Source organism: Hemitrygon akajei, chromosome 2 (assembly GCF_048418815.1).
Source record: "Hemitrygon akajei chromosome 2, sHemAka1.3, whole genome shotgun sequence".
NCBI lineage: Eukaryota > Metazoa > Chordata > Chondrichthyes > Myliobatiformes > Dasyatidae > Hemitrygon > Hemitrygon akajei.
In genome coordinates, this window is record NC_133125.1 from 54,906,441 (window position 1) to 56,059,873 (window position 1,153,433).

A 1,153,433-nucleotide genomic window follows, 5' to 3' on the forward strand; every position below is an offset into this window, starting at 1 on the left:
GGAGGAAGGTGAGGGGGTGGGGTGGGGGGAGACAGGGAGGAGGGAGGGGTGGCGGGGAGTATTAGGGAAAGGAGGCCAGGGGAGTGGTAACTGGAAAGAGGGAGGGTGGGTAGATGGGAAGGTCGGTAGAAGGAGAAGTAGTGGAAGGAAGAGGTAGGAAGACTTTTCTTCGACAGCCATCTGGCATTGAATTCCACATATTCTCCACTCTCTGGCTAAAGAAATGCCTCCTCCTTGTATTCTGTGGTTGTTCCCTCTGTTCCTACACTCACCCACAATAGGAATCATCCTGTCCAGGTCCACTCTATCTAGGCCTTTCAAAATTTGATAGGTTTCAACAAGATTAATTCTCTTTTTCTAAACTCCAAGAGTACAGGCTCAGAGCACAACACAACTTTGATTTCTTGGATTATTCTTGTGAACCTCCACTGGGCCATCTCCAATGCCAGCACATTCTTTCTCAGATAAGGGACCCTACACTGCTCACAATACAAGAGCAGTTTGCCCAATGCCTCATCAAGCCTCAGCATTACCTCCTTGCTTTTGTATTCTATTCCTCTTGAGATGAATGCTAACATTACATTTGCTTTCCTAACCACTGACTCAAGTTGCATGTTAACCTACACGAGGATTCCAAAGCACCTTTGCACCTCTGATTTCTGAATTTGGTCCCCATTTTGAAAATTCTCTATGCCTTTACTCTGTTGTGACTGTGATCAAAGTTATCAGAGAGACACTAAAGCATGTGGAAAAGAAGTCTTTATTCATCACATTCTTCTGGAGTCTCATAAACCAAAAGTACATTGTACTTTTATGCCCTTAAACTGAAAAGTAACAGCAGGTGATTCAATAAAAATTTCAAGAGTTACAAAGACATTGTCAACTTAAAATATTGAATTAAACAATGCTTCCTTTGATGAATTTCTTATTTGCAGTGACAAGCACCTCTGAATCTTAAAATATCTGCCACAAAATTATTCATATAGATAGGCTGAAAGCTTCTGGGGACAGGAATCCCAGACACCCAAAATGAATGTTGTTGGTGCTGTCTCTGAGTAGATAAATATATTGAGTATACAATAAGTTATTATTGCCGATACCTGTGACCATGTTTGCTCAGTACTTTATTGAGCCCAAAAGTAATTAGTGTCACAGTATCATTAGAAGTACACAGATATAAATATTAGAGGAGAACCAGAAAGAATAAAAAAAAGTTACCCCAAACGGTCTAACAAGAGGGAGTCATCACCTACCCAGCTGTAGGTTGACTCATTATAAAGCCTAATGGCTGATGTTAAGAATGGCCTCATATAGCACTCTGGAGCAGCGCAGTTGTCTTAGTCTATTACTAAAAGTGCTCCTCCGCTTAGCCAAGGTGGCATGCAGAGGGTGAGAAGCATTAACCAGAATTGCCAGGATTTTCCGTAGGGTCCTTTGTACTACCGTAGGCTTCGGTGTGTCCAGTTTGATTCCTATAACAGAGCCAGACTTTCTAATTAGTTTATTGAGCCTGTTGACATCACTCATGTTGATGCCATTGCCCCAGCACACCACTGCACAGAAGATTGTACTGGCGACAACAGACTGGTAGAACATGTGAAGGAGAGTCCTGCATACCCCAAAGGAGCTCAGTTTCCTCAGGAAGTAAAGGTGACTCTGGCCCTTCTTGTACACAGCCCTTGTGTCAGTAGTCCACTCACATCTGTCATCCAGGTGCACTCCCAGGTACTTGTTGACAACATCAGTCTGCCAGCTTGAACTCAAGTCACAAAAGTGCAAATAACTTGGCCCATGTTATCTAGTTCGATATAGGCCAATTAACACAATTTTGAATTAATGCACATGTAAATGTCTCATGGTCACCATTTTTCAAACGATATCTTAGCCTGTGCTTTTAACTTCAACTTTTTGCTTGCAAATTACAATTTACATTAAGAACTGAAGACTGGTTGTTGTTTGAATTAATATCCACTATGCTCATATAACTCCAGAATACTGCCGAACAATTCCTATCAAAGTGCATGGCCATAGAATTCCATACATGGTATTCCATCTGCCACTTCTTTGCCCTTTTTCTTAATCTGTGTAAGTCATCCTGCAGACTCCCTTTTCCTCAACACTACCTGCCCCTCCACCTACCTTTGTGTCATTCACAAACATGGACACAACGCCATCAATTGTGTGAACCAAATCATCGACATATAACATGAAAAGAACCAGTCCCAGCACCAACCCATGTCGAACAACACTAGTCACCCATGAAAGGACCCCTTTATTCCAACTCTTCGCCTCCTGCCAGTCAGCTAATCTTCTATCTTTTAGTATCTTTCCAGTAATACCTTGAGCTTTTATCTTGTTTAGCAGCCTCATGTACGGCACCATATTAAAGGTCTTCTGAAAATCCAAATAACCAACCATTGACTCTCCTTTGTTTATCCTGCCTGTTATTTCCTCAATGAATTCCAAAGGATTTGTCAGGCAAGATTTCCCCTTAAGAAAACTGTGCTAACTTTAGCCTATTTTGTCATGTGTCTCCAAGTACCTCAAAACCTCATCTTTAATAATAGACTCCAACATCTGAAGTCAGGCTAACTAACCTATAATTTCTTTTTCACTGCCTCCCTCCCTTAAAGAATGGAGTGACATTTTCCAGTCCTCCAGATCATTCCAGAATCTAGTGATTCATGAAAGATCACTAATCGTGCCTCCACAGTTTTGTTTGCTACCTCTTTCAGAATTCTTGGGTGTAGTCCATCAGGTTCAGGTAACTTATCTACCTTCAAATCTTTAAGCTTCCCAAACACCATCTTAGCCACTCACTTAATTCACCATTTCTTTGTCCCCTCTCACTACGTCTCCAGTGTCAATCTCCAACAGTCTGATACCAACTCTCGTCTCTCATTTACTCTTTATGTATCTGAAAGAAACTTCTGGTATCCTTTTTTTTATACATATTGTTGACTAGCTTTCCTTGATATTTTCATCTTTTCTCTCCTTATTGCTTTTCTAGTTGTCTTCTGTTAACTTTTAAAAGCTTCCCACTAATTTTTGTTGTATATATGCCCTCTCTTTTGATTTTATGCTGGATTTGACTTCCTTTGCTAGGCATGGCTGCCTTATCCACACTTTGGAATACTTCTTTGGGGTGAATCTACCCTGCACCTTCTGAATTGTTCCCAAAAGCTCCAGCCATTGCTGTTCTGCCATCAGCCCTGCCTGTTCCAATCAACTTTGACCGCTCCTCTCTGATGCCACTGTAGTTCCTTTTACTCCACTGTAATACTGATACATCTGATTTTAGTTTTCTCCCTCTCAAGCTGCTGGGTGAATTCTATGATCACTGCTGACTTAGGGTTCCTTTACCTTAAGGTCCCTAATCAAATCTGGTTCATTACACAACACCTAATCCAAAATAGTTTGACCACAAGCTGCTCTAAAAAGCCATCTTGTAGGCATACTAGATTCCAGAAGGAATTTGTACTACCAACCAGATTTTCCCAATCTACTAGCACATTGAAACCCCCCATTATTGTATCATTACACTTTTGTCTTGCATTTTCTACCTCCCATTGTAATTTGTACCCCACATTCTGACTACTCTGGAGGCCTGTATATAATTTGCATCAGGGCCTTTTTACCCCTGCAGTTTCTTAACTTTACCCACAAGGCTTCTACATTTTCCAATCCTATATCACCTCTTTTTAAGAATTTGATTTCACTTTTTACCAGTAGAGCCACCCAAACCCTCTGCCTTTCAATACAACATGTAACCTTGGCTCCCAACAGTGATCATCTTTCAGCCACAACTTAAAGGTGCCCATAGTGTCATACCTTCCAATTTCTAACTGTGTTACAAGATCATCTGCCTTATTCTGTATAACTATGTGCATTCAAGTAAAAGACCTTCAATCCTGCATTCATCACTCTCTTCAAAGTTGTCTCCATGAAATTAAATTCCTTTCCCTTTCTAAACTTTGTCTTTTTACTTATTCTTGAGACTTTTGTAACCTCTCCCAAGCTCTCCTTCCCTTTTACTTTATCCTCACTTTTTCAATCTTCTGAACACACTCCTCTGCAATTTAGTTTAAAGACACTCCAAGCTATCCCAGTGACTACAGTGTTGCTCTATGAACTGCCTGTCCTTCCTCATAGTCTTTCTATGTGCTGCGTCTACTTGCATTCTACCTTTCTCATCCTCTTCCCTATCACTCCGGTTCCAATCTCCCTGCCAAACTAAACCCCTACCATCCAGGCCATGCCATCTTTTCGCTACTACATCGGGCAGAAGGTACAGAAGTCTTGGGTCCCAAGATACCACATTCAGGAACAGATATTAACCTATAGCCATTGGGCTACTGAACCTGTGTACGTGACTTCAATAACCACTACTCTGGATTAATTTTATGACCTATAGACTCACCTTCAAGAACTCATGCTCTCAATATTATTTCTATTTGTACAGTTTATCTCATTTAAAATATTTGTTGTCTGTTAGTCTTTGTTAATGTAAAAACAAGAGATTCTGCAGATGCTAGAAATCTGAGCAACACACACAAAATGCTGGAGGAGCTCAGCAGGCCAGGCCAAAACGTCGACTACTTTTTTCCATAGATACCGCCTGGCCTGCTGAGTTCCTCCAGCATTTTGTGTGTGTTGCTTTGTTTATGTATAGTTTTTTTGTAAAAAGTGATGTTATTTCCTTTTCCCTGTAAATACCTTGAAAAAAAATGGATCTTATTTACTTACTTTATTGTCACCAAACAATTGATACTAGAGCGTACAATCATCACAGTGATATTTGATTCTGCGCTTCGCGCTCCCTGGGGTACAAATCAAAGTAAATATAATAAAAATCTAAATTATAAAATCATAATTAGAAAATAGAAAAGGGAAAGTAAGGTAGTGCAAGTCAGGTCTGGATATTTGGAAGGTATGGCCCGGATCTGGGTCAGGATCTGTTCAGCAGTCTTATCACAGTTGGAAAGAAGCTGTTCCCAAATCTGGCCATACGAATCTTCAAGCTCTTGAACATTCTCCCAGAGGGAAGAGGGACAAAAAGTGCGTTGACTGGGTGGGTTGTGTCCTTGATTATCCTGGCAGTACTGCTCCGACAGCGTGCAGTGTAAAGTGAGTCCAAGGATGGAAGACTGGTTTGTGTGATGTGCTGGGCTATGTTCACGATCTTGGGCAGCTTCTTCTGGTCTTGGACAGGACAACTTACATACCAGGTTGTGATGCACCCTAGAAGAATGCTTTCTACGGTGCATCTATCTTACGGTAGTATATGGTAACACACATACTTTGATAACAAATTTATTTTATTTGAACTTTGAAATGACAAAATGTAATGAGTGGTATGCTCCAGCTCAATTTTTATAGTATATGCGGTGGATTCCAGTTAATTGGGACACATTAGGACAAATACATTTTGGCCAACTAACCCAATTAGCCCAATCTTCATGGAAATAATTAAAAAGGTATATAAAAAAAGACAAACTGGATAAAAAAAATGTATTTAAATGAAATACAGAACAAATTAGAACAGTACCAATACTACTGCAGTACTACAAAACTGTGCACTAGTTTCTAATACTTATCAATGTTCATCCATGTTGCATACTTTTGACTAAATGAACCAAGTCAGTGCAGACATCTAGTTGTCTTACTAATTTCTTGGTGACTATCAGTGACAAAAATCAGTGCTTTTTGAACACAAACACAATTGACACTTTTGCATGATGCTAGTGTGTAATGGTCAAGCAAGTATTCGCTACCGACATTAGAAACTGTTCGGCAACAGTCTACTGCCCCAATTAAGTGGCTTAATGTCCCAATTAAATGAAGGGAATTCGGACTATTTTCTTGATTAGCTTTTGTTCTTTAAGAGTTGCCCCAAATAAGCAGCTTCCCCGATTAACGGATAGCCCAATTAACTGGAATCCAATTGATTATGAATTTGATGAAGATACTGAAGTATCTGCAGTAACTTTGCTAACTTTTTTGGTGATGCAAAGATAGGTAGAAAAATTGGAATCGGCCATGAACTACACAGGGCTGTAGATTGCTTGAATGGGTAAATGCCTAGCAAAAGGAGTAAAGTATGGCAAAATTTCCATTTTGGGAGCAATGGAAGAGGAAAAAAAATAGAACATAGAATAGTACGGTTTTTTAGTGCACAATGTTGTGCTGACCTATATCAATCTACCAGATGATCAATCTAACCCTCCTTTCTGTGCAGCCCATACCTCTCCATTTTTCTTGTATCAGCCTCTACCATCACCCCAATAGTGTGTTCTAGGCACATAACACATTGTAAAAAAAAACTGCCTCAGACATCTCCCCTAAACTTTACTACACTCACTTTAAAAGGATGTCCTCCGGTATTAGCTATTGCTGCCCTGCGGAAAAAGCTGCTAGCTGTCTACTCTGTCACTACCTCTCATAATCTTATAACCTCTATCAAGTCGTCTCTCATCTACCTTCACTCCAAAATGTAAAGCCCTAACTTGCTCAGCCTTTCCGGATAAGATATATTCTCTAACCCAAGCAGCATCCTAACATAAGACCATATGAGCAGAATTAGGCTATTTGTCACATCAAGTATGCTCCATCATTTAATCATGGCTGATTTATTAATCCCTTCAACTTCATTCTCCTGCTTTCTCCTCATAACTTTTGGCACCTTACTAATTAAGAACCTGTCCACATACACTTTAAAATTACCTGAAGACTTGTCCTCCACAACCATCTGTAGCAGTGATTTCCACAGATTCATCACCCTCTAGGTAAAGAAATTCCTCCTCTTCTCTATTCTAAATGGATGTCCTTGTATTCTGAGGCTGTGTCCTCTGATCCTAGACTCCCCCACTATTGGAAACACCCTCTAACATCCTGGCAAATCTCTGCACCCTCTCTAAACCTTTTAAATGCTTCCTATAATAATGTAACCAGAAATGAACACAATAGTCTAAGTGTGGTCTAGCCAGAGATTTATATCTATAAATATCTTGACTAATGAAAGCCAGTACTCCATTCACCTTCTCAACCACCCCATCAATTTGCACCGTAACTTTGAGGAATTTATAGACTTGGACCCCAAATCCCCATCTTCCACCACACAGCTAAGTTTCCTGCCATTAACCTTGTATTCTGCCTTCAGTTTTGATCTTCCAAAGTGTATCACATCACATTTTTCCTGCATGAATTGCAATCACTATTTCTCTGCCCAGCTCTGCATTCTGTATCTATCCCATTGAAACCAATGACAAACTCCTACACTACCATCCACCAACCTTTATGTCACCTGCAAGCTTACTAACCCATCCTTCTACTTCCTCATCCAAGTCATTCATAGAAATAAAGAGGGGGGGGGGGTCCAAGAACAGATCTCTGCAGAATACCACTAACCCAGACAGAATGTGTTCCATCCATTACCACCTTCTGCCTTCCATAGGCAAGCCAATTCTAAAACCAGTTTGTCAAGTTTCATTGTAACTTTATGGATGTGCCTACTATTGGGAACCTTGTCAGCTGCCTTGCTAGAATCCGTATACACCATATCCATTGTTCTACCTTCATCAATTTGTTTTGTTACCTCTTTAAAAGGCTCGGGCTCAAAATTTTCCCTCACAAAGCCATGTTGACTATTCCTAATAAGACTATGCATCCCCAAAAGCTCATAAGTCATGTCCCTAGCAACTGTCTCCAATAGTTTTTACACCACTGACGTTGGACTCACTAGACTATAATTCCCAGCATTATTCCTATTAACTTTCCTGAACAAATGGGCATGTGTTACTCTGATTCTCTGGTACTACTCCTGTGGCCAGAGAGGATACAAATATCATCATCAACAACCAAGCAATCTCTTCTCTTGCTTCACATTGTATCCTACAGTATATCCTGTCTAGCTCTGTGGATTTATCTATCCTAATAGCTTTCAAAAGCCAAAACACTACCTCTTTCTTAACCTCAGCATGCTCCAATATATTAGGCTCTTCTATGCTGACATCACATTTGGCAAAGTGGCTCTTGCTAGTGAACACTGAAGCAAAATATTCATTAAGGGCCTCCCATACTCATCTGCCTCCAGGCATGTTTCCCCTTTATCCCTGAGTCTTCTTTACCCCCTTCCTAAGCCTGTTGCTAGCTATCCTATAACTCTGAAGGGCCGCACCTGATTTTTGCTTCCTAAACCTAAAATATGCTTCCTCCTTCCTCTTAACATAAATGTACCACTTCTCTTATGATCTATGGTTCCTTCCCTAACCACTGTTTCCCTATCTCAGTGGAACAAATCTATCCAGAACCCCATACAAGTGGTGCCTAAACAAATGAGAACATCTGTTCCTAATTCATGCTTCCAAGTTCCTACCTAATGTCATATCTCCTCTGCCTTTGTTTCAAACTCCCATCCACACTGACTTAATAGACAATCCCTCTGTGTCCTTCAGAGTCTTCCTGAACCAGAATCCCCGGATGAACCAAGAAACACACACAATCTGCTCAGGGCTAGGACAGTGACTTTCAGGTCTGGTGACTAAATAATCAGAATCAGGTTTATTATCACTGGCATGTGTTGTGAAATGTGTTAACTTAGCAGCAATAGTTCAATGCAATACATAATATAGAAAAATAATAAATTAATTACAGTATATATTTTGAATAGATAAAAATTGTGCAAACACAGATAAAATCTATATTAAAAGTGAGGTAGTGTCCAAGGATTCAATGTCCATTTAGGAATCAGATGGCAGAGGGGAAGAAGCTGTCCTTGAATTGCTGAGTGTGTGCCTTCAGGCTTCTGTATCTCCTACTCAATGGTAACAGTGAGAAAAGGGCATGCCCTGGGTGCTGGAGGTCAATAATGGACAGTGCCTTTCTGAGGCACTGCTCCTTGAAGATGTCCTGGGTACTTTGTAGGCTAGTACCCAAGATGGAGCCGACTGAATTTACAACCCTCTGCAGCTTCTTTCAGTCCTGTGCTGTAGCTCGCACCCCCCCCCCCCATACCAGACAGTGATGCAGCCTGTCAGAATGTTCTCCATGGTACATGATAGAAGTTTCTGAATGTATTTGTTGACATACCAAATCTCTTCAAACTCCTAATAAAGTATAGTCGCTGTCTTGCCTTCTTTATAACTGCATCGATATGTTGGGACCAGGTTAGGTCCTCAGAGATCTTGACACCCAGGAACTTGAAACTGCTCACTCTCTCCACTGATCCCGCTATGAGGATTGGTATGTGTTCCTTCGTCTTACCCTTCCAGAAATCCACAATTAGCTCTTTCATCTTACTGATGTTGCGTGCCAGGTTGTTGCTGTGACACCACTCCACTAGTTGGCATATCTCACTCCTGTACGCCCTCTCATCATTATCTAAGATTCTACCAACAATGGTTGTATCATCAGCAGATTTATAGATGGTATTTGAGCTATGCCTATCCACACAGTCATGGTTATATAGAGAGGAGAGCAGTGGGCTAAGCACAGACCCCTGAGGTATGCCAGTGTTGATCATCAGCGAGGTGATATTATCACCAATCCACACAGCTCGTTGTCTTCCAGTTAGGAAGTCAAAGATCCAATTGCAGAGGGAGGTACAGAGGCCCAGGTTTTACAACTTCTCAATCAGGATTGTGGGAATGATGGTATTAAATGCTGAGCTATAGTCAATGAACAGCAAACACGAGGAAATCTGCAGATGCTGGAAATTCAAACAACAACACACACAAAATGCTGGTGGAACACAGCAGGCCAGGCAGCATCTAGAGGGAGAAGCGCTGTCGACATTTCGGGCCGCGACCCTTCGTCAGGACTAACCGAAAGGAAAGATAGTAAGAGATTTGAAAGTAGTGAGGCCTCCCGTCACATGATCCTTTTCCTTCTCCAGCTCTGTATCACTTTCACCAATCACCTTTCCAGCTCTTAGCTTTATCCCACCCCCTCCAGTCTTCATCTATCATTTCGTGTTTCCCCCTCGCTCCACTACTTTCAAATCTCTTACTATCATTCCTTTCGGTTAGTCCTGACGAAGGGTCTCAGCCCGAAATGTCAACAGCGCTTCTCCCTATAGATGTTGCCTGGCCTGCTGTGTTCCACCAGCATGTTGTGTGTGTTGTCAATGAACAGCATCCTGACATAGGTGTTTGTGTTGACCAGATGATCGAAAGCCGTGTGAAGAGCCATTGAGATTGCATCTGCTGTTGATCTATCGTGGCGATAGACAAATTGCAATGGGTTCAGGCCCTTACTAAGGCAGGAGTTCAGTTTAGTAATGACCAAAGCATTTCATCACTGTAGATGTGAGTGCTGCCAGGTGATAGTCATTAAGGCAGCTCACATTATTCTTCTTAAGCACTGGTATAATTGTTGCCTTTTTGAAGCAAGTGAAAAAGCCCTTGAATACTCCTATCAGTTGGTTGGCACAGGTTTTCAGAGCCTTACCAAGTACTCCCTCGGTACCTTCCACCTTGCAAGGGTTCACACTCTTTAAAGACAGCCTAACGTTGGCCTTTGAGACAGAGATCACAGGGTCATCAGGCGCAGCAGGGATCTTCACAGCTGTAGTTATATTCTCCCTTTCAAAGCAGGCATAGAAGGCGCTGAGTTCATCTGGTAGTGAAGAATCACTGCCATTCATGCTATTGGGTTTCACTTTGTAGGAAGTAAAGTCTTGTAAACCCTGCCAGAGTTGTCATACATCCAATGTCGCCTCCAACCTCATTCCAAATTGTCTCTTCGCCCTAGAAATAGCAAATCATTCCTGGTTTTCTGGTACAGGCCTGGGTCACCAGACTTGAATGCCACAGATCTAGCCTTCAGCAAACGACGTACCCCCTGGTTCATCCACTGCTTTTGGTTTGGGAATGTACAGTAAGTCTTTGTAGGCACACACTCATCCACACAGATTTTAATGAAGTTAATAACAACTACAGCATACTCATCCAGGTTCAAAGATAAATCCCTGAATACAGTCCAGTCCACCATTTCAAAGCAGTCCTGTAAGTGCCCATGTGCTTCCCTTGTCCAAACCTTCTTGGTCCTCACTACTGGTGCTGCAGTCTTCAGTCTCTGCCTACACGCAGGGAGTAGAAGTACAGCCAGGTGATCAGACCTCCTGAAGTGAGGGCGTGGAATAGCAAGGTAGGCATTCTTGATGGTGGTGTAACAATGGTCCAGTGTGTTGTTTCCTCTGGTGTTGCAAGTAATCTGTTGATGGTAATTGCTTAATGATTTTTTTCAGACCAGCCTGGTTAAAATCCCCCAAAATGATGGTGAAGGTGTGAGGGTGCGCTGTTTCGTGCATGTTGATCCCATTGCTCAGATCGTCTAAAGCCTGATTGACATCGGCCTGAGGTGGAATGCTACCAAAATGATCCCAGAGATCTCCCACAGAAGGTAAAAAGGATGTACTTAACTGTTAGATATTCCAGGTCTGGTGAACAGAATTGGGACAGCATTAGTATGTTTGTGCACCAAGAGTTGATCATGAGGCATACTCCTCCACCTCTGCTTTTGAGAGACACTATAGATCTATCCTGATGGTGTATAGTAAACCCATCGATCTGAATCACTGCATCCAATATGGAAGGGATTAACCAGGATTCCGTGAAACAAAGGACACACATGGTCCTAATGACCCTCTGATTCAGCACCCTAACTCTGAGATCATTGATTTCATTCACTGGGGACTGCACGTTTGCCAGCAAGATAGTTAGTATTGGGAGTTTAAAACTCCATTTCTTTAAACACAATAAAATAGAAGAGGTTCAGGTACAACTGCCAGGAAGCCATCTCGTATGTAAAGTGGCAATTTCTGACCAATCTTGAATCACGGAAGGATGCTTAACAGCTGTGACAGGGCTTGAATACTATCACCTCCTACCAAAGTAAAAACAAGCGATTGTGATAACAGGGTTTCACACCCAGATCAGATCAATGCCTTTTATACACGCTTTGACCATCAAAACATAGAAGCACCTTCATGAACTCCCACAGCCCCAACAGTCTGTGATTTCAGTCTCTGAGGCTGAAAGGAGACTATCCTTCAAGTGGGTAAACCCATGCAAACCATCTGGTTCAGACGAGGTACCTGGTTGAGGACTGAAACCCTGTACTAATCAAATGGCTGGAGTGTTCACTGATATGGGACATGAAATTAAAATGTGTAGTCACTGGGAGATTGGCCACACATTTTAATCCCATGTCCCATTCCCATTCTGATATGTCAATCCATGGCCTCCTCTACTGTCGAGATGAAGCCACACCCAGGTTGGAGGAACAACACCTTATATTCCGTCTAGGTAGCATCCAACCTGATGGCATGAACACTGATTTCTCTAACTTCTGTTAATGCCCCTCCTCCACTTCTTACCCCAGCCCTTATTTATTACTCCCCCTTTTTTTCTCTCTGTCCCTCTCACAATCACTCCTTGCCTGCTCTCCATCTCCCTCTGGTGCTCCCCTCCCCCTTTCTTTCTCCCTGGGCCTCCCGTCCCATGATCCTCCCCTTCTCCAGCTTTGTATCCCTTCTGCCAATCAACTTTCCAGCTCTTAACTTCAACCCTCCCCCTCCTGTCTTCTCCTATCATTTCAGATCTCCCCCTCCCTCTCCCACTTTCAAATCTCTTACTATTTCTTCTTTCAGTTAGTCCTGACAAAGGGTCTCGGCCCGAAACATCGACTGTACTTCTTCCTATAGGTGTTGCCTGGCCTGCTGCATTCCACCAGCATTTTGTGTGTGTTGCTTGAATTTCCACCATCTGCAGATTTTCTTGTGTTTGCGTTTTTATATCAACTACAGGAGGAGGAAATCAGAGGTCTGAAAACCAATCCTCTTCAGGAGATCTGAGATAGAGATTGCCAGTAACTTTAAATTCCTTGGCGTTAATATTTCATAGGATCTCTCCTGGATCCAGCATGTAACTGCCAATACAAAGAAGGCACAGTGGTGCCTCTACTTTCTTAGAAGTTTGCGAAGATTCAGCATGAGCTCTAAACTTTGACATACTTCTATAGATGCACAATTGAGAGTATATTAATAAGTTGCATCATGGCCTTATATGGAAACACCAATGCCCTTGAACAGAAAAGCCAACAAAAAGTAATGGTTACTGTCCAGTCCATTGCGGGTAAAGCCCGCCCCACCACTGAGCACATCTACTTGAAATGTTATCGCAAGAAAGTAGCATCCATCATCAAGGACACCCACCTCTAGTCCATGATCTCTTCTCACTGCAGTCATCAGGAGAGAGGTACAAGTGTATCCAGTACCCTACTAGAAGGGACAGGAACAGTTATTTCCCCTCAGCCACCAGGCTTTTGAATGAGAGGGGATAACTTTACCCATTCCAACACTGAACTGATTCCACAACCTATGGAGTCACTTTAAAGGATTCTACAACTCATGTTCTTGATACCCATTGCTTATTTATTTATTAGTATTACTTTCTCCTCTTTTTGTATTTGCACAGTTGTCTTTTGCACGTTGTTTGTCCAAGGGTTTGAGATGTGTCTATTTTAATGCAAGGAGTATCATAAACAAAGTGGATGAACTTAGAGTGTAGATCCATACGTGGAACTATGACGTTGTGGCTATTACAGAGACTTGGGTGTCCCAGGGACAGGAATGGCTGCTGAGTGTGCCGGGCTTTAGATGTTTCTAAAAGGACAGGGAGGGAGGCAAAAGAGGTGGAGGTGTTAATTAGCCCTACTAATTAGGGCTAGTATCACAGCTGCAGAAAAGGAGGAAGTCATGGAGGGATTGTCTACAGAGTCAGTGTGGGTAGAAGTCAGAAACAGGAAGGGGATAATAACTCTACTGGGTGACCCCCCCCTCCCAAAGTAACAGAGACATCGATGAGCAGATAGGGAGGCAGATTCTGGAATGGTGAAATAATAATATGGTTGTTGTAATGGGTGATTTTAACTTTCCTAATATTGACTGGCAACTCCTTAGAGCAAGGGGTTTGGATTGGGTGGTGTTTGTTACGTGTGTTCAGGAAGGTTTCCTGACACAATATGTAGATAAGCCAATTGGAGGAGAGGCTATACTTGATCTGGTATTGGGAAATGAACCTAGATAGGTGTCAGATTTCACAGTGGGAGCGCATTTTGGAGTTAGTGATCACAACTTTATTTCCTAACCTAGTGCTGGAGAGAGATAGGAGCAGACAATTTGGAAAAACATTTAATTGGGATAGTGGGAAGTACAGTGGCATTAGGCAGAAACTTGGGAGCAGATGTTCTCAGGGAAATGCATGGCAGAAATGTGGCAAATGTCCAGTAAACATCTGCATGGTGTTCTACATAGGTATGTTTCATTAAGGCAGGGAAAGGATGGTAGGAATGATGGAAAATCTAGTTAAGAAGAAGAGAAAAGCTTACAAAAGGGTAAATAAAAACTAGGTACTGTTAGAGCTCTAGAAAATTTCAAGGTTGCTAGGAAGGAGCTTAAGAATGAGAGCTAGAAGGGCCATGAGAAGGCCTTGGTGGGCAGGATTAGGGAAAGCCCCAAGGCATTCTACAAGTATGTGAAGAGCAGGAGGATGAGACATGTGTGAATAGGATCAATCAGGTGCAATTTTGGAAATGTGTGCATGGAGTCTGAGGAGGTAACGGAAATACTTAATGAATACTTTGCTTCAGTATTCACCAGGGAAAAGGACTTTGGCAATTGTGGGAATTTCTTACAGCAGGCTGAAACGACTGAGCTTATAAACATTAAGAAAGAGGATGTGCTGGAGCTTTTGAAAAACATTAAGTTGGATAAGTCGTTGGGTCCAGATGAGATATACCCCAGGCTACTTTGGGAAGTGAGGGAGGAGATTGTGAGCCTCCGGTGATCATTGGTGATGGGAGAAGTACAGAGGATTGGAGGGTTGCAAATGTTGTTCCTTTGTTCAAGAAAGGGAGTAGAGATAACCCAGGAAATTATAGACCAGTCACTCATATTCAGTAGTGGGGCAAGTTGTTGGAGAAGATCCTGTGAGGCAGGGCTTATGAGCATTTGGAGAGATATAATCTGATTAGGGATAGTCAGCATGACTTTGTCAAGGACAGGTAATGCTTTACAAGCCTGATTGAATTCTTTGAGGATGTAACAAAACACGATGAAGGTAGAGCAGAGGATGTCGTGTATATGGAGTTCAGTAAGGCATTTGTTTAGGTTCCCTATGCAAGGCTCATTCAGAAAGTAAGGAGGCATGGGATCCAGGAAGACCTTGCTTTGTGGATCCAGAATTGGCTTGCCCACAGAAGGCAAAGGGTGGTTGCAGATGGTTTTTGTCCTGCATGGAGGTCAGTGACCTGTGGTGTTCCACAGGGATCTATTCTGGGACCCCTCCACTTAGTGATTTTTATAAATGACCTGGATGAGGAAGTAGAAGGATGTGGATACTATAGAGAGTGTGCAGGGGAGACTTACAAGGATATTGCCTGGAATGGAGAGTAGGTTGAGTGAACTTGGCCTTTTCTCCTCAGAGTGACAAAGGATAAGTGGTGACCTGATAGAAGTGTATAAGAGGCATTGATTATGTGGATAGCCAGAGGCTTTTCCCCCAGGGCTGAAATGGCTAACATGAGGGGCATAGTTTTAAGGTGCTTGGAAATAGGTATCAAGGGGATGTCAAAGGTAAATTTTTCACACAGACAGAGGTGGGTACATGGAATGCACTATCAGTGACGGTGGTGGAGGCAGATACAATGGGGTCTTTCAAGAGATAGGTACATGGAGCTTAGGAAAGTAGAGGGCTATGCAGTAGGGAAATTCTAGGCAGTTTCTAGTGTAGGTTATGTGGTCACACAGCATTGTGGGCTGAAAGGCCTGTAATGTGTTGTAGATTTTTATGTTCTATGTTGTTCTATGTATTTTTGTTGTGCATGATTTTATTTCATTGATTCTATGTGTTTTCTTGTATTTACTGTGATTGTCCACAAGAAAATGAACCTCAGGGTAGTATGTGGTGCTTTGATAATAAATTTACTTTGAACTTGATCTTTAGCTTCTTTTCTTTCTGCAGCTGTGATACCATCTCTGATTAGTAATATCTTTGCCTCTTTTAGCTCCCTCCCTATCCCTTTTGAAAAATCAAGGCCTCACAACAGACATGTCTCTGTAACAGCCACAACATTGTAATTCCATGTACTGATCTATGCTCATCACTCTGATTTGAGCAAAGTTGATGGCTTTATGGTCAAGTTTGCGGATGACACAGAAAGGTGGAGAGGCAGGTGGTTTTGAGTGAGCAGGGAGTCTACAGAAGGTCTTGGAAAGATTTGGAGAATGGGCAAACAAGTGGCAGATGGAATACAGTGTTGGGAAGTGTATGGTTACATACATTGGTAGAAAAAAGTGCAGACTTTTCTAAATAGGGAGAAAATTCAAAAATCTTGAGGTGCAAAGAGGCTCAGGAGTCTTCATGCAAGATTCTCTAAAGGTTAATTTGCAGGTTGAGATAGTGGTGAGGAAAGCAAATGCAATGTTAGCATTGATCTTGAGAGGAGTAGGATATAAAAGCAAGGATATAATGTTGAGGCTTTATGAAGCAGTGGGGAGGCCTCACTTGGAGCATTGTGAGCAGCTTTGGGCCCCTTATCTAAGAAAGGTTGTGCTGATTTTGGGAAGGGTCCAAAGGAGGTTCACAAAAATGATTCCGGGATTGGAAGACATCAAATGAGGGGTGTTTCATGGCTCTGGACCTGTGCTCACTGGAATTCTGAAGAATGAGGGAGGATCTCATTAAAACATTGAATATTGAAAGGCCTTGAATGAGTGGATGTGGAGAGATTGTTTCCTATGGGGTGGGGGGGGGGGGGGTGGAGTCCAAGACCAGAGGACACAGTCTCAGAAAAGAAAGACATCCATTTACAATGGTGATGAGGAAGAATTTCTTAGCCAGAGGGTGGTAAATCAGTGGAATTCATTGCCACAGATGGCTGTGGAGGCCAGGTCATTGGGTATGTTATAGGCAGAGGTTGATGGATTCTTAATCAGTCAGGGAAGGAAGTAATATGGGGAGAAGGCAGGAGATTGGGGCTGAGAATGAAATGGATCAATCATGATGAAATAGTGGAGCAGACTCGATTGGCCAAATGGTCTAATTCTTATGGTCTTATATTTTTTGTCTTATAGTCTTATGGTTTTATTTTTAGTATTTCATGCATTAAAGAAAATGCATGTAAACCTCTCCAACTGACTGCATTTATGCCCTATCTACTGCCTATCATTCTTTAGTCTCTGCACATTACATCCACCTTTACACCAACTTTATCATCTAATTTAATACTCCAGCCTCATTTAAATCCCAGCTGCTCTAGCAAACCTACCCACAAGGACATTGGTCCCTCGAGTTCAGGTGTAAGCCAAGTCCCTTGTACAAGTCATACCTTCTGCAGAAGAAATCCCAATGATCCACAAATCTGAATCCCTGACAGACCCTGTCTGCACCAACTCTTCAGCCACAGATATATCTGCCATAACTTCCTACTCTTCCCCTCACTCGTACATGGCCCAGGCAGCAATCTAGAAATTACTATCCTGGAGGTTCTGGTTTCTAGATTCCTCCCCAACACTTTATTGACTCTTCAGGACCTCATTCCTTACCTAGCAATGTGGTTGTACTTCTATCTGCTTCTCCTTGCTAGGACTTGACAAGGATAGCAGAACCAGGACATGGAACTGGGGACTAGGAGCCTGGGCTTGGACTCCAAGCCAGAGACTGGACAAGGACCCAGAACCTGGGTCTTGACTCAGGCTCAGACTCCAGAACCAGGGAAGGACAACACATGGCTATAGGACAAGGTGAGGCACAGGACTGGACATGAGACTCATGGACAGGACAAGGGAACCCCAGTACCAGGCTGAGCAAAGTACTCCTGGGCTGGGTGAGGCACATCAACAAGACAAGGACGCAGAGTTTTGGTCAAGGGAGAATAGGAACACAGAACAGAGCCTAGGGAGACAGGAGCACCAAACACAGAGCCAGGACCCCACCTTGGATACAGGACATAAGGCCAGAACTCATTACACTGAACACAACAAGACAGTTCCCAACACTAGGTAACAGAAAACAGCCAGACCTACCTAGCAAAGGCATAGACACAGAGAGACAGTTGCAAACAGTGCAAGACTCCAGACACAGGCAGGGCTCTAGGCACAGGCTGCAGGGCAGGGCTTCAGAGGGAAGGAAGGGAATAGTCCAGCCTCAGGGTAACAGCAAGGACAGCCTGACTTACCCCACAGAGGCAAGGACAGGATACAACAGGACAACCCCACACAGAGCCAAGGCCAAGACAAACCAGCAACTACACTTAACCTCCGGGCCACTTTAATTCCCAGCCCCCAAGATGAGAATCAGGTGTCTACAATTAAGCCCAAATGAGACAAGGGACAGCCAGAGGACCCGGAGTCTGGAGCCCATGGACCAGGCCATGAGCCGGAATGTGGACTTCATGGACCGGACCATGACAGAATCATATTTAATTGATTCAAAAGATTGAAGGTCTCTGAAATACAGAGGGATCTGGGTGTTCACATCCATGGTTCACTGAAGGCTTGTGTACCATGTAAATTGGAAAGCTAGCAAATTGTATTGTTTATTGCAAGGAGAATTGAATACAAGATTAAGGTGAGTCATAGTTTTGTAGAACATTGCTGAGACTGCATCGGAATAAGGATATTAGTCTCCTTATTTAAGCAAAGAATTTAATGATTTGGAAATGGTTCAGAGAAATTTACTAGACATACCTAGAATGTGTGGGTTGTCTCATGAAGACAGATTGGACTAGTTAGGCTGGTTGATGAGTGAGATGTTCTCAAGGAAATATATCAGATCCTCTGAGGTCTTACCATGAATCTAGAATAAGAGTCTCTATTTAAAAATAAAGGACTTTCCATTCAAGACAGAAGAGGAAAAAAATCCCAGATGCTCATGTCTTTGGAACTCCTTCCTCAAAGGGTAATGGAAATAGAGACTTTGAATACTTTCAAGGCAGAGGTAGATAGATCAGTACTTAATCTATCAAAGGGGATGAAAAGTTACAGTTGGTAGATAAAGCTGCACAGGTTGACTCTGTGTTTAAGAAGGCGTACGGTGTATTGGCCTTCATCAATCATGGAGTTGAATTTAGGAGCCAAGAGGTAATGTTGCAGCTATATAGGACCCTGTCAGACCCCACTTGGAGTACTGTGCTCAGTTCTGGTCGCCTCACTACAGGAATGATGTGGAAACCATAGAAAGGGTGCAGAGGAGATTTACAAGGATGTTGTCTGGATTGGGGAGCATGCCTTATGAGAATAAGTTGAGTGAACTCGGCCTTTCCTCCTTGGAGAGATGGAGGATGAGAGGTGACCTGATAGAGGTGTACAAGATGATGAGAGGCATTGATCGTGTGGATAGTCAGAGGCTTTTTCCCAGGGCTGAAATGGTTGCCACAAGAGGACACAGGTTTAAGGTGCTGGGGAGTAGGTAGAGAGGAGATGTCAGGGATAAGTTTTTTACTCAGAGTGGTGAGTGCGTGGAATGGGCTGCTGGCAATGGTGGTGGAGGCAGATACGATAGGGTCTTTTAAGAGGCTTTTAGATAGGTACATAGAGCTTAGTAAAATAGAGGGCTATAGGTAAACCTAGTAATTTCTAAGGTAGAGAAGTGTTCAGCACAACTTTTGTGAGCCGAAGGGCCTGTATTGTGCTGCAGGTTTTCAATGTTTCTAAGAATCTGGAGTTGAGGTTTCTATCAAATCAGCAATGAATTTACTAAATGTCAAGCAAGGTTTCAAGGACTGAATGGTCTACTCCTGCAATGAATTCATGTTTGTAAGTAACCAGAGGAAGTGGAAAAGATGGTCAACCAAGGAAAGTAAGGTAGCAGGTGATCAAGGCTAGCCAAAGGAACTGGGACCAAGTAGAGAAATGGGAATAAATGAAGTGTGCTGAGTAGAGAAAATGGAGAATGTAGTCATGGCTGAGCAGAGGAAATGGAGCAGGTACACAGGGCCAGGAAATGGAAGGGATGCAGGTAGTGAGGGCCATGCAAGAAGAGAGTGTTACTCAAACCTTATTCATTTTCAAAACCGTAATAAGAAAGGAGAAAATTATAAATTAACATCACTTTGTTTTTGCCAGCTTAAGAGATGCACAATCAGCCATAAATAATTTAAGAGATAAATTATCATTCTCAACTCTTCCTTGGAAAGCATTCAGGGAGTTGTTATGAGCTACATAGAGTAAGCTTGTAAGAGAAAGTCTATTCCAAAAAAACACACAATGAAAACTTAATTATCATCAGCACAATATTGGATTCTTATTAAGAAAAACCATAAGAATAATGGGGAAAATGACAAATAAATACAGTGGGCGATGTATCCACTGCCTTCCTGAAGCTGCCCCGTTTTCCTTTATACGCTTCTATGCTCTTAACAGAATGATAATCATGGACATCTTTGAATGTTGTAACCAATGCTGCACTAATTATGTTTTATAACTCTGGAAACTAATCGAAAGAAAAACATGGAGGCCGGGATGCGTGTGCTTTGTTTTTTTCTTTAGTGAGGAACGTGCATATGACGTGGCGGTGTAATGACGTATGCCATTCACATCCTTCTTACGTGTAACTCATAATGAATTATGTAACAAATAAAGAATGTTTAATCAAACAATATATATTACCGAAATATTTAATATATTTCAATCCTTCCTGCTTAGCTATAAACTCCAACTCAATATAGAATGCATCTCAACTCAAATATGTAACATATTGCTTTCCACTCATATATACATCATATGTTGTGAAGCAATCTCAGATATTCTGGGGCCTCCTCCTTGGTGTTTGTAGCTGTCAATTCTGGGACTGCAGGAAGTGGTTCTGAGAGCTCTGGACATCTTTCTCCTTTAACAATTGATCAATGCATTGTCTCCAGATGACATCAGATACAACCTTCATTGTGTAAGAGAGTGGTTCAGTTCTGTCCTTAATCTTTCCACGTCCCCACTTTCGATCACCTCTGTAGTCTCTCACCAAGAGTGCATGTTCAGGAGTGAGACATTGAACCTGCTTGTTTGAGGGGCTTCAATTTGTCTCAGCTGTTTGTCCTGCATAGTCCTTCTGACATTGGGTTTGAGGAGATCCAAGCGTGAGTGTGAGTGATGACCCAAGAACAACATAGGTGGTGAGTTGTTGCTTGTGGAGTATGCTGTATTGCGATATGCAAGGAAGAAATTGGTGAGCTTCTGATTCAATGTTAGTGTAGTGTGTTTTACTGGCATTGCTTGCAGCGTGTTTCTTAGGCTCTGGACAAACTTTTCTGCCAAGCCATTTGTAGCTAGGTGGTACAGGTCAAATGTAATATATCTTATTCTATTCATTTTCAGGAATGACTGAAACTGATCCATAGTAAACTGTGGTCCATTGTCACTGACTAAGTGTTCTGGAACACCTGTCCTTGAGAAGCGGCTACTTAACACACCGTCAGTGTGTGAGGCTGTAGTGGGGGCTATTGGGAACACTTCTGGCCACTTTGTAGCTGCATCCACTACTACCAAGAAATTTGTGCCTATGAATGATCTGACAAAATCCACATGAATCCTCTGTCAGGGCAATACAGACCATTCCCTGGGATGGGGAGGCACTGCTCTTGGCATCTTCTGGATGTGTTGGGATCCTGAGCAGTGCATGTTGAGATGCTCAATCTGTTTATCTATCCCAGGCCACCAGACAAAACTTCAAGCCAACACTTTTATTTTGACTATGACGAGATAATCGACATGTAGCTCCTCTAATACTTTAGTTCTCAGCTTGGATAGTACAACAACTCTCAATTCCCACAAGGCAACCTCTGTCAAGGACATGTTCATCTCGGCACTGGTAAAAATGGGGGAACTGGAGTTTCTGCTGCATATTCCAGCCATTTTGAAATGCTATGTGGACCTGAGACAGTGTGAGGAGTTTTCTGGCTTTCCTTTGGTTCATCTCTGTCATAATAGGGAGACTTTCGATTTGCATTGGCGAGAATACGTCAAGAGGAGTGTCCCCTTTTGTAAATTGTTCAGACATTTCCTTTTCCAAAGTTAAATTGGACAACCCATCAGCCTTTCCATGATTAGTCATACTCTTGGATTTGGTAATTGGGGACCTGTTCGGTAATTCGGTAATTACACAATTCGGTAATTGTAATTGTGTACTGCGATAAACAGAGCCCGTCTCTGCTTTACTGCTGCTGCTGTTAGTGGTACATCGTTCTGTGGATTGAAAATGGACACTAGTGGTTGATGATCAGTAATGAACGTAAACTGTCTCCCATAGAGGTACTGGTTGAAATTTTGTTTTCCCATACAAGACTCAAGGCCTCTCTGTCAATCTGTGCATATATTTTTTTTCTGGAGCAGTAAGGGAACATGACGCAAAGGCAACAGGTTGTTCACTTCCATCACTCATAACATGTGGCATGTACCATAATGCGAAGGTTTACAGGTAAGCTACGCAGGATGAAGTGGATCAAAATGCGTGAGTACAGTGCCTAGCAGCACCATTTCCTTTGCTTTTTGGAAAGCCACCTCAGACTGCTTTGCCCATTTCCATTTCTTTCCCATCTGTGGTAAAGAGTTCAAGGGCTGGAGCAGAGTAGCCAGGTCTGGCAGAAACCTATTCTACTGATGGACAAATCCTTAAAAGGACCACAACTGTGACACATCCTTTGGCCTTGGGGCATGAATTGACTTTATTTCTTACATCGTTCACATACATGAGGAGTAGAAATCTTTACATTACATCTCCGTCTAAATGTGCAATGTGCAATCATAGTGATTTATAATAAGTGGAACAATCAATGTAATACAGAGTACACTCAAATCAGTGTGAGTTCATCAGTCTGATGGCCTGGTGGAAGAAGCTGTCCCGGAGCTTGTCGGTCCTGGCTTTTATCCTGTGGTACCATTTCCTGGATGGTAACAGCTGGAATAGATTGTGGTTGGGGTGACTCAAGTCCCCAATGATCCTACGGGCCCTTTTCACACACCTGTCCTTGTAAATGTCCTGAATCATGGGAAGTTCACATCTACAGATGCGCTGGGCTGTCCGCACCACTCTCTGCAGACTCCTACGATTAAGGGAGATACAGTTCCCATGCCAGGCAGTGATGCAGCCAGTCAGGATGCTCTCAATTGTGCCCCTGTAGAAAGTTCTTAGGATTTAGGGGCCCATAACAAACTTACTCAACTATCTGAGGTGAAAGAGGCGCTGTTGTGCCTTTTTCACCACACAGCTGGTGTGTACAGACCACAAGAGGTTCTGAGCGATGTGGATGCCGAGGAACTTGAAGCTGCTTACCCTCTCAACCCCAGATCCATTGGTCAATAGGGGCTAGCCCAACTCTATTCCTCCTGTAATCCACAACCAGCTCCTTTGTTTTTGTGACATTGAGGAAGAGGTTGTTTTCTTGACACCACTGTGTCAGAGAGATGACTTCTTCCCTGTAGGCCACCTTGTTATTATTTGAGATAAGGCCAATCAGTGTAGTGTTGTCGGCAAATTTAATTAGAGCAGATTAGAGCTGTGGGTGGTGACACAGTCATGGGTATTGAGGGAGTAAAGGGGAGGGCTTAGTACACAGCCCTGAGGAGCTACTGTGTTGAGGGTCAGAGGGGTGGAGGTGAGGGAGCCCACTTTTACCACCTGCCGGCAATCTGGCAGGAAGTCCAGGATCCAGCTACGCAAGGTAGGGTCAAGGCCAAGGTCTCTGGGCTTCCTGTTGAGCCTGGATGAAACTATGGTGTTGAATGCTGAACTGTAGTCCAAGAACAGCATTATCACATAAGCATCCTTCTTCTCCACATGTGTAAGGACGGTATGTAGAGCAGTGGCTATTGCATTGTCAGTTGATCAGTTGTGCCGGAAGGTGAATTGTAAAGAGTTCAGTTTGGGTGACAGCATGCTGTAGATGTAATCCTTGACCAGCCTCTCAAAGCATTTGCTTATTATTGAAGTGAGTGTGACAGGACGCCAGTTGTTCAGGCATATTACCTTAGTCCAGGGACAATGGTGGATAATTTGAAGCAGGAGGGCACTCTACACTGGGAGAGGGAGAGATTAAAAATGTCTGTAAACACACCTGCCAGTTGTGCTGTGCACATCTTGAGTACTCACCCTGGGATGCTGTGCAGTCCCGTAGCCTTGCGACTGTCCACTCATTGGAAACATCTGTGTATCTCAGCCTCAGAGATGACGAGGTTGCAGGTTGTAGTGGTGCCTTTCCTCGGAGGCTCAGAGTTAGCGACATTGAACTGAGCATAAAACCGATTGAGCTCATCTGGGAGAGAGGCCGCGATGGTGACGGCATCACAATATTTGGCTTTGAAGTCTGCGATGGTATGGAACTCTCGCCACAAGTCACGTGTGCTATTTGTTGTGAATCTTGACTCAATCTTGTCCCTGTATTGTTGTTTTGCAGCCTTGATAGCTTCGCGCTGATCGTAGCTGCTTTTCTTGAGCTCTAGCTGATCACCGGCAATGTAAGCTCTATGTCACCTGATAAGTGCTGCTCGCATGGAATTATTGATCCAGGGTTTCTGGTTCAGGAAGACCCTGACCAACTTCTGGGGGACAACATCGTTGATGCACTTCTGGATGAAGCATCCACCACTGCTTGAATTTTCTGGGTACCGTTGTATAAATATTCTGTGTCATTGGTGTGACAGTGGTAAGTGATGCTTGGTTTAAAGAATTTACACATGCTTCCATAATCTGAGCCCATAATCTTCTAATCTTTTTATTACTGCCTTGGGATTTCAGAGATGTTTCTTTTCATCCACACTAGTAACAACGATGGCATCCACGTAACACCGAGTGCCAGGGCAGCCTTGAGTGCACAGCCGGAGTGCAGGTTCAGAGGCTATTACAGTGATAAAGCTTTTTGTGAGTGTTGGACTCTTCTTCCACCTCCATCTGTAGGTAGGTCTCAGCTAAATCCACTTTGCTGAAGTACTTAGCTCCAGAAAGGTTTGGAAAGATATCCTATGTCCTGGGCAGAGGGTAATGACCTACTTTTCGTATTGGATTGATGGCGTCCTTAAAATCAGCACAGATCCTGACAGATCCGTTCTTCTTGGCTACTGGGATGACTGGCATGCGCTCCACGCAGCCTTGAAAACAATTCCTTCAGCCTGTCTGCGATCTGTTGGGGATAGTATATGGAACCAGATGGGCTTTGTAAAACTTAGGTGTGGCATTTTAATTTCACACTTTTTTTTAGCACACGCAAGCCCAATGTGGCATGTTGTTTGTTGTATTTCACTGTTACAATGTCATTCCCACAGGAGTTTTCTTTCCTCCAGTATAAATTTTTAGTTGGATACCTGCACGCTTCAGTATTCTTAAATTGCCAGGTTCAAGTTTGCTGACAGCACCGCCGTCACTGGCGGAATCAAGGATGGCGATGGATCAGCATATTAAAGAGAAACTGAAAACCTGGCTGAATGTGCCATAACAACAACCTATTACTCAATGTCAGCAAGACCAAGGAGCGGACTAGTGACTTCAGGAGAAGTAAACCAGAGATCCAAGAGCCAGTCAACATCAGAGGATCAGAGGTGGAGAGGGTCAATAACTTTAAATTCCACAGTGTTATTATTTCAGAGGACCTGCCCTGGGGCTATCACATAAGCACAGTTACGAAGAAAGCACGGCAATGCCTATATTTCCTTAGGAGTTTGCAAAGTTTTGGCATGACATCGGAAACCTTGGCAAACTTCTATAGATGTGTAGTGGAGAGCAGCATCTCAACCTGGTAGGGAAACACCAATGCCCTTGAACAGAAAATGCTACAAAAAGTAGTGGATATGTCCTAGTAAAGCCCTCCCCACTGGTAAAGCCCTCCTTACCATTAAACACATCTACATGAAATGTCACAGGAAGGCAGCATCCATCATCAGGGACCTCCACCACCCAGGACATACTCTCTCCTCACTGCTGCCATTAGGAAGAAGATCAGGAAAGAGCCTAAGGTTCACACCACCAGTTTCTGGAACAGTTACTAACCCTCAACCATCAGGCTCTTAAACCAAAGTGGATTACTTCACTGAACTTCACTTTCTCCATCTTTGAAATGTTCCCCCAACCTATGGACTCACTTTCAAGTATTCTTTGTCTCATGCTCTTGATATTTATTGCTTATTTATTTATTATTATTATTTATTTCTTTTTCTATTTGCATAATTTGTTGCCTTTTGCACACTGCTTGTATGCCTAAGTAGGTGCAGTCTTTCATCAACTCTGTTATGGTTTTTATTGTTGTTGTGTGAATGAAGTTACTGGAGAAAAGTACTGGTGAGCATGAAGCAGCCTCTTTATTTGACAAAACAAGATACAACAGGCATCATATTGAGATCTTTCGGAGAGGAAAAGGTCGGCCTGTGCTCAGCACTACACACATTTTATATGCTAAAGATCAAAGAAAATTGAGGACAATTCAAACAAACATTTATCATGTAACAGTTTAAAATGTCTGTATCTTCCCACCATCACACCCAAGGTAAGTATTAATTACTGTCATGTCCATGCAATGGTATATTGTTTGGATTCATGCACACGTAGACAGTCAGTTCACTGCCTGTTTCTTGATCTGTCAGGTTTGCATTTTAATCTTCAATGTATATTTGAATCTGAAGGCTAATGGCCAAAGTCAGTTAAGTTAATTGAAACATGCACTAACCCCCAAAATCATTCTAACAGTTCCTCCTCTTGGCATTCCTGGACAAAAATCAATTTGTACCAAGAAATGCCAACCTTAAGGAGGACCTACTCAAATAGGGCAGCAAAAATGCCCTACCTCAGAATTTCCGCAATTACTTTATGTGTAGCTACATCTACCCTATCATCTCTAATAGCTACCTGCAGAACACTAAGCAGAGAGATTGTTCCAGAAATTTGTACAACAGTCTTTAAAACTGCAGCTTCGTTTATATGCCTGTTGATTCTTTCCCAGCTGGCCGATTGCAGCCTAATCACATTCTTTCTCTTCTCCCCTTCATTCTCAGGTAGCTAAAATTCTCTCTTTCCAAGGGCACCAGCAAGGTGAGGCTCACAGGCCCTCTCATCGATGTTCAGGAAGGGGTTGGGGTGGTTTCTATTTCAAGTGGAGAGGTCTCCCTTCCAAACAGTCCGGTCAATAGCTGGTCCAACTGCTGAAAGGGCCCAGCTCATCTGTATTCTCTCTCCATTCAGGAGTCTGGTTAGAGGTGACTGCCTTCAGATGCGCTGTGCAATTTTTCTTAGTCTGCAATGCCATCAAAGTTGTGGGACCTACTGTTTCTGCTTTAACTTAAATCTTCCCCCCTCCATCTATTTTCCACAATACCTTTCCTATTCTATGCTATTCAACTAATCATCTATCTTCAGCAACCACTCTTCACTACAGAGTACCGTTAGCATCACACTTTGGTATGCTAGTCACGAGTTTCTGCCATGGTCTCGCTGTCTTCTGCCCTCCCGTTTGCTGTGGGTACATTTCCATCAAATATGGTCAGGTCTGGTGTGGCTGGCTGGTGTTCCTCTCTTAGGCTCTCTGTAATTACACAGTTACTGGGTCGCCTTGCTCCCCCGCTCTGTCTGTGTTTCCACTGGCTACCTCGCTGAGTCTGCACACAGACACAAACATCACTTGTTAAAAGCACCATCTGTGGCCCTATCCATCTGGAAGCAAATCCTGCCCCTTCAGGCAGCCCCTTATCATGACGTGGTCGCCGGGCTGTAGAAGGACTATCTCCTTTCCCTCTGGCTCTGTCTGACCAGCAATGTGCTGCTGTTGTTTTTGCTCGGTCCATCAGCACTTTAAGTTGATTACAAAGGTCTTTCACATAACGTGGCATTCTATCCCTGAAAGCCCCAGGCTCCCTGCAACCTATAGTTACCCCAAAAGGGAGTCACATTGCTTGCCCCATCAGTAATTCACAGGGGCTGAGACACAGCATGTGGTTTGGAGTTGCTCGTGATCTCATTAGGGTTCCCGGTAATATGTCAACCCATGTCTCAATTATAGCTTTGGCTAAGGCCTTCTTGATTGCTTGGTTCAAACTTTCCATGTTCCTGAACTCTGAGGCTGGTAGGATTCATGGTTCTGTTGTCAAATCCCTAACAGCCGGCACATTTCCTTCATCACTTTTCCTGTGAAATCCGAGTCTGCCCAGGCTGGGGTTCACCACCTTGGAAGGATTTCCTGAAAAATAATCCATGCAGCCGTGCTGGCAGTGTAGTCCCATGTTGGGAATGACTCTACCCACGGGTGGAGTGGTGCATTATTACTAGACAGTAGCTTTCCATCCTGCATTTTGGCAGGAGCCCTGTGAATACTATTTGGATATTTTCCCAGGGTCCTCTCAGCCATGGATGGCTTGTCAGCTGTAGCTTTATACCTTTACCAGGGTTATGTTGGGCACAAATGATACAATGGCGGCAAAATTTCTCAGTATCCCTGCCCATTCCTGGCCACTACCACTTCTGCCAGAGGGTCATGATCATGCTCTACTTTCCCTGTTCCCTGATGCGTCACCCCATGATATAACTTCAGTAGAACCTGCCTAATACATGGTGGGGCCACAGCAACACTTTCCTCCCCATGGGTCCAGCTCCTACCTGGCCCCTCCTTTGCTCCCTTTCTCCTCCTCTTCTGCCTCCATATAATTCTACTTCACTGACTTCAGTCGTTTCTTCCTGTACACTTGCAATTTCAGTTGCCTCTTGTTCCACTGCTGCCCTCTTTGCAATGAAGTCTACCCACTCATTTCCTTTCTGCTCCATACTCTCCCCTTTCTGGTGAGCTTTTACTTTAATGACTGCTGCCTCTGCTGGCAGGCTCACTGCTTCCAGCAGTTCTTTTGTTAGGTGCCAGTGCTGAATACCTGCCCTGTTGAGGTTACAAATCCTCACAGGGCCCATGCCATCAGATTATCATGCACTACCCTGTCTGTATATATATTTGCTCATCTGTCTTTAACTGCTGAAGAAGTAACCCACGGACACAGTTGATGATCGGAGTGGCTGCAGTTATGCTGGCTATGTTGTGTTCACGTTGGTTGGTCGGGGACTGTACGCTGGCTCAGTGTCCAATAGTGAACACATACTTGTACCTTCCTATTGTTCTTCCTCGCCACCACTATGGGTAATGCATAGGGTCTCCTTGACTCAGTGATAATTCCAGCTTCCTTCAACTTCAGCAGATGCTGCCGAACATTTTCCACCTCCGCTGGTGCTAATCGTCGAGACCTTTCTCTGAAAGGGGTGTCTTCTGTCACTCAGATAGAGTGGCAGGTAGTCTTGGAGCAACCCACATCAAACTTGTCAGTAGAAAAGACATCTTCAAACTTCAACATCTTCTCTGTTAGTTGCATTTTCTGTCTCTTGAGTACCGGGGGTCGCCAAAGTTGAATGACTTCGCTGTTAACTTCCACGCTGCAGGAGATTGTCTCTCTCTTGGTTTTCTCACCAGAAAACTAGACATTACGGTTACCAGGAAAATATGTGCCAATGGCATCCAAAGTGTGAGGGTGACCTCTCTCTCTGAGGTGTTCTTGACAATCACTGTCATCCTGTTTGTGTGTACATGTATATATATAGCAACTACTATGTTGATATCCATAGCATAGTAAGTTTTAAATTGTCCCCATTCAGGCCTAAAGATTTAATCATTGTGAAGGATTTTTCACTCTTGTGGGATAGCATCTCTGCTGACTAGCAGGGAATGACTCCGCTTGGAAGGTGAGATTTGTGGCTGTGAAACAACCTCAGGTTCTGGGCCCTTCTCCATGGTGGTTGTAGATGTTGACCCTGGGACTGCAGGAAATAGTCCTGACAGATCTGGACTTTCTTCTCCTTTCTCCAAGATGTTCCATCAGCTGTCCTCTTGAATTCAGTCTTGAATTTGTGTCATCCAACAGACATAGCCCATTGCTGCATTCGTGCTGCTTCTGGTTTAAGATGGGGCTGGTGAAGCACAGTGACTACTTGCTAATGGAAAATATTGCAAAGAAAACAACTAAATTCTTTCTTGATCACACTTTTTCTGGTGAACAATCACTGCAGACAATAGCCTGTAACTTTGGTGTTCCCCTACCAGGCCGCACACTTTCCATCACACATCTAGAGAGGTTTGTCAAGGTTTTCGATGACATGTTGAACCTCCGCAGACTCCTGAGGAAGTAGAGGTGCTGTTGTGCTTTCTTTGCAATAATATTTATGTGATGAGTCCAGGACAGGTCCTCTGAGATAGTGACACCCAGGAATTTAAAGTTACTGATCCTCCAATGATTACTGCCTCATGAACCTCTGGTTTCCCTCTCCTGAAGTCTACACACAGTTTCTTGGTCTTACTGACATTGTGTGAGTGGTCGTTATTATTACACCACTTAGCCAAGTTTTCAGTCTCCCTCTTGTAGACTGATTCATCACCTCCTTTGATACAGCCCACAACAGTGGTGTCGTCAGTAAACTTCTATATGGTATATGGTGTTAGAGCTGCACTTAGCCACACAATTATGGGTGTAAAGTGAGGAGGGCAGGGGCTAAGTACACATCCCTATGGAGGAGATGTTTTGCCAATCTGAACTGACTAGGGTCTACGAGTGAGGAAATCCAGGATCCAGTTGCACAAGGGGGTAGTGAGACCCAGGTTTTGCAGTTTACTAATTAGTTCTGAGTGGACGATGGTGTTAAATGCCGAGTTGTAACTGATGGCATCTTTGCTGTCCAGATGTTCCAGGGTTGTGTGAAGAGCCAACGTGATAGCACCAAGTCTACAGCAGATGCCTGGGTAGGTGAATTGGAGTGGATCCAAGTCACCATTCAGACAGGAGCTGATACCTTCAACACCAGCCTCTCAAAACACAGTGGGTGTAAGTGCCACTGGGGGTAGACATTGAGGTAAGTTACCATGTTCTTCTTGGGCACTGGCATGGTTAAAGCCTGCTTGAAGCAGGTGGGTACCACACACTGCCAGAGTGAGAGGTTGAAGATATCCGTGAACACACCAGCCAGTTGGTCAGCACAGGTCTTCAGTACTCAGCCAGGTACTCCATCCAGAACGGATGCTTTCCTTGGATTCACTCTCTTGACAGCAGCCTGTATGTCATCTTCAGATACTGAGATGAAAGGATCCTCGGGAGACATAGGGCTGCACGATGGTTCTTCTCTGTTCTGGTGATCAAAGCGAGCATAGAAAGCGATGAGCTCATCTGGAAGCGACGCTCTGCTGCCCCAGTGTTGCGAGATTTAGCTTTGTAGGAGGTCATCTCATTCAAATCCTGCCACAGCTGTCAAGCATCCCTTGTTGATTCCAATCTAGTCTGGAATCTCCACGTCGCCCGAGAGATGGCTTTCCGGAGATCGTAGCTGTGTACCTCTTGCAGCATTTTTGATCTCCAGACTTGAATTCCTCTGATCTGGTTCTCAGCAGGTTCTGCATTTCATTGTTCATCCAGGGTTTCTGATTGGGCAAAACCCTGAACAATTTCATGGGGTCACACTTATCCACAGTTGTTTTAATAAAGTCTGTAACAACCCTGTTGTGGTCATTCAGGTCCTCAGATGAGTTCTTGAACAAGGCCCAGTCCATTGACTCTAGGCAATCCTGTAACCATTCCACAGCCTCCCACAACCACCTCTTTGTTGCCTTGATCTCTGGAGCCTGCTCTTTAGGCTCTGTATGCGGATAGGAGGAGTACAGCCTAAAAATCCGACTTGCAAAAATGCGGTCTCGGGAAGGAAAGATAGACATTCTTTATCTTAGTGTAGCAGTGCTCTAGAGTGTTGGGATCTCTGGTGGAACAAGTTACATGCAGGGTTTTCTTCAAAAAGGCTTGGTTAAAGTCGCTGACTATAACTTGAAATGGTTCGGGATGGACTGCTTCATGTTTACAGAGAGCATTGTGCAGTTTCATGAGTGCTTGCTTATAATCAGCTGCTGGTGGGATGTAAACTGTGGTCAGGATCACAGATGAGAATTCCCGAGGCAAATAGAATGGTCTACATTTAATCGTTAGTTGCTCTAAATCAGGGAACAAGAAGTAGACATAATCTCAACATCTGTGCACCAGTGAGAATTGAGTGAGAGCACACTCCGCCTCCTCTTTCCTTACTGGAATTAGAAGTTTGATCCATTCTGAAAATTGTAAAACCTTCTAGTTGGATAGCTGCGTCCGGTGTGTTCGCTGTTAACCAAGTCTCAATGCATCAAACAATTGAGATCTTTCTGATCTGCCTCTGATTCAGCAGGTTTGCCCTGAGATTATCAATCTTATTTTCAAGTGACCGTACATTTGCTAACAAGATGGCAGGCAGAGGAGGCCTCTCCTGCTGCATTTTTGGCATTAGCCTTGCTGATAATCCTTGAAGGCGCCGCACTTATCTGCTCCTCATTTAACCATCAAACGTGAGATTATTGATGTAATTTTGTTGTCCGTTGTTAAGAGGAAATTTACATGCAGTAGATTGCACTGAAAGTAGTTCAAAAGGAAATAATTTAAGAGGACAAAGTCCTGTAGTCTGTGGAGAGTCGCTGACGTACACCAGCGCCATCTTACATTGACCTGCCATTTTGGGGTGTGAACTGAAGCCTTGAAGGAGCAGGGTGGTTGCGGTGAAGTGTGTACAAGTCGAAGCGGGGTGGAGAGTGCGGAATGGGCCAATGTCTGGCCATTGCTGCAGTGGATTTAGAGGCAATTTGATGCAACAGAACCGAAGCAAGGAGAGCAGAGGTGAGGTAGAGTTGAGGTATTGAAGTGGCAGCACTTGGGTCTGAGAGCAAGGAAAGACCTAAGCTTTGGATGATTTAAGTACGGGCCAAAGTCTAGGAACGGGCCGGTCCAACTTGTTGTTCTGAGGGGTTTACTTGCCTCTGTATCAAACTGAGGCTGTGCCCTGCAACTAACGGGCTTTTGAATTGGCTGTGGACTCACTTTCGAGAACTTCAGTTCTGAATGCTATTTGCTTACTTTCATAGTTTGCACAATTTGATTTTTTTCTCTACACACAGGGTGTTCGATGGACTTTTGTTTTAATGGGTTCAATTTAGTTTCTTTGTTTTGTAGCTGCCTATAAGAAGACAAATCTCAAGATTGTATAAAGTATACATACTTCGATAATAAATGTACTTTGAACTTTGAACGGCTGTTAGTGGAACACCCTTCTGTGTACTGAAGATGGTGACTAGTGTTTGATGATCAGTAATAAGGGTAAGCTCTCTCCCATAAAAGTGCTTGTAACATCTGTGTAGTGCTGGTCTTATCTCGTGTGATCAGTCGCTGCACTCTTTATGAGAAAATCAAATTACATAGATGCTAGCAGGCCATCAGAAGCTCTAGGATCGGAAGAGGCAGTGAATAGAAAACACATACTTCTGGAGGTAAGTTTTGTTTATAAAAAATGTAAGATATGCAAAATATTTACATGAGTACGAACAATTCAAAATTCCAACATTCTGTTTAGGTTCTAAATCTCAGATTTCAAACAAAAACCAAATTAAAATCAATGAGATTCATTTGAATGACCTTTGTTACTCCAATTTCTTTAACTAATTAGATCTTGTGTTAATCCCTATTTAAGTGTCTTTCCTTTTAATTTTTCCCTAGTCAGTTAGAAAACTAATTGAATTCCTATTCTTAATTATTATTGTTAACATCAGTTTCAGTTCCAGTCAGTATATCTACACATTCAAGATTATATAGAGAGAGCTTAACTCCTTTCAAGACAATTCTCCAACATCACAACTTTTAAATCAAGTAAATCTCATTCAGTAATTTATCAAATTCTTAGCAAAAACAATCAGTTCTTGCAGAAAGTCAAATTCAGATCCTTTGAATGAAAATAAATGTGTACATCCAACCATATTAAGTCCTCTACATCATCAAACATTCTGTTCCTGAATTGGTTCTTTGATCTTGGGTGGCTCACCATCTTGTTTCTTGTTTCGTTGGATGAAATAGTTGATCATCCATGGAAAGCCAATTCAAAAACTTATACAAAAAAGCCCTGACCAAATCCCTTAGTATGATTTAAGAGAACTAATTCCCGATTACACCGTAGAGATATTGGACACTCATTTCTGCAATATTGTCTCATTATAACTGCTGCTTGTTATAACCGTAGGCTTCAATAGATCTTTTATCACTATGATCTCTCCTCCCTGAAGTTTTCGAGTAAATAGGGTAGAGATACTTTTGTTTCTAATATTTTGCTGTATTTCTCTTGCTTGCCTGCATCTGCGTCAGCCATGCCTTGTTCTCGCATAGCTTTTTCTCCCCCAAGTTCTCTTTTTTAAAAATTTGGTAAACCTCATTTCCATCCCTCGACAGGTGGAGTTTTCTAACATTACGTCTTTGGCTTTAATTAACCTGGGTTACACCCTCCCCCTTTGCATACGGCTACAGGTCGCACTGTAATGGATTTACGGTGTTCAACATACGTGAAATCTGGAAGCGACTTGACAATAGCTGAACTCAGACCTTGGAAAAGGAGCTGAACTATTGTCATTAAAGGATTTCCTAGCCCAAGATATGTTAGAGTTCCACGTTTTTCTCTGTGTCTAGAAGACTTTCTGAGTTCAGGCTCTTCTTCATGACAATTTTTACTTGTCGTATCTTTTCTAGTCAACACTTCATCACGTGTCTCTTTTTCTTGTTAAATCTCAGACTCATTTGGGATTGACGAAATTTCTATCAGGTAGGATACACTGATTATGCATTTCCTCATTTGTTTCTTCATCCACAGTGTTTTCTTCAGGACTGACTGTTAAGTTATTTTCTACAGGTGATTCCTCTACATCAGGTAAGTAACTTGCATTCCTTTGGGATTCCAATGCTGAGTCTGCAACCAGACTGGTTGTAAATGGCTGGTTTGGGCTTGGGTTGGAGCCCACAATTCTTCTGTGTAACTGTTCACAAGTTTTTCGACTCTTGGAATGTTCACCTACAATGTCAAGTCTTGGTCTGAGGTAATAAACTTCATCCTCATCCTCTTGAGAATCAATTGAATTTTCTCCCTCTTTAACCGACTGTTCATTCTTAGTACTCTTGCAAGTTGTGTACTTGCAAACAGGGACTGGAGCAAGTTATTCATTGTTTTCAGAAGGAAGAAATCTACAAGGGATGAATAGATCCCTATATAATCTTCATATGGGCCCAGACTGGTTCTCGGGACGTACCTGGTAGACAGGCAGATCACCAGCTTGGCTCACCACTACATGGACTATTTCTTCCCATTTATCGGGAAGTTTGTTTTTACCTTCTAGGCACACAGTCCTTACTAGCACTTGGTCTCCTTCTTTCAACTTGAAGCTGTCACGTGTTTGTCATATCTGGTCTTGTTTCTGTGAGTTCCCTGTAGCTATCTTGAAGCTTTCCTCAAGATGAGATTTCACATTTAGTACATACTGAGAGTGTGATGAACCATATCTGTCTTATACCTGCTCCAGGGCTTATTGACTTGATGATGTCAGAAGCTGGTGGAAGAATACTTTCACATATTTTCTGTGTTCTCTGAAGATCATACACACTTGGGTTTGCAAAAGCAGTTCAACACTAGCATGTCAAGTTTCATAATCTGCCTCATTAGTTGGACAAGGGGTTCTACCAGATAAAGTTTGGAGCCTTACTGGTGGATTGCCAAGAACCATCAAGTCATTACTGTACACAATGTGCTCCACTACGGCTCTATGAATATCTGGACGGTTTAGATCATTGCGAGAGAGGGATGGGTTTACTGCAACTCCATTAGTTTGTACTACAGGGATTGAGTTATTCTGTATAGCAGCTACAGCTGTTTCCGGCTGGTTAGCATCAGAGGAGTCTGCTCTGAATTGAAAGTTGTGGTCTTGTTGCATACATCTTCAGCAGCTTCAGCAGTGACTGCTTCCCTACTCTCGATAGTAAAGGGTTCATAGATCTGGGTTAACATCTCTCTCAAGATTTCATTAGAACCTTTCCCACTGCCCCTTGCTAAGGTTCTCAACTCACCAACATAAGCTTGAGTGGTGTTTTTTCCAACTGCCTGAGTGTAAACACAGGCTACAGTAGGAAACATTTTGGTCACTGCTTGCCTGTTGAGTGTATGGTGGCAAGGGCTGGAGATCTTGCATTGCAGAGCCAAAATGGTTCTATGAGGGACCTGGGAGATTCTTCACTGGGGTCAGTTAGACAAATAACTTGGGCAACTAAACCATATTCCTTTAGAAAGTCTAGTATTTCCTCATCTTGTTGTGTTCCTGTTATGCCATTGACTAAAACAGCATTTGGGGTTTTGACACCCTTTTCCTCTATGACTTCCTTTTTCCTTCACTGTAGATCTTAATTGAACAAGTAAATTTGGGCAAGAAGATTCTTTTCACAAACAAGAGGAAATCTGCAGATGCTGGAAATCTGACCAACACACACAAAATGCTGGAGGAATTCAGCAGGCCAGGTAGCATCTATGCAAAAAAGTACAGTAGACGGTCCGGGCAGAAACCCTTCGGTAGGACAGATTCTTTTGGTGCTTTATATCCTAATGAGTGTGTTACTGGTTATCTGGTACCATGTCTCCTGGCGTCAACCACGCCTTGTTCTCACATACTTTTCTCCCCAAAGTTCTTTTTCTTTTTATTCGGTAAAACCTTGTTTTCATCTCTCCACAGGTGGAGCTTTCTAACATTACACCTTTGGGCTTGAGTAACCCGGGTTACATACTGGTTGATGCACTTTACATCCCTAACTACACTTAAGGCCTTCCTGTCAATCTGTGTGTAATTTTTCTCTGCAGTGGTACAGTAACATAATGCAAAGGCTATGGGACGTTCACTTCCATTATTCACAGCGTGGCACGACTGCACCTACACCGGAAGGCAAGGCTTCACATATAAGCTTCACAGGATGATGTGGATCATAATTTGTGAGTGCAGTGTCAGCCTTCACCATTTCTTTTATCTTTTGGAAAGGCACTTCACACTGCTTTGTCCATTGCCATTTCTTCCTGATCTGTAGTAAGGAGTTCTAACAGTGGAGCACTGTAGTCAGGTTTGGCAGGAGGAACCTGCTATAGTAAATGATAAATCCTAAAGAGGATCACAACTGTGACATGTCCTTTCGCCTTGGGGCATCCATCACTGCTTACATTTTCTCAACAGACTTGTGTAATACTTGTGCGTCATTTTTTTTTGGTGCGAGGGGTGGGGGGTGGGGGGTTGATATTTTTCTTTGAATGGGTTCCATGGTTTGCTTTGGGGCCGTCCATGGAGAAGATAAGTCTCAGGGTAGGAAAATGCATAAATACTTTGATAATAAATATACTTTGAACTTTGAATTTTATGGAAGTGATGCATGTTTTACAGATTTCATACTTGATGTGGCATGCTCTGAGCCCATAATCTTATAATCATTTTAAGACTGTCTTGAGATTTTGGCGATGTTCCTTTGCCACCATGTAACAGCCATGCAGCACCTGCTCCACAGCTTTCTGCCAGAGTGCAGGTGCAGATGCTACTCCAAAAATAAGCCTATTATAGCAATAAATTCCTTTGTGAGTACTTATGTTGAGAAATACTCAGGATGCTTTCTCCACCTCCATCTGTAGGTAGGCCTCAGCTAAGTCCACTTTGCTGAAGTATTTTATGCCAGAGAGGTTTGCAGATAACATCTATTCTGGGCAGAGAGCATTACTCCACTTCCTGTACTGGGTTGATTGTGATCTTAAAATCACCACAGATCCTGACAGACCCATTCATCTTGGCTACTGGGACCACAGATATTGCCAATGTGCTCCACTTAAGCTTGGAAAGAATTATTTCAGCCTCCCTGTGATCTAGCTCACTGGCTAATTTCGCATGGATGATATAAGGAACCGGACAGGCTTGTAAAACTTGGGTGTGGCTTTTCACTTAACATTTCTTTCCCCTTGATATGTTTGAGTTTTCCAATTCCATTCTTGAACACTGCTGTGGCATCATCCAGTACCTTTCTTAATTTGCTTTCAGTTGACTCTACTGCAGGGGATGTGGCATTCAACTGGAGGATAGATCTTCAGTCATGTTGTAGTTGTCTCAGCCTATCACATCCCTACAATGCTGGCCCTCTAGTTTCTAGCAAATACAATGTGGCTTGTTGGTTGTTGTTACAAATGTAATTCCCACAGGAATTATCTTTTCTCCAGCTTAAGTTCTTAGTTGGATATCTTCAGTGACCTTGAAATGCCATTCATATTCATTTTGTAGAATGACTGAAACAGTCGAGCTAGTGTCCAACTCCATTTTAATGAATTTGCCATTTGCTTCTGGTGTAAGACATATTGCTTGTCTTTTATTAGTTTCACATTGTGAATCTCAAGGCTACCCAGTCCTGTGTCATTATTGATGTTTATTAACAGCATGCCGATCAGTGCTCTTTCTGAAACTCCAACTTGACTTTTTATCTTTTTCTCTTCTTTGTGTAGTCCATTTATTTTTGTGTGTCTGACATTTTCTTCATATGTGTCCTACTTTGTTGTATTTTCTGTAAGGTTCATTGTACAACCTGCATTGATCTGGTGTTTGTAAGCCCCTGCTGCAACGGTAACACAACCTGCTGATTTCTCTTTAGATGTTGCAATTTTGTTCACACTCTCTTTCATTCTTGTCTGCAATTCCATTGCATCGTTGGCTGCTGTTTCCATTGATGCAGTTATTTCCACTGCTCTTTGAAATGCAAGTTGCACTTCAGTTAGGAGCCATTTTTGAATGCTTCTTTCAATGCTCAGACAATCTCTTCAATTCGGCTACGTATGTTGAAATGGACTCCCCTTCCTTTTGATTCCACTTCTGAAACCTAAATCATTCCGTAACCAACAGTGGTTTTGGTTCTAAATGTTCCTGCACTACAAAGCTTATGTTGGAGCAGTCAACCTTCTAACCAAACTGTATGCTTTTTCATCAAATGCACTCAGCAAAACTGGTACTTCTTTCTCATTGGTTATTTCATTTCCTTTAAGATACTGTTCAGTTCACTCAATATACATATTCCAGTTAACTTTTTTGATATCAATCACATCTATCTTTCTGATGTACCCAGCCATTTCTGCTTTTTAAAAATTTGTAGTTATTATCACTGTTTATGAACCTGTGTATTTGCCCACTTTTTCCATTCTTTTTAACTCAAACATCTCGTTTTCTGAAGAAGCTCTTGCGGCAGTGCTTTTTTCTCTTATTTGACCATTTCTCACTGTGCTTTTTGAAAAATTTGAAATTCTCTGCATTTTTTTAAACTTGAATTTCTTGCTGTACTTCAACAGGTAGTCACCTCCACTTTGCTTAAAACTCCCTCGTTGCCACTGTTATATTTTGTAACTCCAAAATATAAAAGTTGATTGAAAGAAAGAGAGGGGAGTTTGGAGATAATGCATCCGGTTTTAGTGAGATGCACACGTATGGTGTGGTGATGTGATGATGTATGCCATTTCTGTACTTTTACATACAATTCGTGGTGTCAAAATGGTTGTTGTGATGCGGCTAGTGTGATAATGTAGTGGGTAGTGCTTGTCGCTTTCACTTTCGGCTTCCACTGCTGACTAGCCATCCTGTGAAAAGGAGAGCTGGATGTGTAAGTCTCTCCCTGCCAGTACGTAGCCTCTTGAACAGCAAGCCTCATGCAGTGCCTCCTCGCTGGCGACTCACAGAAACTGAACTCCTTTCAGACTCAGGCTGAGGTACAGAGGACGGGAAGAAGGTCTGGCCCCTGCACATGTAGCATGCAGGTGCATCAATGTGTGGACATGCCCTGGTGCTCATGAACCAGATCCCCAGCTATGGGTAAATAGCCCTACTGCCTTGTGGGCAACCTCAAGAGAAATGAAGGCTACGGGAGTAAACCCAGACAGCAAATTGGAGTGGAGCCCCTAAGACAACTGGACATCATTGAACATCCTTCCGGTAGCTCCTGGAGCCAAGTTGGTGCCAAGTGTATTGCTTTATAAGCTTTCATTTTAATTACACTAGTGAAATCGAGAGGGGGATCTTGACAACTGGGCGTCTCAGGATCTCCATACTTTCTGTTCAGGCTTCTGATGATGATGATCATCACCCATTGTTCTTCGAGATAGATGGATGCCAACTACCACTATATAATGAATTACTTAATGAATTATTTAAATGAACAATGCTTAATCTAATAATATATTTGCAAAATTATTTGAATATTACTGATATATTAAATACACAATACTTACAGTAAATGCCACTCAGTCTGGATCAGATGTATTCAAGGTTGCTGAGGGAAGTTTTAGTAGAGCCAATAGACGGACTTAACATACACCCTATTGCTCCAGAAGGGGTGCAGGTTCTGTTCTTCAAAAGCTTGCCTTAATAACAGTGACAATTAGAATTGACATATTATCATGGTCATCTGGTTTTCATGGAAGGGAATCTGCAGCCTTAACCAGTACAGTTGAAATGATGTAATTGACTCTGAATTGCTCTCTGAAATGGAATATCATACCCATAAGTAAAACTAAGAATTGCTACATTGAAACACAATTAGAAAGAATTATAAAATCATCATTGAAACACAGTGTCTGTGAACAAGGCAAAATCACTAACTCCCAGTTCAGTCATTCTCATTGTCTCCTTCAAAAACAGCTGAATAATTTAACCTACATAGTGTATCTAATAGAGTAACCAAATAATAGCTTGACAAAGCCATACTCACAGTCAAAGCTCCATATTCATCCATTGTATTCTCTGCTGTTCCTCCACCACAAGGTGGCAACACAGTCAGGGATGTATAATAAAATACATTTGTAAACATTTGTAAAGAGTCTCATGTGAATCTTAATATTATATAGCAAACACATTAAATCAACAATGAGGGACCATCAAGCCATATCCAATTTTACTGACAACACTACTGTCGTAGGCCAAACCAAAGGTGGTACTGAATCGGCATATAAGAGGGAGACTGAAATCCTGGCTGAGTTTTGCCATAACAACAACCAGCAGTACAGTATGAAGCATCGAAAATTACTAAGTTGCAAAAACTAACCAATCACTTAATCATTCAGTAGTGCAAGAGAGAAATAATGAGATAGTATCATGGACCATTCAGAAATCTGATGACAAAAGAGAAAAAGCTGTTCTTAAAACATTGACTGTGGGTCTTCAGGCTCCTGTAACTCCTCCTGAAGGTAGTAATGAGACAATGGCATATCCCAGATGGTGAAGAAGGATGCATCCTTATTGAGGTATTGCCTTTGATGGGGAGAGTGTGCCTGGGATGAAGTAGGCAGAGTTTACATTTTATATTTCCCTCTCAACGCTCTATCCGCATCTCATTTTTATTTGCATTAATTTGAATGTTTGATTTATGACATCACTGTTTTGCTAATTCACACAAAACCTTGCCGTTCTAGGCTTTAGCTTAGGCTGGGGCCAGGGCCTATTTGTTAGCCAAGCCTGTCATTGGCAAAAAGGTTGTTTTTCCTATGAAACAATATTAAGATAGAGCTATTCTCACCAGATTTTATTCGACAGAGAAGTGACCTTACCGAGGGACACTGATAGTGCAATTGCTGACAAGTTACTGCTTCGTCTTTGGGAATCCAGAAATATAGGTCAGGTTTCAGCATAATGGGTCAGCCACTTAGAAAATATCTGGTGAAAATTTTCTTTCAGCGGAGTATGGTAAAATGTTTGGAATCCTCTACCTCTATTTCTTCAGCAGTTTGATTGGGGCATGACTGCGCAAGCGCGTGGACGTCAGCCAGTGAGAACAGCGAGAAGAGTTTAAAAGGAGACACCTTATAGAGCGGGCGACAGAGTAGAGGGAGACAGAGTAGAAAGGCTTTGGCTCAACAGGGCTTCAGCGATAACGGATCGAGGCAAGGTAGGTTGCCTGTGTAGAATACAGACAGAAAGAATGTGTGTGAGGCCAGTGTTCTGTGCTTGGTGTCAGATGTGGGAAGTCCTGGAGACTCCCAGCCTCCTGGACAGCCACACCTGCACCAGGTGTGTCGAGCTGCAGCTTCTTAGGGACTGGATCAGGGAAATGGAGATAGTCATCTGGGGATTACTGCCTGTGACACGTGACAGTGAGTATAGGAATAGAGTGAGGTGGAGGATATATGCGTGGTGAGGGATTGGAGCAGGGGACAGGGATTTAGATTTCTGGATTATTGGGACCTCTTTTGGGGCAGGAGTGACCTATACAAAAAGGACGGGTTGCACTTGAATCCCAGGGGGACCAATAACCTGGCGGGGAGGTTTGCTAAGGCTATTGGGGGGAGTTTAGACTAGGATTGCTAGAGGGTGGAAACTAAACTGAAGAGGCAGTTGGCTCACAAATAGAGAAAGCTTGGAGACAGTGTGAGAGGGAGGATAGGCAGCTGATAGAGAAGGAACATGCTCAGACTGATGGTTTGAGATGTGTCTATTTTAATGCAAAGAGTATTATGAACTAAGCGGATGAGCTTAGAGTGTGGATCGGTACTTGGAGCTATGATGTTGTGGCCATTACAGAGACTTGGATGGCTCAGGGGCAGGAATGGTTACTTTGAATGTCAGGATTTAGATGTTTCAGAAAGGTCAAGGAGTGAGGCAAAAAAGGTGGGGGCGTGGCACTGTTGATCAGAGATAGTGTCACAGCTGCAGAAAAGGAGAAAGACATGGAAGTATTGTCTATGGAGTCTCTGTGGGCGGAAGTTAGGAATAGGAAGGGCTCAATAACTACTTGGTGTTTTTTTATAGACCACCCAGTAGTAACAGGGACATCGAGGAGCAGATTGGAAGATAGATTCTGGAAAGATGTAATAATAACAGGATTGATGTGGTGAGAGATTTTAATTTCCCAAATATCGATTGGCATGTCCCTAGAGCGAAAGGTTTAGATGGGGTGGAGTTTGTTAGGCAATGATCAAGAAGGTTTCCTGACACAGTATGTAGATAAGCCTACAAGAGGAGAGGCTGTACTTGATCTGGTATTGGGAAATGAACCTGGTCAGGTGTCAGATCTCTCAGTGGGAGAGCATTTTGGAGATACTGATCACAATTCTATCTCCTTTACCATAGCATTGGAGAGCGATAGGAACAGACAAGTTAGGAAAGTGTTTAATTGGAGTAAGGGGAAATATGAGGCTATCAGGCAAGAACTCAGATGCATAAATTGGGAACAGATGTTCTCAGGGAAATGTATGGAAGAAATGTGGCAAATGTTCAGGGGATATTTGCGTGGAGTTCTGCATAGGTACATTCCAATGAGACAGGGAAAGGATGGTAGGGTACAGGAACCGTGGTGTACATAGGCTGTTGTAAATCTGGTCAAGAAGAAAAGAAGAGCTTACAAAAGGTTCAAATAAACTAGGTAATGATAGAGATCTAGAAGATTATAAGACTAGCAGGAAGGAGCTTAAGAAATAAATTAGAAGAGACAGAAGGGGCCATGAGAAGGCTTTGGCGGACAGGATTAAGGAAAACCCCAAGGCATTCGACAAGTATGTGATGAGCAAGAGGAAAAGATGTGAGACCAATCAAGTGTGACAGTGGAAAAGTATGTATGGAACTGGAGAGATGGCAGAGGTACATAATGTGTACTTTAACTGTGCCAACACTTAAACCCTGCCTCCCATATATGCCCCCACCTTAAATTCCTCCATATATCTGTCTAGTAGTCTCTTAAATTTGCTTCAGTATTCACTATGGAAAAGGATCTTGGCGATTGTAGGGTTGACTTGCAGCGGACTGAAATCTTGAACATGTAGATATTAAGAAAAAGGATCTGTTAGAGCTTTTGGAAAGCATTAAGTTGGATAAATCACTGGGACCGGACGAAATGTACCCCAGGCTACTGTGGGAAGTGAGGGAGGAGATTGCTGAGCCACTGGCAATGATCTTTGCATCATCAATGGGGACTGGAGAGGTTCCGGAGGATTGGAGGGTTGTGGAGGTTGTTCCATTATTCAAGAAAGAGAGTAGAGATAGCCCAGGAAATTATAGACCAGTGAGTCTTACTTCAGTGGTTGGTAAATTGATGGAGAAGATCCTGAAAGGCAGGATTTATGAACATTTGGAGAAACATAGTATGATTAGGAGTAGTCAGCAAGGCTTTGTGAAAAGTGAGGTCATGCCTTACAAGCCTGATTGAATTTTTTGAGGATGTGACTAAACACATTGATGAAGGTAGAGCAGTAGATGTAGTGTATATGGATTTCAGCAAGGTATTTGATAAGGTACCCCATGCAAGGCTTATTGAGAAAGTAAGGAGGCATGGGATCCAAGGGGACATTGCTTTGTGGATCCAGAACAGGCTTGCCCACAGAAGGCAAAAAGTAGTTGCAGACGGGTCATACTCTGCATGGAGGTCAGTGACCAGTGGAGTGCCTCAGGGATCTGTTCTGGGACCCCTACTCTTTGTGATTTTTATAAATGATCTGTAAGAGGAAGTGGAGGGGTGGGTTAGTAAATTTGCTGATGACACAAAGATTGGGGTGTTGTGGATAGTGTGGAGGGCTGTCAGAGGCTACAGCGGGACATTGATAGGGCAAAACTGGGCTGAGAAGTGGAAGATGGAGTTCAACCCAGTTAAGTGTGAAGTGGTTCATTTTGGTAGGTCAAATATGATGACAGAATATAGTATTAATGGTAAGACTCTTGAGGATCAGAGGGATCTTGGGGTCCGAGTCCATGAGACACTCAAAGCTGCTGCGCAGGTTGACTCTGTGGTTAAGAAGGCATACGGTGCATTGGCCTTCATCAACCGTGGGACTGAGTTTAGGAGCTGGGAGTTAATGTTGCAGCTATATAGGACCCTGGTCAGACCCCACTTGGAGTACTGTGCTCAGTTCTGGTCACCTCACTATAGGAAGGATGTGGAAACCATAGAAAGAGTACAGAGGACATTTACAAGGATGTTGCCTGGATTGAGGAGCATGCCTTATGAGAATAGGTTGAGTGAACTTGGCCTTTTCTCCTTGGAGAGATGGAGGATGAGAGGTGACCTGGTAGAGGTGTATAAGATGGTGAGAGGCATTGATCGTGTGGATAGTCAGAGGCTTTTTCCCAGGGCTGAAATGGCTAGCATGAGAGGGCACAAGTTTAATGTGCTGGGGAGTATGTACAGAGGAGATGGCAGGGGTGAGTTTTTTACACGGAGAGTAGTGAGTGCATGGAATGGGCTGCCAGCGACGGTGGTGGAGGCGGATACGATAGGGTCTTTTTTTAAAATATATTTTTATTGAAGGAATAACGCAATACAGAATACATAATGGATTACATTTTCCTCCATTTTGCTTTTATATCTTACCCCTAAACAAACCTCCTCTCACTTGCCCTCTCCGAACATACCATGGCAGCTAATGTATTTACAATACAACAATTCACAAATACAAGTACGGACATTTCCATGGACAGGTACATGGAGCTCAGAAAAATAGAGGGCTCTGGGAACCCTAGGTAATTTCTAAGGTAAGGAAATGTTCAACACACCTTTGTGGGCCGAAGGGCCTGTATTGTGCTGTAGATTTTCTATGTTTTTATGTTCTAAGAAATAATTTTTGGAAACTGGGGTATGGAGAGTGGGTAGCTAAGTGTTGATGAGGCACATGATCATATATTAAATGTTGCAGATGTTTTCCTTTTGTGCAAAATGTTTGTAACCTCACTCTTAACTTCTCTGGTTAACTATAAATGGATTATACTTCCAGTGGAGTTTTTCTTCAAGGGATTGTGCATCCATTAAGAACTATCAGCTTATCATTTTAATAACCAGGTTGAAAAAGACATACAAAATGAAGACTTATTGACAATTGCTGACAATAATCTAATATGACTTTCTTTGTGATTCTCTAGAAGTGTACTGGCCGATTGGCTTCTATATCTATTTGATAGCAATCTATACATCTGGTTACTTCATGAAACATGAGTCTCAATTCTTTTGTGTGACTTTTCCATGTCAATGAATAGCATCCCTTTCTTCTGACACTTCAGTTCACCTACAGCATATAAACATTTCCAGATATTTAATGCTGAAAAACCTGTTTTATAAGTAGATATTACAGGAACATTATTCACTTTCCCCACATAATTCAGACCTTTTATTTAAGGCCAGGAGTGCTGGCTGCCTAAATCTCTATTTATGCAGTCCATTAAATCTTGGGAGCATTGCAGGACTTTGCCCTAAATTAATGTGAATGACAGTGAACTTAAAGAAAATGATCATAAGTGGAATTTAAGAACATAGAACATTACAGTACAGAACAGGTCCATCAATCCATGATGTTGTGCTGACCTTTGAATCTACTCTAACGTCAATCTAACCCTTCCCTTGTGATGATATTGGGTTTGCTAACCGCAAAGTTCTAAACACAAAGACATTAAGCCCTCTCAGATATAAATAGCCGTGAGTGCTCTCACTAAAGGGAGATTATATTGTAACTACCCAATCTCCAAACACTAGTTTATTTCTGTTTACTCTCCACAGTGAGTTTAGTTACCAATACCCACTATTCAAGTGGTGGGTCCCCTTTCCCTACCAAGGAGATGATACTACCAGCTAACAAAGTAGTTTAAAATACATGTGACCTACTCACCAGGCTTTTATACGAACTCGGCTTGTTAGCTAACTCTGCTTACAGTCACGTGACCCAGCAGTGAGAAAGCCACCTTTCAAAAACATGTGTGTCTAGGGTTGGAATGATTTGGGGTTCAGCCAAACAGGAATGTCATGATATTCTGATTTAAGAAACCTTGATTTGAGCGAATGGTGTGTAAATACTGCCCATAACCAATGGTTGATCGGCAAGAAAAAACAGACTATATACTGCATAAACTTATAAAGAAAATATATTTACTAATTTCAGGTTTGCCAAAAGGTTATTAAGAGAAAGAAAAGAGACAAAAATAAAAGCACCCATTGCAGTTAAACCAATTTAAATTGTGCAATGACTCTTGGAGCTCGTCTCTTCCAAAAGCTGCATAGAACTGTTACATCAGCGCTGAATTCTCATCACTAATCAGTGGTATAGCTTTCCATCTTGGACTCCTTCATCTCGCGATTCCTTGCAATCGCATCTTCCCATCAGATCGAATCCCATGGGCATCCCTCCTAATATTCTCCTTACCGCATTTCCACCAAAAGACCAATAACCCCACCAGTGCCCACAACAAATCCCTATCTGCCCAGCTCTCTCTAGAACCTTCTCCCATTCTGGTTGGCTGACACAAGATTCCTAAGTTGAACAACATAGCCCCTTATCTTTAGCCAAAACCAAAACATTCCACCAGCAGGACACACTGCTTTTACAGAAAATAACTAAAATTAAATACCTTACATCACAGCAGTAAAAATCTTAACCTGGGCATTACACACTTTCTTTCAGTGATATACTACATTCTTAAACCAAATTTAAGATTCACAGAGGATCTCTATCTCATACATTTCCAAATTACAAATCATTTCTAAAACACAAAGCATTTATTAAACATAAACCAATTCTAAAATGCACAGGTACAATTCCTATAAACTTTTAAAAAAACACAAATACAAAAAATTCTGCAGATATTGGAAATCCAAAGCAACACACAGAAAATGCTAGAGGAACTCAGCAGGTCAGGCAATGAATAAACAGTCAATGTTTCAGCCAAAGACCCTTCTTCAAGGAAAGGAAGAGGGAAGACGCCAGAATAAAATGGTACGGGGAGGGGAAGGAGGATAGTTAGAAGCATGATAGGGAAAGCCAGGTGGGTAGGAAAGGTAAAGGGGTGGCGAGAAAGGAATCTTGGAAAAGAGGAGAGTGGACCACAGGAAAACAAGAAGGAGGAGGGAACCCAGGTGGAGTGATAAACAGGTGAGAAGAGGTAAAAGGTCAGAGAAAGGAACAGAAGAAGAGGGGAATGGGCAGGGAAAGTCTTTTTACCAGAAGGAGAAATTGATATTCATGTCATCAACTTGGAAGCTAGCCAGATGGAATATAATGTGTTGCTCCTCTACCCTAAGGGTTGCTTCATTGTGGTATTCACCAACGTAGAGGAGACCGCAGTGGGAGCTCTGGACACAATAGATGATTCCAGCAGATTTCCAGGTGAAGTGTTGCCTCACCTGAAAGGACTGCTTGGTGTTCTGAATGGAGGTGAATGGGAAGATGTAGCACCTTGGTTGTTTGCAGGGGTATGTGTTGGGAGGGAGATTAGTGGAGAAGAATGGCCAAACAAATCATGGAGGGAATGATCCCAATGGAAAGCAGGGGAGGTAAAGATATGCCTGTTGTAAAGATCGCTTTTGAGGTAATGGAAGTTGCAGAGAATGATGTGTTGGAAATGGAGAAATGGACACTCATGGGGTGGTAGCTAATGATAAGAGAAACTCTATCACTGTTAAGGTGGCAGGAAGATGGAGTGAGTGTGGATGCTTGGGAAGTGGAGGAGATGCAGGTGAGGGCAACATCATTGGTGGTACATACCCATAAGTTGTAGACAAATGAATAGTCTGTCACAGAAAGTGAAGCTGGAGGAATGAATTCCAATTCTTTTTTTTTGTTTCCTCTTGATGTTCCTTGTCCCATTTCTAATAAGCCTGAACTGCTCTCTACATTTATACTCTTTTCCTACCACTTGGGTGACTTCCCATGTATATGATGTTTTCTTAGATATCCTTCTATCACAAATGGTTTAAAAACATATTTTGGAGACATAGACCTCAGCTTAATGCTCACAGTTCACAATTAATGCTGTAAAGTTAACTTCCTTGAGGCAACAAAATTCCCAACTATAAACACGTCAGTTATCGATATGATAAATGACACTATCCATCTGGTCAGCAAACTTCCTTGAACTTAGTAATTTATGAGTCAGCTTATCTGTTTGAAACAGCCCAAGTTAAACAGCCCATTGTTTTACACAGCTTCTCCAGCAGCAATAAAGCAGGTGCAATGAGCTAGCATCTGCTTTTCACAGACAGAGCATCTTCTAAATACAGAGCTTGTTTGAAAAGGTGGTCTATAGAAAGTGCTTTAACTTCACGCTGATTATTGCTTTCCATTTACCTTTTGAGAACTGATGACTGATTTCCATTTATGACCAGAAACTAAACACACTTTTAGCTGGAAGTTTACTTATCTCATTTTTTTTTATCTTACAAAAGGTAACTGTGTTTAGAAAGCAAAACTTAGCAAAAAGAAACAGCAACAGTGAATATTGATCACTCCATCCAACAGAGCTCTCCATTTTTCTATCATCCATGTTCCAATTTTGCTTGCTTTTTTTTCCTCAGCAGCACTTTTTTTTGCCAATGGTAGTATCCTCACAATGATGTTAATTGAAATAGACCAACGCTATCTAAATTCTGGGTGCTACCCATATTTTCCCAATATATATCCTTTAAAATCAATGGGAACACCAAAGAATTTCCCTGAAATGTGCCTGAATTTTACAAGTTTGTTTACTAAATCCAATACACATTGTTTACTAAATACAAATGAATTCCTAGAAAGCTTTCCATTTTGAGATTTTCTGCAATGTCGGCCCTTGATAAAAACTGACAAAGTTTCTTTAACATTTTGCATTTATTTAGTTAATTTTTCTCACAGATTCTATAGGAGTAATTTTTTAATTTGTATCTCTTTTTTTGGCAGTGATTTGTGAATCAAGTAAGGATTAATTTCTGTTACCTGTACTGCTGTAACATGGGGCACCTTGTATTCTATTTTTTCTCCGACAACAGTCAAATCCACTTCTAGAATTTTTTTCAGTGATGTTTCCTCCTCAGATTTGATGAAATTGCTTGTTATCATTTCTTCTCAAGCTTATTGATCTTTGTGGATTAATTCCAAAAGATGCTTGAAAATTTTCGTGCAAAATATATAAAGTCGTGTCCAATGTCATGTCAGCATCTGTTACAATTTCTGTCTTTACCACAACATCTCTCATGTAATAATATCAGTCATGGTAGTTACCATGAAATACTTTTATATCATAGCATTTTAAATCAAATATCAAATATTAAGTCTCAAACACAAGATGTCAAACACAGTAGTTACTACTACATACTAGAGACAGATAGCACTGTTAAGTATTGCATTTTGAGCAGTACTCCATATCCTTCAATAGGTGTCACTGAAGTTCTATTTCTTTTTGACTTTGACTGCTCATTAACATTAAAAAGTAGTCTAGGAAACACTGCTCCTTTCAGGAGATTGGCGTTACTCTATAACGTTTGCTGTGACAGCTAGTTTGACAGCTGGGATTAACCAGGCAATGTATCTCCTGGCTTCAATTGCAATTGTTCACTAAGCTACCCCATTAGCTGATTACAATCTTCAGCATATGAGGCAGTGATTAATCTGTAGAGTTAAAATTGCTTTGTTTGTTCATTGTGAAACAGTGAAATACAGAGATTCTCTCTGACGGGATTTATTTCAATGTCTTTCACATATGTATAGTTGTTCAGTTTTCCTGCGCAGAAACCACATCCACGCTGATCATTAAGCACCAATTTATACTAATCCTATTTTCCAACACTCGGTTCATGGCCTCCATGCCCTTAGTGGTATAAATGCTCATCAAATACTTCTTCCATGTGAGGGTGCCTCACAAAATGCATTTGAGATTCTATCTAAAGTATTGGTGAAACATTGTTCTTTTCTCAAATCCTCCTGAAGCATTCTGTCACTCCCCTAAAAACTATAAACTCTAGTTTTAGTCACCACTGCAGTTGGGTAACGTTTGTTACCATCTACTGACCTGTGCCCCGCTTGCAGGGAAGCTGCTCTTTCTGACATTTTCTGGGAAGTGTATCCATGTAGTTATTATTATAATACTTCCAGATTACACCTGAATTTGCAAGGCAACATGACAATAAAGATGCACTAGGTTGTTGGCATGCTAACCTGACTTTTGAGGAGGTTACTGCTGCATTGAAGGTCAAGTCTCAAAATTCTATAGATTCTCACAGTTTGAATGATAGCAAAATTTAACCCTCCTCATTCCGCCACCAATCTAAGAAAGGAGGACGAGAAAAAAAACAAGGAAGCTGTTGTTGCGTGAATGAAGTCAACAGAGAAATGAATGGAGTCAACAGAGAAAAGTACTGGTAACTCTAAAGCAGTCTCTTTATTTGACAAAATAAGATACAACAGGCATCATATTCAGACCTTTTGGGGGAGGAAAAGGTCGGCTTGTGCTCAGCACTACACACGTTTTATATGCTAAAGATCAAAGAAAATTCAGGACAATTCAAACAAATCCATATTGACAATGTCCTCTTGAACTATACATGCAAAAGTTTAAAATGCCTGGATCTTCCCACCGTCACATGCAAAACATATTAATCTCTGTCGCATGCATGCAATGGGATGTTGATTGGACTCAGGCATATGCAGGCATTCAGCTAAGTGTCTGTTTCCTGCTTTGTTTGGTCTGTGATTCAAGGCTCTTAGGAACCTATTGTTCAGAGCTGCATTTTAAATCAAATCCACAATCCATATTCAGATCTGAAGAATGGTGCCCGAAGTTACCTACTAAATGTGCTAAACCTAAAAATTGCTCTAACAAAAGGAGAGTTAGCCTGACATCAGTCACATCAGTAGCATGGAAAATGCAATGATAATTTATTAATAAGGAAGTGGTAGCGGCACTCAGAAAATATTAATAGGATTTGCAGAATTCATGTGAATTTATGAAAGGGATATCATGCAATACAAATCTGTTTTAATGCTGTAGGAGGTAAATTTCTTCGTAGTTTCCATTCTTCATTTTTTGCTTCAAGATGTGATGAACAAGGCCAGAATTTATTGTTCATGGAAAGCTGATTATGAGCCATCTTGAATTGTTCCAGTCCCTCTGCTGAAAGAACTGTTGGGAGAGAATACCAGGATCTCAACCCAGCAATGAAGGACCAGTGATATTTTTCCAAGTCAACATGATGTATAATTGGGTGGGGAATCCGCAGGTGGCGGCGCAGGTGTCAGGTTTGTGAGGTGCTGATGTTTCCTTTTTAGATAGTACACATTGCATCCTCTGGTGGATGGAATGGATATTTAGGCTTTGTCCTAAATAATGTCATGCTTATTGAAATTTATTGGAGACGTACTCACAGAGACAAACAGAGCACATTCTCCAATGTTCTTAGCTTGGGCCTTATAGATAGTGGAAAGGCTTTGGGTATCAGGAAGAAAGTAACTCACAGTAAAATAACAGTCTCTGGCCTGTTCTTGTAACCAGGTATTGAAATTCAAAATTCTAAGTAAACTTTAGTATCGAAGTACATACAATATATGTCACCATCTATAATCCTGAGATTCATTTTCCTGTTAGCATACTCAGCAAATCCATAGAATAGTAATTATAACAGGATCAATGAAATATCAACCAGAATGCAGAAGACAACAGTCTGTGCAAATGCAAATATAGTTAAATAACAATGAATAATGAGATATTAAGATAAAGAGTCCTTAAAGTGAGATCATTGGTTGAGGGAACATCTCAATGATGGGGCAAATGAGTGTAGTTATCCTCTTTTATTCAAGAGCCTGATGGTTGTGGAATTGTAACTATTCTTGAACCTGGTGGTGTGAGTCTTGAGGCTCTCGTACCTTCCATTTGATGGCAGCAGCGAGAAGAGAGCATGGCCTGGGTGGTGGGGATCTCCGATGATGGATGCTGCTTTCCTATGACAGAGTTTCATGTAGATGTGCTCAGTGGGCTTTACATGCGATGTACTGGGCTACATCCACTAACTTTTGTAGGATTTTTCATTCAAGAGCATTGGTGTTTTCACACCAGGCCATGATGCAGCCAATCAATACACACTGCACTACACATCTATAGAAGTCTGTCAAAGTTTTATTTGTCATGCCGAATCTCCGTAGATTCCCAAAGAAGTAGAGGCACTGCCATGTTTTCTTTGCAATTGCGCTCATGTGGTGGGTCCAGGACAGATCCTCTGAAATAATAACACTGAGAAATTTAAAGTTACTGACCTTCTCCACCTCTGATCCTCTGATGAGGATTTCATGGACCTCTGGTTTCCCTCTCCTGAAGTCTATAATCAGCTCCTTGTTCTTGCTGACATTGAGTGAGAGGTGGCTGTTATGACACCACTCAGCCAGATTTTCAGTCTCTCTCCTGTATGCTGATTCATCACCACCTTTGATTTGGCCCACAATAGTGGTGTCATCAGCAAACTTAAACATGACATTGGAGCTGTGCTTAGCCATACAGTCACAGGTGTAAAGCACCTAAAGTAGTTGATGTAGCAACGTTTCAGGTCTGTGGTGATCCCAGAATGTTGAGAGTGCCATTGTAATTCAAGGGTATGGTTAGACTCTCTCTTGTTGGAGCTGGTAATTTTCTGGCACTGCTGTTACTTGGCACATCACCCTTGCCTGAATGTTGTCTATGTTTTGCTTAATAAGCTAGTTCATTTGCTTAGTAGTTGCAAATGATATTGATGAATCAAGAGCAAGTATCCCCACTTCTGATCTTATCACAGAAGGAAGGCATTGTGAAGCAACTAAAGATGGTTGTGTCCTGAACACAACTTTGTGGAACTCCTACAATGATATCCTGGGGTTGGGGTGATGAACATACTTTTCACAATTTTATATACTGATATTTAACACCTATTTTTATGTGTAAAGTGGGACTGCAACCCTTGAAATGCTTCTCCTTTCATCCACATTGACAAGTTTACAAGAGAGCCGTGATGTTAAACTTGGTCGGTACTGACTTGATGTCAAGAATATCCACTCAAATCGCATCTTTTGGTCTAAATTTGTGTGAAGGTTCTGATAGAGGTCTGGAGTTTAGTGATGTCAGAAAATCCCAAGGTGCCACTTGGGAACACTTTAGATAAATCAGTTGACGAGGTCATGAACAATAATTTCTTAAAGAAGATTAGACTGCGGGGTATTAGGGTGAAACATGCTCAAGAGGACAGAAGATTAGTTAATGGACAGTAAACAATGGAGGCTGCCTCTGGTATGCATGCTGGTCTCCTAGCTATTGAATATATCAGTGATTGAGTTGAGAAGCCTCCAAGAGGATCACGACCTTGTCGTGGTTTGGAAGCCATGACCCAGAGAGCTATGTTGGCTGGAGTCGGGGCCTTATGGCCCTTGGTAGGGTCACCCATGCCAAACACGTCAAAAGGTAGAGACCAGACTAAGAATGGTCTTCAGTCCTCCAGGTTCAGGAGTTCAGCTCAGGGCTAACGGCCCAGACTGATAAAACAAAACTTACAGGAATGGCAATGAAGAATCCTTCTACATCTGAGTGCGATGATATTCCTGAGTCTCCATCTAGGACTTGAATGACTGACAATAGTGAAAACTGAGACGAAGGTACTGTCACGATGAAGGAAGCCCGGACCACTGCCAGAGATGGAGGATCTCCATTGCTGCCCTGAATGCCAGTGGTGTAAAGGGCAGTAAGTGGCTTGAGAAGATAAACTACTAATGTATTTAAGTTTGTTGATGATAGTAGGATGGGTGGCAGTGTAGGGGGGGGGGGGGGAGATGACAAATTAACTTTGCGGATATGGACAAGTTAAGAAAATGAGAAAAAATGACAGATGGAATAGAATTGTGGAAGAGTGTGTGATGTTTTCTAGCAGTTTTTTGCCTTCTGTTGCAGGAAGATTTGAGTCTGTTTCTGTTATATGGGGCCTGGCAATACCACATCTAAGAGAGTGTGCACAGATCTGGTCTCCATATTTGTAGAGAAGCATCTAATTGCAATCGAGGGAATGCATTAAAAAATTCAGCAGATTGATTCCTGGAATTACATGCTTGTTGAATGAAGAGGAATTAAACGGGATGGCATTATAATCTGTGTTTAGAAGAATGAGAAGTGATCATCAGAACATGCAAATTCTTACGGGCCTTCACAGAGTAGCAGTAGGGGAATCTATTCAGTAGTGGTTAACTGTTCAGCATAGGCTATCGGAAGAAATTTCTTCATTTAAAGGACTATGAATCTCTAGAATTCACTGTTCAAGAGGGATGTGCAAACATGTTTAACAACTACATTTCTGAGGGAACTCAGTTGATATTTTAGATTCTGAGTGAATGAAGGGATATTGTGTAAGTGCAAGAAAGCGTGCTGCTCTATAGATCAGCCATGATATTATGGAATGACACAGCAACTGTAAGCTAAATCCTGCTCTATTCCTTAAGAGAAAATTTGCAAGCAGTGTAAAACAGGTGATAAGCATGTGAAGTTTCAACTTTTAAATAAAAGTATTTAGTAAATAGATTTAATTGGAACAAAGGAGTTTAAAATAATATGGGATTATGTTAAAATAACATAAGATCAAATGAATTGATTGGTCGATACTGCTACTTTCCTCACATAAATGACTGTTAAACATATTGTTAGTTGAAGAAAAAAATACATAACTGTCAGTTTATTTATTTAAAGAGCTTTATGTTAAGTTGAAAATCCAACTTTTTCTTGCTGGAATGGATTGATTGCAAAATATGAAAGTGGTACCTTGTATGATTCAATGCAAAGCAATCTTTTATGAATTAATAAGCCAATTATAATCCAAGGACACCAATTATCATGGGATCTGCATATCTGGTCAATGCCCGAAGATGAATACCACTTAACAAATAGATTTAGAATTAAACAGAAGAACATTATGAAGATTAAACAGGGATGGTTAATACTCTTCCTTCCTGGCCTCTGTCAGTGAATGCCTACTGTTTAGTTCAAGTTTGCATCCCCCTGTTAGGAAGTGCCCGTTTCACTTGATCATACAACATTTATCATATTTAAGCAACAAAATAAAGCACAGTTTACAAGATTATCTGAAATTTTGTGATTAGTCCTGACTTTCCAAGTCCCTTAACCAGTAATCATGCAGTTTGTACAGAATCCCCAAGCTTACTTTTTTATTGTATTTTATTTAGAGATACAATGCAAAACAGGACCTTTCGGCCCAACGAGCCTCATCGCCCGAGACCCCACCTCTTTAACATAAGCCTAATCACAGGACAACTCACGCCAAGCAAATAACCTACCAATCGGTAGTCTTCAGGCTGTGGGAGGAAACCGAGGTGCCCAGAAGAAACCCACGCAACTCACGGGAGAACGTACTCCTTACAAATAGCCTCGGAACTGAACGCCGAACTCAGGAATGTCCCGAGCTATAATTGTGGCATGCTAACCGCTGCACTACTGTGGTAAGTAAATGTGCATAAATAGTGCTAGATGTGTATCTTTTATATACATTAATACTGCTTTGAGAATCTAACAACTGTGTTTACTAACCCATCAGTGTTAGGAGAGACCATACAGGCCTTTCCAAAAGAGTAGGGGGTGAAAGGTATTGGCTACCCGAACCTGTGATACATGAAAACAGTTGATCATTATTCACGGAAATCTTTTTTATCACATTAAACGTCAATAGCTAAACCCCGCACAACAAAAACTGTACTCCACAAGTAAATGCTAATCATCAGTTACAGCATAAACTTCGCAAAGTTAATGGAGAATATAATGGTTTAGCCTGGTTTCAAATCACAGCTTAACAAAATAACAAAACTATAAAATTCTTGCTTAGTGGTTAAGTGGTTGAGTTAATGTTGAAGAGTGCAAAACCCAAATGAAATCTAAAGTGATTATGTTCAATTGACACTTTTGGACCGTAACGAAATCATTACAAGGAAGCAGACCACAATCAATATACAGCGATTCCACTGGAATCATACAACAAGGAAGTGTCGAGCAAGGAAATAAAGGACTCTCCCACATGCAGAGGCCTAGTTTGTTTTGACCGATTGAGTTGTCTCTATGTGTGTGTCGTGCCCTGGTTCATGTATTTTACTGTCATGCTGTGTGTGTTTCATTTTGCGCTATTCTGTGAGATCTGCTTCTTTTCAGCTTGTGTTTGGGTTACTGTTGAAGATAAGAGAGAGGAGAAATGCATACCATCCAATTAGGATGGTTGGATTAGGAGTAAGTTTCTCTGGTGAGGGACAATAAGGTTGGGCTTGGAGCTGTTGTTCGAGAGGAGATGAAGAGGGAAGACGCTGGGGAGAACCGGTCGTAGCATATGATCCGGCAGAAGACCCGTTAGTTTGAGATGGATTGGTAGTGATGTTCGGAAGGTGGTGGGTGCTTTCATGTTGACTGTAGGTTCAGTGTGTGACTGACAGAGAAGTTCAGGATGAACTCCAACTTGTGCACATTTGACTGTTTAATTAGAATGGGCCCTTTTCTTTCTGTTATTCTTTACTAACCCTTCAGTTAAGATTCATAAATATAATTCCTTTAATCGTATGCAGTGTACTGTCTGTTATTTTGTGCTATTAATTTGCAGCAGGGTAGCAAATTATACAGCATCGACACAAACCGGGGTCTGGGGTGAGTTCGAGCACGCCTCATCTCACGAGTTTGGTGGGGCCAGAGGTTGCCTTCCCTAGATGTACGCAGCCAAAGAAACCAGGGTGTTTCATGAATTCAAAGTATATTATCAGAGTGCACACATATCACCACATACACCCCTGGGTTTCTCTTTCCGCCGGCATACTTAGCAAATCTTTAGAACCGTAATTGTAAACAAGATCTGTGAACTGCAAACATCAGGAACTGTAAACAAACTGTGAAATGCAGATATAAATAAATAGCAATAAATAACGAGCATGAAATAACAAGATAACATCCATCAATATAACAGATTCCTTAAATGAGTGTAGCTACCCCCTATTGTTCATAAGCCTGATGGTTGAGGGGTAGTAACTGTTCTTGAGCCTGGTGGGGCAGGACCTGAGACGGTTGTACCTTCTACCTGATGACAGCAGAGAGAAAAGAACATGGTCTGGGTGGTGAGGATCTTTGATGATGGACGCTGCTTTTCTACAGTATGGTTTCATGTAGATGTGCTCAATGATTGGGAGGGTTTTACCTGTGATGTACTGGGCCAAATCCACTACCGTTTGTAGGATTTCCTGCTCAGAAGCATTGGTGTTCTCATACCAGGCTGTAATGCAGCCAGTCAGCACACTCTCCACCTCACATCTATAGAAGTTTGCCAAGGTTTTCGATGATGTGCGGAACCTCCATAGACTCCTGAGGAAGTAGAGGCGCTGTTGAGCTTTCTTCACAATTATATTTATATGATGGGTCCAGGACAGGTCCTCTGAGATTGTGACCCTCTCCACCTCAGATCCTTCCAAGACCAAGGTTATACTGTTCCTCTAAACCACAGAAGTTTATGGAAAATACAAATTGAACAGTTAGAGTGTTCCTTCCGAAAGTGCTGATTAATGAATTGACAGAGTTATGAAAGGGATATCATATTTGATTAATCTATTGACATTCAATAAAGATGCATCTAGTAAAACAGATGAGGAGAAAACTGTGGATGTTGGGTTTTCAGAAGCTTTTGGCAAGGCAGCATACAGGCAATTTCACAACCTATGTCAATGATTTGACTGTGTGGACCGAATATAATATTCCTAAGTGTGTTGATGAAACGGAATGGATTGTGATCAATGTCAAGGATGGAAAGAGGTTTCAAAGCTGATAGAGATGAGGTAAGTGAATAAGTAACAATATGATAGATGGAAATACAATGTAGAAAAAAGTGGTAGTCAACCACAAATACAGAGTAGTTTTGAAAATGATGAAAGACGGGATATCTCGATGTTTACAGGGATCATGGGGTCGTTGGACACATGTTACTGAACACAGGCTATTAGGCAAGTAAATGGTATGCTGGCCCTTGTTATAGAGGGAGTACAGAAAAGATTCAGTGTATCCTGGAATGATGGGTCTGTTATTTGAGGAGTGGTTGAATAAGGTAGGCCGCTGTTCATTAGCGTTTAGAAGAATAAGAAGGGGCACCTTTTCAGGATGCAGAGCTCTTATAAGGCAGGGGAGAGGGAAAGTGATTCCTCAGGTTAAGGAATCTAGATCTGTGGACCAGGCTCAAAATAAATAGCCCATTTAGAACTGAAATGAGAAGGCATTTCTTCAGAGAGCAGTGAACCTCCACCCTGGAAGAGTCTGGAGTATCAATCAGTCACAATAATTGAAACAGAGATGTATATGTTAATGGATATTTGAGAAACCAAAATATAAGGTTCTGCATGTGAGGCTCATTCAGAAAGTAAGGAGGCATGGGGTCTAAGGAGACCTTGCTTTGTGGATCCAGAACTGGCTTGCCCACAGAAGGCAGAGAGTGGTTGTAGATGGGTCATATTCTGCATGGAGGTCAGTGACCAGTGGTGTTCCACAGGGATCTGTTCTGGAACCCCTCCTCTTTGTGATTTTTATACATGACCTGAATGAAGAAGTAGATGGGTGGGTTTGTAAGGTTGCTGTTGGTTGGGGGTGTTGTGGATAGTGTGGAGGGTTGTCAGAGGTTACAGTGGGACAGTGATAGGATGCAAAACTGGGCTGAGAAGTGGCTGATGGACTTCAACCAGATAAGTGTGAAGTGGTTAACTTTGATAGATCAAATTTGAAAACAGAATATAATATTACTGGTAAGTCTTTTGGCAGTGTGGAGGAGCTAAGAGATCTTGGTGTCTGTGTCCATAGGACACTCAAAGCTGCTGTGCAGGTTGACAGTGTTGTTAAGAATGCGTATGGTGTGTTGGCATTCATCAGCCGTGGGACTGAGTTCAAGAGCTATGAGCTATTGTTACAGCTATATAAGACCTTTGTCAGACCCTACTTAGAGTACTGTGTTCAGTTCTGGTCAGCTCATTATAGGAAGGATGTGGATACTATAGAAAGAGGCAGAGGAGATTTACAAGGATGTTGCCTGGATTGGAGGGTGTACCTTATGAGAATAGGTTGAGTGAACTTGGTCTTTTCTCCTTGCAGTGACAGAGGATTAGAGGTGACCTGATAGAGGTGTTTAAGATGATGAGGGACATTGATCATGTGGATAGCTAAAGGCTTTTTCCCAGGGCTGAAATAGCTAACATGAGGGGAAATAGTTTTAAGGTACTTGGAAACAGGTACCAAGGGGATGTCAGGGGTAAATTTTTCACACAGAGAGTGGTGGGTGCGTAGAATGCACTACCAGTTTGCAGCGGTGGAGGCGGATGCAAAAGGGTCTTTTAAGAGCCTCTTAGAATAGTAACTTTTTTAGATTTGTTCTTGGGCGATTGTCTAATGTCTTTCACTCAGTTAGCGGATAAATATGACTTATATAATGCACACTTCTTTAGATATATTTATAAATGGTTATTGAACTTGCATATGTTATCTAATGATAAAATTAAAGCTGCTTGGGAACTGGAGTTTCGAAAGTCGCTTTCAGATAATCAATGGAATAAAATTTTTCATTTGGTAAATATTTCTTCTATTTGTGCCCGTCACTCCTTTGATACAGTTCAAGGTAGTACATTGGGCGCATATGTCAAAGGACAAATTGGCCCGTATTTTTTCTAACATTAATGCTATTTGCGATAGATGTAATATTAAGGTGGCTACTTTAACACATATGTTCTCATCTTGTATCAAGTTAGTTAATTTTTGGAAAGAAGTCTTCAAAACTTTGTCAAAGGTTCTGAATTTGGATCTACAACCGAATTTACTTACAGCAATTTTTGGGATCATTCCTTCGGAAGCAGGAGATATTCCTGTTTCCGCTCAACGGATGATAGGTTTTACATCTTTATTGGCTAGGAGAGCCATTTCGCTTAAATGGAAGGATTCTAATCCACCTACTGTTATTTATTGGCTTACCTCCTTTATGTCCTGTTTAAGTTTAGAGAAAATAAGAAGTTGGACATTTGATACATCCTCTAAACTTGAGGAAACTTGGCGACCTTTTATTCAATATTTTCATATGCTCCAACTTTAAGACTGTGTTCGAATTTACCACTTTAAGAACTATTCCAGAGTTTGGCTGTTTGTTAAATTACTGTATAGCAGTTAACTTCCAGTTAAGTTAGTCATTTGTTTACTTTTCACTTTTGTTGATCAGAGTTTAATAAGTGTTTATGTTTGTTTATAAAACCTGACTCAATTTTATATTCATTGCTGCCGGCCACATAACAACAGTAATTGATGATTTTAAAAATTTATGATTGATAAATTGAGTGTATGAAAAGTACAAGATCCAAGTTATTGTACCTCCAAATTACTATCATTCAAAAAAGATTTTAACATGGCAATAGTCCCTGGAATGTTTTTAACATTCAAGAATGTTATTCAAATCAGAACTGAAAAAAAAACTTAAACTGACAAATATATATTGCAGGTGACTGCTGCGTTACAGCCATTTGGGTACAGGAATTTGCCTTTACAGAATACACAAATCACCACACAAAATTTGAGGTACAGAATAAAATTTGATCTCATGGAATTCGTCGAAAAGTAGTAAATAAGTCAACAAAGCTTATTTTTCCAACCCACATGAACAGATGGATATGGCTTCACTTTTCGGCCTGTTTGCTTGGAAGTCAACAACCCCCTCCTCCTCTAACGTTATTGCCTGCCATAAATTGAGATGGAACAGTTAGAATCTAAACAATTTAACAAATTGTACAGCAAACTTAATCTTATGAGCATCATTGTGGAAGATTGTTCTGCTGATATCGAAGTAATGAAAGGTGCGATTGAGATTAGAAACAGCATAATACTGATTAAAAGGAGGGACCGGAAGCCCATCTTAAAGTCAATAAATTACTAGGCCCAGATGGCATATATCATAGATTACTAAAGGAAGCTGAGAAGGAAAATGAGAGGAACGGAGTTTAATGTTCCAAACAAGATTTATAAATGATGCCTAGGATTGGAAAATTGCAAATTTTAAACCCATGCTCAATATAAGGAGTTCAGGGATAAATGCAGAAATTGTAGATCATTTGTGGGGAGAATTCTAGAAACATTAATTAGGAATAGAACCAACTTGACTATATCTAAATCACTTAGGAAAAGTCAGCATGGACTTCTTAGAAGCGAGTAATGTTTAATTAGCTTGATCGAATTTTTGATGACAGAAAGTTGATGAGGAAAATGTGGTCAGACTGGTATGTATGCACACACTTACAAAAGGCATTTGGTAACGTGTCACACAATAGGCTTGTCATCAGGAATGAAATCAGTGGAATAACATTGACAGAAAAATGGCTAAGTAACAGAAAAAAAATACTGGTCCGAGTGAAAGGGTGTTTTTGAACTTCAGCCCACAATGTAACAGACTTTGGGAAGATGCAGACAGGCTGATAGAATGGGTGCATAGATAGCAGGTGCAACTTAATGCTGAGAAATGTGAAATGCCACATTTCAGTGGTGAAAATAGAGAAAATAGTAAGTAGAGGACACAATTGTACAATCATTGGAAGAAGAGAGTGAGTTGGGAGTATACTTACATAGTTCCTTGAAAGAGGCAGTACCGGCTGACAAAATTTCTTCCTCCCTCCCCCTCCACCTCCCCATCTGCACCCACAATGTGGGCCTGGGGTACATGGAGATGGATTTAATTGTAATAATTACATGGAATGGGACAAGAATATGGGTGAAAGACTGGAGGAACTGGACAAATTCAATTGTCCCTACAGAGAGCCGATGGGATTCAACCAGTTGATAGCCTTTACCTCTACTTTTCCGTTCTGTGATTCCTTGATTCTGGTTGCAGATTGAGCTGCTTTTTCTCTTTACGTCAGCCTTCTGCTGATTCCACGTGTATATTTTAAGCACTTTTACCTTGCATTAGTGAGGTTGATACAAACCCAACCCAGGGTCTTCTTCTTACCATTCAGCTAAAAGAACGTTGTAGCTGGTCTCAGTTTTAACAAGGGCTTACTGCTGGGCAACGTCCTCGTTCTATTTTTGTGCCCTTTAAATATGAAGATCAGGGTTCCAAACCAGGTAAAATAAAACTTCAATAAACTCATTGACCATATGCAGAGCAAATGGTGGACCAGAATTATACCCTTTCAGCTTCCTCCCGTGCTTCCTGCTTGTTTACCTACAGCTCACTTGATAAATATACTTGAGATTGAAAAATTACCCCCTTTTTCTGCTGCCACGGGTGATTCCCCAGCATGCTCCGTTAATGGTGACTTGAAGCTCAAAATTTTTTGCCACAATCAACAGACAGTCTGAGCTTGCTCATCAACGTAGCATTTTGCAAGTGCGTATCAGAACATCAGTTATTGACCGCTGGTGCCTTTTTCAATTGTCAGGTTCTGAGATTTGCTCCCATACGCGTTTGGGAGAGGTCCACTGTATATAGTGACAGTGGTCAGGAGCAAAATCACTGCTGCATTTTCATAGCCACACTCCTCAGGCATATTATTTTCCAAGTGAAGCCAGAGTTATGATATGTTAGTAAGTTTCCTTTTTGGGGGCCAACATTTCAGCTGTTGCAATGATGGTGCAAACAAGCAGTCTAGCTCAGCAAACAGCAGAAATAAAGTGGGCAGTGGACCAGCACAACCAATCCAATCATAATAAATGGTTTTCTTTGTTGAGAATGCAATAATAAACAATAATGATGGTATTCTATTGGAAGTGAGTGGCAATTCATTTGTGTGAGACAGGTTATATCAGAGAGTGATGCACCATCAATAACTCTCGGAGACGTGAGGTGAGATATAGGCTTTTATTGGCTGGAAGAAAGAACAAGCAACAATTGACCACCACACTACATCCTGGAGACTGAGGCCGGGGCTGTGTCTCCAATCGCCTTTATACCGGGGTCCGTGGGAGGAGCCACAGTCAGTGGGAGGAGCCACAAGAGCAGTCAGCGGGGGGAGGGGGGGCGTGTCCAGACAGGTATATGTAGTTCACCACAGAGAGCTTTCAAAAGAAGGATATGATGGGTCCAAATGTGTGCAGTACTGCTAATTAAATTCAATACGTTGGAGTTTGTGATCCAAGCTGTGCTCAAACTGTGTTCTTCATGGAATGTGGGTTAACGTTCCCCAGAACTCGCCAAGCTGCCTGCGTTTGGGTATCTCAAGGAGAAGCTTGGAAGACATGTAACTTCGGGGAGCGGCCCTCAGGGTAACCTGATTCCTTGCCGATGTTGCCAACTGAAGCATTGTGGGAGATTAAAACATTGAGGCCGTGGCTGAGGTCAGAGGCCTCTGAACTCACACTCTCTCTCTCTCTCTCTCTCTCTCTCTCTCTCAATGGAGAGGGTTTGCTTATTCTCAAGTCACGGGAACTCGAAATAAGCAACGCTGTAGATTGTAGCATCGAAACTGCAAGTTATTGGCCTCCCCTCTCGGTGTGGCAATAGTGATATTTCCATCTCCCTCGTTACTGACAGAGAGGGCCTGTGGAGGAGTCGAGGTGCTGGAAGGGACAGTAGTTTTTGATGGACTGTAGATCCATGGTCATTGGGGGCATGCTATTGTTTGCATGGTGAGGGGAGGGTTGATAGACAATAGACAATAGGTGCAGAAGTAGACCATTCGGCCCTTCGAGCCTGCACCGCCATTTTGAGATCATGGCTGATCATCTACTATCAATACCCGGTTCCTGCCTTGTCCCCATATCCCTTGATTCCCCTATCCATAAGATACCTATCTAGCTCCTTCTTGAAAGCATCCAGAGAATTGGCCTCCACTACCTTCCGAGGCAGTGCATTCCAGACCCCCACAACTCTCTGGGAGAAGAAGTTTTTCCTTAACTCTGTCCTAAATGACCTACCCCTTATTCTCAAACCATGCCCTCTGGTACTGGACTCTCCCAGCATCTGGAACATATTTCCTGCCTCTATCTTATCCAATCCCTTAATAATCTTATATGTTTCAATCAGATCCCCTCTCAGTCTCCTTAATTCCAGCGTGTACAAGCCCAGTCTCTCTAACCTCTCTGCGTAAGACAGTCCAGACATCCCAGGAATTAACCTCGTGAATCTACGCTGCACTTCCTCTACAGCCAGGATGTCCTTCCTTAACCCTGGAGACCAAAACTGTACACAATACTCCAGGTGTGGTCTCACCAGGGCTCTGTACAAATGCAAGAGGATTTCCTTGCTCTTGTACTCAATTCCCTTTGTAATAAAGGCCTACATTCCATTAGCCTTCTCCACTGCCTGCTGCACTTGCTCATTCACCTTCAGTGACTGATGAACAAGGACTCCTAGATCTCTTTGTATTTCTCCCTTACCTAACTCTACACCATTCAGATAATAATCAGCCTTCCTGTTCTTACTCCCAAAGTGGATAACCTCACACTTATTCACATTAAACGTCATCTGCCAAGTATCTGCCCACTCACCCAGCCTATCCAAGTCACCCTGAATTCTCCTAACATCCTCATCACATGTCACACTGCCACCCAGCTTAGTATCATCAGCAAATTTGCTGATGTTATTCTCAATGCCTTCATCTAAATCATTGACGTAAATTGTAAACAGCTGTGGTCCCAATACCGAGCCCTGTGGCACCCCACTAGTCACCACCTGCCATTCCGAGAAACACCCATTCACCGCTACCCTTTGCTGTCTATCTGCCAACCAGTTTTCTATCCATGTCAATGTCTTCCCCCCCGATGCCCTGAGCTTTGATTTTACCCACCAATCTCCTATGTGGGACCTTATCAAATGCCTTCTGAAAATCGAGGTACACTACATCCACTGGATCTCCCCCGTCTAACTCCCTGGTTACATCCTCGAAAAACTCCAACAGATTAGTCAAGCATGATTTACCCTTGGTAAATCCATGTTGGCTCGGCCCAATCCTATCACTGTGTGGTGAACTACATATACCTGTCTGGACTGCTCCTGTGGCTCCTCCCACAGACCCCTGCTGACTGCTTCTGTGGCTCCTCCCACAGACCCCTGTATAAAGGCGATTGAGGCCTGATGCCCGGCCTCATTGTCCAGGATGTAGTGTTGTTCATTCTTCCAGTCAATAAAAGCCGATACCTCGCTTCTTACGTCTCAGAGTGAGTTATTGATGGTGCATCACACTGCTATCTAGATATGCCACTATTTCATCCTTAATAATGAACTCTAGCATCTTCCCCACCACCGATGTCAGGCTGACAGGTCGATAGTTCTCTGTTTTCTCCCTCCCTCCTTTCTTAAAAAGTGGGATAACATTAGCCATTCTCCAATCCTCAGGAACTGATCCTGAATCTAAGGAATATTGGAAAATGATTACCAATGCATCTGCAATTTTCAGGGCCACCTCCTTTAGTACCCTAGGATGCAGACCATCTCGACCTGGGGATTTGTCAGCCTTCAGTCCCATCAGTCTTCTCATCACCGTTTCCTTCCTAATGTCAATCTGTTTCATTTCCTCTGTTACCCTATGTCCTTGGCCCATCCATACACCTGGGAGATTGCTTGTGTCTTCCTTAGTGAAAACAGATCTAAAGTACTCATTAAATTCTTCTGCCATTTCTCTGTTTCCCATAACAATTTCACCCAATTCATTCTTCAAGGGCCCAACATTGTTCTTAACTATCTTATTTCTCTTCACATACCTAAAAAAGCTTTTGCTATCTTCCTTTATATTCCTGGCTAGCTTGCGTTCGTACCTCATTTTTTCTCCCCGTATTGCCTTTTTAGTTAAGTTCTGTTGTTCCTTAAAAACTTCCCAATCATCTGTCCTCCCACTCACCTTAGCTCTGTCATACTTGCTTTTTTTTAATGCTATGCAATCTCTGACTTCCTTTGTCAACCACTGTGGCCCCTTTCCCCCCTTTGAATCCTTCCTTCTCTGGGTGATGAACTGATTCTGCACCTTGTGCATTATTCCCAAGAATACCTGCCATTGCTGTTCCACTGTCTTTTCTGCTAGGCTATCCGTCCAGTCAACTTTGGCCAGCTCCTCCCTCATGGCTCCATAGTTTCCCCTGTTCAACTGCAACACTGACACCTCCGAGCTGCCCTTATCCTTCTCAAATTGCAGATAAAAACTTATTATATTATGATCACTACCTCCTAATGGCTCCTTTACTGCAAGATCGCTTATCAAATCCTGTTCATTACATAACACTAAATCCAGAATAGTCTTGTCACTTAATATTCCGGAACCGTGGAGTCCCCACCTGTCCTTTATTCTTCCTCTTGCTATCCTCTCTCACATTCTGGATCCCTGCTTTACTGCTGCTTGTGTGTGGGAGGGGGAGGGGGATTTGGGGTTCTAACATTTTTCTGTTGTTCATTCTTTGGGTTTGCTTCCTTTCTGTTTTGTGGATGTCTGTGAAAAGAAAAGATTTCAAGCTGTATGCTATATACTTTATCTGACATTGAATTCAACCATTCAACCACAGATGTGACTGATTATTGAAATCTGATACACTTTTATTGTTCTGATACGTGATTAATTCTGTACAGAATCAGATAACAAAATTAATTAACATCCATTGAAATATATCCAGTGAAGAACTGTATTAATATATTGCACAGCTCATTTTATCCTAAAATTGAATAAATGGTATTGAATAAATTTATATAGAATAAATCTACAGTGATTATACATGTTTTTACAAAATAGCTACAAACAATTTCAGGGAGTTCTCCAAATAAACATAACTGCCTGAAAATTCTAGTGCACTCATAGCAGTGTGGTCCCAACAACTGTTTAGGTCCAATCAAGCACAGGTGTGAAGACCTTGGGTATACCGAACGAAGATCATTCTTGGGACTATTTAGTGGAACTTTTCCATAGTGCTACAAAAGAAACGTTGCACAGGAATTTTGCAGTTTGATGAGTGACTTCATGGACCACAAGGGTTAGTCACTCTCTGAAAGGCCCAGTAGATATTTCAGAGTGGAGCAAAATGTCCCAGAAATGCTCCTCGTCATCTTCAGTCTGATAATATTGACGGTCAGAATCATTCAATTGATTTTTCCCCAAATTTCTATGAAAATATTCTTTTACCTATACAAATTAGCTTCACAATCAAACCAAATTAAAAATTAAAATTCTTTCTGTATACTTTAGATCCCAGATGTAATAGTTTGAATTGTTTGAATCTATTGGTAATTTAAAAAAACCCAGTTAATCTTTTGTTTCCTATTGTCAACCAATAAGAAATCAAGACAATTTGCCTGGGACTGGCAGATGTCATTGTCAACATTTTGGGTCAAAAGACCTTGCTTCAAGTCTCAGTGAAAATGTGGACAATTCCTTTCCTACTCCCAGCGGTAGGCGGCAGTCATCATTAACGACCCTCACCATCCAGGACATCTCCTCTTCTTATTATTATCGTCAGGATGGAGGTACAAGAGCCTGAAAACCCACACTCAGTGATTTCGGACCAACTTTGTCTTCTCTACCATACTAAACAGTCCATGAACACTACATCATTACTTTTTATTTGCACTATTTATTGTCATAATTTATTGATTAAAAGATGTTTAAAAGTGTAAACTAAACATCTATGAGAAAAGTGACCAATGATGAAAACCATGACAAGTGAAAGGGGATTTTAGGAGCCTTACAGTGTACAGCAGTTATCTCTGCTTATCAAAGACGTGCAAAATCAATTATTAACATTTCACTTGTCAGGTGTCCTTCGTCATACCTCCTCTCCCCTCTCCCCTCTCCAATAATTGGTTGCTACTCAATAATGCTGCCTTTGTTAAATTCATGACGAGTGAGGTAACTACAGGACAGTTGCCAGAATTTCTAAATTCACTCATTAGCAGCAAATTGAAAATGTTTAGCCAGACCTTTAGCAGTATGTGTATTTTCTTTAATCTGCAACAAGTCAACTTTTCTCCTTGTTATTAATAGAGAAAAACACATTTTGTTAATCCAAGCAATTCCTTTATTTCCAGGCTGCTTGTGTTATTAGGTCTAGACTAATCTGTCAAGAAAAATTATCATGTTAATTTTAAATGTATTCATGCATGCTGTCGGTATTTTTTTAGCCACTTTATGAGTAAGATCATGTGCTTTAAAAATTCAGACTCTTTGTCATACTTCAACATGCTGGTCATCAATTTTGTGAATTATTAATTATTTACATTGCTGGATCAAAGTTGCAGTACTTAACTGAAAAATTAAACAGTGGCAGAGTTTCAAGGTTACGTTTAAGATAGCTTTTGTTAATTCCTGTTGGCACATATTTAATTAAAGGGCAGTTATAGAGCAGCCTGCTCCCATTTTGGTGCTCTGGACATAAAACTATTGTCACTAAGGATGTAAGAAATGGAGGCAGGAGTCAACCAAATGAGCCTTTAGCTCCTTTCCATCATCCAGTAAAGTCAAGGCTGATCCTAAGTCTCAGGTTCCCTCTACCATTCCCTAGCTTCTGACAATAATCATATCAGTGCCCAAGAAGAGCAGGGTGAGCTGCCTTAATGACTATCATCTGGTAGTACTCTTATCTACGGTGATGAAGTACTTTGAGAGGTCGGTTATGGCTAGAATTATCTCCTGTCTCAGCAAGAATCTGGACCTGCTGCAATCTCCCTATTGGCACAATAGGTCTACAGTGGATACAATCCAACTGGCTCTTCACTCGGCCTTGGATCACCTGGACAACACTAATACCTATGTCAGGATGCTGTTAATTGACTACAGCTCAGCGTTTAACACAATAATTCCTACAGTTCTAATTGAAAACCTCCAAAATCTGGACCTCTGTACCTCCATCTGCAACTGGATCCTTGATTTCATAACTGGAAGACCACAATTTGTGTGGATCAGTAATAACATCACTACCTCTCTGATGATAACACAGGCGTACCTCAGGGATGTGTGCTTAGCGTGTTGCTCGACTCTTTCTATACCCATGACTGCGTGGCAAGGTACAGCTCAAATACCATCTATAAATTTGCTGAAGACGTAACTAATGTTGGCAGAATTTCAGATGGTGATGAGAGAGCATACATGAGTGAGATACATCAGCTAGTTAAGTGATATTGCAGCAGTAACCTTGCACTCAACATCACTAAGGCTAAAGAACTGATTGTGAACTTCAGGAAGGTAAGACGAGGGAAACACACCAGTCCTCACAGAGGGATCAGAAGTGGAAAGAGTGAGATATGTCAAGTTTCTGTGTGTCAACATCTCTGAAGACCTATCCTGGGCTCAACATCTAGGTGGTCGGTGGAAGCAGGCTGTTTAAATGGTTTTTGTATAGACTAGATGGGTCAAAGGGCCCGTTTCTGTGCTGTACTTTTCTATGACATTCCTATGACTCCATATGCAGCACAATAGTGGCTATATTTCATTAAGAGTTTGAGGAGATTTTGTATGTCACCAAAGACTCCAGCAAATTTCTACTGATGTACCGTGGAGAGCATTCCAAATGGCTGCAAGACCGTCTGGTATGGGAGGGCTACTGCACAGGATTGAAATAATCTGCAGAGAATTGTAAACTTAGTCACCTCCACCATGGGCACTAACCTCCGTAGTATTTTGAACATCCAGTGATACTTGACGATGACCATGAAACCTCTGAGGTGGTAGGCAGGACGGAGAACCCCCCAGGACGGTCTCTAATCCTAAATCATAACAAGGAAATAGTAATAGCAGGGGACTCAATTATTGGGGGGGGGGTGTTGAGAATCAGGTGTGTACTGATAAGGAGTCTTGTATGGTGTGTTGCCTACCCAGACCACAAGTAGAAGATCTCCCTGGACAAGTAGATAAGCTCCTGGCCAAAGCTGGGGTGGATCCAGTAGTCATTGCCCACACTGGATCACATGAAATAGGTAAGGGCAGGCTGTCAGTTCTGCAGGACAAATTTAAGTAGTTAGGTGGGAAGCTTATGGACTGATGCACCATCAATAACTCTCGGAGACGGGAGGTGAACGATAGGCTTTTATTAGCTGTAAGAGACCACGATTAGCAGCAAGAGACCACCACACAACATCCTGGAGACTGAGGGAGGAGCAGTGCCTCCAACCGCCTTTATACAGGGGTCTGTGGGAGGAGCCACAGGAGCAGTCAGCAGAGGGGCGTGTCCAGACAGGTATATGTAGTTCACCACACGGACAGAACTGACAAAGTGGTTCTGCCTGTGCCCCGTGCTAGTCCAGGTAAGATGGAGGAGATTAGAACATTTAACACATAGATCAAATCATGGTGTAGGTAGAGGAGCATAGGATCATGGGAAATTGGGGCGCCCTCTGGGGCAGATGGAACCTTACTGCCAGGACAGGTTGCATTTGGACCAGACAAGCACTGATGTACTGGGTAGGCCTATGCTTCAGGTAATTGAGGGCTGTTTAAACTAAAGAATGGATGGGGGGGCAGGGAGGCAGGGAACTTAGAACAGGCCAGGCTCAACTATTTAAAAACTCTTAGTGGAGAATAACATATTAGGACATAAACCGATTATAGGCTTCAAATGTATAAAAATGGGTTGGAATAGGATGAAAAACATCAATAATAGACTAAGGATGGCCTGTATAAATGCAAGTATTGAGAATAAAGTAAATGAGCTGGAATTACACACAAGTCGTATAAGTATGATCTAATAGCAATAATTGAAAACCTGGCTGACCTCAAACATTGGTGATGAATATAGTTTTAAAGGATGTACTTAGGAATGATAGGCAAGATTGTAAAGGCAGAGGAGTAGCCTTACATATGAGAGAAAATTTAAACATGATGATGAATCAAGACTTAGTGAAGATATCTGGGTAAGAATTGAAAGCTGAAGGATAAAGGAATAACATTGGGTGTATGTTATAGACCCTGTAATGCTGAGAGTGATTTTAATAAACAACTCTATCAGAATATTAGAAAAGCAAGTTCTGAGGGTGATGTTATAGTTATGGGAGATTCTCATTTTCCAAATAATGAGCGGGAGAACCCAGTGACTAAAGGATTACAGGAAAGTGAATTCATTGAGTTATTAAATGATTGTTTTTTGACCCAGTATATAAATGTAAATGTACCAACAAGAGGGGAATATTTGATATTCCATAACAATCAGGATAGAATTTTGAATATAGAAGTTGTTGAGCCTTTAGGAACAAGCAATCATAACACTGTTAGTTTTGAAGTTTTTTTGGGAGAGTATATCAGTAAAAACCAAAGCCATTAAATTGAATTTCAGAAAGGTAATGTTTGTGCAGATGTGACAAACACTTCAGAAGGTAAAGTGGATGGAACCACTTGACGTTGAGTCAGTTGGGGAACAATGGGGTCGATTTAAAGAGGTAATACATACAGGGCAGTAATACCCCAAGGTTCATACCCCAAGGTTGGGAGAAGTAATAAAAACAATAGATCAACTACATGGATGAATGAAGGTTTACATAAAAATTATTGAAGACAGCTATGTAAGGAATAGAGAAAAATATTAATGATGTTAACTGTAGGGCATTTGAAAATATGAGAGTTATAGTCAAGAGGGAAATTCAGATTGCCAAAAGGTAGGTTAAGAAGGATATTGCTGACAATGCTAGGATTGACCCCAAGATATTTTCCAATACTTTAGAAAAAGGAAGTCAAGCAGGAAGTTGTGTATTAGGAGTGATAGTGAGGTGATAAATTATGCAGAGCAGGACATAGCAGATACTCTTAACTCATATTTTGCTGAAGTATTCACCTTTGAAGATGTTAGCAATATGCCAGCAAGTGTAGAGAAAAATAAGTCCCCAACTACTGACTTAAGGAAACGGTATGGTTTGTCGATATGAAACGAATTGAGTCAGCTGCACCTTTCCTCATTCCCTGTCACGACCACTGTTGAACTTGAACGCACGCGAAGTCATCAGCCGCCTAAACGCAGGGACACCCTCGTCCCAGGGAGGCGGCCGCCTTGCGCAGCCGGCGGGAAGTGCCGTTGCTACCGGCCTGGAGCGCGGACAGATGGGCGCCGCCTCTAAACCTGTTTAGCACATCGAATGTTCGTGGGGAACATATTGGCAGACGCCCTAATTCGGGCTCAGGGTTTTGTAAGTAGCAGAGCAGCTACCTCGCTGCGATCTACTGGAAGTCATCCCTCGAGACAAACTTCAATCGGCCAATAGGTCCTACGGGGGGCGGGGGGCAGGCACGGGTCCTGTCTCACACCTCCTCGCTCTCCGGACTGCGACTGCCGCGGCCCCGGCACGGGGACCTCCGGCCCTTACCTTGTCCTCTCACCGGTGTGTTGCAATGATTTTATATGTTCATACGAGGAAAATATGCGCTGTGTGTTTAATATCCAAACGTTACTTAAAATGTTATGATGCTATAAGTGAGTTATAATTGACTTATCACTATATTCATGCAAGGAGAATATGTGCTGTGTGTTTAATATTAAATTCATTAGATAAACCTTTTAGAAATGAAATTGAATGTATTAGCCACCTATAAGTGACTTATAGTTGACTTATCACCTATATTCCGGTCGTGATTAACACCCTCCTCCCCCCGTCGGCCGGTTCGCAAGAATATTGTCAATATTAAACCGGTCCACGGTGCAAAAAAGGCTGGTGACCCCTGGTTTAAGTGACTTAGAAAGTGAGGTCCCGCTTCAACTGAAAAGCTGAAAGTTAATAAATCTCCAGGGCCAAACAACATATACCCAACAGGAGGAAATCTGCAGATGCTGGAAATTCAAGCAACACACACAAAATGCTGGTGGAATGCAGCAGGCCAGGCAGCATCTATAGAAAGAAGCACGTTTTGGGCCGAGACCCTTTGTCAGGACTAACTGAAAGGAAAGATAGTAAGAGATTTGAAAGTAGTGGGGGGAAGGGGAAATGTGAAATGATAGGAGAAGACCGGAGGGAGTGGGATGAAGCTAAGAGCTGGAAAGGTGATTGGAGAAAGTGATACAGAGCTGGAGAAGGGAAAGGATCATGGGTCGGGAGGCCTAGGGAGAAAGAAAGGGGGAGGGGAGCACCAGAGGGAGATGGAGAATAGGCAGACTGATGGGCAGAGAGAGAGAAAAAAAGAGGAGGGGGGAAAAATCTAAATATATCAGGGATGGGGTAAGAAGGGGAGGAGGGGCAAGGATAACTTAAAGAGGTCTCTGATTATATATACAAACCCCCAGCATGTGTTTTTTTAAAAGTCGGTGAAGACTGGTGAAATCCCTAAGGATTGGAAATGGGCTAACATTGTCCTGGTATATAAGAAGTGTGATGACTGATTGGTGAAAAATGAATTAATTTGTAGCTGATGTGCCAACCATCCAGTACAAAGCAAAGGTACTATTTAACTATAACCAAGGTCAGAGTGAGCTCTTGAAGAAGTTTTGATCAACTAAGATAGCCATATGAAGAGAATTTTTCAACATTTTATTTCCTCAGTTAGCCCAATTTGTTCTGATTTTCACTTTTTCCCATATTTGCACTTGTTGATATGCATGTAAATACCTGCACAGGGGGTTGCAATTGAGTGAGACAGACTGGATGAACAGTGGGGTATTGCCTTCTCCATCTGTAATCCTTAGATTTGTACATTATTGTCAAATAGGCCAGATGGTTTACCCAGCATGAAAAGGTGGGGGGGGGGGGGGGGGGGAACAAATGATGAAGGCAGAGTTTCATCTTATACTTTTAGAAAAACATAATGATGCAGAATAATTAAGTGAAAAAGGAACCTACTGAAATGCTGAAACAGTTCAATGAAGTTTCTCGCAACTTTTTGGCTTCCCTGCAAATGGCCAAGATCTTAATCCACAACAAGTAAGTTGGATTGGGTAAACATTTCCATATTTAGGAAGATGTGCGTCCCATGTTGTTTAAACCATGAATTAATTTAGCCACCACCAGTTTGCCAATCACAGCAAGGCTTCAGCCAAAAAGGCATATTTCACATGGCAACTGAGGAACCAACAGAAGCACACTGCAAAGCCAGAGTTAATGTGCTGGAACACTGAGATTTGGATAAATGTAATTTACATCAGGAGTGAGGTATGGTGTGGAAGGAAGTCATCACCCATTAGGGCAGCCATTTGCTGTAGCTGATAGGAAGCTTCAAGCTCTGACCCTTGGAAGTCAAACCGGGGAACACGGAGCAATGTGGTAACCATTGCTTGTGAGAGGTGTTAAGCTGTGATCTGCAATATTCTCGCTGCCACTCATTTAGTCTGTCTCCGTCAGTTGAACAGCTATGCACCCACAGCCTTCAACGTATGCACTGTTTCAAAATCAGGTTTGCCACAGCTGTGCATAACATGCCAGATAGGCTACTCAGTTCCAAAAGACAGTGGGCACAAGAATCTCTAGGAATCTGCCCAGTGTGAACACCTGATCCATCAGGAAGGGGGTACAGAAGCCTGAAGGCACTCACTCAGCAATTCAGGAACAGCTTCTTCCTCTCTGCCATCTGACTTCTGAATGGACATTGAACCTATGAACATTACCTCGATACATTTTGAAAGATTTCTGTTTTTGCACTACTTATCTTAATTTAACCATTTAATAGACATATTACTGAACTACTATAGTCAGTTTTTTTGGCTCGGTTTATCATGTATTGCATTGTACTGCTGCTGCAAAGTTAACAAATTTCAAGACATATGTCGGTGATAGTAAACCTGTTTCTGATTCAGCATCAGGTAGGTATAATTTATATGTGTGTTGTTTGTATCTACATGCCTGTGATGCTGCTGCAAGGTTTTCATTGTACCTATACTTTACCATACAATAAATTTGAGTTGAGACTTGATTGAATCACTTTCGATTTCCCTGTAGATTATCTTAACATGTAAGGTCCTTCCACCAAAGGCCCACTAGACATAATTTGTTTATGCACCTCTCCTATACTTTGCTCTTGTGAGTAACAAACAGAGATTGCCTCTTTCCCCCGTCTCCCCCTCAGCACGCCCATAGCATCTCAACCACCAGCACTGAAGCAAAGATGCTGGAGGAAGCATTAGATGCTGACAGGATCGTGAAGAACAGCTCACTTTGTTATTGCTTTTGCCGTCACCTCAGATCTAGCACCGTGATAGAAGAAGAAAATAAGTTACCAGGGCAATGCAGCTTGTGAAAAGATGTGTGGCACTAATGGCCAGTGGTCATTTAGGAGAAAAGACCGATGTCAGGACTTGCCAGAGAAGTTCACACAGCAACATTACTCTGGAGGATACTGATGAGGAAGCTGAAAAGGGACCTTATCTGGAGGATGGCTGGTGTATTCTCCTGACTAACTGACTATATGCAAGATATGGCAAGGAGCAGGGAGGAGTCCATCTCACATCTTATGGAATACATCATTTCTAATCTGGAGGCAACACACACTCCCCTTCGCAGCAGCAAATAATTGGACATTAGCTGCAATAGAATAACAGACAGAACCCAAAGGAAAGCTTGGCTCCTCAATGCAGTTTCACTAACCCAGCTCTGACCCCTGTCACAGGGGTCCAGGTTGTTGCTGTTCAGCAGCTGTAAAATGCCATAGACATGAGAAAATCTGCAGATGCACTTTGTGTGTGTAGCATGAGATGCCACAGGACAGCTTGCAGTCCTCGCTGAACAGAGGTTCGATCCATGAACGGTATGCAGTTCTCCGAAGGCAGATGGGAGTAACTAATGAATATCTTGTTGTTTTGCAAAAGCAGAGATAGGCATCCTGTGACCAAGATCTCCGGCAGCAGCTTTTCCAGCTTGTTGGATTTTGTAATTCACCTTAGAAATGGTCATATTTGGAATGTCCTCCACCACAATTATACTGGGATATTTTTCCCATCACATAATTCTGATGAAAACAGCTCTATCAAGCTTTTTTGAGAAATTGCAGTGTATTACCATGGGACCAAATATACACAATTAAATGAAGCTTGAAAACTAACTTTAATTCCCATCATTTATTTATTTATTTATTTATTTAACCTGAATTAAAATTTGGGGGTAAGGAAATCATACTTTTGATTCAAATTTGAAAAATAATATGAAAAACCAAAGAGAACACATCTACAAGTCTCTCATATGTGTATGGACCGTCCCAGCTTATGAAAGGTTTCTGTTCCTGTCTCCGTACATCTGAAACACACAGTATCATCTCCTGTGTTGCTTCTCACATCATATTGTTCAACATGGACTTGCTATAATTGTTTTATTTTATTGAATAATCACCTTACCGTGACCCATAATTAAACTCATGGAATATACAGTACAGTATCAACTTATCAATGAATAGTATGAAAAATTATTATTATTACTAGCTTGAAAAATGCTTTAAAATCTTTGGGGAAATTTGTATGTTGGATTTCCATAAATCAGTTCATTCATAACCTGGGGAGCCCCTGCATCCTCACTTAAGGTCCTAAAGAGAACACTGCCAATTAAAAAAAACAGAAAATGTTGGAAACACACAGCAGGTCGATTAGTATCCATGGAAAGCTAAGCAGTTTGTGTTTCAGGTCAGAGGATCATTGTCAGATGGAGGGTCTCCAACATGAATCATTACCATTATTTCTTTCGACAGATGCCTGTTATTGTACTTCTTGGTACCTGAGTTTGGTACTTTGATGATACGTTAAATCTACACTTCAAAGGCCATTAAAATATGACAAGATCCAGGTCTTTAAGCATTGAGAGCCGAGTCATCTAACTTACACTCTGATATTGTCTTCTCCAAGGGGATAGGTATTAAAAGTTTGTACTTAGTTTTTGCAGAATATCAACTGAATCACCTTTTCTATTTCATTGCTTAGAAACATGGAAACATAAAACAAACCTACAGCACCATACAGGCCCTTTGGCCCACCAAGCTGTGCTGGAACATGTCCTTACCTCAGAAATTACCTAGGGTTACCCTTAGCCCTCTGTTTCTCTGAGCTCCATATTCCATGCTTAGCTTGGAATAGATATGGATGTTTTTTATTTGAAAACATCTGCTCTAGTTTTCCATTTTATGTCTGGCATATGTTTCATTTAACATTTCTTTCCTGATAATTAGGCCATTCTTAGCACTTTACAAGTATTTGGAAGTGAAATTCAGTTCTTGAAAATTGAAGAAATGCCATGGATTCACCAGCAAAATAGAATCTTGCATATTGTTTAAAAAGAAACCTTTATTACTGTAAGTTAAAATCCCATCCATATTATTTGGGGAATTTAAATTCAAACAACTGAATAAAATCGAGAGTAAAACAAAACTAATATCAATAATGACAGCCATGATCACTTGGAGTTGCTTAAAAAAAATGTTTGGTCCAAAAACCTGCTGGCCTTGGTATTTATGTGATTCCAGCTTCTTCAAATTGGTTAAACCTTGTCTGAATAGTTGAGACGAACTGTTCAGTACAGATGCATTTAGGTGGAGACAATAAAAGCTAGGTTAGTGTGAAATATCCTCAATGAATTAATAAAATTAAATTATTCATGGCTAAGGTACATGCAGAAAATTTGTGAAAACTTTTAGGTGATTCTTATGGATTTTGGGCTGCTGATTGCGAAAATCACCATGAAATTTCCCTATCATGCACCATTTTATGAAGTCGCTTATGTTTGTTATTTCAATTGATAATTCAAGTCAGAGTAACTGATGCCAAGATTAAGTAATGTATTTTTGTTGGTCCAGAAATCAAACAGGTCATCAATGTCAGGCAATTTGAAGAACTTCAAGTGGGACTGGAGAAAATCACATAGAAGGCATTCAAGGATGTTGTTGATTTTTTTCTTGGCATTATATTCAATAAAAGTTAATTTCTTGTTTCTCCAAATTCCTATGTGATACAAGTAGACTGAAATTATATTTGAATTCAGCATCAAGTGGTCTATTATAAACAAAGAAATTTCTGAGGAAGCACCAATTTCAACAAAATTTGTTGTCTAGTGAAATACATTCATACAGTCATAAAAGATAGCACAGAAGAGTGATCCCTTTGGTCCAATTCGTCCATGTCAACTGCAATGCCTCTTTCCTATGCATGTACAGTACCTAATCAAATGTCTTATAAAGTTTGTAACTGTACCTGCCTCTACCACCCATTTCATATAATTACTACCTGCTGAGTGAAATCTTGCCACTCTGGTCCTCTTTTAATTTTTTCTCCTACCACCTTACACCAATGAATTTCTCATTTTAAACTTCCCCATCAAGGAAAAAGACAGTGACTATTTGCCCTATCTGTAACTTTATAAGCCCCTTTAAGGTCATGCTTCAGTCTCCGATGTGCCAATGCAAACAGTCCCAGCTAATTCATTCTATCCCTATAAGTGAAGCTTTCCATTCTTTTCAACATTCTGATTGATCTACTCTGAACTCTTTCAAAGTTCAAAGTGAACTTAATATCAAGGTATTCTAATGGTACATATCCACCCTGTAGAGCAGTGATCAGAATTGAACACAATACTCCAAGTGTGGTCCGATCAATGTTTTGTGCAGCTGAAATACGTCATTCCAACTCTTATTGGCTATGTGCCGGCTTATGAAGGTAAGCATGCCGAATGTATTCTTCACTGCCCTATTTATCTTTATTTTCATTTTCAAGAAGCTACAATCTTGGTTCCCAAGTCCCCTTTGTACATCGACGTTCCTCAGGTCGCTAGACATTTACTGGACATGTCCTGTTAGTATTTGGCATCTCAAAATGCATCAAATTGCATTTGTCTGAATTGAATTCCTCCCGCTACTGCTCAGCCAAATGTTCTAATAGATTTCCAAACCTCAGCATCCTCTCACAGATTTGCTGATCTGACCTCGTACATTCTCATCCAAGTCATTTTTATGTGCAAAAATATGAGGTCCCAGCACCAATCCTTGTGCTACTTCACTGGTTCCAGACTCACAGTCCGAAAAGCAATTCTCGACCGCTGCCTCTTATTACAAAGCCAATCTTGGACTCATGTGTGCCAAACCTTTTGGACCAGCCTACCATTCAGGATTTTGTCAAAAACATTTTTGTCCAAACTTATTAAAACTCTTTCTCACTCTCCTGTAATATGTTTTTAAAAAATTAAAATGGCACAGATGTTTCTGAATTAAACAGTGCAAACTAACATCGCCGCAGAATTCAAAAGGCCATTTGAGTTTTGCTTGAAAGCAGTTTAAAATAATGGTAGTAAAATAATGAAAGCTCATTTTAATGATGAAATTGTTCCTATAGCAAATGTGCAGTTTTACTTAATCCTGATTTAAAAAAAAAATGTACTTCACTTCATCTCCTGCCAGGGTGTCAAACGTACAATGAAAGTTTGCATGTAACCTTCAAACTTATTTTATCTGGCTCTTGAAGCCCGAGCAAACCAGACCATTTCCCTTATTATTTGCTTGTCGCTTTGTTCTGTTCTAAATTTTGGTGGCCCTGAACACTTGGAAAAACTTGCTTTATGTTATTACCTCACTGACAGATGAATCCCAAGTGAAAACACAAGGATCTGTTTGCTCAAATAACAGGGAACACTGACTTAAACTTTTCTAAAGCCCTCAGGATCTCAATACAATTTCAGTTTTTAAAGATAAAAGCTTGCATGACTAACTAGAAGGTAGATAAATATTCCTTGCAAATGTTGAATATTTATTTATTTGTTGAGATACTGTGTGGAATTGGCCCTTTGAGCTGCGCCGCCCAGCAAACCCTCTATTTAACTCTAGCCTAAACAGTTTACGATGATCAATTAACCTATCAACTGGTTTGTCTTTGGACTGTAGGAAGAGACCAGAGCACCCGGAGGAAACTGATGTGGTCACTAGCCCTGAAAGTGGATGTCGCTGGGTGTGGGCCCGTACCTGGCCGTGACGAGAGTAGGCCCATGGGGGCTATACCGCGATGAGGAGCAGGGGTTCGGCGGTGAGCATGGAAGCCCAGGGCGTGGGCCTGGGAGGAGCTGTCACAGGTGCAGATCTTGGTGGTAGTAGCAAATATTCAACCAAAATCTCTGAAGGCCGCAGTGGAGAAGGGTTCCAAGTGACCCACAGTTGAGCCTAGGTCAGTCAGTCCGAGGAGATGAGCGAACGCCGTTCTGAAGGGGTGGGTGATAGGCCGATAGAAAGAGAATCGAGAATCTGGGCCACACCAAATCTGGAGTGGCGGAGATGGGCGCCTCACTGCGTCCAGTGTGGTAATCCCAGAGAAGCCGGCAGGAGCCCCAGGAAAAGTTCTCTTTTCTTCATACAAACTCCTTGCAGGCAGCAGCATTTTAGGCACTGTTTCATTTAAGTACATATTGGAGATAATTTAATTCTCAATTGCCTCTGATCAAATCTTCAATAAATGTTTTGGCATTAAAATATCATGCAGATACAATGCCAGTATAAGGCAAACATCATCTATCAGCAAATTGCCAGCTGGGTATTTAGGATTACAATGTTCACATAATACATATTAAATCATGATTCAAATGAAGAAAGCAGTATTAAATAAGAAAAGCCTAACGAGTTATTCATCTATTTCAAAAGTTTTATTTGGAGCAATTCCCATAGGACAAAATTTGCAAACAGTCCATTCCAGGTGCCACAGTTTTATGACAGTTATTTTCACAGCAATATAATCTACATTTCAAATCAATTCCAGTCCTAGAACTTGTGCCAGGAATTAAAATAAAAGCCTCATTAGCAAAGACCTTAAAGGATAATTCTGTTTCTGATTATAAAAAGAAAATTGTATGAGTCCTCGGTATTAATAGTAAAACAAGTGAAAAGACTACTTTATTTTTCTGTATATCCTTCATTGGTGCATTACTGTTGTTTAAGTGCCGACAGAGATCCAGTTTCAATCTTGTACCACTTTCAGGGAAATCATTCTGAGATTTATTTTGTGCCCAAAATAGTGAACAACTTAAAGAAAAAGAATAATACGAACATGAAAAAAATAATTTATCAAAGTTATAACAAACCACAAGACTACATTATATGTTAATGAAGATGTAGCGATTAACCGTCTTAAGCTTCAAGCTGTAGCAACATAATTTACAACATATTGTAAATGTAGTATTGGACAAGAAAATCAACCAAATATACAATTAAATTTGCAATTAAAAATCTACAAGCGAAGGTATATGAAATATATACAAGCTCTATAAAACCATGCAAAAAAAACATTATACATTTCCACATCATTTTCTATTTAAAAGTGCTCCCAGAACCATATTATGTAGAATGCTCCAATTTATGTACAGATTGTTTTATTTAAGCATGTTTTAACATGGAGAATTGTGTTTTGTTATATGATTAATAGTCTCATTGGGGAAAATAGCATTGTTATGCTTTTGAGCACAATCTAATGCCGTCCAGAGGAAACAGCTTTGTATCATGAACTTCATAGAACAATAGGAATGAAGACTAAAAAAAAATTGAAAACAGCATCTGAACTGATCTGAATCAAGACAGCAGCATATAAAAGGGACATAAATTTCTTCTGAGGAGGATAAGTTGCATTATTGAGGCAAGATTAGACTTACTATAATTTTGGATTTCTAACATGTCTCAATTTTGATACTCTATAATTCTCCTATCACAGTAGGTGTAAGAAACTTAACTTTCTGAACTCGGTTTTAAAGCAAACATCCTTACGGAAGGACATAAGGAAGGCTAAACACAGTGGAAAATATGATAAAGTACATTAATGTGATTAAATGACACCTGGTTGCATTTCAAAAGGCTGCACATTACAGAAACGTGACGTGTGGAATTCTGTTATTTGCGGTCTTATGAGGGGTATAGATAGGGAAAATGCAAGCAGGCTTTTACCACGGAGGTTGGGTGGGAATACAACCAGAGGTCATTGGTTAAGGGTGAAAGTTGAAAAGTTTAAGGGGAACATGAGGGAAAGCTTCTTCACTTGGGTTCATGAGAATGTGGAATGAGCTGCCAGAACATGCAAACTCTATTTCAACATTTTGGATAGGTACTTGAATGATGGGGTATGGAGGGATTAGTGGACTGCTTTATGCTGTAGCTTTCTATGACAATCAAATAATGAAAGAGTAAGTAATAAACTTGATTTTAAAAAAACAATGACTTTAGCCAATGCATGTATGCTGATTTTTAGGGGAATAATGTTCTGTGACACCAGTGAGGGATCCTGGTTTGTACAGTGCCTGATTCAGTTGAAAGATGATAAATTAGCATGGTCAGTGATATATAGGAATACTCGAATACTGGCAAGGATGTTGTGCTCTGGCAGAAGTGTTATGAAGTTCATCTGGACCAGGACAAGGAAAACATAGCAAGTCTTAAAAGCAAAGCTAAGGAAATACTACATGAAGAATAATTTTTAAAGTTATAGAATTGTTTATTCTGCATAATGGACAGCATGTTGTGTGCAAGAAGAAATATTAAGAACATTTTATTCTTACGTTTGAGCTATCATCTTGTCTAGTGACCATGATACCATTGGCTTCTTTCTTCCACAAAATGTGTCCTCCATTACTTAAACTAAGACTACATTAATAAAAGACACGTTTTTAAGTTGATATGTTGCACACTGAAGCAGCAGCATCACCAGATACCAAAAGGTTTTCACTATGTTATTTCTGGGTGTTGGCTTCAGCCAACTTTGGTGTTCAAATTGTTTATTGAGTTTCTAAAGCAATTCAGATCATCAAACACTAAATTATATCCAGTGAAGTTACTATGATTCATCGTATAAAAGGGCTTCTTCTTTACGAATCTACATCCTGTGTGTAAACGTCCTAATATTTTAAAATGTAAAATACGGCACATCATGCACAAATTATAAAACAATGGCACTTGTGAAATTAAAAATCTTTTCATTCTTCCCCAATTACACTTCGCACATAAAAATGTATACTATGTAAACTATTTAAGATTGCACACATTATCCAATTTATCAATTTTCTGAAAATTAGACATTTATCTCATAGGTTATTTTTTCTTTGTTTGGAAAAGATGAATATTTTATGAGATCAGCATAGAATAACATATGTTATAAAGGGCAATATATTTGCACTCTGTTTCTTCTAAATGAGCCTTCAGGCCCCAGTTCATGCTCAGTAAGCCGGCAACCGTTTGAAGTAAATCTTCCCCTGATGTGACATCACAAAATTTTGCCCAATTATAAAAGTGATTGTGTATTCTAAAGAATACATTCTTTGAATTTCATTTAACTACAAACTGATTTTTTTCTCTAGACGTCTTAAACAAATATAATGATTAGGTTCAACAGAGACTTTGCTACGTGTTACAGAGTTTGAGAAGAATACTGCTACCCGAAGGTAGAGGAGAATAGTATTATCATTTGTATGAGTAACTAATCATACTAGGAACTCATTATTGCTCTGCTTTTCAAGACATGGTGATGTTCTGATGCAGAGTCGATAGTGCCAGTTTGAGTGCAGGATATGTTTAAAGGGTGCAGCAAAGAATATTGTTTAGGTATTACTTGGAGTTATCTTATTCCTGTGCAATTCTTCTCCATTTCTAGAAGAACAGGTAAGATGCTTGATTATTTCTTATACCTTTTTATTTTTGTTTCAATGATAAGCAATGAAACTGAATTTGAAAATAAACAATTGCAAATTTTTCCACTCTGTTATAGACTGTGGGCTACACCTTGCTGGAATAGAACATCATGTAGCAGTTGAGCTGCACCATTTTCTTTATCTAATTGAAAAGGTTTCCATTTTAACTTTTTGGAATTGAAAGCTGATAATTGGTGGAGAGGGTATCTGGGAAAGCTGTCATTTGTAACTAATGAGATCACTTATCTATCGGAGGCCAAGAAAGAAAATGAAGGATGAGGAATAAAATGCAGAAAGAAATCCAAAGAAAAAGAATATATTTGGTTGGGAATGAAAAAGTTAAAAAAGAACAAAAGCCCCTCTTAATATAAAAAAAATCCAACAATTCCTTTGCACACGAATGAGAAGGGTGGTTTGCCAAACTGTTCTAGGCAAAGAAGTTGAGAATAAAAGGAAGGTTAGAAGGTATCAATTGACCAGCAATGTACTGGAGATTGACCAGTTACAGGGTGTTTCCTGATCTGCTAAACCATCTAGCCGAATTATGTATTAATAATAACATGCATTGTTCAAATATTTATTTTCCAGTAAGATGCAGCCTCAGGTAGGGACAGTGTTGATTAATACATCAATAATGGATCAATAAGGATATTAAGTTTTACTTATTTCTATGTCCATATAGTAGAATGCTCACAACTCACATTGTGAGAATTATGAATTTCTCTTATTTTCTTCTGTTTTTAAATGAAACAAACTTGTAAAAACATTTTGTGACAGAGCTTTGAATTCAGGGAACAAGTTGTTTAACCTTTTCTTGATCATTCAGTGCCAAATTTTGTAAAGAAAAAAAACTCTTGATCTTTTAAATTTTGTGCAAGACACTTGGAAAAATAGTCTAGCCTGGAAAATATAAATTTATACACTTATGATTTGAATAGTGAAGAAATAAAAAATAGATGTTTTAGAAAATATGTATAAAAATAGTGAACTTAGTAATACATACAGTATGTAAATAGGAGATAGCGTAAAACAAAAATAACCTTAACAAAACTGATCTGTTCTGGAAGCTTCTCTTCACAAACAATGATACTTGTTTCAGTAGTATGCTCCAATATTTTGTTTAAAAAAGTGAAGATTATGTTTGTATCATCTTTAGTTGGAGCTTTCACCCAAGTACCAGCACCCATTGTAAAAAGGAATGAGTGACAGCTACACTGTGCTAATTGCAGTTTCCTTAGTGTGGAAGCACAATTTCTATTCAATTGTGAAAATAGTGAAAACGCATTTTCTTTGCTGTATTTGTGTTTAAGGGAAAAAAAACATAACAGATTAGTTACAAAAGCAAGATCACATCAAAATAAACAACATACAACCCTTCATATAAATTGTGAATTCCCTTTTCTTTTTCAGAAGCAGTTTGTAATATTGGATTAACAGGTGTTGCTTCCTTTGCTATTTCACTTTTGTGAAGTACTTCCACTTTTCTCCTCTCAGCTGCAGGTTTATGTGAATAGCACACTTTCTTTGAGAGAGGTAGAGGTGTAGAGTCTGAATTCACCAGAATAATGTCTTGAGTACCAAACAGTTTAAGAATTTGTTTAAAATGAAAGAATAAAATGTGAAGGATTGTCTCTTTGTAGTTCGTTTTGTTCTTGTTTTCAACTCTCAGTGTAAATGGAAGACAGCTGACTAGGGCAGCGATCAATTGCATTAATTTGGAGGAAACCGTTGTCTTCAGGACAGTTCCGTACTGAGTCACTGAAAATCCCAGGGGACGTTGTTTGAAAATCATAAGCTGCAAAGTTAAAGAAAATGTTAATCTGGCGCACAGAATAACGATAAACTAACCTCATATTTAAGAGTTATGCAGGCCCAAGAACCTCAGCTGCAAGTATAATAGTTACATTATAGGACCAAAGAAGTCCAAAATGTCATTGTGTCTAAAATACCACTCCTGTTCCTTTCAAAACTGTACAAATTAACACCACAAGGATAGAGCACCAAAAAAAAGGACAAAAACAACCACTAGTTTGATTCTTCTCGACAGCTGTAAGTTTTCAGTTCCAGCACTAGGCTCATTAATCTTTTTTGCACTTTCTCCAGTCCTTTCATTTGCTTAAGGGGACCAGAATTCTGAACAATACTCTAATTGTAGCCTTACTAAGGTCATGTACAAGTTAAACAGAACCATTTTTGAATCCTATACCTCAAGAAATAAATCCCATGGCTTTGATTGATTTGTAATGGCTTTACAATGCTGTTTTTATTGTTTTGCTCACTTACGTCCCCATATCCCATTGCTCTGAGACTCCATTCATGTTTTCCAAAATTGCTCAAGTTGATCACCTCACATTTACATCAGTTTATTGTCACTTAACTGCTTAGACTGTGATTTTGTCAATATAGTTATGTCAAATGCAGTTTCTGATTTTGTCCAGATTCCCATTGTAATAGGTCAACTTAAAGATTAATGCATGAAGATTTAAGATGAAATTTCACTACTGTGGCAGGACAGTGCTTCACCATTAGAAATAACTTCAAATGAAAGGCTAAATGAGATTGATGATACATCTGCCTTCTCAGGTGGACACCAAAGATCATTTTAAGCTATAGTAAAACATGAAATGATGTACACATACATCCATATCTGTGTTTGTTCTGTGCACTTCCTTCATTATAACTGTTGACTGCATTTTAAAATCAGACTGCTGAATAAAGAGTTGATGTTTTGGGCAGAGGCCTTTCGTTAGGATGCTGCCCAAAACGTTGACTCTTTATTCCTTTTCATAGATGATGCCTGATCTGCTGAGTTCCTCCAGCATTTTGTGTGTGCTACTCTGATATAATCAAGGCATCTTATACTCATGAAATTTTTTTTTAAAACCTGCAGATGCTAGAAATATGAATATTTCCCTTTTCTTGTAAGAGTGTTTGGTCCTCCTTTGCTTACTTCTGAAATTTTCCAAATCTGCAAGTTTACATACATATCTTGCAATTCAAAAGCCATTTTTAAAATTTAATTCTGTCAACCTTTCCTGATAGACACAACTAAATCACTTCCCCTGTTGCTATTTTTTTGCCTCATCACATCGAATCCATGTATTAATCCTCTCATTGATAACCATTGTTTATTATCACAAGCAACGATTTTTGGTGGCTTTCCAATACAAGAGACAATTTTGCTTGAATCAGATTTAACATCCCAACTTCAGGATTGACCCAAATTACTTAAAGGTTTTATATAAAATTATCACTAGTGCCTAAAAGTACCTTGGCTGTCAGATCAATTAATTCTTAGACATTACACAATACTTATCAAAAATAACCTGTTTTCTCATTGTTTCCTCAATATACTGATCTAGACATTTATCCATATTTATTATATGAATACACCCTTTATCACATTACTGCTGTTCTGGCCTGCCCAGATTAAATGTAAGTTAAGGTATACTATAATTACATTGACTTGGTTATATGCCCCTCTAATTCCCAGACTTTTCTTAGTGCTCTAAATTACTCCAACTCTTTGGGGTATACTGATGATTCCCACCATTTTTTAAGCACCTTGGTGTCTCTTAACTCCATGCAAACTGATTCTACCTCTTGGTTTCTCAACCTAATAACCTTTATCCCATTTTTGAATTAGACAGATACTTCACTGACTGTTTCATTTTGCCTTTCTCTTCCAAAAGTAATCTGGTATATTTAATTCCCAGCGCAGGTCACTCTGCAATCAATGATCTCTTTAATAGCTAAAAGATTCTATTCTTTTCCACATACTAACTCCACATTTCTTTATAACAAAGGAGGAAATTCATTGTACCAATTTAATTTTAGATATGCTACTATTTCACTTGTCTTGTTATGAGTACCATACTTAATCAAAGATTTTTGTTTTGTCTCCTTGCCATGACTCTAGTTAGAGACATACTTTCCTTCCTGACAGACTCCTGTTAACATTACCCACTTTGCTATTCTGCACACTTGCTCTGTTCTTGCTTTATAACTGTTAAAATATCACTACTATTTTGTTTAATTCCTATAGCCTTGATTATGTGCTTCACTCAGAAACTGGTCCTACCTTGATTCACCAGAGGTGAAGCTCAACCTAGTGGAACAGCTTCTTCCCCTCCCCCCCCCCCCCAATACTGGTGCCGATGACCCATGAATGAAACCCAGTCCTAATAATGTTGAGCCATACATTCAATTATCTGATCTTATTTACCCCAATGCAAGTATTTGTGTTGCTATGGTTGCAATTGCTCTTTATAGTTCATTTTATTTAAGAATTCGGACCTTCACTGCTCACATTCCAGCATGGATTTTTTTCCCCTTGTCTATGTCATTGACTCCACAACAACAGGATCTTTCCTCTCCCACTGCACAATCCTTTCCTGTTCTAAAAAGATTGCTTAATGCAGGCACCAGGTAGGTACTTACACCTGTTACTGCAGAGAAGATTATTTATCCTCTTAACTCTACCATCCCCTCTTCACATGGAGCTACCTTTTGTCTGCTTATCTGCTCAGCAATTTCTACTGTCGTTCACAGAGACTACAGAAACCTCATGTCTATTGGGCAGGTGCAAGGGGGATGAGTCTCCTTCAAAATTCTGGTCCCATATGCCTGCCTCATTCAGCCACACCCTTCTGGCACTCTTTGCTGACTAATCCTATTGACTTCATCTAAAAGATAGGACTTCTTCCTGTGAGAAAGTGAGAAATTTGCTTCATCATTCACCCACACTGAAAGCATCCGTGAACCTCCCCTCATTCTCAATGCACCATAACACATAGATCTTGAATTTCTCATTAATATTGAGCCACACTTCCCTGAGCTGCAGACATGCTTTACAAAGTTTCTAATCATTCACCCTTTACATCAATCCCCACAAAAACCAGCTCTAACATATCACCTGACTTGTTGTACTCACCTTACGCATCTAATTAATTTACTTAATTTGATCACAATCACACTTCACTAAAGTCCTTTCCTCATACAAGTTTACACTTAATGGACGCTACATGAGGGAGTAAGCAGTCACAATCAGTAGAAATAGTGTAGCTGCTTTTAATACAAAACCAAATGCAACCAACAAGCAAGTAAGGGCAACTGTATAACAGCATCTGTGAAGAGAACAAATTACCAACTCACATTGAGAGTCCTCTTGAAAGGCAGAGTTTGGAAATTGACACGACCATGAAATAGACTACTTTGCACTAGCTACATGTACAGACAATGAGCTGTCTTAACTGACTACTGTACATTGAATCAAATCTCTGGGCACTAATATTACAAAGATTAAGGAAGATTTCACACATGCTATTTTGCCATTTTGTGCATCAGGTCATCATAGTTGCACATGTTCATTAATACTCACAGAGTGTGTGCCCATTCCTGTGCATATGTCTGTACTGAATAAAGATTATATCTAGAGATCCAGTTTTCATGTTCATCATTCAAAGCAATGACTTGCCCACCCAAGATGTTGCACTTAATACCCACTGTGCTTTTAGCTGGGCTCACTGATTTCTCAGCTATCAATATCTTTATGTAACCTGACTTCAATTAGGTACTTTTAGTTGGTTCGCCAATTACCAGACAGACTTAAAAGCTGCTTACTTATCACTTTATGTCATTGTAACTAACAGTACCAGATTAAAAGAATTTAACTGTAATATTAAATATATTAAAAAATTGAAGTAAAATTACAAACGTCCATCAGATCATGGGCCTCCAACTCCCATTCTAATTTTAATATTAGTGAATTTAATATTAATATTTAATATTAATGAGGAAATGTTCCTCTAAAATTCACGGGCCACTGACCCTATGCTTTCCCCAAATTCACAGTTATCTCAACAGCTTGCTTCAGAAATATATCTAGCTTCTTTCTTGGTGTTTACTTTCCATTCATCCATTCGTGAAATAACATGCACAGTTTTCTTTCCAAAGACAATATGATTCTAATACCTATTTGGTGTACTTGAGAGTGATCTGATCAGTGTCCATTGATGTACTCCAAGACAAATATCAGATCAGAATCAGGTTTAAAATCACCGGCATTTGTGGTGAAAATTGTATTTGCAGCAGCAGTACAATACAATACATAATAATAGAGGGAAAATTGTGAGTTATAGTAAGTATATATTAAATAGTTAAATTATATAAATAGTGGAGAAATACAAATAAAAAAAGTAGTGAGGTGGTGTTCCTGGGTTCAATGTGCAATCAGAAATCAAATGGCAGAGGGGAAGAGGCTGTTCCTGAATCATTGAATGCGTGCCTTCAGGCTTCTGTACCTCCTTCCTGATGGTAGCAATGAGAACAGGGCAAGTCCTGGGTGATGATGGGTCCTTAATGATGGACGCTCCCTTTTTTGAGGCATCACTCCAAGAATGATGTCCTGGATACTATGGAGGCTAGTGCCCATGCCAGAGCTGACTGAGTTTACAAGTTTATAAACTGGAGCTCTCCCTCCACCAGATTCCACTTTCTCTCCCCTCTAGGAGGCCTTCACTTCCATCTCCCAACCTTACCCGTAACCCTAACATCCACACCCCTCCCACACACACCCAAAAACCGAAGCTTTCCCCCTGCCAGGTTGACCTCTCTCTCTGCCAGATTCCCCCCTTCCTCTCTACCTGCCAGGAGTCCTTCACCTCCATAATGTTCTTGAGAAACAACCTTCCACGTGGGCTTTGTGTCATCTTAAAAAGCAGGCAAGCTGCTTGGCTAAGCTTCACAGAGGCTCTTCTGTGGTCAGCTGACCATGCTGCAGTGACCTAACCAATTGCTTTTTATTGCCCACTCCCTAACTTTGGCTACAACTCTTAAGTTTAACAAAAAATACATTATAACATTTAGCCATCTCATCTGGACAAATAGATATCTAAGAGTCCTTGGAATTAGTGTTTGTAGAGAAGATGAGAATTGTAAAGGATTGTGGGACTTAGCTTATGTGGAGAGATTAGATACATTGTGATTGTTCACATTCAATCAATGAAAGATAAGGCAGATTTAATGAAGTTACTCAATAGAAAGGATAAATTGCAGGGCTACAGGGAGAGAGCAAATTAGACTAAGTGTTTGCTCTTGCGAGGTGCCATCAGTCTGATGGGTTGAATGGCCTAATTTGTGTCACCATTAGTTAGAGAACTTGTGTAGCAAAGAAATTGTATGGATACAATCAGAGGTGGAAGAGGGTTGTGGAAACTGTTAAAATTTTGCAAATGAAAGGAACAATTCTAAGGTTCTTGGATGCCCCAAAACTATATTGAAGCATTGATATAAAGATGTGGCCATACTGATGGGCTACATAACCTGGCCCTGGAACCACAGAAGGTTTGGCCACTTGACTAGTGTGGTGAAGTCAAGTGTAGATCGTTGTACCTCCTATCTGGTGGTGTTGGCAACGATACTTAATCACTTGCACAATATCCCTTACACCTTATGCAGACCTGCTGCTACTCAACCATGGTGGCAATTTCACAACACAGAAACCAAACATTCCTAATTTTTTCTTGCAAGAAAGTGTTTCTGGTGTACAGCCACTGCAAGAACAAGTTGAACTGACCTCCTTTCATGCCTTAATTCTCAGTTAATTGGAGGAGAATCTGCTGGTAACCATGGACTTAGCTTCTACAGAACCATTGGGAAATTGTTAAATTGTATTATTCTTATCATTTCTACTGAGGTATTTTGAAAACTTTGTTTTGCACACTGTGCATTTATGTCCCTTCATCGCAACAATACATTGAGGTAGTAACTGTATATGGGAATATTGATAACAATAAGAATAAAGTGTTTCAGTTTTAGTGAAAGTGCAGTGCAGGCAGACAATAAATTGCAACACATAAAAAATGCTGGAGGGACTCAGCATGTCAGGCAGTATTAATAAACAGTCAACATATCAGGCCATGACCATTCATCAGGACACTCAGCTCAAAATGTCAACTGTTTATTCCTTTCCGTAGACACTGTCTGACCTGCTGAGTTTCCCCAGCATATTATTGGTGTTGCTTTGGATTTCCAGCATCTGCAGAATCTCTTGTATTTATCATAAGCTGCAAAGTCATGATAAGGTACATCATGAGGCCAAATATCCACCTTACTGTTCAGAAGGGCCATTCAATAATCTTATAACAGAGCGATAGAACCTGCCCTTGAGCCTGGTGGTACACATTTACAGCCTTTTGTATCAATCACCAGTGGTATATTGGAAATCAGTATCGCAACAGAATAAAGGGAATTACAGAGGCATGACAGAGGGGCTCACCCAGGTGGGCTAGAGGATACTGACCAGGAGGACGGCAGAGCAGAGGTGGCTGAAGTTTCTGGAAATAGTTCACAAGGTGCAGGATAGATGTGTCCCGCAGAGGAAGAAGTTTTCAAATGGCAGCGATAGGCAACTGTGGCCGACAAAGGATGTTAAGGACTGTATAAAAGCCAAGAAAAGGGCATATAAAGTAGCAAAAGTGAGTGGGTAGTTGGATGATTGGGAAGCTTTTAAAATCCAACAAAAGGCAACTAAAAAAAGCTGTAAGAAGGGAAAAGATGAAATATGAGGGCAGACTAGCCAATAATATAAAGCAAGATTCTAAAAGTTTTTTCATTTAAATAGAGTAAGAGGGAGGTGAGAGTTGATATTGGATCACTGGAAAATTATGCTGGTGAGTTAATAATGGTGGGCAAAGAAATGGCAGATGAACTTAATGGGTACTTTATTTGTCTTCACTGTGGAAGACACTAGCAGTGTGTCAGTGGTCTGTGAGTGACAGGGAGCAGGACAGAGTGCCATTGCTATTACAAAGGAAATAGTGCTAGGCAGACTCAAACTGGTAGATGGAATACAGTGCTGGGAAATGTATGATAATGCATTTTGGTAAAAGGAACAATAGAGCAGACTATTAACTAAATGGTGAGAAGATTCAAACATCAGAGGTGCAGAGGGACTTAGGAGTCCTTGTGCAGGACTCCAGTAGGTCGATCTACAAGTTGAGTTCGTGGTAAAGAAGGCAAATGCAATGTTGGCATTTATTTCAAGGGAAATAGAATATAAAAGCAAGGATTTAATGCTGAACCTTTATAAGACACTAGTCAGGCCATACTTAAAGTATTCTCAACAGTTTTGGGCCCCATATCTCAGAAAGGATGTGATGTCTTTGGAGAGGGTCCAGAGGGGGTTCATGAGGATGATTCTGGGAATGAAGGGTTTAACATATGAGGAGTGTTTAGGCCTGTTCTCACTGCAATTTAAAAGAATGTGGGGGGATCTCATTTAAACCTACTGAATGCTGAAAGGACTAGATAAGGTGCATGTGGAGAGGATGTTTCCATTGGTGGGGGTATCCAGAATTAGAGGGCACAACCTCAAAATTGAGGGATGACCCTTTAGAACAGAGGTAAGGAGGAATATTTTTAGCCAGAGAGTAGTAAATCTATAGAATGCTCTGCCACAGACTGCGGAGGAGGCCAGGCCCATGTGTATATTTAAGGCAGAAGTTGATCGTTTCCTGATCGGTCAGGGCATCAAGGGATATGGCAAGAGGGCAGGTATATGGAGTACAGTGGGATATGGGATCAGCCATGATGGAATGGCAGATCAGACTCGGTGGGCTGAATGGCCTAATTCTGCTGCTATGTTTTATGGTCTTATGGAAATTATTGGTACATTTAAATCAAATCATCCCTCTCATGGCATATCTTCTGTCTTTCCACAGCTATGACCCTCCTTTCACCATGATCATATCCTTGTACCTTTCTCATTTTGGATATGGAGGATGTCCTATTTAGATTGGCCCTGGTGAACTGCGGCTATCAAGGAAACATTCCACTTTCATCCACCTGCCCAGATTCTGTTGCTGTAAATACTGTCGAGGGTAGTTTAGGAGTAAGTTTTGTATGAACTGAGTTTCCAGACTGCAGTGGCCAGCAGCTCAGCCAAATGCACATGGTTTTTAGCTTAACAGTATCCTAGAGGGTGAGGTGGGACACTTTTGCTCTACAAGACTCAGATGAGAGATAGGATGAAAAGTCCTTGGAAAGATGTTGAACAGGCTCAGAGCAATGTCTGCCTTGCCCACATGTTTGCATGAAATGTCAAGGATCAAAGTCTATTTTGGCAAAGGTATTTACTGAAAACCTAGAGAGCATCCACTTCAGCATGGAGTGCTGTTGATGATATTACCAGAGTACAACTTCTGAAGGAAAGGATTTCAGCTTTCATTAGCATAAGGAGAGGCCACAAAATGCTTCATCATTTTGGGAAGTTTCAGCGCATTGACACTGAAGCACTACCATTGAGACTCAGATGGCTGGTCATCCAAAAAAGTTGAGTTTATTGCTTATTGTCATATGCACAAGTACATGTATACACACGTGCAATTAAAAGTTTATTTTCAGCAGCATCACAAGCAAATAGTATCATATAAGCAGCATTTACAAGAAAAACATAAAACCAACATATACACATTTTTTTACAAGAACCACAATCAGAACTAACAGGGATTAGACTAGAAGGCTGCGTTATCTTGAGCAATTGATATTCAGCTGCAGCACTGGATCCAGATGATGACAGTTTGTTGCACATACACTAATGAGTACAAACATTTATGGCAGAATTTAAAAATAGAAAACTGAAATGATATAGAGATGCTGAATTAAACCTAGTCCGTTCTAATTTAACGTAATTACATAGATTTTGTTCATTCTGTAGTTTATGTTGTATTTCTCCTCTCTATTTCTCTCTCCCCCTCCCTTCTCCCTCTCTTTTTCCTCTTTCTCCCCTCTCGCTCTCTCCCATTCTCCCTCTTCCCCATTCTCCCTCTTCCTCGCTCTCTCCTTTTTTTCTCTCTCCCCTTCTCCATCTCTCTCCTCGCTCTCTCACTCTCTCTTCTCTCTCTCACCCTCTCTCTCCCCCCATCTTCCTCTTCCTCACCCTTTCTCTCACTTTTTCCTCTCTGTCTGGGTCCATTTAAGTTAGATTTCTTCCCAGCTGATAGCTAAATCAAAAATCTGTTTTTAGAATTGTGTGATCCCCAGATCCAGATGTTACATGCTTGGGGTCGATCAGAACAACTCAGGTTTTCCACAGCTTTGCTGAGTAAATAGAAGGGTTTATGGCATCTGTGACAAGCATAGAACAAAAGTTCTCTTTTGTTTTGGCCTGATTATTTTCCATCTGCGATTCGGCACAGAGAAAAAAATAACAACTTTAAAAAGCCACCTGCACACCCTCGAGCTACTTTGCTGCCCACACTGCAAAAGTTGCTAAGGTCTTTTGGCAGCAAGCTTCAGAGGTGCCCATCATATACACGCAGACCTTGCAATTGATTCACATAGGAATCCATTTTCTAAATATAAGTGGGATTTATGAATTAACAATATTTTTTGGCAATTAGCTGAGATTTAGAAAAGTAAAGTTCTTCAAGAATAAAACAAACTGAAGGTTCATAGACAGGCAGGTAAATGACATTTAACACAGAAATACATAGAAAGAGAGGAGTTGTGTACGTAGTAGGGGCTTCTAGTGATTTCATTTATCATTGGTTTCAACTACTTTTGTTACTTTCACCTTTTTGAATGTGGATGATAACATTTCTATTGTTATTAAAATCAGATATCTGACATGTTGTCCTATCATTCAGAAAAGCATAAAGTTGGATCTTGTGATATTCAATAATCCTAAATATAGGTGTTAAGCTAGAATGTTTTGCTGTTTCACGTGTATTATTGGTGTTAATCCGTATTTTAAATATACAGAGCTTGAAAGAAAGTTACATTGGGCGGTTAAGGAAAGTCATGAGTAGTTTTGGGCTTCGATGGCCTGACTTCAGATTATTACACTATCTCATCGTGAGTGGTAGCAGTCTGGGCTGAAGAGCACCAGTGAGGACATTGTCAAAGTGCTGTGTGTTGTAGTGTTGTATTGTTGATGTGGTGAGAGAAAGCAGCTGATTCATTCTCCAGAGGGTAGGGCACCCACAACCTTAGTGGCTTGTTTGATTTCTGTGGCCCATTGCAACAGTGTAACTCAAAGCCATAAAGGCAACAATCAATGCTTATGGGAATGACACTAAACAAACTTCAGCACATCGTTTTCAGCATGAATTTATTTCATTGTTACTTCTGTGACTTCATAATCCTTTTCCCTAAGGAGCTTCTTCAAGAAGAGCAGAGCCAATTCACTTGCCAAAATTTATTGCCCAAATTAACTTACAAAAAGAAATTACCTAATCATCTATTTCATTGTTGCTTCTGTCTCTCCATATCTCTCTTCCCTAAACAGCCTCTTCAAACTCTTCAGTATGATTAGCCTCTCTGTAATTTGCTCTAATGTATCCTTTGGCACAGAGTCATTAACTTGTTTCATTACACTCTCAATGGTATTTATATGGGCCAATGTTAAATGAGGAGAATAATTTATAGAGAACGATTGCAATGGGTAAAGGAACTCAATGGCTATCTTTGCCCCTCAAAAGTATGAAGATACTATGCAAGGAACATAATTCTTCTTAAGAGATTAATTTGTGGAACTACAACATATTGAATCACATAGTGCCAATGTCCATGATTCACCCAGGAATATGTGGATTATTAAATGTCAGGAAGGTTGCATTTAAATTCCAGACATGAATCATAAACATGACAACTGAAACACATTGTACCTATGCCAGACACTTGTCTATAGCCTTGCTAGAAACTCAGTAATAGAGTCCTAGAATCAGAAGGTTTTAGATTTACAGTAAATCCTGCCTCAGGAGCACACTTAAAATTGAGGCTGACTCTCCAGTGTAGTCCTGAGGAAGGGGAATTTCTGCAATATTGGAAGTATGATCCATGCACCAAGTCTAAGATCTCAATTACCCTCTCCGCTTAATATAAAAGTTCATTTACTCTTATATTTTAATTCATTTAAGAGAATTTTGGCATCACTGGCAAAGTGGACATTTATTTCTTGGACAATAGAGGAGCAGAGGAAATCCTCGAATTAATTTACAAAAATAAATTACCGGGCCATTTATTTCATTGTTACCTGTGTGGCATTGGCACATACACTTACTTTTTCGGCAGTGAATATATGTCAAAGGGACTTTAGTGACCCTTTGAGACATTCTGAAATAATGCTAGACAGCAGCTTGTTAGAAGGCACTTACTATCTTTCCACAAAGTAGTGTTACAGAATCCATTTTGTGCTTCCAGAAATGATTCCAAAGTGAAGAACAGGGAAAGATCCAAGAAAGTTTATAGAATATGGCTGAAGGAGTGTAAGAGAGTGAATGAATTTGGCAGATGTGTCAAGTAATGCAAAGGCAATTGATGTTAAGCTATTTTAATGTGTATGGTTGTTAGAAATTTTGTTACAGCTTGAAAACTATCTGTACATCTGCTATTATTCTGAGAGTGCAGAGATAGAGAGATATAGATGGGCAAAGGTCTGGCAGATGGAGTACAACACTGGTGTATGTGAGATTATGCACTCTGGAAGGACAAATAGAAGATCAGATTATTATTTAAATGGGAAAAGATTGCTGCATGCTGATGTGCAGAGGGGCTTGGGAGTGTAAACGGTTGGTTTGCAGGTGCAACAGGTTATCATGAAAGCATATGAAATGTTGGACTTCATTGGCAGAGGGATTGAAATCCATATACCTTTCAGAAATGGAGAACATGTTCTGGTATCTCTGTCATGTTACACAGTAACTAGTTGCTAGCAGTTTCATTAATAGAGAATGGCATAGAGGATGTTCTAGAAACAATATGGTTACTTCTACATGGGGCTGCACAGTTCGCATAGCAGTCAGCTTAACACTATTACAGTGACAGCAACCCGGGTTCAATCCCACCATTGTTTGCAAGGGGTTTGTATGTTCTCTCTGATACAGGAGCACAGGTTTCCTCTCACATTCTAAAGATGGTCACATGGGTGTAATGGGGGCAGTGTAGGCTCTTTGGGCTGGAAGGGCTCATTATTGTGCTCAATCTCTAAATATTTTTTAAAAAATACCTGTAATCTTCATCTGACAAACATAGAATATAGAACATAGAAATTATGCAGCACATTACAGGCCCTTTGGCCCCCAATGTAACCTACTCTAGAAACTGCCTAGGATTTCCCTAGTGTATAGCCCTCTATTTTTCTAAGCTCCATGTACCTATCTAAGAGGCTTTTAAAAGACCCTACTGTAACTGCTTCCACCACTGCAGTCATCAAAAAATTCACCAGATGAGAAATTCCTGGCAGGAACATTCCATCAGGCATGCATCAATATTCTTCAAAGTATTGATCATTAGTAATATCTTTCAATAGCAGTGAAGAAGAAATTTATTTATTAACTTTTTCCAATATTCTATCATTTTACATATCTGTGAAGTCACTACTTTTCCATACAAACAAATGCAATTTAATTAATTTAATAATCTGTCCCAGATAATATGTTTTGTCATGATTTTCTATGTTTTAAAGGGTTTCAGATGCAGCATGAGATAACTAAAATAAATGCAATACAAGAATACAAGTTGTTTTCATCTCTCAAGTAAATCAAAGATTCACTGTCACAATTTTCAGCCAAACTAGTAATGCAAAATATAACTCACAAAAGAAAATATTACTGTAATTGATGCAAAATTTTGTAAGATCTCAGAAACACTAGTTTAAATTTCTAAGTACTTGACCATCCTCACATGGTCATTCTATGGAGCTCAAGAAGGAAAACCTTTCACTAATGTTCCATAGCAATTTCTGCTTGGGCATAATGAGGTTTGCTGTGAGAGGACCACAGTCTAAATAGTGCACTAAGGTTGGTGCACCTCAGTTTATAAGCACATATCCTTTATGACTCCACGTTCATAATTCACTTTAAGGCATTCTAGAAAGGCGAGGGCTAATTGCTTTTTTAAAAGTTTTCAACAAGATACTAAAATGATTAATCCAAGACAACTATTTTTACCTTTAAGACATACCAATGGCCAGGATTTCACTATTGTAAACTTTTAAGGTCCTGCTGCAGATTTTGCACATTCCAAATGCTCATTCATATCGAGTTTCTGAGACAGATCATGACATCTAAATATGGCCAGTCTTCAACCAAATAGATAAACTTAAAATATGTTGTTCTGGTTTCTCTCTTTTAGGGTGATTTGCAAGATTTACCATATCTGTTTTAAGCTTAGCCTTTAAATTTATAATATGAAAATAGCCTATTTATAACCTTTGTGACTGAAGCACTGCATAATTACCATTGTTTAATAAAAACAAGTATGTATTAGCTTTGGTTTATGAATAAGACTGGATGTAATAATTGAAGTATTATTGGCCAACGTTCAAAATCAAATTTTGTTCTGGTACAATTGAATTCTGACAAATGCATTACTAGTTTGCCAAGTAATGATCTCCTTGATTCAAGATTCTGCTTCATCAGATTTTTATCTAGTTCATAAATAAAATGCTTGTCAAACTTTTGTTCCCTGTTCCATTTAATTCTACAACAAACTGTACCTGTACCAATCTACAAATTAATTAATTAATTAATTCTATTTCTTACAGAACAGACTGGATCACCAAAGTATTCTGTCTTTATATTTAGACTTTTGCAGCTCTATAGGTGATTAGCATAAAGTAGGAGTTGAATGGTAATTCAGTGTTTCATATTTATGTTTTATATATCTAAGTACAGAGGAGATGTCAGGGATGTCTGTTTTTTTACGCAGAGAGCAGTGAGTGCATGGAATGGGCTGCCGGTGATGGTGGTGGAGATGGATACGATAGGGTCTTTTAAGAGACTCCTGGACAGGTACATGGAGCTCAGAAAAATATGGGTAACCCCAGGTAACTTCTAAGGTAAGGACATGTTCGGCACAGCTTTGTGGGCTGAAGGGCCTGTACTGAGCTGTAGGTTTTCTATGTTCTATGTTTTTATGTTTTGCCTGGAATTGCATAGAAATATGAATTAGCTAAATACACTAGAATTCTATGAGTGAACTGGAAATGGTTCAGCACATTGTGATTCATTGCCATGCCAATATTTTGCATTGGGCCATTGCTTTAGCCATAAGTTTGGGTTCAGTGATACTGCTTAAATACTGGTATTTATGCACGCCAATATAATAAGATCTACTCCTACGATGGCACAACCCTGAGTTGCAAAGGACACTTTTTATCTTACATGTATGAGGTTTAACTATTCTCTTAAATTTCCACCACAAATGCAAAATTCACAAAAAGGAACTATTACAAATTTAAGTAAAATATGGATTGTGAGATATGCTAGAATTGATGTCCAAATTTGCAAATGTACTGTGCTATGGAGGTAGGTATTCAGCTGTAATTTTGTTCCTGGCTCTCTGTGGAAGTTGGAACCTGTTGTTTCCAAGATGGTGGTCGTGACCAGCCCTATGCCAGCATGTCTCAGCCTGTCAGTCCAGATTACTGCAGCTCATGCTGAGGAAGTGTGATCTAACAACTGCCAATGAAAGCTCACAATGTGTGTATATTTCATCTGTGACTTCCTTGAGTGCAAGTAACTGCCCATTTACATTGTCAGCTACAGCTTCTGAGATGGTGTTAAATTGGTAGGGTAGAAAATAAGGAGATGTGGGATTAGCCAATATTTATATGGTTTAGGTCTTGATTGGCTATGTATATATGTTTGGCATGTTGATTGTTGTGTTATGATTTAAATGATTTGTAGTGAAGGGTGTCATTGAGGTGGTAAATATCAGAGAGAAGGAAAGAGTGCTAACATGATGATCAGAGTTCTTTATTCATTCTCACTCACAGCTGATAGGCTTTTATTAATCTTTGTTTATTATTATCAACACTGTAAACTGTGAAGTGGTGAACTGTAAAGTGGTAAACTGTAAAGTGGTAAACTGAGAACTGTAAAGAGCTGCTTTTCTAGACCATGAGACATATGAGCAAAATTAAGCCATTTGATTATGGCCGATTTATTATTCTCTCTCAACCCCATCCTCCTGCCTTCTTCCTGTAACCTTTGACACCGTTATTAACTGAGAACCTATCAATCTCTGTTTTAAATATAGTCAATAGCTTGGCCTCTGCAGCTTGATACACCCCAGTACTCATGAACTCCAACAACTCTAATGTTGTCAATGGGCAAGCATGTATGAAAGGGAAAATATATTTTTGTGTGACTTGGAGGGTGCCTTGCCTGTTATAATAACCAAACAATAACTACCTCACCTTTAATAGAGGTACAGGCCAAGACATCTTCTTGTGATTGGCAGGAAGTTTGAATTAATTGCTTTTACACCGGCACATGGTTACACTGTGCAGGGGTTGTCTGATTCTTGGACTTCAGGAAAAGCTTAGGGTGCTTCGCAGGAGGGGCAAGTAATTGGTTGCTTTGTCTGGAATAAGTTAAAGCTTCTCTTTGGAGTTGGATAGAATTTTCTTTCACAAGCTTGTCTTGAACTTTGTGTATAATAGAAACTCTGTTGCAGCACTTATGTGATGACTGATCTGTTCCTGCAGTTATTGAACCTAAATGGCTAGTCCTGGTTAGTTTCCAGGCAATAGTGACTCCAGGATATTGCTGATATGGAATATTGTACCATTTCAATACAAAATTGTGCTAGATTGAGAGACTCTCTAAGCAGTAACATGCTAATAGCTTGCTACTTATCATACTATGTCCAATGGTAGGAGGGCTTTTTGTATTCTTATTGAACCTTCATCAAGTGGAGTAGAATTCCTACCTGCACCTCATAGGGTGCAACCTGATGCTACATGAAGTGAAGTTCCTTCCACTTTACTGTCTCTTCTTCCACTTCCTCCTCCTCTTGCTGCTGCCGCTGTGTCACAGGCAGAGGCTGTGTGTAGTTCCCCAGCAGCAAGACTGTGACAGACAAGTGGACCAAGACGGTCTCTGGAGTTTCATGCAGAATGCCTGCTAACAGGTTCAGCCAGAGGAATCTCATCTTAAGGATCCTGATGCACTCTCCACATAGTTGTCTTTGTGAGTGTAGTTTGATTCTCCAGTACCTGCAGAGTTAAGCGAGCTATTTGTCTGACACTAGAGTTGGAATGTGTTGAGCAAGTGATTGCTTCCAGATGACTGAGTATGTGAGCTTCCCGGATGCATGGAGTTGACCATTATACTATTTTGCTAGTGTTACTGTTTCATTTGTATATTCAGAGAATGACTGCCTTTTTGATAGTCAATAGCATCACAAGCCTATGTTCTATCACTTCCACAGCCTTTGGGAAGTCCACAGTCTGGGCAAATTCAAATGCCAGTGTTTCCCAATGCGCTCTGCTCAAGGAAGAGGAAATAAATTCTTCAGTCCTTGAGCAGAGGAACTCTCATGCAGTGGCAGTCTCCAAACTGTGAGGTGTGATATGTATCAGCTGTCTCTTCAAATGACCTAGAGATAAACAAGTTCAGGGTGATAGTGGCCTTCATTTCTACAGGGAGGGAAAAACAGACACAGCTGTGTAACTGGAGCTCTTCCTGTAGAAGTTGGCAGAACCCTGTTATCACTGTCTTTGAATACCAACCTCTGGATACATTGTTCCTTGGGCAGAAGGAGTTAGGAACATTGTTTCTAGAAGCCTCCAAGCAAAATCCTTTTGGCCATTGTCCTTCTGCATGAACTGTTTCAGTTAATGAAAAAAGTCCTAACTTCAATACAGCACAAAAAAATCTCAAGTATTGCAGTGTAGCCCAGCTGCCCCAAACTACTCTCTTCCAACTGAGTTTTACAAGTAATTGAAAATATCTTTAGGTGCAGGACTTTTTCCTGCTGTTAGAGAATTATACAGCAATACTGTACAGATGCTGCCTCTTTGGCTAACGTTGACCAGGCTGTCCACTTAGATAGTCCGATTTCCTGTGGTTTGCCTAAATCCATCTGTCCCCCCCCTCCATGTACCTATCCAAGTGCTGCTTAAATTATGCTATTGAACCAAGCTCGCCCAATTCCTCTGGCAGCTCATTCCATCTACTTAGTACCCCCTACATGAAAAAGTTGCCTCTGGGTCCCTTCTAAATCTTTCCCCTCTCACCATAAATCTCTGCACCCTTGTGTTGGACTCCCCTATTCTAGGAAAATACTGTTACACTTTATCTATACCTCTCATAACTTTAAACAATTCTGTAAGATCATCCCTCATTCTTCTACATTCCAAGGATTAAGGTCTTAGCCTGGCCAACTTCTCTCTATAAATCAGGGCCTCTAACCTTACTAAAATCCTTATTTTTTTTCTGCACTCTTTCCAGCTTAACTATGTCTGTGTACCAGAACTGTACACAGTACTCCAAATGAACTGCATCTTAATGTTAAGGTCTGTCCCGAGCCTTATAGGCTCATCAGGCCAGTGCTTATGCCAGTTTTCGTGGGACGAAGCGACTGAGAGTACGAGACACCCCCCCCCCCCCCCGGCCCCCCGCCGGATAGGATGCCAGTTTATCGCGAGGTTAACAGCAATATACCGGTACCCATTTTCAGCTGGGTGGACTGGAGCAGCATGTGGTTAAGTGCCTTGCTCAACGACACAACACGCTGCCTCAGCTGGGGCTCGAACTCACGACCTTCAGATTGCTAGTCCAACGCCTTAACCACTTGGCCACGCGCCACACCCGTCTTAATGTGCCAACTCCAATGCTGATGGCAGCCAGTGTGCTATGCTCCTTTTCCACCACCCTGTCTACATATGATGCTGCTTTCAATGAACTATGCACCTGTACTTTCCTCTGTTGCAATATACACCTTAGTGCCTTAGTGCCTAATGCCATTCATAGTATAAATCCTACTCTGGTTTGGCTTTCCAAAATGCATCAACTTACACTTAATTATATTGAAATACATTTGCTATTCCACAGCTCAATTCCATAGCTGATCAAGATCTCCTTTTAATCTACAATAAACTTCTTATATTTATTTATTTAGAGATACGGGACAGAACAGGCCCTTCTGGTCCAACGAGCAGTGTTGTCCAGAAACCCACCTCTTTAACCTTTACCCAAACCACAGGATGATTTACAATAAACAATTAACCTTCTAACCTTCAGAATATGGGAAGAAACTGGAGCACCCGGAGGAAACCTACATGTTCACAGGGAGGACGTACAAACACCTTAGAGATGACATTGGAATTTAACTCCAAACTTCTTCAGTATCAGCAACACCTCCCAATTTCATGTTATTTGCAAGCTTGCTGATCAACCTGGTGCATTCACATCCAAGTCATTTATATAAGTAACAAGTGTTCCCATACCAATCCCTGCAGCATTACCAGTAGTCACTGGTCTCCATTTTGAGAAACAGCCTTTAACCACCACCCTCTGTTTCCTCCTCTTTCTTGAGCCAATTTGGAATCCACCTAACAAGCTCTCCTTGTACTCCATGGGACTTAACTTTCCAGATTAAACTGCTATTTGGCCTTGCTGAAGTCCAAATAGACAAAATCCTCTGTCATACACTCCCTTACTATTTTTGTTATCTCTTCAAACAACTCTAAAAGATTTGTCAGACATGACTTCCCATGCACAATGCAATGCTGACCCCTCCTGATCAGACCATGTCCATTCAAATTCTGGTTGATCTTGTCCCTCAGAGTTCCCTCTAGTAACTTTCTCACCATTGATGTCAGGCTAACTGTCCTGTAGTTCACTGGCTTTTACTTGCTACCCTTTTTAACAACAGAATGGCCTAACCTTAAATACACCCAATGACCTGGCCTCCATAGCAGCATGTTGCAACAAATGCCACAAGTTCACCACCCTTTGGCTAAAGAAATTTCTCCACATCTCTGTTTCGAAAGGGCACCCCTCTATCCTGAGGCTGTGCCCTCTTGTCCTAGACTCTCCCACCATGGGAAACATCCTTTCCACATCTACTCTGTCTAAACCTTTCAACATTCAAAAGGTTTCAATGAGATCCCTCCTCATCCTTCTGTATTCTAGCGAGTATAGACCCAGAGCAATCAAACGTTCATTGTATGATAACTCTTTCATTCCTGGAATTATCTTTGCGAACCTCCTCTGGACCCTCTCCAATACCAGCATATCTTTTCTAAAATGAGGGGCCCAAAACTGTTCACAATACTCAATGTGAGGCCTTACCAGTGCCTTATAAAGCGTCAGCATCACATCCTTGCTCTTGTATTCTAGACCACTTGAAATGAATGCTAACATGGCATTTGCCTTCCTCACCACCGATTCAACCTGCAAGTTAACCTTCAGTGTGTTCTGCACAAGGACTCCCAAGTCCCTCTGCATCTCAGATTTTTGGATCTTCTGAAAGTTCAAAAATACAACATCCACTGCATCCCCTTTACCTATCCTACTTGTAATCTCCTCAAAGAATTCCAACAGGTTTGTCAGGTAAGATTTTCCCTGAAGGAAACCATGCTGACTTTGTACTATCTTGTCCTGTGTCACCAAGTACTCCATCACCTCATCCTTTACAATTGACTCCAACATCTTCCCAACCACTGAGGTCAGGCAAATTGGTCCATAATTTCCTTTCTGTTGCCTTCCTCGTTTCTTGAAGAGTGACATTTGCAATTTTCCAATCCTCTGGCACCGTGCCACAGTACAGTGATTTTTTTGAAAGATCATTTCTAATGCCACCACAATCTCTAATGCTACCTCTTTCAGAATCCTAGAGTGCAGTTCATCTGGTTTGGGTGACTTGTGTGTCTTTAGGTCTTTTAGCTTTATGAGCACCTTCTCCCTTGTATTAGTAACTGCACCCATTTCACATCCTTCACACACTGCAATATTAGGCATACTGCTAGTGTCTTCCACAGTGAAGACTGATGCAAAATACTCATTTAGTTCATCAGACATCTCCTTGTCCCCTGTTATTATTTCTCCTGCCTCATTTTCTAGTGGTCCTATGTCCCGTCTCATTTCTCCTTTATTTTTAACATACTTGAAAAAACTTTTACTATCCACTTTGATATTATTTGCTAGCTTGCTTTCATATTTCACCTTTATCCTACTAATGATTTTTTTAGTTGCTCTAAAAGCTTCTAAAAGCTTCCCAATCCTTTATCTTCCCACTACTTTATGCTTTGTTGTAAAGCCTTGCTTTTGCTTTTACAATAGCTTTGACATCCCTTGTCAGCCATGGTTGTAGTATTTTACCATTTGAGTATTTCCTCCTTTTTGGAATACACATGACCTGCACCTTCCTATTTTTTCCAAGAAACCAATGTCATTGCTGCTCTGCTGACATCCCTGCCAGCAGCTTTTTCCAATTTACTTTAGACATAGAAAAACCTACAGCACAATACAGGCCCTTCGGCCCACAAAGCTATGCCAAGCATGTCCTTACCTGAGAAATTACCAGGGGTTACCCACAGCCCTCTATTTTTCCGAGCTCCATATACCTGTCCAGGAGTCTCTTAAAAGACCCTATTGTATCTGCCTCCACCACCGTTGCTGGCAGCCCATTCCACGCACTCACCACTCTCTGCGTAAAAAACTTATCCCTGATATTTCTGTACCTGCTTCCACCTAAAACTGTGTCCTCTTGTGCTAGCTATTTCAGCCCTGGGAAAAAGCCTCTGACTATTCACATGATCAATGCCTCGCATCATCTTATACACCTCTATCAAAGTCACCTGTCATCCTCCGTCACTCCAAGGAAGAAAGGCCGAGTTCACTCAACCTATTCTCATAAGGCATGCTCCCCAATCCAGGCAACATCCTTGTAAATCTTCTCTGCACCCTTTCTATGGTTTCTACATCCTTCTTATAGTGAGGTGACCAAAACTGAGCACAGTACTCCAAATAGGGTCTGACCAGGGTCCTTTATAGCTGCAACATTACCTCTTGGCTCCTAATCTCAATCCCATGATTGATGAAGGCCAATGCACTGTATGCCTTCTTAACCACACAGTCAACCTGTGCAGCAGCTTTGAGTGTCCTATGGACTTGGACCCCAGGATCCCTCTGATCCTCCACACTGCCAAGAGTCTTACCATTAATACTATATTCTGTCATCATATTTGACCTACCATAATGAACCACCTCACACTTATCTGGGTTAAACTTCATCTGCCACTTCTCAGCTCAGTTTTGCAACCTATCAATGTCCCGCTGTAACCTCTGACAGCCCTCTACACTATCCACAACACTTCCAACCTTTGTGTCATCAGCAAACTTAGTAACCCATCCCTCCACTTCTTTATCCAACTCCTCTCTCATACCACTGTAATTTCCCTTTCTCCACTGAAACACTGCTACATTAGACTTTACTTTCTCTCCATCAAATTTCAAGTTGAACTCAATCATATTATGATCACTGGTTCATACGGGTTCTTTTACCTTAAGCTCCCTAATTACCTCTGGTTCATTACATAACACCCAATCCTGTATAGCTGATCCCCTAGTAGGCTCAACAACAAACTGCTCTAAAAAGCCATCTATTAGGCATTCAACAAACTCACTCTCTTGAGATCCATTACCAGACTGATTTTCGCATTCGACCTGCATGTTCAAATCTCCCATGACTACCATAACATTGCCCTTTTGACTTGCCTTTTCTATTTCCTATTTTAATCTGTGGTCTACCTCCCAAATGGTGTTAGGAGGCCTGTATATTACTACCATCAATGTCCTTTTACCCTTGTAGTTTCTTAACTCAGCCCACAAGGATTCAACATCTTCCGGTCCTATGTCACATCTTTCTACTGATTTGATGCCATTCTTTACCAGCAGAGCCACACCACCCCCTCTGCTTACCTTCCTTGCCCTCCGATACAACATGTAACCTTGGACATTCAGCTCCCAACTACAACCATTCTTCAGCAACGATTCATTGATGGCCACATATGTTGTGAAAATAGTTGTTTTACGGCAACAATACGGTGCAATACAAAGAAATCACACTGTTAAAATAAGGAACTTACAAAAAGTAAGTAGTGCATAAAGAGAGCAAAATAATGATGTCACCTTAATGGATTCATGGACCGTTCAAAAATCTGATGGCAGAGGGGAAGAAGCTGTTTCTAAAATGTTGAGTGTGTCTCTTTAGGCTTCTGTTCCTCCTCCCTGATGAGAAGAAGACATATCCTGGATGGTCAAACAACACACACAAAATGCTGGTGGAACACAGCAGGCCAGGCAGCATGCGTTCCACCAGCATTTTGTGTGTGTTGTTTGAATTTCCAGCATCTGCACATTTCCTCCTGTTTGATATCCTGGATGGTGACGGTTATTAATGATGGAAAGTACCTTTTTGAGGCATTACCTTTTAAAGTTCTCCTCAATAGTGGTGTGGCTAGTGCCCATGAAGAGGCTGATCCTCTGTAGTTTTTTTAGATCCTGTGCATTGGCATCTGTATACCAGTCAGCAATGCAAACAGTCAGAATGCTCTCCATGATACATCTGTAGAACGCTGACAGATATATCATGGAGTCTTTGGTGGCATACCAAATCTCCTTAAGCTTTTGATAGATTATAGCCACTGGCATGCCCTCTTTGTAATTACATCAATATACTAGGCCCAAGATAGATCATCAGAGATGTTTGCACCCAGGAACTTGAAGCTGCTCATCCTTTCTATTGCTGACCCTCGATGAACACTGGTGTGTGTTCTCCCAACTTCTTCCTGAAGTCCACAATTAATTCCTTGGTCTTATTGAAGTTAACTGCAAGGTTGTTGTGACACTATTCAACCTATCTCGCTCCCGTACGTCTCCTCGTCACCATCTGAAATTCTGCCAACAACAGTTGTGTCACTGGCAAATTTATAGATGGTGTTTGAGTCACTCAGTCATGAGTGCAGAGAGAGTAGAGCAGTGGGCTAAGCATGCTTCATTGAAGTATGCCTGTGGTGATTGTCAACAAGGAGGGGATGCTTTATGAATATTCTCCTAAACATTGCCACTTGTTTCCTTATCTCTTGAGCAAGCATGCTGTGCAGTGCAATACTTGTTGAACACGTGAAAGAGAAGTATTTATCCCACTCATGTCCTGTGACACAAGACATAGGAAGTCCCACTGTTCTCTAAGAGGACCTCCTCTCTCCCTAGCCACCCTTTTTACTTTTAATATCCACTTAGAACCTCTTGGGATGTCCCTTAATCTTACCTGCAAGGTTCATCCCACTTTCTCTTTGCTTTCCTGATTTCCATCTTAAGTGTATCTTAATCTTTTTATAGTCATCAAGGGATTAACTGGTCCCTGACCTCCTAAACCCAATGTAAGCTTCCTTCTTTTTCTTGTCCAGACCCCCAGTAGTGCACCCTCCCAAGCAGTCCCTCTATATATTGACTCCACAAAAATTTCTGGACACATTTCACAAATTCCACCCGTCCAAGACCTTAACACTCTGGGTGGCCCATTTAATACCAGTGAAATTAAAATCTTCCACTAATACAACATTGTTATTCTTACAGCTTTGACTAATTTCTCTATACATCTACCCTCAGGTTCTTATAGACTATGGGTGGGGGCAGTGTCTGTAATACAGCCCCACTGGAGTGACCCTCCCAAGTTCTACCCATATATACTCACTGGATGATTTACCAAGGGTGCCATTTTGAAGCACTGAGATTACATCCTCCCTTACCAAAAAGCATTGTAACTGGTTGCATTCCTGTCTGTTATGCTGGGGCCATTGTAAAGGATCAGCAGAAAGTTGTAAACTCTGCCAGTTCCATCAGGGCACTTGGATTCCCGAATAGGGCAGCATCCTTCATTAAGAACTCCCATCACCAAGGCCATGTATTCTCCTCATTGTTACCATCAGGAAGGAGGCACAGAAGCCCGAAGGGACACACTCAGCGATTCAGGAACAGCTTTTTCCCTTTTGCCATTCAATTTCTAAATGGACATTGAACCCATGAACGCTACCTCACTTTTTTAACATGATGTCTATTTTTGCACTATTTTAAATTTAACTATGTAATATACATATATATATATACTTTCTTTCATTGACTTACTTATTTTCTTTCAATATTATTATGTATTGCATTGTAGCACTGCCGTTATATTAACATAATATATGCTGATGATACTAAACCTGATTCTGATTCTGAATGTTTAGTGTCTTTGTTTTGTAACTTGGGGAAGGGGTTGCTTGTTTGACTTAGATGTTTGCTTGATTCTTTCACTGTTTGTTTGTAAAAAAAATAGTTAACATGCTTCAATCACATTAACAAGAGAAAATCTGCAGTTGCTGGAAATCCGAGCAACACACAAAAAGTGTTGAGGAAACTCAGCAGGCCAAAGTGTCCTGCCCAAAGGTTTCGGGCTGAAACATTGACCGTACTCTTTTCCATTGATGCGGACTGGCCTGCCATGTTCCTCCAGCATTTTGTATGTGTTGCATGGTTAATGCGCTTACTAGCAATCAGTGTCTTCTCTCTACTTACCAAATCCATGAATCTGCTTCTGCGTAACACACTTGCATGTCCTGTAGAATAATTTGATCAACATGTCCCCGGCATTGTAGAAAGTTTAGTTATTATAACTTGTACATTTCTGTTATGTGCAGTTGCTCTTCAGCATGCTCGAGAGTTGCAAGTATGTGAGGTATTCTAGAATTAAATGGAAATAAACTCACCTGGAAAGCTGGGGTGAGCAGACAATGCTCTGTGGAAGGCATCAAATCCAGCTTGTCCCATAGTTGTGGGAAACAAACAGTCTTCAAGTGGTGATGCCATGTGGTGAGGACTGGCTTGCCGCATATTTCTAGAAGCCTCACTGTATTGGGGTGGGTAGAAAGTTTGCAGCTGGCCATAATAACCTATAAAGAACAGAAGAAAGGAATTACAAAAACTGGCATCACTTTAAGAATTTAGTTACCTTATACCACACAGAAGGAGCTTATATGGTCTCTTGAATCCATGCTGGCTCCCAGCTGAGCAAGCACATTAGTCCCATTCCCTTCTTCTTATTTCCTCATATCCTTCCATATTAATGCTTCTCATCTGCCAAACAACTCCCTTTTGAGTATTTTGTCACTTATTTATGCTAGGGGTAATTTCCAACAACCAATTAACTGACCAGCACATCTCCACTGATACTCACACAGTCACATTGAGAATGTGTATACTGAAGGTCAGGATCAAACATGGGCCCCTGGAGCTTTGAGACAGCATTCTAACTGCTGCACAACCATAATATTTTGTATTTTGCTACATTTATAAAATTAATTTACCAAATTCTGGGTGTTTGTAAAATGCTTCTAACAACCATGCCAAGATGAACGTTACCTCTAGTCTGAGAACATCTCAGCCATTATTTGGTAAATGTGGGGAAGATGATTATTTGGAATGCCTGTTGGTTGGACAAGATGGGGAAACCTGTGTATTAGTTTTCAATATATAAAACTGGCATATTTTACTGTGCTAGGCACCAATAAAGGAGGAAATGAATCAACATTTAACACTGGAGTAAAACAAAATTTATTTTATTATGGGCAATTTCACAATGACTATTGAAAATAGTACATTCTCTGTATAAACATTTGAACGGAAAAGTGCTGATCAACTTCAGAGACAACATATCTTTAAAATGACTAAAATCAGCTGTTCTCAATGTTCAGCACAAAATTACAATGAATTAAATGTTACACTTGCTGGAAGCAGACTGCTTTGTAAAAGGTTACAGCTGAGTCCTATTACAAGAGCAAACTATCAAATCCAAGCCAGCTGGCACAGCCCATCAGATTGGTTATTGAATACATCTTTCACATTGCCTTGCTCTCATTCCACATTTTTGCACCCTCGACAACTTCCTATTCACAATGTACAGAATCTTGAAGTATTATTTGTTGCAACCAATTGTAGCCAAATAACAAAATCTTCATCATGTGGAAGTAATAGATTAAAGACTTAAGATTAATATTGTCTAGTTCCAGATTAAGTTCAATGTGAAAAGGAGAATATGCAATATTATCAGTCCTGTTGAAGGGATTTGGCCCAAAATGACGACTGTACTCTTTTTCTAGATGCTGCCTGGCCTGCTGAGTTCCTCCAACATTTTGTGTGTTGCTCAGATTTCCAGCATCTGCAGATTTTCTCTTGTTTATATACTGTACAATATTTTCATTATTTAAACAGTAGTGTCAAATCAACAAATTTTAAAAAGTGTGTATTTTAATCTCTCCTCTTTCGGTAAAAATTACACTGATAGCATTAGTTCTTATTTCTGATACTTTATAGTTTCAGCACTCATATTTTTACATGCTGTAGGTCAAATGACAATGATAGCTTAGGCTATGAAATACACATTGCAGACATGGAAACTCAACAGCTCAGGCAGCATCTGGGCAAATGAAAGTGCCAGATGGACAAACGTACAGAATCTCCTGTTGCTTATATCAGCTTGCTCCATTAGCCTTGCAGACTGACCAACTAAGAGAGATGGCCACTTTTGGACTGCATGTAGGACCAATTTTTTTGAAAACAGCTGTAAATTCTGATATTTATATTTGATTTACTTATCTGATTATAAGATATTTCCCAACTGTGTGCCAGCATCAGGAAGCCTTGTTCACTGGCGATGTTTATTAAAATTAATAGATGGAAATTCATCGCAGAGCACTTGCAATTTTCTAATATACATAGTTGGCAGTAAATTTTTGTGCTATTAAAATATGAAAACATTTTCCCGAATCCCCACCATAATGAGTGTCAGATTAAACCACAGTCCTGTTCCTCTCAGTGATTCACTCAGCCAGAACTTTCTCTGTACTCTTGAGCTCCAAAAACATTCAATGGGAATAGATTGCTCTGCAGAGGTTGCCCACCATTACCTAATGCAAGGACAGGGGAATTCTCAAAAGCTGGAACGTAGTTGATTCAATGAGTGATGAGTGACTGGTAGCCCTGTTTTCTAACCTGCAAAAAATGTTAACTACCAGCTTTAAAAATTGTACAACATTGAAAATGGCCATTTGGTCAAACATATCTACAGTATGTTGACCTTTGGACTACATCTATACCAATTCTATTTGATCCACAGACTCCTTTGCTTGGTAACTCATGAGCTTAATCGATGCTCTGAGATGTTGTGAGAGTACTTGCCTTCACATCTTCTCAGGCAGTGTGTTCCAGATTCCAACAAATCTAAACATCTTGCCTATCACCTAATATTCAATCCCTCTTGTTTTAGATAACCTCACCAAGGGGGAAAGATTCTACCCTATCTACCTTTTTCATAATTTTGTATCCCTTTATCAAGTCACCCCTCAATCTCCTCAGTTCCAGAGAGAAATAATGACCATCCATCCAATCTCTCCCATAACTGAAATTGTTCCAATCCAGCCAACATTCTGGTGAATCTCCTCTAAATCCTCTCCAGTGGAATCATGTCCTCCTTTTAGTGAGCAGGCCAGAACTCCACACAAGACTCCTGGTGTGGCCTAACCAATTAATTTAGGAAGCTGTTACAACATCCCTGGACTCATATTCTATGGCACACCCAGTGAAGACTAGTAGCCCTTATGTTTTGATGCCTCAACACCTCTCTTAACATCTGGATCTTTGATCTCCTGATCAATAGACTGCAATCATTAAGGATTGTCAGTAACACCTCCACTGTGATTCTTCTCAACACTAGTATCCCAGAAATTTGCATCCTCAGTCCTCTACTCTACTCACTGAACTACATTCATGACTGCGTGGCCAAAGTCTTCTCCAACTACAGGGGTTCCCTTCCTGGACCCCTCGGTTAATGGTAGAGGTCCCTGGCATACAAAAGGTTGGGAACCCCTGATCTAGCAGTTTACAGATGATACTACTATAGTGGGCTGAATCTCAAATAACAATGAGTCGAGCTACAGGAAGAAGATAGTGTCTAGTGAGATGATATCATGACAACAATCTTTTCCTCAATGTTAGCAAAACAAAAGAGCTGATTATTGACTTCAGAAAGGGGTAGGGGCATATGCTACTGTTTATATTAATAGTGGTGAGGTTGAGAGGGCTGAGAACTTCAAGTTATTCAGAGTGAACATCACCAATAGCCCATCCTGTTCCAACCACATGGACGCTATGGCCAGGAAAGCTCACCATTGCTTCTAATTTCTCAAGAGGCTGAAAAAATTTGGCATGTCCCCTTTGCCCCTCTCCATAGAAACCATTCTAACTGGATGCATACATCGGCTTGGTATGGCAACTGTCCTGCCCATGATCACAAGAAAACGTAGAGAGTTGTGAAAACAACTCATGACATCGTGGCAACTAGCCGACATTCTCTCTTCAACCCCTTCCATTAAGCAGAAGATGCAAAAGGCTAAAAGCATGTATCGAGAGCCTCAAGGGCACCCGCTATTATAAGACTGTTATCTTGTATGAAAAAATGGACCTCTCCTCACTATCTATAGTGCTATAGACTTGCACCTTACTGTCGACATGCACTGCACTTTATTTTGTAACTGACTTTATTCTTCATTCTTTTGTTGGTATGCCTTGTTATACCTCCATACAACGTTGTAATGAAATGACAACAGTGTATTGAAGTAGTACAAGGTACAACAACAACAGAATAGACAGAACACTAGACATGTTTTTCTCTATATCTCGTTATGCAACAATAATAAACCAATTTACATTCTTCATCACCCTATCTGTGCTACCACTTTCAGGGATGTATGGACATTCTCAAAGGCCCTACTATTCACACTGTACATCTTACACATACAGTACCTATAAAAAGTATTCACACCATCACTATGCTTCATGGTAAGGATGGTGTATTTTTGATAATACGCGGTGTTTGGCTTATGCCAAACATTGTATTTCGTCTGATGGCCAAAAATCTCAATTTTAGTTTCACAGACCATAGAACCTTATTCCAGCTGACTTCAGAGTCTCCTACATGCCTTCTAGCAAATTCTAGCTGAGATTTTCTGAGTGTTTTTTTCACCAATGCCTTGCTCTTTGCCATTCTCCCATAAAGCTGTGACTGGGGAAGCACCCACCCGAGCAATAGCTGTTATATGCACAGTCTCTCCCATCTCAGTCACTGAAGCTTGTAACTCCTCCAGAGTTGTCATAGGTCTCTTGGTGACCTCCCTCACTAGTCCCCTTCTTGCATGGTCACTCAGTTTTTGAGGACGGCCTGCTCAAGGCAGATTTACAGCTCTGCCATATTCTTTCCATTTCTTGATGATTGACTTAAGTTTACTCCAAGGGATATTCAATGACTTGAAAATTTTCTTGCATCTGTTTCCTGACTTGTGCTTTTCAATAACCTTTTCGCAGAGTTGCTTGGAGTGTTCTTTTGTCTTTATGGTGTAGTTTTTGCCAGGATACTGACTCACTGGCAGTTGTATCTTCTAGATACAGGTGTTTTTACTGCAATCAATTGAAACACCTTGACTGCACAAAGGTCTCCAAAAACAGATCTCCATTTAACTAATTATTTGACTTCTAAAACCACTTGGCTGCACCAGTGATGTCTTATTAAAGGGGGTGAATGCTTACACAATCAATTTTTTGAGCTTTATAGTTGTAATTAATTTAGATCACTATGTGGAGATCTGTCTTCACTTTGACATGAAAGAGTCTTTTTCTGTTGATCAGTGTCAAAGAAAATCAAATTAAATCCACTGTGATCCAATGTTGTAAAACAAAAAAAAACATGAAATCTTCTAATGGGGTGAATACTTTTTATAGGCACTGTATTTGACTTTCCAAAATGTATCAGATTGAAATTGTCAGAAATAATTTCCTGCTCAGTTTTTCAGACAACAGTATCATGCAGTAGTGTGAGAACATCTTTATCGCTATCTTCAACAACACAAATTTTGTCATCTGCAAACTTACTTATCATATCTCCTACATTAACACTCAAATTATTTACCACAGATGTCAAGATCCCAGCATTAATTCTAGCATTAACACTGGTTACAGACTTCCAATCAGAAAAGCAGCCTTCCATCACCACTCTCTGCTTCCTTTATTACTGGGCCAAATTTCAATCCAATTTGGCAGCAAGCCTTAGATATGATGGGTTCTAACTTTTTGGACCAGTTACAGTCAGTCATTAGATTGGACATTCCAATCCATTATGAATGATCATAGAGATATTTAATTACATTCCTCCAGAATTATTTGAGTTTATAATAAAAATGTGATACTTCATTCTTGTCAAAGTTATTTGGTCATTTGGCTTTTAGGCTTTAATGATACAATTCAATAAAGTTTCTATTAAGTATACACCAAAGCCTTCCAAGACAGAGATATGAGGATCAACAAACAAATTATATTCCTAACAGGTGAAACTGAATGGTGGGAACATGATTCCCTAAAATATGGATGTATGTATTTTTTAAATGGATAATGTTATGCAAATCAGCTAAAAGGAAGCTGAATGTAGAATTAGTCTGAAAGTCTGTGAAAATACCTGATTAATATCAAATTAAAATGTAGAACTGCAGACTTTTTACCAACGCAAGGGATGCTGTAGATGCTGGAAATTTTGAGCAACACACCAAATGTTAGGGGAACTCAGCAGGTCAGTCAGCATCCACTGATTTTGGTGGATGGGAAGACATTGGAGCCCATTATTAATGATGAGGTTTCAGGGTACTTGGAGGCATATGATAAAATAGGCTGAAGTCAGCATAGTTTCTTAGGAGAAAATTTTGCCTGACAATTCTGTTGGATTTCTTCAAGGAAATCACAGACAGGATAGACAAAGGAGAGTCAGTGGATGTTTACTTGGATTTTCAGAAGACTTTTGACATGGTGCCACACATGAGACTGATAAACAAGATAAGTGCCCATAGTATTACAAGAAAGATGCTATCATGGATAGAAGATTAGCTGACCGGCAAGATGCCATGAGTGGGAATAAAGGGGTCCTTTTATGGTTGGCTTCTGGTGACTAGAGGCGTTCCGCAGGAGTTGGTTGGGACTGCTTCTTTTGATGCTATATGCTAATGATCTGGATGATGGAATTGATGGTTTTGTGGCCAAGTTTGCTAATGATACAAAGATGGGGGGAGGGATAATATTGTTGAGAAAGCAGGGAGTCTGCAAAAAGATTTGGATAGATTAGGAAAATAGTTCAGTAGGGAAGTGCATGGTCATGTACTTTGGTAGAAGGTACAAAGGTGTAGACTTTCTAAATGGGGAAAGAAATTCGGAAGTCAAAGGTACAAGGGTATTTGAGAGACTTTATGAAAGTTCCCTAAAGTTAACTTGCAGGTTGAGTTTGTGGTAAGGAAGGCAAATGCAATGTTAGCACTTACTTTGAGAGACATAGAATATAAAAGCAAGGACTCAATGCTAAGGCTTTATAAGGCATTGATCAGATGGTATCTGGAGTATTGTGAGCAGTTTTGGGCCCTTATCTGTGAAAGGATGTATTGACATTGGAGAGGGTCCAGAGGAGGTTCACGAGAATGATCCTGGAAATAAAAGGGTTAATATATGAGTAGGGTTTGATAGCTCTGAGTCTGTACTCACTAAAGATTAGAAGAATGTTGTGGGGGGAGGTCTCATTGAAGCCTATCAAATATTGAAAGGCCTAGAAGAGTTAACATGGAGATGATGTTTCCTGTAGTAGGGGTTGTGGTAAAGGAGTTAGGAGAGCGTTATCTAGGACCAGATGGCACATCCCTTCAGAAGAGAGATGAGGAGGAATTTATTTAGCTCAGGGTAGTGAATCTGTGGAATTCATTACCACAGATAGCTATGGAGGCCAAGACATCAGGTATATTCAAAACAGAGGCTGATAGGTTCCTTGTTAGTAAGGGTGTCAAAAGTTATGGGAGAAGGCAGGGGAATAGGGTACAGTGGATGATAAATCAGCCATGATAGAATACTGGACAGACTGAATGGCCTATTTCTGCTTCTCTGTCTTATGGTCTTATAAATCACAAAATATTTCTTTTATGTATATTCTTTCCCAATTGCTGTTTGGAGGAGAATAAAACTGGCGGATGCTGTGACAATTGCAGTAAGTGAGAAGCAAATAGAGACCGTAGTCAAATGTACAGAGTGGCAGCTACTATTGACAATTTCAGAAGCAAAAGTGTGCTTCAAGAGAATATTTTCTCTGTTTATCTTCTACTATTTTGAAGGACTTGGCAATGTTGATCTCTGGTCAGGTTTTGTTTGATATACATAATTTTTTTCATCATAGAGTTTAAAAAATTGTATTGCTATCTTAAACTCTAGATTTATCAAATGCAAGTCATTAAACTAGGTTAGGCATGATTTTACATGTTCTTCTTCTGCTGTATATATGATGAAAATATCACATCACAAATATGACACATGATGTGCCAGTCAATTTTTTTTTGAGTTAACACAGTGAACAAGTAATTGGTCTGACTACACATAGATTAGCTAGTCATCTGACTGGAGCAAACAGCTCTGTTGTGAAGGAAAGAATTTGTTTAATGGTGATTTTCAAGTCCTCAGAACATCATCAGGCATAATGCAGAGAACAAAGAAGTACTTAAATATATTCAATATCATAATGTACAGAAATAAAATAGCTAATTTACTCACACCAATATTTGTCAATGATAATTGACTGAAACAGTCATTCAGTAGGTTTAGTGTGGTTGGTTGAGGGATAATTTTCAACGTCCCATGAGATCCCTTATAAGTATTCAAGAATACAGTGATTAATATTTATTTTGCCAACTTGAAAACAATATTTTACATGAGGAAGGTAAGATTTCTTGTCTCAACTAAATGAGATGTTGTAGTTGGGTGCAGATGGGACTACAGGTAACATGCTGAAGTTGTCCAACTACAGCACTGAAGGCAAATTTGCTTATTTCCACAAAGCTGAACTGCAAGACAGTATATTGGATTCATCTCTTGTCTGGTATGTAGAACCGTAGCCCAGAAGTTCTTGATGTAGGATGTGTAGTGAACCAAGACAATTCTCCTAGAGTACCAGACCATTGACCTTGTTAAATTATTAAGATAACTGGGTGCTTTGTTCAAAGTCACAAGAAGGAACTAAGAGCAAATGAGATACTCTGTGACACTAGAACTGTTAGATAAATATAGGTACTTTGGATTTTTTAAAAATTCAAGACTGGGTCCAAGTGTAGAGTCTATGTAGATTACAATCAGATAGGTCATCTAAAGTTATTACTTTGCATTGTCCCTTTTGCAATGCACTGTTCCATGGAAGCTGTATGGCATTAATCCAGTGGGGAACAATAGTTCCATACAGAGAGCTCTTAGCAAATCTGGCACAAAGAATAATGCTTGGAGAAACACTGTGCAAGAGGAGAAATCAAGCTCAGTGAGAGATATGGTCAAAAGCAATTCATTATTAACTTTAGGACAGCAAGGTCCCAGATCACAAAACTGGGTTTGATGTAAATGGAGCACAGAAAAAAAGAATGCTTGATTTCCTCAGACAAATCAGCTACAACTGAAAGCTGCGTCTTGCACAAAGCCTCAAGACACCAAGTTTTTTAATTTATTTTTAAAAACTCGCTTATACATGGTCATTTATTTTCTCCAAACACTTTGTAAAATTTTGTATACAAAGATGGCCCAGGTTTTCAATGGCCATCCATTGCTATCAAAGCTGCAACTGTGCCAAGCCAAGCATAATTGAACCTCATGTAATGCTTTGACAGTACAAACAGTTCAAATTTACTGAAACATGCTGTTCTGTGTGTGGGTTCTCCTTCATTGCCATTTTGCACCTTTTTACTGTAACACATCAATTTCAGTTTTATGTGCCAAATAAATAATTTCCACTGTTTCAGCAATAAATGTGCATAACTTAAGCAAATATCTGACAGAAAGACAATCAGTGGGCCAGAAAATTTAGTATTAATGACTCAGTTAAATGTGTATGGAATTCCTGCCAAAGAGCTGTCTTCTGTGGTTTTTGCACCCAACAGCTCAAATATCTGTCACATATTCACGGTTCTTTATAAAAGAATATAAAACGGCTTTAGCCCTTTGCTATGAATTTAATGTATAAGTGGTCTCGAATGTGACAGATATCTTAAGATGCAATAACTGACAATCCTGATTATCATAAACTGTTGAGGGTATCTGATGTTGAAAGGCTTGAAACACCTGATGTCCCCAGATTACATAAATGATGATGTACTCCAGTACATCCTGAAATGTATCTCAGCATCACTCCGTTTAAATGTTGTTCTTCAGTGGAATGTGTATATTAGTGGTCTGCAGAGATGAATTTAGTTATTTCTGAACAGAAGCAGGGATGAGTTCTTTGTTTAATTGCTAATGAACATTCTGTCAACTGCATGAGAACTGATCATTTATTTAAAGCTATCTGGATCTGTCTTAAGTGCCTCATTGATTTAAATAAGAACACTTAGTTTTTCTACTCATTCCTGCGTTTTGTTGGATATGTACAGTTTACACATTATTATAAAAATATTAAATCCATTAAGTTATTCCCTTTTAAATTGAATTTTTCATCAGCATCAATCATATTTTACAGTAATAATTTCTAGCAGGAAAATATTTAGTAATTAAAAATTTATTGAGTGATTACTGAATGATTTTGACACGTTGATAGTTTAACCTGTTGGTCAGTGGAATTTACAGCTGCAGTGGGGCATAGGGGGTTTTAGGGAGAAGTGGTGAATTGTTAATGGGTAAGCTGTCTTCAATATATATTTAAAGCTAGAAATAACTCAATAAAACAAACTTGCAAACACACCAAAATATTCACTCTTCTGGGAAATTAGGAAAGATTGAGGTGGAGATGGAGTTAGAGATAAAACTGAACATGATTTGTCAGGGAAAGATTCCAATTTTTTCAGCCCCCAAGTTGAAGAAAACAAACAAGACGGATTGAATGGATGGCAAAAGAGTTTAGATTTAAAACTGGTTATGCTTATTTACTGTTAATATAATTTATTGGCAAAAACACAGAATTGAACCCTGTAGCTATACACAGTAATTTGAAGAAAAACTGGAAATTAAAGTGGGCATGAGATGTGTGTTGAATGGCAAAAGAGGGCAGAAAATATCTATTGTAAACCAAAATCACAGCATAAACATGAGAAAGTCTGCAGATGCAGGCAATCCGAAGAACCATACATAACAATGCTGGATGAACTCAGCAGATAAGACAGCATCTGTGGAAATGAATGAACAGTCGCTGTCTTGGGCCAAGAACCTTCTTCATGACTGAGAAGGAAGGGGAAAGATGCCAGAGGGGATGGAGGATAACTGTAAGGTGTTAGGTGAAGCCAGGTGGTTGGGAAAGTTCAAGGGCTGGAGAAGAAGGAATCTGGCAGGAGAGAAGAGTTGACCAGAGGAGAAAGGGGAGGAGGGAATGCAGGTACAGCAGGCAGTGAAGAAAGCTAATGGCATGCTGGCCTTTATAACAAGAGGAATTGAGTATAGGAGTAAAGAAGTCCTTCTGCAGCTGTACAGGGCCCTGGTGAGACCCCACCTGGAGTATTGTGTGCAGTTTTGGTCTTCAAATTTGAGGAAGGACATTCTTGCTATTGAGGGAGTGCAGCGTAGGTTCACAAGGTTAATTCCCAGAATGGCGGGACTGTCATATGTTGAAAGATTGGAACGACTAGGCTTGTATACACTGGAATTTAGAAGGATGAGAGGGGATCTGATTGAAACATATAAGATTATTAAGGGATTGGACACGCTGGAGGCAGGAAGCATGTTCTCGCTGATGAGTGAGTCCAGAACTAGAGGCCACAGTTTAAGAATAAGGGGTAGGCCATTTAGAACAGAGATGCGGAAAAACTTTTTCACCCAGAGAGTGGTGGATATGTGGAATACTCTGCCCCAGAAGGCAGTGGAGGCCAAGTCTCTGGATGCATTCAAGAGAGAGTTGGATAGAGCTCTTATAGATAGCGGGGTCAAGGGATATGGGGAGAGGGCAGGAACGGGGTATTGATTGTGTATGATCAGCCATGATCACAGTGAATGGCGGTGCTGGCTAGAAGGGCCGAATGGCCTACTCCTGCACCTACTGTCTATTGTCTATTGGAATCCAGGGGAAAGTGACAGACAGGTGAGAAGAGGTAAAAGGTCAAGAGTGTGGAATAGAGCAAAGGGGAGTGGAGAGTTTTTTGTACTGGAAGGAGAAATCGATATTCATACTATCAGGTTGGAGGCTACCCAGATGGGATATAATGTTTTGCTCCTGTGGGAATAGGAATCGGAATGAAAATGTTCAACCTCAAGGAAGTTCTGCCTGTGGTGGATGGAGCTGAGCTCTTCGACAAAGAGGTCCCCCAATTTTTCTTTCTTATTTCAATTTCTAAGTGAAGAGTACTATTCCGACTTGGCAAGGATTTCAAATAAGAACAGCTTTAGTCAAATTATGGAAGATTCATAGCATTCCCCTCAATTTTGTTCTTCTGTTAATATGACTTTTGACAGGATTCAGTATCAGCTTACAATCAATCATTAACATTTCAAGCATTTTTTATGCATAAATAAAGCTCGTGAGCTCTGACTAGTAACTACAGGAGTACTCTTTATGTAAGTGGCAGCATGCTCAGATGCACTGACCACTCCAGGTCCAATCAAAGATCTATTTGTTCGTCCTGTATGTCTCTTATGATCAAAAAACACTGCTGGATACTAAGAGCATCAAGTTCTGCAGGATTCTCCCATCAGCAAATTGTTTGATAGTACTAGAGCTGGACTTGGGCACTGTTGTTATGTTGTCGCCTGGATTTGCTATATACCATTGAGCAGAGACAATGCATGCTACAAAAAAAAGGTGCGAGTGATTGTCTTGGATGTTTTTATTGTGATCACAAAACCCTGTTGGACATTGGTAATGTAGAATACTGCAAGCTGCGTTGCCTTGGTTGTTGTGTGGATATGGCCAATGTGGCTTGGAGTTGCCTTTTGGCAGTTGCCAGTGAGGGAGATGCTGGAGCTGGCTGTTTGCTGCTGGATTTTGAACTGGGTTGGAGGCTGGCCCCTCCTTTGGTGTTTTTGTCCGGTCACTCAGTGCTGTCCTCTGGTGTTTGCTTGGTGCTGCCCTCAAGACATCTCCCAACTGTGGAATCAGCAGATCGTTGATACTTAGAAGGAATCGTTTGTTTTGGGGAAGTCTCTCCTGACTGACTGTATAAATCACATGGACTTTTGAATTTATCACTTTAAGTCTGTGCTTGGATGAGAACTCATTAAGAACAGTTTCCAGGTTTTAGTTTTTGTGCCGACTAACTGTTAACTTCCAGTTAAGTTAGTCGTTTGTTTACTTTTCTAAGTTTTGAGCAGAGGTTAATAAATCTCAGGATTTGTTTTAAATCCTGTCTCAGTTTCATATTCATTGCTGCTGCATTCGTAACAACCTGACCAAACAAGGGTCTATCAAACTCTGTCTTAACTATATCTGTGACAAAGAATTCCACAGATTAACCACTCTCTGGCTAAAGAAATTCATCTTTGTTTCCTTTCTAAAAGGATGCCCCTTTATTCTGAGGCTGTGTCCTCTGGTCTTAGACTCTCCCATCATATAATAGAATGTTATCAGGACTAGGAATGCTGGCTAATTTTTCCACTCAAATTATTGGAACAATCCATATTTTGTGCTTATTGTTACCATCATGGATGAGATCAGGCGACCAGTGCTGCAGGGGAGTTGAGCCTAGGGACTTCGTAATTTGACTCATATGGTAAATGTAGCATGTTAGGAGGTGCTAGTAACCTTTGGCCTAAGATTTGTAGAACTTTCCACTCATGGAGAATCTCTCATAGAGTTTGAATGCTGTTAGGAGTCACCAACTCATTGCCATTGCAAACTGTATTTAACATGCTAGAAAGAAAAAAAGATGGAGCTTTTCCCACTCCATCTCTTGCTCCTCACTATTCCAATGATGTCCTAATCTCTGAGGTTCTGTTTTAATCTGGGAATACATTTAATAATTGAACCATCACAGTGGCCATTTGTTTTAATTAAAATATTCAGGAAATGCAACTTTAATTTACAACAGTATTCCGAAAGAGACTTTTGAAATGTTTTTCGTGGCAAGATTATTTTGCAGAAACTAACTGATGTGTTGGAACAGGCACAACCCCAAACATCTGTAATGTTTTAATATTAGCAGAATGTACAGGAGAAAAAAATGCCATATGCAAGAGAATATTCCCCAAACTATAATAAGAAAAGTTGAAGAATTAATGTGCATTATCCTCCATGATAGAGAAATGGAAAAGAAGAAAAGAGGAGAAGGGTAGGAATGGAGAAAATATTCCATGAAATTATTTTGTCCAAATGCAACAAGTGTACGATATAATTAAAAAAAAACATTCAATTCACCAATGCCTGCATTTTAGTTGCAAATACTACTATAAATATTTAATTATTGGACAGCAATCAATGCTTATGTTTTAGAATCTGGATCAAATGTACTCATGAGAGATCCAGTGTGAAGATGAAAAATCTAGGACCATGTGTAAATTGCTAAAGTGCTTGGCACCGAAGTGGACTGTCATTGTAGATTAGTGGTCACCAACCTTTTTAAGCCCAAGATTCCCTACCTTGGACTTAGTGAAAGGCGAGATCAACCGCAGATCGATTAGTTACACGCATGCGCACCAGGGCAGAAAAGACCGGAAGTAAAACCCCACAACCCGGAAGTAGAAATAATGTATAAACACCGGGGGATACCCATCCTTTTTCGCACCGTGGACCAGTTTAATATTGACAATATTCTTGCGGACTGGCCGACTGGGGGGGGGGGGGTGGGTGTTAAATACAACTGGAATACAGCGATTCTTGAAGCAGGTTTCTTATGTCCAGTCTATTCCACAATTTAGTTTTCATGGCTCTCGGCACTTAGCTTCTGTCCCGCTGGCTCACGTTTTTTCCGCTGAAAAATCTCAGCGGGTTTGTCTTTAAGTGCGGGATGCTTGGACTCAGGGTACCGAAGCAGTTTTGAGGGCTTCGTCGCCTCATTAGACAGCCTCCCCTCTGGGCCCGAACTCCAGCCTCCTGCCCGCCACCAGCTGCCTTGGCCAGGTGCGGCTGGTCGTGGGTGGGGTGAGAGGACGAGGTCAGGGCCGGAGGTCCCTGTGCTGGGGCCGCGGTGGTTGCAGTCTGGAGAGAGCGACCGAGCAAGTGAGTGATGAGTGTGACAGGATGCGCGCCCACCCTGCTTGTAGGATCTATCGGCCGACAAAAGTTTGTTTTGGTAGATCACAGCAAGGTTCAACAGTGGTGTGACAGGGTATGAGGAAAGGTGCGGCTGACTCATATCGTTTCCTTGTGGCCCGGTGGTTAGGGACCACTGAATTACACTGTGTAGTGCGGGGGAACTACACACATGCGCACTGGGCAGAAAGAACAGAACTAAAACCCCGCAACCCGGAAACAGTATTTGTGTATTTATTTTTCATTTTTTTCGGGATCTACTGGGAAAGTCTCAAAGATCGACAGGTTGGCGACCACTATTGTAGAGAAATATGAAGATGCTGATGCCTGTGTTATGGGAAATAACAAATCAACAGGTAGCTTTGTTGTAAGGGACAGATCTACACAGGAGATTGGTATATGGAGTCAGCAAACAATCCTTATTAAACAGTATAAGGTTTTCAAAGATGTTGATGTTTAAGTGTGAGTGGGAGTACTTCCAGAAACTTGTTTCACTGTTCACTGCACAATATTTTGAAGAAAAGAGTCTAAGATAGGGTGTTTCTTGATTTCCTGAACTTCCAGTAATTGCCCTTCTCTCTCCTTTACCATTCCCCATTCCTGTTTCCCCCCTCACCTTATCTCCTTACCTGCCCATCACTTCCCTCTATTGCTCCTCCTCCTTCCCTTTCTTCCATGGCTTTCTGTCCTCTCCTATCATATTCCCCCTCCTCCAGCCCTTTATCTCTTTCACCAATCAGCTTCCCAGCTCTTTACTTCACCCCCTCCACTTTTTCCGGTTCACCGATCACCTACCACATTGTACTTCTTCCTTCCCTCCCCCACCTTCTTACTCTGACTTCCCATCTTCTTTTCCAGTCCCGATGAAGGGTCTCGCCTGAAAGGTCGACTGTTTACTTTTTTCCATAGATGCTGCCTGGCCTGATGAGTTTCTCCAGCAATTCGTGTGTGTTGCTTGTGTTTCCAGCATTTGCAGATTTTCTTGTGTTTAAGATGGGCATTGTCAAGTTAGGGATCACATTAGACCATATCATAAGACATAGGAGCAGAATTAGGCCATTCAGCCCATCGAGTCTGTTCCACCATTCCATCATGACTGATCCCAGATCCTATTCAACTTCATACACCTGTCTTCTCGCCATATCCTTTGATGCCCTGACTGATCAGGAAACTATCAACTTCTGCCTTAAATATACCTACGGACGTGGCCTCAACTGCAATCTGGGTTAAAAAAGAAAATTCTCCTTACCTGTGTTCTAAAAGGTTACCCCTTAATTTTGAAGCTGTGCTCTCTAGTTCTGGGTACCCCCACCATAGGAACCATCCTCTCTACATTTAGTCCTTTCAATATTCAGTAGGTTTCAATGAAATCCCTCAGTATTCTTCTAAATTCCAGTGAGTACAGTCCCAGAGCTGCCAAACTCTCCTCATATGTCAACCTCCTCATTCCCAGAATCATCCTTGTGAACCTCCTCTGGACTATCTCCAATGATGACACATTCATTCTGAGATAGGGGTCCCAAAACTGTTGACAAAACTCCAAGTATGACCTAACTAGTGTCTTATAAAGCCTCAGCATAATCTTTTTTTATATTCTATTCCCCTTGAAATAAATGCCAACATTGCATTTGCCTTCTTTACTATAGACTCAACCTGTAAATTAACCTTCTGGGAGTCTTGCACAAGGACTCCCAAGTCCCTCTGCAGCTCTGATGTTTGAACCTTCTCCCCATTTAGATAATAGTCCGGATTATTGTTCCTTTTACCAAAATGTATTATCATACATGTCCCAACATTGTAATCCATCTGCCACTTTTTTGCCCATTCTTTCAATTTGTCTAAGTCCTGCTGTAATCGCATTGCTTCCTTAGCACTATCTACCCCTCCACCTATCTTTGTACATCTGCAAACTTTACCACAAAGCCATCAATTCCATTATCCAAATCATTGACAAACAATGTAAAAAACAGCGGTCCCAATACTGACCCCTGAGGAACACCACTAGTCAGTGGCAGCCAACCAGAAAAGATCCCCTTTATTCCCCCTAGCTGCCTCCTGCCTGTCAGCCACTCCACTATCCATGCCAGTACCTTTCCTATAATGCCATAGGATTTTATCTTGTGAAGAAGCCTCATGTGCGGCACCTTATCAATGCATTAGATAAAATACATCCACCACCTCTCCTTTGTCCACCCTACTTGTTACTTCCTTGAAGAACTCTAACATTTGTCAGACAAGATTTCCTTTTATAGAAACCATGCTGACTTTGACTTATTTTATTGTTAGTCTCCAAGTATCCTGAAACCTCATCCTTAATAGTAGACTCCAACACTTTCTCATCCACTGAGGTTAGGCTAATTGGCCTATTTTTCCTTTCTTTTTCTTTCCTCCTTTCTTAAAGAGTGGAGTGACATTTGCAATTTTCCAGTCCTCCGGGACCATGCCAGAATCAAGAGGTTCTTGAAAGATCATGACCAGTGCATCTGTTATCTCTTCAGCAACCTCTTTCAGGACTCTGCGATGCAGTCTATCTAGTCCAGGTGACTTATCCACTTTAAGGACTTCGAGTTTGCCTTATACTTTTTCCTTTGTAATAGTAATAGCGCTCACTTCTGCTGACACTCATGGACCTCTGGCACACTGCTTGTGTCTTCCACAGTGAAGACAGATGCAAAGTACTCATTAAGTTCATCTGCCATTTCTTTGTTTCCCATTTCTACCTCACCAGCATCATTTTCTGTTGGTTCAATATCAACTCTCAACTCCCTTTTACTCTTTATATGAATGAAAAATGTTTAGTATCCTGCTTTATGTTATTGGCTAGTTTGCCCTCATTTTTCATTTTTTTCCCTTCCTACAGCTTTTTTAGTTGCCCTTTGTTGGGTTTTAAAAGCTTCCCAATCATCCAACTTCCCACTCATTTTTGCTACCTTTGCATTTATGTATGCTTAACTTTCCATTGTCAGCCACACTTGCCTACCCCCTGCCATTTGAGAACAACTTCTGTGGGACATATCTATCTTGCACTTTGTGAACATTCCCAGAAACTTCAGCCATTTCTGCTCTGCCATCATATCCACCAGTATCCTCCTCCAGTTCACTTGGGCAAGCTCCTCTCTCATGCCTCTGTAATTCCCTTTATTCCATTGCAGTACTGATATATGTGACGTATGCTACATCCTCTCAAATTGCAGTATGAATTCAATCATATTATGATCATGGTCTCCTACATTAAACCCCCTAATAAGATCTGGGTTGTTACACAACACCCAACCTAAGATAGCTTTTCCCTGAGTAGTCTCATAGACATTCAACAAATCCCCTCTCTTTTCCCAATTGCCTTACATATTGAAGTCCTCCATTATAATTGTGACATTACCTTTACTACATGCCTTTTCCAGTTCCTTTTGCAATCTCAATCCCACATCTTGACTACTATTTGGAGGTCTATATATGATTCCCATTATGTGTGTGTGTATATATATATATATATTAATTGCTTATGATTTTAAGGATCATGGTTTAATGAACTAACGTAAGAGACTAAAATCTGGTATAGACATGAAGAACACTGGTGCTCAGTCATGCACATTGAAAACCAATAGGAAGCTCTATCCTCAGGTGAACCACAGCACACTTCAAGTATTTTGAAAATACTAATATTTCTGAATGAGCTCATTATTTAAAGGAACACTTAGAAGATGAAAAAAAAAGATATTTAGGTCATTGTTCCCAAGAAACCAAATGAGTCTGTGTTTAATTTTCTGGCTTGGAAATAGTATAGAGTGAGGTCAATCATTTTAACTCATCTGCCAAATCAATGAACCCTAAAAATGAAGTTACTTTTTTTTAATCATCATTCTTGTGATGACCTTTTAGAACAGAGGTAAGGAGGAATTTTTTTTTTTAGCCAGAGTAGTGAATCTGTGAATCTCTGCCACTGACTGCAGTGGAGGCCAAGCCAGTGGGTATATTTAGGGCAGAAGCTGATAGTTTGCTGATCAGTCAGGGCATCAAAGAATATGGCAAGAAGGCAGGTTATAGGGTTGAGTGGGATCTGGGATCAGCCATGTTGGAATGGCAGAGTAGACTCAATGGGCTGAATGGCCTAATTCTGCTCCTCTGTCTTAAGGTTTTATGGGATATGGGCATCACTAGGACAGAGAGCATTAATTGTGCATCCTACTTCCCTTAAGAAACTCCTATAATGCCATGTTCATCAAAGGCACTAATCCCTATGGTGAGAGCAGCTGCCAAGTGCTGTTAATGAGAGATATCAAGGATTTTAATGTGGCGATAATGAAGTAGTATAACATATTCCCAAGTTAGTTTGCTTTGTGATTTGGATGGGGCTTACATCTGGTAGTATTCCCATATGCCTGCTATTCCAGGTTAAAAACACAAGATGCTGCAGGGTTCCTACAGATGCTGGGAATCCAGAGCAACACACACAAAATTCTGACAGAACTCAGCAGGACCCGATGAAGGGTCTCAACCCAAAACATTGACGATTTATTCATTTTCATAGGTGTTGCTAGACCTGCTGAGATCCGCCTTAAATATACCCACAGGCTTGGCCTCCACAGCAGACTGCGGCAGAGTATTCCACAGATTCACTACTCTCTGGCTTAAAAAAAATCCTCCTTACCTCTGTTCTAAAAGGTCATTTTGAGTGTGATACCAGGTTACAGTCTTGAATTTGCTTCAAGACAGAATTGTTGCAGCAGAGGCAGATCTGGACAGAATACTACTCGTGGAAGGCCTGTACAACTGAGCCATTTGGTCTCATTGATGTGATATTGTGTGGTGACCATCAGGATATGGCCCTTACTTTTACTTTACTTCATTGTCACCAAACAATTAATACTAGAGCGTACAATCATCACAGCGATATTTGATTCTGCGCTTCACACTCCCTGAAGTACAAATCAAATTAAATATAATAAAAATTTAAATTATAAATCATAATTAGAAAATAGAAAAGGGAAAGTAAGGTAGTTCAAGGCAGGTCTGGATATTTGGAAGGTACGGCCCAGATCCGGGTCAGGATCTGTTCAGCAGTCTTATCACAGTTGGAAAGAAGCTGTTCCAAATCTGGCCGTATGAATCATCAAGCTCCTGAGCCTTCTCCCGGAGGGAAGAGGGACAAAAAGTGTGTTGGCTGGGTGGGTCGTGTCCTTGATTATCCTGGTAGCACTGCTCCGACAGCGTGTGGTGTAAAGTGAGTCCAAGGATGGAAGATTGGTTTGTGTGATGTGCTGGGCTATGTTCACGATCTTCTGCAGCTTCTTCTGGTCTTGGACAGGACAACTTCCATACCAGGTTGTGATACATCCTAGAAGAATGCTTTCTATGGTGCACCTATAAAAATTAGTGAGGGTTTTAGGGGGACAGGCCAAATTTCTTCAGCTTTCTCAGGAAGTAAAGGCGCTGGTGGGCCTTCTTGGCAGTGGACTCTGCTTGGTTAGACCAAGTCAGGTTACTTGTGATATTCACCCCAAGGAACTTAAAGCTTTTGACCTGTTCCACCTGCGCACCACCGATGTAGATGGGGTTGTGCGGTCTGCTACTCCTTCTGAAGCCAACAACCAATTCCTTCGTCTTGCTGACGTTGAGGGATAGGTTATTGTCTTCGCACCATGCCACCAGGTTCTTAATTTCCTCTCTGTACTCAGACTCATCATTACCCAAGATACAGCCTACAATTGTGGTGTCATCAGCAAACTTATATATTGAGTTCGATGGAAACTTGGCTACACAATCATGGGTGTACAATGAGTACAGCAGGGGGCTGATTACACAGCCTTGTGGGGCACCGGTGCTCAGAGTGATTGTAGAGGAGAGCTTGTCCCCTATTTTTACAGCCTGGGTCCTGACTGTGAGGAATCTGAAGATCCAGCTGCAGATCTGAGTGCTAAGACCCAGGTTCCGGAGCTTAGGAATCAGTTTATTTGGAATGATGGTATTAAAGGCAGAGTTGTAGTCAATGAAAAGGAGCCTTACATATGCATCTTTATTCTCCAGGTGTTCTAAGGAGGAATGTAGTGCCAGAGAGATGGCATCTGCTGTTGACCTGTTGCTCCGGTAGGTGAATTGCAAAGTGTCGAGGTTGACCAGCAGGTTATGGTTGACATGTGCCATAACCAATCGCTCGAAGCACTTCATAGCAATTTATGTTAGAGCCACAGGTCGGTAGTCATTCAGGCATGCCACCTTGCTTTTCTTCAGCACTGGGATTATCGTTGCCTTCTTAAATCACGAGGGGATCTTAGACTGAAGCAGGGAGCAGTTGAAGATGTCAGCAAACACTCCAGCTAGCTCGCTTGCACAGTCCCAGAGAACCCGTCCCGGGACGCCATCCGGGCCCGTCACCTTCCTTGGATTTATCTTCAGGAAGGCTCTTCTAACGTCTTCCTCAGTGACGATGAATCTCGATGCCACCAGGTCCGGTTCATCCAGAGGGGGCGGGACGCTCCTCTTCTGTTCGAATCTTGCATAGAATGCGTTAAGTTCATCAGGAAGGGAAGCGCTACAGTTATTGATATTCCCAGCCTTTTCTTTGCGCCCAGTGATCTCATTTAGACCCTGCCATAGTCTACTGGCATCCCTCTGGTTAGCGTGGGCTTCCAACTTGGCTTGATATTGCCTCTTGGCGCCCTTAATGGCTTTCCGGAGTTCACACCTGGATTCCCTGTAGTGACTGGTATCCCCGGACCTAAAAGCTGCAGCTCTAGCATTCAAAAGGGACTGGACCTCATAATTCATCCAAGGTTTCCGGTTAGGGAATACCCGGATCATCTTGTGAGACACACAGTCCTCTGTGCATTTCCAGATAAAGTCAGTGACAGCTGAGGCATACTTATCGAGGTTAGCTGCCGAGTCCTTGAATACTAACCAGTCCACTGATTCAAAGCAGTCACGGAGGACCTCATCCATTTCCTCTGTCCAACGCGACACGACTTTTGACACAGTGACCTTCTGCTTTAGTTTGTTTGTAAGCCGGGAGGAGGAGTATGGCCTGATGGTCCGATTTTCTGAAGTGAGGTCATTGGACAGAACAGTAGGCATCCTTGACTGCTGTGTAGCAGTGGTCAAGTATATTCGGGCCTCTAGTGGATCAGGAGACATGTTGGTATAACTTTGGCAGCGCTTTTCTGAGGTTGGCCTGGTTAAAGTCCCCAGCTGTAATGAGCAAAGCCTCCGGATACCTGGTCTCAAGTTCAGGCATACAGTGTATTCACAGCACACTCCACGTCTGCCTGGGGGGGGGGGGGGGGGGGGGGGGGATTGTAGGCCGTTGTCAGTATGACCAAGGTGAATTCCCGTGGCAGATAATAAGGACGACACTTCACCGACAGATGTTCCAGGTCCGGACTGCAGGAGCTTGTCAGTGCCACTGTGTCCGAGCACCATGCAGTGTTGATCAGTAGGCAGACTCCACCTCCCCTCGTCTTGCCCAAAGACGCCATACGGTCCATCTGATGGATCGAAAATCCCTCTGGTCAGATGGCACAGTCGGGGGTGGCAGAGGAGAGCCAGGTCTCTGTGAAACAGAATACACAGCAGTTCTGCAACTCCCTGCAGTAGGTGAGCCTCCCTTTAAGATCATCCACCTTGTTCTCTATGGCTTGCACATTAGCTAATAGGATGGTGGGCAGAGGGATCCTAAAGCCCCTCCGCTTCAATCTGACCAGCAACCCAGCTCTTTTCCCATGCTTCCTTGGTAATTTGTGCATCTTTCCAGGTTTCCATTGATGCAGTGTGTTGTTGGCAGCTCTTTGAGGTTGGTGGATGTGTCCCGCGGGGATCGATTGGCGGGTCGCATCGTCGGGCGCTCCAGGTTGGGCCGAGTGATGGGGGAGGCTCCGCTGCCACTTCCAGCTGCCGGGGGCCCGGGCTGTCGATCGGGTCGGTACCCGAAGCCGACACTTAATTCCGGAGGGCCGGGCTGCCGGCTGAAACAAGTCCGTGAACTGTCACAGTTGCGGAGGCCTCCGCTCCAGCCGAGCCCCGGGCTCGATTTCCGAGGTTGCCAGTGGAGGTCTCACTTCCGGCAGCTGTGGATGGCCACCGACGAGGCTCTACGGTGGTCGCTCCAGGGAAGCGTCTGGGGTACCTTGAGGTCTCCGACATCACTTCTGTGTGGTCGTCTGCTTTGGAGAGGTGCTGGTTGGAATGGGCCGCGTCTCCAGGCGCTCCGACACGGTAGCAGACCGTGGGTCTCCGGGAATGTGGTGGACCTTGGACCAGGCCTCGCTGATTGGGTCCAGTTGCGGTCCGGAGTTGAAGCAATTCTGGCGTGTCGGTGATCTCCAGCTGGGTCAGTAGCTTCTCCAGGGTGTTGTTGATCTTGCTAGATGTAGCAAATTGGAGGTTTAGAAGGGTTTCTCGGGTATAGGATAGTGTAGAGGGCAGTTTGCTCGGGAGAGCACACGCAGAGTCGCCAGATACCGGCGCCATCTTAATATCTTAATGTATAAGTTTATTGGTCAGGTAAGGTCTGGAGGCAATCATAAGTGGGAAAAAAGGTAGGAAGCCTCCACAGAAGAGGTCAGGGGTATGGGGGCCCAGCAAAGGACTCATGCTCCTTGTAAACCACATGGAAATCTGCAAAACATAAAATCTCACAGTCATTGGGATTCTAGGCATGGTCCTGATTGCTGCAAGCCTTTCATTAACAGTTTTAGATTGCTGTGATCAGCAATAAAGCTGGCAATCAGGTTCAAATGTAGTCACTAGAGCCTAGTGCTTAAATATTAATGAGACCTCTTGCAGTTTATATGGGTTTGCATTAATACTGTTACGTATTAGGAAATTATGATGCCAGTAATATCAAATTAGTCAATTACAATATTTGGTATTTGCTGCCATTTTTGCTTTCTATTTATACCATTCATTTCAGGCAAACTGAGATAAAATGGGTATTTAAATATCAGCATTCCTTGTAAGCTGTAAACTTTTGGAGTCATATTTCCTGTCAAAAGGTAAGTTTGATTGGCCCTTTTATTTAAAACTGTTGGGCAAAATTTGTCCATGCATCAATTTATGATTTAAAAATCTCCAGTAACGCATTGCAACAGAATAGTTATCCAGGATACCGTCAGGATTAGAGGCCACGTGCATTAAAAAGCAGTGCTTTGCGGGAGTTTCGGCATTTGGACAGCGGCCGATCACAGATCGGGGCAAGAGGATGAAGCTTGGCAGTAAGAGGAGGGACTGCAAATGTAGAGGGATGAGGCATCTTGTTGCAAGCGTTCAGTCGCTGGGGAGCAAAATTGAGGACCTGAGGGCAAGATTGCTGTATCGGAGAGAAAAGGGAGCCTACTCTATTCATATGCTTGATCGAAACATGGTTTTCTTTGGGCAAGCAAGATATTGTGATCAGATTTGATTTGCAGAATGGACCGAGCTGCTGATTTGGAAAAGACAAAAGATGGAGGTGTGTGATTGATGACCAACTCTTGGTGGTACTCTGATGTGGCTGATTTGTTGAGCTTGTGTTCTCCCGACTTGGAGCACCTAATGGTTAAATACTGTCCATTCTATTTACCTAGGGAGTTTTCATCTGTGATCCTGACTGCAGTTTACATACCACCAGTGGCCAACTATAATCAAACGCTCGTGATACTGCATGATGCCATTTCCAAACAAGAAACAGTTCATTCTGACACAATTCAAATCATAGTCAGACACTTCAATCAAGGTTGTTGGAAGAAAACCCTGCCCAATTACCATCAGCATCTAATCTGTAGCACCAGAGGTCCCACCATACTAGACCACTGTTATACTAAGATAAGAAATGACTACCATTCCATGCCCAGAATGCATTTTGGGAAATTGGATCACTTGGCTGTCCTTCTCCTATCTGCATACAGGCAGAGGCCAAAGAGCAAAGCTCTGGATTAGAACAGCAAAGAGGTGGTTGCAGGGGCAGAGGGGTGTCTATGATATTGCCTTGAGTCAGTGGACTGTGCCACGTGGTACCAACCTGCTTCAAGCAGGTCTCAATTATATTGGTGCCCAAGCGTGGTGACCTGCGTCAGTGACTATCACCCAGTAGTGATGAAGTGTTTTGAGAGTTTGGTGATGAAACATATGAACTCCTGCTTGACAAGCAACTTAGATCCCTTCCAATTTGCCTATGGACCAACAGGTCCACAGCAGATGCCACCTCACTGGCTTTTAATTCAACATTGGAACATCTGGATAGCAAAGATGCATACATCAGGATGTTCCTTATCAACTACAACTCCACATTCAATACCGTCATCCCATCAAAACTAATCAGTAAGCTCCAAGACCTTGGCCTCGGTAACTCCTTTCGCAGTTGGATCCTGGATTTCCTCACTTGCACACCCCAGTCAGTTTGGATTGGCAACAACATCTCCGCCACGATCTCCATCAGTACAGGTACACCACAAGACTGTGTGTTTAGCCCCCTGCTCTATTCGCTTTACACTTATGACTGTGTGGCTAAGCACAGCTCCAATGCCACATTCAAGTTTACTATTGACACCACTGTCGTAAGCCAAATCAAAGGGGGTGATGAATCAGCATATGGGAGGTAGACTGAAAATCTGGCTGAGTTGTGTCATAACAACAACCTCTCACTCAATGTCAGCAAGACTAAGGAGCTGATTATAGTCTTCAGGAGAAGAAGCCAGAAGTCCATGAGCTACTTTAAATTCCTAGGTGTTATTAATTTGGAGGATCTGTCCTGGGCCCAGCATGAAAGTGCAATTATGAAGAAAGCTAAGCAGTGCCTTTGGAGTGCCTTTACTTCCTTTGGAGTTTCAGAGTTTTGGCATGACATCCACTCTTTGACAAGGTGTTCCCTTGAGCCTTGTGGGAGGCAAGTGCAGAAATTTCAGGGGCCCTAGCAGAGATATTTAATTCATCCTTAGTGACAGGTGAGGTGCTGGAAGATTGAAGAATAGCTAATATTGTTCCACTGTTTAAGAAAGGCTCTAAGAACAAACCAGGAAATCATAGGCTGGTTAGCCTGACATCAGTAGTGGGAAAGTTATTGGAATGTGTTCTAAGAGACTTGATATATGTATTTGAATAGATAGAGATTGATTATGGTTAGTCAGCATGCTTTGTGCATGATAGACCGTGTCTAACCAATCTTACAGAGTTTTTGAGAATGTTGATGATACAGAGTATGTTGATGAAAGCAAAGCAATGGATGTTGTCTACAAAGACTTCAGCAAGGTATTTGACAAGGTCCCACATGAGAGGTTGGGCAAGAAGGTTCAGTCGTTTGGCATTCAAGATGAGGAAGTAAGAAGCCAGATAGTTGCAGCAGATGGTTGCCTCTCTGAATGGAGGCCTGTGACTACTGCTGGGTCCATTGTAGTTTGTCATCTAAATCAACACTCTGGACGATAATGTGGTGAACTGGATCAGCAAATTTGTGGATGGCACCAAGATTGGGGGTGTATGGACAGCAAGGAAGACTATCAAAGTTTGCAGCAGAATCTGGACCAGCTGGAAATATTGGCTGAAAAGTGACAGATGGAATTTAATGCAGACAAGAGTGAGATGTTGCACTTCTGGAGGACCAACCAGGGGAGAGCTTACAAAGCGCTGAGGAGTGTGGCAGAACAAATAGATCTGGGAATTTAGGCCCATAATCCTTTGAATGTGGTGTCACAGGTAGATAAGGTCATAAAGAAAGCTATTGACATGTAGGCCTTCATAGATCAAAGTATTAAGTATAGGAGTTGGGATGTATGTTGAAGTTGTATAATACATTGGTGAAGCCTAATTTGGAGTACTGTGTGCAGTTTTGTTCACCTACCTATAAGAAAGATATAAATAAGGTTGAAAGAGTAGAGAGAAAATTTACAACTATGCTGCCAGGACAGGTGAACCTGGGTTACAAGGGAAAAATATTTAGGTTAGAACTTTATTTCACTGAATGTGGAGGAGTGAGGGGAGATGTGATACTGTAGGGGTATACAAATTTATGAGGGGTACAGATAGGCTAAATGCAAGCTGGCTTTTTCCACTGAGGTTGGGTGAGACTAGAACTAGAGGTCGTGTGTTAAGGGTGAAAGGTGAAATGTTTAAGGAGAACCCCAAAGGTTAACCTCCAGGTTGAGTCAGTTGTGAAGAAGACGAATGCAATGTTGACACTCATTTCTAGAGCTATAGAATATACGAGCAGGGCTGTGATGTTGAGGCTCTATAAGGCACTCGTGAGACCACACTTTGAGTATTTTGTGCAGCTTTGTGCTCCTTATTTTAGAAAGGATATACTGACATTGGAGAGGGTTCAGAGAAGATTCACAAGAATCATTCCAGGAATGAAAGGGTTACCATATGAAGAATGTCTGGCAGCTCTTGGGCTGTATTCCCTGGAGTTCAGGAGAATGAGGGGGAGTTCATTCTGAATGTTAAAAAGCCTGAACAGATTAGATATGGCAAAGTTATTTCCCATGGTAGGGGAGTTTCGGACAAGAGAGTACGACTTCAGGATTGAAGGACGTCCATTTAGAACAGAGATACGGAGAAATTACTTTAGTCAGAGAGTGGTGAATTTGTGGAATTTGTTGTCACGAGTGGCTGTGGAGGCCAAGTCATTGGGTGTATTTAAGGCAGAGACAGATAGGTTCTTGATTAGCCAGGGCATCAAAGGGTATGGGGAGAAGACGGGGGAATGGGGATGACCGGAAGAATTGGCTCAGCCCATGATTGAATGGCAGAGTAGACTTGATGGGCCGAATGGCTTCCTCTGCTCATATATCTTATGGCCTTGTTAACATGAGGGATACTTCTTCACTCCAAGGGTGGTGAGAATGTGTAAGGAACTGCAAGCGCAAGTGGTGGATGTGATTTCAATTTCAACGTTTAAGAGAAGTTGGCATAGGTATGTGGATGGTAGCAGAATGGGGGACTCTGGTCTGGGTGCAGGTCAATGGGACTAAGCAGTTTAAATGGTTTGGCATGAACTGGATGGGCTGAAAGGTCTGTTTCTGTGCTGTAGTTATTTATGATTCAATGACTCTTTGTGCTATAAGGAGAGGTTGGACAAACTTGAGTTGTTTTCTTTGGAGCACTGGAGGCTGAGGAGGGATCTGACACAGATTTGTAAGATTATGAGAGGCATAGATAGAGCAGACAGGTAGTATCTTTCCCCAGGAGCTGAAGTACTAGAGGGCAAAGGTTTAAGGTGAGAGTGGGTAAGTTCAAAAGAGATGTTAGGGGGACAAGTATTTTACACTGAGTGTGGTGGGTACCTATACTGTGCTGGCTGGGGTGGTGGAGACAAATATAACAGAGGTACTCAACAGACAGTTGGATAGGAACATAAACGTGCAGGAAATGGAAAGATATGGATATTGTGTAGGTAGAAGGGATTAATTTAACTGCATATTTAATTGTTAATTAGTTCAGCACAATCAGCCTGTTTCTGCTATACTGATCTCTGTTCTTTGTTCCATGTTCTAATCGCAATGAAGGCAGCATGTTAAAATTGTGTTGCCTGCTCAGTCTAATGATGTCAGTAACAAACCCTGAGAAGATGCACTAGAAGAGGGCAGTGCTCCTTGTAATGTAAGTCTGCACTTTTTGAAGCCAGCCAGCATAAATTAACAGTTATTTTGTAGCTGGGGCAGTTGTTTGCTGGTCATCTTCATGGACATTCAACATAGGAAGTATTAAACATGGCACAGCATGGAAGAAGGCAGGCCCCAAGGTTTTCTGACACTGATTGTTCCATGATTCTTGACACTGATCAAGGTGGAAATGGTGCATTCACATGCTTCCAGCTCAGACATTTGTAGCTTTGAAGAGTAAGATTACTCCATTCCTATCCAAGGACCTGTCCAAAAATCTCTTAAACATTGTAATAGTACGTGCCTCCACCACCTTCTTGGGCAGTTTGTTCCAAATGTTCACCACTCTCTTTGTGGAAATATTTAACCTTCAGATTTTTTTTTAAAGTTCCTCCTTTCTCACCTTAAATCTGTGCTTCTGGCTTTAGACTCCTCAGCCCTGCAAGAAAGATTCTGACCATGTATTCTATATGCGCCCCTCATAATCTTGTATGCCTCTATAAATTAATACCTTTACCTCACATTCTGTGAGAATAAACCCCCAGGTATCTAATTGTTTGTGCTTATATAGAATTGGTAAAGACAGATCCTTCACAGTTTGCTCCAGGAAAAGGAATCACCTCAAATCATTACACAGATGCTGGGACTGTGGGGTCCCTCCAGCAGAGTACATTAGTGGAAGTATATTTTCAACCTGCTCAATATCATTTGAGTGGCTGCTTCAACATTTGAAGCTGTAAAGTGAGGTGTTTTGGAAGTGGAGAATTGGTGGATATGGTGAAATTATTAAATATTTGCTGGAAATATGTTTCAAAAGTAAAAACCTGATAATAGAACCAATATTTAATTCAACACCCCAAATTATGCAGATGTTTTCGTAGCATATCAGTTAGCACTTAAACTATCAAGCAGTAAATATTCAACTCGTACAAAATAGAACACTGTTGATTGTGTAAGGTAATGTAATAGGTGACAGGTGACACATATTGTTCGTAATGGAAACATAATTTACAAACACTGTCATTGAGTTGTTGTGTTCACTTTAAAAGACCGTGTCTGACGTAATGACATTAGTGTAAGGTGACCTCTTTTGGTTTGTTGGTAATGGAAGTCAAGGATTGTGGCTTTTGTTAAACACATAAAACAATTCTCGCATGTTTTATTCACAAAATCCTACAATGGTAGCTGCAAACAAATCTCGGCTAAATAGAAGAAAACAACACTAAGTCATAGCTAGGATTGAAGAACTGTGACTAATTCTGGTAGATTTAAAGCATGAAACTATTATTGTAATTTTCAGAGTAATTCTGTATAAAGAAATGGGAAGAGGCCTACAAATCCTTAAATAATAGCTTTAGAAAAACCTTCCTTTTTTGTTTGAAGAAACCAGTTGCAAAACTTAGTAGCTTACGGGGTCCATCTTGGATCAATTTCACGACTGCTTGCTGTTTAAGCACTAACACTTGGAGATTCATGCAGGCTTCCAAGACATTCAGTCTTCAGCAGGGAAACTGTTTACTGCTCTTTGTTGGCCATGAAACTGCTCTTGCCTGGTACAGCCAATTTAAAATGAATTGACAAGTTTAAGACTGCACATTGAGATAGGTAAATGTCACTATTGTTTTGCACCAGACTGAGCTAAAAGTTCAGTGACCATGGCTACAGCTCTTTAAATCATACTAAACAAGCTCGAACAGCAAGGTAGTGAACTGCAGGAGATGGTGACTGTTAGAACTGGCTTCCCACAGCCACCTGATATTATGAAATAAACTAAAAGTGATGAGGCAGCACTATTGTCCTTTTTAATGCAATGAGATGAGACAACTAAAGATGCTTAGAATTTTTACCCATGCTTGGTTGGTGAAGTTTAACCTTAAACGAATAAATCACGGAAAGGAGTAGGTCTTTCGTTGTGTAGGAATTTATTGATGCTATAATAATAATTTTGTAGTTATTTATATTTGCAGTGGTCAAGTGGTAGGCAGGTGCCTTCAATTCAACTATTGATTGTAATGAAAGTGAATGATTTAACATTATAGACATCAGGTACTGTTATCTATAAATCTCTAGGCTTTAACTTTGGTCGTCTGTTTATAGCATTATGGAACATATATTTAAAATAGAGACCATTTGGCCCATTGTACCCGTGCAGCTGTCTGAAAGAAGCATCAATTAATTGCACTCGTGTGCATTTTCTACAGTCTTGCAGTTGTTTATTTTACAACTACAGTCTTTTAAGTTTCTATTTATTTGGCTTTCATTCCCTTTAAAATTTAAATAACTCATAATATTTCTGAGAAATTTCCCAAAGCCAGTAAAAATCTCAAATCCGTCTCTTCTGGTTAAATCCCACTTGCTGGTGGTATCAGTTTTTTTATATCAAATCCCCACTCATAATTTTAAAACTATTAAAACTCCTCTCAATTATCTTTGCTCTAGTAAGTACATAGTTCATCTGTCCTCTCAAAATTACAGTAACCCTACTTCCATGCACCCATTTTAGAAAACCTTCCTTACATCTCAATTGCCTTGATCCCTTTTCTAAGGTGTGGTGCCCAGAATTGAATGCAATTCTCCAGCTGGTCTGAATTGTGGAGATTAACTATAACTTCCTTGATAAATTGTTTCTATGGTATTAACACCTCAATCAACATTTGGCTTTAAGATTAAAAAGTCATGAAGAATGAATCCAGTTGGCCATATACATGACGGCTGCTGTTTTAAAGTTACATTGGCATCTGTGCCCCATTGTACAGATGTGGGACATACCATAAATTTCATCAAAATACTGAAATTATGGGTTTATTGCCAAGTAGGTTTCGCTGGACTTGGAACCAGGAAATAGCGGAGTGTAGAGATTATGTGCTGAAAATTGTGCCACTTGTTTGGCTAGAAAGACTGGTAATGTCCTCTCATCCTTTCAGCTCTGCCAATTAAATGATTCTCTTCCCTTCTTAATTTAACCCTATTTCCATTATTTTCTCTCATTTGAATAGACATGTTTTCACACCCTCTCCCTCTTCTCCCCTGCTTTTTCTGAACTTCTTGTGTCAGTCTTGGCAAACATTATCACTGGAAAGAAGAACAAATCAGAGAAAAATTATTTCTGTGATGCCAAGACTTGCATCTGCAGAGCTGTTTAATGAAAGATTTAGGTGGATTCAGGGCTTTGGCATTGCCTCTATATCAGCTATCTCTTTTGGGCAAGAGAAAATATCGAGGCTTCTTGCTATGCATTAGCCTAAAGATTGTGATCTGAATTGGAATTTTGAATGCCTCTGGTGAAATTGATCTCACCAGGCATTTTGACCTTGGTATTGAAATAACTCTTCTACAGCACCTGTCCACTCTCTCCTGAAATTCATCACATATCCACTGAGACCACTTTAACATCCTTACAGTGCATGTTACCTTTGCAAATTCAAGAACATATTAGATTTATTGTTAGATACGTCATGCAAATCAATGCAGGTAAGTCTATAGACCAATAGGAGATAGAGGGGCATAATATAAATAGAATAAACAGTAATCCTTTAATATTGGCAACAGCAATTTTTCACATCCATAGTTTGGGCTTTCATAGAAGTTTCTGCAGGTTTGATGTTTTGCTCATTGACTATTAGTGTATAGAAACATAACATACTGAACACAATTGAAATCAGCTTTTAATTAAACAGATAGAAGCCAATTCCATTCTTTCTATTTCAAAACCTAAAGTGACAAAACATCAAGTGGCACACCATTAACTGAGTAGGGTTGAAGGAGAGGTGGAATGAATCCAGACATTCGTAATTTGACAAGGTCATACGCAAACATAATGTTAGTTATTCAGCATAGAGAATAGACCTTCTGTCCACCATAACCATGGCAATTACTGATACACTAGCATTCCCCAAAATCCCCATGACTGCCATACCAGCACTTGGCGCATAAATTTCTACATCTTGGTGGTTCAAGTGCTCATCTAGATACTTCTTATATGTTGTGAAAGTCTTTGCCTCCCCACCTTCATCAGGCAGTGCTCTCTCTACACCATAGAAGGATGTGATTGCAATGAGAAGATGTCTGGAGTGGAACATTTTAATTATGGAGGGAGAGTGCAGGCTGGCTGAGTTTTGGATGGAGTGGAGGAGACTGAGAGGCATGTGATGGAAGTGTTCAAAATTATGAAGGGTGTAGATAAAGTAGAGCGCTTTTTGTGTAGACTATTGGTCATAGATGAAGGTAAAGGGGAACAGTTTAAAAGGTGAATGAAGGAGCTAAACTTTCATTCAGAAAGTGGTGTTTGGAATGTTAATGATGATGCATGACAATGGAGAAATTTCAGCAAGTATACTGAAAGAGGATACTTCATCTGAAGGAAATTGTAGTAAAATAAGCTACCAACAGGAGCATTACAGAAACTCCTTCGAGCACATCTGCAAAAATAGCGTAATTTCTACCTTTAATATCTCTCTTTTCTCTTTTTAAGGTGGATAGGGTTCAGTTGAAGACCCAGACCTGGAGTGCTCGTTGCCGATTCTCGAGTTCAAGAACTCAGAAAATGTAACGCAATGACGTTATCATCACAAATCAGCGAGCTGTTTTTGTTATGTTTCTCCTTTCACTGTGAAAAGGAACAGCTCTCTTCACCCTTTACTGGGATGTTGAATTGTTGGGTGAATGATTAGTTTTTGTTGTACCGCATATCATGGTCTTTATTCGCGGATTTGCTATTGCATGCTTGGTGGGTGAAGGGCGCTGATGCTTTTTTTTGCGGAAGTGGGTGGGGTGGGGAGGGTCATTGTTTTGCTGCTGCTTGTGTGTGGGAGGGAGAAATAGGGGGTCTTTGGGGTTCTAGCACTTTTACTGTCACTCATTCTTAGGGGCACTCTTCTGTTTTTGTGGATGGCTGCAAGGAACAAGAAGTTCAGGATGTATATTGCATACATTTCTCTGATAATAAATGGAACAAACTGAGAAACAGAGAAACTCAATGAATCAATGAAGAGTTGGCGAGATTAAATTGTTGGAGATTGCTCACTTGATGAAAAATTTTAGATAATAAACTATCCATTTTAACACTTTGTCAAGAGATTAGATAGTTGCAAGTGTGAATTTAGCCAAAGGTAGTTTTAAAATGTTTTGTATAAAATCAGATTACCGTATACATATAAATGTTTGATGACTAAAATCCCTTTCTTTTCAATGTCACTCCTGTGATAAACCTACTATAAGGAAAATTAACTTTGATCAGTGTAAACCTGTGCTGGGCCGAAGAAGAATTACATCCTGCAGTAGCCAGGGTTCCTTCCATTAATAACCAAATTCAAATCAATTGGACAATTAAAAGGAGTGCAAACTATTTTAATTGATGAGGGATAAGAAGGCAAAATGAAAAGGAATGTAAGTTTCTACAAAAGAATACTGGAAGCAAAGATTCGAGGCTGGATTAACTGGGGAGCTGAGCAGGCTTTAGAATGAGAGAGAGAAGGTTCTCCACTTCTAGTCTAACTCCCGTATCCTTCCTTCTAAACCTTTTTCTATTTGTCATAGTTTCTCTTGCTCTCATCTTCAGTCTTATGAGTCTCTGCATTAAATAGATAATTTTCCGCCATTTCTTCCAACTCTAAATGCACCTCTTCCTCCCTTACTTTTTCAGTATTCTGAAGGAAATCTTCCTTGTGTAAAGTGCTAACCCAATTATCAGTCACCCTGTATATTCTCTCTCTTTCTTTTGGGAGGGAATTTCTCTGCAGAGAAGATGTGCTCTTTGACCTCTTAGCTCCCAGCACAATGTCCAAAATCCCAAATATTAGTTCCAGTTGAGTCACTGAATTAATTGTACTGCTTGTGCTTGACAACATTGTACTTGCTGCTAAAAATACTCTGTGATTCTGTGATTCCACAGAATCTGATAAGCTCCATCTCAGAAAATTTCTGGGTGCAAAAATTGAACATTTAAATCAGTTTTCATCATGTAACTGCAGTAATCTTCACTCACAGCAAGATTTCTTACGTGGCTTTGACCTTATTTCTTACCTTGGACATGGATGTTGCGAGGTTGTGCTGAAGACGCTGTGACTGGTGGATAAGGTTTGAGGTGGGGTCCTGAAAATTGTTGTACTTGGGATGGCTGTGGCGTTCTCCTGTGCATCAACGGAGGAGGTGCAGCAACTCTCCTGGGACTAATATGGTGAGGAGAAGGAGCTGAGGCTGCAAACCTGTGGAAAAAACAATAAAGATGCTCATGAGATAAAATGGCACTTTAATTTTACAAAGTTGCCTTTATATATTGTACTTTGAGGGCTCCATTGGTCATGGGTGACCATGGACGTTGAGCCCATCTGTCTCGATATACAAGCTTGGGCAGTATAGTATGGAGAGCAAACTGTTGTCCATGCAGCAAGCTCCTCCTCACCATGCATCTGATGAACCTAAAGGAACAGCAGAGACCGATACAATTTGGCACCAGCAGTGTCACAGGAGTTGCCAGCCAGTGTTTAACTCAATGTAAGGCTGCCTTAGGGGCTCCAGATCTGGATTTTTCCCTTGGGATTTACTCCTGAAGCTTTCCCCATGAGTGGGTATAGCTGCAAGGCAACAGAGGTTTGAGATCAGAGTTTTCCTTCTCCTGGATGAGCTGTCAAACACAGCTGTTGGGCCCCATCTGCTGGAAGCAACTGGTCTTTAGGTACCAAAAACCCACCTTTTCCCCTTCTCCTGTCAGTAGAGATTGTTTCATCTGGGCTTAGTAGCTAAGCCACTCATAAAGGCCAGGAGCTGGACTTGGTATTTGTCAGAGGTGCTTGACAGAGCAGTCCTCCAATTTACGATGGGTCTCACCAATGTAGAGGAGGCTGCATTAGGAGCACCTTTGCTCCATCTCCTAACAGCGGAACTTCCTGGTGACCCACCATTTTAATTCCATTTCCCATTCCTGTTCTTGTTCTGGCATGATGGTCCATGGCTTCCTCTTATACCAAGATGAGGCCATGGAGGAGCAACACCTAATATTCTGTCTGTGTAGCCTCCAACCTGATGGCATGATTATCAATTTCTCCTTCTGGTAAAACATCTTTCCCTCCACCTCCCCTCTTCTTCTATTCCTTGATCTGGCCTCTTATTTCCTCTTATCTGCCCATCACCATTCCCTGGATCCCCTCCTCCTTCCTTTCACCTATGGTTCACTCTCTTCTCCTATCAGATTCCTTTCTTTCCAGTCCCTTATCTTTCTCACCTCCCTGGCTTCACCTATCACCTTCTGGCTATCCTGCTTCCCCTCTCCCCCCCCACTTTTTTATTCTGCCACCCACCCCCTTCCATTCATAGTCCTGGCCCGAAATGTCCAATGTTCATTCATGTCCATAAATGCTGCCTGACCTGCTGAGTTCCTTTAGTGTTTTGTATGTGTTACTTTTAAAAGGTATGTCATTTAGAAAATATTAATATGATTCCACGAAGACAGAACAAATTTATGAAAGGGAAATTGTGTTCAAAAAGCCTATTGATTGTTTTTGAGAACATAACTGGTAGAAATAAAAAGGGAGAACCTGAGGATGCTATGTATTTGGATTTTCTGAAAGTTTTGAATGAAGTCCCATGTAAGAGGTTAGTGTGTGTGCAAAACAAAATCACATGTTGGCAATCTCTTTGTCCTCGTACACCAGTTACAGAAAGTAAACAGACGCAGCAAGTGATTCAGGGGACAAATGATATATTGGCCTTTATTGCAAAATTATGTGCATTACTGCTTACGGTTTAGCACATTGTAGTTGCTGCTCAAATATGCTTTCTCATCCAAACAAAGACTGAGTGATTGCACTGTTCAAAGGACGTCTTACTACAGGAGCACAGGAGCAAGGATGTATTACTACAAATATATCGGGCCTTGGTGAGAGGGAGTTCAGTGAAAGTTCACTAGACTGATTCTTAGGATGACAGAGCTGTTGTAGGAGGGCAGGTTGGATTTAATAGGTTTGTATTCATGAGCATTCAAAAGAACAAAAGGAGTTCTCACTGAAGCATGTAAACTTCTGAGTACACTTGAAAAACTAGATGCAGGGATGGTACTTTACTGGCTGAGGTATTTGAACCAGGTATTACAATTCCAGGATAGGGAGTTAGACAGTTAGAAGTAAGATAAGGAGAAATTTCTTCACTCAGAGGGTATGGTGATGAGGTATTTTGAGAGTTTGGTTCTGGCTAGAATTAATTCCTCTCCTGGACCCACATCAATTTGCTTATTGCCACAATGGGTCAATGGCAGATGTGATCTCATTGGCTTTTCACGCAGCCTTGGATCACCTGGACAATACTAATATCTATGTCAGGACGCTGTTTAATGACTACAGCTCAGTGTTTAACACAATCATTCCTACCTATTGATAAGCTCCAGAACCTGGGCCTCTGTACCTCCCTCTGCAGCTGGATCCTCAATTTCCTAACCGGAAGACCATAATCTGTGCAGATTGGAAATAATATTTCCACCTCACTGACATCTTAGCCCACTGCTCTACTCTCTCTACACCCATGACTGTGTGGCTAGGCACAGCTCAAATGTCATCTATCAATTTGTGGATGATACAACCACTGCTGGCAGAATTTCAGATGGTGATGAGAGGGTGTACAGGAGCAAGCTATGTCATCTGGTTTAGTGATGTTGCAGCAACAACCTTGCAATCAACATCAGTAAGACCAAAGAACTGATTGTGGACTTCAGAAAGGGTAAGATGATGGAACACACACCAGTCGTCATGGAGGGATCAGAAGTGGAAAGAGTGAGCAATTTCAAGTTCCTGGGTGTCCATATCTTTGAGGATCTAACCTGGACCCAACATATCGATGTAGCTACAAAGAAGACATGACAGTGGCTAGATTTTATTAGGAGTTTGAGGAGATTTGGTATGTCACCTAAAACACTCACAAATTTCTACAGATCTGCAATGGAGTGTGTTCTAACTGGCTGCATCACCATCTGGTATGGGGGGAGGGGCTACTGCACAAGAATTGAAATAAGCCACAGAGAGTTGTTAGCTCCATCATGGGCTCTAGCCTCTGTAGTATCCAGCACATTTTCAAGGAGCAATGTCTCAAAAAGGTGGCATCCATCATTAAGGATCCCCATTACCAAAGTCATGCCCTCTTCTCATTGCTACCATCAGGAAGGAGGCACACACTCAGTGAATCAGGAGCATCTTCTCCCCCTCTGTCATCCGATTTCTGAATGGGCATTGAACCCATGAACACTACCTCACTACTTTTTTTATTTCATTTTTTTCACTTGCTATTTAAGTTGACTATTTAATATATAAATGTAATTCATAGGTTTTTCTATTGTTGTGCATTGTGTTGAACTGCTGCTGCAAGGTTAACAAATTTCATGACATATGCCATTGATATTAAACCTGATTCTGATTCTAAACTTGTGGAGTTCTCTATCAAAAAGGTACTGGAGACCAAATTATTGAATGTATTTAAGAAGGAGGTAATCTTTTAGGTGCAAAAGGCAACAAGGTATATGGGGAGGGAGCAGAAGTGCAATTTGAGATAAAGGATAAGATATGATCATAGTGAGTGATGAAGCAGGTCCCGAGGGCTGAATGGTTGACTGCTGCTCCTATTTTTCTTTGATTCTAATGTCTGGGTCAGGTGGTTTGTAAGGTGAGCTGTCCTTCTACATTGCTAATAGCTGATGGCAGAGCAAATCATGGGCAGGATGTTTTCCTCAAGGGATAAGACTCAAAAAGTTCAGTAGACAAACTGAAGCATTATACATCTGCTTTTGTATCTGTGAAATAGTTAAAAGTGATTTCCATTGCAAAAGAATGCTTTAGTTGGAAGTCTTCTTTTCATGAATTATTCATTGAGCATGTACTGACATTGGTGACAATAGTCATTAATAATACCCTGGTTGGTAGTATAAGAAATGTCTTCTGGACAGCTTTCAATCTACATTTCAGTTTTTGCCTTAATCAGAATTTTCTACTGGTAAACTGTAAATCTGCGGGTGTTAACACCAACTATCAATATGCACTTAAAACTGAATTCTTCAATGTAAAGATGCCACCATATACAGCAAATGCAATTTGTTTTTGCTTTTCTTTGGTTATAGTTTGTTTCCACATTTTTCAACTGCTGGAAAATTGTCTTTTAATGTCTGCAAATCGTGTGGGTTCAATCAACTGAGAATCTTGGTGAATGTTGAATTGTTTGAGTTGCCCTTTGACCTTCAATCTTGCGCAGCTTTAGAACTGCCAGATGAATTGGAAACTGCATTGAAAGAATTCCAGCCGCATTGGAAGCAGATACATTGACATTGGTCACGCTCCCTTCAGCTGGTGTTTCTGGAGAGAACTGCCAGCTAACAACATTTTGCAGGATAGTACAATCCTGATTTCTGACTGTATAGCTCAACATACAATTTGGAAAACATTAGATACTGGCACTGGACTCGGGGCCAAGTCCAGAAGTGGAGCTCAGCTGTGCCGATGAAAGAGGTGGATTAACTTTGTAACTGACCCCTCAGCTTTATAGTATATGTTCAAAGTAAATTTATTATCAAAGTACATATACGTCATCTTTTGCTACCCTGAGATTCTTTTTTGCAGGCATTTATAGGAAAAATAAATGCAATAAAATTAATGAAAAGACTCTACATAAAAGGACAAAGACTGACAAATGACTAATGATCAAAAGAAGATTTGCAGATTTGTAGTTTACCAGTAAATTCTGATTAAGGCAGAATCTGAAATGTAGATTGAAAGCTGTCCAGAAGATGTTTCTTATACTACCAACCAGGGTATTATTGACTATTGTCACCAATGTCTACATGCTCAATAAATAATTCATGGTAAAAAGACAACTAACTAAAGCATTCTTTTGCAATGGAAAAACTGAAAAATAAAAAGAAATTAATACTGAGAATATGAGTTGTAAAGAGTCCTTGAAAATGAGTCGGTCGGTTGTCGAATCAGTTCAGAGATGTGATTAGTGTAGATATCCATGTCAGCTCAAGTGCCTGATGGTTGTAGGTTAATAACTATTCCTGAACCTGGTGGTGTAGACCAAAGGCTTCTGTCCCTCCTACCTGATAGTAGCAGTGAGAAGATAGCATGGCCTTGATGGCGGGGGTGTTTGATGATGGATGAGGCTTTCTGGTGCCAGTATACCATATAAATGTTCTTAATGGTGGGGAGGGTTTTGACTGTATCAAGTACTTTCTGTAGTCTTTTCCATTCCTGGGCATTGGTGTTTCCATACCAAACTGTGAAGCAACCAGTTAGGATAATCTCCACTGTACCCATAGAAGTTTGTCAAAGCTTTTGGTGACATGCTGAATTCACGCAACTTCTAAAAAAGTAGAGGTGCTAGCATGCCTTGACTGAGGTCCTCCATAAAGCAGTTACCCAATCTGTGGATAGCTTCTTCAAGGCAGATGAGATTAAATCATGAACACCTAGCCCAGTACACTAGATTGGACGAATTGAGAATGAATCACTCCCTCACTTTGAAAGAGTGTTTAAAGGAAAAGATAGCTGACCATTTTTATGCACATGATCATTCCTCTTAGAAACACATGTCAATAAACCTAGGAAGAATAATTAACAGGATAGATGTAGTCTACTAATCCTGTGAGAATCTGGTTTGAAACAATGAAGAAGATGTCAAAATCAGGCGATCTTGTAAGATAGATACCTATGAAGTAACTGAGCCACGTGTGTAAATACCTCTTTAACCTTGTTAACTTTTCACCTATACTCACTAAAAGGTATGCCATTTGTTATGGATAAAAGTGTTCTGGATAGCATGTGGCACTTCCACTATAGCCTGAAGTATTATTGTCTTAAACACCTTGGAATTAACTCTAATGAACTGCAGAAATGTTAAAGGTCAAGAGTTACAATTACAAGGGACTCTGTTAACTGCTTTCAATATGTTGCTAGGTCAAGATGAAAGAACCTAGAAGCTGAAATTCACATATTTTACCACAACAACAAACTATTCCCTCACAGATGGAGCATGCAATAGCAAAGAAACTACTGTCTTTCAGGTCAATGCAATTTAGAACCTCTGAAACAGGTAACAACAGGTGCACCAGGAAATAACTGAAGCAGTTGGAGAGCAGACACAGGAATCAGCACAAGGAGGACTTTCTGACTCTCATGTAATCTTCAATGTTACTCAAAAACCTGTGCAGCTAAAATCACTTATTAGTTATGAGCTACCAGTTACACACTACGCCTAAGCACCAAGGGCAAATGTCATGGAATAAAGCAACATTATTGATATGAGGCACAGCTTGGGTGAAAAAAAATGGTTGCATTGTATTTTAATTTTGCCTGTAAGTAGTTTTTGCTGATTATGTGGAAAAAGGGAGCTACCCAGATCTTAGTTAAGGAAGTGAAGATGATTAAATTATTTTCTTGTTGTTTGTTGTCTTTAAAAGAATAATTTTGAGCTGAATTTCCTTTAGATCAAGCTGAATTAATCAAAGTACCTTCATTTATGGTTCACAGGACTACACGGGCTTCTCCACCATAACGAGGTGACAATCCACGGAGAAGAATGCCGTCTGGAGCTATGCTCCTGGTAGGGTCACCTATGGCGGTAAAGTCGAGGGTGAGGTCCCTGACAAAGCACAATACAACCAAGACCTCAACGGTGAAACAGGCGGACAAAGTTACTTCGAACTCAATGGCTGTGAAGGCGGATGAAAGCTGCAACAAATCCATCAGCTCCAATCGTCGTGGTTTCCATGCCACTGGAATCAGCTGGTTGATTTGTGAAGTTTCATGTGCTTCTTGGAGTGCAACATCAAGTACACATTAAACAAATACACGCACGGGCGTCTTCACTCTGTGGGCCACTTCTTCAGAACAAAGACCATCATCCTTGACCTCGAGGGATTGCCACGACGACGAATTTATGGTTGCTATATAGCAAGACAAAATGTTTAATGTTTCTGTGCTGTCTGATCTGGCTTCTGGTTCCTGCAGAGACTGGACTCCTTACAGAGTTCTTCATACTTACAGCAAATGATAATGTTCTTAGCAGGAAAGACTCTGCAGTCAAGTGTGGATGATTTGTCAAAGTATTTGAAGAACTGCTTGAAAATAGGAATGTTGTTCTCTAATAACAGTCCTATCAGCCTTTTAGACCTCTCTGCAGCAGAACTTGTTCAGTGCTGGCATATGGATATCCTTAGCCCTGACAAAAAAGCTTCACCACAACCAGCTTTTGCCTTCAAATAAACCAAATTCAGAGATAATTTGAATGTACCATAACTGCCTGATAAATGATCATTGATGTGTGTGATGTTGATGAGACTGATACCACTTCTGTATCAACAATACTCTGGCTTGAGGTTTACAAGCTAATGAATGACAGTGAAATTGTGAATGCAGAAATCACCAGAATTTAGTAACAAATTGCTGCTGGGTAGCAGGTTGAACTCCCAAAATCAACACTTGATATTGTCCACTCATCCTTTGTGTTCATGGGAGAACTAGGTCCTAGGTGCAGCCCAGGGTATTTGCCCTTGAGTTAAAAGGAAGGGAATGGCTGTGACAGTCTCAAGTATAAGTTTATTTATTTAAAAATTCTGTACACTTATAGATAGGTTATCAATTCACTATCACTTTGCAAGATTTAAAAATAAATTACTTAATTCACTTGGACTTCCTCTGAAGTATTTAAAAGTGTTTTAAGTTATTGTAAAGTGTTTGAGATTTTTCACATTTTTGAGTTATTATTAAGTGGTTTGTTTCTTCTAGTTTTGACAAGTTGGTAAAAGTTTCAGAAATATGGAAAATCCTCTGTGTAGTTTCTAAGTTCTGTAGTAAGAATTAACGGAGATAAGTTTATATATTTTTATTAAAATCAGCAGAGAAGGGGTACTATTTGGTTTTGACTGCAAAATCTAATCCATATTAGTAGAACTGCTTAATTCAATTACATAGCACAAAAGTGTTGTGGATTGAATTGTGGCATAAAATCAATAGTGAAAAACAATAGGTGTCTCATAATTCATTTTGCATATATTGAAGTTATCAACCATACCATTTTGACCCCATCACTCTTACAGACATGAAACACCTAGAGTGCACAGAAGAGATTGTAATACTTATGCAATGCACAATTGAGACCTACCCTGTGAAATTGATTCTTGTAAACAGAATTACCACACAGGAAATCAGTCTAAATAATGGGGACCAGCCCTGCACCTGTGCTCTTTGCAGAACTCATCAATTACTTACCAGTTTGTTTGGGAGTGGGAGCTCTGCTCTTTGTAGTGAGCGACCTTTGTACATAGTTGAGATCATTCAATTGTGGACTCAGTGAGCCTCTAGCAAGTCCAGGGACAGCAACAGAGGATTCAAAGGCCAAAGGTAAAGCAACTTTTTCAAAGATGTCTAAAAGAGACATGGAGAAAGGATTCTGTCCAGGTGACATATCTTGTCCCTCTTCAAAGAGTCATACTCCAAAGAATATTATGAAAAGGTTAATAGTTGTGGTGGCAGAGATTTGCACAGTCTGCTGATGAAGGTCTGGTCAGAAATCAACCACTGTTGCCTGTTGATATTAATATCTGCCATTGTGACCTTACTGGCTTTGGAGTCAATCTAGGCAGCAACAATTAATACCTGTTACATGTTCTTGTTGGGAGTACAGTACTTCATTTGAGAGTTCACAAATGCATTCACACAAATGGAGAAAGATTCATGTATTCCCCTTCAGTAGAGAGCCTCAGGAAGTTCAGTCACTGACAGTTACATTGATTGAGTGTTTTCCAGAGTAATTGATAACATCAATGTAGGCTTCATGGGGTTAAAATGATTTTCTTTTTACAAAATTAAAACACCATTGTGGCTAGGTTAGTGAAAATCAAATGGAAAACAAAAAGTTCAAATGAAGTCTCACATAGTAGCACTCAGGGTTTTCCTGAGTTTTGCAATACTCAAATTAAACATCAGGTTTGACATGGCATCCTCCATTGGTCTACTGCAGGTTTGGCTGTTATGCAAGGGACTGAGTTGCAATGCATCAGACTGACTGGCTATGCAGAGAAGATAATGGTAGAAGACAAAGAAGATACTAGTGTTCTTTCTTTTTGAGCTGGTGATGTTTATTTTAAAACCATATTTAGAGTGCTGTTAAGCAATGTGTAAAAGGATTTATTGGAATCGTGGTAGTGCTAAGTGTGTGATTTGTTGGAAGATTAGATTAATTAGAATCTCCACTGAAATTGACCATATGGGTGATGATGTTCTGCACATACAGGTTTCTAAGAACATTGATTTTAATATTGACCTTCTGTGTCACTTGCTAGTACTGAAGGGAAATTTGCTACTTACATTTTGACAATCCAGACATGCATATGAGAAGTAGGGTATCTGCTCCTGTGTCATTCCAATCTTTTAACCAGATTTCCAAACAATAGTTACCTTTTTTTCAGTGGTCCAAGGTAGTAAACACCTCACTATTCAAAGGTTCATTCAACCCCAATGCCTTTCAGCTGGTATTGGAATTCTCATTCATACCACTAAGTATGAATGAGAATATTTCATCACACAATTATTTGCATAGAATTGGACATAAATAGACTTTTCAACAGGCATTTAGCAATGGTTTTCTCGCAAGATTTAATTTCTGGCCTAAGATATTATTTTTTTTCTTGTTAATTTCCTGGTTTTTGCTATAGCCGGAATTGTATTTAATGCTACTTGTGTAACTTTTCTGATAACTTCTTATTCATTTGAATATTTCCCCCCATTTAGAAGCTCATTTTGGCTGGTATTGGATTAGTAAGGTATGAATATTTTTGTTTTAATTGTAACAACTCCAATGAACAAGTAGATTGTTTTTTGACTTGGATCTCACATCAATAGTAATATGAACTGACCTTCCAAAAAAAAAGTTTTCCCATGTCATACATGAATACCTTTCCTGTGTGCACTGTTAAGATTAGCAGGATTACACACAATGATAAATGGTTCATGCATTAGGACTATTGGAACATTTTGACCACGTATCTTACAGCTTTCAAAACAAAAGGCGGCCACAAAAATGACATTGGGAAATGTGTCATTTCCTTGATCTTTAGGTCATACAAGGTTGAGCAATGCAATGTGCTTATGACTCAACAGATCTGAACAAAACTAAGAGTTATGGTAAATGAATTGCTCTCTGATATACTATATTAAAAACAACATTTGCTGTAATAGTGATGACAGAAAGAAATTAGAAAACATTACTGAGGCTTTGAAGTGGTTTCATATTTCGATGAACTTTGAGAAAAAATAGGCAAGTCATGATGGACCAAGCATTGACAGAAAATTGCTTCATGTGTCCCTCTGATTTTGATTGATACTGCCACCAGAAATGACAACATGATTAATGGATAGGAACCAGACCCTCCAGACCATCTATGTAAACTTAAATCTTGTGTTTGTGTAGGTAAATATAGTTTGATTGTTTGCCAGCTGTGGTTTTATTACATCCAATCCAGTAATGGTGAAAATGTCCCATTGGATTATCAGTACCTGTTTTACTTTATTTTATTTAATAGTCCAGATAATAGTGCATATAACATTCTCACAACATTGCTGATAAATAGCTGGGATAATTTTTATATCAATTCATTAATGATTAGATACTAAATCAGGTATTAGCTTGAACCAATAAGCATCTTTTCCTGTGGTGAGGGTGATGGGAGTCGGGAAAGATCCCACTTCCAAGAGACATAGACATAAGAGTGAAACAGCATGGAAACAGGTTTTGTAGCTCAAATCTGCACTGGCCATCAACCATCCACCTTACATTAATTATACACTAATCCATTTTTTTATTCTCCCCATGTTCTCATCAAATCTCCCAAAATTCTATCACTTATTTTCACACTAGCGGCAATTTTATAGTAACCAAATAAATTACCGGTTGACACATCTTTGAGATGTGGGTGAAAACCTGCACACCCAGAGGAAAGCCATGCATTCTCAGGGAGACCACACAAGCTTCTCACAGTCAGAACCCAAGGTCAAAGTTGAACTCTGTCACTGTAAGGCAGTGATTCTATAAGTAAATACCAAAGGGTGTTTAGTAAATCATTGACAACCATATTATAGGACTCCCTTTTAGGTCTATTTTGACAAGATAAAATCTTGGTATGCCTTATAAACAATCATCCATTCTTTGGAAAGCAAATCTTACAGAATACAGGAAACAAAAATTTGAAAACATTTTCAATGACAGCAAACAACCCAAAGCTGAATCACCATCAATAAAATATAAAGGTAATGCAATTCTCTTTATTTGCCTGGAAGACAGCTCCATAACAATTAAGAAAGCTAAATCACACCCAATACGGAGCACATTATCAACCATGCTAAATATTCATCCATTCCTCCATCATTGCACTGCAATGAGTCAAGAAGGTTGGCACTGTTCCGGCCTTCAAGGCTAATGCATGGAAAAGGAAGGTTGTAACTTTATGACCCTAACAGTCCTCAAACTCTGCACTTGCTGCTTGCATTAAGCACAGAATAGAAAATGGTTTTCTACTCAGGAATATCGTCCAGCAGATTACTTCTATCTGGAAAAATGTTCAGGGTTTGACACCACTCCTTTTGCATTCAGGCATGTTCATTCAGCCATTCGGCCTAGTCCTGGTTCGGTCCTGTTATATTCCTCTCAGGCGGCTCCTGGCAAGTAGCATACCTAGCTCTAATAAATGGATTGATGTTCAGCAGGAATAACTGCTTATGATGGGCTTGAGTCTTAACTTGTACAACTCTTAAATTTAACAGAGGATAAACAGGGATAAAGGGATCTTACCCCAAATATAAAACTGAGGAAGGTAATGAATAACTACCTCAACTATATTTCTCCATTGCTCAAAAATCTCTTAAAATAGAAAAAATATTTAAGGCTGGAGAAAATTATGTGGAGATAATTTTGTATTAGATATCCCTAAAATGGGATATAATTGATGGTCAAAATTCTAAATCATCCTCACATAATTTTCTTGTAGCCTCTGCATTCAGTTGTATTGAGGTATCTCCCCAACGTAATGACCATAAGACATAGGAGCAGGATTAGACTATTTGGCCGATTGAGTCTGCTCTGCTGTTCATAGGTTTCAGCAGAATCACAAAAGTCATAGAACACTACAGCACAGAAACAGGCCCTTCAGCCAGTCTAGTCCATGCTGAACCATTTTTCTGCCTAGTCCCATCGACCTGCACCTGGACCATAGCCCTCTATACCTCTCCCATCCATGTACCTATCCAAATTTCTCTAAAATGTTGAAATCAAACTCCCATCCACCACTGGCACTGGCAGTTAGTTCTACACTCTCACCATCTTCTAAATGAAAATGTTTCCCTTCATGTTCCCCTTAAACATTTCACCTTCCACCCTTAACACATGACTTCTAGTTGTAGTTTTACCCAATTTCAGTGGAAAAAGCCTGCTTTCATTTACCCTGCCTATACCATAAGACCAGAAGATACAGGCGAAGAAGTAGGCCATTTGGCCCATCAAGTCTGCTCCACTATTAAATCATGGGCTGATCCAGTTCTTCCAGTCATCGCCACTCCCCTGCCTTCTCCCCATACCCTTTGATGCCCTGGCTAATCAAGAAACTATCAATCTATGCCTTAAATACACCCAATGTCGTGGCCTCCACAGCTGCTCGTGGCATCAAATTGCACAGATCTACCACCCTCTGACTAAAGTAATTTCTCCGCATCTCTGTTACAAATGGATGTCCTTCAATCCTGATGTTGTGCCCTCTTGTCCTAGATTCCCCTACCATGGGAAATAGCTTTGCCATATCTAATCTGTTTAGGCCTCTTAACATTTGAAATGTTTCTATGAGATCTCCTCTCATTTTCCTGAACTCCGAGGAATACAGCTCAAAAGCTGCTAGACATTCCTCATGCAGTAACCCTTTCAATCCTGGAATCATTCTTATGAATCTTCTCTGAATCCTCTCCAATGTCAGCACATCCCTTCCAAAATGAGGAGCCCAAAACTGCACATAATACTCTAAGTATGGTCTCACAAGAGCCTCAACATCACATCCCTGCTCTTATATTTTATACCTCTAGAAGTGAATGCCAACATTGCATTTACCACCTTCACCACCGTTGTGTTGGTTAACCTTTAGGGGATCTTGCATAAGGACTCCCAATTCCCTTTGCATCTCTGCATTTTGAATTCTCTTCCCATCTAAATAATAGTCTGCCCCTTTATTTCTTCCACCAAAATGCATGACCGGACACTTTCCAACATTGTGTTTCATTTGCCACTTCTTTGCTCATTCCCCTAAATTATCTAATCTCTGCAGGCTCTCTGTTTCCTCAACACTACCTGCTCCTCCACCTATCATTGTATCATTGGCAAATTTAGCCACAAATCCATTAATCCCATAGTCCAAATCATTGACGTATATCGTAAAAAGCAGCAGTCCCAACACTGATCCCTGTGGAATTCCACCGGTAACTGGCAGCCAGCCAGAATAGGATCCATTTATTCCCACTCTCTGCTTTTTGTTGACCAGTCAATGCTCCGCTCATGATAGTAACTTCCCTTAATTCCATGGGCTCTTATCTCACTAAGCAGCCTCGTGTGACACTTTGTCAAAGGCCTTCTGAAAATCCAAGTACACCACATCTACTGCATCTCCTTTGTTTACCCTGCTTGTAATTTCCTCAATGAATTGTAGTAGGTTAGTCAGGCAGGATTTTCCTTTCAGGTGCCTCCAGGTACTCTGTTAATCTCATCCCTAACAATCAATTCCAACATCTTCCCAACCACTGATGTCAGGCTAACAGGTCTATAGTTTCCTTTATGCTGCCTCCCACCCTTCTTAACATTTGCAATTTTCCAGTCATCTGGTACAATGCCAGAAGCTGTTGACTCTTGAAAGATCAATGTTAATGCCTCTGCAATCTCTCCAGCTGCTTCCTTCAGAACTTGAGGGTGCATTCCAACAGGTCCAGGAGATTTATCCACCCTCAGACCATTAAGCTTCCTCAGCACCTTCTCAGTCGTAATCTTCACTGCACATACTTCACCTCCCTGACACTCTTGAATGTCTGGTGTACTATAGATGTCTTCCACTGTGAAGCCTGAAGCAAAATATGCATTCAGTTCCTCTGCCATCTCTGTGTCTCTCATTACAATATCTCCAGCATCATTTTCTATTGGTCCTATATCTACCCTCAACTCTCTTTTATCCTTTATATACTTAAAAAAGCTTTTAGTATCTTCTTTGATATTAGTCACCAGCTTCCTTTCATAATTCATCTTTTCCTTCCTAATGCCCTTCTTAGTTTCCTTCTGCGAGTTTTTAAAAGCTTCCCAATCCTCTATCTTGCCACTAGCTCTGGCTTCATTGTATGCCCTCTCTTTTACTTTTACTTTGGCTCTGACTTCACTTGTCAGCCACGGTAGTGTCCTTCTTCCATTCGAAAATTTCTTCTTATCTGGAATATATCAGTCTTGCACTTCCCTCGTTTTTCCCAGAAACTCCAGTCATTGCTGCTCTGCTATCTTTCCTGCTAGTGTCCCCTTCCAGTTAACTTTGGCCAGTTCCCCTCTCATGCCATTGTAATTTCCTTTATTCCACTGAAATACCGACGCATTGGAATTTAGTTTCTACTTCTCAGCTTTCAAAGTGAACTCGATCATATTGTGATCACTGTTCCCCAAGGGTTCCTTAAGTTCAAGCTCTCTTATCATCTCCAGATCATTACACAACACCCAATCCAGCACAGCCGATCCCCTAGTGGGCTCAACAACAAGCTGTTCTAAAATGCCATCTCTTTAACATTCTACAAATTCTCTCTCGTTAGGTCCAGTACTGGCCTGGTTTTCCCAATCCATTTTCATGTTAAAATCCCCAACGATTATCATGACATTGCCCTTCTGACATACCTTTTCTAGCTCCTGCTGTAATTTGTGATCAACATCCCGGCTGCTTTTTGGGGACCTGTATACAACTGCCATTACGGTGCTTTTACCATTGCCATTTCTTAATTCAACTCATAGACACGCTACACCTTCTGATCCTATGTCATCCCTTTCTAATGATTTAATATTATTTCTTGCACACAGGGGCACATCATCCCCTCGGCATACTAACCTATCTTTCCGATACACTCTATATCCTTGGGCATTCAGCTCCCAACTGCAGCCATCCTTTAGCCAAGTTTCAGAGATGGCCACAACGTCATACTTGCCAATCTGTAGCTGAATTTCAAGATTGTCCATTTTATTTCTTATGCTGTGTGCATTCAAATATAACACTTCCACTCCAATATTTGTTGCTTTCTGTTTTAACTGCACCATGCCTCTATTGCCCTGTAACTCATCCTACTGGCTGTGATTATGCCTCATCTCCTGCCTGTCCTTTCTATCATCTCTGTTGCATGCTATCTTTGATTTATTTCTGTTTTCCCCTTCCTCAGCCCTATCACTCCAGTTCCTATCCCCCTGCCAAATTAGTTTATACCCTCCTTAACAGCTCTATTAAACCTGTCTGTTAGGATACTGGACCCCTTTGTGTTCAGGTGTAACCCATCCTTTTTGTACAGGCCTCCCCTTGAAGAGGCCCCAATGATCCAGGAATCTGAAGCCCTACACCAGTCTCTCAGCCATGCATTAATATGCCTGATCATGCTATTCTTGTACTCGTTGGCACATGGCACAGGCAGCAGTCCCGGGAATACTACCCTGGAGGTCCTGCTTTTCAGCCTTCAACCCAACTCCCCGAATTCTCTCTTCAGAACCTCCTCCCTTTTTCTACCTATGTCATTGGTACCAACATGTACCAAGACTTCTGGCTGTTCATCCTCTCCCTTCAGAATACTCTGTACCAGATTCAAGACATCACGTACTCTGGCAGCTGGGAGGCAACACACCATGTGGGTATCTCTATCAGGCTGATAGGACCTTCTGTTTGTTTCCCTCACAATGGAATCCCCTATGACTACTGCATTCCTCATCTTTATAATTTTGTATACCTCTATCAAATCTCCCCTCAATCGTCAGGAGTCCTTCAGGGCAGTGTCCTTGGCTCAGCCATCTTCAGCTGCTTCATCACTCACCTTCCTTACATCATAAAGTCAGATGTGGAGATGTCTTTTGATGATTCAATGCCATTCACAACTCCTTAGCAAGTGAATCAATTTCTGTCTGCAAGTAGCAAGACCAAGGTGATATACAGGGAGGGAGTGATATTTGGTAAGTATGACTTACAATGCAAAATCATCTCCAACAAGAGTGATTCTAATCCTCTACCCTTGGCATCCAATGGCATAGTCATCACAAAGATCTATACAAGCAACCTCCCGAGGTCCATCATTGACAAGAAACTCTCCAGGATTAGCTGAATAAATACCAGAAGAAGTCAGAGGCTGTGTCTCCTGGAATGATCTCCTGATACCTCAGAGCCGTTCAGCCATTCCCTTTTTGTCAGGTAAGTGAAGCTCCTTGGAAAGCCCAATTTCTTCCAGCAGCAAGCAGTTTACTTGTCTGGTATCCCATTAATCACTCAAAAGCTCATACCCTCTACAAGCACTGAGTGGTGACAGTTGGTATTATCTACAGATTACACTACAATTACATATTATGCCACAGATGGTCCTTTGAGCCTCCTTAGCTTTTTAATAAGACCATATCTGTCTTCCTCATCTTTCCTTTCCTATCCACTCCCTCAATTCTTGGATATCACTGTCTTTGTATTAACTGCTAACCCCAGTCTTTATATGTAGCTTTGAAAATATAGCAAATGAACTCACATACGAGTTCATGTCAAGAGAATTCCAAAGATCCACAGTTTCTTGAATGAGCTAATTCATTGTGATCTCAGTCATAAATGTATGACCTCCTTATCCTGTGGCCATGCTCTCTAGTTGCAGTTTGTACATCCAAGGAAATGAACTTTTAGCATTCATCTTGCGAAGCTCCATCATAGTATTAAGCTTCTAAATCTTAAAGAAGGTAATTTAATAAAATTCCACTGTATGCCTCCAAAACTATGAAGTCACTCTTCAGACAAATCAATCAAAATTTACAGCTTTCCTTAAATACATAAAATCAATGGGATATGGAGCATAGGAAACAATTGCTACTCAAAGAAACTGTACTGTTCTCTAAGTAAATTATTAGATTATTTTTATACAATGTTTAAAAATTGATATTTGTTAAAACTGAATTCCATGTCTGATTGTTTGGTAAGAATCTATGTTAACAGCAATGAGTCACTAGTAGACACATGACTGTGTAATACAGTATCATTTTTTTTCCTGTACCATTTAGTTCTGGTGGAAAAGTGTGACCTTAATTTGGTTGGAACAAGAATGCCAAGTAAGTTATCCTACTTCTACTGAAAATATACTTGCTTTTAATGTTTATTCTTGACTTCCTTTCATTTCTGTTGGAAGAATGGTCATGAAGGAAATTGTTATTCTGATATTATATCAGCCTTGTATCTTTGTTTATTATTTGGGTTTGTTGAAGGACAAATATCAATGAGATGATAAACTAACAATCTTGGTATCCTAGAATATTCAATTCCTAATATGTGGATGATCGTCTGAATAGCCAGTTCATCCTCTCCCATCTTATCTTGCCAGTTTTTGAACTCTATCAAACCAAACTAATTCAAGTTAGTCCTGGGACCACTATGTCTGGTGTGCACAATAGCTGCCAAAGCAAAACTATTCCTCACCATGCTTGAACGAAGAATGCATTTATCGTTGATATAATTTTTCAGGAATAAAGTCTTCATGACAGTCTCTTATCCAGAGATGGATGGCCATGGCTTGCTGGGAGCTCATCCATCTTTTGACAGGCCTCATTTCTAGTACACTTGGGCATCCACATACTCACCTTAAACAACGTAACAGCACTTAGATTGGTGAGTTATCAATCCTTACTCTTCCACTTAATGAAATACAAAAACCGTATATAAAAGCTGATATAACAAGAGTACTGATGTGAAATATAAACTGTACACTGATGAAATAGAAATAACACCAATGTGTATTTAATCTTGTCAATCAATCAATCAATCAATAAAAAGGTTGTCACTTACCTCTCATTGCTCTCTTCTACCACTGGGAGGGAGGGTAGCTGTGTCTGAGGATTGTGAGGGCTTCCTTGCATATTGTGTACAGGGGATGGATGGCTGGGAGGATGAGAAGAAGGAATGATGGCTGTAGCTGTTCCACATCGGCTAGAATGGGCACTGGGAAACATTCCTGAAGACAAGAGACATTCAGCATTGTACAACATTGCTTAATGCAGAAAGATTTTTTTTCGGTCTTGTAAGGGCATGTGAGCATCGCTGCTAACATCTGTATTTGAATACATCCCTTCACTCTCTGACCCTTCCCTGTACCCTTGAGCTGTTCTTGAATCACTGCAGAGTGGTGAACATCACCACTAAGGTTTTAATGTCAAAGTGGTTACCGTTAGACAAAATAATGCTTCTCCTCAAAGGGGAATGATACAAGTTGTCGTGGTATGACAAATGAGCAAATCCAGTAATCCAGTGTTCACAAATAGATTTAACAATGGTTTCTTCAGAAAAATGCCAGATTTGAAAGTAAAACTGTCAGTAAATAAAATGTACAATATTTTAACAAACCATTTATGTCCTTGGTTTCTACTAATCAAATGAAAGGTAATACAAAGAGCAAACTCCTAGATGAACTCAGCAGAATGAGTAATATCTGTAAATATCCAATTATCCTAAGAAAGTAAGAAAGTTCTAAGTTCACTAATCTGTATTTTATGAAATTTTGGGTTTCTGTGAAATATCTGCATGATCAGGGTTCAAAATAGACTTGCTCTTTTTCACAAGGAATTAACTATAAGATTCACGAATGTAGCACCTATTTGAAAAAGAGTTTAGTTGAAGTATATTGTAAATATACATAATTGTATGAAGAATACAATATTTGAGTGAATTACATTATTAACTTTTTTCTGTAATACATATGGGACATGGTACCAATCTATGTGGTTGCTAACATCTGTTAGCTCTAATAAACAATATGTTCACAGAACACATTGTATTTGGATACCAATGTGGGATGGATCACACTGTGTGTAGACAGCTGATTAACTCGACTTGAATTGAATATTAACCAAGATTGTGGTGGAAGGAAATGTAGATTTCAATTATTTAAATATATATGCACTCTAGTGTAGGTTACTAAACAGATTTGTATTAGAATATAAACGCATGACATTATGATACCAATATAAGATTTTGTTATATTTCATTTCAAGCCTTCTGCATTTTACTTGAATTACAGAATGCAGGTGTGGAGATTTCTGCTTGGTCACATGATAGAGCAGCTTATTGCAGGTTGCTTCTAAAAGTCAGTTTCATTGGGTTGAAGGAAAGTTGTTTCAAAGTGGAAGCAGCAGCATTCCTCTCTCTGGTTCCAACCTCCTCTCACCTGCCATACCTGTTGATTGACTCCACGTTCCAGACTAACCTGTGGACCATGGCAAAGAGTCAAACTGGTGATACACTCTCAGATGTGTGGGGCTGCTGTGAATGATTAACTCATACAGATCCGTTAATTTATTCTGTTGAGGTCTGATTGTAGGAATGACAATGAATATGTATTTTCCAGTTAATGTCACTGTATGAAATAACTACACTTGCGATACGAACCCACGTTCTCTGAATTGTTAATCAAGACCGCTAGGTTGCTACTCTGATAATTTAATCATCGCACCCAAATTTAATATTCAGTTTTAATTAGCAAAAAAGACTTTTACTGGTATTTGAAGTTCCAGCCTAAATATTCACCGGTGGCCATATTGCTATGGAAAGTCCACCTTCAAGAGACTTTGCAGCAACTCTCAAACACACAATGTACTTTTAATAATAGTAATTTGCACAAGAAATGTACTTTGTGCTGTTATCATATATCAGATTCACTTCTGACAGTAAAAGGTAAAATTATTTATAAGTAACTAAATACACTTGTAAATGCCTATGGTATGCAGCACAATAACGACATGCTTGGTGCAATACATTTACATTACATGCTGCTGGGGGGTATGCTCATTGTCTGGATCTTTTAGATTAGTAAAAGTCTCTTTTTTATTGCTGTTGCATTGCTTTTAAGTTTGTCTTCAGACACTTAAAATGATTGACAGGTGGAACAATTGATTGGGCATGGTAGAAGCATGTTATCAGTAATGATCATTGCTTGTGTGTCTCAGAGATTTTGAGATTAATCTGAAGCTGCTGCTTGTGGTATTAATTAGAATTGAAGGTTATAGGATCTGGTTGTAGATTCTGTACTCCTTTACACGAGTTTAATATAGGATTGCTTGCAGAAACTATATACATTAGTACATATTAATAGGCTGATATGAAAGAAAAACAGCTTCGCATTAAGGTCAATTACCAAGCAATGTCAGTAGAGCATTTTTCTGACTTTTACCAATACAATCTTGTTTACATTTCCTCAGTTTTTGGCTGGGAATTGGTGAATATATATAATTGCATTGCATTGCTGAACTAATACACTGGAAACAGTTTAGAGATGAAAAGTTTACAGGTGACACTTAATAATGTGCCTACAAAATGTATTTCTATATGTTTGTGGTCTTCTGCTACTGTAGCCCACCTGCTTCAAGGTTTGACATGTTATGCATTCAGAGATGCTCTTCTACACACTACAGTTGCAATGCATGGTAATTTGAGGTACTGTCACCTTCTTGAACTCTGACCTCTCTCATTAATAAGATGTTTTCGCCTATAGAACTGCCTCTCAATAGATGTATTTTTTTGTTTTTTTGTGCCATTCTCTGTAACCCCTGGAGACTGCTGTGTGTGAAAATCCCAGGAGATCAGCAGATTTAAGATACTCAAACCTCCCTGTCTTAGCACGAACAATCATTCCACGGTCAAAGTCACTTTGAACACATTCCTTCCCCATTCTGTAGTTTGGTCTGTACAACTGAACCTCTTGACCATGCTTTTATGTATCGAGTTACTGCTGCATGATTGGGTGATTAAACATTTGCATTAATGAGCAGATATACAAGTGTACCTAATAAACTGGTCACTAAGTGCATTCTCACAAGTATTGAAGGAATATAATATTGAATATTGCCATTGTCAGGCAATATTTTTGGGAATCTTAAATAATCTTTATAGTTGTTGGATGAATAGATTAGGTTAATCCCTCTCTAAAACTTGTTTTGTGATGTAAATGTTACACCCTGGAAAATATTTTACTGCTGATGTTGTAGGGTATTTCATTTAACGGCTTTTTGTAGAAACAGCGAGTTCTGCTGGTAGTGTTTGGGTTACCATTAAAGATAAGGGGTTGTGAAGTTCTTGCTTAGGAATGTCCTGTCGTCCAATCAGGATGGTGGAATTGGGAGAAGGTTCCAGAGAACGCTGGGTGGAAAGGTTTTGTGACGGACACTGAGGTGGGTTGAGGTCTTTTCAGTGGGAGATAGAGCTTGAGAGAATCAGCATAGGATTTGATCCAACAGGAATGTGTGATTTGATGGCGTCCTAGAGGGGAAATCCTACCGGTGATCAGAGAATAAGAGTTGGCGCCGTGAGTACACCAGACACATCAGCTTTTGGAAGATCTGAGTTCTAACTTGTGCACATTTGACTGCTTTAATTATGACGGGCCTTTTGTTGTTTTCTTTCTTTCTTCTTTAATAATGGTTTGGTTAGGTTAGCATTCATAAATATATTTTATTTTAAATTATATGCAATGTATGATATGTTATTTCTTGCTGATGGGCAATTGCATGAGGGCAGTAGTTACACAGTATTCACATAGATCGGGGTTCGGGTGGGCAAGGCATCTCACCTTCCCAGTTTTGGTGGGACCCAAGTCATATCAATCCTAGATGTATAGTGGATTTCTCACCACTGAGTCTGGTGGCTATTAGCGAGGGGCTAATGAGATGCATCTCTAGAGACTCTTGGTGAAATGGGGTTTCATAAACAATAACTAAACGTGGCTTTTCAACTTTAAAACAATTAAGTATCCGTGCCATAATGATTTGACAGTGTGAAATATTAAACTTACAGTATACCTAAAAATTGGAATTCATCAATTTTGGATGAGCTAAATGGTCCTTTTGTTCAGTAATAACCCTCTCAATAGAGCAAGACTTTGCAAGCATTCAAGGTACTCAATAAAACCTTAAATTCTCCTTTATATTTTGAGGAGTTAAAATCTCTGATAGGCAATATTGTCATCGTGAACTTGCTGATGGGATGGGCAAGAAAACCTGTTGGAAACATTCTTGATTCTGGAGATCAATTTCTTAAGGACCTTGAGAAATGTTATGATATTAAAGGTGCCACATAAATTTAATTCACTATTTTTGTTCAGATGAGGCAAGACAAATGGAAACTGAAGAGGTTGTTTTCTCCAGTCCCATTTGTTCCTGGTCCTATCAATTCCTGTTCTGGTGTTGCAGTCAAAGAGGAAAAAACAGAACAAATATCAATGTAAAAAGAGTGTATATATGTACAATCTGATGTATTAATTATCATAATTTACAAAACAAAAGAAACTGATACACCTTTGCTAATCATACTTCCATTTTGCCTCACTTTTCTTTTAAACAATGAATTCTGTATATTTTCTGATGCCTACAGAACAAATAAACAAAAATAGGAAAACAAAGTTGGTGAGCTTTATCTTCTGGATTGAGCAAGTAAATGAACAATTTTCTCACCAAGTATCAATTGCACAGTGAAGTCTGTTTGCTGTCCATACGAGGAGCCTGATTAACAGAAATGCAATAGGTCCATGGACAGTAATAACAAGAAATTTCACTCAAAGAAATGTTTCTGCCCCACAAGGTGATTGAACTCTTTACACTGATTATGTATGGAGTCATCAGGGTATGGACTGGGATGATTCATTTCCCTTACCTACATTTGCTCAACAAGCAAACAAAAGGATAAGTTCTGTCAACATAACTTGATCTTATCTTATTGATATTAATGTAGCCCTGTCAGTTTTACATGGCCAGAAATGAACTTCTCCAAAAAAAAGGAGGAAATCAACAGTTTATGACCTTCTGTGATGATGATCTCATTTGTTCTGTTTATGTCATATGTTTTACTCTTTATATTTTCATTATTTTATTAATTGTCTTTGCCATCCTTAGTTGGCTTGAAACATATATAAATCTGTAAATAATGGATAGTTCAATAAAATTACTGAGAATTTTAACCTGTCTTTCCTCCCTCTCAATGCTGTCCAACTTGCTGCCAAAAATAAACTGTTGATGCAGGCACTTGACTCCCATTGACAAATCCATTTTGCTTTAACAAATGCTGCCCAACTCATTGAATTATTACAGCAGTTTGTTTATTCCGCTACATCCCAGCATCTTAAATCTGTTTCTCTTGTTTGATCTGCTGATCCGCTGCAAATTTCAATGATCTGATTAAATTTTAAATTTCCAGTATTGCCTAATGTTTTTCTTTTTCCTTACTCACCAAAATTATCTATTGCCACTGATATTTTCAGGTCTCAGAAATAAAAACATTTCTTGAAAATGAATGAATTCAAAAGCTTTATTATTGCAATGTGTGCCTGTAGATGGGACACTACAGCTCATTATAAGCCCTTTGCCCCAAGATGTTGGGCCAATCTTTCACTCTGTCTATCTATCCCATCTCTCCTACATAGCCCTCCATTTTTCAATCATCTGTGTGCCTATTTAAGAGTTTCTTAAATGTCCCTAATAGAGCTGCCTCTACCACCACTCCTGGCAGTGTGTTCCACGCAGGCACCATTCACTGTGTAAAAAACTTAACTCTTATGTTCCCTCTGTACTTCCCTCCAACCACCTTAAAATTATGCCCCTTAATTTTAGTCATTTTCACCCTGGGAAATGTCTCTGGCCCTCCACTTGATCTATGTCTCTTATCAACTTGTATACCTTTTAGCATCTTGTACATCAAGTAGCCTCTTCATCCTCCATCACTTCAAAGAGATATCAGCTCCTAGCTCACTCAACCTATCCTCTGTTTGATTCTAAACAAAACCATACAATTTCTGACAAAATATTTACATTTTAATTCTGCTTTATTGGATTATTCATATCTACTTCCTCTTTTTTTGTCCTGTCATTGGAGAACTAAAGTGATGGGTGTAAAGCTCTGGTGCTTACAAATTGACTTGCCCTTGATTTATATGTGAGGGCCAGCTAAGTTTTTGATCAATTGAGGTATCCAGGATGTGTAAAAAGCTGTAGACAAGTAATGCAAAATAAAGGGAAGATTACTGCTGCTGGAAAGAATTCTTTGAGAAACAAAACCTTCTGAGTGACTGAACTTTCTTGAATAAAATACATATATTAAAGATTAAGTAAGTGTTGTGGGGTTGAGGCCAAATATGCATTTATACAGGCATTGCAAAGCTGTGAATTGCACTGTCAAGATTATTTGATGATACAAAGACCACATCACCATATTGTTAAGGTGTAAAAATGCGGCAGATGGTTCCGAATCAGAATCGGGTTTAATATCACTGGCATATGTCGTGAAATTAGTTGACTTTGTGGCAGCAGTGCAATGCAATACATAATAATAGAGAAAAATACTGCGAATTACAGTAAGTATATATGTGTTAAATTTAAATAAGTAGTGCAAAAATAGAAATAAGAAGTAGCGAGGTATTGTTCAATGTCCATTCAGAAATCAGATGGCAGAGGGGAAGAAGCTGTTCCTGAATCATTTAGTGTGTGCCTTCATGCTTCTGTACCTCCTTCCTGATGGTAGCATTGAGAACAAAGCATGATCCAGGTAATGGGGATCCCTAGTGATGGATGACGCCTTTTTGAGGCAATGCATCTTGAAGATGTCCTGGATACTATGGAGGCCGGTTTTCATGACAGAGCTGAGTTTACCACTCTCTACATCTAATTTTGATCCTGCGTAGTAGCTCAATTCCACCCCCCCCCCCATACTGATGATGATGCAGCAAGTTAGAATGCTGTCCATGGTACATCTGTCGAAATTTTTGAGTGTTTTTGGAGATATATCAAATCTTCTCAAACCCCTAATGAAATATAGCTGCTGTCATGCAACTGCATGTAATTGTATTATAACTGCATCAATATGTTGGGTCCAGGTTAGATCTTCAGAGATATTGACACCCAGGAACTTGAAGTTGCTCGCTCTTTCCACTTCTGATCCCTTAATGAGGATGGGTGTGTGTTCCCTTGTCTTATCCTTTCTGAATCCCACAATCAATTCTTTGGTTCAGCACAACTGAAGTTTAAAGTTCACTGTGGTATGGATGCAATGTGCATCTATAGAGGACTAATCTCTTTAGGTCCGAGTGCAAAAATAGACGGGACAGTGAAAACACTACAAATGCTGAAACGGAAAGTGGAGATGAGATCTCACGAAAGTTGCAGAGAAGCGGCTGAGAGGCACTGAAATCCAACAGCTGTTGTAACCTGCAATCCTTGCTACTTGAAAGGAAAGAAAATTCAGTTTGTTAGAGTAAAGGATGATGCGGATTCAATGAGGATAGCTTTGAGACAGTGAGTCAATGCTGCCGTAGGTTAAAGGTGTCAGCCCAACATGGATCTCATGATGACTTAAGGAGAGTTGTTTTGGTAACTGAGAATCTTAGATATATTTCTGTATGTGGGTAGAACCAAAATATGTATATGGAATTTCATTAAGAATTTCTAACAGAGAAGATGGAAGAACAGATACAGTGCTGTACCAATAAGAGGCATGTTCTTTATATATAGGAGTTTTGACATCAGTTGGGTAACTTTTATGTTGTAAGGAGAACAAAAATCTTACCAAAAAAAAGGGTGGAATTTCTCCAAAAACCCAGAAATGTGCATAAAATTGCACAATTCCAAGTTAAGCTGCTTTTAAATAGGACAACTGAACATATTTCAAACTCCATATCTATACATGCGATGTTCATTTTTCTTTTCCTTTGTTTTATTCACAATAAGCAGAAATCCTGAGAAAACAATTTTACTCTGTCAAGTCTATTTGGTTTTAGGTGCATTGTCTAACATTAAACACTTGTGTCTTGCAATCTTAATAGAACTTTAGTGGTTTAAAAGCCTTTATTGTCTGTCACATGCATTACTAGAATATCTTTATAAATTTATATGTTTTAAATTTGCCAGGAAGCAATAGATCAATCAATCAATCAATCAATCAATCAACAAATGTTTTTCAGCAGTGGAGTACCAGAGACATATATGATGTTTGCCATCAAATTTCGCTAGGAGTTTGGTATCAGAGGCAAATCAACTTTTGTCCTGTCACTCCAATGCAGCCAACGGGACCGGTATAGTCAGCTTGCTGGTCAATAATATGCGAGAACTATCAAAGCACTTAAAAAGAGTTCAGCTATTGTCTGAAATAACATTATTCCATTCAATATTAATGCCTTGATGATGAAGGGATTAAAATGATGAATCCACTTCCTCAACCCAGCTGGATTTTCATATGGCAGTCATTGTAAGAATGAACATCAATATCCTGCTGATTTCTTTAAAAAGGAAAATTAATATACTTTAATAACACGAGCTAAATTCTCAAAACTAGGAATTTGGCTATGTATAGCATTGTAATTGAATTTTTTTGTTACGGCTAAAAAGGATTTAGTCTAAGACATGAATCTTTGAGACAGAGACACATAATGACTAAATCTCTTGTCTCTGTTTTTTTATTTCAATATTATTGACTAATGGATATTTAATATTTGCCTATGGGTTCTTGTGTATCCCAGTGTACTACAGAACCTCACAATGAAACACTGCCCTACAACCGAGATTTTCCAGCTCTGTAAGACTCTAGGATCAGGTGCTTACTTAGATGAGTGGGTATCTATTTCTGGGATGTCTGTCAGTAATTCACTTAATTCAATCATGGAATTCTTAGTGAAATTACAAACCACAAAATCAAAACAAAAGCAGTTTATTAACATTTTTGAAATACTCTCACTGACTCACTCCCAGCTATTTTTAATTTTTTTTAAATAACCTTTATATTTAACCCTACAAATACCAAGTTGCCTCAAGGTAAACCCAATGTTCATAAAGAAAAATAATCCCAAGAAACAGGGCTTTTAAATAGATGTGATAGATTTCACTCAGCAGTTTGTGAGGAAGAGGTTAATTGTATCAGTATTACAATTGAGTAAAGGTAACTACACACATACACAGAGGCATGATTGAGGTGCTGGCCAAAGCTGATTGGAAGGGGACCCAGCAGGATGGCACTATAGCAGCAATGGCTGGAGTTTCTGGGAGTCATTCAGAAGATGATTTCATCCCAAAGTAGAAGAAGCATTCTGAGGGAAGGATGATCCAACTGTCGTGGACAAGGGAAGCCAAAAACTGCATACACTCCAAAGAGAGGGCATGCAATATTGCAAAAACTAGTGGAAAGCTACAGGGCGGAGAAGCTTAGAAAACCAACAGAAAGCAACTGTAAAAATAATGAGAGAAAAGATGAAAGATGAAAATAAGCTAGTTTATATATTAAAAAATAACAAAAGTTTCCTCACATATAGAAAGAGTAAAGGAGTCAAGAGTGGACATAAGATTGCTGGAAAAAAGAAATGTCAGAAAAACCGAATAAGTATTTTGTGTCAGTCTTCACTGTGAAAGATATCAGCAACATGCTGGAAATTCAAGAGAGTCAAGGTGAAGAAGTGAGTGTAGTAGTTATAACCAAGGAGAAGGTGCTTGGGAAGCTGAGAGGTCTGAAGGAAGATAAGTCATCTGGACTGGACAGATTACATTGCAGGATTCTGAAAGAGGTGGCTGAAGAGATTGTGGGGTCATTAGAAATGATCTATCAAGAATCACTAGAGTCAGGAATGGGTCCAGAGGACTGGAAAATTGCAAGGTCACTTCACACTTTAAGAAAGGTGGAGGGGGGGGGGGGGTAGGAAGGCAAGAAATTATAGGCCAGTTAGCCTGACTTCAATGATTGGTAAGATTTTAGCGTGAGGCTTTGGAATACTTGGAAGCACATGATAAAATAGGCTGAAGTTAGCATGGTTTCCTTAAGCTGTGATCTTGGATGACAAATTTCTTGGAAGCGTTTGAAAAAACACAACAGCCAGAATAGACAAAGGAGAGTCAGTGGATGTTGCTTATTTGGGTTTTTAGAGGGTATTGTTCAAGAAGCTGCTAAACAAGTTAAGGCCCCATAGTATTACAGGGAAGGTACTACCATGGAGAGCTAACTGCAGAGGATTAAGGGGGCTTTTCTGGTTCCCCTCCCCCCACTTTTTTTTTTTTGCCTTCTGCTCCCTTCCTTTCCAGTCTTAGTGAATGGACTCAGCCTGAAAAGTCAAATGTTTGTTCCTTTCCATAGATGCTGCCTAATCTGCCGAGTTCCTCCAGATTTTGTGTATGTTGCTTAAGAATTCTAGCACCTGAAGAATCCTTTGTTGTTATGTAGTATTGCAAGCACATTTGGGCCCCATACATAAAGCAGGATCTTTTGCCATTGGAGAGGATCCAAAGGCTTACAAGAATGATCCTGGGCATGAAAGAGTTAATGTATGAGGAGGGTTTAATGGCTCTGGCTCTGTCCATGGACATGCTGGAGTTTAGAAGGATGAGGATGGTTTTCACTGAACACCATCTAAACATTGAAAGTCCCGGATAGATGGATGCGGAAAGGATGTTTCCAGTGTTGGGAAAGTCTGGGACCAAAGGGCATAGCCTCAGAAAAAAAGGAGATCCCTTTACAGCAGAGATGAGGGGGAATTTCTTTAGTAATAGGGTGATGAATCTGTGGAATTTATTGCAACAGATAGCAGTGGAAGCCAAGTTAGTGCATGCATTTAAATAAGAGATTGATGTGTTCTTGTCTAATGAGAGTGTCAAAGGCAATGGGGAGAAGGCAAGAGAAAGGGAATGAGAGGAAAAATAAATATGCCATAATCAAAAGGTAGAGCAGACTTGAATGGCTTTATGCTCCTCAGTCTTTGTTTTTCATTCATATAGCAATGTTTTATCTTCTAACAACCTGGAATTAAAAACATAGTGGCAACAGTTCTTGTTCTAGAATGGATGGGTCCAAGGCTTGGACAACTGGACCTCAAGCCTACTTATCACAAAAACTTTTCTTTTTAAGCTGCTGCTTGGGATTTGCTTCCCTCCAGTTGTGTGTTGACTGATAGGCCAATGTAGGATCAAGAGACTCTGCCGCAGGTGAAACAAAAGTGTCTCCATAAAACAGGCTAGTGGATAGTCATTACTGCAGGGAACGTCTTTGAGCTCCTAAAGAATGGACTGGAAGTTCTCAGAGGCAGTCCAGATGTTTCTTGATCTTGATTGATTACAAGCAAGGGATTCCCATGAATTGGTGAGGGTTGTTTTTTTTTTCAAGGAAGCTTTGAATATAGTCACTTCCTCTGTCCTGGTAATGTCTTACCATAAAGGAACTCAGAGTAGTATGACTGTTCCATAAGTCTGGAGTTGGGTATGTCAGCAATGTGGCTCACTCACTGGGGCCCAATGATGGTGGTTAGCCTGAATGCTGGAATGATGTTATTGGTTTCCTTATACTGTGAATACATTTGAAGGATTTTGCAGAGGCAGCTCGAAGACAACTGTTTGAGTATTTCTTGTGTCTAAAGCAGAGGTCATTGCTGTCTACCAGAACATCAGTGTTATGTCAGGGCTTTGAACATTATTTTCTTCAGATGGCAGAAAGGAACAGTAAGATGAATTTCATCATCGATATAAAACATAGCTGATTCAGCACTTAAAACATGCAGAACAAACAATTCTATGGAAGTATACTCTTATAGGTATGAAATTCCAACATTTCAAGTGTAAAGGAAAAAGACAGCACAAAATCTAATTTTATTAATACAGCTGTTAATGTCCAGAAGCATATAATGAGCACAAGTATCCTGCCGACTTTATTGATTGGTTACATACCCATTCTTCACTTGTGAAAGAGCATGTGATATTGGGTTTCTAAGCCTCAGTTTTTAAAAGCCTGAAGGCAAAAATCTATATCTTTAATCTTGAACTTTTTATTAGGTAAATGACCTGAAAACCTACAATAGATTGAGGCATAAAAACTTTCAGACAGAAGTTGGTTTGAGATAAACTGAGTTAGTATTTTAGGTTAATGATCTTTCATTGACCTGAAATAAAAACATCATTCTTCTCTCACTGATGCTGCCTTGCCTTACTGAGTATTCCCACAATTTCTTCTTTTACTTTAGATTTGCAGCATCTGTGATTTTTCAGGTATTTAATTCTCAATCCACCTTCTGTCTCTTAGTCTTTGATAAAATTTTAATGAAATTTACTGTAGGCTTCAGGAAAAATACCTAATCTTTGGAAAAAAAACACTTACAGTTTTTAGATTGACTTTAATAATTTTAACTAATGGTTCTTCTTTTCACACTTACACCTTTACCAATCCACTGCCTCTTTTTACACTCACATCTGATTGGGCTGATCACCTCTCCTGCCTATTACTTGATCACAGACCTTCCTTTTTGTTCCATCCTCCTGTTTCCCCACTTTTCCTTGCAACATAGAAATGTGTTTCATCTTTAACATATCCTAGCTCTGATAAAAGATCAACTCCGCTTCTTCCCCTATAAAGGTTGCTTGATTGTCTGAGCATTTTAAGCATTTTCTGTATTTATTTCAGATGTCAGGCACCTGCAATATTTTACTTTTGCTTTACTCAATTCAAGAACATGAGGTTAACAGATAAATTGGAAAAAGAAACTGAAATGATATTTGATAAATTTGGTAACAAAGTAGTGGTGGTAAGTTCAATGGAAATAGAAATCAGCAGTGATGTAAAACAGGCAGCTGACTGATTCATTAATACCCATTTTATATAATCATTTGAAAACCTTCACAATGCCATTTTATTTGTGAAGCTTGGGACTTTTCAGTCCTAGAAAAAAGATTTGATCTTGAGCTAAAAATTACAGCAATACATAATTAAAATGGATTTTGCTAACGCCACAGTACTTAGAAAGGTTGCCACCACAAGAGTCTGTCAATCCACATATATCATTTCAGTTAATCTACTTCAGCAGAAGACCTATTTTATTTAATTACCTATTAAAGAAAAGCATAGGCAGAGAATGAAAACATTTAGGATAGATGTTAATCACCGAATAGACGTCAAGTCTGGCCAGTTAAGTTGAGTGATTATTATTACCATGGGATACCTTTAGGCATACATTTAACTGAAGTCATTTTAAAATTTGATTTACTTAATCTATCTAAAATTGAAGAATACTTAATGCAAAACGTAAACAGAAGAGATTCTGCAGATGTTGGAAATCAAAATCAACACAGGCAAAATACTGGAGGAGGAACTCAGCAGGTCAGGCAGCAGCTATGGAAGTGAATAACAGCTAACATTTCAGGCTGAGGCCATTTATTAGGACTGGAAAGGAAGGGAGAAGAAACCAGAATAAGAATATGGGGCTAGGTGGAGGAGTACAAGATGGAAGGTGGTAGGTGAAGGCAGGTGAATGGGGGAGGGAGCATGAAGTAAGAAACTGGGAGGTGATAGGTGGAAAAGGTAAAGAGCTGGAGATGAAGGAATCTAATAGGAGAGGACAGTGGACCATGGGAGAAAGGGAAGAATGCGGGAGGTGACAGGCAAATATGAAGAAGAAACGAGGTGGGGGGGGGGGTCAGAGGAGGAATGTCCATTCTGACATGTTGGTCCAAGTCCTCACCATGGCCTGATGAGGCCAGATTCAGGTTGGAGGAGCAGCACTTCACATTCCATCTGGGTAACATCCAACCTGATGTCACAAATCTTAATTCATCCAACTTCTGGTAATCGTGCCCCTTCCCCATTCCCTCTTTGACCTTTTCAGTCGGAGACCTGAAACATCGATTGTTTTTTCCTTTCCATTGATGCTACCTGACCTGTTGATTTCCTCCAGCATTTTCTGTGTGCTGTTAGTGCAAAAGATCTGTTTTATCACATCCATTACTCCATATGCACTGATCTTCTTTATTTGTCACATGGTAAAACAATCATTGTGCAAGTATATCTAGGTCTATGATTGCTCTAGAAAAAAAGCTATACTCAAGCAATTTATTACATATTATGTAATTTTTCATTTAGTATATTTAAAACTGCAGTTAGTTATATTAAAGCTTATTCACATTAGCTTTTTGCATTAACTAAAACAAATAAGAAGCAAAACTATCTTGAATCTACCTCTTCCCACCCTGTCTCCTATAAAAATGCTAATCCCTTTTCTCCGTTCCTTCGTCTTCACCACATCTGTTTCCAGAATAATGCTTTCCTTTCCAGGACATCAGAGATTAGCTCTTTCTTCAAAAATCGTGGGTTTCCTTCCTCCATAATTTGCACTGCCCTCACCCGCACCTCCTCCGTTTTCTGGACATCCGTGCTCACCCCATCATCCTGCTGCCTTACTTGGGTTGGAGTTCCTCTTGTTCTCGTCTACTAACCCATGGGCCTCTGCATCCAACACATCATTCTCTGCATCTTCAATGAGATCCTACCACTAAACCCATGTTTACCTACTCCCCACTCCCCGCTTTCTGTAGGGATTACTCCCTCCATAATTCCCTTGTCAATTCTTCCCTCCCCACGACTCTCCCTCCTGACACATATCCCTGCAGGTGACAGAAATGCTACACCTGCCCATTCACCTCCTCCTGTACCTCCATTCAGGAACCCAAACAATCCTTCCAGGTGAATCAGATGAGGTCATCTATTGTGTCCGGTGCTCCCACTTTCTTAACCAAAAAGAACACAGCAATCTTATTCTGTACACTATCCTGACAGTTTCCTAAAATAATTTCTCATGCATTATTTTTATTTTCCTTTAAGTATCTTCACAAGTTAAGAGCAACATACACAAAATGCTTGAGGAAGTCAGCAGCTCAGGTGGCATCTATGGAAATGAGTAAACAGTCCATGTTTCAGGCCGAGACCCTTCTTCAGGACTGGAAAGAAAGGGGGAAAATGCCAGAATAAAAAGGTGACAGGAGGGGAAGGAGGACTAGCTAGAATGTGGCCCCCTCTACATTGGTGAGACCCAACATAAACTGGGGGACTGCTTTATCAGGCACCTTCACTCCATCTGCCAAAAGCGGAATTTTTCCTGGTCGCCAACCATTTTAGTTTCTGTTCTGACATGCCAGTCCATAGTCTCCTCTTTTGTCATGATGAATCCACTCTGAGGGTGAAGGAGGAGCACCTCATATTCCATCTAGGTAGACTCCAACTCGATGGCATGAACATTGATTTCTCCTTCCTGTAATTTTTTTGTTCTCTCCCCTTTCCTTCTTCTTCTATTTCCCACACTAGCTTCTTACTTCTTCTCCTCACCCGTCAATCACCTCTACCTGGTGCCCCTCTTCCTTCCCTTCCTCCCATGGTCCACCTTCCTCTCCTGTCTGATTCCCTCTTCTTCAGCCCTTTACTTTTCTGAAACTCCTGGCTTCACCTATTACATTCTAGCTAGCCCTCCTGCCCCTCCTGTCACCTTTTTATTCTGGCATTTTCCCCCTTTCCTTCCAGTCCTGAAGAAGGGTCTTAGCCTGAAACATCAACTGTTTACTCATTTCCATAGATGCCGCCTGACCTGCTGACTTCCTCAAGCATTTTGTGTATGTTGCTCTTAACTTGTGAAGATACTTAAAGGAAAATAAAAATAATGCATGAGAAATTATTTTAGGAAACTGTCAGTAGAGTGTAAAGAATAAGATTGCTGTGTTCTTTTTGGTTAAGAAAGTGGGTTAATGTGCATTAACAAGAGTAAATCTGCAGAATCTGGAAATCCAAGCAACAGACGCAAAATGCTGGAGGACTGCCAAAGGGTCTCGGCCTAAAACGTCGACTGTACTTTTTTCCATAGATGCTGCTTGGCCTGCTGAGTTCCTCCAGCATTTTGTGCGTGTTAATGTGCACTTCGTGTTTTGGAAAAGAATTTACACTCAGTGGCCACATTATTATGTACATGGGGTACCTAATAGAGGCCAGTCAGTGTATTTCTATATTTTCATGGTTTTCTGCTACTGTAGCCTATATTCAAGGTTTGATGTGTTGTGCATTGAAAAATTATCTTCTGCACACCACTACTGTAACACATGGTTATTTGAGTTACTATTGTCTTCTTGTCAGCTTGAACCAGTCTGGCCATTCTCATTAACAAGGCCTTTTTGCATCCACAGGACTGCTGCTCACTAGATTTTTATTTCGTTTTTTGCACCATTCTATGTAAACTCTAGTGACTGTTGTCTGTGAAAATCCCAGCGGGGCAAGTTTCTGAGATACTCAAAATCTAGCACAAAGAACCATTCCACAGTAAAACTCACTTAGATTACTTTTCTTCCCCATTCTGATATTTGGTCTGAACAATTGAACCTTTTCACCATATCTGCATGCTTTTATGTATTGAGTTGCTGCCACATGACTGGCTGATTAGATATCTGAATTAACAAGCAAGTATACAGGTGTACCTAATAAAGTAGCCACTGAGTGCATATTTTCTCTTTTGGTTTGCTTGTGGTCTGTTTTAGTTGTAGTTTAAAGATAGAATGATAAGGGTCTAGGCTTTACAAAGGCTTCTCATAAAATTAGCACCGCTAAAGACAGGCTGCTCTGACTTCTACATTTGAAAGTATTTAGAAGAAAATTAATTATCTAGTAAAGCAATTGCCATTTCTCCATTGCACTTACACTTATTTTTTGTTATTGCCTTGTGCGATTGAACTATTCTGTTATTTTGAAGTTCTGAAAATATCATCCCTAAAATTTCAGTAAGTTAAAATCAATATTGATTTTGTTTTTGAAAAGGTTCTTCAATCTTTTTTTTCAGGACCTCGCAACATCTTTGTAAATTAGCTCCTGGTTCTTTGAAACTTGGCGCTGTTCTGTGACATTCTTTGTCTTTCACCTTAGAACCTCACTAAGAAAAAGCAGATTGGTAACAATGTCTCGAGTCAAAGCAGACAAATGCATGATCTGCCCAGAACACCTCACTACAACATCGTGCGGTAGATTTTACAGAGATAGTAGAATGACCATTGTGAGAAACAGTCAATTCTCTAGCCCAGATTCTTACCCTCATGATTAAACCCATTGCTATCATGATTAAACAAATATTGCTCCTCTTGCTATCAGTGTTCAGCCTCGGCCTGACTACAACTAAGCTGATCATGAAGAGAATAACATACATGACTATTGCCTTCATTAATATGGACATTCAATGTGCAAACCTGTTCTTAATATAGAAGTAACAGAACTATTGTATACTTGTATCTTCTTTGGATAAGGGGAGTCAGTAGTAATGAAAAGCATTTGACTACTTTGCAATACATATCAATTAAAGATGAATTTTCCCTATTGAAGTGACGGGTAATTCAATAAATAACACAAAGGGATAGCTACTCACCCACTTGTGGTTTATATTAGCAACCTGTTATTCCATTTTAAACCTTGGAACTGCTCAGAGTCATGCAGGAAGCTTAATTTTTTTGTTATTTCAGGAAAGGAGTAGAAGGAGAGGCAGTTTTTGCCACGCTCAGATATCATTGCTGAAGCCTTTTAGCAAAGTTGAATTGAAGAGGAAAGGTCCATTTAATTAATAACTCTGATGTAAAGTCTAACACCTTTGAATTAGTAATTACTTGAGTGCTCATTATGAAATAATGCAAGGTAGAAATTGTTGCAGACATATATTAGCTACAAATAAAGACATCTATTAAGATAATAGATTGTCAATTTTTTTGAGGCTTTGGTGTGAATTCCGAAGTACTGCCAGCTCCAAAACAACATTAAATAAAGAACTAAGTGAAGACAACCACATTGAAATTAAGCTACACAGAGTGGAAGTGGGGAAGAGCGAATTAAAGATTTAAGTAAGTGGACTCCACCTCAACAGTACACAGATGCACACATCAATGAAAGAGAGGTGGGAGATACTGGATACACAAAGAAAGCATCCTTTTCATTACTGTTTTAATCTGTTCAGCTTTCTCCAACATCCATGTTATTTCAAATTGTCAGGTTCAGATACGTGTCCTTAACCAGAATTGTTAGGGTGGATCTGAACAGAATGTTATTGACTGAGTACTTGGATGCCCTCAACCATTCTTAGCTGCGTATATTTCATGTTGCCTGTCATGTCCTGCAGGAAATTCCAGAACCATTGTAGGCAGTATGTTTTTCATTGCAACTTGCTGTATTTGTAGTGGCTGGTGATACAGTTAGATCTCATATTAGAATTAACACTATTAGAATTAACTAAATATATTTATCCAAAGGGCTGGTGTGCCTGTGTCAAATTTATGGATTTAAAACTTAATTGCATGATATTGATAACAATAATGAAATGTCTCTGTTTTTATAAGAGAGCAATGGTACCTGTGTGGTTCCAAACACCAAATTGTACCTATTTTTTTTATTCTGGATTCCTTCCATTTTCCTCAAGCCTTTTGTGGATTTTGTCTTCAACCACTTATTAAATACCTTCTTAATACATTCAGCTTCAAAAATCAGTTGAAGTATAAGGTATTCTATAAGTGCCATCACTGTCCAGTTTACAAAGAAGCTAACAGAGCAGAAATCTTGAACCTGATTTTTTGTCTTTCTGGAGCCCAAGCACAACATAATGAAATACCCAATCACTGTGCTTTGATTTTTAGGGAATGGTTTGACTTGATTTGGAAAAATGTTGATTCCCTTTTGTGGCATATGTTTACATTTCATCTAAAGCTATGAATTAGATTTAAATATTTTCTGTCACGCCTAAAATCATATACATCAGATCTCTAACATTAATCTTGCACTGAACTAATAACTAAGAAGTTACAATATTTATTGGCTGGAGTCTACGAAAGCTGATGAATACCACCATTCTGCACTATTTGAAACTTTTCTAAAGTTGGATTCAATTGAAAAGCTATTGCGGAAAATGAATAAGTTGCCTCTCTGTGCTCTATTTTACATGATCAATTTACACTTGTGCTCCTTTTTTATGAATACTGAATAGCATGGTTTCATCAGATAAATCAAACCTTTAATGTACAGGTCTTTGAGCTCATTTTATGCAGTATTCTTGGTCTTGCCATTAGGTCTCTAACAATAATGGGATGGCTGGTTGAAGTCTGACTCACTGGTTTGCTTAGAGGATGGAATGGGCTACCTAGAATGCTGGGTAAACTGCTCCAATTTGATGGTGAGTCTTTATTTTCATTTTTCTCCAGGTTACCCAGCAGGAAGCTCGAGTTTTTTTCGGTTGTGGGTTGGACAGGCAAACAAGGAGGATTTGCCATTTATGGAGGTGGCAGTGAGCATGCAATGTGAGGCTGCTGCAGGACCCTCAAAAAGAGAATACTGTTAGGCCTGCACAGGTTGCTACGTCCCAGTGTCTACCCAGCTATCAGGAGTCACCTGCCACTTATTTCCTTCTCATCACCTGCAGCCTATTTGAACCCAGCTCTCACCCACAATTCCTATTCACTCATTCAATCTAGCCAGCCTCAACCAGTTGCTCTGAGACTTCAGTTACCTTGTTGCCTGTGGTGTTTGTATCTGCTCTCTCTTGTTTCGTAACCCTCGTGGCTTGTTATTTAGCAGTTTATTATTAAAGTTATTGTTCACCACTGAATCATCTTTGCTGCTCTGCATTTGGGTCAAACCTCCTTTACATTTCCTGACAAGATGAGTGAGCCAGCAAATAAGCCAGCAGGAAGTCATCCGTTGACATATGCACACAGTCCAGAAGCAAGAGAAAACCATTGACCATCTACTCACCACTCTCAACCAGCTCTCCATCTTAATATAGCAACCCTTTGCCAGTCAGCCTCCACCCTTGGAGCTGTGGTTTTCCATGTTAATGAAAGCAATGATAGGGCAAAAGGTCATGTGTGCCATCCCTTCATGCTCAGCTTAGTTGTAGTCAACCCGAGGCCGAATACTGATGGTAAGAGGAGCAATATTTGCATCACTGCGATGGGTTTAATCAAGTGTTTAAGAATCCGGGCCCACCTGCCTGCAACCTCAGTTGACCTCACTCAATAAATCCATGGAGAGGGAGGAAACCCTTGACCTTACCAAATTTCCACAGGAGTACCACGACTTAGCCATCACCTTCAGTAAAATAGGCCTGCACCCTGCTGCCTCACAGATCACATGACTGCACAATTGACCTTCTCCCGAGCACCACCCCTCCTTGAGGTAATCTGCTCTCCCTCTGCCCTCCTGAGACGCATGAGTGACTACCTCGTTGAAGCACTACAACACAGCTTCATCCCATCATTCTAGTCCTAGCTGGTTTAGGGTTCTTCTCTGTCAAGAAGGAAGATGGGGCTCTTTAACCCGCATTGACTACCTTGGACTCAACAAAATCACCATTAGCAATAACTAACCTACATTCTTAACGGATAGCACATTTGAAGCACTATGTGAGGCCCAGATCTTCACCAAACTGGATCTACGGAGTGTGTGGATCCACCAGGGGGATTAGCGGAAGATGGTGTTCATAATACCTACTGGCTCCTATGAATACTTTCAGACTTTCTAACAGTCAACTGTTTTCCAGGCCTTTATCAATGAGATCCTCTGAGACATGCTACACAGGTATGTGTTCATCTACTGTGACGGCATCCTCATCTTTCTAAAATCACATCTGTCGTATCCGATTAGTCTTTCAGTATCTCCACGAAAACCAATTGTACTGCAAGTTAGAGAAATGCCATTCCAACACCCCACTGATTTCCTTCCTGGGTAATGTCCTTTCTCCCCAAGGCATAACCATGGACCTAGAAAAAGTGTGCTATCATGGAATGACCCAACCACACTCCCTTAAATTGCTGCAGCACTTCTTGGGCTTCTCCAACATTTACTGCCAGTTCATCAGAAATTATAGCCAAATTGCTGCTCCTTCATCTCCCTCAACAATCACTTACAGTGTGGATAACTTGGTCTGCTGATGTGAACCATGCTTCCGAGGAGTTCAAGAGATACTTTGTCACTACTCCCAATCACCGCAATGTGAGACCTTCCAGACCATTGGTGGTAGAGGTGGACACATCTGACATGGGCACAGGGGCCATCCTCTCCCAGGGAGGACTGAACAGGAAGACACACTCTTGTTCCTTCTTCTTGTGCAACCTCAGTTCTATACAGCACCGTTATGGTGTAGAAGACTCACCATCATATGGGCCTTGATTTTCAAATGAGGAATGGAAACAAGGGCTGATGGGAAACACTGTGCCCTTCCTGATCTGGATTGACCACCAAAACCTTATATCCATACAACAGACCCGATAGCTCAATCCACGTTAGGCTCACAGGACTCTCTTCTTCAAGCAGTTCAACTTCACCATCTTCTACCGATTCGGCTTCAAGAACACGAAGGTGGACGGCCTGTCACGGCATTTTGACCCAGCTGAAATTGAGATCAACCCTCATCCCATTATTCTGTCCTCCCAATTCCTTGCCCCGATCACCTGGAACCTTGAGAACTGGATCCATCAGGCCCCACAGCATGAGCTTGCTTTGGCCAACACACCTTATGTGCCACACATGTTATTATCGACGGTCATATGCTCTGAGGCACTCTAGTGGGCCCACACCCCACCCCTCTATGGACCATGCATGTCAGACCCTGTATTTTCTGTGATACTGTTTCTGTTGGCCCACCATAATCGCAGATGTATAACAGTTCCATGCCACCTGCGCTCAATGTGCCCAGTCCAATTCCTCCAACCATTGGCCCTCTGGGCTCCTGCAGCCTCTGCTGGTCTCACATGGCCATGGACTTCAGCAAGCATTTTCCCCATTCTGATGAAGCCATGATGATCATGACAGTGGTGGACTGGTACTTCAAGGTGGTCCACTTCATTGCTCTCCCCAAACTTCTGTCAGCCGCTAAAATGGCAGATTCTGGTTCTCTAACATGAAGTTCATCTCCACACCTTCACCCAGGACATTGTGTTGGACTGGGGCCCACAATTCGTTTCCCACTTCTGGCAAGCCTTTTGCTCTCTCCTCTGCACAATAGTGAGTTGTCCTTTGGCTAGCATCCACAGACCAATGGGCAGACAGAAAGAGCCTATCAGCAAGTGAAGTTTCTGCTCTGTTTCACTGCCTCTAACCCTTCCGTATGGAAGAAGCATTTGCTCTGGGCTGAGCTGCCCCACAATCTACACACCGCCTTTTCCATGGGTATGTCACCTTTTGAAGTGCTTCATAGCTATGAACCCTGTTTTTCCCCACAGAGGAGGATATCCATCCACCAGGGCCCTTGTTCACAGCTACTGTAAGGATTGGAGGAGGGCACTGAGAGCCATTCAAGCCACGAACCATGCTTACTGCCACCAGGCCAACTGTTGGCGGTGCCCAGCTGACTGCTTCAGCCTGGGGACTGTGTTTGGCTGTCCACCCGAGATCTCCCCCTGTGCACTGCCTGCCGCAAGTTCTTGTTTTGGATCGTCGGTCCCTTAGAAATTACCCACTGCATCAATCTACCTACTTTCCACATGCCCTGCCTCAAGGCCGTGGTCCATGGACCACTCAACCACCTGAGCCTGCACCTCTGCAACCTAGGATGGTGGAATGTGATCCAGTGTACACTGTTCACCACAGAGGAACCACACTGAAGGGTTCTCATTGTTGTGGACGCAGTGTGCAGTACCTGGTTGACTGAAAAGGGTATGGCCTGGAGGAGAGGTTTGGATCCATAGACAGGACCCATCTGGATTGCCCAGGGCCGTCGGCTGCCAGCAGTAGCAGGTGTGGTCCTGTGAGGCCTGCACAGCCATGCACCTCCCATTCTCAAGCCGCTATCAGGTGTCACCTGCCACGTGTTTCCAACGTATCAGCTGCAGCCTATTTAAACCCAACTCTCATCCACAATCCTTGTTCACTCATTTGAACCAGCCAGCCCCAAGCAGTTGTCTGATTCTTCAGTTAGCTTGTTTCCTGTGGTGTTAGTATTTGTTCTCTCTTGTTTTTTGGCCCCTTGTGGCCGGTTATCTTGCAGTTTATTATTATCCACCTCTGAATCGTCTCCGCTGCCCTGTGCTTGGGTCAAGCTTCCTCCACATTTCCTGATGGGTTACTGCCATGTTCTCAGGGAGACTTGCACAAGTAACAACGTTCAAATGACTTATGCTCCTTTCATCTCAAAAGCAGAGTTGGGAAACTATTTGCTGGCTGAATTTGGCTGTCCTTGCCTTGCTCCAAATGACAAGTTTCATAAATCCTGGAATACCTAGACAATCAATGTCAAACTTACTTGTATAGAAATAAGAGAACATCAGGGACAGGGATTACTTCACAGTCCTGGCTCTCAGGAGTGCATTTGTCAGATGCCATATATTGGTGATTTGCTGTTGGCGTTTACACCTTCCCAGTTAACTGCCCAATACTCCCTTCCCCAATTCCCTGGGAAAAGGAAGAGAGGCAGTGGGGGAAGTTAAAATTACCCCAACAGGGAGTCTTCAATGGAATGGGTTCTGTTCTCCAAAACAAGTGGAACATTTAACCACAGTAAAACATAAAGCTCTGTCTTACATTTCGAACTTTGTTCTGTGGGTTAACAGCCATCAAGTATTAAGATGGATTGATAATTTAACGGCTTTGCAGAAATCGATATGGTAACCTTATACTGTGTTGTGGTGTATTAAATTTTGTAAAATATTGGATGAAGTTGTAAACAGCTTCAAATGACACTTTAACTCTTGGTGAGCTCACAGTGCCAAACTGTAATGGGCTGGGTTGATAAGACCCAAAAGACCCAAACCAATTTGAGTGTCTAAGAGATGTGCAAATAAGCGTACAAGCACAGTAAAGTAACTTAAGCCTAATTTATTATCCTAAAATATAAAGCACAAGTACACCACACAAAATACCACATAGCAAGTCACCAAGATTTCCACAGAGATTTCAGGGCTCACAATTCTTAGTCTTCACTTGATTGTTGCTTTCGTCAGGTGATTTGTTTGCCACTATTGTCGGGGGAACGTTGAATTCTGACACATGAAATCACCCTGGGTCTGTCCCTTGGTCCAAGTGAATTACAAAGAACCGAGTGAAAGGTGCCTCAATAAATAGAGGTTCAATCCATAAGCATAGTGAGACATACAGAGACGGACGAACTATTTGATATTTTGTTCTCGTGTCACTAACTCAGAATGGTTTCTATTGTAACATTGCCCTTTTGGCATGCATTTTTATCTCCCAAAGTAATTTGTAGACCACATCCTTACTACTGCTTTGGGGTCTGTATATAACTCCTATTAGGGTCTTTTCCCCCTTGTATCTCTTCACAATGATTTAATACCTTCTGATCCTATGACATCTCTTTCTAACGATTTGATTTCATTTTCTTTTACCAACAGAGCAACACCACCCTTTCTGCCTTACTGCCTGTCCTTTCGATACAATGTGTATGCTTGGACATTATGGCCTCTTGTGTCTGTAAAGTTCATTATATTTTTCACTACTGGTATGCCAATCATGAATTTGTAGGTATTTGTGATTTTGCAGGCATCTGCATCTCACTTGCCAGACCCATTCAATTAAAATTACTATTCTGAATTTGTGCTTTTTGTGTGATTTCCTGTTAAAGCTTAAATGTGTTTTTCGCTAGGTTGGATCATAGAAAAATATCAAGTTGCAATCTAATTGGTCACCATTTTATCGAATGTGGAGCAGGTATGAGCGTTCAGGTGACCTTACCAAGCTCCTAGTTTATACGTTTGCCTGATAATTGTTTAACTATTGTTATTAATACTGTGGAGGAACTAACAACAGAAACCTTTTCTAAAGGTTCTCCAAAACGGAGACATTTCATAAATAATGGCATCTATTAAATGTTCTTCTGGTTTCAACATTAAGCAATTGCTGATGTGCATTTATTTTGATACAACACTGCAGAAAGTGAGAAGTTTCAAGTTCCTGGGTGTCAGGATCTCTGAGGACCTAACCTGTTCCCACCATATCGATGCAGTTATAAAGAAGGCAAGACAGCAACAATACTTCATTAGGAGTTTGAAGAGATTTGGTATGTCAACAAATACATTCAAAGACTTCTATCATGTACCATGGAGAGCATTCTGACAGGCTGCATCACTGACTGGTATGGGGCGGTGGGGGGGGAAGCTACTGCGCCGGACTGAAAGAAGCTGTAGAGGTTTGTAAATTCAGTTGGCTCCATTTGGTACTAGCCTACAAAGTAACCAGGACATCTTTAGGGAGCAGTGTCTCAGAAAGGCAGCATCCATTATTAAGGACCTCCAGCACACAGGGCATGCCCTTTTCTCACTGTTACCATCAGGTAGGAGGTATATAAGCCTGAAGGCACACACTCAGTGATTCAGGATCAGCTTCTTCCCTTCTGCCATCCAATTCTTAACTGGACATTGAACCTATGAACACTACCTCACTTTTTAAATATATATTATTTCTGGTTTTGCATGATTTTTCATCTATTCAATATACATATACTGCAATTTATTTAATTACTTATTTATTTCTTCTATATTATGTATTGCATTGAACTGCTGCTGCTAAGTTAACAAATTTCACGACACATGTCGGTGATAATAAACCTGATTCGGATTCAAACAAATTTTAACCAAAGGGGATTCTGATCAAGTTACAGGTGCCTCATTATGCAATATTCTATCATTTCCAAGTATAGTGAGAGCACATTCTACTGAACACCAACTGTTGTCACGCCTACAACACTTGTGGAACCAAACTAGTTCACCAGTATCAACCCCTTGAAGCCCAAAAGCCATGTTACTGTTGCATGGATATCTGCATCCAGACCACAGAGGATGTTGCTACTTTGAGTAGGTGTTTTAGCCTTGCCAGTCTGGCTGTTGTCCGCACTCAAGAAATTCACAAATTTCAAGAGTTAAGAACCCAAGTGTTGTCTTCTTTTTCGGAAGTGTCTAGAAGACCTGAGAAAGAAGGTACTTCCTTCCTGCCTCAGGTTACTGATCACTTTAGTTGTCTGCTTGTGATTTCATTTTTCTAATAAAATGGACTGACTGCCATCTTTCAGCTGAGGTCATGGGGGTTAGAGGTCCAGGGTCAGAAGTCTAAGTGAGTCTGGAGTTCAAGGCCCAGAATTCAAAGTCCCGTGATCGGTGAGCTTGAGGCTGATGCTGAAGCCCAAAGGTTAAAACTGAAGCTGGTAAACCTGGAAGTTGGAAGCCCGAAGTCTGCGAGTCCAGGCCAAGGACTGGAGGTTAGGGGCCCGTGTGTGTGTGAGTGGGTGGGTGGAAAAGGGCTTGTTTTGTTATTGTTGTTCTGCTCTGTCGCTGTCGTTATTGCTGTTGCTTGTTTTGTTCTGCTGAATGCTTTGAGCGTGCTATGTTGGCACCAAGGTGTGTGCTGCATTTCACTGAATGGTTTGATGGACATGTGATCAATAAATGAATCTGACTCCAGCCGTCACTTGAATTCCCCTCAACAAACTTTTACCTCTCAGGCTGTACCATTGGTTCAACTTGTAGAACCATTAGACGGGCTATTATCTTTCTCTCTCTCTCTCTCTCTCACACACACACACACACACACACACACACACACACACACACACACACACACACACACACACACACACACACACACACACACACACACACACACACACACACACACACACTCTCTCTCTCTCTCTCTCTCTCTCTCTCTCCCTCTCTTACTTGAAATATTTCTGTATCACTTTTTCCACATCTGAAGTTGGTGTACATGCTTGGAGTCAGGTTAAGGTCAAACTATGAAACAGTGGTGTCAACTAACAAAACCTCAGTTATTTTAAACAAATCTTGCAAACTAAATTTTTAAAGAAATGTTGAACTATCACAAAAAAAGTGAATTTAATACAGACAAGGGTGAGTTGTTGCACCTTGATAGGACCAATCAGGGTAGGTCTTACACGATGAAAACAATAGGACACTGAGAAGTGAGGTAGAACAAAGGGTTCTGGGAATACAGTACAGGTCCATAATTCATGGAAAGATGCATCACAGGTAAATGGGGTCATAAAGAAAGTTTTTGGTACATTGCCTTTATAAATCTAAGTTATGCTGAAGCTGTATATGATGTTGGTGAGGCCTAATTTGGAATATTTTATGCAGCTTTGGTCACCTACCCGCAGGAAAGATGCAAGTAAGGTTGAAAGAGTGAAGAGCAAATTTACAAGGATGTTGGCAGAACTGGAGATCCTGAGTTATAAGGAAAGATTGAATAGATTAGGACTTTATTCCTTGGAACGTAGAAGATTGAGGGGAGATTTGGTACAGGTACAGAGGTTGGGTGGGACTACAATAAGTGGTCATGGGCTAAGGATGAAAGGTGAAAAATTTAAGGGGAACGTGAGGGGAAATTTCTTCACTCAGCATCATGAGGGTGTGGAATGAGATGCCAGTGCAAGTGGTGCATGTGAACTTGATTTTCACGTTTAAGAGAAGTTTGGAAAGGTACATGGATGGCAAGGATATGGATGGCTATGGTGTGGATGCAGGTTGGTGGGACTAGGTGGTTTAAATGATTCGGCATGGACAGTGTGTGTAATGTGACACAACTGATAGCTATCTTTGTCAATATGCTGCTTGTGAGTCCAATTATGGTAGTAAAGACTTGTAACACAGCTGCTGCTGAAATAATGAATTATGCAGCTGAAAAATCTAATAGCTATATCCTCCATCTAATATTTTAATGGATTTAATTCTCTGAGCTCACGGAAGAACAACGTAGCAATATTAAAATGGAAACATATTTCATGCAAACTTACATTGAGGCTTTTAGAAGCTTACCTGAATACATGTCATGAGGGGGCCCTGGTGATCGACCCAGAGCACTGTCCACAGCATCTTGTGGTGACGTAGCAGGCTGCAGTGGTTGAATAGTGAGGCAGTCATTCAGCATGTCCCGATCCGGCTCGTTACTGGATCGTAACTGTGTAACAAATACAAAACGAATCGGAGAAGAGGACAACTAAAAGCATTCACAACAGATGTCAAAATCTGTTACAGATTAAAAATACATTATTAGGGAGTGCAGTGAAGCATTTACTCTTGAAATGGATTATTAAATGAAATGGGCTATAACAAATCCCTTATTGTTAACTATTCAGGAATGATTTATTATGCTCTACATAGGAACTAAAGAAGCTATGCAACGCAGTTACATATTTAAAAATGAACACTTCAGAATGGTAAAGGAGAAAATTATTCAGTTTAATTTAGCCTGTAATTTTGACCTCCCTTATGACAGACTCACACTTCAAAATGAAGTGTATGAAGCATGCAGACAGAAATGCAATTTACCCTTAGTGCAATAACCAAATCAGATATAACAGGTGCATTTCTTCCATTCAGTAATAAATCTTTCTATCAATTCATTTAGAGGCCTTTCATTAAAATAGACTACTTTGCCACTGTGCGTCGACTTTCTGTACTGTATATGATGTGCAATGTGCCTTGTGATCGCTGAGCTAGAAACTGTACAGCCCCTGAAAATGTATAGTCGATGAATGTGAGGGGTTAGCACTATTAGAAGTCATCCATCTGGAATTAACTGTGAGACAATAAATCCACCATTTGCAATAAATATGAGAATTCACAGTTGAGTCGCTCCGGGTTTTCGGCCATCCGGGAAGTGGAAGGTGGGGGGGAAAGAAGATCGGGTACGTTACCTACATCAAGGCTCACCCTCGGTGCTGGATGACAGCGTGTATTTCAAGATCCTTGCGGCAGAGTGCCACTGGAATGTTGCTCGCTCATTACCATCACGGTCTCTTAGAGCATGTGAAAGATGAGCCGTCTAACCAGGAGATGCCCACTGACCTGGACAGTCTCGTTACTTTAGCCGTTCAAAATGACAAGCGTCTTATGGAACGACCCTCCAGGTCATCATCCAGAACCCTAGATCTGTTCCCAGAATCATTTCTGGTTTCAGGACCTTGGTCTTCAATGCCTCCAGAACTCGTGCGGGTAGGAAGAGCTCCCTTAACACTCCCAGGAGCATGAGCATCAATGGAGAAACAGCTCGTGGGCTTACTGCTGAGCCTCTAATCACCAACGCATCAAATTCCCACTGTGTCCGGGAAAACGGCACCACCAAGTAGCGATGAGGGGCCACCTATCTGGTAAGTTCCATACCGGCCTCTCGTTCCAACGTCAAAGCTCGACTCACTCTCTGTCCTCCTCCACCCCCACAGGAATACCACCGCTTGGCCATCACCTTCAGTGAAAGGGAAAGCAGCAGCACCCTGATTCCTCACAGACCACATGACTGTGTGATCGACCTCTTTCTGGGCACTACCCCTCCCCGAGGTTGTCTGTCCTCCCTCTCCTCTCCTGGGATGCAAACCATGAATGACCACATTGCTGAAGTGCTCCATCAAGGCTTTATTCGATCATCCCAGTCCCCAGCCGGTGCAGGATTTTTTTTGTGTCAAAAAGAAAGATGGGGATCTTCTCCCCTGCATCGACTCCTGTGGAGTCAATAAGATCACCATTAAGAACTGCTGCCCTCTCCTCCTTGACAGATGGCACGTTCAAAACATCCTGTGAGGCCCAGACTGGATCTATGGAGCACATTCAACATGATCCGTAAGCACCAGGGGATGAGTGGAAGGCAGCATTAATAACACCCACAGGCCACTACGAATGCTCGGTGATGCCCTTCAGACTTTCCAACAGTTCAGCCAATTTCCAACCTTCATCAATGAAATCCTCCAAGGTATGCTCTACAGTATGTTCATCTACTTCAACAACATCATCATCTTCTCCAAGGACCCCCAAGACCATGTCTATCATGTCCATTCAATCCTTTAGGGTCTCCTTGAAAACCAGCTGTCCTGCAGGTTAGGAAAATGCCAGTCCCATAACTCAGTATTTCCCTGAAACAGCTACAGCATGTCTTGGGCTTCTCCAGCTTCTTCCGCCATCTTGGCAGCAACTACAGCCAAATTCATCTCACCTCCCTCACCAAGTCGCCTACCTCATGGATAACCTGGTCTGCTGCCGCGGACTATGTTTTCAAGGAGCTCAAGAGACACTTCACTACCACTTCCATTCTCCACTATCTGAGCCCTCCAGACCTTTTATGGTGAAGGTTGACACATCTTATGTGGATGCCGGACCCATCCTCTCTGAGGAAGGACAGGATGGGAAGGCACGTCCTTGTGCTGCCTGTAAAGGGGGTATCTTCTTTTTCATTGTTACTGTGTATGTTACTCAGAATGGCTTCTTTGTTTTGTTAAAAGTAGGAATGTTTTTTTGTTGCGAGAGAGTGCTGGAAGCTTGTTTGGGTTAAAATTTACTGATAAGGAGAATTGTATTCCTTTGTTAACCAATTGGGATTAATGTTGTTCTTTCTTCTGAGTCTGTAAACTATTGTTGGCAGGCTTTTGGGAGATCGGCGCGAGGGGGTGAGAGAGAGAGGACATGAGACTGTAAACTGGGCGAGGAATGGACCTCAAGGGGGGGCCGAGGCCAGGAGGTACCCCGAGGAGAGGAGACGAAGATAGATGTGTTTGGTTGACCACTTTGGATGGTCCTGAGCTGCGAGTCGAGGAGTTCGGAGGGGGTCGAATGGTGGCCAGAAGACTTCAATAATTGAGCTCCAACGGTTGTGCACGAAGTGGTTTGGACTTTGATAAGTTTGGCGCCTTTTGCTTTTTCTTTTTCTTTCATATATATTGTATTGTCTAGTACTCTTTTAGTTTTAGTAAACTCTTTAAAGTGTATTCCGTAACGGTATCTGGTGTGAGTTTGATATTGTGTGTGTACACGCGACATAACCTTGATTCCCACAGCACCTGCGTGTACGGGAGGTGGGGTTGGTGAGTGGCTGGATCTCCTTTTCCCCTAGACATATACCAGCCTGTTGGGTAAGTGTTACATGCCCTTTTGTGCAAGCTTAACTTGGCACTGCATCGTTACGGTGTAGGAGATAGGGAACTACTCACTATTAAATGGGCCTTGGAGGAATGTATAAATTGGGGAACACCAAGCCCTTCTGGATTGACCACCAGAACTTCAGCAGACCTGCCAACTCAACCCACATCAGGCTCGCAGAGTCGTCTTCTTCAAGCAATTCAACTTCAGCACCTCCTACTGACCAACCCGAGACACTAGGGCAGATGTCCTGTCACGACAGTTCAACCCAGCTGAAATAGAGGTTGTCCCTAAGTCCATTATTCCATCCTCACAGATCCTCACCCCAATTGCCTGGGATCTTGAGAACCAGATCCATCAGGCCCTGCTGCACGAGCCAGCTCCGACTGACACGCCTGATAACGGCATGTACTTGCAGAGAGCAGTGCGCTCTGAGGCACTCCAGTAGGCCCGCTCTTCACCCCTCTCTGACTGTCCAGGGGTATGATGGACTCTGCACTCTCTGCAACACCAGTTCTGGTGGCCCGCCATGATGCAAGTTCGTCACTGCCTGCTGTCAATGTGCCCAGACTAATTCTTCCAATCAGCGGCCCTCTTGGCTTCTGCAGCCTCTACCAGTCCCCAGAGACCATGGTCCCACATTGCTCTGGATTTCATCATGGGTTTTCCACCTTCCGATGGGGCCACGGTGATCATGACAGAAGTGGACCAGTTCTCCAGTATGGCCCATCTCATTGCTCTCTCAAAAGTTCCGTCAGCCGCTGAGATGATGGACTTGGTTCTCCAACATGTAGTTCACTTCCACAGTTTCCCTCCAGGCATTGTGACAGACTGGGGCCTACAATTTCTCCCCCACTTCTGGCGAGCCTTCTGCTCCCTCCTTTGCACCTTGGTGAATTTGTCCTCTGGCTTTTGTCTGTAGATCAATGGTCAAACAGAAACAGCCAATCAGCAGGTGGATAAGTTTCTGCAAAGCTTTGCTGCCTCTAAACTGTTCCAAATGGAAGAAGTATCTGCTCTGGGCTGAACTGTTACGCAGTCTACACACCTCTTCTGGCACAGGTCTGTCACCCTTTGAAATGCTTCATGGCTGCCAACCCCCTGTTGTTCCCTGTGGAGGAGCCAATGGTGGAGGTCCTTTCCGTGAGGGCCCAGGTTCACCACTGCTGGAATGCTTGAAAGAGGGCATGGAGGGCCATCCTGGCTGCCAACCGCAACTACTGCTGCCAGGGTAAACGCTATTTGTGGCCAGCCAGACTACTTCAGCCTTGGGACCATGTCTGGCTGTCCCCATGAGATCTGGCCCAGCGCATTGGCTCTTGCAGGCCCTTGCCCCGGTTCATTGGTCCCTTCAGGATTATCCGCTTCACCAATCCTACCACTTACCGTCTCCAATTGCCTCCGTGCCTCAGGATCACACCCACTGTACCTTCCACATGATCTGCCTCAAACCCGTTGTCCATGGACCACTCAACCCATCGGACCCTGCACCTCTGGAGCCAAGGATGCTGGTAGGAGGTTGATTGATTCGCGTCATCGTGGATGGGGTGTGCAGTATCTGGTCGACTGGGATGTGTACGGCCCAGATGAGAAATCTTGGGTGCCTTGCAGTTTCCTCTTGGATCTGTCACTCATTGAGGAGTTCCACAGGATCCATCTGGACCATACTGGGCCCTTGGTTGCTAGGATGGGTGGTCCTGTGAGGGCTGCACAAGCAGCCACCTCCCAGTCTCCACCCGGCTAACAGGAGTCACTTGCCGCTAGTTTCCAACTCATCACCTGCAGCCTATTTAAACTCAGTTCTCATCCACAGTCCTTGGCCACCCAAAGAACCGGCCAGCCTCAACCAGTTGCTCCTAGCCTTCAGTTACCTAGTGCCTTATTGTGTGAAATATCTGTTCTCTCTTGTTTTGTGTACTCTTGTGGCTTGTTATTTTGTAGTTTATTATTAAAGTTATCACACCCCACTGAATTGTCTCTGTTGCTCTGCATTTGGATCAGACCTCCTTTACGTTTCTTAACAGGAGCATGTAAATGACTGAAGAGCAAATGACTTTTCACAGGCTTCCCACTTCAGTGATTGTGTATTGCTCAAAATGTTTGGCAACATTCAGCACCAATCAGCTGCGCAGTTGGGACACGATTCAAAACTTAAGTAGTCTGCACATATCCATAGAGTATGTCAAATGCAACTTGTCAGCGGCATGTTTTATAATCACAAATTCGACTGCCTGAATGATGAGGGCAGCAGGCACTTTGGAACATCCCACTGTTAAATTCATCTCCAAGATACTCACTATGTAACTGAAATATTCAGCTTTACCTCCATTGTCACTAACTGCAGCTATTCTTAAGAACCTTGTTCTTAAGATAACACTGGACAACAAAGATTTTGCTTCCTGAATACCTTTAGGTGAATCTTATGAATTTTGGGCTACTGATCATGAAAATCACCATGACATTTCCCTATCACACACCAGTTTTTAATTGATTTTTTATGTATTTCTACAATTAGTACAACAAAAGCCCAACAGCAAAATAAAGATTAATACAGCGCAAGATAAACATACAATAATATAGTTCAAAACAATGAAGAAAAAGCTTTTTCACACACCATTTTTTAAATAAACCTGTTTATTATTTCAATTCATAATTCAAGTCAATTAAAATGTTGCCTACAAAGTTTCCTGGAAAGATTCCTATCTTGTCCAGGCATGCTTGGGCATGCTTAGGTGGCACGGCTGTTGCATGGCAGGACAGGTTGTAGTAATCATTATTGGGTTCAGGACTGTAAGGATGGATTTTGCTATCACTAGGCACAAAAATTTCTATGAAGGATTTTGATATTTGAGATAGATGCTTCCCAGAATAACTGATGCCAAGATTAAGGAAAGCATTCTTGTTGGTCCACAAATCAAACAGGTCATCAATGACAGGCAATTTGAAGAATTTCTAGTGGGACTGGAGAAAATCACATGGAAGGCATTCAAGGAAGTTGTTGAAATTTTTCTCAGCATCTACAGAGCACAAAACTACACGCAGCTGGTTGAAAGCATGCTTCAAGCATATAAAACCATGAAATGCAACATGTCACTAAGGATTCATTTTCTGCATTCCTGTTTAGACTTCTTCCCTGCAAATCTTGGTGCTGTTAGTGACGAGCATGGTGAAAGGCTTCACCAGGATATTGCAGTCATGGAGAAAAGATACCAGGGCAACTGGAATCCATCAATGCTGGCGAATTATTGCTGAACACTTAAGCGAGAAGCCTCAGACACTGAGTACAAATGAAAATCATTAACAAAATAGTTTTAACTAAGTTGAACTATTGCAAAACAAGAGCACCATTATGCAATTAAACACATTATATTCAATAAAAGTTAATTTGTTGTTTCTCCAAACTCCTACGTGATAAAAGTAGTCTGAAATTATATTTGTGTTCATCTTCAAGCAATCTATCATGAACAAAAATAAAATTCTGAGGAAGCATCACTTTTGAAAATATTTGTTGTCCAGTGAAGAAAAGTGCTATGTATGGTGGCCTTAGCAGTGGTTATCGGATGGAAGTAAAAGAACCATGACCATCACGATGACTTGAAAGATAAAAGACTTTAAAGTAATTGTTACGTGCACATTGAAACATACAGTGTTTGTGCTAATGACCAACAAAGTCTGAGAATTGAGCTGGGGGCAGCCTCCAAGTGTCGCCAGCATAGCACGCCCACACATTAATCCATAGGTCTTTGGCATGTGGCAGGTAACTGGAGCACCCAGAGGAAACCAATGAGGTCACAGGGAGCTTGTACAAACTCTATACTCACAGTGGTGTGAATTAAACCCCACTGGTGATCACTGGTGCTGGAAAGTGTTCCGCCAACTGCTACACCACTGTCCTATGCTACCACGTCTTTAGACAGAATGCCTTAAGTCAAACTTTTGTGATGAATTTACTTATTCTTGATGGTATCTGTGCAGGAATTGTATGCCATTTAGCATACTTGTATGTTGATAGGTGATTAGTTTGCATTTTTGGGCAGCTTTGGAGGATAACCTCTCAAAATGTATCAAGTGAACATAAACATTACATCTGGCAATCAATTGTAACTTATGCTTTGTAAAAACTGAACACATTAATAGATATTTAAAATTAAAGTGGAATAAAATGGTATGGCAAGGAATGAGAAAGTGGCATTGAGGTCAAGATCTTACTGAATATCAAAAGAAGTTTGTACAACTGACTGACCCACTCCTGCTCCTGTCTTATGTTGCTGCTTATTGTGTGCTGTTGGGTTTATGTTGGTCAGCCTGTTTCTCCCATTGGAATATTGTACTGAAATTGTATTGATTTGTCACTGAGCATCAGGTAAGAGTATTTGGAGTTGGTGGCACATTGCGTTGTTTCCTGGCTGTAGAAATGGTTCAAAATAAACCTTATAAACTTTTAGGTTATTCCAGTTTTACTTTGGAAGTACTTAGCTCATGAGAAACCCATTTATTTGGGTTTCTAGCATTAGAAATGTCATTGGCATTTTTATAACTGCCAGAAGGAATTGCGCCTGAGTTGCTTCGTATTAGAGAGAAGGCCAGGGACAGTATCACGACTCTCTGTAAGCATGTCTAAAATGTTACAAGAATATTGATGACAACAGTATAATAGTAACTTAAACAGCATTTGGTTTTATAATACGGTAGTATGCAGAATAATCCACACAAAGATTTTTGAAAAATTCCTCAATTTAACAAGGTTGCCATCGATAGCCCAATGAATCACTTTTTAATTTCATGATGGCTTGCGACAAAGGCTTTAAAACTGCTTAAACATTTGCAAACATTGTAAAAATGTGAAATGCCATAAAAAGTATGATGGATTGAAATCCAGATTGCCTGCCTTTTTATGAGTTTCTGCCAAAGTCTCATTATTTCCATGTTTAAAATGCAAAAGGCTCCTTCAGTACTCCATGAGGAAACAAGATATGGAACATGGTAGAAATCCATCAAACTGTCTCATTGGGTTATATTCATACAAGTAATACACCTCAGGAGCAAAATTAATTGTGTTAAGTATTGTAATGGTGCATTTATTCTATCCAATCAGGTAAAGTATTCATTCAAGTTAACTTCATTTCATTTTTCCTGCTGCTTAATTAAGATGATTATCGTACTATTGCTGCATATGAGTTTTTATTCTGTTTTACAGAAAAGCATGAATTCAGTTTAATTTGGCTTGGGCGGTCTTTCAGCAACTCTCATTTCCTTGATAAATAGATGTCCAGAACAAGAACAAAGCAATGAAAAAGTGCTGAACCATGGGTTCAGATGAATCAAATATTTGCAAAGGACATGAAACACACAAAAAAAAACAGCCCAGGAATGGGCCCTGTAGCCAGAAATGTATGCACTGACCATGATGCCATTTAAAACTGATTCCATCTGCCTGCTCATGGCATACATACTTTTATTCTCAGCTTATTCAGGTACCTAAGTGCCTCTTAGCTGTTGCTATTATATCTGCTTCTACCACCTCCCTTGCTGGTATGTTTCAGGCACCCTAAAAATCTTTCCTTGCAAATCTCCTTGGGATTTCCCTACTCTCACCTTAAACCTATGCACTTTAGTATCTGACATTTCCATTCAGGGTAAAAGATCTTGACTATCTACCCTGTCCACGCCTCTCAAAATTTCATATACTATGAGGTCATTTGCTCGGTATTCCGGAGAGAACAATCCATGTTTGTCCAAGCTCTCCTTACAGCTAATACTCTCCTATCCAGGCGAAGTCCAGGGAATCTAGGGAGCACTTTATCTCTGGCACGCATAGTTCTATTAGCTTTAAGATAATGACAGAGAAGGATAGGACAGGTCAACAAGTTAGGTCCTAAAATGGAGCAGGGATAATTTTGGGGGAATTAGGCAGGATCTAGCAGAAGCTAACTGAGGTAACTTGTTTGAATGAAATGGAATGAATAGCAACTGGGAGGCTTTTAAGAGTGAGATATCAAGAATCCAGGGAGAGCATGTTCCAGAAGGTGAAGGGTAAACCTAGCAAGTTCAGAGAACCTTCGCTGAAGAGGGATATTGAGGCTTCGATCAAGGAGAAGAAGGAACTATATATTTGTTTTAGGAATTTGTATTTGACTGAATCATTTGATAACTATAAAAAGATTAAGAATACTCTTAAAAGGGAAATCAGGACTGAGAGAGTATGAGATAAATTTGGCTGGTAAGGTTAAGGAAACTCCTGGGACGTTCTATAGACATATTAAGAGTAAAAGGGTGATTGGAGAGAAAGTGAGTCCTCATAGAGATCTGCAGGGCCACCTACCTCTCTTAGCTGCAGGAGATGGATGTGATTCATATTACTGGGGAAGTGGTGTTTGCTGCCTGACAAGCATTAACATGGATAAATCCCCAGCACCTGAAGGAGTGCATTCTCATACTTTGTGGGGGTGTAATAAAAGAAATTGCAGAGGCGCTTGCAAATATATTTTCATTATTGACAGGCACTGGTCAATTTCCTGATGACTAGAAGTTGGCTAATGTTGTCCTATTATTTAAGAGGGGTAACAAGGACAAACCAAGGAACTACAGGCTGGTCAGTCACTGGTGGGGTGATTTCTGTAGGGGCAGATCTTCCAGTGTTTGGATAGATAATGACTGATTAGGAGGAGTCAGAATGGCATTGTGCTTGGGATGTTGAATTTGATGAAACTTCTGGAGTTCTTTGAGGAAGTAACTAAAAGGGTAGATGAAAGTACGGTAGTAGATGTTGCCTAATTGAACTTCAACAAGCCCTTCCACAAGGTCCTGTATGGCACCAGATATGGAAGGTTTGATCCCATGGAATCCAGGGAGAGCTAGTTAGGAGGGTCAAATTTAGCTTAAAGGTCGGAAGCAGATGGTAGTGGTTGAAGGATATTTCTTAGAATGGAGACTAGTGATATTCTGCAGAGGTGGGTATTAGGAGCCTTGTTATGATTGATTTGGATGTGAATGCACAAGGCTTGATGAGCAAGTTTGCAGATGTCATAAAATTAGGAGGTGCTGTTGATAGTGAAGAAAATTATCGTAGATGATATGGGTTTCTCAATCAATCAGAAAGTGGCATGAGAAATGGTGAATGAATTTCAATACAGATAAGTGTGAGTTGATGTATTTTGGAAAGTCAAACTAGAGTACATTTATACTATGGTAGGGCTAAAGGGAATGTCATGGAACAGATGGACCCAGGAGTACTAGTGCATTGTTTGTTGAAAGCAGGTCACTGGTAGATAAGGTAGTGAAAATGGAGTTGGGTCAGTATGCTGCTGCTGTATAATTCATTGGTGAGGCCACAGTTGCAGTACCGTGTATAGTTTTGGTCACTCTGTTATAGGAAAGATGTGGTTAAACTTGAAAAAGTTCAGAAAAGATTTACCAAGTTGTTGCCAGGACTAAAGGACCTGAGTTAAATGGAGAGGTTGGCCAGGCTAGGTGTTAATCCCTTGAAAATTTGGAAAACAAGGGTGACTTTAGATAAGTAAAATTATGAGAGGCAGAGGTAAAGTGGATAGTTAGGCTTTTCACCAAGGGGATTCTAAAACTAGAGGGTATAGATTTAGGATGAGAGGGAAAGGTTTATAAGGAACCTGAGGGGCAATTTTTTCACGCAGTGGGTGATAAGTATTTGGAGTGACCAGCCTGAGGAAGTGGCTGAGGCAGATAGAATAGTATAATTTAAGATGCATGTGCAGGGGAGAGGATATGGGCTGAAAACGGAAATTAGGACAGCTAGGTGGGCACTGGTTCATATGGCTCATTAGGCCGAAGGGCCTATACTGCTGTATGACTTCATGTCCTGGTAAACTTCTCTTGCACCCTCTTCAAAGCCTCCATATCCTTTCTGTAATGTGGCAACCAGAACTGCATACAATACTCCAGATGTGACCAAACCAAAGTTTTATATGACAACATGGCTTCCCAACTTTTAAACTCAATGCAGCAAATGATGAAGGTAAGTATGACATATTCCTTTGTTACCATCCTATCCACTATGTTGCTATGGATTTGCACCTCGAGTTCCCTCTGTAACATTGCACTTATCCTGCTATTTTCTGTACATTCTCCCCTCCCATTTGATCTGTCAAAATGAATCATTTTACACATGCCCAGTTTAAATTCCATTGAGCATTCCCCACCCAACTTCCCAAATGATTTACTGTATATCCTGCTGTGTCCTTCGACAACTTCCTTACAGTGCACAACTCTATCAATTTTTTTGTCTTCTGTAAGCTTACTAATCAGCACACCTACTTTTTTGTCCAACAGAGGTCCCAGCACTGAATGTTAAATGCCATATTGACAATTTCTATTGCCCCCCATCAATTATTTCTATCACCACCAATGTTCCCTCTAACTTGTAATGATCAATGTGCGCAAAAATCTTGTGCTGTGCAACTTTTTGCTAATGACAATAACAATTTTACATATAGAGGAATTCATTTTAACAGCTAGCAAAATACTATCAATGAGAACTTCGATCTCCCCTGGGTTTGATTGTTTTCACTCGCATTCATCTGCACTTTCACAAAACATACATATCAGGCCTGTAGTGGGTCATGAAGTATTTTCTCACTGTAGCTTTTGCACAGTGTCCATATGTGATTTGCTTGCTAAGTGGCGTTTTAAAAAGTCAAGTTTCTAAATATCACTCCACTCCTTCCCACTTGCAAATTCTCCAGCAACTTTTGCATTGTGACAATACACGCAGGTAACACCAGTTTCTGTATTGAACATAAATATTTCTCGTAGCTGCATGTTCCTGACCTCATTAGCTTTCAGAGTAGCATTTCCTACTGTTTAATTAAGCCATTCCGCTTTAAACGAACTAGCAGTTCTTTTGCTCTTCACACCCTTTGGTTCTTTGGAGTTTGACATAGTGAATCAATAATTTCTTCAGTAAAAACAATATAAATAGGCCAGTTCTAAAATCTGCAGACAAAACTCCACGCTGTCAACACCATTCACATCAGAAACCGGAAAAGGAAATGTGATTGTGTACGATCGTGAAATATACTTAATACACCAATGAGGTATACTTAATACACCTTTTGTGTGCAGTTTAAAGTCCTTTGTGTGCTAATAGTAAAAGATGAGTGCGTACACACACACACACACACACACACACACACACACACACACGAACATTGGTCATCTCCTCAAGAAGGTGAAGAAGCATACTGTAGAGTCAGGCAGTGGACTATGAGCTGAAAAATGGGATTACAGCTCTTGTCAGCATAAATCAGTTGGGTTGAAAGGCCTTCTTCTGTGCTACATAACGCTATGATCTCTTTTTGACTGGAATGGACAAGATGCGCTGTCTGTCTCCTTCTGTTATAAATGTTCAAAGATTTTAAAAATCCTCTCTTTGTTAACAATACCTAAAATAGCCATAAACGAGGAAACTGCTTTAGCTGCTGCAAATCCAAACCAAAATTACAAAATGCTGAAACCACTCATCAGGGTATACAACGTTAACAGGGAGGGAAACAGAACTGATGTTTCAGGGAATCAACTTCAAAAAACTTACTTTCTCTCTTTTCCAGCTTTAATGTTAGCCCTTGAGAGTTAATACTGAATTAGTTAGGTTTAGGTAACCTCTACTTTTTTTTTCTCTTTCTCTCTCCATTTTTAGCCCTAGATGCTCAATTTAAGGTAAATGCTCTCTTGTCAATTTTGGTCTGTGCCCTATCAGAAATATCCCCTCTTGTTCTCTCCATCCTTTGGCCACTCAGCAACTTAAAGCAAAGTTGTCCTGAAATGTTGACTCTGCTCCTGTTTTTATTGTCCAAGATGAAGATGTTTTTAAAACAATATGGCATTTAAAGACTTGCTGGTAAGCCCAGCTTCTATTTCTCCATTTAAAACTTCCTCGGCTGTTGTATTGAAGAGATCTGTCATTTTATAACTTGCTCCAGTTTCAGAATAAAGTTTTTTATTATTTGTGACTGAGAACATGCCTCTTATATCAAAGATATATTAGAACATACTGCTTCATTGCTTTGCAAAACAAAATGATTTATCACAGGTTTTTCAAAAAAACTTCCATTATTATGAAAATTACAAGGAGTGCCAAATACCAGATATTAATACTGTGATATCAATTTGCCTTCATGTTGTAGGAGTACTGCCTTGGAAGACACTAATAGGTTGAATTTTTTTTTACTATCACAAGACTGTCAGCAGAAGTTTGACAAAATGATCAACAATGAATTCTGAATGGAGGACTGTGCAGTGTTGACTCTTTCATGGCTCATTTTCCTCAGGAAGATTAATGGTGTTGAGCAAAGTGATCAACATGTTGGTGTGAGAGAAATGACTGCAAAAAGGCCAGTTCATCTTTTAGGATAAATTAAATGTGAACAGTTTTACATTTCCAGAAGCTTTTACCTTCTCCTCTGACCTTTATTTATAAATTTACCCTATCAGTGATTTGAATTGGAATGCACTGAAATATAATTCAGAAACTTCGTATGATAGATCTTATTAATTAGTGTCAGCAGGAACAGAACCAGCGTCATTGTCTGCAGATATAGGTCAATAATCGGCTTATAAGCAGATACTGTCAGTGCACTCCACCACTGGACCACACGTGGTATGATACCAGCAGCGCTGTCTTTCTGGGATGCCCAGGCATTTTTACCCAGAAATAGCCACTTGGATTCTGCTTCAGGTTAGATGTGGTGCAGGACCCAAAACTCTATTAATTTCAATAAAGCTTTAGATTATGAGACAACGTGTAAGGAGAGGTAGTTTCTTAAAATTATTTTGCTTTATTTTTTTTTTAGAAACGTTTTAGGTTTTCTTCCTTTTTAATTAAAAAAGTAATGTTTAAATTTAAGTGGTTAATTTGAATTTGCATCTAACATGAAAAGCAGATTAGATTTTTATTTAGTGAAAATAATTTCCTGATGATTCTAAAGCCAACTATCGGTCTTGTTATATTATTACATTTTGCAACTTAAGTACTGGAGTTATTCATTGTGTTTTTTTTTTTGTTTTTGTTGTAAAGACCTGAGAATTATGGTATGTTACTTTATTTTAAATGATTAATAACGCAGTTAAAACTTGTGGGATATTTCGTACTATGTAGTTTCAGGGTTATGGAGATGAAATGTGCTAGTAATATTTTACCACTTAGCAATGCTCAGAGCCAAGCTTTAAGTTGTTTAAACTGAGTCCAGATACAAAAGTAGTTTACTTTATATGAAAAAGTATATATTATTTTACTGATGAATTTATATGTCAAGTCATAGCTGAGTAAACATGATTTTATCAATTAATGACACTGGTAAATTTACAGGAAAATATATTTTTCTTCAAACCAGCAAATGATATAATATAGGAAGTGGAAATTGAAGTATAATTGTTGGGAAGGAATATTTTTGTTTAACATGAAAAGAGAAAGGCAGCAGAAAGGAAATTATAGACCTGTCAGCCTAACCTCAGTGGTTGGGAAGATGGTGGAGTCAATTGTTAACGATGAGGTGATGGAGTACTTGGTGACACAGGACAAGATAGTACAAAGTCAGCATGGTTTCCTTCAGGGAAAATTCTGCCTGACAAACCTGTTGAAATTCTTTGAGGAGATTACAAGTAGGATAGATAAAGGGGATGCCATGGATGTTGTATATTTGCACATTCAGAAGGCCTTTGATAACATGCCACACATGAGGCTGCTTACCAAGTTAAGAGCCCGTGGTATTATAGGAAAGTTACTAACATGGTTAGAGCATTGGCTGATTGGTATGAGGCAGCAAGTAGGAATAAAAGGATTCTTTTCTGGTTGGCTGCCAGTGTTTTGCAGGGGTCGGTGTTGGAACCACTTTTTTTCATGCTACACATAAATGATTTAAATAATTAGGAATAGATGGCTTTGTTGCCAAGTCTGTAGATGATACAAAGGTTGGTGAAGGGGCAGGTAGTGTTGAGGAAACAGGTAGGATGCAGAAGGACTTAGACAGAATAAGAGAGTGGGCAAGAAAGTGGCAAATGAAATATAATGTTGGAAAATGCATAGTCATGCACTTTGGTAGTAGAAATAAATGTGTGGACTATTTTCTGAATGGGGAGAAAATCCATGAATCTGAGATGCAGAGGGACTTGGGAGTCCTTGTGGAGAATACCCTGAAGGTTAACTTGCAAGTAGAGTTGGTGGTGAGGAAGGCAAATGCCATGCTAGCATTCATTTTGCGAGGTTTAGAATACAAGAGCAAGGGTGAGGCCTCACTGTGAGTACTGTGAACAGTTTGGGTCCCTTAGAAAAGATGTGCTGGTATTGGAGAGGGTCCAAAGGAGGTTTACAAGGATGATTCCAGGAATGAAAGGGTTATCATAAGAGGAACCTTTGATGGCTCTGGGCCTGTACTCGCTGGAGTTCAGAAGGATGAGGGGGGGATCTCATTGAAAACTTTCGAAAGGGCACAACACAGTAGATGTGGAAAGGATGTTTCCCATGGTGGGAGAGTCTAGGACAAGAGGGCACAGCCTCAGGATAGAGAGGCACCCTTTCAAAACAGAGATGCAGAGAATTTTTTTTAGCCAAAGGGTGGTGAATTTGTGTAATTTGTTGCCACATGCAGCTGTGGAGGCCAGGTTGTTGGGTGTATTTAAGGTAGAAATTGATAGGTTCTTGATTGGACATGACATCAAAGGTTACATGGAGAAGGCCGGAAACTGGGGTTGAGGAGGAGATAGGAAAAAATGATCAACCATGATAGAATGGCAGAACAGACTCAATGGGCCAGATGGCCTAATTCTGCTCCTATGTTTTATGAAAATATTTTAATTGTAAAAGTAAAGCGGTTAAATTTAGATACATACAAATTTTACATTATGTAATAATTCAATAAAGTAGCAACATAGGGCATCGACTGCTGAATTAGACCATAGACCAAAAGACATAGGAACAGAAATAGGCCACTCGGCCCATTGAGTCCGCTCCACCATTCCATCATGGCTGATTTATTGTCCTACTCAACTCCTTTCTCTTGACTTCTCCGCATAACCTTTGACATCCTTATTAATCAGGAACTGATCAAACTTAGCTTTATATATACTCAAAGGGTTGGCCTCCACAGCCATGTGTGACAATGAATTCCACAGACTCATCACCCTCTGGCTAAAGAAATTCCTTCTTAACTCTGTTCTAAATGGATGTCCTCTACTCCAAGCCTCTAACCGCTGGTTCTAGCTCACCCAATATAGGAAACATTCTCTCCACATCCACTCTATTTAGGCCTTTCAATATTTGATAGGTTTCAATAATATCTTCCTCATTCTTCTAAACTCCAGAGAGTTCAGACCCAGAGCCATCAAATGTTGCTCTTATATTAACTCAATCCACGATAATTCTCGTGAACATCCTCTGTACGCTCTCTAATGCCAGTATATATTTCTTAGATCAGGGACCCAAAACTGCTCACAAAACCCTATGTGCAGTCTGACCAATGTCTTAAAAAGCTTCAGTGTCACATTCTTGCTCTTATCGAGTCATAGGTCATAGAGAAGTACAGCACAGAAAGAGGCCCTTCAGTCCATTTAGTTCATGCCCAAACCATTTTTAAACTGCCTACTCCCAGCGACCTGCACCAGGCCCATAGTTCTCCATATCCCTACTATCTATGTACCTATCCAAACTTCTCTTAAACGTTTAAATTGAGGTTTCATGCACCATTTGTCCTGGCAGCTTATTCCATACTCTCACGACCCTCTGAGTGAAGATGTTGCCCCTTGTGTTCCCCTTAAACTTCTCACATTTCACCCTTATCTAAAAACCTCTGGTTCTAGTCCTACCCAACCTCAGTGGAAAAAGCCCTCTCTATACCCCTCATAATTTTGTATACCTCTAGCAAATCTCCTCTCAATCTTCTATGTTCTAAAGAATACAGACCTAACCTATTCAATCCTTCCTTAAAACTCAGACACAGCAACATCCTGGTAAATGTTCTCTGTGCTCTTTCAACCTTATTTACATCATTCCTATAGGTAGGTGACCAAGACTGCACACAGTACTCCAAATTAGGTCTCTCCAACGTCTTACACAACTTCAACATAACATTCAATCTCCTGTACTCAGTACATTGATTTATGAAGGCCAACGTGCCAAAAGCTTTCTTTATGACCCTGTATACCTGTGACGCCACTTTCAATGTATTATGTACCTGTATTACCAGATCCTTTTGTTCTACCACACTCCTTGTTGCCCTACCGTTCACTTTGTAAGACCTACCCTGCTTGTTCTTACAGTGCAAAACCTCACATTTGCCTGCATTTTTGGGGCCATTTTTCCAGCTGATGCAGATTCCTTTGCAAGTCAAGATAGCCTTCTTCACTGTCCACTACACTCCCAATCTTGTTACCATCTGCAAATTTGCTGATCCAGTTAATCACCCTTATTGGATATAGATATATAGATGACAAACAACAAAGGACCCAGCACCAACCCCTGTGATGCACCACTAGTCACATGCCACCAGTCAGAGAGGCAACCCTCTACTACCACTCTTTGGCATCTCCCACAAAGACAATGTCTAATCCAGTTTACTACCTCATCCTGAATGTCGAACGACTGAACCTTCTTGACCAGCCTCCCATGTGGGACCTTGTCAAATGCCTTACTAAAGTCTATGTAGACAAGATCCATTGCCTTTCCATCATCTACTTTCTTGGCAACTTCCTCAAAAAACTCTAAAAGATTGGTTAGACATGACCTACCACCCACGAAGCCATGTTGACAATCCTTAATCAGTCCACGTCTATCCAACTGTTTATATATCCAGACCCTAAGGATACCTTCCAATAACTTTCCTGCAACTGATGTGAGACTCACCAACCTATAATTTCCTGGTTTCTGTTTAAGGCCTTTTTTAAACAGCATAACAGCATTGGCTATCCTCTGATCCTCTGGTACCTCTCCTGTTGCTAAGGATGCTTTAAATATCTCAGATAGGGCCCTGGCAGTTTCAGCACTTGCCTCCCTTAGGGTCCGAGGGAACAACTTGTCAGGCCCTAGGGATTTATCTACACTGATTTGCCTCAAGATAGCAAGCACCTCCTCCTCTGTAATCTGTACAGGGTCCATGAAGTTGATGCTGCTTTTCCTCAATTCTATAGACTCTGTATTCATCTTCTGAGTAAATACAGATGCAAAGAATACATTTAAGATCTCCCCAATTTGTTTTGGCCCTAGCAATCCTTTTCTTCTTAACATATATCTATAGAATCCCTTAGGATTCTCCTTCAGCTTGTCTCCTAGAGCAACTGCCTGCCTTCCTTTAGCCTTCCTGATTTCTTTCTTAAATGTTCTCTTGTATTTCTTGTAATCCATAAGCACCTTATTTGTTCCTACCTGCCTATACTTGTTATGCACCCCCTTTTTTCTCTTAACCAGGACCCTAATATCTCTTGAAAACCAAGGTTCCCCACATTTGTCATCTTTACCTTTTATTCTTACAGGCACATACAAGCTTTGTACTTTCAAAATTTTGTTTTTGAAGGCCTCCCACTTTCCAAGTACACCTTTGCCAGAAAACAGCCTGTCCCAATGCACACTTGCCAGATCATTTCTGATACCATCAAAACTGGCCTTTCTCCAATTTAGAATCCTAACCCATGGACCAGACCTATCTTTTTGCCTATTTTCTTTCAAACTAATGGCTACTGGATGTAAAGTGTTCCCCCACACAAACTTTTGTCACCTGCCCTGTCTCATTCCCTAATATCAGATCCAGCATTGCATGCTCTGTCATTGGGACTTCTACATACTGATGAAAGAAATTTTCTTGAACACATTTGACAAACTCGCTTAATATAACATCCTTATGTTTCTTGCAACAGTTTGTGATCTCTTTACAATTTTTTTTCTTCTAAATCCCTAGGACTGTTGGGTGGTTTGCAATATAGCCCCATTAATGTGGTCACACCTTTCTTATTTCTCATTTCCACCCATAACCTTTACTAGTCATGCTCTCCAGTCTGTCCTGATACTTTCCCTGATTAATGCCACCCTCCTCCTTTAATCCTTCCCACTCTCCTCCTTTAATCCCTCCCACTCTGTCATGTTTAAGACAATGGAACCCCGGAATTCTGAGCTGCCAGTCCTGTCTCTCCTGCAACCAAGTCTCACTAGTGGCTACAACGTCGTAATTCCGGGTGTTGATCCATGCCCTGAGCTCATCCGCCTTTCCTACGATACTTCTTACATTGAAATTATATTCTAGTCCTCTCAAAATGAATGCTAACATTGTATTTGTGTTCCTTACCATTGACTCAAGCTGCAAATTAACTTTTAGAGAATTTTGCATAAGGTCTCTTTGCACGTCTGAGTTTTGAATTTTCTCCCATGTTTAGAAAAAAGTGCATGACCATACATTTCCCTAAACTATATTCCATATGCCACTTCTTTGCCCATTCTTCCAATCTGTCAAAGTCCTTCTGTAGACTACCTGCCCCTCCACCTACTTTTATACCATCTGTAAACTTGGGCACAACGCAATAAATAGCATCATCAAAACATTGATACATAATGTGGAAAGAAGCAGTCACAATACTGACCCCTGCGGAATACCTCTGGTCACTAGCAGCCAACTAGAATAGGTCCCCTATATTCTGACTCTTTGCCTCCTGTCAGTCAGCTAATCTTCCATCCATGCTAGTATCTTCCCTGTATTACCATGGGCTCTTATTTTGGTAAGTAGCCTCATGAGCAGCACCTTGTCAAGGGCCTTTTGAAAATCCAAGTAAACAACATTCACTGACTCTCCTCTGTCTATACTACCTGTTGTTTCCACAAAGAATTCCAACAGATTTGTCTGGTAAGATTTTCTCTTAACGGAACTACTTTATCATACACCTCCAAGTACCTTGAAACCTCATCCTTAAGAATGGACTCCAACACATTCCCAACTACTGAAGTCAAGCTAACTAGCTTATAATTTTCTTTCTTCTCCCTCCCTCCCTCCCTTTTTAAAGAGTGGAGTGACATTTGCAATTTTCCAGTCCTCTAGAACTATTCTAGAATCTATTGATTCTTGAAAGATTATGACTAATGCCTCCACAATTTCTTCAACTACCTCTTTTGGATCCCTGGGGTGTAGTCCATCTGGTCCAGGTGACTTATCCACCTTCAGGTCTTTCAGCCCTCCAAGCACTTACTCTTTAGTAATAGCAATGGCACACACTTTTGCCAACTGAGTCTCGAATTTCTTGCAAACTACTGGTGTCTTCCACAGTGAATACTGATACAGAATACCTACTATGTTCATCCTCCATTCTTTGTCCCCCTTACTACCTCTCCAGAGTCATGATTTTTTTTTCACATATTGCCAAATTTATGATAAATAATAGATCGGGTGGAAGGTCAGCTTCATTACAAACAGAAGGGGGTCCTTTATTATATATGTGCCTACCATATCTAATGACAACATGCACAAAGTGCTGGAGGAACTCAGGGAATCAGGCAGCATCTACGGAGGGGAATTAACAGTAGATGTTTTGAGCCTGGGCCCCTTTATCAAGGTTCTTAGTTCCTCCAACATTTTGTGTGTGTTGCTTAAGATTTCCAGCATCTGAAGAATCTGTTGTGTCTATTCTTAATAACAAGCCTCTCTTGCAATCATGTTTCAGAAAGACCTGGATTCTGTCCTAATCATCACATTATAATTCAATTAAGACATGATCATCAATATAATGGACAATTGAGCATTAATGAAAATCGTTTTCCACATTAACTTCAGTGATTTAGAACAGCACTATTACTATGTGCTTTTGTCTTGAACTGCTCCAAATATACTGTTAAGATATAAGCCAATATTTTGTAACTATATTTTTTGGTTTTTTTAGTGTCACATTGGTTGTAAAATTATATATATTAGAAGTCTACTCAAATAACAAAGAGAACCATTTTACAGATGCTTAAAGATTTTAATAGAAACAGGAATTTCTGGATGAATCAAGTTACAATCAAGGTAACATTTCAATTTGATGACCTTTCATCAGATTGGAAAGGAACCATGTTTTAAGTTTCAGGGAAAGCATGGAGGGTGAGAAAGAACGAAAGTGAGTGAAAAGGACATTAAAGAGACCACAAACGCTGGAACAAACAATCTGCTGGAGGAGCATTAATGGAAGGAAAGGGAATTATTGAGAACTTGGGTTGAAAACTGTATTCAGATTGACTAAAAAGTGGTGAACACCCATGTTGGAGTGGAGGTCAGAGGAAGGTGAAACACACAAGTGTTGAAGCTGATGGTTTGAAAGTGTAGGTAAAGGCAGGTGAACAATAAACACTCTGTGTGGAAGGAGCAGATACATGAAAACTGAAATATCAGTATCAGCAGAGAAGGAAGTTTTTTTGGTTGAAATGTTGAATATAAAATCAGAGACGCTGAATATTTGCAATGGTTGAATTCACTGTTGAGTTCAGAAGGTTGCAACGTGCCAAGTCAGAAGCTGAGTTTCTGTCTTCCATGTTATTTTGGTCTTAATCAGAACATTATGTAATGCCATTAGGCTTTACAATTCTACCGCCAGGACTTAAGAACTTTTTAAAAGCTATTATTAATGCTTTTTGAGATAGTGATTTAGATGCATATCATATTTTTTACTGAGTTAAGTATTGTATGTAATTAGTTTTGCTACAACAAGTGTATGGGACATTGGAAAAAAGTTGAATTTCCCCATGGGGATGAATAAAGTATCTATCTATCTATCATTATAGTAGGCCATTGAGAGAAAGTTCAGAGTTAGATTGGGTGACTACTTTGCACAACTATAGTTCTGAACTTTTTTGTTTTGTTGTGACCACATATGGCATTCGGTATGATCAGAAACATAACTTGTGCAGTGGCTTAACATTGCTCAAAGTAAAACCAACTGATGACTCCAACTGTATGAACACTTAAAAAAAAAGTTGATGTTAATGATCTTCAATTACAACTGACTTAACACTAAGGTTAACTATAGAACTGTAAAAGTAAATTTGTACTTGGTATAATCCACTACATTAAGATTACAAATTATGTAAATGTAACCTTTAGTTGCTACCTTTCATGCCTCTGATATTGTGTAATGCATAAACTTTAAGACTGTTCACTATCGCGTTTACTTAATTGTCAGCTGAATCCCTTTCAATCCCTTTGTTGTTTTGTCTTGGCCTCACTAAAATAAATTGGTCACTCATGGTCTGAAAAGTTTTACAACAAATTGTGTGATTAAATTCCTTGAACACTTTTGCCTATTACTAATCCTCTTTTGCCAACATCCTTTTCAGTAAAAATTGCTGCACACCAGGGTGCCAGATTTATTTTTCATTCCTGACAGGAAGTGGGGTGGATTAAGGTTTAAGGATTAAAACACTTACTCTTCATTGCATTTTTGTACACAATGTATCCTAGATACTGTGGGCTCTGTTCAGTGACCCCCAGCCTTTTCATACACCTCTTTAGACATTTACAAAATATTTTAAATTACCTTTAGGAATGTTTAAATATCTTTTGCAGATGTGGATGCTGTACAACAAATTCATCTTGCTTCTTCATAACATGCATCATGTTTTTAAAAATTTAACACTAACAATTAATAGCTATTGTTTGAAGTGACGAACAAAAAGGTACAGAAGGCAATAAAATATAATAGGATCATTTTCTTCTTACACGTTTTTATTTTAGTGCTCATTCACTACAGGATTAAGCAGTTAACTACATTCTCCAGGAGAAAAGAACAGAGAAATTTTAACATTCTATAACAAAGGCCTGTATTGTGGGCAAACACATTTTAAACTATATTTAAACAAAAAAAAAAAGAAAATAAAATTCTACTGGAAGTAATTTAACTTGAATAATTATAGAATAAGCAACGTATGGACTGTATTCAGATTATACGCAGGCAGCCAGTTATTTATATTTCCAAAAATATTGGCATTTCCTTTCTTAACTGGAAATTATGGAAAGAACTATTGTGATGTTATAAATACTGAAGATGAAAGCTTAACAACATAGAAATTATTGTCCATTTTAAAACATAACCCATGATTATTTACCAGGCGTACAAAGAAAATTTGAATGTACTCTTTTTGTGGAAAATATATCACTGGATTCATTATTTTATGTACTATTCTGGCTAATTTGGTAAGGTGAACTCCATTCATTTTTAATGCAGTCGCTAGTGTAATTTCAATAACTGGGTTAACACCTCTGTTTAAACAACATACGGTCAAATAAGTTAATTATTATAAATAAGTTAATTATTATGTTAAAAAATAGCATACAGGAAAAAATGTTCAGAATGGGGCTATTTTTAATTTTCAATATCAGCAGTATTACATGGTGTGGAATAAGATCTGGCCATCATAAAAACAATTTTTACTCTACATTTCAAATTTATTACCCAAAAAGATATACCTAAAGATAATGGAGTGAAGACTTTTGTGCAGCTATGATCACTGGTAGTCCACCATTTCTAATGTTCTATTACATTTTATTCACAAATCCTAGATTCCCAGATTTGTTTCCACTTTCTAATATGATTGGCAAATTGTTAAACTAACAACAATGACAACTTTGCCCTGAAATTGACCCTTTCAAAATTTTGATTGTTTGCTTGTGAAAGGTTTTAAATAATTAACGCTTTTCTTGTGAATGCTGCTTATATGATGTTATATGGCTGTGATGCTGCTGCGAGTTAAGTTTCTCATTGCACCTGTGCATACTTGTATACATGACAATAAACTTGACTTTGACAATTTGCTGATGAGCAGGTTAATGTGATAATGAACTTTAAACAATTAATGTTCATTTAAAAATATAATTCCAATTCAATTTATTGTCTTTAAAGATTTTTTTACATGCCTAAAGCATTTATTTTCAAGTTTTCAGTAAACACTAAAGAAATGTTTCATATAAAGATAGTGAAATGCTATTCCCTCTAGAGTATAAAATGCTTGTCTCACACACAACTATTGACATTGGTTCACATATAGAAATGAATGTATCAACACTGATTATATCAGAATTCAGGAATAAACAAATGACATGAATTTATGCTATTCCTTCACTTATGGCTGTAGAATACTACTGTGCAGAAGTATTTCATTCTGGTTCAAAATGCTTTGGAAAACTGTAACCTGGTGGCATAGAGGAATATTTATTTCTAATTCACTTCAATGATCCTTCACAAAGAAAGGGGTGGTAGATTTTTTTGCTATATAGTGGTGATATAGAACTTGCTGGTGAAAAATTGACATTGATTGCTGTTGTGGTTCGTTGTTTATTTTATTAACATTTACACATATTCAGATTCATATAGATGCAGGTTTGAGTCAAATAGATTTCTTTCCAATGTATTTAATGATTCTTTAATTGCTGAAGAACTTTAACAGTCATTTTATATTTTCAGTAAATAATTTGCTGTTGGCAGACTATCAAAGAAAGTGGCTCATTAAAGTAAATAGCTGTTGTGGATGCTTTGTATTGTACATGTATTGGTAGGAATGTACACATCTCTATTTAATTCCTAAACTATGTTAATTTAAAGCCTTATCCAACAGTAAAACAATATGTTTACTTCATATTTACTTTGAGTGAAACCTGTTTTGTGAAATTACATTTTTGAAAGTAATTTGAAAAGTGCTTTTGTAACATAAATGCTGACTTGACTCAACAATGCAAAAGTGACAATCTAATTTTGTTGGCTCACTGCCCTACTATGTGTAATAATTCTGTGAAGGCCCAGCACGGAATGCAAACCACAAGGGTAAATAATGGTCAGTGTAATTTTTAAGCCCTCTTCTGTTGAAAAGAGGATTTGTAAACACACTAAAAGTGAATCCATGACTAACAGAGTGTGACAGGCAAGTCTTTTATCCATTACAGGAAACTGGAATCCGACTGCTACACTACTGCTTCATTGTTTCTTTATCTCCTTGGATTTTTTTATGGTTATTTTCATTTTATGAATTCCACATTTTTGTATAAGCTTTTTGACCTCATGCTGGAATTCATTTTTAATTAAAGTCATAATTCAGTTTTAAGACAATTTATTGCTTCTTCAGTTGTTTTATTATTATTGGTGGTGAATGCTTGTACATGCCAAAGTGTAACTGGAATTTTCACCTAAAACAAAGATGTCTTGGAAGCTTTGCATACTGATAAAGTCCAGTTCAGAGGGCTTAAAGTGGTCAAATCTGTCTACACTTCAGAAGATGAGCCTATTACCAAACTGTTCAGAAGTGATTTAGTTTCAAATATAGAATGTGTTACTGCCAGAATGAAAGGCAATTTGTACAATTGTCTGCATTTTGAGAGCATCCTAAAATAATGACTATCTGCTTGAATATGAAATTGTATAGATGTATATACCTATATATATTGCCCTCCCTGTATAGATGTTGCTCTCCCTGTATAGATGTACCCAACTCCAGTGAAGTTCAGGGTTTGGACCAACAAAAAATGCATTGAGAACTATCGGTATGGAAAGTTCCAACTTTTAGGAGCCAATGCAATTGTTAGAAATTTTTTGTGTTGCGGTAGCCTTGTGAACCAATATGTATAAGGACCCACATAAGTAAATGTCCATATATAGATTTAGCAGGACATTTAACTACCAGAAGAATCTGGAGAGTATCATTTGGAGGCTAGATTGTGATGCAGCTGGCATGTCCAAATTTCCCTCTATATTGAGAAATTATGAAATGGAGATACATATGTATATGTCGGGTGCAAGGAAGATTGGTTTGTGAGGAAGTGGCTTCCCCTCTCCTGTGTTTGATAGTATTTCCTCTATTTCCCAGACTTCTGTCCTTGGATTTCACCTCCCACATTTCACCCTCCAGTCTCCACATCCAGTACACCATTCTTCATTTCAGACAGACGCAATGGGATCCTATCACCACTTACACCTCTCCTTCCCCTCACCATCCCTTTCTGCTTTATGCAGGGATCACTCTGCCCCTTACTCCATGGTTCAGTCCACCCCTTCCCACCTGCCACTCCCTGACTCCTGGCACTTTTCCCTGCAAATGTCGGAGGTTTACCATTTCCTGTCCTACATCATCGCCATCCAGGGACCTAAACAGTACTTCCAGGTCAGGCAAAGGTCAGACACCTCTTCCCAACCTTGTCTATTGTATTCTATGCTCGTAGTGTGGCATCCTCTATGTCAGCGAAACTAAGTGCAGATAGTTCGACCAACTGTAGGACACCTGAACTCTGCCCACAGTAGCTATCTTGAGCTCTGATTTGCATGCCATTTCATCTCCCTTTCCCATTACCACTCTGTATTATCTGTCACTGGCTTTCTCCATTGCCAGAATGAGGTAAAATACAAACTAGAAGAGCAACACCTTATATCCTGCCTGGATAGTCTATAGCCCAATGGTAAAACCACTGAATTTTCCACTTTCAGTTAACCTATGTTCCATGTTGCTTTCTCACTACTTCTGATTCAGTCTTCTTCTGTCCCCCTCCTTTGTCCAACCCCTCATTCTCCCAGCCCCTGAGTGATCAGGTTTGGTCTCCTCCCCACCTCCCTATAACCTTGCTGGTTTCCCTAGCCCCATTCTCAACTGAGTCCATCTGCCCATCATTATTCCTTTATCTAACTCCACTTATCACCTTCCCTATGTATCGGATTCTATCTGCAGCCTTTTGTGTCTCCAGTTATCAGAATCAAGTTACTATCACTGGCATATCTCATGAGCTTTGTTATTTTGCTGCAGCATTAGACTACAGTACATTCAGAATGGCGGAGGGGAAGAAGCTATTCCTAAAATGTTGAGTGAACATTTGCAGTCTCCTGTTTTGCCTGCCTGATTGTAGAAATGAGAAGAGGGCAAGTTCTGGATGGCGAGGGCCTTTAGAAATGGATGCCACCTTCTTAAGGCACCATCTTTTGAGGGTGCTCCTGATGGTGAGGAGGCGAGTGCCCACGATGGAGCTGGCTGAGTCTACAACACCCTGCAACTTTTATTGATCCTCTGCATTGGAGCTGCTGTCCTAGGTGGTGAGGTGACCAGTCAGAATGGTCTCCATGATATTTGAAGAAATTTGCTACAGTCTTTGGTGACATAACAAATCTCCTTCTCCTCCCGCTGGCTCTATCTGCCCTTTCTTTTCTCTTCTTATCTAGTTCTAACTATGACCCACCCACCACTGTCACTCAAATATGCTTCTTTCCCTCCCCTGTCCACCTCCATCTCCCCATCATCCTCACTCTTGTTCAAGCAGAAAGGATTTACATAGTTTAACTTAGGATCATGTTTGGCTCAGACCTTGTGGACCGAAGGGTATGTTTCTGTGCTGTGCTGTTCTAAGTTCTAGCCGCTCCTGATCTCCTTCCAACTAAAGTCTGCCAGCTCCATTACAACTCTTACTCACTATACTGGCTGTCACTCTTCTTGGGTGGTGGGGTGGAGATTTGTCGCTACCAAAGGAGGTATGAGGTGCTCCTTCCCTACGCTAGCCTGCAGGTCACCCTTGGGCAATGTGTAGCACCTGCTTAGCCCCCTGACCATGGGTTACATGAAGCCATGGGAACAGGTGATGAAGGTCATACGAGCAGCTGGTGCATATCACAAGTCCCGGTTATGGGACCACCAACGCTAGGCAGACCATCTCTGAAGTGTATTGATAATGGCATATAGATAAAGACACTGCCCAGAAGATGGCAATGGCAAACTACTTCTAAAGAAATAATTGCCAAGAACAATCTTGGTCATGGAAAGACCATGATCGCCTACATCGTAGGACGTGGCACACAATGAACGAGTGATCATTCTGCTAACTTCTCAGTCTTAAAGAAGGATCTTGACCTAAAACTTTGATCTTCCGTCAGATTCCACAGATGCTGAATTCCTGGAGCAGTTTGTTTTGTCTTTTATTGCTGCAGGAATCTTGCCTTTACTGGCACTGAATTTACCTTTTCCTTAAAGAAATGAAATATTGCAAGAGTAAGCAGATGGGAAAAGAAGATCATAAGACCATAAGAGTAGAGTTAGGTCATTTGGCCCATTGAGTTTGCTTTGCCATTTCATGATGGCTGATCCATTTTTCTCCTCAGCCCCAGTCTCCTGCCTTCCCCCTCCCATATCCTTTCATGCTCTGACTAATCAAGAATCTATCAATCTCTGTCTTAAATGTACATAATACTCCACAGCTGCCGGTGGCGATGAATTTCACAGATTCACCACTCTCTGGCTAAAGAATTTCCTCCTTAGCTCCATTCTAAAAGGACCCCCTCTATTTTGAAGCTGTGTCCTCTAGTCTTAGGCTCCCACACCATAGAAAACATCCTCTCCATATCTCTGCTATCAAAGCTTTTCACCATCCAATAGGTTTCAATTAGGTCACCCCTCATTCTTCTGAATTCCAGTGAATACAAGCCCAGAGCCATCAAACACTCTTCATATGACTAGCTATCAATCCTGGAATCATTTTCATGAACCTCCTTTGAACCCTCTCCAATGTCAGCACATCCTTTCTAAGATAAGGGGCCCAAAACTGCTCACAATACTCTTAGGGCCTTACTAGTGCTTTATAAAGTCTCGACATTACACCTTTGCTTTTATATTCTTGTGTTCTTGAAATGAATGCTAACATCACATTTGCCTTCCTCACCATAGACTCAACCTGCAAATTAACCTTTAGAGAATCTTACACAAGGACTCCCAAATCCCTTTGTGCCTCAGATTTTTGTATTTTCTCTCCAGTTAGAAAATAGACAACCCTTTCATTTCTTTTACCAAAGTGCATGACCATACACTTCCTGACACTGTATTCCATCTACCATTTATTTGCCCATTCTCCAAATCTGTCTAAGTTCTCTGAAGCTTCCCTATTTCCTCAAAATTACTCCAGCTCCTCCAGCTATATTTTTATTGTCTGCAAACTTTGCAACAAAGCCACCAATTCCATCATCCAAATCATTGACAAAAGTAGCGAATAAAACAGACCTTGATAAAGCTGCGTGCATAAAAGACTTCACAAACAAGAGAAAATCTGCAGATGCTGGAAATATGAGCAACACACACAAAATGCAGGAGGAACTCAGCAGGCCAGGCAGCATCTATGAAAAAAAGTACAGTCAATGTTTTGGGCTGAAACTATAAAAGGCTTAGCTATAAGGTAAAAATGCATGGAATTGGGTGTAATGTATTAGCATGGAATAAGAGGATTGATTAACCTATAGAAGGAAGAGAGTTGGGATAAATGGATGCTTCTTTGGATGGCAGTCAGTGATGAGTGGGGAACCCCAGGAGTCATTACTGGGCCTACCTCTACACTTTGGAAGATGGGACTAAGTGTAGCAGATCTAACTTTACTGATGACACTAACTTGAATAGAAAAGCAGATTATGCAGAAGATGTGGCGAGTCTGTGGAGAGATATAGATAGATTAAGTGAGTGGGCAAGGATCTGGCAGATGGAGTATATTGTGAGTAAATCTGAGATCATCCAGTTTGGAAGGAAAATAGAAGATTAGGTTATTATATGCTGTAAATAGTGAAAGATTGCAGCATGCCATTGTACAGAGACACTTGGAAGTCCTTGTACATGAATCACAAAAGGCTGGATTGTAGGTGCAACAGGTTATCAAGAAGGTAAATGGAATGATGGTCTTCATTGCTAGAGGGATTGAATTTAAGAGGAGGGAGTAACGCTGCAACTCTACTAGTGAGGCTGCACCTGGAATACCTTCTTGTCTCATTTCTTGAGGAAAGATATACTGGATTTGAATTTGGTATAAACAAAGTTCAGTAAGTTGATTCTGGAGATGAGAGATTTAGCATATGAGGAGAGATTGAGTCACCTGGGATTATACTCAATGGAATTCAGAAGAATGAGAGGAAGTCTTACAGAAACATATAAAATTATGAAAGGGTTAGATAAGATAGAGCTTTATACAAAATGTTGAAGAATTTTGTTGATTAAGTTCTGTCATAATTCAGCTGCTCTCAGATGCAGGCAATAGTTAGCATACTTTGTTTAATTTTACTAACATGATCTTCTTAGGCTGTCTCTCAGATTGAGGATGACCCGTCTTTACTTCAGTTTTGTTGATTCTGAGGTAGCTGAAGGTGTTAACGTGGGAATCACAGACTATCCCACAGATAGGGCAGGAAGCAACACACACAAAACACTGGTGGAACGCAGCAGGCCAGGCAGCATCCATAGGAAAAAGCACTGTCGATGTTTCGGGCTGACGTTTCGTCAGGAGTCCTCTCGAAGGGTCTCGGCCCGAAACGTACTGAGGTACTGAAACTTTGTACTGAGGTCTACTGAAATTTCAAGGAATGCCCCTTCTGAAAACCTAGCTTTTATGTGACTGCACGTAATACAACATTGAGTTTCAATGCCTGAGACCTAACAACAACCATGATGCAATCATTCTGCAGCTATCTACAATCCTATCTGCATTTTCAGCCCATGTTACAAAACCATGCTAGTGACTGTGGTGAGCAACTCCCATGACCACAGTGAATTCCATGTTGTCCGATAAAATGTGGAATTTAAATTGATACAACGCAGCCGTTCACCAGGTGAAACAGGTCACAAATTGGCACAACATTGCTATGACAAAGAGCTTGCCACAAAGCTTCACAAATTTAAGTTAAGTTTATAACTTTGTATGCCTATGCATTTGAACCTTTTGTCTAATTCCATGTTTTGGTCAGTCTAAGTTTGCATCTTTTAGTGAAAGAAGCATTATAGAGCTGCTTATAGAGTTCCTGGGTGTCAACATCTCTGAGGATCTGTGCTGGGTCCAGCATTTCAATGCAGTTTTGAAGAAGACACAACAGTAGCTACATTTTATCAGGAGTCTGAGGAGATTTGGTACTTCCCCAAAGAAACTCAAGTTTCTACAGATGCACCATGAAGAGCACTCAGACTTGCTTGCATCTCCATCTGGTGTGGAGGGGCCACTGCAGTGAATCTGCCAGCTCCATCAAGGGCACTAGCCTTCACAGCATCAAGGTCATCTTCAAAAGGTAATGCTTCAAAGGGCAGCATCCATTATTAAGGACCCCATCACCCAGGACATGCCCTCTTCTCATTGCTACCATCAGTGAGGAGATACAGAAGCCTGAAGGCATACACTCAATAATTCAGGAATAGTTTCCTCCCCTCTGCCATCAGATTTCTAAATGGACCTTGGACCCATGAACACTACCTCACTATTTTTTTAATTCTTTTTGAGCAATTTCTTTAATTTTTTTTAAAGTTTTAAAAATATTTATACTTACAGTAATTTACAGTCTTTTATTATTATGTATTGCAATGTACTGCTGCCACATAACAAAAACTTTCAAGACATATGTCAGCAATATTAAACCTAATTCTGATTCTGATATGCAAGGGGGTTTGCAGCAAGTGGTTGATAAACCAGATTGTGCGGATAAAAGTTATAACCTTCAATAAAGGATGTTGAGGTTGCACCTCTATCTCTGTGTAATGGGATATGCTTGCAACACAAGGAAACTCACTACCACCACAATTTTGTCATGTTATTCTTGATCAACTTGTGTTTGGAGACTTCTACCATTAGAGTCAACAACACTGCTTGATTAGGGGATTGAATCAATTTTCTGGTACATTGCTCCATGAAGACAATAAAGTTTCAATTTCACCAATAACAATAAATGCACTAAATGACCTAATCAAAGAATCAACTACATAAAACCAGAGTGGATTCATTTGCTAATTCTTTTGTTTTCATTATTTTCCTTGAGAGGCTGAGGGGGTTGACCGAAAGTGTTACAGGAGGTAGTCACACTGAGGTTGTAGAGGCTAGTAGCTGGGTGATTGTCACGAGAGGGAGAGGGAATAGGCAGTCAGTGCAGGGTACCCAATTCCTCTCAATAACAAGAATGCCACTTTAGATAGAGGGGACAACCTACCAGGGAAAAGCCATAGCAACCAGGTCTCAGGCACTGAGACGGAAGGAAGATCGCAGAGAGGACAGCAATCATTTTGGGGATTCAATGGTTAGGGGAACAGGCAGGAAATTCTGTGAATAAGAATGCGACTTCTTGATGGTATATAGTCTCCCAGGTGCCAGGGTCAGAGACATGTCAGATAGAGTCCACAGCATACTTAAGGAGGAGGGGCAGCAACCAATTCATGGTACACATTGGTACCAACAAATAGATAGGAAAAGGACGAGGTAATGAAGAGTGAATAAGGAGAGCTATGAAGGAATCTAAAACCAAGGACTTCAAGGGTAGTTATCTCTGGATTGCTACCTGTTAGGGAGTGTTTAAACTAAGTTAGCAGGGGTATGGGAACCCGAGTGAAGGGTAAGTTGTTGGAGCAGCTGGTACAAAGGTAGAGAGACTATAAGGAAGGATAGGCAGAGGATAGGGTATAAATGCAGTCAGTTCAATGGGTTGAAATGTGTTTACTTTAATACAAGAAATATGAAGAATAAGGGCATTGAATTTAGACTATGGAGATATGCTAATACCATCACCCAGGACATGCTCTCTTCTTGCTGCTGTCATCTAGAAGAAGGTACAAGTGCCTCAGGACTCATGTCACCAGGTTCAAAAAGAGTTACTACCCCTCAACCATCAGGCTTTTGAACAAAAGGGGGCAATTTAACTCCACTTCATTTGCCCCATCATTGAAATGTTCCCACAACCAAGGGATTCACTTTCAAGGACTCTTCATCACATGTTCTCGTTATTTATGATTATTTATTTATATTTGCTTCTATACAGTTTGTTGTTTTCTGCGCTCTGGTTTAACACCACAGCTGGGCGGTCTTTCATTGATTCTCTTAAGTTATTATTCTATAGATTTGTTGAGTATGCCCACAAGAAAATGCATGTCAGGGTTGTATATGGTGACATATATGTACTTTGATATTAAATTTACTTTGAACTTTGAACCCATTAGAGATATTTACTGTGTATGCAGGGCCGTTAGCATTGTCATTGATCCCTCCAATCTGTCCAACAAACTCTTTGACATCCTACTATCAGGCAGGAGGTACCATAGCATTAGGATGAGGACTGTTAGGATGGGAAACAGCGTCATCTCTCAGACCGTGAGACTACAGAAATCCCTGCCACCACCCACATCTCATCCATATGAAGCTCCAGTAGAGTTATGCTGTTTACTTTTAAAGCTGTGTTGTAAATGCACCTTATTATTTGTTATTTTTTATGGTAATACTACTTTCTATGTTGTGTGTGAGTAATATGTTATGTGTTGTGCACCTTGGTCTGGAGGGTGGTTGTTTCATTTGTGGTATACATATGTACAGTTGAATGATAATAAATGTGAACTTGGATCAGTACATGAAATTATAATGTGGCCATTACAGAGATGGTGGCATTGCTAATCAGGGACAGTATCACAGCTGTGGAAAGGTAGAATGGTGTGGAGGGATTGTCAACTGAGTCAGTGCAGGTGGAAGTCAGAAGCAGGAAGGGAGCAATTACTCTATTGAGAGTATTCTATAGACCTCCCCCCACCCCCCAATAGGAACTGAGACACTAGGGAATAGATCAGGAGCAAATTTTGGAGAGGAGCAAAAATAACAGGATTGTTGTCATGGGTGACTTCAACTTCCCCAATATTGATAGGTACCTCCTTAATACAATAGATTTAGATGGGACATAATTTATTAGGTGTGTCCAGGAAAGATTCCTGAGATGATATGTAGACAGGCTGACTGGAGGAGAGGCCATACTGTATCTAGTACTGGGGAATTAACCTTGCAGATGAATATTTAATCAGAGAAGGCAGGGTAGAAGAATGTAAAAGGTAATGATAGAGATCTAGAAAATTATAAGACTAGCAGGAAGGAGCTTAAGAATGAAATTAGGAGAACCAGAAGGGGCCATGAGAAGGCCTTGGTGGGCAGGATTAAGGAAAACCCCAAGGCATTCCTCAAGTATGTGAAGAGCAAGAGGATAAGTTGTGAGAGAATAGGACCAATCAAGTGTGACAGTGGAAAAACGTGTATGGAACCGGAAGAGATAGCGGAGATACTTAATGAATACTTTGCTTCAGTGCTCCCTACGGAAAAGAACCTTGGCGATTGTAGGGATGACTTACAGCGGACTGAAAAACTTGAGCTTATAGACATTAAGAAAGAGGATGTGCTGGAGCTTTTGGAAAGTATCAGTTTGGATAAGTCACTGGGACCGGATGTGATGTACCCTAGGCTACTGTGGGAGGCGAGGAAGGAGATTGCCAAGCCTCTGACAATGATCTTTGCATCATCAGTGAGGACAGGAGGGTTGTGGATGTTGTTCCCTTATGCAAGAAAGGGAGTAGAGATAGCACAGGAAATTATAGACCAGTGAGTCTTACTTCAGTGGTTGGTAAATTGACGGAGAAGATCCTGAGAGGCAGGATTTATGAATATCTGGAGAGGGGTAATATGATTAGGAATAGTCAGCATGGCTTTGTCAAAGGCAGATCGTGCCTTATGAGCCTGATTGAATTTTTTGAGGATGTGACTAAACACATTGATGAAGGTAAAGCAGTAGATGTGGTGTTTATGGATTTCAGCAGGGCATTTGATAAGGCACCCCATACAAGGCTTATTGAGAAACTAAGGAGGTATGGGATCCAAGTGGTGTGCCTCAGGGGTCTTTTCTGGAGCCCCTGCTCTTAGTGATTTTTATAAATGACCTGGATGAGGAAGTGGAGGGATGAGTTACTGAACTTGCTGATGACACAAAGGTTGGGGGTGTTGTGGATAGTGTGAAGGGTTGTCAGAGGTTACAGCAGGACATCGATAGGATGCAAAACTGGGCTGAGAAGTGGCAGATGGAGTTCAACTCAGATAAATGTGAGGTGGTTCATTTTGGTAGGTCAAATATGATGGTAGAATATAGTATTAATGGTAAGACTCTCGGCAGTGTGGAGGATCAGAGGGATCTTGGGGTCCAAGTCCATAGGATACTCAAAGTTGCTGTGTAGGTTGACCCCGTGGTTAAGAAGGCATACGATGCATTGGCCTTCATCAACCGTGAGATTGAGTTCAAGAGCTGAGAGGTAATGTTACAGCTAAATAGGACCCTGGTCAGACCCCACTTGGAGTACTGTGCTCAGTTCTGGTCACCTCACTACAGTAAGGATGTGGAAACTATAGAAAGGGTGCAGAGGAGGTTTACATGGATGTTGCCTGGATTGGGGAGCATACCTTGTGAGAGCAGGTTGAGTGAACTTGGCCTTTTCCCCTTGGAGTGACAGAGGATGAGAGGTGACCTGATAGAGGTGTATAAGATGATGAGAGGCATTGATCAGGTGAGTAGTCAGAGGCTTTTTCCCAGGGCTGAAATGGCTAACATGAGAGGGCACAGTTTTAAGGTGCTTGGAAGTAAGTACAGAGGGGAAGTTTTTAATGCAGAGAGTGGTGAGTGCATAGAACGGGCTGCTGGCGACGGTGGTGGAGGTGGATACAATAGGATCTTTTAAGATAGGTACATGGAGCTTAGAAAAATAGAGGGCTATTGGTAACCCTTGGTAATTTCTAAAGTTCGGCACAACATTGTGAGCCGAAGGGCCTGTATTGTGCTGTAGGTTTTCTATGTTTCTACATGAAGGGGCCAAAAATTTAAATTCCTGGGTGTTAACATATCAGATGTCTTGTCCTGGGCCCAGCACATCAATGCAACCATAATAAAAGTGGGCCAGCATCTTTATTTTCTTAGGGTGTTTGCTTAGAAGTGTTGCTTATCACTGAATACTCTAACAAACTTCTACAGATGTATTGTTGAAAGTATCCTGACTGCTTGCATCATGGTCTGGTATAGCAATCTGAATGCACAGAAATGCAAGTAGCAGCAGAGAATTGTGGACTCTGTGGAATCTATCATGGGCATGTCCCACCCAACCACTAGGGGCACTGCCTCAAGAAGGCAAAGTCTATCATCGAGGATCTCCACCATCCAGGCATGACATCTTTTTCGCAGCAACAATTAAGCAGGAGGTACAGAAGCCTAATGTCCTGCACCACCAGGTTTTAAGGACAGCTAATGCCTTAAAACCACTTAGATCAACTGGAAAAACCTAATCGTTACAGTTATCAACACCATGGCTACTGTGGTCACTCAGCACTAAAATTGACTTTTTTTTGTTCTAATTGTGTTCTATCTTGTAAAAAATCTATATATTGTATTGTCTAGTACTCTTTTAGTTTTAGTAAACTCTTTAAAGTGTATTCCGTAACGGTATCTGGTGTGAGTTTGATATTGTGTGTGTACCCGTGGCATAACCTTGATTCCCACAGCCCCTGCGTGTACGGGAGGTGGGGTTGGTGAGTGGCTGGATCTCCTTTTCCCCTAGACATATACCAGCCTGTTGGGTAAGTGTTACATTTGTGGGCAATGGGCAGAAAAGTAAGTGGAGTCATCATATTGGACAATTGGTTCACTGTTACAACTGTACTCGCAATGATGCTACAGGGTACTCGCCCTATTATCTGATGTTCGGGCAGGAAGCGAGGTTGCCCATTGACTTGTGTTTTGGGGCTGAAGTGGGTGAATTACCCGGGAAGCCCTATCTAAAGTATGTGTCCGACATGAAGAGGGAGTTGCAGAGGGCGTACAAGTTGGCTGATAAGGCAAAACACCCGTCCATGCCTCTGTTAGAGAAGGTAGAGGTGGAGTCTAGCTGGGTGTTGGTTCGTACGAGTGCTGACGTCATGACGTTGGAACTGCCAGCGACGGTCAGTGTTCCGGGGGAGGCGGGGCTGTGGGGGCTCCACACTCTCTCCGAGGATGAGGATGAGGAGACACCGGAGGAGGAGCTGGAGCTAGAGGTGGACCCCAGAGAGGTGCCCAGCACTAGTAAGGGGAGGTAGCACTCATGATGGGGACCCTCAGATTCCCAGGAGTGCCGACGGGCGAAGCCCTGTTAGTAGACGCCCCGGACGATCTTGAAGGGGAGACACGATTTCCGGCGGCTGGCCCCAGTAGATGTTGAGGATGTGCGGCAGCACTTGTGCATGTTGAAGGAAGCCGGAATTATAGCTGAGTCCCAAAGTCCCTATGCGTCCCCAATAGTGGTGGCACGGAAGAAGAATGGGAGGGTGCGCATGTGTGTTGACTACAGGACTTTGAATCAGCAAACTGTCCCTGATCAATATACCATCCCGAGGGTCGAGGACGCGTTGGCCTGTCTGAGTGGAGCGAAGTGGTTTAGTGTGCTGGACTTAAGAAGTGGGTATTACCAGATCCCGATGAGTGAGGGCGATAAAGAGAAGACAGCCTTTATCTGCCCGCTGGGGTTCTTTCAGTTCGAACGAATGCCCCAAGGCATATCGAGGGCCCCAGCCACCTTCCAGAGGCTCATGGAGAGAACTGTGGGGGATATGAATTTGTTGGAGCATGATGACCCGGGTCTTGGCCAGTGTGGGTCTACGGATAGAGGGAGTTTACATGAAAGCCGTTCTTGATACGGGATCGCAGGTGACCTTATTGTACCGGTCGTTCTACAACCAATATCTAAAGCATTTGCCCGTAACCCCATTTGACGCCCTGCAGATTTGGGGTGTGAGCGAGGGTGATTACCCGTATGATGGGTACCTATCGGTGAGATTGGAGTTCTTGGAGGGCGATGTGGGAGTGTCTGAAGCTATTGAGATGTTGGTGTGGTGTGTCCTGACCCGGTGGAAACCGGTGGTGCTGCCCTCCTGGTGGGGACTAACTCCCCCGTTGTGCAACGGCTCCTGGGAGCTTGTAAGGAGAAATGGGGGGAACACTTTTTGGAGACCCTCTCGGTGCATCCAGTGTTTCGAGCGGTGTTCGAAGAAGGGGTTGCCTCCCAAGGGCTGGACCCGGAGTGTAAACGAGGGACGGTGTGGTGTACGCAGGCGAGGCCCAAGGTGATCCGATCAGGGGAACCCTGGCTGCTTTTAGCAGAGTCTCAATGCCTGGAACAATGGAGAGGGGAAAAGCTCTCCGAGTACATATTTTGGATGGATGGGATGCTTACGGGGTTGCGGCGCCGGGGGGTAGTGAAGGCGCCTGACGTGGCTAGCGTGAGGATGAGTCAGATACTCAGTGGCTCTTTGGAGGAGGACAAGGTGGCATGGATTATCCGGCAGGCTTATAGGAAAGGCCCCCCTCCATCGTTCGGGCAACTGATTAGAGAGGTGCGAGAGGTCCCGGGTTCAGATCCCGGACGAGCCCCCACAAATGTAACACTTACCCAACAGGCTGGTATATGTCTAGGAGAAAAGGAGATCCAGCCACTCACCAACCCCACCTCCCGTACATGCAGGGGCTGTGGGAATCAAGGTTATGCCGAGCGTACACACACAATATCAAACTCACACCAGATACCATTACGGAATACACTTTAAAGAGTTTACTAAAACTAAAAGAGTACTAGACAATACAATATATATGAAAGAAAAAGAAAAAGCAAAAGGCGCCAAACTTATCAAAGTCCAAACCACTTCGTGCACAACCGTTGGAGCTCAATTATTGAAGTCTTCTGGCCACCATTCGACACCCTCCGAACTCCTCGACTCGCAGCTCAGGACCATCCGAAGTGGTCAACCAAGCACATCTATCTTCGTCTCCTCTCCTTGGGGTACCTCCTGGCCTTGGCCCCCACTTGAGGTCCGTTCCTCGCCCAGTTTACAGTCTCACGTCCTCTCTCTCTCTCTCACCCCCTCGCGCCGATCTCCCAAAAGCCCACCAACAATAGTTTACAGACTCAGAAGAAAGAACAACATTAATCCCAATTGGTTAACAAAGGAATACAATTCTCCTTATCAGTAAATTTTAACCCAAACAAGCTTCCAGCACTCTCTCGCAACAAAAAACATTCCTACTTTTAACAGAACAAAGAAGCCATTCTGAGTAACATACACAGTAACAATGAAAAAGAAGATACCCCCTTTACAATAATTTATGTTTAATTCACGCATATCTTCAGAATTCTGCTTATTTGATGCTACATGTTTATGATGCTGTGGTAAGTTTGCTTTTCATTCACCTTTGTACACATGTACTTGTGCACATGATAATAAACTCAACACAGCTCAGCTTTGAACTTTGAGGAGTGATAGTTTCCCAGGACCACATGATTTCCACTTCAGGAATTTGAAAAGAAATAGTTGAAAATGTTGAAATGTCCCAACTTCTGAATTTCATTCATACAGTCACAAAGCAAAAACGCACAGATAAACGCCTTTCTACCAATGCCTATTAAGTCCCAATTTCTGGTAGTCAGCCCATATCACACTTAACCAAGCTCTTCAATGTAACTATCCAAGTGCCTCTTAAATGCTAGTTTTATACATTTCTCAATCAATTTCTCTGGCAGCTCGTTCCATAAGATCACCATCATCTGCATGAAAATTTTGCTGCATCTGTTTCTTTTAAATATTTCCCCTCACTCTAACCTAGGGCGCCTGATTCTGAACTTCCCTACCCTAGGGAAAAGTCTGTTCCCATACATTTTATCTGTGCTTCTCATAATTTTTAACTATTTTTATGAGGGGTTCCCTCATTCCCCCATGTTCTAAGCCTGCGTAGCCATTCCCCATAACTTAGCCCCTCTAGTCCAAGAAACATGCACTTAAAACTTTTCTGCACTCCTTCCTGTTTAACCGCATCTTTCTTTGCAACTGGATCCTGGACTTCTTAACAGAAGGCCACAGCCAGTTCATGGGGACAGCAAGATCTTTAGTCCCATTATGCTGAGCACCCCCAAGGGCTGTGTGCTCAACCCGACAAGTTCACACTGTTGACGCACGACTGTGTCACAGGATTCAGCTCAAACCATGTCATCAGTTTTACGGAAGGCACAACAGTGGTGATGAGGTGGTGTACAGAGAAGAAGTGGAGCGGCTGGTGGATTGGTGTAAGAACAACAACCTAAGTCTGAACATTGAGAAGAACAAGGAAATCATTGTGGACTTCAGGAAGATGCAATGAACCAACCCCCTCTGTGAATACATGGCTCCTCTGTAGAGAGTTAAGTGCACCAAGTTCCTGGGAGTTCACATCATGATTGACCTCACCTGGTCCCTTAGTATCACTTCCCTGAACAAGGAGGCACAGCAGGGCCTCCACTTCCTAAGGAGATCGAGGGGCAAGCAAGGCTCCCCCAACTTAACTGAATTTTATAGGAGCACCATTGAAAGCATCTGGACAAATTGACTCTCCAACTGGTATGTGAGCAGCTGAGCATTGAAATGCAAGTCGCTGCAAAGGACTGTAAGAATGGCTGAGAGGATCATAGTGGTCTCCCTAACATCCATCAAGGACATTTGTCAGGAGAGCTGTGTACACAGGGCCCATAGTATTATTAAGGATCCCACCCATCCATCCAGTATCCTCTTTGACTTTCTACCATCAGGCAGGAGGCTCTGATGCATAAAAACAAGAGCGGTCAGGATGAGAAACAATTTCTTCCCTCAGGCCGTTAGACTTCTGAACTCCCTGGCACATTGTATTCAAAGTGTCACTGGTTAATCTGTTCTGTACTTTACAATATTTAATTTATGCACTTTGTTTATTTATGCATAATTCATCTGTAGATTTTATCCTTACTTTCATATGTTATCGTGTGTTTTATGGGTGTGTTATGTGTATTAATGTGCTTTACATCCTGGTCCAGAGAAACACAGTCTCGTTTGACAGTACACATGTAGAAAGTTAAATACCAATAAACTTGACTTGATAAAAGGGTGAACACAGTACTCTAGGTGTGGCTTCAACAGTGATTTCTACAACTGAAACATAATGTCACAATTCCCGATACTTAATGCCTTGACCGATGAAGGCCCATGCGCTGAATGTCTTTTTCTCCACCCCGTCTACCTGTGATGCTACCTTCAATGAACTACACATTTGTTCTCAGTTTCCTCGGTTCTATTACTTTCCCCAGTGACCTAACATTCATACAACACATCCTAAGCTGGTTTGATTTTCCAAAATGCATTACCTTACACTTATCTGTATTGAAATCCAAATCCACATGGTCCACTTCTTTAACTGATCAAGATCCCCTAGTAATCTACAATAACATTTTTCACTACCAACACTTTGTAATTTTAAGACTGTAAGACCATAAGATATAGGAGCAGAAGTAGGCCATTTGGCCAATCAAGTCTGCTCCGCCATTCAATCATGGGCTGATACAATTCTTCCAGTCATCCCCACTCCCCTGCCTTTGCCCCATACCCTTTGATGCCCTGGTTAATCAAGAAACTATCTATCTCTGCCTTAAATACACCCAATGACTTGGCCTCCATAGCCGCTCGTGACAACAAATTCCACAGATTTACCACCCTCTGACTAAAGTAATTTCTCCGCATCTCTATTCTAAATGGATGTCCTTCAATCCTGAAGTTGTGCCCTCATGTTGTAGACTCCCATTCCCATGGGAAATAACTTTGTCATATCTAATCTGTTCAGGCCTTTTAACATTCTGAATGTTTTTATGAGATCCCCCCTCATTCATCTTAACTCCAGGGAATACAGTCCAAGAGCTGTCAGACGTTCCTAATATGGTAACCCTTTCATTCCTGGAATCATTCCCGTGAATCTTCTCTGAACCCTCTCCAATGTCAGTATATCCCTTCTAAATTAAGGAGCCCAAAACTGCACACAGTGCTCCAAGTGTGGTCTCACGAGTGCCTTATACAGCCTCAAAATCACATCCTTGCTCTGATATTCTATACATCCAGAAATGAATGCCAACATTGCATTCACCTTCTTCACAACCGACTCAACCTGGAGGTTAACCTTTCGGGTATCCTGTACAAGGACACCAAGTCCCTTTGCATCTCTGTATTTTGAATTCTCTCCCTATCTAAATAATAGTTTGCCCATTTATTTCTTCCACCAAAGTGCACGATCATACACTTTCCAACATTGTATTTCATTTGCCACTTTTTGTCCATTCCCCTAAACTATCTAAGTCTCTCTGCAGGCTCTATGTATCCACAACACTACCCGCTCCTCCACCTATCTTTGTATCATTGGCAAATTTAGCCACAAATCCATTAATCCCATAGTCCAAGTCATAGACATACATCGTAAAAAGAAGCAGTCCCAACACCGACCCCTGTGGAACGCCACTGGTAGCTGGCAGCCAGCCAGAATAGGATCCCTTTATTCCCACTCTCTGCTTTCTGCTGATCAGCTAATGCTCCACCCATGCTAGTAACCCCCCTGTAATTCCATGGGCTCTTATCTTGCTAAGCAGCCTCATGTGCAACACCTTATTAAAAGCCTTCTGAAAATCCAAGTACACCGCATCTACTGCATCTCCTTTGTCTACCCTGCTTGTAATTTCCTCAAAAAATTGCAGTAGGTTAGTCAGGCAGGATTTCCCTTTCAAGAAACCATGCTGGCTTTGGCCTTTCTTGATATGTGCCTCCAGGTATTCCATAATCTCATCCCCAATAATCGATTCTTACAACTTCCCAACCACTGATGTCAGGCTAACAGGTCTATAGTTTTTCTTTCTGCTGCCTCCTACCTTTCTTAAGTAGTGGAGTAACATTTGCAATTTTTCAGTCATCCAGTACAATGCCAGAATCTATTGATTCTTTAAAGATCATTGTTAATGCCTCTGCAATCTGTCTAGCTACTTCCTTCAGAACCCAAGGGTGCATGCCATGAGGTCTAAGAGATTTATCCACCCTCAGACCATTAAGCTTCCTCAGCACCTTCTCAGTCGTAATTTTCACTGCACATACTTCACTTCCCTGACACTCTTGAATGTCCGGTATACTGCAGATGTCTTCCACTGTGAATACTGCTGCAAAATACACATTTAGTTCCTCTGCCATCTCTGCATCACTCATTACAATATCCCCAGCATCATTTTCTATTGGTCTTATATCTACCCTCAACTCTCTTTTACCCTTTATACACTTAAAGCGTTCAGTATCCTCTTTGATATTAGTCGCCAGCTTCCTTTCATAATTCATCTTTTCCTTCCAAATGACCTTCTTTGTCTCCTTCTGCAAGTTTTTAAAAGCTTCCCAATCCTCTACCTTCCCACTATCTTTGGCTTCATTGTATGCCCTCTCTTGCTTCTACTTTGGCTCTGACTTCACTTGTCAGCCACGGTAGTGTCCTTCTTCCTTTTGAAAATTTCTTATTTGGAGTATATCCGTTTTGCACTTCCCTCATTTTTTGCAGAAACTCCAGCCATTGCTGCTCTGCTGTCCTTCCTGCTAGTGTCCCTTTCCAGTCAATCTTGGCCAGTTCCCCTCTCATGCCATTGTAATTTACTTTATTAGTTTCTCCTTCTCAAATGTCAAAGTGAATTTGAACATGTTGTGATCACTGTTCCGTAAAGGTTCCTTAACCTTAAGCGACACACACAAAATGTTGGTGGAATGCAGCAGGCCAGGCAGCATCTATAGGAAGAAGTACAGTCGACGTTTCGGGCCGAGACCCTTTGTCAGGACGAACTGAAAGAAAAGATAGTAAGAGATTTGAAAGTGGGAGGGGGAGGGGGAGATCCGAAATGATAGGAGAAGACAGGAGGGGGTGGGATGAAGCCAAGAGCTCGAAAGTTGATTGCCAAAAGGGATACAGAGCTGGAGGAGGGAAAGGATCATGGGATGGGAGACCTAGGGAGAAAGAAAGGGGGAGGGGAGCACCAGAGGGAGATAGAGAGCAGGCAAGGAGTGATTGTGAGAGGGACAGAGAGAGAAAAAAGAGAGGAGGAAAAAGAAAAAAAGTGGGGGGGTGAAAGATAGATAGATAAATAAATAGACAGATAAACAAACAAACAAACAAATAAATAAATAAGGGATGGGGTAAGAAGGGGAGGAGGGGCATTAACGAAAGTTAGAGAAATCATGTTCATGTCATCAGGTTGGAGGGTACCCAGACAGAATATAAGGTGTTGTTCCTCCAACCTGAGTGTGGCTTCATCTTGACAGTAGAGGAGGCCATGGACAGACATATCAGAATGGGAATGGGATGTGGAATTAAAATGTGTGGCCACTGGGAGGCTCTGCTTTCTTTGGCAGACAGAGTGTAGGTGTTCAGCGAAACGGTCTCCCACTCTGCGTCGGGTCTCACCAATATATAGAAGGCTGCACCGGGAGCACCGAATGCAGTATACCACACTAGCCGACTCACAGGTGAAGTGTCGCCTCACCTGGAAGGACTGTCTGGGGCCCTGAATGGTGGTGAGGGAGGAAGTGTAAAGGCAGGTGTAGCTCTTGTTCCACTTACAAGGATAAGTGCCAGGAGGGAGATCGGTGGGAAGGGATGGGGGATGGGGGGGAACGAGTGGATAAGAGAGTTGCGTAGGAAATGATCCTTAAATTCTTTTATCACCTCCAGATCATTGCACAACACCCAATCCAGCACAGCTGATACCCTAGTGGGCTTTCTATTCTAAAAAGACATCCCTTAGACATTCTACAAATTCTCTCTCTTGAGGTCCAGTACTGGCCTGGTTTTTCCAATCTATTTTCATGTTAAAATCCCCAACGATTACCATGACATTGCCCTTCTGACATGTCGTTTCTATCTCCTGCAGTAATTTGTAATCTATATCCTGGCTGCTGTTTGGAGGCCTGTATACAGCTGCCATGAGGGTCCTTTTACCCTTGCCATTTCTTAACTCAACCCATAGAGACTCTACACCTTTCGATCCTATGTCATCCCTTTCTTATGACTTAATACTATTTCTCATACACAGAGCCACACCACCCCCTCTGCCTACTAACCTATCTTTCCAATACACCGTATATCCTTGGACGATCAGCTCCCAATGACAGCCATCCTTTTTCCAAGTTTCAGAGATGGCCACAACATCATACTTGCCAATCTGTAGTTGAATTTCAAGATTGTCCATTGTATTTCTTATGCTGTGTGCATTCAAATATAACACTTTCAGTCCAGTATTTGTTGCTTTCTGTTTTAACTGCACCACGCCTCTATTGCCCTGTAACTCATCCCACTGGCTGTGATTATGCCCCATCTCCTGCCTGTTCTTTCTATCATCTCTGTTGCACGCCATCTTTGATTTATTTTGTTTTCCCCTTCCTCAGCCCTATCCCTCCAGTTCCCATCCCCCTACCAAATTAGTTTACACCCTCCTTAACAGCTCTATTAAACCTGTCTGCTAGAATATTGCATCCCTTTGGTTCAGGTTTAACCTGTCCTTTTTGTACAGGTCGTCCCTCCCCCAGAAGATGCCCCAATGATCCAGGAATCTAAAGCTCTGCCCCCTACACCAGTCTCGCAGCCATGCATTAATATAGCTGATCATGCTATTCTTGCGCTCATTAGTGCGTGGCACAGGCAGCAATCCCAAGATTACTGGGTCCTGCTTTTCAGTTTCCTACCCAACTCCCTGAATTCTCTCTTCAGGACATCCTCCCCTTTTCTAACTATGTCATTGGTACACATGTGTACCAAGACTTCTGGCTGTTCACGCCCTCCCTTCAGAATACTGTGCACCCGATCCGAGACAACCCGTACCCTGGCACCTGGGAGTCAACACACTAAGCGGGTATCTCTGTCAGGCTGCCAGCACCTCCTGTCTGTTCCCTTCACTATGGAATCCCCTATGAATACCACATTCTTCAACTTCTTCTCTCCCTTCTGCACCACAGAACCAGGCTGAGTGCCAGAGACCCGATTGCCATGGTTGTTCTCTGTCAGGTCACCTCCTCCTCAACAGCATCCAAAACGAGATAACCATTACTGAGGGGGATGGCCACAGGAGTGCTCTCTATTAACTGAGCTCTTCCCATCCCTTCCCTAATTTTGTGTCATCTGCAAATTTACTGATCAAGCCTTGTATCAAGCCTTGCAAATTTACTGATGAAGACTTATAGAAATCCACAAAATTTATATAAGTAATGAATACCAAGGGTCTCAACACCAATCCCTGGGGCAAACCACTCGTCACCAGTCCCCATTCTGAGAAAAAAAAATTACAATCACCACTCTCTGCTTCCTACCTCCAAGGCAATTCTGAATCCACCCAACTAGTTTCCCGTGAATCCATGGAATTTAGCTGACCAGACCAGCCTACCATTTGCCATTTCATGAAGGCCTTACTAAAGTCTGAGCAGACAACATTCACTGCCCTACAGTCATTGTTTTTAGTTATCTCTCAAAGAACTCTGGAAGTTTTGACAAGAATGATTTACCATACATACAGCCTTAATGACTCCTCCCAATCAGACTTGTCTATCCAAAAGCTTAAAGATTCTGTCCCTCAGAATTCACTCCAGTAAACATAGGAAAAATATTCATTAAAAGTCTTACCCATCTCTTGTGCTGAGAACATAGGCAACCTATTCTCTCTGTAGCCACCATTTGACTCTTAATATAATGAGAGAAACTTTTGGGAATTTTCTTAACCTTGCCTGTCAGATCCATCTGATACAGTCTCTTTGCCGTCCTTTTTCTCTCTTAAGTGTATTCTTAATCTTTTTATAGTCTTCATGGGATTCATTCCTTCCCAATATCCTAAACACAATGTATGCTTCCTTCTTCTTGACAGAAAACCTCAATATCTCTTGTCAGCCAAGGTTCCTTAAACTTGGCAGGTTTACTCTTCACCCTAAAGAAAACCTGCTACTCCTGGATTCTTGTTATCTCGACTTTTACAAGCTTCCCAGTTGCTTTGCATTCCTTTCCCTTCAAATAGGCCTTCTCAATCTACCCCTTCTAAATCCTGCCAAATTCCCTCAAAACTGGCCCTGCTCCAGTTTGCTCCTAACCTGTGGACATGTCCTATCCATTCCTACCATTATGTTAAAACTAATAGAATTATAATCACAAGAGCCAAAGTGCTCTCTGACTGCCAATTCAGTTACTGGCCCTGCCTCGTTGCCAAAGAAGAGGTCCAATATTGCACTCTCCTGAGCAGGGATCCTTTATATACTAATAAAGGAAACTTTCCTGGATACATTTCTCAAATTACACCCCAACCAGGCCCTTACCACTCTGAAAATTGAGCTGACAGATCTTCTTCATGATTCCCTTATTCAATTCTCCCTCCCCACTAATCTCCCTTCTGTCACCTATCCCTGCAAGTGACAGAAATGCGGCATCTGCCCATTCACCTCTTCACTCACTTCCATTCATGGCCCCAAACAGTCCTTCCAGGTGAGGCAAAACTTCACCTTCAAATCTGTTGGGGTCGTCTGTTGTATCCGGTGCTCCCGATGTGGCCTCCTCTACAGTGGTGAAACCCGATGTAAATTAGGGGACCGTTTTGTTGAACACCTCATCTCCATCTGCCAAATGCAGTATTTCCTGATGGCTAACTCTTTAAATTCCAATCCCCATTCACATTCCAACATGTCTATCCATGGCCTCCCCTTTAGCCATAATGAGGCCACTCTCAGAGTGGAGGAGTAACACCTCCTATTTCATCTGGGTAGCCCCTAACCTGATGGCATGAATATTGATTTCTCCTTCTGGTATTTTTTTCTTTTCCCTTCTCCTTCCCTCTTATTCTATTCCCCACTCTGGTCTTTTATGCCCTCTCCTCATCTGCCTGCCACCTCTCCCGGTGCCCTTCCTTCCTCGCTTTCTCCCATGGTCCACACTCCTCTCCTTTCCAATTCCATCATGTCACACCCTTGACCATTCTCTGTTATAACTATAACATCCCAAACCCCAGAGCTGATACACACACTGAGTTCTTCTGCCTTACCTGCTAAACCTCGTACATTGAAATAACTTTAGTTTAACTGAGTGTTCTTTTCTCTCCCCTTACTGTGCCCCTGGTTCTCCTGATTACAGAACTTTTTCTTGCTGGTTACTGCTTTATGCCAAGGCTTAATTCAGGAATCATTCCTTTAGACTGGAAAGTGACACATGCTACTCTGCATAAAGGTCAGAAACTGAGAATTATAACTAGATAGCCTAAACTAGAGCCAGAATGAGTGAACAGTTGACCAGTCAATCAGAGGAAGCTAGTAAGAAAGGCAAGTCTTGTCTAATGAAACAATCTTCAGAGAGGTGATAAGTAAGGGTGTTACTAAAATGGAATTCCAGAATATATTTGATAAACTATGGAAATTAAGGAAAATTGTTCATCCAGTTTAGAAACTGGTGAAGTAATAGGAGCTAGCATGTATAGATGCCAGAAAGGCACTTAAGTTGGCAAGATGTGACCAATACCCCCCTGCAAGGATCTGTGGTGTGCTGACAGCTATTCACTGAATTTATAACAAACTCAGATGAGAGGATGGAGAACTACGTGCCCAGTTGATTAAGTGAATGGGCAAAAATGTGCTTAATTGTGATCAGTGTAGGCAAAAGTGTGCACAACTGCAATCAGTGTAGGCAAATGTGAGATATCTACTGTGCGTCTTCAGTCATGAACAGAATAATGTCCAAATGATAAAATGCCAAAAGAAGTTGAAGTCTAAGAAAATTCCAAGTCCATGTACATAGACCATGAACAGGCATGGTCAGGTACTGAAAATAGACAAAAATGGTGACTTCTTCTTCCACCTTCCCTGCAGCTTAAAAGATTTGTTTTTGTCTGCATCCCAGTTCTTGTGAAGGTCTACCTGAAGCATTAATTGTGTTTCTCTTCTAACAGATGTGGTCTGACCTGTTGAGTATCTAGCATTCTCTAGTTTTCTTTTATATAGTTTGGAGTAGTACGTCATGGAGTTTAAAAGGTTAAGTAGAGTTTTGTTCAATAACATAAAGATACTGAACGGACCTGAAGTGTTAGACAAACTCAAACTATATTGTGATTTCTAGGACTGAGAGGCATAACTAAAAATTACTGTCCATACTCACAGGATGGTTCACAAAACTCACTTCTTTTACGTCATCTTTTTCTTTCAAATGTGGTTCTGTTACTGTTGGAGCCTGTTGGTTTTCCGTGAGACATTGAGCAAAGTGTGTGGCCTTGAGGCCAAGAAGCCAGGAAACAGGGCGCAAGCACATGATCGACTCATTTCTTGTCGATCTCGCGATTAAGGCATCAAGGAGTATTGAAATCATTGAGGCAAGTGTGGAAGCAAGCGGGCGTTCAGCACTGTCTACCTGCCCCTCACTTGCTGCTGCTGGAGGAAGGCCCCTGCATTTGAATGATCTCGCTCTCCCTCGATGCTGTCAGTGGATGGTGCTGGAGTTCTGGGTCTCGGCAAGGTATAATGGATGTAGTTTGTGGATTGGACTCTGTAGTTCATGTTGTGATGTGTTTCTGGTCACTCCTCTTTTTGTTGCTATTTCGGGTGAATTTGAATTGGGGCGGCCTGCAGATAACGAACACTGAGCTGAACTGAGATTACGCCAGAACTTTTTCCATTTTGTGTTTCATATTTTGTGTTTTTCGCTTGTTTTTTTGTTACAATCTGTGCAATTTGTTTTTTTTTTGTGCATGGGGGGTGTTTTAATGTTTTTTAAACATGGGGGGTTTCTTTGTTTCATGGTTGTCTGTGGGAAGATTAATCTTAGGGTTGTATGTTGTATACTGTATACTTTAATAATAAATGTACTTTGAATCTTTGGTCACAGACTTCTCTAATGATTGTTAACTTACTCTCCTCCACAGGGCAATGTTTCTGTGCCTGTACCCCTCCTAGTGCAATCTTGTATTCTTCAGATTCTAAAGATGGAACCACTCTGGTAAGGGTTGTACAATCTATTTGCATGGTACACCTTCTGTGATTGAATATCTGGTATGTGTGTGAGCTCTGAGATGCAGAATCAGATGCGAGGTTGTTTCACAGTATGTGAGAATAAGGTGAGTCATCCCAATACCTATGAAAAATACTGTACCTTACTGACTACCTGACAGTGGCTCTAATATCCACTGTTGTGAAGTGCTTTGAAAGACTGGTCATGGCACATTTCAACTCCACCTGATCAAGTCCATTGCAGATGACACCTCCACTAGTCCTACATTTCAGACTGAGACCCTTCATCAGGACTGGGAAAAAAGATGAGTCAGAATAGGAAAGTGGGGGTAGGGGAGGATGAACCACAAGATGATAGGTGAAACCGGAAAGGGGAGGGATGAAGTAAAGAGCTGAGAAGTTGATTTTATAAAGAGATAAAGGGCTGGAGAATGGGGAATCTGATAGGAGAGGGCAGAAGGCCATGGAAGAAAGAAAAGGGGGGAGGAGCACCGGAGGGAGGTGATAGGCAGATAAGGAGAAGGTAAGAGAGGGACATGGGAATGGGGAATGGTGAAGAAGAGTTTGAGATGGGGGGGTATTACCAGAAGATCAAGAAATTAATGTTCACGCCATCTGGTTGGAGGCTGCCCAGACTGAAAATAAGGTATTGCTCCTCCAACCTGAGTGTGGCCTCATCGTGACAGTAGAGGAGGCCATGGATTGACACATCGCTATGGGAATGGGAAGTGGAATTAAAGTGGGTGGCCACTGGGAGATCCTGCTTTCTCTGGTGGATGGAGCTCAGCGAAGCAGTCTCCCAATCTGCATTGGATCTCCCCAGTATACAGGAGGCCACGCCGGGAGCACCAAATACAGTAGATGACCCCAACAGACTCATAGGTGAAGTGTCACCTCTCCTAGAAAGACTGTTTGAGGTCCTGAATGGTAGTGAGGGAAGAGGCGTAGGGGCAAATGTAGCACTTGTTCTGCTTGCAAGGGTTGGTGCCAGGAGGGCGATCAGTGAGGAGGGACAAAAGGACAAGGGAGTCGCATAGGGAGCAATCCCTACAGAATGCAGAAAGCAGAGAGAGGGAAAGATGTGCTTAGTGGTGGGATCCCACTGGAGATGGCGCAAGTACCGGAGAACTATGTGCTGGACGCGGAGGGCTGGTAGGTGAAGAAAAGAGGAACTCTCTCGCTGTTGGCGGGAGGATGGGGTGAGGACAGACTTGCGCGAAAAGGAAGAGATGCGGTTGAGGGCAGTCTTGATGGTAGAGGAAAGTAAGTCTGTCTGTCTGCAGAAAGAGGACATCTCCTTAGTTCTCGAATGGAAAAACTTCATCCTAAGAGCAGATGTAGCAGAGGCAGAAGAATTGGGAGAAGGGTATTGGATTTTTACAAGTAACAGGTTGGGAAGTCCAAGTTGCTGTGAGAGTCAGTGGGCTTATAATAGTCTTCAGTAGATAAGCTGCCTCCATAGATAGAGACAGAGAGATTGAGGAAGGGGAGGGATGTGTCAGAAATGGACCAGTTAAATTTGTGGGCAGGGTGGAATTTGGAGGCAAATTTGATGAAGTTGACGAGCTCCACATGGATGCAGGGAGCAGTGCCAATGCAGTCGTTGATGTAGTGTAGGAAAAGTTGGAGAGTGATACCAGCGTAGGCTTGAAACATAGACTACACTGAAAGGTGTCCATGGTTACACCTTTTGTTTGAAGGAACTGGGAGATGCCAAAGGAGAAATTACTGAGAGTGAGGACGGAGGAGAGTGGTGGTGGAGGGGAACTGGTTGGGTCTGGTGTCCAGAAAGAATGGAGAGCTTTGAGGCCTTCCTGGTGGGGGGTGGAGGTGTATAGAAACTGGACATCCATAGTGAAAATAGGATGATCGGGCTAGGAGAACTTGAAATTTTTGAAAAGGTCAAGAGCATGCAAAGTGTCATGGTTGTAAGTAGGAAGAGACTGAATCAGGGGAGATAAAACTGAGTCAAGGTATGCTGATATAATTTCAGTGGGGCAGGAACAAGCAGAAGCAATGGGTCTACCTGGACAGACAGGTTTATGGCTCTTGGGTAGGAGGTAGAAATGCAGCATGAGGAAACTATGAGGTTAGTGGCAGTGGATGGGAAATCCCCAGTATTAATTAGGTTGGTGATGGTGTGGGAGACAATGGCCTGGTGTTTCTGTTTGAGGGGTAAGTAAGTGGAGGTGTCTAAGAGTTGTCACTGGGCCTCAACAAGGTAGAGGTCAGTACACCAGACTACTACAGCACCTCCCTTATCTGCAGGTTTGATGGTGAGGTTAGGATTAGAGTGGAGAGCAGAGTGTTCAGAAGGAGTGAGGTTGGAATAGGAGGGAGGAGTGTTGAAGTCTAGACGATTGATGTCCTGTCGGCAGTTGACAATGAAAAGGTTGAGAGCAGGCAGAAGACCAGGGCGAGGTGTCCAGGAAGAGGAGGAGGGTTGAAGATGGGAGAAGGGGTCGTTGGTGCTGAGTGGAGAGTCTTTGCCAAAGAAATAGGCTCAGTGTCATGGCGGGTGCGAAATTCACTGAGGTCTGTGCGCATGGAAAAAAGGTGAGACCCTTACTGAGGACAGAACGTTCTGCTTCAAAGAGGGGAAGGTCAGAGTGGATGGTGAAAACCCAGCATGGATGATAGCTGGGATTGGAGGGGGGGAAGGGAGGGTTTGGGGTGTTCTGGAAAGGTGGGGTGAGAGGAACATGTAGTCTCTGAGGACCCAAGAGCTGGTGGTGGGACCTGAGAGAGACAGGATTGCAGAGTGGTGGTGGTGGAAGAGGAGATGGGATTTCCAGCGGCAGCGCCTGGAGGTCAAGGCTGGAGTCAGAGTTTGAGGTTTTGCAATTTGCACCTTGGAGGTGTCCAAGGTCGTTGGAACCCTGTTTGATGGCAGTGGAGTCTGGGTTCTGAATCTGCTCAGGATCATTAGAACTGTTGAAATTACTAGCAGGGATTGCAGTCTGGAGACGTCTGGGCCTGCTGGCGTTGGAGATGACAGCTCTGCGGTCTGTTCCCCCTGGGCCCCTCCTCCTTCCCTTTCTCCTCTGATCCACTCTCCTCTCCAATCAGATTCCTTCCTCTCCAGCTCTTTATCTTTCCTACCCCCCTGGATTTAACCTATCACCTTCCATATAGCCTCCTTCCCCTCCCCCACCTTTTTATTCTTGCATCTTATTCCTTCCTTTCCAGTCTTGAAGTAGTGTCTCGACCCGAAATGTTGACTGTTTATTCATCTCCATAGATGCTGCCTGATCTGTGTTGCCTCAGATTATACAATTGAAATTGGAACTGGTTTATTATTGTCTCATGTACTGAGATGAAGTAAAATGTTTCTCTTGCAAACTATTCATACAGATCAGATCAGACCAATAACAGTGCTTTGAAGTAGAACAAAATGAAACAATAACCATGCAGAATAAAGTGTAACAGCTACAGAGAAAGTGAAGGTAAGCATCTTGCTCTCAGGTGCAAGATCATAAGGAAGGAGACTGTGAGGTCACGAATCCAACTTGTTGACCTAGGGAATTATGAAATAGTCTTATAACAGTGGGGTAGAAACTGTTCTTGAGCCTGGTGGTATGTGCTTAACTGACACAAATGCTTAGAGATGCAATATCATCTTGTGTTTGACTCTGTGTTCATTGTGATGAGGCCATTCTGCAAGCATTTTATCAGGAGGAGTTAATCTTCTGCCCTCCATCTTTGCTGGTCTGACCTTGCCAGAGGGCTGTTTTGCTCCCTATCCTGATGTCAAGCTCATCAGAGAATCAGTTCATCCCTTATTGGATTGTGAATCAGGATCATTTCTAAGTTAGAGCTGAAGTCCTCCTTGGCTTCTTCTGAACCTTCCAACAAGATGTTGCTGCGTGTTAAGAGTGAGCTGAAAATCATAATGCAATCGTTGATTCTGCTGATGAATTGCTGACTTCCTGAAGTAGGACATTCTTGATGTTGAAGCTCACTTCATGAAGCGTGCATTCATTTTTCAGTCTGTCCCTCAGAAGAAGGTGTACCCACATTGATCTTTAAATTGACCATCTCTTGCACATTGCGTCCCATTCTGAGCAGTGATGTTGATGTCAAAGTATAAGGGTTTTATAAATGCAGACCAGAACTCTTGTAATTGACTGAGGATCCTAACATTCCAAGTCCTGATCTTCAAAGTATACAGGAAATGCACTTTGAGAGGTAGTTTATAACATGAGGTAGTGGTTGCATACCAGTTACTACACAGCCCTGACAGTCTTTATGCAACAGTAGAAGAGACCAGAATGACAAGAAACCAACTTCTGCATTAATAGATGTATGTGTAGATGCTGCCTAGCACTCAGATATTTCTCATGTACACATGTGGACTCAGGCACAGAAGCCTTTCCCTTCTTAACGATACACCTGTCTACATTTTGGGAACTTATGCAGCCAGCTTGACTGTAAACCAGGCCTTAATCCAAGTCTCTGGTTCCACCTGCACACTGAGCAGGATTCTCCATCTCTGGCTCTCTCTACACACTTTATCATGCTGGTCCTTGGCTAAGACTATTCACCAAAACTTCCTGAATGCATCCACACACTTTACGGAGCCACAGCCCCCAAATCTGAATATGCAGCTAACCACAGTAGTCCCTACCTCCACTTTGTTGTTATGCATTGGGGTTATTTTCAAGGTTTACAACCTGTTATGTTTAATGAGACATCTCATTGTGCAGTTGAGCAGCAATAACAAACCCAACATTCAGGAAAATTTGGAAGAGGTTTAATATCAAGATGTTTAAATACATTTTTTAGTTCTAGTTGGGATAACATTTCCCACGCAACAATGAGTAGCATATAAAGGAAATTGAGGCCAGAGAATGCACATATATCCTACTGATTCAAAAACCAGAAAAACCTTCAAAGTGGATCAACATCTTGTTTAAGCCTTGTTATGAACCATCTAGGAGGTCACAGGGAAATCCATGCTATCACGCTGTAAATTATATATATAATTCAGATTCACCAGGATCACTGCTATCATTAACATCCAAATGGTGGCAATGACTCTGCCTCTCAGTGTCACCACAACACCATCACTTACAAAGATATGAATTAGGAGAAGATCATTTGGTTCCATGTAGCAACCTCTCACCTTCTTGTTTATCATGAATCTGTCTTAAAAAATATTTTGCTTCCACTGACATTTTAAGGAGAAAGCACAGAAAACATTACCTCATCTATGTCTTAATGGGAAAGCTCTTATTTTCAGATAGTCATCACTAGTTCCTCTTTCTTCCATAAGAAACATCCTCTCCACATTCACACCATGAAGACACCTCATAAACTTGTAGTTTGTCAAATGTCTTAATCTATTATCTTTATTTAAGATTTAATTAATAATCAAATAAAATTTTGTTATTTCAGAAACTTGTATTGGTATATTTTACATGCTTAGGATCTTCTGACTGAGATTCTGACGTCTGTATAGCGAAGAGATTTTACAACAAAACTAATGGCAAACAATTTTTATTTACAATATATGATTTAAATAAATAAATGTTAGTGTGTTTGACAGTGAGGAGGATAGTGTTGGGTTAGAGAATGATATTGATCAGCTGGCAAATTGCACAGAACAATGGCTTAATTTCAATAAGTAATGGTTCAATTACGAGAAAAGACTGGATACATTGGGCTTGTTTTTCCTGGAAAAGAGGAGGCTGAGGGAGGAACTGATGGAGATGTACAAAATTATGAGTGGCATGGACAGCCTGGATTGTAAGGAATATCTTCTCATAACGAAGATTAAATGAAATTACCGACCAACAAGTGCAGTATACACCTTTCTTTCTTGTACTTTCTAGAATTTAGCATCCTTTCAATACAAAATATTTATGATAGAGTTTAGAATTTAAAATTCTTTGTGATACTATAGCAATTTAAAAAATTGCTATTTTACTCAAATAATCACAGGTAAGCAGGTTTGAAAGATTTCTGAAGACAATTCATCTTTCGTCCTTTACTTTTTTTAAGGATTCAGTAACACTGATTTGGAAATCCAGAATTAATTCTATTCATACCATGGAATTCCTTCTGTGACCGGCAATTTTTCAATAAGGTTGTAAACTAATTTAAATAATAAAATAAGCTGACTGGACTCAATGCGGAATTTCTTATTACATAACGTTCAGTGTAGGGGTATGCATATAGTATCCAAAATGAGAACTACAACAAGAGAATCAGCAAGCTTTTTTTTATTTTACCATTCTATTATTATTCTCTTTTTCAAACTAAATTAACTCACCTTCTTTCTAGCCTGCTGTTCTTTTGTGGAGTGGGCCTTCACGTGTTTTCTGAGCGAGCTTGGATCAGTATACCGTTTAGTACAGCCAGGGATCTGACATGCATATGGTTTCTAAAACAAAAGAGAAAACAGCACTAGTATTAGTACAGCAAATGTTCGTTGGAAGCGGGGATTCAAAATGAACGTTGGCAAGGAGCATTCCGCTGTACTGTACTCTGGTCTAATTTCAGACTAATCAGCTTCACCTGGACAGGACGTGCATCAGAGTCAGACATGCAAGATCCTAAGTAGAGGTCAAAGGTTGCTGACAGACACCCATTTTCCAATTATGAATATTTTAACAATGTACCTCATATGGCTGCATGCTAATCATTAATCAGAATGATATGACTACTGAAATAAATATGTTATTAAGAATTCACTAAGTTCCGTTCTTCTGTAACTTTACCATCTTTATGACTTTAATTTTTCAATGAAAACTTGCAGACGACTTCTGTAATTATTGTAATTATATACTTACAATTATTTTAGCCCATGAGACTCTGCAGCATAGTCAGAAACGATTAGCAACAGAAAGCATTTAGGGTCTCAGTTCAAGAAACAGCAGAAAGGTCCATGTACAGTATCTGAGCAGTATGATTAAAAACAAATTAAGTCTGCTAGGAAAGAGAGAAAACAAAGGCAGAGGTAAGAAATTAGTTCTGAATCACAGAGAGTTTAGAATGTTGATGATATTCTTCCAAAAAATTTTGTTTAACTCTTCTTTACAACTAAGTTATCATCTGGTAAACAACAATTTAAGGAGGAATAACTCTGGGGAAATGGTGCATAAGGAGAATACATTGAAAGAGTCCAATTACAAATGTTTATTTAGGAGAGAGAGTAATCCTACATAGAAAATCTAAAGCACCACTTTGGTATAAGGACTTTTTAATTAGTTCAACTTTCTTCCCTACAGAACTGAAATATATCAAAGAGTCACAGAGAGATATGGCACAGGAATAGGTCTCATAGCCCAAAATGTCCATGCTGAACATTTTCCTATACCAGGTCTGCTTTGCCCTATACCTATCCTATTTAAATGTCTGTGAGTTTCAAAATCACAATCCATTCCAATTTTTGTGCTTACTCTATTTTAAATAGTGCTTTCTAAATCAGAATATATTGCTATGTCCCTTCATGGTTGTTTTGTGAATATTACAGATCCATCTTGTCTGTCTACTGACCCACCTGCTAACAGAAACAGTATCTCCTTATTTACAATTTTAAAATTCTGTGTATTTTTGAAGACCTCTATTAAATATTCTTTTAAGCATCAATACTTTGTGAGCTGTTCCAGCTTTTCTAATGTTTTCACATAACAGATCCATTATCTTTGGAATCGTTCTAGTAAATTTCCTCTTCAGCCCCTCCAAGGTCTTGACATCTTTCCCACAAGAGTGATGATTCTCCATCTGTTCATAATATTGTGCTGAACTACCATAAGTATTGGATAATTAGGGCAGCATAATTCTAAAAGTAAGACCAGAAAAATTATGTTTTTCCGGTTTGAACAATACTGATTTTGAAAGAGCTGTTTATTTTGGACATGATATCTACTTTTCTTTCCGATACACGATAGTTCTGTTACCAAGGACCACGGATGCAAAGTTAAATGGAAGATATTTGCAAAAGAGTGAAATTTCTGTGAAGCTGCAGAATTCAATTCAGAACTAGAAGTTGATGTAGAAATCGTATTTGTTTTCAAGATTGGATTGGACAGAAAGCTGAAGCAAAATGGAATAGGATGCTTAAGAATGATTTAGCAACTTGATCAAATGAAGGGGGAGCTCTGACATGAACTATTTGAGCTGTGTTGATTTAAGGTGTACCTATACAGTTAATTCTACTGACACCAGCAGCAACTGCACAGTCATGCACCTTTCTTATTCTTTGGAACTTTTATAAGTTTCTCACACACATCCCCCTCCGAAGCAAATAGTTCAAAATCTCTCGTACTTTACACAAGGGAGCTGGGAGGTGAAGGGTCATGTAGATTGTAAAGTTAGACCTGACAGAGTAAGGTGAGAGGCCGAAAATTATTTTTATGTTTCTATGTCTTACTTATTATTCGGTAATAATAATTAAGACTTAGAAACAATAAAATTAGTCTTAATTTTATCTCTTCGTTAACTTAACTGAAAAAGTTTTCATTAATGAAGAGATAAAAATTTGTGTTTGGTATTACTGCATGTAACCAAATATTAAAAGGTTTAATCACACAAAGTGCATCAATTCCATAATGAGAAACAACTTGGACTCATTTTCCTAGATCTTCAAAAAGTATCATATCTATAGTTTTATGACAAAACTGTCAGAGAACAGTTACAAATGAGCCCATGTAGGAAGAATACCTGCAGTTTCTTTCCTTTCAGATTGTCTCATTTTTGAAGACGACTATTAAGCCTGCTATCTCAGCCCCATATCACTCACAGAATAAAATATTTCTTCTTCATGTCACTTTGGTTCTTTTTCTAATGTCCCTTAGATCACACGTCCTCCAAAAAAAAAGGGAACAATTCTCTCTTTACCTATCCTTTCTACATACATTACGATTTTTAAACGTTTCCATCAAATTGTTTTGCAACCTTGCCTGTTCCAGGGAGAGCTACATGAGCTATGAAACTAAAGTCCCTGGAATTATGGCAGTAATTCCTCTGCACTTACTTAAAAGGATTCACATCTTTCTAAATGTGTGTGCCCAGAACAGATTACAATATCCCATTTTTGGCTGAAACCATTGTTTTAACAAAATTTTATCATAACATTGTCATTTCTGGACTCTAAGGCTCTATTTATAAACTCTGGGGTCCTGTATTTTTGTTTAAATCTGTTTCCATGCATTATTTCAATTTGTGCAATTACACCTTTGTTTCAAAAAACTGAGTTAAAGAATCTCATATGATCATAATAAGTACAAAGCTGTGATGACCAAATGGTTTTGATAGGATTGTATTTTTTTCAGCAAGAACTAAATGTGATAAGTCAGAATTTTTTTTACTGCATTCAGCTCTTGTTAACTTTTTAAAGGTCAAAAGATTATATTAGTTATTGATTAAAATCAGATTAGTACCAATAACAGATTAGTACCAATTATTTAATGTGCTTGTGACAGCATATGAGGCAAAAAGCTTCAATACTTAATATCACATAGGTTTAAAATAATTTCCCAAATAATATTTAAAAATTATTAAAGATCATGATCATCATTTTTCATGCACTTTTTTTGCTTAATAAGTAATAATTATAATAAATGCAAAAGTTATTCAGTGTTAGTATCACTGCACTTATAACAGATTTGTAACAACTGAAGAAGAAATAAGAAAATTAGGTTTAGGATGATATAATTATTTTTGATCTAGGTTACTACTATTGAGAATAAATTACCAAATAATTTATTTCTTAACGATGTAGGATATTAGTTTCTTAACCTAGATATGCTTACTGTGTCTAGATGTGTTCTCTGGTGTTTGGCACGGTCACTCGAGTTGCTAAAAGCTTTAAGGCAGCCTGGATGCTGACAAAGGTAAGGCTTTTCCCCTGTATGACTTCGTAGGTGAATCTTGAGATTTTCCAGTCTTGAAAATGCCTTATTACAGCCTTCAAACTATGGGAAAAGATTTGAAAAATTATTGTTAGAAAAATAACATTAGGATGCAAATTTCTGTCAGGAAATGTAGGAATTCAAATCTTCATTTCCAATAAAATTAACTTACAAGTTTCTTCCAAATGGTAAATAATCTATTGTTGATTTCCTATCTATTCATGCTTATCATTTGTACACATCTCTTAAGATTTGACCACACTGACTTAATTTGTAAAGGAATCAAGGTCATCTAGTGGCTGATAGTGTCACATACTTACTACTAACAATCAAAAGTACGTTTATCTCATTGCTTCTTTTCAATTCTAATTCATGTAAGGCTTCCTTAAACCCTGTCACAATTCCCACCATATGCATGTTTGTTTTAATTATTTGGTTTTGAATGAAATGTCTTGTAAAAATAACAGATTCATGATAAACTTGCAGAGTATACTTTTGAGTTTTTAAACCTGCTTATTTTGAATAAATGCAATCGATAGATAAGAATCCAAATAAGCCTTGTTACCTATATTACTTCCCATGGCATTCAGTAAGAAATGCTGGATTTCATTCATAGGTACTAATACACATACATTGTGAAGAAAACCTTTATGTTAGTTAGACATGCATTTTTGTTGAAATTCACTAAGCAAATTGGGGAATTAAAGAAATTCAGGTTACACAATTGGGGTGCATATATGCAACCCCCATTTGCTTCGAACAAAAAGATCTCGACCTTCATGTCTTGCTTAATTTGCACAATTGTTCTCATCACATTTTACAGCAGAATGTTAATTCTGGTCATAAATAGCTTTCCTTTGTAACGATGTGTTAGTTGTTAAAGCAATGCTAATCAATCTATTTGTAAGAGAAAGGGAATAACTGAATGGAGAGAGAATAGTTTTAACTAAAATGGTATACTGCTGATTGCTCTATTCTATCAAATCCATAATCACCACTGAAAATACTGCACTTGAACAACTATTTTCAGTGCAAAACAAGCCAAATGTCCGATTAAATATTGAGGAAAAAGAGAGCTATTAATAGAGCACGATTGTTAGGGTGAATTAAACTAATTATTACACAGTAATGTTTATAACCACTGCATATTTTTGACCAGATCTAGAAATCCCAGATGAGTTGGAAGTCAGACATTGATGAATCTTATCTCCATCCCCACTGATGGATCTGCCCATGATTCCTCAGTCTTACATGAGGAAAAATGGTGACCTCCATATATGTCATAGTGCTGCTGACCCTTTTGGAAAAAAAGTGTTCAGGAAACTACCTAGTCTTATGGGAATGTTTAAATTATGTGTTAGCGTTTTCGTATGTTTTTAATTAGGCATTTTAAATACTTTTGTTTAAATCTTTAATTAAATTTATAATTATCTGAAACATTTGACGTTTTGGGATCATGTAATCCATAAAATCCCAAGTGGAGGATCAATTTCAGATGCTCTAGTAAAAGGTACGTTAATTCCTCCTCTGCAATATCACCCATCTATGCCTGTCTCTGCTGCTGTAACCCATATCCATGTCCTTCAGACCCAATGATAATATTGCTTACCTCACTGATTTACAATATTCCATTATTCGTAAATCTCAGAAATCTATTTTCCAATTTTATTCTGTTCAACTATTAGGGTAAATTCTGCTCAGCCTTTCCATGCAGATTAAATTAAGCCTGACTGAACTTGTCCTGAAGTACTGCTCAAGTTCGCATCACTTTTAATTTAACTTTCTTATCTTTTCATTTAAGTCTCTTCATTGTTTTGTTTTTCACACTCTGAGGGACCATGACTCCCTGATCCACCTTATGTTCCCATCAATTCTTCCTGTATTTATTCTTTAACATCTTCCTTTCCAACCTCAGGGACTCAAGTGGTCTTTCCAAGTGAAATATTGATTCACTTGTACTCTTTTCAATCTCGTATATTTTCACTATGGTCTCCTCCTTATTGGACACTGACTGAATGCTTTGTGGAGCCCTTCTGTTCAGTCTCCAGAGGTGATCTTGAACGTCCTGTTGCCTGACACTTTAATTTTCCATTCCTCTCCCACTTTGACCTTCCTGCACTATGAGGCCAGATGCAAGCTTGAGGAACAGCACATCATTCTTCATCTGGACATGATGCATCCTTCTGGGCTCAATATTGAATTCAAGTAACCTGACATGTCTCTCTGAATCAACCATTTGTCTGTGAGACTTACTCAGGTTTGTTTTACTTATGTTTTCTGTTTGAAAGTGGATGATATGCCCACCTGACCTGCCAGTTGTGACTTCTTGCTCTGCATTTGGCAACTCCTACATTCATTTGTCTGTTTTTTTGCCTTTGCTCTTGCTCTCAAACTGCTCCTGCTCCTGGTCATTCAATGACCAGATTATCCTGTTATTCTCGTCGTCGCGTCCTCTCCTACCATGCCTGCAGCTTGCTGAGCTTCCATTCAATCCATCCCTGTACTGATGAAGCAATTTCAATCTGAAACTTTTTACTGTTTCTTTCCTCTGGATAAAATATTGAATGCATCCAACATTTTCTGTATTTCTTTTATTTTAAACTTCCTGTATCTGCAGTTTTTATTAAGATTTTTTAATTCAGGACTGTAACATTCAGTGAAATGAGTTGCTCCCTTCAACTGAAGTACAAATATCTAGTGTACTCTTCCTATCTAAAGTAAGATTAGGATTTTTTTCTCATAGGAACAGTGTGCCGGATATCACTTTTAACTGAGATCCTTTTCCTCTTCCTACCTGTTTTAGCAGCTAGTTTAATTCTGTATACTCTCCCTTCATTCTTCCTATCATTTAGCACAGTGAGGCACTCAATAGCTTCCTCTTGCACTTTGCCAGTCTATCAGAGTCGAAGATCAGGTCTCCATTGGTACTGAGCCATGCCTGGAAGCAACTGGTCTGTGCACAAGCTCTGACTTGTAGAATCAAAAGATTTACAACTTAGAAGAAGACCATTCATCCCATCATCTCTGTGCACTGATTGGAAAATGTGCTGACCAGTCTAATCCAACCTGAAGCATTCCACCATCTCATCACCCTCTGCACAAGACTTTTTTTCCTTCATTTCCCTTCTAATGATTCTATGCTACTTTAAATTTATGCCTTCTGGTTTGTACCTTACAGAAGAAATAGTTTCTATTAAATACAACTTGTTAAAGGAGAATGAGATGTTCTGAAGTATTATCTATTATTACTTCTTCAGCTTAAGTGATAATTAGTTAACATGTAGAGTTCATATAGTGATTAACAGAAAAGTCTGAAGTCAAAGGTTTGCTAATTTCTGCAGATTTACTTCTGCTGAACTGAAATGAGTTTACCAGAAATATGGCGAAAACTAAGATAACATAACAAAAAGGGAAGAAGTTTCCAACTAAAGATGCTATTATTGATTGCAAAAAGAAAATATATATCCAATGAAAGAACTTAGTAAGTTAGGGAGCATCCATGGAAAGAAATGGATAGTTGACATTTTGGGTCAAGACCCTTCACTTGGAGCATTGAAAGGCATGGACCTGAAATATTGGCTGTCTATTTCCCTCCACAGATGTTGTCTGGTCCACTGAGTTACTTAACAGCTCATTGTCTTTTTGCTCCAGATTCCAGCACCTACAGTCATTTGTGTCTCCACTCTCTGTTGTTATTGCAATAATCAGCTGCAAAGCTTGTTTGATACTGTCTATTCTGCACACTCCCAATGGGTGTTACGCCCTTATTGAGATGGCCTCCAATGTGACTCGAGCAATAAAAAGGCGTGCCCGCATCAGGAATTATTCTGGAAATGACACACATAAAAATCCCCAAAAACAGGCCCTGGGAAATTGAATCATATGCCCTTTACTTGAAGAATGAGAATGAGAAATGGCTTAAATGCATAAAATCCTGGCACTTGACAGAGTGGCTGTGGGCCGACCATCAACCGTCCATTACACTAACCTTCCATTAATCTATTTTTTCTTTATTCTCCCCATTTTCTCATCAATTCTCACATGATTCTATCACTCATATAGACACTAGGGGCAATGTACAGTGACCAACCTGCAATGTGGGAGGAAACCCATACAGTCACGGCAAGATGTTTAAACTCAGGACCGAACCCAGGTCTCCCGTACTGTGAGGCTGTAGCTTTACCAACTGACAAAACAGGATACTCCCAATCCTAACTCATGTATTTGATTTTTGGATGTAAACAGTGGTGTGAAAAATGCTAACTGGGTTAGCATTTCCTGTGTTCAATGTTTTTGACTAGATTTAGAGTACCTCACTGAATATGGTTATCAAGGCCCTATTTAAATCCTCAATTAAAAATTGTTATATTATTAAGCCTTCTGTGGTGAACTAGATATACCTGTCTGACTGCTCCTGTGGCTCCTCCCACAGACCCTGCTGACTGCTCCTGTGGCTCCTCCCACAGACCCCTGTATAAAGGCGACTGTGGGCTGCTGCTCTCCCTCATTTTCCCCAGGATGTAGTGCTGTTTATTCTTCCAGTCAATAAAAGCCAATAACTCGCTTCCTAAGTCTCAGCATGAGTTATTGATGGTGCATCACCTTCAGCATCCTTTCTCAGCTGACGCCAACTGGTAAGATGGTGGCACGTTTGGACACAGCGGCATCTCAGGGGCCAACCGAAGATGTTTTTGCCTTTTTTAAACATCGTTTTTAGAATTGCAGGGAAACGCTGGGCATTAACAACTTCAGGTGCTGTAAGTCCACCCCGTCAGTGAGCTGCTCATTGGTGGTGTAGCTGGAGGAGCCAGATTTGGCGCCCACCATGTTACCGCTTGCAACAGGAAGGCATCAGAGTCGGTGTGTGAAGGTGGTGTGCAGTCTAACTGCAAGTGATTGGCTCGGATGACCGCAAGATCCTGACGGACATTGGTAATGTAAAACGCTGCAAGCCTATTTCCCTTTTTTATTGGTGAGACAAACGGCGGGGGAGCTGCGCGATCTCCGTTGTAGTGAGGGCTAGGCCTCAAGCTACAATCCAGGAGAGGAGACGCCGAAAGCGGTGTAGCATGGTGTCCATGCTGGGTTGGGGCATGGCTCCTCCCGTTGGTGCTGTTCTCCAGTGTCCGAAGAGTGAAATGACTAACTGGATTGCGCGCATGTGCATGTTTGTCTGCCCACTGCTGGGAACTGCTGTTCTTGCTGATAACACCCATGCATCATCAATTTACAGGACATATCACTCAGGGACCTGTGTGACTGTGTGTTTACTAGCTATCTTATATGTGCTATATGTGCCTTGTGTTGTATATGACTGTTGGTATTGTGTTTTGCACCTTGGCCCCAGAGGAATGCTGTTTTGTTTGGCTGCATTCATGGGTTTTCATGTATGGCTGAATGATAACTAAACTTGAGCTTGAACCAACTTGTGTAAATGATTTTCACTTAGTCTCCATCCAATTGTGGACAATTGTTTTATTGTCTCCACAAAGCATTTTCTCTGCTGTTTAAACTTCCATGTTTTCTAGTTTTTGACCTGAAGAGCTAATTTTCTCCCCACAGTTGCTTCCCATTCTGCTGGGCATTTCTAGCACTTTCTAATTTTACTTCAAGTATATGGCATTAAAGTTCAAAGTCCAAAATAAGTGTATTATCAAAGTGCATATAGGTCACCATATACAACCCTGAGAATCATTTCCTTGCAGGCATGCTCAGTAAGTATATGAACCATAACAGAATCGGTGAAAGACTGTACCCAACAGGGCAGATAAACAACAAATGTGCAAAAGACAACAAACTGTGCAAATATAAAAAGAAAGAAAAAAACAAGAAATAATAATAATAAATAAGCAATAAATGTCAAGAACATGAGATGAAGAGTCCATTAAAGAGAGTCCAAAATTTGTAGGAACGGTTCAGTGACGGTGCAAGTGAAGTTATCCCCTCTGGTTCAAGAACCTGATGGTTGAGAGGTAATAACTGTTCCTGAACGTGGTAGTGTGGGTCCTGAGGCCCCTGCACATTCTTCCTGACAGTGGCAGCAAGAAGAGGGCATAACCTGGGTGTTGGAGGTCCCTGATGATGGATGCTGTTTTTCCTGTGAAAGCGCTCATATAAATGTGCTCAATTCAGATCCCCAATACTCCCTGAAGAAGGGTCTCAGCCAAAAAGTTGACGGTTTATTCGTTTCCATTGATGCTCCCTGACCTGCTGAGTTCCTCCAACATTTGTGCGTATTGCTATAATTCTAATAAGGTATCTTTACAGGTGACCTCTGTGGGGTGAGGTTGAGAGGCAGTTGGTGCTGGGGTTTGTGTTCCTAGAAAACAACCTATATCATGACATTCCATAATGTGAGTCAGTGTTATCTGAAAATTGGAAAGAAAAATAAATTTTCTGTTCATTTCCTTTTATTACAAATTCCGTAAGGCCAAACTTTATTTATTTTTTAAGTTCTTGGTCATGATTTATAAATTTCCATAACGTTATAACACGGGTGTCACCTGTATTTCTATATATCAGTTCTCTCAAACTATGTCCAACATACCATCCACTATCTTAAATAATTGCTGCACCTGCATATATTATTAGTTTTCAGAGATTGTGCTTAAGAACATCCAGGTGTCTTTGAGCATTATTTTCAAATCTGTCACTTTTTGGAAATACTCACAATTTTTGTTTGTACACTAACGTGGATTGTTGTCACATGTGTTGTGTTGTCTCCAGATGATATCGGACACAGTCTCCACTATGTAGGAGAGCGGTCCAGTTCTGTCCTTAATATTTTTGAGTGTCCACTTTTAATCACCTCCGTAGTACCCCACCAGGACTGCTTGGTGAAACATCAAATTTTCTTGTTTGAGGAGCTTTCAATTTGTCTCATATGTTTGTGCCTCATAATTCTTCTGAGATTGGGTTTGAGGAGATCCAAGTGTGAGCACAAGCGGCAATCCATGTACAGCATAGCCACTGGGTTGTCGGTTGTGGAGTGTGCTGCATTGCGATATGAAAGGAGGTCAGTGGCAAGCTTCTGATTCAATGCAGTGTAGTGCATTCTGCTGACATTACTCACAGTGCGTTCTTTAGACTCTGGCAAAACTTTCCACCAAGCCACTTGTATCTGGGTCGGATGGTGTAGATATAATATGTCTTCTTCCATTCTCTTTCAGGAATGACTGAAAATGACCTCAGTGAACTGTGGTCCATTATCACTGACTAAGCGTTCTGGAACACCAGTCCCTGAGAAGAGGTTTCTCAACATTTCAACAGTGCGCGAGGCTGTAGACCACACTGGATATACTTCCTTTGGCCTTGAGGCATCCACCACTGCTTGAATTTTCTCAGCACACTTGTGTAATCCATGTGCGTTGATGATGTGACCACAGTAAGTGATGCTTGGTTTAAAGAATTCGTACTTTCAGCTGACTCTATTGCAGGGGATGTGGCATGCAAATGGTGGATGGATCTCCAATCAAGTTGTAGTTGTCTCAGCCAATCACATCCTCACAATGCTGGCCCTCCTGTCTTTACCACATACAAGCCCAATGCGTCTTATGGGTCGTTGGATTTCACTGTTACGAATGTTATTACCACAGGAATGATCTTTTCTCCAGTATAAGTTCTCAGTTGAATATCCACAGGCTTCAGTTCAGTTTAGTGAAATGCCATTCAAACTCACTTTGTGGAATGACTGAAACAGCTGAGCCAGTATCCAATTTCATTTTAAGTAATTTGCCATTCACTTCTAGTGTAAACCATATTGCTTGTCTTTTGTTAACTTTCACTTTGTAAATCTCAAGGTTACACAGTCCCGTGTCACTCTCATCACGATCAGCTTTTTCATCAACAGCATGCAGATCAGTGCTCTTTTTCAAACTGCAACTTGACTTTCTATCTTTTCTCCTTCCCCTGTGCAGTCTATTTATTTTAGTCATGCTCTTTGCATGTGTCCTGCTTTATTGCATTTTATGCAAGTTTTGCCTTTAAGGTTGCATTGGTCTGGTGTATGTGAGCCCCTGTCACAAGAGTAATACAATTTGTTTAGCCAGGCTGGTTTCTGTTTTACCATTGCAAGTTTGTTCACATTCACTTTCATTCTTGGTTGCAACTTAATTGCATCTCTGGCTGTGGTTTCCATTGATACAGTGGTTTCAACTGCTCTTTTAAATGTAAGTTGTGCTTCAGTTAGGAGCCATTTCTGAATTATGTTTTGTATGATTCCATAAACTAAATGATCTCTCAGTGCATTACTAACCTTGTTACCAAACTGACAATGCTCATTCAACTTCTTCAATTCAGGCACACACACTGAAATAGACTCCCCTTTCCTATTGATTTAGTTTATGAAATCTAAAGGTTCCGCAATCAACAATGGTTTTGGTTCTATTATCTGTATTATTTTCATTATGTCAGCAAGACTCACTTCAGCTGATTTGGTTGGAGCAGTCAAACTTCTACATAAAATGTATGCTTTTATCCAATGCACTCTGCATAACAGGCACTCACTTCTCATTAGCTATTGCATTTGTTTCAAAGTACAGCTCAATTCACTCAGTACACATATTCCAGTTTTCTCCTGTGCATTTGAGTGTGTCTATCTTTCTGATAGAGCCAGCCATTTCTGCTTTTCTTATTTATGATTAATATCACCCAGTACTCACTGTTATGTACCTGTGAATCTGTCTGCTTTTTGCCTTTTGTTTTAGGTCTAATATCTTTCTCCTCTTGCAAAGAAAAAAAAAATGTGCTGTGGTTTTTAAAAATTCGACCGTTTCTCGCTGTACTGCTTTTTTTTTTCTTGGTCATTTCTCGCTAAAATTTTTAAAACTCTAATGCCTTGTTCATCACCACAGTTATGTTTTGTAACTCCAAAAGATAAAGGTAATTGGAAGGAAAACAAGGGAGCTGGGATAACCTGTGTACTCTTGTTTCATTTTTACTCAAGTGAGGCATGCACTTATGACATGGTAACATGATGTCATATGCAAGTCATGTATTTTTACATATAACCTGTAATGAATTAGTTAAACAAACAAGAATGCTTAATCAAACAATATATTTACAATAGTACTCAAATATTACTGAAATATTAAATACACAATATGGATGGTCTGACATTTCCCCACCAATGTATTCAATCAGCCAGGTTACCTCCATCTCTTTGAAATCTTTCAACATCTTCCTGCCTGCTCACAATCCTACCTAGTTTTGTACCATCAGGAAACCTCAAAGTATGACCTTGAGTTTTCTCAGCCAAAGATACGGAAGCAACGATGGTCAACACTTTCCAACCAGAGAATAGAATCAATGATTCCAAAGATTTTGTGGTATCTGCCTCTGCAGCTCACTGGAACGTCAACCTGAAGCACAATCTGTAGCAAGTTTCAGTCTTTGGAAACACATTTTGTTGCTTTCACCAAGTGAAAATCTATTTTTCCCCCTTGATATCTAAAATGCTGCTTAGTTGTCCAATAGCCAAAAAAAAGTGTTTCACAAAACAGTAATGCATGGAGTCATTTGCCAAACATTTCAAGTGCTAAGTTTTTGATCATCAACCTGAATTCATAGGACACAGCAAGAGGACAATTCTTTCTCCACAGCATGGGGTAGAAGTGAATAGTCTAGAATTGATTTTAAGGAAATCCTGCTAGCAAATGGCTTGTGTAATGAATGAGATAGTGGCAGGGAAATAAGGAGACAGGAAGAGAAGAATAACATTTTTCTCATTTATGTTTCTTAAAAGGCATGATTTAATCTTGGTTAAATGTGATTAATATGCAAAGTATAAATGGAGTATAAATCTTGAATAAACACCTTTATAAAGAGTGTTTTTATGATATTGATGGCTTGGGAACAGGGAGTGGCAAATCTGAAAAGATAAAATGCATTTATTTATTTATCTAGAGATACAGCATGGAATTGTCCCTCCTGACCCTTCGAGCCAGCAAACCCAATTTAACCCTAGCCTAATCATGGGATAATTTACAAAGAGCAAAAACCTTCTAAACGGTATGTCTTTGGACTGTGGGAGGAAACCAGGGCACCTGGGGAAAACCCATGTATTCCATAGGGAGGACATACAAACTGTTCATGAGGCACCATTCCTAACCTTAGTCTGTCCCAAAACATTTCACAGTCAATGAAATACTTTTGAAGTCTAGCCACTACTGTAATGGGGACACAAAACAGGCAAATGTTCACAGCAAGGTTTCTTATAGCAATAAAACAAATACCCTGATAATTAGATTTTAGTGAATCTGGTTAGAATGATGAATGTTCCTCAGAGTACTTCTGTTTCTTTTCAACTGGGTCCAGGGAAATTTTATGTACTTCTTAAGATGGCAGATGGGGCCTCTGCTTAACATTTTATCTAGACAACAGCACTTCCAATAGTAGAGCAATACCTTAGTTCTACACTGAATGGTCAGGATAGATTTACCTATTTGAGTTTCTAAAGTAGAGGTTAAATCCATACTGTTTAGAGTACTGCTGCACTTTTTGGTTAAAATGAAATATTAAACTGCAAAGATTTGTGTTTTTTTTCATGAATAGCTCTGATGTGTTATATAATCCACGTGAACTTTTTCAATAAATATTGAAAATTATCTCAAACTTTTCCATTAAGTTAAAACGATGGATACTTAGGTGACTGATGCAGAGTGGGATTCGTACCATGTGTCCAATCAACAATCACATGTGATGCCATTTCACCCTATTAATATGCTACTTTACCAGCCTTCTCTTGCATGCGTTCACATTCATAAGGGTAACAACATTGATATTCTTTGGATCACATTTCAGTAATGTCTCTGATGTCAGGGAAACTGAAACCATGAAGGATTGTGTGTCAACCAGACCTATTCTATACCATTTGACTTCAATTAAAAGCAGAAAGTACAAAGTTAAGCAATTCTATCATTCAAAATCTCTTTCAACTCTATTATTAGTCATAGGTCAATGAGAAATGCTGTCTGTAACTTGACAGGCAATTTTATACATGAAATTGTATAAAGGTCTCTGAGAACTTCACTACATAGATGAACAGACTTGGAATCATGACCTGTTTTGCAATCCTATTCAGATCAATGCTTGTAAAGCTAGAGGAATCAGTTGTAGTTTCAGAGCAGACTTCTGTTTCAGTTATTAATTCCACCAACCTAGCTGACTGCTAGTTAGATTGCAATCAGAATCAGATTTATTATCACTGGCACATGTCGTGAAATTTGCTAACTTTATTATTCTTTTTATAATTCTTTATTTTTCTTTACATTACTAAATATATTTATCTTTCTATCTATATACGTATAAAATGTTTGAGGTCATTATCAGCTATGAATGAGAGAAGCGAGTAAGGCTAGGCTCGAAGCAATACTAATTTCTTCAAGGGCAGGTTAAGTTGTTTGTTAGGCCACTAACAAACAACTTAGTTGATGGGTCTACTGTTAAAGGTTGCCAATGGTGCTCCAAGATATTTAAAATTCAAAGTAAATTTTATTATTGAAGTACATATTTGTTAGTATATACAACACTGAGATTCATTTTCTTGTGGGCAGAATAAATCAATAGAATAATAACCATAACAGAATCAATGAAAGACCACCTGAATAAGGTGTCCAACCAGAGTGCAGAGGACAACAACCTGTACAAATAAATAATAATAAATAAATAAGCAATAAATATCGAGAACATGAGATGAAGAGTACTTGAAAGTGAGTCCATCAGTTAGAATTATTGTGTCTCTCCTTACTGACTGTGTTCTGTTGCTAAAAAATCAAGGATTCAGTAGCAGAGGGAGACATTGACTCCATGACAGGGGGAATGAAGTTGAGTGAAGTTATCTCCTTTGGTTCAAGAGCCTGATGGTTGAGGGGTAGTGACTGTTCCTGAACCCAGTAGTGTGAGTCCTGAGGCTCTTATACATTCTTCCTGATGGCAGCAGTGAGAAGACAGCATGTCTTCTCAGTGGAGGGGTCCCAGGTGACGGATGCAGCCTTCCTGTGAAAGCGTTTCATGTAGATGTGTTCACGGTGTGGAAGGCTTTACCTGTGATGGACTGGGCCATATCCACTACTTTTTGTAGGATTTTCCATTCAAGGGCATTAGTGTTTCCATGCCAGGCTGTGATGCTCTTCACTACACATCCATAGAAGTTTGTCAGTTTTAGATTTCATGCCAAATTTCCACAAACTGCTGAAGAACTTGAGGCGCTGCCGTGCTTTTTTCATAATTGCACTTATGTGGTAGGCCCAGGACAGGTCCTCCAAAATAATAACACCCAGGAACTTAGCATCTCCATTGAAAGAAAAATAAGTGTTCTTTTCTCAAACTGGGTCAAGACCATTTGAAGCCAAAAATAAACACAGAATCCAAAATAATGTCCTCAGTAAAATATGAAAATAGCATTAACAAAATCAGATTCAGGCCCAAGTGTGTTATGTCTGTGAGCAATTACCAATGCAAAAGTAATGTTTCACTTTTATGGCTGTTTTGTTTTTTTGTAAAGTAGGGATTGAGTGATGGATAAATGTTTTCATTTCAATGCATTTAAAGAAAGAACCCATTTTGTAGAAGAGGGAACAGTATTTACCTTCAAATCTATGCTGGCTATATTGAACTTCAAAATTAGCAGTTAACTGTAAGTAAATATTTTTTGGATCAAATTTAATTGATATATTTTGCAGTACTTTTTGTTCAGAGTGCTTATTAACATACAGGTTTTAAAAGAGGTCAGAAATGGATGGATTATGTCACTACAAGTCAATTAGCCTGACATCAGTACTGGGTAAATGAAAATACTTAAAAAAATCTTGAGAGGCTGTAAGTTTGAAATAAAAGCAAAGTGGAATAAACATTCAACAGGTCTGATAGCATTGGTAGAAAGACATTGGTCCTGAAACGTTTATTTTGTTTTCCCTGCACTGATGCTGTCTGACTTGCTGAATATTTCCAGCATTTTCTATTTTCATCAATAGTGGGTATACTGACAGAAAGTTAAATCAGAGAAACTGTACAAATCTGCATTTTGAGGTGTAGTTAATCGGGGATCTTCAGTGTGGCAATGTTAAGGGAATGGCATGCTCAACTAAAGTAACTATTTTTTGAAGGTACATGAAATTCAGATCAAAGTAGATCATTTTGCATAGTATACAAAACTTTTAAAAAATCAATGAAGTCCCATCAGGAGATAGATCAAAAGGGTGACAGCCTTGATATTTATTTATTTACTGTTTTTATTTATTAAGCTACAGTGTGGAATTGAGACGTGCTGCCCAGCAATTCGCCCAATTTAAAACTAGCTGAATCATGGGACAACTTACAATGACCTTTTAACCTACCAACTGGTATGTCCATGGACTTTGGGAGGAAACCCACATAGTTGCAGGGAGAATGTACAAACTTCTTACAAGCAGCAGAGGGAATTGAAACTGGGCCACCTGGACTGTAAAGTGCTGTGCTAACCACTATGCCACTGTGCCGCCCCATTATTAAAGGGAAATTGGCAAGTAGGCTTACGGATGAGCTCGGTAGCAGAAAGCAGACAGAAATGGTGGATAGGAATTTAGTGAATGGACTCCTGGATGCAATAGGTTCTTTGCAAGGTTCAGTACTTTTGCTTTTCCTGGTGTATATTTGGAATTAAATGTAAAATATTAAAAGTTTGAAATGAATGTGATGAAGAGGATATGTAATTGAAGTATAAAATTATTAAAGACGGGAAAGGATGACCCTAGGTGATCTATTCCACAACTAGAGTAATCAGTAATTGAGGGGTGCAAATTCAAGTTAATTGACAAAAGGATTAGATGAGAAATAAGAAAACATAGAGTACCTCACTTATTGAGAGATGGGTGTCAGGAATTCCATACCTGAAAGATTGTTGAAAGCTAAAAAAATACAACCACATTTGGAAAGTACTTAGACAAGCACTGGAAGAGCCATAACTCACAGAGCCATGCATCAAAAACTGGAAAGAGGGCTAAATATTGTTTTGGTCCATTAAGACATTTTACAGAGTTGCGGATAGCTTCTTTCTGTGCCATAAATGTCAATGACTCTTAATATAATCATTGAAGTTGTAAAGTGAAGGGTTTGCAGATAGCATTTGAATATGTTCATCTGACTTCCCTTTGCCTGCTAGTTCAATGAAAGCATTAGTCAATTTTAACTAAATAAGCCTGTGCCTTAACTGAAATAATGAAAGCAATTTCATTCCTTTAAGATATTTTTCTGTATGTTAATTCCCAAAATGTATTTTCAGGTACTGTATGTTCTGATATAAATAATGAATGGCTACCTTGCCTATTCAAAATCTTCATTGCCTCATAACACAATGTTTACATGTTACATAGCAAGGTAATTAGTAGATTTTTAAACTCCTCTTTAACCCTCTGTTCAGGAAAAAACATTTAAAAGAGAAGAAGAGGGCAGAAATTTATCTTTCTTTTCTTCTGTGTCAGTCAGTTCCCATCCAACTTGGGAACTCCTGAGAAGCCTACCATCACTTTGACAGTTAGCCTCTAGGTGTTAAACACTTATTATTCACCATGGCCATCTAAATCCCTTAACACATCCACCCACCTCTAGGATTGCTCAAGAGACCTCTACTTCATCTAGCCACCACCCATCCACCACCTCTACTCTCAAACAGTAGCTGAACTGTCACAGACTGTCAATCATTTTCTCAAAGAAAATATTACCAAGGTCTTATCTACAGTACACCTGCCTGTGAACTTTGTACAGCAATCTTATTCTGGCTTCCTCCTCACTCATTTTACCTGATTACCCTTATCACACTGTTTTTGTTTTTGCTCAAAACTGAAAGCTACAGGACTATTCCTTCCAATTTCCAGTGACCACATAATCCAAGTGCTAATTAATCTCTTCCCTTCTTTGAGTTCAGCACCTCCATTTTCAACTGACTGTCTCAGGTGCTTTGATTACACTTCATCCTAACCCCCACTTAGTGAGAAATCCTATTTGGTTTTCTAGTTTCTGCATTTGTGTCTGATCTATTCTGCCTATACCATCGTCTACACCAGTACTTCCTACATGTTGTCTTATTTCTCAGCGGATCTCCAGTGGTTAGTCAACCTGCTAAACCTATACCATTTTCCAGACCTGCTCTCGTGTCTCTCAATATCAAAATAGTACCTGCACTTTGAGAGCCAGTTTGTTACCCTCCTCCGACATGCTGACACCACCCTTCCCCCTCCATTCTGTAATGAAGGGGAATGTCCTCCACAGCTCCTGTTGTACTCCTCATTTGAGTCAGAAGCAAAACATCACCCTTTTACTGCCTTATTTCCCCATGTCAAGGACTCCAAACATTCTTCCAGGAGACGCAGGAATTGAATTGTATTACTTTCTCATTGGTAAAATATTTCTGATCCCCATGATTCAGTTTCCTCTGCAAAAGGGAAAAAATGCAATCAGTGTGACTGCTTTTGCCAAACATTTCTGCTTTGCTCTCAAGCATAACCCTGAGGTATGGTCACTTGTCATGTCCACTCTTTCTTGCTACCACTTCAAGCTCTCCATCTTTAATCAATGTTATTCCAATGAAAGCTCAAAGTAAGGCTGACAAATAGCACCTCATCTTCCAATGGGTACTTCACAGCTTTCTGAGTCCTACAACATTCTGCTCAAAAGCTTCGGATAGACAACATTCTGCTCAAAAGCTTCAGATAGTTACCGTCCTATTTTAACCGGAAGCCAGATTTTGGTCACAATTCTGATTTTTCATTTTATATATCCTCTTGGCCCAACTTAGTTTCGGTTTCTTTTTTAAAAAAAATTGTGCTAATATCAAAGCAGCTCTTAGATCATTATCTAACTTCTGCCATCCAACATGTCAATCATCTTCCCTTTTGCTCTTTCCTTCCCTTCCCTGCCTCTGTGCTTGCTCATAACATGGACATTTCAGTCCAGATGAAGGGACTTGATCTGAAATGTTGACTATCCATTTCTCTCCACAGACGCTGCCTGATTCACTAAGTTCCTTGAGCAGTTTGTTTTTTGCTCCAGATTCCAGAATCCACAGTCTCTTATATCTCCTAAAGAGTGGTGGGGTGGAGATATGCCTCTATCAAAGGAGGTGTAAGGTACTCCTTCCTTCCTCTAGCCTGCACGTCACCTTTGGGCAAGGTGTAGTACCTGCTTAGCCCAACCGCACCCCCCCCCCCCATCCCCAAGATCAGGGTTACATGAGGCCATGGGAGCAGGTGGTGAATTGTCGTATGAGCAGTTGGTACATATCAGATGTTCTGGTGACCATTGATGTCTGGCAGACAATCTCTGAAGAGTGTTGATAATGGATGTGGTCACCCATGTTCTAAAGACACTGCCCAGAAGAAGGCAATGACAAACTACTTTGTCAAATTTGCCAAGACCAATCATGGTCATGGAGACTATGATTGCCTACATCATACAACACGGTACACAGTGATGTTGTGTCCCTTAAACAATTACTAGCTCTGGTGGCAGGCCATTTATATGAAACCTGTGGTAAACTATGTATACCTGTCTGGACACGCCCCTCTGCTGACTGCTCCTGTGGCTCCTCCCACAGACCCCTGTATAAAGGCGATTGGAGGCACTGCTCCCCCTCAGTCTCCGAGATGCTGTGCTCTGTTTTGCTGCTAATAAAAGCCTATCATTCGCCTCCCGTCTCCGAGAGTTATTGATAGTGCATCAAAACCTAAAAACAAATGATTTAAAATCAGGAGTAGGCCTTTCCCCTTCAAGCCTGCTCCACGTTAGGCAGATGACAAGTCATCTAATTTTAACCTCATCTCTACATCCTCAACTACTTGTGGTCATCATTCGTCCCTTGTTTACCTTATCTAACTTCTTTTGCCTTTGACAGAAAAATTAACTTCCATTGCTCTTTGACTAAGGGAGTTTCAAAGATTCATGATATACTGAAAGGAAAGTTTATGTTTCATCTGTCTTAAATGGCTAACCTTTTATTTTTAAACAGTGAGGCCCAGCTCCAGGGGATGTGCTCTCCACACACAAACCATGTTTCATACAAGATCATGTACACTTTAATATCTCCTCTCATTTTTCTGAACTCCAGTGAATAGAATCTGTGGAAGCTAGCCTTTCTGACCACTCTTCATGGACCCTCTGCCGTACTGGTCTGGTAAATGCTTCTTGGACATTAATATACCTCCTTAAATAGCGAGAGTCATACAGCAGGGAAAAAAGGCCTTTGGCTTAATTTGGCCATGCTGACTGTGTTGCCCAGCAAGCTAATCCCATCTACCCACATTTGGCCCATAGCCCTCTAAACCACTCTGGTGTACATTTCTGGATGACTCTTAAATGTCACTGATGTGCCCACCTCCACTACTATTTCTGGTAGCTCTTGGCAAATGTGATCACCATCAGTGTGAAGAAGCTGTTACTGATGTACCTTTTAAATCTCTCACCTCTGATCTTAAAACTTTGTTCTTTTGGTTCTCGCAACCCCTCCTTAGGAAACAGACCATGTGCTTTCAACCTGTCTATGTCCCTTACGACCTTGTATACCTCTATCAGGTCAGCCCTAATTTTCCAATGTTCCAGGGAATAAAGTACTAATCTATGTAACCGCTCCATGTAATTCAGGCCCTCCAAGTCCGGGCAACATCGTGGTAATTTCCCTCTGCAATCTTTACTTTACTTTATTGTCACCAAACAATTGATACTAGAATGTACAATCATCACAGCGATATTTGATTCTGCACTTCGCGCTCCCTGAAGTACCAATCGAAGTAAATATAATAAAAATTTAAATTATAAATCACAATTAGAAAATAGAAAAGGGAAAGTAAGGTAGTGCAAGTCAGGTCCGGATATTTGGAAGGTACGGTCCAGATCTGGGTCAGGATCTGTTCAGCAGTCTTATCTCAGTTGGAAAGAAGCTGTTCCCAAATTTGGCCGTATGAATCTTCCATCTCCTGAACCTTCTCCTGGAGGGAAGAGGGACAAAAAGTGTGTTGACTGTGTGGGTCATGTCCTTGATTATCCTGGCAGCACAGCTCCGACAGCGTGTGGTGTAAAGTGCAATCTTAGTACGTAGTTTATTAACACCTTTCCAACAGCAGGGTAAACTAAACTAAACACAATATTCTAAATGCGATCTCACCAAAGTTTGATGCAACTTTTATACCTTCCTATACTCAGTGCTTTGACTGATGAAGGTCAACATGTTAAAGACTTTCACTAGTCAGGACAGTCACCACCCTATCTACACGTGACTCCACTTTCAGCGAACTATTTGCAGTCTTAGTTCCTTCTGTTCCATTACATTCTCCAGGGCCCTCCCATTCATTGTACAATCTCTAACTTGATTTGATCTCCCAAAATGTAATATCTCACATTTACCTTCAAGGAAAGCTATTTGTCCATCCTCAGCTCATATACTTTTCTAATCAGCTCCACCTGTAATTTTTCATAACCACTTACCCTATCTACAAGACCATCTATTTTAGCATCATGCACAAAATTGCTAACTATGCCTTATATATTCACATCCAAATTGTTTATATAAATTAAAGTACAAACATCAAAGATCCCAGAACTGACCTCTGTGGCACACAACGAGACACAAGTCTCTGGATTGAGAAACAACCCTTAACCATAACCTTCTGCCTCCTCCCATTGAACCAATTATGAATCCAACCCTCTTTATCCTCCTGGAGCCCATGTGATCTAACCTTCCTCAACAGCCTTCTATAAAGGACATTTTCAAAGGCTTTGCTAAAATCCATGCAGATGATATCCACTGCCCTACCCTCATCTATGTTCCTGGTCACCTCCTTGAAGCAATGCAAATGATTTGTCAAACACAACTTTCCACACTCAAAGCTGTGCTGACTGTCGCTAATCAGACTCTGTCTCTCCAAATGTTGATAGTGTTATTATTTCCGACCCAGCACTTAAGTGCAATTATGAAGAAAGCATGGCAATGCCTTTATTTCCTTAGAAGCTTGCAGAGATTCAGCATGACATCTAAAACTTTGTCAAACTTCTATCTATAGATATGTAGTGGAGAGTATATTAAATGAGTGCATCACGGCTTGGGAGGGAAACACTAATGCCCCTGAACAGAAAATCCTACAAAAAGTGATGGATACAATCCAGTCCATTACAGGGAAAACCCTCCTAACCACTGAATAATCTACATGAAATGCTGTCGCAGGAAAGTAGGATCTATAATAGGGGACTCCACCACCCATGACATGCTCTCCTCTCACTGCCATCAGGAACAAGGTACAGGAGCCTTAGGACTCACACCACCAGGTTTAGGAATAGTTACTACTCTTCAACCATCTGGCTTTTGAACCAGTGGGTAACTTCACTCAACTTCACTTGCCCTGTAATTGAAATGTTCCCACAACCTATGGAACTCACTTTCAAGGACTCTTTATTTCATGTTCTTGATATTTATTGCATATTTATTTATTATTATTATTTCTTTATTTTTGTATTTACACAGTTTGTTGTCTGCTGCATATTGGAAGAATGCCTAAGTGATGTTTCATTGATTGTGTTATGGTTATTATTCTATTATAGATTTATTGAGTATGCCTAAGGAAATGAATCTCAGGGCTGTATACGCTGACATATATGTTCTTTGATAATAATTTTACTTTGAATATTGAATTTACTCACCACTGATATCAGACTCACTGGCCTGCAGTTTTCCTAGCTTTTTTTTCTCGACCCTTTTCAAACAATGGTACCACATCAGCCACTCTCTAGTCCTCTGAACCTCACCTCTGGCCAGAGATGAAGCAAAAATCTCTGCAAGGGATCTGGAATTTCTTCTCTAGCTTTCCCACAAGGTGCAAGGATGCACTTGGTCAGGCCCTGGGGTTTAAATTCTACAATGTTCCTCCCTGCAAATGTAGATGGTCAAAGACAACTACATTCATTTCCCCCATTTCCTTAGCTTCTATGCATTTTCTCTATAGTATAAGCTAAAGAGAAAAATTCTTTAAAAATCTCATCCATTTCCTTTGGTTCCACACATAGATAGCCATGCTGATCTTTAAGGAGACCTGTTCTCTCCCTAGCCACCATTTCACTCTTAATATACTTGAAGTATCTCTTAGGATTTTGCTTCAGTCTGCCTTCTCATATCCTTGTTTTCTTTCCTTAATCTCCCTAAAGTGCATTCCTATACTTGTAGTCATCAAAATTGTTCTCTTGTTCCCAATTGCTTATGCACAGTATATGCTTCCCTCTTTTTCTTAACCAGAACCTTAATATCTTTTGTCACTCAGGGTTCCCAAAACCTGCCGATCTTGCCCTGCATCCTAACAGGAACATATTGGCCGTAAACTCCTGACATCGCACTTTGACCTCCCACTTGGCAGGCACTCCTTCCCCTGCCAACAATCTCGTCCAATCAATCGTTGTATGATCCTGCCTATCGGCTCCAAAATTTGCCTTTCCCCAGTTTAGGAACAAACTCTGTGAATTGACCCTCTGCTTCTCTGTGACTATTTTAAATCTAAGGTCACAGGACCCAACGTGCTTGCTGAGAGAGACTTCTGCTACTTGTCTGTTCTCATTCTGCAGGAGAAGGTCCAGTGTTGTATCCTCTCTAGTAGGCTCATCTACATATCGTTCGATGAAGCTTTTTGTTCACACTTCACAAATACCTAATTCCTAATGTGGTTTCACCATTGCCCTTTAGTATAACTGCTCTACTTTAAATCTAATTATTTCTCCATCCAGAGGACTGCTTAATCTGTAACGTCTAGCAGTGTTTGTTTTTCATGTGCAGAAAAGGTCATTGTGAACATACTGGTCTTTTTCCTTTTATTGAAATTGGGATCTATCTGTACAGTTTGTTGGACTGGTAGTAGTTATGCAGAACCAATGAAGATCTGCACATTGTGCTGTTCACTTAAATTATAAGTCCTGTTAATCAACAAGACAGATCCCAACAGAATAGCTCTATTAGTACTGTAATGTTTCATTAAGATTTAATTTGTGTTATGGTGAAAAAAAATTAAATTACATGCTGAAGGTCTCATTTTATCTGAAAGCTGGTATGTGCTACCCGTACTTATGCAATTGAATACAAATTCAAACCATACAGAACCCCATTAAAATGTAATTTCCTGACTGCATTCATTTCCTGTTTTCCTGACTCTTTATTAATGAGACTCAAATAAAAGGATTATACCTATTTACATTGCACAAATTGTGCTTCCAGTTTAAAATAGAGACATTCTGAGTTTTTTAGCAAGGTAAATATTGGATGCCAAAATAAATGTACATCAAAATGAATCATAAATTGCTTCATTTAATTTCTGGAAAAGTTATGTACCCTCAACATTTCAGTCTGTCTTATTGGAGTGCCAACAATTAGCATTTTGATTGGGTTTTCATGAACAAAATACACATCTATATCTTCTATTTACTCTCTTTGGCCTTATTTTTTTTTCTCATCCACAAATGTTAAAACTAAAAATATTTGACTTTTCCCTTGGTACAAAAAGTACTCTATTTCTGAACAACAGATATTTTGATTATATTCCTCTGCATCATATAACACAAGTTTCAGCTGTGTGAAAACACTTCTCGACTGTCTATGCCTCCCTGAAAGTAAAACTTTTGGATGTATAATCATAACCTATTAGGGCAGATATATCCATTTCCATTTCATAAAGACGACACTGTTAGCAGCAATATCCCTAGTTCCATCACGCCGAACACCGGCACACCGCCACACCCTCCCCCAACAAGCCTATGTGCTTATCCCGCTGATATTTACATTGCTGACATGTAACAGCACTGCTCGATCCAATGCAACCAAATCATCAAGTTTGCTGATGACACAACAGTGGTTGGCCTCAACAACAATGACAGCGAGATGGATTACGGAGAGGACTTAGACTGGCTTGTAGAATGGTGTGAGTGCAACAAATTGGACAGAACCAAAGAGATGATCGTGGACTTTAGGAAAGTGCTAGCTGACTATGCCTCACTGCACATAAATGTCTCCTCCATGGAGAGAGCTAGGAGCACCAAGTTTCTGGGAGTGCACAAAATAAATAAATGATCTTACCTGGTCCCTCAACACTGTGCTTTATCAGTCAATAAATAAATTTATTAGTCGATTTATAATTTATTAGTCAATAAAGCACAGCAGCATCTCCACTTCCTGAGGGGATTGAGGTGAGCGAGTCTACCCCCACCCCCCCCACACCCCCAACCTCTGCCCCATTCTAAGCAATTTTTACTGGAGCATCATTGAGAGTGTCCTGACTAGCTGGTATAGGGATTACAAGGCATCTGACCTCATGTTCCTACAAAGGATTATGAGGACTGCTGAGAGGATCATCGGGATCCCAGTTCCTCCCATCCAAGATATTTACCATAAGTGTATGCAGGGCCTTAGCATTGTCAATGATAGCTCTCACCCTTTTAATTATCTCCTACCATCAGGCAGGAGGTACCGTAACATTAGGGCAAGGACTGTTAGAATGGGAAATAGCTTCTTTACCCAGGTCATGTGACTACTGAACTCCCTGCCATCACCCAGATGTCAACATGTATGAAGTGTCAGTAGTGTTAAGCTGTTTACTTTTTAAACTTGTGTCGTAAATGCACCTTATTATTTGTTAATTTATCTGTGGTAATATTACTTTGAATTGTGTGTAAATTATATGTTCTGTATTGTTCACCTTGGTCTAGAGGGACATTATCTCGTTTGTTGGCATACGTTTATACAGTTGAATGACAATAAACTTGAACTTTACTGAACTTGGAAAGGAAAATCTGCGTCATTTGAGGAGCGCACAGCAGTGAATTCTCCAGCAATGTATTTCAACTACTGTTGCTTGGATTCATAGTGAATCTATCAATCTACATCAACTTGTGCTGTAGCTTTTGTATTCATTGAGGCATTTTCCTTTGGAGGGCATTTTTAATTTTTTATATTTTGTGGTGAACTTAAACAATGCCTGATTTTGGTCACTGTTGACTTCAAGAGTAAAAATGGGTTGTCAAACCGGCTTTTAAGCTCAATCTTAAGTTTTCTGTCAGTTAGCTTAATTTAAAACTATACCTCACTGGTGTCATGTAGGGAACGTTTCTTTTGATCTTAGAAATTACCTACATTAGCATGTGTCATAATGGTGATAGGGCTCCACACATTACTGGGGGTTGTGTTGATACAAAACTGTCCATGTCGTAATTTTCTGTAACACCAAGTCATGTCATTTGCACATGTCAAGAAATGCTAGCTGGAGAAAATATTATGTTTATTTAGTCATTTTGTTGTACACTTGCAATTGACATTATTAGAGGTTAAGAACCCACTGAGCTTACATACTTTATAGTATAGATAAAGTTTAATGAAACCTGTATATGTAATTCAAGTAACATTCCATATGTTTGTATTCAATGAAATACCCCATGTGTTTCATTAATAGCACGAGTAGCCAGGACGGGAAAACTGATCAAAGCATGTTTACAAGTCCTTTCAGATTGTTACCTATGCTTGTGTCTGATTACAAAGATAAAACCAGTGTAAGTAAACTAAGGAACTGGTAAGAGATTTCTATTCTTCATTTTGCAGAAAAATGAAATAACACGATTTCTTAATAAATTCATGTCATACAGTAGATAATTCTCAAAATGGCATGTCTTCTGTATTCAGAGAAAATCATACTTAGATTTGGATAATGAAATGGACACTGCATCATGGAAATACACAAGACTGCAAATGCTGGAAACCTTGAGCAATACACAAAATACTTTAGGAACTCAGCAGTTCAGGCAGCATCTATTGAGGGACAACTTCGTTAGATGTTAAATACCCACTGGGTTTACTTGTTTTACAGTATTGATAAGGCTCAATGAATCTGTACATGTAATTCAGACAGCATCCCATATGTTGGTATTCAATGAAATGCCCCATGTGTTACCTGACCTGCTGAGTTCCTTCCAGTGTTTTTTGAGTGTTACTCATTTTAAAAGACTTTAACTCTGGGGAGAGATTGCATAGACCAGGTTTGTTTTCCCTGCAGCAAAGGAAACTATTCAGTGACCCGACGGAGGTGTATAAGAGACATAGATAGAATCTTTTTACCATGGTGTGTGTTCCCCTGCCTTACCCATCCTTACCTTTGGAAAGAGTAAGACGAGAGAACACGCACCAATCCTTATAGAGGGGGCAGAAGTGGAGAGTGTGAGCAATTACAAGTTCCTGGATGTTAATTTTTCTGAGGACCTAACCTGGTCCCAGCATATTGAAACAGCCATGAAGAAGGTAAGACAGCGATTATATTTCATTATGAGTATGAGGAGATTTGGAATATCACCTAAAACACTCCAATTTCTAAAGATGTACTGTGGAGAGCATTCTGAGAGGCTGCATCACTGTCTGGTATGGGGGAGCAGGGGTGCTATTGTACAGGATTGAAGTAAGCTGCAGGGTCTGATAAAATTAGTCAGCTCCAACATGGGCACTGTAGTATCCAAGACATCTTCAAGGAGAGTGGCCTCAAAAAGGTTGTGTCCATCACTACGGACCCCAGGTCATGCCTTCTTATCACTAAAGGAGATGTGAGGGCAGAATTTTTACACAGAGTAATTGGACTAGAACTCACTGTCAGAAAATGTGGCGGATTGGATACAGTTACTGTTTAAGAGGCATTTATACAGGCACCTAAGTAGACAAGTCATAGATAGATAGATAGATAGATAGATAGATACTTTATTCATCCCCATGGGGAAATTCAACTTTTTTTTCCAATGTCCCATACACTTGTTGTAGCAAAACTACTTACATACAATACTTAACTCAGTAAAAAAAATATGATATGCATCTAAATCACTATCTCAAAAAGCATTAATAATAGCTTTTAAAAAGTTCTTAAGTCCTGGCGGTAGAATTGTAAAGCCTAATGGCATTGGGGAGTATTGACCTCTTCATCCTGTCTGAGGAGCACTGCATCGATAGTAACCTGTCGCTGAAACTGCTTCTCTGTCTCTGGATGGTGCTATGTAGAGGATGTTCAGAGTTATCCATAATTGACCGTAGCCTACTCAGCGCCCTTCGCTCAGCTACCGATGTTAAACTCTCCAGTATTTTGCCCACGACAGAGCCCGCCTTCCTTACCAGCTTATTAAGACGTGAGGCGTCCCTCTTCTTAATGCTGCCTCCCCAACACGCCACCACAAAGAAGAGGGCGCTCTCCACAACTGACCTATAGAACATCTTCAGCATCTCACTACAGACATTGAATGATGCCAACCTTCTTAGGAAGTACAGTCGACTCTGTGCCTTCCTGCTCAAGGCATCTGTGTTGGCAGTCCAGTCTAGCTTCTCATCTAACTGTACTCCCAGATACTTGTAGGTCTTAACCTGCTCCACACATTCTCCATTAATGATCACTGGCTCCATATGAGGCCTAGATCTCCTAAAGTCCACCACCATCTCCTTGGTCTTGGTGATATTGAGACGCAGGTAGTTTGAGTTGCACCATCTCACAAAGTCCTGTATCAGTTTCCTATACTCCTCCTCCTGTCCATTCCTGACACACCCCACTATGGCCGTGTCATCAGCGAACTTCTGCACATGGCAGGACTCCGAGTTATATTGGAAGTCTGATGTGTACAGGGTGAACAGGACCGGAGAGAGTACGGTTCCCTGCGGCGCCCCTGTGCTGCTGACCACCGTGTCAGACCTACAGTCTCCCAACCGCACATACTGAGGTCTATCTGTCAAGTAGTCCACTATCCAATCCACCATGTGAGAGTCTACTCCCATCTCCGTTAGTTTGTGCCTTAAGATCTTGGGCTGGATGGTGTTAAAGGCACTAGAGAAGTCAAGGAATGTAATCCTCACAGCACAACTGACCCCCTCTAGGTGAGAGAGTGATTTGTGCAGCAAATACGTGATAGCATCCTCCACTCCCACCTTCTCCTTATACGCAAACTGAAGAGGATCCTGGGCGTGCCTGAATATTGCGTGCATATTCATAGAAGAATATGGTCCTCATATAGGCAAGTGGGACTACTGTTGCTGTGCAAAAAAGTTTAGCATGGATGTGGTAGAGCACAAGACCTGCTTCTGTGCTGTACATCTTGTAGGAGTCATTGATCATGAATTTCAATCAACTACGCACAACTCACCTATGGTGTGCCAAGCAGTCATAGGATATTGATCCACTGCCTTTAAAAGTAGAAATAGTCAACTACATCAAAGAAGATTAGTCCCATCTGCGTCATTGTGAGCAAGTAACAATGTGCAAAGTTACCAATTTGCATCAACATATAGAACATATTGAAAATATTTAGGAGAGCGCAAGATAATTATATAGTATGGTATTTTCCAGGTTATGCTGCTGGACTAAAATAATGGAAATAGTTGGAAAAAGTTTGTAATAATGAGATAAAATATGATCAACTGTGGAATTTTAAAGTCCATTATGTAAATATCTATAATTATAATGCAGATTTCAGTAACATTTGCTGTTTTAACTGAATTGTTATTATATTTTTGAGATACAACACAGTTACAGGCACTTCTGGCCTACTGAGCCCATGTCATATAAATTACACACATATGACCAATTAACCTAGTAACTTGTATGTCTTTGGAATGTGGGAGGAAACCAGAGCACCAGGAGGAAACCTATGTGGTCACAGGGGAGAATGTAAAACTCCTTATAGACAATAGCAGAATTGAATCTGGATCACTGGCCCTGGAATAGCGTTAAACTAGTCACTGCACTACTGTGCTGCCACAATCTGGAATAGATTTTGCTTCAGATCTACACCAGGATCGTTTACTCTAAAGTTCTCTCTAAAATGGTCTAGCAAGCCACTTGATTGCATTATACTGTACTTCCAAAAAAAAATCCATTAAAGATCAAGTTAAATGGGCCGCATGGCATCAGATAAGACGCAAGATCATGATTCAATCAGGGTACACAAAAACCCAGTCTACCTTGCAGGGTCTTTTTAACTGAAGAGCTAAGAATGGGAGACTGCCCAATAGATGAGTCGACAGCCTGATATTATCCTTCTTGTGTCTTACAGCCAATGTGCCAGATTCTATTGCTGCCTTTCCTATGTGCTTCTTGGCAGAGCACATTCACTGTTGCTAAGGTAGAGTGCTCTACAATCAATAGAGAGCGATGATCAGATTAACAACTATGAAATCTCATAGGACCAGGTTAAACATGAAAACATTTCTTATGTTGATTGCTACACCCCATCTTCCCTCATTTCATAAAACTGTGGTCCTCTACAGTTTCCAATATTTAGGAAAAGCATTGAGAATGAAGCAATTCCATAGTGCCACTCCCCACCATTTCACAAAAAAAAAGAGAATTCTTTCTGGGCTTTCCCACCAGCTTTTCTGGGATCATCTGCACTATCACACAGGGTGTCATAATCTGCTGGCACTTCTAATCCAGACTTGGACTTCTGAACCAGATTTTCCTTTGATCAGTTGAGAGTAAAAGAGGGCATTGATCGTCCCTTCCAAACAGCATTGACCCGTCCCTTCAGGCCAAAGTATTCATGTTCATGGGGTTCATTAATATCTGTTGTGTGTTTGTGTAATTAAAGTGTTAGTTTGAAGCTTTGTCTAGTGACCATGGATAGATTAGCAGGTTGAGCAGCTTACCATGCACAGTTCAAAATGCCAACAATTCCAGAAGATGCTAAGCGCATCTTGAAGAAGAAAGAAGAATGGAGAAGGAAGGTATCCAGAAACACTTCCTGCAGTCCCAGAGTCAATGCCTGCAAACATCATGGAGGAGGCCCCACAACATGAGATTCACAGCCACAAGTTTCACCTGCCAAGCACAGTGATACCCCTTGTCAGGAAATACATTATCCAACATGAGAGAGAAGTCCTCCTTGGCAATTAAATCTTTAGGTCTAAAATTACTATGTTGTGGATGTCTATATAGTAGTTGTATTATATGTGTTGGTGCTATTAGTGTTATATATAGTATTATATGTGTTCAGATATGTATTATATCTGAAGGTCACTAGTTCGAGCCTTGGCTGAGGCTGCATGTGTGTCCTTGAGCAAGGCACTTAACCACACATTGCTCTGCGATGACACCAGTGCCAAGCTGTATGGGTCCTAATGCTCTTCCCTTGGACAACATTGGTGGTGTGGAGAGGGGAGATTTGCAGCTTGGGATTTTACTGCTAGTCTTCCATAAAAAAAACGTTGCCCAGGCTTGTGCCCTGGAAACTTTCCAAGGCGCAAATCTATTGAGACTAACAGAGGCCTACATGTATTATATACAGTAGTATAGTCTGTGATTGTGTCTATATTGATTTGGAGTTTATAGCTAAGCATGGAGTAGTGTTGTGTATTTAATATTTCAGTAATATTTGAGTAACCATTGTAAATATATTGTTTGATTAAGCAGCCTTTAAATGAAATAATTCATTTGGGATTGTACATAAAAATACATGAATTGTATACGTCATCATGTCACAACATCATGTGTGTGCCCCTTAATAAAAGTAAAATGAAACATACATGAGTTATCCCTGGCTCTGTGTTTTTCTTTTGATTAGTTTTGTGTTTTGGAGTTACAAAGCATAATATCTGGCACCACATAGAATTTGGCAGTGCATTTCCTGACTGAATCATGAAGAAATAGTTGGCAGACCATGTCAGCAGTAGGTGGTAAGGGAATAAAGAGAATGAAGAGGGTTCTTCAATCAACTGGCAAGTCCTTACTCATTGTGGTTTAGTGGCATTATGATCCCTTTGTACTGAAGTGGACTTCTTTGTTCCAATTCAGTTCTTTCTGGTAGAAGTTTAAGGTTGTTCATTTCTGTGTTCTTCTACATATTTATTTTAGATGAGGTTATACAAGGAAACATAGTGTGAATATTGTTAAATGTCACTTTTCCTATATTTGACCAGTTAACTTAAACAATTGAAGCTCACAGGCGAGGAATGAAAAATTGGCAGGCATGAATTAAGGGGAAAAGTCAGATTCATTTGTGAATATAGCGATTCATCACCTTTAAAGCTAGATCTCTCCTGCTTTTGGTATCATAGGCAACAAATTGTCAAATTACATATGTTCAGAGCACTCACCTAAATCATACACTTTGCATTTGTGCACTAGTATCTTAACGTGAGATTCAGGACGTAGAATGAAACTGACATCAAACTGATTGAAGCTTGCATCGTGCAAGCTCGATGCAAGTCTTTAGCAATCTAATTTGGGGCCCCAGTAGGAATCACTGGAGGGTGCTGACAACATGGTAATTGAATTTTTTTACACTGTCATTTCCTAGGAGCTAGAAAGAATAAGATTGCCTCCTTCCAGGCTATGTCACAGTTTGAGGCAGAAATCCTTAAAGCGTCAATTAACAAGATGTATAGAAATCAACAATTAGATGATTTTTCGTAGATAAGATGAAGATTCTGTTATAAGCTGTCTTCTGGCTGATGGGTTGAGCACCAGAAATGACTATGGTGCCATTTAAAAATATTGATGCCACTGCTTGAATTCTTAGCCCAACACTTTTTGGAACTCTAAATGCATATCAACATATTAATAGAACTTTAAATGGTAAATAAATTACAAAGCTGAGTAAATGATCAAGGTCTATTTTTGCCAAGCATAAAATATTGTTATTGTAGAGAATTCTGGAGTGTAAGGAAGTAACTTCTGCTTCACCTATGTAAGCAAACTTGGATAGTTTTTAATCTTTACTATGGTTTGTGGAGCAAGGATGGAGCATAGGAACAAACAATACATTCTCCCTAATATTACCAGAAAATGATATTATTTTCTATAATGATCTCTTTTATTTTTTTCTGTGCCTTTGTTTCATCATATAGATTGGGCTTTGATAATGCCACCTAAGCCACCCTTGTTTTGGACCAGAGTCATGAGTGGAAAATGTGACTAGCTAAGGGCCAGAAAAGGCACATGATTAAATAATCTTACTAGTATTTTAACTTGAAGCTCAACAAGGAACAGGATTACTCCTTGCACTTCACAAGGAAAGATCAGATATTTCCTGCACTGGGTCTCTCCCCACCCATGATTGCAAGGCCCAAGGGGAACTTCTTCCCCGTGTAACGAAAAGTACCTCTACCCTTGTCTTTCTGTGGCATCCATATGTCTTTGGGCAAGAAAAAAAACTGATTATGGCTGTACAAATGAGGTTTAGGAAATAAAATCTGAGCCTTACGATGACTAGGTCATATCTTGTTCCACTCACCTTGAAGTCAACCACTCTTACCATTAAGTTGAAGTGGAGGATTATGTCATTTTTTTAGCTCCTGATAAAGTTATTTTTTTTGGTATTGTGTCTACAAAGTACAAGAACAAACATGATCCTCAGAACTCCAAATTAGACTTTTTTTGTGTAGTTTGCAAATAGAACAAATCTGATTAGGTTGGAGTCCCAGCAGATAATCCACACATCAGATGTAAATAGATAAAAGTAAACAGGAGTGCCAAATGAACAAGCTATTCCATTTAAATGCACTTCAATATATGTAAAAGATATGAACATTCTTGTGATATAAATTTGATGGCATTTGAATGCTATCTAGTCTGTTTAAATTATTTTAAGAAAATTTATTTACACACAAAGCCTCTGACATTTTTTAAAATCAGTTATTTTTACAGCTACTCCACAATGTGTGTAAATCATCCATTTATTAATAATTTTCTGCTGGTTTGATTGAGAGTGATGGTTAAGAATTTTTGACAAGGTGTGACTTGTTGTAAGTAAACTAAAAGAGCTATCAAAAATCCTTATGCTTACTGAAGTATTTAGAAATTTGAATGACAGGTTTTGGAAAATGTTTCACATAATCCATTTTTGACATAAACTATATGTAGGTTAGACCAAAATTCTTCCTGAATAACATAGGCTAATATTTCAGTTTGCTCCTGTATCAATCAATTCCATTCAAGCTCATCGCAGAAGCTTTTGCCAAACACAACTCGGTTTGCACCTGCATCTTGTTATTTTTGTGCAGTCTACAAGATTCTACATCTGTCTTTGATGGTAACTTCTAACTATAGATGAAATGAATGCAGTTCAATTCAATTAAATGAAAACTAAGTATATATATCATCTAAGGTATATGTGATTAAATTATTCAAAGAGAAAATTAAATTAAAATACAAATTCAGAACAATACCATGCCTCAAATTTGATAAACTATATCAGGGTAGTTACAGCATGTAGAAAAGGGGATTCACAGAGTGTGAATCCGTCACAAAATATTAAATTTTGCAAATCCCTGAACCTATTGTAAAAGTCACAAGGCTGCCTTACATAAACAGTCTCTAGTTAATGTAGCCTGTCAGAATGGTTGGATGCTGGTTCACAGTTATATTTGATGTTCTAGTGATCATTGAATTGTATTTCAATTGTTGGGAAACCAGGTGTATCCCCAAAGGGAAGAATGAAAACATTTGGGGGAATGTCTCCAACTTCCCCCATCTACTTTCACACACCAATAGCAGCTGGTTAGGCAATACTTTTGTTCATATATTTCTGGAGCTATTTCAACACTTGTGATTACTAAAAACAAAAATTACTTAGAATCTACCAGAAAATTAGAACAATAATGTTTCCATTTAGTTAATTTCAGAAATGTATCGCCAAACTCGGTGGTCTTCTAACAGCAGGTTTAAAATGCTTTTTTCTTACTTTTTTTTTGCTATGGTAGATGACCTGCTCAATTTATAATCAGATTAGCCTTAAAATTATTCATAGAAAAGCTTATGCACTTAAGGACTTATAATAGCAGACTAAATTATGTATCTGATTTATCAGGATTACTAAGATTATTTATTACAACTAGGTAAAAAGCAATGATATTTTTTAAATGGCCTCGACCTTTTAAAGTTGCTTTGACATTTCTTCAGGAATGTTTCACCTTTAATAATGTACTTTGTACATGTATAAGAGGTTGTTTTATGACTGTTCCTGATGGGGAGCCCTGCCTACTGAGAGCATGTATTAGAAATTCAGGCATGTGTTGTCCACGATTTTCCAGCCATTATTCTAAATGTTCAGAAAATCAAGGTGAGTGCACTCTTGAAGTTTTAATATCCTGATTTGGCGACAAGGCTGCCTGTTTGGATTGCAAAGTTAAAAAAAATATGCTTATAAAATACTATTTCTTTCATCTTCAGCTTATCATGATATACATGATGCACAAGAGCTCTTTGGGTCCAGATACAGTATTTAACAACACATAGATGGAACAATAGTACTGAATTTAAATGCTTGTTGCAAGTCAGATTTGCAGATGTGTCACCTCAAAGATGATAATACTCATCATGGTGAAACATATTTTGCATGTAGTCAAGGCAATGTCAAAATTCAGCATTCTCAGTGTAGAATTTTACACTATGACAATACAAAATGGGTCATGCAAGTTGACATCCCATCTACACCATTCCTTAGTTTCAAAAGAAACAACAAAGTAAAGGACTGCTGACATCCTTTTATGTGCTGACTGTTCATCCTTTTATAATATTACACCAAAATCAATATCCAGCCTTTGTCATGTAATATGAATTCATGGAGTTACCCAAGCCATTGTAATTCAATTACATCAGATTCCTTTTAATTTTCATTCATATGTAATTCATCTGGATTACTATGTTAGAATAATCAAAATATAAAACAGTGTTTGAACCTTACATTCATAACAATGAATCAAATATCTTATCTGTCATTCTCTTTCAGAACTATGTTGTCATACTTATAGTCCATATCTTGTTTGGATCGAGAATATACAGAAAGTGGGGATAAAGAGAAGGAAAAATCAAAATAATTGCAGAAATAGAGAAATAAAACTCAAAATTGAGAGATTGCTTATCCATTCAGGGCTTATTATTAGGAGAAATCTGGCTCAGTCCCAAAGTGGTGTAATACTGAAAGTCAGGGAATTAATGGTGGTTCAAGAAATGTTAGTGTTATAAAATGTATAAAATTAAATAATGGGAAGCAAAGCAAACAAGATATTATAACGGAACTATGCTGGAGACCACCTGGTAAAAATAAGGAACATCACTTGTTCCCAGTGATGGAAAGAGAATAAGAATGTTGTTTTATTAAATTTCAATAGCTCAAAAATTAACTCAGTCAATCTAAGCAATTTAGATTCATAACCATTAGATTCTGTGCTAGATTACTATTTCCTGATTATCCTGGAGCAACTTTCATCTTGAGAGAGGTCAAGAGGACATTAGGTTAGTTTAATCAATTGAAGACCAGTTATTTTAAGTTTATGTAAAATAAATTTAAGAAATGATGCAAGAAAATATTTGTCAATATTTGGCCCACTGACCACGTTGGCTTGGGTGTCAAGAGAGTGGGGGAGGTGCATGGAAAATCCATCTGTAAACAGTGCATACAGACACCTTCTGAGGCCTGGTCCTCCACTCTGCATTCTCTGCTCCTCTCCCTTACCCCTCCCCCTCACTACCATGCAACTCGCTCAAAATTTAAGTGTTTTGCTAGTGCTCCTCATTAATTTTGTTGGGAATTCCACTCAGAATATAATCCTCCAAGAGGACCACAACCTTGTCCTAGTGTTTGGAGACTTGTGTGCCTCAGTGTCCCAGAGAGCTATGTTAGCTAGAGTCAGGGCCTTGTACTTTGGCTCCTGGCAGGGTCACCCAAGCCAAACAGGTCAAAGGATAAAGGCCAGACTAGAGGGGTCCTGAATTCCAGGTTCAGGAATTGAGCCCTGACTGTCAAAAAAAAACTGTTACAGAAACTGCAATGAAGAATCCTTTTAGATCTGGTGTGATGGTGTTGACAGACAGAGATGGAGGACCTTCATTGCTGCCTGAAACACCAGTGGCGTACCAGACAGTAAATAAAACAATATATAATCATCTCATCGGCCAAATAAGTACAATAAGTGGTAAACTTTAATATTCTGTAGGGTTATCTTTGATTCAAGTAAATAATATCAGAACTAATAACCTACTTGAAACTTTTCACAGATTATTTCATTCAACACCATCAAAATATTATTCTATTCTATTTTCCTTTGAAACTATCTTGCATTAACTGAAGTTCATCAGTACTTAATTGCTTCCTCTACTCCACTAGGGTAAGTTCCACCACTCTAATCATCCCAGCTCTCCAGCTAAAAAAGAATTAGTCTGAACCCTCAACTAGATTTCTTGGTGAATCATATTATAGTTTTCATATGGAAACTGGGTAGCGCGGGAAAAGAAAAAAAATGCTTCTTTTGTATCAAGGGAACATTGACAACATGTTAATCATAATCTGGCATTTATAATTGTTCCAGAAGATTCATAAAAGTGGAATGTATACCCTGCATGGAAGGTGTGAGTTAGAAAGATATAGGAATAAGACTCAATTACATAACTTTAATGGACTCCATTGATAAACTGTGGGAACATCTATAGTGACTAAGTTGCTGGAGGGTTTTCATATTTCACCAGTTAAAACACAAAGACATACAATACTGCTCTACTGGTACTACAGCAATCATATGGACTCCCTGTACAAGTACACTTAAATTAAACAATCATGACGTTGATGGGTGAATGAGAGGATGTGAAAAAGTGAGTTGCACTAGTCCTGCAGTGAGTAAGGAGAAAGGCCTAAATATTTTAATGCAAGGAAAACCCCCAAAAAAACTTCAGAAGGGAATCATCAAAACAAAGAGAAACATTGAAAACAGTAGGTGAACAATCAGCTAAGTCGATGGCCTCCGTTGGTTGGGGGTCGATCACAGATGTTGGAGTCGATACATAAGCCAGGGCAGTACAATATGGAGAACAAGTTGTTGCCCATGCAGCAGGCTCCCCTTTCCATGCAGCTGATGACAAAGACTGATACAGTTTGGCACCAGCAACGTCGCAGGAGTTGCCGGTCAGAGTTGAACTCAATGTAGGACTACCTTAGGAAATCCAGCTCCGGATATTTCCTCAGGGTTTACTCCCACAGCCTTCCCCATGAGCAGGTTTCATTGCAAGGTAGCGAAGGTTTGAGATCAGAGATTTCCTTCTCCTAGGTAAGCTGCCGAATACGGCTGATGAGCCCCATCTGCCGGAAGCAACTTAAGATGCCAGTAACCAGTCTTTGCCCCTTCTGCCAGGTTCAGTAGCTAAGCCACATATGAAGGCTAGGAGCTAGACTTGGTTGTCAGAGGTTACTTGAGATGCACACCACTAGGATTATTAAATAGGTAGTGGGAGTTTATTCCCACCACCCCCTCCTCCTCAGCCAGGCCAACCTTGAACCAACATACTAAATATTCTTACAATAAGAAAACTATAAACTATTAATAATTTGTTCAAGGCTACGGTGTCTAAATGAAGATGGAAATAAAATAATAACTATTCTACATAATTATTTTGGACATGTATTAACTCCAGTCAGTATCTGCGATACATGTTCAACAAACAAAGCTATCCAAAGTAAAGTCATTGCTGTTAATATAAATGAGACAAAATCCAAAAAATGGACCACTGGTCTCAATCAAATAAATCCTCAAAGAGATTGAAGAAAGGATGACTTGATTGGTTTTAATCAATTCATGAAAAATTATGTTAATTCGAGGATTATTTTAAGACACACTATATTTGATTAGTACCTTAGACAGTTTGATTAGATGATATTGTATACACATAAGGAGATATTGTTATATTGCATACAGAATTAAATTAGTTTTATTTAAAAAAGAGAGGTGTAGAGGTAGAAGGCGCAGAAAGGGAATCCTGAAGCTAAGGATGTAGGATGTTAACAGCAATATTGAACTGAAGATCTAGGAGGAGCAAGAGGCCAGAATCAGTGGAATGCAAGTATCTTGAAGTGTTGTAAGGCTGGAGGAGAATACAGGGATGAGAAGGGGTGAAGCCAATAAAGGATGGGAAACCAATAACAAGTTATTGCTAGACCAAGGGTGAAATTGGTCAGAGATAGATTCTCTTGGATAGATTCCCTCAACAAATGGTTGATATCGTTTCTGAACAGCAAAGGTCCATTGACCAAGTCATTAATATAATTGAAGAATAGCACAGATCCAGCCAATTATTGTTGCTAAACCCAAGGTGGACTCCATTATTACTGCCAAGCCTCGAAACATCATTGGCCTAGGGACAGTTTAATTATCCAATATTTTGGATGAAAGGCAGAACAGAACTTTCAGCTCATTGGAGGGAGGGCAGAGGAAAGCTGAATCAATGAAACAAAATTTAAAAACCCATTAAAAGAAAGCAATAAAAGTAGAAAACCATGAGTTTTGGAACATTAACTGAATATGGTCCATATTTTACATTCAGTATTGAATGTTTGTGTTGGTTGAGGAACTGAGCTCCAGTGTATCCAGGATATTTATCAGAAGAATTGTGTATGCAGGGCCATTAACATTGTCAATGATCCACCCTATCCATCAACAATCTCTTTGACCCCCTACATTCAAACAAGAGGTACCACAAAGTTAAGACAAAGGACTGTTAGGATGGGAAACAGTTTCTTCCTCCAGGTGGTGAGACTTCTGAATTCCCTGCCACTACTGAAGTCTCATAACATTATACTGTTTTTTTTTAACAAGTGTAATAAATGAACCTTATTATTTGCCAATTTATTGGTGGTAATATTACTTTATGTGTTATGTGTGAGTTATATATACTGTGTGGTGCACCTTGGTCCAGAGGAACGTTGTTTCATCTGGTGGTATACATGTACACAATTGAATGGCAATAAACTTGAACTTGAACTTAGTATGAGGCATCTGAGCTAGTTCTGATAGGAACAATCAATAATATGATCTTTCAGTGACTGTGTCACTTCCAGTATGTAACTTAATTCATCCCAGAGACAGGAACCATATACAGAAGATTTTCAATTATGATTCTCTTTTCAATCTAAAATAACCATAGTAGAAACGATGGTCAGCATTCTTGTTTGTGAGCAATTCCCTTTGAGGAAGCTAACTTTTAAATTAATGCCAAGGATATTACATTGGTTGCTATGCTGTAAATTACATTTTATATTTCCTAATCTTTAATGAAATATGAAGTGGGTTGTAATGCAAGCAAAAATGAATTAGAAAATGGGTCAAGTTAGACATCTGTCTCTCTGCCAAATGACCTCTGCTGTCAGGTAGCATCACTGCAATGCTTTGACATACGTGTAGCTTTTCATATTGACCAGAATGATTCAATAGCTAATGTGATAAAAGGTGGGCATATCATACTTCAAAAGCTTCAGAAACACCATACGAAACTGGTTATGTGTAATTCAATATTTTAAAGTGCTGAAACAACAGGACAGTTTACAGATAAATGCCATTGTTCGTTAAAGCATTTGCAACTGAAGTCAACAGATGTGTTCTTTAATTATTAGGAGCTGTTTGAAAACAGTCTGAAAACCTTTATTTTGCTATGACATATTTAAACTGTGCATTGTGCTAAGAAAAAGTCCTTTGATAGTAAAGTACATCCACTGTTCTCAATTTTTCAGTTATTTTCTTAATAATTGAAAAAGTTTTCAGTGTAGTATTTTGTCTTTTTTTGTTTTGCAAATACAATTAGTTAGGGAAATCAGAATTTCATTTGCATAAATCTGACTTGCAGTTTTTATAATAAAAAGCCACATCAATATACATCAGAGTGTTTAAAATTCAACCACATCATAATCATTATTTCCTGAAATTCACAGCCAATTCATAACCTACACAGAACATTAATTCACCAGTAACAATGCATCCAATTAAAGGAGTTACCTACATCAGAACTAGCAGATACCTATTATATAGGAAAAGTGCACAACTAATTTTTAAATTGACATAAGCAAATTTAGTCTGGTGTCCAACATTCCTTTGAAGCAAAATATTGGAAAGAATAAAGGCGAGAATTGTCTTGAAAATGTACTCATTTCAAAAGTATAGTTTTGAAGATTTATTCCCAAAGATGGACGAATGAATAAGGAAGGGGAAAGGTCATTGGACTCTTCTGCTTTTCTAGCAATTTGTAGCATAGGCTTAGAGATCTTATTTAATCATAATTTTGGATGCAAGCACTGCATATCAGAACTTTTAGTAATTTGAACCCATTTTCAATGCAAACTCTTTATAACTAAATTTTCAGTGCTGTATTAGATCGAGCCTTTACAAATAACTATGGTGACAAAGGTAGGTCATTTATTGAGATTTTGTAAAAGCAGTGAATTATATAAAAATATATGTTTCATTGATCTGCACCCAGATAAAGAAAACCCCAAAGAAGAGCACAGGGAAAGTCTCTGATTTCATAACAACATACATAGAACGCAGAGATTAAGAAAGGCCGTTTGACTCAAAGGCTGATTTCATTCATAGATTAGCACAAAAGCAAACTATTGAAGATCCATAATTTCCATTTTAGTTTCCCCAATTTATCATGAAAATTTAATTAGGTGTAACGCTTACGCGACCGGCTGGTGTATGTCTAGGGGAAAATTTGTCCACCCGCCAAACCGCGCCTCCCGTATATGTGGATGCTGTTAAATACACGCTAATACAAACTCGCACACACAATATCAAGCGCACACCATGTACGTTTACAGAATACACTTTATAAATCTTACTAGAACTAAGTGATTAATAACGATACAATATATATGAAGGGAAAGAAAATAAAGAAAAGGTGCCAAAACTTATCAGAGTTCAGTCAATTAGTGCACATCGTTGGAGCTCAATCATTGAACCCTCCGACCACTCTTCGCTCTTCTCCGACCTCCAAGACCCGCGCACCTGGGACCACCCTCGGTGATCGACCATCAGTGCCGCACCCATCCACCTTCCTCGCCATCTTCTTCCCGACTGCCCAAAAAGACCGTGAAGTCCCAGCTCCCAGACCCACAAGAAAAAATCACATCCAACCCAGTTAGTTAACAAATTAATACAATCCCCGTTATCAGCAGCTTTAACCCAAACAAGCTTCGAGAATGCTCTGCAAGAAAACACTCCCTCACCAGTTAGCATAATAAAGAAGCAGTTTTACTTTTAACAAACAAAGAAACCATTTTGATTAACATATGCAGTACACTCTCCACCCATCAACAAAAGTCATGCCCTCATGACATTAACAGAGTTCCCCAATGCTTCTTGCAAAACACAAAACCCAACCCAGGTGCAGAAAGCAGTGACATAACTGTCCAGGGCGGTAGAGATCACACTCGGTTCTCCTGGCACTGCATATGTCAACCGCTCTGAGGGGTGCTTACTTCTCTGTGACCTCCGTACCCCCTCCGCTGACCCTTCCGCCTCAGACACCACAGGGGACACCCCAGATTGACCTGTCGAACCCTCACCCTCTCCCTCACTGGGATCCCTCTTCTCCTGAGAACCCTCTGACTCACGTTTGGGTTCCACTCTCTCTCCCTCCAATGCCAGCTGCATCTCAGTCTGCCCATCATCACCCTCCCTCCTCTCACCTAACTCAGTAGGGGAAGGGCCAGGAGCTCCTCTTCCAGTACTGGAGAATTAGTGAATGGAAACGGGCCACATGTCTGAATCATCGTCTTCCGAATCGGTATCCCTTTCCGGGGTGGACTGGTCCCGTCTCTTCTGCAGTGGGCTCTTCCCTCGCCCTGCGCCCTCGTAGAGTCCTCGTAGTAGGCGTAACCTCCCACTCGGGCTCCTTGTCCACCTGCACTGCTTGACCCAGGGGCAGCAGGTGGTTCCGATGGAGTACCTTGACAGGCCCATTCCCATCCTCGGGTTTCACCCGGTAAACAGGTAGATTCGACATCTGGCCCTCTACTACATGGGGGTGGCCGCCCATCGATCTGCCAACTTGTGCTTACTGGGTAGTCCTAAATTCTGTAGAAGGACCCGGTTGCCCAGCAATAATTGAGCGAACTTCACTTTCTGATCATATCTCCTCTTATTTCACTGATTCTGCATGGTGGCCGCCACCTCGGCCAACTCGTACGCCCTTTTCAACTCTCTCCTCATATCAGACACATACTTCAGATAGGGCTTCGCAGGTAATTCACCCGCTTCAGTCCCAAAACACAAGTCAATGGGCAACCTTGCTTCCTGCCCGAACATCAGATAATAAGGTGAGTACCCTGTAGTGTCATTGCGAGTACAATTATAACAGTGAACCAATTGTCCAATATGACAACTCCACTTACTTTTCTGGCCAATCTCCAGTGTCCCGAGCATATCCAACAGTGTCCTGTTAAACCTCTCGGGCTGAGGATCACTCTGAGGGTGATAGGGGGTAGTCCTGGATTTCTCAGCCCCAAGCATAGTCAGTAATTCATGGATAAGCCGGCTCTCAAGTCCCGACCCTGATCACTATGGATCCACCTGGGGAGGCCATAATGAACAAAGTACTTCTCCAATAACACCTTCGCCACTGTAGTCGCTGTCTGATCCTTAGTGGGAAATGCCTGAGCATATTGAGTGTAGTGATCTGTGATGACTAAGACATTCGCAGTGTTACTGGTGTCTGGCTCAATCGACAGGAAATCCATACACACCAGGTCCAGGGGTCCCGCACTCTGCAAGTGCGACAAAGGAGGCAGGGTCTTCCTCCTGATGCAACCACTGCACTTCTTACAGTATTCTTCAACCTCCCCCCTCATCCAGGGCCAGTAAAACCGGTCCTTGAGTGATCCATAGGTCTTTTCCACCCCCAAGTGCCCGGAATCATCATGCAGTGCCTGAGGCACAGTCTTCCGATACTCCTCAGGCATGACCAGCTGCCAACGCTGGGGTTGGTCCGGAGGTGCCGTGACCTGGTACAAGACTTGGTTCTTCAAATTTAACTGAGGCCATTCCTTCAATAACAGAGGCACAGAAGTGTGTTTCACCTTCTCTGCCCATGCCTCATTCCCCTTCTCCACTGCCCTCCACACAGTGCCAAGGCCTGGGTCATTTCGCTGAGTAGCTGCCACTTCCCCCAGACTTAGTTCCGGCAACTGTTCAGTCCGCAGTGCAGTCAGGTCACAGTGAACTTGAGGCAGGGCATCATCAAAAGCCCCCAAGCGGTCCACTGCTCAATGTGGCCTCCCCCTTCCTTCGGCTTTCACGGTGATAGCAAACTGACACATGGTTTTCACTCCAGGGGCAGGAATGCTCTCCCACTCCTCGTCCGTCTCCAATTCCCCAGGCTTCCGACGTGACAAAGCATCCGCATCGACATTCTTGCTTTTCAGGATGTATATTGTATACATTTCTCTGATATTAAGTGTACCTTTGAAACAATTCACCAGTTACCTACCACCCTATGAGCCTCCAGAACCAGTCCATCCTTCTCCATGACTTCTGCCATCTCCAACAGGATCCTACCATCTCCCCCTTTCTCTCTCTCTCTCTCTCTCTCTCTCTGCTTTCTGTACAGATCACTCCCTCCGAGATCCTCTTGCCCATTAGTTCCTCCACACTGACCTCCCTCCTCGCACTTATCCAGGCTATACCTGTCCATTCACCCCCTCCCTCACCACCATTCGTGGCCCCAAACAGATCTTTCAGATGAGGCAACGCTTCACCTGCGCGTCTTTTGGGGTCATCTCCGTGTGGCCTTCTCTACATCAGACTGCTTTAAGAAGCACCTTCGCTCCGTCCACAACAAGCAGGAGCTCCTGGTGGCAAGCCATTTTCCCATTCCCACTCCTGTTCCATGGGCTTCTCTACTGCCAAGATGAGGGCACTTTCAGGTTGGAGAAGCAACACCACACATTCCATCTGGGTGGCCTCCAGCCTGATGACATAAACATTGACTTCTAACTTCTGGTAATTTCTCCTCGCTTCCCCTTCTCTTTTCTTCCACTTTTCATTCTGGCTCCACTCTCACCTCTTCTCTTCTCCTTGCCTGCCTATCACCTCCCTTTGGTGTCCCTCTTCCTTCCCTTTCTCCTACGGTCCAATCTCCTCTCCTGTAAGATTGTTTCTTCAGCCCTTTACCTATTCTGCTTATTGCCCCCAGCTTCTCACTTCTCCCTCCCGCACCCACTGACCTTCCTCCTCTCAATGCTTCACCTATCACCTTCTAGCTTGTACTCCTTCCCCACAGCCCTCCCACCTTCTTATTCCTGCTTCTTGCCCTTTTCTTTCCAGTCCTGAAAAAGGGTCTTGGACCAAAAATGTGGACGGACTGTTTATTCCTTTCCATAAATGCTGCATGACCTGCTGAGTTTCACGAGAATTTTCTGTGGTTACTCTCGATTTCCAGCATCTGCAGAATCTCTGGTGTTTTATGATTCATCATTTAGAACCTAGTCGAGTCAAAGGTGAAGACACCAGAAGACATTTTTAAGTAGTTAGGATATCGAGAGCCGTAACAGAATCAATGGTAGAAGGTGGTAGATAAGTTTCAGAAAAGTTTAAATAGTTAGAAAAGCAAAAAACAGAATGATATGGAGAAAAGCAGAGGAATGGTACATAATGGGCAGAACTTTTAGAGAACTATGTGATTGCAATGGCTCAAATATAACATGAAATGATTCTTTTCTAAGATTGCATCACTTCACCAATTCTACAAAACCAGACTTGTAAATTTCCCAAAGGCAGCAGACTTCTGAGAAGTTCACATGTGAAGAGAGAGGTTTCAATCATCTTACGTCACTTTATTAGTGTCATATATAATTAAGTGTAATTATTGTAAGGTATTAAGCTTGTGAAAGGTCAAAGGTAGGGCAGTGGCCATCTATTATTTATTGACTTTGATCAGTACTGATTGATTGTTCTTATCCTATGTCTTGTTATAAAACAAGTATGACTTATAGATTTTCTCTAAATGCATCAGTCCATTTCTGTAAGAACCAGTTCATAATTTATTGTGCCACATTGTTAATGTTTTGCAATGTAATAAATCAAAAAGATAATTTCCTATTAACGTGTAATCAAAAATTATTAGTATTATACAGTAATTTCTATTAGATCTCTTGTTATTGTGTCTTTTGGAAAAGGAAATGAAATCAGTCTACGTAAAGGGGTCAATGGATTTTGGTTTGGATGGTACTGGAGATCTGGAGTTGGATTTTGATTTCAGGCTTTCAGAGGAACAGATAGACGCACAGACATACCTTATTGATCCCGAGGGAAATTGGGTTTCGTTACAGCCGCACCAACCAAGAATAATGAAGAAATATAGCAATATAAAACTATAAATAATTAAATAATAATAAATTAATCATGCCAAGTGGAAAGAAGTCCAGGACCAACCTATTGACTCAGGGTGTCTGGCACTCCTAGGGAGGAGTTGTAAAGTTTGATGGCCACAGGTAGGAATGACTTCCTATGACGCTCAATGTTACATCTCGGTGGAATGAGTCTCTGGCTGAATGTATTCCTGTGCCTAACCAGTACATTATGGAGTGGATGGGAGTCATTGTCCAAGATGGCATGCAACTTGTACAGCATCCTCTTTTCAGACATCACCGTCAGAGAGTCCAGTTCCACCCCCACAACATCACTGGCCTTATGAATGAGTTGGTTGATTCTGTTGGTGTCTGCTACCCTCAGCCTACTGCCCCAGCACACAACAGCAAACATGATAGCACTGGCCACCACAGCCTCGTAGAACATCCTCAGCATCATCCGGCAGATGTTAAAGGACCTCAGCCTCCTCAGGAAATAGAGACGGCTCTGACCCTTCTTGTAGACAGCCTCAGTGTTCTTTGACAAGTCCAGTTTGTCTATTCGTATCCCCAGGTATTTGTAATCCTCCACCATGTCCACACTGACCCCTTGGATGGAAACAGGGGTCTTTGGTGCCTTAGCCCTCCTCAGGTCCACCACCAGCTGCTTAGTCTTTTTCACATTAAGCTGCAGATGATTCTGCTCGCACCATGTGACAAAGATTCAGATGTGAACAAAGATTCAGATGTCCTGTTCCACACTGTTACTCGTAACTCTTCCTGGAAAATTGGTGCATACAGTGTGTGAGGCAGACAAAATCAGATCAGCCGTGGCTGTTCTCAGGAAGTTCTTTGTTCAAGATCACCTGAGTAGAAAATGCAGGATCTCTAATACTATTAGAATCTTGCACACTTCTGAGGAGCGCCAGAGAGGAAAGTAAGAGGGAAATTAATATAAAATGAAATTAATTAGTATATTTAATGAATTGGTGGCATTTAATGGTGATGGCAATGATCCAGTGTTCGATGTGTAATTGGCCTGCTAGCCAGGATCTGGAATTTTAACATATTCCTAGCATGGCCGAGTTGACCAATTATTCTGCTGTTTCTATCAACACTGGAGACTTCTCGTCTGGGGTCATTAAGTTTGTCAAAACTAATTTGTCACCACAACTGTGGGCCCACTGTGCATTTGACAGCAGCACAAGTATCCACCTGCTCTGCAAAACATTACTGGACCTAACAAAAAAAATCTAAGTGACTGATTAACTGCGGCACATTATGTTCATAGGTCAATCCAGGGAATTTTAAAACTGCTGAAGTGAAAGTAATTTCCAGTACACAGAACTGATGTGATGATAAATATATACATATATTTTATTCCTAAAATAATCACAAATGTCAACAGATAAAAGAACCATAGGAATGGAATTAGACTGCTGGAAACAATCACAGGTTCCTGACTGACTCAATTATACTTATTCTTCACTATCTGTCTAATTTACATACACTTTCAGTTTCTTACTGTAATGAAATACTGATAGAAGTTTTTTTTTGTCTGATCAAAAGCTTTTTAGGATGGGAAAAAAAGGAAATGACAAAGTTTCACCACTCTTACTCCTCCTCCGCTTTTGTAATGATGTCATTGATTCCATAATCTGTAGCATCAGCTTGTTTTTCCCTCCTTGTTTCACTTATTGCCGCTCAAAAATTGGCAGATCCAAGCTAAGCGGAATTCAGCTGGTTCTCACTGTTTTCACAGCCAAAGCTTGAGGAGATCTGAATTTTAAGTTGTTTTCCTTTGTTTCCAGTTAGCTGACGTTATTGAGGTCCAGCAATGATTAATGCTGAAGATATTTTTCTTTCATTCAATCGTGTTCCCTTTCTTTTACTATGCTCAGGGAAATCTAATTTTTCAGATTATTTGAAGATATATAAAGGTAAGGGGTTGCTACAGCACACGGCATTAATATCACTTTTCATGAGCGATTAATGATTTGAATTGAATTAAGGAGTAAAAATCTTTATGTTATGTCTCCATCTAAATGCGCAATGTACAATCATAGTAGTTTATAATAATTTATAATAAATAGAACAGGTAATATAGAGTACACTCAAGTCAGCGTGAGTTCATTGGTCTGATGGCCTGGTGGAAGAAGCTGTCCTGAAGCTTGTTGGTCCTGGCTTTTACACTGCCATACCACTTCCTAAGAATCCACTAGGAGTTAAGCGCGCGCACACACACACACACACACACACACACACACACACACACACACACACACACACACACACACACACACACACACACACACACACACACACACACACACACACACACACACACACACACACACACACACACACACACACACACTTCCCCAGATGGTAGCAGCTGGAATAGATTGTGGTTGGGATGACTCGAGTCCCCAATGATCCTAGGGTCCTTTTTACACACCTGTCTTTGTAAATGTCCTGAATCATGGGAAGTTCACAACTACAGATGCGCTGGGCTGTCTGCACTACTCTTTGAAGAGTCCTGCGATTAAGGGAGGTACCGTTCCCATACCAGGCAGTGATGCAGACAGTCAGGATGCTCTCAATTGTGCCCCTGTAGAAAGTCCTCAGGATATGGGGGGCCCATACCAAACTTCCTCAACTGTCTGAGGTGAAAGAGGCGCTGTTGTGCTTTTTCACCACACAGCTGGGTTCACCCTCTCAACCCCAGATCCATTGATGTCAATAGGGGTTAGCCTGTCTCTATTCTTCCTGTTCACCCACAACCAGCTCCTTTGTTTTTGCAACATTGAGGGAGAAGTTGTTTACTTGACACCCTGTGTCAGAGATTTAGTCTACAATTGGCAATGGAAAACAATTACATATTTTGTGGTCATTCTACAAAAATTCTTACTTTGCTCAAAAAAATGTCTACAGCTGTAGTGTGGAGAGCATTCTGACTGGCTGCATCACCATCTGATATGGGTGGGGGGGGGGGAGGGGGGGGGGGCTACTGCACCGGATCGAAATAAGCTGCAGGGAGTTGTGAACGTAGTCAGCTCCATCACGGGAACTGGCCTCCATAGTATCCAGGAAATCTTCAAGGAGCAGTGCCTCAAAAAGGCAGTGTCCACCATTAAGGACCCCCATCACCAAACGACATGCCCTCTTCTCATTGTTACCATCAGGAAGGAGGTACAGGAGCCTGAAGGCACACGCTCAATGATTCAGGAACAGCCTCTGCCCCTCTGCCATCCAAGTTCTGAATGGATGTTGAACCCATGAACACTACCTCACTACTCATTAAACACGAGGAAATCTGCAGATGCTGGAAATTCAAACAACAACACACACAAAATGCTGGTGGAACACTACTTATTAATTTCTTTTTTGTAATACACAGTCATTTTTCTCTGTTATTATGTATTGCATTGTACTGCTGCCGCAAGCTTAACAACTTTCCTGACATATGCCGGTGATATTAAACCTGAATCTGATTCTGAATGTAGACAAATCTTACATATACACTATAATAACAATGCAAATATTTAACAGAGTAGAGAAAAGTTCAGTAAAACATGAAATATAAAGAGAAAGTTAATTAATTACTATAAAACTTGTGTTCTGTACTGCTGTGCTGAATAGTCGGTGCATACAGATAAATATAAACATTCCTAAGTTTCTTCTCCACTTACATGTTTGAGGTTTTTAAATCACTACTTGATATTATGTAATATTATATTTTCATTTAACTCATCTTCCCTAATGCTCTTTTGGAGTTTCTTCAATTTCTCAACAGGAAATGTCTGTATGTAGTAGAGTGTCTCAGGAAAACTTGGAAACATCTGTGAGTTATGTAGTCCCCTTCATAACGAGATAAAAGTATATTCAGAATCAATGCAGTATCCTCTAATTATCTGGCAGAAATACAATATGCTGGAGGAGCCAACCTTAGGTGAGCTGTGCTGAACCAATAATAGTTTCTGGATATTTACCAAATTTATCGAATCTATCAAAAGTACAGAAAAAGTGAATTAAGGATAAGTTTTGATTGAAAACTGTATATTTTACTGATTAATTTAAATGGCATACATTATCATTTTGATTTCAGAAAACTGAATTCCATCTGTGAAATTAATACTATAATTATCTCTTATTGGTCTGATCCAGTAGTTCATTTATATGATCCTTTCAACAATCATCAAGATAACTATCATTGTTTCAGATATGCAGAAGACAAATTAAACATAACTGATGATTTTATAAATTTGATATGTATTATTTCATCTTTTCATAAAGGATATCTTGTGGCGTTATGCCAACTTGTACTATCTTTAAAAGTATATGATCCTTATATTTACAGGTCAACAAAGGATTAATATCTGTTAATAGACAATAAAACACAGTTGGCAAGAAACCTTAGTTTGTTTTCAGTGTTATGCAACTGGAAATCATTTATTTTTAGGAGTGAAATGTATTAATTTCCAGGTTATTTAGCACCACATAGAAAATTCATCTTGGAACTGGTATAAGATGAGCTTTATTCGTCACATGTATATTGAAACATCAAAGCATACAGTGAAATGTGTTATCTTTGCATCAATGACCAACACCATCTGAGGATTTTGCTGGGGGTAGCCTTCAAATGTTACCATGTCTCTATCGCCAGCAAGGCATGCCAACAACTCACTAACCCTTACTGTATGCCTTTAGGATTGGTGAGGAGATTGGAGCACCTGAAAGAAGCCCACACAGTCACGGGGAGAAGGTACAAACTCCTTATAGACAATGGCAGGGATCAAAGCCTGATTATGATTGCTGGCATTGTAAAGTGATTTTGCCAACCGCTATGCTACCGTGCTTAAAATGCTTAGCTTAAAAGATCATTTAATATATGGAGTATTGGCAGCTATATGGAATACAGATCAGCCACAATCTGCTTGAATGGAGTAAAGGCTCAAGCAGCAGAATGGCCTGTTTGTAAGTGCCTTGTTCCCAAGAAAGGATCTTTATCTACAGAACAATGGATGCCCAGATAACTGTTCTGACAAAAGAATCAGAATCAATTTATTGTCACTGACGGTGCAAAACAAAAATTACTACAAATTGCAAATAAATCAATAGTGCAGAAGAGGAATAGTGAGGTGGTGTTCAATACCCATTCAGATCATTGATGGCGGAGGGGAAGAAACTGTTCCTAAAATGTTGACTGTGTAGCTAAACACAGCTCCAATATCACAAAAACGTTTGCTGATGACACCACTGTTGTGGGCCAAATCAAAGGTGGCGATGAATCAGCATACAGGATCCCCACCACCCAGGCCATGCTCTTTTCTCACTGTTGCCATCAGGAAGAAGGTACGAGACTGTCTGGAGTCACAGCACCAGCTTCAAGAACAGTTACTACCCCTCAACCAACAGGCTCTTGAATAAAAGGGGACAACTACATTCACTTGCCTCGTCACTCAAGTGTTTCCACAACCAATGAACTCACTTTAAGAACTCTTTATCTCATTATCTCATGTGTTCATTATTTATTGTTATTTATTTATATATGCGTTTTCACTGTTTGTTTTTTTCTGCACTCTGGTTGATCTTTCATTGATCCTGTTATAGTTACTATTCTATAGATTTGCTGAGTATACCTACAGGACAATGAATCTCAGGGTTCTATATGGTGGCATATTTATATACTTTGAGTGTGTGTACTCTGGTTCCTGTACCAACCACCCCACCCCCATGGTAATAATAAGAAGAGGGCATTAGATTAACACTGAGCATTAAAGCAAGATGTAGAGCGTTGTGGGCATGCTATGTTGTCACAGAATGTGTGGTGATACTTGTGGGCTGCCTCCAGCAAGTTCTTAGTTTGTGCTGGTTGTTAAAGCATACGGCACATTTCATTGTATGCTTTGATGCATGTGTGATAAATAATTGATTCTGAATGTGAATGTCCAAAGCATTACACTGTTGCAGATGACTGGCTAGCCACATTCTCCATGGTACTTGGCAATCAAGTCAGCTCTCCAAGCAGCACTTCACACATACAGTCTATGGAACCCATGTCTATGCTTTTACACTCAACAGGTTGCAGAAGACCAATCAGAAACAACAAGGAGCTGAGGTGCAATGTCTGGGTACTGCAGCTATACTATGACTTAAACTAATATATTTATGTTTGCCATTGTTGATTTCTGTCATTCAGCAAGTGATGCCATGATGTTGACTAAACAGCCAATCACAATGAAGAATCCTTATGGAGGGCAAACTGGCAAGAAGGATGCACACTTTTCAACCTTCTGTAGACTTCAAAATTTAAATATTCCCTATCGACCATCAAACCTCGTGTTCTAGATGGTAAATAGTGGCTCTATCTTGAGGGGCATACAAAGGCTCTTAAACTTGCTAGCTTTCAGAATGCCACTTGTAAGCATTATCTTTATTATTTTTGGTAATCAAGCATGTCTATGATCTCAACAATTACTAGGGTAGACTTGGGGTGGGGAAAGATGTCACTGGTTTCAAGCTCTTATATGACTGGAACTTTTTCTGGGGAAGTGGTGATCTGTACCAGAGGGACAGATTGTACCTGAACTGGAGGGGAACCAGTGTCCTGGCCAGGAGTCTTGCTAATGCTATTCAGGAGGGTTTAAACTAGTTTTTCAGGAGGCAAAACTAAAGGTGATGAACTCAAAGCATGGATCAGTACGTGGGACCATGATGTTGTGGCCATTACAGAAACTTGGTTAAGAGAGGGGCAGGAATGCCTGATTCATGTAGCAGGTTTTCGAAGATTTAGAAAAGATATAGAAGGAGTTAAAAGTGTTGGGAGCGGGGGAGTAGTTGCACCACTAATCAAAGACAATATCACAGCTACACTCAGGAGAGACATAATAGAGGGTTCAGACACTGAGTCCATTTTAGTAGAACTCGGGAATAGGAAGCGAGCAATCACACTGTTGGGATTGTACTACAGATCCCCTAATAGAAACCATGAAATCGAGGAAAAGATATGTAAAGAGATTAAGGAAATGTGTAAAAATATTAAGATCATTGTCATGGGGGATTTCAACAATCCTGATATAAACTGGGACCTTCTTAGTGCAAGGGGTTTAAATGGAGCAGAATTTGCTAAGTGTATTTGCTAACCTTTTCCCAGGGCTGATATGGTTGCCACAAGAGGACACAGGTTTAAGGTGCTGGAGAGTAGGTACAGAGGAGATGTCAGGGGTAAGTTTTTTACTCAGAGAGTGTTGAGTGCATGGAATGGGCTGCCAGCAATGGTGGTGGAAGCAGATACGATAGGGTCTTTTAAGAGGCTTTTAGATAGGTACATGGAGCTTAGTAAAATAGAGGACTATAGGTAAGCCTAGTAATTTCTGAGGTGGGGACACGTTTGGCACAACTTTGTGGGCCGAAGGACCTGTATTGTGCTGTAGGTTTTCTATGTTTCTATGTATCTAGGAGGGTTTAATAAATCACTATGTGGACGGTCCAGTGAGAGGAGGGGCTGTACTGGTCCTGGTGTGGGGTAATGAACCTGGCCAAGTGACTGACCTTTCAGTGGGTGAGTAATTAGGGAACAGTAACCACAACCCTTTATCTTTCAGGAAAGCTATAGATAAGGATTCCTTGTGGGAAAGCTTTAAATTGGAGTAGGGCATTAGACAGGAACGAAAAAGAGTTAATTTGGAACACCTTTTTTTCTGGCAAGTCCATATCAGACATTGGAGGGAGCTTAAAGATCAATTGCACAGAGTACAGGAAAGGTATGTTCCTGTCAGAAGGAAGGACAGGGATGGAAAGTTAAGAGAATCTTGGATGCCCAAAGAGGTGCTGAATTTAGTCAAGAAGAAAAAGGAAAAGTGTGTAAAGCTTTGGAAGTTAGGATCAAATGAAGCAGATGAGGAGTATAAAGAAACCAGAAAAGAACAAAAGTATGGAAATAGGAAAGCCAGAAGGGGCATTGAAAAGTCATTGGCAAGTAGGATTAAGGTGAATCCCAAGGCATTCTATATAAACATCAAGAGCAAGTGGAGAACTATGGGATGGGTAGGACCACTAAAGGATAAAGAGGGGAGCATTTGCCTGAATGCGGAGAATGTGAGTGATGTATTTAATGAGTACTTTGATTTAGTATTTACCAAGGAAAAGGATATGGAGGACCGGCAGATCAATGCTGAGTGTATAAATATGTTAGGGCATTTAGAGGTCAAGGAGGAGGAAGTGTTGGGCCTCCTAATGAGTATTAAAGTGGATAATAAGATTTACCCCAGTTTATTGAGGGAGACAAGAGATGAGATTGCTGTGCCCCTGACCAGTATCTTTGTGTCCTCTTTAGGCACAGGGAAGGTCCTGGAGGACTGGCAAGTGGCTAATGCTGTGCATCTATTTAAGAAGGGAATAAGGGGAAATCCTGGGAACTAAAGACCAGTGAGATTCACGTCAGTTGTAAATTGCTGGAGAAGCTTCTTAAGGAAAGGATATACTGTATGAGCATTTGGAAGCCCATGCTCATATTAAGCCAATTAGGGAGAGCCAGCGTGGCTTTGTGTGGGGCAGGCCATGTCTTACCAACCTGATTGAGTTTTTTGACAAGGTAGAGCAATGGATGTTGTCTACGTGGATTTTAATAAGGTGTTTGACAAAGGCCCTCATGGGAGGCTAATTCAGAAGATTAGGATTCATGAGGTCCATGGTGAATTGGCTGTTTGAATTCAGAGCTGACTTGTGCATAGATGACAGAGGGTAGTGGTTGGATGGATTTATTCAAGCTGGAGGATTGTAATTAGTGATGTTCTGCAGAGATCTGTGCTGCAAACTCTGCTGTTCGTGATGTATATGAATGACTTGGATAAGAGTGTAGATGGGTGGGTTAGTAAGTTTGCAGATGATTGGTGAAGTTCTGGATAATATAGAAGACTAGCAAAGAATACAGTGTGATATAAATCAGATGCAGATATGGGCAGAGAAACGGCAGATGGAGTTTAACTCAGATAAATATAAGGTGTTGCACCTTGGTAGACAATAGACAATAGACAGTAGGTGAAGGAGTAGGCCATTCGGCCCTTCTAGCCAGCACCGCCATTCACTGTGATCATGGCTGATCATACACAATCAGTACCCCGTTCCTGCCCTCTCCCCATATCTCTTGACCCCGCTATCTATAAGAGCTCTATCTAACTCTCTCTTGAATGCATTCAGAGACTTGTCCTCCACTGCCTTCTGGGGCAGAGCATTCCACATATCCACCACTCTCTGGGTGAAAAAGTTTTTCCGCATCTCTGTTCTAAATGGCCTACCCCTTATTCTTAAACTGTGGCCTCCAGTTCTGGACTCACCCATCAGCGGGAACACGCTTCCTGCCTCCGGTGTGTCCAATCCCTTAATAATCTTATATGTTTCAATCAGATCCACTCTCATCCTTCTAAATTCCAGAGTATACAAGCCCAGTAGCTCCAATCTTTCAACATATGACAGTCCCGCCATTCCGGGAATTAACCTTGTGAACCTACGCTGCACTCCCTCAATAGCAAGAATGTCCTTCCTCAAATTTGGAGACCAAAACTGCACACAATACTCCAGGTGGGGTCTCACCAGGGCCCTGTACAGCTACAGAAGGACCTCTTTACTCCTATACTCAATTCCTCTTGTTATAAAAGCCAGCATGCCATTAGCTTTCTTCACTGACTGCTGTACTTGCATGCTTGTTTTCATTGACTCATGTACAAGAACACCTAGATCTTGTTGTACTTCCCCTTTTCCTAACTTGACTCCATTTAGATAGTAATCTGCCTTCCTGTTCTTGCCACCAAAGTGGATAACCTCACATTTATCCACATTAAACTGCATCTGCCATATATTTGTCCACTCACCCAACCTGTCCAAGTCACCCTGCATTCTCATAACATCCTCCTGACATTTCACACTGCCACCCAGCTTTGTGTCATAGGGCAAATGTAAGGAGACAGTACACTGTTAAGGGCAAGATCTGTAATAGTGTTGCTAAGTAGAGAGATCTTGGGGTCCAAGTTCATAGCTCCATAAAAGTGGCTACACAGGTCAATAAGGTGGTTAAGAAGGCTTGTGGAATGTTTGCTTTTATTATTTGGGGCATTGAGTTTAAAAGTCAAGAGGTTATTTTGCAACTTTATAAAACACTGGTTAGACCAGATCTGGAGTATTGCATACAGTTCTGGATGTCCCACTATAGGAAGTTTTGAAGAGTGTGCAGAAGAGGTTTACCAAGATGCTGCCTGGTTCAGAGGGCTTGTGTTATCATGAGAGGTTGGACAAGCTTAGGTTGTTTTCTTTGGAGCGGCAGAGGGTAAGGGGAGATCTGATATAGGTTCATCAGAGTATGAGAGGCATAGATAAATTAGATAGGGAGTATCTTTTTCCCAGGATAGAAATGTCTAATATGAGAGGACATGCATTGAAGGTGAGAGGGGAGAGGTAAGCTTTTACTCAGAGAGTGGTGGATGCCTGCAATGCATTGCCTGGTATGGTGGTAGAGGCGAATATATTAGAGACTTTTAAGAGATGTTTAGATGGGCACATGAATATGAGGAAGATGGAGGGATATGAGCATTGTGTAGGTAGGAGGGGTTAGTTTTGGGGGATTTTTGATTTACTTTTTAGTTGGTTCGACTGGCTCCTGTTCTGTACTGTTCCATGTTCCAAGAATAATACATAAATATAATTTGCTGTTGAAGACCAAGATTCTGGTACATTCATTTAGAGTTACATGTCTGAGACCAAGGTTGAATGACTAATATTTAAATTAGCTATGATAGAAGGTTTTACAGGTAACCATGCTGCTGGAGAAGGGTCCTCACAGTGATAAAGCACAATAACTTATATGTAGAAGAAAAGGGAGAACATTTGTACATCAGTGCTCCTAGCTAACAGGGAGTAACCCTGAAAACTATTTTGGGTACAAGAAGAACTTGGAAAATCTAACAGAGCCCAAGATAAAAGAATAAGGCAGTCAAGTAGACACAATCGGTAAACAAAATTATAAAACAATGCATATTGAAGCAAAATCAACCATTAAGAATGAAATTATGTAAAACACAGCAGTATATCTTTAGTAAAGGAAAGGTGAATGTAACATAACAAGACCACCCATACTGAGGAAGCAGATGAAAGTAGGTGAAGCAGATGTTGTTCTTCTTATCCAATACATATGATTTAACAGCTGTGCGATGACCAGCACCTGCAGTATTTAACACTTGTTGGTGTATAGAAAATTCAACAGTTTTTGCTTCAAATCATTAAGGTCATGGGAAACGAGGTCACTGAGTCAGTAGTTGTAGCAATGGAGCACTGGACTCCCAACTTGAGGGCTTATGTTCAAATCCCTGCCATGATTAACACTTGAACTATCTAACTCTTTAGTGAATGGATTTATTTGTTCTTGCCTCAGTGGAAGCAATGTTTTTCAGCCAAAGAGCATTCCATCTTACAGAAAGAGAAGGGAAAGAATAACAGAGAAACACTTAGTAGGAAGAGATGCAGCAGGAAGGTAGGTGGCAGCAAAGAGGAGTTAAGCTACCAGTGAATAGGGACAACAATAAAATCTTTCTTATGTTTCTATCTCTTAATAAAAGAAAAATAGTATTGAATTTTCACATTCAATTGAATATTGAATAGCTAAATTAAGCATGTTTGCAATTTTTGTAAAAGGATTTCACCTCTCTATTTAAAATATCTTTCTTAGATCCAAAAACTCATCACAATGAAATAAATAGTTGTGCATTGCTGCAAGCATTCGCTATGTACCATGACAATTAACAATTTCGAGAACTATTCCGGAGGAAGATGGCACCAGCGAACAACGCAACCAAGGGCAACATCCTCCAGTCTGTTCATGAGACTATTACTTTCACTTCTTTTACATCGTCCTTTTCTTTCATATGTGTTTCTGCTACTATCGGAGCCTGTGATCTACATTTTGGTGTGTTTTCGGGCCGATTGAGTGATCTGGTGCTCCTGGAGGCTTCGAATGAAGTGTCTCTCTCTCTCTCTCTTGCACTTGCTGCTCCTGAAGGAAGGTCCCTACATTCGAACGATCTCTCGTTTCTTTCTGTGATTTGGTCAGAGGATTGTGCAAGATTTAATTGTCATTGTCACAATTGTGGATTGAACTCTGTAGCTCACATTATGATGTTTTTCTGATTTCTGGTCACTCCTTTTTTTTGTTTCTATTTTGGACGACTTTGAATTGGGGTGGCCTGCAGATACTGAACTCTGGGCTAAACTGAATAGCCTGGACTCTTCTGTTTTGGCGTTTTATTTTCTGTGTTTCTTCACTCACTTTTTGCCGGTTGTGTGATTTATTTTTTTGCACATATGGGGAGGGAGCGAGGTTTGCTGTTTTCTTTGAATGGGTTCCATGGGTTTCTTTGTTTTGTAGCTGGCCATGGTGAAGATAAATCTCAAGATTGTAAACATCTTTTGATAATAAATATTCTTTGAATCTGTGAATTTGAAACTACTTCAGAGGAAGTCAACAGGAACAATTTAAGCAAGCAATATCAAGACCTGACCTGTACTTGGTAGCCCTAACAATTTCACTCTGAAAAGATGTCTAAACACTAAATAGATCAGTGTTTACATCTCACTTATTACAAAGGTGATCTACTTTCTGAGGATTCTGAGATTCATTTTCATTTGATTCCAAGGCTGAATTCTGCATGTGTGTCTGTGGATTTAGAAGTAAATTAATTGGTATCTAGTAGCGTTGCTGTAAATAAAGAATGGGCATCACTAGCAAATTCAACATCTATGAGCAGCAACCTTAATTCATTTGTGATTACGAACGGCCTACGTATTCACTGTCCAGAATCATATACCACTTGTTGCTTCCAAGTAGTCACTGTCGTTCAAATGATGGCAGATTTTTCTGAAGGACATTAGTGAACCTTCTGGATTATGCTGATCTAACAGTTTATTGATCACATTCGACTTTCATTGAGATTTAGTTAATTATTTGATCTCTTATTCCCTCCTGCAATGTTGGGATCTTATAAAAATCCCTATTCGAGAAGTTTGGTGATTCCTTATGGTTGTTTTAGCCAGGGGCAGTAATGGGGACAAACTCCGAATACCTATTAAATGTGCCCAATGGCATGCGCCTTTAATAGCCTCTGACAACCAAGTCCAGCTCCTGGCCTTCACATGTGGTACAAAGCACGGTGGAACCTTTTCTACTGACAGGAGAAGGGGCAAAGGTGGGTTTCTGGCATTTTAAAACTAGTTGCTTCAGGCATGAGGCTTGGCAGCTCATCTAGGAGAAGGAAAACTCTGATCTTACACCTCCGCTACCTTGGGGCTATACCCGCTCATGAGGAAGGCTTCAGAAGTAAATCATGAGGGAAAAATCCAGAGCTGGAGTCCCTAAGGTAGTACTACGTTGAGTTCAATGCTGACTGGCAACTCCTATGATGCTGCTGGTACCAAACTGTACCGGTCTCTGCTGTTCCTTTGGCTTCATCAGATGCGTGAAGAGGGGAAACTTGCTACAGCTTGCTCTCCATATAGTACTGCCCAGGCTTGTGTATCTAGACAGCCAGAATGCAATGTCCATGGTCAACTGTGACCGACTGAGGATTCAGCAGAGGTTTGGTGAACACGACTATGATAAGGGGAAATGAAAGTTTTCGGGTTCAATAACAGCTCTTAGAAGGTCCTACAAGCTGAAGATGAGTCTATTCATGACCATTTTCTGATGTCTCATGATGATAGAGCAGATTAGACCTAGTTGCCATGTCTCAGGTCAAATATTCTGCTGAAGTTACAGTTGAGTTGTGCACATAGATTTTTAGTAAGTTACCGGAAAATTGGGAAAGGAGTGGATTTGTTTTCAGTTATTTGACTCTTCTTGGCAACTTGTTTAGGTAACTGAGATTTTCAAAGCTCTGTCAATGTTGCAGCTGATCAGGCTGGTAGTAATTACACAATGATATATAGCTGGATCTCACTCCCCACTTCATGTGAAGAAATACATGATATTCTTCTCTATCACAGCATGATATACATCACAAATTCATCATATGTGAATTTGTTGGCAGGTGTCAGATCCTTCCATATGTGAGGCAGTAATTTTCATTTTGTGCTGCCATAACATTTTTCTTTGTTATGATCTACTGCCTATCTGCTGTAGTACATCCTTTTACACTGCTTCAACAAGCCAGCTAAACCAGATGGGGGTAGCTGACGGGCTGTATAGTCCGGTGAGATAGGGATGTACCTGTCCTTGCATGTGAAGTCAGCTCTGGTGGACCGGGCGGATAAGATCAACAGTGCGATCCAATAACCAGCAAGGCAATTTTGCAATGCTTTGTGGAGAGCGAAAGATGTGACAAGACACAGACGAAGTCATATTCAGCCACTGCAACCAAGGAAGTTCTCAGTAGTGACGACTACGTGTATCACTGGACCTGGATTTCTGAGGTCAAGAGAATGGAACTATGCCAGTGCAACGGCTTTTCCACTTTAAAATCTCTCCTGCCCAGGTCTCCTGTCATTGTTGGATATGAAAGACAACCAGCCTCAGCTGTAGTATTCTGAGAAAGATGTTATTATATTGGATTAACTCTCAAATATACTAATATATTTGAGAGTTAGCATATTAATTCACATAGGTAGCACATAAATTCAGAGTCAGAAATGATGCCGATCCCGAGCTATCTCATTATATATTCCAAAGCCCAGAACACTTCCAGCCCCAAGCATTTTGGATAAAGGGTACTCAGCCTGTCTTGCTGTAGATGGAGTGGTGTAGCATTCATTCAAAATCTGAACTGCGGGGAATAAAAGGGTCCTTTTCTGGTTGGCTGCCAGTGACTAGTGGGATCAGTGTTGGAGCTGCTTCTTTTTATGCTGTATATCAATAATTCAAATGATGGAATAGATGGCTTTGTTGATAAGTTTGCAGATGATACGAAGATTGGTGGAGGGGCAGGTAGGCTGCAGAAGGTTTTAGACAGATTAGAACGGCAAGAGAGTGACAAATGAAATACAATATTGGAAATTGCATGGTCATGCACTTTGGTAGTAGAAGTAAATGTGCAGACTGATTTCTAAATGGGGAGAAAATCCAAAAATCTGAGATGCAAAGGGATTTGAGAGTTCTTCTGCAGAGCATCCTAAAGGTTAACTTGCAAGTAGTCAGTGGTGAGGAAGGCAAATGCAATGTTGGCATTCATTTCAAGAGATCTAGAATACAAGAGCAGGGATGTGATGCTGTGGCTTTATAAGGCACTGATGATGCCTCACGTTGAGTATGGTGAACAATTTTGGACTCCGCATCTAAGAAGAGATGTGCTGATATTGGAGAGGGTTTAGAGGAGTTCACGATGATTCTGGGAATGAAAGGGTTATCATACAAAGTACGTTTGATAGCTCTGGGTCTGTACTTGCTGGAAGTTAGAAGGATGAGGGGGGATCTCATTGAAACCTTTCGAATGTTGAAAGGCCTAGACAGAGTAGATGTGGAAAGGATGTTTCCCATGGTGGGGGATATCAAGGACAAGAGGGCACAGCCTCAGGATAGAGGGGCATCCATTTAAAACAGAGTTGCAAAGAAATTGCCTTAGCCAGAGGGTGGTGAATTTGTGGAATTTATTATCACAGGCAGCTGTGGAGGCCAGGTCACTGGCGGTATTTAAGGCAGAGCTTGACAGGTACTTGATTGGACATGGCGTCAAAGTTTATGGGTAGAAGGCTGGGAAGTGGGGCTGAGGACAGGGAAAAAGGATAAGCTGTGATTAAATGGCAAAGCAGACTCAATGGGCCAAATGGCCTAATTCTGCTCCTATGTCTTATGGTCTTAAAATCCTAGCTTCAATTATGAAAAAGAACTGCATTGGTTAATTCTGTACTGGGCTCTGCCTGCAGAAAATCAAATGGATTTGATTTAGATGCACCTTACTTTCTCTAGTCCAGCTAATCCATATCTAATTATACACTCTATGTCAATTTGGCTGATGTTTTGAGGAAATTTGGAGATGAATGTGGGATCTCCAGATTTAAAGAGTAAATCTGAATATATTTTCAGTAACAGGGCATCTGAGTAATGAAAAAAAAATCCAAACAAAAGGCAGCTCTAAAGATGGTTAGCGGTGGTTAGCACTTAGTGACTTTTTCCAGAAACTCTGGATCGAGTATAAAAAAATGAGTGGAGAAGATGAAAAAATATAGGCATATTAAATGTTTATCTATGCAAAATTCAGTATACATCATATTGCTGTTTAGGAATTAAACAAAAATTGGTTAAAATTAATGACTTGTGAATCTAGATGCATCTAATGGGCATATATTGTAGGTAACATGATATTGAAAAGGTCATGCTGTATGTTGTTAGAGGGGTCAGGTGAAATTGGTGCTCCCAGCTCATTATCGCAATTCAGACATATAGTTAGAATTACCCATGTTGCTTATTGGCAGGATGCCTGTTTACAATGACAGGAGTTTTGGCATGATTGATGACACTTAAAGTTTGCTATACCAGCTGGACGTGAAGAGCATCTGGCTGCAGCCACAGAGACAATGCAGTTTATAGTCTACGATGATGAACAGCAACAAGAAGGGCACACAGGTTCTGTGATGCAGTTTTGGAGTCCTAGTTTGAATCAAAGCTGGTGATGAATCGGCATATAGGAGGGACATTGAAAATCTGGTTGAAAGGTGTCACAACAGCAAGCTCTCACTCAACGTCAGCAAAACCAAAGAGTTGATTACTGACTACAGAAGGAAGAAGCTGGAGGTCCATGAGCCTGTCGTCATTAGGTGATTGGAGATGGAGAGGGTCAAAAGCTTTAAAGTCCTTGGCATTATCATTTTAGAGGATCAGTCCCATAACCAGCATGTAAGTGTCACAACAAAGAAGACATGGCAGTGCCTCTACTTTCTTACAAGTTTGATTAGATTCAGTATGTTATCTAAAATTCTGACAAACTTCTGTAGCTGCACAGTGGCAAGCACCCTGACTGGTTGCATCATGGTCTGGTACCACCAATGCCCAGGAAGGGAAAAGTCCACAGAAAGTAGTGAATATAGCCCAGTCCATCACAAGAAAAAGCCATCTCCACGGTTGAGCGTAATTACAAGGAGTGTTGCCAAAAGAAAGCAGCAGCCATCATCAGGAACCCCACCATCCAGGCCATACTCTATTCTCACTACTACCACAGCAGCCTTCGGTCCCACACCACCAGATTCAGGAACATTATTACCCCAAAATCATCAGTCTCGTGAACCAGCATGGATAATTTTACTCACAACTCCAAATTGTTTCCACAACTTACAGACTCACTTTCAAAGACTCAACTTGTGCTCTCGGTATTACTTACTTATTTACACAAGTTGTCTTCTTTTGCAATTGGTTGTTTGTCAGTCTTTGCATATATATAGATTTTCATAAATTCTATTGTATTTCTTTATTTTCTTGTAAGTGCCTGCAGGAAATGTATCTCAAGGTTGTATATGGTGACATATACGTACTTTGATAATAAATTTACTTTTGACTTTGTTCAGCTATCAATAGGAGAGAAGCAATTCCAACTCTGCCAAGGAGCTGAAAGTTCTGCAGGTATCATTTTCATTGTTAACTGGGAAAGGTCACGGATAGGAAGTCAATCTCTATTCTCAAAAAAGCATCACAAATCAGTCAACAATATACAGTCTTCTTCCTTAACCAAGAATGTTGTTAATAGTGTTGGGCTCAAGGTAGTGACTAGTGGGGGAAGAATCCATCTCTACACACTTTCCCTTTTCAAAGTAAGTATGCCTGTCATTGTATGCTGCTTGTATGTAATGGCAGCAGTGAAGGACTGTCTGAATGATCACATGCTTGCTCCTTGACACCATATTTGCTCTCTTCCTTTTTAAATGCAGTCAAAGGTTTGCTGTAAAGCTTCTCTGGAGTGCCCATGCATGAGGAAGTTGTTTAGTGGGCTTCCTTGTTATCTTTGATTTTATGGGTTGATTAGAATAAAAGCAACAGAGAAGACTGTAACAGGATGGATGATTTAACGTCTCCACTGGTACACTGGGCACTGACTTGGAAACGTCTTGCTCACGTATGTCATGTTGTGCTAATGAGAACAATATATTTCAGCTGAAATATTTCAAAACTTAAATATCATGTAGGAATATTTAGTCAACACAAAGTGTGTTACTTGAGAGAAACCAATCTCTAAGCAAGAGCTATTAATGGAATGTTCCCCCTGGGTTTGTTCCCTCCTGTAGAAATGAAAGTAAGCAAGGCAGATCTGTAGCAGATCATAGTGACAGATTCAGTGCTCTGGAAATAAATGAGACTCTCCAAGACTTATTTTAATTCCTAAAAACTAGAGAAATTCAGCAGGCCAGGCAGCTTCTGTAAAGGGAAATGGACAGTTGGCATTTTGGGTTGGGTTCCTTTGTAGGGGGTAGTTATCCATATAAAAAGATGAAGGAGGGGGTGCACCAAGAGCTAGCAATGATCCAGGTGAGGAGGGATGATAGGCAGATGGAAGAGGGGAGAGTAAAAACAGTGATAAAATGGCTTCTTAATATTGAGAATAGTAGTTCAGAACTCTATTCTACAAAGCCAACTCATGTTGGTCGATTGCTATTTTAAACTCTGAAATTGATAAACTTAAAACATGCTGGGGAGTAGTCAACAAAATGAGCACCTAGGTGGTCCATGATGGAAAACAGTGAGAAGTGTCATCAGTGTAGCTGTGGGTGCATTTCAGGTCTTCCTGCATCAGGTTGCAAATTCCACCGGGCATTTCCTGGCACAAAATATGAATCAAATACAAAACACAGAGCAGTACAGTATCTCATCCCACAATATCTGTGCTGACCAATGAAACTGATCCCAACTGCCTGCTTATGGTCCCACCATCATGTTCCTGTGCACCCACCTGTTTTAATGCCCTTTAAGAGTTGTATTTGTATCTGCTTCTACCATCACCCCTGGCAGTGTGTACCTAACACTTTCTGTGTAAAAATAAACTTGCCCTGCAATCTCTTTTAAACTTCCTCCCTCATATCAAGAATTTGATATTTCCACTCTGGAAAAAGATCCTACCATATCTATGCCTCTCATAATTTTACATACTTCTGTCAGGTTGACTCTCAGCACCTGATGCTTCAGAGAAAACAATCCAAGTTTGTCTAGCCTCTCCTTATAGCCAACACTCTATAATCCATGTGACATCATGGTGAACCTCTTCTACACCCTTTCCAAAGCCAGAATATCCGGGTAGCGTAGTGGTTAGCACAACAATTTACAGTACCAGAGACTGGGTTCAATTCCCACCACTTCTGGAAGGATTTTCTACGTTCTTCCTATGACTGCATAGGTTTCCTCTGGGTGATCTGGTTTCCTCCCACAGACAAAAGAGGTAGGTTAATTGGTGTCTGTAAATTGTCCTGTGATTAGGCTACAGTAAAATCAGGGGTTGCTGGACAGTGTGGCTCAAAAAAACCAGAAGGGCCTACTCTATGCTGTATTGAAATAAAGAAATAAATATATATTTTTTGTAAAGCTGCACATAATGCTCCGATATAGTCTAACCATTTTTTATGCAGTTAAAAATTGACTTCTTTAATTTTATTTTCAATATGCATATTAATGAAGACAAGCATGCTTTATACCTTCTTTACTACCCTACCCATTTATGTTGCCACTTTAATGATGCTATGGACTTACGCTCTGTTTGTAGATCAATGCTCTTAAAAGCCTTGACATTTACTGTAAAATAACATTTCTTCTTCTTGCTATGTTTCTTTTAGGGTGTTCTGTGGAAAAGTAGACGTGGTTGGCCCATGGATTTACTGATGTTGGTAAATTTGGGGACATTTACTGTGTTGTCCTGGGATAGAACACTACTCCATCCCATCACCTTCCCAACCTTATCCTCAACTTTACTGATTACACTGACCAATCCCTTTGATAGACTCAGACCTAACTTCAATTCCACAAACCTAATTCATCACATTAAACTTCCTCTATCTGAGTTTCTGACCTCTACCCCTTCCTCTTCCCCATTGTCCATAAGAAGGTATTTATTAGCCAGTTTACATCCCCATAGACTCTGACACTATTTCAGATTCTGATGTTCATATATGTATCATCTCCAATGCCTCCCACCCATCCACAGCCACAGGCCCCAGACTCGTCAGACCTCTGCCAATTGCATTCTACTGAGACAGTATTTTCAAACACATTATTTTCCCAAAAGGTAAAATGGAAACATGATAAAACCCCAGGAGTTACTGAATCTGCCTTGTCAGCTTTGATTGGAATGCTTTATGGTGAGTTACAAAGTGGTCATTTCATTGCACACAAAAATGTCCAGCTTTAGACAACTTATTGATAAGGAGGTCTCAATTTATTTGCTCATCTCGAAAATCTGTTAAAAATGCAAATACCTTTGTTCACCACCCAAATCCTCTTACTGCTCTTAACCTTTTAATGTTTTTTGTCCTGCTATATCTTCATGGCACACTTGCACAAATCCTTTCAAACTTTGTCAACTTCTTGTTGTCTCCTATTGATTTACCTTAATTACCCAGTATGTATTACCTATTACCTAGAGTGTTGGCACGTGGCCTAGTGGATAAGGCATCGGTCTAAGGTCACTGGTTCGAGCCTCAGCTGAGGCAGCATGTTGTGTCCTTGAGCAAGGCACTTAACATCACATTGCTCTGCGACGATACCAAGTTGCTTGGGTCCTAGTGCCCTTCCCTTGGACAACATCAGTGGCATGGAGAGGGGAAGGCTTGCAGCTTGGGCAACTGCTGGTCTCCCATGCAACCCTGCCCAGGCCTGCGCCCTGGAAACCTTCCAAGGCACAAATCCACGACACTAATGGATGCCTATTTATTTATCCAAACATAAAGTGAAATGTGTTATTGCATCAATAATCTTCATATTTGGAAGATCTGCTGGGCGCAGATCTGTCCAGAAAGACCTAAACCCAGTTGCCTTTGAGAGCCATGGCACAACTTTGGATGAAAATTGAATTGAATTACTTTATTTCTTACATCCTCCATATGCATGAGTAAAAATATTTACGTTATGTCTCTGTCTAAACGTGCAATATAGTAATTTATAATAAATAGTATGTATTTATTATAGTCTCACGAGACTAACGGATGCCTATAATAACCTAGGCTCTCACCATGTCAAATGTCAGTTTGACTTAAATTTGCTGCAGCATGGATTATTCAGGTTGGAGAAGGGGAATCAGGGACTGCCACCCACACACATTTAACTTCACCTCCCTCTTTAGCAGCATTCATTATCATCCAGTGGAACTGTAACATTTCCCTCTAAGCCCCAAAGAAACCTCTATCCTATCCCTCTGCAGATCATTCACCCCTCTTTCCCATTTCCTGATTGTCAAACTCCACCCATGAAATGCTCTCTTCCACACTACTCACTCCACCTACTCCAAATTGCTAGGAACCATTCCTTATGGTTCCCAGCTGTGGCCTCTTGCTATTGGTTTGCCTTCCAGGCTATGGGCCAGCCTCTTGACACAAATGGCTGCTGGGCAAGAAAAAGATCCAAAGAATGATAATAAGATTCTCCCGTTAACTTTGGCAGGATCTCCATATGATCAGTCATATTAGGCTCTATGGCCATTTTTTCAGTTCCTTTGTGCCATCCCTAAACAATACACGAGTAAGCATTTCAGTGAGAGAGAGTACAATCTTTGGAATAGGTTCTCAACGGCTGCAAATGAATCACTTGACTGTGATTTATTTAGTGCAAGTTGATAGATTTACTTCAAGAAAATTGGGGACGTGAACAATTTAAAATATTGGGAAGAAAAAGTTAATTCTAAACCCATGGTTTCTTGTGACATTGCTGAGTCTACCTTTGCTGAATTGATAAAAGTCACTAATGTTACTAATTATTATAATTCTGCTATCGTGCAAGTACATGCACTGCAAAAGTAAAAGTATTTGTATCTGTGTGTCTTTTCTTCATTTATATTCTGAAAGGTTACCTAAATGCTTTAATAGTTCAAACATTAAAGAAAACTAAGCGATCAGTTTAGTTTTTACTCTTTTACTTACAACAGGAATAACTCAAACATTTCTTCCCGTAGATGAAAACCATAGTTAGTCCATACTAGAGTTAATGCTCTGAAATTTTGGCACTGGAGTCCCATGATTTTTAAAAGTTAAAGTTTACTCAGTTGTTATATCTATTCACGCATTATCATTTAAACAACAGCAGATTCTTGGAGTAAATATGCAAAAGCTAAACTTTTTCCATCTGGAAAACAAGAAGTCTCCTGCTGCCAAATCCTTTACAGATTGGTTACTGTGAAATCAGTACACTGGTATTGAACGCCAGAACACTTTTGGTATTGCACATTTATTTTATATTACAAATTCTTGCACTGGCTTTCATACTGAAACAATAGTAATTACCTACTACCATGGTGAATGAATGAGAGCATTAGTTTGCCATGTTCTTCCTTCCATGATTTGCTCTGCATTAAACAGCATGTGGCAACTTTATATCACCAATTTAGAAGCAGCTGCACAAATAATCAAATGCAGCGGATTTATTAGCATCTGTTTAAAAAAAGTTTTAAATGTGATTACTGAATGCAAAGTACAAAACACTTAGGAAAGTTCTTGGCTCAGGCTCTGTTTGTGAAGTCATGTTCATTTGTGCCAGTCAGTTATAACGACCTTTGTCATGCCAACTTCACTAAGTCAGCTAAACATTGCATTATGTACAGATATTATTGCCTACTGGGTCACCTTGCACTAACAGGCTACTAGAGTTTATGATATCTTCCAAAACAGTAGTAAATTTATTTAAATAATTCTTCTGTTTAAATAGAAAACTAAATCTTCCTTTCAAGGTCCAATACAGCTTCCTTGATGGAAGTAAGCAGCTTTTAATGACAATTTGTTTCACAATAATGTTAAATTTAAATGCCTCAATGAATTGAACTCACCAGTTTCAAGCAACACAAAATAGATTCAAGAGTGGAGAAAATGTTTTGTTCTCTTTTATTTTTAAAATGGCAATTATATTTAATAGTTATAGATTGTTTTTGAATGTTAGGCAATCAGAAATGTTCAAAAGTTTTGACAGTCATCAGTGTTGGATGATATACCTTAACTTTCTACCAATGTTCTTTCCATAGGTTCAAACAGGATTGTAGGCAGGGCTTCTCCATTCTCCTGCCACCACCCAACTGCCCTAACCACCACACATGCCATTCTGGCCCATCCCAAGGTGTCTTCCACAGAAAACTGGGCTGCTTTCTCAGAACAAGCTCCCACTGGGGGATTCCTAAGAGACTATCGGAACATGTCTTTCTAACTCAGAAGGAAGTGGTGCTATCTGAAAATTTCTGACCACTATATTACTCAACTGGCATACCTTGAGGATTAAGTAACTGCTGGATTGAATTCTGCTAATGTTGCTTGGAATGATCTTAAAATGTTATTCACTTTCTGTATCTAGCAACTTTAATCAGCTTCAGTGATGGACTGACTCGCAAACGGAACCATAGACAAACACTGTAATATATATTATGTTCAATGTTGAAGGCACTTACAGTTCCATGATATGGCTGATCATTTCTATTGCTGTTTAGTTCTCCTACACAGTATGTCATAATCTTTTCGATGTCTGTAAATAGTTTGGATTGATAAGAAGTTTCAAACCATTAAAGAAAAGGGACTTTCCTTGTTACCTTTGTTGCTATAGGATGTTTTTCATGTATGGTGACCAGCTTTGCCAGGATTATCCACGCAAGATGCTAAAACTTATTTTTAAAAAATTATCTCACAATACACTTACATTACTGTACAAAGTGAACATTTAATACTTATCTATATTTACTCCCAACTGAAAACCTAATGGTTATAGTATTTCCACAGTTGTATTTAGACCCAGCAGAAATGAAGGAAAAATGATTATTTTCATTATGGTGGGCAATTTGAGGGTGAAACTAAAAGTGATAGACATCATGGATGTCAAAGTGCTGTCAATGATCTAACAGCAAACCCAGGATAACAGATGTATAATACTTTGTCCTGGTCCTATTAAATTTCTAGAGTCACAGAGTTATAGAGTCATATTAGCATGGAGACAGGCTCTTTGGCGAACTGTATCAATGGTAACTATCAAGAACATATTCGCTCGGATCCCATCAGTTTCCCAATCCATCTCATCCACTGTACCCCACTTACCAATCCATGTGCCTTTAATGGAACTGGGGGAATCTACAGTAAGTAATCACAAAGGCTATGTGCAGACTATATGCAGGCTGCACCCAACATGGGTCTACTGAGCTACGACACAGCAGTACTACCTGCTATTATTGTATCTGAATACATCCAGACTAGTGGAGAGTTATCCATCACTCCTGATGTGCCCTGTGGATGATGGAAAGGTTTTATACATACTCACCAGAGGACAAATAAGCTTAACCAGCTCTAACAACAATTACATTAATCGGCTAACAGTAAACTTAATGATTCTAACGATGAATAGAAATTTTTCCTCACCTTGCCACTCAGATGTGGTCTATCCTCTTTCTTGTGTGGTGTAACTGTTAACCTGCCAAGTTTTGTCCTTACCCTGATTGCTATCTTAATTTTACTTTATGGGTGAGAAATGGTTCGTTATGCGAGAAACACTGAACAAGGATAATCATCATGAAGTAGGTGAAATTAATTGTATCTTGGAAATTAAGATTAAGAACTATGCACTGATTTCCTGGGGCTGAGATAATTGATTCTATCTAACTTTGTGCTAGTTCAATTTCAAGCCAATAAAAAGTTGCCCCCTTGATACCCCCTGACTTAAATTCTACAAATGCTCATTGTCACCATATTCAGTTAAATTCTGCTCTCACCTTGCCTCTGGAGCTATATAGTTTCTTTAACATATTTTCATTGAGGGTCCTTCAAGGGAGATCACGGCAATACACAAGCAGAGTGTCAGTGAGTAGGTTACTAATAACACTGTTCACAAAACCACCCACACTATGATGAAAATTGAGAGCATTTTGCTGGACGTATTAGTCAATTTTGATTTATTTTGTATTTTGTATCTTTGGACACTTTTTTCTACACTACCAAACAGATGCCAGAAGTGTAACCCAACTGGTGCATATTTGTGAGGAGCACAAGTTGTTTCTGAGGTACTGAAGCTGGAGTGTTATTAGGACAGACATTCAGAAATCAATGAAACAAATCAACTTCTTATGTCTTACTAATGCATACATTAACCATGAGATTATCGTTTGGCTCAGAAGAAACGTTTCTGTTTATGCATAAACTTGAAAATTGTGACATTTATTTTATTGCATATTTAAGTTTCCAGTTGATTCCTTATTAGAAATATTTCAATCTTGATGAAATTAATGTAGCTCTAGTATGTTTGTGAAAATCAAAAATATTGCAAATTTTGGAAATCTAAAATAAACAGAAAATACTGGACACACTCAGCAAGCCAGGCCACATCTGTGGGCAGACAAACAGCATAGGTCCATGTTGGTAAGAATTTATCATTTTAGCTGCTAACCCATAAGAAAACTATATATTTATTTTTGCTGGTAGAATTTATTTAATGATTATTTTTTATTGCAAGGAGCTTGCAAAACTTTGAATTTATTTAATTTAAAGACAAAGTACATGAAAGGAGGCCATTAAGTGCTTTCTCTGCACACCTTCTGAAAAGAACACAGCCAGTAACTGGGAACTGCAACTATAGTATTTACTTGTTTGTCTGTTTACTTATTTAGAGGTACAAGATGGAATAGGCCTTTCCAACAAGCCACACTGCCCAGCTTAACCGTAGCCTAATCACAGGACAATTTAGAATGACTGTGGATGTACTAACTGGTATGTCTTTGGAATTTGGAAGGAAACCGGACCACTTGGACAAAACAACACATTCATGGGGAGGCATACAAATGACAGCCGTTGCCACAACTGAATTCTGCACTCTGGTGCCCTGAGTTGTAATATCATCGCGCTAACTGCTACACGACCTTAGCACCACCTATACAGGTGAATTTCCAAAGTCAGAGTCATAAGCATAATTTTCATTATAATTTTCTGGGATATGATCTTCTAGAGTCTTTTCAATATCTTAGGCTTCTGTTACAAACTTTCAGAGGTGTTCTGTGGGCAAGACTTCTGCACTGTACCAGCCAAGGCCAAGTTGCCATCTGGATTTCAAAACCTTACTGATGGTTGCAGTAGGCCAGTGAGATTACTCTTGGCATCCAGCCCAGCTAAATCTTGCCATACAGAAACAAAAGATAACAGTCCTGTGGTAGTAAAGCGAGTTCTGCCACATCTAGCCTATATGCCAAACTTGTTTTAATCAAATTTAACACGGCAATCTGTGAAGAAATTGTGTAACAGTTTAAAGACACTATTAATATAAGGTAAAAGTTACTCTGGTCATTTTCAAGCACTTAAAATAAAAATGAAAATCGTAACATCTACCCTATACTTCATTTTTTTAAGACGTTACTACATCATTAGATTTGAATTGCTGATTGCCTATTGTTTCAAGTTATTATTGGTATTGTTTTTTTATTGCCACGTGTACTGAGATACAGTGAAAAACATTTGTTTGTGTGCCGTCCGGCAGATAAAGCCATAAATAAGTACATCAAGCCAATAAAAAAGAAAGCAGTATCCAGAATATAGTGTAGCAGCTGTGGAGAAAGTTCATTTCAGGTAATCAAATAAAGTGTAAGGGCCACAAGGATGCAGATTGTGAGATCGAGAATTTGTCTTTATTATGTGAGAAGTCCAGTGAAAGTCTGAAACAGTGAGATTGAAGCTGTCCTCCAGTATGATGTTAAATGCTTCAAACTTTTGTACCTACTATGGAGATAACTTCCCTCAGGAATTACATGAATGAATAAGTAATCTATGAACAAAATGTTGGAAGCACACAATAGGTCAGACAGCACTGATGCTCTCCAGTAGTTTGTGTTTTTATTTCTGATTTTCAGAATCCGCAGTTCTTCACGGCAAAGAACAGTTCAAAGTACTTTTATTATCAAAGTATGTATACATTGTACAACCTTGAGATTTGTCTCCTTACAAGCTGCCACAAAACAAAGGAACCTCCATGTTCTTTCATGGCAAAGAACATCAGTCTCAGCAAAATTTCTCAAATTGTAATATTGGAAGATTCTGCATCATTAACAGCCAAAAAGACTAAGTTTGCAACAGGATCTTTAACTCTGTTGAAGTAAGGTCTAACTAAAATGTAATCGTGATGTAAGAATGTTAAATGTAGTGAATTCTAAGGTTGTGGAAATGATTACAGAGCAATGATATAATCAAAGGCTTCAGATAACACAGTAAGCTGCAGCATCAAATATAGCTTAGAGAAAAATGCACTTGTTTTTGATAATAGTTTTCAGATTTCCATTGTTGGGTGACAGCTAGATAGAAAAATACTCTGCTTTCTTGGGCTCACCCAGTATTATAAGTTTCCAGCTACAAACTATACTCTGATAAAACAAAATAACAAAGTAGTAAAGGTACTAAAGTGTCATGAATAACATTATTACAGGGATATTACCCAAAACTGTGGCAGGTTTCCTACAGAAATATAATTTACTTTCCTCCTCTCATATTTCCATTCCTCTTAAAAATGCATGTTAGAAAATGAGTAATTTTATTTTGCTATTTTGTAAAAGTAGAGTTAACATCCATGTTTATTGAAATAATATGATATAAAACATTACCTATTTACTTAAAGCCTTACTTATTTTGGTTTGGGAAAGAAAGACGCCATTCCTTACGCAGACAATTTGATATGTATATGTTACCTTTAGAAACATGGCATCAAAATATTTGAAGTACAAAACCTGCATGAAAGTGTGGTGATAACATTGATTTATCCCCAGTCTAAAGAAAACAATTCATCCAAGATGATTACTAGACAGAAAATTAAAGAGAAAAATTTGACTGTTTCAAAATATGTTTGTACGTTTGTACATATTTTGTGCAGTGATACTGAAAAAAAGTATTACATTAACTTTGTTTGCATATGATTCACTGCTGCATAACACGAGTGATTAAATGAATAACATGAAAAAAAGAATTCATTTTCGTTTGTTTCCTAAAGCACAGCGGGATTTGGCTATTGATTTAAATAAGGAAAATCAGTCAATATTTAATAGGTTTCAAAATGTTTATTCACGCTGTCCAATATGTCAAGGGATTTTAGGTCAGAGTCAGCTGAGGTAACAAAAAAACAATCAAATTGGCAGAATGATTTTCTGACTTCCAAATGTATTGGAGTTCTATTGATATCATGGTACCCCATAAGCTTACGAATCTCCCACATCCTGTCTCTGTTTTCTACGCAAATAGATGTGGATCTACAATTGCTCCCTATCTATTTTTATGCAGCTAATAATACATAATATAATAATAAATATTATTCATAATATTTATTGATCAGGATTTCTCTGGGGAATGGTGTTATGAATATGGTGTAACACTGTCATTCTTATTTCAGCAATGATTACAGAAGTGTTTTAATAAAAAGTGTTAAACAATTTTGTTACGATGACTGAATATAGTGTGAATCTTTTATTTGTATTTACAAGAATAATGATTGGACAATCTTTGTTCTGCATACATGAAATATATATTTTAACTACCTAGTTACTTGGAATTGATGTTGGGAGCTAAAAGTAGAGTGTTCCTGTCACCCAGCAACATAGTTAAAAAGGTTAAAAAACAAAAAAAATTTTAAAAAGGTTAACAAAAAACAAATTTCTTGTCAAATAAGACAGTGATAATAAACCTAATTCTCATTCTAGTTTTGAAAAGTTCAATACTTGTTTCTTTTCCATTTAACAATAACTGTTTTCGAGAGTCCAGATTCTTTGTTAGCTTAGTTGGACACATTTGATAGATGGTTTCACTTTGAAGAATGCAATTAAACTTTGGAAAAATGAAATTAAACTGACTGGCCTTCCCACACCTGTGTCAAAATGGATCTCTTATCTGTCCTAAGCAGTTAAAATTCTTTTTCTTGACACAGTCGGAACCTGTAATTATCTCTATCACTGTACTTTTGACATCTGATTAAACTGTTAAATAATACTTATCAAAGGGGAACTAATAAATAGCTTAAACTGATTCTGACAGTGAATGCTCCAAAATCATCACCTTTCAGATATATAGTCTTCATGTAATGAAATTTATGTTTCAAAGATTAAGGGTGTAACTTGATCTTTTCCCTGACAGACCAACAAACCTTGATAAAAAAGATTCACTTCTTAAGTGTAGGCTGTTCTCAAGCCAGTCAGTAGTGCACAAAAGATTTTAGCAGTGTATAGGAACAAGATGTGTTATTGATGAACATTTTCTTTGTCTTTGCATCTAGAGCAATTCAGATAGAACCTATACTTTCAAATATATATATTTTGCTTTCACTATAGTCATAGAGCAAATTGAAATATAGATTTTAACTTGTTTTTAACTGACATGTGGCTGTTGTGTTTTATTATTTATTGTTATGTTTATTATTTAGTGTTGCGTTTGTTATGTTATGATTGCACTGCTCCTGGGAAACGCTGTCTCATTCTGCCCTGCAGAGCTGATGTACGGTTAGAATGACAATAAAGTTTTTGAATCTTGAATCTTGAACATAAAACTTCATGGATGGCAACTTGGCTGGCAGAAGAAAACAAAACAATGAAAGAATCTCATTTCATGTAGAATCTTTCCAAATGCCTTTATCAATACTTTGAAGTCTATTGTTGTAAAGGAAAACAAAACAGCAGCCAATTTGTATATGATTGCTTCCAAATCTAGCAAGCAATAAGATCACCATTTTGAGATGTTGGTTGAGTCAGCGAGTCACACAGCATGGAAAGAAACTGTTCAGCCCTTTGAGTCTATGTCAACTATCAAGCACCTATTTACACTGATCAAATTTAATTCCCATCAACTGTCCCCAAATTCTACCATTTACCTACATACGAGGAGGACCATGCAGTGCCAATTATCCTACCAATCTTAACCTCTTTGGGATCTGCAAGGAAACTGGAGCACCCAGAGGAAACCATGTGGTATAAGGGAGTCTGTGAAAATCCTATGCAAGTTAAGGATCGAACCTGAAGCTGTGATGCACCATTGTGTGAAATCAGGCTCCCAGGAACAGCAGACAGTAATTACAGAGCAGGACAGGCACTACACATTCTGTATACACTTCAAGTTACACTTGGTTGCAAACTTATGTAAACAGAGTACCCAAAGTGGTAGAGCAAAATGGACACTAAAGATACACACAGTGGCAAATACTTATCAAAGTGTGCACCCGGGCCTTCTTTACTGCAGCACACCTCCACTGTTTACCATTTCCATTGCACCACAGATCATTGGTGACCCAAAGAGCAAAAAGAAAGCGCGTGGTTTCCTTCTTTAAGTGCTAGATTTAAACTCTACCAATGCTGTGATGTCATTTGCTAGTGGAAGGGGCTGCAATGCTCCTTACACAAGTCAATCCCTGGCTAGCACAGGGGAACGGCTTTTGATGAACAGGTAAGATGGACTCTTACTGCAACATGTCGTAGCTCTACTAGCTGTTCAACTGTGTACAGTGAGTAAATAAGAGCCGAATAGTTGAAAGAAAATAGCCATTCTTGAACCAGGTGGTGTTTACCGTTTCGGTTTATTTTTCAACTTATTTACACACTTAGTCCAGGAGATGAGCTAATAATGTCAAACTTTCTGCATAATCACTCAGAGTTGAACTGCACGTGCATGTAATGAGAGCTGTATAACTCATCTCCTCCTACCTTAGACCACAAACTAATCAATCACCCCTGACGTGGACTACTTCTGGAGGTTCAAGATGCCAACTTCTACAAAGAAGGGATCCGTATGCTCCACGACTGCTGGTCTAAGTGTGTAAAGGTAGGAGGGGACTATGTTGAAAAATAAACATGGTAGGTTTTCTAAAATTGGCTCCTTCTACCACAAACTTATCAATTACCCCTTGTATAGATACTACTATTAGTGGGGAGGGAGCTGTGCACAATATACTGGATAGCGTCCACCCCTCTCTGCAGCTTCTTACATTGCTGTCCATTTGAATTTCTGTAACATAGCATGATGCAGCCAGTTGGGACACTTTAACAGTATACCTGTAGAAATTTGTTTCAGAGTTTTCAGTGACAAGCCAAACCACCCAAACCTCCTTAGAAAGTAAAGTTGATGTGATTGCATTTGTGTGCTGGGTACACATCTGATATGTTCACGCCCATGAATTTAAAGCTGTTTACCCTCTCCACCTCTGACTTCCCCAGTTTAGACTGGCACATTGTATTGGTATTGTTTGTTCTGACCTCATTCTGATGTGAAAAGTTACACAATTGATAGTGATGTATAATGAGATACTGTACTAATATCATTGCCGGTGTAATCAATATTACTGCATACCTGGGCCTTTGTGATTTCCAGTATTTTCTTATGGCATTACCTTCTTTTCAATCTTCACAAACCTGCCATATTCAATAAGTGATTTCCTTGGGTTACCAGAGATACAGCTTGAAACAAAGGAAAATACACTTGTCCAGAAATAAAAGTTTTATTTTGTTCTGTATGTATGTGGTGCCAACATACTTCTCATATTTTATTTGCAATATGAAGTTTAAAAAAATTGAAGTGTGTGAAAATGCATCACTCAATTTGACAAACAAAGAAACGTATTTGGATGCAATGTGAGTTTTAATTAACAAGTTTTTAGATTTCAGTCACATTCATTCTCAACACTTTTGTCATATGATTGCTACAGGTTGCAACCTATGTCCAAAATTTGGCTTCATTGATTTCAATTGGATATTTATTCTATTGTACTAATTGGGATCAAATGAAACATCAAAATCTTCATTAGAAATAAGCCTAGAACTGAAATTAGATATCTTACTTCCATTAAATGCAACCTCCATGTGGGCAATCACCCATGAATTTTGTTTGAATTGTTTTGTGAATTGACATCAATTGTTACTTTCTCCCTTTTAAAAATACCAGGTCTTTTCAACCATTCTGTATTCTCTAAAATATTATCTTCTGCAGCTCCTGAACACTAATTCCAATGTCTCCAGATCTTGTCATTGTTGCAATATTACTCCAAAGCTTCAAAAATCTCTCCTATCTACCACTGGGCGCACATTGGGTTTACACCTAAACCCTGTGCTCATTAAAATTACATCATCTTGAGATCAAAGTGATCAGCAGAATGCATTTAATTTGTACAATGTAGACCCAATTTCACCTCTCTACTTGCCATCAGGACTTTCATCCTCTCCCACTGTACATCAGATATTAGGTTCTGGCTGGGACACAATCCCTTTTCACCGAATGCCGGTAAAAGTTAAGTCACCACCCTTGAAAATGAGGAAAATTTCTTTGCCACTGTTCCAAAGTATGTTAACCTCCTTCACTCTATCCTCAAAGTACTCCCTCTTTCTTTACACTTGATCCACCTTTGACATCTTGTCTACCTTGGACTACAGTTCAGCATTCAACACCACAGTTCCATCCAGGCTCGACAAGAGCTCAGAAACTTCATCCTTAATCCTGCCTTGTGCAGCTGGATCCTGGACTTCCTGTCAGATTGCCAGCAGATGGTAAGAGTGGGCTCCCTCCCATCAACCCCTTTGACTCTCAATACAGGAGACCCTCAGGGCTGCGTACTGCGTTCCCTCCTTTGTTCCCTGTATACCCAGGACTGTATTGCCACCCACAGCTCCAATATGCTATTTAAATTTGCCAATGACACTACATTGATTGGCCTTATCTCAAACAATTTAATAAGGTGGCCTACAGGGAAGAAGTCATCTCTTTGACACAGTGGTGTCAAGAAAACAGCCTCTCCCTCAGTGTCGCATAAACAAAGGAGCTGGTTGTGGATTACAGGAGGAATGGAGATGGGCTAACTCATATTGACATCAGTGGATCTGGGGTTGAGAGGGTAAACAGCTCCTCGGCATCCACATCACTGAGGACCTCATGTGGTCTGCACGCACCAGCTGTGTGGTGAAAAAGGCACAGCAGAGCCTCTTACACCTCAGACAGTTGAGGAAGTTTGGTATGGGCCCCCAAATCCTAAGAACTTTCTGCAGGGTCACAATTGAGAGCATCCTGACTGGCTGCATCACTGCCTGGTACGGGAACTGTACTTCCCTTAATGGCAGGACTCTGCAGAGAGTGGTGCGGACAGCCCAGCTCATCTGTAGTTGTGAACTTCTCATGATTCAGGACAGGTGTGTAAAAAGGACCCGTAGGATCATTGGGGACCTAAGCCACTCAAACCACAATCTATTCCAGCTGCTACCATCCGGGAAAGGGTACTGCAGCATAAAAGCCAGGACTACCAGGCTCCGGGACAGTTTCTTCCACCAGGCCATCAGGCTGATGAACTCACGCTGATTTGAGTGTACTCTATATTACATTGACTGTTCTATTTATTATAAATTATTATAAATTACTATGAATGCACATTGCACATTTAGATGGAGACATAATGTAAAGATTTTTACTCCTCATGTATGTGAAGGAAGTAAGAAATAAAGTCAGTTCAATTCAAATCCATTCATTTTTGGTTTCAATTCATTGCCATGATTTCATCAAAGAAATAAATTATTTATTTATCCTTATAGCTAGGTTTCTGTCTTATCTGCAAAGTGAAACTCTTCCAGAAGGTTGCTATCTTATTGATAATGCAAACCCCAGTATCTTTGCAAAGATTCAACAACTTCCTGTACCTAATCGGTTGATTATAAAATTATCACTTTGAAGATCAAAATGGTTATGAACTGGCTCCACAAATGTGGCAATCTTTCTCATAGCATTACTTTCTATGATTAGATCTATTAGGTGTACTTCCATCTGAAAACTGAAGGGAAAGTTGGAGATCACAGACAAATGTTGAAATGGAATTTACATTTAATTAAGAACTACTATCACTCAATTATTTCACAAAGACTGACAATGAAGAAAATAATTTTAACTGTATTATTTTTGCATAGTTTCAAAAAAAAATCTCACACAAGACTTTCACGCAAATGGTAAACACCTGTATGCAGTTACCGGTGATTTTTGCTTACTGAATTTTTAAATAAACAGGAGGAACAATCAGAAAGATGTATTGGACGCTTGAAATTCTTTGGCATCTACTTCATTGTGTAAATCTATTGAAGTGCATGAGGCTGCGTAATGGTTAAGCATTCAATGTCTTTTTATCACTTATCTTGACAACAGTAGGGTGGTTATTATGCTCAATTAACTTTGCTATTGCTTCTAAGAAAGATTGCTTTAATTGCTGTATTCTTCTGTTAAACCATGACTAAATGGTGTGTTCACACTAATGCTACTGCAAAAGGCATTAAGGCCTATACATCAGCAAGTGTTTCTCAGGGGCAAACTGAAATATCCCAGCCAAAACTTGAAAGTTTGACAGGAAAAATATTTTAAACTGGTCCAAGAAGCGAACATGGACTACTTTTAGGCTTAGTTTTAATGACATAATTAATATATCACTGACAATGCTGCATTAATCATTCACTAGCTAATTCCAACTGTGAACAATAATTTCACAAATATGCTCTTGATGGGCAATCTTCACATTGAAAACATAAATTTAGAAAATTACTTCCGTAATTTCAAACCCAGAATCAAACTGGACATCTTTGAAAGATTCTCATTGTCAAAATTATCTGAGATCCTGAAATCGCACCATGTGAAAGGAGAAAATTAAAGCATTATGCCTTTGTCTGAAGTAGCTTTCTCTATCATTTATTTCAAATGATGACTAAACCAGCAGGTAGAGAAATTTTCCTTCTATGCTTTCAATTTCAAAGCTACAAGGTTGTACTTCTGTTTCAACTATATTATTTCATGTGAAATTGTCATGATCAGCATAAAAAATAGCCAAAAGGTTTCTGATATTTCAGTTAAGAGGTACCACAAATTGATCTTGGTTGATCTCTGCCCCAAGGATAATTAAGAATAAATTGGTGTTGCTTAATTGCTTTCCAATTGTACTGCTAAAATACATGTTTGCATACATCAAGTAAGGAGGTATTTGGCTGGTTTTGATTCTACGATACTGTTCCAAGTGCTTAATTTTCCAAGTAAACTCTACCCAGGTTGTAAATTAATATCCTGGGGAGCTAAGAGAAGAAGGTATGTGGAAACAGGAGAGGAAAACATTTTGTGTATAAAACTGTAGAACTGTGGTGTGTCTTGTGAAGTTAGATTACTGTTTATTTGTAGTACACATAATCTATTAGTATCCTAATTCATTCAATAAAACATTTTCAATGCTGCCGATGCATTTCAGATTCAGATTCAGATTCAGTTTATTGTCATTTAGAAACCACAAATGCAATGCAGTTAAAAAATGAGACAACGTTCCCCCAGAATGATATCACAAAAGCATATGACAAAACAGACTACACCAGAAAATCCATATAACATTTGGCAAACCCCAATCCAGAGTCCGGAGAGGCTGCTGCGTATTAATATTGCGCTACTGTCTAGCGCATTCCCCAGAAAGGAGCTCCAAATCCACCAAACAAAAACAAGACCAAAAACTAAAGCTACAAGACCTGCACAAAACCACATAGTTACAACAGTGCAAACAATAGCATAATTGATAAAAAAAAAACAGACCATGGGCACAGTAAAAATAGTCCAAGATGTTAAAGGACTGTAAGTTCGAAAGAAATCACCACAGTTTCCACAAGTCCCCAGGGTCCCGACAGACTCGCCATCCCACGCTGGCGGCAGAAGGGAGTACCCCTGCTATGGACCTTCCAAGGCACCGCCTGACTCAGCCTCGCAGATGCAGCACACAATGGAAGCTCCGTCGAAACCAGCCACGCAGACGTAGCACACACCGAAAGTGACCTGAGTCCGTCGAAAGGACCGAGTCCATCGAACCTCCAAGCCGACGACCATCCCCTCCGGCACAGCTTCTCCAAGCACCATCCTCTGACGAGCGTATTAAGATGGTCCCGCCAACGGCCATCGGCAACGCGACCCCGAGGACTGGGGGCCTGTTCTTCCCAGCAGAGTCCCGGACCTCACAGCAGCAGCAGCAACGAAGAAGGTCTTTCTGGAATTTCCCGATGTTTCTCCGTGCTTCAACGTCCGTTTTCAATCGATTATGATTGTGCACGGCACCCCACTTCACAAATAACAGATAATCAGTTCCGGAGTGGCAAGCTGCGTCGCAGTGCCATCTTAATTATGCCTTACGTTATTCCAAATCCTAATTACTCCACAATTCTGGACATTTTATTTTTGCTTTAAATTTAGTTTGAACAATTTCACTTGATTTTTTGTCTGCCTCTCCCAGCTTGAGCCTATCTGCTTTTGACCATTTCACATTTTACATCTGCATGAGATCTCAATTTACCTGTTGTCTTTCAAGACCTGACTTTTTTCATATATTTATCGTTGAACTCTACAGGAGATTTATACTCCATGCATGTTCTGTCTTTTTTAATATATGAAACAGTATTTGTGCAAACAACAATGGGATTGTGTTTTCTTGGCTAACAATCAGAGACATTAAACTTTGGGCTTTTAAGCTATTAACACAAGGTTTTTATAAGATATCTTAATCTGGGAAAACAGCAGCATTGCTGTTCACAAAGAGTCGGGTTGCACAGTGGTTAAAGTAGTAGACTAGTGTACAGAGCCCATACGATTGATTGTTAAATACTATTTCAAATCCTACTATGGCAAATATGAATTTACATTTTAGTAATCAAGAAAAATCGGTTCAAAAAGTTAACATGGTGGCAATAAAGCTACAAAATACTATTTATAAACTTGTCCAGCTTGTTTAATTGACTGTTCAGCCCCACAGGAGCAATTATAAATGATTTTTTTCCATTAGGTCCACACGCCATAACTGAATTTAAAAATCCAAGCAACACACACAAAATGCTGGAGGAAGCTAGCAGGTCAGTCAGCATTTATGGAGAGTATCAAACTGTTAACGTTTCAGGCCAAAGCTTTTCATTTCCCGGAGATCAGCCCTCACCCCCATCTTCCTGCTGCCGTAACAGGGATAGAATTTCCCTTGCCCTTACTTACCGCTTGATATGACTCTGCATCCAGCACATCATTCTCCGTGACTTCCACCACTAACATTTTTTCCTCTCTCCCCAACTCTCTGCTTTTTGCAGGGATTGCTATCTATGTTATTCCCTTGTCCACTCATCCCTTCCCACAGATCTCCCTACTGGCACTTATCCCTGCAAGCAGGACAAATGCTACACCTGCTCCTACACCTACTCCTTCAGCAATGTTCAGGGCCCCAAACAGTCCTTCTAGGTGAGACAACACTTCACCTGCGAGTGCTAGTGTTCCCGGTGTGGCTTCTTTATCGGTGAGACCTGACGTAGATTGGGGGATCACTTCATCAAGCACCTTCATTCCATCTGCCACATTTTCCTGGTGGCTACTCATTTTAATTCTACTTCCCACTCTGACATGTTGGTCTATGGCCTCCTCTATGGTCACGATAAGGCCACACTCAGTTTGGAGAAACAAGAGCTCATATTCCATCTGGGTAGCCTCCAGTCTGATGGCATGAACATTCATTTCTTTAACTTCCAGTAATTTCTTCCCTCCCCTTCTTTCTTTTTTCATTCTCCATTCTGGCTCCACTCTCACCTCTACTCTTCTCCTCCCCTTCCCATCACCTCATCTGGTGTCTCTCCATCCCTTTCTCACATGCTCCACTGTCCTCTCCTATCAGATTCCTCCTTCTTCAGCTTTTTACCTCTTCTACCTATAACTTCTCAGCTTCTTACTTCATCCCACCCTCCCCATCTGTCTTCCCCCTCACCTGGTTTCACCTATCACCTGCCTGCTTGTTTATTTTTTTTTATTTATTGAGATATAGGCCTTTCTGGCCTTTCAAACTGTGCCGTCCAGCAATACCCCAATTTAATCCTAGTCTAATCACGGGACAATTTGCAATGACCAATTAACCTACCACCTGGTATGCCTTTGGACTGTGGGAGTAAACCAGAGCACCCGGAGGAAACCCACGTGGTCAAAGGGAGAACATGTAAACTCCTTACAGGCAGCAGCAGGAATTGAATCTGCATCACCTGTACTGTAAAGCATTGTGCTAACTTGTACTCCTTCCTCTTCCCCTGCCTCTCATTCTGGCCTCTCTCCTGTTCCTTTCCAGTCCTGATGAAGGGTCTCGGCCCAAATTGTTTATTCTTCTCCATAGTGCTACATGACCTGCTGAATACCTCCAGCATTTTGTGTGTGTTGCTCAAGATCTTCAGCATCTGAAGAATCTCTTGTGGTTAAAAAAAACTTATGAATTCATTTTCTGGACCTGGATATCATTGGCAAGTTAGTTAAGACAAGGACAGCACAACAGGACAAATATGTAACAAAAGAAAACAGAGAATTAAAGAACACACGATGGCTTACTCTGTGTTCAATGAGTAGAATAAAACTCTACTTACTGGCACTGAATTTAACACTGAAGAACTTCACATTAATTAATTATTTGCCTCTGTGGAAATTCAGATTTTCATCTAGTCTTTAGAACAAAGTAGGGAAACTTTTTCCTAAATTGAGAACCTGAATTAATTCGAGGCATGATCTTGAAATTGCCTTTCAGCCAAGATTTCCTGATCATTCAGTTTTGGAGGATATTGTGTTGAGTATTAATACCTTGTGCTCTGTGCTCAATAGCTGAGGATTAATTCCAGATCACTGGGAAGTAATAACAGGAAAGCTATTCCCTGGTGGATGGATGAATGTGAAGGAGTGGAATAAAGCTTTTAGGCAAGTTAGGCAGTGTTACTCCTAAATTTGAACAACAATTCATTGAACTTCCAGTAACTGCCTGCCCAACCCTTCACCATTCCCATTACCTCATCTCCTTACCTGCCCATCACCTCCCTCTTGTCCTCCTTCCACTTCCCTTCCTTCCATGATCTTCCACCTTCTCCTATCAGATTCCCCATTCTCCAGCCCTTTACCTCTTTCACCTATCAGCTTCTCAGCACTTTACCTCACCCTCTCCCGGTTTCACCTATCACCTATGCCTTCCTCCCCTCCTCCCATCCACCTTTTTGATCTAACTTCTCATCTTTTTTCCGAGTCCTGATGAAGGGTCTCAGCCTGAAACATTGAATGTTAATTCTTTTCCATAGATGCTACCTATGCTACTGAGTTCCTCCAGCATTCTGAGTGTGTTGCTTTGGATTTTGAGCATCTGCAGATTTTCTTGTTTCAGTGTTACTTGTATTCATCTTTATTAGAATATAAAAGACTTCAAGCTGTAGTTAGAAAAGTCATAGGATGGGCAAAGAAAATGTATTGGATAACATACTGTGATAGGATTGGGAAGGAGATCCAGGAGGGGAAGTTTGGGGTCTGATACAGAAAATGGGGGGAGTTGGAAAACTTGATGCATTATCGGTTTTGTATGTTGGGGAGAAGTTTGCAGTTACTGACGATGAAGAAGCAGATTATTAGCAAAAACATATGTCAGTGTACGTAGTTTGGCCAATTTAAGTAAAGAAGAGAGGTCTTATGAAGAAATAGTTTTGGCAAACAATTCTCAGATTGCTGGGGAAAAAGAATGTTCCAGTTCCTGCTTGGATATTGAATTTACATTGTCTGAACTTAAAAGGGCTGTTGCTGGTGCTGGTCAGATATCACCTGGGAGAGATGATATCTTTACACGGTTATCAGATTTGAAATTTATGTTGGCTTTGATATTCTTTTAATATAATATGGATTGAAGGGTGACTTCCTGCTTCCTGGAAATTAGTGGTTGCTATCCCTGTATAGAAACCCGGTGTTGATCAATCAGATCCTTCCAATTATAGACCTATTTTGCTAACTTTACATGTATGTAAGGGAAGGAGCTGTGCAATAGCCGTACTCACTCAAGTGCAATCATACCCTTCCCACAGAGAGGTGACCGGGACTGCACACAGTACTCCAGCTGTGGCTTAAGTAATGCTTTATATACAGTAGTTTCTTTGCTCTTATATTGCATGCCCTGGCCGATTAAGACTAGTACAGTATACCAAATAAATCTTAGATAGATAGATAGATAGATACTTTATTCATCCCCATGGGGAAATTCAACTTTTTTTCCAATGTCCCATACACTTGTTGTAGCAAAACTAATTACATACAATACTTAACTCAGTAAAAAATATGATATGCATCTAAATCACTATCTCAAAAAGCATTAATAATAGCTTTTAAAAAGTTCTTAAGTCCTGGCGGTTGAATTGTAAAGCCTAATGGCATTGGGGAGTATTGACCTCTTCATCCTGTCTGAGGAGCATTGCATCGATAGTAACCTGTCGCTGAAACTGCTTCTCTGTCTCTGGATGGTGCTATGTAGAGGATGTTCAGAGTTTTCCATAATTGACCGTAGCCTACTCAGCGCCCTTCGCTCAGCTACCGATGTTAAACTCTCCAGTACTTTGCCCACGACAGAGCCCGCCTTCCTTACCAGCTTATTAAGACGTGAGGCGTCCCTCTTCTTAATGCTTCCTCCCCAACACGCCACCACAAAGAAGAGGGCGCTCTCCACAACTGACCTATAGAACATCTTCAGCATCTCACTACAGACATTGAATGACGCCAACCTTCTTAGGAAGTACATTCGACTCTGTGCCTTCCTGCACAAGGCATCTGTGTTGGCAGTCCAGTCTAGCTTCTCGTCTAACTGTACTCCCAGATACTTGTAGGTCTTAACCTGCTCCACACATTCTCCATTAATGATCACTGGCTCCATATGAGGCCTAGATCTCCTAAAGTCCACCACCATCTCCTTGGTCTTGGTGATATTGAGACGCAGGTAGTTTGAGTTGCACCATATCACAAAGTCCTGTATCAGTTTCCTATACTCCTCCTCCTGTCCATTCCTGACACACCCCACTATGGCCGTGTCATCAGCGAACTTCTGCACATGGCAGGACTAAATCTTAATCACCTTACCTACCCGCACTGCTGCTTTTTGGCATCCTGTACTAATGTCCCTTTTGTATTTCCTAGGGCTCACCATTCCATGTGTATATCATTACCTATCTCAATCCTAAGAGCTGCATTTCACTTTGAGAATATCTCTACCTTTTCACTTGTTCTGACTGAGTGTTTTAATTACTTGATCTTTGCACCTTTGGTGTAATTTTTTATATGATAGCTTCTAAGACATCTTGGGAAAATTTAACCACTTTATAAAATAAATATTAGACCATAAGACACAGGAGGAGAATTAGGCCATTTGGCCCATCGAGTCTACTCCACCATTCAGTCATGGCTGATTCTTTTTTTCCTCTCCTCAGCCCCACTCCCTGGCCTTCTTCCCGTAACCTTTGATGTCATGTCCAATCAAGAACCTATCAAACTCTGCCTTAAATACACCCAACAAACTGGCCTCCACAGCTGCCTGTAGTAATAAATTCCAAAAGTGCACCACCACACAAGTTTGCCAAAATATTTTTAATAATGATCTTGCTAGAATCTCATGCAAAACTTGGTCTTTAATACAGCATCATATGAAAATGGATTTCACACACATGTGAGCTTTTGCAAGTCTTTTCTCCCTTGGACAAAAATCTTATGCTTTTGAGTAAAATAGATACAAATCCTCCAGAATTGTACTGGTTTGGTGGATATTTCATAACCCACTGTAATGGAATATAATATTATAAACATAGTTACATCCAGTTATTGCACAGTGCTACTTCATAGCTGAAGTTTTTTGGCGTAGTGTAATTATTCAAGCAGTATGAAAATATTACAGTTCATTGGAAAGAAATGTTAAATTTCATTAAGCCTGTCACTTACATGGGACAAATCGCCCAGTAAACCTTAGAGACTATTATAGAAGAAATGATGAAGTGGTAATTCAGTGTTGATCAAAAACACATTTCTGTCCTCAGACAATATAGATTCTTGTCAAAGCTTTACCGCAAGCCATCTGATTGCTGTGTGATGCTCACTCACCAGAACAACAATCCTGTAGCTCCACAGGGCACGAGGAAGTGGCACAAGTTTGACAGTCAAGCTTTATGTAGTTTTTTTTTGTCTTTAGACAGCAATCACTACTTGAGTCAGTGAAGCCTTTGTGAGTAGATCAATCGGTATACAATGATGGCCCCATATATCACATGGTGAAATGCGCTATCCACTCAAGCATTAATTGCAACACTACCTTGTCATGCCATCTATCTCATCTGTGAATATCTTAACTACAATGAACTGGATGTAATAACTTTCCAGTCCGTCTTGTAGAGTTCTAAAATAGCTTTCTGGTGCAAAATCCTCTTTGATCTCAAATAAGCTGATGCATTGAACGAAAACCATTGTTTGTTTGACTAAGGAGTAGTCACTGTTCTTCTCAATTTACAACCTGAAAGTGGATTTGTCTCACTGGCTGTTCCAGCTCTATCAACAATCACATAGCTTGCTGTGCTGCCAGATCGTGGACTAGTCACTAACTAGTTTGCACACTTTGTCAATGCTGTTCACAAAGTCTAGTTCAAGTACTTCAATCAGATGGGATTTTATACCCGGTGATTTGATACAAAGCAGTATGGATTATTTCAAGTATATTTTTAAGACTCACAGAGAGATGCAGCATAGGAAGAGGCCTTTTGGCCCATCAAGTCTGCAATGACCATTTTACGTTGATCCTACATTAATCCCACATCCTATTCCTTGCACAGTCTCTTCAACTACTGCCAGATTCTACCATTCACTGACACACCAGGGACAGTTTAGAGTGGCCAATAAACCTATCAGCTGGCACGTCTTTGGGATGAGAAAGGAAACTGGAGCAACTGGAGGAAACGCACACAGTCACAGGGTGAACATCCAGACTCCATTCTAACAGCACCCAAGATCAAGATCAAACTCAGGTTGCAGGGGCCATTCATTCATAATTTTCATAATTCACTCTCATTCAGTCAAAAGTCCCAGATAGCCTTAAAAGTGGAAACCTTAAGCTTTGATTATTTACAACTAAGGGGGTCAAATGGCAGGCAGAGTGTGTAAAAATTGGATACTGAGAAGATATTGAAGAGGTATTTTAGTCATTACCATGTTGAATGGAGTACCAAACCTAAAGGGCCAAATGGCCAAATCATACTCCCAGGTGAAGATTTTACCTTAATAAGATTTCATGGTTTATCATGACATGTACAGAGTCTTGAAAAAGTATTCAGCCCCCAACCCTTTGGTCACATGAATGAGTATTAGAACCAGGAATGTAGATTAATTTAACTGAGCATTTTTATTTGTGAATCATATGCTCTTTTTTCACAACAAAGCCCAAACAACAGGGAAGATTGTAAAACTAAAAATTCAATAACTGAAATGTCAGCAGTTTAAAACTATTCATCTCCCTTTGCTCAGCACTTGGTTGAACCACCTCTAGCAGCTATTACAACCAGTAGTCTTATTGGATAAGTCTCTATTAGCTTTGCATAACATGATGGAGCAAGATTTGCCCATTCCTCATGGCAAAATTGCTGAAGCAATGCCATTTTAGTTGAGGAGTGGCAGTGGAAAACAATCTTGAAGCCTTGCCAGAGATGTTCGATCAGGTTAGTGTTAGGACTCTCTCTGGGCCACTCAATTTTCTTCATTTGAAGCCTCTACCTGGCTGCTTTGGCAATGTTCTTTGGGTCATTGTCCTGCTGAAAGACAAACTTCCTCTCCAGTTTAAGCTCTCTGGCAGAGGCCAGCAGGATTTTATCCATGATCGCTCTGTATTTAGCAGCATTCATCTTCCCATCAATCCTGACCAGATTTCCAGTGCTTGCTGATGAAAAGCATCCCGTAGCGTGATGCTATCTACACCATACTTTACAGTAGGGATGGTGTAACCTGGCTGATGTGCAGTAGTAGATTTACAACATATGTACCACTTAGCTTTCAGCCCAAAACTTTAATCTCATCCAACCACAAGACCTTCTTCCACATCTTTATAGTTACTTCAGAGTGACACCTTTCAAAGTTTTTATGGGCAAGGATATTTTTTTTTAATAGCCAGGGCTTCTTCCTTACCACTCTTCCATAAATACCCTTTTTGTGCAAGGCCATGGAGATTGTAGAGCCATGAACTTCACCTCCAGCTGCAGTCACTGACTTCTGCAGCTTACTCAGAGTGATGGTTGGTGTTGCAGTAGCCTCTCTTACAAGTGCCATTCTTCTCAGGAGACTACATTACAGGGACAGCCTGACCTTGGTAGTGTGGCTGTTCTTTCCACTTTCTCATGATGGACTGTACTGAGCTCCAGGATACATTCAGTATCTTTGAGATGGTCTTGCCCCTTCCCCAGATTAGTACTTTTCTCCCTGACTTGTCTTGAATGTTCCTTAGTCTTCATTTTGGGTAGTCTGTTGAAAATCTACCATACCGTTGGACCTTACAGGAAGAGGGGCTATATAATCATATGAGTTTATTGAAAATAGGTGATCCTCCAATTTTCTACAACAACAAATTGGGTAGATTGGTAGGTTAATACAATATATTGCACCTGAAGAAAGTTAGCACACTAATTACAAAGGGGATGAATATTTTTTCAGTCTCACAATTTAGGTTTTTAACTTTTAGTTAATTGCTTGACAGGTTTTGGAATTTTTCTTTTAATTTGACATGATGCACAATGTTTTGTAGACTAGCTCAAAAAATCCCAGTTCAACATATTTTAAATTTAGAAAGTGTAAAAATAGTGGTGGGGACCGAATACTTTTTCAAGGCACCGTAGATGCAATGAAACGTTAGTGCAGAGCAAGCTGAAGACCATGTTGTTCTAAGGCTGTCCACTGGGAAGCTCAGTTGAAGCCCAAGGTGTTTCCTACTGATTAGCTCTTACAAGCAGAGGATACCTGGTGGTGCTGGCGCTGAGTGATAGCAGTGCAAGTGGAGATCAGGGAATGGAAGGATGGTTGTTCATCTGGGATTGGGACAGTAGCCATCTGGCTGGATGAGAAGAGTCGCCAGACAGGGATACGGGATTTCATCTTGCATATGATTTGCCCTGAGACTGGAAAGGCAAGTTGTCTGGCTATGATGGGAAATGTAGGCTTTGGTTAAGTACAGAGAGAAAGGATCAAAACAGAGTAACAATGAAAGGAGTTGGGGGAAAAGAGGGTGAAGGTAAGAATCAACAACTTCGGACTTGTGGGGAGAATCAGATGAGTTGGTGGGCATCAAGTTGGCAAATCTATCTTGGGATAGAGAGGAGCATCTGTAGCCCTTTATTATCGATGCTATTACTGACCCCATCACTGGCAAATAAAATGAGTGTTTGTAGATTAAAATAAGATGTAAAGTATTCAGAAATCTGTTGGGAGCAAAAAGGTTGGTTCCATGCTGCCTTTGTCTCTGTGATAGGGTGGTGAGTACCTGTAAAACACAGATGGAAACAGTGGGGGAATCAGAGTCACCAACAGCACTTAAGTCGAGCTTTAAATTGCCTGAACATAGATGACTGTGGGTGAGCAGGAAGATGGATGTCCGCTGTTTGGCATGGCCTTGGTGGGTAGAATGACCTTTTTCCATGCTGGATGACTCTATGACCCTATGAGCATGTTGGTGAAGGTTAGGAGCTAGGATGAAGCGTTATCAGGGATACCGCCAAATATTCAGCTGCATTGGGGGTAAATGGGAGGTGTGTAACTGCTGAAATTAAATGGGATTTACCTCGGCTGGAATCTCAGTGCCAGCCTCCAAGTGCTGCGAACTGTGAAGGCAGATTCCCTTTAAAGTTGAAGGCTGCTTCACTAGTGCAGCAAACATCTTTTTTTTCATGAGAGGCTTGTGGAGGGCCCAGAACAAACATAGGTTGTCAAAAATCTCATAAGTACTGCCCGGAAATGTTACCATCAGACACATGAGAGGTTCTGAAAAAACAGTGAACTTGTGTAACTTCCAGTAAGTCCATGACTTTCCTTGAAGTTTAATTTTTTCATATAACTTGAACTATGTTGCCAAAAAAGTGGGCAAATGCTGGCAACTGCTGCTAGTGCAGACTCAAATCATTGTCCTATTTTACAACAACAGCATGACTTTCAAAATTAAACTTTGCTATCATTTCAGTTTCTTTAAAACGCTAATTCAAATTCAAAGAAAAAAGTAAGTAATGGAATAGCCATGCATCAGGTGTCATTATCAATAATGAATCTTCTTAACTATTGGGAAAGTTTGAACTTAGCTATTACAGTTTCAGTTCATAAAAATCTAAAGAATTGCATAATTCTTTACTCTAAACCCTTGTGTAACTTCTTTGTTATATCATGTTTTCTTTTTTCCTTGTCAGCATATATGACGTTTACATTTGGTTTTGATATCCAGATAATGAATATAGATTAGTAAACATAACTACAAAACTTATTTTTTTAGGAAATTCAGTTAAAGATTATAAGGTAGATTTTGAGACTGTCTGTCCATGATGAATATTCTTACTCCAGTATCATTATCATACTTTGGTGAACTCCTGGCTGGATTTCTACCTTGAAATGGGGATCCTGCCTCAGGGAATGAAATGGCTGTTAACAATTTGCAAAATTACAAAATGTGAGAGAATTTCAAAGCTTTTAACTTTAAAATGCTTTATTTTTGCCAGACCAAAACTGGACAGCAATGATATGCATTTCTGACCACTCCAAATCCACTCAGAACCGCTCAGAACATGTTTGGAAAATGTTGCTTGATGTAACCAAGCAGAAATCCCTGTAAACTTTCATTCTAACTCCTTCTGCTGCTCATGGGTACTTATTTTTAAGTAATTTTAATTCATTTCTGGGTTCAGCCTTGGATATCTACCTAAGTTCAATACTCCTCACATGATATTTGCCAAAAGCTTTTGGAAAATTCATATAAATTACACAGATGAAGAGTCCTGATAAAGGAACTCAGCCCAAAATGTTGACTATTTTTTTCCAAAGATACCACTGGTACACCAGCATTTTGTATGTGTATAAATCAGACTGTATATTTTTAGAAATTTATGGCCCTATTACTCAATTTGACACTAGATATTTGGGTCCCACAAGGGAATGCTATTCATTAAAATGGGATGGAAAATCCTCTGCTCTATAAAGCTTTGGTATTTAGTACTTAATATTTGCTCTTGCTCCAGAAATGCAACTTCTTTAAATTGCATACTTGTACCTCTGTAAATAGCAATCACATTACCCAACGCTTCTCAAAGAAGCCACCATTTTCTATTGGGTTTGATTTTTCTTTTCTGAAGACATTCTGGTTGTTCCTAATTGTTCCTACTCCAGACTGCAGATTTCACTTCCATAACTTCTGATTATTAATGTTAGAATGTGGTTCATTTACTAATTTAATTAATTCATCATTTCAGTATTGAATTCACATTTCTATTTCAATGTGTAGAATTCTTTCTTCATGATTGCCCTAATTCCTGTTGATATTGGAAAATAATTTCAGAGTATTGTAAAGCCTGAAGGCTAATACTGAATTCTTGGAAATAAGTTCTGTGAGAAAGTAAAATTGTAGAGGCTTGTCTCCAAATGGCCAAGTATTATCATTAAAACTGATGCATTATTATCATCATAATTAATACCTGAATATTCAATATTTATAGCCACTTTGGTTGCTCACTCTTACCTAGAAACCTGCAGATGTACGGTATAGAGAGCTTTCTGACTGGTTGCATCACTACATAGAATGGAGGCTCCAATATTCAGGACTGAAAGAAGCTGCAGAGGGCTGTAGCCTCAGCCAGCTCTATCACGGGCCTCAACACTTTTCACTATTGAGGACACCTTCAAGAGACAGTGCCTTAAGAAGGCAGCATCCATCATTACAGGTTGCGAACCATCTGGGACATGCTCTCTACTCATTGTTGCCAAAAAGTACAGTTGACGTTTTGTGCTGAAACCCTTCGGCAGGACGCTTATTCCTCTTTTGTATTATTCATTTATTTTTGGAACTTATTACAGATTTTATCTTGCACTGTACTGCTGCTGCAAAACAATAAATTTCACAACTTACATCAATGATAATAAATCCGGTTCTAATTATTTATAATTATTTCTATCATAACTTGATATAATTACCCTACTTAACTGGATATTAAAGTTTATCAGTGAGAATCAAGACAGGAAATAGTGTCACTTGTAACTAGCTTCACAGCTTTATCTTTGTCCTTCCTTAATCTGTTATACCTTACCAGTTTTGTTGAAAAATCAAGATCATTACTGTAGATTAGAACCGAATGGAGTAAAATTTTCCTTTATAAATGCAATATGTTGTATTTTAAAATGTTTTATCTCCCAACTTTGAACATAGCAAAAATTTTAAATTAGTCCTATTATTGGGGTTCAAAATAGTGACAATTTCTTGTGGAGATGCTGGTGTCTAACCCATACCCCCAACTATGTGTCAGGAATGCTGGAACAGCTACATAAGCACAATAGCATTATATTTGAAATTCTGAACTCAATCAGCATTTCCCTGGTGTATGCCAACAGTCAGTGAAGGAATATGGACTTTCAGCAATCCTCTGGCACAGGGAGGGAGCGGGCAGGTATAATTTACATTTTTCTTGGAAGGAATTGACATTGCTTTGTGTTTGCAAGTGATTTGATTATTTTATATTATTTCAAGGATATGCATAAGTATGCATAGACGTTGGCAACTGACAAACCCTACAACCATAGTTTCACTGTCTGTCAAAGCTTTCTTCATCTGACCTGTGGGTGAGGCTGATTGTGCCCTCCAGTGTTCACCACTGAAAGCATTATGCTGTGCAAAATATGCCGCCAGGCAAGACATCATCACCTTAGATCAGGACTGGCAAGTTGTTATGGGGATCTATAAAAATATAGTGTGAAGTCAGTATGTTTGTCAATCGTGAATGATCTCTGAAGGTTCAGGTAATTTTGGAAAGCCTTGTAGTTGTATCTTTCCTCCGCATGGATAAGTAAAAAGTAGAAAATTGTAAAATGAGCGAATTGCCTCAATTCGCCTACATGGGGCAAAAAAAAAATCAATGGATGTGTATATTTACTCAGTAAAACTTCAAACAGTTCTGTTAATTTCCAGCAATTTTCTAATCAGGAAGCAACTAAACTAACATTAGCAGCATTAAACTGCTGCCTTCAGCAATCCTCAGCCAAAAACTTCGTTTCGCTCAATTTTCTCCGTGATCAGACACAGAATAATTTGGATAATGTGTTGAAAAGATTACCCATTTCTTTCTCAGTTCAGACATTTTACACTCCTTGCTGAGCCGAATAATTGAATGGCCACATCACTATTTGCCTTTGGGTAAAAAATAACTGAAACTGTAACTTTTACTGAATCGGCAATTGGTACTCAGAGGAATGATTTTTGTGTGTTCTCTTCTAATAACTGCATCTGCCATACACAGATGCAGAAAGAGGCACGTTCCTGTATCCAAGGTCACAGGGATGGCAGAGCAGCTGAATGCCAGTGATTCCCTTTTGAACTGCTGTCCAAGTCCTGCAAGATTTCCCTCCACTAATCACTTAAGGTACACCTTTGTGCAGCCCTTAATTCATTGCCACAGCACTGCCAGATAATAGTTACTGCAGTTAGATCAAATTCTGTATTTCCTGACATAATCCAACTTTGGAAAGTGCTGTATCTGTAATTACAGTGCTCACTTTTTAAAAGACTTAAAATATTCACATGCTCCACATTCTGCCTAAACGTTACTGAAACAACACAGTAAGATGTAGGGCAGAACATTTGATATCCTTTTTCCTTCACTGAGTAAAATTGATGTAATAAACAGAAATATCACCAACTACATGCTGCTTTTTATCTTAACGTGCTAAACAGTAAACATAGAAGTAAAACTGGAATTAATTTTGTATTTGGTCAGTTTTTATGATTAGCTTTCTTTAGTATTCATTAAAAGGTCTGAACATATTTTAGCAAGATGTTGTCTCAGATGCATACATTTTACTGGAAAACAGCAGGTGGGGAATATAGGTTAGTTATTTAAATATAATGGAAAATATGAAATTCAAGTATGGTTTTAATAAACCAGGTTCATTAATTGATGTGGTGTATGGAATTAATTATATATTATATACACATATGTTAACAGTTCCATGGCAATAGCATGATTTTAACTAGTAAATATACTTAGTTTAGGGATTTATTACAGAAGAAATTTTTCAAAATCAGAGGCAATGGTTCAGTCCTCATGTTGAGTTATAGCGAGCTTACTATTTTAACATTGTAATTAAGTGGATTTTGTGCAAAGGAGGTTTTTATAGGTTGATATCTGGTACATTATGTGCTGGCTGAAGTCATGCCCAGTTATAATAAAGACTAAGTTCTAAGTTATTTTAATAGCTTATTTCCAGGTTCCTCAGGTTCTTGAACTCCCACACAAGATGTCACATTCATGATCAAGTACACTGAAAAACTGTGGATTCATATTTGAAAAAGCTGTCCTTGACTCACAATATCATCAATCAATTTGTGTTTATTTCCCCTCTGTTGTTGGGAAGAAGGCTCCGAACCTTTGCAGTATGGTGTCCTGTTCCCTGGATCATGAACTAACCCCACTGAATGATTTACCTTGCGTGTTTCACACTTGTGAATATTATGACTGAAAATGGGAACTTGTTGTATGGGAAAAGTACAGATGCAGACATCTCTGACAATTCTACAACAGACCTTTGGATTTTGGCATACTGCATCATCATGTACCATCTAGGTAAATTTTTAAAATAGGATTAAAATAATGACTCTAAAAAAGCATGACTGGTAAATAACATAAAATGTTAAACATTGATTACCAGTGTATTTTAAAATAAATAACATTAAAGTGAGAAATCACACTGAACTGTTTGGATTTGCAATTGAACACTTAGTAATATTTACCTGGGCCAGATGTGGACAGCTAATTAATTTGGCTTTCTGCATCCTTGAGTCCTGTGGTAAGGTCTAAATGGTGACTATAATTCTGACTGGGAGTGCAGGGAGCCTGTCTGAAGAACATCCATGGTATTTACCAACAGAAGGCAAATCAGTGGCAGAACTTTGCCTTCTGTCAAAGATACCACTAATTTAAACTCAGGTCTTAAATGATTCTGACATTCAGAGACCTTTACAAGTTATTAAAATTGAAGTAAATAACTGAATTGAAGTCAACTATAAATAAACACCTGAAAATAAAATTATTTTCTAGATATTAAAGTAATTGAATACACACTGAACATTAAAAATCCATTTAAAAATAATGCAAAGTGATTTAAAAGTGTAATCCACCATCTTCTTTGTATTCTAAATCGGTGCCTTCCAAACTCTATTGTAATCAGTAGTATCACAAGTAATCTGCCAAGTTTGAGCTGGTGGAAGCATCTAGAAATATTCCTCTAGTTTGGGGGTGGTGAGCCTATTTAGAGGATGTGCCCAAATATGTGATTATTAAAAAAAACCATTCTCACATGCTATAATTATAGACCTTCTAAAGGAAGAAGCAGAAGTTCTGTTGCTTATTTAAGTGTATTTATTGTTAAACTATTGAAAAAAATATAACAGAGGCAGATTTTAATCAATGGAGCATTTTAGAAAACCTAGTCAAAATAATTAGTATTAATCTTTTAAAAAGGACAATTGAAAAATAGCATCGTTTCAAAGTTCAAAGTAAATTTATTATCAAAGTAAGAATGTGTCACCATTTTCAACCCTATGATTAATTTTCTTGCAGGCGTAGTTAAAAATTCTATAGAATAATACCCACACAGAATCAATGAAAGACTGCATCAACTTGGGCATTCAACCAGTGTGCAAAAGACAATGAAGTGTGCAATACAAAATGAAAGAAATAATGATATTAAATAAATAAGCAATAAATATCGAGAACATGAGATGAAGAGTCCTTTAAAGTGAGTCTATAGGTTGTGGGGACATTTCAAAGATGAGGCAAGTGAAGTTGAGTGAAGGTATCCCCTTTCGTTCAAGAGCTTGATGGACGAGGGGTAATGACGGTTCCTGAACCTGATGGTGCGAGTCCTAAGGTTCTGTACCACATGAGCTTATCGATTATTTTTGAGGGGATGATAGTATTGAATGCTGAGCTGTAGTCGATTAAGAGCATCCAGATGTATGCATCTTTGCTGTCCAAATGTTCCAGGGTTGAGTGAATAACCAATGAAATGGCATCTGCTGCAGACCTGTTATGATGTTAGGCAAACTGGAGCAGATCCAAGCCGCTTCTCAGGCCGGAGTTGATATGTTTAATCACCAACCTCTCAAAGCACTTCATCACTGTGCTACTGGACGATAGTCATCGACGCAGGTCACCACATTCTTCTTAGGCACTGGTATTATTGAAGTCTGCTTTGAATAGGTGGGTAACTCAGACTGCCGAAGTGAGAGGTTAAAGATCTCAGTGATCTTCAGTTGATCAGCACAGGTCTTCAGACGTCGGCCAGGTACCCCATCTGGGCCGGATACTTTCCACGGGTTGACCCTCCTGAATTACGCTCTCACCTCAGCCTCAGGGACTGAAATCACAAGATCACTGGGGGCTGTGAGAGTTTGTGATGGTTCCTCTATGTTTTGCTAGTCCAAAGCAAGTATAGAAGGCATTGAGCTCATCTGGGAGTGAAGCCCTGTTGTCACTTATGTTGCTTGATTTCACTTTGTAAGAAGTGAAAGAATTCAAGCCCTGCCACAGCTGTTGTGCATCTTTCATTGACTCACGTTTAGTCTGGAATTGCCACTTTGCCTGTGAGATGGCTTTCAGAGATCATACCTGGATCTCTTGTAACTTTCTTGATCGTACGACTTTAATTTGGCCCTCAGCAGACTGTGGATCTCATGGTTCATCCACATCTTCTAGTTGGGGGAGATTCTAAATAATTTTGTGTGGACATACTTGTCTACAACTGTTTTTATAATGTCTCTGACAAAACAGCATTTTATTGTAACCACTTACTATTCAAATACACCAGGTCTGTCAGGATTTTAAAATGTATCATCCAATGTCATGGTGTTTTCGTAAATGTCTAACTAGTGCCAAGCCTGTGTGAGACATTTCCAGAGAAAACACTTCACTGCTCTCGAGTTGTAAAAAGCTATTTGCTGCTTCATTTGGCAGTAAAGATAATCATTATGTATCCTTTTTATTATGGATGGGGCTTAAGTAATTGAGAGATGGCACTGCATGCCAAGTGCCAAAGTTTTTGTGTGTGCCAACTTGGGCACACATGACATAGATTTGCATCACTGAATCCACGAGGAGTTTAAAGATGGGCAATCAAATATATTTACCCTTCTAAACACAGAGTCAGAAAAAAGTACGGCACAGAAACAGGCCTTTCAGCCCATCTAGTTTGTGCTGAGCTATTTAAATATGATGGCATATGACAGTAAATCTCAAGCTTACAGCTTATGGCTAGAATCCAGGACTAAACTTAAGTAGAAGTTAGTGTTAGGTTCTACTTAAGTTCTGCTTAGTCCATTTTCGTTTTAGTTAAAACTTGGTGCATTTGGTAAACTATTTCTTTAACTAGATTCAAATGTATCAACGGGCAGGAGTGAGTCATTTCTGGAACAATGCTATGTTGATAATATAAGAGGAAGTTGGTATTCAGCAGTCACATTTAATGCAAAACAAGTAGTTGTGGCTCATTGCTTTTAAATGCAGGTGATGAATACCTTCAGCTCTTTGGGGTCAACAAAACCCCAGCATGTCAGAGTACTTAAGAGCAGCCACTTTACCTTGGAAATATATACTTTCTTTCATCATTTATTTATTTCATTGAAGAGAAATTACGCAAGTTACTGGATCACTGATTGCTTAAGAATTACAAAATACAACAGAGAGTTGTATATCAAAGGACAAAGATGACAAATTTATCGGTTAATATAAAAAGTAAATCAGATCTCTGGTTAAGCGGATTTTATTGCAGCTAAGTATGCTGTCATCCATTACAGATAAAATACAAAAATTTATAGATTTTTTGAAAATTTGGGAGTAGCAGAGGCACGAAGAGAGACAGGTGAGCATATATACAGTGCTTATAAAAAGTATTCACCCTCCCCTTAGAAGTTTTCATCACAAACAAGAGAGAATCTGCAGATGCTGGAAATTGAAGAAACACACACAAAATGCTGGAGGAACTCAGCAAGCAATGGAGCATCTATGGAAAAGAGTATAGCTAACGTTTCGGATGGAGACCTGAAACGTCTTCTATGCTCTTTTCCCATAGGTGTTGCCTGGCCTGCGGAGTTCCTCCAGAATTTTGTGTGTACTTAATTTGGCTTTTTTAACACTGATCAACTAAAAAAAGACTCTTTCATGTCAAAGTGAAAACAGAACTCTGACAAAGTGATCAAAATTAATTACAAATATAAAACACAAAATAATTTCTCCCCTTTAGTATGACACATCAAAACATCACTGGTGAAGCCACAAACAAGAGAAAATCTGCAGGTGCTGGAAATCCAAGCAACAAGCACAAAATGCTGGAGGAACTCAGCAGGTCAGGCAGCATCTAAGGATAAGTGTACAGTTGATGTTTCGGGCTGAGATCCTTCAGCAGGAAGGGTGCAGCCAATTGGTTTTAGAAGTCATATAATTAGCTAAATGGAAATCTGTTTATGAGACCTGCATGAAACCAAGGTGGTTAAGTTGATTGTAGTAAAAATACACCTGTATCTGGAAGGTCCAACTGTAGGTGAGTCAGTATCCTGGCAAAAACTACACCATGAAGACAAAAGATCACTCCAAGCAACTCCACAAAAAGTTTATTGAAAAGCACAAGTAAGAAGATGGATACAAGAAAATTTCCAAGTCACTGAATATCCCTTGGAATACAGTTAAGTCAATCATCAAGAAATGGAAAGAATATGGCACAGCTGTAAATTTGCACAGATGTCCTCAAAGACTAAGTGACTGTGCAAGTAGGGGACTAGTGAGAGAGGCCACCAAGAGACCTATAATAACTCTGGAGGAGTTACAAGCTTCAGTGGCTGAGATAGGAGAGACTACACATACAACAAATGCTTCACCAGTCGCAGCTTTATGGAGGAGTGGGAAAGAAAAAGCCATTGTTGAAAAACACTCACGTGAAATCCTGGCCAGAGTTTGCCAGAAGGCATGTGGGAGACTCTGAATTCAACTGGAAGAAGGTTCTTTAGCCTGATGAAACCAAAATTGAGCTTTTTGGCCATCAGACTAAACGCTATGATTGGTGTAAGCCGAACACCACACATAATCAAAAGCACACCATCCCTGCTGTGAAGCACGGTGGTGGCTGCATCATGGGGATGCTTCACTGCAGTAGGCCCTGAAACACTTGTGTAGATAGAGGATGGAATGAATGCAACAAAATACAGAAAAGTCCTGGAGGAAAACTTGTCTGCAAGAAAACAGCAGCTTGGGAGAAGATTCTCTCCCCTCCCCACCAAAGACCCCCCACTATCCAGACCATGTTCTCCTCTTGCTACTATCATCAGGCAAGAGGTATAGAGCCTTAGGTTCAACAGCACCATGTTCATGATATCCTACAACCATCAAGCTCCTGAACCAGAGTGGATGACTTCATTCACCAATACTCTGAACTGATTCTGCAACCTCTGGTCTCACTTTCAAGGTTTCTTTACGATTAATGTCCCGGTATTTTGTTTATTTGCACAGTTTTTCTTCTTTTGCACATTGGCTGTTTGTCAGTCTTTGTCTATATATAGATTTTCATAAAATTCTATTTTATTTCTTTTATCCTGTAAATGCCTGCAAGAAAATGAATCTCAAGTTAGCATATGGTAATATACATGTACTCTGGTAATAAATTTACTTTGACCTTTGAACTGTAATATTTTCCTAATTCATTCAGTTAGTTATTTTTAAATATATTTATTTTTTTAGGTGAATCTAATCCAATTGACAATACTGAATATCAGTAACTATGTTGTTTTCCGTCTTTAAGGAATCATCACCCAAATGAACTTAACTTCTTTTCTGCCTTTAACAAAAGCCTTTAGTTTCTTCATTTTGTGCTGATGCAAATGACTCTGCTAAAAATTCTATAAACACTTGTAGTACAGTGCATTAAACAAACATTCCAATTCGCCAATTAGCTGCGTAAAAGAATTGACTATTTGATCAAAATGACAGGAAGGCCACACTTTATCCTCCAAAAATATTTGTCCAAGACAAATTCTGAGTTATTTCCATTAATGGTCTTGATTAGAAAAGAGTTATAGACAGTTCTATATGGTTTCCCACAGGTTTGTGTGTTTTTCACATGTGTCTTCTGATTGCTAGCTACTAAGATCAATATGGATCATTGAATGGAGGTGGGAAAATCTTATCAACACTTCTCTCACTTTGGAATTTATTAAAATCAATCTTTGTACCACAGCAATTACTGCTAAACAAACTTACATGACCTTGGAGAAGATCCATGATATAACTGATACGTAAATCTTTTTAGCAGGTGTACCATGATTTGTGCATGCGTAATTAGAGCAACACTATGATATTCCAAAAATAAGATGAAATTTTAATGTTATTAAATTCTAAAATACTCTATCTACGTGTCAAAAAAACTAATGTTCCACTCCTGTAACTAAAATAATTTTTCTCACAGCCATGGTGTAAAGAAGGTAATTGAAATGATGTAACCATAAAATTACTGTTGACAATAGCGGAAAGAAACCTGAATATCTGCATCCAGATTGTTGTTTGTAATATTCAAATCAAATTGTTAACATCCTTACTTTTAATGTTTTTTCCAAAATAGGAAACAATGGAATATGAAAAAAATTGCACTCGGTTGCTCAATTATTTCACCTACAAAAATGTTGATTTAGTTGATCCTCATCTGATGTGTATACAATATATACACAGTGTTGGCATTAAAGGAAAATAATGATTCTGCTACAGGTGTTTTCTCAAAGGACAATACTATTACAGTTCATGAAACAGAAGTCTACATTTATCATACAAAACTTTGCATGAAATTCTGCATGCATTGAAAGTAACACTGGAATCTGAAGGAGGGAGAAGACAAAGTAGAATTCGATAAACACACACAAAATGTTGGTGGAACACAGCAGGCAGGCTAGGGGGCAGCTTACAGTTCCACAGTAGTGACTAGCACACTAATGCACTAGATCAGGGATGGCCAACTTGTGGTGCATTGCACCCCAGCAATAAAAAAATAAGCCTATTCATGCAAAAAGTATTAACCAAAAATTGATTTGTAGAAAAAAAATCTATAAAAGTAATTCAAGTAGCTTAGAGCTAGAAATGGGTTTCACTGAGAATAAATCTAAAACTTAGCAATTATTTTTAGATATTTTATTACTTTGTGCACGTCTTTTGGCGTATGTTATCTTCTTTCACATTCATCTGTTTTCAATTAAAAAGAATGTTCAATGAGTCAAACTCGGAAAGAAGGACTTTTGTTCTGCAGTTGTTCCATAACTGTTCAATACACGTTTGATACTTGTTTGATCCTGAGGCGCCAGGCGTCTGCACCAGCGGTGCGTTGCAGGTTTTTGCCATTCAGTTTACAATTGACACTTGTGCGCTACGGAGTTGTGCTTTGTTCGTCCTTTGTGAACATTTGGAGTTTTGTACTTTTTCGAAAATTAAGCCTTGTTTTTACGTTCAGTTATCCATCACAGTGCAAAAAAAAGCAAAAGAAAAGCAGAGTGATAGTAAGCGTGAGTTTAAAGAACAGTGGGAAAATGAGTTCTTATTTATAGCAGGTCCATCAGGAAAACCGTTGTGCATTGTTTGTGAAAACACTTTCTCACATAATAGAAGACATGATCTTAATAGACACTATAAAACACAACATCAGACTGAAATAGAAGGAAAACTGAAGCTAGTGCTTGGGTCTGAGTTACGGAAAGAATATGTGATTAAGAAAAAGGAAGAAATTAAAAGACGACAAAATATATTTGTTAAAAGTCTCATTAAGGTAAGTAATGTTTACCTTGTTTTTATATCATGTAAAAATGCTAAATATGTCTATATTAACCTAGCTTTACAAGAATTAAATGGGGGTACAAGAGCTGTATGGCGCATCTCAACTCGTGTGTGAAAAAAGTGATGCATGGAATGTAAAAGGTTGGCCACCCCTGCACTAGATGGTAACTTGGTAATTAGTCTGCTGAAGGTAAGGTTACCAAACAGATCATAGTATTACTCAGAGAGTTGATTAAAGTTAACACTCACAGTTTGGAGTCCAGACCTTGGCTAACACCTTCCCTCCATTTCATGCAGCTCCTCACAGTGCTAAACAGCATGAATAACACCTTCTGTTCCCCAAGCAATTTTTGAAGGAATTATTAACCACATATTATTTCTCCTAGCAATTTCTATGTTCCACTGCTGTCTTTGATGGTTTTATCAGTTTTCAGACATGGCGTAGAATGGCAGATGTTAAAACACTTGTTGCTGAATTCTAGGCTGCTACACAGCCCAGTTAATTCCAGATCTAGGTGCACCTCTTGGAACTTACAGGGAGCACATGAAGTGAAGGTCTGCTGGAGAAATTTAATAGGAATTAGTGATAGGATAAAGAAGACGAGTGTTTAACAGAAATTCAGTATTGTCTCTTACCTGAACTTCAGCAAAGAACTAACAATAAGATCTAGTAATTCTGAGCCTTCTGGCTAATATATTGGAGATCTCTAGGTCTCCCCCTCCATAATGGAGGTGGCTAAACTCAGCTCATTCCTTAAATTGAAGTGTAAATACAATGCTGCCAAAAGAGAATTAAAAATTTTGGCACAGCACCAATGAGGGAACTAGGATATTTATCTAAGTCTAAGTCAGGATGTTGATGATGATGACGTCGACTCAGGCCCGAGAGGCCAGCGTTGGGCATTTTCATGTCTTACAAGGCGTGGAGCGAAAGACTGTGGCGCGCCACTCCTCCTACAGATGTTTCGCAGTATTTTTTCCTTTATTTTACGAGGTTGAGTTGCAAGCTCAACACTCAGCCCAGCATGGATGGAAAGTATACTTGGGAACGGCCCGACCGGATTTGAACCCGAGAACCTCTGTTCCGGAGTCCAGTGCTGATATCACTGCACCACCAGCCAACCTAAGTCAGGATGACATGTGACATATGGAAGGTATTTGAGAGGTGGCATGGTCCTTGACTTTGACTTTGACATGTACCTTGACTTTGTAGCTGCTGGATACTTCAGGTCTGAGGGGAACTTTTCAAAGAAGCATTAGCAAGTTGCTGCTTATGTAATCATTCCTTTCTCACAGAGAAAGTCCTTTTGTCTCCTGTGGATAAAGACAATCTTTCTTCATTCCTCCTCCTCAACCAAATATTCAAGTTCAACTTCTGGAAATCGTCCTTCTTCCTTTCCCATTAAATTCAGTTCCAGAATGATTCCCAGCATTCAGTCTAGTTACAGTGCACATCCTTTTAGAATTTCTATTGGTCGCAAAGTAGGAGAAGGATGCTTTGCAATCCCTCTTGATCGACAGGAGACCAAGGCTTTTTTTGGGGTCAAACTTGGCCATTCATAATGATTGGTGCTATTCCCCAAATTCATTTTGCAGTCTTCACATGGTGAGGATCATGTCTACTGTGCATCCAGATGGGTGGAATTAGGGAAGCAGCTTTTCAGCCATTGTAAGGTCTTGGATGAGGAAGGTGGATCCTGTTGAAGCCAGTGACAGCAGGAAGAGCACTCTGTAAATATTGGAATCATATCTGCTTTCATTCTTGAAAAAGATCCAATATACACTCTTCTTCACAGACATAGAAGATGAAGTTGTGAGGTCAAAGTTATACTCTGCTAAGTTTTTAAACTTCAGAAGCATTTCACTGCTCTTGCAATCTTGTTGTATTCTTATAGATATAATCATCCATGGTAATTAGTGTCTGTTTTTATTGGTAGAAAAAAGAACTACTTTGATGAAAATGACCAAGAAATCCAAGAATCAATTAACTTTAAACAATGGAAACCCCATCACACATTATGGGAACATTAACAGCTCTGCAGGACTGAAGGACAAAATTCAACAGAAATCCTGTGACCCAAAATAGATGGTGTTTGGGAAAAGGACAAGAAGTACCACAACTCACTGATAACCATGAATGGATTTTTCAGTACAGTCAACATGATCTATGTCACAGATAAGAAAGGGTTATCCTGATTCTAAACCAAGAATGGCAATGGCTTATCAAAAACACCAAGTTAGTGCCCAAGAGAAAGAAGTTTCTCATGAACTCCACCTGTGTCTCTGCCCTTGTACGAAACTCATTTTTTATTCCACTTCTTGTCAGTCAGGGGTGGCATTGAGACTGAATTACAGCTGACACAGCCTCACTGTCACCCCTGACTGACAAGTAGTTGAAAAGCTATCATGCCAGTTGAAAGACCAACTGTCTGTGATATTTTACATTTCTGGTATGATCAATGGTTTTGGCAGTTATATGCAATAATTTCAAGCTTGCTAGAGACAGAAAAAAAACAGAAACTCAGATTCAGTTTATTATTGCTATGGAAATTCAGCATTGCTTCATCTTTTTTTCACTCATGTTATATTTGTTGATGCCACTGATAATTGTCACTAATTCTAGTTTATTATTTATCTTCAAGGATACATAACCTCTGTCAAAAAAGAGGAAGTTTGACCAACGTGCTTAATATCACCTATCCATATGGAATGAATCAAAGTAATGTGGTTGAGAGAATTGAAATCATTTTTTGGAACAAACCAGATTTTCTTCAATGATGTACAGGTTTGCAGAGGAATCATAAGATGGAACAATCTCTATCTAAGGCTCTGGTTAGAAAGGCTCTGCCATAAAGTCATGGTGCCTCTACAAATGTAACCTTTAGGCTTTTTATGAAATGGACTTCATTACTTTACCTTTTAAAACAGATCAATGTGTATATTTAAAAATGGACTAAATGTCAATGTGGAAACATGGTATCAGCTAAATTGCAGATGTATGTGTGTATTTTATTAGTTATTGTCTCAAGTCAGTAAGCTGCAACTAGGGATTGTGGTAAACTGTCAGACAATTCACAAATATAAACCTTGTCATTGCTCTTCAATTTAAGAAAACCTATGGAAATTACAACCAGACATCAACTACCTTTTTGCCCAATCTAATAATGCTTTAGCAATCTACAGGAAAAACAGGAATCAATTTGGTCATTAAAAATGTAAAGCAATATGAATATTTACCCAAGTAATTGGAAATCCCATGGCCAAGCTCATTCCAATATGCAATGGAATGAAAACTCTTGTCATATCAGTGAAAATTAAAGACACTTGCACTCTAAACAATTTACCTTCTACAGCTAAATGAATATCTAACAATTTACTATTTTTTATAAATAGGGAAAGAAAATTTGCATGCAGTTCAGATCAGCCTAACAAGACAGTTTGAAATTTGACTTCACTATTTTGACTGTGCTTTGTCTTTAATTTTATTGTTTAATGGTTCAACAAGATTTCTTTGGTAGTTACTTTCTTTGGTACAGATACCAGCTCATCAGCATAATTGAACAAACCAAATGGTGTTAAGTCAGGACACCAGTAAAATCAGAATGGATTTTACAGACATACAGGAAAAAAAAGCTGGAAAAGGTGTAAGTGGTATCAATCCAAACACATTTTACCATAAGGCAAGTGAAGGTTAAAACCATTTAAGAGTTTGTTCTAGGGATTCTGACACTGTCATCATCTTTAAATGAAACTATTACCTTAAAACCACTTGTTATTGATAATTATTTCAATTTAGGATTAAGAAATATGTTTGATTTAAGTAAGTATCTGCAGATTCACAGAATATATGTTCCAGTACACTTCAACCCTCATGCAGGGTCTTAACATTTACAAGACTCAAGAAATGGATGCTATGGACATTATTTGAATAAAACAATTTCATCTCTCATTTCATGTTGCTTTTGTTGCTTTTAGCTTGAAATACGAGGTACGTTGCATCACAAAGAAATAAAACTAAAATATATATATATTGCATCACAAAGAAATTATGCATCAGCGTTTAGCACCACCTCTATTAATGGCCTTGCCCCTAGGGAGAGGGAGAAATATTGTTTTAAAACCACAAATCAACCTGTTACCAATTATTAAAAAAACTGTCAGGATCTATGTAACACAGGTGTACTAGATTTATTCAAGATGCCTTAATTTGCCACTGCTTGAGAATGAGTAACAATGCACTGCAGGTACTGCTGCATAAATTTAATATGAAAAATAAATATAACCTAATGAGGTAAGCCTTCGTTTTATTAGGTGTGTTAGAAACAAAGTTAACTCAGCAGCTGAAGAAAGGCTAAATAGTAGCTGGAACATCTGGTTTAATTTCCAGAACCTATATTTCCACTTGTACTATAAATTCAGCAAATTTAAGCTAGTGCCTCTTCATTTAACTTCAACTGGTGAATCATAACTGGGTTCATGGTTTTTGAAAGAAGCCTGTCACAGAAAAGGTAACTTACATTGCATCCAAAATGCATAAAAGCTTCTAATTGTTCCCATAGTTATTATAAATGCTCTGTTTAGAGGAAAAATACTTGAGCATCTTACGCAGTGGTACATAGACAAACTTAGAACCTGTCTACTAAATGTCCTTGCCCAAGCTAATTTCCATATGGAAAGGATATGCCAATTACCGGTAGTTGTAGAGGTTTTCTCCATGCAACACAGGAGATACTCTCAGCAATGAAGTGAGCATCCAGCAAAACATTATTTATTAAAAAGAGAAAAGAAACAAAAATTATCCTTATATTTGTCTTTAAAACAGTTGGCCAGTGAGTCCTTGCAGCCTATTTTACTGATCTGTTAAATCATCTGATCTGTATCAACTCCATTTACTCACAAACATAAGGAAATCTGCAGATGCTGGAAATCCTCACAAGATAGTGGAGGAACTCAGCAGACCAGGCAGCATCTACTTATTCACCTTTGTTTCACTTTAACATGTGATTTTCAATCAGTGCTGAACGTTTCTAATAGCCCAAATTTTACAGTCTTACAAGGGATAATTCCACTAGGATTTGTGCTTCTTGATTTTGCTCAAATTCCTGCCACTAATTTTAAGAAATTATTGTATCATACTGAACACCTAATAAGAGGAAAGTGTTTAAAACTGAAATAGCAAAAGTTCAGAAATGCAACAAGAAACAAAGATATTGGCCGCCCAGGTTATAAATACCTGACATCTCCAGGAATGAGCAAGCGCCCATAATAGTAGATCCAAAAGTATGACAAACAGAACTCGTTTTATCTCTCACCAGTTTTAGTATTTTTTTCTCTCATCAATCTTATGTGCTGTTTATGCCATACATTACAATACAATGGACGCATGGTTAACATATCAAATGAATTTATGCATTTTCCAACTATCAAACAAACTTGACTGATGGATGTCTGTAAAACCAGAACCTGTTTGTAAGCTGGGGACAGTGTGTACTAAGATCAGAAAACCTTGTTAATAAAGGAAATTCTTATAATTAGGAATTGCTATCATTGAGATCTAAAGAGAAAAGATCTTAAGAAAGTAGGAGGACAAATAGGGTACATGAAATAGTCCTGAGCAACAGAATTAAACAAATATTTAAAACCTTTTAGAGATATATTGGCATCAAGAGTGCAGCTCCTCCAAGAGGACCACAGCCTTGTTGTGGTTTGGAGACTTGTATGCCTCAATGACCTGGAGAGCTATGTTGGCTGGAGTCAGGGTATTGAGTTTTGGCTCTTGGCAAGGTCACTTATCTTTACTAAATATCATTCAGAATAGATGTCAACCTTATTTACAGCGGAAGCTTCCTGAAGTGCAAACAGGTTTCAGGAAAGGAAGGGGAATAAGAGACATTATTGCAGTTGTGAAATTGATTCTTGAGAAGACAAAAGAATCCCAGAAGGACATCTTTGTGTGCTTTATTGACTGTATGACAAACTATGGATCACATTGAGACATATGGCTGTACTGGAACATTTGATCATTCTTATGCACAATCTTCACCTCAATCAAGACGCAGCAGTTCGAACGGAATAAGGAGAAACAGAATGGTTCAGCTTCCATAAAGTGGTACGACAAGGCTGTATTCTCTCTCCCTACCAGTTTAATTTGTACGCCAAGCAGATCTTCAGAGAAGCAGGAGTGTACAAAGAGAATCGAGGGGTGAGAATTGGTGGCAGAAACATCAATAACCTTTGTTATGCTGAAAACACGACAATACTGGCTGAAAATGATGATGACCTGAAGCAACCACTATCATCAAGGAACATGGCCTCAAGATGGGTCTGCACCTTAACCTGAAGGTCTAAAATTATGACTACTGCCAGCTGAACAAATTTCAACCTCAATAGAGAGGAAACTGAAGTGGTTGACAGTTTCAACTTACGTGGATCAATGATTAACACCAAAGCAGTAAACAGTCAAGAATTTCAATGAAGAATCATCCTTGGCAGAGCAGCCATGAGGGATTTTGAGAAGATCTTTGGGAACAGGGATCTATCTCTATACACAAAGATTCGACTTGTGAGGTGATGGTGCTCTCACAGACATTATATAGATGCAAAAGTTGGACAGTAAAGAAGAATAGGAAGTGTATCGATGCCTTTGAACTGTGGTGCTGGAGAAAAATACTATGCATCTCATGGAACTCTCTCAGAATAAATGAATCAGTGCTCATTGAGATCAAACCAAGTCTCCCTCTAGAGGCTCAAATGACGAGACCCCAGCTATTATACTTTGGGCACATCATATGAAGAAACAGCTCCCTGGAAAAGGATATCATGCTCGGCAAGGTGGAAGGACAACAGAAGGGAGGAAGGCTGCCAATCAAATGTATGGACACAATAAGGACAGCTATGAGCACAACTTCATCAAAAAAGAGCTGCCTTTGTGAGGATCAAAACTCATTTACCTTTCACTCTTCCCCACACTAACTCGTATTCATTAAACTTTTGCTAACTTGCATTGAATGTTTATGTTCTGTTTGCTTGTAGTCTTTACATGGCTTATGATTGTACTAAAATATAGAGGAGATTTGACCCAAATGCAGAGCAGCAGAGTCAATTCAGTGATGAATGATTAATTTAATAATAGACTGCAAAATAACAAGCCACAAAACCAGAGAGATCAGATACTAAACACCACATGCACCAAGGTAGCTGAAGGCTTGCAGCAACTGGTTGAGCCTGTCTGGTTTGATGAGCAAACAAGGACTGCAGCTGAGATCTGGGTTTACATAGACCGCAGTTGATGTGTGGAAATGAGTGGCAGGTGACTCCTGTTAGCTGAATGAATACTGGGAGATGCCTGCTTTTGCAAGCCTGACAATAATGCTTCTTAAGACTTGTTTCTCAAATGTCTTCTCAATCCTCAAGATACTTAGAATTATCTTAGTAAGAAAAAAATGTTTCATCCTTTTATTTTATACTCATCTTTTTACATTCTTCCATTTAGTGATGGAATATTATATTTACATTAAAGCTGTACACATCACACGATGTGAATAGACATTTAAGCACATGTTCTTTGTATTGTACATCAGGGTAATTGTACCCTATATTTCCCTTGTACTACTATTCCAATGTGATCATAAATTGATTAATAGATTTTTCTTTACAAATTATATTTACTCTGTTTGTTCTAGCCATCACTTTATTCTAGGCATCTAATTTGGTTAAAATTTTTGGCTTTTTTGTAATCTCTTTCTTGACTTGTGTTTAAGGCATAGGTGGGTGCATTTTTAAGCAACATGTTTCCTTAACTAGCCATATTGTAGTTGTAAACTTCCCACTGAATTTGAATTAGGTTTGGACAATACACCACAATGGTGAGATCTTCAGTATGCCAACAATGTTTTACTAAATATATCATATAAGATGGAGAGAACATTAGGGTATGTGCTGTTTAGTGGAAACTAACATCCATGCCACAAAGCACCAGACAATGACAATTTCTAAGAAACGAGGACCTAACCCACTGCTCTTGACCTTCAAAGGCCTTATCATCACTGAGTTCACCAATGCCAATATTAAAGTGATCATCACTAACCAAAAATTCAACTTCACATTAATTCTGTAGCTGCAAGGACATGTCAGATACAGGATCCCTGACAGTGACTCAGTTTCTCACAGCCCAATACTTTCCCACTACAAGCAAAGCACTAGTCAGAAGTGTAATGGAATATCCTCCATTTGTCTGGATGAATATGATACCAACAACTCCTGACATTATCTTGAACAGATTTTCACTTCAGTGGCACACTGTCCGTGACCCTAATTCATTCCCTATACCACCGGAATGCCATGTCTGCAACATGCACTGTGTACAAAAGGCATTGCAGATATTTGTCTAAACCACTCTAATAATCTAGGTAGTTTTTCCTATGTTTATTTTTTTCAGAGTTCACTCTGAACACATCTGTGAGAAAATCAAATGAAGTTCATGGTGCAGTATCATTTAGAACTCTTTTGAATATGTTATTAAAACTACACTAAATGTCACATTGAAATAAAATATGTACAAACACCACAAATGACATTTCATGAAATTACTGAAGGTCTGATGTAAAATGTTACAATTGTATTCTTATAACATGTATACACTCAGTGACCACTTTATTAGTACACTTGTTTGTTAACCTAAATATCTAATCAAGAGGTTCAGACCAAATATCAGAATGGGGAAGAAATGTGATCTGAGTAACTTTAACCATGGAACGATTGCTGGTGCCAGAGAGGGTGGTTTGAGCATCTCAGGAACTGCTGATCCCTGGGATTTTCATACAGAAAACTCTCTACAGTTTACAGAGAGTGGGTTGAAAACAAAAAAAGAAACACATGCAGTAAATGGCAGTTCTGTGGCAAAAATGCCTTGTTAATGAGGGAGTTCAGAAGAGAATAGTCAGACCGGTTCAAGCTGACAGGAAGATGACAGTAACTCAAATAACCACACATTACAACAGTGGTATGCAGAAGAACATCTCCGAATGCACAACATGTCAAACTTTAAAGTGGATGGGCTACAGCAGCAGAAGACCATGAACGTAAACTCAGTAGTACAGGAGGTATGTAATAAAGTGGCCACAGAGTGTACATTGCTGTACCCTTTAACCCTGAATGCAGTTGTTGGCCTCTTTTCATGGAGGTGGGTAACCTTGTTTGCAGTTGCCTTACAACCTATCAATTCAACTCTAAACATGGACAGAATTCACCCTGCCAGTCTACTAGTTCATTCTGTCTCTGACTTCTTACAGAGTGTCCCTTGCAAGTCTTTAAACTTTAACTGCAGCTGCTCCTTCCTCCCTCAGCACTCGCATAACTCACAATAACACCCGTAACCAATTAATACAATCTTTTTTTCTGATTGTACCACCTCATATCCTGTTTGTTCAGTATAGAGATGTTTGATGCCCAAACATTTAGCACAGTAAGGAAACTTTGATAGAAAATTATTTTTTAAAGTTCATCAGGAGTCTAAATTTTGCTAATTAATATTTCCTTTAATATTCACACTTGCCAACATGCATTGAGGACAGAGGTAGACACGTTGTAATCTTATTTATCCAACAACTTGTTTCTTTGCTGACACAAAGCATAGACCAGACAAAATGCTTGTCCTTTCCTCTTCAACTTTTGAGGGCACCTTGGAATGGTAATGTTAGTCAACCTTTGGTCAATTATTGGTTTATCACTGAAGTAAACATTCTTGCTGTAAACATCTGAATACAACAGCAATTTCTAAACCTGCAACCTCTATCTTACCTTTATGTAGTACATCACCTCCAAATGGCATAACCCACTAACTTAGTTAATTCTGGTCATTCATCATCACTGGGTCTAATTCCCTCTTTGGTAGCATTGTGGTAGTACCTTTACAAGAAGGGCACAAGAATATCTTCTTCACTACATTTTCAAGGGCAATTAGGAATGAACAATAAAGGCTGGTCTTTCCTGTGAGGCTCAGATGATGAATTGACTGATAAAAGGAAACCTTTCCCTCTCTCCCTTTACACACAATAACACCAAAAGTAAAGTACTGGATGATTGTTGTTTCATGTAAAGAAACCACAGGACACCATGAACCAATATTTTCAAGATGGTAGAAGGAGGACGGGTGAGTAAAAATAAAGTCAAAAAGGCATCTCTATGTCTTCTGAAGTATAATATAGTGGAGGAATATCAGTCCATCACCAAATAGTCACTTCTACTTCACAGATTGCAATGTGAATCATGGACAGCAATGTTTGTGAACTGATGCTATTTTAATAATCTTCCATTCCATCATTCCTCTACTACTTTTCATATCCATTTTTGACCAAACAAGAATAATTAATATATGCTTTAATTATGTCACATAATTCTTGTAAATTTTTTAAAAATTTGATCGGACTGTGATCCTTGTCAATTTGTACCTTTTAAATCAATTAGGAAAAACCATGGGTCACAACTTTAAGCAGTATGAGAGCAGATCTATGTTAGGGGGTATCAGCGTGTATTTTGTTTACCCTCAGAGAATAGTGAACTTCTGGAACAGGCTGCCTTCTTGTGTGGTGGAACATAAATCCACTGTTCCTGTATCCATTTGGGGCAGAGGTTTACCCATGTGAATAGTAGATTTGAATTATTTCAGTTACAATGATCTCATGGAATAGTTATGATCACCTCAGGTGGTCAGAAAGAAGTTTTTCAGTCTTTTTCCAAGCTGCCTGTTTTCTTTTTGAATTTAGTTTTGTAGCTGTCCCCAGAGATGATATAGATTCTTGTGGGTTTTTTTCCCTGTTCATTATTTGGTTGTTTGCACATTTTGCATTTGTTGCAGAGGAAATCAATGGCCTACACTTTAGGAGCACTGATGTCATGTTTCCTAGAGTGCAATACTTGCAAGGAAACCAATGGTATCTACTTGCTTATAATAACATTCAATATTACAAATTACTTTCTAAGCAACATGGCAACATTTAATTCAGAACACTTGGCAGAAAATGCTGCTCATAAATAATAATGAAATAAAAAAAAGAACTTTTGGCTCAAAGAGCTCTTGCAATAGACCATATAAATTGGCACAGACATGACTTGTTTCAACTTGCATATTTATGTAAGGAACAACATTAAATAAAGATTATAAGTAAATTAGTTTCTGTGAAATCTCCCCCAAATCAAGTAAATCATTGGAAACTTCAAAATATTGAATGTACTCTTTAAATTTGTCCAGAAACTCCAAATTTGTGTTTAATTGTGGATAGCATTATCACGAAGTTCATGAACCAATTGTTAACTGAGACTGATCTTACTTTATCCAAATCTGTTGAGAAAGCAGAGTTGGATTTTCCTGTAACTACATCATGAATGGTTACATCAACCACCCTACCATATGTGTATAATTGTAGGTGGATGGGGATACGACTTTTTAACACTATCTAAAATTCATTTGGCCCACTTAGTTGGCACAGACACTAAACCATCCATTCATACTAAATCCATGTTAACTAATCCAATGTGAATCCATCTGTTATTCTCACATACTTATCCACTCCCCCCACATTCTACCACTCATCTACAACCTAGGAGCAATTCCCAGTGGCCAGTTAACCTCACTGTCAACCAGCGCACAGGTAAGTGCAGAATTCTGCAGTCCATCTGCTACATTTTAGGTAAGGAAATAAACATACCAGCAGCACTGGCCCAATTGTACTCTCATTATTGGTCATTTGTTCCTGGATTCAGGGCACCTTTCACAGGTGAGTAGATAACCCATACTTACCCTTCAAGTCATGACTGAGCAAGCCCTGAAGTGTTTGGGGGTCTGTAAATGAAGCAAGGCCTGTGCACTCTTACACCATTCACTGGAAGGTGAACATCTTTGCTGGTGTACAGTGTGCACAACTCCTATGAAGGTGTATTCAGAGTAAGTGACTTACTCTTAGTGGTAGTCTATTTGTATCTCCCAGCATGCATTTGACTCATCAGTGAAGGCCTTGTATGAATTCTGCATGTGGCTTAGCTTTTAAAACTTAATAATACATACAACATTGCTAATTAATTACATTAATTCAACACTTACAAAACTTCTTGATAAGATCATTCAGCAACAGATTTAATGTTCAAGGGATACATCTCAAGATTAGTGCGTGTTTCCTTCTCTTGCATTTCATTTCACCTGCACAAGCATCTAATATTCTAAAGACTAGATATAACTTAAATTATTGGAGAAGAACTCCTGAAAATTTATTTAAAGTATGTTTTCTTTGTAGACCTACATACAGTAGCATTTTAGTTCTTCATCCTTTTTCTTCTCCATTCTTTCCCCACAAGTTTCCTTGACCAACCTTTTAAAATCATTGATATTACAAAGTATTTTTCAATGCCAGGTGATTTTCTACATTTTGGCAATGTTTGAGCCTGAACAATGAGTTGTGCATCAAATCACTGAGACAAGTACTAGCTGTACAGCATAATGTGCTTGGAGAACTAAAGTGGATCAACACTTCAGTTAGGGAATTTGAAAATGAAAACCTTGTGAATGTTTCTTTCCTCAGTCCAGGACATTGGGTCTCAGTTTAACTTTGTTTCCATGATCAGTTACCCTTGCTCTGATCAATATTTAACTCTAATTGCTGGACTTAATTCCAGGAAATGAGCCAGGCTAAGTGACCTAGGGGAACATCAAGGAAGCTTAATCACATCATATGATTTGGAGTAAGATTTAGAACAACTGTGAAAAATTATATAAACCGCTCCAAGCAATAAATAGTCAATTGGAAAAGGTCCAAATTCAATGGGATGGGAATATATCTGGCTTTGGCAAATTGGAATCAAAGTATGGCAAGCAAAGCTGTAATTGAAGTATTGGAACTTCTTAAGATGGAGGTATTTCAGATACAGCATAGGTATATTGAGAGGAAAAAGAGCATAGGGAAGTAAGTATTTATTTAGAGATACAGCACGGTAACAGGCCCTTTCAGCCCTTGAGTCTGTGCCACCCAATTACATTAATCAACTGATTAATGCTGGAGAACATTGGATAACTAAAAGATAGAAAGGTTTACAGAAGCAGAAAATAAAGTTTATGACAAATGTCACATTGTTAACAAGTAGGCTGAACATAACAATTTGAAATGAGAAATTAAAAACAAAAAACAGAAGGGTCAAGGAACGAGCTTGTTAAAGGGAGCAAATGTGAAAAGGAATCCAAAGATACTCTCTGGGCAGAGAGAAATGGAAATGCCAACTTCTACAGATGTGTGTTTAAAGTGTATTGGCTGGTTGCATTACAGCCTGGTATGAGAACACCAATGCCTTTGAGTGGAAAATCCTACAAAAGGTAGTGGTTATTCAGCCCAGTACATCGCGGGTAAAACCCTTCCAACCATTGAGCACATCTACATGAAACATTGTCATAGAAAAGCAGCATCCATCTTCAAGGATTCTCACCACCCAGGCCATGCTCTTTTCTCGCTGCTGCCATCAGGTAGAAGGTACAGGTTCCTCAGGATTCACACCTCCAGGTTCAAGAAAAAGTTAATACCCCTCAACCAGCAGGCTCTTGAACAAAATGGGATAACAACACTAATTTGAGGACTCTCTTATCTTGTTACTTCATACTCATTATTATTATTGCTATTTATTATCTTCATTTGTACAGTTTGTTTACAGTTCCTGAGGCTTACAGTTTACAGATCCTGTTTACAGTTACTGTTCTATCGACTTGCTAAGTACACCCCACAGAAAAAAAAATTCAGGGTTGTATGTGGTGACATGTATGTACTCTGATAATAAACTTTGCTCTGAACTTTGAATTGTAATTGGAAAGGAGGTGCGAGTCAAAGAGCAAACGGGACTTTTATTTGTAGACACACTTAGCATGCCTGAGGTATTGAATGAATATTTTAGATCATTCTTTATCAAGGAAGATAGTACTTGAGCCTCGACAAAGGAAGTTTTGGTTGAGGTTCTGGATGGACAAAAACATGTAGGTACTAAAACATATGAATTGAACATGAAATAGATAACTCACCTGGTCCAGCTGGAAAACAATAATAGGTTTCTGAAAGAGGAAACTGTCTGGTCCATAACTTTTCAAGTACCAGCAGGAAGGAAAGTGATGGTTGAGAATAGAAACATTGAAAATGTTTCTGAAATGAACTCAGTAACTATAAGTAAGTCAAAGCTGTAACAAAAATCAGGAACAGAACCATTCCTTTCCTTAATATATATTATTGAATTGGACTTGACTATATAGCATTCCATTTCTAAATCTGCAAATGACAGAACAACTTGGAGGTGGAGTGAACTCTAAGGAAGAATTCTTTTTGTTTGATCAGAACTACCCTAAATAATTTTTGTCATGGTTTGAGTTTACGATTGGTATTGCTATATCCTATGTCCCCTGGTTTTAGTTTCACCTACCAGTGGAAATGACTTTCTTGCTTCTATTGTATCTATCCCTTTCAACATTTTATATTATCCCTTTCACTCTCCTGAATTCTAGTGGGTATAGACACAGGCAACTTAATCTCTCCTAATATGTTAATCTTGCTCCTCTCTGGAATCAACCTGATGAACCTATTCTGCACTATCTCCAGAGTCAGTACATCTTTTCTCAAGTAAGGAGAGCAGAAATACACACAGCAGTCCAATTATGGCCTCACCAATACCCTGTACAGTTGCAGAATAACCTCTCCACTCTTAAAATTCAATCCCTCTAGCAAAGAAGGCCAACATTCTATTTGCCTTCTTGATAATCTGTTGCACCTTTAAACCAAAATTTTGTGATTTATGCACAAGCATTCCCAGGTTCCTCTGCACCGCAGTGTCCTGTAATCTTACACTATTTAAATAATGATCTGAACTTCTATTTTCCATTCCAAAGTGAATTATCTTATACTTTCTAATATTGCTGTCATCTACCAAACCTTTGGCTATTTACATAACCTATCTATATCTCTCTGTAAACACTCTACATCCCCTGCACAATTTGTTTTTCCACTCAATTTAGTATCATCAGCAAATTTAGATATGTGAAACTCCCTCCCTTCAAATCATTAATGTATATCATGAGTAGTTGCAGACTCAGCACCAGCTCCAGTGGCAGTCTGTTCACCACTGATTACCAACCAAAGAAACACCCATTTATCCCAACTGATTGACTTCCATTTGTTAACCAAACTTCACTCCATATTACTCCCAAATCCAAGAATCCTTATCCTTTAGAAAGTCTTTTACTTTTCATTTTAAAATCATTTTTATTTATTATTATTGATCAACAAAAAAGATACGTTAAGTCAATGTCTTTATGTACAATAAAGAATTAAGTTAGCAAATAACTGATTAACAAAGCTAAGCAATATATCAATAATAATAAGAAAAAATAAAGTGTTTAGAATATTTTTTTGATAGAAAAAGAAGGAAAAAAAAGAACCCCTACTAACTAACTAAAAAAACCCTACTAACTGAAAAAAAACCCAAAAAAACCCATTGGGAGCACAACCCCGGAGCTATACATCATATAAGCTTCCATAAAAAGAAACATCAATCTGCCAACTCAAATCCATTTAAAGAAAAATCGGAAGGAAATCATATTAATTAACTCAAATCAGATGATAGTAGTGGGTGAATGAACCCCACCTTTTCTCAAAATCAAATCAAGGATGAAAAGTTCGACTTCTGATTTTCTCCAAACTAAGACATAACATCACCTGAGAAAACCATTGTATCAAAGTAGGAGCAGAAGCATGTTTCCATTTCAACAAAATAGCCCCTCTGGCAAATAATGTAACAAATGCAATTACATGTTGGTCTGATAGAGAAATACCATGAATATATTGAGGGATTATATCAAATAAAACTGTCAATTTATTAGGTTTTAGATTAATTTTTAAAACTTTAGAAACTGTAGAGAAAATAGACTTCCAAAAATGTTTCAATACAGAACATGACCAAAACATATGTGTCAATGTGGCTGTCTCGGTTTTACATGTCACACTGACTATCAACATTAGGAAACATTTTAGTCAGTCTCTCCTTTGTCAAATAGTAACAATGTACAATTTTAAATTGAATTAAAGAGTGAATGGCACAAATCGAAGAAGAGTTAACCAACTTCAAAATCTGCAACCAATCTTCTGTTATCAAGGTCTTTTATGCGGCACCTTATCGAGTGCCTATTGGAAATCTTAACAGTACAAGATCCATCTGTTCCCCTCTGTTTACTGCAATCAGTCCACATCTGCCCAAAGTCCAGTGAATTTTGGTAAATTATCAGAAATAACTCATAATTTCAGTCACACACACAAAATGCTGGGGTAACACAACATGCCAGGCAGCATCTATTGAAAAGAGTAAGCAGTTGACGGTTTGGGCTGAGACCCTTTATGAAGGGTCTTGACCTGGAGCATTTTTTGTTTACTCTTTTCCATAGATGCTGCCTTCCTTGCTGTGATCTCCCCAGCATTTTGTGTATATTTCTTGGATTTCCAGCATCTGCAGATTTTCTCTTGTTAGTGATGATAATTTCAGTTATTACCTTCAGTACCCTAGAATGCATTCCTTCACAACCACAGGATATGTCTATCTCTAGGCCCGCTAATTTGCTCAGAACTAGCTCTTTAGTGGTAGCAATTGTATCAAGGTTCTCAGTTCCCATCGCATCTATAATTCCCTTCTTTGGCACCTTAGATGTGTCATCAAAAACAACAGTGAAATGTATCATTTTATGTCAACTACCAATATACACTGAGGACTGTGCAGCAGACAGCTCACAAGAGTCGTCACGATTCTGGTGCCACCATAGCATGCTCACAACTCGCTAACCCTAACTGTAAGTCTGTGGAATGTGGGAAGAAACCAGAACACCCAGAGGAAACACACACAGTAACGGGAGGAACATACAAACCCCTTACAGATTGTGACAGGAATTACACCCCAATCGGTGATTGATTGGTGGCATGCCTAGAAGGTGACTAAGGATGCATTCTATGAAGTCCTCCTCAAGACTGCTTCGACCAGTTGATTCACACAATCTATATGCAAGTTAAATTCTCCCATGACAGCTGCAGACAATGACAAGGATAACCCCATACTTCCAGTTTCTCACATTGTAAAAATATTATTAGAGTTAAACATTAATCTTATAAACATTAATTAAACTTATTTCATTCTCTATCAAAGCAGAATTTAGGGTGTTCAATCTAGCTCATTTATGATAAAATCAACTGGAATACAAGGAGTTGTTACGTATATAAACTTATGAAAATAGCCACAATTTCTCTCAAGTAATGACAATACCTGCAAACCATTAAAAGACATACATACAGAAGTATATACATAATGGCAAATGACAACTTAGAAGTCCAGTACTTAAAGTTGAGCCATGTATTTTCCACTCCCAATAGAAACAGTACAACTAATTCTAGTAATCAGTTTGTGTCTGTTCCAACATGTGAAATGGGAAGAGAGAGAGAGAGAGAGAGAGAGAGAGAGAGAGAGTGTGTGTGTGTGTGTGTGTGTGTGTGTGTGTGTGTGTGTGTGTGTGTGTGTGTGTGTGTGTGTGTGTGTGTGTGTGTGTGTGTGTGTGTGTGTGTGTGTGCAGGTGCACACACACATTATCTGTATGGATGTGAAGTGTTCTCAAAAGAAAACATGTTCTATACGCTATGCAAACCATAATAAATTATGTCACATTGAAATCATTTCTGCTTGATTTCCCCTGAAAGCTTATGCAAACTACTTCTGAAGTTAATCTTTTAAATAATTTAATACAAATTGTTTGGATTATAGATGACAAGAACCCAGTGTGATGCAGTCTACTTCTCACATATCAAGTCTTTCAGCATCACATCAAGCTTGACAATAAGAAAAGGATGATTCATAAAACAGAAATGCACTGATTGCTTATACTGCCATGATGGACAAAGTTTAATGTCCAATATTCAAACCTTTTGCTTGGCAGAGCTCTTGACCAGCACCATGGAAAAGTGATCAAAATTAACAATGCTGTGAGTTGATATCCACATGAAAACTTGAGCTAATCATTGTTTGAGACAATCCTTTGATTCAACTCTTACAAGATATAAAATCATAGCAGCTGGAAGCCACAAACTGGATAAAAATAGATCTTTTTTTTGCATGGATAGGATCTGGAATGCACTGTCAAGAACAGTTGTGGAGGTAAAATAGAGTTAGATGAGAGCCAGAGAGAAAATTATTCACTGGGCAGTAGGGAGAGGGTAACAAACAGGATTAGTTGCATTGCACCTACTCAATGCCAATACTTATTCAAAGGGTTAAAAGGTCATCTTCTATGTTAAACCCACTTTGTTGTTCTGTTACTTGTATCATGGCTTCATCTAAAGTATTTCAGACACAAGATACCTCTTGTCCTCACCTACCACCCCCAGCACATAATTCTCTGTAACTTCTGCCCTCTCCAATGGGATCCCTCCCCCTCACTTACTCCCTTGTCCACTAGTCGTTCCCCACCAATCTCCCTCTGGCTACTTATCCTTGCAAATGGAACAAGCGCCACACCTGCCCCTACACCTCCTCCCTCACTACAATTCAGGGCCCCAAGTAGTCCTTCCAGGTGAGGTGACACTTCACCTGTGAGTTTGTTGGGGTCATCTAGTGTATCTGGTGCTCCTGGTGTGGCCTCTTGTATATCGGTGAGACCTAACGTAGATTGGGAGACCGTATTATGGAGCATCTTCATTCCGCCATGGGACAGAAAAGTGGGATTTTCCAGTGGCCACACATTTCAATTCTACTTCCCATTCCCATTCGGATATGTCAGTGGATGGCCTCCACTATTGCTGTGACGAGACCACACTCAGGTTGGAGGAGCAACACTATATACTTCATCTGGGTAGCCTCCAACCTGATGGCATGAACATTAATTACTCGAACTTCCAGTAATTGCCTTCCACACCCCCCACTTCACCATTCCCCATTCCTGTTTCCCTCACACACCTTCTCTTCTTACCTGCCCATCACCTCTTACTGGTGCTCCTCCCCTTTCCCTTTCTTCCATGGCCTTCTGTCCTCTCCTATCAGATACCCTCTTCTCCAGCCCTTTATCTCTTTCAACAATCAACTTCTCAGCTCTTTACTTCACCCTTCCCACTCTCACAGTTTCACCTATCACCTGCCACTTTGTACTTTGTCCTCACTTCCCCCTGATTTTCTTAGTCTGGTTCCATCTCCCATTCCTTCCCTGATGAAGGGTCTTGGTCTGAAATGTTGACTGTTCACCCTTTTCCATTGATGGTGCCTGGCTTGCTGAGTTCCTTCAGCATTTTGTGAGTGTTGCTTTTTCAGACATATTCTTTCTTCCTTAAAATTGCATTTTTGGACTACCTAACAAGGATCTATAAAATGCAAAGTGGACTACAACAAATAATTAACTCAGCTGTCAGAGAAAATCCCAAGAAATTAGAAAGCTCTCCAAACTGATCTCAAGTCTTAAAACTAAAATCAAATTATAATCTGAATCCTTTTAATGGGCATAGAACCTAATTTAAAACAAAATCTAAAATCCCAAGCACATCAAGATAAACAAATTATTTGGAAATGAAGGCAAATATCCTACAATTAACTACCTGTCAAAAATTTTGATGAACAGAAATGCTAGGAATATGGCATATTAGGAATCATACTTGCTAAGTTCTGAAGTCAGCTCTCTATCACTATCCCTACTAATGAAGATAGTCATCAATAATCTGCTAATCCGTCTTTGAAATATTCCCAAAGTTTTACAAGAGATAAACATGATGAATGCTGCTCTCTGTTTCCTTTGACTCACTGTTAAAGTTGCACTCTCCTCATCTCGTTGTGAATCCGCTGAAAGGTAAGTCCAGGTCCTGCAAGGTGAACCTGAAGACACACACTCAATGATCCAGAAACAGCTTCTACCCCTCCACCATCAGGTTTCTGAATGGTCCAATAACACTACCTCAATATTCCTTTTCTATTTACACATATGCACATCTTGTGGGATAATGTCTTTCTTAACCAAGGGGGTCACTCTGCTTGGCAGTTCAGACATATGATTGTGAAGCAATTTGGGGTTTTGGAGCCTCCTCTGTGCTCATTGTAGGAGCTGATTTTGGGTCTGTAGGAAGTGGTTCTGACAGCTCTGGACACCCTTCTTCTGGATTGAAAATGGACACTAGTGGTTGATGATCAGTAATAAGAGATTATTCTCTTCCAAGCAAGTACTGGTTGAATCATTTTACACCACAAACCAGACTCAAGGGCTCTCTGTCAATCTGTGTTTAGTTTTTCTCTACAGTGGTAAGAGAATGTGATGCAAAGGTTGTGGTTGTCCATTCCATCAGTCAGAACATATGACTTGACTGCATCTGTACCATAAGGCAAAGTGTCACAGGCAAACTTCACTGGATGATGTGGATCGTAAAGTGTAGGTATAGTTTCTGATCTTGTTTACCTTTTTGAATGCCACTTGACACTGATTTGTCCATTTCTACTTCTTCCCAATCTGTAGTGATGTTTAAGGGTTCAAACGCAATAGCTAGGTATGGCAGGATTCTGTTATAGTAATTGACAGATCCTAAAAAGGACCACAACTGTGACAAGTCCTTTGGTCTTGGGGTATCCACCACTGCTTCAATTTTCTCAGCACACATCTGTAATACTTGTACATTGATGCTGAGACCTCAGAAAGTGATGTTTGGTTTAAAGAATTCACACTTGTTGCGACATGCTCTAACCCCATAACCTTCTACTCTTTTTTAAACTGTCTTGAGATTTTGTAGATGTTTCTTGTCATCCTTGCCAGTAACAATGAGTGCCTTGACAGCTTTGCAGCACCTGCTCCACAGCTTTCTGTCAGAATGCAGGTGCAGATGCTACTCCAAAAATAAGCCTATTAAAATAATAAAGCTCATTGTGAATGTTTATGGAGAGAAACACTTTGGACTCTTCTTCCATCTCTATCTATAGGTAGGCCTCAGCTAAATCCACTTTGCTGAAGTGTTTTCCTCCAGAAAGATTTGAAAAGATATCCACTATCCTGAGCAGAGCGTCTTGATCTACATTCAGTATGGGTTGATGGTGACCTTAAAATTACCACAGAACCTGTTACACCCGTTCTCATGGCTACTGGCACCACTGGCATTGGCCATGAGCTGCATTCAATCTTGGAATGAATTCCTTCAGCCTCCATGCAATCTAGCTCACTGGCTATTTTATCTGTGAATGCTAAAAGGAATTAGATAGGCTTTGCAAAACTTGGGTGTGACATTTTCATTTAACACTAATTTACCCTTCATATGTTTGAGCTTTCCAATGTCATCCTTGAACACTGCTGTGGCATCATCCAGTACCATTCTTAATTTGCTTTCAGTTGACTCTATTGCAGCGGATGTGGCATGCAAATGTTGATAGATCGCCAATCAAATTGAAGTTGTGTCAGCCATCATGTCCCTACAATGTTGACCCTCATGTTTTTGCCACATACAAACCCAATGTGGCTTGTTGGTTGTTGTATTTTACTGTTACATTCCCACAGGAGTTATCTTTTCTCTGGTATCAGTTCTCAGTTGAATATGTGCAGACTTCTGTTCAGTAGTTTTGACATGCCGTTCAAACTAATTTTGTCAAATGACTGAAACAGCCCAGCCAGTCTTCAATTCCATTTTAATTAATTTGCCTTTCACTTCTAGAGTAACCCTTATTGCTTGTCCCTTGTCAGTTTTCACATTGTAAATGTTCAGGCTACACAGTCCAGTGTCACTTTCATCACTTCAAATTTTTCATCAACAACATGCAGATTAGTTCTCTTTTTGAAACTGCAACTTGACTTTTTATCTTTCTTGCTTCCCTGTGCAGACCATATTTTTCCTGTCCAAGAAGCTCTTTGTAAGTGTCCTACTTTGTTGCACTTACTGCAAGTTTCACCTTTAAACCTGCTTAGATTTGGTGTATGTAAGCTCTGCCACAAAGGTAACAAATTTGTTTGGCCAAGCAGGTTTCTGTTTAGCCATTGCAATTTTGTTCACTCTCACTTTCATTCCTGACTACAATTCAATTGTGTCTCTCTGCTGTTTCCATTGATTCAGCAATTTCAACTGCTGTTTTAAATGTGAATTATGCAATCAACAATGGTTTTGGTTCTAAATGTTCCAGTATTACTTTCACAATATCAGCAAAACTGATTTTGGCTGGTTTGCTTGGAGCAGTCAAACCTCTATGTAAACTTCCAGCCAATATACTTAGCAACACTGACACTCGCTTCTTATTGGCTGTTTCATATGCTTCAAAATACTGCTAAATTTGTTCCATATGCAGTAGCCTTTTGTGCAATCTTACTGATGCAGCTGGCCATTTCTACATTTTTTAAAATTTATGGTCATTTTTACCTGGTACTCACTTTTTTTGAACCTGTGAATTTGTCCATTTTCTGCCTGTTATTTTACTTTACAGTTTCTGTCCCTTCCTGAAGAAGCACATGCAGTGCTGTTTTTTTTTAAACAACTCACATGTCTCGCTGTACTCCTAAAAAATTCAAATGTGTCTCTGCACTTCAACAGAGATGTAGTCATCTCAGGTTCATTTAAATATTCTTCATCACCACTGTTATGTTTTGTAACTCCAAAACATAAAACTAATTGGAATTAAAAGAAGGGAGCCTGGAGATATGTGTCATAATTTCATTCTTTAGTGTTGTCGTGATGACATATGCCATTAATGTACTTTTATATATAACCTGCAATGCATTATGAAACTTGGCTACAGGAGGGGCAGGACTGACAGCTTAATGTTCCAGGGTTTAGATGTTTCAAACGTGATAGAGGCAGAGGGATGAAGGGTGGGGGGGGGGGGGGGGGATGGCATTGCTAGTCAGGGAAAATGTTACAGCAGTGCTCAAGCAGGACAGATCAGAGGGTTTGTCTATCGATGCCATATGGGTGCAGCTGAGAAACAGGAAAGTTATGACCACATTAATGGGGTTGTATTATAGACCACTCAATAGTCAGCGAGAATTGGAGGAGCAAATCTGCAGAGAGATAGCAGACAACTGCAGGAAACATAAAGTTGTGATAGTAGGGGATTTTAATTTTCCACATAGTGATTGAGACTCCCATACTGTTAAAGGTCTAGACGGGTTAGAGTATGTAAAATGTGTCCAGAAAAGTTTTCCAAATCAATATATAGAGGTACCAACTAGAGAGGATGCAATATTAGATCTCCTATTAGGAAATGAGTTAGGACAGGTGACGGAAGTGTGTAGGGGAATACTTTGGTTGCAGTGATCATAACACCATAACTTTCAACTTGATCTTGGATAAAGATAGATCTGATCCTCGGGTTGAGGTTCTAAACTGGAAAAAGGACAGATTTGAAGAAATGAAAAGGATATAAAAAGCATGGATTGGGACAGGTTGTTCTCTGGCAAGGATGTAATTTGTAAGTGGGAGGCCTTCAAAGGAGAAATTTTGGAAGTGCAGAGTTTGTTTGTTCCTGTCAGGATTAAAGGCAAAGTGAATAAGAATAAGGAACCTTGGTTCTTGAGGGATATCAGAACTCTGATAAAGAAGAAGAGAGAGGTGTATAACATGTATAGGCAACAGGGAGCAAATAAGGTGCTTGAGGAGTATAAAAAGTGCAAAAAATACTTAAGAAAGAAATCAGGAGGGCTAAAAAACATGAGGTTGCTTTGGCAGTCAAGGTGAAGGATAATCCAAAGAGCTTCTACAGGTATATTAAGAGCAAAAGGATAGTAAGGATAAAATTGGTCCTCTTGAAGATCAGAGTGGTCGACTATGTATGGAACCAAAAGAAATGGGGGAGATCTTAAATGGGTTTTTTGCATCTGTATTTACTAAGGAAACTGGCATGGAGTCTATAGAAATAAGGCAAACAAATAGTGATGTCATGGAACCTATACAGATTGAAGAGGAGGAGGTACTTGCTGTCTTGAGGCAAGTCAGAACAGATAAATCCCCAAGACCTGATAGGGTATTCCCTTGGACTTTGAAGGGGTTTAGTATTGAAATTGCAGGGGCCCTGGCAGATATATTTAAAATGTCGGTATCTACGGGTGAGGTGCTGGAGGATTGGTGGATAGCTCATGTTGTTCCATTGTTTAAAGAAGGCTCTAAAAGTAATCCGGGAAATTATAGGCCGGTAAGTTTGATGTCAGTGGTAGGTAAATTATTGGAAGGAGTACTAAGAGATAGGATCTACAAGTATTTGGATAGACAGGGACTTATTAGAAACAGTCAGCATGGCTTTGTGTGTGGTAGGTCATGTTTAACCAATCTATTAGAGTTTTTCGAGCAGATTACCAGGAAAGTAGGTGAAGGGAAGGCAATGGATGTTGTCTGCATGAACTTCAGTAAGGCCTTTGACAAGGTCCCACATGAGAGGTTAGTTAGGAAGATTCAGTCGCTAGGTATACATGGTGAGGTAGTAAATTGGATTAGACATTGGCTCAATGGGAGAAGCCAGAGAGTGGTAGTGGAAGATTGCTTCTCTGAGTGGAGGCCTGTGACTAGTGGTGTGCCACAGGGATCAGTGCTGGGTCCATTGTTATTTGTCATCTATATCAATGATCTGGATGATAATTGGATCAGCAAATTTGCTAATGATACAAAGATTGGAGGTGTAGTGGACAGTGAGGAAGGTTTTCAAAGCTTGCCGAGGGATTTCAACCAGCGTAAAATGTGCTGAAAAATGGCAGATGGAGTTTAATGCAGACAAGTGTGAGGTATTGCACTTTAGAAGAACAAACCAAGGTAGAACATACAAGGTAAATGGTAGGGCAGTGGGGAGTGCAGTAGAACAGAGGGATCTGGGAATACAGATACAAAATTCCCTAAAAGTGGCATCACAGGTAGATAGGGTCATAAAGAGAGCTTTTGGTACATTGGCCTTTATAAATCAAAGTATTGAGTATAAGAGTTGGAATGTTATGGTGAGGTTGTATAAAACATTGGTGAGGCTGAACCTGGAGTATTGTGAGCAGTTTTGGTCACCTAATTACAGGAAGGATATTGATAAGGTTGAAAGAGTGCAGAGAAGGTTTACAAAGATGTTGCTGGGACTTGAGAAACTGAGTTACAGAGAAAGGTTGAATAGGTTAGGACTTTATTCCCTGGAGTGTAGAAGAATGAGGAGAGATTTTACAGAGGTATATAAAATTAAGATGGATATACATAGAGTGAATGCAAGCAGGCTTTTTCCACTGAGGCTAGGGGAGAGAAAACCAGAGGTCATGGGTTAAGGGTGAAGGGGGAAAAGTTTAAAGGGAACATTAGGGGGGGCTTCTTCACACAGAGAGTGGTGAGAGTGTGGAATGAGCTGCCAGATGAAATGGTAAACGTGGGCTCACTTTTAACATTTAATAAGAACTTGGACAGGTACATGGATAAGAGGGTTATGGATGGATATGGTCCAGGTGCAGGTCAGTGGGACTAGGCAGAAAAATGGTTTAGCACAACCAAGAAGGGCCGAAGGGCCTGTTTCTGTGCTGTAATGTTCTATGGTTCTGTGTAAACATCAAAGAGTGCTTAATCAACCAATATATTTACATTATTACTCAATTATTACTGAAATATTAAATGCACAACATTTACTTAATTATCTTCCTTTGTTATCCTCCATAAGGATGCTTCACTGAATCTGCTTTTATGATCAAGGGTTTGGTCCTCTGTCCTCATATATTCTTATATAGCAAATGATTTGATATTATTTCTTTAACATGCCTTGCTTGGGATATTGTGCTTGTTAACAGGTCCATATAAGTTTCAGTCATTTCAGGAATGTAACTTTCTATCAGAATAGTAAAATCTTACAGATGGAACAGGTTTTAAAATCTTGATAATGTGACAATGGGTCACTGTTGTTTTGATTTTTTTAACGACAGAAAAAAGGTGGTGGATAGTCAAATGAGCAGCTGATGCATATCACAAGTTCTGGTTATGCAACCACTGACACTAGGCAGCCAAGCTCTGAAAAGTATTGGTAGTGGCTGGGGTCACCCGTCTTGTGAAGACATGGCCCAGAAAAAGGTAGTGGCAAACCACTTCTGTAAAAATATTTACCAAGAACCATGATTGGCCATGTCATACAGACATGGCACATGATGATTTTGATGTTGATGATACTGGCAAACCTCACCTATGTGAAATGAACTGCACCAGGACCTTGTTGAGAATTAAAGGGTGAACTTGATCCATGAAAAATACAGGAACAGAGGAGACATGGTAGCATAACAGTTAGCATGATGTTATTACTGTGCCTGCAACCTGGGTTCAATTCCTGCCTCTGTCCTGAAAGGGGTTTGTACATTCTCCCTGTAACTACCTGTGACTGTGAAGGTAGTGTAAGTTGAAAGTTGTTTAAAATGGTGCATAATATTATCTTCTGGACTTTTTAGCTTCTCAGTCTCAGGATTATTTAAATATTCTTCCATTGCTATCCAACATTAAAGAATTGCCCACTCTTTGCCTCCATAGGAGGCTTTTGATACAGCTGAGTTAATTCTATCAAAATAGGTGAAGTGAAACCATGGGTGTTCAATTATCCATAGTCATGAATTTAAACAAGGGATCTAACCTAAATAATTATTTGTTGAAAATGAGACTTTGCATCTAAGGTGTATGGTTCACTTGGCCACAAAATCGTCCATTGGGAAATCAACATTCTGCCAACGTGCACTTTTAGGGCTCTCTGTTTGAACACAAGAGACTCAAAATTAAAGTCAGGGCTATGACAGAGTCTTGAAAATATGTTTGGAGTGAAGGTTGAAAAATTCCATTTTCCATCAGTATGATGGGGAATGGGGAATGGAGGATGGGACTGAGGACTTCCTTAAGCAGATCTTCAAAAAGAATACTCAGGGTTTCGTGATTATCCAAGTTCAGCATGAGTCCCCAAATCCTAAGGACTTTCTACAGGGGCACAATTGAGAGCATCCTGACTGGCTGCATCACTGCCTGTTATGGGAACTGTACTTCCCTCAATCGCAGGACTCTGCAGAGAGTGGTGTGGACAGCCTGGCACATCCGTGGATGTGAACTTCCCACCATTTAGGACATTTACAAGGACAGGTGTGTAAAAAGGGCCCAAAGGTTCATTGGGGACCTGAGTCACCCCAACTACAAACTGTTCCAGCTGCTACCATCCGGGAAATGGTACCGCAGCAGTAAAGCCAGGACCAAAAGGCTCCAGGATAGCTTCTTCCACCAGGCCATCAGACTGATTAATTCACGCTGACACAATTGTATTTCTAAGCTATACTGACTGTTCTGTTGTATATATCTTACTATTTATTACAAATTACTATAATTTGCACATTGCACATTCAGACAGAGACATAACGTAAAGATCTTTAGTCCTCATGTATGTGAAGGATGTAAGAAATAGAGTCAATTCAATTCACTATTATGAACCTTCTGCTACTAAAAAAAGATGGGGGAAATTCAATAGCACAAGTCTTTTTAAATCTGCTGAAAGGTCTCAGATCTTACTAAGGATATGGAAAATAGAGGTTATTGTACTACCTGCATCTAATTATTTCTTCTGGATCTGAAAATTTTTGCATTTGAATATATACATTTATGTATACATGTCTAAAAGAGGTTGGATTGGGATGGATGTCAATGTCGAAGTCTTGCAGATATGTAAAATTGTAGAACCCCAAATCCAGAGTTGTGAGGTCTTATGTCCACACAGCCAGAAATCCCACTCTAATACATTTTGCCAGCAGATCAATTCCCACAAAATTTTCAGCAAGAGAAGTCGCTGATGATAACCAGCATAATTTATAATCACCTTGTGATCTTCAGAACTTTAAAAGTTTAATAGTGCAAATGAAGGAAATTGGCAACTTTTAGAAATGTATTAATATAATTTACTCACCTATAATGTGCATATTATCAGCACGATATCTCAAAAATTTAAGACGTTCAATAATATCTAGCATATCATTCAGGCATAATGCATCACATCACCAATTCCATTCCCTGTCATTCACAACAATTGACAAGACAGGATCAATATCAATACCAACAGAATGAAGAACAAATATGAATGCAACAAGAAATGCACTGGAGATGAGATGGACAGCCATTAAAGTAGTAACTGTTCACAGACCTTTATCAAGAGTGACATGAAGTCCTTTGAATATGGGGACATGCTAATTTTAAATCTTCCATCTTACATTTCATATCACTGTCATCCACAACCTGATGACTGAACGTCCATCTTCCAGCTTTAATTTGCCCTGTTCTTTCAGCATATCTCTGTTGTTGTGCCTTTTGGTATTCAGATAAATTTCAGATAGTGGTGGCTGAGCAACGTATCTGATTGGCTAAACTCCCATCTTGTATCTGGGGCTTTCAGTCGCACTTCAGACACTGGCACATTGCAAGGGTTGATACAAGACAGGATTTGTACATTCTGAGTTTTATGTTAGTACTGAGGCCCCTCCAATGGTGAGGGTTGACCATGGATATTGCGTCACAGCTGTTTATGCGATACACAAACCACTATGCAAGCCAGGGCAGTACAATATGGAGAGCAAAGAATGGCAGAGACTAATACAGCTTTGCACCAGCAGCGTTCCAAGGGTTGCCAGTCAATGCTGAACTCAGCGTAGCACTGTCTCAGATTTTCTGATTTAGGGGCAAGAGTACTACCAAATGAGCACGTTGATGGTTCTTTGTGGGATACTGTCTATCAATATACCTTAAATGTTGATTTGATTCGATTTTTTATTTGTAATTTATGATTAACCAGGCACTGAACTGACAGAGGAAAAATTGGAACTGAAGAGGAATGGATTTTTTACTCATGGACCTGGGTTATGCTGGCAAGATCAGTGATTAATAACTGTCCCAAAGTTCCTTTGATGTTCATATTAACTTGATAATCAAGAGCAGAAGGAGGGCAGCTGGCTCTTCAAGCCTGCTCTCTCATTCCAGAAGTTTAAAGCAGATCCAGACCTTGTTTAACATCCTCTTCCCATTTGTTCCTCATTCTGCCTGACTCCCTTGTAGATTAAATGTCTATACATCTCTATTAAATATATTCAATAACCCCACTTCTTTTTTTTTTCTGGGATAGGGAATTCAAAGTATTTACAGCTATCAGGGCCAAAAAGTTCTTCCTCATTTCCATCTGATTTGGACAATAACCTATTCTGCAACTATACCCTGATTCTAGATATACCACTCTAGGGGAAACATCCACTCAGCATCCTCCCTGCCAACTCCCATTAGAATGTTATATATGGCAATAATATCATCTGTGATTCTCTGTACTCTAATAAATAGGGGCCCAACCTACACAATCTTTCCTTGTATGTTAACCATTTTATCTTGGTTGCCTCTTCTGTGTGGCTCCAAACCAAGCATCTCCTTAAATGTGGAGACCAAAATATGCTTCTCCACTGCACTGTGAAGTTGCATCAAAACTTCCTTAATTTTATATTCCATATCCCTTCTAATGAATGGCAAGATTCAGTTAGCCTTCTGAATTACTTCCCTTTTTCTGCAATATTGTGTACCTATTCAGCTTAAATAATCATTTGCTTTCCATTCTTCCTTTAAAATGGATAACCTTATACCCTCCCATATTATACTCTGTCCACAAACATTTTGCCCACTGTCTGTCTCCCTTTGCATGCTCTTTCTGTCTTGTTCACACATAGCTCAACTTCTAGCCTCACTGCAAATTTGACAACAGGACGCCAGGACATCAATGCACATAATGAATAGCTGAGGCCTCAGTAATGATCACCGGCCTTTCAGTAAATACCAAGTGTCAATCCTAAACCTTCCAGTTTAACCTGTCCTTTTATTTTGCTGATGGCCACTCCTTATCCTACTAATGTATTATTCACAACTTCATGTGCTCTTACCCTATGCAGTTACTTATATGTAATACCTTATCAAATGCCCAGTGGGTATCAAAACTACTTCTTTTCCTTATTTACCGTGTCTGTTACAGCTTGAAGGAATTCTAGCAAATTTGACAAACATAACTACCCTTTTATAAAATCTTGCTGAATTATTGATTTTATTCTGAATTGTTTCATGATTATATACCCATAGGAACTCCTGCAGGCCATAAGAACATAAGACATAGGGGCATAATTAGGCCATTTGGCCCATTGAGACTGCTCCACTATTCATTCATTCATTTATTTATTATCCCTCTCACACCCATCCTCTTGCCTTCTCCCTGTAGCCTTGATGCCATTACTAATCAAGAATCTATCAACCTCTGCTGTAAATACATCCGATGACTTGGCCTCTGCAACCATCTGTTGCAATGAATTTCACAGATTCAACACTCTCTGGCTAAGGTAAATTCCTCCTCACCTCTGCTCTAAAGGGACATCCTTCTATTCTGAGGCTGTGCCTTTTAGTACAAGATGCCCCCACAATAGGAACCATCCTTTCCACATTCACTGTATCTAGTCCTTTCAATATTCGATATGCTTCAATGAGATCTCCACTTGTTCTTCTAAACTCCAGTGAGTAAAGCCCAGAGCCATGAAATGCTCCTTATATGGTAATCCTTTCATTCCTGGGATCATTCTCACGAACCTCTTCTGGACCCTCTTCAATGCCAGCACATCCGTTTTTAGATAATGTGACAAAAGTGTTCACAATACTCCAAGTGCGGTCTGACCAATATAAAGTCTCAACATTACACCCTTACTTTCACATTCTAGTCCTCTCAAAATGAATGCTGATATTGTATTTTCCTTTCTTACCACTGACTCAATCTGTAAGTTACCTTTTAGGGAACCCTGCACAAGGACTCCCACATCCCATTGCATCTCTGACTTTTGAATTTTCTCCCCGTTTAGAAAATAGCATACATTCTTCTTGCTTCTATTAAAATACGGGTACATGACCATACACTTCCCAGCACTATATTCTACCTGCCACTTCTTTTAATCTGTCTTAATCTTTCTTCATACTTCCTGCTTCCTCAACAATACTTGCTCCCCCAGCTTTCTTCATATCATCTGCAAACTTGACCACAAAGCCATAAATTCCATCATAAAAATATTAACACATAACATGAAGAGAAGCAGTCTGAGCACTGAATCTGCAACACATGAACAGTCACCAGCAGCCAACTAGGAAACCAGAAAAGGCCTGCCTTGTTCCCACTCTTTGCCTCCTGCCAGTCAGCATATCTTCTATCCATGCTAGTATCTTTCCAGTAATACCATGGGCTCTTATCTTTTTTAGCAATCTCATGTGCAGCACTTGTCAAAGGCCTTCCAAAAATCCAAGAAAACAGTATCATTGGCTCTTCTATGTCTATCCCACCTGTTATTTCCTCAAAGAATTCCAACAGATTTTTTTCAGCCAAGATTGCCCCTTAAGGAAATCTTGCTAATAATAGCCTAATTTTTCTTGTGCCTCCAAGTACCCCAAAACCTCATCCTTAATAATGCATGCCAACTACTGAAGTCAGGCTAACTGGCCTATAATTTCCTTTCTTTTGGCTTCTTAAAGAGTGGAGAGACATTTGCAATTTTCCATTCCTCTGGAACCCTTTTAGAATCTAATGATTTTTGAAAGATCATTATTAATGCTTCCACCATCTCTTCAACTACCTCTTTCAAAACCCTGGGAAGTAGTCCATCTGGCCCAGGTGACATCTACTTTCAGACCTTTCAGTTTCCCAAGTACCTTCTCCTTAGTAATAGTAACTAGATTCACGTCTGGCCCCTAACACTCTCAAATTTATGGCATACTGCCAGTGTCTTCCACAGTGAATACTGTTGCAAAATACATATTGAGTTCAACCAGCATTTCTTTATCCCACATTACTACCTCTCCAGCATCATTTTCCAGCAGCATTATACCCAATCTCACTTCTCTTGTACTCTTTATATATCTTAAGAAATTTTTGGTAGTTTCTCTTATATTATTGACTAGCTTACCTGATATTTTATCTTTTCTCTCCTTATTGCTTTTTTAGTTGCCTTTTGTTGGTTTTTAAAAGCTTCCTAATTATCTACCTTCCCACTAATTTTGAAATTTTATATGCCCTCTCTTTTGCTTTTCCTCTGTCTGATTTTATGTCTTTGGAGGCACACCTATGCATTTTATTGATCTATGTATGTGGTCACCAGCATCTTTTTGGATATCCATGGTGCCAATATTTCACCATTTAGAAAATATTCCGGTTATATTTTTTGTAGCTACAAAGTGGATGATCTAAGATTTACCATCATGAGAAACCATTTGCAACAGTTAAAAGCATTCTCATAATAGTTCCATCTAATTCCACTTTATAGTGTTCAGTGCTCCCCCTTCACTGCTGACATCATGCCTATCCATACAGTATGTCTTCAAAATCTTAGATATGTGGCAGTCTATTCCACCACATAAATTGCTAATTAGCATGACCTATAGGGAATGCTGTTGAATTGAGATCCCAGGTGAGTTCCTTACTGGAGATCCTTCCTGCCATTTCGAGAAGCTGCTCATTAACTCTACTCTCCAGCCAACTTTTCTAATCAAACAATTGACTTACCTTCAATTCCATGAGTTTTACCTTTAGATAAACCACACTTTACAAATCCATCATAGCTCCTTCAGATCAGCTGAAGGGGTTCTATTATTTTATTCTTAATTATAGACATGATGCACCATCAATAACTCACTCTGAGACGTAAAAGCGAGGTATCGGCTTTTATTGACTGGAAGAAGGAACAAGCAGTAAGTGACCACCATACTACATCCTGGAGACTGAGAGGCCGGGCTCAGACCTCCATCACTTTTATACAGGGGTCTGTGGGAGGAGCTACAGGAGCAGTCATCAGGGGGCATGTCCAGACAGGTATATGTAGTTCACCACAAGACACAAAGAATTTCCTGATAATAGATGTTGGTCTAATCAAGCTATAATCGTTTGACTTCTTTTTTCACCTTTCTTAAATAAGAGATTGACACGATTCGATATCCTAATTTTAAAATGTTTCCTGAATTGAACAAACTTTGATTACAATATTCTCATCTATTTCCCTTAAAGGTCTGGAATAGAAATTGTCCAGTCTTTCAGAATGATCAACTTTCAATGGCATTAATTTTTTCGTCATGCGAGTTTTCTTACATTAATTTTGATGAACTGTCCTCCCTGAATCAACTGCAGCTAGATAGAAAAGTTTCAGAGATCTGAAACTTGTGACCAAGGGCAAGATTCACTTCAGACCTTGCCACTTAGTTTTAGACCTGACGAAGGGTCTCGGCCCGAAACGTCGACATCGCTTCTCCCTATAGATGCTGCCTAGCCTGCTGCGTTCCACCAGCATTTTGTGTGTGTTGTTGTTTTAGTTTTATGTAATCTGTTTTGATAGTCAGGTTACAGATGCGCTCTAATACCATCGATTTTGCTAGTACTCTGGTATCCACCAACCTGAGCTTCCACCATAGCACTCAGATGCTGAGTAAAGTTTGCATTCACAGAAAATGTATATCAGCCATCTTATGTAGCAATTGTTCAAACAGGACCGGCTATCATTTCCACACTCTGATGATGGTCCCAAATTTCACACACAACAAGTTTGAAGCCTCTCCAGTATCCTTTCATGCTGGTATCAAGTGGATAACTATACATGACTCAGGATCTAATTTAAAAAATATTGGAAGGGAATTTATATCTCCTTGATTCTGAGCATGTTCTTTAAACCAAGTTAAACTGTAATTTTCCAGATTCTTTGAAAAGTTGAGATATTAACATTGTTTGCAAAATGAGATCAATCTGATGAAGAGATCTGTTTACTAGCCCCATTAAGTTTAAATTGACTGTTGCATGAGGCACCCTTGAGCCGACGTACGAATCACCATTAGTCCGGAAAGTTTCACATTTTTTAATGAAAGGCAGCAATAACTTCCGTAGAAAGTTGTAACGTCTGTCCACAGAGAACATGCCAATTACAGTACTTGTTGTCCTACTCAAAATGTACTACAGGAAGGAGGAAACAATACTCCATAGTGATGAAAGAAAATACAGTTTTATGAGCTGTATTTGTTGCTTTATAACAAAATAATGTGACACAGAATATTTTATTTGCTAGTAACTACTGAGAATTATTGTATCAAATAGACCAGAGTTATTATCTAAGTAACTATTCACAACTGCCTGAGGAGTAACTGGCAATGTGCTTTTCCCTACCCATATTTTTATTCAGTTGCATTCCTGGAAATTATTTCCACTCATGTTAATTTTTCTTGTGGATAATTTAAGTTATGAAAATGCAGCCAGCCAAAACAGCTACCACAGCTGAATCTGCACCTGTATACACTGAAAAACTAATTTTACCCCATTTTTGTGGCTGGAATTTAACCACAAAGCTCATTTATATAAGAAGGTTATGTCTACTACACAATGACTGAAAAACACAGCACAGAAATTTGCAAAGCATTCCAATATCATGAAGTAATATGTAAAGTTAATTCTTTTTGCCAAGGTAACATCTTAAAGTCTTTTCTCCCCCCTGTAGCCAGCTTCTGCTTTTCTGCAGGTTAAATCTCTTGTATTTGACCCTATCCATCTTAAAGTAACAGTTTCCTTTCTGATTCTACTTCTCAGTGAATAGATTTTGATATGATTTTTGATCTGGAAATATTTTACTAAAGCTATGATGTAATTGTTAAATCTTGAGCTAAAGTTACAATGGCCATTAATAAACTTTTGTAAGTCTTAGCAACCTACATTATTTTCATATTGCAGCTGATCTTCCCCTGAGATTTTTATGGATCAGCAGGAGATGTGCCTATTAAGAGAGCTTTGTTCAGCACTGCACAGGCCGCAGGCCCAATGCACTACACCGGTGGCCTTCTTGTGCACACTAATGGGCTAGCACCAATTAATGCATGGTAATACATTTCCAACTCTCAGGTTTGGAAATAAGACCATAAGACATACTGTGGGAGCAGAATTAGGCCTTCCTGCCCATTGAATCTGCTCTGACATTCCATCATGGCTGATTTATTAGCCCTCTCAGCCCCATTCTCCTGCCATCTCCGCATAACCTTTGACATCCCGACTAATCAGGAAACTGTCATCCTCCACTTTAAATATTCTCAATGACTTGGCCTCAACAGCCGTTTGTGTCAATGAGTTCCATAGATTCAGCATCCTCCGGCTAAAGAGATTCCTCCTCACCTCTGTTCTAAATGGACATCCCTGTATTCTGAGGCTGTACCCTCTGGTTCTATACTAGAATTTAACCACATTCTATTCTACCAACTAGAATAAACATCCACTCTGTCAGGGCCTTTCAATATTTGAGAGGTTTCAATGAGAACCCCCTCATTCTTCTAAAATTTCAGCAAGTACAGGCCCAGAGTCATTAAATGCTCCTCACACATTAAACTTGCATTCCTGGAATTATTTTCATGAACTTCCTCTGGACTCTCTCCAATGCCAGCACATCTTTTCTTAGATAAGGGCCCAAAATAGCTCATAATACTGCAAGTGTGGTCTAACCAGTGCCTTATAAAGTCTCAGCATTACATACTTGCTCTTATATTCTAGTGCTCCTGAAATGAATACTAACATTGCATTTAAAAACACAAAATGCTGGCAGAACTCAGCAGGTAGACAGCATCTATGGGAGGAGGTAGTGACCAACTAACACTGCATTTGTCTTCCTTACCAATGACTCAACCCGCAAGTTAACTTTTGGGGAATCCTGCACAAGGACCCCAAATTCTCTTTGCACCTCTGATTTTTGAACTTTCTCCCCATTTAGAAAATAGTCCATACATTTATTCCTTCTACGGAACAGTATGACCATATGCCTCTCTTTGCCCATTCTCTCAATCTGCCAAACTCCTCTTCCACAACACTACCTACATGTATCATTGCATCACCTGCAAACTTGGCCAGAAACCACCAATTACATCATTGAAATCATTCACATAAAACGTGAGAAGAAGCAGTTCCAATATCAACCCCTGCAGAACACCACCAGTCACTGGCAGCCAATCAGAAAAAGGCCCCTTTTATTGTCACTCTTTGCCTCTTGCCAGTTAGCCAATCTTACATTGATGCTAGTATCTTTCCTGTAATACCATGGACACTTATCTTGTTAAGCAGTCGCATGTGCGGGACTTTGTTAAAGGTCTTCTGCCATCTACCAATTGTGGAATGGTCACTAGAAGCAATGATGTGGCACTGCTAACACAGGAAAAGGCACAAGGAAGTCAGGTATCAGAGAATGACTGAGGGTGATCCATTCCAGGAATGTAGCACAGTTTGACTCAGAATTTGGAATGGAATACTGGCTGAACATTATAATATTTTCTTGATTAAGCAGGTGTCACAGATGCTATTGATGCCTTCCAGTTACAGCATGCACGGTATTTTTTACAGGGTGCATTCCAGAAAGTCATCAGAGTTACCTGTATAAAACTTTCTTCCCTTTGTTACCTCTACACAGCACAAGAACTGCAAAGTTATAGGATTTATCAATTTTTATTACTGCTTCCAGTCATACACCACCCTATATTGAGTAATGTATCAGAAAATATTACATAGTTAAATAAATAGTGCAAAACAAAATGGACATGGGTTCAATGTCCATTCAGAAATCGGATGGTAGAGGGTAAGAAGTTGATTCTGTTTAGACTGATGCTCAAAAATGTTTCAAGTTTTATTACCTTATTCTCTTTCTGCAATATTTCCTTTTTACTTCTGATGTCAACAATGTTTTACATCTATTTTCATCCCAAGATATGGGACTTCATGACTGATTTGAATGGACATGGTAGCCTGCTCTGTTTCTAAAGCAACAGTCAAAGGCCAAAAGTTTTTGATTTGCTTCTTTGTCTAGTTGGTTGCATATGAAGACAGATTAGTGCCAGTTTTCATTTTTCACTGATTTGTTATTAACCTTTTTCAAGTTCATGACCTGCAGCAAGATCTCTTTTTTTCTGTTGCTTAAATCTTGAAGACACAATTTGAAGTAATAACTTGATTTTGACTCAGAAGAAATTTTAAAAGGTTAGGGTAATCACATTAAAATTGGGGCTGATAAATGGCAAGTAACATTCCTGTTTCAAAATGCCAGATATAATGACCATTTCCAACAAGAGAAAGTGTCACTAGCTCTCCTTGTTACTTAATCCATTATCATCACTGAGTTTTCCACCATCAACATGCTGGGGCCACCACTGACTAGGTACCTTCTTAGACCACCCAGATGAAATAGTGTGCCAACAAGAGCAAGTTGGAGAACATTTTGCCAAGGCATTTCACCAGCTTCTAAGGAGAAATTAAGAATGGCTAATACTTCTTCGGCTGTCACTCAGGATTGAGCGTAATACCTCTTCACTTCGGTTTTGTGGTTTCTGGGTTGGCTAAAAAAAAGGCCAACGTGGGAATCAGAGACTCTTCCACAGAAGGCACAGGACAGGTGAGTCATTGTTTGTGAGGTGATGTGTTCCTCTCACCATTTATAAAGGATTCCTACAAATGCAATCCATGCACTCTAGATGACACTCACAGACTGTGAAATGAACTGAAAAAATGCATACATGTAATCAAATTGTTATTTTCCTGGAGACTGTTGTTTAGACTTGACTTAGTACTTATAAGAAATTAATTTCCAAGCTGTTCCTCAGATTATCAAATATTTTATGGTTGACTATTTAAGAGGATTTTTAGATGCTTTAATACATTCCTACATTCCAAGTGATCATGAAACCATAAGCATTTATGTCTGGATATTTAACTTTAGTTGTAATGTCTCACAATTACAGTATTTTCCCGGTCTATCTGTAGAAACTAACAATGTCAGTGTTAAAATATGTTATAGTACACTTGTTCTTAATTATTTACAGAGAAGGTCAATAGTCTTCCTGACATCTTCCAGAATGAATAGCATTGTAACTTTAGAGGGCAAAGAAAAGAAATAAAGGAAAGCTAATGTTACATTAAAGGAAAGGGAAAAGTATTTGTTAATGCATGAATAATCCTATGAAGAATTGTAGAATGCTGTATCATAGCAACATGTATTTCCTGGGTCACTAACTTAAACTGTCACTCCAGTAGATGCTGGCTAAACAAGTTGAGTAAATGTTTACTGAAAATGATGCTGCTCATGTTGAAATATATCCAAGGCCACAGCCAAAATTAATATTTTTCACAAGAAGCTCATGAACGAATCAAGTGACATACATGCAACAAATACAGGTAGCATACAAACTTCTTCCTTGACAGGGGAAGATGCAGATTGTGTTTATGATTCGGACTTGATGTTTTCCCTAGCTCTGGCATTTAGAATTCCAGGCCACAGACTCAAAATAAGAAGTTGGCCATTCATGTCTGACATGAAAAGAGATCTTAAGACAAAGGGTGGTGAATATTTAGAGCTCTCTACTCAAGGGGTGTGGAATCTTAATTCCTGAGTATATTCAAGATAGTGATCAATACATCTTAAGATATTAAGGGAATCAGGATGAGAGGAGGAAAATTGTGCAAAGGCAAGAGAACATGCATGATTTTGAAAAGCTGAGCTTTTTGTAATGTATGGATCTATTCTTAGAGCAAAGGCCCCCCTACCTAGCACTACATATTGATCTGTTGTCTGCACATGCGCTGTTGTCAATGCACACACATTGTGCCCTCTCTCGTTGTAATGTGAATACACCAGTTAAAGCCATCTCCCGCATGCGTGCTTTTATTTAATTTATAAGTATTTGTGCACAGACACAACAAATTGGCAATGAGTACAAAGCTGAATGTCAGAAAATATTACCAACTGCACTGACAGTTAAGAGACAAAACAGTGAAATAGTGAAAGACAAGCTGAACTTAAAGTAAAAATAACGTGGCGATGGTTTTAGTCGGGAAAGTTGATGAATTTGATAGAGCTCATGAAGGCTGGGAGTCGTATATCGAGAAGGTTGAACTATCCTGTAACATGAATAACGTGGAGGGGCAAAAAAAAAGTCCCTGCATTTCTTAGCTTAATTGGCCCAAGAATGTACAGTCCTTTGCACAACTTAGTAACACCCACAAAGCCAGCAAGCAAGATGCTCGATGAAATTGTTACAATTTAAATTGCAAAATGAGTGTAAGTATCCCCTTTTGTTCAAGATCCTGATGGTTGAGGGGTTATAACTGTTCTTGAACCTGGTGGTGTGAGTCCTGAGACACTTGTATCTTCTATCTGATACCTGATGACAGCAGTGAAAAATCAGTATCTTAGAAATGCCATTTAAACTCATTTTGTGGAATGATTGAAACAGGTGAGTCAGTGTCCAATTCCATTTTATTTAATTTGATGTTCACTTCTGGTGTAAGCTAGATTACTTGTCTCCCGTCTCAAGGCTGCCCAGTCAATATTCATTCTCATCATAGTCTGATTTTTCATCAACAGCATGCAGATTAGTGCTCTTTTTGAAACTGCAACCTGACTTTTTATCTTTCTCTCTTCCCTGTGCAGTCCATTTATTTTTGACTGCCTGACATGTTCTTTGTTGCATTTGTTGCATTTTCTGCAAGTTTCACTTTAAATCTGCACTGGTCTGTTATATGTGAGACTGTCACACGGTAACACAACTTGTTTGGCCTCACAGGTTTCTGCTTAGATACTGAAACTATGTTCACACTCACTTTCATTCCTGACTACAACTCAATTGTGTCTCTGTCTGCAGTTTCCATTGATACAAGTATTTCAACAGCTCATTTAAACTAAGTTGTGCTTCAGTTATGCACCATTTTTGAATGCACTCTTGTAAGATTCCACAAACTAAACAAACTTTCAGTGCATCATTAAGCCTATCACTGAATTGACAAAGCTCAGACAATTTCTTCAATTCAGCCACATATGCTGAAATTGACTTCCTTCCTTTTGATTCTGCTTGTGAAACCTAAAGTGTTCTGCAATCCACAATGGTTTTAATCCTAAATATTCCTGCACTATGTTCATGGTATCAGCAATACTCATCTCAGCTGGTTTGATTGGACTTCTAAACAAATTGCATGCCTTTAAACCCAATGTACTTAGCAAAACTGGTACTCATTTCACATTGGCTATTTCATTTGCTTTAAAATACTGTTCAATTCACTCATTATGCAAAACCCAGTTATCTCATGAGCAAATAAACATGTCTATTTTCTGATGTAGCCTACCATTTCAACTTTCAAAAATTATTAATACCACCCAGGACTCATTGTTTATTACTTGATGAACTTATCCATTTTTTAAACACAACTGTTTCTGTCCCTTCAGAAGAATCACATGCTGTGCTGTTTTCTCACTCAATCATTTCTTGCTGCACAGTTTTAAAAACTTGAACATCTCGCTGTGCTTCAGTAGGTAGGTTGTATTCTCATGTTAATTTAAAACTTCCTCATCACCACTGTAATGTTTTGTAACTCCAAAACATTAAACTAATTGAAAGTAAAAACATGGAGCTCGGAATAAAGTGTCATTGTTTGTTTTAACTTGAAGTGAGACATGTGGGTATGACATGGGAGGTCACATGTTTTTATGCAATGCATTATTTAAACAAACAAAGAATGCTTAATCAAACAATATATGTACATTATTACACAAATATTTCTGAAATATTAACTACGCAACACTTTCCAGCTAGTATTTCAGTGGCAGTTTGTAAAAACTATGCCTATCTCCTACTTTGACCTGATAATGGCTGTCTTGCTGAGTCCAGTACCCGCTGTGGCTATTACTTCCGAATAATCTGGCAAATTGCATTGCCACCAGGAGGAGTTCCTACAGATCAATAGGTCAAAATTGGAACACTTCACACCAAGTGGATCCATTTAGCGAGATCAAGTAAAATTTGATCTTGGATCGTTAAAGTAATTACAAAGTTAAGGATCCCTTCAGGTTTGTCACTTGTTGATCCATTGCCCATCACAAACAACATGTGCTGTCCTTCTTCATGTTGCCTCTCTCTATGACTATTCTATCTCCTTGAATGCCTGATTCAGCAAATGCTCGGTTAGATGGCCATTAATGTAAAAACAAATCAGCCCGCTAAACAGCCTTCTCAATACTCAAAATTATAAATATTTTCTCCATCTTTTAAATAATAACTTCATATACACTCACATTACATACAAAAGAACAGATAAAGCATGGTAGTATAAGTACATAATTTAAATGTCCTGAAATAAAGCTTAAGATTAAACTTAGAAAGAAACTTACTTAGAAAAAAAGTAGTCAACTTCCAACAGATAACAGGATTTCACAACATGATGGTACAGGATGCACATAAAGGCACTTCTAGTTCAATAAATTATGCATGATGTTCATGCTTTGCTGAACAAACAGAGTAGTACCAATTATAAAAAAAAGCATGTGATGTCTGTTTGCCAAATTACCATTAAACAAATACCTGGAACATGTTTAGACAAGTGCTACTGAGTCAGTTAGGTCATAACAGAGGAGACTTTCATTCCCAGCAACCAAAATGACTGCAATTCCAAGCAAATTAGTAATTGAAAAAACAACAGTACCATTGTTCTCTGTCTATCACATAGAACAGACCTGATTGGAATCAGTGATACTCTATTATAATGATAAAAGCATACTGGTAGAGCTGTAGATTTTAAAATGCATTTTTGAAATAGAATGAAATGCCAGGAATTTGATCTGACTGACAGAACTCATGGCAACAATACAATCATAGATTTTAAACATTTAGAATTTCTGCTCCAGCTTTACGTTTGTTTCTACTCTAGGTTTTGGTAGACCTGCCACCCTGCTGAAAACATCCTAAGCAATGTGACTAAGATGATAAGAGGCATAAACTGAGTGAACAGGCAGTGACTTTCTCCCAGGATAGCAATAGCTAATATGAGAAGGTATAATTGTAAGGCAATTGGAGTAAAATATAGGGAGGAATTCTGAGGTAGATGTTTTACATAGAGAGTGGTAAGTATGTGGAATTCAATAGAGGCAGATACATTAGGGGCATTTAAGACTCTTACGCTGGCACATGGATGAAAGAAAAATGGGGAGCTATGTCGGTGGAAATGGTTAGATTGATCTTGGAGTGGGTTAAAAGGTTGGCACAACATTGTGGGGTGAAGGGCCTATACTGTACTTTACTGTTCTACATTTTGATGATTTTATCTATTCTATATAGTGTACTAGATTAAAATCAAGAGCTAAGATAGGAAGTCATAATACATAGCTGTTGTGAACACATGGACACATTCTAAAATGATGAAATTAAGCTCCTTGGTTTGATATTTTAACACAAATAAACATGTTAACTACCTTTAATCTCTGTGAAAATAATAGAAAAAGAAATTTGATTGCATTATACTTTCTTCAAAAATATCCTAATCCTTAATATTATGGAAATGGTTGAGGCAGATATAATAGTATCATTTAACAAGCACTCAGAGAGTGCATGGAGTGGAGGGGATTAGTGGAAAACACAGCACATTAGGACAAGTTGTGTGGGTACCATAGTCAGCATGGACTGGTCCAGTGAAAAACCTGCGCCTGTGGTACACTGCTCAATAGTTCTAGGACCTGTTCTTGTTTGAGTGCTTTGAGAAATAATTATGACATAATCCTAGAAGATTAATCATATTGTAAGACAATTTGACTATTAATACTTGCCATAGTAAACTGAACATAGAACACAGTAAACATAGTTAAAAGAAAACTCAAGTAGTGGAGTTGTGCAATATCTCATTAACTATGGAAATAGGCTTCATACCATATCTAGGTTAATAGATTGAAATTCTTTCTTTGCCATTCAATGCGAAATCAGGTTGGAAGTTCAGTCCATTTTCTAATTTGCTTAAGGCCACAATAAACAACAGTCTTGTATATTGAACTGAAATTGCACCGTGATACAGATGAGCAGCATACACAATTTAAAGCAACAAGGGCAACAGATAATTTTTACTTAGATTCTATTTAAGTAATATTTATTTACATATCTTATAGTGTGTTACATAAAGCTCTTTGATGGACTTTCTCAATGTAACTTAATGTTTCTGAAAAATTTAGTGAAATAATTTTCCTTTGAAATTAGTATGTTCATTCTTATGAAGGGAAAATTTGTGTTTGACAATCTAATTAAATTTTATCTAATTAGCAAGGCAGATGGATGCAGCTATCTGGTTTCTCAAAAGAAATTTGAAAGAGTTGTATATTTAAATTTGTTGTGAAAGAATATATGGGATAAATTCTGAGGGGCTGTTTCCACTAAGGGCAAGAGTTAATGACTACTCTTTCTATTTTCTTCATGGGATGTTTTGATAAAAAGTACCAATGTGCTTTTATGGTTATAGGACTGAAAGTACTTGCGCTACTAATGCAATTTTAGGCATATATGTCTAAAGCTTAATTACAATCTTTCTCTTAATGGCAGTTGACTTCAATTGCCATCACTCACTGCTCATGCTCACAGCTGTCCCTGTTAATAAAGATAGAAAGTTAGTTTAAAATTGTACCAATGTGTTTAATCAATAAGTTATGACGACATACAATACACATCAGGTAGTTTGAAGTTTCATCCGCTTCCATTGCTGACTTAACTGCTCTCAACCAAAATAATGGTATGATTTTTACAGTTGTCCTCAATTTAAAATACATTAAATAATTATCATCTTGCTGTAATAATTTCCATGTGCTTACTCATAATAGGTCCAAATACAGAAGATTTTGAGTTGCTTTTTGGAAGTGATATATCTGCTGAGTTTGAAGAAATCACACAATGCGTTCTTTTAATCATTTATTCGAAAAAAGGGAATTCAAGGAATGTCCTGCACATCAAATACATACTGATGGTACATATTTGAAACAACAGGCAAAAATTAAGTATTTCTTTCACAATTATGCTAAATATCAGGGGAGTAAGAGAACTTTACAGTCTCATTTGATGGAATTCCACTGTGTCCTGCAAAGTAATTAAAACCGAAGTGCTTAAAATATTATGGCAACTGTGAGCTAAGGTCAGTAACCTAGAGAACATGCTTCTGATGCAATTCTGGAATTGAAATACATCATAAAGAACATAATTTGATACAAAAAAGTTTGTGGTAGGCTATTTAACAATAACCTACATCCAATGATGTTTAGCAGTTAAATTATTTTTGTCATTTAACTCCTTTGATGCCAGCTCTTCTGAGATTTTTGATGTAATTTTCATTAATGATACTGTATAATTCGGATATAAAATATTTGCAGCATATCATATATATAACAATAACAATTACTGCCTTTTAGTTCTTGTTTGTATCTATAAATTCATTATAATTATATTCAGTTCACTTTATGGATAATTTTGCTGACTTATGCCCCTTGGCAGCGGTGGAACTGAGAACATAATATACAGATGGATGATAATTGACATCATTATGACAATTGTGATTAGGATATATTTAAGTAAATATGTAAATGATTTGCAAATAAATCTACGGCTTATTCACAGCAGTTTGTTAGAACTTTCTGTACATAGCCTATGCTCAATATTAAAAAGTGATCACACTTCAAAATTTGAATCTTTCCTGATATTGTGAAATGCACGACATAAATATAGGCTTTTCTTTCTGTAAACCTAGAGTTTCATCAAAGACTCAAAGCGACGCAAGTATCTTCAATGACTTTTAGATTATCTCATGTTATGGAATATATAATTTTTAATGCTGATCTTACAAAAATATTACTAATATTATTCCCTTATTAGTAATATTATTTGCATTTTAGGGATGATGTTGTGTTCATCATCACTGTCTACTTCCCCCAAAGTGCAGACAACAAGGATGCACTGGGAGGAGCTTTACAGTACCATCAGCTCTCTACGAAACAAGCACCCAGATGGTCTCTTCATAATTACAGGAGACTTCAATCACTTTAACCTGCAGGATACTTACCCAAATTCCACCAACATGTCACCATGACTATTAGTGAACAAACAGACAGAATGATGTTTATACAAACAGACATATTACTTACAGAGCCATCCCAAGCCCTCATCTTAGCCTCTCTGACTGCATCTCCATAATGTTAATCCCAGCATAGCAACTGCTGCAGAAAATGCAGAAACCAGCCAAGAGGACCATCACTGCGGGGCCCAATGAGGCAATCCCTATGCTTTAGGACTGTTTTGAGTGGACTATCTGGCAGGTGTTTAAGGAGACCGCAACAAATGGAAAAGACACAGGTCTCAAGGAATATGTCTCATCTGTCACCAGCTACATAGGTAAGTGGGTAGATGATGTCGGTACCTCAAGAATGGTCATCTATCGGACCAAGCAGAAGTTTGTTCTGTTATGTTTTGTAACCCCAAAAACTAATTGAAAGAAAAATATAGGTGCCAGGATGCCTGTCTCCTTTGTTTTTCTTTTCCTTCCTTTTAATAATGACAAATGCCATTCACATACCTCTTACATATAACCCCTAATGAATTAAGTAAACAAAGAATGCTTAATCAAAAATATATATTTGAAATATTGCTGAAATAATAAATACATTACACTCCTTCTTGCTTAACTATAATTTCCAATTTAGTATAGAATGCATCTCAACTCAAATATGCAGTATAATGTATTGCTCTCTAGTTATCTTTTAAATATAGTTTATCTATCTATATATATACATGTACACATACAGTATATACATACACAGACACACACACATACACACAGTATACTATATAATTCAACTACTATATAGACAAACACAGAATAGTAAATTTAGTTTCATATTGTTGCATTCCGGCCTAAAGATTTAATTGCTATGGAGGATTTATGACTCTTGCGGGATAATGTCTTTCTAAACCGGGGATGGGGGCGGGCGGGGGGGGGGGGGGGTTACTCTACTTGGCAGGAGAAACTTGTGGCTATGAAACCATCTCAGGATCTGGGGCCTCCTCTGTGGTAGTTTTCCCAGACTCCAGACTTAAGGCCTTTCCGTCAATCTGTGCATAATTTCCTTCTGTAGTGGCAAGGGCCATGACGCAAAGGCACTTCCATTATTCTTAACATGTGACATGACTGCACCTATACCAGAAGGTGAGGTGTCGCAGGTAAGTTTCACTGGATGATGTGGATCATATTGTGTGAGTAGAGTCTCTGACACCATTTCATTTATCTTTTGCAAAGCCACCTCTTACTGCTTTGCCCATTGCCATTTCTTCCCTATCTATAGTGATGAGTTCAAAGGTTGGAGCACAGTAGCCAGGTTTAGCAGGAACCTTTTATAGTAATCGACTATCCTAAAATAGACCATAACTATGACACATCCTTTGGCTTAGGACATCTACCACTGTTTGAATTTTCTCAGCACAATTGTGTAAATCTTGTGTGCCAATGGTGTGACCACAATAAGTGATGCTTGGTTTAAAGAACTCACACTTATTGCGTGCTGCTCTGAGTCCATAACCTTCTAATCTTTTTAACACTGTCTTGAGATTTTAGAGATGTTCCTTGTAATCTTCAATGGTAATAGCAATGTCTTCCAGATAATTGGGTACCTGGGCAGCCTTGCATCACCTGGTTCATAGCTTTCTGCCAGAGTGCAGGTGCAGTTGATACCAAAAAGTAAGCCTATTAAAGCCCTTGATGGTGAGAAATACTTTGGACTTTTCTTCCATCTCCATCTGTAGGCAGACCTAAGCTAAGTCCTCTTTGCTGAAGTGTTTCCCTCCAGAAAGATTTGCAAATATATCTTCTATCCTGGGCATAGGGTATTACCTACTTTCAGTACTGAGTTAATGGTGACCTGAAAATCATCACAGATCCTGACAGACCATTCTTCTTGGCCACTGGTTTTGCCCATGGGCTCCACTCAACCTTGGAAAGACTCCTTCAGCCTCCATGCAATCTAGCTCACTGGCTACTTTATCATGGATGGCATAGGGAACAGGATGGGCTTTGTAAAACTTGGGTGTGGCATTTTTGTTTTACACTATTTTACCCTTGATATGTTTTTTTCCAGTACCATCCTTGAACACTGCTGTGGCAACATCCAGTACCTTTCTTAATTTGTTTTCAGTTGACTCTATTGCAGGGCATGTGGCATTCAAATGGTGGATGGATCTCCAATCAAGTTGTAGTTGTCCTGGCCATCACTGTCCCACAATGCTGGCCCTCCTGGTTTTAGCACATGCAAGCCCAATGTGGCTTTGTTGGTTTGACTGTTATGAATGCCATTCCCACAGGAGTTATCTTTTCTCCAGTATAAGTTCTTAGCTGTATATCTGCAGGTTTCAGTTCAATATCTTTGAAATGGCATTCAAACTCATATTGTGGAATGACTGAAACAGCTGAGCCTGTGTCCAATTCCATTTTAAATAATTTGCCATTCACTTCAGGTGTAAGCCACATTGCTTGTCTACAGTTTATTTTTCACATTGTAACTCTTAAGGCTACTCAGTTCTGCATTTCTCATCATTATCAGATTTTTCATCAACAGCATGGAGATTAGTGCTCTTTTTGAAACTGCAGCTTCACTTTTTATCTTTTTCTTTTCCCTGTGCAGTCTATTTTTTTTGTCGGTCCAACTTGGTTTTTGTATGTGTCCTACTTTGTTGCATTTTCTGCAAGTCTTGCCTTTGAACGTGCTTTGGTCTGGTGTATGTGAGCCCCTGCCACATCGGTAACACAGTTGATTGGGCAGGGAAATTTCTGTTTAGATGTTGCAATTTTGTTCATGCTCACTTTCATTCCTGACTGCAACTCAAGTTCGTCTCTAGCTGCTGTTTCCATGGATACAGCAATTTCAACTGCCCTTTTAAATGTGTGCCGTGCTTTAGTTTGGAGCCAGCCATTCTTGAATGCTTTCTTGTAAGATTCCACAAAAACAAAATGATCTCACAGTGCATTATTAAACCCATCACTGAACTGACAATTTCTTCAATTCAGCCACATACTCCCCTTCCTAAAGTGTTCTGCAGTCAACAATGGTTTCAGTTCTAAATGTTTCTGCATGATGTTCATTTATTTTGGCTGGTTTAGATGGAACAGTTAAACTGCTAAATAACTGCATGCTTTTCCATTCATTGCACTTTGCAACACTGCCACTCCTTTTTCATCGACTATTTCATTTGCTTCAAAATACTACTCAATTTGTTTACTATACCTTATCCAATTATCAGTGTGCAATCAAACTTGTCTATTTTTTTGCTTTTTTTTCTATCTATTATTTTATTATGAACCTGTTTATGAACCCGTGGCCATACCCTTTGCTCATTAGTTTAGTCTGTTTTTGGACTTTTTTAAAGCTCGAACATCTGTGTCTGAAGAAAAACATGTCTCGAGATCATTTTAAAACTTCCTCGTCGCCACAGTTATGTTTTGTAAATCCAGAAATTAATTGAATGAAGAACCCAGGAGGCAAATACTTGCCTCCTCAGTTTTTCTTTTCCTTTGTTTTTAGTAAGGCCCTCACCTCTAGCGTGGTGACGTAATGATAAATGCCATTGTGTACTTCTTACATATAACCTGTAATTAATTATGTAAACGTACAAAGAATGCTTAATTGAACAATATATTTACAATATTACTGGAATATTAAATACACTGCATGCTTCCTACTAAAAGCTAGTGATTATGCCTTCAAGTCTAGAGATGTAACAGCTTTCAAAGCAGCCAGAAGAATTTTATTGGAGATTCCAAATAAGTGACTTGAAGAACTTTGAGTCGATAACACACCAAGATGGTTTTCAAATTGACAAAGTTCAGGCCTTTTCCTTGAGATGCTGTAGAAAGCTGTGAGAAAGCAGTTCACAATGATCTAACAGTGTTTTCTGTAATTACAGGCATTTCTCCACAGAAGTGTTGGCAAGTACCGGACTTCTCTCCCACTTGCCTGAACACAGAAGCCCTGAACTAGGTGTCAGCTCTTCATCAGAGATTTCCCATCTGTGCTCCATCACTGAATGCCCCTGAGTGGGAACGTACAGCAAAAATGGGTCCAGTGAAGCCAAAATGAATTTAGTGGCTTACTGTATTGGATCAATTAAGTTTTGTTATTTTTTAGAGTTGTTTTTGGCATTCATGATCAATAGATTGTGGGAATTAGAGATCTTGGTGAGATAGTTAAATCAAAGCCACTGTCATAATTGTTGCACTTGTCCCCTGTAGAAAAAAAATCTCTGAATGCATTCTGATTCCACATAGCCAGCAAAGAAGTGTAAATTTGAGGCAATTTCTCAGCATTGATGGTGGAAAATGAATCATGCTGATTCTTTACATCCTGTTAGTCCTGATATTTGGTCATCTTTTTCATTGACTTCAATGAAGTAGAACGAGTTGTGAAGGACTTGGGCAAGTACTAGAAGTTTCTAATTTTTATAGATTCTTAGAATTCTAAAGATTTGTGAGTTTTAAAGATTTTATGGATTTTTTTTCTAATTCTTATAACATGCATTTTGCAGTTTGATTATGTGAATATTTTTATTGTTTTTAAACATTTCAGAATGTCTTATAACATCTAATACCCTGTTTAAATGTTTTAATAACATTAACCAGTAAGGATCCCTACCATCCAGGACATGCCCTCTTCTTGATGTTACAGGAGACACAGGAGCATGAAGATCTACACCCTAAGGTTCAGCAATTGCTCCAAATTCTAAGAACTATCTACAGGTGCACAGCTGAGAGTATCCTGTCTGGCTGCATCACTGTCTGGTATGGGAACTGTACATCCCTCAATCGCAGGACTCTGCAGAGAGTGGTGCGGACAGCCCAGCACATCTGTAGATGTGATCTTCCCGCTATTCAGGACATTTACAAAGACAGGTGTGTAAAATGGGCCCAAAGTATCATTGGAGACCCAAGTCACACCAACCACAAACTGCTCCAGCTGCTACCATCTGGGAAACGGTAACGCAGCATAAAAGCCAGGACCAACAGGCTCCGGGACAGCTTCTTCCACCAGGCCATCAGACTGCCTAATTCATGCTGATGCAACTGTATGATGTTACATTGACTATCCTGTTGTACATAATATTTATAATAAATTACTATAATTGCACATTGAATGTTTAAACAGGGATGTAACATAAAGATTTTTACTCCTCATGTATATGGAGGATGTAAGTAATAAAGTCAATTCAATTCCCCATTGCCATCAGGTTCTTGAACCATACTGAAATGCTCTAGCACTCTCTACCTCAGATATTTCTTCTTTCTCTCTCCCAACTTGCACTAATACCATTATGGTTATTTTGTCATGTAAGTTATGTATAATTTATGTTAACTTAAAGATGGGCTCCTGTGCCCTAGCATCGACTGGTTTCTCTTTCTATAGTTGTTGATACCTTCCAATTTTTCTGATTTTGTTTCATAACCAAGTCTTCTGGGAAACAACAAATTAATGCTTTCTTTGATGACAGCTTAAGCATCTTAAGATACAGGAATCTTAGCCTTTTCTCATAAACCCTCTGCATCTATAATATCTTCAAGTTGATAAATTTTTCTGCTGACCAGCTTTACCCTGTGCAGTAGCAGCGCTATACCAATGGGCTATGACAGAAGGTTTGGCTTTTTCTGGAAGTTATTTTCCTCATCTGAGGGTCAATACAAGGCAATGATTCTCATATAAAGATCAAACTAGTACAGTACAAAAAGTACCTTAACTTATACAAAATATCCTTCCAGCAAAAGTACTGTGAATAAACTCTTTCCTCTTGCAGGTGAGATGGCAACTATGAATATAGATAGTATATATGAATATATACAAGTTGGTGCACTGGGAACTCTGCTGTTCGTGTTATATATAAATCAAGGATTTCCAACCTTTTTGATGTACGGACCTATACCATTAAGCAAGGGGTCCATGGACCCAGGTTGAGAACCCCTGATATAAATGACCTAGATGAAAATGTAGAGGGGTGGGTTAGTAAGTTTGCAGATGGTACAAAGATTGGTAGTGTTATGGATAGCATAGATGATAGATAAAGAATACAGCGGGATATAGATCAGTTGCAGATATGGGCAGATAAATGGCAAATGGAATTTAACAGCCAAATATGAAGCATTGCACCTTGGGTCTTCAAATTTAAAGATACAGTACAAAGAAACAGTGCAAGACCCTTAATAGTGTTGATAAGCAAAGGGATCTTGAGGTCCAAGTTGACAGATGCCTGAAAATGGCTCCCTGAAAGATGGCAAATGGCATGTTTGTCTTTATTAGTTGAGGCACTGAGTTATGTTGCAGCTTTATAGAACTTTAGTTAGGCTGCATCTGGAGTATTATATACAGTTCTGGTCACCCGATTACAGGAAGGATGTTGAGGATTTAGAGAGGGTGCAGAAGACATTTACCAGGAAGCTGCCTAGATTAGCGGGCAAGTGCTATAACAACCTTGGTTTGTTTTCTCTGGAGCGGCTGAGGCTGAGGGGAGATCTGATGAAGGTTTATAAGATTATGAGAGGCATAGATAGAGGAAACAGACCGTATCTTTTATCCCAAGGTCTAAATGTCTAATACCAGAGTTAAATTGGGAGGGGTTAATTTCAAAAGAGATGTGTGGGGCAAGTTTTTATACAGAGAGTGGTGGGTGCTTAGAATGCATTGTCTGTGGTGGTGATAGAGGCAGAAACATTAAAAACTTTTGAGAGACATTCAGATAGGCACATGAATGTGATAAAAGGAAGGGTGTGGACATTGTGTAGATAGAAGCGAATAGGTTTATTTGGCCATTTGACTACAAAGTTATTTGTTTCAGCACAACCTTGTGGGCTGATGGGTCTGTCACTGTGCTGTACTGTTCTATGTTCTACGTTCTATGACTATGGAGTGTTGACATCTTTGGCTGAGGAGACTTCAGCCCCATCACTTTAGTTTCCTTAGTGAGTTTCAGGAAGCTCAGGGAACCTTCGGCTAAAGGTTAAACTGCTGGATAAAGTAAAAGCTATGTATCACAATTGCTATAACTGGGCAATCAGCATATGAAAATCAAAAACAGCTTCTCCCAAGGGGTTGCAGGCAGTTAGCATAATGTGTTGGAGTCAAATGCAGAGTTTAGCAGGTCAGTGCCACTTCTTAACATGTTGACAACTTTATGGATTTTAAATTCTCCCCTGCCCTAAAACCAAATCCAAGTTATCTGCCATATTAAAGTTCAGCTCTTTTGTGTATAAATTACTTTAAAACATTCTTACTCTAGCTTAAACTCCAATACTAACTTGAATATTTTAACTAAAACTTGTTTCTATGTTATTGATCATAAGATGTACCTATAAAAGTAGGGCAAATGCATCCAGTAACATGAAAAAAGAGTGTATTGGTAATTAGATTTATGCATAATCAAAGACTTATTTAAGAAAGAAAATGAAATGACTGGTGGTTTACATTGTCATGAGAATAACAAAATATTCCTGTGAACTGAAAAACACCTCACTAAATTCTCTCTTTTGAGTTATCAGTGTAAAATTTGATTTATCTTTAAATCATTTACCAGTCTGCTCATGATTTGTCTAACTTTCTGTACTGTTTTATCAGACTTTGTTGAAGATACAAAAGACTGTAGATGTTGGAACCTGGAACAATAAACTGTCTGCTGGAAGAACTCATCCTCCCACAGATGCTGTTCGACCTGCTGAGTTCTTCAAACAGATTTATTTATTTATTTATCAGATTTGATTGATGGTCTTGAATCAGACTTTTATCTGATATGTTAATAATTCAAAGGAGCTGTATGAATGTAGTACTTTATTAGGATTACTACAGGAAGTAGTGGGGAGCGTTACACAAGTACCTGTTTACATCAATGATGCTGAGTTTGAGTGTAATGTTCCTTGGAATGAACAGCACCAATAGTCTGTCCTGGTCTGATCACATGGCTATCATGGCCTAGAAAGCACACCAGCACCTCTGCTTCCTCAGGAAGTACCTTGATAACTACGTGTGCCTCCCGAAACAAAGTCTCACTCTAACCGATGCTCTCTACAGCAAATTTGTGAGAGTTGAGGAACAATTGGGGATAGAGAGTCATCTCAAGCAGTTATTCAAAAAACGCAGCATTGCTTTGGCTGCCTGATTAACACACCATTAGAGATCCAACCTCACTGGAACGAATAAAAGAATGGTCACCGTTATGTAGAATAGGTTGCTGATGTGACAGAACGTCTTTATATACTAGCAGCCACAATGAGTTCCCCCCACCCCCGCCAACCAATGTTGCTTTGAAATCTATTTATTGATTCTGATACAATTAATGATTTTCCAACATAAGGAAACTCCTTTTTCTAAAATATGTAAAATCTGTTTCTGATTTTGAGCAGAAGAATAGTATAAAAGGAGGCCAGTTGCTCAGGTATGCCAGATCACATGCTAACTCATGGGAAACTAAATTAAAATTACTGAACGACAGTTCTTAAATTGTGCTTCAGAAGTAAAATAGTTTCTGGCAGGTATTCTTAATGACTGCTGCCAGTAGGACATCTGGAGAGGATTTCTCTCCTCTGTTTCCCCTTTTCACTTCCCCATCCTTCCAGAAATGTCATTCAAAAATTTCTGAAAATCATACCTCTATCATACTTGTTAAGAGTTTGATATATCAGATGCCTCATGGGATAAATGCCAATAGCTCAGAAATATTTCTTCACAGACATGGCTAAACTTCCCCAGATGTTATAAAACAGCATGTTTTTTGTTTTCAGTTTCCAGTAGTAGAGATGTTACAATTCATCATGTGCATTTAAAATAATAGCACTGCATGCCATCAACTTAATCAAAGGAAACCTCATTTTGTCTTAGCATTTGATTCAAATACAGTACATTATGAGGTTTTTAGGATTTTTAGGGGCTTTTTTTCCTGGAAGAGCAAGCTGAAAACATTTCATTCTGGCAAGAGACTTCATGTTGTCCTGATACACCTTGTGATATCTTATTGGCAATGTAAATTGAATTCAGACTGTGAAATACCATTTTCTGGAACTGCATTTTATTGGTTAGCATAATGGATCGCTACTTACAAAAGCCTCATATTTCAATGAAGAGAGTAACACAATATTAAAAAAAGCAGAGATATAATTCTCTCCATATGGATAAACATTAAATTACATTCAGATTTACCAAATGTGCTTCTTATGACTGGTAAAATTTACTTAGAGGAATTCAGTTCTGATTCAAATCATGAACAAATGTTACTTCTGGCTATGATATGTTCCCAGAGCCTGATATATTAGGGATAACAAAAGAACTAAAATATGACAAGCCATTTCAAAGAATTTTAGTGTTATTTCATTTTTATGCCAGTTACAACAAACCAAAGGGTGATTGGGTGGCAAAGTGGATATAATGTTATCTTTGGACATCAGAAATCTAGGTTCTAGTTCCAACTAAGAGAAATAAGATTAAAGAATCTATTCTTGTGACAGTTATGATGTAAAAGGAAACAAACTTGAGGATGTACAGCCTTTGCCCACAAAACAAAGCTTTTTGAGATACTTCAAATATGTTCCCAAAGTAACAATAGTGTTTTTGGTTGTTAGGTGAAACAGTTTATGAATCTTCACATACGTTGTTTAAGCATAAGCTTATCTAGTCAGAGAGTAATTCTTAGCTCATCTATTGTTTCCTGAAATTATTACAGTCAGTAAGGTAAAAGTAAAACACAGCATAGTTTGACAAGGAGATCAGGATTTATGGCTCAGTAATAATGAATTAATATTTAGCCAAACCTAGATATTGTGTGCCAGCAATGTGATGGAGTTGTGATGCACAATAAGGTTGGACAAGCCTATTGAGTTGACAGCTGTTAATTAAAGTTCTTGAGGAATTGCAAGGATTTTAGAGGACCCACTGCAGCTGTGCCATACCAGTGCTGGAGAGATTGAATGTTTTGGATAGAAACTGAGATGGGTTCTAGAAAACCTTTGTATTCTAGAAGATGTAAAGATTCATGAGCTTTAATGCAGGGGAGCGTAGACTATCATAGTCCATTTTGTAGGTTATAAGCCAGTTCAGATGCGGCACGAGGTATGACATGCCGAATGCACAGCTACTAGTCTACCAATCCAAAAACAGTATCCAGAAAGTTGAGAGTGAGATTCTTAATAACAATAAAATTAATATGAAGGGAACTGTTTTAACTGCCGCTTAAAGATAGCTGTTTCCTGGCACCTTTTTTAAAATGCAAACACTTGCACAGTTCAAGTCTTATGTATAACTATCTGAAGAATTTTGCTCTCTGATAAACTACAAATGGAACCATTCCTTCCACAGCAATTGAATCCTTGAGTTCCTCATTGGGAGACCACAGTTAGTATCGATTGGAAATAACATCTCCTCCTCAATGACAGTCAACACTGACGCACCTCAAAGATGCATGCTTGGCCTGCTGATCTACTCTCTCTAGGCCCCTGTCTGTGTGGCTAGGCCAATCCCAATGCCATCTATAAAACCGTTGACGACACAATTGCTGTAATCAGAATCTGAAATGGTGATGAGGAGGCATAAAGGATTGAGATAGATTAGCTGGTTGAGTGGTGCTGCAACAGAACCACTCAATGTAGTACGACCAAAGAATTGATTATGGACTTCAGGAAGAGGAAGTTGAAAGAATACGCACCAGTCCTCATTGATGAGTCAGCAATGGAAAGGATGAGCAGTTTCAATTTCCTGGATGTCGACATTTCAAAAGATCTGTCCTAGACCCAGCATATTAAAGCAATTATAAAGAGGAAACATCAACAGCTATACAGTTGGCCCCCGTTTTTCCAACGCTCACTTTACGACAGCTCGCTGTTACGAAAGACCTACATTAGTACCTGTTTTTGCTAACCAAAGAGGATTTGCGCTTTTATGAAAAAAAGACGCCCACTTTGTACGTGTGTTTACCCCGAGAAAGACTACCATGACCGTGAAACCTTGTGCAGGCAGTTATGTGCGCATGCCTGTACGTGCGTAGGCATGTACATGCGCATGTGTGTACGTGTGCATGCACGTATGTGCCAATTTTTTTTCTCCAAATCGATTTTGGGTCACCGCCTTCCCGACTTTGATAAGTGAAACTACACCGTACATACAATATTTCTACTTTATATAGCTGTGTCTTTATCATATCATTCCTGCTTTTATTATATGTTCAAGTGATTTTAGGTTTTATGTGCTATTTGGTTTGATTTGGTAGGTTATTTTTTGGGTCTGAGAATGCTCAAAAATTTTTCCCATATAAATTAATGATAATTGCTTCTTCTCTTTACAACATTTCGGCTTACAAACAGTTTCATAGGAACGCTCTACCTTTGGATAGCGGGGGAAACCTGTACTTCATTAGGAGTTTGAACAAATCTCTACAATGGACCATGGAGAGACTTCTGGCTGGTTGTATCACTGTCTGGTATGGAGGAACTATTACACAGGACTGGTAAAAGCTGCAGGGGATTGTAAGCTCCATCATAGGCACTAGCATCCTACCATCGAGGATATTTTCAAAATGTGATGAGTCAAAAAGGGCAGCAGCCATCATTAAGGACTCCCACCAGCCAGCATATGCCTCTTCTCATTGATAGCATCAGAAAGGAGGTGCAAGAGCCTGAAAATACTCACTCAATGTTTTAGACCCCGACTCTTCCCCTCTGCCATTAAATTTCTTAATAGACAGTGAACCCATTAACTCGACCTCACATTTTTTTCCTTTCTTTTTGCAATACTTTAAATTTCATGATTTATTTCAGTGATAATAAACCTGATTCTGATTCTGAATGATTTGAAAACTTCATGAAAAAATGAGGGAGTGTTATTTATGAAACAAAAAATGTGAGAAACACTCAGCAGGTCGGACAGTTAACTATGAAAATAGAAAAAGAGTTAACATTTTCAGGATGATGAAAGAACTCATCTTGATGAAATATTATTGACCTGAAATGTTAGCTTTTCTTCTCATTTCAAAATGCTGCCCAACGTATTGTGTCTTTCAAATGCTCATGAGAATTTCTGCAACTATTCGGTAGGGTTAATAATGCTTACTCTCATAGAACCGTTATTAACCAAATATGATACCAGGCAATGGAACGTTTCTTTACAAAAATATTTGCTAGCAGACTCAGCTGAAAGTTGTCAATGGTAGTTACTTTCAACTCTCTCCTGATATTGTGTTCTTAAATTTGACAATGAATCAGACCAATGATGAATTCTTAAACTTGTTTGTTTGGGTGAAACTATAACTGAGAATCATTAAACAAGTTTTGGGTGATCAATTGTTTCTTCCTGATAGTATTCATAATTCCTTTCATCTTCAGTCATGTTGAAAAATGTTCCACTAAAGAAGCAGGGTGGTTTTGAGGTAATACTATATGTGGCCTGTCTGTGTGATTTGATCAGGGTAACAAAAGCAGATGATTACACTGCACTAAGCCTCAAATGTCTAATGTCAGAGGATACAAGCTGCTTTCCTGACCAATATATTCAGAACACATGCACAGATCCCACTTCTGGCAATATAAGTTTTCAAAGCAACTTCTTCATTGCTGTGCTGGAATAATTTCAAATAAATATTTTGGTTAGGTAACAATTGATAATTCAGAAAATATTTGTGGCATCTGCATTTTTCATCCTTTGCTAATCAAAGGGAAATAAAAATTACATGGGTGGTAAACTGACTACATACTCAGCATTCCTCAAGCAATACATAATAAAGTGATCCATGATCCACTACATCTTCTGAAAGACTGTAAAATCAATATAAAAGGCATTTAAAACTGGATGTGGCAATCTACTGGTGATATAATTTGAAGTTGCAATATACATGTTCAAGTGTAATCTTCATAATCTGTTGATCACATTTTATGGAGAAAGCACTGTAAAAACTGGAAAGATATATTAATCCTACTGAAACTCTCACAAATCTCTTTTGTGTTCATTGAGCCCATTATAAATTAGTAGTTGCAGCCAACACTTTACCTCTTTAGTTACTAACTTGATCTGCAAGAAATGGAATAAAAATTACAGAGCTGTTAAAATACCAATGACCAAGCATGAAAACCTCTTGCAAACTCTGAGGTTTGAGCACCTCATTTATGTTTTCTCATTATCCATCCACTGAATATTCCAAAACATGAAAAACCTAGCAATTGCAAGAAATATGTAGCAATTTCTCAATTATTACTTCTGAGATCTGATGTTTTCTATATTATATGCACTGGTGAAGGATTCCTCCACCCCAAACCTTACTTTAATAATGTTCTCACAATTACACAAGCAAGAGGAAATTTGCAGATGCTGGAAATCCAAGCAACACACACAAAATGCTCGAGGAACTCAGCAGGCCAGGCAACATCTATGGAAGAGTAAACAGTCCACGTTTCGGGCCGAGACCCTTCATCAGAGCTGGAGAAGAAAGATGGGAAGTTGGAGTAAGAAGGTAGGGGGAGGGGAGGAAGAAATACAAGATAATAGGTGATAGGTAAAGAGTTGGGAAGTCAATTAGTGAAGGAGATAAAGTGCTGGAGAAGGGGGAGTCTGATAGGAGAGGACAGAAGTCTAAGGAAGAAATGGAAGGGGGAGGAGCACCAGAGGTAGGTGATGGACAGGTAAGCAGATAAGGTGAGAGAAGGAAATGAGAATGGGGAATGGTGAGGGAGAGGGCGGAGGCCATTATTGGCGGTTGGAGAAAGTTATGTTCATGCCATCAGGTTAGAGGCTACACAAACAGATTATAAGGTGTTGCTCCTCCAACCTGAGTGTGGCCTCATCGTGGCAGTAGAGAAGGCCATAGACTGACATGTTGGAATGGGAATGGAAAGTAAGACTCAATGTAGATTGAGAGACAGCTTCACTGAGCATCTATGCTCCATCGCCAGAAAAAACAGGTTCCCCCAGTGGCCACCCATTTTAATTCCACTTCCCATTCCCATTCCGACATGTCAGTCCATGGACTCTTCCAACCCAATGGTACCCACATCCAATTCTCGAACTTCTGTTAACACCCCCCTTCTCCCTCATCATTCCCCATTCCCATTTCCCTCTCTCACCTTACCTCCTTATCTGCCTATCATCTCCCTCTGGTGCTCCTCCCTCTTCTCTTTCTTCCCTGGCCTTTTGTGCTCTCCTATTGGATTCCCCCTTCTCCAGCCCTTTATCTCTTTCACCAATTGACTTCCCAGCTCTTTACTTCACCCTTCACCCATTCCTGGTTTCACCTAACACCTACTACCTTGCATTTCTTCCTCCCCTCTCCCCAACTTCTTACTCTGACTGTTCATCTTTCTTCTCCAGTACTGATGAAAGGACTCGGCCCAAAATGTTGACTGTTTACTCTTTTCCATAGGTGCTGCCTGGCCTGCTGAGTTCCTCTAGCATTGTGTGTGTGTTGCTCACAATTACACAATGGCTTTCAGCTCTTCTGTACTGTTGTTTACTTCTAGAGCTCCATCCTCTTGCTTGAATTCTTCCTTCCAATAATTGAACTGATTCATCAAAGATTTTTTTAAATTTTCAGTGAATTCAAATCGCTCTTATCCACTTACAGACGAAGCATAAAACAAAATCTTTTGACTCACTTCTTTATGAATGATAAAACTGTAGCATAAACAATGCAATGCATCAACTATTAAAACATTATCATATCATGCATATATTTGTTCAGAAGTATTGTGGAAACGAACACTTGCCTGGGAGGATTCCAGGAAGCTGATAAGTAATCTTTAATATTCTCTTTATCAGTGTTTTCCCTTGCCAGGATTAATTTTGCAGATCAGACTCAATGTGAAAACAGTACATTTCATAGACTCCACTCTTATGATATGTAGCTAAGAAAAGCTCATTTGAACAAGTCCTTTGTAGTTCTGTTATTTTCTATGACATAAAATTATTCTGTAGAACATTATTCTAGCTTTTCATCTACCACCTTCCATTCCTGTGTGCAAATGCCTGGTTTCAGATTACTGCCTCTTTATCAAGATAAGGCTAAAATATGGGATTCAATAATGTGAGGGAATTAAAATTCATATCCAATTACTCCACAGTACCATGCAATATTCATGTCATGTTATTGTCCTTCTTGGCCTTCAAAAGTTCAATAATATTGTGCCCCTTATATGTTTAATTTACAAGAAGTGTTTGCTGTGTTTAGTCGCTAGGCTACCGTATGATTTCATGTACCATTAGCAGAGATAATAGAACTGAACATTCAGGTTTGGTATCATAATCGTCACATACTACACAAAAGAAATCTGTTGGGAAAGAGGCAGATTAAATATTGGTGAAATAAAAAGAGTGGTGTCTATTGTTATACTATCTTCGAGATATCTAGTAATTTTCTAGAACTGTGAAATTCTGTAGTTTGCAAATGAAACAATGCATGATATTGTAATTTGGAAGACACTTTGTTCAGTATCAAAATGGAAACCAACACTCAAGATGTCAAATGTGAGATACAGTAAACAGCCTGTTATTACAAATATTTCATGGCAAGTAAACGGTTGACTTGCAGACAAATAAGAAGTATGCAAAATTCTGTATTCCCACCTACCGTACACTTGTTTGGCTTTTCTCCTGAATGCACCCTCATGTGGATTAACAGCTTATAGCGAGCATTAAATGGCTTGTATCTACGTGGGCAGCCAGCCCAGAAGCAAGTAAAGTCTTCTCCTTTACGCTGGTCTATATGTGCCTTTTCAATGTGTCGTACAAGCTCCTCCTGCTCATCATATATTGCATTGCAGTCTATCCATCGGCAGCAGTGCTTCCCATTAATTCTTGATGGCTCACCATCCTCATCCAGCTGGGTCCCTTGTAGAGATGGTTGCCCATGTGAATGCAAGTGAGTCATAACGTGCCGGTGAGCATGATATGGTGGTGGTGGACCCTGGGGCAGTGCAGGTATCTCCATCCCAGAGGAGAATTCATCTAGTTGCTCATTTTTGAATGCATCATACTGCTGATTACCAATCACCGAAATACCCTGCTGAACAACCATGTTGTTCATCACCATGGGGTGCAATGGAGAGTGCTCCAGCTGCTGCATTCTTTGGTACACACCATTGCTGGCCTCCAGGTCAGCAAAAGTAAAGAGATTTCGTTCTTTACCAGTTGCATTGTAGGCTTGAGGGATGCAACTACCTCTCACCCCCAGAAAATGCCCACATACCTCAGGCTGAGGAGAAACATTAGCTGGGGAGCCTCTGGACCCATTGATATATGCTACTAACGATGTTGGAGATGTACGAATGATGAGATCGATTCCAACTCCATCTGAAAAGGGCGAGGTGGAAAGTCCTCTTTTTCTTGATCGAGCAGAATTAGATCGGGCAGAATTGCGCGAGCTATTTTCATTCCCAAACAAGTAAGAAGGTAAAGAGTTTGAGGTGCTGTTACTTGACATGGCAGTTCCAGGTGGTATACTCAGCACATCCCCTAGTTCACTGCCGTTCTGGGAACCTTGGTTTGATGGGAGTGATGGAAGGATTGGGTAACCATGTGGCCACTCTTGCTTCACATTCAAGGTTGACTGGCTTTCTATAAGACTTATTGCATTTGAGTCTACTGATCCACCTGAAGTAATCGATCTAAAAATAAAAAAAAAAGAAATGGACAATGAAAATAAAACCCAATTTGTCACAATTCTTTTCCACAGGTGACAAAATATCAGTTGTCACTTGTAATATTCTGCTTCAATGCGAATTGATGCTCTGAAGTTGCCTAATCTAACCTAATTATACAATTTCCTTTTTGGTGGAAAGGTGTATAATTGCTGCAGCCTGAAAGCTCAAGTTTCTTAAAGTAAAGCCAGTTCAGTTTCTTTGAAGTGAACAAAAGGAGTTCAACCATTGTATTGTGTGTCACGCTCCAGATTTGTACTGGGACTGGGACAGATGATAAAACAGCAAGGTTTATCCATTCTGAAAACAGACAGTACCTCACCATCTAAAATTTTATATTATTAGAAATGTGCAAAATAACTCAAAAATTTGATTTTTTGTTTAATATAGTGAAAAATATCATCCCTGCTGGTGAGACCTGGTAGGGCACAAGTCCTCAGTTAGTCTTACACATAGGAGCCATTTGCAAAAATGTACAACAAAAAGTTTTTTTTATAAAAGGAGTATATTTTAAAGGCTTAGGTTATACAAAACTTATTTGCATAAAATTTTCTGCATTGGAAAGAGGAGAAAGAGTTTATTGGATAGATGCTATGTGAATTAGGTTTCCCAACACATACTCTATAAGCATCGGATCATGCTGATATGGCACTTTTCAGTTTTACTCCAGTGCTTCAAATGTTACTGTAGCAATGCATACTTTAGCATACAGAGTTTGACGTTTCCCTACATTGGTTAATTCAATAAAAAGTGCTACTAATTGCTGGAAAAGCACCTAACAACAACATGGTGGTATGCTGGGAGGGACTGAGCAGCAGTCATTTGACATGCTGTGAGAACTGGGGAGCCAACTGTTTAACTCTTAACTAAATTTAAGAATTGACAGAGAAGCAACATGAGATGACAATATTGAGGCAAATCAGTTGCAGAGTGGGATTGAATTAGCTTACATAGACATATTATTGCTTCTTGTCTGTCTGTCTCTGTAAGAATAAAAGATGTGCAAAATAGCTATTTGTCATTAATGTCTTTATCCTATTATTCATAGTTTCTGTCTCTAACTATATCTCTAATTTATCAGATTCCTAAGGTTGCATTAAACAATGCTTGAGACCAAATTCAGAGAACATTGATTCAATAATTTAGACACTTTGCTCTTCCTAGTGATCAATCGCCCACATGTTTCGGTAAATGTTGAGATTAGCTTCCAAAGACATAATTTAAATTATTTTTTAGAACATTATAGAAACAGGTCTAAGCAGTAAAACTGGACACTCATGTTAGAAATTTATCTGCAGTCAGTTGTGCCAGTGTGTGGTTGAATTTCAGAGATAGAGTACTGAAGTACAACCCTATTAAAGAGACTTAGGGATAAACTTGTAGATAAATAAAAGTTCAAAGATAGAGTACTGAATTATTAGAGATTTAGACAGGGATACATTTGTAGATAAATAAAAGTTCAGTTTATGTTTGAAATAATTTTATAATAACTGGTTGGAATATTTATTTACTTATTGAGATACAGCACTGAACAGCCCTTCTGGCCCTTTGAGCCATGCTGCCCAGCAATCCCACGATTTTAATCACAGCCTAATCTTGGGACAATTTACAATGACCAATTGACCTACCAACTGGTACATCTTTGGACTGTGGGAAGAACTCAGAGCACCCGGAGGAAACCCATGTGGTCACGGGGAGAATGTACAAACTCCTTACAGGCAGCTGCGGAAATTGAACCCAGGTCACCTCTACTGTAAAGTGTTGTGCTAACCACTACACTACCGTGCCACCCTGGTTGGGGTAGAAAATGTAAGTCTCTTTGATTTTAATAGCATGTATAATATCCTGAGCTTGCAAGTAGTTTCAGAATTTTAGAAATATTCAAACTTGTGTACTTCTGATGGATATAATTATGTTATTTTGTATATTTGTGCATTATACAGAAGCCGTAGACTGCAAAACTGTACCTTGCCTTGCCTTTGATTATCACCTGAGTAACACACACACAAAATGCTGGAGGAATACCCTGGATTTCCAGCATCTGTGGAATCTCTTATGTTTATGATTATCACCTGTGCCTGTGTCTGTGCAGATAGTTCGTTATTCTTCCCCAATAGACTGGTTAGATACAAAACAAATGTTTCAAAATCTCAGCCAAGACGAGTGTAAATCAGATAACCAATTCTCTGGCATCTTATCAACATTTAAAATGCAATGTCAATTCACATTCAACTCCTTTTGAACATACTGTGACTTTATTAAAGCCAAAACTATAACAAAAACTTCGGAATGGACGGTCCCAAGACTGACTGCTAAAGGAGGAGGGTTAGGCATGGGGATAGCAACCTCCTCCCCTAAAAACCAGGAGCTACAGAGTGTCAACAGAAGCTCCAAAAACTTGGGAGAGGAATGATCTCTGAAGTTGGGCTACACATAGGGACAACCTGAAAGACTAGTCGAGGACAGAGAACTCTGGTGAGTTGTTATCGACAGCTTATTCCCAAGTAGAGGTGATGTGCTTAAATATAAAAATATAAAAATCTCTTAGAACACTAAAAAAATACTATTTTATTGGGGCTTGCCCAATAAAATACACAATTTTAGCTGCTGAAATGCTAAAGTATCAGTGGAAGGTAATTTAAATTGATAATCCCATGGTGTTTATTACAAAGGATATTTAGAAAGGATAATCAATTCATGAAGTGATTATGTAGTATATGCATATTAATTTCCAAATAATTGCAGGACAGCTCTAGAAGTTTGCTCAGTTTCTAATTGTAAGATATTATTGGGCTTACATTATTTGTTTCATTTATCAGAAAAAGTGCAAGAAGTACATTAAAAATTAAACCCTGCTTGTAAACCATTTTGGGAGCTTGGCTAAAGTGCCACCAATTCAACTTCTTATTTTATTTGTATCTTTGCCTTTGAACAACCAACACTATTTCATTTCTACTACTGAAAAGTGCAAAGTTGCTAATTTACCTAAGAAGACAGTAATTTTGTGTTTCTGCTTTCTGTCTGCCATTATCTAATACCAGAAGAACAAGAAATGAGCAAGTGCAGAAGTGATGACAAAATAGCATTAATATTGCATTGTTCATAGATACATGCTCAGCAGCCAAGTAGTACCAAAAGTAATACTACAAATGCGAGACATCAAGACCGCAGCCATCTTAGCAATACTGAAGATGGCAGCATTTTGTAGCATTGACAAACAAAAATTATGTTCAAAACCTGTTGTGTTCGGCCTGTTTAGGCAAAATGCAACAGGATTATCTTGTGATTAGGCAAGGATTAAATAGGTGGGTTGCTGAGCACTGCAGCTTGTTGGGCCAGAAGGACCTGTTCCTTGCTGTATCTTTAAATATATTTTTATCTCTCTCCTGTCTACCTTTCTTCAATGAAGGTACAATTTAATTTAGGGTTACATTTTTAAGGGTGTCATGAATTTCTTTGGTTGCTTATTATTATTCTTTATGCAGTAAACTGAAGGTGTGACCTGGTAGCCTGTTGAATTGCTGTCTGTCATTGTAGCCATCAGGGACTGCTCATTATCAAAGATAGACTAACATACAGGAATTGCTGGCTTCCAATCAGGAGAAGAAATTGAAGATGTTTTCCCATTACCTTAAAAAGTCATAGTGAGGCTAACTGAAATATCCATATTTGACTGTGTTTTTGTATAACACACCTTCTGGTGCTACTTGGACATGTCTTCAGTGATGAACCCAGGGCTGTAAGATGTTTTGGGTCTTTAATCATCAGACACCCTTGCCCAGGTGACCCAGCCAGGGGTGATCAGCCCTGACTTGAGTCCAAGTGGCGCACTAATCCACAGATCCCCCCTCTGGATCCACAGCCACTGCGAGGCCTTTTCAGCTGCCTTCAGAATGTTCTTGGTGGCTCTGTTTAATCACCTAGAACATACCTGTGACTAGTCTTGGAAACCTTTTGGTTGCAAGTAACTGAATTATCATGGTAGAGTTTTCTTAGAGAGCTAACTTACTCTAATGAACAGAATAAGAACAAAATGAGTATTTGTCCAAACAGTTCTATGTATAAATCACTTGAAATTGAATTTTTCCTATGAAATTTAGCCTGGACATTTGTAAGTAATTTTATGCATTTTTAAATGAGTTTTTATTCTGGGTAATTTGTTATTAGAGCAGATTTGATTTTTGAAGCTAAACAGATTATATTTCAGAACCAAAGTTTTGAATGATCATTTTGTTTTAAATGTAATAAATCTAAGCAGGCTTTCAAAATAAAAAAAGATTGTTGGTATGGAATTGTTTCTGGATCAGTACTTATATTTAACTGATAATAAAAGTTCTATGCTGTCTCAAAATAATATATCACACTAGTAACCAATGTAAGCAAGGCAACGTGACAATGACATAGAGGGACATAGAAAAACAGAAGAAAAAAGATTAGGTTCATCACTTACACTATTGCCTGGATTGGCCCAGCTTATTTTAAAAGCGACTGTGGACAAAATTCAATATTTTTAAGTGAACAGTTTCAACAGCTGTTCTGCGCTGTTCTGAGCCCCAGCAGGACCCACGGGAGACGATCACTTATCAGTCAGGGAAGTCCTCAGAGCAGCCTTTAAGGAGCAGTGAAACCACTCATAAAGGCCACTGGACCGCGGGCGATGAGCCATGGTGTGATGTAGCCTAATGCCGAGGATCTGGGCCATCGTAACCCAGAGGTCTGTATAAATTGGGGACAGAGGTCAGAGGAAATATCAAATGGGGTGCCAAACCGAGCAACCCAGGTGCTAATGAACCCCTGAACCATGTCTGCGGATGTCATGAATGCGAGAGTGATGACCTTTGGCCATCTGATGGCACAGTCCACCGTGGTAAGAAGGAGCATGATACCGTGGGAGGGGGGAAAAGTACCAACAAAGCCCACATTGACATGGTCAAACCATCACTCAGGGACCTCAATAGGTGCCAGTGGCGCCTAACATCATGGTTAAATTTAGCTTGCTGGCACTCCACACAGGCTGCAGTCCAGTCACGCACGTCCTTTTTGAGACCGTGCCCTACAAACTGTACAACCAGTTTCTATGAGGCTTTCCGGCATGGATGCAAGAGGCCACGTATGGAGTCGAAAGCAGTTTGCAGGCACTATGGGTTGAGCAATGATTTGAGACATCACATAGTGGAGAAACCCTTGCTTCCATGAACTTAATGTCAGCCAACTGCAGGCCTATGACAGCTGTTCAGTAAGCCTGGACCTCTGGGTCAGTAGCTGGCCATGAGGGACAATCAGCCATGGCATTATTTTTCCCCTTGATATTTTGTATGCCAGTTGTGAACGGAGATGTAGGCCAGGTGGCGTCACTGCCATGAAGAGTCTGATATTTTGGCCATCACGTGCATGAGGGGTTTGTGTCAATGAATGCTGTGAAATAGCAACCCTCTAAAAGAAAATGAAAATGGCTGATAGCCGGATAAAGACTCAGAAGCTTACGGTCAAATGTGCTGTACTTCCTTTTGGGGCGGTGGGGTTGGTGGTGGTGGCAGAGATGGCAGCTGGAGAAGATAAGCAGCTGCCACATGTCTCCATCAACTGTTCATGCACAGCAGCTACAGCATAGTCTGATGTGTCAGTAGTAATGGCTATAGGTTCATTGGGGAGTGGCTCTGCCAGTATAGTTGCATTGGAAAGAGCTCGTTTACTATCATCAAATGCCCTGGTCATGTCTGCTGGCCAGTCAAGTACGTGATTAGTGGTATTGCCATTAAGTGCACTGTACAGGAGGAGCATAACTTCAGCAGCTCATGGAATGAAACCCTTATAGAAATAGACAATAGACAGTAGGTGCAGGAGTAGGCCATTCGGTCCTTCTAGCCAGCACCACCATTCACTGTGATCATGGCTGATCATACACAATCAGTACCCTGTTCCTGCCCTCTCCCCAAATCCCTTGACCCTGCTATCTATAAGAGCTCTATCTAACTCTCTCTTGAATGCATCCAGAGACTTGGCCTCCACTGCCTTCTGGGGCAGAGCATTCCACATATCCACCACTCTCTGGGTGAAAAAGTTTTTCCACATCTCTGTTCTAAATGGCCTACCCCTTATTTTTAAACTGTGGCCTCTAGTTCTGGACTCACCCATCAGCGGGAATATGCTTCCTGCCTCCAGTGTGTCCAATTCCTTAATAATCTTATATGTTTCAATCAGATCCCCTCTCATCCTTCTAAATTCCAGTGTATACAAGCCCAGTCGCTCCAATCTTTCAACATATGACAGTCCCGCCATTCCAGGAATTAACCTTGTGAACCTACGCTGCACTCCCTCAATAGCAAGAATGTCCTTCCTCAAATTTGGAGACCAAAACTGCACACAATACTCCAAGTGGGGTCTCACCAGGGCCCTGCACAGCTGCAGAAGGACCTCTTTACTCCTATACTCAATTCCTCTTGTTATAAAAGCCAGCATGCCATCAGCTTTCTTCACTGCCTGCTGTACCTGCATGCTTGCTTTCATTGACTGATGTACAAGAACACCTAGATCTCATTGTACTTCCCCTTTTCCTAACTTGACTCCATTTAGATAGTAATCTGCCTTCCTGTTCTTGCCACCAAAGTGGATAACCTCACATTTATCCACATTAAACTGCATCTGCCATACATTTGCCCACTCACCCAACCTGTCCAAGTCACCCTGCATTCTCATAACATCCTCCTGACACTTCACACTGCCACCCAGCTTTATGTCATCAGAAAATCTGCTAATGTTACTTTTAATCTCTTCATCTAAATCATTAATGTATATTGTAAACAGCTGCAGTCCCAGCACCGAAACTTGCGGTACCCCACTGGTCACAGTCAATGATGCATTGATCAGAGTAATAAAGTCACAGAAAAGTACACTACAGAAACAGGCCTTTCAGCCAATCTGGTTCATGCCAAACTATTTAAACTACCTAGTCCCATTGTCCTGCACCAGGACCAGAGCCCTCCATATACCTACCATCCAAGTACCTATCCAAACTTCTCCTAAACATTGAAATTGAGTTCCTGTGCTGGCAGCTTGTTCCACACTCTCACAACCCTCTAAGTGTAGAAGTTTCCCCTCATGTTCCCCTTATACTTTTCACCTTTCACCCTTAACGCATGACCTCTAGTTATAGTTCCACCCAACTTCAGTGGAAAAAGCCTACTTGCATTTACCCTAGTTATACCCCTCATTATTTTGTATACCTCTGTCAAATCTTCTCTCAATTTTCTACATTCCAAGGAATAAAGTCCTAACCTATTCAATCTTTCCTTATAACTCAGGTCCTCCAGTCCTGGCAACATCTTTGTAAATGTTCGTTGTACTCTTTCAATCTTATTTACATCTTTCCTGTAGATAGTTGACCAAAACTGCACAAAATACTCTAAATTAGACCTCATCAACATCTTATACAACTTCATCATAATATTACGTCTCCCGTAATCAATGCCAAACAAGAGAAAATCAGCAGATGCCGGAAATCCACGCAATCCACACAAAATGCTGGAGGAACTCAGCAGGAAAGGCAGCATCTATGGAAAAGAATAAACAGTCGATGTTTCAGGCCAAGTCCCTTCAGCAGGCTGCTGAGTGGCCTTGGCTAAAATGTTGACTGTTTACACTTTTTACTCTTTTCCATAGATAATGCCTGACCTGGTGAGTTCCTCTCGCATCTTGTGTGTGTTTCCTGTACTCAATACTTTGCTTTATGAAGGCCAATGTGACAAAAGCTTTCTGTACAATCTTATCTACCTACACTACCACTGTCAATGAATAATGGACCTGTACTCACAGATTCTTTTGTTCTACTGCACTTCCCAATGCTATATGATTCACCGTGTAAGATCTACCCTCGTTGGTCCTACTGAAGTGCAACACCTCATACTTTTCTGCATTAAATTCCATCTGCCATTTTTCAGCCCTCTTTTCCAGCTAGTCTAGATCATGCTGCAAGCTCTGATGTCTTCCTCACTGTTTATTACATCCCCAGTCTTGCTGTCATCTGCAAATTTGCTGATGCAGTTAACCACATTATAATCCAGATCATAGATATAGCAGACAAACAACAATGGACCCAGCAAAGATCCCTGTGGCACTCCACTAGGCACAGGCCTCCAGTCAGAGAGACAACCATCTACTACTACTCTCTGGCTTCTCCCACAGAGCCAACATCGAATCCACTTTATTACCTCATCTTGAATGCCAAGTGACTGAACCTTTTTTGACCAACCTCCCACGCAGGACCTTGGCAAATGCCTTGCTAAAGTCAATGTAGAAAACATCCACTGCCTTGCCTTCATCAACTTTCCTGGTAACTTCCTCAAAAAACTCCATAAGATTGGTTAGACATGATCTACCATGCACAAGACCATGCTGACTATCCCAAATCAGTCCGTGTCTATCCAAATACTCACAAATCCTGTCCCTTAGAATATCATCTAATAACTTTCCCACTAGTGATGTCAGGCTCACCAGCCTATAACTTCCTGTTGTTTTTTTCAGACCCTTTGTTAAGCAGTGGAACAGCATTGGTACTCTCCAGTCCTCCAGTACCTCACCTGTCACTAAGGACGATTTAAATATCTCTGCTAGGGCCCCTGCGATTCATGCATTTGCTTCCCACAGGATCCAAGAGAACATCTTGTCAGGCCGTGGGGAATTATCCAGCCTAATTTTTCCTCAAAACAGCAAACACCTCCTCCTCTGTAATCTGTATAGGGTCTATGACCTCGCTGCTGCATTGCCTCTGTGTCCCTCTCCTGAGCAAATACAGTTAAGATCTCCATCACCTCTTTTGGTTCCACACATAGATTACCATTCTGATCTTCCAGAGAACCAATTTTCTACCTTGCAATCCCTTTGTTCTTAACATGCAGAATCCTTAGGATTCTCCTTCATCTGATCAGCTAGGGCAACTTTATGCCTTTTTTAAGCCTTCCTGATTTCCTTCTTACACGCACTCTTCCTTTTCTTATACTCCATAAGTAACTGATATACAACTCTTCTTTTTCTTAACCAGGGCTTCAAAGTCTCTTGAAAACCAAGGTTCCTTAAACCTCTTATCTTTACCTTTAATTCTGACAGGCATATACAAGCTTTGTACTCTCAAAAGTTCACTTTTGAAGGCCTCCCACTTACCAAGTACACCTTTGCCAGAAAACAGCCTCTCCCAATCCACACCTGCCAGATCCTTTCGGGCACCACCAAACTCAGTCCTTCTTCGATTTAGAATCTCAACCTGCTGACCAGTCCATTCTTTTTCCATATTTACTTCGTAAGTAATGGCATGACGATCACTAGATGCAAAGTGTTCCCCTACACAAACTCCTTTCACCTGCCCTATCTCATTCCCTAATAGGAGATCAAGTATTGCACACTTTCTCATTGTGACTTCTATGTACAGGTTAAGAAAACTTTCAAAACATTTGACAAACTCTTTTCCATTCAATCTTCTTACTGTATGGGAGTCCCAGTCAATACGTAGAAAATTAAAATCACTTACTATAGCAATCTTATGTTTGCTGCAACAGTCTGCGATCTTGCTGCAAATTTTTTCCTCAAAATCTTGCAGACTGTTGGGTGGTGTATAATATAGCTTCTTTAACATGGTCGTGCATTTTTTATTCGACAGTTCCACCCATAAAACCTCACAAGACGAGTTCTCTAGTCTGTCCTGATTGAAAAGTGCCATGGCATTTTCCCTAAATTGTAACGCCAGCCCTCCTCCTTTAGTCCATCCCTCTCTGTTGTATCTAAAACAGCAGAACCCCAGAACATTGAGCTGCCTGTCCTGTCCCTCCTGCAACCAAGTCTTGCCAAGGGCTACGATTCATAGAATCAATTCCTAAACATTTAAACTGCAGATACTTTAAAATAGATTTTAATTGTTGCCCAAGAACATTATTGAGAACAGATATTATTGAGGATTTCACACATACATCCAGCATATTATCTATCATCATATACCATATTAAATATAATCATCCAAAATTTCAATTATAGATCCAAGGATTGAATTGTTGAGTTCCATATCTTGATTACCTTTTTCTATTGTTCATAATTTATTTGAAATGATAAGTAGCAGAAGGATCATGGGAACTATATCACCATGATGATTAGGCTTTCTTATTATTCATTATCTTTGGTTGATTATCAGTGTTGCTAGTGGCACCTGATTGCTATTATGGGAAAAGCTTCAACATGGAGAAGGCAAATATATATTTGCTCAACAACCTTCACCTCTAGACTACCTCATTATGTTCTTCAAATTGCTTTTTTGGAGGAGAATTGGTCCATGAATATCCCTCTGAAAAGCTGGTATGTTAGCTCCCCGTCCTTCCCAAAGGACCTGAATTCCTGAGTGATATACCTCCGTATATGCATCCCTCTCTAAACACTTCTCTATGGTTCTTAAAGTTGTCAGATGGGACTGCCGATGCACAGATGCGGTGCAAGCTTCTATCTTTGTCTCTGATGGCTCAATTGCTGGATCTAGGACAAGCGTTATTTATCTAAAATGAGAAGACTACATCACTTATCACAATGCTGAGAGAAGCACATTCAAACCTGTATAAAGAGGTAGGGCAGTAAAAAGTGAAAATATAGATTAAATATCAGCACTTGAGCATTCTTAATTATTCTTTTCATAAACTGAAGACTATCATAGTGTCAGCAAACTGCATTCTCACCATAAGCATACCCATCCAATTAGCAGAGCCTGTGGGTGTAATAAGGTACTCTCCTGTCTGTCACTATAATATGCAATTCTGTAGGACTTTCTCTTGCAAGGGAAAGGTGTGCTAGTGAATGTATTGCAATCTATGTGCATGAATACACCAGGGCTGAATAGCTGTAAGTTTTTAAGAGATCTGAGATGTATGAGTAAGTACCAGAGCAGTGGTTGCTTTGTAAGCACTTTGGCACAGTTCTTGACTGATGGAATTGATAATTATTTTGCTTGCCTTTATCAAACATGCAAGGCCTTTAACTTTCTGTGACATTGAAACTTCAGGCATTTGTCTCTCTGACCATCTCCTCTACTTTGACCTTGGCAGCTTCTAACTCTAAGAGAACAAGGTTCTCTCTACATCTTTAGCCAGTTATTAGTAAAATAGGTGCTTACACATGCTTTTTTCTTTTCACTGGGTGTTCTCCAAGTTGTGCAATGACTTGTGCATAGTTAATATTAACGATCACCTCCCCTTCAAGGAGTTGCCAAACTGGCATTAATTAGGGCATGGAATAAGGCAGCTTAATTCCAGCACATGCATGGAGCTCCTGAACTAAGTTTTGATTAATGTACAATGATGGGGAAATTTTCAATACTGGATCCACTAGGTGCTCAAGCACTTGTCATGAAATTATAATGTTGGGATACCCCCAAAAGGGACCACCTTAACACATATTTTCAAGCATGGCTGAATTTCGCAGTCAATACTTTTAAAGCATAACACAGAAAAAAAAGTTCTGCTTTGTATCTTCAAACTTTGAAATTAGGATGAAGTGTAGAAGTTTATACATGGTATGTGTACAGTTAAACCACAGGCATTCCAAGTACATTCCTGATCCAGGCAAAGAATAATATTCACAAACGACACAAGGTGGTATGTGCACAATTTGTACTTGAGCATGTTTGAGTACAACTAAATCTCCTTGCCTTAGAAATTACTGAAATTCCTGCATGAATTAAGTCAGTGAACAATTAATAATAGGAATTGCAGGTGTTATAAAGGCAGCTAAAACAATACCTTTTGTTTTATTCTAAGTAACTTCAAGGAAAATAAATTTTCACTTTAAATTTTACTCATGAAATAATTATTTGCTTCTGTTAATGGATAATCACAACAAAGGAAGGGAAGGAGTGAGGGTGAAAAAAACAATTAAACTTTGAAGTGTGTCCTCAGGGTAACTTCATGACCAATCTGTGAACTTGTATAAACTACAGGAGAGTCTCAGCTTAAAAGAACAACGAGAACGTTTTAATACAATTTTGTTTTATTTTGATTTTAAAATACAAATTGATATTGTCCAAAATAAAAATGCCATCAGAATTGCTGAGCTATAATTGATTGTCAGATAATATTATTGACATTATTGTTAAATAGTCTGAATTACAGTTTCAGGTCTGGATCTCCTTGGAATGAAATGAATTGCTGACTCTAGGTTGAAAATGAAGGTAGGAAAGCTAAGGTAATTGAGCATTAACTCTTTTACCAAGAAACTTGGTGACACACAGAGATGATCACCTGATTTTGTACCTTCTGAACACATATTTCTAATAGGCTCATGATTTGCTCATATTACACAGTTGTACGATGTGAGATCAGCTATTTCAGCAATGGCACATAGTACCCAATTAATTTATCTTTGATTTTGATAGATTTAATTAACCAAAAGGCCCAACACAGGAAAAATGGATCAGGATATTGAACTCTGTTCCCCAATGTTGTTTTGCAGTCCATTATTTTAAATGTAATTTACTATAATTCAAATATTTAAGTTTGCTGAGAAAATAGTGCAGCTATTTTTCATCATTTAAATTGCAAAGCAAAATTTTTGCAGCATAGAAAATATCAGGATATTCTTTAACTACTTTATTGGAATAAATTGGCAGTGCAGTACACATAATCCTTGCGTATTTTTGAGAATAGTGACTTAGTTTTTTGGTAACTTTATCTTTGTCACTTGTCGAAGTGAACAACACTCAGAAGAAAAGCTATGGACAAAATGCAGAATATTAAAACACTTAAATATGATACTGCCTAAAACAACTGCCAGAAATTTATAGTTTAACCAGCAGCCAATTAAGTGCAAAATATATATAAAATGAAGTTTCATGACCATTTTGTATCAAGCTCTATTTGGAACGCATACTTTTGTACATTATGCTTCAGGAGGCAGAAGCTGGATGTCCGTCAATAGTTTTAAATTCCTTCCATCACAAAGAAGGCACTACAGTGCCTCTCAAACACAAGACATTCTGCAGATGCTGGAAATCTAGATTAACACATTCAAGATGCCCGTGGAACTCAGCAGATCAGGCAGCACCTTTGGAAAGGAAGAAACAGTTGAACCTTCAGCCCGAAACTCTTCATCAGGACTCTGTCTCACCCAAAACATCAATTGTTTATCCCTTTCAACAGACGCTGTATGACCTGCTGAGCTCCCCCAGCAGTTATCATGTGTTACTACAGCACGTCTACTTTCTTAGCAGTTTGCATAGATCTGATGAGTCATCTAAAACTTTCAAAAATGTCTGTAGATGCACAGTTGACAGTCAACCAATCTTGACTGGTTGCATCGTAGCTTGGTATGGAAGCACCAATGCTCAAGAATGGAAAAGTCTAAAAAGGTGATGGATACAGCCCAGTTCATCACACGCAAAGTCCTCCCCACCGTTTAGCATATTGAGCGCTGCCACAAGAAAGTAGCATCCATCATCAAGGACCCCCACTATCCAGGTCATGCTCTCTTATTGCTTCTACTATCAGGCAGGAGGTAAAGGAGCCTCAGCACCCACACCACTAAGTTCAGGTACAGGAATTGCCCTTCAATCATCAGGCTCCTGAACCAGCATGAAAAACTTCACTCACCTGAACTTGGATTCTGCAACCTACAGCCTCTATAACTCATGTTCTCAGTGTTGTTTATTTATTTTTGTACAATATATCTTCTTTTGCACATTGGCTATTTTTGGTCCCTCTTTATGTATAGTTTTTCATAATTCTATTGTACTTCTTTATTTTCCTTTAAATGCCCATAAGAAAATAAATCTCAAAGTGACATATACAAACTTTGATAATAAATTTTCTTTGAACTTTGAGTTTGGTTATGATAGAAGTACCCTCAATCCAGGCTAAGAGCATTATAATAACTACATTGTGAGCCTTTTAAATCAAACTGGCATACAATGCTCTTCAATGACTTTAAAACCTTTCTAACATATGGCTGCAGTTAACACTATAGTGCATCTTATTAATCAAGTGGACTCTATGTTAAGAAATGTGAGCGAGTAGCAATACCAATCTCAAACTATCACTTTTAAACAATATAATTTTGCATAAGTAATTTATAGTGGATTAGAAACCAGAGTAGGCAGCTGTATTTTATGTGTATCAACAAAATTACACCAAATTGAGATGAATGCCTATAAAGTAATTCCAATAGGTGGGGAAAAATAAGGATAATTAGTTCATATGGTTTTATAATAAATATGAATCAATTAAGAGGTGTCTAGGAAATTTATTTGATTTAAATTGCATTTGTGGAGGTGCATTCTTGGATTTGCTCTTTTTCAGACTTAAACTTGAGACACTTCACTGTCAGGAGCATACCAGGTTATATTGACTAGCTGGTGTGCTCTAAATAGACTGAACCTCCTTAGCTACTGGGGAACTGGAAACAAAATGGAAAGGAATTGACTCTCAGTAATCATCCTGGTTACTCTTTACTTCCGATATTTTTTCCTTCTCCTTTTGCTCTTCATCTGTAGCTTCAGCTGCTCTAATAATTGCAGAGCCCACAGGGTGAAATTTCACAGTCCATAACTGATTAAGGTAATTTTCAACATGCATATGGTTTATAATGAAGCATCGGACACTCTAGTCTGTTCCAGTTGAATTCAGGTGAAGGGCTGAGTTATGTTGTAGCCTGGCCCTTCTGCAGATTAAGCAATGTACCAAAAGATTCTTCAGGTATTCCAAAAATGCCCTGAAAATTTGAATCATGTGATTAGAATGAATGGTCACAAAGTTCCTGAACTGAATAGAAATCTGCATCTGTAGGAACTTGAGCTTTGCTGAATCCAACATCGGGTTTGCTCCAGATTCCATAATCAAATAATGTATTGAAGATTAAGTAGGCACAGATATCTGACAATGGAATTTAGATGCAATACTAAGATCATGCACCTTTTCAAAATCAAATATATTCCAACACCAAACATTTTCAAGGGTGAACAGTTATGGAAGAGTGAACTGATGAACGATGACTATGTTATAGGATCAATTTATAAATTTAGGAAGGGCTATTGACATTCACAGCACTTGGAAAAAACCTTAATAAAATATGTGCAACTTGTTAAATTTGTCCCCAACAAATCATATATGCAGGCAAAAATGGACTGATTTACTACACGAGTACATACGTAAAATGCAGCATTTCTTATTTAATTCAGTTAGATGAATCGATACCTTTCTCAGCATATGCATTACAAGTTAAACATTTTTAAAACTTGATATCTTACATTATCAGATTCAGGATTTCAACTGGAATAAAATGGTTAATTAATGCAATTAATTTAAAATTCCAAGAAGATTACAAGACCTTGTATCTGTAGCAGGAACGTTCAGGTTTGGGTTCATCTGATGACATATTGCCTGATTAAGGTGGTTGCCAGGGGCGACTGCTTGGCTTTGTAGAAGCCCTGTTCGCTGGACTGTCAGGGGACTGCTTGTAACCACTAGATTGTTGCTGGTGCCTTTCCCAATTGCTTTGCATTGTGGTCCGAACCCAGGATTCCCTGAAGTATAGACAAAATAAATGTTAGAATTATGTAGCAATTTCAACTAAAATTACAAATTATATCAAAACACTAATTTCACCAAAGGTTAGTCAACTGATTTAAGGTTTCTAAACTTGCTTCACCATATCGCAACAACAAGAGTGAGAATTTTGTCACACAGACCATGTTTAACTGCGATCCTGCATAGAATAGAAATTGCACAAAAATATTGAATGGAACTTGGTGCAAGGAGCAACGCAGCACAATCACATGTGTGGTTCAGCACAACCGGATAATAAAACTGAAAAAGCTTTGAAGCTGGTTGGGTCAAGAACTTTGAATAATATTGAAGAGCCTATTATTCATACTGCAAGGCAACCCTTGCTGTACTGTTTCCCTTGAAAATGGCAACAAAACTATGCACATTATTTCAAGTGCAAGATCAGCAGACAGATTCCCCCAGAAATGGCAATAGAGAATTGAAGTAGAGATGCATTCCCCTACAGGAATTTGTGAAGACTCACCAAAACCTCAACTACTTCAGGACTTCAGCATACAAGTGGAAATACCAAACCTGACATCACTTATGTGGAGAACTAGAAATGGTTTGACACATAACTGACTGAGTTTCTCAGGAATTTTCTTCATTCCAAATTTTATTTTGGCAACTTTTTCTTTTTCCCCATCATGATGGTGAAATGTGACCACTTGGAGCAGGTTTATTAATAAATGTAAAATTTAAAGAATTAAGGAAACAATTCAGAGATCATTAACTTTGCTACAATCTGAATATGTCAGCTGAGCATCTTCCAATTCTTCCATCTCATTTCGTGTTTTCAAGTAATCATTATAAATCTCATAAAAGAAAAATTGAAATTCTGGCCTTAGCTCAAACTAAACACGTTGGCAGTTTGATTGGTTTTTAAAGGAGAAGAATGCATGGTGAGATCCATTGGCATAAAACTTCTCAGTTAAAGTTAAACTATTGATTAGCATGTTATTTCCATTACTAGATTGCGAAAAAGCATGAATTTGTTTAGAATTGGAGACTTTGTTTTGGCTAGAAAAGCTGCTTTGTACATTGAACACGAGTAAGGATTGCATGTTGGAAGAATGAATTATAAGAGCACAATTGCAATGGTAGACACAAGAAGGAGAGAGCAGATGGAATACTCCTATCAGTCCAATGTAAAGTTGGATTCTTTCAATGAGATTTTGAGTGGAACTTCGACCCATTCTCCAAAAGCTCCCAAAAAGGTCTTCGGGTCAAGTGGCCTGTAAAATGTAATAAGCCCATAACCTACTCACTTCCAGTGGTTGAGAGAGGTGGGGACAAGCGAGTTAGTTATTTTTACATTCCAATGAGACAATGCACCTTATAATTAACCACAAGTTTAAATGAAATCTTGTCCTGTCACGTTTCTAGTCTCAAGCACCATGTCAGCTAAAGAAAAATGAAAACTGCTGGAATTTCTCCTTCCATTTGATAGCTTCATTTTACTTGCTTCATTCCTTATTATGACACTTCTCCACAATCACACATTTAATCTTTCCAACAACCATTCTGAACTTTATGCAGTCCCATGCCCATAGTAGTGATTCCTAGTTATTGATATTGCTATTATGTCACTGAGTCACCTGAGACCTTCCTCCCTTCTGTTCGCTTCCTAATCTCAATGATCTTTACAAATGATGTCCAATGAGTCTTTCAAGTCAAATTGGTTGGAGCCAGGAAACTGAGACACAAGAAGAAGACCAGCCTTAAATCTGACATAATCTGAGGAAAAAAAACCTAATAAATGATATTTTTTCATGTTACATGAATTTTATTGAAACCTGATGAAAGAAGAATTTGCATATAACTTGATTCAATTTCTCTCTGCCATGCTATAATCATAAATAATATTCAGTGATATGCACTAAAATGCAACTATAGGCATTTGTAAAATATAATTCAGCAGAGAATTGCTAAGATATAAAGCAAAAATATTCCCACAAGGCTGTGTAAGATATAAAAACATACCAAATTACGACAGATCCATAAGACATAGCAACCGAATTAGGCCATTTGTTCCATTGGGTATGCTCTGCAATTCCATCATGGCTGATTTATTTTTCCTCTCAACCCCATTCTCCTGCCCTCTCCCATAACATCTGATGCCCTTCCTAATGAAGAACATATCAAACTCTACTTTAAGTATACAAAAAGACATGTCCTCCACAGCCATCTGTGAAATGAGTTCCACAGATTTACCATCCTCTGGCTAAAGAAATTCCTCCACATCTCTGTTCTAAAGGGACATCCTTCTGTTCTGAAGAGGTGCCCTCTAGTCCTAGACTCTCCCACTATTGGAGACATCTTTTCTATGTCCACTCTATCTAGACCATTCAATATTCAGTAGATTTCAATGTGATCCCATCTCACTTATCTAAACTCCAGCAAGCACAGGCCCAAAGCCATCAAATGCTCCCTATGTGTTAATCTTTCATTCCCTAGATCATTCTCATAAGCCATGATTTGGACCCTCTCCAATGGAAGCACATCCTTTCCTAGATATGGGGCCCAAATTACCTGTCAGGAAAACACTAAACAGTTCATCCAGCTTTCTTTACAAAATGATATACTGAACTTCATATAGCCATATAACAATTACAGCATGGAAACAGGCCATCTCAACCCTTCGTCTGTGCTGAACGCTTACTCTCACCTAGTCCCACCTACTTGCACTCAGCCCATAACTCTCCATTCCTTTCCTGTCCATATACCTATCCAATTTTTTTTAAATGACAAAATTGAATCTGCCTCTACCACTTCTACTGGAAGCTCATTCCACACAGCTACCACTCTCTGAATAAAGAAGTTCCCCCTCATGTTACCCCTAAACCATTGCCCCTTAACTCTCAACTCAAGTTCATGAGTACTTCTTATCTCACTCCTCCACTGTCCCATTCAGTGTTACTGTCATGTAATCTCAAATAAATAGAATCTATGGTAACAGATCTCACAATGTATTAATAATAACACAACTTGCTTTTACTAGTTATAATTGCTTGTCAATTATAATAAGATTAACCTATATACTGGCAAAGCTGACTTTGTTTCTAGAGTATGATAGTAAACTAGATTGATTTATAGGCACAATTAATTAGGACACATCAGGCCAGTACATTTTGCCCCAATTAGCTGAAGTTTCATGGAAATAGTTAAAAGGTATAAAAAAGACAAACTTCTGTCTAACTGAGTAACAAATTTTGCTATTGAATGAAATACAAAACCAATTAGAGCACTACCAATACTACTACAGTACCATAAAACTGTGTATTAGTTCCTTTTAATTATTGACGGAGGAATTCATTCAGTGTACGCTGTTGTGTTCTTTTGATTGACTGTAAATGAACAAAATCAGTGCAGACTCCTAGTGCAGATAATGGACTGCCTTCATAGAATGCTTTTGACAATTGCATTCTCATTTTCATTGTAACTTTCGCTGCCTTCAAATTCTTTGTAATGCCTAACTTGGAGTAGTGAAGTCATTTCATTTTCATTTTCAGCTGTTTCTGCCATCTCCAGGCTTGAATGTTTGAAACTGTAGTGAGCAAAGCAGTTTTGTATTGTCCTACTGCTTATTTCTCACCAACTATCAGTGACAATAATCACTGCTTTTGAACACAAACACACGCAATGGGCACTACTTAAAAACTGTTCGCTCTAAACAAAGTGCAGTGTCTAACAGCCACACAGACACAAACAACTCATAGTAGTTGGAATCTGTTTGGCAACAGTCTCCTCTCTCAATTCTGCAGCAGTGTGTCCCAAATAAACAAAGGGTACCTCAGCTATTTTCTCGATTAATTTTTGTACTTGAAGAGTTGTTCCCAAATAAGTGGCTGACCCAGTTAACAAAAATCCACTGTAATTATTGGGGTCCTAGATCTTAATCTACTGAGTTTACATAGATGCAGTCTTGATTAAAATATTCCCTAAAGATATCAATATAATAATTAAATATCTTTAATGATTATTTTTGCCTTGGTATATAAGGAGGTGAGGTACTCATTGTATGACAATTGTCATTTAAGCAGCTCTTTTAGTATTTATATGGCTGGTTCAATTTAGTTTCCAGCCAATGGTGACCTCCCAAGATATTGAAGACTAAGATCTGAGTGATGGTAATGCTAATGCAAGGTTAGACGTTAGATTCTCTCTTCTTGGAGAAGGTCGTTGTTGGGCACTATTATGGCATGAATGTTAATTGTTAATTATAAACCTAAGACTGAATGTTGTTTCACACTATTACATGCAGACATGGTCTGCTTCAAATACTGAGGACTAATGAATGTAATTGACCCTTGGTGATAATTAAGGTACATCCCAATGACCAAGAGGATTGTGACCATCCTTATAATGGAAGGGTGGTCACTGTTCTTGAAAATCTCCACTCTGAGGCTGAAATGATCGAATTCCGACTTCACAACCATCTTCATCTGTAGGATAGAGGGCTGACTCCAACTATTTGCAGTAGTTCCCCATTAATGCCCATTGAATTCAGATATATCAATATGCTTTGACACCACACTCATTCATATGTTGCTTTCATCTAAGGTGGATATTCCCTCATTTTATATACTTATTCTTTTCTTGTGATTTATTCAATAGATGTGAACATTGCTGGCAATGCTGATGTTTATTGTTCTTTTTATTAATAGCCTCTGAATGGAGGAACCAGTTAAGAAACAACTGCATTGCAGTGTCTGGAGCTGAATACAGGCCAAACTGCGCAAGAAGGCATATGAAATGAACAACATGTGTACTTATTGAAATGCTGTGGTTGTGTTCCAACTTTACCATGACCAGCTTTTTATTTCCAGATTTCTCCTCCTTGCCCATTATGCCGCTGGCGTTTAGGGCAGCAATGGAAGTCCTCCATCTCTGGAGGTGTTCAGGGCTTCCTTCATCATGTCATTAGCTTCCTCTTGGTTTTTACTCCTGTCAGTCATGCAATTCCCAGGAGGAGACTCAAGGATACCCTTACACTCAGATGCAGAAGAGTTCTTCATTGCTGTTTCCGTAGCAATTTTTTTTTTACCAGTCAGGGTTGTTAGTCCTGAGCCAAACCCACAAACCTGGAGGACTGGTGGAACACTTTTAGTTTGGCCTCTACCCTTTGACCTGTTTGGCATAGATGACCAAGAGCCAAAACATCAAGGCCTGACTCCAGCCAACTTAGCTCTCTGGGTCATTGAGGCAATCAAGTCCAAACCCAATGACAAGGCTGTGGTCCTCCTGGAGGATTTTCAGATTTATATTTATTTAATTACCAGAACTTATATTTTTCAGCTGCAATTTTATAAGTTAAACTCCTTTCACTAGATCAGTTGTCCAGAACTCTTGTTTTTTTTTGTCCATAGCACTAAATCTGTTATGGTCTCAGTGGTACATGTTTGGAAGAAAGCAGAAAGTCACTTTCATCAGGAAGCAGAAGTCAAGCAGAATACATTACATAGAGCATAGAACAGTACAGCATAGTACAAGCCCTTCAGCCCACAATGTTGTGCTGACTCTTCAACCTACTCCAAGTTAGATCTCCATTTTTCTTTCATTCATGTGCCCATCTAAGTGTACCTTATATGTCCCTAATGTATCATCCTCTACCACCACCTCAGAAATGCATTCCACGCACCTATCCCTCTTGGTGTAAAAAAACTTGTCTCTGACATCCTCTCTATACTTTCCTCCCAACACTTTAAAGTTATGCCTCTTGTATTAGCCATTTCTGCCCTGAGAAATAGTCTCAGAAATATCCATTCAATCTATGCCTCTAATTATCTTGTCCATCTCTATCAAGTCACCTCTCATCCTTCTTTGTTCCAAAGACTAAAACCTTACTTCGCTCAACCTATCCTCATAGAAATACTTTCTAATCCAGGCAACGTTCTGCTAAATCTGCTCTGCATCCTCTAAAGTTTCCACATTTTCCTATGATGAGGTGATCAGAATTGAACACAATATTCTGAATGTGGTCTAAATGGAGTTTTATAGAGCTGCAACTTTACCTCGTGGCTTCTGAACTCAATTCCCCAACTAACAAAGGCCAACACACCATACACCATCTTAACCACCCTTTTAACAAATGCTACAACTTTGAGGGAACTATTGACATGAATCCCAAGATCTCTCTGTTCTTCCACATTGGCAAGACATCTGAGATGTTTTTCATTAAACCTTGTACTCTGCCTTCAAGTTTAACCTTGCAAAGTGAATCATTTCACACTTCTCCAGATTGAACTCCACCTGCCACTTCTCAACTTAGGTCTACAAACTTCAAAGTTCAAAGTAAATTTAATATCAATGTAAATGTATGTCACATATACAATCCTGAGATCTGTTTTCTTTTGGGCATTCACAGTAAATATCTGAAACACAATAGCATCATGAAAAACTGCACCTTAGTAAGACGGACAACAACCAATGTGCAAAGCCAACAAACTGCAAATACAAAATGATAAAAAAATGTGATAGCAATAAATATCAAGAAAATGAGTTGTAGAGTCATTGACAATGGGAACATTTCAATGATGGGGCAAGTGAAGTTGAATTAAGTTATCCTCCCTGGTTCAAGAGCCCAATTGTTGAGGTGTAATAATTGCTCCTGAACCTGGTGGTGTAGCTCCTGAGGCTCCTGTACCTCCTTCCTGAAGGCAGTAGTGGGAAGAGAGCATGACCTGGGTGGTGTGGGTCCTTGATGATGGGTGCTGTTGTCCTATGACAGTGCTCCGTGTAGATGTGCTCAGTGGTGGGGAGGACTTTACCAGTGATGGACTGGACTGTATCCACTACTTTTTTTGTAGGCTTTTCCATTCAAGGGCATGGGTGTTTCCATACCAGGCCATGACACAACCAATCAATATACTCTCCACTGCAAATCTATAGAAATTTGTCAAAGTTTTAGATTACATTCCGAATCATCACAAACTTCTGAGATGTAGAGGTTCTGTCATGCTTTCTTTGTGATGGTCCTTATGGTCATCTGAAATAATAACACCAAGGAATTTAAAGTTGCTGACCCTCCTCACCTCTGATCCCCTGATGAAGACTGGCTCATGAACCTCTGGATTCCTTCTCCTGAAGTCAATAATCTGCTCCTTGATCTTGCTGACATTGAGTGAGAGGCAGCTGTTGTGATACCAATCAGCCAGATTTTCAATTTCACAGAACTGATTCGTCACCACCTTTGATTTGGCCAATGACTAGTGCTGTCAGCAAACTTAAATATGTCATTGGAGCTGTGCTTGTCCTCACAAGTCATAGGAATAAAATGAGTAGAGCAGGGGGTGAAGCACACAACCTTGTGGTGCACTTGTACTGATGGAGATTGTGGAGGAGATGCCGTTGCCAATTCAAACTGACTGGGTTCTGCAAGTGAGGAAATCAAGGATCCACTTGCTGAAGGAAGTATTGAGGCCTAGGTATTGAAACTTATTGATTACTTGTTATTGAATGCCGAGCTGTAATCAATGAAGAGCATCCTGATGTATGCATCTTCGCTGTTCAGATGTTCCAGGGTTGAGTGTAGAACCAATGAAATAGCATCTACTGTTGATCTGTTGTACCAGTAGGTGAACTGGAGCAGATCCAAGGTGCTTCTCAGGCAGGATTTGAAATGCTTCATCACCAACCTCTCAAAGCACTTCATCACAGTGGATGTAAGTGCTACAGGATGGCAGTCATTCAGGCAGGTAACCATGTTCTTCTTAGGCACTGCTATAATTGAAGCCTCCTTGAAGCAGATGGGTACCTGACTGCCAAATAGTGAGGTTAAACATCTCAGTGAACACTCCAGCCAGATCAGCACAGGTTTTTAGTATTGGGCAAGGTGCCCCACCTGGACCAGATGCTTTCTGTGGGTTCACCTTCCTGAAGGATGCTCTCATGTCAACCTCAGAGACTGAAATCACAGGGTCACTGGGGGCTGCAGGAGGTCATGAAGATGCTCCACGTTTTGATGATTAAACAAGCATAAAAGGCATTGAGTTCATCTGGAAGTGAAACCTTGTTGTCACCTATGTTGCTTTGTTTCACTTTGTAGGAGGTGATAGCATCTTGCCTGCTTAACATTGGCTTTTGGCCATATGGAAACTGGGGTCACGATCATGGCGGAGAACGGTTGGTAAGTAGAACGGTTGATACTTAGTGATTAGATGTTCCAAGTCAAGGGAACAAGACCATGACAAGGCTTCTTCATCTGCGCACCACAAGGAGTTTATCATGAAGCACCGATCCCTACCTTTTGCCTTCTCTGAATCAGCAGTCCTGCTTCATCCTGTGTATTGAACAGCCCTCAGGTCTTACTGACACATCCAGTAAGACTGAGGTCAGCCAAGTCTCTGTGAAACACATATGTAGCAATTCCTCATTTCCGTCTGATGCAACAATCTTGCCCTGAAGTTCTCAATCTTGTTCTCCAATGATTGTGTATTTGCTAGCAAGATACTAGGTAGAGAAAGTTCCGTGCCCCAGTGTTTTCAGTCTAGATTACAGTCCTCCCCTCCTCCTTCTCTTTTGACCATGGCAATGTACCTTCATCCACTTAAAGGTTCCACACCAGCATGCTAGAGACTTAAGTCCGCCAAGTTCTTCAAAAGATTGTGAAATTACTAGTTTGATAAGATGGTTCAAAAGTACATTACTTAAAGGGAAATTACAGGCTTCAGATTACAGCAAGAGTTCAGAAGAAGTATATTTAGAGGTTTTGTAAGCTGCCCACAATATGTCCCCATGTTTCACCAGTGCCAACTTGCATGTTTCAAAGTCCCGTTATGATGTATGACAATTTTCTACACTATCCACAACACCCCTGACCGTCATGCCATCTAACACACCCTTCCACTTCTTCATCCATGTCATTTATAAAAATCACAAAGAGCAAGATCCCAGAACAGAGCCCTCCAGAAGCTCACTGGTACTGATCTCCAGACAGAATATGGTCCATCTACTACCACCCTTTGCCTTCTGTGGGCCAGCCAAATCTGAATAAATGCAGTCAAGTTTCCTGGACCCCATGTCTCCTGATTTTCTGACCATGGGAATTCTTGTCAAATACCTCACTAAAATCAATGTACACTACATCCACTGCTCAGCCTTCACCGGTTTGTTTCGTCACTTCCACAGAGAATTAAATCAGGCTCCTGAGGCATTATCTGCCCTCACAAAGCCATGTTAGCTCTCCCTAATCAGACTATGCTTCCACAAATGTTCTAAATCTTGTCTCTAGGAATCCTTTTCAATAGTTCGCCCACCATTGAGATAAGATTCACTGGTCTATAACTGCCAGGGTTTCCCTATTTGAACAAAGCAATAACATTTGCACAAAGGAATAACATTTCCCAAAAAATGTATTTTTGTATCAGAGTACAGAACATGAACAACCAGCGACCCAAAAGCTAATTAATGCAAATGCTGGAAATATGAAATAAAAGAAAAAAATGTTATAAATACTAGCAGGTCAAAAATTACCCAAGGAGAGATAAAATTAATGTTTCAGAGCAGTGACCAGAGGAAAACACATTTATTTTCATAAAAGAAAACTTTAGGAATATAGCAGGTCAATCTGCTCTCTTAACTTGCTCTGTCAATCAATTCAACACTTGCTTATCCTGACCTGTCTGTTTATACCTACTTTTTTCTCATCAGTTATTATATAACAAAAAGAACTACCCATCTTGATATAAACTTAACCATTGTCCCAACACCAACTGCTGTTTGTGGAAGTGTTCCAATTTGATGCAACTCTCTACAATTGAAGTGTTTGGTCCTGGAAATCTTGAATAATTTCTATTTCATCATCTTAGTAAGTGAATTGTTGTTGCCCAACATATCCTGTGGGACTTCGCTCATGACATCCTGCCAATATGATTGCTTGCCTATTGTCCTTACTCTCTATTTCCTGACGCTTTGCCAATTTCCTAGCCAGTGTGATAAATTTCCTCCAGTTCCCTGAGCTTCAGTTTGAGCCAATGGTCTCTTGATATTGACTTTATCAAATGCCTCCTGGCAATCCAAACAAAAGAATTAATAGACAGCCTTTTGTCCACAGCTTGATAACTTAAAAAAATTCAATCAGATTTCTCAGGCATGATCTACTCTTTACAATTTTGTCCTGGTTATCTTTAATCAACTCATAATTTTAAGGCATTCAGTCACTCTGGCTTTAGTTTAATTGTATTTTATATTTCCATGTCTTACTTTGTAACCTAAGAGGCCATTCAACACATCAATAGAAGTCTATGCTAGCTCTCAGAATATTCCCATCAATTCCTTTCTCCCATTAATTTCCTTGTAACCAATTCTTTCTTACATGTCCCACAACTCCTCCAAGTTCTCATGGTAGCCCTTCCACTAGAGGAAATTTACTGAAGCTAATTAACTAACGTGTCTTTGGTACGTGGGAGAAAATGGAAGCCCCTGGACGAAATCTGCACCGAAATGGGGAAAAGGTGCAAATCCTACATCAATGATATAATCACAGACAAATCTAGATGCCTATGTCATCCAGTAATAATTTTTATAATTTAATACAAAAATATTAAATTAAGTTTCAGAATAATTAAAAATGCTTCTAAGAATGAAAATAATGGGCTGGATCTTGCAGAATGATGTTAGTATTTCTTCACACGAGTGCCTGAATGTTTGTTTCCTGCATCAATATGAAGTCAGAGATACCACTAGTGGCTTTTCATTGGCAATTTGCCAATTATCAAAGTTCTTTCAGATATTTTATGTGCAAGGTTGGTTCTAGCTATTTTCCTTGATGCGACATAATTAAGGATCATGGTGGCTTGGGAATTCAAACCGACAAGTAAAGGTCCACAAAACTTTATATGTGGCATGCAAGTCAGGAGTCAGTGTAGCTGGCTCCAATGCAAAGGTATAAATAAGGTAGTGCTTCCTGCACCCACGATCAAACAGGTATTTTGCCCATATAATATCTTATTCTCAGCCAATTATCACATAATGAATAAGGCCAGTGATGTTGTGGGGGTGGAACTGGACTCTCTGATGGTGGTGTCTGAAAAGAGGATGCTGTCCAAGTTGCATGCCATCTTGGACAATGTCTTCCATCCCATCCACTCCATAATGTACTTGAATGTCAGACACCCTGAACCAATAGGCTGGGCTTGGACTTATTTCCAATTGGAATAATTTACTTATTATTATTTAATTATTTATGTTTTTATATTTCTATATTTCTACACTATTCTTGGTTGGTGCGACTGTAACGAAACCCAATTTCCCACGGGATCACTAAAGTATGTCTGTCTGTCTGTTTTGGAAAGTGTGTCACATGGTTCAATGTGCAAAATTATGGGCCTCATGATGGTGAAATAAGAAATGGATAGAGCCAATCTAGCATGCATAACCCAAAGAGGGTGCAGCTCAGTTGGAAAAAGAGCATTTATATTTCTGCTCTTTCCTCTGCCTATTGTGCAGCTGCAAAATTGGCCTCACTGTACTGATAATTTCAGGTGTCTTTAATTTATCAAATCTAACAATTACTGTGTAAATGAAGATAAGGCATTTTAATCACATAAGTGGCTCATAGCAAGTGTTTCAGGCTTGTTACTTGCTTCTTCTCTGGCTTATCTGAGGAACACAGAAGGTCAGGCAGCAACTACAGAGAAAAATGGACTGCTGCATTTTGGGTAGAGACACTTCATCAGGACTGGAAATAAAGTGCAGAAGCAAAGAAAGAGCCAATAGTTTTTGTATCTGTGTTGGGCTGTTTTTAAGATATTTCCTCCTTTGAAAAGATAAGAGGCTGGCATCCCACGAGCTCTGTTGTGAACAAACTTAAATATGTTGTGTAGAAGCCTGAGCTCTCACAAACTAAACTTTGGCCATCTTCAGTCACAAGATTAATCAATGTACTTTTAAAAAGGTCACAAACTGGTTAAGATTAATGATGAATGAAATGTTAACATTTTTCATTTGAAAAATGCAATGGAGAAAAATCATTTGTTGACTCCACTATTTTTGAATGACATAACCTTGAAGATAAAAACTTGGTATAAAATGACAACAGGGAATAGAGATTATTCAACTCTTTGGTACAAAGTGGCTGCACAAATATGTGCCTCTAATTCCTTTTTGGAACCTTTAGAAGAAATTGTTTAATTTATTTCCCAGATGGTTTAAAATCATTTTATTAATGTACAAAACCAGAAAAAAAGATAAAATTCCAAAAAAAAAAGAAATATTATGGAGGTTTAAAGTAAAGAAAGTGGAAAGAAGATTGAAAATGTAAGATGTTATGATTTTATAGGATCCATATGTTCTGTCCATTATAACATTTGTTACCATAAGTGATTAGTATGTCGTATCCCACAATCTATGCTTATTATGGTCTAATTGATAAGTGAAGTCTTTTATATGTTAAACCATTATATTGTATTGTTTACCAATAAAGAAAGCAAAAATAATTAAAATGGATATATCTCCCATTTTATTTCTAAACTAAAGTGTGGTGGCAATTAATTTTAAAATGTCCTTTCATAAATTTAATGGAATTTGCCAATGAAATTTTCTTCTCTAAGTTTTAAAGTCCAGCTGTTGATTTAATGTCTCTGGGTTCTTATTTCAGCCAGTAAACAGCATGATGATGTCATAACAGCTTGGCATTTTCAGTAGATTATTGTTTCCAGAAAGGTTAGAAAATAACATCCCAATGATCAACTTTGGAGCATGATTCCAGTTTAAAGATTTTTTTTCTGATTCCTGGAATCTGGGGCAACATTAATGGAACCAAAGGTTTATTATGTGTGATTACGACTACTATCTATAAAAATCCTGCTAGTCATTCTGTGTAAAGCAATATTAACTATGGAAAATGATATTTAAACTGTTGATTTTTTGAACTTGCTGATTAAAGACATAAAACTATTATTCCAGCAAATCACTTTAATTCCATGATTAAGAGTGATTCTATCAATGAGAGTCCATTAATAAAGCCTTGATGTTATTTCTTAGACACTTTTTTGTGTCTAATATACCGGCTTGCAAATTATTCCAAACAAAGACAGTCTTCACAGATTAAGAGTCTTCATGAAAAAGAGAAAATCTGCAGAAGCTGGAAATCCAAACAACGCTCACAAAATGCTGGAGACACTCAGCAGGCTAGGCAGCATCTATGGAAAAGAGTACAGTCAATATTTCATCACCTGGAAAGTTGATTGGTGAAAGAGATAAAGGGCTGGAGAAGAGGGAGTCAGATAGGGCAGGACAGAAGGCCATGGAAGAAAGAAAAGGGGGGGGGAAGGAGAACCAGAGGGAGGCAATGGGATGTGTATTTTATATTAATACTTCATCTCCGGGCCTACTTTATTTAATTTTTGTTTTCAACTGGTAAGCAGGAGTGGCCACTGGTTTGAGTCACTTTCCTCCCACAGGCCACTGGATTGAGTCACTGCCCTTGGAGGGGCTACTGGTTTGAATTGTTGCCCTCGGAGAGGCTGCCGGTTCATGTCACTTCCCTTGTAGAGGGCACTGGTTTGAGTTGCTTCCCTTGGAGGGGCCGCTGGGTCTCGATGCTCTTGGAGATGTTATCGAAATACTGAGATTTATGGATCGGACTGTAGTTCATATTTGCTTCTTTCAGTTCTATGGTTCTTTTTCCATGTTCTCGCCCATTCTTTCTTGTTGCTGATTGGTGGGCTGGGGGTTTGTGTGATCTGTTAGCTTCTGTCCAAAGAAGAGATTGGGGTTTGCAATTTTCAGTTTCTTTTTCTTTTCGAGAGGGTTGGTGGGGGGGGGGCGATTTGATGTCTTTCTTTCAACTACTTCTATGGTTTTCCATATTTTATGGCTATCTAGAGAAGACAAATCTCCGAGTTGTATTCTGCTTACATGGTTTGATAATAAAATGAACCTTGGAACCTCAAAATTTCATGTACTATAGTGAGAAAGTGTGGTGGGGCAGAATATTATTCCAAATGCAAACCTGAAATAACTTGCATGGTTACATTGTTTTAATATCTTTTGATAGAATACATTAAATCACACTGACAATTAATCAAAAAGCTGAGATGTTAAGAAGAGAATGAAGGTGGGAGGAGGCCAGGATGGGTTTTTGACCCTACTGTCACATCAGTTAAAGCTTGACAGCTCTTGAAGCAGAACCAGGAATCAAGAAAGCATGAGGATCTGACCAAAAGTAGGAAGACAACAGTGTTTAGTTGCAATTTGCCTATCACCTCAATAGATCTACAGTGGATGCATTCTCACTGGCTCTCCATTTGGCTTTGAATCACCTGAACAATAGCAATACCTACTTCAAGCTGCTGTTTGTAGACTACAGCTCAACGTACAACACAATTATACATTCAGTTCTAGTCAAGAAACTTCAAAACCTGGGCCTCTGTACCTCCCTCTGCAACTGGATCCTTGACTTCCTGAAGACCACAGTCTGTGCAGATCAGAAATAACATCACCTCCTCACTGACAATCCTGACGCACCTCAAGTATGCGTGCTTAGCGCAATGTACTACTCTCTCTACACCCACAATTGTATAGCTAGACATAGTTCAAATACCATCTATAGATTTGCCAATGACGACTATTTTTGGCAGAATTTCAGATGGTGAAGAAGAGGCATACAGGAGCGAGATAGATCAGCTAGTCGAGTGGTGTTGCAGCAACAACCCTGTCTCAATGTCAGTAAGAACAAAGAATTGACTGGGATTTCAGGAAGGAGAAGTCAGGAGATCAGAAGTGGAAAGGGTGAGCAGCTTCAAGTTCCTGGGTATTAATGTCTCTGTGTATCTCTCCTGGGCTCAACATATTGATGAAATTACAAAGAAGACACATTCTTGAGAACAATTTGTATATCACCAAAGGCACTCACAAATTTTGACAGGTGTACTATGGAGAGTATTGCAACAGGTTGCATCACTGTCTGATATGGGGAGGCCACTGCACAGAATCAGAACTAGCTGCAGAAAGGACACCTTCAAAAGGTGATGCCTCAAAAAGGCAATATCCATCATTAGGATCCCCATCACCCAGGACATTGCTCTTCTCATTGCTATCATCAAGGAAGAGGTACAGCAGCCTGAAGACACACACACTCAATGTCTTAGGAACAGCTTCTGCCTGTCCACCATCAGATTTCTGAACGAACAATGAACCCATGAACACTACCTCAGATTTTTTCCTCTCTTTTTGCATTACTCATTTAATATTCATACGTGTGTGTGTGTGTGTGTGTGTGTGTGTGTGTGTGTGTGTGTGTATATATATATATATGTACCTTCTTGTAAGTTGTTATTTGTATTATATATTACAATGTACTGCTGCCACAAAACAACAAATTTCATGACATATGCCGGCGATATTAAACCTGATTCTGTTTCTGATTCAACTGCTGATTCTCAGTATGTATCAAATATCCTTCTAATATTTGAGATATCCCACAAACGTACCACGGACAGTCAAGATAATACATGAGGAGGAGGAGAGTGGTACGACACAGAAGAAGGCAGAAAAGCAACTATGTGTGATGTACCTAATATGTCCTGACGAAGGGTCTCAGCCCGAAACGTCGACAGTGCTTCTCCTTATAGATGTTGCCTGGCCTGCTGTATTCCACCAGCATTTTGTGTGTGTTGTTTGAATTTCCAGCATCTGCAGATCTCCTCATGTTTGCTAATATGTGCCTAATTGTTCTCTTGATTAGTTTGGGCACAAAATAAGTATTGTGTGGGATAATGGTGTTGCTTGATAGTCAAGAAGCATCAATTTTTATTTATATCTATTCTGATAAAGCCTTGCAGCTGCATAGTAGGGATACGATAGCAAACCCCTTGGTTCTAGCATTTTATTTCTTCTATTATCCAGCAGAACTCAAAGGCATAAGTTATATGAAAAATAAACTGGCCAAAGAAAATGATCCTCAGCTCCAAAATAAGCCAGTAGTGATAGAAAATGACTTACCATTTCTGCCTTCCCTGAGTACAGGAGTGCCATTGATTCCAAAAGAAAGGAGAGATGTTAGAATTCTCATGAATGAATTGTGGCAGCTTTCTGAACTTTAGCTACTGATACCAAAGGTAAATGCTATTTAGACTTTAAGTGAATTTTCAGAGAAAGTTGTGATGTAGGTTAATGGTAGGTACTCATATGAGTGAAATCTGTAGTTCCTAAATTCATGCATACCTACTAAACCACTGAAAACTAATGATGTACATACTTAATTATCTTACTCATATGTCAAACATTTTGAATGGGGGTGAAGTCGCAAGTAAAGCATTTATTACTTGCTTAATGCAAGAAAGCCTAATGTTTGTTGCCTATAGCATCATGGAGTGGGCCACTAGCCAAGAAATTCAACGGAATAATGGTTTTCTGGGAGAGAGATAGTACTACCTTGTTTCTTGAAGCTTTCAAAGCTCCCTATAAGATATTTCAAATTTCTTCCATGGCCTTTGTTGTGTAATGTAATCAAAATGTTCTAAATTCAACCAAGATATTTAAATAAAGATTTGTTGATCTATTTGTCCAAGTCTCTAGGAATCTGTTTTATGAGCCAGAAATGTTAGATTCTCCATTCTTCTTCTTTTTCCTCCATTACATTTGCCAATACTCAAGGGACTAATGAAGGTAAATATGCAGAAATATTTCCCAGGGTTCAACATAAAGAACACTGCTCTTCTTTTATACAGATTAATATAAAAGATTGACGTAAAGAAAACAATTTTAAAGTTTGCTATATTAGCTAAATAACAAGACAGTAATGAAATGAAACAAAAGAGGCTGCTTGAATGAGCAGATACTATACAAAATTAATATGTTTGTAAGAATAAGAATACTCGAAATCTATAGGAAAAAAGTCTTTGAAGATGAAGAACTGCATAACAGGATTTAAGCATTTGGTGATCTCCATAAAGCAAAGTTTAGACAACAAATTGGGGTGTTCTAAGACTAAGGAAACACTTAAATATAGGACAAGATTAGTAGAAGTTTAATAATTTTAAAGGTCAGAAGAGTAAATCAAAAATGGTTTTTCCGGTTGCTAATGAGTCAATAACCAAACACATAAATTTAACATGAAGGGTAAGAAAACAAGGGTTGAAGAGTTGTTAGAATTTCAAATACTCTGCTAGACAGCTTACTGGAACCAAAATAAATACCTGCCTTCCAAAATGAACAGAATAAATACTTCAAGGAAAGAAAAAGCAGTGATAGGGTTAGGAAGGAGTGATCCTGGGAGCCTACAATATTACCTTTGGACTCTGGAATTTCTTGGCCTGAGACCAAACGGAAGGGAAATCATATTGCTTATAGTATTGCCCTTCCTCATCATGAATCAGCACTTCTCCTTCTTGAACACCATATGGAACAGAGATTCAGAGTATACTCTGAGTGATGGACTTTAATGTTTATCACCAATTGTACCTCAGTATCACCAGCACTGAAATAGCTGCCAGTCATGAGGAACATATTCCCAGAGACAACAAATGGTGAAAAAATAAACAACAAATCAACTTAGTCCTCATTAATCTACCTGCCCATACAGCATTGGGAGGTATTTGAGCTCTACTGTCTTTCTCAAGAAACAATTCCATCTTCTAAATTTTGGCCCCTTCATTATGCTGTGTGGCCTTATGACTATGATCAATGAGATGGATTCATAAACAAAATTATTTGGTGAAAGTAGGGCTCGTTGAAGCACAGGAGCAAATATATTTTATACCACCACAATCTGTAAGCTTATAACAGAGCATACCCTTTACTCAACCATTACCAATTATGATGGTACAGGAGTTCACAAGTATATCACCAGGGTGTACTTGAAAATGAACTAGAACAGGACTAAATGCAAACTTAGTTGTGAAACGGAATACGAGAAATATCAATACTTTATGTATCTGCCATATTCAGCTGAAAAAAGTTGCAAACTATTAATAGCTAAGAGAAGCTCAAAGCTCCATGAATGACCAGTGATGGGGGAACCGAGTACATGTGTAAAGCTCCTGCAGCCATCTTCAATTATTAGTGCCGTGTGAATGATTGATCTTGGACTTCTCCGGAAGTCCCCACCATTTCAAGATCAAATCTGCAGCAAAATTGATTCTTTCCACATGACCAAGTGCACTGAATATACCATAACCTGTCAATATAGAAGAGAAACATAGAAAACCTACAGCACAATACAGGCCCTTTGGCCCACAATGCTGTGCCAAACATCTACTTACTTTAGAAATTACCTTGGGCTACCCTTAGCTCTCTATTTTTCTAAGCTCCATGTACCTATCCAGACCCTCTTCAAAGACCCTATTGTATCCGCCTCCACCACCGTTGCCGGCAGCCCATTCCACACACTCACCACTCTCTACATAAAAAAACTTACCCCGACATCTCCCCCTAACCTACTTCCAAGCACCTTAAAACCGTGCCCTCTAATGTTAACCATTTTAGCCCTGGGAAAAAGCCTCTGACTATCCACACCATCAATGCCTCTCATCACCTTATACATATGCCAATTCGAGTTTTCCAGAATTAGCTGCATCTCTTGAAAAGCTAAACCTGTGCGGAAACATTGGTCTATCCAATCTGTAAGTAATTACCTTAATACATTTCTACCAAAGACAGAACGAACATAATCTGTTAATGATGTCCCAGTAACTTTCAATCATGAATAGACAATGCTATCAAGTTCCACTTAGTCAACAATGGGTTGTCCAATGGTGCTCAAATCAAACTCTACTAAGACCAATTTGCTTCAGAGCATACTTCAATGTTACTCTAAACATGCACGTGATAAACTAATCCCCAAAACCCAGTGACAGCAGCTATTCTTGACATTGACTGACATCAAGGGGCCCTAGGATTTCATGATTTGAAGTCATAGGCAGCAAAAACATAATAGTTGTGGTGTTTGCCATTTTCAGCACCTTAGCGCAATACAAGATGACTGAGGCCTAGACACCTTCACATGGTTTGTGATTAGATTAGGAATGGAAATGGGAATCCTGGCTGATGAGAGTACTAAATACTTCATTAATAAATACCCGATGTTAAATGCTGGGTCAGATGACTTTCTGGAACTACAGATTTCACTCATGTAGATATATGAGTACCTATCATTAACCAATATCAATAATTGCTCTGAAAATATTACATTCATTTAAAGTTTAATTAGCATTTAACTGTTGTATCAGTAGCTAAAGTCCAGAGAGCTGCCAACATCTCTCCTTTCTTTTGGAGTCAATGACACTCCTGTACTGAAGGAAGGCAGAAATGTTCAGTCATTTTCTCTCACTACTGACTTATTTTGGAGCTGAAGATCACTCCATTTGGCCAGTTCATTTTTCAGAAAATTCCTTCCTTCATGTTCTGTTGGATTTAAACTCCGGGCCGGATTGATTGAAAAGGTAGGGTGTTGGTTCTGCCTGCTGCTCCGTGATGTTTGCTCTGCTCTCCGCTGCACTGAGGCTGAGGTTGTGGGCCTGCTTTAGCTCTTCTGCTTCGTGTCTGAGGATTCACTTTCGTTCTAAACGCTATTTGCTAACTTTTATTGTTCACACTTTTTTTCTGTGTCTGCACATTGGGTGTTTGTCGCTTTTTTTGTGGGCTCTTTTGGGCTTCTTGTTTTATGGCTGCCTGCAAGAAGACAAATCTGAAGGTTGCATAATGTATACATACTTGGATAATAAATGTACATTGAACTTCATACTCACATTCACTTGCAACTCCTTAGATAATGAAGCCATTATGTCAATATGCAGCAAGATACATTCATGCTCACCAGATAAAGGCCCACATCTGATAAGAAAGAGTCCTAGCATCTCTGTTTGATACTCAGCAGTACATCTAGAACATAGGGCAGCACAGCACAAAGACCAGAACCCTCAGCACACCATGTCTGTGGCATCCAAAATGCCAACCTAGTCAACTTCATCTGCCTGATCATGGTCTGAGTCACTTTATTTCTTCCCTTTTGATGTGTTTGTTTAAGTTCCACTGTCTTATTTGCTTACACCACAACCCCTGGCAGCACATTCCAGGAACTTAATCCATCGTATGCAGAAAGAAACTTGTGTCACATCTCTTTTTAACCTTCCCTTGCTCACCTGAAACCCTTGCCCTTCAGTATTTGACATTTCCACTCTGGAAGAAGCTGCTGACTGTATTCCCTACCTACGCAGCCAAACTATTTTTATGTCACCTTGCACCTCTAAAGATGCTGACACGGTCCTTCTGCAGAGTGTAGTGGGCCACAAGCAGCAAAGTGGGTACAGGTGGTGAAAAGAGGCATTGTAACTAGTTGGGGGTGGGTGAAAAGCAGAAACAAAAACCTAATTTTTAAATGACAAACTTATTTAAAACAGTCACAGTCAATTTATTGAAAATAACAAATGAAAGGGTTTGCGCTTTGGATGGTTTCAAAACGAACAAATTATATCCAGCTGAGCAACTCAACAGAGAACTTCTGCTGTTGAGGCAAGGGCTACAGCAAGATCGTCAAAGTGTAATCACCTGACCCCCAATTTCCAGTACATAGGAACAGTAGTCTGTAATGCACTCTGCAGCTGGCTAATGATCCACCAGACAGCTGTTAGCGTGCTCGTGTTTCTGTTTCAACAGTTACCTCTCCGGTTTCCCCTCCAAGTTACTCTCTGAAGCTACAATTGAGTGGGAGGTCCAGAAACCTGAAATGCCACGCCACCAGTTCATGAACAGCTATTTCCCTTCATTCATTTGGTTCTTGAACGAACTGAACAATCCTAAATCATTATACTCAAAATGGACTTTGTAGAGTTTTGGTCTAATTCTATTTCTTTTGTAAAATTGAGTATGATTTATGTTTTTTCTTGAGTCTGCTGCTTTTGTAGATGATGATAAGAGTTTGAGAGGCTGTGGCAAGTAAGTTTCTCACTGCATACGTGTACATAAGCCTTTAACAACAAAATTGACTGTGACCTTCAAGTCTCATGTAGGTTTAAAATCCGCTATTTTGCGGGAATAATTCCTGTGGTAGAAAATGGCATTTTACAATTTATACCAGAAGTCAGTCATCATATCCTTCAGAAGAGAAACAGAAATTTTCACTGTATCATTGAGGGCTAGATCGCATAGGAGAATGAATGAATCTTGATATCACTGCATCTCATGAAGTTTTTAAATAAGTATGATGTGAACGGAGGTCGGTTGTCTGATACTAACTCCCCAGGTATACCATGTGTTGCAAAGGTCAATCATTGACCTTTATTTCCACATTTTGCTGTCATTGGAAGATCCACATATCTAATTTCAATCCATTCTGAGTTTGAACTGAAGCTTTGAAAGTTTTCTTTGTGTTTCTGAGAGGAATGAACTATATGAAAGTGATATATAACCATATAACAATTACAGCAAGGAAACAGGCCATCTCGGCCCTTCTAGTCCATGCCGAACGCTTACTCTCACCTAGGACCTGCACTCAGCCCATAACCCTCCATTCCTTTCCTGTCCGTATACCTATCCAATTTTTTTTAAATGACAAAATCGAACCTGCCTCTACCACTTCTACTGTAAGCTCGTTCCACACAGCTACCACTCTCTGAGTAAAGAAGTTCCCCCTCGTGTTACCCCTAAACTTTTGCCCCTTAACTCTCAACTCATGTCCTCTTGTTTGAATCTCCCCTACAGTCAATGGAAAAAGCCTATTCACGTCAATTCTATCTATCCTCCTCATAATTTTAAATACCTCTATCAAGTCCCCCCTCAACCTTCTACGCTCCAAAGAATAAAGACCTAACTTGTTCAACCTTTCTCTGTAACTTAGGTGCTGAAACCCAGGTAACATTCTAGTAAATCTCCTCTGTACTCTCTCTATTTTGTTGACATCTTTCCTATAATTCGGTGACCAGAACTGTACACAATACTCCAAATTTGGCCTCACCAATGCCTTGTACAATTTTAACATTACATCCCAACTCCTATGCTCAATGCTCTGATTTATCAGAGATATATCAGCCATTTCTATGTCCATAATAGAAATTTTAATGATGTCACTCTGCACTCCTACCAGCATGTAAATGTTGACATTAAGTCTGAATCTTTGTCAATATCTGGCCAATAAATGCAGCTTCTGGCCAGAATGGTCTAACTTAACTCATACTTTGGCCTGCACCTACTTCAAACATGCTTGATGAGTGGGCAGTTCAAGTTGTCACCAGAAAACACAGCCAGGCATTTAGACACTTCTTCAAATGGACCCAGTATGCTCGTGGGCTTGTTTTAGAAACGTTTCCTGATGCACTGCCTGAGTAATCTTTAGAGCTGTGTCTGGCTATTCATTGTCCAATGTTCATTTCGTAAAAGTTGTGCTTTCCCTACTTCTGATAGCTTTCATGTGGAGATCTGGGTAAAGCCTCAGGAATAACATTCTTTTTGGAAGATACTCAGTTTCTTCCAGCGTTAACTTTCAGATATGGGAGCTTCAGGTGAGATCAGAAATTTGAACCGTAAGACCTTAAGACATAGGAGCAGAATTAGGCCGTTTGGCTCATCAAGACTTGTTTGCCATTCCTCACATTTCTGCCCATAAGCTCCCAATAACTAGGTTCCTGGCACAGCAGCACTCAGCAGTGTGAGGATGGTGGTGTAAAACATATTCCTGTCTGACGCTAATGCATCTTTCTATACAATGATCCCTTTTACTGCTGATTCCATTAGTACTCTTGTTCCAAGGTACACATCCTGAGCACCAAGTATCTGTTTAATGTAGAAAAATGTAAGGTGATCCACTTTGGATGTTTATTTTGTACACCAACGTGCTTTATTTGTGCAATGGCCATGCAACTTCAAAGGGTCTGCGATGTCCTTGTGTATAAGTCACTGAAAGCCTGCATATAGATGCAGCAAATGAGTAGGAAGGCAAATGACATGATGATCATTTTTATGAGAGGATCTGTGATGTAAAGGTATCTTCCTGCAAATATGTCGGGCCATAGTGAGGATGCACTGGGAGTATTCTGTGCAGTGTTTGTCTTTTTACCTGAAAAAGGATATACTTGCAATAGAGGGAAAACAGTGAAGATTCACTCAACTGGCTTTGGGAGTGGCTCATTTGCTGCACAAGGAGAGATTCGGTAATTAAACATATATTCACTAAAGTTTAGAAGAAAGAGAGGAGACCTCATTGAAACTTACAAAGTACTTGATAGTGTATGCTGTTTGGCCTCGTCTTTTCTGGTGACACTTAAACAAGGAGTTAAGAACAAGGTGCCAGGGAAGTAGGTCATTTAGAACATAGAGGAGGTAAAAGGGAGAGTGGTGAATCTTGGGAATCCTTTACGTAGGCTATTGAGGCTGAGTCATTGAGTTCATTTAAAACCAAGATCAGTAAATAGAATTCTGTATATAAAGGAAATTAAGTAAAATGAAAATGGCACTGAGATAGATCAGCCATGATTTTGATGAATGGTAGAACAGGCTTAAAGGGTCAAATGGTCTACTACTGTTCCTATTTCTTATTCTTTAGCTCTTCACTTATTTTGTTTGAATTAAACAATTCCTTGTTTCTGAATTTATGGATAGGATTGCCTGACTCTCTCCAAGACTTTGCAACCAACTCCTGCTAGCCCAGCGGCCACACTGACCTTTTGCAGCTTTGTACTTCCCAACAAATTTCAGGTCTCACCACAATGCCCATCCCATGAAGTGGTTAAGACTCAGGCAACTCATAGTATTAAGGACTTCTCACTTTTTCCATATTTCTGTGTACCTCAGGATCCATTAAAATGTTTGAAAAATAATTATTGAAAAGCAATAGATATATTAACTTAGAACTTAAAAGTAATACTTTCATTTTAAAGCACAAATAACCAACCTAAAATTAAATCATGTTTTCCAGTTTATCTTTTTAAATACAAACTGACAGTTATGGTTGCCATGAAGCCAAAGAGAAAGATAAAAGGTGTACCTTCCCCCTCAGCTCAGGTAATTACAGAGTAAGCAGGGCACAATGGTAATTCAGAAACAGAGCAGCAGATCAACAGCGTTCACAGCTCACCTGCAGGACACTTCATACTTACACACTGCACAAACCCACCAATTATCCAACTGGTCTACCATTAGATTTTCCAGCACTTTATCCTTTTCTGTCATTGTAAATACTCGTGCAAAGTAATCATTCAATATGCCTTGTCATTTCCTAAATTCTGTTTGTAATATCATCATTATCAAAGTTTTAAGGGGCCCCCATTCTTCTTGTAGATAATATAATCTACGAATATTGTTTAGTGGAAATTAATTTTTATATCATTCAATTTCCTTTTTCATTTCTAGAAGCATTCAATGAGATTATCATGCAATCATTCATAAGTTGCTCTTTCTCTAAGTCTGGTTCATTCAAGCTCTTTTGCCTGGTCCATACACCCACACAGTACTGCCACTATAACTGCAGAAAAGCCAGAGATTGATTATTCCCCTGCAATAGTTGAGGCACCATATGTCTGTTAAGTGTGACTACGAAGAGTTCCAGGTAATAGTTTGATTTCTTATTGCAGTGTCCAGCCGTTGGCTGCAGTAATGTGGGCACACTAAAACATCCAGCAGAAGGAATACTTTTTTAGCACATCCAATCTAGGGCATCAGTTAGGGGTGTGCTGGTTCATAAGAACAGCATTCTCCGCTGGGGTAGTAGCAGGCAGAGCTGGATTGGCAATGATCTCAGCTTTCAGCACAGTAATGTGATGAGGCTGGAAAAACTCAACGGGTCAGGCAGCATCTGTGCAGGTAAATGGATAGTTGATGCTTTGGTTTGAGTCCCTTGGATCTTGAGTCAAAATGTTGACTGTCCATTTCCCTCGACAGATGCTGTCTGACCAACCATCAACAAATCAGTGTGATTTTGAGTGCTGGAGTAGCCATAAGTGACATCTCATTTTCTTCTTAGTTAGTCCCTTAAAGTCTACTTCACTCACTTCACATCTGCTTTAGCTTCATGTGTTCACAGATGGATGTGGAATGACAGACTTTGCCACAAGTTAGTTCTTCATCATCTCATCAGATAATCTCAGCAGTATTAATGTTATAATACTTATAACATTACTTAATGGGCAGTACTGGAGATATCAGTGTATCAATGCACTTGAAAGAGGTACAGGTTTAAAATGTACACAACATTGGTTATACGAACATAGTCTCCAGCACAGTTCTATTTTAGAATTCCAACCTATAGGCAATGCAATTTTTCAAATCAGCAAATGAAGCCTGTTACACAAGTGCTGTTCCAATTGTAAGTTGGCATAACAGATGGAATTGGAACCACTAAATCAGTTTGCTGATTTCATTATAGTGCCAATTAAAAAAATAGCCTTGAGCACTAAATTGGAGAAGGCAGTTCAATTCTAAACATACTTATAGTATTGTACATTTGTCTTTGTTACAGAGCTTTCCTGGAAGCTATCTTTGCATCTTGATAAGTATGACATCTTATATAGAAAGCCAAATGATTAAACACACTTTTATGACTCAATCTTAACATAAGCTGCTCCTGAACATAACCAGGGAAAACATTACTCAAATCTCTGGTTTAAAACTTATAGGATGCATTGAAAACAGTCCTTTTTCCACTCAGCAAATTATGTAACAAGTTCTTTAGTGATAGAAGGTTTGATATCTTTTTGCGATAAAAGTGATTGAATGGAAACCGAGTGAAGAGTCTTCTGAAATATGAAGTACTTTGTAATTCAAGGAACAGTCGAACAATTGCTTGCTAATTATTAACCAGGTCAAATGAACTTGATTATATTAGGGAAGGTTAATTATAAAAGCTTCTGTCATCAAATGAAGGCCCTCAATCATATTAATCATATTGCGTTCTTTCGCCACACTGTTGTTTAAGCAAATCCAAGTTTGTAACTGATTTGTTTCACATATAACAGGGTCTTAAAATGTGAACTGAAGGTTAAAGATAAAACAATATGGAACACATTACAAAACAAAGTGCACAAATTTACTCCTAACATGCCCAGGCAATTGTTCATCTTCAACTTTCATGGGCTAGAATGCCTATGTCGCAGTAGAATACAGAATAATAAGCATGTCTACACTGTTCTATGAAGACAAAGTTCTTCCTCTGAGCAGGTTGCCAATTTCTGTTTGACATGAGAGCTAATCTATAAAGTTTTTTTTAAAAAAAACATTCACACAGTATTTGAAAGATAAATATATAAACATTCATATGTTGGTTATTTTAGTATACCCTTAGATCATGGGGATTATGTTTAGTTTCTTGTAATTAAATTTTACTGGTGATCCTCTGACACATGCACAAATCTTTAAAACTAATCAATAAGCTGAAAGACCTCGGTCTCAAGACCTTCTTGTGCAAATGATCCTCAATTTCCTCACTTACAAACCCCAGGTAGTTCAGATTGGCAACAACATCTCCTTCATAACCTCCATCATCTAAGTACAGTTCCAATGCTGATGACACCATTGTTATTGGCTGAATCAAAGAAAATCTGGCTGAGTGGTGCCACATCAACAATCTCTCACTTAATGCCACAAAAACCAAAGAGCTAATTGTTGGTGCAGCAGAAGGAAACCAGATGTCATTGAGCCAGTCCTCATCAGGGGATCAGATGTGAAGAGGATCAGCAACTTCAACGTCCTCGGCATTAACATTTCAGAGGATCTGCTCTGGGTCCAGCACATAATTGCCATTACAAAGAAGGCACCACAGTGCCTCTACTTTCTTAGAAGTTTGTGAAGATTTGGCATATCATCTAAAACTCTGACAAACTTCTATAGATGTGCGATGGATAGTAGACCGACAGATTGCATCACGGCCTTGTATGGAAACACCAATGTCCTCGAACAGAAAAGCCTAATAAAAGTAGTGGATACAGCCCAGTCCATCATGTGTGAAGCCCTCTTCACCACTGAGCATGTCTATAAGGAGGGCTGTTGCAGAAAAACAGCATCCACCATCAAGGACCCCCACCATCCTGGCTATGTTCCCTTCTCTCAGTAGCCTTAGGACTCACACCACCAGTTTCAGGAACAGTTATTACCCTTCAATCATCGAGCTCTTGAGTCAGTGGGGATAACTTCTCTACACGCATTGAAAAAATGAACTGATTCAACAACATATGGACTGACTTTCAAATACTCTACAACACATGTTCTCAATATTGCTTATTTATTTTTTTCTGTCTTGTATTTGCACTGTTGTCTTTTGCACATTGGTTGTTTGTTTGTCTTTGTTTTATGGGGTTTATCATTGATTTGATTGTGTTTCTTTATATTCATTGTGGATGCCTGCAACAAAATGAAGCTCAGGGTAGTATAAGGTGACATGTATGTTCTTCGATAAGAAATTTTCATTGAACATTGAACTTTGAATTTTGGAAGTTTCAAATAAGCCCAAATGTGCATCCAAAACAGAGACAAACTGATACTGTTCAGAGTACATGTCTTGTACAAGCCCCAGAAGAAACATACCACTCACAAACCATTGCACTATCTACTTCATCAGCTGCCTTCTGCCCCTTAGGTGGAAAAGTATGCATTTGTGCATCTTTTGTATGCACCTCATTGAGTATGCATGAGTATTTGAGTATGAGTATGCACCTCATTGTGCATCTCAGAACCCGGAATACCAGAGTAGGACTATCCTTGAACATTTGAATTTATTTATTTGAATTTATTACATATACTCCACAATGTGAGGGAGTAAAAAATCTTTGCATTATGACCCTGTCACAATGTACAGACGTGTGAATTTATAAGTCTAATGGCTTGTATAAAGAAGATGTCCCATAGCTTGGTAGCCCTGGCTTTAATGCTGTGGTACCATTTGCCAGATGGAAACAGCTGAAACAGTTTATGGTTTGGGTTATCTGGTGTCACTGATGATCTTCTGGGCCTTCTTTGTATATGTGCTGCTGTAAATGTCCTCAATGGAGGGAAAATTCACATCCACAGATGTGCTGGGCTGACCACACCACTCTCTGAGGTGCCCAGCAATCAAGGTTGGTGCAGTTCCTGTACCAGATGGTAACACAGCCAGTCAGGATGCTCTCTGTGATGTCCCTGTAGAAGGTCTTCAGGAGCTGGGGCTCATGCCGAACTTCTTCATTTACCTGAAGTGGAAGAGATGCTGTTGTGCTTTTTTTTTGCCACACAGCCAGTGTGTACAGTCCAGGTAAGATCTTCAGTGATGTGTATACCAAGGAACTTGAAACTATTCACCCTCTCGGTTGCAGTCCCATTGATGTTGATCAGTGTGAGCCTGTCCCCATTCCTCTTGTAATCCACGATCAGCTCATGTGGCATTGAGGAAATGCCTAAGATAAAGGCAGAGGGAATGAAAATCTAAGGAGAGGACAGTCCATATTAGATGCTCTATATAACTCTAGACTCCACTGATTTTCTTGAGCGTTGCTGAAACAGCACTCTCCACACTAATGAAGGATATCCTCTTGACAGAATAAAAGGCAGGTTGTCTACTTGGATTTTAGCAAGACCTTTGACAAGGTCCCCCATGGGAGATTGGTTATGTAGATTCAGTCGCTTGGCATTCAAGAGGAGATAGTAACATGAATTTGACGTTGGCTTCATGGGAGAAGGAAGAGTTGCCTTTTTGACTGGAGACCTGTGATGAATGGTATGGGCAGAAATCGGTGCTGGGATGGTTGTTATTTGTAATCAATATCAACTATCTGGATGATAATGTGGTAAATTAGATCAGCAAATGTCCAGATGACACCAAGGGTGTAATGGATAGCGAGGAAGGCTATCAAAGTTTGCAGTGGAATTTGGACCAACTGGAAAAAATGGGCTGAAAATAGCAGATGGAATTTAATGACAAATGGGAGATGTTGCTCTTTGGAAGGATAAACCAAAATAAGACTTATTAGGACTTTGAGCTGTGCTGTAGAATAAAGCACCTGGGAATAATCATACAACACTACTACACAGAAACAGTGCACTTTGGGAGGGCAAACCAGGGCATACACTGACTGGTAAGGCACTGAGGAATGTAGTAGAACAAAATGATACAGGAATACAGATTCATAATTCCTTGAAACTGACCTCACAGGTAGATAAGGTTGTAAAAAGAGCTTTTGGCTCATTGGCCTGCATAAATCAGAGTAGTGAGTACAGGAATTTGAATGTTGAAGTTGTAGAATATGTTGGTGAGGCTTGATTTGGAGTATTGTGTGCAGTTCTACTCTCCCACCTACAGGAAAGATATTAATAAGATTGAAAGAATGCAAAGAAATTTTACATGGATGTTGCTGGGACTTGAGGATCTGAGTTATAGGTTGGGACTCATGTTTGGAATTTTGCTGATGGAGCCTGGACCTGTGTGGTCTTAGCCACACCCAAAATGTGCATTGGTGAGGTGGCAGTTGAATAATAACTTCTGCTTAATAACATCTTCTATCACTTTGCTGGTGACTGAGTGCAGAATGATTCGATGGGTAATTACTCAGATTGAATTTGCCCTGTTTTCTTTTGTGGACAGGATATATACTTGGGCAATTATGTACATTTCTGGGTAGAAGCCAGGAATGGCAACCTACTCTAAATTTTGAATCTATTTCCAAAAAAATTAAATACTAATTTGAGTTTCTATAGCATCTTTAATGTTCATAAATCTTTCTAAATTTTTACAGAGGCACCAAAGGAAGCTTTTGGTACATGAACAGCAACTTGAATAAAGAAGCAAGTTATAAGGAGAGTAAGCCTGTGAATGCTGATCTGCAGGATAAATACATGAAAAAAAAACAGTTTGAGGAGAATTTGTAGTACCACAGAAGATTACAGATACTGAAGTGGCTGAGGCTATGCAGGGTTTAAAGAAGAGAGTATCAAACTGAAAGCACTGAAGGATTAGGAGCAAACTTGGGCTAAGATGATCAGAAATGATCAGAAAAGGATAGGTTAAGGGAAGCAGAATTTCGGACGTGCTGGGAAGCCACCAAGGGAATATCTACCCTGGGGTAACAAAGATGTCCCTGAATGTTTTAATAGGAGACATGTAAAGAAAGAATATGTGGTCAGAGACAGTATGAATATGATAAATGAAAGTGTAAGCTTCTCTTGGGTGATACTATTAACTCAACAAACACTGAAAAAAGGAGAAAGAATAACCAACATGGATAAAAGGGGAGTGTAGTGGAGAAAAATAGGAGAAAATCAGGCTCATTCTAGAATAGAAAACCTACAAACTACCAAACAATATAGAGACAGTAGAGAGGTTTGGAACTGCATGCATTCTTCAAGTGATAGTGGGTCTCATATCTGTGAATGGTATTGCCAAAATTCGGCAGGTACTGTAGATAATAGAATGAGGCCAAAGATATATTTTTGTTTGTATTCTTGGGAAATCTGCACAAATAGAAGGGAAACAATTGTCTTAGAAGTATTGGCTAAAATCAGGAAGCTAAAACAGGAGGAGACAGAGGCAATTTAATCTAGTTGGATAATAGCAAAAAGTATTGGTAAATTGCATTTGCAACTTCTCAACTGTTGAGTAATATTTTTATGTCCTGCTCAAGCCTGTTCCATTCATCCTCTTCAAATTAGTGGTTCCCAAACTTATTTTGGGTTACCACCAGTTTGTCTCCCAGACTATATCCCCAGTGCTCCTCATCCCTTTCGACCATTACATAAAAACTATAAAGAATTTTGATTTATGATGCACAGTGAAAGAAATTAGGAACTGCAAATTCAGACAGTGACAAATAATTGCAAAAGTTATTCAAATCTATTTAAAGCCACAAATAAAATCAATTCTTTATTTAATTATAGAAAAAGCAATTTTCAGCAACATTAGCTGTCCAACTGTTCATTACTTCATAGCTTTTTCATCTTTCAATGAGATAGATGAGGTTGGTACAGTGATATCAGCTTCTCAACATTAGGCTGAATGTCATTCAGAAGGAGTCTCAGATCCTCACATTCAGTAATTTGCAGTCTGTTTGATTTCTTTGAATGAAGTTGGACGACAGCACCGAAACTGCGCTCTACTAAATACGGTGATGGAAAGGCAGTAAACAACATCTTTATCTTTTTCCACAGTGCAGGAGAGCGTTCAGAGATTTCTTTCTACAACCAAAAGTCTTGACATGATTTTTTGAACCTCGGCTTCAGCTCAAAGTCTTTTTGCAGTGAGATCAGTTCTTCCTCCATCCATCCTGTTAATTCCTCATTACAAGTGTTCAGGAATGGATTTATTACCGAAACTGGAATTTGGACTGAGAGAAGATCCTGAAATCTCTGACATGACTTTATGCAGCTCATCCAGGTGGGCATAGTATACTCTGTATCACAGTAACATCTGGTATTCTTTCTTTCTCTTCCAACTCAGAGAGGCTCAGAAACTGGAAAAGATTGCAATGGCCAATGTTGCACTTAAACAGGGTTAACCTGAATAGAAATGTGGAGATGACTGATTTGACTTTGACAAGTTTCACATCATTTCCTTGCAATTGAAGACTGATTTCATTAAACTTTGAGAGTAATTCTGACAAACAAGCAATGTCAAGCCAAATACTCTTCAGTTGATCAAGCTTTCAAAGAACTTTGCACTGTTTCAAAAAGCGCATAAAAGCAACTCAGGATGTTTCCTTTCGATCACCACCTAACTTCTGTATGCAACATCAAGCATTTAAACTGTTCATCATTCTCAATATAAAGCTCTCAAAATAGTTGAGAATTAAGAGCAAGGGACTTAATTTTATTTACCACTGTGATCGCAGTATTTAATGATCTGTGCAGCTGATCACGTAGGTATTTTGTGACAAAATGTTGTTTGTGAATGAGACAGTAAATAAGTTAGGTACAGATTTTTTAAAGAAAGTATTAACCCCACAGTGTCCTCTTGTCATTGATGGTGCCCTATCTGTTGTACAAACAAGAATGTTGGTGAACAGATGTCCTTCTATTTGATAAATTGCTCAGCAACCTGAACTATTGACTCCCTCTTCAAACACGAGGAAATCTGCAGATGCTGGAAAGGCAGCACCTATAGGAGAAGCAGTGTCGACGTTTCGGGCCGAGACCCTTCGTCAAGACTAACTGAAAGGAAGGATACTAAGAGATTTGAAAGTAGGAGGGGGAGGGGGGAATGCAAAATGATAGGAGAAGACCAGAGGGGGTGGGATGAAGCTAAGAGCTGGAAAGGTGATTGGCAAAAGGGATACAGAGCTGGAGGAGGGAAAGGATCATGGGACAGGAGGCCTAGGGAGAAAGAAAGGGGGAGGGGAGCACCAGAAGGAGATGGAGAACAGGCAGAGTGATGGGCAGAGAGAGAGAAAAAAAACAAATAACTAAATATGTCAGAGATGGGGTAAGAAGGGGAGGAGGGGCATTAATGGAAGTTAGAGAAGTCAATGTTCATGCCATCAGGTTGGAGGCTACCCAGCCGGTATATAAAGTGTTGTTCCTCCAACCTGAGTGTGGCTTCATCTTGACAGTAGAGGAGGCCATGGATGGGCATATCAGAATGGGAATGGGAATTCCATCCCTGACATATTTAGTTGTTTGTTTTTTTTCTCTCTCTCTGCCCATCACTCTGCCTATTCTCCATCTCCCTCTGGTGCTCCCCTCCCCCTTTCTTTCTCCCTAAGCCTCCCGACCCATGATCCTTTCCCTCCTCCAGCTCTGTATCACTTTCGCCAATCACCTTTCCAGCTCTTAGCTTCATCTCACCCCCTCTGGTCTTCTCCTATCATTTCGCATTTCTCCCTCCCCCTCCTACTTTCAAATCTCTTAGTATCTTTCCTTTCAGTTAGTCCTGATGAAGGGTCTCAGCCCGAAACGTCGACAGCGCTTCTCCTATAGATGCTGCCTGGCCTGCTGTACTCCCTGTTCATATCTGTTTCTAGTCCCCTTGTAAATAACAACTCTTAAACCATGCTTTCATCTTTTATGAAGCAAACATAACCAAGAAGCAAAGATTTGTTGCCTGGAAAAGTTGACTCATCCAACGGCAGAGCAAGTTCTGTTACCCTAAGTATGTTGCACAATGTGTCTTCCAGATTCTCAGACATTTCATCTATTTGTCTCTGAACAGAGTTGCTTCTGAGTGGAACTACTTTAATTATTTTGTCTGGTAACTGATACAAAATCGTATTCAGAACCTCCTTTGCTGTTGGCAGAATCAGCTCTTCTCCAAGTGTATGGGGCTTTCAGGATTCAGCAATGAGCAATAAAATGTTGTATGAAGCACACGAACTATCACTGTTTTGTTGTACAGTGCTGGCAAGTATGATATGAAGTGTTTTCCATTTCTGAAAGTTTTCGTGTAGTGACTGAAAATACAATAAGCCAAGTAATTACTTGCTTTATCAGAGGGCATTCTCTTCAAATGTTCTAGCAGCCTGGATAGCTTCATGCCTCATTTGAAAACATTTTTGTCACACTACAGACACATTGGCTGCTGTTGGTTGTCTGGTGCTGGTATAAACCTATATTTCAGATACTCCACATTGTACTGTCTACATTTCTTTTTCAGCAGTGGTCTGCTTCTGCCACTTTCTTGGACCACGGTCAATCACCTAATGTTTAGTCCAAACTCAAGTGCTGTAATCAATAAAGGGGAAAGTTACAATATCATCATAGCTCAGGCTAAGCCCAATTCTTTGCCTGAAGGTACAGAGGTGGGGCAGCAATATCTCAGTCGGGCCGTGGGCTAGAAAATGCGGTCAAGGCCGAAAGGGTATATTCTAAACTTTACCCCATTGAATGCCAATCAGGAATTGCATCACTCTCTGATTAGAGTATGGAAATCATACTAACTAGCTGTACTACAGTAGTGAATGGCAATAATGCGTGGGTCAGGCCTGGAAATAACACAATTTCTTCAGGTCATATTTCTCATGATATACCAAACATAGAAGTGTCACATTGCTCTTCAACAACTATAATGCACTTTAAGCAGTCTAACAGCAAAAGATGAGGTGATTACGTGAACATTGTAATCAATTAAGAGGCACTGAGAATCAAATGCTCAAAATAATTAATTCAGTTCTTAAATTAAACCTGTAATCCCTCAGTTACCCTTCCTTCAGCTACTGAGAGCCCATAACCATCCCCTTTATCTTTATTGCCCCCTAAGAAGCTCCCACCACCCCCAGGTGAGCAGAAATCACCCACTTTGGGAACCACTGATCTAAATCTATTAAAATATCCTTTTATTTCTGTCTCATGCAATTACTTTTAAAACATCTATGACATTTGCCTCAATTGCCAGTTATGGTTGGGAATTCCACATTTTTAGTCCCCTTAGGAGAATTTCCTGAATTTCTGATCAGTTTTATATTTATTTTCCCTAGTTAACATAGAACATAACAACAAGAATGCAATGCTGAGGCTTTATAAGGCCTTTATCAGACTGTACTTGGAGTATTGTGAGGAGTTCTGGGCCCCTTATCTAAGAAATAATGTGCTGGCAATGGTGAGCTCAGGGGAGGTTCACAAGAATGCTCCCAGGAATGAAAGGGTTAACGTTCAAGAGCCTTTGTTGGATCTGGAGTTAAGAACAATGTGGGGGTATCCCATTGAATCTATCAAACATTGAAAGGCCGAGATAGAGTGGATCTGCAAAGGATGTTTCCTAAAGTGAGGAAAGCTAGGATCAGGGGATGCAGCCTCAGAATAGAGCGATGTCCTTTACAACAGAGATGAGGAGGAATTTCATTAGCCAGATGATGGTGAATCTGTGGGATTCATAGCCACAGGCTGTGGAGGCCAAATAATTGGGTATATTTAAAACAAAGGTTCTTGATGAGTAAGGGTGTCAAACTTTATGGAGAGAAGACAGGAGAATGGGGTTGAGAGGGATTATAAACCAACCATGATGGAGGAGGATCGATGGGCTGAATAGCCTAATTCTGCTCCTATGTCTTATGGTCTTGTGGTCTAACATAGAAGAGTACAGCACATGAAAAGGAATTTTTGCCCATGGTGTTGTGCTGAACCCATTTGATTAGTAATCAAATGCCAAACTAAAACTCATCTCTTCTGAATAAGTATCAGAATCAGGTTTATTATTTCTGACCTATGTCATGAAATTTGGTGTTTTGTGGCCTACACAATATCTATATCTTTCCATTTCGTACACATTCAGATGGCTATCTAAGAGCATCTAACATATTGGCCTCCAGCACAACCCCCGGTGGTGCATTCTAAGCACCCACCAGCACCGTATTAAGAAATTGTCCCAAATACATCCTTTCAACTTCCCAATTATATTTATTTGTTTAGAGATATCAAGTGGAACCGGCCATTCAGCCCCAACAAGCTGTGCTGGCCAGCAACACATCTACAACACTTAACCCTTGCCTAATGACAGGACAATTTACAATAACCAATTAACTAACTAATTGGTATGTTTTTGGACTTGCGGGAGGAAACCAGAGCACCCGGTGGGAACAAGGGGTCTCTCTCTTGCTCTCTCTCTCTCTCACTCTCTCTCTCGCTCCCTCCCTCCCTCTCTTTCTTTCTTTCTTACAGAGGCCACCAGAACTGAACTCTGAAATGAAATATTTCAACCCTGGGAAAAAGTACTGGCTGGGTACTCGACCACAGCTGTTTACGATTTATGTCAATGAGTTAGATGAAGGCATTGAGAATAACATCAGCAAATTTGCTGATGATACTAAGCTGGGTGGCAGTGTGACATGTGATGAGGATGTTAGGAGAATTCAGGGTGACTTGGATAGGCTGGGTGAGTGGGCAGATACTTGGCAGATGACGTTTAATGTGAATAAGTGTGAGGTTATCCACTTTGAGAGTAAGAACAGGAAGGCAGATTATTATCTGAACGGTGTAGAGTTGGGTAAGGGAGAAATACAAAGATATCTAGGAGTCCTTGTTCATCAGTCACTGAAGGTGAATGAGCAAGTGCAGCAGGCAGTGAAGAAGGCTAATGGAATGTAGGCCTTTATTACAAAGGGAATTGAGTACAAGAGCAAGGAAATCCTCTTGCATTTGTACAGAGCCCTGGTGAGACCACACCTGGAGTATTGTGTACAGTTTTGGTCTCCAGGGTTAAGGAAGGACATCCTGGCTGTAGAGGAAGTGAAGCGTAGATTCACGAGGTTAATTCCTGGGATGTCTGGACTGTCTTACGCAGAGAGGTTAGAGAGACTGGGCTTGTACACGCTGGAATTAAGGAGATTGAGAGGGGATCTGATTGAAACATATAAGATTATTAAGGGATTGGACAAGATAGAGGCAGGAAATACGTTCCAGATGCTGGGAGAGTCCAGTACCAGAGGGCATGGTTTGAGAATAAGGGGTAGGTCATTTAGGACAGAGTTAAGGAAAAACTTCTTCTCCCAGAGAGTTGTGGGGGTCTGGAATGCACTGCCTTGGAAGGTAGTGGAGGCCAATTCTTTGGATGCTTTCAAGAAGGAGCTAGATAGGTATCTTATGGATAGGGGAGTCAAGGGATATGGGGACAAGGCAGGAACCGGGTATTGATAGTAGATGATCAGCCATGATCTCAAAATAGCGGTGCAGGCTCGAAGGGCCGAATGGTCTACTTCTGCACCTATTGTCTATTCCTCATAAACTTATACACCTTTATCTCCACTCAGCCTCTGCCGCTCCAGCGAAAAAAACAAACTTGTCAAGCCTCTCCTCATAAAATATGTTCTTTAATCCAGGCAACATATTAGTAAATCTCTTCCGCATTCTCTCCAAATCCTAGCCATTCTCCCTATAATGGTACACCAGAATTGAATGCAATACTCAAGATGCAGCCTAGGGTGGTTAGGGGAGCAGAGAAGGTTACTGGGGTCTCCTTACCTTCTGTCCAAGACCTCTTTCAGAGTCGATGCCTCCAGAAGACACGGTACATCATTAAAGACCCTTCACACCCTCTCCATGAACTGTTTGTTCTTCTGCCATTAGGTAAATGTTACAGGAGCATCAAAACTAAAACCACAAGGCTACTAAACAGCTTCCTCCCACAGGCAGTCAAACTGCTAAATAGCTGCTCTACCTGACTCTGCTTTGGATACTTTTAACTTGCACTGGCCACTTATAACTTGTTTTTAACTGACATGTGGCTGTTGTGTTTTACTATTTATTGTTATGTTTATATTATTTAGTGTTGTGTTTGTTATGTTATGATTGCACTGCTCCTGGGAAATGCTGTCTCATTCTGCCCTGCAGAGCTGATGTACGGTTAGAATGACAATAAAGTTTTTGAATCTTGAATCTTGAATCTAGCTAGAGTTTTATAAAGCTGTGACATAATTTCCTGACTGTTGAGCTCAGTTCCTCGACCAATAAAGGCAAGCAAGCCATTGCCATCTTTATCAACCTATTATCCCATGTTGTAGGATAACGTAATCAGTGGAAACGTACATCATTCATAACCACCAACATTGAGTTGAGGTTCTCTTTAAGAGACTGGTCTGACATGATGACGTAATTATGTGAAGTTCAATTACTGCACTTTGTGTTCAGGTTTTGGAGTAAAATAAGTAAGTTGTTGCAGTTTTTCTTAAACATAAAACGCCTCATGTCATTTAGTTTTTGAAAACCAATGCTCGTGATCTTTAGAACGATTCTGGAGTTATTGAACATGTCAGCCAACACAGTCACTTTGAAACTGCCGGAGTTCTGGGAGCAAAATGTCATTGCATGTTTTGTACAAGCCAAGGTCCAATTCGTGCAGCAAGAAATCTCCGCTGACAGCAACAAATATTTCTATGTGGTAGCGTTGCTCAGTAACTCCACAGCTGTGAGAGTCATAAGTCTGCTTGAACACCCGCCTGAACATGAGAAATACCAATTGCTGAAACCGTAACTTTTACAGACTTTTGGACTATCAGATTCTGAGCACACCAAGCAGTTGCTCTCTTTACCCAGTCTCAGTGATAGTAATCCTTCAGAGCTAATGGGCCACATGCTGTTTCTCCTGGGAAATCACATTCCTTTCTTTTTATTTTTAAAGAACTTTTCGTGCAGCAAATGCCTGATCAAGTACGCATTGCCCTCGCTAATGCACCTATGAAGGACTATAGGCAGCTTGCTAAGATAGCTGATTCTACACTCATCTAGGCAGAGATGCATAATTCCTCCGCCTTTTCCTGCCTCAATAAGGCCAGCAAAGCCTCCAAAGAGACAACGGCAGGTCTGTGTTTTTACCACACTCGGTTTAGTATGAACGCTGGGAAGTGCTGACCACCTTGCAGCTTAGACAGTGCTGACGCATCAGGACATCAGAGGTTTGTGAACACCGTGGGTTCCAGTTGCTAAGGTCAATTACGGACAACCTTTCAGGGAGATGCTTCCTCTGTGACATGGGTGTTCAAATGAGTGTGCTGCCAGCATCACCGATTGATGAAAGGTAAAGAGCAATGAAACCTCGCTGGAGGCCAACAATGGCAGCAGGATCCAGACTTAACAGGACATGATGGGTGTCGCTCTGCTTCAGTGGGCAGTGTTACACATGGGACTTCATCTTGGCTAAAGTGGCTAGACCTCTGCTTGGTGGAGGTTTCCTATGTGCACAAGGACTCTTGGTCGATCTTAGAAACTGCTGGGTTGTGGATGTCACGGACTTTAAGTCATTACACTGCTCCCCCAGTAATTTCCCCACAAAGACTCTGTTAAGCACATGCACCTCTGCGTATGAGTTTGCTCGAGTGCTGGGTGAATTTCTAAATTCACCAAGCCCACATTCTCCACAACAGTCACAAAACATGGGGTGGAGCACCACATTTCTACATCTGGCCTGCCAGTCCATGCCCACGCACGTAGACAAGACCCAGAAAAGCTGGCAACCTCGCGAAGGTTCAGTTTGCCAACATGTAACAGCTTGGAATTGTACGCCAATTAAGTAGCCCCTGGGCTTTGCCCACCATATGGTCCCTAAGTCCAATGTTGGTTGACACCCATGTGGTGATTACTGAGGTCTTAACGAGGCCACCAACCATATGGTCCCTAAGTCCAATGTTGGTTGACACCCATGTGGTGATTACTGAGGTCTTAACGAGGCCACTACCCCCCAGTCGTTACCTAGCCCCACACATGCAAGACCTTTCTGCATGTTTAGTCAGATAGTTCATTTTTTCCCAAAGTTGACCTAGTTAGGGGCTACCATCAGATTCCTGTGTGCTTGGAGGACATTCCCAAAGTAGCTGTGATAAGCACATTTGGCCATTTTGAGCTTCTGTGCATGCCGCTTGGGCAGAAAAATGCAGCACTGACTTTCCAATGGCCAATGGACTCTGCATTAAAAGACTTTCTTTATGTTTACTTGGATGACATTCTTGTCGCCAGTACTTCCAAATCCAAACACGTATCTCATCTCCACACACTTTTTGAGCATTTAAGCCAACACGGGTTGACTATTGACCCTGCTAAATGCCAGTTTGGGTTATCAACCATTGACTTTCTCAGCCATCACATCCCTGCAGAAGGTGCAAAAACTTCTCCTATCAAAAGTAGCCGCTATTATGGATTTCCCACTGCCCTGCACTACTAAAAATCTAGAGGAGTGTTTAGGTATGGAGGATTTCTATAAGGGTTTCATTCCGCGAGCTGCTGAAGTTATGCTCCTCCTGTACAGTGCACTTAATGGCAATACCACTAATCACGTACTTGACTGGCCAGCAGACATGACCAGGGCATTTGATAATAGTAAACGAGCTCTTTCCAATGCAACTATACTGGCATAGCCACTCCCCAATGAACCTATAGCCATTACTACTGACACATCAGACTATGCTGTAGCTGCTGTGCATGAACAGTTGATGGAGACATGTGGCAGCTGCTTATCTTCTCCAGCTGCCATCTCTGCCACCACCACCAACCCCCCCCCCCCCCCCCGCCCCAAAAGGAAGTACAGCACATTTGACCGTAAGCTTCTCCGTCTTTATCCGGCTATCAGCCATTTTCATTTTCTTTTAGAGGGTTGCTATTTCACAGCATTCATTGACACAAACCCCTCATGCACGTGATGGCCAAAATATCAGACTCTTCATGGCAGTGACGCCACCTGGCCTACATCTCCGTTCACAACTGGCATACAAAATATCAAGGGGAAAAATAATGCCATGGCTGATTGTCCCTCATGGCCAGCTACTGACCCAGAGGTCCAGGCTTACTGAACAGCTGTCATAGGCCTGCAGTTGGCTGACATTAAGTTCATGGAAGCAAAGGTTTCTCTACTGTGTGATGTCTCAAATCATTGCTCAACCCATAGTGCCTGCAAATTGCAGAAGGACTGCTTCCAAATCCATACGTGGCCTCTTGCATCCATGCCGGAAAGCCTCACAGAAACTGGTTGTACAGTTTGTAGGGCACGGCCTCAAAAAGGACGTGCGTGACTGGACTGCAGCCTGTGTGAAGTGCCAGCAAGCTAAATTTAACCATGATGTTAGGCGCCACTGGCACCTATTGAGGTCCCTGAGTGATGGTTTGACCATGTCAATGTGGGCTTTGTTGGTACTTTTCCCCCCTCTCACGGTATCATGCTCCTCCTTACCATGGTTGACTGTGCCATCAGATGGCCAAAGGTCATCACTCTCGCATTCATGACATCCGCAGACATGGTTCAGGGGTTCATTAGCACCTGGGTTGCTTGGTTTGGCACCCCATTTGATATTTCCTCTGACCCCGGTCCCCAATTTATACAGACCTCTGGGTTACGATGGCCCAGATCCTCGGCATTAGGCTACATCACACCATGGCTCATCGCCCGCGGTCCGGTGGCCTTTATGAGTGGTTTCACTGCTCCTTAAAGGCTGCTTTGAGGACTTCCCTGACTGATAAGTGATCGTCTCCCGTGGGTCCTGCTGGGGCTCAGAACAGCTCCAAAGGGGACCAGCAGTCACCTGTGTTACGAATGTGCCACAACTCTGAGGGGCCGAAGGGTACAAAGTAGCCCCCTCCTTTTTGAGAATCGCAAGATCGCTATTAATTTGGGTCTGGGACCCAGGAAATGAGAGAGAATCCTCAAGGTTTTGGAATGTGTCCTGGCCTCAGCGAGACAAAGCCACGGATAACGGCCATTGTCTCTTGGAGAAGGAATTGTGTATTGAGTACTGTACTATTCATTGAAGCCCTCAGGGGACGACCAGAGTGGGCTGGTTGAGGGATTGCATCATCCTAACCTGATTGACATCTGAGACCCCATGAGTAAGGATAAAAGAGGGTCTGGGGAACAACCCTTTTAGATGCACCAGGAGAAACGCTAGAAATCCCATGACAGTGTTTAATAGCGACAGCCGGTGGGGGGCTCACGTGCGTCCTTTTCCCTTGCCTGGGAATTGGCAGCCTCACCACGGAAGAATGGCTTTAGCTAAAGGAGAGGCCACAAGTGTACGGCCACCCCAACGGGACTCCCGAAGGACCAAAATCATAAGAAGGAAAGCCGGCAAGTTTCTAAAAATCTCTCTCTCTCCAACAAAAGGCTGCAGCCTGAATGAACTGAGTGACTTTTATATTTCCATCGGACAATACATTATCCCCTAGACAATGATAGAGCTATTTCTTATTGATTATTATTATACCCGCACTTTTAGATTTAGTATTGACGACGTATATTATCTGTATGTTTGCATTGATATTATTTTTGTGTATTTTTACTAATAAATACTGTTAAAAATAGTACCATCAGACTTCGATGGACCTCTCTATCTTTGCTGGTAAATGACCCAGTTACGGGGTTCGTAACACCTGCAACTGAGTTGGTATACAGATAGCCATTACGAGTGCCAGGTGGTTCTATTCCTGACACCACAATTGCCTGGTCGGCCTCTCAACAGTGTTCCGCCCGCCTCAGTAAATTCAATTCCTTTGCACCTATTCCTACCTCCCATCATGGTGTGTAGCACTCTTGGTTTCCTGTTGACCTATATTCAACCTTGATTGTTTTCATCCGCCATGATGCACACCAATATCCTCTTAGGTCCCCAAACTATGGCCTGTTCCTCAGTTTGGAATGGAGAAAAAAGACTTTTATCATAGATAAGAGGGATAAACTTGTATGTATTTTGGTAGATCACCTTAAACTGGCCTACCAAGATTTGCAGGAGTTTGCTACCATGCACCAGCCATCAAGACATGACCATGAGCGTGTCAACACACTTCTGGATGAGCCAGAGGCCTCTGCTGCTCCTCCACCCATGGAACATAGGACACCAATGCTCCAGCCAGGCTCACGATGCCAGGTTTAGGGAATTCTGGGGTGGGGGAGAGCCTGTGTAGGGTAATATAATAGATGGAAATGTGCATAATTCAAATCAACCGACATTGAGTTGGGGTTCACTTCAAGAGGCTGGTCTGATGTGACGACGTAATTACGTGAAGTTTGGTTACCACACTTTGTGTTCAGGTTTTGGAGTACGTTAACTGAGCTGTTACGGTTTTTCTTAAACTTAAAACACCTCACATCATTTTACTAGCGAAAACCTGCAGTGTAACCACTTTCAGGAAGCTATTGACTTGGTCACCAATATCCCTCTGAACATTAACACTGTTAATGGTCTTGCTGTGAACAGCGTACTAGATAGATAGATAGATAGATAGATACTTTATTCATCCCCATGGGGAAATTCAACTTTTTTTCCAATGTTTACAATGTTCCAATGTACTGTCCCTTTGCATGAGATCTCCCAAAGTGTAACACTTCACATTTTCCTACTAGAATAATGGGTTAACATTAGCTATCGCTAGCCCTCTGGGACTTCACTTGTGGCTAGAGAGGACAAAACGATATTGGTCAAGGCCCCAGAAATCTCATCTCTTGCCTCTCTCAATAATCTGTGTATACCCCATCAGGCCCTGAGGACTAATCCACCTTAATGTTCTTCATCACTACCTCCTGGGTCTCAAAATGCCCTAGCATATTAGTACGCCCCACACTGACCTCCCAGTCCACCACATCTTCCTTCATAAATACTGATGCAAAGTACTCATCTAGGACCTCATTAATATCCTCCAATGTCCTTGAGTGGTCCTAACTAAATATTAGTGATCCTTTTCCTCTTGATGTACATATAGAGTGCCTTGGATTCACTTTACTTCTTGTTTTATTTAATTATTTGTGCCATTCTAATTGAAAAGTGAAAACATTATCAGTTGCAGTTGTACAATATTAAAAGTATATAGACTAAAAAGTCCTATGGTAAATTAATGCAATTGTTCATAACAATGGCAATTATTAATGAGCTGTAATTGCTTCTTACTCTGTCAGGATTTAGAATCAATTAAACACAGGGCCATGTACAACTGTATGTTTGACTTTTTACATAGCGAGTGAGAGCGGTGCATTTCCACAATATGACTCATTTTTCCCACCACAAACACTGCATTACTAACATATGATGTTAGTTAGCAGCTCGATTAAAGACAATGCACAATATGATGGAATGCTTTTCATTCTGGCAAGTTATAACACAAGATATATTTCTCGACATAATGTTAGTATTAGCATTTGACAAATCATCAGAAGAGTACAGCACAGGAACAGGACCTTTAGCCCACAATGTCTGTGCTGAACAAGGTGCCAAATAAGGTACATAAAGAAACAAACTAATTAAATCAAGTGCCTCGAAACACTGGGCGCTTTCCAGCAACGGAATTGCCAACCATTAGATTTTTTTCCTGTTGTATCAACTAAAAAACTCTTACATAGAACAAATGTTCAACTGAGGAAAGTGAAGAATCCTACTGATGACAATCCTACCGATGTGCTCAATTGATTAGTTTAAACCTATTATCAGTAATTATTTTAGTCGATGGCCTTTGTGTTACAGGTATAAGAATATTATTTTGTTAAGAGAAGAAAATCAGTCTTTGAATGAAATCACTCAACTTACACAAATCAAATTTTAAACACTTCAATAACTACCGTGAATGAGAAGAGAGAAACAGATGGTGATTATGAATTACAGGAGTGCAGGATAACTCAATGTCCCTAATAAAATACAATGAATAGAAACATGTTTCACAAAGTATCTTGAATAATTAATTGCTTAACATTTCCAAAAAAAATTATTAGCTGGCTATGCAGGAGTTTTATTTCTCAATTTCTTCAACAACTTTTCATGAGCAATTTACTGGCCATTTTCCTTTACTTTTGATTAACATTCTCTCTCCAAGTGTGAGTTTCAAGTGAACATTAAGGAGAAGGTATTTGAGAACTGGATCAGGATTTTCTGACTTTTTAATTTTCTAGAAGTTGAATGATATTTATTTATGTATTATCAGACAGAGTAAAAAGGTGAATAATATCATACTTTGAGTGCTCTTCACTGGGAAGTTTAGTAGAGCATGAGGCACAAATCATAAAATGACACTAAACAGAATACTGGCAGAATCTAACATTTGTGCTTTAAAATTTGGTTATGTACAGAGTTGAGTTCCTTAGACAAGCATGCCCAGGGAGGCGGGGAGAATAAGGGTAGGGGTTTGGGTGGGGGAGAGAACTAGGGTTTCATTAAATCCCAAAATGGTAGAGATTGGAACAGCACCAGAGAAGAATTGTTGGACAAAGATCAAGGTTTGGAGTAGGAGGTTCATAAAGGGCTGGACAAGTGTCATCTGCCAAGGATGGTTATTGGGCAATGAAGGGGAGGGCAGAAGAGGTGGAGTAAGAACCTGTTGAATCTTAATTGAGGCACCTCCCCATTACTTACTCCACTGACTGTTCTGACTACCAAAAGAACAAATAATTCACATGGAAATCCTGAAATCTACCAGTGGTTGCAATTTCACAAAGGAAATTACCCTAAACAGACTTACCTTTCCTGAAGTTGCATAATCTTCTCCAGCATAACCAAGAATATTAAAGATAGCAGCATGCAGTCTCATGAATGCAGGAATATGAAGTTATGCACATTACTGCAGCGGATTATAATTCTCAAATGAGATTTCAGTCTGTCTTCTTTTTTCCACTCAGTCAAATTGAGGAGGAGGCTTTTGGAATCACAATGTAATGGAGCATTCATTAAATGCTCAGTATTTCAAAACCACATTTTTTCTTCTGATTGATTGCCTACTCCTACAAACAAGCCTCTGATTTCAAACTAATTACATGGGTGGTGATAGGACGAACACCAAAACCCATCCTCTCTGCTTGGAATCATGGTGTAGGTCTTAGAAACATAGAAAACATACAATACAATACAGGCCCTTCAGCCCACAAAGCTGCGCCGAACATGTCCCTACTTAGAACTACCTAGGCTTTACCCATAGCCCTCTATTTTTCTAAGTTCCATGTACCATCCAGGAGTCTTTTAAAAGACCCTATCATTTCCGTCTCCACCGCCGCCGCCGGCAGCTCATTCCACGCACTCACCACTCTCTGTGTAAAATCTTACCCCTGACATTTCCTCTGTACCTACTTCCAAGCATCTTAAAACTATGCCCTCTTGTGCTAGCCATTTCAGCTCTGGGGTAAAGCCTCTGACTATCCACACGATCAATGCCTCCCATTATCTTATACACCTCTATCAGGTCACCTCTCATCTTCCATCACGCCAAGGAGAAAAGGCTGAGTTCACTCAACCTATTCTCATAAGGCATGCTCCCCAATCCAGGCAAGGTCCTTGTAAATCTCCTCTGTAAATCTTATCCATCAGTCTGATGAAACGGTTGAGTGTCAATTTTAATGGGTCAGATTGCATTGATCACAGCTTATGCCCTGAAGTCTCACTAATTATTTTCTTTCCATGCAGCTCTAATGGTCTTTCCTTCTTTGCTGCCTGGTCCTTGCATCAGGCATATCAGGCTGCAAAGGGCAATTGAGCTACAATAAGCTGAGAGTAAAACTCTAACCACGCTCTGTCCTAATGACCTAGTAACAGCTGTGCACTCGACTGCTAGCCAGCCTCACTGAAGTGGTGCAGCTTGAAGACTCCTGGAATATGTGACAATGTACCTTGCTGCCAGCCAGAGCATCTCTTATTAGTGCAGCTGTCTCTCAAGTACCTCTTTGGAGTGGGTGCTGAAATCCTTGGAGTGGCACTTGAAATTGCACATCTCTGTGTCAGAAATTATAATGCGGCATATGAATTAAGGCTAATGCTAAAAATTCCTTTGTGCCTGGTATTCATCACAGATGCACATGATTGTCTCCTTAAACTGCCTGCAAAAATTCACAGACTAATGGTAAAAGCTACCAAATGAGAACTAACAGGTGTAAAGAGAAAATGAAATAAATAAGTGTAAATCAACATCACACTAACTAATCAAATTGTTTTGTTTTTTTAAAAGAAGAATCTGTTAAAAATTCAACTAGTATCTAAACAGAGGAACTAAGTTTTGGTTAGTTCTGGAGTTCCTGAAGAAGGGTCTTGGCCTGAAATGTCGACTATTTATTTATTTCAATATCTGCTGCCTGGCCTGCTACGTTCTTTGTACATTTTGAGTTGTTACTCTAGATTTCCAACATCTGCAGAAGCCCTTGTGCTTGTAATTTTTGTTGATGTTTTACAATTGTTTGTTTTATTCTCTTTTAGACAACTGATTACTGTTTGGAACTTCCTCAGTAGTAGGAGTACATTAATTATTTGATTAGAATCATAGTTAAAGTCATAGAGTAAATTTATTATCAAAGTACGAATATGTTACTATATACTACTTTGGCATTCATTTTCTTGCAGGCATTTACAGGAAAGAATTAATAGAAGAGGATTTGTGAAAAACTATAAACAAAGACTGACAAATGACCTATGTGCAGAAGATTACAAATTGTAAAAATAAAAAGATAAATAAAGCTGAGAAAGAGTTGTAGAGTCCTTGAAAGTGAGTCTTTAGGTTGTAAAATCAGTTCAGAGCTGTGGTGGGTGAAGTTATCCAAGCTGGTTCAGGAGCCTGATGGCTGCAGGATAATAACTGTTCCTATACCTGGTGGAGTGGGACCTAAGGCTCCTGTACTACTTGCCTGATGGTAGTAGTGAGAAAAGAGCTTGGCTTGGATGGTGGGGTTCCTTGATAATGGATGCTGCTTTCATGTGGCAGTCCTCCATGTAAATATACTCAGTGGTGGGGAAGCTTGGCCTGTGATGGACTGAGCTATATCCCACCATTTTCCGTCGACGTTTTTTCATTGCTGAGCATAGGGACTCTCATGCCAGACTAAGACACAAGTCATGCTATCTAAAACTTTTGACAAATGTCTATAGAATCTATGCAGAAGAGGGACGCTGTCATGCTGCCTTTGTGATGACACTTACATGCCGGTCTCAAGTCCAATCTGCTGATATGACAATGCTGCAGAAGTTTAAGTTACTGATCCTCCCCACCTTCAATCCTCTAATGAGGTCTGGCTCATGGACCTTGGGCTTCCTCCTCCTGTACTCAATAATCAGCTTTTTGGTTGAGTTGGTGTTGAGTAAGAAATTGTTTTTGTGTTATTATTTAACCAAAGTTTCAATCTCCTTCCTGTATGCTTATTCGTCACCATCTTTGATTTGGCCAACAATAATGGTATTGTCAACAAACTTAATTATGGTATTACATTTGCAGTTAGCCATACAGCTATAGGTATAAAGTAAGTAGAGCAGGGGGCTAAGCACACAGTCTCCTGGTGCACCTGTAGTTAGAATGATTGTGGAGGAGAATTTTTTTGCCACTTTGTACTAACTGGTGTCTGCAAGTGGGGAAACTGAGGATCCAGTTGCACAGGGAGGTATCGAGGCCCAGGTCTTGAAACTTAGTGATGAGTCTTGAGGGAATGATAGTGTTGAATGCTGAATTGAGGTCAAGGAAGTGCATCCTGATGTATTCATCTTCAATTTCTGGGTGTTCCAGACCTGAGTGAAAAGCCAATGCAATAGCATCTGTTGTTGAGCTTAAGTGATGGTAGACAAAATTGAGTAGATCCAGGTCATTCATCATGCAGGAGTTGATATGCTTCATGACCATCCTCTCAAAGTACTTCAGCACAGTAAATGTAAGTGCTACTGGATGATAGCCATTGAGGCTAGTTACCATGTTCTCCTTGGGCATTGATTGGTGTGATGAAGTCAGCTTGAAGCAGATGGGTACCTCAAACAGCTGAAGCAAGAGGTAGAATCATATAACACAGTAGTAGGCCTCTTCTGCCTATTCCAAGCATCAAGCATTCCTTTTAACTAATCCAAACTGTAGTAAACTTCTGTTTTTCTTAAAATTATAAATATTAATTAAAAAGATAAATAAAATTTGATAAAGGGCATAATCATATAATTACAATCATGGAATATAATTTACTAGAGAAGAAAGAATATGCTATGGCACAAAATAATTCTCCCATACATTCAATATATTTTCTTCTGAAGTAGTCCGAGAATGATTTCTTTCCACTCCAGGTCTGTAAGTTCTGAAGTGGCTCATTAGGCTTCTAATCAGCCACTTCAGAACCCACATACTCTGCTACAGATTGAGTAGGTGGTACCCATTGATTTGGATAGATGGGTAGTTTGTGAGATGGTCAATTACTTCCTTTGCACATAAAAGCCCCCGTATGCTTCTGGTACATGGTACACTCATGAAGCAGAAGTTTGCAGAGTTCAGAAGTGATGTTGCATATCTTCAAGGAGGCTCCAAGTCTATTCTGAATCTTTTCCTCTATCTGCTTAGTAATCTCTTCCTATGACAGAGTTTGGAGTAGAATCTCTGTTTTGGGCTAATGTACATTTTCAGTGAAAGACTGCTTAAGCAGGAATTGTACAAAGCTGAATTTTGGCAGAGAGCATGACTGACAAGAGCTGATTCTATACAAACTGCTGATGTGCTAACAGCTATTTCATACTCAGTTAACTAATATTTTCATGGTTCATTTAAAAGTTTCAGAAAACGTTTTCAGTTCAGATGGTTTTTTTTCCCCCTTTGCCAGCAGTGGTTCTCGATAACCGACTCAGATAGCATTTATGCAAATTATGAACAAATCAATTATTGCTGGCAAGCATTCTCAAATTAAAACTTAATTGATTATCTCCATTATGAATTATTCTATTTCTATATAGGAAATGGATTTTATCAATTACAGGTGTGTAACCTGAGGGATATAAGAAGGTTCAAATCTGCCACTGGAAGTCAGTCTCAAGCAGAATCTAAAATAATTGCAACTTCCTCTAAGAACATTAAAAATACAATGAGGTTTCAAGCTCTGATTTGATTCAGAACATTTCTGATATCACAGGTTAAAACTGATTGGAATGGAACAGAATGTCTTCCTAATTTCCATTAGAGTTGGGAGGGCTGCTAAATGTACACTGGAAGCTTGTTCCATCCAACTTAGAATGGGAAACTGATAGGAAGAAAATTCCAATGTTTTGTAAGGCAATTGTTCTACTTACACCATTGAAATACTCAATTAAAATTGATCACAACTTCCTTAAGGGCTATTTCCAGTCCAGTAAAGTTCCCGTAGGATTTATCTTCAACAGAGAATTTCTTCTTCTAATCATCCTATTTTTCCAAACTTCTCTTTAGTCATTTTATGCTATCGTAAGTATGTGCTTTTTATTATTGTCCATTCAGAAATCGGATGGCAGAGGGGAAGAAGCTGGGTGTCAACATTCAGAGGACCTATCCTGGGCCCAGCATATTGATGTAGTCACAAAGAAGGTACAACAGTAGCTCTGTTTCATTATGAGTTTGGTGACATATCAAATCTCCTCAAAGGCACCTGCAAACTTCTACAGAGGTACCAAGGAGAGCATTCTAACTGGCTGCATCACCATCTGGTATGGGGGCGGGGGGGGAGGGGGAGGGGGAGGGTGGAGAGCTACTGCACAGGATTGAAATAAGCTGTAGAGAGTTGTAAACTTAGTCAGCATCACCATGGGCACTAGCCTCTCTAGTATCCAGGACGATGTCTCAAAAAGGGATTAGGGACCCCCAGCACCCAGGTCATGCCTTGTTCTCATTGCTACCATCAGGAAGGAGGTAAGGAAGCCTGAAGATATGCACTCAACAATTCAGAACAGCTTCTTCTCCTTTGCCCATCCGATTTCTGAATGGACATTGAACCCATGAACACTTCCTCACTACTTTTTAATTTCTATTTTTGTACTACTTAATTAACATATATATTTACTGTAATTCATGATTTTTTGCTATTATTATGTATTGCAATGTACTGCTGACGATATTAATCCTGATTCTGGTTGTGATTCATTTCAGGTATTTCTTCATAACTAATCCATGGGAATGTGTTTAGTAACAGATTAGTGAATTAGTTCTCAAACATCTCTATTGCTTTTAATGTCTTCATTTATAGAGCTGTCCAAGCCTGCACAAAATAATCCTGCCCAAGATCAGGTGCAATCAGGTGCTTATAGCTCCTTGGCTGGTGCCTTTAGTGCTAAAGCAAAGATGCAGAGGCGAGTTAATTAATTCAGAAGTGAGGCATGGTAAACAGTCTTTGTGCCTTGGTTGCTGGCCTGCCAAATCGAATTCCAAAATAGAATGGAATGTTTATTGATGTAGATCTGGCACAAAGAAAATAGATACTGTAAATTAGCTACTTGTCTGTGCTTACTCCATTTTCACTTTTCAAGTAATACCAACATTAATTTGCAATGTTTTACTAATCAATGCAAAAGAATGGAGTGTTATTTCATCATTTCCTAAACAAAACGGTATATTTGACCATTACTTCTTCTTGATCTCAGTGATAGGAGGCAAACCCTGGGAAAATTATACAAACAGCCACAAATATTTAAAACTTGCATTGTTCCACTTGCATACTGTCATCTCAGAAGGCATTTCTCTTTTCAGTTTTATTCTTTCATTAGCACAAGGCGTGCTAATTAATTGGAATTTTCCAGCGCTTTTGTAGCACTAACAAAAACTCAATTCCTTCAATTTAAAGAGATTCTATATACCTTCCAAAGGGCAGTACAAAGCCACTGAGAATAAGAGACAGGATTATGTTTAGTACAAACGAGTCAGCCCTGTAAAGACTACTCCAGTTCCTGCCCTTTGCTTAAGTTGTGCCAAAACTCATTTAAAGGGGCTGACATCTTAACCACAACTATTCTTTCGTTAAAGAATCTATTTTTGATGCTGTTCGAGATCAAAATTAAGTCCTTGAACAAGCAGGCATCGTTTAAAATAAGGACAGCATAGCTGATTGTGTTTTCTATTTAAAGATATACTAAGTAATGAACCGTTGCATTTTACCAACTTCATTGTTCTTGGATTTGAAATTTCAAGAACTGAAAATAAAACTGAAAAGTGAACTGTTCCAAGTCAGTTCAAATGGAGGACAATTTTTGTCACAGATGTTAATATTTTGTGGTAAAGTAAACAGTACCTAGCTTTTCCTTGTCTACATGTCAGACCAATCACAAGATTATCAGTTTGCCAACTTTGCTCTTGGATCCCCAACAAAAAAAATGGTCTGGCTCCAAAACAGATACATGCAAGTTACAACATAACCTGCTGAAACTTAACCAACTGCATCGGATATGTGCAGACACCATTTAATCTTGTCATATGTCATAAAGATTTAACTGTGCTTCAGGGTCAAGAGACAGTAAAACAAAAGCGATCTGGTTAGTAATTCGGGTTTATATTCCTTTATAACTGAATTATCAAAAATCAATAAATACGGATAATGTAAAGGATAGGCATGTAATTAAAATCCACAAGGACAGAGTGGGTGTCAGATGTCTTCTGTTTTAAGCCATTCTTCTGATAGTCAGCAAGGTCAATAGTGTGTCTTTTAAATATGTGAACAGGAGCTTGATAACATAAATGGGTGTAAACGAAACATTTCAAAATTTGTTATGTGTACTTTCCTGGTTCAGCTCAGGATATTTACACATGTATTCACAAACAAAAGGAAACAACATACTTGTTCAAAGCCAGAAGAAAACACTTCATTATAATGAGCACAAATGCAATACAAAAGTAAACACAAATCTCTAAAGCAGTAAACAGTAATAGTACAGAAATCAAAATAATACTTACCATTCTCAAAATGAGCAGAAAGCTTCAATGCAGCATCTGCTCTCTCTTTCCTTTTTCTTAATTTAAGATTACACACACACACACACACACACACACACACACACACACACACACACACACACACACACACACACACACACACACACACACACACACACACACACACACACACACACACACACACACACACACACACACACACACACACACACACATTTTGAATTGTCCCATTCAAACCTAAAGATTTAAGCACAAAATACACTGCAGATGCTGGGGTCAAAGCAATATGCACAACACACTGGAGGAACTCAGCAGGCCGGGCAGCATCAGTTTGAAATGAACATCCTGACGAAGGGTCTCGGCCCAAAACGTGGACTGTTCGTTTCCACAGATGCTGCCCGACCTGCTGAGTTCCTCCAGTGTGTTGTGCATGTTGCTAAAGATTTAAGCACTGTATAGGCTTTCTTAGTCTTGTACAATAAAATCTTTCCTGACAAGGGAGGCCACTCTGCTTGACAGGTGAGACCTATGGCTGTGAAACAATCCCAGACTCTGGGACCTCTTCCATAGTAGTTGTTGGATTTGACTCTGGGACTGCAGGAAATGGCTTTGACAGCTCTGGCCACCTTTCCCCTCTGACAATTGACTCTGCTCTCCTCAACTGATGTGTTGGCTCCAGATGCTATCAGCTGCAGTCTCCACTGCGTAGCAGAGGGTCCACTTCTGTCCTTAATCTTTCCTCTGTAGTCTCTCACCAGGATTTCTTGTACAGGAGTGAAACACCAAACCTCCTTGTTTGAGGATCCCTCAACTTGTCTCAGCTGTTGGTCCTGCATTCTCCTTCTGACATTGGGTATAAGGCGATCCGAGCAGGAATGCAAGGAACAACTCAGAAACAGCATAGCGCATGAGTTGTTTGTTGTGGATGTGCTGCATTGCAAAATGCAAGGAGGAAATTGACGAGCTTCTGATTCAGTGTTAGTGTGGTATGTTCTGCTGACATTGCTTGCAGTGCGTTCTTTAGGCTCTGGATAAACCTTTCCACCAGGCCATTTCTAGCTAGGTGGTATGGTTCAACTGTAATATGTCTCATTCCATTGCTTTTCAGGAATAACTGAAACTGTTCCGTAACAAACTATGATCCACAGTCACTGACTAAGTGTTCTAGAACACTAGTCCTCGAGAAGAGGCTTCTGAACACACAAACGGTGTGCGAGGCTGTAGTGGAGGCTATTGGAAGCACTTCTCGTCACTTTGTAGCTGCATCCACTACTACAAAGAAATCTGTGGCCATGAATGGTTGGTAAAATTCACATGAATCCCCTGCAAGAGCAATTCCTAGGGATGGAGAGGAGCTGCTGATGTCACCGTGTGAAAGTTGGCATCCCGAACAGTGCACGGTAAGCTGCTCAATCTGTTGATCTATCCCAGGCTATGAGAAAAAAATACTTGAAGCTAATGGTTTCAGTTTGACCAGGCTTAGAGTCTTGCATGTGGTTCCTACAACACTTCAGCTCTCAGCTTGGATGGTGCAACAACTCCCATTCCCCACATAAGGCAACCTGTGTCCAGGGTAACTTCATCCCAGTACTGTTCAAAATGGGGGAGCCAGGATTTCAGCTGGACATTCCAGCCATTTTGGGTGGCTATCTAGACCTGAGAGAGTGTGGGATCCTTCACTTTGGATCATCTCTGCCGTAATAGGGTCAATGGGACAATCCATCAACATTTCCATGATTAGTTGTCCTCTTGAATTCAGTCTTGTAATTGTGATCTCCAAGCAACAGAGCCCGTCTCTGCATTCATGTGGCTTCTGTTGGTGGAGCATACCTCTGTGGATTGCAAATGGGCACTAGTTTTTGATGAGCAGTAATGAGGTTAAACACTCTCCCATACAAATACTAACAGAAAGTTTTAAGTTAATAATTCATCTTCTTCTACCTTAGGCCACAAACTTATCAATCACCGCTGATGAGTTATTAACTTCAAACTTTCTGCATAATCACTCAAAGAGTTGAACTGCATGTGCATGTGATGTGCATGTAATGAGAGCTGTGTAACTCATCTCCTTCTACCTTAGACCACAAACTTATCAATCACCCCTCGTATAGAAAACTAACGATCTTTGCAAAACTTGAAAGTGACATTTTCATTTAACACTAATTTACCCTTGATATGTTTGAGTATACCAGTGTCACCCTTGAACAGTGCTGTAGCATCATCCAGTAACTTTCCTAATGTGCTTTCAGTTGAATATATTGCGGGGGATGTGGCATGGAAATGATGGATGGATCTCCAAAGAAGTTGTAGTTCTCTTTGCCAATCACAGCTCCACAATGCTAACCCTCCTGGTTTTTACCACATGCAAGCCCAATGTGGCTTGTTGGTTGTTGTATTCCACTGTTATGAATATCATTTCCACAGGAGTTATCTTTTCTCCAGTTTAAGTTCTTACTTGGATATCTGCAGTTTTCAGTTCAGTATCTTTGAAATGTCATTCCAACTCATTTTGTGGAATGACTGAAACAGCCGAGCCAGTGTCCAATTAATTAATTAATTACTTTAATTAATTTGTCATTTACTTCTGGTGTAAGCATATCACTGCTCTATTGTTAGTTTTCACATTGTCAATCTTAAGGCTACTCAGTCATGTGTAACTCTTGTCAATATCAAAATTTTCATCAACAGCATGCAGATTAGCGCTCTTTTTGAAACTGCAACTTGACTTTTTATCTTTTTGAAGTGCAACTTGACTTTTTAATCTTTTTCCCTTCCCTGTGCATAGAAGGTCACTTATTTTTGTCTGCCCGACATGCTCTTTGCATGTCTTGCTATTTCATTGTATTTTCTGTAAATTTTGCCTTTAAAGCTGCATTAGTCTGGTGCATGTGAGTGCCTCCATAATGGTAACAAAATTTGTTTGACCAGACAGGTTTCTGTGTAGATGTTGCAATTTTGTTCACTTCACTCATACTTTCATTCCTGACTGCAACTCATTTGTGTCTCTAGCTGCTGTTTCTATTGATACAGCAATTTCAACTGCTCTTTTAAATGTGAGTTGTGCTTCAGTTAGGAGTCATTTTTGAATATTTCCTTGTAAGATTCCACAAACTAAATAATTTCTCAATGCATCATTAAGCTCATTATTGAATTGAGAATGCCCAGACAATTTCTTCAGTTCAGCCATGCACACTGAACTTGACTCCCCTTCCTTTTGATTCCACTTATGCAACCTAAAGTGTTCTGCAATCAAAAATAGTTTTGGTTCCAAATGTTCCTGTATTACTTTGACAATATGAGCTCAGCTCAGTTCAGTTGGTTTGGTTAGAGCAGTCAAACTTCTAAGCAAATTGTGTGCCTTCAACACACACTCGCTTCTCATTGTCTATTTCATTTGCTTCAAAATACTGCACAATTCATTTGGTATACAGCAGCCAGTTAACTCTTGTACAATCGAACATGTCTATCTTTCTGATATAACCAGCCAGTTCTACTATTTATAAACCCATTAATTTGTCTGTCTTCTCCCTTTTTTTTCCCACTTGAACGTCACTGTCCCTTCACAAAGAAGTAGTTGCTTCACTGTGTTTTTTTAACTTAGTCATTTTTTTTTAACTTGAAAGTCTCGCTACTTCAACAAGTAGGTAGTCATCTTGGGTTCATTTAAAATTTACTAATCATCACTGTTATGTTTTGTAATTTCAAAACAAACTAATTGAAAGGATACATGGAGCCAGGAATGCATGTCTTAGTTTTGTTTTTACTTTAGCAATATGCTCACATGACTTGGTGGCATGGTGGTGTATGCCTTTCATGTATGAAGCAGGAGATTTTTAGTCTCCTGAGGGCTAACTTTGTAGTATTCAAGACTGGTGATCCGAACTATACAAGAAATCCAGTTATGACCTATGGAAGGCTATTTTAAGTGTGAACAAACAATTCTGATTGAGGTTAGAGATGGAATTGAATTTTTTGTCAGCTCTGGCAGGGTTTGCAGGCCATTACTTCCTACAAAGCAAAACCTAAACTTATGAATGGCAGTGAATTTAATGCCTTTTATGAATGCTTTGAAAGGGAGAATAAAAAAAATCTATGTGAATCTTTGGAACAGTGATCTTGTGATCTCTGACTTGGAGGCTGACATTAGAACATCTTTCAAGAGGGTGAACTCTCGCATGGTGTCAGGCCCTGATGGTGTACCTGGTAGGGCTCTGAAAACATGTGCTAATCAATTGGCAGGAGTGCTCAAGGACATCTTCAGTTTCACTGTTGTCATTGGAGGTTCCTACATGCTTCAAAAGGACAACAATTCTACCAATTCCCAAGACTGCAGGGTGAGCTGTATCAACAACTTGTCATCCAGTGGCACTTTCATCTGCTATGATGAAGTGCTTGAGAGATTGGTCATGGCTAGAATCAATTCCTGCCTAAGCGAGTACCTGGACCCATTGCAATTTACATATTGCCACAACAGGTCTGCAGTGGATTCAATCTCAGTGGCTCTCTACTCAGCCTTGGTTCACCTGGACAATAGTAATACTTCAGGTTTCTCTTTATTGATTACAGCTCAGTGTTCAACACAATCATGCCCTCAGTTTTAATCAACAAGAACCTCTGCACCTCTCTTTGCAATTGGATCCTTGACTTCCTCACCGGGATTCCACAGTCTATGCAGATCAAAGTAACATCTATTCCTCGCTGACAGCCAGCAGTGACACACCTCTGAGATCTGTGCTTAAGCCATTGCTCCACTCTCCCTACATCTAAAATTGTGTGGCTAGGCACAACTCAAATCCTTCCATAAATTTGCCTGTGACACAACTATTGTTGGCAGTATTTCAGATGGTGATGAGGAGGTATACAGAAGCAGGATAGATCAGCTGGTTGAGTGGTGTCGCAGCAACAACCTTGCACTCAAAGACAGTAAGACCAAAGTATTGATTGTGGACTTCAGGAAGGGGAAGTCAAGGGAACTCACATTATTCCTCATTGAAGGGTCGGAAATGGAAATGGTGAACAGTTTCAAGATCCTGGGTGTCCTAGGCCCAACATATTGATGAAATTACAAAGAAGACACAACAGCACTTATATTTCATTGAGAGTTTGAGGAGAATTGGTATGTCACCAAAGACACTCATCTGGTATGAAGGAGCCACTGCACAGGATTGGAAAAAGCTGCAGTAAGTTGTAAACTCAGCCAGCTCCATTATGGGCACTAGCCACCCCAGCATCCACGACACCTTCTAAAGTTGATGCTTCGAAAAGGCAGCATCCATCATTACGAACCCCTGTCACCCAAGACGTGCCCTCTTCTCATTGCTACCATAAAGGAGGAGGTACAGGAGCTTGAAGACACATACTCAATGTTTCAGGAACAGTTTCTTCACTTCTGTCATCAGATTTCTGAATGGACAATGCACTCATGATCACTTCCCCAATATTTATATTCCCTCCCTTGTTGCACTATTTATTCTTATATAATTTTAATATATACTTTTATTGTAATTTATAGTTTTTATTATTATGTACTTCAATGTACTGCTGCTGCAAAACAACAAACTTCATGACATATGCCAGTGATATTAAACCTGATTCTGATTGAGGCTCGATTCTTTACATTGCCTTTAAGGAGTTCATACCTTCTCCCCATGACCACATGGGTTTCCTCCAGATGCTCTGGTTTCCTCCCACATTCCAAATATGTATGAATAGGGTTAGGTTAGTGAGCTGTGGGCATGATATGTTGGTGCCAAAAAAATCTTCGCTGATTGATTTGACACAAACAATGTATCTTTTTCTGTATGTTTCAATGTACATGTGACAATAAAGCTGAACTATTTATCTTTTAATTGACTCTCCTTCTGACTTCTTGTTCCTCATTACCACCTTCTCAAAGCAAATTCCCATACTGCACCACATTATCCCCTCTCCCCCACACATTTGGCAATCTGTGTTTGCAAATGGACATTATAATTGCTGGTTTCATAGACAGCGAAGAGGGTTAACAAAATTACCAGGGGACGTGATCAGCTATGTAAACTGGCTGAGGAATGGCAAATGGCAGTCACTCCAGATAAGTGCAAGATGTTACACTTGGGAAGTCAAAACAGGACCATCATAGTGAATAGTCGGGCCCTGAGGAGTGTTGTAGAACAATGGGATTTAGGAGAAAAAGTACATAGTTCCTTGAAAATTGGCATCATATGTGGACAGAATGATGAAGAACATGCATCTTTATTAATCAGAGCATTGAGTACAGTATTTGCAACAATACATTGCAGTTCTTCAAGACATTGGTGAGGCCATACTTGGGAGTCTTGTGTACAGATTTGGACACCCCATTTCAGCAAAGATGTGATTAAGCAGAAAAGAGTGCAAAGAAGATTTACCAAGAATGTTACCAGGACTCAAGGGCTTGAGTTACAGGGGAAGTTCAGACACGCTTGAACTTCTTTTTATTAGCGTGCAGGAGATTGTAGAGGTATGTAAAATCAGGAGGCATAGATAAGGTGAATATCTCAACTAAGGTAAGCTCTGTCATCTCTAAAGTGCTGGACAAGGATAGATAGGGCCGAAAGGCAGTTTTGTCTTTCAATGCAGATACTCTAGACACAAAAGACCAGAGTCCTAAATAGAGAAATCTCTACAGCACTTTATTTCTAAATCGTATTTTCTTTATGTGATTTACATTTACAGTATAATTACTGGCTGTTTCTTAGTTGTCCTGGTTAATGATTGTCTTAAGGTGTCTACAACCTTCCCATGATGAATTAATTTTCATTTGAAAGTCAGAATTCCTCATTATAAATTCCATCAAATGTAAAATATGGCATTTTGCAAGAAATTAAATCTCTATCTAGGTTTTTTCACTGAAGTTCCTTTCAATAATGTCAATTTCAACTAAAAGTGAGTTCACATTGAAATGCCTACACTCAAGTAATAGCAAACATATGTCCAATAAATTTACAAACCTAATAATTCAGTGGCTGTGTCAAAACCAAGTAGGAATTATGCATGAAGATTATGATACTTACTTGACCCACTGCACACACAAAGTTTATGTTACAGAGTTGCACAGCACAAAAAAGGCACTTCAGCCCATCACATCTGCATCAACTGTTGTATCCAACTGTACTAAGTTCATATATCACATTAGGTCTATAGCATTCTATGGCTTGGAAATTGAGGTGCTTGTCCCAATTCGAATGCTTCTTAACCATTATTAGAGTACCTGCTTCTAACACTTCCTCAGATAGCGCATTCCAGATTGCAATCACTGTATGTGAAAGAATTTCCTTTCAAAAAGCCTCTTGAAACCTCCTACTCATCACCTTAAAGTTATGCCTTCTTGGCTTAGATATCCCACTATGGGAACAAGACTTCTATCAGATACACTACCATGCAAAAGTCTTATATATATAAACCAGCCACACTCCTAGTGTCCTTTTTGTTGCTCATCAGCTATCTAAAACAATCCACTACCATAGCAAGATGGAACAGTAAAGCAAAATTATCTTGACAGGCATGCTTCAGAGGAAATTGTAGCTTGCTACATCTCAAAGAACCTCTTATCAGATTTGTTGTAGCCTCTTGGAAACATTGGTAAATATGGAAGATAGGCATAAAGCTATGTACATGTTTCTGTTTATATTCTGGCTAGAATACTTATGTAAATTTGGCTTAATTGGTTCACCACTGATGCCATAGAAATGTTTACATGATTAGTTGAAGGAACATATAATGGAAACTATGATAGAATGAGGAAAGAATACTTTTTAAGTTTATTCATGCAAGGGATGCTAGCAATACTGCCAGGGTATACTTAAGCTCACTGCTAATTGCACGTGAAAGTGGTAGGATGCCATTCTGCTTGCCCTCTGCCTTGCTTATGATGAAGGTTTTTCCACTGTCTTATACATTAGAGAGGGTGTTCCAGGGTTTAGATAGAAAAACAAGGGAAATAAACAGAAGTATTTGAGAAAGACTGGTCAGGATGGTGCGCATCTTGGTGGCAAATGTAAGTGGGTGTTTTGCCTTACAATTGGTGTCTTGTCTTTCCAAGCAATAAAGATTGTGGATTTGGCTTCTACTGTTAAATCACTCTTTTGCATATTGCAGCTGTGAATTTTATAGATGGCACACACAGCAGTCACATTGCAATCTGCTGACAGAGAATGGGGATGTATAGTGTTCAGGCAAGCTGCTTTGAATTCAATAGTGTTAAGCTTCCAAGTTTTGTTAAAATAGCATTTACCATGGCAAGGGAAATGGAGTTCAACCCTCTGGACTCGTGCCTTGTAGGTGTTGAAAGGTTTTGAGAGATGAAGTCCTCACTGCTTGGCTTCTTGTAGATTATTTACCCCTTTGTTGGGTTTTTCAACTGGGTCACGGCTGCTTTTGTAGTCCAACACTATCTTCATTGTATCCTGATAAATATATCTGATTTACAGTATGAAATTTCAATTAATCCAATATCCTTTTAGGAGGAAATGGAAATTTTGTCCGAGAAACCCTACTTACTCTACTTCTAGACAGGCTGCACCAACTCAAAGACATTTCCTGACCAATTTAGTACAGAAGGGGGATTCAACAGTATCTAGCACATATATGTCAAACTCAAGACATATGTCAAACTTTGGCCCGCAAGATAATATCTAATTACTATTAAAGCTGGCCCCAGTAATCGAAGCGCCTATGGCGTATGATATGGCTAATGCTGAGTTTATTCAGGTACCAGGTTTTCAGGGTTTTTAGTGTTTATTCGGCAGTCTTGCTCGGCAGTCTTCTTCATAAGAAACGGAATTTGTAAAGTGAAACACTTTGTAGTTATAGCAGAGACTGAGACACATGAGAGCAGGCTGAAAAAACGGAGGCAACGAAAGCTGCGTTCGCACGCGTCCGACTGATCCGGCCCGCATGAAGCTGCATTTTGCTCAATCCGGCCCGTGACCTAAAATGAGTTTGACACCCCTGATCTAGCATGAACAGATTGCACACGAGGGGAATTTACTATGAAAAAGTGCATGATGGTAGAAACACAATTAAACTGAGATCCATAGAATAGATTTGATTTTTAAAGCAGAATTAATCATCTTCTAGTATCAATAGATATCTTATTTTATAACAATCATCTGCAGAAAAATATTATCATAATGGATGTATTAAAGCTAGGGATATTTCCACAGCATTACTGTCTCCACATTCATCTGATATCCACTACATAATACATATAATGTTCATGAACTATATTGTAGGATGAGTTATGTCTAGTTGCTATGATCTCAATCTTAGGGGCTTTCCTTAAGTTTATAAATCTCATCAATGTCACTCCAGTGGCATTTAAAGGAATTAGTACATGAAAACTGTACAACTATCATTTATTGTCCCACAAACAATATGCAATTGTACACAAAACACAGTGAACAATCAGTGCTGGTCATCTAACACTTGTGATATTTTAGTTTTATTTTCCATAGAAAGAACTTTGTTTTACTGGCTTCAACATTTCATGCTTAATCTAATCATTCTCCTTGTTGAACTTGGCTTTGCATTATTCCCATGCCTGAATAAAATGGAAACATCTACTATAACAAACATACAGATTTTTACTTAACTGTTTATTTTGTTACAAGTTTATTGTAAAATTGAAAATCAATAAGGAGTGTGTAATTTTTTGTACTAATAAACTTAATGGACTCAATGAATGGCAAAAACATTTTTCTTTGATAAGATAAATAGAATGACAGGAATTGTTGGGGTGGAGTATGACTTGCTAAAATCTTCATTCAAGTAAGTGCTTGTGCTACTAATTGGTCAATACATACATAAATAACTGGCAATCTGGGACTTCGGTGACTAATGAGACCATCAATCCTTGCATAACAGATAAGCAGGGATATAGAACTGAGATGAATTATTGTAAATTTAGATACCAGAAGATAAATAAAGGGAGGAAAAAGATTATGAAAATTTATATGAAAAAATAAGAGTATGAAAAATATACATAGAAAAACATATATTGTTGAAACTCTTCTGGTGAAATTTACTGCCTGTAGTAATGAGATTCTACAGTGTTTGGATCTCCTTTATGTTCTGGAGATATAAAGTGGCACCGAAAAAAATATATCTACTGTAATTAAAAGTATCTTCATATCTCTGTAACTGATAAATATCATTCATTTTAAAAGCAATTTCTTGGAAACCATGAATTGACAACAAATCATAAACACAAGAAAGTCACAGATGCTGGAAATCCAAAGCAACACACACAAAATGCTGCAGAAACTCAGCAAATCAAGCAGCATCTATGGAAATGAATACATAGTTGATGTTATGCACCAAGACCCTTCTTCAGGATGGAAGAGGAAGGGGGAAGAACCCAGAATAAAAAGTTGGGAAGGTGAAGGAGGATAAGTGAAGCCAGGTGTGTAGGAAAGATAAAGGGCTGGAGAGGAAGGAATCTGATAAGAGAGGAGAGTAGACCACAGGAAAAAGGGAAGGAGGAGGGGACGTGGGGGAGGTGATAGGCAGGAAAGAAGAGGTAAGAGGCCAGAGTGGGGAATAAAAGAAGAGGGGAGGGGGAGGGAATTTTTTTACTGGAAGTAGAGATCCTTTATCATGCCTCAGGTTGGTGGCTACCAAGATGGAATATAAAGTGTTGCTCCTCCACCCTGAAGGAGGCCTCACCTTGACACAGAGAAGGCCATGGACCAACATGACAGAACGGGAATGGGAATGGGAATTACTGTATAATGTTTCGACACCAAGAAGTGTCACCAAGGATGGAATGGAGGTGCTCAACAAAGCGGTCCCCCAATTTACGATGGGTCTCACCAATGTAGAGGAGGCTGCATCGGGAATACTGGACTCAATAGATTAGCAGGTGAGGCATTGCTTCACCTGGAAGGACCATTAGGGGCCCTAAATAGAGGTGTTGAAATAGGTGAATGGGCAGATGCAGCATTCTGGCCGCTCACAAAGATTAGGGTTGGGAGGGAAATTAGTGCGGAGGATGAATGGACTGGGGAATCACGGAGGAAGTGATCCCAACAGAAAGTGGAGGGTGGGGAGGTAAAGATACCTTTAGTGGTAGGATCCCTTTGGAGATGGCAGAAGTTGTGGAGGATAATGAGTTAGATGTGGAGGCTCATGGGATGGTAGGTAAGTACAAGAGGAACTGTCACTGTTAAAGCAGCATGAAGATGGGGTGAGCACTGTTATTTTGGAAATAGAGAAGATGGAGGTGCGGGGAGCATCTATGGTAGAGGAAGGGAAACCCCATCCTTTGAAGAAGGAGAACATCTCTGATGTCCTGGGAATAAATGTGGTGGAGACAAAGGAACTGAGAAGAAGCAGTAGCATTTTTACAGGAGACAAGGTGGAAAGAGGTGTAGTCAAGATCTCTGTGGGAATCAATAGGTTTATAAAAGATGTTGGTCAACAGTTTGTCTCCAGAGATGAAGACAGAGAGATTGAGAAAGGGGACGGCAGTGTCAGAAATGGACCAAGTGAATTTAGAGGCAGGGTGGAAGTTAGAGGCAAAGTTGATTAAATTCATGTGTTCAGCGTGGGTGCACGAAGCAGGATCAAAGCAGTTCTCAATGTAGCAGAGGAAGAGTTGGGCAGCATTACCAGGGAAGGCTTGAAACATGGGCTGTTCTACATAGCCAATGAAGAGACAGGCATAACTGGGGCCAATGCGGGTGCCTGTGGCTACCCCTCGAGTCTTGAGAAAATGGGAGGAGCTGAAGGAAAAATTGTAGAGAGTGAAGACCAATTCTGACAGATGAAGGAGGGCGGTGGTGGAGGGGACTGGTTGGTTCTTTTATTAAGAAAGAAATGGAGAGCTTTAGGCTTCTTGATAGGGGATAGAAGTGGATAGGGACTGGCCATCCATGGCAAAAATGTGGTGGTCAGACCCCGGGAACTGAAAGTTATTGAGGAGATCAAGAGCATGATAAGTTTTGTGGATGTAGGTGGGAAGGGACTGAAATAAAAGGAATAGAATGAAGACAAGGTATGAAGACCTCTGGACCAAAATTTGCACAAGAAAGGGTGGTTTGATTTTGTAAATGAGGATGAACAATTTTAAACCTTTTTTCAAAGCAAAAATAGTACAACCTGATGAATCAGACAAATGAATATCTATGAAAGAGTCACAGAATTATACAGCCATACAGTATGGAAGCAGGTCCTTGGGGCCAGTTATCTATCCCAGCCAAGGTGCTTTCTTGAACTAATCCCATTTCCAGCAATTGGTCCACATCCCACTAAATGTGTCCATGAACTCATTCTTTCAATCAATACTTAAAATGCAAATTACAATATTGCAATGAGGTACACAACTGAGGTATAAATGGTTATTATAAAACTAGTTTAAAGGTAAATAAATCTAGGCAATCTTTTTAATATTAACATGTTTTTAACCATGGAGTGTATACTATTTGCTGATTAGTTTTTGATTGGTTCGAGTAACATCAAGTAAGCAAATTTCCCTGACCAGCTCAGCAAGACCAGTTGCAGGAATAACCACTGGCTATCTGCTTATGGCTGCATTTATTGAGGCTGGATGGCAAGGGCCCACCTCATTAGCCTCTGTCAACCATGGTGCAGTGACAAGATCCAAAAGACAAAAGAACATTCAGTGAATGATAGGAGCCTTGCCATAAAATGCACCTCAGTGAAAGCTTTCGAGGCACTGAATTCTTAGTACGGGGCATCCACCTAATAATTTTTGATATTTTTTTAGAAATGGAGGAAATAATTAAAATTAGAACTTTCGGAACCCCGTGTTACAAAGAATTTCCTCTTTGCCTCCTAGTAATCGATCTACAATCATCAGTGAAATGGGGCTTCAAATCCTGCATCAGCTCGTTCCTGGCAAGTGGTACAATATCGATGTGTATAAAGTATGCAAACCCTTATGTTATATTGAAAGCTTCCTATCAGGTTTGTCTTAAAAACTAACAATGGCACAACTGTTTTTTTAGGCCTTAGATCTGTAGCCTGCTTTGAAGTATCTCCTAAAAACACACATACACTTCACAGTCCTAGACCTATTTTTCATGAAACAGAAAAATTTAATGAAGGGCAACACTGTGGCACAGCAAAAAATACTGCTGCCTCATAGCTCTAGTGTCTTGGATTCAATCTGGTACAGTTTGTGTGGATAGAATGGCTGGAGTTTCTAGCTGCAATTCAGAAGGTGCAGGGTAGACACATCCCAAAGATGAAGAAGTATGCTAAAGGGAGGATGAGACAACTGTGAGGATGGGTGTAGCACATGATAAAATAGGCCAAAGTCAAGATAAATGCCCGTGGTATTACAGGAAAGATGCTAGCATGAATAGAAGATTGGGTGACTGGCAAGAGGCAAAGAGTGGGAATAAATTGGGCCTTTTCTGGTTGGTTGCTGGTGACTAGTGGTGTTCCACAGGGGTCAGAATTGGGACCGCTTCTTTACACGTTAAATGTCAATGATTTGTATGATGAATTTGATGGCTTTGTGGCCGTTTGCAAATGAAGCAAAGATAGGTGGAGGGGCAGGTAGTGTGGAGGAAGCAGGGAGTCTGCAGAGGGACTTAGACAGATAGTGAGAAGGCACAAAAAAGTGGTAGATAGAATATAGTATAGGGAAGTGTATGGCCATACACTTTAGCAGAAGGTAAAAAGGCATAGATTATTTTCTAAATGGGGAGAGCATTCAAAAATCAGAGGTGCAACAGGACTTTGGAGTCCTTGAGCAGGATTCCCTGAAGTTTAACTTGCAGGTTGAGTTAGTGGTAAGGAAGGCAAATGCAATGTTAGCATTCATTTTGAGAGGACTAGAATACAAGACCAAGGATGTAATACTGAGGCCTTATAAAGCATTGGTCAGACTGCACTTGAAGTATTTTGAGCAGTTCTGGACTTATTAAGTAAAAATGGATGTGTTGGCATTGGAGAGAGTCCAGAAGAGGTTCATGAGAATGATTCCCAGAATGAAAGGGTTTTAATGTATGAGGAGCATTTCATGGCTCTGGATCTGTACTTGCTGGAGTTTAGAATAGGAGGGATCTCACTGAAGCCAAATAAATATTGAAAGGCTTAATAGAGTGGATTTGGAGAGGATGTTTCCTGCACTGGGGGTCTAAGATTAGAGGGCACAGCCTCATAATAGAGGGACTGCTATTTAGAATGGAAATGAAGAGGAATTCTTTACCCAGGGGGTAGTGAATCTGTGAAATTCATTGCCACAGCTGTGGAGGCCAAGTCATTGAGTATACTTAAAGAAGAGGTTGCTAGGTTTCTTGATTGTCAGGGCGTCAAAGGTTACTGGGAGAAGGCAAGCAAATGGGGTTGAGAGAGATAATAAATCAGCCATGATGGAATGGTGGAGTACTCAATGGGCCAAATGGCCTAATTCTGCTCCTATGTCTTATGGTCTTATGGATAATGCATGTAAACAGTGGGTTTCCTCTGAATGCATTGGTTTCTTTCCATATCCCAACAACATGTTATTTGGTAGATTAGATGGCTACAGCAAATTATCACTGGTGTATGTGGATAACCAGGGTATCAGGGACAGGGAAATGTTTTGATAGATGCGTGAGTGAGAATAAATTATAGAAAAATCTGTGGGTGAGGTGGAATTAATGGGACTGCTTTGAGAACTGGTATAAACTGGGCAAATGACTTCTGCCTATGTCTGTAGGAAATATAAAAAGAATATCAAATTGGTGCATGCACTTAACAGTTGACCCTTGCATTATGAAGCTTTTGTGTCCAAGAAAATGGACTATAGCACTTTTTATCATATTGCAAAGATACATCACCTGCATATGCATTAAGAAACACGTTAAAAAAAATTAAATCCCACGAGAGAAAATTTATTCTGTATCTCAAAATTTTGGATAATGACTTGTGAATTCTGTAAGGAGGAACTTTCCTATCTCAAATGGCAGTAATATGGAGGGTGTCTAGTATTCAACTTGCTGTTGTTACGAATGAAGGGAGCAAAGTCGTCGTCCCCCCCTTTTTGAGAATCGCAAGATCGCTATTATTTCAGGTCTGAGACCCAGGAAATGAGAGAGATACACAGCATGTCAGGAAATCTGAGCGAGAGACACAGAATATACAACAAGGTGGAATGTCTCCTAACAGAAGCGGAACGGAACCACTGATTACTGCTATTGTCTCTTGGAGAAGGAATTGTGTATTGAGTACTGTACTATTCATTGAAACCCCTCAGGGACAACCAGAGTGGTCTGGTTGAGGGATTGCATCATCCCAACCTGATTGACATCTGAGACCCCGTGAGTGAGGATAAAAGGAGGGTCTGGGGAACACCCCTCAGACGCACCAGGAGAAACGCTAGAAATCCAGTGACAGCGTTTTATAGCGAACGCCGGTGGGAGCTCGTGTGCGTCCTCCCTTGCCTGGGTGGCGGGCTCATCACGGAAGAACGGTTTAGCTAAAGGAGAGGTCATACTTGAACGGCCACAACAACGAGACACCGACGGATCGAAATTATAAAGGAAGGTTGGCAAAAACAACAGCGGTAACTGTTCCCATTCTTCTATCTCTCTCTCTCTCCAACAATTGCAACACAGCGACAAACAAACACTGGAGCCTGTGTGAACTGAAATGAACTTTATATTTCCATCGGACAATTCATTATCCCCTAGACAAAGATAGAGCTTATTTCTTATTGATTATTATTGTACCCGCACTTTTAGGTTTAGTATTGATGACGTATATTATCTGTATATTTGCATTGATATTATTTTTGTGTATTTTTACTAATAAATACTGTTAAAAATAGTATCATCAGACTCCAACGGACGCCTCTATCTTTGCAGGTAAGACACCCAGTTACGGGGTTCGTAACACTGTCAACATTTAATATAGGTGCTTTGTTTAATTGTGAATTATTTTGTATGCCATGGATTTTGATAAAATGCAATATATATAAATCAAAGTACAAAAGACTAAAATTCATTTATTATAAAAAATACTAATAATAATACATTTAATAATATATAATTCTAATATATAATTCATTAAATATAAAAGACTAAAATTCATTAAACTTGCTTTGTATAGAACACATCAAATTCATAGTTTAAAGTGAATGATTTGGCAAAGACGTTTTAAACAAGTTTAACAAAGCAACTACAAGATTTATATTAAAACATAACATCAATAGCAAAATTGGTCATGCATTTTACTAGAAGAGGAGTGTACTTAATTTGATACTGACTGATGCTCAAGATACTGTTGGTAATTATCATAAAAATAATTCCTTCCCCGAGTTCCATTAAAAAGTACACGCCGTACCCTCCACAGATACAATCAGGAAATCCTGAAATCAACCATTCAAAAACCAAATCTCGAAGAACCCAAGACTAAGGAAATTGAGACAATATTAGTAAACTTCATTTTATGCCCACATTATTTTGTAAAGAATAGAAAGGGCTCTTCAGAATAACAAGGTAGCCAGAAAGGAGCATTAGAATGGATTTAGGAGAGCTAGAAGGAGACATGAGTAGGCCCTAGTGAGTAGGTGTTGCAGTAAGTGTCTTAATTGACTTAATCTCTAACCTGTGGGAGGCAGGGATTGACCTGTGTAAGGAGCATTGCAGCTCATCCCACCCCCACTAGCTTCTGTTCAGCTGATGATGTCATGGCGCTGGTAGAGTTTAAATCTAGCGTATGGTAGTCATGCCATCTCTTTTTGTTCTTGAGCTACCATGCACGAGGTAGATGAGGGTGCCACGGGGGTATTGTCATGGGTTACGTTGTTAGTACCAGAAGACTGGAGGGTGCGAATGCTACTCAAGGGATAATCCTGGGAATTTTTGACCAGTAAGTCTTACGTCAGTGGTGAGCAGACTATTGGAGGGGATTCTTAGAAACAAAATTTTTGTTATTTGGAGAAACAAAGTAGTCTGATTAGGGATAGTCAGTATGGCTTTGTGAGGGCCATGATGTGCCTCATGAGCTTGATTAAATTCTTTGAGGAAGTGATAAAACAATTTGATGAAGATAAAGCAGTGGGTGTGGTGTATATTTTAGTGGGACATATGATAAGGTTCTCCATGATGGGCTGATTCAGAAAGGCAAGCCAATTCTGAATCCATGCAGCCAAGTTTCCCTGGATCCTATGTCTCCCGAATTTCTGAATTACTCTTACTTACAGATGACTGACACAAAAACCTTTACTGTATCTTTTTAAAAGATGGAGAGTAAATCACTTAATCACTCCTGTGTTCACAGAAAAGCTCAGCTGAGAATATCTCTGAAATCATTCATGTTATTCATCTGAAACAAAGAAAATTAGGTCATCAGTATACATGAAGTTTGATCACTTGTTCTTCAGCATGAATTGTCGATACCTTCATTGTACCAGGCAAACCTACTGCTATCAGTTGTCAGGAACTCAGAAAAAGCAGCAATGGGTAATAGAAAGCATGTGCTGAGGAATGAGTGCAGAGATTTTAAAAGATGGCAAGAAGCAGGGTGGACGATCCAACCCGTCAAGCTACTTTAAAGTTCCCCCAAGGAAAACTGATTTACACGTGTGATTTTTCTGAGTGTCCTACAGGACAACTGTTTGTATTGTAAAGAAACTGCAATCAACAAATGATGGTGAAAAATCCCTCGTACTAAATGTCTTCACATTTATCTTAGCAAGAACAGATAAAAGAGGATGGATTTTCATTCGAGAAATGCAGCATCCATAATAAGCAATGAAGAAATGGCAGATGTTAAAAAGTAAGGAAGTTATATGTCCTTTTATACAAATCCTGCTTCTGAATTACCATGTTATTTTTGAATGATGATCATTGAAGGGTTTAAGGCTGTCGAAGTAGACAAACTCACCAGAACTCTAAGGCTTATAGACATAGTAGCAAAGTTAGATAAACAGAGCTAATGTGCAGTTCAAGCTTAATCTAGATGGCAGGTGGCAGAATAGCTCAGGAAGTACTTCCTGATGATAATACTCCAAATGTTTTGTACTTAAGGCAGTACATATGTTGAATAAAGAATAAAAAAGATAAATAATTGTCTTGGATAATAACTACTTTCATGGTTATCATCTCAATGAAGAATTATACATACAGAGCTCTGAAAAAACATTTCTAAAATCTATACTGCCACTTTTGTCACAGCTAAACAGTTTTTGTGCCATACTATACAGCACAAATAATTACTAGATTTTTTTTTGTTTAGCTTAAGAATTGGGCTGTTGCCAGAGATGGAGTAAAACCTGGTTCTGCTAGAATTCCAATTCATGGAGAAAAGGTCAGGATATTCGGGTGGGTGGAAAGTGGGCGGACTTTTGCTTGACTCAAGAGGTGTGTCTGGCAGAATGCCTGATAATTCTGCCCTTTTCCACCCCTGTGAAGTCTAAGCTGAGCTCTGACTAGCCAAAAGACCTTTTGAAAGATTCAGACCTTTATGAATAATAAGTAATTGGTTGCTGAATGTATTGTGGGTTCCACTGGCAACCAAAGATACAAAAAACTGATGTTTGGCAGAGAGTGCTTTGAGAAGTATTTCCTGAGGGCACAGAAAAAAAAGCATGAAGATTTTTTTTGTTTTCAGTAACAAAGTGAATTTGAATTTAGTTTTTTTTCTGAGCATATTTAACATTACTGTAAAGCAAAAATTTTCTTCTTCTTAGGATTCTGCTGATGCATTATTTGATTCTAATTTTTGAGCTGTATCACCTACGTAGAAATACTTAGAATTTACAAACTGTTCCTCAAACTCCTCACTGTCAGGGCTAGTATTCTAGCTGAACTCCCTCTGTATCTCATCTAACTCTATTCTGTACAACCGCTGACCTGTGAGATGCAAGTCCAGCCTCATCTCTGGCCCATCCTCATGGTAGCTAGTCTGGTCAGCTGGTGAGGAGGCCTGAAGAAACCAGAGAACAACCCAATGTCCTAACAGAAGCTGCCAATGATATCATCAAAAGAAGCACTGCAAAGACCAAGGCTAAAATCTCCAGTTAGAAACCTATTCATTCCACTGTCTGCCCAGGTTCCCATGACTGTTCCAGTGCTGGTCCTTCTAACACAAGAAATAGGATTGGGAGGAGGTCATCTGGCTTTTCAAGTCTGCACTGCCATTCATCAAGACCTTGGTTGAACTTCTACCTCAGTGCCATTTTCAGGCACCATCCCCATATCATTTGAGTCTCTTAGCCTCTGAGATATGTTCAACTTGAAATGAATTAAAGGAGTAAGCCTCTGCACCAGTCTAGAGTGGAGCATTTCAAAAGAATCACTATCCTTTGAATGAAGATATTTCTCCTCATCTTAGTCCTAAACAGCCTATCTTCTTCTTTGAGACACTGATTCCTGGTTCTAGACTCCTCAGCCAGGAAAAGCATCCTCTCTGTATTCTGGTTCTAGACTCCTCAGCCAGGAGAAGCATCCTCTCTGTATCCTCAGTGAATTTATAGGTTTTCATGAGATGTCTAAATCCCAGAGTGGTTTGCGTACATAGATAATCACACCATTCCTGGAGCCAACCTACCGGTAATTAATCTTTGCTGCATTTTCACTATATATCCAAACCTATGTGGAAATGTGGAGAAATGAGTGAACCAGGGAGTAATGGAGAGAGTGGCTTCTGAAAAAAGCAATTGACAGGAGTGTTTGATCAGTGGTAGGATCATGTTGTGTTAGAATCCAGCATCTGTAGCCTGTGACTCCAAAACATACTTATTCCTGCATTCAAGTCCTATATATTTTTCCCTCCTAATTACCTGTTGTAACTGCACGCTGGTTTTCAATTACTTGTCTACAAGCACTCTAGTTCCCTTGAAATATCAAGATTATTTCTCAGCATAAAAAAAAAATACTGCTTTCAGGTTGGTGCATTAAGGTAGAAAATCGCACATTTTCCACATTATATTTGGTCTGCTAGGTTCTTGCACAACACAAATATCCCTGTTAAGCTTCCTTACATTCTTCGTATCACTCATAGTCGCACATAGTGTTGCTTCAAACCAGATTTGAAAATCAAGTTATTGATATAGACAGTAAATACCTCGGGTTCAAGTACTGATTTTTGCAGATACCCCACTAGTCACCACATGTTAACCCCAGGACAACCTATTTATTCCCATTCTTTGCTTTCTGTCCAATAATCTCCAATTTAATGAAACCTGAATTTGTTGACCGATCTTCAGTGCAGGACTTCTTTGAAAGTTTTCCTAAAATTCATATACACCATATTAATTTCTTTATCCTAGTAATGCACACAAAATGCTGAGGAACTTTTCAGGTCAGGCACCATCTACAGACATGAATAGGTGATTGATGTTTCGGGCTGAGACCCTTCTTCAGGGCTGGGAAGGAAGGGGGAAGATGCCACAATAAAAAGGTGGGAGGAAAGGAAGGATGCGAGCTGGAAGGTGACAGGCGAAGCCAGGCGTGCAGTGTAGAAAAAACAAGAGAAGTAATGGAAGGGCGGATAATGTATTAACTGGTTGAGGATAATGAGCAGATCTACAAGGGATTAGAGCATTGGAAAAGTGATGCATGGTGCAACCACGTGTAGATGGTGAAGTAGTGAAACCATCAATTGGAACAATGAACAACAAAGTCGGGAAGATGGGCAGCAAGTATAACAGTGAGGGAATGCAAGTGGAGCTGCAGGAGAATGGTGACAAGAGAGGCATTAAACGAATGCAGTGAAGATTAGTTAGAATAGACAGAATTACTGCCTGGCTATTAATTACTGATAAAGCATGTTTGCATGTTTGTTGAGGCCTTCAAAAGTGGTTCAGATTGTAAATTTGGCCGCTCTGCAAAATGTTGTGTACCAACGACCTCATCCCATCAACTCTTTCTTCAATTACGTTCTCCCTCATGTGGTGATTTAATTTCCTCCTACATCCTACAGTCAATTTGAAGAGATATGGGCTGGTTATTTTGCCACACTGAAACATGCGAACATGGCTCCTGGTTGGAAATGTGAACGCACATGATTAGATTTTTTGAATATTGAAATCAAAATTATGTAAGAGAACCTGTTCCTTATAACATCTGTGCAATATTGATAGTTTCAATAAAGAGAATAATTTTGCTAAAAACACTTAGTCCCAGCTATTAGTGGCCAATGGGTTAAGGTGAAAAGTAGATATTTTAAAAGGAGATAAGTGTTTTAAACAGAATGGTAGGTGCCTGGAACACCTTGTTAAGGTAGGTAGCAGAAGCAGATTCAACAGCAATGTTTAAAAGGATTTCGACAGACACACGAACAGGTAAAGAAGTGGGATATGGATCATGTGGAGGCAGATGGCATTAGACTGGCATCATGGTTGGCACAGACAAGATGAGACACAGGTCCTATTCTTGTGTTGTTTTTAGTTATTCTTAGGACTAGAATCCTTAATCTTACCCAGTGTTCCATGGCATTTCATTTAATAATTAACAATCAAAAGTAATACTATTTAGCTCCCTTTTTAAAATATTAGCACTATCAGCAACTTCATGTAATTGCAACATCCATATTCTAGCTAATGTTCTCCTGAGTCCGTTGTTCAGTTTAGTTTTGACAGTTTTGTGTTGATATCCCCAGGTTTTGAATTATGTAAAGTGTGAAAATATCTTCTCCATCTCTACCCTCACCACTGAATCTTTTCATAAATGAAAGGCCTCTGCAGGTGTCCCATTAGCTTTACCTTCCCTTGAAGAAAGTCCTTCCCAATAAGTGTAATCTCACAAATCAGAAGTAGTATTTTGAGTAATAGCTAAAAATGTTTTATATTAATTTTAAAACAAAATAATAAAAATTATTCAAAAGAGAAATAGTAAGAACAAATACAAAATGCTGGAGAAATTCAGTAGGTTAGGCAGTATCTGTGGAGGAAAATCTGTGGAGTTAACATTTTGGGCCAAGATCGAATTCATCAGTGTTTTGTTGAAGGGTCTCATCCGTAAACATTTGAGCTGAGACCCTTCACCAATGTCCTGTTGAAAGGTATAGACCCTAAACATTGACTGTTTATTTTCATCCACAGATGCTGCCTAATCTGCTCAGTTCCTCCAGCATTTTATGTGTAAATCCGGTTTCCTGCAGTCCCTTTGTATCCAGACGAAAATCTTAATTGATTATCAATTTGTGTATAAACGACAGCTGTGGGCTTGCTACCTCAGTAAAGAGCATTAATTCCATCAGGAAAATTTACCTAAACAATTAACTATCCCAGCTTATTATGCCAGGTAGAGAGTAAATTTCAAACAGAATGATGGAATTCCAAAGATTGCAAAATTAGTTTTCTTTATCCACAGAAGCGCTGTTGGTATATTATGTCTTTGCCCAAATCCTTTGGGTTCTTTTGGAGATGGTGGTCATATTTTCTTAGATGGGAAGTAGTATGATCAGCTTGATACTTCCTGGAACTTTTAGTTTGATATCTTTTCATAATGGTTCAATATCAAAGATTTATGGTATGTTACTGGAGACAGGGAATGTTCCTTTAGACAAAATTAAGAATCTCTGGGAACACGATTTACAGACATCGATATCTGAGGAAACTTGGAATGAAATTTTTAAACTGGTTAATACTTCATTGCTATGTGCTCGTCATTCCCTCATACAACTTAAGGTAGAACATAGAGCTCATATGACTAAGGATAAGCTATCTCATTTTTATTCAGATATATCTCCCTACTGTGAAGATGTAATAGTGGAGAAGCTTCATTAATTCATATGTTTTGGACCTGCCTGAATCCTGAAAAATATTGGAAGGAAGCTTTTCAAACTTTTTCCTCACTTTTTAAAGTAAATTTTAAGCCTAACCCTCTGATGGCCCTTTTTAGTATTGTTGCAGGACAAGATATTAAGTTGAAGGCATCTGATGTACATATTTTGGCCTTTAGCTCTCTTATAGCTAGGAGGACACTTTTGTTTAAATGGAAAGATGTTCTTCCTCCTCCTATGCTCAATGATTACGCAATGTTATGTCATGTTTAGATTCAGAGAAGATTCGTTGTTCAATTTCTGAATCACATCAAGACTTTCAAACATTGTGGGGACCTTTTCTGAATTATCTTCAAAACCTTCAATTCATTATTTAAACTCAGATGTTGTCTATTACTAATTTTTATTATATAAGAAGGTATTTACCTTCTTTACTCCTTATTGAACAGCTTTGGTCTTGGTAGGGGTTAGTTTTTTTTCTTTTGTAATAAATTAGTGTAGTTTAATATAACTATTGATTAACTTATACGAATACAAGGTAATGTAATTGTTATTATGAACAGATATAATGTAACTGGTGGGTTTTTAAATCTTTTCTGACCTCTTATATACACTTCCTTGTACTCTGTATTCCTCTGTGTAGAAACTAATAAAAATATTGGGGGAAAAAAGGAAAATAAGCCTGTCAGATAATGAGGGGGCCTGTGTTACAGTTCTAACTTTGATTGCTGTTCACCTTAAATTGACTTATGGGAAAGATGTTCAATGTTTAATTCAACAGTAGTCTAACCACAAATTAAGACCAACAGCTCATGCACAAAGCTCATCAACAATCACCGTGACAACTCATGGGCAACTCATGATAATCTATTAAATTCTCACTGACCACCTTCAATGGTTATGAAGAAACATACAAATGTAGCCTTAAAACAGCATCACAATTAAGCCTGACATACTTGACATTCATTCAGAGAAGGCAAAGTATCTAAGGCAAGTTATACTATTTTCTGTGCAACAATACCCTATTTTGACTTGAAAAGAAGAACAAGTTGCGTTGTGCTTGTCTTTTACCACAAAATAATCCAAATTCCAAAACTTGGAAAAGAATTTGTATTGTCTTCGAAGAAGTTCCCTGTTTTATGAGAAGCAATCTTAAATAATGACTCAGTGGGGGTCCTGAGTAATCCAAGAGGATCAAATAGCTTCAGTTATTAGCAATGATTCAGTCCACCTATTCATTGCAGGAAATGACATTTTCATTTCCACATTTTTATTTGTGAAATAGTTTCAATGGCAGTGAAACTATGGCTTGGAAAAACAGATGAACATCTCATTTCCAACCCCTAGATGAACAAATCACTGCCGATAAATTACACTGGACAACAAAGATTTTGTTTGCTGAATATTTCTGGGTGTACTTTATGGATTTACGGACTGCTAATCATTAGAATCACCATGAAATTTCCCTATCACCAATGTTCCCTCTAAGTTTAAGTAGATAGTGTGCGCAAAAATCTCATGTTGTACAATTTTTTTTCCTGTGACAGAAGTATGCGCGCACTGAATGCACACATGGCACAGTTTACGTAGGTTTACAAAATATTTGACATAAAACTACACAGAGTAACAACAAAATAACATACATATTTAAGTCACTCAGTTATTTTTCTTTCTTCTGTCTTTGGCATTACAATAAGTATAATTATTAATTACTACATTATTTTAGGTAACTAACCTTTTGTGCGCACATTAATTTCCTTTGTGCGCTGTTTGAAAAACGTGTGCATGCACGCACCCGCGCAAAGCTTTAAGGGAACATAGCCTATCACGCACCATTTTTTTAAAAAATCGCCTATATTTGTTACTTCAATTCATAATTCAAACCAGAATAACTGATGCCAAAATTAAGGAAGGCATTTTTTGTTGGTCCACAAATCAAACAGGTCATCAATGACAGGCAATTTGAAGGACTTCTAGTGGGACTGGAGAAAATCATAAGGAAGGCATTCAAGGATGTTGCTGAAAATATTCCTGGCAACCACAGAACACCAAACTATGTACAGCTGGTTGACAGCATGCTTCGAGCATACAAAACCATGAAGTGCAACATGTCACTAAAGATACATTTTCTGCATTCCCATTTAGAATTCTTCCCTGCAGATCTTGGCACTGTCAGTGACCAGCTATCTGAAAGGTTTCACCAGGACATTGCGGTCATGGAGAAATGGTATCAGGGCAACTGGAATTCATCTATGTTGGCTGATACACTACAGCATAATGCCTTGGACACTGAGTATAAAGCCTTAAGCAAAAAGCCTTGGACACTGAGTATGAATGAAATCATCAACAAAACACTTTTAGCTTAGTTGAACTGCTGCAAAGCATCAGTATTGTTATGCAATTAAACACATGAAATTGAATAGGTTATTTTCTTGTTTCTCCAAATTCGGACAGATTGGACAGAATGGGTGAAGAAGTAGTAGATGGAATATAGTGTGTGGGAAGTGTATGGTCATGTACTTTGGGAGAAGGAATAGAGAGTAGACTGTCTTCTAAACAGGGAGCAAATGTAGAAATTAGAGCTGCGAAGGGACTTGGGAGTCTTGGTGCAGGATTGAAGGTTAACTTGCAGGTTGAGTCAGTGGTGAGGAAGGCAAATACAATGTTAGCATTCATTTCATGAAGACTAGAATATAAAAGCAAGGATGTAATGTTGAGGCTTTATAAAGCACTGGTCAAACCTCACTTGGAATATTATGAGTTACCTAAGAATGGATGGACTGGCACGCAAACAGGCTTTTTTAAATGGAAAGATGTTCTTCCACCAGTCCAGGTGCAGGTCAGTGGGACTAGGCAGAAAAATGATTCGGCACAGCCAAAAAGGGCCAAAAGGCCTGTTTCTGTGCTGTAATGTTCTATGGTTCTATGTTGATGGTCTCTATGCTGATGTTAGTAAGGTGTCTGACAAAGTATCTCATGGATGGCACATGTAGAAGACTAAGACGCATGGAATCCATGATGACTTGGCTATTTGGATTGAGAATTGGCTTTATCATAGAGGATAGTGAGTAGTGATCAATGGGACACATCTGACCGGGGTTGTAAGATATACAAGCAGGAGTAGGACATCCTGTTGAAACTGCTCCACCATCTATTAAAATCATGGCTGATCTGGCCATGGACTAGGCTTCACCTATCTGCTTCTTCCTCATAACCCTTAATTCTTATGCTATTGCAAAAATCTATCTAAATGTGCCTTAAATATATTTAATGAGGTAGTCTCTACTGCTTACCTGAAAAGAGAATTTCACAGATTCACTACTTGCTAGGAAAAGCAGTCTCTTCACTTCTCTATCCAAAATCTATTCCCCCAAATTTTGAGGTTCTGTCCTCTAGTCTAGGCTTACTTACCAGTAGAAATAACATTCCTACCTCTATCTTATCTATCCCTTTCATTCTTTTATATGTTTTTATAAGATGTCCTCCCATACTTCTGAATTCCATTAGTATTCAGTGGTCCCAATTGACTCAATCTCTCCTCATACACTAATCCCTTGCTCTCCACAATCAACCTGGTAAACCTCCACTGCTTTGCCTCCAAACTCAGTATATTTTTCTTCAAACAAGGTGACCAGAACTGCATTCAATACTCCAGGTGTGGCCTCACTAGTACCCTGTAGAGTTGCAGCATAACCTCCCTCCTCTTAAATTCAATCTCTCTAGCAATGAACATCAACATTTACCTTCTTCATAACCTGTTGCAAGTACAATCTGACCTTTGTGATTTATGAACAAGCATTCTGAAGTCCTTCTGCAAATCAGCAAGCTGCATTTGTTCATAATTTAAATAATACTCCGATCTTCTATTTTCCCTTCCGTGAGGATAACCTCACATTTACCAACATTGTACTCCACCTGCCAGATGTTCACTCACTTACTTAAGCTATCTATATCTCTTTGCAGACTCTCTGTATCCTCTGCACAATTTAATTCTCTGCTCAACTTAGTGTCATTAGCAAACTTTAGATATGGTGCACTCGGTCTTCTCTTTCAAATTATTAATGTATATTGTGAACAGCACAAAGCTCCGGGTCACTTCACTCGCCATGGATTCCGAACCAGAGAAACACTCATTTATTCCAAATCTGTGCCTTCTCCTCTATTAACCAATCCTCTATTCATGATAATACATTACCCCCAACTCCATGCACCCTTATCTTAAGGGTAAGTTTTTTAGGGGCACTCTATCAAGGTATACAACATCAATCTGTTCCCTTCTATCCACTGCATTCATTATATCATCAAAGAACTTCAGTAAGTTTGTTAAACAGGACCTGCCCTACATGAAACCATGCTGTGTCTGCTTGATGAAACCATTTCTATCTAGATATCTCATTATTTCTTCCTTATGATAAATACAAGAAGTTAAATTAACTAGCCTATATTTACCTGATTTTTGATTACATCCTTTTTTTAAACAATGCCATGAGACTTGCTCTCTTTCAGTCTCCTAGAACCTACCCAGAGTCCAGAGAATTATAGTAAATAATCATAAATGCATCTACTAGAACTTATATAATTTCTTTCTGCACCCAAAGATCCAGCCCATCAGGGTCAGGGGACTCACTAGTTTTCTCATCACTACCTCCTTAACGACAGCAAATTGTACCCAGCTTATCACCTCCCATCGCATTTGTAACATCTCTCTTTAGCATGTTCGACATAACCTCCACCATGGAAACCAACACAAATAAGTATTCAAGGTCTCAGCCATTTCCACATTATCCAAAATCAATTCCCCTGTCTCTTAGAGCATGGTATAGCACAGTACAGACACTTCCTCCCACGATATTGTGCTGACCTTCTAACCTACTGCAAGATCAATGTAACACTTCCCTCCCACACAGCCCTCCATTTTTCTTTAATCCATGTGCTAGTCCTAACATGCAACAAGACTTGCTCTTTTCAATGCTCCATGCTCTCACACAGGTATGGATCCATAGACATCAAGAATTGACTAGGCTTTTCTCTGCGCTTTATGATATACATAAATGACTTTGATGAAAATATGGATGGAAAGGTTAGCAAGGAACTTAAAAGAACATTTCCATAAATCAGTTGTCAGACATTTATCACACACAGCAGGTGTGACAGTGGTACAAGTAAGCAAGGATGGGGTTTTGCTCTTTTGATAAGAGAGGACATGGCAGGACTTAGGAATGGCATCCTTGGAGGATCATTCAGTAAGGCTGTATGGGTAGAACTAAGAAAGAAGAAGGGAAGGGTCACTTTGGTGTGGCTGTATTTTAGATCCTTCAGTAGTCACGGAAACTTGAGGAGCAGGTATATAGAGGAATTGCTCATTGTTGTAAGTTAGTGGGAGACTTTAATTTGCTGTATATTGACTGGACTACCCAGAGTGTTAAGGACATGGATGGGGTGGAAATTGTGAAATGAGCCTAGTAAAACTTTCCGAGTCAATACATAGAGAATCCTCATCTTAGGGAATGATGCAGGGCAGGTAACCAAAGAGGCAGTCGGGAAACATATTGGTTCTATTGACCATAATTTATTAGTTTTAAGATAGTAATGGCAAAGGGTAGGATAAGTCCACAGGTTAGGATATTAAACTGGAGCAGAGCTGATTCTGGGGGAATTAGGCAGGATCTAGCAGTGGCCGTTTGGATGAGTCTGTTTGAGGGAAAGGAACAAATGGCAAGTGGGAGGCTATTAAAAGTGAGATAGCACGAGTCCAGGAGCAGCATGTTCTTGTTAGGGTGAAGAGTAAACCTGGCAATTTTAGGGAACCTTGGCTGACAAGAGATATTGAAGCTCTGATCAAGAAAAAGGAAGGAAGGGTACTTCAGATTTAGGAGGTCAGGGATGAGTAAATCACTTAATAACTATAAAATAATTAAGAATACACTAAATAGAGAAATCAGGAGTGCAAAGAGGAAGTATGAAATCATTAAGAAAAATACCAAGAGGTTCTATAGCTATATTAAGAGTAAAAGGGTGGCTAGGGAGAGAGTAAATCCCCTTGGAGATCAGTGGGGATGCCAATGTCTTGAATCATAGGAGATGGGTGGGATTTTTAATAAGTACATCTCTTTGATATTTGCTGAGGAGAAAATTGTGGTTGCTCAAGAGATAAGGGCAACAAGTGGAGATGTTTTGAGGAGGCATTTGCAGCCTAACAGTGCATTAAGGTGGATAAATCAGAGACCTTACCAAGTATACCCTCAGACTTTGTGGAAGGCTAGATGAGAAATTATAGACCCTTTGCAGAAATATTTGCTTCATCATTTCTGAAGACTGGAAGGTGGCTAATGTTGTTCTGCTGTTTAAGAAGAATGGCTGGGACAGATCCTGCCAGTGAACTACAGTGCAGTCAGTCTGGCATCAGAGGTAGGGAAGTTACTGGGGGAAATTCTGAGGATCAGGATCTAACAGCTTTTGGACAAGGTCTGATTAGGAAGATTCAGCACAGATTTGTGCAAGGAAAGTCATGCTTGATCAAACTTTAGAGAGTTTTGAAGAGGTAACTAAAAAGTTGGGTGAGGCTAAGGCAGTGGATGTTGTCTATTTGGACTTTGGCAATGCCTTCAACAGGTACTGCATGATAGGCTGATCTGGAAGGGGATCCAGAGAGAACTAGTTAGGTGGATTCAAAATTGGTTTGGTGGTAAGAAACAGAGTTTGGTGGTTAAGCACACATAAAATGCTGGATGCTTGGTGATTACAGATTGTTTCTCAGAATGGAGACTCATAACTAATGATGTGCCACAGTGGTCGGTGTTGTGAACCTTGTTGTTATTTATGCAAATGATTGGGTGTGAATGCACAAGGCCTGAACAATAAATTTGCGGTGACACAGAATTAGAAGGTATGTTGATAGTGAAGAAGATTATCACAGATTACAGGGGAGTCATGATCAATTGGGCAGGTGGGCCAAGGAGTGTGAATGGAATTCAATATGGATAACCTGGAAAGTTAAACCAGCATAGGACTTATACATTGAATGGTAGGACACCAGGGAGTGTAGTAGAAAAGAGAGACCTAGGAGTTCATTGAAGCATAGAGTTCATTGAAAGCAGCGTCACAGGTAGACAGGCTCATGGAAAAGACAATTAGCATGTTGCCTTCATCAGTCAGAACAATGAGTATAGGAGTTGGGATATTATGTTGAAGTTGTATAAATTGTTGGTAAGGCTTTACTTGGAGAATTGTGTATACCACATACTATTATAGGAAAGATGTGATTAAACTGGAAAGAGTGTAGCAAAGATCTATGAGGATGTTGCCAGGAGTAAAAAGGCCTGAGTTATAGGGAGAGTTAGACAGGCTAGGTTTTAATTCCTTGGACCATAGGAGAATGAGGGGTAACTTAGAGGCATTTATAACATCACAAAGGGTATAGATAAGGTGGATGGTAACAGTCTTTTCCCCAGTGGAGGAGAGTCCAAGGTTGAGAGGGAAACAATCTCAAAAGGGACATGAGGGACAACTTTTTCATGTAGAGGATGGTGAGTATATGGAACAAATTACCCGAGGATTATGGTTGAGGCAAGTACAATAGTAACATTTAAAAAGCACTTGGATTGGTATATGTAGGGTAGGGCTAGAAGGATATGGGCCAAATGTTGGAAATTGGGCACTATTGTCAACATGAGCTTGTTGGGATGAAAGGTATTTATCTGCACTGTATTGCTCTATGAATCATAATTTCTGAGGCAAGTGTTAAATATCAAACAAGATCTGCCAGCATACAAACTGGATTTTTTTCACAAATAAAGAAAAATCTCCCAGGACTCTACATGATGAATTGTATCCACTTCTGAAGGAAAAATTCACAAAGTTTTGGGTAAGCAACAAGGCTGTGGAGTCAGTCAGTGATTGGCAAAGAAGTGAAAATGTAGACGTGTATTGTATTTTTTGTATATTGTTTTTTGGGAATGTGTTAAGAATAAAGTTAACTCTTTGACAGCATCTCAGAATATTGACATCATAACACTTTGGTGTATTCATAAATCTTCTGTAACTGTTTCTGTTCTTCATTCAAAAGATTTTATGCTGCAACAAAACTGTTCAGAGGAATTAGCAGTTTGGCTGTATTCACAAGTCATGATACAGAATCTTCTGGGCAAACCAAAGGCAGGATGGCCAGCAGCTCCATCTAATCCACAAGAATGAAAATAAGGCTCCAGTTGCCTGACTGTCCTTCATCTGCTACTCTCTTCCAGTGAAACCTAACATAATCTCAAAGAATGGTATTTCACCTTTCTATAAAGCACATGGCAATCTTCTGTACATGACACTGAGTTCAAAAAATTCAAATAATGATTCTGCTAATATTGCATGTGTCTCCTGAAGACCCATCTTTGTTTCATTAATTGCTTCATTATGACAGATTTTTGCTTTGCACCATCATTCCCTTTATCATTTTCTATGTTATATTGTATCACAGTCTCTCTTTTAGATCTGCTTCTTGGTGTCTTTATGCTTGTTCATCTCAAACCTCTCCTTGTGCTGTTGAATGGTTACACATGTGAAAAGTTGCTTATGTTCCTCTTTCTCCAGAAGCTGAATGAACTATAGCAAATTTCCACATTTTGTTTTATTTCAGAGTTCCAAAGCCGGTAGTAGTTTGGTAATGGTATTGCAACCTTTAGGTTGAGTGACTTTACTGTCAAAACATATCATGAACTAAATTAAAGGGAAATGAAAACCTTTGTCTCATTTGCCTAACTTAAAGGAAGTTTAATGAAAAAGCTAGAAGCTGGGTTCAGCAATAGTCATCAGAGAATCATGAATTATATGTTTGAATGGAGTCTCGTCCTAGACTGAAAGTTACTGGCAAAAAGGTAGTAAAACAGAGAATAGGCTCCTTTGTGGGCTCTTTCTGCAATCTCAGTGCTTCAGGGGTATCTGATGTAAGTGCAGCAGAAGTGCAATTGATTTTACTTATGGAATGACAGCCAAAAAACATTAACCCACTTTGATTCAAAACTGGACCACAGATCAGAGACCTGAAGCAAAGCTATGTTGGTAGAAAAAAAAACTAAAGACTATCCCTTGGAAAGAGATATTGATGAAGTTGTTTATTTCTTTTTCCAAGACCCATCCCAGCCTCAACAACATTCATCACTCTATCACACGTGGCCCATCACTGCTTACTCAAAACCTTTTGCATTTTGGGAAGTCAAATCAAGGTTCACAGCAAATGGTAGGGTCATAGGGAATGTTGTGGAAGAGAATGAACTTGGGAGTTCAGGTCCATGGTTCCCTGAAGATAGAGTCACAGGTAGGCAGAGTGGTGAAGAGGGCTTTTAACACACTGACCTTCATCGGTCAAAGCACTAGAAAAAAGCTGCACACACACAAAATGCTGGAGGAACTCAGCAGGCCAGGCAACATCTATGGAAAAATAGTCAATGTTTTGGGCCGAGACCCTTCAGCAGGACTGTGGCAGGAAGGGTCTCCGCCTGAAAAGCTGACTGCATTCTTTTCCATAGATGCTGCCTAGCCTGCTGAGCTCCTCCAGCATTTTTTGTGTTTCTTCGATTTCCAACATCTGCAGATTTTCTCTTGTTTGAGAGTATAAAAGCTAGGAGCTTATGTTGCAACTCCTACAAGACACTGCTGAGGCTGCACTTGAAGTATTATATTCAGTTCGGGGAATCTGCTATAGCAAAGATATTATTAAACTAGAAAAAGAACAGAAAGGATTTACAAGGATGTTGCCAGGATGCAAGGGAATAAGCTACAGAGAGACATTGGGTGGGCAAGGATCTTACCTTCACTTGGAGCTGACAGGAGATCTTACAGAGGAGTATAAAATTGAGGGACATAGATATGGTGAATGTACTCAGCTTTTATCCCCGGATAGGGGAATCAAGAACCAAGAGCATAGGCTAAGATGAAAGGGGAGAGACTTAATAGGAACTTGAGGGGCATTTTTTGTTTGTTTTACATAGAGGCTGGTATGTACCTGGAATGAACCACTAAGTTGAGGAAGGTACAATAACAATTTCTAAAAAATAGTCGGATAGGTACATAGATTGAAAAGATTTATAATGACATGGGCCAAGCTTGGATAGGGAGCTTGGCTGGCATGGACTAGTTGACGTATTTCTGTGCTCTATGACCTTTAACAAAAACAGCAAACTGCATCAGATGTATGCTTTATGATAACTGTCTCATAGGACAATTGAATATACAATAATAAATGACAGCTGTCAACCCAGCTGTTTTTGACAGAAGGTGGGCTGGTGCCCAAGCTAAAACCAAGTCATTTGAATTTGGTCAGCATCCAAATAGAAAAGTTCCCAGAAACTCATCTATAATATAAACCAGAGATTGTATTAACCTCATTCAGTCCCTAGTTCCTAAATATTTAACCTTTGTGAATCTTTATAAACTGGAGCCATAATAGCAGTGAAAGAGTTCCAAATATTAAAACTCATTAAATCTCATTTCTATTCAGTTATGCTTACTTTTATCAATTTAGTCATTCAGTAAACTGCTTTCCAAAAGTCTGAGGTTACACAAACCACATCCTGCAATTCAGTGTACACTATTATATTGTAACATAAGGGCATTGCTAAGTTTCTATTCAGTACTGCTGTAAATCTAAATCCTCTGGCTGAGACCTGCACATATACATTTGTACAGCTGAGTTTTAGCCATGCAAGGATTGGGTTCACTGTCTTCTGTACCATATACAGATTCAATGAGTAACAGATGACAGGGTTCATTTGCTGCAATGCCCATACTATGAAATACATAATCACTATGGTCGGTCAATGTAACACAGGTCATTGTTAGGGGAAACTACTTCACCTTGGACAACTTCAGATCAGTCAAGGTGCAGCAATCAGAATTCAGGAATGATCAATGCTTACATGTATCCTCATTTACCTTCTTACATGCTTTAGTTTAAATCAAGAAGTCAAAGTTGATGCACCATCAATAACTCTCTGAGACGTGAGGCGAGATATAGGCTTTTATTGACTGGAAGAAAGAACAAGCAGCAATTGACCACCACACTACATCCTGGAGACTGAGGGCAGGGCTCAGGCCCCAATCGCCTTTATACCGGGGTCTGTGGGAGGAGCCACGGTCAGTGGGAGGAGCCACAGGAGCAGTCAGTGGGGGGGCGTGTCCAGACAGGTATATGTAGTTCACCACATTCACCCCCCCTTTGTTTTAAAGGAGAGTCCCCATGGGGCGAAGTTTCTTACAAGTATATTTACAGGTTAAGTCTATCAGGTGGTCGAATCTGTTGCTGCGATCTACGTAGCACTGGCTGTGATTGCACAGGTGTCGGTGGTGATTGCACCGGAGACGGTGGTTGTGCTGGTTCCGGCCTAACTGGAGGTGTCAGCCCACTAGGCGTCAGTGATCCCTCATGCGTGTGCGAGGCACCTGGTATATGCGCGTGCGAGATGCCCGGTATAGGAGTGTCATGAGGAGTCTGTGTAGGGCTTGGTGTGCGCGGTGTCACCTGGGGTACAGGGTTCATAGTTACCGTGGAGTGTTCGGGGTAGTGGTCTGCTGCTCCTGCGGGCGCCAGGTCGCGGACGGAGACCGTGTCCTCCCGCCAATCAGGTAAGACCACATAGGCATACTGGGGGTTCGCATGTAGAAGGTGAACCCTCTCGACCAGCGGGGAGTATTTATTGCTCCTCACATGTTTCCGGAGCAGCACTGGCCTTGGGGATGTCAGCCAAGCTGGTAGGGTGGTCCCAGTGGCAGACTTCCTGGGAAAAGAGAATAGGTGCTCGTGAGGGGTGGCATTGGTGGATGTACATAACAGGGAGCGGATAGAGTGGAGTGCCTCGGGGAGGACCTTTTGCCATCGAGAGACCAGCAAGCCTTTTGACATAAAGGCTAAAAGTGTGGCCTTCCACACTGTGGCATTCTCCCTCTCCACCTGTCCATTTCCCTGGGGATTATAGCTCGTGGTCCTACTAGTAGCAATGCCCCTAGCCAGCAGGTACTGGCGCAGCTCGTCACTCATAAAGGAGGACCCTCTATCACTGTGGATATAGCAGGGATATCCGAACAGAGTGAAGAGCTGGTGCAGAGCTTTTATGACAGACGTGGCAGTGGTGTCGGGGTAGGGGATGGCAAAGGGGAACCGCAAGTACTCGTCAATTATGTTGAGAAAGTAGACATTGCAGTTAGTGGAGGGAAGGGGGCCCGTAAAGTCAACACTCAGTTGCTCAAAGGGGCGGGTGGCCTTGATAAGCTATGCCTTGTCAGGATGGTAGAAGTGCGGTTTGCACTCAGCGCAGACTTGGCAGTCACTGGTCATCGTCCTGATGTCCTCAAGGGAGTAAGGCAGGTTCCGGGCTTTCACAAAATGGTAAAATCAGGTGACCCGCGTGTGGTGAACTAGATATACCTGTCTGACTGCTCCTGTGGCTCCTCCCACAGACCCCTGTATAAAGGCGACTGTGGGCTGCTGCTCTCCCTCATTTTCCCCAGGATGTAGTGTTGTTTATTCTTCCAGTCAATAAAAGCCGATATCTCGCTTCCTACATCTCAGCGTGAGTTATTGATGGTGCATCCCCGGGTGGCAAAGATGTGCATGGAGGGCGTATAGCTGGACGAGCTGTGCGCTGGCACACGCTCCCCGGGATAGGGCATCAGGGGGCTCATTGAGCCTTCCAGGCCGGTACAGAATATCATAGTTGTAGGTGGAGAGTTCTATTCTCCACTGCAAAATTTTATCATTTTTGATTTTGCCCCGCTGTTGGTTGCTGAACATGAACGCAACTGAGCGCTGGTCAGTCAGCAAGGTGAACCTTTTGCCAGCGAGATAGTGCCTCCAGTGCCTAATAGCTTCCACTATGGCCTGGGCTTCTTTCTCCACCGTGGAGTGCCAAATTTCAGGGCCTTGAAGGGTATGAGAAAAGAATGCTACTGGCCTGCCTGCCTGATTGAGGGTAGCAGCCAGCGCGAAATCGGAGGCGTCACTCTCTACTTGGAAGGGAATGGTCTCGTCCACCGCATGCATCGTTGCTTTGGCAATGTCCCCTTTAATGCAGCTGAAGGCCGCGCGGGCCTCGGCAGAGAGGAGAAATGTGGTAGACTTGACCAGGGGGCGGGCCTTGTCTGCGTAATGGGGGACCCATTGGGCATAATAGGAAAAGAAGCTCAGGCACCGTCTGAGGGCTCTGAGGGTGTTGGGAAGAGGGAGTACCAACAGGGGGTGCATACGGTTGGGGTCAGGGCCAATGACCCCGTTCTCCACGACATACCCAAGGATAGCGAGTCGGGTGGTTCCGAACACACACTTGTCCCTGTTATAAGTAAGGTTCAGGGCTTTGGCCACTTGGAAAAATCGTTGGAGGTTGGCGTTGTGATCCTGCCAGTCGTGACCACAGATGGTGATATTATCCAGATAGGGAAATGTGGCCTTCAGTTGGCACTGGTCCACCATCCGGTCCATTTCCCTCTGGAAGACAGAGACACCATTCATGACACAGAAGGGGACGCGCAGGAAGTGATAGAGCCTGATGCCTGCCTCGAAGGCGGTGTAGGGGCGGTCCTCCAGGCGGATGGGGAGCTGATGGTAAGCGGATTTCAGGTCTATGGTTGAGTACACCTTGTACTGAGCTATCTGATTGACCATATCCACGATGCAGGGCAGGGGGTACGCGTCAAGCTGCGTGAACCTATTGATGGTCTGGCTATAGTCCACGACCATCCTATTTTTCTGCCCGGTCCGAACAACAACCACCTGGGCCCTCCAAGGACTTGTGCTTGGCTCAATGATCCCCTCCCTGAGCAGCCACTGCACTTCTGACTGAATGAAGGCCCTGTCCCCCACGCTGTACCTCCTGCTTTTAGTTGCCACAGGTTTACAGTCGGGGGTCAGGTTGGCGAACAGCGGTGGGGAAGGGATCTTGAGGGTGGAGAGGCTGCAAGTGGTGTCAGTAGCGCAGCTGTCGGCATGGTGCTGGGTGGGATGTGTGGGTTGGTGTGTGTGTGTGGTCAGTAGCGGGGTATATGACAAAGTCCAACAAAACTGAGGATTCCTGACAGTGAGTGGTGGGAGGGAACCGTCATATGCCATAATCACACTTTTGAGGTGGCTCTGGAAGTCCAGCCCCAATAGCACAGGCGCGCACAGTTGAGGCATGACCAGTAGCGCAAAGTTCCGATATTTTGTGCCCTGCACCACCAATGTCACTACACAACCCACCCGGATGTCTGTGGAATGCGACCCAGAAGCCATGGTGACCCTCTGGCTTACCGGCCGTGTCACGAGTCCGCAGCGTTGCACCGTGTCCGGGTTAATAAAACTCTCAGTGCTGCCCGTGTCAAACAGGCAGCTAGTCCTGTGCCCCTCCACCAGGATGTCCATTATTGACCTTGCAAGCTGGTGTGGGGCGCTTTGGTCGAGGGTTACGGAGGCCAGATTTGAACCGCCGTCTTGGTGCCCAGTAAGCACCGGTGGGTTGGGGGCGGGGCGAGGTGGTGCCGACAAAGATGGCCGCCCCCATCCGGGCAGGCAAGATGGCGACCCCCATGCCTCGCAGGAGGCGGGCAGGCAAGATGGCAGCCCCCATGCCTCACACGCAGCGCTGCCCGACCCCGCTCGTGGTTTAGACTTACAGACCTTGGCGAAATGGCCCTTCTTCCCGCAGCTGGAACAGGTCGCTTCTCGGGCCGGGCAGTGTTTTCGGGGGTGCTTTTCGAGTCCGCAGAAGTAACACTGCGCTTACTTGTGACTGGCAGCAGCTGTGGTCGGTTTCGGGGAGTTCATGGACTCGCAACTGGCAGCAGCGTTGGTGAATTCGCTCGCGGGTGGCGGGGTCTGAGGTGTCCACGGGACCAGCAGGGGATCACGCAGCTGGACAGCGTCAGCGTTGTGTAGAGCAGCCTCCAGTGTGTCGGCCATCTCGATCACCGAGCGTAAGGTAAGATCAGCATTTTCCAGCAGCCGCTGGCGCATGTACACTGACCTGATCCCCGTAACGAAGGCGTCTCTTACCAGGAGCTCCGAATGCTGCTCTGCCGTCAGACCTTTGCAGTCGCATGTTTGCACGAGTGTCTGGCTCGGAGAAACTCAGCGCTCGTCTCGTCCCGCCACGTCGCTAAGCGATGTCTTGCGTAGACGGTGTTCACCGGCTGCAGGCACTGTCTTTTGAGGGCGTCCAGTGCCCCTTGGTAGGTCGGCAGGTCTCTGATAAGGGAATATACTTTCAGACTTACTCTTGATAGTAGGATTTTGTACATTGTGGCAGGCTCAGTCACTGGAATCTGTTCCAAGTATGATTGGAAGCACGCAAGCCAGAGTTCAAAGGCAAGAGTTGCTTCTGGAGTTTGGGGGTCCAAGTCTAATTTTTCTGGACGTAAAATACTTTCCATGTTTTAAAACTTCCAGTCTATAAAATTGATGCACCATCAATAACTCTCTGAGACGTGAGGCGAGATATAGGCTTTTATTGACTGGAAGAAAGAATAAGCAGCAATTGACCACCATACTACATCCTGGAGACTGAGGGCAGGGCTCAGGCCCCAATCGCCTTTATACCGGGGTCTGTGGGAGGAGCCACGGTCAGTAGGAGGAGCCACAGGAGCAGTCAGCAGGGGGGCATGTCCAGACAGGTATATGTAGTTCACCACAAAAGTAAAGGGAAAGGACACACAAAATGCCAGGGGAACGCAACAGATCAGGCATCATCTATGGAGAGGAATAAGGAGTTGATGTTTCAGGTCGGGACCCTTCAATGGGGCCAGATTAAGGGTCCCAGCTTGAAACGTCAACTCTTTATTTCTCTCCGTAGATGCTGACTGATGTGCTGAGTTCCTCCATCATTTTGTGTGTGTTACTCTGGATTTCCAGCATCTGCAGAATCTCTTCTGATTGTGAAGACACATGATATAAGTTTAGGAACCCAAGTAACATGAAAGATATGAAAAGCACAATGCCCTGACGTTGCAAGATGCAACTGCATTTTTGACAACATGTCCATTCAGGACTCTCATGAGTTTATCAGCAGATACAGAAGTCCCAAAGCTTGTACAGGAATAGCTTCTTCATCTAATTGAATGAAAAGGAACAGTGGTGAGGGGCCAAACTAAGTTTTGGTTAATTTATATATTTAAATTGGTTTTGTTTTGTAATTGTTTCTAGTTAATTGCTTAATTGCATTTACATGTTTTACTTTCATAAATTTAAAAATATATTTTAAAATATAATCATTGATAGCTTGTGAACAAATAGGGCATACCTCTGCTTCAGTCTTCCAAGTGAACCTATGCTAGGTTAAAACTAGGATAATGATAGAAGCCCCATTAAGATAAATGGAGAAATAAGCTGCTAGCAAAATGATAGATCTTGCTATTTTATTTAATTGCATTTAACTGTGTGTGTAAATGTGTATGTGCACAAATCTGCTTGTGAACATCCATGCGAGTGCATGTTTTAATGTTTTTTAAATTTTTATTAGATTCATAGCAAGGGGTAGTTAGAGGTCAGATCAGGGTTTAGGGACAGGAATGAGGTCCAATGACCCCCTGAGTCTCATCATTGGTGAGTCTAGAGTTTGAGGCCTAGTGTTTGGTGATTGCCTGGTCCTGGGGTCGATGCTGAGGATTGAGGCCCGAAGGTTGAATTCGAAGTCAGGAAGTTAAGACCCATTGGCCAGAGCCCTGAGACTGCAGACCTCTGTGCGTCTGCTGGGGAAGCCAAAGACCCATGTCTGCAAGACTGAGTGTGAGTCCACTGAAATCTGGAGGCCTTGGGTTAGAGGACTGTGTGTATACGTTAGCAGGAGTGAGGAATGGTGTTAGTTTTGCTGTCGCAAGCAAGAGAAAATCTGCTGATGCTGGAAATTCGAGCAATACACACAAAATGCTGGAGGAACTCAGCAGGCTAGGTAGCATCTATGGAAAACAGTATAGTCGACGTTTTGGGCTGAAACCCTTCAGCAGATTTTATGTGTGTTGCTTGTTTTGCTGTAATTTTTTGGTTGATTATTCTATTTTACTCTGTTCTGCGGTGTACTGCTGAGCACTGTGGGCATGCTATGTTGGTGCCAGAATGTGTGGCTACACTTGCAGCTGACCCCAGCACATCCTTCAGTGTGTTGCTTATTAAAACAAATGATGTATTTCACTGTATGCTTCAATGTACATGTGATAAATAAACATGAATCCTGAATGATCTTTGTGGTTATTTTGGCTTTTATTTTATAGGTCCTAAGCAGTTTTTAATATCTGTGAATATCAAAGACATCCAAAGATTTAATAATCATTTTGACATCTGGTCCTCACCAGCTGTCAAAACCATTCTGTGATTCCAGCCAGCTGCTTGTACTGAGAAAGCTCCGATGTTTAACTTCATAACTGCCAAGCCACTGGGAGCCAAACGTAGTATAAAAAAAAGGCAGATGATCTACCCAAATGTTTCTGGATGTTGGAAATCATTTTGTCATTACCTCAACAGAATTAGACATAGAGATTATGAGCCAGCTTTATTCTAACACATAGTAGGATTTAAGTTGGGAGAAGTTCTCTATTGACACAAGGTCTCATTACTGATCTTGAAGCTGGCTTCCTCCTGGTGGTTAACCTGTTATATATCAGGACAAAGCAAATTTAAAGTTTTCTAGGTCTGTGGTAAGGAATGGTGGCTCATTGTAAATTCCAGGGCACCACATGTTACTAAACTACCATTTAGATTTCAGAATGCTTATCAAATCAAGTAGGCCCACCAGCAGCATAGCTGATATTGGGAGAGGGAGTAGCTGGGTAAAATTCTAGAGATACTCAACACAAAGCAGACCTTTCAGTCCACAGAGACTGCACTGAATGTCAACTACCCATTTAGAATAATACCATGGTAATCTCATATTTGTACATCTTTGGTTCTAGGAACAGACCAAAGCACCTGAAGTAAGCACATCTGATCACAGGGAAAAAAATACAAACTCCATACAGATTACAGAGTCAGTCTGATTATGGACCAAAATGGCAATCTGTGTGAAGCCTGTGGACATAAGTGAGGTCTTAAATAATTACTTCTCACTAACATTCACAAAGGAGGACATTATGGTTGATGAATTTGAAGTGTGGTTGGGGGGATGCAATGAAATTCTAGAATATGTAATCAATAAAAACAAGGAATTAATGTTTCAATGAGCGTTAAGATGGATGACATGAGATATATTCCAAGATGCCCTGTGAGGCAAGTAATGAGATTGGTGGGGTCTTAACCTATACTTAAATCTTCACTGGCTACAGGTGAGACATTGGGTGACAGAAGGACAGCAAAGGTGGTACTTTTATTCAAGAAAGGCAGCACGGACTGGTCTGTGAGTCCAATGCCGGGAACAATAAGTCGACTTCATTCTTTACTTTAGTGAGCTGTGCACTTATGACGTGGTGGCATAATGATGTATGCCATTCACATACACACAAAGAATACTACAGTATATAGACATCCACAGCACAGCAAATTATAATTTGTTCTATTCAGGCCTAAAGATTTAAACACTTGTGGAGGCTTTTTTACTTTTGAGGGATAATACCTATCCTAGCAAGAAGGATCAGTCTGCTTGGAAGGTGAGATTTGTGGCTGTGAAACAATTTCAGGTTCTGGGGCCTCCTCCATGGTGGTTGCAAGAGTTGACTCTGGGACTGCAGGAAGTGGTTCTGACAGCTCTGGACACCTTTCTTCTTTAACAATTGACTCAGGTCTCCTTAATGGACTCACCTTTCTTTTGATTCCACTCATGAAACTTAAAACATTCTGTAGTCAACAATGGCTTTGGTTCTAAATATTCCTGCATTACTTTTACAATATCGGCAAAGTTCATTTCAGCCAGCTCAGTTGGAATAATTGAACTACTAAGTAAACTGTAGGCTCTTCTACCTATTACACTGAGAAAAATAGGCACTCATTTCTGATCAGCTATTCCATTTGTTTAAAATATTGCTCAGTTTGCTCAGTACTCTTTGCCCAGTTATCTTTTGTGCAATTGAACTCATCTATCTTTCCAAGGTAGACAGCCATTTCTGCTTTTTTTAATGTATTATTATTATCGCCCAGTACTCACTGTTTATGACCCCATGAATTTTGCTTATATTCTGCCTGCTTCTTACTCAGCCGAGTTTCTGTTCTTGCGAAGAAAACGTGCTGCGCTTTTTAAAAAAAATCTCAAGCATCTCACTATGCTTCAACAGGTAGGTGTAGCTGTCTTGAATTTGTTATGTTTTGCAACGTCAAAACATAAAAACTAATCAAAAAAAAAAACAACACGGGTCCAGGAATAACATGTCTGCTTCATTCCTTACTTAAGTGAGGTGCACACTTATGACATTGTGGTGTAATGACATATGCTATTCACATACTTCTACATCTAGCCCGCAAGGAATTATGTAAACAAGGAATGCTTAATCAAAGCGTATATTTAGAATATTACTCAAATATTAAATATGCAAAAACTATATTTCTAAATATGTGTAAAATTAAACTCGAATGCCATCACTTAGCCCTGTTTTGCTCTTAACATACTTATAGAATGTTAGGATTCTCCTTCACCTTGTCTATCAAAGATTTCTCATGTCCCCTTTTTGCACTCTGGATTTCCTTCCTCTCTCTCTTTTAATCTTTTTATTAGTATTAAAAATATTATGAACAAAATACAATTAAAATATTAATAATGGATTACAAACATATAAACTCCCATTACACATGAAGGAATACATAAACAATGAATACAGTATAAGTAAGCTTTCCCAAAACATAAACCATATAGTATATATATGAACAAGGTAAGTCTAGATATTCCATAATATATACCGTAGATTCCGGACTACAGAGCGCACCTGATTTTAAGCCGCTGGCTCTAATTTTAGAAATAAAATCATTTTTTTAAATGTAAAGGCCGCACCGGATTTTAGGCCGCAGGTGTCCCACGTTGTAATATGAGATATTTACACAGAAAGATATTACACGTGAGGATTTTTTTAACTTTTAATTAAATCCATATGGTAACAAAAACAAATACATATTGCAAATGCTTTTTTTCGAACCGTGCCCGTACGCGGCTACTTTTAAATATACGTTGCGTATACTTCTTTACTGAACAACATTCCAATATCTCCTAACGACTGGTAAAAAATATATATACTGCAGCCTACCAGGAAAAGTTATTGATACCTTTAACTTAAAAGCAGAGTTCGCTCAGATCCAAAGCCGCTCGCGTAATGCGCTCCCCCCTCCGTCCTGTTTCATCGCAAACGGCATTTAAAAGCAGAGTTCGCTCGGATCCAAAGCCGCTCGCGTAATGCGCTCCCCCCCTCCTTTCCGTTTCATCGCAAACGGCATTTAAAAGCAGAGTTCGCTCAGATCCAAAGCCGCTCGCGTAATGCGCTCCCCCCTCCTTTCCGTTTCATCGCAAACGGCATTTAAAAGCAGAGTTCGCTCGGATCCAAAGCCGCTCGCGTAATGCGCTCCCCCCTCCTTTCCGTTTTATCGCAAACCGGCATTTTCCCACAAGACGCCGCGAAACCGGGTGTGTCGTCATAGCATCCCGCGATGTAGTACAGAAAACAAATATAGTTTAAACTAAGTAGGGTAGGTAGCACAATGCTTCGAGTGTTTTCCATGTTGATGAGGGTGAGTACAAATGACTGATTTACAATAATTTAATTGTGAAAGTGCGCTTGATTTATCGTACAATTTCATTGGACCTCTGTGAACTACTCATCAATTTTATTGGTCTACTGTTATGAGGCAAAATGTTTACGAGGCGGCATGAAAAAAACCTTGCATTAGCCGCTTCGGATTATTGGCCGCAAAGTTCAAAGCTGTTCAAAATGTGGGAAAAAAGTAGCGGCTTAAAATCCGGAATCTACGGTAATATAAAAAAAGAGAAAAAAAAAATCTATATATGAAAGTTAACTAATCTACTAATCTAATATCTAAGAAAAAAAAAACAAAAAAGGAAGAAAAAACTAAAAAAAAACTAAAAAAAAAAAGAGAAAAAAAAAGGGCTGTTCATAGTATCTCACAAGCATACATAAACATCAATGTCGTCAACTCCGATCTTCTCAACATACATACGATTAAAGCTGAAAAAACCAATAAGCCTGGCACAGGGCCATTACATCATATGAAAATATTGAATAAATGGTCTCCATATCTTTTCAAATTTAATAGAAGTATCAAATACAGCACTTCTAATTTTTTCTAAATTTAGACATAACATAGTTTGAGAAAGCCAATGAAATACCATGGGAGGATTAATTTCCTTCCAATTCAACAAAATAGATCTTCTAGCCATCAAAGTGAGAAAAGCAATCATTCGACAGGCGGAAGGAGATAAGTGAAGTGAGCCCATCATCGGTAAACCAAAAATTGCGGTAATAGGATGGGGTTGTAAATCAATGTTCAGTACCGCCGAAATAATATCAAAAATATCTTTCCAATATTTTTCCAAAATCAGACATGACCAAAACATATGAGTTAAAGACGCGATTTCTGATTGACATCTGTCACAAATAGGGTTTATATGAGAATAAAAAAGAGCTAATTTATCCTTGGACATATGGGCCCTATGCACAACCTTAAATTGTATTAATGAATGTTTGGCACATATAGATGATGTATTAACTAATTGAAGAATTCTATCCCAATTCTCAATAGGAATAATAAGATTAAGCTCTCTTTCCCAATCATTTTTGGTCTTATCAAAGGGCACTGAACGTATCTTCATAATTATATTATAAAGTTTTGATATAAGCCCTTTTTGAAAAGGGTTTAATTCAAACAAACTCTCCAAAATATCTGAAGACACAAAATTTGGGAATGAAGGAAGTACCGTACTTAAAAAATGCCTAACCTGTAAGTATCTAAAAAAATGAAATCTAGGCAAATTATATTATTTGCTAATTGCTCAAAAGACATAAAACAGTCGTCCAAAAATAAGTCAGAAAATCTTAATAATCCCTTAGTTTTCCAAGCCAAAAAAGCTTGATCTATAATTGAGGGGTGGAAAAAACAATTACCGTAGATGTCGGATTATAAGCCGCTACTTTTTTCCCACATTTTGAACAGCTTTGAACACTGCGGCCTTTACTACGGTGCGGCTAATGCATGATTTTTTTTCATGCCGCCAAAAACATTTTGCCTCGTAACAGTAGACCAATAAAATTGATGAGTAGTTCACAGAGGTCCAATGAAATTGTACGATAAATCAAGCGCACTTTCACAATTAAATTATTGTAAATCAGTCATTTGTACTCACCCTCATCAACATGGAAAACACTCGAAGAAAAGCATTGTGCTGCCTTTATGGCAGTTATTTAGTTTATAATATTTTCGCTTAGTAATTCATTTGTTAGTAATTTCTAGTTAAAGTTAGAAGAGTTTTAACTATATTTGTTTTCTGTACTACATCGCGGGATGCTATGACGTCACACCCGGTTTCGCCGCGTCTTGTGGGAAAAATGCCGGTTTGCGATAAACGGGAAGGAGGGGGGCGAGCGCATTACGCGAGCGGCATTAGATCTGAGCGAACGCTGCTTTTAAGTTAAAGGCGATCAATAACTTTTCCTGGTAGGCTGCAGTATATATATTTTTTACCAGTCATTAGGAGATATTGGAATGTTGTTCAGTAAAAAAGTATACGCAACGTATATTTAAAAGTAGCCGCGTTACAGGCACGGTTCGAAAAAAAGCATTTGCAATATGTATTTGTTTATGTTACCATATAGATTTAATTAAAAGTTAAAAAATCTCACGTGTAATATCTTTCTGTGTAAATATCTCATATTACAACGTGGGACACCTGCGGCCGAAAATCCGGTGCGGCCTAAAATCCGGTGCGGCCTGTACAAGTACAAAATTGATTTTCTTTCTAAAATTAGAGCCAGCGGCTTTTAATCAGGTGCGCTCTGTAGTGCGAAATCTACGGTAGATACAATAGGACTATTTAACACGATTTGAGTCAACCCAAAAAATTTCCGAAATTGAAACCATATACGTAAGGTATATTTAACTATCGGGTTGTCGATTCGATTCGGCAATTTAGAAAGAGCAAAAGGGAGAGATGTCCCTAAAATAGAACCCAGAGCATAACCAGATACCGATTTAGTTTCCAAACTCACCCAATGAGGGCCAAAAGGACCATCCCATTCTTTCAACCAACATATCAAATATCTAATATTAACTGCCCAATAGTAAAATCTGAAATTGGGTAATGCCAACCCACCATACTTCCTTGCCTTCTGTAAGTATATTTTACCTAACCTGGGATTTTTATTCTGCCATATATATGAGGAAATTTTTGAATCAACATTAGTAAAAAAGGATTTCGGAATAAAAATTGGTACCGCTTGAAAAATATATAAAAATTTAGGTAAAATAACCATCTTAATAGCATTAATCCTACCTATCAGAGACAAAGATAATGGTGACCACTTAGTAAACAAGCCTTTAATCTGATCAATTAAGGGTAGAAAATTAAACCTAAATAATTCTTTATGGTTTTTTGTAATTTTAATCCCTAAGTAAGTAAAAGAGTCTTTAACTAATTTAAACGGTAAAATACCATAGTTTGGGACCTGTCTATTCAAAGGAAACAATTCACTCTTATTAAGATTTAACTTATACCCAGAAAACTCACTAAATTGAGCCAACAATGATAAGACTGCTGGAATAGATTTCTCAGGGTTAGAGATGAATAATAATAAATCATCTGCATATAAAGATACCTTATGAATATCTGTTCCACGATTAATACCCAAAATATCCTGTGATTCTCTGATGGCAATTGCCAAAGGTTCTAAAGCGATGTTAAATAGTAATGATTTCCTTCCTAAATGTAGTTCTACATTCCTTAAGCTCCCCATTTGAACCCAGCTCCCGATACTTGATAAATGCCACCTTCTTTTTCCTGATCAAAGCATCAATATGCCTCATCAGCTGGGATTCCCTGAATCTGCTACCCTCTAACAAGAACATGCTGGTCCTGGACTCTCCCCAGCTTACTTTAAAAGCCTCCCATTTGCCTGATGCCCTCTTACCTGCTAATGGGCTCCTTGCAGTCTTCACAATTCCCGTTTAATACCATCTAAATTAGCTTTGCTCTAATTTATGGCTTGTGGATCAGTTCTATTTTTCTCATAACTAATTTAAAATGAATCGTATTATGGTCAATGAAGTGCTCGGGAGCCAAAATGCACTGACACTTCAGCCACTGGCCCAGTTCATTTCCCAGCAGGAGGTCGCTCCCTGTCTAGTAGGGCTATCTACATACAGCTTGTTGTACATCAACTGTCTTTCTACAACTCTCTGAATTTGGGGCTATTTCTGTGCCAAAAGCAAGAAAAAACTGTACTTATATAGCCTATTTATGCTCCTTTCAGAATATCCCAAAAAATGGTGCACTTCTGCAGCAGAGACACTATTACAATGTAGGAAACATAAGAGCCTATGGTACTACAGGGAAGATACCTCCATAAGCAGTAGGTTGGCTGATTGGCAGAAAACAGAGAGTGAGAATAAAGGGAGGTGCTTTTTGATTGGCTGCCAGTGATTAACGATATTCCAGAGGGATCAGTTTTGGGTCCACTACTTTTCACATTATATAGTATGTTAATGATCTGTACGAGGGGGTTGATGGCTCTGTGGCCAAGTTTGCAGATGATACAATGATAGGCGAAGGGACAGGTAGTGTTTAAGAAGCAGTGATCTGCAGAAGGATTTAGACATAGTAGGAGCATGAGCAAAGGACTGGCAGATGGAACACAGCAAAGAAAGTGTATGGTCATGAACTTTGGTAGAAGGAATAAAGCTGTAAACTATTTTCTAAATGGGTAGCAAATTCAGAAATCAGAGATGCGAAGGGGCTTGGAAGTCTTATTGAAGGAATCACTAAAGGTTAACTTCCAGGTTCATCAGCAGTAAGGAAAGCAAATGCAATGTTCACATTCATTACAAGAGGACAAGAACATAAAAGCAAGGTTGTAACATTGAAGCTTTATAAAGCATTGGTCAGACAACATTTGGAGTATTGTGAGCAGTTTTGGGCCCCTTTATCTAAGAATGGATGTGCTGACATTTCAGAAAGTACAGAAGATGTTCACAAGAATAATCCCAGAGATGAAAAGGTTAATGTATGAGGAGCATTTAATGGGCCTGGGCCTGTACCTGCTGGAGTTTAGAAGAATGAGGCAGGATCTCATTGAAACTTACCAAATATTGAAATGCCTAGATAGAATGGAACTGGAGGGGATGTTTTCAACAGTGGACAAGTCTAGGACCAAAAAGAACAGCCTCAGAATAGAAGAATGATGCTTTAGCACAGAGATGAGGGGGAATTTCTTCAGCCAGCAACTGATGAATCAATGGAATTCATTATCACAATCAGTTGTGGAAGCCAGCATTCGATATATTTAAAGAGGAAGTCAATAGGTTCTTGAATAGTAAGGGTATCAAAGGTTTTGGGGAGTAGGCAGGAAAATGGGGTCAAGGAAAAGTAAACCAGCCATGATGGAATGGCAGAGCAGACTCGATGGGCTGAAAAGCCTAATTCTGCTACTAGGTCTTATGATGTTAAGGTATGGTGTAAAGATTCATCTGAGCATAGAAAAACTCCACAAACAGCAATGTAAAAGTGATCAGATATTATTTTAGCCAGGAAGCCAATGATAGCTCTTTACTTCATTGAAATAGTCCCATGGGACCTTTTACATCCACTTTCTAGTTATTATCTCTAAAAATGCAGTACTTTATCGATGCTGCACTGGAGAATCGGCATAGATTATTGCATAACGACATTTGTAGTGGGATTGAAACTACCATCACCTGATTCTGAGGCAGCATTGATGCAAGCTCAGCTTAACTGACACAGTCAGGCCAAAGGTCTCAAGCAGGAGGAAAACCAGCACACAGTATCCAATTGTCCTTGTTTTACCACCATTCACCCTCAGTCTGAACAAAAACAAACAAGCTCATATCCTTGTATTCATTCTATTAGCTCATAACTCTCTAAGTAATCTGGACCCAGCAGAAGCAAAAATTAGTAGAGCTGCTCATAGAACATAGAAATCTACAGCATATTACAGGTGCTTTGGCCCACAATGTCGTGTCAACATTGCCTAGAATTTCCCCAGTGCATAGCTCTCTATTTTTCTAAGCTCCATGTACCTATCTAAGAAGCTCTTAAAAGATCCTATTGTATCCACTTCCACCACCACTGCCTGCAGTGCATTCCACGCACCCATCACTCTCTGTGTGAAACCCTAGCATCCCCTTGGAGCACCTTTGAACTATGCCCCTCATGTTAGCCATTTCAGCCCTGGGGAAAAGCCTCTGGCTATCCACACAATCAATGCTCCTCATCATCTTATACACCTCTATCAGGTCCCTTCTCATCCTCCGTTGCTCCTAGGAGAAAAGGCCAAGTTCACTCAACCTATTCTCATAAGGTACGCCCTCCAATCCAGGCTTATAGTCATAATGAATTATTTAAATAAAGTGCTTATTCAAAACAATATATCTGCAAGATTACTCAAATATTAAAATACACAACAGTCCTCCCTGCTCAGATATAAACTCCAACTCAACGGAGGATGCATCTCAACCATATATTATACAATGCAACTACTATTTACAGACATCCACAGCATAATAATTTTTTAAATTGTTCCATTCAGGCCCAGATTTAATCGCTGGTGGAGTGTTTCTTATTCTTGTGTGATAATGTCTTTCCTGACAAGGGGTACCATTTTACTTGGCAGGTGAGACTTGTGGCTGTGATACAATCACAGGTTCTAGGGCCTCCTCCATGGTAATTGTAGGAATTGACTCTGAGACTGCAGGAATTGGTTCTGACAGCTTTGGGACACCTTTCTTCTCTTTTCTTTTTCTTCTTCTTGTTTATGCATCTTGATCTTGGGTAGATGCACTTAATTTACTGAAATATTCTCTTATTAAACATTCTATTGCTCCCTTTGCAATCTGATCTCTCCTCTTGATTTCCTCATCCACCACATCACCTGATGAATCCTCTATTTTTATATCTCCTTTGACTCCTTTCTCTTTGGTCTTTCATTCATCCAGCTGGGCTTTGGTTTCTGCATCCAAATTTGCAAGAAGCTTTTTGTCTCTCACTGAAGTTCATGCAAAAACCTTCAGTGGGAGACAAAAAGCTGCTTGTAAAAGTAGATGCAAAGACCAAAGCCCAGCTGGATGAATGGAAGACCAAAAAGGAAGGAGTCAATGGAGATACAAGAACAGTTCATGCAGCAACCTTAATGCATGCATAGTAGCTTCTGTTCTTTATACCCACAAAAGCTGAACGCTTGCAACTTTCCTGAAGCTTGTTGAACACTTTTCCAATTTAAAACCAAGTCACTTTTTGCAGGTAACTGCCTGATTAGCATTTCAGAAGCTTTCTCAGATATGTTCCCTTTGTATACTGTTATAGTTGGACACTATTTTCATCACTTTCACGCTCCCTCTGAGCAGCATGGTCCTTCCTTGGTCCAATAAGATTTCCAACCAGAGGCACATTGGCACTACACTGGCACTAACTCCTGTTTGCCATGGTTCATGGTGCAGAGCATGGAGACAGTTGTGGCACCAATACCTTTCTTAATTTGCTTTCAGTTGGCTTCATTGCAGGGGATGTGGCATGCAAATTGTGAATGGATCTCCAATCAAGTTGTAGTTGTCTCAGCCAATCATGACCTTACAATGCTGGTCCTCCTGTTTTTACAGCATACAAGCCCAATGTGGCTTATTGATTGTTGGATTTCACTGTTACAAATATCATTCCTACAAGGGTTTATTTTTTCTCTCCAGAATAAGTTCTTAGTTGGATATCTGCAGGCTTCAGTTCACTATCTTTGAAATGCCATTCAAACTCATTTTGTGGAATGACTGAAACAGCTGAACCAGGGTCCAATTTCATTTTAATTAATTTGCTGTTCACTTGTGGTGTAGGCCCATGTTGCTTGCCTTTTGTTAGCTTTCACTTTGTAAATCTCAAGGCTACCTAAACCTACGTCACTCTCATCATTATCAGAATTTTCATCAACAGCATGTAGATTAGTGCTCGTTTTGAAACTGCAACCTGGCTTTTTCTCTTTTTCTCTTCCGCAGTGCAGTCTATTTATTTTTGTCTGCCCAAAATGTTCTTTGTATTTGTCCTACTTTGTTGCATTTTCTGCAAGCTTCAACTTTAAACCCACATTTGTCTGGTTTATGTGAGCTCCTGCCTCAATGTTAACACAATTTGTTTGGCCAGGTTCATTTCTGTTTAGATGTTACAATTTTGTTCACACTCATTTTTATTCCTAACTGCAACTCAATTGCATCTCTGTCTGCGGTTTCCATTGAAACAGCAATTTCAATTGTTCTTTAAAGTGTGAACTGTGCTTCAGTTAGGACCCATTTTTGAATGATTTCTTGTAAGATTACACAAACTAAACAATCTCTTGGTACATCATTAAGCCCATTACCAAACTGACAATTCTCAGACAATCTCTTCATTCAGACACGAACACTGAAATGGACGTCCCTTCTTTCAGATTCCGCTTATGAAACCTAAAGTGTTCTGCAATCAACAATAGATTTGGTTCTAAATGTTCCTGCATTACCTTCACAATAACAGCAAAGCTCATTTCAGATGGTTTGGTTGGAGCAGCTAAACTTCAAAGCAAACTGAATATCTTTAAACCAAATGCGCTCAACAAAATTGGTACAAATTTCTCATTGACTATTTCATTTATTCAAAATACTGTTGAAAGAGCTCAGCATACATGAGCCAGTTACCCAATGTATAGTCAAATGTGTCAAATCTTTCCAATGTAGTCAGCCATTTCTGCTCTTTTTTTAATGGTTATTATCACCTGGTACTCACTCTTTATGAACTGTGAATTCTTCCATTTACTGTTTTTTTTAAATTCAACTGTCTCTGCACGTACTGGGCTGTTTTTTAAAAACTTACCACTTCTTGCTGCATCTTTTTGTATTTTGAATGTCTCACTGCACTTCTACAGGTCAGTAGCCGTCTTGGGTTCATTTTAAAAATACCTTTTCACCACCTTTATGTTTTGTAAATTCAGAACATTAAACTAATTCAAATAAAGACACAGGAGTCTGGGAATGCGGGTCAAACTTCATATTTTACGTTAAGTGAGGCACGTATGTATCACATGGTAGCATGATGATGTATGCAATTCACAATTTTATACATATAAATGGAATGAATTATTTCAACAAACAAGAACACTATATATACATACACACACAAGATTACTCAAATATTAAATACACAATATCATTTGTGACAAATTGCAGAAAATGTAGGTGTAGATTTAGAGGGAATCACAAATTAAATGGAGAGCAAAAGAAGACTGAAAATGGAACACCAGTCTGAAAAAATTAGCAAGTGTCAGGTGGAGGGTGGGGAGATTGTGGCTGATAACAGTTGATTTGAGTATGGAGGATTTCTATGAGGAAAGCAAACTTAATACAAACTCAAACTAGGCGAAATCCCTAAAATGTTTATTTTTAGGTAGTTTGATTTCAATGTACAGTTTGAATTTACGCGAATGCGTTACCTGCATAATTCTGCATGTCAAATAATAATTGTAATAAATATATAATAAATTCATGCATAATAATTATGCTAAGTTAAACACAAATTTGTGCTATTGTTTCCCAATTGCAGCTGATTATTGACTCACCTGTTTACAGAAACATGGAGACTCCAGATGCTCTAGTACTAAGTAAAAACTCTTAATAAGAAAAACAAACCATGATAACCAATTTCACAGCTTCTGCAGTTGTAATGTTAAAATTTTTGCTCTTCCAAATCCTAAAATTATTATCTGCCAACAATATTTTCCCTCAGAAGAATGGACTACTCACATGATATCTTTTGTTCAAACCAGGCTAACCTGTTTTGCACTGTATTAATTGTTCTCAAAGGAGATGACATTTTGAACTACATAGAAAAGCCTTTAAACACAATCTTATATTACAGAATATTGTAATCATCCAAACAGATTTCTTTTAAATCCTCTGAAGAATATCAAGGATTGGTCACGGTAGAGGGAGTGTGTTCAGGCCACAGAACAGTGGAAGAGAAATTAATGTTGATACTTGTAGACAAGTTAGAAAACCTATGTTAATAATGCAACTAAAACAAATGTGCTTGTAGGAAAATTTAAAACTTCAAATACAGACAGAGGAGAGAATGTTAGTGAAAATGGGGCTTCTGCTGCAGTGTTCAGAACAGCTTTCTCATGGGGGAAATTTCCCAGCCAAGTTCTGTGCAATTAGGAAATGGATGTAGCAACTTAAGAAAAGGGTAATATTTAAGAAATAGCTATCATTAATTTCATTCACGAAAAAGGCAGATTGTCATGCTGAGTCTATGAGTTGTACAGATCAGGAATCATGAAGTCATAAGGCAAGTGCAGTGGTTACAGCACCAGGAAAATGGGTTTAATTCCGCCACTGTCTCTAAGGAGTTTTTTAAAACGTGCTCCCTGTGACAATGCGGGTTTCCTCCAGATGCTCCAATTTCCTCCCCCATTCCAAAGACATACGAGTTAGGAGATTAATTGATCACGTAGGTGTAATTGGGCGGTGATGCCTCTTTGGGCCGGGTGGGGCTGTTACCGTGTTCAATAAAAAAAACTTACAATGATACCGGAATGGTTGACAGAGAGAATGCGGTGTAACTGCTTGTCAAGCAGCTGACAGATATCAGACACGTTGAAGGACACCTTAGGTTTGCCCATTTCCAACTAATGAAAGGCTTTTGCTGAATGCACAGATGAGGACAAGTCTAATGGGTGGAGGACCAAATCAATCAAAACCTTGAGGCAGAGTTAAAACTGACGTCTTGTGCATGAAGAACAACTTGGAGCTGAGGGGGAGGATCCGGTTGTCTTAGTTCATATAGAACCCAATAACATCAAATGACAAGGAATGCTTTCTCCTGACAGGGTATGAAAAACAAATACAAACAGAACTTTACTGGATTTTTGCCCAGTCTATCTATGAATCAGTTTGGGGATAAATGAACTGTAATATTAAATGAGTGACTGAAAACCGGGCCCCAAATGTTTTACATGAGGCAACACTTTCGCTTTCTTTAGAAAAAAAAAGATATAGCTGCTGTGTTGTGAATGACCGAAATTTAAACACTGCAGGAGTATCCTATAGCATTGAATAACCAGGGCTTTAAATAAATTAACTGTCTGAGAAAAGGAAGGTTCAGAAAAATACACTTTCCAAACAACAAAGTTAAGGCCGTGGACCAGAACAATAGCCTGGGTCAAAAGCAATCAAAGTGGTTTAGGAAAGAGCAGAAAGCTTCTGTTACTAGTGGAAAAATGAAAACTAAAACTTAGGGTATAATATACAATTGAGTAAAGCATTTCAATAAAATAGATGAATCAATAGCATGGATGGAAATTATTGCCTGTGGTTTAATAATAACTGTGGGATGTATTTACAGTTTGGGAACTGTAACACCATATTTGGAAAACACTGGTAAAATAGAAAAGAGTCTCTGGGATGTGGAAGTGGGAACAGCAAGATGATAATAAATGATGGGTTAAAGATTATCACGAGAAAAACTAATCTAAACTTATGTAAGTGTTTGATATCACAGAGTATGAATCTTCAAGATACCAGAAGTGTTAGCATCCACCTGAGTGTTAGACACACAAATTAAGTTATCTCTCCCCCCCCGACTTACTGCATTTTTGTTTAATCTCTTTCAGAACAATTTTATATTTGTAACAATTGTGTTCTATTTCCATATTTTTAATATTTTCTTTTTAATTTTAAATTCCCCATACTTTCCTGCACAATAATAAATGTAAAAGATCAGATTTATTTATTTAAAGTTAATTTACCTCAATGTTATAAGAGCAAGAAAATGACATTAGGTCAGTTTCCTTCACCATTGTTTTTATGAAATGAAAGACAGCACTGTAATATATATTGTATCACAGCCTTTCTCTCAACCTGAACATCTTGTGTTAGCCAACGTTCCCTACCTAAACTTGCCAGGTTTACTCTGCACCCTAGCAGGAATTTGCTGCCTCTGGACTTTTGATATCTCACTCTTAAAAGCCCACTTAACATTTGGTATACTCCCTTCAGACTCTACCAATCAATCTCTGCAAGATCCTGCCTTATTCCCTCAAAATTAACCCATTTAGTCATATACTTTGAATGTATTTTGCTGAAGTCCATAGTTTGGGCATCAAAACATTATTGGAATAAAAATAAATGAAAAAATATTCAGCTGAAGCTTGGGAAATAAATTGTAGAACACCACTTGGTGGTCAAAGAGGAGAATTACAAAGTTCGACATCCTGATAAAAACCTTCAGGTACACATAGAGTCCCATACTGTATCAAATAGACTGATGATAAAATAAATTATTTCTGTTGTAATAACTAATTGTAATGAACCTCTAAATACTGATTGAACCTGTGGTTCAGGCAAATATATTACTTCAATACAACCACTTACAGAATTCAAATGTTAGTTTGATCATTGTACAAAAGCTACTCCAAAACCATTCAGTTTTAACCTACATATTTCTGATTGCCAGAAAATATTCCCCAGCATCAACACCAAATATTCACGCCTTTGCCTAATGTCACTTGAATACTGATTATTCCCTACTTGTTTTTTTTGAGCATTGCAATATTCAGCCAGTTGCCCAGTGGCTGCCAATTGCTGACATCGCTAACCTAAAATGTTGCTTCTTTTGTCCCTTTTGTTTCAAAAATGTCTAGATAATTAGAAAACATTAGCATTGAGCATAAAGTCCAACTGACCACAAGATTATTAAAATAGCTATTCCAATATTAGTTCTAAATCTCAACAATACAGATAGAACTATGGATTTCCCAGAAGAGTCAATGCTGAATTTTTTGGTCTTTAACTAGCTTTTATTATTTTAGTTCAGATTAAATAAATGTAATTTAATGTATCAGGGTATGCTTAAACTAACTTTATTCAGGGAGAGGAAATACAAAAAGGCGGCGTTCCTAAATTAGAGAAGTCTCAGATCCTACAATTGAAATCATGCTCTCATTTATCTTGTGTGTGTGAGCCACATGCTGTTTACACTTACCAGTTTCGTTTAATTGTAAGAAAATGATAAACCAATCTGCCTACCTCTTTCTTGGCTCAAAATGACACACATTTCAAAAGCCAGTATGCATGCCTTTTAGGCAGTTTGCAGAAGTTTTACAAGTTGCCGTTTACTGGAAGTATCATTCAAGTTCATGTGAACTATATCAACATAATCTTGAAAAAATGCTGCTTGTTGACCTGACACATTACTTTCAGGTAGTTCCTAGTAATACTAATCATTAGCTTCTCAAGGTTCTTTGTTAGAGGAAGCTGCTAAGTTAGTTTATTCACATCAATTTTCCACAGCATAATCCTTTTACTTTAGTCTTTCTTGAATGCTACTTTTACAGTCAACAAATTGGATTGCTTAATTATAAGCTTTCATTCCACATCCTGTTCCATGAATCATCAAACTGGAATGCAAAGTACATTAATTTCTTCAACACTGGCAGCACATATAAAGAGTGGTTTGGTTGAGGTTTGTCAATAAGGATACAATGAATATGCAAATGGAGCTGATGCCATTGAGTTAATTTACTACCTAGTTAAACATGAACAGCTTCTGACAATTAGGGAATGAGAATTGTCTCCTTCCTATCAAAAAAGTGTCCCCATTGGAACATCATTACCATGATCAAATTTGCCACTGGACTTTCTTGTCTTATTTACTTTGTAAATCAGGATACCTAATTAGTCTTAATGTCTTATGAAAGAGGGAAGCATTAGCCTTTACCAGTCAGTAACTCCTGCTAAACTGTGTATAGGTAGCAGGTGCATACAATATTACTTATGGTTATCAAATTAACAATATGCAAAAAAATTGCCAATTTGGACAAAGAGATAGGGATTTTTGCTTTAATCTAATACTTATGCACAGTCCAGGCCCAGGCTAATACTTGGATTAATTGCTCAGTGACAATGTTGACAATACATTTTTCAAATGAAATATTAAACTGACAGACAAACTATCTTTAAACAAGTCAGCTGGGTATAATAAACACGAGAGATTCTGCAGATGCTAAAAACTCCAGCTCCACTTGCCCTGGATGCCTCAAAACCGTGGATACTATCGTCAATTCCAGCTCCTATGACCCAGGGCCGCTCCAGACTGCGAATCCCACCCCCACCTACTCTGGTTCCAATGACCCCAGATGTGATCAGTCCATGAATTACACAACCTGTAGCTCCAGCTCCAGCCTGGACCTTGGCCACCACCACCTCCAGTCCGAGATCTTTCTCACTGCCACTAGGCTCCCAAGCTCCCATTCGCCCACCACCACTCTCCAACTCCTGGTCTCTCAGGCTCCCTCCATCACTTCTTGCCTCCTCAGAGCCTCCATCTTGCTCCCACCCTACCTTTATTGAATACCCCAAACCTCCCCGCCACGACTCTCCTGCCCCCTGTAATCCTAGCAGTAATCCCTGTCGTGTCTTCACCATTCATTCCAACCTTCCCTTTTATGTGGCAAAACATACTGTCCTCAGCAAGGGCTTTGCCTGCAGCTCAGTGAGTTCCACACCCACCATGACGCCAAGTTCTTCTTCCATCACATCCAGCTCTGAGCCCACTTCTTTGGCAAGAATTCCCCACCTCACACCGATGACCCCCTTCTCTCATCTCCAAGCCCCCTCCTCTTCTTGGACACACCTCTCTGGTTCTCTGCCTGCCTGCCCCAGGTCTTTTCATCACTAATTGCCAATGAGACACCAACTTACTCGACTTTGGTACTCCGGTCTCCTCTTCGAACCTAGCCCCTCTCGATGCACTGCCCTCCACTCTCTCTGCACCAATCCCAACTTTACCATCAAACTCACAGACAAAGGGGGTGTTGCTGCAGTGTGACAGGCTGCCCTCTACCTTGCTGAGGCCAACCTTATCGAATCTGGAATTCTCCCATCCACTGCCACCAAACTCTTTGTTCCCTTACCTTGCACTACTTGTTTCTACCTCCTACCCAGGATCCCCAAACCTGACTGTGCGGATGGGCCCATTGCCTGCTCCTGGCCCACTGAACTCATATCTATATACCTCAACTTCACTTTATCCCCTTGACTCAGTCCCTTTCCACCTACATCCACAACACTTCACTCACTCTTGATTTCCTCAGCAACTTTAAATTCCCTGGACATGACCACCTCATTTTAATCATGAATGACCAGATCCCAAACACTTCTATCCTTCATCAAGAAGGCCTTAAAGCTTCCATCTCATTCTCAGCATAAGACTCAATCAGCAGCACAACACTCCTCCACCTGCCACAACTGGTCCTCACCCTCAATAAATTCTCCTTCAACTCCTCCTACTTTCTTCAAACCCATAGGGGAGTCTTGGGTCCCAGCTTTACCTGCCTTTTCATTAGCTGCATAGGAAAGTCTATGTTTCAAGCCTTCCCTGGTAATGCTCCCAAGCTCTTCCTGCACAGCATTGATGATTGCATTGGTACTGCTTCACACACACATGCTGAGCTTGTCAATTTCATTAACTTTGCCTCCAACTTCCACCCTGCCCTTACATTCACTTGGTCCATTTCTGACATCTTCCTCCCCGTTCTCACTCTCTGTCTCCGCCTCTAGAGACAAACTGTCTACCAACATCTTTTATAAATCTACTGATTCCCACGGCTATCTTAACTCTTCTCACCCTGTCTCCTGTAAAAATTCTATCCCTTTTCTCAGTTCCTTTGACTCTGCCACATCTGCTCCCAGGATGAGGCTTTCCTTTCCAGGACATTAGAAATGTCCCCCTTCTTCAAAGAATGGGGTTTCCCCTCCTCCTTCATTGATGTTGCCCTCACCTGCATATCCTCCAATTCTCAGACAACCGTGCTCACCACATCTTCCTGCTGTCTTAACAGGGATAGAGTTCGTCTTGTCCTTGCCTATCACCCCATGAGCATCCAACACATTCCAACATTTCCATGATTTTCAATAGGATCCAACCACCAAGCACATCTTTACTCTCTTGTTTTCCGCAGGATTGCTCCCTCCATGGTTCCCTTGTCCATCTGTTCCTTCCCGGCACATATCCCTGCAAGTGGTAGAATTGCTCCACCTGCCCATTTTCACCCTCCTTCAGCTCCATGTAAGGCAACAGTCCTTCCAGGTAAGGCAACACTTCACCTGCACATCTGTTGGGAACGCCTATTGTATCCGGTGCTCCCGGTGCGGCCTCCTCTACTTTGGTGAGACCTGACATAAGCCACTTTGTCAAACACCTCCACTCCATCCACCAGACTGGAGTTTCCCAGTGGTCAACCATTTTAATTCCTATCACAGTTCCTGTTCCAACATGTTAGTCCATGGCATCCTCTTTCGGCACAAGCAGGCCACTCTCAGGGTGGAGGAGCAACTCCTCATATTCCATTTAGGTAGCCTCCAGCTTGACACCATGAACATCAATTTCTCCTTCTGGTAATTATTTTTCCCTCCCTTTTCTGTCTTCTTCTATTCCCCACTCTGGCCTCTTACTTTTCCTCAGCTGCTTATCACCTCCCCCTGGTGCTCCTCCTTCTTCCCTTTCCCCCATGGTCCACTCTCCTCTCCTATAGATTCCTTCTTCTCCAGCCTTTTACCTTTCCCACCCACTGGCTTCATCTATCATCTTCTAGCTGGTCCTCCATCCCCTTCCACCACCTTTTTATTATGGTGTCTTCCCCCTTCCTTTCCAGTCCTGATCTTGGCCTGAAAATCCACTGTTTATTCATTTCCATAGATGCTGCATGACCTGCTGAGTTCCTCCAGCATTTTGTGCTAGTTGTGCATAATAATACCCTGCTGCCATTTGAAGATAAGATGGAGGGCTGTCTAACCCTCTCTCTCTCTCTCTCTCTCTCTCTCTCTCTCTCTCTCTCTCTCTCTCTCTCTCTCTCTCTCTGTTAGCATCATTCAAAATAAAAATTATTCTTATTCTTATCATGTTGTGGGATCTTGCTTTATTGGAAGACATGTTATGTATGTGAAAAAAACATTGATCTTTGTAGTAACAATTAATACAAATCACTATGAGAAACCATGAGACGCATGGGGTGCTATATAATTTATCAAAATGTATGTTAAGTATTGGAGAATTTTAATATGTGAACTGTTTGAACTACAGTGTTTTCAAAAAATGGAACAACACTTTCAGCACTCACATAACCATATTCCATCCTCTCCTGCACAACTGAGCTTGTATGCACACATACACACACGCACAAAAACAAGAAATCAAAATATTCCCTTCCCATTCATAAACTGTCTGAATTTGCGTTCTTCACACTTCACACTAGCCAATGGTAAATGTCCTCTACACCTGTATCCGCCCCTGCATTTGCAGTTTTTAGCTCTTTTTTTAAAAAATCTATGAGACAAGTAGTACATAACAACTGAAAGGAGGAAAACCAAGGCTACAGATGCTAACTTTCTGATCTTGGAAGAACTGCAGCAGCAAGCAAAGCAGTGCTACCTCCATCAAAACTTGTTCACTAATTTCTTCACTTTTGTTTTCACTGAACAGATTTTCTGACAATGACCTGGAGTTCTTTACTTGGCATTGACAAAAGGCCCAGACAAATCAAATTGCATTGTATTCTGCAAATGAGCAGTGTCCTGGATCTAACCTAACTCATTTCCCCTTTCAATTGCCCTTCTCCACAGCTAGTGATTCTCTGTTACAAAGCATTTCAAAGGAGGAAATCACTTCTGCAAAGCATTGTCATGTAAACAGTCATCCCCAAACATAAAGGTTTGGACAAGGACAGAAGGAATAGCTGTCATTTGATGTTTCAGCTGGCACAATTTCATGATACGGGTGCATAGGATAGTCAATAATGGACGTTGAATTCCTTTCCCTTTGGGATCACATGGAATTTATGGAATGTAGATTACTGATTTATTAACCATTAACCTTTTTTAATGAATGGCCTTCAGTGCTAAAGCACTTAAGGAGATATCAAAGCAAAACTGACAAATTGTCTTTTTTGTATATTTAACTGTTCACTAGTTTTGTTTCCACTGAGTGCATAAACATAAAGATCAAGGCCATTACACTAGTAAATGTAGTAATTAATTTACCAGTACGGTTTGGAACTAGCTGTGAACATGGCATTATTATCTAGGAAGGCATCACAGTGCAGGACTTCTTAAGGCAGTAAGAAATTCATGCTTAAAAAGTGAAAGGAGAGAAATAAGGATATTAAGAGGTGAGAAAAGGAGCTTGTTAAAGGATTTGTTGGCAATACATTGCTTCCAGCAGTGTCTATGAATTGTGCATGTTCCTGTTATTATACAAGGTCTGTTTAAAACTATTTTAAAGAACAAAAAGGTGCATGAACAGCAATTTGTCTACCACATTTGTCTTCCTAGCTCTTAACAAACTCTTTACTTGGCCTTAAAGAAATATAAAGGGAAACAGGAGATCCACAGCCTAGATTCAATATTTTCATTATACTATTTTTTTTTCATTCTGACTCAAAATACAATAAATGCTATATTATTGTACTATCGGTAAATAGGAAATTGTATTCAAATTTCTGTATGCAGTTTGACAACGTCTTACTGCTCTCACTTCTAAGAAATAATGGATAATATGTCTATTCAAAGCACAAATTTAATGCGGCATTCAAAAATGAAAAGGAATGCTATATCCTGTCATCTTGTCAAAGATTAGATCGTATGAACTGAAAAAGCACGTAAGCTGTTAATATGATAAGAAGGTGCAGTAAATTTCCCAGCTAGAGCTCAACGACTAAATTTAATCATAAATTTGGGAAATCTAATGAATTGTTTTAAAAAAAAACAAAGTTTGTTCGTTGGCCACTGCTGAAGTAAGGAATCCTACTAAAACTATACTACATCTTCTTCTCTCAGAGTAGGTAATGCAAGTACTTCTAAAACTCACTACTTCTCGACGAATCCTCCCTACTGCTTTGTGTGAGGTGTCTCATAGATCAGTATGTTGTTAAGGCACATAGAAAATGGCCTTATATATGAAGTACCAGAGGACAGCTGGCATACTTGGAACTGTACATCTTCATTTCTATAGAAAAAACATGATCTTAAAGGAAGAATTTTTAATTTTGGAATCCTATTAGGAGTACTATTAAGAGAAATGAAACTACTACAGGCCAATATGGCAAACTGGCAAAAATGTGTCCAACATCTCATTTATAACAATACAGCATTGGTAAGAATTGGTAAGAAATCACTTTCACCCCTAAGTACAACCGAGCAGTTACACATTTAAACTGAAAATCTATAGTTTATTGATTAGTGCTTTCAAAACATGCTCAAATTCCACAGCTGGAAAGGAAAGAAATAAAATCAACTTAAAAATCTGAAATTACTCTCCTTACTGATATCCATGAAACTGCTAGATTATTGTAAAACCGCATTAAACAAAGGACATCTGTGATTCTAGAACCAGAAGAATGTGGTTGGCTCTTAAGGACAAGCAATGTGACAAGGAATTGATCTTCAGTAACACTTCTTTCACACGTACTATACACAACTTATGATATGTGTTTTTGCTACATTTTCTTTTTTCTAACTGCAGTATTATCACTGTATAGATTCTGTAACTAGTAAGGAAGAAGGCAGGTGAGACACAGAGATCACCTTTCCTCTGGCTGTGCCTTTTTGCAAGTTAACATTTCTCTGTTCTTCAAAAGATTTGACACACCGTTTAATGGAGAACCAGCAGCTGAGAGGAGCATTAGGTATTGCATTGAAGCACACTTCACTTATTTTTAACTTTGATTACCTACATATTGATATAATCACAATGATCTGAACCAAAAATCTGATCAGATCTCCAGTTTTCTGATTCATAAAAAGTAACCAAGATATAATGTATTTCACACAATCATCTGGAAAGTTGTGCACTACAGATATACAAATCATTCATACTTGGTACATTCTTCCAAAGTTCCACAATATTCTCTTGTTATTATTAATACCATTTTTCATCTTCTCAAGTTTATATCCTAATAAGCTTTATTTTGTGACAACTTGCATTGCTCATTATTTTCCCTCAAATTTTAATAAAAAATATGGAAAGCACATTGATTAAAATGCTTCTTGTCTTACTCCTCAGGAGGAATTTGTATTGGTTTAACTTGTAATGGTCTTGATTCATCAAAATGCCTTTTAAATGGGGATTTTAGCTGTATAATTTGTTCAGCACAGGTGCAGGAAGAAAAGATTAGTAAAGACTAAAGAGATTTAGATCCAACAATACTTGGTATTTTTGTGACTAAACCACTTTAAAGCTTTGGACCATGTTATAATTATTTCTTGGGACAAGTGCCAGCAATGCATATTTATAGTTCAGAGAGGCCAAGGTTGAGTAAATCTATCATATTTAATTAGCCAATGGTTCACAGTGTCTGGGCCTAATTAATTAAGCAGCATTCAAAAAAAGGCAAAGGCCTAAAAATCCATAGATATGTACTTAGGTGCATTTAGCTTGTATTTTAATCAATTGTTAGATCCCACTTCTTTAGAAAAAAATAAGCCAGCCAAATCAGTGTTCCTATTCATTGAGTCATATACAATTCTCAGAAGTAGGACAGGTTATTAAAATATATGCATTAAGAAATTCCTTCTCTGTACTTTGCTCATAATGTTAAATAGTCTGCATGCATTATAATGGGAGTATCCTACAGGTTGATAATGAACCAGTATTTGAATAGTATTCACTAATTTCATTGCTATGAACAAAGAGGAACTGATGCTCCCTACCAGAAGGCAAGCATTTTCATTTTTCCAAATAATACAGGCAAGGCTAAATCTACTTTCTCCAAAATGCTGCCTGAATTGGACCGTAATTGTCCTAAAATCCATGGACAGCCACTCTGTGTAACGACGTGTTAACCAGGTTGATTCCAGAGATGAAGAGGTTAGACTATGCGGAGAGATTGAGTCGCCTGGGACTGTGCTTGCTGGAATTCAGAAGAATGAGAAGAGATTTTATAGAAACATATAAAATTATTAAAAGGAATTGATAAGATAGAGGCAAGCAAGTTGCTTCCACTGGTAGGTGAGACTAGAACTAGGGGACATAACCTCAAGATTCAGGAGAGTAGATTTATCACAGAAATGAGGAGGAACTGCTTTTCAAAAGAGTGGTGAATCTATGAAATTCTCTGCTCAATGAAACAGTGCAGGCTACCTCAGTAAATATATTTGAGATAAGGTTGGACAGATTTTTGCATAGTTGGGGAATTAATGGTTATGGGGAAAAGGCAGGTAGGTGGAGATGAGTCTATGGCCAGATCAGCCATGATCTCTTTGAATGGCAGAGCAAACTCGATGGGCTAGATAGCCTACTCCTACTCCTAGTTCTTATGTTCTTATGTATCTATATGCAGCAGGAAAAGTGTAGAAGGAAACATCCTTACATATGATTTATTCCAATAAAATCTCTGGTGTGTTTCCAAGTTATTAAAAAAAATCTAGATCAACGATTTTAAGTCAAATATTCTTCACTGAAACAGCAGTGAACAGTATCAAAGTCATCAACCATAATCAGTACAAATGCATCTAAATCTACATCCCATGGTATCATCAGATGAAAGACAAGAGCCAGGCTCACCAAGTAGCAACTAAAAATAAACTGCGGCATATACTCAGCTGGTCAGCAGTATCTGTGGAGAATAATAATTTAGCTGACCTTTCATCTGATCTGAAAAGCAATTTTCTTCTAAGGAGAAACAGAACAAGGAACAAGAATAAGGTAATAGACATTTCAGAATGGAGATTGAACCAATGAACGCTATCTCACTATTTCTTTATTTTTACACTACTTAACTATTTAATACATACATACTTACTGTAATTTGTATTTTTTGTCTGTTAATATGTATTGCATTGCAGTGCTGCCACTAAGACAACAAATTTCACTGCTGGTGATATTAAAACTGATTCTGATTCTCAACACATGGGCAAAGAAAATCAGCATTTTCTAAATGGAGATGCTGGAGAAAGTAAGATAAGACGATGTTCTTGAAATGATAAGAGCAGAAAGCAAAAGCAGAAAAAAATATAAAACGGTGAGGATGCATTAAAGCAGAATAACCGAAGGAGAGTAATCAGAGACAAAATACTGAAATAGAACGTGTAGTAGAGAATCAGAAATAGCTTGGTGTTTGTGCAAAAGTAGTATAGAAATTGTTACTAGCAAGTTAATGGAGGTGTTTGCTGCTATTTTAAATGGTTACTATGCAGTGAGAGTGATTTGATGCAAATGTTCATTCTAGTAGTTTCATATCCTCAGTAATATCTGTCTAAAACAACAAAGTTAACCACATTTAATTTCACATTTATTTGTTTGATAAAATAATATGTCTGAGAAATAACACAAGTAGAGTAAATGTTGCTGGAGTATAATACTGAAGTAAAGCAATGTTGGGTGCAGAGAACAAAACTATGCAATTGAAAAAAAATTGAAAAAATATATTGGTGAGACCCGACGCAGACTGAGAGACCGTTTCCCTGAAACACCTACGCTCTGTCCACCAGAGAAAGCAGGATCTCCCAGTGGCCACACATTCTAATTTCATGTCCCATTCCCATTCTGATATGTCTATCCGTGGGCTCCTCTACTGTCAAGATGAAGCCACACTCAGGTTGAAGGAACAACACCTTATATACCAGCTGGGTAGCCTCCAACCTGATGGCATGAACACCGACTTCTCTAACTTCCGTTAATACCCCTCCTCCCCTTCTAGATAGATAGATAGATAGATAGATAGATAGATACTTTATTCATCCCCATGGGGAAATTCAACTTTTTTTCCAATGTCCCATACACTTGTTGTAGCAAAACTAATTACATACAATACTTAACTCAGTAAAAAAATATGATATGCATCTAAATCACTATCTCAAAATTCATTAATAATAGCTTTTAAAAAGTTCTTAAGTCCTGGCGGTAGAATTGTAAAGCCTAATGGCATTGGGGAGTATTGACCTCTTCATCCTGTCTGAGGAGCATTGCATCGATAGTAACCTGTCGCTGAAACTGCTTCTCTGTCTCTGGATGGTGCTATGTAGAGGATGTTCAGAGTTATCCATAATTGACCGTAGCCTACTCAGCGCCCTTCGCTCAGCTACCGATGTTAAACCCTCCAGTACTTTGCCCACGACAGAGCCCGCCTTCCTTACCAGCTTATTAAGACATGAGGCGTCCCTCTTCTTAATGCTTCCTCCCCAACACGCCACCACAAAGAAGAGGGCGCTCTCCACAACTGACCTATAGAACATCTTCAGCATCTCACTACAGACATTGAATGACGCCAACCTTCTTAGGAAGTACAGTCGACTCTGTGCCTTCCTGCACAAGGCATCTGTGTTGGCAGTCCAGTCTAGCTTCTCGTCTAACTGTACTCCCAGATACTTGTAGGTCTTAACCTGCTCCACACATTCTCCATTAATGATCACTGGCTCCATATGAGGCCTAGATCTCCTAAAGTCCACCACCATCTCCTTGGTCTTGGTGATATTGAGACGCAGGTAGTTTGAGTTGCACCATCTCACAAAGTCCTGTATCAGTTTCCTATACTCCTCCTCCTGTCCATTCCTGACACACCCCACTATGGCCGTGTCATCAGCGAACTTCTGCACATGGCAGGACTCCGAGTTATATTGGAAGTCTGATGTGTACAGGGTGAACAGGACCGGACAGAGTACGGTTCCCTGCGGCGCCCCTGTGCTGCTGACCACCGTGTCAGACCTACAGTCTCCCAACCGCACATACTGAGGTCTATCTGTCAAGTAGTCCACTATCCAATCCACCATGTGAGAGTCTACTCCCATCTCCGTTAGCTTGTGCCTTAAGATCTTGGGCTGGATGGTGTTAAAGGCACTAGAGAAGTCAAGGAATGTAATCCTCACAGCACAACTGACCCCCTCTAGGTGAGAGAGTGATTTGTGCAGCAAATACGTGATAGCATCCTCCACTCCCACCTTCTCCTTATACGCAAACTGAAGAGGATCCTGGGCGTGCCTGGTTTGTGGCCTCAGATTCTGTATTATCAGCCGCTCCATGGTCTTCATAACGTGCGACGTCAAGGCAACAGGTCTGAAGTCATTCAACTCCTTTGGTTGTGGTTTCTTCGGTACCGGGACAATACCGGTACCTTCTAACACCATCCCTGATATATTTAGTTTTTTTTCCCCTCCCTTTTTTTCTTTCTCTCTCTGCCCATCACTCTGCCTGTTCTCCATCTCCCTCTGGTGCTCCCCTCCCCCTTTCTTTCTGCCTAGGCCTCCCATCCCATGATCCTTTCCCTTCTCTAGCTCTGTATCCCTTTTGCCAATCACCTTTCTGGCTCTCAGCTTCACCTCCGGTCTTCTCCTATCATTTCGCATTTTCCCCTCCCCATCCTACTTTCAAATCTCTTACTATCTTCCTTTTCAGTTAGTCCTGATGAAGGGTCTCGGCCCGAAACGTCGACAGCGCTCCTCCCTATAGATGCTGCCTGGCCTGCTGCATTCCACCAGCATTTTGTGTGTGTTGTCAATTGAAAAAATTGCTAGGATTGACACACAGAATGACAAAATACAATGCATCTTAGAAAAACAGCAATAACATAGTATGCGGAAAAAAATTTCATTATAAAACACACACTCAGAATTTTGTCAGATGATGTATACCTTTTGGAATTGATGCTGAGATGTAATGTTGTAACTATCATAAGCAAAGCTAACTATTATCCAGGCATCTTGCCATAAGTGTCCTGGAGTATTTTGAGTAAGATGACGGCTGTAACATAATTAAAGGCACAACGTCTCTGAGTTAATCACAACAAGATATGCATATGTACGTACACTTTCTATTATCATGAGACCCCTGAGGTTGAACTTAGAACTCCAGTGAAAAGGATGCAGAACGAAGTTGACACATTCTCGGTTGTGTGGGCAAAAATCTCAAGAAAGCCTTCATTGATTATGAATGGTATGAACCCCACCAAAGTTATTCTAGCTGGAGGAAAAACAATACTTGTGACTCATTCATAGCAAGAGAACTTTACATTTATAGAATGTGTTTGTCATAACTATCCCAGCTAAGTCATTTGGTTGCAAGGATGTGCTGATGGGTATTTGTATTGGCTTGCTGTTGTCACACGAACCAACAAACAGTGAAAAGCTTGTCTTGCATACTGGTTATAATATTTTGGATAGATAGTGCTTAATAGGACAGGCAGAGTGTCAACTTGGGAATACCGTGTGATACCTCTGTTATGTGGCCCCTGCATGTAGACCTGAGGTGCCCAGTTCCTTCGTGGTCATGGTCCAAAACATTGAGTCTGTTCATTTTTTTACAAAGTTTTAAAATGCTCTTCAACCATTGTCACTGTCCTCTGGTAAGCTTGTTCCCATAGACAGTGCTTGTCTTTGCGTCTAATTTCAGGGATGGGAACAGTTTAGTTCACTTATTCAAGCCAGTTGAGCATGTTCAAAGCCACAGTGCTGGGGATTTTGGTCTTGGAAAGACACTGATATTAGTTTCTGCCTCTTATCAGTAGATTTAGGGGATTTTGTGAAGCAGTGCTGATGATAATTCTTAGAAAATATTGTTGGTTGTCCATCACACAGAAAAGCACAGAAGGACAGGGATCTGCTGCTCAATAGACTTGGAAGTTGCCATGGTCTTCAAACATCCTTATCCTCAGTTGGCCAAAAGCCTGCACTAGAGGTGTTATTAAATTTCATTGTTGTTCAAGAATTATTCCCAAGATATTGAAAGGGAGTCATAACCAGGCTCTTACTGTAGCTGTAATTGCCTGGAGATGCCAGAGAGTATTAAATATAGTTTGTAGGGCCTTGTTGTCTTCCAGACATTTTCAACCTTCCATACATGTCAGTGAAGAAGATAATGATGACTTAGAGCTAATTTTACAAGTATTCATATATACGCACAAAGTACTATAAAGCTATAATCTTGATTTTGCAGCAGAGATAACAATCATGACAGATACCTATTCATCTTGAACTGGAAGCATATTGAAGTTGAGGTATGGTATTATAACAGGACAGAACGAAACAAGGTCATAACAATTGCACAAGCTTTGCTTGAACCCAACCTGCACCGTATTCTGTCTGTGGTGGACCATAGGAAATTAAATATTGGTCATTTATTTAATGCCACTGTGTCGGCAATTAAATTTCAAAAGAAATGTATTATTTATCAGTCCACAAGGATATGAAAACACTAAATAAAAGTGCAACCTTTGCTCTTCCCAGATGATCTGTAGAAGAAATGAAGATCATCTTTATCTTTGCCTTCTTGCATTTATGAAAATAACTGCTGAATGAAGTATATCCAGAAGTTCAATCTATAGCTTAAAGGACAAAACACATGAAATGATCCAGGATTTCCACAGAGCAGTTACAGCATCCCACACAAAATGCTGGAGAAACTCAGCAGCCCAGGCAGCATCTATGGAAAAGAGTAAACAGTCGATATTTTGGGCCGAGACCCTTCATCAGGACTGGAGGAAAAGGATGAGAAGTTAGAATAAGAGGGTGAGGGGAGGGGAGGAAGAAATACAATGTAGCAGGTGATAGGTAAAACTGGGAGGGGGGAGTGGTGAAGTAAAGAGCTGGGAAGTCAATTGGTGAAAGAGATAAAGGGCTGGAGAAGGGGGAATCTGATAGGAGAGGACAGAAGGCCATGGAAAAAAGGGAAAGAGGAGGAGAACCAGAGGGAGGTGATGGGCAGGTCAGGAAATAAGGTGAGAGAGGGAAATGGGAATGGGGGATGGTGAAAGTTGGGGGAGCATTACCAGAACTTAAAGAAATTGATGTATCAATGTTCATGCCATCAGGTTGGAGGCTACCCAGATGGAATACAAGGGGTTGCTCCTCCAACCTGAGTGTGGCCTCATCGTGGCAGTAGAGGAGGCCATGAACTGACATGTCAGAATGGGAATGGGAAGTGGGATTAAGTGGCCACCCATTTTAATTGCATCCCACCTGGTATAGAAACAGAGACTCTACAAACATTTGGAACATCAATGCATTTACAGTAACATGATATCATTGGTGAATAATACAATGTAAAGAGTTTTATAACAGAAAATTACAATTCTTTAAAATAAAGTTTGATAACTCAGTAATACGTATTGATATATTGTGGTGAACTACATATACCTGTCTGGACATGCCCCTCTGCTGACTGCTCCTGTGGCTCCTCCCACAGACCCCTGTATAAAGGCGGTTGGAGGCACTGCTCCTCCCTCAGTCTCCAGGATGTTGTGTGGTGGTCTCTTGCTGCTAATCGTGGTCTCTTGCAGCTAATAAAAGCCTATCATTTGCCTCCCGTCTCCGAGAGTTATTGATGGTGAATCATATATGCTGTGCTTTACAAATTCGATTTAGAAGTGTGTACAATGTAATATTGATGGAATTTATTAGTTGATCTGTATTTTATACTTAATAAAATATTATTGATCCAACATGAGAACAAGACAAATTCAACAACCGCAGCCAGACTGTCTGGTTAAAGCAAAGATAAAGTACTTTAAATATAGGTAAGATTATAAAGTACTTTAGTACAGTTTATTCTCTTAATCATTTAAGTATTTAGTTGAGAAAGGTATTAGTAATTATCAGCAGGAAGAAGAAACTCCAATGATTCAAAATATTCTCAATGTCATGATGAACAGATACAATAGGATATTTCAAAATAAATACATATCATCTGTTCTACATTAACTTATTCAACTAAATGTGGAAAAACACAATGCAACAAATGGATATATTGAAGTCAGATGTGAAAGTAACTTGAATATGATAAGATATCAAATGTGAAACATCCTCATGAGAATTAAATATATAGTCCATAAAATATGTTTTGAAGTTATATAAAAAATCTTTCGCAGAAACTCAGTGGGGGAAAATAAGATGGTGATAATTTGTGTCAAAACCCTGCTCACGACTGCGAGGGGAGAAAGAAGGTAAAAGGAAGAAAGGGGTGGTGAGACAGGAGCCTGAGGTGATTGGTGGACTGAGAAGGGATGAAATACGATGGGCAGGCTATGCCAAGTAAGAGAGGAGAGAGGAGTGGACTTGGGAGTTCATAGTAGGTGAATAATAAATAGGGGCAACTGCTGCCTCCAACTTTCATGCTCCACTCTACCACCTCACTCACCCACACACAACTCACTCCAGTCACTGCTTATTTCTGTTTCTCTTTGTTTGCCTTCATCTGATAGTCACCTCCCTTCAGATTCCAACATCTGCAGATTTGTTTTGAAGTTGTGGAAAAAAAGTCTCAGATTCACTTGCCAAGTCGGGTGAAGAGAAGAAGAGATAATAGGAAAATCAATGTGGAACATGGAGGAGAATAGAGAGAAGAGAATATCTGAAATAAGACAAGGAACTGATAAAAGCTCCTTCAATCACTGAAATTGTAGCCCAAGAGTAACTGAAACAATCAGTAAAAAAAATTAAAGCCCCTCAGAAGAATAATTTATCTGACCTCAACACTTAAGGCAAATGTTTAGTTACATATGCCATTAGCTTTCACGAAACTTATTGAATCAAAGACCCTCAGAGTTATATTATAGCCAATTTAAGTTCTTATTGTATTCAATGTAATATTTCAGAAGCCATAGTTGTATTGACATATCATGGAGATTAGTCATCACAATGTTAATTGGTGTTGATCATTGCTGTTCTTTTACATTGTGGGAAATACCACTAAGAGTTCCATTAAAACTCACAGAATAAATAATCTTAACCTTGACTCCAAGTTAAATATTTGTGATTATGTAAACTGACTAGTGCAATACTAGCTGTGATTCTAATCACTAATACACAAAGTAGTGCAGGCAAAAGTTGAAAATAGTGAGCAAGGGAAAATAGCATGCAGCTGCAAAGATTTGCCTTTCAGTCCTGTAAAGGCAAATGAATTAAAATATATTCCCTTCCACAATGTATTTTTCATTATGAGTATCTATTTTGATAGTTGATTCATGGAGCAGTTACATTTTTTTCGAACATTGTCTCTTAGTGAATAATAAGAATTAAAGATATCCAAATAACTTAAAGAATTAATGATATCCAAATGATTGGTGAAAGAGATACAGGACTGGAGAAGGGGGAGTATGATAGGAGAGAACAGAAGGCCAAGGGAGAAAGGGGGAGGAGCACCAGAGGGAGGCAATGGGTAGGCAAGGAGATAAGAAGCACTTACGCTTCATCCACCAGAAGAGGCGGGATCTCCCAGCGACCACTCATTTTAATTCCACTTCCCATTCCCATTCTGAAATGTCAATCCATGCCCTCCTCTACTGTTGTGATGAGACCACACTCAGGTTAAAGGAACAAAGCTTTGTATTCTGTCTGAGTAGCCTCCAACCTGATGGCATGAGCATTGATTTCTCAATCTTGCGGTAATGCCCGCCTCTCCCCTTCAGCCTTCACCATTCCCCATTCCCATTTCCCTCTCTCACCTTATCTCCTTGTCTGCCCATCACCTCCCCCTTTTCTTTCTTCCATGGCCTTCTGTCCTCTCCTATCAGACTCCCCCATCTTCAGCCCTGTATCCCTTTCACCAATCAACTTCTTACCTCTTTACATCACTCCTACCCCTCTCCAAGTCTCACCTATCACTTTGTGTTCCTCTCTCCCCTCCCACCCCCACCTTTTAAATCTACCCTTCTTTTATCACCAGTCCTGCCGAAGGTACTCGGCCCAAAACATCGACTGTACTTGTTTCCACAAACGCTGCCTGCCCTGCTGAGTACCTCCAGCATGTTGTATCTATTGCTTGGATTTCCAGCATCTGCAGAGTTTCCCTTATTTGTACTTTTATAGATAATTGGTTTGATAGTAGGAATCACAGGGTGATTGTAGAAGGTTGTTTCCTGAATTGGAGACCTGTGATTAATGGTGTTCCACAGGAATAAGTCCTGGGCCCATCTTTCTTATTCATTTATACTGTAGGGTAATGTAATTGGTCGAAACATACATAATTCACAACCAACACACACAAAATGCTGGTGGAACACAGCAGGCCAGGCAGCATCTATAAGGAGAAGCACTGTCGACGTTTCGGGCCGAGACCCTTCGTCAGGACAGTGCTTCTCCTTATAGATGCTGCCTGGCCTGTTGTGTTCCACCAGCATTTTGTGTGTGCTGTTTGAATTTCCAGCATCTGCAGATTTCCTCATGTTTGCTCTTATAATTCACAACCAATGAGATAGAGTTGGGGCTCGCCTTAAAGGGCGGGTCTGACATGATGACACAAATTACTTTTACCACACTTTGTGTTCAGCTTTTTTTGGAGTTCAATAAATGAATTGTTATGGTTTTTTTATTAAACATAAAATGTCTGGTGTTGTTTTATTTGGAAAAACCTACGTTGGTGACTCCGATGCTCTGGGACGGTTCCAGAGTTATTGAACATGATGGCCAACACAGTCGCCTTGAAACTGCCAGAGTTTCAAGAGCAAGATGCCGCTGCTTGGTTTGTAAGAGCCAAGGCCTAGGTCACACCATGAGGAATCTCAGTACCCAATATTTCTGTGTGGTAGCGTCGCTCAGTAACTCCACAGCTGTGAGAGTGATGAGTCCATGCTTCATTCCGTGAGCTGCTGCTCTTATGCTTCCCCTGAAAGGGGAAAGGCAATACTGTGCCCCTAATCAAGTACTTGATTGGCCAGCGGACATGAGCAGGGCATTCGATGATACCAAACGAGCTCTTTGCAATGTGACCCTACTGGCAGACCGCTTCCCAGCGCACCTATAAATATATATATATATATATATATATATATATACACACACACACAGCTTACAGAGAGGAGGTGCAGCAGCTAACGGACTGGTGCAGAGCCAACAACCTGTCTCTTAATGTGAACAAAACAAAAGAGATGTTTGTTGACTTCAGGAGGGCACAGAGCGACCACTCCCCACTGAACATCGATGGCTCCTCGGTAGAGATCGTAAAGAGCACCAAATTTCTTGGTATTCACTTGATGGAGAATCTCATCTGGTCTCTCAACACCAGCTCCATAGCAAAGAAAGCCCAGCGGTGTCTCTACTTTCTGTGAAAGCTGAGGAAAGTTGATCTCCCACCCCCCATCCTCATCACATTCTACAGGGGTTGTATTGAGAGCATCCTGAGCAGCTGCATCACTGCCTGGTTTGGAAATTGCACCATCTCGGATCGCAAGACCCTGTAGCAAATAGTGACATCAGCTGAGAAGATCATCGGGGTGTCTCTTCCCGCCTTCACAGACATTTATACTACACGCTGCATCCGCAAAGGAAACAGCATTATGAAGGACTCCATGCACCCCTCATACAATCCCTTCTCCCTCCTGCTGTCTGGGAAAAGGCTCCGAAGCATTTGGGCGCTCACGGCCAGACTATGTAACAGTTTCTTCCCCCAAGCTATCAGACTCCTCAATACCTGAAGCCTGGACTGACACCTTGCCCTATTGTCCTGTTTATTATTTATTGTAATGCCTGCACTGTTTTTGTGCACTTTATGTAGTCCTGTGTAGGTCTGTAGTCTAGTGTAGCTTTCTCTGTGTTGTTTTTTTTAATGCAGTTCAGTCTAGTTTTTGTACTGTGTCATGTAACACCATGGTCCTGAAAAACGTTGTCTCATTTTTACTATGTACTGTACCAGCAGTTATGGTCAAAATGACAATAAAAGTGACTTGACTTGACTTGACTATAGGTGTTTTAGACTATGCTGTGGGTGCTGTGCACGAACAGCTGGTCGGAGGCGTGTGGCAGCCGCTCGCTGCCTTCAGCCACCAGCTTCGTTCCCCACCTCCCAAAGGAAGTACAACACATTTGTACCGTGAGCTTCTCAGTCTCTGTCTAGCTGTCCGAAATTTTCATTTTCTTCTATAAGATCGCCAGTTCACAGCATTCATTTACCACAAACTCCTCGTACACACGATCGCCCAATTAACAGACCCTTGGTCTGCACGGCAGCAACACCACCTGGCCTACATATCAGAGTGCACAACTGACGTACAACATATCAAAGGGGAAAATAATGCTGTGGCTGATTGCCTCCCATGGGCAGCCACTGAGGACGTGTACATAGGGGTTGACAATGCCAGCATGTCAGCCAACCAAGCTACTGACCCAGAAGTCCAAGCTTTCCAAACAACGGTCACAGGCCTGCGGTTGGCTGACGACAAGTTCGGAGGTGCTGGTGTTTTTCTCCTGAATGATGTCTCGACCGCTCGCCCTCACCCCAAAGTGCCAGCAAACTGGAAGTGGACTGTTTTTGACTGCATACATGGCCTCTCGGAAGACCTCACAAAAAACTGGTTGCACTACTGGCCTTCGACTGGATTGCAGCTTGTATGTGGTGCCAGCAGGCAAAAATTAAGCATCATGTTCAGGCACAATTGGCACCTTTTGAGGTCCCTAAGAGATGATTTGACCATGTTAATGTGAACCTTGTCTGTCCCACAGTTCCACACACCTCCTTACCATGGTGGACTGTACCACCATGTGGCCAGAGATCTTTCCTCTAGCATTGGTGACGGCTACAGAAGAGGTCCAGATGTTCATCAGCACCTGGATTGCTTGGTTTGACACTCCGTCTAATATTTCCCCTGCCCGCGGTCCCCAATTCATATCAGACCTTTGGGCTGTGATGGCCCAGAACCTCAGTGTTAGGCTAGATCACATTAAGCGGTTTATCACCCACAGCCCAATGGCCTATGCGAGCGGGTTCTCTACTCCTTAAAGGCTACTCTCAGGGCTTCCCTGACTGATGAGTGTTGGCAGAATCGTCCTGCGTGCTGAGGCTCAAAACAGCTCCAATAGGGGACCTGCAGCTAAGTGGGTAAACAGGCAGCCGTTACAAGTGCCAGGTGATTTTATTCCTGATACCACGACTGCCTGCTTGGCCTCTCAACAGTATTCCATCTTCCTCAGTTAATTCAATTCCTTTGCACCTACTCCTATCGCTCATTATAGCGTACAGAACTCTTGGGTTCCTGTTGACCTACATTCTGCCTCGTTTGTTTTCATCTGCCATGATGAACAACAACATCCCCTTTAGGCCCCCTTGCAATGGCCTGTTCCATGTTTTGGAATAGAGAAAAAGGACTTTTATCATAGATAAGGGGGGTAAACCTGAATGTGTTTTGGTAGATCGCTTTAAACCAGCTCACCAAGAGTTGGAGGATTATGCAACTATGCCTCTGCTGTCACAACTTGACCATCCACGCATCAACACACCAGTGGACGAGCCTAAGGCACTTGTTGTTCCTCCTCACATGGAGAACATGACCAGAGCCAGGCAGCTCATCAGAGCTCTGGACAGGTTCACAATGCCAGTGTTAGTGAAATCTGTGGGGGTGAGGGGAACTGTGTAGGGTAGTGTAATCAGTGGAAACTTACATAATTCACAACCACCAACACTGAGTTGGGGTTTCACTTCAAGAGGCTGGTCTGACGTGATGATATAATTACGTAAAAGACTCTTACAGTGCTTTGAGTTCAATAAATTAGTTGTTATAGTTTTTCTTCTTGAACATACAATGCCTTAAGTTGTTTTATTTGTGAAAACCTACAATATTAATGATTTGGATGAGAATATACAAGGCTTGGTTAGTAAGTTTGCAGAAAACTTAATACAGATAATAGTGAGGTGTTACATTTTGCAAAGTGATGCTCTATCAATAACTCTAAGAGGCTGGAAGTAGAGTAAGTAATGATAGGCTTTTACTAACAGTGAAAACGGAGCACGACCACGTTGGATGACTGAGGGAGGAGCAGTGCCCCAATCACCTTTATACAGGGGTCTGTGGGAGGAGCCACAGGAGCAGTCAGCAGAGGGGTGTGTCCAGACAGATATACTTGGTTTACCACACGAAGGCAAATCAATGTAGGCTTTCACAGTGAAAATTAGGGCCCTGGGAAGTGCTGTAGAACAGAGGTACTTGGAGTATATATACATCGTTCTCTGAAAGTGATACCCACAATTGTTGAGAAAGTGTTTGGCATCAGTAAGCGCACTGAGTATGGGAGACACCAGAGGCTGTAGATGCTGAATCTGAAGCAACACATAAGCAAATCAGGCAGCATCTATGGAGAGAAATAGACTGTTGATCTCTCCTTTTAAATGCACTGCTCAGCTTTTTCTCTCCAGTCCTGCTGAAGGGTCTTTGCCCGAAATGCTGTCTGTACTTTTTTCCATAGATGCTGCCCAGCCTGCTGAGTTCCTCCAGCATTTTGTATGTGTTGCTTGGATTTCCAGTATCTGCAAATTGTCTCTCGTTTGTGGTTAGATTACTACACTGCGAAGGTCTTCCAGGGATGTGATGCACCATCAATAACTCACGCTGAGACTTAGGAAGTGAGATATCGGCTTTTATTGACTGAAGAACAACACTACATCCTGGGAAAATGAGGGAGAGCAGCAGACCACAGTCGCCTTTATACAGGGGTCTGTGGGAGGAGCCACAGGAGCAGTCAGCAGGGTCTGTGGGAGGAGCCACAGGAGCAGTCAGACAGGTATATCTAGTTCACCACAGGATGCTTACTCTGAAGAAGTTTAAATTTTCCCTTTGACAGGAGTTCAGTGAAACCGCTCTCACTGCACCCTCTCTGTGATCACCTATCACCTTGTGTTTCTCTCTCTCCTCCCCCCCCATCCTTTAAATCCACTCTCAGCCATTTTCTCCAGATCTGCCGAAGGGTCTCGGCCCAAAACTTTGACTGCAGTTTTTTCCACAGATGCTGCCTGGCCTGCTGAGTCCTTCCAGCATTTTGTGTGTGTTGTTGATGTTTTAGGTCGAGACCCTTCATTGGACTGAAATTTAGAGGGAAGAGATAAAAAGTGGAGGTGATCGAAGAATCCAGGTGAGATGGGTGACGGGTAGATGAAGGAGGGGGAAATTGGGAATGGTGTCAGAAGCCGGGGGGGGGGGGCTGATTATTAGAAGTAAAAAGATAATGAAATGGTGAAAATAATCAGAGCAAAAGATAAAATGTGGAACAAAGGGAGGGAGGTGGGGTGGGGAACCAGTGGGAAGAGGCTGTGGGTAATGGGCAGATGGGAGAGGTCTAAGAGATATGGGGGCAAGAAAGATTAAGAGGAAAGAGAAAGTAGCAGAGGGGGAGCAGTTACCAGAAGTTAGAGAATTTAACATTCATGTTGCCAAGTTGCAGACTACGTAGAAAAATGAGATGCTGTTGCTCTAATTTGCATTTAGCCTCAACTTGGCAACAGAGGAGACCTAGGGCAGATGTTGGTATTGGCGTTTGTCACAGGAGCTGGAGTGTTATGTTGGAGCTATACAAGATGTTGCTGAGGCTGTACTGGAGCCTTGTGTAGAGTTTTGGTTACCCTGTTAGAAGAAATACATCATTAAACTGGAAGAAAGGTTTTTGAGACTGTTGCCAGGTGTTAAGGGTCTGAGTTACTGGGAGAGGCTGGCAGGCTAGAAATTTATTCCTTGAATTGTAGGAGACTGACAAGGGATCTCTTCGAGGTTTATAAAAGAAATAAGTGGCAGAGATAAGCTGAATGGATAGAGTCTTTTTCCTAGGGAAAGGGAACCAAAATCTAGATGGCATAGGTTTATGGAGAGAGAGGAAAAGTTAAAAAGGGACCTGAGGGCCAATTTCTTTACATGGAGGACAGAACATAGATGGAAAGAGCTGCCAGATGAAGTGATTGAGATAGATACTGTAACAACATTTAAAAGGCAGTTAGAGAAGAAAATGGAAATAAAAGATTTAGAGAGATCGGGACTAAACACAGGCAAGTTTGGGACTACTGTGGAGGAGCACTTGGTTGGCATGAGTAAGTTGTGCAAAAGAACATTTCAATTATTCCATAATTCTATAATATTATCTTTAGAGATCATCTGCCCTCCAATTTTTGCATGAAGTGTCACTTTCTACTATTAGAAAGCTGATTGTTAGGAATGTGGTGATGGACAAAGTAGAATATATTAATGTAAGAATAGGCCTCCTTTAAATGAAAGTAGGGTTTGAATAACTTTTTAAAAATTTGACTTTCCCATAGCCTAGGGGGAGGATTGAGAATAAATGGAGAATTAGAAAGTCTGTTATGAATATAGCTTAAGGTGAAGCCCAAATCAAATTACAACATTCCTCCTATCTTGTACCAATCAATAAAGACATATGAAACAGGCTGATCGACTGAAAAATATGCCTGGGTTTTTAATAGAAGAATAAAATAATGACATGAACAGCTGTGGGATAGTTAAATGCACTGATCAAAAAGTTTATTAAAAATAAATACTGAGATAATGAGATTTTACAATATGGAGAATAAAATGCTAAAGTCGAAGGATTCAAGAAGGGAATTACAAATGAACAGGGATGGGAGAATGAAGAGTTGTTTGTAACCGAGGATCAAGAGAAGAAACACTGTGTAAAAGGTCATCCTCCAAGCACTAGAAGAGATGGAAAAGATGCAGGAGTTCGGAACGGTGCAAAATGAGGATGAGGGAGGCTGGAAAGGAATTAAAATTTCTTTTAGCTCCTGCTTGCAGGCCAGACGAGCAGAAGATGGAGATTGTAGGATATGCACGGCTTAGTTTGCGATGGGAAGAGTGAGCTGAGCTTTGCTTCTTTTCGAAGCTTATTTATAAAGGGAGATGAAACTAATGAGGGCCTGAAAATATGGATCACTTCCTGTTTGGTGAAAAATAAATGTCCAATCCATTATGTATTACAGATAATCAATCTAATTTCATGTTCATGGACATGAGTCAAACAATGGAAGGTGGAGATGCATGCCATCAACATGAGTATGGAAGCTGCTCCTAATCACAAGGTCACTAAGACCAGCTACCTGCACTGTACTTTCTCTGTAACTATAACAATTTATTCTGCATTCTGTCTGAATGACATACAGACAAAAGCTTTCCACTGTACTTTGGTCCAGGTGAAAATAATAAACCCAGACCAACAAACCAATACCAATACAAGTGAAATCCATATGTAAGGTTAGAAATAGAACATATGAGAAAGTCTACAGATGCTGGAAATCCAAAGCAACACTCATAAAATGCCGGAGAATCTCAACAGGTCAGGCAGCATCCATGGAAAAGAAAAAACTGTCGACATTTCAGGCCAAGACACTTCTTCAGGACTGAGAAGGAAGGGAGGAAGGGGGGAAGATGTCAGAATAAAAAGGTGGGGGGTGGAGAAAGAGGTTAGCTAGAAGGTGATAGGTGCAGCCATGTAGGTGGGAAAGCTCAAGAGTGGGAGAATAAAGAATTTGATAAGATAGGAGAGTGGATCATAGGAGAAAGGAAAGGAGGCAGTAATTGGCAAATGAGAAGAAGTAGAATGTCAGAGCAGGGGACAGAGGAAAGTGGGGGGGGGGCAATTTGTGTACCAGAAGAAGAAATTGATATTCATGCCATCAAATAGCAGGGTACCCAGACAGTATATAAGGTGCTGCTCCTGTACCCTGAGGGTGACCTCATCTTGGCATAAGAGGAGGCCATGGACTGCCATATTAGAATGGCAATGGGAACTGGAATTAAAATGTTTGGGCATGGTGCAGAGGTGCTCAACAAGGGGGTCCCTCAGTTTACAACAGGCCTCACCAATGTATAAGAAGGTACATCAGGAGCATCAGACACATATATTCTGAAGGCCTACCATAAAAAATCCAGCTTAGCTGAGATGATTTGATAGAATCTAAGGTGCGATGTTTATTATGATGAGGATGGTTAACTAGATTGTATATATTGAATTTTCAGGATATTGATCAGCAATAATTGTGGTCTTTCATTGAAAATCTGTCCTAAGAATTGTGATAGTTTAGTTCCAGAAACAATTGTGTGGCGAGGCCTGTGAGACCATGTTTACAATAAGGTAAATACAAAGTACACTGCAGATGCTGGGGTCAAATCAACACGTACAAACAAGCTGGCAGAACTCAGCAGGTCGGGCAGCATCCGTGGAAAAAAGCAATCAACGTTTCGGGCCGAGACCTTTCGTCTGTACAATAAGGTATAGTTTGACACCAAAATCATAAAGCATATTTACATTGGCATTGCTGTTTCCTTTTCCCAGAGGATACTACTGAACCAATTACTTGGCTCTGTTGTCAGTTGTCCTTAATATGACATGTTCAAACTCAAACTTTATGAAGTTCACTGAATTACTGTATTTTACGTCTGATTATTTGTATCAGACAAAATACAATGCCTATAAAAAGTATTCACCCCCTTATAAGTTTTCATGTTTTATTGTTTTACAACATTGAATCACAATGGATTTAATTTGGCTTTTTTTTGACACTGATTAATAGAAAAAATCTCTTTCATGTCAAACTGAAAACAGATCTCTACAAAGTGATCTAATTAATTACAAACATAAAACACAAAATAATTGTTTTCATAAGTATTCATCCTCCTGTCCCTTTAATATGGCACACCAAATCATCACTGGTGCAGATAATTGAGATCACATAATTAGTTAAATAGAGATCGGTGTGCAGTCAAGGTGTTTCAGTTGATTGTAGTAAAAATACACCTGTATCTGGAAGGTCCATCTGCTGGTGAGTCAGTATCCTGGCAAAAACTACACCACAAAGATAAAAGAACACTTCAAGCACCTCCATGAAAAGGTTATTGAAAACACAAGTCAGGAGATGGATACAAGAAAATTTCTAGGTCACTGAATAGCCCTTGGAGTACAGTTGGGCTGGTCATCACGAAATGGAAAGAATATGGCACAGCTGTAAATCTGCCTAGAGCAGGCCATCCTCAAAAACTGAGTGACTGTGCAAGAAGTGAGGGAAGCCACCAAGAGACCTATGACAACTCTGGAGGAGTTACAAGTTTCAGTGGCTGAGATGGGAGAGACTGCACATACAACATCTGTTGCCTGGGTGCTTCACCAGTCGCAGTTTTATGAGAGGGTGGTAAAGAGAAAGCCACTGTCAGAAAAAAGAACACATGTTTTTAAGCCATTCCTGTGTAGCTTTGGCTTTATGCTTTGGAGAAGATTTGTTGGAAAACAAATCTTCTCCCGACTCACAGTTCTCTTGTAGAATGCATCAAGTTTTCCTCCAGGATTTCCCTGTATTTTGCTGCATTTATTTTACCCTCTTCCTTCACAAGTCTTCCAGGGCCTGCTGCAGTGAAGAATCCCCACAGCATGATGCAGCTACCAAGCTTCATGGAAGGGATGGTATATTTTTGTGATGTGCAATGTTTGGCTTATGTCAAACATCACATTTGGTCTGATGGCCAAAAAGCTCAACTTTGTTTTCATCAGACCACAGAAACGTCTTCCAGCTGATTTCAGTCTCCTACATGCCTTCTGGCAAACTCTAGCTGAGATTTCATGTGTTCTTTTTTCTGACAGTGGCTTTCTCTTTACCACCCTCTCATAAAACTGCGACTGGTGAAGCACCCAGGCAACAGATGTTGTATGTGCAGGGTGAAAACCACCTCTCCAATCACAGTACAAGTACAGTGCTTATAAAAAGTATTCACCCCCCACCCCCCGAAGTTTTCATGTTTTGTTGTTTTACCAGATTGAATCACAGTGGATTTAATTTGGCTTTTTTGACATTGACAACAGAAACAGACTTTTTTGTTTCAAAGTGAATACAAACCTTTACAAAGCAACTTAAATTACTTAAAAATATAAAACACAAAATAATAGATTGCATAGAATTCATCCCCCTTCAAGTCAGCATTTAATAGAAGAACGTTTGGCAGCAATTGCAGCTTTGAGTCTGTGTGGATAGATCTCTACCAGCTTTGCAAATCTGGACACTTCATAGTTTCCCCATTCTTCTTTTCAAAACTGCTCAAACTCTGTCAGACTGCATGGAGATCATGAGTGAACAGCCTTTTAAGTCCAGCCACAAACTCTCAGGTGAATTGAGGTCTGGACTCTGACTTGGCCATTCCAGGATGTTAATTTTGTTGTTTTTTTTTATTGGTTTTTTAATGCATTTTCTACAACACTATAGATAGAAAAAAACACCAAACCAAAATGAAGAAAATTAATACAGTGCAAAGATAAACATACAATAATAATATAATACAAAAAAGATAATTGAGAAAGCACCCAAATTGAAGTCATGTAAAGTTAATATCCTCCCCAAGCCCCACAACAAAAAAAACTCCAGACCAACCACAACACAATATAGAGAATATAAATCAGGACATTCAAACCCCCAAAACTGTAAATACACTTGAAAACAGAAGATAATAATGCCTACTACCAAAAAAAAAGAGCTGAAAGCAAGGGACTGAAAAAAAAGACCTTAATTAAGAGGAAGGTTATGAAAGTACTCAATAAAAGGTCCCCAGACCTTATGGAACTTTATATCCAAATTAAGAACTGAATAATGAATTTTTTCAAGGTCTAAGCAGGACATAATATCATTTTTAAGTAATTTAGGTTGCTTTGTAAAGGTTTGTATTCACTTTGACACAAAAAAGTCTGTTTCTGTTGTCAATGTCAAAAAAGCCAAATTAAATCCACTGTGATTCAATCTGGTAAAACACCAAAACATGAAAACTTCCAAGGGGGGGGGGGGGTGAATACTTTTTATAAGCGCTGTACTTGTACTGTGATTGGAGAGGTGGTTTTGCAATAAAGATAAGTAAAAAAACTAAAAAGATTTTCACTATACTTCATTGATATATTTTAATAGGATAAATTATAATAAAAGAGCAAACTATCGCCTATATTTAAAAATACAGAATTCTCTTAAAATTTAACTGCTACAAAGTAGCACAATAAATATAAAAACTATCAAAAAATATAGTGAGATCATTTGTCAACAAGCTATGTTTATGCAATACATTTCTAGTTTTAAATATTTGTATGTTATTCAAACTGAAATTCTTTTTGAATAGGCTCCTAGGACTAATATTGCTGCATAAACAGGCAGTTATGCTGCTACTTAAAGCTTAGACTGAGAGTAGATTTTGGACATGCATCAACACAGAAGCAGAATTAGTACTCAAGAAGTCACATTGCCAATCTGATTTCTGTAATCAGATTGCTAATATGATTTCTGTAGCAAGACTCTCACAAAAATGTAACATTACACATTGAATGTTATTACTCCTGCTAGAACTATTTATGAAATAGATTTTAGGAAGCCTTGTTTGGACAGATTAATTGAATTCTTGATTCAGCTGTACACTTGGATTGCCTAACACTAAACTCCAGGTAAAGTGGTACAAATAGTGGAACTGGTAGAAAGTCAAAGACAATCTTTTAACTTCAATGCCACTCCATGTCAACAGTGAGTGTGTGTGGGGGAGGGGGAAATTAAAACCTCTATCACTGTTTGACAGAGTCAGTTCTTAAAATTATTTCCCCTACTGGTCAAAGTGAGTGAACCTGATGTTTGGACGATGGTTTAGGTGCTGGGCCGGATTGAAATGGTCAGGTGAGAAACAGGCTGGTTCAGCTTGCTGTCTCAGCTCTGTGTTGAGCTAAGGTCTGTGGACTGACTCTCTTTGTAGACTTCAGTTCAGAACACTATTTGCTTATGTTTATTGTTTGCATGATTTGTTTAATTTTCCTCTACACATTGGGTGCTTGGCCTTTTTTTAAAATGGGTTCTTTCAGATTTCTTTGGTTCTTGGCTGCCTATATGGAGACCAAGCTCAAGGTTGTATAATGTCCACAATACTTTGATAATAAATTCACTTTGAACTTTGGTCAAAACCACAACTTTGCTGGATTGCATTTCACAAAAGGCAAAGAATGTTAGGGCATCTATCTGCCATCTTGCAGACCCTTTTATGCATCAGTCACTAAATGTGCCTCATGCAACTGGAATGTGTTGGCATATTTTCAACATAATAAAGTATGACTTGTAAACAGTAAGTGTGCCATACCTCTTTGTGATCATTCAAATTAAGCTTGTTTGACAATTTGAGTATGAAGATTTAGAGTATAATACTAACAACTATACATGCTATAAAATGTGTCACTACATCTATTTTCTACAGTAATCCAAAGAATAGTATTATTTTATTAACTTAATGTTACTTCTTCATAAACTGGATATCTACAGTTAGAAATAAATTTGTTTCATTTTGCTGAAGGAAAATAATAATCAGCTAGCTTAAGCAAAACTATTGAATGAATAAAGATGATCATTGACTACTTTCCTTGACACCTATTATATGGTTCACTATATACATCAGCACTCTGTCAAATATGCTGCAGTACTTTCAGGAAATCCTAGATGAGAGTGTAATTTTTAAATACACTTCCTGTGAATTGAAAGCATAATTCACAGGAATTACTCACAGGAATTTAGAAGCTCTTTAAACTGATATTTTAATTATAGATCTTTGAAAGAAAATCTCTTTGAAAGAAAATTAAATAGCCATTTATTCATTGCTACTTTTGAAAACTGGTACAAGTTGCTTTGAAGTAATGTCTGACCTCCGGACGACACTGGAGCAAAACAAGATTTGACTTCTGTGCACAACACAAAGCAATGAATTCGTCAGAAGCTAAAATCTCAGCAATTTTAGAATTTAAAAAAATGCCTTGATCAATTGTATTCCTGGTGAATTTCTACTTCAAATTATGAAAACTGTTTATTTGTTAAAGTACAGTAATGGTTCTCTTGAAACTGTTGGCGATCAGCACAGCTAAACACCTTAGTCTGAAATAAGTTGCACATCCGATGTTGGGAAATTTGATCTTCCCTTGCATTGGAGAACCCACCAATGAGCCCAGTGGTAGAACAATAGATATTGTGGAGAGGGCATATTTTGTGACAACCCCATTCATTTGGACGAATGTAGAGGAAGTGCAGATATCTGTTTGAACTATTTTTCTTCTCGCACATGTTAGTTATGTATTAGGATTTTTGTGTGCTGTGAGCTGTCAAAGACCATCAGAGCATTCAAGAGGCAGCACCTCAGGTTTACAGAGGCCTTATTGCCACTCAAGAGCCCCCTTTGCTTCTTGGGTGCAGGGCATCAACTTGTTTGCTCCTCAAAATCATAAAAAACATAAGTGCGGGTGAGCAGGCAGTGAGTCCAAATTGTGGGTCTGATCCAAGGTGATCCAGCCCAGAGTCTGTAAGGCATGTTTCATTTCAACAAATAGAATTATAGCAGGCATAAGTATGATATATGAGGAAAAAATAGTGGCAATAGGCATTAGAGACTTAAATGTTGCAATGGTCCAAATCTCTGAAGTGATCGCCTGAAGTACAACAAAACAAAAGCAAGAACCTTTTAATAGGAACAAATTAAAAGTCAGTCTGGAAAGCAATATCAAAACTCTTGTTATAATATTCAGCATATACCCGTTATGATCATCAGTGTTTTTGGAAATACTAATTGTTGAATTTATATTTTCATTTTTTGTAAACTGTTTTAACGTAATTGTTTTGGGAAAACTTGAAGTGCTTACGCATGAAGCACTTTGTCTGTCAAAATGGTGCAGATACTTTCATAACAGTTTTGACAGCTACCTGGCTCAGATGAATGCATTTGCAGTAAAGGTAAGTTCCTATTAGCATTTAAAATTCATGCTACTTTGTTCCAAAATCTAAAATTCTGTAAAGGTTCAATGAGATCAATGATTAGACTATGGATGCTTTCATCTATACAAGCTCCTACTCAGATTAAGAAAATAATCTAAAGGTATTCCAGATGATTTCGACTTTGTGAAACACCAAAAGAGATCCTTTGGACTATTAATTTATTTCCAATGAGTCCAAACCTAAAGCAATTAAAAACCTAAGCCAATTAATACTAAAACAATACTTGGGAAATATGGATTATAGAATGGAAGTAACATGATATCTGGCTCTGTTCAAGAAGACCAGAGAAGAAGAAGTTTTCAACTATTCTATGCTATCATCACCTTCAAAAAATGATTTAAGTGCAAAAGCAGAAAATAATTTGTGAACAATAATAAAAATCTTCATGGGCTCTTAGAATTGTATAATGACTGTGCCCCGGTCAGGTTTCAAAAACAAAGATTCTGAAATCCCCTTTCTGCACCAATATTTGATTTTATCATTCAGGTAATTCCAAACAAGTCTAACATTCAGTATGTGAACCAATGTAAATTTTCACTTTTTATTTGTGAAATGTAAGATTAACTACAAATGGATGATCACCACACAAAATTTTAATCCGAGGTCTTAAATCAAAATTTGCCACAGTGGCAATGAGCCCAGTTATAGTGTGCCAACTGATGAAGAAAGCCAACACACTCACTGCAGGTAACACTTCTCACTTCAACTACATAAACAAGGGCGATTTATTTCTTTGAAATTATTTTACATATTATTCATTTTCTAAAATGTGTTTAATTTCTGCCTGTACTACTGCTTTAACAGAGAGTAACACTTTGCAGACTGATTATTTTTACTCAATAATTAATGATTGTCATATAATCTGGTGACTCATTTGATGATATTTTGCAGTTCAATACTTGAGAATAATAAATCAGTATGCTTTATAATAAGCTATGTTGTAAAAAGCTGGTTATTGATTCACTGCATGTGCTGCAGGAGTCCTGTGCAACAGTTACCAAGCAAAAGGTTAAAAAGGCTGGCAGTAACATTAGAAAGGGTCACTTACTATTTAACCAAGCATAGTTGAACTTGTTGGCAGTGTGCTGACATCACCACCAACATGCAAAGGCATGCTTAAGGTAATGGATCAGGACAGGTCAGCGCATTATTAATTAATCAGCCATTTATTCCAATATACTATTTTTCCAGCAATCAAAGTAAAATATTCTTTTTAGGCAACGAAAACACAGAACTTTTAAGAGCTCTATTAGCTCCTCAGCACTCCAAATGTATTAACCAAATTAATCATTACAGAGCAACCCACACGTAAGTACTCTCAAGAGAAAACAATATTCATTTCAGTTTTTAAAATCTTACCTTTTACACTGTTGTTTGCAAGAATGCTCCCAAATTCCATGGATTTTGGTTTTGAGGAAAGAGCTGTTGAATGGCCTGCTGGCTGAGATACTGGAAAGATCTGTTTCGATACTACTTGCCTTCTCGGACTTAAAGCGGGTAAGTGGATGCCATTTTCGGGCATGCTGGTGTTTTGAGGTGTTGCGGTAGGATGCTGGCAGCCGTTCATTGACAGCTTCCTGTGCATGTTGTTGGCGAGCATTCCAGCAGCAGGACTCGGAGTAGCGCTGTTTGAAGACGGGCATGGCGTTTCTGTCTGAATCCTGATTGGGGGGATCTGTGGTCCATTGATTAAGGCTGGTCCTTGAGGAGTCCCGGTTCCCCGGTGGTTAATATTACATGATCTTCCATTCATGTTTATATCAGTTAGTCAGCAAAACCGATGTTAATTACACAATCCACGGATTTGGTCAGTCCAACAAGCTTTAGTGACGGTTTAGTAAATTAACCATGTATCGGAAAAGATCCTGTCAAATGAACAAATAATCACTTATTAAAGTATGTTTAATTTATTAGATCAACACTGGATGATTATTATATATAAGTATTCCACTGTGTGATGAACAATTATTGGTGCTGCTTTGATCATACGAACTTGCACTTTTGCCCTAATAAAACCCTTAACAAAGTGCTAAACAACTTAATCTGCACTTTATGCAGGAACTGCTTCTAAGTAACAGTATATGCACCCCGTCTACATCAATTGTCGTAATCGAAATTGAATCACTTCAACAAATAAGTGTGATTGATTCATTGTTGGCAAAGTTGAGCCAAAACTTACCAGGTTTTTCAAACAGTGACTGATCCCGAAAGGCCTTTTTTTAAGAGGCTTAACAGAAAGCAAAAATAAGTTATCTGAGCAGACGCGAGCATTAAAGCAATTCCAGAGATCTAGAAATAAAAACAGAAAATCTCCAACAGGTCGGGTAGCATATGTAGATATAAAGGTTCAGAGGGTTGATCTTTGATCAACAGCAGTTCTGACAGAAATCAATTCGGGTTCTTGATATGTGTTATTTATTTATTATTATTATTTTGGGTGCTTTTTCGTTTCTTTTTGTATTTGCGCAGTTGTATTTTGCACATTAGTCGTTTGTCGGTCTTTGTTATCTACAATTTTTGATTGATTCCACTGTTTTTCTTTATATTTGCTGTGAATGCCCGCAAGAAAATGAACCCCAGGGTAGCATATAGTGACACATGTGTACTTTTATAATAAATTTACTTTGAACTGGGAACTTTGTAGTTTTTTAAATTTTCTTTTCAGCAAATATTAGGTCGCGGAGATGGTAGTACAATAACGTTGAAGCCGAATTCTTAGAAATGGCATGGGTATTCGTACTCAAAACATTAGCTGATATTTCTCAAAAGCCACTAATTGCAAGCGTACTCGTTTCTATCTTCATTTTTCATCTTTTATTGAGGGTCGGAGAAGTGGTAATGCAGTCGGCATGAGGGCGGCAGCGATCGAAATAGTAATCGAAGCGGGAAAATAGGAAAATGAAAATGGTCTAGAATTATTTTTGAAAACGTCCCATTTGATGTTCGTCATTGTAATGCACTGAATATATAGATTGGCTTTACAAGTCACCACCAGCTCGATGTAGATTGTTCAAATTGTCCTCTTAATTCATAGATTTGTATTTCTTGATTTTATAAGTCTCTGTTATTTTACAAGTATCTTACACTCCAGACTGTAACAGGCAGAATGTTGGGCATGATCTGACTGTAGACTATTTAAACGGATCGTTGTTTAGCCATCAGAGATAATCCGCAAGCGGATCGCGTCACGGGAAAAACAGAGTACATGTGCCAGAAATCCAAAAGTTACTATGTAACCATGTGAGCAACAACACGCTGTGACATTTCTGTCGGGGTTGTTCAAATAAAATCCAAAGGAATTGCAAACTGCCAGGCGTGCTACGGCGCCGCAAATACATCCAACCGGTATGTTCTGAAGACTTAGAGATAAAACTCCTCCCTGGAAGACCAAAGGGAATATGCTGGAATCCCTGGTCCCGGCTGACAGGTGAAATATCAATCAAATGTTTTCGCGAGGCCAAGAGCGGGCTGGAACCAATCGGTTTTCTGCGTATCATGGAGAGAAGGAAGCGAGAGGCGGGGCGGGAGAAAGTCGGGGATTTAAGTTCATCTACCCTCTTCTCGTTACAGGATCCTAGCTGCTACGGTGGAGGGAGGTTCGGGAACAAGTAGGCTGCGTCCCGCCCGCTCCCATCTCAGTTTGCTCATCCATCGTGACAGATGAAAACACATAGCACAAGGCGCAGTTCAGCTAGACTTTTCAGGGACGAGGGAAAGATATCCAAGGTCGGGATTTCATTCCCCCCCCCCCCACGCGCCCAGTAAATGTTTAAAAAAATAAACACGGAAGCAAGTTGTGGCGATAGATCCACTTAAAACAAAATACAAAAACACGTTCGGCGAAGAGCCCCGTGCATTGCTCGCCAGTCAGATAGTTTACCTCGCATTCGAAACTTTTTAAAAAAAAACGAGACGAATGAGAGTGGCCCAAACCAGATGAATAATATTGTTCTAGTGCTGTCGTGCATCAGGAATAGCAGGATGTATTCTGAGGTTAAATCCGATGGTTAAAGGCGGGAAGCGACGGGCGAGCCCAGAGGCGCGAGCGTGTGCACCTGGCGGCGCGAGGCTGACTGGGCCCGGCTTCCAGCGTCCGCCGGCGCCACAGCCCTGCCCTGCCCTGCCCTGCCCTGCCCTCCGAACAACGCGCAGACTAATACAACTTGGAAATACATCTGCTCACCAAGGATTTACAGCAGTGTGATTCAGCTCTAAGTGCAATGGTTAAACTGCAGTACTGAATAAGAAGGATGTACAAGCATCGCATGTGCACCGTAAATACACGTTACATAAAAAGGGGATTGACTGGTGACACCGATGACCACTTTTAATAAATCCCAGCGCGGCGTCATGCACAAACATTAAGTGAACTACAATTATTTTATATAAACAATTCCACGCCTTCAATCGGAGGCAGCTAATATTTTGAAGACTTTTTTTTTACAGAGCATCAAAGAGACGCTCTCGTTGCCTTGAGAAATACTTGACCTGCGATTATTTTGTGGGTCTGGGTTCAAATTATGAACATGTTCTATTGCTGGGCTCCGGGAATTCTTAGGCGAGCAGCGAAGGAGTGAACCTGATACATACACCACGGTTTCGGTGTTCAGCCTGTTCCCCGCGTCAATGCCACCAATTAACTTTACCACTTGATAATATCGATTTCTTGTGAATAATCCCCGCTCGGTGCAGTCTTTTATAGTAACCATGGGAGAAAAAAAAAGCACTTTGATTTGGACCTAAATCTGTCACTTCCAGCCCCAGACGCCCACCTGTCATAAATGTGCGGTTTCAGGGTGGTGTTCCCTGAAAGGCGTTTTGCAGTCAAAACTTCCAGAGTGTTGGTTCCCCGAGGGAGGAGGAGATATTGGAGTTCCTTCTAGTTTCATATCGATTGCAGAGCTTCAAGGAAGGGACATTGCGATATATAAATGTGCTTGTTTAAGACATTCCACGTTTGTTTATCTGTTTGTTCACATTAAAAAAAACATGTCTGCTCACTCAAGTGCTATCTTCACCTCTGTTTCGACAAATTTCAGATACACGACACGCCGGAGATAAAACTGCAATAATCTCGAATTGCATTGTGTCAGTCTGACACTTATGACACCAGCAGCCTGCCTTCACACTGCAGTTATTGCACGCAGATCACGGCGAGAATGCTATCACAGTTTACTTTTGCATCCCGGTCAGATCAAGAGTCACTTACCGGATAATCAAATGATCCGCACAAATCACCACAGAGCCCTTCATGACCGAGAGTGTGTCTGGATCCAGGCGAATATTCCGCAGTGAAGTTACTCGCCGTTCAAAGATGAAGCAGATCCCATGTCGCCACTGAGTTTTCCCAGCAGATCTCACTCTGACCGTACAGAAGCATTTCCTTACTCTTTGTTTTTCGCCAAGGGGGAGGGGTTCGACAACTTTTTTTGTTAAGTTTGGGATCTCTGGTATATGTTCGCCTTTTTATGTGATGCTTGGTGTTACGCTGTGACTGGTGCTGTATCTATGCCAGTGACGAGTATGGATCTGTGCTCAACTCAGCTCGAGTACGGGGGCGGGTAATTGGTAACCGATTTGTGGAAACTCATTCAACCGAGGACTTGGGAGCTGCAATAGCCATTCGCTGAAAGAATTTTAGCAAGTCTGCGCTCACTCATGCTACAGCGGAGTTTCGCGCGACAGTGTGCTTTCGATATATACTCTGCTTTGTTTCCGCTGAGTTGTCTTTCATCTCTGTGTGCGTTTGATTAACAGGCTTGAATGCAATATGAATACTAATATCTGCGCTACACACGGATGTGGTATTGGCGAATCCATTGGAAACAGCTTTCTTCATCCCTCTTAACAACGATCAGTTCTAAGTACGTTTTAAATATACCAATTCGCACCGACAGTGCATTCAGGATGAAGTGATTTTAAATCAGAATAGCTTTAAATAAATTGCTACTTTGATTGTAAATGACGGTGTTATTCAGGAACTTAAAAATGGCAAGGACGATTGCAAAGGGTTAAATAGTTACCCAAAGTGATGCTTATGATAAAGTAAAGCACCATTCATATATTCTAACACTTGCATACGTTTCACGAATCTGGCCACGTAAATGTGCATAATAGGAAGAAAAAATTAAGTCATGTTAGTTCCACATTTTTGAAAGACATTTTTTTTTGTAATTCAAAAGCTGCCCTCTCAATGTAGCCAGGAATTACATATTCTCTTGGCTACCACAACCCACTGAGAAATGATCACCATGCCAGACAGAATTCTCATCTACCTTGCAAGGAGCACTAATCATGACGTGGATAAACTTCAGTGTGATTATGACTGGATAATGGGAATGCCATAACGCTCTGCAAAAGCTTGGAATGGTATTTATTATTGTTCATTAAAGTAGGTGGCAATTCAACTCACCTTACAATGAATGATCAGCTATGAAAACATTCTGAACCAATGAATTTTATGTATTTATTGACCATGTCCATGCAGTTATCAAGCAACATGCACAAAATGCTGGAGGAACTCAGCAGGCCAGGCAGCATCTAGGAAAAGAGTACAGTCGATGTTTCGGGCCGAGACCCTCTGGGCCAAAAGTATTTCTTTTCCTAGATGCTGCCTGGCCTGCTGAGTTCCTCTAGCATTTTGTGTGTGTTGCTCTGATTTACAGCATCTGCAGATTTTCTCTTGTCCATGCAGTTATTGAATTGATTTAAAATATTTTCTGTCAATTACTGAATCCACAACATGGCATTCATTGGAGTAAGTTAGAAGATACAGTTCACTTCAAACATGTCTTTTATGTTATCATGGCTTGCCCCTTTCTAAATAAGTGTGTTTACCTTGATTATCTCTTCATAGGTTTATCTTGTATAGTAAAAATTGCTACTGTAAATGCCAGTGCTGTAACAGGAAAGGATTAATATTTGGATGAAGGATTCATTGTTAAGATGAAATGCTTAAGGATTCTTCTTTACATCTATTGCTGCACGTTATATGTTGCTTGCTACATATTCCCTTTGCAACCTCTACTGTTTTTGAAATGTAATACTTGCCCTATTTACACTATTTCCTCAGCCGGCCAAGCGGCATATATGGAAAAGCGCAAACAGTCGATGTTTCTGACCCAGACCCTTCATCAGGACTGGGCAAAGAAGATGAGAAGTCAGAGTGAGAAGGTGGGGGGAGAGGAGGAAAAAACTCAAGGTGGTAGGTGATTCTTGAAACCCAGACGGGAAGGAAAGAGTTGGGAAGTAAATTGGTGAAAGTGATAAGGGATTGGAGAAGGGGGATTCTGATAGGAGCGGACAGAAGGCCATGGAAGAAAGGGAAGGGGAGGAGCATGAGGTGAGAGGTGTTGGGCAGGTAAAGAGATAATGGGAATGGGAAATGGTGAAGGGGGTGGGGGGGGAGTTCAAGAATATTGACTGTTTGCTCTTTTCCATAGATACTGCCTGGCTTTCATCCAAAAAATAATCCTTTCCTGTTACAGCATTGGCAAATAGCATTTTTCACTATACAGAATAAATCAGACACCTATTAAGGGATAGTCAAAAAAACACACTTATTTAGTCCTGATGAAGAGTCTCATCCCGAAACGTCAACATTGCTTCTTCCTACAGATGCTGCCTGGCCTGCTGTGCTCCACCAGCATCTTGTGTGTGTTGCTTGAATTTCCAGGATCTGCAGATTTCCTCGTGTTTACACTTATTTAGTAAGGGACAAGACATGATAAAATAAAAGAGATGTTTGAAGTGAACGGTATCTTCTAACTTACTCCAATGAATGCCATGTTGTGGATTCAGTAATTGACAAAAATCTTTTATATTAAGCCAATAACTGCATGGACATGGTCAATAAATGCTCATTGCCATCAGCTCAGTGATTCCAAGGATTTGGTACAGCAGACAAAATCCTGCTTGCTTCGGACTTGGGCTGCATTTCGTTTGCTCCACCACTGATCCTCAGTTTCTGCATTCAGCTTCAGCTCTACCCCTTTCATGCACTTTTCATCACTATATTTTCATGCTGCATTTCCTCACCCTTCAGCTCTATCCGTGTACTTGTGGTCACCAGTCCTTGTCCAAGGTGTTCTACCTCTCAGTGCATGTTTCCAGTTGACTTACAGCTGTGAAAATCAACAATAATCCTTCACCTTCTATCAAAAGCCTCATAAAAATTAAATGTAAAGCGCCTGAAAACTGCAAGGAAGCCAACAGAAGAAAAACTGTGCTGAGCGACTCTGGGGCAGTATTAATTGAGTTAACGCTGGGTCTTTGATTTGCAAATGCTGAGTTTGGCTTCTTAATCTCACTGGAGAAAATTTAGTATCAGTTGGGATGAGTTGGAGTTGATAAAGTGTTGGAGCAGGTGAGGAAGAAGAGTCTATACTCAGAAAAACTTGAAAGGCAGCATGTCAGCACTTTAAAAACAAGATGCAACTAATACCATTGATGATAATCAGTTTGTGGTAGCGGTGGTCAAAATACAAAGGACAGGATAGTAAAGAACAAGGTATGTGTTTGTGTGCATACTGTACATGTACTTTGGTACATTGCAGCGCGAGAGCTAATTTAAATTAGTCATAGGTAACGGGATTCGGAAAGCATTTAGACAATTATGGAACTGTAGAGTAAAGATGTTCAAAAGAAATGAAGATGGAATTTAAGAATAGGGGCACACTATTGTAATATCAATAGTGGGAAGTGTACTATTGCATTGTGGCCTATAATTGTTGCTTCAAAGTGGTTGCATACCCATATTCAATTATACATTGATATGGAGCAAAAAGAACATGGTAACAGAATGAAATAATATTTGTAAACTGCAGTATTGAATAGGCAAGACTGGAAATAATATATATAATTTGGACATAAATCCACGTATGTACTGCTAAAAACTTAGTTTAAACCTTACATTTGAAGTCAATGGACTACTTACACAAATAGATGATTTTTACATTATTCTACACTGCACATAGACAAACAGATAAAATATATGAGAAAGCCATAGACTTCTTTTAGATAAAATGGTACAATTTTTTTCATAGACTTTGATACAAAAGTACCTCAATTGTAAATTCCTAAGTTTATGTTATGCAAGCATATTGCATTCTAACAAATCTATGTTTAGGGTTAAAAAGATATCCAGTATGCCCTAATCATGATATTAAGCCAAATGTATAAAAATTGACATATGGCATTGTGTATTTATCTGGATAGACATTTGTTTATATTTATAATGAATAGATATGTTTATCACGTGACCTGTATGCCTTTGAAATATGTGATATCACATTGTCTTATTGGTAACCTGGTAAAGTTATCAGTTATTTTTCAAATTGTTAATGTATGTTTGCATTGTCTATTTGGACCTAGGACAACAACTCCTATGAGTCAAAACCTATTCATTGAATGTGAAATGTTGGATACTTTGAAGCATGTAATAAAGGCACATTGTAAGTACAAGTGATTTCTTTCTTTCATAAGCTACATGGATAAGACATAAAGCAGCCACAATGCAAGACAGCTGTAACTGTATAATGAATATATCACTGTAAGACTTTAGACCAGAATATGACAAATTATTAATTATATTATTATTGCAGGGTGCTAACCAAAGCTGTTTGAAAGATTCTAATATTAGCTCATTTTTGCACCTAAATAATTGAGAAATTAACATAATATTTTTGAATAATAGAATGTCACAATATTGTATAGATGTATCAATTTGTGTGAGGAAGTTTATTCTTATTAATAGAATAATGTTAACTGTGGTATTAGTTATCTGTTTTAGATCAAAGATCATGTGAATCGAATAGCAACTGATAGAAATTTATGACTATTAGATTATTCTATACACTGGGCATAGGCAAAAATAGATGAAATACCTTTCAAAGCAATAGGCTTTGTTTACATAGAACATTTATATTTTCTTAATTTTACATCATTTTACTTCCATTGTAAATTCTAGGATTCTCGTTTATGGTAGAGGTTTTCTATGCAAACCTACCACATTCTAATTAAATTCTGTTCATAATGGTATCTATATAATCTGTTGATTTTGTGTCCCTCTGCAATTATCGCAGAGAAGCTCTTTGATCTAACCTTCTATTTCTCTTCTTTCCGAGTCAGTTTTAACTTTCTCGAATTGTGAAGCTGAAGAAGGTAGGCATGTCAAATGATTCAGAAGTAATAATGGTGCATAGTTCCCTGAAGGCAGAATCTCATGTGGATAGGGTGGTGAAGAAAGCTTTTGGTATGTTGGCCTTTATAAATCAAAGCATTGAGTATAGGAGTTGGGATGTAATGTTAAAATTGTACAAGGCATTGGTAAGGCCGAATTTGGAGTATTGTGTACAGTTCTGGTCACCGAATTATAGGAAAGATGTCAACAAAATAGGGAGAGTACAGAGAAGATTTACTAGAATGTTACCTGGGTTTCAGCACCTAAGTTACAGGGAAAGATTGAACAAGTTAGGTCTTTATTCTTTGGAGCGTAGAAGGTTGAGGGGGGACTTGATAGAGGTATTTAAAATTATGAGGGGGATAGATAGAGTTGACGTGGATAAGCTTTTTCCATTGAGAGTGGGAGAGATTCAAACAAGAGGACATGAGTTGAGAGTTAGGGGGCAAAAGTTTAAGGGTAACACAAGGGGGAACTTCTTTACTCAGAGAGTGGTAGCTGTGTGGAACGAGCTTCCCGTAGAAGTGGTAGAGGCAGGTTCGGTATTGTCATTTAAAATAAAATTGGATAGGTATATGGACAGGAAAGGAATGGAGGGTTATGGGCTGAGTGTGGGTCAGTGGGACTAGGTGAGAGTAAGCGTTCGGCATGGACTAGAAGGGCCGAGATGGCCTGTTTCCGTGCTGTAATTGTTATATGGTTATAATTGATGAATATAGTAACTATATAAATTATTTACAGCTTTATGTTACCCAGAGACAGGATTAAGAGTATACATATATCCGTGCCATCAATAAGATCGGCTGTTTCTTACTCTGTAACATCACCAAACTTTTCCTCAGCCTCTCTGCAGCTGAAATCCTCATTCAAGCCTTTGTTACCTCTAAACATGTCTCTACTATGCATTCATGGACATTCTCCCTTGCTTGGTTCTTTGAAAACCCGTAGTTAACTAAAACTCTGCTGCCCATGTCTTCATCCTTTCTGTCTTCACCCTTGCTTTTGAATGATCTATAATGAGTTTCGGGTAAGAAATCTCTCAGTTCCAAAATTCTCATCCTCACTTTCAAATGCATTTGTAATCCTGCCTCTCCTTATCTCTGTAATTGCCTCCAAATTTGACTCGAGAATAACAATGTACATTAATTCAAGGCTCTTTGTCTTCCCTGAATGATTTTACTGTTGACTGTACCTTCTGGTGTTTAGTCTCTTTTAATTTGGGAAATCCATTCTGCACTCACTGTCCTGCCTCCCAATCCTTGCCCCTCTATTTCCACATTTAAAACAACTCTTTAAATCTGTTATTTTCATTAATAGTTTGTGTCACAATCAATATTCCCTTACATGGTTCTTCAGCAAGTTACTTCATGTCTTATAATGCTTTCTTAAATTATTTTTTTTAAATCTAAAATTGTTATATAGTTCTCTGTTGCTGATGTTGTGAGGGTGATGCATTTGGGAACAAATTTCATAATTAAATTAAATAGGAAGCATTGACTTAAAAATATTATAAAATTTTGTCGACCACAAAATATTTGTGATAGGTGAACTTGTGCTGCACACAAGACTGACAGAAAATATGAATATATAAATTTTAATGCAAAGTTGTTTTACTTATTTATATTGTTCTCTGTTTTTATTCAAAAATTCTGTCAGCTACAGTTCTTCATTAAAATCTTTGTTGAAATGTGCGGCATCCTCTTGTGAAAAAAACAATAAAATTACAGATCTTTCTTCTGATCATTCTATTTCTACTAAATGTTTCACAGATATTTTAATTATAATTTTCCTTTGAAGTTCTGCTGCATAAAGAATGTGACTTATAAGCTCACAAAGCTGAACTTCTATCCAATTGTCATTCTTACTGCCTCAGCTGGAGTGCAATTAAACCAAAATGGAACACAGTGCACCATTGAGCCAAATCTTTTTTATCTCTTCACCTGACTAACTTTAACTGCATCTTACCTGACCTATTTTTGATTTTCTGTGTAAATGAGATGAAGGTCATCTGCATTCCATTATTACCCTTGCCCTGTGCTGATTCATTCCCAATTGTATTTATTTTCTGATTGACTTAACAGATCTAACTTTGATGGAAATTGAAACCGTTGGATCACTGAAATGTAATTTTCATGTATATTTCAGATTGAAATTTTCCCTTTTTTGTTGCTCTCTGCAGATCCTGTCTGATCTGTTAAATATTTCTGGCAGGTTCTATTTTAATTTCAAATTTTCTGTGTCTGCAGTATTTTACTGTTAATTTCCCCCCCACTTTCACTCTTCTTCTATTCCCCCTCAAACTTTTTACCCCTTCTCACCTACCTCTCACTGGGTCCTGTCCACTCTTCTCTCCTGTTAGATTCCTTCTTCTCCAACCCTTCACCTTTCCCACCATCTTGGCTTCACCTATCAGTTTTTATATCCTCCATCCCCTCCCCTCAACTTTTTATTCTGGCATCTTCCCCCTTTCATTTCAGTCCTGATAAAGAGTCTCAACAGGAAAAGTTGACTGTTTATTCATTTCCGTAGATGCTGCCTGACCTGTTGAGTTCTTCCAGTGTTTTATGTGTGCCTGTTGTTTTGGATTTCCATCATCTGCAGAATTTCTCTGTTTACATTTTCCTTTAATATCTTTCATTATACAATTCCTGAATTAGTTGAAAATAACGGCATTGGATTTCTGTGAGTCCATTCTGCAATGGACAACTGTAATCAATTTTCTTTGATGGTAATGATCTATTGTTATTAAATATTTCATAAGCAAATATGTGAGTTTAAAGTGTCAAGTTACTTAACAGCTTCCTCCAACTATATGGAGCTAAATTCGTTAGTTTGCTAAGATCATAAGAATTGGAATATTTGCAACTATTAGGTTTGCCAATCAGGTTTGCTGATGCTAAACTTTACAAACTAAACAGGAATCACTGTATTAAAGCACAAATGGTGGGGCTGAGACCTGCATTCACCGTGGCTATCCGTCGAGGTTGAGGATGATGGTCTTCGTTCCGTAGATCACTTGAAGATGTGGCCTACAGAGGGAAGACGCCTGTATGTATATTTGTTTAATGTGTACTTGATGTTGCACTCCAAGAAGCACACAATACTTCACAAATCAACCAACTGATTCCAATGGCATGGAAACCACGACGATTGGAGCTGATGGATTTGTTGCAGCCTTCATCCGCCTTCACAGCCGTTGAGTTCAAAGTAACTTCGTCCACCTGTTCCACTGTTGAGGTCTTGGTTGGATTGTTCTTTGTCAGGGACCTCACCCTCAACCTTACCGCCATGGGTGACCCTACCAGGAGCATAGCTCCAGATGGCATTGCTCTTGGGATCTCAGGACCACACAATCCATAGGAATAAGGTAAGTAATTAAAATAGTAATTAATAACATATCAATTTTAAGCCTTTTTTTGCACGAATGTTAAATAAAAGAGCTTGTCCCTAATCACCACTCTGCTCTTTTGCTGTGAATTGCTGTTTTAAAAACAAATAATGAAATAATATCAATAATATCACAAGGGCAGTGTGGTAAACTATGTATACCTGTCTGGGCACGCCCCTCTGCTGACTGCTTCTGTGGCTCCTCCCACAGACCCCTGTATAAAGGTGATTGGGGCACTGCTCCTCCCTCAGTCTTTGACATGTCCTGCTCCCTTTTTGCTGTTAATAAAAGCCTATCGTTCACTTCCAGTCTCCTAGAGTTATTGATGGTGCATCAAGCAGCTCTATCTTCATTTCAAAGATGTCTGCAAGAGAGACATGAAGTCACTGAACATGAACATCGAGAGGTGGGAGGACATTGCAAGTGATTGCTCTCACTGGAGGCTGGAACTACGCAGAGGTCTAAAAAAGAGAAGAGAAGCTGTGGCTTGCTGCTGAAGAAAAGCGCACTCACCGAAAAAAACAGCACCAAGACAACACCGGAGGACAGCGCCTTCAGGTGCAGTTGCTGCAGCCGAGACTGTCACTCCCGTGTGGGCCTCTACAGCCACAACAGACACTGCTCTACCAACACAGACTGAAGCAAGACTTTCCAGATGCAGATCCATAGTCTCACAAGACTAATAGATGCCATCAATCGATCAATCAATAACAAGTATACAAATAAATAACTGTGTGTTTAAAAACTGCATATCACCTTTAGTTTATAGTACCTGTTTTGAATTTCAGTACCTGAAGTACAGTTCTGATGAAAGGTCAATAACCTAAAATATTGACTCTATTTTTCTTTCTATAGATACTGCCCAACCTGGTGACTATTTCGGGCAGTTTTGATTTTAGTTCCTGAAATATGATTTACTTGGCCTTATTCAATATTAGTGAGATATTTTCTGCAACATATTTCATATCTGTTGGCACAAATATACGTATATGTAATTAGTTTTGCTACAACAAGTGTATGGGACATTGGAAAAAAAGTTGAATTTCCCCATGGGGATGAATAAAGTATCTATCTATCTATCTATCTATCTATCTATAAAAACCTAAGGTAGATCTTTAATATTTTTCCACTTAAACTTATTTAAAAACTTACAAGCAGATGCTCTGGTACTTATAGATCTAAGCCGTGATTTATGGGAGCATATGGATGACTGTAAAATATTTGATTGATTCTTTATTGTCTCCTTACAGCTCAATACATTGACAAGGGCATCAGAACAATGCTAATAGATAGGTAGACCGATGCAAACTGACTTACCATAATTTATATCACATGTTTGGTTAAATGAAGTCTAAAACATTCTGTCTGTTCAAATCATTCATCTGAAAATATGATGTACCTCAGTCATCTCAGAAAATAAGTTACAGACGGGCCTTATCAGATGGAAAGGAATGTACTGACATCTGGGAATTCTAGTAATTTTTAACTTTTAAATAATTTGTGTAACAAAAGCTTGTCAGTTTAATGTAAATTTATAACATGAAGTAAGTTCCTGTAAATCGTTCCATAGTGGGTTTATTCACAGCTCTGCTGCAGAAACTTCCTTGTTCATTTTGACGTCATGCACTCATCCCAGTTTCTATTTACTTTAGTCTTTCCTGAAACTAAGGACGACATATTGCTGATTGGCTCACTTCCTTCACAGCAAGCGTTCCCTGTAACAGACATTGATGAACAATGGTTAAAACCCTTGATAGATTACTACAGTTCAGTATAACATGGCTAGAGTGTTTGAAGTATTTAATTCGATACTTTGAATAACCTAAGCTACTGTTTTGATGCTGTAACTGAGCTCGCTCAAGAGATTCATTTCTTTGGTTTCTTTTAAAGTATCTGGGTTCCGAATAACTATCTTATCTGAAATTCTGTGAAAGAATCCCATTTTAATTTACAGTTTTAAAATAGATTTATGCATTACACACAAACTATAAGAGAGGTCAAAAGTGTCAGCAACTTGATTGTGAGATCTTAGTGATTAATTCTTAGCACATTTGCCTTACATTTCCTACTCGGTTGTTTTGGCTTTTTTGTTTAAGGTTACATATATAAGTTCAACAATAGTGTTAACCAGTTTCAGTTTTTCTGACACTAAACAAGAGTAGTGTAAATTGGATTTCAATTCTCAAATATTCCAAGGGTGAGTGAAGTTCTATTCCACCTTGCATCATAGTCATCTTGGCATTTTACAGAATTCATGTTGCAGTAATATTTCAAAGCTGAAACGGATTACTGTGGCATGAATCAACGTTTAGATTAACATTTCTGCTAAAACAGGATATGAAAATATTTGAGCCAATAATAGCAAAACTCATCTGTACAATATCTTTTGTTTGGGTACTAAAGGAATTGATATGGTCCAAATATGGTTAGCAAGACATGCACATACTTTTGTAGAACAAACAGCGCCAATTGTCATATTGGGAAGGAAACTAGCATCTTGCATACTTAAATATATGAAGGAAGCACATTGAATCATCACTCAGTGTGCCTTACCAGCAAGATAATGACATTGCCAAATTGGACATCAACAATGCAGCTAGAGCACATAGAAAAAACAGAACTTATCCCTTCCTCCCTTCACGACTTTTCTATATAAAAGGATTGTTAAGTACTTACAGGTGTGTTGTTTGATTTAAGGAGTGTTGGTTAGAATGGCTTTTTTTTCTAGATCTCATGGCAGTTTGGAAAGCCTATAAGAGAGTACCATAGCAGAAGGAAGTATGCATTTCAAGCCTTCAGGAAAATAATACTGCCTCCCAATATTATCAGTATTTTCTCCCAGGATTGTGGTATAATAGAAAGGATGATACAAAGGTTTATAGTTTAGGACTGCACTCGAATAGGCAAGAAGAAGAAAAGCTAAAGGATGAGTATTCACAGGGGGCTCTATGCATTTGACCTCAGAATGCTGGTGACCTACATGCTCCACTGTGAGGAGCACAATGACAGGAGAAACTGTTTCTGTGAATAGTCCTGAAGGATAAAACCCAAGCTTCAGCCACAGAGCAGGACCTGAGCCACGTTTGCCAATGGCGGTTAAGGTCAAGATAGTCAATAATTTTTAAACTTTTTTTTCTAGGTTGGAGCAGAGAGTATCTGCAACATATCACAATTTACACATCACATATAATATCAGGGAATCCATGGATGCACTCTACTTCAAACTAGGAGAATTCTCATCAGCGGTGAGGTACTTACAGTAATTCCTGTACTCAACCCATTCATGCAAGATAACCATTGATGGTTATAACCATGATGGCATCCATTGTGAAAAGATGGCCAAGTGTAGGCAATGCTTCTGCCATCTAAGATATAGAGGAGACTTGCATTACTCTATACTGCAGATCTCAAATTGCATAACTCGTGTGAGGCTATGTTCACATTGGCCTAGATGATCACTCACCTCCTTTCCGTATTATTGATGAGATCTCCCTTGGTATATCAAGAAAACTTTATTTTCCTTCTCACCTATGGATTGCTATCTCACTGCCAAGTTGCAAAATGACTTCCACTATTTGTTGCCACAATCATGAACATCTTTGAACAAGCATGGGTTGGTTTCAATCAGCAACTTGAACTAAGGGTGGCCACTCATAAAATTTGCCCTCTCAGTGATCCCTTGAAGCAACCAACAGCAGAGCAAGTCTGGTTTAGTTCTGGATTTGTGATTATAAGTGGATAGAATAATTTGTATTTTTGGCTTTCACCTTGTTCTACTTCTCCTTAGCAAAGTGGATGACTTATATCTGCTCCAATTTCTTAGGTTCAGGGGTAGCTAATAAAGGAATTGCAGACTCTTCCACACACTGGACAGTGGCTGGGTATGAGGCAGTTGGAGAGTAATCTGTGAGATGGTCCATTTTTACCACCATTTATGCGTGGTCTCTGTGTGTTCTTAGGACATGAACTCCTTCTTCAAGTTGGGTGTGAAGAAACTCACAAACTCCTTTAACTTTCACCTTAAAGCTCTAGTACTTGACACCTCCACCCTGGGAAAAAGACTCAATCTACCTTATCAATGACTCTCATAGTTTTACATATCAGATTTATCAGATTGCCTCTCAACCTCCATTACTCCAGAGAAAACAATCCACATTTATCCAACCCTTCCATACAGCTAATTCCCTCCAATCCAGGCAACATCCCAGTGAACTTCTCTACTCTTTCCAAAGTCTCCACATCCTTCCTGTAGTGTCGTGACCAGAATTGCACACAAAATTCCAAAAGTGGCCTAACTGAAGTTTTGTATGGCTGACTTCCCAACTCTATGCCTTCTTTACCACTATACCCACTTGTGTTACCACTTTCTGGGAACTGTGGATTTGTACCCCAAGATATCTCCAGGCATCAGTGATCATGGGGGTCCAGTCATTTACTGTGTAGGTGTAACTGGGACATCAAAATTGGGGATGATGCCATGAGAGAGGAATGTTTTTTTTTGCTTGGCCTTCCACTGAATCTGAAGGAATTTGAGGATTTTTGCTGTGACTGCTGTCAGTGTTTATCCAGTGGTGCGAGGTGCCTCCTGCAGTTAGTACAGATTAGAAAAGCATATAGGAAGGAAGAGATTACTGAAGCCCTATAGACCATAAATTATTTGCCAAGGTCTTGATCTTCAAATAAATACTCTTTCTTTAATTGAAGGTACAGTAGTCTGAGTATGTATATTCAAGGCGGTGGTGAATTTCATCATTAATAGTTATTGTCCAGTGTCCTGCCATGAACCTCTACAATCTCCACCCCACCCAAACTTTTTGCACTAAGGAGATGCCAGTCAACATCAGGGAAGTTGAAGTCCCCCATGACAACAACCCTGTTTTGTTTGCAAATTTCCAAAATCTGCTTCCCAATCTGCTCTTCAGTGTCTCTGTCGCGTGCGTGTGTGTGGTGGTGGCGTTGGAGGTGGGGGTTTCTATAGAATAACTCCAAATAGAGTGATTGCCTTCTTCCTGTTTCTGAATTCAAACTACACTGACTCAGTAGACACACAAAATGCTGGAGGAACTCAGCAGGCTAAGCAGCATTAATGGAAAAGAGTACAGTCGAGGTTTCAGCCCAAAACGTCGACTGTACTTTTTTCAATAGATGTTGCCTAGTCTGCTGAGTTCCTCCAGCATTTTGTGTGTGTTGCCTGCATGTCCAGTATCTGCAGATTTTCTCTTGTTTCTGACTCAGCAGACAATCCCTACATGACTTACTCCCTTTCTGTAGCTGTGATACTATCCCTGATTAGCAGTATCACTCTCCCACCTTTTGATTTACCTGCATCACTGTCACTTTTGAAGCATTCAGACCCTAGATCTTCTTGCAGCAAGTCTTCTGTTGACTCGCTGTTGAACAAGCACAGCTTAAACTTACAAGGAGTGCCCAACACATGCATATCCAGTCTTGTTCAAATCAGTGCCAAGTAACTTAACCAGTCATTCACAGCGTAATTACAAGCTAATGTTTTAAGCATGAATTTGTTTCTTTTTCACCTTAAGAGCTTTACATTTTGCAGCAATACCAAGGCACATGAGAAGCATGAGAGACAGGTCCCGAACTAAGGCAGATTTGATGGGATGTCACATTTTCCTGCAGGAGGCAGTCTCACTCAGTGGCAGTATTAAACACTGCTTTCATTCACACTATTAATTAACTGTCTAAAGTTTTGAATGTGTCCAAGTTTTCATGTAAATATGCATTCACGGGACTCTATTCTAATCTGGAGTTTCATTGTGCAACCAGGCAACATGCATTAGGTTGGAATCCATCAAACCAGTAGCTACATTACAAATGCAGAACTAAGGAAAAGTGTGCTGAAGACTTTAAATGCCTCCCTTGTTAAAAAATGCTTTTTTTGGCAGCTATATGTCTGCTTAAAATTTAATTCCACGTTTCTTTGGATTGCCCACTACAATTCCATTTACTAGGGTTTTATTAACTGTCAATAGATCTTCAGTGCTTTTAAGCACTCAGTGATTGTTTAATCCACAGAACCAATTATTAGCAACCACACACTGGAGAAGGGACAGGGGAGGAGACGAGAGGAGTTTTAATTAGGGCTACTGTTTCCAGCCACTTGGCAATGCTTCCGTTTTGCTTTTGTGCCGAGGTTGTTTGATGGCTGTTGGAGCGTGTTTGTTCACTACATTTGCACAGCCTGTCCCGCTGCGGTGCAGCCATGGTAACACTATTGTTTATATCTGGGTGACATTCAAAGGTAGCTTAGGAAAACTCCAGAAATTAAGCAGAACATTGCCAGTGACTTTTGAAAGGAAATGCTAGTCTCACTGCATGCCTTAGAACACTCTGACTTTCAAAGTATAATCTGACATGCCCTTTTCTCATTTTTTTGTTCTTTTGACATTGCCAACTATTAATTTCATCTAAAATGAAGTTAAACTGAAAACATATCTCCATTCTTATGAAAATGCAGCCATATTGGTGATATAAATAAGATAAGCCAATAGTTTATTTTCCTCACCACCTACCACTATTCTCACTCGACTGGTAATGAAATCTAATGAATGTTAATGAAGAAATGATTTACATGATTTAGTGGAATTACTTTGCTGCTTTAATAGTGTTGTTAGCAACTCTGTTAAGGTTGCTAATTGAAGCTACGGTGTGTGGCATCCACCTACTGCACTGCATTCACTCATCAAACCTGTGACCTCTACCACCAAGAAGGACAAGGCCAGCAAGCACATGGAAACGCCACTGCCTCCACACTGGTTTTCCCTGCCCAAACAACATTATAGGAGTATCTTCACTAAAAGGGTTGACATCAGGGCCATTGCCAGAACCAGAATGAGGAACTCAGGGAAATTACAATTTCAGACCCAACACCACTACTGTCTAGAAGGATGAGTACAGCAGATACTCGTGAATGCCACCACTTGGAAATCTCCCTCCAAGTCACTCACTATTCTGACTTCATTTCACTGGGTCAAAATCATAGAATTCCCTTCCGAACAACACTGTGGGTGTACCTACTCCCCAGGGACTGCAGCAATTCAAGAAGGCAACTCATCACCAACTTCTCAAGAGCATCTAAGGATGGGCAATAAATGCTGGCTTAGCCGTCAATGCCCACGTCCCGTGAATGAATAAATTAAAAAAATGCCCCAGAAGTGTTAGTGAGGAAATTGATGAATGTGTGTGTGTGTGTAAAATAGTCTTCTGCTGCTTATGGATCCATCCTGAAGTTTGAAAAGATGTGGCTAGTTTGATGGTTCATGAGTTGACTTTAACTCCCCCAAATTCTCTTGATTCAGGGAAGGTTCTATTTGATTGGAAAATATGTCAGCCCATAATTCAAAAAGGGAGAGAGGTACAGAAAGAAGGAACCTACTGGCCAGTTAGATTAACATTGATCATTGGGAAAATGTTTGACATTTCATTAAAAAACATTATAGCAAAACGCTTAGAAAAATTCAAGGCAACACCAACATAGTTTTGTGAAAGGCAAGACATATCTGACCACTTTGCTGGAGTGGTTTGAAGGATTAACGCATATTGTAAATAAGAGGGAACTAGTGCATGTACTCTAACAGCAGAGAAGATTTCTGGCTAAGGGGAAACAAAAAGTAGGATTTTTTATTGGTTAGCAAGCTGTAATGGGTGATATGCCAAAGAGGTTGTTGACTGGCCACAATTTTTATGATTTATATAAATACAAAGATAGATAAGAATGTATGTTATGAAAAGGAGATAAAGTGACACAGAGAACTAGAAGTGACATTTTAAATCTCTCCCTCTCCCAGTGTAGAGTGCCCACCTGCTTCAAAACATCCACCATTGTCCCTGTATCTAAAAAACCAAGGTAACATGTTTGAACGACTGTTGTCCTGTCACACTCACCTCAATAACAAGCAAATGCTTTGAGAAACTGGTCAAGTACTACACCTGCAGCATGCTACCACCCACGTTGGACCCCTTACAATTTGCCTACCGACACAACCGATCAACAGATGACGGAATAGCCACAGCTCTACACACTGTCCTTACACATCTGGAGAAGAAAGATGCTTATGTGAGAATGATGTTCTTGGACTATAATTTCAACAGTCAACACCATAATTCCCTTCAGGCTTGACAAGCAGTTCAGAGACATCTGCCTTGACTCTGCCTGGTGTAGCTGGATCCTGGACTTCCTGTCAGATTGCCGGTAAGTGGTAAGTGCGGGCTCCCTCACCTCTGCCCCTCTTGACCCTCAACACAGGTGCCCCTCAGGGCTGTGTCCTAAGCCCCCTCCTTAACTCTCTGTATACCCATGACTGAGTCGCCACCCACAGCTCCCATCTGCTAATTAAATTTGCTGCCAAAACTACTTAGATTGGCCTAATAATGAGGCAGCCTACAGAGAAGAAGTCATCACCCTGACACAGTGGTGTCAAGAAAACAACCTCTCCCTCAAAGGAGCTGGTTGCGGATTACAGGAGGAATGGAAACAGGCTAACTCCTATTGACATCGATGGATCTGGGGTTGAGAGGATGTTCCTCGGCATCCACATCACTGAGGATCTCATGTGGTCTCTACGTACTGGCTGTGTGGTGAAAAAGGCACAACAGCATTGAAGAAGTTTGGCATGAGTCACCAAATTCTAAGGACTTTCTACAGAGGCACAATTGAGAGCATCTTGACTGACTGCATCACTGCCTGGTGTGGGAACTGTACTTCCTTTAATCACAGGACTCTGCAGAGTGTGGTGTGAACAGCCCAGTGCATCTGTAGATGTGAACTTCCCACCATTCAGGACATTCACAGAGAAAGGTCCAGAAAAAGGACCCGCAGGATCATTGAAGACCCAAGACACCCCAACCACAAACTGCCACCATCCCAGAAGCAGTACCGCAGCATTAAAGCCAGAACCAACAGGCTCCAGGACAGCTTCTTCCACCATGTCATCAGACTGAGTAATTCACACTGACAGAACAGTACTTCTATGCTATGTTAACTGTCCTGTTGTACATACTATTTATTACAAATTACTATAAGTTGCACATTGCATGTTCAGACGGAGATGCACATGTTTACTCCTCATGTATGTGAAGGATGTAAGAATTAAAGTCAATTCAATTCAATAGATCCATTAAGTGAATGGGAAAAGATCTGGCAGGTGGATTATAAGTTTGGAAAATGTGAAATTGTCCATTTTGGCACAAAAAAACCCCAAGCAGAAGCATATCTGAAAGGTGAGAGATTGCGGAACTCTGCAATACAAAGGGATCTTTGCGTCCTTGTGCATAATCTGCAAAAGATTTGTATGCAAGTACTGCAAGGAATTGGGAAAGTTAACAAAATGTTATCACTTATTATGAGTGGAATTAAATGAAAACAGTAAATTTACCTGCAGTTATCTGCTCATCAACCTCTCCTTACCTGGATCATCTGCCAGCTCCTGCCCCAGCCCTTCTCCCACCCCCACCTCTTTAAACTGTCTAGAACTCTGTTTCTCTTTCAGTCTTGATCCAGTGTTTGAACTATCCCTTTGATTCCCAGATGCTGCCTGACCCACTGAATTCCTCCAACCACTTGTTTTCTCCTCCAGATTCCAACATCTGCAGTATCTTGTGTCTCTGAATCTGTGCTTTCTCTCCTCATATTTCAGCCTTTAGAGTCTAATGCCACTCTGGTATATTTGCATAACAATCCCTCCAAAGCATATATAATATTCTTCAGCTTTACTGTCCAAGACTACTCAAGGAATTTTAGATGTGGTTAACCAGGATTTGCACTGATAGCAAAGTAACAAGACAGGGGTCTAGTGGAGGTGTAAATAAGAGTTAGCAGAACAGATCTGGCCTGATGTAGCATTCAGTGGAGTCACACAGACCCTTTGAGACCCTACAAGTCCAATTGTAGAGATGAAAGTCCAATCAGAGGCCTGCAGACACAGCCATTTTGCAACACACAATGAGTACTGAGTTAGTTCACAACAGTTAAAACAGATGTAAATAATTTGAACGTTGAATAAAATGTTTAAATAATTAATCATCTAAAATAATAAATTTGTTTTAAATTTAACATATAAATTAATTTAAACATTAATATTAATTGAAAATAAAAACAGAGCTTGCCTATTCTTTTCCAAATGATACATTTCTGGTACAAGGTGCCCCTGGCTTAGGAGCTCAGCAAGACTGAAACTCAGGGCTGGGTCCTGCAGCAGAGCAGGGACCAAATTCATTCAGTAATTTTGTATTTTCATGCCGCAACGTAATATTATCCACTTTCGATCAAGGATGGACGGAACATGCTGATCCATGCATTGACGTTAGCAGATGCTTCTTTCCTGAATCAACAGATGAACAGGAGGACAGTCTGTGCCAGTTCATGAAATTGCTTCATCTTATTGTTGAGAGTAGAAGGACGGAAGTGTAATTGAAGGATAAGTTTGTTGAGGTTCACTGGAACATTGTTAGAGGCCTGAGAAACAAGTGGTGACAATGGTCATAGAGTGGAGAGTTATTGGGAAAGGCCACCGGAGGCTCCAGTACGTGCTTCTGCCTAAATGGAAATGCTTTACAAACCTGATCTGATTTCTATGTCCCTAGGCAGCGTGAGCAGTGAATTTGAACAAAAGTGGCACCATTTCACCTGGAGGGTGTTTGGGGACCCAGAAGAGAGAGATAATCAAATAAGCTTTTCTTTTGTTTCGTTCTTGGTCCGTGACTTTCTGTCATTTTGTATCATTTCATTACCTTCCTAACACAGATGTTCCCTCTCGTTTCTTTCCAACCCACCCCTCAGATCCTGAGAGTTACATTTAGGTCTCGAAACTCGATCTTTGTAGTTACCTGTTGTACCATCTTATGTGAAGAATATTTAAAAATGTGTAAAAAGAACCCCCTTTGTTGAGTAAAATGGAATCTGATTCCTTCTATTAATTAACTTTATGAGAACTCTATAAGCAAAATTACTTGACTCCAAAACGCATTTTAAAGCAAACATGAATTACAAGTGTTGACTGTACTTCCTTCCCATCTGACAGTCACTTAGAGCTGCTTGACAAGTAACCATGAACCTGCAGCATGTACTCTATATCATGGAGGCATGCTACAAACTGTCGACTAACCTGAAAGGTTCTTTATGCAACACACACAAAATGCTGGGGAACTCAGTAGGGCAGGCAGCAACTATGGAAAACAGTAAACAGTTGATATTTGGTGCCGAGACCCTTCAGCAGGACTGGAGAAGATACTTTTTGCACAATTTTTGCATTTCTAAGTTTAAATCTAAATTCTAAATTTCCATGGAGTGTAGCGGATAAGGATAAGGATCCCAAAACATCAGAGTATCACAGATATAATGAAAGATAGATGCTCTCTAAGATTGTATATATGCACTCATTAGCAAAATTTATTTGTAATTACTTTCACAGGCAAGAAAATTCTGTTCTAAAGTCACATTGTTTAGTGATGTTTAGGCAACCTTTCATTGTTGGGCATATTCTTGTAAAATTGATCAAATTTTTCCTGAGTTAATTTTGGAAAATGAAACACTGGCTGGGAATGTTGCTGTACACAATATTATATTTTCCCATATAAATGAATGGTGAATACTTATTCCTTAATTTCAGGAATGTAAAGATTTAGGTTTGAATCATGGGTAAAAAAAATGGCAAGTGATAAGCTGTGACAATAAAAGTTGTTTCCATTCTAGATTTTTAGCATAACTGTGAAGGCATTCAGGAAAGGGGGGAACATGAGCAGTCACATTGGAATGAATCTTTAGGATGCTATATTTCTTGAACCACCAGATGGCGCTTCTTAAAGGGACATCAATATACAGACAAGCATGAACTGCCCTTTTTATTCAATGAATTTAAGATTTTATCATTTAAGTCTTTTGTATCTATTAAGGATATTTCTGGTTCCAACACAAGTACTATTGGAGACCACAAATTTTCACCCTTCTCATCTTGGATACAGAAAGAAAATTCTGGAAGTATTCAACATGACAGGAGTATCAATATTGAGAGAAATATAGTTTGGATTTCAGGTTCATGGTGTAAGGTGAAATAACTTAGTCATGGAGTAAGCAAAGGAACAAGACATGGGTCTAGTGGGGGTGTAAATAGGAATTAGCAGGACAGATCTAGCCTGACATAGCATTCAGCTCCTGTGTAATTTTTGAAGTCACACAGACTGACGAAAAAGATTTCTACCATGTTAAAAATCTTAAACATACAAAAGAATGTTATAGCCATATCATTCTTGATATAACTTCCCAGCTTTATGACAGAAACAATGATATTCTGATTTTATTAACAGAATAAACCATCACATTATTTAAGGAATTGTTAGACAGAAGAGTGACCTCATACAGGCAAACATGCTGATGAAGGCAGATTTGCTTAAGTTTGTAGAGGGCTGTACAGGCAAACAGTGTTCTGTTATGTTACATAATGTTGAAAAACCATCCCATGCTCCATTTGCAAAAAATGACAGTGGATTTGACAAGGTGGTGCTAGCAAACAACACTACCTCAAGAGACATCTTCCAGATAGTCCACGGAAGTATTTCTTTCACATCCTTTCTGTCTTCTTTTTATTTTAAATGTGTTTCTGGTACTGTTGGAGCCTGTGATCTAGAGTTTGAAGATTGATTGAGTGATCTGGTGCTTTGCTGCCCTCTAGAAGATTCCAGGAGGTGATCGGCCTCCAGGCCAAGAAGCTTAGAGATAAAGCGTGAGCCCATGATTGACTCCGTTTCTCGTCGGTCTTGTCAATTAAAGTGGTGAGGAAGGTTGAAACATCGAGGTGAGTGTGGAAGCCAAGCAAGTGTTCAGCATTGTCTACCTGTCTCTCGCTTGCTGCTACCAAGGGAAAGCCCGTGTTCGAGTGGTCTCTCTCGCTCCCTCATTGCTGTCAGAGGATAGCCCTGAAGCTCTGTGTCTGTAATTTATGGGTTGGACTGTAGCCCAATTGGACTCTTTCAGTTCTATGTTTTTATATTCTGTGTTTTTACCCATTCGTTCTTGTTGCTGTTTGCATGGGGGTGGTGAGGTTGATGTACTTGTTGCCATTTGCACAATTTGTGTTTTGGGCATGGAGGAAGGCTTGACGTTCTTGTTGCCGTTTACCCAATTTGTTTTATATGTGCAAGGGTGGGGCTTGATTTTCTTGCTGCCGTTTGTGGAATTTATTTTGTGCGTGGGGGTGTTGATGTTTTTCTTTGAATGGCGTCCATGGTTTGCTTTGTTTCGTGGCTGTCTGTGGGGAAAATGGCTCTCAGAGTCGAAAACTGCATATATACATTGATAATAAATGTACCTTGAACCTTGGATTACCAAATTATAGTAGCACAGCACAAGAGATTCTGATGATGCTGGAAATCTTCAGCAACACACATTTTGTAGCCTGGGGAAAAGTACACACTCAGGACAACAAATATTTTTTTGGGTTTTAATTCCTTTATCTGTTTTAGATGTTTTAGTGCCGGAAGAGGGTCTTAAAACAAAACGAATGAATTTACAACCAGTTCTTGCCATTACAATCTCAGTTTAACCTTTAATCTGCACCTTGTGTATCGACAGATTACGTATGCAGTATAAAAATACATAAAGCTAATATGGTAGTGGCAATTCTGAAGGAACACAATACAAACAACATTAGAATTGCACCAGCCCTGGACCTTATACATAGCAGCGAAAATGTTAGTGAATACATCTCATCTAAGATGTCTACTCCCTTTTAGTACACACGTGCTTCACTTCCAAACAGAGAGTAAACATTCACGTTACGCTGTTACATTCACAATCAGTCATGATACAATAAAGTTAGACAAAAGGTACACTTTGGCACAACTTTTACAAGATATTGCCTGGTAGTTCAATTACAGGAAGACTTGACCTACTTGGCCGGTAAAGAATTTCGCACAAGCCACGCTATCCAGCGCCGATGCCTTCACTCGTGAAAATCTAAAGCATCCACATGTAGAACAAGTCAAATTACCGATATTCTCGATTCACCAACAATCATTAACGAATTCACATGGATATCGTCAATTAATACTCACTTTTCCTCACCATGCCCAGTATCTCTGAGAGGAACTTAATCCCAAAGCCCCACCAGCTTCTTCTGCAGAAAATAAAATGGTCTCCGACTATCCCTCGTGTGCGTAATGACATCACCGTCTCCACTTAAAGGCACAGACAACTATTCTAGCATTACCCAGATGGATGCCTAAGTACACTTCTAACGATAATGAATAAGATTCGACGGTCACCCGGTTACATACAGAATGCTGGGGAAACTTCAGCAAGTCAGCCAGCATCCATGGAGATGATAAACAGTTGATTTTTCAGGCTGAGGCCCTTCATCAGGTCTGGAAGGAAAGGGGGCGGAAAGCAGAATAAGATGGTGAGGGGTGGGTAATGAGTACAAGCTGGCAAGTGATAGATTTCCCTCATAGATGCTGCCACACTGCAGAGCTCTGCCAGGATTATGGTCATGTCTTATGGCCTTATGATTTTGTATGTGTTGAACATTACATTAATTATGTTCTGAACACATTTATTTAATTGCCTGAAGGCATAGTGCTAAACAGCTATAAAATCATTAGGGATCATACTATATTCATTTTTAAGCTTAATATTTTGGGGAACTCCTGAGCATATTTTTGCTATGTGATTTAACTCCTAATCATATTACCCATGCAGCAACACTTTATATTATCGCTGCCAGCATTAAAATAGTCAGTTCAATTCTTTCTGGAGTTGCTTTGGGAAGTGTGTGACATTTAGAAAGCCAAGCCTGTTGAAAGAAATAATATTCTGTCATGGATGAAGTGCGATGACTGTCTGATTAATCAGAGAGTACAACATGCCTGTTCTCATTTTGTTATTCTTTCATCCCATCCAACTTAGACAGAGCAACTCTAACATATTTGTGATACTTAATGAGCCATTATTCAGTTTCTGCTGCCTTTAAGCAAGCAGAGATCAGCCTGCCAGATTCTTCACCAATGACCTTATTTCAGATCCTTGATAGTAAACAATTCTTACTGGACTTCAGCTAGCAGGCAGGAAAATCAATCAAAATCAATGGGCACTCCTATTGCCAACAGAAATAACATGGTTGTGATTTGCAATTGTGCCATATACGTTGATTACTTTTTGCAATCTTTATGAGCTCTACATCACTGATATTAGAAAAAAAGATTTGTGCAATTAATTGTAATGTTGTCGGCTCTTCTGAGTTCTGTTAAAGTTTAATAGATGATAGGATAAGTACTTGAGACAGAAGATCCTTATGTTTCTTTACTGAGTGTTTCAATTAATGTCATTGAAAGCAAGTCCATAATACTAGGGCTGCAAAGTTATGCATTTCAATTATATGTAGCAATCAATTTTTGGTCAGATTATTAATGGAATTTTTGGAAACACGAAGTAGTTCTTTTAGACCATAAGAAAGGAACAGAATTAGTCCATTCGGCCCATCCAGTCTGTTCCACCATTCCGTCGTGGCTGATTTATTATCCCTCTGAACCCCATTCTCCTGCCTTCTCCCCATAACCTTTGAAGCCCTGACTAATCAAGAACCTATCAACTTCTGTTTAAATATACTCAATGACTTGGCCTCCACAGCCTCCCATGGCAATAAATTCCACAGATTTACTCCCCTCTGGCTGAAGAAATTCCTTTTCATCTCAGTTTTAAATGGACGCCCCTCTAATCTGAGGCTGTGCCCTCTGGTCCTAGACTGACCCTCTATAGGAAACATCCTCCTTACATCTGCTCTATACAGACCTTTCAATATTTGATATGTTTCAATGAGGTACCACCCCCATTCTTCTAAACTCCAGCAAGTACAGGCCCAGAGCCTTCAAATGCTCCCCATACATTCACCCCTTCATTCCTGAAATTATTATTGTGAACTTCCTCTGGACCCTCTTCAAGGCCAGCACATCTGTTCTAATATAAAGGGCCCAAGGCTGCACACAGTGTGGTCTGACCAATCCCTTATAAAGCCTCAGCATTAAATCCTTGCTCTTATATTCAAATCCTCTCAAAATGAATGCTAACGTTGCAATTTACCACCGATTCAACCTGCAAGCTAACCTTTAGGGAATCCTGCACAAGGACTCCCAAGTCTCTTTGCATCTCTGATTTTTGAAATTTCTCCCCTTTTAGAACATAGCTTATGCCTTTATTCCTTCTACAAAAATGAATGACCATACACTTCCTGGCTCGATTCCATCTGCCACTTCTTTTCCCATTTTTCCAATCTGCCCAAGTCGTTATGTAACCTCCACACTTTCTCAATGCTACTTGCCCCTTCACCTATTTTTGTATTGTCGGCAAACTTGGCCACAAGCCATCATTCATATATAACATGAAAAGATTCGGTCCCAACACTGACCTCTGTGGAACACCACTAGTCACCGGCAGCCAACCAGAAAAGGCCCCTCTTATTCCCACCTTTCCATCCTGTCAGTCAGCCAGTCTTCTATCTTACCTGTAATACCATGGGTTCTTATCTTGTTAAGCAACCTCATGTACTTAAAATCCAAGTACTCAACATCCTCTGATTCTCCTTTGTTTATCCTGCCTGTTATTTCCTCAAAAAATTCCAACAGATTTGTCAGGTAAGATTTCCCCTCAAGGAAACCATGCTGATTATGTCTCCAAGTACCCAGAAACCTCACCCTTCATATTGGACTCCAACATTTCCCAAACACTGTAGTCAGTCTAATTGGCCAATAATCTCCTTTTCTTCTGACTCCCTCTCTTCTTAAAAAGCAGAGCAACATTTGCAATTTTTCACTCCTCTGGAACCATTCCAGAATCTAATGATTCCTGAAAGGTCATTACTAATGTCTCCACTTCTCTTCAGCCACCTCTTTCAGAACCCTGAGGTGTAGTCCATTTGTTCAAGGTCATTTATCTACCTTGAGACCTTTCAGCTTCCCAAGCACCTTCTCCTTAGTAATAACAACAACACTCACTTTTGCTCCATGGCACCCTAACTTCTGGCATACAGAGCATCCTCCATAGTGAGGACTGTCACAAAATATTGCTTGGGTTAACAAATAAATACTGGTATGCTAATTTATGGTATACCAATTTAATGAAATTAAATTGTATGGTTCCTTAAGGTTGTCATAGCCAGGGGAGGTAGTGGGGATAAGTTCCCACTACCTATGAAATGCTCCTAATGGCATGTATCTCAAATAGCCTCTGACAACCAAGTCCAGCTCCTGGCCTTCACATGCGGCTTAGCTACTAAGCCTGGCGGAACCGTTTCTTCTGACAGAAGAAGAAGCAAAGGCTGATTGCTGGTGCCTTAAAACCAGTCGCTTGGGCAGATGCAGCTCATCAGCCATGTTTGGCAGCTCATCTAGGAGAAGGAAAACTCTGATCTCAAATCTCTGCTGCCTTGCGGCTGTACCCACTCATGGGGAAGGCTTTGGAAGTAAACCCCAAGGAACAATTCAGAGCTGGAGTCCCTAAAGCTATGAACCGTGTTGAGTTCAATGCTGATTGGCAACTCCCGGGACCATGCTGGTGCCAAACTGTATCAGTCTCTGCCATTCCAGGGGGAGCCTACTGCATGGGCAGCAGCTTGCTCTCCGTATCGTACTGTCCTGACCTGCATATCACGTAGACAGCTACAATGCTATAACTATGGCTGACCGCGACCCACGTATCACGTAGACTCTACAATGCAATAACTATGGTTAATCCCGACCTACGTATTACGTAGACAGCTGCAGTGTAATAATTATGGTTGACCCTGACCTACGTATCACGTAAAAGAGCTACAATGCAATAACTATGGCTGACCGCAACCCACGTATCACTTAGACAGCGACAATAACTATGGCTGACCGCGACCTATGGAGGGCCACAGATGTACTAATTGATATATGTGGAGTGGTGGCTTTGCAAGAAAACACGATTTCAACAATATGCGCAAGTCCCGATTTTTCAAAAATTACCTTGCCAATTAATATATATTTTCTTGACAAAATATGTGAAGACGAATATGTGAAGAATATGTTCTGCTGTGTTATAATTGTTTTCCCTCGCTAGTTTTATTTTAAAAAAGTTAAAACAAAATATAATTTATTAATACCTTACAAAACAACTGAAGACTCAGAATTTGAAATAAGGTTGCCATGTCTTACAGGATTAAGGAACTGATGATTTGTGCATCGATCTACAGGGTTTTAAGGAGAGGATTAGTATGTATTAATCAGAAGATCTTGCTCACTCTGATGCCTTTCATCTCAGAAGGAGATGCCAACACTCCTTTCCTAAGCTTGCTCCTGAAGTGTTACCATTAGTTTGATGTCCTGAAAGGAGACTAACAACAGTGAAACCATTTTTCCAAGAGAAATGAGAAATAACTGTAGGAAGGAAAAGTTTAACCAAGAAAATATAAAAATAAAATTCAGGATTTGAACTTGTCAAACCATTATTCTGCAGCTAACAGTTGAAATTAATTGACCACTGTTTGATCCAAATTGGCTCAGCTACAAAGGTATTTGGTGAAGTATTCTAAGGAGACTCTAAAGGAGATCTCTAATAGCATTAATGTCACATTTTAATAAAGTTGATTTAAACTGGTTTGCTCAAACTGATTTGGTTTAATAATTCCCTTTACATGAACATAAATGTCAATCAAAAGCATGAATTACTTAACAAAGAACAGCACTTCCCTAATTGGTCCCTTACTCTGATGATGTAGATGGAGAACAATGGACTATAGATTGATCTGAAAAATCACTATGCTGAAGCAGATGGTTTTTTTTTTAACTTAATAAAATCTAATTATATTATAAATATTTTACTGATATTACTTGTCACACAATTCTGGAGAATAGTCTATGACTTGATGAAATATGAAATAAATTGAATGTATTTTCTTGGAACTCTTCCCAATACTGTCTTACTAGAGATCTGGATCTGTTTAAAATGAATGGATGAGCATTTGTTAAAATTGTAAAGTAAGGAAATTCAGCCAAATAAAATGTTGTCCATGTGTTTGCAATGTAATTTTAAGACATAAATACAGGACAATTCTTACAACTTCCAGCACTAAACTTAATCTTTTGAAATCTGCACCTCCCACTAATTTGTCGGGAAATTTGGTACTGATGTGTAGAGTACGTATGAATACAGAAATCCTGAACCACTTGAGAAGTCCTCGGTATGAACTCTAACACTGTACGCTTCATGAAATCCAATAGTAAAGTGCTAACTCCTTGCATTTTCCCGGCAGAGAACTTGCCAGGTTAGATCAGGTACAGTTTTGACAATGTGGGGGTGCATGAAAATGGAGTCCTGGAATATCACTGGTAGACTGGATTAAGGTAAATCCAAAGACATTCTACAAGAACTTTTGAAGGAAAGAATCACCAGGGAGAGATTAGGATCCAAAAGGAGCAATGCAAGCAATCTGCTTGTCGAACTAGAAGACGTAGATGAGGTCCTAAATAAACCTCAGTGGTGGATAAATACCCAGGGTAGGATGAGGTTTATCCTATGCTGCTATGAGAAACGAGGAAAGAGAATGCAGGAGTTCTACCTGAAATGTTTAAATCTTCACAGTTACCAGATGAGGGTAACAAATGTGGTGCCTCTTTTCAAGGAAGGTATCAGGGAAAAGTCAGATAATTACATACCTGTGACACTATCAGCAGTGACAGTGGAGTTGTTGGAAAGAAATACAATCAAATTATTCAGGCACCATTTGCCCTGCCTTTCCATTGGAAAGGCAGGGCAAATGGTGCCTGAATAATTTGATTGAATTTGCTAAAGAGTTGAAGTATATTTATGAAGGCAACACAATTGATGTGCTTTGCATGAACTTAAGTCAGGCCTTTGACAAGGTCCCATGTGATCAGATGATGTGAGAGGTAAGAGCTCCATGGGATCCGGGCAAATTGGTAAATTGGATCGAAAATTGCCTTCCTAATAGGAGATTGAAGGTGGATATTAAGATTTGTTTATGTGATTGGATGCCTGTCACTAGAGACATTCCACAGGTTCAGAGCTGGAACACTTACTGCTTACAATATATATGAAAGGTTTGAATGTGGATGGATGTAGGAGGAATGATTAAAAAGTTTGCTGATGACATGTAGATTGGTGGAGTTGTCTGTTTATATAGAGATTTTCATAAATTCTTTCAAATTTCATTATTTTTCTGTAAATGACTGCAAAAATGAATCTGAAGGAAATTTATGGTAACATTTCTGCACTTTAATAATAAATTACTTTGACTTGGACATGGAGAACCAAATGTTCTCTTCCCATGCTATATGACTCTTTAACTTGTAGACTCTGTTCCTGTCAATTGTGTGGAATGACTGAAGATGGAAGGCAAGTTGGGGGAAATTAAGTTACTTTAAATTAATTAACTTAAAACATATATTGAATATGTTTAAATTTTTAAAATATTCAATAGTTGCCTTTGAATAATTTTTTGAACATCTGTAAATGTCCAAGATATTCACAAACATTCAAAAGTGATCACTGTTTTGATGGTCAGGAAGGGGCATTGCTTCACCAGATAGCAAAGTATTTCAATGTTAGGATGAACCAATTATGGACAGAGATCGATGTGCAGGAGGGGTCTCACCAGTTGGATAATACCAGAATCTTGGACTAAGTTGCTACCTTTAAGATCTGCTCTTGGAAGGTGTTGCTTTCTTTCCTCTCCATGAAATTAAACTTTTAAAAATCACAGGGTACTTAAGTCTAATTTTCCAATGGGTACTTCTGGCAAGAAGTACGATCTGTAATATGTTTCTTTCTCAGTTCCATCATCTCTGCCGCATCTGTTCCCAGGATGAGTTTTTCCTTTCCAGGACATCAGTAATATCCTCCTTCTTCAAAGAACAGGGTTTCCCTTCCGCCACCATCGATGCTGCCCTCATCTGCATCTCCTCCATTTCCCAAACACTGCAGTCACCCCATCTTCCCGCCTCTTTAACAGTGATGGAGTTCCTTCTGACCTCATTTACCACCCCACAGCCTCCAAATCCAAAACATCATTCTCTGCAACTTCCATTATCTCCAAAGGGAACCTACCACCAAGCACATCATCACCTCCCCTGCACCTCTTTCCACCTTGTCTTCTGAAAAAACATTCCTTCTTAGTTCCTTTGTCTCCCCCACATTTATTCCCAAGACATCAGAGATGTTCTCCTTCTTCAAAGGATGGGGATTCCCTTCCTCTACCATAGATGCTCCCCGCACCTCCATCTTCTCCATTTTTCAAACATCAGCGCTCATCCCATCTTCATGCTGCCTTAACAGTGACAGTTCCTCCTGTCCTTACCTACCACCCCATGAGTCTCCGCATGTAACTCATTATCCTCCACAACTCCTGCATCTCCAAAGGGATCCTACAACTAAAAATATCTTTACCTCCCAACCCTCCACTTTCTGTTGGGATCACTTTCTTTGTGATTCCCTGGTCCATTCATCCTCTGCACAGATTTCCCTCCCAACCCTAATCTCTGTGAGTGGCCAGAGTGCTACATCTGCCCATTCTCCTCTTTCATCACCTCTATTTGGGGCTCCTAACAGTCCTTCCAGGTGAAGCAACGCCTCACCAGTGAATCTATTGTGTCCGGTATTCCCGATGCAGCCTCCTCTACATTGGTGAGACCCATCAAAAATTGGGGAACTGCTTCGTTGAGCACCTTCACTCCATCCTCCAAAAGCAGAAATTCCCAGTGATCTATCGTTTTAATTCCCAATCCCATTCCCATTCCAACATGTTGGTCCATAGCCTCCTCTTGTGCCAGTATGAGACCACTCTCAGGGTGGAGGAACAACACTTTATATTCCATCTGGGTCGTCTCCAACTTTTTGGTATCAATATCAATTTCTCCTTCTGTTAAAAAAGCTTTATTCCACCTCCCTCTTCTGTTCCCTACTCTGTCCTCTTACTCTTCTCACCTGCCTATCATCTCCCCATGTCCCCTCCTCCTTTCTCCTATAGTCCACTCTCCTGTCCTATCAGATTCTTTCCTCTCCAGCCCTTTTCCTTTCCTACTCACCTGGCTTCACCTACCACCCTCTAGCTATCCTCCTTCTCCTCTTTATTCTGGCATTTCCCTCCTTCCTTTCCAGTCTTGAAGAAGCTTCTCGGCCACAAGTGTAGACTGTTTATTTGCATTGATGCTGCCTGACCTGCTGGGCAGGTGTGTGTTGCTCTGGATTTCGAGCATCAGCAGAATTTGTCTTTATGGTTTTACCTCTGTTTCCTTTTCCTCATACATTTTAATCTGCATAAATAAACTCGTCCTCCAGGGGGCAGCCTAGTACTACAACACTTGAATCATGGCTACTCAATGAAACCTACATCAGGCAAATAGCTAATTAAATTATACAACTTTATTACATTAATGAAGTGCACTTAATTCAGCGGAAGAACCATGCCTGTGGTTACAGAGTTGTAAAAGAGAACTGCCAGACAAAGGGGAAAATGCACTCTTCCATATTATTGAACAATTCCACAGGTTAACCGTGATCAGGAAAGGTGCTTGAATTACCAATTGAAGATTTTACAATAAATTGGAATCAGAAGAAACTAATTAAGAAAACCTTTTTGTCTAATGAGATAATTATTCAATTAAAAGCTTAAACAGAAGTATTCTTAATCAGATATACACAAATATTTCCATAAGGGAAAGATAAATAAATAGAAAATAGAAGAATGCAGATTTACTTTAAGTAAACAAAAATCCCTTGTAAATTGAAGTTTGGGCAATGAAACCTATTTAAAAGTAGGCTTTGTTTGGAGAGCAAGTCACTAAATATATTAAAGAGGTAAAAATGCATGCACTTTATTAAGTAGACCTAATTGCTTGTTAGTGCAGATATTATGGTAAATGATCACTGCAAACACTGAAGAGGTGAGTGAAGGTGAGGCTGACTTGAGGAGTGTGGGTGCGATGCAAAGTCAAGGCATGTTTGAGGAGAGGTGGTCAGAGCAGGGTCGAGACATGGTTGAGACAGAGTTGGGATGGTGAAGCGGGCAAAGGTCGGAGCGGAGGAATTTCGGTGCTCATTCACCTAAACCGAGAGCGAGGTCAGCTCGATCTAAGTACTGGGCTGATTTGGAAAGGTTGGGTACGAGCTGTAATGTGGTGGCGGGGTACATGCCCACAGCATATCCAAGCAACAGGGCCCAGGTCTTAAAGCAAGGAATGACCTAATCTTTGGATGATTTAAACACCGGGCCAGATGGATTGAAAGGGAAGGGTCGGACTGGTTCTGCTTGCTACTCTGCAACTTTTGCTCCACTTTTCATTGCACTGAGATGGAGGCTGTGAGCCTGCTCTAGCTACTCTGGGGTTTGTGCTTGTGAGCTGGCTGACATTTTGCTTGGCTGTGTGATCCCTGAAGAAAATGACAGAGTTTGTCATCAAAACGTTGGTTATAAGTGCTATTTGTACACAGCTGGAAGCCAGAGAAGAGCTTATTCATAATATATGCCAGGAAAGCACTAGATCCTTTTTCATATACATATTTTGATAATAAATGAACTTTGAACTACCTAATCATGTGGTAGTAACTCAATGCATAAAAGCATGCAGACATGGTCAAGAGGTTCAGTTGTTCAGACCAAAAATCAAAATGGGGAAGAAATGTGATCTAATTGACTGACCATGGAATGATTGTTTGTGCCAGACGGGATGGTTTGAGTATCTCAGAAACTAACGATCTCCTGGGATTTTCATGCACAACACTTTCTAATTTACAGTGAATGGTGTGGAAAAACAAAAAAAAAATCTATTAAGTGACAGTCCTGTGAGCGAAAATGCCTTGTTAATGAAAGAGGTCAAAGGAAAATGACCAGACTTGTTCAAGCTGACGGGAAGGTGACAGTGACTCAAATGACCATGTTAAACAAAGGAGGTGTGCAGAACAGCATCTCTGAACACATAACACATTGGACCTTTAAGTCGATGGGCTACAGCAGCAGAAAGCTACACAGGGTTTCACTCCTTTGGCCACTTTATTAGGTACAGGAGGCCCTGAGGTGGAGAACCAGTCATGGTCTTGTAGAATGCTGAATAGAGTACTCCTGTTCTCATTTTCTGTTTCCAAAATAAAGCAAGATGGAAGCAATAATGGAAATGAGGATTGATTCAGTGGCAGATAGGAATTTAGCATCAATAATATTGTAAATTAACACATACAGGAAAAATTCACTAAACAAAAAGCTGACATACTGTATGGTTAAAGTGTGGTTGCTGAGGCAGGGACTGCATTTGCGATATTCATCCAATGTTGCAACAACAACACACACAAAATGCTGGTGGAACACAGCAGGCCAGGCAGCATCTATAGGGAGAAGCGCTGTCGACGTTTCGGGCCGAGACCCTTCGTCAGGACTACCACCACTTCTCCCTATAGATGCTGCCTGGCCTGTTGTGTTCCACCAGCATTTTGTGTGTGTTGTTGTTTGAATTTCCAGCATCTGCAGATTTCCTCGTGTTTGTTCATCCAATTTTGTGCTGGTTGAGTGGTGTCACAGCATCAATCTTGCACTCAGTGTCAGTAAGACCAAAGAACTGATGGTGAACTTCAGGAAGGGGAAGTCAAGGGAAGACACACCAGCCGCAATAGCTCAGGACATCCTCTTCTCATTGCTACCATCAAGGTGGTGATACATCTGAAGAAACACTCTCAATGTTTCAGGAACAGCTTATTTCCCTCCATCATCATAGTTCTGAATGGACAATGAACCCATGAACACTTCCTCAGTATTTTCCCCACGTTTTGCATGACTCATTTATTTTTCTTATGTTTAGAAACATTGTGAACAAAGCGGATGGGCTTAGAGTGTGGATCAGTACTTGGAGCTATAATGTTGTGGCCATTACAGAGACTTGGATGGCTCAGGGACAGGAATGGTTACTTCAAGTGCTGGGTTTTAGATGTTTCAGAAGGGACAGGGAGGGAGGCAAAAGAGGTGGGGGCGTGGCACTGTTGATTAGAGATAGTGTCACGGCTGCAGAAAAGGTGGACGTCATGGAGGGACTGTCTACGGAGTCTCTGTGGGTGTAGGTTAGGAACAGGAAGGGGTCAATAACTTAACTGGGTGTTTTCTTTGTAGGCCGCCCAATAGTAACAGGGATATCGAGGAGCAGATAGGGAAACAGATCCTGGAAAGGTGTAGTAATATGAGTTGCCCGTGATGGGAGATTTTAATTTCCCAAATATCAATTGGCATCTCCCTAGAGCAAGGGGTTTAAATGGGGTGGAGTTTGTTAGGTGTGTTCAGGAAGGTTTCTTGACTCTATGTAGATAAGCCTACAAGAGGAGAGACTGTACTTGTACAAGAGGACACAGGTTTAAGGTGCGTGAGAGTAGGTACAGAAGAGAGATCAGGGGTAAGTTTTATTTTAAACTCGGAGTGTAGTGAGTGCGAGGAATGGCTGCCAGCAACGGTGGTGGAGGCGGATACGATAGGGTCTCTTCAGAGACTTTTGGATAAGTACATGGAGCTTAGAAAAAATAGAGGCCTATGGGTAAGCCTAGTAATTTCTAAGGTAGGGACATGTTCAGCACAGCTTTGTGGGCCGAAAGGTCTGTATTGTGCTGTAGGTTTTCTATGTTTCTATATACCTATAGTAATTTATAGATTTTATTAGTATGTATTGCAATGTACCACTTCCACAAAACAATCAATTTCATGATATACAGCGTGCTATAAAGTTTGTGAACCTTGTAGAATTCTCTATTTCTGCATAAATATGAGCTAAAATGTGATCAGATCTTCACGTGTTCTAAAACTAGACAGAGAACCCAATTATATAAATAACAAAACCATTATACTTGCTCATGTATTTATTGAGAAAAAATAATCCAATATAACATGTATCTGTTGGAGAAAGTATGTGAACCTTTGCTTTCAGTAACTGGTGTGACCAGCCCTCCCACCCCCCATACAGCAATAACTTCAACCAAATGTTTCTGGTAATTGTTGATCAGTCCTGCACATTGGCGTTTAGGAATTTTAGGCCATTCTTCCTTACAAAACTGCTTCAACTCTGGGATGTTGGTGGGCTTCCTTGCATGAACTGCTGCTTCATGTCCTTCCACAACATTTCTATAGGATTAAGGTCAGGACTTTGACTCAGCCATTCCAAAACAAATTTTCTTCCTTTTAAACCATTGTGTTGTTGATTTACTTTTCTGTTTCAGAACATTATCTTGTTGCATTATGCAACTTCTATTAAGCTTCAGGTGACGGACCACTACAGTGACATTCTCTGGTGAAATATCTTGATACAATTTTGAATTCATTGTTCTCTGAATGATTGCAAGTTGTTCAGGCCCTGAGGCAGCAAAGCAGCCCCAAACCATGATGCTCCTTCCACCACGTTTCACATTTGGGATGAGGCTTTGGTGTTGGTGTACAGAACCTTTTTTTCTCCAAACATAGCGGTACGTTTCTGCCAAAAAGTTCAACTTTTGTCCCATCTGTCCACAACATTGTACCAGTAGCATTGTAAAACATCCAAGTGGTCTTTTGCAAACTTGAGATATGCAATTTATTTTGGAGAGCAGAGGTTTCCTCCGTGGTGTCCTTCCACGTATAACATTCTTATTCAGTGTTCTTCTTGACACATGAACAGAAAGTTTAGCAATTTCTAGAGATTTCTGCAGTTCTTTTGCTGTTACCTTTGGGTTATTTTTCACTTCCTTCAGCATTGCACGTTACGCTCTTGGTATGATCTCCCACTCCTAGGGAGAGTAGCAACAATACTAAGTTTTCTCCGTTTGTAGACAATTTCTCTTACTGTGTACTGATGAATATTCAGGTCTTTAGAAATGCTTTTGTAGCCTTTTCCAGCTTAAATGTGTCTCTACAATTATTCTTCTAAAGTTCCTCTGAAAGTTGTATTGATCAAGGCGTGGTGCACGTAAACAGATCTTTCTAGAAAAGAGCAGACTCTGTCAGGAACCTGACTTTGTGTGCCTTTTTTAAAAATATAGGGCAGGGCACCTCTGCAGCCCATACCTCCAATCTCAACTCATTGATTGGAACACCTGACTCCGAATAGCTTTTGTAGAAGGCATTGCCCCAGAGGTTCAATTATTTTTTCCAGCAAATACGTGTGTTATTGGATCATTTTTCTCAATAAATAAATGAATAAGTATAATTTTTTTTGTTATTTGATTAATTGGATTCTCTTTATCTAGTTTTAGGACTTACATAAAGATCATATGACATTTGAAGTCATATATGCAGAAATATAAAGAATATTCCACAGGGTTCACAAACTTTCCAACACCACTGTGTGCCAGTGATATTAAACCTGATTCTGAGATCTGAAGGCAGCAAAGCAGTATTCAAAACCATAGACCAGTCAGCCTGACATCAGTCGATGATTAAAAAGCTGCCTCCATTTTTTGGCACATGGTAATAAGGAACCTGGAAAATCAAAATGAACTGGATTTTTCTGAGAGAGCAGCTGCCTAAATTCATTGGCTGCCAGAACTTTGAGCGCAAAGAAGGGGCAGAGCCACGATGGCACTCGACAGCGACTCCTTTGAGCTCACTGTGGAAACAGATTAATTTCTACCTTTTTTTCTTTTCAGCGTGGATGGGGGTCTGTCGAAGACCCTGACCTAGTTCTTTGTGGTGGTAGGACCTGCTTCTGCGGCTCATCTAGTGGCCGTTTCTCGGTATCCCCACGATGCAGCCTAGAAGAGGGGCACACCTTTGAGGTTCCAAGGCTTTCTCCCCCACCAACAGAGAAAGAGAGAGTATGTAATTCACTGAGTACAGGGCTCCCGACAGCTGATCCACTATTCCTGATATTCCATTTTCTCCCGCAAAGCTTCAGCTGGTGTCACTGGCATAGAATCAGAGAACTCGGGGGAAAAAGCAATGAGGCAGACTTTATCATTGCAGATCAGGCAGTTGCTTTGTCTGTCTCCCCTCTCAGTGTGAAAGGGTGATACCTCTCTGTGCCTTTACTGGGGGGAGAGAAACAACCTTCTACATTTCAAACTAGGGGAGGGTGAGGGCTGTTCCTTCATTGTCGCATCTGGTGGGAGCGGGAGAGTATGGAGGGAAGTGGGGTTCTAACATTTTTACTGCCACTAACATTTTGGGGCAGTCTTCTGTTTCCATGGATGTCTGCGAAGAACAAGAATTTCAGGTTGTATATTCTATACATTATCTGATATTAAATGGAACTATTATTTTTTCAGCTCACTTTAAGGGCTAATCTTTGTTCAGGGTCTGATACTCTGGTTTGCTGGCGAGACCCAGCACTGCACCTTCAGTCTGGTGAATTTAGTTTAATCAGAATCAAAATCAGGTTTATTATCACCGGCATGTGACATGAAATTTGTTAACTTAGCAGCAGCAGTTCAATGCAATATATAATCTAGCAGAGAGAGACAAAAATAACAATAAGTAAAATAAAACAACAATATATAAACAAGTAAATCAATTACATATTGAATAGATTATTAAAAATGTGCAAAAACAGAAATACTGTATATTAAAGAAAGTGAGGTAGTGTCCAAAGCTTCAAAGTCCATTTAGGAATCGGATGGCAGAGGGGAAGAAGCTGTTCCTGAATGAGATGGAATGTTTCTAAATGCCTTTGTGGTGCAGTTTCTCCCATTGACGTCACTGGAGCCACTGTACGTTTGCGAGGTAGGGATAGATGTGACCAGGGTGGGAAATCTGGGTTTGATCTGCCCAAGTAAACTACATGAAGAATCCACCAATGCACTGCAGGTGGCCAGGGCCACCCATTTTATTGGACTAAACTGGAAGCCTGCACTTCTGCCGAGCATGGTTAAAATAGGCAGTGACTGCTTCTGCAAAGGCCCATTGCAACCCCAACCCCAACACTGCCCAAAGCAACACACTCAATTATTCAGCTTTAAACTCTCTCAGATGATCAATGTCTCTTCCTTATACTTGTATGACCTGCTGCATCCTCAAATACCAAATAGAGGTGCTAACCTCACACCCATATAAGGCAAGTAATCAAACACGGCAGTACCCTGGCAAACTTATTAGCTATAGTCACCAACACTTTAATCCCATTTCAGGCAAATGGTGGTGCATTATCACTGGCTGGTGGGGAATAATGTGGCTGAATAAGACCATAAGATGTAGGAGTAGAATCAGGCCACTCAGCCCATTGCGTCTACTCTGCCATTGCATCATGACTGATTTATTATCCTTCTCAAGCCCATTCTCCTGCCTTCTCCCCATAACCTTTGACAACCTGACTAATCAAGAACCTATCAACCTCCGCTTTAACTACGCCAGATGACTTGGCCTCCACAGATTTACCACCTTCTAGCCAAAGAAATTCCTCATCTCTGTTTTAAAGGGATGTCCTTCTATTTGAAGGGCATGCCCTTTGGTCCAAGAATCTCTCTCTACGGGAAACATCCTACCCACATCCAGTCTAAGTTTTTCAACTTTCAATAAAATTTCTCCCTGGCCCCTCATTTTTCAAAACTTCAGCAGGTACAGGCCCAGAGCCATCAAATGTTCCTTATATGTTAACACTTTCATTCCTGGGATCCAAAAAGTCATCTCATTGGCATTCTACAAATTCCCCCACTTGGGATTCGTCACCAACCTGATTTGCCCAGTCAACCTGCATATTGAAATCCTCCATGTTCATCACAACATTGCCTATTTTTGACACAACTTTTCTGACTCCTGTTGCAATTTATAGCCCACATCCTGGCTACTGTTCAGAGGCCTGTAAATAACTCACATCAGGGTTGTTTCCCCTGGCAGTTTCTTGTTCCCTCGGATGTTAAACTCCCAACTAGTATCTTATTTTAGCTACGACTCAGTGATGCTATAGGTTTTCAGAAATAAAATGAAGTGAGGTGTTTTATGTTTAATGAGACCTGTAACATATTTTATTGAAACATAGAAAACCTACAGCACAATACAGGCCCTTCAGCCCACAAAGTTGTGCCAAACATGTCCCAACCTTAGAAATTCCTAGGCTTACACATAGCCCTCTTTTTCTAAGTTTCATGTATCTATCCAAATGTCTCTTAAAAGACCCTATCGTATCTGCCTCCACCATCATTGTCTGCAGCCCATTCCATGCACTCACCACTCTGAGTAAAAAACTTACCCCTGACATCTCCTCTGTACTGACTCCCCAGCACCTTAAACCTGTGTCCTCTTGTAGCAACCATTTCAGCCCTGGGAAACAGCCTCTGACTATCCACACGATCAATACCTCTCATCTTGTACACCTCTATCAGGTCGCCTCTCATCCTCCTTCACTCCAAGGAGAAAAGGCCGAGTTCACTCAACCTATTCTCATAAGGCATGCTCCCAATCCAGGCAACACCCTTGTAAATCTCCTCTGCACCCTTTCTATGGTTTCCATGTCCTTCCTTTAGTGAGGCAACCAGAACTCAGCACAGTGGGGTCTGACCAGGGTTCTATATAGCTGCAACATTACCTCTCGGATCCTAAATTCAATTCCACGATCAATGAAGGCTAATGCATTGTATGCCTTCTTAACCACAAAGTCAAACTGTGCAGCTGCTTTGAGTGTCCAATGGACTCGGACCCCAAGACCTTCCACACTGCCAAGCGTCTTACCATTAATACTATGTTCTGCCATCATATTGACCTACCAAAATGAACCACTTCACACTTATCTGGGTTGAACTCCATCTGCCACTTCTCAGCCCAGTTTTGCATCCTATCAATGTCCCACTGTAACCTCTGACAGCCCTCCACACTATCCACAACACCCCCAACCTTTGTGTCATCAGCAAACTTGCTAACCCATCCCTCCACTTCCTCTTACAGGTCATTTATAAAAATCACAAAGAGTAAGGGTCCTAGAACAGATCCCTGAGGCACCCCACTGGTCACCAACCTCCATGCAGAATATGACCCATCTACAACCACTCTTTGCCTTCTGCGGGCAAGCCAGTTCTGGATCCACAAAGCAATGTCCCCTTAGATCCCATGCCTTCTTACTTTCTCAATAAGCTTTGCATGGGGTACCTTATCAAATGCCTTGCTGAAATCCATATACACTACATCTACTGCCCTTCCTTAAATGTGTTTAGTCATATCCTCAAAAAAATTCAATCAGGCTCGTAAGGCATGACCTGCCCTCGACAAAGCTATGCTGCCTATTCCTAATTATATTATACCTCTCCAAATGTTCATAACTCCTGCCTCTCAGGATCTCCAGCAACTTACCAGCCACTGAGGTAAGACTCACTGCTCTATAATTTCCTGGGCTATCTACTCCCTTTCTTGAATAAAGGAGCAACATCTGCAACCCTCCAATCCTCCAAAACCTCTCTCCTCATTGATGCAAAGATCATTGCCAGAGGCTCAGCAATCTGATCCCTTGCCTCCCACAGTAGCCTGGGGTACATCTCATCCAGTGCCGGCGACTTATCCAACTTGATTGTTTCCAAAAGCTCCAGCACATCCTCTTTCTTAATATCTACATACTCAAGCTTTTCAGTCTGCTGCAAGTCATCAAAACAATCACCAAAATCCTTTTCCATAGTGAATACTGAAGTAACGAAGTATCGATTTCCTCCAGTTCCACTCACACTTTCCCACTGTCACACTTGATAGGTCCTGTTCTCTCACATCTTATCCTCTTGCTCTTCACTTGTAGAAGGCCTTTGCAGAACTCCACACAAATATCCTCTGAACATTTGCCACATTTCTTCCATACTTTTCCCTGAGAACATCTGTTTTCAATTTAAGCCTCCCATTTCCTGCCTGATAGCCTTATATTTCCCCTTACTCCAATTAAACGCTTTTCTAACTTGTCTGTTCCTATCCCTCTCCAATGCTATTCTAAAGGAGATAGAATTATGATCACTATCTCCAAAATGATCTCCCACTGAGAGATCTGACACCTGACCAGGTTCATTTCCCAATACCAAATCAAGTACAGCCTCTCCTCTTGTAGGCTTATCTAAATATTGTGTCAAGAAGCCTTCCTGAACACTTCTAACAAACTCCAGCCCACCTAAACCCCTAGCTCTAGGGAGATGCCAATCAATTTTTGGGAAATTAAAATCTCCCATCATGACAACTCTGTTACTATTACATCTTTCCAGGATCTGTTTCCTTATCTGCTCCTCGATATCCCTGTCACTATTGGGCAGCCTATAAAAGACACCCAATAAAGTTATTGACCTCTTCCTGTTCCTGAACCCCACCCACAGAGACTCTGAAGACAATCTCTCCATGACGTCCACCTTTTTTGCAGCTGTGACACTATCTCTGATCAACAGTGCCACGCCCCCACTCTTTTGCCTCCCTCCCTGTCCTTTCTGAAACATCTAAAACCCGGCACTTGAAGTACCCATTCCTGTCTCTGAGCCATTCAAGTCCCTGTAATGGTCACCACATCATAACTCCAAGTACTGATCCACGCTCCAAGCTCACCCGCTTTATTGACAATACTCCTTGCGTTAAAATAGACAATCTCAAACCTTCAGTCCGAGCGCGTCCCTTCTCTATCACCTGCTTATCCTCTCTCTCTCTCTCTCTCTCTCTCTCTCTCTCTCTCTCTCTCTCTCTCTCTCTCTCTCTCTCTCTCTCACTGTCTACAAGCTTTCTCTATTTTTGAGCTAACAGTCTCTTCAGTTCAGTTCCCACCCCCAGCAATTCTAGTTTAAACTCTCCCCAGTAGCCTTAGCAAACCTCCCCGCCAGGATATTGATCCCCATGGGATTTAAGTGCAATCCATCCTTTTTGTACAGGTCACACCTGCCCCAAAAGAGGTCCCAAGGATTCAGAAATCTGAATCCCTGCCCTCTGCTCCAATCCCTTAGCCACTCATTTATTTTCCACCTCATTCTATTCCTATACTCACTGTCGCGTGGCACAGGCAGTAATCCTGAGATTACTACCTTTGAGGTCCTGCTTCTCAACTTCCTTCCTCACTCCCCGTAATCTTTTTTCAGGATCTTTTCCCTTTTCCTACCTATGTCATTGGTACCAATATGTACCACGACCTCTGGCTGTTCTCCCTCCCACTGCAGAATATCTTGGACGCGATCTGAAACATCCCAGACCCTGGCACCTTGGAGGCAAACTACCATCTGAGTTTCTTTCTTGCATCCAGAATCACCTGTCTGACCCCCTAACTATAGAGTCCCCTATCACCACTGCCTTCCTCTTCCTTTCCCTATCCTTCTGAGCCACAGGGGTGGACTCTGTACCAGAGGCACGGCCACTGTTGCTTCCCCCAAGTAGGCTGTCCCCCACCCCCCCAACAGTACTTATTGTCAAGGAGGACAGCCACAGGGGTACTATGTGGTACCTGTCTGTGACCCGCTTGTCTGTCTCCCATGGCCCCGATGTGACCACCTGCCTGTAACTCCTCTCTGTCACCTCCTCGCTCTCCCTGACCAGACGAAGGTCATCGAGCTGCATCTCCAGTACCCTAACTCGGTCCCTAAGGAGCTGCAGCTCAACACACCGGGTGCAGATATGGCCGTCCGGGAGGCTGGGAGACTCCAGGACTTCCCACATCTGACACGAAGCACAGAAACCTGGCTTCACAGACATACTACTTCCTTTCACAATTAACAGTTAAACCTACTTTGCCTCGTCCCATTACCACTTAATGCCCGTTGAGCCAAAGCCCTATCACTCTGCTGCCTCTCACTCCGCTGCCCGCTGGATATGGCAGTCTTCTTTTGAAAACTTTCACACTCTACTGGCTGACGTCACACACTTGCACAGTCTTGCCTCTTTTACCCCGAGTAGTAAAACTGCCTTCACTCCGGAAATCCTTAGTCATTTACCCACAGCCTTATTGAACTCCAAAGCCTACACCACAAAAGCGCACTAAAAATCCTTATGTAGCAATGTCATCATAAAGCGAAACCCCAACTCCATGCTGGTGGTTGTGAATTATGTACAATTCCACCAATTATGTTACCCCACAATGCCCACAATCTCCAACTGTGCTACTAGATCATCTACCTAATTTCATATACTGTGTGCATTCAAATATAACACCTTCAGTTCCATATTCATCACCCTTTTTGAATTTGCCCCGATTTTACTCTTCAACTCATCCTGCTGTCTACAATTTTGTCCAGTCACCTGCCTGTCCTTCCTTCCAGTCTCACTACACCCTGCATCTAATTGCATGTCAACTGCCCCATCGCTCCAGTTCCATTCCACCTGCGGTGTTTGTTTAAATCCTGCTCAACAGCTCTAGCAAACCTGCAACGATATCAGTCCCCCTTGTGTTCAGGTGTAACTCATCCCTTTTGTACTGGTTATACCTTCCCCAGAAGAGATTGTGATGTTCCAGAAACCTGAAATTCTGTCCCCTGCACCAATTCTTCAGCTACACATTCATCTACCAAATTATCCTTTTCTTATCCTAACTGGTACGTGCCACAGTCAGCAATCCAGAGATTACTACCCTTGAGGTCCTGCTTTTCAGCTTTCTGCCCAATTCCCTATATTCTCTTATCAGGACCTCATCCCTTTACTTACCTACGTTGTTGGTCCCAATATATATTACAACTTAGACCATAAGACATAGGAGCAGAATTCGGCCATTGTCCCATTGAGTCTGCTCCACTTCAATCATGGCTGATTTTTAAAAAAATGTTTCTCCTCCTCAACCCCAGTTCCCGGCCTTCTCCCCATAATCTCTGATGCCATGTCCAATCAAGAACTTATCAATCTTTGCTTTAAATACACCCAACGACCTGGCCTCCACAGCTGCATGTGGCAACAAATTCCACAAATTCACCACCCTTTGGCTAAAGAAATTTCACCACATCTGTTTTGAAAGGGCACCCCTCTATCCTGAGGCTGTGTCCTAGACGCTCTCACCATGGGAAACATCCTTTCCACATTTACTCAGTCTAGGCCTTTCAACATTCGAAAGGTTTCAATGAGATCCCCCCCTCATCCTTCTGAATTCCAGCGAGTACAGACCCAGAGCCATCAAGTGTTCCCCATAGTGATAACCCTTTCATTCTTGGAACCTCCTCTGGACCCTCTCCAATGCCAGCACATCTTTTCTAAGATGAGGGGCCCAAAACTGTTCACAATACTCAAGGTGAGGCCTCACCAGTGCCTTATAAGCCTCCGTATCACATCCTTGCTCTTGTATTCTAGACCTCTTGAAATAAATGCTAACATGGCATTTGCCTTCCTCACCACCGACTAAACCTGTAAGTTAACCTTCAGGCTGTTCTGCCCAAGGACTCCCAAGTCCCTTTGCTGTTCACCCTAAGTTTCGGCTATTCACCCACCCCCTCTAGAATGCAGTGGACCTGACCTGCGATATCCCTGACCCTGGAACCTGGAAGGCAACATACCATCCGGGTGTCTCTTTTATGTTCACAGAATCTAGAGTCGCCTGTCTCCTTTTCCAACTGCGGAATCTCATATCTTCACTGCACTCCTCTTCTCTTCCCATTTGGTTCTGAGCCACAGTGCCAGAGAACCAGTGAAGTGAGTAGGCTGTCACCGACTCCATCCCCACAAACAGCATCCAAAGTGATGTATTTATCACTGAGGGGAACAGCCTCAGTGTTAATCTGCACTGGCTGACTATTCCCTTTCTCTCTCCTGACAGCCTCCTGCAGCTCAAGGCTGGGAACCTCCCTATAGCTTCTATCGGTCACCTTCTCGTTCTCCTGTATGAGCCCAGCCGCTATTCAATCTCAGAAAGAAAAATCAGGATTATAATTGGATTGGCAAGTTTGAAACTACAGGAAATTAATATATTCCCATGCTTCACCCACACCCCACTTCTCAGCAGACATTTATCAGAAGCAGAGGCTGATCAAAGTTTCCCTTGCATTTGGAGGTCTGTAAGCAGTGGTGTACCACAGAGACTGGTGCAGAGCTCCTCACGATTTGATAGGCATGTTAACGATCTGGATGTCAATGTGGGAGGCTTGATTTGCAGTTATTCAGACAACAGGAAGATTGGTAGAGTCGTTGATAGTGAGTGAAGGTAATCTTCGGCTGGAAAATGATACTGCTGAGTTGGTACAAAGCAGAGAGAAGGCAGAAGGAATTCCATCCAGAAAAATGTGAAAGCATGACTTTTGAGAGTATTAGTAAGGTCTGAATATAGGCAGTACTGCGCAGCATAGTATACATAGCTTGGTATACATATCCCAGTAAATGTGATTAAGCAGGCATATGGGACATTTGCCTTTATTAGCTGGGTATAGTATGCAAGAGCCATGGTCCAACTGTGTAAAACATTAATTAGACCAGAGACGAAGTATTGCGGGAGATTTGGTTTCCACGCTATGAGGAGGATTGTTTGCAATGGAGAAAATGAAGAAGAGATTCACTAGAGTATTGTCTGGGATGGATTGTTTCATCTTTGGGAAGAGATTAAATACATTGGGATTATTTCCCTTGGTGTGGAGAAGGCTGAGCAAGGATCTCATTGACGAATAGAAAATTATGAGCAACACATGAAACACAGAGGGAGATATTTCCTCCTGACCGAGGCGTCTGTGGCCAAAGGCAAGGGGAGGAGATCTAGAGGGGCCAAGAAAGAATCTTTTCAGTCAGAGGAAGAGACTTCCTGGAGGTGCTGCAGAGCCAGATATTCTGAAGTGGTGTAGTCAGTTACAGTCCAAGAGCTGACAAATGGAATAAGTCCTTCACTTAGAGAAACTGTTAGGGCAGCCGATCCTTCAAGCCCATACCACCCGCTTACACCAATGGGACTAATTATCCTACCAGCCGGTACGTCTTCGGAATGCAGGAGGAAACCGGAGCACCCGGGGGGTGGGATGAAATCAGTCACAGGGAGAAAGGACAATCTCCTTATGGAATTGAATCTGGGTCTCTGGTGCTGGAATGACATTATGCTTCTGGGCTGCCCCAATTATTTGATGGCCAGTATGATCACAGTGGGCCAAGGGGTCTGCTTCTCTGCTTTATGATTCTATAAGGCATGTTTTTTTAAAAAAAAGCTACAAATGGTTTAAATATTGCACTCATACTTCCACCCACCATCCTTTACTACCTCACCTCTGTACTGTCTTACTTTCAGATATCCAGGAACTGCAAATCAGCAAGGTAGATGGTGGGGGAAGAAAAAAGAAACTAACGATGGAGATAATATTACTCAATTGTAGACACGTGGCCTTTCACATAATTTCGTGTTAAGGCTACTGAGAGGGAGTGTCTTCATGCAATGTCTCGCTAAGAACGAGTTGTCTAGTGTCAGGGCAGAGAAACAGTAGGTTCTCTGAAGGGTGAACACCCCTCTGTTTACAGAACTCAAAAGACCGATGAATATGCACCATTGCAAATGTTTCATCCATTGCAATGATTCCCAAAATCCTCAGTAACATATTGCAGGATCATGGAGAGATTCAGTACAGTCTTGCAGCAGGCTTTATACAAAGATTGTAGTTCATTCTTTCCAAAAAGGAAGTAGTTATGCACTTATGGAACTAAATATAACATTTTTCACCAATTTCTCACCTTACTTCACAAGAGAGAGGAACTAAAGCTGGTGACTTCTCACACTCCATTGACAAAACAGTTTAATTTGTCTCTCCAATGTCTCTTCATTCTTACCCTCTGCCATTTGGCTCTATAACGAGTCAACTTATACCTGGGGAAGTGATGACCCCCTTCCTGTTAGATTGTTTGCGGTAACTTTATTCTTTCAGACTACTCTTCTAATATTTGTATATGTGCACTTGCAATGCTACTGTGACACTAATTTCCTTTAGGATCAATAAAGTATCTATCTTCCTTTCCAAGGTGGTTGGGCTCCTGTCAGGTCCATGATCTACAGCTGCACTCAAACTGCTGCTCTTCACAGCAGCAGGGTCCCACTCTAGGAGCTCACCAGGCGGCCTAGCATTTTCGATATCTCCTGGAGCTGCCTGGAACGTGCGCACCTTTGGGGTGTGGCCCTTCGGATGAACCGATTGCTCGCTGGTGTCACTGAATGAGGTGTCATGGGAGATCAGAACAGACAGCAGTGTACCCCTTTTGTTGAAGTAAGCAATGCTGCACGTTTTATTATCGAAACAACGATCTGTTAGTCTCTCTCACTGTGGTAGGAGAGATACCCCTCTCCCTCATTAGGGAAGGAATCCGTGGCATGTCAAATTCTGGTGACTGATGGACTCTAGATCATGCTCTCTGGTGGGGGGGGGGGGAGAGAAGAGAAAGGGGAAGGGTGACTTTACAATTCCTTGCATGGTGGGTGGTTGTAAGGGGGAGGGGAGTGTGCTGATGCTTGTACATAGAGGGTGGGGGAAGGGGTGGCTTTGAAGTTCTAAAGTTTTCCTGTCATTCATTCATTGGTGTTTTTCTTCTGTTTTGTGGAGGAAGAATTTCAGGTTGCCTACATTCTCTGATATGAAATGATCAGAGGCAGAAACCACTGGTGCTTGGCTGTTGCACTGGAACCTTAGACCTCCATCACACAAAAATCAGCTTACTGCCCATGTAACTTCCATCAAGATTGTGGATATCGCCTTTCAAAGAAGCAGACGACAGTCCAGCAGAGAGGCACTCTCTCCGCCGTGGCAGCTGCCCTCTGGAACACAAATCTGAAGTTTCTTTTGTGATCCTGTCTCTGCGCTAGTGCTTCTGCTGTTGGAGACAGATCAGCTAGGCTGGACAGTTACTGCAAAGCCAATTTTTCCAGAGGTATTGAGATATCTTATGAAGCTATCTAGACATTGGTTTATCTGTTGTATATTAATGTGACACCCCACCTCAGAATCTCCCATTCATTCCTTGAATTATCTACCATACTTTTTAATGTCTAGAGTTCTCCTAAGAACACTCCTAGCCATGAACCTCCTTGTAACATTAGAGTTAAAAAAGACATTTCTTAGTTTTCACACTCTTGATCTATCTATTGGGATCCAAGTCAAGTCACTTTTATTGTCATTTCAACCATAACTGCTGGTACAGTACACAGTAAAAATGAAACAATGTTTTTCAGGACCATGGTGCTACATGAACAATACAAAAACTACACTGAACTATGTAAACCAACACAAAAGCTACACTAAACGACAGACCTACCCAGGACTGCATAAAGTACACAGAACAGTGCAGGTGTTACAATAAATAATAAACAAGACAATAGGCACAGCAGAGGTCAGTAGGTTAGTAGTCCGATGTTACATAACTGATCAGCTGAATGACAGCACCCGGGATTCCGTCCATTTCCATACTCCTGCCGAGTATTTCATTGCCACAGATGTAGTCAATATAATGTTCATTTGAGAGTAGGCCAGCTAGGACTTGCTTTTTCCTGGCACAGACTCCTGCCCGCTCGCCTCGCTTCCACTTCCTCGCACACCGCTTATGCTGGCCCCACCTCTGGCCACCGGCATCAGGCGACTCCAAGGACTGCAGGCCTGTTTCTCTCAGCAAGCCGAGGTCACTTAATCTAACTAGCAGATTTTCCTAAAGGTTCGTTTTTGGGCAATCTCTGTACTGTAGCAGTATCTGGCGATGGTAGGTAGTCATTCTGTTATCCATTGCCCTAAATGCTAATTGTGCCTTAAAATTAAATTTAATTAAAATTAAATTAAATACTAAATTAAAGTAGCACCAGATCGGAAAGGCCACTGCTGCCATGTGCCACACGGCCTACAGTCCATAACCTCACCAACTAACAAGGGCTTTCCACAAGCCTAAAAATATCGCAGCACCACCTCCATAGATAAAAGAGCATTTCCCTCCCTTAGGTTGGGAGACAGATACTCTATCTTACTGATACAATTTAAATCATCATTCTTTGAAGCATTAGCAACAGGGGCACTGAAATCACTGTCACTATCAACATTATTGGAAAACAAAATATCCTTTTCCTCAACTCCAGATATGCCCAGAGCAAGTGTTCATAACAGGGTAAAAATTTGACTGAAGGAGCAGGGCTGTTATGTACTCAGACAGCTTGAGACGCACAATGACTCAACCCACTGTTAGATTGGGCATCCTTTTTAAAAATAATGCTCCCCAATCCCTTGATGGCCCAGCCCATTCCACTGGTCTACCTGGTATTTCCTCAGCCGTGTTTGAGCCATTTATGGTGACACTGAAGATCAATATTAGATTAAGTGAGTGAATATTGAAGTCACACACTAAACAATGCACCAAGTATCCAGTTGGCTCCACCAGGGTTTGATTTATAGGTGATTAGGTAACTCATTCAGGCTTAACTACCCTCACACTGAATAGTGGTGAACCCAATTGAAAAGACAAGCCATACAAAATTTGAGGGGGAAAAAATCCAACAAGCCTTTACTGGATTTCTTAGCAGGTAAGGTACAGGCAGGGGATCCAAAAAACTCAAGGCAAAAATCAAAAAACACATTAACCAAGAGTTTTAGAAACAAGATCTTCCCACAACTAAGGCAAAACTTCACTTACAAAAGATGATTCAAAGACTAAGCAAAGAAATAAAGGGACAAGGAACTTCTCTAAGGCTACAAACAAGGTGCAGATGATAACAATGAAATAATCATTAGCTTAATAGGCAGGAAAGCAGGAAGGAGTTGGCCTTGTCATCTCTGCCTCCCTCTGGTGGCCAATTCAGGTATGACAATAAGGCGGTAACATTTATCTTTGGTGTGCTTTTTAAATTTTTGTTTGTGACATTAAAGGTAAAGTGTGAGACTGGTGATGAATGAGGAACTGGAATTCCATTTACTGTTTAAGCATTTGGATATATATAAGCATCGATAATCCAGCCAGAAAATGGCTAACTTCTTCCCCTCTCCCTAAATTTTCTCCTTCACCCCAGCATTAAACAACAAATTTCATGTTGATACAACATAGAAGGAGGCCATAAACACAAGAGGTTCTGCAGATGCTGGAAATCCAGAGTAACACATGCAAAATGCTGGAGCAACTCAGCAAGTCAGGCAGCATCTATGGAAAGGAATGAAGAGTCACCATTTCGGGATCAGACCCTTCATCAGGACTGGTGAAGGAGGCCATTTGACCCATCAGGTCAATGTTGGCTCTGAGAGAAAGCTCATTCCCATTTCAAATTTATACCATTAATTTCACCCTGATTATCCTGCTACACGTGTAAACCCGTGATAACTATACAGTAACCAACTTTGTGATATGGCTGAAAATGGAACACCCAGGAAAACCCATGTAGTCATAGGAAGAACATGCAGACTCCACACAGACAGCACCAGAAGTCAGGATTGTACCCAGGACTCTGGAACTGAGGGGCAGTAATCATGACATCCTTTAACTGATCCCTTTAAAGAGACTGCTGAATGTGTGCTCAGCTATACAAGGTTAAGAAGGGCACCAGCTGGAGCATAAAGATCCAATTTGGCAGTGCGGGTGTCAAATCAGCGTTTCGAGATTGAGCTGAGTAAAAATTGCCTGCAGTTTGTGATGTAGAAATGTAAGTAGAGGTGGAATCAGGAGAAAATAATAAAAAAATAAGGTATACGAAATCCCCGCACCAATCACTTTCAGAATTCTCTTCCGACCAGCAGTTTTTTTATCCAAGGGAGAGGAATGACTTGGCCTCCTCGAATGACAATTCCTGGTTGCTGATGTGACAGCACTGTAGTGACATTCCTGTGAAGTTCAATAAACAATCCTAATATTGTCAAATGTTTATATGCAGTGCGTAAACTCTGAGGAGCAGTGTTACATTGGTCACTTTAAAGTATACGGAACAGAATGGCTGACATATGGTACAAATAGATAGGTCATGTACATGTGCCAATTGGGTCCTAGAGACAGGTGTATGTTGGTGATTCACATATTTAGGCAGTACACAACCACGTTTTCATTATCATCTATATATGTTTATTGATCCATGTCCAGCATAACCTGGGTATCAAACAATGTGCTCTAATATCTGAACTCTTATCCTTACATCCTTTTACCCCCGGGAACAGATATAGGATTGAGCCGCATTTCTTAGTCGATTATTTGCAGTGCTGAAGATTACCTTTGTTCAATTACTGCTACACCAACTCTCCATGAGAGCTTTTCCCTGAGATCCATTTCTTTATTTCTTTTTACTAAGCACCTCAATCTATTCCTTGTTCAAGTATTTACCCATCTTCCTTTCGTAAGCTGTTATAGATTTTGCTATCCTCATCTCTGGTTCAGATATCCTATATTCTAATAAGCCTCTGCATTTGGAAGAAAACATATCCCTTTTCCCTTATGATTCTGTTCGATGTACTCAGATGCTGAGTAAAACAACACTACAGCACGTGCAAATCTGTGTAATATTCTTTCAGTTTGTGTACTCGATATTAGAGGGCATTGATGACAATGGGGCTTCAAGAAAAGTTCCACAGGGATTCAAAGTCTGCCTGCAAGTTATCTCATCTCTCTTAATTTAAGTGTTATACATATGTTAGGGCATATTCTGGCATTCAGGTACTTAGCAAATATTAATTTCACCAGCACCCAATCTTCAGACATGAATGTGGATTATAGATTGAATTTAAAATGCAGCCCTGAGCAATAGTTTTCCTGAAGCTGTGGACTGGAGTTGACTGCAAACCAGACAATGCTGATTAACATTCATTTTGGGTATCTGGAGTGTGGGTGCAAAGAAGGAGGTGTGTGAAAACTGTATGTAACTGAAAGGAAGCATTGCAGGCACATTGTAAGTATAGAATTGTCCTCTTGTTACCTTTGACCTTTAGCATACAGAAATGTCATGTAATACTGGGTCAGGAGGTCTCTTCCTCCAAGAGTGTCTCGTGTCTGATGCCTGCTGCTCATCTTTGTTGAATAAAACACTTCTAGATCCACTAGCTTCAGTGTCTCTCCAGTGACTTGGTTCACATTATAACACATACGTTAAATATATAAATAAAATTTAGCCCAATATTACAAAAAAAGCTGAAAAGTAACATTTCCTCATTTAAAATAATAATAATTTTTCTGAAAGCAAATAATTCAACTCAGTTTGCATTGAAGTGCCACCAGCAGATGGCAGGATCTTACACAAAGGCATGTTTCCCTTAGTACATAGTTTTTACTTACGGTGTTCTTTATACCATTATTTTTTGTCATGTTTCTTACTACATCAGTTTGAGTGAAAGATGTTATACCATGAATTTCACACAAACTCATTCATTTGGACTGGTGATTGCAAAGTACAATGCCTAGAGAGAATGACAATGCATCTCCATGTGAGCAAAATCCATAAGTATCCACAAATATTGGTTGTTCCGTCTGTGGCAATGGGTTGAGGGGATGTGCTGATGTTCTTAACATTGTTCACATTCCTCTACACTCTTTGTCAGCTGTTTGTCCCTTCTAGCCTATTAGTCAAATGTCTGGCAACTTATTTGATCTGAGATCAAGATCATTGCTGTTTATGTAACGATCCAGAATAGCTGTTCTCTGTGGTGGGTAGCAAGTCTAAATTCCTCAAAAGCTACATCATTCTGGGTGGTCAGCTTGTACATCTTGCCATTGATGGACATGCTTACAGGGATGAGATACAGTGGCGTTGCAACAACAACCTTGCACTTGGCATCTGCCTGCCCGACCAAGAATTGATTCTGAACTTCAGGAAGACGTCGGGAAAACACACACCTCCTCATTTGAGGGATCAGTGGAGAAAATGGGAGCAGCTAAAAATTCCTGGCCATCACCATCTCCCTGGGCCCAACACGTTGATGCAATCATGAAGAAGGCGTGCCAATGGCTCTACTTCATTAGGAGTTTGACGGGATTTGGAATGTCACCAAAGAGCCTTGCAAATTTCGACAGTACGGTAGTAAGCATTCCAGCTGGTCGCATCACAGCCTGGTACGGAGCCTCCAATACACAAAATCATACGAGACTGCAGAGGGTTGTACAGTCAGCCTGTTTCATCATGGGCACCACCCTTCCTGCCAACAAGGACATCTTCAAGTAGTGGGTGCTCCATGAAAGACCTGCACCATCTGGGGCATGTCCTCTTTGCATTGCTACCGTAGGGGAGGAGGTACAGGTGCAGGAAGGCCCAGAGTCAATGTTTTAAGAACAGCTTCTTCCCCTCTGCTGTCAGATTTCTGAATGGTGCATGAACTCATGAACACCACCTTGTTATTTTCTCATTTTGCATTTTGTATTTTTGTAATTTATAGTAATCTTATATCTTGCATTGTACTGCTACCACAATAAAAAACAAATTTCACAACATACGTCCGTCAGTGCTAATGGACCTGATTCGGATATGGCAACAATATGTCAACCTGATATTTGTGCCGGATGAGTGCATGTACCAGGAAGTTTGGTCAGGTCTCATCATTGGTGGCAAGACGCAGTACATGGTGGACTGTTCATGTATTCCAACAATGATGTTACCTAACCCAGTAAATGTGTCTCACGTGGTGGTGGACCGACTGGCAGCTGACCCATTGCATTGAATTTGCATGGAAGCCTCTCAGCATACTCCTCGAATGCTCATGCTCTCTCCCCACTCAGGCTTTATCAGATAACGTTATTCTTGAGATCATTGGGAGTCTCTTCTTCATCCCAGAGGTGGAGGATGAATGGGTGAACTGAAGGAATTGTGCCATGGGTTAGAAGACACTTGCTTGATAGACCAATACAACTGTGTCGTCCAGCCTGTAGACTTCATTGTTTTTCATCCGGTGGATCACTAATGAAATTACAGAATACCTTGATATGTCTCCTCCAACCCAGTAGACTCATGAGGTGTCTAAACTGCTCTTTCTAGTGATGAAGGTTAGTAGTCTCTTCTCTGAAGAGCAGAGAATTGTCTTCTGAATTGAGGTGGTTTTGTCCAGTTGGGTAGAGTCTGTAGGCCATCCTTGATGGAAGTTACACATGTTGTACGCGTCTGCGATACCCTGGATCTCACATGTGACTTCCGTTCACCATCTCCTGGGTGAACCTCAGTCCTTAGCTGGTCTGTCAACAGGTCAATGATGCATTCAGTGTGTTACTTGTGGTGGAACCTTACTGTGTAATTAGGCCTGAAACAACCCCTGCTGTCCCCATTGTTTGGGCATGGAATGTTTAGACAAAGCCAGACCTACCTTCTGGGCCTGCCACATCTTGGCAGCAGGTTGCAGTTCAGCATTGAGTGTAGAGTCACTGGTCAGTCCTGCAGTCTTCAGATCCCTTCATGGCCCCTGTGAGGAACACATTGCTAAATTTCTGCTGTAACAGATCCTTGGATCCTTACCTCGAGCACTCAAAAGAGGGAATTGTGGTTCATTTTCAGTTTTTCTCAGCCTAACTTGAGATGTAATTTCCTTAAAACTTCCGCATGCATAGAATGAAATAAAATCAATGACTCCTTGAACTTCATTTTTCTACGTGGCCAGTTGAACAACTGACATAAACCTTCATCTCCAGACCTTTTTCTACAAAATATAATGATGTATGGAGTGGTGCATTATTATGTAGACTTTGTCTGGACTGTCCAATATGATCCATTTTAGTGTGTTCTTCCATGCAATGTCCTTTACTATTCTTATAGCGCTCACACCACTTGCATGAATTTGCCATGGTCTTCCTTTACAAGGAAGCCAACTGTTTCATGAATAATATCTGAGGACAAGATTCTTGAAAGGTCAAGTCAAAGACACAGCACTCAGCTCACAGTCTACTGAGAAGCCTCTTCTGGGATTGCTCTACCTACAGTATGCTTCTCAGAAAACTGGAGATGTACAACAAATGCCATCCCAAACATATTAATTTTTTTGAGGATGTAACTAAACACATTGATGAAGGTAGAGCAGTAGGTGTAGTGTAAATGGATTTCAGCAAGGCAATTGATAAGGTACCCCATACGAGGCTTATTGAGAAGGAGGCATGGGATCCAAGGGGACATTGCTTTGTGGATCCAGAACTGGCTTGCACACAGAAGGCAAAGAGTTGTCATAGACGGGTCATATTCTGCATTGAGTTTGGTGACCAGTGGAGTGCCTCAGGGATCTGTTCCAGGTGCCCTTCTCTTTGTGATTTTTATAAATGACCTGGATGAGGAAGTGGAGGGGTGGGTTAGTAAATTTGCTGATGACACAAAGATTGGGGGTGTTTTGGATAGTGTGGAGGGCTGTCCGAGGTTACAGCGTTACATTGATAGGATGCAAAACTGGGTTGAGAAGTGGCGGATGGAGTTCAACCCAGATAAGTGTGAAGTGGTCCATTTTGGTAGGTCAAATATGATGGCAGAATATAGTATTAATAGTAAGGCTCTTGGCAGTTTGGAGGATCAGAGGGATCTTGGGGTCTGAGTCCATAGGACACTCAAAGCTGTTGCATAGGTTGAATGTGTGGTTAAGAAGGTATACAGTGTATTGGCCTTCATCAACCATGGGATTCAATTCAAGAGCTGAGAGGTAATGTTACAGCTATATAGGACCCTGGTCAGATCCCACTTGGAGTTCTGTGCTCAGTTCTGGTCGCCTCACTACAGTAAGGATGTGGAAACTATAGAAAGGGTGCAGAGGAGATTTACAAGGATGCCCTATGAGAATAGGTTGAGTGATTTTAGCCTTTTGTCCTTGGAACGACAAAGGATGAGAGGTGACCTGATAGACATGTATAAGATGATGAGAGGCATTGATTGTGTGGATAGTCAGAGGCTTTTTCCCAGGGCTGATATGGCTAACATAAGAGGGCACAGTTTCAATGTGCTTGGAAATAGGTACAGAGGGGATGTCAGGAGTAAGTTTTTTATGCAGAGAGTGGTGAGTGCGTAGAATGGGCTGCCGGCGACAGTGGTGGAGACGGATACAATAGGGTCTTTTAAGAGTCTCCTGAATAGGTACATAGAAAAATAGAAGGCTATGGGTAACCTGAAGTAATTCATAAAAGTAAGTACATGTTTGACACAGTATTGTGTATTGTGCTTTAGGTTTTCTATGTTTCTATATCCCTCTGTTATATTCAATCTGATGAAATTTGCTTGATCTGTGAGTCATTTTGTCATCATGCAGTCATTATAGAGTTCTCAGGGATAACTCAGTGGCCACTTTATTAGGTACACCTGGCTGTTAATGCAAATACCTAATTGGCTAATGCTATGGCACCAAATCAATGCATAAAAGCTTGCAGACATGGTCAGGAGGTTCAGTTGTTGTTCAGACCAAACATCAGAATGGGGAAGAAATATGATCTAAGTGACTTCCAACATTCCTTCTAATTTTTTTCAGAGCGTGGACCAACCATTGCTCTCAGCAGGAAAGTTTTACACAGCTGAAAAATGCACAGGACTTTAATAAAAGAAAATTATCCAAAGGCTGTGTGTGCACAGGAGTATTTCAGTTACTACACTGTCACACACTCCTGCATCTTGGAGGGAACAGTGGTAACTATGTGGAAGGACTGTTACCCCAGTACAGGGTGGTTTGGTTACCTCAGAAATTGCTGATCTCCTGGTATTTTCACACACAACAGTCTCTAGAGTTTACAGAGAATGGTGTGAATAAAAAAATAAAAAAATCCCAGTGAGTGGCAGTTTCTGTGGGTGAAAACACCTGGCTAATTGAGAGAGGGGATGTCCAGATTGTTTCAAGCAAGCAGAAAGGCAATAGTAACTCAAATAATTATGTGTTACAAAAGTGGTGTGAAGAAAAGCATAGAACCATAGAAACATAGAACATTACAGCACAGAAACAGGCCTTTTGGCCCTTCTTGGCTGTGCCAAACCATTTTTCTGCCTAGTTCCACTGACCTGCACCTAGTCCATATCCCTCCATACACCTCTCATCCATGTACCTGTCCAAGTTTTTCTTAAATGTTAAAAGTGAGCCCGCATTTACCACTTCACCTGGCTGCTCATTCCACACTCCCCCCACTCTCTGTGTGAAGAAGCCCCCCCAATGTTCCCTTTAAACTTTTCCCCCTTCACCCTTAACCCATGTCCTCTGGTTTTGTTCTCCCCTAGCCTCAGTGGAAAAAGCCTGTTTGCATTCACTCTACCTATATCCATAATAATTTTATACACCCCGGAACCTCTGTCAAATCTCCCCTCATTCGTCTACGCTCCAGGGAATAAAGTCCTAACCTATTCAACCTTTCTCTGTAACTCAGTTTCTCAAGTTCTGAATGCACAACTCACAACACAATTCAACTCATCTCTGAATGCACAGCCCGTTGAACCTTGATTTGGATGGGCTACAGTAGGAGACCATGAAAAAACGTTCAACGGACACTTAATCAGGTAGCTAATACAGAGGCCACTGGATGTATGCTGCGAATTCGGTCTCACCTACACATTTCAATACACATATCCAATCCCTACTCAAAAGAGAGAAAGAAGATTAAACTGCAAACTGTCGGCACCCCTGCCTTATGCCTCCGGGAACCAGAATTTTAGCAGACCTCAGTGCTAACTGTGTGGGGCTTGTTATCAGTACAGGTTTCCTCTGGGTGCTCTGTTGACCTTCCACTTCCAAAGACATGCTGGCAGATTATTCAGCTACTGTAAATCACCCTACATACCGTAGATTCCGGATTTTAAGCCGCTACTTTTTTCCCACATTTTGAACAGCTTTGAACTTTGCGGCCTTTAATCCGAAGCGGCTAATGCATGATTTTTTTCATGCCGCCTCGTAAACATTTTGCCTCATAACAGTAGACCAATAAAATTGATGAGTAGTTCACAGAGGTCCAATGAAATTGTACGATAAATCAAGCGCACTTTCACAATTAAATTATTGTAAATCAGTCATTTGTACTCACCCTCATCAACATGGAAAACACTCGAAGCATTGTGCTGCCTTATGGCATACTTAGTTTATAATATTTTCGCTTAGTAATTCATTTTCTAGTTAAAGTTAGAAGAGTTTTAACTATATTTGTTTTCTGTACTACATCGCGGGATGCTATGACGTCACACCCGGTTTCGCGGTGTCTTGTGGGAAAATGCCGGTTTGCGATGAAACGGGACGGAGGGAGGGAGCGCATTACGCGAGTGGCTTTGGATCTGAGCGAACGCTGCTTTTAAGTTAAAGGTGATCAATAACTTTTCCTGGTAGGCTGTAGTATATATATTTTTTACCAGTCGTTAGGAGATATTGGAATGTTGTTCAGTAAAGAAGTATACGCAACGTATTTAAAAGTAGCCGCGTTACGGGCACGGTTCGAAAAAAAGCATTTGCAATATGTATTTGTTTTTGTTACCATATGGATTTAATTAAAAGTTAAAAAATCCTCACGTGTAATATCTTTCTGTGTAAATATCTCATATTACAACGTGGGACACCTGCGGCCGAAAATCCGGTGCGGCCTAAAATCCGGTGCGGCCTTTACAATTAAAAAATTGATTTTATTTCTAAAATTAGAGCCAGCGGCTTTTAATCAGGTGCGCTCTGTAGTCCGGAATCTACGGTAGTTTAATGGCAATAGAATCAAATGGGACAGTTGGTAGGCATGTGAGAGACAATAAGTTTCAGAACCATATGGAACAACATAAGGAGGCTCGAGCCATTGTATTGCCCTGCTGGTAACTCGCATAGACCAGGAAGGCTGAAACTTTCCTTCTACGTAGTAGCATGTACGCTAGATATCAATGAACTGAACACTGATCTTCCTGCCCACCAACTCCAAAAGTTGCATAACCACTTACTTTCTAAAAGAATAAAGCATATTCATTGTGCACGATCTTCTGTTCAATTTCCTTAGTCAATTTCCTAATAATACGCTTGTGGTCTTTAATATCGTAATTAATTTTAAAAGGAATGCAGTTACTATAGCTTGGAGCTCTGACACAATGTCTAAATTTCCATGATCTGTCTTCTCATTGTTCCTTTGAAACATAATATATAACTGCTACAACAATGGTTCCTTGATATCAGATAGTTGAAGGAAAGTTGTTAACCCCCTGGGCTGCGAGTCTAGATGCAGTATGGTAAACTGATTTAAAATGGGGAACCAGGCCTGATCTATGTGATGAGTTCTTGAAAAAAAGGTCGGTTATCTTCTAATTTCATAGCTCCCTTATATCTGGACATTCTTTTTTTTAATTGAAGGTTGCCATTATGAGGGATAATCTCTGAAGCTGATGATGATTACTGTGCCACAGAGGCCAGCCACCATGTCATCCTGCAGCAAGTGGGGAAATGAGAGTATGCGTGATCCACGGACACTCGTCAGCATCATTCTAGTCAGTAATCAGCTTAATTAACACTCATTATTTTTTATTTACAAATCAGGTTTCAAGGATCAGATTGCCTGTATTGATTCCCAACAGATTTGTGTCCCATTCATGACCTCAAAGTCAGAAAATAACCTCAACTGTGCTGTTAAAATTAATATGCCACTCTCTTGGAAGGTACTAACTGCTATAGACAGCTGAAATAGAAGATTCTGAAATGCAGTAATTTGAAATACCTTCTATGCCGAATTTACAATTGAATCAAAATGCTTCTTCACTAACAATAAATTACAACTTCCATTTTCACTTCAATTAAATGCATTCAATCTCCTTCCGGATCTTTATTAATCATTGGACAAAGCATCTTTCTTGTTCCTGTCAAAGGGCTGTCTTTGCTCCTTGCAGTTTAAGGCCTGGATATGAATTCTTATCTAAAAGAAACCAAAGTACAGTTAACTCATTCCTATTTGGTTGCTGTAGAGAGGATGTGTTTAATTGTATTCCTCATGAAAAAATATAGGCATATTTTGAATTTGCAACTTTCCATTTTCTCGTTGGCTGCACAGTTAATGGTGATTAGTTGGTCAATTTTGTGCCCCGCCAACCTTTTCATGTGTGAACTTATTGGTCACATTTCTGCGAAGCACAGCATTTCTAGAAATGACTACGTATGTCGTATTATTGAAAAATACTGTGAAGGGGGTAAAGCAGTGGAGGTGTCTTAATCCATGAGAGGGATTGTTGGGCTTTGCACTCCTTTCAGGGGTAATAGAATAGGGGTAGTAGTTATTTAATACCATCTCAGAAATAGCCTGTTTATCTGTATCTTTCAGCAGTAACGATCACTGAAAGATGGTTCACAATGGGAAGCCACTGAAGAGATATGCTTTGGAAACTAACAAGGCAATATTTTCTAATGACAATTGTACAATACTTTCTTAAACAATGTGACATTTATTGATGTTTTAAGGACATTGAAGCTGGTTATTGGATGTAGAACATTCTGATTTTGCACCAGTGTAACCATGCAAAGGAAGACAATAAAGAAATGATCATGCTCATCAGTGCACATTGAAACTTCCAGGATGAGATCACGGAATAAATTAAGTGGCCATCTTCTGCACTGAGGATTCTTCTGTACAGTTGAAAGCATATCCAAGCTACTTAACATGTAGTACAAGACATATTTGTTTTCTGTATTCTGGGTGTCGATATATCTAGGGAACCTTATAAAACACCACATATAGATGCTTGGGGTTTTGTGTTCAGAATCATTTGGATCTGGGGTTCTATCAGTTAAGTTGCGTTCCCTCTGCGAGAATGTAAATCTACGAAGTTACCTGTCTACATCCTAAAAGTTGAAGTAGGTATTATAATCTCTGGAACTGCATTTAATCTTATTGCTATCTTTGTGTTTAAAAAATATAAAATCTCACTGCAATGCTGTTTCTCCAAAGTGTCTCCGAGATGTGATGGATCTCCCAGAATCCCTGTATGTCATATTGAATAATGACCACTTGCATCTAGAGCATCAGTCTCAGTGTGGCTTATTCGTAGTCACAACATTTGGCGGCTCATCCAAGATACATTTGTAACCTTTACATGGCCAGTAACCTCAGCAATCCAAGGTGTTGAGTAAGTGAGGCACCCCATGATCAAATAGGTTTAGGCCAGTTACCACAGAACCACAAATGATCAAAGAACACGTCAGAGAGCTGTAAAGTGTAATTCTGTGTCTGTATGTTTGTGCGTAGGGGACCAGCTACCAGACAGTGCTGGGGAGTTTGGTACGACAGGGTCACTCACCAGGTGCTGTGCATAGTTACCCGCATTTTGGGATGTCAGATAAGGACATTGTGTAATGGCATCACAACAGAAGGCAGGCACTTGTGTTAATATAGTACAGCTACATAGAATGCTCAGTTGTGTGGGAGGTACTGTCAGGGAGACAGTGGGGTGTGTAGATATTTAGGAGACCATACGGGGGCGGGGGCGGTGTGTGTGTGTGTGTGTGTGTGTGTGTGTGTGTGTGTGTGTGTGTGTGTGTGTGTGTGTGTGTGTGTGTGTGTGTGTGTGTGTGTGTGTGTGTGTGTGTGTGTGTGTGTGTGTGTGTGTGTGTGTGTGTGTGTGTGTGTGTGTGTGTACAATCCACTCATCTATCTCTTCCTTATCCATTATTCATTGGAATTTTTTTTCATCGTGTAACGATTCTGAACTTTCTTGTTCTGTAACACAGTCTGGAAGAACTTGGGAGAAATTTATATGATGCTTTTCTTAAGAAGACTGTTTTTCTCCCCAGAAGGTTTAAATATATTAACATATTGTCAATGCACTGATTTTAAGTTTTAATCTTTTGGAAATCTTTGCTTTTGATGTTATAGTGTACTTTCTGGTAAAATGTGAATGAGCAGCCGGGATCCAGGTCACCCCTGTCTCATGCGAATGTGTAACGTGCTAGCCATTCAGGATGTGCCTGGGACAATGCAAATAACAGTTCAGTGTAGGTTCAGGACTGAGTCAAATGGAAGCAATTCAGTGCTGACCATAGTTCAAACTTCAAAGTAAGCTTATTATCAAAGTACATATACGTCATCATATATAACCTTGGGATTTGTTTTCTTGTCATAAACAGTAAATACAAGAAACACAATAGAAGCCTTGAAAGACCACACCCAACAGGACAGACAACCAACCAAGGTGCAAAAGACAAAAACTGCAAATGCAAAAGAAAAATAATTAGTTATAAATAAATAAGCAATAAATAATGAGAACATGAGATGAGAGGAAATTAGACCATAGGTTGTGGGAACAGTTCAGTGATGGGGCAAGTGAAGTTATCCCCTCTGGTTCAAGAGCCCAATGTCTGAGGGATAATAACTGTTCCTGAACCTGGTGGTGTGAGTCCTGAGGCTCCTGTGCCTCCTCCTTGTTGGCAACAGCAAGAAGAGAGCATGGGCTATTGGTAAGGGTCCCTGGTGATGGATGCTGTTTTCCTGTGACTGCACTCCATGTAGATGTGCTCAGTCATGGGGAGGGTTTTACCTGTGATGGACTGGGCCTTATCCACTACATTTTGTAAGATTTTCTGCTCAAGGGCATTGGTGTTTCCATACCAGGCTGTGAGGTAACCACCCAAAATACTCTCCACCGGACAGCCATAGAAGTTTGTTTTAGATGATATGCTGAATCTTCACAAACTTCTAAGGAAGTAGAGGCACTACTGTGCTTTTTCATAATGGCACTTACATGCTGGGCCCCGTACAGAAGGAAACAGAGAAGGCAGAGCAAAGGAGATTCAGTCCACTAACAAGCACCCACATCCTGACCACGCCTGATGAAAGCAGTCCTACAGGTGCAGGGAATGGGAACACGAATTTGGAGGACCTTGGGAGAGTTTGTCAGCAAACTGTGAAGGAAATACTAAAAAGTTGCAGTTTATTTTATTTATTTACAGATACAGTATGGAACAGGTCCCTTCCAGCCCAACAAACTGCACTACCCAACAACCCATCAATATAACCCTAGCCTAATCACAGGAGAATTTACAGTAACCAATTAACCTACTAACCAGAGTAGCATACACAAAATGCTGGAAGAACTCAGCAGGCCAGGCAGTAATATGGAAGACAGCGCACTCTCAAGTGCTTTAGGCTGAGACCCTTCATCAAGACTAGAAAAAAAAGATGAGGAGTCAGAGTAAGAAAGTGGGGGGAGGGGAGGAAGAACCACAAGATGAGAGGTGAAACCAGGAGGGAGGGGAGAAGTGAAGTAAAGAGCTGGGAAGTTGATTAGTGAAAGAGATACAGGGGAGGTGAATGGTGAATCTGGTAGCAGAGGACAGATTCACTGCCCTGAGCTGTAATAACATTGTGGTAAATGCTGTGTTGTCTGTTACAGTATTTTGTAATGAAGGTCCGTTTTGAATGTTATCTATGTCGAGTGGGATGGATTTGCAAAGAAAGATATTGGAGAAAACAGACATGGGAAGGAATCCAAGTTGTGGCAAGAGATACCAAGTTTCTAAACTTGAGGGTCAGGCAATCTGAGCCAAGAGAGAAGAAGCAGAAAATGTGACATTATGTTGGCATAAGTGGTGAACAGGAAATTGAAGATACATACGCTCAGATGAGACAGAAAATTCCTGTGGCCGTCCAGCTCCAGCAAAAGTGTAAAGCAACCCAATGGGAAAGGGATCTTTAGTGAAGGGCACTTTACGGCCTTGTTTAATTTTAACCCCTTTAGACTTCAGGCAAATTTCTGTCTGTGGGCCAGTTTGGTGGGGGAAGGGTTGTTGGGGATGGGACATCTTTCAGGAATTATATGTTCGTCGTAACAAGTTAATACAAATGAGAACTAGTCTTCACATTTGACATCCCAGCTGTAATCTGACAACACTATCTTCAAAGATTGCAGGCAGCTTGGAAGCCAATAAAGAGACAGGCTTTGGAAACTGTCAAGACAATCTCTTCCGATGATACCTATACAAGTACACCTCCTTCAACAATGTAACATTCATCAATACTTTAATTACTAGTCATTGGATGTGGGACATTCTGATTCTGTACCATTGTAACTATTCAGGGGCAGCCAATAAATGAACTTTTATGTTCATTGGTTTTCATTGAAATTCCCAGGATGAGATTAGGGAAGGTATTAAGTGGCCTTTACTAATATAAAATTCCATCGCAGTCACCTATCACATGGTATAAGACATATTTGTTTTTTTAATTAAGGTATTCTGGGGGATTTTCATATCCATAGAGGCATCCCTTAAACTGTGAGAGCAGTACATACTGTATGGATCATTGGGGTTTTATGCTCAAAACCCTTCTGGTACTTGTCCGCTAGTACTTGAATCTTTAAAGGTGTCTTGTCAGTTAAGATACACTCCACTGTAAATCTGGAAATCTACAAAGTTAGCTGTCTATACCCAAAATGTTGAAGTTCAATAGATATTTGTAAAGAAGTGTAGATTCGTAGGTTAATTGGTGACATGGGTACACTTGTGTGGTGTAGGCTCGTTGGGCTGGAAAGGCCGGTTACCATGGTGTATCTCTAAGAGAGAGAGAGAGAGAGAGATGGATACTCTAGAAAACATGATGGACCTGCTGAATAAAAAGCTTTTAGAGCGACATCGCCATTCTCTGCATGATTCATTTACAATGACACCATTTGGGGCATTCCTGGAATTGACTGTTGTGACATGTAGTGAAGGAGGCATATCCATATTTCTCTGATTTGAACTCCAATATCCTGTGCATAATATGGAGAAGGGGCATATATTTGTCATTAATTGTGCCATATACACACACACACACACACACACACACACACACACACACACACACACACACACACACACACACACACACACACACACACACACACACACACACACACACACACACACACCCCCCCCCCCCCCCCCCCCCCCCCCACCCCCCTTATGTAACAGCTATGTTTGGAGATTATAACCACAAGAAATTCTTCAGATGCTGGAAATTGAATAAATGCTGGAGGAACTCATCAGAAAATGAATAAACAGTCAATATTTCAGGCTGAGGCACTTCTTCAGGACAAAAATTTTGAGATTATAGCACTAAAACATTGAAAATCAATAGCACTAAAAATGTTTTTCCACACAGATGAACTTGTAGCCCTATATCAATATAATCAGAGTTACCACAGCTTTCTAAAACAACCAGGGCAGTATAGGATTGATTATCAGTCTCTCATCAAGAGCTGATTTGACTGTGTCCAAATGCTTAAAGTAATTAGAAAGAGCGTTATGACCACTTCAACATAGCTCTAATGTCCAATTCCAGTTATGAGAAAAAGGAATTTCTTAGGCACCGTGCTACACTGTTGCAAAGTTCACTGATCAAGCTGAAATATTTGCATTGCAAATAAGAGGAAAATGTATCATGATGCTCACCGATGCGACTCAGTAAAAAAATTAATCATTAAGTGCAGAAGTAAATGACCGAGTATACTCCTGGACTCTAGACCTTGCAGAAAATGTGTCACCCTGTCTACAAGGGATCAGAGCAGGTGTTCCTAACCTTTTTTATGGCCCCAACCATTAAGCAAGGGGTCCATCGACCCCAGGTTGGGAACCCCTGGATCAGAGTAAGTTGTGTTTCTTTTCAGAATTTCCATCTGACACACTGCTTTCAATACCCTTTGTAGAGAGTTCAGTTCTACAGTTAACGTAAATGGAATGTCCTGAGAGGTTAGTGACTCACTTTGCTAAATTACTGCCAAGAGAGTAAAGATTAGACTTTATCCACATGGCTTGAAAACTATTATCACAGCACTACAACCCCGTGTCCGACCAACACACTATTTATTTCTTTTATTTAGAGATACAGCATGGAATAGGCTCTTCAGTCCTTTGAGACATCTTGCCCACCAAACCCTGACAACCCCAATTTAACCCTAACACAGACACGCGACAATTTACAATGACCACCTATCCTACCCAGTACATCTTGGATCTGTGGGAGGAAACCAGAGCACTGGGAGAAAACCCACACATTCTATGGAAGGATCTATGGAGACTGCTTACGGAGGATGCTGGAACTGAACTCTGAACTCTGATGCCCTGAGCTGTGATAGCGTTGCACAAACCACTATGCCACCATCACATCTGACCTCCTTCTTTCTCTGGTTTGAAATGACCATTGAGGTAGAATAATTATATATATTGCAGAGTGATCAGGCTAATTGTGTATCAAAATAACAGCTTTTTAATTTTGATTCCACCATAGGACTAGTAAATGCTGTGCTCAATTTCTCAAAGGCTGGGAACAGGTTTGGAAATTATCTACAGTATGAGATTATATATTAAAATGGTTTATTAAACTGGTAAATATGTACACAAATTCCTAGGTGCATTTCCTACATCAAGCTTACGTGAAACAGATTCCTCCTGACAATAGAGTCCTGTATATTCTCTATTCCGCTGATTGCAGTCTCTTTTAGTAAATAGTCACACTTGCTTACTTTAAAGCTACTTCATTAAACCTCCTAGTCTAACTATTCACAACTTCAATAGGGAATTTATTAGTTGTATTAATTTCACAAGTCATCAATGTTATTACTGGTTGACATCAGTAATGTCACAGTTTTCCTGCCTAAATACTAATTTATATCTAAAACGTCTTAAAAGTAGAAGGTACCCTTTTTCTCTTTATAAAAAGTCAAAACTTTGCTAATGTTCTATAAACTCCAAAATAGCATGATACTTGAGAAATATACCGTAGAGATCAATGTCAACTTTAACCTGACTGGGTGTCTTCTGAAACTGGCAACCTCATGGTTGATCCAGGTGGCAGGTTGACCTTTGACACCAGAGAGCAAACAGAGGCAATCTTCTTAAGCTTATAAATGGGCACATTATAATCTCATTAGAGGCAGAGAATCACAGGAACAGATCACTTTGTCCTGAAGAAGTAGTCCAACCATGCATATTGTTTGTAATACTTATGCCCCAGATTTGCCAGCTATGTTATGCCCTCCTTTCCCTTCACCTATTTGTGCATGTGATTAGATCAACACATACAAAAGAATTCTAACTTGTACTCAATGCTGTACTTCAAAAAGGTAAAAAAAAATGTATTATGTACAGTATTTCTCACTCACAATTTGTACTTGAAACCATGCTAGACATTGCAGAGAAGCATTTAAGAGGGGAGCATGTTAGTGCATGAAGCAGTAAAGAAACTTAGTAAATAAGCAGGAGAATTTTTGGAGAGCATTTACTAACTTGGGCAGATTTACTTGGATTAATTTTCTGTGTTAAAATTCTCTACCATTTTATGAGTACACTGTCTGCTTTCCTCAAGGCATCTGGGATTTAATGAATATTAAAGAAGCCTTAAATCATGAAGTATAACTAATGGCCAATTTTCAATGGTGCTGATCCTCTACTTCCCTCAAATCCTGTCCATACTGTTCACCAACTGGAAATCTGATTATTGCCTACAACATTTCCTCTTTGTTTAAAATCACAGCTGAATTAATCTTTGCCATAGATAAAAACAAAACAAACTGTAGTTTAATCTCACTATATTCACCAATATTCAAAGCTCCGCAGCTCAACTCTGCCTGCTGATTGAAATGGCAATTATTTTGCTGGAAAAAAATACCTGACAGAAGCTGAAAAGCAGTGGATATGCAATCTGGTTGTTATGACTGCAACACTACAAGAATATTCTAAAAACAACTGATGAAGGGACTTGCACCTGAAATATTCAAAACTTTTTCCACAGATGCTGCCCAAACTGCTGACATGCATTTTGTATTTTCTGATTTTGCTTTTTCGGTATCTACATCTTTTTTCATTATCAGTGACTGTAATTTGTTTTATTGGACAGCACATCACTGGGTCACTTCATCAATCATACTTATTAAGCAGAGTTTTTAGATTTTAAAAATGCAGTCACTTGCTAATGTCTGCCAAATAGGAGATTCTGCACTATAGAGTCATTGAAACATTGAAAAGTACAGCACAAAAACAGGCCCTTCAGCCCATCAAATCCATGCCAAACCATTTAAACTGCCTACTCCCATCGAACTGCACTGAGACCGTAGCCCTCCATACCTCTACTGTCTATGTACCTTGCCAAACTTCTCCGGGCCTTCATTGCTAGAGGGATTGAATTTAAGAGCAGGGAGGTTATGCTGCAACTGTACAGGGTACTGGTGAGTCAGCAGCTGGAGTACTGCATGCAGTTCTGGTCTCCTTACTTGAGGAAGGATATACTGGCTATGGAGACAGTGTGGAGGGGTTTCACCAGGTTGATTCCAGAGGTGAGGGGGTTAGACTATGAGGAACGATTGAGACGCCTGGGATTGTCCTCGCTGGAATTCAGAAGAATGAGAGGAGATCTTATAGAAACATATAAAATTATGAAAAGGATTGATAAGATAGAGTCAGGAAAGTTGTTTTCACTGGTAGGTGAGTCTAGAACTAGGGGCATTGCCTCAGGATTCAGGGGAGTAGATATAGGACGAAGATGAGGAGGAACCGCTTTTCCCAGAGAGTGGTGAATCTGTGGAATTCTCTGTCCAATGAAGCAGTGGAAGCTACCTCAGTAAATATATTTAAGACAAGGTTGGATAGATTTTTGCATAGTAGGGGAATTAAGGGTCATGGGGGAAAAGGCAGGTAGGCGGAGATGAATCCATGGCCAGTTCAGCCACAGTCTTATTGAATGGCGGAGCAGGCTCGAGGGGTCAGATGGCCTACTCCTGCTCCTATTCTTATGTTCTGATGTTCTTATGTTTTTAAATTCTGCTCCTATATCTTATGGTCTCAAACGTTGGAATTGAGCTTGCATGCGTTACTTGTGCTGGCAGTTCGTTCCACACTCTCACCATACTCTAAGGGAAGAGGTTTCTCTTCATATTGCCTTTAAACCTTTCACCCTTAACCCATGACCTCTGGTTGTAGTCCCACTGTATGCTAATTGTCTCCACTCTCCTTTTATTCTTCACCCCAGTGTTTATTCTTCATTCTTACTCAGCGGACTTCAAATTATCTGTGTTCATGCATTTATCTTCATGTGTTATCCACTTGAACTTCGCAACCTCTTGCAATATTGTATTCTAATTTGGAACCTGCACTCAGGGTGACTGTGCATAATCCTTCACTTTCATTTGCCAGTATTAGCAGAGCTTTCAACTTTCGTCAGTCTAATCTTTTTAAACTCTCATTGATGCTTTAATTTCTGCTCTCACGGCATAATTTTAGACCTCACAATTTGTTATCTCATCAAATTCATCTAATTTCTGCATATTGCCTGGACCTTCTCCTTTGCTAAACTTCTAGTTGCATAAGAAGTCATTGTTTAGAACTGTTATCCTCTAAGATTATTCAAACTAATCAAAGAGGTAAACTAAAACTCCAATTCCCTGCTAATGGCTTAGTATCTGGCTCATTCTGGGCAATGTCTGCTGCATGAGATTTCAAGTCATTGGGGGACACAGGGCCTATGCTTCTCTCAAATTCTTGGGACCCTGGTTCAACTCATGAGGGCCCCAGTTTCTGTGCTATAATTCAATTCACCAGGACTCTGATTCCTACATTCCCTTTCAACTAACCAGGGCCTCAGTTCTTTTTCTATTCAATGGGGTCCCAGTTTCTGTCGTCCCTCTCACATCATGGGAACCTCATTCCTGTGCTCCAATTCACACCATAGGAGGTCCAGCTCTCCTGTCCCATGCACCCTTTCCAGCTCACCAGGATTAATGGAAAATTTATTATGATTCTGTGTAATAGCTAAAAAACTATTAAACCAAGATGTGATTGTGTCTCAAAATGAATAATATCTGAAAATAAAGAAAATCTGCAAGACTGACATCAAAACCTTGAATATGCTGGGATTTTATTGTTCAATGGAAAGCAGACACACGAATTCTGAAATAAAAAAAAGTGAAAATACTCAAATATTCCAAACTTCTGTGAGTATCTCTAGGGAAAATCCACAGTTTATGTTTCAAGTTGATTAGTGAAGCAAACCTGATGGGCTTCCTTCCCGTATGGTCTTATTATGTTTTAAAACTGTTGAGCATAGAGACTAAGGTAAATGAGAGATAATTTGGCTTCCCTTAGCATGAAGCTTGGATGTTGTTAATTCTTGGACCTCATCTGCATGGACAATGCTGATCTCCTAAGTCCTTAGTAACAGGTGGATTGTTGTGAGGTTTTGGCCAGTCATAGGAACAGCTAAAAATAATTGGCTACGTTCTCAGAATGAGGATTTTGGGGCAAATGGAATGTATTATTTTGAACCTTACTGACTAACTGTTAACGTTTAATTCGGCATTCTGTTATTGTTTTACCCTGTACTGCCTCAATGCACTGTATAATGATTTAGTCTATGTGACTGTAGGCAAGACAAGCTTTACACTGTACCTCAGTACATGACAATAAGACACCTACTCCAATTCCAATGTCAACTCAGCAATAGTCTCTTTTGTAACAGAAAGTGCTACGAGTTTATTGTAATGGTAAATACAATTAATCGAAGTGTCCTTACTAATAGAGGAAAACAAAATGAAGATAGTTGATACTGGGACGAAGAGGCTGTTCTGTACAATGATCAAGGGGTGGTGGCAGGTTTATATTCAATATGACTTAATATGGTTTACTCAGAAATGGGGAAAGATGGTATGTTCATTTGCAGACCAGAAGCAGCCAAGCTGTCCATCTTGTAAGAACTGATGGAGTTCAAATGGTGCTAGTACTGGGGAACTTACTGTTAGGCTTGGCTGAGGTAAGTGCAAGCTGATAAAGAAACCAGAACAAATAAGAGTAAGTCTGCAGGTGCTGGAAATACAAGCAACACACACAAAATGCTGGAGAAATCAGCAGGACGGGCAGCATCTATGGAAAAGAGTACAGATGACGATTCAGGCTGAGACTCTTCAACAGTACCCTTCAGAACCTGCTGAAGGATCTCAGCTCAAAACGTAGACTGTACTTTTTTCCACAGATGCTGCCTGATCTGCTGAGTTCCTCCAGCATTTTGTGTGTGTTGCAAAGGAAGTTCAGACAGCACTACTGTAGAGAGAAGCAGAGAAAATCTTTCTGGTTCTGGTTTTCTGGGCAGCACGGTCAGTGCAATCGCTTTACAGTGCCAGCCATCACTGATTGGGGCTTAATTCCCTCTGCTGTCTTGTACGTTCTCCCTGGAACCACATGGGTTTCCTCCGGGTGCTCAGGTATCCTCCCACATTTCAAAAGTGTATGATTAGTGTTCGTGATTTGTGGCCATGTTATGTTGGTGCCAGAGGCGTGGGCTCCCCCAGCACATTGCAAGTACAAGATGATGCAAACAAGTCATTTCATTGTTTCTTTCAATGTATAGCTAATCTTATCTTACCTTCTGGGCTTTCATCAGAGACAAGTTTTAAGAAGAGTATTTCCATCAATTTTGTTTTTGTCAGGTAACGTTACAATATTTTTTGTTGTGATTATGAGCATATTGTAAAATATGGTACATGCTCATTGATTAAGACAGCCCTAGCATACTTCATGCCATTAAGAAGCCTTAACTTTCACAGTCATTGTTCTGATATTTGCTTCAGAGTATTAAATCTTTTCGAATGAGAGGTTCTTACTGGCAGCATAAGTTTTTTTTACACAGAACACCTCCTTAATCCTAACGATTTTAAGATTTTCTGCCTATATTTGGGGCAGGTACTTTCACTAATACAACAAGACAAAGACATTCTTCGAACTGCTAGTCAAATTAGGATGCACTTGCTGGCAGTATTAAATGTCCCAGATTGTGCTCTGCATACTTTCTGAGTTTATTAAACTTTGCAGTGTAGGAATTAACAAATGGCTGCTCTAATGAAAGATATTTTCATCATCTCCCAATTTGCTGAAAGAATTATTTGATTAAACATCCAGTTCGTTCTAAGATGGCAAACAACAAAGGGGTGAGAAGTAAAAGATAACCATAAAAAAAACTCACGAACAACAAAGAGTTTTTTTATGTCTGAGGTTGGATATAAAAATTACCCAAACACAGCTGTGTCAGAAAATCATTTTTGATACTAAATGCCAAGTCTTGTCTTGGTTATATGGTATAAAAATTGCAAAATTGTTGTTAACATTACATAGGACAAAATTAAACAGATATTTGGATATCTATTACTTGTGGGTATTTGCTTCCTTTATTGGGAAGCAAAGGAGTGTATTTGCCCCTTGGCCATGCTCAAAGTTAAGCCATCAGCTATGGTGTAAGAACCTGACATATCCATCTACCAGAGAGCATAAAAACTTGCTCTTCATGCTCCAGGTCAGCTCATAGCCAGTTGTAGATCAATACAATGTGAAACAAGGACACTAGAAACCAATTTATATTTTGATGATCATCCAGCAATGAAGATTAAGAGATAGGAGCTCACTATCCCAAGCTGGAAAAGCATGGAATTCCATTGTGGCAAGTGCTTTATCTCCGTCTTGTCAAATTAGCACTGGAACCAAAAAATGTAGTGTTTTGATTTAGTAAGCTTTCCAATTGTGCAGTATTCATCTGTGGAAGATAATAATTAGATTATTATCGACATATACATATTGACATATATTTTCATAGGGAACGTAAATCTTCTACCATGTTTCCCAATCTGCTCTCACCGTCAGTAAGATCTGTCAATTTTCTCAATCGGGTTCCGTAAAGAACAGAAAATATAACGAAGATTTTCTATCGTTATTACATGGCACACAGGAAATGGAATGCTGAGATCGATTGAGCAATGATGCATGTATTAAGTAAGAGACACACAAGTAAAATCAAGATATTACATTTGATTTTTAAAAAATATTTATAGCAAGAAACTGGCAGTTTATGACAGTGTTCTGTTCCTGAGAACTGTTTGTAATCTAACTGTTCATAAGTCAGAAATGAGAAAAACAAACTATCTGGGAGAGGATTGAGAAGCAGCTGCGATAGGAGAAAGTGCAGGTGAGGGAAGAACAGCTGCCAGTCAGCCTCACTGACTCAGTGAGCGAGTGACTCTGCTCAGTGTTTCCAACTCTCATTGGCTTAACCCAGCCCCCACTTTTTTGCAGCTCATGGGTGGATGGGAGGCTATGAAGTCTGAGAGATAAAGCATATGAAAATTTTCTATTCTTTGAGGCAGAAGGTGATTGCAAACCCATTCCAGTTCATCCCACCAGTCTCCTAAATGTTTTGTTTTCATACACATGGGCTATCCATAAGTTGAACTTCCATAACAGGGGGAGGGCCCACGAAAATGCAAGAATGAAATTGAAATGTAGACATTTTGATTAGCAATGAACATTTTTTGAAGTATTCTTTTTTCAGGTTCTGGGTATTGCTGCCAAGATCAACATTTAACAATGAGCTCTAATTGTCCTCGAGAAAGTATTCTTCAACCATTGCAGTCATTCTTGTGAACGTACTCCCACAGTGCAATTGCATGGTGAGTTCCATAACTGAGACCCACAATGATGAAGAACCAGCAAGGAATTTCCAAATCCAGATGGCGTGCAATAAAGAGAGGAGCTAGGAATTGACGAGCATTCCCTTGCACTTGCTGTCTTTGTCCTTGGCGGTAGTGAACATTATTTTTTGAAGTCCTGTTAGAGTAGCCTGGATAAATAATTGCAGGACATTTCCTTGATTACTGTTTCTATGCTGTAGCTTTCTGTGACTCTGTGACAAACACAGCAGCCACTCTGTGTAGCTGGTGAAGGGAATGGCAGGATACCAATCAATCGGACTACTTTGTCCTGAATGGTGTTGACCTTTTTGAGGCTTGTAGCTGAAGCATCCATCCAAGCAGTCAGTGAATATTCCCTCATTTGCTTAATTTGGGAAGGTTTTGGGGTGTTAAGCGGCAAGTCATTAGCTGCAGGATGCTTGTTTAAGTCTCTGAGCAGTTCTTGTAGCCAAGGCATTTATGTGGTCACTTGAGTTTCTGATGAATGGTGACGCCCCAGGTTTATGATCGTGAGTTTCCAGTAATGGTGATGCTGTTGAATATCACAGGTGAGTAGTTAGTCTTTGTTGTTGGAGATGTTCTGTACATGGGACAAATTTTATCTGCCACCTCCAAGCCTGTGTCTGTATACCATCCATATCTTGCTGCAAGCAGGCATGGGCTGCTTTATTTGCTGAGGAGTTGAACATTGTGCGATCATCGTCAGATTTATCAAAACATCATCAAATACACACTTCTGACCTTATAAAGAAATGAAAGCCATTGATGAAACAGCAGAAGGTGGCTGGCCTAGAGTACTGAACCAAGGAACCTCTGCAACGATGTCCTGGGTCTGGGATGATGGACTTTCACCAACCACAAGTGCTTTATGACTTCAACCACATCAGTTTTACCAGAATGCCTAGATAATACATTTGTTGAAATGCTGATACAAGAGATTGCAGATATTGGAATCTGGACCAAAAATCGAAGTGCTGGAGGAACTCAGGGGACAAACACAATTTGTGAGGGGAGAAGAACTGATGATCTTGCAGGCTGAGGCCCTGTATTAAGAATGCCTTGGTGCCACTTTCTCTTCAACTCTGGGAGTCCTCCCTTGGGTTCAAGTTTGGACCAAGGCTGAGATGTGGTCTGGAGATAAGTGGTCCTGGTGAAACCAAAACTAGGCACCAGTGAATAACTCAGTGCAAACAAAATGCTGGAGGAACACAGCAAGCAAGGCAGCGTCTATGGAGGGGAATGAGCAGTCGATGTTTTGGGTCGAGACCCTTCATCAGGACTGGAAAGGTAGAGAGCAGAAACCAGAATAAGAATGTAGGGGTGGGCAAGGAGAGAAAGTAAATAGATTATTGGTGAGTAGGTGTCACCTTATGACACTGCAAATGACAACTTCCATTACTTTGTTTATCATTGTGCAGTGATAGCTGGATTACATTTGAACTCCCTGAACTCCTCCATCCTAATCAAAAAGGTGCAACAATGCCTTTATTTACTGTGGAGCATCAAGAAAGCTCACCTCTGTCCCAGGATACTGACGGACTTTTACTGCTGTACCATTGAGAGCATACTCACCAACCGTATCTCAGTGTGGTATGGCTATTGTCCCATATCAGACCGCAAAGCACTCCAGCGGGTGGTGAGAACTGCCCAGCGGATTATTGGCACCCGATTGCCCACTATTGAGGATATCTATCATAAATGCTGCCTGAGCAGGGTGAAAAGCATTATTAAGGATGCATCTCGCCCTAGCCATGGACTTTTTACTCTCCTCCCATCCGGTAGGCGCTACAGGAGCCTCCGCTCCCGCACCAGCAGGAACAGGAAGAGCTTCTTCCCTGAGGCTGTGACCCTGCTGAACCTCACATCACAGCGCTAAGCAGTATTGCCCCATATTGTACTGTCTCAGTACTTTTATATTTGTGTGCTGTAGCACTTACTTTTTATTCACAGTTATTTTGTAAATAACTCTATTTTTTGCATTTCTGGTTAGCTGCTAACTGCATTTCATTTGGCTTTGTATCTGTACTTGGCACAATGACAATAAAGTTGAATCTAATCTAATCTAATCTAATTTGTCCTGCTTTTTAGAACAGGACTCATCTAGGTAATTTTCTCTATTGTCCAGTTGATGCACAAATTGTATCTGCATTGGAAGCACTTGGTTGGAGGTGCAGCTAGTTCTGGAGGATAGATCATTAGTACTTTAGATGGAGTCTTGTCCGGACCCAGAGTCTTTGCTGCATCTATTGCTTTCAGCTTTTCATTAATATCATTAATTGACAATGATAAACTTGTATGAGATCTGGCAAACATGTATAACTAGCCAACAGTTTGTTAGTGTGAAGGCATTAATAGAGAAGTTTAAAATAGTCAGCAGGCCCTGGTGATTGGTAACACATGGCATTGTATGAGTGTGTGTGCCAGTGTGATAGTGTTAGTTATTTCAGCAGGTTTTGGCTGATGATCTCAACACCCAGTCTTACAACTATTTACATGTTCTCAATTAGAGCAAGCAAGCTTAAGTCTTAGGACATAAAATGGAGCAAATGCAGTGTTTGAGACATTTTTAGTTTTACTGCTGTTAAAATACATCTCAATATTGGATTGCTTTGTTAGGGAGCACTTTAAAAATGGTTGATCCCTGGTTCAGAGTATCTGATAGATAATGGCAAGTAAACTTTTTATTAACATTAGTTTTGTATGAAAGTTTTTGTTAATATTGGATATACATTCTACACATATGCATTGGATATACATTGATATGTCTACCCACACATGCAATTCAGGACTATTGGACGTAATGCAGATTATTTTCTCGTGGATAGAAGGATAGAACAATATAGTTTTTAAACAAATGTGGATTTAAAAATATACATTAACTTGGAGAAAGATTCATTTATTTTCATGTAAATATAACATACACTGCTGATGTACTTAAGTGACCTTGTGATCAATGTTGCTCTTTCTCATTGTTAAATCTAATGTTAATAGTCTGGAAATGCTTCTGCCAGATCCTATAGATTGCCTGTATTTTGAAATAAGTAAACATTCAGGCAAAAAAAAACTTACTCCTTTTCTGAAGGCCCATTTTATACCCAAATAAAGGATTTTTATTTGACCATTTATGTGTAAAATACTCCAGGGATTCTATGAGAGAAACTCGTAGGATTGATTTCATCATCTCTTGATGGGAATTGCAGAATCTACAATTATATGATGGAGAGGGTCTTTTAAAATGTGGTTTTATGTTCAGAGGTAGCCATTGTTAGGTTCCTCTGCCTGCATTCAAAGGGGGTGGTGCTTAGTTACAACTGTGTCTGCAGTGACGGAATACAGTGCAGAGGAGTAAAGACAGCAGGATTTCACACTGAATTCAGCACTCTGTCTTTGAGTGTGAGTGTGTGCATGTGTGTATTTTAAAATTTGTTCCTTTGAATTCTAATCATCAACAAACATGGGGAAGAAATCCAAAAAAGGATGTGATTTGAAAGCTGCTTTGAGGAAGAACTGGTTGCTCATGAGCACAATTCTCGCTGTAGTGTTAGGTAAGCATTGCATGTGTAACCTGAATATTTTGTTTTTGTACAATGGTCATTTCTTTGTAAGCGAGGAGATAAAATGGATTAATATCAGCAATACTACAATATTGAGTCCTGTATAAAATGTGGCCATATTCTAGATCTTATTAATATCAGTATCTATGTGATTATATTAGCACCTTCCAGCACAGCTGATTGATCTTACATGCTGAAGTTGATTGGTTTGACAAATCCTGCGGGATTCCATTATCTCAGTATCCCAATCCTTTACAAACCCGTATAACAACAAATGCCTGATAGATTTGTTTTGGTTTGAATATGTATCACTGGATTTAAATATCCAGCTCCAGCCAGTAAATATAAGAGTCAATAGGCCCAGCATTTGAAATGGTATTTTTTTTATTTTCTTTTGATTTTTTTCTTTTTTTCTGTCCAGTCAATTCATTGGGTTATCAATTTCTGAAAAAATTAATATTTTCAGAAGGTGAGCAAGCAATCTTTTTTCAGGTTGATCTGAGGTACTCTGTACTTAACTCCCAGGAGGTATTCAGGAGTGACTTGAAATGGAATGCTCTCAGATATATGAAACAAATTTGCAAACAAGAGGACAGAAAATCTTAAAAAAATAATTTAAAATATCATTGTAAGAGATGAATGGAGTTTTGGGTGAATAAACAAAGATGTGTGAGATGCCCTTCTTTATGTTTTTAGACTATCTACTTTAAGCCTTCTGGAGAAAGAAACACTATCATTGTTCAGTGTCTGCAAAGAGAGAGACAGAGGCAGAGAAAGAGAGAGAGAAAGAGAGAGAGACTAACACATAACTGACTTTAAAATATTTTCAACTTGTTCCTTAGAGACAATTTCCCTCCTCTATCCCCTCTATCTAGGGATATGGGAAAATAATATATTTAATAACTGAAGTATATATTAACTGACAGAGTAAATAATTCCCTACTAGATCTGGGTAAACATTGCAGGTTTTCATTATTCATTGAATGATAATCAAATGATAACTTCTATATAAAATAATATTTTATTTTATATATACCCATAAATATTACTACTCTTTTTTCTAAATTTTCCGAATTATGCTATAAGCTACGTGCAACAGAAATTTTCTTACTATGTGATTCTATAAAATTGAATTGGAAGGATTCCTGCAAAACCAACATTCTCCCGAAGTATCCAGTCATCACCTTTTTACATAGAATACTACAGCACAGTACAGGCTCTTCAGCCCACAATGTTGTGCCGACCCTTAAACCCTGCCTCCCATATAACCCCCCACCTTAAATTCCTCCATATAACTGTCTAGTAGTCTTTTAAATTTCACTAGTGTATCTGCCTCCACCTCTGATTCAGGCAGTGCATTCCACGCACCAACCACTCTCTGAGTAAAAAACCTTCCTCTAATATCCCCCTTGAACTTCCCAACCCTTACCTCTTGTATTGAGCAGTGGTGCCCTGGGGAAGAGGCTCTGGCTATCCACTCTAACTATTCCTTTTTACTTGCTAACTATCCATCTTCATTTGATAACATTTTCCCTTTGTCTGATGATAACCTTTGCTGTGTGTCTTCTGACTGTTAAGTGTTGGTTATCATTGTACATCTGCAACTGGTGTCTGTATCAATGCATTATGTCTTCCAAACAGCCTGTCAAGTCTGTTAGACCTGACAAAAGTAGATTTATGAGGTTGCACTAATCCCAGTCCGACTCTGTTCTCGGTATTCTTTGCACAGAAATTTAGTACCAAAGTTAAATGATATCATCACTGAGTAACATTCTGATGTTAATATACTATGATGAAATTCCCTTTTGAAATCAGCACTCAAGATTATCTATGGTCATGAATTTCATGTTTGTTCAGATGGATGTGGCATATAGTTCATCTCAGCAAAGATGAAATACAATTAGTATTATTATTCTCTGTGCTGTTAGGCAAATTAGTGCCATTAGCCAAATCATTAAAAACTATTAAATATAAGTAAATAATTAAATATAAGTGTTTCAACATGTTGGGCAGCTATTGTGCAGGGCGAAACAGGATGGGATGTACTGACAGTTAGCTGGTGAAAATGCCAGAATTGCACACGTCACCCTTTTAACTCTGACCTGTCCCTGGTTTCACCATCTAATCCTGTGTCGTTCCTGAATAACACTGAGCTCCGGGCCCGGATGCACTTTGTATCTGGTTACTCAGCTCTAAGTCAGCCACATTGTGCACCTTACATCTGGATGTCATTAAGAAGATGAGAGAATGCACGTTTTTATTTAATTTTTTCTATGTTAATTAATATCAGTGTTTTAATTAATTTGCATTTCTTCATTGTGTGTTAAAGAAATAATTACTTTTAATTATTTTAAAACTTATTCATTTTATTTTCAAATTCCATCTAAATGTAAAATATCAGATATCTGAAACAATTTTAAAGGCCTTCCAACAGCATAAGCTATGACAAGTAATCGTGGGTGTCCATGCGTGGATTACAAGTTTATGCAATCTGCAGCCCAGTTGCACACTTACTTTGCAGAATGGCCTTGATAGCAAGGCCACAAGGTTACCGAGAACTGTTTGGTTACAAAGCACAGCGTAGCCAGGGAGGACGATGGAGTGTGGGTGTCGAGGTACGGGAGTGGGAGTGGGGAGGGATTGTCAGCGGGGCAAACTGACTGCGGTGAGATCAAATTCAGCATTTCAGTTCTCCCAAATTAGTCTCTGACTGCTTCCAACATTTTATTATTATTTCAGATTTTCAGCATCTTTATTTTTTTACTTCCGTTTTCTTGAACACCGTTGTTATTTTTGCAACATTTATTCCATCCCCATTTACCAAAGACGTTCTGGAAATGAATGCATAAAACTGTAGTAACTGTCACCCCTCTCTTTGTTTCGCATAAAGTTTTAGCTGCAATTGACTTGCTGTTTTGAGTCAAAACCACTAATACAGGATTTTGACACATGACAGCTACAATATTTTAACCCCAAACTTCCCCAATTCCTTCTTCACACCAGTGCTGCTCAACCCACTAAATTCTTCCAGCAGACTGTTTGCCTGTTAAATTTGGATTTCCAATTACTTAGCTATTTGGCATCAAAATCCTAAATGAACAACACAGTTACTGTTGCTACTAAGATACAGTATTTTGCGCAAGCAATCCATACTTCAGCCATTATATTCCTTTGCATTGTTTCTTAGTAACTAGCTACAGATGGAGTGGCACTCTGTTTTTTCCCATACGCATTAAGAAAGAGGAACAAAACTGATCATTGCTGGCACGAGTTCATCTAGCAGATCGCTTATTGCTCAGGATTCCAGTGTCTGCAGTCTCTCATGTCACCAGCATAAGCCAATTGCATTTCTGATTGGTAAATAAAATTGGGCGGTAGACAGCACAGTTGAGCATCTGATCCTAAGGTAAATTCTTATATACTTGAATTGTTTTATACCATTTGATGTTGGCAAAATGTTAAGATAGAGAGTAGATTGTGGGAGTAGATGGATTATGCTTAGATAACTTAACTCACAAAAATTCAGCAATTTCCATTGGAAAACCTGCTGCTGTACGGGTCTGGTTTTAGTCTATCTGCCGTAAAACTAATTCTCTTCATTTCTATCAATTAATGCAATAAATGAATGTTTTAAATCATCCATGTCGACATCTCCTGTGATGGAATGTAAAACCAAATGGCAAATGCAGTTATGTATCTGGTAAATAATGGCAGTACATTTATTTATTCATTGAGATACAGCACACAGTAGTTCATTCTGGGCCTTCGAGCTACACTGTCCAGCAACCCCCAATATAACAATAGCCTATTTATAGGACAATTTACAGTGACCAATCAACTTACTGTGGGAGGAAACTGGAGTACTCAAAGGAAGCCCATGCGGTCATGGGGAGAACGTACAAACTCCTTACAGGCAGTAGTGGGAATTGAACCTGGGTCGCTGATACTGTAAAGCAACTACTGTGTTACCTTGCAGCCACTGAACACTTTAGTGTTTAATGAAAACACTAAAAATGTGCTCGGTCAAGACCAGCCATGAGACCTTTGGCTGAGCAACACACACAAAATGCTGGAGGGACTCAGCAGGTCAGGCAGCATCTGTGGAAATGAATAAACACCCAATGTTTAGGGCCGAGACCTTTTAACACCATTTCATTTTGCTGATCTTGGAATAACGCAAGTGTAATGATGCCATTCAGTACATTTTTAACTAAGTGTTGTCGTGAATATTGAGGCATTGTCTTTGAAAATCTATGTTGAAATGAGGTAAATAAGCCTGGGGAGATGTCTCCACTCATTATATATCATATAAAATCAATTTAATGAGCTGCCATTGGTTTATCCCTTGCCTATGACTCAACGTGACTATAAACATTAAAAACAATATGATTATCCTATTTTTTGCAGAAGACCAGCTAATATTCTTCATGAAAATGGAAGAATTTGTTTTATATATTTCCCTAAATAGTTAGAAGAGGGATATTAAAACATGCAAATAAATCTCTTGTAGAAAGCTATTTAAGGCAGGCATTTTTTGGAAATAAAAGAATCAGGCTGTGATTTTTTTTTGTGTTGACTTTTGTGCCAAAAGCACACCAAAAAAATGAAAGCAACCATTGTCAAAAGCTGAAGTCATTCTCTTCTTAAGAAAATTGAAGATTTAAATATAACTTCATCAGAAGTTGGTAGAAGTGAAGGAAATTTCAAATGCAGTAGGAGTATGCAAGGAATTTTTATTTGACCACTTTGAAGGGGCATGGTCTCACATCCTGAATGTTCTCAAGGCGAATTTCATTGCATATCAAAAATAATATTCTAGATGATCATTGGGCAGGGGTTTTTGGTGGGTGGTGGGGAATGGTGGTTATGTCCTCAACAATTTGCATACTCCTTGGAGTTGCTCAGTGGTGCAACTGATAAAGCCACAGTGCCAGAGAATTAGGTTCAGTCCTGACCTCTAGTGCTGTCAGTTTGCAATGTGTATGTTCTCCTGTGAGTGTGTTGATTTTACCTCAGTCCTCTGGTTTCTTTTCACATCCCAAAGACATGGGGGATGGTAAATTAAACAGGCAGCAGTAAATTGTACCTAAGGCAGAGACAAGTGGGAGAATCTTGAAAGAGCTGAGGAGAAAGTGGGAAGAATAATAAATGGATTAGTGTTGATTAGTGGAAATGAGTAGTTAACAGTTGGCATGGATTTGTAGGCTAGAGCTGCACATTTATACCACTTGGAACTCAGGAGGAAAGTACAAAGAAGAGTTGTAAAATATCCATAGATGAAAAGATGTTTCAGAAGTTACTTTTATTCTTGATGCAATAACTCTCGGAGACATGAGTCGATATAGGCTTTTATTAACTGGAAGAAAGCACCGTCAGCAGCAAGAGCCCACCACACAACATCCTGGAGACTGAGGGAGGAGCAGTGCCTCCAATCGCCTTTATACCGGGGTCTGTGGGAGGAGCCACAGGAGCAGTCAGCGGGGGGGGGGGGGGTGTCCAGACGGGTATATGTAGTTCACCACAATTCTAAGATAAGGAAAATCCACCTAAAGGGATGCTATAAAACACACTAGAAAGCCTTCAAAAGAATTAGGAGCACAATGGCTTCATACCTTTGTCAGTTCTATTCCAGGAGACAAATCAACATAAATGCCAATGGAATTTGCTTTAACTGTTTTTTAATGAGTGCCCATGCTATTTGTGAAACATAATACCCCAAGATTTCTCATCTAATCTGTTCCTCATAAATATACCATTCACCCTGCAACAAGAATGCAGAAATGTGCCTTCCTCTGCTTGGCTGAGCAGATGATAAAATACCCCCTATTTATTTCTTTAAGTATGTCAAACTTGAACTTGCAACCAAAAGACAATATCCCGAATGGGGTAACTATTCAGGTAATTTGATGTAATGGCACTCCCAGTTTATAGTCTCTTCTGCCTGAAGGACATATTTAGAATTATTGGAAGCAAAAACAAATGATGGAGACTCAACGTGTCCCTAATAAATACAAGGCAAAGAAAAAAAATTCAGCTCTAACATTTAACTTATAATTTGCACCTACAAAACTTGTCTGCTGAGATTGCCTGGTATTAAGTTTGGAAATACTTATGTACTAATTTGTGACCAGAGTAACATAGAAACACAATGGTTTTATTAAAACAGGTGCCTAGGATCGTGGATTCAAATCCCATGAAGGCAGCTGGAGAATTTATAATTATGTAAAACTGAAATTTGAAAAAGATATTAAAGTCAGTAATGGTCAACATAAAACCATTATTATGTTTTAAAAACTCACTGGGTCACCACTGTCTTACAGGGGAAGAAAATCTGCTGCCTTTACCTCAATTAGTTTACATGTGACGAGTGAGGTTGACCCTTAAATTGTCTCCTTGGTTTGGGGCAATTAAGCATGGACATTAAATTCTGCCATCGCCGGTGAAGTTCCCATCCTGTCATTGATTTGCTCGGTCAAAGTTCCTCTCGTTGTGCTGTGAGCTCAATGCAAACACAGGAAGAGCCAAATATATACAAAGCAATTTTGTATGCTGATCTTTGTTCAAAGTTGAAAGTAAAATTTATTAACAGAGTCACAACATTTCTACCCTGAGATTATTTTTCTGTGGGCATACTTAACAAATCAATAGAACAGTAACTGTAAACAGAATCAATGGAGAACAAACTATGCAAATGCAGATATAAATAAATAGAAATAAATAACAAGATAAAGAGTCCTTAAAGTGAGACCATTGATTGTGGGAACTCCAGAAGTAGAATGAGTGTAGTTATCCCCTTTGGTTCAAGAACCTGATGGTTGAGGGGTAGTAACTGTTCTTGAACCTGGTGGTGTGAGTTCTGAGGCTTTTGTGTCTTCTCCCTGATGGCAGCAGTGAGAAAAGGGTGTGGCCTTGGTGGTGAGGATCTCTGATGATGGATGTTGCATTTCTACAGCAAGATAGGTGGTAGCGGTGGGTTCCTCCTCATTCCTGGTTTTTCCTTCACCCCTTTTAAGGAAGTCAATTGAGTCCTTAAAGGGGCTGATGGAAAAACCAGGGAACCTAACAACGAGAAGGAAACCATCGCTACCTTCCTGCGCCCCCCCACCCCCATATTTCCATAATTTCTGGAAGGATCGCTAGGATCCTGAAGATAGACCGGATTAATACCATTCACAAACCCATAAGGAAGCTCTAATCTCAGCTCCTGAGGGTCAAAGATGACCTGAGACTCAGTTACAGTAGTCCTAGTGAATGCGGAGTAGTGTATATCAGCCAGATGGGACGCACAGTGGATCCTGCATCAAGGAGCACAGGAGGTGTATTCATTTTGGTTACCTGGAGGAATCAGTGGTAGCAGAACATTGCATTCGCAATGGCAAGAGGATTGACTTCAATGGCATAAATCTACTGTGCTGCACCAGTGGCTTTTGAGACTGACGGCTAAAGGAAGCCATTGAAATAAAACTGGAGGAAAAGTATTTTATCAAGGACAAAGGTCTTGGTCTAAGTACAAACTGGAATTCAATTGTAAGCAAGGTGGGAGAGCAGAAACCTGATTAGATGAGGACCAAATACCACTGGACTAGACATGCCCAGGCATCATCCCTGATGAAGATGGCAGAGTTTGCTATTGAAGCATTGGTGATAATTGATACTAGTACCCAGCTGGAAGCTTAAGAAAGATTTATCAAGTCAAGTTGCTTTTTATTGACATTTCAACCATAACTGCTGGTACAGTACACAGTAAAAACGAAACAACGTTCCTCCAGGACCACAGTATTACATGAAACAACATAAAACTACACTAAACTATGTGAAACAACACAAAACTATATTAGACTTCAGACCTACATGGGACTACATAAAGTGCAGAAAACAGTGTAAGACAGTACAATACTTAATAAACAAGACAATAGGCATAGGAAAGGGCAAATGACAATATAATAATAAATGATGTAAATGTAAACAATGTTTTAGCAGGAATTGAGAAAGAAATGATCAAAAATTGCAAAGGGAGTGTGTGTGTGTATGTGTGTGTGTGTGTGTGTGTGTGTGTGTGTGTGTGTGTGTGTGTGTGTGTGTGTGTGTGTGTGTGTGTGTGTGTGTGTGTGTGTGTGTGTGTGTGTGTGTGTGTGTGTGTGTGCGTGTATTGGTTTCAGACTAGACTCTGGGAATTGAGGAGTCTAATGGCTTGAGGGAAGAAACTGTTACACAGTCTGGCCGACATTTATTCAACATCTTTAGAAGTTTGTCAAGGGTTTTAATGACATGTTGAATCTCCACATCTCCAGAGGAAGTAGAGGTGCTGTCATACTTCCTTTGCAATTTATATGATGGGTCCAGGACGTGCCTGATACAAGTTAGATCTACATCATTATTTCAGAGCAATACTGCGGATTCCATACATTTTATAAATCCTTATTTCTAGTATTCAGATGAATACATTTCTTTGTTTTAAAGAAAATAAAGTCTGTCTTGTGAATGAGAAATGGAAGCTATCAAAGGAGTTCAATGACAATAGGACTTTGAACTTCAGAGCAGCTAAAGAGATGCTTTGTTTCAGAATTTATAAAGTAAACTTTATGGCAACTGGAAAATTATTCACTGATGACTAATCTAAAATGATGTGTTAAATTCCAGTTTAGGAATGTTATTCTAGTTTAGCTCATTTGACTGCCAGCTTTATTTCAGTAGATGAGCTCATGTTTCACCATGATTTGAGTAATTGGTCAGGTATTAAACAGAAGACTTCGCTGTCCATTCTCATAAGAGTAAAGTATCCCATTCAACTATTGAATGAATAGCCTGAAGTCGTGAATTACTGGCTGTACCATTCATTGTTGCAGTGACTGCCTTTTAACATCAGCCCTCCCAAGCTGAATGAGGTGAAAGAGGCAGTGAAGAAGGCAAGATCGGCATCAGCGCCAGGCCCTAACGGTGTTCCGTATTGTGTCTACAAGAACGCCCCGGATGTTCTGAAATTTCTCTGGAGAGACATGAGGGTTGCGTGGGAAAAGCAAATGATCCCCAAAGCCTGGAGTAGAGCAGGGGGAGTTCTGATCCCCAAAGAAAATAATTCGTCCACCATCAAACAGTTTCACCAAATAAACCTTCTGAACATAGAAGGTAAGATCCTTTTCAGCATGCTGGCGCAAAGACTTACAACGCATTTGAAACGAAACCATTCCATTGATACGTCAATCCGAAAGGCTGGCATAGCAGGCTTCTCGGGATGTCTTCAACATACCAGCGTCGTATGGCATCAAATCCAGATGGCTAAGAAAGAAGGAAAGGATCTGCATGTCTTGTTCCTCGACCTGGCCAACGCCTATGGATCAGTTCCTCATTCCCTGCTGTGGACTGCTTTTGAATTCTTTCAGGTGCCTGCAACAATAATAAATCTGGTAAAACACTACTTCCAGGATCTGCAGGTTTGTCTCACAACATTACACTTCACCACAGCTTGGCAACCACTGGAAGTAGGCATCATGGTAGGGTGCACCATCTCCCCATTGGCCTTCACTATGGCAATGGAGCTCATTATCAGAGCCTCAAAATGGGTTGCGGGAGAAAAATGGCTACAGTTGTCAACGGTTACCACCGATACGAGCCGATATGGACCATAGAATAATACTGATGACAACTGTCCCCTGAACCAAAAGACTTCTGGAAAAGCTTCATCAAAACATCACATGGGCGAGGATGAAGATCAAGCCCAGCAAGTGCAGAAGCATCTCCATTGTCAAAGGTCAAGTCACGGATCAAAGATTTCATATTGATGGAACATCCGTCCCAACTGGGTCAGAAATGCCAGTGACGAGCTTGGGCCGAAGGTATGATGCTAAGCTCAAGGACACCGAGCAGTTTAAACATCTCAAAAAGATTACCATCATGTAGATAGCTCGCATCAACAAGACCTGGCTGCCAGGAAATCTCAAGCTGTGGTGCTTCCAGTTCGGCATACTCCCAAGACTCATGTGGCCTTTAACAGTGTATGAAATCCCCATCAACAAGGTGGAAAAGCTCGAAAGAGTGATCAACACATGTGAAACAGTGTCTTGGACTTCCATGATGCTTAAGTCCAGTTGGACTGTACAGGAATGGCAAATTAGAATTACCAATTGCAAGTCTTGTGGAAGAATTCAAATGCACCAAAGCAAGGTTGGTCATGACCCTCAATGAATCTGAAGATACTGTTATTCGAATAGCAGCCCCCTTGTGTGGCAACAGGGAGGAAGTGGACCCCATTTGAAGCCGTTCAGAGTGCTAAGTCTGCTCTTCGCTTCAGGGATGTGTTTGGCCAAGTCCAACTTGGGAGAGCCGGGCTCGGGCTCGTCCCAAAGGCTCCTCAATGGCACAAGGCAACATCAGTGCAGAAGAGGTGGCTCTTGGTGGAGGAGGTGAGGAGACAGGAGGAGGCTGAGTGACATGCCAGGGCCATCTCAATGGCTAAGCAGGGCCAATGGACATTGGGAGAGCCTGGAAAAGAGGAAACTCAGTTGGCGTGACATCTGGGAGATGGAGGGATCTCGGCTAAGTTTTGTCATCAGAGCCACTTATGGCCTCCTACCCACACCCCCAGAACCTGAACCAGTGGTGGGGAGAAGACCCTGCTTGCTCTCTTTGTTGAACATCTGGATCACTAAGGCACGTTTTAACAGGATACACCACAAGACTCATCCAGGGGCAGTATACTTGGGGGCATAACCAAATCCTCAGACAGCTGGTATCAATCTTGGAACAGAGGCAAATCACCACAAACATCGGCAAGAAATGTTCACATCACACGATTTGTACCAGCAGGCCAACCTCCAGAGCAGCACATAACATCAAAAGAGGCAAGCATTCTGCAGGATGCTCGGGATTGGAAAAGGGACGTAGACTTGGGGAAAAAAGCTTGTGTTTCCCCCAGACATTGCGGCTACAACACTCCAGCCAGACATAGTCCTGTGGTCCACAACAGCCAAGCTGTCATATGTTGTGGAACTGACAGTACCATGGGAAGATGGTGTTGAAGAAGCTTATGAGAGGAAAAAGACCAAGTACTCTGAACTGGCAACTGAAGCTTCCCATAACGGCTGGAAGACCAAGATTTTCCCTGTAGAAGTGGGACGCAGGGGATTCGTGGCTACATCTACGACCAGTCTATTGAAGAAGATGGGGGTGGGGGGGGGTTATTCACTCCAACAAGCAATCAAGTCCTTGTCAAATGCAGCAGAAGAAAGCAGTAATTTGATTTGGATTAAAAGAAAAGACAACAGCTGGGCTGTAAGATGAAGACAGGAGGGTATGGAACTGAGAGGGGTGTATCTGGGACACCAGGTAGCACCGTTGAGCCCTCTGAAGATGTCGTGGGCTTATCAGCAAAATGTCAAAGAAGGAGGGTGCCAACCTGATGACCCCAATGAGGTATCTACCCTCCTTGTCACCACTCCAAGCCCACTGCCAGCATCGAGAGTTCCGACTTATCATAGGGATTGAGACATCAAGTCCTGTTAGCTCTGCTACTACAGATGTGTGTCGTTGGGTGTAGAGCGCTCTTGAACAACTTGAGATCATAAAAAAAAGATGCCACAGAAATGTTATTCATTCATATATCTTCGAGTGTTAAATGAAGTAGATTGTTTCACGGCAATTTGTCTTAGGGTAACATTAATCTTTGCAGCTCCTTGTATTCATAGTAACTCACTGCAACTATTAACAATTAAAATACTATGTTGAAATAAAGCTGAAGCTAATGATGCATTTGAATGCCATGAATAAGATCAGTCCTCCAATGGGAAGTTTATCCCAGACAATGCTTCAGAAATGATCAGAAGTGCCAAAGCGAGCACTGTGGTAAATCAGAAAAAGCCCGTATATTGATCATAATTGTTATCTTTTTTTTTAAACATCTCTTTATTGTTTTTACAGAATAAAAAGAAAAAAATCACAATATATATCATTCATAAGTTGAAAATATAACAAAGTTGAAGAAAAGAAAAAAAATAGGAAAACAAAAGAAAAAAAAAATATCAAAAAAAAGACACAACCATCCCACCGTGAAAGAAAAAGCAGTCAATTCAGCTCATTACTTTCATCATCTTGAACATTATCCCCCAGGAACTTGTAGAAAATGTTCCATCTTTCTCGAAATTTGTCAAGTTTGTTTTTTGTAATGTAGCTTATCTTTTCCAGAGCAAGAGAAGAAGTCATTCCTTTCAACCATTGTGAGAAGCCACTGGTTGATGGTTTCTTCCATGAATAAGCTATGCAGCGTTTAGCTTCCAAAACACAAATGTTAAGCAGAGACCTTACATTTTTGGAGGTTACAAAGTCATTTGGATAAATATTCAGAATACATAATTTAGGATTGAGGGGCACCTTTTTACCAATAATCTGACTAATCAAATCCAGCACCTTCTTCCAGAAACAGATTATCCGGGGGCACTCCCACATACAATGAAACAGAGATCCCTTTTGATGGTTACATTTAATGCAAGTGTCTGGAATGTTGGGGTTAAAATGATGCAATCTGACTGGAGTAATGTACTGTCTGGTTATCCATTTATATCGTAATAATTTAGAGTGAGTGTTCACTGATTGGGTTTGAGCTAAGGAACAAGCTTCTGACCATTCTTTTTGAGATTGATTCTCATTCAAATCAATTCTCCATGCTTGAAGTGTGTTGTTTGATGACTCTTTGCATTTGCTGGCAAATAAATTGTATAGTACAGAAACATGTCCCCTAGCTTCAGATAAGTTCAGAGTGATGTCTTCTAGGGAAGAAAAAGGAGGGAATTTCAAACTGTTGCCTTGCCTGGACATAATAAAACTTTGCACCTGAAGGTATTTAAAAAAGTGTTTTGTTGGAATTCCATATATGGCCTTGAGTTCTTCAAATGACATAAATGTATCACCCTTATAAAGATCAGACACCTTTACTAGACACCTTGGGTCGCCCAAGTTTTAAAACCAGGGTCTGTTCTGCGGGGCCTAAAGCCATCATTACCAAAGATGGGGGTAAACTGGGATAACTGTGATCTCTCTCCCAAATATGCAACAGCATCATGCCAAGTCATCATTGTATTTTTTAAAAAAGGATTTTTAGTTTGTTTAATCAGTTTTTTCTTATCTGCTGAATACAAATAAAGATCTAGAGGGATATTGATCGACTGGGATTCCATTGAGCCCCAAGTAGGGGGATGATCCTTAACAAAGTAGAACATTCCTGCTCTAATTTGGGCCACCCAAAAATACCATATAAGATTTAGTAGCTGTAAGCCGCCTCTATCATACGGCAAATATAATAGGGAAAGCCTGAGTCTTGGACGTCTATTATTCCAGATAAAGTTAGAGAAAACTTTCTTTAATAAATAAAAGAAAGATGATGGAGCAGAAAGTGGGGTAGATTGAAAAAGGTACAGGAACTTCGGTAGAATTGACATTTTTAGAATGTTTATGCGTCCAATCAGAGATATAGGCAATTTCGACCATCTGTTTATAAGTTGAATAACTGAGTCTGTGAGAGGATTATAATTAGTTGGGATAATTTCATCAGTAGGAGTGATTTTAACACCCAAATAAGTAAAACCCTGTACTGACACCATGAATGGAGTTTGAAATGAGGGACTGAGTCTCTCATCTTTATCCATGAGTAATATTACAGATTTATTGTTGTTTATTTTATAGCCTGCAAATGTACCAAAAGTACTTATCATGTCAGTTAAGGCAGGTAATGTTCGTTTCAAGTTAGAACAAAACAAAATTATGTCATTCACGTACAGGGCTATGCGATGTTCTATATCTCCTATAGTTATTCCTGCTATGGTAGCCTCTTTTCGAATTGCCATAGCAAGCGGCTCAATGGCCAGGATAAACAGGAGGGGAGATGGGGACAGCCCTGTCTTGTTCCCTGTCGGAGTTTGAAAGGTGCCGAAAAAAACCCATTAGTTAAAATTTCAGCCTGTGGGTTAGAATAAAGAAGCTGTATCCATTGTAAAAATTTCCCCCCTATACCGAATCTTTCTAAAACTTTAAACAAATATTGCCATTCCACTCTGTCAAAAGCTTTCTCGGCATCCAGTGACACTATCAGAGCTTCCAAACTTTTCGTAGAGTATATTAGGCACTCTTTGGATTTTGTGGAAGCCCTGTCTTCCCTTAACAAAACCATTTTGGTCAGGGTGGACCATCTTTGGCAAGAGTGGCTCCAGTCTCCTAGCTAATACCTTACAAAGAATTTTGAGATCATTATTCAGAAGTGAAATTGGTCTATAAGATCCACATAGGGACGGTGATTTTCCAGGTTTTAGTAGTAGTGTAATTACTGTCATATTAAGAGAGGGGGGAAGGGATCCAGTATCAAATGGCTCCTGATACATATCAAGCAGGGGTGGTATTAGTTTAGTTTTAAAGATTTTATATATTTCAATCAGAATGCCATCAGGCCCAGGACTTTTCCCTCCCTTCATATTAGTTATGGCTTCAGACAATTCTTTATCCTCTCAGTTATACTCCAGCAAAGTCAAGGACGTTTCATCCAGGGGTGTAAATTCTAGCAAATCCAGAAAATCCTTTTGTATTTGTGGAGTTCAATCCGAATATTCTGATGTATACAAATTTTGGTAAAATCTCAAAAAGATATTATTTATTTCTTTTGGGTCAGCAGTTGTCACCCCCTCATCTGATTGTAGGGAGTTTATTGTCCTTTCTGTTTGTATCTGTTTGATACGCCAGGCCAAGAGTTTACTAGCCTTTTCACCCTGCTCATAATAGGATCGCTTCAATCTCATCAAACTTTTTGTTACCTTATCAATGGACAATACATTATATCTAGCTCTCAGTTTGTTAAGTTCTGCAAATAGCTGCTGAGAGGGATTTTGAAAAATTTCAGATTCAGTCTCTTTTATTCTTTTCTCTAGCTGTTCTATTTCAAATCTAAAAGATTTCTGTTTAAAGCTGGTGAAGCTAATCATCTGACCTCTTAGAAAAGCTTTGAAGGCTTCCCATCTCATAGCCGCAGATGTCTGGTCTGTATTAATTCCAAAATAGTAGTCTATCTGTTCTCCAATAAACTTTGTAAATTCTGGATCCCTAAGCCAAATATTTTGAAGCCACCACCTTGGGGAGTAATGTAAAGCGTTAGGCTGGTTCCAAGTAAATGAAACTGGAGCATGATCCGAAATTAATATGCTGTCATACCAGCAGCTTGAAATTGTAGATATTAAGGTAGCTGAAACTAAGTAATAATCAATTCTGGAAAAGTTCTGGCAAGTGCTAGAATAGCAAGAAAAAGCTAGTTTATCTGGGTACTTCCTTCTCCACACATCAACTAAATTAAAGTCCTTCACACATTACAATAACTCTTTTCTTGTTTGATTGCGAGAGGTATCTTTCCCCTTGGATCTGTCTAGATCAGGGTGAAGTGCACAATTAAAATCACCACCTATAATAAGGTAGCCCGGCGGAGCAGCTAGTGATAAAAACAGGTGTCTGAAAAAAGTTGGAATGTCATCATTTGTCCCATACACATTGACCAAATTGAACCTGGTTGAGAAAATTTCACATTGAATAATAAGGTATCTGCCAGATTGATCATCAGTAACATTAACAAGGTGAAAAGGCACCAACTTATGTATAAGGGTAATTACCCCCCTTGAGTGTGAGTTAAAAGACGCTGAAAAAACCTGTCCCGGCCATCTCTTACTTACTCTAACTATATCTTCAGGGGTTAAATGGGTCTCCTGCAGAAAAACTATTTTGGCTTTTAACTGTCTTATCCTACTCATTACTTACTTTAAATTGACAAGTTTTTTTAATCCTCTTACATTCCAAGAGGTAAACTGAAGTCCGCAGAACATAGACTATTAGTTATAACTTCAATCATGTTGAGCTGAATTGATTTAGAATGACTGCTAACTGGGATAACAACGTGACAAAAAAGAAAAATAGATAAAAAGCCATGAAAAGTAAATAGAAAAATGTGAACATAACTGAGTGCATTTCCCAAACTGAAATACACCCACCCACCCCATAATGAAAGCTTCCTGAAGGAGGGCCTGATTATGGAGCTTAACTGGTCCTCCCATGTTATCATGTTGAGGAACAGCATAGCCAGCAACCAGGTCACAGCCCCCACGTTATCAGTAGTAGAAAATCTTACAACTATATTATACCAAGAGACTTTATCAGATTTAACCTAATCGTAGTTACATTGCCACTGTAGAAAGTGAGAACCGATGCAAATTCATTAGCTTAAATAATGCATTGATAAACACACCTCTAACATTCGTTAGCTTTCATTTATGTCCCTTAGGCACTATGAACATGCCTATTTAAGCAAAAAGTTAAAGAGAAACCTGCTGTATTGTCTTATTTATCCGCAGCCTCCAAGTACTTCAACTCCTGTACAAATTTCTCCGCTGCCGGTGCATTGTCAAAGGTGTAACATTTTCTTTTATGAGTTACCAGCAGTGTAACAGGATAAATCAGACCATATCGTAAGTCCGAGATCGAGAACGAGGCCAACTCTTTCTTCACCGAATCGAATACACGCCTTCGCTTAAGTAATTCGGCAGAGACGTCGGGGAAAAACCTGATTCTTTGATTATCGAAAAGTACAGATTCTTTCAGTCTGGCTGCCTTCATAACCTGAATTTTATCGGCGTAGTTTAAAAACTTCATTATCACTACCCTGGGTCGCTTGGCCGACTTTGTTTCAGTTTCGTTTGCCCTGCCTATTCTGTGTGCTCTCTCAATTAGCAAGGGCCCAGGGAAATTTTCAGCACCCAGAACCTCGGGAATCCATTTTTCCAAAAAATAAACCATATCCGACCCTTCCGCCCTCTCTGGAAGTCCCAGAAAGCGAAGGTTCGAACTGCAGCTACGGTTTTCCAAATCGTCCGGTTTAAGCACTAACGCCTCCAAAGCTGCTTTCAAAGTAGTATTCTGGGTACATAAAGAGGCGATATCGTCCTGACTGGTGTTAATTCTCCCTTCGGCTTCTGAAATGCGCACTGTAACAGCTTTCAAATCCGCTTGTATTCCTTGTATTGCGCTCAGTAGCCCTTCAAATCTCGACGCAAAGTCATCCTTCATTACTTGAATGGCGTTTAGGATTTGGTTTTGACCTGTTAAAGCCTCCTCCCCGCCAGTATTGTCGGTGGTCTGCACCACATAGCTACAAGAGGAGCCCAATTTCGGAGACTTTTGCGTCTGTTTTGTTGCCTTTGGTGGCATTTTGGCTTTCCTTCGAGTTCCAATCAGATCAAACTGGAACTGTTCAGGTATTTCAAAGTTGTTTAGTTGCGTAATTTCAAAACTTTTCTTAGGGGCTCCGACACATGTCCACTCAGCATGGCGCCATAACCGGAAGTCGATAATTGTTATCTTGGTAAAGAAGGTTAGTGAGACCACATGAGAAATACTGAGTATTTTCATTTCCTTACCTAAAGGGTATATTTGCCACAAAGAGAGTGCAGTGAAGATTCAGCAATCTAAATCATGAGATTGCAGGTCTGTCGAATAAAGTGAGAGGGAAGGCCAAGCCTTACTTCTCTCAAGTTAAGGATAAGATGTTACCTCTTGCTTTCATGACAGAGGTTATGTGGCTCGATGCATTTCTCCACCATTTGGGATTAGGATTCCCAAGTCAGAGTCCTGGGTTGGTGAGTCACAGGCCCTCCCCATCATTGAGCACATTTAGAGTGCTGCCACAAGAAAGCAATATCTATCATCCAGCCATGCTCCCTTTTTGCGACTACAGTTGGGCAGGAAGTACAGAAACCTTAGGTTCCCCACCACCAGGTTCAAGAATAATGATTACCCTATAAACATCAGGCTCTTGTGCCGGCTTGGATAACTTCATTCACCTCTACTCAGAACTGATTCTAACAACATACAGAATTACCTTAAAGAACTCTACAACTCATGATCTCAGTATTATGTATTTTTTACTTGTGCAATTTGTCTTCTTTTGCACAGTAGTTATTTGTCAGTCTTTGTTTAAGTATAGCTTTTCGTAAATTCTATTGTATTTCATTATTCCTGTAAATAATTACTGCCTGTTATGCTGCTGGCATTTAGGGCGGCAGTTAATATTCTCCATCTCTGGTGGTGTACAGGTCTTTCTTCATTATGTCAATAGCTTCCTCTCAGTTTTCACTACTGTCTGTCATGCAAGTCCTGGATGGAGACTCAGCAATATCATCGCACTCAGATGTAGAAGGATTCTTCATTGCCGTTTCTGTTAACGGTTTTGTTTGACCAGTCAGGGTTGCTAGCCCTGAGATGAGCCACTGAACCTGGAAGACCGGTGGACCACTCTTATTGGGCCTCTACCCTTTGACCTGTTTGGCATGGGTGACCCTACCAAGAGCCAAAGCATAAAGCCCTAATTCAAGCTGACGTAGCTCTTCGGCTCATTAAGGCATGCAAGGTTGTGGTCCTCTTGGAGGATTCCTGTAAATGTCAGCAAGAAAATGAAACTCCAGATAGAATAAGGTAATGAACTTGATAATAAATTTTACTTTGACTTTACTATCAATGCTATTAAATGTCCTTAATCTTGATTTATTAAATTACCAATAGTTTATGGTTGTAAAGGTACTGGCATAATGCTAACGTGGCAACAAGAATAACTATAAATATTACAGTGGTTTTCAATTTTTTAAGGTAAATCCCATTTCAAGGATCTCTGATACTAAACATGCAGAGAAGCAGCAATATGATTCTTCATTAATTAATTCACTCCTCCATCTGCATTTTAACACCATCGGAGTTTGTAGATGGATTTCACTACCCTGCAATAGATCAGTAGGAGTATATTAAGAAATTGTTCATTCATCTACCATTATTGTGCTGCTGTTCATTTTGTTAAATGTTAAACTAAACAATCCCTCAGTGCATCATTAAGCCCATTACTGAACTGACAATGCTCAGACAATCTCTTCAAATCAATCACATAAGCTGAAATGGACTCCCCACCTTTGTGATTCCACTTATGAAGCCTAAAGCATTCTGCAATCAACAATGGTTTCAGTTCTAAATGTTACTGCACTACTTTCACAATATCAGCAAAGCTCATTTCTTCTGGTTTGGTTGGAGCTGTTAAATTTTGAAGCAAACTGTATGCCTTTAGATCCAATGTATGCAGCAAAATTGGTACTCATTTCTTATTGGCTATTTCATTTGCTTCAAAATACTGTTAATTAGCTCAGTATACATGAGCCAGTTACCTGTTGAGCAATTGAATGCATCTATCTTTCCAATGTAGCCAGCCATTACTGCTCTTTTTTAATTTATGATTATTATCACTGTTTATGAACCCATGAATTCTTTCATTTTCCGCCTTTTTTAAAAGCTCGATCGTGTCTTCTCTTCTGAAGAACCTGTGCTGCGCTACTTTTTTTTAACTGGAATTCCTCACTCCGCTTCAGCAAGTCAGCCCCGGGTTTGTTTTAAAATATCTCATCGCTACTGTTATGCTTTGCAACTCCAAAACATTGAACTAATTCAAAGGAAGACACGGGAGTCTGAAATGTGAGTCTAACTTTGTGCTTTACTTTCAGCAAGGTGTACATATATCCTGTGATAGAGTGATGACATATGCAATTCATGTATTTTTACATATAACCTGTCATAAATTATTTAAACGATCAAGAATGCTTAATAGGCAGAATATTTATAAGATCTCTCAAATATCACTGAAACAATAAGTACACAACACTCTCTCCATTTTTAGTCTTTTTATACTTTGTAATTCTATGTGCTTTTAATGTTGTTCATTACTACATTGGGTGATTTTGTGCATTTTCCAACTTGTGATCAAAAGTTGTCAATTTATAGATAGTTATCTGCCAAAACAGGACCTGTTCATTACCCAGGTCAGCCTGCATTAGTTATCTGAAAAGATACCACATGACATTCTACACAATCTTGTTACATACCCCGTAACTGGGTGTCTTACCAGCAAAAATGGAAGTATCCGTTGGAGTCTGATACTATTTTCAAAACAGTGTTTATTAGTAAAATATACAAATCAATATCAACAATGCAAATATATAGATAATACACGTTAGCAATACTAAACCTAAAAGTGTGGGTATAATAATAATCAATAATAAACAAGCTCTATCATTGTCTAGGGGATAATGAATTATCATGGGAAAGTATAAAGTTCAGTTCAGTTCATGTAGGCTGAGGTAGTTGTTGGTTCTTTTGTTGTAATTGTTGGAGAGAGAGAGAGAGAGAGAGAGAGAGAGAGAGAGAGAGCAAACAGTGACAGCTCTTGTCTTGCAAACATTCCTTTACGATCCTGATCCGTCGATGTGTTGTTGTGGCCATTCAGGTATGACCCCTCTGTCCTTTAGCTAGACCATTCTTCTATGGTGGACTCGTCACCCAGGCAAGGGTGGACACACACACACAAGCCCCCACCGGCCTCACTATAAACACTATGAGTTCAAATTGACCGATCCTTCGTTCGGTCTCCGATGCCCCACATTTCTCTCGTGGGTTCCAACACTTAAACAGTGCTCACTAGTGTGTCTCTTGGTGCGTCTGAGGGGTGTCTCCCCAGATCTCACTTTTATCCCTACTCACAGGGTCTCAGGTGTCAATCAGTTTTGAATGGCTTAGCCCATCAAACCAGCCCACTCCGGCTGTCCACTCAGGAATTTTAATGAACGGAATAGTACCAAGTAAACAGCCCTCTCCGGAGCCATGAGTCTTACAGGAGTCTCTCTCCCCTGGTGTTATCTCGCCCTTGTCTGAAGCAAATGTTCCAGTCCCAGTAAGTTTTGTTCCATCTCTTTCTCTCTCATTAACAGCCTGGCAACAGTAACGGTTTGTAATTCTCCCAGAGGAGGGGGTCATGGGCAACCTTGCACTCTTCTGCCCATCAGAGCTGTTCATCCTTCGTAACAATCTGAATAAGGTTGTTCATATATTTACCTATCAAGGTGATCTTGCCTGAATCCTTATTGAAAATATAATATGAAAATCATTAGATGTTAGAATGTGCATAGGAGAAAACTTAATATTGCAACTCCTCTATCATGTTGCTATCTCAGAAGTGCTGAACCAAACAGTCGTCGTCTTTTAAATAATCAGTTATCAGAGTAGCTGTTCTACTGTGATTCCGAATAATATATCTGTCTCAATGACATCTCTTTGGCTAATGACTTGTTTAGTTGAACTCAATGATCCTTTAGAACTCCTTTACATCTGTATGGTAGTTGTGATTCCATTTATGAGGATGAATCTGGGGATATCGTTGCAGTTTTTGGCCACATAAAGTGTGCATAAGGCATCAAAATCAGGAAATATATTCCTTCCACATCTACCTATATAAATCACATACAAAGCGTTTTGTTATGAAGTAGAGGTTGGCAAGCATCTTTAAATGCAGCTGATTTGCAACAATTATTTACTTTAATTGGTTGAATCTCAGTTAATTACAATCTAGGTAGAGATGGATAATGATAGAATGGAGTAAAAAGAAACTGGCATAAAAATGTTGTGAGTCACTTGCATGAACTGTCCATGCTGGTGTAATTGGGCTGAATTATGCTGACTGATAACCAGGAATTATGAAGGCAGCCATCAGCTAGCAGACTCAGATTTCTAAGCAAGTGTGGTTAACTGCAGGAGTCCAAAAGATCCTGAAGGTTAGATGCTGCCTCATATGAGAGCCCATATTGCAGATGGATTTACCATTGAGACCAGCAGATGTGCTTCCCACCTAGCCTGGCACTTCTGCCAAGAAAGGCTGGTTCAACACTAACAATCCTATCTACTTGAATGTGGTTGTGTACATTTCATGTTAATGCTTTAAAATTATGTCTGTTTTAATTAAATGTATTTGTTTTTTAAAATGTTTATTTCCTTTAATGATAATATATTTGAATAGTTTTATATGTTTTAATAGACATTTACAGACTGTAAAATATATTTTATGGTCTTTGAGGGTAGTGAGCATGTTCCATCTCACTGGATGCCAACTGGGTGCAGAGAGTCAATTCATTCAGTCAATCTGGCCGAATCTGTGTACTTCAGGTGCAACATTCTGTTAATTAACTTCCAGCTAACACTGGACAAAAGTATTTAAGAACTGCTGTTCTTTTATTACCAATTAGGAGATAACATAGGTCACAATAAAAAAATAGAACATAGAACATAAAACATAGAAAACCTACAGCACAATACGGGCCCTTCGGCCCACAAAGTTGTGCCGAACATGTCCCTACCTTAGAAATTACTAGGCTTACCTATAGCCCTCTATTTTACTAAGCTCCGTGTACCTAATCTTAAAACATCCTATTGTATCCGCCTCTACCACCATTGCCGGCAGGCCATTCCATGCACTCACCACTCTCTGAGTAAAAAACTTACCCCTGACATCTCCTCTGTACCTACTCCCCAGCACCTTAAACCTGTGTCCTCTTGTGACAACCATTTCAGCCCTGGGAAAAAGCCTCTGACTATCCACACTACCAATGCCTTTCATCATCTTATACACCTCTATCAGGTCACCTCTCATGATGCATACTTTACTTTAGACAAAACTGAGGCCATTTTGGTCCTGGAATCTTGTCCACAGACTGTGTAGTAGTTGTGGCAGAGACTACGTTGATAAGAGATTCTGCAACTGTGCAGAAGCATGAGGAGTGGGTAAGAGTTGGCATCAGTGGGTGCATTCTGCTGATTTGACGCAGGACAGCTATAATAATGCTTAACGCTCCCGTGATACACTCTGCCTTAACCTTTCACAAGTTATTATATGCTCAGCAGCAAGCAAAGCACTTGATGAGCTCTTGAGGGATTATCGGCTAGCTTCAGAGTTGCTGCAGATTGTTAAAGATTGCACAAGAGCTCAATGCCTTTTTACAGTCTAATTATTAAATTTCTGAAGTTTTCAGGATATGAATAAGTAAGTTCTAAAGAATTTTGGTCTGACATCAAAACGCTTTGCAATAGCAATTGTTCCCACAAATGGATATGTTAGTTGGTGTTTTTTCATAAAACAGTTGAAAGAATTTTCAAAAGTCATGTAACATAGCTGCTTAAAGGAGAAGGACAAGAGGCTGAAGGAGTCTCATAAGAAGCCATATTTACCCATCTATTGGAGCCCTTCTGTTCTACATAACCTCAGTGAGAATTAGTATGTATAATCTTTGAGTAAAAGCATTCTAATTGAAATCTGTTACCTGCTTCAGTCATAATGTACCTCTCCTTTTGGAGATGTTGGTTGACGTTAGCTGCAGTTGCAATTGTATGTAATTAGTAATCAGTATCATATTGGCATGTAGTCTGAATCAAGAGTATTAGACACAAAATGATCTTTATGGCTGCTTTGAGGCCTATTGATTGTCTAATCCAAAATTTCACTCCCTTTTCATATGTTACATGTTGTGTTACTCCAAATATGACCTTAATGACTTTTGCCAAGATGATGTGGCTATATACCAACTTAAGCATGAAAATAAGTTAAACAAAAATTGACCATACCACCACAGATCACACTTTCTATTTTAGATAATTTCAAAATACAAAATTTTAGTAAAACAGGAATCCTGTAAGATCTCCAGATATAGCAGATTTAAATGTTTCTCTGCAAAAAGAAATACATTTGGATAGAAGGAAATAACGATGAAAAGCAAGCAAGTTAGGCACAGAAAGAGAGGGGAAAAAATAGGTGAACATTTTCTCTGCAACTCATTAATTGGCACAATTTATACATACATGACCGTATCCTGCTTTATTTCATGAAAATAGTATTTATATGACTGGTGTGTAAAGTCATCTTCCAAATGAGATTGGTTGTTCAAGAAAACCTCTAACCCAGTTGATTTCTTAGAAGTTAAGTTTATACTTATATGTCAGTGTTTGCCTTTTTTTTCAGAAAAACTATGAGGTTATCCATAAAGATGAGTGCAAATGATTGACGTGATTTTGACCATTAAGATAGTCCTTTAACTAAATCTGTGCTCCTCTGTTGGCATCGTTTAAATTTATTTCATTTTGAAGCAGCACTTCAAAGAGACTTCTGTTATATGTATTTGAATACATCCTTAATGTGTTAGTAATTGTTGTAGGTACACCATATCCCTGCTACGTTATCCATTGCACACGATGCTGCCTCCACAATAGCCTGACTCACTTTTGCATGATTCGAGGATTGTAATTTCCCTTTGTTTTCCTCCAGCTAGCTTATTGAAAACCTATATTCTAGCACCTGGTGATTAATATATGCTTTTCATTCTGGGGAATCGCAGGAATATTGCCCTCACACATTGGTTCACAAGGAAATAATCGGTGATGTTCCATATTTTCTAATAACATTGAGGGAAGCATCTTACAGCATTGAGGGGCCCCTATGAATCAAAACCAATTCGCAGAGAAATCTTTCCTAAAGTAACTTTCCCTATAATCTATTCTCCTACATTTTCATTAAATACCTTCAAATACTACCACCTACTTGTATTCTAGAGGCAATTTGAAGTGATCATTTAATCTATCAACCTGGGTGTGCTTGGAATGTGGGAGGAAAACAGAGAATCCATAAGAAGTAAAGAATGTGTTAGCTCTAAATTGCACCCAACCTCTGGAGTTGTGAAGCAGTATCTCAACAGGCTGTGCCATTGCTGCTGTGCTGCCCATGTCTCAGAGAAATGCTGCAGCAGGGTGTATCGAAGTGAGAGCCCAACCCCTCCACATCCACCTTTATTTGTTATCGGATCACTGGATCTCTTTCTCAGACAAAGCATAAATAAATTTCATTTACTTTTTATTGCAATTGAGTTTTATTTTTGCATCCACCTTCAAGTTCTAGAAGAGATCTGGGAAATTCAATTCCAATTGCAGCAGAAATGATTAAAACTAAATAATGAAGTAATGCATCACTGGAAAGCAAAAGCCTCTTTTGCACTTCACGCCCTTCGCTTCTTTTGAATTCAACATAGTGAATCAATTTTTTTTCAATAAAAACTTAGTAAGCTCTCTACAGGCTTTGTAACAGATCTTTGTAAACTTTACAATATGAACACTGTCTGCCAAAGATGGCTGCTACCATAATTCAGCTGTACAAACCGGAACAGGAAAGATGAGGTGACGTGCATTGTAGTATTTGAAAAACTAGTTAACAAAAACATTTAGCTAAAAGATTTTCAATAATTATTAATTACTACATTATATTAGGTAACCATATAACCATATAACAATTACAGCACGGAAACAGGCCATTTCGGCCCTTCTAGTCCATGCTGAATGCTTACTCTCACCTAATCCCACTGACCTGCACTCAGCCCATAACCCTCCATTCCTTTCCTGTCCATATATCTATCCAATTTTGCTTTAAGTGACAATACTGAACCCGCCTCTACCACTTCTACCGGAAGCTCATTCCACACAGCTACCACTCTCTGAGTAAAGAAATTCCCCCTCATGTTACCCTTAAACTTTTGCCCCCTAACTCTCAACTCATGTCCTCTTGATTCTCCACTACTCTCAATGGAAAAAGCCTATCCACATCAACTCTATCTATCCCCCTCATAATTTTAAATACCTCTATCAAGTCCCCCCTCAACCTTCTATGCTCCAAAGAATAAAGACCTAACTTGTTCAATCTTTCCCTGTAACTTAAGTGCTGAAACCCAGGTAACATACTAGTAAATCTTCTCTGTACTCTCTCTATTTTGTTGACATCTGTCCTATAATTCAGTGACCAGAACTGTACACAATACTCCAAATTTGGCCTCACCAATGCCTTGTACAATTTTAACATTACATCCCAACTCCTATGCTCAATGCTCTGATTTATAAAGGCCAACATACCAAAAGCTTTCTTCACCACCCTATCCACATGAGATTCCACCTTCAGGGAAATATGCACCATTATTCCTAGATCACTCTGTTCTACTGCATTCTTCAATGCCCTATCATTTACCATGTATGTCCTATTTGGATTATTCCTACCAAAATGTAGCACCTCAGACTTATCAGCTTTAAACTCCATCTGCAATTGTTCAGCCCACTCTTCTAACTGGCCTAAATCTCTCTGCAAACTTTGAAAACCTACTTCATTATCCACAACACCACCTACCTTAGTATCATCTGCATACTTACTAATCCAATTTACCACCCCATCATCCTTTAATGTATATGACAAACAACAGTGGACCCAGTACAGATCCCTGAGGCACACCACTAGTCACCGGCCTCCAACCTGACAAACAGTTATCCACCACTATTCTCTGGCATCTCCCATCCAGCCACTGTTGAATCCACTTTACTACTTCCATATTAATACCTAACAATTGAACCTTCCTAACTAACCTTCTGTGTGGAACCTTGTCAAAGGCCTTACTGAAGTCCATATAGACAACATCCACTGCTTTACCCTCGTCAATTTTCCTCATAACCTCTTCAAAAAATTCAATAAGATTTGTCAAACATGACCTTCCATGCACAAATCCATGTTGACTGTTCCTAATCAGACCCTGTTTATCCAGATAATTATATATACCATCTCTAAAAATACTTTCCATTAATTTACCCACCACTGACGTCAAACTGACAGGCCTATAATTGCTAGGTTTACTCTTAGAACCCTTTTTAAACAATGGAACCACATAAGCAATATGCCAATCCTCCAGCACCATCACCATTTCTAATGACATTTGAAATATTTCTGTCAGAGCCCCTGCTATTTCTACACTAACTTCCCTCAAGGTCCTAGGGAAAATCCTGTCAGGACCCAGAGATTTATCCACTTTTATATTCCTTAAAAGCGCCAGTACTTCCTCCTCTTTAATCATCATAGTTTCCATAACTTCCCTACTCGTTTTCCTTACCTTACTCAATTTAATTTCCTTCTCCTTAGTGAATACCGAAGAAAAGAAATTGTTCAGAATCTCCCCCATCTCTTTCGGCTCCACACATAGCTGTCCACTCTGATTCTCTAAGGGACCAATTTTATCCCTCACTATCCTTTTGCTATTAATATTACTGTAGAAACCCTTTGGATTTATTTTCACCTTACTTGCCAAAGCAACCTCGTATCTTCTTTTAGCTTTTCTAATTTCTTTCTTAAGATTCTTCTTATATTCTTTATATTCCTCGAGCACCTCATTTACTCCATGCTGCCTATATTTATTGTAGATATCTCTCTTTTTCCTAACCAAGTTTCCAATATCCCTTGAAAACCATGGCTCTCTCAAACTTCTAACCATTCCTTTCAACCTAACAGGAACATAAGGATTCTGTACCCTCAAAATTTCACCTTTAAATGACCTCCATTTCTCTATTACATCCTTCCCATAAAGCAAATTGTCCCAATACACTCCTTCTAAAATCCTTTCACATCTCCTCAAAGTTAGCCTTTCTCCAATCAAAAATCTCAATCCTGGGTCCAGTCCTATCCTTCTGCATAATTATATTGAAACTAATGGCATTGTGATCACTGGACCCAAAGTGCTCCCCAACGCATACCTCAGTCACTTGACCTATTTCATTCCCTAACAGAAGATCTAACACTGCCCCTTCTCTAGTTGGTACCTCTATGTATTGCTGCAAAATACTATCCTGCACACATTTTACACACTCCAAACTATCCATCTCTTTTACAGTATGGGCTTCCTAGTCTATGTGTGGAAAATTAAAATCTCCCACAATCACAACCATGTGCTTACTACAAATATCTGCTATCTCCTTGCAAATTTGCTCCTCCAATTCTCGCTCCCCATTAGGTGGTCTATAATACAGCCCTATAAGTGTTACTGCACCTTTTCTATTCCTCAATTCCACCCAAATAGCCTCCCTAGACGAGCCCTCTAATCTATCCTGCCAGAGCACCGTCGTAATATTTTCTCTGACAAGCAACGCAACACCTCCCCCTCTTGTCCCTCCGATTCTATCACACCTGAAGCAACAAAATCCAGGAATATTCAGTTGCCAATCACACCCCTCCTGCAACCAGGTTTCACTAATAGCTACAACATATTTCCAGGTATCAATCCATGCTCTGTTCATCCACCTTTCTTACAATGCTCCTGGCATTAAAATAAATGCATTTAAGAAATTCTCCACCGCTTCCTCTCTGTTTATCTCTAACAGTACAAAGAACTTTACTGTCTTCTTTTTCTTCCTTCTCCCATACATCTGTTCCTACACTCTGGTTCCCCTCTCCACTCATATCTAGTTTAAATCCACTGGAGCCTCTCTAGCAAACCTACCTGCAAGAATATTTGTCCCCCTCCAGTTCAGATGTAAACTGTCCCTCCGGAACAGGTCCCACCTTTCTTGGAAAACTGCCCAATTATCTACACATCTGAAGCCCTCCGTCCTGCACCATGTCTTCAGCCACGTGTCGATCTGCACTATCTTACTATTTCTAAACCCTCTTGCACGTGGCACTGGTAGCAATCCTGAGATTGCTATCCTGGAGGTCCTGTCCTTTAACTTGGCACCTAGCTCCCTAAACTCACCTTTCAGGACCTCCTCACTCTTCCTACCCACGTCATTGGTCCCTACATGGACCACGACATCCGGCTGTTCACCCTCCCTCTTGAGAATACTGAGAACTCGATCCGAGATATCGCGGACTCTGGCACCAGGGAGGCAACAGACCATCCGGGATTCTCGATCTCTTCCACAGAACCTCCTATCTGTCCCCCTAACTATCGAATCCCCTATCACTACTGCTCTCCTCTTTTCCCTCCTTCCCTTCTGAGCTGAGGGTCCAGTCTCGGTGCCAGAGACGCAACCACTGCAACTTGTCCCTGATAGGTCATCCCCGCCAACAGTATCCAAAACGGTATACTTATTGTTGATGGGAACAGCCACAGGGGTGCTCTGCTCTTCCTGTCTATTCCCCTTCCCTCTCCTGACGGTCACCCAACTACCTGTCTCCTGACTCCTAGGGGTGACTATCTCCCTGAAACTCCTGTCTATTTTTGCCTCTGCCTCCCGAATGATCCGAAGTTCATCCAGCTCCAGCTCCAGCTCCCTAACACGGTTTGTCAGGAGCTGCAGCTGGAGGCACCTTTTACAGGTGTAGTCATCAGGGACAGCTGTGCTCGCCCTGACTTCCCACAAACTGCAAATGGAGCACTCAACTGCCCTAACTGCTGCCTCCATTACCTACTTCTAAGGTAATTAGATTAATTAAAGGAGCTTATTCGGCCTTACCTCACCTGGAGTGAAGCTCATACTCAGCCTCTGCTCACTTTTTAAATTCTCCCCCTGCCTCACGGGCCAATTTTCACGTGCTTGCGCAGTTGTGCCCCGTTCAAACGTCGCCTCTGCCTGTTCTTGCCGAAGCCTGATTGAGCCAAAGCCGTCCCACTCTGCCTCAGTCCATCCTGATGATGGCTGCTATGACGATGGACTAACCTTTTGTGCGCACATTAATTTTCTTTGTGCACTGGTTGAAAAATGTGTGAGCGCACACACACGCAAACAGTTTAGAGGGAACATAACTAGCTACCCTTACCTGGTTTAGCCCGCTTATCAAAGCGGTGCACCAGCGTGGGGCCACTGTCGCATTCAAACATCTACTTGAAGACACAGGTGAGAACTGAATGTTTGGTGAGCACCAAAAGTAACATTCATGATGATTCTTCATACCTTCAAATTCTTCCTATTTCTAACTTGTTGAAGTCGTGAAATCATATCGTTTTCACTCTTGGTCGTTTCTGGCATCTCTAAGCCTGAATGCTTGAAACTGCAGTGAGCAAAGCAGTTCTGAATTGTTTTACTGATAACTTCACACCAGCCATCAGTGACAAAAATCACTGCATTTTGAATACAACCCCATGCAACTGGTGCTTTTAAAAAAACTATTCACTCTACATGCAGTGTAGTGTCTACACCAGGGCCACATGACGTGCATGCGACTGACACTAGTTGGAAATTATTTTGCAACATCTCCTGCCTCAATTAAGCAGCATATTGTCCCAAATAAATGAAGGGAATCCCGGCTATTTTCTTGATTTCTTTTTGCTCTTTAAAACTTGTCCCAAATAAGTGGCTGCCCTAATTAACCAATGGCCCAATTAAAAGGAATCCACTGTATAGATTTGTTAGCAAAGTATAGCCAAAATTTTATAGACCTATAACCCAATTAAGGGCATCTCATCAGCAGCCGATAGGTCAGCCTGAGGAAACATTGCCGCAGATGTTTGATGGTGAAAGGGTAATGAGGCTGGTTGACTTTTTCAGCTGCTGTTCATGGGACACACAGACTAGAGACAAGAACAAGTACAGCAAAGTGCTATCTTTGTTAGCCAAACACCTGCTGTCAGGTCAGCCACTCGTGTTCATCTCTGCAGGATCACTAATCTAGCATAAACTTCATCCACTTGGTAAAACATAGTATAACAATTAGCAATTAGTTGAGAACTTTCAGAATAACAAGGGACAATGTATTAATGGTGGTTGCTTCAGGATACAGAAGGACATACATCAGTTGGAAAGTTGGGCAGGACAGTGACAGATGGTAGTTAATCTGGACAAGTTCGAGGAAATTTATTTTGGGCTAACTAATAGTGGCTGGACATGTATGTTAAGTGCCTTGACGGGGACGTGTATTGAATATAGGAGTATAAGGTGTACTGAACATCAGGTTGCAGCTGTATAGAGAATTGGTTAGGCCATGCTTGGAAAACAGTGTGCAGTTCTGTTCTTTTTTAGTTCAGCTACTAATATGCAGGACCATATGCTCACCCATTCCAAGCGAAACACTCTGATTCCCTCGACTGAGTAAGTCTAGGGAAGACATTCTCTGGCCCCGCCAAGTTTGTGAGATTGAGGAGTGGCATTGCTGGTAAAAAATGAAATCAAATCTTTAGAAATAGGATCAGAAGATGTAGTATCTTTGTGGATAGAATTAAGAAGCCGCAAGGGTAAGAAGACCTTGATGGAAGTTATTTTACATTACATACATTACATAAGCAAATTTGCAGATGACACAAAGCTGGGTGACGGTGTGAAATATGAGGAGCATGTTAGGAGAATGCAGGGTGACTTGGAAAGGTTGAGTGAGTGGGCAGATGCATGGCAGATGGAATTTAATATGGATAAATGTGAGATTATAAACTTTGGTGGCAAGTACAGGAAGGCAGATTACTATCTGAATTGTGTCAGGTTAGGAAAAGGGGAAGTACAACAAGATCTAGGTGTCCTTGTTCATCAGTCACTGAAAGTAAGCATGCAGGTACAGCAGGCAGTGAAGAAAGCTAATGGCATGTTGGCCTTCATAACAAGGGGAGTTGAGTATAGGAGCAAAGAGGTCCTTCTGCAGTTGTACAGGACCCTGGTGAGACCACACCTGGAGTATTGTGTTCAGTTTTGGTCTCCAAATTTGAGGAAGGACATTCTTGCTATTGAGGGAGTGCAGCAAAGGTTCACAAGGTTGATTCCTGGGATGGTGGGACTGTCATATGTTGAAAGATTGGAGCAACTGGGCTTGTATACACTGGAATTTACAAGAATGAGAGGGGATCTGATTGAAACATATAAGATTAATAAGGGATTGGACACACTAGAGACAGGAAACATGTTCCTGATGTTGGGGGAGTCCAGAACTAAAGGCCACAGTTTAAGAATAAGGGGTAGGCCATTTAGAACGGAGTTCAGGAAAAACTTTTTCACCCAGAGAGTTGTGGATCTATGGAATGCTCTGCCTCAGAAGGCAGTGGAGGCCAATACTCTGGATGCTTTCAAGAAAGAGTTAGATAGAGCTCTCAAAGATAGTGGAGTCAGGGGATATGGGGAGAAAGGAGGAACGGGGCACTGATTGTGGATGATCAGCCATGATCACATTGAATGGCGGTGCTGGCTTGGATTCGTGGGACGTTATAGGATGGGTAATTTCTTAAAAAAACCAACAGAAGGCAATGAAAATAAAACATAGGTGAAGAAGAGATGACATACAAAGTTAAGGTAGCCAATAATATTAAAAATTATACCAAAAGTATTTTCAGATATACAAAGAATAAAAGAGAGGTGACAGTAGATATTGAACCACAGGAAAATGATGCTGGAGTGGTAGTAATGGGGGCAAGGAAATGGTGGATGAGCTGAATAAGTAATTTACATTAGTCTTCACTGTGGAAGACACTAATAGTACGCCAGAAATTTGAGAGTGTCAAGCGGAAGAAATGAGGGCAGTTGTTATTACTAAGGAGATGGTGACTGGAAAAATGAAAGGTACGAAGTCAACTAATAGACTACACCCCAGAATTCTGAAAGAGGTAGCTAAAGAGATTCTGGAGGCATTAGTAATGATCTGTCAAGAATCAATAGATTACGCATGGTTCTGGAGAATTGGAAAATTACAAATACTACTTTACTCTTCAAGCAGCGAGGAAGGCCGACAAAAGGAAATTATAGGCCAGTTAACCTCACCTCTGTGGTTGGGAAGATGTTGGAGTCAGTTGTTAAGGATGGGGTTTCAAGGTACTTGGAGGCACATGACAAAATAGGCCAAATCAGCATGGTTTCCTTAAGAGAAATCCTGCCTGAAAAGCCTGTTGGGATTCTTTGAGGAAATAACAAGAACATAGACAAAGGAAGATCAGTCAATGTTGCGTATTTGGATTTTCGGATTCTGTGCATGTTAAACAAGATGACAATCCATGGTATTACAGGAAAGATACCAGCAAGAATAGAGGCTGATTGGCAGGAGGGAAAGAGTGGGACCTTTTGAAATGCTGAACCTTTTCTGGTTGCCTGCTGGTGACTATTAATGTTCCACAGAGATTTGTGTTGCATCAGCTCCTTTTTACATTTTATGTCAATGACTTGGATGATGGAATTGATGGCTTTGTGGCCAAATTTGCAGATTATACCAATACAGATGGAGAGGTAGATGATGTTGAGGTAGCAGAGAGGCTGCAGAAGGACTTAGACAGATTACGAGAATGGGCAAAGAGGTGGCAGAACACACTGTTGGAAAGTGTATGGTCATACATTTCAGTAGAAGGAATAAAAGCATAGACTATTTTCTAAATGGAGAGAAAATTCAAAAATCTGGGGTGCCAAGGGACTTAGGAGTCCTGGTGCAGAATTCCCTGAAAGTTAATTTGCAGGTTGAATCAGTGGTGAGAAGCCAAGTGCAATGCTAGCATTCATTTCAAAAGGACTAGAATCTAAAAGTAAGGATGTAATCCTGAGGCTGAGGTGCTGGTGAGGCCTCACTTGCGGTATTGTGAGAAGCTTTGGGCTCCTTATTTAAGAATGGATGTGCTAACATCGGAAAGGGTTCAGAGGAGGTCTATAAAAATGATTCTAGGAATGAAAGGGTTATCACATGAGCAGCAATTAAAGGTTCTGGGCTTGTACTCACTGTAATGTAGAAGAATGTTGGGGGGGGGGGAGATGGAATCTCATTCAAACCTATCAAATATTGAAAAGCTTAGACAGCATGGATGTGAAAAGGGTGTTTCCTTTGGTAGGGGAGTATAGGACCAGGGAGCGCATCCTCAAAATAGAGAGATGTCCATTTATAATAGAGGTCAAGAGGAATTTCTTTAGCCAGAGGGTTGTGAATCTGTGGAGTTCGTTGCCACTGAGAGTCGGAGGTTTATAGACTATGATTAGACAGGGCTTGAAAGGTTATGAGGAGGAAGCAGGAGAATGGGATTGAAAGGGACATGGATCACCCATTATGAAATGCTGAAGCAGGCTTGATGGGCCTAGTGGTCTAATTCTGCTCCTCCTGTTTTAGGTATGTCCAAACATTCTTCAAATGCATTAGTGCTGCTTGCAGCAAGTATTCGTGTGGTAATTTTCTGGCCTGGGTAAAATCTTTATTAAAAATATTTTTAAAAAATTACAAAGGCATACATTTTACAGTGCAATGATGTTGCAATAACTTGTTGATGGTCAAGATGGCCATATTGTTTATTAATTGATTGTGTTAAAAAGCACACTCTATTTTATAAAGGAATTACAACCCCTGTAAAAGGCAAGCAGAATCCTCTCTTCTCTGTGTAGAATCTCTGATCACTCATTTTTGCGTGATTATCATAGTAGTTCTTATTAAATGACTCCATTATTTTCAAACAATCATCTAGGAATGTTGAAAAACATATGGAGGCCCTCAAATCCTGTCTCTGCATTCCATATTCAATTAACTCCCTGCTGATTTATGTCTTAACTGCATGTATACGCTTTAGACCCAGTACTTTGATTACCCTACCAATGAATGATGGTATACACAATTGTATTCTGAATGATGACTCAAATTTTTTTTATTGTTTGCTGTGAATCTTTGCACCATAATAATATACAAATTATGATAATTAAGAACCCATATGGGCCCCAGATGGTGACGTTAATTTGTGGATGGTAGTTAAATAACTTGTCTTTCACAATTCAGAATATTCCAATGAACTTCAGAAATTATACAGTGCCAGAAAAGTAAGCAGGTTTCTCACCAATCCATCGCACACTCACACTATGCAGAGAAAACACACCAGTTTTCAAGTCAAAATCAATTTTACCCCAAGGACTGGAAAGTAATGGGACTCAGAATAAGAAATGGTGATGCCTAATATTTTGGTGTGAAATGCAATTAACCCTGATTCAGTAAAGGTTCCAGTAGCAGCACCTGGCATACTTCAGAATGAGAAATCAACTTATGGAAGCTACAAGCCAGGACTACTTGCATCCCAGACAACATAAACAACATGCAACAGACAGAGAAATCCCACAGCAACAGATCAGATCTAAAGCAACACACACATCTGCAGGTTTGAGATCAGATCTAAGCTCTGTAGTCCTGTCACATCCATTTGTGAATGGTGATGGATAATTAAACGACTCGCTATAGGAGCAGTGTCCACATATATATATATTCTCATTTTCAATGATGGGGGAGACCAGGGAAAAGGAGGAAGCTGAAGCATTTGCAAGAATCTTCAGCCGGTAATGTCAAGTGGATCATTCATCTTGCCTCCTCCTGTGGTCCCCTGCTTAACAGATGCCATTTTTCAACCAATTTGATTCAGTCCACGAGATATCAAGAAATATCAAGCTCAAATACAACAACGGCTATGAGCCCTGACAACAGTCTGATAATGGTACCACAGAACTGTGCTCCAGAACTTGCCGTTACTTTGGCTTATCTGTTCCAGTACGGTTACAACACTGGCATTTGCCTGACGATGTGGAATATTACCAGATATGCCCTGTCTGCAAGAAGCAGAACAAATCCAACCTGGCCAATTTCTGATGAGGGGTCAGATGCTGACGAAGGGTCTCAGCCCGAAATGTTGACAGTGCTTCTCCCTATAGATGCTGCCTGGCCTGCTGCGTTCCACCAGCATTTTGTGTGTGTTGCTTGAATTTCCAGAATCTGCAGATTTCCTCATGCTGGCCAATTTCTGTCCATTTGTCCTTACTTGATCATCAACCAATCCAGTTGTTTTGTAAGTTCAGAATGGGTTCAGCCAGAGTCACTCAGCGCCTGATCTCATTACGTGCCTGGACCAAACATAGACAAAAATGCCGAATACCAGAGGTAAGGTGAGTTCAAAGCAATTTATTAGCAAAGTACATAAACTGTGTGTCACCAAATACTACTCTGTGATTGATTTTCTTCCATGCATTTGTAGTAGAACAAAGAAATATAATTGAATCAGTGAGAAACTACGCACGAAGTGCAAAAAAACAAACTGTGCAAACACACAAAAAGACGAAGAATAATGAATAAATGAGTAAATAAATAATACTCAGAACATAAGCTGTAGAGTCCTTGAAAGTGAGTCCATAGGTTATGTTCAATGATCAGTTTAGTGCTGTGGTGAGTGAAGATGTCCACACTGGTTCAGGAACTTGTTGGTTGAAGGGTAGTAATCATTTCTGAACCTGGTGGTGTGGGACCTGAGGCTGCTGTATGTCTTTGAAAATATGCTTGATGGTGGTGGGGGCTTTTCCGATGATGAACTGGGCTATGTCCATCACTTCTTGGAGGCTTTTCAGTCCTTGGGCACTGGTGTTTCCACACCAGGCTATTGTACAAGCAGTCAAGATACTCTCCACTGTACATCTGTCAATGTTTCACATGACATGCCAAATCTGTGCTTACTCTAAGAAAGTAGAAGCACTGCTGTGTCTTCCTTGAAATGGAACTTGTGTGCTGGTCCTCTGATATGATAATGACTAGGAAATTTAATGAACTCATGGTCCCCCAATTTCTTCCTCCTGTAGTCAATAATTAGCTCTTTAGTTTTGCTGATGTTGAGTGACACCACTCAACCATATTTTCAATCTCCCTCCACCTTGTCACCACCTTTGATTCTGCCAACAACAGTGGTGTCATCAGCAGACTTAAATATGGCATTGGAGCCGCACTTAATCCCACAGTCTTAAGTGAGCAGAGCAGGGGGCTAAGCACGTAGCCTGGTGGTACAGCTGTGCTGATGGTGATTGTGGGCAAGATGTTGCTGTCAATCCATTCTGACTGGGGTCTTCAAGTGAGGAAATCCAGGATCCATTTGCACATAGAGGTATTGAGCCCTAGGTCTTGGAGCTTATTGATTAGTTTTGAGGTGATGATAGTGCTGAATGCTGAGCTGTAGCCAATGAATAACATCCTAATGTATGCTTCTTCATTGTCCAGATGTTCCACAGCTGAGTGAAGAGTGGCATCTGCTGTTGACCTCTTGTGACTGTAGGTAATTTGGAGCAGATCCAAGTTGCTCCTTGGGTAGGAGTTGATGTAATTCATGACCAAACTCTCAAAGCACTTCATCACAGTGGGTGTAAGTGCTACTGGACAATGGTTATATAAGCAGGTTACCATGTTCTTCTTGGGCATTGGTATGAGGAGCATAACTGCCCTTGACATCAATGCAGTATTTGATCGAATACATTATAAAGGAGCCCTGCTTAAAATGAAGTCAATGGGAATCGGGGGAGGGGGGGAACCTCCATTGAATGGAATCATGTTTGCTCGTTGCTTGCCATCATGATTTGTGGCAAGTGGGATTTGCATCACACATGCCAAGCAATAACAATATCTAACAAGGGACATCCAACATTCAATGACATCACCATCACTGAAATATCAACATCCTGGGGATTACTGAACTGGGGTAACCTGGGGGAAGCAAGAGTGGCCGTGCCTCTGGCACAGAGTCTGACCCTGTAGCTCAGAAGGGCAGGGAAAGGAAGAAGGCAGCAGTAATAGGGGACTCTATAGCTAGGGGGTCAGGCAGGCAATTTTGTGGATGCAGGAAAGAAACGCGGATAGTAGTTTGCCTACCAGGTGCCAGGGTCTGGGATGTTTCTGACTGTGTCTACGATATCCTGCAGTGGGATGGAGAATGGCCAGAGGTGGTGGGACCAATGACATAGGTAGGAAAAGGTATGAGGTCCTGAAAACAGGCTACAGGGAGTTAAGAAGGAAGTTGAGAAGCAGGACCTCAAAGGTAGTAATCTTGGGATTACTGCCTGTGCCATGCAACAGAGAGTACAGGAATAGAATGAGATGGAGGATAAATGTGTGGCTGAGGGATTGGAGCAGGGGGCAGGAATTTAGATTTCTGGATCATTGGGACTTCTTTTGGGCCAGGTGTAACCTGTACAAGAATGATGGGTTGCACTTGAATCCGAGGGGGACGCATATGCTGGCGGGGATGTTTGCTAAGGCTATTGGGGAGAGTTTAAACTGGAATTTCTGGAGGTTGGGAACCAAACTGAAGAGACAGAAGGAGGGGCGGTTGGCTCACAAATAGAGAAAGCTTGGAGATAGTGAGAGAGGGAGGAAGGCAGGTGATAGAGACGGGATGCACTCATACCAATGGTTTGAGATGTGTCTATTTTAATGCAAGAAGCATCATGAACGAAGTGGATGAGCTTAGAGTGTGGATCAGTACTTGGAGCTATAATGTTGTGGCCATTACAGAGACTTGGGTGGCCCAGGGGCAGGAATGGTTATTTCGAGTTCCAGGTTTTAGGTGTTTCAGAAAGGACAGGGAGGGAGGCAAAAGAGGTGGGGGTGTGGCACTGTTGATTAGAGGTAGTGTCACGGCTGCAGAAAAGGAGGAAGTCATGGTGGGATTGTCTACGGAGTCTCTGTGGCCGGAGGTTAGGAACAGGAAGGGGTCAATAACTCTACTGGGTGTTTTTTATAGACCACCCAATAGTAATAGGGACATCAAGGAGCAGATAGGGAGACAGATTCTGGAAAGGTGTAATAATAACAGGGTTGCATGGTGGGAGATTTTAATTTCCCAAATATTGATTGGCATCTCCCTAGAGCAAAGGTCTTAAATGGAGTGGAGTTTGTTGAATGTTCAGGAAGGTTTCCTGACACAGTATGTAGATAAGCCTACAAGAGGAGAGGCTGTTTTTGATCTGGTAATGGGAAATGAACCTGGTCAGGTGTCAGGTCTCTTAGTGGGAGAACATTTTGGAGATAGTGATCACAATTCTATCATCTTTACCACAACATTGGAGAGGGATAGGAACAGACAAGTTAGTAAAATGTTTAATTGGAGTAAGAGGAAAACTGAAGCTATCCAGCAAGAACTTGGAAGGATAAATTGGGAACAGATGTTCTCAGGGAAATGTATGGTAGAAATGTGGCAAATGTTCAGGGGATATTTGCATGGTGTTCTGCATAAGAACGTTCCAATGAGACCGGGAAAGGATGGTAGGGTAAAGGAAATGTGGTGTATGAACACTGTTGAAAATTTAGTCAAGAAGAAAAGAAAAGCTTACACAAGGTTCGAAAAAGTAGGTAATGATAGAGATCTAGAGGGTTATAAGATAAGAAGGAGCTTCAGAATGAAATTAGGAGAGCCAAAAGGGGCCATGGGAAGGCCTTGGTGAGCAGGATTAAAGAAAACCCCAAGACATTCTACAAGTATGTGAAGAGCAAGAAGATATGACGTGAGAGGATAGGACCAATCAAGTGTGACAGTGGAAAAGTGTGTATAGAACCGGAGGAGATAGCTGAAATAATTAATGAATACGTTCCTTCAATATTCACTATGAAAAAAGATCTTGGCAATTGGAGGGATTACTTACAGCTGATTGAAAAACTTGAGCATGTAGACATTAAGAAAGAGCAAACATGAAGAAATCTGCAGATGCTGGAATTCAAACAACACACACAAAATGCTGGTGGAACACAGCAGGCCAGGCAGCATCTATAAGCAGAAGAACTGTCGACGTTTTGGGCCAAGACCCTTCGTCAGGACTAACTGAAAGAAAAGATACTAAGAGATTTGAAAGTAATGGGGGGAGGGGGAAATGCAAAATGATAGGAGAAGACCGGAGGGGGTGGGATGAAGCTAAGAGCTGGAAAGGTGATTGGCGAAAGTGATTAAGAAAGCGAATGTGCTGGAGCTTTTGGAAAGCATCAAGTTGGATAAGTCTCTGGGACCAGACGATATGTACCCCAGGCTACTGTGAAAGGTGAGGGAGGAGATTTCTGAGCCTCTAGCAATGATCTTTGCATTATCAATGGGGACGGGGGAGGTTCCAGAGGATTTCAGGGTTGCAGATATTGTTCCCTTGTTCAAGAAAGGGAATAGAGATAGCCCAGGAAATTATAGACCAGTGAGTCTTAATTCAGTGATTGGTAAATTGATGGAATAGATCTTGAGAGGCAGGACTTATGAACATTTGGAGAGGTATAATATGATTAGGAATAGTCAGCATGGCTTTGTCATGGGCAGGCCGTGCCTTACGAGCCTGATTGAATATTTTGAGGATATAGCTAAACACATTGAAGAAGGTAGAGCAGTAGATGTAGTGTAAATGGATTTCAACAAGGCATTTGATAGGGTACCACAGAAGGCAAAGAGTGGTTGTAGACAGGTCATATTCTGCATGGAGGCCGGTGACCAATGATGTGCCTCAGGTATCTGTTCTGGGATTTTTCTTTGTGATTTTTATAAATGACCTGGATGAGGAAGTGAAGGGATGGGTTAGTAAATTTGCTGATGACACAAAGGTTGGGGGTGTTGTGGATAGTGTGGAGGGCTGTCAGAGTTTACAGTGGGACATTAATAGGATGCAAAACTGGACTGAGAAGTGGCAGATGGAGTTCAACTCAGATAAGTGTGAGGTGGTTCATTTTGGTAAATCAAATGTGATGGCAGAATATAATATTAACATTAGGACTCTTGGCAGTGTGGAGGATCAGAGGGATCTTGGGGTCCGAGTCCATAGGACACTCAAAGCTGCTGCGTAGGTTGGCTCTGTGGTTAAGAAGGCATACAGTGCATTGGCCTTCATCAACTGTGAAGATTGAGTTTAAGAGCCGAGAGGTAATGTTGCAGCTATATAGGACCTTGGTCAGACCCCACTTTGAGTAATGTGCTCAGTTCTGGTCACCTCAATATAGGAAGGACGTGGAAACTATAGAAAGGATGCAGAGGAGATTTACACGGATGTTGCCCAGATTGGGGAGCATGTCTTATGAGAATAGGTTGAGTGAACTTGGCCTTTTCTCTTTGGAGCGACAGAGGTTGAGAGGTGACCTGATAGAGGTGTATAAAATGATGAGAGGCATTGACTGTGTGGATAGTCAGAGGCTTTTTTCCAGGGCTGAAATGGCTAGCACAAGAGGGCACAGTTTTAAGGTGCTTGGAGATGTCAGGGTTAAGTTTCTTTTTTACGTAGAGAGTGATGAGTGCATGGAATGGGTTGCCGGCGATGGTAGTGGAGGCGGAAATAATCGGGACTTTTAAGAGACTCCTCGATATGTACATGAAGCTTAGAAAAATAGAGGGCTATGGGTAACCCTAGGTAATTTCTAAAGTAAGCACATGTTCAACATGTTATAAGCTGAAGGGCCTGTATTTTGCTGTAGATTTTCTATGTTCGATGTTTCTATGTATGTAAAACGTGGCTACAAGAGTAGGTTAAAGAGTGTTAACCCTGCCCCAAGTAACTCCACAACACCTGTCTGGCATCTGCAAGAGTAAGTCAGGAGTGTGAGAAATACTTTCACCTAACCTGAATGAGTACATCTTTAAGAACAGGCAAGATAATATACAGAACACAGCAGCTCACTTGATCGATGCCCCATCCGTAACCATTTATTCTCTCCACGACTGACGCACAGTGGCCACAGTCTGTACCATCCACGGGATGGACTCCAGTAATTCACCAAGATTCTTCAGAGAGCAGCTTCCAAATCTATGCGTTTTAGCATGTTTTAAAAACTTTTTTTAATTGAATTTTCAAATAGGTTACAGAAAGAAAAAAAAAGATCAACCCTTCCCCCCTCCCCTTAACCCCTCCTCCCTAACATATCCCTATAGAAAAAAAAAGAGAAGAAAAAAGAAAGAAAGAAAGAATGCCTGGAAAGATCCCCACATGCTCCATGGAGTTCAAAATAGCTTTAATATGTATATTTCTTTCTTTCCTTTGGAGCACCTATATATGTAATCCTATCTTTTGTAAATAAGGGCGCCAAATTTTCAGAAATATTTCATATTTATATCTTAAATTATAAGTAATTTTTTCAAGTGGAATGCAGCTAAAAATTTCATCCTTCCAACGATCTATACTTAAGTATGAATTCGATTTCCAAGTAACTGCAATAGCCTTTTTGGCTACTGCCAATGCAATTTTTATGAATTCTTTCTGATATTTATTCAATTTGGATTTCGATTTTATCCCTTCAATATCGCCTAGTAAAAATAATGTTGGATTATGTGGAAGTTGTATTCCAATAATTTGTTCCAGTAAAACTCTTAAATTTGTCCAGAAATGTTGAATTTTAAAACAAGACCAAGTAGAGTGTAAAAAAGTACCAATTTCTTGATTACATCGGACAAATAAATTAAAAATATAAATTTGGGTTTAATTTATTTATTTTTTGTGGTGTAATATATAATGGATGTAAAAATTATATTGCACTAGTCTTAGCAGGACATTTGTTGTATTTGTCATACTGTCAAGATATAGTCTTGACCAATTTGTTTTTTCAATTTTAATATTCAAATCAGTTTCCCATTTTTGTCTTGACTTATGAATTCCTTGTTTAATTGCCTGCTTCTGAATCAAACTATACATACAAAGAAATAAATTTTTTAATTTTCCTTTTTGAATTAAAATTTCTATTTCATTAGGTTTTGGCAATAACATTGTTTGACCCAATTTAACTCTTAAATAAGCCCTTAATTGGAAATAACAAAAAAGAGTGTTGCTTGATATTTTATATTTATTCTTTAATTGATTAAATGACATTAATATACCTCCTTCAAAACAATCTCCTATATATCTAATCCCTTTTTGAAACCAGTTGTATAAAAGTTGGTTATCCATTGTAAAAGGAATAAGTTTATTTTGAATTAAAGGTCTCTTTGCTAATAAAGATTTCTTTATCTCATCGTCAACATTTATCTTATTCCATAAATCAATCAAATGTTTTAATATAGGAGATTCTTTCTTTTCCCGTATCCATTTAGATTCCCACTTATATAGAAAATCTTCTGGTATATTTTCTCCTATTTTATCTAGTTCTATTCTAATCCATGCAGGTTTATCTTCATCAAAAAAAGATGCAATAAATCTAAGTTGATTTGCTTTATAATAATTTTTAAAGTTTGGAAGTTGTAACCCTCCTAGATCAAATTTCCATGTCAATTTTTCCAACAATATTCTTGACATCTTGCCTTTCCAAAAGAACTTTCTCACATATTTATTTAACTCTTGAAAAAACTTCTGTGGTAATTGTATTGGTAGTGTTCGGAATAAATATTGTAATCTAGGGAATACATTCATTTTACAGCATTTACTCTGCCTACTAATGTTATTGGTAACATCATCCATTTATCAAGATCTTCTTGAATTTTTTTCAATAATGGTAAATAATTTAATTTATATAAATTCTTTATATCATTATCAACTCTTATACCTAAATATTTTATACCATTTATCGGCCATCTAAATTGAGTTATTAATTGACATTGACTATAATCTCCTTTAGTAAGGGATAGAATTTCACTTTCATCCCAATTTATTTTGTAGCTTGATATTTTCCCATATTCTTCCAATCTAGAAGATAATTTACACAGCGAATACAATGGGTTTGTTAAATAAAGCAAAACATCGTCAGCAAATAAATTAATCTTATATTCCTCCTGGTTAACTCCGAAACCCATAATATCTGGGTCTGTTCCAATTAATTCAGCTAATAGTTCTATCACCAACACAAATAAAGCAAGTGATAATGGACAACCTTGTCTAGTTGACCTTGTTAACTGAAATGATAAAACCTTAAATACTAATCCCAAAGCTAAAGTAATGACAAATGGCATTCTAGCATGTTGACGGACAAGTGAAGCAAAAACATAGGAACACGGTCAGCTGGAAATTTCTCTCTAGGCCCCACACCATCTTGAATTGGAAATATATTGCTGTTCCTTCACTGTCACTGAGTCAAAATCCTAGAACTCTCTCCTTAACGGCATTGTGGGCAGACACTTACTCTTCACTTCAGGGACAGCTCTGTTTCAAGGCAACTTTTCAAGGGCAATTGACTGCTGCAAAATCCTCTTCACTAGAATGAATAAAATAAGCTCATCTCTGTTTGTGGCTCAACATTTTAATGACTAACCTGCTTATTTATCTAATGGAAGGGCTTTGCATATGTTTACCTACATACATGGATATTAGCCTTTTGGAACTTACCAGAAACAATCTTACTTTGAGAGTCACATTTTTTTTGACAAATCTATTACTGGAACTACACAGGGCCCACAGTCTTAACTGCGTAGGGCAATTGTTGTCCTCCAATTTCCACAAGACCACACACATCACTGCATACAATTATGATACACAATTCAAAGTACCATTATTTAATCTGGTAGTAAAGCTGCATCTCTTAATGTATGTAGAAATGCAGGGCAACCTCATGTGGTCTTGTAGTGAATGTGTGATAAAAATTAAAGTTCTATTGCTTTAATGGGAAAAAGTCAACTTTAAAGTTCCAGTTTGAATCCATGCAATAGATAAGGATGGATATTTTAAATTTAATTTTGGCACAGTCAACTGGAAAAAGTAAGACAAGGAAAAAGATAAATTTATGAGTGAATAGGCACCTAATCATAAAGTGCCCATCATAGGTTGGTTAGCAACAGATACGATAAGGTCAACAGTAAATAATAAGAACTAACTGACTGCACATCATGCACCACAGAATGTCACTGATATTTATGATATACTTAGCAATACAATGAATTGGAGCGGGACCAAAGTTTAGTGAAATTGAAATATGGAATGTTTTATAGATGTAGGAACGCTGACTTTGAAATTGTTAAGAAGTCAGTGTTAGAATAAAAAGAATAAAGCTGAGAATGCAGCCTCAACCAAAGGATAAAGATGTGATGGCTTTAGGGTCCTACCTGTTAGGGGGTACAACTATCTCAATAAAATTCACAGAAAATACATTATCAATTTGCGAATATGTCAGCATATACTAGCGTGAGATTCATTTTCTTGTAGGCATTCACAGTAGAACAAAGAAGTACAATAGATCAATGAAAAACTACACACAAACTAAGATCGCAAAAGACAATCAGTGCAAATACAAATAATAATAATAATAATAATAATAAATTAATACACAAACAATAATACTGAGAATATGAGTTGTAGAATCCTCGAAAATGAATCCAAGAGTTGTGGAATCAGTTCAATGTTGAGGTGTGTGAAGTTATCTACTTCCTAAATGTGATTACATATTGTAAATTACACTAAAAAGATCATTAGTTGTTCAAGTTCAAGTTTAATTATCATTCAGCCATACGTGAATATAGCATGAATATAGACAAATGAAACAGCATTACCCTTGGGCCAAGGTGCAAAACACATTACCCACAGCATGCAACACGCAGCATATGTACCGCATGTAGTTTAGTTGAAAATCATTATACTTTCTTGTCAAGAACCAGCAAGTTATATAATGAAAGTTATACACTTCAGATAAGTAAATAATAATTTACATTTCTTTATAGAATCACAGAAAGTCTACATCAAGAGGCCATTTTGCCCATCCAGCCAGCCAGTCCCATCACCTGCTTTGTCCATATCTCTACATTGTTTTCCCTATACTGTACTCATCTTGTTCCATTTTAAACACTACTACTGAAACTGTCTCACCACCCCCAAAGCCAATTAATCATTCCAGGTCCTAAATACTTTAAGATCATTCATGTGAGAATAAAGAAGTGAAAAACAAGAAATATATATATATTTGAAGCTGAATTGCTGTTGTTATGACACGACGACTGGAGGAGTTGTGGATGGAGCTGTAGGTTGTCGAAGGTTACAAGAGGATATAGACAGGCTGCAGAGTTGGGCAGAAAAATGGCAGATGGAGTTCAATCCGGACAAGTGTGAGGTGATGCATTTTGGAAGGACAAACCAGAAGACTGAGTGCAGGATTAATGGTCAGTTACTTAAGAGTGTGGATGAACAAAGGGATCTCGGGGTTCAAATCCATACATCCCTCAAGGTCGCTGCGCAGGTTGATAGGGTAGTTAAGAAGGCCTATGGAATGCTAGGCTTCATAAACAGGGGGATTGAGTTCAAGAGTAGAGAGGTCATGTTGCAACTCTACAAATCTCTGGTGAAACCGCACTTAGAGTATTGTGTTCAATTCTGGTCACCTCATTATAGGAAGGATGTGGAAGCAATGGAGAGGGTGCAGAGGAGATTTACCAGGATGTTGCCTGGTTTGGAGAACAAGTCATATGAAGCAACGTTAGCAGAGCTGGGTCTTCTCTCTTTGGAGCGTAGAAGAATGAGAGGGGACTTGATAGAGGTCTACAAGATTATGAGAGGCATAGATAGGGTGGATAGTCAGTACCTGTTTCCCAGGGCACCAATAGCAAACACCAGAGGGCATATGTACAAAATTAAGGGAGGGAAGTTTAGGGGAGACATCAGGGGTAAGTTTTTTACACAGAGGGTTGTGAGTGCCTGGAATGACTTGCCAGGGATGGTGGTGGAGGCTAAAACATTAGGGGTATTTAAGAGCCTTTTGGACAGGCACATGGATGAAAGAAAAATGGAGGGTTATGGGGTAGTGTGGGTTTAGTACTTTTTTTAAAGGATTATATATATGGGTCGGCACAACATGGAGGGCTGAAGGGCCTGTACTGTACTGTAGTGTTCTATGGTTCTATGGTTATCCAAAATATGTTCATCAAATGCCACAACAAACAAATGGCCGGGCACTGAATGTTTTATTTTGTTAAAGGCATCATTAATTCTAGCTTGATGACATTGAAGTTGAAATGCGTTATCAGAAATATGCTCAATGTGTGGGTTTAACTGACTGTGAAGAATGCCATCAAATGTATGCATTATGTGGAATCTAGAGCACAGATTTTAGACTGGTTAACAGACTTCTTGCATTGAAACATTGTCTAATCTATTCTGTGGCCAAACCTCTTGGCATTGTATTTTTTTTATGGATTTTCATCTCCTGAGGCTTGAAACAATTCCAAGGGATATGCAAGCATTAGCTGAGGAGGTGAAATGATAACGTTCGGTCATTGATTTTTAATTATACACAAACCACAAAAATACACCACATGAGAGAGGGATAATATATCTGTTTTACCCAGGAGTACAATAAAGCACAAAGTGAATTAGCTATGAGATTGGCAAGAATTATTAAATGTCATTGGCAAACATGATATAAGCCAAATGATAAACAATATTACTTGATATATTTGTTTCTCGTGAATTTTGAACATCTATCATTTTTCCATGAGGTAGTAGAGCTAGGTGTGGAATTTTTGAGAATTCATCACACAAGTGTTCCAACTGTCAAATGAGTACCGCCATTTCAGCTTACAAGACTGCGGTCTGACCCAGGAGCTGTAGTTGCCAAATTATCTTCCCAATGTAGCCTCCCAATTATAAATACTGACAAAGTGGAATCAGTACTTGGATGGGACAGAAGATGTGGATGGAATATTTATGGAGAACAGGGTAAGTTAATAAAGGATATTTCTGGATTCCTCAAATTAAAACTAAGCCTAATTATAGGACAAAGCCAAGGGATCCAATTAGCATTTGAGTTGAGCTACCTCCTGACTAATCAGTTATTCCTGGGGAGGGACTTCGAAAGCCACACTCGAGGTGTCAAAAACATGGAGGTTGTTAGTTTTTCTCTATACTGGTTTTAGAGTATGATCCTTTCTGAATGGCAAGGAACCCCACAATTCAGCCAGTGGTTTCAGTCCCATATGAAATAATTTGGCAGTTTTAATGTTTTCCGTGTCAGTGATTTGCTTGGAAGCATTCCGTGCTCTTTGCTTATTAATTGTTCAGTTACTTTAATGTATCGCCTTAAAGCTAGCAGCATGTATTAAATTGCTGCGTTCTCTCCTGAACCCACCTGCATCAAGTTGATTTTAAATACGAATGAGGTCGTTTGGACATATACAAATGTAGCCTTGGTTTTAAATGCTGGATTGACAGGAAACATCATCAAGCACCATTAAAATGCAACTTTAAGGTCTGTCTTAGTCTGTAGAAATAACACTGGTACTGGCAGTCCTGTGAGCAATCCAACAGGTAGAAATTCATCTTCGATTTTATGGATTATATGTATGAGGGAATAACACAAGAACATGAACTCTTTTTTAAAAAATATAACTGCATGATGTAGAGGAGACTTGAATTATAGCGTCTATCTCTGCAATTCAATGTCTAATTATACAACAAGCTAATCTAGGGGGGTTAGCAATACACCTTCCTTATGATTTTGTCAAAAATACTGCAGCTTTCTGAAGGCCATCTGAGACATTCAACCTTGTTTTGGTTACTTCTCCAAAGAAGCACAGTGTTAGGGTTAATAAATTTGTATCACTAACTATGAGCTTTCTGTAATGGTTGCCTGAATCCCATGAAGGTTTCATATGCTGTCTGTTTTAAATTAGACCTAGCATTTCTGCATGAATAGAATTGGCCTCTAAACTGTGTTTATGAGTTTCTATATGGTTATCATCTTCATAAATTGGAAAATTTTTAAACCTTTTACTGATTGAAACTAAGACATTTGGGACATGAAAATAGACCTTTAATGGAAATAGATTTTGAGCACAAGATACCTTCCCCTGAGTTTAAAACAAGTTTTGAGCTTGTGCAGTAAACTTCCTGGTCAGAAGTTGCCTGATCTACTGCCTCTTTCAAATATTTTCTATTTCAGATATTTGATTTATAGTATCGGCACTTCTCTGGCTTTTGATTAATAAACTGGATTTGTTTTATATTACAACACACACAAAGTGCTGGTAGAACACAGCAGGCTATGCAGCATCTATAGGGAGAAGCGATGTCGAAGTTTCGGGCCGAGACCCTTTGTCAGGACTAGTTTTATATTACATACTTTACAGCAATCAGATTCAAAAACACTAAAATGTGAAAGGCCTCAAACATTTACAGTACTGATGCAAATTTTCTGATATAGTGCTCTTGGCTTATTAATGTTCGACATTCCAGGTATCGTGACAGGAGTTTTGGTGCGAGAGTTTTTCATTTTATCAAGCTTGGACAAATTCTACTTCGGGTTTCCTGGAGAGATTCTGATGAGAATGCTAAAGCTGATTATTTTACCTTTAATTGTCTCCAGCATGATTACAGGTAAGTAGTCTTATGATCCTAATTTACTGAAAGAGATCATTGTGGGTCAGGGAAATTGACACTAAAGCATTTGCATTTGAATACACATAGATAGGAACAAATGCATTTACTGGAATACCTTCTGAAATTTTCTATCCTCTTACCTTGAATTTGCATCTTCCCGTCCCACAACCACTGCTCCTATCCCCACCCCACCTGTGTCTGAAACTATTGTTCTGATTTCCTCTCCATCACAGTTCGCAGCTGAGGTTCCCTGACCATATCGCAGCCACCACCCTGCGACCAGACATTGTCTTTGTGTCTGAGTCTATGAAGCAGGTGGTGATGCTGGAGCTGACAGTCCCATGGGACGATCACTTGGAAGAGGCCTTTGAAAGGAAGCTGTCTAAGTATGCAGGACTGGCCAGCAACTGCTAGCAGGCTGGATGGAGAGCGAGGTGTCTCCCAGTGGAAGTTGGTTGTAGGGGATTCGCAGCCTGTTCCTTAGCCAGAGCCTTCAGCAATTTGGGCATCGAGGGAGCGAGGAAGAGGAGAGCCATCCGCAGTACCACCGATGCGGCAGAGAGGGCCTCAAGGTGGCTGTGGCTCAAGAGAGGGGAGTCATGGAGTCACGTGTAGCTAGCCATCTGGACACAAGCTGGGGTCTGATTAGCCCCGGCTGGGTCACCTGGAGAAGGATGTATGATGTTGAAAGACCCAAAACACCCGATGATTCCAGGAACATCACTGAAGATGCGTCCAGAAGCATCAGTAGATGTATGCACACAGTTTTCTATATTGACATAAATGGCTGCTTTTACAAAGGGCAATCATTTGCCATGCAAGTTTTTCACCAGTAAATATATCATATTTTTGATGTAAAATCTATGTTTTTATAAGTTTTATAAGTGTTTATAAGATTTTATACTGCGCAGTTACTCTTTGCTGCTGCAGTGCTTGCTGAGCTTTGCAGACATCTCATCACCAGTCGAGGTGAACAGCCTCCGTGTGCAGTCGTTGTGAGAGGCTCAGCGAACACCATAACATCAAATGCCTCAGCCTGAGCAACCAACATTCACCACCATCCCAGACAGTTATTACTATTCAGAATGTCTGCTAAAGTTGTTGAAGTGCAAGGAATTAAGAAATACCTTAGTAATAATCATACAATTCTTTTGTGAAATTTGACTGTGAATGACTTCCATGAGAACTGTACTTGAAATTATACTTTGTAGTAGATTACTTTTTTAATGGAAATAGGTTGCATACAGTAACAATGCAAAGAGACGACATCCCAATGGAGACCCAAGAGACTGTGGAAACTGGAGCAAACATGAACGCTGGAGAAGCTCCATGTGACAGGCAGCATCTGTGGAGGGAAACAGACAATCAATATTTTGGGTTGAGACTCTCCATCTGGTTTACAAAGGAATGCAAATTCTTTCCAGTGAGCAAGACCCCATGATCAGCATTGTGATGACTGAATGGTTGATTTATTTTTGAAGGCATTATTGAGAGAGTAACATTTGGGAGATCCTCAGGAGAATTCCTTATTGACCTTTGGCCTGTCCTCACTGCTATACTGGCTGGTTAACTTACAACTTTGTGTAAGGGCTAGCAAGGAACTAACAAGGTGAGTAATCCAATTGGCATAATGGTACATAATGCACCTCAGTTAATTTTATTGCTGATCTTACAACTATTTTAAAGCTGTAGACAATCAGAAGTTGTGAGGTCTCTCTGAAGAAGATTACATAATTTTAGCTGATGCTTCAAGACAATTTTAAGGAAGCCCTGTATTTTGAGATGGGCTTTCATGTCAGACAAAAGTGAAAGCCCTCTTGGGTGCCATTAATTGAAGAGAAGCAGAGGAGATCTTCTGGCATTTTCCAAAACATTTATCATTCAGCCATAGTTGGTGAACCTTGTAGTGTACAACATGGTTGCAATGTTCTTCTATGTTTCAGACAGCCAAGCTTATTGCCCTAAATCGCAAAAGAAGGCATATATACGTGCACTGGCTGTTAAATTGAATGAAGAATTAGTGAATAAGTAATTTAAAAGGATGAAAAATACTATGGTGGAATACATTGCAGATTTGATTGTACATTTCTTAATTCAACAGGTAACTAAATAAAATTAACTGCTTTGTAGCCTTAATAGAAATATTGTGGTGACCAGTTTCCTAAATCGTTCTCCACAGGAGTCGCAACTTTGGATTCAGACGTCTCAGGGAAAGTTGGAGTTCGGGCAGTGGTATATTATTTTTCAACTACTATTGTTGCTGTGATTTTAGGTAATAAACTGTGCTCTGTAATATTATGCATCTGGTAAAATATCTTACAATTTCAAAAGTATGCAAAGAATAATATGGTATTCTGTTACTTCAGACAGTGAGCATTAATATTTTGGTTTTGACTTGAAAAGAGTCTGAAAAGATGTAACATTTCCCCCCAGAAAATTAAGTCTTAAAATTCATCCTATCTCAAAAACACATGCAAAAGTAACAATGTGGATGCTAATTGGACCTGTCTCATTGGGTGAGTAATTGCTATGTACAAACCTGGTGTGAGCTATTTATGTAAGCAATAGTTTTGTGTAGTTGTAACACCATGTAATTTGAACCACAAGCTGAACTAGACTGGAGGGCTTTAAATACAGGAAGAGATTAGACAGAGTGGCACAGTTTTCCCTGGAGTGATGGAAGCTGAGAGGTGACCTCATGGAGGATTTTTTTAATATAAAATCATGCACGGCATAAGGTTTATAGTCACAGTCTTTTTCCCAAGGTAGAACAGTCTGAAACTAGAGAGCATATGGTAAGATAAAAGGAAAAATTGAAAAGAGATCTAATAAGCAGGTTTTTCAGACAGAAAGTTGAGGCAGAGAGAAAAAAAACATTTAATAGACATTTGGACAGGTACATAGATAGGTTTAGAAGGACATGGACAAAAATGAGGTTTACTTTAGGTAGGCATCTTGATCAGTATGGATGAGTTCAGCCAAAGGGCCTGTTTTCGTGCAGTATAACTTGATGACTCAATGCATTGAATGATGTCCTAAGATGGCTAGAACTCTTAAAGTGGAGGTTCTCAACTGGAACTACTGCTGGAGTTAATGGAGGGGCTTGGTATGAACTGTCATGAGGAGAGTCAGGTTGACCATGGTTCTCCAGTTTTGAACTAACAGTTATAGGGCAGAGTTAGCACATTGAAAATGGATCAATGCATTGGTAGCCCGTCCAGTAAAAATGAAGAAGGTCTTACTTAAATAACCTCTGCCATTCCATTACCACTTCTGAGCAAAGTCAAGGGATATATTCCCTAATATGCTCACTAAGGTGAAGGCCAGGTGCATCCCTTTCAGTTGCGCACATATGGGCTTACTTCCTTCTACAAGGGCTTAATTTTCCATGCATGGCTTTGTATGCTTAGTGGACAATTAACATAATTGCTTTGTGCACCCTGCATGATACACACTAATGTGCACTGATGATCATGACCTGACTGCAGTTAGCCATTAATTTTACTCTAAAGTTGCCAATCTAGAACATAAAAATTCATGGACCATGTGGTTAAATTTCTGTTACCCAGTTTTGTTACCTAGTTAAAATAACTGGGTATTTCTTGTTTCTAAATCTGCAAATCTGGCAAACTTCGGATTTTATCACAAGTATTAAGTTATGGAATTTTTGTTTTAGCTACTTAATTATATGAATGAACATAAATAGCAAATAAACATGGTTCCATCAAGTATTCATTTGTTCATAATCTCTGTAGAACTAAGTTTCAATGTGTTGTCAATGGCATTTTCCCATGCAAATAATTGACTTTGTTTTGGACAAGGAATTGTACTGGTGATGACCATCAAACCTGGTGTCTCTCAAAAAGCTGAAGAAATTGACAGAAGTGGAAGTACCCCAGAAGTCACCACTGTAGATGCCTTGCTAGATCTTCTTAGGTTAGTGATTCACTGAGATATGCCATTTATAATTACTTGTCTCCAAATACGTCCAAGTACATTGCCTTTAGTTAATATACCTTGTTTACATGTACTTTAGGGGGTAACAGCTGCATCAACTTCATACTTGCTACTGTTCTTCAGCAAGTGAAGCAGTCCAGCTTGCATGCAGTAAGACAACATTCAGTTATATGCTAATAAGTGCCAAATAGCATCTGATTCTTTGAAGTTGCAGACATCTTTAAGAGAGCCCCTTGGCACCTAATCTTGATGCTCAGAGCATTACTTTTGCTAAGCCACCCACCATCAATTTCCTGGGTGACCATTGACCAGACCCTTGACTAAATCAGCTAAATTAATTCAGAAGCTACAGGAGCAGATTAGAGGTGGGGAAACTGTAACAGGCGACTTTCTTTCCATCATCTGCAAGGCAAAAGCCGGGAGTATAATGGAATTCTTTCCCTGCCTAGGTAAGTGCAGCTGCATGGAAGTCCCAGAGAAGTTTCTTACAGTATTTCCCAGGCCATATCTGTACACTGTGAGACATTACATTTACCCTTCGCATTGCATTCATCATTATTCCAGACCACTTGAATGGCACCCCATTAACAGCAATTAGATGTCTGGAACACCACCAGCTGGAGGTTCCCTCCCCAAATCACATGCCATCCTAACTTGAAATGTATCATCACTGGATCGAAATTTTGGAAATCCCTTTTCAACTGTACTTTGGGAGCACCTTCACCAGGTGGACTGGATTGATTCATGAAACCGGTTTACGACTATGGAAATGAGGGCTGGTTTTGCTAATAATTTATAGATACTGAAAAATGAGTTACTAAAACGAATGCTGCAATGCGGTCCCCATTATACCACATTATTTAATCAATTTAGCTCTGAATCAAATATGTTTTAAAATTTTATTTACTTGAAACATCCATTTAAAACATTGCATACAGATATTTTATTGAGTCCTCTGAAGTCCATTGGTTTTACATTAAAAGCGAATTTTGAAATATGATGATTGAATCAATGCAGTGGTAGGATTTTCGGATCCAACATGTGCTCTTTAGCCTATTTCCATTAGACTGCATCTGTATCTATCTGGTTATGTCAATCAATAGGCAATCACAGGAAAAAACATTTAATTTGGCCTCAGAATGCTTTACCTTGCTTCAAATATTTAAAGCAGACATTGACATTAACTGGTAAGAATGCAAACTTGTAATAGCTTCTGAACGTATCAGTTGCTGCATGGAAACCCCAAGGAAGTGTTTTATATTGTGTCCTAGGCCATACTTTTACCCTGTGAGACATTACTGTACACTGCACCCTTCACACTGCATTCTGAGACATTGCTCACATTAGTTATTTTAAAGCACATTTATCCATTCCCCTTGTAATTTTTGCCAATCACTATTGAGTTCCACGTTTCCTCTTCAGTATCTTTTAAATGTTCCTTTAAAGTTTCTGCCCCATTTTCAGAAAGGTAACTCACTGTTTTCTTCTGATATCCAACTGATGCACAAGCTTCCCTGAATTCCAGTTGAGTTAGTCTCTAAATTCAGGCCACTTCTATAGCCAAGTTAACCTCCTGGTTTTCTGATTGCTTTCTTTCCCCTTGATTTATTTTCCTTATTTATTTATGAACAATATTTGTCACCTTATGATTTTGAGAATTCTGTTTATTTAAGAACTTAGCAGCAGCAGGGAACAGAATGTCTGCAATTTCTGTTTGTAAGCATTCTGTTTGTAAGGGATGTCCAGATCCCTATAATTATGGTGTATTTTTATACATAGGAATGCATTCCCAGAAAACTTGGTCCAGGCCAGCTTTCAACAGGTAATTGCTTTTGTATTTTCTCTCAGTACATGAACACCATCAAGATCAATCGTAGACTCATCTTTAAGTGTCCGGTTTAAAATTGTGCAATATATTAAAATTTACCATCAATGAGACACCATTAAAAATAAGTAAGGACATACTATTGCTAAATTTTGTAAATAAGGTCATAAATAATATTTCAAGAATATGAGCAGGCAGATAATGCAAATGATGTTGCATGAATTTAAATAACCCTTCTTAGTTTGATGAGACAGTATGAAGACATCACAAATATTGTCCTATCCTAATAAAATCACATCATTTGTACATAAATAAAACCAAGTGATAATAAATCTGTAACATGTTGTGCTTGTTGGAATTGGTTTATTAATATCACGTACTGAGATACAGTGAAAACGTGTCTTGCATACTGTCCATACAGATAGGTTCATTACACGGTGCCTTGAGGTTGTACAAGGTAAAATAATAAAAATGGAGAAAAAATATAACGGCTACAGGGAAAGTGCAGTGAGGTCAAGAGTCCATCTTATCGTACTAAGAAATAATTTAACTGTATTCTAATAGTGGGGTAGAAGCTGTCTTTGAGCTTGGTGGTATACGCTTTCAGATGCTCAATAGGGGAGGGAAAGGGAAAGAATGTCAGGTGGGTGGCCTCCTTGGTCATGCTGGCTGCTTTACTGACGCAGTAAGAAGTGTAGGCAGAGTCCGCGGACAGGAGTGCTGAGTTTTGTGATGTGCTGAGCTATGCACACAATTCCCTGAAGTGTCTTGCTCTCATGTGCAGAGCAGTTGTCATACCAAACCATTATGAATCCAGATAAAATGCTTTCTATGATGCACCGATGAAAACTGATAAGGGTCACAGGAACCTGCCAGATTTCTTTAGCTTCCTGAGGGAGTAGAGGCATTGGTGAGCTTTCTTGACCATCATATCGATGTGTTCAGGCCAGTCTATTGGTGATGTTCATTCCTCAGAGCTTGAAGCTCTCAGCCTTCTCAACCTCAGCACCTTTGATGGAGACGTGAGCAAGTGAACTGCCTCCCTTCCTGAGGTCAATGAGCAGCTCTTCTGATTTGCTGACATTGAGGGAATAGTTGTTGTCATCACACAATGTTATTAAGCTCTCTATCTCCTGCCTGTACTCTGAACCATTGTTATTTGAGATGTGACTCATCATGATGAAATCATCTGCAAACTTGTAGGTGGAGTGAGAGCAGAATCTGGCCAATCTGTCATGAGTGTACAGGGAGTAGAGGAGGGGCTGATGATGCACTTTGTGGAGTATCAGTGTTTAGAGGTGTTACTGCCTATCCTTACTGATTGTGGTCTGCTCGTCAGGAAGCTGAGGATCCATTTGCAGAGTGAGGTATTAACTCCCAAGGTCGAAAGTTTGGTGACGAGTTTGCTTGAAGTTATAGTAATGAAGCCAAAGCTGTAGTTAATAGACAATAGACAATAGGTGCATAAGTAGACCATTCGGCCCTTCGAGCCTGCACCGCCATTTTGAGATCATAACTGATCATCTACTATCAATACCCGGTTCCTGCCTTGTCCCCATATCCCTTGATTCCCCTATCCATAAGATACCTATCTAGCTCCTGACATAAACAGTAGCCTGACATACATGCCTTTGTTGTGCAGATATTCCTGAGATGAGTCTAGAGACAGGGGCATAGCATCCATTGGAGATGTGTTTTGACAGAAGGCAAATTGCAGTGGGTTGAGGTTATCTGGGAATCTGGAGTTTATGTGTGCCATAGCTGGCATCTTGAAGGACTTCATGATGGAAAATGCAAAGCCACATTCTTGGTGGTAGTCATTCAATGCATTGCTTCTCTAAAATCATCAATTGAACAAACATTTTCATGAACGTATGAAAGCAAAGTTGAACTTTTCCTTAGAGTAATTGTAAAATCATTCCTTGGAAACAGAAGCTTGTCATTTTAATGGTATCTTCTCATAAGTGTCAACTAATAGCTTTTCTCCTGGGTAAACCTGGGAAAAAGGTCAACCACAATCACTAACTCCTCCCCCTTTCTATCAATTTAATTCTCATTGATACATGTGATTCTCACTTAAAACATCAAAGCAAGTTACTGGAATGTAACTCTTCCTAGAACAGATAACAACACTGCCATATATGGAGTTATGTACCTTGCATTCTGCCATAACAATGTCAGCTGAGTGCACTAGCCTCAAAGAAGCTTTCCACTGCACCATCCAGCCTATAGCTCCTCTGAATGTTTGCCAGCAACTATTATAGCTTTAAAGCAGCTCAAAGATTTGGGTTTTGTTTAAAGTCACTTCACGTGATCACTTGCACCAACAGCCAGGAGAAGCATTACCTCAGCAAATCGTACAAAATGCTGGAGGAACTCAGCAGGCCAGGCAGCATTTACAGAAAAGAGTACAGTCTCGGCCCAAAACGTTGACTGTACTTTTTTCCATAGATGCTGCCTGACCTGCTGAGTTCCTCCAGCATTTTCTGTGTGTTGCCTTGATTTCCAGCATCTGTAGATATCCTATTGTTTGTGCAGCATTACCCCAACAAGTCTGAAAGTTTGAATTTTCATTTCCGTTATTGAATCTTATAAAATGTAACTTTTTTTCAGATTACTTTGTATTTCCTCCAATGGTATATGCGAGATGTAGATTTACTAGTTAGTTAGTCTGTATAAAGTCATGATCTATTCTGATTTGTCAAGTTGTGTGCGATTCCTCTTTCCCTTTTTATTTCCAGTATAAAAGCAAACGACAAGAAATTGAATCTGTAAGCAACGCCAGTGTTACCAGTGGGGTAACAGTTACTGTTATAATGCCCACACAAATGAATGAGGTAACTAAACATTACTATCATAATGTTTATTGAATATTTCTATCAAGTCATTTGCAAATCACTTGTCTTTGAGTGAGCTTTACCTGCATTAGTCACAGAATACCAAAAATTAGCAATGTAAATGCCCCGCTTACAGGCATTCAGAGTGCCAAATGCATTTGATCCTTATTACCTCTCCAGTGAGAGCACAGCCATATTCAGGGATGGTGACAGGTGCTGGTGGAAGAGAAAACTGCAAAGCTTTGCATTAAGTTGCAGAGATAATTTTCCTGATTCTGAAAGGAATATTTATATTTAAAGTTGCCTGCAGATTTGGAGGTGTCTTTTGCCACTGGTCTGTGCATATGATCTTCTGTAACGTATATAAGTTACATGAGCTCTGCTGGAGAGGTGCAGTCCATCTGTGGGTTAATGCATGCAACATCAGTGGAGACACAAAAGACTGCGGGGGGGGGGGGGATCGGGAGCAAACTACGAACTGCTGTAAGAACTCAGCAGGTTGAGCAGCATCTGAGGAATGATACAAGATCTCCATCCAAAATTCTTTTCCCCTATTGATGCAGAGTGGCCTGCTGAATTTCACCAATAGTATATCATTCATCTAGATGGACATCTTACGCTGGTAAGAAGTAGAAATTTGACTATGATTTTTAACTTAAACTTCATTAAACCTTCACAGAATATAACCAAGGATTACAAAGTGATCGGCATATACTCTGATGGAATCAATGTTCTGGGCCTTATTGTCTTCTGCCTGGTGTTTGGAATTGTCATCGGACAAATGGGAGAAAAAGGCAAAATCCTGTTGGACTTTTTTGATGCATTAAATGAAGCCACCATGAAAATCGTGCAGATCATCATGTGGTGAGTAAGATGTTGCATTATAATCAGGTTCAGCACTAATTCCACCTTATTATTTTTGTACTAAATCAACACCATTGCTCAATCAGCTATTTCTATCAAGCAATTAAATCCTTCTTCTTAGTTTTGTGAGAGACATTTCTGCTGATCAAGAGGTGAACCAGGATCCAGGATCATGCTGATTCCTGTGGTGACTGTGCCCACTCTTGGAAATGCAAATAGTTAAAAGACTCCCCAGATCAACAGCCTCCAAGATCCCCAGGGTTACATTTCTGGTCAATTTTCTACTTTTGAATAGCTGAAAATTCCTGTCAATCGTTGTCTTAAAAAAATGAAATAAAGAATTAAAATGAAAAGTAAAGCTCCTTAAACTGTGAATTTAGACTTGAGGACATTTTTTTTCCTGCTGTTATAAAACTCATGAACAGACCTCTTCAAAGATGAGTTCTTGATATTTGAAACTACTTTGTTGAAACTACTTTGTCATGGCCCATGCATTTTGCCAACTTGCACTGCACATTTTCGGCGGTGAGCACTATATTCTGCATTTTATTTTGATTTCCCATTACCTCAATGTGCTTTTCTATGGAATGGTCTGTCTGGATGGCATGCAAACAAAAGTTTTTCCCTGTATCTCAGTACAGGTGCCTGTAATAAACCAATTGCCATAGCTGACTACCACTGTGTATGTATCAAGTCCACCTTAAGAGGAATTTATGCAATTCCTAGTCATTTATATCTGCTATCTGGCTTAATTCTTCAAGCAGAAACTTCCATGCTTCTGTCAGGTTATTTATTTGAGAGCATATCAAATGAAAATAATTATATCTGAAATGATATTTTGCAGATATGTTAATATAACAGAATTAAGCTGAAATTACTTTTACAATATAACCATTTATCAATGACTCTTTTCAGGTATATGCCAATTGGCATATTATTCCTGATTGCTGCAAAAGTAATGGAAGTGGATGACTGGGAAATCTTCCGGAGACTTGGGCTTTATATGGCTACAGTACTAAGTGGGTATGCATCATAATTCTTTAAAACGCTTTTTGAAATTATTGAATGAAACTTAAGAGTTCTATTTATTGAATTATTCCAGAGAAAAGAGTGGACTAAGAGTGGTCAAAGAATTAAGTGGTACAGCTGGAATGAAATCTTGAACTTTAACATACTGATTAAAAAGCTGCACTGTCAGTTTCTATGCTGAAGCTGAAATAAGTGTATAGGGTGATGGTTGCTGAGGTTGTTATGTTAAATAGGCTGAAGCTGTCTTAATGTTAAATACACTGGTATGGTATTCGCGGAATAGAACTTTAAATTACATGATATATAATCAGTTTGTGTATTCAATTGTACAAAATCATGATATTAGGATTGAGAATGGGTCTTTGTGGTGCTTCCCACACGGCAGAAAGCTCTCTATATGGACAGGAATTGAAACAGGCTGAAGAATAGTACATATTTCTTAATGTGTTCCAGTTGTAGGCAGGATGGTATAAGGAATTTTATCCTCTAGTTCCTGTGTTCTTTGCCTTTTTGAGAGAATTCAAAAAAATAACTTCCAGTCAAGAAGAGATTAATAATAATAATTAGTTGTCATTATTTACTATGCTAATTTTCTATGCTATTATAATAATAAATTCACTTTATAAGGTGCTCTAATGCATAAAATTGTCCCAAGGTCCTACTCAGTTGTATGTTTCATTCTAATTGATTTAAGTAATTAATGTGAGCTGGGAAAACACTCTTGGGCTTTCGGGCTCAATTAGTTCCATGAATTAATGGATTTTCTAGAAATACGGTAACATTTTTCTGGACAAGTTGAGTAGACCATACAGGGACAGATCGCAAGAATTGAATTGATGTTGTGATTATGCTGTTGAGATCCTTAAACAAAATAATGCTGAGTAGATCTCTGATGTTGAAACATACATTACAGAATGTGGAGTAGCCCTAACTGTGGATTTTGTTAGCTTTTATATTTTTTTAACCTGGTTTATGATGAGGTATGATTTATTATGCTTCTTAACCTAAGTGCAAAAGTAGACACCTTAGAATTCCTTTGATGTTTCATTTCCATTATTAAGATTTTTGCTACTGTTCTCACTTACTTTTGTTACTTTTTTAAAAATTATATCACTTGCAACACCTTCACCTTGCTGAAGGAACTTGAAAGGTCAGGTAGCATCTATGGAGAGGAATAAACAGTCAATATTTCAGGTCGAGATCTTTCATCATGACTGGAAAAGAAGGGTCTCAACCCGAAATGACTGTTTATTCCTCTCCATGCTGCCTGACCTGCTGAGCTCCTTCAATCTTTTGTGTGTGTTGCTCTGCATTTCCAGCAGCTGCAGAATATCCTGTGCTTACTGTATAAAGAACTTGTAATGTTTCTTCCACTAACCCACCATCTCTTGTATCTCATGGTGGCAGCACTTCTTTCTTTCTCCCTTTCTCTTCTTGACCTTCAGATGGTTCCAAAAACAAAACTTATATAAACTTGAAGAACAAAGCCTGATCTAAACGTGTTGGTGGTCACAGGACTAACAACTAAATTAGTGGGAAGATAGAGGATTGGGAAGTTTTTAAAAACCTAAAAATCATGCCTAAAAAAGAGCAACTAAAAATCATTTGAAGGGAAAAGATGAAATATGAAAGCAAGCTAGCAAATAATATCAAAGTGGATAGTAAAAGTTTTTTTTCAAGTAGGTTAAAAATTAAAAGAAAAGTGAGAGTAGATATAGAACCGCTAGAAAATGAGGCAGGAGAAATAATGACAGGAGACAAGGAGATGGCTGATGAACTAAATGATAATTTTGCATCACTGTGGAAGATACTAGCAGTATGCCTGATATTGTAGTGTGTGAAGGAAGAGAAGTGGGTGCAGTTACTGTTACAAGACAGAAGGTGCTCAGAAAGCTGAGAAACCTAAAGGTGCATAAGTCACCCAGCCCAGAGGAACTGCACCCTAGGGTTCTGAAAGAGATAGCATTAGAGATTGTGGTAGCATTAGAAATGATCTTTCAAAAATCATTGGACTCTGGCATAGTGCCAGAGGACTGGAAAATTGCAAATGTTACTTCACTCTTTAAGAAAGGAGGAAGGTAGCAGAATGGAAATTATAGACCAGTTAGCCTGACCTCAGTGGTTGGGAAGGTGTTAGAGTCAATTGTCAAAGATGGGGTGATGGAGTACTTGGTGACACAGGACAAGATAATACAAAGTCAGTATGGCTTCCTTCAGGAAAAATCCTGCCTGATGAACCTGTTAGAATTCTTTGAGGACATTACAAGTAGGATAGATAAAGGGGATGCAGTGGATGTTGTACATTTTGACTTTCAGAAGGCCTTTGACAAGGAGCCACACATGAGGCTGCTCACCAAGCTGAGAGCCCATGGTATTCCAGGGAAGTTACTAACATGGTGAGAGCATTAGTTGATAGGTAGGGGAAGCGAGTGAGTGGGAATAAAAGGATCCTTTCCTGGTTGGCTGCCAGTGACTAGTGGTGATCCACAGGAGCTGGTGTTGGGACCACTTCTTTTTATGCTGTATATAAATGATTTACTTTACTTTATTACTTTATTGTTGCCAAACAATTGATACTAGAGCGTACAATCATCATAGTGATATTTGATTCTGCGCTTTGTGTTCCCTGGAGTAAAAATCAATAGTAAATATAATAAAAATTTAAAATTATAAATCATATAAATAGAAAATAGAAAAGGGAAAGTAAGGTAGTGCAAGTCAGGTCCGGATATTTGGAAGGTACGGCCCAGATCCGGGTCAGGATCCGTTCAGCAGTCTTATCACAGTGGAAAGAAGCTGTTCCCAAATCTGGTCCTTTGAGTCTTCAAGCTCCTGAACCTTCTCCTGGAGGGAAGAGGGACAAAAAGTGTGTTGGCTGGGTGGGTCATTTAGATGATGGAATGGATGGCTATGTTGTCAAGTTTGCAGATGATATGAAGATGGTGGAGGGGCAGGTAGTGTTGTGGAAACAGGTAGGATGCAGAAGGACTTAGACAGATTAGGAGAATGGGCAAGGAAGTGGCAAATGAAATATGATGTTGGAAAATGCATGGCCATGCACTTTGGTAGTAGAAATAAATGTGCGGAGTATTTTCTAAACAGGGAGAAAATCCTGGAATCTGAGATGCAGAGGGTCTTGGAAATGTTTGTGCAGAACACCCTGAAGGTTAATTTGCAGGTTAAGTCAGTGGTGAGGAAGGCAAATGCCATGTTAGCATTAATTTCAAGAGTTCTAGAATACAAGAGCAAAGATGTGATGATGAGGCTTTATAAGGCACCGGTAAGGCCTCACTTTGAGTATTGTGAACAGTTTTGGTCTCCTCATCTTAGAAAAGATGTGCTGGCATTGGAGAGAATCAAGAGGAAGTTCACAAGGATGATTCCAGGAATGAAAGGGTTATCATACGAGGAACATTTGATGGCTCTGGGTCTGTACTCGCTGGAAGGATGAGGGGGGATCTCACTGAAACCTTTCACATGTTGAAAGGCATAGACAGAGTAGATGTGGAAAGGATGTTTTCCATGGTGGGAGAGTCTAGGACAAGAGGGCACAGCCTCAGGATCGAGGGGCACTCTTTCAAAACAGAGATGCAGAGAAATTTTTTTAGCCAAAGGGTTGTGAATTTGAGGAATCTATTGCCACAGGCAGCTGTGGAGACCAGGTCATTGGGTGTATTTAAGGCAGAGATTGATAAGTTCTTGATTGGACATGGCATCAAAGGTTATGGGGAGAAGGCCGGGAACTGAAGTTGAAGAGGAGATAGAAAAAAAGGATCAGCCAAGATTGAATGGCAGAGTAGTCTTGGTGGGCCAGATGGCCTAAATTTGCCCCTGTGCCTTTTGATCTTATGGGCTCAATATTGTATTCAACAATTTCAGATAGCCAGAAGCTCAACTATTTTGGAACTGGCTAGTTTTATAGGGTAATGGAATTGGGAGAAATGTACATAAGTCACAACCACTGACATTGAATTGGGGTTTTGCTTTAAGAGGCTGGTCTGCTGTGCTTACGTCATTTAGTAAAAGGTTTTTAGCGCTTTTGTTGTGCAGGTTTTGGAATTCCATAAAGTATGTATGGGCTTCATTAAACATAAAGCATCTTACTTTGTTTTATTCATGGAAACCTACATTGGTGACCCTGATGCTCCAAGATGATGCCAGAGTTATTGAAAACGTTGGCCAACCCAGTCGCTTTGAAACTACTGGAGTTCTGGGAGCAAAATGCTGCCACTTGGTTTGTACAAACTGAGGCATAGTTCACCCTGTGAGAAATCTCTGCTCCCAACACCAAGTGTTTCTATGTGGTAGCGTCACTGAGAAACTCCCCGTCTACGGAAGTAGTGAGTCTGCTTAAACATGATAAATACCGATCGCTGAAAACACATCTTTTGGAGACGTTTGGATTCTCCGAGTCTGAGCACGCCAAACAGTTGCTTTCCTTTCCTGGTCTCAGTGACTGTAAGCCTTTGGAGCTAATGGACCACATGCTGTCTCTCCTAGGAAATCACCATCCTTGTTTTATTCTGAAAGAAATCTTCATGCAGAAATGCCTGATCAAGTTTGCATAGCCCTTGCTAATGCACCAATAAAGGACTATAAGGAGCTTGCTAAAATGGCTGAAACACACACAAAATGCTGGAGGAACTCAGCAGGCCAGGCAGCATCTCTGGAAAAGAGTAAACAGTCGACGTTTCACGCTGAGACCCTTCATCAGGACTGGAGAAAAAAGATGAGAAATCAAAGTAAGAGCGTGGAGGGAGGGGAGGAAGAACTACAATGTAGTAGGTGATAGGTGAAGCCAGGAGAGGAGGAGAGTGAAGTAAAGAGTTGGGAAGTCGATTGCTAAAAGAGAACGAGGAATCTGATTGGAGAGGACAGAAGGCAATGGAAGAAAGGGAAGGGGGGAGGAGCACCAGAAGGAAGCGATGGACAGGTAAGGAGATAAGGTGAGAAAGGGAAAGGGGGATGGGGAATGGTGAAGGTGAGGGGAGCATTACAGGAGGTTCGAGAAATTGATGTTCATGCCGTCAGGTTGGAGATAGAATATAAGGTATTGCTCTCCAACCTGAGTGTAGCATCATCACAGCAGTAGAGGGCGCCATGGACTGACATGTCGGAATGGGAATGGGAAGTAGAATTAAAATGGGTGGCTTCTGGGAGTTCCTGCTTTTTCTGGCGGACAGAGCATAAGTGCTTGACAAAGCGGTCTCCCAATCTACGTCGGGTCTCACCGATACAGAAGATGATCCCAACAGACTCTCACGTGAAGTGTTCCCTCACCTGGAAGGACTGTTTGGACCCCAGAATGGTAGTGAGGGAGGTGTAGGGGCAGGTGTGGCACTTGTTCTGCTTGCAAAGATAAGTGCCAGGATGGGAACAGTGGGGAGGGACGAATGGACAAGGGAGTCATGTAGGGTGTGATCCCTGCGGAAAGCAGAAAGTGGGTGGGTGAGAAAGATGTGCTTGGTTGTGGGATCCCGTTGCAGATGGCAGAAGTTATGGAGAATTACAAGCTTGATATGGAGGCTGGTGGGGTGGTAGGTGAGGACAAGAAGCACCCATGCTAAAATGGCTGATAGTCTACACTCAGCCAGGCAGCGATGCATCATTGCTCCTTCTTTCTCTACCTCAATAAGCTCGGTCTGCAAGACCCCCAACATAAGGACACCCACCACTGCGAAACAGACGATGCCAGCTCTGTACTTTTTACCATGCTTGCTTCGGTACGAACGCTAGGAAGTGCTGACTGCCTTGCAGCTTCGACAGTGCCAGCAATTCAGGACAACAAAGATTTGTGAACACTGTGGGTTCCAGCTGCCAGGGTCATCTACTGTTCTTTACAGACACTTTTCAGAAAAACACTTCCTGTGTGACACGGGTGTTCAAGACAGTGTGCTGCCAGCATCACCTATTGATGAGAAGGCAAAGAGCGATGAAACCTCGCTGGAGGCTGCCAAGGGTAGCAGGTTCCAGACTTATGGGACACTGTGGTTGATTCTCTGCTTCAGTGGGCAATATTACACATGGAACTTCATCCTGGCTAAAGTGGCTAGACCCCTGCTCAGTGCAGATTTCCTGTGTGCCCAAGGACTGTTAGTCAATCTTAACTGCTGGATTGTGGATGTCAAGAACTTTGGATCGTTACCCTGTTCCCCGGTTAATTTGTCTGCAATGACTCTGTAAGCGCATATAACACCACATGTGAGTTTACTCGACTGCTGGGTGAATTCCCAGACCTCACCAAACCCACATTCTCCACTACAGTCACAAAACGTGAGGTGAGTACCATATTCCCACAACTGGCCCACTAGTCCGTGCCCACAAGTATAGATTGGACCCAGAAAAGCTGGCAAACATGAAGACTTGAGTTTGGTCTTTTTGAGTTTCTGCGGATGCCATTTGGACTGAAACATGCAGCACAGACTTTCCAACAGCTGATGGACTCTGCAATAAAAGACTTAGATTTTCCTTTTGTTTACTTGGATGACGTACTCATCGCCAGTGTGTCCAAATCTGAACACGTATCTCATCTCTGCACACTTTTCAAGCGCTTAAACCAACATGGATTGATTATTAACCCTGTGTAACGTTATTTTGGATTGTCAACCATTGACGTCTTCAGCCATCACATTGTCACAGAAGGTGTGAAACCCCTCCCATCAAAGATAGCAGCTTTTATGGATTTCCCACCGCCAAAAAAAACTGCAGGAGTTTTAGGAATGATACCTTTCTGTCAGCACTTCATTCCATGAGCTGCTGAACTTGTGATCCCCCTGTATAGGGCACTTAAAGGCAATAACCCTAATCGTGTATGTGACTGGTCAGTGGACATGACCAAGGCATTTGATGAGAGAGAGTTTGTAGAATGTCTAAGAGAAGGCATTTTAGAACAGCTTGTTGTTCAGTGCACTAGGGGATCAGCTGTGCTGGATTGGGTGTTGTGCAATGACCTGGAGATGACAAGGAATGTCTAGGGAACAATGACCATAATATGGTCGAGTTCACTTTGAAATTTGAGAAGGAGAAACTATATTTCAATGTGTCGGTATTTCAATAGAATAAAGGAAATTGCAATGGCGTGAGAGGGGAAATGGCCAAGGTTGACTGGAAAAAGACAATAGCAGGAAGGACAGCTGAGCAGCAATGGCTGGAGTTTCTGTGAAAAATGAGGAAAGTACAAGAGAGATATATTCAAAATAAGAAGAAGTTTTCGGATGGAAGAAGGACACTACTCTGGCTGACAAGTCAAGTTAGAGACAAAGTAAAAGCAAAAGAGAAAGCATACAAGGAAGTCAAAGCTAATGGGAAGACAGAGGATTGGGAAGCTTGTACAAACTTGTAGGAGTAAACTAAGAAGGTCATTAGGAAGAAAAAGATGAATAATGAAAGGAAGCTGGTGAGGGATATCAAAGAAGATACTAAAAGCTTTATTAAGTATATAAAGGGTAAAAGAGAATTGAGGGTAGATATAGGACTAATAGAAAATGACACTGGAGATATTGTAATGAGAGATGCATAGATGGCAGAGGAACTGAATGCGTATTTTGCATCAGTCTTCACAGTGGAAGACATCTGCAGTATACTGGACTTTCAAGAGTGTCAGAGAAGTGAAGTATGTGCAATGAAAATTATGACTGAGAAGGTGCTGAGGAAGCTTAATGGTCTGAGGGTGGATAAATCTCTTGGACCTGATGGAATGCACCCTTGGGTTCTGAAGGAAGTAGCTGGAGTGATCGTGGAGGCATTAACAATGATCTTTCAAGAATCAATGGACTCTGGCATTGTACCAGATGACTGGAAAATTGTAAATGTTACTCCGCTATTTAAGAAGGGTGGGAGGCAGCAGATAGGAAACTATAGACCTGTTAGCCTGATATCAGTGGTTGGGAAGTTGTTGGAATCGATTGTTAGGGAAGAGATTATAGAATACCTGAAGGCACATGACAAGATAAGCCAAAGCCAGCATGGTTTCCTGAAAGGAAAATCCTGCCTGACTAACCTACTGCAATTTTTTGAGGAAATTACAATCAGGGTAGACAAAGGAGATGCAGTGGATGTGGTGTACTTGGATTTTCAGAAGGTCTTTGACAAGGTGCCGCACGTGATTCTGCTTAGCAAGATAAGAGCCCATGGAATTACAAGGGAGTTACTAGCATGGGTGCAGCACTGGCTGAGCACAGCAGAGAACAGAGAGTGGGAATAAAGAGATCCTATTCTGGCTGGCTGCAGGTTACCAGTGGAGTTCCACAGGGGTCGGTGTTGGGATCGCTGTTTTTTATGATGTATGTCAATGATTTGGACTATGGGATTAATGAATTTGTGGCTAAATTTGCCGATGATACAAAGATAGGTGGAGGAGTGGGTAGTGTTGTGGAAACAGAGAGCCCGCAGAGAGACTTAGATAGTTTAGGGGAATGGGCAAAGAAGTGGCAAATGAAATACAATGTTGTAAGGTGTATGGTCATGCATTTTGGCAGAAGAAATAAATGGGCAGACTATTATTTAGATGGAGGGAGAATTCAAAGTGCAAAGATGCAAAGGGACTTGGGAATCCTTGTGCAGGATACCCTAAAGATTAACCTCCAGGTTGTGTCAGTTGTGAAGAAGGTGAATGCAATGTTGGCATTCATTTCTAGAGGTATGGAATATAAGAGCAGGGATGTGAAGTTGAGGCTCTGTAAGGCACTTGTGAGATCATACTTGGAGTATTGTGTGCAGTTTTGGGCTCCTTATTTTAAAAGGGATATACTGACATTGGAGAGGGTTCAGAGAAGATTCACAAGAATTATTCCAGGAATGAAAGGGTTACCGTATGAGGAACATCTGGCAGCTCTTGGGCTTATTCCATGGAGTTCAGGAGAATAAGGAGGGATCTCATAGAAACATTCCGAATGTTAAAAGGCCTGAACAGATTAGATATGGCAAAGTTATTTCCCATAGTAGGGGAGTCTAGGACAAGAGGGCATGACTTCAGGTTTGAAGGACATCCATTTAGAACAGAGATGTGGAATAATTACTTCAGTCAGAGGTTGGTAAATCTGTGGAATTTGTTGCCACAAGCAGCTGTGGATGCCAAGTCATTGGGTGTATTTAAGGCAGAGATAGATAGTTTCTTGATTAACCAGGGCATCAAAGGGTATGGGGAGAAGGCAGAGGATTGGGGATGACCAGAAGAATTGGATCAGCCCATGATTGAATGGCGGAGTAGACTTGATGGGCTGAATATCCTACTTCTGCTCCTATAACTTATGATCTTGTGCTCAAACAAGCTCTTTCCAACACGACGCTACTGGCACCCCAACACACATATAGTCACCACTGTTGGTGCTTCAGACTACGCAGGAACTGCATGAACAGTTGGTCGGAGGCATGTGGCAGTCACTCACCTTCTTCAGCCAGCATCTCCTCCCACCCCGAAAGTAAGTTCAGCATGTTTGATCTTGAGCTTCTCATTCTCTATCTGGCTGTCGGCCATTTTTATTTTCTTCTATAGGATCTCCATTTCACTGCGTTCATTGACCACTAACCCCTCATACATGCGACGGCCAAAATCTCAGCTCCTTGGTCTGCACGGTAGCAACACTACCTGGCCTGAATATCCGAGTTCACAACTGATATACAACAAATCAGGGGGAGAATAATGCCGTGGCTGATTGTCTCTCGTGGCCAGCCATCGAGGCCGTACACATAGGGGTTGACTAAGTCAGCATGGCAGCCAATCAAGCCTTAGAAAGGACTGAGTGATTGGACTGTAGCTTGCGTGGAGCACCAGCGTGTAAAAATTAACCATCACATTCAGGTGCCATTGGCACCTTTTGAGGTCTCTAAGGTTTGACTATGTCAATGTGGACATTGTTGGTCCTCTTCCCCTCTCTTGGGTCTTCATGCACCTTCTCACCATGGTGGACTGTACCACCAGGTGGCCAGAGATCATCCTTCTAGCATTGATGACGGCTTCAGAAGAGCTCGGGTGTTCATCAGCACCTGGGTTGCTTGGTTTGGCACCTCGTCTAATATTTCCTCTGCCCACGGTCCCCAATTCATATCAGACCTTTGGGCTGCGATGACCCAGAACCTCAGTGTTAGGCTACATCACACCACGTCGTATCAATGGCCTATGTGAATGGTTTCACCGCTCCTTGAAGGCTACTCTGAAGGATTCCCTGATCTTTTCGTCTCCCATGGGTCCTGCTGTAGCTCAGGATTGCTCTAAAGGAGGACCTGCAGTCGTCCAAGGCTGAGTTGGCATATGGGCAGCCATTACGAGTGCCAGATGATTTCATTCCTGATGCCACAACTCCCTGGTTGGCCTCTCAACAGAGTTCCACCCACCTCAGTAAATTCAATTCCTACCTCCCATCATAGAAACATAGAAAACATACAGCACAATACAGGCCCTTCAGCCCACAAATCTGTGCCGAACATGTCCCTACATTAGAACTACCTAGGCTTTGCCTATTCTTCTAAGCTCCATGTAGCCATGCAGGAGTCTCTTTTTTTTGGTAATTTATTTTTTTATTGAAGTTCATCAAACAAACATTTCCATAAGATGTATTTCAGACATTGTACATATATATCAAAAAATCATATATATCACAAATCTCCATGAAGTATTTATCTGGGGTATACACTTATTGAAAAGAGTGGAAAGAAAAAACAAGCAAAAGGAAAGAACTATGTACAAGTAGGGAGTGATTTTTTTTTACAACAGATTCATTGATCTGTGAGAATAAAATCAGGCGTATGAGCCTTGGTTGCATTTTTAAGTGTCTTATTAACATATTGTCGCATCTGTAAATACAGATAAAAATCTTGTTTTTCTAATAAGTGTTTCTCTTTAAGCATTTCAAAACTGAACAGTGTTCCTTCTTTCATTATGTTGCAAAGAACTGTTATTCCTTTAGCTGTCCAGTCCTTAAATCTAGCATCCAATTTATTTGGTGTAAAATCCAAGTCATATGCACACCATTTAAGAATTGCAATATCTCCCTCTAGATTATATTCTTTTATAGTAGTTTTCAATATTTTAAGAGTCAATTTCACCCATGGATTATCAATAGTATTTATGTACCTTTGCAGGTTGTTAAAAGCCAAAATTGCTTGTATGGGGATGGGAAGTACCCACTCCTCAATGTTTTTCCATTGAGCGTCATATGATGGGTTGCACCAACATATCACAGCTCTCAACTGTGCTGCAAAATAATAATCTCTAAGAGAAGGTATGCCCCATACCCCTTTCCCTTTGCTAATTGCAAAGTTTTGACATGAACTCTAGGCCATTTACCCTGCCAAATATACCTTGATAGCATCTTGTCCCATTCATTGAATTGATTTTGATTAATCTCTATTGGTAGGGTCTGAAAGAGATATAACAGTCTGGGCAGTATAATCATTTTAATAGACTCAATCCTTGAACTGAGACTGAAAAAAGGAATCAGGTTTCATCTTGCCACATCTTCCTTAATTTTTTTATATAAAGGCTGTTAATTACATTCTGATAATTTTGCCAAATCTTTTGGCACAATGATGCCCAAATATTTGAAAGACTTAGTGTGCCGTGCCCAGGGGTATCGACTTTAAATTTCTCTTGGTGGGCTATAGTAATATGAAAGTAATTGGGTTTTATCTATGTTGATCTTGTACCCTGATAATTGACCATATTGTTCTAAGGATTGCATCAATTTAGGTGAAGAGTATGTTGGTTGCCCTAGGTAGATCAAAATGTCATCTGCATAACAAGCCAATTTATGCTCTGTCCCTTTAATAGTAATTCCCCTGATATCTTCATTTTGTCTGATGTATTGAGCTAATGGTTCCAGATATAGCACGAAGAGTGGTGGTGACCATGCACAACCCTGTCTCGTGCCCCTTTCTAGGGTAAGACTATTTGATAAATATCCATTGATTTTAATCCTAGCAGTAGGATTGTCATATAGTGTCTGCATAGTTTTAATAATTGTGTCTTGGAAACCAAATCTATGTAAAACTCTGTAAAGAAAATTCCAATTAACCAAATCAAATGCTTTTTCAGTGTCCACGCTTATCACTATTGTTTCAGTTTTATTTTTTTTGTATATGATCCATAATGTGAAGTGTCCTTCGTATATTGTCTTGAGTCTGGCGTTGTCATATAAAACCTGTCTGATCGTTACGTATCAGTATGGGTAGAAACTCCTCTTATCGTTTGGCCATGATGGAGGTAAATAACCTATAATCTACATTAAGAACGGATATTTGTCTAAATGACCCGCATTCCATTTTATCCTTGCCTTCTTTCGGTATAGCTGAGATTATTGCTTCCTTCCAACTGGCTGGCAATTGTGCCTTTTTTACAGCCCAGTTCAGTGTGGGGAGTAAAACAGGAATTAACTCATTTTTAAATTCTTTGTACCACACTGCCGTATACCCATCTGATCCTGGTGACTTGCTTAATTTAAGCCTACTAATTGCAGCTTTTAATTCAACTTCAGTTATGTCAGCAGTCATCCTTCTATTTTGTTCTTTGCTTAAAGTGGGTAACTCTAGAGAATTCAAGAAGGTGTCAATTTGGGTTATGCTTCCCCCTGGAACTTTGGAATATAGCATTTTGTAAAATACTTCAAAAGCTTCTTGAATTTCACTTCGCTTATTTTTTATCATTTTTGTTCTTGGGTCCCTAATTGTATTTTCTGCTATCTTTTTTTTCCAGTTTCCACGCTAGTATTTTCATAGATTTCAATCCACTTTCATAATACTTCTGTTTCAGAAACATTAAGTTTTTCTTGATTTCTTGCGTAGACAAATTATTTATTTCATTCCTAATTCTTTTAATTTCCCCTAATGTATCCTGTGCCAAATTCAATTTGTGTTTTTTTCTCTAGTTCCTTCAGCCTATTTTGTAATTCCTCTAATGTTTTATTCCTTATTTTTTTCTTATATGAAGATATTGCAATAATTTTCCCTCTTAAGACTGCCTTCAGAGTATCCCATAAAATGGGAGGTGAAACCTCCCCATTATCATTAAATTCTAAGTAGAGACAAATTTATTTTTTAATTTGTTCCTTAAAATACGGATCATTGTGTAGACTTGAACTTAGTTTCCAAATAGTATTCTTTGGTAGTAGGTCAAAATCAACAGATAAATATATAGGTGCATGGTCACTTACATCTATTGTCCAAATTCCACAGGTGTTTATTTTGTCTTTGTCTTTTCCAAATGTTATGAAATAGTCTATTCTTGTATATACAGAATGTGGAGGAGAATAATGAGTGTAATCCCTTCGTCAGGGAAAAGGTCCCTCCATATATCAATTAAACCAACATCCTCAAAAAGAGTATTAACCTTCTTATGTAAAGATTTTGTTTCATGGGTTTTTCTATTGGAAGAGTCTAAGTTTGGTTGTAATTGTAAATTTAAGTCTCCCCCGTATATCAGGATACCTTCTGTTTCCATTACCATAATATCAGTAATTTACTAAAAGAAACTAATATCACTTCCCGGGGGTGCGTATATGTTCAATAGAGTAACTGAATTTCCGTCTATATTCCCCCTTACCAGAATATATCTGCCTTCTTTATCTCCCATTTCGAATATTTTTTCAAAATTTAGGTTACTTGAGATAAGAATAGCAACTCCTCTCCTACGTCCTGATTTATATGAGGAGAAAAACAGATTAGTGAAGCCCATTTTCTTTAGTTTTTTATGCTCATTATCACTTAAATGAGTTTCCTGTAAATATACTACATTGGCTTGTTCTTTTTTCATTTTGGATAAAATTCTCTTACGTTTATTGGATTTAATAGCCAATTTACATTAAAAGAAATGAATTTTACCTTGTCCTTAGCCATCTGTATTTGTCTGGCAATGTATCATTGAAATTAGAATAAAAGTTAATCGATCAACTCCCTGAACAAATAAGAACCAAGAAACACAGATAATAGCAAAAATGGCAATGAACGTGTGATTCCAAGGCTGAGGTCTTTAGTAAATGACCTTGCGTTGAGCTAGAGGAAATGTCTAGCTGCGGGGGATAACCCCTCCTATTTGTGAGTTGAGGGCCCCCATTGCAGTATTTATAAAAGTCAGTGAACAAATCCATTACACAGAAAAGATTTCCCTGTGTACTCCTCCTATATATATATATATATATATATATATATATACACACACATACACACACACACACATATATATATGCACACACACACAAATATATATATATATGCATACATATATACATATACATACATACACACACATACACATATATGCACACACACACACACACATACACACACACACACACATATATATGTATTTTCTCATTTTGGTGGGGAAAAAGGAGTAAGTGAGCGAATAAAGAATAACAACTAAGTAATATAAAATCCACATTATAATAAGTATTTCTCCAGTTAGGTATATCACCGTGTCCTTTTGCTTCTGTTTAGCTTCTCAACATTTTTAAAGTTAACATTATGGCTCTTCTGAAAGGGGTGAGGACTGTCTTTGGGAAACTCCCGGTCTCTTCCTGATATGTTTCTCTCGGCCTCCTCCCGTCTCCTGTCTTCTTGTTTCTCGCACTATTTCCCAAGCCAAGCGGGACAGCCAGGCTTTCTTTCGTTTTGGTCATGCTGACGGGCAACCCTCTGGCCTTCATGTCTGTAGTCGCCTCTTCCACTGTCTGGTATAACTGCGTCCCGTTGTCATAAAACACTTGAAGTTTAGCAGGGTATGGAGTTTGAAATATAATCTTATTTTGCTTTAATACTCACTTTACTTTGGAGTATTCTTTACGTTTCTGGAGGACTGCGGGGTGGGGGGTAATCTTGGTCGAAATATATTAATTTATCCTCTAAAAACACTCTCTTCTTACCCCAGGTCCTTCGTAGAATCTCCGCCTTGGTGCTGTACCAAAGGAATTTAATTATAATTGAGCGTGGGTTTCTATCCTGGGTAGGTTTTGGGACTAATGCGCGGTGGGCTCTTTCAACTTACAGCTTCATAGATGCGGGAAGCTCCAGCGCGTCCCGCAGTAACTTTCCGACAAACTCCATCATAGACGGGCCCTCCGCTCCTTCGGGAACATTGTAGATTCTGATATTTTTCCGCCGTGATCTTCTCTCCAGATCAAGCAGTTTACCTTCTTGGTGAAGTATAATTTTTATTGTCTTGCTCAGTATCCGTTCCACATTTTGAACGCGATCTTCCACCTTCTCAATGCTAGTCTCTGCCACCGTTATTTTTTGATTAATGCTGGCGAGCTCTGCCTTAATATCACGGAGCTGCTGCTTTATATCTTTCTGGACCTCCATTATTTCTTTCAGGATTTCGAAGACATTTGCCGCTTCGTCTGAACGAGGCCCAGCAGCCGCCTCGCTAGCATGCGGTCGGGTCAGAGAGCCGCTCGCTGCACTCCTCTCGGACGCAGGCTCCGCAGCGTCACTTTTTTTAATTTCCATTTCTTCTCCCCATTCTTGCCCCTCTTTTCAGTTCAAATATTTTTCAAAAAATATTATACTTGATGGGTTAATGGGGTTTAATATGCATTTTTCCGGAGGAGCTAGTGACTTAAGCTGTCATTCTCGATGATGACGTCACCGGAAACCCCATGCAGGAGTCTCTTAAAAGACCCTAACATTTCTGCCTCCACCACCGCTGCCGGCAGCCCATTCCACGGACTCACCACTCTATGCATAAAAAACTTACCCTTGTCATCTCCTCTGTACCTAATTCCAAGCACCTTAAAACTATGCCCTCTTGTGCTAGCCATTTCAGCCCTGGGGAAAGCCTCTGACTATCCACACAATCAGTGTCTCACATCATCTTATACGCCTCTATCAAGTCACCTCTCATCCTCTGTTGCTCCAAGGAGAAAAGGCCATGTTCACTCAACCTATTCTCATAAGGCATGCTCCCCAATCCAGGCAACATCCTTGTAAATCTCCTCTGCACCCTTTCTATGGTTTCTGTCCTTCCTATAGTGAGGTGACCAGAATTGAACACAGTATTCCAAGTGGGGTGTGACCAGGGTCCTATATAGCTGCAACATTACCTCTTGGCTCTTAAACTCAATCCCACGATTGATGAAGGCCAATGCATCGTAGGCCTTCTTAAACACAGCGTCAACCTGTGTAGCAGCTTTGAGTGTCCTATGGACTCAGACCCCAAGATCCCTCTGATCCTCCACACTGCCCAGAGTCTTACTATTAATACTATATTCTGCCATCATATTTGACCTACCAATGTGATCCACTTCACACTTACCTGGGTTGAACTCCATCTGCCACTTCTCAGCCCAGTTTTGCCTCCTAGCAATGTCCTGCTATAACCTTTGACTGCTCTCCACACTATCCACAACACACCTAACCTTTGTGTCATCAGCAAATTTACTAACTCATCCCTCCACATTCTCATCCAGGTTACTTATAAAAATCATGAAGAGTCAGGGTCCCAGAACAGATCCCTGAGGCACACCACTGGTCACCAGCCTCACTGCAGAATATGATCCGTTTACAACCACTCTTTGCCTTCTGTGGGCAAGACAGTTCTGGATCCTTAAAGCAATGTCCCCTTGGATCCCATGCCTCCTTACTTTCTCAATAAGCTTTGCATGGGGTACCTAATCAAATGCCTTGTTAAAATCCATATACACTACATCTTATGCTGTACGCTCATGAATGTGCTTAGTCACATCCAAAAAAATTCAATCAGGCTCGTAAGGCATGATCTGCCTTTGACAAAGCCATGCTGACTATTCCTAATCATATTATGCCTCTCCAAATGTTCATCAATCCTGCCTCTCAGGATCTTCTCCATCAACTTACCAACCACTGAAGTAAGACTTACTGGTCTATAATTTCCTGGGCTGTCCCTATTCCCTTTCTTGAATAAGGGAACAACATCCACAACCCTCCTGTCCTCACTGATGATGCAAAGATCATTGCCAGAGGCTCAGCAATCTCCTCCCTCACTTCCTACAGTAGCCTGGGGTACATCCCATCTGGTCCCAGTGACTTATCCAACTTGATGCTTTCCAAAAGCTCCAGCTCATCCTCTTTCTTAATATCTACATGCTTAAGCTTTTCAGTCCACTGCAAGTCATCACTACAATCACCAAGATTCTTTTCTGCAGTGAATACCGAAGGGAAGTATTCATTAAGTACCTCCACTATTTCCTCCTGTTCCATACACACTTTTCCATTGTCACACTTGATTGGTCCTATTCTCTGGCGTCTTATCCTCTTGCTCTTCACATACTTGTAGAATGCCTTGGGGTTTTCCTTAATCCTGTCCGCCAAGGCCTTCTTGTGTCTCCTTCTGGCTCTCCTAATTACATTCTTCAGCTCCTTCCTGCTAGCCTTACAATCTTCTGGACTCATATCATTACCTAGTTTTTTGAACCTTTCATACGCTCTTCTTTTCTTCTTGACTAGATTTACAACAGCCTTTGTGCACCACGGATCTTGTACCCTACCATCCTTTCCATGTCTCATTGGAATGTACCCACTCAGAACCCCACGCAAATATCCCCTGAACATTTTCTTCTGTATGTTTCCCTGAGAACATCTGTTCCCAGTTTATGCTTCCAAGTTCCTGCCTGATTGCCTCATAATTTCCCTTACTCCAATTAAACTTTTCTCTAACTTGTCTGTTCCTATCCCTCTCCAATGCTAGGATAAAGGAGATAGAATTGTGATTACTATCTCCAAAATGCTCTCCCACTGAGAGACCTGACACCTGACCAGGTTCATTTCCCAATACCAGATCAAGTACAGCCTCTCCTCTTGTAGGCTTATCTACATCTTGTGTCAAGAGACCTTCCTGAACACACCTAACAAGCTCCACCCCATCTAAACCCCTCACTCTAGGGAGTTGCCAATCAATATTTGGAAACTTAAGATCTCCCACCACAACAACCCTGTTATTATTACACTTTTCCAGAATCTGTCTTCTTATCTGCTCCTCAATGTCCTTGTTACTATTGGGTGGTCTATAGAAAACACCCAGTAGAGTTATTGACCACTTCCTATTCCTAACTTGCACCCACAGAGACTCCATAGAGAATCCCTCCATGCCGTTCTCCTTTCCTGCAGCCATGACAATATCTCTGATCAACAGTGCCACGCCAAAGCCTCTTTTTCCTCCCTCCCTCCCTATCCTGGCACTTGAAGTAGCCATTCCTGCCCCTGCACCATCCAAGTCTCTGTAATGGCCACAACATTATAGCTCCAAGTACTGATCCACGCTCTAAGCTCATCTGCTTTATTCATGATACTCCTTGCATTAAAATAGACACATCTCAAACCATTGGTCTGAGCGCATCTCTTCTCTATCACCTGCCTATCCTCCCTCTCGCACTGTCTCCAAACTTTCTCTATTTGTGAGCCAACCTCCCTTTCCTCCGTCATTTCAGTTTGGTTCGCACGCCCCAGCAACACTGGTCTAAACTCTCCCCAACAGCCTTAGCAAACCTTCCCGCCAGGGTATTGGTCCCCCTTGGATTCAAGTGCAACTCGTCCTTTTTGTACAGGTCACATCTGCCCCAGAAGTGGTACCAATGATCCAGAAATCTGAATCCCTGCCCCCTGTTCCAATCCTGCAGCCATGCACTTATCCTCCACCTCATTCTATTCCTATACTCACTGTCACGTGGCACAGACAGTAATCTTGAGAATACTACCTTTGAGGTCCTGCTTCTCAACTTCTTTCCTAACTCCCTGTAATCTGTTCTCAAGACCTCTTCCCTTTTCCTACCTATGTTGTTGGTAGCAATATGTACCACAACCTCTGGCTGTTCTCCTTCCCACTTCAAGATACAGTGGACACGATCAGAAACATTCTGGACGCTGGCACTTGGGAGGCAAACTACCATCTGCGTTTCTTTCCTACGTCCACAGAATCGCTTGTCTGTCCCCCTAACTATATAGTCCCCTATCACTGCTGCTATCCTCTTCCTTTCCCTACCCTTCTGAGCCACAGGGCCAGACTCTGTGCCAGAGGCACGACCACTGTTTCTTCCCCCAGGCAGGCTGTCCCCCCCAACAGTACTCAAGCAGGAATACTTATTGTTAAGGAGGACAGCCACTGGGATACTCTCTAGTACCTGCTTCTTGCCCTTCCCTCTTCTGACTGTTACCCACTCTCTATCACCTCCTCACTCCCCCTGACCAGACGAAGGTTATCAAGCTGCATCTCCAGTTCCATAACGCGGTTTCTAAGGAGCTGCAGCTCGACACACCTGGTGCAGATGTGGTCGTCCAGGAGGCCGGGAAACTCTAGGACTTCCCACATCTGACTCCAAGCACAGAAAACCGACCTCACACACATACACTCTATCTTTATAACCTACCTCGCCTCGACCCTTTATCGCTGAAGCCCCGTTGAGCCAAAACCTTCCTACTCTGCCGCCCGCTCTGTAAATCTGTCTTCCTTTTAAACTCTTTCCGCTGTTCTCACTGGCCGACCTCTGCGCACCTGCGCAGTCGTGCCCCGTTCAAACTGCTGAAGAAATAATCATGGCGTACAGCACTCTTGGATTCCTATTCATCTACATTCCACCTCATTTGTTTATGTCCACTATGACAAACACCAACATCTCCTTATGATGGCCCATTCTGCATTTTGGAATGGGGAGAAAAATCTTTTACGATAGAAAGTATTTTTGTAGATTGACTTAAACTGGCCCACCAACACTTGGAGGATCCTGCTGTCATGCCACTGGCATGTCAACGCACATCTGGATGAGCCAAAGGCACCTGTGGTTCCTCCTCCCATGGAACATAGGACCCGAGCCGGGTGGCTTGTCTGAACTCCAGACAGGTTCACAATGCCAGTTTTAGTGAATTCTGGGTGAGCATGTGTAGGGTAAAGTAATTGGGAGAAACGTACATAATTCACAACCACCAACACTGAGTTGGGGATTCCCATTAACAGGTTGGTCTGACGTGATGACATTATTCATGAAAGGGTTTTAAGTGCTTTTGTGATGTAGGTTTTCGAGTTCAATAAAATGTGTCACATGTTTCATTAAACATAAAACACCTCACTTCATTTTATTCGTGGAAATCTAGTTTGATTTAAGGGCATTAAATTGAACATCTTGGTCATCCTTTCCACATATGCTACCTAAGCTGAAGAATATTTACACAATTCCCTTTAATTTCAGATTTTCAGCAACTGCTGTGCTCTGGAGCCTCCAGCGTCAGCTGTTTTTTCCCTCTGTTGCCTTTGCTTGACTCTTTCTGTTTACACTATTTCAGATGGATGAGCTCTGATTAACACAGAGTCATCATCCCCTATCAGGAGTCACTGACGGTATTCATGAAACATGGATGTTATAGCCCTCAGACCTGTGTCCTGGCCTCAGACGTTGACTGTACTCTTTTCCATAGATGCTGCCTGTCTTGCTGAGTTCCTCCAGCCACTGTGTGGCTTTGGATCTCCAGCCTCTGCAGATTTTCTCATGTTCGTTCTTGATCTCCAACCTATTACCAACATTCCTTCCGTTCCCTCCATGATCTCCTCTCTGCAACTTAAAAAATCTTGTTTTCTTTCCATTTCAGTTTGGATGAAAGTTTATTAACTGGAAAAGTCATTTTTACCTCCTACAGATGCTGACTAAGTTAGTGAGTGTCTCCAACATCTTCAATTTTCTTTCTTAGATACCACTGAGTATCAGGGTTTTAGTTAAGATGTACAAAAAAGCTGGATGAACTCAGCAGGTCGGGCAGCATCCATTGAAAGGAGCAGTCAACATTTCGGGTTTTAGTTACTTTGGCCTCAATCTCTGAAATTCTGTCTATAAAACCTCTTAACCTCTCATGATTCCCTTAAAGTGCTCTTTAAATGTATTTCTTTGACCAAGTCTTTGCCATCTGTTCTATTTCTTTCTTTGACTGAATGACAGACTTCTCTAGCTTATTTTCTTATAATTCCCCTGTTAACACTTTTAATTACAACAGAAAGGCAATGTCAAAAAATGGTATTGTTGTTTGTTTGATGTAAGCTAATTTTGAAAGTTAGTAAACCAAAGTTTAAACTTGTAATCTTCAGAATAGAAACATGACAATGTATTTTAAGGAAATACAATGACATTGTAGTGTGAAAGAAAGTGGAATGGTTGTTTTGACGAATACAGTGGTTTGATTAATTAGTCCATTGGTTAATAGGGGCATCTGCATATTTTATTAAGCTATATTTCATATAGTGGCAATATTTCTTTAGGAGTTTGAGGAGATTTGGGATGTCACTAAAACTGGCGCAAATTTCTGCAGATGTACCAAGGAAAGCATTCTGACTGGCTGCATCACTGTCTGGTATGGGGGTGGGGGGGGGGGGATGCTACTGCACAGGATTGAAGTAAGCTGCAGACAGTTGTAAACTTAGTCAGCTCTGTCATGGGCACTAGCCTCCATAGCCCCAAGGAGCAGTGTCTCAAAAACCCCCACCCCACAGGACTGCCCTCTTCTCATTGTTACTGTTAGGATGGAGGTACAGAAGCCCTGATTCAGGAACACCTTCTTCCCCTTTGCCATCCAATTTCTGAATGAATATTGAACCCATGAGCACTACTTCATTACTTTTTTATTTCTATTTTGACTACTTACTTAATTTAACTGTTAGATATATATCTACTTAATGCAATTCAGCTTTTCTATATTATCGTGTATTGCATGGTACTGCCGCCACAAAGTTAACAAATTTCATGACACATGCCGATGATATGAATTCTGATTTGGGACAACTCTTAGAGAACAAAAACTAATCGAGGAAGTAGCCAGGATTCCCTTCATTTATTTGGAACACAATGCTGCTTAATCAGGACAGGAAACTGTTACCCAACAGTTTCAAACTAGCGTCAGTTGCATGAATTTGTGTGGCTGTTTGACATTATACTGCGATTAGCGTGAACAGTTTTTATACAAAGCCAAATGAAATGCAGTTAGCATCTAACCTGAAATGCAAAGAATAGAGTTATTTACAAAATAACTGCGGATAAAAAGTAAGTGCTACAGCACACAAATATAAAAGTACTGAGACAGTACAATATGGGTGCAATATTGCTTAGCACTGTGATGTGAGTTTCAGCAGGGTCACAGCCTCAGGGAGGAAGCTCTTCCTGTGCCTGCTGGTGTGGGAGCGGAGGCTCCTGTAGCGCCTACCGGATGGGAGGAGAGTAAAAAGTCCATGGTTAGGGTGGGATGCATCCTTGATAATGCTTTTCATCCTGCCCAGGCAGCTTTTATGGTAGATGTTCTCAATGGTGGGCAATTGGGTGTCGATAATCCGCTGGGAAGTTTTCACCACACGCTGGAGTGCTTTGCGGACCGATACGGGATAATTGTCATACCACACTGAGATGCAGTTGGTGAGTATGCTCTCAATGGTACAGCAGTAAAAGTCCATCAGTTTCCTGGGACAGAGGTGAGCTTTCTTAATGCTCCACAGGAAATAAAGGCACTGTTGCGCCTTTTTGAACAGGATGGAGGAGTTCAGGGACCAGGTGAGATCCTCCGAAATGTGGACACCAAGGAATATGAAGCTTGATACTCACTCCACACAGCTCCATTGATGTAGATGGGGACGTGAGTGTGGCTCCTAGCATGTATGAAGTCCACAAAGATCTCCTTGGTCTTCTGGGTGTTAAGGGCCAGGTTGTTGTCAGCACACCACATGGCCAGGTGCTGGACCTCATCCCTGTAGGCTATCTCGTCATCCCCTCTGATCAGGTCAACCACCATGGTGTCGTCTGCGAACTTGATTATGGAGTTAGAACCATGTACAGGAACGCAGTCATAGGTGAAAAGGGAGTACAGAAGAGGGCTCAGCACACAGCCTTGAGGCACGCTGGTGTTCAGGGTGAGAGTGGAGGAGGAGGGGTTGTCTAACTTAACAGATTGGGGTCTGTTAGTCAGAAAGTCCAAGGTCCAATTGCAGAGAGATGAGCTGATACCAAGCTGGTGAAGTTTGGCGATCAGTTTGGAAGGGGTCACAGTACTGAATGCTGAACTAAAGTTAATGAACAACATTCTGATGTAAGAGTTAGGTCTGTCCAGGTGGGTCAGGGCAGAGTGAAGTGCTGTGGAGATGGCGTCCTCTGTTGACCTGTTGGTGCGATTGGCAAATTGATGGGGGTCTGGGGTAGTGGGCAGACAGGATTTCAGATGTGATAGAACCAGTTTCTCAAAGCACTTTGCAATGATGGGGGTGAGTGCAACTGGGTGGAAGTCATTCAGACCCGTGACAGTGGAATGCTTCGGCATTCTTGGTGGCGATCTTGAAGCTAGTGGGCACAACTGCCTGGGCCAGGGACAGATTGAAAGTGTCCGTGAAGACCCCGGCCAATTGCCCTGCACAGACCCTGTGCACACGGCCAGGTATTCCATCCAGACCAGCTGCCTTCCGTACGTTCACCCTGCTCAGGGTGGTGCAAACATCGGAGGTGGAAAGTGAGAGAGGCAGTTCACCAGGTGGGAAATCTGCTTTGTGGGAAACCTCCTTGTTCTCTCGGTCAAAGTGAGCGTAGAAGTAATTGAGTTAATCAGAGAGGGAAGCAGAGCTGGAAAGTCTGTATCTATTACTCAAATCTTATTTAAATATTAAATAGCCAACAGTCCTGATGTGTGCCAATTAACCAGAATCCACTGTAACATTCAAATGAACAATATACTTGTTTATTGAGAAATTAGATCCGAGGTCTTAGTCATCAATAGAAAGGGCTCCAGCTGTCAAGGAGACTGAAAGTGTTAAAGAACTGCTGCATTGATGTCCTTACTATGCACAAGGCTCAAGGCAGGTTTCACCATAGAACAGATCTAAGGTGTCAGCAGCTGAGTATCCCGGTAGTTTTGAATTAGATAGAAAAGTGATAACCAAGTGAGTGAAAGGTTACCACAGGCAGACAGGAGAGCAGATTTGAGTTTGCATTCCGGGCACAATCTTATTAAACGGTAGAGTAGCCTTCTGGGATCAGCTGGCCACTCTTGTTCCTAAAACGGTAGCTTTATTTGGTTGTTAGCAGGGTGGGTGTGTAATAAAATCAAACACTTAGCTTGGCACGAGAGAAGGGAAGGTCAGCTCTTCCTCTAGTTAATACCTGTTTTGATGTAGGAACTTTAGACAACTAAAACAGACACTATAGACCCATTGCATGTTTTCTGCCATTATTGCCCACATCTGCAGTGTCCATACTGACATCTCTGCTGTACATGGAGTGTCCAAAATCAATTCTGCAAGTCTGCAACTTGTGCACCATGTATCTTCATTAGAAATCGGGATGTTGATAAAAGTTAATTATGTAGTGACTAAAAACGATGTGATAGGCAAGATGATCTTTAAGCCAGATATCCTGAAGTAATCATTATAATTCCTATATTTTCTGGGGTTCTCTTTCGCTCTTTAATCAAACTTTCTTGGCTGCTTCAGCAAATGGGAAATATTTTAATAGCTTGTACTGCTCCTATTTTGAAGTAAGTGTGAATACTCTTTTCCCCTAAACCGCTTTGGAAGGATGAGTCAGTTTGCTACCAATTCAATATCCACAATATGTCTAACTACTAATAATGATTTGATGAATGTTTAATCTCTTTTAAAATATGGCTGTGAAAAGTATATGCCCTTAAATATATATTGTTCTTTTATAGATTAGCCATCCACGGTATCATCATTCTGCCTCTGATCTACTTTATTGTGGTGCGGAAAAACCCTTTTACATTCATTGGTGGGATGGCTGAGGCGTTGCTGACTTCAGTGATGATTTCATCCAGGTAACTGGGCATATTTTAATTGCTATCATCTCAGCAGTATAATTGCTTCATGAATAGAAATTTACAGTGTCTGAAAAGAAGTTCAGATGTATATATATCATCCAGTAGCATTTACATTCACTGTGATGAAGTGCTTTGAAAGGTTGCTGAGGAAGCATGTTAACACCTGCCTGAGAAGTGACTTGGATTCACTCCAATTTGCCTCCCAGTACAACAGGTCAACAGCAGATGCTGTTTCAGTGGCACTTCACTCAACCCTGGAACATCTGGACAACAAAGACCCATAGATCAGGATGCTCTTTATCAACTACAGCTCAGCACTCAATACTATCAGCCCCTCAAAACTGATCGATAAGTTTCAAGACCTTGGCCACAATACCTTCTTGTGCAATTGGATCTTCAATTTCCTCACTTGCAGACCCCAGTCAGTTCAGATTGGCCAAAACATCTCCTCCACAATCTCCATCAGTATGGGTGTACCATAAGGCTGTGTGCTTGGCCCCCAGCCCCATTTGCTTTATACTTATGACTGTGAGGCTAAGCACAACTCAAACACCATATTTAAATTTGCTGACACCACTGTTGTTGCCTGAATCAAAGGTGGTGACAAATCAGATATATAGGAAGGAGATTGAAAATCTGGTTGAGTGGTGCCACAACAACAATCTCTCACTCAATGTCAGCAAGACCAAGGAGCTAATTATTGACTTCAGGAGGAGAAAACTGGAGCTCCATGAACCAGTCCTCATCGGGGGATCAGAGGTGGAGACAGTCAGCAACTTTAAATTCCTTCACGCTATAATTTCAGATGATCTGTCCTTTGTCCAGCGTGTAATTGCCACTAAAAAGAAAGCATGGCAGCATCTCTACTTCCTTAGACATTGGGGAAGATTTGTGTGACAACTGACACTTTGACACACTTCTATACATGTGTGGTGGAGAGATTATTGACTGGCTGCATCACAGCCTGGTATGAAAACACCAACACCCGTGAATGGAAGTGCCTATAAAAAGTAGTGGATACGGTCCAGTTCATCATAGGTGAAGCCCTCCCTACTATTGAGCACATCTACACAAAGCATAGTTGCAGGAAAGCCGCATCCTTTATCAAGGACCACAACTGTCCAGGCCATACTCTCTTCTCACTGCTACTATCAGGAAGAAGGTGTAGGAGCCTTTGGACCCACATCACCAGGTTCAGGAGCATTTATTACCCCTCAGACATCAGGCTCTTGAATCGGATATTAGAAATCTTGAGCAAGACACACAAAATGCTTCAGCAACTCAGCATGTCAGGCAGCATCTGTGGAAGGGAATCAAGATGTTTCAAGCCAAGACCTTTCATTTGCACTGGAAAGGAAGTTGCTGGTGCCTACCCACTTCCTTTCCGATCTTGAGGAAGGGTTTTATCTGTGAGGTAAATTTCCATTTTTCTAAACTGGATACCCTCAGATGTCAGTTCAAAGGGTCCCCAAAAGCCAACAACATTAATAACAAACTGGGAAATTAACAAATCATATTGAAGAATTGTACAGACAACAAAACAAAAAGCAAAAATCAAGATATTTAACATTATGTTTGAAATACATTAGTCTACATATAATAAGATGTGCAGAAACTGAAATGTCATAAGCATTTAAAAAATAAAAATGTATTACATCCATAACAATACTTATCAAATGGGTTTGCTATCCACACACGTGAAATTATGTTTTTGGGCCCAGAGTTTCCACAACGGAAATCATTGCTGAGTTACCATTAAGACACATTACAAATCATTAGAACAGTGCCTAATGTTTTTTTAGGGTATTTTACAGGCATTGTTGGATAATACCGTAGATTCCGTACTACAGAGTGCACCTGATTAAAAGCCGCAGGCTCTAATTTTAGAAAGAAAATCAATTTTGTACTTGTACAAGCCGCACCGGATTTTAAGCCGCAGGTGTCCCACATTGTAATATGAGATATTTACACAGAAAGATATTACACGTGAGGATTTTTTAACTTTTAATTAAATCCGTATGGTAACATAAACAAATACATATTGCAAATGCTTTTTTTCGAACCGTGCCTGTAACGCGGCTACTTTTAAATATACATACGTATCGGTAACACACAAATTATGTTGCGTATACTTTTTTACTGAACAGTGCACAAACAACAATCCAATATCTCCTAACGACTGGTAAAAAAATATATATACTGCAGCCTACCAGGAAAAGTTATTGATCGCCTTTAACTTAAAAGCAGCGTTCTCACGTGGGTCTAATGCGCTCGTCTAATGCGCTCCCCCCCCACCTTTCCGTTTATCGCAAACCGGTATTTCCCACAAGACGCGGCAAAACCGGATGTGACGTCATAGCAGATGTAGTACAGAAAACAAATATAGTTAAAACACTTCTAACTTTAACTAGAAAATACTAACAAATGAATTACTAAGGGAAAATATTATAAACTAAATAACTGCCATAAAGGCAGCACAATGCTTTTCTTCGAGTGTTTTCCATGTTGATGAGGGTGAGTACAAATGACTGATTTACAATAATTTAATTGTGAAAGTGCGCTTGATTTATCGTACAATTTCATTGGACCTCTGTGAACTACTCATCAATTTTATTGGTCTACTGTTACGAGGCAAAATGTTTTTGGCGGCATGAAAAAAAACCATGCATTAGCCGCACCGTAGTAAAAGCCGCAGTGTTCAAAGCTGTTCAAAGCGTGGGAAAAAAGTAGCGGCTTATAATCCGGCATCTACGGTAATTGGGTCTGCAATTGGAGTTGCTGTTATTTCCATGTTTTGAAGTGTCACTTCTAATCTCTGTGTGAAGGTCTGGGCATGGGTTTGATGATAACCTTCTCTGTACTTAATACTATAAATACATATTCATAGGTCTGACAGTTCTCCTTGAGTTTTTTTGTGCACACTCATTTGCTTTATCTTTTGAAAGATACTCTGCTGAATTCTCACCAATGTAATTCGAGTCCTGCTTTAGGCTTTGGAGGGCTGCAAGCTACTTTTGCCGTAGAATCCTTGTGTGCGGATCCCAGGCTGAACTAACCTAAGCAGTACACAATACATTAGGAAGGTGAAAGACCTGAAGGTAGTTAAGTCACCTGGACCAGATGGACTACTCCCCAGGCTTCTGAAAGCAGAGATTCTGGAGGCATTAGTAGTAATCTTTCAAAAATCACTAGATTCTGGAATGTTCTGGAGGACTGGAAAATTGCAAATGTCACTTCACTCTTTAAGAAGGGAGGGAGGCAAAAGGCAAGAAATTATAGGCCAGTTAGCCTAACATTTGTGGTTAGGAAGATTTTGGAGTCCATTCTTAAGAATGAGGTTTTAGGGAACTTGAAAACACATGATAAAACAGGCCAAAGTCTGCATAATTTTTTATGGGGAAATCTCACCTGACAAATCTATTGGACTTCTTTGAGGAAATAAACAGACAGGTAGATAAAGGAGATTGATTACTTGGATTTACAGAAGGCCTTTGACAAGGTGCTGCACATGAGGCTGCTGAACAAGATAGGAGCCCATTGTATTACAGGAAAGATACTGGAATGGAAAGATCAAACAAGAGAAAATCTGCAGATGCTGGAAATCCGAGCAACACACACAAAATGCTAGAAGAACTCAGCAGCCCAGCCAACATCTATGGAAAAAAGTACAGTTGATGATTTGGGCTGAAACCCTTCGGCAGGACTGGAGAAAAAAAAGAGCTGAGGAGTAAAATTTAAAAGGTGCAGGAGGGAAGAGACAAACACAAGGTGATAGGTGAAATCTGGAGGGGGAGGGATGAAGTAAAGAGGTGGGAAGTCGATTGATGAAAGAGATACAGGGCTGGAAAAGGCGGAGTCTGATAGCAGAGAACAGAAAGCCATGAAAGAAGAATAAAAGGGAGGGGGAGAAGCATCAGAGGGAGACGATGGGCAGGCAAGGAGAGCAGGTGAGAGAGGGAAAAGGGGATGGGAAATGGTAAAGGGTCTCGGTCTGAAGCATCGACTGTACTCTTTTCCATACCTGCTGCTTGGTCTGCTGCGTTCCTCCAGCATACTGTGTATGTTGCTTGGGCTCCTTCCTGCTGGATTCCCTAAAGGTTGAGTCAATGGCAATGTTATCATTCATTTTGACAAGACTAGAATATAAAGGCAAGGATGCAATGCTGAAGCATTGGTCAGACTGCACATGGAGTATTGTGAGAAATTTTGGGCCCCTTAACTGAAAAAGGATGTGCTGGCATTAGAGTTGGTCCAGAGGAGGATCGTGAGCATAATCCCAGAAATAAAAGAGTTAACATACGAGGAACATTCGATGGCACTGAGTCTGAACTCAATGGAGTTTAGAAGAATGAGGGGGATCTTACTGAAACCTATTGAATATTGAGAGGCCTAGACAGAGTGGATGTGGAAAGCATGGTGGAGTCCAGGACCAGAGGGCACAGCTCAGAATAGAAGGCTGTCCCTTTAGAACAGAGATGGGAGGGGGGGACCTTCTTTAGCCAGATGGTGGTGAATCTGTGGAATTCATTGCCACAGACAGCTCTGGAGGCAAAATCAGTGGGTATATTTAAAACAGAGGTTGTTAGGTTTTTGGTTAGTGAGAGCATCAAATGTTAAGGGGAAAAGGCAAGAGAATAGGGTTGAGAGGGATAATAAATCAGCCGTGATGGAATGGCAGAGCGGATGCAATAGCCTGAACAGCATAATTCCGCTCCTCCGTCTTGTGTCTAAGCCTCAGAACTCCGTGTCTCATCTGGTGACATGGAGTCACTGGCAATGAATGAATATCGATGTATTTCTACATCAGAATTGTGTGTGACTTGGTCTGAGCCAGGAAACTCTGATTTCCAGGAGCATTCCCTTCCCTTAAGGTACTAGGTAATTCCTAGAAAAAGCCTTGGTAAACTGCTACAAAGGATTTCGAAGGCGATTTACTCTGCAACCACTGGAAACCCATCTGGTTTACAAATCATGCCCCGTCTCCCCCATCCTACTGCAATAATAATCCAATAATGTGGAACTTGTGAAGTTACGGGTGTGAACTTGTTTCTCCCACAACTTTAAAAGATACATAAAAGTGTTGCTCTGTAAGCCAGCGATCTTAAGTGCCTGTGAAATGTCTCTGCTACTGGATAATTTCTGAAGGCAGTGAAAAATTGCCTATTATTTGGGTTACTTTATCCTTGATAACACAAAGCTTTCTAAAATTCACTGGATCGACAGTCGTTCAGTACGTGAAGAGTTGACGTGTATCTTGTCGTCAGTGGTAAGTCTTTGGAGTAACTTGGGCAAATTCCCAGGCTCTGAACATCACTTCAAAGATTAAAAGTACATTTATTATCAAAGTATGTATGCAGTATACAACCCTGAGATTTGTCTTCCCACAGACAGCCAAGAAACAAAGAAAACCAAAGAAAACCGTGGAACCAGTTTAAAGAAAAACATCAAACCCCATCTCCCCACATGCAAAAAAAACCCCGCGCAAACAGCAGCAAAAAAAAGAGTGAGAAACACAGAATATAAAACACAACATTGAAGAAGTCCAGGCATATTCAGTTCAGCTCAGTGTTCGTATCTGCAGGTCGCCTTAATCAAAATCGCCCAAAATAGCAATGAGAAAAGGGGTGATCAGAAACCGGAAACACAGCATATGTGAACTACAGAGTCCAATCCACAAACTGCATCAACTAAACCTTGTGCGAGGCCCAGAGCTGCAGCTCCATCCTCTGACAGCAGCGAGGGAGGGAGAGACTAATGGAATGCAGGGACCTTCATTTTGGAGCAATGAGTGAGAGGAAGAGGGGGGGAAGGGGGGAGGGGAGAGAGAGAGAGAGAGAGAGAGAGAGAGAAAGAAAGAGAGAGTCACATGCAGAAACTTTCCTTTGGGAGCAGCGAGGGAGAGGGTCAACGAGAGAGAGACTCCCTCCTTCAGCAGCAGCATGTTAGAGGCTGATAGACAGTTGATGCACTATCAATAACTCCAAAAGACTGGAAGTAGAGTAAATACTGAAAGGCTTTTATTGCAGTAAAACAGAGCACGTCCATGCTGGATGACTGTGGGAGGAGCAGAGACACAATCACCTTTATCCAGGGGTCTGTGGGAGGAGCCACAGGAGCAGTCAGCAGAGGGGCGTGTCCAGACAGATATACACGGTTTACCACAACAGTGTAGAACATACTGTCGCCGTGATGATTTCAATCTTCCTTGGCACTTTATCAGTATGAAACAGAGTCAATCATGAGTCTCCAGGCTGCACATTTCGTTCAAAGCCTCATGGAACCTTCTTGGCGACAGCCAAGTGCCAGATTACTCTTTCGGCCTGAAAACACACCACCAAAATGTAGCTACAATATTAATGTGATTGCTCTAGCGCAATTTCAAATCAATGATGACTCTCAGAATGTGTTTTTTTTTATCTTGGTGATACAGTGTGTAGTGGGCCCTTCTGGCCCTTTGAGTTAAGCTGCCCTAGCACCCCCCGACAGGCCCAATTTAACCCGAACCTAATCACAGAACAATTTACAATGACCAATTAACCTGCACTGTAAGTCTTTGGACTGTGCGAGGAAACTGGAGCATCTGTGGTTTAACCCACACATTGCACATGGATGGCATACAGACTCCTTACAGAGGATGCTGGAATTGAACTCTGACCTCCGACGCCCGAGCTGTATTAGAGATGCGCTAACTGCTGTGCTACTATGGCACCAATGCTAGTGAACAACAAGGTGAGGTTGCTAGTTTCTAAGCTGCTAGTCAGTCTTTTGTTGGAGCCGATTAGTACCTGATGCCTTTTGTTGGTATGTTGTCACTTCCTGCTTGACATACCAAGCTTGCCAGAAAGAGAGGTAGGAAGATGTTTTGACAGAGACTGCATTTATTTTATCAATTTATCTTATAAAATATACTCTTATTGAAGGGGTAGAGTTATATAAAGATGTACGAGAGATTGTTTTGCAGAGATTTTTGCCATCTCAATAGTATTCGCTCTTACACACAGCTCGGCAACTTTGCCAGTGACTTTCCGATGTGCTGAAGAAAAGAATAACGTGGACAAAAGAATCACCAGATTTGTGTTGCCGGTGGGAGCCACCATCAACATGGATGGGACAGCTCTGTATGAAGCAGTTGCTGCCATATTTATTGCTCAGTTGAATGACTACCCGCTGGATGCTGGACAGATTGTGACCATCAGGTGTGATCTTTATTTCATGCTTCTGTCAAAGCACTAGGATTCCTATTGCACGTTTTTGAAGGTGACACTGGGAGATAGCTCAAAGTCTGTACCAAATCGGACACACACTCACTGCGTATCACAGAGAATAATTCAGTCTGGGATCAGCACATAGTGGTTCACCAGTCAAAAGTAGCCCGAAGCTGAGTTGCTGTCACTTGACCAGCACAGGCGCAATGAGATGAATAGCTCAATCAGGATCATAAACTTTCAAAGATTCTCGGACTTCATGTTATCCAAGATTCCATAATTTACTGATGGAATAAGCTGGAATCTGAGCTTCCCTTCCAAAGATCCCAGTAGAGCTGAGGATCCCAGGTGGGAACCAAGCAATTAGAGCAAGCTTATGAGCCGGGTTAAAATATGATATTGCAGTTCTTATGTGCAAGGCTGCCATTTTCTATGTTTCCATGTGTCACGTGCTGCTTGTTTTTAAATCGAATATACTGAACAGAACAATTTATCTATTGGGCTACACAATGAAAATATTTCACTAATCCAGGCAACTTAACTCTAGAAATATAAAATACAGACATTTTTGTTCCTTCTTCTGATCTTCATCGCTCCCTTCATTTTATGAAGGAGGTCACTCATATTTCAGTGCAATCCTACACTGATAAAAATAATGGCCATTCTTTGCATGAAAACGAAACTCTTCTAATGTTTACCCATCATAGTGGAAATACTGGAAACCAGTACTCCACATATCTGAATTCTACAATATTTTTCCTACTTGAGTGAAATTGAAAATTTTCTGGTCTATTTGGCTCAATAGTTCATCAGTCTGTATAATTACTTACTTTGAAGGTTTGAACCTGGATAGGATTTTAGAAAAGCTTTTCCGCTATACCTTGACACATGTGTTTGCTCATTTCCAGCATTACAGCAACAGCAGCTAGTATAGGAGCGGCTGGAGTTCCTCAGGCTGGAATGGTCACCATGGTGATCGTTCTCACTGCTGTCGGATTACCTGCTAATGATGTCACGCTGATCATTGCCGTGGATTGGCTTCTGTAAGTGCCTGTGTGAAAAAGATATCCTCTCAGGGGAAAAATTTATGGCTTATTTGTAATTCTGGGAGGAGAGCTGGGATTTGTACAGGACAAGCTGGGTGCATGTAATTTTTTGCATCTTTGTTACTGGCATTGTTAAAGCATGGAAGCCGGCCATACTGCCTATTGTTTCCATACCCGCTCCTAGCAGGCAATTCTGACTCTTCTGTTCCTAACATCTTCTCTGAAATATCGTTCTCTCAAGTGTCTAATTCCCTTTTCAAGGCAATGAATGATGGTGCTTCCACCATGCCTGGGGGAAGCAGGATCAATCATTTCGAAATCCCAGATTATAAATGTTTTTGCCCAAATGTCTGAACCTGTGCCCAGTGCATCCTTTTGGCGACAGGCCCACTCTGCTGGGATTCATCACCTGCGATGTCACAGAAAGGCAGCAGCAAGATGAGGCATATTTACAAGGGTCCACCAGGGTCCCAGATCATTAAATGATGCCCACATGGCTCTGCAGATCCTGCACACCGCATCCTCTCAGCCATTAGCAAGGACCTTCTGTTCCTCAGTGAATAACTTGCATGTCCCAGATTATCAATGTAAATAGGATAGAAGTTGTTAGAATACATTCACCCTTCAAAGCTTGCCTCTGCCAGGAACAATTCTAACAGTAACTACTTCTTCGGTTAATGATTACCAGTTAGTCAACTGCTTAATAACTATTTCCTTGGTAAATGATTAACTTTTGTTCAAACAGCACCAGAGGTATGTTATAGTAAGATCAGTGTCTCAACTTAACTGGTTATTGAGTGCCATCAAGTTCATAAAAGAAGCCTATTGTTCTAGGTCAGGAGAGGCAGTGGGTATATTTGGAGACTATTGTGTCCTTCATAGTTGCACAATTTACAAAAGCTTATGGTCTGGGTTTTGCCATCAGTGGAGAAGAGGTTTGTAGCCGAGCAGGACTTGGAATTAGTGGAAGAAAATGTCAGTGGCTTACAACCAGTATCTGCTAATTCAAATCTAGGGGATATTAGAGCACACCTCAATACTGAAGTGTCACAGTATATGGAATAAGGTAGACGACCTTGTAGCACAGTTAAAGATTGACTGAGTCGTGGCTGAAAGAAGATCATAGTTGGGAGCTTAACATCCAAGCTACACATTGCATTGCAAGGACAGGGATGTAGGCAAAGGGGTTGAGGTGGCTTTATTGGTGAAAAATGAAATCAAATCTTTAGAAAGAGGTGACATAGATTGGAAGCTGCAGCATTCTTGTGGGTAGAGTTAAGAAAATGCAAGGGTAAAAAGACTCTGATGGTGATGGGTGTTATACAGGCCTCTGAACAGTAACCAGGACGTGGGATATAAATTACAATAGGAGAAAGAAAAGGCATGTATAAAGGGCAATGTTACAATAGTCATAAGCTATTTCAAAATGTAGATAGATTGGGAAAATCAAATTGCTGCTGGATGCCAGGTGAAGGAATTTGTAGAATGCCTGAGATGGCTTTTGAAATATACCAGCATGGATAGAAAAGTAGCTGAATGGCAGGAGACAAAGAGTTGGAATACAGAGTGCCTTTTCTGGTTAGCTGCCAGTGACTAGCAATATTCAGCAGGAGTCGGTGTAGGGCCGCTTTGTTATGTTTTGTAACTCCAAAACATAGAACTAATTGAAGGAATGATGCAAAGCTGGGAATAACATGTCTACTTTGTTCTGATTCTTAATGAAGCACACACATATGACATGGTGGCATAATGACGTATGCCATTCACATACTTTTATATATAACCTGTAATGATTAATTTAAACAAAGAATGCTTAATCAAGCAATATTTTACAATATTACTCAAATATTATTGAAATATTAAATACACAACATGCTTCTTTTCAGGTTATATGTCAGTGACTTTGAGGACGGAATTGATGGCTCTGTGGCCTGGTTTGTGTGGAGGGTCAGGCAGGATTGAGGAAGCAGGAAGTCTGCAGAAGGATTTTGACAGATCAGGAGATTGGGCAAAGAGTGGCTGATGGAATACAGTGCAGGGAAGTATATGGTCATGCAGTTTGGTAGAAGAAATAAAGGCAGAGAATATTTTCTAAACAAGGAGAAAGTCCAGAAATCAGAGGTGTAAGGGGACTTGGGAGTCCTCATGCAGGATTTCCTAAAGATTAACTTACAGCCTGAGACAACGGTAAGGAAGGCAAATGTAATATTAGCATTCATTTTAAGAGGGCTAGAATATATATAAAAAAGGATGTAATGCTGAGGCTTTATAAAACATTGGCCAGATCACACTTGGAGTACTGTGAAAAGTTCTGGGCCCCATATCTAAGAAAGGATGTGCTGGCATTGGAGAGAGTCCAAAGGTAGTTCACAAGATTAATCCTAGGAATGAAAGAATTAACATCTGAGATGTGTTTAATGGTTCTGGGCTGTCCTTGATGGAGTTTAGAAGAATGAGGGAGTATCTTATTGAAACATATTGAATATTGACAGCGTGAATATGGAGAGGTTGTTTCCTATAGTAGAGGAGTCTAAGACCAGAAGGCATAGGATCAGAGTAGAAGGACATCCCTTGAGGAGGAATTTCTTTAACCAAAGGGTAGTGAATCTGCAGAATTCATTCCCACAAATGGCTCTAGAGACCAAATCATTGAGTATCCTTAAAGAGGAGGAAGATAGGTTTGTGATTAGTAAAGGTGTCTAAGGTTATGTGGAGAAGACAGGAGAATGCAGTTAAGAGGGATAATAAATCAGCCATGATGCAATGTTGAAGCAGACTTGATGGCCCAAATGGCCTAATTCTGCTCCTATGTCTTATGGTGTTATGGTCTTTTGAGGTTATCATTTGCATTAAATAGTCTACTTTTGACACCAGAGACTTGCCTCCTTCTCCCCAATTCCCCGAGTCCATCATTCAATTAGCAATATGACAACGTAATATCCTTTTACTTAATGGTGCCAACAACTACAACTTGATTTAGTAGGTAGATACCAAAGTACTATTCTCTTTCATATTGTGGCTTCTACTGCTATGAATAATAAAGCTCCAAGCCAGTGTTCATTCTTCCACCATCAACTCTGCTCTCAAAAGCATCTCTTCCATTTCCTGTACATCTGACCTCACCCCATCCTCCCCCCACCCCATTCGGGATAGGGTTCCCCTTGTCCTCACCTACCACCCCACCAGCCTCCAGGTCCAACATATAATTCTCCGTAACTTCCGCCACCTCCAACGAGATCCCATTACCAAGCACATCTTTCCCTCCCCACTCTTTCTGCTTTCCGCAGGGATCGCTCCCTACGCGACTCCCTTGTCCACTTGTTCCTCCCATCCCTTCCCACTGATCTCCCTCCTGGTACTTATCCTTGTAAGCGGAACAAGTGCTACACCTGCCCTTAAACTTCCTCCCTCACCACCATTCAGGGCCCCAGACAGTCCTTCCGGGTGAGGCGACACTTCACCGGTGAGTCGGCTGGTGTGGTATACTGCGTCCAGTGCTCCCGGTGTGGCCTTTTATATATTGGTGAGACCTGACGCAGACTGGGAGACTGTTTCGCTGAACACCTATGCTCGGTCCGCCAGAGAAAGCAGGATCTCCCAGTGGCCACACATTTTAATTCTATATCCCATTCCCATTCTGATATGTCTATCCATGGCCGCCTCTACTGTCAAGATGAAGCCACACTCAGGTTGGAGGAACAACACCTTATATACCGGCTGGGTAGCCTCCAACCTGATGGCATGAACATTGACTTCTCTAACTTCCATTAATGCCCCTCCTCCCCTTCTTACCCCATCCCTGACATATTTAGTTGTTTGTTTTTTTTCTCTCTCTCTGCCCATCACTCTGCCTGTTCTCCATCTCCCTCTGGTGCTCCCCTCCCCCTTTCTTTCTCCCAAGGCCTCCTGTCCCATGATCCTTTCCCTTCTCCAGCTCTGTATCACTTTTGTCAATCACCTTTCCAGCTCTTAGCTTCATCCCACCCCTTCCTGTCTTCTCCTATCATTTCGCATTTCCCCCTCCCCCCCACTACTTTCAAATCTCTTAGTATCTCTTCTTTCAGTTAGTCCTGACGAAGGGTCTCGGCCTGAAACGTCGACAGTGCTTCTCCTTATAGATGCTGTCTGGCCTGCTGTGTTCCACCAGCATTTTGTGTGTGCTGCTGGAATTTCCAGCATCTGCAGATTTCCTCGTGTTAGCCAGTGTTCATTGTACTTTTTGAGAAAAATCCAAATGAATGTAAACCAGCCTACTTTTTCTTGGACTGTGCATTCCTGGAATGGTCATATGCATCTATCTATTCTCTTCTTTGGCACTTTTCTGAAGTATATTCTGAGAGCCAGTTGAGGGGATGGTGTGTGTGTGTGTGTGGGCGGGCGGGGGAGGTGGCAGGGAAAGTTGGTCACTCATATTTTACAGTAATTCCTGGGAAGAAGATATTTGTCTTTTCTCCTGACTGTGAATGCTTGAGCTTACCTATCATAACACTATTTAAGATCTATTTGTCAGTAGACCACTGACATCCACAGAATATTTCATTGATTTTACCTCAGATAAGGACTGTGGATTTAAGGATCACCTGTTTCAATCACATCAAGCCATTGGAGATCAAGTTAAGCCCCTGCACAAATCTGTGATGTTAAAAGAAGGTTCGGTTTTTCAGTCAAGTACTCAAGAAGTTTGGGTTCCACTACTTCAAAGCTAGAGAAAAGTATCTTCTCAGTCTCCACTGTGTGTATTGATGCACCATCAATAACTCACGCTGAGACTTAGGAAGTGAGATATCGGCTTTTATTGACTGGAAGAATAAACAGCACTACATCCTGGGGAAAATGAGGGAGAGCAGCAGCCCACAGTCGCCTTTATACAGGGGTCTGTGGGAGGAGCCACAGGAGCAGTCAGCAGGGTCTGTGGGAGGAGCCACAGGAGCAGTCAGACAGGTATATCTAGTTCACCACATGTATGGTGAATTTTCATCCAGTTGAACTCTTATGGCTGACTTGTGTTCTGTGGCCATCTTGTGCCACATTCTTGCTATTGTATATCTTAATGCAACTGGGTGCAAGCATGTGTACTAATTACCCTTGAGGAGTTGAATGGTTTTGAATGAGCAAAACAGGAAGATGCCGTTGCATTGCTGGTTCTCATCATTCTATTTCTCCTTCTCATTGTCACACCTTCTGTATAACCCTTCTCCTGTTTCACACATGATTTTGGTTGATATAAAGATAAGGCTTGATAAACATTACCTTCTTGGGGGCGTAGGAGGGAACAAAAGGACATGGAAGCACATAGGCAGTGTAATTCTTCCTAATGTCGATGTTCTACCATTCAGGGGACTGGAAAAATACCACCAATGCTCTCTTTGATAAATCCTACATACTCATTGGAAGAACAAGTACAAAGCAACATCACTGAAAACTCTCAAGTTATTGTCCTGACAGTGAAGTCCCACTTGGCTCATTGGGCGGACCACATTGCTTGCACGCCCAACACCAGACTCCCAAAATGGATGCTATATTCTGAGTGTGGCATGAGAGAAAATGATCAAATGGGCAGAGAAAAAAAAGATTACAGAATGTACCTATAGCTTCCTTGAAGAAACGCAACTCTTCCAACAACATTGGTGAACCTCTAGTCCATGCGAGTCAAAAAGGAGAATGGAATTGAGAACTTTGAGGACATGCATCAGGAGCACACAGAAGCCCTACATACAGTGTCCACCATCTCACAAACCTCCCACCTGAAGCCTCATCAGCATCCTTTTGCTCCTTTTATAGAACTGTCTGTACTGCCAATCTCAGGCTCATTAGCCACCTCAGAATCCACCAGACTGAACCAGAAGCCAGTCATCCTAAATCCTGAGAGACTGCCTAACAAGAAAATAGATGACAGTTAGTAACTCCAATCCAATCACTTCCCATAGCAAAATCATTAAGTCTACCAGGAGCTAGTGGTCTTAAGCACTGTGTACTTAGTACCCATAAGTGCTGGGAGTTACTACCGGACAGCTTATGCTGCTCGGTTATTACACATTTATGCATATTTCTCAATTCATCAGAACATGATGAAGGCTTGGAAGTGTGGAATGTGTGCAAGTAGCAGGGAGGTGTGGTGTAGTACAGGCTATGGCAATGTTTCCTTGTTAAAGTGAAGGGAAAGACTCTTGGGGGATACTGTTGGGAATCTACTTACTTTAATATTCTAAGTGAATCTGTCTTATTTGGAGCTTACAGTCAAAATAATAATGCCACGTGCTTGATACAGTGTTAAGAGCCAAATGGTGCCAATGGGTACTCAATAAATAAAAGGGAATAGTCCTTGTCTGACTTTGGGAATATTTTCCCACATTGGTTTGTGTTTCTGGCTGCAACGATTTAGTCATGATTCCATCTTCCACCAGATCCCCTGCAGCATGACAGAAGTATTATACTTGACAGGATTTCCCCTTTCAGCATCCAGCACCATGTTTCCTTAGCTGATTGTCATTGAGAGAGGTGAGCAGTGAACCCAGATTGTGACATTTTCTTCTTTGTCCTGGGACTGTGCTCTGATCTCCACTTTGGCTCTCTGTACTATCTGATCATTCGTTAAATATTCTTGATTTATGAGAAAACTGTAATGGCACAGCCCATTAAGCTAGAAGTCAACTGAATCAGATGGGCGTTATCCTTCAGTAACCTCTTCCTCTGCTGATATGCTACGACTGCCTTCTTCAGTTAGAAGTGCCTTTCCCAAGGTCACACACTGATATATACTCCAATCAGCTTTCAAAGTTCAAAATAAATTTATTATCAAAGTAAGTAAATGTTACCATAAATTACCTGAGATTCAAATATACTTGCAAAGCTACTTCGAGGGTACTTTTTATACTTGGAAAGCCCAGTAGCTCTCTTTTAGCACATGGCTCTAGTAACTATAGATCTATTAGTTTTGAGATGATGGGGAAGGACATGGCAGGTCCACACATTGGGTCCTATACAGGAGCAGAGCTAATATTGGAATTAGGCAGGATCTAGAAAAGGTTGATTTGATAAGCCTATTCAAAGGGAAAGAAATGAAGAGCAGGTGGGAGGCTTTTAAGAGTGTGATATTAAGAATCCAGTAGCAGCATGTTCCTGTACGGGTGAAGGGTAAACCTGGCAAACTTAAGGAATCTCAGCTGATGAGAGACATTGAAGCTCTGGTTAAGAAAAAGACCTCCTGGGCTTTGGAGGTCAGGCACCAGTGAATCCCTTGATGATAGCAAAAAGATTAAGAATAATCTTTAGATGGAAATTGAGAGGGTAAAGAGGACATTAGATGGATCTGGTAGTTAAGGTTAAGAAAAACTCTCAGAAAGTTCTATAGCTACATTAGAAATAGCTTGGGAGAGAGTAGGTCCCCACAGAGATCAGCATGGCTGCCTATATCTCAAGCCACAGGAGATAGGAGAGATGTTTAACAATCATCAATGTTTACCTCCATGTTTACTGAGGAGAACATCAGGGTTGCTCAAGAGTTGGCATAGATCTGATGAGCTGAATGGTCTCCAGTCTTCTGATAAGCCAGTAAATATTTTAATGATTGAGAGCTCGTTGAGCTAATTCCATTACCTCTTTCCCAATTAAATCAATGCAAGCAAAACTCTACCAGTTGAGTTTTTAGTACCATAATCAGATGTGAACTAATATGAGGATGTTTCTTTACAACCATCTTTGAGATGGATTGAAAACATGAACATTTTATTATTACAAGTACAGAGCTTATTTATTTTGAATTGGCCATCTCAAAGTTACCTTCTGACAGCAATATTAGCAAAGTTTATGGCCCTTATTATTTTCATGGACCAAAGAGAAAATTATTGGATCTCATTATGAAATTGTATTCATAATAAAAATAGTCATTTTGTCCTTAATTATATTAATCAACTTTATGTAAGCCAGAAAGAATTCACTGACTTAGAAACATATTTCTGGCTCCACCACATTCTATGTCACTCAAGGGAAATTCTACCCCAAAGAGGAGAGCCATGTTAGGAGATTGCAAGGACAAAGTTGTGGTTTGTGTGCAACATTGGGCTAATTATAAAATTTGTTTGAGTTCTTGCACAGGATCAAGGATTACCAGTTATATTGCACACAGCACCTTGTGTAGAATGCGTAAAGCCTGTGTGATGGTATTTACAATCTCACTTTCCTTTCAGTATATTGGTGCCCCTGAGGCTTCAATAAAATTGTCATAAGACTGTGTCCCATCAACATGTGACTACAGAATTGCTGGACGATAAAATCTGTTCGCAGAAGTAACTGGTAATTTCAAATTGATGAAGAGTAAGCACATATGGTATATAGTACAGAGAACTCAAATCTGTAACAATCACTGGATGCCAAATAGTGCTTTGGAAACTGAGAGAAAGGTGAAAATGTAAGCCAAGAAAGTTATATAGAATGAAGTTTAATATCACTAGCATATGTCATGAAATTTGTTGTTATATGGCAATACATAATAAAATCTGTAAATTACAGTGTTATATATATATATAAAGTTAAATTTCAAGAAGTAGTTCAAACCAAGAGAAAAAAAGTAGTGAGATAGTGTTCATGAGTTCAATGTACATTCAGAAATCTGATGGGAGAGGGGAAAAAGCTATTCCTGAATCATTGAGTGTGTACCTTCAGACTCCTGTACCTCCTCCCTGATGGTAGCAAAGTTTTTTTTCAAAAATCTTGCATGTACTTGTTTTGCCTACATCTTGCTAAGTCAAAATTGCTAGAAAACAGGTCTACCTCGCTATGTACTGCACTAATACTCTGTTTTAAATTCGTAACATTTTAACATTTGCATCATCAGGGATCGATTTCGAACAATGGTGAATGTACTTGGAGATTCTTTTGGAGCCGGAATTGTGGAGAAGTTATCCAGAAAGGAATTGCAACAGATCGACCTCTCAAGTGGCATTGACATAGTGAATCCATTTGCTTTGGAGTCAGCTGCCTCAGAGAAAGAAGAAATGAAGATAAAAGAAGCATATGTCAATGGGGCATTTGATATAGATAAATCAGACTCTGTAGCTGTCACAGAAACTTCACAGTTTTGACTAAATAAGAATGACAATTTGTGATTGTGACATCACGAAGATTACACTGGCAAAGCTGTGGATCTGAATGAATTAACAAGTTTATTCCCACCAACAACAAATACATTAGGATAAGCTTTTGAAAATATAGTATATATTGACCATTGAACACCCTGATAATTAACCACAAATTATTTCTCCATCAGCTTGCCATGAAGATATGTTAATGCTCCAATTTAAATGCATGGATTGGGATCCCAAAAGGGCAACTCTTGCAAGTAAGTTACTGTTGAAAGCAACCGAGCTAAGAATAGGTAATAACTATTTCATGAAGTTAAAATATTATTCTATGAAAACAAATATTAGATTACAAGAATCAATATTAGGTGGTAATCATAATTCTCGGTTCAGGTAAGAATTCATGACAATGTCCATTAGCTTATGATAATTGTCTCAACTCCAGTTAGTTGCATTAACTATTCCAGGTAGTTTTTATGTTTTAAATGATGTCTCAAAGAATACAAAATCAACATTCAATGCTTAAGAAATTGATAACGGTACTACATGTGCAGCGAAATTAGTCTGGAATCAGCCTTGGGTATACAGGCGTATAAGCATGCGATTCTTAATGTTAATACAAGCCAATATGAAAATCACTGCATATGACTGGAAAATTCAAAATGGTTCTGTTTGCATTGATTCTGCAATATGATCTGACACTAGCTTGTGATGAATTTTTGCAAGGATTTTCTTGCGATGTAATTGTGTGATATTGGAAGTTTGGTGGGAACACTGTGTACATAAACAGAACTGCTGATGTTATGACAGCAGACTGGGAGATGGCCTGAGGAACTACATCTCCACTGTATTTTGCTCCACTGTAAATTAAGAAGCTCTGTTATTCACTTCATAGAGTTTCAAGAATACCTATATGGAACACTAATTATGCTCAGATGCCAATGAAATCTGAATTAGAGCTTGCAGACATTCTGACTGTATATTGGCAGATGACATACAAATATATAATTAAAATGCCTCTGTGATCTGTTTATATTGGCTACACTTAATAGTCCTGTTAACTTACAAAATTCAGAACACCATCAATGTGTAGAATAAAATGCAGATAAAATTCTAATGCCATAACATGCTGCTTCTTGAGTTGATTAAAAGGTGGGAAGAAGAAATTTACTCAATCATTACTAACTCTAAGCATTGGCTGTGGGTTACACTCATTTTCTAACATTCATTAACATTGATTTAATTAGAATTGAATGTCCAATACTAGCAACAGCTGTTACTCTTGGAACTATTTAGCTCCAGTAACCAAAGTTAAATTTTCTTCCAAACATAATCTTCCTAGTGAAGCCTAACCAAAATTAGTCAATCTACATCTGCTATTAAGATTGTAATTCAGTAACACTCTGAGCCCGTTATTTATTCTGGATCTCATATTAGGATTAAATTGCCCAAATATAGTTTCAACCCAAATATGGTAAACGAATGTTAACTTGGCTTCTGTCTCCAGTATTTCAAGAAATTGATCTTAAATTCATTGTTTCTAATTGGATGGAGAAGCAATGAAGTGTGCATTACTTCAACATCTGGTTTAAACAAACTGAAAATGCTGAACATAAAGAGCAGGTATCAGGCAGTGTCTGTGTAGGGGAAAGAAACAGAATTAACATTTCAAGTCCGTGGCTTTTCAGCGAAAGTTAGAGATATTTTATCAAATACCTGTTGTCCTTCTGCCTCTACTGGCAGCCAGTCACGTGGATGACACTTTAAATATTCAAACTAAAATTTGGTATAACTCAATCTTTATTAATATTCAGATCACTTAAGGTATACAGGCATTCGATTAACCCTTATAGCTTACAATAATATTTACAATGATGAACTGGCCAAACTCACTCCACTGGGTCATAGTCTGCTCTGACTTCTGAATTCAGGTTCCTGCTTCTTTCATAATTGTTTCTTGATTATTGCTGACAAAATATTCAATGTTTCTTCTTTTATATGTCTTTACACAAATCTTTCAGAAGTTGGGCTTTCTCAAACCTCAGCTCAGCCAATCAGACAGAGAGGAGTGTGGAATTAATTGCCCCTGCAAGTTTTTGCACATTGTTTTCAAGGCCTAGTCTTCTCACATAGGTATTTCACAACTCTAACCTAGGCCTCTGGTTCTTACCATAGTAACGGTTTGCTCTTTTGCCTGATGTTGAGGCCTTGGATGCCACTGGAGATATTTCAGAGTTTCTTATCTCACCACAACCCAATGCCCACTGTCTTGCTGTTTTCAATTCATTAGACCTCTGAAACCTTTAGTCACAACAAAGCCAAGAATTCTGTACTGAGATGAATGAGGCTGATAGACTGTTCATTTGCAACATCATCACTCTCCCATGAAAGGTTGTTTCAGTCTGTACTTGTAGTTTAATTGTCACAGACAGCTTCTTAAAAAGTTTCCAAATCATAATCCTGAGATCAATCAAAGTAGGAGAAAACGCTTCCATTTAAACTGTTATCAATTCCCTCAGCATTTTCAGAGAATTTTGCAGATTATTGACTATTCTTGCATGTAGTTTGTTCAAACGGAAAACGCTTATCTTTTTTGCTTTCAATATTTTGCCAGCTACCTTTGCATTGTTCTATTTCCCTTCTCAGGAATGTCTCACTGCTCATGAAGAATTGGATTCTTTTCACATCCTATGTTATAGAAGCATACCTGCCAGCCATAGGACTGAAAACTGGCACAGGGACAGAGGAGGAGAGAATGAATAGGGTTAGGTAGTGGGTGGTAGTCTGTGATATAAAGACAGAAAATACTGAGAACACTCAGCAGCTCAGTCAGCATCTGTGGAAAGTGAAACCGTTAGTGCTTCAGGGCATCATTCCCATTCCCTGGATCCTCTACAATTTGCACTTCAGTAGGTGTTGAAATGCATCGACCTCCTTGGAAGAAGCATCAACTGTTTCACACTGAAACATTCTGCTTCATATTTTTTCCCGTAAATAGTTCAGTCATATTGGATTCATAAGGTAAGTAAAATTGCCCTGAGCACAATGTTAAATAATGAATCAGATATTTTAATACTTAAGGATTTATCAGCAAACTATAACTTTGGATAAAATAGATGCTACTTTTGACTTGCCTGTAACTTTACAGCATCCAAGAAAGGAAAGAATAGAGAATTGGTAAATGAAGGAAAGAATGGGCAATTATTCATTGGATTGTTAAGCATATCTAAAATATTTAGTTGCTGTCCAAAATGTTTTCTCTAAACATGAAAAGTGAAAACAACACTGAATGTCACTCAGAACTAAAGCAAAATTAATCACGTATTATACTGACTGCAAGCTACTGAGATCAATCCTTAAGAATTCTGAAGCATCTGTCCAGCTAAATTTTAACAGAATGCATTTTGTTTCTTTTAGAGACTGAGGCCAAAAAATTAACTTGCATATAGAAACTGATGCAAAGTTACAGACTCAGGCCTAAACAAAACCTGGATTTAATTGTGACCGAACATCCTTTAACCGTTGCTCTGTGACCCTGTCGCAGTTCACCACTCAGAGGACCAGGTAGCATCTCAGGACAGGAGGCAATTCAGAGAAGGCTCTCACTGGTGCTGGTCCAGAGTGCAGATTGTTAACGGCCAAAGCTGACCTTACTTGTGCCAGCCGTCTTTCTTGGGCAGCCCTTATGAGACTGCTCACTGTCTAATGATTTCTTGGAGAAGCACACATAATGCAAGATTTTTTCTAATTGCACCTGAAATTTGCAATTATCTCGCAACAACTAACATGGAGCATTAACTTGCATTTTCCAGCAGCATTTTTCACCCCCTGTGTTCCATGATACAGTCCCATTGTCAGTCTTGTCTGAAGACTCCTAGCAAATTGAAAGTCAAAAGTTGAGTGTATGCACAGATGCAATGAAAAGCTTAGAGTAGGATCACAGTTGCCAGGAAGATGTTTGAATTGAATTTACAACAAAATAACAGGTCATTTGGTCTATTACAGCCAATGGCAGCATATAAGCTTCATTGGTGAGAACAAAAACATGATCTAAATTTTTTTTACAAGGAATAACACACTTTGAACAAAAAAGTAAATTTTAGTGCAAAGTGATCAAAGTGGTCATAATGTGGCTGATCTGTAGTGATTAGGGTCATGCCAGTTGGTTCAAGAACCAAATGGTTAAAGGGAAGTAGCTGTTCTTGAACCTGGTGGTGTGTGACTTCAGGCCTCTGTAACCCCTGCCCAATGGTAGCAACGGAAAGAAAGCGTGGGCCTGACATTGGGGATGCATTTTGCATATCTCCTTCCTGAGGCAGCACCTCCTGCCATTGCCAGTGGTGGGGGTGAACATTCCCATGATGAATTGGACAGAGCCCTGGACATCATAACAGTAAACATGTTCCACAGTCTACAGTCACGCTCATTATCTAAGTGTACGATAGATTACCCTGAGTTGAATTTTAGACTCTTTTCATTGTCTCATTGTCAGTGATTGAAAGCACTTTCTCAATTGGCTTTTACATATTTACACCTTTTCTCACCTCTTTTTCCCTCCATCTTCATTAATTTGAAATTTTTAGTTCTTAGTCTATTTATCAATTTCAGTTTCAGAATCCCAAACCTGTGGGTTAGAAAATGTAGTTCAGCTACAGAGCACACTCAGTGGCTGTAGTACCAGCACTCCAAAGACTGCTTCACCTTTCGGCTTTCTGTTCTGCTCTACAGACTTCAGGAGCAGTGGGGAAAGGGGGGCAGAGAAGGCTGGCAGCCAGCAGGTCGCTGAGTGAGTTATGTGGCCGGGTAGACGTTTCAGGGTGGGGATAGTAAGCAAAATCAGTCTGGTGGTTACAGATCAAACAAGTGAAGAGAGTAGAAGTCTGTTGGGGCTGAGATTGGGATATCAGGAGAGAGGCAGGAGGATAAAGGATTTATTCAATCTCCTTAGAGAGATAGATAGATAGCTGAAAGATCAAAGCTTCATGAGACGTAACACAAGAGTCTCATTCCAGTGCTGTGTTGGGAAGACCAAGTTGTCTCACGGATGATCAGCAATGGCTTTGGTAAAGGTGGTTTGGCTCAAAGTCTTGTGTGTTACTGATATGAAAAACACAAGCGTGGAAAGGTGAATTGCAACAATTAAATTTCTGGTTGAATTTCACACCCACAAATGCCGTCTATCTCATTCCATTCTGGGGGGAGAAAACAATATCAAATAACTTTGGAAACAAATAGTTTTTAAAAACTAACACATAGTTTTTGGAAGAAAGCTTTGCCATGCTTCAAAGTTCTTGGGCTTTCTTTTAAGCAAGTTTAGTTTTGCCTTTTAGACTTGTCTATTCAAAATTCTGGACTGATGTGGCAATGTTCTTAAGTTTGGGATAGTCATAGAACAATATAGAGCAGAAACACACCTCAATCCACCTAGTCCATGCTGAACTAGCTGAACTATTATTCTGCCTAGTCCCACCAATTTGCACATGGACAATACCCCTCCCATGCATCTACCTATCTAAATTTATAGGGTAAAGTTATAGAGAAATTTAGAGAGATAAATTATACAGTTTCACGTATAACATCTGCCAGGTCCATTTTCAACAGCTTGTAGGAACTGGGTGAGCAGAGACAGTCTTGTTCTTTCATGCCTCAACCCTTCCCACTGGAAGGTAGATAGAAAGATAAAGATCAAGAAAATCTAGAGGACCAAACCCAAACTGCTGGCCTGCTGAGTTCCTCCAGCATTTTGAAGCTGTTCCTCTGGATTTCCAGAATCTGCAGAATCTATTGTGTCTACAATTAGTGTAGAGGCTATCCACTGACAATAGAAAAAGATGCCTGGTAGCAACATTTGATTGTAGGAGGAGGGCATTGTGAGCATACTGCATCTTGCCCTGGGTAGCTACCCTGAGTCTTGGAGGTTGGTGATGTACAAGCCACCCACCTTGGGTAAAGTTACTTCTGATTTTACCGCTCAAGCCAGTCACTATGTTACTATCTCAGAAGGTTACAAATTTATAAGGGTTCTGTTAATGCAAAGGGACTTGATACTGAATTACTTATTTATGAAACTCCCGCAAGAAATCCAGAGATAGGCTTATCTTCCACAATAACTCACAGCAATAAAATTGTAAATAAGCAGAAAATGTTGGCAGGAAATGGAAACATAGCTCTCTATGGAAACAGTTAAAATGCCTCCTTTGCTTATACATAAATAACTTGAAAAAGTCCTTGAACATGTTATGTATATTGAAAAAAAATCTTAATCATTGCAAAGGCTTCCAGAATAAAACAGTAAAATATATTTCACACATGCAAAATCGGCGATTTCTTTTGATCTTGTGATATTTTTGTGAGAGTTAATTCTATGGATTTTTAATAAAGTGAGAAAATAAAATGTAATATGATGAATTTGTAGATTAGCTGGAATTTGTCAGAATATTCAATTGACCTAGAGGTACCTTCGCTTGTAAAGATCTACATGAACAAACTGGTCATCTCAATCACTTACAAGTACTTCAAATTCTTACAGATTTTCATAGGAATAGCTTTCCAAACGATTCTTGCTGCATCTCCAAATCTTGCCCAAAGTGTGGGATAAGTAGGATTTTATTGCAGGGGTCACCCCTGAGCAGACTAAGTTTACAACTGAAGGATGTTTGAAATCAGTGTAAAATAATGGCTCCTGAGCATAAAAATAGGTAATCTAAAAGTAATTAGTGATAAGATGGAAGCAATCAGTAGAGATGATTTGATGTCATTTATCACTCTCAACATTGAATGCAGATAGGGAAAAAGAAAGGTCAAAGAGTAATTCACATGTAAATGTTCAGGGGATTGGATGTAATCATGGGGATATTTGTACGCCTTGTTTTTGTTGAATAAAGAACTCTAACTACATGTGTATAATGACTGTTTGAGTCAATATGAACTTAATTTCACACAGACACAAATTGCTCTTTTATGTGCATTTACATATTTGACCAAATATTGGTGTTTGTTGTGTGGCTGGTGTGCAAAAGTATTAATTATTTATTTTAACATCATTAATATGTTTTAGTTAGCTTTATTTTTTGATAAAATATTAGTAATTTATATTTAATTGTTTCATTTAATGCTTTTTAAGTATTTTAGAATGCCATTTCCAGTAGCATATGTATCAGTAAGCTCTGCTTTCATGATCTAAAGAGTGGAAGTGTTGAAGATTGGTGAATTCAGATAGTTAGTGCCATCAGCTATTTTATATAATATTCAGAAATATAATATTTTATATGATATTTTAATAAATATAACTATTTCCCACTCAGGAAAATGTCAGTTATTGACTCCGTACAAAAATACGTTGACTGTCCTAAGATTACTTACAATGCCCAACATTCTACCAGTGTAGCAACTAATGAAACATAAAATCGCTTAAAACCAATTAGTTCCAGAAGTCCACAGACTCAGTTTTAACACCAATATATCTCACTCTCATGATAATTATGTTTAATCAACTTTGGGCTCCAGGACGGTTGATAGTTTAATTATTTGCAGTATTGCTAAGGTCCTTTATTTCATTTGTGTAATAAATACTTTTGACTGCAGGGTCCTTTTAGTGAAGAAGTCAACAAAATCTAAAGTAATTTTCAGTGATGAAATGCTTGCCAAGTGAAAGAGTGATATGATTTTACTGTACAGTTCAAAGTGTTTGCTTTGAATTTACAACAATGAAACAGAGCATTTGATTTATCCGTCTGTGCAAGCATGTATCTTCACATAATTACTTTTCCATCCTAGTGACATAATTCCTCATATTGACATATCCTTTTATTCCATTAAAACCTTAACTGTATCTCTGAATCTTTGGAGAAAAAGCTTCTCCAAAATTCTCCAAAAACTGAGTTTATTTGTAATCATTTAGATGCCCCTAGTTTTGGAGTGGTTATAATGGAAATATGTGTCACGGAAAACAAAACGCCCTGTTCATAAATTTTCCCAGCAGATCACAAAATTGTGAAAGGTGTATCCCTCATTTATTAAAGATCCAAACACAAATTGGCTCTCTTTCATAGCTTGGTTGGATACCCAGGCAGAAAAGATGGCTGCATTGTGGGTTAAACCATCTCTGGTATAAGTTTGGAACCACTTAAGATTCATGTTACCCAGCGTCTGATATGAATGAATGCTGATGATCTATCTGTGAAAACATAGATGTTTGTATACCCAGGAAAAAGATGGTAATATAACTATAATAATATTTTGAAGTGGGGTGAATGACGCAGATGATGACAACTGAAACGCAATCCTGAAGGATTTGACAGAATCTTCAATAGTGATGTTGTAAGATTGTAGGCAAAGAAATTGTCTTATTATAAATTCAGAGATTACATTTATATTGCACTTGTTCTGTAACAGGATTCAAACTCTTTTGTTCTAAATCCCTTCATGTTCACTTTCAGTGTTGTGGAGAAGGTAGTTTTGATTTTCATCTTTCAGTGAGTTGGTGCTTACATGTCAGGAAAAAATAATAGTTGCAGTGATTCTTAATTCTCAGAACTCTAAAACCTTCTCCTCTTCCCAATGTCAAGGCACTGATATTCCTTTGGAATAATCTGCCATGACTTTCACAGTAATGTTGGGGACTTCACGGAATTACTCAATGGCATCCCCGCAGAATTTTGTATTTGGGGATTTTCATGGTAAAGAAATACAGCTTGATTAGATCAATTCCTTTCACATAGATTGATGACTGAAATTCTGTACTTCTAGAATGGAACATTCATAAAGCTGACTGTTAAAAGGCTACAGAGAGAAAAAAAATGTTTGGAGATTTGAAAGTGAACAAGAGACTACAGTTAGAACTGATAGACTCCTCTGTAAAATACAGACAATGTCTGATGGACCACAATACCTTATGACTATCAAACTTCTGAGTACCAATCTATCAGCACTTGAGCAAGGCAACAAAAACCTCTTCAGCAATTGATGGATGAAAATACTTAGCTGACTTTACCATTAAGTCAACATTGATTTTATTAAGTGCTAGATATATTTGAGAGACAAAATGATTTATTCCTGCTTCTAATTTGTTTGTGGGTTCATATGCATGTCAAAATTAACTGCAATGCTTTGAATAGGCCGAGTATTGACACCTACTCCAAGTTGGAATGGCAAGACAGATGAGCTGTTCCAGCAACAATATTCAGTGAGCAACCATCATTAAATTAGTTGAGTGTGAGCAGTCTTTTGAGGGAAGGCAATCAAATCTGGGAACTTCTTCAAAGTCGGTTCACACTGCAAAGGTAATGGTAGAGGTGGGGATGGATGCACGGAGAATAGAGATCCAAATTTAAATCATAAATATAAACAGAATTCAATCATCACAGAACTAAGTCCAACTTGAATTCCTCCTACCATCCACGAAGAGTATCAAATCTTCGTCCTCTGTGAACTCGTGATTTATGATTCTGAGACTGACAGCTGTTTATTTTTCATCATAAAAAATAAATTGGTTGTGAGCAATCAAATTATTCATCTGATCTCAGTATCACAGGTTTAAGGATTGTATTTTGTAGACTTCATGCCAATTCATACACCTTGAGATACAGGTGGTTTCACAAACTAATAAATGTTTTGGCAGTTAATAAATGGTGGGATGTGTTAAATCAAGAAACCAGATTTTACAATTGTCACTAACATATGCAGGCAAATTATTTGTTCACAATACAATGCATCAATTGCAAGTATGTCATAGACTTTGTGAATACAACGGTTTTATATCAGGATGAAAAATGACGGCAGGCACACACAAACCTGCTGCTATTGTTCATTTATCCATCCCATGTTAATGCAGTGTAGTTCTATTCAAAGATTAAACCATTGTGCTGCTCCTGCAGGCAGACCTTAGTTCATAAAAATCCTCGGATTTGAGAAGCCACAAGTACCCACAAAGGCAAATAAGGGAATTAATGAACTGACTAATGAAAAAATATGAAGAATGAAGAAATACTTCCCTTTATGAGACTGCATCTAAAAACATTTATTTATGTTTAGCAAAAGAGAATAGCAAAGGATAAGTTAATTAACCTCAAATATATATGACATTATAATGAATATTGAGAGTGGCAAACCTATTAAATCAGTACTTTCTCCACCGCATCTGCTCTCAGGATGAGGCTTTTCATTCCAGGATGAAGGAGATGTCTTCCTTTTTTTAAAGAAAGGGGCTTCTCTTCCACCACCATCAACTCTGCTCTCAAATGCATCACTTCCATTTCATGTGCATCTGCTCTCACCCCATCCTCCTGCCACCCCACTAGGGATAGGGTTCCCCTTGTCCTCACCTACCACCCCACAAGCCTCCATTCCAACATATAATTCTCCATAACTTCTGCCACCTCCAACGAGATCCCACCACCAAGCACATCTTTCCCTCCCCTCCTCTTTCTGCTTTCCGCAGAGTTCGCTCCCTACACGACTCTGTTGTCCATTCCTTCCCTTCCCACCAATCACCCTCCTGGCACTTATCCTTGTAAGCGGAACAAGTGCTCCACCTGCCCTTACATTTCCTCCCTCATAACCATTCAGGGCTTCAGACAATCCTTCTAGGTGAGGCGACACTTCACCTGTGAGTCGGCTGGTGTGAATTACTGCGACTGGTTCTCCCGGTGTGGCCTTCTATATATTGGTGAGACCTGACGCAGACTGGGAGACTGTTTCGCTGAACACCTACACTCTGTCTGTCAGAGAAAGCAGGATCTCCCAGTGGCCACCCATTTTAATTCCACGTCCCATTCCCATTCTGATATATCAATCAATGGCCTCCTCTAATTCCATGCCACATTCAGGTTGGAAGAACAACACCTTATATTCTGTCTGGGTAGCCTCCAACCTGATGGCATGAACATTGATTTCTCTAACTTCTGTTAATACCCCTCCTTCCATTCTTACACCATCCCTTATTTATCTATCTATCTATTTATTTATCTAGCTAGCTTTTATTTATTTATTTATTTATTTATCTATCTATTTATTGTTTATTATTCCCCCCTTTTCTCTTTTCTCTCTTTTTCCTCTCTCTGTCCCTCTCACAATCACTCCTTGCCTGCTCTCCATCTCCCTCTGGTGCTCCCCTTCCCCTTTCTTTCTCCCGAAGCCTCCCGTCCCATGATCCTACCCTTCTCCAGCTCTGTATCCCTTTTGCCAATCACCTTTCCAGCTCTTAGCTTCACCCCACCCCCTCTGGTCTTCTCCTATCATTTCAGATCTCCCCTCCCCTTCCCACTTTCAAATCTCTTACTATCTCTTCTTGCAGTTAGTCCTGACGAAGGGTCTCGGCCCAAAACTTCGACTGTACTTCTTCCTACAGATGCTGCCTGCACCAGCATTTTGTGTGTGTTGCTTGGATTTCCAGCATCTGCAGATTTTCTCGTGTTTGCATTTTTAAAATCAGTACCTTGTATATGTTTTTTAAAAAAGCTGCAAGAGGGTAAACTAACAGTGGTGCGAAGATTTCTAAAAATGTTAAGAGAATAATGTAATGGCTTTTCACCTAGAATATCCAAATAAAATAGAGGAAGAAATTTGAGATAAACTCATTATAATATTCCAAAGCACTTAAGTCTCAAGAATTCTGTCTAAAGACTATTAAAAATCTGAAGGGTTGTCAGAGGCTACAGCGGGACATCAATAGGATGCAGAATTAGGCTGAGAAGTGGCAGATAGAGTTCAACCTGGACAAGTGTGAAGTGGTTCATTTTGGTAGGTCCAGTTTGAAGACAGAACATAATATTAATGATAACACTCTTGGCAGTGTGGAGGATCACTGAGATCTTGGGGTCTATGTCCATAGGACTCTCAAAGCTACTATGCAGGTTGACAGTGTTGTTCAGAAGGCATCTGGTGTGTTGGCCTTCATCAACCATGGGATTGAATTCAAGAACCATGAGGCAATGTTACAGCTATATAAGACCTTCATCAGATCCCACTTGGAGTACTGTGTTCAGTTCTGGTCACCTCATTACAGGAAGGTTGTGGAAGCCATAGAAAGAGTACAGAGGAGATTTACAAGGATGTTGCCTGGATTGGAGAGCATGCCTTATGAGAATAGGTTGAGTGAGCTTGGCCTTTTCTCCTTGGCATGAAAAAGGATGAGAGGTGACCTGATAGAGGTATATAAGATGATGAGAGGCATTGATCATGTGGATAGCCAGAGGCTTTTTTCCAGAGCTGAAATGGCTAACACAAGGGGGCAAAGTTTTAAGGTGCTTGGAAGCAACTACAAGGGGGATGGTCAGAGGTTAGTTTTTCACACAGAGTGTGTGGGTGCCTGGAATGCACTGCCAGCGAAGGCGGTAGAGACGGTTGCAATAGGGTAATTTAAGAAACTCTTAGATAGGTACATGGAGTTTAGAAAAATAGAGGACTATGCAGTAGGGAAATTCCAAGCAGCTTCTAGAGTAGGTTACATAGTCGGCACATAATTGTGGGCTGAAGGGCCTGTAATGTGCTGTAGATTTTCTATGTTTTTCTATGGTCTGCAAGTGGTCTAACATTTCATGATTTACACTAGACAGAAAAAAGGTCCCATTTCCCCTCTTATTTCCCTGTAAACTATTATTTCTCCTATTTTCATCAACTCCCTTTGACTCTCCTTCTATCCACTTACATCTGGGACAATTTGCAATAGGCAACCAAACTATTGGCATGCCGTTGTGGCATTGGAAAAAGCCAGAGTGTCCTGGGAAACACATGTTTGTGTGAATTCCAAATGAATAGCAGCCGAGGTCAGGATCATACCTGGGACTCTGGAGTACCTGCACTACCACCGTGTGGCAGAGAAAAGAAAATTCATATTAGCCAAAGGAGACAAGATAGAATCTGAATAAAAATTCAAGAGCAATTGGGCTTATTTTTCTGTTTCTTTTGGTTAAGTATTCTTTATTTATGTTTGATTAGTACAATTTCTGTCTCTACATCTCATGTTAACAGAAAGCCTTTGAAGTCTAAGATCAATGATAATTGGTAAACGTTTGAGGTGACTGTCAGCTGACCCAGTGTCACAAGGTGTTTAATGACTTTTCATGTTGTTCAACATCAGCAGCACATGAAAATATTTCTATTACCAACAACTGCATCACTACTCTCAGACGTTGCTCATTCAGCTCACTTCTATGACTCACCAAACAGAAGAACATAAAAAATAGGAGCAGGAAGAAGCCATCTGGCCATCGATAACATCATGGCTGATCTGACCATGGACTCATCTCCACCTACTTGCCTTCTCCCCATAACCCTTAATTCCTCTACTACGCAAAAATCGATCCAACTTTGTCTTAAATATATTTACTAACAGCTATAATAGCTATGCCACTAAACCACTCATATGCATTTTATCTCATTCTGTAATCTGTAAATGGATTCACAGTCAGGGGTTTAATTAAGAATAGGCGAAGAGACAAACTTTCAATTCGTGAAGGTATTAGCAATTCAATCCAGATACAATCTGTATAATAACAAGTATGGATCTAGTTCAATGATCAGGAAAATTATTTGCGCTATTTGGAGCGTAGAAGGTTGAGGGGGGATTTGATCGAGGTATTTAAAATGTTGAGAGGGATAGATAGAGTTGACGTGAATAGGCTGTTTCCATTGAGAGTAGGGGAGATTCAAACGAGAGGACATTATTTGAGAGTTAGGGGGCAAAAGTTTAAGGGAAACACGAGGGGGTATTTCTTTACTCAGAGAGTGATAGCTGTGTGGAATGAGCTTCCTGTAGAAGTAGTAGAGGCCAGTTCAGTTGTGTCATTTAAGGTAAAATTGGATAGGTATATGGACAGGAAAGGAGTGGAGGGTTATGGGCTGAGTGCGGGTAGGTGGGACTAGGTGAGATTAAGAGTTCGGCACGGACTAGGAGGACTGGAATGGCCTGTTTTCCGTGCTGTGATTGTTATATGGTTATATGGTTATATTTGGACCACTATTGGAGTATTAACTTCTCTTTGAATTTCAGTAATGTATTTTATTTGGCTAGTTATTCATCTTTGTAGTTAAAATAATCACAGAAAGAACATTTGTGATATGTAAGATTTAGATGAAATATTAGGACCAGTATGGACTGGATGTTCCAGTACATAATTCCTGATAGTATGTTTGATCTTTTTCTGGTATCTTTCATGTAGCTGCAGATTGACCTCACTGTGTATCTGCCAATACCAACATAATCATACAACATAATCCAAGATTACATATGCTTTGAATTACATATGGAGAAGTGATTACATATGCTTTGATTCCAATAACTGGTGACATCCTATACCATGGGAACTATGGAGCTATGAGGGAGGAGCTGGCCAAAGTTCAATGGAACAATACCCTAGCAGGGAAGACAGTAGAACAAAAAATGCAGGTATTTCTGGGAATAATGCAGAAGGTGCAGGATCGGTTCATTCCAAAGAGGAAGAAAGATCCTAACGGGAGTAAGGAGCGGCTGTGGCTGATGAGGGAAGTAAAGGGCAGTATAAAAATAAATGAGAAGAAGTATAACATAGCAAAGATGAGCGGGAAACCGGAGGACTGGGAAGCTTTTAAAGAGCAACAGAAGATAACAAAAAAGGCAATACGCCAAGAAAAAGTGAGGTACGAAGATAAACTAGCAAAGAATATAAAGGAGGATAGTAAAAGCTTCTTTAGGTATGTGAATAGCAAAAAAATAGTTAAGACCAAAATTGGGCCATGGAAGACAGAAACCAGTGAATTTATTATGGGGAACAAGGAAATGGCAGATGAGTTGAACAGGTACTTTGGATCTGTCTTCACTAGGGAAGACACAAACAATCTCCCAGATGGAATAGTGGTCTAAGGAACTAGGGTAAAGGATGAACTGAAGGAAATTTATATTAGGCAAGAAACAGTGTTGGATAGACTGTTGAGTCTGAAGGCTGATAAGTCCCCGGGACCTGATGGTCTGCATCCCAGGGTACTTAAAGAGGTGGCTCTAGAAATCGTGGATGCATTGGTAATCATTTTCCAATGTTCTATAGATTCAGGAACAGTTCCTGCTGATTGGAGGGTGGCTAATGTTGTCCCACTTTTCAAGAAAGGAGGGAGAGAGAAAACAGGGAATTATAGACCGGTTAGCCTGACGTCAGTGGTGGGAAAGATGCTGGAGTCAATTATAAAAGAGGAAATTATGACACATTTGGATAACAGTAGAAGGATCAGTCTGAGTCAGCATGGATTTAATAAGGGAAAATCATGCTTGACTAATCTTCTGGAGTTTTTTGAGGATGTAACTATGAAAATGGTCAAGGGAGAGCCAGTGGATGTAGTGTACCTCGACTTCCAGAAAGCTTTTGATAAAGTCCCACATAGGAGATTAGTGGGCAAAATTAGGGCACATGGTATTGGGGGCAGAGTATTGACATGGATTGAAAATTGCCTGGCTGACAGGAAACAAAGAGTAGTGATTAACGGGTCCCTTTCGGAATGGCAGGCTGTGACCAGTGGGGTACCACAAGCTTCGGTGCTGGGACCGCAGCTGTTTACAATATACATTAATGATTTAGATGAAGGGATTAAAAGTAACATTAGCAAATTTGCTGATGACACAAAGCTGGGTGGCAGTGTGAAATGTCAGGAGGATGTTATGAGAATGTAGGGTGACTTGGACAGGTTGGGTGAGTGGGCAAATGTATGGCAGATGCAGTTTAATGTGGATAAATGTGAGGTTATCCACTTTGGTGGCAAGAACAGGAAGGCAGATTACTATCTAAATGGAGTCAAGTTAGGAAAAGGGGAAGTACAATGAGATCTAGGTGTTCTTGTACATCAGTCAATGAAAGCAAGCATGCAGGTACAGCAGGCAGTGAAGAAAGCTAATGGCATGCTGGCTTTTATAACAAGAGGAATTGAGTATAGGAGTAAAGAGGTCCTTCTGCAGCTGTACAGGGCCCTGGTGAGACCACACCTGGAGTACTGTGTGCAGTTTTGGTCTCCAAATTTGAGGAAAGACATTCTTGCTATTGAGGGAGTGCAGCGTAGGTTCATAAGGTTAATTCCCGGAATGGCAGGACAGTCATATGTTGAAAGATTGGAGCGACTGGGCTTGTATACACTGGAATTTAGAAGGATGAGAGGGGATCTGATTGAAACATATAAGATTATTAAGGGATTGGACACACTGGAGGCAGGAAGCATGTTCCCGCTGATGGGTCAGTCCAGAACTGGAGGCCACAGTTTAAGAATAAAGGGTAGGCCATTTAGAACAGAGATGCAGAAAAACTTTTTCACCCAGAGAGTGGTGGATATGTGGAATGCTCTGCCCCAGAAGGCAGTGGAGGCCAAGTCTCTGGATGCATTCAAGAGAGAGTTAGATAGAGCTCTTATAGATAGCAGGGTCAAGGGATATGGGGAGAGGGCAGGAATGGGGTACTGATTGTGTATGATCAGCCATGATCACAGTGAATGGCGGTGCTGGCTAGAAGGGCCGAATGGCCTACTTCTGCACCTACTGTCTATTGTCTATTGTCTATTTGCCAGAATTACTGGTTTCTCATGCAAAAGCACATAAATTCCTAACTAACCCTGAACACAAAACCTTTTTAACATTTTGGGAACTTGGATCATCAGAAGGATTTCTTCACTGTCTTTGCCATGTTTCCAGAAACCTCATATTGTGCCTTCATCCTCAGAAAGACTGAGCTAATGGTTATTTTTTGCTGCCAGTGCAGCTTGGAGGGAAGAATTCTCGACCATGTGGACTGCTCCTAACCTTTCGAGTTCCTCATACTACTTACCAACCAACCACATCGACTGAGTAACAATACACAGAACTCCAAGTTATGGAACATGTTTTTTGTCTTCTAAAATGAGATTCCAGTGTTCTGCATCAGTCTAGGAAAACCATGAAGCATTTTCCCAAGAGGAACAGTGGCTTACTGTAGTGCACTCCACAACTACGTTGTACTGAGAATGCACAACTTAACTATCTGAGGCTGGCAGTCAGTACAAGGGGAAGGGAAGCATGCTGATCCAGAGCCTAAGGAACATTCTGAAGAACACCAGGATCAGGAGAAGCAGGACCTAAGTCAAACAAGCCAGGGAAGTCCCAACAAAACCTAAACGTTTCTATCTTTCCACATTGCAGATGAGCAAAGCATAGTTTGTATTGTCTGTTTCAGATTTCATCATAGAGACATAGTCTTTATAAGGAAACTGTTAAAATCATAATCCATAATGCAGACCAAGTGAACTTCTCTACACCATGATTCTTTACACCAATATAGGTCTACAAGTCAGTCAAGGGAGACCAGATCACAGTAATAATCCCTTTCATCCACCTTCGCAGAATAACCGGCCTGTTTATAATTTATTAGTACATCAATCCCTGATCCAATTATTGAAAAAGGTTGCTCTGACATCTGAAGGAGACAGCTAGAGTCACTTCCTGCCAGGCCCTTTCTTGGGTGACCTTTGCTAGTCCCTTGGATCATTTGGCACACTGAACATCCCTTCTGTCATGTGCTTTTTTCATTAAGACATCCATGTTTACTGAAATGAAATTTGGAGTCTTCCATTCTCCATTGTGCCCTTCAACTATTCAATGGCTGTCATACTCTGCATTGCTGTGTCTGGCTGTCATACGGTGCATTACAGTGTCTGGCTGTCATACTGTGCATTACAGTGTCTGGCTGTCATACTGTGTATTACAGTGTCTGGCTGTCATACTCTGCATTGTTGTGTCTGGCTGTCATACTGTGTATTGTTGTGTCTGGCTGTCATACTGAGTATTGTTGTGTCTGGCTGTCATACTGAGTATTGTTGTGTCTGGCTGTCATACTGAGTATTGCTGTGTCTGGCTGTCATACTGTGTATTACAGTGTCTGGCTGTCATACTCTGCATTGTTGTGTCTGGCTGTCATACTCTGTATTACAGTGTCTGGCTGTCATACTGTGTATTACAGTGTCTGGCTGTCATACTGTGTATTGTTGTGTCTGGCTGTCATACTCTGCATTGTTGTGTCTGGCTGTCATACTCTGCATTGTTGTGTCTGGCTGTCATACTCTGCATTACAGTGTCTGGCTGTCATACTGTGTATTACAGTGTCTGGCTGTCATACTCTGCATTGTTGTGTCTGGCTGTCATACTCTGCATTGTTGTGTCTGGCTGTCATACTCTGCATTACAGTGTCTGGCTGTCATACTGTGTATTACAGTGTCTGGCTGTCATACTGTGTATTACAGTGTCTGGCTGTCATACTGTGTATTGTTGTGTCTGGCTGTCATACTGTGCATTACTGTGTCTGGCTGTCATACTCTGCATTACAGTGTCTGGCTGTCATACTCTGCATTGTTGTGTCTGGCTGTCATACTGTGTATTGTTGTGTCTGGCTGTCATACTGTGCATTACAGTGTCTGGCTGTCATACTGTGTATTGCTGTGTCTGGCTGTCATACTCTGCATTGTTGTGTCTGGCTGTCATACTGTGTATTGTTGTGTCTGGCTGTCATACTGTGCATTACAGTGTCTGGCTGTCATACTGTGTATTGCTGTGTCTGGCTGTCATACTCTGCATTGTTGTGTCTGGCTGTCATACTGTGTATTGTTGTGTCTGGCTGTCATACTCTGCATTGTTGTGTCTGGCTGTCATACTGTGTATTGTTGTGTCTGGCTGTCATACTGTGCATTACAGTGTCTGGCTGTCATACTGTGTATTGCTGTGTCTGGCTGTCATACTCTGCATTGTTGTGTCTGGCTGTCATACTCTGCATTGTTGTGTCTGGCTGTCATACTCTGCATTGTTGTGTCTGGCTGTCATACTCTGCATTGTTGTGTCTGGCTGTCATACTGTGTATTACAGTGTCTGGCTGTCATACTGTGTATTACAGTGTCTGGCTGTCATACTGTGTATTGCTGTGTCTGGCTGTCATACTGTGTATTGTTGTGTCTGGCTGTCATACTCTGCATTGTTGTGTCTGGCTGTCATACTGTGTATTGCTGTGTCTGGCTGTCATACTCTGCATTGTTGTGTCTGGCTGTCATACTGTGTATTGCTGTGTCTGGCTGTCATACTCTGCATTGTTGTGTCTGGCTGTCATACTGTGTATTACAGTGTCTGGCTGTCATACTGTGTATTACAGTGTCTGGCTGTCATACTCTGCATTGTTGTGTCTGGCTGTCATACTGTGTATTGTTGTGTCTGGCTGTCATACTGTGTATTGCTGTGTCTGGCTGTCATACTCTGTATTGCTGTGTCTGGCTGTCATACTGTGTATTGTTGTGTCTGGCTGTCATACTGTGTATTGCTGTGTCTGGCTGTCATACTCTGCATTGTTGTGTCTGGCTGTCATACTGTGTATTACAGTGTCTGGCTGTCATACTGTGTATTACAGTGTCTGGCTGTCATACTCTGCATTGTTGTGTCTGGCTGTCATACTGTGCATTACTGTGTCTGGCTGTCATACTGTGTATTGCTGTGTCTGGCTGTCATACTGTGTATTGTTGTGTCTGGCTGTCATACTGTGTATTGTTGTGTCTGGCTGTCATACTGTGTATTGCTGTGTCTGGCTGTCATACTGTGTATTGTTGTGTCTGGCTGTCATACTGTGTATTGTTGTGTCTGGCTGTCATACTGTGTATTGCTGTGTCTGGCTGTCATACTGTGTATTACAGTGTCTGGCTGTCATACTCTGCATTGTTGTGTCTGGCTGTCATACTGTGTATTACAGTGTCTGGCTGTCATACTCTGCATTGTTGTGTCTGGCTGTCATACTGTGTATTACAGTGTCTGGCTGTCATACTGTGTATTGTTGTGTCTGGCTGTCATACTCTGCATTGTTGTGTCTGGCTGTCATACTGTGTATTGCTGTGTCTGGCTGTCATACTGTGTATTGCTGTGTCTGGCTGTCATACTCTGCATTGTTGTGTCTGGCTGTCATACTGTGTATTGCTGTGTCTGGCTGTCATACTGTGTATTACAGTGTCTGGCTGTCATACTCTGCATTGTTGTGTCTGGCTGTCATACTGTGTATTGCTGTGTCTGGCTGTCATACTCTGCATTGTTGTGTCTGGCTGTCATACTGTGTATTGTTGTGTCTGGCTGTCATACTGTGTATTACAGTGTCTGGCTGTCATACTGTGTATTGCTGTGTCTGGCTGTCATACTGAGTATTGCTGTGTCTGGCTGTCATACTGTGTATTGTTGTGTCTGACTGTCATACTGTGTATTGCTGTGTCTGGCTGTCATACTGTGTATTACAGTGTCTGGCTGTCATACTCTGCATTGTTGTGTCTGGCTGTCATACTGTGTATTGCTGTGTCTGGCTGTCATACTCTGCATTGTTGTGTCTGGCTGTCATACTGTGTATTGCTGTGTCTGGCTGTCATACTGTGTATTGCTGTGTCTGGCTGTCATACTCTGCATTGTTGTGTCTGGCTGTCATACTGTGTATTGCTGTGTCTGGCTGTCATACTGTGTATTACAGTGTCTGGCTGTCATACTCTGCATTGTTGTGTCTGGCTGTCATACTGTGTATTGCTGTGTCTGGCTGTCATACTCTGCATTGTTGTGTCTGGCTGTCATACTGTGTATTGTTGTGTCTGGCTGTCATACTGTGTATTACAGTGTCTGGCTGTCATACTGTGTATTGCTGTGTCTGGCTGTCATACTGAGTATTGCTGTGTCTGGCTGTCATACTGTGTATTGTTGTGTCTGACTGTCATACTGTGTATTGCTGTGTCTGGCTGTCATACTGTGTATTACAGTGTCTGGCTGTCATACTGTGTATTACTGTGTCTAGCTGTCATACTGAGTATTGCTGTGTCTAGCTGTCATACTGTGTATTACAGTGTCTGGCTGTCATACTGTGTATTGTTGTGTCTGGCTGTCATACTGTGTATTACTGTGTCTAGCTGTCATACTGAGTATTGTTGTGTCTGGCTGTCATACTGAGTATTGTTGTGTCTGGATATCATACTGAGTATTGTTGTGTCTGGCTGTCATACTGAGTATTGCTGTGTCTGGCTGTCATACTGTGTATTGCTGTGTCTAGCTGTCATACTGAGTATTGTTGTGTCTGGCTGTCATACTGAGTATTGTTGTGTCTGGATATCATACTGAGTATTGCTGTGTCTAGCTGTCATACGGTGCATTGCTGTGTCTGGCTGTCATACTGTGTATTACAGTGTCTAGCTGTCATACTGTGCATTGCTGTGTCTAGCTGTCATACTGTGTATTGCTGTGTCTAGCTGTCATACTGTGTATTACAGTGTCTGGCTGTATACTGTGCATTAGTGTGTCTAGCTGTCATACTGTGCACTGCTATGTCTGGCCATCATTAAGACTGCCTTTTTAAGATGACACTGACGTAGGCAGGTGACTTCTTACCAGTGGTTCCCAAAGCAACGAATACAACTAAATACTTTATTGATAACACTTTTTCTGTAAAATATTATGGTAAACGATCACTGTGAACAATGAAGTGGCTTTCAGATGCAAGGCTGAGTCGAGGGTTGAAGCGTGTGGGTCGAGACAGCGTTGGAACAAGGTCAAGGCATATTTAGGATAGAATCAGAGTGAGTGTGAGGAATTTTTGAGATGGAGATGAGGCAGAGTGGAGTAGAGGCATATGCACCTAAACTGAAGGGCAAGATTTAATTGATCTAAGTGCCAGGCTAATTTGCAAAGATCGGGTACGGACTGAAACATTGTGATGGGGTGCAGGCCCAGACTGTATCGAAGAGTCCAGGTCCTAGAGCAAAGGCCCAGACTGTATCGAAGAGTCCAGGTCCTCGAGCAAAGGCCCAGACTGTATCGAAGAGTCCAGGTCCTAGAGCAAGGATGTTTGGACAATTTAAATGCCACCCATACTCAGGCCAGTTCTGCCCACAGCTCCACGATGTTTACTCCGCTCTTTGCTGCACCAAGGCAGAGGTTGTGGGCCTACTCCGGCTGCTCCAGGCTTCGTGTCTGAGGACTCACTTTAGTTCCAAATGCTACTTGCTTACTTCTTATTATTTGCATAACTTGTGTTTTTTTAATCTCTCTCTGCGCACACTGGATGTCCTTTTTTATGGGTTCTTTTGAGTTTCTTGATGTGTGGCTGTCTGTAAAGAGACAAATCTCAAGGTTCCATAATGTGTACATACTTTGATAATAAATATACTTTGACTTTAAGGCTGCTGCCCTTATCACATACATAGGTATGCAACAAATCATTTAAAGCAGTTTTCAAATGAGACACCAATACCCTGTTTCTATCATCATTTTGGCAAGCTTCACAATTTTTACCGGGGATCTGATAGAGACAGTATGAGTTTGATACACCAGGACAGATGATATCTAATGTCCAAGCAGTTGAAATACTCTCTCTATATCCGCTTTTCCTGTTTTTCCAAACTACTTCCCTGCAGATTCACCACGGAAGTATAGAGAGAAATATGGATTGCAGGATGATGCTGATGGAGATGAGAAACTACTTTGGAGCTGCAGTTTCAATGTGCTTCCATCCTTTTAGGATGGAAATGCATATCAGAACTCAGACAATTCCAGTCCTCTGGTACTTGGAAGACAAAAGCAGGCTGTCTAGAAATACCAGTCATGGCCCCCTTACAGGTGCGCATTTAGAGTCTTATAACTTTTTTGCAGCACGAGGAACTCTGAGTGAAATAGCAAGGTAAAGCCAGGAAACTCCCATGCATATTGCTGACAGCTGTAAGAAGAGGTTTACGGATGAGACAAAGAGCGGTTCTCAGAACTGTTCCAAAAACATGAGTGGACTTTCAGGCAGAAAAAAATAATGGGCATCATTTTTCTTGGGAATTTCATTGCTGACGATTTGAACTATAGCAAACAGCCTTAATGCACAGAATCAGCCAACAAATTTATCTTTATTATTCTATTTTGTTTGTTCCTCCAGGAATAGTGAACACAACAACTTCAGACAATTTTTTTTTAGTCTGTACCAGAATGGGCCAATTCTGCTGTAAGGTAAACCATCTGCAATATCAACTCTGTTCTTCTCCCTTCCCAGATACAGTTCTAGCATTCTCCTTTTATTTTCAAGTCTTCACAAGTAGTTTGACCTTGATGTACCCAATAACGTTTCCATAATCTGGCCCTTTGGACTTTGGTGGTGCTGGACTGACAGGTTTCACAGAACTTTGGATATTACCATCCCACTGGAGTAATGTCCTATTGTGTTTTTAGGATGATACAGAGCAGAACAATCAATTTCCCAAAGGAATGTGGGAAACAGAGCCCTTTGAGTTTAAAGTGAGGATAGGTAATAAAACCAATAAGATTGGTTAAAAATGTTGGAAAAGCACAAACCAGTGAGTTTCCGAGGAGCCTCAAAAATGGAGCCTTGTGAGTTAAGGGAAACAGGGAACAAGGCGTCAGTTCAAAGAGAATGTGAGAAACTCCAGCCAGTAAGCCAGGTGTGAAACATTTGCAATCTCCAGACAGTTAGATAGCAGATTTTTTGAGATTTGACATGCCTTTGATTCCTCTTTCCAATTATGCTTATTTATTTATCAACCAAAAGACTTTATAGCAATGAAATCACCTTGGCAGCCCTGGCCTCCACCTACCAGTTTCCCTTTGTCTTCTCCATTCTTTGAACTCCTTTCTGCAATGTTCAACTAATTCATTTTCTCATTTTTCTAGCTCTTTGACCTATAATGTTAACTCTTTTCTTTTCACTACAGATGCTGGCTAACCTACTAACCATCTCCATCTTCCTTTTAGATTTTCGAGTTAGAAGCTTGTCATTAATTTAATTTTGTTTTTTCTTTTTGCTGTCTATGTAGTCTGGGCTGTTGGGCATGTCCCATCCTCTTGTTACCTGCATCTCATTTCACAGACAAAGAAGCATACCCTAAACCTGTTACTCCTAAATGTACTCATTTAGTCTCACTGCATCACAGATATTCCATTCTTCTACCCTTCCCTCCTCCACCTTCTTGGCTACTGGAATTCAACTTAGCACCAGTCACTGGTCACAAAGGGCACAGCACTTCAATGTAAATATCTAATCAGTCAGTCATGCAGCACCAACTCAATACATGCAAGCACACAGACATGGTCAAGAAATTCAGTTGTTATTCAGACAAATGTCAGAATGGAGAAGAAATGTGATCTATGTGACTTTGACCGTGGTAGTTTGAGTATCTCAGAAAATGTTCATGTTCTAGGATTTTTACGCACAACAGTGTCTAGAGTTTACAGTGAATAGTGTGAAAAAACAAAACAAGTACATCCAGTGAGTGGCAGGTCTGTGGATGAAAGCGCCTTGTTAATGATAAAGGTCAAAGACGAATGACCAGGTTGTTCAAGCTGACGGTAACAGAAATAACCATATAATACAACAGTGGGTGCAGAAGAAAATCTCTGCACAACATGTCAAACCTTGAACTGGGTGGGCTACAGCAGCAAAAGACCACAAATAAGTGGCCACGTTATTTGGTAAAGGAGGTACCTAATAAAGAGGCCACTGAGTGTATTTTCTGATGAAAGCTCCTGGATGTGAAACATTAATTGTTTTTCATTCCACAGATGCTGTCTAGGCATTTTCTGTTTTTTGCAAATTTTTCACTTTCATTTTTTTATTCTTTATATTTTTTGCTAATTTATTCTCTTAAATTTTGCAATACTCCTCTTGATAGTTTTCCCCGATTCTTAGTATTGTTCCAGATTTGCTGATTTCATTTGTTCTACAAATATTACAATTTTTTTCAAACATGATCTAATTCCCTTAATCATTCTTGTTGAACATTGTTTGGCACAGTCCATATTTATCTGACTGAATTGCATATACTGGGCCATCTCTAAATAATGCATCATTTCCACACAATGCCAATAAATCCACCTCTCATATTTGGTTTCTCTTTCCAGGTCTATTTGTGGATTATAAGTTTCATTATAAGATCATTATTAATATATATATCTTCAATTTGTCTACAAATCTCTTTCTAGTAGTCCATAATTTACTTCCAGCAAACAATTGTTATATCTCAGCTTAATTCAAAAAGACTCAGTCTGGATTACCAAATCCATTTAAATCAATAAAGGAATTTATTTTGAAGACATAAAATGGAGAAGGTTGAAACCTCCTTAAAAAAAATTATTTAAAAAAACTTCACATGTGAATGTCTATTTTTAAGTAATTGTATCTTTACATAGATTTGTTTAAATGTATTATCCAAACAATTCAGAATAAATAAAGAATAAAATTGCATGAAATTAATAAATAATTTTATTTATTGTTGCATTACATTTGATTTGTTTTCAGGGGAACAAATTTAATTATTCCAGTTGGCATTACAACACAGTGCATGTTTGTTAAAAATCTATTGAACTCTCTTGTACTTTCAAAACTCTGTTACAACTTTAAAACAGCAACATTTGAGGATCTGAAGGGGTAGGTTTAGATTATTTAATTCTTACATAATTTTTATAATACACAGGATCCATGAAAACATTACAAAACACTATTATTTGAGAAAGTGAAGCAAACAGTAGAAAATACAAATTTGTGGTTCAATCAGCAATTCCTGCATAATTCATTATAAAATTGTATAAATATTCAAATACTTTCTTTAACAGAATTCTTTAATTATGTATATGTAGATTCACAGCATCACAATACCTCATGGTAAATATTTAAAATAAAATGCTGCTGTATCTCACTAAATTGGATTAGGTAATGCCACAAGTTCATGTTGATCTGATTTTTAGGAAAAGTAAGGCATTAGTGTAAAATTTGGGATTATTATTGGGATTGTGAATTCATGATTTTTATTTCAGGCTCCTAGGAGAAATGAAATTTGATACATTGAGATTCTGGATACCTGAAGCAATATCTAGTTCAAAACAATTCATATCTAGATGCAATCTGGGACTTTCAATTCTAAACAAGGGCTACGCATGCTGAAACAAGCTTTCAAAGTGCCAACTTCCAGCACAGCAATCATAACCCAATTCTAGACTCCTGTGTGATCTAATTACCTGACTTTCCTTAGGAATCCCACCACCCATGGCAAGAACTTCCAAAACCATTCCTTATCCTATCCCTGGCCCTTGTATTACCCCACCACCACCATGCCATACCAGCACTGATCTTCAACCGACCCATATATGTGCTCCAACCCCATAAGAAATACTTAATTACTTTCTTGCCTCCAAACAATGATCCCAAGCCTGACTATCTGATTCCTGCTCTCACACAATCAATCTTCATGACTTATAGCCAAACCTCTCTGCTTTCTGATCTTGTTAATGACTCTCCCTCCAAATGCTTTTTCTCTCTTATAACCTCCCAGATCTGACTATGGCCTTATCCAGGTGTAGACTACAATAGAAAACTTCATAGTTGTGGACTTACATTGGCCAGTGGCTCTGTGAAGTTTAACCCACAAATTCTAAGCACATACATAAAAGTGCAGGGTCCAAATAATGTACAGTCAGTACCCACAAAAAGTAATGTGATGTGGCTAAGTCATCTGTGAAGGTTTGAGGATAAATAGTGACTAGGGTATTGGGGAGGGCATCCATTTCCCTCTTTTACAGAGCATTAAGAGATTATTATGTTTGTACTTAGAACAGATAGCACCTGGGTTCAAGAATCTACTTCTGAAATATGGTATCTCAAATTGGATTGTACTAAAGTGTCAAGCTTGAATTTTTTGTGTAATTCCATGAAGTAAGTTTTAAACTCACAGTTCAGAGATAAGCATGCAACTGGCTCATAAAGCAACTGATTCATGAAACAACTCGCAGATTATTGAGATTTTTGTTGACAAATCAGCATCACTTTGAAAATATGGTAAAGTCAAATTATTACACAAACCAGAACATTTGTACTGTAAAATAATGGAATTTCACATCTGAGTTTACTTTTATAATCTGAGTAGAGGAGGGAAGGGAGTTCAGGGAGTCAGGTACTGTTCAATTGGGATCTGGTTGTGTTGCTGATGGTGGGTCTCTGTCAGGTTCAGTAGATGGATAAGAGGTGAGGAATCAGTAGTCAGGACTGAAGATCTGAGGACAATGATAGAGAAGAAATCAGGCATAAAGCCCAGTGTTTGGTGATGCTGTTGACTAGAGAATAGGATGTCTGGTGGGATAAGGAAAATGGTGATGGCTCGAGGTGGGGTGGGTGCCTTTTGCAAAGGCTGAATATTTAAAGACCTATCTGAGATCTGGATCTCAGAACCAGGGATCTCCTCAAGCAGGAACCTCTGAACTTAACATTGATGCAAGCCTCATAAGCCTGCCTTTGTATAGGTGGTCCAATGGCAAAGGATATGTGAATTGAAATCCTGTAGGTAGTATCCCAATGTAGTGCATGTCTTGTTAGATTACATTACATACATTAAGGCTCCCCTATGCATTAGATGAACAGAGGACACACAGCTTTGTGGAAATGACTTTCAGGAAGTTGCAATGTCTTTGCTCTTCCTTCGTGATTAATATTTCATTGAAATTGAATCATGCACCATTCAAAAACACACTGCACAATCCAGTTTCTTAAGCACTAAATTTAATGGAGAAACTTGGGCTGTTAGTCTTAAAATATAGTAAAATAAAATTTCAAAGTTTATTTATGAAGCCAATAATATTTATTTTTACAGATTTTGAACAGGTGTCTTTTGGTTCTTTAATATGTGTGTTCTTGTTTGGATAATATTGGGCATTAACACACACTCAGTGGCCACTTTTTGTAGATACACCTGCTTATTAATGCAATTATCTAATCAATCGATCATCTGACAGCAACTCAATGCATAAAAACATGCAAATATGGTCTAGGGGTTCAGATGTTGTTCAGACCAAACATCAGAATAGGGTAAGAAATGAGATCTAAGTGACGTTGATCATGGAATGACTGTTGATAGTGGTTTGAGTATCTCTAAACTGTTGATATCCTCGGATTTTCATGCACAACACTGTCTACAGTTTACAGACAATAGTGCAAGAATCAAAAGAAAACATCGAGTGAGCAGCAGCTCTGTGAAAAAAAAGGCCTTGTTAATGAGAGCAGTCAGAGGAGAATGACCAAACTGCTTCAAACTGGCAGGAAGGTGGCAGTAACTCAAATGATCACACTTTCCAACAGTGCTGTGCAGAAGTGCAAGTCTGAATGCATAACGCATTGAACCTTGGAGAGGATGGGTTACAACTGCGGAAGAACACATTGGATTTCACTTATGTAACTACTTTCTTAGGTGTACTCCTGTACCTAATAAAGTGGCCACTGTCTGCATATCAAAAGCAACACCATCTTCAGAAAACAATCAATAGTTGGGCAGGAGAGTTACAGCATGACTTTCTGGAACTGGCAAAGTAAGCAACAGCTCTGCAGTATCATGAAAACTGGTGTGCTTGTAAGGCAAATAGCTGACTTCACAACATAATGCAAGGTTTGTTCATTTAATAAGATTTTATGTCCTTCTTGTTCTTGAAATGCATTGTAGAATAGACCAAATGATAAAGTCCAATATTCATTCTAGCTTTTGGGGAAAATGATGGCAATTTTCCACATCCTTTAGCTTTTTAACCTATTCCACCTGGTGAGAATGTGGCACACTTGGACAGGTGTCTGACTTACACACTGACTTCATGCTTCATTGACTTTAATGAAACGGAAAATCACATGAGGCACAAATCAAATATGTGACTTTAAAAATGTGACTCAGGAAGTGGGTTAGTATAAAAATAGGGATTCAATGTCAGATGTAGAAGAAGGTTTTCAGGTTTGAAAAACCAAGGGTTATAGCAACCAAATGTTAATACCAGAGGTTCCATTAGTAAGGAATGGAATAATGAAGGTTTTCAACTCTAGTCAACAAGCTGCTGTGAAAGATAGTCATGAAAATAATGCTTGTGAACCATTCTTTAAGTGGGAGGGCAGAAAATCATGCTGACAGAGGTTAGCAGTAGTCAGACAGGCTGCTAACAGAAAAGATTTGTAAAATAAATGGCTCACCATAGGAATCATGCAATGATAGATTATCCAATGATTTAATCCATTACTGGGATCATTTGTTTTGCATGCACGATATGACCAAGAAGGTAAGGAATGGTAACAGTTATAGATCTTTGAATAATTTGTGTCTGCTCCAATATTCTTGGCTGACTTAGGATCACAGAACCACTTTCCTGAAGAAGTCACATATCTCTCCTTGGCTAAAATCCTGCTCATTCCTATCTTGGATCTACTCAGTAACTGAACCTCTAAAGCACCCTTGGGAATAAAAACCGAAAAAATAATTTGCCTCTTTGTGATAATTCTCTCATCTCTGTCATTTTAAGACTGTGACATCTGGTTTAGACATCAGAGTGAGGGGAAACATGAAACTAATGCATGCTTCAACAAGCACATCTATTCTCCTAAACTCTTGAAGGTATATGCCTAAACCACTCAAATTCTCCCCACAGGATAATTCTGCCATGCATGCCCTACCATCCAAGGAATCATATTGTTGAACCTTCATTTCACTCCCTCTAATATACTGTAAGTTTACCTTTTATCAGGGAGAACTTGCTGTGTAGCACACATTATTAAGACCCTATATAACTACAGTCAGATGTCTTTACTCTTGTACTCAAATACTCCTAAAGGCCAGAATGCTGTTGCCTACCACATTGCTTGCATGCCAACTTAAAATGATTTTTTTTGTATCTGCACTCTCTGAACACCAACATTTTTCAATCCCTCACCATTTAGAAAATTATTGCACTTCTCTATTATTAGTCACACATTGCATGGTCCAACGGTCTGCAATAAATCCAGCTCCACTGCTATCGAGCAACTCACTAATGGGATGGTCCTGCAGTACTTGATGTTTGTAATAAAGACATAGTATAAGATAAATAAATACACCTTTGATTCGACCCTGAGTGTCTGCTGCGTCTAGACAAGAATAGTGAAAATAAAAATGAGGATGAATTTTTTTTCAGATGGTCTTGAATCTTTGGAAATCTCTGCCTTTGTGGAGGAGGACTCATTGGGTGAATTCAAGGTGGTGATTGACAAACACATGTACCACAAGGGAGACACACATTTGGGTAATTATGTTAAGGATGTATCAGGTATGAGCAGATTGAGAGATCAGTTCTAGCCCATTCCCAGTCCTGTTTTTTTAAAAATTCTAAGATAGAAACATAGAAAACCTACAACACAATACAGGCCCTTCAGCCCACAACGCTGTGCCGAACATGTCCTTATCTTAGAACTACCTAGGCTTACCCCTAGCCCTCTATTTCTCCAAGCTCCATGTATCTATCCAGGATCCTCTTAAAAGACCCTATCGTTTCCGCCTCCACCACCACTGCTGGCAGCCCATTCCACGCACTCACCACTCCCTGCGTAAAAAACTTATCCCTGACATCTCCTTTGTACCTACTTCCAAGCATCTTAAATCTATGCCCTCTCGTGCTAGCCATTTCAGCCCTGGGGAAAAGCCTCCGAATATCCACATGATCGATGCCTCCCATTATCTTGTACACAAAGATGATAGGTATTTTCTTTCAATAAGAAAATTAGGCATCGCTTTGGCCTGCCTAGCTTGTTTTTAAATCTGCAATTCCATTCTAAGACCGGGCAAATAGAGACAAGCAGAAATCCATTACTTCCTTTTTCATGGATACTGCCTTGCTCCTATACTAATTGTCCTTCCTTCTGCACTGATCACTTGGTCTTAAGAAACTACTTTCAAATCACTTGGTTATAAGAGGGATTTATTTTGTCTTGATCCCTTGTATATCAGATTCAAATAAAATGAATCTGTGTCTGATATTGTGGTGAACTAGATATACCTGTCTGACTGCCCCTGTGGCTCCTCCCACAGACCCCTGTATAAAGGCGACTGTGGCCTGCTGCACTCCCTCATTTTCCCAGGATGTAGTGTTGTTCTTCAGTCAATAAAAGCCGATATCTCACTTCCTAAGTCTCAGCGTGAGTTATTGATGGTGCATCAGATATCCAAGCCTTCTTGCTGATGTCCTGATTTGGTACGTAACCTTCCAATAAGAATCAGTTGACAAGTTGATTGGAGCCTTCTAACTGAGATGGTTGACCACACATAAGGCCACACAATCCCCTGGGAGTGAAATACTTCACACAGATGGCAAGAAAAAAAATGCGAAGATTTAGTCACTGAGATCTCCTGTACTTGCTTGATCACATTTCAAACAGATGTTGGAGACAACAGTAACAAATTAGCTTAAGTAGTTGATCACTAGTTTAATAACCGTTTACAAATGATGGTTCCCTTTAGTTATCCCTCCTTCCAATGCACACCAAACAGGTGAATAGAATTAATATAAATTAATTTTGCCCAACATTTGAGTACTTCACAAGAATAATGCACAATTTATGGAGAAGACCTTAGCTCCATAAGTCCTGCACTGCACAAATAGAGAACACACGAAATGGTGGAGGAACTCAGCAAGTCAGGCAGCAGCTAAGGAGGGAAATAAACAGTTGGTTTTTCAGGCTGAGACCCTTCATCAGGACTGGAAAGGAAGGGGCAGTTTTCTACATAGATGTTGCCTGACCTGTTGAGTTCCTCCAGCATTTTGTTTGTGTTGCTCAAAATTTCCAGAATCTGCAGAACCTCTTTATGCCAACAATTAAAAAAGAGAAATCCAGAAACTAAAGTACCAGAAAATAGGATGAACCACAATGCAACACTACTGGTTCTGAATTTGGCATTACCACATCCCACTTGAAATAGCACTTGCATTTCAAACCATAATATCTTCATACCAACCAGAATAAATTAAATCTTGCACCAGACTCTGAATGTGCCTGTTCTGAAATATACTAGGCCCTGAAAGATGCTTCATTTTCAAGATACAAAACAAGTCAATAAGTCATCAGAAAATAAAATCCTGCAATTTCCCTAAAGTTATTGAAAAAGGAGAGCAAAATAAATTAATCGAATCAGTACTGCAAACGTCATTATAGTTTTAATATTCCGGCTTAAAGTATGTGGACAAAAATAAGATTGAGATAAGAGAAAACTGGGCAGTCAGCTTTTCAGCTAACTGCAGATGCTGTAAATTACTAAGTACTGGGAAAGAGATATTCTTGGCTTTCGGTACTGATGCGAATTAAATGAGCTATCCGTTCCATTCTTTGTCTGACAGTCCATAAATAAGCCTGGAATGCATGCCCTTGTTTTAAGGAGAGCAACCTAAAAAAGCTATGCATTAAAGTTGGTACATTAGATCAGCAAATCATTTAGTTGGAAAGGATTATGAATTGAATGGCCCTTGAAAAGTGCTGAACTGACAATCTACTATTGGTTTATCCTATTGTCTTTTGCCAACTAACATTAATCAGTAATTAGGTCTCTTGGGGCTAAGAAACCATCAGGAATTTTCTCCCCTATTGGAGCAGCTTTAAAATACAATTCTTAAAATTCTATATGGATACTGTAACATCTTAATCCAACTTCACTAATTAAATAAACCAACAATTGGTTGAAAATACACTTGAAGTAAAGCTAAAACAGTTACTCAGATCTGGTGCAGCAATACTACAATACTACTATGGCCTTTTAAATGATCAATAACGGTTCAATCTGAATGTTACATAACAGCTGATAAAAGATTTATGCTTGTTTTATTTGTCCAAAGTTTTGTTGCACCAGTTGTTTCGAGGAAGGTCTTCCTTGCAGTAATTTGTGAATGACATGCTATTAAAAATAAACAAAAAGTAAGTTTTTACATGGAATACTTGTAATTTTAATAAACACATTTACACACATGCATTAAAAATCAGCTTACTTTCCCCTAATGTTTGATAAATGAAAACAGGTAAAATGATATACAAGCAGCAAAAAGCTTAAAAATGTTATAAATGTAAAATAAAAATAGCTATTTAATTACATATATCAGCTGATTTCTATACTTTTATTGCATTGTTTATGCAGGTTAGACATAAAATTGTAGCAGTTACACATGATTATTTTCATCAGTAAAGCAAAGCCTGCAAAGGCATGGTTCAAAAACTTCAGGCATTAATATTTTTGAAGCAAAAACATTTGTATCATTTTAATTTTGGACAAAAACAATATTTGCTTGTCAAAACTGAACTGAGACCATCCCTTCTGCTTTGAAAGTATTTAGGTATGAAGTGGCTTTTTTAATCCTCTGTAAAGATTTAGTAACTTTGGGAACATCATTATCCTGTTTCAAAAGGTTAAGGGGAAGCTAAAAGCTTCAGTTAAAAGCAAAAGCTTTTAACACATGGTCATGTTGACAGATTCAGAAATAGTCACATCGTGATGGTTAGAATGAAACCTCAGCAAATTTGGAATATAACTTAGTCATAAGAGAATACCGTAGATTCCAGATTATAAGCCGCTACTTTTCTCCCACGCTTTGAACAGCTTTGAACACTGCGGCCTTTACTACGGTGCGGCTAATGCATGGTTTTTTTTCACGCCGCCAAAAACATTTTGCCTCGTAACAGTAGACCAATAAAATTGATGAGTAGTTCACAGAGGTCCAATGAAATTGTACGATAAATCAAGCGCACTTTCACAATTAAATTATTGTAAATCAGTCATTTGTACTCACCCTCATCAACATGGAAAACACTCGAAGAAAAGCATTGTGCTGCCTTTATGGCAGTTATTTAGTTTATAATATTTTCGCTTAGTAATTCATTTGTTAGTATTGTCTAGTTAAAGTTAGAAGTGTTTTAAGTATATTTGTTTTCTGTACTACATCCCGGGATGCTATGACGTCACATCCGGTTTCGCCGCATCTTGTGGGGAAATACCGGTTTGTGATAAACGGAAAGGAGGGGGCGAGCGCATTAGACCCGCGCGATGATGCAGCTTTTAAGTTAAAGGCGATCAATAACTTTTCCTGGTAGGCTGCAGTATATATTTTTTTACCAGTCGTTAGGAGATATTGGAATGTTGTTCGTGCACTGTTCAGTAAAAAAGTATATGCAACGTAATTTGTGTGTTACCGATACATATGTATATTTAAAAGTAGCCGTGTTACAGGCACGGTTTGAAAAAAAGCATTTGCAATATGTATTTGTTTATGTTACCATACGGATTTAATTAAAAGTAAAAAAATCCTCACGTGTAATATCTTTCTGTGTAAATATCTCATATTACAACGTGGGACACCTGCGGCTTAAAATCCGGTGCGGCTTGTACAAGTACAAAATTGATTTTCTTTCTAAAATTAGAGCCTGCGGCTTTTAATCAGGTGCGCTCTGTAGTACGGAATCTACGGTAATTGCCCCAGAAAATGGCAGTCATTGCCAGGAATGTAGCTATAAATGCATTGGAACAAGAGTTCAATAATGTCTTATGAGTGGTCATTACCAACAAAGTGCTCAACTTATTAATGATTTCCATCAATCAGCACCCCTACTTAGCATTCATATGCTTCATCTACCCTTACACACTTCACATTGCTGTAAACCTCACATCCACATCTCAATTTTTGTACAGACAGCAAACTCTTCAACTACGACAGTTATATTATCCAAAAGGTTTGGACAACATTGACTGAGACACTTAATTCTCCCTTGTTGAACAATATGGTGCACAACCAGATGTGGCAAGAATGAACTGCAGAGGGAAAGACTGGCTTGTATTTCCTAACCCTCATGGAGAAGACAGTATTCATTACTATTAGAATGACCATGACTATTAGGACATAGCCTCTAGCATTGTGTATCTAACTCTTCCTTTCAAATTTCACAACTCCTACATCTTCTGATATATCAGCTACTAAGAATGAAGGCGAGCACCTTTATTTCCCTCTATTCCACAAACATAACCTCATATCACTTTCATTTCCAAGTACAGAATCCATGTAGATGAATACAGGAATTGTAAGAGAGCAGTCATTTCTTCACACAATTTAACAATAGTTGTCATTGGCTCACAAACATTCAGTAGCCACTTTATTAGGTACACCTGTACGTTAATGCAAATATCTAATCAGCCAATCATGTAGCAGTAATTCATTGCATTGAAGCATGCAGTCATGGTCAAGGGGTTCAGTTGTTGTTGAGACCAAACATCAGAATGAGGAAGAAATGTGATCTAAGTGACTTTGACCATGGAATGATTGTTGGTGCCAAATAAGATGGATTAAAAATCTCAGAAACTGCTGATCTCCTGGTACTTTCATACAAAACAGTCTCTAGAGTTTACACAGAATGATGGAAAAAAATCCAGTGAGCGGCAGTTCTGAGGGTGAAATCACCTTGTTAATGAGAGAGATCAGAAGAGAATGGCCAGACTGATTCATGTTGATAAGTACCGTAGATGTCGGATTAAAAGCCGCTACTTTTTCCCCACATTTTGAACAGCTTTGAACACTGCGGCCTTTACTACGGTGCGGCTAATGCATGATTTTTTTTCATGCCGCCAAAAACATTTTGCCTCGTAACAGTAGACCAATAAAATTGATGAGTAGTTCACAGAGGTCCAATGAAATTGTACAATAAATCAAGCGCACTTTCACAATTAAATTATTGTAAATCAGTCATTTGTACTCACCCTCATCAACATGGAAAACACTCGAAGAAAAGCATTGTGCTGCCTTTATGGCAGTTATTTAGTTTATAATATTTTCGCTTAGTAATTCATTTGTTAGTATTTTCTAGTTAAAGTTAGAAGTGTTTTAAGTATATTTGTTTTCTGTACTACATCCCGGGATGCTATGACGTCACATCCGGTTTCGCCGCGTCTTGTGGGGAAATACCGGTTTGCGATAAACGGAAAGGTGGGGGTGAGCGCATTAGACCCGCGCGATGATGCAGCTTTTAAGTTAAAGGCGATCAATAACTTTTCCTGGTAGGCTGCAGTATATATTTTTTTACCAGTCGTTAGGAGATATTGGAATGTTGTTCGTGCACTGTTCAGTAAAAAAGTATACGCAACGTAATTTGTGTGTTACCGATACGTATGTATATTTAAAAGTAGCCGCGTTACAGGCACGGTTCGAAAAAAAGCATTTGCAATATGTATTTGTTTATGTTACCATACGGATTTAATTAAAAGTTAAAAAATCCTCACGAGTAATATCTTTCTGTGTAAATATCTCATATTACAACGTGGGACACCTGCGGCCTAAAATCCGGTGCGGCCTAAAATCCGGTGCGGCTTGTACAAGTACAAAATTGATTTTCTTTCTAAAATTAGAGCCAGCGGCTTTTAATCAGGTGCGCTCTGTAGTGCGAAATCTAAGGTAGTCAACAGTAACTCAAATAACCATGCATTACAACAGTGATGTGCAGAAGGGCATCTGTGAATGCACAATACTTTGAACCTTAAAGTGGATGGGCTACAGCTGCAGAAGGCCATACTGGGTTCCACCCCTGTGGACACTTTATTGGCTATACTCCTGCATCTAAATAAGTAGCCACTGATTGTATGCAAATATGTATTATTTAGAAGATACTTAGTTTTGAGGCAGGATCCACTCCTAGTGAAAACTTGGGCATATGGTTTTCAATAGGACAAGGATAAATAGAGAGATAGATGCCCCATTATGGCCCAACTCCTGAACTACAAACAAGAGAAAATCTGCAGATGCTGGAAATCTGAGCAACACAGACAAAATGCTGGAGGAACTCAGCAGGTCAGGTAGCATCTGTGGAAAAAAGTAGTCGACGTTTCGGGCTGAAACCCTTTGGCAGGACACCTGCTGGGTGGTTCCAGCATTTTCTGTTTTTATTTCCAGCATCTACAGTATTTTTTGATTTTCACCTTTTATGTTGAATTTTCCCTTGTGCCAATCCATTTTAGACCATGTAGTGTGGATCTATGTACCCAAGTTTGCATTCTCTCTGAGGAATTATAGCAAAGATCATTCGAACTGAAATGATTACACACTGTAGAAGTGTTAATTGGAATCGCACCTATTAATCTGAACGTATACCCACATGATCATGTTCACACATACTTTATGTTGGAGTGCTCTTTTTGTGATGGAACAACAATCCTGGACCCTCAAAAAACCATATCCATCTTGCTGCTTAACTTGTACTTCTGGCTATACTGAGGTAAAAATGTTCCATCTTCACTTTAACTTCTCATCTATACTGAAAGCATCTATGAATCCATGAGAGGAAATGACCACAGCTTATCATGGTAGTGGGCTGTAGAGTTGTGTCTGGACAACTCAACCTCATGTCAAGATGAACCAACTGGATGTTTGCTCAGTGATCTCCATTTTGACTCAATTTTCTAGAATGCAGTCAAATGCCAAAATCGTGGATGCTCATGTGTGCACTGAATCCACCTATGGCATTCCTATAGAATCATCAAGAAGATGCCGGGAAATTTGCTATCCAGGAAAATCACGATTTTCAGGCATACAGATATTAGTTTAAATCTTCTGTAATAGTTGTGTATAACAATATTTTGATTAGGCTTTACATCATGGTTTCTTTTCAATCAGTTACTATCCATCCTGTGTAAAAGGTGACCAAGTAACACCAACACAAAGATGAGAAAAACTGAAGACGCTGGAAATTCAAGCAACACACAAGATGTTGGAGGAGCTCAGCAGGCCAGGCAGCATCTATGGAAGAGTACAGTCAATGTTTTGGGCTGAGACCGTGCATTAGGACTGTAACCCTAAGCCAGTGTATTATTGACAGCAGCAACAACTTCACTGGATCATGACCTGTGAATTTAACAGTAACTACTTTGATTCAGAAACACAGGCTCTGTTTCCTTCACATTGTCTTGTGATTTAGTAGATCAAAAAGGGATCCTTAAATTCTCTGCTTAAAATGAACTGAAAAGCCCAAGTGGCTGTGCTGTCCCAATCAGCCTTTGGTTTTGTCAAACTGGTTGGACTAGGTGCATCCATTGTTATTTAAATCTTTCTTCAATGGGAGAAAAGCTTCTGACAAAATCAAGTTAGATGACTTTGAGGCAACAAACATACTCATATCTACAAAGTACAGAGGTCAAAGTAAATATTCTTTAAATTTTATTTTTATTGAGATATTGTGCAGAATAGATCCTCTAGCCCTTCAAGCCGTGCCACCCTAGCCTAATCAAGGGACAACTTATAATGACCAATTAACTTAACAACCGGTACATCTTTTGACTGTGGGAGGAAACCAGAGCACCGGGAGGAAACCCATACGGCAAAGGTAAGAACTGGGTAAAAGAACTGGGAAACAAAAAACAGTGGTGTCATTAGCTTGCGTACCGTTGAAACTTACATTAGTGTCTCAGTAACAGTGCAATGCAAAACACCTGAAAAACGTGGCAGATTCAACATTCAGTCTAACAAAGGGAACTGCCCATTCAATCTGTCAGGAGGTTTGCGAGGGCGCTGTGCTGCAACAGATGAAAATTATTAAATCTAAGTACAGGAGCTGTCTTACTGACAGACATCTCACAGACTGTCTCAAACTGGCTGTCTGTAGTTATGAGCCAAATTTCAGGGAACTAGCAGAAAGTATTCAGCCCCAGTCATCACACTGAGTGCAACAGTCAATTTTTATTCACCCCTACGTCACTAGGTTAAGATCATATCAACCTCTTGATCACAACGAGTCCACCAATGATACTGCACTTGATATTAGCCAAAAAGCTGAGAAGCAGATAGGGATTCAAATGGTTGGCCATTGGGAAACCCTGCTTTTTGTTGATGGAGTGGATGTGTTTGACAAAGTGTTCTCCCAATTTACCTTGGGTCTCACCAATATACAGGAGGCTGCATTGGGAGTATCAGATATGGTGGACAATCCCAATAGATGTGCAGGTGTAGTGTTGCCTCACCTGAAAAGGCTGTTTGAGGCTCTGAATGGATGAGGGAGAAGTGAATGGGCAGATGTAGCACTTCTGCCACCAAAATATTTCATGGAAATCCTTAGCGATCCTGGAGATGCAGGATTCAGGAAGACACTGGGCATATCAAATCTCCAAGACAGATGTATGAAAATGACCATCTTCATCAGCAGAAAAAGCGGAAACACTCCAAACAGCTCATCCACCAATTTACCTCCTCATAGTGTGCAGAACCCAACAAGGAACTTTCCACAAGTTAATTTCCACTACCTGAGAACCCATAGAGTCATCCTTGATCTAAGGAACTGTCTGTGTATCAGTTTTGTAGGAACAAAGCCTTTCATTGACTATACTTGTAGCATGACACTTTGATCTAATGCATATAAACTAGTCAAGTTGAATGGAATTGACTTTATTTCTTACATCCTTCACATACATGAGTAAAAATCTTCACATTACGTCTCTAAATGTGCAATGTGCAATCATAGTAATTTATAATAAATAGAACAGTCAATGTAACATAGAAATACACTCAATCAGCGCAAGTTCATGTTGAAATAAAATTAAATAATGAAACATAGAATTAAAGGTGTTGTAATGTGAGCATTATAAAAATAAGTAATACCAATTAAGATAATGGTAACATAGCAACACTCCCACTATGGAAAGCCGCCTGCAAAGAGAGACTGCCTCTGGAGCTGCAGGGTTCCACTTCCGGTCCCTTCAGCCTAGTGTGCATGCGTGTGTCTAAACGATTTAGTAGATCGATCTTGCCTTTCACTAAGGCAGAGGTAGGGGATCTTGGGCTTAAAAAGGTTGGTGACCTCTAAGCTAAAGGGCCTTAATTAAAAGAATGGACACTGAAGCAATGAAGATAAATTGAAGAATATGCAAAATTTTAGTCAAAGAGGTAGAGATATTAAAGGAAGATAGATTGAGAAAGAAGAAAGTCAAAAAGGGAATTTTGGGTAAAGTCATTGAAAGCATCCTCAAACATTGTCATTGCAGTGCTAAGGAAGTTACAGAGAAATGAGGGAGAAAAAGCATTGCATGAGCTAAACTCATGGATGAGAATCTTAACTGCAAAGTTATGAGGAACAAGGATCTAACTGTAATGAGGCCCAAGCAAATTGTTCAATATCCAAGTTCAGGATAATATAAAAATATTAAAATATTTTATAAAATATAAAATATTAGTATTAAAATAATAAGTAATATAAAATAGTGGATAAGAGATCAAAAGGTCATTTTGGAATGTCTATTTGGCACGACTGATATGGCCTGCATTACTCTAAATAAAAATGCAGCAAATGTTGGAAATCTGAAAGGAAAACAGAAAATGCTAACAATACAGGCAGCTCCTGCATTATAGTAGTTCAGGTAATAGGAATTTGCCCTTATGGAATACACAAATCACTACCAAAAAATAAGAGTTATAGAATATAAATTCTATGCTCTCATAGAATTTATGTAAAAAACTGATAAACAAATACATTTTTTCAGGTTGCATTACATGATGTTTGCACAGATAGGTAACTTCAAGTTTAGGAAATTCAGAGATCAACACACTACAGCACTGTCCGGGCCTTTTGGTTCATAATATTGTGCTGATTTACAGCATATATTTTTCTTTTACCCATGTGCTGAAGTTTCTGAAATGTCCCTAACGTATCAACCTCCACCACCACCCCTGGCAGTGCATTTCAAAAACTTATCACTCTCTGTGTACAAAACCTACCTCTGACTTCACTCTTTCTCTTTCCTCCATTCACCTAAAACAGATGTTCTCTGATATTAGACATTACTACCCTAGGAAAAAGGCACTGGCTGTCTATCTATCTATGCCTCTTATAATCTGTTACACCTCTATCAAATCACCTCTCATTCTCCTTTGCTCCAAAGGGGAAAGCCCTATTTCACTCAACCTTTCCACATAAGACATACTCTCTTATCCTAGAAAATATCCTCCACACCCTCTTTAAAACATCAATATTCTTTCTATAATGAGGCAACCAGAAGTGAACACCTGATACAGTGGTTTTAAAACCATAAGACCATAAGATATAGGATGAGAATTAGGCCATTCGGATCATTCAGTCCATTCTACCATTCCATCATGGTTGACTAATCCCTCTCAACCCCATTCTCCTGCCTTCTCTCCATAACCTTTGACACCCTGACTAATCAAGAAGCTATCAACCTCTGCTTTAAATATATTGAATAACTTGGTCACATATATAAAATGCTGGATGAACTCAGCAGGCCAGACAGCATCAATGGAAAAGAGTACAGTCAACATTTCGGGCCAATACCCTTCGGCAGGACTTGTTGAGGGTCTCGGCCCAAAACGTGACAGTGCTCTTTTCCATAGATGTTGCCTGGCCTGCTGAGTTCCTCCAGCATTTTGTGTGTGTTGCTTGGATTTCCAGAAACTGAAGATTTTATCTTGTTTGTCAATGACTTGGTCTCTGCAGCCATCCATAGCAATGGATTCCACTGATTCACCACCATCTGATTAAAGAAATTCTGCCTCATCACCATTCTAAATGGGCATCCTTTTATTCTGAGGCTTTGCCCTCTGATCCTAGTGTAACTCTCAGGCTCATCCAGTTCACGTTCATCTAGGGCCCTGCCAAACTGGGTAATCACATTTGCTGTGTAATGTACCCCCAGTTACAAACCCACAACGCAAAATATCAGACAGTACACCATATGCAATTAAATGATAGACTTTATGAATCTTAATCTGAATACAGGGCTAGTAATGAAAATAAACAAAACAAAAAAAGGGCCCAAGTCAAAGTCAAAGTCCCCGTCGGAGCTCACTCAGTGGTCATTCTTCCACCATTGGTCTCCTCCGAACGTCACCGAGCTTTGGACCCTCAGATCCCAGTCCACTCTGTCCGGTGGTCTACCAGCTCTCTCCACACATGTCCTCCCTCTTCATCTCTCCTCGACAAAAGACCGTGAAAAACCCAGCTCCCAGACACACAAGAAAGAAGAACATTTCTCCCATTGGATGGCCACTGAATTCCAAAGTCCCATTATCTCTAGTCATAACCCAAACATTGCTGCTACAGAGAAACCATTACCTTAACAGTCCAACATTACATTAGCCTTAGCAGTGAAACCTTACAACATGTTACACTCTCCCCCCACCGAATTTAGTCATGTCCTCATGTCTTTGAGATAATTTGCCAACACTTCCTGCAAAACACGAAGTCCAATCCAGGTGCAATAGGCAGTGACATAGCTCCCCAAAACGGTAAAGATCACGCCCTGCTCCCCATGCGCTACATAGGCCAACCTATCCGGTGGTTTCCTAATTCTCTGAGACCTCTGTACATCCTCACTTAACTCTTCAGGCTCAGACGCTTCTGGGGATACTTCTGGTCTATCTGGCGAATCCTCCCTCGATCTATCACCCATGCCCCCCTGCAACTCAGAGCCCCCTGTCCCGTGTCCAGACCCTGCTTCCTCTCCTTCAGGGTCCTGCTGTAACCCAGGCTGCCCATAGTTAGCCCCCCCCCCCCCCCCCACCTTCACCTGACTCAGTGGGAGAAGAGCCAGGAGTCTCTTCCTCAGTCAATGGGGAGTTAGCAAAAGGCAGCATGTACCATACATCCAGATCATCATCCTCCGAATCAGTATCTTCCTCATGGGCGGGGCCCAGCCCAGCCTCTCCCGCTGTTTGCCCTGCAGTCGCCCTGCGTTTTTGCAGAGTCCTCTTACTAGGTGTAGGGTCCAAGTCGGACTCTGTGTCTACCTGCACCGCTTGTCCCGGGGCAACAGGTGGTTCCGATGGAGAATCTTGACAGGCTCATTCCCATCCTCTGGATTCACTCAGAACACTGGTAGGTTTGGCATCTGACTCTCCACCACATAGGGTGTGGCCACCCAGTGATCAGCCAACTTGTGCTTTCCAGGTAGCCCCAAATTCCTTATGAGCACTCGGTCTCCCGGCAGGAGTTGGGAGAACCTCACCATCTGATCATACATCCTCTTATTTCCACGATTCTGCTTGGCAGCCGCATCCCCAGCTAATTCATAAGCCCTTTTCAGCTCTCTCTTCATATCAGACACATACTTCAGATGTTTCGTGGTGAGTCACCCTTGTCAGTCCCAAAAGAAAGGTTAATGGACAACCTCGCCTTGCGCCCAAACATCAGTTAGTACAAGGACTGACCACCGAAACCTTATCTGAAGTATGTGTCTAGCAAGGTCCGATTAAACCTCTGAAGCTGGGGATCGCCCTGCGGATGATAGGGCATGGTCCTCAACTTCTCAACTCTAAGCATGCTCAGTAACTCATAGATGAGTCTGCTCTCGAAGTCCTGTCCCTGGTCACTATGTATCCGCTTGGGGAGGCCATAATAAACAAAATAGTTCTCCCATAACACCCTTGCCACTGTAGTCGCCCTCTGGTTTTTGGTAGGAAAAGCCTGAGCATATCTGGTGTAGTGGTCTGTGATGACAAAGACATTTGCCGTGATGCTGGCATCGGGTTCTATGGACAGGAAATCCATACACACCAGGTCCAGGGGCCCTACACTCTGCAAGTGGGACAAAGGAGCTGCCCACGTAGGCAGTGTCTTCTGCCGTATGCAGCGAATGAACGACTTGCAGTATTTTTCAATCTCCGACTTCATTTGGGGCCAGTCGTTGCGATGTCTCTCTAAACGGGGTGTCCTCGGTCAGCTGGATAGTGTGACGAGTGCTCTTGGAACAACCCACATCAAAATCACCAATGGAAAAGACACCTATCAATTACAACAGCCTCCTTTTCCAACTCGACGGCACCGGGAAGTCCCCAAAGTTGAATGACTCAGCGGTCAACTTTTCCCCCTTTACCAATAGCTTCTCCCCGGCCTACTTTACAGGGGCACTAGATATTACCGTCACCGGGAACAAATGCACCAGAGGCATCCCCCGCTTGAAGGTGACCTCCCTTTTCGTAGTGTTCCTGATGATCACTGCCATCTTGCTCATCTGTACAACCGAGGGCTTCTACAATTTGGGCCTCATCAGTACCCCAGTCGGAAATCCCGACTCCCCCTCATGGTCTTCTGATGCGCCCACTAAGAGGGTTTTTGCCCTCAGGCACTCAGGGAAATTTAGAGGTCCTCATCACTCTCGCTACTTTCCAGGGCTGTACCACCATTGGCTTTGAATGTGTGAACCACACAGTCCCTCGTTTAAATTCAGTATCCGGCCCAATGCTGCCACGCGCTTCCTCAAAAGCAGCTCGAAACACTGGGTGCACAATGTTCCAAAAAAGCTCTCACCCACCTTCTCCTTGCAGGCCCCCATGAGCCTCCCCACAAGAGGGGTGTTGGTCCCCACCAGAATTGAAACGCCCCCCGTCTCAACAGGGTCCAGACAAACCAGTGCCAATGTATCAAGAACCTCAGACACTCCCACATCGGCCTCTGAGAACTCCAGTTTCACTGACAAATAACCATCGTATGGATAATCACCAGCACTGATACCCCAAATCTTCAGTGCAGTGAATGGTGTCAAGGGTAAATGCTTTAGATACCGGTTGTAAAACGAATGGTACAGTAACATGACCTGCAACCCGGTGTCAAGTATGGCTTTAGTGTATATTCCCTCTATCCGTAGTGACACACCAGACTGTGGTCCCACTAAGCCTTCAGGAATAGGGTCTTTTGCTTTTGGGAGTTCCTTGGTATGTTGCCGGGAACGTGTTCCCCTAGAGATACCAGGCCATTCCCTTACTGGGTCTCCTCTAAGTTTCCTGACACCTCTCCCTGCTTGGATACCCGTGGACCCACTCTCCGATGGGCTTCCTGCCACTCACATTCCCGCTAGAAGTGTCCCTCTTCCCCACAGTTATAGCACACGCTACCGGCCGCCCCTCTTCTCACAGAACCCCGGCCACCCGCAGCCCTCTATGTAGTCCGTCTCCTTACGAGGGCCCTCTCTCTACCAGTCCACACCTGCTGTTAACACCCGGGACATCTCAGTTCTCAGCTCTGCCAGCATCTCCTTTACCATTTCCCGGGTTGGGCTGGCCCCGGTCACTTCACCACAAGGGACTACTGAGGACTGTACTCTGCTGACGGGGTCCTCCTGCACCTCTCTGATCAGCTGAACAAGTGAGGGAGGGGAGTGTGTTTTACAGGACTGCCAGAGACCCCAAGCTATCATGTCATGGGACTGGGTGCCCTTGGCAATCTGGTCCATCCTTAACTTATCCCTCTCAGCCGCTTGAATGACCCCCCGGCACCGCAAACAATTTAGCTGCCTCTCTAACTGAAAAAGATATGCGGAAAGCTTCTCCCCCCCCCCTTCTCCTGACGCATGTTTTGAAACCCCCCCCCCCCACCCCATGAGCTCCAGTGGGCTCCCTGTTGTACCAAAAGCACTCTCTAATGTGTCTAGATACTCAGCAAGGGGAGCAGAGGGTTGGTTAACTGTCTAGCCTCTTACTACATCAGCCGCTAACCCTCTCAAACTTTCAACCAGTCTCTGTCATTTTTCGTCATCAGAGCACTGCCACTCACCTAACAACTGAGAGGTCTGCTCCACCCACGTCTCATACTCCTCTTCCCCCTCGGGGATGGGCGTTATCCAGAGAACATTCTTAGCTTCTGGCAGAGACCTGCTGCCTGTGCACTGGGACACTTGTTCGCCAGGGAGGTAAGGGCTGATGCCAACTCCGAACCCTCACTTCTCACTGGAGGACAGGGACTAATTAAACTTTCCAAATCTGACCACTCTTTCCCCTCACTTCTCAGAGATAAAATCTCCGCGCCCCCCCCAACTGCGGGCAACTCAGCTTGTGACCCCGCCTGCTGGGCTCCCTTCTCCTTCTCCCTGATAGTATGGACAGGCCATGGCCCCACCTCACCTGGGGCACTGACAGATGCTGGTAGTCTCACCGCCGTTACGTCAGCGCTAGTCTGAACTAAAACAAGATCTGACCTCACCATTTTATCAAACTTCTGTGCTACGATTTCAACTTTGCCAACAGCTTTAAGCATACTCAAAAATCGAATTAACAATTCATCCGAGGTACGAAATCTACCCGACTCAACACGCACACATCAGTCACCGGCAATCCCACAGAAGCACACCAGCGTTCCACCCCAGCAGCATCCATACCAGCACAGATTTAAACAGGGCAATAACGCAGTATCCAATGGAATCAATCCAGGACATAGCCCCCCGCAATTGTAACCCTCAGGCTCACCCAGCTCATGTTCGTCTAGGGCAATCAGCCTTCAGCCCCACCATACTGGGAAATCATGTTTGTGTGGATACTGTGTAATGTACCCCCAGTTACAAACCCACAACGCAAAATATCAGACAGTACACCATGAATCTTAATCTGAATATAGGGTTAGTAATGAAAATAAACAAAAAGAGGGCCCAAGTCAAAGTCCAAGTCCCCGTCAGAGCTCACTCAGTAGTTATTCTTCCACCATAGGTCTCCTCCGAATGTCGCTGACCTTCGGACCCTCAGATCTCAGTCCACGCCATCTGGTGGTCTACCAGCTCTCTCCACACGCATCCTCCCTCTTCATCTCTCCTCGACAAGACCGTGAAAAACCCGGCTCCCAGACACACAAGAAAGAACAACATTTCTCCCATTGGATCGCCACTGAATTCCAAAGTCCTGTTATCTCTAGTCAGAACCCAAACATTGCTGCTACAGAGAAACCATTACCTTAACAGTGGAACATTACATAGAAGCCATTACATTAGCCTTGGCAGCGAAACCTTATAGCGTGTTACACTAGACTACCCCATTATTGGAAACATCCTTTCTGCATTCACTCTGTCTAGGCCTTTCAATATTCAGTAGGTTTCAATAAGGTCCTCCCTGTTCTTCTAAACTTCAGCGAGTACAGGCTCAGAGCCATCAAATGTTCCTCACACATTAACCCTTCCATTCTTGGAGTAGTCCTTGTGAACCTCTTCTGGAACCTCTCCAAGGCCAGCACACCTTTTCGTAGATAAGGGGCTTGAGACTGCTCACAATACTCCAGGTGCAGTCTGACAATGCCTTATAACCTCAGCAGTACATCCTTGCTCATATTCTAGCCCTCTCCAAATGGATACCAGCATTGCATTTACCTTCCTTACCACTGACTCAACCTGTAAGTCAACCCGTACAGAATCCTGCACAAAGACTCCCAAGTCCCTTTGCACTTCTGATTTTATAATTTTCTCCCCATTTAGAAAGTAATCTATGCTTTTATTCCTTCTACCAAAGCACATGATCATACATATCCATACACTATATTCCATCAGCCACTTCTTTGCCCAATTTCCCAGTCTGTTTAAGTCCTTCTGGAGATTCCATGCTTCCTCAACACTGCTTGCCCATTCACCTTTCTTCACATCTGCAAACTTGGCCACAAAGCCATCAGTTCCTTCAAACAAATCATTGACATATAACATGAGAAGAAGCAGTCCCAGTACCGACACCTGTGGAATATCGCTAGTCACTGGCAGCCAACCTGAAAAGGCCCCCTTTATTCCCACTCTTTGTATCCCGCCAACCACTGAAGTCAGGCTAACTGGTCTAAAATTTCCTTTCTTTTGCCTTGCTCCTTTCATAAAGAGTGGAGTTACATTTGCAATTTTCCAGTTCTCAGGAACCATTCCAGAACCTAGTGTTTCTTGAAAGATCTTTACAAATGATCACTTCTGCTAGCTCCTTCAGATCCCGGTTGTGTAGTCCATCTGGTCCAGATGACTTATCTACCTTCAGATCTTTCAGCTTCCCATGCAATTTCTCCTTAGTAATAGCAATTACACCCACCTCTGTCTAATATTTTCGAACTTCTAGCATACTGCTAGTGTCTTCCAGGGTGAAGACTGATGCAAAATACTTATAAAGTTCATCTGCCATTTCTTTGTTCCTTCATCATCACTTTCCTGTGGTCCAATATCAACTCTCACCTCTCTTTTACTCTTGATATATCTGAGAAAACTTCTGGTATCCTTATTGATGTAATTGGCTAGCTTACCTTTATATTTCAATTTTTCTCTCCTTATGGCTTTTTTAGTTGTCTTCTGGTGGTTTTTAAAAGATTCCCAATCCTCTAACTTCCCACTAATTTTTGCTATATTATATGCCCTCCCTTTTCCTTTCATGCTGTCTTTAACTTTACTTGTTAGCCATGGTTGCCTCATCCTCCCTTCAGAATACTTACTTATCTTTAGGATGCATCAATTCTGTGCCTTCCGAATTGCTCCCAGAAACTCAGTCATTGCTGTTCTGCCGACATTCCTACTAGTGACCCTTTCCCACCTCTTCCAATCAACTTTGGCAAGCTCCTCTCTCATGCCACTGTAATTCCATTTACTCCATAGTAATACGGATACATCTGACCTTATCTTTTCCCTCTCAAACTACAGGGAGAATTATCATATTATGTCACTGACTCCCAAAGGTTCCTTTAGCTTAAGCTCCCTAATCTGGTTTATTGCACAACACCCAATTCAGAATTACCTTTCCCCCTAGTGGGCTCAACCACAAGCTTCTCTAAAAAGCCATCTTGTAGGCATTCTACAAATTACAGGCACAACCACACTGCTGGAGCTGTGGTCATTCAATCAAATGAAATGTACTCTCCCACAGTCACACTCAATGTTACTGTCATGGAATGACTTTGGGTAATAGATGGTGAATGATACACCAAATGACAGCGAACATCTGATTTGCTCTTTTGCTACTGGCCTAGTTAGCTTCCAAGTGAGTGGCGACTCCAAGGTATTAATAGTGAAGAAGTTAATCATGGAAATGTTATTGATTCTCAAGGATAGGTGGGTTGACTCTCTTAAAGTGTCAAAAGCTTCGATCAGCATTGCTATCCTGTCCCTACGCAATCTTCAGTATTAATAAACACCAACAATGTTGTGTCAGTAATGACGATCTTAACACTGGAGACAAGAGATTCTGCTATTACTGGAAATTAGGGTCTTGGCCCGAAACATGAACTGTTTATTCCACTCCATAGATGCTACATGACATGTTGAGTTTCCCCAGTAATTTGTGTGTTACTCTTAACACTGGAGTTGAGACCACAATTGTGGCAACAGTCAACTTAAACAGGTCAAGAATGAATAGATGTGAAGTACTTTGATATATTTTTGTCTCTATTTTTGAATGATTAACTTTATTAGCTATATTTGTCCCATGTACTTTGAAACTTTTAAATATACAGTAAAATGAGCTGTTTTGTGTCAATGACCAACACAGTCCGAGGATCGTGCTGGGGCAGCTTTAAAGTGTTGCTATGCGGTCAGTGTCAACATAACATTCCCATAATTCACTAACACCAAATGTAAATCTTTGGAATGTGGGAAGAAACCTGAGCACCTGGAGGGAACCCAAGTGATCATGGGGAGAATGTAGAAATGTCTCCGGCAGGAATCCAATCTGGCAAAGATTAGGAATCCAATCTTTTCCTAACAAACTCAAAATTTTATCGATTATGCTAAATTATTTTTTTCTGTGGTAGCCTTTGTCCTTAAATTTGAACACAAAGATTAGCTTTCTTCATTTCACTAAATCTGTTTGTAGGGTTTCTTATCACATCTTTTGATTTCATGACAAACATTGCCACCTTCTGGCAATGGTCTTATCCACAACTATGACTCTCAAATAGTCCCTCAGCATAACCTGTTGCTGGTTTTCTCTGACCAATAGTTGTGTTTTTCTGATTGCCTCATTCCTGCTATTGCATTTCATTTTATTTGCCCGCTTAAGCACTATGCAATAAATACTTCAGCTGTTTTACTGCCATCATCAAGTTATCACAGTTTAGGATTTCTCGGTGAGCACTATTTGAAGATGGTTATAGCCAAAAATACATAAAGCTTGGAAAATGTGAGTGAGAATATTACATCTGCCATTTTACTTACTGTTATATCCTCTGCATTTAAAATTATATCACAGATTAGATCAAAAATATTATTGGAAACTTACCAGTCTTTAATAGCATTTGCTGCTTTTTTTTCTCACTTGTCTTGTTATGTACATGGTGAGCAGGTGAAACTAACTTTCTTCTAAGGGTCAGATCAATTTCAAAATCATTAGTACCCTGCACTAAAAAAGATCTCAATTCCTGCAGATTCCTTATAATTATTAGGTGAGAATCATTTACTTTTTATTGCTACTGTGGCAAAATCTCTTCTCAATTCTATTTTTAAAATTCATCGAATTTAATAATTAAATAAGAAATATCATGGCTTAGATAAACTCAATGCTTAATTGATTATTCTTAATTTATTTTCTTTTACAATTTATCATAAATCTATATTTGTATATTTTATATATGTTTCTCTAACATTAATGAACATGCTGTTTCAAGATGTGAATAAACCACTAAATTTAGGTTTCCTAACTCTCACAGCCAACCAATGATACTTACAGCTGTAGCCTTTTCCTGTGCATCAATACTAGCCAAAAGATTTTGTACTCGTTCATGGATTCTGTCCCATGCAGGATGGCAAACTGGATCAAAATAAAACCTACTTGACAAAGAAAGATAAATTCAAAACAATTACATTTCAAGAGAATCATATCATCACTGGTCATAAAGATAAAGAAAGCATCTTATCTAAGAATACAACATACATTTTTTCTTAGCAATGTTTGAATTTATTCAGTAGTAATTCCCCAGTAAAGTTACCCTTCCCTACCACTGTTTGCAGAAGAGAACCATGCCCAATGGGAAGATGAGTCATAAATAAAACTACAGATGAGTAAGTATAGAGTGGCACCTCATGTATATCTAATATACAGGAAAAATGGATTGTAACTATTTTTGCTGTGGGACTCAGGATATTTTACAAGTACAGGGAATGCCTTGTATTGTCTGTTTAAATATATCACACCAGGTCCCTACCAAATCTCTTTTGAACAATATTGAAGGATCTGGTGATAACAAATTAAGAATAATTAGCTTAAGTCCCCTTTACCCCATTATCAATTTCAAAGTAATTAATTGAAAGTAATGGTGTGAATTTTGATGTGCTTCATCTTGCCACTCCCATTATTTCATCAAGCAAAAATTACTTCAAACAAAAATGAAAGAAACAAGTAGTTCCTTCCCCATTTTTGTTCTAAACTTTATTTTCTTGCTTTTATATACTCTTAATTTAGTTCTGAGATAGGACTATTAGGGAAATCATCAGAGGATTACAGTACTTTGTGAAAGTAGTATACACTTAACATTATCTCATACAATTTAAATTGGTCTATATCTGGAATTCAAATCAATACTACTGTAATGCTTGAAAACGCTAGTGTGATTCTAACTAGGAAACACAAAGGGTTTGACATTCTTTTGCATGATATCCAGTAAGCAGTAAAAGTTAATTGATAGAAAATATAGAAACATAGAAAACAGAAAATTTACAGCATATTACAGGTACCACGGCCCACAATATTGTGCTGACCATGTAACATACTCTAGAAGCTGCCTAGAACCTCCCTACTGGATAGCCCTCTATTTTTCTAAGTTCGATTTACCTATCTAAGAGTCTCTTAAAAGACCTTAATGTATCTTCCTCTACCACCTTCGTTGGCATGCATTCCACACACCCACCACTCTCTGCATGAAAAACTTACCTCTGACATCCCCCTTGTACCTACTTCCAAGCACCTTAAAACTTTGCCCCCTTGTGTTAGCCATTTCAGCCCTGGGAAAAAGCCTCTGGCTATCCACACGAGTGGAGAGAGAGAGAGCAGCTTCAAGTTCCTGGGTGTCAAGTTCTCTGAGGATCTAACCTGGTCCCAACACATTGACGTAGTCACAAAGAAGGCAAGACATCGGCTATACTTTATTAGGAGATGATACTAAGCTGGGTGGCAGTGTGACATGTGATGAGGATGTTAGGAGAATTCGGGGTGACTTGGATAGGCTGTGTGAGTGGGCAGATACTTGGCAGATGGCGTTTAATGTGAATAAGTGTGAGGTTATCCACTTTGGGAGAAAGAACAGGAAGGCAGATTATTATCTGAACGGTATATAGTTGGCTAAGGGAGTAATACAAAGAGATCTCGGAGTCCTTGTTCATCAGTCACTGAAGGTGAATGAGCAAGTGCAGCAGGCAGTGAAGAAGGCTAATGGAATGTTGGCCTTTATTACAAAGGGAATTGAGTACAAGAGCAAGGAAATCCTCTTGCATTTGTACAGAGCCCTGGTGAGACCACACCTGGAGTATTGTGCACAGTTTTGGTCTCCAGTGTTAAGGAAGGACATCCTGGCTGTAGAGGAAGTGCAGCGTAGATTCACGAGGTTAATTCCTGGGATGTCTGGACTGTCTTACGCAGAGAGGTTAGAGAGACTGGGCTTGTACACGCTAGAATTAAGGAGATTGAGAGGGGATCTGATTGAAATATATAAGATTATTAAGGGATTGGACAAGATAGAGGCAGGAAATATGTTCCAGATGCTGGGAGAGTCCAGTACCAGAGGGCATGGTTTAAGAATAAGGGGTAGGTCATTTAGGACAGAGTTAAGGAAAAGCTTCTTCTCCCAGAGTTGTGGGGGTCTGGAATGCACTGCCTCGGAAGGTAGTGGAGGCTAATTCTCTGGATGCTTTCAAGAAGGAGCTAGATAGGTATCTTATGGATAGGGGAATCAAGGGATATGGGGACAAGGCAGGAACTGGGTATTGATAGTAATTGATCAGCCATGATCTCAAAATGGCGGTGCAGGCTCGAAGGGCCGAATGGTCTACTTCTGCACCTATTGTCTATTGTCTATTGAAGCGATTTGGCACGTCAATAAATACACTCAAAAACTTCTATAGTTGTACCATGGAGAGCATTTTGACAGGTTGCATCACTGTCTGGTATGGAGGGGCTACTGCACAGGACTGAAAGAAGCTGCAGAAGTTTGTAAATCTAGTCAGCTCCATCTTGGGCACTAGCCTACAAAGTACCCAGGACACCTTCAGGGAGCGGTGTCTCAGAAAGGCAGCGTCCATTATTAAAGGCCTCCAGCACCCAGGGCATGCCCTTTTCTCACTGTTACCTTCAGGTAGGAGATACAGAATCCTAAAGGCACACACTCAGCGATTCAGGAACAGCTTCTTCCCCTCTGCCATCCGATTTCTGAATGGACTTAGAAGCTTTGGACACTACCTCACTTTTTAAATCTACAGTATTTCTGTTTTTGCACATTTTTTAATAATCTATTCAATATACGTAATTGATTTACTCGTTTATTTGTTATTATGTTTTATTTTTTTTTCTCTCTTTCTGCTAGGTTATGTGTTGTATTGAACTGCTGCTTCCAAGTTAACAAATTTCACGTCACATGCCAGTGATAATAAACCTGATTCTATCAGGTCACCTCTCGTCCTCTGTCATTCCAAGGAGAAAAGGCCAAGTTCACTCATTCTATTCTCATTAGGCATGCTCCCTAATCCAGGCAACATCCTTGTAAATCTCCTCTGCACTCGCTCTATAGTATCCACATCCTTCCTATAATGAGATGACCAGAACTGAACACAGTACTCCAAGAGGGGTCTGATCAGAGTCCTATATAGCTGTAACATTACCTCATGGCTATTGAACTCAATCCCATGGTTGATGAAGGCCAACACACCATATAACTTCTTGACAACACTGTCAACTTGCACAGCAGCTTTGAGTGTCCTATAGACAGGGACTCCAAGATCTCTCTGATCCTCCACACTGCCAAGTGTATTACTATTAATATTATATTCTGTCTTCAAATTTGACCCTCTGAAATGAACCACTTTAAACTTTTCTGGGTTGAATTCCATCTGCCGCTCCTCAGCCCTGTTCTGCATCCTATCAATGTTGCGCTGTAACCTCTGACAACCCTCCAGACTATCCACGACACCCCCAACTTTTGTATCATCAGCAAACTTACTAACTCACCTTCTACTTCCTCATCCAGGTCACAAAGAGGAGGGGTCCCAGGACATATCCCTGCAAAACACCTCTGGTCACCGTCCTCCAAGCAGAACACAAACCATCCACAACCACCCTTTGCCTTCTCTGGGCAAGCCAATTATGGGTCCACAAAGCAAAGTCTCCTTGGATCCCATGCCTCATTATTTTCTGAAATAGCCTCGTATGGGGAACCTTGTCAAATGCCTTACTGAGATCCATATGCACTGCATCCACTGCCCTACATTCATCAATGTGTTTTGTTACATCCTCAAAGAACTGCATCAGGTTTGTAAGGCATGACCTTCCCTTGACAAAGCCATACTGACTATACCTAATCAAGTTATGTCTCTCCAAATGTTCATAAATCCTGCCTCCCAGGATCTTCTCCAACAATCTGCCCACCACTGAAGTAAGACTCACTGGTCTATAATTTCCTGGGTTATCTCTGCTCCCTTTCTTAAACAAGCGAACAACATTTGCAACCTTCTAATCCCCTGGTACTTCTCCCGCCCCTATTGATGATGCAAAGATCATTGCTAAAAGCCCAGCAATCTCCTCCCTCACTTCCCACAGTAGCCTGGGGTGTATCTCACCCGGTCCCAGTAACTTATCTAACTTAATACCTTTCAAAAGCTCCAGCACATCCTCTTTCTTAATGTCTATACACTCAAGTATTTCAGTCTGCTTAAGTCATCCCCACCCTTGCTAGGGTCCTTATTACTGGTGCTGGACTGGGAGAGAAACTACTTTTCTAATGGAAAATTAAATTTATACATCATTGCACTTTCAGGTGCATGGAAAAGAAAAGCTTCTGAGTTAGTAATGTAATGTGATTTGAAAAACAGGCATGCAGAAGTAATGCGACTGCATGTACTGATCATGAGACTATAATATTGCTACTAGAGTATTGCAACAGTGGATCAGATAAGCTATTCACTGTCTTCATGTCTGTTTAGGTGAAGCCAGAGACTGCACTGTTCTTGATATTTCGAAAAGGCAGTCAGCAACATTTCGAAGAAGAGTACCTTCACAAAACATTTGATCTAAAATGACTAGGGTCAGCGCCTAGGATTTTGCAGTTTCATTTTATAAATCTCATTCTTGGTGGAGGACATGAAGAGAGAACCTTTCTCCCTCCTAAATATTGCAAGTGCCACCTCTCAGTCACCTCCGCTGTAGATGGTGGCTTCTCCAAGGCAATGAACTTGCAGGCTTTCAAAAACTCATCAACAACTGTCATGATGACCAACTTCCCCTTGGATGGAGAGAGACCTGTGACAAAATCCACGTAGGTGAGTGTTCAAGGTATTTCAGGAACAGGTAGTGAGTGGAGGAGCCCTTGAGGTTGGGTTCCTTGTTCCAGGCACATAACTTGCATGCCTGGGCATACTACTGAACCTCTTTCGTCATCCTGGGCCACCAATAACTCCTCTTGATAAACTTGAGGGTCCTGGAAATCCCTGGGTAAGCGGTCATTCTCGACAAATGTCCCCATTGGGAGTATCTGGGACTGGATGGAAATTGGGACAAACAGCCTACCCGGAGGACTGTTAAATCTACCCTTGCGCTTGGGCCTTATGAACAAGAGCATCAATAGCCCAACAAATTGGCTCTACCACCCTGGCCTGGGTCAAAATGGTGGTAGGCTGCTTCTTTCGTTCCAGTTCGTCAAACTGACAGGACATGGTGTTGCGCTCTTCAACCCAGGTCGATAGGTCAGGATGAATTCAAAGCGGTAATGAACAAAGGCCACCTGGCCTACCTGGAATTCATCCGCTTGGCCTCCTGATTACAAGCCAGTTTCCTGTGGTCAGTCCAAACGATAAAAGGGGTCTTGGCCCTCTCTCCAGTGACACCATTCCTGTAGTGCTAACGTAACCACAAGAAGCTCCCAATTCCCGATGTCATATTTCCTTTCTGAGGGGATAGCCGCATGGAGAAGAGTGCACATGGGTGCAGTATTTACTGTCTGAGGGGACAAGATAGCACCCACTCACATGTAAGAGATGTCCACTTCCACAATGAAGGGAAGGTCCGGGTTTGGAGAAACCAAGATGGGAGCTGTTGTGAACCACAGCTTAAACTCTGCAAAGGCAGCCTCTGCTTTAATCGTCCAAACAAAAGGGCCCATGGATTTCTTAGTTAATGCTGTCAATGGAGCTGCCACTGAGATGAAGTTCCTGATGAACTTTCAGTAGAAGTTAGCAAATCACAGGAATCACTGGACTTGTCTGATACTGGATGGTGATGGCCACTCTCTGATTGCCTGGGTCTTGGTAGGGTCCATCTTGAGATTGCTATTGGTGATGATGAAACCCAAAAATGAAACAGTTGTCACGTGAAACTCCAACTTCTCCAACTTGACATGAAGTCCTTGGTCTAGGAGCCTCTTTAAAATTCCCTGACACGAGCAATGTGCTCCTCCATGAACTTCCAGTAGATTAGGATACCATCCAGGCAGACAAATGCATACTTATGGAGAGTATCCTGGAGCATGTCGTTTATAAAGGCTTGTAAAACAGCCTGAGCATTCGCAAAGCTGAAAGGCATAACCAGGTACTCGTAGTACCTTGTCAGTGTATTGAATGCATTCTTCCACTCATCGCCTTCCCAAATACAGACTAGATAGTATGCGAACACGAAGAAATCTGCAGATGCTGGAAATTCAAACAACACACACAAAATGCTGGTGGAATGCAGCAGGCCAGGCAGCATCTATAGGGAGAAGCACTGTTGACGTTTCGAGCTGAGATCCTTCATCAGGACTAACTGAAAGGAAAGATAGTAAGAGATTTGAAAGTTGGAAGGGGAGGGGAAAATGCAAAATGATAGGAGAAGATGGAGGGGGTGGGGTGAAGCTGAGAGCTAGACAGGTGATTGGCAAAAGGGGTGCAGAGCTAGAGAAGGGAAAGGATCATGGGACGGGAGGCCTACGAAGAAAGAAAGGGGGAGGGGAGCACCAGAGGGAGATGGAGAACAGGCAGAGTGATGGGCAGAGAGAGAAACAAAAACTAAATATATCAGGGATGGGGAAAGAAGGGGAGGGACATTAACGGAAGTTAGAGAAGTCAATGTTCATGTCATCGGGTTGGAGGCTACCCAGCCGGTATATAAGGTGTTGTTCCTCCAACCTGAGTGTGGCTTCATCTTGACAGTAGATAGTATGCACCAGTTTTGTGAATACCGTCACTCCTTGTAGTATCTTGAAAGCCGTATTCATGAGTGGAAGGAGTTGGCAATTTTGGCCATTATGCAGTTTATTCCCCTATAATCAATGCATGGCCATAGGCTCCCATCTTTCTTTTGTATGAAGAAGAACCCTGCCTCAGCAGATGAGGTGGAGGGTCAAATGAAGCCCATGAGAAGAGCTTTTTTTATATACTTCCCCTTTATACTCTCCTCCATTGTGCTTCTCCTGGGCCCCAGAGCCCATACATTCCACTCTGCAGGGTTCAGGTACTGGGCAGCAGGACTATTGCAATTTATAGCATCGGTGCAGTGGAAGAGTTGAGGCCTTACCCTTGCTTAGTACCTTTTCCAAGTCTTTGTAGATGGAAGGAATTTTGACTGGTCTGGGAGTTGCTATTTCCTCCAGACCTTCCTTCAAGGACAACTCCTGAAGTTTCTTAGGTGATGGGCTGATTTGAGTCCTCTCCCTACGCTCACAAAGTTCATTCATGGAAACAGTGCCCAAATCAGAGTCTGAACCCCTGTCTGTCTCCTCAGGTAACAGCAGTGAGGCGTTACAGAGGGTTCTTGCCCACGGGAACAGGCTTCAGGGATCGGCTCTCCTTTCATTGAGACCTGGCAGTCAGATTCCTTAAGCTTGGATGCAAGTTTCCCAGACTTCTCGGACATTTCTTTGGACCTCTCCTGAACTACAGATTCCCTCTCTCTAGATTTTGTGGGATTCCGACTAGACTGTGTCGGGACTTGCACAGTCCTGTTGGCCCGAACCGGCTTGTCTGCTCTTGAGGACTTGACTTGATCTCCAGAAGGTCTCAGGCTCCCTTGCACTGAAGCTTGCCCCTTTATATGCCATTGGACATGAGAAAGTCTGAGTGTCGGAACATCATGTCGCAAACAATACCCCTTACAATGACTAGACCAAGCAATGACTCTCCTCACTCTCCGGTACACGGATGGGCAATGCTGGGACAGCCAAGAGTATCCGAGGATCAGGGTACGAGTGGAGAGTCAATGATGTAAAAACGAATGTCTTCCACTAAACCCCAATCCCCATCTGCAAGTCCACAGTCTGGTGCTGGATCTGACTGGAACCTAGCAGTCAGCCATCCAAGACAGTTGCGGGAAAGGACCGGCTCAATTCTTGCGACGTTATGTCGAACCGATGGGTGGTTCCCAAATGCAGGAAATTATCCACCCGCCTCAAGTTCTTACCCCAGATGAACTCCACCTTCAGCACGAAACCAGAATCCATGGGATTGGGGCTTAGTGGCTGCTGCCATCACAGTCCTCCCTACACTGGACAGTCTTAGCAGTCCTCCATGCGGCTGCAGCATTGGATAAATGGCCTGCATGTGACCTGCTTCCCCCACAGTAAAAGCAGTAACCTTGACTCCAATGCCAGGACCTCTCACCAGTGGATAGTCCAGCACCATCATACATAGTTCGACTGAATCTTGAGCAGACGACGGGCTGGTCATGGTCCAAGGTTGGGGAATGGAACTGCAATGTGTATGGCTTGGACTGGCTCTCTTCGACCTTCTGACGTGGTTCCAATCTTGCTCTGCCAGATGATTATCAAGACGGATGGACTGGTTGATGTGAACCCCATTCTCTGCTGGCTCTCCTAAGGCGAGGGCATCCTTCATTTTGTCTTGGAGTCTGTGGCAGTATAATGTGGGCAAGGCCTCCCCGTTCCAACCACTCTCCTGGAACAGGGTCTGAAATTCGATTGCATAGTTGGCCACTGACTGTCCCCTCTGTCGAATCTTCACCAGGCGATCCGAGGATTGGCTAGCTCCAATGAGGTGATGAAACACCTTCTTCATGGCCGCCCTGAATTCCTCTGAAACCGAGTAAATTTCTGACCTGCGTTCCCAATGTGCAGTGGCCCAAGCCAGGGCTCTTCCAGTAAGAAAAGAGAAAATGAGGGCCACTTTTCCCCCATAAGGAAGCTGCAGCAACAACCTGGGTCTTAGTTGAATCTCTCTGGGGTTGGAAGGTGGACTGGCTCCGCAGAGCGACCAACAGCTTCACCTGAGCAACTTTGACTTCCTCCCTGCAACAGCTGGCACACAGCAACCTGGAGATCATGTATCACCAGGCTCTATCTGGAGATTTTCTCGCTGCGGCTGGCCACAGCTAATAAAAGGCTCAATCGTACTGTGACGAGAATCCTTGATGAGGATGAATTGGACCCAAATGCTGGGATGTCCAATGCAAGGTTTGAGACATGGTATTACACAGGATCTGAGCTCATCAGTCCAAGTTTTCCAAATGCTCATAAAACCTTCTCTGGAATTTACAGTGAAAGGAGCAAAAAACAAAAAAAAAATCCAAAGGGTGGCAGTTCTGTGGGTGAAAATGTCTTGCTATTGAAAGAGAGATCAAAGGAGAATGGCCAGATTGGTTCAAGCTGACAGAAAGATGACAGCAACTGAAATAACCACACTTTCCAACTACGGTGTGCAGAAGAGCATTTTTGAATGCGCAACATGTCGACTCTTCAAGTGAAAGGGCTACAGAAGCAAAAGACCGCAAATATACACCTCAGCAGTCACTTTATTAGGTGCAGGAGGTACTTTATAAAGTAAACCTTAAGTATACAGTATATAAATGAACTGGATGGAAATATATATGGTGTAGGGATTCCTTAATTTCAATAGGAAGGATTCACCCAGACTGTTAAGGGTTAAACTTGCCGCATATGTTACATTGTACATTATTACTTTTTGGGGGCGAGGTTTTTTCTTATATATTATATATTCAATGTTGCCATTTGCTTGTTGTGGGAATAAAGTGTATGTTAGAAGTAATTACACTTGTGTTGATTTTTGCCGACACTCCTACAACAGGTAGGATAATGTTTACAGATAATACAAAGATTGGTGAAGTTGTGGATAGCATAGAAGATTGCCAAATGATTCTGCAGGATATAAATCATTTGTAGATATGGGCAGAAAAATGGCAGATGTAGTTTAACCTGGCCAAATTTGAAGTGCTGCGCATTGGGAGATCAAATGTAAAGGGACAATGGCAAGACTATTAACAGTGTTGATGCACAGAGTGATTGTGGGGTTCATAAAATCTATAAATCCTTGAAAATGGCTTCACAGGTTAATGAAGAGGGTAAAAAGAGGGTACAGAAGAAGGCAACATGGCATGCTTGCCTTTAATAGTCAAGGAATTGAGTTCAAAAGTTGGGAAGTTATGTTAAATCTTCATAAAACTCTAGTTAGGCCACATCTGGAGTAATACAATGAGTCCTGGTTGCCCCATTACGGGAAGGATATGAATGCTTTGTAGAGGATGCAGAAAAAAAAGGACACTGTTTGGATTAGACCTACACATGAATGTGCTGTAAGGAGAGGCTGAATAAACATGGGCTGTTTTATCTGGAGCAGCAGAGACTGATGGAAGATTTGATAGAGGTTTATAAGATTATGAGAGGCTGAGATAGAGTAGACAATTGAAAGGAGATGTGTGGGGCAAGTTTTGCCTGGGGTGGTGGTGAAGGCAAGTATGATAGAGGGATTCAAGAAATTATTAGACAGACACATGAAGTGTATAAAATAGAAGGGTATGGGCATTGTATAGGCTGAAAAGTTTAGTTTAGTTGAGTATTTGATTACTAATCTAATTAGTTCAGCATAACTAGATCAGAGCATAGCTGATGTTGGTCCATGGAGGTTATTCTTTCCACAGAGTGTATCTGACCTACTGAGTATTGCTAACATTTTCTGTTTTTATTTGTGCAAGGAATTGTAGTTTATGTTTTTAATCCATGAAACTACACTTAGCTACAAAGATAATCATGCAGTTAGTATTATAATCCTTACCTAGATGATTTTCTCTTTGTACAGATAGATGGCAAGGACTGATCACTTGGATTGTCTCTAACAGTTGAATTCAGTGGATAACTAATAAGCTCCTCTGTATCATCAGACAGTTCTTCCCAGCTAATTGGCTCTCTGAAACTTGGACTCTGGCATTCAGAAAGATACAAGCATTATTTCACTTACAAATGAAACATTATATTGAACTTTGCCAGGCACATGTTATCTTGACCATTTTATATATCCCTACAGTATTCAGTGGAAAATAGAAACAAATTTAAACACAGATTTATTTTACTAATTCTGTCTCATGTCTTCAGAGTTTCATCCCTAGGTCTGGGAATAAGTGACCGAGTATATTCTAATACAAATTTTGACTCCGCTAACATTGGCTATTTCCTAATCTCCCAGACATTATCGATAGTGCAAGCCAGGAGGTAAATTATAATAAGTATTCCTATATTTATGAAAGGGATGTATTCACAGAAAATGCTTAATTTAGCAAAAAGGATAGGGAAAAGATATTGTAGATATTTTGGTACCCTGTATTCCTGTAGCCCATATAATATATTGATAGACTAATTAATTGAAGATGCATGTCACAAAGATGCTGTAGTGAAAATTTTAATGAATACCTACGCATAGGTATTTCTAGAGAAACAGTAGTGATCTCAGATAAAAAAATGAAATGTTTTGGGGGACATTATACTTGCCTTATATTGTGTTCTTTGGCAATACACATGTGAATCCATAACAGTCACTTTGAAAATATCCTAACTTTTAAGAGTGTTCAGGTTCATATAGAAGACGGAATGGTACAGTGCTGGAACAACCCTCATCTGTGCTGAGCATAAAGCCAATTTAAATTAACCCCATGGGACTGTATGTGACTATATCCACCTATGCCCTACCTATTCATGTACCTGTCATTGACACCTCCCACTCCCTGAATAAAAAAGAACTTGCTTTACACATCATCTTTAAAACTTTCCCCCTTTCACTTCAAAGCTTTGCTACCGAATACTTGATATTTCCATCCTTGGAGAAAGATTCTGACTATCAACCCTAACTATGGCTCTCAAAATTTATATATTTCTATCAAGTCATCCCTCAGCCTCTGATACTTTGAGAAAACAAAGAGAAAACAATCCAAGTTTGTCCAACATTCCTTTATGGCTAAAACCCTTCAGACCAGGCAACATCATCATTAAAATCTTCTGCACCCTCTATAAACCCTTCATATCCATCCTGTAATGAAGCAATTAGATTGCACAAAATACTCCAAACGTGGTCTAACCAAAATTTCATGGTACAACATAATTTCTCACTTTTTATACTCAAATCCACAATCGATGAAGGGAAGTATAGCTTCTATCCCATCTTATCTTCTTGTGTGCCACTTTCAGGGAGATGTAGACATACAGCACAAAATCCCTCTGTACATTAATGCTCTATAGGGTCCTGCCATTTATTATATAATTTCCTTTTTTGTTTGACCTTCCAAAGTGCAACGCCTCAAACTTGTCCAGATGAAATTCTGTCCGCCAATTATTTGCCCATAGTATATTCATTGTACTCTTTGACAACTTACACTTATTTTTATGATGTCTACAAACTTACTAATTAGCCCACCTACATTTTCATCCGAATCATTTAAGTGTGTCATCTGTGGAACACCACTGAACTCAAACCTTTTGTCAGAATAACATTCCTCCAATGCGACCAAGTCACCATGAATCCCAGGTACTTAATATTTTGGTTCTGCTTATCATGTGTGCTTTATTAAAGCTGACATGCACAACATTTTAGTCTCACCTACATTAATCATTTTTGTCACTTCCTCAAAAAAACTCAATCAAGTTGTATAATATGATCTTCCCTGCACAATCCCTACCTTTCCCTAATATGCCCATGCTTTTCCAGATGTGAGTAAATTCTATCCCTAAGAACGTTCTCCAATATTTTCCTACTACCGATGTATGGCTTGGCAATTTATCATTTCCTGGATTTTTCCTATTACCCAGAGTAAATAAAAGAACAATGACGGCTATTCTCCAACCCTCTGGAATTTTGATTGCGGCTAATAAGAATAAGAAGATATTTGCCAAGGCCCCAACAATGTCCTGATGAAGGATCTTGACCCAAAATATCAACTGTTAATACCTCTCCATAGATCCTGCCTGACCTGCTGAGTTCCTCCAGCATTTTGTAGGTGTTACTCTGGACTTCCAACATCTGCAGAACCTCTTGACATGATATTCATGTCAACCAAGAAAAATTATCTGTATACAATGATGTTAAGAAGATATATATAATTTAATGGCTTTTCATAAAAGTATTCCATTATCACTGTAAACCCAAATTGGTCATTTGAAGTATCCTTTTATTGACTTGATCTCCCTTTGTGGTTCCAAGGCCATTTTGAGTCTGTAGGCTGTCATTACTGTCATGGGGACATTCATTAGTGATGACCTGCAACAATCTGGTCCCTGAGACTTAGGTGCAAACTATACAAAAATTAACATTTACTGAGTTCTGGCACTGGAATGCATATTTGTTGAAGGACAGCATAGGTGCAACCATGTGGCCATTCTGAGAGAGGGAAACACATTGCATTGCAATTCTATGACTGTCCATGTCATTTTGATTCAGTACATCCATAATCGGGCTGAAGTTACCATTTCTACAAAATTGTGAAATATGATCCTAGCCTACTGAGGTAATCACACACTCCAAAATATGATTTGTCATACGTTTCAGCCACACAAATGTTGGCATTGTGCCTTGCCACACTCTAGCATGTTGCAGAAATGCCTGATAGATAGAAAATGAATTGAGTTGTACAGCCTTACTAGAAATTATAACATAAACTTCCTACCTTGTCTGCACCATATGTTGGTGAGCAAACATCTGGATAAAGAAATTAAATAATAATGAGAAACACATAAAAGATAATATACATTAGCTATTTTATTTTTTAATTTCCCAATGAAATACATAATAGTTACTTCCACGTGGATACTAGCAAGAGTACTATTTATGATAGTAATATAATTGGAAACATTCTACAATTTTAAATTGGAGTTTAGCTATCTAACTCCTTTTAATGCTCATGAATCAATTATTATCTAACAATATACTATTATGTTGTTAGAATTTTAATAATATATCTCGATCTTAAAATTCCACACAACTTTCACAAGTCTCAAATTATGGTCATTCACTTGGTCCACAAGCAAATTGGAGTCAATTATGTATTGAATTGAACTGATTTGACTTTATTTCTTACATCCTGCTTACAAGTAAAGTGTTCAGTCCATTGACTTTATGTCAGCTGTAGAGCATTTCCATTCCCCCACTAATTTTCCAAACAAAAAATTAATGCTAAGCTTTATGAATGCAATTAAATACTTCATGAAAAACTTAGGTTCTGAGGAACAATGCATTGAAGGTGAAAAAGTTTGCAAGATAAGGAAGTTTAGGAAGACTGGTTCTAACTCAGGATCCAAAATGGTTCATACTACATAGTGGGATAAAAATGTAAACACTTAAAAGGATATGAAACTACAACTTTGAACTTTTGAATTTGACTTACCAGATTTGATACTATGTAGAAATTTAGAAGCAATTACACTGAACATAGAAATGCATAGCTTTGAAGTTACAAAGAATTCAGCAGCATAAGGGGTGATGAATAGGGCAAAATAAGCAAACATTCCATTGGTAAAATAAGAGCTTTACATAAGTAAAATCCTACCACAACTGCACCAAGCTGAACTTGCAGTTCTTGGTCTGGCTCTTGTGCTTTTATCAAACATTGAGCATGATAGTGATGGAGTATACTTCTCTGACTTCCTTCTGTCACACTAATATAAACAAAAGGTGTTTTGCAATTATGATGCTATTTATAACATTATATAATTCTATTCCCATCTGAACTATCACCAGCCATGAGCTAAGCGTCAAATCTTACCTCAAAACCATCTATATATACTTTTCCTTAGAAATAGTACTTGGACTCCTCAAAGTCATTGACTCATTTTGTTTCTTTGTTCCAATGCTTTAAGTCTCTTTACTTCATGTTTCTTTACTCCATGTTTTGGAAACTCTATTTTATCAATACTCTTACATTAAAACTTAATTAATAAAGAAGGCATATAATAGAGCAAAAATTAGTGGGAAATTCAAGGATTTGAAGGCTTTCAAATAAACAGAATGATAGAAGGCAACTAAAAAAGTCATAAAGAGAGTAAAGAAGGAATACGTAAGTAAACTAGCCAATAATATCAAAGAGGGTGCCAAAGATTTCTTCAGATACATAAAGTGTAAAAGAGAGGCAAGAGTGGATATTGGACTGCCGGCAAACTACGCTGGAGAGGTAGTAATGGGGGACAAGGAAATGGCAGATGAATTGAATGTATTTTGCATCAGTATTCACTGTGGAAGACACTAGCAATATGGTGGAAGTTCCCGGTGTCATGGGTCATGAAGTGTGTGAAGTTACCATTATTTGGGAGAAGGTTCTTGAGAAAGTGAAAGGTCTGAAGGTAGATACGTCATCTGGACCAGCTGGTGTACACCCCAGGGTTCTAAAAGAGATGGCTGAAGAGATTGTGGGGGCATTAGTAATGATCTTTCAAGAATCACTAGATTCTGGAATGGTTTCGGAAGACAGGAAAATTGGTAATATCACTCCACTCTTCAAGAAGGGAGAGAAGCAGAAGAAAGGAAATTATTGTCCAGTTAGTCTGACTTCAATGGTTGGGAAGATGTTGGAATCGATTACTAAGGATGAGGTCTCAGGGTACCTTAGACATCTCGAGTTTCCCCAAATTCTAAGGTATTATAGGCTAGTTAGTCTGACTTCAGTGGTTGGGAAGATGTTGGAGTTGATTGTTAAGTATGTAGTTTTGGGGTACTTGGAGGCACATAAAAAATAGGACATAGTCAGAATGATTTCCTCAAGAGAAAATCTTGCTTGACAAATCTGTTGGAATTCTTTGAAGAAATAACAAGCAGGACAGACAAAGGAGAATCAGTTGATGCTGCCTACTTGGATTTTTAGAAGGCCTTTTACAAGATGCCACATATGAGATTGCTTAACAAGACCCCATGGTATTACAGGAAAGATACTAGCATGGATAAAACAATGGCTGACAAGCAGGAGGCAAAGAGTGCGAATAAAGGGAGTCCTTTCTGGTTGGCTGCCAGTGACTAGCGGTGTTCCACTATGGTCTGTGTTGGTACCGCTTCTTTTTACATTATATGTCAATGACTTAGATAACGGAATTGATGGTTTTGTTGCAAAGTTTGTGGACTATACGAAGCTTGGAGGTCTGGTAGTTTTGAGGAAGTAGAGAGGCTACAGAAGGACTTTGACATATTAGGAGAATGGGCAAAGAAATGGCAGATGGAATACATTGTTAGAAAGTAATTTGCCATGCACTTAGGTAGAAGAAATTAAAGGGTAGACTATTCTCTAATGGAGAGAGAATACAAAAAGCTGAGGTGCAAAGGGACTTGGGAGTCATGTGCAGGATTCCTGAAAGTTAATTTGCAGGTTGAGTCTGTGGTGAGGAAGGCAAATGCGATGTTAGCACTTATTTCAAGAGGACTAGAATACAAAAGCAAGGATGTAATGGAGGACCTTCATGGTCTTGAGAATCTTGATGGCCTTGAGAACCTTGGACACTTAGGCTGGGTAGCTTCAGTCAGGAAGCTTAGGCCAGGTGGCTCAGGTTGGGAAGCTTAGAGCCGGAAGAAGCTCTGAGACCTGGAAACTTGAGCCCTTGAAAATATAAAGCACAAAACCTAAAGATGGATCCTGAAAGGATCTTGCTTACAGTGTTTTACTCTTCACTATTTTTCTGGAGCCAATTTGGATACAAAAGGCTGTACTCTCAATGTTACAGACAGAGACAGCATAGATAGATTCTTCTTATCACTGAGCTAGCTGGATCTCTGAAGATCTGTTTCATTTGCTACATGAAATTTCAATTTTTACAGAATGTATCATAACATTGGTTAAATATAAGGAAGCTTTGTCATGAGCCCCTTTATGACGTGTATTTGTTAATTGGTGTCTTATCTAGAGTCGTTAAGCCCTTGTGCTTTTTGTTCAATCTTGTCAAGTTTATTTTGATTGGCACGGGTTTTTCACATACTGTGATTATTTAAAGTGGACTCCTGATTAGCGCTTGTTGTGGGGTCCATGTATTTCGAGAATGATCTGTCTCATGGTTTCACTTAGTCTAGCCATCGATGTTTTGTTGGAATTAAACTTGTTTTGTTGGAATCTCTTGTTTCTGTCTCTACATGGAAATCTGTTGTTCCTCCCCATCTGGGTTTGGTCATCTGTCAGCCCACACCATGACAATTTTATTTTTGTCAGGGTTACTTTCCTTGTGTGTTTGCACACTCCAGCCAGAGATCAGCTTTTGTAGCAGGGCTCTTCAAGGCTGCAAACTCAAATTACTGTTTCAGGGGATATTTGTACACCGGAAAGTTGCTACCATTATCTCACTTATCCGAACAGACAGATGGGAATTACATATTGTGAAAGGTTAGTCCATTCCACTGCAGTTGCTAGCATGAAAGCATATTTCAATTATTCCCGATACTGTCCTTCCAAACGTTGATTTGACATTAACAAAGGCATACTATTACTTGCAAGGAACAACATCAGGAAAGTGAAAGTTCTTCCAAAATTTGCACTATTGACTTGAATGCTGATTTGTTGAATCCAATGAACAGTATTGATAAGCTTGCTTGTACTAAATTTTTATGCAGACCTGAGTCATGGAACACCAAAGCCAGGACCCTGGGTATTTATAACTTGAAAAGCTTAGAATGGAGACTGGAGAAAACCAGAATGTTGTCTAGAGACACTTGGAATGAAAACTTAAGAAACTTCAGACATGGACTTGAGAATAGATGGGATTTTCACCCAAACTGACCAGTGTCAAAATCCCACTGTTCAACCTCTGCTGCGTCCATTACTTGGGTAGGGTCCCTCTGTATGTGCCCTGGCAGTATTGGAACCCAAGAGTGGAGGAAAAACAGACTCTAACATAGACGAGACAAGAGTTTATTCATAATAATTGCAAAAGAACATCGATGGCTCAGCCGAGTGACACTGCGCTAAGTAACATTCTCAAAACCAAGACTTTGCAATTAGTGCTAATTGGGTGTCTATTTAAATATTACAAGTAACACGGAATCCCAGAGCCTATCAAAATTAACTTAACAAGCTTAAACAGAAAGCACTAGGGGACCACATTACAACAAGCGAGTTGCTTATGAAAATACAAGGAACGCTAACAATCCTCATTAAAACAACAATTAACTAATTCAGGTGCTCTTAAAACCTTGGAGCCCAATACTCTCTTGCACTCTGCTCAGGCCCAAAGTGCTGCTAAAAATCTGTGTGGTTGTTGAAAAGGACTAGATGGAGCACAATCCAACCTACTAATCAATTCTTTAAAAATGAGGACCAATGTTTCACAAAAGATTATTCTGTACTGAAATTTTCAGGAATGTTGGTCTTCTATTTAGAAAGCTACAGAAGTACGAGATAAATGACATAGTCATTACAGCTAAAAGCAACTCATTTCCTGTTTGAATTCCATTTAACATACAATATTTTGGTAGGTCACTTCAGTAATACTTACAGTTTGGTTTGTCAAACTCGGTCTGGAATGTGTCTCTGATTTGAATGAGGATGAATGCTGCATATCATCTTGGCAAAGCTCGAGAAAACATTTCCTACAGTAAGGAGAAAGGGATCTTGACCTGCTCATTATTAGTGGCTTCATGGTTTCCTTTTCAGACCTCCTTTCAGTGCGTGATCTTCCTATCAGATTAAATGATTTTGCACATCTTGGTTTTCTAACTGGATTCTCTTTCCTTCCATTTTCTGACTGCGATAGACAAATGAAGTTTGACAAAATGGATATTGTAATCTTATAATATGAACCTTATTGTATGTTTTGCAATTTGAGGAATCAAACATCTTCTGAGTTTTTGATACATTAATGCCATAATTTCAACACACATAAATTGAAATACTTCTCATATGCAAAAACAGGTGTGGGTGACCCTGCATTACAACCTTTTAGATAATGCAAATTGCCCTTAAGGAATCCTGAAATCTCTGCCCAAAATTTTAAAACATGGAATACAATTTGCCATTGCAGAAGTTACGTGCAAAATAAACAAAAGCTACAAAGGAAACCAAATTTATACACTTTTTAGTTAATTTTAGATACTTAGAATTGTAGGGCAATAAAATCATAAAACATAGGAGTAGAATTAGGCAATTTAGCCCATTGAGACTGGCCACCAATCCATCATGGCTGATTTATTATCTCTCTCAACCCCATTCTCCTGTCTTCTACCTGTAACCTTTGATGCCCTTACTAACCAAGAACCTATCAACTGCTGCTTTAAATATACCCAGTGACTTGACCTCCGCAGCCATTGGTGACAATGCATTCAACAGATTCACCACCCTCTCTCTAAAGAAATTACTACTCATTTCAGTTCTAAATGGATATTATTCTATCCATAAGCTGTGCAATCTGGTCCTAGACCTCCCCATTATAGGAGACATCCTCTCCATGTCCATTCTAGGCTTTTCAATATTTAATAGTTTTCAATGAGATCCCTCCTTATTCTTCTAAACTCCAGTGATTACAGACCCAAAACAATTACAAGCTCTCATACATTATCCCTTTCATTCTCGGGATATTTTTGTGAACCTCCACTGGACCCTCTCCGATGCCAGCACATCCATTCTAAGATCAGATTTCAAACTATCTGTCCCATTTTTATCTTTGAAGTGAATGGGCAGAATTTGTTAGTTGCATCCAGGAGGATTTCTTAATTCAATATGTAGATAGTCAAACAAAAGAAGGGGCTGTATTGGATCTGGTGTTGTGTAATGAGCCTGGCCAAATGACTGACTTTTCAGTGGGTGAGCAGTACAATTGCATCCAGTACAGTACAGGTTTGTTCCAGTCAGAAAGAAGGACAAGGACAGCAAGGTAAGACACCTTGGATATCCAGAGAGGTGATGAATTCAGTCAAGAAGAAAAAGGAAAAAAATGTCAAGCTTATGAAACTAGAATCAAACAGGGCCCTTTTGGATTGTAAAAAAAGCAAATTAGGAAAGCCAGAAGAGGCCATTAAAAAGTCCTTTGCAAGAAAGATTAGAGAGAATCCCAAGACATTCTATATATATATATCAAGAGCAAATGGATTACTAGGAGAGGGTAGGACCATTCTAGGATAAAGGGGGGGGGGACATTCCTTGGATGTGAAAGATGTCGGTGAACTCCTTAATGAGTAGCTTACATCAATATTTACCAAGGAGAAGGATGTGGAGGATAGAAAAATCAGTGCTGAGTGTATTGATATGCTAGGGCATATCAAAGTAAAGGAAGAGGTAGAGTTAGGTGTCTTAAAGAGCAATAAGATGGATGTACCCAGGACCTGAACAGGTATACCCCAGCTTATTGAGAGAGGCAAGAGAAGAGATTGTTGCAGCCTTGACCAATATTTTCTTGTCCTTGCTAGCCACTGACAAGAGTCCAAAGTGCTGGCAAGTAGCTAATGTTGTTCCATTATTCAAGAATGGAACAAAAGATAATGTTGCAAACTATAGACTGCTGAGTTTCATGTCAGTGGTAGGAAAGTTACTGGAGAGAATTCATAGGGATAGGATTTATAAGCATTTAGAAAACCATAGCCTAATAAGGGAGAGCCAATATGGCTTTGTGTGGGGTAAGTCATATCTTATGAACTTAATTGAGTTTTTTTGCAAAATGACAAGGACAATTGAGAAAGGTAAAGCTGTGGATGTTGATTACATGATTTTAGTAGAGCATTTGATAAGGTCAGTCAATGGAGGCCCATCCATATCATACGTGTGTGCCTCACTTAAGGTAAAAATGAGGTTAGACTCGCATTCCTGGTCAGGTGTCTTTTTTTTTATTAATGTTTTTGGGTGATAAAATATAACAGTAGAGACGAGGAAGTTATAAATGAATCCAAGATGACTACCTACCTGTTGAAGTGCAGCAAGACAATTGAGGAAAATAACAGCACAGCAAGAAACGGTGAAGTGAAGGGAAAACACAGTACAGCACAGGGTCTTTGGGAACATAGACTATAGGTTTATAAACTGTATGTATCAGGTGATAATAATCATAAAAAGAGCAAAAATGGCTGGTTACATTGGAAAGATTGATGCACTTGATTACAGAACATATAACCGGCTCATGTATACTGAGCTAATTGAGCAGTATTTTAAATCAAATGGAGTAACCAATGAGAAACAAGTGTCAATTTTGCTGAGTGCATTTCATTTAAAGGGTTTAAAGGCAAACAGTTTGCTGAGAAGTTGAATGCAGCCGAAATAAGCTTTACTGATATTGTGAAACTAGTGCAGGGACATTTAGAACTGAAACCATTGATGTTTTCAGAATGATTTACGTTTCCATAAGTGGAATCAAAAGGAAAGGGACTCCATTTCAGTGGATGTGGCTGCATTGCAGAAATTGTCATTTTGGTAATGAGTTTAATAATGCACTTAGAAATCATTTAGTTTGTGGAATCTTACAAGAAAACATTCAAAAATGTTTATTAATTTAAGCACACCCTACATTTAAAAGAGCAATTGAAATAGCTTTATCAATGGAAACAGCAGACAGAGACACATTTGAGTTGCAGTCATGAATGAAAGTGAGTGTGAATAAAATTGCAATGCCTAAACAGAAACCTGCCTGGCCAAACAAATTGTGTTACTGTTATGGCAGAGGCTCACATACACCAAACCAATGTAGGTTTAAAGGGGGAACTTGCAGAAAATGCAATAAAGTAGGATATATACAAAGAGTATGTTGAGCAGACAAAAAAAAATGAACCGCACAGGGGAAAGAAAAAGATAAAAATTTGCTGTTTCAAAAAGAGTACTAATCTGCACACTGTTAATGCAAAATCTGATAATGATGAGAGTAACACAAGACTGGGTAAACTTGAGATTTAAAACGTGAAAATTGATGACACACAAGCAATATGGCTTGCACTGGAAGTAAATGGCAAATGAATTAAAATGGAATTGGACACTGACTTGGCTGTTTCAGCCATTCAACAAAATGAGTTTAAATGGTACTTCAATGATACTGAAATGAAGCCTGCAGGTATCCAACTAAGAACTTATACTGGAGATAAGGTAACTCCTGTGGGAATGATATTCGAAACAATGAAATACAACATCTAACAAGCCATATTGAGCTTGTATGTGGTACAAACAGGAGAGCCAGCTTTGTGGGGGTGTGATTGGTTGAGACAACTACAATTGGAGATCCATCCAATATTTGCATGCCACATCCCCTGTAATAGCACCATAGAACCATAGAACACTACAGCACAGTACAGGCCCTTCAGCCCTCCATGTTGTGCTGACCCATATAATCCTTTAAAAAGTACATTCCAACTCTTATACTCAATACTTTGATTTATAAAGACCAATGTACCTAAAGTTCACTTTACTACCCTATCTACCTGTGATGCCACTTTTAGGGAAATTTGTATCTGTGTTCCTAATGTCATCTTCCAATCAACTTATAAGATCTGGATATATGTCACTACATTGATTGAATTGACAGTCACAATCAAGTTCCTGATTTGCCATGCTCTCTCCAGTCTGAGGACATATGTACGGACATCTCAAAGGTACAGCACTTCACTACGCTTTACCTCTAAGGCATTTCCTTGACACACTGTATTGTGGGAGCTGCAGTCACCATGGCCAGCTCTTTGAAGTAATTCCTCTGCTTTTACTTCACTTCCAGTGCTTTAAGTCATTACCACACCGAAATCCTTCTACATCCCTTTTCCCATAAACCCTGGTCCTTAAATGACATCCCTTTTCCTAGTATTCACACTTCCTAAACTTATTTCAGCTGAAGAGCCTCGATCCCAAACATTGTCCATTTCCCTCCACAGATGCTACTCCATCCGCTGTATTCCTCCAGCAGGATGGTTTTAGAACCAGATTCCAACACCTGCAGCAAATTGCTTTACAGATGAAGAACATAACAGTGCTGCAGTCTGTGATGCCTGTTCACATGTCTCCAGACTGGAGACAGTCTGAGAAATGAGGAATTCTGCTCTGACTGCCTATGTAATCAATATGGTGATATCATATCCATATCTTATTTCCCCAACAGAACTTAGTGAATAAAAATTAAAATGGACAAAACATTGTTTCAACTGCATAAGCCTTGTCCATTAGACCATAAGACATAGGAGCAGAAGTAGACCATTTAACCCATTTAATCCACTATTTCATTATGGCTGATCCATTTCCCTCTAAAATCTATTCTCCTGCCTTCTCTGCTAACCTTTCAAGCTCTAACTAACCAAGAACCTATCAACCTCCACAATAAATACACCCAGTGACTTGGCCTCCAGAGCCGCCTGGAGCAATGAACACTACAGATTCACCAACTTCTGCCTAAATAAATTCCTCCTCAACTCCGTTCTAAATGGATGTCAATAGACAATAGACAATAGGTGCAGAAGTAGACCATTTGGCCCTTCGAGCCAGCACCGCTATTCTGAGATCAAGGCTGATCATCTACTAGCAATACCCGGTTCCTGCCTTGTCCCCATATCCCTTGATTCCCCTATCCATAAGATACCTATCTAGCTCCTTCTTGAAAGCATCCAGAGAATTGGCCTCCACTGCCTTCCGACCCCCACAACTCTCTGGGGGAAGAAGTTTTTCCTTAATTCTGTCCTAAATGACCTACCCCTTATCAAACCATGTCCCTCTATTCCAAGTCTGTGCCCTTTGGTCCTAGACTCCCCCGCCCTAGGAAACATCCTCTTTACATCCACTCTTTCACGGCCTTTCAATATTTGATAGGTTTCAATGAGATCCCCTCATTCTCTAAATTCCAGCGAGTAAAGGCCCAAACCATCAAATGCTCCTCATACCTGGAATCACCTCCTATGAACACTCTTCAATGTCAGTGTATCCTTTCTTCAATAAGGAGACCAAAGCTATCCACGATACTCTGTGAGGCTTCACTTATTAGCATTACATCTTTGCTTTTATACTCTAGTTTTCCTGAAATGAATGCCAACATTGCAATTGCCTTCAACACCGACTCAACCTGCAAATTATCCTTTTGGGAATCCTGCATGAGGACACCCAAGTCCTTTTGCACAATGGATTTTTAAATATTCTACCCATTTAAAAATAGTCTCTGCTTTTATTCTTACTACCGAAGTGCATGGCCATACACTTCCCAACACTGAGTTCCATTTGTCACTTCTTTACCCATTCTCCTAGTCTATCCCTGCTTCCTCAATACTACCTGCCCCTCCACCTACCTTTGTTTTAACTGCAAACTTGCCCACAAAGTCATCAATTCCATCATCCAAATCATTGATATACAATATTAAAAAACTTATGTAGTAATGCCAGCCTCAGCTGTTAAATAATGGTATTGGCTCACCTTGTCCTTGCTGATAAAATGACTTAATATGGGATAAAACATCCCAGAGAAACGCAGCTCCAATTATCAAACGGCATTTAATGGAAAATGGGGTTCCACTTTGCAGAAAATTGCAGTACATATGGTTTTCTAGTAATACAATCATTCCAATATGTGGGGATTACCTACCTGCTTATCATCATATTTCTGATGAAGTTTCAAGACCAATGAATTTATTGAATTGCACAGATAACTTGGTTGTCAATTCAGGACATTATAAAGTTAAGGCACTTTGGACAGTACAAATTATGAGGATCACAGGTAATCACAGTAAATAAACTAAATCTTCACTTTAATCTCTTCATTACATCATAAATGGATTTGAAGCTTTAATCATGAGCACAGTTTGCATAACAGAGAGTCTTTCAAAACTGAAGCATTTCCATGAACCACTTACCAGACATAAACTGGAGGTAATTCTCTTTGCAGATCTTGGAGAAAACTCTGTAATTGTTGTTGTTGTAGAAAATTCTAGTTTTGGTGTCAGTAACTGAAATATCAATACAGATGTTGAATTACTAGTCTAATATACTGAACTAATTTGGAAATATGTATTTATATCTAGATATTAAAAGTTAACTTTGCAATATGTGCATACTATAAGTACAATGAACAATTCTCACAATTTCCTGATCAAATTGTTTGGAAAGGCATGGGCAGAAATCACTGCATAGAAATGAAATGCAGAAGAAACTTCAGAAGCTAAAAGCAAAACACAATAAACAGAAAATGCTATGAAGGGTAGAGAAACAGGATTAGCTTTTCATGTCAATGACCTTTCTTACTCCTTAGATGCTGATTTATCTATTATGTTTTCCAGCACTTTCTGCTTTTATTTCCTTGATGACATGATGCATTTGAGTAAGGCTCTCATATAAATGTATACTCTAATTGTTTAATAATACACTAGCATTGCTATATGCTGAACATGTTGAAGTTAATGAAGGATGTAAAAGCAGCAAAGCAAAATGTAAGAATTATATCATATCAATGGAGTGTTTTGCTTCAATATGTATTGGCAATTAGTGAGGGTTGTTGAGTCTCTCCTATGCTTGCAAGGATAATGGGTATGGAAACAAAGTCTCTGAAATAACAGAAATGTCAAAAATGCATCAAATTTTCCAGGATAACACTGAGGAATCCTTTAAATAGATGCAGAAAATAGCAATAGTGCATTTTTTACAACACAGGTTTAATAGGTAAGAAGCGAAATGAAATGAATCATCAAAATGATTGGCTACAGCTTTACCGGCCATGTCTATGCCAAATGACCATTAGTCCTATATTTTTATTTTACTTTATTTATGTTATTTTATTTTCAGCTCAAGCTGGCAAACCTGAAGTACAAGCATAGCCAAGCACACTCACTTCTCATTTGCTAGCAAGTTCCTGACTATTCTAGAGGTGTTTAATATTGTGGCTTTCCAGAGATTTACATAAATATTTGCTAATTGTTTAATGGCCTAATTATTTAATGCTGTTGTGTAGTGACTTTGGGTTGATACCTGTTGTAGATATTACTATTGGGACAATATATACCCTGTTCGTATACCATAGTCTTTCAATTTCCTCTTTTAATTTGGCATATTTCTTGTGTTTTTCACTTATTAATTTCTGTATGTTTGGAGTGACTATATCCAATAAATAAGTTGTTCTTGTTTGCTTATCCTGTAATATTATATCCGTATGGTTATTATGGATTACCCTATCAGTAATAATAGATCAGTTGTAATATAATTTGTAGGATTCTCACTATAAAACTAGGTCAGGCTTGTATTTATAATAAGGTATGGTGTATTTTATGAGTTTGTATTTTAAAACAAGATTTTGGTGAATGATGTTTGCCATTTATGCCTGAGTAAGTAATCAGATTGAGTTAAACTGCTACAGGATTCTGCAATGTGTTGGATTGTTTCTGGTTTCTCTTGGCATTTTCTGCATTTATTGTCTTGAATTTGTTGATCTTATTCTTATTTTTTTTTGTAAATTTTCCAGATTTGTTTTGGACCAAGATATTATGCCAAAAGAATATGCTAATATGGGTATAGTGAAAGAGTTTATTGTCTTTGTTTCTTTTTTACTGTTGAGCTCTTTTTGGAAGATTTTCTTAAGCCTTGAAGTAAATTCTGTTGAAAGTTTTCCCTTTATTGCACTATGATCTATTTTCTTCAATTGTTGATATCCCAGATACTTACAAGTATGTTTCATATCATCCATGGGTTGTATTGTATGCTGCTGCTCTGTTTTATATTCTACTAACTCTATTGTACCTTTCTTTATGTTTAATGTATTGCAGTTAACTAGTCCAAAGTTCATGTTTATACCTTTAGAAAATAGTTCTACTATTTTAATTAATTGCTTTAGCTTTACTGATGAAGGAGTGGATAATTTCAAATTGTCTATGTATAGAAGCTGTGTCAAGGTATAACTTGTTTGGTTGTCTCTGATTTCATACCCTCTTTTTGTCTGATTCACTAACTTGAAGAGTGAGTTTAAAGCTTTGTGGGCTCGAGTCATCTGAAAAAGGCCTTGGTTTATTTTGATAACAGTCGTTGTTCCTTTTTGGTTGCTAATAGATAAAGCAATTAGAGTGTGCCCTCTCAAATTTCACAGGTATTGGTATAGTTTATATATATGAAGAACTTCTATTAACCTTGAGTGTGGGACAGAATCAAATGCTTTTTGGAGTCAATATAACAACAAGAAAGATTACTGCGTTTCTACCGAACTTGATTTAGAATTTCAGAATCTATCATCAGTTGTTCATTTCATTCTTTCATACCCTTACAACATCATTTCTGCTCTTCTGAAAGTATATTGTGGTTATCTAAGTGAATGGTGATTTGTTGTGAGATGCGTGATGTTATAATTTTATATATAGTTTGCAAACAAGTGATAAGATGCTATTTTGATGGGTCATTGGTGATTCCTCCTTTGGGTAAGAGATTTGTATTACTTTTGTCAAAAATTTGGGCAATCTTTCAGGATTTTTAACAAAATTGTTGATATGTATTAATAGACACAGATGAAGGCAAGTAAATTTTTAAACCAATAACTATGAATATTATCACTGCCAATACTTTTCCAGTTCTAGGTATTCTTCATAAATGCTTTCAGCATATGCATCGTAACTTCAGGTGTTTGTTTGCATGTCTTCAGTTGTGTGAGTGCATTCTTTTCTTTCCCTAATCCAACTTGCTTCTTGATTGTGTGTCACCCTGTTCGACCAGATATTAGACGGAAAGTTCATTATCTCTGTATTTGTTGGTAATTCTGTGCTGTGGTTGGTGAAATAGTGGTGCTTCAAATTTAGATTTAATGTCCTGTATAAACCTTTCTCATTGTTCCTGAAGTTGATCATTTTCTTTGTCTGACGCATTTCATGTATCAATTTAGTCTGGCTGTGTATGCACTGAGCTTTTGTTTTAGTGTATCCATAAATTCTACAATGCTTCTGTTAGGTTGATCATATCTTGTATGGACCGATTATTATTAACTTTATTATTAAAATGCCAGTTATTTCTTGTAGTGCAGAGGAACTTCTTGTTGGAGGGCAGATCATTGGAATTAATTTTTAATTGCTGATATTAAATGTGTGCTAGTGTATTGATTATATACTCCCTCCTTCATATTCAGCTTTACTGAGGTGATCCTGCAGCTTGTGCACCCACATTGTTTAACATCAACAGCCAAAGATGAATTTCTCCCTTACCAACTAATTGCATTAGTTTTACTGACACTGAGCCCTGTACCCAATTAAGTGCAGGTATGGTTAGTTGAATAGCCTTATTCTTTACTATGAATTTTATGATACAACAAGCAGTGAAATGTATAGCATGGTGGAATTATAAGAACCACATGAAGATTATGTCAATGATTAGTAAGTAGAGGGCAGATTACTGTGCATTTATGTAGTGAGGAACAGGGAAACAGGACATTGAGTACAGGAGTGTTGGTTCCAAGGAACCAGATGAAAGACAGTAGAAGTATCCCAAATTGTATGCACTTTAGTTGTTGTTAAATAGATCATGATTAAAAGTCAAAGTTTAAGCCAGAACTATTCAAATTTAATCTTTTATGTATTGAAATTAATTAACTTTATAATGCAGATTACATTGGAAACAATCATAAACTAAACTATAAATACTGATTCAACAAAAAATGTCTTACGAAAACTGTTGAACATCGTCTCATCAGTACTTCTCTATCCACTCCAGGGTATGAAGGAGTTAACTTGGGCTCAGGAAATAAGAAATTTCTAGTATCATCTTCATAGTTTGCCAGTCTTTCATTTCCTACAACCAGGAAATGAAAATACCATTAGTTACAATTGACAAATTTCCTTTTGTGGTCACTTGCCAGTAATCTTTCAAATGGTTCATCATTAATTATGCAAGTGCTGTCTTAAAAATATATCTGCCGCATTGACATATAAACATTGATGTAACTGCATATTCAGAAACCACAAATAGTGTTTGGGTGTACTATCTGCTTTCTTCCTAAAATTCTAAAACATGGATTCTTATTTTCCAACTGATTGTACATAAAACTCATTCTTATCCTCATGACAGCTTAATGCCAACTCTATTACAAGACTAGACATTAGGGAATATTTTTGGAATTATTCCTGGCTCACAAATTTTAATGTTAAATTAACAAGGCTGAAAACAATTTAAACCAGCTAACACAAATTTAATCTATGATAAGAGGTCACCTACAATTAATGTTCTAATTTGACACACTAACTGTGGATAATTGACCACAAAGACTGGATATTATTAAAATGAAACAAAATATTCACAAGGATAAAAAATTTTTAAAGATCTGAGAAGTCTGCTGAACAGTAATTGAACATGGCCACAAAGAGCAAAAATAGCATTAAAATACAATTTGAACCAAAGATTGATTTCAGGTAATGAGAATACAGGTAATTTCAAGAACTTGTACCTCAGCAGATCTTAGTTTTAGACTAGTGATAATATGTGAAAAAATTAGAATAGTATTCCAGTTTCTGACATCAATGAATAGAACATTATGTATATTGAATCCAGTACTCTTTTACATATACTAGTTACTGGTAAATAGTAAATTGGTTTATTATTGTCACATGTACTGAGGTAAACAACCTGTTTTGCATACTGTTCGTCTGGATCAGTTCATTACAACAGTGCATTGAAGTTAAAGCATACAAGATAAAGCAATAAGAGAATGCAGAATAACAAATACACAATGCTAGAAGAACTCAATAGTCAGGCAGCATCTATGGAGTGGAACAAGCAGTAGACATCTCGGGCAGTGCAGAATAAAGTCTTTCAGTTACAGAGAAGTGCAGTGCAGGTAGACAATGAGGTGCAAGGTCATTATCTCACGAGGGACTAGTGAGATAGAAGCTGACCTTGAGTCTGTAGTATGTGATTTCAGGCTGTTGTGCCTTTTTCCCAATTGGAGAAGGAAGAAGAGGGAATATCCAAGGTTGGGTGGGTTCTTTGATTATGTTGGCTGCTTTATCAAGGCAGTAAGAAGTATGGGCAAAGTCCATAGAGGGGAGGTTGGCTTCCATAATATGTTCTACTGTATCCATACTCTCTGCAGTTTCTTGCGGTCATGGGCAGAGCAGTTACCCAAGCTGTGATTCATCCAGATAGGATGCTTTCTATGGTGCATTGATACAAATCGGTGAGGGTTGAAGGGGCTGTCAAATTTCTTTAGCTCCTGAGGAAGAAGAAGCGCTGATGCACTTTCTTGGTCATGTTGTCACTGTGGTTGGACCAGGATAGGCTTTTGGTGATAGTCACTTAGGAAAATAAAGCTTCCACTCCTCTCAATCTCGGCAACGTGGATGAAATGCATGTGCATTTTCCCCCTTCCTGAAGCCAATGACCAACATTTTTGTTTTAATAACATTGAAGGAAACATTGTTGTCATGACACCTTGCCATTAGGCTTTCTATTTCCTTCCTGTCCTCTGACTGCCCAAAATAGTGGCAAACTTGAAGATGGGGTTAGAACAGAATCTGGCTATGAATGCATAGGGAGTAGAATGGGGGCTGAGGACACAACCTTAAGTGACTTCAGTTTTAAGGATTATCATGAGGAGCTGCTGTGGTCTATCCTTACTGACTGAAGTCTGTTGGTCAGGAAGTCAAAAATTCAAGTATGTGGAAAAATCAAGTTGGTGCTGGATCCCAAGGAAGGCAATATCTAGCATGCCAATGAGATGGTTTTTTATAGCAATTCGTGGTTGAGTCCACTAAGGGGTCAGCTATTCTGGATTGGGCGTTGTGCAATGAACTAGAATTGATCAGAAACCTTAAGGTAAAAGAACCCATGGGGCAAATGATCATAATATGATCAAATTCACACCGAAATTGGAGAAGGAGAAGCTGAAGTCAGATGTATCAGCATTACAGTGGAGTTAAGGGAATTACAGAGGATTGAGAGAGGAGTTGGCCAGAATTGACTGGAAAAGTATACGGGCAGGGATGGTCACAAGGCAGCAATGGCTGGAATTTCTGGAAGCAATTTGGAAGGCACAGGATCCATACATCCCAAAGAGCAAGAAGTATTCTAAAGGCAAGGTGACACAACCATGGCTAACAAAATAAGTCAAAGCCAACATAAAACCCAAAGAGAGGGCATATAATAGAGCAAAAGCTAGTGGTAAGATAGAGAATTGGGAAATAAAGATGGAATACAAAAGTAAGTTAGTTAAAATACTAAAGAAGATACTCAAAGTTTTTTTTTCAGATATGTAAGGTATAAAAGAGAGGCAACAGTAGTCATCACTGGAAAATGATGCTGGAGAGATAGTATTGGGGGAGAAGTAAATGGTGGATGAACTGAATAATTATTTTGCATCAGCATACACTGTGGAAGACAGTAGCAGAATGCCAGATGTTCAAGAGTGTCAGCGGGCAGAATAGTGTGAAGTTGCCATTACTAGGGGGAATGTTCTGTGGAAACTAAAAGGTCAGAAGGTAGATAAGTCACCTGGACCAAGTGGTGTATGCCCCAGGATTCTGAAAGAGGTGGCCGAAGAGATCTTGGAGGCATTAGTAATGATCTTTCAAGAATTACTAGATTCTGGAATGGGTCCAGAAGACTGGAAAATTGCAAATGTCACTCCACTCTTCAAGAAGGGAGAGAGGCAGAATAAAGGAGGTTGAAGGCCAGTTAGTTTGACCTCAGTGGTTGGAAAGGTGTTGGAGTCAATTGTTAAGGATGTGGTTTTAAGGTACTTGGAGGTACATGATGAAATAGGCCATGGTCAGCATGGTTTCCTCAAGGGAAAATCTTGCCTAACAAATCTGTTGGAATTCTTTGAAGAAATGACAAGCAGGTTGAAATCTGATAGGGAGAAAATAAAGTATGATGTAGTGATACTTCAGTGGAGTAAGGGAAATTACAGTGCTTTGAGAGAGGAGTTGGCCAAAATAAATTGGCAGGAGCTGCTGGCAGGGATCTCAGCAGAGCAGTAATGGTGTGTGTTTCTGGGAAAAATGAGGAAGGTGCAGGACATGTGTATTCCAAAAATGAAGAAATACTCAAATGGTAAAATAGCACAACTGTGGCTAACAAGGGAAGTCAAAGCAATTGTAAAAGCAAAAGAAAGGGCATACAGCAAAGCAAAAGTTAGTGGAAAGAAAGAGCATTTGTTGCAAAGTTTGCAGATGATACAAAGGCTGGTGGAGGGGCAGGTAGTGTTGAGGAAACAGGTAGGATGCAGAAGGACTTAGACAGATTAGGAGAATGGGCAAGAAATTGGCAAATGAAATACAGTGTTGGAAAATGCATGATCATGCACTTTAGTAGTAGAAATAAATGTGGGGACTATTTTCTAAACGGAGAGAAAATCCAGGAATCTGGGATGCAGAGGGACTTGGGAGACCTTGTGCAGAACACTCTGAAGGTTAACTTGCAGGTTGAATCGGTGGTGAGGAAGGCAAATGCCATGTTAGCATTCATTTCAAGAGGTCTAGAATACAAGAGCAAGAATGCGATGGTGAGGCTTTATAAGGCACTGGTGAGGCCCCACCTTGAGAATTGTGAACAGTTTTGGGCTCCTCATCTTGGAAAAGATGTGCTGGCATTGAAGAGGGTCCAGAGGAGGTTCACAAGGATGATTCCAGGAATGAAAGGGTTATCATATGAGGAACATTTGATGGCTCTGGGTCTGTACTCGCTCGAATTCAGAAGAATGAGGGGGGATCTCATTGAAACCTTTTGAATTTTGAAAGACCTAGACAGAGTAAATGTAGAAAGGATGTTTGTCATGGTGGGAGAATCTAGGACAAGAGAGAACAGCCTCAGGATAGAGGGGTGCCCTTGCGGAGAAATTTCTTTAGCCAAAGGGTGGTGAATTTGAGGAATTTGTTGCCACATACAGCTGTGGAGGCCAGATCATTGAGTGTATCTAAGGCAGGGATTGATAGGTTTTTGACTGGAAATGGCATTAAAGGTTACGCGAGAAGGCCAGGAACTGGGGATGAGGAGGAGATGAAACAAAGGATCAGCCATGATTGAATGGCAGAACAGACTCGATGGGCCAGATGGCCTAATTCTGCTCCTATGTCTTATGGTCTAGACAAAGTGGAATTGATGTTGTGTATTTGGGGTTTCAAAAGGCCTTTGACAAGGCTGCCTGACAACTTATGAGCCCATGGTATTACAGGAAAGATTCTAGCATGGATAAGGCAGTAGCTGATTGGCAGGAGGCAAAGTGCGGGAATAAAGGGAGCCTTTTCTGGCTGCCTGCTGGTCACTAGTGGTGTTCCACAGGGGTCTGTGTTGGAACCGCTTCTTCTTTTTATGTTATATGTCAATGATTTAGATGACAGAATTGAAGGTTTTTTGCAAAGTTTGCAGATGATACAAAGATAGGTGGAGCAGCAGATAGTTTTGAGGAAGTAGAGTTGCTACAGAGGGACTGAGGCAGATTAGGAGAATGGGAAGAAGTGGCAAATGAAATACAGTGTAGGAATGTGTATGATCATGCACTTTTGTAGAAGAAATAAAAGGGTTGACTATTTTCTAAAAGGAAAAAAAAACTAAGATGCAAAGGGACATGGGAGTCCTTGTGCAGGATCCCCTTAAGGTTAATTTGCAGATTGAGTCTGTAGTGAGGAAGGCAATTGCAATATTAGCATTCATTTCAAGAAGACTAGAATATAAAAGCAAAGATATAATGTTGAGACTTTATAAAGCACTAGTGAGCCCTCACTTGGAGTAATGTGAGCAATTTTGGACACCTTATCTTAGCAAGGACATGCTGACATCGGAGGACGTTCAAAGGAAGTTCGTGAAAATGATTCCAGGATTGAATGGTTTGTCATATGAAGAGCGTTTCATGGCTTTGACCATTAATTTACTGGAATTCAGCAGAGTGAGAGGTGACCTACTTGAAACTAATTGAATAGTGAAAGGCCTTAATAGAGTGGATGTTGTGAAGATGTTTTCTATGGTGAGAGAGTCTAAGACCAGTGGACACAGCCTCAGTATAGTGGGGCGTCCTTTTAGAATAGAGACAAGGAGGAATTTCTTTAGCTAGAGAGTGGAGAATCTGTGGAATTCACTGTTACAGGCAGCTATGGAGGCCAAGTCTTTATGTATATTTAAGGCAGAGGTTGATAGATTCTTGATCAGTCAGGGCGTTAAGGGTGACAGGGGTGGGGGGGGGGGGGAGGCAAGAGGTTAAGGCTGAGAGCTAAAGTGGACCAGCCGTGATGAAATGGCGGAGCAGACTCGATCGGCCAAATGGCCTAATTCTGCTCCTATGTCTTATGGTCCTATGATCCAGCTTCAAAGGGTGTCCCAGGTCTGCAGTTTGGAGATGAGTGTACTTGGAATTATATTATGAAGGTAAAGCTAGAGTTAATGAATAATAGTTATGTACACACTCCAATAGCAATGTGTTGCGTTTATAAAACTTACGTCTAAGATAATAAAAACAATCAAAAGTCTCTTTATTCAGCATTACTCAAACTCCCTACTCACTACTATTCACAATTGTAATTCTGATGGAAGTAAGTATTTTATTTACATCAGGGGGTTGATTCTTTGTATTCTGGTGTAAAACACTTATAATTTTGGTTGGCAATGCTTCATTGCATGGCTGCACTCCCAGATGCAAAGTGCTATTCATTTTACAGTTCAGTAGCAGGACAATACAATATAGGATAGCTCCAATCAAGAACAAAATTCTCCAAACTTTAGTTCATTGTCCAATGCATATTGAGGCTTAATGATAAAAAATGGACATGGTAAAATGTTTAATGCTGTAAGTTGTTATTGATAAATATTGTATACATTTCAGACTGCAGATCTATATAGAACCATAAAACCATGGAACATTACAGCACAGAACAAACAGGCCCTTCGGCCCTTCTTGGCTGTGCCAAACCATTTTCCTGCCTAGTCCCACTGACCTGCACCTGGACCATATCCCTCCATACACCTCTCATCCATGTACCTGTCCAAGTTTTTCTAAAAGTGAACCTGCATTTACCACTTCATGTGGCAGCTCATTCCACACTCCCACCACTCTCTGCGTGAAGAAACCCACTAATGTTCCCTTTAAACGTTCCCCCCCTTCACCCTTAACCCATGATCTCTGGTATTTTTCTCCCCTAACCTCAGTGGAAAAAGCCTGCTTGCATTCACTCTATCTATACCCATCATGATTTTATATACCTCTATCAAATCTCCCCTCATTCTTCTACGCTCCAGGGAATAAAGACCTAACCTATTCAACCTTTCTCTGTAACTCAGTTTCTCAAGTCCTGGCAACATCCTTTTAAACCTTCTCTGCACTCTTTCAACCTTATTAATATCCTTCCTGTAATTGGGTGACCAAAACTGCACACAATACTCCAAATTCGGCCTCACCAATGTCTTATACAACCTCACCATAATATTCCAACTCTTATATTCAATACTTTGATTTATAAAGGCCAATGTACCAAGAGCTCCCCTATTACTACCGCTCTCCTCTTCTTCACCCCTCCCTTCTGCACTGCAGAACCAGACTCAGTGCCAGAGATCCGGCTGCTGCAGCTTGTCCCAGATAAGTCATCCCCCCCCCCCAACAGTATCCAAATCAGTATACTTGTTGTCGAGGGGAATAGCCACAGGGGAGCCCTGCTCTGCCTGCCTTTTTCCCTTCCCTCGCCTAACAGTAACCCAATTACCTGTGTGCTGCTCCTTTGGCATAACTACCTCCCTGAAACTACTATCTATAAACTCCTCATTCTCCCGAATGATCCGGAGGTCATCCAGCTCTTGCTCCAGTTCCCTAACACGGTTTGTTAGGAGCTGCAGCTGGATGCACTTCTTGCAGGTGTTGTTGTCAGGGAGACCAGAGGTCTCCCTGATTTCCCACATCCTGCAAGAGGAGCATTCCAACATCCTGCCTGGCATGCTCTCTACTCTAAACGAACAAAACAAAACTTACCGGAAACTACCCTCGCCTCTGCCTCACAAATCTCTGTTTCTAATTGGCAGCCAACATGTAGAACATAGAACAATACAGCACAGAACAGGCCCTTTGGCCCACAATGTTGTGCCAACCCTTAAACCCTGCCTCCCATATAACCCTCCACCTTAATGTCCTCCAATTTATTTCAGGAAATCAAGACAAACATTTGTAGCATGAGAATGATCCGTCATTGAAGCCCCACCACTACTACTATTTGCACTTGTACGGTGAATGATGAGAATTCTTAATAGCTTATTAAATGAACAAATTTGTCATGTGGAAGAAACATGATTTTTAAGCAAAATATAATATCGAATGTTTAAAATCAAGAAGTAAACTGTAAGATGTTTATAATCCTATCCACGCTGGAGAGACAAATTACAAAATGGGTGACTGCTTTGCAGAACACCTGTTAGCTAAGAATGACAGTGACCTCCTGGTCCCTCTTAAATATAATTCAACATCTCAACCCCATTATGCTCTTATTATTAAAAGCAAATTTCTAACACACATGTTGTTATGACCTTCAGTTTGGAAAAAGATGAATGAGCATAAAACTTGAATTAGAATACTATGAATGGTAGCATCAATTTGAATTACTATTATTCCTCTCAGGCTAAGTCTTATTCCAGCATTCAGCTATGGTCAGGCTTACATACAATAACAGATTACAAAATGAAATCAGGCGCATTGTCATCAACTGTACATCCTTTCCTGATGAGCTTAACACACTATTTGCATGTGTTAAACAGGAGGATGCATCACCATCCACCCTGACAGCCTCCAGTCCACCTGAATCTATAGTCACCATTGAGGATGTAAGATTAGTCTTCCAGAAGGTGAACCTGTGGGAAGCAGGGGCCTGCATGGTTTCTCTGGCTGTGCCCTTAGGTCCTGTGTGGATCAGCTGGCAGAGGGATTTGTAACCTCTCCCTGCTTCAGGTTGTGGTACAATCCAGCTTTAAGAAGAATATTATCATCCCAGTACCCAAGAAAGATAAGATAATGTGCCTTAATGACTGCCGCCTAATGGCTGTAACACATCATGAAGCGTTTTGAGAGCCTGGTCTTGGGATACATCAACTTCAGCTTTTTAGAAAACCCCAACCCACTGCAATTTGTCAATACCAGAACAGGTCTACAGTAGATGCCTTACACTCATCTCAAGAGCACCAAGACAATAAAGGCAATTACATCAATATTGACTACAGTTCTGCCTTCAATACTATTATTTCAAGCAAACTCATTACCAAACTCCAAACCCTGGGTATTGATAACTCCCTCTGAAACTAAGAACAGGCAGCAACACATCCACTGCAATTATTCTAAATACTGGTGCTCCACAAGGTTCAACCCTCAGCCCTCTATTCAACTGCCTGAACACTCATGACTGCATAGCCCGATTCTGCTCTAACTCGATCTACGTTTGCAGAAGATACCACTGTAGTGGACTACATCTCAAATAATGACGAATCGGAGTCCAGGAAAGAGATAGAGAACTTTGTGAAATGGTGTCATGACAGCAACATTACCCTCAATGTCAATAAATAAAAGATCTGGACATTGACTTTGGGAAGTGAGGTGGTGCACATGCCCCTGTCTATATCAACGGTGTTAAGCTTGAGAGGGTTGGTGTCCTGGTCCAGCCATATTGATGTCACAGCTAAGAAAACTCACCAACACCTCTACTTCCTCAGGAGGCTAATGAAATTGGCAAGCCCTCATTTACTATTACCAATTTTATTGATGCTCTATAGAAAGGATTTGTCTGGATGCATAACAGCTTTGTATGGCAACTGCTTTGCTCATGACCGCAAGAAACTGCAGCAAGTTGTGGACACAGATCAGCATACCACAGAATCCAGCCTCCCCCTTAAGGACTCTATCTAAAACTTCTTGCTGCCTCAGTAAAGCAGCTGGTATAATCAAAGACTCACCCACGCCAGATATTCTTTCTTACCCCCTCCCATCAGGCAGAATGCCCAGGAAGCATGTACCAGCAGGCTCACTTCTATCCCACTGTTATCACACTCTTGAACAGAGCTCTTGTATGATGAGATGGGCTCCTGCCCTCACAATCTATCTTGTTATCATCTTGAACATTATTGTTTACTTGTACTGTATTTTTTGGTAGCTGTTTTACTTTATGCCGTATTTTTTTGCCTTATCCCAGCTCATTGCATTGTGTAATAATGTGATCTGTATAACAGTATGCAAGACAAGCTTTTCACTTTATCTTGGTACACATGACAATAGTAAACGAATATCAATAAGAATACCAAAACTATAACTCAAGACAACCTATACACAATCTAGTAAACGTTAAACTCAGGATTGATACATAAAGCATGAGTAACCGGATGGCTTACTTTTGTGATTTGTCTGAACACGTGGCAAAAGTGGACAATATCATATATTGCAAAGAAGGTATTGCAAATAATACTTAAAAATATCAGAAGGTAGTTCACCTGGTTACATTAGTAATTAATTGTAGGATAAGAAACAAATACCATAAATGAACACAATATTTATTCCTGCTGCTGTCATGTGTACAGTTATTAAAAAGAATTCGATGTGGACTAACTACATCTGCTTTTGTAAAAAAAACTAGAAACACTATTGTACTTCAATGAATAATACCTGAAGGAGTGAACTGTATTAACTCAAACCTTGTACTATCACCTGAAAGAAAATAAATTAGCATTAGCAAAGTTTTAGAATTTGTAGAAATAAGTATATTAAATATAAAAATGCACGAGCAGCATCTACGGTATTTGCCTTCAATAGTGCAAAACTAACAAAGTCAATTTCCCTATTTATATTGTAATTTTACCTAAGAATTCTTCTGTAGAAGTTCTAATTGTTTAGTGTAAGCACATTAAAAAGGGTAACTTCCAGGTAGGAATGCTATTGTAGTGAATTGTACTGAACTCTGGGTTAAATTGGAAACTGTTAGGCATTTTCACTCACAAAACAGTCTTGAACTCCATCTTTAATATCTTTATTTTTCCCTTTCAGGGTTCTTTTGAAGACCCTTACCTGGAGTTACACACTGACTACGGTTCTTTGCGGGAGCGGGACCTGCTCTTAGGGTTTCATAACCCGCCGTTGTTGTTCGGCATATCCAGGGCTTAGCCTAAGAGTCCGGCTCGGTTTTGGAGGTGTAGGAGCTTGGGGCTCTGGAGACAGGTGGATTGAAGGTCGGTGTCACGGCAGGAGACCTGTGTGTCATTGGGGGAGTCGGAATATCTACAGCTGTGTGCTCAGATCTTTGGGCACAAAGCTTGAAAAAAAGTAATGTAATGGACTTTTAACATTGTAAACCAGCGAGCTATTTGTTAAGTCTCCCCGCTCGCTGTGAAAATGGAGACACCCCTTTCTCCTCATAAAACGCGAAGTCTTTGGGGTAATTGCAAGTCTATGTCTTTGCTCATGCTTGAGAGCTTGGTGGTGGATGCCGATGCTTTTTTTTTTTGCCAGTGGGGGGAGGGGGTATTGTTGCTTGATTCCACTTATGCATCGGAGGGAGGGGAGCTGGGAGGGGTACTTTGTGGTTCTAACATTTAACTGTCGTTCATTCTTTGGGGCACTCCTCTGTTTTTGTGGATGGCTGTGAAGAAAAAGCATTTCAGGATGTATATTGTATACATTTCTCTGACATTAAATGTACCTTTGGAGCATTTGAAACTGAAGGTGTGATTTACACCAAAATGCACATGCACATTGCATCCCATGCAACTTTTCTTCAGTGTATTATTTGTGAAATTGTTTAGAGATGCACCTGTAACTGGACTGCCAGTGTGCATTATCAAACATAGGACTAGAAGCCCACTTAAACAGGTTCCACTCAAGATACTATCTCTCCTTTGCACACCACCCTTTTCTTCCCTAATTGCGAGTGACAGCGCAGGTTTAGCTAAGTACTGTCAAACACATTTTTCAGATTTGACTAGAAATGGGTTTTGAAGATGCATTTGCTAACTTCGACCTCCCATTAAAGCTCATTGTGTTTTTCTTTGCTGCATGTAGCCTGATCTTTACATCAACCCAGAGGAATTAACATCCATAACTATTCAGTTTCTTTTGTGGTTGTGTTATGAGGACTGGCTTAATTTTTCTACTTCTTCGACTAGGACTATCACTATAGCATGCAAAGACATAAAACCTGTTCTCTTCCAAGTTCAGGCGTTCTCTACTCTTTTCCAGGTCAAATTCATTTCCTCCATGATTGTCAGACTTAGTGAATCATCACCTCCCATTTGCTTAATGTATAGTAGTTTCAATTGGAGCTTGTTATGTGCCTGGATCGTGCCGAGTACTCAGCCCATGAACAGTACAATTAGTACTGGCCAAACATAGAAATCATTTAAATGAGAATGCAGTAGGAAGCTGACATTCCCCATAGAAAGTTTTGGTTGATCAGATATTATGATCCTAATTCTTTGTTTCTGGAATCACCCAAGGTAGGAACCCCATGATTTGAAGACAGGAATGCTACAATTAATTCAAACTGAGTTCTTGGTTTAGTCTTACCTAACTTAATAACTGCTTTCATTTTTGTAGGGAGAACAAGGTAAAACTTCTCATAGAGCTTATTGAGATAAATATATCAGTTTTTACTGTGTAACACTGAGATAAATTTCAAATACAATGTTATTTTTTGCAAATATTACTTACTACCAACAATAATGATTTTGATATAAAGTTATTTGTTTGTTATTAGATAATGATTGATTTTTTTGTACATACGTTCTAAGAATGCAGCAACATCAGCAGGATCAACAATATCTTTCCCAAACACCTGTTGAAGGGAATGGGGTAAATTAAATTGTAGGATACAGATTATAAATGAATATGTTATTAAATAGTATAAAAGCAAAACATAGGAAGCAGTTATTCTATCAGCGGTAAACATTGCCAAAATCACACGAGATTTTATTTAATTTATACATGCCATGAAGGTTGTCAAGAATATTCAGAGATAATCAGAGTTCTCAAGAATGAATCCAAAAAGGATCTTGGATGCAATGTAGGCAATTACGTCAGAATTTACCTAGATTAGTGAAAGTGACAACATCTGGCCCAGTCGAGAAATTTTAACTTTCTGTGGTTTGATTTCAAGGATAACATTCAGGCATGAGCTGATAAAGGGCAAATACTGTTTACACTGCAAAAGTGCTAAGTAAGGACCATCTCGCCTTCACATTTAAAGGCATTTGGTCTCTGAATATTAGCCCAGACACATAATCATTATACTAATTTACCCTATTCATCAACCATTGTTATACATACAATTCTGTATTTAATTTTATGCATCAGACTCATCTAATGTATTACAAACACAAGCAAATACCTCACTTCTGCTCTCTCGTCAATCCACATAATCACTTGTAGAAGAGAGCACAAAATGCTAAAATGATGTACTGTAGAGGTCAGATGATCTGACAAATTTGTGTCCTTCTAATTAAAAATAGAGAAATGAAACATACAGACAGCCCTCCTGAAAAAATAATACCGTAGATTCCGGATTATAAGCCGCTACTTTTTCCCCACATTTTGAACAGCTTTGAACTCTGCGGCCTTTAATCCAGAGCGGCTAATACATGTTTTTTTTTCATGCCGCCTCGTAAACATTTTGCCTCGTAACAGTAGACCAATAAAATTGATGAGTAGTTCACAGAGGTCCAATGAAATTGTACGATAAATCAAGCGCACTTTCACAATTAAATTATTGTAAATCAGTCATTTGTACTCACCCTCATCAACATGGAAAACACTCGAAGAAAAGCATTGTGCTGCCTTTATGGCAGTTACTTAGTTTATAATATTTTCGCTTAGTAATTCATTTGTTAGTTAAAGTTAGAAGTGTTTTAACTATATTTGTTTTCTGTACTACATCCCGGGATGCTATGACGTCATACCCGGTTTCGTCGCGTCTTGTGGGATACCGGTTTGCGATATACGGGAAGGTGGGGGCATTACGCGAGCACATCAGACCCGAGCGCATCGGACCCGAGCGCATCAGACCTGATTAGACCCGATCGCGTTACGCGAGCTCATCAGACCCGAGCGAAAACGCTGCTTTTAAGTTAAAGGCGATCAATAACTTTTCCTGGTAGGCTGCAGTATATATATTTTTACCAGTCGCTAGGAGATATTGGAATGTTGTTCGTGCTGTTCAGTAAAAAAGTATATGCAACGTAATTTGTGTTACCGATACGTATGTATATTTAAAAGTAGCCGTATTACAGGCACGGTTCGAAAAAAAGCATTTGCAATATATATTTGTTTGTTACCATATGGATTTAATTAAAAGTTAAAAAATCCTCACGTGTAATATCTTTCTGTGTAAATATCTCATATTACAACGTGGGACACCTGCGGCCGAAAATCCGGTGCGGCCTAAAATCCGGTGCGGCCTTTACAATTAAAAAATTGATTTTATTTCTAAAATTAGAGCCAGCGGCTTTTAATCAGGTGCGCTCTGTAGTCCGGAATCTACGGTAGGTATTTCTCACACACATATACTGATACAACTTTGGCAAAGTCTGAACAATGAGAAGAATTAATGCAATTATCAAGATTATGACCCGGCTAAGATTAGATCTTATCCCTTTCTTCTACCTTCTAGGGCATTTACTTACACAACAAATATCACAGAATATCCAGAAGGTTAATGCCCCAGAGGACCACATTTTTTTCTGAATGTCCATCAACATAGGATCTGTAGCTTATCCATCAGCCTAAGTACTGACAATTTAATAGCTCCACTTGAAAAGTCAGTTGGTTTTTAACCTGGTAATTCAAAACAAAATGAATCTTTCCTTAGGCAGTAGATGTAAGAACATAATAAATAGCATCTGGAGGATGGGAGCTCTACCATTTGATAAGATCATGGTTGTACCACCTTCTGGTGGTAATGTCATATCCTTCAATTCCAATTGTGCCTAAAATTCTATCAATCTTGAACACATTCAGCAATCCAGCGTTCACTGCCTTCTGGGTGGAGTTCCACCGGTAATCTATCCATTGCACAAAGAATTCCTTTTTCATCTCTGTCATGAATGATTGCACATTATTTTGAGAATATTATGTCTTGTTATAGACACTCCAACCTGAAACAACTATCTGCAATTAAGCTGCTTTAGAATTTACGTTTCAATGAGATCTTTCCGCATTCTTCTAAAAATCAAGAGAGTATAGGCCCCTTTTCCTTAATATTGCCTCATATGCTAAATGTGCTGAACTCTTTCTACCACCAGGACACTGCTGCTTAGTTGGTGAGATTGGCTTTGAACACAATATCCCAGACGTGTTCTCCTCAGAGCTGTGTATAATTTGAGCATAAATCTCTTACTCTTGTACTCAGTTGTTCTTGTAATAAAGACTAACTGCTTGTGAGCATCCAAACTAGCTTTCTGCAGTTTGTTTCCAAGGATAACCTTCAAGTATTGACTAATAAATGGCAAAAACCGCTAACACTGCAAATGTGCTAAGTAAAGACCATCTCCGTTTTGCATTCAATGTCATTATCTTTGGTGAATCGCTTAGTATCAGCATAAGACCAAAAGACGTAGGAGCAGAATTTGACCATTCAGCCTATCAAATCTGCTCCCCTATTCTATTGTAGTTGATTTACTATCCCTCTCAGCCTCATCTCCTGTCTTCTCCCCTTTGAAGCCCTTACTAAAATATATCAACCTCCACTTTAAATATAACCAATGACTTAGCCTCCACAACTTTTGTGGCAATGAGTCCACAGATTTAACACCCTTTGGTGAAAGAAATTCCTCCTCCTCTCTGTTCAGAAGGGATGTCCTCCTATTCTGAGGCTGTGCCTCGGGTCCTAGACTCCCACACTTACGAAATATGCTCTCCACATCCACTCTATTATAGGCCTTTCAATGAGATTCCCCCCCACCCCCCCATTCTTCCGAAATCCAGTGAGTAAAGAGTCAGAACCATCAAATGTTTCTCCTCTGTTAACCCTTTCATTCCCGTGATCATTTTGATTAACCTCCTCTGGACCCTCTGCAATGCCAACACAGTCTTTCTTAGGTAGGGGGCCTAAAATACTTCCAGTGCAGTCTGACCAATGCCTTATAAAGCCTCAGGGTTACATCCTTGCTTTTATGTTCTAGTCCTCTCAAAATGAATGCTAACATTACATTTGCCTTAACTACCACCAACTCAACCTGCAAGTTAACCTTCAGGGATTCCTGCATGAGAACTCTTAAGTCCCTTTGCACATCTGATTTTTGAATTTTCTCCCCATTTCAAAAACAGTGTAAACCTCTATTCCTTCTTCCGAAGCACATGTCCATACAATTTCGTACACTATATTCCATTTACCACCTCTTTGCCCAAACTCCTAATATGTCTAAATTCTTCTGCAGACTCCCTGCTTCCTGAATACTACAAACCCCTCCACCTATTTTTGTATTATCTGCAAACTTGGCCACAAAGACATCAATTTTGTCATCCAAATCATTGACCTACCACATGACAAGAAGTGATCCCAACATTGACACATACCATTTCTCACCAGCAGCCAACTAGGAAAGGCCCCTTTTATTTCCACTCATTGTCTTCTTCCATTCAGCCAATCTTCTGTCCATGCTAGTATCTTTCCTGTAAGTCACCACTGACTAGGAATTTAACTGGATCACCTATATAAATAACTGCTTATAAGAACAGGTTAGAGATTGGGTATTCTGCACTGAGTGACTCAGATCCTAATTCCACTATCTACAAAGTTAAAATCAAGAGAACGATAGGGTATTCTCCATTTGTCTGGAAGAGCAGCTCTAACAACTTCCAAAAAGCTCAACGTGATTCAAGACAAAGCAGCCCACTTAAGTCGAACCCATCCATCACATGCATTGTGGTTACACTGTCCATCATGTACAGCATGAAGTCCACGGTAGCCACTCACCTAAATTGATCCAACAGCACACCGAATCCCATAACCTCTACTAAAAAAGGACAAAGGTAATAGGTACATGGAAACACCAGCACCTGCACATTTTCCTCCAGGCTTCACACCATTCTGACTTGCAAACATATTACTGGTCTTCCATCATCAGTCGGCATACACACTGAACCTCCCTACCCAATAAGACTAGAAGAGCACCTTGAACCGAAGAGCTTCAGCAATTCATAAGGGTTTCTTCTCAAGAACAATCTAAAATAGGGAATAAATGCTTTCTTTGCTAATAATACCTAGATCTTGAAAAATTAATGAAAAAAACAATGTCCTTCTAAACATCAATCAGTTTTAAACTCGCATAACTAAAGTATCCTACTTTTCTACTTTTTCTATCCAAGTAGAAAACTTCAAATTTTTGCACATTCCATTGTACGTGTCATGTCCTTGCCCATTCATTTAGCCTGAATACCTCCTGCAGAACACCTCTGCATGCTTCTTACAGTCCACTTAGATGTCTAGCAACAGCAGCTTTGGGTATATTACACATGATGTCCTCATCCAAATAGCTGAAAAAGATTATGAACAGTTGGGGCCCAAACACCAATCCACGTGACACCACAATAGTCACAGCCTCAATACGAAAATTTATTCCTAATCTATTTTTGACAAATAATCATCAATTCCATGCTATAATATACTGTACTGTGTGGTTTAACTTTACTTAATTGTCTCTTGTGTGGTATGTTACAGGGCTTTTGAAAGTCCAAATATATCACATCAACTAGTTCACCTATTCTGCTCATTATGTTTGTGATATCTTGCTTGATCTCCTTATGGCTGAATTTGCATAACATTGTTGTAAGTGCAGTTGTCTTCCCCTGGTGATATTATAACCAAAAGTTCTGAGAAGAGAGTTCTCAACAGCACTGCCTCCAAATCAGCATAAATAATACATGACATTGAAGCAGTGAATACATGATTCACAAGATCATTAAATTGTAACTGCCTGAAGTTATGAACATGTTTGACCAAAGTAATATGATACTGTTTACTTCTTCACCCGTAACAACATCCTTTAAGACTTAGGTTTTTGTAATTATATAAAGCCTTTTCTGGGTGGCTAACATAGACCCTTGGAATTAAAATTAGGGTAATGAGGAAATGGCAGAAGCTTTGAATGACTATGTTGTGACAGCCTTCATGGTGGAGGACACATCTAACATGCCAAAGAGAGATGCTATGGATGTGATTGGAGGTGAGGACCTCGATACAATAGCTATCACTAAAAAGTAAGTGTTGTGCAAACTTGTGGGCTTGAAGATAGATAAGCCCCGTGGCTCTGGTGGAATGCATCCCAGAGTACTAAAAGAAATGGCAGACATTATAGTAGAGGCTTAGTGATAATTTACCAAAATTCCCTGGACTCAGGGAAGATCCCAGCGAATTTGAAGACAGTGAATGTCACACCACTGTTCAAAAATGGATGTAGGCAAAAGGCAGGTAACTAAAGGCCAATTAGTTCTACATCTGTAGTTGGGAAAATGCTTGAAGCTATCATTAAAGAAGAAATAGCGAGATATCTGGAAAGAAATGGATCCATCAGGCAAATACAGCATGGATTCAACAAAGGCAGGTCCTTTTTGACCAACTTACTGGAGTTCTTTGAGGATATAATGAACGCAATGGATAGAGGGGAAGATATAGACGTTATTTACTTTGATTTCCAGAAGGCATTCGATAAGGTGCCACATAAAAGACTTATCCATAAGATAAGGATGCATAGAGTTGGGGGTGATGTATTAGCATCAATAGAGGATTGGTTAACTAATAGAGAACAGAGAGTTGGGATACATGGGTGTAACTCTGGTTGGCAATCAGTGGTGTGCAGTGTGCCGTAGGGGTCAGTGCTGGAATTCGCAATTGTTCACGATATACTGTACATTAACAATCTGGAAGAGGGGACCGAGTGTAGTGTATCTAAAAGTAAATTGTGCAGAAGATATGGAGAGTATACAGAGAGATACAGATAAGTTAATTGAATGGGCAAGGGTCTGGCAGATGGAATACAATGTTGGTAAATGTGAGGTCATCCACTTTGGAATGAAATATGGAAGGGCAGGTTATTATTTAAATGGTAAAAAATTGCAGCATGCTGCTGTGCAGAGGGAGTTGGGAGTGTTTGTGTATGACTCATAAAAGGTTGGTTTGTAGGTGCAGCAGGCTATCAAGAAGGCAAATGGAACGTTGGCCATTGCTAGAGGGATTGAATTTAAGAGAAGGGAGGTAATGCTGCAGCTATATAGGGTACAGTACTGGTGAGGCCACACATTGAGTAATGCGTGCAGTTCTGGTCTCCTTACTTGAGGAAGGATATATTGGCTTTGGAGGTGGTGCTGAGGAGGTTACCAGGTTGATTCCAGAGATGAGGGTGCTAGATTATGAGGAGAGATTGAGTTGTACTCACTGGAATTCAGAAGAATGAAAGATCTTATAGAAACATATAAAATTATGAAAGGGATATAAGAGGCATTGTTTCCACTGGCGGGTGAGACTAGAACTAGGGGACGTAGACTCAAGATTTGGGGGAGTAGATTTAAGACAGAAATGAGGAAGAACTGCTTTTCCCAGAGAGTGGTGAATCTGTGGAATTCTCTGCCCAATGAAGCAGTGGAGGCTACCTCAGTAAATCTATTTAAGACAAGGTTGGATAGATTTTTGCATAGTAGGGGAATTAAGGGTTATGGGGGAAAGACAGGTAGGTGGAGGTGAGTTCATGGCCAGATCAGCCATGATCTTATTGAATGGCTGAAGAGGCTCGCTGGGCCAGATGACTTACTTCTGCTCTTATTTCTTATGTTCTTATCCTATGGACTAACCTGCCATTTTTTTTTGTTTCACAGTGATCAGCAATTCATTAGAGAACATAGTAAATGGATGTACAATGAGTGATTTGCAAATAAAGGACGCTTTCATATAAATAGCTGGGTGGTGTGTTTGCTGTAATTCTGGTATTGGAGATGATCACAAGATTTTACTAATTAGGTGAACCTTAGGTGAACATTAGGTGAACCTCTGTAATATTCCAGGTAGCTTGTAAGCAGCTAGAGTGGCAATAGATCTCCTGTCTTTATCTTTCTGTTTATCCTCCTTAAACAAGGATATGATGAACTGTCTGACCATATTCCCCTCTGCTCTGTAATATCTACAATTTTGGATGTACTCACTGTTGACTTCTGCAGGTTGTGTGCAGAAACTTGTCCAGGTACAATTCAAAGGCCTTGTGGTATTAAACCTTGTGGTCACATACATCTGGTTGTAGTAATCCTGTGCTTCATTAGGTAAGTTTCTCATAGGAATCATACAATAAGTTTGAAGTGGACTTCTATAAACTTTAAATTCGTTGATGCAAAACAGTGCAATTTACAGATGTCAAATGACTGAGTTTCACCTGCTTAACATAGTGGAATTGAAATTAAAATGTTTGGCCTCTGGGAAGTTCTGCTTTTGGTGAATAGATCAGAGGTGCTCAATGAAGTGGTCCCCCAATTTATGATGGGTCACAGCAATATTGAGGATGCCGCATTGGGAGCACCAGACACAATAGATAACCCCAGAAGATTCCCAGGTGAAGTGTTGCCTCTCATGGAAGGACTTTGGAGCCTCGACTGGAGATAAGGTAGGAGGCGTATGGGCAGGGGTATCACTTAGATTACTTGCAGGAATAATGGATTGTCTCACAATCAAGCAGGAAGGTATGTCCTGGATACTGTTAAGCCTTCTGAATGCTTTTGGGGCTTCATACCAACAGTCAATAGCAAAATTACTATCCCCTCTTGACATACTCAGAGGATAGCTTTGATTATGAGAAAGGTTTTGAGTCAGAAATTGAGTCTTTTGCTTAAAATTATGCAACCTTTGCTTTGCAGACAGTTTTTATGCCGATTGTCCAGATCTCTTAAATGGTGAACTTCAGAAAGTTGATGATATGGATTGAATGATAGAATGTTGGGTAATGAGACAAAGTCATTTTCTTGCACTTCAGTAGTACAAATTTTAATGCACTTGTCTTCCCAAAATCTAAAAGATGAAAAAATCTTGTTGCATGTGATGCCAAATTACTTCACTGTCTGAAAAGTTGTGAGAAGTATGCAAAGCTCTATGGACATCAGAAAATATCTCTAATTCTGACTTTATGATGCAGGGAAGATGTTTGAACGCATAATTGGTTGTGCCTAGAGTGTTGCCATTATGAATTTTTATGGAGATAACCCAAAATTAAGTTGACTGACTTCCATTAGCTTAACAATCTTCCTGTGTGCAAGATACAACTTCAGTTGGTACAAAGTTCTGGAAAAACAAAAGAAAACTGCTGTTGCTAGAAATCTGAAATGAATACATGAAATATTAGATATAGATGACAGGTCTGACAGCATCTGTGGAAAGAGAAACATAAGTAATTGTGTTGACTTCAAGGCATTTGTTTAGTTTATTATATTTTCACTTTAGTAATTCGTTTGTTATCGTTTTCTAGTTAAAGTTAAGGTTGTTTAAAGTAAATTCGTTGTCTGTGATATATCGCGGCATGCGATGACGTCACCCCTATTTCGCCGCGTCTTGTGGGAAAATACCGGTTTGGAGAAACGGGAAGGAGGGGGCTTATATGTGTGTAGGATCAGCGCGAGAAAAGTTTTCTTTCTACGCACTAGAAACATCGGAGAAGCAACGCCGTAAGTTCATGAGATAATCGATATGTTAAATTAAAAATGTTAATGCTGATTCTGTTAAAAGTAATGATGATTGATAAAGTTTATGTTTTCTGTTATTTAAAGAGTTGCGGATAGTTTGTGTTGATGTATTTAAAGCCAGTCAATGGCGTAGGTAGATTCCGACTGTATGTTGCACTTTAATGTAATATAGTGTTGTAGTTATACTTTTGCAAGTACTTATGATGTAAATGTGATGTCAAGAAGGAAACAAATACTGTATATATTTTGTATTGTTTTATCAACAGTTTTCACCATACGTTAATGTGGAAGAGTGAACAGTAAACGGTTAATCTTACTGGGACTGCCTCATTGACTGGTTTATGCTTGGTGTTTAGTTCAGAGTTCTTTTACACCTGTGCGAGAACACTATAGTAATATTTCAAGTTGACCGCCTTTCTTCAGAACTAGAAAAGCAAAAAAAAAAGCATGTTTCAAGTTGCAGAGGCATGGGTGGAATGGAGAGAACTAGAGGCCTACTGAAGTTTCTTCATCACAGACTACCTCCAGCATTTTCTGGTTTAAGTGCAACATCCTTGACTTTAACTTTATTAGATATTTTTGATGCCACATCACCGTCAACTGTTGTCATGATGACAAGAATGCTCATTTTCAAATTATACCTCTGGAATTCCTGAGATTTTGTTAAAGATTTTCCGGTCATTGAGTCAAAGAGCAATCAGCACAGATACTGATCTTTCGGTCCAATAAATCTATGCTGATCACATTTTCACCTACTAAATCCTAACTTTCAGCATTTGGCCCAAATCCCTCCAGGACTCTTCCCTCGTTTTAAATGTTACTATTGTACCAGCCTCAACCACTTCCTCGGGTAACTTATTCCATATACTCCCTGTGAAAGGCCCCCTCAGGTCTCTTTTAAATTTTTCCCTGCTCACCTCACCCAAAATCTATACTGGTGAAAAGATTATAACCATCTACCTTATCTATGGCCCTCATAATTTTAAACATTTCTATAAAGCCACCCCTCCTCATTACCTCCTAATTTTGGGTCATCTGCAGACTAGCTGATCAAGCCTTATAACTAATGAATAACAAGGATCTCAACACTGGCTCTTGAGGCACACTACTAGCCAGTGTTACCTTTCTGAAAAACCAAATTTAATTACCACCCTCTGCTTCTTACCTCTAAGCTAATTTTGAATCCAGCTAACTAGCTTAGCTCTTCCTGGATTTCATGGAACATTACCTTCCATCTAAGCTGCCATGGAGACCTTGTTGAAAGCTTTGCTAAAGTTCATATAGTCACCATCCAGCCTCATTATTCCTTTCAGGTTACCTCTTCAATGAATTTTAAAAGGTACATCAAACATAACTTTCAAAACACATAGCCATGCTGACTCCTCCTAATCATACTTTGTCTGTCCAAAATCTGGTAGATTCTTGCCTTAAGAACTTGCTCCAGTACCTTCCCCACCAGAGATGTCAGGCTGACTGGCCTACAGTTCCCTTGCTTGTTTTTGCTACCTGTCTTACACAATGGAACAACATAAGCCATGTTCCAGTCTTTGGAAGTTTCACCAGTGGCCGACAATGAAGAAAATATCTCTGCAGGGGCCTCCAGAGTTTCTTCTCCAACCTCCCAGAAGTCTGCGATAGTGCTCTGTCAGGCCTTGGGGATTTATCTAACGTAATGTACTGAAGGGTTGCAAATACCTCCTCCCTGGTAATATGAATGTTTTCCAGAATATCCACATTTGTTTCCCTTTTCTCTTGAACAACCATGATTTCTCGAGTAAACATCAAGGAGAAAAAGTCATTAAAAATTCCACCCATCTCCTGCGGCTCAAGACATAGATGGTTCTGCTGATGTCTGGAGTCATGCTGTGGAACAAGAAATAGTGATTGGTCTCTGGATCCTTCTTAGATGGAGCCTTTTTCAATGAATTATATTATTAATGTTGCCAATGCATTTTGTAGCACCAGTGATCCAGGTTCAATTCCAAAGCTGTCTGTAAAGAGTTTATACATTGTTCCCCATGACTGTGTGGGTTTCCTCTGGGAGCACCAGTTTCCACTCACATTCCAGGGACGTGCAGGTTAGTAGATTAGTTGGTCACTTGGGTGTAATTAGGCAGCATGGGCTTGTTGGGCCAGAAGGGTCTGTTGGCATGTTGTATAAATAAATAAATAAATAAATAAACAAATAAATGCAGTTAAACTTTATCATGCTGCTTGAAAAGTCAGCTGTGCTTGTCAGTTGCTCTTCATCCTCAGATATTCACCTCAGAAAATACAAGATTTCTGCATGTTTTAGTTTCAAAGACATTAGAAAATACAATGCCTCAACCACTTACATGGCTCATCCTCATTTACTTCAAGTTCACTGTTATCTACTTTTACTTCCTCTCTAACCTATTAAAATACATGAGCAATAACATGGAACTGCAGGGGACAAGGGGAGTGGGAAGAGCTACAAGATAATTAGAGAGGAAGATGGAAAAGAATGAAATAGACAGATAAGGAAGGTGTTTTGCTAGTCATTCTACTCTGCCCTATCAACATAATCTTCATCTGCATCGAGTTTTGTAGTTATGGTTACATAGGAAAGGAGGGAAGAAGCTAATAATTTCTGAACAATAAGTTTAAGGATAGAGGGAAAGAGAAATAGGCTATACCCTGATTTGACAAGATGCTAGCACCAAAGAGAGGATTGAATTGCTGAGCACCAAAACTTTTTTTTTCTTCAAAGGAATAAGCAATTTAAAGTTGAAAATTACACCTCATTTAGCAACATAATCAATGTATGACACTTTGACATGAAAGAAAAGAGAACAAGGATACCAGTTAAAGATTACTTGGCACATGATTCATGATTTAAGTTTATTTGTCCCATGTGCAATGAAATATACAGTAAAATGCATCATTGTCTCTGAAGTAAAGAGGTATAGGCTGGAAGGAGTGAAAGTGGAGGAGCTTTGGATTGCACGTGCCAGTTATTTCTGTTGAGTAGATTGTGCGACCTCGGCTTGCTGAGGGAATCGGGCCTGCAGTCCTTGGAGTCACCGGATGCTGGTGGCCGGAGGTGGGGACATCATAAGCGGCGTGCGAGGAAGCGGAAGCAAGGTGAGTGGGCAGGAAGGAGTTCGTGCCAGGAAAAAAGCAAGCCCCAGCCGGCCGGCTCTCCTGTCCATTCTGCTCTCCAATGGACATTAAATTGGACTACATCTGTGGCAACGAAATACTCGGCGGGAATACAGAAACGGATGGAATCCCGGATGCCGCCATTCAGCTGATTATTTATGTAACAGATTTTCCCCTAAGCCATCGGACTACCAACCTACTGACATCTGCTGTGCCTATTGTCTTGTTTATTATTTATACCTGTTTATTATTAACACTGTTCTGTGTTAATTTATGCAGCCCTGGGTAGGTCTGTAGTCTAGTGTAGTTCTTGTGTTGGTTTATGTAGTTCAGTGTAGTTTTTGTATTGTTCATGTAGCACCATGGTCCTGAAAAACATTGTCTCATATTTACTGTGTACTGTACCAGCAGTTATGGTCGAAATGACAATAAAAAGTGACTTGACTTTGACAGTATACTTATCCGGGTACTGAAAACCTGTGCAAACTAATTGGCTAGAGTGTCTTACTGCTGTGGTTTGAGGTTCCCACCTGCTCCAAAAGGAGTTTCAATCATACTGGTGCTCAAGAAGAATAGTGTGACCTGCCTCAATGTCTTTCACTTAATAGCACTCACGTTTACCATAATGACGTGTTGTGAAAAGTTGGCTGAGGCTAGAATTAATCACTGCCTGAGCAAAGACCTGGATCTACTGCCACGACAGGACTACAGCAGACACAATCTCACTGGCACTCCCCTCTGCTTTGATGCATCTAGACAACTGTAAAACTTATGTCAGGCTATTATTTATTGATTACAACTTGGAATTCAACACCATCAATCCCTCGGTACTCAAATCTTGGGGATCCGTACCTCGCTCTGCAACTGGATCCTCAACTTCCTTAATTGGGAGAGTACTGTCAATGCTAATCAATAGTAATACCTCCTCCTCGCTGTCAATCAACACAGGCATACGTGAAGCCAGCATGCTTAATCCATCCTTCCATGAGCATGTGGATAAACACAACTAAACTGTACTGTATAAATTTGCCATTGACACCACAGTTATCAGTGGAATCTCAGATGGAAAAGGAGTCACAAAATTATAGAGTATATAGCATATAAACATATTCCATCCAAGCTAGTCCCATGTGCCACCATTTGGCTCATAACTTTCAAAACTTTTCCAATCCATGTGCTAGTCTAACTGTCTATTAAAAATAGTTATTGTACCTGCCTCAACTACTTCCTTCAGCCTCTCATTCTGCACAGATATCACACTTTGTATAAAAGTTGCCCTTAAACCTATACTCTCAAGCTTTTGATTCCCCAACTCTGGGAAAAAGTGCTGAGTGCATCCACTGTATCTGACTCTTCATGAACTCATACATCTCTATAAGATCACCACTGTCTCTTCTACTCAGAAGGATAAAGTCCTAGCCTGTCCATCCTCTCCCTATAGCTCAGTTGAGGAACAGCCTGGAAAATCTTTACTGCACTCGTTCCAGTTTAGTTCCTGTAGCAGAGCGACCAAATCTGAACACTATGAGTCCTGTATCATGACCACCTAATCTTTATACTCAGTCCCATGACTTTAGAAGACTCGTCTGCTGAAAGCCTTCTTCACCACTTGCCTACCTGTGACCCCACTTTCTCTGAACCATGTACTTGTACTCCACCATCCCTCTGTGTTATTAACATTTCCCAAGGCCTTGTCATTCACTGGAAATCCAATCTAGATTTGACTTTTCAAAATGCAACACCTTGTACTTAACTGAATTATACTCCATTTGCTATTCCTCAGGCCACCTACTCAGCTGATCTAGATCCTCCGATCCTCCTAAAGAAGGCTTACAGGAGTGAGATAGATCGGTTGGTTGAGTGGTATCGCAACAACCTCACACTCAATGATAGCAAGTCCAAGGAATTGATTGTAAATTACAGGAGGGGGAAGTTAGACAAACATACACCAGTCTTCTTTGCAGAGTCAGTGGTGGAAAAGGTGAGCAGTTTCAAGTTCCTGGGCATCAAGTCAAGTCAAGTCAAGTCACTTTTTATTGTCATTTCGACCATAACTGCTGGTACAGTACACAGTAAAAATGAGACAACATTTTTCAGGACCATGGTCCTTCAATATCTTGAAGGATCTATACTGTGCCCAACAAGCTGAGACAACCATGAAGAAGGCACAGCAGCATCTCTCTTTCATTAGGAGATTCTGTATGTCACCAAAGACAAGATGTATGATGGAGAGGACTCTTTGACTAGTTGCATCATAGCCTAGTATAGAGTCTCCAATACACAGGATCACAAGAGGATGCAGAGGATTGTAGACTCAACTAGCTGCATTCCTGGTACAAAACTCATCCCCACATTGAGGATATCTTCAAGAGACAGTTCCTGAAGAAGGTGGCATCATCCCTAAGGACCCTCACCATCTGGGACATGCCCCCTTCTTGTTACTACCATCAGGGAGGTGGTAGGGGAGCCTGAAGGCCCACATTCAGTTATTCAGAAACAGATTCTTCTCCTCCACCATTGGCCTTCTGAAGAGTCCCTTGATACTTTTTCACTATTCCTTTAGTTTTGCACTATTTATTTAGCTTCATAATTTACAATAACTTTATGCCTGCACTGTTGCAAAGCACATTTCATATCATTTAAGTCAGTGAATATAAATCTGAATCGGATTCTGCTTCTGAGACTACACTGTGAAGTGCTTGATGTACAAGTTGCTTTAAAGGAGAGAATCATGTGCTGCTGCCCAGGGTGGCTAATGCATTGCCTTGATGAGGCTACCAAACCCAGCAGCATCATTCCACAACTCTCCAGGTAATGGAGTTGCCACTTCCTGTCAGAGGATGAGGAGACCTAATAGCATCCAGAGAGGTTATTACACTATTTCACCCACAATAGTACTTACACCCTATAAGCATCATCCTTGGCTTGTTAGGCATGCAACTGGACTAATGCCCAAAGCAGCCCAGGAGTGCTCCAAAGATATGAAGCCTCCAAAAAAGCAGTTAAGGAGAAGGTGCTTACTTCTATATTAGCACAACAATTCTGTCCTTATATTCTACACCTCAGCGAAAATAGAAAATACCCATATAAGATATTGTCTTTCATACCTGTCCTGTCTTGGAGTAATCCTGTGTTCTGAAGTCACTATTTCTCAGTACCCTAACATTTATGGTGCAGTCCTTTCCCATTCATACAAAAAATGCATTACCTCATACTAGAGGGAATTCAATTTCCTACTTTTCTTTGTTGTAGTCTACCAATAATTTCACCCATATTAACCACACATCTAATTTTTGTATCCTCTCCCTCTCCCAGCACAGATTTGTCTCAATCTCTAAGAATGGCATGCCAAAATATGATTATATGACTCAACAGAACTGTCATCAAGGCTGTAGACCTATCTTCTGATCAATACATTGATACTAAATCAATGTAATAATACGTTATACAGTATATCAAAACAGTTTTTTTTAGTTTCCAACTTTATGATGTGTGCTCCTGATGTTAATAGCATATTGCAACATTTGTCAATGAGATGGTTCAATGTAACATAACCAATTTGGTATAAAGCTTTTAACAAAATATCCAGGCTCCAAAAGTTCAATGTATGGAGGAGTTAAAATAGCAAAACAACCTGGAAGCAATTCCAGATATGTACCATTATAAAAGGTTTAGAAAAACATCTCTTAAAAATTTAAGACAATCCTGCCTGTCCTCCAAAGTCTATTTACATATAAAATACCAATAAAAGAGAACGGAAAACAATTGACAGTAACTCATACTGAACTAGAAACTCAAATTTAACAATTATTCTCCACACAGGTTAATAAATAGAAGTAGCTGCTATAAAAATAACCACTGGCAGCAAGAAGAATGTGATAATCAAGATATTTATAACTTCATTCACAAAATCATTAAGCTTAACAGTGCCGTACCAATATCAATGAAGCCTCAAGGCATAAAAATCATGAGAAGACAAGCTGAAATTCAATTACTAACACAGCCAAATAAACACCCATTAGGTCAGTGAGAAAATCATTGGAAAACAACAAAATATGTGCATCTTATTCTAATAAATTCAAACAGAAGTACTTCCAAGGTTGTTTAACCCAGATTGAGACCCTACCATACACCACAGCAGATGAAATCTTACTGCTTTTTGTACTGCTGTATTCATCTCCTCCCAGACTGAACATTGCAATCAATGTAAGTTTGTATCACATACCAAGATAATGCACAGCAACTTGGTACATTTATCACTTATATTTTCCTGCATTTCCTTAATACGTTGTAAATTACTTAGACCATTGAGTTTATGATAGGTAAGAGAATCACATCACTCCTTTTCCTGCTTATTTCACTTTCTCCCTAGCATGTTTATTCATGAACACATAATTAATTACAGGGTATTTCACAATTGTACTAATATACCGTATCTTTCGCTGCGATCTACGTAGCTCCGGCTGCAATTGCACAGGTGCCGGAGGTGTTGATGGCACAGGTGCCGGAGGTGGTGATTGCACCGGAGACGGAGATTGGGCTGGTTCTGGCCCAACTGGAGGTGTCAGGGATCCCTCACGTGTGTGCGAGGCCCCCGGAATAGACGCGTACGAGATGCCCGGTACATGAGCGTTGTGAGGAGTCTGGGTGTGGCACGGTGTGTGCGGTGTCACCTCGGGTACAGGGTTCATAGTTACCGTGGAGTGTACGGGGTAGTGGTCTGCTGCTCCGGCGGGCGCCAGGTCGCGGACAGAGACCGTGTCCTCCCGCCCATCAGGCAAGACCACGTAGGCATACTGGGGGTTAGCATGCAGGAGGTGAACCCTCTCGACCAGCGGAGAGTATTTATTACTCCTCACATGTTTACGTAGCAGCACTGGCCCCGGGGACGTCAGCCAAACTGGTAGGGTGGTCCCAGTGACAGACTTCCTGGGAAAAGAGAATAGGCGTTCGTGAGGGGTGGCATTAGTGGACGTACACAACAGGGAGCGGATAGAGTGGAGTGCCTCAGGGAGGACCTCCTGCCATCGGGAGACCGGCAACCCTTTTGACTTAAGGGCTAAAAGTGTGGCCAGTTTGTACCGGTCCACCATCCGGTCCATCTCCCTCTGGAAGACTGAGACACCATTTGTGACACCAAATGGGACGCGCAGGAAGTGATAGAGCCTGCCACCCGCCTCGAAGGCGGTGTAGGGGCGGTCCTCTGGGCGGATGGGGAGCTGGTGATAAGCGGATTTCAGATCTATCGTCAAGTACACCTTGTACTGAGCTATCTGGTTGACCATATCCGCGATGCGGGGTAGGGGGTACGCGTCAAGCTGCGTGAACCTATTGATGGTCTGACTATAGTCCACAACCATCCTGTTTTTCTGCCCAGTCCGAACAACAACCACCTGGGACCGCCAAGGACTTGTGCTTGGCTCAATGATCCCCTCCCCGAGTAGCCGCTGCACCTCTGACTGAATGAAGTCCCCTGCGCTGTACCTCCTGCTTTTAGTCGCCACCGGTTTACAGTCGGGGGTCAGGTTGGTGAACAGCGATGGGGGAGGGATCTTGAGGGTGGAGAGACTGCAAGTAGTGTCAGTAGCACAGCTATTGGCATGGTGCTGGGCGGGATGTGTGGTTCGGTGTGTATGTGCGTGTGGTAACGGAGTATATGGCGAAGTCCCACCAAACTGAGGATTCCTGACAGTGAGTGGTGGGAGGGGCCCGTCATATGCCATAGTCACACTTTCGAGATGGCTCTGGAAGTCCAGGCCCAATAGCACAGGTGAGCACAGTCGAGGCATGACCAGGAGCGCAAAGTTCCGATATTCTGTGCCCTGCACCACCAATGTCGCTACACAACCCCCCCGGATGTCTGTGGAATGCGACCCAGAAGCCAAGGTGATCCTCTGACTTACCAGCTGTGTCACGAGTCCACAGCGTTGCACTGTGGCCGGGTCAATAAAACTCTCAGTGCTGCCTATGTCAAACAGGCAGCTAGTCCTGTGTCCCTCCACCAGGATGTCCATCATTGACCTAGCGAGCTGGTGCGGAGCGCTTTGATCGAGGGTTACGGTGGCCAGAGTTGAGCCGTCCAGATACCCGGTAAACTCCGGCGAGTCGGGCGCGGGGCATGGTGACGCCGGCAAAGATGGCCGCTCACATCCGGGCATGCAAGATGGCGGCCCCCAGGTCGCACACGGGTAGGTAGGGGCGGGGCATGGTGACGCCGGCAAAGATGGTTGTTCATATCCGGGCATGCAAGATGGTGGCCCCCAGGTCTCAGACGCAGCGCTGCTCGACCCCGCGCACGGTTTAGACTTACAGACCTTGGCGAAATGGCCCTTTTTCCCGCAGCTGGAGCAGGTCGCTTCGCGAGCTGGACAACTGTTTCTAGAATGTTTCAGGAGCCCACAAAAGTAACAAAATTTACTGCCTGACGAGTTCGGGGAGTTCGTGGAACCGCGACTGGCAGCGGCGTTGGCGAATTCGCTCACGGGGACCGGTGGCGGCGGGGCCGGAGACGTCCACGGACCCAGCGGGGAATCGCGCGGCTGGACCGCGTCGGCGTAGAGCAGAGCAGCCTCCAGCGTATCAGCCGTCTCGATCGCTGAGCATAAGGTCAGATCAGCTTTTTCCAGCAGCCGCTGGCGCACATACACCGACCTGATTCCGGTCACAAAGGCGTCTCGGACCAAGAGTTCCGCATGCTGTTCCGCTGTGAGTGTTTTGCAGTCACAAGTCTGCACGAGTGCCTGTAGAGCTCGGAGAAATTCAGCAGTCGACTCCGTAGGCCGCTGTTTGCGCGTGGCTAAGCGATGTCTGGCGTAGATGGCGTTCACCGGCCGCAGGTACTGGCTTTTGAGGGCGTCAAGCGCCCCTTCGTAGGTCGAGCGGTCCCTGATGAATGAATAAACTTTTGGGGCGACTCTCGAGAGGAGAATTCTGTGCCTAACAGCGGGGTCAGTTGCACGAACCTCCTCCAAGTATGATTGGAAGCATGCAAGCCAGAGTTCAAAGGCAAGAGCTGCTTCAGGGTCTTGGGGGTCCAAATCCAATCGTTCCGGGCGTAAAACAGTTTCCATGCTTTAACTTCCAGTCAATAAAATTGATGCACCATCAATAACTCACGCTGAGACGTAGGAAGCGAGGTATCGGCTCTTATTGACTGGAAGAATGAACAACACTACATCCTGGGGAATGAGGCAGGGCAACAGGCCTCAGTCGCCTTTATACAGGGGTCTGTGGGAGGAGCCACAGGAGCAGTCAGCAGGGGTCTGTGGGAGGAGCCATAGGAGCAGTCCAGACAGGTTTATGTAGTTCACCACAACTAATATACCGTAAATTCCGGACTATAAGCCGCTACTTTTTTCCCACGCTTTGAACACTGTGGCCTATACTACGGTGCGGCTAAAGCATGTTTTTTTTTCATGCCGCCAAAAACATTTTGCCTCGTAACAGTAGACCAATAAAATTGATGAGTAGTTCACAGAGGTCCAATGAAATTGTACGATAAATCAAGCGCACTTTCACAATTAAATTATTGTAAATCAGTCATTTGTACTCACCCTCATCAACATGGAAAACACTCGAAGAAAAGCATATGATGCAGCTTTTAAGTTAAAGGCGATCAATCTGGCGGTTGAAGAAGGAAATCGAGCTGCTGCACATAATCTTGGCATAAATGAATCGATGGTGAGACGGTGGAGACGCCAGCGTGAAGAACTGAGTCAATGCAAAAAGACGACAAAAGCTTTCAGAGGTAATCATAGCAGATGGCCCGAACTTGAAAACTTTCTTGAAGACTGGGTTAACACACAGAGAGCAGGCGGCCGCGGTGTTTCCACCGTGCAGATCAGACTGAAGACTAAAGCAATCGCCACCAAAATGAAAATCGAAGATTTTAGAGGTGGGCCATCGTGGTGTTTTAGATTTATGAGACGAAAAGGCCTGTCCGTCAGGGTACGCATGACTCTGTGTCAGCAGCTCCCTCCTGACCATGAGGAAAAACTTGCTAACTTCCGCACATTCACTCAAACAAAGATAGCAGAGAATTCCATCGGGCCAGATGATATCATAAATACGGATGAAGTACCTTTGACGTTTGACCTGCCTCTCACTCGGACTGTTAATAAAAAAGGTGACTCGTCCATCACACTGAAAACAAGTGGCCATGAGAGAACGCATTTTACTTGTGTTCTGAGCTGCACAGCATCCGGACTAAAGCTTCCACCAATGGTGATTTTTAAGCGGTTGACAATGCCAAAGGAAAAATTCCCAAGAGAAATCATGGTGAAAGTCAATAAGAAAGGTTGGATGATGGAGAGTCTAATGAAGGATTGGCTGAGAGAGTGCTACGCCAAGCGACCAGGGGGACTTTTTCACAGAAAAAAAGCATTGCTCGTTATGGACAGCATGAGAGCTCATATAACAGATTCAGTGAAAGCTGCCATCAAGAGTACAAACTCAATTCCAGCTGTGATTCCTGGGGGCACCACGAAGTATTTGCAGCCGCTGGACATCAGCATGAACCGGGCATTTAAAGTGGCGCTGTGCGTTGAGTGGGAGACTTGGATGACGAGCGGCGAGAAATCCTTTACCAAAACAGGCCGCATGCGAAGAGCATCTTTAACTCAAGTCTGCCAGTGGATCCTAAATGCGTGGAGCCGTGTCACAACATCCACCATCACCAACGGGTTTCGAAAGGCTGGACTGCTGCGTGATGAAGAGGACCGCGTGCGCTCAAGTGAGAGCGACAACGAAGAGACTGAAGTGAGTGACGAGATCCTGAGGTTGTTCAATTCGGACACTGAAGAAGAGGACTTTGATGGTTTTAGTGCGCAGGAGGAAGATGAAGAAGGCGATCAATAACTTTTCCTGGTAGGCTGCAGTATATATATATTTTTTACCAGTCGTTAAGAGATATTGGAATGTTGTTCGTGCACTGTTCAGTAAAAAAGTATACGCAACGTAATTTGTGTGTTACCGATACGTATGTATATTTAAAAGTAGCTGTGTTACAGGCACTGTTCGAAAAAAGCATTTGCAATATGTATTTGTTTATGTTACCATACGGATTTAATTAAAAGTTAAAAAATCCTCACGTGTAATATCTTTCTGTGTAAATATCTCATATTACAACGTGGGACACCTGCGGCTTAAAATCCGGTGCGGCCTGTACAAGTACAAAATCGATTTTCTTTCTAAAATTAGAGCGTGCGGCTTTTAATCAGGTGCGCTCTGTAGTCCGGAATTTATGGTAGATTTCAAAATTATATTATATCATTTCTAAATTATATTAACATTATATAAAAGAAAATTCCAACTGCAGGACAACAAAGGCTATGTGCAGGGCAGTATTTCAGTTACTGTGCGGCCAAGCACCTGTGCAGCTCAGAAGGAACAGTGATGGCTTAGAGTAGGGTTTCCCAACCTTTTTTATGCTATAGATGAATACAATTAATCAAGGGCCCCAGGGCCTCCAGGCTGGGAACCCCTGCAATAGAACTATCCCATCATTCCCTTTCCCCTTTATTCCTTTTGCTTCCCAGCATAGCCATTAACCTCAACCCCTCCCCTGATTCTCCAACTACATGGTGATTCTAAGGGCAATTTACAGTATCCAATAAAATAGCAGATCTTCGAGATATGTGAAGAAACCCATGTGGTCTCATACAGATGCTACACAGATAGCTCCAGAGGTCAGAATCAAATCCGTGCTCCTAGGCAAAAGTATTATCAGCTGTGCCACTTTCTATTTGCTGCTGCTAGTCTCATCATCTCATCTTCTCCTGTCCCTTAGCCCACTGTGTCTTTCTTATATAATCCTAATACACTTTTGCATCAGGTGCTCCCTTTCCACTAATCCTTATGTATTTATGTTCTTTACCTTATTTGTCTTCTCCTCTGCCTCTTCATACTTTTTCTGCATGTTCTATCTTTTCTTTTTCCTCTCCTTTCTTGTCTCTCTTCATTTTTCCAATTGCGATCACTACCTTCTTTTTTCCTTTCCCTGAACCTTCATTCCCTCCTTTAAGCCTTTCATATTTCCTCCCTGTATCCCATTTTCAGACCCTACACCCCAATGGCATTTTAACAACACCTGATCTTTGTCCAACTGAACTCAGTTCCTACAACACAAGTCTTTACCTGAATCCTATGTTTGATCTTTAAAAATGGGCCCTGAAATTTAAAGTTGTTTAAACTATTGTGGGGTCAAACTCTGGCAAATGGGATGAGCTTGGATGGGAGATCTTGATCAGCATGGGCCAGTTGGACCAGAGGGCCTATTTCCATGTGGTATAACAAAGCATTTCAATGAAATCAAATGTTGGATAAACTCACCTTTTCAATTTGAAATTTTTCATGAATAAGCAGGGGGAAAACTGGGAGAAAACACCTTGTTTTCCAATACTGACCAAGGACACAAATACTGAGGTACACATCATCTTTTCTTGGTAATATCACACCTGGACAAGTTACCTGAAGTAAACAGGGGAAAAGTATAATAACAACCCATTTAGTACATAATATCCATTAAATTATTATTCAAAATTATTCATGCTGACTCATACAAGAAGAATTTTTAAAAGTAATCCACATATAATAGCAAAAACCTTATTAGCATATGCCATGATACTTTTAGTTTTGGGAGCTTGCTAAGGATATTTAGCCCTTTCAGACCTTTGTATTCCTCATATTGTCAGATATTACATAATCAGACTTCACAAGATTCATTATTTTTTGGCAATTAATAACCAGTCTAAATAAATATGCAATAAAACATAGAAGATGACAACAGAGAACTGGCCCTTTCAGCTTACGATATTGTGCCAAAATTTTAACACACTCTAAGATCAATCTAAACCTTCCCTTCCAGATAGCCTTCTACTTTTATATCATCCATGTGCATATCAGAGAGTTTCTGAAATACCTCCAACATATTTGCCTCTACTGTCACACTTGGCAGAGCATTCCATGCACTCTCCACTCTCTGTGTAAAGACCTCATTTCTGACATCCCCCTAAACTTTCCTCCAATCAACTTAAAATTATGTGCCCTTGTATTAGATATTTCTGCCCTGGGAAAAATTCTCTGGCTATACACTCAATCTATGCCTCTTATCAGCTTGTACACCTCTATCACGTCACTTCTCATCCTCCTTTGCCCCAAACTTGCTTAACCTATGACTTCTGGTCCAGCGGCAATTTGGTAAATCTTCACTGCACCCTGTCTAAAGCTTTTATATCCTTCCTATAATGACACAACCAGATCTGAATGCAACATTCAAGTGTGGTGTAACCTAGTTTTTATAGAGCTACAACATTCCTTTGCAGATCCTGAACTCAATCCCCTGAGTAATGAAGACCGAAACATAATACAGTCTTAACAATCCTATTAACTTGCATGGCAACTTTGAGTGATCTGTAGACGTGGACCCAAAATCCCTTTGCACCTCCACACTGCCAAGAATCCTGCCATTAACCCTGTATTTTGCCTCAAATTTGACCTTCCAAAATGAATCATTTCACAGTTTTCCAGGATGTCCCCATCTGTCACTTTTCAGCCCAGTTCTGCATTCTGTTGATATTCTGTTGCAAGTTATCCACAACTACACCAATCTGCATGTCATCTGCAAACTTACTAACCCACCCTTCCCTTCTAAGTAGCAATCTAAGTCATTTATAAGAATCACAAAGAGCAGGGGTCCTAAAACAGATCTCTGCTGAACATGACTGGTCACCAACCTCCAGGCAGAATACTCCCATCTACAATCATCCTCTGTCTTCTGTGGTAAAGAATATACACAGCCAAATTTATATGGATTCCATGCCTCCTGACTTTCTGAATGTGTCTACTATGAGGAACTTTATGAAGCACCTTACTAAAATCCATATACACCACATCCTCTGCTCTATGTTCAGCAGTGCTTTGTCACATCCGCAAAGAACTCAATCAGGTTCGTGAGGCCCTTCACAAAGCCATGTTGAGTTAATCAGACTATGCTTCTCCAAATTATTGTAAATCCTTTCTCAAAGAGTATTCTACAATAATTTGCCCAGCACTGAAGTCAGACTCGCTGGTCTATAATTCCCAGGGTTATCTATTCCTTACTTCCTCCCAATACATAACCTTGGGCTGGTTGTTATCCCAAAGCCTTACCCTGAACTGCAAGAAAAATGGCAGGTAACTGTACTGCTTTCCCCAAAACCTCCCCTGTTTTGGTCCACCTTTTTGGAACAAGGCTTTGATGTTTGATCAGTTCCATTTCAACTCTTCCCACTCTACCCTGCCATAAATCCTTAGCTCAAAAGTCTGGCTCGAGCTGTCTTCACTTGGCAACCTTTTTTCTTGTTTTTGCCCTGAGTCTTTTTACCCATCTCTGTTTTCCCAAAGACCTCCCTTTGTGAATAGCTGTCTGCCCTAACCCTTAAGTCATTATCAGTACACTGGCTACCCATTTAAATCCATGGATCAAAACTAGAACTATGATATTGGGGCCATTACAGAGATTTGGATATCTCAGGGGCAGGAATTGCTGCTGAGTGTGCCAGGGTTTCGATGTTTCAAAAAGGACAGGGAGGGAGGTGGGGGAGTGGCACTGCTGATCAGGGATAGTATCACAGCTGCAGAAAAGGAGATCATGGAGGGTTTGTCTACTAAGTCATTGTGGGTGGAAGTCAGAAACAGGAAGAGGCCAATAACTCTAGTGGGTGTTTTTTATAGACACCCTCTCCCAATAGTACAGAGACATCAAGGAGCAGATAGGGAGGCAGATTCTGGAATGGTGCAATAATAATAGGTTTTTTGTGATGGCTGATTTTAACTTTCCTGATATTGACTGGCATCTCCTTAGAGCAAGGGGTTTAGATGGGGTAGAGTTTATTAGGTGTGTTCAGGAAGGTTTCTTGACACAATAAGCCTACAAGAGAGGCTGTGCTTGAACTGGTATTGGGAAATGAACCTGGTCAGGTGTTAGATCTCTCGGTGGGAGAGAACTTTGAAGGTAGTGACCACAACTCTATCTCCTTTACCATAGGGCTAGAGAGGGATATGCGCAGAAAATCTGGGATAACATTTAACTGGGTAGGGGGAAATATGATGCTATTAGGGAATTTTGGGATAACATTTAACTGGGGTGGGGGAAATATGATGTTATTATGAGAAGATAAATTGGGAGCAGGTGTTTTCAGGGAAATGCATGGCAGAAATGTGGCAAATGTTCAGGGAACATTTGCATGGCATTCTGCATAGGTATGTTCCATTGAGGCAGGGAAAGGATGGTAAGGTAAAAAATCCATGCTGTTCAAAGGATCTAGAAAATCTAGTCAAGAAGAACGAAAAAGCTTACAAAAGATTCAAGAAACTAGGTACTGTTAGAGCTCTAGAAAATTACAAGGGTGCCAGGAAGGAGCTCAAGAATGAAATTAGGACAGCTAGAAGGGGCCATGAGAAGGCCTTGGTGAGCAGGATTAAGGAAAGCCCCAAGGCATACGACAAGTATGTGAAGAGCAAGAGGATGAGCTGTGTGAGAATAAGACCATTCTGGTGCGATAGTGGAAATGTGTGCATGGAGTCCAAGGAGGTAGTGGAGGTACTTAATGAATACTTGGCTTCAGTATTCACCAGCGAAAAGGACCTTTGCAATTGTGGGGATGACTTTCAGTGGACTGAAATGCTTGAGTGTATACATATTAAGACAAAGGATATGCTGGAGCTGTATTAAATCAGATAAGTCGCCGGGACCAGACGAGATATACCCCAGGCTACTGTGGGAAGTGAGGGAGGAGATTGCTGAGCCTCTGGTGTTATCTTTGCATCATTAGTAGGGACAAGAGAAGTACCAGAGGATTGGAAGGTTGCAAATATTGTTCCCTTGTTCAAGAAAAGGATGAGAGATAATCCAGGAAATTATAGACTATAGAGTCTTACTTCAGTAGTGGTCAAGTTGTTGCAGAAGATCCTGAGAGGCAGGAGTTATAAGTATTTGGAGAGGCATAATATGATTAGGGATAGTCAGCATGGCTTTGTCAGGGGCAGGTCGTGCCTTACGAGCATGATTGAATTTCTTGAGGATGTAACAAAACACATTGATGAATGTAGAGCAGTGGATGTAGTGTATATGGATTTCAGTAAGGCATTTGATAAGATCCCCCATGCGAGGCTCATTCAGAAAGTAATGAGGCATGGGATCCAAGGAGACCTTGCTTTGTGGATCCAAAATTGGCTTGCCCACAGAAGGCAAAGGGTGGCTGTGGATGGTTCATATTCTGCACGAAGGACAGTGACCACTGGTGTTCTTCAGGGATCTACTCTGGGACCCCCCCCCCCCCTTTTGTGATTTTATAAATGATCTGGATGAGGAAGTAGAAGAGTGGGTTAGTAAGTTTGCTGATGACACAAAAGTTGGGGATGTTGTGGATAGTCTGGAGAGTTGTCAAAGTTTGCAGCGCACTATTGATATAATACAGAACAGGGCTGAGAAGAGGCAGATGGAGTTCCAGCCAGATAAATGTGAAGTGGTTCATTTTGGCAGGTCAAATTTAAAGACAGAATATAATTTAAATGGTAAACATGAGGAAATCTGCAGATGCTGGAAATTCAAACAACAACACACACACAAAATGCTGGTAGAACACAGCAGGCCAGGCAGCATCTATAGGGAGAAGCGCTGTCGACGTTTCGGGCCAAGACCCTTCGTCAGGACTAACCAAAAGGAAAGATAGTAAGAGATTTGAAAGTAGAGGGGGGAGGGGGAAATGCAAAATGATAGCAGTAGACCGGAGGGGGTGGGATGAAGCTAGGAGCTGGAAAGGTGATTGGCGAAAGTGATACAGAGCTGGAGAAGGGAAAGGATCATGGGACGGGAGGCCTCAGGAGAAAGAAAGGGGGGCGGAGCACCAGAGGGAGATGGAGAACAGGCAAACAACTAAATATGTCAGGGATGGGGTAAGAAGGGGAGGAGGGGCATTAACGGAAGTTAGAGAAGTCAATGTTCATGCCATCAGGTTGGAGGCTACCCAGCCGGTATATAAGGTGTTGTTCCTCCAACCTGAGTTTGGATTCAGGGCCCCAGACAGTCCTTTCGGGTGAGGAGACACTTCACCTGTGAGTCGGATGGTGTGGTATACTGCGTCTGGTGCTCCCGATATGGCCTTTTATATATTGGCGCAGACTGGGAGACTGTTTCGTGGAACACCTACGCTCGGTCCGCCAGAAAAAGCAGGATCTCCCAGTGGCCACACATTTTAATTCCACGTCCCACTCCCATTCTGATATGTCTATCCATGGCCTCCTCTATTGTCAAAATGAATCCAAACTCATGTTGGAGGAACAACACCTTATATACCGGCTGGGTAGCCTCCGACCTGATGGCATGAACATTGATTTCTCTAACTTCTGTTAATGCCCCTCCTCCCCTTCTTACCCCATCCCTGACATATTTAGTTGTTTGCCTGTTCTCCATCTCCCTCTGGTGCTCCCCCCCCCCCGCTTTCTTTCTCCCGAGGCCTCCCGTCCCATGATCCTTTCCCTTTTCCAGCTCTGTATCACTTTTACCAATCACCTTTCCAGCTCCTAGCTTTATCCCATTCCCTCCGGTCTACTCCTATCATTTCGCATTTCCCCCTCCCCCCTCTACTTTCAAATCTCTTACTATCTTTCCTTTCAGTTAGTCCTGACGAAGGGTCTTGGCCCGAAACGTCGACAGCGCTTCTCCCTATAGATGCTGCCTGGCCTGCTGTGCTCTACCAGCATTTTGTGTGTGTGATAATATAAATGGTAATACTTTTGATAGTGTGGAGGATCAGCGAGATCTTGGGGTCCATGTCCAAAGTTGTTGCATAGGTTGACAGTATTGTTAAGAAGGCGTATGGTGTGCTGGCATTCATCAACCGTGGCATTGAGTTCAAGAGCCATGAGGTAATATTACAGCTATACAAGACCTTAGTTAGACCCTGCTTGTAGTACAGTGTTCAGTTCTCCTCACCTCATTCCAGCAAGTTTGTGGATACTTATAGAAAGAGTGCAGAGGTGATTTACAAGGATGTTGCCTGAATTGGAGAGCATGCCTTATGAGAACAGGTTGAGTGAACTTGGCCTTTTCTCCTTGAAACAACAGAGGATGAGAGGTGACCTGATAGGCATGTGTAAGATGATGAGGAGCATTGATCATGTAGATAGTCAGAGGCTTTTTTCCAGGGCTGAAATGGCTAACATGAGGGGGCATAGTTTTAAGGTGCTTGGAAATAGATATCAAGGGGATGTCAGGGGTAAGTTTTTCCACACAGAGAGTGGTGGGTACATGGACTGCACTGCCAGTGAAGGAGGTAGAGACGGATACAACAGGATCTTTTAAGAGCCTCTTAGGTAGATACGTGGAGCTTAGAAAAATCGAGGACTATGCAGTAGGGAAATTCTAAGCAGCTTCTAGAGTAGGTTACATGGTTGGCATAACATTGTGGGCTGAAGGGCCTGTAATGTGCTGTAGACTTTCTATGTTCCTATTTCCTCTACCTACCATCCCTCTAGTCATTTGTGAGGACAGCAATATTAATAAAACATCCATTTATGGTCGCCAAATGCAAGAAAGAGAAAATTCATTTTATATGATCAGTAGAAGCAAAGTTGGCCACTTTTCGTATTCTACTGTCCACCACAAGCAAGTATCGACTAATAAAACAAATGTGTGTATTTTAAAAATACACAACTGGATATCTATGACTCCATTGTTCTCCATTTATAAAATTCATTCCATGTTCTAGCACGTCTGACTTTTCACTGATGCAGTTGTCAATCTATTCTAGCAATTTAAAACCGCTGTCACAGTTTTTGTGAAGTAGACACAAGATATAAACCTGATAATGAGATACTGTTACCTAGAGTTAACAATACCTTTATGGAATAATACCAATGAGCTTAACAGAGTATGTGCTACTGCATTATCATGTGTGATTGGATGATTATGAATTCCAGTTTTGCATTTTTAATAATATAAACAGGTTGTCATTCTTATCCTCTGAATAAATCAGGAATATACTCAGTCAGACTAGTTATGATCAGAGTGGGACTTGGTTTTGGAAGATTATAATTCCCTTATAGGAGGAATCAAGTGTTCTTAGCCAAGGATATGAAAACAAAATTGCTCGTGTGGTATATTATGTACTCTCTGGGGCGTAGCCAATCCACTCGAGACACTAGTAAGAGACTGATGAGCCAACTTTCTACATATGTAGTGGTATTACGGTTATCTATAGTTGAAATTTAGAGTTCGTTATTACAGCTATTTAAATTCACTGGCACACCATGCTTCGGATCATCTTGGCTTCCAATGATTGTATTGTTTACATGGTGCGTGAGTAACCAAGGACTCATCTTTGCATTCGATCTTAAACCGGAGAACTGCCTATCGGTGAATTCTGCTTAGTATGAGCATAAATATAAAGCACAATGAGTTTACTTCTACAAGTGTGATTGGTTTACGGCAGGTTCGGCCGTTTTAAACAATAAGGTTAAATTGCTTATTCTTGGTATAACCTCAGTATTCCCCATGAACCTGAAAAAGTGCAAATTTCACAGGCTTGCAGTGAAAGAGGTTGCCACGTGTAGCACATCACGGACAACACCCTGGGTTTCCTGCACTGAGAAACAAAAGCGTAAAGGCATTTCATTGTGAAATATGAGCCAATGGCAAAAATAAACCCATGAGAAAGTTTATATCATAACCTACAGTTTAAAATATAAACTATAAGAAAGGCTGTGCTAATGGGGAAACAATGTGTAAGTTTGTGGAGAAAAACTGATATGATTGTGTTAAAGGGAATTTCTGGGTTATCAACGTTTTCAATATTCAGGGTCATCTCCCGTGCTGGCATAGCGTTCTCACAAAGGGAGTCACAACATTGACGACTTTTGCGTACACGTTGATATTTAAATATTAGACAATTCATCGACTAAGTATACGATTACGTTGCGACTGTAATATTTTAAATTTGTTCAGACTAAAGAGTTGACAAGAGATATCTTACCGCGTGGATTTCAAGTTGAATTATGCACTTGAGAACTTTTTGAGGCATTTTCCAGATTCACCAGTCTGGATGAATAACAAAAAAAATAAGTTGAGCTACAAACTGCAGTAACTATTTGCTGAATTACAACTAACTGCTTGATGCATTCACCGCCGCTTCGGAGAACGTCACGTTTCCTTGGTGATTTAGACACGCCTGGTATAATCTGAACATCAAGAAAGTGAAACAACTCCAACAAGTGAAAAATAACGCAAGGATCCTGTGGCAGATGTTTCTTATTTATTGTGACCTTACTATCATCTAATTTTATATGGAGAAACGAGAGTAACCAGATTAACAGTTAAAATTATTTCTGAGACTTGACAACCTTTGACAACTGAGACCGTGGGCACAACATCAGGAAAATTCCAACAGAAAGAGTTCTCAGCCTACACGATTAAAATAAATGATCATGTCATTTCACTACAAGTTTGCTAGAGGATCGACTCTTCCTCTCTCGGCACAACTGTTAACCGACCTCTTGAGCATTCCCTGGTCGTTTTGGATTCATTTGTCAAAGTCAAGTTTATTGCCATATGCTCAAAAATATGTACGCACAGGTGCAATAAAACTCGCAGCAGCACCATAGGCACATAGCATCGCCTCATCAGCATTCACAAGGGTGCTGGGAAACTCGGATCCTTCTGCGCACCGGGCTCCACCTCTTACCTGTCACATTCGGTCAGGGGCCGGGGCCGGGGCCGGGACGCCGATCGCTGCTCTTGGTCATCCACTCCTGTAGATGTCGCGGTGCAGGGCAAAGACACCCGCTTCTTCCTCTCTTCCTATGCTTTGCCCTGCGCAAGAAATTGTTCGATCAGACAACAAACTGCTGGCTCCAGTTCTTGATTACTTTATTTCCAAACCAGAATTAAATGACCATCTTACTCTCGCCCGGGCAGTGAGGATCACCGCGCTTTGAGGTTGGTTACCATGGCGACGTACCTCTGACCTGCCCTTTACACGTTGATAATGGACAGCGTAGGTTTTGTTTATTACTTTTAAATGTATATGTATAGCAGTAATTTATAATTCCCACTCTAGTTAGATATTTCGTTTTCTTAAAGGAAAAGTTTTGATCGCCTTCCTTTACCCACCTTCGCCCCACAATGCAATGGCGCTACTGCCGGGCCGAGGAGGCAGCGCGGCCGACATGGCGTCGTCAGGTTATAGGTTCAGCTGTTCGCTAGTCGGGCACGAAATGGACGTGCGGGGGCTGGTGGCCACTTTGTTCCCCGTAGGAGCTTTCGTGTCGGTATCAAGAGACCGCACCGCGCGGGTGTGGCTGCCTAACGGGTAAGAAATAAACCAGTAAATCGCCGAGGTTCCGCCATTGCTGAGGCGCGACTTTAATGACTTGACAAGATGAGCAAAGGAGGGAGCGGTTTTAATCTCAGTCATAGTTGGCGGTTTAATTGCATCCTTTGTCTTCAACTGAGCAAGTAAGGTGACTTTATTCAGAAAAAGCAAGAAAGTTTGCAATGCTGGAAATTCAAAGTAGCACACACAAATCGTCAGGCGGCATCTATGGAAATGAATAAACAGTCGATGTTTCGGGCCGAGACCCTTCTTCGGGATTGGAAAGGAGGGGTGAAGATGTTGAAATAAAAAGGTGGGGCAGGGGAAGGATGATAGCTAGAAAGTGATAGATGAAGCCAGGTGGGTAGGAAAAGCAAAGGGCTGGAGAGGAAGGAATTTGTTAGGAGTGGAGAGTGGACCACAGGAGGAAGGGCACCAGGGGGAAATGATAGGTGGGAAGAGATGAGAGGCCAGAGTGTGGAATAGAAGAGGGAGAGGGAAAAATTAGCGGAAGGAGAAATCATGCGGTTGGAGTCTACCCAGACGGAATATAAGGTGTTGTCATCTTGGAATGGGAATTGGAATTAATTCTGGGACGTTCTGTTTTGGCGTATGGAGCGGAGGTGCTCAATGAAGCGGCCCTCCAATTTAGGGGTCTCACTAGTGTAGAGGAGACCGCATCAGGAGCATTGGATGCAATAGATGACTCCAGCAGATTCGCAGGTGAAGTGTTGTCATAGCTGGAAGGGCTGTTTATGGCCCTGAGTGTAGGTGAGGGAAGAAGTGAATGGGCAGGTGTAGCACTTTGGCCATTTGCAGGGATAAGTGACGGGAGGGAGGTTAGTGGGGAGGGGTGAATGGACGAAGGATCATGGAGAGAGTGATCCCTGATGGAAACAGAGAAGAGGAGGAGAGGTAAAGATGTATTTGGTTGGAGGATCTCTTTGGATATGGTGGAAGTTGTGAAGGATGATGTATTGGATGCAGAGGCTCATGAGGTAGTAGGTGAGGACAGGAGGAACTATGACTGCTAAGGTGGCAGGAACATGGAGTGAGCGTGGATGTTCAGGAAATGGAGGAGATGTGGGTGAGGGTAGCATCAGCGGTGGGGGGAAGGGAAACACCGTTCTTTGAAGAAAACTGACATCGCTGATATTCTGGAAAGGAAGCCATATCCTCGGAATAGATGTGGAGATGAAGGAACTGAGAAAAGGGATAGTATTTTTACAGGGGACAGCATGGGAAGAGGTACCATCAAGATAACCGTGGGAACAGGTAGGTTTATAAAAATGTCAGTTGATGGAAAGAGATGGAAAGAAAGAGATTGAGAAAGGGGATATGTTGTCAGAAGTGGAATTTTTTTATGATCTTTACATTGGACATTTTCATAGGATGTAAGAAAGAAGCAGCCGCTGGGCCAGTTTTGTCTTTCAGTGAGATTGTGGCTGATGTTTTGCTTCAAGTCTCTTTCCTATACAAAATTTTAATAACCTAAATATTCAAAATCTAATTAAGTGTCCACAGCCCTCCTGAGTAGAGAATATCAAAAATTCACTATCCTCTGGGTGGAGAAAAATCTCTTCTCCCTTCTGTCTTGAATGACAAATTTCTTATTTTGAGATGGTGACTTCTGATTTCATTTGGGAATGATCATCATTGCATCTAACCTGGGATCACAACTTTCCCAAATATGTATTTATAACTTGGACTTGGATGTACAGAATATAATTTGCAGATTAAAATAATCAAAGATCAAATTAGGAAATTTATTTTTTCACGTGGAATGCGTTCACAGGTTAGTAGTAGAAACCGTTTGGAATAAAGTCTTTATTAAAGAGATGGATTGCAAGTTCAAAGGAGAAGTATTTCCAGACTGTAAAGAGACAGCAGAAAGATACAGAAAGGCCTAGGGGATGCAGATAGTCTCAAGTGGTTACGTAAAGTCTAGACACTTAGTACATAATATGGAAAAATGTGATTCAATAGAAATGGGGTATTTCTCAAAAATTGAACGGTTTTGGTGATCAGGACTGCTTGAACATGAATTTCTGAAAAGTTATCTGCAGGATCTGTAACTGTTATGGAGGTCAAATGATATGTTAATATTTATCACAAGAATAGGTTCTTCATTCTCCATTAATAAAAGCTCAAGTGACAGCATCAGGAACATTTCCGATCTCCCTCCCAGGGAAAGATTTGCTAGTAATAATACAGTGAAAACGCAACAGTTTAAATCCTGCACGAGTGAATCTGCAGATGCTGGAAATAAATAAAAAACACAAAATGCTGGCAGAACTCAGCAGGCCAGACAGCATCTATGGGAGGAGGTAATAATGACGTTTTGGGCTGAAACCCTTCATCAGGAGTGAAGTAACATGGTATGGTCGAGGGGGTATAAGAAGTGGGGGGAGGGATAAAGTAGAGAGCTGGGAAGTGATAGGCTGGAGGGAAATGGGCTGGGGGAAGGTGGAGAATTATGGGAAATAAAAGAAAAAGAAAGGTAGGGTTGGCGAGAGATTATAGGGGGGGGGGGGGGAAGAGAGAGAAGGAGAACCAGACTAAAATAATGGATAGGGATGGGGGTAAGGGTGGGGGGCAGGGGTATCAACCAAGGTCAGTGAGTTGGATGTTCATGCCGGCAGGAAGGAGGCTACCTAGGCGGGAGATACGGTATTGCTCGCAGCAGAGACAGCATTGAGACAGGGAAAATAAGGGACTTGAGCATCCACCGGGGGGGGGGGGGGGGGAGGTGTCCTGGATCCAATTCCCCGCGGATAAGGAGGGCCAACTGTAGTGGTAAATACGTAAATACGTGGAGGCAGCTTTGTTTATATACTCAAGTGCTGTGCAGGTCTTGTAGTTTTATTAAAATGGTGCCTGGATTGTAGTTGGTAAATTTTGTAATGAAGTCAGACAATTTGGCTATAAAAAGATTTTGACTTTTGGTACTGCCTAGGAATTAAGATGACCAAGCACAGTATTTGGTTGTTGATACTTCATTTGAGTATTTTATTTCCTTGCCTGATGTTTGAGCTCATGTTATTTCTTTTTGTTACACCTATTTATAATCTGGATGGATTCTCTTGCCTTTCAAATATTAGTGATTTCTGTCCATAAAGCATTAGAAGAACCAATTATTCATGTCTGATTTCCTCTGTCTCTGAGTTGCATTGTACATCGAACAGTATAGCACAGTACTGTACTGTGGCCTAAGGACCTTGTAGCCCATTCCAAGATCAATCTAAGATCAATTCCTTCCTACACAGCCCATAACACTTCATTTTTCTTTCATCCATGTGCCAATTCAAGTGTCTATTAAATGTCCCTAAGTTATCAGCCAAAACTAGTACATTTAGCAGTGTTCTAGATACCTGCCATTCTCTGTGCGTCTAAAAAAACAAACTACTTCTGATATCTCCCCAACATTCACTTTAAAATGATGCCCTGTAGTATTCATTGTTGCTGCCCTAGGGAAAAAGATGCTGGCGATCCACACTATCCAAGAGTCCTACCATTATGTACACTTCATCCTCATTCTCCTTTGCTCCAAAGAGAAAATTCCGAGCTCACTCGGCCTTCCCTCAGAAGACGTGTTCTTTAATCCAGGCAACATTCTGGTAAATCTCCTCTGTACCCTCTCTAAAGCTTCCATATCCTTTCCATAATACAATGAACAGAACTGAACACAATAACCTGTTTAAAGTTTTGCAATACAATCTCGATGGACTTTGAAGAATAACAATTTAAATGCATAAATTAAAACTTTTAATTGTTGAAAATGATCATTTCCAGTTGTCCATCATGAGTTCAGAATTATTTTAGAGTTCTGTTACATTGGGAGTTGACTGCAAAAAGAATTCTTAGAAATATGTTAGATTATTAACCTATCACATTTTATTGAAACCTGCAAGGAACTAAAAGAAAAGCCATTGGTGGGAAAACTATGAAGTTCAGAGTAAATTTATGATCAAAGTACATATGTCACCATATACAACCCTGAGATTCATATTCTTGTGGGCATTCTCAAGTCCATTATAGACTACACTGACTTAAGTGTGCAAAAGACAGCAAACTGTGTAAATGCAAAAAGAAAGAGATGATAATAATAAATAAGCAATAAATATTAAGAACATGAGATGAAGAGTCATTGAAAGTAGGTCAATGGATTGTGGGAACATTTCAATGATGGAGCAAGTAAAGTTGAGTGAAGTTAACCCTTTTGGTTCAAGAGCCTCATGATTGAGGGGTAATAACTGTTCCTGAGCCTATACCTTCTTCCTGATGGCAGCAATAAAAAGTGGGCATGTTCCGGGAGGTGAGGGTCCCTGATGATGGAAGCTGTTTTCTGGGGACGGTGTTTTGTGGAGTGGGCTTTACCCATGATGGACTGGGCCATATCGACTACTTTTTACAGGATTTTCTGTTTGAGGACATTGGTGTTTCCATACCAGGCTGTGATGCAGCCAGTTAAGATGTTCTCCACTACACATATAGAAGTTTGTCAGTTTTAGATGTTATGCCGAATCTTTGCAAACTCTTAAGAAAATACAGTTGCAACAAAACGTTTGTGGACCCTTTGCAATTACATGGTTTTCTGCATTAATTACTCATAAAATGTGGTCTGATCTTCATCTAAGTCACAATAGTAGACAAACACAATTTGCCTAAACTAGTAACACACAAACAATTGGACTTTTCAGACCACATTTTATGAGTAATTAATGCAAATAAACAGGTAATTGCAAAGGGTTCATACACTTTTTTGCAACTGTAGCAGTGTACCTTGCAATTGTACTTGTGTGCTGGGCCCAGAATAAGTCTTCTGAAATAATAACACTAAGGAATTTAAAATTGTTGAGCCTCTTTCTCTCTCTGATCCTCCGATGAGGACAGGTTCATGGACTTCTGGTTTCCTTCTTGTTAAGTCAATAATCAGCTCCTTGGTTTTGCTGATATTGAGTACCACTCAGCCAGATTTTCGTTCCCTCCTAAATTCTGATTCATTGCCACCTTTGATTCTGTCTACGATGGTGGTGCTGTCAGCAAACTTAAACATGGCACTGGAGCATCATTTACACAGTAATAAGTGTAAAACGAGTAGAGCAGGGAGCTAAGCACACAGTCCTGCGGTACACCTGTGCTGGTGGAGATAATGGAGGCAATTATACCAATCAGAGCTGAATGGGGTCTGTAAGTGAGGAAATCGAGGATTTCAATTGCATGAAGAGGTATTAAGGCCAAGATCTTGAAGCTTATTGATTAGTTTTGAGGTGATGATGGTGTTGGATGCTGAGCTGTAGTCGATAAGGAACATTCTGATGTATGCATCTTTGCTGTGCAAATTTTCCAGGGTTGAGTGAAGAGGCAATGAGATGGCATCTTCTGTGGACTTGTTGCTTTGGTAGGCAAATTAGAGCAGATCCAAGTTGCTTCTCAGGCAGGAGTTGATATGTTTCATCACCAACCTCTCAAAACACTTCATCACTGTGGATGTAAAAAAACTACTTCATCACTACTGGATGATAGTCATTGAGGTAGGTTACCACGTTCTTCTTAGGCACTGGTGTAATTGAACCATGCGTAAAGCAGTTGAGTAACCCAGACTGCAGAAGCAAGAGGTTAAAGATCTGAGTGAACACTCCAGCCAGTTGATCAGCACCTGTATTTAGTACTTAGCCAGTTACCCCGCCTGGGGCAGATGCTTTTTGTTGGTTCACTCTCCTGAAATCTGCTTATACGTCAGCCTCAGAGACTGAAATCACAGGATCATTAGGGCTGTGGGAGTTCATTCAAAGTGTATTTATTTTCAAAGAATGTATAAATTATACAACCTTGAGATTTGTCTGCTTATAGGCTGCCACAAAGCAAGATACCCAAAATAACCCAATTTGGAAAAAAGACACTTAATGTGCAGAGAAAGAGGGAAAAAAAATCATAAGACTATAAGAAATAGGAGTAGGAATAGACCTGGCCGGTCGAGCCTGCTCTGCCATTCAATAAGATCATCTCTGATCTGACCATGGACTCATCTCCACCTACCTGCCTATTCCCCATAACCCTTAAATCCCCTACTGTGCAAAAATCTGTCTAACATTGCCTTGAATATATGTACTGAGGTAGTCGCCACTGCTTCATTGGGCAGAGAATTCCATAGATTTGCCACTCTTTGGGGAAAAACAGTTCCTCCTCATCTCTGTCCTAAATTTACTCCGCTGAATCTTGAGGCTATGTCCCCTAGTTCGTTTCTCACCTATCAGTAGAAACAACTTTCCTGCCTCTATCTTATCTATCCCTTTCATAATTTTATACATTTCTATAAGATCCCCTCTCATTCTTCTGAATTCCAGTGAGTACAATTCCAGGTGACTTAATTGTTCCTCATAGTCTAACCCCCTCATCTCTGGAATCATTCTGGTGAACCTGCTCTGCACCGCCTTCAAAGCTAGTGTATCCTTCCTCAAGTAAGGAGACCAGAACTGCACACAGTAGTCCAGATGTGGCCTCACCAGTATCATATACAGTTGCAGCATAACCACCTTGCTCTTAAATTTAATCCTCTACCATTGAAGGCCAACATTCCATTTGCCTTCTTGATAGCCTGCTGCACCTGCAAAGCAAACTTTTGTAATTCATGCACCAGCACTCCCAAGTCCCTCTGTACAGTAGCATGCTGCAATCTTTTACCATTTAAGTAATAATCTGATCTTCCATTTTTCCTTCAAAAGTGGATGACCTCGCATTTACCAACATTGTACTCCATCTGCCAGGCCCTTGCCCACTCATTTAACCTAACTATATCTCTCTGCACAATTTGCTATACCACTCAATTTAGTGTCATCAGCAAACTTAGATACACTACACTTGGTCCCCTCTTCTAGATCATTAATGTATATCACAAACATCTGTGGGCCCAGCACCGACCCCTGTGGCACACCACTCAACACTGATTGCCAACCATAGAAACGCCCATGTATCCCATCTCTGTGCTTTTTATAGGTTAACCAATCCTCTATCCATGCTACTATATCACCCCCAACTCTCTGCATCCTTACAGATAAGTCTTTTATGTGGCACCTTAATCGAACACTTTCTGGAAATCCAAGTAAATAATGTCCATCTGTTCCCCTCCATCTACTGCACTTGTTATGCTGTATCCTCAAAGAACTGCGGTAAGTTTATCAAACAGGACCTGCCTTTGCTGAATCTGTGCTGCATGATGGATCCATTTATTTCCAGATGCCTCACTATTTCTTCTTTAATGATAGTTTTGAGGATTTTCCCAACTGCAGATATTAAGCAACTGGCTTATAGTTACGTGCCTTTTGCCTACATCCTTTTTTGAACAGTGGCATGACATTTGCCTTCCAATCTGCTGGGACCTGCCCAAAGTTCAGAGAATTTTGGTACATTATTACCAAAGCCTCAACAATAACCCCTGCCATTTCTTTCAATCCCTTGGAATGTATTCCAGCAGGACCAGGGGACTTGTCTGTCTTTAGGCCCACAAATTTGCTCTGCACTACCCCTTTAGTGATAGCTATTTTATCAAGGTCCTCGCCTCCCATCGCATCCATATCATCTCTCTTTGGCATGTTAGACGTGTCTTCCACTGTGAAAATCAACGCAAATTGTCATTCAAAGCCTCGGCCATTTCCTCATTATCCAATATTAATTCCCCCATCTTGTCCTCCATAGGACTTGTGTTCTCTTTGGCCACTCTTTTTCACTTTATATGATTGTAAAAACTTCTGCTATCCGTTTTTTATATTTTGTGCTAGTTCTTAGTGGTTCTTGGTTGCTTTTTAAAGTTTTCCCATTCTTCCAGTTTCCCACTACTCTTGGCGACTTTGTACGCATGAGCTTTTAGTTTGATGCCCTCCTTTAGTTATGCATGGCTAGCTCGTCACACCCTTTTTGTCCTTGCTTTTAACTGGAATATACTTTTGTTGAGCACTGTGAAAAATCTCTTTGAAAGTCTTCTGTTTCTCAACCGGTCCCGTCATATAGCCTGTGTTCCCAATCTACCCTATCCAACTCCTCCCTCGTCCTGTTGTAGCCTCCCTTGTTTAGGTTTAATACAATGGTTGTAGATTGAATATTGCACCCTCCATTTGTATGTGATCACTTCAAGACGATTGCTAATTTTACCTGTCTCATTACACAAGACCAGATCCAAGATACCATGTTCCATTATAAGTTCAGTAACCTGCTGTTTAAAAAAGCAATCATGTATGCTTTTTATGAAGTCCTCCTCATGGCTGCCTCGACCAACTTGATTCACCCAATCTATGTGCAAGTTCCCCACAGTAACTGCTGTTCCATTTTTACATGCCTCAGATATTTCTTGGTTTATTGCCTGTGTAGTGTTGTTATTCAGTGGCCTATATAAATTATATAGGCTCCCACCATCCCACCAGTGATTTTTTTTTCCCTTTACTATTCCTAAACTCTATCCAGATGGATTCAATATTCTGCTCCTTAGATCTTGTATCATCCTTCATTATCGCTCTGATCTCATCCTTAATTAAAAGCACACCCCACGTCACTTACCTTCCTGCCTATCCTTCTGTATTACCTGATATCCTTGCTTATTTAATTCCCAATCCTCTCCACCCTGCAACCACCCCTTTATATTGATCTGTGCCACAAGTTCATTGACCTTGTTACGAATACCAGAGGTATTCAGGTAAAGTACCCTTATGCTTATTGCGCCTTTAAAATTTAGTAATCTTTGTCTCTTGTGCTCTTGACTTTTCTGCACTCCACCCTTACTCTTTTTTTAAAATTTTTGCTTTTACTTTATGCACATTTTTCTCTTTTACTTTATCCATACTACTCCAATCTATTGAATCCAACCCCTTATTTAGTTTAAAGCCCTATCCACAACCCTAATTACACAATTAACCAGGATCCAGGTCCCATCATGGTTCAGGTGGAGCCCATCCCAATGGAACAATTTCCCCCTTCCCCAATACTGGTGCCAGTTTCCCGTGAATTCAAACCCACTTCCCCAACACCAGTCCTTTAATCACGCATTTAACTCTTTAATCTTCTTAACCCTGTGCCAATTTGCACATGGCTCAATACAAACATGCAATAACATTCCGAACCACATTGAGTGCATAGACTTGGAACCTGGAACAGCTGGAGTGAGCCCATAGTCTTGATCTCAGCGGGGCAATTTGCTGCGAAGTCCGCAGACACGAAGTGCATAGCAGCGGAAACAGTCTCAGCGCCTCAGAGAGAGGAGTAAACATCACAGAAGAGTGAGTGGAATCAGATTGACCCTTGAATTCAGTCCTGACACCCTAACTTTTCAGTTTATCGGGGCCGGCAAGTTCATAATGGTTCCTCCATGCTTTGACGGTCAAAGCAAGCGTAGAAAGCATTGAAAGTGAAAGTGAAAGTGAAGCCCCACTGTCACCTATATCGCTTGATTTTATTTTATAAGAGGTGATAGTCTTCTACAACTGTCACAACTATTGAGCATCCTTCATTGATTGAAGTTTAGTCTGGAATTGCCACTTCACCTATGAGATGATTTTCTGGAGATTGTATCTGGACCTCTTGCAGCTTTCTTGGTCACCAGACTTGAATGCCTCTGAACTGGCCTCTAGCAGATTGTGGATCTCATGGTTTATCCAGGCTTCTGATTGCGGAAGATTCTGAGTGATTTTGGGAGTACATACTCATCTACAGCTGTTTTAATAAAGCCGGTGACAACCATGGTGTATTCATTCAGGTTCACAAATAAGTCCTTGAACACGACCCAGTCCACCAACTTGAAGCAATCCCTTAGCTGCTCCTCTGACTCCTGCAACCACCTCTTTGTTCTAAACGCTGGAGTTTTGCTCTTTAGCTTCTGTCTGTATGGAAGAAGAACGCCAGCTAAGTAATCTGATTTACTGAAATGTGGTCTGGGCTTAGAATGGTAGGACATCTGCTGCTGCAGCTGAGATGCTGATGGTAATTGGGTAGGGTTTTCAAACAAGCCTGGTTGGAGTTTCCTGTCTATGATTTGAATTGCGTGATGATAGGCTGTTTCTTGTTTGGAGATGGCATCAGTATCTCAAGCGGTTGATTATAGTCGGCTACAGGAGGTACTTAAACTGTGGTCAGGATTATAGAGGAGAACTCTAGGTAAATAGAACCGATGGCATTTGACTGTTAGGTGTTCAGGGTCAGGTGAACACGAGTTTGATAAAACCGCTACATTAAAGCATCACCAAGAATTTATCATGAAATATACACTTATGCCTTTTCTGAATCAGATTTGTAAATAGTAGATCAGTCGATAATAAAGTTTTAATTTATATTCACAATCAAGTTAGGAGAAACTACATTGGATGACATTTAAAATTGAGGGAAATTATGTAAACAATTTTTTAATGAGAAAATTATGGAGAATTTGTTTAAATAAAACATGAGTTTGCAAGCATGCAGACCAATCTATGACATTATAATTATTACCTGGCCAGATAATGGCATCAAACAAATTTAATATTTTGTATTAGCAATATACACCGAATGATTGAGAGCTTGAAAAGGGTTTTAGGCATTTTTTGGATGTACGTGCATTCTGGTTAATTGGGGCAGCTACTTATTTGGTACAACTCTAAAGAATAAAAATTAATCAAGAAAATAGCCAGGATTCCCTCTGTTTATTTGGGACACTGCTGCTTATTGGAACAGTTTCTAACTAGTGTCAGTCACATAAACCTGTGTGGCTGTGTTGAAGTTTTAAGGGTATTGGGGAAGTAAGAAATGATGCTTGGACTCTTGTAAATAACGGGTTAAAGTTGGGTGCAAACTTATGTGTGCTCTGTTCTGGGTAGTGAGCGAACTTCTGCTTGTCCTTCACTAGTAATCCGCCTGCAGGCTGGTTTTAGATTAATGACTCAACAGATGTCTCCTGAGATTATGTTCTGGGGGTTGCATTCTGGTTATCGGTTGCACACATCTTGCCTTATGGTTTCACAAGAATTGAACTAAGTACCTTCGTTTGTTTAGGGAAAGGGAGGATTCACTGATAGGGACAGGAATGAACATCTGTAATTAAGTCAGGGCTTAGCAAAGGGAATAACTGATAAGGACTGGGCAGTACATCAATCTATAATTACCTTGATTTAGTGGACTCTCATATCTAAGCAAGTTTTGCCCCAACAGACTTGGTGGGAATACCAGTTGAATTAAGTGTCAAACACAAGGAAATCTGCAGATGCTGGAAATTCAAGCAACACCCGCAAAATGCTGGTGGAACGCAGCAGGCCAGGCAGCATCTATAGGGAGAAGCGCTGTCGATGTTTTGGGCCGAGACCCTTCGTTAGGACTAACTGAAAGGAAAGATAGTAAGAGATTTGAAAGTAGTGGGAGGAGGGGAAAATGTGAAATGATAGGTGAAGACCGGAGGGGGTGGGGTGAAGCTGAGAGCCAGACAGGTGATTGGCAAAAGGGATACAGAGCTAGAGAAGGGAAAGGATCATGGGACGGGAGGCCTACGGAGAAAGAAGGGGGGGGGGAGGGGAGCACCAGAAGGAGATGGAGAACAGGCAGAGAGGGGGAAAAAAAACTAAATATATCAGGGATGGGGTAAGAAGGGGAGGGGCATTAATGGAAGTTAGAGAAGTCAATGTTCATGCCATCAGGTTGGAGGCTACCCAGCTGGTATGTAAGGTGTTATTCCTCCAACCTGAGTGTGGCTTCATCTTGACAGTAGAGGAGGCCATGGATAGACATATCAGAATGGGAATGGGATGTGGAATTAAAATGTGTGGCCACTGGGAGATCCTGCTTTCTCTGGTGGACAGAACGTAGGTGTTCAGCGAAACGGTCTCCCAGTCTGTGTCGGGTCTCACCAATATATAAAAGACCACACCGGGAGCACTGGACACAGTATACCACAGCAGCCGACTCACACGTGAAGTGTCGCCTCACCTGAAAGGACTGTCTGGGGCCCTGAATGGTGGTGAGGAAGGAAGTGTAAGGGCAGGTGTAGCACTTGTTCCACTTGCAAGGATAAGTGCCAGGAGGGAGATCGGTGGGAAGGGATGGGGTGGGGGATGAATGGACAAGGGAATCTCGTAGGGAGCGATCCCTGCGGAAAGCAGAAAGGGGGGGGGGAGGGAAAGATGTCCTTGGTAGTGGGATCCCATTGGAGGTGGCGGAAGTTACGGAGAATTATACGTTGGATCCGGAGGCTGGTGGGATGGTAGGTGAGGACAAAGGGAACCCTATCCCGAGTGGGGTGGTCGGCGGATGGGGTGTGTGGGAAATGGGAGAAATGCGTTTGAGAGCAGAGTTGATGGTGGAAGAAGGGAAGCCCCTTTGTTTAAAAAAAGGAAGTCATCTCCTTCGTCCTGGAATAAAAAGCCTCATCCTGAGAGCAGATGCGGTGGAAACAGAGGAATTGTGAGAAGGGGATAGCATTTTTGCAAGAGACAGGGTGGGAAGAGGAATAGTCCAGGTAGCTGTAAGAGTCTGTAGGCTTATAGTAGATATCAGTAGATAGGCCATCTCCAGAGATGGAGACAGAAAGATCGAGAAAGGGGAGGGAGGTGTCAGAAATAGACCAGGTAAATTTGAGGGCAGGGTGAAAGTTGGAGGCAAAGTTAATGAAGTTAACGAGCTCAGCATACGTGCAGGAGGCAGCGCCAATGCAGTCGTCGATGTAGCGAAGGAAAAGAGGGGGACGGATACCCGCATAGGCTTGGAACATGGACTGTTCCACGAAGCCAACAAAAAGGCAGGCATAACTGGGACCCATGCACATGCCCATGGCTACACCTTTGGTTTGGAGGAAGTGGGAGGAGTCAAAGGAGAAATTATTGAGAGTAAGAACTAATTCGGCTAGACGGAGGTAGTAGAGGGGAATTGGTTAGGTCTGGAATCCAAAAAGAAGCGGAGAGCTTTGAGACCTTCCTGGTGGGGGATGGAGGTATAACTGAGGCAGCTGCTTAATTGGGTCAAATGTACTGACCCTGCTGTGTCCCAATTAACCGGAAACCAATGTATTTAATTTTAGTGGCATCAAATTAGCCACGTTGGCCAGAACATTCCTGATTCATTGTCTGGGCTACTTTGAATTTTCTAATTTTAGCTAGCTGTTACAGAGGAAACCAAGACTCTGGCTTAAAAGAGATAATTATCTAATGCTACAACTTTGTGTAGACTATGTTGGTCATTACAATTTTCTTGTTAGCAGTACTTCATTCCTTATTTTAAGAGGAATAGAGCCCAGCATCTATTTAATATAGAATTATATTTAGCAACAGGCAAATTCTTGGGACTCAACAAGTCAGGCAGCATCTGTGAAAGGAAATTGGCTGTCAACATTTCGGTCTGAAAGATAGAGCAGAGATGACCAAATATGAGCATTTTAGACTCTGTGTCTCGTGGGAATTAGGTGATCTGTTTTTTTTCCTGTTTTCAATTGATACTTCCTACATTAATGACCAGAAAATGAATTGGCTTTACGTCATACGAAGTGTAATTGTGACTTGAAACTTGTAGTACAAAACATATTAGAAATGTTTGGTTTTAGTATGCAAGTATTAAAATGGATCTCAGGGTTGTATGTAGTACAATATATTGGACATGTATGTACTTTGGTGATAAATTTACTTTGAACTTTAAAGTTTTACTATTTACCTTTCTTTGAAAGATTGCTCAGGCAAACATGATGACAATTTAGTATCCTAACATTTTGAATATTTAACTTTAGAAAAATTACCTACGTGATTTGTTGTTTGAAGCATTCCCTTGTTTGTAATTGGATTACTCTATTTTAGTCCCAACAGGGGATTTACAGAAATGCACTGTATGAATGGACATTCAAATTTTGTGTCCTGTGTGTGTATCATTGCACCCAATGACACATATCCTCGAGGACTCATTGCAACAGGAGGGAATGACCATAACATTTGTGTTTTCACATTGGATAGCCCAGCACCACTGTACATTTTAAAAGGTCATAAAAATACAGGTAAAAATCATTATTTTTAGTATTTGGTTTAATATTTTAAATAATGCTTATTGTGAACTTTTGGAATGCACAATTAAAATTGCTTATTTGCTGAGTTGACTTGTTATTGTTTCATGTTGTTACTGTTTCATGATTCAAATTGATGATGCTTTAGATGAATGTATTAACTATGCAGTTAAATGCAGCCTGATTTTAAACTGTTTGAAGTTACATTGTGGGCTGCTGCTGAAATTCAGTAAAGGAAACTTAGGAAGGCTAATGGAAACGTGATACTAACATGGTTTTCAACTGTTTTATTCAATTTTTCTTGAAAGGTTCTTAACCCATCACCATCAAGTTGCTTTAGTATCTTGTCCCAGTAGTGTAGTAAAAGTCGACACATTGCTCAGATTTCTGTCATATGCTTTCCAGTTCACATGCACGATTTCTGTTTGGGGTTACTGAAAATCAGGACCAGGCGATCTAGGGTATTGAAGTAACTTGTGGTGTTCTCAGTGGAAAAGCTACCTTCGTGTTTTATTGTCTTAGTGAGCAGTGCTCTTTGGCAGTAATTTGGAGGTCATCTGTTGCAAATTTCTGCTGTTGAAACATTTACTGGTTGCATTAAATTTGAGCAATTATTGATTGGAGAACTAATTTAGAATGATTTTCAATATAGTTCTTTGCCAGCATTTCACTGTTTCAGGAATTTTAAGCACAATATTTTAGAATACCAAAGTTATCCTGAAATTATTATCTTATATTTAAGAATCATTTTTATTATCACTAAAATGATGTGAAATTTCATGGCAGAAGAAATAATTATAGTGCAAAATTCAAGACCATAAAATCGTGAGTCATCGGAGCGGAGTTAGACCATTCCACCCGTCGAGTCTGCTCTGCCATTCCATCATGGTTGATTTATTATCCCTCTCAATCCCATTCTCTTGCCTTCTTTCTGTAACATTTGACACCCTGACTAATCAAGAAGCTATTCAACCTCTGCTTTAAATATACTCAATGACTTGGTCTCCACAGCCGTCAATCGCAATGAATTCCACAGATACACTGCCCTCTGGCTAAAGAAACTCTACCTTCTTTTTGTTCTAAATGCATTAGGGTTTGGGTCTATTCTGAGGCTGTGCCCTCTGTCTGTAGACCAGGGGTTTCCCAACCTGGAGTCCACAGACCCCTTGCTTAATGGCTTTGGTCTATGGCATGAAAAAAGGAGGGAACTCCAGTCCCAGACCTACCCACTATAGGAAACATCCTCCCTACGTCCACTCTTTTTAGGCCTTTTAATATCCAATTGGTTTTAATGAGATTGCCCATTCATCCTTATGAACTCCAGCAAGTACAGGTCCAGTGCCGTCAAATGCTGCTCATCTGTTAATCCTTTCATTCCTGTAATCACTCTTCTAAACCTTCTCTGGACCCTCTCCAATGCTAGCACATTTTTTCTTGGATAAGGGACCCAAAACTGCTCACAATATTCCAAGTGCAGCTTGATCAGTGTTTTGTAAAGCCTAAGCATTACTTCTTGCTTTTCTATTCTGTAGTCCTCTCGAAATGCTTGCTAACACTGCATTTGCCTTCCTTACTACTGAGTCAACCTGTAAGTTAACCTTCAGAGAAATCCTGCAAAAGGACTCCTAAGTGCCTCTGATTTTTGAATTTTTTCTCAGTTTAGAAAATAGTCACCACCTTTATTCCTTCTACCAAAGTGCATGGCCATATACTCCTCTATACTATGTTCCATTTGCCCATTACTATGTTTCCCTGCCCATTCTTACAATCTGTCTTGAGTCCTTCTCCAGACTCCCTGCTTCCTCAACACTACCTGGCCCTCCACGTATCTTTGTATCATCCACAAACTTAGCCACACAGCCATTAATTCTTTCATCCAAATTATTGACATATAATGCAAAAAGGAGCGGTCCCAACACTGACCTCTGTGGAACACCACTAGTCACTGGCGGCCAACCTGCAAAGGATCCCTTTATCCCACTCTTTACCTTCTGCCAGTCAGCCAATCTTCTAACCAAGCTAGTGTCTTTCCTGTAATACCACAGGAACTTCACTTGTTAAGCAGCCTTGTGTGCAGCACATTGTCAAAAGACTTCTGAAAATCCAGGTAAACAACATCCACTGACTCTCCTGTCTATCCTGCCTGCTTTTTCCTCAAAGAATTCCTGTAGATCTGTTGGGCAAGATTTGCCCTTGAGGAAACTATGCTGACTTTAGCCTATTTTATCATGTTCTCTCCAGTACACTGAAATGTCATCCTTAATAATTGCCTCCAGTTTCTAACCTACCATTGAAATCAAGCTAACTGGCTCATAATTTTCTTTCTTCTGCCTCACTCCTTTTTTTGAGTGGAGTGACGTTTGTAATTTTTCAGTCCTTTGGAGCCATTTCAGAATCTAGTAATTCTTAACTATTTATTTATTTAGCAATGTAGCATGGAGTAGACCCTTCTGGCCCTTGGAGCTACGCCGCTCAGCAACCCTGATAAACCCTAACCTAATCACAGGACAATTTACAATGACCAGTTAGCCTGCCTAGTATGTCTTTTGACTGGGTGGAAACCAGTGCACCCAGAGAAAACCCACACATTCCATGAGGAGGACACACAGAATCCTTGCAGAATGGCACCGGAATTGAACTCCTACCTCTGGAACGCCCCAAGCTGTAATAGTGTTGTGCTAACTGCTATGCTACTGTGGCAGAAATGGTAATATTAGCAAAGATCATTACTAATGCCTCCACAATCTCTAGCTACCAGTCCATCCGGTCCAGGTGACTTAAGACTTCAGACCTTTCAGCTTCCTAAGCACCTTCTCCTTAGTAATTGCAATTACACTCAACTCTGCCCCATGCAGAGTTCCTTTCCACTCATCCTCCCTTTGGAATACTACTTTATCTTTGGGGTGTATGTAGCTATCCTGTGCCTTCCAAATTGTCTCCTGAAATTCCAGCCATTGCTGTTCTGCCACCATCCCTGCATGTGTCCTCTTCTTGTCAACTTTGGCCAACTCCTTTTTCATGCTTCTGTAATTCTTTTAATCCACTGTAATTCTGATACATCTAACTTTTTCTCCCCCTCAAACTGCAGGGTGAATTCTATCATATGATTACTGCCTCCTAAGGGCACCTTTACTTCAAACTCCTTAATCAAGTTTGGTTCAGTACACACTCCCAGTCCAGAATTGCCTTTCCTTTGATGGACTCAACCATAAGCTGCTCTGAAAGCCTGCTCTTGTAGGCATTCTACAGATTCCCTCTCTTAGGATCCAACACCAACCTGTTTTACCTAATTTAGCTGCATATTGAAATCCTCCATGACTATTATAACAATGTCTTTCTCTCTCCCTTTGTAATTTGTATACTACATCCTGGCTACCGTTCAGAGGCCTGTATATAACTCCCATCAGGGTATTTTTAACCCTTGAAGTTTATTAACTCTACGTACAAGGATTCTATATCGTCCAACCCTAGTCATCTCTTTCTAAGGAATTGATTACATTTTTTACCAACTGCCCCTCCACCTACCTGCCAGTACTTTTGATACAAGGTTTATCCTTGCATGTTAAGCTCCCAACTATAATCTTTCAGCCACAACTCAGTGATGCCATAGTGTCGTATCTGCCAATATCTAACAAGATCATCTGCTTTATTCTGTATACTGGCATGCATTCAAATATAGCACCTTCAGTTCTGTATTCACCATCCTTTTTGATTTTGCCCTGATGTTACACTTTATCTCATCCCACTGGCTGTAATTTTGCCCTGTCATCTGGTTGTCCTTCCTCTCGTCCTGCTACACACTGCATCTACTTATATACCAACTGCCATCCTCAGCCTTATCATTTCAATTCCCACCCCCCTGCCAAATTTGTTTAAACCCTCACCAACTGCTTGAGTAAATGCTGGCTGCAAGTGTATTTGCCCCTCTTTGGGTTCAGGTGTAACTCCCTTTTTGTACAGGTTATACCTTCCCCAGAAATCTGAAACCCTACCCCCTGCACCAATTCCTCAGCCACACATTCATCTGCCAACTCATCCTATTCTTACTCTCATTGGCATGTTACACAAGCAGTAGTCTAGATATTCCTGCCCAGGTCCTGTTTTTCAACTTTCTACCTAACTCTAATTTTTCTCTGCTGGACCTTCTCCCTTTTCCTACCTATGCTGTTGGTACCAATATGTTCCACAACTTCTGTTTGCTCCCCCTACCCCTTTAGACTGCTGTGGTCTGAGACATCCTGACTCTGTTATCTGGGAGGCAACATACCATCCAGGATTCTTTTTCATGCTCACAGTCTCCTGTCTGCTCCTCTAACTATGAAGTCCCCTATCATTACTGCACACTTCTTCTCCCCTGTGCCCTTCTGAGCCACTGTATCAGCCTTAGTGCCAGAGACTTGCGGCTTCTCCCTGATAGGTCATTCTCCCCCACTCCAACAGTAGCAGTATACTTACTATCGAGGAGATCAGCCAAAGGAGTACATTGTACTGGTGGGGTTGACTGCCTCCCTGTAGCTCCTATCTATCACCTCCTCATTCTCTTGTGTGAGCAGAAGGTCATGGAGTTGCAGCTCCAGTTCTTTAACATGGTCTTTAAGGAGCTGCAGCTTGATACACCTCATGAAAATGTAGTTAGTTATCAAGGGGACTGTATGTCTCCCGGAGTTCCCACATCTCAGACAAAGAACACGTCACTCTGGACCTATTCTCAGCACATTATATGTTCTACTCGAAAAAGAAAGAGAAGACAAAAACTTAGAACCTCCACCCGTCCTTGCCTAAGCTTGTTGAGCCAAAGCTGCCCACTCTAATGGTGGCTGCTCAGCTTACACCTCCCTTTTTGTATTGGCTCAAATTATATTCACTCCCAATGAGGACTTGTTCCTTTCAAGTGGGTCCCACCTTCGAACAATGCCCATCTCATTTGTTGCTTCCTCCCAACAAGACTTACTCTTTTCAAATGGAATTAAGGGGTAATGTTCATGGAATTTTCAGAAATTTGATGGTGGTATGGAAGAGTGCATACCCCAGATTGTGAGGATCCTTAATGATGGATGCTGCCTTTTTTGGTGCACTGTTCTGTGAAGATGTCCTTGATGGTGGGAAGGGTTGTGTCTGTGATCGAACAGGCTCAGCCTGTAATCTTCTGAACACTCTTGTGATCCTGTTCACTGGAGTCTCCAGTATCAGGCTGAAATTCAACCAGTCAGAATGCTGTCTACCACACATCTATAGAAATTTGTAAGTGACATTACCAAATTTCCTCATGCTCCTATTTAAGTAGAGCTGGTACATGCCTTCTTCATGATCACATCATTGTGTTGAGCCCGGGAACTTGAAGCTGCTAACCCTTTTCATTGTTGACCTTTGAATGAGGACTGGTGTGTTTTCTTCAGATTTCTCCTTCATGAAGTCCACAATTAGTTCCTTGGTCTTGTGATGTTGAGTGTGAGGTTGTTGTTGCAAGACCACTCAACCAGCTGAATTTTCTCATTCTGGTAAGCCTCTGCATCACATCTGAGATTCTGCCAACAAGAATTTGTGGCGTAAAATGGTTAACATTTTTACTTAAGTATAAGGATAGTAATAACCATGAGGGAGGAGTTCTAACAAATTGTAAGGTGCATTTTACACACCTGGTGTTCATTTCAAAAAAGCCTTGTTCAACATCAGATTTGTTTTAGGATACAGGCAAGTTTGCTGATGACACCATGGTTGTTGGCCAAATCAAAGGCAGTGACAAATCAGAAGGCGATTAACAATCTGGCTGAATAATGCCACAACAGCAACCTCTCACTCAATGTCAGAAAAAAAACAAAAGAGCTGATTATTGACTACAGGAGGAAACTGGAGATCCATGAGCTAGTCCTCATTAGGGGGATCAGATTTGGAGAGGGTCACTAAATTTCTTGGCGTGAACATTTCAGAAGTTCTGTCTTGAGTCCAACACGTAAGTGCCATTACAAGGAATGCACTGCGTGTCTCTATTTTCTATGAAGTTTGCAATGTCATCTAAACCTTTGAAGAATCTTCTATAGATGCACAGAAGGGAATATCGTGACTGGTTGAATCACAATTTGATTTGAAAATATCAATGAACTTAAACGGAAGCACCTATAAAAAGCAGTGGATGCAGCCCAGTCCATCACAGTTAAAAGTTCTGCCCACCATTGAGCACATCTACAAGGAACATTGTTGCACAAAAGCAAAATCCATCATTACGGACCCCCACCATGTTCTCTCTCGTTGCTGCCATTGGAAAAGAGGTACAGGAGCCTTGCATCCAATACCACCAGGTTTGGGAACAGTTATTACCCCTCAGCCATTAGGTTCCTGAACTAGAGTGGATAACATCATTCACCCCAACAGAACTGATTCCACAAGCTATGAACTCTACAACTCATGTTCTCAATAGATCTATCTATCTATCTATTTATTTTTGTTTTATTTTCCTTTTGTATTTGCGCATTTTGTCGCTTTTTGCACATTAGTTGTTTGTCCGTCTTCATGGGTAGATTTTTATTGTGCTTTTTTTAAATCTGTGAATGTCTGTAAGAAAATGAATCACAAGGTTGTATGTAGTGACATATATATACTTAGCTAATAAATTTATTTCGACTTCTGAAAAGCAAAGGGACAGATGGATGTGTAGTTTTTAAGCATCCAGTGTTTTAATATAGTATTTTAAGCATTATCTCGGATTAGGTTGCAATTATTATTAAATCCTGAGTTTTCAGAGCTGAGAAAGAGAGGAGTGACCTTGGAAATCTTTATGAAGATAATATTTGAGTGAGTTCTAAAGTGATAGATTAGGGGCAACACAGTATTGTGAGTGATAGAGCCACTGCCTTGTAGATTGACCTGAATTCAGTCGACTTATGTGGAATTTGCTAATTCCCCTGTGACCACATGAGTTTCTAGATAGATAGATAGATACTTTATTCATCCCCATGGGGAAATTCAACTTTTTTTCCAATGTCCCATACACTTGTTGTAGCAAAACTAATTACATACAATACTTAACTCAGTAAAAAAATATGATATGCATCTAAATCACTATCTCAAAAAGCATTAATAATAGCTTTTAAAAAGTTCTTAAGTCCTGGCGGTAGAATTGTAAAGCCTAATGGCATTGGGGAGTATTGACCTCTTCATCCTGTCTGAGGAGCATTGCATCGATAGTAACCTGTCGCTGAAACTGCTTCTCTGTCTCTGGATGGTGCTATGTAGAGGATGTTCAGAGTTATCCATAATTGACCGTAGCCTACACAGCGCCCTTCGCTCAGCTACCGATGTTAAACTCTCCATTACTTTGCCCACGACAGAGCCCGCCTTCCTTACCAGCTTATTAAGACGTGAGGCGTCCCTCTTCTTAATGCTTCCTCCCCAACACGCCACCACAAAGAAGAGGGCGCTCTCCACAACTGACCTATAGAACATCTTCAGCATCTCACTACAGACATTGAATGACGCCAACCTTCTTAGGAAGTACAGTCGACTCTGTGCCTTCCTGCACAAGGCATCTGTGTTGGCAGTCCAGTCTAGCTTCTCGTCTAACTGTACTCCCAGATACTCGTAGGTCTTAACCTGCTCCACACATTCTCCATTAATGATCACTGGCTCCATATGAGGCCTAGATCTCCTAAAGTCCACCACCATCTCCTTGGTCTTGGTGATATTGAGACGCAGGTAGTTTGAGTTGCACCATATCACAAAGTCCTGTATCAGTTTCCTATACTCCTCCTCCTGTCCATTCCTGACACACCCCACTATGGCCGTGTCATCAGCGAACTTTTGCACATGGCAGGACTCCGAGTTATATTGGAAGTCTGATGTGTACAGGGTTTCTTCCGGCTACTCTGGTTTTCTTGTGCATTCCAAAAGTGTGTTATCTGTCAGGTTAATTGGTCATTGTTAATTGCTCGTAATGAAATATGATCTGTTGAGAATCAATGGAATTGTGGAGAGAATAAAATAGGGTTATTGTAAGATTGGTATACAGTGCCTTGAAAGAGTATTCAGCACCCAGCCCTTTGTTCGCATAAATAAGTATTACAATTAGGGATTTTGATCAATTTATCTGAGAATTTTTATTTGTGAATCACATGCTTCCTTTCTCACAGTAGAGCCCAAACAATAGGGAAAGTTGTAAAGCATGAAAAACTGAAATGGGAGCAGGTCAAAAGTATTAATCCTCCTTTGTTCAGTACTTAGTTGAACCACCTCTCACAGCTATTACAGCTGGTAATCTTTTTGGATAAGTCTCTATTAGCTTTACCCAATGTGATGGAGCAAGATTTGCCCATTCCTTGCAAAACTGCTCATGCTTTGCCAGGGTAGTAGCGGAGTGGCGGTGGAAAGTAGTCTTGTGGTCTTGCCAGAGATGTTCGATCAGGTTAACGTCAGGACTCTGGGCCACTCAAGGATGTCAGTTTTCTTCATTTGAAGCCACTCCATAGTTGTACTGGCATTGTGCTTTTGGTTGATGTCCTGCTGAAAGATGAACTTCCTCCCCAGTTCAAGCTTTCTGTCAGAGGCTGTCAAGTTTCTATCTAGGAGTTCGCTCCATTTAGAAGCATTAATATTCCCATCACTGCTGACCAGATTTCCAGTCCCTGCTGTTGAAAAGCATCCCCATTGCATGATGCTACATTCCCCAGATTTGTGCTTCTCAACTATCATTTCCCTGACTTGCCTTGAACATTCTTTTGTCTTCATTTTGGTTTGGTCTGTTGAAAATCTACCATACTGTTGGACCTTATAAAGAGTGGGAGTACTTATTGTTATGAATTCATTGAAAACAGGTAATCCTTCAATTTTTTACATCAACAAGTTGGCTGAGTTGGTAAAGTAATATATTGCAGCTGAGGAAAGTGAGCATAGGGGATGATTTTTTTTTAGCCTCACCATTTTAGTTTTTAAATTTTAATAAATTGTTGACAGGTTTTTGGAATTTTTTTTGATTTGACATGATGCACAATGTTTTGTAGATTAGCTCAAAAATCCCACTTCAATGTATTTTAAAATTAGAAAACGAGACAATAAAAAATATGAAAATAGTTGTGGGGACTGAATACTTTTAAGGTACTGTAAATATATGCTTAATGGTTGGTGTGGACATGGCGGGCCAAAGAACCTATTTTCATGCTGTGTGCCATGTTACCGCCAAGATTAGGTATGATAGTTACATTATGGAAAATTGTGTGGTTGATTACATGTGAGAAAGTTTTCTTGAAATCATCGTGTGCATGTCCAGAACAAGCCCCACCAATGAAATAGTTTATATCAGCCATGGTAGTTGGTTAAATTACACAATCCTCACCCCTCTATCAAATTTTCGCTAACATAAAGAACATTAATTGCTCTTGAGAGGCAAAGAGTGGGAATAAAGGAATGCTTTTTCTGGTTGGCTGCTGGTGATTAATGGTGTTCCATGGGGGTTTGTGTAGGGACTACTTTTTATGTTTTATGTCAATGACTTGGACTTGGACAGATTAGGAGAATGCATAAAGAAGTGGCAGATGGAATACAGTGTCAGGAAGTGTATGGTCATGCACTTTGGTAGAGGAACTAAAGGAGTTAATTATTTTCTAAATGGAAAGAAAATTCAAAAATTTGAGGTGCAGAACAACTTGGGAGTTCTCGTGTAGGATCCCCTAACTGTTAAATTGCAGGTTGAGTCAGAACTGAGGAAAGCAAATGGGATGTTAGCATTAATTTTGAGAGGACCAGAATGTAAAAGTAAAGACGTAATGTTTAGGCTTTTTAAAACACTGGTGAGGCCTCACTAGGAGTATTGTGAGCATTTTCGGGTCCCTTATCTAAGAAAGGATGCACTGACGTTGGAGAGGGTTCAGAGGAGGTTCACGAAAATGATTCTGGGATTCAAAAGTTTGTCATATGAAGAGGATTTGATGGCTCTGGGCTTCTGCTCAGTGGAATTCAGAAGAATGAGGGGTGATCTCATTGAAACCTATCAAATGTTGAAAGGCCTCGATAGAGTGGATATGGAGAGGATGTTCCCTTTGGTGGGGCAGTCTTAGGCCAGAAAACAGCCTCAAAATAGAGGGGCATCCTCTTAGAATAGAAATGAGAAGGAATTTTTTTAGCCAGGGAGTGGTGAATCTGTGGAATTCATTGCCACAGGCTGTGGAGGCCAAGCCACTAGGTATATATTTAAGGCAGAAGTTGATAGATTCTTGATTAGTCAGGGTATGAAGGGATACAGGATGAAGGCAGGAGATTAGGGATGAGAGGGAAAATGGATCAGCTATGATGAAATGGTGGAGAAAACTCGATGGGCCAAATGACCTAATTCTGTTCTTACAGCTTATGGTTGTTTCTAGTTTCACGTAAGTTGGTGACAAACATTTTCTCAGTGGTGATCAAAGTTGAAAGGTTTCTCTCTCTACAGATGCTGTATAGTGTGCTGAGTACTTTTTCTATTTCAGATTTACAACTGTTTATTTTGCAAATTTATTAATTTGCTTTATAAATGCTGATTATTTTATTTAAAGTAATATGTGAGTGTTGGTGAGATGTGATTCTATTTAAAAAGATGATTTTTTGGAAAGGAATGCCAGTATTTTGGTATTTTTTTTTAAATCTGAAATTTGCTAATCTATAGCTATGGGCCACAACTACTCTTATTGTTAGAACTCCTCAGGCAGTGCTGGAGTAACAACTTGTATTTTGTGTGTGCAAGAACAAATTACATTTTTCATGGATGTGGATGGTTTATTCAAAATTTAGTTCAAAGAACCACATCCCTCACCTATGTACATTTATGTTTCTTCAGTCTGCAGTCTGTCAGCTGGAAAATTTGGTACTTTACTCAGTGGATCTTGGGATACAACCTGCAAAGTCTGGTTGAATGAGAAATGTTTGATGACTTTACAGGTATGTTTTATTTTCTTTTTATCATTTATAATGAATTCGATTCTGAACTCTCATGCTTTAGTATTACTTGAAGTACATTTTGTTTTAGGGCCATACTGCAGCTGTATGGGCAGTAAAGATACTGCCTGAACAAGGTTTCATGTTGACAGGATCTGCTGATAAAACTATCAAGATGTGGAAAGCTGGTCGATGTGAGCGAACATTTACGGGTAAGTCTGTGTATAATCTGGATTTTTTTCACATCTCCAACATGCTAACAGCATTGTATAATTCTGTATTCAGATTTCTACCTTTAAAAATGGAAGGTGGGTCGTTTCAGACAGACATACATACTTTATTGATCCTGAGGGAAATTGGGTTTTGTTACAGTCGCCCCAACCAAGAATAGTGTAGAAATATAGCAATATAAAGCCATAAATAATTAAATAATAATAAATAAGTAATGCCAAGTGGAAATTAGTCCAGGACCAGCCAATTGGCTCAGGGTGTCTGACACTCCGAGGGAGGAGTTGTAAAGTTTGATGGCCACAGGCAGGAATGACTTCCTGTGACGCTCAGTGTTGCATCTCGGTGGAATGAGTCTCTGGCTGAATGTACTCCTGTGCCTAACCAGTACATTATGGAGTGGATGAGAGACATTGTCCAAGATGGCATGCAACTTGAACAGCATCCTCTTTTCAGACACCACTGTCAGAGATTTGAGATTCATAGGCTATTGATAGACTCTATCTGATAGATGGTACTAGAGCCTCTTGCATAACTTGACAGAATGGTGTATGTGAATTCATTTAAAGCTATATAGCTTGTAGACCATAAAACAGTACAGCACAGGAACAGCCCCTTCGGCCCACAGTGTTGCGATGAGATTAGTAATCAAATGCTTAACTAAACTAATCTCTTTTGGCATATGCCTTCTTTAACAACTGATTTGGCCCCTTTCTGTGAGATGTGAACCTGGACCCCAGGATCCCTCTGGATCCTGCAATTAACAGTGTTATATACCTTTACACTCTCAAAGTGCAGCACTTCACATTTAGCCAGTTTAAACTGCATCTGCCATTTCTCCACCTATATCCACAATTGATGCATATCCTACCATATCCTTTGCCAGTCTTCTACGCTACTCACAACACCACCAATCTTCATATCATCTGCAAACTTGTTAACCCACCCATCTACATCTTCGTTCAGGTCATTTATATATATCACAAATGGCAAGGAACCAGTTCTGAATCCTGCAAAACACCTCCAGCCAGAATAAATCAATGGACCACTACTCTGTCTTCTATGGACAAGCCAATTCTGAATCCAGGTAGCCAATTCACTGTGGGTCTTAATCTTAATCTGGGTGAACATCCCATGACGGACCTTGTCTAATGCATATAGAGACAACATCCATAACTACTTCCATTAATCACATTTGTTACTTCCTCCAAAAAACGCTCAGTCAAGTTAGTAAGACATAATATGTTCCCTCAAAGCCATGCCGGCATTCCCTAATTGGACCATGGTTTTCCACTTGCTCGTAAATCATATCCCTAAGAATCCTCTACAGTACCTTCCCCACCACTGATGTGAGACTCACTGGTCTATAGTTCCCAGGATTATCTTTGTTTCCTTTCTTGAATAATTGAACAACATGAGCTATGCACCAGTCCTCCAGGATTTCACTTGTGGCTAGAGAGGCACAAAGGTATTGTTAATACCCTCAGCAATTTCATCACTTATTAAAACCTTATCTTAAAGTAAGTTCCAATTTTCAGTATTCTCTATTTCTGAGTGAGCAAAATTATTTCTTATATGGTAAAATTCTGTTGTTTGTTATTCCTTTCACTGAATCAGACACGTGTCTAGTGGACAATGGATATTCTGATTGGGCAGAACAAACTATTATTCATATTATAAAATACACTGTACTATACATTATAAGTATCATAGGACAGAACAATCAAGAATGGGCTTAAAGGTAAACAAAATAAAACTTATTTTGAAGGGACAGTACAGTATTAAATGCATTGAGGACTTTCATTTTGGCTTGTTGACAGTTTTAATTATGGAATTGTATTATGGAAAGAGGTAGAGCAATACTAGGTTATTTGCAGATAGTTTTGTAAGCGTTGGGGAAGCGGGGGTGGGGAGTCCTCAATATGAACATGTCTGGAAATGATGACTATATTGTCTTCCTTTTCTCCTGAAAAGAGAAAAATTGAATAGCATTGATATGGAGAGTGTTTACAATTTTGGGAATGTACAGAAATATTTAATAATTATCATGGCAATTAAGTAAATCAAATAGTTAATTATAAAGCTTTTGTATCTATGGTGTAGTGAGAATGCTACCATAGTGAGTTGAGAAAATATATAAAAGCAAGATTTCTTTTTAAAAACAGGATAAACAAGGGATTAATAAATAGGTGGTGAATGGTTCATAGTGACTGTGTTGGCTGAAGGTTGCCTTTTTGTGTTGTACTCTTTATGATTCTACATTAAAAATAGCAGTAGGGAGTTGGTTATTTAACCCTTTATACCTACTAACGAATCAGTCTCATCATGGCTGATCTGTTACCTCAAAATATTTTCCTGTACTTGATACTTTTTACTTTATTCCCATAGCTTTAATATGCAGTAGTTCCTGTTCAAGCAATACTTCAGTTTTAAAATTCTCAATCAATATTGTTTATGTCTTTGATATCCAATACTCAAGATAACATAGACATTTCTTACAATTAAGTACCTTTTTTTTCCACAGACTGTTTTCCCAATAGCCTCCATAGCTCTGTCCTGGAAAGTTTGAATCCTTGTTTATATATTTAATACCAAACAGCTTTGTGCAGGCATTTATATGCTCACTACGTTCATGTACTTGTGCTTCTGCGATAATACTTGGATCATCCACTCCTATAGACTTGAGTATTACAATAAATTTCTTGTCAGCATTCCTTGTTCTGCCCTCCATAAATGTGAGATCACCAACAAGTATCCACACCTTGTGAAAAACATCTGTCAAAAACCCTGTGCTTCCTATCCAGGAGAAGCAGCAGTTTGCATTTAAAGTTTCTTTCCTCTTTTTCAAACTCCATTATGATGTGGTTCATATCGTTTACTTGAATCTCCTCTAACCCCATTGGAGGAGATTTGAAGTTCAAAGTACATTTATTATCAAAATATGTATACAGTATTCAATCTTGAAATTTGTCCTTGCAGGCAGGTAAAAACCAAAGAAATGCCGTAGAACCCATTTAAAGAAAAAAAACATACAAGACCATCAAACAACTATAAAAAAAACAAATTGCACAAATAACAACAAAAAAACAAATAACATCAAAACTTTAAGCATCAAACTGCAGAGTCCCCAGCCATGAACTGCTGAGGTGATTGAACCTTGCAACATGGGACCTAAGACTCTTGTATCTTCTGGTGGCAGAAGCAAGAGAGAGATCTATCAAATGCATTCAGATGGTACTGAACACCCGTTCGTTTTCTATTCTCATCCTTGTCGATTTTAATCTTGATTGATGCTTTAATTGCCACGGAGTAATGGAGCCGACGGCAGGTTCGTGTTCCGTCATTAGCAATCAATGCAGTGTACACACTCAGTGTACGCAGCTGTACTCCAAATCTCCAAGGAGTTCACAGAATAGCCAGTTCATTCATTTGGCCCAAAGGTGCAATCAATCGCAGTTCAGAAGAAATAAAAGTTCATTTAGAAGAAGAATATTCAGTAGATCTGTGAATTGCTTACAAGATGTTGCCATTGGTCGCTGAGGCCATCTTGCCAGAAGTCAAGCAAATAAAAGATGAACCAAATAAGGAGCAGTTTTCCATAACTGAATTCAGTTATTCTAACATAAGAGTTTTTGATCGCCATACTCTAGAATTCTATTCTTAAATCTTTGTGCTTGTCTTCCTTGCTTTTGCTTAAAACCTCTTTGACCAAGAGGTCTGTCATCTACCTTAATATTAGAGTAATATTAAGCTTAATTTGTGTTGAGACATTGTTGCTAAACAGGGAAATGGGTAAGGATAAAGAAAATAGAAGGCTATGCTGCTGATGGTTAAATTAGGATGAAAGATAGGGGTAAGAGAGGGCATGTTCTATCAAGTAAGCTGTATTTGGTGTCCAAATACATCCTATGTTTCCTATGTTTGTATCCAATGTTTTATGGGTAATTTGTTTTTCATTGTAACTTTGCATGTCACCTGATTAGCAAGATGAAATATTTCATAAGATTATTATATTGCTAATAGGTGTATTTCAATTTTGTTTTTTTTTATTATTAACTTTGGCCTTTTTTAGGTCATAACGACTGTGTTAGAGGACTGGCCATTTTGAATGAACTAGAGTTCCTGTCTTGCAGTAACGATGCCACTGTTCGACGATGGCAAATTACTGGGCAGTGTTTGCAGATTTATTATGGACATACAAATTATATCTACAGCTTATCAGTCTTCCCAAATGGAAAAGGTAAGCATTTCTAACATTCTTCTCTTTATTTATGATATATTTGATGCATTTAAATTTAATGTTTAGTTTGCAACAATTGGCAAGAGCATGAAACATTTTAAATTGCTGACACCTACAGTTGTGTTAAGCCTGACTAGTGTAAATGTTTGTCTTACAGACTCTCTTGGTGCTTTGGACATATTCTTGTTTTATTTTGGAGAGGGAATCTCATGAATGAAAATCATTCTTGTGCCATAAAATGGAAGATGCTTTTTGGCATAGAAACATTTTTAAGTAATAGTACATAATTATATTACAGATGGAAAAATGAAATACCACATGTCTTTATCACTCCTTGAGTTTTGTACAAGTGGTAATATTTGAGAGTCAAATGAGATTTGGTAGATGTATTGCAGAGTTTGGACAAATTCTGTGATTGGTAATTCATTCAAAGACTAGTTAGTCATATATGAGCTTAGTGTGAGAATTGAGCAAGTGATTAAAAATATCTATTTTAGTTCAAATCTATTATTAATTATGTTAAATATTTATACTAAATTGTATAGTTAATCTGTCTCTAAATGTCATTGGATTTGTCTTTTACTGACTGCATTTATTCATGTCTTGAAAATTACATGTGTGTCTCCATCAAATTACAACCTTCTTGTTGTTAATTTTTTCATGTGTGCTATTTAAGTTGTACTTTTCTCTGATTGCAATGGTCTCCTCGTTTTCAGATTTTATTACCACAGGGGAGGATCGATCCTTAAGAATTTGGAAGGATGGAGAATGTACTCAAACTATCAGACTTCCAGCTCAGTCTGTTTGGTCCTGCTGTGTTCTGGATAACAGTGATATTGTTGCAGGTTCAAGGTAAATTTGCAGTATTATTTTATTTTACTATTTATTTTGAGATACAGCACCAAACAGGCCCTTCCCACCCAATGAGCCTCACCGCCTAGCAACCCACTGATTTAACTCTAGCCTAATCCTAGTACAATTTATAATGACTAATTAACCTACTAACTAGTATGTCTTTGGACTGTAAGAGGAAAGAGGAGTACCTGGAGGAAACCCACGCATTCACAGGGAGGACATGCAAACTCCTTATTAATTCCTGCCATTTGCAAAGTGTAATATAAATCAGTTTTTTTCAGGATCTCAAGTAGTTATTGATTTGCTGATGGACACATGCTTACAAAAAAAATCGAGTAAATAATATAAAATACCCTTTTGTTTCTGATTTATTGTTCTTTTGTTCAAATTGAGACAACATCCTGACTCGGATTCCTCTTATACAACTATGCATAATTATTCTATGTGGACTCCTCTTGATTCGTATTTTGTCCCACTGGCAGCAAAGCCCCTGCCTGTAGTTTTAATACCCAATTCTCCAATTTTGTCTTTAAACCCATTTCTTTCTCCTTCCTTTAAGCTGCCCTAAACTGTGCCTTTTTGGTCAATGCCTCTTCATATTATAAGGTGTATTTTTCCTGAATACAGCTGTGTAAGATGATTTAAGATGTAAGATACTTTGACTGATCTATGTTTGCTGATGAACTTCTGTTGTAGTGATGGTGTAATAAGAGTATTTACTGAAGCCGATGAACGAATGGCCTCTGCAGAAGAGATCCAAACTTTTGAGAATGAGTTGTCCAGCGCAACTATAGACCCTAAGACTGGAGATCTAGGGGATATAAATATCAATGATCTCCCAGGGAAAGAACATCTTAATGAGCCAGGTATGTGATATATATTTCTCCTTTTTAAAACTTGATTAAAATTGGAAGGTTGTTTTATAGTGTGCTGAAATCTACATTTAAATCTAGTAACATTTTCTTGTTTACAGAATAGAAAAAGTAATATTCAAGGGCTTATTTCTGTTTCAAATACTTTTAGATGAAGATGAGCGTTTAATCTTTCCTAGTAAAAATTGCAGGATGGATATTTTACAGCTGTTGTGATTTTTTTTGTATTTTCTTAACACTGATGTGCAGTATTTACAATTTCTTTTTATAGAATTTATCCTTGTCAATTACTAATGTACAAATATACGAATTGTGATTGAAATACCAAGTACCATAATCAAAGCCTAGACACTCTATGGATATAGGAAACTGAATTCCACTGGCAGACAGAAGAAAATTCCATAGACACCTGCAGGCTAGCTGTACTGAATACAGTGTTCTAGACTTCCCTGTGAGCATTGTTGTGTCTGAGTATTGCAGCGCAAAAATGGAGATGTATTTGGATATGAGATGAGCACACATTTGATCTTCCTCACCACCTCTTGATTCAACAGGGAGTCCCAATGGTATTCTATATGTTGCTGACTAAGCTAAAATACACTTCATATCCGGTGGTGTTATCTGCATTATTCACGTGATACATCAAAAAAATCGTGATAACAGAATATTACTGTCAGCTCTTTGAACTGGTTTTTTGGTTTTGATATTTCACGGTATTATTGTTCACGGTATAAGTTATATAATGATATATTCATGTGTGTGACTGATTAAAGTCATTGGAGAGGCACTGAAGCTGGTGATGTAGAAGTTTTTATTCATCACACCAGGCAGTCATCATTCTGGAGGTGCTCTTTGTAGAGGCTCATAACCTCAAAGTACATCACATTTTTTAAATATATCCTTAAGATCAATGTTAACCCTAGGTAATTCAATACAATTTCAATAGCTGCAATGGCATTGTTTACTTCAGTACTTTGGGTTAACAATTGGTTCCTTTGAGATACATGTATACAGTGGAAGCACATTGTATCTGATGAGACACCTCTGATGGTTCAAGCGCCTTTGTATAAAAAAAAAAGAAATAATTAGTACAGATATTCGTAGAAACTTCCGACAATGGAGAGCCACCCAAATTAATGTTGTTAGGGCTGTCCCTGAGCACACAAATATCCTGAGTACACAAAAAAACTATTGATTGCCTATACCTGTGCCTGTATTTGATATACTAAGTGAAAACATCAGCTTGGTCTGCCAACATGAACTCTGGTCACAATGTTGCAAATAATTTAGCCCATGTTGCCTGGTTTGATGAAGACCAACTAACACAACCTCATTGTCTTAATGCTTGGCTCACTATATAGCTCTTAGTTTGTGAACTTTAACTTCAGTTTACTGCTTGCAAATTCTAACAAAAACTGAAGTCTGTTTCTTAGTTGAATTAATACTCTAACAAGTTTTACTTGTGTTTTATCATCCTTTTAAATACAGAACTTCTTTATGCATACATTCAAAATTATTATCACTTACTCTGTAAGCTTTATGAATTCACTAAAGTATATTTTGTTTAAAGCATAGTATTATTGTGGAACTGAAAAAAACCCAGTCTTGAACCTGCTGTAAATTTAGTACTTTTCAGCTTGTCTGCCTCAATTCCATTATATGATCTGTGCTCATATTTCATTCTGTTTGTGACCAAAATCAATCTATTCCAGCAATGAATAAGTTCAAGCAAAATTCAGTGTTTTGAAAATGTTTTACGCAAGTCCTAAATTACTAAAATGTTATGTTGATAATTTAAACTTTGAAAGGGTAAAATAACTCTTAACCAAATGGCTCAATGAATTTTAAGTATTTTATTCAATTTTATAATATTTCTGAAGTTTGGAAAAAACAGTAAGTCCTTTCAATCTAATTTCTCTTTGTTAGATAACACTCACATATAAGGAATCAATCAAGTTAGTCTTTTTTTGTAAAACACCTTGATATGTTTATCTTGGTTAAGACTGCACAATACTGTCATGTGGATATGTGATGCTGGGTCATAGATAAAAGGTTGGCTGACTGTGGAAGAGAAGAGTGGAAATAAAGGGGGCCTTCTCTGATTGGCTGCTGGTGACTAGCTGGATGTTCTCCCCAGGGGTCGGTGTTGAGTGTGCTACTTTTCACATTGTATCTTAATGATCTAGATGACAGAATTGATGTAATTGAGGACAAATTTGCAAATGATACAGAGGTAGGTGGATGGCAGTTAGTATTGAGGAAGCAAGGAGTCTGCAGAAGGACTTGGATAGGTAATGAGGCTGGGCAATGAAGTGGCAAGTGCAATACAACATAAGGAAGTACTTGGATTCCAGTTAATTGGGACACATGAGGACCAGTACATTTTTACCCAATTAAGCAGCTCCCCCGTTAGCTGAAGTTTCATGAAAATAGTTTAAAGTATAAAAAAGAAACTACTATTTTACTTAGTAACAAGTTATGTATTTATATGAAAAACAGAACCAATATTACTACAATACTGTGAAACTATGAGTTCCTAATAGTTGTTGATGGAGGAATTTATCTAGTTTATGCTGGCTTTTTTTGATTGACTATAAATGAGTAAAATCAGCGCAGACACCTAGTGCAGATAATGGACTGCCTTCCTACAATGCTTTTGACGATTGCATATGCTCCAAACCTTCATTTTCATTGTAAAATTCAAGATAATTGTCAATATCTTCAAATCTTTTGTAGTTGCTAACTTGTTGAACTAGTGAAGGCATTTCATTTTTACTGCCAGCTGTTTCTGGCATCTCCAAGCCTGAATGCTTGTAACTGCGGTGAGCAAAACCATTCTGAATTGTCTTACTGCTTATTTCTCGCCAACTACAGTGACAAAAATCACTGCTTTTTTGAACACCATCAAATGCAACTGATGCCTTTTAAAAACAACTAGTTTCATGTCTAATGGCCACACAAGTGCACATGGCCGATGCTGGTAATAAACTGTTCGGCAACAATCTCCTGTCCCAGTTAAGTGGCATAGTGTCCCAAATAAAAGAAAGGAATCCTGGCTATTTTCTTGACTTATTTTCCAAGCCTGACAGTTTCATTATGCAAACTAGATGGTTACTACTTTGCTTTAAAAGAAAATAATCTATAAGAACTAAGAGGGAGATGATCATCTCTCTTGCATTTGACCAGCTAATTTTACTCATTCTTAAAGTGTGGTTCTAAAGGCACAAATTCAGAACAAGATAGTTGGAAAACTACCTTGTGTTTTAAGCCAAACTTAAAATGAGCATTAGGTCATCTTTTGTCCATATTCTTTGGTTGTTGAACTTGGTATTTTTGTTTAACCCTTTTTCAGGCACAAAGGAAGGTCAAACACGACTAATCAGAGTTGGAGATACTGTTCAGGCTTATCAGTGGAGTGTCGTTGATGAGCGATGGATAAAGATAGGTGATGTAGTGGGTTCATCAGGAGGAACACAGAAGTCCTCAGGCAAAGTTCTTTATGAAGGCAAAGTATGTTTAAGGATTAATTAATGTCATCTGATAGATTTGTGCTTGTACCTAAAATGATAGTCTTCTCCAGTGTACATATAGAAAACAATGTAAATTCACTTATATTTGCAAGTATGTTATGGTTTCATTTGTGTTAGGATATTAAAGTAATAAAGTAATTAAAGTCAATATGTCTGTCATACAGCTATCTGAAATCACTATTTTGTTGGCTTCTGGAGCACTCAAGAACTCTCTCTGCTTATGTTATATTTATGGTGACAGTAGCAGCCAAGTATCCATTCTTGGCTAAATTCACCCTCTTTGGATAAACAAAATATTGAACAGACAATTACTGTATAGCCTTCCAATTCTCTGCAACTGATTTAGTCACATTTTTCTTTGGTGTATCTAGTTTACAACTGTTTTTGCCATATGCACATACACATGTGCACATCTCCAAGAGTGTTCTTTAATCTTACAAGCATCATGTCACCCGTTGTTCAGTAAAATGGTGATAAACCTACATACTCAAATCTGGTGACTGTGTCCGCTCTTTTATTTACTAGACAAGAAGCTTTAATAATACACTGTGCAGTACATTGCCTTTAGTGTTCTCTATCAAAATTGATATTCTTTGGGTCTATCTTTACATAAAACTAACAATGAATTTATTATTATATTGAAGGTAACTAGTCTTGAGTCCTAAATGACATTAAACATAAGAATGTTTTGTATTTTTCTCCCCATATTAGGAATTTGATTATGTATTTACCATTGATATTAATGAGGGTGGACCTTCAATGAAACTGCCATACAATATTTCTGAAGATCCATGGCTTGTTGCGCACAACTTCTTGCAAAAGAATGACCTGAACCCAATGTTCCTAGATCAGGTTGCGAATTTCATTATTGAGAATACAAAAGGTCATACATTAGGATCAACAGGCACCGGATTCTCTGACCCTTTCACAGGTTAGTGAGGTTGATGTCCTAAAAGTATTAATTTGTATTTCATATACAGTAAATGAATACACAATACTCTGGTTTCATTGTGAAAGATGTAATAGGTCATACCTGTACCCTGTGTTTTGATCCACTACCATTTTCCATTCTATACTACCACCAACCCATTTGGTGCAAGTGCTGAAGGTCTGACTTAATTACAGAGTTGGCAATGGAAACATCTAACAAGATCCTCAACCATGCATACAAGGGTAATGCAAGTGAGCGATCATTCCAGGGTACTTGTCCAAAGGCAGCCTAATCATCTGTACTGTTGTGGTTTAAAAGCATACCAGAATGGCTCTAAAGTTCCATATGTTTTTTAAGTATATCTTTAATGGTGCAATAAACTTTTGGGAAGTCTTTGAGAATGCTTTCAGAAATATTTTACAGATTTGAAACAATAAATCGTGCTATAAAAGGTTAATGGAATGTACTCAATACTTTATGAACAATTGTTTTAATTTTAATTGCCCTGGGTCCAACCTAACACAGGATCTTTGAGGCTTACTGACATAAAACTGCTTGGCGATCTCAATGAGTCCAAGCTTCATTGAGAATGCAGTTACGAATGCAGTGATGGAATCAGATATTCATGATTTTGGGACTTGTACGTACAAGCTGAATGTGCCAGTCCAAAATTTCTTGGTGCTATAAATAGAAGGTGTGGAACAGATATTCCTACACTAGGGCCTTTCAAGGAAATGGGTGAATGATGCAGTAGTACCCTTTTTGTTTGTGTGTGTGTGAGTGAGAGAGCGATCAGTGACAATTGGATCATGAGAATATATTTTTCCAGTTACAGAGTCATGGTTAAAAGAGGGTTCATGAAGTATCACTGACAGGCAAAATTAATGAAAGTCCCAATGCACATTATATAACTATTTTAGGCCATGTATGGTATCACTAGTTTAGCATTTTCTTTATCGAGGTCTGTTCTGCAGTTTCCTGCATTTTTCCCTCTGTCCTTTCTTACATTGTAGTGTTACAGTTGCTGTTCTCCAATCTATGGGAACCTATATAGGACCCTGGTCAGACCCCATTTGGGAGTACTGTGCTCAGTTCTGGTTGCTTCATACAGGAAGGATGTGGAAGCCATAGAAAGGGTGCTGAGGAGATCTACAAGGATGTTGCCTGGATTGGGGAGCATGCCTTATGAGAATAGGTTGAGTGAACTGGGCCTTTTCTCCTTGGAGAACCTGATAGAGGTGTACAAGATGATGAGAGGTATTGATTGTGTGGATAGTCAGGGGCTTTTTCCCAGGGCTGAAATGGTTGCCATAAGAGGACATACGTTTAAGGTGCTGGGGAGTAGGTACAGAGAAGATGTCAGGGGTACGTTTTCTACTCAGTGGTGAGTGCGTGGAATGGGCTGCCGGCAGCGGTGGTGGAGGCGGATACGATAGGGTCTTTTAAGAGACTTTTACATGGGTACATGGAGCTTGGTAAAATAGAGGGCTACAGGTAAGCCTAATAATTTCTGAGGTAGGGACATGTTTGGCACAACTTTGTGGGCCTAAGGGCCTGTATTGTGTTGTAGGTTTTCTGTTTCTATCTTAAAAATATCATTATATATACAGTACTCGTATGAGTTATGTTGTTAATTTTGACATAGTGCAAGTTCAGTCCCTTTTTTCTTTCTCCTTTTTTCCACTTGATCATAAGTCGATGATTTGTAATTGATTAGTGAAAGCTTGACATTTCAATAACATTTTGATACTTTTCAGGTTCAGGACGTTACATACCAGGAACTGGAATGGGAACAGGTGGCACAAATGAAGTGGATCCTTTTACAGGTATTGTATAACTTTGGGAAGTGCCTTTGAATTAATCAAATAGTAAACTTGAGTTTTAATTAAAACTTTTTGACAATTTTTAGCATTGACAGATACTAAAATGTCCCCCAAAATTCCCCCAATATTTATGATGCCTTAACCTGAATTTGGTTAATCGTATTACAGTGATTTCAATAGGTAATTCTGTTTCGAATATTAGCTTCCTGTCACATCGCCAGCAAGTGGTAGAGTGGGCTCCCTCACTTCTGCCCCTCTGACCCTCAACACAGGTGCCCCTCAGGGCTGTGTCCTTAGCCCCCTCCTTTACACTGTGTATACCTATGACTGTGTCACCACCCACAGCTCCAATCTGCTAATTAAATTTGTTGACAACACTACATTGATTGGCCTAATCTCAAATAATGATGAGGCAGCCTACAGAGAAGAAGTCATCACTCTAATACAGTGGTGTCAAGAAAACAACCTCCCCCTCAAAGGAGCTGTTTGTGGACTACAGGAGGAATGGAGACCGGCTAACCCTAATTGACATCAATGGATCTGGGGCTGAGAGGATGAACAGCTTTAAGTTCCTTGGTATACACATTACACATGGTCTGTACATACCGGCTGTGTGGTGAAAAAGCACAGCAGCACCTCTTTCACCTCAGACAGTTGAAGAAGTTTGATATGGGTGACCAAATCTTAAGAACGTTCTACAGTGACACAATTGGGAGTATCTTGACTGGCTGCATCACTGTCTGGTATGGGAACTGTACTTCCCTCAATCACAGGACTCTGAAGAGAATTGTGCGGACAGCACAGGGCATCTGTAGACGTGAACTTCCTACTATTCAGGACATTTACAGAGACAGGTGTGTAAAAAGGGCCCGAGGGATCATTGGGGACCCAAGTTACCGCAACCATAAAGGGTTCCAGCTGCTACCATCTAGGAAGCGGTACTGCAGCATAAAAGCCAGGACCAGCGGGCACTGGGACAGCTTCTTCTGTCAACCTGTAATTGTTACCTGCTCAGTTGAGGAAAAACACCAGAGACTCAAAATTACCTCTGAAACGGTTTTTATTCAGAGAGGAGTTCATAGCCCCACGCACTTCGGGCGTAAGGTAGCCAACTCCCAATTTGTCGGTTTACAAAGGTCATACTTGTACCCAAAAGCAGGGTACTACATTCGCAAATATGGTTACCAATTCGAATTCATCAGTTGATTGGCTATTGCATAGCTAAGCATGCGAAATGTTCAGAATTAGCAAAGGTTAAAGCGTAATACCTAGAATTAATACTGACGCACTTCAAAACACTTGAAATAGGTATTCTCAAAATACTTTGCCAAGCACATTGTCTTGTGGTCGCTGGTTCCCTTCTCCTTGTGGTCTCCACATCTGGCCTGGCACCTTATTTTAGCTACCTCTCCTTACTTCCCCAATGACGTACTCCTCTCTTGTCCTGTCTACATATTTTGCTACACTTGCCCCTCGCCCACCCCCTCTACAGGTACCCCTTGCCCTCTTCACATTCTCATTCCCTCCTGTGATCATGAAATGATCACTCTTCCACCAGGCCATCAGGATGATTAATTCATGCTGATAAAATTGTATACCTTTTTTCCATATCCCAAAACTTGATTGTTTTTATTTCAGAATGTTTAGCTTTATTTCTTTGGTTTTGTGTGGCAAGAGATTAGCTATATATTTTAAGAAGTATGGAGCTTAAAGTAGTAAAATGAGGTGGAGGTAAAGATGAGCCATGATGTAATTGGTTGTGCGAATGAATGTTCAGCTGCTGTTTCTATGTTCTCTGTTTCTTACTTAATTTCCATTTTCATGAGGACCTTTAACTCTATCCACACATGGAGAAAGCTTGGGTATTGTCACTCTCAATATTTGATTTGATCCATATAGCATTCAGTTATTTTTTGCGAATCTACATTTCATCTATCTTTGTGCGCCATTTAAGTTAGCTCCTCCATGCTTAATTTGAGATTCACAGCAAAACTTCTTGTACTGGCATAGTACTCCTTAGAAAACATGAAACAAACTTGACTGATGCTGATATCTATTTCAATACATTTAAAGTTGTGTAAACTTGTATACATACCGATATTAAAATAATATTCATTGTTTATTTCTATCACAGGATCTGGTCGTTATGTACCTGGTTCTGTAACATCTAGTGTTACTCCTTCTGCGGGAGGTGACCCGTTTACAGGTAAGGTTTTAAGAATGCATTTAGGGAAAAAAATAAGGTTTACATGACTTATCATTTAACTTAGTTTTTTCATACATGTTGCATCTGATAATTTTAATTTCCAAGAACTCTTTTAATTACCACATTAATTCATTTATGGCAGATGAATTCAATCTGTAGGGAATGGATCAAGGTGATACAATGTTGAATTGAGGGCAAAAACATTCTCTGGTGACTCTTAGAATTTTGTAAACTTGGATAGGGTTCCTTTAGCCTTTAAATGATTTAACCTTAGAATTTTACGATTATTAGCTTGAGATAAATTTTAAAATTAATTAAATGTTCAACATGTAATCTAGAATGCTTGGACTTTCCTTTTCTGTGGATTATTCTCAGACCACAATAAATGTTGTACTCAGGACTGAAACAGCAATATTCTGGTGGAAGCTGCCTTTACATTATAAAACATTATTGTTCATAGGAGGAAATGCGTATGTTTCTGCTGATGGTCGTGCACTCACAACATCCATCAGAAACCCTTACTTTCCCAAAAAAGATCCTGTCACGTTTGATCAGGCTAATACAATTCAGATAATAGGTAAGTCCTTTATTCTGTTTATATTGAAACAAAGCTTTTGTTATTTCACTCTTCATATTATCCCCCCCCCCCAAAAGTATTGGTGTACTTTATTAGTAATAAGGTGACTTTAATGTTGCTACACATTGCTATGCCAAAGATTGATTCTTTTAAGGTTACTTTATCAAATAATAGCAACTCACACAAAACGCTGGTGGAACACAGCAGGCCAGGCAGCATCTATAGGAAAAAGTACAGTCGACGTTTCGGGCCGAGACCCTTCGTCAGGACTAACTGAAAGGAAAGATAGTAAGAGATTTGAGAGGGGGAGGGTGAAATCCGAAATGATAGGAGAAGACAGGAGGGGGAGGGGTGAAGCTAAGAGCTGGAAAGGTGATTGGCAAAAGGGATACAGAGCTGGAGAAAGGAAAGGATCATGGGGTGGGAGGCCTAGGGAGAAAGAAGGGGGGGAGGGGAACACCAGAGGGAGATGGAGAACAGGCAAGGAGTGAGAGGGGCAGAGAGAGAAAAAAGGAAAAAAGGTGGGGGGGGGGATAAATAAATAAGGGATGTGGTGAGAAGGGGCATTAACAGAAGTTAGAGAAATCACTGTTTATGCCATCAAGTTGGAGGCTACCCAGACGGAATACAAGGTGTTCCTCCAATCTAAGTGTGGCTTCATCTCGACGGTAGAAGAGGTCATGGATAGACATATCAGAATAGGGATTTCCAGCATCTGCAGATTTCCTTGTGTTTGCGTTATCAAATAATAGTTACTTATTTCCAAAACAATAATTATTACAGGAAAACTAAAAGAATTGAATGAGAGCACTTCTGCTGAACAAAAACTGTCTGAAGATGATCTGCAAATGCTTGAGAACTTTCTTTCAGTTGTATCTAGTCCTTCTTCACAAGAGACTCCTACAGCACAACAATTAGAGACTTTATGGAAAGCTGCTCAGTGGCCAGAAGGTAAGCAAATAATGATATAAATTTTTAATACAGTCAAATGTATTTTGACCCTTGTGAGCAACTGAAAGAAAGGAAAAATCAATACACTACTGCAATTGAGGATATTTAATGTAACTCATCCTCTGTATAGAAAATATAATTTCATTTTATTGCTTTACAGAGAAGGTAGTTTAATATTTATCAGTAGTAATTTTTTTATTAGTTTTTTTAATGCATTTTCTACATCGCTACAGATAGGAAAAAAAAACCCAAATCAAAATGAAGAAAATCAATACAGTGCAAAAATAAACATACAATAATAATATAATACAAAAAAGATAATTGAGAAAGCACCCAAATTGAAGACATGTAAAATTAGTATCCTCCCCAAGCCCCGCAACAAAAAAAAACTCCAGACCAACCACAACACAATATAGAGAATATAAATCAGGACATTCAAACCCCCAAAACTGTAAATACACTTAAAAACAGAAGATAATAATGCCTACTACCAAAAAAAAAAGAGCTGAAAGCAAGGGACCGAAAAAAAAACCTTAGTTAAGAGGAAGGTTATGAAAGTACTCCATAAAAGGTCCCCAGACCTTATGGAACTTTATATCCGAATTAAGAACTGAAAAATGAATTTTTTCAAGGTCTAAGCAGGACATAATATCATTAAGCCATTGAGCATGTGTGGGCGGGGCAACATCTCTCCATCTAAGGAGGATTAAACGTCTAGCCAGGAGAGAAGCAAAAGATAATATTCGACACTTAGTCGAACTCAAACGTAAATCTGTCTCACCCAAAAAACCAAACAAAGCAATTAAAGGGTTAGGTTCTAAGTGGTGATTCAGAATATAAGATAAAGTTATGAAGACATCTTTCCAAAATTTCTCCAAGCTAGGACAGAACCAGTACATATGAATAAGAGAGGCCTCGCCCCTTTTGCATTTATCACAGAGGACTAATATTAGGATAAAATCGAGATAATTTAGATTTAGACATATTGGGCTCTATGAACAATCTTAAACTGTAAAAGGCAATGGCGAGCACAAAGAGAGGTTGAATTAACCGATTTGAGAATCGAGTCCCAAGTCTCATCAGATAGAGATATTTAAATCATGCTCCCAAGCCATTCTAATTTTATCCACAGGGGCACGCCGTAAGAATGCTAATTTATCACGAATAAATGATATTAAACCTTTACCCAGTGGATTAATAGAAAGAAAGAAATCCATAACATTTTTCTCAGGCATTTCAGGGAAGTTAGGAATTAAAGGATTAATAAAGTGTCTAATTTGGAGATATCTAAAAAAATGAGCATTAGGCAGATTGAACTTAGCAGAGAGCTGTTGAAAAGATGCGAAGCGATTATCAATAAAAAGATCTTCAAAATGTCTAATGCCCTTCCTATACCAATCATGGAATGTTGAATCATACATAGTAGGTAAAAAAAGATGATTATGTAAGATAGAACTAAAAAAGGAAAAACCATAGAAACCATAAAATTTCCTAAACTGAGCCCATATTCGCAAAGTGTGTCTAACAAGAGGATTAACAATTAATCTGGATGAACTACTAGGGAGTACAGAGCCAAGAAGTGCAGAAATAGATAAATCTTTAGTGGAACTCAACTCCATTGCCACCCAATTAGGGCACTCGGGTTGGCCATGGAAAAAAGACCAAAAGGTAGCACAATGTATATTGGCTGCCCAATAATATAAACGAAAGTTAGGTAAGGCCATGCCACCCTCTTTTTTAGATTTTTGGAGATAAACTTTATTAATTCTAGAACGCTTATTCTTCCACAGATATGACAAAATAATAGAGTCTAAGGAATCAAAAAAAGATTTAGGAATAAAAATTGGGATTGATTGAAATAAATATAAAAATTTAGGGAGAACATACATTTTAACAACGTTAATACGACCTACCAAAGACATAGATAGAGGTGACCATTGTGACAGACTCTGTTTTGTAGTATATAAAAGATTGGCAAAATTTTCACGAAAAAGATCTTTAAACTTCCTTATGACTAATCCCAAGATAAGTAAATTGATTATGAACTACTTTAAAAGGGAGGTCACGAAATGTTAATTCTTGTGCTTCTTTATTAATTGGGAAAAGTTCACTCTTATGTAAATTAAGTTTATAGCCAGAAAACTGGCTAAACTGATCAAGAAGTGAGAACATTGGAGGTAAGGATGTAGACGGATTTGAAAGAAAAAGTAATAAGTCATCAGCATAAAGAGAAACTTTATGCTCAACACCCCCCTCCAAATCCCGGTCAATTCAGGACAGCTTCGAAATGCTATTGCCAAAGGTTCTATAGCCAAATCAAAGAGAAAGGGACTTAAAGGGCATCCCTGACGGGTGCCACGTTTGAGGTTAAATAAACAAATTTCTGAAAATTAGTCAAAACAGGCAGTAGGACACAGATACAGCAATTTGATCCAAGACATAAAACTTTGACCGAAGTCAAATTTTTCTAAAACTGCAAAAAGGTAGTTCCACTCTATATGATCAAATGCTTTCTCTGCATCGAGGGAAATAACACATTCAGGAATCCCAGTTGAAGGTGAATATAAAATGTTAAATAAACGCCGAATATTAAAAAAAGGGAAGACGGTTTTTAATAAAACCAGTTTGATCATCAGAAATAATAGAGGGGGTCACAGTTTCTAATCCATAAGCCAAAACTTTGGCCAAGATTTTAACATCAACTTTAAGCAAAGGAATCGGCCTATACGAGGAACACTCTGTTGGGTCTTTACCCTTTTTTAATAAAAGAATAATAGATGCCTCATTAAAAGAGGGTGGCAATTTACTGTAATTAAACGAGTCAGATAGTACTGAGAGTAACTGAGGAGAAAGAAGTGAAGAGAATGATTTATAAAATTCTACGGGGAACCCATCAGGTCCAGGAGATTTCCCTGAAGACAATGCAGAAATTGCAAAAGATATTTCTTCTGATGATATAGGCGCATTAAGTTTGGCTTTAAAATCAGATGAAAGCGAAGGAATATTCAGATTATTTAAAAAATGATCAACAGAAATATTCTCATTCAGAGATTCAGAGGAATAAAGTCGAGAGTAAAAATTTTTAAATACGTCATTGATTTCTATGTGATCCGATGTAAAGTCTCCATTCTCCTTCCGGATCTTTGTAATATGTTGTTTAGCTTTGGAACGCCTCAGCTGATTGACTAGAAATTTACCAGATTTGTCACCATGAATATAAAAGCGACTCTTACTTTCAAGAAGTTGGCGTTCAACAGGTTGAGTAGACAGAAGATTAAATTTAGTTTGAAGTTCTACACGCTTCTTGTATAATTCAGGATTCTTAGTTTGAGCATACAGTTGATCTAATTCTTTAATCTGATTAATGAGGTCTAATCGATCTGTACAGGACTTTCTATTAAGATTTGCTGTATAGGAGATTATTTGACCCCTCAAATATGCTTTCATGGCATCCCAGACAATCTGGGATGACATTTCAGATGACGTATTGGTGTTAAAATAAAAGGTTATCTGATCCTTAATAAATTTTAGAAAATCATCATCCGATAATAAAGTCGAGTCAAGACACCAGTGTTTATTTCTCTGAGGGAGACCAGGAAAATGTAAAGACAAAGTAATTGGGGCATGATGAGAAATCAGTATACTCTGATAATCACAAGAATAGACAAATGGAATAAGTTGATTATCAAGTAAAAAATAGTCAATTCTAGTAAAGGTATGGTGAACATGTGAAAAAAAAGAATAATCTCTCTCAGTAGGATGAAGGAAACACCATATATCTGAGATACCATAATTAGAAAGAAAAGAGTGAATAGCTAAGGCAGATTTAGTAGGTAATCTAGTAACAGAGGACGATCGATCCAAATTAGGATCTAACCAACAATTAAAATCGCCACCCAATATAAGAGAGTATGAGTTTAAATCTGGTAGTGAGGAGAAAAAACGTTCAAAAAAATTAACATCAAAATTGGGAGCGTACAGGTTTGCTAGTACAACTTTAGTATTATATAATTTACCAGAAACAATAATAAAACGGCCATTTGTATCAGATATCTTATTATGGAGTTCAAAAGGAATATTTGAATTAATAAGGATGGAGACCCCCCTAGCTTTGGCGGCAAAGGATGAATGAAAATGCTGACCCGCCCACTTTGACAAAAGCCGAGTATTATCAAAACTACGAATATGAGTTTCTTGAAGGAAAGCAATGTCAGCTTTGAGTTGTTTAATATGCAAGAAGACCTTCCTTCTTTTAACAGGATGATTCAATCCCTTTACATTCCAGCTCACAAATTTAAGTGTATTAACCATTATCAATTATTAGTGCATAGAAGGTAGCAGGCATATAAAATATCAAGCAGTACAGTAACAGTCTGGGAGCAAAAATGTAAACATAGATCAGTAGAATCAAAACAGAGACATGTCCTGAATAACAAAGGAAAACAAAAGAAACAGTGAGTAGTGTTGGAACTGGAGAATCCACCCCCCTCGCAACCCAAAACTAGAGGTCTACCCAAAAAAGCAGCTAGCTCTACAAAAAAAATTAACCGAAAAATGACTTCCAGTTCCGTACGTTAACAAAAGTTCCGTATAAATAATATAGCAAATAATAACTAATTTATGCACTAGATAACAGAATTACAAATAGGAACAACTTCAACAGAAAAAGTATAAAACTTAATACAAAAAAAATCAGAAAAGAAAACTAAAACTAACCTACCAGCAAAAAATTATAAAAGATTAAAAGAAAAAAAAGGAGGGGGAAATTATAAATTTAAAGAGAGTACTTATCAACCGTTTACAGAAAAAAAAGCAAAACTTAAACTATAAATCAACCAACAGGGAGGCCTTCAATAAAAACTTCAAACCTCCAAAACAAGTTAAAATCAATTGTAGTTCTCTATAGATAAAGTTATACAGAAATAAAATAGATTACACAAGTAAAATTTAAAAGTCTGCAGGGAAACATTAAACTTAAATCATCTATTTAGAAAAAACGCACCAAGTCCAGGGAGAGATTGACTACAGCCCTTAGAGTTTCAATAGTTAATGTCTGAATTATTCAAGTAAAGTCTGAGTTCGGAAAAAATATCTTTACTTCAAAAAGTACTTATCAACCATTTTGGAAGGTCAGACCGGTTCCGAAGAAGACGAGATGGCTGGAAGACTTCCAACAAATGCCTCAGCCTCCTTATTTGATTTAAACCACTTATAATCTCCAGTAGTAAGCGTAATTCGAAGATCGGCTGGATTTCGGAGAGAGGGTCTGAATCCGCGATCAAAAAGCACTTTCATTACACCTTTAAACTCAGCACGCATCTTCAGAACCTGGGGGGCATAATCCTCCACAAAACGAATGACCGTATTTTGAAAAGCAAAAGTACCTCTGCGGCGTGCCTCCATAATCAAACAGTTTTTCACCTGGTATCGATGAAAGCATAAAATAACTGACCGTGGACGGGAACCCAAAGTTGCACGAGGAACATAAATCCTGTGAGCCCTTTCAAGCTCAGGTGGAGTCGAAAGAAATTCTTTCCTGAAAATCTCACAAAGAAAAGATGAAAAAAATTCAACAGAAGAGCCCTTTTCGGTGGCCTCTGGCAAACCAAGAATTCGTAGATTGCAACGTCTGCTCCGATTTTCAAGATCCACCATTTTGGAAGAAAGTTTACTGTTCTTCTCTGCTAGGTTGGAGCAGAAAGTTTCAAGATGTTGAACACGGCGTCTTAAATCTTCAGAAGTTAAGTCAATGCGAGATAAATGTTCGGCATGTTCATCCACTCTAGCATTAATCTGATCCAATTTAGAATCCAGCTGGTTGAAAGAAGTTTTAAAATCCGTTAAAATATCTTGTCGATGTTGTTCCAAAATAGCGAGAATCTCAGCCGACAGAGCCGTGGAAGTTTCCTTTTTCCCGATTTTAGTACTTTTGGTAGCCATTATAAGATAGATGTGTTCGCAGGCAGGTAAAAGAGAACTAATAAAATAACTAACTAAGGTTTAAGAAGGGAGACACATAGTGCAAAGATAGGAAGTATAACGGAGCAAAAGTTCGGAGCGACTAAACAATCGCCATCTTACCGGAAGTCCAGTAGTAATTTGTTCTGTGATTGATAAGCAAGTTCTGCTTTCTTCAATGTGATGGCTGGGTTGGTTTTGTTAGTTTCAAAGTTTAGAAGTTCAAAGTAAACTTATTATCAAGGTACATATGTCACCATGTACAGCCTGAGATTCATTTTCTTGTGGACATAATAATCCATAACAGAATAATAAACATAATAGTATCAATTAAAGACCACACCAACTTGGGCGCTCAACTAGTGTGCAAAAGGCAACAGACTACAAATGCAAGAAGGAAAGAAATAATAATAAATAGGCAATAAATATCTAGAACATGAGATACCGAGTCCTTGAAAGTGACTCCATAGGTTGTGGAAACATTTCAACAATGGAACAAGTGGAAGTTATCCCCTTTGGTTCAAGGTCCTGATGGTTTAAGGGTAATAACTGTTCCTGAACCTGGTTCTGGGGCTCCTGTACCTTCTTCCTAATAGCAGCAGTGAGAAGAGAGCATGTCTTGGGTGGTGGGGGTGCCTGATGATGGATGCTGTGTTCCCGTGACGAGGCTCCACTTAGATGTACTGAATGGCGGGGAGTGCTTTACCCATGTTGAACCGGGCTGTCTCCACTACTTTTCTGTTCAAGGGTGTTGTTGTTTCCATACAAGGCCGTGATGCAACTGTTCAGTATGCTCTCCCCAATACATCCGTAGAAGTTTGTCATAGTTTAAGATGTCATGCCGAATCTTTGCAAACTCCTAAGGTAGAGGTGCTGCCATGCTTTCTTTGTATTTGTACTTGTGTGCTGGGCTCAGAATTGGTCCTCTGAAATAATAACACCAAGGAATTTAAAGTTGTTGACCCTCTCCACCTCTGATCCTCCAATGAGAACTGGCTCATGGACTTCTAGTTTCCTCCTTATGAAGTCATTAATCACTCCTTGGTCTTGCTGACATCAAGTAAGAGGTTGTTGTTGTGGCACCACTCTGCCAGATTTTCTGTCTCCCTCCTGTATGAAGATTCGTCACCACCTTTGCTACTTTTATTCCATGTTACAGCATTTCATCAGTAGAGAATGGGGATTATTTAACAAGGACTGGATTTAAATGAAAATCTTGCATGTTTTTTTCTTAAGTATGTTTGTGAAGTTGAAGTTTGACCATTTCATTGTCCTAATTGTTCAGTTCTTGTATCTAACAATATTCCTTTCTGTGAAATTAGTTGGGTTTCCACTTCTGGTTTTGTGTTGTAATTGTCTGTATACAATGAAGAGGAAAACATTAATATCAGTTTTCATGTGAAAGAATAATTTTGACATTTGTAACCAAATTTATTATTACTTCTGACTTAGCTAAGTATAGGATAAGCATTAAACTAGTAAAGAGCATGGGTGAAAAAAAAAATAAAGGAATAAAAGGCAATGCACAGAAGATATGGATTTTCTTTGTCTACAATCACATTTTATTTCTTTTGGCAACTTATAGATGTATAATATCTTGAATTTTGCTACTATTTTAAGAAAATTCTTATTCTGATTTTGTGAGATCTTTCTGGGCAGATCTGGAAGTGACCATCTTTTGCAATTAACTTAAAAGAACATCTAATCTTCTGACTGAAGATCTGGGTAAAAAAAAATAATACCAGTAAATGAGTTCATTTAAATATGTTGCTATACCTAGAAAAGCGGCTATATCAACATTCATGATTTGTATCTAAGCCTCTACTCACAATAATGTCTTCACATTTACTGTGCTTATAAACCTTTAATTTATTTGGCTCCTAAGTTCTTTTCTTCCACCCTAATATTGTGGAATGAACTTAAACAGCCAAAGTACCCAAACTTGTCTTTAGTGGCATGATTTCAAAACTTGCTGCAGTCAAGATTTGGGCAAAGGAAAAATGAACTCTACATAATCAACAAACATATAGTATGAATAAATCACAAGATAGTTTTGGAGATTTTAATTATCTCCATTGGAAATCAGTGCCAATATTGAGGTCTAAAGGAATAGAGAAAATCCTGGGAATCTATATGTCTTCATTTTTAGTAGGTAAAGAGGACATTCTTGGCAAAGGATTGCACACAATAATTACATCTGCTATAGTTTTTCCCTTGTCATTGCATTTTCTCCCCACCTTCCCTGGTTTCCTTATTCACATCTTTCTGTCAGCAAACATTTCCAAAACTAGCTTCCATTGGCATATTATTTCCCTTTTTTTTTAATCAGTATTGTTATCAAGGCTGGACAAGAAATGTGTACAAAAGCAAGGAGCAAGCTCACCATTAGTTTGCTCCTTATGTTAATAAATGTCAGCAAAAAGGCTTGTTTCTATGATGTTGTGTTCTATGACTTACTTGCAGGCACATACAAAGAATCTGATTGTGACAGTGACAGTTCTCTGTGTAGTCTGTGTTTTTATTAGAGCTTGGCACTTAGTCCCCGAAAGAATTGTCAGTTACATCAAATTTTCAATATTAAAGGGACCAATAATCCCCATGTATAGTAAGAACACAACAGTTTGTGCTTTCTGTGTGGAGTTTACGCATTCTTCCTATGACCATGAGAACTCTTGCTTGTTCATAATAAATGAGTTACTGTTGTGACATAGTGAGGAAGTAGACCTTTTTATTATTATCTGAACAAGTTTGCATTTATGTAAATCTCATTTTGCAAACTGCATTCTCCAGTTGATTGAACTGGGCTGAATGTTTTGGACAGGTTTTTCATGTCAGTCTGTTTGGATGAACCAAGAGATCTGCAGTCAGCTAAGGGCCAGATCAGTGGCACTCAGTTTGGTGTCCGAGTAAAATACAAAGAAGTCCAGGTTCAACCTCTGGAAAGGCATATTACATGCAAAGTGGCAATGTTGGACCGAACTTGAATTACATAAGAATGTTTGACAGCTGTGGCAGGGCTTAACTCGTATCACCTCCTAAAAAGTGGCAACAGGGTTTTGCTCCCATTATGAATTCCCATAGACTCCAATGACCCTGTGATTTCAGTTTCTGAAGCTGATGTGAGAGCATCCTTTAGGAGGGTGAACCTATGTAAAGCATCTGGCCCAGACAGCCTATCTGGCTGAGTACTGCACACATGTGCTAACCAACTGGCAAGTGTGTTAACCTCTCGCAATCTGAGGTACCCACCTAATTCAGGCAGCCTTCATTTATATCAGTACCAAAGAAGAACTTGCTAACCTGCCTCAATGAATATTGTCCAGAAGACTTGCATCCATGGTGCCCGTGCATGGTACTCTCTTGTTATTCCATTGAGATGTTCCCACAACCAATGATCTCACTTTAAGGATTCCTTATCTTGTTATTTCATGTTTTTGTTATTTATTGCTATTTATTTATATTTGTATTTGCACAGTTTGTCTTCTGCACTTTAATTGATCTTTCATTGATCCTGTTATAGTTGCTTTTCTATAAATTTGCTGAGTATGTCCACAGGAAAATGAATCCCAGGGTTGTATATGCTGACATATACTTTGATAGTAATATTTACTTCGAACTTTTGAACTTCGAAGTGCTTTCAGAATGATGAAACATATCAACTCTTGCATGAGAAGCGACTTGGATCTGCTCCAACTTGCTTATTGTCACTATAGATCAACAGCAGATGCCATTTCATAGACTTGTCACTCAACCATGGAACAACTGGACACTGAATATCCATACATCAGGAAGCTCTTCGTTGACTTTAGTTCTGCATTCAACACTATCGACCCCTCAAAACTGATCAATTTGCTCCAAGACATCGGCCTCAGTTACTCCTTGTGCAGATGGATCTTGATTCTCTGTTTGCTTTAGATTTATGACTGTGAAGTCAAGTACAACTCCAATGCCAAATTTAAGTTTGCTGATGACACCACTTATTGTTGACCGAATCAAAGGTGGTGACGAATCACCATATAGAAGGGAGATTGCAAATCTGGCTGGTTCCCCAACAACTTCTCACTCAATGTCAGCAAAACTAAAGAGCTGATTATTGACTACAGGAGGAGGAAACCGATGTTTCATAAGCCAGTCCTCGTCAGGAAATCTGAGGTGGAGAGGTTCAGCACCTTTAAATTCCTTGGTGTTATCATATCAAAGTATCTGTCCTGGGTCTAGCACATAACTGCCATTACAAAGTAGGCACAGTAGTCCCTCTGCTTTCTTAGAAGTTTGCATAGATTCAGCATGTCATCACTAACTTGGACAAACTTCAAAAAGTAATAGGTAGTCCAATCCATAATGGTTAAGGACCTCCCCACCACTGAGAATATCTACAGGGAGTGCTGTCACTGGAATGCAGCATCCATCATCAAGGAACTTCACCATCCAAGCCATGCTCTTGCTGCTACAATCAGGAATGAGGTGCAGGAGTCTCAAGTCCCATACCACCATGCTCAGGAACAGTTATTACCCCTCAATCATTGGGCTTTTGAACGAGAGGGCTAACATCACTCAACTTCATTCACCCCAACACAGAACTGATTCTACAATCTGTGGATTCACTTTTAAGAGTTCCACAACTCACGTTCTTGACATTTATTGTTTATTTATTTATTTTGTTTTCTCTTTGTATTTGCATAGCTTATTGTCTTTTTCACATTGGTTGGTTGTCCTTTGTGCATGGTTTTTCATTGATTGTATTGTGTGTGTTTGTATTTACCGTGAATATCTGCAAGAAAATGAATTTCACAGTAGTATGTGGTGATGTATATGTGCTTTGATAATAAATTTACTTTAAACTTTGAGGTGGCTGTGTAACACTTGTTATTTTTAGATGCAGGAAAAAAATTGTTCTGTCAAGATTTTATATATAAAAGCAAAAATTTGCACATTCAGGAAATCTGAAAGAAAACAAATAGGTTATGCAACATTTCTGGAGAAAAAATTGAGCTTTCATAAGTGGTCTTCCACTTTTTGTGTATTGATATAATAATGGATTTAACAGAAGCATAAATTTGCAGAGGTGTAGAATTGATGTATTTTTGAAAGTCATTGACCTGTTGTAAATACACCAGGAGAGGCAACTTTAAAAAAAAGTTTTTCAAAATTTTATGAAATGTTACATAGAAACATAGAAAACCTACAGCACAATACAGGCCCTTCACCCCACAAAGTTGTGCCAAATGCATCCCTACCGTAGAAATTGCTAGGCTAACCTGTAGCCCTCTATTTTACTAAACTCCATGTAACTATCTAAAAGCCTCTTAAAAGACCCTATCGTATCCCCCTCCACCACCGTTGCCAGCAGCCCATTCCACGCACTCACCACTCTCTGAATAAAAAAAATTACCCCTGACATCTCTGTACCTACTCCCCAGCACCTTACACCTGTGTCCTCTTGTGGCAACCATTTCAACCCTGGGACAAAGCCTCTGACTATCCACACGATCAATGCCTCTCATTATCTTGTACACCTCTATCAGGTCACCTCTCATTCTCTGTCGCTCCAAGGAGAAAAGGCCGAATTCACTCAACCTATTCTCATAAGGCATACTCCCCAATCCAGGCAACATCCTTGTAAATCTCCTCTGCATCCTTTCTATGGCTTCCACATCCTTCCTGTAGTGAGGCAACCAGAACTGAGCACAGTAGTCCAAGTGGGGTCTGACCAGGGTCCGATATAGCTGCATCTTTACCTCTCGGCTCCTAAATGAAGGCCAATACACCATACGTCTTCTTGACCACAGAGTTAACCTGCGCAGCTGCTTTGGGCGTCCTATGGACTCGGACCCCAAGATCCCTCTGATCCTCCACACTGCCAAGAGTGTTACCATTAATACTATATTCTGCCATCATATTTGACCTACCAAAATGAACCACTTCACACTTATCTAGGTTGAACTCCATCTGCCACTTCTTAGCCCAGTTTTGCATTCTATCAATGTCCCGCTGTAACCTCTGACTGCCTTCCACACTATGCACAACACCTCCAACCTTTGTGTCATCAGCAGACCATCCCTCCACTTCCTCATTCAGGTCATTTATAAAAGTCTGTAAGAGTAAGGGTCCCAGAATAGATCCCTGAGGCACTTCACTGGTGACTGATCTCCATGCAGAATATGACCTGGCTACACCCACTCTTTGCCTTCTATGGGCAAGGCAGCTCTGGATCCACAAAGCAATGTCCCTTTGGATTCCATGCCTCCTTACTTTCTCAATAAGCCTTGCATGGGCTACCTTATCAAATGCCTTGCTGAAATCCATATACACTACATCTACTGCTCTTCCTTCATCAATGTGTTTAGTCACATTCTCAAAAAATTCAATCAGGCTCATAGGGCACAACCTGCCCTTGACAAAGCCATGCTGACTACTCCTAATCATATTATACCTCTCCAAATGTTCATAAATCCTGCCTCTCAAGATATTCTCCATCAACTTACCAACCACCGAGGTAATACACACTGGTCTATAATTTCCTGGGCTATCTCTACTCCCTTTCTTGAATAAAGGAACAACATCCGTAACCCTCCAATCCTCGGGAACCTCTCTCGTCCCCATTGATGATGCAAAGATCATTGCCAGAGGCTCGACAGTCTCCTCCCTCGCCTCCCACAGTTGCCTGGGGTACATTTCATCCGGTCTCGACGACTTATCCAACTTGCTTTCCAAATGCTCCAGCACATCCTCTTTCTTAATATCTACATGCTTGAGCTATTTAGTCTGCTGCAAGTCATTGCTACAATCACTAAGATCCTTTTCCATAGTGAATACTGAAGTGAAGTATTCATTATGTACCTCTGCTATTCCTCCGGTTCCATACACACTTTCCCACTATCACATTTGATAGGTCCTATTCTTTCACATCTTATCCTCTTGCTCTTCACATACTTGTAGAATGCCTTGGGGTTTTCCTTAATTCTGCCCACCAAGCCTTCTCGTGGCCCCTTCTGGCTCTCCTAATTTCCTTCTGAAGCTCCTTCCTCTTAGCCTTATAATCTTCTAGATCTCTAACATTACCTAGCTCTCTGAACCTTTTGTAAGCTTTTCTTTTCTTATTGACTAGATTTATTACAGCCTTTGTACACCATGGTTCCTGTACCCTACCATAACTTCCCTGTCTCATTGGAATGTACCTATACAGAGCTCTACACAAATATCCCCTGAGTATTTGCCACATTTCTTCCATACTTTTCCCTGAGAACGTTTCCAATTTAAGCGTCCAATTTCCTGCCTGATAGCCTCATAATTTCCCTTAATCCAATTAAACGCTTTTCTAACTTGTCTGTTCCTATCTTTCGCCAATGCTATTGTAAACTATGGTAGAATTATGATCACTATCTCCAAAATGCTCTCCCATTGAGAGATCTGACACCTGACCAGGTTGATTTCCCAATACCAAATCAAGTACAGTCTTTTCTCTTGTAGGCTTATCTACATAATGTGTCAAGACACCTTCCTAAACACACCTAACAAACTCCACCCCATCTGAACCCCTCGCTCTAGTGAGATGCCAATCGATACTTGAGAAATTAAAATCTCCCATCACGACCACTCTGTTATTATTACAATTATAACAATTATTATTGTTACCATATTTCAAATATTTATGCAACTATTCAAATACACTGTTAACTTTGATCTTTAACTTTTATTATTAGTGAAAAATTAGTGATTGTAATTTTACTTGTTTTTAAATCTCCCCTCAATTTAGACATCGTGTTTCCTGTGTTGGATATTCTTCGTCTGGCTGTAAGACATCCTACAGTAAATGAACACTTCTGCAGTGAACTCTACAGCAAGCAGTTCAGCAACTACCTCTTAAACAAGATCAATCTACAGGGAAAACCAGCTAATCAAATGCTTATTCTCCGAACAGTTTGTAACTGTTTTGCTAACCAAACACATGGCTCAAAGCTCATGATGTCCTTGAGGGAGGCTATACTCTCTCAAGCAATTGAAATGAGATCAGCCAGGAACAAGAATGTTCACATAGCACTGTCCACTTTGATATTAAACTATGCAGTAAATCTGCATGCAGGAAATGATATTGAAGGTAAAGCAAATTGTTTATCCATTATAAGTGCAGCCATGGAAGTCCTCCAAGATTATGAAGCAATTTTCAGACTTTTGGTGGCCCTTGGGACAATTATAAGTGATGATCCAAATGCCTTGCAACTAGCTCAATCGTTGGGAGTTGATTCACAGATCCGAAAATATTCTTCTGTTTCAGATCCAGCTAAAGTTGGGGACTGTTGTAGATTTGTTCTGAAAGTGCTATAATGTCTAATAATAGATTTTCAAGGGTTGTAGTCAAGTGGTATTCATTTTGTTTGCGTTATTCCTTAAACTCTGTCAAATAATATATGAAAGGTAAAGAAACTGAAATATTTGATTCTTGTGATAAAGTTGTTGCAGAAATACAACATACAATAGTAACAATAAAGGAATTATTAAAATGTGTTTTATATTTGAATATCATCTTTTGCTTTAAGATGTTTCTCATTTAGGATAGTGACCTTTTATGTGTAAAATTGCTCCTGTAAACATCTAAATTCTCTTCGTCATTACTGATTTCTAATTGAAATTACACCTTTTATTCATTGGTACTTTGAGAGTGCTATTAATATTTCTAAGCTTGTTTCATGTTGCAGGAATTTGTACCTTTGGTGTAAACAATTGGTATGGGTTTGTTGGACATGAAAATCCCATTAACTGACATTAAGACTCCTAAAATGGATTGAGCCATTTACCCTCTGTTCCTCCCATGATGTATTTTATAGATAATGGAACTCATCAGATAACAGAGTAGCTAGTTTTAACTGTATGATATGAATAACTAATGCTATATTTACTTTTTTTCTGCATTGAAAGGCAGGTTTAATCATAGAAAATGTGATTTAAAAAAAAAATATGTTTGCTTCATGTGTTCTTCTAGAATTGGGTTCTTCCAAATTAATTCTTGAGCTTATCCAGCATGGCATTCCATTGTTTCCATTAGAACTGATCCAGACTCACCTTGTTAAGATGTTATCAATAAAATTTAGTAGATTTTCCAAGGAAAATAAAGAAGTTTCTGAATGCTCATTTTATACCCAAATACAAATTTAGTGCTTAAAAAAAACTGAACTTCTGTCTCAGTTCTTAACTTGTGACTAGTAAAATTAACCTAGTTAACAGTAGAATTCATTCTTGTAGCCAAAAGCTTTTTGCTAAATTGCGATCATCACATGACAGACAGTGTCTGAATGTACAGTTGGAATATTCTTAGCATGCTGATAGATCCATTAGCAGAAATTAATTTCTCAAGTGGCTCCACCTTCAAGTGACTTGATCTTATCAGGGATGGTGTTCCAGCGTATTTATTATGAGATCAACAGGATTGATGCTTATAATCTCTGTACATTTTTTGTATTTAACTTTGGACTGTAATTGTAGTTATTCTAAAACCATATGAACAAAACCTCAGTCTGGCCAGCTGAAATTGACAGAATATCATTAAATTTATGTTCCTCAAGGAATTTATATGCTTATGTTTAAGCATATTACAGCATGTTTAATCTGCTACTTTGTAGATGCACCACTAAATTGCCCTGTAAGTACGGTTCAGTTGTTGATGCATTTTCTGCTAAGTTAGGAATTGTGGGTTCAATTCATTTCGACAGAAAATTTTACAGAGTACTGCATTATCAAAGGTGTGATCTGCTTTTTGCTGTCTAAATTGGCATAACAGATGTCATGGGGTAAGAATGAAAAGAGGTAAACTGGCCAAAAATTTTTCCATTATCATCATCATAACTAAAACAGATCAACAAGTCATTAGCAACACAGACAAATACTCTTTGTGCTTTGGATCATTGTCTTGTTGCATCATCGAACTTCTGTTAAGCTTTAGGTTGGTGTTATTACTCATCTCGGACTTCTTTCAGTGGCTTCATATTACAAAATGCAAAGTGGACTAGATGTTCCTCTTGTGAAACCAAACTTGCAAATGATCTAATTCTGTGCAACAGTTTTAGTTGATGCTTGCTAACTATAGGCAAAACAGGATTCAGTGCAGGGGGAGGGGTGTTGTAATTGTGATTAATGTGGTAAAATTGTTTTATAATGCTTGCTGTTCGGACAGAGTGTGTACAATCTTAAGGGGAGAATAGTAAAGCAATGGAGGAAGAGAGCTCCATGCATGTATCCATAGTATGCTCAGCGACAAGAACTAGAATAGATTCAAGACTTCCTTTTACATTACTGTGCAAAAGTTTTGGGCACATATATAGCTAGGGTGTAGAAAAACTTTTGCACAGTACTGTATTTGTTGATGTGGAGTGGAGAGCAAGTTGCGAATCTGTCAGGAGCAAAGGATATTGGCAATGCTGAGAGCGGGGCATTGCAGGAGGGGTATAGAGGTAAATGACTGCAAACTGGAAGATTCACTCTGGAGCTCTATAAATTTGAGATATTTTAGTGGACTAACGTTAATTTTAGTGAATAGGATTAAGAGGAGTATCTTGGCTAGCTTACCAATATAACTTCACTGCTTTCCATCTGGCACCTCTTGTCAAGTTTAAGTAACAGGTGAGGTCCTCAGTTCAACATCTCAACCAGAGGGCAGCATTTTGGAAACTGCAATCTCCAGTCATTAATTTGGGTATAAGAATTAGAAAAATAATAAGTACTTTATTGATTATGGATGGAAAATTATTTTGTTACAGCAGCATTTAAAACAGCAATAAAAATGTTTAATATTAAGTATGGAATAATAAGTTCTAGAAGAGAGCAAAATCGCAGAGCAATTGGAAGTAGTATTAACTGGATTCTTCTTGTATAATTTAACATTGGTTGATAGGCACATGCAGCGTTGCCAACAGTCCTGTTTGACTTGTGTAAAAGGCAAATTTGAAAGAAATAGGTCATCCTGCTTTCATGATTTCCTGGTTTGTACATCTGTTCTACAAATAAAGTACCTGACCAGGAAATCAAAAGTAGAATTTTTGAGTCAGATTTGCTAGTGCCAAGCTGGTTTAAAACAAAGATAATTTCAATCCAAGCAACTCATACAAAACGTTGCAGGAACTCAGCAGGCCAAGTAACATCTATGGAAACGAATAAGCAGTTGACGTTTCGGTTCGAGACAAAAGTCAGGAATAGTAAAAAGGATGAGTCAGAGTATGAAGGTGGGGGGAGGAAGAAGAAGTAATAAGGGAGTAAGATGATGGGTGAAACTGGGAGAGGGAGTGAAGCAAAGAGCTGGTAATTCGATTGGTGAACGAGATAGGAGAGGGCAGAAGGCAAAAGAAGGGGGAGGAGCACCCGGGGGGGGGGGGGGAGGCGATGGGCAAGTAAGGAGATAAGGTGAGAGGGAAAAAAAGACGGAATATAAGATGTTGCTCCTCCAACCTCAGCGTGGCCTCTGGGGCAGTACAGTACGGGAGGCAATGGACAGGCATGTCTGACTGGGAAGTGGAAATTAAAATGGGTGGCCACTGCGAGATACCGTTTGTTCTGGCGGGCGAAGTGGTCTCCCCCATCCATATTCAGGAGGTCAGACCGGGAGCTTCGGATACAGCACACAACCGCAGCAGGCTCGGGTGAAGTGTCACCTCACCTGGGAGGACTGTTTGGGTCCCTGAATGGTAATGAGAGGAGGAGGTGTAGGGGCAAACTAGCTAGCACTTGTTCGGCTTCCAAGGGTAAGTAGTAGGGAGGCGATCAGTGGGGCGGGCTGAACGAGCGCTGACGCTCATTGGACATTGAGCGTTCTCCGACTCCGCTGCCGTCTCTTCTATTGGTTGCCCCGCAGGCTCCGCCCAGCCGACCCACGAACTCTAATCACACAGGAAGCAATGACCTATCCTCTTCCGGCCGCCGGTCCAGACCGGAGTCGGATGATGGCGGGGAAGAGGTCGGGCAGAGATAAGAAGCGGAAGCGGAGCCATGGCGAAGAGAGTCATAGCGAGAGGAAACGCCTCAACTCGGACTCCAGTGCCGTCGAGGTGAGGGCAGCGCCGACGGACAACCGTGGCTAATTCGGGATAAAGGTGTTGATTGTCTTGGGCAATCCTGTTCCCTCCCCATGCCCTTTCCCCTCACACGTACCTAGGCCCTTATGCTTTGTCTCCTCTACCTCATTGCTGCACCCCTGCAAGCGAGTATCGGTACCGACCTACTACATCCCGTATCTGTCGTCTTTAACCCAGTCTTAAAGCCTCTTCGGCTTGACACCTGGTACCGAGACTTGAAGCGGTAAAAGGATTCTGGGGTCAAGCGTCTTGGGGTAGGCACAAAGTATTCCAATCCTGGTATCAGTAGTGATCATTTAGATCCCAATCTGGTGTAAACTGGTAGTTATCCTCTGCCTCATGTATTCCAGTACAGGTTCTCTAAGGCTAGGTATTGGCCAATGCTCCCAAGTGCCCTGATACACTCTTAACACTGCTGTAACAGACTATTTCTTCTTAAATTCCAGTACAGGCACTTAGAATGAGGTGGACCTCATTGTATATAGTTTATGATTATCTGCAATATTGTTTTTGTTTGCTTTTATTCTGTACAGAGAGAGCTCAGGGAAACTGGCATTAAATTCCCTGTATGTGTCCTCATATTTGGCGTTAATAAAGGATTCTGATTCTGATTACACCTGGATCTTAGTATGGGTTTCTTTTGCTAACTTATCAAGCATCCATTCACATACCCCAGTTTGCACACACATACTGCCTCTGTGGTTAACCTTGAGCCAACCCCTTGCAGCTGGCTGTTGATTCCTTGTCCATGTTCCCTATCACAGTCTGCTACATCTGAGTATCAGTGCTGATTTTTGTTTCATACATCTACCCTAAGCACCTGTTTGCTGTCCCTGTGATCTTTAGTCCAGAAAACCAACTCTTGCACCTCAATATCGACCCTGTTCTCTTCTTGCCCTGTAGCTCATCACTTGTATCTGGTGTTATGTGTGATGAGAAAGCCATGGGAGATGGGTTCCAGAGTTGACCCCCTGTGATGTATGCTGCTAACGAGAGAGAGAGAGAGAGATAAAGAGGGGGAGAGGCGCCATGCTGCACATGCTGATAATGAGAGAGACACAAGGATTTAAAATTATGGCTTCTTCGCTGATTGTTGACTTTACTTCCAAGGACTTTTGCGACTTTGCCTGCTTGTGTGAATCCTAGCTGACACAGCAGAGTGATGCCAGGTGCTTGCTGAGACAGCAGGGAGTGGCCCAGTTTCATGGACGTGGTCAATAGACAATAGGTGCAGAAGTAGACCATTCGGCCCTTTGAGCCTGCACCGCCATTCTGAGATCATGGCTGATCATCTACTATCAATACCCGGTTCCTGCCTTGTTCCCATTTCCCTTGATTCCCCTATCCATAAGATACCTATCTAGCTCCTTCTTGAAAGCATCCAGAGAATTGGCCTCCACTGCCTTCTGAGGCAGTGCATTCCACACCCCCACAACTCTCTGGGAGAAGAAGTTTTTCCTTAACTCTGTCCTAAATGACCTACCCCTTATTCTTAAACCATGCCCTCTGGTACTGGACTCTCCCAGCATCTGGAACATATTTCCTGCCTCTATCTTGTCCAATCCCTTAATAATCTTATGTTTCAATCAGATCCCCTCTCAATCTCCTTAATTCCAGCGTGTACAAGCCCAGTCTCTCTAACCTCTCTGCGTAAGACAGTCCGGACATCCCAGGAATTAACCTTGTGAATCTACGCTGCACTTCCTCTACAGCCAGGATGTCCTTCCTTAACCCTGGAGACCAAAACTGTACACAATACTCCAGGTGTGGTCTCACCAGGGCCCTGTACAAATGCAAAAGGATTTCCTTGCTCTTGTACTCAATTCCGTTTGTAATAATTCCATTAGCCTTCTTCACTGCCTGCTGCACTTGCTCATTCACCTTCAGTGACTGATGAACAAGGACTCCTAGATCTCTTTGTATTTCTCCCTTACCTAACTCTACACTGTTCAGATAATAATCTGCCTTCCTGTTCTTACTCCCAAAGTGGATAACCTCACACTTATTTACATTAAACGTCATCTGCCAAGTATCTGCCCACTCACCCAGCCTATCCAAGTCACCCTGAATTCTCCTAACATCCTCATCGCATGTCACACTGCCACCCAGCTTAGTATCATCAGCAAACTTGCTGATGTTATTCTCAATGCCTTCATCTAAGTCGTTGATGTAAATCGTAAACAGCTGTGGTCCCAATACCGAGCCCTGTGGCACCCCACTAGTCACCATCTGCCATTCTGAGAAACACCTATTCACCGCTACTCTTTGCTTTCTATCTGCCAACCAGTTTTCTATCCATGTCAATATCTTCCCCCCCAATGCCATGAGCTCTGATTTTACCCACCAATCTCCTATGTGGGACCTTATCAAATGCTTTTTGAAAATCGAGGTACACTACATCCACTGGATCTCCCTTGTCTAACTTCTTGGTTACATCCTCGAAAAACTCCAATAGATTAGTCAAGCATGATTTGCCCTTGGTAAATCCATGCTGGCTCGGCCCAATCCTATCACTGCTATCTAGATATGCCACTATTTCATCTTTAATAATGGACTCTAGCATCTTCCCCACTACTGATGTTAGACTGACAGGACGATAGTTCTCTGTTTTCTCCCTCCCTCCTTTCTTAAAAAGTGGGATAACATTAGCCATTCTCCAATCCTCAGAAACTGATCCTGAATCTAAGGAACATTGGAAAATGATTACCAATGCATCCGCAATTTCCAGAGCCACCTCCTTTGGTATCCTAGGATGCAGACCATCTGGACCTGGGGATTTGTTAGCCTTCGGTCCCATCAGTCTACTCATCACCATTTCCTTCCTAATGTCAATCTGTTTCATTTCCTCTGTTACCCTATGTCCTTGGCCCATCCATACATCTGGGAGATTGCTTGTGTCTTCCCTAGTGAAGACAGATCTAAAGTACTTATTAAATTCTTCTGCCATTTCTCTGTTTCCCTTAACAATTTCACCCAATTCATTCTTCAAGGGCCCAACATTGTTCTTAACTATCTTCTTTCTCTTCACATACCTAAAAATGCTTTTGCTATCCTCCTTTATATTCCTGGCTAGCTTGCGTTCATACCTCATTTTTTCTCCCCATATTGCCTTTTTAGTTAAGTTCTGTTGTTCCTTAAAAATTTCCCAATCATCTGTCTTCCCACTCACCTTAGCTCTGTCATACTTTTTTTTTAATGCTAAGCAATCTCTGACTTCCTTTGTCAACCACTGTGGCCCCTTTCCCCCCTTTGAATCCTTCCTTCACCAGGGGATGAACTGATTTTGCACCTTGTGGATTATTCCCAAGAATACCTGCCATTGCTGTTCCACTGTCTTTTCTGCTAGGATATCCGTCCATTTAACTTTGGCCAGCTCCTCCCTCATGGCTCCATAGTCTCCTTTGTTCAACTGCAACACTGATACCTCCGATCTGCCTTTATCCTTCTCAAATTGCAGATAAAAACTTATCATATTATGGTCACTACCTCCTAATGGCTCCTTTACTTCAAGATCGCTTATCAAATCCTGTTCATTACACATGGTCAGTTGATGGATGACTGGTACTCCAGCAGGGGCGATAAAAGGCGAGTCTGCTGAGACACAGGCAGACATGCCACTGGACACTGAAAGGGTGTTGTGCACCTACAGGAAGATGGGGGCTTGGAGGATTGATTCAGGGGAATCAGTCAGAGGCTCACAGTATGTGAAACCAGGCCGGTGGGGGCTTGTGTGTGTGTGTCCACCCACGCCTGGGTGACGAGCCCACCACTGAAGAACGGTCTGGCTTGGAACGGAGGGGTCATAATCAGTGACCACAACAGTACAACGGAACAAGAAGACAACGGAAGGTTTGCCTGCTGCAGCTGCTCATCTCTCGCTCGCGCGCTCTCTCTCTCTCTCTCTCCAACGTCACAACAGCAACTACCTCGACCCGAACTGAACTGAATTCTGCATTATCTTAAGACTATTCATTTACCCCTAGACTACGATAGAGCTTGGTTTTGATTCTTATTCCTGCACTTCTGTATTTATCATTGCTAATCTGTTTTATATGTATATTTGCATTTTTGATACTGTATTACTTAGTTCACTAATAAACACCTTTAGTTACAGTACCACCAGACTCCAACGTATCATTCCATTTCTGCTGATTTGGTAACCCGGTCACGGGGTACGTGACACTGGTAAAATGCCTTATGTCTTGTATACCCTGGTATTAGCCACATAGGGTGTTAGTTCTGTGCACAATGTATCTGGGTATTGAATCTTTAAACCCCAGAGTAAACCATATGCCTCATATTCCTTAGTAATGGCCTTTTTATCTGGTATTGTTCTTTTAAACCATGTAACTCTTGCGTCTAGGTGTTAACCTCGTTCTCTCTTTACCCTTCCAGTGAACCCTTATATCAGGGCACCTGCCCTATGTCCCATATTCCCTAGTACTCTCCACTTGTGCCCGGTTATTACTGATCATGTGCCACATACAGTCAGTGGCCACTTTATTAGATTCTGGTCAAGTAACCACAGTCTGTATGTTTGTGGTCTTCTGCTGCTGTAACCCATCCACTTCAAGGTTGAAATTTTGTGTTCAGAGGCACTCTTCTGCACACCACTGTTGTATTGCGGGTTTATTTCATTTACTGTTGCCTTCATGTCAGCTTGAACCAGTCCAGTCAATTTCCTCTGACCTCTCATTAACAAGGGGTTTTCGCTCACTGGATGTTTTTTCTTTTGTCACACCATTCTCTGTAAACCCTAGAGCAGAGGTTTCCAACCTATTTTATGCCATGGTCCCCTACCATTAATTGAGGTGTCTGTAGACCCCAGGTTGGGAAACCCTGCTCTAGAGACTACTGTAGGTGAAAATCCCAGGAGATCATTGGTAGCTGAGATACTCAAAACACCCCATATGGTACCAACAACTGTTCCACAGTCAAAGTCACTTAGATAGTACTTTTTCCCCCGTTTTGACATTTGGTCTGAGCAACATTAGCCTCTTGACCATGACTACATGCTTTTATACATTGAGTTGTTGCCACATCATCTGTTGATGAGATATTTGTTTTAATGAGCAGGTGTACAAGTCTCCCTAGTAAAGTGGCTACTGAGTGTATAACCTTGTACCAATTATCCTGTACCTGGTACTGAACCCAGTACATCATTTACCTGGCTGTTGATGAATTGTACCCAATTATCAATATTGCTTCATACATACTGTAGTATTGACCTCATGTACCTTGGTTTCAACTTTATGGCCCATTTATCCCAGTGGAGATATTTTGTGACATTAGCATGTCGCAAAGGTAATGCTGCGCTTGTAATGGGGGATTTCAGCATGCAGGTAGACTGGGAAAATCAGGTTGGTACTGGACCCCAAGAAAGGGAGTTTGTGGAGTGCCTCCGAGATGGATTCTTAGAACTGCTTGTACTGGAGCCCACCAGGGAGAAGGCAATTCTGTATTTATTTTTGTGTAATGAACCAGATTTGATAAGGGAACTCGAGGTAAAGGAGCCATTAGGGGTTAGTGACCATAATATGATGTTTTAATCTATAATTTGAGAGGGGGAAGGGAAAATCGGAAGTGTCAGTATTACATTTGAACAAAGGGGATTATGGAGGCATGAGGGAGGAACTAGCCAAAGTTGACTGGAAGGATACCCTAGCAGGGATGACAGTGGAACAACAATGGCAGGTATTTCTGGAAATAGGACAGAAGTTGCAGGATCAGTTCATTCCAAAGAGGAAGAAAGATTCTAGGGCGACCTTGGCTAACAAGGGAAGTCAAGGACAGTATAAAAACAAAAGAGAAGAAGTTTAACATAGCAAAGATGAGCAGGAAGCCAAAGGATTGGGAAACATTTAAAGAGCAACAGAAGTTAACTAAAAAGGCAATACAGGGAGAAAAGATGAGGTACAAAGGTAAGCTAGCCAAGAATATAAAGGAGGATAGTAAAAGCTTTATTCGGTATGTGAAGAGGAAAAAATTAGTTAAGACCAAAGTTGGGCCCTTGAAGGCAGAAACGGGTGAATTTATTATGGGAAACAAGGAAATGGCAGACGAGTTGAACAGGTACTTTGGATGTATCTTCACTAGGGAAGACAGACAATCTCCCAGATGTAATAGTAGACTGAGGACCTAGGGTAACGGAGGAACCGAAGGGAATTCACATTAGGCAGAAAATGGTGTTGGGTAGACTGATGGGACCAAAGGCTGATAAATCCCCAGGGCCTGATGGTCTGCATCCCAGGGTACTTAAGGAGGTGGCTCTAGAAATAGTGGATGCATTGGTAATCATTTCCCAATGTTCTATAGATTCAGGATCAGTTCCTGAGGATTGGAGGGTAGCTAATGTTATCCCACTTTTTAAGAAAGGAGGGAGAGAGAAAACAGGGAATTATTGGCCAGTTAGCCAGACATCAGTGGTGGGGAAGATGCTGGAGTCAATTATAAAAGATGAAATAGTGGCACATTTGGTTAGCAGTAACAGGATCAGTCCGAGTCAGCATGGATTTACGAAGGGGAAATCATATTTGACTAATTTTCCAGAATTTTTTGAGGATGTAACTATGAAAATGGACAAGGGTGAGCCAGTGGATGTAGTGTACCTGGACTTTCAGAAAGCCTTTGATAAGGTCCCACATAGGAGATTAGTGGGCATCATTTTTTAGATTATAAAATGCCATTCTTGCATTCATACACAATAACATTCAATATTTTTAATATAAGACAGAAATAATGTTTGCGTATTTTAGTACTGTAATTGCTCTTGTTCTTGAAGGCAGGAAGAATTGCTTCAGAAAAGGAAACAACCAATGAGCCCAGTGACTTGGAAGATGGAGGCCTTGACCTTGGTATTTGCTTGAAACCAATCAGTTCCTATATCTCTGACAGAAAAGAAATGCTTGAGCAGTGTTTCAGAGTTATAGGAGAAAAGAAACTCCAGAAGATGCTCCCAGATATTTTGAAGGTACCGTAGCAAGAAACCATTTGATAAAAATTCTCAGAAATACTCCATGCCATCTTTATTCTTTGCTTTTTAAGTAAATAAATGGGTAAATAAGAGTAAAACAGATTTTTCCCCTCAAAATAGGTTTGTTTTCAGTTTTAATTGACTGATTATTTTTGACTTTTAAATTCTTAACTTTAAAAAAAATTGTTTTTGAACTAAGATTTACCTTTGTAATATTGCAGATAATCTAGTTCAAGTAAATGTTTAAAAAGTCAGATAGTATCTGGAAGGAACTGAATTAAAGTGGATTTAGAGAAAAAAGTTGCAATTAAGTCATTAAACTAATCTGGAAACAATTATTTCTACTGTTAATTGATTTCCTGTGGAATAAAAATTAAAGTTAATTTGCATTGGATAGCATTTAGAAATCAGTAACAGTCAAACTTTGCTCATAAAGGTACCTTAAATCTCTGCCAGCTGCTTGAAAGTGGTTAAAACATCCCTTAAATATAATTGTAAAACTAGAATTTTTTCCATTTTAGAGGTGCCCAGTTTATTTGCGCAGGAGATTAGTTTGTGATTCAAATCATATGCTAATAACTTATTAGCATAATAAATTAACAATGATAGTGTAGTGGGTTAATGCAATCCAGTAATTGTACCTTGTTTCCAGCAGAGCTGCTCTGTAGAAGAAATTAAGTCACTATGCTTGGAGCAACTGATGCTTTTATCCAATAAGAAGCTGCTCCAAATTATAGAAGGTAAGATGGTTGGCTAATCTCTATTTGCTGTCGTAAAATGAAATGTACTTTAAGTAAAAATAAGTTGCTGTAAGGATAAAGTGTTTTGTAAATGAAGAGTTATCAGTGTACACAAAAATCAGAATATTGTTCGAACTATTAATTTCCCAGTAATAGAGTTAGGCAGCATGGAAATGCCTCTTCAGCATTATCCTTGCTAGTCCTAGTTGCCCACATTTAGCCCATAACCCACTCTAAGCCCCTCCCCTCTATGTAGCTACCCAAATGTCTCTGTGAGGTCACCCCTCATTTTCCTGTGCTCCAGGAAATAGATCAGTGTGGTCAACCGCTCCTGATAACTCAGGCCCTCTGGTTCCGAAAGCACCTTCAGAAATCTCATTTGCTTTCTCTCCAGTTTGACACTATCTTTCCTATAATAGGGTGACCAAAACTTCAAATGCAGTCTCACCAACGACTTGTATAACTGCACCGTGATGTCCTTACTCATAAACTCAGTGCCCTGACTGATAAAGGCCTATATGCTAAATGCCTTCTTCACCACTGTGTCTACTTGCTTGACTGCTTGAAGTGATCTAGGCACTTGTACTCCCAAATCCCTCTGTTCTAGGTACGTGTCAGTGTCCTGCCATTCACTGTGTAATTTCTACCCTGGTTTGACTATCCAAACTGCATCTCCTCATGTTCTTCTAAATTGAAATCCATTTGCCACTCCTCTGCCAATGACCCTAACTGATCAAGATCTCCTTTCAATTCATTGTAACCTGCTTCACTATCAACAACACCCACTAATTTTATTATCATGAATAAGCTTGCTAATCATGCCATGTACATGGGGCGGCACAGTAGCCTAGTGGTTAGCGCAACGCTTTACAGTATCGACAACCTAGGTTCAGTTCCCACCACAGCCTGTAGGAGTTTGTACGTTCCCCATGTGACTGCATGGGTTTTCTCCAGGTGCTCCAGTTTCTTCCCACAATCCAAAGACGTACTAGTTGCTAGGATAATTGGTCATCGTAAATTGTCCCATGATAGGCTAAGATTAAATTGAGGGAATTGCTAGGTGGCATGGTTCAAAGGACTGGAAGGGTTTACTCTGCGCTGCATGTCAATAATTTAATTTCCTATTAATTTACATAAATAATGACTTATAGCAGTCTCAGTGCTGACCCTTGAGGCACCCTATTAGTCACAGTCCTTTAGTCAGAGAATTGACCTTCAGCCATCATCCTCTGCTTATCATTGAGTCAGTTCTGCATCCCATGCCACCTAATTTGCCATGCAGGACTTTGGCAAAGGCTTTGTGGAAGTTCACCATCCACTCCCCTACCTTCATCTATCCTGTTGGTCTTCAAAAAACTGAAAACAATTTGTCAGGCGTTACTTCCCAAATACAAAGCTATGGAGACTATTCTGAATCAGGCCTTTGCTATCCAGGTGATGATGGTATGTCTTGTTCCTTAGAATTTTGCAGTATTAACTTCAGAGCAACTGAAGCCAGGCTCGGTATAGTTTCCTAGACTGCTCTTTCCTAGACCCTTCTTGAGCAATGGAACGATATTAGTACTTTAGTACTAAAGTAATTGATATATAAAGTATTAGAGACATGAAAAAAGTACATATAATTAAGTTTTACAAATTAACTTGTCACATGCATATTGAAACATCAATTGAGTGTCATGGTTGCGACACTACTACAGGTCGGGGCATCAGTGTTCAGTGTTAATTTCCAGCATCATCTGTAAGGAGTTTGTACATTCTCCCCATGACCACGTGGGTTTCCTCCGGGTGCTCTGCTTTCCTCTTACAGTCATTGTGTGATTAAACTAGGGTTAAATTAGGTGTGATACACACAGCTCGTTGGACCAGAAGGGCCTGTTCTGAGCTGTATCACTTCAAAAAAAAATAATTAAATAAATATCAAAACATACAGTGAAATGCGTCGACCTACTGGTTAATAGGTTACTTCTTTGTAAATTGTTCTGTGATCAGGCTAAGGCTATGTTGGGGGTTGCTGGGCAGCATGGCTTGAAGGGCCAATTCTGTTCTGTACTGTATCTCAATAAATACATATGTTCCAAATATCTTCTGTGGACAGCCCGCCAAGTATCGCTATGCTTCTGGCATCAACATAACATGCCCACAATTTGCTAATGCCTACCAATCTGTTTGTTTTTAGAATGTGGGAGGGAACTGGAGCACTGGAAGGAACCCATGTGGTCACAGGGAGAGCGTACAAACCTTGCAGACAGCAGGAAGAATTGAACCCTAGTTGTTGGCACTGTAATGCTACTATGGAGAAGGAGAGCTAAAATTTTTATTTGCAATTTGTTTTAGGTGTATTCTAACAATAAATAGGCAGAGTGTCACATTTATAAAAGTAAGTGCACCAGCATCAGTAACTCAGCTCCTTTCAGATCTGTGATTGTCTTACATGACTTTAGAATATACGAACCTGCAAGAGACTGAATGCATATGGGACTGTTGATCATGGTTCACTATAATTTGAGTCAGGTCTCATTGTACCATCTGCTTTTGCATAGTTTTCTTGCATTGTACTTTTTTCATGTTACTGTAAAAGAAGCTATTGCTTTGTGACATTATCTTGGTTTGCTACTTTTTACCTGATAAATGCAGTACATACTTTATTATCTTGTATGTAGGTGGCAATATTGTTTTTCTTTACAGTACATTATGTAATCTTTTTTCCTCCAATGAGAAATTTATGTCAACTATACAAAATCCTTGAAGTATTGTTGCCTAGCTGGTAATCAAGCTTTTAAGAAACCACGATGACTTATACAGCTACTTGGTAATGTAGTGGAAATTGTCATAAGTTAATAAATAAATTTATTAAAAGTGTTGATATGTAAAATACTGTTGACAAACTTGCATTGTTTATGTGTCATCTTTATTGCATAAGAATGACTAAATTTGATAGAGGATGAACCTTGCTATTAAGTCTAATTTTATCTGAGTAAAACATCAGAAAGTCAAGTAATATACATACAAATATTAAATTTTATACAAGGTGATGACCTAGGATCATCGGATACTGAGGAGGAGGCTGTTGAGAACGATAGGTCCAAGAAGAAGTTGGAAGCAGAGAGCCAGTAAGTCCAGTTTTAAAATTTCAGTTTGCAATATCAGCCAGTTTCTGTAAAAGCCGTGTCTATAAAATTAATTCAAGTATATTTGTTTTGTGTCCTTTATGATTAAAAATACTGCCCTTTAACTCGTACAGAAAACAGGCGTAGCTAGCAAGGCAAACATCTGATACTTGTTACAGATTGTTTCTGAGAACTGGCTGTTGTAATCTTAATGGTGAAGTTAGTTGCACAAATCGATATCCAGCACTTTGAATGAATGGTAATGTGGTATTGAATCAAAGCAGTTATGTTCTCATCAGTTGCTTTCCCTCTTCTAAGCAGGTTGAAAGTATGTTGTTGAGGTGCTGCTGCAAAGTATTATGCAGGAGGAAAACATTTTATCCGATAAAGAAACTAGTGCTTTTCCAGTATTTTGATTAATGCAGTCGGCCCTCCTGATTGCGGGGGATTGGTTCTGGGACCCCGCCCCCCCCCAGCAGATACCAAAAAATGCAGATGCTCAAGTCCCTTGTTTAACCTGTCTCAGTGTGGGTGGACTTTAGAACCCGGCGGAGCTCCGGACCTGATTTAACCTGTCTCAGTGTGGGTGGACTTTAGGACCCAGTGGAGCTCCGGACCTTATTTAACCTGTCTCAGTGTGGGTGGAGTTTGGGACCCGGCAGAGCTCGGACCTTATTTAACCTGTCTCAGTGTGGGTGGACTTTAGAACCCGACGGAGCTCCGGACCTTATTTAACCTGTCTCAGTGTGGGTGGACTTTAGGACCCAGCGGAGCTCTGGGCCTTATTTAACCTGTCTCAGTGTGGGTGGACTTTAGAACCCGGCGGAGCTCCAGACCTTATTTAACCTGTCTCAGTGTGGGTGGACTTTAGGACCCAGCGGAGCTCCAGACCTTATTTAACCTGTCTCAGTGTGGGTGGACTTTAGGACCCAGCGGAGCTCTGGACCTTATTTAACCTGTCTCAGTGTGGGTGGACTTTAGGACCCAGCGGAGCTCTGGACCTTATTTAACCTGTCTCAGTGTGAGTGGACTTTAGAACCCGGCAGAGCTCTGGACCTTATTTAACCTGTCTCAGTGTGGGTGGACTTTAGAACCCGGCAGAGCTCTGGACCTTATTTAACCTGTCTCAGTGTGGGTGGACTTTGGGACCTGGTGGAGCTCCGGACCTTATTTAACCTGTCTCAGTGTGGGTGGACTTTGGGACCTGGCAGAGCTCCGGACTTTATTTAACCTGTCTCAGTATGGGTGGAGTTTGGGACCTGGCAGAGCTCCGGACCTTATTTAACCTGTCTCAGTGTGGGTGGAGTTTGGGACCCGGCAGAGCTCCGGACCTTATTTAACCTGTCTCAGTGTGGGTGGACTTTGGAACCCGGCAGAGCTCCGGACCTTATTTAACCTGTCTCAGTGTGGGTGGACTTTAGGACCCGGCAGAGCTCCGTACCTTATTTAACCTGTCTCAGTGTGGGTGGACTTTGGGACCTGGTGGAGCTCCGGACCTTATTTAACCTGTCTCAGTGTGGGTGGACTTTGGGACCTGGCAGAGCTCCGGACATTATTTAACCTGTCTCAGTGTGGGTGGACTTTGGGACCAGGCGGAGCTCAGACCCGCCGCCCGCGGCTGCTGCTGAACCCGCAGTATTTCTGTTCCGTTGACGGAAAACGATCACCATTGAAAATAAAGTGGAAATAATAGTGATCAGAAAGAGGTGAAATGTCATCTGTCCTTGGAAAAGTGTTAGGCTACGGTCAGTCAACAATCGGAACAATTTTAAAGGATAAAGTGAGAATAATGGAGCATGTGAAAGGCTCTGCCCCCAATGAATGCTACAATTATTACTAAGCAACACAGTGGTTTAATTATTGAAATACATACTTTTCTTAAGTGTTTTATTTGCATAGAAAGGTAAAATATATATGTACTATTTACTAAGACAAACGTTTGACTAACTGACGCTAAGTAATACCGAATGTACCTGTTCTGACTTATGTACAAATCCGACTCAAAGACGGACTCAGGAACGGAACTCACTCATAACCCGGGGACTGCCTGTACTTTAAATCATCTCTAGGTACTTATATTACCTAATACAATGTAAATGCTATGTAAATAGTTGTTATACTGTATTGTTTAGGGAATAATGACAAGAAAAAAAGTCTACGTGCTCAAACAATGAGTGCTGGAGAGAGAACTTCTGGCTTTTCCCGATCCGCAGTTGGTTGAATCCGCGCATGTGGAACCTGCGGATAACGAGGTCTGACTGTAACCTCTTCTTGGGTTTCCAGCCCGAGATCCCTGTACCCGGCTGGAAGCCCATTTTGTAAGATAATTATTCAAAAGGTTGCTAGAATGGCAGTTGAGCAGTTTGCTTTATTGTTATAATGTCAGTCCTGATGAGCGATTTTACAGCTAGCCCTATACAGGCAAGTGAACTGTATTCCAGCACACTGCTGATGTGCCTAGCAGTTGGTGAAAAGATATGGAAGGTCAGGAGGTCCGGCACTTGCAATGAAATACCTTGTTTCTGACTTGCTCTTGCAGCCACTATAGTTATGGCTCATCCAAGTTAAAGGTGCATGTACCGTAGATTCCGGACTACAGAGCGCACCTGATTAAAAGCCGCAGGCTCTAATTTTAGAAAGAAAATCAATTTTGTACTTGTACAAGCCGCACCGGATTTTAAGCCGCAGGTGTCCCACGTTGTAATATGAGATATTTACACAGAAAGATATTACACGTGAGGATTTTTTAACTTTTAATTAAATCCGTATGGTAACATAAACAAATACATATTGCAAATGCTTTTTTTCGAACCGTGCCTGTAACACGGCTACTTTTAAATATACATACGTATCGGTAACACACAAATTACGTTGCGTATACTTTTTTACTGAACAGTGCACGAACAACATTCCAATATCTCCTAACGACTGGTAAAAAAATATATACTGCAGCCTACCAGGAAAAGTTATTGATCGCCTTTAACTTAAAAGCTGCATCATATGCTTGCAGCGTTTTCCGTTTATCGCAAACCGGTATTTTCCCACAAGACGCGGCGAAACCGGATGTGACGTCATAGCATTCCGGGATGTAGTACAGAAAACAAATATACTTAAAACACTTCTAACTTTAACTAGAAAATACTAACAAATGAATTACTAAGCGAAAATATTATAAACTAAATAACTGCCATAAAGGCAGCACAATGCTTTTCTTCGAGTGTTTTCCATGTTGATGAGGGTGAGTACAAATGACTGATTTACAATAATTTAATTGTGAAAGTGCGCTTGATTTATCGTACAATTTCATTGGACCTCTGTGAACTACTCATCAATTTTATTGGTCTACTGTTACGAGGCAAAATGTTTTTGGCGGCATGAAAAAACACCATGCATTAGCCGCACCGTAGTAAAGGCCGCAGTGTTCAAAGCGTGGGGAAAAAAGTAGCGGCTTATAATCCGGAATCTACGGTAAATGAGTAATGTTAAAGAAAGCTTGTGAGGTTCTCTGTTAGTAATCTTGCCTGCCCATTTGTTGGCACAGGTGTGACTTACTGTTATCAACAAAGTCAGAATAATGTCCAAGTCATGTGCAGGCTTGCATGGACTGTGTTATCATCTGGAGAGTTGTAGATGCTCAATCATTGGCTATTCCAATTCCCAACCTTATGATGAAAGGTCATTTGATATCAAGACTCTCGCCTTTTGTCCATGTTTAGAACAAGCCTGTAATGGCTTCTCTAGCTGAGAACAGTTGAGACTATACATCAGGCAGCAGCTTATTGTTGAGTAAGTATTTGTCAACACTATGCATTTGACCATGGATATACAGGATGAATTATGTTTGTTCAGACTTCTGTGAAGAGGACCTTTTTGTTCTAAGTGTTTGATGGCTGCTGGTGTTGTTACTGAATTGCAGCAGTGCTATTAATGTGTCTAGTTTTGACAAAATAACTGCCATGGATGGTCCCAAGCACGGCTGCAAAAGGAGGAAGGTTGGGCATAGAGCTAGGAACCCTATCCCATAAAAGCCCGGTGCTACAGAAGTGCCAACGAAAGTTCCAAAGCCCTCATTCCTGGGAAAGGGAGAATACACCAAGTAGATGGGCTACACCTGGAAAAACTTGAAAGATTAACACAGGACAGAGGTTTCTGACGAACTGCTATCGGCTTAAGTGAAGGGCTTAAGAAGAAGAAGTTCTGCCAAAATATTGATACTGGTACACTCACCTATTCTTTTTAATCACTTGGAATCGATTAGGTGCATGTCAGGAAGAGGCTGTTTGCTTGGCACTTGTGATAGAAGATGGCATCTCCCATTTATTTTCTGCCAGCATTCTTGACTGCCTATATAGGTACTGTCTTTTGAACTGATCTATTCATTTAGAGAAATTACTATTTATTATGCTGCTACTAGACTTTAACATACAAATAGATCCATGTTAAAGGGTTGTATTTTGTTGAATACAGTTCAGAGCTGCTGGGCTAGTGAGTCACCAATACCGTGTTTATCTGTTCTGATACAGGTTTTCCAGTTTAGTAGTAATGTTGCATGACGTGACAAGGGATGTACTCAAGGCATGGATAGGACTTTGTTGTTTACAGTACTAAAGCTGATATAAAGAAGGTCATACCACTGACCAAATGGATTTGCTCGTAATTATAATCTAAAATGTATCTCTACTATTTTAATTGGATCTGAAGATACACATGTTACGTAGAGAAACTTTTCCATCACATATAAATAATACTTGATAATGCTACAGAAAGCCAGTAAGATCAGGTGAAAGTATATTTAAACTTTTATAATTATGACACCTGAAAACACATGGCTTTTCCCAAGATATAACAAATTACATGATTTAATTAGTTTTTTTAGACCAAAAGTTGCTATGAAGTAATCTCTCAATATTAATATATATAATTTTGCATTTAATCCTGAATTTAATGGGACTGTATTACAAGTACTATACTTACATTATTAAAACCAAAGTATAAATTGTATTTATTATCCATTCTTTTACAATGCAGTAGGTATGTTGGTACAAGATACTTAATTACCACAACTCTATCATAACGAATGGGAACTAGTTATTCCCCTGCTGTTATATATGTTTTCATCCAAAATATGGAATTTGGCATCAACAGATTTAGAAGGAACAAAATGCTTCATATTTGAACTTTTCAGTTCTTATGACGGTCTAGTTGAATCTAAAAGATACAATACTTCATAAATGGTGGAAACCAAGAAATACTGAATATCCCAAAACATCTAAGGTACTGAAATGGATGTAGAAAAGGCAAATGAAATGCTGGTACAGGTTGAGTACCCCTATCCGGAATGCTTGGGGCCAGAAGTGTTTCAGATTTTGGAACAAATGATGAGGTGGCTTGGGATCACTGTAATTTCTGACTGAATTTATGTGCAACTGGTAAGCAGTCTTTGTCTTGCTCATCACACATAGTACTTAACATTAAAATTATTACATACCAAGGTTTAAAGTAAATATATTATCAAAGTACATATATTTCACCATATATAACCCTGACATTTATTTTCCTGCAGGTGTACTCAGCAAATCTATAGAATAGTAACAATAACAGGATCAATGAAAGATCAGCTAGAGAGCAGAAGATGACAAACTGTGCAAATGCAAATATAAATAAATAACAATAATTTAAGATAACAAGAGGAAGAGTCCTTAAAGTGAGATTATTGGTTGTGGGAATATCTTAATGATGGGGCAAGTGAGTGCAGTTAGCGCCTTTTATTCAAGAATCTGATGGTCGAGGATAGTAACTGTTCTTTAACCTGGTTGTGTGAGTCCTGAGACTCTTGTACCTTCTAGCTGCTGGTGTAGTGAGAAGAGAGAATTGCCTGGGTGGTGTTGCTGCTTTCCTGTGACAGCATTTCATTTGATATGCTCAATGGTTACGAAGGCTTTACCTGTGAGGTACTAAGCCAAATCCAGTACCCTTTGAAGGATTTTCTGTTCAAAGGCAAAGGTGTTTCCATGCCAGGCTGTGCAGCAGCCAGTCAATACACTACTCACCTCTAGAAGTTGGTCAAAATTTTCCATTAATAAAATGAAAATGTAACATGTGCAGGGTAACAAAGACAGCACAGTAGCATCGCGAGAATAACTGATCAGCTGTTTTAACAACAAGAAACAATTGCAGGCTTTCAGTCACCACCTTCCATATTATGTGATTACAGTACCCTGTATTTTACTTTATTAGGTTTTATGTAATATATAAAAACAAACAGCATTGTAGACTTGTCCTGGTGTTAGATTTTTATCAGCAACTATCTTGGCAAACTCATCTATGAATTTCTCTGGTGTTTCATGATCAGCAGACACTTTAAAAATTTAATGCCATGATTTTTTCTTAAATTTCTGCAACCAGCCTTCTGAATATTCACAACTCCTTCAACTTTCAGTTTGTCGTGATAGATCTTTGCTTGTTTCATGATCAGCATAACGTTAAGCAGCGTATGTTCGCCTCGCTGACGAATCCACTTTTTCAATACACGATTAAGATTTTCATTTTCCATTTTATGCAGTGCTTTTCTATTTTTCATTAACTTCTGTTTATTACATATGTGAGGTCGCTGCTCAGAACTGTTGGGTGCGCAGAAACCTGCACATCACCTGGAAATCTTCCCAGTGCTTTGTGGAATTTTCCTTTTTTTTGTCAGTGCTCAAAAAGATTTTGGAGGCTTTCAGATTTTGAATTTTCAGATAAGGGGTACTCCACCTGTATTTCTATGTACGGGACTTGAAGAAAATGGAGTGAAGCCCTGTAACACATTGATTTAAGCATACCTATGTACTGGAGAAATTCTAACCAGTGCAGAGGTAGAATACAGTGTTCTGTGGGAACATAACATGGATTCAATAAGGTGACAGCTTCATTAAAATATTAGGAGATATAACACAAACTATTTTCATATGACATGAAGGAATCCTTTCAACCCTTCAAATCTTTCACAAGTCCTGTATGTGCATCACAGGGCATGTATGCAAGGATGTGAATTCCTTTAACACACACTAAAACACACACAATGATTAAAACACACTAGAGAAATTCTAGATAGTGCACAGGTTTGAATTCTAGCTGTGTAAACCAATGACTTTCTCTGTTGCAAAAGTAGAAGCCAATAGTGAAATTACTTACGTTAATAAGCTGCACCCTTGATTTTTGGAGCATTGTTATGGATTTGCAGAAAGGCCACATTTGCAATTCCAGAAGTGTAAGTCCTAGTAAATAATTTCAATCCATAGTAAGTGAATGAGTGAGATGTACTGTTTCATATTGCAAATATGAATATAGGAATTTATGCTAGAAATATAAAAGGCAATTTAATCTTTAAAAAGAATTAAAGCACAATCTCTGCACTCTGCTAACTAATTCTGACTATATAGCCCATTTTATTCTCAAGGCTGCATTTAGCTATTTTGCATCAGGTGTGGAGTGGCCCAAAGACACAGAAATAATAACTATTAACTAAATTGAGTAGATTATTAGTTAACTAGCTGATAAATACAACCTATTTGTAGGATAACAACTTTCAATAGTCATTTCCCAATTCCTTTGATCTGTACAGTACAAGTGCCAAATAAACTGCTTTACACATTTCCTTTTGCTTTAAACAATGAGAGAGAAAGCTTAAACAACAACACACACAAAATGCTGGTGGAACACAGCAGGCCAGGCAGCATCTATAAGGAGAAGCACTGTCAACGTTTCGGGCCAAGACCCTTCCTGTCGACGTTTCGGGCCAAGAGAGAAAGCTTAATTTATTTTCACATCTTTCAAAGTTTGAGGCACCCAATGCTATTTATTAGAAGCCTGCGTATTGCTGATAACTGTTGATGCAAATCTCCAAATAGTTTCCAGATTTTTTAGTTGCATCATTTTAAGTAAAACATAACAGGAAACTTCAGTTTTTCTTGTAAAGTTTACTTCCATAGCCTTAACTATGGACTATATTCCTGTTCCTGCAACCCCCCCCCCCACCCCCCACCTCTACTATATCTCTGGGATGTGGGGAGAATCTGGAGCACCTAGGAGGACCTCACAAGGAGAATGTGCAAACTCCTTATCAAGTTATATATAATTGATTAATTAGATCAGTGGTTTTCTGTCCTATCATCTACATAGTTATTGTAAATATTTACAATAATTAAATTGTAAACCTTTGATGTCTTTATAAAATTTGGTTTCTAGCATATGATACTTAATCCCAACATAAATCCTGGTGAGAGGATCCTTCTTGGCTGCCTTAACTTTTTAAGAGTTTCTTATGTCATTTTCTACGCACCAAGTGGGCAACATAGTACCTTGGATCTTCTATCTTGCTTTACAAAACATATCTGTTTCAATTATTAAGTCCCCTATAAACTGCCCCAGTATGTTTCCTCCCAACTTCTTACTACAAAGTGCTGGTCGTAAGCATCCTGGTAATCCTTGCTTTCAGCTGTATTCATTTCGTAACAAGTAACATTGCCGTGACTGTACCTTTTGGATGAGATCAGTTTTTGATAGGAGAGTGATGAACTATGTGAAAGAAGATATGAGTACCGTAGATTTCGCACTACAGAGCGCACCTGATTAAAAGCCGCTGGCTCTAATTTTAGAAATAAAATCAATTTTGTACTTGTACAGGCCGCACCGGATTTTCGGCCGCAGGTGTCCCACATTGTAATATGAGATATTTACACAGAAAGATATTACACGTGAGGATTTTTTAACTTTTAATTAAATCCATATGGTAACATAAACAAATACATATTGCAAATGCTTTTTTTCGAACCATGCCTGTAACGCGGCTACTTTTAAATATACGTTGCGTATACTTTTTTACTGAACAACATTCCAATATCTCCTAACGACTGGTAAAAAATATATATACTGCAGCCTACCAGGAAAAGTTATTGATCGCCTTTAACTTAAAAGCAGCGTTCGCTCAGATCTAATGCCGCTCGCGTAATGCGCTCCCCCCCCTCCTTCCCGTTTATTGCAAACGGCATTTTTCCCACAAGACGCGGCGAAACCGGGTGTGACGTCATAGCATCCCGCGATGTAGTACAGAAAACAAATATAATTAAAACACTTCTAACTTAGAAATTACTAACAAATGAATTACTAAGCGAAAATATTATAAACTAAATAACTGCCATAAAGGCAGCACAATGCTTTTCTTCGAGTGTTTTCCATGTTGATGAGGGTGAGTACAAATGACTGATTTACAATAATTTAATTGTGAAAGTGCGCTTGATTTATCGTACAATTTCATTGGACCTCTGTGAACTACTCATCAATTTTATTGGTCTACTGTTACGAGGCAAAATGTTTTTGGCGGCATGAAAAAAAATCATGCATTAGCCGCACCGTAGTAAAGGCCGCAGTGTTCAAAGCTGTTCAAAATGTGGGAAAAAAGTAGCGGCTTATAATCCGACATCTACGGTACTGGTTCTTGATTTTTTTTTAGCTTACCTTCTTATTTCTTCTGTCTCGGCAGAGCCATTTATATTTTTTGAGGGACAGTTATTTGAAAGTTATTTTTGTAACAGTCGACTTACTATATTTTTGAAATTTTTATTGAAACTTTTAAAAGGTTGTAATAGGGTTTACATTTATTTATTCAAATGATGTGGTCTCTGCAGGCTGAGTCAGCATTTAATTGCCCACTCCTTAATGCTCTTCGGGTGATGGTCAGCTGTAGTCCTTGAGATGTGGGTATACCCACTTCACTGTTAGGGAGAGAATTCCAGGATTTTGATCCAATAGTGGCAAAGGAATGGTAAATGGTATGATAACAGAGTTTGAACTGATCTGTTGCTTGTAGGGTTTATTAGCTCGGTCAGTTGCATGCTGTTTATGTTGTTTGCCACACAAGTAGACCATTCCTGTAGCTTGAGCAGAATTGTTCCTTCATTCTGAGGTATGTCTGGTGCTGCTGCTGGCATTTCCTCCTGCACTCCTCACTAACCAGAGTTGATGTCTTGGTTTGTTGGTGATAATAGAGCAAGAGCTAAGTTTTGTTATGAGGTTGTAGATTGTGGTTAAGTGCAATTCTGCTGCTGCTTATGGGCTGACTGCTGGTGCCTAGTGCTGAGTTACTTGTTCTCTTGGCAGTGTTTCCATTTAACCTGGTGGTAGGGCCAAACTGCATAATGATGCTCACTTTTACTGTGAAGATGGGATTTTGTCTTTTTACGAACTTGGTGGTGGTACTCATATCAAGATTGTTGTGAACTTATCCATCTCAACAGAGGGATCAATGAGTATGTTTTGTTGTGATTTTGTATAACCAGGATATATTGTAGTTTCTTAACTTTATTAATGGATTATAAATGGACAAGGATCTGGCAAAGGAAGTACAACGCAGAAAAATGTGAAATGGTCAATTTTGGCATGAAACATAGAAATTGTTATCGGAATATTGAGACATTGCAGAGTTCTAAAATGCAGAGGGATCCGGATGTCCTAACACATGATTCACAAAAGGCTGAATGTGGCCACATTAAATAATTAGAAAAACCATAAAAATACTACGTTAATTACTAGAACAATAGAGTACAGAGGTAGAGGACTTGCTAATATAGGGCATTAGCAAGATTACATTTGGAGTACTTTTTCCATTACTGACTTCCTTAGTTGGAAAAGAATATCAATGCATGAGAAACTGTTTGGAAGATATTTACTGGACTATTCCCTGGAATGAGTGGGTTGCCTGTCAGATAAAGGATATACTGGGTATGTTTGTACCAGAACACGGAGAAAGGAATTCAGTAATACAAAAATCTGAAGGATCTCAACAGGACAGATCTGCAGGAGGTGCCTCAAATTGTAGAAGCTTATAAAATTAGAGCTCATTGCTTAAAGGTAAAGCTGTTGCCCCTTGAAGCAGATGAAGTAAATTTTTCCCCTCAAGCCATGAATCTTTGAAACTCTTCCTCAAAGAATGCTGGAAGCAAACTTCAACTATTTTTAAGGCAGAATTAGATATTTTTCATACACAGGGATGTTAGGGGGGGTGGAGGCTACAGCAGGAAGATGAGAATTCAGAGGTTATAAGCAGATCAGCCATGATCTTATTAGATGGCAGAGCAGACCTAAGGAGGTAATAGGCTGCTGTTGCTCCTAATATCTCAAATAATATGTCTACAATGGTGCAAATGTCACCAAGCTATGAATTTATTTTTGGCAATTCAAATGTGCAAGAAAACTGAATTCTTACCAGCATCACTAATACGTCAATTATATTAAAAATACATCAGTAACCTGCTTAAAAGACTATCAGACTTTAAAACAAGTTTAGGCATGGTAGTAATCCAACTAATTTAAGTGTATGAAGCATCTTGTTTTCAGCACAGTGCCAAAAATATGCAAAAGCAAATAACAACTGGAACACAATTTTTCAACGAAGCTTGGAAAGAAAGAAATTGCATTTACAATTTCACACCGATTCATCACATAGAAAAATAATAAGCGTGTCAAAGCAACAAACAAAAATAATTATTTGTGAGGATCCGTATTGGATACTGAAGAAATGTGTGACCACATCTTGCATAGTATTTATGTACAACAAAGTCAAAACTGATAGTTACATAAAGTCAGGTCATTTAAAAGGAATTCTGATGGTGTCCATGATTTCATTAAAGAATCAACCCAAATCTTACAAGGGAGAAATTTACCATGGAATCAAAGATAAAACTTTTTCTATTTTGTATGAAATGAGTAGCTCATCGAAATGTACAGTACATCCTTTTGTAGTCTTATTTTTTCTCTCTTCATAACTTATTGTAGTTTCCTTCCAAAATGTGTGTCATCAGTAATTTTAGCAGCTAGATTGCCAATGCTTTCCTCAGTATTTATATAAATTGTGAAATTTTGAGGCTCCGCCACTGAACTTTTGTCAGCATTTCTTTCCTCTCGCCGTTGGACACAATCCCCATTTATGCTTGCACTCTGGTGTTTGCCATGCAATCGTGCATCCTCACTGATATATTACCCTACCCTATGAGCTCTTATTTCCTGCAACACCCTTTGATATAACACCTTATCAAAATAAATCATAGCATTTGAAGCTGGATCACAAAAGGCTCCTCCATCAAAGTAATCATTTGGGGTGCATTTTTCCAGTATTATCATGCTTTAAAGTTCCTCTGAGTAGACATGCAATGCCAGAAGAAAATTATTCTAATTAGAACCAAGAGACTTGTCTATGCATTATACGTAGGAAATCTTAAATAATTTTGAAATCTCTTTATCGGTTACCCACCCCTGTTCTTTCCTCATCCCCATTCACCTTTTTATGTTCCAGAGAGAGAATTTATCAGTTTTCAAGATCTCCAAATAACCTTGCTTCTGTTTCTGAGCATCATTTCTTGTAGCTTTAATAACCTTTCTGGAAGTATTTAAGTGCGAATCAATACAAAAAAAAGTGCATCATTTGTGATACTGGGTTCTTTGCAATTCAGAGTAATTGCCGATCTAGATATAATAGTGGTTTAATAACTGCACTGCATCCAAAATACTGGTCCAAAGATATTGAGTTCAAAACATACAGCTTTGGGAATTTAAGGGCAGTTGATTAAATAAATCTGAAATAAAATGCCAGGGTCAGAAATCAGAATCAGGATTGAGTTTATTATCACTGACATGACAAAAAGTACTATACATTTAAAAAAAATTCTTATTTAGAGATGCAGTGTGGATTAGGCCCTTCGAGCCACTAACCCCTCCCCCCCCCCTCCAATTTAACACTAGCCTTATCATGGGATAATTTACAATGACCAATTAACCTACTAACTGGTACATCTTTGGTGTGGGAGGAAAGTGGAGCACCCAGTGGAAACCCTTGCATTCCACAGGGAGGACGTACAAACTCCTTACAGATGATGTTAGAATTGAATTCTGAACTCTGACACCCAGTGCTGTAGTAACATCACGCTAATTTCTGCACTACTGTAGCATCTCCAAACAAACTAATGATGGGTAGACAGATGGATAGAACAAAAGAGGAATGGCAAGGTAATACACATGGACCATTTAGAAACCTGATGGCAGAGGGGAAGAAGCTGTTTCTAAATTGAATTTGGTTCTTCAGACTCCTCTACCTCTTACCCCATGATAGGAATGGCAGATGGTAAGGATCCTTAATGATGGATGCTGACTTTTGTGATCCTGTGCATGAGGGCTCTCCATACCAGGTGAGGATGTAACCAATTTGAACACTCTCCGTGTACATCTGTTTTAAAAAAATAAAATAATTCTGGAATCTTAGGTGATATACCAAATCTCTTCAAACTCCTAATAAAGTATGGCCTCTGATGTGCTTTCTTCATGATTTTATCAACGAGTTGGGCTTAGGATAGACTTTCTGAGATGTTGATACCCAGGAGCTTGAAGCTGCTCACCCTTTCAACTTGACTGATGTGTGTTCTGCCAACTTCCCCTTCCTGACATCCACAATCTGTTCCGTGGCCTTGCAGATGTTAAATGCAAGGCTGTTGTGACAGCACTCATCCAGCCAATCTATCTTGCTCCTGTGTAGCACTTCATCGCCATCTCTGATTCTGCAACCAAAGTAGTGTTCTCAGCCAATGTATAGATGTCATTTGAGCTTTGCTTAGCTGCACAGTCATGAGTGTAGAGCAGTGGTTCCTAAACTTTTTTGGGTTATTGCTCCTTCAACTCCCAGACCACATGCCCAGCACCACTCTCTCCCTTTTCAGCCATTGTATAAAAACTAAAGAATTCTGATTTATGAATCACAGTGAAAGAAAATAAGAACTGCAAATTCAGAACAGTGACACATAGTTGCAAAAATTATTCAAATCTATTTAAAAGCTACAAATAAAGTTCATTCTTTAATAACAGTAAAAAAATTTATCAACAATTTTGGAGCATACACTTATTCACTACTTCATTGCTTTTCAAGAGACAGATGGGCTTGGTGCAGGGATAGCGGCTTCTCAACATCAGGCTGAATGTCACTCACAAGGAGTCTCAATTCCCCACTTTCAGTAAATTGCAGTCTGTTTTTTACTTTGAAAAAGTTGGGCAACTGCACTGAAACAGCACTCCACTAAATATGATGTTGGAAAGGCAATAAAGAACAGTTTGACCTTTTCCAACAGTGCAGGATAGTGTTCAGAGGTTTCTTCAACCAAAAGTCTTGATGTGATTTTGTGAACCTCGGCTTGCTATAAAAGTTATTTTGTAGCAAGATTAGTTTTTTTTTTCCCATCCTTCCTGTTTATTCCTTATTACAAGTGTTCAGGAATGGACCTGTACAAAAAGGACGGGTTACACTTGAATCCTAGGGGGACCAATATCCTAGCGGGAAGGCTTAATAGAGCTGTTAGGGAGGGTTTAAACTAATTTGGCAGGGGGATGGGAACCGTAATGATGGAGCGGAGGAGAGGGAAAACAGAAATAGATCTTTTATATATATATTTATTTATTAATTTTTTTGAAAATTACAAAGAATAAATGTAATGGTAAAATAGTGAAAGAGGAAAAAAAAACATTGACCCTCCCCCCCCCCCCCCCCCCCCCCTTAAACCCTTATCTAAAGAAAGAAAGAAGAGAAAGATTGCCTGGATATTGGAGGATCCCCACATGCTCCATGGAGTTCAAAATAATTTTAATTTTTACTTTTCCCAATTACTTTATAATTTTATCTTCAAAGGACCTATGTATTTAATCCTATCTTTTGTAGGTATGGGAGCCAAATTTTCAAAAATATATTCATTTCTTAGATTATATGTTATTTTTTCAAGTGGAATACAACTATATATTTCATTATTCCAACGATCCATAGTTAAATATAAGTCAGATTTCCAAGTAACTGCGATAACTTTTTTGGCTACTGCCAATGCAATTTTTATACATTTTTTCTGATACTTATTCAATTTAAGTTTCGGTATTGTCCCTTCAATGTCTCCTAATAAAAATAATATTGGACTATGTGGGAGTTGTACTCCAGTAATTTGTTCCAATAAAAGTCTTAGATTTATCCAAAATGATTGAATTTTAAAACAAGACCAAGTAGAATGTAAAAAAAGTACCAATTTCTTGATTACATCGAAAACATTGGTCAGACATATTTGAATTTAATCTATTTATTTTCTGTAGTGTTATATATAATCGATGTAAAAAATTATATTGTACTAATCTAAGTCGAACATTTATTGTATTTATCATACTATCAGAACATAATCTTGACCAGTTTTTTCCATCAATTTTAATATTCAAATCAGATTCCCATTTTTGTCTTGATTTATGAATTCCTGATTTAATTGTCTGTTTTAGAATCAAATTGTACACACAGGATGTAAATTTTTTAATTTTTTCCTTTTTGAATTAATATTTCTATTTCGCTAGGTTTTGGCATTAACATTGTTTGACCCAGCTTTTCTCGTAAATAAGCCTTTAATTGAAAATAACAGAAAAGAGTGTTGTTTGATATTTTATATTTATTTTTTAATTGATCAAACGACATCAATATACCTCCTTCAAAACAATCACCTATATATTTAATCCCCTTTTGGAACCAATTATGTAAAAGTTTATTATCCATTGTAAAAGGAATAAGCCTATTTTGAATTAAAGTTCTTTTTGCTAATAAAGATTTCTTTATCTCATCGTCCATATTTACCTTATTCCATAAATCAATCAAGTGTCTTAATATAGGAGATTCTTTTTTTTTCCCGTATCCATTTGGATTCCCATTTATATATAAAATCTTCTGGTATGTTTTCTCCTATCTTATCTAATTCTATTCTAATCCATGCCGGTTTTTCTTCATCAAAAAAAGACGCAATAAATCTAAGTTGATTTGCTTTATAATAATTCTTAAAATTTGGAAGTTGTAACCCTCCTAAATCAAATTTACATGTCAATTTTTCCAATGATATTCTTGACATCTTTCCAAAGAGATTTCCTTACATATTTATTCAGTTCTTGAAAGAACTTCTGAGGCAATTGTATTGGTAAAGTTTGGAATAAATATTGCAATCTTGGAAATATATTCATTTTTACAGCATTAACTCTACCTATTAATGTTATTGGTAACATCATCCATTTATCAAGATCCTCTTTTATTTTTTTTAATAATGGCAAATAATTTTGTTTATATAAATTTTTTACATCATTATCGACTCTTATACCTAAATATTTTATCCCATTTATTGGCCATCGAAATTGAGTTACTAATCGACATTGATTGTAATTTCCTTTGGTAAGGGGTAAAATTTCACTTTTATCCCAATTTACTTTATACGCTGATATTTTCCCATATTCTTCCAATCTAAAAGATAGTCTTTGCAAAGATTGCAATGGGTTTGTTAAATAAATCAAAACATCATCAGCAAAAAAATTAATCTTGTATTCTTCTTGATTAACTTTAAAGCCCACAATGTCTGAATCTGTTCTAATTAATTCAGCTAATGATTCTATTGCCAATACAAATAAAGCAGGTGATAATAGGCAGCCTTGTCTAGTTGACCTCATTAAGCAAAATGGTGTTGAAATCTGACCATTTGTAACTACTTTAGCTTGAGGATTAGTATTTAAGGTTTTAATCCATTTTATAAAAGATTTTCCTAACTCATATTTTTCCAATACCTTAAATAAAAAATCCCATTCCAATCTATCAAATGCTTTTTCTGCATCCAAAGCAACTGCCACACTCATTTCCTCTTTTTTTGTGCCAAATGAATTATACTAAGTAACCGGGTTATATTAATTGTTTTTAATAAAACCTGTTTGATCCATATGTATTAATTTTGGTAAATATTTAGATATTCTATTAGATAAAATTTTTGCTATTATTTTATAAACTGTATTCAACAAAGAAATAGGCCTGTATGATGTTGGTTTTAAAGGATTCTATCTTTTTTTGGCAATACAGTTATGATCGCTGTTGAAAAAGATTGTGGGAGTTTATGCATTCTTTCCACTTGATATATTAATTCCATAAAAGGAGGAATTAATAAATCTTTAAATTTTTTATAAAATTCAGGAGGAAAACCATCTTCTCCTGGGGATTTATTACTCTGAAGTGATCCTAAAGCTTCTTCAACCTCTTTTAATGTAAAGGGTATATCTAATCCTTTCTGTTCTTCCAAATTTAATTTTGGAAGGGTTATTTGTGATGAAAATTTATCTATCTCGGCAATCTTATTTTGTGATTTTGATTGATATAGTTCAGTATAAAATTTTTTTAAAGTTTCATTAATTTCTAAAGGTTTATAAGTAATCTTATTTGCACGTGTACTAATTGCATTTATTGTTTTAGAAGCTTGTTCTGTTTTCAGCTGCCAAGCAAGAATCTTATGTGATCTTTCACCTAATTAATAATATTTCTGTTTAGTTCTCATAATTACTTTTTCTGTATGATATGTCTGGAGTGTATTATATTGTAATTTTTTATTAACAAGTTGTCTTCGTTTTTCTTCTGTCATATATCTTTGAGATTCTTTTTCTAACTTTGTGATATCTTTTTCCAATTGATCTATTTCTGCCATGTATTCCTTCTTAATTTTAGATGTATAACTTATAATCTGACCCCTTAAATATGCTTTCATCGCTTCCATAATACAATTTTATCCTCAACTGAATGTGAATTTGTATCCAAAAAAATTGAATCTGTTTTTTCATAAAATCACAAAAATCTTGACATTTTAATAAAATTTAATTAAATCTCCATCTATAGATCGATTCCTCCTTATCTATCATTATCATTGTCATTATCAAGGGGGAATGATCTGACAGTATTCTTGCTTTATATTCCACACTTTTCACTCTATCCTGAATATTTTTTGATATAAAAAAAATCAATCCTTGAGTAAGTTTTATGTCTATTTGAATAAAATGAATAGTCTCTTTCTCTTCGATTAATTTTTCTCCATATATCAGTCAGGTTTAAATCTTTCATTAATGATAAAGTTAGCTTTATTACTTTTGATTTTGTAGCAACTTTAGTTGACCTATCCAAAACTGGATCTAAACAAAAATTAAAGTCTCCACCTATTAATATTTTATCATGTGCATCAGCCAAGTTCAAAAAAACTTCTTGTATGAATTTTGCATCATTTTTATTTGGTGCATAAATGTTCATAAGAGTCCATAATTCTGAAAAAATTTGACAATGTAGACAATGACGTATCTCCCCACAGAATCAATTACTACATTTTGTATTTTAATTGGTAAAGTTTTATTAAACAAAATTGCAACTCCTCTCGATTTTGAATTAAATGAAGCTGCAATGACATTTCCAACCCAATCTCTCTTTAAATTCTTATCTTCTGTTTCTGTTAAATGTGTTTCTTGTAGAAAAGCTATATCTCCTTTCATTTTCTTAATATATGTTAAAACTCTTTTTCTTTTCACAGGTCCATTAAGTCCATTGACATTAAAACTTAAAAAATTAAGTAAATTAATCATTCATAATACCTTGGGAAATCTCTTTAAAATTCTCCATGTTGCTATGTGTCTCTCCCCAACCATCCAGGCAAAAAAGAAGAAAAATAGAAGAAAGGTAACTAATATATAAGAAAAAAAAACAAAATACCCCCCCACTAATGTTGCGAATAAAAAGAAACACAACATAACCCCCCCCCCCCCATTTTACGGGTCATGGCAATCGCCATGATTGTACACGTGAAACTCGCAGCCATCGATCAGGAGCTCCTCCAGCCACCCCGCAAAAAAAAAAGAAAATATATTAGTGAAGAAAAAAAAAGAAAATAATTAATGTCTCTACTCCCAATTAATACTCCTCAACTATTTTTTTTCTTATTCCTTATAAATGTCCTTCAAGTCCAACCTTATCTCAGTCTTCATCATTAGTCCACTTCATTTCTATAATTCTTTACTCCCCCTTGTGGATATCAGGTAGTTCTTGTACAAATTTCTCCGCTTTCCGGTAGTCAACGAAAAATCTTCTTTCTTTGTTATCCAGGAAAATGATCAATTTTGCTGGGTAGCTCAATAAAAATTTATAGCCCTTTTCCCATAAAGATTTTTTCACTGGATTAAATTCCTTCCGCCTCTTCAGAAAATCGTAGCTTATGTCTGGATAAAAAAAAACTCTTTTCCCTTCTATCATCAATGGCCCATTTCTCTTTTTAGCACCTTGAGTAGCTGCCTTCAAGATCATTTCTTTATCTTGGTACCTTAAGCATTTTATCAAAATTGATCTTGGATTTTGATCTTGTTGAGGTTTTGATCTTAAAGCTCTATGTACTCTTTCAATTTCAATTACTTGACTTCCCTCTTTCATTTCCAAAATTTTCGGAATCCATTCTTGGAAGAATTTTATTGGATTTTCTCCCTCTATACCTTCAAGCGCATCTATTTTTTCCAACATCCGTTTTCTTTCTGTTGTCCAGGCAAGATTATCGTCTTCTATCTTATCTATTCTTTCAGTGTTTTCTTCCATTTTTACTTCCATCTCTTTAACTTTATTATCTATCTTCTTTTGTTTTTCCACCACATTATTGAGTGTAATCTGCATCCTTCTTATATCTGTTCTTATAGCTTTTAATTCATGCATCATATATATCAGGATATCTCTTATGTCTCCTTTAATCTCCTCCTTTTCCTCTTCTTCTTCATCTATTTCTTCGTCTGTGTTTCCCGGAGAATCTGATTCCACTTCCGGTTCACTTCCAGCCGTAGTTGGGATTTGTAGTTTTGTTAGTATCTGTTCATGCATACTTGTTTCTTTGCGTATGCGTTGCTCTTGCCGTTTCTTCTTAGAGACCGCCAACATTGCCGCAACTTCCTGTCCCGCACCATCAGAAGTGCCATGCACTTCGCCGGGAGGAGATCCAACTTAAGTACGAGGCTTCGCCGAGACGGTTAGGCCTTTTTCCCCGCCGACTTGCGCAGTCTTCAAAGTAGTAGCTTTCTTCTGTTTCGGTTTAGGAGCCATATCTAAAAATAATCCTGAGTTGCTTATAAATAATTTCTAGTAGGTATTTGTTAACTCTTCTTCACTTAAACCCTATTTCATTACTTTTTATGAGGGAGCTGGATTCCCAACGTCTCGATCCTACGTCATCACGTGATGCCCCCCCAACAGAAATAGATCTAAGGTAGTGAGCAGTAAGGATGTCAAGAAGGACAGGCAGGTGATGGAGCAAATTTGCAGTCATTGGGATGAGTTGCAGTGCAATCAATGCAAAAAGTACCAAATACTGGACTTGCAGCATAAGGAATAAGGTGGATGATCTTCTTGTACAGTTACAGATTGGCAGGTATGATATTGTGGCCATCACTGAGACGTGGCTAAAGGATGCACGTCTCTGGGAGCTGAACGTCCAAGGATACACGGTGTATCGGAAGGATAGGTAGATAGAGGGGGTGGCATGGCTTTAATGGTAAGAAATGATATTAAATCATTAGAAAGAGTTGACATAGGATTGGAAGGTACACAACCTTTATGGGTTGAGCTAAGCAATCGTAGGGGTAAAAGGACCCTGATGGCAGTTATCTACAGGCCTCCAAACAGCTGCAGTGATGTGGACTACAAATTACAATAGGAAATTGAAAAGGCTTGCCAGAAGGGCAGTGTTATGATAATTGTAGGGGATTTTAACATGCGAGTGGATTGGGAAAATCAGGTCAGCTCTGGATCTCAAGAAAGAGAAATTGTAGAATGTCTATGAGATGGCTTTTTAGAACAGCTTGTTGTTGAGCCCACTAAGGGATCGTCTGTACTGGATTGGGTATTGTGTAATGAACCAGAGGTAATTAGAGAGCTGGAAGTGAAGGAACTCTTAGGAGGCAGTGATCACAACATGATTGAGTTCACTGTGAAATTTGAGAAAGAGAAGCCGAAATCCGATGTGTCAGTATTTCAGTGGAGTAAAGGAAATTACAGTGGCATGAGAGAGGAACTGGCCAAGGTTGACTGGAAAGGGACACTAGCGGGAAGGACGGCAGAGCAGCAGTGGCTGGAGTTATTGCAAGAAGTGAGGAAGGTGCAAGACAGATATATTCCAAAGAATAAGAAATTTTCGAATGGAAAAAGGATGCAACCGTGGATGACAAGAGAAGTCAAAGCCAAAGTAAAAGCAAAGCAGAGGGCATACAAGGAAGCAAAAATTAGTGGGAAGACAGAGGATTGGGAAGTTTTTAAAAGATTGTAAAAGGAAACTAAGAAGGTCATTAAGAGGGAAAAGATGAACTATGAAAGGAAGCTAGCAAATAATATCAAAGAGGATACTAAAAGCTTTTTCAAGTAATAAAGAGTAAAAGACAGGTGAGAGTAGATATAGGATCGATAGAAAATGATGCTGGAGAAATTGTAATGGGAGATAAGGAGATGGCGGAGGAACTGTACGAGTATTTTGCATCAGTCTTCACTGAGAAAGACATCAGCAATATCCCGGACATTCAATGGTGTCAAGGAAGAGAAATATGCGCAGTCACAATTATGACAGAGAAAGTACTCAGGAAGCTGAATAGTCTAAGGGTAGATAAATCTCCTGGACCAGATGGAATGCACCCTCGTGTTCTGAAGGAAGTAGCAGTGGAGATTGCAGAGGCACTAACAATGATCTTTCAAAAGTCGATAGATTCTGGCTTGGTTCCGGAGGACTGGAAGATTGCAAATGTCACTCTGCTATTTAAGAAGGGGGCAAGGAAGCAAAAAAGAAATTATAGACCTGTTAGCTTGACATCGGTGTTTGGAAAGTTATTGGAGTCGATTGTCAAGGATGAGGTTACGGAGTACCTGGAGGCATATGACAAGATAGGCAGAACTCAGCATGGTTTCCTTAAAGGAAAATTCTGCCTGACAAACCTAGTACATTTTTTTTGAGGAAATTACAAGTAGGTTAGACAAGGGAGAAGCAGTGGATGTTGTGTATTTGGATTTTCAGAAGGCCTTTGACAAGATGCTGCACATGAGGCTGCTAAACAAGGTAAGAGCCCATGGAATTACGGGAAAGTTACATATGTGGATAGAGCATTGGTTGATTGGCAGGAAACAGAGAGTGGGAATAAAGGGATCCCATTCTGTTTGGCTGCCCGTTACCAGTGGTGTTCCACAGGGGTCCATGTTGGGGCCGCTTCTTTCTACATTGTATATCAATGATTTGGATTATGGAATAGATGGCTTTGTGGCTAAGTTTGCTGATGATACAAAGATAGGTGGAGGGGCCGATAGTGCTGAGGAAACAGAGTCTGCAGAGAGACTTGGATAGATTGGGGGAATGGGCAAAGAAGTGGCAAATGAATTACAATGTCGGAAAGTGTATGGTCATGCACTTTGGCAGAAGAAATAAACGAGCAAACTATTATTTAAATGGGGAGAGAATTCAAAGTTCTGAGATGCATCGGGACTTGGGAGTCCTCGTGCAGGATACCCTTAAGGTTGAGTTGATGGTGAAGAAGGCGAATGCAATGTTGGCATTCATTTCTAGAGGAATAGAGTATAGGAGCAGGGATGTGATGTTGAGGCTCTATAAGGCACTGGTAAGACCTCACTTGGAATGCTGCGTGCAGTTTTGGACTCCTTATTTAAGAAAGGATGTGCTGACATTGGAGAGGGTTCAGAGAAGATTCACTAGAATGATTCTGGGAATGCGAGGGTTAACATGAGGAACGTTTGACTGCTCTTGGACTGTACTCCTTGGAGTTTAGCAGAATGAGGGGGGACCTCATAGAAACATTTCGAATGTTGAAAGGCATGGACAGAGTGGATGTGGCAAAGCTCTCTCCCATGGTGGGGGAATCTAGTACGAGAGGACATGACTTGAGGATTGCAGGGCGCCCATTCAGAACAGGGATGCAAAATTTTTTTTTTAGCCAGAGGGTGATGAATCTGTGGAATTTGTTGCCATGGGCGGCAGTGGTGGCCGTCATTGGGTGTATTTAAGGCAGAGATTGATAGGTATCTGAGTAGTCAGGGCATCAAAGGTTATGGTGAGAAGGCGGGGGAATGGGACTAAATGGGAGATTGGATCAGCTCATGATGAAATGGTGGAGCAGACTCGATGGGCCGATTGGCCGACTTCAGCTCCTTTGTCTTATGGTCTTATGGACTTGGAATCTGGAATTTGGATTGAGAAAAGATCCTGAAATCTCACTGACGTGACTTTATACACCTCACCCGGGTGGGACAGTATACTTGAAGATTATCATCTGGTATTCTTTCTTTTTCTTCCAACTCGGAGAGGCAAATGGAAAAGGTCGTGATGGCCAGTGTTGCACTTAAATAGGGTTAACTTGGACAGAAATGTGGAGATGACTGAGTTGACTTTGATAAGATTCACATCATTTCCTTGCAACTGAAGATTAATTAAATTTTGCAAATGATTCTGACAAATAAGTAATGTCACCTAGTTTTCTTGAGTTGATTAGTGAACTTAATCAGAATCAGGTTTATTATCACTGACATGTGACATGAAATTTGTTAACTTAGCAGCAGCAGTTCAGTGCAATACATGATCTAGCAGAGAGAGAAAATAATAATAAATAAAATAAAAGATAAACAAGTAAATCAATTGTGTATATTGAATAACTTTTTAAAAAATGGGCAAAAACAGAAATACCATATATTTTTAAAAAGTGAGCATTTGAGTTTTCAAAGCATTTTATTACAGTTTCAAAAAGGGCATAAAAATGTCTCGACTTTTGCGACCATCTGACTTCTGTGTGCAACAGCAAGTGTTCAAACTGTTCATCGTCAACACAGAGCTCTCGAAATAGTCAAGAATTGAGAGCATGGGACTTGATTTTGTTCACCGACGTGATAATAGTATTTAATTGTTTGTGCAGCTGATCACTTGGGTTTTTTTGTGACAAAATGTTGTCTGTGAATTAGTGAATGGTAAATAGGTTAGGTACAGTTTATATCAAGAAAGTAATAGCTTCACAGTGGCGTTCTGTCATTGGTGGTCCCTTAGCTGTTGCCAAAGCAAGCATGTTGGTGAGCAGACCGTCCTCCTCTTTGAAAAATTAATGAACAACCTGAATTATTGACTCCCCTTCATATCTGTTTCTAATCTCCTTGAAAATAACAACTCTTGAACCATGCTTTTATGAAGAGAACATAGCTAATAAGCAAGAATTTGTCGGCTGGCAAAGTTGATGCATCCAGTTGCAGAGCAAGTTCTGTTGTCCTAAGTTGCACAGTGTGTCTTCCACATTCTCAGACACTTCATCTATTTATCTTTGAACAGAGTTGTAGCTGAGCCTAATTGCTTTAATTATTTGATCTGGTGACTGATGCAAAACTGTACTTGGAACCTTTCCTACTGCAGGCAGTCAATTCGTCACCAGTTGTATGGAGCTTTCCAAATTTAGTAATGAGCATTGAAATGTATGAAGCGCGTGTACCATCACAGTCCCTCGCTCCAAAGCCCATAACTGTTAAACCTGCTCCACAATCCCTGTCCCTCTCTGAGTCCTTTAATGACAAAAAAATCTTTTGTATTTGACTACTCCCCTTCCCTATGTTCACTTTCTTACCATGTCTCTCCCTCCTGTCCCTGCACCGAACCATAACCTTAACAACTTCTCTGGGTATGGTAGTACCAACCAATCCCGCTTATGCTGCCTTGTGCAACTTTAGCCAATGGATCATCGCATTGTTGCTGTGCCTCGATTTAGTCCAATCTCCAAAGAGCAAGGTTCCTGCCATACCCCGGTGTCGATTGAAAACATTGTGTGTGTGTGCATTTAATCGGTTCAAAGTAATTCAATTCTTAAATTAAGCCTGTGAACCCTCAGCTGCACTGTTGCCAGCAAGTGCTTTTCTCACTGTCCCCTTGGAACGTCCCACTGCCTTGGGGGAAGAGGTGATTTTGCCCACTTTGGGAACCACTGGTGAAGAGAGAATAGAGCACTGGGCTTAAGCATGCATCCTTGAGGTGCGCCTGTGTTCACTATCAGTGAGGAAGAGATGTTATTTCTGATCTACACTGATTGTGGTCTCCTGATGGGGAAGTCGGGGATCAAGTTACAGAGGCAGTACAGAGATGTGCTTTGAAGCTTATTGATTAATACTGAGGAGATGATGGGGTTGAATGCTGAGCTGTAATCAATAAGCAGTAGACTGACATATGCATTGCTGTTCAGGTGTTCCAAAGCCAAGTGGTGAACCAATGAGGTTGTGTCCATAGTGAGATTGAAGCAAATTTCAGTGGGTCCAGCTTCTTGCTCAGGCTGGAGTTAGCTCTAGCCTTGACCAACCTCTCAAAGCCAGGCAATAGTGTTGAGATAGCTCTCCCTGCTTTACTTGAGCACTGGTATTATTGATGCCCTTTTGAAAGCATATGGGAATGTCCGATTGCAACAGTGAGAGGTTGTAGATGTCCTTGAACACTCCAGCCAGTTAGTTAGCACAGGTTTTCAGTACCTCACCAGGCACACCATCAGGCCTGATGACTTGTGAGGGTTCTGACATGGGCCTTCGAGACAGAGATCATTGGGTAGCTGGATGCTGTGAAGATTCGTACAGGTGTAATTTTATTCTCCCATTCAGAAAACAAATTAAAAGTGTTAAGCTGCTCAGAATGAGGTATCACCTCCATTTGTGCTGTTAGGTTTTGCCTTTTGAGAAGTAATGTAGTATGCAAAACCTGCCACAGTTGTTATGCATGTATTTGCCTTTTTCCTCTCATGACTACTTTCCATAGGTAGAATCTGGACTTCTTGTAGAGTTCCAGATTTCCAGTCTTGAACATCACGGGTCTAGCCTTCAGCAGGCTGCGAATGTCTTGGTTCATCTAGTGCTCCTGGTTTGAGTATGTTCGCTATGTTCTGAAAGGCACGTACTTATCCATGCTGCAGGTCTTGATGAAGTCAGTGACTTTTGTGGCATGTTCACTCAGAATACCGTTCTGACTGTTGGTCTGGCCAATTGGTCTCCATACTGCAGGACTGCTTTGATGACTTTGAATGGAATGTCTTCCATAATGAGGATGTCTGCCGAGTTCACAGATGGAGTAACATGCTTCATCCGGAAGTGCATCGATGATGTTGTCCTCAGATGTCAGTCAGGGTCTTGCCAAACCAGAAACCCTGGATCATTAGTTCCGTGTGAGCAGCACTTACTGTGTGACACAGAGCTTATGGTGCCAGCAATCAGCAGGAGCTCAAGAAATGCAGCTACGATCAGCGCAAAGCTATCAAGGCTGCGAAACAACAATACAGGGACAAGATTGAGTCAGGATTCACAATGAATAGCACACGTGACTTGTGGCAAGGGTTGCATACCATCACAAAGCCAAATGTTGCGGTGCCGCCAACATTACTATCTATCTCCCAGGTGAGCTCAATTGCTTTTACAGTCGGTTCGATGTGGCTAACTCTGAGCCTTCAAGGGAAGCCACCGCTACAACCTGCAACCTGGTCATCTCTGAGGCTGAGATACGCAGATGTTTCCAACGAGTGGACTGTCGCAAGCTTGCGGGACCAGACGGCATCCCAGGGCAAGTACTCAGGATGTGCACAGCACAACTGTCGGGTGTGTTTGCTGACATTTTTTATCTCTCCCTCTCCCTGTGTAGAGTGCCCTCCTGCTTCAAAACATCCACCATTGTCCCTGTACCTAAAAAGACCAAGGTAGCATGTCTTACCGACTAGTGTCCTGTTGCATTCACCTCAGTAATAAGCAAATGCATTGAGAAACTGGTCAAGGATTACATCTGCAGCATGCTGTCACCCAAACTGGACCCCCTACAATTCGCCTGCCAACACAACCAATTGACAGACGACACAATAGCCACTGCTCTACATACCGTACCTACACAACTGGAGAAGAAGGATGCTTATGTGACAATGCTGTTCTTGGACTACAGTTCAGCATTCAACACCATAATTCAATCCAGGCTCAACAAGAAGCTCAGAGACCTTGGTCTTGACCCTGCCTTATGCAGCTGGATCCTTGACTTCCTGTAGATCGCCAGCAGGTTGTAAAAGTGGGCTCCCTCACCTCTGCTTCTCTGACTTCTCAACACAGGAGCCCCTCAGGGCTGGGTACTAAGTCTTCTCCTTTACTCCCTGAATACCCATGACTGTGTAGCCACCCACAACTCTAATGAGCTAATCAAATTTGCCAGTGACACTACATTGATTGGCCTGATCTCAAACAATAACAAAGTGGCCTACAGGGAAGAAGTTATCTCTCTGACACAGTGGTGTCAAGAAAACAACTTCTCCCTCAATGTCACAGAAACAAAGGAGCTGGTTGTGGATTACAGGAGGAATGGAGTTGGGCTAACCCCTATTGACATCAATGAATTTGGGGTATAGAGGGTGAACAGCTTCAAGTTCTTCGGCATCCACATCACCGAGGACTTCACGTGGTCTGTACACACCAGCTTTGAGATGATAAAGGCACAACAGCACCTCTTTCACCTCAGACGGCTGAGGAATTTTGGTATGGCCCCCCCCAAATTTTAAGAGCTTTCTACAGGGGCACAATTGAGAGCATCCTGACTGGCTGCATCACTGCCTGGTATGGGAACTGTACCTCCCTTAATCGCAGGATTCTGCATAGAGTGGTGCAGACAGTCCAGCACATTTATAGTTGTGAATATCCCATGATTCAGGACATTTTCAAAGACAGGTGTGAAAAACGGGACCCGAGTCACCCCAAAGACAAACTGTTCCAGCTACTACCATCTGGGAAACAGTACCACAGCATAAAAGCCAGGATCAGCAAGCTCCGGGGGCAGCTTCTTTGACCAGGCCATCAGTCTGATTAACTTGGTCTGATTTGAGTGTATTTCTATGTTATGTTGACTGTTTTATTATTATAAATTATTTTAAATTACAATGATTGTACATTTAGATGGAGATGTAATGTGAAGATTTTAACTGATGTTCGTGAAGGATGTAAAAAATAAAGTGAATTCAGTTCAATTCAAATATACCTCAGTTGTCTGAATGGTGACCATGAACCTACCAGATTGTTGTAATATTGTATTTAATTTGCCTGTGTATTGCAGGAAAAAATGTGCCACCGTCATTAGATCTGGCCTGTGCCTTTGAACCCCACCAATGTGATTGATGCTCAGCTGCCTTTCTAAATAACAAAGCAAACCCTTGGGTTCTCAAGGCAGTTGGGAATGGACAGCAACTTCTGACCTCGGCACCAACCAAATTAAAACCACCTTTTGGGGGGGAAATTTAAGCATGACTGACTTCTAAACAGAATAATAATGGGTGATTAACAGGTCAACTATCCATGTTAAGGTTACCCCAATGCATAGAAAAGGGCATTGTGGGTAATTGACTTCTGTTTGTCGATTTATTTCCATATCTTTCAGACCACTGTGATTAAACAATACATTAGTAAAGAAGTAAATATTATGCTTTTATTTTTCATGTGTTTTCTTCTGTTGTTAGTCTTACTGATAATTATTGATAATGTGCTATAAGATAGAAGCAAAATACAGTTTTGGGTAATACGTACTTCCCAAAAATTCCACAAGGTGGCAGAATTTATCCACTTAAGAGATTTTACTCCTGAATCTTCATTGTTAAGTACATGTATACTTTTAATGAGTTTTGAAGTTTCGCTTTTTTTTTCTAGACAAGACAATAATGTAGATTCAACATCTTCCTATAAAGAATACAATGAACAAGAAGCACCTGGATTGACACATGGTATGTTACTTTTATTGCTTTGATTTCTAATGAAATTGGTATAGGTATGCTGATTTTTATTTAAAATGTCAAGTTGACTTGAGTTGTTTAACCATTTTTTATAAAGTTGGTCTTTATTTCCTTATATTTTGTTTCTATTAAATGGATTTCATGCAGAGTATATTAAATAATTTTTGAAATTAACGGAAAAATCAAATTTTGGTTGAAGGGCAACTAAGATTGAAATTGCCAATTTCTATATACCCCAATAATAAACTGGAGCATATTGTTGCTTCAAAATTGTTGGAATCTCAAATGAACATTAGAGGGTGCCATCTCACAGGCATTTATATAGTCATTTCTCAGCATAAGTTGGGCAATGTATTTCATTGCAGTGTTGTTACCAATTTTGAATATAGTTTCATTTTAAACTGCAATTTAAAGAACCATGACAAATGAAACAATTTTGCACAGTTTAATGCTATCCAAAATAGTGAAACCTATTTTCCTGTAAGTAGGAGAGGAAAATTTAATCTCGTGCTCGGAAATCTAAATGGATTTTGAATAGGAGAAATTGGGGACATTAAATTTTGTTGTCATTTATATGCTGATCGTATTTTAGAACTCTGGATAGATAAATATCATCAACGTAAACCGGCTCTTACTCTTTATTTCTCACTCTTCACTGGTGCTTCCCTTTTTGGATATGACTTTCACAACTGCATTCTGTGGTGAAGTGCATAAAAGGTAGTAGCTTTCACTGCGCACCCCCCCCCCCACCCCCAAACCTGTTCCAGTAAGCAGCACACATAGGCAAATAGGAAGGTATGGTGTTGAAAGGACTAGCAAGTCAAAATAAATGGTAAGTGAAACATTAAGGCCAATTTATTTAAGACACAACAATGAAAGGGAGAACATGTTTGAATAAGATGTGGAAGAAGTAAAAACGAAAGTCAGCTTGCGTAAGAATGGAATGGAAAAGATATGTCACCTGAATTCAGCTGAAATATAGTATCTTCTACAATGAGAAATAGAATATCAGCTTGAATGAGGCTGGAGGTGGAGAATTTTGTAACAGTTTTATATGAGAAAGGGAAAAAAAGGTTTACCTTAAAGTGAATATTAAATTAATCAAGGAATGAGGTAAGGCTCTTGATATCAAGACTGAGAATTAGAAGCCTAGAAGCAGATGAAACTTTGGCAATGTGAATTGGAGCACTGAAGGCTTGATGTAGGGAAGTGATTTATAATAACTAAAATGATTTCATTGACCTGTTTTCCTTACTTTAAAATAGAACTTGTATTCATACATAAGTCAATAGTACGATTTTGTGAGGATGTCTCAGTCAGTGTTTGAGGTCATCACTGCTATTAGAACATCGCTTGACATGTAGGCTCTGCGAGGTTTTTAATCAATACAGCCTAACTGCTGAGTATTCTTGCATCAAGTTACGAAACCCGGTTTCTTTAATTGTTACATAAGGTCTTTCTTTTTGTTAGCATTTTGGTGGTTAACAAATATAAAAAGGTCTTTTTGTTTGGTTTCGTATCCTGAACATTTCACTTTAGGTGAAAGTAAAGTAGAATTAACTTATTGCTTCATTTCTCTATTGTTGTAACATCCGTGTAAAGAGTTTTTATTTGCAATGTAATCATTTCTCTATGTGAAGGATTATCCCATTATGTGTTATTAATTAGCATGATTAAATGCTAAAGCACATTTTTGTTAATACATATTTCAAGAAATTGAAGTCTTTGTGCATCATGTTATATTATTCAACAGATCTACAAGATATATAATTTTAAGGTGTTTCCCCTGTGCGTTTGTTTCCTTGCACAATTAATGTAAAACCCTGGGAATGGCATTATTTCTAGCTGCAGTTAGTAGAATGTCTTAAACCGCCATGACAACAGATGCCTTTGCACTTAACGTATTTCATTTGTTGTGCTATGTCGTATGATATGGGCGATTATGGTCTTTCCATGGTCATCAATATTATCGGCAAACTTATCTACAGAAGAGGTTTGCCATTGCCTCTGTCTGGGCAGTGTCTGTGCAAGACAGGTGACCCCAGCCATTATCAATACTCTTCAGAGATTGCCTGCCTGGTGTCAGTGATCACATAACCAGGATTTATGATATGTATCTGCTGCTCATATGACCACCACCTGATCCCATGGCCTCAGGTGATTCTGATCAGGGGGCTAAGCAGGTGCTACACCTTGCCCAAGAGTGACTTGCAGGCTAGCAGAGGGAAGGAATACCATTCACCTTCTTTGGTAGAGGCACATCTCCACACGGACACCTAACTTATTACAGCAAGTTAAACATATTTCTTCTTTCATTTTTAACTTTGAGCTTTTCTCACACGCTGGCATTTGAAACATAAATATGTTGGTTAAAGTGAATGCTGTAACAGCTGTCTGTGCACGTTCTTAATTTCATGAACTTGTGATACTCAGCGATGTTAATTATGTAGAGATTATTTTAAAAGAATCCAAAGTATTAAAAAGTTTCAGTGTTTCAAGTCTTGGTATTGCATTGCGCGAGCTTTAACAATTTGGAATGCATAAAGATAAAGTTACAGTGAAAGCTTTGCTTTGTCATGCCACTTTGCCTAGCTTTCAATGTATTAGAAATTAAGGTAGTTTGGGAAAGTAAATACTCTTCCGTAATAGGGTTCACTTATTGCACAGGGAGAGGCGGAGGCTTTTTAAAAATGACAGCCTTAAGTATTGAACAGAAAAAAAAGTACCTTCCAGAGTAAATTCACTACAACAATATAAAGCTCATTCTTGAACAGTATTTGTTTAAATTGTACTCTAACCAAAACCAGGATATCCTAGATTATTTAAAGATATTATGAATCATGAAATTAGTAAAAGTCCATTTACCATATGGTTTTGTACATTTGGATCATGTTTATCTCCCATGATAAAACCAAATTAAAATCTGCCAGAAAAATTTAAATTTCCTTGAATGTCACTAAAAGATAAGTTAATACAGTGGATTCTGGTTAATTGGTTAATCGGGGCAAACCACTTATTTGGGACAACTCTCAAAGAACAAAACTATTGGAGAAAGTAGCCAGGATTCCCTTCGTTTATTTGGGACACTGCTGCTTTATTGGGATAGGAGACCATTGCCAAACAGTTTCTAACTAGCATCAATTATTTGTGCTTGTGTGGCTGTTAAGACACTACACTGTGCTTAGAGCAAGTAGTTTTTAAGTAACGCCAGCTACACATGCTTGTGTTCAAAAGGCAGGATTTTTTTCACTGACAGCTGATGTGAAATAAGCGGCAAGACAATTCAGAACTGTTTTGCTCACTGCGGTTTCAAGCTTTCAGTCTTGGAAATGCCAGAAAAGACTGGGAGTGAAAATGAAATGATTTCATTACTTCAGCAAATTAGGAACTATGAAGAATTTGATGGTATAGACAGTCATCTTGAATATTACCTGTGGTACCCACCGGACACTCAGCTCTCACCTGTTTGCATGCGACAGCTGCCACATCCTAGTACACCACTTTGACATCCAGGCTAAACTAGGTGAGGGTGGTTGACGGTTCTAATACCCCTGTGAGATAGGGGCATGCATGTCTTAGCATGCAAAGCCAACTCCGACCGACTGGGCAGGTGAGATCTACAGTGAGATCAATGGCCAGAAGTGTGGTTTGCAGCGCTTCGCAGAGAGTGAAGGGCACAGGGAGTCGCAGAAGAAGTCAAGATCATCAACTGCGATCAAACCCCAGTTGTGACAGCTACTTGTACCACTGGACCTGGGCTACTGAGTCAAAAGATTGGAACAGTATGAACTCATCAGTGTGACAGATTTTCCACTTTCAAAACTCTCCTGCAAAGTGAGAGGTACAACAGACGACCACCAGTAGCACTGATAGTGTTCTAATTTGTTCTGTATTTCATGTAAATACATAATTAGTGGCTCCTCCCACTTTTTCCAAATACAAGGTGTCACCATGCTCCCCCTACTCTTTCTGAGAGACACTGACAATCTCATTGGTGCTCCTTCATGCACCCGTGCTGAGCTCGTTAATTTCATCAACTTTGTCTCCAACTTCCACCCTACCCTAAAATTCACTTGGTCCATTTCTGACACCTCTCTTTCCTTCCTTGATCTCTGCATCCATCACTGGGGACAGACTGTCTACTGATAATTTTACAAACTTACTGACTCCCACAGTTCTTCCCACCCTGTTTCCTGTAAAAGTGTTGTTTCCTATTCATCAGTTTCTTCGTCTCTGTTCCATCTGTTCCCAGGATGAGTCTTTCCTTACCAGAACATCAGAGATGTCTTCCAAGGAGCAAGGTTCCCTTCCTCCACCATTGTTGCTGCCCTCACCTGCATCACTTCCGTTTCCTGGACATTTGCGCTCACCCCATCTTCCCGGCTTTAACAGGGATAGAGTTCCTCTTGTCCTCACCTACCACCCCATGAGTGTCTGCATCAAACACATCATTCTGTGCAACTTCCGCCATCTTCAGTGGGATCCTACCACCAAACACATCTTCACCTCCCTTCCCCAACTTTCCGCAGGGATTGCTCCCTCTGTGATTTCCTTGTCCATTTGTCCTTCCCTAATAATCTCCCTCCTGACACTGATTCCTGCAAGTGGAAGAATTGCTGCAGCAGCCCATTTACTTCCTCTCTCACCTCCATTCAGAGCTCCAAACTGTCCTTCCAGGTGAGGCAACACTTCACCTACGAATCTGTTGGGATTGTCTACTTATCTGGTGTTCCCAATGCAACCTCCTCAACGTTGGTGAGACCTGACGTAGATTGGTGGACCGTTTGGTTCAGTACCTTTGTTCCATCTGCAAAAACCAGGATTTCTCAGTGACCAGTTACTGTATTTTAATTCTAATCCCCATTTCCATTGTCTTGTCGTCTATGGCCTGCTCTACTGCCACGACGAGGCCATTCTCAGTTTGGAGAGCAAAAATCATATTCCATTTGGGTAGTATCCAATCTCATGGCATGCACATATACAGTGGCATGCAAAAGTTTGGGCACCCCGGTCAAAATTTCTGTTACTGTGAATAGCGAAGTGAGTAAAAGATTACCTGATTTCCAAAAGGCATTAAGTTAAAGATGACACATTCCTTTAATATTTTAAGCAAGATTACTTTTTTATTTCCATCTTTTACAGTTTCAAAATAACAAAAAAGGAAAAGGGCCCAAAGCAAAAGTTTGAGCACCCTGCATGGTCAGTACTTAGTAACACCCCCTTTGGCAAGTATCACAGCTTGTAAACACTTTCTGTCGCCAGCTAAGAGTCCTTCAGTTCTTGTTTGGGGGATTTTCACCCATTCATCTTTGCAAAAGGCTTCTAGTTTTGTGAGATTCTTTGGCCATCTTGCATGCACTGCGCTTTTGAGGTCTGTCCACAGATTTTCGATGATGTTTAGGTCGGGGGATTGTGAGAGCCATGGCAAAACCTTCAGCTTGCACCTCTTGAGGTAGTCCATTGTGGATTTTGAGGTATGTTTAGGATCATTATCCTGTTGTAGAAGCCATCCTCTTCATCTTCAGCTTTTTTACAGATGGTGTAATGTTTGCTTCCAGAATTTGCTGGTATTTAATTGAATTCATTCTTCCCTCTACCAGTGAAATGTTCCCCGTGCCACTGGCTGCAACACAAGCCCAAAGCATGATCGATCCACCCCCATGCTTAACAGTTGGAGAGGTGTTCTTTTTATGAAATTCTGCACCCCTTTTTCTCCAAACATACCTTTGCTCATTGCAGCCAAAAAGTTCTATTTTAACTTCATCAGTTCACAGGACTTGTTTCCAAAATGCATCAGGCTTGTTTAGATATTCCTTTGCAAACTTCTGACACTGAATTTTGTGGTGAGGATGCAGGAAAGGTTTTCTTTTGATGACTTTTCCATGAAGGTCATATTTGTGCAGGTGTTGCTGCACAGTAGAACAGTGCACCACCACTCCAGAGTCTGTTAAATCTCCCTGAAGGTCTTTTGCAGTCAAATGGGGGTTTTGATTTGCCTTTCTAGCATGAGCACTTCTCTCGGAAAGTTTTCTTGGCCTTCCAGACTTCAACTTGACCGCCGCCATTCCTGTTAACTGCCATTTCTTAATTACATTACAAACTGAGGAAATGGCTACCTGAAAACGCTTTGCTGTCTTCTTATAGATTCATAGAATAGTACAGCACATTACAGGCCCTTCGTCCCACAATCTTCTGCCAACCCTCAAACCCTGCCTCCCATATAACCCCCCACCTTAAATTCCTCCATATACCTGTCTAGTAGTCTCTTAAACTTCACTAGTGTATCTGCCTCCACCACTGACTCAGGCAGTGCATTCCACGCACCAAACACTCTGAGTGAAAAACCTTCCTCTAATATCCCCCTTGAACTTCCCTCCCGTTACCTTAAAGCCATGTCCTCTTGTTCTGAGCAGTGGTGCCCTGGGGAAGAGGTACTGGCTGTCCACTCTGCCTATTCCTTTTAATATCTTGTACACCTCTATCATGTCTCCTCTCATCCTCCTTCTCTCCAAAGAGTAAAGCCCTAGCTCCCTTAATCTGTGATCATAATCCATACTTTCTAAACCAGGTAGCATCCTGGTAAATCTCCTCTGTACCCTTTCCAATGCTTCCACATCCTTCCTATAGTGAGGCAACCAGAACTGGACACAGTACTCCAAGTGTGGCCTAACTAGAGTTTTATAGAGCTGCATCATTACATTGCGTCTCTTAAACTCTATTCCTCGACTTATGAAAGCTAACACCCCATAAGCTTTCTTAACTACCCTATCTACCTGTGAGGCAACTTTCAGGGATCTGTGGACATGTACCCCCAGATCCCTCTGCTCCTCCACACTACCAAGTATCCTGCCATTTACTTTGTACTCTGCCTTGGAGTTTGTCCTTCCAAAGTGTACCACCTCACACTTCTCTGGGTTGAACTCCATCTGCCACTTCTCAGACCACTTCTGCATCCTATCAATGTCTCTCTGCAATCTTCGACAATCCTCTACACTATCTACAACACCAACAACCTTTGTGTCGTCTGCAAACTTGCCAGCCCACCCTTCTACCCCTTCATCCAGGTCGTTAATAAAAATCACAAAAAGTAGAGGTCCCAGAACAGATCCTTGTGGGACACCACTAGTCACAACCCTCCAATCTGAATGTACTCCCTCCACCACGACCCTCTGCCTTCTGCAGGCAAGGCAACTCTGAATCCACCTGGCCAAACTTTCCTGGATCCCATGCCTTCTGACTCTCTGAATAAGTCTACTGTGTGGAACCTTGTCCAGTGCCTTACTAAAATCCATGTAGATCACATCCACTGCACTACCTTCATCTATATGCCTGGTCACTTCCTCAAAGAACTCTATCAGGCTTGTTAGACACAATCTGCCCTTCACAAAGCCATGCTGACTGTCCCTGATCAGACCATGATTCTCTAAATGCCCATAGATCCTATCTCTAAGAATCTTTTCCAACAGCTTTCCCACCACAGACGTAAGGCTCACTGGTCTATAATTACCCGGATTATCCCTACTACCTTTTTTGAACAAGGGGACAACATTCGCCTCCCTCCAATCCTCCGGTACCATTCCCGTGGACAACGAGGACATAAAGATCCTAGCCAGAGGCTCAGCAATCTCTTCCCTCGCCTCGTGGAGCAGCCTGGGGATTATTCCGTCAGGCCCCGGGGACTTATCCATCCTAATGTATTTTAACAACTCCAACACCTCCTCTCCCTTAATATCAACATGCTCCAGAACATCAACCTCACTCATATTGTCCTCACCATCATCAAGTTCCCTCCCAGTGGTGAATACTGAAGAGAAGTATTCATTGAGGACCTCGCTCACTTCCACAGCCTCCAGGCACATCTTCCCACTTTTATCTCTAATCGGTCCTACCTTCAATCCTGTCATCCTTTTGTTCTTCACATAATTGAAGAATGCCTTGGGGTTTTCCTTTACCCTACTCACCAAGGCCTTCTCATGCCCCCTTCTTGCTCTTCTCAGCCCCTTCTTAAGCTCCTTTCTTGCTACCCTATATTCCTCAATAGACCCATCTGATCCTTTCTTCCTAAACCTCGTGTATGCTGCCTTCTTCTACCTGACTAGATTTTCCACCTCACTTGTCACCCATGGTTCCTTCACCCTACCATTCTTTATCTTCCTCACCAGGACAAATTTATCCCTAACATCCTGCAAGAGATCCTTAAACATCGACCACGTGTCCATAGTACATTTCCGTGCAAAAACATCATCCCAATTCACATCCGCAAGTTCTAGCCTTATAGCCTCATAATTTGCCCTTCCCCAATTAAAAATTTTCCTGTCCTTTCTGATTCTATCCTTTTCTATGATAATGCTAAAGGTCAGGGAGTGGTGATCACTGTTCCCCAAGATGCTCACCCACTGACAGATCTGTGACCTGATCTGGTTCGTTACCTAATACTAGATCTAGTATGGCATTCCCCCTAGTCGGCCTGTCAACATACTGTGACAGGAATCGGTCCTGGACACACTTAACAAACTCTGCCCCATCTAAACCCTTGGAACTTAATCAAGTGCCAATCAATATTAGGGAAGTTAAAGTCACCCATGATGACAACCCTTTTATTTTTGCACCTTTCCAAAATCTGCCTCCCAATCTGCTCCTCGGTATCTCTACTGCTACCAGGGGGCCTATAGAATACCCCTAGAAGAGTAACTGCTCCCTTCCTGTTCCTGACTTCCACCCATACTGACTCAAAAGAGGATCCTGCTACATTACCCACCCTTTCTGTAGCTGTAATAGTATCCCTGACCAGTAATGCCACCCCTCCTCCCCTTTTCCCCCTCTCTATCCCTTTTAAAGCACTGAAATCCAGGAATATTGAGAATCCATTCCTGCCCTGGTGCCAGTCAAATTTCTGTAATGGCCACTACATCATAATTCTATGTATGTATCCAAGCCCTATGTTCATGACCTTTGTTCCTGATGCTTCTTGCATTGAAGTACACACACTTTAGCCCTTCTACCTTACTACCTTTACACCCTTTATTCTGCTTCTCTTTCCTCAAAGCCTCTCTATATGTTAGATCTGGCTTTACTCCATGCACTTCTTTCACTGCTCTATCACTCCGGGTCCCATCCCCCTTGCAAGTTAGTTTAAACCCTCCCGAACCATGCTAGCAAACCTACCTGCAAGGATATTGCTCCCACTTGAGTTCCGGTGCAACCCATCCAATCTGTACAGGTCCCACTTTCCCCAGAAGAGATCCCAATGATCCATAAATCTAAAACCCTGCCTCCTGCACCAACTCCTCAGCCATGCATTCAACTGCCATCTCCTCCAGTTCTTACCATCACTATCACGTAGCACTGGCAGCAATCCTGAGAACGCCACCCTTGAGGTCCTGTTCTTCAGCCTTCTGCCTAGTTCCCGAAACTCACACTTCAGGATCTCATCCCTCTTCCTGCCTATGTCATTGGTACCAACATGTATTATGACTTCTGGTTGCTTTCCCTCTCATACCAGGATGTCATGCACCCGGTCAGAGACATCCCGGACCCTGGCACCCAGGAGGCAACAAACCATGCGGGTGTCCTTCTCACATCCACAAAAATCTCCTGTCTGCTCCCCTGACTATTGAGTCTCCAATGACGACAGCTCTCCTCTTCTCCGTCCCATCCTTCTGCACCACAGGGTCAGACTCAGTGCCAGAGGCCCTGCCACCGTGGCTCACACCTGGTTGGTTGTCCACGCCAACAGTATCCAGGATGGTAAACTTATTGTTCAGGGGAATGGCTACAGGGGTGCTCTGCACTACCTGTCTACTCACCTTCACTTTCCCCCCTCTGACTGTCACCCAACGACCTGCTTCCAGCAGCCTAGGTGTGACTATCTCCCTGTAGCTCTCATCTATGACTACCTCATTTTCCCTTATGAGTTGAAGCTCATCCAGCTGCTGCTCCAGATTCCTCACATGGTCTTCCAGATCGCCCAGCCACATGCACTTCTGCCAGACGTGACTCTGCGGGAGAGGGGAGTTCTCCCAAGACTGCCACATCTCACAGGAGAGGCACATCACCGTCTCAGGAGGCATTGTAAAGACTAACTCGGAACAAACTCATCCTCCGCCTCTTCTCGTCGAAGCCTCTCGAGTCAAAGCCTCAAATCTCCACTCCTTCACTGGCCACTTTTCTTATAGCCTTCTGCTTTGTGGGCATCATTTCTTTTAATTTTCAGAGTGCTGGGCAGCTGCTTAGAGGAGCCCGTGACTGCTGATTGTTGGGACAAGGTTTGAGGAGTCAGGGTATTTATAAAGCTTTGAAATTTGCATCACCTGGCCTTTCCTAACGATGACTGTGAACAAGCCATAGCCCTAAAAAGCTAATTTAAGGTCTGAAATCTTGCTGAAAGTTATGACAGCTCAAATCTCTTGGGGTGCCCAAGTTTTTGCATGGTGCTCCTTTCCTTTTTTTCACTCTAAAATTGTACAAAACAAAAATAATACACTAATCTTGCTTAAAATCTTGAAAAGAATGTTTCATCTTTAACTTAATGCCTTTTGGAGATCAGTTCACCTTCTACTCAACTATTCACAGTAACAGAAGTTTTGACCGGGGTGCCCAAACGTTTGCATGCCACTGTATTTCTCCAACTTCCAGTAATTTTTCCTCCTTCCCTTTCTACTTTCTGAACATAAAGAGCAGACCTTTTGAATATGTTTTGTACCTGGCTGTGACTTAAGACATTGGAACAGAGTCTGGCCATTCAGCCCATCAGATCTGCTCTGCTATCCCATCGTGGCTGACGTGTTATCCCCCTCATCCCCATTCTCCTGTGTTCCAGTAACCTTTGACTCCCTTACTAATCAAGAACCTATCAACCTCTGCTTTAAGTACACTTGGTCTCCACAGCCATATGTGGCAATGAATGCTGCAAATTCACCACCCTCTTGTTAAAGAAATTCCTCCTCATCTCTGTTCTAAGGGCCAGCCTTGTATTCTGTGATTGCACCCTCTGGTCTGAGGCTCCGCTGCTTTCGTAAGCATTCTCTCCACATCCACTTTCACAGTTTTTCAATGTTTGATAGGTTTCAATGAGATTCCCCCCCTCCCCATTCTTCTAAACTCTGGTGAGAACAGGCCCAAAACCATCAATTGCTCCCCATATGTAAACCCTGACATTCTTGGAATCATTCTCCTGAACTTCCTCTGGACCCTCTCCAATGCCAGCACATTCTTTCTTGTATCAGGAGCCCAAAACTACTCTCAAGACTCCAAGTGCGATCTGACAAATACCTTGTAAAGCCTTCAGCATTACATCCTTGCTTTTGTATTCTAGGCCTCTCAAAATGAATGTTAACATTGTGTTTGACTCACCCTGCAAGTTAACCTTTAGAGAATCCTGTGGGAAGACTCCTGAGTCCCTTTGTGCTGCTGTTTTATGAATTTTCTACCTGTTTAGTAAAAGAATCAATGCCTTTATTCCTTCTACCGAGGTGCATGGCCATACACTTCCCAACACTATATTCCATCTACCACTGCTTTGCCCATTCTAAGTCCTTTTGTATGCTCACTGCTTCCTCAACGTTATTTCGCCCTACATCTATCTTTGTTTCGTCCACAAACTTAGTCAGAAAGCCATCAATTCTGTTGTTAAAATCATTGACATATAACATGAAAAGAAGCAGTCCCAACACCGATCCCTGTGTAACATCACTAGTCACGGGTTTTATTCCCACTCTTTGCCTCCTTCCAGTCAGATAATCTTCTGGCCATGCTGGTATCTTTCCTGTAATACCACGGGTTCAATCTTGTTTAGCAACATTATGTGCGGCACCTTGTCAAAGACCTTCTGAAAGTCCAAGTTAAGCAACATCCATTGACTCCTTAGTTTATCTTGCCTTTTATTTCCTAAAAGAATTCCAACAGATTTGCCAAGCAAGAGTTCCGCTTCAGGAAACCATGCTGACTTTGGCCTATTTTGTCATATGCCTCCAAGTACTCCGATACTTCATGGACTCCAACATCTTTTCAACCTCTGAAGTCAGGCTAACTGGCCTATATTTTCCTGTATTTTGCCGCACTCCTTAAAGAATGTGTGACTTTTGTAATTTTCCAATCCTTAGGAACCATTCCAGAATCTAGTGATTCTTGAAAGTGTTACGTACTCGTGACACGTGACAGTGGTACCCTTGTCACGTGACTGGGGTTGAAGCTATACTGGACTTAAGGTAATGGTCTTGTGATGGTGGAGTGACGTCATTTTCCCGCCAGTAGAGGTCATGTGACAGGTTTTTTTTACAGGGTATAAAAGGAAGACCCCACCCTGTGGGGAGGGGCAGTTCGTGGCTGGATTTGCCAAGTTGACTTCATGCCACTGCGTGATTTAATGTGATGACGCAGTTTAGTTGAAAGATGAAGTTTTATCTAATGCCTAAAGTTTAAAAGGTCATTGCCAGCAGTTTCTTTACAATACTGCTGGTTAAGAATTAGTGGAGAGTGAAGATAAAAGTTCGGGAGTTAAAGATCGAGGAGAATCGATTTTCGACGGTGGAATGGGTTCGACCTTGTGTGATCCTCATTCGGGAGGATTTCGTTGACTGTCCTCGTGTTAATCTCTGCAGGATAGCAGGAAATTGAGGACAGTGTGGAAGAAAAGGTCAGTGCTTTTAAGCCGTTACGTTTCATAAAATTTCTTCGTGGGGAGAGTTCGACGCCGGGGATCGAAGGAAAACGACGTGGAAGAGAATTTAAATCGCCTTAAAAAATCTCTCCTTTTAAATGGACTGAGCATTTTGAACTTTTGGCAATATCGCTTTAAACAACTGTTTTTGCAACATCGCTTTAAGAACTGTTAAGCTGCCGCACAGCAGCTGTTTTCCGGTTACGTTAGTGTTTGTTTACTTTTGGGGGGTTTGTTTTCAGTGTTTAATAAAGGTGTTATTTGTTATAAAAACCCTTGCCTAACTCACATATATTTATTGTTGCCTGAATACGTAACAAAAGATTATTACTAATGCCACCACTATCTCGACATTTACCTCTTTCAGAACCCTGGGATGTAGTTTAGTCTAGTCCAAGTGACTTGTCTACCTTCAGACCTTTCAGCTTCCCAATTATGATCTTTGAATCTCAATGAATATTAATGTCTTTATAAATAGATCACTAAAATTCTAAATCTTTGCTGCTCTTAGCTTTTCTCAGTCTGCCTTTCAGATTCAAATTGTAAGATTATTTACTAAATTCTATTCGCTTCTGTATTTGAGTTTTGCAAATTTTGAAGTGACAGATCCATTTCATAAACTCTGGTTTCATGAGAACCCTGAGAGTGTAAAGGTAGCAATATTTTCCAAATGGTGACACAATGTCAGAATGCAAGTAGAATTGGTCAGCCATTGGAGTAAGTTTCTCCAGGTACTTGCTCTGTTACCATTCTTTCTTTTTATATTTTTCTATTAATTTTAAACAAACATAAGAGAAACATAGATACAGAGAGTTTGAGAATACATAATTAATAGGTTAAAGTATAAATACAAATAGATGATAATCCATATATAATAACCTCCCAAACTCATAGTGATTACGAAAAAAGGAGTAAATAAGAAAAAAAAACCCTCCAAAAAAAAACCTAACCAACATGGGCCATTGCATTATGTCAAATATACACAGCAGCGTCAATAACTCCGTACCTCCATCCAAATAATTAAGGATAATAAAAGTAAGGTTTAGGAAAAGTCAGTTTAGCTCATATGAGGGCAAGAATGGCTTTTAAATCGGTTATGTCAGAAATTCATCAGAAAGGCTACAAACAAGCGCTGCTATTTCCAGCACAATTGAGTGTTACTCTCAAAGATGAGACTTGTCGGTTGTTCAAGTCTCCAGCGGATGCTCAAAGATTCCTTGAAGAATAGTACTTTTTTCATTACGAGTTGACTAATGTATTGTATTTTTACTATTTGTATTAACTTTTTTCTTTATGCTAATGATTAGTCTATAGATTTGGACCTTTTATAATTTGATGATTCTTACGTGATGGTTGATAGTGTATTTTTTACACACTTAAGTAAAGGTCTGTTTTTTTTTGGTTTAGTCTGAGTTCGTTCTTTTTTATATTATTATATTTGTTTTAAAAATAACTCATTAGATTTTTTTAAAGTTTATATACACTTTTTTTATATATCTAACGTTTAAATATTAAGAGCAAACACGAGGAAATCTGCAGAAGCTGGAAATTCAAACAACAACACACACAAAATGCTGGTAGAACACAGCAGGTCAGGCAGCATCTATAAGGAGAAGAGCTATCGATGTTTCGAGCCGAGACCCTTCGTCAGGACTAACCGACTAACCTTCCCAAAAGACCTTGGTGCTTGGATACATCACATCTGTTTGGATGTGTCTGAACAAGATTAAGGACTTTCTTTTAAAATGCTAATACAACATTATCCATTCTTGGGTTTTAACATTTTAGTTTTTTCTTTTAATCCTTTTGTTTTATATATAACACTAATTTTATAGTTTACTCTTTTTTATACTAACCCTTTTTTTAAATATGGGTGGTTTGTGTCTTTTTACTTTTTTGTTTGAGTTGCCATCTTGAGACACGGGGGTAAGGTTAGTATTAGTTTGCCTGCTTGCCTCTTTTTGGCTTTTTTTCTGGGGTTTCAAGGGTGGGGGGTGGGGGATTCTTTTTTTTTTGCTTGCTTTTTGCTTAGTTCTACTTCATGGGCTGACTCGAAACTACAAAACTGGTTGGAGTGTCATAACTTCCGGTTCCTCCTTGAACTTACTTCCCTCTTCTGGATTCGTGAGTTCATCTTTTTTTTAACCTTATCTGTTAACTGTGATAAATATTGGCAATATGGATAAGATTATTAATTTTGTTTCTTGGAATACTAATGGCTTAAATCATCTGATCAAACGGAAAAAAATATTCAAAGTATTCCACAGAATGAATGCTAATATTATCTTTGTACAAGAGACTCATGTGAGGAAGGTGGATAGTCAACGTTTTTTTAGGTTTTGGAAGGAACAACAGTATCACTCGAATTCCCAAGCCAAAGTAAGAGGCGTTTCCATTTTTATAGATTCTTCAACCTCTTTTATACACTATGAAACAATTTCGGACCCACAAGGTAGATTTTTGCTTGTCACTGGTTCACTTTTCAATTAAAAAGTTGTTTTAGTTAATGTTTATGCTCCAAATACTGACCTGAATTTTTTAAATGTCTATTTACATCCTTTCCTAATTTAAATGAATACATGTTGATAATGGGTGGGGATTTTAACTGTTGCTTAAATCCTTCAATGGATAGATCTAAGCCCACCCAGGTTCTTCCGAATAAATCGACCTTTCTTATTAATTCCTTTATGGTTGATTCTGGAATTTCTGAAATTTGGTGATTTTTACACCCTAACGATAAAGAATTTTCATACTTTTCTCATGTTTATCATAATTACTCAAGAATTGACTACTTCTTTATTGATCATCGTTTACTCACAGATATTATTGATTGTAAATATGATTCCATTACCATTTCTGACCATGCACCTTTGAAGTTATCTATTAAGACAATGGATTCATCTTCTATTGCTAAATCTTGGGAGGTTCAACTCTATTTTACAGCAGGACTCAGACTTTCTTAACTTTATTAAACAACAAATTGATTTGTTTTTTTCAACAAATTCTACAGAAGAGATCTCTACTGGAACATTATGGGACACTTTTAAAGCATTTATTTGCGGACAGATTATTTCATACTCTGCTGGAGTTAGGAAATGAACTAATTCTGAAATATTAATATTGGTCGATAAAATTAAAGAAATTAATAAGATTTATTCAGTGACCCCCAGTAAAGAACTTTATAAAAAAAAAAGTTGAACTTCAAATGGAACATAGTTTGTTATTATCCTCTTCGATTGAAAATCAGTTAATTAAATCTAGAACCCAGTTTTATGTACATGGAGATAAATCTGGCAAATTATTGGCTAATCAATTGAAAATTGCTTCAGTTAAACGACAAATCACCAAGATTCGTAAACGAGATGGCACTTTGACGATCGATCATAAAGAGATAAATAAAGCCTTTCAAGATTTTTATAATTCTTTATATCAATCAGAATTTGTTGAGGATTCTTCCATAATGGATGATTTTTTAAGAAAATTGAATATCCCAAAATTAACAACAGAAGACAGTGTATTTCTAGACGCACCTATTACGGAAACCGAAATAAAAAAGGCTATTTTTTCAATGAATTCAGGTAAAGCCCCTGGTCTGGATGGTTATACTGTGGAATTTTTTAAATCCTTTTCTTCTATACTCTTGGCTTTGTAAAATTTTTAAAGATGCGTTAACTGTAGGTAAATTATCACAATCTTTTTATGATGCCTCCATTTCTCTAATTCTTAAAAAAGATTAAGACCCCACTGAATGTGCATCCTATCGGCCTATATCCTTGCTGAATACGGACTCTAAGATTTTTACCAAAATTTTGGCCACTAGATTAGAAAATATATTACAGTAGATTCCAGACTACAGAGCGCACCTGATTAAAAGCAGCTGGCTCTAATTTTAGAAAGAAAATCAATTTTGTACTTGTACAGGCCGCAGGTGTCCCACGTTGTAATATGAGATATTTACACAGAAAGATATTACACGTGAGGATTTTTTAACTTTTAATTAAATCCATAGGGTAACATAAACAAATACATATTGCAAATGCTTTTTTTCGAACCGTGCCTGTAACGCGGCTACTTTTAAATATACGTTGCGTATACTTTTTTACTGAACAACATTCCAATATCTCCTAACGACTGGTAAAAAATATATATACTGCAGCCTACCAGGAAAAGTTATTGATCACCTTTAACTTAAAAGCAGCGTTCGCTCAGATCCAATGCCGCTCGCGTAATGTGCTCGCCCCCTCCTTCCCGTTTATCGCAAACGGCATTTTTCCCACAAGACGCGGCGAAACCGGGTGTGACGTCATAGCATCCCGCGATGTAGTACAGAAAACAAATATAGTTAAAACACTTCTAACTTAGAAATTACTAACAAATGAATTACTAAGCGAAAATATTATAAACTAAATAACTGCCATAAAGGCAGCACAATGCTTTTCTTCGAGTGTTTTCCATGTTGATGAGGGTGAGTACAAATGACTGATTTACAATAATTTAATTGTGAAAGTGCGCTTGATTTATCGTACAATTTCATTGGACCTCTGTGAACTACTCATCAATTTTATTGGTCTACTGTTACGAGGCAAAATGTTTTTGGCGGCATGAAAAAAATCATGCATTAGCCGTACCGTAGTAAAGGCCACAGTGTTCAAAGCTGTTCAAAATGTGGGAAAAAAGTAGCGGCTTATAGTCCGACATCTACGGTACCTAAAATTATTTCTGAAGATCAGACCGGATTTATTAAAAACCGTTATTCATCTTTTAACATCAGAAAATTAATTAATATAATTTATACTCCATCTAAAATACCAGAATGTGTTATTTCCTTAGATGCTGAAAAAGCATTCGATAGAGTTGAATGGCCATATTTATTTAATATGTTGCAGAATTTTAATTTTAGTTTAAAATTTATATCATGGATTAAATTAATATATTATAAACCTTTGGCTTCGGTTCTTACCAATAATTAGAGATCTCCCTTTTTTCAGTTATTCCATGGTACGAGGCAAGGCTGTCCTTTAAGTCCTTTATTATTTGACATTGTTTTGGAACCTTTAGCCATTACCATTCGTGAATCACCTAATATTTTTGGTATTACTCGTGGGGAAGGGACATAAATTATCATTATATGCTGATGATTTGTTACTATACATATCTGACCCTGAGAGATCTACTCCTGCTATTTCATCCTTGCTTACCCAGTTTAGTAGCTTTTCTGGTTACAAACTGAATTTTAATAAGAGTGAATTATTTCCATTAAATATGCAAGTTCCAATTTATAAACACTTACCATTTAAACTTGTTACAGATCATTTTATTTTTGAAAGCTGATCATACCCTTTTTCCGGGCAGCCCGAATCAGATGTTCTTTAGTATGAGGATAATGAATCCGGAGAATCACTGGTCGTGGTTTTGTACCTGGAGCTGGTTGAAAACGAGAAATGCGATGTGCACGGTCGATTATTGGAGGGGTTTTCAGAACTTATGAGCCGAATACGTCCATTAAAAATTTAGAGAAAAATAGTCAGATCACTGTTCTCAAAATCTTACGGAATCTCAATTAGCCGAAGACTTTGTCATCGAGATCGGTTTTCAAGATCAGTAATTTTAGATTTATAACGATCCAGCAGTTGAGAAGTCAAAGATTGCTGATGTTCCAAAGTTTCAATTTTGCGATCTCTCTGGTGAGCGGCATCTTCGAGAGCTAAAATTCTTGCTTCTTGTTGTTGAGAATCCGTTGTAAGTGATTGAAGTTTTAAATTGACTGTCTTTAAAATTTCATCGAGCATAGAAAGCTTTGGGGTTAGTTTATTCTCCAGTTTTTCAAGTCTCTCGTCCATAAGTTTCGCAATTGCTTCCAAAGTTAACGGTTCTTTCACCTGTTTCGATTCCTTAGGCTCTCGTTCAGACATTTTAACGTTGAAAAATAATTCAAACAGTTGAAAAAAATTTCATAAGTATCAACCCCTTTAGAATAGCTATAAACAGGTCAATTAGGGAGTGATTGTAGGTAGAAAAAAGTAAAAGGATTGGAGCGAAGCCTAAAACAGTCTCACTCCATAAGCGCCCTGTTGAGACCTTGAGACCATCTTGAGATCTGTTACCATTCTGAGCACAGTGGATTATTAAGGTGGAAGCAGAAGTATGGTTTCAGCTTGTGTGAGATTCGTGCTGTATGTAGAAAGCCATTGAAAAGCTCTGATTTATTAAGTCTGTAAAATGGACAGTTTCATATCAAATAAGAGAATACCATTAATTGGATTTGAAGGAAGAGTTATTTAAAAGATGTTCCAGTGATAGGAAGCACGTGGTAGTCTTGAAGCTCTATCCATCCTCTCCATCACCTACAAACTATTTAAATTTTATTAATGCAGAAACCTGGTTAAATGCATTCAAACCACTAATATTGAAATTGGCAATTTCATGAAATGTATAATAATTGGTATATAACTTGCAGTTTATGTTGTGATTTTTTTTGGTTTACCTGGCTTGATCTTGTAAAACAAATGATACTACTGTAAGGGGGTTTCTTCTTTCTTTATGTTACTGCATGTGTTAATCAAAATGGCTTCTTTGTTAAAAGTAAAAAGGCTTCTTTGTTATGTTAACTGCTGAGAGAGCTTTCTCTCGCAGCTTGTTTGGGTTATAATTACTGATAACGAGTATTGTATTCGTTTGTTAACTAATTGGGATAGAGGTTATTCTTTCTTGTGGGTCTGAAAGCTAGTGTTGGGCGGACTTTGAAGGAGACGCGCGAGGGGGTTAGAGGGAAAAGACGTGATGCTGTAAGCTGGGCGACGGAACGGACCCCAAGCGGGGGTCCTAGGCTCAGGGTTTCGGCGAGGAGAGGAGACGAGGACAGATTTGTGTGGAGTGTCTGGTCAATCACCGTTGTTGGTCCCAGGTGGTGGGTCGAGGAGGTCGGAGAGGATCGAATGGTGGCAAGAAGACTTCATTAACTGAGCTCCAATGGTTGTGCATGAAGCGGTTGGACTTTGATAAGTTTGCTGCCTTTTACTTTTCCTTTTATATTGTATCTCTATTAAGTACATAGTTCCAGTAAGATCTATGAAGTGTAATCATTTAATCGCATATGGTGTACTGTCTGTTACTTGGCGTGGTGGGGACATCACACAGTGTCTGCATAAGCTATTACCCAGTTTGGAGAGGCCGAAAGCTGCTCCCCCTAGACGGAAGCAAGCTGAGCGAGCCTGAGGCTTACCAGGGGGCTACACTACAAACAGCTGATGGTTTAAAATTGGATAATTTAAGTTCAATCATAACAATGTTCAGATCTTGCCCTTGGTGGTTGCTACCTATTGAATTTTTGGCTTTGAAATTGAGATATGAGAACTGGATTTTCTTGTTGCATTCTTAGTATTTTTGTTTAGAATATCACAGGAAGGTAATTTTTATTTGATTCAATTAGTAAGTAGTGTGGATTTGTTCTCTCTGCAGCAGGTGGACCATCTGGAGATGAAAGTGATGCCCTTAGTATAAATGCTGAGGCATATGATAGTGACATCGATCAAAACTGCAATGAACAAGAAGACAGTACAGATGTGGTACTCCCAAGATGTGCACCAACACATGTTGGTGTTGAAGATGAGATTCAGAAGGACATTGAAAAGAGTGTAAATGAGATTCTAGGTTTATCAGGCTCCACCACAGGGAGAGATCAATCAGCTGCTACCCCCAATGCTGATGGGGATGGTCTTCAACCTTCAGCACAGCAATTGGAGCTGCTCGAGCTGGAAATGCGAGCCAGGGCAATCAAAGCTCTAATGAGAGCTGGGGACATCAAAACTCAAACTTAACCCCTGTGACAAACTTGTGAAACTTGAAAAGGTCCAAACTGTCGTAGGCTAACACTACAGCCCAAATGGAAGATCAGAAAATTTCGCTGTATTCCTACACTTGTCTTTGATCTTTCTTCTCACAATGTCTTAATGTATTTTTGTGCTGGAAATAATTTTTGACATTGTTTCTGAAATTTTCTGTTCAGCGCTCTGCCTCTGATACTAGCCATTGAAAAAACCTCTTAAAAGCATTGTTCTATGAAAGCAGGTAAGATATTTGAGCATGTAATTAGTTCTGATGAAAGTAGTACATAGTAATTGTACTCTGGATGGTCTGGCAGGGAAATTCATTCAATCCAATGTTTATATAGGAGTACCAGTTTAGATGTGGCTTGTTTGTTAACATTCTGCTTGCAGCACGTGCTCATTTTGACCTCTGCAGGTTCACTAGTTTTCAAGGGAGTCTGTACTTTGAAGTGGAATTGAGGAGACATGTTCAGTGGTGGAGAGAATGGAGAGAACTTAATCTCAATGTAGTTTTTACTTTATATCTCGGCACTATTATAAAATTTGATTACTTCAAATGATATTTGTTTGTGCAGATCTGAGCCATGGTTATAGTGATTTGTTGTCACACGCAAGTCTTTTTCTCCCCCAGAAGGTAATTTCAAATTGGGCTGTCACCATAGTGTAAAAAAAAAACTAAATTAAATATAATTCAAAGGGCTTGTCACTGAAGAAATCAAACATGTCCCTTGAACAATGAGTTGTCCAGAATGCAGAATATTTAGTTTATTATATATGTAAAGAATTTTTTTGTCTGACAGGCATTTTTATTACTGTCAGTTTAGTTGACATTTTCAAGTTTTTTAATAAGTTCAAGATTATGTTTTAATTACCTGCTGAAATTAACTTTGTGAAGTTGTTGCATGTAGACTTTGTCATTCAACGTTTAAAATGGATGTACTTTAGCATTTGAGTAACATTTATTGAGTGATCTGAAAAGAGCATCCATTTTAATTAGAAGAAAAGAAAATTACTATAGATGTTTTTGTTGAAAACTTTTCAAAACAATTCTTGCAGTTCTAATGAGGTCATTAAATTTGTTAAACAAAATGCATGTAACTTGTATGCAATAGCACAAGATTGCATTATTTTTTATTCTATTTTGTTAGTTGATTGTATTAGTTATTCTGTAAAATTTAAATGTTTTAATTATTCATTGAAAAAAAATAATTGTTTTCAATTTTTGGGTGAACAGTTTTCTAATTTGCAGGCAACTTCTGCTGAAATGTGTTCTTTGAGGAAAGTGAATCAGAATCTTCTCCTGAGAGTAACCATAAGTATATGTACATTGAACAGAAGGATTATTCCATATATGAGTAAAGACTTGAGAGTACTCCTGGAAAGCAAAATGGCATTTTCCACTGTAAAATTGAGATCAATGGTATTATCTTTGGTATCAGCACACTTGTCTGGATTTAAATGCAATTAAACTCCAATGTGATATGGAAATGTTTTCATTAGTTTATGTTTCTTGAATGTTTGGTTGGGCTTTGTTGAACCACATTTTATTTAATGAATTGGCAATTTATATTGTAAGTAGATGTTGACTGAAGTACTGCCTTTGACATATCCTTTTAGAAAGATCGACAATGAAGCTAAGCTCTTGTATTCTGCAAAGTCTTGGTGAAGTGAGGCCTTTAAGAGCTACTTGAAAGGAAAAGTTGATAAAAAGCTTGGAAACAAAAGAATCACTTGAATTGGATGCTGGAGGTTGCAATTCAAAATCGGTTGAATAATTTCAACCCATGTTAGAACAGTCTTGTATTCTTCCTATACCGATTTTAAATTCTGCCTTCATTCATGTATGTTGTTTGCTTCTAGTTATGTTCTATACATTGTTGGATTTTTGAGATGACTTGCTCATGAACACTTGGAAACCTACAGCCACATGTGAAATAAGACAGGTATAAAAATGTTCTTAGCTTTAGAAGGTCAAGTTGAATTATTGCCGTCCTCATCCTGTTTTTTCCAGCCAAAGTACTATTTTTGATGTGTGGGCAGCTGGCTTGTGTTCTGTCTTAAAATTTAACATTTTAGCCATGGATCATTTTACTTGGTTTTATTTTTATGGAGAATTTATGTAATGTGTGTATGTACCTATCGTGTGGTCTGCGCATCGGTGACGAGCCCAGCTAATTCCAGTTTACAAGATGATGGTAAAACGTTTTCTTGAATCACTCAGTCCTTCTGTTAGAAGAGCTCATTTGCACAGTGCTTTTAGCTTTACATTCCAGAATTTTTAGACACAGTGATGAAGGATCAGAAGCAGATTCCCAAGTTAGAATGATGTGTGACTTGGAGTGGAACCTGTAGATGGTAGTGTTTGGATGTGTCAGTTGTCCTTGCACTTCTCTGTGGTGGAGACCGTGAGGGGCACTACCAAAGTGGCCTGGTGAGTAACTGCAGTGTACTGATAATGGAGGAGATGACTACTTAGGATGATGGATTTGCGAAATTAAAGATTAGCTTTAATTTTGGCAATTGGTCTAGTGGATAAGGCATCGGTCTAGTGATCTGAAGGTCACTGGTTCGAGCCTCAGCTGAGGCAGCGTGTTGTGTCCTTGAGCAAGGCACTTAACGACACATTGCTCTGCGACGACACCAAACTGCTTGGTCCTAGTGCCCTTCCCTTGGACAACATCGGTGGCGTGGAGAGGGGAAGGCTTGCAGCTTGGGCAACTGCCGGTCTCCCATACAACCCTGCCCAGGCCTGTGCCCTGGAAACCTTCCAAGGCGCAAATCCATGGTCTCACGAGACTAACGGATGCCTATTTAATTATCCAAACATAAAGTGAAATGTGTTATTACATCAATAATCTTCATAGTCAGAAGATCTGCTGACCTAAACCCCTAGACCCAGAGCACAGTTGCCTTTGAGAGCCATGGCACAACTTTGGATGAACATTGAATTGAATTGAATTACTTTATTTCTTACATCCTCCATATACACGAGTAAAAATATTTACGTTATGTTGCTGTCTAAAAGTGCAATGTGCAAATTATAGTAATTTATAATAAATAGTATGTACGACAGGACAGTCAATATAACAGAAATACAACTGTATCGGCATGAATTAATCAGTCTGATGGCCTGGTGGAAAAAGTTGTCCCGGAGCCTATTGTTCCTGGCTTTTATGCTGCGTTACCGTTTCCAGGATGATAGCAGCTGGAACAGTTTGTGGTTGAAGTGACTATGAACCCCAATAATCCTTCATGCCCTTTTTAATGGACCTGTCTCTGTGAATGCCCTGAATAGTGGGAAGTTCACATCTACAGATGTGCTGGGCTGTCCGCACCACTCTCTGCAGAGTCCTGCGATTGAGAGAAGTACAGTTCCCATACCAGGCAGTGATGCAGCCAGTTAGGAGCTCTCAATCGTGTCCCTGTGGAAAGTTCTTAGGATTTGGGAGCCCATACCAAGCTTCTTCAGCAGTCTGAGGTGAAAGAGTTTTTCATCACACAGCCGGTACGTACAGACCACATGAGATCCTCGGTGATGTGTATGCTGAGGAACTTACAGCTGTTCACCCTCTCAACCCCAGATACACTGAAGTCTATAGGGGTTAGCCCGTCTCCATTCCTCCTGTAGTCCACAACCAGGTCCTTTGTTTTTGTGATATTGAAGGAGAGTTGGTTTTCTTGACACCACTGTCAGGTGATGACTTCTCTGTAGGCTGCCTCATTATTATTTGATAAACAGTGTAGCGACATCAGCAAATTTAATTAGCAGATTGGAGCTGTGGGTGGCGACACAGTCAGGTATATAGAGAGTAAAGGAGGGAGCTAGTACACAGCCCTGAGGGGCAGAGGTAAGGGAGCCCACTCTTACCACCTGCCGGCGATCTGACAGGATGTCCAGGATCGAGCTGCACAAGGCAGGGTGAAGGCTGAGGTTGCTGAGCTTCCTGTTGAGTCAGGAGGGAATTATGGTGTTGAATGCGGAACTGTAGTCCAAGAATAGCATTCTCACATAAGCATCCTTCTTCTCCAGATGTGTAAGGATTGTGTGTAGAGCTGTGGCTATTCCGTCATCTGTTAAACAGTTGTGTCGGTAGGTGAATTGTAGGGGGTCCAGTGTGGGTGGTAGCATGCTGCAGATGTAATCCTTGACCAGTCTCTCAAAGCATTTGCTTGTTATTGAGGTGAGTGCAACAGGATGCCAATCATTCAGACATGTTACCTTGGTCTTTTTAGGTACAGGAACCGTGGTGGATGTTTTGAAGCAGGTGGGCACTCTACTCAGGGAGAGGGAGAGATTAGAAATGTCTGTAAACACATCAGCCATTTGAGCCGTGCATTTCCTGAGTACCCAACCTGGGATATCAGTCCAGCAGCCTTGCGACTGACCACTCATTGGAAACACCTGAACAGTGAACGGTTGCTGAAGGCACTGATGGAGCTTATCACCAACCCATGTTTACTTCTGAGCTGCTGTGATACACAACTTTTGCCCATTTAGGGTTTCTTCTGGAGAGAAGTGTCAGTCTCTGGCTTTGCATATTGCAAGAGTTTAGTTTAATTTCTCCACCTTCACTGGTTTTGGCTGGTCTCAAATAAAACTAACAGAGAAAATGCCTACAATTAATAATATCTTCCTGTGATTTGTTTGTAATTCTCTCCAATGTTGCCTTTACCCATCCTCTACTTGTTGATGTCTGCAAATTCAGAAATGGTAGTTAAGTTCAGGTCTTTAATGTGAATTGTGGTCTTGCCACTGATGCATGCAGGATCTCGCTTCCACCTCTCTAACTAAGTACCTTGAGCCTCCTCTCTTCCGGTGTAGTCGGTGAACAAACCATCTTGAACATTGCAGGTGATGTATCAGAATCAGATTTAATATCACTGACATATGTCATGAAATGTGTTGCATTACTACAGTGCAATATGTAAAAATACTGTACATTACAATAAGAAATATAAATATTAAATTAGTGCAAAGATAATGAGGTTGGTTCATTGTCCATTCAGGAATCTGGTGGTGGAGGGGGAAGAGCTGTTTTTGCAGTGGAGTAAAGAAAGTAAAAGCAAAGAAATGGCTACTTTTTCTTCTGATCCTTTTGTAAAAGAAAGATTTAAGAATGTGACAGAAGAAGTAACACCTGCATCTGTTTAAGCTGTTTCACAGTTCATTAGGTTTCTAGCAAATGTTACGTGTCAGGTTAAGTTTCCTGCCGAATTCCTACATGAGGCCCCATGTGCCACCTAGGCACTAAGGGTTCAGATGAATTCCTACATCCCTCAATTCACTGCCTGGAATCAGTCTGCAGTCTTGAACCATCCAACCCCACAAAAGACCGACCTCACCTATCCTTCACTCTGTAAAGTTAAGTGTCAGGGACAGCGAGGCTTCAGGCATAAACCTGCGTCCCTAGCTTGTCTTCCATCAAAATTTGTCCAGACAAAATTGGAGTTAAAATTTCACGCCTATTCTGAGAGACTGTTGTTTAGATGTCCCCTGTATATGGAGACCTTTATTGTGATGTAAATTAAAGGAACCAATGCATTAGTACTTTATTTTAAATAATTAAACCACTTTCTCAATGTTGACATTTTACACTGAGATAAATGGGATCTCTGCTCGGTGTGCTAGGGTTTCTCATTGTTGGCCTCCATATAGATCCCAGTCGTAAGAAAAAAAGACAGAAGCAGAATTAGGCCACTCAGCCCATCAAGACTGCTCCACCATTTCATCATGGCTGATTTATTATCCCTCTGAACCCTATTGTCCTGCCTTCTCCCTGTACCCTTTGATACCCTGACTAATCAAGAATTGCACAACTGTCAGGAAGAGTTTGATATTCTAGAGATTTCTTGGTCAGTATAGATGTATTTTCTGACATTGAAAATTAATGCTATTGATTATTCATTCATGTTATCAATATAGCCTAGGCTGCAGCATTACTCTACCAGTAATAACCTGTAAGACTGTAAATGATCTGTTATTTCTACTGTTTATTACTTGTTATCCAATTACTTACTCTTGTATAAAATCCTTTTGCATAATACATAATTAAAAGCCCTCTAGTTTCTAATTCCTCTACTCTATCCTGCTACCTTTCTACCAGCTTCTTAATAGTGAATCCAGCAGTTTCCAGATGGGTAATGTCAGGCTAATAGCTGTGAATTTAACATTTTTTTAAAAAATGAGAAAGTTGTTATTTTTGCTATTTTTGAATCCATTTGCACCAATTTAGAAGATCATTGCTTCTGCATCTCATTCAAAACCCCAGGATATAATTAATTTGATTCAGGGGATTCGTCATCTTAACTACTGAGAAAATTAATAGGACTGAAATTCCTCATACTGGTCTGTTTCTTTTCCCTCAATTCTATAACCCATAACTATTTAAGTTGTATTAAATATTTTACACTTTTGCCCATCTCCATTTTTGACACTTTCTAAGTGAACAATTTTTAATTTTTCTTCCATACTATCTCTTAAATATGATTCCTTGTAAGTAATTTAATTGTTCATTTTTGCGTATGCTCTTTCCCCTCTTAATTACGGTTTATAAAATATGTAGTGCTATCCGTCTCAACATAAATTTTTAATCTTTTACATCATCTTCCGTTAGCCATGGGTGAATCATTTTTTCCTCATGTAATTACTGTAGTAAAACCACACAAAGCTAGTTGTGACTTTATCACCCTTAAATTCAGTACAAACTCTTATCTTTATTATCACTTCTACCTAATAGTTTTATTCCTTTTGTGCAAGAGGTGAGACCTGAAGTTCTTTGTTCTAAGCATTCATAGAGCATCGAACAGAACTCGACTTCCAGCCCACAATTCTGTGTCATCTAATTAAACTAGTAATTAAATATCTAAGTAAACTAACATTTTCTGCAAAAACAATGCCAATATCCCTTCTTTTCCTCTGCATATTGATTTATGTATCTGCAAATGTCTTGAATGCCTCTATCTTTTTTAATCCACTGTCACACCTGGCAGTGCATTCCAGGCACCCACTTGCGTTTAAAAAAAAATCTTGCCTTGCTAATCTCCTTTGAACTTACCGTCTCCCACTTTAAATGAATCGCATGAAAAATAGACATTTTGACCCTTTGCAAAAGGTACCAGCTATCTAGGCCTCTCATAATCTTGGAAACCTCAATCAGATTTCCCTTCAGCCATAGACACTCCAAGGAAAACAACCCAAGTTTGTACAGCTTCCCCTAACAACACAGTCCCTCTAATCAATGAAGGTGGTGTTCTGGTAAGCCCCTTCTGCACCCTTTCCAGAGCCTCAACATCCTTCCTGTAATGGTATGAATAGAATTGAACTTGGAACTTCAGATGCAACATAACTAGAGTTTTTTTTTAAAGTTGCAACATAACTTGCCAGCTCTTCAACTCAGTTCCTCAACTAACCAAGATTGCAGTATGCTGCCTTTACCATCCTATCAATCTGTGCAGCCACTTTCAGAGAGCTGTGGACTTGGATCCTAAGTTCTCTCTGCACATCAACACTGTTAGGGTCTTGTCAATAAGAGTGTACTGTCCCTTTACGTTATATTCCCCAAAGTGAAACACCTCACAATTGGTTGGATAAACTCCATCTATATCTGCAACTGATCAGTATGTTTTACAATAGTCTTCAGATCACCTATAAATTTATTCACCCACATGCTTTCATCTGTTTATACAGTTGCAAGAAAAAGTTTGTGAACCCTTTGCAATTACCTGTTTTTCTGCATTAATTACTCATAAGATGTGGCCTGATCTTCATCTAAGTCACAATAATAGACAAACACAATCTGCTTAACGAATAACACGTAATTGTACTCCTCATCAATACTGAGTACACCACTTAAACAATCACAGTCTAGATGCAAAACAATGTATTTGAACCTCTGGGCTAATGCCTTCTACAAAAGCTATTTGGAGTTAGGTGTTCTGATCAATGAGATGATATTGGAAGTATGGGTTGTAGAGGTGTCCTGCCCTATAAAATTGACACACAATATCAGGTCACTGACTGAACCTGCTCTTCTCAAAAGCATTTCTAAAGTCTTGCGTGTTCATCAGTCCACAGTAAGAGAAATTGTCTGTAAATGGAGGAAATACAATACTGTTGCCAGAATCCCTAGGAGTGGATGTCCTGCAAAGATCACCTCCATCATGCAATGCTGAAGGAGACGAAAAGAAACCCAAGGGTAACAGCAAAAGACCTGCAGAAATCTCTAGAACTTGCTAAAGTCTGTTCATGTTTCCACTATAGGAAAAACACTGAACAAGAATGGTATTTGTGGAAGGAAACCACTGCTCTCCAAGAAAACATTACTGCACATCTCGTTTTCAAAAAACCACCTGGAAGTTCCACGATGCTTCTGGGACGATGTTCTGTGGACAGATACGACAAAAGTTGAACTTGCTGGCTGCTTTGCTGCCTCTGGGCCCAGACAGCTTGTAATCATTGAGGGAACAATCAATTAAAAATGGCATCAAGACATTTTACAAGAGTTTGTCAGGCTAGTGGTCCATCTCTTGAAGCTTAATAGTTGAATGATGCAATGACCTGAAACACAAGTAAATCAACAACCGAAGGTTTAAAAAGGAAAAAAAGTGTTTTGAAATGGCGAAATTAGAGACTAGACCTTAACCCAACTGAGATGCTGTGGTATGACCTGAAGAGGGCTGTTCATGCAAAGTATCCCAGAAATATTGATGAACTGAAAGTTTTGTATGGAGGAATGGTCTAAAATTTCTTCTTGCTGTTGTGCAAGTCTGATCAGCTACAGGGCATGTTTGGTGGAGGTTATTGCTGCTAAATGAGGTTCTACCAGTTAAATACAAGAGTTTACATACTTTTTCCAGCCTGGACTGTGAATGATTAAACAATGTGTTCAATAAAGACATGAAAAGTACAATTGTTCGTGTGTTATTAGTTTAGATAGATTGCAATTGTCTATTATTATGACTTGGATGAAGATCAGACCACATTTTATGAGTAATTAATGCAGAAATCCAAAGGGTTCACAAATTTTTTCTTGCAGCAGAGGTCCTGTTGAACACTAGTCATGGACCTCCAGCCATACAAAGTCCCATTGACAACTACCATCTGTCTTCTATTGGCAAGACAATTCTGAATCCAAATGAATAATTCATCATGGATCCCATGCATCTTATTCTGGATGAGCCTCTTAAGAGAAACCTTGTCAAATGCATTAGTAAAATTCACAGCTCTACTTTCAACAATCACCTGTATCACCTCTTTCAAAAAACCTAACTTAGTAAGGCATGATTTGCCCCATAGAAAACCATGCAACTGACCCCAAGTAGGCCCTAGTTTTCCAAATGCTGAAATGCTAAGAGTCCTCTAGTAGCTTTCCTACCACTGATGTGAGATTCACCAGTCCAGGATTATCCCCATTTCCCTTCTTGAATAATGGTACAACATGAGCTACTTGTCTTTCCTCAGGGCGCTTGCCTGGGGTTTGAGATTTCATGAAGATCTTGCTCAAGGATTGTGCAATCTTATTTTTTTTACTCATTTAGGACCTCTTCCACATCATCTGCTTCCGATCTTATATCCTTCCTTTATCCTTGAATGGTCCTACGTTCTCCCTAGTTTCTATCTTTCTCATGACATATGTATAGAATGTCTTAGGATTTCTTTTGTTAAGGTCTTTTTCATGACCACTCCTTGTATTTCTAATCCCTCTTTACTTCTTTATATTCCGCAAGGTCTCAGTTCGATTTAAGCCTTGTAAACCTTATATACTCTTCCTTTTCCTTTTTGACTAAATTCACAACCTCAACATTAAAAGTTATTTTACCTTGCAATCCTTGTGTGGCCTTCCTTATTGGAATATATCTGTTCTGTACTCTGTGCTGTTGATCTTCAAACACTGTCCACATAACGGGTTTGGACTTGTTGAAACTCAGTTGTTGCAAATTACTTTCCCTCATTCCTGCCTAATATTCTTGTAATTTGCCCTGCTCCAATTTGTTATTCTCCTGCAATGCCCATGCTTGTCCTCATCTATAGTTATCTCAGAACTTTAGGAATTGTGGCCACTGTTCTCCTACTGAAAGATCAGTCAGCTGGCCAGGCTAATTTCCCAATATGGGCCCAGTGTGGCCCCTCTTCTTGAAGGACTTATCAACATATTGATTTAAGAAACTTCTGTGGATGTATCTGATAAATTCTACCCTGCCTAATGTCTTACACTAAGGAGGTGATCACAGTTCTATCTCTTTTATTGTGATCACAATTCTATCTCCTGTACCACAGCATTGGAGAGGGATAGGAACTGACAAGTTAGGGACATGTTTAATTGGAGTAAGGGGAAATATGAGGCTATCAGGCAGGAACTTGGAAGCAAAAATTGGAAACAGATGTTCTCAGGGAAACGTACAGAAGAAATGTGGTAAATGTTCAGGGGATATCTGCGTGGGGTTCTGTGTAGATACATTCCAATGAGACGGGGAAAGATGGTAGGGTACAAGATCTGTAGTGTACAAAGGCTGTTGTTAATCTAGTCAAGAAGAAAAGAAGAGCTTACGAAAGGTTAAAAAAAGGGTGATGATAGAGATCTAGAAGATTATAAGGCTAGCAGGAAGGAGTTTAAGAATGAAGTTAGGAGAGCCAGAAGGGGCCATGAGAAGGCCTTGGCGGACACGATTAAGGAAAGCCCCAAGGCATTCTGCAGGTATGTGAAGAGCATGAGGATAAGACATGAGAGAATAGGACCAATCAAGTTTGATAGTGGAAAAGTGTGTATGGAACCGGAGGAAATAGCAGAGGTACTTAATGAATACTCTACTTCAGTATTCACTACAGAAAAGGATCTTGACGATTGTAGGGTTGACTTGCAGCGGACTGAAAAGCTTGAGAATGTAGATATTAAGGAAGTGTATGTGCTGGAGCTTTTGGAAAGCATCAAGTTGGATAAGTCAGTGGGACTAGACAGTATGAATCCCAGGCTACTGTGGGAAGTGAGGGAGGAGATTGCTGAGCCTCTTGTGATGATCTTTGCATCAATGAGAACAGGAGAGGTTATGGAGGATTGGGGGGTTGTGGATGTTGTTCCCTTATTCAAGAAAGGGAGTAGGGATAGCCCAGGAAATTGTAGACCACTGAGTCTTACTTCAGTGGTTGGTAAGTCAATGGAGAAGATCCTGAGAGACAGAATTTATGAACATTTGGAGAGGCATAATGTGATTAGGAATAGTTAGCATGGCTTTGTGAAAGACCGGTTATGCCTTATGAGCCTGATTGAATTTTTTGAGGATGTGACTAAACACATTGATGAGGGTAGAGCTGTAGATTAATGTATATGGATTTTAGCAAGGCATTTGATTAGGTACCTCATGCAAGGCTTATTGAGAAAGTAAGGAGGCATGGGATCCAAGGGGACATGGCTATGTGGATCCAGAATTGGCTTGCCCACAGAAGGCAAAGAGTGGTTGTAGACAGGCCACATTCTGCATGGAGGTTGGTGACCAGTGATGTGCCTCAGGGATCTGTTCTGGGACCCCTACTCTTTGTGATTTTTATAAATGACCTGGATGAGGAAGTGAAGGGATTGGTTAGTAAATGTGCTGATGACACAAAGGTTGGGTGTGTTGTGGATAGTGTGGAGGGCTGTCAGAGGTTACAGTGGGACATCGATAGGATGCAAAACTGGGCTGAGAAGTGGCAGATGGAGTTCAAGCCAGATAAGTGTGAAGTGGTTCATTTTGGTAGGTCAAATATGATGGCAGAATATATCATTAATGGCAAGACTCTTGGCAGTATGGAGGATCAGAAGGATCTTGGGGTCCAAGTCCATAGGACACTCAAAGCTGCTATGCAGGTTGATTCTGTGGTTAAGAAGGCATACGGAGCATTGGCCTTCATCAATCATGGGATTGAGTTTAAGAGCCGAGAGTTAATGTTGCAGCTATATAGGACCCTGGTCAGACCCCACTTGGAGTACTGTGCTCAAGTCTGGTCGCCTCACTACAGGAAGGACGTGGAAACTATAGGAAGGGTGCAGAGGAGATTTTCAAGGATGTTGCCTGGATTGGGGAGCATGCCTTATGAGAATAGGTTGAGTGAACTCAGCCTTTTCTCCTTGGAGGATGGAGGATGAGAGGTGACCTGATAGAGGTGTACAAGATAATGCGAGGCATTGATCGCATGGATAGTCAGAGGCTGTTTCACAGGGCTGAAATGGCTAGCATGAGAGGGCATAGTTTTAGGGTGCTTGGAAGTAGGTACAGAGATGTCGGGTAATTTTTTTATGCAGAGTGGTGAGTGCATGGAATGGGATGCTGGCAGTGGTGGTGAAGGCAAATACGATAGAGTCTTTTAAGAGACTCCTGGATGGATACATGCAGCTTAGAAAAATAGAGGGCTATGGGTAAGCCTAGGTAGTTCTATGGTAAGGACATGTTTGGCACAGCTTTGTGGGCCGAAGGGCTTGTATTGTGCTGTAGGTTTTCTGTGTTTCTATGTACCAAGAATCTGCTCTCAAGATATATGAAGTGTTTATACTCAGATTTCAAAAATCTTAAATGATTTGATCATTTAAACTGTCTTATGAAACACAAATCATTGTATTCTTTCACCATTGTGTTAGAACCTATCATAGGGATATTTTGAAATCAATAAAATAATTTAGAACAAGGAACTATGCTAATTTGATCTTAAATATCTTCTGGATCATTTGAGACTACACTTTTAGAAACTAAGCTCTTAAAAACTGCACATTGCATCAACTAAAGCACATTGATTATTTGTAGAAAACTAGAAAGAACTCAAACGTCTGTGAATTGGTAATTATGATCATAATTTCTACTCCTGTTAAGTTCATCTTCATTGCTACAATCGCTGGAACATCTGTGTTGCACCAATTCTGGTCTCTTTCAATTGTCATTAGTTTTAATGATTTTTAATTCTTTTGGCTATGCACCTAATAACTTATCAACTGTAGAATTCTCACCCAAAACTTTATTACCATTCTCACCTTTCTTTTTGTTTATCTTTAAAGTAAGACCAATCTTTTAACCAGCTGTTCTAATTTCCTCTTATCTGGAATCAAAACCTTTTGAAGGTGAGACTTAAACTGATCCAGAAGGTAACGTTATTTAAAGCTTACTTTATCCCTTGAATTTACTACTAGTTAGTTTTAAATGAAGCCTCATGAAATATTTTTAAATTAAATTGGATGATATTATAAGGAGATTTGTTACAGAATAGCTATATTGCTGTAGTTAGTTACTATCAGCAACAATCTAGGAAAATCAGCAATGATAATGGATTTAATGAATAAAGGGAGGTTGTCAGAAACTTTTACTAGTAGAAGTTGCTATTCTCTGGTACTTACCTGATGCAAAATTTACTGCCACTTCCCATCCTATGCTTGTTGCTGAATGAGGACATGAAGAATTGTGAATTACACTTACTGCTGCCATAATCAGCAAACATCCGAACTTCTGTCCTTTTGTGGGGTGTGTTATTTGGAATTTTTTGGGTAAAGATTTTGGAGTGTTATCACATCCCTTTCATCTAGGTGCTCATTAACAGGAATTCCTAATTCTGGAATGACATTTGGTCCCAAGCAAGTCTTTAACTTGAGCAATTCCTCTGCCCCAACTCATATAACACAGCTGCAAACTTGTTAATTACAAATCTCCAGGTCTTAATATTTTTACTTCCAGCAGCTATCTCAACTGTATGCTCACAGTTTTAGAAAAAGGAATTATAACCAATAAGCCTAACATCAGTAGGTGTGGAAAATACTAGAATCTATTTTAAAAGATGCAATTAAATTTTAACTGCATTGAATGAAGTTAGCACTATGTTTATGCAATGAAATCATATTAAACTAATCTTATGGGAGATTTTGTGTTGATGTGATACTAGCCATAAAGGAATTAAAATCTGAAAAAATGCCTACTGGAATTGAATCGAGGACAGTGGAGGCCGATTAACCTTTATTCTTGCCATGTGGTGAAAGGTATGGAGACCACCAGATTTGTGAGACTCATTGGAGGTATTACCTGAAACAATTTGTTGCTCAGGGATGGTTTGATTAGGCCAATTGGAAATGGACACACTGAGGTCTATTGATAATATGCTGAACCAGGGATCCTTTCCAAATAAGAAACTTTTATTTGGTTAGGCAGAAGTTGCAGGTTTATGAAAAGAACAGCCTATGACTGGAAGTAACCTGAGCGCAACATTTGGCTGAGCTGACTAAACTGGCCTGACTCAAGAAAAAAGTAACAAGGCATAAGCTTGGTCTGATGGAAGAGCAATAAAGTAATACTATATTGCATTAGGAGTTTGTGGAGATTCAGTTGGTCAACTAAAACACTCAAAAGCTTCTACAAATGTACATGGAGAGCATTCCGACTGGCTGCCTCGCTACCTCGTATGGGGTGGGGGGGTGGGTACTGCCCAAGATCAAAGTAAGTTGCAGAAACTTGTAAAATTAGTCAGGTCAAACATGGGAACCAGCCTCCATATGATCCATGACATCTTGAAGGAAGGGTGCCTTAGGGTTAGGAATGGTTCATCATTAAGGATCCCTACCGCACAAGAAATGCTCTCTTCTCATTGTTACCATTGGGAAGCAGATACAGACGCCTGAAGACACATGCTCAGCAATTCAGGAACAGCTTCTTCCCCTCTGCCATCCGATTTCTCAATGGACATTGAACCCATGAACACGACCTCACTATTTTTTATTTGGTTTATTTTTGCACTACTTATTTTTAACTTCTTAATATATATATATATATATATATATATATATAAATCTTTTTAATGTAATTCAGTTTCCTTATTTATCACGTTTCATTGTACTGCTGCTATAAAGTTAACAAATATCACAACATATGCTGATGATAAGCTTGATTCTAATACTGCTTGTAGCCTCGTACCCAATCCAATGAGAAGCTGACACAGATCAGCCAGAGCCAACAAAATAGAAAATCTGATCTGCTGATAAGAATGAAACAGCAAACTTTCTGGAGACCAACCAATGCAAAATTGGATGACCCTGCATCGTAATTGTGGAGACCTATGTCCAGATCAAGAGAAACTCCTGGCCAGAATAAGCTCCTGTTCGTAGGTATTACCTTTTATGTTCTTTGACTGTTCAGAGAAGATCAGAAAAATCTAGTGGGTGTGCACACATATATTTAATTTGTTTGACTTGCAATTGTACAACCAATGAAGGTAATTGTCAGTCAGTACAGATTCTCTTTTTGCCTAATCAATTATTTTTTATGAGGGCGAATACCTGAAAGAGTATAGCGTCACAGAGAATTACAGCATAGAAACAGGCCCTTCAGCCCATTGACCCACACTGGCACTATAGCCCTCCATATTCCTGCTATCCATGTACCTATCCAAAATTCTCTTAAAACATTGAAATCTAGCTCCCATGCACCACTTGTCCTGGCAGTTCATTCCACACCCATGACCCTCTGAGTGGACAAGTTCCCCTTAAACTTCTCACTTTATACCCTTAACCCACGACATCTGGTTGTGGTCCCACCCAGCCTCAGTGGAAAACGCCTGCTTGCATTCACCCTATCTATGCCCCTCATAATTTTGTATACCTCTAACAAATCTCTCAATCTTCTATGTTCTATAGAATACAGCCCTAATCTATTCACTATTTCCTTAAAACGCAAGTCCTCCGGACCTGGCAACATCCTTGTAGATTTTCTCTGTACTCTTTCAACCTTGTTTACATCTTCCCAGTAGGTAGGTGACCAAAGCTGTGTACCATGCTCCAAATTAGGCCTCACCTACATCTTGTACATCTTTAACACAACATCCCATCTTCTGTACTCAATTCACTAATTTATGAAAGTCAATGTGCCAGAAGTTTTCTTTATGACCCTATCTATCCGTGACACCACTTACAGTGAATTATAGTCCTGTATTCCCAGATCCCTTCGCTCTACCACACTCCTCATTGCCCTATCGGTCATGCTGTAAAACCTACCCTGGTTGGTCCTACCAAAGTGCAGCTCCTCGTATGTGTCTGCATTAAATGCCATTTTCAGCTCTTTTTTCCAGTTTATGCAGATCCCTGTGCAAGCCATGATAGCCCTCCTTACTGTCCACTACACCCGTAAACTAGGTTCCACTCTACAAATTTGCTGATCTAGTTAACCACATTATCCACATCATCCAGATCATTAATATAGATGACAACCCACAATCCCTGCGACATTGATTAGAATAGTTAAGGAACTCTAGTAAATATGATTATTTGGAATTAAAGATGGCTTTTAATTAGGTCACCAGAAGAGGTGAGTATGCAATATTAAAATAATTGGGATTGGAGGTAACATACTGGCATGGATTGATAGACGGGAAATAATGGGAACCAAGGCATTGATTTTTGGATGGAATGCTGCAAGGGTCAGAGTTTAGGCCCCAGCTGTCACAAAGTATATCAATGATTTGAAGGAGGGAACTAAATGCATCATCTCTCAATTTGTAGACAACACAAAGCCAAGTAGGAGCACGGTACAGGTCCCCCATATTATTGGCAGTTCTGTTTTTGCAGAAATCCTTACATTGGAAAGTTCACAAAATCACTCAATATGATAACCATGCTTCCAGAGTATTCTAATGTGTTGATGAAGATCAATTAACATTTGTTGTCTCTCCTGTCTGGTTCCAAAGTCCCACACTCAATAGACAGTTTTGATAGCATTAAAGTTTTGGTTAATATGTTAGTGTTTCACAAGCATCAATTCAAACAACTCTCTTTAGTGTGCTCCTTTGTAAAACTAACAATTTTTCTTTGAGTCGATCTTGTCTGATTATTGTAGGGAGGTTACATGCAAATAAACTTTTACTTCCAAGATAAAAGAACAATAAGGGGAGGGGGTGTATCTATTAATAGCAACAAACATATGTACAGTATGTATATCAGACTAAGGACAGTGTAATTAAGCAGTGTCCTTAAATTGGACATTTGGAACATGGGGAGGGCTTATGTGAGAAGGAAGGAAAGAGGCTTCCATGAAGTGAGATGAATTACATAACCGGGCAAATGCACGATATTAACTTAAGCTGAAGTTTTGGTGCTATGCTAAACAATGTACCTGTCCCAATTGTCCATACAATGCTATGTTGAAAGTTCAAAGTTTTGAAGATTTTATTGGCCTAAGTAAACAATCAGGCATTCCAGTTCAACAACTAGTGCAGATAGACAAGGATAGTATCTACTTGCACTCACATCATCAAGTTTAATATCTATAAATAGTGGTAATTTTTATATAACCCTGCTGGGAATGTGTTGTTTCATTGTAGAACTTAAGTACTTAGTCTCCTTCGGCTGTATTGAATACCACTTCCTAAGTTACATTTATCTGTTAAATATTTAAAAGGGTTGGATAGCCAGAATTTACTGAATTACTATTAGCTATGGCAGATTTATTATTTTTACACTTTCAACTACAGTTGCAAGGAAAAGTTTGTGAACCCTTTGCAGTTGCCTGGTTTTCTGCATTAGTTACTCATAAAATGTGGCCTGATCTTCATCTAAGTCACAATAATAGACAAACACAATCTGCCTAAACTAATAACACACAAACAATTGTATTTCTTGTCAATACTGAGTACACCATTTAAACAATCACAGTCTAGATGCGAAAAAAAGTATTTGAGCCTCTGGGGCAATGCCTTCTACAAAAGCTATTTGGAGTCAGGTGTTCTGATCAATGAAATGAGATTGGAGGTATGGGTTGTAGAGGTGCCCTGCCCTTTTAAAAAGACACACAGAATCAGGTTGCTGATAGAGTCTGCTCTTTTCAAGAAAGATCTATTTATGTACACCATACCTCGATCAAAACACTTTCAGAGGATGTTAGAAGAATTGTAGAGATGCATGAAGCTGGAAAAGCCTACAAAAGCATTTCTAAAGACTTGAGTGTTCATCAGTCCACAGTAAGAGAAATTGTCTACAAATGGAGGAAATTCAGTACTGTTGCTACTCTCCCTTGGAGTGGGCATCCTATAAAGATCATACCAAGACCACAACATGCAATGCTGATGGAAGTGAAAAGGAATCCAAGGGTAACAGCAAAAGACCCGCAGAAATTTCTGGAACTTGCTAAAATTTTTGTTCCTGGTTCCGCAATAAGAAAAACACTGAACAAGAATGGTGTTCATAGAAGGACACTGGAGGAAGCCACTGCTGTCAAAAAATATTGCTGCACATCTCAAGTTTGCAAAAGACCTTCTGGATATTCCACAATGCTTCTGGGACAAGGTTCTGTGGACAGATGAAACAAAAGTTAAAATTTTTGGCAAAAATGCACACCACTATGTATAGAGGAAAAATGGCATTGCACACCAACACCAAAACCTCATCCCAACCGGTGGATGGAACATCATGGTTTGGGGCTGCTTTGTTGCCTTAGGACCTGGACAGCTTACAATTGTTCAGGGAACAATTAATTCAAAATTGTATCCTGGCATTTTACAGGAAAATGTCAGGATAGCAGTTCTTCACTTGAAGCTTAATGGAAGTTAGATGATGCATCAAGACAATGAACAAATCACAACACATGAGTAAATCAACAACAGATGGTTTAAAATGAAGAAAGTTTGTGTTTTGGAATGACCAAGTCAAAGTCCAGACCTTAACCCAAATGAGATGCTGTGGCATGACCTGAAGAGGCCTGTTCATGCAAGGTATCCCAGAAATATTGATAAACTGAAACAGTTTTGTATGGAGGAATGGCCTAAAATTCCTCCTTACCATCTGATTAGAAGCTACAGGAAATGTTTGGTGGAGGTTATTGCTGCTAAAGGAGGTTCTACATACTTTTCCTGCCTGGACTGTGAATGATTAAACTATGTGTTCAATAAAGACATGAAAAGTACAATTGTTTGTGTGTTATTGGTTTAGGCAGATTGTGTTTGTCCATTATTGTGACTTAGATGAAGATCAGACCACATCTTATGAGTAATCAATGCAGAAAACCAGGTAACTGCAAAGGGTTCACAAACTCTTTTTTGCATCTGCGCTTCCTGGTGTAAAATTGAATCAGAACAAAAGCATGGAAAAATAGCAAATTATTAGGAATATCTACACCAACAAATCTCTTTGATTCAATCTTTTCCCAGACTTGTGAAAGTTAATATTACACAGTCAAAGCCTAAGGTAAGAGTACAAAACTGTTTTCCTTTCCCCAGTGCCTAGTTATATAACTCGACCTTTTGTGAATTTTAAGTTGAAAGCTGCTGTGCTTTTAAAATAAAAACAATCTTTGAGTATCAAGTTTCAAAGTCATTGGAATCACTCAGAGGATAGAGAGCAACAAAATATGAAACAGCTCAAAAGGCCCCTGTCTCCCAATCTGCTCCAGAAGGACAACTACCGTAGATTTCACACTACAGAGCGCACCTGATTAAAAGCCGCTGGCTCTAATTTTAGAAAGAAAATCAATTTTGTACTTGTACAGGCCGCACCGGATTTTCGGCCGCAGGTGTCCCACGTTGTAATATGAGATATTTACACAGAAAGATATTACACGTGAGGATTTTTTAACTTTTAATTAAATCCATATGGTAACATAAACAAATACATATTGCAAATGCTTTTTTTCAAACCGTGCCTGTAACGCGGCTACTTTTAAATATACATACGTATCGGTAACACAAATTACGTTGCGTATACTTTTTTACTGAACAACATTCCAATATCTCCTAACGACTGGTAAAAAATATATATACTGCAGCCTACCAGAAAAAGTTATTGATCGCCTTTAACTTAAAAGCAGCATTTTGGCTCCGCCGCTCCGCCGCTCGCCCCCCGCCTTCCCGTTTATCGCAAACCGGCATTTTCCCACAAGACGCGGCGAAACCGGGTGTGACGTCATAGCATCCTGGGATGTAGTACAGAAAACAAATATAGTTAAAACACTTCTAACTTAGAAATTACTAACAAATGAATTACTAAGCGAAAATATTATAAACTAAATAACTGCCATAAAGGCAGCACAATGCTTTTCTTCGAGTGTTTTCCATGTTGATGAGGGTGAGTACAAATGACTGATTTACAATAATTTAATTGTGAAAGTGCGCTTGATTTATCGTACAATTTCATTGGACCTCTGTGAACTACTCATCAATTTTATTGGTCTACTGTTACGAGGCAAAATGTTTTTGGCGGCATGAAAAAAAATCATGCATTAGCCGCATCGTAGTAAAGGCCGCAGTGTTCAAAGCTGTTCAAAATGTGGGAAAAAAGTAGCGGCTTATAATCCGACATCTACGGTACTTCCTTTGGCAGAACTCAACTTTTATAATATCTAGCTTTCTGTTTTGGATTTTAAATTGGTTTCTAAATTGCCTAGGCATTGACAGTTGGCATAGAAATACATTATTTTTACAATTTACTACTTTAAACTCAAAGACTCAAAGCAAACAAAACGGATATTATTTGTCTGTCAACAGGGCTCTTAATGCATTTAACATTGCTGATCCTTAAGGAAACTTCAAAACAATGTGATTTGTATTTTGGTGGGTTTTTTTCGATTTAGAGTTCCTACAGTTTCCATTTAATAGGAACCTGTGATACTTAACAAACTATATGTTTGCATCATTTTCTAGCTCACCTTTGTTAAAATGTCTTTGGAAATTTCAGTTCATTTCCTTTCATAATATGCTCTCTGTCCGTTAATGTAGTACTCTGAGATTCTGAGTAAAGTTAGAGAAATCACTGATTTAAATCCCCATCCTACCACATTGGTGCATTACCCATCAATGCCATTTCACAAAATTTGTGCACCCAAACTCATTTGATAGTCTGTTTCCCCTTTTGCTATGTCTTTTGAAGGAGATTGATAGCTTGTAACTGTTATTGGATATTTTTGAAACAGTCAAAGCATAGAATACAAATAAAAACTGCTGTTAAAAATCTTTATTAATGTAGAATCATGCTTCAAATCATGGCAGAGGTACAATAAAAAATGACAGTTGAAACTGAAACATTGAGAACAAATGTCTGAAAGGGATTTTATTTTTAGAAAGAGCAGGAGAAATTTATAGTGGTGGCCGAGAATACCAGTCCAGATAAGCCGGGGTACAGTTACCAGCAAAGGAATGGGGATGAAAGTGATAGCCAAAAGACTGGGAAGTTCAGGAGGAAGGGTCAGAAGGTTGCAGTGAGGGATGAAGCTAAGGCACTGGTATAAGTTAACCAAGATAAGAATTATAGATGTATGTCATCTGGGGATTCAGTACAGGCAAAGATAGAGATGTCAGGCAAGTAAGAGTTAATACATAAGAGAGTACTGCACTGTAAATTTGGGTGATCTGACATTTAAAAGTAATGTGATCCCAGCAATTTTTGTTATTTCAAAAATAAACCTTATTTATATAACAGAAAATGATCATTGCATTCTTCACATAAATGAAATGTCATCATGTTAATATATTCTATGTATACCACCCATGGGGACTCTGAACAATAATGTTGGCAGGAAGGAGTTGGAAGTTGATTATCTAAGTTCCTTTCTCTGGGATAAACTTTGGGATCATCATCTGAGGAAATAAAATCCAGGCAGGATTTTATAGGTATTGGGAGAATAAAAATTAAAAAGTCATGGAACTGAAACATTTTATCTTTCTCCACACCTGCTATTCTTCTGGGCATTTTCAGTAATAGGCTTTCTTTATTTTAGATTCCCAGCACCTGCTGTTTCTTACTTTAAAAATAAATCTTTAGTTTAAAAAAAAAGTTTACAGTGCTGTCGAATTGGGGGCAAATGTGGGGCATAATGACATTGAAACAGGAGCTAAAGTAAGCCAGGTGTTCCATTCAGCATGTTCCATGATGTTATGGCACGGCAACAATGAATATAGAATTGAGACAGCTTTTTATAAACAAATAAAATATTTATTAAACACTGCTCAATAAAAAACCAAAAGTAAACAAACAACTAACTTAACTGGAAGTTAACTGTTATGCGGCAACTTGAACAGTTCTTAAAGTGATAAATGCGAACACAGTTCTTAAAGCGATAAATATAAAAGTCCAAATAATTTACACAGTCAATTAGGAGAGACTTTCCTGAATTAATGAATTCCTCGATGACTTGACGTTACTGCTGATCTCAGCCAAAATATGCCTTGCCCGAAGGATTTACAACAAAGGAAATAAAATGGCTTAAAGGCACTGACCTTTGCCTGGCGAAATGCTGAATCCAGCTTTTTCTGCTTTCACAATGCAGGAGCTGTCTCGGATGCAGGTTACTACCTTCTGAATGAGGATTCAATAAGGTCGATCCATTGACGACACCAACTTCACTCGATCCTTTGGGTTTTACGTACTTCAATAAATTCTTCACTCTCCAACTGGACTAAACTTGCAGTATTGTAGTAAAACTGCTGGCAATAACCTTTGAGACTTAAGACAGAAAGTAAAACTCCACTTTAAAACAAAACTGTGTCATGAGACGAATACACATCATAACAGAGTCACTGATGAATTAAACAACAAACTGACCTGCGTCACAACAAGGCTTTCCCCTTTTATACCTGTTGAAACAGGCCATTACCTGACCTCTCACTGGCGGGAAATTACATCACCCCACCATCACAAGACCATTTCATCATGTTCGTAAGACAGCCACAAGATACCCACGGAGTATGTAGCAATGATTTGTACATTCTATCATTCTCTGTCTCTGTACCACACTCCACAGTCTCTCTTCCTGTCCTTTGAGGCCTTTTGCATCTAGTAATCTATTCGGAATCTCTAACTATTTGCAGCAATTTGGCATCTACCACCTCATGGCAGAGAATGTCACAGATTTACCAGCCTCTGAAAGATGAAATTCATTATCTTGCCCCTAAATTTCTTCATATCCTGAGACTACAAGACCTGATTTCGGTTTGAGAAAATATACTTCCTTTATAGAGCCTGGCAAAGTTCTGTACATGATCTCCTCTTGCCCTTCTGACCATGAGCGAATAAAGGTCCTGAAGACCCAATCTCTCATTGCCTGACAGTCCTGTCTCTCTAAGAATCAGCCTGATGAACATTTGCTGCACTCCCTCCATGGCAATTATATCCTTCAATCAAAACTGTTGTCAGTGTTACAGATGTGGACTCACTAAGTTTCCACGTAATTGTAGTAAGGAATTCTTGCATCTACACTTATGCAAAGAAGGCTAAAAAAACTAGTTGCCTTCTTAACAGCTTCCTGTATCTACCTTTCAGTGGTCCAGATACAAGGAAACGCAGATCACTTTGAGTATCAAGTCTAAAATCATCACCATTTAAATTATATTCTGCCATTGTTTGTCATACCTGACTAGTTATCCACCATATGCTGCATTTAGTATGATTTTGCTGCCTGACTTGACTTGTCTAAGCTGCCTTGAGCCCCTTTGATTCCACCTCACAAATCAACCCATTAAATAGTCATTGGCAAACTTAGAAATATTACATTCATTTCTCTCATTCAATATGATGTATTTTTTAGGCCCAAGAACAGAGGCTGGTCATTGACACTGGTTTCTTCGAAAAAAATCCTTATTTTCGATAGGATTTTGACTTCCTAGCATTTCTGGGGGCTTACTCACATCCTCTTCAATGAAAATGGAGGCAAAATGTAACAATGGCACAGTAGCATAGTGATGAGCACAACGCTTTGCAGAACCAGCGATCTGGGTTCAATTCCCAACACTGCCTGTAGGAGTTTGTACGTTCTCCCCGTGACCATGTGGATTTCCTCCAGGTGCTCTGGTTTCCTCCCACAGTCCAAAAGCATACTGGTTGGTAGGTTAATTGGTCATGATAAATTGTCTCATGATTATGCTAGGATTAAATTGAGGGATTGTTGGGAAGCATGGCTCAAAGGGCTGGAAGGGCCTATTCCTTGCTGTATGTCAATAAAAAAATCAAATGCTTCTTTATTCTTGTTACGTATTCAGGCAACAATAAATATATGCGAGTTAGGCAAAGGTTTTTATAACAAATAACACGTTTATTAAACACTGAAAACAAACCCCCCAAAAGTAAACAAACACTAACGTAACCGGAAAACAGCTGCTGTGCGGCAACTTCACAGTTCTTAAACCGGTATTGAAAAAAAACAGTTCTTTAAAGCGGTATGCCGAAAGTTCAAAATGCTCACAGTCCATTTAAAAGGAGAGACTTTTTAAGGCGATTTAAATTCTCTTCCACGTCGTTGTCCTTCGATCCCCGGCGTCGAACTCTTCCCACGTAGAATTTTATGAAACGTAACGGTTTAAAGGCACTGACCTTTCCTTCCACACTCTGTCCTCAATCTCCTGCTATCCCAGCAGAGATTAACACGAGAACAGTCAACAAAATCCTTCCGAATGAGGATCACACAAGGTCGAACTTTCCACCATCGAAATTCGATTCTCCTTGATCTTTAACTCCCAAACTGTTATCTTCACTCTCCACAGTAAAGAAACTGCTGGCAATGACCTTTTAAACTTTAGGCAATAGATAAAACTTCATTTTCCAACTAAACTGCGTCATCACATTAAATCGCGCAGTGGCATGAAGTCAACTTGGCAAATCCAGCCACGAACTGCCTGGCCAAATCCAGCCACAGGGTGGGTCTTCCTTTTATAACCTGTAAAAAAAAACTGTCACATGACCTCTACTGGCGGGAAAATGACATCACTCCACCATCACAAGACCATTACCTCAAGTCCAGTATAACTTCAACCCCAGTCACGTGACAAGGGTACGTAACATTCTTCATTATAAAATACCTCATTTCTGACTGTAGGGACATCTTTATTAATCTACTTCTTTGGAAGCCTTTAAAGTCTACTTTTATTTTCCTTACAGGTTTACTCTGATTCTTCAGTTCTGCCACCTTAAATCCATATCTTCGTCTATTTCTGACAATTCTGAGCTAGTCCCAGTACTCAGACTTGAGATTGACTTTGGAAATTTTATATTACTCCTGTTTGGATCTGATTCTATCTTTACCTACTTTTGTTAGCCATGTCAAAATAGGCCATGGTTTCCTTAAGGGAAAATCTTGCCTAACAAATTGGAATTCTTTGAAGAAATAATGAACAGGATAGACAAAGGGGAATCTTTGTGTACTTGGACTTTCAGAAGGTCTTTGTCAAGGTGCCATATATGAGGGTCCTTAACAAGTTAAGAGCCCATGGTATTACAGGAAAAATACTAGCATGGCTGATTGGCAGGAGGCAATGAATGGGAATAAAGGGAGCATTTTCTGGTTGGCTGCTGGTGTTCCACTTTGTTGGTGTTGGAACTGCTTTTTACGAAATATATCAATGATTTTGAAGTAGGAGTTTATGGTTTTTAGCCAAGTTTGCAGACGATATGAAGATAAGTGGAAGGATAAGTAGTGTTGAGGAAACAGACAGGCTGCAGAAGGACTTAGACAGATTAGGAGAATTGGCAAAGAAGTGGCCGATGGAATACAGTGTCAGGAATTGTATGGTCATGCACTTCTGTAGAAGTAATAAAAGCATAGATTATTTTCTAAATGTAGAGAAAATTCAAAAACCTGACGGTGAAAAGGGATTTGAGAGTCCTCGTGCAAATTCCTGAAAGATGAATTTGCAGGTTGAGTTGGAGGTGTGGAAGGCAAATTCAATGTTAGCATTCATTTCAAGAGGATTAGATTATAAAAGCAAGGGTGTAATGTTAAGGCTTTATTAGGTGCTGGAGTATTGTGAACAGCTTTGGGTTCCTTATCTAAGAAAGGATGTGCTGGCTTGGAGAGGGTCTTGATAGAGGAGATGTGAGGGTGATATTTCCTATGGTGGGGGAGTCCAAGACCAGAGGACACAGCCTCAGAATAATGTCCATTTAGAATAGAGCTGAGGAGGAATTTCTTTAGCTAGAAATGGTGAATCTGTGGAATTCGTTGCCACAGGCAACTGTGGAGGCCAGATCATTGTATATATTTAAGTCAGAGGTGGATAAATTCTTGATTTTCACGGCATAAAAGGCAGGAGATTGGGGCTGAGAGCAAAATGGATCAGCCATGATGAAATGGTGGAGCAAACTCGATGAGCCAAATAGCCTAATTCTGCTCGTATATCTTATGGTCTTACACTCGTGCTGCTTTTCTTTTTGTAGTTTTAGGCCAGAAATGAATACATAACTTCTTGCAAATCTCAAATATTTTAAATAATAGGAATAAAGGCTCCTGCTGAAGGGGCTCAGCCTAAAATGTTGACTGAACTCTTTTCCATAGATGCTGCCTGTCCTGCTGAGTTCCGCCAGCATTTTGTGTGTGTTGCTTGGATTTCCAGCATCTGCAGATTTTCTCTTGTTTGTGATTAAATATTAGCTATTGCCTTTGTGCTGTTTTGTCTTCCAATCTATCGTGGCAAAGTTATACATGATAACTTCATAGTCTCCTTTGTTTAGATTCAGGACTAAACTACATCACTTTCCATGTTATTGGTAATCAAAAGTTCAGAGGTATTGTACATGCATACTTTGATGATTTTAAAAAATGAACCGTTGACATTCTATCATGTGATGTTCACTCTTCCTCGAAGGACTCTGCATTACACAATTATTAACCACCCCACTCTTTACACAGTGCACAATCTAGAATAAGAAATTACTCAATCCATTGATTCCTAGTGCGTTCCTGATTATTCTGGTCTAAGATAAAACATTCTGTACACAGTCCAGCATTGACCCTCCAATATTATTGTTAATTTGGCACAACCAGTCTGTTTGTGGATTGAAGTTAGCCACATGATTTCTTGCATGTCCTATTTCTCATTTGTTGCCTTCCCTTATATTGTCACAATTGTTTGGGGGAATATAGCCAACTCTCGCCTATAACTTTTCTGCCCCTTAGCGAATTTTAGTTCAATGTAGCCTGATTCCGTTTCTTCATTTTCCAAGCAAAATAACTAAGTTAATACTTCTTTAAAAAATCAAATACTGTAGCAGGAAAATAAAGGCTGTTGGGCAGAAACTATTTGGAATTGGAAATTTCTTTCTAGAGAAAACTTGGGCATCAACCCAACAATAACTTACCAGGCTTACTTTCATTCTAAATTGTTTTAAAGCATTTGATGAAATCTTTATAGCATACAAACTAAACCTAACTCAGCCTTCTGCTAACATATTGAATGGCCATAAGGCATTGTACTGGAGCGGTACTGTAGAAAAATTGATGGAATTTGGCACTACATCATTGAAGGAAATATCAGGGCAGATGACCAAAGGTCTGGATAAAGAAGAAGGAGGTATTTATAAATTTAATAACGTAGATGTGGTTAGAAAGGTATGGAAGTTTAGGATTAGGATTTCCAGAGTTTAGAACTAGGACAGTTGAAAGAAAAAGTTCTAAAAAGGGAGCAATTAAAAATAGAAATTCACAGCACACACTCAGGAAAGAGATCTAAAAGACTTCAATTGAATAAGGTTGCCAAGAGTTCACAAAAAAAAAACTGAAAACAAAGATGACGTTCTTTAATGTGAGGAAGTGGTTAAGTAGGAGCTCAAGTAGGTATGGTTGGTGATCATGGTTGGAATGAATTCAAATGCAGGTTAGCAGAGTCTGGATAGTCTAAAGCATAGAAGCTGACAAGAAGCTAACACAGAGGCTGAAAAGGAACACATGGAACAGCCACTTATAGTGAGTTTCACATAGATGAGTTGGGGCAGAAGTAGAGTCAAGTGATATACTGTAACAGAAGCGGGTGTATTCAGTTTTAGTGAAGGTGTGAAATGTGATCAAAGACTTGGCAATAAATCAGACATTTCCAAGTTTCCTAGGAGGGCAAAGGTGGCCAGGGAACAGAGGATGTGGTGAAAACCGAGAAATGATCCTTTCAGTCCTCCTTAAACTCAATAATGTAACAGTTCTTCACCCCTACTGGGACATAGGCTGTTGACAGTAGCTCACCTGAGTCCTCTGTTCTGTAGGCACTGGTGTAGCTCTGGGCTTTTACAGGATGGGGTTGCTATCACCATGCCCAACCCTCTCCTTTCACAACCAGACTTGGGACCATCCATGGTAGAGCTGTAACAGTTCTACTCATACAATATATAGAAATGATACAATGAATTTGAGACCGAGAATGGTTTAGAGAAATGTGAGCAACAGTAAAGTCGAGTTATTGTCATATACACAAGTAAGTGTATGCATAGATGCTTACTTGCAGTAACATTACAGATACATAGCATCTTATAAACAGCATTTAGAAGAAAAACATATTAAACATAATTATGCCCAAGCTTATGAGAAGGAACAAAATTAGAACAAAACAAAAAGTCTATTTGAGTGCAAAGAAATCAAAGTAATTATAGAGTTGTTAAATTGTAACAACATAGTTAAATTGTGATTAGGGTTTTGCAACTGGATATTCAACTTCCTCATTGTCAGACCTCAGTCAGAGAGGATTGGTAATAGCGTCTAGTTGCTGACCATCAACACAGGTACACACTAAGCTTCTGTGCTTCGCCTCCTTCTGTAATTTTTAGATACACATGACTGTGTGGCTAATTACAGCTCCAATGTCATCTTCAAATTTGCAGAAGATATTACTGCTGTTGGACGAATCACTGGTGTTGATGAGTCAACTTACTGGAGTGAGAGAGATCAACTGTATGAGTGGTCCCGCAACAACAACCTCTTGCTCAATGTCAGCAAAAGTGAAGTGCTGATTGTTAACTTCACGAAGGGGAAAGAGGATGAACATACACCAGACTACATTGTGAGATGGGTGATGGAATGAATCAGCAGCTTTAACTTCCTGGATGTTCAATCTTGAGTAATAGATTAAAATAAGTGAAGTAGTGTTTATAATCTGTTGTTAACTATTGTTACATACCCGTGGGTATCTTGTGCCTGTCACATGACCATGATGTAATTGAAGCTATGCTGGGCATGATGTAATGGTCTTGTGATGGTGGAGTGATGTAATTTTCCCGCCAGTGAGAGGTCATGTGATAGTTTTTTCAACAGGGTATAAAAGGAGAACCCCTCCCTGTGACACAGGGTAGTTCGTGGTTGAATTCGCCAGTGACTCCGTTCTGCTGCGTATTTGATGTTATGACGCAGTTTTGTTTTAAAGTGGAGTTTTACTTTCTGCCTTAAGTCTCAAAGGTTATTGCCGGCAGTTTTGCTACAATACTGCCAGTTCAGTCCAGTTGGAGAGTGAAGATTTATCGAAGTTCGGGAAGCTGAAGGATCAAGGAAAGTTGATGTCGACGGTGAAACAGGTTCGACCTTGTTTGATCCTCATTCAGAAGGAATTAGACATCTGTACCCACGTTAGTCCCTGCTGTAACAGCAGAAAGGACTGGGGCAGTGAATTTTGTCAAGGAAAGGTCAGTGCCTTTAAGCCATTTTATTTCCTTCTTCGTAAATCCTTTGATCAAGTCATACTTTGGCTGGGATCAGCAGTAACGCCACAAAATAGAATTTATTACCTCAAGGTAAGTCTCTCCTAAGCGACTGTGTCAAACATTTGGACTTTCGCGTTACTACTTTTAAGAACAGTTTTTGCATTATCGCTTTAAGAACTGTTTGAGCTGCCGTATAGCAGCCGACTTCCGGTTAAGTTAGTCGTTTGGTTATTTTTGGGTTTTTTTTAGCAGTGTTTAATAAATGTTTTATTTGTTTTAAAAAACCTGTCTCAATTATATATTCATTATTGCTGGATCATAACATATGATAAAATGTCTCAGTGCTTAATTAATCCATCATGCTTAAATTAAAAACAATTTTTTCTTTGCAATTCTGTAAACTGAGAAGCACGTGGATTAATCTTTCAACGGCGTGGATAAGGTAGATCTGTCTTCCATTGGCGACTGAAGAATTCCAGTTAACTTTGTTTGAGATTCATGAGATCAGAGAAAGTCAGATGTTCTTGCAAGAATTTACTACTCTGACACTTGCAAGTAGTTGTGGGATGTATGAGATTTTACAAATTCTGTTTTCAGACAGGTTGTAGCACCTGACTGGCAGTTCAAATAACAAACTGTGTGACAATTCTTTATCGAAAGGCTGGAGGAACTCAACAGGCCAGGTAGCATCTATGGAAAAGAGAAGCGGGATGATAAAGGCTCTTGGTCCAAAACATCCACTGTTTACTCTTTTCCATAGATGCTGTGGCATTTTGATAGTGAATTGTATTGGATTTCCAGCATCTGCAGATTTTCTCGTGTTTAACAATTCACTATTTTGCTTCTTGCATGAACCCTGATTTTGCTTTATATTTGATTATATTGGGAAATATTAGAGAAGTAACATAATGGGTATTAATGCTATGGATGAACAAAAACATCAATAATACAAATAGGACAACAAAAATCGGAGCAGGAAATTGTACCCAATATTTAAGTTGAATTCAGTGTTATTGTACTGTTTGGGCTTTGTGACCTAATGGTAATTGGTCTAATCATCAAGGCTAAGGCTCTACAATTAACTGCCAAATAACAACCTACAAATCACTTCAATTAAAATGACTTGCAAACAACAACTGATGTGGAGTATGTGGACCAATTAGTGGTTACAAGGCTGAATCATGTAGGGCATACAGGCTGATTAACTACATTTTCAAGTCAAGAGGTTGCTTTGCTGTGAACAGGGAAAATGACAATTTCTGCCAGGTGACTAACCAGGAGAAAATGGCCTAGGAAAGACTAGCTTCTTTCCAGATCATTTCACATGGCCCAGACATTTTTCTCTGTAGCAGGTTGTTGTTCTCTAATTAGCAATAGTAGGACATACAAAACAGTAGAAAATGCCAATATTATTAAAAAACACTCAAACATAGCAGTTAGCATGATGTTATTACAGCTCGGGGTGTCTGAGTTCAGAGTTCTTTTCCTGCATCCTCTGTAAGCACGTTTGTATATTCCTTCCCATGAGTGTGTGGAGTTTCTCTGGGTGCTCTGGTTTCCACCCCCCCACCCCCGACAGTCCAAAGATGTTGTGTGTGGTTGGTCATTGTAAATTGGCAGTGATTAGGCTGGGGTTTGCTGGTCAGCAAGGCTGGAAGGGCCTGCCCCATGCCATAATAGAATAAATAAGCAGGTAGGAACACATGAGGTATTTGAGGCGTCTAAAAAACACAAGAGAACAGTTAAGAAAGAAATTGAGAGATAAAAGAAGGCATGAGGTTGCTCTAGCTGACAAAATGAAGGAGAGTGTTAAGGGATTTTACAGATATGTTAAGAGCAAAAGGACTGCAAGGATCTTAAACGGAATTCTTGCATCTGTATTTACTTGGGAGATGGACGCAGAGTCTGTAGAAGTGAGGCAAAGCAGTAGCGAGGTCATGTCGCAGTCTTGAGGAAAGTTAGTGTGGACAAATCCCCAGGGCCTGACAAGATGTTCCCTCAGATCCTGTGGGAGGCAAGTGCAGAAATTGCAGGGGCCCTAGCTGAGGTATTTAAATCATCCTTAGTGACAGGTGAGGTACCGGAGGAATGGAGGATAGCTAATGTTGTCATGCTGTTTAAGAAAAGCTGTAAGAATAAACCAGGAAATTATACACCGGTGAGCCTGGGGAAAGTTATTGGAAGGTATTCTAAGAGACTGGATATATAGACAGAAATTAATTAGGGATAGTCAATATGGCTTTGTGGGTTGTAGGTCAGATCTAACCAATTTTATAGCTTTTTGAGGATATTACCAGTAAAGTTGATGAAGGCAAGGCAGTGGATGTTGCCCACATGGACTTCAGAAAGGCATTTGACAAGGTCCCAAATGGGAGGTTGGTCAAGAAGGTTCAGTCACTTGGCATTCAAGATTAGGTAGTAAATTGTATTAGACATTGGTTTTCAGGAGAAGCCAGAAAGTGGTAGTAGGTGGTTGCCTCTCTGACTGGAGTCTGTGCCTAGTGGGGTGCCGCAGGAATTGGCACTGGGCTTTTGTTGTTTATCACCTACATCAGCGATCTAGATGATAATGTAATTAATTAAAGCAGCAAATTTGTGGATGACACCAAGGTTGTGGGTATAGTGGAGGGCGAGGAAGACAATCAAAGCTTGCAGTGGGATCTGAACCAGATGGAAAAATGGGATGAAAAATAGCAGATGGAATTTAATGCAGACAAGTGTGAGGTGTTGCACTTTGGGAGGACCAACCAGGGTAGGTCTTACACAGTGAGCGGTAGGGCTCTGAGGAGTGCAGTAGAACCAAGTGATCTAGGAATATAGATCCATAATTCACTGAAAGTGATGTCACAGGCAGATAGAGTCATAAAGAGAGATTTTGGCACTTTGGTCTTCATAGACCTAAGTATTGAATACAGGAGCTGGGATGTTATGTTGAAGTTGGTGAGGCCTAATTTGGAGTATTGTGTGTAGTTTTGGTTGCCTTCATAAAGGAAAGATGTAAGTAAGATTGAAAGATTACAGTGAAAATTTACAAGGATGTTGCAAGGACTGGAGGACCTGAGTTATAAGGGAAAATTAATTAGGTTAGAGCTTTATTCCCTAGAGCATAGAAGATTAGGGGGGACATTGATAGAGGTACCCAAGATTATGAAGGGTATAGATAGAGTTAATGCAAGCAGGCTTTTTCCACTGAGGTTTGGTGAGTCTACACCTATACGTCATGGGTTAAGGGTGAAAGGTAAAATATTAAAGGGGAACATTCACTCAGAGGGTAGTGAGATTGTGGGATGAGCTGCCAGCACAAGAGGTGGATGTGATTTCAATTTTGATGTCTAAGAGAAGTTGGGATAGGTTCAGTACATGGATGGGAGGCTATGGAGGGCTGTGGTCTGGGTTGATGGGCCTAGGTAGTTTAAGTGGATTGACATGGACTAGATGGGCTGAAGGGCCTGCTTCTGTTATGTAGTTTTCTATGACTCAAAATAAAATTACAGTAATGTGGTGCTGGTAATAATTTATAACATAAAACTTGTGCTGTGTATTTAAAAACTTGCTGAGAATTCAAGTAATTTATGGATTAGTGTCTTTTAATCTGTGCTGGCTGATTGCTTCAGTCCAGCCTATTTCTAAATTTCAGCTAACAGTTATTGCTTATACTCATTTGCCATTGTAAGTTTTTATCTGATTATAACCATCTGATTGTGGAGGACTTTTTGATTTCTTTTGTTCAGTGAGGTGATTAGAAGTTTTGTTTTACAAAAATAAATCAAATCACTTTGCACACATGATGACACATAATAAATAAAACCCTGCTGGCAGAGTGACTGGACAAATTTGTTACTTCAAGCACTCTTTTATCTCCAACCTTTCATTATAATCAGTTAAACAGACTTGAATGGGTATTGTCAGCCACTCCAGGTGAACAATATTTATTTCTATCAAAAAGTACGTATCTCCTTTCAGAAAAACAGAAACAGGAACAACTGATACATCATCATCCTTCTGACACTCCTGACAGCACCTCTCTCAGGACACTTGCACTGAAGGAGAAAGGTTTGAGGTGAGTCCTACGGGGAACTTAAGAAAAAATCTATAGAAGGCCAACAGCAGATATAGCTGCACCTGGAAAGGGAGGGGGAAGTGGTGGAGGAATATCTGATGATTATGTGCAAGGCTTCATTACACTAGAAACCCTTGAACAAAATGAAGATGAAGAAGATAGGCACAGTACATAAATTATTCAGTGATCTGTAATTTTATTATTTGTCTTATAAGCTAAAGGAAAACTCCAGGAAAAAAAATGAAGATACCTGCTTGACATCCCCTTGGATGTTCTGCATACAATTTTGTTTGCCTGTCTCCCTTAGCAGTCTATTCTATAACCCTTTATGTTTGATTGATGATTAAAACTGTATCTTTATACCCTTTCTTGTATTCTTCCTAGTACCATTCACTGGGATTGCAAATATACTCTATATGTTAGTCATTTGAAGTGTTTAAAACTGAAAAGAAAGAAGTTTTTGCAATTTTGTTGCTAAGGTCATAAATGACTCCCTGTGACTACCTGGGTTTCCTCTGGGTGCTCCAGTTTCCTGTCTGGTGGGATACTATGATTATTGGTCACATGGGTGTAATTGGGAAGGGCAGGCTCACTGGGTCAGAAGGGCCTGTTACTATGTGGTATTTCTAAATAAAAATAAAAGTGATTGTGTTTATGGAAGTGAAATCTGCCATTCAGTTTAATATCAAAAACTTTTCTAAGTGATAAGGGATGTAATGGGAGACAGTGTGGTTAGGCATCCATACTATTCTCTGAGCCAGAAGTTAGTACTGCCTGCACAGTACTGGAGCTATAGACCTTTGGGGGGGGGCGGGGTGTGTATGTGTGTGTGTGGGGTGGGGGTAGAGCAGTTTTCAATGGGATGGTATGATGCATTTGTCCAGATGCTGTGTGAGAATCAGCAACATCAGAGTCTGCTGGGAAGGGGTTGTATGAACAAATGCATGAGGAATCGTCCGCTTAGAGTCAGACTAGAGAAAAGATAAAGCTACAGGCAAAGTCAAAAGTTGAGTTTATTTTCTTAATCAGAAGTACCATGTACATGCAGGTACAATGATAAGCTTTCTGCAGCATCACAGCTACGAAGTATCAGAGGTAAAACATTAAAAAAAACACAAGTTGTACAAAATTGCATAAGAAAGAACACATTTAGAGCAATAACAAAACAAAGCCCACTGTAGTGCAAAGTTGTCATGGTGTTGCTGCACTGAGGTAGTGATTAGACTGAAAGCTCTTTAATGGAATGCTTGCAGCTTTTATATAAAGAAATAGACGAATAAATGGCAATGTAGACACAAGTGGATAGGATGTAATAGAAACCTGGTTGTAAAGTGAACAAGGTTGGGAATTAAATATTACAAGACACTTGAAAGGAATAGGTAAATTGGAAAAGGAAAAATGTGATTTTGTTCTTTTCGATGACAGAGGATTGTTTGGGTGGAGTTTATAAACATCTGGAAGACAAAACACTGATCGAAGCATTCTATAGGCCACCAAGTAATTTTGGTAATGCATGAGATTAGGTGAGTTAGAGGCAAAATGTGGGTAATAATCATGATCAATTTTGATCTTCTGTAATATACATCCAGGACAAACTCATGGAGTGAATACCAGCTGGTTTTCTTGTTCAGGATGTTGAGGAAACAACCAGAGGATAATAATATGTTAGGTTTGCTATTATGTGATGCAAAATGGTACATTAATGATTCTGTAGTTAACAAGCCTCAAGGGAAGAGGGGCCCGGAAATGGGCCAGAGGACCTGTTTCTGTTCTATGAATATTATTCTAGGATTCTATGATGCTATGAAGGGATCATAATATGACAGTATTTTTAAATCAAATAATACATAAATTAAAACTAATAAATGTCCCTTTAAGGCACAAAATCCTAACAAGACAAGCTTATCCTCATTCACTATATTCTATAATATCCAACATCAACGAGCGGTCACAGATAATCACTGGTAAACAGTGGCTAGCAAAATTGAGACTGACATGATCAAACAGAAATCCACACCTTCATGGTACTTCTGTTGAGGAGTTCAATGGATCAATGGGGAATTGCCAATGTTTCCCAGAAAACAGTAACTTAATGCCTCAATGACCTACTCAAAGTTCACTTCTATTATGAGTAGCTGATAATCTTCAGTATGTTGCTTCTTTCATTTGGTGGCTGTCTTTTAGTGACTACTGACATCTTGACAGCCCTTAATGTCTTGCTTCAGTGATTCAGCAAAATGTAAACCAAGAAAATTTTATCAGCATCTCATTAAAATTTACCAATGAAGAAACTGGATCTTTCATTGATTTCTTGATTTGAACCTCCAGAGATTCAATTGAATCGGCAAGTGCCACTGAAATTGAAAAGGATAAAGAGAAAATTCAGAATCATCCTAAAAAATAAGGTTGGATTTGGGAAACAACAGGATCTATGAACTTCTCAACCTGTCTTCCAGCGTACCATTCTTTAGCTTATATAAACAGGATTAATTGATCCCCTGCCTTGAATGTCAGATGCCATTACTGTGTATGATTTAGTAACATTCAAAAAAGATACATAAAATGTTGTTAAAACTCTTGCACTTGGAAAGCACCTTTATATTTCAATACAATGGAACACTTCAGCAGTCACAGTGAACATAGCTCTCAAAAATAACAGTACAATAAAGACTACCAGAAGTTATTTTTGGGAGGTGGGGGAGAGATATGTGGAAAATGAATTATGTAAAGTGGTGCAGAGGTAAAATTTAAACCCTGTTGAATGGTGGAGCAGGAACGGGGGTGGGGGGCAAAAGAGCATATTCCTACTTTTTTAATGTTAGGGCGGATGTGGAGAGGGTGCTTCCTATGGTGGGGGTATCCAGAAGTAGAGGACACAGACTCAAAATTGAGGGGGGACCCTTTAGAACAGAGAGTCAGGGAGGATCTTTTAGCTAGAGAGTAGTAAATCTGTGGAAAGCTCTGCCACAGGCTGCAGTGGTGGCCAAGTTTGTGCATATATTTAAGGTGGAAGTTGATCATTTCCTGATTGGTCAGGGCATCAAAGGATATGACAAGAAGGCAGGTGTATGAAGTTGATTGGGATCCGGGATCCGCCATGATGGAATGGCAGAGCAGACTCGATGGGCTGAATGGCCTAATTCTGCTCCTATGTCTAATGCTCTTATGGTCTTTCGGCACCAGAGATTACTCTTCTGCTTCTCTTTGCAAAAAGAGCTAAGTAATACATCTTATTCATCTGGGAGCACAAACAAGGGCTCTGCTTAGCCCTTCAAACAACAGTAACATCTCTGCAAGAGTATTTTTCACTGAGCATTGTAGTGGAGTTACAGTTTAGACTTTTGTGTTTTGTGTGTTGGGATGAGTTTTTAAGAGTCAAAAAAAAGTACAGCACAGAAACAGGTTTTTCAGGCCAAACCATTTAAACTGCTTACTCCCATTGCGCTGTACTGGGACCATAGCCCTCCATACCCCTACCATCCAAGTACCTATCAAAACTTCTCTTAAACATTGAAATCGATCTCATATGCACCACTGGTGCAGGCAGCTCGTCCACACTCTCACAACCTTCTTAGTGAAGAGGTTTCCCCTCATGTTCCCCTTAAATGTTTCACCTTTCATCCTTAACCCATGACTTCCAGTGTAGTTTCACCCAACCTCAGTGGAAAAAGCCTTTACCCTAACTATACCTCTCATAATTTTGTATACCTCTGTCAAATCTTTTGTATACCTCAATCTTCTACATTCCAAGGATTAAAGTCCTAACCTATTTAGTCTTTCCTTATACTGCAAGTCCTCCAGATCCAGCAATATCCTTGTAAATTTTCAACCTTACCTACATCTTTCCTGTATGTAGGTGATCAAAACTGTACACAATACTCCAAATTAGGACTCATCAATGTCTTATACATCTTCAACATAACATCCCATCTCCCATACTCAATACATTGATTTATGAAGGCCAATGTGCTAAAAGATTTATGACAGTATCTACATGTGATGCCATGTTCAATGAATTATGGACCTATATTCCCTTTGTTCTATCACACTCCTCAGTGCCCTACCGTTCACTGTGTAAGACCTACCTTGACTGGTCCTACCAAAGTGCAGCACCTGGCACTTGTCTGCATTAAATTCCATCTGCCATTTTTCAGCCCTTTTTCCAGCTGGTCCAGATCCCGCTGCAATCCATGACAGCCTTCCTCATTGTCCACTATGTGGCCGATCTTGGTGTCATCTGCAAATCTGCTGATCCAGTTAACCACATTATTATCCAGATCATTGATATAAATGACAGACAACCACGGACGCAGCACCGATCTCTGCGGCACTCTGCTAGTCACAGTATCCAGTCAGAGGCAACCATCTACTACCACTCTCTGGCTTCTCCCACAAAGCCAAAGTCTAATCCGATATACTACCTCATCCTGAATGCCAAGCGATTGAAACTTCTTGACCAACCTTCCATGCGGGATTTTATCAAATGCCTTACTAAAGTCTATGTAGACAACATCCACTGCTTTGCCTTCATCCACATTTCTGGTAACTTCCTCGAAAAGCTCCATAAGATTGGTTAGACATGACCTACCATGCACAAAGTCGTGCTGATTGTCCACAATCAGTCCATGTCTATCCAATTACTTATATATCTGGTCCCTTACAACACCTTGCAATAACTTTCGCACAACTGATAAAAACTTTTATCAACAAAACTACAGCTAACATTGTAAATGTTCCTTAACGCAAGACTATAAAGTTGTTGAAATTGTACTCCGATCTGTCATGTTTGATCTATATTGGAAGAGGGTAGTGAAACATGGAGATGTTTTAAAAATGAGATAACATCAATCATTTAAATCATTTCAACACAAATCAATTTGCAGAAAGACAAATTATGGATTTATTGCAAAAGTTAAACTTTGACAATGGGTTTCAGCCATTTTTATTGTGAAATTCTTGCATTTAGTTCAATGCAAATTGGAAGTAATAGAAATCAGCAAGGCAGAAAGCACACGTTACGATAGGATTCAGTCCAGATGATAGAAGATGAAAATCAACTAATAGAAACAACAGAATAAAGTTGTAGCCTTGCTGAAACATCTGATTTTTTTGAAATAACTAAATGTTTTTAGATTTGCTTAAAATTAAGAACATTTAAGCAAGTTCTTCACATTATTAGTACAACAATGTGAAAGACATTGACATTGCATCTTGAAAGTTCAAAGAGCTTTAGTGCTTGGTAACTACAAATCTTGTAGAATGACCAAAAAAAAAGAGAATTTGAAGTTAATGCTATTTCTTGGCATTTAAAATTGCTGGCAAAAAATGTCAGGTTTTCCCACTTACACTCAGTGGCCAACTTATTAGCTAGCTCCTGTACCTAATAAAGTGGCCACTGAGTGCATGCTCCTGGTCTTCTGCTGCTACAGTCCATCTAATTCAAAGTTCAATGTGTTGTGAGTTCAGAGATGCTGTTCTGCACACAATTGTTGTAATGCATGGTTATGAGTTCCAACAGTAACAGGAAGCTGCCTTCCTGTCAGCTTGAACCAGTCTGGCCATTCTCCTCTCTCTCATTAACAAATTGTTTTTGTCCACAGAACTGCAGTTCACAGGATTTTTTTTGTTTTTGTTTTTTTTACACCACTCTCAGTAAACCTAGAGACTGTTGTATGTGAAAATCCCAGGAGATCAGCTGTTTCTGAAATACTCAAACCACCCCGTCTAGCTCCAACAATCATTCCACAGTCAAAGTCACTTAGATCACATTTCTTCCCCAATCTGATGCTTGGTCTGAATGATAACTAAACCTCTTGACCATGTCTGCATGCTTCTATGTATTTAGTTGCTGACACATTGTTGGTCAATTAGGTATTTGCACTAATGAGTATTCAGCTGTGTGTCTCATAGAATCACTGCAGCACAGGAACAGGTCCAATCCTTTCCAGCTATTATTCTGCCTAGACCCATCCACGTGAAGGGTAGGGAGGGATCATAACTCTCCATACCCTTCACATCCATGTACCTATCCAAACTTCTCTTAAACATTAAAATTGAATCCACATCCACGACTTCTGCTGGCAGCTCATTCCACACTCTCACCACCCTCTGAGTGAAGAAGTTTCCCCTCACGTTCCCCTTAAACATTTCACCCCTAACCCATAACCTCTAGTTCTAGTTTTACCCAACCACAGTGGAAAAAGCCTACTTGCATTTACCTTATCTTTTCCCCTTATACTTTTGTATACCTCTATTAAATCTCCATGTATTTTCCTACGCTCCAGGGAATAAAGTCTTATCTGCTCAACCTTTCCCTATAACTCAAGTCCTGATAACATCTCTTTAAACTTCCTCTGCACTCTTGATCTTATTGATATTGCTGTAGGTAGGTGACCAGAACTGCACACAGTACTCCAAATTAGGCCTCACCAGCATCTTATAAAACTTCAGCATAACATCCCAACTCCTGTACTCAATCGTTAGGTATATAAGTGTACTTAATAAAGTGATCATTGAGTTTATATTGCTCAATCTGTAGGGTCTGGATCATAAATTTACACCACAGGATCCACCCAAAGCGAACTCAGATTTAAGGAAGGCTAGATTATTGCTCTAAACCATTTCTCGATTCAAAATTACACCTCTCTTACAAGGTTCCAGTTGGAATGGAGCTAACCTCCAGCATAAATAGGAAATTGCTCAGTCTACATCACATCTATCACAGAACCAATTGCTCCAACAGATCATCGTGCTGCAGGGTCAGGACAAATTTGGTGAGACTGGGGCTTCCTCTATTAAAGGACCAAATTACCCATTTCTATGTCATAACAATTCTATTATTCCAAATGCAGATTTTAGATTTATTTTATATAAAACATTTTTTGATCTGTACAGCATAGTAAAGATGTTTTGGTACATTGTAGCCAGAGCTATATGATTAAAGAGATCAATGCTGTCACAAAGTGCATCCAAAGCATAACATTCAGAGGTAAAAGGACTCCTTTTGCCATCCTCCCATCTACCCCCCACAAGATGCACAATTGTAAATAATTTATGTACGATAACAAAGTTTTGAGTGGAAGCTAAACACTCAGCATGTCAAAAAACATCCCTTGAAAGAGAAATAGAGGTAATGTTTCTTACGGGGGTGGGGGGTGGGGGTGATGTGTTCGTCTTCAACCTTTATTCTTTCTTCATTTCGCTTTCCGCAGATACAACCTGACTCGAGTGTTTCCAGTATTTTACATCTTTATTATTGATGTAGTCTGAGTATTTCTGGAATTTCCTGCCTCTCCTCCCATCATTTATTTCCAGCTTTTGTCACGGTATTGCTCATGATGGCAGGAAAACAATGGAATCATCATAGTGTGCACCAGCAATGGTATTGCTAACCAATACACTCATCTAAGCTTGTCTTATTTGCCCACATTTGGCCCATATCCTTCTAAACCTCAACCATTTTCTCTTGCTGCTTATTCCATACACTAACAATTCTCTGCATTGAAAATGTTGTTCCTCAGGTTCCTCTTAAGTATCCACCCCACCTTAAACCTATGCCGTCTAGTTCTTGATTTCCCGTCCCTAGGAAAAACACTGTCCTACCCTCATTTGCCTTCCCAAACTGCAAAAACCTTGTAATTATATGAATTAAAATCCATTTGCTATTTTGTAACCCCTATATCCACCTGATCAAGATTCCTCTGTAAATCCTGATAATTATCTTCACTGTCGATGTCACTGCCTATTTTAGTGTCATGTGCAAGCTTACCAATTATGCCTCGAACATTCTCATCCAAATTATTGATACAGATGACAAATAGCAATGGGCCTAGCACCAAGCCCTGGGGAACATCACCAGTCTGGGGCCTCCAGTCTGAGAAACAATCTTCCACCATTACCCTCCACTTCCTACCATCAAGCCAATTCTAACAATATTGCACAAAATACAAAAAGAATGCTGGAAACACTCAGCATGTTAGAAAACACCCCTTGAAAGAGAAATAGAGATAACGTTTCTTACTGGGGTGGGGGGATAGTGTGTTCGTCTTCAACCTTTATTCTTTCTTCATTTCGCTTTCCGCAGATACAACCTGACTCAAGTATTCTCAGTATTTTACATCTTTATCATTGATGTGGTCTGAGAATTTCTGGAATTTCCAGCCTCCTCCCCCCCATTTATTTCCAGCTTTTGTCATGGTATTGCTCATGATGGCAGTGCAATGACTGGCTTCAAAGAGTCATAGAAAACTATTGCACAGTAATAGGCCCTTTGGCCCATCTAGTCCGTGCCAAACTACTACTCTGCCTAGTCCTTTCAACCTGGATCATGACCTTCCACACCCCTCCCATGAAAGTACTTATTCAAACTTCTCTTAAAAGTTGTCAGCAAGTCGGCACCCACCATTTCTGCTGGAAGCTCGTTCGACACTGGCACCACCCTCTGAGTGAAGGAGACCCCTCCCACCTCATGTCCCCTCAAACATTTCACCTTTCAGCTACAAGCTGATGAAAACCAGTTGTGTCACTGGCATAGTGATTAGCACACTGCTTTACAGTACCAGTGACCCAGGTTCAATTCCCGCCACTGCCTGTAAGGAGTTTGTACATTCTCCCTGTGATCATGTGGGTTTCCTCTGGGAGCTCCAGTTTCCTCCCTCAGTCCAAAGACCTACCGGTTGTTTTAATTGGTCATTGTAAATTGTCCCATTGTTAGGCTAGGTTTAAATCAGGGGATCGCTGGGCAGTGCGGCTCGAAGGGCCAGTAGGGCCTGTTCCTTTCACCATCAGTTCTGACTACATGAAGGTGTTGGGGCTTAGAGGAGAAATAAATTAGCTGGAGTGGATTAGGAAGGTCTGTGGAAACTGCATTCTCTGTCAATAACTGGCAAGTCTTTGGACATCATTCAGATTCAAATGCATTTATTATCAAAGAATGTTTATATTATACAATCTTAAAATTTGCTTGCTCACAGGTAGCCATAAAACAAGAAACCCGAAAGAACCCCATTAATGGAAAAAAAGAATAAAAATAAAAGACCAATACTTGATGTGCAAGAGAAAGAAAAAAATAAAAATTATGAAAATTATTGAAGTGAACAACAGCATTCCAAACCAAAATTGAGTCCTCAGATCTGAACCCCAGAGCAGCCCAGAGTAGGCCGAAAGCCTCACTTATAAGTTCATCATATTAGTGGCATAGAGCACAGCAGCCAGGTCAGCCTCCATAGCCTCAGTGCCATGGAAATGACCATTATGGAGAACAAGCAAGATTGGCTTTCACCTGACTGACACTCTGTATTTTCAGTCTATTTTGGCCTGTGTTTAAATTGACCAAACAACAGAACAGTGGGAGGGTTCTGGTGGCCCTGGAGAGAGGAGTGAAGATCGCATAGAGCAAGCAAAATCGGCTCTTGCCTCCAACCTGGGCCAGCATTTAAATTGTCTAAACAGCATATAGTACCTCACAGTAGGACTCAGCCACCACTGCTGCAAAAGGCTCCAGGTCTAGACCACACCACCCAGCCACTCACTCCGGGCCTTGATTTTGTTGCCCAGCCCGAAGCCGCTCTCAAGCTCTTTGAATCAGCTCGCCACCCAGAGCAATCCAACCCTGCAACTGGGCCAGAATCTCCTCTGCCTGGACCCTGACTTCTCCTTTCCGTGCCCAGAGAGTTCCAACCTTACTCCTGGGCCAGCTGTAAGGGCATCGGAACTCCATCTACAACATTTCTGCAGCACACCATCTCAGCTCGTCCCCAGAACTTGCCTTGCATTGCAGATGCAGGGGTCCATGTCCCAGTTTATCCCTAGAACCTGCTCAAAACTTTTCGGTTCTCCAGCATAGTGAGATATCTGCAAGGAAATGCCGCAGAATGGCACAGTTCAATATGATCTAAGGGAAACACTAACAAGCAATACTGAGTCTCTCTGCAGAAGAACCACAGCCTAGGCTCCTTCTGCTACCACAGTTGGAGTTGCTGAACTTGGGTGAAAAAACTCCTCAAACATTGAAAAGGGCACATCACCCTAGAGGTTAATACAATTTGCCTGGGACTATGTTTTATTTTTAAAGTTTACATTACTGAATTTAACAATCATGAACAGAAGGTAGAACAGTACAGCTCAGTACAAGCCCTTCAGCCCATGATGTTGTGCTGACAATTTAATCTGCTCCAAGATCAATCTAACCCTTCCTTCCCACATAACACTCCATTTTTCTCTCATCCACGTACCTAAGGGTCTTTTAACTGTCCCTAATATATCTGCCTCTACCACCTTCCCCTGTAGTGTGTTCCCTGCACTTGCCACTCCAAAAGAAAACCTACCTATTCTTTCCTCCAAACACGTTAAAAGTATGCCCTTTCATGTTAACCATTGCCACCCTGAGAAAAGACTTCCGTTGATGCCTCTTATCATCATATGTGCTTCTATCTAGTCTCCTCTCATCCTTTTCTGCACAAAAGAGAAAACCCATAGCTCATTTGGCCTTTTCTCATAAGACATGCTCTCCAATCCAGGCAGCCTTTTGGTTAATTTCTTCTGCATCCTCTCTAATGCTTCTACATCTTTCCTGTATTGAGGCAACAACCAAAAATAAACACAATGCACAATTCCTTGACTAATGAAGGCCAACACATCATAAACCTTAACCACTCTATCAACTTGAGCTGCAACTTTATGGGATTTATGGATGTGGACCCCAAGATCTCTGCTAAGAGTTATTTCATTAACCTTGTACTCTGCCTTCAAGTTTGATTATCCAATGTGTATCACTTCACACTTTTCTGGATTGTCCTCCATCTGCCCCTTCTTAAAATGATCACCATCTCCATCATCATTATGTGTCGTGTCGTGTGACATATGCTATCCTGGTCCAGGACCGTGATTGTTCTTGACAGTCCTTTTCTGCAAAAGTGCTTTGCCTTTGCCTTCTGGGCACAGTATTTACAAGATGGGTGACCCCTATCCTTGGAGGTTGTCTGCCTGGCACTAGTAGTCACATAACCAGGACTTGTGACATCCACCACCCACTCCCATGGCTTCACATGACCCTGTTTGGGGGTGAGGGGGCTAATCAGGGGTTAAACCTTGCCCAAGCATGACCTGTAGGCTAGTAGAGGGAAGAAATGCCTTACACCTCCTTCAGTAGAGACGTTTCTGCACCCTACCACCTGGTTTAAAATAATATGATGTATTTTTGTTATGAATAAATTTTATTTTTGAAATAATTAAAGCTTATCAATATGAATAAAGACTTCCATATCCACCAGTTGCTCCAATGACTTAATCACAATCTCTACACCCACTACCTCCTGTGTGAAAAATAACTTGCTCCTTGGGGCCCCTTTATATATCTCCCCTCTCACTTTGAACTCATTTCTTTTTTATTTTCAACTCTCCTATTCTGGGAAAGACAGTGACAACCCACATATCTATACTCCTCATGATTTTATAAACCTCTATTTAACCAAAAGCAATTTTACTGAAATATTTACGATACCCTCTGAAATAGGAATAATAAAAATAGTTAGAAATTAATTTTGTTGTACTAAGATTTTTTTTTTTACTTTATCATTATACTCTGCTGCACTTCAGGCCTCGGTCAAAAGTAGCTGCTGCTTCTGCTTACCAGCTTGTTTTGGAGTTAGAATAGTCTATTCTCATCTTAATGTGCCAATCAGAGCAGGAGAGTGTAAACTGGATCTGCTGCAAGATTACTTGCTAATGAACACAGATTCCTTTTTATCAAAAAGTAAACTCAAGTCTATTCCAATCTAGCTAATGGAAGTTTAAAAAAAATAGATCAGACACCAATGAAAAATAACTGGAAGCTAATATTTACTATAACATTGATTTTTTTTTACCTAAATAAAAATGACTTAATCATGTCTTTGACATGCATTGTGATTGAATAATGCACCCAAATTAAAAGATTAAAATAAATGCACAGCAATTTAAACTGATTTAATGAGGCCATGCGTTTTCTAAGACAAATCTTTAAGCAGCTGCCCATGTACTAGTGCACGGACCATAACTGACTTTGACAGAGCTACCTTTATTTGTATCGTATGAGTATATTCCTGCCCTCTATTGTACCTGTTTCAGTGGGATTGATGGGAAATGTAAACACTATTAAAGTGCTACTATCTGGGGCAATGGGCAAATTAAAATTAAAGTAAGTTAACAGATGTAAAAGCCAGTGGAAGATATAAATGATCAGTTTTTATAAAGCTAAAACCTGATAAAAATGCAGTGACTGGTGCATAAATATAGAGCATTGGAATTTGTAGCCTGATGGCAGACCAACACCAGGTTCTGAACTTCTTTCTGACTGCCAATTGAGTCCACTTAGGATTGGATAACGTAGTAGTGAGGGGGGCAAAGTTTCCATAAACTCGGATTTCATGTTGGTTGGAAGGAAGGCTGAGGTGAAAAAAAAAAGGCAGATTGCAACTGCCTTTAGTACCAGTTTTACAGTGTTCTTGCAGAAGTTGGGGTACTGCTCACCAGGAACCCGTGCCCATTGATTTCCAATCAAATGCACCTCTGCCCACAGATGCAGATGAGTGAATATTAACAAGGTGGATGATTACACTGTGGAAAGTTTGGACCACTTCCACTGTCCAGGGAGCCACCTTTCAAATAAGGGAGACATCAACTTCACCACTTGAAGTATAGGCTTTGGCCGTCTGAGGAAAAAGTCATCTGAAGATCCAGACCTCAGGTCTGCTACTAATCTCATGGCATCCAGGTGTATCAAAGCAGTAGCCTTTGTCTTTCTGAGGCATTGACTTCCTTCAGCAAGAACCTCAAAATACTGGAGAGATTCCACAAAACAACATCTCTTCAAAAGCCTCCAAATCCACCAGAAGGAAAAGCAAATATCTATTCTTTTCAGCATAACATCCCTAATTACACTCAGCCAGCTCCAATGGGCAGGCCATGTTAATCGGTTGCCTGACTCCAGGCTCCCAAAATAGACATTGAAACCAATCTCCATCACCACACCAGGCTACCAGTTAAACGGAGGAAACGATTCAAAGATACTCTCAAAGCCACCTTGAGGAAAGTGCAAACTTTCCTGGCCCAAGACACCTCAGATGGAGGAGGTGAAATTGGGATGGCAGAGAGTCTTATCCACCCTCACTGAGAGCCCATATACAGAATAAACAATGGAATGGGCCTACCATCTCCAAATTATCCACTACTTATGCCATCAAACACCACCTACAGAGTCTGCAGGTCCCACATTAGCCTTAGGTGATGAAGTTATTCTGTTGTCCAGGGGACTGCTGAAAAAGCTTGCTGTAGAATAATAATGATATTTATGCTTCCATTAAATCCCTTGGTCTCTTTATTGGAACTGACTAGACAGCCTCCCTTCATAACCATAATTTTTCACCTTGACAGCCTCTGTAAATCTGCTGTGCATCCTCTGTAGTGCTCCTACATCCTTCCCATAATATGGTAAACAAAACTGCACACAATTTAAGATTGTATACATTTTTCAAAAATTATAGTTTACCTAGACCTAGAGGAATAATGAATAGAGCAATTTTATTGCTTCATATAGAATTTTCAGTATTTTTTATTACAGTAGAATGAAATTACAGAATTTTCATTACAGTAGAATCACACAATAAACTTAGAATTCCACAGTAAATGGGATGATTCCCACATAAGGGAATGTCAGACAAATAGTAAATTGCAGCATTTTTTGACACATCATGAACACCAGCCAACCCCTCATTCCTGAACTCTGTCTTTATTTCTTGCTACCTCACACCTTAGACATTTCTCTCCTCCCCGCCCCCCCCTCCCCCGGGTCATTGGTCAGAAGATTCAAAAGCTTGAGAGCACATATCACCAGCTCAAGGACAGCTTCTTTCACACTGCTGTGAGACTATTGAATTGTCCCCTTGTATGATACGATGTGCTCTTGACTTCACGATTGTGGCCTTGCACCTTATTTTCTGCCTGCACTGCACATACACTCCAAATGCAACACATTCTTTTGCATTGTTATTCCTTTTCCCTTGCACTACCTCAATACACTGATGTGATGAAATTACTTGATTGAGATTTACCATTCTAACTGGGTACATGTGTGAATAATAAACACATTTACCAAGTACAGCATGATAAAAGCCCTTTTGGAATCCCCTCAACTTACACCAGTTGTACACTAATCCTATTTTATTCTCCCCTTATTCACCTTATCTCCCCACAGGTTCCTACCAGATCACCTGTTAATCAGCCATGGGCAGCAACAGGTTTTTCTTGCCCTGTTCTTCTTAAAAATTTGACAAGAACAATCAAGGTCACGGAAAGACCATGACTGCCCATGACATATGACATGGCCCATAATGAGCTAACGTTCATTCTTCTTAAGCTAATAATAGTAATTAAACCACAATAAAAATTAACCCCACCTTCAAGACAGCAAACTTAGAGCTCTTTCTTATTACCTCTCATGCATGAATTTAAAGAACTTATTTCAAGGATTCTGCTAATCCTTTGTCCATTTGGTAATTTAAATACCAAATGAACAAGTTACCCCAAAAGCTAATCCTTGATTAGGCATTGTAGTCATAAGAACTTAGTTATGACCTTTCTCTTCTAATTTTACTGGTGATCTCAGTCTGTTTAGACAACAATTTCTGTTAAGCATTTGCCGCTAAGCCCAACCCTGACACTACCAAATTAAATTTTTAGAACTACCCATTTAGAACAGAGATGAAGAAGAATTTCTTTAGCTAGAGGGTGGTAAATCTGTAGAATTAATTTCCACAGATGGCTGTAGAGGCCAAGTCATTGGTATATGTAAAGCGGATGTTGTAGGTTCTTGACTATTAAAGGTGTCATACATTACAGGGAGAAAGCAGAAGAATGATTTGAGAGGGATAATAAACCAGCAATGATGGAGTGGAGGAGCAGACACAATGGGGTGAATGCCTAATTCTCCTCCTATGTCTTATGGTCTAAGTGACTTCCGATTTGAGATAGAATCTGTTGACATTTGTATCAGGATATTGCTTTTTCCTCATCTACATTCTAGCTAGCACATTTCTCAAGAAGAAATGTACCAGGAGCACAAACTATTGTCTTTAGTGCTCTGTTAAGAAAATATCCATTGCATCTGATTAAAGAATGCTGTCTCAACATCTTTTTCTCCTGATTAACTAGACCTTAACTACATACTCTCACAGTAGTGGTCAACAAGTTTGAGTAGTGCATACCTATACTTTCCACTTGCTGCAAAGCTCCAATTATCCACAAGCTTATTGTTAAGAACTCTGGATCGTTCAGAAGCTGTCTTCCTTTAACTCATAGTGGGACCCTGGTTCCTGTTGTCACTTTAAACTTTCCCAGTTCAATTTCCAGTTCTTTTAAACTCAGAAACTCTCTGTTGCTTTAAAGTCACCATTAAACTACTGTAAAACACGTCAAAATAATTTTTAAAATAAAAACTTGGAACAACATCCAATAATTTGGGAAATTCATCAGTCCGGCACCAATGTCCCAAGTGCATTGGATTAACAACCAACCAACAACCCAATTCTCAACATATTAATGGGTGTTCTACCCCAAGTTCCACAGCCATGGTTGTGTTTACATTTCTAGCAAGATCACTGGTTTCTTTCTTCCCTATGCCTTGAAAAATAAAAGCAAGCACCCATTATACCTTCTTAACTACTTTTCATTTAATTGATTTGTTCCAAGTGTGGGAATCACTGAAGGTTCTGGCAATTATTACCCCTTTCTTCATTCTACACATCCTCCCGCCACCAAACTGAGGGGCCAACCACATATCAGCACTCAAGATCTGCTACAATTCAGATCAAATAATAATAGTAATATTAGGTTTCCTCCCCAAAGGGCATTATTGAACCTGATAGATTTTTGAATTATCCAGTAGCTTCATTATTATGAAGCCAGCTTTTTGAAGTTTCAAGAGTTAATTTAGTTCTCTGAATTTAAATTTCTTGCTGCCATTGCAGGAATTGAACTTCTGTGCCTGGTTAAAAAAAAGTTAAGAATTCTGAATGCTCTTGTTATTTTCTCTATCTCTCATACTCCCTTCAGAAATCTTTGCACATACTTTCCAATATCTCTCTATTGCTTTGTACTACTGGTATTATGATTTTTCTTGCCTTGTTGTCATCCCCATTTCATCTCAGTTTAGTGCCTACGTAACAAGCCTATTGATATCTCACTTTGATTTTTACTTTCCTGATCAATCTAGCATATAGACTTTTGAATCATAGTCTTGGCCAAAAACCCTGCTAAATTTCATATCGAATGCATGAACCCCTGAACTTTGCTACCTTCTCAAAAAAATCAATTGCTGGTCATACATAACCTTCCCTTTAGAAAATCCATAGTAGAATGAAATCAAATTCATTGGTTAATGCATGGCAGTTTTAATAATGTTTTGCAGTATTCAATGGTTCAATTTATTTTTCTTAGAAAACCGAAGAATAATATCCTTATGTATAATTTATATAAACAACACAGCACCAAAGCTAAATGTAAATGCAAATTAAATGTCATCTGGTTTTGGTAATTTATTTCAAACAATTAAACTGAGCTTTTGCGTCTGGTCTGAAAGTACTGGAATGCACATTTCAGATCAATAGAATCTCTACTTCAATGACACATACATAAGGAAAAAATATTAGTTCGGCAAATACTTTTGTACCCTCTTGTGACATATACAAACATATACATGAGAAAGTCTGCAGATCCTGGAAATCCAAAGTAACACACAAAAAATGCTGGAGGAACTCAGCAGGTCAGGCAGCATCTATGGAAATAAATAGACAGTCGTCATTTCGGGCCAAGACCCTTCTTCAGAACTGAGGAGGAAGGGGGAAGTACTCCAGCAGCTGAAACTCAAGTTGTTGCTGGCCACACATTAAGACAAGTAAAGTCTGGAACCATGGTATACTTCACAATCTCCTGTGGTCATGTTCACCAACTCCCAGCAGGAATGCAAAATCAGAACAGAACAATTTGCCCAAGTTTGTCAAATCTGACACTGTAGTTTAGAAGTAATTATTAGCCAGCTAATTAACATTTCAAAAGAATAATCTATTAATTTTGCATGCACATACACTCAGTGCCCACTTTATTAGGTACAGGACGTAAAATCCACGTCATTCCATTGTCAAAGTCACTGAGGTCACCTACCTTCCCATTCTGATATTTGGTCTGAACAACAACTGAATCTCTTGACCATGTTTTAGCATTGAGTTGCTGCCACATGATTGGGTGATTCGATATTTGTCTTTGAGCAGGTGTACATGTGTATCTAATGAAGTGGCCACTGAGTGTAATTTTGCCCGTTCCAATGAAGGGACTTCAACATGAAGTTTCTTGATTTAGAACATAGAACAGTAGATCATTGGAAAAGGCTCTTCAGCTCACAACAATTTACCAAACTAATTATATTAATAATTACATGCCAAGCTAAACAAACCGCTTCTGCCTACACAAAGTCCAAATTCTTCCATTCTCTGCATATTCTTGTGCCTAAAGCTTCTTAACAGCTCTATTGTATTTGCCTCCAGTATCACCTCGAGCAGTGCTTTCCAAGTTCCACCAGTATGTGTAAAAACTTACCCACTTATCTCCTTTGAAGCAACCCCTTTCATCTGAAGTGTATGCCCTCTAGTCTAAGATATTTTGATTGTGGTAAGTGGATACCGTTCTTCTACTCCTTATAATCTTATAAACTCCAATCAGATCTCATCTCAGCCTCCATTTCTTCAGAGAAAACAATCCAACTTTGCCCAGTCTCTCCTTATAGCACCTTATCAACCTGTATAGCCACCTTTAGGGAACTACAAACTTGGACCCCAAGATCCCTCCATCCATCACGTTTAAGGTAATTGCCATTAGGTCATTCACTTCATTTTCATTCAGGTCATTTCCATTCAGAGGTCACAGTACAATCTTGCAGAACATTGCATCATGGATCTTCAGCTAAAATAAGTTCCTTTGACCACTGCCCGCTGTCTTCTATAGATTCTGAATCCGAACAGCCAAGTTACCATGCATCTCATGCATCTTAATCCACTGGATGAGCATCCCATGAGATTTCTTGTCAGGTGCTTGCTAAAATCTATGTAGTCAACATACACTGCTCTACCTTTATCATTCATTTTTGTCACTTCCTTGTAAAACTCAATCACTGATAATATTCGATTTGCCATGCACAAAATCATGGAAACATAGAAAGCCTACAGCACAATACAGGCCCTTCGGCCCACAATGCTGTGCTGAACATGTACTTACTTTAGAAATTACCTAGGGTTACCTATAGCCCTTTATTTTACTAAGCTGTATCCAGGAGTCTCTTAAAAGACTCTATTGTATCCATCTCCACCACAGTTGCCATGCACCACTCTCTGCATAAAAAAATTACCCCTGAAAGCCCCCCCTTCCAAGCACCTTAAAACTGTTCCCCCTCATGTTAGCCATTTCAGCCCTGGGAAAAAGCCTCTGACTATCCACATGATCAATGCCTCTCATCATCTTATACATCTCTATTGGGTCACCTCTCATTCTCCTTCGCTCAAAGGAGAAAAGGCCGAGTGCACTCAACCTATTCCCATAAGGCATGCTCTCCAGTCCAGGCAACAGCCTTGTAAATCTCTACACCCTTTCTATGGTTTCCACATCCTTCCAAATCATGCTGAATGTCCTCAGTTAGGCCAGAGTTTTTCCTCAAATGCTTATAGTAAATCCTATTCTTAAGTATCCTCTCCGATATCTTCCCCACAACTGATGCACAACTTGGCCTGTAGTTTCCCAGCTATTGTTATCTCTTTCTTGAATAACAGAGGACATTAGCTAATTGCCAATCATCCGGGAACTCAATGAGTACATTTACATGGAGCACTGACTCAAGGAAGCAGCCTCCACCAAGGACCTCCATCATGCAGGCCATGCTCTCTTCTCACTACTACTACTAGGAGGTACGGAAGCCTTGGTTCCCACACCACCAGGTTATTACCCTACAACCACTAAGCTCCTGAATTGGTATGGATAACTTTATTCATCATAACTTTGAACCGATTCTATGACCTAGAGACTCACTTTCAAGGACTCTTTGTAATTCATGTTCTGATTTTTTTTATTTGCACAATTTCTCTTCTTTTGCTCATTAGCTGTTAGTCTTTGTTTATGTTTGTTTTGCCATCAGTTTTACCGTATTTAATTTTTTTGTAAATGGTTGCAAGAAAATAAATTGCATGTTAGTATATGGTAACACATACATAGTTTGATAATAAGTTCACTGTGAACTGACATGTGGTGAGAGATGACATGAAGATCTTGGTCAAGGCCCCAGCAATTTCATCTCTTGCCTTTCTCAATAACTGGGGGTATATTCCATAAGATGGAGACTCACCTTAACATTCTTTAAGAGACCCAACACCACTACTTTCTTTATATCAAAGTGTCCTAGCATATTAGCATGCTTCACACCGATCTTATTATCCTCCATGTCTTGGTAAATGCTGATATAAAGTGTTAGGGATTCAGGAACTCTGGAATTATGTGAACATAGCAGATGGAAATGAGAACCAGTCTTCAGTCCTTAATGGAAATTGCAATCAGCAATCAGTTTGAAGTCAAAAGAACAGTTTTGCAAACAAACAGCTCAGACTACAGAGGGGGCTGGCTACTGAAAAGATAGTTTGCAAAGTAAAGTGATCATGAGATGTTCCTGTATCTATTAGCCAAATGCAAGACAATGGTGTGATGTTAACTGGCTTGTATCAAACCAGGCAATATCAACTAAGTTGTTGTGTACCAGTGTGACTGAACAAGAGGAAACTGGAGGACCAAACTGACATTGTCACTTAGCATATCAAATATTGTTACAGGCAAATTCGCTCTATCAATAGTTAGGATATTTGGGTACTCAGAGTGAACCATCAAAACATCAATTTTGACTGTCTGTGATCTGTCTTCAGAAGCTTTTATATCATCCTTATGATTTAGTTTATCCCAGCAAAGGTGCTGGAACATTCAGAGGTAGCTCATATTGTAGAAATGTATCTCATTGAAGGTATTGTCAGAGCCAAAATATTAAAATATATAATGTCATTGCAATTATGGAAACTGTACTGAATCATCTGCTACTACCTTTGACTTCAAGTGTATAAAAATATGATACACTTTGAGTTTGATTTTCGACCTAGAGGTATTCAGGAGAATGCCTGCTAAGTGGGAACTAATCAAAGTCATAATAAGGTTTATTACCACTGACATATGTCATTAAATTTCTTGATTTGTGGCAGAAATACATTAAAATTACTATATTTAACAATAAGGAATATAACAAAAGTAAATAAGTAATGTAAAAAAAAAGGTTGTGTTCATGGTCTGTTCAGAAATCTGATGTTGGAGGGCAAGAAGCTGTTGCTGAATTGTTGAGAGTGCGTCCTCAAGCTCCTGTAATTCCTCTTGATGCTAGCAATGAGAATTCAGCATATCCTGGATAGTGTTGGATTCCACTTTCTTGAAGTATCACCCATTGAAGACGTTCTTGATGGTGGGGAGGCTATGCCTATGATCAAGCTAGCAGCTTTTTCCAGTCCTGTTTGTATTGTCCTCCAGAGGTGCAGTTCATTTTGTATGAACATCACTTCCTATATGCAAGCTGTTTTTTTTATATAATTTCCTGCGTGGATTAGTTTTTGATTTCTATTTGAAGCGCACGGTGAAAAGGTATTCATCTCCATCTGCTCTTTATTTGCCCTTAAAACAGTAATGTCTGTGAGTTTTAAGTTTAGGTAATATTGGTAAGCATTTAGTAGATACATTTTGAAGGAAGCATTATGTTGAAGTTTATCATTGTGCCACTAGTTTACTCTTGTTTAGTACCACTGCATAGTTATGAAGTTTTGTGTATGTGTATGTGTACTTCCTTGGCTAACACCAGTTGTGAGAATAATCTGCAGTATTAGTATATTCAGATGCTCCATGATTCTATATTGAATTTAATATGTATTTAAATTGCAGTGCAGTTTCACAAGAGAAAGGTCTCATTAAAAACCCTGAAGAAAATTTCCTTCTTGGATGATTTTTGAGAAGTTGTTCAGCTCACTGCATAGTGAAGGCAGTAGAGTGAAAAGATAGCTTGTCTTCAAAGGCACTGCCCCAGAATGAAGACACAGCTGAATGCCATAGGCAATAATGCCAGCTTCTGAACTGAGGAAAGGCAATTGCCAAGACGTGGAGGTAAGGTCTGAATGTGCCGCATCTATCCTGCCTTTGTGCCGTTCAAGCAAAACCACAGTTAGCATAGCTGCAGCACGAGTTCACACCAAAGTTGAAGAGGCAGGAAAGAGAGCATCTTAGCTAAGCATAAAAGTTGAGATGTAAATGGAGAAAGCACTTACAGATGTGGAGAATGCACATATGGACATAGAGAGGACACAGATAGACATGAAGAGGGCAGGGATAGACATAGACACGGAGAGAGCACAGGTAGAGGCTACATTAAGTTCACTCAAGGAAGAGTGTGAACCTGAGGCTGCCTCAGCAGAGGCAAAGGTGTATGAAGCAGCAGCTGACTTAGACAGTTGTGAGTCTATAACTGGAACCAGTCATGACTTGCTGTCATAACAGCCATTGCATCTTAATAAAAAATATATCTAAATGCATTTCAGCAATAAGAAAAGACAGCACTTCAGCTCTACAAGGCGAAACTGTCCTCACCACTCAGACAACATGTCTTTCACGTAGTCCACGTATTGAGAGTCAAGGTCTTCAGCAGCAAACACCCACAATTCCCACTTCCACAGCAAAAAACTCAGTCAAGGATTGCTACTGCAGACATGGACAGACTGAACTTCCATCCTTCCCAGGAAACATTTGACCGACCAGTCTCCACAATTCTCTCACTCAGGAGCTGCAGGTGCATTAGATTTGAGTTGGTATCTGGCTTGCTGAGATTCAGCCACAGCTGGACCAGAAGTGTTCAACAACCAGACTGCCAGTTATCAGTCTGAGAAGTCAGGCATTTGCAATGCTGTGGAAGGACTAAGTCTCAAACCTTGTGAAGAGCTAGAGCTTCTCTGTAAGTGGCTGGGTGGGGAATCACTGCAACATGCAAGAAGGGTTAGGGCAGTGCACACTAATCATCCAGCTACTGCTTGGCCAATGCTGTGGCAGAGCCTAGACAAATACTATTGTTCTCCAGAGATAATCAAAGAATCTCTCTTTAGTAGACTTGACAATTTCCCAAAGCTCTCTGAGAAAGAACTGCAGAAACTACAGGAGCTTGCAGATCTGTTGTCAGAACTGTAAGTCGCAAAAAAACAAGGGCTACCTGCTGGAATGAGTTTCTTAGGTACAGCAAGAGGAATAAAACTTATAGTGAAGAAACCACCGAATAATATCCAAGAACAGTGGATAGCCGAAGGGTTCTGGTATAAAACAAAGCATAATGTCCTCTATCCACCATTTTCTTCCTTTGTGAAATTTGTCTGCTGCCGCACAGAAATGCAAAACGATCCTAGTTTTATGCTCTCAACTTCCTGTCACACCTCATTCAAAGAGAGGTCTCAAGCAAAGGCATGGAAAACAAAACCCTCCATCACAGTCAGCAAAACTGAAGTAGAAAATTCTATAATGAACCCCGACAGATCATGCCCCATCCATAAGAAACCTCACCACTTAAGGAAATGCAGAAGATTCAGAGAAAAACCGCTTGCAGACCAGAGATGCTTTCTAAAGGAGCACACAATATGTTCCAAATGTGGTACTTCAACAGCACACCAAGCAAAAGAGTGTAAAACTATCATACACTGCACTGAGTGCAACAGTGACCAGCACATAACAGTTCTATGTTCAGGGACAGCACCTTTGGACTACTGCTGGTTCCAGCACACTCACAGCAGAGCACAGCAGGGAGCGAGCCAAACATCCATCAAATGTAGCTACTTCCTCATGCTCAGACGTATGCAGGAAAAGCTTCCAAAGCAAATCCTGTTCTAACATATGTTAAGCCAACATCTACCCGATAGGACAACCTGAGTAAAAGTTAAAGGCATATGTAATATTGGCTTATCAGAGCAATGTGTCATTGGCAAAATCACCATTCTTTGATATATTGGCTAAGTTGACAAATTTTACGACACATGCCAGTGATTATCAACCTGATTCTGAATTCTGAATATCCAGTATTCAAAGTTGTTTTCCCAAGCACTCTAAAGACGTTTTGAAACATCAGAAGTTCCTGGGAGGAGAGCCAGTGGATTTGTTATGGATTCATTAGGAGGAGAGGTCTTCTTAGCCTTGCCAACCCTCATTGTGTGCTACAATATTCCCAATGACAGGGCTGAAATCCCAACTCTTGAAGCTGCACACATATATTCACATCTTAGGCCATAGCCGACAAGACTCCCCCACTTGACTCTTCTCCTGTGGCTTGGCAGACGCACCATCCATACATATAAAGCAGATGAACAATGCAATGGTCAGCACAAGGAAACATGTCCAACTGGGCCTGGGTAGGGTCATGGGTCATAGTGGGTGAAATCTGCCTTGGTGGTGCTCATTAGCTTACTGTCTGTACATCTAAGACTAATGTCCTGGAGAACAGGTGGCCAAGGTAGTTCAGATCCTGTAAGAGTAGAAACTGTATAAAAGAGAAGATAGAAACAAAGAAAACCTACAGCACATACAGGCCCTTCAGCCCACAAAGCTGTGAAGAACATGTCCTTAGCTTAGAAATTACTAGGGTTACCCATAGCCCTCTATTTTTCTAAGCTCCATGTACCTATCCAATAGTCTCTTAAAAGACCCTATTGTATCCGCCTCCACCACTGTTGCTGGCAGCCCATTCCATACACTCGCCACTCTCTGTGTAAAAAAACTTAACCCTGACATCTCCTCTGTACCTACTCCCAAGCACATCGAACCTGTGCCCGCTAGTGGCAGCAATTTCAGCCCTGGGAAAAAGCCTCTGACTATCCACACGATCAATGCCTCTCATCATTTTATACACCTCAATCAGGTCACCTCTCATCCTCTGTCGCTCCAAGAAGAAAAGGCTGATTCACTCAACCTGTCTTCATAAGGCATGCTCCCTAATCCAGGCAAAACCCTTGTAAATCTCCTCTGCACATTTTCTATGGTTTCCACATCCTTCCTGTAATGAGGCGACCAGAACTGAGCACAATACTTGAAGTGGGGTCTGACCAGGGTCCTATATAGCTGCAACATTACCTCTTGGCTTCTAAATTCAATTCCACGATTGATGAAGGCCAATACACCATACACCTTCTTAAACACAGAGTTAACCTGTGCAGCTGCTTTGAGCATCCTATGGACTCAGACCCCAAAATCCCTCTGATCCTGCACACTGCCAAGAGTCTTGCCATTAATACTATATTCTGCCATGATATTTGACCTACCAAAATGAACCACTTCACACTTACCTGGGTTGAACTCCATCTGCCACTTCTCAGCCCAGTTTTGCATCCTATCAGTGTCCCGTTATAACCTCTGACAGCCCTCCACACTATCCACAACACCCCAACCTTTGTGTCATCAGCAAACTTTCTAATCCATCCCTCCACTTCCTCATCCAGGTCATTTATAACAATCACAAAGAGTAAGGGTCCCAGAACAGCTCCCTGAGGCACACCACTGGTCACCAACCTCCATGCAGAACATGACCCTGTCTACTACCATTTTTTGCCTTCTGTGGGCAAGCCAGTTCTGGATCCACAAAGCAATATCCCCTTGGATCCCATGTCTCCTTACTTTCTCAAGAAGCCTTGCATGGGGTACCTTATCAAAAGCCTTGATGAAATCCATATACACTATATCTACTGTTCTTCCTTCATCAATGTGTTTAGTCACATCTTCAAAAAATTCAATCAGGCTCGTAAGGCATGACCTGCCTTTGACAAAGCCATGCTGACTATTCCTAATCATATTATACCTCTCCAAATGTTTATAAATCCTGCCTCTCAGGATCTTCTCCATCAATTTGCCAACCCACTGAAGTAAGACTCACTGGTCTATAATTTCCTAGGCTATCTCTACTTCCTTTCTTGAATAAGGGAACAACATCCGCAACCCTCCAATCCTCTGGAACCTCTCCTATCCCCATTGATGATGCAAAGATCATCACCAGAGGCTCAGCAATCTCTTCCTTAGCCTCCCACAGTAGCCTGGGATACATCTCATCCGGTTCCGGCGACTTATCCAACTTGATGCTTTCCAAAAGCTCCAGCACATCCTCTTTCTTAATATTTACATGTTCAAGCTTTTCAGTCCACTGCAAGTCATCACTACAATCACCAAGATCCTTTTCCGTAGTAAATACTGAAGTAAAGTATTCATTAAGTAACTCTGCTATTTCCTCCGGTTCCATACACACTTTCCCACTGTCACACTTGATAGGTCCTATTCTTTCACATCTTATCCTCTCGCTCTTCACATCCTTGTGGAATGCCTTAGGGTTTTCCTTAATCCTGCGCACCAAGGCCTTCTCATGGTCCCTTCTGGCTCTCTTAATTTCCTTCTTAAGCTCCTCCTGTCAGCCTTATAATCTCTTAGATCTCTAACATTACCTAGCTCTCTGAACCTTTCGTAAGCTTATTGTTTCTTCTTGACTAGATTTATTACAGCCTTTGTACACCACGGTTCCTGTACCCTACCATAACTTCCCTGTCTCATTGGAATATACCTATGCAGAACTCCACACATATATCCCCTGAACATTTGTCACTGTTACCTGTCCCGTGAGATTTTTGTGAGCATGATGTAATTGTCTCATGATATTGGTATGATGTAATTGTCTCCTGATGGTGGGGTGATGTGATGTCACATGACGGCATGTTCCAGCCGGTATAAAAGGGGAGACCATAGTTTGTTGCATAGTTGTTTTACTGGGGAGTCACAGTCGGTGGTTACATAATCATAGGAGAGAGCGAGAGTGAAAAATTACCAGCTTCGTGCGAACCCAAAGAATTGGGTAGAAATCAACGTTGTTCTGTGTGTCTTGAAGTGATTGATGTGAATTGTAGTACACACTTTTGGTTAACCCCTGCATGGTCTCGGGTGTGTGGTGACTACCTCCAGCGAAAGGTCTTTGGAAAACTTTGAGAAATCTTATTCTACGGGATCTGTTCGGAAAAGGCATTTCTTGGCTGGGATCTGTGTTAAAAGTTTTGTCTTTCCTTCAAGAATTGCTCATCGCTGATTTGGTAAGTTTCTCCTCTCACTTACTTTATGAATCATATGGACTTACTAAACCACCACTTAAAGACTGTGCTTAAATAAGATCTGTTAAGAATTATATTTAAGTTTGACTGTTTGATAACTATAGGTGCATAACACTGTTAACTTCCATTTAAGTTAGCTGTTTGTTTACTTTTCAATGTTTTTAAGTAGAGGTTAATAAATTTCATTGTTTATTTATAAAAACCCGACTTAATTTCATATCAACTGTTGCTGGTATGTAACACCACATTTCTTCCGTACCTTTCCCTGAGAACATCTGTTCCTAATTTAAGCTTCCAAGTTCCTGCCTGATAGCCTCATAATTCCCCTTACTCCAATTAAACACTTTTCTAACTTGTCTGTCCCTATCTCTCTCCATTGCTGTTGTAAAGGAGATAGAATTATGATCACTATCTCCAAAATGCTCTCCCACTGAGAGATCTGACACCTGACCAGGTTCATTTCCCAATACCAAATCAAGTACAGTCCCTCCTCTTGTAGGCTTATGTACATATTGTGTCAAGAAATCTTCCTGAACACACCTAACATACTCTACCCCATCTAAACCCCTTGCTCTAGGGAGATGCCAATCGATATTTGGGAAATTAAAATCTCACACCACGACAACTCTGTTATTATTACACCTTTCCAGGATCTGTTTTCCTATCTGCCCCTCAATATCCCTGTTACTATTGGGCAGCCTGTAAAAGCACCTAGTAGTGTTATAGACCTTTTCCTGTTCCTAATCTCCACCCACAGAGACTCCATTGACAATCCCTTCATGACGTCCACCTTTTCTGCAGCCGTGACACTATCTCTGATCAACAGTGCCACGCCCCCACCTCTTTTGCCTCCCTCCCTGTCCTTTCTGAAACATCTAAAACCCGGCACTTGAAGTAACCATCCCAGTCCCTGAGCCATCCAAGTCTCTGTAATGGCCACCACATCATAGCTCCAAGTACTGATCCACACTCTAAGCTCATCCGCTTTGTTCACAATACTCCTTGCGTTAAGATAGGCACTTCTCAAACCGTCAGTCTGAGCGCATCCCTTCTCTATCACCTGCTTATCCTCCCTCTTGCACTGTCTCCAAGCTTTCTCTATTTGTGAGCCAACAGCTTTTTCCGCAGTCTCTTCAGTTCAGTTCCCACCCCCCCAACAATTCTAGTTTAAACTCTCCCCAGCAGTCTTAGCAAACCTCCCTGCCAGGATATTAAAGAGCAAACACGAGGAAATCTGCAGATGTTGGAAATTCAAACAACAACACACACAAAATGCTGGTAGAACACAACAGGCTAGGCAGCATCTATAGGGAGAAGCGATGTCGACGTTTCGGGCTGAGACCCTTCGTCAGGACAAAGAATTTAGAAATGGTGCATCAAACAGTTGTGTGGTACCCCTTGCTTTCCACTTTCCACTCTCCACAACAGCTCCTGCCACACAACGGAAAGCTCATGTCCCTCAGTCACACACTGAGAAGAAAACCAGAAATGAAAGATCATTATATGGAGTTTATGGAGAGGATCCTCAGGAATAATCTTGCTGAGCTAACTCCTCCACCAGATCCCAACAAAGAAAGCTGCTGTTTGCCCAACTTCGGTGTTTTTTATCTCCAGAAAACTGCATGAATACGAATTGTCTTTGATTCAAATGCACAGTTCAAAGACGTATCACTGAACTATGTGTTCTTGCGGGATCCAGATCCCAACACAGTCTGCTTGGAGTCCTCATGCACTTCAGAACTGCGTCCAATGCAGCAATGGCAGATATCGAACAAACATTCCACAGCTTCCTAGTGAGACGAGCATTGAGATTACCTCAGAGTCTTGTGGTTTCGTGACCACCAGTTGGACAAAGATATTCTCTAGTATTGCTTGAGAGTTCATGTATGTGGCAATCTATGGCCTTAAGAGGACAACCATCGAAGGAGAGAAGGACTTCAGGACTGAAACATGGAGGTACATAAAAAGGCATCTTCATGTTGATGTTGTTCTTAATTTGGGTAGATGGGGCTCGTCAACCATGGTTGGTAGCTCATATAGAAGAAGGAAAATTCTAATCTCCAAACTCTACTGCCTTGCAATTATACCCACTTATGGGGGAGTAAACTCCGAGAGAAAAACCTGGAGCTGTAGTCCCTAAGGCAGTCCTGTGCTGAGTTCAATGCTGACTGGCAGCTCCTGCGATGCTGCTGGTACCAAACTGTATCAGTCTCTGCCATTCCTTTGGGTTCATTGGATGCGTGGAGAGTGGGAGCTTGCTACATGGGCAACAGCTTGCTCTCCATATCGTACTGCCCTGGCTTGCATATCTAAACAGCTAAGATGCAATATCCATGGTCGACCTGTCCAATGGAGGCCTCAGAACAGATGGTTTTAAATCATTTTCTGATGCCGAAGAAGCAGTCCGTGTGCTGAAAGCAGCACAAGACACCTTGGCACAGTCTGCATAAGATCAAATCCAATGTATTCCCTCTGAGGATCTGTTTACAAAATCTTGATTTTTGGAGCAGATGTCCCTCCTATGTATTACAGTCTGTGCGTAGGATGGGAGCTTTTACTTATCAGGTTGCAAATACCGAATGAGCTTTTACACATCATGGTGTGCAATCAACTATCAGCAGTCTATTTGCCCCACTTGGGTTTGCTGTTCCAGTCTGTATCCCTGGACACTTCATGTTAAGAGAGTTGACCTCAGACACTTATGGATGGGATGTCCCATTCACTAAAGAGAAACACCAGCAGTGGTTTTCTTCCCTTAAAGGTTTGAAGATTTCAAGAACTTATGCCATATGTATTTTATTTAACTCTGCATTTTGCAGTAAAGAGATCCTATTAAAAGACCCTAAAGAAAGCTTCCATCTTGGGTGAGTTTTGAGTAGTTGTTAGCTTGCTTCATAGCTTTGTACACCCACACAGTGGGGGTAGTAGACTGTGTATTCACACCCCCATACCAGATGGTGACGCAACCTGACTGAATACTGAATACTCTCCAGGGTACAGCTGTAGAAATCTGCTCGACTGTTAGGTGACATGGCAAATTTCCTCAATAAAATATAGCCGATGGCATGCTTTCTTTATAACTACATTAATATGTTTCCCCCAGGATAGACCTTCACAGATGTTGATACCCTCTCCAAGTGCTGACCCCTGAATGAAGCCTGGTATGTGTTCCCTTTCCTGAAGTCCACATAGGTTCCTTGGTCATGCTGATGTTGAATGCAAGATTGTGGTTGTGACACCACTCAACCAGCCAATCCATCTCACAGCTCCTGGTCAACATCTGAGATTCTGCCATAACTGTGTCATCTGCAAATTTAGAGATGATGCTTGAGCTTGATAAGTTGGAAATGTAAAAGACTTTTGTATCACTACCTCAATGTCTCCTGGTGATTAAAATCATAGTCAATAGAACTGAGGCTTGTAAAGTATCCATTTCAAAAGTTGCCCCTGCCTCCAAGAACATTCCTTCCATTATTTTTGAATAGTCTTACCCTATCCCTAGATATCATCTTGTTCTTTATTTATATATAGAATGCCTCAGGATTCTCTTCAGTTCCACTGACCATTGATCTACATGGCCCTTCCAGGCTCTTCCAATTTCCTTCTTGTGTTCTGCATTTTTAGCTTTTTTATAATTTTCTAGGGCTGCATTTGCAATATTTCATACAGATTATGTCTTCTCTCTGCAGGAGATGTAAATGGGTGTTGCCAATAATACCGAGAAATGTAAGCAATTTGCTTAAGAGCTGGGTAAAACACCCTGTAGAGATGTGTCTGGAAAATAGAACAATATGTCTCCAATAGAACACAAAGTAATTACTCTACAAAATCAGTGAAGTAGAAATAATGTATAATACCCTCTTTACACAATGTTAATGGCATCACAAATAGTTCAGCACATAGAAGCTTACACCATGCTGCAAAGAAAAAAATTGCAGCGAAGAATTAATCAGGGCTGTATTTTCACAATGTGTTGTCATAGGAAAGCAGAATCCATTATCCGTCATCCTCTAAAGGTGTTTTCAGAAAGCAAGATAGAGTCAGAGTGAGTTGTGCCAACTCTAGACAGACATGTAGCCACTTCTCTTTCTGCAGTGGATATGTGAGAGAAACTCTGAGAAGTTCTGATCATTGTCTTTGAATCCTCCAAGATCATCTTCCAATCCAGGGTCTGTGTTGTGGAGTAGAATGAGGTGTCTCATGCTTTTTCTTCCAAAGGTTCAAAGGGGAGCTCTGTGACCCACAGCCTTATTGAAAACAATGGCTCAGTAACATCTGCAGATCTTTCCACATAACAGAAGACTACATGTAACAGAGCCTCCTAGAACTTACTGTCCTCTATCACAGAGCTGTAAGACAATAGCAATTGAGAAAACCTGGATCAGCCACTTACACTGGAAGATAAGATTGGCTCCATCCATTCTCTTGGCCTGAATAAAACTTCAGAAGTGATGGCTTATCACCACAGCTGTACACAGTTCTGCGGGGCTGGTTGGCCCCATACCTTCTGGAAGCGTATAAAGCCATAGTTCCAACTGGTAGCATGTCAGTCTAAGAGGAAGGGCATCATCACCCTCATCATCAAGAGGGAAATGAAGGACATCAGGAACTGGACATCATTTCACAGTTGATAAGATCCTGGTCCAAAGCCATTGTCAACCAAGAGCAAACCTATGCTGTACCAGGCAAGAAAATCTCTGACAACCTTGCAGTATTTAGAGATACAATTGCCTATGCACATGCAGCACAGAGTGGTGGACACCTATCTGGTCAGCTTGGACCAGGAGAAGAACTTCAACAGATGACACACATACATAGACATGCTCTCCAAAATCGCATTTGGAGAGGGAATCCAAAGTAAAAATACATTGATGTCACCATAAACTATCTAGAGATTAATTTTCTTGTGGGCATTCACAATAAATGCCAAGAAACACAACAGGATCAATGAAAAACTGCGTACAGCAAAGACAGCCAAACAACCAAAGTGTAAAAGATGACAAATTATGCAAATAAGATCATTGTTGAAGAGCCAGAATGGTTCAAGATTGCTCCTGAACTTGGTGGTGTGGGAACTGTGTATCTTGTACCTTCTGTCTGATGGCAATAGTGAGAAGAGAGCATAACGTGGATGGTGGGGGGCTTTTGATGGTGGATGCTACTTTCCTGCAACAGTGGTCCTTGTAGATGTGCTCAATGGTGGGGAGAGTTTTACCTGTGATGGACTGGGCTGTATCCACGACTTTTTGCAGGCTTTTCCATTCAAGGGCATTGGTGTTTCCATACCAGGCCGCGATGCAACCAGTAAGTGTACTCTTCATCGTACATCTATATAAGTTTGTCAAAGTTTTAGATGACATGCTGAATCTTTGCAAACTTCTAAGAAATTAGAGGTACTGCCTCACACACAAACTGCTGGTGGAACTCAGCAGGCCAGGCAGCATCTATGGAAAAGAGTACAGTCGATGTTTTGGGCTGAGACCCTTTGGCAAGATTCTAACCCAGCAGTCCTGCCAGGAAGAGTGAGGTCATGCTTTGCAGCAACAGTCCCAACCAATCTAATGTGCCCTTCATCATGAGGCCTGAATACCTATAGTTTCTGGGGATCTGGTTCAGAGTGGCTGAGGTGTGTAACAAGAGCTGGCTGGAGTAGATTGGGAAAGTCAAGCAAAGATTGAGTTTGTGGAAATGGTACTCTCTGTAAATAATTGGGAAAAATTTGGTCTTCAGGTATGATATGCTCTTAGGGCTGCTGTGTTTGGCACAACTATGGTTGTTTCCTATTCCTCTGCCTCAGGAATCACCTGGGACATCTTCTAGTTTATCTGGGGATCCAAGATGGAGCAAGTCCAGTGGGCCACATTCAATAAGTCCTCAGAGAATGGGGGCATAAGCCTTATCCAATGTTCCTCTGATCTTGATGACCACCTTCATTTGTGGCTGTATCAAGTAGTGTGTGGACATGGGCACAAAGTATCATTGTGTTCTCAGGTTCCACCCATCCCTAGAGTTGCAGAAAATGAATCTTCCCCATTACTACGCATCACCCTAAGCAGCTGGATGCTGCCACATAACCTGTTCTTTGTGAAAGAGATCTTCCAAGTAAACACCTATGACCAGAAGGTGATAAGGCAGTGGGTGAAAATTACTGCAGTCTACAAGACAGAGACACTGTGGATATGATGGGGTGGTTCCCTGAGTAGATTGTCTAAACCACTTAACAGAACACCTCATTGCCAGATCTCACCAACAAGCTCCCAGACCTCACTTAACCGGCAGTGAAAGGGACCCTTGCAGTCAGAACCTTTCTGTACAGATGACACATCATCCCCAAATCATGCTGCCCTCAGACCAGATGCAAGTGGGGATGAAACAGTCACCCACCTCTTTTCAGGCAAAGAGGATCTGGAGATAGATATAAGGAACTATGTCCAAGTTTATTCCCAGCAGCAGCATAAGAGGACTCTTTGATCCATGGGCTGCTCCTTGGGACACACACTAAGGTAGACATCAAGTGTTGCTGAATGGTCACCAACTCAGTGAAATATGTCTTTTGCTCTGTCCAAGACCTGTTGATCTTCCAGCACAGTGAGATGTTCATAAAGGAAATTCTGAAGACCGGCACAGGGTCCACACAAGTAGCGTGGCACTTTGTTTCATCTAAAACGTTTTATGCTCTGCATGTCATGACCATGAACATAAAAACTGTTATTGCACTGGTTCTTCTCTTGTTTATTGTTAATATGAATAAAGTTTATCTTGAAATTTAAAAAAGTTAGAAAAAATAAAGGACAGGAAACACTGGTGGGAGATCCACAATTCCCAAAACAGCAGTGATAAATAGAACACTGTATAAATAAGGAAATTAAAGATGCAAATAACAAGCACAATACAATTATCTTGAAGGACCTTAATTGCCATATAAATTGTAAAACCAGTTTAGTGGTGATTGTGTGGCAGGCAAATTTGTAGAATATATACCAGTTTAGTAAATCAGCAGTTGAAAACTAGGGAAAGAATAGGTTATTTCACTATGGTACTCTACAATAAAACATGCTATTTATTAACATTGTACTTAAGTGATAGTCAAGAAAAAGTGATTATATGATGAATTTTGTATGAAGATCAAAAATGATTTACTTCAATCCAACCAGGATTTTAATTCTAACCAAGCAAACTTTAACCTCTCTCGTCTATTAAACAGATGCTCTATTAAAATTAAAATCACCTGGTCAGCCCTGGCTTTGCACTTCAGAGATTTTCCCTTTGCACCAGTCAGACGTCCCCCTCTAAAATTTAAAATCTAAGTGACACAAAATGCTGGAGGAACTCAGCAGGCCAGGCAGCATCAATGGAAAAGAGTACAGTCAAAGTTTTGGGCCGAGACCTTTCAGCAGGACTGGAGAAAAAAAGATGATGAGTCGGGGTTAGAGCGTGGTGGTGGGGTGGACAGGGGTGATAGGGGAAATTGAGAGTGGGAGAGGGGGTGAAGTAAAAGAGCTGGGATGTTGATTGGTGAAAGAGATAAAGGGCTGGAGAAGGGGGAGTCTGATAGGAGAGGACAGAAGGCTATGGAAGAATGAAAATGGGGAGGAGCACCAGAGGGAGGTTATCAGCAGGCAAGAAGATAAGGTGAGAGAGGGAAAAGGGAATGGTGAATAGAGAAAGAGGGGTGGGGGGCATTACCGGAAGTTCGAGAAATCAATGTTCATGCCATCAGGTTGGAGCTACCCAGATGGAATATAAGGTGTTGCTCCTCCAACCTGAGTGTGGCCTCATCACAACAGTAGAGGAGGCCATGGATAGACATAGTGGAATAGGAATGGGAAGTGGAATTAGGATGGGTGGCCACTGGGTGATCTCGCTTTCTCTGGTGGATAGAGTGTAGGTGCTCAGTAAAGCCATTTCCCAATCTACGTTATGTCTCATCAATGTACAAGAAGCCACACCAGGAGCACCAGATACAGTAGACGATCACAACAGACTCACAGGTGAAGTGTCGCCTCACCTGGAAAGACTGTTTGGTACCCTGAATGATAGTGAGGGAGGAAGTGTAAAGGCAGATGTAGCACTGGTTCTGCTTGCAAGGATAAGTGTCAGGAGGGAGATCAGTGGGGAGGGACGAATGGACAAGAAAGTCGCAATCTCCGTGGAAAGCAGAAAGTGGGGGGGATGGAGGGAAAGATGCGCTTGGTGATGAGATCCCGTTGGAGATGGCGGAAGTTCTGGAGAATTATGTGCTGGACATAGAGGGGTGGGAGGTGAGGACAAGAGAAACCCTATCCCTAGTGAAGTGGCAGGAAGATGGGATGAGGGCAGAAGACGTGTGAAATGGAAGAGATGCAGCTGAGGGCAGCATTGATGGTGGAGGAAGGGAAGCCCCTTTAGACAATAGACAATAGACAATAGGTGCAGAAGTAGACCATTCGGCCCTTCGAGCCTGCACCGCCATTTTGAGATCATGGCTGATAATCTACTATCAATACCCGGTTCCTGCCTTATCCCCATATCCCTTGATTCCCCTATCCATAAGATACCTATCTAGCTCCTTCTTGAAAGCATCCAGAGAATTGGCCTCCACTACCTTCCGAGGCAGTGCATTCCAGACCCCCACAACTCTCTGGGAGAAGAAGTTTTTCCTTAACTCTGTCCTAAATGACCTATCCCTTATTCTCAAACCATGCCCTCTGGTACTGGACTCTCCCAGCATCTGGAACATATTTCCTGCCTCTATCTTGTCCAATCCCTTAATAATCTTATATGTTTCAATCAGATCCCCTCTCAATCTCCTTAATTCCAGCGTGTACAAGCCCAGTCACTCTAACCTCTCTGCGTAAGACAGTCCAGACATCCCAGGAATTAACCTCGTGAATCTACGCTGCACTTCCTCTACAGCCAGGATGTCCTTCCTTAACCCTGGAGACCAAAACTACACACAATACTCCAGGTGTGGTCTCACCAGGGCTCTGTACAAATGCAAGAGGATTTCCTTGCTTTTGTACTCAATTCCCTTTGTAATAAAGGCCAACATTCCATTAGCCTTCTTCACTGCCTGTTGCACTTGCTCATTCACCTTCAGTGACTGATGAACAAGGACTCCTAGATCTCTTTGTATTTCTCCCTTACCTAACTCTACACTGTTCAGATAATAATCTGCCTTCCTGTTCTTACTCCCAAAGTGGATAACCTCACACTTATTCACATTAAACGTCATCTGCCAAGTATCTGCCCACTCACCCAGCCTATCCAAGTCACCCTGAATTCTCCTAGCATCCTCATCACATGTCACACTGCCACCCAGCTTAGTATCATCAGCAAATTTGCTGATGTTATTCTCAATGCCTTCATCTAAATTGTTGACGTAAATTGTAAACAGCTGTGGTCCCAATACTGAGCCCTGTGGTCCCAATACTAGTCACCACCTGCCATTCCGAGAAACACCCATTCACCGCTACCCTTTGCTTTCTATCTGCCAACCAGTTTTCTATCCATGTCAATGTCTTCCCCCCGATGCCCTGAGCTTTGATTTTACCCACCAATCTCCTATGTGGGACCTTATCAAATGCCTTCTGAAAATTGAGGTACACTACATCCACTGGATCTCCCCCGTCTAACTTCCTGGTTACATCCTCGAAAAACTCCAACAGATTAGTCAAGCGTGATTTACCCTTGGTAAATCCATGCTGGCTCGGCCCAATCCTATCACTGCTATCTAGATATGCCACTATTTCATCCTTAATAATGGACTCTAGCATCTTCCCCACCACCGATGTCAGGCTGACAGGTCGATTGTTTTCTCCCTCCCTCCTTTCTTAAAAAGTGGGATAACATTAGCCATTCTCCAATCCTCAAGAACTGATCCTGAATCTAAGGAACATTGGAAAATGATTACCAATGCATCCGCAATTTCCAGGGCCACCTCCTTTAGTACCCTAGGATGCAGACCATCTGGACCTGGGGATTTGTCAGCCTTCAGTCCCATCAGTCTTCTCATCACCATTTCCTTCCTAATGTCAATCTGTTTCATTTCCTCTGTTACCCTATGTCCTTGGCCCATCCATACATCTGGGAGATTGCTTGTGTCTTCCTTAGTGAAAACAGATCTAAAGTACTCATTAAATTCTTCTGCCATTTCTCTGTTTCCCATAACAATTTCACCCAATTCATTCTTCAAGGGCCCAACATTGTTCTTAACTATCTTCTTTCTCTTCACATACCTAAAAAAGCTTTTGCTATCTTCCTTTATATTCCTGGCTAGCTTGCGTTCGTACCTCATTTTTTCTCCCCGTATTGCCTTTTTAGTTAAGTTCTGTTGTTCCTTAAAAACTTCCCAATCATCTGTCCTCCCACTCACCTTAGTTCTGTCATAGTTCCTTTTTTTTAATGCTATGCAATCTCTGACTTCATTTGTCAACCACTGTGGCCCCTTTCCCCCGTTTGAATCCTTCCTTCTCTGGGGGATGAACTGATTTTGCACCTTGTGCATTATTCCCAAGAATACCTGCCATTGCTGTTCCACTGTTTTTTCTGCTAGGATATCCGTCCATTTAACTTTGGCCAGCTCCTCCCTCATGGCTCCATTGTCTCCTTTGTTCAACTGCAACACTGATACCTCCGATCTGCCCTGATCCCTCTCAAATTGCAGATAAAAACATCATATTATGATCATTACCTCCTAATGGCTCCTTTACTGCAAGATCGCTTATCAAATCCTGTTCATTACATAACACTAAATCCAGAATAGTCTTGTCCCTGGTCGGCTCTCGTACAAGCTGTTCCAAGAATGCATCCCGTAGGCACTCTACAAACTCCCGATCCTGTGGTCCAGCACCAACCTGATTCTCCCAGTTCACCTGCATGTTGAAATCCCCCATAACTACTGCAACATTACCTTTGCCACATGCCAATGTTAACTCCCTATTCAACTTGCACCCAATATCCATGCTACTGTTTGGTGGCCTGTAGACAACACCCATTTGGGTCCTTTTGCCCTTACTGTTCCTCATTTCTATCCACACAGACTCTACTTCTCCTGACCCTACGTCCCCCCTTGCAAAGGACTGAATCTCATTCCTCACCAACAGGGCCACCCCACCCCCTCTGCCCACATTTCTGTCCCTACGATAGCACGTATACCCTTGTATATTCATTTTCCAGGTCTGATCTCCCTGCAGCCATGTCTCCGTTATCCCAACAACATCGTAGTTACCCATTTGCACCTGGGCTTCAAGCTCATCCGCCTTATTTCTGACACTTCGTGCATTCAGATATAGAATTTTTAGCCCATTTCTCCTCTCTCTGTTTGAATCACTGCCTATTGTGCTTAACCCAGCTCCCCGAACTCCCATCAGGCTATATGCCCCTAGAATTTTGTTGTCCTTCCTAAATTTACTTATTCTTTCAACACATTTAACTCCATGTTCCGTCAGACCTTCCCTCTGTACATGTGTCCTCCTTATCACGTGTTCCGCCTCACCTTTCTCTACTACACACTTAATATTCTGGAACCCTTTCTTTGAATAAGATGGACATCTCCTTCATTCCAGAATGAAAAGCCTCATCTTGAGAGCAGATGCAGCAGAGACGGAGGTATTGAGAAAAGGGGATGGCATTTTTACAAGTAACAGGATGGGAGTAGATATAATGCAGGTAGCTTAAGAGCCTGTGGGTTTATAATAGGCATCAGTAGATAAGCTGGCTCCAGAGATAGAGACAGAGAGATTGAGAGATGGGAGGGAGATGTCAGAAATGGACCAGGTAAATTTAAGTGCAGGGTGGAAGTTGGAGGCAAAGTTGATGAAGTCAACGAGCTTGGCATGGGTGCAGGAAGCAGCACCAATGCAGATGTTAATGTAGCATAGGAAAAGTGGGGGAGTGACACTGGTGTAAGCTTGGAACATAGACTGTTCACATAGCCGTCAAACAGGCAGACATAACTGGGATCCATGCAAGTACCTATGGCTACACCTTTTGTTTGAAGGAAATGGGAGGTGCCAAAGGAGAAATTAATGAGAGTGAGGACAAGTTTCACTAGATGGAGGGGGGTGGTGGTGGAGAACTGGTGTTTAAAATCTAGTTTCTTTTCTCACTTTCCAAATTCTGTGGAATAGCCTTGAATGGAAAACAGCTTTCCACAAATGCTGCCTGACCTGCTGAGTGTTTCTAGAATTTCTGTTACTATGTAAATTCAAACTATCGTTTCTGTTTATATAAATTCTCTCTTCAAATGCTTCTTTTGGGAGTCTTTTAGACAAATGAGGCTTTAGGCAAGGCAGTATTTTATGTAGATTTCCTATGAGATAGGTGGGTAGAACTATGCATGGTGTCAGAATGTCACAGGGAGAGTTCATCTTTGAAGGTGTATTTTATATAAGGCAATTAATCAATATTGTTCACTCATGAAAAGTTAAAGGCTTTATTTGGCAATGTGAACTGACAGATATACACACTTTTTGAAAAAGGTTCCAATTGCTGATATATGTTGATTTAAATATTCCCTGTAGCTTACAAAAATGCAAACTACCTTAGTTTGAAGTGATTAACATTCAAAGATATGCAAAAAGCACACTTATAATTAAAGTGCCATGGAAATAGTTATAATTTGAGACTTTGAAGTCTGTTCATAGCCCTTGGGATTAATCATGGAAAATGGTTGCTGAACACCAAAAACCATTATGTTAAATGACTGAGCTTCCCTATTTCCACCCCATCTAACACATCAAAAATTCCCACGTGGCCCCCATAAATAGAACTCACTCTCAAGTTCAGCTCTTGTGATGAGCTGTCTTTTCATTTCCCCACTTGAGACTCCTTGCAGGTAAATCTAAGATTACTATTGCATGGAAGAAAGAACCATCATCTGAAAGAATCTAGCACTGTGCAAGGATTCATATTGTGATATAGTTTGTGAGTCTACATGCCTTGCTGTGTCATATTAAATACCAGTGTTGTTGTAGAAATAGCAGCGGCAGCAAGGGAAATAAAGAAACTTTAATAAAAAAACAGTGAGGCAAAATAACATCAGCTTCATAGACCCTGTACAGATTACAGAGGAGGAGGTGTTTGCTACACTGAGACAAATTAGGGTGGATAAATCCCCAGGGCCTGACAAGTAGTTCTCTCAGACCCTGCAGGTGGCAAGTGCAGAAAATGCCAAGGCCCTTGCAGAGAGTTTTAATTTATTCTTAACGATAGGTGAGGTACCAGAGGATTGGAGGATAGCTAATGTTGTTCCACTGTTCATAAGAGGCTCTAAAACAAAACCAGGAAATTATAGTCTGGTGAGCCTGACACCAGTAGTGGGAAAGTTATTGGAAAGTATTCTGTAGGACTAGATAGAAAAATATTTGGATAGACATGGACTGATTAAGAATAGTCATCATGGCTTTGTGTATGGTAGGTCACGTCTAATGAATCTTAAGGAGTTTTTTTTTGAGGAGGTTATCAGGAAAGTTGATGAAGGCAATGCAGTGGATGTTATCTACATGGACTTTAGTAAGCCCTCTGGCACTGAGTCTGGTGCTGTAGCTCAGAAGATCAAAGAGGTGAAGAGGGCTGCTGTTTTGATAGGAGATACTTCAGTCAGAGGAGCAGGAACGACGCTCTGTGGGTGCGATAGAGACACTCAGATGATATGCTGCCTCCCTGGTGCCAAGATCAAGGATGTCTCAGATTGTGTCCATGGCATTCTCAAGGGCAAGGGTGAGCAGCCAGAAGTCTTGGTGCATATTGGCACCAATGACGCAAGTAGACAAGGTCATGAAAAGAGATTTTAGGGAGCTGAGCAACAGAATCTCCAGGGTTGTAATCTCTGGATTGCTGTCTGTGTCATATGCCAGTGAGGGGAAGAATAATATGATTTGGCAGGTGAATGTGTGGCTGAGGAACTGGTGCAGGGGGTAGGGATTCAGATTTATGGATCATTGAGATTCTCTTCTGGGGAAGGTATGACCTGTACAAAAGGGACTGGTTAAACCTGAACCTGAGGGGGTCCAATATCCTTGCAGGCAGGTTGGCTAGGGTTGTGTGAGTGGGTTAATCTAATTTGGCAGGGAGATGACAAATTAGATTGATAGTGCTGATGATAAGGTAGTTGGTTTACAAGCAGAAGCAACGTGTAGTGAGTCTCCTCGCAATGAGAGGCTGATGATCAGGCAAAATTGCAGTCAACAGGATGAGTTGCAATGTAATAGGCAGACAAAATTAAAAAGGGTGAATACAGGACTGAAGGTGATGTGTTTGAATGCGCTGACCCGCACTCAGTCCACAACCCTCCATTCCTTTCCTGTCCATTTACCTATCCAATTTTACTTTAAATGACAATACTGTACCTGCCTCTACCATTTCTACTGGAAACTCGTTCCACACAGCTACCACTCTCTGAATAAAGAAATTCCCCCTCGTGTTACCCCTAAACTTTTGCCCCCTAACTCTCAACTCATGTCCTCTTGTTTGTATCTCCCCTACTCTCAATGGAAAAAGCCTATCCACATCAACTCTATCTATCCCCCTCATAATTTTAAATACCTCTATCAAGTCCCCCCTCAACCTTCTATGCTCCAAAGAATAAAGACCTAACTTGTTCAACCTTTCCCTGTAACTTAGGTGCTGAAACCCAGGTAACATTCTGGTAAATCTTCTCTGTACCCTCTCTATTTTGTTGACATCTTTCCTATAATTCGGTGACCAGAACTGTACACAATACTCCAAATTTGGCCTTACCAATGCCTTGTACAATTTTAACATTACATCCCAACTCCTATACTCAATGCTCTGATTTATAAAGGCCAGCATATCAAAAGATTTCTTCACCACCCTATCCACATGAGATTCCACCTTCAGGGAACTATGCCCCATTATTCCTAGATCACTCTGTTCTACTGCATTCTTCAATGCCCTAACCATTTACCATGTATGTCCTATTTTGATTATTCCTACCAAAATGTAGCAGCTCACATTTATCAGCATTAAACTCCATCTGCCATCTTTCAGCCCACTCTTCTAACTGGCCTAAATCTCTCTGCAAGCTCTGAAAACCTACTTCATTATCCACAATGCCACCTAACTTAGTATCATCTGCATACTTACTAATCCAATTTACCACCCTATCATCCAGATCATTAATGTATATGACAAACAAAATTGGACCCAGTACAGATCCATGAGGCACACCACTAGTCACCGACCTCCAACCTGACAAACAGTTATCCACCACTGCTCTCTGGCATCTCCCATCCAGCCACTGTTGAATCCATTTTACTACTTCAATATTAATACCCAATGATAGAACCTTCCTAACTAACCTTCCCTGTGGAACCTTGTCAAAGGCCTTACTGAAGTCCATACAGACAACATCCACTGCTTTACCTTTGTCAACTTTCCTTGTAACCTCTTCAAAAAATTCAATAAGATTTGTCAAACATGACCTTCCATGCTCAAATCCATGTTGACTGTTCTTAATCAGACCCTGTCTATCCAGATAATTATATATACCATCTCTAAGAATACTTTCCATTAATTTACCCACCACTGATGTCAAACTGACAGGCCTAATATTGCTAGGTTTACTCTTAGAACCCTTTTTAAACAACGGAACCACATGAGCAATGCACTAACCCTCCAGCACCATCCCTGTTTCTAATGACATTTGAAATATTTCTGTCAGAGCCCCTGTTATTTCTACACTAATTTCCCTCAAGGTCCTAGGAAATATCCTGTCAGGACCTGGAGATTTATCCACTTTTATATTCCTTAAAAGTGCCAGTACTTCCTCCTCTTTAACTTCGTCATAGTTTCCATAACTTCCCTTACCTTACACAATTCAATATCCTTCTCCTTAGTGAATACCGAAGAAAAGAAATAGTTCAAAATCTCCCCCATCTCCTTCAGCTCCACACATAGTTGTCCACTCTGATTCTGTAAGGGACCAATTTTATCCTTCACTATCCTTTTACTATTAATATAACTGTAGAAACTCTTTGGATTTATTTTCACCTTACTTGCCAAAGGAACCTCATATCTTCTTTCAGCTTTTCTAATTTCTTTCTTAAGATTCTTCTTACATTCTTTATATTCCTCGAGCACCTCATTTACTCCATGCTGCCTATATTTATTGTAGATATCTTTCTTTTTTCTAAGTTTCCAATATCTCTTGAAAACTATGGCTCTCTCTCCCAAACTTTTAACCTTTCCTTTCAACCTAACAGGAGCATAAAGATTCTGTACCCTCAAAATTTCACCTTTAAATGACCTCCATTTCTCTATTACATCCTTCCCATAAAACAAATTGTTCCAATCCACTCCTTCTAAATCCTTTCGCATCTCCTCAAAGTTAGCCTTTCTCCAATCAAAAATCTCAACCCTGGGTCCAGTCCTATCCTTCTCCATAATTACATTGAAACTAATGGCATTGTGATCACTGGACCTGAAGTGCTCTCCAGCACACACTTCCATCACCTGACCTATTTCATTCCCTAACAGAAGATCCAACACTGCCCCTTCTCTAGTTGGTACCTCTATGTGTTGCTGCAAAAAACTATCCTGCACACATTTTACAAACTCCAAACCATCCATCCCTTTTACAGTATGGGCTTCCCAGTCTATGTGTGGAAAATTAAAAGCTCCCACAATCACAACCCTATGCTTACTACAAATATCTGCTATCTCCTTGCAAATTTGCTCCTCCAATTGTCGCTCTCCATTAGGTGGTCTATAATACAGCCCTATAAGTGTTACTACACCTTTCCCATTCCTCAATTCCACCCAAATAGCCTCCCTAGACAAGCCCATCTAATCTATCCTGCCAGAGCACCGCTGTAATATTTTCTCTGAGAAACAACGCAACCCCCCCCCCCCCCATTCCTCTGATTCTATCACACCTGAAGCAATGAAATCCAGGAATATTTAGTTGCCAATCATACCCCTCCTGCAACCATGTTTCACTAATAGCTACAACATCATATTTCCAGGTATCAATCCATTTTGATATTATTTGCTAGCTTGCTTTCATATTTCATCTTTTCCCTTCTAATGATTCCTTCAGTTGCCTCTGTAGCTTTTTAAAAACTTCCCAATCCTCTATCTTTCCACCAATTTTTGCTTTGCTGAAAGCCCTCTTTTTCGTTTTTACATTAGCTTTGACTTCCCTTGTAAGTCGTGGTTGTACTATTTTGCCATTTGAGTATATCTTCAGTTTTGGAATACACAAGCCTGAATCTTCCTCATTTTTCCCAGAAACGGATGCCATTGCTGCTCTGCTGACATCTCTGCCAGCAGCTCCTTCCAATTTACTCCTTCCAACTCCTCTCTCATACCACTGTAATTCCCCTTACTCCACTGAAATACTGCTACATCAGACTTTACTTTCTCCCTATCAAATTTCAAGTTGAACTCAATCATATTGTTATCACTAGTTCCTAAGGGTTCTTTTATGTTAAGCTCCCTAATTACCTCCAGTTCATTATATGGCACCCAATCCAGTATAGTTGATCTCCTAGTAGGCTCAACAATAAACTGCTCTAAAACGCCATCTCTTAGGCATTCAATAAACTCACTCCCTTGAGATCCATTACCAACCTGATTTTCCCAATTGACCTGCATGTTAAGTTCTCCCTTTGCCCCTTTGACATGCTTTTCTATTTCCTGTTCCAATCTATGGTCCACCTCCCAGCCACTGTTGGGAGGCCTGCAAAAGACTGCCATCAGGGTCCTTCTACCCTTGCAGTTTCTAAACTCAACCCACAAGGATTCAACATCTTCCGATCCTATGTCACATCTTTCTACTGATTTGATGCCATTGTTTACCAGTAGAGCCAAATCACCCTCTCTGTCTACCTTCCTATACAACGTGTAACCTTGGACATTCAGCTCCCAAGCACAGCTATCCTTCATGATTCAGTGATGGCAATCTATTATAGTGCAACAAGATTATCCACCTTATTTCTTATACTCCGCGCATTGAGATACAACACTTCGAGTACGTCTTTGCTACCCTTTTTGATTTTGCATCCCTAATGCACTGTGTTACGATCCAGCAACAATGAATATATAATTGAGACAGGTTTTTTATAACAAATAAAATATTTATTAAACACTGCTAAAAAAACAACTCAGAAGTAAACAAACGACTAACTTAACCGGAAGTTGGCTGATATGCGGCAGCTTGAACAGTTCTTAAAGCGATAATGTGAAAACAGTTCTTAGAAGTAGTACTGCGAAAGTCCAAATGTTTTACACAGTTGCTTAGGAGAGACTTTCCTTGAGGTAATAAATTCTCTTTCCTGGTGTTACTGCTGATCCCAGCCAAAGTATGCCTTGATCAAAGGATTTACGATGAAGGAAATAAAATGGCTTAAAGACACTGACCTTTCCTTGACGAAACTCTCCATCCAACTCTTTCTGCTCTTTTTTGGCAAAGCAGGAGTTATCGTGGACACAAGTTACTAATTCCTCGTACGAAGATTAAATAAAGATCGAACCTGCTTTACAGCCGACAACACCAACTTTCCTCGATTCTTCCAGCTTCCTGAACTTTGATAAATCTTCACTCTCTGACTGGACTGAACTGAACTGGCATTATTGTAGCAAAACTGCTGGTAATAACCTTTGAGACTTAAGGCAGAAAGTAAAACTCCATTTTAAGACAAAACTTACACAGCAGTCTCTCCGGACTCTGGATTGGGGATTACCAAATGTTATGTGTTTTTTCTTGAGTGGTCTGTTTTGTGCTTTTTCGTGATATCATTCTGGAGAACGTTGTCTCATTTTTTAACTGCATTGTATTTGTGGTTTATAAATGACAATAAACTGAATCTGAATCTGAACTGCATCATGACATCGAATACACAGTGTAACGGAGTCACTGAACAAATTCAGCCACGAGCTGCCCCACATCACAGGGAGGGATTCTCCTTTTATAACCTGTTGAAAAAAAACTATCACATAACCTCTCACTGGCGGGAAAATTACGTCATTCCACCATCACAAGACCATTACCTCATGCCCAGCATAGCCTCAATTACATCATGGTCATGTGACAGGCACAAGATACTCATGGGTACGTAACAACTGATACTCACCCTGTTGGTTGCGACTATGTCCCATCATCTGCCTGCCCTTCCTGACAGGCTGACCGCATGCTATCTTTACTTTCTTACCATTCATCCTATCCTGAGTCCCTTCACTCCGGTTCCCACCCCACTGCCAAATTAGTTTAAACCTTCCCTAACAGCTCTACCAAACCTGCCTATGAGAATATTGGTCCCCCTCGGGTTCAGTGCAACCTGTAACTTTTGAACAGGTCACACCACCCCAAGAAGAGATCCCAATGATCAAAGAATCTGAAGCCCTGTCCCCTACACCAGCTTCTCAGCCATACATTTATCTGCCAAAGCATCCTGTTTCTACCCTCACTGGTGCGTGGCACAGGCAGCAATCCAGGAGGTCCTGCTTCTCAGCTTTCTACCGAGCTCTCTAAAAACCTCTTTTCAGGACCTCTTTGCTTTTCCTTCCTATGTCATTGGTATCAATATGTACCAAGACATCTGGCTGCTCTCCCTCCCTCTCCAAAATTTTATTCCACACCATGAGCCTCTGGAAGATCTTCCATGTTTTCTGTCCAAGAAAGATGCCCGACTCCTTCAGTGTCATCGAGAGGACATGGATACAATCATCATGAGGAAATATTGGAGATGGACTGGGCACACAATGAGAAAAGAGGCCAATTTTATATCAAGTCAGCACTTCATTGGACCCCTGAAGGGTGGAGGACATGCAGGACACCAGAGACAACTTGGTGCTGTACCACAGAGGCAGAAATTAGGACCCTAGGCTACACCTGGGGCACAATAGGGAAGATGACCAAGGACAGACAGAGATGGAGGACCTTCATTGCTGCCCTAAATGCCAGTGGCATAACAGCCAGTAAGTAAGTAGACAATCAAAGGTAATTTCACCACCTAGTAAGCATTCACACTCAGTTGTTGTTCCTGCAGCTCCATTCATTTGAATTTAGCAGAGATTATTTCCATTTCAGTTCAGAAGACCCCTGTTTGGCAAGGGAGTAAATTAGTTGGACAGGAAGACATCCAGGAAGGGGAGACAAGACAAGCTGGAAGAGTAAGTTGTGAACACATGGCAATGGAGACGGGTGGCATCTCATTTAATCATGCAGTAAAGAAGGGAAGCATGCCATTTTATGTAATTTTACAAGGATCATTTGCACTGATTGAACTAAATGACTCCGATCATGATTGTAGCTTTGTATGTTCAGTCACGGTAAAACAAAGCAGTTTATCATTTGCATCAAGTTTTACATCTGTCTGCCTTAGAAGAAATTAATGGTCATACACGGAGAAATGACAGAATTATCAATTCATATTAAAAAGGGGGATTACTGTTAAATCAACTGAATTTAACAGTTGTTCACAAGTTGGGATAACCTCACTCAACTTCACTTGTCCGGTTACTGAACTGTCCCCACAACCTATAGAGTCACCTTCAAGGATTCTTCATCTCATGCTCTCGATATTTATCGCTTATTTATTTATCATTATTCTATCTTTTTTCATTTGTATTTGAACAGTTTGTTGTCATTTGTACATTCGTTGTTTGTCCGGGTCTTTCATTGATTCTATTACGGTTCTCGGATTTACTCAGTATGCCATCAAGAGAATGAATCCCAGGGTTGTATATGTACATATGTACTTTAATAATAAATTTATAATACTTGAACTTGAACACTTCAAATTTACTTTGAACTTGAACACTTAACTGTTTTAAAATTATGTTGGCTCCAGTTGCAGGAGCAATTGACACTATGGATTTTAGAAGATAGCTAGAGCATGAATTTGTAATATAGATATCATGAAATATGATCACAGAAATTAAGGTAATTCTGATTTAAAGATGTCACTTCCTCAATTGCAGATTTATTTCTGTTTGGATTGGCAACAACATCTCCACAGCACAGGTGTATCACAAGGCTGTGTGCTTAGCCCCCCGCTCTATTTGCTGTATACCTACGACTGTGGGGCTATGTACAGGCAATATCATATCAGAGGATCTGTCCTGGGACCAGCACGTACGTACCATTACAAAGAATGCATGACAGTGCATTTACTTTCTTAGAAGTTTGCAAAGATTTGGCAAGCCGTTCAAAATTTTATGGAGAGTAAAACACGGTGGAAAGTATCCAAACTAGTTGTATCATGGTCTGGTATTGAAACATCTATATCCAAGAACAGAAAAACATCCAAAAAAGTGGCGGATACAGCCCATTGTATCACAGGCAAAGCCTTCCCCACTCATTGAATACATCTACAGTACACTGAGCAGTGCCAGAAGAAAATAACATCCATCAGAAAGGTTCCCTACCATCCAAGCCATGCTGTCTTCTCACTGCTGCCATCAGGAAGGAAGTACAGAAGCATTAGAAACCATACCACCAAGTTCTTACCCCTCTACCATCAGGCTCATGAACTAGTATGGATAACTTCATTCTTCTCAACAATGAACTGATTCCACAACCTAAGGACTCACTTTCAAGGACTCTGCACTCATGTTCTCAGTATTATTTATTCATCTTCATTATTATTATATTTGCACAGATTGGCTTGTTTTGCACATTGGCTGTTTGTCAGTCTCTGTGTGTAGTTTTTCATTGATTCTACTGTAGTATTTTCTATTGTGAATGACCGCTAGAAAATGAATCTCAAAGTAGAATACAGTGACGTTTACAATACATTCTTTGATAATAAATTTGTTTTGACTTTTGGTCAGTTTTAGCCTGAAACATGAGTAAACAACTCAAACTGTGCTGCAAATGCTGAAGTATATAATCAGAGGTGACCTTTCAGTGTAATCCGAAGACTGCCCATGTGCAGTTTTCTAGACTAGGTGTTAAATCATGACTGCTTTCTCACATGGTTGCAAAAGGCTAGTACAATTGAGGGTAGAAAGGCTCATTCACTTAGATTTCAGGTCAGCACTTGCCTTTCAACAAAGACCGGTATTTAAAACTCTTTTGGAGCAACACATTTTCCCAGCAGTACTCCTAGCCTGTATTTCAGTAATATCTCTTAACTTCACGATGCTGATCATGCATTCAGCAGCCAGAAATGTCCACCCCCTTAGTGCTGTAGAGAAACGTCTTACAATTTAGTTGCTGGTCGATCTCATCTGGCTGCTGATATAATTCAATACCCAGTGCTTCCTGTAGCTGCTTTTAGTTGTAAAACCAAGTCTACAGAGACTACACTGGATAAACTAGTTATTCCCTGTCATGGGTGAATTAGTCCACTCTAATTAGCTACAGTCTCTGGTTATGAGTGGGGAGGGGCATGAAGAGCTTCACATGGTTCAATTTCTGACAGATTGTGAGATGTAGGTGTTAAGTGTGTGCAAGTGCAGTCACGCATACAAGTGTTAGGTATGAGTCCCAAATGATAGGGCATGTAGTAAACTGAACTGAGAAGTGTATGGACTGCTGGTGCACACGGCCATTAAAGAATGCTTTTAGCATTCTTAGCCGGTTGTACAAAGTCAATGAACTTCTATGCCATTGACCTCCATAGCTATCTGACACTCCTGCCTTCAGATTGTGTTGAGTGTCTCCAAGTTTCCTACAGGTTGTAAATCTTCCTTTCATTCCAGCTCCATACAACATATGAGGACATTCTAACCTGCTCTTTCCCATACTGCATCATTAGCCCAAGGTACAGTGGCATTTGTTGCCTCAGAGTACCCAGAACCTGACAGTGCTGTCTCTGCGGAACTTGTAAGCTTTCCTTGTGACCAAATGGGTTTTGCCCAGTTGCTCCGACTTCCTCCTACTTTCTGAAGACACGTAGGTGAACTGCCTTCTGAAAGTTGCCCTGGTGGGTAGGTCAGTGGGAGAACCTGGTTGATGGTTGATGATAAGTGGGGAGAATTAAAAAGAGATTAAGGAAGGATTAGCAAATGGAGTTTGATGATTGGTGTGAATTTGATGGGCCAAAGGTTCTGTTAAGTTGCTGAATATCTGACGCACTGTGTAATGACTAGCCAGTGTCTGCTCTAGCTTCAGTTTACCTCACATTTAAGAGGTGCAGTCCAGCTTAAAATGTTAATAACCGCTATCAGTGATTGACTGCATATGCATCAGCAGGCAACCAATGGGCAGTGCCATCCAGAAGACTATACAGAGCATGCAGCATGATGCTTGTCGCCATGAATAAGGGGAGGGGGTTAATCATCTTTGTGTCTGATTCCAGAGGGCACTTAATTTAGCTACTGGGTTATCAACTATCATATTGTTTTGCGTGGGACATTGATGTGCGTAAATTGGCTGCTCTATTTTCCTGCATTATGACAGCAACTGCAAATCAAAATGTACTACATCTGGCTTTGCCGTGTGATGGCATTCCCTGAGAAATATAGAGCCTCCATGGTAAATACATAGAATCTTTCGAATCATGGATGGGAGATTCTAAATTGTGTTTGGTATATAAACAAATAAACAACTTCTAATCTCTAAGGATTTGGACTCAGGTTTGAAATCTGCTCGGAAGCTGGAAGTACACTTATGGTAATTCATTTATTTATTAGTTTTTAAAAAAAGGGGTGAATGACTTTTGTGAGAATTTAAGTGGGCTAGCAGAATCAAATTACCTCAAAATTTCAATCATAATAATATATCTATATTAGCTTTCAATGATTGCTCAGCATTAGCCATCAAACTGATACAGAGCAAACTTTTCCTCTTCATTTACTGTACTAATTTTCAGGATATTTTTCCCCAATGGTTTCCTTCTTTTCATTACTTATTTGATGATGGATCATTGAATTCTGTATATTTTAACAAACAGGAAAGGAATCAAATTCATCATGAATTTAAGTTGGTACATTTTCATAGTTATGAATTGAACACTTCACATCCTGCAAAATGAAAAGACTCAATAAAATCATCCCCATGTGGTTTAAGGTTATGAAAATGTAAATACTTGCTTGAAATGCTTGCACTGAAGGAAGGTTTGTGGCTCAGTACGTTATTACAGGCAGAAGAAAGGTACTGATGCCTTTTTTTTCTTATGTGAACAAATGTGGATTCATTGCCAGTGGATTGATGTACAAAACTATCTGATATACAGAACATTATCTTGCAATGAAGGTCTTTGGATAGTGCCTATTACCTAGGGCCTTTTATTTTCTATCATCACACCAGTCTATTGTGGTGTCATAATTCCCCAGCAGGCACTGCTGAAGAAGAATGAATGCTTGTCACCCTCATGGTGAAAAACAGTAATATTATTAGAGATTCATTTTTTTCTACAGTGTGGCAGTGGACGATGAGAAGCAGCAAGCTGGACTCTTGTGTGCGGAAGAGAAACCATTCAAAGTGGTGTTTTATTTGTTCAAGTTCTGTGAAAAGACTCCTAATCATAAGTACAGGGTGGCCTCTATTTCCTCATCTTTTCTCTGTTATCCAGCCCTACAGAAAAGCGACCAAGAATAAATATGCATGTGCTGTCAGCTCCTCAGTCAAATAAAACCATTCTTTCCATTTTATTGGTTGTCTTAGAATGGGATAAGCACACCATTTCAGGTTCCATTAAATTTGGCTTTCCTCCAGTAACAACAACGCATGTGAAGTATTGTTTATGTATACATACCACATAACAATAACTTCAAACTTTCCAGGGAGGCTGGGTTTGTTAAACAGAATTGTCTTTTGTTATAAGGCTGAAATTATCCAAGAAAAATTTTAAAATCTCCCATGATTGCTGACACTAAAATATGTTTAATTTTTTCATAATATATATTTTCATACATATATTTTTGGTTTTTTCCTCATTTTTGCACAAAGAGTGCACAAACAATAAAAATCTCTCTGCATAAGATGAATTATCAGATTGAAATGTTTCATCTCACACACTGCATTCCAAAGCTGGATGCAATATTTATCTTAACAGTCCAATTATATAATATGATCTTTTAGATTTCTTGCAAGTCCAAACCACTACCTTTAGTTTATATACCTTTGTGCTCTTTTCTGTAGATCATGGGTTAACCCGCATCCTAGACATAGAATAAGGTAGCACATGCTGTTGTCTAACCTGAGACAGTGGGATTCTCATTTTGTCTTCGTACTTTGGTTCATGCATAACGATTTCACTGAAGCTGTGTGTAATTTATCTCATACCTCAAGGAAGATGTAGATTATTGTGTTGGGAATTGTTAGACAGAACACGTCCCTGAGGAATTATGTGGATAGCTTGCATTAATACAAACAATTAACCAGTGTTTAAAAAATCCTGCTCAAATGCAAACTGCAATCAGTAATCAATTTTGAAATTAAAATGCCACTGTGTTGGTGAATCATCTGCTGTTAAACGTGTTCATAAGGACTCAATGTACTTTTCATTGAGAGGTGGAGATGTTTGAAAAGAGAATTCCAGAGCTCAAGCACTAAGTGTGAGAATTAGAGACAGAGTGATGAATGTGTTTGAGCTTGAGAAATACAGATACCACATAGGATTGTAATGAATGATCTGCTGGAAGAACACAAAGGGTTAATGCTGTTTGTCCCACTGACTGTACGGCTCAGTACAGCTCCAATGCCATATTTAAGTTTGCTGACAACACCACTGCTGTTGGCTGAGTTGGCGCATAGGAGGGTGGCTAAACATCAGGTTGGTTGTTAGTACACCTCTCACTCAACATCAGCAAAAACAAAGAGCTGATTACTGACTACAGGAGGAAGAAGCTGGGTTTCATGAGTCAGTCCTCATTGGGAAATCAGAGTCAGTAACCTTAAATTCCTTGACATTATTGTGTTGAAGGATCCATCACAAAGAAGGCACAACAGCATCTCTAATTTCTTAGACGGTTGCACAGATTTGGATGTCATCTAAATTTTTGACAAACTTCTATTGACGTACAGTGGAGAATATCCTGACCGGTTGTATCATGGCCTGATACGGAGACGCCAATGTCCTCCAATGGAAATGTGTACAGAAAGTGGTGGATACAGCCCCTCACAGGCAAAGCGCTCCCCATCGTTGAGTACATCTACAGCAAGCTCTGCTACAGGCAAGCAGCATCCAGCATCAAAAACCCACACCATCTTGCTGTCCTCTCACTGTTGCCATCAGGAAGGACACACGGCAACCTTAGGTCCCACACCCCTAGGTTCAGGAACAGCTATTCCCCTTCAATTATCAGGCTCCTGAACCACCTCAACTCTGAAATCATTTCACGTCCTATGGTGTCACTTACAAGGACTCAACAACTCATGTTCTCAGTTTTAAAAACTTACTTGTTAGTTTTATTTGTTTTGTACATTCATTGTTTGTCAGTGCTTCTTGTGTGCAGCTTTTTATTGATTCTGCTGTGCTTTTATGTTTTTCTGTGAATGCCTCCAAGAAAATAAATCTCAAGGTAGTATATCATGACCCATGCATACTTCAATAATTAATTTACTTTCTACTTAGAATTTTGAAATTCTTGCCACAGATTATTTGTTGGGTTCCCACTACTGCAGTTCCTTGTGTTTCCTCTAATGCTTAACATTATAAAACTGGAAGAGATCACCAAGATAGTACATGGCAAGACCATAGAGCGATCTCAAACAAGAAAGAGAATGTTAATATCAGGGTGAGACATTAAGAAGAGAAAATGTAGAATAGTAGACAGAAAGAGAATGTGTGAAGTCCTACGTTCCAGCAAGGACATCTCATACATGTCATTTCAATGTAAATCCTAATTAAGAGCTATCCATACTCTATTGTAGTTGGACCGACCACCCTCCTGGCATCATATTCCACACACCCATGACTCTCTGTATTATAGAAACCTGCTCACACATCTCTATTGAATTTCCTCAGTCACAGGTATGCATGCCCTCTAGTAAAAAGTATTGTCTGTCTATCCTATCTCTGCCTGTCACAATTTTATAAACTTCTAGCAGCTCTCCACAGCACTGGAAAGGGTGAGCAATTTCAAATTACTGCGTGTCAGCATCCCTGAGGATCTATCCTGGGCCCAACGTATTAATACAATCACAAATTCGGCATGACCACGATTATTTTTTATTTGGAGTTTGAGGAGATTTGGTATGTCACCAAAGACTCTAGTAAATTTCTACAGATGTCCCGTGCAGAGCATTCTAACTGGTTGCAACATGATCTGGTATGGAGGGGCTACTGCACGGGATTGGAAAAAGCTGCAGTAAGTTGCCAACTCAGACAGCTCCATCATAGGCACTAGCCTCCTAAAAAAGGTGGCATCTATCATTATGGAGCCTGATTTCCAGAACATACCCTCTTCTCATTGGTCCCATCAGGGAGGAGCCACAGGAGCCTGAAGAATCACACTCAACATTTTAGGAACAACTTTTTCCCTTCTGCCATCAGGTTTCTGAATGGACAATGAAGCCATAAACACTACCTCACTAGTTTTCCTTTTTTTTCTCTCTTGTCACACTACTTATTTAATTTAACAGTATACTGTATATATATCTGATTGTATTTTATAGCTTTTTTATTATGTATTGCAATATACTGCTGCCACAGAACAATGAATTTCATGACATATGCCAGTGATATTAAACTTGATGCTGATTTTGATTATGATTCACTCAGCCTCCACCACTCTGGAGAAAACAATGCTAGTTTGACCAATGTCTCTTTAAAGCTCATACCCTCTAATTCAGGCAACATTCTGGTAAATCTCTTCTGCACCTTCTCCATAGTCTGCACATCATTCCAATAATGGGGCAACCTTTCTTTAAACACTTCCCTTTCTCTCTGCTCCTCTTTATTACAAGATGACCATTAGGTACAGTACATTACTGATTGTACATCCTGGAGCAATTCGTAACCAGTTCCATGTGATACCCAGATCACTTCCCTGACTGCATTCCCCATCTCTGTGCCTACTGCTATTTGCTGTGAATAACCAGATCACACTTCCTGACTGTAGGAACTGTGCCGTGTGTAACCCCGATCTTGACTGCAGTCACTCTGTGCTAATTGTAACATGTCCTGACTCTATCCCCTGTGCTGAATGCATCTCCTGTCCTCATTGCAGACACTCTGCCAACTGTAACCCTGTCTGGATTGTAGCAATGGTGGCTGAGAGATAGCACGTTTAAAATAAAAACCCCACTGTCACAGGCAATAAAACCTGTCTGGATTCCCTTTGCACCACCCTCCTCTGCTGTCCAGAACAAACATTACTTCATTCCTTTGGCCCTTTCCCATGGTATCACCTCATTCATGCAGTTTTATCTAATGTCCTGGTTAAGATTTTTACTGCTATGCTATAGGTAATTCATTTTAGCAGGTCCGTAAGAGCAGTTTGTTCTGCTTTTCGCATGTTTGGGTTTGAGTTAAAGATAAGGAGCTATGTTGTTCAAATTAGGAACGTTGTGTCAGCCAATCAGGATGGTGGAGTTGAGAAAAGATTCTAGAGTATGCTGGGCAGAGAGGTTTTTGTGACAGACACTGGCGTGGGTCAAGGTCTTTTTGGTGGGAGCTGGGAGAAGACAGGAGGGAAGATGGCTGAGGATGCCGTCCCTGTTGCACAGGGTGCTTTGTGCAGATGAATGGCTTCCAGGAGGAAGGACCAATATTCCCGTGGGAGATCCATTTGTTCGAGATGGATTGTAAGCGACATTCGGAAGGTGTTGTGTGCTTTCACGCAGACCAAGGGTCCAGTACGTGAGTTACAGACAACTTCAAGACAAGCTCCAACTTATGTGCACAGATGGACTATGTTAACTGTAATGGGCCTTTAAAAAAATTTTTTTTTCTTACTAATTGTTCCATAAGGCTGCAATTTGTAAATTTACTTTCTTTATAATTGTATGCAATGTATGATCTGTTATTGCTTGCTGACAGCTAACTGCATGGGGGCAGTATTTGGACAGTATTTTCACAGATTGGGAATAGGGTGGTTGAAACACTTCAACTTCCCGGTTTTGTGCGACCCAAATCATACCGACTCTAGATGTTTGAGAAAGGTGGTTTTCTCACCGCTGAGCCCAGTGGCCATTAGCGAGGGGCTAGCAAGCCACATCTCTAGAGACGCCCGATAAAAGTGGGTTTCATTTACATTTTGAATGAGATCATGTCTTAAGTAAGGAAATGAAAGGCTTTGAATTCAGTATCTGCTTCCTGTTGGTGAATCTGTTGAAACCCATTCCATCATAAGCATAAAATACCTGCCTGTCAGTCTTAGGCCAAAATTCAAACATAAGTTGCTTCAATTTGTGACAGTATTGTGTGCCATTGGACTGAAAACTCTGCAGGGGGCCAGGCCTGATGAGTGCACACGATTACTCAGGTCTTCAGAATCTCACTGGCCACATTCAGACCCTGCTAAAAGTTTGGTCTTCTCAATACATGATGGGAAGGGGAAGCCCAATTGTCAGCCAATTCTTAGAATATGTCGCAAATTGCAAAGCCTCTAAACAAGGGGCTTCCCAACCTTTTTAGTGCCATGAACCAATACCATTAAGCAAGCGGTTTGTGGACCCCAGTTTAGGAGCCTCTACTCTAATCGAATATCCAGTCCCATTAATATAGATACACTTCTCCTGCAGATATTTTATCCCAATAATTGTTAAGCTGCAGTAAAAGATTAAAATAGAACTCAGAGCTATTGCCTTAGCCAAGGGCAATAGGTTTTGGTGCACCATTTGGCAATGTAATAAGAGCCATCTGTATGGCCTGGCATTTCAGCGGTGCTCTGGGGGACTGGGTGAACTGGAGCTTGGAAGTTGCAGTGTGGTAGCGTGCTAGGTATGGGCCACCCTGAGTACAAAGGACAAGCCAACGTTTGGCCGATTTAAACATCAGGCCAGATTGAAACGTTTTTGGACTACAGTTCAGCATTCAACACCATAACTCCCTCCAGGCTCGACAAGAAGCTCAGAGACCTCAGCCTTCACCCTGCCTCGTGTAGCTGGTTCCTGGACTTTCTGTCAGATCGCCAGCAAGTGGTAAGTGTGGGCTATCTCACCTCTGCCCCACTGATCCTCAACACAGGTGCCCCTCAGGGTTGTGTCCTAAGCCCCCTCCTTTACTCTCTATATACCCATGTCTGTGTCTCCAGCCACAGCTCCAAACTGCTAATTAAATTTGTGGACAGCAGTACACTGATAGGCCTAATTTCAAATAATAATTAGGCAGCCTACAGAGAAGAAATCCTCACCCTGACACAGTGGTGTCAAGATAACAACTTCTCCCTCAATGTCGCAAAAACAAAGGAGCTGGTTGTGGACTGCAGAGGAATGGAGACAGGCTAAACCCTGTTGACGACAGTGGATCTGGGGTTGAGAGGGTGAACAGCTTTAAGTTCCTTGCATAAACATCACTGAGGATCTCACATAGATTGTACATACCAGCTGTGTGGTGAAAAAGGCACAACAGTGTCTCTTTCACCTCAGGTAGTTGAAGAAATTTGATATGGCCCCCCAAATTCTAAGAACTTTCTATAGGGGCGTGATTGAGAGCATCCTGACTGGCTGCATCACTGCCTGGTATGGGAACTGTACTTCTCTCAATTGCAGGACTCTGCAGAGAGTGGTGCAGACAGGCCAGTGCATCTGTAGATGTGCACTTCCCAATATTCAGGACATTTACAAAGACATGTGCATAAAAAGGGCCCAAAGGATCATTGGAGACCCGAGTCTCCCCAACCACAAACTGTTCCAGCTGCTACCATCCGGGAAAAGTACCGCAGCATGAAAGCCAGGACCGACAGGCTTCGAGACGGCTTCTTCTACCAGTTCATCGGACTGATTAATTCATGCTGATACAATTGTATTTCTACATTATATTGACTATCCTGTTGTACATAATATTTATTATAAATTACTGTGTCCATATTGCACATTTGAACAGAGACGTAAAGGTTTTTACTCTTCATGTTTATGAAGGATATAAGTAATAAAGTCAATTCAATTCAAATTGTCAGGTACCAGCCAACTCGAGGCATTTGGGCCTGGGCCCAAAGTGAGGAACAAGCCAATGTTTGGCCGATTTAAGTGCATGGTCAGGTTGAAAAGGTCACAGTGTTGGCGCTGAAGGTGAGAGACGGGTTGGTGTTCAGTTCCCAGTTTTGCGAGGTTTACTCATCTCTTCGCTGAACTGAGGCTGTGGCCTGTAGCTAACAGGCTCCTGGACGACCTGCAGTGATGAACTGGTTTTGAGGCTGTGGACTCACTTTTGTGAACTTGAGTTCTGAATATTATTTGATATTTTTTATTGTTTGCACAATTTTTTTCCTGCACTTTGGGTGTTTGACAGTTTTTTTTCATGGGTTATATTAGATTTCTGTTTTTTTTGAGGTTGACTGCAAGAAGACAAATTTCAAGGTTGTACATAGTATACGCACTTCGGTAATAAATGCACTTAGAAATTTGGCTACTCTGTTGGCTTTCTTGTTCCATGCCTGTGAACTACAATTCTGGGAAAAGTACACATAAATAATGCACTATAATTTCTTTTTGTTTAGATGCTGATGAATTCGTGCTGTATTCCCAACATTATTTTTTACTTCAGAACCTGCAAGTCTGTGAATCTGATCTCTGCAGTGGAAGTTGGGGTGACATCAGGATCAGTGGCAAAAGCATGGAACAGTCCAAACTGGATTTTCAATTCAGTTTTGGCTTCAGATTTAATTGGGGGCATCACATTCTTCTGTTGTATATGATGAAGGTGTGATGTATTTTGTGTGTAGTAGCTATGGGAACTTAACACAGACATAAAAGTATTGAATCAAATTCATTTTTATAACTTTGTGTTTTCTTAAGACAAGTCTAATGCTCAGAAGATATGGGAAGCTTTCCAGCCAATATTCAGGATTCATGGTTACTCAGCTGAACAACAGCAAGCAGATGAGGCTAGTATTCGTGCACACCCAGAGGCTGTCGACTTGCTTGTCAAACCATACAGGTGATGGGCAGAACATCCAGCAAGGTACTCCAAACTCACTGGGAGGAAAAAATAAACCGTTGTCAATTTAAAAATTGCACCGACCGGTTCACATGAGTGTAGGTTGTAGAGACGTGCTGCGAGAAATAATCTGCATTTTGAAAGATGGTAAACAAGGAAAGGTTTAAGGCCAGGACAGAGAAAGGTAGCATCTTCCTGGATCACCACGGGTTCTACTACAGAATACTCAAATGGAGATCTTGCCGAAACAGCTTACAGAAGACGCAATAAGATACTGTGTATATTTACACAGTAATATTGAGGGGTAGTTAAGCAACAGCATGCCCCGTATAGTCCAATGCTTGTCGCCCGGCCCACGTCTTCTGATGGCTGATGCCTCGGATTTCATTGTTGCACAAACACAAACCCACTCAGTCCCCGTACACTCAAGCCCGGGCTGCTGAGATTATGCCAACAATCAGCATATCTTACCACTACCCATTAACAGCAGGTTATAGACAATAGACAGTAGGTGCAGGAGTAGGCCATTCGGCCCTTCTAGCCAGCACCGCCATTCAATGTGATCATGGCTGATCATGCACAATCAGTACCCCGTTCCTGCCCTCTCCCCATATCCCTTGACCCCGCTATCTATAAGATAGGTTAATGACCTTGAACATTTTTCAAAGCTACCTTTCATCCTGTTGATTGGGAGAAATAATTATAGATCCTGTGTAATGTTGATTAACCAGTCTAATAGTCCCAAGGAGCAATGTATTTCTGTAACTTTACTGTTGATTTGTATAGAGAAGAGTTAATATGTCACTCCTTGTAGGAGAGGATATTAGTGACTTATAACCATAACCATATAACAATCACAGCACGGAAACAGGCCATTCCGGCCCTCCTAGTCCGTGCTGAACGCTTACTCCCACCTAGTCCCACTGACCCGCACTCAGCCCATAATCCTCCATTCCTTTCCTGTCCATTTACCTATCCAATTTTACTTTAAATGACAATACCGAACCTGCCTCTACCACTTCTACTGGAAGAAGTTGGAACATAAGCTGGAACAATTTGATTCATACTGGGAAAAATGGTTTAACTACATAACACATCATAGGCCTGATTTTATTCTCACAAATCAATGAATATGTTGTAAAAAAAAAATCACTCCCTACTTTGTACATAGTTTTCTTATTTCGATTGTTCTTTCCCTCCTCTCCTTTCTATAAGTGAATACCTCAGATAAATATTATGTGGAGAAATATGATTATATGATATATATGTACAGTATCTGAAATACATCTTATGGAAATGTTTGCTCGATGATAAACTTCAATAAAAAATAAATTACAAAAAAAAAGAATCTCTCATACTTAACCAAGCAGGTTAGAATCTGTAGGCATTACCATTAGTTCGAAGATTAAGTGTTCAATCCAGATAAACTTTCATTCAATACTTTCCTTCAAACCCACTGACTTCAGGGAGACCATGTTGCTAGCTGAGAGATTTGTTATGGATGGGAAGACTTGGATGCCATTCATTTGGATAGCTGCACTCTTTTATAGAGTTTCGTCATGGCGAATATCTGTGGAAGAATATGGCCAGTGCTGGTAGGCATTGAACTGCTGTAGGTTTCAAGGCTCTGGCGATAGATTTCAATGCAGAATGTCACTCGACATCTGTGTGTTTGGAAGGACCCAAGCACACAGGATGCAAACTTTGAAAAGCTGGCAACCAAGCTCTTTGTTCATGAGCATCCTCAGAGCACAGTGTCAAAAAGACTAGTAATTGAAAGGGAAACATGACATATCATTGCAAAGCTCCAAAAAACACATTTAGGTTTTAAATTACATAAATGTATATACTTTTCTAAATTAAGCATTCAGACTTAGAAAGGGAAATTGTTTTCAGGATTCAATAATGGAGAAAGTTATTCTATTTTTATAGATAATACAAAAACTTCTAATTGGTGATCATGTTAAGTTCTGAAACAGCAAAAGAGGTTGTTCCATTTGTTTGTGTTTGTCTATACCTCCCAAACCTTTCCCATCAATGTGCTTGTTCAAATATTTTTTAGAAGGTGTAATTGTACCCACTTCCGACACTTTCTTCAGCACTTTGATCTGCACTCCTAGCACTCTCTATATGAAAGTGACACAGTGTACGGGGATGGCCCAAGTGCAGAGAGAGACACACCAAAGCAGAATGAACAATTCACTGAGTTTCAGTCAGAACTATACAGAATAAAAGGAAATTAATAAATGCTTGACCAACAGGGCTGCTAATTAAATACATGTACTCTCAAACTGCAATCTAATGCCGACACCACACTTGGAAGCATGGATGGACATCTTGAGACATAGGTGACCAGCACAATCATCTCCTTATAAATTCCAAGGACCATTGAATACCCAGGTGGATAACCAGACAGGAAGAGTGACCCCATTCGAACACTTTGGGCCACAGAGTGGCAGGGATTAACAGCCGGTTGGGAGGTCCCCCACCTGGGTCTGGATTCAGCTGGTGTGCCGTACTCACCTCTGTTCCTTTTTCCCAAATCACCAGAAAGGAAGGATGGGCTCTGGATTAATGTTGTCCTTAGAGATGTCAAACTGGCTGGAGAGAGCATCATTGCTCTCATATTTGCCGCCAGGACAGTAGATGAGGGTGAAATTAAGCCGGGTGAAGAAGCGTGCCCAATGGACTTGATGAGAGATGAATTTAGGAGAGGTTCTTGAAATCTGTCCATACCAGGAAGGGGTGCTCTGACACCTCCAGCCCATGTCACCGTGCCTCCAGGGCTTGCTTGATAGCCTGAAGTTCTCAGTTCTTAACATTATAGTTGCATTCTGCAGGAATCAAGGAACAGGAAAGAAGAGCACAGCAATGCAGCTGATTATCTACTGAAGAGTGTTAGGAGAGTGCAGTTCCAATGCCGACATCTAATGTATCAGCCCGGATGATGACTGGACAGGATGAGTCTGGACGTTGCAGTATTGGGACAGTGGTGAAGCGATGCTTCAGTTCTGAGAATGCTTGGTCTGCTTCACTTGTCCATGTAAGTCCTACAGAAGTGATTGCATTTATGGGAGCTGCTATGGAACTGAAGTTTCTGATGAAATGGCAATAAAAGTTGGCAAATCCCATGAAGCACCTCACCTGTTTGACCGTAGGTGGTTTGGGCCACTCTGAGACTGTCTGAATTTTACATAGGTCTATTTGAACACTAGAATGTAGCCCAACAATGACACCTGCTCTTTGGAGAGCTCACACTTCTCTGGCTTAGCATAAAGGTTGTTCTTGAGGAGTCAACTGAGAACCTGGCAGTCATGCTGAACGTATTCCTGGTGAGAGCAAGAATAGATAAGAAAGTCATTCAAATACTATACATAAAAATAAACTGATTCAACATGTTCTGGAGCACATCATGAACCAGGGCATGACAAACAGCAGGGGTGTTGGCCAGATCAAATGGCATCACAAGGTACTCATCGTGGCCAGTGGGGGTATTGAATGCTGTCTTCCAGTCATCCCCTTCTCGATACAAACCAGGTTGTAAGCATTGTGCAGATCTACCTTGGAGAATATGGTCACTCCCTGGATATGTTCAAACACAGAGTGAGTAGGGGAAAAGGATTATGGTTCTGCACTGTGATGTTGTTGAGGGGCCAATAATCAATGATGGGATGGAGCTTACCACCCTTCTTGCTCACAAAAAAATGAAGTCTGCCACAATTGGCAAGGTTGATGGATGAATGAATCCCAAGGCCAATGCTTGCTTGATGCATTTTCCATGGCCACCATTTCAGGATGAGAGAGGGAAAAGAAGAGGACTAGAACCAGGTAAGTCAATGGCATAGGCTTCTTGTACACAGCCTCTGTGTTGATGCTCCACTCAAGTCTGTCATCCAGGTACACCCCCAGGTACTTGTAGGTCTTACCACATCCACTTCCTCCCAATCAATGGTAACAGTAATAGGGAGCAGTGCAGGCTTAGTTTTCCTGAAGTCTATCACCATCTCCGTTGTCTTACTGATGTTGAGCCGCAGATGATTCAGCCTGCACTATTTGACAAAGTCCTCCACCAGGGCCCTGTGTTCATCCTCCTGTCCTCCCTTTATACCCCCAGCTATTGCTGAGTCATCAGAGAATTTCTGCAGATGCCATGATTCAGTGTTGTATCTAGAGTCCGAGGTATACAAGGTAAACAGGGAGGGAGCCAATTCAGTCCATTATGGGGCCCCAGTGCTGCTTATAGCCATGTCTGACACATAGCTCTGAAGCCGCACTAACTGACCATTATCCAGGATGCAATGGAAGTGCCTACCTGCATTGAAAAGAGTTTTCCCCCCAGCAACAAGGGCTGTATGGTATTGAAGGCAGTTGAGAAAAAAAAACATAATCCTTACAGTGCTGCCCTTTTTATCCAAATGGGAGTAGGCTTTGTTCAGCAGGTAAATAACAGCACCATCGACTCCAATATGCTCCTGGTAGAAAAACTGCAGGGGATCGAGGGCTGATCTGACCAGGGGTCAGAGATGAGCCAGGACCAGCTTGTCTAGAGTCTTTATGATGTGTGAGGTCAGGGCCACTGGATGGTAGTGATTCAAGACTTCCAGTTGGCCCTTCTTGGGTACTGGGATCTCACATTCTCACACGATGTTTTCCACATAGTCCGGACCCTTTCCAGGCTGAGGCTCGGATTGAAAATGCGCTGGAGAACTCCACACAGCTGTTCAGCACTCTCCTTCAGGACCTTGGGGTTCACACCATCTTGTCTCAATGTTTTGCCGTGTCTGAGTTCTCCCAGAGGCCTTCTCACCTGCTCAGTAGTGATGGTCAATCCATGATGACAGGGAGTTCGTGGAATGGGAGGGCTGTGGGAGGTGAAGGTTCGGACAATAGCAATTAATATGTGGAGGTGCCGATGGTAGGTTCAGGGCAAGGAAGGGTGTAGACAGTGGTAGCCTGTGTTATTCATCCACGTGCTGAACTGGAGGAGGGAGGAGGGGAGGCATTGGTTTTGAGGGAGCATTGGGTGCCTCAGCAATAGGATTGGTGTGCTGAAGGGGGTGTGAACAGGAGGGCAATTGTCAAACCTGTTGAAGAATTGGTGTAACACATTAGTCCATTCACGGCTGCATTCCAAGGCTCTACAGCTGGGCTGATTGAAGCCAGTGATGTTCTTCATGCCTCTCCACACCTCCCGTGTGATACTCTGCCCAAACTTGTTCTCCAGCTCTCTCCTCTAATCCTCTTTAGCCACCTTGATCTTCTCCTTTAGCTCCCTCTGCACATGTTTCAATTCCTCTCTGTCTCCTGATCTAAAGGCTTTCTTTTAGTGATTGGGAAGAGCTTTTGGATCACTGATGACCCTTGGTTTGTTATTAGGGAAGCAGCAAACAGACCTTAATGGTATTAGTGTCCATACAGAAGTTGATGTAGTCAACTTCTACCAGTAAGTCCGTTAATGTATTCCCCATATGGTTCACAAAGCACATTCCAGTCAGTAACCTCAACACAGCCCTTCAAACCCTCGTTGGCCTCTGGAGACCATTTCTTTACTGTCTTGGTGGTAGCTAGCTGTTGTTGTACCTTGAGCTTATACAAGGGCATGAGGGTGAACCAGGTTGTAATCTGATCTTCCAAGTGGGGGTGGAGGGGAACCAGTTGTGAAGCTGTATGCATCTTTAACATTTCATACAAGAGATCCAGTGTTTTATTTTCCCTTGTGTGACATTTGACAAAGTAATCGAAGGTGGGTAAGGTTGTTGAGAGAGAAACATGGTTGAAGTCTCCCCATAATACAATGAATGCATTGGGGTGTAGAGTCTAGAGTCTCATGATGGTAGTGTGTATGATGTCACGTACAGCATCGGGACTATGTCGGGAAGGTGGAAAATGTAGACAACAAGCAATATAGCATGGCTGAACTCACGCGGTAGACAAAACAGATGCAAATTCACAGCAAGCAGTTCGATGTCCAGACTGCAGATTCATTCTTTCACAGAAATGTGACCGGGATTACACCATCTATTCTTCACAAGCACAGCATCCCCATCTCCCTTCCTCTTACTGCACAGTAGATTAAATCTGTCTGTTCGTAGCATTGAAAACACATCCACTGTAGTGTTGGAATCCAGGATTTGCTTGTGTAACCATGTCTTGGTGAAGCACGTAACTCTGCATTCCTGATATTTGTTCTGTGTCCTCATGAGTATTGCGAGTTCCTCCACTTCATTTTAGTTCTTCGAATTGCCTGTCACTGATGAGCTGTTTGATTTGTGGACCAACAAAAATGCCTTATTTAATCTTGGCACCATTTATTCTGACTTGAATTGTGAATTGAAATAACAAATATAAGTGATCTTTTTTTTTTGAAAAAAAAGTGGTGTGATAGGAAAATTTCATAGTGATTTACATGATCAGCAGCCTCAAATCTCTAAGATACACCCAAAAATATCCAGGAAGCAAAATCTTTGTTGTCCTGTGCTATATCCCCACATTTAGTGTTATTTGCAAACTTACAATCTGTGCCAAATATATTCTCATCCAATTTGTGAATATAGATGATGAACAACAATGGACTTAGCACTGATTCCTGAGGCACACACTGATTCCAGTGGCCAGGCATCCAATTTCGAAAAACAACCCTCCACTCTCTTGACTTCTTCCACCAAGCTAATTTTGTATTTTGTTTACAAGCCAAATACTACCTAATTCTTAAGTACAACAATCCAAGTACAGTCCACACAGTCAGAGCTGCTCAAACCTGCATTAAAAAATAAACTATGCGGATTTCTTTATCAGAAATAAGGGTCATAAAAACTCTAACCCTTTGACAATTTATCTTTCTCTACCATGGGTTAGAGGGCTTTGCAATCTATTTGCTAAACATTACTCTCAAGCTAAGTAATGAAAAGATTCAGGATTCAATGTTGAGCTTAAGAAAATTGCCTGTAATTAACAATGCTGCTGATAGTTGACAGCAATTAAAGGTGTACTGTGGGATATTGTATAATTACACTACTCTAACGAGATTTTGCATTAAAAGAAAGAATGAGATTATCAAGATTCATGGAATCCATCAAACCTCTGTTGTATTATGCAGTTGTATTGGGCAGGCCACACCATTTGCATGCCAGAAACAAGGTTCCCAACTCAGAAACTCCGCTTTGAGTTCTGTCAAAAGAAGAGATGAGCAGGCAGACAGTAAAAGATTCCAAGATGTGATCAAAGCCCTTTGAGGAAATGCAACAACCCCACTGACTCCTGACAATAATTTCTGTTCAAAGCAGAGAAGGAACATTCAGGATGGTTTTGAGATCCTCAAATCCGAGCATCAGAAAGTTGATCTGTGTTAGTGGTGGAAATACTGGGTTATCACATAAACTACTCACCGGTAAATCATGTTGGCCATTACCTACACTTTGTATGGAAGAGCCTGTCGTTCCGATTGGCCTTATTAACCATCTCAAAATCCGTAAAACCAGAGTGAAGTAAGTCATCAGTAATCTTAAGGGAGTACCTGAAGGGTCAGAGGGCAATGTGGTGGTGGAGGTAGAGCGAGACAGTTAGAGGGAGAGGTAGAGAGAGAGAAGAAAAGAGAGTAGAGAGAGAGGGGGGAGAAGGAGAGAAAGGGAGAGAGGAGAGGGGAGAGATGGGGAAGAAGAGTGGGGAAAGAGAGGGATGAGCGTGAATAAGGGAAGTGGGAGAGGGCTGGGGAGAGAGAGGGGGCAAGAGAGAGTGGGAAGTGGTGAAAGCAGGGAAGGGGAAGGAGGAGACAGACAGGAGAAAGAGGGGAGAGATAGAGATAGAGAGTGAAGGAGTGGAGAGAGAGGAGAGAAGGGAGAGAATGGGGGGAAGCAGAGAGGAAGAGGAGAAGGGCTGAAGCAGCAGTCGGGGACCAAGGGGAGCTGGGAGAGATTGAGGAGATGAGAAAAATGGAGAGGAGATAAGAAATCCTGGTGTTTACAGGTCATTTCTTTAAAATATATGAAAGACAGAAGTGGCTGTACATGCATGTTGGATAACAACTAAATATACAAGTAAAGATTAGAGCTCGTCCACTCGTGTCTAACATAAGTTTTAATAGAGTCATAAGCACTACAGGTTATAATAAACTACAATTGTTTAAGATATATTTTTTCAGAGTTTAATAGTTGTAGATTAAAAAAATCAAAAGATATCTTTTTTGTTTTCCATCTCACTTTTAATTATTTTTTAAAATTTCTCTCAATACCTATCAGTTAACAATGAAACAAGTATTCTACAGTATTTCTCAATTCAGTCTCTATGACCGTAATTAGTGGTCCACTCATTGATCTAGCACTACGGGTGCTGGTTGTTCGTATAAGTTGTACTGGCTGTTGAATTGGTAAGAGTGTTGACATTAATGGGGAGGTTATCCGGGCCATTACAGTGTGATATTGATTTGAATTCATTCCAATCAATCTGGACGTCAACACACCTATTCACATCTTCATGCATAGCCAAATGAAAGTGGTAAATGTAAACATTTAGATTAGGAGCAAGGGCAGCCCGTTCAGTCTACTCCATCACTTAATAAGAATATGAATGATCAGCTTATTACCTTAACTTCACAATCTTTCTACTCATAATAACTTTTCATCTCCTCGTTATCAAATATCTGTCTACATCTGCCATAAAAATATTCAATAAGTTTCTCTCTTTTCTAAACTCCGGCCAAACCAACTTTTTCTCTCAAAAGCAGCAGGAAAGAGCTCCCACCAGCTTTGCTCAAAGGGATCATCAACAACTTGAACTGCTGTTTGACTTCCACTGTCATTACTGTTCTACAAGGGCATGTTGATTTATAGATCTTCAAAGTTCCTTAAGTTGTGTGCCCTGAAGAAGTTCATTCATCCTTCAAGGCAGAAGGCTGTTAGTGTCAAATTCACACAGTAGTAATCAATCCCTCTTGGATAAGAGCGTGGCTGGAATAGAGCAGGTCAAGGGAGAAGGAGGAGGAAGGGGATGCGGAGGAAGGAAAGGTCGCTCAGAAAGGGGGAGCAATAATCATCCTGAAGAGGAGAAAAATGCAAGGTTCAGGATGCTGGTGAATATTGGCAGCTCTATTGAGGCATTTGATTTTGTAGTGATCGCTGAGCTTGGCAATTAGCTTGCAGACATTTCATCATCAGTTGAGGGATGCTTATTAAGGAGAGAAAGTCATGCAAACCTACTTAATGCACATTGAAACTCATATCAAAATGCGTGACCTTGCCCTACATCAAGAATATATCAGAAATGACAGCTCAACTGCTCAAACCTCACGGCATCACAATCACTCACAAACCAATGGCGACTTTAAGGAAGCTTGTTTCAAGAACCAAGGTGTCCGTAACAACAATTGACAAAAGCAATGTGGTATACAGGATCACCTGTGAAGACTACAAAAAGAACTACATCGACCAAACAGGTCATGAACTCTCCACTCATTTATGGGAACACAAAATGGCAGTACGGAGACATGATTCACCGTCGCTGATCTCAGTACATGGAGACCAAGGACACCACCTTAACTGGAACACCCCGGAGATTCCAGTGAAGGCAAACATGAAGTAGGCAGGAGAAATTTTAGAAGCATGGTTCTCTTCTGACAACTCAGTAAACAAACATATAGAAATTGATGCTTTTTATGAAAAACCTTAAACCAAAGAAATGTGAGCCAACAGAATTCAAAGTTCAACTGAAGGGGTAGCCAATCAGGACTGAGGCAAGTGAATGGGGAGCTATATAAATGTGAGCACTGCCGGAGAGAAGCACCAACAACTGCTCACTGAGGATGTCACCTTGACTGGTCATGAAACAGCTACAAGCCGATTGCCAACCTTGGCGAACGCTACTAAATCAAACATGAAAGGTGTTTAAACTACAATAAACATAGAACATAGAATAGTACAGCACAGTACAGGCCCTTTGGCCCACAATGTTGTGCCGACTCTTAAATCCTGCCTCCTATATATCCCCCCATCTTAAATTCCTCCATATACCTGTCTAGTAGTCTCTTACATTTCACTAGTGTATCTGCCTCCACCACTGACTCAGGCAGTGCATTCCACGCACCAACCACTCTGAGTAAAAAACCTTCTTCTAATATCCCCCTTGAACTTCCCACCCCTTATCTTAAAGCCATGTCCTCTTGTATTGAGCAGTTGTGCCCTGGGGAAGAGGCGCCGGCTGTCCACTCTATCTATTCCTCTTAATATCTTGTACACTTCTATCATATCTCCTCTCATCCTCCTTCTCTCCAAAGAGTTAAGCCCTAGCTCCCTTAAACTCTGATCATAATCCATACCCTCTAAACCAGGCAGCATCCTGGTAAATCTCCTCTGTACCCTTTCCAATGCTTCCACATCCTTCCTATAGTGAGGCAACCAGAAATGGACACAGTACTCCAAGTGTTGCCTAACCAGAGTTTTATAGAGCTGCATCATTACCTCACGACTTTTAAACTCTATCCCTTGACTTAAGAAAGCTAACACCCCATAAGCTTCCTTAACTACCCTATCTACCTGTGAGGCAGCTTTCAGAGATCTGTGTACATGTACTCCCAGATCCCTCTGTTCCTCCACACTACCAAGTATCCTGCCATTTACTTTGTACTCTGCCTTGGAGTATGACCTTCCAAAGTGTACCACCTCACACTTCTCTAGGTTGAACTCCATCCGCCACTTCTCAGCCCATTCCTGCATCCTATCAATGTCTCTCTGCAGTCTTCGACAATCCTGTACACTATCTACAACACCACCAACCTTTGTGTCATCTGCAAACTCGCCAACCCACCCTTCTACCCCACATCCAGGTCGTTAATAAAAATCACGAAAAGTAGGGGGTCCCAGAACTGATAAATACAGCTGATATTTGCAATACTGCTTCCAGAAGGGAGGTCACTGATTATCTCTACTTCAAGAGAGCTGAGGATATTTCATTCCTCTCACCAGGGAAGGTATGCTGGGACAGTGGACTTTCCCAGAGTGCAGGGTGCCATTGACTACACAGGTATCATTTTACTGACACAGCTCATTAAAAGAGACACTGATCGGTAGCTCCCGCACTGTCTCAGCATTCAGGAGGCGTGTCACAATACACAACAGATCAGACTGATTTCCTTGTGTTTGCTCTTTAGACTGACAACTGCCTGGTCTCCTGGCACCAGTTGTGACATCACCTATTCTGCATAGGCCATTGCATCATCTATACTCAAGGCAGCAAGACAAATGGAAGATTGGCCACAGGGGAATAAGGCCCACCTTCCATTAATATTGTCTTTAATACCTGCTGCTCTGGAAAATGTGAAGGCATAGACTGTTGAAGCACTAGACAATCTGGAGCAGTCCTGTAGTACTCAGTAGAGCAAGTCTCAAGATTTGTGCTGACCTGCCTTGTCATCTCCTCCCTTACTGCATTTAGTCAGGAGAGAAAAGGGAACAACACCTTCTTACTAGCAGAGCTGAACTTGAACAGCTTATCTAACTGTGATACCTGTAATATCTCCGGGACCTAGATATTCTTGTGTCTGAATTACAAAAGATTTGTAAGCAGATGGTTAAGAAGGCAAATGGCATATTGTACTTCAGGGCAAAAGGGCTACAATTTAGAAAAAGGGTAATTGGTTAAAATTGCGCAGGGTACTGGTAAGGTCCCACCTGGAGGAATGTGCATAGTTTTTGTCCATTTATTTAAGAAAGGACCTCTTAGCAATGTTGATGAATCTCTGGCATTCTCTACCATGGAGGGATGTGGATATTGGGACACTCGAGGGGGGGGGGGAGTGTTATTAAAAATGGATAAAATTGATACATTTTTGAAAAATTAGGATTTCTGAGCTCTGAGGAGCTGGTTAAAAGTGGGAGTTTTGACTTGGCGCAGATCTGCTGTGTCCTATTGATTGGTGGGGTAGCCTTGAGAAGTTGAATGGTTTCTTCTGCCCCTATTTTCATTTACTAGCCAGCTCAACTCACTACCTTCCTGAGCTGCATATCACACTACCCGTTTGATCATAATATCAAAAGTTGTAAAAGCAACATTCCAAGCACACTAATAAACCAAAGTGTGGCAAATCACAGAAAATCATCACTTAATCATCTTTATGTATTCCACGGTATCTTTGAGAATGTAAAAATCTACAGGAACAGTTGAAGGAACTGGTCATCTGGTCATTCAAGCCTGAACTACCATTCATTAAAATCAAAGCTGATCTCCTACCCACACATCATTTTCCTGCACATTCATTGATCCCCATTCCCAATCTCTGCTTTGACTGAACCTCTGCAACCACCCAGGCTCCTCTTCTTGTTAAGCACATCACCCCTACTGGGACATAGGTGTCCACCAGCAGTTCATCAGAGTCCTCTGTCCTGGTCCAGTCTTCCAGTCTTTCCAGGTGTAGCCCATTGAAGATCCTTCCCCTTCCAGGGATGAGGTCTTAGCAGCTTCTATTGATATTTCTGTAGCACTAGGTTTTTACAGGACGGTGTTCCTAGCCCTTCCTTTTGCAGCCAGGCTTGGGACCATCCATGGCAGAGTTTGCCTCCCAGGTTAGAGAACTTTAAAAACTCACCACCCTCTGAGTGAAGGAAACCTCTTTACCTCCTCCTCCAGACTCATCAACCAACCTGGTTCAGTAGGATAGTTAATAAAGGACAGGCAGTGGTGGTTGTCTACATGAACTTCAGTAAGGCCTTTAAAAAAGTTCCACATGGGAGGCTGACCCAGAAGGTTCAGTTGTCTGGCATTCAGGGTGAAGTAGCAAATTTATTTCAAAATTGGTTTTGCATGAGAAGCCAGAGAGTGGTATTAGATTGTTGTTTCTCTTACTGGAGGACTGTGACTAGCAGTTTGCCACAGATTGACGCTGGTCCATTGTTGTTTGTCATACACAGTACATTAATTATTTGGATGATAATGTGGTAAACTGGTTCAATAAGTTTGCGGATGACATCAAAACTGGGGGCATGCGGCAAGGAATGCTATCAAAGCTTGAAGTGGGAATTGGACAGCTGGGAAAATGGGCTGAAAATTAGCAAATGAAATTTAATGCAGACTAATGTGAGGTGTTGCATTTTGTCTGGACAAACGAAAGTAGGACTTACACAGTGAATGGTAGGGGACTGAGGAGTGCAGTAGGACAGAAGGACCTGGGAAGACAGATCCACAATTCTTTGAAAGTGGCATCAAAGGTGGAAAAGGTTGTAAAGAGAGCTTTTGACACATTGGCCTTCACAGATCAGAGTACTAATTATAAGAGCTAGGATGTTATGTTGAAGTTCAATAAGATCATGGTAAGGGCACATTTGAAGAATTTGTGCAATTCTGGTCATCTATGTACAGGAAAGGTATCCTGAATTATAGGGAAAGGTTGAATAAGTTAAGACTTTATTCCCTGGAGTGTGAGAGAATGAGTAGAGACTAGACAGAGGTACACAAAAAATGAGTGGAATAGACTGGGTAAATGCAAGCAAGCTTATCCACTAAGGTTGGTTGAGACTAGGACAAGAGGTCATTGGTTAAGGGTGAAAGGTGAAATATTTAAGGGGAAACTGAAGGAGAACTTCTTCACTCAGAAGGTGCTAAGAGTGTGAAAGGAGCTGCCAGTTGAAGTGGTGGATGTGGGCTTAATTTCACCATTTAAGAGAAGTTTGGATAAGTACATGGATGGGAGGGGTATGAAGAGTTATGGTCCAGGTGCAGAAAGGTTTGTGCCCGTGGAGATCTGGCTGAGCCCTATGATCCACATTGGCTCACAATTCCATCAGTGCCCTTCTCCTCTCCTTTTCTTCCCTCCATAGCTCTGCCTATGATTCTTTGCCACTCATTTAAATAAAGACGTAATATACCAGAGACAATTAACTACAACCAACATATTTTTGGGTTGTAGGAGGACTCCACTGCAGCTGAGTACACAGGGGGTTCCTACAATCGCAGAGAGGATGGTCAGATGGTAGGTCAGGATTGAAGCTGGTTCACTGGGAGTGTGACCTCTGTACTAGCCTGCCGTCCCCTCTGCCACAGGTAGAGTTGCGGTGGATGCTGAGGCATCAGCTGCATGTCATGTCTTTCTGTAAGTGTACAAATGGGGTAGCGCACTGGAAAGGAGAGGCTCCAAATTCTGAACAACAGGAGAAGGCCCTCAGATGCTGGAAATGCAAAGCACCACACACAAAATGCTGGTGGATCGCAGAAGGTCAGGCAGACACTATGGAGATGAATAAACAGTTAACAAAACCCTCTTCATATCTTCCTTGTGGACTTGATATTGGACATGCACTTTCTGACAGACATGCCAGTCCCTGGGTATTCATTGTGAACATCCATCAGTAATCCATCAGGTGCCCCATTAAAGCCTTCACCCGAGTCCTCTGCAGCCTCGCTTTCTGCTGGATGAGACCATATGTACCCGTGTTATTGAAAGCATCACTCACAACATTCATCCTCCAGGTCAAACTGAAGTGTACTTATTTTGATCGATCTTACACTTGCAAATGAGAGATGGTAGTTCACACTTTTTCCTTGATTGTAGAGAGTATGGCATTTTACACATAAGCACAGTCAGTGTATAGATGTTCTCCTATCAGCGTTGAACCATTAAGACATAAATGAACCCATGATCAGTCCTGACCCTACCACCAACTACGCCAGTACTGTAAGTAGTTGAGTGCTGTACCAAGAAAAAAATCAACTTCTTCTACTTCTAGATTTCTCACCAAGAGACCTTAGTGTTGTTTGCTATATTTGTTGTAAGCACAGAGGTGGTGGAGGACTGACCTTTTCCGATCTCAGTCCTGATTATTCACTGTCATTGGATAAACTCTCATCATATTCCTCAATGTTACTATTGCATTCTGTAGAATCTAACAGTCTCTAATGCCTTCCCATATGGCTTAGATGAGAGTTTACATTTTCTTCTATCTGATTTCTACTTTTGCACTGTCTGTTTACCTGTAGAATCCCCAAGGCTGGCTGCTAACTAAAAGGCAGTGAGCTCATGCTTTTGCTGTCTTTATTTACATAGAAATAATCCTCTATGCTGCAGAGCATTATTCATGTAAAAATAGTATTACCCACCTACATGCATCATATAATGGTGCCAGGGCGATAAACCAAGTGTGGGCTTCACCTTTCCTTTCTTCTGCTGCAATTAGTGTATTGAATGCCAACCCCCCCTACTCCTTATTTTGCCATTCTTGAATGTCTCCCGGGCCAGTTTTACTGGTGAAGTGACCGTGTTACTTCAGCTGCCACTCTGCAGCTCCTCTTTAAGGGTGCAGGCTTCATTTATTTAGCACAACCCAATTCCCATTGGTGCTTGGCCCTTGCAAAGTTAACTGACCTTGAACTCCCAAGTGCTAGCTGTGCAGAGGTCTATCAAAGGAGCTGGCCGCTTAAACATCATTAGCTGCTGGTATCAAAGACAGTAGGCTAAATGTAGGTGTGTATTGTAATCCCGCCACCCTTTTCCTCCATCTTAGTTCCATAGGTGAGCATTCTGTACTGTAATAGGGCGCCCCCTCCTTCAGTTGGCCTGTTTGTGCATTCCATAGGTTCTCTTAGAAGTCACAGTACTGCACAGAAAATATTAATAGAATACTGAAGCTGTGGTTGGCCACTTAATGTTCAAATCTGCCTCAAATACTATCTGCTTGTCCTATCTCTATCTCCATTTGAGTGCTCCTTATTTTGAGATTGGAACTTCTAGTTCAAGAATCCTTAGCCAAAGGATATATCTTCTTGTATTTACCTTGACAAACTCTCAAAGAATTCGACATTTCAGTGGGATTTCTTTTTGCCAGGAAGCTCTGGTCAGGGGGAATAAACTGAGGTCAGGTTTGCGAGAAGAGGTTTGGAGAATGGGAAGATTGGAGTCTGAGGTTTTTAGTGACTGATGTCTATGCTGATATTGGATACCTGAGGATGAATGCATTCTGCTGAGCTCTGAGTTCAAACAATGTGACTGGGGCTTGTTTTAGAGGTCTGTGATGAGACTGGAGGCCAGCGATGTGTGGGTGGGCAAATCTAGACTGACTGGTGTGTTCAGAGCCATGGAAGTGATGAACATGTATTCATTGAAAGTGGAGTTTGGGGCTTGCCACACCGCCCTATGGATTTTGTAGGATAGGGCTTGCAAGTAAGGATGCAGTTTAAGAGTTCTGACGATTGGGGCCAAGGTCAGTTGGTCAAGATTGGTTCAGTGCAGTGCTGGTGGGATGAAAGTTCCATAATAACCTTGCTTGAGGGGATTGCTAGACAAGTTGTATGAGAGAATCCAGCAAAAGGAACATTGCCTGGGGTTTGGCATAATCCTTTGGGACATGTTGGGGCTGCATGGGTCATACACTCCAGAAAAGGTCCAGTGGCACAAATGTGTAGTAAATATCGTTTGACAAAGGATGACATCTTTGAGATTTTGTTTGACAAGATAAGCCCCCGAAAGAAGAGGAGAGATCCCAGGGCAGATCAGGTATTTCGTCAGTGCAGGGACTGAGCTAAGCTGATTCTTGTCACCACATATGCAAAATCAAGAACTATTGTTCATTGAGAGATATGATTTTGAAATTAGATTCTATTTTTAACATAAGTAATAAAATACATTTTTCATCTATTCTGGAAGAAAAATGATATTAAATTTTTCCTCACTAATGTTATCATGTGGAAGTACTGGCTCATTTAGGTTCCAGCAGTCCCAACAAGCCTTTGATTCCTCACTTAAGAGGCTTTCATTCATGTTTAAGAAATATTACCTTTCAAAGTATTGGCTTTAAAGGTCCCATGCTTAGTTATTCATGGTGCATTCCTCAAGTGAGGAAATCCTTCCCTCTCTATCTCACAAAATGACTGAACATGACTGCTGAGAGATTATTTGGTGCTGGTTTTGATGCCTTTAACTGTCAGTGCACGGTGAAGCAACATTATTCCAGAGTTAGTTGTTACAAAAATCCATAGGGCACAAAGCTGGTGTTGTAAAGTGCTACTGAGTTGTCCATTATTGCATTGACTTCCACATTGTATGTGAATGTCACAGGGGAGAAAAATCCAGAGATGCCAAAAGGATTGTGGATTGGAACATTGGTTTTCTTGCCAGGATTGGAAGAGAGTTCAGGCTGGCCGTTTGGTAGAATGGTCAGAACTGGAGTCAGATACCACCTCGGATGGCGGAGGGAGGCCAGCGACCTGGTTCAGATCTGTAGTCAATGGGAAAGAGCAATGAGTGGGATTGGAGGTATAAAGTGGGGTGATGCAGGCGGAACTGAGGATTGTTACAGAATGAGTTTCCTGAGGAAGAGTTGGGAAAGAATACTATTGATAAAAGACCCACCTGTGGAGAGCTCCCAGTATTATACTGTATACTATAGTCTAGAGCATGGCCAAGCAGGTTCTAATACACAACAGTGAGGAAGTCTTCACAAGCACAATCACTGCATGAATAATCCAATGTTGCCTACGATTCATCCATGCAAGTTATAAAGTTCCTGGTTTTCTGTAACATTTTTAAATGAGATGGAATCACGTTCTGCACAAAAGCAAGGTGGTCTGCAAACCTATCTCTAGGCAGATGTAGGAAATGTTAACACATCTTTGCAAGTACCTGTCTTGTAAGCAGACCTTGGAGCAGCGCAGCTGTGAAAAGATCCAGCTTTCCTCAGCCACAGCATCTCCTTCTTCTTTCTTGTTGGTAGTATTATTGGGACAGAGGTTCTAGTGTACAGTAGTTCTGATAACTCAGTGAATGCAAGTCTGAATCCCAGCACAATCATTTGACAATTTGACTGTAATTTAAAATATCTGGAAGCAAATTACGTCTTCTAGGAAAAATGAAATATAATTGCAGGATTATTGTAAAGTTTTAACTGATTGAAAAAAGTCCTATGTCCTTTACGCTATATGCTCCAACACTAACATTACTTGCTGCTTTTAACTGCTCTTGAAAATGGAATATCAAGCTATTCCATTGTATCAAACTGCTGTGGGATGCTAGTCTCATATCACTTTCTTAGGAAAATAATGCATAGACAATAAATGTCAGAATTTCTAATTTTGCTCATTTCCCAAGAACAATTTACAAAATAAATGGAAGGAAAATAAATTATATTGACACAAACCAGTACTGTAGTTTCAAGGGAACACTAAAGACAAATATAATTTTGTGTTTAAAGTCACAGGTAATTTAAAATATAATGGAAATAATTGGACACTAAGTACAGAAAATACTAATTTTGTAGGAAGCAAGAGAAAATTTAAACCTCAGGACTTAATGGATGAATGGAAACTTTATGGTCTATTAATTGTTAAGCGTGTCAAAACCAAATTAGCTATAAAAACAGTGAATTGGGAGTTAATTTTCAGAGATAAGTATCAGCCTTTTATTTCCGTGGAACAAATCATTCTTTGCTTTCCTGGGGAAACTTTTATCAGCTGTGCACCTCATTTCTTTGCACTTGAGGTTTTAAAAGAATGAAATGAGACATTGTGTATAACTGTGAACATTAATCAGACTCCAGCACCACAGGAACATAATATTCCAGTTACAGATATATCACCGGTTGAAGAAACCTTCTGAAGTTTTATTAAAATTGGAGGCAGAGCAGCAAGAATTCTTTCTAACTCACCCTGCACACTGACAATTATTATTAGAGTGTGTAAAGGTGTGTAGTGAATGTCATGTTTTATACTGCACAGAGCAATGTACAAAACAACCAACATTATGTATCTGCCAGTTTGGAGACATAACTATTACTCTGTGAAAATCATCTATATTTGATCTAGGTATAAGGATGTTTGAAGTATCATTTTTTATCCAACCACATCACATTATTTTGATGTTATTATTCCTTGGGGATGTGCCCCACAGTTCTAACAGTTTCTGCATCATAAATGGCAGTGCAGGGAGATGATATGCACACCACTAACATTTCGCAGAAATCAAACCAAAATTGATTAAACAATGCTTAGTCCTTCAGAGCAGACTGTGAAAGCAGTGTGTTGTCAGACACTATGGTAAAATACTTCACTGAAGTGACTGAAGTCAAGATCAATCCCTCTGGGTAATGTGCACTGTTAAAATGGCAGTTCCATCTGTTATCATCCCTCAAGGAAAGAGACAAGGAAGTAACAAGTAAGAATGTGTCATTAATAAGTTACTTTTTCACTGCCTTCTTCATTCACTCTCTAGAATTCTGAAAATTGGTGAAAATTTGAACTATCAAAGGTATTGCATTCTGTTTATAAAGTCAGCCTGTATTCCTACAATTGATATCCTGGAAGAATCTTCCTCTGGAACCTTTGCAACCAAATACTTGCAGCACCGTCCTACTTGCAGACACTTGAAAGAAATATTCAAGGGCTCACAGCATTAAAGGAGCCATATTCTTCAGATATTGATACTACATATGACACACATCTTATATCCTTCCTTTAAAAAAGAAAGGCAAGGGGGAATAAAATAAAATATCCAAGTAATTGCCTAGTCTTGGCCATTAAGTCCTTAAGAAACTGGGGTCAACAGACTCCTTCTTGATCTGGTTTTAAATGGTTTTGGTACAATGGAACCTTGTTCTGAGTTGTGATTTTGTTGCTCAGTAGGGTTAATGTATATTCTTTGGTATCTTCTGCATCTTCAGGACAGGCTCAGCTGAGTATGTTGGCTGTCTTCATGCCCATCATTCCTTGGTCAGTTCTGAGTCTTAACGATGCAGTCTGCATCCTCACAAGCATTCTCTACAATCTCTTTGTAGGCCTTTAGAGTGGCTTAATGTTGGCTGTGGGTGGCAGTGTGGAGATGTGTCTCTACCAAAGGAGGTGTAAATCACTCCTTCCCTCTGCTGGTCTGCAGGTCACCCTTGGGCAAGGTGGTGACACTTCACCCACCCACCCCCCCCCCACCAACCGGATCAGGGTCTCGTGAAGCCATGGGAGCTGGTGGTGGATGGTCATATGAGCAGCTGATGCATATCACAAGTCCTGGTCATGCGACCACTGATGCCAGGTAGACAATCTCTGAAAAGTATTGATAATGGCTGGGGTCACCTAACCTGTAAAGACACTGCCCAAAAGAAGGCAATAACATACTACCTCTGTGAAAAAATTTGCCAAGAACAATCATGAGTCATGAGATCATGATCGCCTATGTCACACAATGCGGCACATAATGATGATGATGAAGATGATAATGGTAATGCCTTTCATTATGCATGTTCTCTCATGAGTGCAAACATAAAACTTCAGTTCATTAATCACAGCAATATCTTCATTGAAGTAGTGATTAGAAGAAATGAGAGGAGAACTTAATAAAACTTATAAAATTCTTAAAAATTTAACAGAAAGCTTGATGTAAGAAAAGTGTTTCTACTGACTGAGGAGTCTAGGACCAGGGGACTGACATTGAGGATAATAGACAGACTATTTAGAACTAAACTGAAGAGAAATTTTAGATGGTGGCAAACCTTTGAACTTCCCTACCATGGGAAGCAGTGGAAAATCAGTTATCATGTTCAATCAAGGCAGACTGTATAGATTACAGGACATTTGGGGAATCAAGGAAATTGGGGCAGGAAATGGCTCTGAAATGGAAGATTAATCAGAAATTTCACAAATGGCAGGGTTGTGTTTAAGGCTGGCTAGTGTGCTCCTGACTCTATGTTTTTGAATTTGCAACCTATACCTCACACCTCTCTTCATTTGTCAGACCTTTGCTTGTATGCGTCACCACCTGACTAAGATATTGCTCTAAGAAATTTTGCTGACGCATCTGCCGCTAGTTTTAGCTACTTCTTCTCATTAAAATATCATAACAAAGGCTCCAGTCTGTCTTCTCTATTTGTTTGTCTGCTTGTTCACTTTTCATTCTTCTTGATCAGCTTAACTCACACATCTCACTTCCATGAGGCTATCAATTTCCTTCACTGCCTTGATCACTGCTGGATTAAACACATCAGCATAGATAACTCAAAAACACAACAATTTACAGAACCAACTGTAAACTTTAAAAGCAAAACTTAACAATTTGAAAATCTCCCATGGATTGAGCAGCACCTTGAAGGGAAAAGAATGGTTGGCTTTTGGATTGGACCCCACATCAGGACTGAGAGTGCTCAGCGGAGGTTGCTAGACATTAGAGGGAGGGGTGAGACAGAGGTTGGAGGGTAATAGGTGGAACCGGGTGGAGGAAATGAAGTGTAGATGGAGCTAGTAGGATTAGGGGGGTGGGAAGAAGGGAGAGCAAATATTGGAATAGGGTCTGTTCGGTGATAGGTGGAGCAAATTAATAAGAGAAGCAGCTACATCCAGGTGCAGTGGGCGGGTGGGGGCAAGAGTGGAGACAGACAGAGGTGAGTTATAGGTGGAACCAGGTGAAGGTGAGAGAGCTGATGGGCAGATAGAACCAGGTGGGGAGAGCGGATGGGAAACGTGAAGCAAGTGAGGGAAAACACAGGCAAATAGGTGCATTTTTGGAGCTAGGTTGCTTTGACCAAGGGTGCTATTATCAGAATCAGAATCAGACTTTAATCGCCAAGTACCTATGCACATACAAGGAATTTACTTCCAGCAGATGTTGTCTCTCTGCTCATAACAATAATAATGATAAATATAAATGAAAATATAGATTATACATACAGGTAGTGCAATCCAAGTAATAGTTAGCTGACAGTTAACCGGCACTTACTTCCTCAAGGTAAAGCCTGGACATAGGCGGCAGGTACTGAGTGACTCTCCCTCTACACTGTCCTGTCTGTCTGTCTGGAATTGGAATTGGAATTAGTTTATTATCGTCATGTGTACGAAGGGATACAGTGAAAGTCTTGTTCTGTGTACCATTCATCTAGATCAAATCATTACACGGTGCATCGAAGAATAACAAGGTAAATCAGTAACAGAATGCAGAATAAAGTGTAACAGCTGCTGAGAGAGTGCAGCATAGGTAAACAATAGGGTGCAAGATTATGACAAAATAGATTCATTTTATCGTACTAGGGAACCATTTAATAGTCTTTTAACAGTGGGGGAGAAGCTGTCCTTGAACCTGGTGGCACATGCTTTTCGGCTTTTGCTTCTTTTGTCCAATGGAAGTGGAGAGAAGGGGTTGGGGAATATCTGAGGTAAGTAGGGTCTTTGATTATGCTGACTGCTTTACTGAGAGAGTGTGAAGTATAGACAGTGTCCATGATGTGCTGAGCTGTGTCCACAACACTCTGCAGCTTCTTGTGGTTATGTGCAGAGCAGTTGCAATATGCATCCTGATAGGATGCTTTAGACTGTGCATTGCTAAAAGTGTTAATGGAGACATGCAAATTTCTTTAGCTTTCTAAGGAAGTAGAGGCGTTGGTGAGTTCTAGGCCATGATGTCAATGTGGTTAGACCAGGACACGCTGTTGGTCGTGTTCACTCCTAGGAGCTTGAAGCTCTCAGCCCACCCACACTCAACGCCACTGATGTTGACAGGAACATGAGCACCACTCTCCTTCCTGAAGTCAATGACCAGCTCTTTCGTTTTGCTGATTTTGAGGGAAAGGTTGCTGTCATGACACCATGCCACTAGGCTCTCTATCATTATTTGAGATACAGCCTCCTGTGGTGGTATCATCTGCAAACTTATAGATGGTCTTAGGGCAGAAACCGGCCACACACTCATGAGTCTATAGGGGGCTGGGGAGCAGCCTTCTGGGGCACCAGTGGTGAGAATAATTATGCCAGAGGTGAAATCAATAAACAGTAGTCTGATATAGGTGTCCTTGCTGTCCAGGTGCTCCAGAGATGAGTGTAGGACCAGAGAGATGGAATTCACTACAGGCCTGTTTCAGCAGTAGGCAAACAACAGTCGTTTGAGCTTATCCGGGAGGCTGGACTTAATGCTGACCTTGAAGAGCCTGTCCTTGCTCGCCATGATGGTGGTTTTAGAGCCACTAGGCAATAGTTGTTAAGGCACATTATCTTGTTTATCTGAGGTACCAGGGTGATAGCTGTCTTCTGAAAGCAGGTGGGAGCCGCAGATTGAAGCAGGCAGCGGTTAAAAATGTCTGCAAATGGCCCAAGCAGCTGTTCTGCAAAAGATATAAGTACACAACCAATGTCACTATCCAGGCCAGATGCTTTCCATGGGTTCTCTCTCCAGAAGACTGATCTTATGTCGACAGCAATGACGATCGGTTTACATGCATCGGAGGCTGTCAAAGTGTGCACAGACGGTGTGAAGCTCATTTGGAAGTGATGTACTGTTGTCAGTCTTTGTTTTGCAGCCTGATTTTTCATGTAAGCCCTCCACAACTGACTGGTCTGGTACTTGATTTTGGACTGACAGTCTCTTGTCATCTATGAAAGATTTACATTGGTCATATCTCAATTTATTTTAAAAATCAAGGTCATCTGATTTTAATGCCACAGTATTAGGGTGTGGATCTCCCGGTCCATCCATCGTTTGTCCTCTTTGGTACTCCATCCTCAACATACCTGCTGATGAAGTCTGTGATTGTCGTGACATACTCATCTAGGCTGGCATCTGAATCTTGGAACATGGGCCTAAGTAGAAGCCATGCAGAAGCTCATTCTATTCAATTCTATTCTATCAGAACGACATTGTAAAACCTTCTGTAGTTGGTCTTCCCATTTCAACTTCTGTTTGTACAATGCCTCTGCCTCATCTGGTACTGCTTGGCTCACTGATTTCCTCCAGCAGTTTATCTTTAACCCATATTCCATAAGACCATAAGATCCAGGAGTAGAATTAGGCCATTTGGCCCATCAGGTCTGCTCTGCCATTTCATCATGGCTGCTCTATTTTTCCTCTCAGCCCCAATCTCCTGCCTTCTCCCCATGTCCCGTCATTCCCTGACCAATCAAGAATCTACCAGCCTCTGCCATAAACATATATATATATATATATATAAAGACTTGGTCTCCATAGCTGCCTGTGGCAACAAGTTCTACAGATTCCCCACTCTTTTAGTATCCAGTATCTGCTGTCTCGTGTCTGATACCTTTAAAGTTCCTTTCTTCCAAGTATTTTCCTTGCAACACTGGCCCACAGGCAATCACATGAAACAATCCAAATGGGGTTACGGCATATTGGGGAACATTATTGTCCACAAACTGATATTACATGTGACATACGTTCTTCGGATTTTGACTGTAATACGCCTTGGTTTTTCAACTACTTCTACAGTGAAGCTTTCTGAATTCTCCCTAAGGTATACACTGGTGACTAAAATTATACACATAAGCATTCAAAACCTCTTTAGCTACTATGTCATGTAGGATTTTCAAATGTAGAGTTATTTTGTGCACAGATTTACCTTCCAGAAGCAAATACTGGAATCCTTGCTTTTACAGTCCCCAGCCCATGGGCCTCAATCAACAATATTGGCTCCATTTCTTTAAATTCTTTCTTGATTTAGTTCAATTTTGAAAATATTCTCCCATAACTATTGAAAAAGAAGTTGGTCTTGGGGTGAACAAATATGAAAATGAAACGGAGTGGAGAATGCAAGCCTGTTTGAACAATCATAATATGTCTATCTGAAAGATTCAGGATTCACACTTCTCTTCTTTGACTATTCCTAAAAAAATGCCTAATATTAAGAGGCCTCCATCTGTGTTTTAATATCTATAATATCATTTAGAACTGAACTTGCCCAGAAATGAAAATAATGGTCTGAAGTGTCAGTGCATGACCTCATGCTGTGCTCTTAACGAACCCTGTGGACACAATAAGCACTTCTCCCTATAGATGCTGCCTGGCCTGCTGCGTTCCACCAGCATTTTGTGTGTGTTGCTCATATTACCATATTCAATTCTGGAATCATTTTCATGAACCTCCTTTGAACCCTCTCCTAAATTATTCAAATTAAAAAATCTCAAGCAGGTCTTTGTTGAGTTGGAGATAACTTAGGAAAGGAATGGTTCTTGTTGAAAGTAGGGTTGAAACAGTACAATTACCATTTTATTAGTTGTTGTTATTCCTTTCCATGCCCTGTGGCACATCAGGTGACAACCTTGCCATTCCTTTGGCATTTGTCTGTTTTTTATGAGGCCCAACTTGCTAAATCGATGTTCCACTCAGCACAAATGGAAAGCATGCAAGGAGCTGTCCGGATTTGAACCTAGGACCATTCGCTTTGAAGAGTGGTACTGAAGCCACTATGTCACCGACAGGCTATATTATTAGCAAAACGGTCTTATTAGGGGAAGCAAACTGAGAAAGTGGCCGTGTCATCGTACATAGTCTCTCCAGCAAAAATGCAGACATGCAGCAGAAGTCAAATCCCTCTATACTTCTGAAATTTTACGGTTTACACAGTAGAAGTGATAAAACCTGATAGAAATTCTTTAAACTAGTCCGATAAGTTTACTTATGCCATCAATTCTACTCAAAGAGTAACTTAGATTACATAAAATTGTATTGAAGGTGTAGGTGGTTTTATATAGCCAATGTTATTTGATTATTCAATGAGGTGAACAATTTGTGAAACTTTACAGAAGTTATGCTTATTTTAAGAATCTATGAAGTTTCCATTACAATATTTAAAAGCATACAATTATCTGCAGCTCTTTAGAAAGTAAAGTACTTTTTCAAATTTAATTACTTTGTCAAGTTAAAATTTAAGTTCTATGTACATTGCCTTGATGTAGACATACAAAATCCCTTCCAGTGCAGTTCCTGACAAGGCAGATGGTCCACAGCACCTTATAATGTGTACTGAATTTTTATAGAAGTGTTGTCAGGTTAATCAAGGATTAATTCTTGCTGTTGGTATCAGCAACCTTGGAGTAAAATTTGCAGATTTTTTTTGTAATTTTAGATTTCAAAAAGTGTCTTTTAAATAATCATGCATAATTATTTTAAATGTTGATCTTTTGTATTGCAAGCTATTAATTCAGATATGTTAGTCATTTTCCTGATTTATTATGTCGTTATCTACTCAAAAAATAAATAGCCAAAATTGGGGGTAAAACACACGTTTTGGATGTAATATTTGTAACTGCACTGGGGAAGGCTACTTTTGAAAATAGGACAATGGAATTATTTTGCTTTCAAATGAGGTGGCAAAAGATTCAATTCTGTTGTAAGTCACTGGGAGAGTTCTGTTTAAATGTTCTTGAGATACTGGTGACACCTGCAAAGCTGCATTCATGACTTCCCACTAGCTTTGAAACAGAACCAAGGCTCTTTCTGTTGTGCCTGTGCACAACTACATATCAATTAAATAAAAGCATACATATGGGAGATGGCTTTAACTAGTGTATTCACATTGCAGCAAGAGAGACAATGTGCATGCGTAGACAACAGATCGGTACCCAACGTGGACACAGATTAATATGCATGCATAGAATACGATCCATACCTATTGCTAAGGCGGGGGGGGGGGGAGTCATTGGTCTAAAAGAAATAGATCCATACATTACACTTCCTCCCTCTTTAGATTAATGCTACTTAAAACTATATATATATATAGAGAGAGAAAGAGAGCGAGAGAGAAACATCTATTTCCCTTTTATAAACCCATATTCCTAATAAACATGCTTCCACAATAACAGTCCATAAGTAATTTCACAGTTCTAATCATTCATTCTTTTGGGTGGCGTTTTGTTTCTTTCGGGGTAGTGTCTCTGGACCTGTGCAGTGGCATCAGGTTTGGTAGGTATCTTGACTTAGACAACATTCTTGATTTCTGATGTCATGTTGCTGTCAGTGACATCATCACTGAGAGGTAAGTCCGGTGACTGTAATGTGCCCTCTTGTAGGATGCAGTCGACTCAGGTGTATTCTTTGGTTGAGCATCTAGTATCTGGTCTACATGACGTCTCCATGACTGATCTCCAACATCCACTATGTACATCAGTGGTCCAGTGAGCTATCTTACCAGGTGTCCACTTGTCTTCTCTGGACTTCCTGTCCAATCTTGAAGCTTCTTGCTGCTTCTCTTGACATAAGGCTGAACTGTTTATCCTGTACTTCCCTCTGTAGACCTGGTTTCTGGAGGTCTATGGGAGATCTCAGATTCCTGTTCATGAACAGCATTGTAGGTTTTTGATTTGTTGTTGCACGAAGAGGGTTCCGATGCACAAAAAGGAAATTGTCCGCCTTGTGCTGTAGAGAAATGTCCTCCTTGTCCATTGCTTTGATGGACTTCCTGAAGCTTCGAATAAACCTTTCAGCTAACCCTTTTATTGCTGGGTGGTGAGGAGCTGACTTGAAATGTTTGGTGCCATTTTCCTTCATGAACAGTCAGAGTTCTTCTGATGTGTACTGTGGTCCGTTGTCACTCACAATTTGTTCAGGTAAGCCATTTCCAGTGAGGGTAGTCCTCAGAGTGGAGACAGTCTATGCCGACATGGCTGACTTCATTGGTATAACTTACTGCCACTTTGAATGAGCATCCACAGCAATCAGAAACCTGGAGTACCTGAATGGTCCAGAAAAGGCAATGTGTACTCTTTGCCATGATGATGATGGCCACTTCCACGGGTGTAACGGTGCCTGTGGGGGTGTGTTTTGCACCTTTTGGCATCCTGAACAGCTTTTGGCCAAGTTTTCGATCTGTTTATCTATTCCCGTCTCATTAGCATTAGGCAGCTGTGCCAGTCTCTGGTTAGTGCTACCACTTGGGCTACAGTTGCCTTTTGATGTCACACTGAAAGCTTTGATTGAGCGCCAGTCTAGTTGGATTCTTCTTAAACATTCACCTCCGAAGAGTGCTGGCCTTCCCACTTTTCAACACACAAAGCTCTAACTGTTGTGTTGGTCTCCATATGTCACATTTACTTTCAGTTTGCCTTTGGGAGACACTTTTTTTTTACCTTTGTCAGTCTTTAGCATCACCGAGGTCTTTGCTAATGTTATCTTAGAAAACAGACTGTTGTAGTGAGCCTCTGAAATTGTAGACAAAGCTGACCCTATGCCCAGCTTCATTTTCAGTTTTACACCAGATACCTCTATTGCGATCCACGTGATTTTGTGATCTGCTTCAGTTATACTGTGCAATTCTAAGCATGCCAGCTCACCTTTGTCAGACTCTGTGTTGTCGGTTTCACATTTGGTCACTTTACATATTTGCTTAGTTTTGTGTGTGAAACCCCTCGGTGTGGTTTTTCTCTTTGGCTGTGCTTTTAGTCTGATTTGCACACTCTCTCTATGTGACCTTGTCTGTGACACTCTCTGCAGACCCTTTTTTTGAACCAACACTCATTTGCATCATGGGAGGATTTGCCACATCAATAACATTTTTGGCTTTTTGCAACATTCAGGAATATTTTGTGCATTTCACATTCTAACTTCCTTTTCTGTAGTTATGCTGCATCCTTTGCTGCAGTCTCTAATAATATTGCAACAGCCAATGCCTGTTCTAAGGTTGTCTTTTTCAGACAGCAGCCTCTTTTGTGTGCTTTGACGATGCGTGCCACATACAAGCTTTTCCCTTAATACATCAGAAAGTCCATCTCTGAAGTCACAGTACCTGGAAAGTTTGCAAAGTTCTACAATGTATTCAGGAATGCTTTCATTTTTTGACTGGTTCTTTTTGTAAAATCTAAATATCTCAGCTATTGCCCGTGGGTTAGAACTCAAGTGATTTTGTAAAATTGTAACAATTTCATTGAATATCTTGCTTGCTGGCTTTGCTGGGGTTACTAAGTTGTGTAAAAGATTGTGCGTCCTTGCACCTATTAAGCTAAGAAATGTGGATACTTTCTTTTGCTCCTCCACATTGTTCGCATTAGAATACAGTTGAACCCTCTCGATATACGACTCCCACCCATTAGCGCTATCAAATTCGTCAACTTTCCCGACTGAAGTCATTGCCACATTACTTTCACTTTAAATTCAGCATGTCTTTCACCGTGTACAATGCAGGCAGCTATTCACACACCCCAGTGTTAGTGTCCATGATGGCCTTTGTACTCTTTAACTCGTTCCTTTCACTGTTTCGTCCCATAACTGTCAGTGAAGTTGCTAATATTCTCTGACATTCAGGTTCATACTCATCACCAATTTGTTGTGTCTGTGCAAAACTATATGTCAATTAAATAATGGCATGCATGCAGGGGATGGCTTTAACTAGTGTATTCATATTGCAGCGAGAGAGAGAGAAGGAGAACAAAACACAAGCGTGGGCAACAGATCAATACGTATGCATGGACACAGATTAATACACAAGCATAGGCAACAATCCATATGTAGTGGTAAGGTGGGGGGGGGGTCACTGCTCTAAAAGAAATAGATCCATACATTACACTTTCTCCTTAAGTTTCCACACTTAATATTCCTGGTACTCCTAAAAATTGAAGCAATGATGAAAACAAAACTCAAAGTCTGGTGCATTTGTTTGAAATGCTAAAAGTCATCTTGTACACGTCGAATCATTAGAGAGGAGTGCCAAGCTGGAGTTTTTAAAATCCTGAAGGTTGTAGGAAGAACACTGCAGAAAGAAAGGAAATTAAATCTGACTGAAAAAGAAAAAATAATGTTACTACGGAGGATTTTAGTGATATTAAAATAACACCTTGGCATAAGGAAAGGACAAAAAAATTAAACTGATATTTTGTATAATCTTCACAGAAGAGAACACTTTTCAAAGAGAATGGAGAGCTCCAAGTTTGAAGTGAATGAGGAGCTGAAGAAATTGTCAGTAAAAAATTATTGAGAAACAAATGGGACTGAAGGACAATAAATTCTAGGACCCAATGACCTGCATCCTACTGTCTTCAAGAAAATGGTTCTGGAGAAATGGATGTATTGCTTGTAATCTTATGGAATTCTAAAGAGCCTAGAATGTTTCCCAGAGACCAGAAAGCAGAAAACACAGCTCCATTATTTAATAAAGAAGGGGGAGAGAAAACAAGGAACTATAGACCAGTTAGCCTGAAATTAGTAGAAAGGAAAATGCTGGGATATGTTATTAAGGGAAGGGAAAGAGGGCACAGGATTCATTAACTGGGATTTCTCATTGCTGATTGACTGGAGATTTCACTGGTTTGAAATGCAAATTTGCTCAGTCCAAACTACTTGAATGCCAATTGGATTGATATGCGTGTTATTCTCCACTGCTTTGGTTCTAAATGAGATGATGCACCGTGAAAACATGGCCACTTCAATTCAGCTTGCCATTGCACATCCTCATCTGTGCTCAATGCAGGTCAGCTTTCTACAGCTTATTAGATTCACCACAGACTGAATGTATGCCTTTTCAGAACTGGATGATGAGATATTCAGTTGGGACTGCACTTTTTGGAAATAATTCAGAAGATATATCGCTCAAATGGTTGATGATTGGGTTGAGTTGTTCTCTGATCTTGGCAATTTACTTACAAATGTTGTGTCACCATGTGAGGAGATGTTTGGGTGGTAGTTGTGACAATTTAGGATCTGATCTGTATGTGTTCTCTTATGATAAATGGAAGTTTCTCAAATGCACACAAGAAGAGCTGTATCAAAACTTTGTTCTGAAGAGCAGAGACACACTGCAGCATGGTGGAACTAAAGGATTAAGAGGAGAAACATCTCTTTAAAGTCTTTGCACAAAACGGATACCTGTGGAACTTCATACGAAGATACCTATAAGGTCGACAATGCACCAACCAAGAAGTGACCAAACTGGCTGTCCTTCCATACATTCAAAGTATCTTGGAAATTATGGCCTGAATGCTCCAAGAACATAGAACTTCAGTCATGCATAAGTCAACAGCGACATTGAAGAAAGTACTTTGTAGACTAAAAGAATAAATCAAGTTACTGGATGAGACCAATGCATTCTACAAATCCCAATGCAGGACTGCAGCAAATATTACATTGGCAAAACTGGGAGAAAACCTTTCCCAAGGATCCAAGAACATCAACTGGCTGTGAAATAGCATGACCAACTCTCCCTGGTCTCTACCCATGAAGATCGAGAGGGGCACAAATTTGACTAGGCATCCGTGAAAGTCATGGCGCAAGTGAACACGTGGCAGCAAGTGAATTCCTAGAAGCATGGCTTTCCATGTACAATTCTGTAAACAAACATGTAGACCTCAATCATATTTATGAGCTGATGCGGGCAGAATTCCAGACCGCAATGCACTAAGTTTGCCACACAGGCAATCAGCGACAAGATATCCTACCCACATCACAATCGAGTTTCTGAAATAAGGTCCAATCAGCTGATTGAAAAGTGCATAAAGCCAAACGTTCATTGGACACGTCACAATTAACAGAGCACTGACGAAGTCTCCTCACACGGCAATGAAATGTTTGTAAACTGCCAAGATCTGAGATCAACTCAGCCCAATCACTGTACCTTATGCTTGAGAACATTTTGTTCTTGATAATCTGAAGGGAAAGTTAGTGAGTAGGGTTCATAATAGTTAGAGTAAGAGCCCTTGAAACGTAATAGAATACTACACTGTAATATCTCCTTGCTTTTGGAATGAGAAAATGGATGTAAGGAGTGAATACTGTATCTTCCTGTGTCCAGACCAGATGTCCATTGAAGGGTACAGTGCAAAGCTGATGGAAAGCACTGTAAGATCCCAAATTCTGGTCAGTAAATCCTCAAGCAGCAAGCAGACTAATCTGTACTGCGCAATTTCCATCTTTGGTTTTGTAGCAAGGGCTCCTTCCACCTTGTTGATACTTAGCTAATTAGCTGGGTATGGAGGCAATGTTCAGCTGACTAATTGGTCTGTTTGGGATCTGCCCTCATGAATACATGTTCTTTCTTTTCCTCAATTGTCAAGACTTGCAAGCTGCACCGGTTCCCCCGTTGTCATGAGGAATCTCCTCTGCCATATCAGGCACTCAACACCACAATTCCCAGGTCAACATCCTCACTTTCTGTTCTAAAGCAGAGAGTACGTACCAGTGCTCATCGAGGAGGTCAGCAGTAGTGAGGGCAAGCAGCTTCAAGTCCCTGGGTGTCAACATCTCTGAAAATCTATCCTGGTCCTCACACATTGAAGCAGATATGCCTATATTTCATTAGGAGCTTGAGGAGATTTGGTATGTCACCAAAGACTCTAACAAATTTATACATGGAAAGCATTCTGACGGGTCATTTCACTATTTGGTATGGAGGCACCAATGCCCAGAATCAGAGAAAGCTGCTGAGGGCTGAAAACTCAACTAGTTCCATCATGAGCATTAGCCTCCCCACCACTGAGGACATCTTCAAAGGAGGCAACATCCATCATTAACGACCCTCACCATGCCCTCTTTGCATTTCTACCTTCAGGGAGAAGGGATGTGAGCCTGAAGACACATATTCAATGATTCACAAACAGTTTCTTTCTCTCTGCCATCAGATTGCTGAATGCCCAATGAATCCATGAACAAGACCTTATGTTTTACTCACTCGTTGCACATATCATTTATTTTGTTATATTCCTTATTGTGACTTATAGTCACTTATTATGTCTTGCACTGTTCCGCTGAGTTGAAAACAGATTTTATAACATACAGTATGTTAGAGAAGCTGACTCTGATTCTCCTAGAAAAGGGATGAGGTCACTTACTGCTGGCCGCCGCTTTATTCAGGTGTTTCCTTTCTGAAAACACTAATTTAGAAAGAGGAGTTTGTAAGAGCATCTGGAGGGAAAGCTCTACCTTGGCCACCAATAATGAGTGGACCGAGAAAGGTTAATCTGTGGAAGGATTAAAGGAGATTTGAGGAAAATACCTGAAGAGTCACAAGGCCTTGTAATGCACTGTCTTCATGGGTGGATAGAGGCAGGAATATAAATGTAAGAGATACTTGGTTGGGTATTTGATGTATCATAATGCAAGGCTGCAGACTGAGAATGTTCAGAGATCTCTTTTTAGTTGGAAAGGATGTGGTGACTGAATGACCTCCTTCCTCATCATCGTATTGAATGGTTCTATAGGGGTACCTCAGTTGCCGAGGGTACTGTGCACCTTGTGTGTCATTGTGTTATTCCTTACATTCAAAGCATACTATAATCAAACTTTTATATTGAAATATTTCACAGTACCATGAAGCCAGTGTGGGTAAATGCATTGATAATGATACCAGGTGGGTAGGCTAACCTGCATTCACCATCCATTTATTGTGCTATTAATATATTAACATTTTTTGCATATTTTCCCATTTAACATTCATACTTATGAGGATAAGTTGAGTGAGCTGGAGCATTACTCTTTGTTGACGAGGATGATGAAAGGTGACTAGATAGTGGTGTTCAAGATGATAAGAGGCATAGATCAGTTTGATACCCAGAGTCTTTTACCCAGGGCAGAAATGGTTAATGCAAGGGGGCATAACTTTAAGGTGTTGGGAAGAAGGGGGATGTCAGAGACAGATTTTTTACATGGAGAGTGATAGGTGCATGGAACGGGCTGTCAGGAGGGGTGGTAAAGGCAAATACATTGGGGACGTTTAAGAGTCTCTTAACAGGCACATGAATGAAAGAAAAATGGAGGGCCATGTGGGAGGGAAAGAATATATCAGTGCCGTCCCAATTCAGCTCACCAGACCTGGAATATCTAGCAGTAAAGTGCCGTCCTTTTTACACACTATGGCAGTTCTCCGGGGTCAGTTTGGTAGCAGTTTACATTCCACTTCAGGCCAATGTCAAGCGGCTTTAGATGATCTGAGCAATGGGATCAACATGCATGAAACTGTGCACCCTAACATCTTCACCATTGTTTTGGGAGATTTTAACCCAGCCAGTCTGAAAAGATTACTAAGCAATTACTATCAGCAGATTACTTGCAACACCAGAGGAAACACCACACTGGACCATTGTTACACCACCATCAAGAATGCCACCATGCTATTCCATGCCCTCACTTCCGGAAGTCTGATCATCTGGCTGTACTTCTAATCCCTGAGCATAGGCAGAGACTGAAGACTGCAGCACCAGCAGTGAGGACCAAGAGGTATGGACAAGGGAAGCACAGGAGCACTTACAGGACTGCTTTGAATCGGTGGACTGGACTGTATTCAGGGATTCATCTTCGAACCTGGATGGAGTATGCTGAAGTTGTTACTGACTTCATTAAAACCTGTGTGGATGAGTGTGTGCCCACAAAGACTTACTGTACGTTCCAAAACGAAAATCCATGGATGAACCAGGAGGTTCATCGTCTGCTGAAGGCTGGATCTGTGGCATTCAAGTCTGGCGACCCAAGCCTGTACCAGAAAACCAGGTATGATTTGCAGAGGGCTATTTCAAGGGTGAAGAGACAATTTCAAACGAGGTTGGAGGTAACATCAGATGCATGGCTACTCTGGCAGTGTCTGCAAGACATTACTTCCTACAAAGTGAAACCCAATAGCATGAATGGAAGCAAGGCTTCACTACCAGATGAACTCAATGCCTTCTATGCCCACTTTGAAAAGGAGAACACAATTACAGCTGTGAAGATCCCTGCTGCACCTGATGACCCTGTGATCTCTGTCTCAGAGGCCGATGTTAGGCTGTCTTTAAAGAGAGTGAATCCTTGCAAGGAGGAAGGCCCTGATGGAGTACCTGGTAAGGCTCTGAAAACCTGTGCCAACCAACTATTGGGATTGTTCAAGGACATTTTCAATTTATCACTAGTACAGGCAGAAGTTCCCACCTGCTTCAAAAAGGTGACAATTATACCAGTGTCTATGAACAATAATGTGGGCTGCCTTAATGACTATCACCCGGTAGCACTGACATCGACAGTGATGAAATGCTTTGTGAGGTTGGTCATGACTAGACTGAGCTCCTGCCTCAGCAATGACCTGGACCCATTGCAATTTGCCTAACACCACAATATGTCAACGGCAGATGCAATCTCAATGACTCTTCACGTGGCCTTAGACCACCTGAGAAACACAAACACCGATGTCAGGATACTGTTCATCGACTATAGCACAGCATTTAATACCAACATTCCCACAATCCTAATTGAGAAGTTGTAGAACTTGGGCCGCTGTACCTCCCTCTGCAATTGGATCCTTGACTTCCTAACCGGAAGACCACAATCTGTGTGGATTGATGATAACATATCCTCCTTGCTGACAATCAACACTGGCGCACCTCAGGGGTGTGTGCTTAGCCCACTGCTCTACTCTCTGTATACACATGATTGTGGCCAGACATAGCTCAAATATTATCTATAAACTTGCTGATGATACAACCATTGTTGGTAGAATCTCAGGTGGTGACGAGAGGGCGTACAGGAGTGAGATATGCCAACTAGTGGAATGGTGCTGCAGTAACAACCTGGCACACAACGTCATTAGGATGAAAGAGCTGATTGTGGATTTCAGGAAGGGTAAGACGAAGGAACACATAGCAATCCTCATAGAGGGATCAGAAGTGGACAGAGTGAGCAACTTAAAGTTCCTGGGTGTCAAGATCTTTGAGGATCTTACCTGGTCCCAACATATCGATATAGTTATAAAGAAGGCAAGACAGCAGCTATACCTTATTAGGAGTTTGAAGGGACTTGGCATGTCAACAAATACACTCAAAAACTTCTATAGTTGTACTGTGGAGAGCATTCTGACAGGCTGCATCACTGTCTGGTATGGAGGGGCTACTGCACAGGTCCAAAAGAAGCTGCAGAGGGTCGTAAATTTAGTCAGCTCCATCTTGGGTACTAGCCTACAAAGTACCCAAGACATCTTTAGGGAGCGGTGTGTCAGAAAGGCAGCACCCATTATTAAGGACCTCCAGCACCCAGGGCATGCCCTTTTCTCACTGTTACCATCAAGTAGGAGGTACAGAAGCCTGAAGGCACACACTCAGCTATTCAGGAACAGCTTCTTCCCCTCTGCCATCAATTCCTAAATGGACATTGAATCTTTGGACACTACCTCACTGTTTTTTAATATACAGTATTTCTATTTTTGCATGTTTTAAAAAATCTATTCAATATACGTATTTGATTTACTTGTTTATTTATTATTATTATGTTTAAATTTTTTTCTCTCTGCTAGATTATATATTGCATTGAACTGCTGCTGCTAAGTTAACAAATCTCACGTCACATGCCAGTGATAATAAACCTGATTCTGATTGATCTTGGAGTAGGTTAAAGGGTCAGCACAACATGATAGACTGAAGGGTCTGTAGTGTGCTGTGTTGTTCAATGTTCTAATGTTGCCTTCAAAAAGGACAAGCGATTCTAGCTGTAATTAATTTTTATAGATCATGTACTTTCACCAATTGTCCTTCCAGAAACACAACTTTAAGAGCTCACATGTTAGCAGCCACCAGATCTTCTGTGACCTATTGAAGAGCACAGAGAAAATCAAAATATAATGATTTTGCAACACACACAAAATGCTGGAGAAACTCAGCAGGTCAGGCTATGGAAATGAATAAACAGTTGACATGTTGGACTGGGATCTTTCATCAGGGCTGGACAGGAAGGGGCAAAGATGCCAGAATAAGAAGCAGGGGGAAGGGTAAGGAGGAGAATCTAGAAGGTAATGGGTGAAGTCAGATGGACGGGGGAGTGGGGATGTAGTAAGAATCTGGGAGGTGATAGGTGAAGTAAGATGGGTGGGGGAGTGGGGATGAAGTAAGAAGCTAGGAGGTGATAGGTGGAAAAGATAAAGGGCTAGAGAAGGAGGAATCAGATAGGAGAGGGGAATGGGTCATGGGAGAAAGAGAAGGAAGAGGAACATCATGGGGATGTGATAGGAAGGTGTGGAGAAATGGAGAAGGGAGAGGGGAGACAGTTACTGGAAGTTTGAGAAATCAGGTTGGAGGCTACCCAGACGGAATATGAGCTGTTGCTCCCCAACCTGAGAGTGGCCTCATTGTTGCAGAAGAAGAAGCCATGGACTGAAATGTCGGACCGGGCAACGGGACAGGAATTGAAATGATGGCCTCTGGGAAACAGGATTTTTATGGCTGAGCACTATAATGATTTTTCTCCTTTATTGTGAGGCACTTGAAGGTTGCAGGGTGGTGTGATTGGAAGTATGTTGAGGGTAGAATCAGCAGGAAGAGAGGACAGGACAGATTTAAATGATGACTGAAGGATTTCAGTGAGCTGAAGGGAGAACAGAGCTGGAGAGAGAATCGAACTCCAGGGAACCCCTGGATTAATTTAAATAATAAACAGTTCTATGTATAGAACTCTGCAGTCACGCAAGCTTTCTCCAAAGCATAAATAATTTAGAAGTCTGCAAAACAATGACATATGAGTTCAAGTGTGAAAAGCTACCAAGTAAGTGTGCTTGGTATAAAGCAATACAAAGCCCAAGATGACTGGTGCTGCAAGGGACAAATAATGTGACTGCTGCATACACCCATGTTATATCATGGTATATCTGATGTCCTACATGTAGTTTGTCTTGAGGCTGGCACATGAGGTACCTTCCTTGCACCCAACACATGAAGCAATTAATCCAAAAGGGAACTGTTACTTCTGTCTGAGTGTACTGAAAATAAGATCCATGACTTTTTATAGTAAGGCAGTACAAAATTCTGCCGTCTTTTTCTTGAGAGCTTATTCAAATAACTTGCTTCTGTTCTAACCTATCAGGATCTTTTTGTCTTTTCCTATTTTGCCACATGACTCTTCGTATCATCTAGTCTGGTGTGCATATTTATGTAAGTAATTATTTTCAGGGCCTCAGCTTTGTGGAGATAATTCATTCCCTCACCATACAGGGTCTTATGCCAGTAATTTCCCTTTAGCAGTTGTGCTTTAGAACTGTCTGTACGACCTGCTGTGTTTGCAGTATCCTGAAGGTTTCAGTGAGCTGGACTCTTGAGATTGAAGGAGCTGTCATGGAGGCCATTACTGGAACAGACTTGGGGCCTGATTGATATGACGGGGCCCGGGCCCCAGTGTGGAAAATGAACCGAAGTTTAGCCGATTAAAGTGCCAAGGCAGATTAAAAAGATTAAGACATCGAGGCCAAGGGCAAAGGTTGAACTGGTGTTTAGATTACTACTCCGTAAGGCTTTACTCACCTCAGCTCTGAACTGACCTCTGCAGCTGTGGCCTGCAGGTATTGACACTCACCTCAGCTCTGAACTGACTCTGCAGCTGTGGCCTGCAGGTATTGACACTCACCTCAGCTCTGAACTGACTCTGCAGCTATAGGCACTCACCTCAGTGCTGAACCGACTCCATGGTTGTGGACTAACTTTAAGGGACTCAGCGGTTCATGTTCTGTGTATTATTTCTTTTTAATAGCTTGCATGATTTATTCTTTTTTCACCCATTGGTCTACGTGATGTGGGGCTTTTTGTGGATTCTATTGTGCTTCTTTGTCTATTGGCAGCCTGCAAGAAGATGAATCTCAAGGTTGTATGTGGTATATGCACATTAATAATAAATGTACTTTAACTTTGACATTGACAGACAGGACATCAAATACTGTACACACAACTTTTGAATTATGTTGTTGTTTTTCTGTCTTTCTGACATCCTCCAGTTTGGGTCTAGGTATCTTCCTTGTGTTTCCTCAATTAATAAAAGAAAGATGAACTTAGTAGCTAGAAATAATATACAAACAAACATAGACAATAAATCATGAAGATTAAGGTGGTTTTCAGGCTCTTATCGATCTGAACATAACTCCAACTTAACCCCTAGGTGAGGTAAGTTGACCTTGTTTTATTGAATCATACACAACGTTGGAAGAATTCAGCAGGTCAGGCAGCATCTGAGTTCTTCCAGCGTTGTGTACTTATTCTTTGATTCACAGCATCTGCAGTTGTATTTTTGTGTTTATTGAATCATGGATTGGTTATCCACTTTTTATCCACTAAGTTTTCAGAATTTATGGTGATTTACCTACCTCAGAAAATCCTAATCATTCAGTTATTAACCAATATCTCTTCATTTCTACCCCACTTTAGCTTTTACATTTGTCTCTCCATATCATTGCAATTCCATTTGAAATTTGAAAATGCAATTAAAATATGAAAGGTCCATCTTAATAATGAGTCCAAGATAATGTGTGGTTGTGTAGCAATTATGAGGGCGAACAACTTATATTATATTCCTTTAGAGTTAAATAGTAATTATTTTTTCTGTGTACTAGTGTGAAATGGATGACGAGGTTTGGCCTTAGGATGTTCTTTTTCAACTGTAGCTAGGGTAGAAGCAAAATAAAAGAAGGGTTGTTTTTGTCAAACCTTTGTATTGGCATTTCTGCAGCTGGAACTTGCCAAACCCTCAAGAGTCTAGCTCTGTACCACTTTTCTACCTCAGTTTTTCTTCATTCCATTGTTTTTATGCTCCTCCCAATCTTTGCTTTACCTATTTCCGGTAAAAACACTCCTCTGATTTGTATTCTGTGACCTGCTATCTTCTGGATGACTTTGATGAATGTTGCTAATTCCTGACTTCAGACTCTTTCTTTGACTGCTTTGCTGAGGAATGTTTAGACTTGTGTTTGAGGCTGATGTATCTTAACACAGCTTCGCTTTAAACTAATTTGGCAGGGGCATGGGAACCGGAGCAATAGGGCTGAGGAAGGAGTAAACTGAAATAAATCAAAGATAGTGTGCAACAGAGATGATAGAAAGGACCCGCAGGAGATGAGGCATAACCACATCCTGTGGGATGAGTTACAGGGCAATAGCAGCATGGTACAGTTAGAACAAAAAGCAACAAATACTGGACTGAAAGAGTTAAATTTGAATGCATGCAGCATAAGAAATAAAAAGAACGATCTTGAAATTCAGCTACAGATTAGCAAGTATGACGTTGTGGCCATCTCTGAAACTTGGATAAAGGATGGCTGCCATTGGGAGCTGAACATCCAAGAATATACGGTGTCTCAGAAAGATAGATTAGTAAGCAGAGGGGATGATGTGGCCGTGTATAAGAAATAATATTAAATCACTAGAAAGGGATAACATAGGATTGGAAGGTGTAGAGTCTCTATGGGTTGAGTTAAGAAATGGCAAGGGTAAAAGGACCCTCATGGCAGCTGTATACAGGCCTCCAAACAGCAGCCAGGTGTGGATTACAAATTACTGCAGAAGATAGAAGAGGCGTGTCAGAAGGGCAATGCCATGGTAATCGTTGGCGATTTTAACATGAAAGTGGATTGGGAAAAGCAGGCCAGTACTGGACCTCAAGGGAGAGAATTTGTAGAATGTCTAAGGGATAACTTTTTAGAACAGCTTGTTGTTGAGCCCACTAGGGGATCAGCTGTGCTGGATTGGGTGTTGTGCAATGATCCAGAGTTGATAAGGGAGCTTAAGGTTAAGGAACCCTTTGGGTACAGTGATCACAATATGATCAAGTTTACTTTGAAATTTGGGAAGGAGAAACTAAATTCCAATGTGTCAGTATTTCAGTGGAATAAAGGAAATCACAATGGGATAAGAGGGGAACTGGTGAAGGTTGACTGGAAAGAGACGCTAGCAGGAAAGATGGCAGAGCAGCAATAGCTGGAGTTTCTGTGAAAAATGATAGAAGTGCAAGGCAGACATATTCCAAATAAGAAGAAATTTTTGAAAGGAAGAAGGATGCTACCTTGGTTGACAAGTGAAGTTAGAGCCAAAGTTCAAGCAAAAGAGAGGACATACAAGGAAGCCAAAGCTAGTAGGAAGGTAGAGGATTGGGAAGCTTTCAAACATTTTCAGAAGAAAACTAAGGAGGTCATTAGGAAGGAAAAGATGAATTATGAAAGGAAGCTGGTGACTAATATCAAAGAAGATACTGAAAGCTTTTAAAATATATAAAGGGTAAAAGAGAGTTGAAGGTAGATAAAGGAGATGTAGTAGATGTGGTGTACTTGGATTTTCAGAAGGCTTTTGACAAGGTGCCGCACATGAGGCTGCTTAGCAAGAATAGAGCCTATGGAATTACAAGGGATTTACTAACATGGATGGAGCATTGGCTGATTGGTGGAAAACTGAGAGTCGGAATAAAAGGATCCTATGCTGACTGGCTGCCAGTTACCCGTGGAGTTCCACAGGGGCCGGTGTTGGGACCACTGCTTTTTACGATTAACGTCAATAATTTGGACTATGGGATTAATAGATTTTTGGCTAAATTTGTTGATGATACAAAGATAGGTCGAGGAGCAGGTAACGTTCAGGAAACAGAGAGCCTGCAGAGAGACTTAGGTAGTTTAGGGGAATGGGCAAAGAAGTGGCAAATGAAATACAATGTTGGAAAGTGCATGGTCATGCACTTTGGTGGAAGAAATAAACAGGCAGACTATTATATAGATGGGGACAGAATTCAAAATGCAGAGATGTAAAGGGACTTGGGAGTCCTTGTGCAAGATACCCTAAAGGTTAACCTCCAGGTTGAGTTGGTGGTGAAGAAGGTTGGCATTCATTTCTCGAGGTATAGAATATAAGAGCAGGGCTGTGATGTTGAGGCTCTATAAGGCACTCGGGAGACCACACTTGGAGTATTGTGTACAGTTTTGGGTTCTTTATTTTAGAAAGGTTGTACTGACATTGGAGAGGGTTCAGAGAAGATTCACGTGCATGATTCCAGGAATGAAAGGGTTACTGTATGAGGAATGTCTGGCAGCTCTTCGGCTGTATTCCCTGGAGTTCTGGGGATCTCATAGAAACATTCCAAATGTTAAAAGGCCTGAACAGATTAGATATGGCCAAGTTATTTCTCATGGTAGGGGATTCTAGGACAAGGGGGCATGATTTCAGTATTGAAGGATGTCTATTTAGAACAGAGATGTGGAGAAATTACTTTAGTCAGAGGGTAGTAAATCCGTAAAATTTGTTGCCATGAGTGGCTGTGGAGGCCAAGTCATTGGGTTAATTTAAGGCAGAGATAGATAGATTCTTCATTAGCTGGGGCATCAAAGGGTATGGGGAGAAGGCAGGGGAGTGGGGATGACTGGAAGAATTTGATCAACCCATGATTGAATGGTAGAACAGACTTGATGGGCTGAATGTCCTACTTCTGTTCCTATATCTTATAGTCTTATGGTTCACTGCCTTAATAGACTTCCTGCCCATGTACAATTCTAGTCAAACATCAGAAGTAGCTTTTGTCAAAGAAAATTCTGCCGTTGAAAAAATGCTGATGGCTGAGACATCACCACATGAAATTTTACAATTGAGTTTCAAGGTTATTTCCATTATTTTTCACTAATTTGATTTTTGAGCAGATTTAATCAGCAACAGGATGGTCACATTTCATTCTAAGCATATCATTGTATTTCTTGTATTTGCTAACCTGGTATAAGACATCTTAAGAGCTTTTATTTAAAATGGCAAGAGACTGCATGGAAACTGTAAAGCTTAGAATAGAAGTGTATTCATCAGTCACACAAAAGACAACAGTCAAGGGGAAAACAAATGTAAAGATAAGAGAAGTAAACCGAATTTAAGATGATTTATTTTTAGCTTTCAAGGGCCATCCTATTAGATTCAGAACAGCAATCACTTAGAGCAATAGTGGCAGAAATTAGTCTGGATTTATTTTGGTTGGGCAGAGGCAGCATGTACTTGAAACAAGAGGCCCAAGCGTTGACAGAAGTCAGTCCCTGGGCTCAATGTGAATAACTGGGTGCTGGGTCTGGTTTCAATTTGACAGCAGCCTCTCAACAGCAGACAGCTATTTCAGGCTCTCTGTCCAGCTTCCAGCAGACCTCTGGCAAGTTCTGGGAGATGTGCTGTAATGACTCATGAGAGAGCCAGGACAGTTTTGATATATATGGAATATTTCAGTGTTTCCCCACTCCATAGGGAGTTGTTTCTTAAAACTGCACGGTAAAGCTAGATTTCAGTTTTGGGAAAATATATTAAAGCTCTTATCTTACAACATCAAGAACTTTTAATTTTGCAACACCTCCAACATAGCAAAATATCACATTGTGTTTCATAGAATTGCCATTAATTCCAAAATAATGCCAAGCCACGTGCAAAGATATAAATTGGTAGATTAACTGTCAAAAATGGAGACAGAGAGACATATAATAGAGATTTTCCAAGCTTAGTTCTTTCAAAATGTAGAGTAATTAAATTCAAGAATGAGAAAATGGCTGGAATAAGATGAATGCAGATATATTGAAATTTAAAGGGGCTTCAGGAGATTAGAGAAAGTGAGGGGAAAGGCAATGAAGGATTGAAAAACAAGGATGGCAGTTTTACAAGAAGTGTTGCTTAATTGAGAGTTAATGTAGGCAAGCACATGAGTAATATGTGAAAGGAAATTGGCATGAATTAGGGCTCAGGCAGTAGAATTTTTCATCATGTAGTATTAATAATTAGAAGTCAGGAGATTAGTGTGGAGTACATAGTCAAGTTAGGAGATATACGCTGGCGAAAATCTCTTCCATATAATTTTTGAGTTGAGACAGTGGAAAATGGAAGTCAGTAATTGCATGAAAATGTGCAAAATACATACGGTAACTATTTGTGTTGCCTTTCAAAATATAGTATAACATAGTTATTAGAAATATTTCATAATTGCTCTTAAATCACATATTCTACAGCAATCAATTCAACAGCTTGTTTCTTCGAATAATGCCGGAAAAGTTGAGAGTTCGTAGAGAATTTAGACCGCTTAATCTACTTTATATGAGGTAAATCTATGCAATGTCATTTGGAATTGCTACAAGACTCAAGTTTAAAAGCAGATTGTTCCATTGGATCTGAATAAATACCTCATTCAAGCAACGCACACAAAATGCTGGAGGAACTCAGCAGGCCAGGAAAAGTGTACAGTCACAATTTTGGACTGAGACCCTTCAGCAGGACTGGAGAATAAAGATGAGGAGTAGATCTAAAAGGTGGGGGGGGGGGGTCTAGAGGGGATGGGGGAAACACAAGGCGATAGGTGAAACCGGGAGGGATAGGGGAGAAGTAAAGAACAGATAGTGTTATTTAAAATGTACAAGGTACCATCAATTAAACACAAGCATAGGCATTTTAAGAAAAACAACTTGTTTCTGCACTGTATGTTTCTTGTAACAAGTGACTAAGGCTCTGAATCAGTAATCGGACGCTGAAAACAAAATTGCCTATGACATTGCTTTTCATAATGTTTGATTGTTGCAAGAATCTGGAGGTAGGCAGACAGTCAGCTCACTCACAGTAGGAATTTTATCTTGTTTCTTTGAGGAAAATAAACTAGTTTTCCAAGAAAGTTAAAATTTGAAGTACAATTATTATCAATATATGTATGACAACCTTGAGGTCTGTCTCCTTACAGGCAGCCGCAAAACAAAGAAACCCAATAGAACCCATGAAAAAAGGAGACTGTCAAACGCCCAAAGTGCAGAACAGAAAAATATTGTGCAAACAATAAAAGTAAGCAAGTAACATTCAAAACTGAAGTTCATGAAAGGGAGTCCACAGCCACGGAGCCAGCCATAGCTGAACCTGTTAGTTGCTGGCCACAGCCTCAGCTCAGTCAGAGATGGGTAAATGTTGCGAGCAGTGAGTGTCTTTTCTCTCTCCTTTGACCCCAACACCTTGATCTTCTCAATCTGGCCTGGTGCTTAAATTGGCCAAGCCTGCGCTTGTTCCTTGCTCTTGGTCCAGGGCATTATTGCATAGATATGTTCTCGGACCTGGGAATAGTCGCCTCGATTCGGACTGTACTCAACCTTTTTAGAATCTTTGGATAATGTTCTCAATCTGTGTTACTGTCTCTTTAGTCATTGGAAACTATTTCTTCTTATTTACTCCATTAAAATCCTTCATCACTTCAGAGGCGGGGTGGGTCAGCAATTTTAAATTCCTTGGTGTTATAATTTCAGAGAAACTGCCCTGAGCACATAAGTGCAATTACAAAGAAAACATGGTAGCACCTCTACTTAGAAGCTCTCAAAGTTTTGATTTGACTTGTAAAACTTTGACAAACTTCAATAGATGTGTGGAGAGTATATTGACTTGTTGGATCACAGCCTGGTATGGAAACACCAATGCCCTTGAATGGAAAATCCTACACAAAGTACTGGATACGGCCCAGTCCATCACAAGTAAAACCCTCCGCATCAATGAGCACGTATTCATGGAGTGTTGTCACAGGAAAGCAACATCCATCATCAGGGGTCCCCATCACCCAGGTCATGCTCTCTTTTTGCTCTTGCCATCAGGAAAAAGGCACAGGAACTAATGACTCATATTGCCAGGTTCTGGAACAGTTATTATCGCTTAACCATCAGGCTTTTGAACCAATGGGGATAACTTCACTTGTTGCATCACTGAATTGTTTACATAATCAATGGATTTATGTTCTCAATGTTTATTGTTCATTTATTTATTATTATTATTCATTTTAGTTTCTTTAGTATCTCCAAACTTTGTTGTTTTTTGCCCACTGGTTGTCCCCCCTGTTGGGTCTATTATAGTTATTGGATTTACTGAGAATTCCCGAGAGAAAATAAATCTCAGTGTTGTGACATACATGTACTTTGACAATAAATTTGCTTTGAACTTTGAACATCCTGTCAAGTCTCCTCTTATTCTGGTGAACTCTAATGATAACAAGCCCAGTCTTCTCCAGTCATGTCATTGCTCCCTCGTCCTAGTACTGTTTTAGTAATAACAGATCTTATGGCCATCTAAGGACTTGATCATGTTGTCCAGAAGTAACCGGTAGCTTAGCTCCCTGGGGAACATCAATAAGCACAGTGTTTCCCTCTGGTGTGATTAATGACTGTTTCCTACCAGTTATTGCTTTATGTCCTTCAAACAACTTTGGATCCATACAGACTCTTGCCCTGAAAACCCATAGCTTTTAGATTGGCTATGCATCAGTATTGACATATGAAAGTGCATATTGAGGATATAATGTGCATCATTCTCATCAAACTTCTTTCCTTCTCTTATGTTACTGGATCTATCTGCAGTAATAAATAAGAATCTTATTAAAGAGGTTGACCAATCTCCAGCTATAATTTAGAATCAGTGTATTGACTTCTCCACTTTCTGTTCTGTAACTTGACCTTTCTTATTCATTAATTTGACCCACAAACAGATATTCTTAGAAAACCATGCTCCTGGAGAGCTTTTCATTTAGTCAACATTTGCAAATCAAAATAGCACTACTATTAGTTTCAGCGTAAAATCTCTGGTTGCTTTCAAGACATCAGCAGCTATAGTTAAAAAATGTAAGCACTTACAATGCACCAATTGAAGTATTTGAGATAATGACATATAGATTATTCACAATTAAATATTAAGTTTATAATAACCACTATGTACCCTTTCGAGTTACACACCCAAGTGGAAAACTCAGCTTCCTGAGGGGTCTTGCCAGGGTGCGCACATCCTATAACGAGAGAGGAGGACTGCCTCAAAATAAAAGGTTTCCTGCAATGAAGCAGAGAAGAGGCAAGACCACTTTTCCGTCGGGAGGTTCCAAGAGAGTTTCAAAGAGATTCCTGAAACATTTCTGATGGAAGTCGAATCTTCGCTAGGTAAAATAATTGGTTGTGTGTGGGAGTGGGTGAGGTCAGGGTTACTGCAGTACTGCTGGTAGGTAGGACTGTGGAATTAAGGTTGTAATCAAAACTGGTCGTGACTTCATTGAATAATTGAACAGGCTTGAAGGGAAGAGTAGCGTATGCCACCTCCAACTCCTGTCAAGTAGTAGGACTGCTTTTTATCATTGAAGTGATGGTGGGGCATTGAGAGGGGATTGGATGAGACTGGTGGTAGTTAATCTGAATTTGATCAGCTTTTGTGTTGTTGATGATGAAGGCTTATCAGTTAGTTACTAAACTTTAGTGTCTAGTAGAGTTTAATGTGCAGCTTGTATGTTAATGCAATAAATGCATGAAATATAGAAGAAGCTTCAGATCGAGATACTGTTGATGTAAAACTATTGACGTTGCATCATAAGTTGCCTGGTAATTGGTGGATATTGACAATTCAGCAGATGTCTCTCCTTCACCACCTTTTGCCAGTTGATTTGCATATTAATCATATGCCATTATTTTTTCAGCAAATTGAAAATCATAATTTCCTTGCTAACAACCTTGAGGCAATAACACATACTTGTCAAATATATGCAGACTTCATAACTGGCTCGGACATAGATGTGACAGCCTGTTATTTTTGAAGTAAGTTTTCTAACAAACTTTGGCTATGTGTGCAGAAGTAGAAAAACAGTTTCATGTCAGTATTTTCCTTTAGGTAAAATTAAATCACTAACATAGAGAATGGTAGAATTTATTTGGCATCCAGAGGTAGGCCAAGGGTGTGAGATTTGCTAAAAAGTAGCACAGCATTTGTAACTTTCTACTGGTTCTCTAGAGAAAGTAAATGTTATATGTTGTTAGTTAATTGTCCTTGACATTACAGAAGGATAGACGATGAATATAATAATAAGCAATAATTATGCTGGGAGAAAACCTTCCAACAATTAGCTCTACATTGCAACCAAAAGGCAGGAGACTGCAATTACATTGTGACTGTTGACATAGCAAAAGAGAATAATAAATTTTAACAAAATATTTTAGGGGGACATTGTAAAAACAGACAATAAAAGTAACCAAGTAAAACTTTCAAGACCATGGAATTAAACTTATCAGGAAACTACACCCAGTGTGGCTTTGTAATAACATCTCATCCTCACTGACAATCAACACATGCACAACTGCTCTATTCTCTCTACACTCATGACTGTGCAAATGATACCTCTGTTGCTGGTAGGATCTCAGATGATGATGAGGAGGTGAACAGGAGTGAGGTAAGTTCAGCTGGCTGAATGGTGTTGCAACAACAACCTCACCTCAAAAACAGCAGGACAAAGTAAATAATTGTGGATTTCAGGAAGGGGAAGTCAAGTACCCACCAGTCCTTATTGAGTGACCTGCCACGGGAAGAGTTAACAGCTTCAATTTCCTGGGCGTCAGCGTCTCAGGGGATCTATCCTGTGCCCAGCACATTGATGTCATCATGAAGAAGGCACACAAGTGGCTCTATTTGATTAGGAGTTTGAGAATATTTGATATGTTGTCGGAGACACTTACAAATATCTGGAGATGGATGGTGGAGAGCATTCTGATAGGTTGTATCACAGCCTGGTACAGAGCCTCTGATGCACAGGATCACCATTGTCACTGGGTTGTAGACTCGTCCAGCTCTTTATGGGTGCTGCTTTAGCATAGTGGTTCGTTCAATGCTATTATATCTTGGGACGTCAGAGTTCAATCGCAGCACCCTCTGTAAGGAGTCCTCCCTGTGGAATGCATGGACTTTCTCCGGGTGCTTCGGTTTCCTCCTACAATCCAAAGACATAACAGGTAAGTTAATTGGTCATTGTAAATGGTTCTGTGACTAGGTTAGGGGTAAATCGTGGCTGTCGGGCGTTGCTGGGGGGGGCATGGCTTGAAGGACCAGAAGGGCCAGTTACACGCTGTATCACTAAATTGATAAATAGCCATTCCCACCATCCGGATATCTTCAAGAACCAGTGCCTCAAGGCAGAAGCATCTATCATTAAGTACCCTCATCATCTGAGACATGTCCTCTTCTCATTACTACCATCAAGAAGGTGCAGGAGACTGATGAATTAGGCACAGCATTTTCCCAGCTATCATTAGATTTGTGAACAATCCATGATCAAATCTTCATTATTCCTTTTCCTTTGTACTGTTTATTTATTTTGAAATTTATAATAGTAGTAATTTTATTTTTTTTACTTCATGAGATACAGCATGGAATCGGTCCTTCTGGCCCAGCAATGCCCCTAGCCTAATCATGGGACAATTTACAATGACCAACTAACCTAGCAACCCATACGTCTTTGACTGTGTCAGGAAACCAGAGCATTCAGTGCTGGGAGAACATTCAAACTCCATACATGCAATGGTGGGAATTGAACCTGGGTTACTGCTATTGTAAAGAGTTGTGCTAACCATTACGCTACCATGCTGCCTACCTGTAATGCTGCTGGAAAGGTTAACAAATTTCACAATATGCAAGTCAGTGACAATAAACCTAATTCTGAGTAAAATTTTACATATTTCCTTTTTATTAAATTAAAAATGCTTAGTAGTTTCATATTAGGATTACGTTCAATTTATGTTTATCAGTTAATTCTGAAACACCAATTTCTTGCCATTGCAAATGTTGGTCAAATTTTTATTCCTGTACTCTGTGACAGAGAAACGCACTCCTTCCAACTCCTTCCACCCGTGCGCGCGCGCACACACACACACACACACACACACTCACACACACACACCACACACACACACACACACACACACACACACACACACACACACACACACACACACACACACACACACACACACACACACACTGTATGCACTTTAATGTCTTCCCTGGTATATTCCCATAATTTACCCACTGTTTTTCCCCTGCATTGCTACTTACCTTCAGAGTCAGACTCCAAAGTTTAGTTTAACTTTATTCTTTATTGTACTTAACTGTAAGTGTGTGATTGTGTTGAGCGTTCTGCCTTTTCATGCTGTTGCCTCCCAGCAGTTCTGTGGCGTCCGCTGGATCCTAAGCCAAGTTGATGCGCTCGAGTTGCCTTTATAGTGTCTTTCCCATCATACACGGCAGAATATTCCATTTCTTTAGTAATGGGGAAATGTAAATCTGTATATGTTGTTGTATTCTGTATTTAGGGTAGGTACTTCTGTTCATTTTGTAATATGATTGGAATTATATTGTGGAATGCATCATATTCTAACTCATGTGTAGTCTTAAGTTAACTGTTGGTAATTAAAAATGGTATGTCTAGTGCCTATAAAAGGACCTCATTGCCCTCAGTATAGGAGAGAGACAAGGTCTACTTTATGTAGATTAATATGTAGACAAGGGCTACATATTTTCCCTATTACACTGATTTTTCTAAGCTTGATTTTTGATGCACCTAATAAATACCCTTGCACTAAAGTGCTAAGCAACTCCAGCCATTTGTTCTTTGGTAAACTTAAAGGTCATAATCTACATTTTTAACATACTGAGAGGGCAACAGAAAAAAAATTAGTAAGTATAGGAAGCTTTTAAAGATTCTTGAAGAGACTGTGGGAACTGTGAATTAACTGTGATAATAATTTATATTATAATTATAATAAACATTGAAAAAACTCTAGGGTACAAAGAGGTGCAAATAAAGCCCTCAAAATAATTATTCATATTTATCCAAAATTGCAACTCATAATATGTACACACTTTAATTAGCTAAGTCTATACTTTGGATAAATTGCATGCACATTTTTAGTGTTTTATTCATTGTTCCAAAAGAATAATAATGGTGCTCTTATTGAGGTAATGAAACATGCATTGATTACAGTTGAGATTATGAAAAGATATGGAGTCATTAGATTTGCAATCCCAACACTTACTGAAATGTAAACAAGCTATGTTTGACTGATTTTTGTTCTTCTGTCAAAGTCGTATGCAACAGATCCCCCCAAAAAGCCAACAAGTATAATTTGGTTCTGATATTTGCAAAAATGTCAGGCTTGATAGTGGTGAAGACTGAACCCCCAGTGCATTGGGAAGTTATAAGGATTATTGCTATTCAGTTATGCTTGAGCAAAAATGATGCATTTTCTCCTATGATGTATGTGTCACTTTCTATTAAATCTGAGAGGCACAGTGCTCTGCAAACTAGGGCAAACAGTGCTGCGTATTTGATTAGATCTCTGCCGTGAATAAATTTATTTCACAGCAAGTGTAAAAATGAGCAAGACCAAAACCCCTTAGAGTAGAAAATGTCATAGTCATTCCTAATACATTACTTCACGGAGAAATTGCTAATAAAACTCCTATTAGAATGTCATACCTGCTACTACAGAATTCTCTAGAAAGTTTATTTGATATGTCTAAGCCAATTATTAAAGTCTTACCGATAAGAAACAGCTCACTGGGCTTGAACAGTGTCAGAATTGAATGACTAAATCGTGTGGCATTCATGGGCTTCTGCTTTTTCTAATTAACTTGGCTCTATGCAGAATATGTGCACTTAAGAAACTAATTTTCTCCCACACATGGGTTTTGCGTCCTTGCTTTGCCTTTGAAAAATAAATGGCTTTTTGACAGGTCTTTTAACTGCTTCTAAATGAAAAGAAAAGGTCTGGTTAAACTGTTTTTATTCTGTCTTTGAACAAGTAAAGAAATAAAAAAAACTGAAAAAGTAGAGGGAAAATTAAATGTTGGCATATTTATGTAATACTATCAGTTATTCAACTAAATGATAGAGCATGTATAAACAAATACAATGGTTTTCATTTTGGGACACAACAGGATCAGTGCATTTTGACCCAATTAAGTGGCTGCCCCAATTAGCTGAACTTTCATGGAAATAGTTAAAAAGGTACAAAAAATAGAAACTATCATTCAACTGAGTAACAAATTAGGTACTTAAATGAAATACAAAACAAATTAGAACACTACCAAATCTACTACAGTACTATAAAACTGAGTATTAGTTTCTAATACAGTAGTTAGCGATGGAGGAACTATTTAGTGTACACTGCTGTGTTCTTTTGTAAGTGAATAAAATTAGCGCATACACCTAGTGCAGATGATAGACTGCCTTCATACAATGCTTTTGACAATTGCATCCTTAAAATCTTAATTTTCATTGTAACATTCATGATGCTTGTTAATATCTTCAAATTATTCATAGTTGCTAACTTGTTGAAGTAGTAAAATAGTTTCATTTTTACTCTTGGCTGCTTTTGGCATCACCAAGCCTGAATGCTTGAAACTGCAGTCAGCAAAACAGTTTTGAATTGTCTTGCTGTTTATTCCTTCTGCCTATTGCTCACCAACTATCAGTGACAAAAGTCACTGCTTTTGGAACATAAACACATGCAAGTGATGTTATGTAAAAACTGGCCACTCTAAGCATGGTGCAGTGTCTGACAGCCACATGCCATGCACTCAACTGATTGCTAGCTATAAATTGATCGGCAAAAGTCCCCCGTCCCAATTAAGTGGTGCATTTTCCCAAATAAATGAAAGGAATCCCAGCTAATTTCTCAATTTGTTTTTGTTCTTTCAGAGTTGTCCCAAATAAGCAGCTGCCCTGAATAGGCAATGGCCCAATTAGCCAGAATCCACTGTATACTTGTGTGGCAGAGTCGATAACCTGAAAACAGGTCACTAGGTATCTTGCAGGCAACATAAAAAGTTTAATATCACAAGTGAACATCTGAATTTGTTAGGGATGAAAGCATTGAACTAATTTGTTGAAAACACTAATTTTCAAGGCCAAAAGGCAAACTAACTGGGATGAAAAGTTAGCAAATAGGTCAAAAGTTTAACAATGGAATTCCTCAGGTATATACCACAGACAATAAGCTAATAAATTATGAAGTGGACAGCTGTTGTGGTATACAGTTCCATTGATTAATGTATAAATATATTGAAAAGTGAAATTGCTTGAAGATAGGGTTAGAAATATTAAAGACAGCTATTAGCAGTCAAAAACTGTCATGGGAAGATCAATTGGAGATAGTCGGGCTTAATGGTAAGATAAGAAAAGTACTATTAATAAAAGAAAATAGCAAACTATTTTATGCATGTAAATACAAGTGGATATTTGAAAAGAGAATGAGGATGCTCAGGTTTGCGGAAGAGGGGCTACTTATGGAGTCTGGAGGGATTGTCTGAGAAGGAAAATAAATATTTTTTATTGGCTATCCAAATAAAGCTGGAATTGCGTAGGGATATTAGGACGGTACTCAATCTTGCAGGATAAACATGTGGTGTCTCAAGGATCTATGTTGGGATCAGAAGTATTCATTATATTTATAAATAACTTAGGTAATGGGATAGATTCTGCAAACCCAGGTTTACTGATGACACAAAATAAATGCCACTGCATGTAAAATCGATGGAAATGTATTGCATCTTGGGAGGTCAACTGTATGAGTAAAATTGTGGCAAATGTAGTTCTTGTAGAGAACATGAGATTATCCACATTTGTATGAAAAAAAGGGTATTGAACTTCTCAAACGTGGGAAAGCTTGAAACAGTGGAGGTCCAAATAGGCACAAGGATTTTTTGTACAAGGATCATTAAAATGTTTAGGCACAAAAGATAATGATATAGATCATGGAATGCTGGTCTTTATATCCAGAGGTCTAGAATACAAGCAGCACTAAAATGCCCTTCCAGTTCCCTAATTAAGGCACTGAATGATTCTGTTTACATTTAGAGACAGTGTATCTACATCACAAGTGTCTTGGCATAAACAAAGTTTACTATCCTTTGTATCTCTTGTACCAAAATTTAAATCTAAATCCTTTCTCTAACAGTTCGTAGTCTGTTTTAGCTACACCATGTAAAGCAGTCACAATCTGACACCAATATCAAATCTTTTCTCAAACTTTATTCCAAGGAGAAAACCCATTCCTCCAGTCTAATTTAAAGCTGAAGTGCCTCCATGGAACCAATCTGGTACACCTTTTCTGTACAATTGCCAGGATCCTCAAAGTTTCCCAAAAGTTCTATGACTTGAATTGCTTTCAGAGCTCTAATGGTGCTGCCAGTAGTGTTTTTTTACAAATTCAACAGAATTTCCTTACTTTGATTCTCTCTCTCTCTCTCTCTCTCTCTCCTCTCTCTCTCTCTCTCTCTCTCTCTCTCTCTCCTCTCTCTCTCTCTCTCTCCTCTCTCTCTCTCTCTCTCTCCTCTCTCTCTCTCTCTCTCTCCCTCTCTCTCTCTCTCTCTCTCTCTCTCTCCCTCCCTCCCTCCCTCCCTCCCTCCCCCAGGATCCTATATGTTTTACTAACCACTTCTCAACATGCCTTGTGACATTCAAGGATTTGCTCTAAGCACCAAATTTTTAAATTCCTGCAAATTGATTAAAATTGTACTCTTTAGTCTTTTCTGTCGCTCAGTTTTCTGCAAAGTGTATCACTTCATATTTTTGGTGTCAAATTTTCTAATGCCAACCTCTGAAAGGAAATTATATCTTCACTTAAATCTGCAATTTTCCATTCTGGAAAACATGAGACTAGTTGATAGCCCTCTTGGTCTTCTGTCCAGTGTAATTCATTGACTGAACACTTGCATCTCCTCTGCTCTCTAGTCATGTGCACCACATGGCTCACAATTGGACAACCAATTCTCGTTAAGTGTAGTCTGTGTTCCTTTGTTCTACCGCTACTCCATTCAATACATGGGATGCTTCACAGGACCACCAGGAATCTATATTGCATTTGGAATAATATGAGAATACACCGCAAATGCATTGCTTGTCTGGGCTATTCCTTAACACTAAGTGTTAAAACAATATCAAGTCCATCCTAAAATTAGAAAAGGGCATGTTTACGTAAAATGCTGTGGCTTCACAAATCCTTTGCACTGCTTAACCAACTGACTTCTGCCATGTTTGTCTGTCAATTCAAGTGACTTCTTCCCAATGCTTCCCTCATTTTGCCTCTCTAACCATCCAGCCACCTTCACGAGAATGGAGTCTCCGCAAAGTCTCTTCCTTTCTTTAAAATTCTTTCAGGTTCTTCTCTTGTCTTTTATCTATCCTCCTTTTGCCTCTTCCTAGAGACAAAATCTGACCAACATATTCAGAGCCACATTAGTGATGGACACAAATAAATGAATGATGTTTTGGGTCGACACTTTGCTTTAGAGCCTGTCCTGATGAAGAATATTGGCCCAAAACCTTGGCCACGCCTTTGCCTTCACAGATACTCTAAGCCCAGCTGAATTCTTCCAGCAGTTCATTTTGTGTTCCAAACTCCAATGTTTGCATCTATTATCATCTTTCCAGGCTTCCTTTCCCATGCACCTATCCATGGCCCTCTCTAATTACCTATCTTTAGCACATTGCCCCTTGTGACATGATACAAAACTATCCTGTTGTTCACCACTAGCTATCTCAACTGACCTTTCATTCTAATTTGTTAAATTTCTGCCCAAATTCTTGCAGCAAAACTAGTGGAAGAGTAAGAGCTTCTGTGTTTAGCTGCTTCGCAATTTCAGTCTGTTTGCAACTATTCCTCCAGCATGGCAGAAGTGTGAGACTGAATCAGACTATCTTCACACTCGTACATGGTGTGAGCTTCCAACCATATCTCTAGTTCATCACTGAAACCCTTTATCTGGACTGATGAAGAGCTTTGGTCCGAAAGGTCAACTTCTTATTCTCCTCCATGGATGCTGCCGGGACTTGTTGAGTTCCTCCAACATTTTGCATGTCCGATTTTCAATTCATTGTCTCCTACTTCTGTATTACGTGTTTTTGCTGTTGTTACAAAGTAATACAGCAGGCGTGATGTTTGAAGATCGTGACACCAGAGTAGACTATTGTCACTCTTACAGATACCCAGGAATGTTATCAGTGGAAGTTGCAATAACAGGAGGATGGCTGAGGTGGGAGTGACTCCAGTGACTGGGGGAATCTTGCTAGGAAGAAGTAGTACAGTGTCAACAAATGGGGACATGGTTCTCCAGAGGCCCCATCAAGTTGCTCCTAGTGAGAAATTACCAGTAAAAGCTCTACATGGGCATGAGAGCAGACTCTAAATGCCTGCACTGTCTGAGGAAGCCTGGTGCTATGACAGAAAGATTGAAGGCACAGTGTCCTCTCTCCTCGAATATGGTGATCTTCCAAATGCAGCAGGCAGCTTCAAACTGTCAGATGTGGCAGAGATCAGTAGTATTAGTGTAGAATGGTTCTGAGGTCAGAAGGCTGAAATTGACTGACCTATATCTAAGTACCCAAATGACACATCAACCATAAATACTAACCCATTATATATATATATATAACAAGAACTATGTTAGTGATAATGAAACTGACTTTGATTCTGATCTGAGTTTTTTTTGAAGAGAACCAGAAAAGGTGACACAATTTATGGACCTTTTATTTTGCAAGGAGATATGAGATGGTGTTAAGGCTAAAGTCTTTCTGAAATTTTGTCAACACATCCTAGCGAGCACACAGGGAGATAGCATATTCAACCACTACTACTGTCCCTTCCGCAATGCTTACAACGCATTCATCCATTTGGGAAGTCTGACCACTCCTTCATCCTGCTTCTGCCCCGTGTACAAGAGGTGGCCATAGTTTAACTGTCCACTGTTAAACAGTCTCGATGCTACAGGACTGCTTTGATGATGTCATCTGGAATTTCTTTCGTGATGAGGATGTTTCTGAGTTCACGGAAGGGGTCACAAGCTTCATCTGGAAGTGCATTGAGGATGTTGTCCGCCAAAAGTTGGTCAGGGTCTATTCAAGCCAGAAACCCTGGATCAGCAGTTCCATGCGCACTGCACTCGTCCCATGAGACAGAGCTTTTGCTGTCGGTAACCACCAGGAACTCAAGAAATTCAGCTACAATCTACACAAAGTCATCAAGGCAGCAAAACAACAATACAGGAAAAAGATCCAGACACAACTCTGCACCAACAACACACGCAGCTTATTGCAAGGTCTGCACACCATCGCAGACTTCAAAGCTAAGCATAGTGGTGCTGCCAACATCGCTGCCTCTCTCCCAGATGAGCTAAATCTTTTTACACTCGGTTCGATGTCGCCAACACTGAGCCCCTGAGGAGAGCCGTCGATGTGACCTGAACCTTGGTCATCTCCGAGACCAAAGTACGCAGGTGTTTCCAATGAGTGAAACAAAGGCTGCAGGACCAGACGGCATCCCAGGGCGGGTACTCAGGATGGGCGCGGCACAACTGGCAGGTGTGTTTGCAGACATTATTAATCTCTCCCTCTCCCAGTGTAGAGTGCCCTCCTGCTTCAAAACATCCACCATTGTTCCTGTACCTAAAAAGACCAAGGTAACATGTCTGAAAGACTGGTATCCTGTCGCATTCATCTCAATAATAAGCAAATGCTTTGAGAGACTGGTCAAGGACTACATCTGCAGCATGCTACCACCCACACTGGATCTGCTACAATTCGCCTACTGACACAACCGATTGACAGATAACACAATAGTCACTGCTCCTTACACACTTGGAGAGGAGGGATGCTTCTTTGAGAATGCTGTTCTTGGCCTACAGTTCAGTACAGTATTCAACACCATAATTCCCTCCAGGCTTGGCAGAGACATCAGCCTTCACCCTGCCTTGTGCAGCTGGATCCTGGACTTCCTGTGATAAGAGTGGGGCTCCCTCACTTCTGCCCCTCTGCCCTCAACACAGTAGTCCTCTGGGGCTGTGTCCTAAGCCCCCTCATTTACTCTCTGTATATCCATAGCTATGTTGCCACCCACAGTTCCAATCCGCCAATTGAATTTGCAGATAATACTCCATTGACTGGCCTAATCTCAAATAATAATGAGGCAGCCTACAGAGAAAAAGTCATTACCCTAACACAGAGGTGTCAAGAAAACAACCTCTCCCTCAATGTCACAAAACAAAGGAGTTGGTTGTGGATTACAGGAGGAATGGAGACCGGCTAACCCCAATTGAAATCAATGGATCTGGGGTTGAGAGGGTGAACAGCTTTAAGTTCCTCGGTATACACATTACTGTGGATCTCACGTGGTCTGTAAACACTGGCTGTGTGGTGAAAGAAACAGAACAGCACCTCTTTCACTTCAGACGGTTGAAGAAGTTTGTCATGAGTCCCCAAATCTTAAGGACTTCCTACAGGGGCACCATTGAAGCATCCTGACTGGCTATATCACTGCCTGGTATGGGAACCGTGCTTCCCTCAGTCACAGGGTTCTGCAGAGAGTGGTGCGGTCAGCCCAGCACATCTGTGGATGTGAACTTCCCACTATTGAGGACAATTACAAAGACAGGTGCGTAAAAAGGGCCCAAAAGTTCGTTAGGGACTTGAGTCACCCCAACCACAAACTGTCCCAGCTGCTACCATCCGGGAAACGGTACCACAGCATTAAAGCCAGGACCAACAGGCTCCAAGACAGCTTCTTCCACCATGTCATCAGACTGATTAACTCACACTGACACAGTTGTATTTCTAAGCTACATTGGCTGTTCTGTTGTATATATCTTACTGTACATACTATTTATTACAAATTATTATAATTTTCACATTGCACATTCAGACAGACGTAACGTGAAGATTTTTACTCCTCATTTATGTGAAGGATGTAAGAAATAAAGTCAATTCAATTCAATTGAAATGCAATTTTGAGAGTTGGCATTTAAGTAACAGTGTAAGGTAGAAGAGAAATCCTGCCTTAAGATGCCAAGCCACATTTCCCAATATGTGTTACAGTACTCAGAAAAGTGTGCAAAATTGGTTATTCACCATTTATTTTAATTGCATTGCAACCCTTTTTTTTTGAATTTCCAGTATATTTTCTTTCTAAATGCAAGAAGGAAAACATTAAAACAACATTGGGATTGAAAAATAATTTTTCACATTTAATGTTATTAATGATTAAAGCATTGGCTTAGATTGCCACCTAACAGGTCGAAGTACATTTGGAGTCAGGAGCAGACCTCCTTAGGGAAGTTAAAATAGCTTAATGTCAATAAAGTTGAACTTGCTGAGACATGCGCGATAACTAAGGAACCGACAAAAGAATTATGATCAAATCAAAAGCGATCAGTGGTTGCATTTAGACTATATTGTGGACATCGTTATTGTATGCCAATTGAACATGCCCTCTGTAGTTACCATATATCGTATCGTTATTGTATATGTTAACCTAAATAAAGACGAGAGTTGCCTATCCTGTAGGAAAGAATACCAACAAATTTACACCATCACAGTTCCCATCTCAATGGGTGTCAGAAATCAATTCCAAGAAGCATGGCAGGAAAAAGACATTAATGAAGTTTACACTTCATTACACTTCACAGTAGAAATAGGAGGATATTTCAGATGAATACGTGGCTTGAAAAATGGTGCAAGAGGGAAGGATTCAAATTTCTGGAGCAGTGGAACCAGTTCTGGGGGAGGTGGGACCGGTATAAACAGGACGGTCTGCACCTGGGCTGGACTGGAACCAATGTCCTAGGGGGAGCGTTTGCTACTGCTGTTCAGGAGGCTTTAAACTAATGTGCAGGGGGATGGGAACAAGTGCAGAGAGACAGAAGGGTGTAAAATGAGGGTAAAAGCAAAAAGTAGTAAGGTGAAAAGTAAAAGTGGCAGGCAGGCAAATCCAGGGCAAAAAGCAAAAAGAGCCACTTTTCAACATAATTGTATAAGGGCTATGAGTGTTGTAAAAACAAGCCTGAAGGCTTTGTGTGTCAATGCGAGGAGCATTCGTTACAAGGTGGATGAATTGAATGTGCAGATAGTTATTAATGAATATGATATAGTTGGGGTCACAGAGACATGGCTCCAGGGTGACCAAGGATGGGAGCTCAACATCCAGGGATATTCAATATTCAGGAGGGATAGACAGGAAAGAAAAGGAGGTGGGGTAGCATTGCTGGTTAGAGAGGAGATTAACGCAATAGAAAGGAAGGACATTAGCCTGGAGGATGTAGAATTGATATGGGTAGAGCTGCATAATACTAAGGGGCAGAAAATGCTGGTGAGAGTTGTGTACAGGCCACCTAACAGTAGTATCGAGGTTGGGGATGGCATTAAACAGGAAATTAGAAATGCGTGCAATAAAGGAACAGCAGATAAAATGGGTGACTTCAATCTACATATAGATTGGGTGAACCAAATTGGTAAGGGTGCTGAGGAAGAGGATTTCTTGGAATGTATGCGGGATGGTTTTCTGAACCAACATGTCGAGGAACCAGCTAGAGAGCAGGCCATTCTAGACTGGGTATTGAGCAATGAGGAAGGGTTAGTTAGCAATCTTTTCGTGCGAGGCCCCTTGGGTAAGAGTGACCATAATATGGTGGAATTCTTCATTAAGATGGAGAGTGTCATAGTTAATTCAGAAACAAAGGTTCGGAACTTAAAGAAGGGTAACTTTGAAGGTATGAGACGTGAATTAGCTAAGATAGACTGGCAAATGATACTTAAAGGGTTGACGGTGGATATGCAATGGCAAGCATTTAAAGATTGCATGGATGAACTACAACAATTGTTCATCCCAGTTTGGCAAAAGAATAAACCAGGGAAGGTAGTGCACCCATGGCTGACAAGGGAAATTAGGGATAGTATCAAGTCCAAAGAAGAAACATATAAATTAGCAAAAAAAAGTGGCACACCTGAGGACTGGGAGAAATTCAGAGTCCAGCAGAGGAGGACAAAGTGCTTAATTAGGAAAGGAAAAAAGATTATGAGAGAAAGCTGGCAGGGAACATAAAAACTGACTGTAAAAGCTTTTATAGATACGTGAAAAGATAAAGATTGGTCAAGACAAATGTAGGTCCTTTACAGTCAGAAACAGGTGAATTGATCATAGGGAACAAAGACATGGCAGACCAATTGAATAACTACTTTGGTTCTGTCTTCACTAAGGAGGACATAAATAATCTTCCGGAAATAGTAAGGGACCGAGGGTCTAGTGAGATGGAGGAACTGGGGGAAATACATGTTAGTAGGGCAGTGGTGTTAGGTATATTGAAGGGATTAAAGGCAGATAAATCCCCAGGGCCAGATGGTCTGCATCCCAGAGTGCTTAAGGAAGTAGCCCAAGAAATAGTGGATGCATTAGTGATAATTTTTCAAAACTCCTTAGCTTCTGGATTAGTTTCTGAGGATTGGAGGGTGGCTAATGTAACCCCACTTTTTAAAAAAGGAGGGAGAGAGAAACCGGGGAATTATAGACCGGTTAGTTTGACATCGATGGTGGGGAAAATGCTAGAGTCAGTTATCAAAGATGTGATAACAGCACATTTGGAAAGAGGTGAAATCATCGGACAAAGTCAGCATGGATTTGTGAAAGGAAAATCATGTCTGATGAATCTTATTGAATTTTTTGAAGATGTAAATAGTAGAGTTGATAGGAGAGAGCCAGTGGATGTGGTATATTTAGATTTTCAAAAGGCTTTTGACAAGGTCCCACACAGGAGATTAGTGTGTAAACTTAAAGCACACGGTATTGGGGGTATGGTATTGATGTGGATAGAGAATTGGTTGGCAGACAGGAAGCAAAGAGTGGGAGTAAACGGGACCTTTTCAGAATGGCAGGCAGTGACTAGTGGGGTACCGCAAGGCTCAGTGCTGGGACCCCAGTTGTTTACAATATATATTAATGATTTAGACGAGAGAATTAAATGCAACATCTCCAAGTTTGCGGATGACATGAAGCTGGGCGGCGGTGTTAGCTATGAGGAGGATGCTAATAGGATGCAGGGTGACTTGGATAAGTTAGGTAAGTGGGCAAATTCATGGCAGATGCAATTTAATGTGGATAAATGTGAGGTTATCCACTTTGGTTGCAAGAACAGAAAAACAGATTATTATCTGAACGGTGGCCGATTAGGAAAAGGGGAGATGCAACGAGACCTAGGTGTCATTGTACACCAGTCATTGAAGGTGGGCATGCAGGTACAGCAGGTGGTGAAAAAGGCAAATGGTATGTTGGCATTCATAGCAAAAGGATTTGAGTACAGGAGCAGGGAGGTTCTACTGCAGTTGTACAAGGCCTTGGTGAGACCGCACCTAGAATATTGTGTGCAATTTTGGTCCCCTAATCTGAGGAAAGACATTCTTGCCATAGAGGGAGTACGGAGAAGGTTCACCAGATTGATTCCTGGGATGGCAGGATTTTCATATGAAGAAAGACTGGATTGACTAGGCTTATACTCACTGGAATTTAGAAGATTGAGGGGGGATCTTATTGAAACGTATAAAATTCTAAAGGGATTGGACAGGCTAGATGCAGGAAGATTGTTTCCAATGTTGGGGAAGTCCAGAACTTGGGGTCACAGTTTAGGGATAAAGGGGAAGCCTTTTAAGACCGAGATGAGGAAAAACTTCTTCACACAGAGAGTGGTGAATCTGTGGAATTCTCTGCCACAGGAAACAGTTGAGGCTGGTTCATTGGCTATATTTAAGAGGAAGTTAGATATGGCCCTTGTGGCTAAAGGGATCAGGGTGTATGGAGAGAAAGCAGGTACAGGGTTCTGAGTTGGATGATCAACCATGATCGTATTGAATGGCAGTAAAGGCTCAAAGGGCCAAATGGCCTACTCCTGCACCTATTTTCTATGTTTTCTATGTTTACACTCCCCATGGGATAGCAACATGGAGCCAAACCAAACAAAATATTAATATTAATTGAAAAAATTGAATTGTCGTATGCCAGTATTCTTGTTCAACCATGTGAGCTGGCAATGTCGAAAGAAAAGAATTTCTAGCAGTATTGTACATAAAGCTTTGTTCCCATGAGTTATGTGGTCTGTGGCTTACTAATCCACAATACATACCCGTTAAAGGCTTCAGACAAACACAAGAAGTTTAAAACATATCTTCAATCATTATAGTACTCTCTTGAAGGATTAACTTAAATAAAGAAAACAAATTCTGCAGTGGAATGTTTGTCCTGTGATGTTGATTAACTGATTTATTATGGAACCTTAGAAATCAATAGAAGTTTGAATTGAGCAGACTTTTGCAGATGTTTTTGACAATCATAAGCCTGATTGAATATATATTATGAAAATAATTGCAAAAGAATTGCCCTTTACACAAATCATTTTGTAATATCTTTTATCTGGTAAAAGGTTACAGCTGAAAGTGATTACATGAACTGTCATTTTTAATTTCATGTGATATGCAAGAGTTATTTCATTTTTCACCCACCAGGCAAAATATAACAGTGATAAATCCTTCAATACCCTGTAGTCAAGATCCAATGGCTAAATGTCTCACCCTTTAATTTGCTGAGCCACATTTGAGATGAACTTTGCCAATTCCTGGGCAGTTCTGTGGGAACAGAGTGAATGTAAGGCTACAAAATATTAAATTCTAATTTTTTTTTGAGTAGGGTGATTATTTCTCTGAGGCAATCTTTTCTTTGATTACGCTTCCTGCATTGAGAAACCATACCTCAAAAATTAAGACACGATAATTTCTGGCCAAATGTCACTTCTAGTAGCCTAGGCAACCACCCATTACAGACAACAACTGTCATTTAAACAAGAGATATTTCTTCTGAGAAGAAGAAATTGTAGTTTCTCTGTAAGTGAACTAGTGAATGCGAATCTTCTCCCTCTTGGCTTTAAGGAGGCTACTTGTGCATGTAGCTTACTAATGACATCCAATTGAATCAACATGCTAGTTTGGTGAGGTCATGTCATTGGCTCTTGAAACTTATTCCATTAGTGCACCTTGGGAGTTTGCATCCTTTATAACAATCCTTTATTATGCATCTTTCCCTTCTAGTTGTATACCAACTTGACTTCAAAATATATTGCTATCATTATATTGGACAGTAAAGACAAACTCTTGGTCTTTGTGGAGAAGGAATGCTCTGCCTCAGTTCTTGATGGATTTGATGATGATTCCTAGAAATTCCATCATGTAACTTATGTTTGCTATTTGGGCAGGAGAAAGAAACAAGGGAAAGAATGGAGGAAGGTGGACGAATGGAGGAAGAAGACCATAATGAGTCATAATCATACAGCACAAAAACAGGCCCTTCAAATAATTTGGAAAGCTAATTAATAACTGAGCCTGATGACATAACACATTCAGTTCAAAGTCTGACATTTTCCTCCTGCATTTTCCTTGTTCATGATTTTCTAATGTATAGAATGATCAGGAAAAAATGAAGTGATGAACAATACATAAATAGCATCTATAAATTAATTTGTACACATGTAGCATGTATGATGAAGTCATACTTATTCTAAAAAAATGCTGCTTGACCTACTGAGTAGTTTTAACATTTCTATTCTGATTACATGATTTTTCCTCATGTGGTTTGTCAAGTCAAGTCAAGTCACATTTTATTGTCATTTCGACCATAACTGCTGGTGCAGTATATAGTAAAAAATGAGACAACGTTTTTCAGGACCATGGTGCTACATGACACAGTACAAAAACTAGACTGAACTACGTAAAAAAACAACACAGAAAAAAAACTACACAACTACAGACCTAACAGGACTGCATAGAGTGCACAAAACAGTGCAGGCATTACAATAAATAATAAACAAGACAATAGGGCAGACAATAGACAATTTGTATTTCTGGAATAGAGGAGTAACAATGGTTCTAAAGCACACATCATTCTTTGTTATACTTCTTAACCATTCTAATATTTGTCTTTTGTTCTGTGAAAGAATATGTAAGTAATTGCCTTTATTATGTCCCATGCAACACACAAAAATACTGGAGGAACTCAGCAGATCAGGCAGCATCTATGGAACTGCATAACACTTTGAGCCAAAACCCTTCTTCAGCACTGAAAAGGAAGGGAGGCAGTGCCAGAATAAAAAGTTGAGGGGCACTAGAAGGTGTGGTAGGAGAAGCCAAGTAGGTGGATAGGCAAAAGGCTAGAGAAGAAGGAATCTCATAGGAGAGGAGAGTGGACTATGGCAGAATGGTAAGCAGAAAGGGACCCAGGTGAGAAGATGTGAAAGGCCAGAATGGGGAATAGAAAAGGAAGGAAGGGGGAGGGATACTTTGCTTTTACCAAAGGAGAAGTTGATATTCATGTCATCAGGTTGGACGCTACCCTGATGGAATATAAGGCGTTGCTCCTCCTCCCTGAGAGTGGCCTCATCTTGGAGCAAGAGGAGGCCATGAACTGACATGTTGTTACAGAACTGGGAATGGAAATTAAAATGTTCCACTTTTGGCAGATGGAGCGGAGGTGCTCGAAGAAGCCGTCCCCCAATTAACGACGGGTCTCACCAGTGTAGAGGAAGCCACACAATACCAGACACAATAGATGACTCCAGCAGATTTGTAGGTGATCAAGGAAAAAATCAAGGTGTTGTGATCAAGGAAAAAATATTTAACCCAGGCAACCTGTTCATATTCTATACCTTCACAGTATGGTCAGGGTCAATTTTGACCTGGCCCAAGAATCCCCTCATAACAAGTGTCTATACCAAACTTTGAACTACAGATCTATTTAGAATGTATAAATAGCCTATCTGACATTAATAACTGGCTGATTAATCCTTAATTAATGTTTCAGGGATCTAAAATCCATTTCAGTAGATACAGGTCAAATTTGACCCGGAACAGCCTCAAAGTACAAAAATTTGTAGCACCTGTACAAAATTATAACATTTTCAAATATTTTCATTTTTGCGTATGTTGGGTCACTTTAGGAAAAGTCATCAAATTTCAGCTAAAAAAATGGCATTTATGGTGTTTTTACTGCTGTCAAATGTCAAAAACAGTCAAATTTGACCCGAACAGTATGTAAGGGTTAATACAGGTAAGGTCAGGAAATAATGGAGTGAAAGGAGGGGGAATGAAAATGAGTGAAGGTGAGAAGGAAGAGGAAGGCAGCAGTGGAGAGGGTAAAGGAGACAAGGCAGGAGGAGTGTGAGGGCTAGTGGCAGGGAAAGTAGAGAGAGTAAGGGGAAGTGGAATGAATTACAGAATCATATAGTTAGACCACTCAGTCAATCAAGCTCACAGTCACACATTTACCTCAATCCTAAACTGATCCATTTTTATTTTTGCCATTTCGATCAGCTTCTCCCAGCATCCGGGTGATACCGATGTGACTATGGGGAGAACATACACGTTCCTCTCAGAAGAGCCAGATGTCAGGATTGAACTTGTGCAACTGGACCTAGGATACCACAGCACCACAAGATGTTTCCCTGTGAGGGTATGAAATAAAGAAGGTGGGTGGGATAGCTCTCGTGGGGCAGAAACTGACATATCCTGGGGGGGGGGGCAAAGAGGCAAACAATAAAAATCAGCAAATATTAAGTTGAAAGACACTGGGAAAGTGCATCAATAGATGAAGCTATTTGAGTGCTGAGAAGGGAGGTGCTCGGGGGAGGAATGAAGAGCTGCTTAGTGGTGAGAGGGCATAAGGCTGTCAACATAAAGGGAAAAGAATGTAGTACACATAATACTTCTTAATAATTTGAAAATACAGGTATCTGGATTCATAAAACGTGTAATAGGCAATGACTCAAAAATGGACTGGAGGCTGATTTTTATTTTTCAATTCAGATCATGTGAATTCAAAAGGGAATGAACACTTGGAAACTGTCCAGGCACTGAGACATGGACTCGGATGTTAATAGCTTTAGTAATATTTACAGTGCTTACTTTTGTCAGAATTTCATTTACATGTGTAATAGGTATGCATGGATTTCTTTGACCCACAGCAGATTGCAATCCATTATGGGTAGCCCTTATGCATTTTTCCAGGTTTCTATGGATTTAAAGCAACAAAGACTGCAAATGAGTGGACAAATCCTATGGCACTTCTCATTTCAGTAACAATTTCAAGATTAAAAGAAAAGCAAGATTGTAACTACTAAGTTACAATTTAGGCAGATCAACAGGTTGAATATATGTCATATCAAAATAGTGCAATTTTTTTCATATAAAGAACACATTTCTTAAAATGGTTTGGAAGAATATCGAAATAGTGGCAATGAATGATTTACAATTGATTGTTAATAAAGTGCCATTAGAGGCAGTCCAAAACAGATTCACTACATTAATTCTGAGTCTAAGAGCGTTATCCTTTCAGGAATGGCTAAAGAAGTTTGATTTATATTTTCTGGATTTCAGAAAAATGAAGGGTTATCTTATTGGAACACACTGTGTGCTAAGTTCCTGAAGGGTCATGATTGGGTAGTTGTCAAGATATTTTCACCAGTGGAAGAATCTTGAAGGGTACTTTGTTACAAGATTAGGGGAGAGTCAATTAAAACTGAGATGTGTCAGAAGTATTCATCATAAAAGGTGGTGAATCTCTGGAATTCTCTATTCAGAAGGGTAGATGAAGCTAAGTTGTTGGAGATATTTAAAGAGGGAGATAAGCTTTTGAAGGATTTGAGAATTGAGGGACATTGGTAACTGTTATGGAAGAGGATTTGGAACTGATGCCTGGAGCAGCTTGGTCATGATCGCATTAAATGGCTAAGCAGGCTTGAGAAGCCAATTCTATTTCTACTCCTACTTTTGTGCCCTGGATCACCTATATTATAATGAGTTAAAGCCAAATGCATTGTGTGATACATGGAAAACAAATATTACGCAGCATAAAATCAAAGGGGTCTACATGGGAGATAGAGTACTGTGGTGATATGACATGTAAGAACATGATTGGAGAGAGTTCTGAGCATGCGCAGGAATGATAGAAAGATTGAGAAAACATGCTGTTGTAAACACGTGTGGTTGTTGTTAAATAAAAGTTCTATTTCTTTCAGAATATGGTTCTTTATTAGTAACCCACGGTACGTATGAATATAAAGAACACAACATGGTGTCAGAAGTTGGTCTGGAAGAATAATACGTTTCCTAACATGGGAGAATCGAAAATAATTTTCTGAAGAAAGAGTTTGAGCTGTTTTGGTGTTGCTAACAGTTTTACAAATTGAAGGTTTGCAGCCTCCACTGACACTTCAATTGTCTGGGAACGTAGCTGAGAACTGGAGGAAATTTAAGCAACGTTTTGAATTCTACTTATCGGCGATCAATGTGGAATGAAAACTGGAAAAACAAAAGCTGTGCTTTTACTCCGCGTAATAGGTGATGACACAATTGAGGTATATAATCATTTTATTTTTGAAAATGGAGATAATTTAAAGTTAAAATCGATAATGGACAAATTTGAAGTATTTTGTATACCGAAGCGTAATGTGATATATGAGCGGTATAGATTATTTACATGTACGTGGAGAGCTGGTGAAGCTGTTGATCAATATGTTACTGAGTTGAGACACCAGAGTAAAACATGCGAATTTGGAGAACTGACAGACTCTCTCTTTGAAGACAGAATTGTTTGTGTCATTCTGGATAATGGTCTGAGAGAAAGACTGTTAAGAGAATAAGACTTAGACTTGGAAAAAGCTTTGATGCTCTGCAAAGCTTCGGAAACTGTGAAGACACAGGTTAAAGAACTTTTCACATATCAGAAAAAAATAATAAAATTACAACAAAACTGACAGAGAGCAAGGCGTCATCTGAGTTAAAAAATCTATGTGATCACCGTGGGCAGCAGCATCGGCCAAAACAGTGTCCAGCATATGGGAAAATGTGCAACGACTGCGGTAGTAGTAATCATTTTTCACGCTGTTGCAGAAGTAAAAAGAAAATAAAACAAGTAAATGCAGTGCTTGAAAATGAACTTTGTGCTTTGTGAAATAAACAAAGTAAGAATGACTGAACTATTCCATTGCAAGTGAACCAAAATAATATTCTGTTTAAACTTGATACTGGAGCACAAGTAAATGTTCTTGCAGAATCTGAGTTTAGTGCATTAAAGCCAAGACCAAAGTTACATAAGACAAATATAAAAGTGGCTGGGTATTCAGGTGCAGACATTCCAGTTAAAGGAGCATGTGTGGCAAAAGTACCACACAAAAATATTGTGCACATGCTTTCATTTGTGGTAGTGCCAAGGAATGTACAGTCAATACTGGGTTTATCTGTCTGTGAGACACTGAATTTGGTGAAAAGAGTCTTAGTCCTGGACAGTGACACAAAATCAGAATGCAGTGACTTGATGAAAGAGTATGAGGACTTGTTCAAAGGGCTTGGTTGTCTTCCAGGAGAGCACACGATTAAAATTGACAACACAGTGCCACCTGTAGTACATCCATGTAGAAAAGTGCCTTTTGCATTACATCATCATCTGAAAACAGAACGTGACAGAGTGGAACAGCTAGGAGTCATAAAAAAAGTTGATGAACTGACTGAATGGGTCAATTCGCTTGTCATTGTTGATAAGAAAAATGGAAAACTGAGGATTTACTTAGATCCAAGAGACTTGAATTGAGCAATTAAAAGAGAGCATTTCAAATTGCCTACTCATGAAGAAATTATATCACAGTTTGTCAATGCAAAGTACTTTAGTAAATTAGATGGATCCTCTGGATTCTGGCAACTTAAACTAGATGAACCAAGTTCAAAGTTGTGTACCTTTGTCACTCCTTTTGTCAGCTATTGTTTTCTTTGGCTTCCGTTTGGAATTGCATCTGCTCCTGAAGTGTACCATAAAACCATTCACATGTTATATGAGCACATTGAGGGCATGGATACATCCGTGGACAATATTATTGTTTGGGGATCATCTAAACAAGAGCATGACGTCAGACTCAGATAAGTCTTAGAGGCAACACACAATGCAAACCTGAAGTTGAATAAAGACAAATGTCAGCTCGGAGTGACTGAACTTACCTTTGTGGGTGATATCATCAGCAATGAGGGTGTGCGTCCTGATCCGTTGAAGGTTTCTGCTATTGAGAACATGCCAAGATCGCAATGTAAAAAGGATGTTCAAAGGTTCATGGGAATGGTCATCTACATGGGAAAATTCATACCCAATCTTTCCGAACAGCTTGCTCCATTGAGGCAGCTAACAGAGAAGAAAAACAAATGGAGCTGGAACCATGAACAGGAGAAGGCATGGCAAAATCTCAAGAAAGTGCTCACCAAAGAACCTGTGTTGAAATTCTATGATGCTGAGAGACCCATCAGAATCTCATGTGATGCATCTCAAGCAGGCTTAGGGGCAGCATTACTTCAGAAACATGATCAGGAGTGGCTACCAGTGGCATATGCATCTTGTTCATTACCTGATCCAGAAACAAGGTATGCCCAAATTGAAAAAGAATTGCTCAGTATTATGTTTGCTTGCGAGAGATTTCATCAGTTTGTGTCAGGGCAATCTATTGATGTTGAAAATTATCATAAGCCTCTGATTGCATTGTTTCACAAACCTTTAAGCAATTGTCCTTTGCAAATTCAGCGAATGATGATCAAATTGCAAAGATATGCATTGAATGTATCATACACACCTGGAAAATTCACGTACATGGCTGGCACACTTTCCAGAGCCGTGGATTCAACAACAAAAGACAGTCACAGGGACGCTGTTGATGTTCAGGCATTTGTTGATATGATCATAGAGACTGTACCTGTTGCTCCCGAAAAGTTGGAACTGCTGTGTCTCGAGACAGAGAAGGACAAAATTCTCAGTCAGGGAATACAAGAGGTGACAGATGTATGACCAGATAATAGGCATGACTGTACCTCAGAAGTACAAGAATATTGGAACCACAGATCAGAACTTTCTGTTGTGGATGGGATATTGTACAAAGGTAGCAGAATTGTGACTAAGGACTGCTTGTGAGGAAATCAAGGATCCAGTTACACAAGGAGGCACTGAGCCTGAGGTCTTGAAGTTTATACATTAGTTTTGAGATGATAGTATTGAATGATGAGCTGTAATCAATACAGAGCATCCTGTTGTACGCACCTTTGCTGTCCAAATGTTCTGGGGTTGAATGAAGAGCCAATGAAATGGCATCTGCTGTGGACCTGTTGTGCCGGTAGGCAAATTGGAGTGGATCCAAACTGCTTCTCAGACAGGAGTTCATGTGTTTCATTACCAGCCTCTCAAAGCACTTCATCACCGTGGATGCAAGTGCTACTGGACGATAGTCACTGAGGCAAGTTACCATGTTCTTCTTAGCCACTGGTATGAATGAGACTTGCTTGAAGCAGGTGAGTACCCTAGACTGCTGAAGTGAAAGGTTAAAGATATTGGTGAACACTCCAGCCAGATGATTAGCACAAGTTGCCAGGACTCAGCCAGGTACCCCATCTGGGTCAGATGCTTTCCATGGCAGCTTTAGCTTCTGCCTGTGGTTTCTCCCTCCCGAAGGGTGCTCTCCTGTTGACCTGAGAGAATGAAATCACAAGTTCATCGGGGACTGTGGGAGTTCATGAAGATTCTGCCTTGTTTTGATGGTCAAAGTGAGCATAGAAGGCATTGAGCTCATCTGGGAGCGAAGGCCTGTTGTCACCTATGTCACTTGATTTCACTTGGTAAGAGATGGTAGCATTCAAGCTCTGCCACAGCTGCCGAGCATCCTTTATTGATTCAAATTTTGTCTGGAATTGTCACTTCGCCCATGAGGTGGCTTTTTGGAGATCGTACCTGGACCTTTTGTATCATACTTGGTTACCAGACCTGAATGCCTCTGAGATGGCCCTTAGCAGTTTGCTGATATCCTGGTTCACCCAGGGCCTCTGGTTGGGGAAGACTCCGAATGATTTTGTGGGGACACACTTGTCTATGACTGTTTTTATAAAGTCCGTAAAAATCATGGTGTATTCATTCAGATCCACCTATGAATCCTTAAACATGACCTAGTCCACCAACTTGAAGCAATCCCATAGCAGCTCCTCTACCACCCGCAACCATCTCTTCATTGTCCTTATCTCTGGAGCATTGCTCTTTAGCTTCTGCCTGTATGCAGGTAGGAGTAGGGCAGCAAAGTGATCAGAACAGGAACCTAATAAAGTGGACACTGAGTGTATTTCTGTATATTTGTAGTCTCTGCTGCTGTAGACAATCCACTTCAAGGTTTGGCATGTTGTGCATTCAGAGATGCTCTTCTGCATACCACTGTTGTAACATGTGATTATTTGAGTTACCGTCATCTTCCTTTCAGCTTGAATGAGCCTGGCCATTCTCTTCTGATCTCTCATTAACAAGGCATTTCGCTCACTGAATGATTTTTGCTTTTCGCATCTTTTCTCTAGAGACTGTTGTGTGTAAAAATCCCAGGAGATCAGCAGTTTCTGAGATGTCAATCCACCTCAATCAATTGCACAGTCAGAGTCACTTAGATCACATTTTTTTCCATTCTGATGTTTGGTCTGAACAATTGAACCTCTCGACCATGTCTGCGTGATTTTATGCATTGAGTTTACTTACTTAAGTTATTTATTTAGCGATAGAGTGCGAAGTCAGTCCTTTTGTCCTTTTGATCCATGCCACCCCAGCAACTCCACAACCTCTGATTAACCCTAACATAATTATTGACCAATTAACCTACCTGATACGTCTTTAAACTGTGGGAGGAAACTGGAGCAGCAGAGGAGAATCCATACATT

The 1,153,433-nt window shown here is 40.1% G+C and overlaps 5 protein-coding genes across 16 annotated transcripts; 3 read left to right on the forward strand and 2 right to left on the reverse strand.

The window, feature by feature from the left end:
• Positions 1–81,363: 81,363 nt before the first annotated feature.
• Positions 81,364–571,980, reverse strand: glis3 (GLIS family zinc finger 3). 2 transcript variants are annotated; one of them, XM_073072436.1, is made up of 11 exons: positions 571,857–571,980; positions 568,007–568,512; positions 428,170–428,365; positions 411,759–412,794; positions 250,076–250,237; positions 246,592–246,702; positions 190,618–190,759; positions 162,863–163,028; positions 144,799–144,980; positions 110,715–110,897; positions 81,364–85,961 (listed from the first exon to the last, which is right to left on the reverse strand). In XM_073072436.1, the coding sequence occupies exons 2-11, from the start codon at positions 568,398–568,400 to the stop codon at positions 85,825–85,827; spliced, it is 2,709 nt and encodes a 902-aa protein (XP_072928537.1). In that variant the 5' UTR covers positions 568,401–568,512; positions 571,857–571,980; the 3' UTR covers positions 81,364–85,824. The 2 variants fall into 2 exon arrangements, with proteins under 2 accessions (XP_072928537.1, XP_072928542.1); XM_073072441.1 differs by lacking the exon at positions 571,857–571,980 and adding an exon at positions 568,827–569,278.
• On the forward strand, positions 567,791–755,993 carry slc1a1 (solute carrier family 1 member 1). Of its 9 annotated transcripts, none has more exons than XM_073072494.1 (14): positions 567,848–567,955; positions 572,405–572,511; positions 576,020–576,099; positions 696,366–696,506; positions 698,689–698,781; positions 700,331–700,445; positions 702,246–702,288; positions 705,033–705,128; positions 705,808–705,992; positions 706,908–707,015; positions 731,643–731,765; positions 738,770–738,964; positions 739,882–740,016; positions 748,853–755,993. In XM_073072494.1, the coding sequence occupies exons 2-14, from the start codon at positions 572,447–572,449 to the stop codon at positions 749,097–749,099; spliced, it is 1,626 nt and encodes a 541-aa protein (XP_072928595.1). In that variant the 5' UTR covers positions 567,848–567,955; positions 572,405–572,446; the 3' UTR covers positions 749,100–755,993. The 9 variants fall into 9 exon arrangements, with proteins under 9 accessions (XP_072928648.1, XP_072928595.1, XP_072928588.1 ...); XM_073072487.1 differs by lacking the exon at positions 567,848–567,955 and adding an exon at positions 568,027–568,144; XM_073072512.1 differs by lacking the exon at positions 567,848–567,955 and adding an exon at positions 569,882–569,992.
• A 24,066-nt stretch (positions 755,994–780,059) lies between these two features.
• On the reverse strand, positions 780,060–870,500 carry spata6l (spermatogenesis associated 6-like). Its single transcript, XM_073072568.1, has 14 exons — positions 870,367–870,500; positions 869,659–869,723; positions 861,977–862,114; positions 839,600–839,651; positions 837,491–837,532; positions 827,549–827,673; positions 823,776–823,868; positions 817,481–817,729; positions 813,568–813,676; positions 812,689–812,720; positions 809,814–809,959; positions 799,286–799,385; positions 798,841–798,920; positions 780,060–781,778 (listed from the first exon to the last, which is right to left on the reverse strand). Exons 2-13 carry the CDS (start codon positions 869,704–869,706, stop codon positions 798,885–798,887), a joined length of 1,170 nt encoding a protein of 389 aa, XP_072928669.1. The 5' UTR covers positions 869,707–869,723; positions 870,367–870,500; the 3' UTR covers positions 780,060–781,778; positions 798,841–798,884.
• Positions 870,499–926,555, forward strand: plaa (phospholipase A2-activating protein). 3 transcript variants are annotated; one of them, XM_073072464.1, is made up of 15 exons: positions 870,499–870,620; positions 870,765–870,993; positions 884,784–884,977; positions 895,782–895,882; positions 895,971–896,091; positions 900,180–900,347; positions 901,064–901,199; positions 901,899–902,068; positions 905,427–905,584; positions 906,316–906,535; positions 908,293–908,361; positions 910,493–910,564; positions 911,025–911,141; positions 911,925–912,092; positions 925,807–926,555. In XM_073072464.1, the coding sequence occupies exons 2-15, from the start codon at positions 870,812–870,814 to the stop codon at positions 926,373–926,375; spliced, it is 2,445 nt and encodes an 814-aa protein (XP_072928565.1). In that variant the 5' UTR covers positions 870,499–870,620; positions 870,765–870,811; the 3' UTR covers positions 926,376–926,555. The 3 variants fall into 3 exon arrangements, with proteins under 3 accessions (XP_072928565.1, XP_072928555.1, XP_072928576.1); XM_073072454.1 differs by having other exon boundaries at positions 870,551–870,678; XM_073072475.1 differs by lacking the exons at positions 870,499–870,620; positions 884,784–884,977 and having other exon boundaries at positions 870,954–870,993.
• A 3,362-nt stretch (positions 926,556–929,917) lies between these two features.
• LOC140741961 (caspase activity and apoptosis inhibitor 1) lies at positions 929,918–991,561 on the forward strand. The gene is made up of 6 exons (XM_073072583.1): positions 929,918–930,082; positions 936,891–937,079; positions 937,738–937,822; positions 940,851–940,932; positions 969,503–969,576; positions 989,702–991,561. Exons 1-6 carry the CDS (start codon positions 929,933–929,935, stop codon positions 990,058–990,060), a joined length of 939 nt encoding a protein of 312 aa, XP_072928684.1. The 5' UTR covers positions 929,918–929,932; the 3' UTR covers positions 990,061–991,561.
• Positions 991,562–1,153,433: the final 161,872 nt, after the last annotated feature.

Bases quoted from the DNA above. Each gene is read 5' to 3' on its own strand.
- glis3 (XM_073072436.1), bottom strand. From the start codon at position 568,400: ATGAATGGAAGATCATGTAATATTAACCACCGGGGAACCGGGACTCCT. The intron at 250,238-411,758 runs GTAGGTGGGAAT...CTTTTCCCATAG, and splicing joins AAAAGCCAAACAAGTGTACG to TTTGAAGGCTGTAATAAGGC. The intron at 246,703-250,075 runs GTAAGCATATCT...CTTTTGTTTTAG, and splicing joins AGAGAACACATCTAGACACA to AAACCATATGCATGTCAGAT.
- slc1a1 (XM_073072494.1), top strand. From the start codon at position 572,447: ATGTGGTATTGGCGAATCCATTGGAAACAGCTTTCTTCATCCCTCTTA. The intron at 700,446-702,245 runs GTTAGTGATTCA...TTTTATACATAG, and splicing joins GCCTTGCTAGATCTTCTTAG to GAATGCATTCCCAGAAAACT. The intron at 738,965-739,881 runs GTGTGATCTTTA...GCTCATTTCCAG, and splicing joins GGACAGATTGTGACCATCAG to CATTACAGCAACAGCAGCTA.
- spata6l (XM_073072568.1), bottom strand. From the start codon at position 869,706: ATGCCTCAAAAAGTTCTCAAGTGCATAATTCAACTTGAAATCCACGCG. The intron at 827,674-837,490 runs GTATTATTCATT...TCCTGGTTGTAG, and splicing joins AATACAGTTCACTCCTTCAG to GAAATGAAAGACTGGCAAAC. The intron at 817,730-823,775 runs GTAAGTGGTTCA...TGTCTATCGCAG, and splicing joins TTACCTCCAGTTTATGTCTG to TCAGAAAATGGAAGGAAAGA.
- plaa (XM_073072464.1), top strand. From the start codon at position 870,812: ATGGCGCTACTGCCGGGCCGAGGAGGCAGCGCGGCCGACATGGCGTCG. The intron at 908,362-910,492 runs GTATTGTATAAC...TTTCTATCACAG, and splicing joins TGAAGTGGATCCTTTTACAG to GATCTGGTCGTTATGTACCT. The intron at 912,093-925,806 runs GTAAGCAAATAA...CCCTCAATTTAG, and splicing joins AGCTGCTCAGTGGCCAGAAG to ACATCGTGTTTCCTGTGTTG.
- LOC140741961 (XM_073072583.1), top strand. From the start codon at position 929,933: ATGACCTATCCTCTTCCGGCCGCCGGTCCAGACCGGAGTCGGATGATG. The intron at 937,080-937,737 runs GTACCGTAGCAA...TGTTTCCAGCAG, and splicing joins TGCTCCCAGATATTTTGAAG to AGCTGCTCTGTAGAAGAAAT. The intron at 940,933-969,502 runs GTAAGTCCAGTT...TTTTTTTTCTAG, and splicing joins AAGTTGGAAGCAGAGAGCCA to ACAAGACAATAATGTAGATT.